This window comes from Triturus cristatus, chromosome 3_1 (genome assembly GCF_964204655.1).
Source record: "Triturus cristatus chromosome 3_1, aTriCri1.1, whole genome shotgun sequence".
Lineage (NCBI taxonomy): Eukaryota > Metazoa > Chordata > Amphibia > Caudata > Salamandridae > Triturus > Triturus cristatus.
This window is the reverse complement of record NC_140583.1, coordinates 517,791,702-518,945,134: the sequence shown is the minus strand read 5'-3', so window position 1 is coordinate 518,945,134 and position 1,153,433 is coordinate 517,791,702. Positions and strand designations below refer to the sequence as shown.

General features: G+C 45.5%; 2 protein-coding genes and 1 pseudogene across 4 annotated transcripts; 1 reads left to right on the top strand and 2 right to left on the bottom strand.

The window, feature by feature from the left end:
- Positions 1–509,983: 509,983 nt before the first annotated feature.
- On the bottom strand, positions 509,984–664,025 carry PEX11A (peroxisomal biogenesis factor 11 alpha). The gene is made up of 3 exons (XM_085644429.1): positions 663,329–664,025; positions 638,518–638,633; positions 509,984–517,900 (listed from the first exon to the last, which is right to left on the bottom strand). Exons 1-3 carry the CDS (start codon positions 663,382–663,384, stop codon positions 517,338–517,340), a joined length of 735 nt encoding a protein of 244 aa, XP_085500555.1. The 5' UTR covers positions 663,385–664,025; the 3' UTR covers positions 509,984–517,337.
- Positions 664,026–664,869: 844 nt separating this feature from the next.
- On the top strand, positions 664,870–1,151,108 carry WDR93 (WD repeat domain 93). Of its 3 annotated transcripts, XM_085644427.1 has the most exons (18): positions 664,872–665,012; positions 680,829–680,982; positions 713,072–713,462; positions 755,189–755,384; positions 773,911–773,975; positions 828,934–829,016; positions 833,179–833,317; positions 850,835–850,873; positions 862,149–862,233; positions 875,181–875,364; positions 881,583–881,653; positions 921,674–921,760; positions 937,128–937,262; positions 948,314–948,524; positions 986,748–986,808; positions 1,014,280–1,014,436; positions 1,081,138–1,081,303; positions 1,150,626–1,151,077. In XM_085644427.1, exons 3-18 carry the CDS (start codon positions 713,199–713,201, stop codon positions 1,150,753–1,150,755), a joined length of 2,073 nt encoding a protein of 690 aa, XP_085500553.1. In that variant the 5' UTR covers positions 664,872–665,012; positions 680,829–680,982; positions 713,072–713,198; the 3' UTR covers positions 1,150,756–1,151,077. The 3 variants fall into 3 exon arrangements, with proteins under 3 accessions (XP_085500554.1, XP_085500553.1, XP_085500552.1); XM_085644428.1 differs by lacking the exon at positions 680,829–680,982 and having other exon boundaries at positions 664,870–665,012; positions 828,934–829,012; positions 833,175–833,317; positions 1,150,626–1,151,108; XM_085644426.1 differs by lacking the exon at positions 680,829–680,982.
- On the bottom strand, positions 988,792–989,189 carry LOC146860519 (large ribosomal subunit protein eL31 pseudogene; annotated as a pseudogene).
- Positions 1,151,109–1,153,433: the final 2,325 nt, after the last annotated feature.

Sequence of the window (1,153,433 nt, the reverse complement as noted above, 5' to 3'; positions counted from 1 at the left end):
TTCCGCACCATAAAGAGTTGCCGATTGTGCCCTGTGTGTGTACACTTCAAGTGCAGGGGACACTGCCTTGGTTACACTATTTGCATGTTTTTTTCATATTGCAAAGGAATTTGAGCAAGATGGTCTTATTCTTTTGCAAATGTGGGTATCAGGTCATTTTGGTGTTGAGTGTAATACCTAGATAATTAAAATTCGACACATATTCTAGCTTCTGTTTATGGACTGTTATGTTCTTTTTTAACGATTTATGTGGATTAACTGCCATGTATTTGGTTTTGCTAGAATCAATTTCCAGTCCCTTAGAATCACAATAAACGTTGAAGGACTCTAATAAACCTTGTAGGCCCTTTGGAGTTTGAGATACTAAAATAGTGTCGTCCGCAAGTAAAAGAGCTGGTACTGGCACCCCACCTAACTTTGGTGAGTCGTGTGTACACCTCAGAAGATATTTCAGGCATCATTTACATACAGTGAAAATAGGGTGGGCGCCAGTACACAGCCATGTCTTACGCCCCTCCTTACAGGGATTGCCTCAGTAAGCTCTCCCCTCGGACCCCATCTAACTTTTGCATAGTCGTCTTCATGCAATCTTATTATTTGCACAAGAAGATCCTCTGGTACACCTTGATCTTTTAAGGGTCTCCAGAGCAAATCTCTGGGGATGAGGTCGAAGGGGGACTTCAGATCTATAAAAGCTATATACAAGTGGCCTTTTTTTTAAATCGTATATTTCCAACTCATACAGAGGAATCTAAAGACCTGGTCAATTGTACTGGTTCTAGCTTTAAATGCAGCCTGGTACTGTGATAAATCCAGTTATTTAATTTTGATAAAATCTGTCATTTTAAACTTTGCAATGGTGAGCGCAACTCAAGTGTAAATAAGTATGTTGTCATATTTGGCGCATTTTAGGCTAAAATTGTAATGGTTTTATTTAACTACAAAATAAAGTTTTTTTTTATTTTTTTTATAAAGATCTCCATTGAAGCTAGGCTCTAGTACTCCTTTAGCATCATTGTACCTGAAGCTCGGTGTCAAACAAGTTTCAGATCTAGTGGCACTTTGCCTTTTGCTGTATTAACTAGAATCATACTTAAAAACTATATTAGAGATCAAAGCACTTGGGGGGGGGTGCTACTAATGGTTGGGCAGTACATGTTAGGTGTGTTCTCACATTCTTGGGATTGGCACACTTGTGGAAAGACCCTATGTATATAAGTCCGGACACAGTTACGCCAGTTTGTAGCCTGAGGGTCTGATCCAGTGTGGACATTTTGTCTCTGAACCCTACCTGGAGGGGACTGAGTATCTTGTGCTCCTCCATCCAACTCTGCAGCCGAAACAACAGCACTCGCGCAAATATCTTTTGGCTTATGTCAATGAGGCTTATGGGCCTATAATTTGTATAATTCTTTTTTAACTGTTACACACAGACATATAAAAACATATATTGCACATCACAAGGGAAATGAATTTTTTCTTAGACAAATAAAAATGTCTTTCAACATATATACATTTATTATTTTTATCACTGAACGTTCATGAAACATAATGATTGTTATGTAAGAATGTCCCGTGTTGGTAGAGCATGTTAAAATATTCAATTGAGTGTTTCATTGTTATAGGCTCCACCTTCTTCAGGACTAAACGAAATATATATTTTCCGTAGGATGAAAATAAATAATTTTTACAACATTAAGTGTGAATCTAATAGTATATAGCAGAAGTGCAACAGGAAATGGGCTTCACCCGGCAAACCAACTGGAGGCCTCTCCGCTTCTTTTTCAACATGGCCATGATGGCAAAAAATGTCACTCCATTACACGAGGGAAATAGGCTCTGTTGTGTTGAATATTTTATAACAATTGTATGGAAACGTAATTCCACCAGGACAGACCCTTAATAAAGAGGTCTGTCCATCGACTCTGCATCTAACAGTTTATTCAGGCTTATTCTAGCGTTTTTGTGGCTCCCTACCTAAAGAGGACCTTTATCACACCACTATGTTGGAGATGCTTCTTAATACTTGAGGACATCATTCTGCGATTAATACCAAAATAGCATCAGGTTCACTCCACCAGTGCACACAGTGGACCAGTGCATGTGATGGCCCTCACAATTATGGTGCGAAAGCGGAAGATCTGGAGTAACATTTGGTGTGTGTATATATATATATATATATATATATATATATATATATATATATATATATATATATATATATATACCACCAAATGCTCCTTAAACAAAGAGACACACCAACTCTGGCTGAAAGCTGCATTTCGTTTATTCATGGAAAAGCACGAAGGCAATAGGCATCCTTTTCCCAACGTTTCTACTTCTGCAAGCCTTGATCACGGGAGGAGTCTCTGACTTTTGAATGACCCACGTGGTTTCTTAAATCACTGCAGGCCGTATTCTTTTGCAGAGCACGCAGGGGGAAATTATTTTCAATTTTAAACGAAGTGCTTTGTTAAGCATGTTCTTCTTTACTTGTCAATCCCCCAGCGCTAAATACAGTCAGCCAAAATGAACAGTTCGTTTTTCAGTTTCCATTGACTAGAAACACAGCATCAGCTCGCAGCCTCAGGCAATTATTCCTTAAGCTCCCAACTCACCACAAGCTGAAAAACATTTCCACGCAGGGCAAGCAGGTCCGGTTCTAACAATAAATGTCCCACAATAGCTTGCCTCGCAACTGAACCGGACCTGCTTGCCCTGCGTGGAAATGTTTTTCAGCTTGTGGTGAGTTGGGAGCTTAAGGAATAATTGCCTGAGGCTGCGAGCTGATGCTGTGTTTCTAGTCAATGGAAACTGAAAAACGAACTGTGCATTTTGGCTAACTGTATTTAGCGCTAGGGGATTGACAAGTAAAGAAGAACATGCTTAACAAAGCGCTTCGTTTAAAATTGAAAATAATTTCCCCCTGCGTGCTCTGCAAAAGAATACGGCCTGCAGTGATTTAAGAAACCACGTGGGTCATTCAAAAGTCAGAGACTCCTCCCGTGATCAAGGCTTGCAGAAGCAGAAACGTTGGGAAAAGGATGCCTATTGCCTTCGTGCTTTTCCATGAATAAACGAAATGCAGCTTTCAGCCAGAGTCGGTGTGTCTCTTTGTTTAAGGAGCATTTGGTGGTATTTATGACTGGAAGCCTCGTACCAGCTACACTGGCCGCCCTTCAAGGTCTGAGTTCAGTTGCGAGGCAAGCTATTGTGGGATATATATATATATATATATATATATATTACCTACTGGCGGTCACCAGTAGGTAGTTATAGTTAGGACCTATTATCCATAGGAAATTTGTAACATTCTTTTCCCAATAACTTTGGCGCCGGATAAAGAATCTTCGTGAAATTCTCAAAACTGGTTAGGCGCTCCGATCAGCTCCTATCCTGGAAGTTTGGGGGTGATTCGTCAAGCGGGGGCCGAGAAAAAAGGGGGTCCCAAAACGTGTTTTCTCCATGTTATTTCCCATAGGAAATTTTGGAACAGGCTACAGCCCGAATTGCTGAACGGAATTACACCAAATTTTGCAAAAAGGTAGCCCTTGGCTCAGAAAGAGACCCTTTTTTTAAATGGTGTAAATCTGTTCAGTAGTTCCTGAGAAAAAGAAAAAATAGAGGTCAAAAAATTAATTTCCCATAGGAAAGTTTAGACACGGTTATAGCAAAAACTGCTGAACGGAATTACACCAAATTTGGCACAAAGGTACTGCTTGGCTCAGAAAGCGACCTTTTTAAAAATGGTGCAAATCCATTCAGTAGTTGTTGAAAAATTAAGAAATAAAGATAGTGATATCTATGGCCGCGGTGGATCCGCGCACCCACCCGATCACGAGCTTCATCCGAATTGCCTGTCAACACTCCAAACCAGGAAGTGCTGGCAGCCATCTTGTGCCTCGGTAGAACCGAGTACATCACATGCTTGATCACAACATTCTCTTCACATAGTAGTGGTACAGAACAGCCAAGCCAACATGTGCTTCGCGAAATAATTCGCTTCTTCAGGGCTTCAGAATTTTAGTTCTTTCATACTAATAGTCTTCTCAACTCATGTTCGTCAGTTACTGACTGTTGTTCGTATCGATGGGAAGCTATAGCTGTTTTTCCTGATATTGGATGTCTATATTATACAGTGCATATTTCCAGGATGAATCTGGGATCCCTTTATCAAGAGTTGAGAAGACTATTAGTTGTGATCAAGCATATGATGTACTTGAAATGTTACTTCTAACAAACTTGAAGACGACTTGTTTCGTGTCTAAACAAGGACAGACTATAATGAAAGAATTTTGCATGGACACTCAAGATGCAAAGAGTGTGCATAACCTAATATATATGATCAAAAGCGAAAAAAATTTGCCCCACTGGTACTTACCGGAACAATGGATGTTGGGAGCTGTAGTTTTGGACTTTGGACTGCAGCTGCTACCAATTGTAGTGGAGCCTACTGACCTCCCATAACTGGGAGGGCCTAAGAAGTACTAAAGGAGGATGGGAAAGGAACTTTCATTGAGGCTGGCAGCACCTGAAGAAGGCGGTATGCCGAAATGCATTGTGCTCTAAAGCTTTATTTGTCATTAAAGAACACCCGCAAGTTTCCCCGCCGTGTCCCCTGGATTTCTTTCATGGAGGAATCGTTTGGTGGATGTGTTTACGCGTTTTGCCTGCAACGCGTGAAGGGGACCCGCTCTACAAGAGTCTTGTGGATTGCAAGCAATGTGGCTTCGGCTTCCCCTTTTCGTCCGAGGTATCGGAACCACAAGACCGCCTCATGATCAGGCCAGACTAGCTGCTGCTGTCAGGACAGTTCGTGACTTCACGAAGGAGCGGATTCATTGTAACCTTCTCCACGGCCAGGTTTTGATCTGTGTATTGAGGCGTGAGCGTTGGGGACCCAAGGGGATTCTGGACTGCTATTTATGGAGCCTTTCTGTAACACAAACATCCCCCTTTGCCTGGCAATACAGCGCTGATGAAAAGCGAATTTTTTTTGCCCCACTGGTACTTACCGGAACAATGGATGTTGGGAGATGTAGTTTTGGACTTTGGACTGCAGCTGCTACCAATTGTAGTGGAGCCTACTGACCTCCCATAACTGGGAGGGCCTAAGAAGTACTAAAGGAGGATGGGAAAGGAACTTTCATTGAGGCTGGCGGCACCTGAAGAAGGCGGTATGCCGAAATGCATTGTGCTCTAAAGCTTTATTTGTCATTAAAGAACCCCCGCAAGTTTCCCCGCTGTGTCCCCTGGATTTCTTTCATGGAGGAATCGTTTGGTGGATGTGTTTACGCGTTTTGCCTGCAACGCGTGAAGGGGACCCGCTCTACAAGAGTCTTGTGGATTGCAAGCAATGTGGCTTCGGCTTCCCCTTTTCGTCCGAGGTATCGGAACCACAATACCGCCTCATGATCAGGCCAGACTAGCGGCTGCTGTCAGGACAGTTTGTGACTTCACGAAGGAGCGGATTCATTGTAACCTTCTCCACGGCCAGGTTTAGATCTGTGTATTGAGGCGTGAGCGTTGGGGACCCAAGGGGATTCTGGACTACTATTTATGGAGCCTTTCTGTAACACAAACATCCCCCTTTGCCTGGCAATACAGCGCTGATCAAAAGCGATTTTTTTTTGCCCCACTGGTACTTACCGGAACAATGGATGTTGGGAGCTGTAGTTTTGGACTTTGGACTGCAGCTGCTACCAATTGTAGTGGAGCCTACTGACCTCCCATAACTGGGAGGGCCTAAGAAGTACTAAAGGAGGATGGGAAAGGAACTTTCATTGAGGCTGGCGGCACCTGAAGAAGGCGGTATGCCGAAATGCATTGTGCTCTAAAGCTTTATTTGTCATTAAAGAACCCCCGCAAGTTTCCCCGCCGTGTCCCCTGGATTTCTTTCATGGAGGAATCGTTTGGTGGATGTGTTTACGCGTTTTGCCTGCAACGCGTGAAGGGGACCCGCTCTACAAGAGTCTTGTGGATTGCAAGCAATGTGGCTTCGGCTTCCCCTTTTCGTCTGAGGTATCAGAACCACAAGACCGCCTCATGATCAGGCCAGACTAGCGGCTGCTGTCAGGACAGTTTGTGACTTCACGAAGGAGCGGATTCATTGTAACCTTCTCCACGGCCAGGTTTTGATCTGTGTATTGAGGCGTGAGCGTTGGGGACCCAAGGGGATTCTGGACTGCTATTTATGGAGCCTTTCTGTAACACAAACATCCCCCTTTGCCTGGCAATACAGCGCTGATCAAAAGCGAAAACTTTTTGCCCCACTGGTACTTACCGGAACAATGGATGTTGGGAGCTGTAGTTTTGGACTTTGGACTGCAGCTGCTACCAATTGTAGTGGAGCCTACTGACCTCCCATAACTGGGAGGGCCTAAGAAGTACTAAAGGAGGATGGGAAAGGAACTTTCATTGAGGCTGGCGCCACCTGAAGAAGGCGGTATGCCGAAATGCATTGTGCTCTAAAGCTTTATTTGTCATTAAAGAACCCCCGCAAGTTTCCCCACCGTGTCCCCTGGATTTCTTTCATGGAGGAATCGTTTGGTGGATGTGTTTACGCGTTTTGCCTGCAACGCGTGAAGGGGACCCGCTCTACAAGAGTCTTATATATATATATATATATCAGCCGTTCGGGCTGTACAATGGACTAAAGGTCCCTATGGGAAATTGCATGGGGAAAACGTTTTGGGACCACCCTTTTTTCTCAGCCCCCGTTTGATGAATCCCCCTGAGACTTTCAGGGTAGGAGCGGAGCGGAGCGCCCCACCTATTTTGAACATTTCGCGAGGATTCGTCAACCGGTGCCAAAGTTATTCCAAATAGAATGTTGCGGATTTCCTATGGAAACACGGTCCTAACTATAACTACCTACTGGCGGCCGCCAGTAGATTATATATATATATATATATATATATATATATATATATATATATATATATATATATATATATATATATATATATATATATATATATATATATATATATATATATATATATATATATATATTTATATATATGACTCCCCAATGTTCAAAGAACAGAAGGACCAGCACTCGGGTTAGATTAAATCCTGATTCAGATTTTATTTGTGCAAATAGAAAAACAGACGCGTTTCAGCCGTAGCTTTCATCAGTGTCGGCTCGCGTTAGGAGACAGAAGTTCATATGTACACTACATTTCTTCAACATAGACGAAGGACCCAATTACGTGATTATGGTCGCCATCTTAGAGTGTGCAAATCATATTGTATTTACAAAACGCTTTTTGTTTGTGTTATCTTTAAACATTTTCCATCCTAGTTCGTTGTAATAAAAATCAAATTATTGGACATTGCATGATAGTCTTATATCAATCACCAAATCAAGAATTCGTACAGACCAACATAATTGCTTAAAACAAATTACTACCGATTACACATGCCTCAGTAACAACAATTTGTTAGATTCGGGTAAATCATCTTATTTCCTGAGCATTTTATGTTCAGAGCCTTAAATTTAAAAGCATAGGGGGGATAATTATAATATACATATTGACAATTTGCATTATATGTATACACATCCTCACTGAAAAAAACATAGGTTTCAGAGACGTTATAGTTGTACATTTCATTCGAAATTCGTCCGTTATAGTTAGTTCAGCTAACAATAACTCACGCCCCCGCAATGCACTGCTGATGACGTCACATATTACATGATACATGACATGGTCAGTGACATCACTGATGACATCTCAAATGACATCACTGATGACATCATCCACGTGATAATCTGATGCAGCTTCTCACACCCTAATATAACCTTTGATACATTCACTCTAAAATGTCACTGACCGTGTCATGAATGATGTAATATGTGACGTCCTCAGCAGTGCATTGCGGGGGCGCGAGTTATAGTTAGTTGAACTAACTATAATGTCCGAATTTCTCTGGTTTTGTATGAATGAAATGTCAAACTAACTATAACGTCCCTAAAACCTATGTTTTTTTCAGTGAATTTCAAAGGTTTTTTAAATGCTAATTTCTAACTATAATGTTCTTGAAAATAAATCTATGTTTTTTTCAGTGAATTTCAACGGTTTTTTCAAATGCTAATTTCTAACTATAATGTCCCTGAATGTCCCTGAAACCTATGTTTTTTTCAGTGAATTCCTTAGGTTTTTTTTTTTGATAAACAAGTTTTTATTGTTTTTAGCAGTACAACAAAAAGAACGTCTGGCCCTCCAAGTCCCCACCCCGCATCACCTTGCCACCCTCTCCCCAAACCTTCCCCCCCCACCCCAACCCACTCCGCTAAGGTATATTGCCTAACCATTTCCCCCACACCTTCCGGTATTTCTTGGGACAGCCGCGTGCCTGATAGAGAGTCCGCTCCTGCGCCGCACACCAGTCCACCCCGGCGCCCCATTTAGCTACGGTTGGCGGCTGTGGCTGCTTCCATGCCGCTGCAATGTCTCGTTTAGCCACCATCAAGGCCGTCATGAGGAACCGGTGTTCTGAGCGCGTGCCATCCAATCCATCCGTGATGCCCAATAGGGAATGTCTAGGTTCATGTGGCACCTCCCACCCCAGGACCTCCGTAAGCTCGGACTCAATGCCCCTCCAGAACCCCTCCAGCTCCGGGCAGGACCACACCACATGAAGAAAATCAGCCGGCTCGAAGCCACAGCGGGGGCAAGCCGCATCCCCGGAGAGGCCCGCGCCGTGTAGGCGGGCCGGCGTGAGATAAGCAGTGTGCAAGTAATAAATTTGGACAAGCCGTAGCCGAGCTGAGGCCGTCACCAAGCGGGGGGCCATAAGGGCGTCCCGCCAGTCGGCCTCATCCAGGGGACCCACCCAGCCCTCCCAGCGCTCCTTAAGGCCCTCAAGGGACGTAGGGGTGCAGTTGACGAGGGAGCGGTAAATCCTGGAGACGCCCCCCCTCCCCAAGTTGCCCATCATAACGTGAGCCTCCGGGGGGCTGTGGTCCGGCAGCCGGACGTCCAGCGGGGTGTGGATGCGTATAGCATGGCGCAGCTGGAGGTATCTAAAGAATTGGGAGGAGTGGAGGGAGAAGCGCGCCTGCAGCTCTGAAAAGGAACACATTCGCCCGCCCCGCCAGATGTCCCCCAGCTGGGAAATGCCAATTGAGTCCCACGATCTAAACCCTTCCAGCGCCGCGACCTCACGCAGCCATGTCCCGTGCCACAGGGGTGTGACCCGGGTCAGCCTCCCCGTCCAGCGGGTATGACGGAGCGCCGCTCGCCAGGACAAGAAGACGGCCCTGGTGATATCCGGGCAAGAGGCGGGGACGGACGCGCCATACAGTCGATCCTGGATACCGGAGAAGCCCAACTCACCGAGTTCCACCCTATAGGCGGGGTCAGACCAACCCCCCCCAAACCAGTCATGTACGACCAGCAGGCGAGTGGCAAGATAATAAAGGTAGAGGTCAGACATGCCCAGGCCCCCATCAAAGGTGGGTATGCGGCACGTCGATAATGCCAGCCGGTGCCTCCCGCTGCCCCAGAGGAATCTCGTCACCATCGCGTCTAACTCGCGGAACCAAGGGCGCGGAAAGGAGAGGGGGGTGTTTTGCAGCACATAGAGAAACCGGGGAAGAATCATCATTTTATAGAGGGCCACTCTTCCTAGCGGATTGAGAGGCAGCTGGTGCCAACGCACCAAGTCCGCCTTGGCTTTCTTCACCAGGGGGGTGACATTGAGTGCCCAGCTCAGCTCCGGGAGGAGGGAGACCCAAATACCCAGGTACTGGAACGATAGCCGGCGGAGAGGGATGGTCTCCTGCCAGTCAAAACACTCCCTGGATGAGTGCAGCGGGACCAGCACCGATTTCCGCGAGTTGAGGGATAGGCCAGACGCCCGGCCGAAACGGCTCAGGATGGAGAGGGCACGGGGTCCGGAGTGCGCCGGGTCACTCAGATACAGCAGGACGTCGTCCGCGTAAAGTGCGATTTTGTCGGCCTCCAGGCCAGGCCACTCCCAGCCCCGAAGGACGGGATCAGATCTAATCAGGGCGGCTAGGGGTTCCATCACAAGGGCAAAAAGAAGGGGCGACAGTGGGCAGCCCTGCCGCGTCCCCCGGCCGATCCGAAATGGCCTCGATAGCACGCCATTGACCAAGACCCTGGCCCGGGGATGTGCATATAGGACTCGCACCATCCCCACGAATCGAGGGCCAAAACCCATGCAGGCCAGGACCTCAAACAGGTAGGCCCATCCCACTGAGTCAAATGCCTTCTCGAAATCAGCGAGGAGGAGAGCGAGGTACGGGGACAGCCGATGGCGGTGGGCCAGGGCCACATGGAGACGGCGGAGACAGTGGCGGGTGCCCCGAGCGGGCATGAAGCCACATTGGTCCGGGTGGACCAAGGTCGACAGCAAGGGCCTAAGCCGTTGAGCCAGGATCGCCGCATAGAGCTTCACGTCCGTGTTAATAAGCGAAATGGGACGGTAGGCCGCCCTGTCGGTGGATGGTGGCGTGGATTTAGGCAAGACCACGATCGTGGCCATATCCGCCTCCGGGGGAAAGGAACCCTTCTCAATCACCTCCGCATAGTGAGCGCACAACCGCGGGACAAGGGTGTCTCTGTATGCGGCGTAGAATTCCTGGGGGAACCCGTCGGGTCCCGGCGTCTTCCCCGCGGACGTACGCCCAATGGCACCTCCAATCTCCTCAAGAGAGATGGGGACCTCCAGGCTTTCCCACTCGGCCGGCCGAAGCCGAGCGAGGTGTGCGCCCCCAGACGCAAGTAAAGCGGCCAAGGAAAGAGTCGGTGCACGGGCCCGGTAGAGCTGAGAATAAAATTGGGCAAAAGCCGCTGCCATCTCCACAGAGGAGGACCGGAGCACCCCCGTGGAATCCGTGACCGCCGGGATGATACACGACGCCCTGGGGTAGGTCACCAGGCGATGTAACAGCGCACCGTTCTTGTCACCCCAGCCATACACCCTTGCCACCGAGGCCTGCCAAAGGAGCCTGGCCGCATCAAGGGACCGCTGGCTAATTTCCTGGCGAAGGAGCCGCAGCCGCCGGGCCGCCGCCGGGTCATCGTTTGCAGCGAGAGACTGTTCCAGTCGAAGCGCCTGAGCCTCGCAGGCGGTGAGCTGCTGCAGCCGCGACTGGCGGTGCCGCACCACTTGCGCCTTAGCTGCCCCTCTAATGGTCGCCTTGCAGGCCTCCCACAGAGTACTTGCCGATGAGACCGAGCCCTCATTGGCGGAGTAGTATTGAATGAGTTCGGTACCCACCGCCTTGCGCAGCGCCCTGTCCTGGAGGAACCAGGCGCTGAACCGCCACACCGGACGAGCCGTATGCGGCGGAGGACCCAGGCCCAGGAGGACCGGCGAGTGATCCGAAATCCCCCTGGGCAGAATGCGGACGTCCTGGACGCCCCCGCATTCAGTGGGGGGGACAAAGATCATGTCGAGGCGGGCGTGGGAATGGTGAGCGGCCGACGTGTGAGTGTATTGACGCATCTGAGGATGCCAGAGCCTCCAGGCGTCACAGAGGCCCTGAGCCTCGGCCCAGCCCGCCAGCTGCCGCGCGCGAGCTGCGCGAGAGTCCGAGATCGGTCCCGAGGAGTCCAGCTGAGGGGCCATGACGGCATTAAAGTCCCCCCCAAGCACTACAGTGCCCCCCGGTAGCAGCGCCAGCAGAGAGGCCGCGTGGGACAAAGCCTGCGCCAGTCCCGAGGGCGGTGCATAGAGCGATAGGAAGCAAAGCGGCCTACCATCGAGCGTGCCGCAGATAGCAATCCCGGTGCCCCGAGGGTCGTGGGTCACCCGTGTAAGGACAAAGGGGAAGGAACGGCGCAGCAGGATCGCCACCCCCCGGGAGCCACGAGCAAACCCTGAATGCCACACCCGATCGTAACCATATCGCGCCAGGAAGGGGCAGTTGTCCCCGAGAAGGTGGGTCTCCTGAAGAAGGAGCACGTCGGCCCCTATGCGGTGAGCATATTTGAGGACCGCGGTGCGCTTGAGCCTATCCAACAGGCCGTTCACGTTCCAAGACATGACGCGCATCCGCGCCCCGGGGGCTAGGTCAGCCATGGAAGCCACGAGCGGGATACGCCGCGGAATCTAGCACCCGGGCGGCGTCAGGAGGACCCGAGGCCGCGCCAACGCGCAGGGAGTGAAGGAGGGTCGCCCAGGCAGCGCGGGGAGCGTAGAGGACAGACGAAGGGGAGCCAGGGAGGCCAGGCGGGGAGAGGGAGCGAGTGGAGCGCATATGAATGTCAGTGCGAAGCTCTGGACCAGCGCACGCAGGGAACTGCTGTGTGACACGAGCAAGAGGAACCAGACCCAAACTAGAGGAAACACCCGCCCCAAGAGGAGCAACCAGCAAAACAATACCCCAACAAACCCAAAACCCCCCCCCCCAATTTCCCACCCTATACTTCGAGAACTGAAGCATCTGTCGCCCTAACTGTAACAGCAACTACAAGGCCCCAAGCGACGTGCTCGGGTGTCAAGAGCGTGGTGGACCCCTCCAGATGTGCGGATGCAAGAGTCCGGTCCTAGATCTCTACAGATGAGCGGGAAGCCGCTGAGTCCAGGTCCGTAGTGAAGGTCCCAACAGCGGGACCAGGCCGTCCGGCCCCCTGCCGAAACAGAGGACAGAGAAGAGTCAGAGCGCTGGGCTGCGGGAGAGATCAGAAAGGTCCACTGACACGGGAAGGGGGGTCAGGGACGGGTCCAACAGACGGGCCGACTGGCGCCCGGGGCCCCCAGCCGCCCTGGAGGACGTCCCGGAAGAGGCGGAGGAGTCCCGCAGTCCTCTCCCTGATGCACTTGTGGAGCGAGGCCCAGCCGCCAGCCCCCCCCGGGGCCGCCGAGACCGCGTGCGCCTCCTGCGGCCCGGGCGCCGGGGCCCGGCCGCATCCCGATCCGAAGGCCGCCGAGCCGGTGACTCCCGCTCGGCCTGGCGCAGCGGTTGTTCTTCGGTGAGCCAAGTCCAGGCCGCCCGGGGGGTGTCAAAAAACAGGGTCTTACTCTGGAAGACAACACGGAGGCGTGCCGGGAATTGAAGCTGGTAGCTGAGGCCCAGGGAGCGCATCTTGCGCTTCACTTCCACGTACGAACGGCGTTGCTCCTGGACCTCCCGGGTGTAGTCTGGGAATACCATGATGTTGTGGTTGTGGAAGGTCAAGGGAGCCTGCGCCCGCGCCTCCTTCAGAATAGCGTCTCTGTCCCTAAAGTTGAGGATCCGCAAGATGAAGGGGCGCGGGGGGGCCCCCACCGGAGGCTTGGCGGCCAACGACCGATGCGCCCGCTCGACGACAAACCAGGCGGACAAGCTGGCCGACGGCATCCAAGATTTGAACCATTTCTCCAGGAAGTCATCGGAGCGGCCAGATTCCACCCCCTCCGGAAATCCCACCAGGCGAAGGTTGTTGCGGCGGGCCCGATTTTCGGCATCCTCCGCCCGCCGATGCAGCTCTTTAGAGTGAGTCGTGAGCTCCCGAACCTGGTCTTGGAGCTGCCGAATGTCATCCTCCGCCGTCGAGATCCGGGACTCCGTCTCGGTGATGCGAGCCGTGGCATTGCGCAGGTCCTGCCGCAGTAGTGCGACGTCCACTTTCACCTCCCCGACCATCCCCTCAAGGGACGTACGAGAGGCGGTGATGGCCTGCAATATAGCGGCAAGGTCCGTGCCAGGAGTCAGTGCCACCTCCCCGCCCGTGCCCGGGGGGTCGGAGGTCGTGAAGCGGTCGATTTTGGTCTGGTGGGGCGCGGCCGCTGATTTGGCGCCCCTGTCCTTGCCCATGGCTACCCTCGTGGAGCGCGCACCGATGGCCAGGTGCTGCAGATCGAATCGCCAACCAGCCTCACCCAGCGTCCAAGCGACCGGGCCACACAGGGAACGCAAAGGAGAAGAGGTGTCGTCGTCCCCTCACAGGGTCCACCGAGGACTCCGCAGGCCGGCGTGGCCCCTTCACACAGGCGCCGTCCGCGCCGTCCCCGCTCCGGGTCCAGCACCCACAACGGGCCCACGGGCTCGCTCGACAGCGCCCCCAGCCCGGGCCCCGACAGGACCCCCCCAGGCGGGGGAGGGGAAGCAGGGCGCCCCAAGCCCAACAGCAGCAGGGTCTAACCAGCGGAGGCGGGGGGGGGAAGGTCCGATGACCGGCAGCCGGCGGGGGCCCTCCCGCGGTGGAAGCCGGCACCCGCGGCGAGAGCACGTCCGCGTCCCCAGCGAGGCCTCCGCCCCAAGCGCCTCCAGCGCCAGCCGTCAGTTGATTCAGGGGAAGGAGCCAGGAGCCAGAGCCGGCAAGGCCCGCCGGGGCCGGCCACACAGGTCCGCAGCGCTCACCTCCGGTCAGCTTCAGTAGAGGCCTCAGCCGGATCCAGGCCCTCCCGGCCACGCAGGAGCCCAGCAGCGCCCCACGGATCGGTGGAGACTCCACGTCAGGCCAGCAGCAGCGTCAGACAGTTCCGGGGCCCTCCTGGATCCCACGATGTGCAGCCAGCCGCCGTCAGCCTCGCGGCCCGAGTCACGCGGTGGCGTCGCGGCCTCGCGCAGGATCCAACGCCGGGGACAGCACCAGGCAGCCGGGTCTCCCTCTCGGCCTCCCAGCAACGGGCGGCAGAACTCGGGCACGGAAGCAGGCAGGCAGCTCAAATCGGGACCGAGTGTAGACCCCCGGCCCCGCTGCAGGTAGGGACCTTCAGATCGCCGCTAGGACGGCGGGAAACGGATGATTGCCGGATGCGAGGGGTCAAGCACCGGGAGCCTCACCGCGAGGCAGCCATCTTCGTGTGCGCCACCTAGCGCTCCCGAATTCCTTAGGTTTTTAAATGCTAATTTCTACCTATGCCTACAGACTTAGGACATGTGCAAAAAGAAGAAGAAAAGCGCAGAAAGAAGCAAGAGAAATGCAGAAAGAGGCAACAGAAGTCCAGAAAGAGGAAGAAAGGTGCAGAAAGAAGCAAGAGATATGCAGAAAGAACCAACAGAGGTGCAGAAAGAGGCCTTGTTGCAAAGTCTTCCTGTTCCCTCCAACTTTTTGCTGACTGGTACTGGTGGTAACTGACTCTGACTAACCAGCCCCGAAGCCAGTGTTATGCTAAAAGGCACTTAGAATACAGTGAAACCACCTTCATACACTAGGATACACTATGGGTTGGGGTACCCCTGTGGTTGGCATGACCTCCCCTGTAAGGTCGTAGAACATAATAGGACAGGGGGATTAAAACTACCTCTAAGTCAGAGGTGCAGAAAGATGCTTCTTAAACTAGTAGTCATGTTTGCAGAGTGTTGGAGAAAGGGTGCTGGGCCTCTGACCAGCGCTCAAGAATTCCACTGCGTAGGATTTACAGGAGGTATTAGAAGGGCTTCTTGGCCCCCAAAGTCCCTCAGGAGTAAAGTGGACTTCACCCCCCATCCCTTAGTCGGCCAGGAGGTGTGTTCGCAGAGTGGTGGAGAACAGGGGCATGGCCTCCGAAGATGATTTAGCAATCCTACTGTGTGGGACTTACTGGAGGTAACAAGAGGAGTACTTGGCCCCCAAGGACATCTTTGGGGGCCAACTACCCTTCCTATTACCTCCAGAGGCGAAGCTGTGTTTAAACGCTCGCCAGGTCGGTGACTTATTGCTATCGTGTATTTTTAACTTGCTTTTAGACTGTGATTATCTGTGTAGTTTTTAATATACTTGCTGCTTTGCACCTTACCGTTGGCCTCCTGCCGACTCTCCATTCACTGCTGCTCATTGGGGGTATAATTGTCGGGGTACCGCCATCTTGGCGGTTAGCGGTCTAGTTTCTCACTTTCAGGACCTATAAATCATCACGCTGACGCGACCGCGCAGCGCTACCGCCTGAGTCGAAGCTTTGTTTAAACGCTCGCCAGGTCGGTGACTCATTGCTATCATGTATTTTTAACTTGCTTTTAGACTTTGATTACCTGTGTATTTTTAATGTACTTGCTGCTTTGCACCTTACCGTTGGCCTCCTGCCGACTCTCCATTCACTGCTGCTCATTGGGGGTATAATTGTCGGGGTACCGCCATCTTGGCGGTTAGCGGTCTACTTTCTCACTTTCAGGACCTAGAAATCATCACGCTGATACGTCCGCGCAGCGGGCGCGCCACCGGCGCGCCAAAGGCAAGCCCGTCTGCGCCCGTCCGTGCTCGGCCCGGGCTCAGGGCATCTCCCCCTTGTCCGTTCTCTTCCTATTCTTTAACATATTCAAGGGAGCAGCTCCTAGGATGGGCACATGAGCGTGCGAGAACACATTGCCCTAGAATTATCCCTCATTTGATGAAGGAGGCACAGGATGTATATTGTCCCGAGTGTTCCTTTTCCTTGCCCAGTATCTCTGAGAATCGCAGTTCCGTTTGTGATAACACAAAGACCATCCGAACCGCTCTGCCACCCATTAAATGTTTTCTGCTAAACGCCAGGTCGTTAATCAAGCACAGCGTGGAATGCGTGTTGTTCATGGAAGAAAACAATATTAAATTAGGCTTTATAACTGAATCTTGGTCCCATGAAGCTTCAGGGCCTGACCTGCTTAAAGCTACCCCCCCCTGGTTTTCTCTGTTTTACTCAAGACAGACTCTCTAAGAGAGGTGGTGGATTGGCAGTTCTTTATCATGATTCCCTTAGACCTAGTTTTACTAATGCCTCCAACTCAACCTGCGAAGCTTTGCTAATTAACACTCAAACTTCAAATCACGAGACCTTTAATTGCGTCCTCCTCTATCGTCCCCCTGGGCCCAGGGGTGCGTTTTTCAACTCTTTGGGTTCCTTTTTAGAGGAGGGACTATGTAATAAGAACTTTACTCTCATGGGCGACTTTAATTTTCACCTGGAAGATCTGAATGATCCCGACAACAAAAAACTGCAGCAAATATTTAGCGGAGGCGAACTTCAAAATCCTTACCTCTCACCTGGACCGATCATGCAGCTGTTTTATTTGAACTCAAACAAACCCTATCCAAAAACCACAAACCGTTGGACAGAGCCATTTTAAAAACTAGGTGCTGGAAAAACATTGATCACCTTGCTCTAAGTAATCTTTTGCAGGGCTTACTACCTGCTCCTGTAAATGATATAGATGAGGCAGCAACTATCTACACAGACTGGGTGGACCTGGCCTGTAGGAAATTAGTGCCAGATAAACTGTGCATCACTAAGCGGGTACATCCTACAGCCCCCTGGTACTCTGAAAGTCTAAAAAAACAAAAGTTAGAGTGCAACAAATTGGAACGAGCATGGAGGAGAGAGTACAGTGATATCAGCAGGGAGGCCCATAAGACAGCCCTGGCTAAATATAAAAAACTACTATTTGAAACAAAAAAGCTCTACTATGGGGAACAGATTAGAGGTGCTAGCTCCTCCTCCAAAGAGCTGTTTAGAACTATCTCCCAGTTAACTTCCTTCACTAGTCCTAAAATCGAAAGTAATATAGAACTCTGTGAATCCCTGGCCGCTTTTTTTCTACAAAAGGTCGAAAATATTTTTTCGTCCTTTACATTTACGCCTACACCTTTTAACCAGGCTGTGTTAACAGAGCGCCAAGAGTACAACGGACCCCTCCTTACTCTTGACCATTTTATACCTTTAGATCAGGCTGGAGCTACTAAGCTCTTCTCTGAGATCCGCTCCGGCTCTCCGCTGGACCCTTGCCCAGCCTTAGTTTTGAGGCTGGTCTCGGATATCATTGGGGAAGCCCTTACCCCATTGTTTCGCTCCATTTTTAAAACCGGCTGCTTCCCTGCTCTATGGAAGACTGCTTCAGTTCTCCCACTATTAAAAAAACCTAATCTAGACTTGAAAGACCCGAGAAATTATAGGCCCATCTCTCGTCTTCCCTTCCCGGGTAAGATGATTGAGAGGACCATGAATGTTCAACTTAGCCAATTCCTGCAACTGAACTCATCCTTGGACCCCACGCAGTTTGGGTTTCGCGCCGAAGATAGTACCGAACTGGCACTATTAAAATCCACGGATGAGATCAGGGGGGCCCTAGATCAGGGTGGCGCTGCCATTCTCATCCTTTTGGACCTCTCGGCCGCATTTGATACGGTCCATCATGAAGTCTTGATGGATCGTTTAACAGCGGTCGGGGTCAAAGGTAGGGCCTGGGATCTCTTGAAATCCTTTCTAGCTAATAGATCACAAACGGTGGATCTCGGCAGGAACAGCTCTAAGCCCTTTGTCCTTCCCTGTGGGGTTCCACAGGGGTCTTCACAGCCCGACACTGTTTAATGTATATGTTACTCCGCTGGCCACCCTGGTTAAATCTTTTGGATTCCAGCTGTCATCGTATGCCGATGACACACAAATTGTGCTGTCAATTTAAAAGGGGGCAGAGGCTGAAACAGCCTCTAAGTGTCACAACTGTATGCAGGCAATAGCTGCCTAGATGGCAGCAAACTGCCTCAAGCTTAATGCTGAAAAGACCGAGGTCATACTTTTTGGGAACACTGCCAACCTCTGGACATCAGACTGGTGGCCGACTTCTATGGGAAGGCCTCCTGTCCCAGTCGCGAAGGCAAAAAACCTTGGGGTGCTTGTAGATGCAAAACTGTACTTTGAGGATCAGGTTAGCAGAGTTGTCTCTTCCTGCTCTTTTACACTTAAACTTTTACGTAAAATTAAATCCTTTCTCCCAGAAGACTGTCTAAAAATTGCAGTCACGGCACTTATCCTGTCACGGCTGGTCTATTGTAACAGTCTCTATATTAATATTCATAAAAAAACATCTGTCTAGACTCCAGACCGTGCAAAACGCTGCAGCTAGATTACTTACCAGGTTCACCTCAGTAAAGGCAGGACTTAGATCTCTACACTGGTTCCCGGTGGCAGCTCGAATTCAGTTCAAGGCTTTATGCATAGCCTTTAAAGCTCTCAACGGCATTGGCCCTGACTTCTTAAAACATTCGATTCAGTGGTATGTGCTGGGGAGAACCCTGCGATCGCTGCAATCTAAACGTGCTATTCTTCCCCGCTACCACTAACTCAGTTGGGGTGGTAGGAGCTTCTGCCACTGTGCCGTCACGGCTTGGAATAGTCTCCCTTTTCATCTTAGGAACTCTACTGGACTTCTTCCTTTTAGAAAGGGTTTAAAAACTTGGCTTTTTTCTTGAAGAACCTTTTCCTCCTAATGTCTTAATCGGCTCGCTTTGGCAGATAGCGCATAGCACCAGAACACCTCAGGGTAACAGCGCGCTTTAAAAATCTTGATAACATAACATAACATAACAGTAAGTACCATACAGCAGGATTGCTAAGTTTTCATAACAGGCCACGCCCCCTTTGCCCACCCCTCTGCAAACGCGCTCCCTGGCACGTACTTGGATGGGGATTGAAGTCCCCTTTCATGCTGGGGGTCCTTGAGGGGCCAACTAGCCTACCTCTTACCTCCGGTAAACCCCACACAGTGGGATTGCTAAGAGGTGGACACAGGCCATCCCCTTTCTCCACCACTCTGCAAACGTGCCCCCTGGCGCGTTCTAAGTTGGGGGATTAAGTCCCCTTGAATCCTGAGGGTCCCTGGGGGCCAACTAGCCCACCAGGTACCTTCAGTAAGCACCACACAGCTGGATTGCTGAGAGGTGGTCCGAGGCCATAACTCCTTTTTACACCACTCTGCAAACACGGCTCCTCGCTGCGGGGGGGCCCCGCATAATAATAATTGGGCTTAGAGAAAACGAAGCGCTGGCTTTTCTCGTCCGGATTCGCGCACCCATCGCGAATTCGGCCATTGAAAAAAAAATGCTTTTATGGGCCTGGGGGTCGCTGTGGGACCCCCTGAGCAGGCCTAAGGGGTCAGGGTGTTTCTATCCTGCCCTTTGTTCTTGTTTTTCAACCTTTTTTGTCACTCTTTTTCTTGTGACTCGGTTCCAAAACGCGTCGAGTGACTTGGCGTTTAAGAAAATAAAAACACGCTGAAATGGATTAAGTGGCCTTGACATCGTTTTTCTTTGGAATAAAATGTAAACGATTGCTGTGTATATATATATATATATATATATATATATATATATATATATATCACTTTTTTGAATGTATACTCTCATGATTCCAAACCGTCATGATTCCGAATGTAACAGGATTAATATCGAATTGTCTTGCAACTTTGAGTCTTATCTCTCTCCTTACTGCTAACACAGGGTACTAGACCCACATAACAATGACCATCATTTGAATAAGTATCACTGACTTATGCTAGCGCAAAGCGGACACTAGACCCACAAAACAATGACTATCACCAGTATAGTATTACTAACGCTAGCGCACAACACACCAGGCGGAAACATTTTGTCTACAATTTGCAGAACAAACCATTACTAAAGAACACGCTTGCAATGCACTTGAGAACTTAGTCTGCTAATTTGGTTTTATGTACACCAATACAGTTTGGCACCAACTTTTGTTTTTAAAAATGTGACGTTAACATTTATTTTCTTTTATGTCTATGACTATGTGTAATGCCGACTGCACCTTTAAATAATGTGTAACCGGCGGCGGAGGCCATGTGACCAAGACCACGGACGTGGTCGAAACGCGTCGTCCTTGTCTGCGATCTAATTAAAAAACGTACCTGCAGAAATTGATTGTGTGGGCTCGACTTAATCTGCTACGCCGGATTGTTATTCCTTGAGAATATATATTTATGCTGGCTGAAAATATGGAATAAAGCACTGAAATTCAAAAGAATACTTGGCTGTGTGGTGGTCCGTTCCTGCTCTTTCGTTTAACGGATTTATGCTGGATCGTGCTCGATATATATATATATATATATATATATATATATATATATATATATATCTATATATATATATAAACCCTACTTGCAATAACCAGTAGGTTGTAGGTAAAGCATTTTTTTGTTTTGCTAATAACTTTAGCGCTCTTTGATGAATCTTCAGCCAATTTTCCTCCAAAAGTGCCCTCCTTTGCAAAGTTCTGCATGGAAAGTTTCGGGGTGATTTGTCAAGTGGAGGCCAAGAAAAAGTGGTGGTCCCAAAATGCTTTCCCCCATGTAATGTCTATAGGGATTTTGTGTTTTTTAACACGTGCACAGCCCGAACCGCAGTATAGAATTACACCAAATTTTGCAGAATGGTAGATCTTGGTGTAGAAAGAGTCAGTTTTATAACTTTGTGTAAATCTGTTTAGTACTTTCGGAGTTTTTCAAGGGAAAAAAATATTGATATCTAGGGACGCAGATCCTTCATGGACCTACCCATGGGGGGACCTGCTGATACGGGCAAAAGCATTGCCCCGAATGACTGCCGCAACTTGAAAGAAAAGTTGCAGCTGCCACATTGTTTGTCACTCGGCCTGGGGGAGGGAAAAATAAACTGTGAAAACCTATACGGGCTCAGCATACAGGTATCCGGACCCCATAAGACAGAGAGACCCCTGATAGACAAGAAATTGGTAAAAAAAATGAATTTGGGCCCTGAATCAGGGAACCACAGGTTCCCGCAAGCGACCTGCAGATTCGAGGCCCAGTGGAAAAAAAACTCACCCATTCACACACAATGACCCCTCAGCAATGTGGGATTGGGTACATACTAAGGGGTTGGCTGCAGGCCCTGCGGCCAAACCTCACAGCGCACAGCCAGAAGCTGTGCAAGGCAGTGGTTGTATTAACGGATGGTAATTATATATTACTGTACATTAAAAACAAAACATAGAAATTCACTGAAAAAACTAAAGGTTGCAGGGATGTTAAAGTTAGGTTCACGTTTTACTCACACAAAACCATGTAAATTCGACAGTTATGCTTATCTGGAGAAACTATAACTCGTGCCTTTAAGTAACTTTAGACCACAGGTTATAGTTTATTTACCGCATGTGTGCATCAGAGTGGAGGGCTGCCACTGGGAGATAGGCATTGCTTCTGTTAACCCAATACTGACTGTACTCTTTTCTGTTCTATTCCCGCTCAATAATTGAAGGTCGAGGCTGTTTGATCTGTCCCCAAGAGTTTCATGCAGGCTAGAATTGGAGCCCAGACCTATTGAGCTGGTACCACATCCAGAGACAGGCAGACTGACGTCACTCCATTTCTTGACACAGCACACTTCAGCACGTCCCAGACTCGGCCCCTGTATTTAGCTTCGGTGTATTTAAATAACTCCCCTGTGTGTAGGAAAAGGTTGTATTAGAAGCAGGAGTCACTGGTTAATTGTTGTGGCACTGGAGACAATGAACAGCGCGGTGTCCTCCTAACACATCAACAACAGCTGACAGTACATTTGCGCTGCTGGCCTGCGTAGTACCATCTGAGCAGCGTGCGTCAGCTCTGGCTTTCGTTAAAACTTTACTGGCCTTGCAAAGGAAGACACTGCCGGTCCTTACTCAGTAGCTGTCCAAGAATATGTCCACAGGGCTACCCCAGCGCCTTCAGGCATCCTCGTCCCGAAGGGTTCCTTTAGAAATAAAACTCTCAGCTGCTGCCACATGCAGTTGTCAGGTGCTTCAGAGGCATTGCTGGGTTCATACTCTCTGACTGAGAAAATGGTATACCTTCTTGCAGAATTCAGATGGAAACTGCGAGAATCTTGGAATTATGTATCATCTCTAAGGTAACTATAATAGCCACGTACCGGACAGCTGTCTAGTAATTTGGCTAGGGCCATGTATGTAGTAAAAACAGGGAAATGCTGAGCATGCAGAACTGCGTGCTAGTGCACGCACTCAGAGACAACCCCACACGCACCCATAATATATACTTACCACTGTCCTACCTCTTCTATCTGAACCAATTAAAGATTCTAAATGTCCCTGGTGGTTGTTATGGAAATAGCAGTAGTATCACACTACTGACTGGTAATCATGGTCCTCACATGGGGCACCAACAGCCTAATATTACTGGATTCAGGTAGCACCTGAAATAACACTCGCTGGTAGCAACACTGTCCGCAGTGACAGAGGTCATCTGGATGTTATTAGACTTGGGGGTCTCTAGTTGGCATAGGTATGCACTTGTGACAAATAGGGACCCTCGCCTCTAGTTAGGTTAAAGGGGTACATTCCTAAAATAACCCCTGCTCACCCCCTTTGGTAGCTTGGCACGAGCAGACAGGCTTATCTCAGAGGCAGTGTGTAAAGCATTTGTGAACACATACAGTAATCAAGTGACAACACTACAGATGGATTCCACACAGGTTTTATATAAAAAATAAGTATTCTTTATATAGATTTACCACAAGACCATAAACGACAAAAATCCACAATACTGTTACTTTAAGATGGTAGAATTTAGCTTAGTTCTCTTTAGTTCTTAAAGGCGACAATTTAAGTCAATGTACCTTCTAGATGCGATACGCAGGGCAACGAAAGTGTTGCAACGATGTTGATGCGATGAAAGTTTGGTGCAATGAAATAAAGACGTGAAGATCTTCCAGATGCGGCACGCTTCTCCGATGTTGCGAGAAGACTCGATTCGATGCATCAGCTGCAGCGGCGACACCACTCTATACGATGCGACGATGGCGGCTTTGGCGGCGACACTCTTCTACGACGTTGCGAGACGCTTCCGCTCGATGCGATAGCTTGCAGCGGCGACACACTTTACGCGATGCGAGGACATCAGCTCCGACTGTGGCACTCTTCTCCGTGGATGCAAGGCGCTTTTCTTGATGCAGTGCAATGCGACAACTACGATGGCTGCGAAGGTGACACGCTTCTTCCTTGATGTGAGACTCTTCTCTTTTTAATTTTAATATATTTTATTTTACTTTCGACATTGCACAATTACATTCATTAATACATATTCCCCCCGATAGAGGTGGCATACACACCATTGAGAAATTTATCCACAAAGTTTAAATTTAAGTAATCATATCATATCATAACTTGACTTAGTGGAAAAAGAAAATTCACACAAAAAAAACAAACAAACAAGCAGGACCCCCTCGGTCTTCTATTCACTACCCTATCCCGTCCCTCCACCTTGCTAATGGCTTCCATATTCTTAAGCCTAAGGCTCTCCCAGTTCTTCCCTTCTTGGCGTATATAGGTTTTTCTAAATTAAATATGGAGATTAAATTTGCCAACCATATTTGCATGGAGGGGGGGGTTACGTCTAGCCATGCCCTGGCTAGGGTTAGTCTATACACCGCCATAGCCATAAATAAAAACTCTTTATCTAACTCGCTATTTCCAATTCCCAATAGTATCATCAGGGGATTTAACGATACCTGTAACCCCAGTGCAAGGGCAAAAAAGCTCTTAATATCCCTTTTTAATGTGTATAATTGAGGACAGGTAGCAAACATATGGATAATATCCGCTTCTGACGAGCTACAGCGAGGGCAGTTAGTCCCACTAGTACCACCCCATTTAGCAATTCTATCTGGGGTATAATATAACGAAAATAATGTTTTATAATGCTGCGATTGCAGGGAGGCCGAGCATAGTATGGTACATCCCAGTTCCAGCGACTCCTGGAAGTCATCTATTCCCCCTTGAAGTTTCTCCACCCACTTATATTTATATTTGTCTAAATCATCCACTTTAGTTTTAACTAGAATAGCATATGCTGATCTAATCGTATGTTCCCCACCTGAACTCAAGATCTCCAAAAAATCATTGGTTTGATACCCTACCGAGCCGCCCTGCTTTTTACCCAAAAAACTCCTAATCTGTAAATACTTGAAGAAGTCCCGATTACTAAGATCAAATATGCTTGCAAGTGTACTAAACTGCGCTATTCCCTTTAAATCTCTTATATCCCCAAGTTTCTTAATTCCCTTTTCGTCCCATACAGACATAACTGGGTCCGAAAATATTTCGGAGGGAAAGGATCTGTTCTTATAAAGTCTGACATATCTATGAAATCTTCCCATCCCCATTTTTTTCAAAAATGCATTCCATACTTTAATAGCCGCATCTAGAGTTTTAAATTGTTTCCTTCTGAGACAAGCAAAATCTGTATATTTTAATAAACAATTTTCTGTCTCTTGACCCAATAAAATAGCATAAACCTCCGTCGACGAAAAGTTAACTTTCTGTAGAATCCCCCCTCCTCCAATTAAACCCTGCATGTATTGTAAAGCAGATGCCAAATAGTATAGTCTAAAGTCGGGAGCACCCCATCCTCCTCTTTCTCTAGGTAGAGACATGAATCTGTACGCTCTACGTGTTTTTCTGTGTGCCCATATGAACCTGTTAAGTATACCCTCCAACATATTAAACCATTTAGATTCAAAGAATAAAGGAATTGCTCTAAATAAATAGAGGAATTTTGGCAAGATTGTCATTTTCACCACGTTAGTGACTCCGACTAAGGAGAGATGTAAATTATTCACTCTGTCTAAGTCTAGTTTTACTTTAGCCAAGACAGGGGTTATACTTACCTCAACAATAGCATCGATGTTAGCTGCAATTACAATACCCAAATATGTAGCTGACATAACAACCCTAGGGTCTGTGCAAACTGTATATTTATTTTTGACTATCATAGTCTTTGTTTTATTTAAACTATAACCCGAAACGTGCCCAAACTTGGTGGCTTTTCGCTCTACCTCACTTATAGCCATAGCAGGGTCGGGTGTTAGTATTGCCACGTCGTTAGCGTATGCGAGGATTTTAACTATTCTACCATTCAAGACCATTGGGGGAATTCCATCATTTCTCTCCAGATGTCGTAGTAATGGTTCAAGAAATAAAGCAAAGAGAAGTGGGGATGAGGGACAACCCTGTCTTGTCCCCCTACAGATCTTGACTTCCTCTGAGTACCCTCTATTAACTCTGACTCTAGCTGTGGGTCCTTTATACAGAGCTTGTATAGCTGTTATGTAGCCTTGCCCTATACCACACCATCTCAGGACTGCCCAAAGGTACTCCCAGGCGACCCTATCGAAAGCCTTCTCTGCATCTAGAAACAATGCTGCGATAGGGTCACCCAGGGTTCCTGCAGCATCAAACATTGTGATAACTGTCCTGACATGTTGGGTGGTTCCCTTGCCTGGAATAAATCCGTGTTGTGACTGGCTTACAAGCTGCTCTATATTCTGCGCAAGCCTTGTCGCGAGGATTTTAGAGTAGATTTTAACGTCAGAGTTCATGAGGGTAATCGGTCTATATGAGGCAGGCGAAATAAGGGACTTCCCTTTTTTTGGAATAACAACAATATCCGCCCCCCCCCAAGACTCCGGGGGGGTACCTCCTTGCTGTGTATAGAGCATTATATGAGTCATCTCCACGAGCAGGATATCCTGAAAAGTTTTATAAAATTCCACTGGAATTTGATCCGGCCCCGCAGCTTTCCCCGAGGGGAGACTCTCCAGTGCCCCTCTAATCTCTTCCACTTGTAAAGGGGCATCTAGCATCTCCCTATCGTCTGACAAAAGAACAGGGGCAGAAATGTCAGTGAGGTATCTTCCAATGTCAGTCGAGTCCCTTATTTCTTCCAAAGAGTACAAGTCAGTATAAAACTTATGAAATACTTTTCTAATAAAGTCTGAGTCAGTACTCAGGTTTCCCTGGGAGTCTTGTATCTCCTTAATGTCAGCCTTTGCTGCCCGTTGTCTAGTTCTAACGGCCAAAATATGCCCAACCCTCTCACTTAGCTCATAAGTATCCCGTTTATGTACAAGATATTTTTCAGTGGCTTTTGCAATGATGCCCTCAGTAGCATCCCCCTTAAGATTGACCAGGCTGAGTATATAGGGGTCAAGTGGTATTCCCTGCATTATGGCTGTTGCTAAATTTTCTTCTGCCACAATTAACTTAAGCCTTATACCTTCCAAATACCCTTTTTCCCTTTTCCTCCTTGCCATTACAAAGCTTATCGTTTCCCCCCGAACCCCAGCCTTAAAGCAATCCCAAACTGAGCCGGGGGATGCCGTACCTCTATTATCTCCCCAATAGTTCATTATCCAGCTCTTCATATGATTCTGGTATGCCTCGTCTTTTAATAAACTACGCTCAAATGTCCACTGTGTTTTTATGGTATTTATCTGGATGGTGTCTAAGGTTAAAACAAGCGGGTTGTGGTCAGATATGACCCTAGGTTGTTTCTCTATTTTGGAGTTACAAATTAAAGAGTTAGATATCAGGAAATAGTCCAATCTGACTAATACTTTATGTGGTGCGGAATAAAATGTACTGCCATCTAAATTGGGATGGTACTTCACCCAAGGATCACCTAAAGAATTATGCTGGGTCATAGCGGAAAGGGCTCTATATGATTTCTTCTTTCTCCCTAAGTACCTCCCACTAGGTTCTAAAAATGAACTTCTCGGGTCATGGATATTGAAGTCCCCACAACATACAATAGGTTCTGGCCACTGTGGCATTTCCATATCCATGTATTGCCAAACATCCGGGTCATCTTCAGTAGAACCATAAATATTGACTAATGTGAACCGTGCCCCTTTAAAACATAGATCCACCATGACCCATCTTCCCCATTGGTCTTCTTTTTTCCTATGCACCACGAGATCCCTAAGTCTTCCTAATATTGCTACCCCCCTAGTTCTAGTATATTGTCTACTTGCTGCAATTACATCAAATCCCAATTGTTCCAACAGGTATGATTGCGATGCTTCAATATGCGTCTCCTGTAGGCATACTAAATCTAACTGTAAAAATCTCAACAGCCCTGCAACCTTCGCTCTTTTCCTATAGTCATTAAGGCCACATACGTTAATCGAGGCTATTTTACAAGGCATTGAAAGATATCAAAAAAACTCTTTCTCCAAATCTGCCATATATTGAGAATATAACAATCTACATTCTTCTGTGATAGTCTACATCGTCTAACTTGTACATACCATGTCCTCCATCCGAAGGATAGTGAAATATTGTGCTTTATCCTATTCTGTAAATACCAAGTTTTTAACCCTTGAAGTAGTGCCCGCCACCCCCGCCCCCGACCCTCCCTCCCCCCGCCCCCTCCCTGTACAAGCAAATAGGTCCGCAGGACCTATATGTGGCCGGTCCGAGCTGTAACAGTCTCACCCCCCTCCCATCCCATATCTCCTTACAAACCCTGATTTTTCAACTCATCTATATACTGCTGGGCTTTGATCTCTGAAAAAAAAATCATAATTCTTCCTCTAGTGACCACTTTTAACTTAGCGGGGAACAATAAATAGGCTTCTGACCCCAACCCCTGAAATGATGAAATCAACTGCCTCAACCTCCACCTCCGTTCAACTGTCACGTGGCAAAAATCAGGCCTAGCAAAAAAGGAAACACCGTCAAATGATCTTTTAGAGTCTGGTCTAGCCTTCTCGATTATTTCCTGCCTTAGCAGATAATTGCCTAAGTATACTAGAATCGCTCGAGGGAAGGCTGTATCCCCGCCACCGCCACCTTCAGCCCCCTGTTTTTTTCCCCTGAGAGTGAAAGGAAATCTGTGTGCTCTCTGGACTTCTTTATCCCACTGCCACTGGGACTCCGGAAATGCACCCTTAAGAAGGTTAATCACATAGTGTCTTACATCCGACCCTTCCACCCCCTCGGCCACACCCAAGATTCTGACGTTATTTCGCCTTTGGCGGTTTTCAAAATCCTCCAGTTTCCACTGAAAGTCCTCTGCCATCTTCTCATGCGCTGTTTTAAAGCTCTTCCAGTTAATATGGTCATCTTCTAACTTGCTAGTGCGCTCCTCTACTTCGGTGACTCTTCCTACCAAATCCTCATATAATTTGTTTGTTTTTCTTAATGAAGACTGTATCTTTTTGGCATCCTGTCTTGCCTTCCGACTTGCAGTTCTAGCCTCCGTTTGCATCTGTTTCAGTGTGCTAGACAAAGTATCAAGAGAAGCGGACTGTCTCAGTAAACCAATACTGTCTTCAGCCTGATACACCTGAGAGGTGCCCGAATAATCCCAGAGCAACCCCCTTTCGGTATCTCCCGTTCCGCTCATTTGTACGTTGTTTAATTTCGGCTTTTGTTGTCTTTTTCGCAGGGTCGAGTCTTTCCCTGTGCCTGTATCCTCCTCAGAGGAGTTACTATCCGAGAATGATGTCCCATCATCATCTTGATCCTCTGAAACCTCCTCACTTATTTGTGCAGAATCTGAGTCTTCATTAAGGGAAAAAAATTCTCTCCTTCACCTGAGGCCACCTCCACTTTTTCAGTTATTGCCCCTCTAGAGTCCTGTAATCTCTGTCTAGCTATCTCTTCCTTTTCTCCCAAGCTAGCAGAGCTTCCCCAGGTAGTGAGGGTAGTGAGGGTCTTATCGGATAAGGTTCGGGAGTTTTCGGGGGGTTTGGAGGCCAGTAATTCGGCTTCAAGCACCATAATGGCACCCAACATATCGGTGTCCTCATGCTTTCCCCCCCCGTCCCCCCTATCCCCTCTCTCACCGGGTGTTATCAATCCAGGCTCAGTGCAAGGAGGAATTACAGAGGAGTCCAGGCCAACCTGCAGAGTCCCGCTCTCACATTCTCCCCCGAACTGCTGCTGCTCCTGTCCGAGTTGTTGCTGTTGCTTAGCAACCAAAGCGTCTGCAACTGACGTGCCTGCCGCGTCTCCCGCGTCCTCGAGGACGCTTCCAGGAACGCTGAATCCGCTGAGTCCGACTCTGTTGTGGCCGAATTCGCTTGGCGCTCGACTGCTGGCAGGTCCGGAGAACGCTTCTGTCATGGTAGGTTGCCTCAGGGGGGTATCTCTATAGTTGGCTTTGTTTTTCGTCCTCTCCGTCTTCTCTGTGCTTGTGGCATGTTTCAATGTCGATTTATTCCTAACATCACCTGCGTGACAGCCCGCTCCATTGTTTCCGACGCTGTCAGTTTTTTCCCCTCTTCGTGTCTCCATCGCTCTTTTGTTATTACTCTGCAACGCCGCCTTTCGAATAGCCCCTTGCTCCTTTACTCCGGCGTCCAGGGCGGCCAGCTCAGTTTGATTTTTTAGGGAATAAGTACTAGTTTGTTCCTTCGTCTTCATTTTTTCCTTCGTTTCTTTTGTTTTATCAGTTTTAGAGGGTCGGGGCGGCATCCTGGTTAACTGTATATATCTTGTCTTTATACAGTCAACGACCCTGCTGAATCTTCGCCAGCTTTCTTTCAAGCAGCCTAATTCCGCTAGTATGTAGTATTTGATCCCCGATATGAGTGTCGGCATCGGTAAGGTTTTCCTAGAATCCAGGCATTATAACCAGGTTCAAAGCTGAGAGGAGGATAGTAAAGAACCCAGCAGCTTCATCTGAGATGGGAGAGAGATCCAGGCGACTGCTCAGCACAGCTCACTCGCGGCCATCTTGCCCCCTACCATTGCGAGACTCTTCTCTTGATGCGGTGCAATGCGTCAGCTACGATGGCGACACGCTTCTTCGGCGTTGCGAGACACTTCTTCAATGATGTGAAACGCTTCTGCTCGATGCGACAACTGCAGCGGCGACAGCACTTTGCGCGATGCGACAACAGCGGCACCGACGGCGGCACACTTCTCCTTCTTGAGTCGCGCTTCCAGCTCCTTGCAACACGCAGACCCTCAGAAGGCCCCAAAACAGCAGCAGGCACTTCCAAAGAACTTTGTGGAGCTGGTGGTTGAAGGCTGTTGTCCCTGAGACTTCAGCAGGAGGCAAGCTCTTTTCCAAGCCCTTGGAGATCCTTCACAAGTTGAGCAAAAGTACACACAAAGTTCCTTTTTCCTCTCTTTGGCAGTAGGCAACCCCTGCAGGCCAATCCCCCAGTTTCAGGGATAGTCTCTTCTCAGTTTCTTCTTGGTTTCTCCCCTCAGCAGAGGTTTCTTCTTGTTTTTCCAAACTGATCTAAATTCTTGGGATCAGGGTCCCAATACTTATACCCCAAAATCCTTTGTCCTCTGAGGGCAGAGGGACCTTTGCCTTGTTCAAACCGGTTCTGGTCAGTCCTGGAGCACTTTGTTTACCTGACTCCTTCTTTCCTTTCAGAGTGCAGGGCAGAGACATCAGACGCACAACAGGAGGTGGAGCCAGCATTGTGGAGGGAAGGCACAGCCCTATTCAGGTCCCAGGTGCAACTCCTCCCACCCATCTAGATGCAGATCTCTCTATTCACCACTGGGCCACCTCACCCTGTCTCCTGGAATTTCCCAGCCCTGTCACTCAAACTCCAGACAAGGAATACATAGCCTAGCAGAGGCAGATTTAAATGGTTAGACAAGAAAATACCTACTTTCTAAAAGTGGTATTTTCAAACACAGAATGTTAAAACCAACTTCACTAAAAGATGTATTTTATCATTCTGAGTTCAGGCATACTAAATTCGAATTTCTACCATGTTCCCTGAGTCAGTTAGGATTATAAAATGTAATAACCAAACTGCCCATTCTGGCCTATGGAGAACAGGTAGCCTTGCAATAGTGAAACACGAAAATGGCTGTAATTCACTATTAGAACATGCTACACACACCAGGGCATGTCCTACCTTATCCTTATAATGCACCCTGCCCTAGGGCCTACCATAGGGGTGTCTGATATGAAGAAAAGGGAAGGTTTAGGGACTGGCAAGTGGGTGCACTTGCCCAGTCAGCATGACAGTACCAGGCTGCACACAGGCTCTGCAATGATATCAATCAATCAATCAAGGAATTTATATCGCGCACTACTCACCCGGAAGGGTCTCAAGGCGCTTGGGGGAGGGGGTCTGCTACTGCTCGAACAGCCAGGTCTTGAGCTGTTTCCTGAAGGCGAGGTGGTCCTGGGTCAGCCGCAGGTGGACGGGCAGGGAGTTCCATGTCTTAGCCGCCAGGTAGGAGAAGGATCTTCCTCCGGCGGTGGCTCTCTGGATGCGAGGGACGACGGCGAGGGCGAGGTACGCGGATCGTAGCTGTCGGGTGGGCGTGTAGAAGGTCAGGCGGTCGTTGAGGTACCTTGGGCCCAGGTCGTGGAGGGATTTGTGTGCGTGGGTGAGGAGCCTGAACGTGATCCTCTTGTTGACAGGGAGCCAGTGCAGGTCTCTTAGGTGGCTCGAGATGTGGCTGCGTCGGGGGGCGTCCAGGATGAGACGGGCGGAGGCGTTCTGGATACGCTGAAGTCTTTTCTGAAGCTTGGCTGTTGTACCGGCGTAGAGGGTGTTTCCGTAGTCTAGTCTGCTGGTGACGAGGGCCTGGGTGACAGTCTTCCTGGTCTCAGTCGGGATCCATCTGAAGATCTTGCGGAGCATGCGGAGGTTGTGGAAGCAAGATGAGGAGACGGCGTTGACTTGTCTGGTCATCGATAGGGAGGAGTCCAGGATGACGCCCAAGTTGCGTGCGTGGTCCGTTGGCTTGGGTGCGGTGCCCAGGGCCGGGGGCCACCAGGAGTCGTCCCATGCAGAGGGCGATGGTCCCAGGATGAGGACTTCTGTCTTGTCCGTGTTCAACTTCAGGCGGCTGATGTTCATCCATTCGGCGACATCTTTCATCCCTTCGTGTAGGTCGGCTTTGGCGGTGTCGGGGTCTCTGGTCAGGGAGAGAATCAGCTGGGTGTCATCGGCGTAGGAGATGATGTTGAGGTTGTGTTGGCGTGCGATGGCAGCGAGGGGTTTCATGTAGATGTTGAAGAGAGTGGGGCTGAGCGATGATCCTTGCGGGACGCCGCAGATGACTTCGGTGGCCTCAGAGCGGAACCGAGGGAGGCGTACTCTCTGTGTTCTGCCGGAGAGGTATGAGATGATCCATTCCAGAGCAATCCCCTGGATGCCGGTGTCGTTGAGGCGTTGGACTAGGGTGCGGTGGCAGACAGTGTCAAATGCTGCGGAGAGGTCAAGGAGGATGAGTGCCGCTGTTTCACCTTTGTCGAGCAGGGCTCGGATGTCGTCGGTGGCTGCGATGAGGGCGGTCTCTGTGCTGTGGTTGGCTCTGAATCCGGATTGCGATGGGTCGAGGGATCCGTTCGTCTCGAGGAAGGCGGCCAGCTGCTTGTTGACGACCTTCTCGATGACTTTGGCAGGGAAAGGAAGGAGCGAGATAGGGCGGAAGTTCTTGAGGTCGGTCGGGTCCGCAGTTGGTTTCTTCAGTAGTGCGCTGAGCTCGGCGTGCTTCCAGCTCTCTGGGAAGGTGGCTGTGTCGAAGGAGGCGTTGATGATGTCTCGGAGGTGGGGTGCGATGGTAGAGGCGGCCTTGTTGAAGACATGGTGGGGGCATGGGTCGGTCGGAGATCCGGAGTGGATGGTGTTCATCATGCGTGTCGTGTCTTCGAGGGTCACTTTGGTCCATGTCTGGAGGATAGCGGCGGGGTGCGTAGGTTCGGTCGATGGGTGCGGGGGTGGAGCGCCAAAACTGTTGTGGATGTCGGCGATCTTGCGGTGGAAGTACGAGGCGAGGGAGTCGCAGAGGTCCTGCGAGGGAGTGATGTCGTTGTTGCTGGTGCTGGGGTTGGAGAACTCCTTGACGATGTTGAAGAGCTCCTTGCTGTCATGGGCGTTCTTGTCCAGTCGTTCCTTCAAAGATTTCTTCTTGGTGCTGCGGATGAGCTGGTGATGTCTGCGGGTGGCGAGTTTGAGGGCGGTCATGTTGTCGGTGGTCTTGTCGAGGAGCCAGGCCTTCTCGAGGGTGCGGCAGGCCTTCTTGGAGTCCTTGAGTTCGTCGGTGAACCAGGGGGCCTTCTTGCTTCTGGGCCTGGTGAGTGGGTTCTTCAGTGGGGCGAGGTCGTTGGCACAGGAGGTCAGCCATTGCGTGAGGTCGAGGGCTGCTGTGTTAGGGTCCGTTGTCCTGACCGGTGGGTTCTGGCTGAGGGAGGTGGTGAGCTGGTGGTCGGTGATCTTGCTCCAGTTTCTGTGGGGAACCTGCTTCGGGTGGTGGTGGACCGTGTTCTTCTTGAAGCTGAAGTGGACGCAGCTGTGGTCAGTCCAGTGGAGTCCGGTGCAGTGGCTGAAGGTGAGATGCTTGCTGGATGAGAAGAGGGGGTCGAGCGTGTGGCCGGCGTAGTGGGTGGGGGTGTTGACCAGTTGCTGGAGTCCGAGGTTGGCGAGGTTGTCCAGCAGGGTGGTCGTGTTGCGGTCGTTGTTGTTCTCCAGGTGGAAGTTGAGGTCTCCGAGGAGGATGTAGTCGGTGGAGGGGAGGGCGTGAGGGCTGATGAAGTCCGTGATGTCTTCGCAGAACTGTGCGCGTGGTCCCGGGGGTCTGTAGATGAGGGTGCCTCTGAGGGTAGTCTTGGGGTCGGTGTGGATCTGGAAGTGCAGGTATTCGGCGGTGTTGAATGCGTCGGTGGAGTCAGTCGAGATGCGAATGGTGCTTTTGTGAACGATGGCGATGCCCCCTCCGGTCTGGTTGTTGCGATCCCTCCTGATGATCTTGTAGCCGTCCGGGATGGCTATGGCGATGTCGGGGGCTGAGGAGTCGTTCATCCAGGTTTCCGTGAGGAAGGCGACGTCTGGGGATGCGGTGTCGAGGAGGTTCCAGAGTTCCACGGCGTGTCTGTGGATGGAGCGGGTGTTGATCAGGATGCACTTGAGGTGGTTGCTGTTGTCCGTCTTGGTGGGCGTGGTGCTTGTTCGGAGGCAGGAGAAGTTGCAGGATCGGCAGTCGAAGGGTCCATGGGTGCGTCGCGGGGACGCTCGGTGGCATCCGGGGGCTCGGGCGGGTTTGAGTGCGATGAGCGTAGCGAAGTCGTAGGTCCTGCGGGGGGGCTGGTGGGCGCGGGGGCCAGGGGGTCTGGCGCTGGGCGCGGTCCAGGCGCGGACGGGCGCAGACGGGCTTACCTTTGGCGCACCTTCGGCACTCAATCGGCGCTCCCGCTGCGCGCGTCCGCTGCGCGGTCGCTGTGGGGGCGTCATAAGTAAGGAGCCGGGAGGGAGGGTCCGCTGGGAGGCGGGAGGCTGGGTGGCCAATGGGCAGGGAGGAGAGGCGGGACTGCGGGCTCAGCGGCGGGAAACCAGGAAGGCGAGTGACCGGGGCAGCGGCGGCGGCGAGGAGGCGAGGAGAGTGGCCAGCAGCAGCAGGAGGAGAGCGGCGTGAAGCGGAGGTCAGCGCAGGTGAGGAGGGAGCGGCGTGAGCGGGGTCGGTACCAGCAGGTAGGCGACAGGCAACAGGCAGCAGCAGGCGACAGGCAGCAGCAGGCGACAGGCAGCAGCAGTGAGAGGTGAGCGACCGTCTGTGTGGGGCACAGGGGATAGACCTTAGACACACTTTTACAGGCTGCTTCTGTGGGTGGCACAACCAGTGCTGCAAGCCTACCAGCAGCATTTGGATTTACAAGCCCTCGGCACTCCTGGTGCACTGTACTAGGGTCTGACAGGTAAACCAAACCAACCAATCATGGAACCACACATTCATACATCAATTTACAATAGGGAGCACTTGCACTGTGGCACTGGATAGCAGTGGCACAGTGCCCTGAGCAACTAACACCAGCAAAAACACATGAGGCAACAACAAAAATGGAAGGGAGACCCACGCCAAGGTGCCAGGTCTAACAGATGTGGACATGCCTCACGAAAAATAAGGTCCACCCCTACCACTGCCAGAGATGCCATATCTTTTGGTATTTCAAATCTGCTGTTGAATGTGGAGCTGCTTCAGTGTGTAACTGGGGGTTTAAGGGTATGTTTCCCAGAAATAAAGGTGGGGTCTCTGGGGCTTCTTACTTACTCAATGGAAAGACAAAGAAAGGTTCCGGCAGTAATTGCACAAGCAGTTAATGGAAAAACTTGATTTATTTTAAAAAGCAGAAGTAGTGACAGGTGGGGTCTAGTGGTAAAAGAAACTTCACACAGCATTCTAGCTACAGCGCATGAGGGAAAGCATGCCAAATCATGCACGAGGAAAGGATGGAATGGGGAAAGGCAGATCACTGCTGAAACAATGACAGCAGGCCGCTGTGCAGCAACGTGTTGTACCTGAGAAGAGGGAGCTGCTGCGGGGGTGTCACGGGCTGCACCTCGGCCTGCACTGATGAAGCGGGCAGTGTCGCGGTCCGAACCATGTCCCGCGGTGCAACAACCCATGCTGATGGCCCATCAGCAGGCTGATGATCCTTCCTGATCTAGAGTGGTGGGAGTAGTTGACGTTTGTACCTGAATAGGGCTATGCCAGTCCCTTCCCCAACCAATCTCCCCCCCCCCCGTAGTGTGTCTGGAGCCAGGGCCAGGAAGAGCAGAGTCTTGTGCACTCTAAAGACTTTCCTTTGAAGTTTGCCTACTTCAAGGGCTGAATTGGGTATAAGTACTGGACCTCCAACACCATATACTCAGAACACTTCTGGAGGGAGGACATTCTCCCAGGAAGAAGAGCTGGATAGCTGTAAGGAGGGACAGCCACTTTACTGTTCCGGCATGCTGCTTTCTGCTTCTGTCCTGGAAGTTAAAGGACTGGGCTTTGCTTTCTACATCCTACTTTTCAAAGTTTCTCCAAGGACTTGAGTTGAGCTTGCCTTCTGTTGGAAGTCACAGAGCCATCAAAGACTTCACCTGCATCATTGAGTTTTACTGCTGAGAGCCCTGCTCTGCCAAGTGTTGTCAAATCCAGTTCCTAGGCCCTTGGATATGTGTTTGCTGTGCTAAACAAGAAGAAACCAGCACATTAACTTTGAGTGGCTGAAGCGAATGTTGTTTCCTCTGACGAAGATGGGGTTGAGTGTGTGTCCTACTGTGTGTGTGGGGGTGGAGACAAGTTGCTTCAGTCCTATGTTGGTGAGGTTCTCCAGGAGGGCGGTGGTGTTCGGATCGCTGAGGTTTTCTATGTGGAAGTTCAGGTCTGCGAGCAGTATGTAGTTCGTGGAGGCGAGGGTGTGGGGAGCGATGTAGCATGAAATGACGTTGGTGAAATGGGTGCGGGTCCTGGAGGTCTGAGTGTTCCACCGAGCGTCGTTCTAGGGACGGGCTGGATCTGGAAGTGATTGTGTTCCATGAGGGGTGAGGCGTCATCCGAGTTGGTGGTTGTTAGTCGGAGGAAGCTTTTGGCAACTGCTCCCTTGAGACCGCCATATTCCCCGACGACTGGAAAAGCAACAAAGTTAAACCCCTCCTTAAGAAGCCCTATGCAGACCTGACAGATCTCAAGAACTTCAGGCCCATCTCACTACTCCCTTTTGCCAACAAAGTCATTGAGAAAGCCGTCAACTCCCAGCTAGCACACTTTATAGGAACCAATAACATGCTAGACACCTCTCCATCTGGATTCCGCAGCAACCACAGCACCGATACCGCCCTCATAGCCGCCACCGATGACATCCACGCCCTCCTCGACCAAGGCCACACAGCAGCCCTCATCCTCCTGGACCTTTCAGCAGCCTTCAACACCGTCTCCCGCTGCACAATAGCCACCAGTCTCCATGATGCCAGCATCCATGGAACAGCCTTTGACTGGATTCGATCTTTCCTCTTAGGCAGAACACAAAGAATAAGACTCCCGGCCTTCCGCTCCGAAACAACAGATATCAGATTCGGAATACCCCAAGGACCCTCCCTCAGCCCCACACTCTTCAACATCTACATGGCCACCCTTGCAACCAACGTCAGGAAACACGGACTCAACATAGTCTCATACGCCCCCAGCTCATACTCTCCCTCACTAAGGAACTCAACATCATCAGGCACAGTTTTCAAGAAGGGATGAAAGTAGTCACAACCTGGATGAGCAGCAGCTCTCTGAAGCTCAGCTCGGAGACAACAGAAGTCCTCATCCTTGGTTTCATCCCCTCTGCATGGGGAAACCGCTGGTGGCCTCCGGCCCTTGGAAACCCACCCACCCCAATGGACTATGCACGAAACCTCAGCATCATACTCGACTCTTCACTCACCATGAACCACCAAATCAACGCCACGTACTCCACTTGCTTCAACACCCTCCGCATACTTCGCATGACCTTCAAATGGATCCTCCCTACGCCCGAAAGACCGTGACCCACATACTCTTCACAAGCAGACTGGACACCAGAATCAACAAAAAGCTCCTCTGCAAACTCCAGACCTTCCAGAACGCCGAAGCCAGACTTATACTCGACATCCCATGACATGACCACATCACCCAATAGCTACGCGACCTCCACTGACTCCTCATGGAAAGAAGAATAACCATCAAACTGCTCACCCATGCCTGCAAAGCCCTCCATAACACTGGACCCTAATGCTTCTATGAACAAACCTCCTTCCACGCCCCCAAGAGAAACCTCTGTTCTGCTGACCCCGCATTAGCCACTGTCCCCCGCATCCACAGGGCCAGAGCCGGAGGCAGATCCTTCTCCTACCTCATGGCCAAGACCTGGAATGAACTTCCCCACAGCATCCGACGAAGCCCGGCACTGCACCAATTCAGAAAGGACCTCAAGATCCGGCTCTTCGAATTACCTACGGAGCGGCTCGCACCCCTCCTCCCCCAGCACCTTGAAACGCTCACAGGTTAGTGCGCTTTAAAACCCCTGATTGATTGATTGATTCCACAACGCTTATGTTGAGTGAGGCATGCTGCAGCTCCACGCACCATCCTGTTGTTGAACATTTGGCACAGTAAAAATCCTGCAGCTCCAGTTTTGGAACTGCGGCTTCCAGTATTGTTCTATGGGGCATGTTTTCACTATTTCCTGAGTTCTGTTTCTTCTCTTGGGGACATCTTGTTTCCTTCATTTCCCTATGATTCCACAATCCTGTTTCCCAGAGGGCATCGGGAAGATTTTTGTTTTACCATTCCAAGATGGCGACCTTTCCTATTCTTTACACTATGGAAGATGGCAACTGCTTATTTCCTGTTATGTCACTTCCTCTCTATGCATATTTAAGGGACTGAATCCTTCATTTCCTTGTGTTGCAACACTCCTTTCTCCTGCTGGTGTTTCCACGCTGCTGTAGGTGTCTTTTGCTACTGCTTGGTGTACTTTTGCTTCCTCTCGGCGCTCTTTTTCCGGCTGGTGCTTCCTGTTCCAGTTAGGATTCATTGAAGCTTTCTACTCCTATTCGTAATTCGTGTCTACAATTCTTCACTCTTTACTGGTGTTTGCCCTTGTTTGTGGGTTTTTTCCTTCCTTTCTGTTCCTCTAGTGTCCGCTCTCATCAGAGATTTTCCCTGCAGGATTGTTTCCTCTCCGGACTCCTTGTGGAAGGCACATTCAGCTCAGGCTTGTCATTGTTGACAGCACAATGGCTACCGGAAAGGGTCACCCTTACCTCGTACAGACCAGGACCTGCTATAACCAATTACTATAACCACTCCAACACGTCGAAACTGGTAAGAAAAGTTCAAATCATTACAGATTGCAACACCCAAAAACCCGTGCTAATCCTGATGCCATGGGTCTTTCTCAAGTATCACCTCCTGAAGGAACAGTAGAAGCACCTCAGGCGCCAGTGAAGACTGTTCAACAGCAACCCCAAGACTTACAACAATTACATGAGTAAAATGTAGCCTTAAGCCAAGTGTTAGTGGCTAAGACATCTCATGTGCCTATAGTCTCTACCACCACTACTCGTTTTTCAGGAGTTCCGAAAAAGGTGAAAGAATTTCTGGATTCTTTAACAGTATTTTCTGCCTTCCTTCCAACTCAATTCACATTAGATAGAACTAAGGTTGGGTATCTGATTAGCGCCTTGTCTGGTCTTGCATTAGCATTGGCAACACCCTTGGTAGCCACAGAAGAACCTCAGTTGTCAAATTATATGTCCTTTCTTGCTGCCTTTAAACAAATGTTTGAAAGACCCATCTTGGAGACCTCAGCAGAAGAAGACCTGTGTGATAATCAACAGGGGAACCAGGATGTCCTGCAATACATCATACGTTTCATACAACTGGCCACCGAGACCACTTGGGTGGAATGAACATTAGTCACTCTTTTTGGCTGAAGTCTGTGAGAAGAAATTAAAGATGATTTGGTGCATTCTCCCCGCGCAGAAACGAAATTCACATGTCCAACAGCATACATGAATGACATGACATAGTGCTCGCAGAACGGAAGATCCCATATCAGAAACACTTTCTTCAACAGGAGAAGACCCAATGCATATAAGTCCGACCAGAGGACCACTGTCTTAGGCCGAATGAGACAACAGAAGAAAACTAGGACTATGCCTATATTGTGGTGCTTCTGGTCATATGATTCATAATTGTTCTACCCGTCCATCGAGGCAGTCAGGAAACGCCAGATCCTGTCCTCTGTATGAATGGAGAGGTCCAGAATACCTTCAATCAGCTCAGCGAAAGAAACCTCAAATTCTCTTTTCCTCCTACCTATGTTTCTACAGTTACCTAATTGTACAAAAAAAAATGTACTGGCACTGTGAGACTGTGGTGCCGGTGGTTGAAGGCTGTTGTCCCTGAGACTTCAGCAGGAGGCAAGCTCTTTTCCAAGCCCTTGGAGATCCTTCACAAGTTGAGCAAAAGTACACACAAAGTTCCTTTTTCCTCTCTTTGGCAGTAGGCAACCCCTGCAGGCCAATCCCCCAGTTTCAGTGATAGTCTCTTCTCAGTTTCTTCTTGGTTTCTCCCCTCAGCAGAGGTTTCTTCTTGTTTTTCCAAACTGATCTAAATTCTTGGGATCAGGGTCCCAATACTTATACCCCAAAATCCTTTGTCCTCTGAGGGCAGAGGGACCTTTGCCTTGTTCAAACCGGTTCTGGTCAGTCCTGGAGCACTTTGTTTACCTGACTCCTTCTTTCCTTTCAGAGTGCAGGGCAGAGACATCAGACGCACAACAGGAGGTGGAGCCAGCATTGTGGAGGGAAGGCACAGCCCTATTCAGGTCCCAGGTGCAACTCCTCCCACCCATCTAGATGCAGATCTCTCTATTCACCACTGGGCCACCTCACCCTGTCTCCTGGAATTTCCCAGCCCTGTCACTCAAACTCCAGACAAGGAATACATAGCCTAGCAGAGGCAGATTTAAATGGTTAGACAAGAAAATACCTACTTTCTAAAAGTGGTATTTTCAAACACAGAATGTTAAAACCAACTTCACTAAAAGATGTGTTTTATCATTCTGAGTTCAGGCATACTAAATTCGAATTTCTACCATGTTCCCTGAGTCAGTTAGGATTATAAAATGTAATAACCAAACTGCCCATTCTGGCCTATGGAGAACAGGTAGCCTTGCAATAGTGAAACACGAAAATGGCTGTAATTCACTATTAGAACATGCTACACACACCAGGGCATGTCCTACCTTATCCTTATAATGCACCCTGCCCTAGGGCCTACCATAGGGGTGTCTGATATGAAGAAAAGGGAAGGTTTAGGGACTGGCAAGTGGGTGCACTTGCCCAGTCAGCATGACAGTACCAGGCTGCACACAGGCTCTGCAATGATAGACCTTAGACACACTTTTACAGGCTGCTTCTGTGGGTGGCACAACCAGTGCTGCAAGCCTACCAGCAGCATTTGGATTTACAAGCCCTCGGCACTCCTGGTGCACTGTACTAGGGTCTGACAGGTAAACCAAACCAACCAATCATGGAACCACACATTCATACATCAATTTACAATAGGGAGCACTTGCACTGTGGCACTGGATAGCAGTGGCACAGTGCCCTGAGCAACTAACACCAGCAAAAACACATGAGGCAACAACAAAAATGGAAGGGAGACCCACGCCAAGGTGCCAGGTCTAACAGATGTGGACATGCCTCACGAAAAATAAGGTCCACCCCTACCACTGCCAGAGATGCCATATCTTTTGGTATTTCAAATCTGCTGTTGAATGTGGAGCTGCTTCAGTGTGTAACTGGGGGTTTAAGGGTATGTTTCCCAGAAATAAAGGTGGGGTCTCTGGGGCTTCTTACTTACTCAATGGAAAGACAAAGAAAGGTTCCGGCAGTAATTGCACAAGCAGTTAATGGAAAAACTTGATTTATTTTAAAAAGCAGAAGTAGTGACAGGTGGGGTCTAGTGGTAAAAGAAACTTCACACAGCATTCTAGCTACAGCGCATGAGGGAAAGCATGCCAAATCATGCACGAGGAAAGGATGGAATGGGGAAAGGCAGATCACTGCTGAAACAATGACAGCAGGCCGCTGTGCAGCAACGTGTTGTACCTGAGAAGAGGGAGCTGCTGCGGGGGTGTCACGGGCTGCACCTCGGCCTGCACTGATGAAGCGGGCAGTGTCGCGGTCCGAACCATGTCCCGCGGTGCAACAACCCATGCTGATGGCCCATCAGCAGGCTGATGATCCTTCCTGATCTAGAGTGGTGGGAGTAGTTGACGTTTGTACCTGAATAGGGCTATGCCAGTCCCTTCCCCAACCAATCTCCCCCCCCCCCCGTAGTGTGTCTGGAGCCAGGGCCAGGAAGAGCAGAGTCTTGTGCACTCTAAAGACTTTCCTTTGAAGTTTGCCTACTTCAAGGGCTGAATTGGGTATAAGTACTGGACCTCCAACACCATATACTCAGAACACTTCTGGAGGGAGGACATTCTCCCAGGAAGAAGAGCTGGATAGCTGTAAGGAGGGACAGCCACTTTACTGTTCCGGCATGCTGCTTTCTGCTTCTGTCCTGGAAGTTAAAGGACTGGGCTTTGCTTTCTACATCCTACTTTTCAAAGTTTCTCCAAGGACTTGAGTTGAGCTTGCCTTCTGTTGGAAGTCACAGAGCCATCAAAGACTTCACCTGCATCATTGAGTTTTACTGCTGAGAGCCCTGCTCTGCCAAGTGTTGTCAAATCCAGTTCCTAGGCCCTTGGATATGTGTTTGCTGTGCTAAACAAGAAGAAACCAGCACATTAACTTTGAGTGGCTGAAGCGAATGTTGTTTCCTCTGACGAAGATGGGGTTGAGTGTGTGTCCTACTGTGTGTGTGGGGGTGGAGACAAGTTGCTTCAGTCCTATGTTGGTGAGGTTCTCCAGGAGGGCGGTGGTGTTCGGATCGCTGAGGTTTTCTATGTGGAAGTTCAGGTCTGCGAGCAGTATGTAGTTCGTGGAGGCGAGGGTGTGGGGAGCGATGTAGCATGAAATGACGTTGGTGAAATGGGTGCGGGTCCTGGAGGTCTGAGTGTTCCACCGAGCGTCGTTCTAGGGACGGGCTGGATCTGGAAGTGATTGTGTTCCATGAGGGGTGAGGCGTCATCCGAGTTGGTGGTTGTTAGTCGGAGGAAGCTTTTGGCAACTGCTCCCTTGAGACCGCCATATTCCCCGACGACTGGAAAAGCAACAAAGTTAAACCCCTCCTTAAGAAGCCCTATGCAGACCTGACAGATCTCAAGAACTTCAGGCCCATCTCACTACTCCCTTTTGCCAACAAAGTCATTGAGAAAGCCGTCAACTCCCAGCTAGCACACTTTATAGAAACCAATAACATGCTAGACACCTCTCCATCTGGATTCCGCAGCAACCACAGCACCGATACCGCCCTCATAGCCGCCACCGATGACATCCACGCCCTCCTCGACCAAGGCCACACAGCAGCCCTCATCCTCCTGGACCTTTCAGCAGCCTTCAACACCGTCTCCCGCTGCACAATAGCCACCAGTCTCCATGATGCCAGCATCCATGGAACAGCCTTTGACTGGATTCGATCTTTCCTCTTAGGCAGAACACAAAGAATAAGACTCCCGGCCTTCCGCTCCGAAACAACAGATATCAGATTCGGAATACCCCAAGGACCCTCCCTCAGCCCCACACTCTTCAACATCTACATGGCCACCCTTGCAACCAACGTCAGGAAACACGGACTCAACATAGTCTCATACGCCCCCAGCTCATACTCTCCCTCACTAAGGAACTCAACATCATCAGGCACAGTTTTCAAGAAGGGATGAAAGTAGTCACAACCTGGATGAGCAGCAGCTCTCTGAAGCTCAGCTCGGAGACAACAGAAGTCCTCATCCTTGGTTTCATCCCCTCTGCATGGGGAAACCGCTGGTGGCCTCCGGCCCTTGGAAACCCACCCACCCCAATGGACTATGCACGAAACCTCAGCATCATACTCGACTCTTCACTCACCATGAACCACCAAATCAACGCCACGTACTCCACTTGCTTCAACACCCTCCGCATACTTCGCATGACCTTCAAATGGATCCTCCCTACGCCCGAAAGACCGTGACCCACATACTCTTCACAAGCAGACTGGACACCAGAATCAACAAAAAGCTCCTCTGCAAACTCCAGACCTTCCAGAACGCCGAAGCCAGACTTATACTCGACATCCCATGACATGACCACATCACCCAATAGCTACGCGACCTCCACTGACTCCTCATGGAAAGAAGAATAACCATCAAACTGCTCACCCATGCCTGCAAAGCCCTCCATAACACTGGACCCTAATGCTTCTATGAACAAACCTCCTTCCACGCCCCCAAGAGAAACCTCTGTTCTGCTGACCCCGCATTAGCCACTGTCCCCCGCATCCACAGGGCCAGAGCCGGAGGCAGATCCTTCTCCTACCTCATGGCCAAGACCTGGAATGAACTTCCCCACAGCATCCGACGAAGCCCGGCACTGCACCAATTCAGAAAGGACCTCAAGATCCGGCTCTTCGAATTACCTACGGAGCGGCTCGCACCCCTCCTCCCCCAGCACCTTGAAACGCTCACAGGTTAGTGCGCTTTAAAACCCCTGATTGATTGATTGATTCCACAACGCTTATGTTGAGTGAGGCATGCTGCAGCTCCACGCACCATCCTGTTGAAAAACATTTGGCACAGTAAAAATCCTGCAGCTCCAGTTTTGGAACTGCGGCTTCCAGTATTGTTCTATGGGGCATGTTTTCACTATTTCCTGAGTTCTGTTTCTTCTCTTGGGGACATCTTGTTTCCTTCATTTCCCTATGATTCCACAATCCTGTTTCCCAGAGGGCATCGGGAAGATTTTTGTTTTACCATTCCAAGATGGCGACCTTTCCTATTCTTTACACTATGGAAGATGGCAACTGCTTATTTCCTGTTATGTCACTTCCTCTCTATGCATATTTAAGGGACTGAATCCTTCATTTCCTTGTGTTGCAACACTCCTTTCTCCTGCTGGTGTTTCCACGCTGCTGTAGGTGTCTTTTGCTACTGCTTGGTGTACTTTTGCTTCCTCTCGGCGCTCTTTTTCCGGCTGGTGCTTCCTGTTCCAGTTAGGATTCATTGAAGCTTTCTACTCCTATTCGTAATTCGTGTCTACAATTCTTCACTCTTTACTGGTGTTTGCCCTTGTTTGTGGGTTTTTTCCTTCCTTTCTGTTCCTCTAGTGTCCGCTCTCATCAGAGATTTTCCCTGCAGGATTGTTTCCTCTCCGGACTCCTTGTGGAAGGCACATTCAGCTCAGGCTTGTCATTGTTGACAGCACAATGGCTACCGGAAAGGGTCACCCTTACCTCGTACAGACCAGGACCTGCTATAACCAATTACTATAACCACTCCAACACGTCGAAACTGGTAAGAAAAGTTCAAATCATTACAGATTGCAACACCCAAAAACCCGTGCTAATCCTGATGCCATGGGTCTTTCTCAAGTATCACCTCCTGAAGGAACAGTAGAAGCACCTCAGGCGCCAGTGAAGACTGTTCAACAGCAACCCCAAGACTTACAACAATTACATGAGTAAAATGTAGCCTTAAGCCAAGTGTTAGTGGCTAAGACATCTCATGTGCCTATAGTCTCTACCACCACTACTCGTTTTTCAGGAGTTCCGAAAAAGGTGAAAGAATTTCTGGATTCTTTAACAGTATTTTCTGCCTTCCTTCCAACTCAATTCACATTAGATAGAACTAAGGTTGGGTATCTGATTAGCGCCTTGTCTGGTCTTGCATTAGCATTGGCAACACCCTTGGTAGCCACAGAAGAACCTCAGTTGTCAAATTATATGTCCTTTCTTGCTGCCTTTAAACAAATGTTTGAAAGACCCATCTTGGAGACCTCAGCAGAAGAAGACCTGTGTGATAATCAACAGGGGAACCAGGATGTCCTGCAATACATCATACGTTTCATACAACTGGCCACCGAGACCACTTGGGTGGAATGAACATTAGTCACTCTTTTTGGCTGAAGTCTGTGAGAAGAAATTAAAGATGATTTGGTGCATTCTCCCCGCGCAGAAACGAAATTCACATGTCCAACAGCATACATGAATGACATGACATAGTGCTCGCAGAACGGAAGATCCCATATCAGAAACACTTTCTTCAACAGGAGAAGACCCAATGCATATAAGTCCGACCAGAGGACCACTGTCTTAGGCCGAATGAGACAACAGAAGAAAACTAGGACTATGCCTATATTGTGGTGCTTCTGGTCATATGATTCATAATTGTTCTACCCGTCCATCGAGGCAGTCAGGAAACGCCAGATCCTGTCCTCTGTATGAATGGAGAGGTCCAGAATACCTTCAATCAGCTCAGCGAAAGAAACCTCAAATTCTCTTTTCCTCCTACCTATGTTTCTACAGTTACCTAATTGTACAAAAAAAAATGTACTGGCACTGTGAGACTGTGGTGCCAGCGGAATCTTTTTGGATGAAAGATGGGCTACAGAGAGACAAATATGTCATATTCTGAAGGAGACCCCGAACAAGTACATTTTGTGGATGGAACTTCTCTTGTTTCCGGACCAGTCAAAGTAATGACGCTGTCACTACAACTGACTTTTGTAAGCCACCAAGTGGACTTGTCCTTTGACCTGATTGCCTCACCTGATCATAACATTATTTTAGGAATACCCTGGCTGATCAGACACAATCCTTACATCAACTGGGAAGGTAGAACTCTTTCCCTATTGTCAATTTTTTGCCAACAGTTCTGTTATCCTACTAAGGAATACAAAAGAGATGCCTATGGTGAGAAAAGATGCATGTAACTCCGTTAATACAGTCCAAGGTGTTCCTAATCATTATTAGATATATGCGGATGTTTTTCAAAAACCGAAGAACATGATACTGCCTCCTCATAGGGCGTTTGATTTGCTATTCCTCTAGAACCAGGTGCGACAATACCTTTTGAAAGAGTATACTCTTTCATAGAACCTGAGAAAGAAACCCTTACACAATACCTCAAAGAAAACCTTCAGAGTGGTTTGATTAGTTGGTCCTCATCACCTGCTAGGGCACCCTTATTCTTCGTGCCAAAGAAGACTAAATACTTACGGCCATGCTTTGAATCAGAGGTCAGAATAAGGTCACTATAAAGGATCGCTCTCCCTTGTCCTTGATTGAGGTCGGTTAGAGGGGCACAAGTATTTACTAAATTAGACCTTCAGGGCGCTGATCATCTTCTTCGAATGAAAGAAAGAGATGAGTGGAAAACCGCATTCAGAATGCCCTGGGGCCATTTTGAGTATTGATTCATGCTCTTTGGACTAACCAATGCCACTTCTATCTTTCTAAGATTTATTGATTAAGTGTTCTTGGATCTCTTAAACCAGATTGTTGTGATGTATTTAGATGACATTCTGGTTAATTCTGCTGCTCCTGAGTTGCATCACGCACATGTCGCTCAAGTCCTGGAAGGATTACGTCTTTTCTGTAAACCTGAAAAGTGTGAGTTCAACAAATCTGAAGTGGAATATTTGAGTTAGCGGATCAGCAAGACAGGAATTACCATGGATCCACAAAAAGTAGAAGCAATTTTAGATTGGCCTTAACTATCAAAGAAACCCAATGTTTCCTAGGCTTGACAAACTTCTATCGCCATCTTATTGATAATTTTGCTCAGTGAAAAAGTTACATCTCCCAAACTATAAAGATGGAAAATCTCTGACAAGGATTAAAATGGACCAAAGCCACTGAAAGAATTATGCATTCACTCAAGCTCCTGTTTTATGCCATCCTGATACAACGAGGAGGTTTACTGTAGAAACAGACTCTTCAGACAGAGTAGTAGGTGCTATGCTCCTCCAACAACAAGAAGATAATGGGCTGGAACATCCTGTTTTTACTTGTCACACATCCTGAGTTGTGTTTCTTTTTCTTCCTTTCCTTTCCTGAAGTCTCTGCCCTCATCAGAGATTTTTCCCTATAGTGTTTCTTTCCTTTTGGGACTCCTTCTGGAAGGTACAGTCTGCTCTGGCTTGTCATTGTCAGCAGCACCGTGGTTACCGGATAGGGTCTCCCTTACTTCGGACAGACCAGGACCTGCAAGAACCTATTTTGGGAACCACTCCAACAGGCGAAAACTGGTAGAAAATATAAAATCGTGACATATGCAGGGCACACCTCAGCTCCCTTTGTGTGTGACTGTCTAGGGTGAATTCACAAAGCCTGACTGTCATCCAACCCAGACGTGTATTCTAGGGACAGGCAGGGTCACAGAATGGTTAAGCAAGAAAATGCCAACTTTCTAAAAGTGGCATTTTTAGACCTGAAATTTAAAAACCAACATCACAAATATATGTATTTCTAAATTGTCAGTCCAGCGACACTAAATTCCAATTTTGTATCAACCCCCAATTGGATGATACACTTGTAAGATATTACAAGACAGCTCTAATACTAACCTATGGGACAGATAGGCCTTGCTGCAGTAAAAAATAACTCTAGCAGTTTTTTAGGACTAGGACACGTAAAATACAACAGTACATGTCCTACCTTTTAAATACAACACACCCTGCCTATGGGGCTATCTTGGGCCTAACTTAGGGGTTTCTTACATGTAATAAAAGGAAAGGTTCTGTAGTGTGGGTTAACCACGCCCTATGTACAACGCTAAGTTAGCATAACCTCGATGGCTGTTAGAAAGCCAGCTTGCTGCTTCTGCTGCTTTTGCACGCGACACTGTTGTTACATGTTATTCATTCGAGAACTGCTGACTCGACTTTGCTTCACATGAGAACCGTCTGTTGTTTAACATCCTTAACAGTGAGCAGTGACCTTGGTCTGTACACCGTGTAAAGAACGAGTGTGGGTCACTAGACGGGGCAGGTTGTTGTGTTCACGTTGATCGTACCACTTCTTAGCCATAACATACATACAGCTGCCAATACCTGAAAGACGAGCCCTTTAATATTACAGAGCAGCATGTTTTCTGTTACATTCGAAACGAAGAGCTGTTGCAGGAGAGAGCCAAGCTGATCCTGTGATGTGATTCCACTACGTTGATCTATAAGGTATGGGGTCCCCCAAGCAAGCCTAAGAGACCTTCTATTAGTCTAATAATACCTTATTAGTTGCTATAGAAAGGAGGGTGGTTGTGTTCCACGGTCATTATTATTATGATTGCTCCTTTTATTTTCTATGGTATTGTAACAATGCTGATGGTGCTGATCCTAACCATTTGTCTGCTTGTGTTTGCCAAAGTACTGCATCTTAGGACGCGAGGTTTATAAAATAAACTCTTTAAACTTTACCGTGTCTTTGTTATTCTGTTGTGGACTGATATATAGCTACCATCGGGTATTTCGGGTTCCCACCACTCCCGAGAGTATCTAAGTCGCTTGTTCTGGGTTGTCTATACATTGGGACCGCCGAGCTAAATCTCGGATAACGAATGTGACACTAAGCTAGTCGGATAGGGGTTCTTAGTTCTGAGGGGAGTTTCTGGTACACCACAATTCTCTGAGGTCCTGGTTTCCTGCGCATAGTTCTGTGCATAAGCAGAATCCCTGCAACAGTTCTGGTCTAGCAAATGGGTGCACTTGCCAGTTCAACATGGCAGTTAAAACGGATCACACAGACACTGCAGTGGCAGGCCTGAGACATGTTTGCAGGGTTACTCAAATGGGTGGCACAATCAGTGCTGCAGGGCCACTAGTAGCATTTAACTTACATGCCCCGGGCACACCTGGGGCCGTATTAAACAAGTGCCCCGGGGGCGCAATGGGCATTTGCCCCGGGGCACTTTGGTATTACAGAAGGGTCCGCAGACACTAGAGCCGCTCTATCTGTAATAATGCACATAAAGCGCCAGCACTATCTTCAGAGGGTGTTCCCTTATTTACATGGGTGCCTGCCCCACACTAATTAGGGAATCCCAGTGCCTCTGCGCCAGCGCCATATTACAGACATGGGCGCAGAGGCAAAGAGGCTCTCAGAAGGCGCTCTGGGTGTCCTCTGGAGGGGGGGGCAAAGGGTTCCATGGACCCCAACAGATATCCCCTTGCAGGCGGGTTCAGGCATACAACAAGCTACAAGATGCCTTTTCCTGCAACTGCCCAGCTGGCTAATGGCAACTGAACCTAGGATGAATCCTCCTGTTGATGTCTGCCTGTCACCATGTAAGTCTCAAAGTGCAACCCCTGATGTCCTGCAGTCTTTAGAAGTCTACTCCTGTGGTGGATTGGGACTTAAAGGGCTATGGGAAGAAGGTATAAGTACGCAAAATCTTTGGCCAGGACAAACCTGGTCAGTGTATCTGAACCCCACTCAATTGTGGGCAGCATCAAAAATATGGTGGCGGTGCCTAGCAGGCACCGTCCGCCATTTTACAATGCTGCCTCCCCACCAGCCGGTGCATGGCGGTGAAACCTCCATTCACAGGCTGGCAGGGATTGCATTTGGGGGCCCGTAGCAGGCCCCCTTGTGTTGGGGGAGGTGGGTATGCACGGGGGGTTACCATTTCCCTGCACCAGGTGGCAGGCACCGCATGGTACCTTCCACGTAGGGCAGGGAAATGCAAAGGCTGTATTTCTGACATTGCAGCGGGTGCTGCAGCCAGCAGCACCGTCTGCAATGTCAGAGATACACGTTGTGACCACAACGGTGGCGGTCGCATCATAATCTCAATGGCGGGACCGCCGCATTACTGGCAGACGGTCCCAAGCCCCAGCACGATGGCAGATGGACAGAAGTCCGTCCGCCATCGTAATGACCCTCATAGTTAGCTCAACTAACTATAATTGTTGAATTTCACCGATTTTGTACGAGTGAAATCTGAACCTAACTATAATGTCCTTGTAACCTTTGTTTTTTTGAATGAATGTCTAAGGTTTTTTAAATTCAAATTCCTAACTATATCGTCCTTGTAATCTTTGTTTTTTACAGTGAATATATATACTAATTTTGGAGCTGTTTGCTGAATCGCCATAAAACTTTCCAAACAAGTGCTTTTTGGCTTGTTTGTATATGGCTAGATTCTAGGTGTCAAGCGGGGGCCGAGAAGACAAGGGGTCCCAAAATGTATTTTCCCATAGGAGCTTTAGATACATCTACAGTCGAAACCGCTGAACGGATTTACACCAAATTTGGCAGAAATCTAGATCTAGGTCCAGAAAGAGTACTTGTGTTTTGGTGTAAATCCATTCAATAGTTTTCGAATAAGGAATGAAAAACAAACTTTGTATATACAGGGACACAGAGGCTCTGTAGAGCCTGAAAAATTTCAAAGTGAGATCTGATTGGCTGCCACCACCTCAACCAGGAAGTGGTGGCAGCCATCTTAGGACTCGGGACACAAAATAACCCAAAAGGGGGCAGGTAGGAATACCTTGCTCCTCTTAGACCTGGTGGTGGGGTCCCGCCTGGACCCAAAAACATTTTTTTTATTTTTATTTTGCCCTCAGTGGTGTGGGCAGGGAAACCTGTGTTTGCTGTCGCTTGGAGCAATTTCAAAACTCCCGCCAAGCGGGAGCAAACACTAAATCTGCTCCCAGTGGGCAGGAGCATGAAAAAAGGCTCCCGCCCACTGGGAGTCGACATTTTATCTGTGTTCCTGCCCGTAGCCATAGTGTGGTGGGTACCCTGGTGTTGTATATGTATTAGACATGCAGATGCTGTTCGTTAGGTCAGATGCAGTCTGTCTTCTATGTTGGCTGGGTCACATGTTATGTCCGGCCAATCACAAGTGGTTGTTACGTCAGTAATGGGGGAGTTACGAGATTTGTTCGTTAAGCCCGCGCTGCTGCGGTGAGCGGATCGTGGGCCTCTGTGTTAAATAAACTTAAGATAAAAACGCACCAAGCATTGCATCTTTTCTTTGCTACAACTAATGGCGACGAGGGTGGGATGCGTCCTCAGAGGCCCACGAGCGATCCTTGAGGTGCGGATCGCATTCTTGATTTTCACCGGAGGCTGACGAGCTGTACCGCGCTTTCTCCCGATGCGAGCGGACGTGCTCGAAGCACCGCTGGCTGCCTTGCTGTACGGCTCCTGATGCCGGTTCCATGGTGAGCGGAGTTCGTCCTTCCTGCGTGCCCCATTGATGCCGGCGGACGCGCCTCTTCGCAGCGGGGGCCGGGCCTAGTGACGCGTGTCTTCCTGCCTCCTGCTGCACGCGCTCTGACCTGAGTGCCTTCTGCCCTTGACTGAGTTCCTGCGGCGGCTATCGGACTGCCTTGCAGTCCATCCAGCACGCCCCTTGAGCCCGTTCGTGCACTGACCTGCTACCAGCCTGAACACCTTGACCCGTGTGCCCTGAGAACGGGGATACTGTGCCAGCCACAAGTTCTTCCGAGACTCACCTGAAGGTACTGTGTGTGGCAGTCTTGCTTCAGCTTATTATTGCGACGTGCCTGAGTGGGCTGCTGGGCCTGTTATTTTGCGCACAGATCATCGCAGGTGTCCAAGCATCCCGGCGGTGTTCGTGTTCCGGTGCGTGGAGTGAGTGCTCTGCCACCATGGCGCAGAGTAACAACATCTGTGTGCCGCCCCTCTTCCTTGATGAACCGGGTAAGCCATGTATGAAATGGAAGAGCTGGTTGCGGGCCTTTGAGAACTACATAGTGTCGATCGATGGGAAGAAGTTCGACGCGGACCGGAATAAGCGCTTCTGTTTGGGCTGCTGGGGGAGGCATGCCAGGAAATATTCAACAGTTTGCCGGAGTACAGGAACCCACCAGGGGTGCTTGCTGCGCTCAACGTCTACCAGGAGGCGGTTAAGCGCCTCGAGCGACAGTTTGCAGAGGAAAGTAACATAATGGTGGGGCGTCACAAGTTCACGCTGCGGAAACAAGCAGACGGTGAGACAATTGAGGAGTACATTGCTTGTTTGCGGGTTCTGGCGCAGGACTGTGGCTTTGAGGATAGAGTCGACACGTACATCCGTGATCAGGTGGTGTTTTACTGTCACTCCAAAAAGGTGCAGGAGCGTCTACTGTCCTGCAGAAACCCTACACTCGGAGAGGTGACGGACATCGCAAAAGCAATCGAGAGGTCACTCCTCTCTACTAAAGAATTGGCATGTAGTAGTCCTAGCTCTAACGTGTTCTATGTGCAGGATAAGAAGAGATCGGAGCATAAGTCTATGGACAAGGTTTGGACTGCCAAGGCAGGTGATTGGAAGCCGTTAAGTTGCTTTAGATGTGGCTCACACATTTCCATTTGGCAGATAGCAAATCTTGTCCTGCGCTGGGCAAACCATGCACGAAGTGTAAAAAAGTAGGTCACTTTGCCGCGGTCTGTAAAGCACGCAACCACATGCGCAGTGTGAAAGTGAGTTCAGTGAGTGAGGACGATATGGAAATGTGTGCGAACATTGTATTGTCCATTGATGTGGAGAATGGCCGTGTGAAGGGGCCGATAGGGACGGTGATGATTGGGTCGGTGGAGTTACCGTTTACTGCTGATTCTGGTTCACCCATTACGATAATTTCTGACACAGTGTTTTTTGAAAAATGGGATGACGTACAGTTGAGTGAGACGGATGTAAATCCAAAAGCGTTTGGTGAGCAGGACATCGAGATGCTGGGTTACTTCTGTGATACCCTCACTTTTAAGGGGAGGGCGATTACCACGAAGGTATACGTGGCCGAGAAGGGCAGGAATTTGGTGGGATGGAAGGAACTGGCGAAATTGGGGGTGATCTTGGTTCCAGGAGCGGATGACCCCATAGTCCTGCGAGATGATTGGGTTGGCTACGTCCACGTGGATGAGGGGCAGGAAGGTTTGTCAGAAGTGTTAGCCAAGTTAGATGGAGTGTTTAGGAATGAAGTGGGGTGCGTGAGAGGTTTTGTGCATAACATACAGTTGAAGGAGGGTGCCATGCCAGTAAAGCACAAAGTTAGGACCGTGCCTTTATCCATGAGGTGTGAACTGAAAGCCGTACTGGACAAACTCAAACAGGAAGGAGTGATTGAGGAAGCCGGTGCGTCAGAATGGGTTTCCGCCATCGTGGTTTCAAAGAAGAAGAAAACGGGAGACATCCGTCTCTATGTTGATCTCCGATCACTGAATAAAAACATACTGATTAATTGTCATCCTCTCCCCAACATACAGGAGATTTTGTCGTCTACGTCTGGGTCCCGGTATTTTACTCTTACTGATTTAACAGCAGCCTACCACCAAGTCTGTTTGACCAAGGAGTCCAGAAGTCTTACTACCTTCATTACTCCATTCGGTGCTTACCGTTACGCCAGGTTACTCTTTGGGCTGGCCTCGGCCTCAGGGGTTTTTCAGAAGCTGATGGATTTGTTGTTCCGCGAGATGCAGAGGGTCGAGGCATTCCAAGATGACATCTTGCTACACACAAGGAACAGACAGGAGCACTTGGCGCTACTGAGCACAGTGTTGGGGGTCCTAGGTGCCAAGGGGATGACGGTTTCGAAGGACAAGTGCAAATTCTTGCAAGGAAGGATTGAATACTTGGGGCACGTGCTGTCTCATGACGGCATAGCACCGAAAGATGACCTGGTCCAGGCGATCCGCAATGCTCCGCGTCCGGAGGACAAAGACGCGCTACGGTCCTTCCTTGGTCTCAGTGAGTACTACTCTAAATTCGTCCAGGGATACGCAGACAAGGTCGAGCCGATGAGGAAGCTTCTGCGGAAGAATGTGAAGTACCTTTGGTCAGGTGAGCAGGATGCCGCATTCGAATCTGTCAAAACAGCCATTGCCACGGCTCCGGTTCTGCGACCCTATGACAAGGATTTGCGCAATGTGGTCACCGTTGACGCCAGCGCCAAGGGCTTAGGAGCTGTCTTCTGTCAGTTTCAGGGGCGCAAGGAGAACACCATTGCCTTCATTTCTCGCACACTCAGTGACGCGGAGAAGAGTTACAGCAATATTGAAAGGGAAACTCTGGCATGTGCCTGGGTGGTGGAAAAGCTGAAGAACTACCTGTGGGGCAAAGTCTTTGAGATCGTCACGGACCACAAGCCGTTGGTCTACATGATGGACGGGGAAGGCCGTGGAAATGGAAAAGCGAGTTCGAGGCTTCTGCGATTGCTGTCCAAATTGCAGGAGTATCACTTTACGATACAACATATCAAGGGTGGCCTCAATTACAGGGCAGACTGCTTGTCCCGGATGCCGGTGAGCGGTGCGGAGGAGACATCTTTGGACGACACCGAATGCGTGGTGGCACTGGTGGATGCGACCGTGATGTGCAGTGGCTCCGTCACGGAAAACGAGTGGCTGCGTAGTCAGGGGGAAGACTCAGTCCTCTTGAAAGTAATGGAATACATGACGACCAAGTGGCCTCCTATCCGGAACTTGCAGAGCGAATTGAGGAGTTTCCAGCAGGTGAGCGAGGAACTTACCATCGAAAATGGATTCCTGAAGCGCCACGACTTGTTCGTTCCACCGGCAGGGCTGCGCGGGAAATTGATCAAGATTGCGCACAAGGGGCACCTGGGAAGCAGCGCGACCAAGAATATCCTCAAAATGTACTATTGGTGGCCGGGAATGTCCAGTGAGGTGTGTGCGTACATAGACAAGTGCGAGCAGTGCCTGAAAGCTGACAAGCATTGGAAGACCAGTAAGGGAGAATTGCAGCTGGTAGAAATCCCGGTGGGCCCCTGGAGCAAGCTTGCGATAGACTTTGCAGGCCCGTTCACTGTGCTGCATGAAGACTGCCGTCATCTGATTGTCATCACGGACTACTATTCGAAATGGGTGCACTACAAGTTTGTCCATGCTGTCACAATGGACCGTGTCATAAGGGTTTTGAAGGATGTTTTTGCGTTGGAGGGACAGCCGAAAGTCCTGGTCTCCGACAATGGTACTCAATTAGTGCCGAAGCAGATGACGGATTTCCTGTCTGCCCTAGGGATCAAGCAAGAGAAAACACCCTTGTATAGTCCCAAGAGTACCGCCCAGGTAGAGAGGATGAACAAGTTTCTTAACTAGCATTCAACTAGCCGTAGCCTCTCATCTGGATGTGAAGGAGTTCCTGGCCGAGAAAATTTGCACTTACCATAACACTCCGAACATGATCACGGGGCACACTCCGTTTTTCCTCATGAGGGGAAGAAGCTGCACCAACGAGCTTACGCCCAAGTACAATAGATGGTACAGTGTGAGTGAGGACACACAGGTTATACGTGATGAGATGTTGGGAGTGAGGGAGAGAATTGTATCCAGACAAGAGTGTTCAAAGAAGTACGCTGATGCGGCAAATAAGGTGAAGGTGAAGGTCATAGAACAGGGAGATTGGGTCCTAGTACGGAAGCCGCACAAGGTGGTGAAGTGAGAGTCTGTGTTCGGTCTGCCGGTGCGTGTGCGAGAGGCAACCCCAGGTGCGGTGTGCTTGGAAGGCAGGGGTTGGCGCAGCAAGGATGATGTGGTCAAACTGAAGAAGGGTCAGGCGGAAATACTACTGAGAGGGAGTTTGGAGAGCAGTGAATGTGGGGACGACAGCGTCCTAGAGTGGCAAGAAGAAGAGGGCATCAATGTGGGAGCATGCCGTGAATATGGAGGCAGGGATGTGTCCATACAGCCCGGACAAGGAATAACACTGGGGCCGAGTGCGAAGCAGTCAGGTGCGAAAGCGGCTATGCTGAGAGCCGGGCGGAAGGTGGAGTTAAGAGGGAGCACTCGAGTGGGCAGGAACGGGACGGCGCGGGCCATAGCGTCAGCAGCACTAGTGCCGAAAGACGTTCCCCATTCTATGCCGATAGTAGACCAAGGAGGGAGGCAAGGAGGCCAAGGCGCTATGACGACTATGTTATGGATTGACTACTGTTCAGTTGTTTATGGAAAAAAAGGAGATGTTGTATATGTATTAGACATGCAGATGATGCTGTTCGTTAGGTCAGATGCAGTCTGTCTTCTATGTTGGCTGGGTCACATGTTATGTCCGGCCAATCACAAGTGGTTGTTACGTCAGTAAGGGGGGAGTTACGAGATTTGTTCATTAAGCCCGCGCTGCTGCGGTGAGCGGATCGTGGGCCTCTGTGTTAAATAAACTTAAGATAAAAACGCACCAAGCATTGCATCTTTTCTTTGCTACAACACCTGGGTGATTAATATTTCTGTATTTGAATTTATCCTCTTTGAAATATCTGCCATGCAGTTTCCAAATTTAAGCTGCAGCCTCAAGAGGTCGCCACCTGGTTTCAAAATAGGTTTGGTCTAATTTTCATAAGAATAAAAAACAATCCATGGGAACTTCTGATCTTTGCCAGAAGAGTTATATAAAGATTGAATAACATAGGTCTCAGAAGTGAGCCATGAGAAATGTGTTTACATTCAGATTGAAAATAAGCAGCATATATATATAAACTGCCCGATATTGGGCAGAAAAAAACGATGAGACCCACTCCAATGAACAGCCTCCCACTTCGCTGTGGCTAGCCATGATGCTTTGGCGTATACATTTTGCATAGAGAAGCAAGACACAGTATTATCAATCGAGATGAGTGGTTGTGTATCACCTCCGTAATTCATAAAATGCACACTATGGAATCACAAAGCCACACTAAAAGGGGGAGGTAGAGGCTAAAAAGAGTGCTGAGCCTTGTGAAACCTCATGACAAAAGACATTTAATTCAGACTGAAAAGGTGGAGATGAACAGATTAGCTTTTGCCCACCACCTAATGTCTCTACGGTCCACCACCATATACTCCCTACACCTTTATTTCACTCAGGACATTAATTTTCATCTTTGCTCTTCCTTCCCTTGTTCTTGGTCAAATTCTGAGGATCAGAATTTAAGTGTCAGTCCCCAAAAATGAGGGCTAGTGGGCCCCACCTTCAACTATTGGCTCAATTTAAGCACTGGAGGTGACAGAAGCAAATATCTTGGGATAAAATATGCTAAGTTGGTAAGAGTCGTAAATGCTCCAAATTGAAGTTTGCAAGTGTAAAAAAAATATTCTGATGTATTAATCCCATTTGGGATTTTGAATGGATACCGAATCGATATCTGGAAGTTGGGTATTGTAGGTTTCCCTTACAAACACCATGTTAGCATGCTACATTTCAATGTTTTATAACTGAATTACAATTGCAAAACATTGAAAAGTTACCAAGACAACAAACAAAAAAATGGTTTTCTTTTCAAATGCAGTCCGTTTTATTTTTTTATTTCAAAGTGATCACAGCAATGGTAGTCTGCTAGTTCATCACGCCACCATCTCTGTGATGTCCTCCACTTGTCGTGAGTCGCAGTTTGTCACCTACTTCATTAATATTCATGAGGTAGGGTGGATTGTGACCCATTATGATTCAGAATTTTATGAATTAACTCATCGGTACATTGGTCGAGTTCTAAAATCCTTTACCGCAGGCAAAAATACTGTTCACAATTCGCGACTAGGATTTTGTGATCATTTATTCGTACATCTGGCCTTTAGTGATGTAAAAAAATTGCAAGTTTCTCTCTTGAAAGCGGTAATGATTAATATGCTGAAGAGGTGATGACGCAAAAGCACTAAGAGAAAGACTGAATAGAAAATCTATTGAACTGACTTGCAGTGTAGGTGCTGGAAGATTAACAAACAACAGGATTAGTACTGGGCAGGGTAGGGAAATACCATATCTCAAAGGGAGTCGATGGTAGCAGGTAGGATAATCACAGACAGATGGGGCTGGCAGCTTTCATCTGCTTTCACCGTTTGCAGAGGCTACATCCTCAGAATCTCTCTCTCAGAAAGTTAATCAATACCCTGGGTCCCAGTGTAATCGAATCAGATAGCTTTGCATGCCAAGCCATCCAGGATGCGGGCTGGAGGAGAGGACAGGTTTTCAATACACTTCAGGGCGGCTTTAATCTGATAAAATACAGAAAAGAGAATGTCACAATGTGCCATTGATGAAGACTACGTCTCCCATTCCAAGGCGTTACTGGCTTCTAACAGTCGTTCTTTAACCATCGGGTATCAAGTCTGGGAAGGCTTTGTAGGCCAGAATTAAGGCCCTATAAATTGATAAAAGATTACGGTAGGGCTGTACCTGCAGCGAGGATATGCAGTAATCTTTGTTTTCCCATTCATAGAATCATGTTTTTTTCCTCAAACATAAATAAACAGCTACTAACCTTTGTGCAGAGAGGCTCCCACCGTTCTCGAGCACCTGAGGCACATTTTCTTTGTCTGACAATCAAGGTCAAGGTGTCTGCAGTGTTCCTGTTGCACCAGAGGATGGAAGTAGACTTTTGGAAACTCTTGTTAAGCCTTTGAGTCAGTGCGGCTTATGTCTTTGCCTGCGCCTTAGTGCTGAAAAACCATCAAACAAAATATAAAGGGCAGCTTGCTAACGCCTAAGCTGCATCCTAACAGAGAGAAGACCTGCGTTTTTTCCAGCTTTCTGAATTTGAGGTAGGGTTTGAGATGATGCAATGAGAGTGGTAAAGTGCTCCAGGCTTTAGTGAGCTCTATAACCAGTGTTTACTTCTTACCAAGGCACACTCTAAATCACAGGTAGCAATGGTGACAGTTCAGACTACTAAACCACAGGGTCCTGTTCCCTGGGAATTACACTTACATCACGGGTCCTGATATCCACTTATATATTCTTATGTCTTTAGCAGTGAACTGACTGAAAGCTCGACCCTCGGGTCTCTGTTGCTGTGGATTACCAATGATGATCAAATTGGCTTTAGAAGACTATAGCCAATGTGGGGTAACATATCTTTTAAACCTTTGTTGAAGATAAGCAGGGCCTGTGTTGGCTAAATCGCACTGACATAGGCAAAGAGCTTTGAAACAACATCTTTTGCCAATGAGCAACCACTGAAGATGTATTAGGTGCAGAGATATATGGCACAATTTACTAAGCCTCTTTGCAAACAGGCTGCTGCGTTTTGGACTATCGGTTAATGCGAGATCTGAGCTTTGGGCAGACCAACATTAATTCTACATTAATGTAGAAGTTAAGTGTGGTTCTAATGGAGGCTTGGATAAACGTTTCCCTAAACCTTTCTGGAATATAAGGAAGGATCTTTTCCTACTTTTTCATAAACAAAAACAAATGGAAACTATTTTTGAAATGGCTGATGAAAAGGCAAAGAAGTATCAAACACAACCCCTAGGTTCCAGGCAGAATACATTGGTAGTTGGGGAGGGAGCAGAACAGTCGGGCTCATTTCATGGTTCCAGATTGCTGGGTTTCCAAAAGTGTATATTTACGTTTTTGATGTGTTTAGTCTGAGTGTATTTGAATTCGTCCTATTAGCAATATCTGTCATCGATGCTCTAAATACAAGCTGCTACCGCAAGGGTTGCCGTCCAGTTTCAAAATAAATTGAGCGTCATCAGGGTATGAATAAAATACAATCCGTAGGCACGTATGATATTTAGTAGAGGACTGATGTATAGACTGAATATCATGGGGCTGATGAGTCTTGAGGTACACCCCAAGAAATGTGTTTCTATTCGGACTAAAAAGGCGGCATATAAACTGCTTGATATCGATGTGATGAAAAAGATGAGAGCCACCCCATTGTGTAGAGTGCCACCCGGTCTCTACAGTACAAAGTCTCCATCTTTCACTCCGAGGGCCAGGCTCGGTATGAGGAGATAAATAAAGGGGTAGATGGTTTTTCGTGGCCATTGCGAACCCTAACTGTGTGTGTGCATGCTTCATGTCGGCGTCCTGTTGTGAGGCCTACTTACATGCCTAGGCCTGCGCCACCTGCTACACTGGTGATGAGGCCAATGCAACCCCACGTGCGACACTGACAATGTGCTACTGCCCTCGCTCCATCGGTGAGTACTTGCCTGCCGGTGTCGCACCTCCGCGCTGCCTGGTGGCCCTTGGGCCATGCGATACTGGCCCCGTGGGCGGGCGTGCACCCCACAATTGATGATTGGTGGCACACCTTAGTTTGTTACCGCCAGCTCATTGCCTGCAATCAATGAGATCCTGACTGAAGCCAGCTTTGTTTACCTTTGGTGGCCGTGAGTAACCACCTTTTCTTTTGCCGCTACGCTGCCTACAACAACACTGTTGTCTCCTCTCTGCGGCCTCATCCGCCCTGCCGCCCAGTCGCGCCCGACTCCGCGGCCGCGTACGCCTGCTCTCATTGCGTGGCTCGATGCAGCCTACTTCGGCAATGACCTGGGCTGTGGCCCCAGTGCTCCGGTGAGTGGAGCTTCACCACCGCGGCCCGAGTGTTGCTCCCTACAGCTGCTGCTGTCTGGAGCACGTGTCTACTGGAAAAGGGGGAAAGTCAAGAGTGTCGGCTGGGGCCAGCACCTGGCTCGTGAAGGTGTGCTGCCTACACACGCCTGCATGAATTGATTAGACCACCAAATCAGGTGTGATACATTTGGTTACAGCATGTGACCTAGTTTGCTTGGGGAACAGAGGCATCAAAGTGGAGTGTGGCTTGTCATAGACTGTGCCCACTAATTTCCTGCCAAGTTCATCTTGCAATCACGGCATGCTATCACATTGCTCCCCCATGGTCACTTCATCTGCCTATTTAATAGTCAAGGTGGAAATAACACCACAGCATTGTAAAGAAGAAAAAAAAACTGGAGAAAATCAACAAAAACGAGCATGAACTGACTTTTCACCCTATGCACATGCCTCTGTGACACCACTACCACCCATGTCAGATCAAGCCACAAAAGTGCATAGGTGGCATTAATGGGTGGTGCATCTCCAACACTATTTCCGTGCAACACAGGAAACAGATGGAGTAGTAAAAAGATTGTTACTTCTACACTTCGGGATGCAGTGCTGTATGAGCTATTTGAGACACTACCAAATTCTGGGGTGACACTGACTATGATGCCCAGTGAGGGATCTAAACCAACACTTCAAGCTTCAACTCACCCCTGATTATGAATGTTTTAAATTGCAGCAAGCTTCCCAGACTAGCACGGAGTCGGTTGATATGTTCTGCGCTCGATTAAGGAAGTTGACGAGAACCTGTTCCAGCATAAGCCAACAGGAGGAGATCAGGGCACAAATTATACAAGGGCGTTAGTCCACTGTACTCCAGCGCTCACCCTACGGCAACCTGGCATTTCCCTCGATGATATCCTCATACTGGCTCGCTTGCATGAACTGTCAAACACCCAGGCCGATAAGATGGAAGCGGCACTGAGCAAGGCGACTCCCACTTTTGGAACCCAAAAAGCCCCCACCATCAAAGTGGAATGGGTCGATGCCGTTCAGCAGCGTCCGGGCCCTGCATGCCTGATATCAAACCTGAAACTAAGAGGGAACTGTGGAAACTCTAACCTAGAACACACAGTGCCAGGAATGTGCCTGCCAAGGGAAAGATGCGTTCGAAGTGCAGAAAATACAACCACTCGGTAAAAGTGTGACAAGGTAGGAAGTCCTTGCCTGCTCCCGGTCACCACAGGACAACATCTGTGGCCCGGCGCAAGCTACCACTGGATGACACTGCGGCAGAGAGAGAACCTAGAGATGATGAGCTGAGTACCCTTCCGAACGAAGAAGATGACAAGGTTTTTGTGGTCGTGTTGGTTTTATGATGGAATCATGCATGTGATTACCATGCATGCCTTTACAACACAGAGACTACAATGCAGTACCGTTACCACGCGTTACCTTCCCCACTCATGTCTTATCAATGCATATGCCTATATAATGCATGCCTTTACAACAAATTTCGCTGTGAAGGCATGATTGGTAAAGTCATATGCATGTTAAAGGTTACATGTGGTAACAGTACCTGCTTTGTAACTGCTGGCATCCGCCAAGGCACCTCCCCATGCCCTGAGCCCTATACACCAGTCCTCCACTCTCCCCCAGCCCTGAAAACCATCCTGCACCCAGCCCTGAGAACTAAAACTGGCTGCCTAGCCCTAAAACACCCCAGCCCCCCACACCCTGAGCACTAAAATGCAGCCCTCCAGCCTTGAAAACTACCCTAACCCAGCCCTAATCCCTAAAACCGACCTACCAGCCCTACAAACAGCCCAACCCCCCGCCCTGAGGCCTAAAACTGGGACCCCAGCCCTGAAAACCACTCCACCCCTAGCCCTGAGCCCTAAAACCCTCCTCCCTGCCCTAAAAACACACCAGCTTCCCGGTCTCAGCCCTAAAATCTGCCCCCAGCCCTGAAAACTAGTCACCAAGCCACGTCCCAATCCCTTTGACATCCTGACTACTTTTTTTTACATCAAACACCTCCCACCCCCAGCACACTTGCTCAAAGTCTAGACCGCTGACTATCTTTACCATATATGGCTTTAGTATCTTTACAACGAAAATATTTTAAAGGCATACTTGGTAAAGGAATATGCATAGTAGAGGCATATGTGTGGTAAAGGCAAGCATGGTAATGCTTGCAGTATAATGGCATGCGTGGTTTGGACTGCGTAGTAAATGCTGTTTCCCGGTCTTATTTGCTTGAAGAGTGTGACGCAAGCAGCGACCACCTCCCATGTGCGTCGTTCAGATTAGAGATACCTCAGTGGGAGCGCTCATTGACACCGGAGCATCTGTGAATGTGATGGATTCCCGCCAGTTCAAACGACTGACACCACGTCTGCCGCTCTCTTCCAACTGGGTGAATATATACACTTGTGGGGGAACTAAGCCGTTGCCACTCCAAGGAACCATTGAAGTAGATGTCGCCTGCAATGGAAGGCGAAATGGGTATGCTGTGACACAGCCGTTTTTTGGTTTTTTTTGCGAAGGAAGTGCACAAGTCGCATGCTGACGCTCTACTCACCGAGTTCCCGTAGTTCTTTCAAAGCCTAGGAAAGCTGAAAGACGAGCAAGTTAAGTTGCAGATAGATCAATCCATCAAGCTCACAGCTCTAAGAAACTGGAGGGTCCCTTTCCATCTGTGACTGCAGGTTGGGCGTGAGGTGCAAGCACTGGAGGAGCTCGGAGTCTATGAAAAGTGCATTGGATGAAAGCCATGGGTATCTCCACTTGTCATTGTGCCGAAACCGAAGCAGCCTGGTGCCATAAGACTATGCATAGACATGAGGCTGCCGAATCAGTTAATCTAGCACAAACGCCATATAACAGCGACAATGGATGAAATAGTTTTCAAAACTTGAGCTGAACTCAGGGTATTACCAGCTAGAACTTTATGGTGGATGGAACACAGTTGATAAATTATTAGCTAATTATCTTAAGATAAAGAAGCAGTGTTTTAAAATATACTCCTTGACTAGCTTACAAGGAACTCCGCTGTTTAAAGATAAAGATATCTTAGAAGAATTTACCAATTTCTATAAGACTTTATATACTCCAGAATCACAGGTTCAATTGGGCTTCATTGTCTCATAACTCCAAAATACTCCTAAATCTGTTCCCACAAATCGCTGGGTTCGGACAGATTTACTGTGGAGTGTTTTCTTCAATTTTTCAACATTCTTCTGCCAAACTTATTACATCTCTTTTGCTTTTTTACCGCAACTGGTTACACCTCAGGCACATTTTAAGAAGTCACAATATGTCTTATGCACAAACTATGCACTAAAAACTATTAACATATTTCTTTAGTAAATGTAGATTATAAAATATTCATAAAAATATTGGCAACCCGTAATTAAACCTTCCTTCCTCATCTTATTGGTAAGGATCTATCAAGTTTCATAAAAGGAAGATTGGCATGCGATAATACTTGTCTGGTTTTTACCGTGCTGAGGAAAGCCCTGCTTCTTAACTTCTCTTTCGTGGCAATAATTGTTGATGCCCAAAAAGATTTTGATACAATAAATTAGGAATTTATGCTAAATTCTTTATCTTGGCTCGATTTTAGACCTACAACTACTGCTCTAATATCTCTTTTATATCATGCCCTTAAGCTTCAGTATTAGTTAATGGAATGACCTCTTCTTATATCTCCCTCTATCGTGGAGTTCGCCAGGGTTGTCCTCTTTCTCCATTATTATTTGTTTTGGTGCTTGAACCTTTTTTCTTTCAAATCAGACAGAATCAGTCCATAACAGGATTTCTGTATTTTCTTTTTTTCCAAAATATTATTGAGAGCAAAAAAAAAGCAATTACTGTGGTACATCGAAATAGAACACAGTCATGAATTAGTTACAAATCATCTACCCAGTCTGTTGCATAGAGATAAATCAACACGTCCAGGGTCAAACATACAGCCATCAACGTTTGACCCACAACTAACAGACCCTTGGGCGTAAATAATTCCAAAACATACAGTGGTTAACTAGTCAGGCATCTGTTCAAACTGCAGTGTAAGACCCAAGCCAAACTAACGCAGTCAAGTGGGGCCATCATCCTCAGTCTCCCCCGTCTCCTTTCGAACCAAGTAGCACTGATAGAGACTCTAAAAGCTTTTGGGGTGGTTCTGGGGCGGGAGTATGTCACTTTACAGTTCTGATTGTGTATTGCAATAAACCATATCTTTTGACCAGTCTACAACAGATGGCACCGGCCCCCGAGCCCAGCGCAACGCAATCCTGCACTTTGCAAGCAATAATTCCATATCTATTAATCAGCGCATGTCTTTCTGCAATCACCTTGTGTAACCCAGTAAGGCCAACAGCGGGTCCAATGGCAGGGGAAGACCTGTGATTTTGCTCAACATTTGAAAAATTTGCTCCAGGTATTTCGCGATCACTGGGCACAACCAGGCAATATGCAAGAACCCAGCCGGGCTAGCTCTGCAGCGCTCACAGTCCGCGGTATCTCGAAGGCCATATTGATGTAACCTCTCCGGTGTATAATAAATTCTATTAAGGAATTTAAAATGTATGAGACGGTGCCTACCATTAAATGAGACATGTTGCGTGACCTCACAACAGTACCGCCAAGTGGTGTCATTGAGAGCCACCCCAAGATCAGTCTGCTATTCCAATCTAGCCCTGGTGAAATGATTCCTATGGCAATCCTGTGACATGTTATAAATAGCAGAAATAATCTTACTAGGGGAAGCCGTGCACAGTAGGAAAGAAAAGGAAACTGAGTCAGGCGGTTCCAACATGTCCTCCCCAAGTATCTAACAAACAGCATGCCTCACCCTGTGAAAATGAAACTGTGCAAGTGGTGTACAGGCGTGCCCTTCAACCTCAATCTCAGCCCACCCACGAGCTTTGCCCTCAGAGAATAGTTCCCCAATTTTAGTGATGTTAAGTGTCGCAAGAGCCTGGACCACTTCCCTTTCTCTGCATACCGGCAACCAGTGGCACCATTCCACCGGAGTTAAGGGGGAATATAGGACAGTGCCCGCCTGCCTCTTTAACAGGTTCTGCCATGGATGAGTTGTGGAGTTGATGGAATCCAAAATACCAGCCCGTCTAGAAGGGGCATGAAACAACAGCAACAGGAGAGGAGAGGGGGGCCGCCGCCACCTTTTCAATCTGCAAATGAGGGAGACCTATCTGTTCGTGAACCCAGTGGTATGCATGTTAGCGTTGCGCAGCACGATAATATAATTCTAAATTCGGAGCCTGAGACCCCCCCATGGAGTAGGGCAATATGAGAATATCCAATTTAACACGCAAGTGTTTCCTGGCCCAGGCCAGCTTCACTAATAGAGAACAAATTATTTGAAAATGTGCACAGGGAGCACCATCAGAATGTTTGAAAATGAGAGTAAAAATCTTGGAAGCACTACCATTTTATAAGGGCTTTGCGTCCCAATAATGACAAAGGCAGGCAAATCCAGCGTTCCACATCTTCCTCTAGCTTAGTAATCACTTTACCATAGTTCTCGCTGAGGACCACCTCCGAGTCTGTATGGACTTGCACCCCTAAAAGGAAAATAGTTGACTCAACCCAATTTATTTTAAGGCCAGAGAGCTCCCCATATTTCATCACCTCATCCAGCACCGGAGACAGATTGGACTCTGGGTCCCTGATATATAGAAGCGTATCATCAGCATAGGACCACTTTATGAGATTGTATTTGGGGAGGCGGATCCCCCTGTGCCCATGATATTCCCTTAAGGCGCATGCCAGGGGCTCCGCCACCTGGGCATATAGCAGAGGTGATAATGGGCAACCCTGATGAGTGCCCCTGGAGATCTTAATAGGGGCAGTGACTATGTCATCAACCCTTACCCTGGCTACAGGGGAATTGGATAGGACCGCCACCAGCTGAATGAAAACCTCCCCCAACCCCATCCATCTCAACACAGCATGCATGAAGGCCCACTCAACAGAGTCAAAGGACTTTTCTGCGTGGAGAAAGACCGCAGCAGCCTTGATCTCCGTCTTGATATGCTGTATCGCCCCAAACACAGTCTTGAGATTATACGACAGATTGCGCTCTGGCACAAACCCTGACTGCTCCGGCCCAACCAAGAGCAGAACCAGCGGGGCAAGCCGTTTAGCTAAGATTTTAGAAAAAAGCTTGGTATCCACATTAAGAAGTGACAAAGGCCTGAAGGACGAACATTTATTAGGGGGTTTACCTGGCTTAAATAATGTAACTATTAAGGCTTCTCTCATCCTCAAAAAGTGTAATCAGGTGTGGAATGAGCAGCTCCTTAAACTCTTTATAGAAAGCGACAGTAAGGCCGTCCTGCCCAGGAGCACTCCCAACACGCATTGCTTTAAGTGCATCAAGTACCTCACTAGAATCCAACGGCCTCATTAGGTACTCTCTGTGTTCATCAGTCAACCACGGCATCTGAATGTGTTCTAAATATTCTTGGATTGCAGCCACATCAGCTACCATTCTAGAGCTAGAACCAGATCGGAGTAGTACTAGCTAAAGCTGTCAGCTATTCCTGCTGGATCCCTCAGTAGTTCACCCCCTGCAGCACGCAACTCAGTCACACTGCCCAACTCCCGCCTATCTCGCAGCAGACCCGCCAGCACTGCACCTGTCCTCTCTCCCTACCCAGATGTTTTAGCAACTGCGTATTTCCCCATGTGCTTCACCTCGCTGTCAGCAGTTTCGTGATATTCCTCCAATGCATTTTTCAAATCTTCCCCGGCCCGGGTATCACCGCCTGCCAGGACAGATCGGCCAATCGATATTCAAGAGTAACCAATCGCCTTCTGATAGAGCAAAGGACCATAGGGTGCTTGGACATGGCTATCCCCCTAATAAAAACTTTAAAAGTCTCCCATACAGTGGAGAACTGATGAACAGAGCCAATATTTGTTTTAAAAAAACACTCTCTATGGCCTGGGCCAGCTCAGAACACTAAGCTAAAAACACTGTCTAGCAAAGAATATGGTGGGAACCTCTTCCGCGGGCTCTCAATGTCCAACATTATTGGAGAATGGTCGGAAAAAGAGCGTGGGAAATCGAGCAAGCGCGTATCTGAGAGAACAGGGATCTAGAGATAAACCAATAATCGATTCTAGCATGACGGTCATGCAGGGCTGAGTAATGGGTGAAGCCCCCCACTGCCAAAGAGCATGTCCACCAGACACCCAACAAGTCTAATTGAGTAGCAGCATCACAAATAGCTCTGGCTGCAGCCGAATGGCGCCATGCAGGGCCCCTGGAACGGTCCAATGCTGGCTCCAGCACACAGTTAAGATAACCTCCCTATAGTTGTGGCAGAGTGGTCTCCCTTCTCATACGCCCAAGCAGATCATGGTAAAATTGTGGATTGTCATAGTTAGGTCCGTAAATGTTTACTATATGCAAGTATACCTCCTGCTCCTGACACTTAGATATAACATACCTGCCCCCAGGGTCCGCCTTGATCGCCTCTATTGTAATCCCTGATCTAGAATTAAACCAGATAAGCACCCCCCTGGCATGTGTAGTGAACCCAGCCGCATGAAAGAGACCGTGTAAATGCCTGCGCATGAGCATTTTACTATCCCTGGGCACATGGGTCTCCTGCAGCAGAGCGTTATCAATCTTGTGTCGTGTAAGATAAGCAACCACTTTATGCAGTTTTCTAAAATCATTAGGGCCCCTGATATTCCATCTTAGAAAGCGAACTCTGTTACCCTGGCCCGGTGCCATTCCGAGCTACAATTTCTAGGTATGCACTATGTATATCAGCCATGTGTCTTCAACTCTCTCCCGGGCAGCGATGCATTGTTAGGAATCATGTAGGTACCGTAGACACACTGCAATAACAAAAATTACAATATGTCCACCCTCCCCCACCCACACTATGCACACACTGCTTGGCATAGTCGATGTTTCATCCTCCCCACATATAAAAATACTCCATCAAAGATTACAGCATCAAAAAGAAAACAATTCTGGCATATCACCATACAGGGGGTAATACGCAGGGGAAGATGTTACCGGCTAAACACGTAGACTCCCACCAACTCATAAAAAAGACATAGCCATCTAAACACAATGCATATATCCAGAGAATAGTAGATACCTGGACCCATAAAGGGTTGAGACAGTCACTTGTTTGCCATCTTTAAGGCCTCCCAACAAGGGCGAAGCGAGCCAGCAGAGATTAATGGTGTGCATAGACACAATATATGTCCCAAACACTGCTGTCCTCAACATTGAACAAACACGTAGAAGCAACCTCCCAGGCTCCAAGCATCAAGCATCTACAGACCACCTTGAGTGCGCTTCAATCAACAAACCATTTACAACATGCATATTAGAATAAGTGATAGAGGACCAAATTACAATGATATCAGTCTTGCTCCTCCAAGTCACCGCCAGCAGCGCCGGCCAGCTCCTCAGTATCTTGTTTCCGCCAATCAGCTTTGGTGTATTCCTTAAGGGCCTTCAATAGGGACTTAGGGTCCATGAATATCCTTGATTTGCCATTCATGATGACCCTTAGTCTGGCTGTGTACAGCATTGCATCCTCCAGGCTATGCTCCCACAGCCGATGTTTCAAAGGTGCAAACTGCCGCCTCGCCTCCTGCACCTTAATGGTAAAGTCAGGGAAGAGCGAAAGCGAGGAGCCCTCGAACTGGAGGTCCCGTAACTCCCTGGCTCGCTTCAATGCAGCATCCATGTCCCTATAGTTTAATAGTTTAGCGACCCTAGGGCATGGGGGAGCGCCAGGAGGGAGCCTGGGGCCAAGGGAGCGATGGGCACGTTCGATGACAAACCTGGCAGAGAATGTGCCGCGACCCAGAAGTGTCACCAAGAGCTGCTGGACAAACACCTCCATATTGACAATGCCTGTAGATTCAGGAAGGTCCGCGATGCGAATATTACAGCGCCTCGATCTAGCATCCAAATCCTCTGCCTTGTCATGCAGGGCACTTAAGAGCTTCCCATCTTTCTCTGGGCGTTGTCCGTCGCCATCTGGGCATCATTTACTTTGGACACCCGCCTGTCCGCCATATCCTGGCGCGACGGCATCGTTATCAATGCGCTCAGACATCCATCCGATAGACCACGGAGTCAATTTTACCATCAATGGTGGACAAGCTTTTCTGCATGGCCGTCAATATTTGGCGAATGTCACCTTCAGATTCCTCAGCAGTGTTGTTCTGTTCCACAAGGGCCATGTCAGCACTTCCCTCCTTATGCCTCGATTTACGCTGCTCGAACTGCAGCTTAGGCTGCGATTTATCCACCTTTCGCATGCTCTCAAGGGGTCCGGGCCACAACACAGGTACCACAAGCTCCCCTGCTGCGCAATGAACAGCACACGTAGGCAAGGGGTCCTAAATCAGTCCACCATGCACACCAGCACGTACCCCAGGGCAAAGCGGGTATCCACTATGAAGTCAGAGTCGTCAGGCAGTGGCGCAGCAGAAGATCGAACAAATAAAATGGGGGGGGCAACCCTCAGGCTGCTAGGGAAACACAGCAGTTTATTGCAGGCCAAATAAAAGGTATGGGCACCCCCCAGGCAATTTCCAAGTATTGGGCGCTAGCAAATCACCCTGCTCGATAGTGCAGACCAAATTATCTGCTCACCGGTGCATAATGCCCACACTCACCGGTCCCCGGCCACCACACAGGGCCTCACTGCACGACCCACTGCCGAGTCAAAAGCACCAGATCTCCAGAGATCTTGCCACTGCCCCTCGAGAGGTGAGATGATACCGCTAGGCCCTCGCAGGCAGTGCTCCACAGTCGTCTCTTTGGGATCACGCAGCAGCGCTCACTGCTAGGTCCAGACCACGTCACTATTCCAAGCCCGTCCGGCTATATTTTGCCCAGCCGAATTAGGCGCAGTTCACTTCACTGTCTGCCGGTAGGGCCAGGAACACACTCCTTATCCCAGCGGGAGCAAGGCCAAGGCCCCGGTACTCAGAGCCGTCGCAATGTGTACCACCACGCCGCCGCTAATTTCAGGCAGCACCGCAGGTCCCGGCCAGGCCCCTCGCGTCCGCGCTTCAGCACCGTCCACCAGTAGTCCGGTCAGCTGCGATAGGCGCACCAACGGGTAGTGCCTTCCGAGTTCTCTGTAGGGCGGCAAACAGCATATAGTTTAATGCTCGGATGTTTCAGGTTTCCTGTCGGATAGATTAGATGGTTTACGGAGCTAGCTTAGGCAGCGGCCATCTTGAGGGCAGACAAGCTCCACCCCCAGTTTTCCGTATAGTTATCAATCTTTAAAAACTGGCAGCTTATGCTGATGAAGTTCTTTTTATTTCTCACCGTGCGGTATCTCTTCCCGCATAACTAACAGAATGTACCTCTTTTTCTGAGGCTTATATGTGTTGCAGTCAGCGCTCTAGCGGTTCTCGCTAGAGCACCCGTGTTGTTTGTGACGTGCGTACGCTACGACGGTGGCGTACGCGCGAGGTATAAATAAAAGGGGCGTGCCCGGGCTGGGCACTCGCGCACCGACTGAGAACCTGAATGTGTGGCCTCCATTACTGCGCGCCGCAACAACTAGGCCCGCGCTGCTCACAGCTTAACATTGGCGACGAGGCGGTCGGACCCGCCGTGCGCACCTTCAACGGCGCCCCGCCGAGCGCATCGCGGCAGACCCGCGATCGCGCGCCTGAGGCCCTCGAGCTGCTCCTGCCCCGGCGCCTCCCACGCTACAGGCCTGCCCGTGAGGTGAGCACGTGCACCGCTGACACAGGCCACGCAGCGAGGCGGACGAAGATTCCCGCCCTCTGGCCCTGCCGCGAGCCTGCATCTGCCCTTGGTGTGCCGCGGTAGGCCTGTTTTGGTGCCCCTTTCTACCCTGGGTCACACCCCAGCTGCTGCGCCATGGCGGATGATGAGGCCCCACCTCCTGCCCACCCGTTCCACCCGCCCACAGGTGTCCTGCCTCCGTTCAGCGAGATGGCTGACCCGGCGACCGCCGCTCCACGCTGGCACACGTGGATTGGGCGGTTGAACAACTATTTCATCGGAACCAGGGAGACGGACGGCGCGGTGAAGAGGTCCCTTCTTCTACATTACGCGGGGGAGGAGGTCTACCTGTTGTTCAAACACCTCCCGAACACTGGTAACGCAGATGACTACGATGCCGCCGTGACGGCCCTCAATGCACACTTTGACCCCCAGACGAACCCAGATTTCGAGATGTTCAAGATGCGCCAGGCCAAGCAGAAGGAAGGGGAAACGGTAGACGCATTTCATGCGCGACTAATGGTGCTGGCGGAGACCCACCTGGCCGGCGATCGCGCGAAAGAAGAAATCAGAGCCCAGCTCATCTGTGGCATTCGCAGCAAGAAGCTGCGGACCCTCATCCTCCGCCAGCCAGATATTCCCATGGCCGACATCCTCGTGCTAGCCCGATCCCACGACCTGTCCGATGCTCGGGCAGAAGAGATGGAACTAGCACTGACACGAGGCCCAGGGCCGAGCGCGACAATCAAAACGGAACGCGCTGACGCAGTGCGGACGCACGAAAAGAAACGCAGGCCTGCAGCCGGACAGTCAACCACAGCACAGTGCGACTACTGCGGGTATGAAGAACACCAAGGAAAAACCTGCCCAGCAAAAGGAAAGACATGCACGAACTGCGGCACGATGAACCATTTTTCCTCCGTTTGCAGAAAGCGCGTCACAAGGAAGGAGGCTCGGGGGAAGAGACCCACAAGAGGCATGGTGAGGCAACTCTCCCATTTGTCCCTCTCATCCAAAGCTGAAACGGGGCAGCGGCACGCGCAAGCCCTACGAGAAGGCGAACTGGAGTCCGATGACGACGAAGAAACTTACGTGGTCTCGTTTACCAGAGCACTGAAAAGCACGAGACGTCCCCAGCCTCGGTGCGACATCATGGTCACCGGATCAAAAGTGAACGCCGTGATCGACACAGGGGCGTCTGTCACCGTCATGGGGGTGCAACAGTACAACCGCCTCCGGCCCAAACCAGAGCTCAGAACCTCGAAGGCCCGGATCTATGCGTACGGCAGCGACGTCCCCCTGCCCCTCCTAGGCAAGATGACAGTGCCGGTAAGGACGGAAGATGCGGAGATCACCATTGAAGTGCACATCATCAACCAGGAGGTAGACACCCTCCTGAGTGGACACGCCGCTGAAGACCTGGGGCTCCTGGTGTTCCTCCGAAAGGTGCAGGACACGCAAACGGCTGACCTGTTGGATCAATTCCCCGAACTGTTCACAGGCCTAGGGAAGATCAAACGTCCACCAGTCAAGCTCCACATCGACCGCGCTGTTGCGCCCACAGCCTTGAAGCACAGGCGAATCCCGTTCTGCCTCCGGCCGCTGGTAGAGGAAGAGCTCCGAAAACTCGAAGAACAAGGGGTCATAGAGCCAGTCACCGGACCCACCCCATGGGTGTCCCCGATGGTGATCGCGGAGAAACCCCGCCAACCAGGCAAAATCCGGGTGTGCATCGACATGAGGCTCCCCAACAAAGCCATCAAGAGGGAGAGGCACATCACGCCCACCATGGATGACATCATTGCAGACCTGAACGGGGCGAGGTGGTTCTCCAAACTAGACCTCAACGCCGGCTATCACCAACTGACACTAGCCACGGAGAGTAGGTACATCACCACGTTCAGCACGCACCTAGGGTTACGGCGATACCGGCGGCTCAACTTCGGAATATCTTCGGCAGCGGAGATATTCCAGAACACCATCAGAGACATCCTGCAAGGCCTGCCTGGGGTCATGAACGTAAGCGACGATATCCTGATTCACTCGACGACTGTAGACGAACACTATCGGCGGGTCAGAGCCACACTGACGCGCCTCAGAGAGTATGGGGTCACTCTCCACAAGGACAAATGCCAGCTGTTCCAACAGCGAATAGAGTTTTTCGGATACACCTTCACAAACGACGGCATTGAGGTAGACCCCCGCAAATCACAAGCCATCAAAGACGCTCCTGCACCCATGTCGGCCGCAGAAGTGCGAAGTTTCTTGGGGATGGCCACGTACTGTGGAAGGTTCATTCCTAACCTAGCAACTATTGCAGAGCCACTCCGCCAGCTCACGAAAAAGGACGCCCCGTGGCACTGGGGCCCACAAGAAGACTCGGCGTTTCAGTCTGTCAAGACGGCGCTCCTCGACCAAGCCACGCTCGTCTATTTTGACCCAGAAAAAAGGACTGAGCTGATAGTCGACGCCAGCCCAGTAGGGCTTGGTGCAGTCCTCACCCAGGAGCAAGAACCAGGCCGGTGGGCCACGTTGGCCTATGCAAGCAAGGCCCTCACAGCGACCGAACGGAGGTATTCACAGATTGAGCGGGAAGCACTAGCCATACGGTGGGGTTGTCGACACTTCCACCTGTACGTCTGCGGACATCCCTTCACGGTCGTGACGGACCATCAACCGCTGGTACCCCTGTTCAAAGGAACTGCTCCGCACCCCCCGCCACGGATAGAACGGTGGGCCATCGGATTGCAGCAGTATCACATGGACGTAGCGTACCGGCCTGGAGCCAAGAACCCCGCCGACTTCCTGTCGAGACACCCAGGCCCCCGTGAGCACATCCCAGAGGGGACAACCGAGGAAGACGACGCCGAAGCACATCTCGACTTTGTTGCAGCCTTAACATGTCCACAAGTGCTCACAATGCAAGAGATAAGACAAGCAGCAGTCCAAGACCCCGTGATAACCAGAACCAAAGAAGCCCTCCTGCAGGGGTCATGGGCTAGTTTCCTCCAGTCCGCTAACGCGTGGACGCCGGAAGAAAGGGCTGACCTGCAGCAGATCTGGAGAGTACGCAACGAGCTCAGCATTACCAGAGACGGAATAGTCCTACGGGGGGCCAAGATCGTCGTGCCAACAACTCTGCGACGCCAAGCCACCCTCCTGGCCCACAACGGACATCAAGGGACGGAGAAAATGAAAGCCAGGATGAGGGAGAAGGTATGGTTCCCAGGGATGGAAGCCTTGGTGGGCGAGGTCGTAAGGAGCTGTCCAGCGTGCCAGATGACCAGCGGACCGGAACGTCCAGCCCCCATCGTGACTGAGGAACCCGGGAAACACCCGTGGGACAAAGTCAGCGTTGATTTTGGGACCCTCCCTGATGGCAGAGTCACACTGGTAGTGGTGGACAATTTCTCCAAGTATCCGTTGGTGGAAGCGCTGCCGTCCACGGCGTTCACCTTTGTAGGACCAGCACTGGAGAAAATGTTTCATATGTTCGGACGCCCGTCGGAGCTAAAAAGCGACAACGGGCCACCGTTCCAAGGACACGAGTTCAAAGAGTTCCTTGTCCGCCACGGAATACGACACCGGCGGATCACCCCACAGTGGCCTCAAGCAAATGGCGAGGTCGAACGGTTCATGAGGACACTGAACAAAATCATCCGCATTGCCGTCACGGGACAGTTGGACCCCGAGCGAGAGGTCCAGTGTTTCCTTGGAGAATACCGAAGTACACCCCACTGCTCGACCAAGCAAGCTCCCTGGGCCCTCATGCTGAAGGGGGCCCGCCGGGATGGCTTGCCCACGGTCCCGGGGTGGGCTCCCCCACCGTTTGATGCAGAACACGCTCTACGACGACGAGCGCACCGAAACCAGCAGGTGAGCCGGACGAGAGGGTGCCGAGAACGTGCCCTCGAGCCGGGAGACAGTGTCCTTATCAAGGATCGGCGGCCGGGGAGTAAATTCAAGCCACGGTACGAGTCGGGTAGTTGGACAGTGGAACGATGTCAGGGGACAATGGTCACAGTTCGCCGAGGGAATGAGTCAGCCACCCGAAACATCTCGTGGTTCAAACGCATCCCCACGGCCACAAGACACCAGCCCGAGTCGGAGGAAGAAGAGGACAGAGGCGCACAGGGCCCCGTGAGGTCGCAGTCACCGCCACCCGACCAGCGTGAAGAGACGGCAGCTCAGGAGGGGGCCAGCTCCGGAACTGAGGAAGCCGCCTGTGAGGACCCAGGGGTCACCAACACCCGAGCGACGGCCAGGTATGAGCTGCGGCGGAACCCCCCGCCAAGCAGCCGCCTCAAAGACTTTGCCTGTCAAGTAAGTGGCTGATAGAAGGGACTTGGGGTCTGAACTTTCAGCCAAAGTTGGATAGGGATGTTGCAGTCAGCGCTCTAGCGGTTCTCGCTAGAGCGCCCGTGTTGTTTGTGACGTGCGTACGCTACGACGGTGGCGTACGCGCGAGGTATAAATAAAAGGGGCGTGCCCGGGCTGGGCACTCGCGCACCGACTGAGAACCTGAATGTGTGGCCTCCATTACTGCGCGCCGCAACAACTAGGCCCGCGCTGCTCACAGCTTAACAATATGGATAAAACTGAAATACTTCCCTTGAATAAATATGCAACTAGACAGTATATTAGTAAATTTTTCTTTCAATTGGCACCTTCTAAAATAAATTATCTAGGCATCTGGTTCACCCAATTGGTTAGGTAGCCTTACAAATCAACTCACTGTTGGTCTTGTGACTTTCCCTATAGCTATTTTATACATATGCTATTTTAGTGTCCTAACACTTTATCATTTTGACAGAAGGGTGTGGGCTCAAATTAAGCATGTATTTAACATTTATCAACCTTTTAATATTATTACCCTCTTTTTAGGTATTTTACACATGAGTATACTCCCCTCTTTCCTAAAACCAAATTAATTGATATATTTTTAGCACTAGCTTTCCAGCAAATTGCAATTAAATGGAAATGCTCACATAAAAGTTCTTATAAGGCATGGTGGGACTATGTCTCCCATCATCGAAGATTAGATACTATTTATACATCTTCCTGCTCTTACTTACATAATAGTGACAATTTATGGTTACCACTGACTACTTTCCTGCAATATAATGTTAACACTGATTCATCTATTTTTAATACTCGCACTGAAAATGTTCAGCCACAATAAAAAATTACATCTCTGTCTTCGTTTTTTCAATGAATGATTATTGATTGCTATGGTTTTATTGTAGATGCATTTTTCATGTGTTCAGTAGTTGTATAGATTGTGAGGACTATTTATAAATATTGATGATTGCTTACCCTTGTCTTACTCCCCTACCTTTACCTTCCCCTCTTTAATAAAAAAATGCTTTAAAAGCTTTCCCTTGTATCATTCATGATGTTCACTGTGCAATACTTCTAGATGGTAATATACTTCATCATTTTGTTTAATATTTCTGCACTTGTTCATAATAAATGAAGCTTTTTAACCTCATGATTGCTGCTACATTGCGGTAAACAACATGCATTGTGTAATCGCATTGTGTCACACACGCCGTGGCCATATTATACTGTAAATATGTCGAGTATCCACTCTTGGCTTTTCCAATGTCAGCAGATTTTAAAAGCATCGAGCACTGGCAAAACCAAGAGTGGCAACAAACATGGCACATAAGAGGGCGCTGGGGTAGAGAACTTTGCACATTAGCGCAGCCAAAGTCATGATAAATTTACCGCCCCATTTCACAAGCCGGTGCAAACAGCCTACAGCACCACTTTTCCGGGGTCAGCATCCGCAAAAAACATAGCCACAGATGACCCCGGCAACTATCGCTAATGAGATGCAGAGTAGGCGTTTCAGAGCAAAAAGCAGCGACAACATCACTCCGCAACATTCTCAACGACCAGCCAGATCTGCGATAAGATCACAAAACATGCGTAAAGGCATGTTAGCACCAGGAAATTACCACCTGATCTGACCTGGTGCAAAGTCAGACCACATCCTGCACCACAAAAGGGAGCCTAGCCCGCAGCCACATCGAAAGGGCAACAGATGCCCCCGAGCAACTGCCCATGCAGCATGAACACCCAAGAGGGCCACAACACCCAACGACAACACACCCAGGCCTGTAAGCCCCCCCCCCATGGGCTCCCCCACCACCCCGGACAAAAAACTGCACACCAACACTACAAATCACAAAACAAAAGATTTTGCCTGATGTCGCACAAGCAGGAAAATCAACATACATGCGTGGCCAGAAAATGGAGAATCAGTCATATAGCAATGCAATCACCAACACAAAACACCATTCAAACAAAAGCCAAAACAACCATTCGGATGAGTCCTAGCGGGTCTTTAATGGACAATCTTTAGAACACAGCCTGGAAGACAAAATCCAAGAGAAGAAGGTGTGCCATGCGCCCAACAAAGGAAAGAGAGAGAGAGAGAGAGGGAGGGAGAAAGAGAATGAGGAAGAGAGACGGAGTGAGATTGCACAAGCAGCGCAAGGCCTCTCGGGCACCTGTCTCCACATGCCAACATGTGTGTGTGTATAGCCATCGGTACACCATGAGCCCAAGGACTTGTCTCAATCTCTGCGCCAAAGCCACATCACATTCCGAAAATGCAAGTAGTAGTCAGACAAACATTAGGGATGAAAGCTCCTTTGTTCCAATGCAGATGGCGGGAGGACACCTGCACCTGTGACCTCTTCCAGAGCGCGGCTGGAACACCCTGAGAGAGATGCCATGGCAGATGGGGACGACTCCCACACCACGCATTGCGCAAATGAACTATCCAACTTATCCTCACCCCACACACAGAAGCCCCTGCCTGAGGTACCCCCGCATGGGTTGCCCTTGACACTCACGGAAAAGGCAACTCATTCACCCCAATGTTTCACACACATTCGATTCATTGCTCAGAGCTGTGGCATATCCTCCACACACTGCCACAGTTCAGAAGAGTGCCGGTTCCACGAGACACACCAATGCAATGGCAGGCCATCCCGAGTACATGCACAGCCCCCATCACGTGGAACAGTACCGTGCATGTATGCTGCATTTACTGGGCGCACTGCCACTGGCAGTGCTGCGGATCAGTTACCTGCTGAGCTTCCGCCTTGCCTACGTCACCTGCGTCCAGCCCTGGTTCCACTGCCGAACATGCACATTCGAGTGTCCCATGGATGTCTGCCTATCCAACATAACCGTAGATGAATTGGACTATGACTTGTGTCTGCCCCCCCGCTGGATCACGAACAGGAGTGCAACCGAGACAGCCATGCATGGGATGCCTTGACATACTGCCTATGTATTGGCAGTTGTGCATGGGAGATTGCACAATTCCTCGTGTGCAGTGACCACATAGAGGCGCTCCCCTATTGGGCTGTATTGCGGATTGGTGAAACGGCATGGACGGAGCACACCTGCCCGGACCAGTTAATGGATTGGCTCATCCTGGTGTTCCTTGAACACGACAATGAGATACTATTGGAACACATCGCACATGAAGTTGCACGGGCATTCATGGACGAGTAACTACGTCCCTGCAGCCACATCGGATTTTCACCTACAGCACAGGTCCCAACAACTTGTTGCATCGTGGGGAATGCTCACATATCCCACCACAACAGAGGACATGTCTGCCTTCGTCAGGACTCTGGATGCATGTGCGTGGAACTATGCATTTGTACACACACCTGTGCAAGGTGATGCAGGTCCATGGTCAGAGCAACACAGCGTCGTTTGGCAACGTTACCAATTCGGACACACTGCTGGGGGGAGAGTACACACATGGCAATGTAGCACGACATGTGAACCTGTCGGATCCTTTCACCTGATCACTGTCAGTAGTGTTGCAGGGATTCTGCTTATGCGCAGAACTATGCGCAGGAACTCAGGCCCTCAGTGAATTGCGGTGTACCAAAAACTCACCTCAGAACCCAGAACCCCCTATCCGGCCAGCATCAGTGTCCCATTTGTTATCCAAGGTTTAGCTCGGCGGTCCCAATGTATAGACAACCCAGAACAAGCGACTTAGTATATTTCTCAGGAATGGTGGGAATCAGAAACACCTTTTCGTAATTATTCTCGTACCAGTCCACAACAGAATAAACAGAGACACGGGAAAAGTTTAAAGAGTTTATTTTATAAACCTCGTGTCCTAATATGCAGCAGTTTGGCTAACATTAGCAGACAAACGATTAAAATCAAAACCATCAGCATAGTTACAATACCATAGAAAATGAAAGGAGCAATCATACTAAAATGACAGTGGCTCTAGGCCACCTTCCTTCCTCTAACACACTAATAGTATTATTAGACTAATAAAAGGCCTCTAGGCTTGAATGGGGAACCCCATACCGTATAGATCAGCTCAGAGAGTTCACATCACAGGATCAGCTATGCTCTGCTCCTAGGAACGCTCTTCTTCTGAATGTGTTGAAAACATGTAACACTGCAATATTAAAAGCATTCGACTTTCAGGTACTTGCAGCTGCGTGCGTGTTATGGCTAAACTAGTGGGCCGATCAACCTGAACTCAACAACATGCACCGTCTAGCGATCCAGACTGTTTGTGTTACACTGTGTACAGACCAAGGTCACTATTCACTGTTTAAGATGTTAACAACAGACAGTTCTCATGTGAAGCAAAGTCGAGTAAGCATTTCTCAATTCTAATAACATGTGACTACAGTGTCGTGTGCAAAAGCAGCAAAAGCGGCAAGATGGCTTTCTAACATCTAACACAGTTATGCTAACTTAGCGTTGTACATAGGTAGATAACGATCATCACTACACCCCCCCATGATCGGACCACTAACCACTAGGGGCACACTTGCAAGAACGCAGAGTTCAAGTTCGATAGAACGGAACCAAGGGCATGAACCATAAGTCCATATAAGGGAAGTGAAAAAGTTCGAAAAGAAAAAAGTCAATGGAAAAAGTTAAAACGCAGTAAAAAAAAAACATGTAGAAGACAAAAATCGATGACGGACAGAGAACGGAAAGAAAGTACAAAAGTCAATCCATCAATGTATAGGCACAATAAGTTGTGCCTGCTTCCAAGAGGAAATCATTGGAACGTTCCGCAAAATTATCTGCCATCCAGTTCAGGACGGGGAAAGAACAGACATGTTCCTCAACCACCGGAGCTTCCAGCACCTGGCGAGGACAACCGGGGTGCACCTCAAGATAACTGTTCATTAAGAAGTCAATCGCCGCCGCTCCGATGTCCCAATTTCCAAGAACTCCATGCGCTGCAGCACAGGCCATAATCCCGACACCAGAACAGTCCAACTCGTGAGCCACTAAGGGGCTCATAAGCCGATCATAATCCGGATCAGGAGACACCGGGTTTGACAGACACAAATCCAGAGCCCATTGGAACGGACAATCTAGGCAATGAAAGACAGGCTGCACACAAGTAAAGTAGGCAAACCGGAAGGACAATCCATAGGCTACGCTCAGAGTCGCCAGTGGTAAAGTGCCATAGAATTCAATCATCTGGTTACGAAGATGGTGCAGCTGGGACATGTTGTCGTGCCACGCAAGTTGTGCATCCATAGCGCAAGGCACAGAGCAACAACAGTATTCCAGCTACGAGGGCGAGAAGTAAAGGGAGACCTCCGAAGACACTGGAAAAAATAGAATGAAAAAAGGCCGGGATCACTCCAAAAATAGTTTGAAAAGAGGTCACGAGGCCGGAGCCCACGATTTAAAAAAAAATGAGCTATGCCACTTGTGCATGAGGCATTAAAGATAGTATTTATCAAGGTCCCAAAATGAAGTGGGAGATCAGTATTCAAAAGCGCTTGCACCTCAGTGCGCGTGTTAGCTACGTGAAGAACAAATGTTTCCCGGGACGAAGTCAAAGCGACTTCTTTCTGAGACAATAGAGCCCTTATTCTGCTCATCTTATTGAACTCTGCTTTCAAGGTTGGAATTGAAGGCCATATGGATACATCCAGCCGGCCATGCGAGGGTGGGAAAAGGACGTTATTGCAGCAAACTACCTTCTGTGATACAGTCACGATGTAGGGAATTCCCACTAACATCCCACAGCAAGCTTCATTATTTAACATCAAATAACTACCGTTAGCAAGCAGCGTAAAAGATGGAGTAATAACTGGAACCGGAATCCCTTTCAGGACGCAAGCTAAATTAGGGGCATGCACATTACAGGCACCATGCAATTGAATGTGCCTACACACAACAGAGTGGTCTGGGGCGGAAGTGCACTCTTCACTTTTCAAGTAAACCTCCTTGCCGTCCCTCACACATCTGTATGTGAAAGGGAGCGACCAGACTTCATGCAGGAAGGCAGTACCCAACTGTTCGTATCTGCCTAGAGCATAATGTTTCATGCACGAACTAAACTTAAACAGGGGAAACGGTAACGTGATCAACCCATGTACTAGCCACACGGCAGAATTCAATTCAGCAACAGAGAAAGGCAAAGGTTCTAATTTCTCAATGTGAAGCAATGAATATGTAGCATCTTTCATGGACATGAATTGCTGTTTAGCAGTCAAATTAAAGGGAAGGAATAAAGATGAAGTATTCATGTAATCCCAAGGGACTTTCCCTGCCTTCAATGTTTGCAACATCCATGCAAACTGCATAATAGAGCGCAATTGATTTTGACCATGATACAATACAGATAAATCATCCTGCACAATGTCTACCACAGATGAAACAATATTATCTAAAGTATAGATTCTGGAAGACAGGGTGTTAATGCTATTATCTATTACAGCCAGTATCTTTTCCATATTGGCTTGATCAATAGCACGTAATCTGGAAGCAGCCTCAATTTGTGACAACTTCCAAACTTCGTTATAAACAGCATACACCCATTGTTTGGGCCTGCCAACTGCAGGACCCTTAACAAAATCATTCAAATCTATTTTGTCATTTAATCGCGCTAAATGGAGTTTAACAGACGCCAAAGTGGAATGTCGCAGCCAAGACTGGCATAACTTCCCTACCGAGTAGGTAGTTACAGTATGAGAAGATTCAAAACGGGGGTCCACACGAACCTGTGTATACCCCTGCTTCAAATCCAGAAACCTATGTTGACAGGAGTCCGAACTCGTTTGCCACACCAACCACCCCTTCGGATTCAATTTAGAAATATTGAAGGACGTGTTGGAAACCTGTGTCTGCAAAATATCATGGGATAGATCCGTATGATTACCCCAATTGGGATAAGCACCCAGATCCGGCATGGAGGGAGAATTTAACTTTTTAGACGTAGCCAATCCAAAACAGGTTGTCTGAAAAATCGAGGAATTCAAAAATAACATATGATTCGGGATGAGACAGGCACGATGCAATGCCTCTGTTCCCTGTACTTGCCATCGTTTGGAGCCCCAAACCGATTTAAGATCGATTGTAGCTTTCCACAGATCATACCCGCCAATTGCCAACCCGTCCATAAAGGACTTGGAATACAATAATTTGGTGTGTGTCAGTCTAACTTTAGAAGCAGCCTCAGGCGCAACCTTAAAATAAAAGGAGGCCGGATGGACTACACTAAAATCAGAAAAATAAGTGAATTTTTCCACCAACTTGGCAGAGCTGCCCATCCTAGGGGTGGGGCAGTGTTCCCATTGTGTAAAATTTACAAAATTTCTAAACGTATTTGCTTTGTGTAGGAAATGCGTGCCATAATGTTGATAACAAAATTGTTCATCATAATTAGTAGTATCTAAATACAAATCCTCAGCATCAAATGCAGCATAATATTTCAAATCAGAAAACAGCGCTTCTATGGCTTGAACATCCCAATCATCTGAGTGAATGTTCTGCTTCACGACATCACCCATAGAAACACGAAATACATTTGGCACATTAATCACTTCAGTGGGGCCATGAATTTGAAATTTAACGGCATCCCAAGCGATCCCATCACAAACAGGCCAGGCAGTAATGTTCACAAAAGTCTGGTCCCTCTTCATAATGTGTGATGAGGAGTGGGGGGCCAAAGTTCCATTAATTAGTCGAATTGCAGACCGTTCATTCAGGTAGTGTCCATTGATAAGTCTAAAAAACACTACCACAAAGCCAATGGACATAAACAAAAAAACACATGTGAGCACCAGCCAAACGTAAGTCCAAGGGGGTATTAAAAAATGTCTTTTGAACTAAGCCACAAAAATTGAAACCTTGGACGGGGCAATGGAAGTCACTGAACGAGAATCAAAAGAGTCTTGTGAAAGGGCAACTGTGGTAGATTGTAAAACAGGCAAGGTAACATCCGCAGGATAAGCATACTCAACTTCTTCAAGCACGTCACTAGGTGTTTGTGGCAACAAGGGACCAGTAACGGCATGCATCTCGACGGCAACATCAAGCACTATGTCAGAAGCTCGGGCCACAACAGAATTTCTCAGCATCGAAGGGCAGGAAACCGCCGGAGTCATACTAAGAAGAATCGGCCACTCGTTGTAGTTTGACATTGTCAATCGAAATATACCTGTTATCCTTTCGACCAGGAAGTGGAGGTAAAATGACTGTTCTAGTACCCTGTACTCCAAGCACTGGAACCGGTGCACGATAAGAGGGGCCGAACTCCTTCTTGTTCTCCACCTTCTCACGGACCAGATCACCAACGCGGGGTAGCCAGCCGACTACCGGAACCTGAACTTCAGCTTCAGATGAGGAGGGCACGTGTTCCTTCGCTAGACTGTTTCTGGCTTCTTGTAGAGTCTGCAATACAGCACAGTGTTCATCTACGTCAAAGGGTGCGGCTGACGCCGCCATGTCTAGACCATCAAGGTCTGGAACAAACATTCGAACACCAAAGAGCATCATGTATGGGGTCCGCCCACCCAGAGACCTTCTAGGGAGATTATTAAGTGCACGTTGCACGTCATACAAGTGGGAATGGAATTGGAATTGGAATTGGAATTGGAAGTACATTTGTAGAGCACGAATTGCTGCCCGGAGGCGTCCAAGCGCTAAGAATACCAGTAATCCAACCAGTGGATCCAGAAGTAGGAGGGGAGAGAAACTAGACTGAGCGGAATAAAAATGTTTTCAGCTGTTTGCGGAAGGCCGTCAGCTTGGGGTTTGCTCTAAGATGCGGTGGCAGGGCATTCCAGGCCCTGGCTGCGTTGTAGGAGAATGTTCTGCCTCCGGATCTGGTTCTTTTAATTCTGGGGGCCATCGCGAGGAAGGTCTGACTAGAACGTAGACTTCTTCTGGGCGTATAATGGGAGATTAGGTCCCGAGTAATCCTGGGGCCAGTGTTCCAGAAGGCCTGGTGAGCTATACACATAGCTTTAAACATTACTCTCTGACGCACCGGTAACCAGTGGAGGGAGACCAGACCTGACCTCACTGACTGTCTACGGGGGAGGTCTAATAGAATGCGTGCTGCGCAGTTCTGAACTGTCTGCAGCCTTCTCAGAGTGGCTTCAGGGGCACCAAGATATAATACGTTATTAAAATCAAGGCGTGACTGGATAAGACCTTGTACGGCCACTTGTTTGGCTTCCAGGGGGAGGAGAGGGAGAATTTTCTTTAGCATCCTCATGATGCCAAAACAAGTGGCTGAAAGTTTTGTAGATTGTATGTTAAAAGACAAAGATCTGTCCAGCCAGACTCCAAGACTCTTGATACTATTTTTAGGAGTTGGGGGAGGTCCTAAACTTGGCGGCCACAGGGAGGTGGGGAGGCTGATATGTGAAGAACCTAGGAGCATGAGCTCGGTTTTGTCCCCATTCAATTTTAAGCAGGACAGGGACATCCAGGGCCCGATTCACAGAACTAACTTAAGACAAAATCCTAAACTTACTACCATTTTGGTATTCACAGAAGGCACTTACTCATTTTGGTATTCACAGAAGGCACTTACTCATTTCGGTATTCACAGAAGTTAGGAGTCCTAACTTTAGGACTCCTAAATGCCTTCTGTGAATACCGAAAGTCTTAAAATTATGATTTTTCTCAGTTTAGTAGTAGTATAGTTAGGACTCCTAACTTTAGGACTCCTAAATGCCTTCTGTGAATACCGAAAGTCTTAAAATTAGGATTTTTCTCAATTTAGTAGTCCTAAGTTTAGACTTAGGACTACTAAATTTAGAAAAATCCTAATTTTAAGACTTTCGGTATTCACAGAAGACATTTAGGAGTCCTAAAGTTAGGAGTCCTAACCAGACTACTACTAAACTGAGAAAAATCCTAATTTTAAGACTTTCGGTATTCACAGAAGGCATTTAGGAGTCCTAAAGTTAGGACTCCTAACTTCTGTGAATACTGAAATGAGTAAGTGCCTTCTGTGAATACCAAAATGAGTAAGTGCCTTCTGTGAATACCAAAATGGTAGTAAGTTTAAGATTTTGTCTTAAGTTAGTTCTGTGAATCGGGTCCCCAGGTCTTTACTGCCTCTAAGCACTCTCTAAGTCCCCCACAAGCAGATGGATTGGCAGCCTGCGTCATGGAGACCACCAGCTGCGTGTCGTCCGCATAGGAAATGATCTTTATACCGAATGGGCGGACGACATCAGCCAGTGGCCTCATGTACAGGTTGAAGAGAGCAGGACTCAAAGAGGAGCCCTGGGGGACTCCACAATTCAGAGGTCTCCTGGTGGACACTGATTCGCCTTCAAAGACGCGGAAAGATCTATTCTCTAAGAAGGACTGGAACCACGACCAGGCTTTATCCTTAATCCCGGCTTGGGATAGGCGTTCCATCAGGGTGACATGGCTGACCGTATCAAAGGCCGCGCTGAGATCAAGGAGGATCACTGCCACTGATCCTCCATGATCAAGGATTTTCCTGGCCTCCTCTGTGATCATGAGGAGGGCGGTTTCGGTCCCATGCTTTGGTCTAAAGCCCGTCTGAGTGGGGTCCAGTAGATGGTTAACTTCCAGGAAATTTATTAACTGTGAATTAATATATTTCTCCAGGATCTTACCTGTCCAAGGGAGCAGGGAGATGGGGCGGTAGTTACTCAGGTTAGTGGAGTCCAAGGTTGGCTTCTTCAATAGGGCTCTAACCATCGCCTGTTTCCATATGGTGGGAACCGTGCCGGAAGAGATGGAGGCATTTAAGACCTCCCTAATAATGGGTAGAGTGACCTGCGAGGCTGCCATTATTATGTCTGGAGGAGCTGGGTCTTTTGGGGATCCGGAATGAACTTTCCGTGCCAGGGAGTCCAGGGTGGCGAGATCCAGAGGGGGAAAGTGAGTGAGCAAAGGTGGCTGATATGTAGATGAGGGGGTAGAGGGATCTGGAAAGGGGATAGAGGGAATGGGGTTCTTAGGAGGGAAAGCGGAGTAGATAGAACTTATTTTCTGATAGAAAAACTCTGCAATATCGTCACAGTGGGTAGTAGACTTGTCCACCTGCAGGCAAGGGGCCTGTTTAGTGAGAGTGTTGATGATCCGGAAAATTTCCTTAGGCTTTGATTTGGCAAGTAGAATATTCGCGGAAAAGTATGAGGCTTGTGCTGCTTTTATCATAGTTTTATATTCGCTGATGGCATTTCGGTAGAGAGTTTTATTGTCTGTGGAGTAGTCAGAACGCCAACGTCTCTCAGATTGCCTGCAGAGACGTTTCTTGTCTCTCAGGGTCTCAGAATACCACGGGGAGGATTTGTGGGAGCGTTTAAGCGTAATTACCTTTTTAGGTAGGACAACGTCAAGGGATTGAGTGATCCAGCTGGCGTATGCTTGGTAGGCAAGGTCGGGGTTGGCATGAATCCTAGGTGGATTTTCAGCAAGTTTGCTGGACCACTTGTCCGCCGCTAAGCGGGACCACGCTCTCATGAATCTCGTGGTGGGTGTTGGCTCAGGGCTTTTAAACACCGTCCAGTTAATGGGGATCAAGAAATGATCTGTCCATGGCAAGGGAATCGGAGGCGTGATTAAAAGGTCGGTACAGTTACTGAAGACCGGATCCAACAAGTGGCCCTTCACGTGGGTGGCCGTGGTCACCCGTTGGGAGAGTTGCAGGGCTGCTAGATCCTCTGCTAAAGTCAATGCTACATGGTCTGAGGATGATTCAAAATGAAAATTGAAGTCTCCCAACAGGATATAGTTGGAGGTGGTATTAAGGCGTTCAGCCACACTAGAAGGTAAGCTGACATGGAATTGCTTCGGGGGGCGATAAATAAGAGTGCCAGAAAGGCAACTATTAGGTGTTAATTCGATGTTAAAAGTAAGACTCTCACAGTCCGTAATGGTTTCCGACACCACTCGGCAGTGAAGTCGTTCTTTATAGATTATAGCCACACCTCCTCCTTTCCCTTTGGGGCGGTCTTGGCGGGAGATTCTAAAACCTGGAGGAATGGCTGCTATGACCGCGTGATCGGCCTCAGGAGATAGCCAGGTTTCTGTAAGGAACAATATGTCTGGTGCGTGTTCCTCTATTAGCAACGCAATTTCGGTCGCATGTTTTGGGAGGGAACGACAGTTCAATAACAACATACAAAAATTGTGTAGAGGTTCCAAATTACAAGTGGGTCTGAAGGAGTGGGAGCAATCAGGGCATGTGGTCGGCAAGGCGTCAGCTTGGTAGCTGTTTCGACTACAGTTTCTGTTAAGTATCCTAAGACTGTGGAGAGTGTCAGCACTATAGGTGATGGGACCTGAGGGATGGGAGGCAGGAGGACCGGCCCTAGGCCCGGACTCGGCGCGGACGAGCGCAGACGAGCTTGCCTTATGCACGCCTTCGGCGCGCAATCGTCGCGCCCGCTGCGCTCGTCCGCTGCGCCTCCGGTGAATACACATTATTATAGGGCTGGGAGGGGGGTGTGGCCTCGAGGGGGGCGTGTCCCTCGCTACGGCGTGGCCGATGGCGCCTGCCAAGACTCCCGCAGGCTCTCAGCGTTAGGATCGCTGCTGGGCGCTATCAGGCAGGGAGCAGGAGGCAGCAGGGTGGCAGTTAGAAGACAGCAGCAATTGCAGGTAAAATTTTTAAAACATAAGCATGTGCAAATAACGCTAGGCTAACTCCCGGCTGAGCCTCAGGAGGAATACGGTAAACTAACGCGCTCGTAAGTCAGCGGTCAGATATACTCAGTGAAGGGGGCGTGGCCTCGAGGGGGGCGTGTCCCTCGCTACGGCATGGCCGATGGCGCCTGCCAAGACTCCCGCAAGCTCTCAGCGTTAGGATCGCTGCTGGGCGCTATCAGGCAGGGAGCAGGAGGCAGCAGGGGGGCGGTTAGAAGACAGCAGCAATTGCAGGTAAAATTTTTAAAACATAAGCATGTGCAAATAACGCTAGGCTAACTCCCGGCTGAGCCTCAGGAGGAATACGGTAAACTAACGCGCTCGTAAGTCAGCGGTCAGATATACTCAGTGAAGGGGGGCGTGGCCTCGAGGGGGGCGTGTCCCTCGCTACGGTGTGGCCGATGGCGCCTGCCAAGACTCCCGCAAGCTCTCAGCGTTAGGATCGCTGCTGGGCGCTATCAGGCAGGGAGCAGGAGGCAGCAGGGGGGCAGTTAGAAGACAGCAGCAATTGCAGGTAAAATTTTTAAAACATAAGCATGTGCAAATAACGCTAGGCTAACTCCCGGCTGAGCCTCAGGAGGAATACGGTAAACAGTGGGCAAGCCACTTCCGGCCAGTACCCAAAACTCTGGCTGTCAAAGATTGCTTTAAGTCACGGTTCATTCGCTCCACTACACTATTGCCCTCAGGCCGGTATGGACATGAAAATTTGACCTGGACCCCCAAATTTCTCATGGCCTCTTTGTACACCTTAGAGGCGAACGCGAATGAAAGGTACCACACGCAAAACTTCCAACAAAGACACGCAAATCCTTTATGACAGTGCAAGAATCAGCACTCCTTTGTGGCCACACCCACAGAAAACGTGTGCACGAATCCACTGCAACCAAGATGTATTTGAAAGCAGTATCAGAGGTAAAAGGACCGCAGTGATCTAAATAAACACAACCCAATGGTTTACTAGATATGTACAACTGAGTTTGTGGTGGGCGGGCCGCAGAAGAAGGTTTAATCTGCTGGCAAATGTCACAATTAAGAACATAAGCTCTGGCCTTTTTGTACAAACCGCACCACCAGTAACGTTGTTGTAGCAAAGACACAGTAGCCGCAACGCCGGCATGCGCGGACGCCATGCCCTCGTGGGCTGCTACTATCAAAGAAGGTCTGCAGTCCGCGTTGGGAATCAATCTGTCACCAACATCATTAATCCTCACTAATGGGACTTTATCAGGACTTAAGCGATAATGGTAACAAGCAGGGAAACCTTTCGGTGGCTTCGTGCCCTGCTCTGTAGCAGCAATAGCTGCCAAGATGTCATCATCGATCTTACTTTTGGATCTTGTAACTGCTGCTACTAAGTATGTTGCCACTGCTGTTTTTGCTGCCTCGTCAGCTAAGCTGTTGCCGACAGCATGGACACCAACGCGTTGGTGACCAAGAGTGTGAATTACATTCACGAGAGGCAGACGGTCTTTAAGATCTGCCACTCAAACCCAAAGCAGTTTATGCTTAATAGTGTTACCTTTGGAATCATGGTAGTCATTCTGAGACCCAAAATGCAGATTGTCGTTGTAAGATTGAACACAATAAAAGGAGTCACTCACTATAAGAGTAGTGACTCTGGGATCAGCAAACTCCAGTGCAAGCACTAGAGCACGAAGCTCCACCAACTGAGCGGTACAATCACCCAATGACTGCGTGTGCGCGGCATCGGACAGGAATTCACCATTTACGAAAGTACCGACTACAATTGCGCAAGCCGCTGAATAGGCGTGCTTAGATCCAGTTGCGGGTTGCGCAGACCCGTCAGTGTATATGACACAATGGTAATCCTCGAGCGGGCGCAGGGACAGAGGAGCCGGATGAACGAATTCATACTGCAAAAACTCCTGAGTCTGAAGCGCCCCGTCAAAGATAAAAATGACGCCCGGCGAGGTCAAGAAAGTGGCCCATTGTATCCACCTTGGATGCAAAGCTTTAGAATTCGGTACACTCGCTTTCGTCACTGCCTCTAGGGCAGGATAGGGTGTTACCACCAACATGCGTTTCCCTTGCGACAGCGCTCGTTCTTTCAGAATCGCCATCTGCACCGCTGTCAGAACTTTCTCGACAGCGGAAAAACGCAGTTCAGCAGAAGTGTACAAGTGAGATTTGTAAGCAATGGGGACGGTGTCGCCCTCATTGAACGCTAAGTATGTGAAACCAACAGCGCCGGGAACGATTCGTATGACCAGGTTAGTGTGGTTATCACGTGTCAGTAAGTACTTAGAAGCAAGAAGATCAGCTTGCAATAGCTGCAATATAGCTGAATGCTCAGGCAGCCAACAGGATTTGGAAAAAGTAGGTTGTACCAAGGCGTAAAGCGGCTTGATACGCTGGGCATAATCCGGGATGTAAGTTCGACCGAAATTCAGAAAACCCAGCAGGGATTGCAATTTTTTCAGTGAAGTAGGAGCACGGAGGCATGCGCACTTCTCTAGAAAGTGCGGAGCCAATCCTCGACCTTCATTGTTGAGTTCGTACCTCAAGAACAACACTGTATATTCTGCTATATGCGACTTCGCAAAATTGAATTTGTAACCGAAGTCTGCAAACAAAACAATAATGCGATCAATGCGCCGAAGATGCGGATCTAACTCGTCATCTGTGAGATAAATGTCATCCACGTACGAGTACGCATCTGGGTCTATACCCTCTAAGAGGTAGACCACACAAGCGGCAAAGACTCCCGGGCTGTTCTTGTAGCCCATTGGTAATCTTTTGAATTGTTTTTGTTTGCCACCAGAGGTGAAAGCCGTCCACTCACTACTAAGAGAGGACAGGTTATGGCTGTAAAAGCCATTGGAAATGTCAAGTGTGGTTTAAAACCTTTTTCTCACGAGACTATCGACGAGAGCTGAACTGTGGGTGTTCTGTACTGCACAGGTCCGGCAATGAGAGTTAAGGTGCCGGTAATCCAAAACTAGGCGGTATGACCCGTCAGGCTTCGTCACAGTAAATAAGGGATTATTCATAGATGACACACATGTTTCGATTACTCCCTGATATTCCAATTGTTCAAGGATCAATGCTACGTGAGATCTAGCTTCACGACGCATGGGGTATTGGGGTTGTGGTTGGGGCATAGTCCGCAACGGAATCTCATGGCCGGGGGACAATTTATCCCAGCCAACTTGAGTTCGATATAACGCAGGCGCTTGCACCTGAGCCCATTCCCCGGCATACTTATCAGCTAGAACCTTAGTCACTGTGTGCGCAAAGGACGGGAGGATTACCTCCTCCCCTCGAAGAGCAGCTAAAACGAAAGCCGGGGGCCAATCTGCCTCCGCCAACAGAATATCATAGGTAGTGGTCAGATTATCCCAAAAAAAAACTTGAATTGTGCGTTGTATGTCACCTTCAATGTGCAGGACTATATTATACAGTCTATCAGGGGGAGACACACGAGTGTCAGCAGTTTCAATATTCACAAATATATCAGTTGCTGTCGCCACCAGATATGGACGCAGTGCTTTTCGCACTACTGTAACTTCCGCCGCGCTGTCTAGCAGCGTTAGCGCCCATGTCAGGTTCTGAAGCTGCGTCCGTACCATCTGAGGCATACCTCGCTGTCAGTGCAGCAACTTTTTTCTTCTGAAACGGGGGTCTTTGACATGCAGAGTCTTCTTGCTTGCCTTTCCGTCAGCCGGTCGGGACTGCTCACGTGGCTGTGGTGCACCCCGACTTTTGCCACCGCCTCCGCCACCGGACTGTGAAGCCGATGTTTCCTGTGAAGAACGAGGAGAACGTTGGTCAGAAACCTGAAATCGATCAGGTGACTTAATAGTAGCACGATCACGCAGATCCTAAGTGCGCTCACTACCTGACTGAACTGGAGAGGCAGGACGTGACCCCTGTTTCTGTTGCTGCTTTTCCTGCTTTATCGCCCTCCAACTTTGTTTTGGAAAATTAGGGCGATCGTCCTTACCAGACGAGTTTGCCTTTGTCTGCTGAATCAAATCAGGATTCTTCACAGTTGGTTTAACACCTAAGGCGCTACGACCAACTTGTCTATAGGCGTTCGCGATAATTTTCGCGAATTCCCTCGGCTTGTCGTCTTCGTTCACTGTCTCTAATTTATTAAGCACTTGGAATTGCATAGCATCTCCTTTGAGGTTACCCATGATCATGGTAGCAACCACATCGAACACACCGACAAGCCGCATTCCCAATTCAATAGCAGCCTCCGCACCATGATTCTCTTGAACACGTTTAGTCACGGAGGGCAGTACCGACAGAGACGGAGTGCCAAAGCACTTCGCGTATGTCGCTGCAAAGACCTTACCCCAGTTTTCTTAATCTGCCATATCTGGGACTAAGTCTTTAGGCAAAGCAATGGTAAGGATCCTGTGCTTCTCCACAGGAGATGTACGCGGATAAACCGCTTCTATTTGATAAAATTTCTCAGCAAGCCAATAAGGGAAATCATCCCTATTCTGGGGTCGCTTGCCCACCACCGAATTGACCATAACAGGACTAATAACCACCGCGTGGTGGTCCGTCGGTTGTCCCGCAACAGCAGTAGTGACCACCTGCACGTTGCGCGACACGTACTGCACTAGAGCTCTATGTACTGTAATAAGGGCAGTGTGCAGTACACGCAACTGATCCACCGTTACCTGCAGGTAGCGGGGATGAGGCGTAAATCCGGCTAACACCGGCCATGTGGCCCCTGGGATTGACAAAGGGCCCATTCTCGCCGGTGTAACCGCATGGGGAAGGGCGCCATTAAACCAAATGTTATGCTGCCAGGCTGAAATAGGAATTTCTTGAGTCCTATATGGCGTATAGTTGGCTGGTAGTACCGTGGAAGTATAACTGTGGTAAGTATCATCGTCCTCACTTACGGCCGGCAAAGTAACCCAAGAGTAGAACAACTCAAACGGGAACAATGCATCGGCACTCACTACAAAAATCACAGCCATACCATCGTCTGACACCCCATAGTTAGCCAGATAACGTTTCAGAGGTGCCCGGCTATGAGCCGCAATCTCGACCGCCATTAGGACTCCAACAGTAAATCTACAATAAATCAGTAGCACTAGGGTTCTGATTAAATAACCTTTTTAATGATCAAGCTTGAATGAACCTATTAAACACAGGTAGGTTAAACTGTCACTCCCGTTATCCGGAAACCAGAGTGAGAGTGTTGTGGACTAATACAAGCACTACTAAGGCGTCTCAAATCAATAGACCAAACGTTAGGTGCGCCATGTTGCAGGGATTCTGCTTATGCGCAGAACTATGCGCAGGAACTCAGGCCCTCAGTGAATTGCGGTGTACCAAAAACTCACCTCAGAACCCAGAACCCCCTATCCGGCCAGCATCAGTGTCCCATTTGTTATCCAAGGTTTAGCTCGGCGGTCCCAATGTATAGACAACCCAGAACAAGCGACTTAGTATATTTCTCAGGAATGGTGGGAATCAGAAACACCTTTTCGTAAATATTTTCGTACCAGTCCACAACAGAATAAACAGAGACACGGGAAAAGTTTAAAGAGTTTATTTTATAAACCTCGTGTCCTAATATGCAGCAGTTTGACTAACATTAGCAGACAAACGATTAAAATCAAAACCATCAGCATAGTTACAATACCATAGGAAATGAAAGGAGCAATCATACTAAAATGACAGTGGCACTAGGCCACCTTCCTTTCTCTAACACACTAATAGTATTATTAGACTAATAAAAGGTCTCTAGGCTTGAATGGGGAACCCCATGCCGTATAGATCAGCTCAGAGAGTTCACATCACAGGATCAGCTATGCTCTGCTCCTAGGAACGCTCTTCTTCCGAATGTGTTGAAAACATGTAACACTGCAATATTAAAAGCATTCGACTTTCAGGTATTTGCAGCTGCGTGCGTGTTATGGCTAAACTAGTGGGCCGATCAACCTGAACTCAACAACATGATCCAGACTGTTTCTGTTACACTGTGTACAGACCAAGGTCGCTATTCACTGTTTAAGATGTTAACAACAGACAGTTCTCATGTGAAGCAAAGTCGAGTAAGCATTTCTCAATTCTAATAACATGTGACTACAGTGTCGTGTGCAAAAGCAGCAAAAGCGGCAAGATGGTTTTCTAAAATCTAACGCAGTTATGCTAACTTAGCGTTGTACATAGGTAGATAACGATCATCACTACAGTAGAGCAGACAATCGGCGCACTCCGATGGCAGAGCACTATGCAGATCCCATGGGCAGTGAGTCGTGCCCCATCACACGGGGCAAAGGGCAGATGCCGAACAACACATGACTCGTCCAGCACGTCAAGGTGGGCTGAGACCGTTGCCCTCCGTGATGATTGTCGTCCATTTTTACCAAATTTTCTGAACCTCAACATGTTCCCATGCTGCGTGTAAGTGTCTTAAGCATGTCCCTGCCTGTTGTGGCCGTTGCCTTGTCCGTACTGACACGCACATGCTAATAAAGTCTATGCAACTCCACTGGTGTCTGACTGTGAAGAGTGTTGATTAGATTATCCACTCGTGTGCCACAATGAGCATCATCCCTACACACGGAGGGTCTGACCGACGCGTGTACAATAGGGGTGGCTCCCTTTTGCAAGCTCCACCTCTGTGAGCCAGACATTGTTTTGGGATAGTTGCTGGCCGACCTGTGCACTTATGTGACTTCAGCAATATGAGTATGGTGTCCAAACTCAGACCATGTGGAGCAATGTTATGAATTGTAACAGGACGTGTCCACACAGATGTGTGTGGGTCAGTATGCGACGTGTAGTTCGGTTGTCACATGTGATGTAGGACACCACTTCTGGCCTGCTACCGAGTTGGTCATTCCTACGCACAGCCCTATTCAATACATGGACATGTGCCAACATTGGGGGGTTGTGAGATTGTTGTTGACGTGCAATGGGGACACAGCTAGTACTCACCTTCACAGTCATCCAATTGGCCATGTGTCTCAGGGATACACATGCGCATAGATGTCAGTTACCAGGGTGTACCTTCATGTGCAATCATTGTCCCTACATCCAGCCATACTTCCATACTTGAGTGAACATCATGACACATCTGTGTGATTTAGAATGTTTTATTGACATTCAGTTGATTGACGGAGCTGGAGCTGTACATGGCCATCCAAGCCCAAATTACATGGAAGCCCAGTGGTTGGCCAACCAGAGTCCTTTGGGGATTAAAAAGGGATTTGGAAGAGGGGGATTGCAATCTGCAGCAGGATTGCTGTGTGATTGTCCAGCAGTGAAGATGTGGCAGTCCGTGTCGGGGTCTGGGTGAATGTCGCAGAGTGTTCCGAGGGTCAGTGGGAGGTATTGTCCACGGGCATGATGCATAGCACAGAAGCTGGCAGGGACAGACCATATGGCGGTTAGGGATGCTACTGCCTCCTTCCTCACACAATAATTACCATCTCCATCTTACTCCCCTGATACGGGTTCTGTGTCCGGTGTGTGTGGCGGGGTAATGGCTGCATCACTGTGTGCCACTGACACATCAGACTGCGAAGGTGATGGAGCTGCATCACTGTGTACCACTGACACATCAGGGGTTGAAGCTGTGTGTGTCAGTGTTCCCGCTGAAGTAATCTGGGACAGGCTCAGAGGCAGCAATGGCAAGATGATGAACTGCAGGGCATTGAAGTTCCCAGCTACTACTCGCTGGTGTCCAGCCGTGGCAGCCATACTTCCAGCCTGCATCTGCTCCCTGGTCTCCATTGACCTCCGCATCTGTGCCAACTCTGTGCTGTCATCGCTGGAGCCTGTCTGACCAGACACTTCTTGTATCCGATTAATGGCCCCAGCGAGGTCAGCCAAGGTCTGTGGTGTAGCATGGTGCGTACAGGGGGTGTCCGATAGGAACTGTACATGGTCCCTGATGGGACTCAGACACCCACGTATGGCATCGAGTTTGGCTGCCACGAGCTCGAAACCCACCCGCAGCTGTTCAGCCAATTCCACCTGGCAACCCCACACACGCTATTGGAATTCCATGTATTGGTCGGGGGGTCCTGGAAAACAGGCGTGGCGGTGTGTGTTTTCTGCTGTGTGGTCTGTGCAGGTGGTGGGGTCACCTCGAGGCAGCTGGCCTGCCCTGCTCCTGGAGATGGGGTACGGAGGCTGTCCATTATCCGTTGGAGGGTGTCTTGACATATGTGCAGGTTGTCCCCTTCATCATCAATGAGGAGAAGTGTGGTGTGCTCTGCAGGAGGTTTTGCTTGTCCCTCTCCAATGTAGAGGGGATATGCAGATTTGCAGATGTTTACATTCAGACTGCATGCCAATGTACATTGTGACTGTTTTGGTGGAGCTGGCTATTTAATGGCAGTCAGTGTGTTTTTTGACTACATGACGGATGTGTGGTAGTACCCGTACATTATCATCACACAGAGTCAGGCAATGCCAGGTGAGAGTGGACAGTTAATACGCACAAGCGGAACCTGTTGTGAGCTCTATCCTGTGGTATTGGTGTTTGTACCACATTGCCATCATTGCTGATGTTCTGTGATTGCTATGTGTGTGTGCTGCATTGTGGGGGAGTTGCCCCTGCAGCTCTGATTTTGTGTGCCCTTCTCCCTTGAGGCGGGGTGCCTTTGAATTGTGTGCTTTTCGGGGGCTGAATTGTTTTTGACTTGGGTCATATGTGCTCTCGGACAGATTTTGTGGCCTGGTGCATTGTTCGTCTGCTGTGTGTATTGTACGGCATGGGTTGTGGGTGCACGTGGAAATGTCAGGTGTGACCTGCTCCTTTACGGATGTGATCCGCACTGGGCCACCTCCATGTCGATTCGTGGGCCATGTCATGTTTTTTGGCTGCTGCCATGCTATCTGGCATGCAGTGTCCCTTGCATAGTCAGTGTGGCTCACAGAGCCGCTGCTTTGCTGGATTCAGCACATGTGCATCGATAGGTTGTGATATTGGTGATAGGGAGGGGGGCCCCTTTGTGCACATTGTGGACGGGGGCCTACTTGGTGTTTCTATGTGTGCTGCATTGTGCCAAGGCTATCCACGATCATTGTGAGTGTGCAGTGTGCTACACGTAATTGTGCATGTGTGCCATTGTGCCCATCTCCCCCTGTCCCCCGAGTCCCTGGTCGTTACTCACCCTGTTGCTGTTGGGTCAGGTCGTATCGAGCTGTGTCCATGCCCCCAAATCCTGCCACCGTCTCCACACTGCTGACTGTGGCCACCATTTCCTCCAGCTCATCCAGCTCCTCCTGTGTTGCAGGACTCCCACTTCCAGTCGCCGTTGCTGCCTGTTTGTTGGCAGCGAATTTCTGTTTGGTGTGCATTTTCACATCATGCCAGTGCATCTTGACCTCCTCCATTGACCTCCTCGACACTCCGACTGCATTGACGTTGGTGACAATGGCCTGCCATATTTCCGTTTGGGTTGCCAGTGTCGCAGTGGAGGTGCCGAACAGTTGTTGATGGTGTTCTATCACCTCCGTGACGATGATCCGGTCTTTCTGCGGACTGAACCCCGTCTTCCTCTTCTCCTTGCCCTTCCCCGAACATGGATTCCATGCTGGTCCTCCATGGGGCTTGTGGAGTTCGGCTTGTCCTCTGCACTCGGTCCGGGTGCATCCATGGTGCTACGCAGTCTGAATTGGCTGTGGTGTTTTTTTTTCTTTCTGTTATCGTGCATTTTCACGCCTGATGCGTGGGATTGGCAGGTCTGTGGCTAGTTTTTGCTAATTTTTGTACCGCGATTGGCCTCCTCGCATTATTTTTTGCATTCGCGATTCGCATTTTTGCGGTGTGGCGTTGATTTTAACGCTGACATTTGACGTGTTATCTGGTGACTATCGCACGCTAACCCCGCGTTGTGAATACTTGGTTGGCACGGTGTAATTTTCCTGCGATAGTCTGCGATGTTGAGAGTTGCGTTACGCTACTCTTGCGGTATTTCTCACACGTTCTTGTGAATATACCCCTAAGATCAATAAAAAATGGGTCACAAAGATATACAGGAAAGTGCTCCAGGACAACATCCAGGGCATCATGCAAACTGTCATGCAGTGCCTTGTGCAGTGTGGTGAGCAATTGTACATGGGATGGAAAGGAGCAACATGATGCACCATGGCAGAGCACTGGGCGGCTTCAGGGAGAGATGGGATGAGTGGGGGAGGAAGAGAAAGCTCAACTATCTGCTGTGATGAAAAGGAAAATTAAGAAAAAAGGGCAGGACATGCATTCTCATGGAGTTTTAAACAACAACTGAAAGTAAAACAAGCATTTGCAATGCAATAGGTCTCGTATTTACAAGAGTTTGAGCTATTGGCATTGTAAATGACAATGCCTTTTATTTATGTGTTATTTTTACAACAAATAAATAAAAGGCATTGTCATTTACAATGCCAATAGCTTCAACTCTCTCAAATGCAAGGCCTATTGCATTTCAAATGTATTTTGCACCATGCTATAAAATTAAACAAAATGTGTTAGGAGATCGTGCTCATCACAGTATAATTTACATTGATGTAATTTCATTCCACCACTTCCACTAAGACACAGTTGAATTACAGGTGGGTAACTGGTCCTTTCACCAGCCCCTACCCACCCTAGCTCCGCTCTCAGACTTTGTATCTGAGAAGCATTAAACAAGAGGAGGTTTTACAGCAGCACATCGAACATGATAAATTGTCCTAGTCTTTTTAAAGCCTGTCAGCTGAACAGCATCATATATAATAAATACATAAATTATGCTACAGCGGGGAGAGTAGGAAAGGTCAGTGAAATGATGGATGAGCTTGTACCCCGTGGCATCACACCCAGTGGACTGTGGACATGCAGGGACTCCAGGTTATGAGAAGGCTCTGGTGACCTAGCACGATCCTAGCTGCAAAGGCACATAACACATGTGTCAGAAGCAGGACCAGATGCGCAGCAGTCATCTGTTGGAGCTCTCCGAAGATCTGTGTGTCCTATTAAGAACATATGCATTTTACCTGCTTTAATTAGAAAATAAATACTCTGTGTTCCAGATTGCAGGCCTTTCTCTGTTTGCTTCATTAAGACTTGACAGAATTTCAATAACAACGTTAAGACACTGCATAAATAAACACAAAAACACAACCACGTAGTACCCGCATTCATTGTGACTGACCACAAGACGTGGTGATACACGAAAGTCGGTTGCTTGGAGGTGCTGAGGGTACCTTGTCCACGTGAGGTGTGAGACATGTGGAAAGTGTTGTGTGGGATGACCAGCCATTACATCTAGGCGCCTTACCTTTTTAGGTTGCAGTTTTATATAGCACAAACTCGACCCGGAGGTATCGGTGTGCTTTACATGAGCATTAGTTACCTGACACAAGGCTGCAATAATTTTTGGTAGGCAAGATGAGATTAAGTGATTTTCCCAGAATCACAGGATGCTGAGCCGACGCGGAGACTCGAAACTGGTTCCCCAGCTCCATAGTCAGAAGCTCTGGCCGTTACACCACATCCTTGTCATAAATTCACAAACATTCCAATAACAGGAGTGCAGCTTCCATAAGATAAGCCCTTCAATAGATTGAGGAACACGAGATAAGCATCTCTATGAGCCAGTGGGGGTTGTAAACTTTACCCTATTGCCACTAAGGCCTGGCCCTGGGGAGGCGGAAGAGTCGAGGCATTCATTACTAGAGACAGATGTCCTGGGAACCGCCTCTGGGCACACTCTACTGTCCGGTTTCAACGCTGGATGTTGTTTCCTGTTGTTAATGTCCATTGTGATAGCAACAGCGTAAAATAATTACCGATATCTGCCTGCTATTAACAGGGGAGGCATCCTTCCAGAAAAAAAAATAGAGACCCGGGTATGTCCTAGCCACAGTGGCGATGAGGGACTTGCCCGTGGGCTGCTACAGTGTGTGGCGGTTTGCTCCTGCAGAGAAATTACACTTACTCTCACAAATACAACGGCAAATCCCCAAAGCTGCGTTGGAATGTATTTCCTCCCAAACTCGTTTATGAAAGGACCTCACCCCACAACCCAACAAGGCAAGCAAAGTGCGAGCCTTCAAGTTGCTGCTGGTCCGCCGTGTTACTGGAAACTGCACCTGAGTGTGAGCATCACTCGTGTTACTATAACACCGGCTAACCGGCGCTTTTTTTAAACAAGTACACAGCGTGCACTATTAAAATTTCCAAAACACATTTGTTCATGCGTCATGAAACAAATACATACATTTAAAAACCAAAAGTTCACTTAAAATCCAATTAAGTTTTAAAAATCCGTTAAAGTGGCAGCTAAAGATAAAGGCACTGAATGCCATAATTTTAAATACTTGTAACAGATCTGCAGAACTTTAGTATATAAATACAGTGCCTTACCCAACAAGTAGAAATACATTTATCAAACGTGTACATTTGAAAAAAATGACGTAATGGTTTTCACACTATGTATTTGAACAATTCTATACATTGCTAACAACTATTTCATAAACATATCATTTAAAGCAGCTGTTAATTATGTGTATGCAGTAAAAAAAGTAATATTTACGAATTGTTGTCTGATTACACTGGAGATAATTCCGCACCCATGTGCCGTGCTTACACCATCGTCCGTGGTGTTCGGAAGAGGAGGGGGGCGGGGGGCCGAAAGGGGGGAGGTATGAATGAGCTCAGGGAATGTCAAAACAACGATCGCAACTCAATTTAGGAGTTAATTGGTTTTGTGTCCCTTTAATAGAGACAAAATCTGTCCTTTGTAGAGGAAGATATTCTGCAGAGGGGAGGAGGGGCCAGGCTTCTATTATGCCACCGGCTCAGCTGCCAGACACTGATAGCATTTACAATACTTTAAACAAATACAACAAACAGTGCAAGGAGGTGGCTCAACAAATAACGCTGCTGACTTTGGAGCAGGAAAACAGGGTTCGAGTACGGCGTGGGCTGCATCATTTAAGCGTGATTTAATTATGAATAAATTAAACGTAAATAAATAAACAGGGTCGGGTAAGTGCAGGAAGCTGCCAGATGTGGAAATGCGAGCAGCAAAGAAAAAAAGTAGTCCCTAAATAAAAAGATAACAGCCAGCAGTGTAAGTTAACTGTAGTTTGTCGATGCTGCTTCCACCAGAAACGGAAGAAAAAGGAAGTGATGTATCGAACCACAAGCCAACAATGAGCAAGATAAGAACAGCAATGCCAGATTCCACCAATGGCAAGCGACAAAACAAAGACAAATGCAATGGGTGGAGTTTCAGTAGTAATACTGACTACTTGATGCCTCGTAGAGGCAGCTCATGCGCCGCCTATGCAAGACCTAAAAAAGGAGTCCTATTATGTTTCATGTCAGCAGTGGAAGGAAACAGTGTATCCAATCAAAACGTACAAGCAAGGAATCGGGAGATATACCATCCAAGAGAACCCAGGGATCTGAGATTGACAAGAAAGCCGATTAATCACGAGCAGGGTCTGACCTGAAGACTACTTTGTGTAGCTGTGCATACAATGCTGTCTGAGGGAGACAGTTAAAGCTGTCTTAGCAAGGTCACAAAAGGTGGGGATCAGAAACTAGTTTGCATTCTTGCAGACTGGTTGGGTTGTGACAGCACATTTATTTTGTGATGCTACTTATGTACTCAGTCATAAAGCAAAATGCACATTATCCTGTGAGTCAAAAAACACTCCTTCCTGGTTCATATTTATGAGAAGGGTGTTTTTGCAACTCCCTGTGAATGGCTGAGCATAAAGGATAGAGGTCACCGAGGGACTGCAGTCCTCTTTTCCTGCATTCTCACTTACAGAGTGCTGACATATTTCCTTAAAACACTCTGTATCTCATTAAAAGGATGCTGGCTTCTTTTAAAAGAGAATGTTGCCATTTTTTGAATGACATCGGGCAGAGCAGAAAGTGGTCCCTTGGACCACTGTCTCCCCTGCCCCCTCCCAATGCCAAACAGACATGTGTATAAAGTGGAAGGGAGCTCACTGGCTTTTCTTGCCTTATGAAGTATTACATATCCCTCCAGTATATTTGGAAGTTCCTCAAAAGGTTCAAATATTTGTGAGCAGTTGACAGAAGTCCCTCTCTACAATGCAAAGTACATCTATCAAAGTATCCAGTCCCCATCTTTTGGAACCTCTCCCTCTGTTTATGACTCTGCTCTGAGGTCCTCGATCTTCAGTTCCTCCTCTTCCGTCCACCAAGACCAGATTGTCCCAGCACGGACCATTCACCTGTAATTTTACTTCCACTCAACGTCTGTACCGCAGCGTCCTCCAGTCCCATTATCACTCTAATGTTTCCTGCTTGTTGTCTTTTTCAACACCTCCAAAAGCCTGCTCCCACTCTGACCTGTGGTGAATCGAGGAAGGCCTTGGCTCTCAATGTGCACCCCAGCTGAAGATGTGTCTGCGACCTTTTCCTGCCATGGACCCATGGTGTTATTCTGCAGACATCAAAGCTACAGGCATCTTTGTGCCAGCAGGTGTATAAGGGGCAGGAGAGATGTCAGCCTTCTCTTTATTTTATGTCCCGAAACTAGTTCGGGGTCAAGGGAGGGTCAGTCATTTATTCATCATCACTGACCACAAATGTAGTGGCTAGTTTTGCATGGGTGGTCATTCTCTTCAATCCATTAGCCTACTAAAATTCCCCTTAAGAGTAACCCTTACAACACACTTTATCCAGTCTGGCCATAGCGTCTTGCACTTTTTAGGTTTCACCTGTCTAAAGACCTATTGTAAATGCCAAAACTGGGCTTTGAACCAGACAATCACTTACTATTGGTTGAATTTCTTGTCACTCGTATTTGCTTTTTCTTATTCAATGGCTTTCCCCCCTCTTCTTGAATGTTTATCCCTCCACGGGAGCATAGCTTTTTTTACCCTTCTTTTGAATGGGTAGCTTATATTTCTCCATTGCTCACATTCATGGAACTGCTATTTTCTTTTACTTTCAGCACTCGAGAGAATATATTCCATTGTTCTCTTACTCGTGTGCTGATCCCCACCTCAAATATTTTCCTTCATGCTCAATGTTGCTTCCTCCTTTCCCCTACTCACCCATTGCTTCCTGCACTCTGTTTTTTTCACTTTTTTCTTTTTGTATTTCCTCCCTTCCTCAATGTCCTTCCTTTATCCCAGACCCACTGCCCGCTGCTCCTTTCTGCTTTGACTTCTACCCCACTTGATCCCCTACCCACTCCTTCATTGCTCTCCCAGCCCTCTAGTCGCGGCAATTTAAAATCTTTATTTTTTTAAATTTTGGACGACCCAGCAGCTGCTATTGGCCACATTTTTAAAAAGCATTTTTGCACACATTTTTTAATGTACTTCTCTATATGATATCCATTAACTTGTGACGTTAAATAAACAATAAAATGGTAGCTGCGTCATACTGTGTGTAGACATATGACTACTAGACCTGATTCGGGTATCAGAGAGCTTTACATAGCACCAGTTGCATTACATGAGGACACATTCATTTTTTTTGTTAGGCACGGGGAGATTAAGTGATTTTCCCAGAATCACAGGATGTTCAGCGTCATTGCGCAGACTCGAACACAGTTCCCCAGATTCGAGGTCGACGCCCTAGCTGTTAGGCCAACTCCTCTCCACCACTCTGCCATAGCCTTATGGCGCATGTGGTGCATGCCATCGTGCTTTTTTCATTTGTTCGAGTATTAGCAAAAAGCTCCGCCAATATGTTGAAAAGAGGACCTATTTACTTTCTCTGTGCTTGTTCATTAGATCGCATCTCTGGCTGTCAGTTGTAGAAAGAACTATAGTGGACAATACCAGTACTTAAAATGGGGGCTCAGCCCGTTGCTTATCATTGAATGGCCTTCTTGTCAATCTCATTTGCTTCTTTCTTAGTTGATGGGTTTCCTTCCTTTTCTTGTGTTTGTCCCTCCCCTGTAGAATAGCTTTGTTTTCATCCTTTTGGTTGGATGACTTGTATCCTTTAACTGCTTCTATTTATAAAACTACTTTTTTCGTGCGCTTTGACCACTCCATGGGAGTGCATGTTTTTCCTTACTTTCTTTCCTTCTCACTTATGTGCCGCTTCGACCTGCACCCCCACCCACCCGAATGCTGTGTCATTCCCACACCCTCAGCTCTCCTGTTGCTTCTCACACCTCTTCCATCCTGCTTGTCTTTGTTTATAAATCCCCCATATGTTGCCTTGCGGGCCCTCCCTGCTTACCGGCCGCCGCTCATTGTCACCGTTTCCTTGCTTCCTCTGTGCCCCATTCCTCCGTTACTCCCACGCCCCTGCTCAACCCTTTTTAGGTCTCGGCTTGCGATGGCTGCGCTTGCGCAGTCTCGCTCGCGAGATTTAATGAATTGGAGTAGTGGGGCTTGAACCCGCCCCTCTTCTCTCCTCTTCTCCATTGGCTGTCCTCTTAAATGCTGGGCTGCCATTGGAGAAGAGCTTTGTCTCTCCAAACAAGCCCCGTTTCTTTCGTATTCGTGGGCGTGTTTTTTCGATTCTTTCTCTCCTCTGGAATGTAAACATTCCAGCTAATAGCAAGAGGAGAGAAAGAAAAACACGCCCCCTGAATCCGAAAACGCCGCTGCGTTTCTCCGAGGCATTTATGCTTGACCTCGGAGAAAGGCGGTGGTGTCTCCGTATGTTCTTGCTACCTGGATTGCTGGAGTGAACCCCCGTGACATTTTTTGCACCTATTCATTTTGGGGAACTAACCTTGAACTGTCCCTCCTTCAACTATCTGGTAGCAGTGCTGTGGATGCTTAAACTACCGCTGTCCATTCGTGAAACACGGCAACAACTTTTTCACCTCAAGAGGCGCCCGAGTGGCTCTGTCAGTCATTAGTTTTGCTGGACCTCTGGCACATCTCTCTTCCTAGAAGAAAATGTTCGGAAAACGATATTTTCCAGAGACGCTTACTGCTCCGGTCGGCCGTCCAATGGGAATCAGCGCTAATACTCAGCGCCACGATTGGCCGATGCAGACGCACCGAAGGCTACAAAAAGAACAGCGCGAAAATCCGCAAGGGTGGCATATTCTGTCTGTTTGACCGACCAATAAACGCGGAGGACCTTAATGCTGTAAGAGAGCGGGTAACCATTGTGGGCGGGGCTAACAGGTGTTGAGGGGGTAACATAGGTGAATTAATTCAGGTGCCGCGGATTTGGGGGGTCAGTTTTACGACCTAAAGCCAGTCCTGTGTGATAGGGTGCAGGGTACTGGCATTACAATATTTGCTGTCCAGGGGATGCTGTAAACGAGAACCCCAGACGGTTTATGGGTTAGAGCGCTGGGAAGGTTGGGGACTAATGATGTTGTAGTACATGCCACAGGTTGTTGTCGCTTGTCGGACACCTTTCGAGTGAGGCCCACTGCTCCGTCACAAGAATTGCCTTCCTATAGCTCTGTCCAGGAGTAAAACGCGACTTTGCAAGCCACACATAGTTTTCAGCCCCAAGTCTTCAAGAGGGGCGGGTCCCTTCGTGCCCTGGACCGGCAGTAGTTAAAAGCTGGCGCGAAACGTGCCCTATGTTCTGCCTTTAGCTTTACAGAGAAAACCTGTATCAGTTTCTGAAAAATGGCTGTACAGTCCACTAAGACAACCCATGTCAGTGAGAGCTCATGTTTATATTTTGTTTAACTTAATTTATTTTCCCAAGTGTTGCTTTTTCGCGTTTTTTTTGTATTTTTCTTTTCACGCAGCAATTACACTCTAATAGTATTTAGTATACTTTTTATTTATTTTATTTAATGCGATTTTATATAGCGCGAACATTACCCGAAGGTGTCAGAGCACTTTACAGCGCTATATAATGCTAACTGGGTGGGCTTTACGTGTCAGTCATATAGGCTATATACTACTGTGACCCAGGTTGTTGATGGGTGTGTAATGCCGCGTTTGAGATCTCTGAAGCAAAGCGAAGTTCGATTTTGTCTCAATGCCGGTCAGTGGGGCCTAACGGTGTTCAGAATACAAGCTCTTGGTCCTAGGCCACTATGCAGCTCGCACAGTGCAATGGTCATCAAGTGCCAATTGCAAATGAGATTGTAAGCCGAAGTGGGTAAAGGAGGTACACAGCTGTCTATCCATTTACAGTGGATAAGTAAATGGAAACGTACTGCTTACAGCCAAATGGGTGCTTAGTGTGTGTATTGGGAGGGTGAAGAGGCGATGCAAGGAAGTGCATGCAGGAATGAACGAAAATGATGAAGAGGAAAGAGGAGGTGTGAAATGTGCAGATGGAGGATTTCAGAAAGATATGGGGAGAAAAGGAATGCATCTCGGAGAGGCTACAGAGGCAAAAAACAGGAGAGATTTCAATATTCCTCCGGCCTCTGCCCTGTCAACAGACCTTAGTCATCTTTAATTCATACTTTTAGAATTGAAACCTTTTCAACTCGAATTATTTTCAACAAAGTAAATTGTTCATTTGACTGATTCTGTGAACAAGCATTGGCAAAACCAATAAGTCTGACTTATTTTAGATGCGTGGATTATTGTGATATATATTTTGTTAGAGTATCGGAAAACTCGGGTGTCCAATTCACAAAGCTTCTGCAGTCATAGCAGGATCTCCGACCTAGTTGCGGGATCTCCATCATGAGAATCACCAGTGTGGGTATCCTGCAAGGGCTGCAGAGGCTCCGAGTCAGGGCCCTCTGAGCGGCACCAAAATGCTGATAGGATGAATTGTATTCCTTTAAGGCCACACTCTTTATTACATATGCTTTCCTCTTGGAAAGCATTCCTAAGATATATTTGTTAGGTGATGCCCCTTCTAGAACCCCCCTGCACTTTATAAGCCTTTCCAAAGCTCCACTCACTGGATGGGTGAAATGGGGTAAATGTACCCCTTGCCCTCTCCTAGAGACATTTCTAAAGGTTCCAGATGAAGGCTGAGAGCGATACACCTCACACCCTGAAGTCTTGTTTGCTAAAGTACAATTCAGAAGACTTGCATTTCTTAGGTTTGTGTGACTACCTCTTGCTGTCTCCATTCAGATTTTTAGATGTGCTTCTTTATGCTTGTCCTTTTTTCTTCCATTATGAATTCATGGCCATGATTTACAGGAAATACCTGGCCTGTGGAAGACCACCTCACGAAGGAGACTCGGAAACGAGAGCTGTGGCGGTGGTGGGGCCGATTCCATGCTTGGGTAGGCTTCAGGTTAATGTCTCATTCGAAAGTGTGTATTGGGTAATGCAGGAGAAGTTGTGATTCTGCAGTGCTTTCCACATGATTAAGGATTTATCGCACTAGCCACATCTGCAGCATAACTTTCAGATTTTAACAAAAATGTTTCCACATCAAAAATTTGTTTCTGCATTACGTAGATGGGAAGTTACTAAAAATATATTTATATGCAGTGTAGGAGTGGGTGTGTTTGCGAAGGTTAAGTGCTCACCTTTCTATTGCGGATTGTTGTGTTCGGGTGTTAAGCTGCTACTAAGGGGGTCAAGCATTTGGTTAGACAGCCGTGTTCTGTGTTAAAATGGAAAAAAAGTTACCAAATACAGTCACAGGAAATTTAGCATAATGTGCATTCTCTTGCTTCATGTCAGTCAAACCTGTAGCATAATTTGATCATCTATGTTGTGTACTTCAGTGGCCCTGCTGACATGTCTGTCCCGTTATCCCCACACGAATGCACATGAAATTTACGCACCCAAGAATTCCCAGTAAATTGGGTGTTTTCTCTTATATTCCTTCCCTCTCGCATTTACTTATTCAGTGTCCTTAGAACTGCAGGTTATACTGCATAATCTGACATTTCCTACTGAGTTCTGCTAGATTTCTCAATAACTTTAGTTTTCTATGGTCCGTCAATAGCTGAAGTACTTGGTTACGTGAGTTGTGTGTGAGTTGCGTGTGAGTTGGTGAAGGCTGTCAGACTGTCTTAGGTCTCAAATCAATTTGGAAGTCGAACAATCTACCAGCCATCACTTAGGGTCTTCCGTGGAGGGCAAAGAAACCGCAAAATGCCCAGAGAGCAGATGCACAAATCCTGCAGTTAGCAGTTTGGGAGCACTCCCGGGTTGTGACATTTGTGACATGTGCGTACCGTTGGGGTGCGTGTCTGTGCATATGCAGGTTTGTGTATACACGAAAAATCTGCAAAGAGAGAATTATCGCGTGTTTTACCAAAAAAAGAGGGGGCATATTATCAAGAATTCGGATGTAGTCATCGGATTCATGGCTGCTCAATCCGACGCATAAAAGCCGAGTGATTTCACAAATGCCCGCCACTGCCTGACAGTTGCACATTTTGAACTCAGACTGCATATTGGCATCAGATGTTTGCTACCAAATCCAAACCATATGTCTTCGGACAAATACACATTCGGGTCTTGGGCAGTTCCAAAATGGGCTCTTTCTGCACATTTTTAGTTCAAGGGAGTGTCCATACTAATTTGAGAGTGATTAAGCTATTGACATTGTAAATAACAATGCCGTTTCTTTAAATGTTTTAAAAACAAAAACATAAACAAAAATAATGTCATGAGCAATGCCAATAGCTCTAACTTTAACAATGCCGAGACCGTTGCATTGTAAATGCTTGTTTGCATGTATTTACGAGTATGTATTGTTTTAAACTTTGTCAGAGGACCCAGCACCTGCACTTTGCTACCAGTCCATTCCTTTTCTGTAGGTGCATTTTTGAGCATCGTTTCTTGTCTTATTTTAGTCAGTGCTCCGAGATGGGCTTGGGCCATCTTAGAGCACTAAATTCAATGGGTGCTAGGTAATGACGTGTGTGCAGGCATGGCGATGCATGCATGTATGTATATCATCATGTGCAACATCATCATAAAGAGGCCGCTGTAGCATCATAACACATGTTCACAGGCTTGATGACGCATTCACACATTTACATCAACGTGCTGTGCTTTTTTCCCGTTTCTGAACAGCATCGTCAAAAAGCATTGGCAAAGCCAAAGATCGAAACCAATTGATTTTACCAATGCTTATTCTCTCCGAAGCATATTGGTACATATGGAAACTGGAACATTTCTCGACAGGTTTTTCCTTTCAGTGGTTGTATACTAAGGTGAAATGTACAGCAATCCATCTATATGGCTTTGGAGCATTGAATTATCATTTGTGAAGTGGGAAATAACTGTGAAAAGCAACTGGCTAAAAAAACTAACCGAAACCAATAAGGCAGATTAAAGACCGAACACCCACTTCATCGTCGTTAGATATCACAAACCCACATTCAAGCAACTGAATCAAGTGGACACCATTTGTAACTGGTCAACTGGAATTTCTACTAGGGCGGTGCTGGTGCTCGCTCAGATTTCTGAAACCTCCCGAGATTCATAGCAATCTGCTTTACCCTTACCATCCATAACAGTCTTTCTGAGACACCCACCAATCTCAGATTTTTGACAGATCGTCCAACCTCTCGTTGGTAACAACTCATTCTTAATAATGGGCTTATTATAGCACAGACATGTATGTGTTTTTTCAAAACTGCTCGATTGAGGTAAAAATGAACGGAAATGATGCACGCGCGCTCTCCTGAAAGAGAACGCTCCTTGTCAGCTGTGTCCAGAGCAAGCAAAGATGGAGTCGAAGCAGCTGGCTGTAAAAGTGCTGTGAGCAAGCGTAAAACCCCTGCACTAAACCGTACCTACAGCTGCTAAGCACCCGGCGCGCTTCAATACCAGCACACGCTACGCCCACTCCCCCTGAGCCTTTCGGAAGCAGGACTTGAAGCTGCGCTTTCCTAATATTTACATGAAACATCCAAACAAAATGTGATTGGACGAATGGTTTATTTTACCGATCTTTATAGAGTCCCATTCAAACATCTGGTGGCACATTGCAGCAGAGCCATACAAATGTGGCAGAGAAATGCAACAGAACAGAAATGTTGTGCATGCAATTTGTTCTGAGCGCCAGCAGTTGAGATGGAAGGGAATTCTATGCGGATTTTCAAAGCGCCTGTAGGAGAGTAGGATCTGCTTCTTATAGTTAGCCCCACTTTTTGCTGATGTGACATTGTCTTCGACTTAGTCTGGCTGGGATACTGCTATCCAGGACCCCAGCCTAGCTGCTTTCTCCTCTAAATTGATTGCATGTACTTTAGGTACACTCCAGATTGGATTCTGGGGTACCCTTATAAGTCCCTAGTATATGGTATACTATGTACCTAGGGCATAGGTACGCCACAGCCCGCTCAGGGGCTGCAGCATGTATTATGCCACCCCTGGGAGACTATTCAAAATGACACAACTGGTCTGCTACAGCAGCCTGTGTAAGGTGATGCATGCACCCCTTACTTAGATATAGGTTCACTATATCTATCCTGTATCACTGCACATATAAACCTATCAGTCACCCCTATGGCAGGCCTTATCAATCCCGAAGGCAGGGTGCTGGGTTTTATGTGAGAGGGTGCACCTGCATGAGCACAGCCCCTCTGCAGCCTTCGGAACCTCTATTCCGGGGTTGTTTGTGATGCAGCCAACCATATACTCTTAAGTGCATTATAATGTCGCGGTAAATGCTAACTTTAAAACGACTGCATGGAAACATGTCATGTTTGGTGTCAAACACCTTGGAATCATACCTCCCCACCAGTAACTGGTGGGGGAGGTATGATTTCACCCTCCAAGAGGGAGAAATATGACAACACCGGTACACCCGGTACCAGCTTTCTCGACCCTGGCATCACAAAATGGATGCTGCCAGCCACAGACTGGAGTCTGCCCTCCTGCTGTTAGACGAAACTCTGGCAGGGGAAGGCTTGACAACAGGTTTCCTGTCACAGGGAGGTGTGACCACCTCCCAGACAGGCTTTAGTGTATTGGGGCTGGGTGGGTGCACTCCAAGAGTGCTTTGATGTCTGCACTGGGGGCACATTTGGTGTCCCTGTGCATAGTCCAGCTAAAACCGGTTGTAGGAGCCATTTGCTCCTGCTCTGGCACAAAACTGGACAAAGGACATGGTTGTGGACACCCCTTTGTCCTGACCCTCCCATAGGTGGGTCCCAAGAGTTTGTCCCACCCCTTCCTTGGGAATAAAATAGGAACCCCTGACTACATGACTTTAGATATTACCTGGACTAAACTTTGCTACAGAAACCAAGTACTTCAACGATCTGCATGACGCTGGACGACTGAAGAATCTCACTTGGAGCAAAGGAGTTACTCCCCTGCTAATCAGGCACCTAAACGCACCTGACCAGTTTGCATCTACGAAGCTCCTGAAGAACTCAGAAGATTTCTGCAACACAGGAGGTGGGTTCCTGTGGTCCCTGAGGTTGATCTGCGCTCTCAGCTATTCTGAGGCCCGTATTCCTAGTGGGGACTGTGCAACCCAAACCTCTGTGCACCGTGTACTTTTGCAGCAGCATATGCTTTCCGGTGACCCCTGAGGCTGTGCTTTGGGCTACTTGTAGTTCTGACCCCGCGCAGCGGTTCCACCGAAGATTTCTGGCCTACACTCCACGAGTGTTCCGTGGGCTGGTATTTTGTGATTCCTCTTGAGGTCCCTTCGCAATCCCTGGTCCTTCAACCTGTGGGTCCCTGTGAAGGTATCCTTAACCTTCCAAAGGCTTTCCTGGTTGCTCCAGACGTGCCCTGACACTCCATAGCTTGGAGAGTCCCAAGGAACTTGCTGGTCCTCACCGAAGCATCTTTCCTCCGCGTGAATTTCAGTTGCCAAGGCTTGTTGGTGTTCAATCCGGACACTTCGCCCCCAGCACTCGACATCCTTCGTGGGACAGCTCACTTTGGTCATTGTCGACGTCTCCTGGTTCCCGTGGCTGCAGAGTCAAGTTTCACCTCTCCTCACCTGAAACACCCAACATCGGTGGGCATTCGTCTATCGTGCCCCTGGTCACTGTGAAGTGACCCAGACTCTGTCCCCTCTGCTTTCAGGTTCTTCTCAGCTCCGATCCAGGCTTGGATCACACCGGACACTTTTCATCTTCCCGGCAGCAGCACTTCTTCGCATCACGCCATTGAAATCAACGAGCGTTTGCGACACCACTTGACCCGTATGCACCCGGCTCCTCTGGGATAGGTAACATGGGTACCTCGGTACTCTCAAGGGTGCTGGCTTTAGAACCTTCTATGTTCCAAAGGGTTTGCTTGAAGTCCTCTCCTAAGTGTCCTTAATCTTTAAAATTCCAACCGCGACTTTCCCATAGAGTTGTACGGAACTCGCGCCTGTGATCTCACATTGCACCCGTCCTCCGTGGGTCCCCTGTCTCACTATCTTGGGTGGTTCCTTGGGGTCCCTGTGATTCTACGTGCTTTAGGCACTGTGTCTAGTCAAGTCGTGGCTGTTATACCACTTTCTTAGTATATGGTTCGGTCTCCCCCTGGAGCCCGCTGTGTATTGTGCTATCGTTCTAGTGATTTAATATTGTGTGCTTTGTTCTCTAATCTCATAAAGAGGTTAGTAGAGAGTGTTTAGTAATAAATACATATATTTTATATATTCCTTGTGTGGTTCTCCTTTCATTTGGTCATTCAGGAAGTTATAATCCGGTAAACCAAGCTGCTTTACATTCCTTCGAAACTTAGCCTGACGGCTGCTCTCCATAGCTACCACTAGGATAGCTTGCAATAAAGGTTGTCTTTAACCTAGTCATCAATAAGGGTTGTTTGGACTGGTACAAGGTGCCCACTTTAATTAGTGGTCAGCATATACCAGGCCAACTTCTCACAGCGCCTAGCTACTCGAGGGCTTCCCAGCACTGAACGAGTCACAGCATACACTAGCGAGTTTCTGAGGCAGCAGGTATCAAGGGCTAGTGGGGGTAGAGTCGTGTTTTGAGTATTTTTCTGAAACGTGTCTTCCTTTAAAGAGAGAAGTTGTGGAAAGGCAATGTCTGGAGAAGGTGGCACTGTTTGCAGCCGACACCGAACTGCCGATGTTCAATATATTGCGAGTGAAATGATGGCAATCTGACACTGGAAACAATGAGACCCTGTTTATGGGATACAGCCATTGGGAGAGTAAGCCCAAACACCCTGGAAGAAGGAGCGAGTGGCTAGGCACGTGTTGGGACCAAAATGTCCCCTGCATGGTAAATTGAAGTGCACCCCTGCCCAGAGCAGCTGCATGGGAAACTGGTATCCTGATCTTCTCAGAATACACTCGGCCAGCACTTTCAGGCATAAGCCTGTGTGCTACATTTTCCAGAAAAAACATCAGCCATTTTTAAAATTCTGCAATGCCCTGGCATGTTATTTAAATACAGCTTTCCATAAAATTGTCTGTATTTATTTTTAGGTCTCGCCCGACCTAGCGCTTGCGCTGGTCTGGCCAGACCTTAAGTAAGTAGGGCTTCAAAAAATGCTACCGCCGGCTACAGCTTGCAGTGCATGTGCGCGGGCCTGCGCAAGCTGTGGCCGGTGGTAGCATTTCCCCCCCAGCTTTTTAGCCAGCTTGCTAGAACGCGCAACAAGCACGCGCGCTTGCGCCCGCATCCCTTGCGTTTTTTAGCGCGTCATCACGATCACTTTCGCTTACACAGCGATCGTGATCGCGATAATTTTCGTGCTAATGCTTGTTCCTTTGTGTGATGTTTTTTTAAAGGAGCCATCACTTTTCTGTCACAGATGTCACATTTACTTTTTACACTGAGCCTTTTTTATTATTATAATGCACACAACGTCCATGCTTCAGGCAGGCAAGCTGAAGGACACAAGAGGCAGCATTACAGCGCTCACTCCCTGCTGCTCCCTTTTGTTGTCCATGTTGTTCCAGTGGAGTCGTGCCTCAGGCAAGCTGGACGCCTCTTGAGGTACACAAGTTCTGGTATGTTTTCTCTTCTACATTGTTTTTTAGTGTGAGATAATGTGCTTGCGTTTTGCTCAAGGATGTGTCACCTCTCTTAGTTCAGGCGAGGTTTGGATCTGCTTGAGGACACTTAGCATTTGTCGAGCTTCCTTGCATTACAACCAAAATGAACCTGTAGAGAACGGTGGAGAACGGTGGAATTTCCATTTGTGAAAGCGGACTCTACTCAGCTGCTCTACAACTTGCTGCTGCTCCGCACCATACATTAATTGCGGCCACTGCACAATGTCATCAACAAAAGCCAGCACCACTTCTCCTTTAAGCATCGCGAGACTGCGCTGCTTCTTTGACCATTGCCGGGGCTTCAATCAACATGCAAGCGTTTGCATAATCTAAGAAGCCACTTTTTTACAGTTAGATGTCTTCACAGTAAGAAAGTAATCCACAAAACAATGACGTGTCACTCTTTAAAGCCATATTTGTGACTCTTTATACTGAAAGCAGTTTAAGCTGGGTCTCTGCTATTTCACAATCCTGTTTTCTGTCTCCCAGGTGCCAGAGCGTGTGCCAAGCCTCCATTGCCTACCAAGGCCTGCGTAATCAGGCTGGATACAGAAAACGTACTATTTGTGATAATAATAAGTAAGTAGGGCTTCAAAAAATGCTACCGCCGGCTACAGCATGCAGCGCATGTGCGCGGGGGCGCGCTTGAGCAGAGGCGCCATATGGCGTGATTACTGCTGCGCGCGCACCACTCGCGCACATGCACTGCAAGCTGTGACCGGCGGTGGCATTCAGCAATGGCTATGGCTTGTTTTCTTTCACTTTTGCTCGCGCAAACTCCCTTCCCCTCCCTCACCACAGAGCGGGTCTTTTCATCGGAGTTCTGTTTATCCTCCCATAGCTGTTTCCTGTAAACTTGCCTCTGTTTTTTCACTCTTTCTTTCATGCCCTTTAAATGGGTGTTTTTATACCAGAGGCGGCGGAGGGCTTTATTTAATTCGATTCTTAGAATTTTTGTTTTAAGGCCCTTAAAGTGCCCCTGACTATTTTGCTTCATTCTGCTAAATTGTCTTAGAAGAATGCAATCCGTGTGGCACAGCCTATTACTTCATTTTGCTTCTTACTTCCAAGATGATTTACTAGTGGAGCTAAACTTTGTTTTATTTTATTTGGGATTGCACCATCCGCCAGTTGATTCTTTTTAGCAGGGCCGAGTCTTTTTGAAGGCCAATCATATTTTTAGCCTGATACCTTTTCCAGAGGCATACTGATCTTATATAGAACTGCAGCATGGCCACTTGAGGTTTTCGGGATTATCTGGAAACCATCTATGTTGTGAAAATGTTCTACTGAAGACCATAGATAGTCCAGGGTCACTAAACCATTACTCTACCATTGATACATTTCATCCCTAAAGACTCTAGGGCATTTGACAGATATACACTATGTTTTTCCTGTCGCCAGCGACATTCATTGTAGGCATCTTCCCTGTGTGTCTCAGTCTCTTGTCTGAGGACACTCTCTCTCAAGGATCCTACTTTCTCTCAGCCCCCTCCACTTTTTCTCTTGTCCCTATACACTATATGTGTCTTCTTAGTTATTCTATCTACTCTCACAAACTTCAATCCATCCTTTTTAGGTCTCGCCTAGGCAGCGCTTGCGCTGTCTCGTTTAGACATGCAGTATACACTATAGTGTGGAAGCTTCATGGAAGCTCCGCCCACTCTCCACCCATCATTTTCATTGGCTTGTGTCTTAAATGCTGCCTCCCGATTGGTTGTAGGTTTGTTAGTCCCTCCTTATGATGGACATGTCTTCATTTGTGTCCTTCCACGGCTATTGGCCCCTTTACTGCACAGACTACTTTCTACTGCCCCCTTGCATTGCCAATGCTTGTTTTATTTGTCTCTCCCCACCCCCATCTGAGATCTCCTTTTATTTATTTATTTTATCTCTCCCCACGGCCCTTGGAGATCACTGTTTATTTATTTATAATTAGGTGATATAGCCCACCTGAGGCTCGTACCCTGCTCTCCAGCTCCAAAGTCCGCAGCTTTATAAGTTGAGCCACCTCCTCGCTCCAAAATCTTAGTTTCCCTCACAGAGTCACCCTCCCACCATGCACCCACCCTTAACCCCTTCCTCCCTCTCGCTTTCCCTGAGCTCCCCCGTAAGTGAATGGGAAGTGTACAAGCCCTATCACTTTAAATGTAAACAGCCTCAGAGTTCTCTTCCAGAGCCCCTCTCTGCCAGCCCTGACAACATCCACGCACGGTGCATTAGAAGGGCTACTGCGACTAGTTTGTATTCCCTTTCCCTCTACTTCATTGGGTTTTGTCTTCCCTTTCCCTACGGGGGCGTGCATTTCATAACAAGCATCCCGATCGCACAGTCCTTCCACATTTCACTGCTATAAACGGAAATCCTTTGCACGTTCAAAACAAGCGCACTATAAACGAAGTCGCCATCTTGGAACGTGAATTTGCCATAATAGATGTGCCAGCAGTTCGATAGAAATAATTAAACGGAAATATAAACATAGTTTATTTCAGTTTTTCCTTGAAGAGAACAGCAGAGAATATAGTTCTAATAGCAGCTACTATAAATGCAGTGGAACGTGCATTATTGTGTTTTGGATGAAATAGTACCTCCAAATTTGGCAGCGGTAAGCCTGGCACTGTCTCTGCTCAATAAGACGGTCGTGTCGCGGCCATCTTGGAATTGTGTGTGTTGTTCACTTATCAGAGAAGATACTGTTTCTAATTGTGAATTTTTCAATAAATACATTAGACGTTCATTGTTTAATGATTATATCCAACAATTTGAGGGAAAAGTATCCGTTTTAAAGTTATATTTAATTTATGCATATGCTTGTTTTTATTCCCTTTACTTCATTGGGTTTCGTGTTCCCTTTTTTTTTGGGTGCATATTTATATAGCGCAAACTCGACCTGAAGGTATTGGAGCGCTTTACATAGCACTGTATTTACATTACCCATTCAGGCACGGGGAGATTAACCCCTTCGCTGCTAGGCCTTTTCCCCTCCTGTGCTAAGCCTTTTTTGGGCTAATTAGGGTAGTGCGCGCTTAGGCCCCTGTAACTTTTTGACCACATTAGGTATCCACGCCAAATTTGCGTCCTTTTCTTCCAACATCATGGGGATTCTAAAGGTACCCAGGGTTTGTGGATTCTCCTAGAGGGTTCCCAGAAATTAGTCAAAATACAGCAAAACTTTGTTTTGTTTGTGAAAAATGGGGAAAAGTGGCTGCAAATGAAAGCGTCTGGGTTTTTCTCTGCAAATGATATCAAAAAAGGGTTTGTGGGGCTGAAATCACAATTTCTCCAGCTTTTAGGGAATGACAGATTTTTGTCAGAAATCCAACATTTTTTACACAGTTTTGACATTTTTCTGGGACATACCCTGTTTTTGCTATTTTTTGTGCTTTCAACCTCCTTCCAGATAATGGTAGAAATGGGTAGAAAAGCAATAATGGATCCTAGAAAGCTATACATTTTTGTAAAGTAGACAAAATTCTGAATTCAGCAAGGGGTCATTTGTGTAGGTCCATCAAGGTTTCTTTATAGAAACTAACAGGTAAATATAGGAAAAATTCAAAATTTGTTGAAAAAAGCAGCCTTTTGAGTCAACGTTTTCAGCTGTAACTTCTTTGAATTATGACATCTCTTTGAAAGCAATGTACCGTTACATCCGGTGGACCTTCCTGGTTGTGGGGATATATAGGACTTGTAGGTTCACCAAGAGCCCAACGAACCCAGAGTAAAAAACTGAGCAGCATTTTGTAATGGTTTTTTTTTTTGTTCCGGGTATATAGCAATTATTGTGGGAAAATGTGTACATGGAAAAATCGGTATGAAAGACACCTATGTATTTCTGAAATGGGAACGAATTACAGAGTTTAGAAACAGTGCATATTTGGACATTTTCGAAATTGGGAATACTCATACTTGCATGACAATTATTGGTCATTTTTCAAAATGACTTTTTTTTTACACAATGTCTTTCATTTGGAAGGGAGAAATGCATCAAAAATCAATAGGTAATAACAGTTGCTTTACAAATCTGAACTACCCTAAGTCTCCCAATAAAAATGGTACCTCACTTGTGTGGGTAGGCATAGTGACCACGACAGGAAGTGGCTCAAAACCTAAGGTGAACACACCACATTTTCACACTGAAAATTTACACTTTTTTTGCAAAGAGTCTAGCTGTAGTTTTTTAACCCTAGCCCTGCCGGCACCTAGGGAAACCTAGCAAACCTATACATTTTTGAAAACTAGAAACCCAGGGGAATCCAGGATGGGGTGACTTGACTGCCTCCCACCATGGTCTGTTACCCAGAATCCCTTGCAAACGTAAAAAAATGAAAAAAACACATTTTCCCCATATTTCTGTGATGGAATCTGCGTGGATCCACAAATTTCCACCCACCCCGCGTTCCCCAAAGTCCTACGAGCAAATGGTACCTCACTTGTGCGGGTCGGCATAGTGCCCGCGACAGGAAACGGCGCAAAACGCAACGTGGTCACACCTCAAGTTTGCAGTGAAAAATGACCCCTTTTTGGCAAAGTGACTAGCTGTAGTTTTTGAACCCTAGCCGTGCCGGCACCTAGGGAAACCTAGCAAACCTATATATTTTTGAAAACTAGACACCCAGGGGAATCCATGATGGGGTGACTTGACTGCCTCCCACCATGGTCTGTTACCCAGAATCCCTTGCAAACGTAAAAAATTGACAAAAAAAACACATTTTCCCCATATTTCTGTGATGGAAAGTTCTGGAATCTGCGTGGATCCACAAATTTCCACCCACCCCGCGTTCCCCAAAGTCCTACGAGAAAAATGGTACCTCACTTGTGCGGGTCGGCATAGTACCCGTGACAGGAAACGGCGCAAAACGCAACGTGGTCACACCTCAATTTTGCAGTGAAATATGACCCTTTTTTTGCAAAGTGACTAGCTGTAGTTTTTGAACCCTAGCCATGCCGGCACCTAGGGAAACCTAGCAAACCTATATATTTTTGAAAACTAGACACCCAGGGGAATCCAGGATGGGGTGACTTGACTGCCTCCCACCATGGTCTGTTACCCAGAATCCCTTGCAAACGTAAAAAATTGACAAAAAAAACACATTTTCCCCACATTTCTGTGATGGAAAGTTCTGGAATCTGCGTGGATCCACAAATTACACCTCAAGTTTGCAGTGAAAAATGACCCCTTTTTGGCAAAGTGACTAGCTGTAGTTTTTTAACCCTAGCCCTGCCGGCACCTAGGGAAACCTAGCCAACCTATACATTTTTGAAAACTAGACACCCAGGGGAATCCAGGATGGGGTGACTTTGCTGCCTCCCACCATGGTCTGTTACCCAGAATCCCTTGCAAACGTGAAAAAAATTGACCAAAAAAACACATTTTCCCCACATTTCTGTGATGGAAAGTTCTGGAATCTGCGTGGATCCACAAATTTCCACCCACCCCGCGTTCCCCAAAGTTCTACGAGAAAAATGGTACCTCACTTGTGCGGGTCGGCATAGTACCCGCGACAGGAAACGGCGCAAAACGCAACGTGGTCACACCTCAATTTTGCAGTGAAATATGCCCCTTTTTTTGCAAAGTGACTAGCTGTAGTTTTTTAACCCTAGCCCTGCCGGCACCTAGGGAAACCTAGCAAACCTATACATTTTTGAAAACTAGACACCCAGGGGAATCCAGGATGGGGTGACTTGACTGCCTCCCACCATGGTCTGTTACCCAGAATCCCTTGCAAACGTAAAAAATTGACAAAACAACCACATTTTCCCCACATTTCTGTGATGGAAAGTTCTGGAATCTGCGTGGATCCACAAATTTCCACCCACCCCGCGTTCCCCAAAGTCCTACGAGAAAAATGGTACCTCACTTGTGCGGGTTGGCATAGTGCCCGCAACAGGAAACGGCACAAAACGCAACGTGGTCACACCTCAATTTTGCAGTGAAAAATGACCCTTTTTTGGCACAGTGACGAGCTGTAGTTTTTGAACCCTAGCCCTGCCGGCACCTAGGGAAACCTAGCAAACCTATACATTTTTGAAAACTACACACCCAGGGGAATCCAGGATGGGGTGACTTGACTGCCTCCCACCATGGTCTGTTACCCAGAATCCCTTGCAAACGTAAAAAAATGAAAAAAAACACATTTTCCCCATATTTCTGTGATGGAAAGTTCTGGAATCTGCGTGGATCCACAAATTTCCACCCACCCGCGTTCCCCAAAGTCCTAAGAGAAAAATGGTACCTCACTTGTGCGGGTCGGAATAGTACCCGCGACAGGAAACGACGCAAAACGCAACGTGGTCACACCTCAATTTTGCAGTGAAAAATGACCCTTTTTTTGCAAAGTGACTAGCTGTAGTTTTTGAACCCTAGCCCTGCCGGCACATAGGGAAACCTAGCAAACCTATACATTTTTGAAAACTAGACACCCAGGGGAATCCAGGATGGGGTGACTTGACTGCCTCCCACCATGGTCTGTTACCCAGAATCCCTTGCAAACGTAAAAAATTGACAAAAAAAACACATTTTCCCCACATTTCTGTGAAGGAAAGTTCTGGAATCTGCGTGGATCCACAAATTTCCACCCACCCCGCGTTCCCCAAAGTCTTATGAGAAAAATGGTACCTCACTTGTGTGGGTCGGCCTAGTGCCCGCAAGAGGAAACGGCGCAAAACGCAACGTGGTCACACCTCAATTTTGCAGTGAAAAATGACTCTTTTTTGGCAAAGTGACTAGCTGTAGTTTTTGAACCCTAGCCCTGCCGGCACCTTGGGTAACCTAGCAAACCTATACATTTTTGAAAACTAGACACCCAGGGGAATCCAGGATGGGGTGACTTGACTGCCTCCCACCATGGTCTGTTACCCAGAATCCCTTGCAAACGTAAAACATTGACAAAACAACCACATTTTCCCCACATTTCTGTGATGGAAAGTTCTGGAATCTGCGTGGATCCACAAATTTCCCCCCACCCCGCATTCCCCAAAGTCCTACGAGAAAAATGGTACCCCACTTGTGTGGGTCGGCATAATGCCCGCGACAGGAAACGGCGCAAAATGCAACGTGGTCACACCTCAATTTTGCAGTGAAAAATGACCCTTTTTTGGCAAAGTGACGAGCTGCAGTTTTTGAACCCTCGCTCTGCCGGCACCTAGGGAAACCTAGCAAACCTATACATTTTTGAAAACTAGACACCCAGGGGAATCCAGGATGGGGTGACTTGACTGCCTCCCACCATGGTCTGTTACCCAGAATCCCTTCCAAACTTAAAAAATTGACAAAAAAAACACATTTTCCCCACATTTCTGTGATGGAAAGTTCTGGAATCTGCGTGGATCCACAAATTTCCACCCACCCCACGTTCCCCAAAGTCCTACAAAAAAAATGGTACCTCACTTGTGCAGGTCGGCATAGTGCCCGCGACAGGAAACGGCGCAAAACGCAACGTGGTCACACCTCAATTTTGCAGTGAAAAATGACCCTTTTTTGGCAAAGTGACGAGCTGTAGTTTTTGAACCCTAGCCCTGCCGGAACCTAGGGAAACCTAGCAAACCTATACATTTTTGAAAACTAGACACCCAGGGGAATCCAGGATGGGGTGACTTGACTGCCTCCCACCATGGTCTGTTACCCAGAATCCCTTGCAAATGTAAAAAACTTGACAAAAAAAACACATTTTCCCAACATTTCTGTGATGGAAAGTTCTTGAATCTGCGTGGATCCACAAATTTCCACCCACCCCGCGTTCCCCAAAGTCTTATGAGAAAAATGGTACCTCACTTGTGTGGGTCGGCCTAGTGCCCGCAACAGGAAACGGCGCAAAACGCAACGTGTTCACACCTCAATTTTGCAGTGAAAAATGACCCTTTTTTGGCAAAGTGACGAGCTGTAGTTTTTGAACCCTAGCCTTGCCGGCACCTAGGGAAACCTAGCAAACCTATACATTTTTGAAAACTAGACACCCAGGGGAATCCAGGATGGGGTGACTTGACTGCCTCCCACCATGGTCTGTTACCCAGAATCCCTTGCAAACGTAAAAAATTGACCAAAAAAACCACATTTTCACAACATTTCTGTGATGGAAAGTTCTGGAATCTGCGTGGATCTACAAATTTCCACCCACCCCGCATTCCCCAAAGTCCTAAGAGAAAAATGGTACCTCACTTGTGCGGGTCGGCAGAGTGCCCGCGACAGGAAACGGCGCAAAACGCAACGTGGTCACACCTCAATTTTGCAGTGAAAAATGACACTTTTTTGGCAAAGTGACGAGCTGTAGTTTTTGAACCCTAGCCCTGCCGGCACCTAGGGAAACCTAGCAAACCTATACATTTTTAAAAACTAGACACCCAGGGTAATCCAGGATGGGGTGACTTGACTGCCTCCCACCATGGTCTGTTACCCAGAATCCCTTGCAAACGTAAAAAATTGACAAAAAAACCACATTTTCCCAATATTTCTGTGATGGAAAGTTCTGGAATCTGCGTGGATCCACAAATTTCCACCACCCCGCGTTCCCCAAAGTCCTACGAGAAAAATGGTACCTCACTTGTGCGGGTCGGCATAGTGTCCGCGACAGGAAACAGCGCAAAACGCAACGTGGTCACACCTCAATTTTGCAGTGAAAAATGACCCTTTTTTGGCAAAGTGACGAGCTGTAGTTTTTGAACCCTAGCCCTGCCGGCACCTAGGGAAACCTAGCAAACCTATACATTTTTGAAAACTAGAAACCCAGGGGAATCCAGGATGGGGTGACTTGACTTCCTCCCACCATGGTCTGTTACCCAGAATCCCTTGCAAACGTAAAAAATTGAGAAAAAAAACCACATTTTCCCCACATTTCTGTGATGGAAAGTTCTGGAATCTGCGTGGATCCACAAATTTCCACCCACCACGCGTTCCCCAAAGTCCTACGAGCAAATGGTACCTCACTTGTGCGGGTCGGCATAGTGCCCGCGACAGGAAACGGCGCAAAACCCAACGTGGTCACACCTCAAGTTTGCAGTGAAAAATGACCCCTTTTTGGCAAAGTGACTAGCTGTAGTTTTTTAACCCTAGCCCTGCCGGCACCTAGGGAAACCTAGCAAACCTATATATTTTTGAAAACTAGACACCCAGGGGAATCCAGGATGGGCTAACTTGACTGCCTCCCACCATGGTCTGTTACCCAGAATCCCTTGCAAACGTAAAAAATTGACAAAAAAACACATTTTCCCCATATTTCTGTGATGGAAAGTTCTGGAATCTGCGTGGATCCACAAATTTCCACCCACCCCGCGTTCCCCAAAGTCCTACGAGAAAAATGGTACCTCACTTGTGCGGGTCGGCATAGTACCCGCGACAGGAAACGGCGCAAAACGCAACGTGGTCACACCTCAATTTTGCAGTGAAATATGACCCTTTTTTTGCAAAGTGACTAGCTGTATTTTTTGAACCCAACCCTGCCGGCACCTAGGGAAACCTAGCAAACCTATACATTTTTGAAAACTAGACACCCAGGGGAATCCAGGATGGGGTGACTTGACTGCCTCCCACCATGGTCTGTTACCCAGAATCCCTTGCAAACGTAAAAAATTGACAAAAAAAACACATTTTCCCCACATTTCTGTGATGGAAAGTTCTGGAATCTGCGTGGAACCACAAATTACACCTCAAGTTTGCAGTGAAAAATGACCCCTTTTTGGCAAAGTGATTAGCTGTAGTTTTTTAACCCTAGCCCTGCCGGCACCTAGGGAAACCTAGCCAACCTATACATTTTTGAAAACTAGACACCCAGGGGAATCCAGGATGGGGTGACTTGACTGCCTCCCACCATGGTCTGTTACCCAGAATCCCTTGCAAACGTAAAAAATTGACAAAAAAAACACATTTTCCCCACATTTCTGTGATGGAAAGTTCTGGAATCTGCGTGGATCCACAAATTACACCTCAAGTTTGCAGTGAAAAATGACCCCTTTTTGGCAAAGTGACTAGCTGGAGTTTTTTAACCCTAGCCCTGCCGGCACCTAGGGAAACCTAGCAAACCTATATATTTTTGAAAACTAGACACCCAGGGGAATCCTGGATGGGCTGACTTGACTGCCTCCCACCATGGTCTGTTACCCAGAATCCCTTGCAAACGTAAAAAATTGACAAAAAAAACACATTTTCCCCATATTTCTGTGATGGAAAGTTCTGGAATCTGCGTGGATCCACAAATTTCCACCCACCCCGCGTTCCCCAAAGTCCTACGAGAAAAATGGTACCTCACTTGTGCGGGTCGGCATAGTACCCGCGACAGGAAACGGCGCAAAACGCAACGTGGTCACACCTCAATTTTGCAGTGAAATATGACCCTTTTTTTGCAAAGTGACTAGCTGTATTTTTTTAACCCAACCCTGCCGGCACCTAGGGAAACCTAGCAAACCTATACATTTTTGAAAACTAGACACCCAGGGGAATCCAGGATGGGGTGACTTGACTGCCTCCCACCATGGTCTGTTACCCAGAATCCCTTGCAAACGTAAAAAATTGACAAAAAAAACACATTTTCCCCACATTTCTGTGATGGAAAGTTCTGGAATCTGCGTGGATCCACAAATTACACCTCAAGTTTGCAGTGAAAAATGACCCCTTTTTGGCAAAGTGATTAGCTGTAGTTTTTTAACCCTAGCCCTGCCGGCACCTAGGGAAACCTAGCCAACCTATACATTTTTGAAAACTAGACACCCAGGGAAATCCAGGATGGGGTGACTTGACTGCCTCCCACCATGGTCTGTTACCCAGAATCCCTTGCAAACGTAAAAAATTGACAAAAAAAACACATTTTCCCCACATTTCTGTGATGGAAAGTTCTGGAATCTGCGTGGATCCACACATTTCCACCCACCCCGCGTTCCCCAAAGTTCTACGAGAAAAATGGTACCTCACTTGTGCGGGTCGGCATAGTACCCGCGACAGGAAACGGCGCAAAACGCAACGTGGTCACACCTCAATTTTGCAGTGAAATAGGCCCCTTTTTTTGCAAAGTGACTAGCTGTAGTTTTTGAACCCTAGCCCTGCCGGCACCTAGGGAAACCTAGCAAACCTATACATTTTTGAAAACTAGACACCCAGGGGAATCCAGGATGGGGTGACTTGACTGCCTCTCACCATGGCCTGTTACCCAGAATCCCTTGCAAACGTACAAAAATGAAAAAAACACATTTTCCCCATATTTCTGTGATGGAAAGTTCTGGAATCTGCGTGGATCCACAAATTTCCACCCACCCCGCGTTCCCCAAAGTCCTACGAGAAAAATGGTACCTCACTTGTGCGGGTCGGAATAGTACCCGCGACAGGAAACAACGCAAAACCCAACGTGGTCACACCTCAATTTTGCAGTGAAAAATGACCCTTTTTTTGCAAAGTGACTAGCTGTAGTTTTGGAACCCTAGCCCTGCCGGCACCTAGGGAAACCTAGCAAACCTATACATTTTTGAAAACTAGACACCCAGGGGAATCGAGGATGGGGTGACTTGACAGCCTCCCACCATGGTCTGTAACCCAGAATCCCTTGCAAACGTAAACAATTGACAAAAAAACCCACATTTTCCCCACATTTCTGTGATGGAAAGTTCTTGAATCTGCGTGGATCCACAAATTTCCACCCACCCCACGTTCCCCAAAGTCTTACGAGAAAAATGGTACCTCACTTGTGGGGGTCGGCATAGTGCCCGCGACAGGAAACGGCGCAAAACGCAACGTGGTCACACCTCAATTTTGCAGTGAAAAATGACTCTTTTTTGGCAAAGTGACTAGCTGTAGTTTTTGAACCCTAGCCCTGCCGGCACCTAGGGAAACCTAGCAAACCTATACATTTTTGAAAACTAGACACCCAGAGGAATCCAGGATGGGATGACTTGACTGCCTCCCACCATGGTCTGTTACCCAGAATCCCTTGCAAACGTAAAAAATTGACAAAACAACCACATTTTCCCCACATTTCTGTGATGGAAAGTTCTGGAATCTGTGTGGATCCACAAATTTCCACCCACCCCGCGTTCCCCAAAGTCCTACGAGAAAAATGGTACCTCACTTGTGCGGGTTGGCATAGTGCCCGCAACAGGAAACGGCACAAAACGCAACGTGGTCACACCTCAATTTTGCAGTGAAAAATGACCCTTTTTTGGCAAAGTGACGAGTTGTAGTTTTTGAACCCTAGCCCTGCCGGCACCTAGGGAAACCTAGCAAACCTATACATTTTTGAAAACTAGACACCCAGGGGAATCCAGGATGGGGTTACTTGACTGCCTCCCACCATGGTCTGTTACCCAGAATCCCTTGCAAACGTAAAAAATGGACAAACAAAACACATTTTCCCAACATTTCTGTGATGGAAAGTTCTGGAATCTGCGTGGATCCACAAATTTCCACCCACCCCGCGTTCCCCATAGTCCTACGAGAAAAATGGTACCTCACTTGTGCGGGTCGGCAGAGTGCCCGCGACAGGAAACGGCGCAAAACGCAACGTGGTCACACCTCAATTTTGCAGTGAAAAATGACCCTTTTTTGGCAAAGTGACGAGCTGTAGTTTTTGAACCCTAGCCCTGCCGGCACCTAGAGAAACCTAGCAAACCTATACATTTTTGAAAACTACACACCCAGGGAAATCCAGGATGGGGTGACTTGACTGCCTCCCACCATGGTCTGTTACCGAAAATCCCTTGCAAATGTAAAAAACTTGACAAAAAAACACATTTTCCCAACATTTCTGTGATGGAAAGTTCTGGAATCTGCGTGGATCCACAAATTTCCACCCACCCCGCGTTCCCCAAAGTCTTATGAGAAAAATGGTACCTCACTTGTGTGGGTCGGCCTAGTGCCCGCAACAGGAAACGGCGCAAAACGCAACGTGTTCACACCTCAATTTTGCAGTGAAAAGTGACCCTTTTTTGGCAAAGTGACGAGCTGTAGTTTTTTAACCCTAGCCTTGCCGGCACCTAGGGAAACCTAGCAAACCTATACATTTTTGAAAACTAGACACCCAGGGGAATCCAGGATGGGGTGACTTGACTGCCTCCCACCATGGTCTGTTACCCAGAATCCCTTGCAAACGTAAAATAAAAAATTGACAAAAAAAAACACATTTTCACAACATTTCTGTGATGGAAAGTTCTGGAATCTGCGTGGATCCACAAATTTCCACCCACCCCGCATTCCCCAAAGTCCTACGAGAAAAATGGTACCTCACTTGTGCGGGTCGGCAGAGTGCCCGCGACAGGAAACGGCGCAAAACGCAACGTGGTCACACCTCAATTTTGCAGTGAAAAATGACCCTTTTTTGGCAAAGTGACGAGCTGTAGTTTTTGAACCCTAGCCCTGCCGGCACCTAGAGAAACCTAGCAAACCTATACATTTTTGAAAACTAGACACCCAGGGGAATCCAGGATGGGGTTACTTGACTGCCTCCCACCATGGTCTGTTACCCAGAATCCCTTGCAAACGTAAAAAATGGACAAACAAAACACATTTTCCCAACATTTCTGTGATGGAAAGTTCTGGAATCTGCGTGGATCCACAAATTTCCACCCACCCCGCGTTCCCCATAGTCCTACGAGAAAAATGGTACCTCACTTGTGCGGGTCGGCATAGTGTCCGCGACAGGAAACGGCACAAAACGCAACGTGGTCACACCTCAATTTTGCAGTGAAAAATGACACTTTTTTGGCAAAGTGACGAGCTGTAGTTTTTGAACCCTAGCCCTGCCGGCACCTAGGGAAACCTAGCAAACCTATACATTTTTAAAAACTAGACACCCAGGGGAATCCAGGATGGGGTGACTTGACTGCCTCCCACCATGGTCTGTTACCCAGAATCCCTTGCAAACGTAAAAAATGGACAAAAAAACCACATTTCCCCAATATTTCTGTGATGGAAAGTTCTGGAATCTGCGTGGATCCACAAATTTCCACCACCCCGCGTTCCCCAAAGTCCTACGAGAAAAATGGTACCTCACTTGTGCGGGTCGGCATAGTGTCCGCGACAGGAAACAGCGCAAAACGCAACGTGGTCACACCTCAATTTTGCAGTGAAAAATGACCCTTTTTTGGCAAAGTGACGAGCTGTAGTTTTTGAACCCTAGCCCTGCCGGCACCTAGGGAAACCTAGCAAACCTATATATTTTTGAAAACTAGACACCCAGGGGAATCCAGGATGGGCTGACTTGACTGCCTCCCACCATGGTCTGTTACCCAGAATCCCTTGCAAACGTAAAAAATTGACAAAAAAAACACATTTTCCCCATATTTCTGTGATGGAAAGTTCTGGAATCTGCGTGGATCCACAAATTTCCACCCACCCCGCGTTCCCCAAAGTCCTACGAGAAAAATGGTACCTCACTTGTGCGGGTCGGCATAGTACCCGCGACAGGAAACGGGGCAAACTCAACGTGGTCACACCTCAATTTTGCAGTGAAATATGACCCTTTTTTTGCAAAGTGACTAGCTGTAGTTTTTGAACCCTAGCCCTGCCGGCACCTAGGGAAACCTAGCAAACCTATACATTTTTGAAAACTAGACACCCAGGGGAATCCAGGATGGGGTGACTTGACTGCCTCCCACCATGGTCTGTTACCCAGAATCCCTTGCAAACCTAAAAAATTGACAAAAAAAACACATTTTCCCCACATTTCTGTGATGGAAAGTTCTGGAATCTGCGTGGATCCACAAATTACACCTCAAGTTTGCAGTGAAAAATGACCCCTTTTTGGCAAAGTGACTAGCTGTAGTTTTTTAACCCTAGCCCTGCCGGCACCTAGGGAAACCTAGCCAACCTATACATTTTTGAAAACTAGACACCCAGGGGAATCCAGGATGGGGTGACTTGACTGCCTCCCACCATGGTCTGTTACCCAGAATCCCTTGCAAACGTAAAAAATTGACAAAAAAAACACATTTCTGTGATGGAAAGTTCTGGAATCTGCGTGGATCCACAAATTTCCACCCACCCCGCGTTCCCCAAAGTTCTACGAGAAAAATGGTACCTCACTTGTGCGGGTCGGCATAGTACCCGCGACAGGAAACGGCGCAAAACGCAACGTGGTCACACCTCAATTTTGCAGTGAAATAGGCCCCTTTTTTTGCAAAGTGACTAGCTGTAGTTTTTGAACCCTAGCCCTGCCGGCACCTAGGGAAACCTAGCAAACCTATACATTTTTGAAAACTAGACACCCAGGGGAATCCAGGATGGGGTGACTTGACTGCCTCTCACCATGGCCTGTTACCCAGAATCCCTTGCAAACGTAAAAAAATGAAAAAGACACATTTTCCCCATATTTCTGTGATGGAAAGTTCTGGAATCTGCGTGGATCCACAAATTTCCACCCACCCCGCGTTCCCCAAAGTCCTACGAGAAAAATGGTACCTCACTTGTGCGGGTCGGAATAGTGCCCGCGACAGGAAACGACGCAAAACCCAACGTGGTCACACCTCAATTTTGCAGTGAAAAATGACCCTTTTTTTGCAAAGTGACTAGCTGTAGTTTTGGAACCCTAGCCCTGCCGGCACCTAGGGAAACCTAGCAAACCTATACATTTTTGAAAACTAGACACCCAGGGGAATCCAGGATGGGGTGACTTGACAGCCTCCCACCATGGTCTGTTACCCAGAATCCCTTGCAAACGTAAAAAATTGACAAAAAAAACACATTTTCCCCACATTTCTGTGAAGGAAAGTTCTGGAATCTGCGTGGATCCACAAATTTCCACCCACCCCGCGTTCCCCAAAGTCTTATGAGAAAAATGGTACCTCACTTGTGTGGGTCGGCCTAGTGCCCGCAACAGGAAACGGCGCAAAACGCAACGTGGTCACACCTCAATTTTGCAGTGAAAAATGACCCTTTTTTGGCAAAGTGACGAGCTGTAGTTTTGTAACCCTAGCCCTGCCGGCACCTAGGGAAACCTAGCAAACCTATACATTTTTTAAAACTAGACACCCAGGGGAATCCAGGATGGGGTGACTTGACTGCCTCCCACCATGGTCTGTTACCCAGAATCCCTTGCAAACGTAAACAATTGACAAAAAAACCCACATTTTCCCCACATTTCTGTGATGGAAAGTTCTGGAATCTGCGTGGATCCACAAATTTCCACCCACCCCACGTTCCCCAAAGTCTTACGAGAAAAATGGTACCTCACTTGTGGGGGTCGGCATAGTGCCCGCGACAGGAAACGGCGCAAAACGCAACGTGGTCACACCTCAATTTTGCAGTGAAAAATGACTCTTTTTTGGCAAAGTGACTAGCTGTAGTTTTTGAACCCTAGCCCTGCCGGCACCTAGGGAAACCTAGCAAACCTATACATTTTTGAAAACTAGACACCCAGAGGAATCCAGGATGGGCTGACTTGACTGCCTCCCACCATGGTCTGTTACCCAGAATCCCTTGCAAACGTAAAAAATTGACAAAACAACCACATTTTCCCCACATTTCTGTGATGGAAAGTTCTGGAATCTGCGTGGATCCACAAATTTCCACCCACCCCGCGTTCCCCAAAGTCCTACGAGAAAAATGGTACCTCACTTGTGCGGGTTGGCATAGTGCCCGCAACAGGAAACGGCACAAAACGCAACGTGGTCACACCTCAATTTTGCAGTGAAAAATGACCCTTTTTTGGCAAAGTGACGAGCTGTAGTTTTTGAACCCTAGCCCTGCCGGCACCTAGGGAAACCTAGCAAACCTATACATTTTTGAAAACTACACACCCAGGGGAATCCAGGATGGGGTGACTTGACTGCCTCCCACCATGGTCTGTTACCCAGAATCCCTTGCAAACGTAAAAAATTGACAAAAAAAACACATTTCTGTGATGGAAAGTTCTGGAATCTGCGTGGATCCACAAATTTCCACCCACCCCGCGTTCCCCAAAGTCCTACGAGAAAAATGGTACCTCACTTGTGCGGGTTGGCATAGTGCCCGCAACAGGAAACGGCACAAAACGCAACGTGGTCACACCTCAATTTTGCAGTGAAAAATGACCCTTTTTTGGCAAAGTGACGAGCTGTAGTTTTTGAACCCTAGCCCTGCCGGCACCTAGGGAAACCTAGCAAACCTATACATTTTTGAAAACTACACACCCAGGGAAATCCAGGATGGGGTGACTTGACTGCCTCCCACCATGGTCTGTTACCCAGAATCCCTTGCAAACGTAAAAAATGGACAAAAAAACCACATTTTCCCAATATTTCTGTGATGGAAAGTTCTGGAATCTGCGTGGATCCACAAATTTCCACCACCCCGCGTTCCCCAAAGTCCTACGAGAAAAATGGTACCTCACTTGTGCGGGTCGGCATAGTGTCCGCGACAGGAAACAGCGCAAAACGCAACGTGGTCACACCTCAATTTTGCAGTGAAAAATGACCCTTTTTTGGCAAAGTGACGAGCTGTAGTTTTTGAACCCTAGCCCTGCCGGCACCTAGGGAAACCTAGCAAACCTATACATTTTTGAAAACTAGAAACCCAGGGGAATCCAGGATGGGGTGACTTGACTGCCTCCCACCATGGTCTGTTACCCAGAATCCCTTGCAAACGTAAAAAATTGAGAAAAAAAAACACATTTTCCCCACATTTCTGTGATGGAAAGTTCTGGAATCTGCGTGGATCCACAAATTTCCACCCACCCCGCGTTCCCCAAAGTCCTACGAGCAAATGGTACCTCACTTGTGCGGGTCGGCATAGTGCCCGCGACAGGAAACGGCGCAAAACCCAACGTGGTCACACCTCAAGTTTGCAGTGAAAAATGACCCCTTTTTGGCAAAGTGACTAGCTGTAGTTTTTTAACCCTAGCCCTGCCGGCACCTAGGGAAACCTAGCAAACCTATATATTTTTGAAAACTAGACACCCAGGGGAATCCAGGATGGGCTGACTTGACTGCCTCCCACCATGGTCTGTTACCCAGAATCCCTTGCAAACGTAAAAAATTGACAAAAAAAACACATTTTCCCCATATTTCTGTGATGGAAAGTTCTGGAATCTGCGTGGATCCACAAATTTCCACCCACCCCGCGTTCCCCAAAGTCCTACGAGAAAAATGGTACCTCACTTGTGCGGGTCGGCATAGTACCCGCGACAGGAAACGGCGCAAAACGCAACGTGGTCACACCTCAATTTTGCAGTGAAATATGACCCTTTTTTTGCAAAGTGACTAGCTGTAGTTTTTGAACCCTAGCCCTGCCGGCACCTAGGGAAACCTAGCAAACCTATACATTTTTGAAAACTAGACACCCAGGGGAATCCAGGATGGGGTGACTTGACTGCCTCCCACCATGGTCTGTTACCCAGAATCCCTTGCAAACGTAAAAAATTGACAAAAAAAACACATTTTCCCCACATTTCTGTGATGGAAAGTTCTGGAATCTGCGTGGATCCACAAATTACACCTCAAGTTTGCAGTGAAAAATGACCCCTTTTTGGCAAAGTGACTAGCTGTAGTTTTTTAACCCTAGCCCTGCCGGCACCTAGGGAAACCTAGCCAACCTATACATTTTTGAAAACTAGACACCCAGGGGAATCCAGGATGGGGTGACTTGACTGCCTCCCACCATGGTCTGTTACCCAGAATCCCTTGCAAACGTAAAAAATTGACAAAAAAAACACATTTCTGTGATGGAAAGTTCTGGAATCTACGTGGATCCACAAATTTCCACCCACCCCGCGTTCCCCAAAGTTCTACGAGAAAAATGGTACCTCACTTGTGCGGGTCGGCATAGTACCCGCGACAGGAAACGGCGCAAAACGCAACGTGGTCACACCTCAATTTTGCAGTGAAATAGGCCCCTTTTTTTGCAAAGTGACTAGCTGTAGTTTTTGAACCCTAGCCCTGCCGGCACCTAGGGAAACCTAGCAAACCTATACATTTTTGAAAACTAGACACCCAGAGGAATCCAGGATGGGATGACTTGACTGCCTCCCACCATGGTCTGTTACCCAGAATCCCTTGCAAACGTAAAAAATTGACAAAACAACCACATTTTCCCCACATTTCTGTGATGGAAAGTTCTGGAATCTGCGTGGATCCACAAATTTCCACCCACCCCGCGTTCCCCAAAGTCCTACGAGAAAAATGGTACCTCACTTGTGCGGGTTGGCATAGTGCCCGCAACAGGAAACGGCACAAAACGCAACGTGGTCACACCTCAATTTTGCAGTGAAAAATGACCCTTTTTTGGCAAAGTGACGAGCTGTAGTTTTTGAACCCTAGCCCTGCCGGCACCTAGGGAAACCTAGCAAACCTATACATTTTTGAAAACTACACACCCAGGGGAATCCAGGATGGGGTGACTTGACTGCCTCCCACCATGGTCTGTTACCGAAAATCCCTTGCAAATGTAAAAAACTTGACAAAAAAACACATTTTCCCAACATTTCTGTGATGGAAAGTTCTGGAATCTGCGTGGATCCACAAATTTCCACCCACCCCGCGTTCCCCAAAGTGTTATGAGAAAAATGGTACCTCACTTGTGTGGGTCGGCCTAGTGCCCGCAACAGGAAACGGCGCAAAACGCAACGTGTTCACACCTCAATTTTGCAGTGAAAAATGACCCTTTTTTGGCAAAGTGACGAGCTGTAGTTTTTTAACCCTAGCCTTGCCGGCACCTAGGGAAACCTAGCAAACCTATACATTTTTGAAAACTAGACACCCAGGGGAATCCAGGATGGGGTGACTTGACTGCCTCCCACCATGGTCTGTTACCCAGAATCCCTTGCAAACGTAAAAAATTGACAAAAAAAACACATTTTCCCCACATTTCTGTGATGGAAAGTTCTGGAATCTGCGTGGATCCACAAATTACACCTCAAGTTTGCAGTGAAAAATGACCCCTTTTTGGCAAAGTGACTAGCTGTAGTTTTTTAACCCTAGCCCTGCCGGCACCTAGGGAAACCTAGCCAACCTATACATTTTTGAAAACTAGACACCCAGGGGAATCCAGGATGGGGTGACTTGACTGCCTCCCACCATGGTCTGTTACCCAGAATCCCTTGCAAACGTAAAAAATTGACAAAAAAAACACATTTCTGTGATGGAAAGTTCTGGAATCTGCGTGGATCCACAAATTTCCACCCACCCCGCGTTCCCCAAAGTTCTACGAGAAAAATGGTACCTCACTTGTGCGGGTCGGAATAGTACCCGCGACAGGAAACGACGCAAAACCCAACGTGGTCACACCTCAATTTTGCAGTGAAAAATGACCCTTTTTTTGCAAAGTGACTAGCTGTAGTTTTGGAACCCTAGCCCTGCCGGCACCTAGGGAAACCTAGCAAACCTATACATTTTTGAAAACTAGACACCCAGGGGAATCCAGGATGGGGTGACTTGACAGCCTCCCACCATGGTCTGTTCCCCAGAATCCCTTGCAAACGTAAAAAATTGACAAAAAAAACACATTTTCCCCACATTTCTGTGAAGGAAAGATCAGGAATCTGCGTGGATCCACAAATTTCCACCCACCCCGCGTTCCCCAAAGTCTTATGAGAAAAATGGTACCTCACTTGTGTGGGTCGGCCTAGTGCCCGCAACAGGAAACGGCGCAAAACGCAACGTGGTCACACCTCAATTTTGCAGTGAAAAATGACCCTTTTTTGGCAAAGTGACGAGCTGTAGTTTTGTAACCCTAGCCCTGCCGGCACCTAGGGAAACCTAGCAAACCTATACATTTTTTAAAACTAGACACCCAGGGGAATCCAGGATGGGGTGACTTGACTGCCTCCCACCATGGTCTGTTACCCAGAATCCCTTGCAAACGTAAACAATTGACAAAAAAACCCACATTTTCCCCATATTTCTGTGATGGAAAGTTCTGGAATCTGCGTGGATTCACAAATTTCCACCCACCCCACGTTCCCCAAAGTCTTACGAGAAAAATGGTACCTCACTTGTGGGGGTCGGCATAGTGCCCGCGACAGGAAACGGCGCAAAACGCAACGTGGTCACACCTCAATTTTGCAGTGAAAAATGACTCTTTTTTGGCAAAGTGACTAGCTGTAGTTTTTGAACCCTAGCCCTGCCGGCACCTAGGGAAACCTAGCAAACCTATACATTTTTGAAAACTAGACACCCAGAGGAATCCAGGATGGGCTGACTTGACTGCCTCCCACCATGGTCTGTTACCCAGAATCCCTTGCAAACGTAAAAAATTAACAAAACAACCACATTTTCCCCACATTTCTGTGATGGAAAGTTCTGGAATCTGCGTGGATCCACAAATTTCCACCCACCCCGCGTTCCCCAAAGTCCTACGAGAAAAATGGTACCTCACTTGTGCGGGTTGGCATAGTGCCCGCAACAGGAAACGGCACAAAACGCAACGTGGTCACACCTCAATTTTGCAGTGAAAAATGACCCTTTTTTGGCAAAGTGACGAGCTGTAGTTTTTGAACCCTAGCCCTGCCGGCACCTAGGGAAACCTAGCAAACCTATACATTTTTGAAAACTACACACCCAGGGGAATCCAGGATGGGGTGACTTGACTGCCTCCCACCATGGTCTGTTACCCAGAATCCCTTGCAAACGTAAAAAATGGACAAAAAAAACACATTTTCCCAATATTTCTGTGATGGAAAGTTCTGGAATCTGCGTGGATCCACAAATTTCCACCACCCCGCGTTCCCCAAAGTCCTACGAGAAAAATGGTACCTCACTTGTGCGGGTCGGCATAGTGTCCGCGACAGGAAACAGCGCAAAACGCAACGTGGTCACACCTCAATTTTGCAGTGAAAAATGACCCTTTTTTGGCAAAGTGACGAGCTGTAGTTTTTGAACCCTAGCCCTGCCGGCACCTAGGGAAACCTAGCAAACCTATACATTTTTGAAAACTAGAAACCCAGGGGAATCCAGGATGGGGTGACTCGACTGCCTCCCACCATGGTCTGTTACCCAGAATCCCTTGCAAACGTAAAAAATTGAGAAAAAAAAACACATTTTCCCCACATTTCTGTGATGGAAAGTTCTGGAATCTGCGTGGATCCACAAATTTCCACCCACCCCGCGTTCCCCAAAGTCCTACGAGCAAATGGTACCTCACTTGTGCGGGTCGGCATAGTGCCCGCGACAGGAAACGGCGCAAAACCCAACGTGGTCACACCTCAAGTTTGCAGTGAAAAATGACCCCTTTTTGGCAAAGTGACTAGCTGTAGTTTTTTAACCCTAGCCCTGCCGGCACCTAGGGAAACCTAGCAAACCTATATATTTTTGAAAACTAGACACCCAGGGGAATCCAGGATGGGCTGACTTGACTGCCTCCCACCATGGTCTGTTACCCAGAATCCCTTGCAAACGTAAAAAATTGACAAAAAAACCACATTTTCCCCATATTTCTGTGATGGAAAGTTCTGGAATCTGCGTGGATCCACAAATTTCCACCCACCCCGCGTTCCCCAAAGTCCTACGAGAAAAATGGTACCTCACTTGTGCGGGTCGGCATAGTACCCGCGACAGGAAACGGCGCAAAACGCAACGTGGTCACACCTCAATTTTGCAGTGAAATATGACCCTTTTTTTGCAAAGTGACTAGCTGTAGTTTTTGAACCCTAGCCCTGCCGGCACCTAGGGAAACCTAGCAAACCTATACATTTTTGAAAACTAGACACCCAGGGGAATCCAGGATGGGGTGACTTGACTGCCTCCCACCATGGTCTGTTACCCAGAATCCCTTGCAAACGTAAAAAATTGACAAAAAAAACACATTTTCCCCACATTTCTGTGATGGAAAGTTCTGGAATCTGCGTGGATCCACAAATTACACCTCAAGTTTGCAGTGAAAAATGACCCCTTTTTGGCAAAGTGACTAGCTGTAGTTTTTTAACCCTAGCCCTGCCGGCACCTAGGGAAACCTAGCCAACCTATACATTTTTGAAAACTAGACACCCAGGGGAATCCAGGATGGGGTGACTTGACTGCCTCCCACCATGATCTGTTACCCAGAATCCCTTGCAAACGTAAAAAATTGACAAAAAAAACACATTTCTGTGATGGAAAGTTCTGGAATCTACGTGGATCCACAAATTTCCACCCACCCCGCGTTCCCCAAAGTTCTACGAGAAAAATGGTACCTCACTTGTGCGGGTCGGCATAGTACCCGCGACAGGAAACGGCGCAAAACGCAACGTGGTCACACCTCAATTTTGCAGTGAAATAGGCCCCTTTTTTTGCAAAGTGACTAGCTGTAGTTTTTGAACCCTAGCCCTGCCGGCACCTAGGGAAACCTAGCAAACCTATACATTTTTGAAAACTAGACACCCAGGGGAATCCAGGATGGGGTGACTTGACTGCCTCTCACCATGGCCTGTTACCCAGAATCCCTTGCAAACGTAAAAAAATGAAAAAAACACATTTTCCCCATATTTCTGTGATGGAAAGTTCTGGAATCTGCGTGGATCCACAAATTTCCACCCACCCCGCGTCCCCCAAAGTCCTACGAGAAAAATGGTACCTCACTTGTGCGGGTCGGAATAGTACCCGCGACAGGAAACGACGCAAAACCCAACGTGGTCACACCTCAATTTTGCAGTGAAAAATGACCCTTTTTTTGCAAAGTGACTAGCTGTAGTTTTGGAACCCTAGCCCTGCCGGCACCTAGGGAAACCTAGCAAACCTATACATTTTTGAAAACTAGACACCCAGGGGAATCCAGGATGGGGTGACTTGACAGCCTCCCACCATGGTCTGTTACCCAGAATCCCTTGCAAACGTAAAAAATTGACAAAAAAAACACATTTTCCCCACATTTCTGTGAAGGAAAGTTCTGGAATCTGCGTGGATCCACAAATTTCCACCCACCCCGCGTTCCCCAAAGTCTTATGAGAAAAATGGTACCTCACTTGTGTGGGTCGGCCTAGTGCCCGCAACAGGAAACGGCGCAAAACGCAACGTGGTCACACCTCAATTTTGCAGTGAAAAATGACCCTTTTTTGGCAAAGTGACGAGCTGTAGTTTTGTAACCCTAGCCCTGCCGGCACCTAGGGAAACCTAGCAAACCTATACATTTTTTAAAACTAGACACCCAGGGGAATCCAGGATGGGGTGACTTGACTGCCTCCCACCATGGTCTGTTACCCAGAATCCCTTGCAAACGTAAACAATTGACAAAAAAACCCACATTTTCCCCACATTTCTGTGATGGAAAGTTCTGGAATCTGCGTGGATCCACAAATTTCCACCCACCCCACGTTCCCCAAAGTCTTACGAGAAAAATGGTACCTCACTTGTGGGGGTCGGCATAGTGCCCGCGACAGGAAACGGCGCAAAACGCAACGTGGTCACACCTCAATTTTGCAGTGAAAAATGACTCTTTTTTGGCAAAGTGACTAGCTGTAGTTTTTGAACCCTAGCCCTGCCGGCACCTAGGGAAACCTAGCAAACCTATACATTTTTGAAAACTAGACACCCAGAGGAATCCAGGATGGGCTGACTTGACTGCCTCCCACCATGGTCTGTTACCCAGAATCCCTTGCAAACGTAAAAAATTGACAAAACAACCACATTTTCCCCACATTTCTGTGATGGAAAGTTCTGGAATCTGCGTGGATCCACAAATTTCCACCCACCCCACGTTCCCCAAAGTCTTACGAGAAAAATGGTACCTCACTTGTGCGGGTTGGCATAGTGCCCGCAACAGGAAACGGCACAAAACGCAACGTGGTCACACCTCAATTTTGCAGTGAAAAATGACCCTTTTTTGGCAAAGTGACGAGCTGTAGTTTTTGAACCCTAGCCCTGCCGGCACCTAGGGAAACCTAGCAAACCTATACATTTTTGAAAACTACACACCCAGGGGAATCCAGGATGGGGTGACTTGACTGCCTCCCACCATGGTCTGTTACCCAAAATCCCTTGCAAATGTAAAAAACTTGACAAAAAAACACATTTTCCCAACATTTCTGTGATGGAAAGTTCTGGAATCTGCGTGGATCCACAAATTTCCACCCACCCCGCGTTCCCCAAAGTCTTATGAGAAAAATGGTACCTCACTTGTGTGGGTCGGCCTAGTGCCCGCAACAGGAAACGGCGCAAAACGCAACGTGTTCACACCTCAATTTTGCAGTGAAAAATGACCCTTTTTTGGCAAAGTGACGAGCTGTAGTTTTTTAACCCTAGCCTTGCCGGCACCTAAGGAAACCTAGCAAACCTATACATTTTTTAAAACTAGACACCCAGGGGAATCCAGGATGGGGTGACTTGACTGCCTCCCACCATGGTCTGTTACCCAGAATCCCTTGCAAACGTAAAATAAAAAATTGACAAAAAAAACACATTTTCACAACATTTCTGTGATGGAAAGTTCTGGAATCTGCGTGGATCCACAAATTTCCACCCACCCCGCATTCCCCAAAGTCCTACGAGAAAAATGGTACCTCACTTGTGCGGGTCGGCAGAGTGCCCGCGACAGGAAACGGCGCAAAACGCAACGTGGTCACACCTCAATTTTGCAGTGAAAAATGACCCTTTTTTGGCAAAGTGACGAGCTGTAGTTTTTGAACCCTAGCCCTGCCGGCACCTAGGGAAACCTAGCAAACCTATACATTTTTGAAAACTAGACACCCAGGGGAATCCAGGATGGGGTTACTTGACTGCCTCCCACCATGGTCTGTTACCCAGAATCCCTTGCAAACGTAAAAAATGGACAAAAAAACACATTTTCCCAACATTTCTGTGATGGAAAGTTCTGGAATCTGCGTGGATCCTCAAATTTCCACCCACCCCGCGTTCCCCAAAGTCCTACGAGAAAAATGGTACCTCACTTGTGCGGGTTGGCATAGTGTCCGCGACAGGAAACGGCGCAAAACGCAACGTGGTCACACCTCAATTTTGCAGTGAAAAATGACACTTTTTTGGCAAAGTGACGAGTTGTAGTTTTTGAACCCTAGCCCTGCCGGCACCTAGGGAAACCTAGCAAACCTATACATTTTTAAAAACTAGACACCCAGGGGAATCCAGGATGGGGTGACTTGACTGCCTCCCACCATGGTCTGTTACCCAGAATCCCTTGCAAACGTAAAAAATTGACAAAAAAAACACATTTTCCCAACATTTCTGTGATGGAAAGTTCTGGAATCTGCGTGGATCCACAAATTTCCACCCACCCCGCGTTCCCCAAAGTCCTACGAGAAAAATGGTACCTCACTTGTGCGGGTCGGCATAGTGCCCGCGACAGGAAACGGCGCAAAACGCAACGTGGTCACATCTCAATTTTGCAGTGAAAAATGACCCTTTTTTGGCAAAGTGACGAGCTGCAGTTTTTGAACCCTAGCTCTGCCGGCACCTAGGGAAACCTACCAAACCCATGCATTTCTGAAAGCTAGACACCCGGCGGCTTCCAGGGAGGTATGGCTTGCGTGGATCCCCCAAAGTTTCCTTACCCAGAATCCCCTGCAAACCTCAATTTTTGCTGAAAAAGTCACTTTTTTCACACATTTTGGGGTGGGAAAGTTGTGGCATCACCGGGCTCACACAAATTTACCACCACCCAGGGTTCCCCCAGGTCTCCCGGTAAAAATGGTGCCTCACTTGTGTGGGAGGCCCAAGTACCCGCGGCAGGCAAGGGCCCAAAACGTAGTGAGCTGACATCAAAATGGCCTATCGCAAAACCACCTGGTTTTGCAAGGGGGGTCACTTTGGTTTTTGACCCGGTGCTCGGCGGCCATCTAGGGAAACCTACCAAACCCACACATTTCTGGAAACTAGACACCCGGCGGCTTCCAGGGAGGTATGGCTTGCGTGGATCCCCCAACGTTTCCTTACCCAGAATCCCCTGCAAACCTCAATTTTAGCTGAAAAAATCACTTTTTTCACACATTTTGGGGTGGGAAAGTTGTGGCATCACCGGGCTCACACAAATTTACCACCACCCAGCATTCCCCCAGGTCTCCTGGTAAAAATGGTGCCTCACTTGTGTGGGAGGCCCAAGTACCCGCGGCAGGCAAGGGCCCAAAACATAGTTAGGTGACATCAAAATGGCCTATCGCAAAACCACCTGGTTTTGCAAGGGGGGTCACTTTGGTTTTTGACCCGGTGCTCGGCGGCCATCTAGGGAAACCTACCAAACCCACACATTTCTGAAAACTAGACACCCGGCGGCTTCCAGGGAGGTATGGCTTGCGTGGATCCCCCAATGTTTCCTTACCCAGAATCCCCTGCAAACCTCAATTTTAGCTGAAAAAATCACTTTTTTCACAAATTTTGGGGTGGGAAAGTTGTGGCATCACCGGGCTCACACAAATTTACCACCACCCAGCGTTCCCCCAGGTCTCCCGGTAAAAATGGTGCCTCACTTGTGTGGGAGGCCCAAGTACCCGCGGCAGGCAAGGGCCCAAAACGTAGTGAGGCGACATGCAAATTAGTCTGCGCAACAATCTCTGCCAAAAACACATCGTCCATAAACAACTGAAAAAAATTTACCGGCAAAAAGTTTTCAGTATTCACTCTAGACCCTGGAACACCAGTAAACTCTGGCAATGCCGGCTGCACCCTGCCAGGGGCAACCCAGAGGTCATCACTTTCAAAGGGATGCCTTGCAGCCCCAGCCTGCAGCTCAGATGCCTCTTGCCGCACTACTACGCTGCAGCCTAGAAGCCTCTTGCCGCACTACACCAACGGGAAGCCTTGCAGCCCCAGGCTGCAGCCCAGATGCCTCTTGCCGCACTATCGGCACATCAGTCTCCTCCTCTAACACAGGCACTTCATCCGCACTAAGAGTATCTTCATCATCCGATGACTCCATACGGAGAGAAAACTCACTGCCAGAATCGTCCCCTGCCTCCTCTCCCTCAGATGCAGAGTCAGTCTCTGAACCATGGTCAGAGAAAGACTCAAACAGCAAACCAAAAACCTGCTGAGCAGTAATCCTGCGGCTAGCCATTATACTTACTAAGATAGAAGACTGCACAAACAAGTCAACAACAACCAACAATGTGCAAACCAAGTAAGTAAAGCAATGTGTACTTTTATCACAAAGATCAATGTACTCAAAAACTATACAATTCAATTACAAGAGACAGCTGCACTCACCAGAAACCAACTCTGCAGTGACACAGCAAAAACCAACGATATCCAACTAGAAAGAAAAAAAAAAAAATTACTCACAAGACAACAAAATACACATCGAGCACCAATGCAAAAAGTTTTTGACACTCAAAAAACAAACATACTGCTATTATTACACCATTTGCAAAAACAATTCATGCAGAGAAATCAAACACATTTACATTGTACAAAAAAAAGTCTCTTACCAAACTACACAAACAGCAGAACCACCAGTAACAAAACGGCAAACTGAAAAGAGCAAACGCCTTCACCAAGAACAAAAAAGTAAAAAATAAACATTACAATTGCAATTCACAGAACATACAACAATAAACATTATAACATGCTATGTCACTACCCAAATGGTCAATCGGGTTGTGTGCCAGGTGGGGCAGAAAAACAGCAGGAAAAAAAAAGGCTACTCTGTCCCGGGGCGGGTGGGCTAAATACATATTATAAAAAATTGCACCCTGGAAGCAAGGGGTCACTTCTATTTTTATTTACACTAATTCCCTGGTGTCTAGTGGGCTTTTCTGCCACCCCTGGGACCAGAAACGGCTACACAAAAGACCGATCTGCCCCCAGGGGGGGCAAAAAAGTCTTGAAAAAAATGTGGCCCCCCAGGAAGCGACCCTTGCCCAAGGGGTCGCTTCCTTTACGCAAAAAAATAACATCCCTGGTGTCTAGTGGGCTCTTCTGCCCCCCCTGGGACCAGAAACGGCTACACAAAAGACCGATCTGCCCCCAGGGGGGGCAGAAAAGTCTTGAAAAATATTTGAGCCCCCAGGAAGCGACCCTTGCCCAAGGGGTCGCTTCCTACAATACCAAACACATCCCTGGTGTCTAGTGTGCTTTTCTGCCCCCCCTGGGAGCGGAAACGGCAACAAAATTAAACCGATCTGCCCCCAGAGGGGGCAGAAAAGTCTTCAATAAAATTTGGGGGCCCAGGAAAGCGACCCTTGCCCAAGGGGTCACTTCCTACATTATCAGACAGACAGACAGATCCCTGGTGTCTAGTGGGCTCTTCTGCCCCCCCCCCCCCCCTGGGAGCGGAAACGGCAAAAAAATTCAACCGATCTGCCCCCAGAGGGGGCAGAAAAGTCTTGCTCATATAATGGGTGCCTAGGAAGCGACCCTTGCCCAAGGGGTCGCTTCCTTTATCACAAAAACGCATCCCTGGTGCCTAGTGGTGGCATTCCTGCAGCACGATCGCGACGCTGTGCGCGATCGTGCTGCAGGAATGCCCTGTATTGAGACATCAGGGGAGAGGAAATACTCTTTCCTCTCCCCCGATGCCTCAATACTTTGAAAATCACCACCGTGGCCCCCGCGTCCCCACCGGAGAGCTCCACATACCTCTTGATGCTGCTGGGACGCCTGGAAGCAAATGGCCTCCAGGCGTCCCAGCGCTTCCTGATGACGTCGGCGCACGCTGACGTCACCAGGAAGCTTCCCCCAGGGGCTGTGCTCATGACGGAGCGGTTCCGTCATAAGCACAGCCCAACCGATGCTCATGACGGAACCGCTCCGTCATGAGCATCGAAGGGGTTAAGTGATTTGCCCCAAATCACAGGATGTGGACGCGACCCCGAGGCTCGAACTCTGGTTTCCAGCACTAAAGTCGGTAGTTTAAGACGACGGACCACATCCTCATCCTCTTCCCTTTTCTTACGGGGACGTACATTTCCTCCCGCTCCTGGCTTTTAGCTCATCGATCTCGTCCGAGGAAACAAATGGAAGGGAGTTTGATGGAAAAGTGAAAAAATACAACATTTTTGACAAAACAGAACGGTATTCTAAAGTATCTGCAGTGAAACTGTTGGTAAAGACTGCAGGTAATATTAACACATGGCAGCTCTTGTTATTCAGCGCTCTGTTTTTTGTAGTTATTTTTGCACCTTTTTAGGTCACATTTACATACTGGTTCTTCACTCATTTCTACTGGCAGGGGCGACATGAGAGAGAAGGCCACCCCTGCGAGTAATGTGTCGACCCTCTGTCACTGAAACAGTCTTTCAGGGTCAATAAAGACAGGCTGGTTAATGGTCTGTTGGTGAACTGGGATGTGTGCAGGTGCAGCTCTTCCTGTGCATTTTTCCCTGGTTTGATCGTATGTTTCCACTTGTTGCACAGCTGTAGTGAAACAAACTATAGAAGATCAAGGTTCTCTTTGAACCTTTATATGAAAATGAAAAAAAACAACGTGATATTGATAGCTAGAAGTGCTGTTTAGTTCACACTAGAGAGAACAAGTTGATCCTGTCTCAGCCTGCTGATCTAGGACACACTATTAGTAGCACTATTCAAATATGTACGTGTTTATGAACCCACTCTAGACCGACTCCGAGGTCGACATACATGTTTTTTCTAGAACACTCTTATGTACAAGAAGCGAGTTAGAGAATGTTTGCGTGGTTTTTTACTTAGCAACTAGACTGGTTAAAAATGTAAATATTTTAATATCGTCTCAAGGATTTATTTTCAGCAGTTTGAGCTCGGTGACAAAGATTGCACACAAAATTCGGGCTTAGACGTGTAGCCAATAAAGTACTTTTACAACAGATTATAAATGTTTGTGGTTGGGGACCCCTGAAATCTGTCTGGGAGTAGAATTCTGATTTCCCCGACTTTCAGTGCAGGGACTGTCATGCAAGATGGGTTCAGTTTATTGTTACTGGACTTCAAACTATATACAGTGGGTTTGGCTCTGCCTCAGCTAATAGCACGAGGTGAGAAGGCAATATTCGTGGTTTAGTGTATGTTTTCAGCTCCTACGAGTACATGCATTGCAATGCACGAGGCACCATTTTACATCTCAAAAGTCCATTGAATCATCATACATTGCAATCTCATGTATGCACTGTATACCAAAAGAAGTCTCTTATTATATTTTTTCACTACATCAGGTTTAAAAAAAAATGTTTTAGTCTGTTACACTGTTCCCGATCAGGGCAAGGTGGGCCTGACGACTCATCCCACCTTTGGCAACAAGGTACTGAAAGAATTCCACCGGAATGTGATTTTTTAACCTACCTCCTTTTCATGTCTTTGCGCTTCCCTCAATGAAGAGTCGCTGCACAACTAGGATGTGAGGACCTTCTTAGGTTTTAACCTTGTGAAATCAAAAGCTTCCTTGGCTATTGACAACATTTTTTTCTAACTTTTCGTAGCAATGATGCAGCCCCCTTAGGCCACCATTGACAGATGGACACTTCTTATTTCTCTTCCCTGCAGGACTGTGTGAGTCTGATCCTCAGTCCGTCATCAATTGGAGCTAAGATGGCTTTGTTGGTACTCTATAGGGATGTACATATACGAGAAATGAGCATGGCAAATGCTAACCCCCACTCTCCCAGGATAGATGCATTCTGCAAGTATTACATTCTTTAGGCTCCCGCCAGAGCAAAGCATAGTTTTGTCTAGAATGTCTTCATAACCTTTTGACATAGGCCCTCCACCTCAATTGGTTGCTTTGGTTGCCTCCTGCTCTTGCTTGGTGAAAGTTTTTGACTTTATTGGGTCAGCCCACACAAGTATTTGGCCATCAGGTGTATTAATCCAGCTAAAGAGCTCTTTCATGGTTATGCATTATAATGGAGCACACCACCTTTCTTACTTCCATCCTGTACTTACCTCTTCTGTCATTCGTACTCCTAGTCTGTCATGTCACTTATCCCCTCTCCGATCACTGCTCTTACTCAGAAACGCTGCTCTGACCCAGTGCTTATTTCTTCCCGTTTCTACCCTTAAAACTGTTAATATCCATCCTCCTACCCTTTCTGCCTTACCCATATTCCTAATCATATGCCTACTTCTAGTCTTACTCCTGCTTATTCATATTCGTTCAGATTATGCCAACTCTTACTCCTGCTCTTGCACTTACTCTTATTCTCATTCATGTTTGACATTACTCCTTTCTTTTACTTTTTCTTACTTAATATTCTCTTGTAAGCTTTCTCAAATTCTTACTCTCGCTTCACCTGCTCCCACTTGTATTTACTGCCACTTCTACTCCTACTTCGACATTTTACCCCTACTCATATTCCTACTTCTAATCCTGCTCTCTCGTACCAAATCTTTTTTTCTGCTGTTTACTAAACAACTCTTCCTTTGTGTGTTCTTCTGCCTGTCTTATTTTTCAGCTTACTGGTTTTGCCTCATTAACTCTACTACTACACCTAATTCTACCTCTTCTCTCCTACCATCTTTCGTACTCCTGTGCTAAATATCTGATGTGATTTACTCAAATGATTTATTGCAGCCTTGTGTACAGGATCTCCCTAAATATCGAGACTGGTTTTTAAACATTGTCATGTTAGTCATTTGACTCTGTGGAACTCCTTTCTAACTCCCAACAACCCTACAATACTCAAGTTAACTCTCCAATGTTCATCATAACCAACAAATTAATCAGTGTGCACTTATATCCTGTCGCCAGCTCCCTATTTTAATTTGGCAATCTAACATGGCAGTTGTCCATTTAATATAAAATATCAAAGAAAGGCCTACAATAATGCATGGGGAGAACATTTCGAGTGGCCCAGCCGTGATTTTCAGCTTCCAGGTTCTCTTAAAGTGTATATATGTGTGTGTGATATGGCTAACATTGTGGAGCAAGGGCGGAGCAGCAAAATGGTGGGGAATTAGAAAACAAAATAATAATCCCTGATTGCAAACATGATCAGCAGAGGAAGGGTAGAAGTCCACCAGTAATAAACAGAGATCGAAATGCTTCTGGGCTGTACATTCTCACGAATAGAGAAGAAAATAATCAAATCCGGAATAGGGAAGGGAGATTCATAACACAGCCATCCATTCATTAGCAAGGGGCTGACCCAAAGTCCACCCACTATATGTATTTTAGAAACAGCAGATCTTGCTAAAAGACAGGTGAATTTGTCTGTAGCCAAGACCTAAAAATTGATTCACTGCAAGTAATCTGCCACAGACAGCCTTCCTTTTCAGGTCGAGCATTCAAGACCTCTTGTATATACTTTAGTATATACTTATTATATACTTATATGTGTATGTACTTTGTGGGCTCTGGAGACCAGCCCTAGGACTTTTCTGCTTCCGCTTAGGGACTTTGTTTTCTGTTCAACTGCCTCTATTTAACTGTCTTGATAGAAAACGACCAGCAGAGGTCAGTAAAATAGTAGATGTTTCAGCACCCAGGCTAATGTGCTGCATAGCTAAATACATATAAGGTCCCAAAGGCGAGACCGATTGCATTGCAAATGCTTGTTACCATATGTAAACTCAAAACAAATATCTGGGGTTGCCATCCATTTTCCACCAATTAAACAGAAAAAAATGGTTCATCAAAACTTTGCAAAAAATACAACTGTGTGTATTTTTACTTGTTAGTCACTTTTAGGTCGATTTAGTTTGTTTATTACATTGATATAGTGCTTCTTGCTACGTAATAGACTACTTCGGAGTGCTACAAGAAGTAGGCAATTGGGACTTTCACATCCATTTATTAATAGAAATACAAATTGAAAATTACACACACAGTCTGAGAAATGGGAGTTTCTTGTAGATATGAAAGGCAAGTAGTGTTCTGGTATTCCTCTGCAATACTTAGACATATTTGGAATTCAAGCACTGCTAATTTTAAAGGGAAAGACACGAGTTGGCATGTCCTTGACACTGGAATGCACGCCTTTACTTACAATAAAGCAATACAGTGATTTACCTGAGCTGGGGTCAGCATGTAAGTAATGGCAATGGCGTTCACTAATTTATTGTTGTGGAATTGTGTACTATACTGTCTAAGAGCGAGGAGAGCAGTGACCTGAATTGTGTTCTATCTGGTATGTTACATGGTGAAATCAGTGTCTGTGCTGTTTGCAGCTAAGAGATAAATAGAGAACTCTAGGGGAGTGTGTTCCAGCTCTGACACTTAGAAAGGGGCATATAACCTATGAATTCAGCAGACATTGGATAAATACTTCTAGTAGAGCATTAGCCAATAGGTCTCGCCTTTTGGACCTTATAAGTGTTTAGTCATGCAACAGTTGATGTGGTTGCACCAAGGTTATTGTGCTGCATAACTAAATACTTGGGGGCATATTAACAATGCGGCGATAACAAATTATCGCCTCTTTTGCGGCCGTTTTCGGCCGAAAAGCGGCGATAATTTTATCGCCTTATCAGCAAAGACACGCTATCGCGTGTTTTGCTAATTTTGCTCCCGTTTCCAGCACGCCTAACTTTGCATCGCTAATGAGATGCAAAGTAAGTGTGTCTGTGGAAACAACATGGGTAAATATCACGAAGGCAGCTTCGCGATATTTACAATGCAGGGAAGCAATTATTTAAATTGCGCTAAGTATGCCTTAACGCAGGAATTTAACGTCTGTTAAATTCCTGACTAAGGCATACTTAACATGGGGGGTGGATTGTGTGGCTAAAACCACAGGCCCCTATTAACAAGGGTATCGCCGTTCTCCATGGAACATCGCTGGAAAACCAGCGATGTTCCATGGAAAACATTGCTATTGCTAGGATAATTATCGCCATTGCGGTGAGCGTTGTTAATACAGCTCTAGCATGGCGATAATTATCTGCGATAGCTGGCGTTAAACATTTTAACGCTAAGAGCGGCCAGCGATAATTATCGCTGGCCGTTGATGATATGCCCCTTAGAAGGTCCCAAAAGCGAGACCTATTGGCTATGCCAATGCTTGTTAACTTTGCCTTTCTGTCTTTGTTTACTTTGTCAGTCAGGGATCAATAAGGCAGCTCTAGAACACATTTTCAAGTGCTTTCTTCTTCTATTTACTATTCAAAGTATGTCCTGAGATGTGGAAAAATACCACCTTTAAGGGATTTTCCTAATTATTTTTCACCTGCCGGAACATTAAAATATCAGTCATGCCAGCAAATAAAAGGCCAGGTGTCAACCCTACATATGGGAAATGTATAGTGAGAGGTGGTGGCAAAATACTATTTTTGAATCAATAGTATTAGACTGGGTTTTTTGACATGTTCAGTTTAAGAACACAGTGCATACAGGACCGATTGTGTAAAGTTATCTTATTATTGTATGCCAAGACCTTGCTCTAACATCCCTTTGTGCATGTCGAGTGCGCATGTTTGTATGGTAAATACAGCAGGACTCCATTTTGTTTGCAAGTGTGTGAATGTTATAGGCAACAGAATCCATTTTGGACTGATGCTGGTTTGACATGGCACAAGATGGAGGTTGTTATACAGCCTACCCAGACAGTGGAAGAGTATCTGCTATACTCCTGAGCTGGAGGGTGTAGCCTTATACACTGAAGCGTTGGGACAGGACTGTCTTGAGAAGGTCTATGGTCACCTTTTAGCAGGAGATTACTTATTAGTCAATTCTGAGTACTGCCGTTTGTCTGATGGCTGGGGAAATTGTGAAAGTCAGCAGATTCAGGTAGCAGACGGGGAGACGTTTCTGTGCCAGGGTGGGCTCTTTTTTATCATATCTTTTAGTAGTCTATACAATAAGGCTGATAACAGCTTGGTGCAGAGCTTCACGCTTTTTAATTTTTTTAATTATTTTATAAAAGTTAAATTGTTTAGTATACCATTATAACTTTGAAAACACATATAAATGGTTTCGCAGGTTACTTACTGATATTCAAAGGTTTCAAGTTGATTGCATTGTTACAAACGCATCATCTGACATAGTTAAAAAACACTATTATAACAATTATAACTTGAAGCCATTTGTAGTAACATATCACATGTGATGCATGTATATGTCAGTGATGATTCCCCTAATAGCAGATGTATGCTGTTGGCACTGTCTGCCCGCGATTGCACCCATACTGAGGATGTTTGAGATAAGTGATTATCCTATTCTTTTTTTAAGTGTATTTACAAGAGGGCCCAGCACTTGAACTTAGCTACCAGGCCATTCCTTTCTGTAGATGCATTTTTGAGCATCTTTTTTTAATTTTGTTTAATTTACTGCTCCAAGATGGATCTGGGCCATCTTGGAGCTCTAGATTAATTGGGCTATGCATGATTACGCGTGCGCGGGCAGGCAATGGTATATGCGTGCATGTATATCATGCACAACATCATTATCACAATGGCAGCTGGTTGGCTGTTGGGGGGGTCATGTTTTGTCATTTCGATGTTCCCAGGGCAAATTTAGTATATGTCATCTCCCAATACGTGACTGTTGTGGAGTCATCAGTGTCTCCCCTCTTGTTAGAAATGGGGTTGGTGTGAAGGTTCAACGCTGCTACCTGGCTCAAGCCTTCTCATCATTCCTTGCATCTGCTGTCTGACCCTCCAGTTCCAGTAATAATTTGCCTCCTGATTTTAGTAACACTTTGTCCCTGAGACCTTTTCTCCTCTCAGCACGTGGTGCCATACTTTCTAGACCAGCCCATTTCGCCACCTGCATCCTCTGTCTGTCAACCTCAGGCACCTCAGGTGATTTCCAGTTCATTGCTATACCCCTTTTTGCCATGCAGTAGCACAAGCTCTATAAAATTATAATTGTTTTTTGTTTCGGGGGTTTGAGAAATCAGGCTCAACAGACAGGTTTCCCCCTTAATGAGAGAATCCTTACCCATTACTCCAGTTATGCAGAGTTTCACACTTATTGTGCTCAAATTATCCATATTCATACTTGCAGCCAACCTCATCGCTAACTGCTGGGAGAGCCATCACATTTAACAAAGCCACATACCAAGTCTGGAAATCAAATATAAAAGTGGGATACAAACTTTCCCACTATGTTCTAGTTCCAAACTTCTTCACAGCTCAAAGATTGGGTACTCCTCAGAGTACAAGAAGAGCAGTTGTGATCTAGGATTGGTATCGTTGATAGCCAGTCTTCTGTAGGTGAGGTGAGTGAGGGGACATCAACTAAGGACGGCTGTCGGTCTGTCTGAGACCTGGAAGTCTGCTTGCTTGCCTGCAGAGAAGAAAAATGAGTGACTTGTCCTGCTGAAGCTGTCTACCCGAAGAGGAGAAGCCCGGTCACAGAGTCTAGTGAGAGCGAGTGGCCCAGGAGAAGAAAACTGCTGTGAGATTGTGCCCGGAGTTGACTAGAGTATGCCAGAGAGTCTCCTGGTTTCCTTGTGTGCCTATTGTAAGCCAATATAGAACTATGACTCGCCAGTGTGCCCCATTCAGTGAACGCCACAGATAAAGACTAGAGGACCTGTGCTTACTATGCCTGCTGCACTGTGACCTTGCAAACCTGACTGGAGGAAAGTATGTCCAGCCTATCAGATCTTGAGTGTGCTTCACCTCAGGCAACGTCATCGCCTGAACACGACATTGACTAAGGACTAGACTAACACATTTTGATGCAACTTTGTTGAGATTATTGCAGTCTGCTTAGGAGAACTGCATAGTCAAATTATGAAGGCTGACATAGACATTCAGGAAAGCTGCTCCATTTCACCAAAAAGTAAGCCTGCATCTGTGCTTGAATCTGAAGTTCCTGTTTGTCTGTAGAATACCAATACCCTCCCTCCAGTGCTGCATATTCCTCATATATAGTACTGAGTTGAGGTGTGATTAAAGTACTTCTCTTTTTCTTAAATTAAAAGCACTGGGTTTCACATTTGCTTAGTTTGTTTATTTGACTGCTTGAGTTCTAGGGTGACCAAGTGTCTCCAGTTCATTACCGACACTGTTTCCAGCACTTGATGTTTGTGTGATAGCTTAACACATTCTTTATTTTGTAGTCTTGTTTTGCTTCCATTGAACTACTTTGAATTGCACACCTGAAATCAATAATTTGTAGGGGAAAAGTTCAGGGCTGGAGACAGAGTTAGTAAATGTCCTAGAGTCAGATAGTCCCAATATTGATGTCTGAGTTTCTACCCCCCACCTTACCTCCCTGAGAACCCTTGGACTGCTTGCCCTCGCTATCCTCAGAGTCAAGTGCGATAGGAGTGTAACCTGTTATCACACAGCAGAATGTTGTTTGAAATGATGGATTTTGTATTGGGGAATATTTTTTTCTATTATGGGAAAGATGTATGGCATTGAACCTGTTGGATAGCAATAGGTTCTCGTTTTGCACCATTGTTCGCATCAAGGTTTATGGGCCAGTTTGAGGAAAAACTTTGAAAATGGAAGACCTTATTGCCTTGCATTGACCAAGTCAGTCATCAAGAAATGAAGTGCTGTACAACCGGAAGGTTTCTCATCATTATAAAAATTAAATGGAGGAGGGCTCTGTAAGGTTTGTCACTCAGTACAACAGTGAGAGTACTAAGATCTCTCAGATCTTAAGACGGCATTGGGATCTACTGTGTCTACAATAATGAACTATCGAAATATGTAAAAAAGAAACCCAATGGTAACCTTTTGAAGAGGGTCAATCTCTGAAAGATGTGTTGTGTCCCAGTGAAACCATAGGAGATTGTCAGAAGGAGGGTCCTTCAGGAGAATATTAGACATACATGAATTCAACAAATGTGGTAATTGCATTTGTGTTCCTTACACAGAAGAAAAACAGACTATCTTTTGGGCCTGTGAAAGAAATAAGAGCTATCCAATCAAGGAGTTTCCAAATTTTAATAGCAATCAATGCATATATGTGATTACTTGAGCCTAATGTCCAATTTATGTGGGGTCGACAATCATGCCATTTAAAGAACGATGGAAAGAACACTTGAGAGCTTTTGAAAACCCCAACGAAAAAATCTAATGTCCTTGCGCTTAAAGTCTTCAGAATGTGGTGAGAAATCCATATGTTTTGTGGCCTTATAGAGTATTCATAAATATAGAAGAAGAAGAAATCCTGAGCAGAAATTGAGGGAGCAAGAAAGTTTATAGATTTTCAAGCTGAAGTCTTTCACATATGGTTTCAATACAGATGAAGAGCTACACTATTTTTTAAAGGTATATCGATATTTGCTTGATTTTTTTTAGCTTAGCAGAGGTGTCCTCTCGATATAACTATTCATGTGGTTATTGCATTTTGTTAATAGAGGATTTGTTTGTTTCTATATCACATTATAAATCTAGAAGTGTGTCTAATGCTGTTAGTTGAGGAATATTGTACTGGTAGGAACTTTAAGCCACATGCGTGAAAGCATTTTTACGTTTAGAAATGGCCGATCGGTCCGTTTCCAAATGCAAAAATGCTTTTACATATGTACAAAACACAATTTGTGATTTGGTAACATGTTACCGAATCATTGTATTTGTGATTAGGTATTTGGAAGGGGCGTGTTTATGGCATACCCTTCCAAATACCGAATATGAATGGGATGCATGAATGTTTTGTGACCGAATTACAGTCGCAAAACCATCATATTTTAACGATTCTTTTCCCTTACGTTTAAGCCAAAATGTATAAGTTTGTATTGATCAGTATTTTCCACCTAAGATTTTTGTAAGTGTCACAAGAACAGATCCTCATTTTTTAATAAAATATAGGGGATCAAATGCGCAAATTGCATGGATAGTCTTTTGTAAAGTGTGGATGAAATGCGCTAACTACATGGATAGTCTATTGTCTAGCCCAGTCCTCTTTTTACAAGCAAGTTAATGCTTCATTCCTCTGATCAGGAAGGTCCAGCACGTTTCACCCGGATGTAATTGAAGGCACAGGTATATGTTGATAAGAATAACAGTGGCAAGTATCAGACCACTTACCTGGTTGAAGAATGTAGCAGTTATCATGACAATGGGTTTAGGTATTCATTCATTTATTTTGAGTGCGGATGTAATTTATTTTGTTTTAAAATGCATACAGAGAGAGGCGGATTCTGAGTTTAGGCCGTTCAAATCACTAATATTTGTTTTTTGATTGTTTAGGTTTTTTCAATCCATATTTTTTTACACATGATCTATGCCTCATTATGGCGTGAAGTGGACACTTTTTATAACTGTGTTAGTTTGGCTGGTTTCCTGTGGCGTTTGAAGAGAAGACTATCTGTTTTCAAACTGCATTTTAACTGCAATTAGTGACTGAATGCGATTTATGTGTGGCGCCAACTAACATGATTAATAGACATTTGCGTGAGATATTTATAATGAAGTATACAGTAAGTGCGTTGGAGATAAAACTTGGGTTTAGTTTTTGTGAGTGCTTGAGACCTGGATCGCCTGCTTTGGCAACTCACCCACTGCGTTTTTTTCTGTTGGCTTTTTTCCGCATATTTAGGTAGGATGAATGATTTATTTGGTGTTCCTTTGTCTTTGTAGGCGCGTGAGATAACTTCAAAAATGATCATGGTTCTTGCCTGACTCTCATAGACATGTAAAAAATTGGCCATTCACTCCTAGTTCTACACACAATGTTAAGTACATCTTCTGATGAAACAAATTTGTGGTAAAACTGCTGCATTACAATTGATTTTGCAGAGCAATATCTGTTTAAATATGTCTTTTCATTTTAGAATTTTATTATCAGAATTTAAATAGAATTAAATGACGCTTGATTATGTGTTTTACCTACAACATTCATGAAAAATAAGGTACGGGGAATGATGTATTTCTTCATAGAATAAAATATTTGAGACATTGCGATACAGTGCTGGTTTAGTCAACCCTGAGGATTAGCCATTTGGTTATACTATTCACATTATGGTGTTTGTTTGTAACTAATGGTGATTAGGACTTTCTTTTGCGGTTAGGTGTTTGTATTCTGTGGATTCGTCTTTTTCGGGCACCACAATTTACATCAGGGATTTTATCTGCACTCAGTGGCGATTGGGACTGTCACTCGCTCTCAGGTGATTTTATTGTGGTCCTATCTTTTCTCCATTATAGATCTCTGACATGTATTTTGTTGTAACAAACTACAGGGTATTATCTCTTCTCACAAACTGTTCTGCTTCGGTTTGGGACATTGTCGGCATAACATATTTAGGTCGAAAGTACAGCGCTTGCGCTGTCGCTTAGCGACCTGTTGTGTATGCTTTAGGTGTTGAACTCCACTCATTGCCTGCAGATTGCTTTTATTTGTCTCGGTTAGTGTCCTATACAAATACTAGCTTGCCAATGGGCAATCTGCCGTCTTAGTCCCTCTTTCTCGTTTCCGTTTTTCTCCATGCAGCACCGACCTAGTACTTCATCCTTACGCTACACGCGTTTATGTCTTCGTTTGGGGACCACTTTTCTTCTTCTTGTGTTTTCCTGCCTTAGCTCCACATATGCTTTACATCTGCCATGTTTTCCATTTGTAAAAAAAAAAAAAAGCATTACATCACGTAAAATTCACCCCAAGTGTAGTGTAGTTCATGTTTTGTTCACTCTAACACGGGAGCTCATTTCCCCCTGCAAGACATTCCCGCATTAATGTATTTGTCTTTTGGGTGCTTTATTTAAAAATAAAATTTGACATCGTGTGAACTCCGCTCCAAGGGATCGGGAGCCTTTTTTTAACTCCTAACATCTTTCATGGGATCACTCACACGTAACATGCCCGACACAAACATGGGCAATAATTTACAACTGAATCATAGCGGATTCTGCTTATCTTTTGCAGAATCACCCACATGTAACATGGCCGACGCTATTCAATAGAGCGGTAATGGATTCGGCTTTATGCAACCGGTTGTTTTGCGCGCAATATAACATGTGATAGTACAGCAATCAATATAATGTGCTGCATGGCTAAATACTTATAAGGTCCCAAAGGCACGATGGATTGCATTGCAAGGCGAGGCGCTGTTTGCATTTTTCTTGTGCATGTGTTGTTTGGTAAACAACAGTATACACTGTCTAAAGAGTGCTGTTTGTCCTCGGCAGGCTTGGGCGTAGGAGAGCCCCCTCACCTCCTATTCTCCCCCTCTCCGCCCCCGACCTGCCATGCACTCAAATATCCACAAATACGCCTTCTCCCCAAGACAAGGCTGAAGGCAGCTAGACGAGGATGCATTGCAGGATAAGCATTATACAAAATCTTGAATGCTGCTGAGTGTATGTGTGTGCATATTTGTAGGTATGTATGCAAGTGTTATGCTTGGATGTGCCCGGACCTTATGTAAATTTGATACCTGCATAATGGTGGTAATTCTTGGGATATTTTGGGCATCCATGACATGATGGTACCCACCCCAATATAATGTTGGCACTGAAGAGTGTCAGTAATTACCAGCATATTATGGACATCTCTTGCATGGTGGTGCCCACTCCTAGTGTAATGCTGGCCCACTCACACTCGTGGACTTGTTGACATACTGTAGGCATCCAAGACATAAGATGGTGAGACATGAGAAGGCTAGGCAAAATTCATCCATATTTGGTAGTAGTACATGCGATTGCTTGATAAAAATGACAATAATGGGGGTTTCTCAATTTAAATTATCAGTATTTCGGAAAGTTAGATCTAGCAACATCAGGCAGTGAACAGTGGAAATACTTGCAGGTTGGCGTTTCGGGAGGCGGGTACATCATGTAACTCGATTAGACATTTAGCTATGCAAAAACGCTCCATTGTCACTTGCACCTTATGAGCATGGTACGATTTAGAACAAGGCAAGGCTATAGAAATGGATGGAGAGCATTAATGGATTGACGCATGGCATGGGACTTGGATTCATAGACTTCTTCTGCAGTTAAGGTGGTTCATTTTCGAGCTCACTTGTTCTTAAAGATTTTGTTTAATAGAACACTTCATGTTTTCATATCAGCTACTGAGGCTAGGCATGGTTTAAACAACAATGTGTCCGCTGGAAGGGATCCTCCATTGAGTAGAGTCATAAGGAGAACCAAGTTGTAGAGAACACCGGGAGTAGGTAAACTGTGTGTTTGTGTGAGATTTTAATAAGTTTTTATGTTTGTTCGTGGATTGTTTGTGGATTAGCCAGATAATTAAGCATAATTCAGGAAACAGGAAGCAGGTTTAATTAAAAAACATTGCTTTGTGGTAAAGTAAAAACATTGATTGGATGTACATTACATAAGGGGTATGGTTCGCAGTGACAAGAAGGGGAAACTCTAAACCACAGATTATATTTTATCCAGATTTCAGAGACAATCTAAAGTTAGGTTGTGTAAGGTAATTGAAAGAGTGTATCACTAAACCTACATACGTTCAAATGGGTGGTGAAGACTAATTATTGGTTTCTTTTGCGAAACAATTTAAGCCAGTTTTATTACCAACATTAACTATGTGGGTTAAACGGTTGATGGAGAATGTCCTATTACTTACCGGTAATCTTCATTACTCCGGGTCCCGTAGTCCTCGACACCGTCATGGACTAGTGAGATGTAACTATCTCGCTGACAGAAAAAAAACGAAGGAATGCTGGACCTACCCTTCCCCCTCCCACTGGGAGTACATAAGGAGTACCGTCCCAGCATTCCTCCTGAAATACCAAGCCATAATGAAGGCCGGCAGACAGGGAGGGAGGGAGGGAAGTCATGACGGTGTCGAGGACTACGGGACCCGGAGTAATGAAGATTACCGGTAAGTAATAGGACATTACCCCCAGGTCCCTCCGTCCTCGACACCGTCATGGACTAGTGAGAAATACCAAAGCAAACCCCGGCATTCATACTAGAAAACACAACAAACCACCAGGATAGAAAACAAACCCAGAGATTTATTGGAAATAAAGCAGAAAAAACAATCAGGAGCGAACAGAGCTCAACACCCCCAATGCAAAACCTCCATCATCCCCCAACAGATTGAGAAGGCGATAATGCCTGATGAAAGTATTGGAAGAGGCCCACGTGGCAGCCCTACAAATCTCAGAGAGAGGAACACCCTGAACCTCCGCCCAAGAAGCAGCCACCCCTCTCGTAGAACGACCCTGAACCCCCAGAGGAGGAGGAGAACCAGACAGAGAGTAGGCCAAGGAAATGACTTGCTTCAGCCAACGGCCGATGGACACAGAAGAAGCCTTACTCCCAAGGGAAGCCGCACCAAAGGAGACAAAAAGGGAGTCCGATTTGCGAAAAACCGCCGTACGGTCCAGATAAATGCGCAAAGCCCTGCATACATCCAACAAAGACCACTGGGGACCACCAGGAGAATCCAAAACAGAGCCCAGGGCAGGTAAAACCAACTCCTGACACCTGTGAAATTGCGAAGAAACCTTCGGTACAAAAGAAGAATCCAGTCGGAGCACCACACCCTCCTCCGTGAAGGAAAGAAAAGGAGGCCGAGCCATCAAAGCTCCCAACTCCCCAAGACGACGAGCAGAGGTGACCGCCACCAGAAAAACCACCTTGAGAGTCAGAAATTTGAAGTCCACCACATCCAAAGGTTCAAAAGGAGGACCGATTAAAACTCGCAGGACCAAAGGCAAATCCCACAGGGGAAAAGAAGGACGAGGAACAGGCCGAGAAACAGTAAAACTGCGAAGAAGACGAGAAACCAAGTCCTCAATATCCGAAAGGTTCCCCCACGGGGAACGAAAAGCCCGAACAGCGGCCCACTGGGCCCGCAGAGTAGACACAGCCAAACCCTTCTCGAAACCTTCCCACAAAAACTGAAGGACAACCTGCAAGGAACAGAACAAAGGGGAGACCCCCAACGTCGAACACCAACGGTCAAAATTACCCCAATGCCTATCATAAGCCTTAAGGGTGGAAGGCCGCCGGGAACGCTGAAGAGCCACCGCTAAATGTTCCGGGAAACCGCGCCGTCTCCAACCCTGCCTTTCAACTTCCACACCGACAACCGCAACCGGAGAAGCGACAGGGACGGGGAAGACCGAAGTGGAGACGGAGACAGGGGAAGAAACCAGGGACCCTGCACCGCCAAAAGACGCACCGTCGGAAACCAAGACCTCCGAGGCCAAAACGGCAGGACCGCCACCACCTCCCGATCCTCCTGACACAAACGGGCCAGAAACCTGGGAACCAGAGCCAGGGGGGGGAAGGCATAGAGGAGACGCGACGGCCACGGGAGAGACAGAGCGTCCACCCCCCAGCAACCCTCCTGCAGAAACCGGGAGCAAAACCGAGGGAGCTGAGCATTGTGCCGGGAGGCAAAGAGGTCCAGAAAGGGACGCCCAAACCTCCCGCACACAAGCCGAAACGCAACCGGGGTGAGAGACAACTCCAGAGAGTCCGGAAAGCACCGACTCAGGGCATCCGCCACAAAGTTGTCCACTCCCCGAAGATGAACCGCCGTCAGAGACAGCAGATGGCCCTCCGCCCAACAAAACAGGGGCACCACTATCGCATTCAAGGAAGCCGAACGAATCCCCCCTTGATGATTCAGATAAGCCACCGTCACCATGTTGTCGGACCGCACCAACACGTTCCGACCGAGCAACAGAGCCCGAAAACCCATCACAGCTCGGGACACCGCCGTGAGTTCTCTCCAGTTGGACGACCGGCGGCTCTCCAGGAGGGACCAACGACCCTGAAGGGAGTGAGATTCCAAGGTCGCCCCCCAACCCAAGGCGCTGGCATCCGATGTCAAGACCAGAGAAGGAGAAGACTGCAGGGGCAGACCCAAAGACAGATGATCCCTCACAGACCACCAAAGAAGAACCGGGAGGACCACCGGAGACACAGGAATAAGAACGTCCATGTCGCGGGACAGGGGATCCCAGAGAGACAGGAGGTACACCCAAAGGGGGCGCAGATGAAAACGAGCCCAGGCCACCGTGAAAACTGTCGCCGCCATCAGACCCATAAGACGCAACCAAAGGCGCACCGGAAAGGCACCCCCCACCCAGAAACGACGAGCAAGGGACACCAATGTCAAAACCCGAGGCTCGGGGAGGAACACACGGTTCAGATCCGAACGGAAGCGGGCCCCAATGAAAACCATGTCCTGCGACGGCGTCAGCTGACATTTGGGCAAGTTGATCAGAAACCCATGGGCCCGCAACGCCGAGCACACCACCTCCCTGGCCTCCAGCAACAGGACCCGAGATGGAGCATGGATCAACCAGTCGTCTAAATAGGGGTACACCATCACCCCTTGGAAATGAAGCCACGCGACCAAAGGCGCCACCACCTTTGTAAACACCCTTGGCGCCGACCGGAGACCGAAAGGCAACACCATGAACTGGTAATGACGCCCCTGAACACAAAACCGTAGAAACCTGCGGGATCGAGGATGGACCGCGACATGGTAATACGCATCCTGAAGATCGAGGGTACACATGAAGTGACCCGGCAGCACTAATGGAATCACCCTCTGCAAGGTCTCCATGCGGAAAGGAATCCTGGCCACCCATTTGTTCATGACCCGCAGATCCAAAATCAAGCGGAAACCCCCCGTGTTCTTTGGAACCAGAAAGACCAGGGAATAGAAACCCAACCCCATCTCCAACGGAGGAACCTCCTGAATGGCACCCTTCCGAAGAAGGTCCAGAATCCCGAGAGAAAGATGGGACCGCTTCACACGACTCGAAGGCCAAGGAGTCGGCCGAACACCCGAGTCTGGTGGAGGTGCCGTAAATTCCAGGACATAACCCTGGCGAATGATGTCCAACACCCAGACGTCGGAACACGACTGAACCCAGGCATCCAGGAAGAAGTGCAGCCGCCCTCCAACCAACAACCCGGGAACCACCGCCAAAGAGTCAGGAACGCGGCTTGGCAGGAGGAGGGGACTTAGCCTTACGGTCCCGACCACGGCCAGAAGCAAACCTACCCTGGCCTCTCACAAACTGCCTACGAGAAGCAGGGCGAAAGAAAGATTTGGGTTTAGAAGGGACAGGAGCAGTAGTAGAGACTTTAAAAGAGGAAGAATGTTTCTTTTCTTTAAACAACTTGTGCAATTTCGTCTCCAACTCCCCTCCAAACAACATCGTACCCTGAAAGGGCAACCTCAAAGCGCATGCCTTCTGCGCAGAGTCAGTCTTCCAGTCCTTGAGGACAAGACTGCGACGAGCAGCCACACAAGCCCCCCCGGACAGAGCAGAAGCACGCACAACGTCAAAGGAGACATCAGACAGAAGCTCCACCTGGCGCTCAATTTGCTCCAGCAAGCCAGAACAGTCCGTGGCATTATCCATAGACTGATAGAGAGACTTCAGGTCAGACAACAGGGACTGCGACACATAAGTCCCGTAGATGCCTGCCCTCAAGGCCAGGTGGGAGCCAGAATACACCTTACGGAGCGCCACATCCGCCTTCTTGTCAACCGGATCCTTCAGAACAGCATCTTCAGCAAGGGAAGTACGCCCCACCAAACTAGCCACAAACGAGTCAATAGGAATTGAATCAGGCAGTTCAGTGGCCATATCCTGCAGAGGATAGAGTTTCGTCATGAATCGAGGAATCAAAATGCGATCAGGATCAGCCCACTCGCGCTTCAAAACATCTTTGATGAAGGGATGGACAGGCACATCGACAGTGGCAGCACTCTGAAATTGACGCAACAAAGGGCCCCTAGAGGTACTAGGCGCGTCTCCGTCAGGGAACCCCATGTTCTCTTTAACATGCTGCACAATAACAGTCATAGTATCCTTGTCCACATATTTGCCCTTCAACTCGTCATCCCCCAAAATTTCCAGCAGACTCATCGCCACTAGAAGCTGAAGAAACAGGAGCAGGACACCTGCGACGGGAACCAACATCACCCATCTCAGTCAAGGTTTCCCTGATCAAGCGCTTAATATGCGCATCAGCACCAGCATCACGGCGCCTGGACCTGGCAGGAGAGGGAGACCTGGAAGCACTAGAAGAAGAGGAAGACCTCTCCCGGTGATGTCTTTTCCTGGAATGCTTTCCCATCGTAAAGAATACACCAAACACAGCAAAAACGCCAGAGATAACAACCGCTATGCGGTACTCACCCCAAACGCTCGTTATAACGAGTCTCCCAAGCCGGTAACCTCGAGGCGCCTGACTTCCGTCCCCACGATCAAAAACCGGAAGTCAGGCATGACGACTTCCGGCCGGGGAAGGAGCTCCAACCAATCCAGAGGAGCATCACGGCCGCGCCCCCTAGCAAGCCCAGCAGGCCAGGAGAGGCGGCCATCGGGCCAAGAAGAAACCAACGCGGTATTACACCGCCGCGTGGGACTAGGAAATGGAGAGGCCCGCGCCACTCCCCCCAAGCCCAGCAGGGAGGGAGAGGCCAACAACGAAGGGCCGCCGGCACCAGGTAAGAACCAGCGGCCACAACGATAAATCCAGAAAGAAGGCAGGAGCGCCCCCGCTCCTGCCGCGTCCTCTTACACCGTCAGGATGACAGAAAAAGAACAGGAGGAATGCTGGGACGGTACTCCTTATGTACTCCCAGTGGGAGGGGGAAGGGTAGGTCCAGCATTCCTTCGTTCTTTTTCTGTCAGCGAGATAGTTACATCTCACTAGTCCATGACGGTGTCGAGGACGGAGGGACCTGGGGGTAATGCAGCTGTGAATGTGCTTGCTTTTAAGCACAATCTGCGAACAATTACATCCCGTAATGGCATCCAAGGTTTTTTTAATAGGATGACATTCTGAAATCAGCAGGTTGCTCAAATTTCTCCACATTTTTGTGTTTTCATGTCAAGCCTCTGGAGCATGCAACAATTATTGTGGTGCAAAGGCTTTAAAGTTGCATAATGTGAGCCTCCAGTCTTGATATAAAATGTTGACTTCCCAAGTATTTTATGGTAGTTAAAATGAGGATTTTATTGAAGACAATGTAATGTTCATTAGATCCGAGGGCAAAGTTCCGAGGACTGTACTATTGATCGGGGAGTACAGGGGTGAGTCCTATCTTCGCATCATGTTGTGTAACTACCCAGGGGTGACGTGGGTAGCGCAATAAAAGGAGAAGGGGCGTGGGCTTCCTAGTTCGGGGCTACGACTCAAAACCGTCACACTGTCGTGCATTTATTCTAAGCCCGTGACCTAACCTCCATGAGGTCCGGGGTCCGGGGCAGCGAGCACCCACACTGCTGCGATGGTTCCACTTCCTTTCCCGGCGTGGGGGCCACTTGGTTTCTTCCAAAACACAGCCTGTGGTTCTAGTGTCATGGGTGAGTGGCTGCTATGAGAGTCGCGATGCTCTCTTGCCTGACTTTCTCTACCATCTTCCTGCATGGCGCCGGCTGCTCACTGACTGTCCTCAGTGCTGGTGCCTCCCGTGACCCTCTACCATAGAGGGCACAGCGGCTGCTAGGATTTGTCCCACCATACAGCAGTGCTTGTGCCTTGCCCACGAGTCACGTTTGGCTGGACCCACTTGTGCTACCTTAAAGACACGCAGCATCACTCAACCAGGCGAAAGGGCAAAGTGATCGGTGGTCTTGCCTCCATGCACCACGCAGAGCAGAAGGCCCAATACTGCTCCTACCTGGGGAGAGGCTGCCTCAAGCCGACATTCACTGGACAGACTGAAACAGGGAGAGGAGAGCGCCCTAGTGGATTTTTACGCCTTACCTGCTACTAGCAGCAGAGGTGACTCCAGGCAGGAGCGGCCCATCACTGAAATTTGTGGCACCCAGTTGTGGCTTAGCCTGAACCAGACCACAAGGCAGGGATCTCACTTTGCCATCGCAGGAGTGCCTGCCTTAGAACCTTTCATCATTGAATAGGCACCATCCTGCAGACACCCAAAAAGGGAGGTGGGGTGGAATGCCTGGAACTGTACTTCGAAGTCATCAAAGTGAAGGTGGAGAAGAAAAGAACACTCCTACTACACCTGGGAGGTAGTGTTGTAAATTAAAGCAGAATGTGATTAAGCATTTACTGAAAACATTAATGCTTTCCCTTGCGATCATGTTTTCTTCGTTATGTTGACCGAAGTCCGGACTCCATTTTGTATTGGCATGCTGCCATGTGTTCACCACGAGGAGAGTCCGACCTCTGTGTTAGTTGCTCTTGTAATCTGCCTAGCAACAGTTTATAAATAGCTCTCTCTTGTCCGTCTGGCGCATGCCCAGACTTGACCACATCTGTTATAATTAGCCTTGCTTGACCATGTCCTTTCGCGGGCTTAAGGAGTGTGTTGGCTCCGCCCATGTATTGATTCAGTATCGAGAATGACCATAAATGGTAATGTTCTTCGGCCTCATGTTGTATCCACCCACTTATGAGCCCCTCTGTTGTGTATAAAAGGGGACTGTGTACGAATGTTCTTTGTGCTACTCCATGCAATACTGAAGAGTGTTGTGTGGATTGTAGGACCACCCTTAAGGGTTAATAAACGTTGTTTTTGTACTTTGCAGTTTCCGTGCCAACTTCCTTATAGATTCCGTTACAGGAGAGCGAACCCTTGTGCCTTGCGGGCCTAGCTGGGGCCTGTACTCATCAATTGGCGCCCGTCACGTGGGGCTCATCGGCGACTCGGATGCTCGAAGGACTGGTCGCGACGAAGGTGAGGAGTTTGGCCGGGGACGTGATCACTGCCAGCGGCGTCTTAGCCCTGGCATCCCGAGGTTTTTCTTCCTTCCCTTCCGAGCTGACCGTCTGGGTGGCGCCGGTCATCGACTGAGACCTCTTCTGTCGGTCCTGCCGTGAGAGCCGTTTGGGCGATTGTGGAGCTTGGCAGTTGGAACCTGGACTCTTGATTGGTAAGAACCGTTGTACGGTACTTGCTCCGAGTTTTGAAGCCTGGTCTGGCTATTTGAGTTTGATTGATGGTGACTAGTCATATTTTGAATTTGTCTTTGTGAAAATATATGCGTTGCAACACATATAGGCAGGTAATGTGGAGAGATTTCTCCAGGAGCTGTGTAAACTTTGAACGGCGCAACGATTAAGTGCCATTTTCTTTATAATATTGCATATTTTGCATTATTCTTAGCATGCCTGCTTTTAGCGCACTCCGTAAGTGGTGCTGCTGTTTTGGAAACCGGTTGAACCTCGAGGAATCTGCTCCAGCTCCCCCAGAGGGGACTCCTAATAGGGATATGTACGTGAAGCATGGTCTTTCTTCCATAATGTACAGCACGTTATGGAGGAAATACACGAAGAAGGATCCTGAGTTGCGATGGCCTTTGTATGGATCGTTTGATATACGTAAGATTGAGTATGTGGAACAGTGTATGTGTAAGCGACGTGCTCGTCAGGATATGTTTGAGTGTGTGCGATTATGGGTGAAGGAAGTGCGTGAGCGAGAGAAACGTGAGAAAGCGCTGTTTGATAAGGAGCAACGAAAGAATGATCATATGCGAGCGCAGGAAGCGAAGCGTCGGGAGGACAAAGAGCAAACGGACAGACAAGAGAAAGAGCGTAGGCTACAAGTTTCGGGTCAATATGTTGTTCGTCAGCCACTTTATCCTGTCCTTAATAATCCTGATGACGATTTTTATTTACTAGATCGCTCTCCGCCCCCTTATGTTGGCGCATCTGCTCCGCGGCCGCAAGATTCTGGCCCGGCTCCGGGTAAGGTCGACACACGGTCCATGTTATCGGCCGAGCATATGGCTGAGCTTCGGAAACTTTCCCTCCGTGCACTTAAGGGCAAGATGTCTAAGGAGGAGTTGTTCCATACTTGGGGGTCGTGGCAAGATAGAGAGAGGGTGTATTTTCTGTCTCATTTCGCAGATGAAGTAATTGCTGCTTTCCGAAAATATTCTAGTGTCCTTGAGCCTGACGAAGTGTCTTCGGATGCCGGAGCATTACGTAATGGTGTTTTTTCTCCCCCTAAGGCTCCTGAGGCGGCTCGGCGGCTGTTCGCTTTGCGGGACTAGGTGCTGGCCCTTAGAGAGAAAGCACGTCAACAAACGGAGGAGGAGAAGCAGTCGGATTCGTCTGCAGCAGGGGGCCACCCATCCGCCTCCCAGTCAGATAAGGATGACATAGTGCATGCTAAACCAATGCGAGAGGCGGCGCCTTTGTATGTTCCTCCTAAGGGAGCAGGGACTAGCTCGGATATTAACTCCGCCGATGCAAGGGGATATTTTGTATATAATTGGGTTTACACTCCATGGCATAGGGCCGATGTTATGGCATTAAAGAATGCGCTGCCTGACCCCCGCAAGAATCCAGCGGCCTTCTATGAAGAAGTCGAGGGGGCCTTGAATTCTTGCATTATGACCTTAGCGGATATAGACCTGTTCTTTGGCCTTATCCTACCGCCGGATACGTGGCGCTCTGTCCGAAAGGTAGATGATGCGGTTGCCTTCAAGGCCCGGTGGTCTGACCTTGAGGATGAGGATAGGGAACGGAAGCCCGCACAGAAACCACCCCAGAATATTTTAGATCTCCCTGCGGCTATTGTGGCTAAGTTGAAGACGATTATCCCCCCTAAAAAGATTGACTGGAATATGTTAGCTGCATGTAAACAGAAAGTTGACGAGTCAGTCGCGGACTTCTTTACGCGCTTTGAGGAGACGTTTCATGATTTTAGTGGCCAGTCGCTTACTGACGACACGGGCCGCCACCTTTTCGCGGACAAATATGTGGCTAATCTGCTACCGGCAGTTGCGGCCCGGTTAAAAGCGAGCGAGAGTTCCTGGTCCTCCGCGACGCCGACGGCCCTTCTGACTATCGCTCAGTATTATGAGCGTCAGGAGCACGAGGCGAAGGGCCAGGAAGAGAAGAAATCGAAAGACCTCAAGACTAAGGTGATGTTAGCACAAGTATATGGCCCGCCCCGACGGGGTAATAATAGAGGAAGGGGCGGATCTTATGGTCCCCCTTCGGGCCGATCTGATTTGAATAGGAACCAGTGTGCATATTGCAAGCAATTGGGCCATTGGGCCAGGGATTGCCCAGTGTTGCGTGCTTCGCGTCAGGGGCATACTCCGGGTGGCCCGAGAGGTAGAGGGGGTTCCTCGAACTTTAGAGGGAATTCTAATGATAATGCCCGTTTCGATACTGCTGGGCAGCACCGAGATAGCTCAAATGTTTTCGATCGCCAGCACCAGTATCATGTATCAGACATCGATCGATCGGGATATCACGATTCTCAGCATGCATAGGAATGCGTTGGATGGGGGTCCGAATCAGTTGAGGTGCCGGTCGATCAGACGGGTCCTTATGTATCGGCTGAGGTTTTAGGTTTTACTGATCAGTTCCTAGTGGATACAGGAGCGACACGTAGTGCATTGTCTAGGTACTTGGTTCCGGGGGCTCCCCCATCCGGCTCAGTGGTTACATCGGTAGGGTTTGACGGTACACTCTCCTGAAGCCCTCTTTCACAGCCCCTTACATTTAAGGTTGATTCTTTTTCTGCGCCCTGTCCGTTTCTGCTTGCTCCGTACACACCGGATAACATTATGGGCCTTGATATGTTAAAGTACTTTAGGGCTACAATCCGCTGCTCCCCTGAGGGTGTGAGGGTGATCTTAAATGACAACTACCCCCGGTCTGGGCGGATGTGTACGATATCAGAGGATGCGTTGTTGGCTACCCTCCCCCGAGCTTTATGGGCGACTTCGGACACAGATGTGGGACAAATGGTGATTCCTCCGGTCCACATTAGTGTCCAGGAGGGGGCGGTGCTACCACGCCTCCCGCAGTATCGTATTTCCCAGGAGGGCGAGGAAGCTCTCATACAGATTGTGCAAGATTTGATCGCAGTAGGAGTGGTGGAAGAAGTTCCCTATAATATCTGTAACAGTCCGATTCTCCCTATTCTGAAAAAGGATACAGATGCACGGGTCTATCGGTTCATAATTGATTTGAGGGAGGTAAACAAGATCGTGATACCTCAGTACCCGGTGGTTTCCGATATCACGACGTTGCTTACCTTGGTCCCGCCTACGGCGACCATGTTTTCAGTGATTGATTTGAAGAATGCCTTCTTTTCCATTCCCATTCACCCTGATAGCCGATTTCTTTTTGGGTTCACATTAAACAATAGATCTTATCGTTTTTGTAGAATTCCCCAAGGCTATACAGAAAGCCCTAGTATTTACAGTCAGGCTTTGAAACGACAGTTGGATTCCTTTGTTTTACTCGAGGGGGTCGCCCTCATTCAATATGTCGATGACATCTTGTTGGCGGCTGACACCCTGGAATTGTGTGAGAAAAGCACGCTATCCTTACTTTCCTTTTTAGCATCTCACAATCATAAGGTGTCTAGGAAGAAATTGCAATTCTGTAGACCAAAGGTGACTTATTTGGGTCACCTTTTGTCTAAGGAGGGACGTGCACTCACATCAGATCGTATCCAAGTAATTTTGGACACACCGAGACCATCCACGCAGAAGGATGTGCGTGCATTTTTGGGTCTTGTTTCTTTTTGTAGACAGTGGATATTGGGGTTTTCACACATAGCTAAGCCATTACTAGCTCTTTTGACAAAAGACACGCCTATCCCAATCCCTTGGTCAGATGAGTGTGATGCTGCTTTTCAGCAACTGCGACAGGCCCTTTGTTCAGCACCAGTGTTAGGGACCCCTGATTATGCAAAACCCTTTTCGTTGTATGTGCATGAGAAAGATGGATGTGCATTGTCAGTTTTAGTGCAGATGCACGGCGACAAGCAGCGCCCTTGTGCATACTTTTCGGCTGTGCTTGATCCTGTCGCCCGAGCATTACCAGGGTGTTTTCGCTCGGTAGCGGCGACAGCTGTGTCAATACGCCAAAGTGAAGGAATTGTGTTGTCCCATAAATTGTTGGTGTTAGTTCCCCATGCTGTGGATGCCCTGCTTAATCAAACAAAGACGCAGCATTTGACCAGTGCCCGTTTAACGGGATATGAGCTGACGCTTTTGGCTCCTCATATTACGTTGAAAAGGTGCGTGACATTAAACCCGGCCACATTGTTGCCATACCCCGAGACCCAGCCTGAGGCGCAGAAAGCGCATGATTGTATTCTTGTGACTGAGGAACAAACAAAGGGTCGTATTGATCTCCAGGATACGCCCTTTTCAGATGTAGATGGAGAGTTGTGGGTAGACGGATCATGCCTGAAGCTACCAGATGGTACGACTTCAGCAGCGTATGCAATTACCACATTACACACGATAGTGGAGACAGCACGCATACCACAGAAATCAGCTCAAGCAGCGGAACTGATAGCATTAACACGAGCATGTGAGCTCAGCACAGGATTATGTGTGAATGTTTATACAGATAGCCGCTATGCCTTCGGAGTAGCGCACGATTTCGGCCTACTCTGGAAGGAGAGAGGGTTTCTAACGTCACATGGAGTACAGATAATGCATGGAGAATTAGTTCATAATCTTTTAACTGCATTGACATACCCAAAGAAAATTGCCATTGTTAAGTGTAGCGCCCATAGGAAAGTGGTTGATAAGGTTGGAGAAGGGAATGCGTTAGCGGATCGAGTAGCACGGGAGACTGCGATGCAGCCCGGTACTACTGCCATGTATGTAGTGAAGTCACAGGTGGAGAGATGGCATGATGCGAAGGAGGAAGTGCGAGAAATACAAAGGACCGCTTCTGACAAAGAGCGGGAACAATGGGCTAGCGAAGGAGAACTGGATGACGAGGGTTGCTGGAGAAATAAGCAGATGGATAGATGGAAATTACCCACGGCCTTTGTACAACCTATGGTTCAGATGGCACATGGGCTAGCACATGTTGGAGCTTCCGCAATTGTGAAATTGCTTACCCAAGTCTGGGAGCATCCAGAGATTGCTAGCACGGCAAAGAGGGTGGTGCAGACCTGTATGATCTGTCTGAAGTATAACCCAGGGAAAGGCACTCGAACTCCAGCAGGAGGATTTGCGACAACCACTGCACCCTTTGAGGTTCTGCAGATGGATTACATCCAGCTTGAGCGCTGTAACAATTTGAAGTATGTCCTAGTAGTGGTGTGTGCCTTTAGCAAATGGGTTGAGGCGTACCCTACGAAAGACAATACTGCAATGACCACGGCGAAGCTACTGCTAAAAGAGTTTTTCCCTCGATACGGCGTCTGTAGACTTCTGTGGAGTGATAATGGCCCTCACTTTGTAGCGGATGTTATAAAGTATGTCTTGAAGGGCCTAGGCATCACCCAGAAGTTCCACGCCGTGTTCCACCCTCAGTCTGCAGGACTAGTCGAGAAATATAATGGTACACTGAAGCTTAAGATCGCCAAAATCCAAGCTTCAACGTCTTTGACTTGGCCAGACGCCCTGCCACTGGCGTTATTGTCAATTAGGTCAGTGCCACACTCTCGAACCGGCCTTACGCCATACGAAATAGTATTCGGACGCCCAATGAACATTTGGGGTCCACCAAGGCCTAAGGCTGTGTATGATGTACCTTGTGTAATGATGAGCGATTATCTGGCACAGTTAACGGATAACTTGGTTTCTATTCATCAACAGGTCCGAGAGGCGCTCCCTGATCGGTCTATCGGCGAAGGACATGGTCTCCGGCCCGGAGATCATGTTATGGTGAAGGTCTTCGACAGAACGAACAGTTTGGAGCCGAGATGGGTCGGACCTGAGAAAGTCCTCCTTGCAACGAGGACGGCAGTGCGAGTCTCGAACAGGAAGAATTGGATCCATTCCCTGCACTGTCGAAAGGTACCGCCCGGATTGGTGGAGTCTGCCGTGCTGACCGATCAACGAGAAATCCTAGCAGCAGAGACAGGCCGTGCTGCTGAGCCACGAGACACTGAGGAGCTCTTTCCGGACCACACGACTTCTGGAGGAAGGCGATATCATCTTCGACCAAGGAAGTAAGGTTTCCAGTACCGGGACATACTGTCAGAACGGCCCTTGGGTTAGTGAAACGGAGAGCCGATGAGGCAAGGGGGGGGGATCAGCCCTGCATTAGTGTAGTGACACCCGTCTTGGCCCGCTGGTGAAGAAATCAACCGCTGCCCAAGGGGAAGAGTTCTGACAGACTTTTTAGTTTCAGGAAGATATCAGGGTATTATTTCCTTTGACATGGAGAAGAAGAAAATTCTTTGTGCGTTGGGGTTCATGCTAATAGTAGCTATCGTTGGTATAACCACATGGTTTGTGGAGGAGGCAACTCCTGCTCGAAAGACGCTTGTGTTGACGACTCCAGTGCCTGCGGAGCACTACTTTTATACGTTGCCATATCAAGAGTTGAAGCATCGACAGTCCTATTTGAATAACACTTTCATTCAGATGCTGCATCACACCCACGTTGCTACGAACGCTACGAACTGTTGGATATGTGGGATGATGCCAGCCCATCAGAAGAAAGGAGGTACGCCATTCATACCACTTCCTTTCTCTCACAATGGCTCTTGTAGAGCATGGTACACTTTGCTTTTTGCCACTCGGAAACCGACAGTGGGACGATTGCTTTTCAGACTTAATAAAGAATGCCATCAGGACAAGAATGGATATCCACAAGCGAATGGGACAATTTGGGAATGGGAAGAGTACCGACCGGACAATGAATCCATCCCCTATATCTTCACGAACACCAGAGACACTGTGGGGAAGGACAAATTCGTAATCCAAGTAGCACAAGCTCAAGCGGACCTGTGTGTTCAGAGTGTGGGTTTTATCCCTGTTGGTGTCAGTGATTGCATAACCGTATTAAACATCGACGGGTTAAATAATAGTACCTTCCTAGCATCCCATAATACCTACTTTGTATGTGGAAATAAAGGCTATTACCGTTTGCCGGCCGGGTGGTCTGGGGTATGCTATGTATCATTCCTATTACCTCCTGTATTCCTAGCACCCGCGTCATATCATAAGGATTTGAAACTGTTGAATAATGTGACTGTAAATAGATATAAACGTACTCTATCAATTGATGATGTGGATCAAACCGATACCAGCTTGCAACAGTATATTGATTTTAACTTAGGACTGTTTTTCTTTGTTGGAGCCGCTTTGAATAGTAGGAAGATCCGAAGATTAACAAGAGTGGTAGAAGCTGTGACTAATCAGACTGCCGCTGCTCTTGGGAATCTTACGGAAGAGTTACAAATAACTAGGATTGTTGCATTACAGAATCGTATGGTATTAGATGTAATGTTAGCTGATCGAGGTGGAGCTTGTAAAATTATTGGAAGTAGCTGCTGTGTGTTCATTCCTGATCATACGCCATCCGTTTATAACGCCATTAACAAGCTGCATAAGATAGCAGCTGAAATCCACACAGAAAACGGCACTTGGTCCTTTTCTGGTTGGTTTTTGGCATTGGTTACTGCCTGGGGATGGAAGGTCTTAACTGGTCTCTGCATTATTATAGCAGTTCTGTTCCTTTTCTGTATGTGTATTCAATGTGGACCATTGTGCTGTTCCGTATGCATTTCATTCTGCATTCCAGATAAGAAGGCTATTGCCGATGTTGCTCGCCAGAAGGGTCTAGCTAAAGAGGTTAAGGGAATGATGATAATTGATATATATGATGATTATTCTTGGAAACCGGATGTCTTCAGTAAATGCTGAAAGGGTCGTCTGTTGTAAATTAAAGCAGAATGTGATTAAGCATTTACTGAAAACATTAATGCTTTCCCTTGCGATCATGTTTTCTTCGTTATGTTGACCGAAGTCCGGACTCCATTTTGTATTGGCATGCTGCCATGTGTTCACCACGAGGAGAGTCCGACCTCTGTGTTAGTTGCTCTTGTAATCTGCCTAGCAACAGTTTATAAATAGCTCTCTCTTGTCCGTCTGGCGCATGCCCAGACTTGACCACATCTGTTATAATTAGCCTTGCTTGACCATGTCCTTTCGCGGGCTTAAGGAGTGTGTTGGCTCCGCCCATGTATTGATTCAGTATCGAGAATGACCATAAATGGTAATGTTCTTCGGCCTCATGTTGTATCCACCCACTTATGAGCCCCTCTGTTGTGTATAAAAGGGGACTGTGTACGAATGTTCTTTGTGCTACTCCATGCAATACTGAAGAGTGTTGTGTGGATTGTAGGACCACCCTTAAGGGTTAATAAACGTTGTTTTTGTACTTTGCAGTTTCCGTGCCAACTTCCTTATAGATTCCGTTACAGGAGAGCGAACCCTTGTGCCTTGCGGGCCTAGCTGGGGCCTGTACTCATCAGTAGAGGAACCCACAAGATATACAAGACACTTAAACAGGCAACAGATAAAAACATACAACACCTTAGTTGCAGCCCTCATTGCCCACTTCGAACCAATTGCCAACTAGAACTATGAACGGTTCATATTATGGCAAGCACGCTAGGCGGCAGACAAATCTTTTGGCAACTTCTACAGCAGGCTGTGGGAGCTGGCCAGCACCTGCGGGTTTGGGGATGATCAAGAGGAAATGTGTGCAAAAACATCCAAGGGCACGCCTCAACGAAGCTAAGGAAGAACATTTTGCAAAGTCTCTGAGAAGCCCCTGCAAGACATCCTCACAATGGGGAGGTTGAAAGACCTCTCAAAAGCAAGAGCATCACACATGGAGGCCGGCTACACAGATCAATCAAAACAGAACTGGTAAATGCAATCCAACGAATAAGTCCCAGGATAAGCCCACAAGTACTCCAGAGCCCCCCAGAATGTGTGGTTACTGTGGAGGACGCCCTCACGAGCTGACCGAATGCCCCCACCTGAAGAAGAAGTGCACAGCATGTGGGAAAGACAACCACTTTGCCGAGCTGTACAGATCATCGAGAGGAAAAAGGGTAAAGAAGACTGTAAAAGCAATCCTGAAGGGAGCAGAAGACACTGAAGACATGGATAACTACACAATGGTCCACACCCTGCACTTCTTAGTAACGGTCGGTACTGCCATGGAGGTGCGCAGACTACTGAGTAGGGATTGACTCTGTTGTAGCCATCGTCGACACTGAAGCCTCGATCAATTTCATGGCTGAAGGGGCATACAACCAAATGCCTAACCCCCACCCCACTTTCATTCCAGCCAAGATCAGAGTTTTTACAAATGGACAAAACAAACCATTTCCCATGCTAGGTAGATATGACTCGAAGATTTCCCACAGCAACATGTGGGTCAACACCTCTGTCTACCTTCCTTTTTTTGTACAGAATGTGTGTGATGGTTTATATACTTTTAATTCATATGTATATATTTCATGTATTACTTCATTGAATTTGTGTGTAGATATTTCATGTGTTACTGCCTTTATACAAATATACATATAGGAACAAACATTTGGATCACGTGCCGGTTTGTGTTTTTGAAATAAGATGAACTCCTGAGGACATTAAGTTCTATATGAGGGATTCATTTAATTTTACTTCAAATATTATATTATTTGTTGAGCTATTCCACCACATCAATGTTGTGTTTTTTCATTGATACTGCCCAGGTGCGGGTGGAGTATTAGGACAACCCCCTTTATTAAAATAGCGAAAGATCCAAGAGGCAGGACTCACCTTGCACAGGGACAATTGCAAGGTCTTGAAACTGAGAATCAGTTTTTTTGGCTACACCTTCTCAGCAGAGTTGCCCAGGGCCCAAATAAGGTGTGTGACGCCAAGGAAACCCAGGTTCCATCCAAGATCTCCAAGCCGAGGAATTTCCTTTGCATGATGAACTACTGTGGTCACTTCATAACAGACCTGACCACTCAAACACTCTCGCTATGGGAGCTAAGCAAGGCCACGACCACGTGGACATGGGGCGAAGCCCAAACCAAAGCATTCCAGGATACCAAGAACACGCTGTCGGGAGGAGCCTAGCGCGTGACCAAGATGGCCGCGTAGGTGCGAGGCTCCCGAGGACCTCCGCGACCTCCTACATTTATCCTGTCTTCATCCTGATTCGGTTGAGGGGAATGTGTTGGTGAACCTGAGCCGAGGTGGTGCCCGTTTTCCGTTTTTGAATCGGACCCCGTGTGCCGTTACGGGCATCGATTGAAGTTTGCGGCCTGCTCCTCTCCTGACCCCGGTCTTGAGTTGGGGGGTGATCCAGTGGAGAAGTGAATAACAACGGCGGGACGAGTCTGGCGAGGTGCGTACCCCACACTTTCACTTTCGCTTTTGAGTCCCCTTGCCATCATCGCGCGTGGGATCACGGCGCTCCATTGTGTGGTGGTCGCCTCGCTGGGAGACCCTGCCTGCCCTGCGGGGACCTGTTCCACCTTCCGCAGGAGACCTCTGGGGTCCTTCTCCTCGATTGTTCGCCCTCCGCTGCAGGACTCGTGGGTGTACGTGATACAGGACGATGGCGACGAAGCAGGATGGAGAGAGGCTGAAGGCCAAATCGACCCGGCGTGGCGCTGCAACTCAGGCCAACATTATGGATCGCTACACCCTACCAAAAGGTTCTCCCGGCGGGTCGCATAAGTCGCCTGAGTGCCCCGCGGATGCCTCGGATTCGCCGACGGACCTGACTTTGCAGGACATCATGGACGCCATAGCGGAGATGAAGACCTCGGTGGGTCAACAGTTTGATACCCTGGCGCACAAACTCGACGCGGTTCTCATCGATGTTAACCTTGTTAGGGCAGACCTTTCCAAGACAAATGATAGGGTTGACTCTTTGGCCCACACCGCGTCGGGCCTCACGACTGAGGTGGCGGCCCTTGAGACGGAGGTGCGTCGGCTCCGGCAGGCCAGTGCGCTCACTGATCGGCGACTGGAGATTTCGAGGGTCGGGCCCGGAGGAACAACGTCCGCATTATCGGGGTGCCTGAGGGTCTGGAGGATTCCGCAGCGGATCTCTTTGTGGAGGATCTGATCTCTAATCGTCTGCAGCCTCGAGGTTTGAGTAAATTCTTTGCAGTGGAGAGGGCCCATCGAGTTCCGGGTGGCAAGCCGAAGGTCGGAGCTCCCCCGCGGCCTCTTATTGCCCGTATCTTCAACTTTCGGGACAGGGATGCGATTTTACAAGCTTCTAGAGTGCAGGGGCCGCTTAAGCTGGAGAACGTTGAGGTGAACTTCTATCCTGACTTTACGCAAGCGGTCCAGAAGCAGAGACTGGGTTTCATGGGCGTCAAGCGTCGGCTCCGGGATATGAACTTGAAATATGCCATGCTTTTTCCGGCCAGGCTGCGTGTGGAGTCCGAGGGTCGCTCTCATTTCTTTGACCGTCCGGAGACGGCTGGGGACTGGTTGGACAATTTGCCTAGGGGACATGATCGAGAGGGAATGGGGGCCGCGGGAGGAGAGTGCCCACTGGATCGGGCCTGAGGTATTGACACTGGGGCTAATTCCTGATGATGCCACTTTTCGGCTGTGCTCAGGGTTTCTTTGACTGTCATGCCTTGCTCCCCCTCGCTGGGAGGTGGTGGTGTGTCTCGAGGGGGTTCTCTTTCCTCCTCTCGGGGGTCTTTGTAGTTTAGTTCATGCAAGGGCGACAGGCACACTGCAAGTTGGGGGGGCTTTTCGGGCTCACGCAGGGGTGCTGGGAGGGGGGAGTTTCGTTTGGAATGTTGGGTTGGGGTTGGGTATTGTTTGTTTGTACCACAAGGCAGAAATATTGTTGTGTTATATTCATGGTGCTCTCTGGGAGGGGACTGATTGGTTTTGGCTGTGATGGGGGGTAGGGGACTGAGACTTCTTTCCTGGAATGTTAACGGACTGGGGGACAGGATAAAACGAGGGGTGGTCCTGCAGTTTTTAAAACGGATTTCACCTGATATTGTGTTCTTGCAGGAAACACACCTTATTGGTAATTCCTTCTGTGCTATGAATAGGCGGGGCTATCGCCTTGTGGCTCATTCGGGCTTCACCTCTGGTTCGAGGGGTGTGGGTATCATGGTTAAAACCTCGCTACCGTTGGAGGTTGACGAGGTGCTCCATGATGACAGGGGGCGTTATGCGGCTCTGGTGGGTAGATGGGAGGGTAAAGTGGTTGTTTTGGTTTCGGTTTATGTCCCGCCGGGGTTGCAGACGACTACTTTTGCTGATTTGGGGCGCCTTCTTCTTGGGCTACCGGAGGGGACTCTAGTGGTGGGAGGGGATTTTAACGCTGTGGTCTCCGGATCTGCGGATCGTCACCCGCCCAGGGATCTCCCCCGGGCCCAAACTTGGTTGTCTGGCCTCTTGGATACCCTGGGACTGGTGGATTGTTGGCGGCTAAAACACCCTGCGCAGGTACAATACACCTTTCATTCCGGGGCTCATGGTAGTCTCTCGAGACTTGATTATGTACTGATGCCAGCGGCGCAGGCGGAGAGGGTCGGGGAGGTGCGACATCTTGCTCGGGGTATTTCAGACCACTCCCCACTCTTATTACACTTTGATATTGTCTCGAAGATGGAGGGGAGGGTGGTCCCGATCAACCCCTGGTACCTGCGTAATCCCGCAATTCGCGCAGATTTGATTAAATCCCTTGAGCAATATTTTGGAGACAATGTGGGATCGGTCTCCTCTGCTGTTTCTCTGTGGGAGGCGTTTAAGACGGTACTCCGGGGGGAGGCCCTGTCCCTCATTTCCCACTCCAAGAAGTGTGAGCGGGAGGAGGTTACCCGTATCGAGTCTGAGATAACTGAGTTGGAGGGCGACCTGGATTGTGGTGTTACGGATGATAAGCTGCATGCTCTCCGACTCAAACAAGCGGACTACAAGGCCCTAGTCACCGAAGCGGCCAAGGGCCTAAGTAGGGAGCAACAGGGGCGTCTGTATGACATGGGTGATAAGGCTGGAAAATTGATTGCGTGGCTGGATAAAAAGGAGAGAGCGAGTCGAGTTGTTCCGCTGGTCGAGAGAGTCGATGGGGTGTGTGTTACTGATCCGGTTGAAATTGTTGATTGCTTCGCAGAATATTTCCGCGGGGTGTATTCCCCGGTATCTTCACGCTCGGAGGAGGATTCTCGCGACCTGCTTAAAGATATTGCGTTGCCTTCCCTCTCGGAGGAGGATAAATCGTTGATGGACGCGACTCCGACATCTGAGGAGATCGCCCTAGCTATACGTTCAGTTGCCTCTGGCAAGGCCATGGGTCCTAATGGCCTTCCCATTGAGTTGTACAAATTGCGGCCTGATACATTGGCGCCGCATCTTCGTGATATGTTCCTCGAGGCCCAGGCGGCGGGTTCCCTCCCGACGGACCAGCGTCTAGCCACTATTGTGGTTATTCACAAGGAGGGGAGGCCGCGTGATCGGGTCACGTCTTACAGGCCCATTTCGCTTTTGAATGCGGAACTGAAAATTCTGGCCAAGGTGCTGGCTAATCGGCTGGTCAGCGTGGTGTGCGATCTGATCCATCAGGACCAATCCGGTTTCATCCCTCATCGCAACACCGCGCTTAATCTGCGGCGTCTGCATGGGGTGCTCTCGAGGGTTCCGTTCATACGCGAGCCGGCCATTTTGGCGTCCCTGGACGCCACTATGGCGTTCGACACGCTTGAGTGGCCATATATCTGGGCGACGCTGGAGAAGTTCGGGTTTGGACCGGGATTCATTGGCTGGGTGAAATTGTTGTATTCCGGACCGGTGGCGCAGGTGGTGGTGAATGGTAGAGTATCGGCTCCTTTTGAATTGGGCAGGGGCACGCGGCAGGGTTGCCCGCTGTCGCCTCTCCTCTTTGCGCTCGCCTTGGAGCCCCTGGCGGAGTGGCTGCGGTGGCACCCTTCAATTCGTGGTCTCCGATGGACTCCTGAGTATGAGGATCGAGTCTCTCTCTACGCGGACGATATTCTTTTGTATCTCGCTTCCCCGCGTAAATCGTTGATTGTGTTAGTGGATGTACTATATTCCTTTGGCCGTAACTCAGGCCTAGTCATCAACTGGGCTAAGTCCTGTGTATATGTCCTCTCAGGGGAGGCTCCTATCCTCCCTCTGGGTTGCCCTATCCAGGTTGCTGAACAGGGATTTAACTATCTGGGTATTTACATTACCCTGGACCCTGCGGCCCGATACACACAGAACCTACTCCCCCCCTCCAACGTTTGAAGTCGGATGTGGCGCGTTGGAGGCGCTTGCCGCTCTCGCCGCTCGGCCGGGCAGCGCTGTTTAAGATGATGTCGTTGCCACGGTTTTTATATGCCCTACAAAACACGATGGATTTCGTCCCGGCTAGTTACTTTCGAGAGGTGGAGGGTCTGCAACGCCAACTGTTTTGGGATGGGAGGCCGCGGATCGCCCTCGCGAAGCTGATGCTCCCGTGGTACGATGGGGGGGTCGCCCTCCCTGACATCAAACGTTATTACTGGGCCTCCCAGCTGGCTGCGATAAACCATGGGCTTTATGGGCCCGCCCTTAATCCGGCCTTTGAAATGGACAAATTGTTGTTGCCGGGTGGCGACTACAATCGTGCGCTCTACTCTAGATCGCTCGACGCACGCTTGACGGGTCCGACGCGGGTCGCGGTACGGGTGTGGCATGCGGCAAACTCGGCGATGGGGTGGAGGGATCGGCTGACCCGGGCGACGCCATTGTATGCCTCTGAGCGACTGGGTTGTTTGTGGACGACGAAAGGCTTCGAGAAGTGGGACACGATTGGCATCAGTAGGGTTGGCGATCTTTGGACGAAGAAGGGATTTAAAACGTTTGATGTGCTGAAAGCGGAATACCAGTTGCATGATAGGGAGTACTTCCGGTATGTACAGGTTCGTCATGCGTTGTGTTCCGTATTCCCGGAGGTCGCGTCCATCCCGGAGTGCTCCCCTTTGGAAGATAGAGTGCTAGACGGACATGTACCGGATGGCACTATCTCACTGATCTATAAAAAGCTCATCAACGATCGATCGGGACTGCTGACCGCCCTTCGTGAGGCATGGGTCTCTGATGGACTGGAGCTGGACGACGAGGATTGGGTATCTGTGGTGGCCTCCCCGAAAGAGGTGGCCATACCGGCCCGCCTTTGTTTCGTCCAGCTCAAAATACTCCACAGAGTCTACGTTACGGGACCGGGCCTGATGCGTATGGGATATGCGGTGGATGGGATGTGTAAGCGTGGGTGTGGCTTGTTAGGGACCTTCTTTCACATTTTGTGGGAATGTCCGGAGGTGGCTCGATTCTGGCGCGGTGTGCATGCGGTGTTGCAAGCGGTCACGCACGTTGCGCTGTTTCCCGAGGCCAGGAGGTGTTTATTGAATGTGTGGGAGCCGACTGATTACACGGTGACGCAAACCTGGTGGGTGACACTGGGATATATGGTGGCCAAGCGTGACATAGCACAATTGTGGGGCTCCCAGAGGTCACCCACGGTTTCGGTATGGAAGGAAAACATGGATTGGTGTATGTTCCGAGAAAAGGTGGTGTATGTGGCGCGAGGCAAGCCTGGGAAATGGGTAAAGGTGTGGGGCCCCTGGAACTCCTATCGCGGCGGGATTTGTACCCCACCACTGATGCCCGACTTGGCGGCGGCCCTGACTCCCTAGTCTGCACGTTCCCGTTATTCTGTGTTATCGTGACCACTCTGTCTCTGCCCCTGCCCTTCCCTCCCTCCTATTCTTGTAGGTCGGTAGGACCCTCCCGAGGGGAGCACATAATGTGGCCTAGACTTTTGCCGCCTTGTGGGTTTGTTTTTCGTTTTTCATTTAAAATGAAACCGCCAATTGCGATGATTGGGCAATGTAGCCGCATGTGATATCTTTGATCTGTGGGATTCTTACTGCTTGCCGCTTGTGTCTAGAAATGTGTTTTATGGTCTCACTGTTTACTAGCGGCCGGCCTTAAGGTTGTAGGCCCATACTTGTATATCTATTGAACTGTGTAATAAAGGTTTCAAAAAAAAAAAAAAAAAAAAAAAGAACACGCTGTCAGCAGCACCACTTTGACCTGCTTCCACCCGGCGAGACCCATAACCATCACAGACGATAATAGTCCAATGGGGCTAGGACCAGTCCTCACCCAACTGCAACCCTAATGGGGAAGTTGTGGGTAAAATATAATATTAACACAAAGTAAGTTGTGGATCGGGCACCCTGCTCTTTCTTGAGATGTGCTGCGATGAAGGCTAATTAAGTGATGTTGTTGGTTTATTCAACATAATGATCCCAAGGCTGGTGTACTTCGGCAGCTGAAATATGCAACACCCACATGGCTCTTGCTTTGTCATAGAATGCCTGAGTCCACTGCCACACTGCACATGCATATAGGTTAATCCTCACACACTTAGCTGTTGTACAATCGGGTTACTCTATATGATCCTAGTTAGTCTGCTGCATCAAGAGAGGAGGCTGAACGCTGTCATAGTCTCAAAGTGCAATTGTAACTGTGTTTCACGGTTACAAACAAAAAAATGTGCAAGTAAGCAATCTTATCAAAATGTGACAATGGGCTAAATAAATCACGTCTGTAAATTATTGTAACGGCAGAAGTTCAGAGCTGTGAGAAGTTGGCCTGGTATATGCTGTTCACTAGTTCTAGTGACCACCTTGTACCATGCCAAGCAACCCTTATGGTGTGGTTGTAAGTCAACCTTTTTGGACTAGCTGCCCTAGTGGTAGCGTAGGCTAAGCAGTCTTTGAGGCTAAACTCGTGAAGCGTGTTAAGCAAGCTGTTTTACCAATAGTAACCCCCTTTTATACCAATGAAAGGACACCACACAGATATATATTCAAAATATATATGTATTTATTTCTCAAAGTAACCCCTAGTCTCTTTATGAGCACAGGAGCACAAATCGTCAAACAAGATTATCACAGAATACACAGAAGTTGCACTTTATATGGATAGGCCCTGGTGGCCACTCGAACCATATACTAAAATAGTGGTATAAGTACCACGAACAGAAAAGGGAAAAGGCCTAGGGCCTCTAGAATCGCTGGGCCTACAAGGAGCTAACGTCAGTTAGTGACCAGGAGGTCCACGGGTGGCGTGTGCAGAGCAAATAGTCACACGCGTGCTCCCATAGGTTTCAATGGGTGCGTAAAAAGTACAAAGTTACTGCAAAAGGAATCTTCCGGATGACCTAGGAACTTAAGATTTGGAACACAGGCACTAGAGATGTAATACTACACTTGGGCACAGGAGTGCCAGCTTTACCTCACCCACAGGAAGCGGGTGCATAGGCCTCGAAGTGCGTCGGGTTTCTTCTATCGGTTCCGTGGGGCCTGTAGACAACAGTGCTGCAGGCGGTCGGTCGGGAAGAGATGCAGTGGATCCAAGAGTGGATCGGAGATGTTGAAGACCTGTAAGCAGAGGGGACAGTGTTCACAGTCACTAGCCAGTGACCAGCGTGGCACCAGGTGGGTACCAGGCGATGTCGGGTGCAAACAGGAAGGAAGGTGTAGCTTGACTCTGCAGCCACGTGGTCCCTGAAGGTCGACGACGTCCAGGAGTCGAGTCACGAGCTGTCCCACGCCGGCTCTCGCTGTCGGCGGTGTCGGCGACTTGATCGAAGCAAACAAGCCTTGGCAAAAGCAATTGTTGTGGGCAAGGAGTTTAAGCTGATGGTTCTGACCAGCAAGGTCAGAGGAACTGCTCCTTTGGAGGGGAGCAAGGGCCAGTCTGGAGCAACCAGACCAGCGGTGTTTGTCGTAGATTTCGTCGCCAAGATGGCCACTAGCCAGCGGGCCAGCAACCGGTTAGGCGCGTCGAGTGGCAAAATGCAGAAGGGCCCCACGCAGATCGTGGAGATGCTGGAGGGCTCACCTTTGGTGCAGATGCTGCTCGAGGGTTGGGCTTCTCAGGACCCAAAGCACAACTTGGAGGGAGCCTCGGTTGTTGCACTGGTCAGCTTGTCGTAGTCGTTTCAAGATGGCTGGCTCCACGTGTCTCGGTGCCTCCACGGGTCTCCTCTTTGCAGGGACTGTGGATCGGGCGGTGAGAGGTCTGGAGGTCCAGGTCTTGTCAGTCTCTGGGCTCGGGCTCCGGCGGGAGGCGGCGGCAAAGCAGACGTTGATTCGCTGGATGGTGCTTGCGTTAGCAAGGTGGTCACTCCCTGACCACAGGGGAGATTGGCTTCAGTCCTCTGTGCAGCAGAGCGTCGAAGTTCCCGTCTTCTTCTTAGTTTTAAGTTGATTCCAGGATGTCTGAAGTCTTAGGACACAGCTCCTACCTTTAAGCGGATTCTAGGGGCCGGACTACCTGCTAGGTCCCTCCCTATGGGTGGGACCAGGAAGGGGGGTGGTTACACCCCCAATCCTTTGTCCAGCTCGCCCCAGGCCCGGGACTGGTGTGCCCCAGGACCGGTTTGATCTGGCATATGCACCGAGGCTCCTTGTGAGCCACAGGCATGTCTGGTTTCTTTCAAGCCCTACCTGACCAATACACAAAATCCTGTCTGGGGTGGTGCACGCACCTCCCCTGGCAGGAAACCCTTTGTCCACACCTCCCAAGCTGGAAGGACTCCCAGCAGCAGGAGGGCAGACTTGTGTCTGTGGTGGCAGCATCCATTTTGTGGAGCTGAGGCTATGTCTGATTTTACCCGGGTTTCAGGTACTGTACATGTCGTGTCCCTCTAGAAGGGTGGAATGCTAACCCCGTCGCCAGAATTGGCGAGGGGTTAGTATTCCAATTCGTATGACACCTTACTCGACATGTTTTGATAAAGCCAAACCAAAGATAGCATTTAACCGCGAGGTTCATAATGCACTTAAGAGTATATTGTATGACGATATCTGGAAACAGTAGAAGGAAGGTGTTCCGACCACTGCAGACAGGCTCAGCTCATGCCAGAGCACCATCTCACATGGAACCAAGCACTCTGCCTTCAGGATTGTTAAGGCCTGCCATAGGAGTGACTTATAGGTTACCAGGTGTCCCATTTAAGGTTAGGTATAGGTATACTACACCTAAGTAAGAGGTGATTACACCAACTTACCCCAGCTGAGTGATCAGCCAGTTGTGTCAAATTGTTAGGCCAAGCCTGGGGTGGCATAATACATGCTGCAGCCCTTGGCAGGCCTTGGGTACACCAATGCCCTGGGTACCTAGTGTACACTGGTACAGGGGCTGACAGGGTGATCCACTTCCAATTGGTTATGCACCTAGGGTGCATAGTTTTAATTTAGTAGAGAGAACAGCAGGCTGGGGGTCTGATTGGCAGGCCCACAGCCTCAATATGTCCAAAACCAGCGAAGCAAAAAGCAAAAATTTGGGGTGACCATAGGATAGCAGACCCTACTCTCCTACACAACCCCCCCCCAAACGCTGGGACATTAAACTAGCCTTGACCAGTCTCGTCTTCATGTCCTAAGTGGAAGTACCTGGAGAGACCATCCGCATTCCCATGGTCAGTACCTGGCCGGTGCTCCACTGTAAAGTCCATCCCCTGTAGGGAAATGGACCACCTAAGCAGTTTGGGGTTTTCACCCTTCATCTGATTTAGCCACAAGAGGGGCTTATGGTCGGTCTGAATCTTGAAGTGAGTGCCAAACAAGTATGGCCTCAGCTTCTTCAGGGCCCACACCACAGCAAAGGCCTCCCTCTCAATAGCTGACCAATTCTTCTCTCTGGGGGTCAACCTTCTGCTAATAAAAGCAATGGGTTGGTCTTGACCATCTACATTAAGTTGTGACAGCACAGCTCCCACACCCAACTCAGAAGCATCTGTTTGGACAATAAACTCTTTGGAGTAGTCATGACTTTTCAGGATAGGTGCAGAGCACATGGCCTCCTTCAGGTCATCAAATGCCTTTTGACAGCTTACTGTCCACTGAACCTTTTTGGGCATCTTCTTGGATGTCAGATCATTAAGAGGAGTCACAATGGACCCATAGTTCTTAACAAACTTCCTGTAGTACCCAGTCAAGCCCAAGAAAGCTCGAACTTGAGTCTGGGTGGTTGGAGGGGACCAGTCCTTGATGGATTGTATCTTACTCTCCAGTGGTTGAACTTGGCCTCCACCTACAAGGTGGCCCAAATATACAACCTTACTCTGCCCTATCTGGCACTTTGTAGCCTTGATAGTGAGGCCTGCCCTTTGCAGAGCCTCAAGAGCCTTCTTCAGGTGGATCAGGTGATCCTCCCAGGTGGAGCTAAAGACAGCAATGTCATCAAGATATGCTGCGCAAAAGTCATCCAACCCAGTAAGGACTTGGTTCACCAGCCTTTGGAAGGTGGCAGGTGCATTCTTCAGGCCAAAGGGCATCACCACAAACTGGTAGTGCCCACCTGGGGTTGAGAATGCTGTTTTGGCCTTAGACTCCTCAGCTAATCTGATTTGCCAATAGCCAGCTGTTAAGTCAAATGTGCTCAAAAACTTTGCAGAAGCTAGTTTGTCTATGAGCTCATCTGCCCTTGGAATAGGGTGTGCATCTGTCCTGGTGACAGCATTGAGTCCTCTGTAATCCACACAGAACCTCATCTCTCTCTTGCCATCTTTGGTGTGAGGTTTGGGGACCAGAACCACTGGGCTAGCCCAGGGGCTCTCTGAGGGTTCAATGACACCTAATTCCAGCATTTTATGTACCTCAGCCTTTATACAGTCCCTGACGTGGTCAGGTTGTCTGTAAAGTTTGTTCTTTACAGGCAGACTGTCACCAGTGTCCACCACATGGGTACACCAGTCAGTTTGACTAGGTATCAAGGAAAACATATGTGAAAATGATTGTAGAACCTGTCTACATTCAGTCTGCTGATGGGCAGTGAGGTTGCCTCCAAGGGTCACTCCTTCAACTGAGCCATCTTCAGGGTTCTGAGACAACAGGTCTGGGAGAGGGTCACTCTCTTCCTCCTGTCCCTCATCTGTAGCCATGAGCAAGCCCATGTCTGCCCTGTCAACATATGCTTTAAGCCTGTTAACATGGAGTACCCTGTGGGGACTCCTGGGAGTTCCTAGGTCGACCAAGTAGGTGACCTCTCCCTTCTTTTCCAGGATTGTATGGGGTCCAGACCATTTGTCTTGGAGTGCTGCTGGGGCCACTGGCTCCAACACCCATACCTTCTGTCCTGGCTGAAACTCAACCAAGACAGCCTTTTGGTCGTGCCAAGCTTTCTGTAAGGCCTGGCTTGCCTCAAGGTTTTTGGATGCCTTCTCCATATACTCAGCCATCCTGGAGCGGAGACCAAGTACATAGTCCACTATGTCTAGCTTAGGCTTTTTGAGAGGTAACTCCCAGCCTTCCTTCACCAAACACAGTGGGCCTCTCACAGGGTGCCCAAACAACAATTCAAAGGGGCTGTAGCCAACTCCTTTTTGTGGGACCTCTCTGTAAGCAAACAGAAGGCAGGGTAGAAGGATGTCCCATCTTCGCCTGAGCTTTTCAGGTAATCCTTTGATCATACCCTTTAGGGTCTTGTTGAATCTCTCAACAAGCTCATTGCATTGTGGGTGATAAGGGGTGGTGAACTTGTAGTTGACACCACATTCCTTCCACATAGCTGTTAAGTATCCTGACATAAAGTTGGTACCTCTGTCAGATACTACCTCCTTAGGAAACCCCACTCTGGAGAATACTCCCAGCAGGGCCCTGGCCACAACAGGAGCTGTAGTGGTCCTAAGGGGAATTGCCTCTGGATACCTGGTGGCATGATCCACTACCACCAGTATAAATCTGTGCCCAGATGCAGTGGGAGGATCCATGGGACCCACTATGTCTATTCCCACTCTTTCAAAGGGAACCCCCACCACAGGTAGTGGTATCAGGGGGGCCTTTGTTGTGCCACCTGATTTGCCACTGGCTTGGCAGGTAACACAGGAGCGACAAAACTCCTTTGTATCTTCATTCATATGAGGCCAGTGAAAGTGAGGGACAAGTCTGTCCCAGGTCTTGTTCTGGCCTAGGTGTCCTGCTAAAGGAATATCATGGGCCAAGGTAAGAAGGAAGCCCCTAAATTGCAGAGGTATAACCAACCTCCTGGTTGCACCAGGCTTGGGGTCTCTAGCCTCTGAATAAAGGAGCCCTTCATCCCAATACACTTTATGGGTACCTTGAGCATTCCCAGCAGCCTCAGCAGCAGCCAGCTGTCTGAGGGGTTCAAGAGAGGGACAGGATAACTGAGCCTGCCTCAAGTCAGCCCTTGAAGGTCCCCCTGTCCCCAGAAACTCAACCTGGTCAGGTTCAAGCTCTTCAGGGACAGTTCCTTCAGGGTCCTCTAGATCAGCTTCCTGGGAAGGCTGATCATCACTCTGAGGCAGGGGGGAAGGCACAGCCTTGACCCTCCTGTTCTTCTTCTTGGTAGGTGCTTGGTCCATTGTTCCAGGATCCAAGACCTGTGGTTCAGTGAGGCACTTTTTGGCCTGTGACCTGGTCACAGCAAGGACATGTGATGATATACCTACCATCTCTGCATGAGTCCTGTACTCCACTTCTGACCATAGAGAACTCTCTAGGTCATTGCCCAACAAACATTCTACTGGGAGGTCTGCACTAACCACAACCCTTTTGAGGCCAGTTACCCCTCCCCATGAGAAGTTAACAACTGCCACACTATGTGAAGTAGTGGCATTGCTGGCATTGGTCACCAGGTAGTTCTCACCTGGTATGTACTGTCCAGGGTCCACAAAGCCTGGTGTCACCATAGTGACACTGGCACATGTGTCCCTGTAGGCTTGAGCCACTTTGTCATTAATTAAAGGAGTCTGTCTGTACTTGCCCAGGTTACTGGGGCTCACAGTCAGGGACAAATCAATGTCCCCATCACAGATCAAGACTGCCTGTGTCAGGGTTCTGTCTAAGTCAGAATCTCCTTCAGTTCCCATAGTGATTCCCACTACACCCTTTGTCTGGGGACCAACACTGCTAACAGTAGTACTGGGAGCAGGTGCCTTAGGGGCAACAGTGTTGGGGGCTCCACCCTTTTTGCAATCACTAGTCCAGTGAGTTGTATTCTTGCAATGATTGCACCAGGGTTTCTTTTGACCTTCTTTCTTCTTTTTGGACTGTTGTTGGGACCCACCCTCCTTAGCAGTAGTTTGGGGCCCTGTTGAAGACTTCTGGTCTTTAGATTTCTGATCTCCACCCTTTTGGTCTGTTTTCTTCTGATCACCCCCTTGGCCCTGGTTCTGGTTTTTTTGCTTAACCCTGGTTCTGACCCATTTGTCTGCCTTCTTTCCCAATTCTTGGGGAGAGGTCAGATCAGAGTCAACCAAGTGTTGATGCAGTTGCTGGTTTTGACAGTTATTTAAAATCTGTTCTCTCATCATCAAATTATACAATCCTGTAAAATCAGATACCTTACTTCCCAGCAACCAACCCTCCAAAGCCTTAGTGGCACATTCAATGTATTCAGACCAGTCCTGAGTCTGTGTCTTTTGGGTGTCTCTGAACATTAACCTGTACTGCTCAGTGGTTAAGCCTAACCCATCAACTAGAACACTCTTCAGGACTCTGTAGTTTCTGACATCCTCTTCTCTAACAGTGAGGAGTCTGTCTCTGCCTCTTCCCTCAAAGGAGAGCCAGAGGATTGCTGCCCACTGGTCTTCAGGAACCTGCTGTACTTTGCAGGCTCTCTCAAGAGCAGTTATCCACTTGTGGATGTCATCCCCACTTTTGTAGGGGGGCACAACCTTAGACAGGTTTCTATTATCGAAAACCCTATCTTTGTCCTTAGGGACAATGCTGCCACCAGTGGGTATAGACCCACTCTCTTTATGCTGTCTAGCCTTGCTCAGTTTCTCTTCCATCAGGGCTACTTCTAGCTCCTGCTTCCTGATCCTCAGCTGGGCTTCTTGCATCTTGGCCTCATGTTCCCTCCTCTGAGAGGTGGTCATCCTTCTCCTGGAGTGACCTTGAGAGCCTCTAGAGCCATGGGAAGCATTGGAGTCACCTGAGCGATTCCTTTGCCTTCCAAGCCCTGTGTTAAGTCCACTGGGGAGATCCAGTGGGGTGAACCCACTGTCAGTCCCCAATAGCCTTGGTTTAGCTGGGCCAAGTATAACACTTGGCACTGGGCTAGTTCTCCCTTCATCCTCACCACTGTCTGTATCCCCCTCACTTTCCTCCTCTGTAGTATGGTTTTCATCTAAGGGATGGCTATTGGAAAGGGGTACCTCAGTGGCATCTTCAGAAGGGGGGCCTCCTGTTCCTGTCCCTAAGGGGGCTAACTGGGAAGCTCTCTTGAGCTCTCTTTGATTCTCATCATCTTGCAAGAGTGCTCTGAGCACAGCAGAGGTAGGGTTCTTGGGCTGTTTAAGGCCTCTAAGAGTTGCCAACTGCCTGAGCTCATTCTGATTAAGGGTAGCAAAGATGGATGGTGCCCTCGGGGGGTCACTCTCAACAGAGATGGGTACAGTGGACCCCTCTGCCCCAGCCATTGCTCTTAAGTGTGGGTGGATGTGTTGCAATCTACCTACACTTGGGTTTACCTACTAAACCTATCTAGTAGTTGTAGTCAGGGTGTGCTACTCCCTTTGCTCTACAACAACTAAGTTCAGTAGAACTTAAGTATATCTAATCTTGTTTTATATGTACCTACAGGTACCTATGTGATCTTTCAATTGGTAACCAAGAGATTACAATGGTAAAACACAGCAAGCTCAAATCCAACCGCTGCTCACCAATGTGAGAAGTTGGCCTGGTATATGCTGTTCACTAGTTCTAGTGACCACCTTGTACCATGCCAAGCAACCCTTATGGTGTGGTTGTAAGTCAACCTTTTTGGACTAGCTGCCCTAGTGGTAGCGTAGGCTAAGCAGTCTTTGAGGCTAAACTCGTGAAGTGTGTTAAGCAAGCTGTTTTACCAATAGTAACCCCCTTTTATACCAATGAAAGGACACCACACAGATATATATTCAAAATATATATGTATTTATTTCTCAAAGTAACCCCTAGTCTCTTTATGAGCACAGGAGCACAAATCGTCAAACAAGATTATCACAGAATACACAGAAGTTGCACTTTATATGGATAGGCCCTGGTGGCCACTCGAACCATATACTAAAATAGTGGTATAAGTACCACGAACAGAAAAGGGAAAAGGCCTAGGGCCTCTAGAATCGCTGGGCCTACAAGGAGCTAACGTCAGTTAGTGACCAGGAGGTCCACGGGTGGCGTGTGCAGAGCAAATAGTCACACGCGTGCTCCCATAGGTTTCAATGGGTGCGTAAAAAGTACAAAGTTACTGCAAAAGGAATCTTCCGGATGACCTAGGAACTTAAGATTTGGAACACAGGCACTAGAGATGTAATACTACACTTGGGCACAGGAGTGCCAGCTTTACCTCACCCACAGGAAGCGGGTGCATAGGCCTCGAAGTGCGTCGGGTTTCTTCTATCGGTTCCGTGGGGCCTGTAGACAACAGTGCTGCAGGCGGTCGGTCGGGAAGAGATGCAGTGGATCCAAGAGTGGATCGGAGATGTTGAAGACCTGTAAGCAGAGGGGACAGTGTTCACAGTCACTAGCCAGTGACCAGCGTGGCACCAGGTGGGTACCAGGCGATGTCGGGTGCAAACAGGAAGGAAGGTGTAGCTTGACTCTGCAGCCACGTGGTCCCTGAAGGTCGACGACGTCCAGGAGTCGAGTCACGAGCTGTCCCACGCCGGCTCTCGCTGTCGGCGGTGTCGGCGACTTGATCGAAGCAAACAAGCCTTGGCAAAAGCAATTGTTGTGGGCAAGGAGTTTAAGCTGATGGTTCTGACCAGCAAGGTCAGAGGAACTGCTCCTTTGGAGGGGAGCAAGGGCCAGTCTGGAGCAACCAGACCAGCGGTGTTTGTCGTAGATTTCGTCGCCAAGATGGCCACTAGCCAGCGGGCCAGCAACCGGTTAGGCGCGTCGAGTGGCAAAATGCAGAAGGGCCCCACGCAGATCGTGGAGATGCTGGAGGGCTCACCTTTGGTGCAGATGCTGCTCGAGGGTTGGGCTTCTCAGGACCCAAAGCACAACTTGGAGGGAGCCTCGGTTGTTGCACTGGTCAGCTTGTCGTAGTCGTTTCAAGATGGCTGGCTCCACGTGTCTCGGTGCCTCCACGGGTCTCCTCTTTGCAGGGACTGTGGATCGGGCGGTGAGAGGTCTGGAGGTCCAGGTCTTGTCAGTCTCTGGGCTCGGGCTCCGGCGGGAGGCGGCGGCAAAGCAGACGTTGATTCGCTGGATGGTGCTTGCGTTAGCAAGGTGGTCACTCCCTGACCACAGGGGAGATTGGCTTCAGTCCTCTGTGCAGCAGAGCGTCGAAGTTCCCGTCTTCTTCTTAGTTTTAAGTTGATTCCAGGATGTCTGAAGTCTTAGGACACAGCTCCTACCTTTAAGCGGATTCTAGGGGCCGGACTACCTGCAAGGTCCCTCCCTATGGGTGGGACCAGGAAGGGGGGTGGTTACACCCCCAATCCTTTGTCCAGCTCGCCCCAGGCCCGGGACTGGTGTGCCCCAGGACCGGTTTGAACTGGCATATGCACCGAGGCTCCTTGTGAGCCACAGGCATGTCTGGTTTCTTTCAAGCCCTACCTGACCAATACACAAAATCCTGTCTGGGGTGGTGCACGCACCTCCCCTGGCAGGAAACCCTTTGTCCACACCTCCCAAGCTGGAAGGACTCCCAGCAGCAGGAGGGCAGACTTGTGTCTGTGGTGGCAGCATCCATTTTGTGGAGCTGAGGCTATGTCTGATTTTACCCGGGTTTCAGGTACTGTACATGTCGTGTCCCTCTAGAAGGGTGGAATGCTAACCCCGTCGCCAGAATTGGCGAGGGGTTAGTATTCCAATTCGTATGACACCTTACTCGACATGTTTTGATAAAGCCAAACCAAAGATAGCATTTAACCGCGAGGTTCATAATGCACTTAAGAGTATATGGTATGACGATATCTGGAAACAGTAGAAGGAAGTTGTTCCGACCACTGCAGACAGGCTCAGCTCATGCCAGAGCACCATCTCACATGGAACCAAGCACTCTGCCTTCAGGATTGTTAAGGCCTGCCATAGGAGTGACTTATAGGTTACCAGGTGTCCCATTTAAGGTTAGGTATAGGTATACTACACCTAAGTAAGAGGTGATTACACCAACTTACCCCAGCTGAGTGATCAGCCAGTTGTGTCAAATTGTTAGGCCAAGCCTGGGGTGGCATAATACATGCTGCAGCCCTTGGCAGGCCTTGGGTACACCAATGCCCTGGGTGCCTAGTGTACACTGGTACAGGGGCTGACAGGGTGATCCACTTCCAATTGGTTATGCACCTAGGGTGCATAGTTTTAATTTAGTAGAGAGAACAGCAGGCTGGGGGTCTGATTGGCAGGCCCACAACCTCAATATGTCCAAAACCAGTGAAGCAAAAAGCAAAAATTTGGGGTGACCATAGGATAGCAGACCCTACTCTCCTACAAGAGCGAAATGGGTAGTGCCCATACCCTACAGAAAAATATGCTCTTCTAATAAAACTTTTTTACATCCTCATATAGACATGTAGCAGAAAAGTACATTAGGTCGCATTTTTAGATACTAGCACATGATGCTGGTCATGTGTTTGTTTCTATTACATGAAAAAAATAATTCTTTTATCGATGGTTGGAATCCAAAATCTACTCAAATTAGGTATACATTTGGAACATCTACCTATCTGTCTATGTGTCTGTCTGTCTGTTTAGGGTATCAGACCACACTAGGTCTCTGACTACAACAAAGCAATCAATGGTTCCGTAGTATCAATTAAGTTACTCGTTCCATTTTGTTTGGAAACTAATGAGTCTTTTTTTTGTAGCTTTAAACACGATTTGCGATTTCCCCAGCAGAATGTTGCCAAGATCAGCACAGTTACCTTTGCCAAAGGTCTATGATTTGCAATATATCATACAGGCATGAGACACGATGTTGCCTGTATTGGCTACTTTGGTGTCACTCAGATGTATTATTAATCTGCTAGACATGCGGTATTCGAATAGGCCATAATTGCAAACGTGAGCCCTCTGGAGTCTTAAAAATCACCAGCATCAAACCAGCAAACATTAGAATATTAGCATATGAAAGACTCACTTTCTGGCCATATGATTCTCCTAAAAAAGATGGCCTCCATTAGGCCATCACTAAATAACCCCAAGAGGGCTGCATCTAAAACTTGCCCACAACCCTTTCTGATGCTTGTTGTTCTGTGGGTCTCTCTAGTAGATAAAAGTGAACTGTACTTGCACATGTTCATATATTGTCATGCTTTACAGTCTGAAATGTAAGAAAGCACTGTTAAAATGTATATTCAGTTGTCGAACTCTCAAAATAACTTTGTCAAATCAAAGGAGCTATTTTGTTTTAGGAATACACCAAAAATTATTTTCCTGTGTTTTTAATCAAACACCATCCTAAAAAGAGGGATCAACGAGTACATTTCTCATCCAATCCAGGGTACACGAGGGTTCCAGAATGTTGATAATTCTAATATTTTACAGGTATTTTAAATACAAGATGTTCCATTTTATCATTTTTTCTTGGTTAAGTTATTGTGAATTTTTAAACATGGGAATAAATGAGCTACCTGCGGAATGGGCGGTATTGTGTCAGCCTTGTTGCATTGGTATTAAGTCTCCACTAAAAAACAGAGACAATAACAGAATTCCAAAGGAACTGTGTCTGGTTCAAAAGCCTCGTTTTTGCTCATTCTCAGTAAAGCAATGGTTAGGTTACCAGTAACCTCTAGAAGTTTATTTTTCAGCGATTTTAATACTGGAGTTTCTTTTCTCACTGCTCAATCAACAACTATGTTTTCGTAATATAAGTTTTAATTTCAAAGGAACATAATTCATTATTGTTGAGCAGCTATGTGCATCCATACTACCCCAGAGAAATCTACAGCTGAAAGCCTTCTTCCAAGTCATTGCGGTTAACCCTTCTCACACATCATTGTTTTCTATAGCAGCCTTATAGATTTAATTCGTAAACAGGGAAACAGCAACCCACTCTTTAGGGGAATCAGTTGGGGATGTGTCAGCTAGTTATTTGTCAGTGTTAGATTCCCTTATAAACACACATAGTCTTTATAGAGTGCAAAATCACTTTCTGGATTCACAGAAGTTGCCTTTCCTCTTGTAAAAGGGCATTACTCACAAGGATAGGGGGTGGGTATTCCTGGGCTGGATTACTGGGAGACTCAGTGCACACCCACAACTGGATATGTTGTTTATTAGTATTTGCTCTCCAAAGGCTGGACATGTATTACTGACAAGCACAGAAGTAAATTCCTTCCCAGCTTGGTAAGAGAAAGGGAATAGCCCAAAAACTGGGGAGTGCAGGGGAAGGGATTTCTAGATGGGGAAAAATATTCCAGCTGGGGGGTAAGCACAGTTTTCACATGCATAAATGAACACATGCATATTTGCTAATGAAACAAATACTCCAAAAATATTTTTCCAGGAGATATTCGAAGTTTGATGGAACGGCCTATGTGTGGTTCCCATGGCTCACAAATCCTTACTAATTGATTGTCACCAATACAACAGGATTCACAACTGGTACTGTCCAGCAGTCTCAGGGGGCTGTGATAAAATGCTTCTCATCTGGAATTGAGTATATAGAATTGCAAGCATATGCCACATTGATGGTTAAAAGGTTTCTGGTACCAGGCGACAGATATTTATGATGTGAGAATGCGGACAAAGAATGGCTATTCATATTAAAGAACATATAGGGCACAATTAATAAACAAAATGTTGTTGTATGTTTTGGACTACTACAATAGTAGTACAAAAGTACTACAAGATGCTGTTCACAATGGGACACCCCCGCGCCGCACGGCCACCTGCTGCTGCGTGTGCCCCTTGCTTCCTTGTGCCTCGCTGCTGCCTCGTTCCGGACTGCCGCCGCTGCGGTTGTTTTGACCTTTGTTTAACGCGAATTTGTGCCTGATTGTCTTTAACCCGTTTTTTCCCTTGTTTTGACCATTCTTTGTGCCTGTTTCGCTGTATTCCGTTTCCCCGTGTTTTGCCTCCTTCCCTGGTTGCCCGCCGCCCTCCGCCCTCCCTTCCCGCCAAACGCCGCTTTTCCCCGCCCTTTCTTGTATTCTGTACCCTCCCCGCTCCCGCCTCCCAGCTGCTCCGCCCACCCGCGCACTTCGCCTCAAATGGCGACCGTGCGAACGCGCAGCGGTCACGCGCAGCGGGCGCGCCGATTGTGCGCCGAAGGCGCGCCAAAGGTAAGCCCGTCTGCGCCCGTCCGCGACCGGATCGCGACCAGCGCCAGGACCCCTGGCCCACGAGGACCCCGACCGACCCGCCTGACGTACTCCGCCGCCACCCTCACCGCACTCAACACCGGCCGACTCCCTGATTGTCACCAAGCCACTCCAAAACGCACCCACGGACCCTTCAGCTGCCACGCCTGCAAGTTCTCCAGCATCCGGACCAGCCCCGTACCAGCACCCGCCAAGTCGAATACCAGCAGCACCCACCTCAAGTGCATCCTGCTCAACACCCGCTCCGTCCACAGACACGCCATCGAACTCTGGAACCTCCTAGACGCCACAGCCCCTGACGTTGCCTTCCTCACGGAGACCTGGATGAACGCCTCTTCAGCTCCCGACATCGCCATCGCTATCCCAGAGGGCTACAAGATCGTCCGGAGGGACCGAAACGCCAACCAGATGGGAGGAGGCATCGCCATCATCCACAGGAACACCATCCGTCTCACGACCAGCACCGACAACACCCTGACCACCACCGAACACCTGCATTTCCAGATCCACACCGACCCGAAGACCACCCTCAGAGGCACCCTGATCTACCGACCCCCTGGACCACGCACGCAATTCAGCGAGGACATCGCCGACTTCGTCAGCCCGCATGCCCTCCCCTCCGCTGACTACATCCTCCTGGGAGACCTCAACTTCCATCTGGAGAACAACAACGACCACAACACCAGCGCCCTGCTCGACAACCTCGCCAACCTGGGACTCAAGCAACTGGTGTCCACCCCCACCCACCTCGCCGGACACACACTCGACGCCGTCTTCTCATCCAGCACAGACATCGACTTCAGCCACGCCACAGAGCTTCATTGGACGGACCACAGCTGCGTCCACTTCACCTTCAAGAGAACGACGACCCACCAACACCAGCAACACACCGCCCGCAGAAGCTGGAACAAGATCACAGCAGACCAGCTCGCAACCTCCCTGAGCCAACACCCTCCGGCCAGCTCAGCGAACCCCAGCCAGGCCGCCGATAACATCACGAAGTGGATCAGCAACTGCGCGGACGAGCTCGCCCCGCTGAGGACCCCGCCCAACAGACCCGGCAGCAAGAAGGCCCCATGGTTCACCGACGAACTCAAGAGCTCCAAGAAGAACTGCCGAGCCCTCGAGAAAGTCTGGAAAAGGGACCCGACACCGGACAACAGGACCTCCTACAAACTGGCCACCCGGAAACACCACCAGCTGATCCGCGCCGCCAAAAGAACAGCATTCAAGGACCGGCTGGACAACAACGCACACAACAGCAAGGAACTCTTCAACATCGTGAAAGAGCTCTCCAACCCCAACGCAGGAAACAACGACATCACCCCATCACAAGACCTCTGCAACTCCCTCGCCTCATACTTCCACAACAAGATCACGGACATACACAGCAGTTTCAACAACCAACCAACGCACACCACGGCCGACCAGCCACCCCCCCCCACCACCACCCTCCACGCCTGGACCCCGATCAGCACAGAAGACACCATCCGCACGATGAACTCCATCCACTCCGGATCACCAACCGACCCCTGCCCTCACCACGTCTTCAACAAGGCCGACGCTGTCATCGCACCCCACCTGAGAGACATCATCAACACATCCTTCGACACCGCCATCTTCCCTGAAAGCTGGAAACACGCCGAACTCAGCGCTCTACTCAAGAAACCAACAGCGGACCCCACCGACCTCAAGAACTACCGCCCCATCTCGCTTCTCCCGTTTCCAGCCAAAGTCATCGAGAAGACCGTCAACAAGCAGATGGCCGCCTTCCTCGAGACGAACGGATCCCTCGACCCCTCACAGTCCGGCTTCCGAGCCAAACACAGCACCGAGACCGCCCTCATCGCCGCCACAGATGACATCCGAGCCCTGATGGACAACGGAGAAACAGCGGCCCTCATCCTCCTAGACCTCTCCGCGGCATTCGACACGGTCTGCCACCGCACCCTAATACGGCGCCTCAGCAACATCGGAATCCAGGACAAGGCGCTGGAATGGATCATCTCCTTCCTCAACGGAAGAACACAGCGAGTCCGCCTACCACCATACAAGTCAGAGGCCTCCGAAGTCATCTGCGGCGTCCCCCAAGGATCATCCCTGAGCCCCACCCTCTTCAACGTCTACATGAGCCCCCTCGCGGCCATCGTACGCAAACACCACCTCAGCATCATCTCCTACGCCGACGACACACAGCTGATCCTCTCCCTGACCAACGACCCCGCCGCCGCCAGAGCCAACCTGCACGAAGGGATGAAAGAGGTAGCCGAGTGGATGACGACCAGCCGCCTGAAACTGAACTCGGACAAGACGGAAGTCCTCATCCTGGGCCCTTCACCCTCCGCCTGGGACGACTCCTGGTGGCCCCCCGCCCTGGGCACCGCACCCAAACCAACTGACCATGCACGAAACCTGGGCTTCATCCTGGACTCCTCCCTCTCCATGACCAGACAAGTCAACAGCGTCTCCTCGGCGTGCTTCAACATCCTACGCATGCTACGGAAGATCTTCTGGTGGATCCCCACAGAGACCAGGAAGACCGTCACCCAGGCCCTCGTCACCAGCCGACTGGACTACGGCAACGCCCTCTACGCCGGGACCACCGCCAAGCTCCAGAAGAGACTCCAGCGGATCCAAAACGCCTCAGCCAGACTCATCCTCGACATCCCACGATCCAGCCACATCTCCGGACATCTGAGAGGCCTTCACTGGCTCCCCGTCAACAAGAGAATCACATTCCGCCTCCTCACCCACGCACACAAAGCCCTACACGACCAAGGCCCGAGCTACCTCAACAGCCGAGTCAACTTCTACGCTCCCAAACGCCACCTCCGATCAGCTAACCACGCCCTCGCCGCTGTCCCCCGCATCCGAAGAGCGACTACAGGAGGAAGATCCTTCTCCTACCTGGCCGCCAAGACCTGGAACTCCCTCCCGTCCGACCTGCGCCTGACCCAAGACCACCTCTCCTTCAGGAAGAAGCTGAAGACCTGGCTGTTCGAGCAGTAGCGGCACCACCCCTCCCCAGCGCCTTGAGACCCTACGGGTATGTAGCGCGCTCTATAAGTGTCACTGATTGATTGATTGATTGAATGGTAAATTACACTTGAGTAATTTACACTTTTGAGTACGTTTACTACTTTTTGCTTATTAACAACATCTGAGTGCAAATTTACTACTAAAACTGAAAGGTATTAAGTCCAGCACCACACATAGCCAAATACTGGTACTACAACACCCATAGAAAATAATGGAGGTGGGGAATACAAAATTAAAACCCATAGGAAATAATGTAAATGAAATTAAATTATGTAAAATAGTAATATCAGTGATGTCACTGAGCATGTCATGAGTGATGTAATATGTGACGTCATCAGCAGTGCATTGTGGGGGGGCATGAGTTATAGTTAACTCTACTAACTATAACAGCCAAATTTCTCTGCTTTTATACGAGTGATCTGTCCAACTAACTACAACGTCCCTGAAACATATGATTTTCTAGTGAATTTCTAAGGTTTTTTTAAATGCTAATTTCTAACTATAATATCCTTGAAACCTATGTTTTTTTTAGTGAATTTCTAAGGTTTTTTAAATGCTAATATCTAACTATAACATCCCTAAAACCTATGTTTTTTTCAGTGAATTTCTAAGGTTTTTGAAATGCTAATTTCTAACTATAACATCTCTGAAACCTATGGGTTTTTCAGTGAATTTCAAAGGTTTTTTAAATGCAAATTTTTAACTATAACGTCCCTGAAAGGTTTTTTCAGGGAATTTCAAAGGTTTTATAAATGCTAATTTCTAACTATAACATAGCAGTCGCATTTGCAGAATGGTGGAGAAAGGTGAGCGTGGCCTCCAAACACCTCTTAGCAATCCAACTGTGTGGGATTTACTGGCGGTAACATGAGGGGTAGTTAGACCCCAACATCAACCTTGGGGGCCAAATCCCCCTCTTATTGCCTCTAGTAAGTCCCACACAGCAGGATTACTAACTTCTCATACCATGCCACGCCCCCTTTATCCACCACTCTGCAAACGTACCCCTGGCGCGTTGTAAGTTGGGGAATTAATTCCCCTTGAATACTGAGGGTCCCTGGGGCCAACTAGCCCACCAGGTACCTCCAGTAAGTGCCACAAAGCTGGATTGCAGAGAGGTGGTCAAAGGCTACCACCCTTTTTACACCACTCTGCAAACGCAGCTCCTGGATAAAAAGAGGACTGGTCATATGTTCGAGACCCAGAAACGATTTTCCAAAAAGGACCAAAACAAAAATAAATTATATCACAATGTATAAAACGCACCTTATGATGTAAAACTACAAAACCTTAACAAAAAATGGGATTTAGAGATCGGCTTCACACGTTGCATTCGGGTCATGAGAACCGCGGCCATCTTTGAATGGGTGAAATTATGTTCTGGACCCCGTCCCGAAAACGATTTTACAAAAAGGACCAAAACAAAAATAAATGATGTCACGACGTATAAAACACACCGTACAATGTAAAATTACAAAACCATAACAAAAATTGAAATTTAGAGGTCGTCTTCTCACTTTACATTCGGGTCATGAGAACAGCAGCCAACTTGGAATAGGTGAAAATTCAGAAAAGATCCGAAATTGAAAGAAAGAGAAAGAACCCGTTTCTCAAGGGCTAAAGGTTTTCTGTATGCAAGCAACTAAAACCATAAGCCACTATATATGCATTGTACCTTTTACATAGTATAATTCAAGTGAGATATTTCGGAGAACATAAAATGTTTAGAAACATTATTATGTAATCTAATCCACTTATTTACTGGATGTACGCCTGTGTCATGCACATATATTTTCAAAACATACAGCATTGCATCAAACTGCTTAAAGAAGTTCATAACAATAAAGAATAAATACAAAACGGTGGTCGGTGTTTGATATGCCGCCAAGTGTGAGCATTGAGTCTATGGCCAACAATCAGATTCAAACACATTTTTTTCCCAGAACCATTTACATAAATAATTCTAATACAATCATTCTGTCTATGATATAGATAGCTTGACAATGATTACAAAAAACTCTAGAGCATAAACATATAATAAATCAATACCTATATCATAGATGTATTTTCATATGTGGTTAACAATACATATTCTGAAAGAATAGGAGACATTACTAAAGAACAGCGAGCTTATGCATAGTAAGGTCCCAAAGAGAAATCTATTTGGAACAGCTTAAATAACATCAAAGGAAAAAACGTGAACTCAGTTTGCCCAACAGTTTAGCTGAACAGTACTGTCGTACATTCTTCCAAACTGTTGAGCCCCTTATTGATACTGTCACATCGGAACATCCAACGACATTCGGTTTGGTTTAGCATATTCGCAATGTGACCTCTCCTGCGTGGCGGTTTTACCAATTCAATCACTTGCCATCTTAGATCGGAGGGCGTATGGTTGTGTTCCAAAAAATGGGACACCAGGGGTGCATGTTCATTTCTGCAGCGAATGCGGCTTTTATGTTGGGGGAGATGACTCTTAAAGCGTTATGTGGTCTGTCCTACATAGATAAGATTGCATGGACACCAAATGGCGTACACCACATTTTGTGAGTTAGAATTAGTGTGGTCACATAAGTCATGTTTGATATTGCCATGTATGAACTGTTTAGTGTTCACAGTGGAATCACACATAAGGCAACTTCCACATCGGTAGTGGCCGAAGATCTTATTGAGGCCCCATATAGTAGTCAAATCAGGTGAACTCTTAGCAGGTAGGGTAGCACGGACCAAATGGTCACGTATATTTTTACGCCGTTTAAAGGAAAAAAGGGGCATTTCTTTGGTAATCCCAACTGCCTGTACCAGTGGCCAATGGCGTTTAACAATCTTTATCATTTGATTACTTTTAGTACCAAAAGTAGTGACACAAGGTACACATTCAGATGTTTTAGGAACACGGGGGGGTCAGCAAAAACTCATGGTGGTTGTACCAAGCTCAGTTTAGCGACCGTTTGATCAGTCGCTTTGGGTAACCACGATGTTCCAGTTTTTTAGCAAGTATTTCGGCCTCTCGAAAATAGTCCTCCCGAAATTGGCAGTTCCTGTGAATACGCAAGAACTGACCAAAAGTGAGGCCATCTTTTAGGCCCCTGGGGTGATGGCTAATATATTCCAAGAGAGCGTTACGTGCCGTTGGTTCGGTATAACAATACCAATACTGATGCTTTTCTTTAAACTCGCATTTAATTACGAGGGAACATATTGAAAGAAAACAATATGAACCTTAGACCACTCTTTCCGTCTGATTAATCAATAGATTTTCTTTATTCATTTTATCAATCCTTCATTAGTAATTTTTGAAATATTCGAAAAAGCCTATACAAAACACAATTATTACTTCTGATTTAAATGAAATTCAATTACATTCTTTTCACACCCAAAACATTCTCTTCATACATTTCTATACATTCTCATTCACTACCCACATCAGACTCAATACTCAAACATACATCCTCTCACATCTAAATAACATGATTTTGTAATCTCTAAAATTTCCTCCATACAAGCCATAGAAATATGCTAGACAAAGTCTCCACTAAATCTAACAATTCAAATTAATTCACAATTCTTATGGTTCAAAAAGAATAGGTCTACGCGTTTCAAACCCCCTCCAATCACGGGGTTCTCATCATGACCTGTAAAATAAAAACAGAAAACCTTTTCAGTGAAAACGGATGCCCAGCAGCCTCTTAATACATGCTACGCCACTGCTCACAAATTGGCTTACCTCAGTCAAAAGGTAGATAGATCAGCAGATCTATAGTACATAACAAATCTATATGGGGAAACAATACAACAAAAATTGGACCAAAGTCAGATGCCAATTTCAAGTCGAGAAATCAACACTCATTCACCTGAATACTCTCGTGACTCGCTTACATTATGAGTTTTCTTGTGTTTTCCTTCTAATTAAGCGCTGTCTCCAGTGTTCCAATTCCTGAAAAACCAGGAACATCTCATTACTATTTTATCATTCTAAAACTCGTTTGAGGGGTTTCTTTTTTTATAAAAATCTTTAACGTGACTTACTGGAAAAAGCGTGGGTGTGATCTCTACTCATGCCGCATTAGTTGTTTAGGCAACCGTATTTGAGGTGGATGATGATTTGTCATATCACCAGCTGTCACAATGAAATGAAACGAAACTTCAGCCAATTCCACATCATAGGATGCATAGCGATTTCTAATATCGCTTGTATATTATTCTCATACTTCGATTCCTTGTCCAACGGGTGCTCTTTCTCTTCGCTGGCTCGTGTACGGCGATCTCGTTAGCGTCGGCTATGCTCACGCTTCTCGACGCGTATATTTAACGTCACGTATTTCCTAGTTGTACATATTCACGGGAGTTGTAGTTTTTACAACGGAATTGTAGTTTCCCTTATATTTCTCGTTCTCGCTCAACAAACAAAGTTATTGGTTCGTTTTGATGAAAAAAATAGACTGAGTGAGTTAAATCCATGTTTGTGAGATGCATCAATAATTTAAGATCGATAGACTTAGCATGGCTATTTTTTTGATGCGAACGGATAAAACTTTATTGGATAGTTGGATACATCTTTCCTTTTCAGATGAAAGTCAACATAGCCTGCTCAAATATTATAGCAGGTAAACTTTAACTTCAAAGCAGATGGATGTAAACTTGAAAACAATCACGAGAGCTAGTGCTGTGTTTAGAAAATCGACTTATCCCAGTTTGTAGATTTCTGATATTTCATTCAGCCCATTTATTGCTGTGTTGAATTTAACTATCAACATCGCTTCTCTTCTTGATAATTTAGACTCTAAATCGCTGCCTCTCACGTCCTGTTCTACTTTCGAGATTACTATCCATTTCAAGTCTTTTATTGAATGGTTGTTAACTCTCCAATGGTTGACTAATGGCGCAGTTTGAACATTCCTATTGATTCTCGATTTATGTTGAGAAACTCTTATTCTGATCTCTTGGTTCGTTTTTCCTATATAAAGCAAATTGCAGGGGCAACGAATCCCAAAGATCACATATTTACTTTTACAATTAGTAAAAGCTTCGTGTTTCCAGTGAATCCAATTATGTGTGAACAACACCCCTTCTTCTGTGGACGCACAACAAATGCAAGTACCACATTTGTGATGGCCAAGTACTGGCGGGAGGCCTACATACTCCCTTAGAGTAATCTGTTTTGTTGATGGCAACGCTGCTCGTACTATTTGATTCGCAATACTGCAATCTTTTTTAAAGGCAAAAGCGGATTAAGGTTTAAAGAATGGTCTAAATTCTTTATCAAATGCCAGCATGAATCATTCAAAAACAAAGATGGCTTTCTTAGACGTCGAGATATATCCAGCTGAAGATGGACTGGGGGGGCTCTATTTGCTGCTAATTCTGCCATCACCTTACCTGCTGGGCTTTGTTGGGCTACCTACTCGACCGGCGCCATCTCTCTGCCATTGCCGCCATTGCCGCCGCATCGGCAGACCCGAGGACTACACCGCCCAGAGCACTTTGCGGCAGGAAGCCGCTCACGCCTCTTCCGCGCCCGGAGGCGCTTTAAGACGGAGGAGAGCCCCGGTGGAGCGGGGGCTCTATTTGCTGCTAATTCTGCCATCACTTTACCTGCTGGGCGTTGTTGGGCTACCTTCTAGACCGGCGCCATCTCTCTGCCATTGCCGCCATTGCCGCCGCATCGGCAGACCCGAGGACTACACCGCCCAGAGCACTTTGCGGCAGGAAGCCGCTCACGCCTCTTCCGCGCCCGGAGGCGCTTTAAGACGGAAGAGAGCCCCTGCATCGCGGGACGCGCGCGGGCGACGCCGGGCTAAGCCCGGGCAAAGGGCGGGCCGTCTAAGGCCGCCAGAGGCCGAAGGACGCTGGGCTGGGCCACTTGCTGTATATATATTTTTTTTTTTTCTTTTGTTTGCTAGTTTCATTGTCCTGGAGGGCAAGGTACGATACCTGTTGTAGGAGTTTAGCGTGTTAGCTCTTATTCTGTAATTTGTTCAAAATGACCAAACGGAAAACTGGGGATAAGGTGGTGGGCACTTTGGATGCTTTTCTAACAAGAGCCGAATCCCTGCTGGTCCACGAAATTGAGGCTACCGAGCGGAGACTCTCTCTAGATCCCAGGTTGTTAGGGGGGGGGTTACACCTTACGCCCCCTTATATGCCCCTAGTTCACTACCCAAAGTAATCGATCCCATTGACCAGCCCCAGTCCTCTACTCACAGCCTAGTTCCTATGCCCTCTGAGCATCCTTCCACCTCCGTTACTCAGAGTACTCCGTGTAGTCCCATTAGGGTTAAGACAAGAGAGATGAAAGCGGTGGGTAGAACTGCTAAGGATCCACAGAACAAAATAAAAAAGGGACGTAGTACAACTAAATATAAATCTATTCCTGCTAAAGTCCCGATTTAGGTTTCTGCTTGTGGTAGCTCCAACCCCTTAACTAAAGATAGCCATTCCAGTGACCCTCCTGTTACAAGTTGCTCCCTGAGCAAAAGCGATTTTATTAAGCTATTAGAGGAAAATCTAGCAATCATTCTAGAGCCGTTTTATAAACGCCTTGATTCGGTTGATCAAAGGCTAGCTAAGATGGAGGAGGCTCTAGTTCGAGTAACCTCAGAGACCATAACACAGTCCCCTAAGCAAGCTAGAGCAGGGGTTACTTTGGTTACGGCAGGTGACATCCACAGGGAACAGTCTGGTGCCACGACATATTCTAAAAAATTGGTGGATGTGACAAGGAAAGTGGGGAACGCAAGGACCACCGTGCCAATAGAAAGAACTAACGTAGAGGCAATTTCCAATCAAAGACCTTTAGTTCCCAAGAGTCCCCGTGGGCAGGTTGCTAATAACAATATAGGTGATCACCAGAAGTATCCCTTCCTCCACCTACCCCCACAAGCGACTCCCTATACCATCATCCTGGCAAATGTTCCCCCTCTACCAGTGGGCTCACAAGAGCATTGGTCATCTCTTAGAAATAAGGCCCTACACTTACTAAATAAAAAGACTGGTATCGGGGAAAGATTATACATGGACTTCAAAATGGTTAGACGGATTGACTTTGTTGGTTACTCCGATAAAATCTTAGCAGGGGATTGCGTGGTTTTAAGCTTTAGGTCGCCAGGGTTGGTCAGCCACATTCTCGAGATTGCTGCCACTGCCCCTAATGATTGGTTGTCTATCAGTATACTACCACTAGGTTATTTTTATAACCAGGATGTGGCATCGAGACATAGGGGTGCTCGAACTTCTATGGGTGTTGACCACAGACCAGACCCCTCAGTAGAGCTTAATAATCGCTTTGGGGTCCTGTCTACTTTAGAAGATATAGATTGACAGGGGTCGGGTGGTTCAGGGAGTCTTGCGGAGGGTGGTATCGGAATTAACGTAGGGCCTCCTGTAGCCCACCAAGCTAATTCATCAGAGCCCGATGCCCAAATTCGGGTTTCCCCCCGTTTACAATGATTCCAGGCAGCCCTCTAGTAGAGCCAACAGCCCTCCTTGGGTGCCCGACAAACTCAGTATTGAGGAAACCCATGGCTATTGCTTCATGGAATATTGCCGGGCTGGAATCTAAGGCTGGCCTAGCAGATTGGTCATCATATATTAATGAAGTTGACATCTGGGCATTCCAAGAAACATGGGCAGTGGAGAACATCTTCCATGTAGGCTACCTAAATCTCTCGAAACCCGCAATTAGGGGACATCGGGGGAGACCGGTGGGGGGCTTGACTTTCTGGGTTAGGCAAACTGAGGGGGTTACAGCAGACGTGATCCTCCTTGATAACCCGGACATTTTGGCAATCAGAGTTAGATTTCAGAGTGGCCCCAACTTATTTTTGCTTAATATATATGCCAGGGGCCAAGTGGGTGGCAAGAGCTCACAGGTTATTGCAGCACTAGAGACTTTTTTAGCCGAGGGCCCCTTTAATAACAACTTGATTATTATGGGGGACTTTAATACTTGTTTTAAGCCCATGGATAGCGACGATGGTAGATTTAGTGAGGAGGAGGACGCTCTCTGGGGCGTGCCTCAGTTGGATTTACAACCCATAAAGAAATGGACTGAGGTAGCGCTCCAGGTAAAAGGGATGTGCCTGGAATGGGGCCTTAGAGCTGCCAATGGTAGGACTAAGTCCGATGCCTTGGGTGCAGCGACTTTTGACAACGGTCGATCCAAAAGTAGGATCGATCACATCATGGTAAACTTGGAAATTTGGCACATTGTGCTAGATATGGTAGTACAAACTCGCCCTGAAAGCGACCACAACCCCTTGGTCCTCACTATGGATATTCAAGGCTTTAGTCCCACGGCCGTTGGGAATACAGTAAGTTGTTGTGCTCCGCTAATAATGGGTAATGACTTGAGAAGGGTCAAATGGGCTAAGGTGGCACTTGATGAGACAAAGGTGTTAGAAATTAAGGCCCTGGTCTCAAGGGCCCTAGGAGAACTAAATGAGTGTAGTTCACAGGAGATTCTTAATGTTAAATTGCCATTTATCCATATGGAGCTCACTAGTAGGCTGAAGAGCTATTTTATTAATTCAAAGCCTATGGGGGTTAACCAAAAATCTGAACCCAATTCCTGGTACAATGAGCAATGTAGGTCTACTCATAAAGCCCTTTCGACCACTATCAAATCTAGGAATCACCCTACAATTAAACAGGCCCGGATTCTGTATAAATCCACCCTTAAGGCATGCTAAAAGAGAGTGGGACGAGGAACGTTGGAACCACCTGCTGAAAGCATGTAAAGGCAGGAATATGACCCAATTTTGGGATTTAATAAAGTGGGGGAATGGGTATAGGTCGATAATCCCTAATAATAATGTGGACCCCCACCATTGGGTTGCCCACTTTGAAGCCCAATACCAGCAGGGCTCGGAGAGGGTGTCCTCTGTTCCATCCATATCCATAGACGCTCCTTTACGGTTTAGTACCAAGGAGGTTGAGGTGGTCCTGAAGAACATTCCGAGTGGTAAGGCACCCGGTCCTGACTGTATTCCAGCAGACCTATTTAGGCAGAATGGTGATCTTTGGGTCCCCTACATAACGAATCTGATGAACTCATTGGCGGGGGGAACTCCATTTCCCAATTCCTAGTCCGGTGCGGAAATAATCCCGATTTTTAAAAAGGGGGATCGTTCCGCACCGGGCAATTATAGGCCAATCAGCCTTATCGATGCCTTGCAAAAGATCATTGCCCGTGTCATCCTAGGAAGGATCCAAAGTTGGATGGATGAAAAGAATATATTATCTAATCTTCAAGTAGGGTTTCGGGCTCACATGGGAACACTGGATCAGGTTTTTAGGTTCGTCTTACTTTATTGGAAGGAGGTCCTTTTGGGTAAGGGGCTAATTTTCGCAGCATTTGTGGACCTAAAATCCGCATTCGACCTTGTCCCCAGATCTAAACTTTGGGATGTTTTACTAGGGTTAGGGATGCCTAAGGAACTAGTGGATTTCGTGATCAAGCTTCACAGCTCCAATTATGCTCAGGTTCGTTGGGGGAAACCAGGAGAGGTCACTGAAAGATTCAAGGTAGAGAAAGGAGTTCGCCAGGGGTGCGTCCTGGCCCCAACCCTGTTTTGCCTGTTTATAAACGGGGTTGTACAGTACTTTGACAACTACCCCACTGATGCTCCAAAGTTGTCTGGCCAAAGGGTGCCCCTGCTCATGTTCGCTGATGATACCCTGATATTATCCAAAACGCGGCAGGGTTTGCAGCGGGCCCTATCTCGCTTTGAGGCCTTTTGCAGCGAACATGAGCTAGAGGTTAATGTGGAGAAAGCAAAATTGATGGTACTCCATGGGGCAGGTGCTGTTTCGGCAAAAGTTTTTATGTGTGGGAAGCTCTTGGAGCAGGCCAAAGTCTTAACTTACCTAGGCATTACCCTTGGCGAAAAGTTGAGCTGGACTCCTCAGGTGAAGCTCCTAGCATTGAAGCACTCACAGCTAGCAGGAGCCCTTTTAAGGGAGCATAGACTCTCTCAAACTAAGCCAGTGGCTCCAGCTGTTAAGCTGTACTCGTTGAAAATAGTCCCTGCTATTTTATATGGTGCTGAGATCTGGGGTTGTAGTAATCTGTCTGATTTAGCCCTGGCCCAAAACAAATTTTTAAGATCAATTGTGGGCCTCCCAAGATTGACTCCACGAATCCCTCTTCTGTTCGATCTTGGTTGCAATCCCATTGAGAACATTGCACAGCTTAGAATGTTGTTCTTCTGGCGAAGGCTATGGTCTACCCCCGAATTACATCAATTCGCAAAAAGGCCCTGCTTGAAGTAAGGGGGCTGGACCACTCAAACAAGATCATATGGCTAAAAACCCTACTTATTGATATGGGAATGAGGGATTTGTGGGTATCCCCGGAAGTGGCTGTTTTTCCAACCAAAACAGAATTTAGAGTAGCATACTGGAGCTTAGTAAAACTTAGGAGATACTCTACTCTGGTAGGCTCTCCATTGACTAGAGACTTCTGGGACTTTAAAGATGAACCATTCCTCGAATCTTATTGGGACCTAATTACTAAACCTAGAGACCGTAGGTTGTTCCATCAATTCCGGGTAGAAACGCTCCCACTCAGGGAATTTACCAGCAAATGGAAAACTGGCAAGGGAGATAGGTGTCCATTTTGTCCTAATTGTATAGAAAATGTATGCCACTTCCTTTATGTTTGTCCACGTGGCTCAAACCCCTGAGCAGAACTCTTGGTACGATATCCGCACTGACTGCCAAAAGGTTAATGAAAAATGGTGAAAACAAAATAATTATCATAGGGGTAGCCAAATTCCTTAGCTGGTCTTGGGCTATTCACGAAAGAAATGTCGGACTATAGTAGCTTGTTAAATTTTTATCTTTTTATAGAAGAAATTTTAATGGACATTTTAAAAATCTTTAATGTACTGTATTGGTTGTGTAAAACCTTTATATTCTGTGATATCTTATTTATGGTCATGGTATTTCACACTGTTTTATCTGTATATATATGTCTTTTAAGATGAACAATCGTAATAAAGACTTTTTTGAATTGAAAAAAAAATCAACTGGTTACTACACTATTCAAAAAATCAACCGACCGAAATAAGGCATTGCATTTCTCAAGCAACCACCCTAGGAATTTAAAAGAGAACTTGCCCTATGGGCAATTACTAAGAGTGAGACGTAATTGGTTTTACAAAGATGAATATATGTTCCACGCAATAAAACTGCTAGAAAATTTAAGAGGAGGCTACCCAAGAAATTGCTAAAAAGGGCCATGAAAAGAGCATGGTGGACCCCTCCAGAAGTTCTACTTGAAAAGAAGAATAAACCACCACTGGAAAGAATAGTTTGTGTTTCAACATTTTGTCCAAACTCTAATGTTTTGAAGAAAGTTATTAATCAAAATTGGCATTTGATAAAGAATTTAGACCATTCTTTAAACCTTAATCCGCTTTTTGCCTTTAAAAGAGATCGCAGTATTGCGAATCAAATAGTACGAGCAGCGATGCCATCAACAAAACAGATTACTCTTAGGGACTATGTAGGCCTCCTGCCAGTACTTGGCCATCACAAATGCGGTACTTGCATTTGTTGTGCGTCCACAGAAGAAGGGGTGTTGTTTACACATAATTCGATTCACTAGATACACAAAGCTTTTACTAATTGCAAAAGTAAATACGTGATCTATGGGATTCGATGCCCCTGCAATTTGCTTTATATAGGAAAAACGAACCAAGCGATCAGAATAAGAGTTTCTCAACATAAATCGAGAATCAATAAGAATGTTCAAACTGCACCATTAGTCAACCATTGGAGAGTTAACAACCATTCAATAAAAGACTTGAAATGGACAGTAATCTCGAAAGTAGAACAGGACGCGAGAGGCGGCGATTTAGAGTCTAAATTATCAAGAAGAGAAGCGATGTTGATAGTTAAATTCAACACAGCAATAAATGGGCTGAATGAAATATCAGAAATCTACAAACTGGGATAAGTCGATTTTCTAAACACAGCACTAGCTCTCGTGATTGTTTTCAAGTTTACATCCATCTGCTTTGAAGTTAAAGTTTACCTGCTATAATATTTGAGCAGGCTATGTTGACTTTCATCTGAAAAGGAAAGATGTATCCAACTATCCAATAAAGTTTTATCCGTTCGCATCAAAAAAATAGCCATGCTAAGTCTATCGATCTTAAATTATTGATGCATCTCACAAACATGGATTTAACTCACTCAGTCTATTTTTTTCATCATAACGAACCAATAACTTTGTTTGTTGAGCGAGAACAAGCAAAATAAGGAAAACTACAATCCTTTGTAAAAACTACAACTCCCGTGAATATGTACAACCAGGAAATACGTGACGTTAAATATACGCGTCGAGAAGCGTGAGCATAGCCGGCGCTAACGAGACCGCCGTACACGAGCCAGTGAAGAGAAAGAGCACCCGTTGGACAAGGAATCGAGGTATGAGAATAATATGCAAGCGATATTAGAAATCGCTATGCATCCTATGATGTGGAATTGGCTGAAGTTTCGTTTCATTTCATCGTTACAGCTGGTGACATGACAAATCATCATCCACCTCAAATATGGTTCCCTAAATAACTAATGCGGCATGAGTAGAGATCGCAACCACGCTTTTCCAAGTAAGTCACGTTAAAGATTTTTATAAAAAAAGAAACCCCTCAAACGAGTTTTAGAATGATAAAATAGTAATGAGATGTTCCTGGTTTTTCAGGAATTGGAACACTGGAGACAGCGCTTAATTAGAAGAAAAACACAAGAAAACTCATAATGTAAGCGAGTCACAAGAGTATTCGAGTGAATGAGTGTTGATGTCTCGACCTGAAATTGGCATCTGACTTTGGTCCAATTTTGGTTGTATTGTTTCCCCATATAGATTTCTTCTGTACTTTAGATCGGCTGATCTATCTACCTTTTGACTGAGGTAAGCCAAGTTGCGAGCAATGGCGTAGCATGTATTAAGAGGCTGCTGGGCGTCCGTTTTCACTGAAAAAGTTTTCTGTTTTTAGTTTACAGGTCCTGATGAGAACCCCGTGATTGGAGGGGGTTGAAACGCGTAGACCTATTCTTTTTGAGCCATAAGAATTGTGAATTAATTTGAATTGTTAGATTTAGTGGCGACTTTGCCTAGCATATTTCTATGGCTTGTATGGAGGAAATTTTAGAGATTACAAAATCATGTTATTTAGATGTGAGAGGATGTATGTTTAAGTGTTGAGTCTGATGTGGGTAGTGAATGAGAATGTTTTGGGTGTGAAAAGAATGTAAGTGAATTTCATTTAAATCAGAAGTAATAATTGTGTTTTGTATAGGCTTTTTCGTATATTTCAAAAATTACTAATGAAGGATTGATAAAATGAATAAAGGAAATCTATTGATTAATCAGACAGAAAGAGAGGTCTAAGGTTCATGTTGTTTTCTTTCAATATGTTCCCTCGTAATTAAATGCGAGTTTAAAGAAAAGCATCAGTATTGGTATTGTTGTAGTTATTTGGTATAATGGAGGCTTAGCCTTACTGATTTGAGCCCAAACCCAGTTTAGATATTGGTTGGTTCGGTATAAAGCTTGGTAGCCAACTTCCCGTCATTGGGAATTATAGTCAGGTCTATAAAGTCAGCTCTCTCACTGCTGGCTTGTGAAGTAAACCTAAGATCCTGAGAACAAGTATTCAGCCAGTTTAGGAAGTCATTCAAAATCACAGTGTCACCAGTCCAGCTCTTTTATGAATACATCAATGTATTTACACAAAGGTTCCAGAACCGACCCACAGCCAGAAACTATGGGTCGGCCTGGAGGATTCAAGAGGTCCTTGTGCACCTTAGGTAAGGTGTACAAGACCGGGGTACGAGGGGCCTTGGCATTTAAAAAGTAAAATTCTTTACTGCTGAGAAAGCCAGATAGTTTGGCTGCTGATGTGGTTCTCAGAATCAATCTCTGAAGGTCCTGAAGAGGGTTGCCTCGCAGAATAGCATAATGATTTGCATTAGAAAGTTGTCGGTGGATTTCAGATTTATACATCTCAGTAGGTAGAATCACTTTGTGTTCTTTGTGTAGATCCATCGAGGTGATTATTCAGCCTCCTTTTATCAATATTGTCTTTCTCTTCACAGTTTCCAGATTTCTTTTCATTTCACTATTTTCTATTGGAATTCCTGGATTTTGGTCCTTCTTTTTATAGTTCTCTTATCTTTTTTCAATCACCATTTCTGACTTTTTTGTCACGCTTTCGGTGCTGAGTACAATTTTAAATTATCTATTGCAAATCCATGTATATATTTCATTTTTGTAGAAAGGAAAGTGGACGCTCTTATATTTGAAGTCTTTGTCCTGAAGATGACCCCTAAAGTACCCGTGGGTCGAAACGCCATTGACGCTTGAAACGTGGCCTAAATAAGAGAGGACACAATTGTTATATTTTGTATTATATAATTTTGTATTTTTATATACCTTTGTGTAAATACATTGATGTATTCATAAAAGTGCTGGCTCCTCAGACTCGGAGCTATGTACTAGACAGTGGCGACTTAATTTGTCAATTGGAACAAATGCTATTTGACCTACAAACCGAGTTATTAGTGTGTCTGGACATTGAGTTCTTATGCACTATTATACCGCAAATGGAAGGAATTGAAGTAATCCGACAGGTTTTGGAGACTCAACCTGGCCCTGTGACTAACTACTGATTTCATCATTGAGTTATTGACTATCTCTCTTACACAGAATTATTGTGAGTTTGATTGGATATTTTATCTACAAAGTAAGGGTACATCAATGGGGGCTTCTTATGCCCCCAACTTTGCTATTTTGTATGTTGATAATTTCGAACAAACATACATTTACAATCAGGCTAATAATCCTTATTTTCTGAATGTGCACCACAGGAGCAGATATATTGATGATATTTTCTTTATTTGGACCGGTGACACTGTGATTTTGAATGACTTCCTAAACTGGCTGAATACTTGTTCTCAGGATCTTAGGTTTACTTCACAAGCCAGCAGTGAGAGAGCTGACTTTTTAGACGGGAAGTTGGCTGCCAAGCTTTATACCGAACCAACGGCACATAACACTCTCTTGGAATATACTAGCCATCACCCCAGGGGCCTAAAAGATGGCCTCCCTTTTGGTCAGTTCTTGCATATTCGCAGGAACTGCCAATTCTGGGAGGACTATTTTCGAGAGGCTGAAATACTTGCTAAAAAACTGGAACATCGTGGTTACCCAGAGCAACTGATCAAACGGTCGCTAAAGCGGGCTTGGTCCAACCACCCTTTTTGCTGACCCCTCCCTGTTCTAAAAACATCTGAACGTGTACCTTGTGTCACTACTTTTGGTACTAAAAGTAATAAAATCATAAAGATTGTTAAACGCCATTGGCCACTGGTACAGGCAGTTGGGATTACCAAAGAAATGCCCCTTTTTTCCTTTAAACGGGGCAAAAATATACTTGACCATTTGGTCCGTGCCGCCCTACCTGCCAAGAGTTCACCTGCTTTGGCTACTATATGGGGCCTCAATCAGATCTTTGGCCCCTACCGATGTGGAAATTGCCTTATGTGTGACTCCACTGTGAACACTAAACAGTTCATACATGGCAATATCAAACATGACTTACGTGACCACACTAATTGTAACTCACAGAATGTGGTGTATGCCATTTGGTGTCCATGCAATCTTATTTATGTGGGAGAGACCACACAACACATTAAGAGTCGTCTCTCCCAACATAAAAGCCGCATTTGCAGCAGAAATGAGCAGCCCATTTTTTGGAACACAACCATACGCCCTCTGATCTAAGATGGCAAGTGATTGAATTGGTAAAAACTCCACGCAGGGGAGGTGACATTGCGAATATGCTAAACCAAATCGAATGCCGTTGGATGTTCCGATGTGACAGTATCAATAAGGGGCTCAACAGTTTGGAAGAATGTACGGCTGTACTGTTCAGCTAAACTGTTGGGCAAACTGAGTTCACGTTTTTTCCTTTGATAGGGAGACAATGTTTTGTTATTTAAGCTGTTCCAAATAGATTTATCTTTGGGACCATACTATGCATAAGCTCTCTGTTCTTTAATAATGTCTCCTATTCTTTCAGAATATGTATTGTTAACCACATATGAAAATACATCTATGATATAGGTATTGATTTATTATATGTTTATGCTCTAGAGTTTTTTGTAATCATTGTCAAGCTAGCTATATCATAGAAAAAATAATTGTATTAGAATTATTTATGTAAATGGTTCTGTGTAAAAAATAAGTTTGAATCTGATTGTTGGCCATAGACTTAATGCTCACACTTGGCGGAATATCAAAAAACCGACTGCCGATTTTGTATTTATTCTTTATTGTTATGATCTTCTTTAAGCAGTTTGATGCAATGCTGTAGTTTTGAAAATATATGTACATGACACAGGCGTACAACCAGTAAATAAGTGGATTAGATTACATAATGATGTTTCTAAACATTTTATGTTCTCCAAAATATCACTTGAATTATACTTTGTAAAAATAGAGGTACAATGCATGTGTTGTGGCTTATGGGTTTAGTTGCATACAGAAAACCTTTAGCCCTTGGGAAATGGGTTCTTTTTCTTTCTTTCAATTTTGGATCTTTTCTGAATTTTCACCTACTCCAAGATGGCTGCGGTTCTCACGTCCCGATTGTAGCGTGTGAAGCCGACCTCTAAATTTCAATTTTTGTTTTAGTTTTGTAGTTTTACATTGTAAGGTGCATTTTATACGTCGTGACATTATTTATTTTTGTTTTGGTCCTTTTTGTAAAATCGTTTTCGGAACGGGATCCCGAACATATGACTTTCACCCATTCCAAGATGGCCGCGGTTCTCATGGCCCGAATGTAACGTGTAAAGCCGATCTCTAAATCCCAATTTTACTTAAAGTTTTGACGTTTTACATCATAAGGTGCATTTTATAATTTGTGATATCATTTATTTTTATTTTGGTCCTTTTTAGAAAATTGTTTCTGGGTCTGGGTCTTGAACATATGACAGGTCTCCTTTTAATCTTTATGAACGGCATGTTTTAAAATCGACGTGCGTTCTCATTTCCTGTACAGGCCGTGATTCTTTCTGGAGCCGAGATGCCGATATGACGTGGTGGACTTGAAACAAAGTTTTGAAGTAAGTGGGAACTCGAGATTGTGTAAGAGGCATTACTAGTTTAAGGGGCACTCTGATATAAGCCTTCGATTTACGAGCTTCTGTTTTTTCACGTCTTTTGCCCACTTACGTATTTGAGTTGGTTACTGCTCTAAATGTAGCGTCCACCCAATTTCTTGGCTCTGGAATGTATGTTTGACCAAGATTATTGGATCTAGATGGCAGGGTCCCATTAAATGATTTGTTTTTCCACTGAACGTTATTTCAAACAGGCAGGTTCCTACATGTTCTGTGTAAAAAAAATTCGATCCCGGTTTAGAAAGTATTCGCTACTGAGTTTGAGCCATAGATGTAGCGTTTCATCCTTGTTTTGGATGTGATTAAATGTATAATTTTGAAGCAAAATATTTTGAAGTAAGTGAGACCTCGGGATTGTGTAGGAGGCACTACTAATTCAAGGGCACTCCGCTATACGTTTTTCACGTTTTGACTATTTCAGAATTTGGATCAGTAACTATAGCGTCCCCCCCATCTCTTGGCATCGCAATGAATTTTTTAGCAAGATCGCTAGACCTCTGAGGCATTGTTTTGGATGTGATTATATGTGCTATTTTGATATGGGATTTCATTTTGCCCATTATTTATTAATTGGGAGTGGAACTCTTCGTGGGGCAATTTGTCAAAGACTCTCCTTATCAATTGCTCTTTTTTCTTTGCAGTAATTCAATTATTCATACCAACCGTGATTCTTCCACAAGATAGTTGGTAATTTTGCCTTTTGGATATCCATTCGGATCCCATAGCCCTAGCCAGCACACGCCCTTATTGATTTATATTTAAGTAATTTCTTGTGACCGCCTTTGGCATACCGACAGGTATGTGGGATTTCTAATTTTCTAATTCCTTAACTGCGGCGAGAACCAATGATTTTTTGCAATTCGTGCATTTATATTTGTTTTTTGTTTATCTGACAGTTTGGGTCCTCATTAAATTTCGGCACTTGTGTCCGATACAGGAAGTGTGGTGTTCCTTCTTCGTGTTCTTTGTGGAGATCCGTTGAGGTGATTATTCAGCCTCCTTTTATCAATATTGTCTTTCTATTAACAGTTTCCAGATTTCTTTTCATTTCACTATTTTCTATTGCAATTCCTGGGTTTTGGTCCTTCTTTTTATAGTTCTCTTATCTTTTTTTAATCACCATTTCTGACTTTTTTGTCACGCTTTTGGTGCTGAGTACAATTTTAAATTATCTATTGCAAATCCATGTATATATTTCATTTTTGAAGAAAAGAAAGTGGACGCTCTAATATTTGAAGTCTTTGTCCTAAAGATTACCCCTAAAGTACCCGTGGGTCAAAACGCCGTCGACGCTTGAAACGTGGCCTAAATAAGAGAGGACACAATTGTTATATTGTGTATTTTTATATCTGTTGTTTTGTTGTGTTTTTTCTCTGCCATTGTTTGTTCAGTTTACACTTGTCAGTAATCACAGTTTTATCATTGTTTGTGTAACCATTTGAGCGCCATTCATATTTTGTTCATCTTTTGTTTAATTGAACCTACATTAAATATTATTTTTGGAGATAATTTTGGCACATGGTTATTGTGAAACTTAGTCAGCACTGGTTTTTACTCTGTCTAACTATCTTCTGTCTATATTTTACTTTGGTGTTTTATTTTAGCTCATGAACCGCTGTTTAGAATACAGTATATATTGCCCCAGGTTCTTGTTCTAGGGTTGCCCTTGTCGTTTATAAATCGCTGCCATAGCAAACAGCAATGTCCCTGGGGTGGACACCCTGGGACATTGCAGAAGCCGGCCCTGGTGCGTTGCAATCCCCAGGGCCATCAAGGGCTCCAGGAGGGGGGCCGCGCGGCCCCCCTCCCAAGTGTTTAAAGCCCCAGGGAGGTGGTGGTCCACGGGGCCTGAGGGTCTGTAACAGACCCCTGCATTTGAATAAACAGTGCCCCGGGGAGGTGGTGGTCTGTGAGGCCCCCTATCGTATTTTAATGAAGCCCCGGGGAGGTGGCAGTCCCCAGGGCTTGGGGGGCCCGTGAGGACCCCCTACCCTATTATAATAAAGCCCTGGGAGGTGGCGGTCCCTGGGGCCGCGGGGGCCCCGTGGGCCCCCGCTACAGAATTCAGGATTGCCCCCAGGACCTGGCCCACCGGAGTGTTCCTACCTTGCCCCCCTTTGTTTTTTAATGTTTCTGTCACCTTTTTCACTCTCCCTTGGTCTGAAGCACAAGATGGCTGCCAACACTTCCTGGTTTGAAGTGTTGGCAGCCAATCAGAGGCAGGCTCGTGCTCAGGAGGGTTCAGCCAATCAGATCTCATAATTCTCAAATATTGATATGTGTAAATCTCTAAATATCTCAAAAACTACTGAACGGACTAACACAATTAAAAATAAAAGCGTGCTTTCTGGACCAAGAGATATCTCTCTGCTAAATTTGGTGTAATTCCATTCAGCAGTTCAGGAAGTAGCCATGTCTGAAGTTTCCTATGGAAATGAACATGGAGAAAACACATATTTTGGACACCCCTTTTTTCTTGGCCTCCCCTTGACGAATCACCCCAAAACTTTCAAGACAGGAGCTGACCTAAGTGAACAATAAGTTTTGAAAAATTTGCGAAGATGCGTCAAACTGCGCCAAAGTTATTGGCAAATCCAAAAATGCTTTTCCTATGGAAACTAGGTTCTAAATATAACTACCTACTGGCGACTGCCAGTAGGTCATTTATATATATAAATATATTTATATATATGAAACAAAGAGGTTGCCTTTTGTGGGAAGCACTCGATACAGATTCTATCGCACCAAGGACACCGCTGCAGCCACATAAGACAGTTCATGCTGGACGCGTTTCGGGCTTTACGCCCTTCATCTTAGCAGCTATCACAAAGTTGAACATACACAACTGCCAGGTACATCCCTCAATTTATTCAAAGTTAGGACACGCCCTTGTGGGCCGGCAGCTTACTCTCCGCCTGTTGGTGCATCATGGGCCTGGTAGTCTGTCTTTCAAACTCCATGTAAAACGCTTGTAAGGAAAAATGGTAAGTTTGTTGTTTTACCAAACTAACTTTGAATAAATTGAGGGATGTACCTGGCAGTTGTGTTTGTATAACTTTGTGATAGCTGCTAAGATGAAGGGCATAAAGCCCGAAACGCGTCCAGCATGAACTGTCTTGTGTGGCTGCAGCGGTGTCCTTGGTGCGATAGAATCTGTATCGAGTGCTTCCCACAAAAGGCAACCTCTTTGTTTCATGTATTCCGGCCCGCCAGGTCGAGGGATAGCACCACCGCATATCCAGCGGGTCCGTGTCTGTTTATTGGGACAGACGTTACGTGAGTAACAGATACGCACTGTGGATGTACAAGCTGTAGCTTTGGTAAAACAACAAACTTACCGTTTTTCCTTCCAAGCGTTTTACATGGAGTTTGAAAGACAGACTACCAGGCCCATGATGCACCAACAGGCGGAGAGTAAGCTGCCGGCCCACAAGGGCGTGTCCTAACTTTGAATAAATTGAGGGATGTACCTGGCAGTTGTGTTTGTTCGACTTTGTGATAGCTGCTAAGATGAAGGGCGTAAAGCCCGAAACGCGTCCAGCATGAACTGTCTTGTGTGGCTGCAGCGGTGTCCTTGGTGCGATAGAATCTGTATCGAGTGCTTCCCACAAAAGGCAACCTCTTTGTTTCATGTATTCCGGCCCGCCAGGTCGAGGGATAGCACCACCGCATATCCAGCGGGTCCGTGTCTGTTTATTGGGACAGACGTTACGTGAGTAACAGATACGCACTGTGGATGTACAAGCTGTAGCTTTGGCAAAACAACAAACTTACCGTTTTTCCTTCCAAGCGTTTTACATGGAGTTTGAAAGACAGACTACCAGGCCCATGATGCACCAACAGGCGGAGAGTAAGCTGCCGGCCCACAAGGGCGTGTCCTAACTTTGAATAAATTGAGGGATGTACCTGGCAGTTGTGTTTGTTCGACTTTGTGATAGCTGCTAAGATGAAGGGCGTAAAGCCCGAAACGCGTCCAGCATGAACTGTCTTGTGTGGCTGCAGCGGTGTCCTTGGTGCGATAGAATCTGTATCGAGTGCTTCCCACAAAAGGCAACCTCTTTGTTTCATGTATTCCGGCCCGCCAGGTCGAGGGATAGCACCACCGCATATCCAGCGGGTCCGTGTCTGTTTATTGGGACAGACGTTACGTGAGTAACAGATACGCACTGTGGATGTACAAGCTGTAGCTTTGGTAAAACAACGAACTTACCGTTTTTCCTTACAAGCGTTTTACATGGAGTTTGAAAGACAGACTACCAGGCCCATGATGCACCAACAGGCGGAGAGTAAGCTGCCGGCCCACAAGGGCGTGTCCTAACTTTGAATAAATTGAGGGATGTACCTGGCAGTTGTGTTTGTTCGACTTTGTGATAGCTGCTAAGATGAAGGGCGTAAAGCCCGAAACGCGTCCAGCATGAACTGTCTTGTGTGGCTGCAGCGGTGTCCTTGGTGCGATAGAATCTGTATCGAGTGCTTCCCACAAAAGGCAACCTCTTTGTTTCATGTATTCCGGCCCGCCAGGTCGAGGGATAGCACCACCGCATATCCAGCGGGTCCGTGTATGTTTATTGGGACAGACGTTACGTGAGTAACAGATACGCACTGTGGATGTACAGGCTGTAGCTTTGGTAAAACAACGAACTTACCGTTTTTCCTTACAAGCGTTTTACATGGAGTTTGAAAGACAGACTACCAGGCCCATGATGCACCAACAGGCGGAGAGTAAGCTGCCGGCCCACAAGGGCGTGTCCTAACTTTGAATAAATTGAGGGATGTACCTGGCAGTTGTGTTTGTTTGACTTTGTGATAGCTGCTAAGATGAAGGGCGTAAAGCCCGAAACGCGTCCAGCATGAACTGTCTTGTGTGGCTGCAGCGGTGTCCTTGGTGCAATAGAGTCTGTATCGAGTGCTTCCCACAAAAGGCAACCTCTTTGTTTCATATATATATATATATATATATATATATATATATATATTACCTACTGGCGGTCGCCAGTAGGTAGTTATAGTTAGGACCACGTTTCCATAGGAAAACCTCAACATTCTATTTTGAATAACTTTGGCGCCGGTCGACGAATCCTCGTGAATTTCTCAAAATAGGTGGGGCGCTACGCTCCGCTCCTACCCTGAAAGTCTCGGGGGGATCCGTCAAGCGGGGGCTGAGATAAAAGGGGGGTCCCAAAACGCGTTTTTCCCATGCATTTTTCCATAGGACCTTTAGAACGAGCTACAGCCCGAACGGCTGAACAGAATTACTCAAAATTTGGCAGAGAGGTAGTCCCTAGGTCAAGGAAGTGCCTTTTGTAGGTTTGGTGTAAATCTGTTCAGTAGATTCTGAGAAAATAGCCTTTAAATCAATATATATATCAATATATATATCTGAGCCCGCTTACGGTACGCTTACCGTACGCTTACGGTAAGCGTACGGTGGCGTGCGCAAGCGCGATTCTGATTGGCTCTTAGATCTTAGTAAACATTCGAATCGGCCGAAACCAGGAAGCGGCGGCCGCCATTTTCTGTGTTTCACTCTGAAAAAAAAAGAGTGAAAACAAGAAAAGGGGGCAATGAGGAGAGTTACAGACCCCCTTACATTTGTGAGGGGGTCAAAGAAGGACTGTAAAGTACAAAACAAACATTTATTGATTTTTAAAAAAAATCACGGGGTACGCGTACGGTAAGCTTACGGTAAGCGTACGGAAGAAACATGGCGTGCGCGAAGGAGATTCTGATTGGCCCATAGATCTTAGTAAACATTCGAATCGGCCGAAACCAGGAAGCGGCGGCCGCCATTTTGTGTGTTTCACTCAGAAAAAAAACAGAGAAAACAAGGAAAGGGGGCAATGAGGAGAGTTACAGACCCCCTAACATTTGTAAGGGGGTCAAAGAAGGACAGAAAAGTACAAAAAAAACATTTATTGATTTTAAAAAAAATCACGGGGTACGCGTACGGTAAGCTTACGGTAAGCGTACGGTAAAAAAACATAAAAATAAATAAATGAAAAGCAGATTTAAGAGTTTAGAAATTAGGGAGCTCTAAAAAGAGCTGTTGTGTTTATGAAGTCATTTTTTTAGTGGTACCTACAAGTAAGTACCGATGCAGAGTCTAAGGTTCAAGAGGAAGACTCTGTTCCCTTCATCATTGAAGTGCACACCATCTCCTCTATAAATGTCTTGCATGTCATAACGCAAGTTGTTGTGGTAAATGGCACCCATACCATAGTCACGGAGGAAAGCAGAAACAGATTTGTTGACGTGCTTTCTTGCTTTGTCAATCTGCGGACAGAAATGATTGGACCAGTTCCATTTTTGCCTTTGGCATATGTTGGAAAACACAAAGGCAGTTTTAGGGAAAAGTGTAAACAGTTGTGCAAAGGTGTCCTTCATAAGCATTTCCAGACCTACCCCAGTCAAAGTGCCTAGGTCATTGCCACCACAGTGCACTATTATGAGGTCAGGGTGTTGGATTTGAATGAAGGATTTCACCAATGGCATCAATTGGTGCCACTTTAACCCTCTCTGACCAATCCATTTAATGTCTACATTTGGCAAAGCAAGGTCTCTCACCATACCTGTTTTCTCTGCAAACTTTTCACTCCAGAAGACATAGCTGTGCCCTACAATCCACACTGTGAACATCTTCAAAGGAGAACTGGATGCACTCAGGAGGTGTCTTTCAGTAGAATGGCAATATGAAAAGAAAGACAGTTTGGAAATGGAGGCATACATATTTTTTTCAAAACAAAAAGAACTGATTGGCTGTTTCATACCATTCTAGAATAAAAACTAGGCTGTATGTGTAAATTAATAGAAGCATGTTTTGTATTGGTACAAAAAAATGTGTAACCAAAGAACAGTACTATGGATTTGCTGTAAGGTTTGAAAAGTCAAGCACTCTTGCTCTGTGGAATTGAAACATTGTGTGTCGAACTTCTGACCTAACTCTACACAGCAGTGTTCCATGAGCTGTTGCTATGGTAGCAGGCAGAAGTCAAGTTGGGGGAAGGGTACTAGGCAGAAGTCAAGTTGGGGGAAGGGTACTTTTGGAAAAGGGTTGGTTTTCAACCAATAGAAATGTGTGATTACATTTGAAAAAAAGGGGGAAGCACTGAGATTTGAAACTTACATGTATATGTGTGGAAAAATAGAGGGAAAGTTTGCCATTATCTGGTTCTGCTGAGAGGAGAGAGGTGAACACAACAGAAATCCTGGCTCTGATAATCTGCTGTTTGAGTGTCACATTTCTTTCACAACTAACTAATTTTAAAGGTGAGTTTACAGTTTGAGAGGGGATGTATGTGGTAACTTAAGAAATGAATAATAGAAATGGGAATTGTTTTTGTTGTAGTTACACATGGTGGTTTCATAATGTGTCAGTCTGTAAAAGTGATTTACACTTGCCCCGAAAAAAAAAAGAGCAGTAAGTGTGCTTTCAAATTGGCAAAGAAATTTCGTTTTGGGACTAATGTGAAAACATGACTCTGTGTGCATAGAAGAATTATAGGCAGAGATTTATTGCGTCTTGCTCTGGTGATTTCACAGTTGCATTAGATGGAAAGGGGGAGCGAATTTTTGGGGGAAGAAGCAGAGTCTTAGCACACACCCATGTGCTTGCCATGTATAGTCATGCACAGTATTTAGAAGCGAGTGGGGTTTTCAGGTTTAAGTCTGTAATGCAAATACATTCAGCATCACTAAGGCTGGTTGCCCTTGCTGGAGTGTAGGCAGTCACAGAGAATACACATGGTGGTGGTCTGAAAAAACAGCTTGGACATGTGCATTTAAATAAATCAAAAAAAGTGGTTTTATAATGTGTCAGTCTGTAAAAGTGATTTCCAATTGTAAAAAGTGATTTTCACTTGGCCCGAAAAAAAAAGAGCAGTAAGTGTGCTTTCAAAATGGCAAAGAAATTTCGTTTTGGGACTAATGTGAAAAAATGACTCTGTGTGCATAGAGGAATTATAGGCAGAGATTTATTGCGTCTTGCTCTGGTGATTTCACAGTTGCATTAGATGGAAAGGGGGAGCGAATTTTTGGGGGAAGAAGCAGAGTCTTAGCACACACCCATGTGCTTGCCATGTATAGTCATGCACAGTATTTAGAAGCGAGTGGGGTTTTCAGGTTTAAGTCTGTAATGCAAATACATTCAGCATCACTAAGGCTGGTTGCCCTTGCTGGAGTGTAGGCAGTCACCGCGAATACACATGGTGGTGGTCTGAAAAAAACAGCTTGGACAAGTGCAATTAAATAAATTAAAAAAAAAGGTTTCATAATGTGTCAGTCTGTAAAAGTGATTTTCACTTGCCCCGAAAAAAAAAAGAGCAGTAAGTGTGCTTTAAAAATGGCAAAGAAATTTCGTTTTGGGACTAATGTGAAAACATGACTCTGTGTGCATAGAGGAATTATAGGCAGAGATTTATTGCGTCTTGCTCTGGTGATTTCACAGTTGCATTAGATGGAAAGGGGGAGCGAATTTTTGGGGGAAGAAGCAGAGTCTTAGCACACACTCATGTGCTTGCCATGTATAGTCATGCACAGTATTTAGAAGCGAGTGGGGTTTTCAGGTTTAAGTCTGTAATGCAAATACATTCAGCATCACTAAGGCTGGTTGCCCTTGCTGGAGTGTAGGCAGTCACAGAGAATACACATGGTGGTGGTCTGAAAAAACAGCTTGGACATGTGCATTTAAATAAATCAAAAAAAGTGGTTTCATAATGTGTCAGTCTGTAAAAGTGATTTCCAATTGTAAAAAGTGATTTTCACTTGGCCCGAAAAAAAAAGAGCAGTAAGTGTGCTTTCAAAATGGCAAAGAAATTTCGTTTTGGGACTAATGTGAAAACATGACTCTGTGTGCATAGAGGAATTATAGGCAGAGATTTATTGCGTCTTGCTCTGGTGATTTCACAGTTGCATTAGATGGAAAGGGGGGCGAATTTTGGGGGGAAGAAGCAGAGTCTTAGCACACACCCATGTGCTTGCCATGTATAGTCATGCACAGTATTTAGAAGCGAGTGGGGTTTTCAGGTTTAAGTCTGTAATGCAAATACATTCAGCATCACTAAGGCTGGTTGCCCTTGCTGGAGTGTAGGCAGTCACAGAGAATACACATGGTGGTGGTCTGAAAAAACAGCTTGGACATGTGCAATTAAATAAATTAAAAAAAAAGGTTTCATAATGTGTCAGTCTGTAAAAGTGATTTTCACTTGCCCCGAAAAAAAAAAGAGCAGTAAGTGTGCTTTAAAAATGGCAAAGAAATTTCGTTTTGGGACTAATGTGAAAACATGACTCTGTGTGCATAGAGGAATTATAGGCAGAGATTTATTGCGTCTTGCTCTGGTGATTTCACAGTTGCATTAGATGGAAAGGGGGAGCGAATTTTTGGGGGAAGAAGCAGAGTCTTAGCACACACCCATGTGCTTGCCATGTATAGTCATGCACAGTATTTAGAAGCGAGTGGGGTTTTCAGGTTTAAGTCTGTAATGCAAATACATTCAGCATCACTAAGGCTGGTTGCCCTTGCTGGAGTGTAGGCAGTCACAGAGAATACACATGGTGGTGGTCTGAAAAAACAGCTTGGACATGTGCATTTAAATAAATCAAAAAAAGTGGTTTCATAATGTGTCAGTCTGTAAAAGTGATTTCCAATTGTAAAAAGTGATTTTCACTTGGCCCGAAAAAAAAAGAGCAGTAAGTGTGCTTTAAAAATGGCAAAGAAATTTCGTTTTGGGACTAATGTGAAAACATGACTCTGTGTGCATAGAGGAATTATAGGCAGAGATTTATTGCGTCTTGCTCTGGTGATTTCACAGTTGCATTAGATGGAAAGGGGGAGCGAATTTTTGGGGGAAGAAGCAGAGTCTTAGCACACACCCATGTGCTTGCCATGTATAGTCATGCACAGTATTTAGAAGCGAGTGGGGTTTTCAGGTTTAAGTCTGTAATGCAAATACATTCAGCATCACTAAGGCTGGTTGCCCTTGCTGGAGTGTAGGCAGTCACAGAGAATACACATGGTGGTGGTCTGAAAAAACAGCTTGGACATGTGCATTTAAATAAATCAAAAAAAGTGGTTTTATAATGTGTCAGTCTGTAAAAGTGATTTCCAATTGTAAAAAGTGATTTTCACGTGGCCCGAAAAAAAAAGAGCAGTAAGTGTGCTTTCAAAATGGCAAAGAAATTTCGTTTTGGGACTAATGTGAAAAAATGACTCTGTGTGCATAGAGGAATTATAGGCAGAGATTTATTGCGTCTTGCTCTGGTGATTTCACAGTTGCATTAGATGGAAAGGGGGAGCAAATTTTTGGGGGAAGAAGCAGAGTCTTAGCACACACCCATGTGCTTGCCATGTATAGTCATGCACAGTATTTACAAGCGAGTGGGGTTTTCAGGTTTAAGTCTGTAATGCAAATACATTCAGCATCACTAAGGCTGGTTGCCCTTGCTGGAGTGTAGGCAGTCACCGCGAATACACATGGTGGTGGTCTGAAAAAAACAGCTTGGACAAGTGCAATTAAATAAATTAAAAAAAAAGGTTTCATAATGTGTCAGTCTGTAAAAGTGATTTTCACTTGCCCCGAAAAAAAAAAGAGCAGTAAGTGTGCTTTAAAAATGGCAAAGAAATTTCGTTTTGGGACTAATGTGAAAACATGACTCTGTGTGCATAGAGGAATTATAGGCAGAGATTTATTGCGTCTTGCTCTGGTGATTTCACAGTTGCATTAGATGGAAAGGGGGAGTGAATTTTTGGGGGAAGAAGCAGAGTCTTAGCACACACCCATGTGCTTGCCGTGTATAGTCATGCACAGTATTTAGAAGCGAGTGGGGTTTTCAGGTTTCAGTCTGTAATGCAAATACATTGAGCTTCACTAAGGCTGGTTGCCCTTGCTGGAGTGTAGCACTCTGGACATGGGCTTTTTAAAAAATCTGAAAAGTGGTTTCATAATGTGACAGTTTGTAAAAGAGATTTTCACTTGCCCAAAAAAAAGAGCAGTTTGTGTGCATTCAAATTGGCAAAGAAATTTTGTTTTGTGACTATTGTGAAAAGAAATGTAGTAATATATTTAAATACAATAAAGGATTTTTTTTTAGTTTTTTTCAGGTATTGCTGAAGAACAGTGAACAAAATTTAAGATGCCTACAAAATCTCGAGTTCAAAAAACGCTAAAAAAAAAACTATATTTGAAGACAACTGGAGGACCAAAGTTAGTAGAAGATGCTCATGTTGGGAAAAAGAAAAAATCTTCTGGTAAGCAGAAAAAACAATTTCTTAAAAAAATATTCAAAACAAAGAAAAATGTACAAAATGTCTGTCCTGGGAAGAATGTAACAAAACGAAGAGAACAGCAAAAAATTGAGAATTTAGTTAATGCAAATATACCTTCTGCAACTGAAAAGTTTTACATAAACAGAAAAACAGCGTTTAAAGAGATACGTAGAAAAATGTTTCAGAGAAGAGTTATGTCCAATTTGATAAAGGATGTGAAGAAATATAAGCAAAAGGCAAAATATTACAAGAGAAAAAAAGAAATTGAAGCCATTGCAGCAAAAGCATTAGAATTAAAAAGGAAACTATTCATATTAATTTTGAATAGGATGCGTACATTAGATAAAATGGTTAATGTACTGAAATCACAAAGCAAAAGCAAAAGAGTAGTGAACAGAACAAACTTTTGTAAAGTGTTTTTAGGAAAGTGGATGCATAGTTCAAGTAGTGAACCTTTTTTTAATGAAGAGAGCTATTTTCAAAGTAATAGTTTGCTGCATGCAGTTGACACCAGAGGTCGTTCATACGAAGTAAAAAATGGTTGCATAATGGAGAAGGAGATAATGGTTCCAAGAGATGAGGTACAAGTGATGGCAGATGAGGCAATGGGGAGACGTCCTAAAGCCCCAGTGTACACTTGGAATTGTAGTAGTATTTGCACTGTGCGTCAGGAATCTATTGACAGATTTCGAGAGTTTCTAAGAGAATATAGTAAAAAAAGTGTAAAACAGAAGATTAAGGTGCTTCAAAGTCTGGATCCATGCAGAGTGAGAGAGAATACTGGTTTGCAGGGTCATTCTCTGGCTTGTCTATCTAGAAAAGTGTGCAATAGTGTTTTCCATCATTTTAGGATGCTGGCTGGTCATCATACTGAAATGAGAAAGTTTGTGAGACGGTTGTATTTTGCCAAAAGTCCAGCAATAAAGTTAAATGAATTGAATAGGGCTCTGTTCCGAGGAACGGTATCAGATGTAGAGAAGGTTGTTGATGAAATTCAGTTTTGTTACTTTGGTCCTGAACAAAACAGTGCAGAGAAGGACACAGTAAATGAGGAAGAAGTGGAAGAGAATGTAGAACCTTCTGTAAGTAAGACATTTAATGATCACATAACAAAATTTGCAATAGTCTCTAATGAAAGACCAAATGTTACTTGTATTTGTTGCCGCAGAACTCATTATAGAAAACAAACTAGGAATGTTGATCTCTACAGAAAGAGTGAAAATGAAGATAATTATAAGTGGATGGATTTTGCCACATATATATTTCTTGAAAATTGTTTTGAATTGGGTGAAGATCAGCGTATTTGTAAATACTGTTACAACAAGTTAGAGGAAAATAGAATGCCGACCAGAGCTGTACATAATAATTTAGAATTGGATGCTATTCCTGCTGAACTTTCTGAATTAAATACATATGAGTCTATACTCATTCAATGTGTTCATCCGTTCCAGACCATAGTACGTATGGAGCCCAAAACTGGTAAATTACCTCCTTCAGATTTACTGAGAGGTTTAAAAGGTAGAGTGGTGTATTTGCCCTTGGATTTGAAAAAAAATATGGAAACTATTGATGCGGATACTTTGGAAACTGAACCATTAATTATTCTGGTTAATGGTGTACCTACAAAGAATAAGAAGATTTGGCAGGAGCTGGTAGATGTGCGGAAAGTACAAAGAGCAAATTTGTATTTGAAAAAAAATAACAAATGGTATGAATCAATTTATATAGAAGAAGAAGAAGAAGACGAAGATTTTCAAGAAGACACAGAAACACCAACTGGACAAATTGAAAAAGTGGACAAGACAAAGGAAGAAGAAATTTATGAACATTTTAGCATACATCCTCTTCATTCGAAAGAAGTTATGGGAGACAATATTGATCTCTTTCAGATGAAGAAAGCAAAAGGAACTCCCGTGAGTGTATGGGAGGAGAGCTTGGAAGCTCGATGTTTTCCCCAGCTGTTTCCTACGGGAAAAGGAGGACGATACGATGAACGTCCAGAACAGATTCCAGCTTCAGAGTATCGGACTACAAGACTATATGCTGAAGATCCCAGATTTCGACAAAGTATTCCTTATTTGTTCCATCTTTTATTTGAAAGCGACTTGTCTGCACTGTCTTATGCAGTAAATCACATTTTAAAAAGTGGAGTACATTTACAAAATGTGTCTGCTAAGGATTTTATGGAGAAAGTGCAGCACCGAGATGATCATTTGGAAACACAACTGATCAATCTGATGGCTTGTCAGCGTGGGACAAATGAATATTGGTACCGACGCCATGGTGAACTAAAATGCATGTTACGCAATTTAGGAACACCAACATGGTTCCTTACCCTAAGCTGTGCCGAGTACGCTTGGGATGATTTACTGGATTTTCTACGAGAGGCCAATTCAAACATTAAAAACATCGAATACAAGACAGCAGGAGAACTGTGCTCATTGGATCCGGTTAATGTTTGCAGATATTTCAATCATAGATTTGAGGCTATGATGTCCTTCAGCTGCAATAAAAAAAATCCACCCCTTGGAGAAGTAGTGGATTTCTTTTGGAGAAAAGAGTACCAGGCAAGAGGTGCTCCTCATATTCATATGCTGTTGTGGATCAAGGATGCCCCAAAGTTTGGAACAGATACTGATGAAGCAGTGTTATCTTACATTGAAGAATATGCAACATGTGGTATACCAAAAAGCACAGAAGAGAACAAGTTAAAGGAGCAAGTTTTACGTTTCCAAAGTCATCGGTGTGGAAAATACTGTCGACGGAAATACAAGAGCAAAGAAAAATACTACACTAAATGTCTATTTGGATTTCCTAGACCTGTTCTTTCAAATGGAAGAGTAAACAGTTTTATGTCAGCTGTGAGACATACTATCACAAGAAAATCACCTAAGAATACCTACAACCTTAAAAGAAAAGAAGAATCAAAAAATATAAATGACTACAACCCAGTCATTTTATCCATGTGGAACGCTAACATGGATATACAGTATGTAGCTGACAATTCCATTGCTGTTGCACGATATGTAACGTCTTACATTACGAAATCAGAAAAAACAGAATTGAAGGAAATGTGGGAAGAGATTTCTCACGAGAAGACTGTCAGTAAGAAGCTGTACAGTTTCAGTTTGAAGATGTTATCGCATCGAGAAATTGGATCCTACGAATGTTCAGATAGGTTATCTTCTGCAAGTCTCTACTCGAAGTCAAGAAGAATAATTTGGGCAAGTTTAGGCCTTGCAGCAATGAGAAATCGGGTACTGAAATCTGTTGGAGAAATTGAATATTTGGCCTAGAATGACCCAGAAAGTACAGATATATTGAAAACAAACATGTTGGACACATATTATCCCAAGAGAAGTCATCATCTGGAGAACATGTGTCTCTATGAAGTGTTGCAGAACTACATTTATTCACGGAAAGCTGCAGAAGACATTAATAATGGAAAATATAAAGTTGTTGGTGAAGAAGGATGTTTGGTGAAGCAAACCAAAGGAAGTTTGATAAATCACCGGAAGCTGAGTTGCGACACTACCGACAAGAAAGAATTTTACTACTTGGCTCTTTTACAGTTGTTTAAACCATGGCGTACAGAGGATGAACTACTGGGAGAATTTCAAAGCTATGAGGATTCATTTAATGCTTGCAAAGACAGCATACAATGCAATACATTCACAACTTATCTGCAAATGTTAAATGAAGAAATTGAACAGGAAACTACAATTGCAGCAGAAATAGCTAGAGACAGTTCTCAGGACAGCCAAAGTTCAGGAACACACAGTCAAGATCCCCTAGGACAACCAATCGTTGAAAATGAAACATCAATAGCCATGAATGAAGTGGAAACAGCTATGAATCAAGCTCAAGAAGAATTTATAGACTTAGAAAATTTGGAAAGACAACTGAATCAAGAGCAGCAACAAATTTATGAAGAGATCAAAAACAAAATTGATCACGGATTTCTACATGTAAAAAAATAGTGCTCATGCACATCATTTCATCCAATCAGGATGTATGTAAGCGGACAAGCTGGCACTGGAAAAAGTTTCCTAATTAAAGTCATCAGAAGCTACCTAAAGCAAAAAACGGATTCTACTTTGTCTTGTGTGGTTACTGCTCCAACTGGGTTAGCAGCATATAACATAAAAGGAATCACCTTACATCGTTTGCTAATGTTACCAGTGGAGCATGAGAACAAAATACAATTCAACAAGCTAACTGGAGAAGCATCCTTGGAAGTTTCACGAGTATTGAAGAAGATGCAAGTTCTCATTATTGATGAGGTGAGCATGGTATCAAACTTAATGCTTGCCTTTGTGCATTTAAGAATGCAGCAAATTTTGAAGACAGACTATGACGTGTTATTTGGTGGAAAACACGTCATAGTTTTTGGAGATCTTTTGCAACTTACTCCAGTTAAAGGACAACCAGTGTTTAATACTGTGACACATGAAGACACGAAGAAGTCATTGGGAAGCATCGGTAATACAAATATTTGGTCCTTCTTTGAGTACAAGGAACTTACAACTAATATGAGGCAAGCAAACGATGAAGAATATGGAAGTATTCTGAAAGATATCAGGATTGGACTACTCACAGAAGCTGGCAAAAAAGCATTACAGACTCGGCTGCTACATAATTTATTTCCAAAGGAAGAAATAGTTGCAGAGAAGATATACAAGAACATTGCAGAAAACAAAAGTGTCATCTGCTTAATGCCTACTCTACGTGAATGCTCAATATTCAATGAGGAGCTTTTGAAATTGGAAAAGGAAGAGATCAGGAAATTGGAAGCAGTGGACAAAATTGAGGATGGAAGAATTACTGTCACAGTAACAGGAAAACTGAAAAATAAATTGGACTCACTAGAGAAGAACATCTCCAAAACAGCTGGATTAGAAAAAAATCTATATGTTTGCATGAACTGTAGAGTGTTTTTAAGGAGAAATTTGGATGTTGAGAAAGGTTTAGTTAATGGAGCGATGGGAAGAGTTGTGGGTTTTATTAATTATCAGAAAAAAGAAGGAATTGAATGTTTAAAAATAAAATTTGATCAGATAGATGAAGTTAAAGATATTTGTCGTTGTACAGTTCGTTTTATGCTTGTGAAAGACTTATATGTACGTAGGAAGCAGTTTCCGTTTTCTCTAGCATATGCTGTAACTATTCACAAGTCTCAAGGATTGACTGTAGATTGTGCATTTGTGAACATTGGTTCAACTGTGTTCAAAGAAGGTATGGCATATGTTGCTTTGTCACGAGTCAAAACATTATCAGGTTTATTCATGATAGACTTTGAAGAATCAAAAGTTAGTGCTGATACAAATTGTGTAAAGGAGTATAATAGATTAAGAAGAAGCTATGCTCCTCATTTAGGTCAGTATCCTGTGTTGGAGAAACGTGTAGTTTCTCGTAAAAGAAAAAATGAGAATATCTGTAGTGAAGATGTAGAGAAGAGGAAAAAAAAGAGGAGTGATGTAATTGCAAGCAAAAAGAAAAAGGAAAATGAAGAACAGGTTGTAGGATGTCATTTTGAAAATAGCTCTGGTGTCAACTGCTACGCAAATGTAGTGCTGAATGTTGCATTTTATCTGGAAAGTTTGCAAGAGCAGATAATAGTAAATCAGGGAAAAAGATTCTGTTCAGAGCTGAGTCTCCTTTTTCAAAAGTTGAGTAAAGATAAAACTCAAATAGAAAGTGCTACTGACATTAGAAAACTTTTAGATGTATGTTCAGGACGAACACAGTTTTCTCAAAATGAACAGCAAGATGCACATGAATTTTTGATGTATTTTCTTCAGGTAGTGGAAGAAGAAGGAGTTCCCATTGACATTTTTTTTGGTCTCTCTTATAAATGGGAACATAGTTGTGATAATTGTTATAATATATGTGGCTCTATTGTTGATAATGAAAGGTTTATTTATTTGACATTGCCAGAGAGTAAAACAGTCACTTTTGCAAAATTAGTTAAAGATGCTAATCATAGCATGAAATGTGGTGAGTGTAATTCTGACATGTTTTCAACATTAATTTTAAAGGAATACGGACAGTATGTAATTTTAATGATGCAACGATGTAGAGCTGATGGTTCAAAATTGGATACTTTAATAAAGAAGTTTACAGGACAGCAATTATCAATTTCAGGAAAAACTTTTGTAACTGTTGCAATAATTTTCCATGATGGACCTACTGTTACTTCTGGACATTACACAGTTTATCTAAAATGTGAAAAAGGCTGGACACTGTGTAATGATTCCCAATTGATTTTCAAACAACGTTTGCCTTTTGATTTAGCAAATTCCTATCTAATCTTCCTGAAACCTAAATTTTAGAGAGACTTGGCAAGATCTGGACAAAATAATTTTACCATTTTACTGGATTACCATTGCAATTTTGTAAAAAAAAGATTTTTAAAATTATCATTTGGCCTAATGGAAAGATAACCAATTGTAATGTGGACTTTTTTAATTTTTAATGCAATTTTGAAAAACCAATAATTTAGAGATTATCGGTAACTTCTGCACATTTTAAATTTTGGAATGTTATTGGACTGCCATTGGAAATTTTTTCAAAAATGATTTAAAAAATTACTATTTGGCCATGTGGAAAAGTAACCAATTCTATTGTGGACTAAATAAATTATTCAAAAAATTTTCGTGAACCAAAATGTTACAGAGAATCGGTGAGATCTGGACAAATTAAACTTTAGAATTTTATTGGATTTCCGTTGGAAATTTATTCCAAAAAAAAATTAAAATTACTATTTGGCCTAAAGGAAATGAAATCAGATGTATTTTGGAGTTATTTGAGATATAATATTGTGATTATAGTTCTGAAACAAACATATCAGACGGTATTTTAAAGAAATAAGTATTGGTATTAGATGATATTTTTTTACAATATTATGCATTTCTATAATGTTAAGTTTAATTAAAAAAAGAATCAGGGCTTTTTTAATACAATCTTTGTGATTGGTATTTTTTTTTGCCCGCTGTAAAATGATGAATGCAATTGCTTTCACAATTTATAGTGAAATGCAATATATTCTGAAAACAGCAAAAATAAGGCAAAAAGATTTTTTGGTAAAAAATGTAAATATGTGTACTGTATTATAAAATGTTTAAAAAATATTAATACTTTTTTCTTTTTTTCCAGATAGATATAGAAAATTTTCGAAAACTACAAACATTTTTAAAACTATTTTTAAAAAAAAGAAATGAATAAATATTTTTTCAGTGAGTATGGTAAGTCAATAATAATAATTGTAGTCTCTCAAGGACAATGTAATGTGATAAATGATTTTTAGTGTTTTTTTTTAAAAATAAAAAAAAAGTACGCGCACCGTACGCGTACGGTAAAAAAAAATAAAAAAAAGTTTTTAAAAACATATGTAAAAAAAAGATGAAAGATAAGGTTGGCTCTTAAAAGAACCGTTGTGTTCATGCAGGGACAGAGGAAAGGAAGCATGGGAAAATTATTCAAAGCGACAAATGTGCTGATCTATTTTGTTGTTCACTAGGGAAACACTGGTCTCCCTATGGCAAATTAGATCTTTACAAAATGTGCAATGAATATCAACCTTCCGAAATCGAGGGTTCATTTCCAGAGGGCCAGCAAAAGGAGATTCTCCCCCCACAGATGAAGGGCTCACCTGACCAGCAGAAGAAGGAGTAAGCCCTGCAGGTGATGGTCCAGGCTGAGCTGCTGTGGATGTACTGGCTCGTCTTTCTGAAGAGTTACCTCCAAAAAGATGACCATGTGTCCTTCTGTGTACATCCTGGAGGTGTCTCTTCATGGTGTGATTCCCAAAGGAATACTTCCTGTCAGGATTACCTCTAGAAAGTACACGCTTACACAGCCTGCAAGTAACTAAGGGTGCATTCACCTTTTGCTGGCCTTCTGGAAAAGTAAAATAATCCCAAACATAAGAAGGCTTTTGTTTCCTCGATCTCTGCCTCAAGACAGTGCTGCTAGTGCTAGCCTCACTCTCAGAAGAGCTCTGCTGTTCTGCCATCGTATCCCAAAGACAAACCAGCTCCTTCTCCCAAGGGATCACAAGCAGAAATGAGGGGAATGGGTGTGGTGTAGGAGAGTTCTAGAACTGAAAGTAGTTTCAACCAATCAAAAGTTGTGTTTCAAGATCACATGACCTACCGTACGCTTACGGTACGCTTACGGTACGCGTGCGTGTAAAAAAGACACGCGCTTGCGCGCATGCGCATAACAGTCACTCCCCGGCACTTCCGCGTAACGTGCGCGTGTGGCGTAAGCGCGTACGCGTCCCACGCGCAGTACGCGCGGCTACGCAAAGTGCGTAACTATACGCAAGCAGCGTAGATAGATTACGGACGTTGCGTAAACCGTACGCTTACCGTGAGTTTACGGTACGCGTACTAAAAAAAAATAAAAAAAAAAAAAAAGAACTGGAAATAAATTTTACATGTTTATTTTAAAAAATATATTAAAAAAAAATATTTAAGGATTTTAAAAATTTAAGCATAGTCTTTATAAAAGGTAAGAAAATTAAATTAAAAATATGTTTGAAAAAATTGAAGAATAAAAAAAAAATTAGCATTTAAAAAACCTTGCAAATTCACTGAAAAAACCATGGGTTTCACACACGTTATAGTTAGGAATTAGCATTTAAAAAACCTTTGAAATTCAGTGAAAAAACCATAGGTTTCACACACGTTATAGTTAGGAATTAGCATTTAAAAAACCTTAGAAATTCAGTGATGTCATTTGAGATGTCATCAGTGATGTCATGAGTGATGTCACTGACCATGTCATGAGTGATGTAATATGTGACGTCATCAGCAGTGCATTGCGGGCGCGCGAGTTATAGTTAGCTGAACTAACTATAACGGGGCAATTTCATTGGTTTTTTACGAGTAAAATGTCCAGCTAACTATAACATGTGTGAAACCTATGGTTTTTTCACTGAATTTCTAAGGTTTTTTAAATGCTAATTCCTGACTATAACGTCTGTGAAACCTATGGTTTTTTCACTGAATATATATATATATATATATATATATATATATATATATATATATATATTACCTACTGGCGGTCGCCAGTAGGTAGTTATAGTTAGGACACCTTTTCCATAGGAAAACCTCAACATTCTATTTTGAATAACTTTGGCGCTGGTCGATGAATCCTCGCGAATTTCTCAAAATAGGTGGGGCGCTACGCTCCGCTCCTACCCTGAAAGTCTCGGGGGGATCCGTCAAGCGGGGGCTGAGATAAAAGGGGGGTCCCAAAACGCGTTTTCCCCATGCATTTTTCCATAGGACCTTTAGAACGAGCTACAGCCCGAACGGCTGAACAGAATTACTCGAAATTTGGCAGAGAGGTAGTCCCTAGGTCAAGGAAGTGCCTTTTGTAGGTTTGGTGTAAATCTGTTCAGTAGATTCTGAGAAAATAGCCTTTAAATCAATATATATATCTGAGCCCGCTTACGGTACGCTTACCGTACGCTTACCGTAAGCGTACGGTGGCGTGCGCGAGCGCGATTCTGATTGGCTCTAAGATCTTAGTAAACATTCGAATCGGCCGAAACCAGGAAGCGGCGGCCGCCATTTTGTGTATTTCACTCAGAAAAAAAAGAGTGAAAACAAGAAAAGGGGGCAATGAGGAGAGTTACAGACCCCCTTACATTTGTGAGGGGGTCAAAGAAGGACTGTAAAGTACAAAGAAAACATTTATTGATTTTAAAAAAAATCACGGGGTACGCGTACGGTAAGCTTACGGTAAGCGTACGGTAAAAAAAAAAAAAATGAAAATCAGATTTAAGTGTTTAGATATTAGGGGGCTCTAAAAAGAGCCGTTGTGTTTATGAAATGATTTTTTAGTGGTACCTACAAGTAAGTACCGATGCAGAGTCTAAGGTTCAAGAGGAAGACTCTGTTCCCTTCATCATTGAAGTGCACACCATCTCCTCTATAAATGTCTTGCATGTCATAACGCAAGTTGTTGTGGTAAATGGCACCCATACCATAGTCACGGAGGAAAGCAGAAACAGATTTGTTGACGTGCTTTCTTGCTTTGTCATCGCACCGCGTGCCCACCGTGCGTGCATGGCACTAACTGCGTAAAGTGGGCGCGCGGTGCACCGAATAAGGCAGCACTCTGAAATGCATTTGCTCATTATGCTCAATAAAACCAACAGTGTCCCGTGTGTGCTGCCGTGTGGGAGCCTTTAAAATATATATATATATATATATATATATTACCTACTGGCGGTCGCCAGTAGGTAGTTATAGTTAGGACCCCTTTTCCATAGGAAATCCGCAACATTCTATTTTGAATAACTTTGGCGCCGGTCGACGAATCCTCGCGAATTTCTCAAAATAGGTGGGGCGCTACGCTCCGCTCCTACCCTGAAAGTCTCGGGAGGATTCGTCAAGTGGGGGCTGAGATAAAAGGGGGGTCCCAAAACGCGTTTTTCCCATGCATTTTTCCATAGGACCTTTAGACAGGGCTACAGCCCGAACGGCTGAACCGTGCGCGCACAGAACGAACTGCGTTAAGTGGGCGCGCACGCCACGAATGGCGTAAAGTAACTTAGCATTTAAAAAACCGTACAAATTCACTGAAAAAACCATAGGTTTCACACACGTTATAGTTAGGAATTAGCATTTAAAAAACCTTGCAAATTCACTGAAAAAACCATAGGTTTCACACATGTTATAGTTAGCGGAAATTTTACTGATAAAAAACCAATGAAATTCCCCCGTTATAGTTAGTGCAGGCAACTATAACTCACGCGACCGCAATCTTCTGCTGATGACATATGTGTCTTTATGAAAAAAAAATATTTGTAATATATGTATAGCTAAAAATGTATGGAAGAAGACATGGGCAAATAAGTGTCTAAATACAGTATTAGCATCAGCAGAGGATTGCGGTCGCGTGAGTTATAGTTGCCTGCACTAACTATAACGGGGGAATTTCATTGTTTTTTTATCAGTAAAATTTCCGCTAACTATAACATGTGTGAAACCTATGGTTTTTTCAGTGAATATATATATATATATATATAGTGCGCGCCCACTTAATATATATATTCACTGAAAAAACCATAGGTTTCACACATGTTATAGTTAGCGGAAATTTTACTGATAAAAAACCAGTGAAATTCCCCCGTTATAGTTAGTGCAGGCAACTATAACTTACGCGACCGCAATCCTCTGCTGATGCTAATACTGTATTTAGACACTTATTTGCCCATGTCTTCTTCCATACATTTTTAGCTATACATATATTACAAATATTTTTTTTCATAAAGACACATATGTCATCAGCAGAAGATTGCGGTCGCGTAAGTTATAGTTGCCTGCACTAACTATAACGGGGGAATTTCACTGGTTTTTTATCAGTAAAATTTCCGCTAACTATAACATGTGTGAAACCTATGGTTTTTTCAGTGAATTTGCAAGGTTTTTTAAATGCTAATTCCTAACTATAACGTGTGTGAAACCTATGGTTTTTTCAGTGAATTTGTACGGTTTTTTAAATGCTAAGTTATTTTACGCCATTCGTGGCGTGCGCGCCCACTTAACGCAGTTCGTTCTGTGCGCGCACGGTTCAGCCGTTCGGGCTGTAGCCCTGTCTAAAGGTCCTATGGAAAAATGCATGGGAAAAACGCGTTTTGGGACCCCCCTTTTATCTCAGCCCCCGCTTGACGAATCCTCCCGAGACTTTCAGGGTAGGAGCGGAGCGTAGCGCCCCACCTATTTTGAGAAATTCGCGAGGATTCGTCGACCGGCGCCAAAGTTATTCAAAATAGAATGTTGCGGATTTCCTATGGAAAAGGGGTCCTAACTATAACTACCTACTGGCGACCGCCAGTAGGTAATATATATATATATATATATATATATATTTTAAAGGCTCCCACACGGCAGCACACACGGGACACTGTTGGTTTTATTGAGCATAATGAGCAAATGCATTTCAGAGTGCTGCCTTATTCGGTGCTCTGCTGGTGTGCGCCAAAAAATAGCATGTGTTTCAAAAAAGTATTTTTAAATGGAGATTAGAGCCATAGGCAGCAACAAAGGACTGTGGCCATTCAGTATTCCATTCCTAAAATTGCTGGCTGCCATCTTGGTATGCACTTAATGTTTATTTATTTATTTATTTTTTTAAACTTTATTGTGCAGAGAGTCAAAATTAGAGACATGGGCCTACAACCACCAGGGCCGGCCGCTAGTTTGTGCCAGTCAATTACATAGCGTCGCAGAGCAGCGACTGATCTCCAAAGGCACAGCAGGAATATAGAATTATTCTCGGCAACTCAAAAGTTAGACAGGATAAAGACATTTTTAAATTTTGAAGAGAACTAAAAAAACAAAAAACAAAAAACAAAACTCAAGGCGAGAAACAATCTAACTGGTGCCGAGCGCCGACGGGGGGACCCCACCATACCAGATAAAGAATCAGGAGGTCAATAAAGTCAATCCGGGGGGGGGGGGGGAGGGGAGGCAGCGGGGAAGTCAGAACCATCCACATAACAAGTACAGTATTCCGGGAACCCCAGGATCAGGGGGACAGAGGAATGTCAGAAGTATCTTCAAAAGGGGGCGTACAAATGTTACCTCGGTAGGCGTTCCATTGACCCTAAATTTTACCCCACGCCCCAGGCTTGCCCCGAGCCAGATATACCGTCTTCTCTCTGAACATGCACCAATCCATGTTCTCCTTCCACACTGACACGGTGGGAGGCCGTCGGGAACCCCAAAGCTGCGCGATATCCCTCTTTGCAATCATGTTCCCAAGTGCCGCCCACCGGGCCTGGGCAACGTTGTAGTCATTAGGCTCCCATACATTCAGCAGACATCGACGAGCCTCAGGCAACAGAGCGACCCCAGTGACATCCTCCATCACCGCATGCACACGGTGCCAATAAGCCGCGACCTCGCGGCACTCCCAAAGGATATGAAGGAAGGTGGCACTCAATCCACAGCCGCGCTTACACAGCCCATCCGAAGAAAAACCCATCACAACCAACCGAGGACCCGTCACATACACACGGTGAAGAATTTTTAGCTGGACAAGACGGAGACGAGCCGGAATGGCGACCTCCTTCGGGGAGGACAGTGCAGACTGCCAGTCCTCGTCGTCCAACTCCAGCCCGTCTCCGGTCCAGGCCTCCCGAAGATGCACAAGGAGGTCTGCCCGATTATTAATTAACTTCTTATAAATTAAGGAAATCGTACTATCGGGCAGATGACCATCAAGTATACGGTCCTCGAGTGGGGAAGCTGCGGGGATCGTGGTACCTGGCCCAAAGGCCGACAGCAGAGCGTGGCGAACCTGTACGTACCTGAAGAACTCCCTCTCACTCAACTCATACTCACTCTGAAGCACCGCAAAGGATTTGACCGCACCTTTCACCCAGAGGTCACCCACTCTGCTGATGCCAATCATATCCCAGTTTTCAAAGCCTTTCGTTGTCCAGAGGCATCCCAATCCGTCCGACGCAAACAAGGGGGTCGCTCGTGTCAGGCGCTCATTCCAACCCATGGCAACATTAGCATCCCTCCACACACGTACTGCAATCTTAGTGGGTCCCGTTAGGTTCCTCCCAGCCGCCCGAGAATAGAGTGCTCTGTTGAAGTCGCCACCAGGCAACTGATATTTATCCATCTCGAAAGCCGGATTCGGACCCGGTGCGTAAGTAGCATGGTTGATAGCGGACAGCTGGGAGGCCCAATAATACCTCCTGATATCCGGGAGCGCGATGCCCCCGTCGTACCAGGGGAGAGTCAGTTTTGCGAGAGCTATACGAGCGCAACCATCCCAAATAAGTCTCCTCTGCAAACCCTCTACCTCCCAGAAATAAGCCGCCGAAATAATGTCAAAGGAGTTCTGGAGTGCGTAGAGAAATCGGGGCAGTGACATCAATTTAAAAAGTGCCGCTCGACCGAGTGGCGACAACGGCAACCTACGCCAGCGGGCCACATCCAACTTCAAGCGCCGAAGAGGAGGAAGGAGATTATGCTCATGGCGGACCGCCGGGTCCAACGATACATAGACCCCCAAGTACTTGAAACCGGACTGCGAAATTTGGATGGGAAACCTATTCGGCAGGGGGGGAAGGCCACCGGAAATGACATACACACAAGATTTGGACCAATTAATAGTCAACCCGGAGTTTTTCCCGAAAGAAGTGAGGACATCAAAAAGGACATTAAGGGATTCACGCGGGGAGGTGAGGTACAAGAGAATATCGTCGGCGTACAATGAGACTCGGTCCTCAAAGCCAGGGGCCCACTGAATACCCCTTATCGACGGTTCCCATCGGAGCCAGGCTGCGAGCGGTTCTAAAGCAAGAGCAAAGAGCAGGGGGGACAACGGACAACCCTGCCTAGTGCCCCTCCCGAGAGCGAAGGGCTGGGACACCCTCCCATTGACAACAACCTGAGCTAGCGGATCCGTATATAAAAGTCTCACCCAACTGATAAATCCCGCCCCGAAACCGAACTTCGCAAATGCGGCCCAGAGGTATGGCCATTCGATCGTATCAAAGGCCATTGTGGCGTCCAACGAAGCCAAGATGGCCGGCTCGGAAAGAAACTCCGCCCTGGCGAGAACGCCATGCAAACGCCACAGGTTGAGTGCAGTGTTCCGGTGGGGAATGAAACCGGACTGATCCGGATGAATCAAGTCGCAGATAACAGCGAGCAAGCGATTAGCGAGGACCTTAGCAAGAATCTTCGGTTCAGCGTTTAATAGGGAAATGGGCCTGTATGAGGCACAACGATCACGAGGCTTGCCCTCCTTAGGAATCACAACTATGGTAGCCAGACGTCAGCCACATCTCTGTCGGACACCGGGGAGTAGATCACACGAAAATAGTCAGCAAAACACTCCACAATCTCACCAGGATCAGTCACACGCACCCCGTCGGGGTTCTGAAGCACAGGGACCACGCGATTCACTCTCTCCTTCTTATCAAGCCAAGCAATCAGTTTACCCGCCTTATCCCCGACATCATACAGTCTACCCTGCTGTTCCCTGTACAATGTCTTGGCGGCATCAGTGACAAGGGATTTGTATTCAAACTGTTTCAGGGTAAGGGCATGAAGCCCCTCATGAGTAACACCCGAGTCTAGGTCAGCCTCCAACTCCAGTATTTCAGCCTCAAGCCCCGCGACCTCCCCATTCCTAGCTTTCTTGGTCTCAGCTATTAAAGAGAGGGCCTGGCCCCGCATGACCATTTTAAAGGCTTCCCACAAGGACACTGAGGACAAGACAGACCCCTCGTTCTCCAAGAAGTAGTGGTCGAGCGACTTCAGGAGGCTATCGCGAGTCTTAGGGCTACGGAGATGCCAAGGGTTAATGGGGGCGATCCGCCCCGCAGCCTGCATCCCCGTATCGAAATGCAGCCACACAGGGGAGTGATCTGAGATGCTCCGGGCCAAGTGTCGAACCTCACCAATGCGGGTGGCCTGGGCCGTGGGCATAAGGAAGTAATCAAGCCTGGAGAAACTCCCATGCGCCCCGGAGTGGAAGGTGTACTGACACTGCGTCGGGTGCATCAACCTCCAACAATCCACCAGCCCAAAAGTGTCCAAGAACCCACCAAGCCATGATTGGGAAACGGGAAGGGCCCTGGGGGGATGACGATCCAGGTCGCCGGATAGCACGGAATTAAAGTCACCACCCATGAAGAGAAGACTATCCGGGAGTTCCAGCAACATCCGACCAACATCAGAGAAAGTGGAGGTCTGGAGGCCCGGGGGGACATATATCGTGACTAAAGAAAGGGTCCTACCCTCCCACCTCCCAGTTAGGGCGGCATAACGCCCTCTGTCATCAAGGATGACGTTGTCAATCTCTAGTGGGAGGGAAGACCGAACAAGAATACCGACCCCCCTGGAACCGGTGGTGAACCCAGAGTGTGCAACCAGTCGGTATCCCCACCTATTCATAGCATGACACACATTGCCAACCAAATGCGTTTCCTGCAGGAGTACAACATCAGGTGCCAGACGACGCAAATATTGTAGTACAACATCCCGTTTGATACGATCCCCCAATCCATTGACGTTCCAAGTTAGCAACCTCAACCCACTACCCCCCATCCCCACAAAAGTAGCAGGAGTCTCCCCACAGAAAGCAGGACACCGGAAACAAAGAAAGAACAAATATGCCGCCTTGAGAGAAAAAAAAAACACCCCCAAACCCAAACACCCCCACCAAAACCCGTGACAACTCCCCCCTCCCTGCACCCCTGCAAACTGTAAAACCACCCCAAAATGCAGTGTGCCTGTCGCCCTAACAATCCCATTCTACAAAAAGACCCCGGAGGAGGAGGAAGGCCGGCCACCACCCGCCACCCAGACGAGAGCTACTATAAAACAAAATATACAAGAGAGGTAGAACCCAACTGAGTAATGTCCGAGTATCAAGGTTAGGGACCGAAAAGTCAATTCTGTAGAGGCTCACCACCCTCGGCACCGCCAGAGTGCCCCGCTCGATCGCCCCGACCAGGCAGGGAATCCAACCAGTCACTCACATTGTCCGGTCGTTCAAAAAAGAAGGTCCGCTCCTCATGTTCCACTCGAAGCCTGGCAGGGAAGAGCATCGCATAATTCAAGCCAAGGTCCCGAAGACGTCGCTTAACCCCCTGAAAGCCCATCCTCTGTCTCTGAACGAGTTGAGTGAAGTCCGGGAAAAAATTGACTGAGGAGTTTTCGAATTTCACCGGGCCGTGCACCCTCGAGGCCTGCAAGATCGCATCTCGGTCCCTGAAATGGAAAAGCTTGGCGATGATAGGCCTCGGGGGAGCGCCAGGCCTAGGCTTACCGCCCGGGACACGATGTGCACGCTCCACAGCAAAAAACTTGCTAAGTCCAGACGGGGCAAGATGGGTGAGGATTAGCTCTTCGATCAGGAGGTCAACAGAACGAGTCTCGGGATTCTCCGGAACACCTATGACGCGGATGTTGTTGCGTCTTGCCAGGTTCTCAAAATCATCCAACCGATGGGACATCAAGTCATTTGCCGATTTCAGGGCGCCAAGGTCTGTTCGAAGTTCCGACACATCGGCCGTGAGGCTGGAGGTCGTCAAATCCAATCACTTCACCTTCTCGTTAGTTTTGGACAGGTCAGTCCTGATTAAAGTGACATCGATGGCGACCGTGTCAAGTTTACGAGCCAGGGCCTCATACTGCTGGCCGATGGTCTCCTTCATACCGGTAATGGCGCCCATAATGTCCTGCAGGGACAAGTCGACAGGGACAGATGGGCCGTCTCTAGCATCCTCCGGGGTATTGCTGGAGAGCCCTGGGGATCCCTTGGCTTGAGTGTAGCGGTCCATAACATTTGTCTGGAACTGTCCCCCGCGAAGAGACGTCTTGGTCTTCCGCTTCTCGGGTTCACCCCTGCCCATCATGGTGGGAGATGCACCCCGGAGGAGCCTGCAGGACCGAGTGAAAATGGCCGCCGGTCGGCCGGGCACCAACCGGCCGAGAAGCTGGGCCGTGGGGTCCGGAGAAAGTCACGACTTGACTCAGTACGTCGTAGGGAGAAAGCAGTGATGACACCAGACTGGACTGGTCCCCGGCAGAGCGGAACAGACCCTCAATCAGACCGTGCCAGAAACCACAAACGAAACTGAAAGTCGGGGACGCCCACTGGTGAGGTCCCAATGCCGTTGTTATTCAACTACGTCCCGGATCCACAGCTCACCAAGTCCCCGGCACTGCCCCGAGATGGGCCTCGAAAGTTCAAAATGCTGTAATTTCGGTCCCCCAAGTCCGATTCAAATTCTGAAAGGAGTTATGGACTCAGTCTAGGTTCACCTTCAAAAGCCCGTCCAAGAAATCAGGATATCATCAGGATAAATTGCGAGGAGTGGCGAGGGTCCGGGGAGCCCTGTGCTCACGCGACCATCTTGGATGCGCGCTAAGCTCCTCCTCCGCACTTAATGGTTTTAATCCAAACATAGACAGATTGTTTTTTTTATAAGTATTAAAGTTCTTTAGTTCTCAAATGAACATATGCTGCACAGTCTCTCATGGCAGAAAACAAAATTGCCTACTTTCATTTGTGTGCTGGCTGAATCCATACTGCCCTTTGAAAAATCCCTGCTATGCATCTCCAAGGGGGGGTGTGCAGCTTAACAAGCTCTCTGTCCCTCGTCACTGCTGCTGTTCTCATTTCAGCAAATCGACAAACAGTACCCTATAGCACGCCACTTTGCAAGTCACCATAGTCAAAATAGCGATTTGCTCAGCTTTTGTGTTCTCGACTCAGTAAAAATCAATGAAAGAGGAGGCAATAGGGTCCAGGATCTTAGACGCCTAGAATCCAAACTTATAATCCAGTATAGAACTCTGGCCCCTATAGGCCACAATTGTGATGAAGAATTGGCAGCACATTTGGGTTAATACCACAAGCACACCCATCATTTAACTGTCATCAGGTTTTCCCACATTGTTGAACTTTAGGCCGGCAGCTTTTTTATGTTTTTGATTGATGTAAAAAAATGGTTTTAATGAATGTATTTTTCAGTGTTGAAGATCAGGAAGTGTTACAATTAAGAGGCATCATAGGTCAGTGTGTAACAGATGTGTGTTTTTTCTTTTTCTAGACATATAAAGCACTGTGAATCATGAAGGAATGCAGAAGAACTAAAGTATCTCTTTAGCCATGTTTGGCTAGAAAAATTGTTGTTGCTGTCATATCAAAAAGGTGATTAGCATTCGGACATTATGCCCACTTGGGTGTTATTTAATTGCTAAAAGGTGAATTTTCTTTAAGCCACGTTTCAGAACGAACGCACATTGTGAACTTGAAATTGGCCGTTCTTCACCCATGAACTTGAATACATACGGACATTATGCCCACTAGGGCAATATCTCACGTATTAAATATTGTAATATTATGGCAGTAATGTACATAACTTGTAAAATTTGAGTTCTGCTACCAGCCTTGACAAACTTAGTGTCATGATAATTACTTTTGAAGTGTAAAGTTGTATTGAAAAAACACAGCGGTATCGTGGAGTAACGAAAACCGCGAAGTATGTTTTCACTGTTTACCTTTTCTGTGATCACATGATTAGTTAAAAAACACTTCCTGGTTGATCAGCGCTATACTCGTGAGCAAGGGTTTTTCCCGAAACGCGCTGAGTTGGTCGTTGGTACGCTGCTCCAATAAAGATTGTTTTGAAGCTTAATGGTGTCCGCAGCTGCTGTTGGTTCAAGGAAGAGGAGAAATCACAGCGTTGTTGTCATATATATATCTATCTATATATTATCTACTGGCGGTCGCCAGTAGATAGTTATAGTTAGGACCGTGTTTCCATAGGAAATCCGCAACATTCTATTTGGAATAACTTTGGCGCCGGTTGACGAATCCTCGCGACATTTTCAAAATAGGTGGGGCGCTCCGCTCCGCTCCTACCCTGAAAGTCTCGGGGGGATTCGTCAAGCGGGGGCTGAGAAAAAAGGGGGGTCCCAAAACGCGTTTTCCCCATGCAATTTTCCATAGGGACCTTTAGTTCAAGGTACAGCCCGAACGGCTGAACAGAATTACTTGAAATTTGGCAGAGAGGTAGTCCTCAGGTCAGGGAAGTGCCTTTTGCAGGTCTGGTGTCAATCTGTTCAGTAGTTCCTGAGAGAATCAAAAGTAAAATCATATATATATGTGGGCGGAGCCTAACCACACATCTCATCCTGAGATCTGATTGGCTGTCAGCACTTCATCCAAGAAGTGTTGGCAGCCATCTTGGGACCAATATACATGATAGCACCTCATTAAAAAGCATTGCAGTTAATAGAAGGTTTTAAGACTTTAGTTACATTATAAATCATTTGTTGATGGTACTATACTCATTTTAGGAATTGTGCTATGTTCTAAGGTGATTTCACCATGTGAAAAAGCCTTCTGCTGGGATATCATGATTGAGAGAAAAATATTTTCTCATGCTTTTCCCACAGAGGTTTGGAAGGTGATCTATAAGCTAAACTGAGAGCTTATTTTCTGTAAATTCACATTATCTTTCTCAGTCATGTGAGAATGAAGTCTGACATTCTCAGTAAAACATGTACATCCAACAAGGGCAGAGACTGTCAGTTGATTCCTTTTTGTTCTACTGCAGCTTCCCAGAGTGTTCCAAAGAACAACTAGAGCGCTAACAGTCCTACTTATGATAAACGTATGGCACACCTGAAGCCATCTTGCTTGGATTAAAGTGGTAACTCTTAAAACATTTAATTTAAAAAGGAACAAAATGAGGGGGTTCATTTTTCCATAAACAGTATGATTAGTGCTGCAGAAAGAAAAATTAGGGCACATTTTGAGTGACTTCTCAAATCCTCTTCTATTTCATAAAAAAATTCTGACATGCAGACTGAAACATGCACTTTCAATACCAGCAGCAGTTTTCTCTGGTGAGCAGTAGCTTTACTACAGTGATTTAATGAGCAAAAAGAGTGCTAACATTCTGAATTTATGGCAAATGTGTGACACATCTGAATGCCTTCTTGATGGAATCAAAGTAAAAAACTGAAAGTATTTCCTACTGAGGAGACTGCAGTACATGAGGAAATTAGGAAACTTCATAACAAATAAATCTCCCAAGATGGCCACCGGAGACAAAAGAGCCCAAATGTAGCCCAAAATCACCCAGATGTAGCCCAAATATAGCCCAATGACAGAAGTGTGCAAAACACGTATTATTTTGTGTTTTTGCAGTGTTATATAGTGCAGACTTGTCAGGTATTGGAGTGCTTTACATGAGCATTGGTTACATCACACAAGAACAAATTCATTTTGGTTGTACACATGGGGAGACTAAGTGATTTGACCAGAATCACAGAATGTCGAGCTGAAGCAGAAACTCCAACCTGGTTCCCCAGTTGCAAAGTCTGCAGTTCTGGAAGTAACACCACATCCTCTCCCCTAAGTGCAACATTTAATCAAGTGGTCAACTGGATAAACAAACATAAAGATAACAAATAATTTAAAAGTGCTTTGTCGCTATTTGAAAACTCAGAAAATATGTCCTTACTTTAGTCTTTTAGAGCACTAACCATAATTTTGATGCCAATAAGACCCTCTCATATATGTAATTTCTAAAGGAAAAGCTCTAGGTATTACAGTTTTGATTACATCAAGATGACGTCAGGCGTTCCACACTTTTGTAATAAATATAGAATGTTAGCAATCTAGTTGTTCATTAGGATACTGTTGAGAGGCAGAGGCCAGGGGCACGGACTCTGAAAATTGAAGGCAGGTAGGAGGGTGCAAAGGCAACAATTTAACCACACTGAGCAGGCAGGAAGGGCCGTGGCAGCACAACAGACTATGGAGGGCAGTGGAAAGGGGGGCAGGGGCAACAAACCAACAATACAGGACTTGCAGGAGAGGCTGTGGCAATGTAATAGACCATTGTGGGCAGAAGGAAGAGGCAATGGTAGTACAACCATACATGCCAACAGACCCGATTCAGCCAGGAAACGTCCAATGTTTTTAAGCTCAAATGGGCTTTATTTGATCTCTCTGCTGTCTACAATCTCCTCTTTTTCAATGTAACTCAAAGGGGAAAATCAATACCCCAGTTTTTTTTCAAAATCTCCCTCTTACCAAGTTCAAAATGTTCGCAAGTATGGTACATTGGATCATGGAAGGAAATAAGGTAGGGCCATGGACTTGGATAACAGAGGACAGGAGGGACATGGAGAGGTGCACCAAACTGACCCTGCAGGGCAGGCATCAGGGTTTGCAGCAGCACAATACACCACACAGGGCATGCGGGACGGGAGTGCTGCACAACAATCCATAGAAAGCAAGAGGGAGGGGACAGGACCATGCACATGGACAACAGAGAACAGAAGGGCAAGAGGCAATGGTAGCTAGCTGACCATAATGGACAGACAGGAGAGAAAGCTGCAGCATAACAGACCATAAAGGGCAGGAGGGACGGATCAGGGGCATTACAATGGAACAGACAAGCCAGGAGGGAGGGAGTAGGGGTCTGCACATGTAAACAGAGGGCTATGGGCAAAGGGGCAGGAGCAGCAAGATAGCCATGGAGGTCAGGCAGGATGGGCACTAGAAGCAAGACACACCGTGAAGAGCAACAGTGAGACTGTGATGGCATACACACAGACCATGGAGGGAAGGTGGGAGAGGGTCAGGGGCAGCTACCTGACCACACAGGGAAGGTGGGAGGGGCCATGGCAGCACAGAAGACTATGCATGGCTTGGCAGCACAATGGCTATGATGGGCAAGAAGGAGGGTGCAGGGGCATGCACAAAGGACGATGGAGGATAGAAGGGAGGGTCAGGACCTGTGCACAGACAAGAAAGTTCAGGGGAAGGGGCCTCACAACAGACCGCACGGGACAGGCAGGAGGAGCAGTTGCAGCACAACAGACCAGGGAGGGCAGAAGGGGTGGCAGTACAATGGACCATGTAGGACAGGAGGAAGAGGATAGGGGCATGGCATGTGGACAGGCAGGGTGGAGGTGGCAGGGACAGGTTACAGTCATCTGACAATGCTAGGCAGGTGGGAGGGGAGTGGCAGCTCGACAGAACACTCAGAGTAGATAGGAGTGGCAGGTCCATGGAACATGGTGGGCAAAAAGGATGGAGCAGGGGCATGCACAAAGACATCGGAGGGCAGGGGGAAGGAGAATAGGGGCAGCAAGCTAAGCACAGAGTTTAAGCAGGAGGTCAATGATGGGGCATAGAATTGGGTAATGGAGGGCAGGAGGAGTGGACTGGTACATCATACTAAATTGAGGGCAGTGGCAGCACATCAGACCATGCATGGCAGGAGGGAGGAGGCTAGTCCATGGATTCACACAACAGAGGATAGGGAGGAGGGGGATGGGGCAGCAAGCTAACTGTTCAGAGAAGGCGGGTATTAGGAACTTTATTGTTTGTGCGAACTACTTAAAATATGAACAAGTATTCAGCATAATCTCACTTTTATTTAGCAAGAAGAGGACGTTTGTGACTGTGACTCCGGGCTCACTTGGCAGAAACACCCCCTGACCCTCCACCCCCTATCGCAAAATGTAATGCCCGTGAAAAGGGTAGGTGAACACAGTGTTATATAGAACATAGTCCTGAGAGCACGATTGAAAATGAAAACTAGATATAGTGTATGGTATAAACTATGCACCAAAAAGTGTGATATAAGATGAACCGGGCGTGAAATATAATATGCAATACATTGTGCGCAATGACAGATTCATTGGAGAGCGCGAGATAGCACAGGCACTAGCGCATGCTATGCGATATGCGCCTTGGAGTGTAATATGCACAGGGCAGTATTGTGTAACCTAAATAGTCTCTAAAGTTGTAATATAAAATATGTGCTGGGGAGTGTAACGTTGCATATGCACTGTGACAAAGATATGGATCCCAGATTGTAATATGTATGGCATAGCACTGTGCGTTATAACATAGGCATCGAGGAAGCCACGTTAGATGGGGCAATATAACCCGTGCGAAGACAAGTGTGGCATGACATATTCACGGGGTGGTGTTACAGTGCACATGGGCTAGAGAGTGTCATAGCATATGCACTAGCTGGTGGAATACAACACAGAGGTGTGTGGCACTCGGCAGGCAATGGTGGGTGTAACACAGCATTGGGCTCTGCTAGGAGCGGGCTGTGACTCTCAAGTGATGTTCGTCCCCTTTCCAGAGAGTAAAATAAAAAGTATTACACATCCGGCAGTGGATGTGTGTTTTATTAACCGTGAGGGGGGTTTCCTGCATAGTTTTGGTCGAATTTTTGTCGAATCCCCTTTGAATGGCTTGGTGTGCATGTGTATTAAATGTGCCTGTCAATAGCTACCCATGTTTGTATAAATAAACGACAAGTGTGTCTACCAGGATTAGGCACGGTAGGGCATCAGACATGTCAGAGCTTCACTAGTGGTGTAAATACATTCCACGTGGATTCATTGTATGCATAGTCGCCTTTTAATGAATATCACGCAAATCGTCATGGTGATAGGTACGTACGGTTTGTCCAGCATGTCCTAGGTGTGTCTATAAATATATATTTTTTTAAAAATAATAAAAAACAGTGGCCGGCCCTGGGGATTGGGATAAAAAAATATAATTAGGAGACAGGCCCTGGGCGATGGGGTCATCAGGGCCAATACATTAGAATAAGAAGGGGAACCACACAGCCCCCCTTCTTAAAAAATTAAAATAAATAAAAGACTGGCATCGTGCCGGAGGCCACGCCTCCTCCTTGCAGCACTCTGCAAACGCGCCCCCTGGCGAGTTGTAAGTTGGGGAATTAATTCCTCTTCAATACTGAGGGTCCCTGAGGGCCAACTAGCCCAACAGGCATCTCCAGTATGCGCCAGGGAGCTGCGCTGCAGACAGGTGTTCTGAGGCCAAGTCCCTTTTTACACCTCTCTGCAACACAGCTCTGTGGCGCTTACTGGAGGTACCTAGTGGTCTAGTTTGACCCTAGGGACCCTTAGGATTAAAGGGGACTTAATCTCTCAACTTATAACAGCCACAGGGCGCGTTTACACAGTGGTGAAGGGAGGGGACGGGGCCTGAGGTGACGTGTGCAAACACGCACTATGGCACGTTTTAAATTGGGGATATAATTTCCCTTCAATACTGAGGGCCCCTGGGGGCTAACTAGCCCACCAAGTGCTTCCAGTAAGCGCCACTGAGCTGAATTGCAGAGAGGTGGTCCAGGCCGTGCCACTTTTTACACCTCTCTGCAATGCAGCTCTGTGGCACTTACTGGAGGTACCTAGTGGGCTAGTTGGACCCTAGGGACCCTCAGGATTCAAATGAACTTAATCTCCCAACTAAAAAGGGACACAGGGCGTTATTTACACAGTGGTGAAGGGAGGGGACGGGGCCTGAGTTAACATGTGCAAAAACGCCCGGTGGCCTGTTTTAAGAGGTAGTTTTAATCCCCCTGCCCTATTATATACTCGGGGCTTACAGAGGAGGTCATGCTAATCACAGGGGGACCCCAACGCATAATGTTCCCTAGTGTATGTAGGTGTTTTCACTGTATTCTAAGTATCTTTTAACATAGCACTGGCTCTAGGACTGGTTAGTCAGACTCAGTTACCACCAGTATCCGTCTGAAAAAGTTGAGGGTACAGGATGATTTTGCAACAAGGATTCTTTCTGCTCTTCTTTTTGTTCTTTCTGCACGTTATCCTTCCTCCTGCACTTTTCTTCGTCTTTGAGGACTTCTGTTGCTTCTTTCTGCACTTCTGTTTTTTTCTTTCTGTGCATTTTTTCTTCTTTATTCACATGTCCTATCTCTGTAGGCATAGTTAGAAATTAGCATTTAAAAAACCTTTGAAATTCACAGAAAATAACATAGGTTTCAGGCACGTTATAGTTAGGAATTAGCATTTAAAAAACCTCAGAAATTCACTGAAAAAACCATAGGTTTCAGGGGTGTTATAGTTAGCTGGACTTTTCACTTGTACAAAACCATTGAAATTCCCCCGTTATAGTTAGTTCAGCTAACTATAACTCGCGCGCCCGCAATGCACTGCTGATGACGTCACATATTACATCACTCATGACATGGTCAGTGACATCACTGATGACATCACTGATGACATCTCAAATGACATCACTGATGACATCACTGATGACATCATCCTTGTGATAGAGTGGCAGACCTCCTCTCACCCTAATATAACCTTTGATACACACATTCAAAAATAGAGACTAAAATTTTCAAAACAATGGACATACCAATACCAGTTACAACAACCTCTTCAGTAATTCTAAGATCCACATACACATTCACTCATTCACCAACAGTCCTATACAGTCACTCATACATGTACTCACTCATCATATGTACTCATACACCTATACATCCTGTTACACAATGCCACTCATCCACAGAGTTACTCACACACATAGTCACTCATGCTAATAAAGAATCAAACATACATTTACTTGCATATACAGTTATACACACACCACCACACTTACTTCTAGGGAAACTTACACATACTTAGTCTTTTAAATAATCACTTATAGAAACACATACTTATTCATACAGGAACTCTTTCAATCTCTCACTCTCACATATACTCACTTATATACACCAATAGTCACATATACTAGTTTAAAACATATGTAGTTACTCATAAATACACTATTGAGACAGTCATTCACTCACTAACACACCCATACACACACTCATCCACCCATACAGTCCTGCACACATGCTGTCTTCAACACATACAAACAGTGAGTCACTCATTCATGCACCTATGCACTATGTAATACCCCCCACCGAACCATGCAGACACTCAGACTGATACTCAAAAAACCAACTAATAACCTATATAGACACCCATGTAGCTACTCACCAACCCATGCAGCCACTTATACACAAAGTGAGAGACTGATACAGATATTTACATATTTAAACATTACTCACTAAGCCATGTATTCACTATGATACACTTAATCAGTCAGTTACACAATCAATTTTTCAAAAACAAATCATCCATTTAGACACTTATATACCCATTTATTCTTCCATCGACCTTGAGATATACATATATAAAACATATTTAATTTTCAGAAAAACACACATTCACTGGATGATGTCATCAGTGATGTCATCAGTGATGTCATTTGAGATGTCATCAGTGATGTCATGAGTGATGTCACTGACCATGTCATGAGTGATGTAATATGTGACGTCATCAGCAGTGCATTGCGGGCGCGCGAGTTATAGTTAGCTGAACTAACTATAACGGGGGAATTTCAATGGTTTTGTACAAGTGAAAAGTCCAGCTAACTATAACACCCCTGAAACCTATGGTTTTTTCAGTGAATTTCTGAGGTTTTTTAAATGCTAATTCCTAACTATAACGTGCCTGAAACCTATGTTTTTTTCTGTGAATATATATATATATATATATATATATATTCCCTAAAAACTTCCACAAGAAGAGCAAGGTGGGCACTCCAGATAAGCAGAAATATTTTATGTATATATTCACAGCGCGATGTCTGTCCTGATACGTTTCAGCTGATCCCAGCCTTTCTCAAAGTCGTGTTACCACTCAATTTTTTCACATTTAAAGGTACAGCGCACATAGACGTAGAAGAAACAACATCCTTGCAAAAATGTCCCCATCATTATGCATGCTGTGTATTAAACTGGCTAAATCTATATTCTCATTTCCCCATCATTTTTATATATGCTTTTATTATTTATACTCTTTTTTTATACTTTTTTTAAAAGAAGATATTTTATAAAATCAAGCCAAGTGAACATTTTAATATCTCATAATACATGTTAGGATCCGGGAAACAGTTCTGGAGGTAAACTCTTGGGCCAGTGCCCAAACCTATTTAAAAGCATCATCTGTCATTTCTAAAATTCAGGCATTTGAATACAGGATCCTGGGCGTAGCCAACTCCACTATATTTCAATTATCCAGAGTGCACCCCAAATACATTGTAAACCAAAGAATGAGAAAGTATAAGTCAATAAACAAATCAGTACATTAGAGCCATGATATAATATGCAATAGTTAAATCAATATAAAATATATGATAATATCAATACAATATAATTCAATTTATATCAAAAGGTACTGAATACCAATATATCAATCCACTCATTCCTACCAATACAGTAAACAACTCTGTATATACAGAGCTTCTATTTGTGCATAAAGTGTCTGAGTGCAAGCCTGTAATAACCGTATATTGGCTATAGTCGACCCCTGGATATTATGTTCATCTTGGATATTTTGCACACATAATCCATTATAATGCTAAAAATAAGTAAATCTGGATCAATAAATACATGGATAACAGCTATAACTATGATATACAATAATCCTCATAAAATATGTATGTAAATACTATATAAGTAAATTCATATAAAAAATACTAAATTACCATATATTAATCCTATCATTCTTATATATATAATAAATAGCAATATATGTGCAAAATGTATTGTGTGCATAAAGTGTTCAAGTGCAAGATATCTCATATGATGGATCATGAATAACCAAACATATAAGTTGCTCTAGTGCAGCGACAGAAATAACTATCCTTATGAAGCCAATCAGTATTAAAAACACAATGTGACGCCAAAATATATCTAGATTCCAAACGCCTTAGATTAATAGTCCTATTGCCTCCTCTGATGTTAGGGGGAACCTTATCAACAGCAAAGCACATCAGTAAGCCTAGATCACTTTCATGTTTGTCGTAAAATGTTTTGCCACAGAATATGTAAAGTCCTGGTTCCTGATTGCTCGCTGATGTTCTAGCATATGTTTTTTTAAAGGAAAAATAGTACTTCCCACATATATCATGGACAAGGACAGCTGAGTCCATAAATGCAGTGGTTAGTATTGCAGTTATAAAACCCATTAATCTTTTTCATATGTCCATCGCTAGATTTATAAGTGAGTTCATTTTTCACCATTCTACAGGCTTTAGAATGATTGCACTTATAGACCCCTTTCATGGTTGATAGACATGTCTCTGGTTTACGACTACCATCAAAATACTTATGCATTAGGGTATCACCCAATGTCCTCCCTTTCCTGTAAGTCACTGGCGGTGCCACAGGCAAATCTTTACCAATTATATTGTCACTTTTGACTATCTGCCAGTGTCTTCTCAGGATCTGATATATTTTAGGAGACATTTGATTAAAGCTGGTGATAAATCTGCCCACCGATCTTTCCATGGGGCTCCACCATTCATATAAAGCAACTGATTTCTGGTGACACTTTCTGACTTGCACTTTGCTTCAGCCAATGTCTTGGAAGGATACCAGCGTTTGCTGAACGTTTCGTTCATTTTCCGTACCTGCCCTTGGAATTCCTGTTCCTGGCTACAAATTCTTTTTAGCCTTAGTGGTTCCCCATAAGGGATGCTAGCTTTTAAGCTGTAGTATTCATTTTGCCATCCTTCACTTGTAGCAAGATATCCAAAAAGGATATTTCACTTACACTCATCTGTGCTGTGAAGTGTAGGTTAGAGGGCTTCTCATTCAGTACCTTCATATATTCTCATCTGGAATTGGATGCATAGAATTGCAAGTACGTGCCACATTGATGGCCAAAAGGTTTCTGGTACCAGGAGACAGATCTTTATGATGTGAGAATGCGGACAAAGAATGGCTATTCATATTAATGAACATATAGGGCATGGCTAATAAACTATATTTTGTAGTATGTTTTGGACTACTACAATATTAGTACAAAATGTACTACAAAATGCTATTCACAAACTGTACATTCAAGGGCTGATTGACAATGGTAAATTACACTTGAGTAATTTACACTTTTGAGTAAGTTTACTACTTTTTGCTTATTCACACAATCTGAGTACAAATGTAAAACTGATAGGAAATAATGTTAAAATTAAATTAAATTATGTAAAATAGTAATATATATATATATATATTTCTATATAAGTAATATACTTCAATGTTAAATGAACAAATGTAGAACATTGAACAAAAGGGCTTCAGGGCCTACTAGAACCATCATGTTTATCCAGCAAAATTGAAGCTAATGGATACATCAAATCAATAAGAAATGACATCCATATTAGTTTATAAAATATATTGTTAAACACCTCATCATATATGATGGACCTGATCATTTTGCAGGGTCTCGCTCAGAATTGTTTGCCTTCTGTTGTTGAACCATTTTTTTTGTTGGCATAAATGTTTTTAAACTGATTTCCCCCTTTATTATAACTCGGGATACATTAAAGTGAAAGAGTTAAGATATATATGTCTTTATTAAAGGAATTGACTATTCAAGATTGCTTTAATCTGATAATTGCTCTGAGATTCGAATCAACCAGCGCAATAACAGGCCTTGTCTTACATCGTCTTGAAGACCCTGTGACATGACTGCCAATGACATTTTAAAGAATGAACAGAAGTGACCTCAGATTGGCATCGAAGCAGCGCTGCAAGAGGATGAAATATGGGGCTGCCCCTGACACTTTGGGAGTTTGTTTGCTTTTCTTCGTACAATCCTTCCGTACCATCAAAACGGAATGAGTTAATTGTCATCTCCTCTAAACAGTGATGGATACACTGGGGGCAGTACAATAAATCAGCCTTTGTCCTCCATCAAATCTGAACCATTAGTTTAGCTTCTGAGCATGGCATCCGCCTTATCTTCAAAACATTTCCGGATTTTTGGTAGGAACGGAAGTTGGGATACCAAACTATGTTTCTCGATTACAAGACGTGGGAAGCTACTAAAAACATTACTGGCAAATAATGAATTGTTATTGTAACAGCTCTGCGAGCTTCTAATTTATTAAACATGCAATCCATTCTGTTGTCCTTGCCAATTCTCATCACTTCCTAAAATGTTTACAAATGCTATTAAGAAGCATATGCAGACAAAATATGTGTATTATGTGCTTAAGAACAAAATGATTTCTGTTTAATAGTCACATTCCCCTTCTGCAAAAAAAAACCCAAACCTAGAACAGAACTGCTCTAAATTCTAAAACCCCTCACAGCACAGTAGATTCAGACAACCAGTGAAAAGGATGTAAGCGCTTCGGAGGTGGAGTTATTTTATTCTATTTCAGTGGGCACAGATAACGTCATTTCCCATTTTTATATCGTTTTTGTTGACCTTGGACCTTTTTGCCCGGCCATTCCTAATATTTTTGCCTTCAACCTCCTGTATTCTGAACCTATTTTTGTTAGCATTTAGGACCCTGCGCACTTTACCACTGCTAACCAGTGCTAAAGTTCTATTGCTCTCTCCTTTAAACATGGTGAAATTGGCTTACCACCAATTGGTACATTTAAGTTACTTGTAGGTCCTTAGTAAAGTGGTACTACATGTGACAGGGCCTATAAATGATGAGGCATATTTATGAGTGGGGTTGTGTCACGCTTGCACCGCACAACGTGGTGCATGCGCGACGCAAGCCCAAAATGCCATTTATAAAGCCACGCAAGGCCAACTTGAGTGGCCTTAAGTGGTTTCATAAATCCAGTGTAACACAGCGCAGGGTAAATTGCTGCTTTACGTTACTTTGCGCTGGGGAGACGTTCCATGGGTGTTGTGTGAGTTTTACCACGCAAAATCCTTGGATTTCGATGAATTCCCAGATTTACAAATAGTGGTAGACCTGGGAATGCGCCAAAATGCGAAGCCTTACCAGGAGAGGTGCAACGAGGAGAAATATCTTTACGTCTCCTCGTTTTTTCCACCTTCTATGTGTGCTACATTCTGCAGCACAGATAGAAAGAGGAAAATGCCTCAGGGGATTATTTTTGTGCAGGAAGGTGTTCGTTCCTGCACAAAAACAATCCTTCTTACAACACAGGCACCCTTACACCATGGTGCAAGGGTGCCTGCGTTGGCACTAGGCAGTCAAAACCGTGCCAGAGCAGGGAAAAAGGCAGGAATGCGCCATATTCTTTTAAATACAGTGGATTCTGCCCTTTCCCTGTCATGCAGCACAGCAAGACGACTTGCTGTGCTGCGTGGCTTTGCCATCAATATGGCCCTTAATGCTGCTAGTGGGCCTGCAGCATTTATTGTGGCACCCCACCCTTTAAACATGCCTTAGGCTTGTTATTGCAGCATGTGTGTGCAGTTTTAAACTGCCACTTCATCCGGACAAAATACATATTTTGCCAGGAGTAAATCTTCCTTTTTAATACATATAAGTCACCCCTAAGGTAAACCCTAAGTAGCCCTTAGGGCATGGTGCAGAGTATTTAAAATGCTGGGCATATGCTTTGAACTTTTACATGTCGTGTTAGTGAAAAACTCCAAAATTTGTTTTTCACTACTGCAAGGCCTGCCTCCCCCACAGAACAACATTGAGTTAACTTATTACATTTTTTAAGTGATAACTTTCAATTGGGAGCAGGTAGGAATTTCGAGCTTGATGTCTAAAGAATTCCAGTTTAAAGCCCTCTTCAATGGTAAATTCAAATTTTACGTCATAATTCTGAAAATTCCACTTTTAGAAAGTTGACACTTTCTTGCCCTAACTATTTGGCGTCTGCAGCCTATATCCTGGGTCACACGCCTAGATGTAGATGGCAGTTGGTCTTTGTGTATTGCTCCCTGACAGTGAGACAAAAGGCAATAAGTGTAGGCAGGATGGGCCATCTCTGATTTGATGAGGGAGAATAGCTGTTATCTACCACACTTGCATATCACAAAGGATCTGCCTGGGCACACTCACAAAAGGTTTGACACTAGTCTTATGTTCCCCCAGACAAGCTGAGGCCAGGGCATGGAGGTAGGAAATTCCAAACACCTCTGAGGGTGGAAAGCTCCAGAACCTTCTCCTACTTCAAAACTGGCACCAGGTATAAATAAGGGCCTCTCAAACCCAAATCTTCAGTACACCTCTGGACCGGTGGAAGACTCAGAAGGACTGCTGGGCTGCTCGCAAAACATAATTACAATTACAAATTCCCTCCAGCAGTACATTTCTTTAGAACAAAAATCGTCAAATCAAATTCACGCCTGATGGGCAGCATTATACTCTTTTATCCAGACTTTGCAGAACTAATTGGGCTAAAATGCTTAGAGTACGCCATCCATCCATACCCTCAAGGGAGACCAGATCTTCTTTCTCCACCTTCTCGCACCCCTCCCCTTACAATCATACAGAGCACTCTCCAGGTTACATATACTCAACAGTCAGGAAAACCAATGTTGTACTGTGGGTGGTCCACAACCTTTCCACATTGCTATCAAAAGGCGCTCTACTGCCATGGATACAAACATAAAATAAAGCTGCCCTACAGTCCCTGAGATTGAAGGATCCGTCCCAAAGACCATTAATGTCGGACTAATATGCAAACCTACTCCCAAGATATTATCCCACAGATCTTCGATACCCTCCTTGAGAGCCTGCAACTGTGGGCAGCCGTAAAACATGTGTACCAAATCAACAGAGATACCCCCGCATCGGAGACATTTATCATCTATCCTTTTTCCCCAGCTGAAAAGTTTTGCTGGTGTGTAATATAAATTGAATATAGTTTCAAAATACTGGGTTTTCAAAGTGGTAGTTAGTAGTACTTTCTTCCCCACCTCGATTGATGCCCGAATGTCTACATCCAATGTCCCCGGTCATGCCCCCCCACTTCACTTCCTGCAAGTCACTATCACCCACTGAAATATCATTAAGCTCTCCAAACAGCTGCCCAATCCTTCCACCCTGATTCATAATTAAATCCATTAGGGGAATTCACTTACCTGAGTAGTCCTCTAGTTTACTCAAGCTATCCCTTATCTGTAAGTATTTGAAGAAATATTTTCCAGGTAATCCAAAGTCTTGTTGTAATTCCGAAAATGAACACAGTAGGTCCTGGCTATGTAAAGCTCCCACATTAGTTATCCCTGCACTTTCCCACTACTTACAAATCCCATTGTGAAATACAGACAGCACAGAGGGGAGTGCTATAGTGATGTGTAGTAATTATGCTTTTTCATTCCCATAACTTTTTTAACCCGACTCCAGATCTTCCAGGTTGCCCCCAGAACTTTCAATCTCAGAAGTTGGGTTCGATATGTCTTAGAAAGCATCCACTAACTATGGTACCCATCGCTAACTCATAAATACCTGGAGGTCCGCCATAAGGGAACCTGAAGTATGAATTCGGCCTCTAGCTGAAAAGAGTGTAATCTTATATTCAATAAAATACATTCAAACAAACAAACAAGACAACCTAAGTAACGATAACAATATTTATATGTTTATATGTTTCCAAAACGTACAAAACACATTAGAAACAGCTAATTGAAAATCTAAAACAAGATTTAGGTTTAGTGACACATCCAAAAGTGTAACTTACCAGTCTCCAATCCACCAGGGATTTCTGTTAAGCCTTCAGGATGTAGGATCTGCAAGACCTTCTGCCTCCAGGTAAAAAAAGTTTTAAGGGGGGCTGGGAGAACCACCACCAGTCCTCTGCGCCTACAGGTGATGCTTGGAGACCAGTGAACACACTCTCCCCCGCAGGTCTTTCCACCTCTTCCGACTTTCCTTTCGTGTGAGCAAGTTGTTTGCTACAGCATTCACTCTATCAACTATTCTGGCCCACATTTGCCTTTTCTGAGATATGGTTGTATTTTGTACTTGGACTGCAAACAATTGCGGCTCCCATCCACCAGGACTGTCAATTTTCCCTCTGTAAAACAGGAATTCCTCTTCCCTGCCATTATCAACCAAATAACATATTAAATAAATGTTATAACCCACAAGAAAATAAATGAGAGAAAATATAAGGGAGAAGAAACAGAGAAAGCCCAAAAAAAAAAAAACCCTGACTTAACCGAAAAAGTTCTGTTTGAAAATGTTGTGGTTCAGTCGAATCTGAAATGGAGTGTGTTTTATAGTGTGGTATGCAGGTGAACACAGTTAGCCAAAACAGATCAGGTGGGTGATGCTAGAATTCATCCTACAGCCACAGGAGTAGTCCAATGTTGAACGCATCCCACCACAGAATCACTCCGTCGGCAATCCGCCACCAGAACACCGCCAGCACAACTATGAAATCTTAATGGGTGCGGCGCACTCCCACCACCCTGACTGCGACAAAGTAATGTTCGTCAGCAGAGAAATCTGCCACACCGAACACTCTGTTAATGCGGACGGCAATTCAGCCAGCACACATCTAGATAGGCCGGGCGGGATTCCATCAGCTTGACGAAGTTCTTGTAAACTCCGCCGCGGGGGCGATAGGAGTCCCGTCAACATCTAAATCTGGCTCTTAGTCTTCCTGGGAGACACAGAAAGGGGTGTCTCTTAGGGACATATGTAATGCAGCCATTTAAGCTAAACCAAACACTTTTGTTTCTCATTATGAACGTCAATTGGGTATTACTACGTCCACGGCTTTCGGTTTAAGTGTTCTGGCTGCAGTTTTGGATTAATTGTTAATAAAATTAAACACTGGGTGTTGCAGATTTTTGTGTCTGAGTAATCTTTTTTAAGCTATATAAGTAAGGATAGCTTAGCTACATTGCCATTAGTAAGGACTGGGGTGAGGAAGATGGATGAGGAGGTAATGCTCGGATTACTTACTGGTATTATACATTACTCCGATTCCTAGTCTTCCTCCTCACAGTCATATGTTCCATCTCTAACTTTCCTCTTGCTTATACATCCTAGAAATACATTTTGTGTGGGATTACAGGATATCATTGGGGTGAGTACCTCATTTGAATCCATAAATGGAGGAATTGTGATTTAGCACCCGGTGTGGGCGGGAAGAAGAGGAGTTGGTTTCTGTGGATGGTCTACAGTGGAGGCAGTAGCCTCATTAGTAAGGACTGTGATGAGGAAGACTGCAAATCGGGGTAATGAAGATTACCGGTAAGTAATCTGAGCATTTGCAACTGGGAATGTAGCTTAACCCATTAAATAGGTAAGAAGACGGCCATGTGTGAAGGACTGACTTATCTAGTGTCTTAGAAGTGGATCAGTCAAGAGTAGTAAAGTGCACCTATGAGGAAGAACTGAATAAGAGGAGAGAAATTAAAGTAAGGAGGTAAATGAGAGAGAAATACAAAAGCAGTCAAAGACCATTAGCAGTGAAAAGAATCACAAAAGTATCGGGGGTGATGAGATCACAAAAGAGAGAAAAGGTGAGTTGCCATTCGTGTGAAAAAGTAATTTTAGAGGCACAGGTTTCACATGAAAGCGTACCACAGAATTGCAAAGTAAGGTGAAGACATGGAATTTCGAACTTAAGTGAAGGCGTTTCACCTTACCTAAACTAGATTTCCTCTAGCCAAGTTCACCAACCAAAACTGATGAGACTTCCAGTTGCCGGGAAATCTATTTTCCCCGCTGTTTGTGAATGCCAGCAGTGACTGAAATTAAGACTGTTCAGCAGTATGTCATCTTTTCTCTCTGCTGCCAGACATATCACCCATGAACTTCTAGAGACAAGAAATGAGAGGAACATATGTGCTACTGGACCATGTAGGTGCCTGCTGAATGACCCACTTTCACTCCCACTTACCAATGGGAACATTCTTGCTGTAGCACAGGGTCACTTTTTTGCTCATCAGTTTAAAAAAATGTTAACACTAACTTTGCCTGGTGTTTTTAAAGCAAATTGGCTGTTGTCAGTTAATTGATTACATATTGGCCTAACTTCCTTCATGTCCTATCTATGTACCATGCAACTGATACTTTGTGAGACTATGCAATGAATAACAGCTTAACACAAATAACTGGCTTAATTATTCAACTTAAGTAGACATTAAATAAAGGATAGCAATTATTGCCCTTGACAAAATCATAGCTGTTGCACATGTGAGTATGAGATGCCCGGCAAACCATGAGAGTGCTGTGTGTCTACATCTACTATTATTCATCATTCCACAATCTAGTCACTGCCAAAGCTTTAACTCCAAGCCACTCAACAACAAAACTTTATATGGGGATGTCTGCAGGAGACTACGCAGGAGCTTTTTCTCAAAGTTCTTTTCTAGTAATGAGATTGAAAGTGGTGGGGGACATTAAAGGAAGGAGAGGGATCTCCTATAATGGAAGTAATTGCAGAGGGTGACATATCCTTCCAAAGTTGGATAGTCCCTGTTTAATTCTAATTCTATCCACAAAAATATTCAACCGTCTTGATATGTTAGTTTTTTGTATGCGCAATTACATACATTTAATGAAATCAACACAACAGATTCAGAGGGATATTACAAAGAATGAAGCCATGTACATAGCTGGTTTTTGAATTTCTGTAGAGAGGATTGAACCAGCAAATAAACTGGAACTGACCTCCAAAAAGTAGATACAGCAACCGAATATTCCCTAAATGTACACGAACGATGGCAGGAGACCTGTATTAAAATGTCAATGCCAAGCCTTGTATTATTATGCCATTGCCAATCCTTGCAGTAAATGCTAATGCCGAGCCTTGTATTAAAAGGCCAATGCCATTCACAAAAGAATGGTCGGTGTCAGTGGCACTGTACAAGGTGTTTTAAAATGTCTCCTGTGTAGTTTAAATCCACCAATAAATGTATTAATGCTTTGCTGACCACAATATTGGGTCTACATTGTACGTTAATGGTGTGTTTATACTGATCACAATTTGTGATTTATAGATCGTCATGAATAATATATTTGTTTTTTAAAGGATATGATCTGAAATTCTAACAGTACGAGCATGACTGACTGTAACAATTTACAGACATGAAAAAGTCACTGCTAATCTTTGTTTAAGGAAAATTATAGTTCTTTACTAAGAAGAAAAAAGAATATTTGATGAAAAATTCCTAGCAATTCCCTTAACGACATTGTTGAAAGGATGCAAGATTACAATGCCAGCAATATAACTATACCTCCCCACAAAGACAATGGACTGCTGTCCGAAAGATTTTTTTTTCAAGTAAAGTATAAAGAGATTACATTTTCCAAGATATTATTGAAATAGGGAGACAGAATAAATGGGTAATATTTATGCTGAGAAGAATAAGAATTTTAGAAAAAATGCGGAAAGAGGAGAAAGATGTAACAAATAACTATGTAGTAACTATGAACTAAGGAACTTCAAGTACAGTAGTTAATCCCTCTAAATTGGCGACAAGAAACACATAGGTACTGGAAAGCCTTCAAAAAGAATTGAGTGATCTTAAAAATATTAAAGAAATTAATGCTTCTTTGAAGAATGTCCTTTCTACAGAGTCACCCCAAATTATTTTGGCCTTTTTGCTGAACCCTATTTGTGCCGGTTATAGAACTCTGTGCACTTTACCCCTTCTAACCAGTGCTAAATGCTTGTACTCCTCATTTTTAAATATGGTGCAATTGGCACCCCCTTGATATGCGTATTTTACTTACCTATAAGTCCCTAGTATACAGTACAACACTGTACCCAGGGCCTGTAAGTTAAATGTCATAAGTGGGCTGCAGCACTCACTGTGACATTAACTATGGTAGCAGTGTAAACATGACTGCAGGTCGGCCACCAGTAACCTGGCTGTGCAGTTTAAGCTGCAAATTTGACCTGTCAAAACAACCCCTTTTCACAGGGCTCAACCATCCTTTTAAATATTAATAAGTCACCCTCTAAGTTGGCCTTACATGCTGATGAGGCAGGGTGAATAGATTTAAGAGAAGGACATGTAAAAGCTTAATGCTAAACATGCTCTTACAGTGCAAAGGCCCACAAGGCTATATTCACTGTAGCAGGGTTAGCTGTTCCATATGAAAACATTAACAATATTAACTTTAGTGGTCTATCTTCGGACTTTTAAAAATATTTATTACAAGCCCAATTCATTGGCAAAGTCAGATTTGTAAGAAATATTTTAATATAGCTACTTTAGAAAAGTTACCTGTTGCCTGCCTAAAGCCTCTAAAAGCCCATTTACATGAGCTTCCAACTGTCACCCTAGAGATGTATAGCTCCCTGATGAGGTGTGAACTTACTCCCAGAGCTGAGACAAAGGTCTTGGGTGTGGGCAGGTGTTCTGTTTCTCAGGCCGGATGACAATCTGGACTGTGCCCAGGAACATAATTAACTTCAAAAGGGCCTAACCTATCACAGGCTGATGCAGGTAACATCTGGGTCTGCCTTCTTCCAATTCTCCACCTGTCCAGTTAGGCCAAAGGCCCCATGGGAGATGAGCTTCTCTAGACGTTTTTGAGTGACCACAGAACAGTGGTTGTTTAATTGCCTGGCCACATCACTAGGGTGGTTGCAGGAACTCAGCACAGGGTAAACAAGGTTCTGCCATGTCGGTTTTGGAAATAGAGGTGCACTGTGGGATTGATTACAGTTAGGCTTTCCTGTTTTCAGTTTCTATTTTTGGTAAATTCTGGTGGTGTTTTTTCAGTGTTTTCCAGTGATTTCAATACCTCAAAAAAACAGTGCTTTTCAGTGGTTACTCATTTTCGCACCATAAAAAACAACTGAGACAGTGTTTTACCGGTGTTTATGGAACGCTTTGCTGTTATTATTGCTTGCTTTCTTCGTCAGGCCCCAGCCATGGTAAGGACGACACTGTATGACATTTAAAGTGGATAAGAGGGCGATCAGGATGTGTGCTGAAGAGAAGAATGCCAGAATATCACCATCTGACCAGACCAAGCAGTGTATATAGGTATATAGGTACAAACTACGCTATTTGGTACTTCATTTGGTGTCTTTCAAACTAATGGCTCACAGCGCATATATTGCATTTTCTGCGTTGTTTACGCGTGGGTACCATTGGCCATCTGTCCCTTTGGCTGGCTGTCTTGTGACGGCCACTCAGACATGCACAATTTGAAACCGCTAAGTCAGCAGTCTTAAGACAGCTGGGTTAGAGTGCAGGGTGCAGGGGAACACTGAGTGAGGCCACTCACCCCAGTCATGGCTCTGCAATCACAGCAGGAGACCAGGGCCAGGACTGGTGCCCTCATTGCAGTATCCAGTTCCTCAGAAGAGATCTGGAACTGAGGTTGTCGGTTCAGGTAAGTTTTATTTTTAATATTAATATTTGCACACGCACACCTGCCTGCCTGCCTCATCCGCTCCATAAATGCCAGCCACCACTGCCTTCACCCGTGAGAGGATTCCAACTGCCACAGTCCCCAGAAATAAGTCAAGGTGCTCACCAGCACAAATTATCCACCGCCTAAAGAGCATACACAACAGAGTGTATTTATCAAAACTTTATGTTGGTCCACAATGAGTACACATTTTCTCTTCCTGATAAAATGGTTTTATTTATATCCAAAACAAGCACTATTTGGCTGCATCAAAACCTTCTTGAAAATAATTGGTTTACAGTTGCGAGTCTTGAATTACATCAAATCAATCAATTAGGGAGATACTATGCCGAGTAAGATGCAAACTGGTACTCCCTATTCAGAATCCCTTGGTGGTTGTTGCCTTAGGACCCCTGAAAGAAATATCCCGAAAGTGACATTTGTAAACAAAAATTACCATTTGGACCGATATATTAAATATTCATGCATTTGAATGCTTCGGTTGTGTGTTCTAGTTTATAATTGCCTTTTTACGGAAAATAAATGCAGAATTGGGAAGCTGGTTGTTTCCGCTTATCTATTAGCAAAGTCACATTTTGTACAATGACTAGATCGCTAACTATTTACTTTCAAAGCCAACAGAGTACTGTGTAGATTTAAAATGAAGTCATGTAAGGTTACGATTTAAGACAAAATCTAAGACATTTAAGGTTGCTAAAAGACCAACACGATGCACTGCAGGCGCGCAACACCCATTGGACTCAAAGGGCTTCAGCCCCCCCCCCACCCCCCCCCGTCGTGTGTGGCAGCCCGGGATGAGACACCTTCCCGGGCAAAAAAGCAGCCGCACCCGAGCACTTCACAGGTCTTTTAAAGACCATTTGCATGTTAATGAGGCCTCGCCAGTGGCGTAACGAAAGTTGAGGGGGCCCCCCTGCAAGGTACACGGAGGGGCCCCATGACAGGGTCCTGCAGGGTCCAGCGCACAGTTCTACTTAACTTGCAGGCTCAGGCAGCCTCCTAAAATTGAATTATTATTAATGTTGTAAATCGACATCATAATGTTAGAAAGCAACATGAATTGTCAGACCTGAGTCGCGGATGGGACGAGAGGGTTCTCTTCTTTCATCACGGCATTGTGGAGGCACTCAGATTTCTAGAGATCTTCCCTCTGCACAGATGACTGTCTGACCTCTTCTGCTGAGTGCTCTGTGGTCCCGCATGATGATGGGGCAGCAAACTACGGGCGGCACACAGGCTGGAAGTAGTGCGCCCAAGAAACATTAATGCCTGCGTTTAATTGCCGCATTTCTACTAGTGACTCTTCCTGTTGGAAAATAGAGTCACGTGACGGCACGTAACGTGAGGCCGTCGCAAGTAAACCAGGACTGTACTTATGGCTGAAGCCGAGTGCCCTATTAAAAGTGCTCTCGTTTGGGTTGACACTAATGTCAAAAGTCTGGTTTATGTATTTGAGAGACGAGAGGAAATATGCCATTTCGTGATGCATTTAAATTCTTTTTTTTTAAAACACAAATGTTTGCCCGTAAAATATGTCCTGTTTCCTAGGCAGTGTGTTGCAGGAGTTGTGTTCTGATGTCAGGTGGCATACGTCACTGGGCGGTGAGGGGGCCCCCTGGAGCTTGGGGGCCCCCCCCCCGCACCGCGGGGGCTGCGGGGGCCTGTGTTACGCCCCTGGGCCTCGCTGTTGTTTCACCCCTTCTAAGAGCCCCTGCAGCGCCACTCTGCCTATTGCTTAAAGTTCAGCCCACCCCGAAATTTTTGCTCAGCCCCCCCCGAAATTTGGCTCTAGTTTCGCCTCTGATGCACTGTCTATGCAAATTCCTTCAAAGGGTAATTTATGCATGCAACTTTTATGTCGAAAGAGGCCGTTAAAAAGTTTAATTGTATTCATCTGAAAGATATGAATGCTAATTTTGAACAATGTCCCCGGAGCCGTGGGTACATCGGGTAACCTTACACTAAGGCGAGGCCCTGTCAGCTACGTGCTGTGAACACTGTGTGCGCTAGGACCGAGGAGATTGTAAGCGACCGGAAAAAATAAAGTGAGAAGCTGTTTCCATAGTTGCAAAAGCGAGGAAGGAGAAAGCACCTGCCATAGTATGTATACAGCAGAAACCCACAAGAAGCCGAAGGTGTGCTGCTTGCACTGAAGCCGCAGCTGGGGGCACTTACTTCTCCCTGCTGAATCCGCTGCCAGGAACGCAGCTCACAAGACACTAGTGTGGGCTCTGGAGGGACGTCCCGGCGCCGAGAAGTCACCCCCGTCCCGTTCATCGCCTGGCTCGTTTACTCCTACCTGGCCGTCGTTGGCTTCGGGATATACATACATACCTCTGCTGTCATTCAAAACCTTCACTGCTCGGATGCTGGATTGTACTGCTTTGGCTCCCTCAAGTGGCCAAAAGGTGTAAATGGCCAAGTGGTGAATCACATTTGAAAAATTCAGCGATACTCGGTTTAAACCGGGTCAGCTGATTTGCAATCGGTAGGGTAATCTCGGGTAGAGTCGGTTAAAACCGAAATCCGGACAGCCTAATTACAGTTAAACTGACAGGAAGTACTGGTAGGATCATCCTTGGGAACTTTTACCCCATTGATTAGGGAGTGGCCAGGCGTTTCTCCCACTCACAGGCTGGCACTAAGAAGAAATGTGCCACACATTGTACCCTCCTCAGATCACTTCTGGATCTGTAGAAGAACTGAAAAGTACTGGACCGGCTGTCTGTGACCTGGTAAGAGCCTTAAAGACTGGACCTGCTACCCCTCATGTACCAACGACAAAGAAGTGGACCCCAACAGTCATAAGACTGGCCTCCTGGTTGAGCTCCAGGGACACACCAAGCTCCAAGAAGCTTTTCCTGCACTCCCAGCTAATCATTTCCTAACTGGAGCTACCCAGGACCCTGTTGCTGGCCTCTGCTGGAGTAAGTCTTGGGCTTCAAGGACTGTCCCCAAGGTCCTGGACCCTTGGCTGGTGTGAAAGTGTACTCCTCCTAAAGTTTCCTATAACCTGCAACTTAGAATGCGTTTGCCAACGTTTTGCTGTCCGAACTGATCAAGCTGATCCGAAGAAGGTGTGTAGCAGTTGGACAAAGATTCAGGTTGCTCTCACTATGTTCTTCTCCACAGCAGCAAATCCAGTTTAGTGGGGCTTCTCATAGAGAAGGCATCTGGCCTTGCAGAACCCTCTTCAGCTACATCTTCCAACTTTGCCCCATTGGGAGAATCCGAACCCTGAAAAAGTGACTAAGTCCAAAGGTAGAAATCTTCACCGGGCTAGGGAATGAAAAACATCCACTTGGCAAAAGGCCTTCTCTGGGCTTAAAATAAAACTTTCTCTTGCTCAGAGCTTTCCCATCAGAAGTGATCATCTTCACTGAGACCTCATCCAACAGCTATCAGACAACATGGAGTCCTCCTCAAATACCACCTGCTACCTTGCCCCGCTGAGGATTTTTGACTTCCATTCTAGAGGCTAAGTCCCAAAGTAACATTTTCATCAGAACAATTCTAGTCCTTGAATCTGACTCGCGCTCCGTCACAGTCGGTCTTAAATGTTACCCGTATCCCGGTCAATGCAACAAAATGACTGAGGTTTCGATGCTATTTTGGTACATGATAATTTAAAAATTCATACTTCTGGTCCTATTTATTGTTTTATAGTAATTTTGGCGTCATTTTGTCTACTAAAATTTACATATTGTTTTTAATTTGGTTGGGATTGTTCTTGTGTTGTGTTTTAACATTATTACTGTTTGAGTACGACATAAATACTTTACACACTGCCTCTAAGTTAAGCTCTGTGCCACTGCTACCATGGGTCGATCACGGGTTAATTTATTGACTTTAGGGGTTCGCCCTGACAAGGATTGATGGTTATTATTTGAGGTTGTTCCTAACCGCCATAACCTCCCTCAACTAACTTCCCAATTTCTCACAATTCGATTTTGGAAAGACTGTTGACACCAAATAGGACAATGGCAGTGTCGGCTGGTGACATTTGAAAGTGGTGAGGTGGAAAAGTTGGGTATGGTTTTTTAACATAGCTATTCCCCCCCTGAGAAAAATGTGAAAAAGGTTTGGCAAATGGTGCATTTTAAAGCAAATTTTAATAATGAATTAAGTGAGAAAGCCAGAAGGTTTATAAAGTAATTGTGAATGTGTAGTCTTATAAATATTTAAACACAATATATTGTCGTATTAATATGTACAACAGTTACTGCAGCCTGAAAATAGTATAGTACAACAACTTTAGGCCTTTTAAAGTGTGTGCTTGCTCAGTGTCTTGCACTGCTTGTGGCATTAACTTGGGTAAAAAATGTTCTAAGCAGACCAGGGGAAGCACCCACAGCTGCTGACTGCAATCAATCATACATAAATATGTGGAGGCACTGTTTTAAGTTGAATGAAAAAAAGGGGGGTCTCTAAAGGGGGTGTGGCTTAAACATGTAAACTAAATTTCTTTGATTCCCATAGAGTGCTACCCAACCGGTAATTTGGTTTCTCTCTGAGCTTTCTGTTTTTGTATGCAGATATACATCACATCTAACATACACCTAAAACCTGCTGGAACTATTGGCTTTGTCAATGGTTGTTAGATAAATATGTAACAACAATGATTTTGTTGTAAATAATTAATATTAAAATTTTTCAATACTGAAAATGTAAGACTGTAAATGAAATATTATTGAGGCACGTGGAAGGTGTATTGGTCATCAGTTATGTGCACTTTATGTTACCTCTTTTCCCTTCAGCACCCTCTTTTCACTCTCCCCTGAATGCACTTCCTCGCATCTCCTTCACTTCACTGCCCCCCAAACATAGACTGCACTTACTCTCATATAACTATTTTCTTTTCTTTACACTTTCGCCTTGTCAATATTTTGACAGCTGTGTACTCCTTTCATACGCATTTACATAAAATTTAATTGCAACTACAGTATGTGACCATTAATCTGTGTGCTCTGCAGAGTGGCCAACCCACTGATAGGCACTGTGAGATACTTTCATTGCCTTAAGCCTCGGCGACAGAGCTCTCAATCACGGCCCATCATAAACACCTGGTGTTACTCAGTTCATAGTATGCAATATTTAAGAGCAATAAGATGCAGGAACAAAACTACAAACAAAACATTATGGAAACAGCTTACATTCTTAGGAAATGCAAGATCAAGTAAAGTATGGAAATAGAAACAGGGACTTTTTCGCTGACACGCATTACCGTAACGTTTTTAACATTTATTGTTCGAAAATCAATCAGTGTTTTTGGCATTAATGTTAAGGGCATGAACATACATCTGAAATTGTACCTCTAAATAAATGGATGTATTTAATATTTTTTGCAGAAAAAAAATTAAGAATTTCAGAGGGGCACAGCTACAGAGCCCTGAAGCAGAAACTGCCCCTGGTAGTGTGAAATGTCTTCACTAAGCACATCTAGTCCCAGCAGATGGTAACATTCTAAAGGCCATCTTGTGCTGAATACGGTCCTTGAAAACTTAATCTTTTTTGCTCAAACCCACAATCACTCTAATTGCTGCAGTTCTGGCCCTTGGCAGCCTTAAAAGAGCATTATTTGGGAACCCCTTATAGAGGAAAGAACAATAGTCAGCCCTGGAATTGATCATGGCTCCTAGCACTAATGATTTATGTTTGACAGACTGCAAAGGGAGAATGGTGTTAGCTTAGATAGCTGAAAGTAGCAATTGCAAATTACCTTCCCAATCTGTACATCTAGGGACATATCTCCCTAGCAAATGAAATGCAGATTCTTTATAGTGGCAGTCAGTTTTGGGTGTTCTAATAGCAGTGGTAAATGAATAGATATTTGGTTCAGTCTGGATTTCCCTCTAAAAATTGTAAATTCAGTTTTCCCACTATTCAGTTGAAGTTGACTCTGGTGCATCCAGGTCTTAATTTTAGTTAAATTTTCTTGTAGCACGTGAACTGAACTAAACTAGTTGGGTACTGGAATATACACAGGGGGCCTGATTCACTTTTGTGTAAGTTTAGTACTTTCAGGTATTCACAAACTATGTGTGAAGGTTTACGACCCTGCACGCCCTATACTTATGTGTCCAGAGTTCTCCACCCAGAATCAAGGTGCGGAGAACTCCGCACACATAAGTATAGGGAGTACAGTGTTGTAAAACTCCGCACTAAGTTTGTAAATACTGTAGGAAAGTACCCCTTTTGGCTTGGTTACCCCCTCACTTTTTTGCCTGACTCTGATGCATCTTTGACTGAGTGTGCACTGGGTTCCTGCTGTGTTCTTTCCCAAAACTGTAACTTTGATTTCACAATTGGCACACCTCTGATTCACATATATGTCTCCTGTAAAAGGTACCAGTGGTACCAAGGGCCTTGTGACCAAAGAGGGTCTCTAAGGGCCGCAGCATGTATTGTGCCACCCTAAGATACCCCTGAGCAAACAAAGGCATACTAGCATTGATGCCTGCATGTTTTGGTGCAGATAAAACTGAAGAGTCGACCTGGCACACATCCCTGTGTCCCAGGCCTACCATCACTGCAAGAGGCATAGGTAACTCAATCCTACAGCAGGCCTTACAGCCCTAAAGGCAGGGTGCACTATACCTCATGTGAGGGTATAACCGCATGAGCAGATATGCCCCTATAGTGTTGAAGTCCATTCTTAGACATTATAAGTGCACAGTGAAGCCATATTGAGTACTTGGGCAGGGAGCTTGTCACTATGGGTTCCACAGCTCCATGATGGCTTCCCTGAATTCCAAGATGTTTGGTACTACATATCTCAGTTTAATAAACCCACACTGTTGCCAGTGTTGGATTTATTAAGACATGCACCCAGAGGGCACTTCAGTTTGTGTCTGACTGGGCTCCACCAGCCTGCTATCTCTAGAAATGTTTCTGAGCCCTTGAGGTGGAGCCTTTTTGCTCTTGTGGGTCAGAAACAAAGGCTGCTCTGGGTGGAGGTGCACAGAAAGACGGTGAGCCTCAAAGGCTTCCTGTCCTTTGTTATGCTGACCAGGGCCTCCCCTGATCAAGCCCCATTTATGGCGGCAAGATTGGCTGGAAAATTAGTAAGCAAGAGAGGTGTATCCTCAGCCAAGACAACCCCTAAGGTCCCCTAAGTCCATATTGTTTTGGAGGACTCCAGTCAATAGGGTTAGAGATATGCCACCTCCCCATAGGGAGTGGAAACACAAAGGGTGTATGCATCCTAAAGGTAAGTAACCCATTGGCTACTACCCTCTAACCCCTGTAACGCCCCTAAATTGAGTATTTAGGGGCACCCCTGAACCTTAATCCTAAGATTATCGACGACCTACCAAGAAGAGGACAAAGAAGGGCCATGCAGCAGCGAAGACTGAAGACATCAACTGACTTGGCCCCAGCGCTACCGGCCACTCTGTAGCACTAAAAGGCCCTGCTAAAGAATATCAACTTGTCCTGCAGTCTTGTGAACTACAGAACCCTGGGAGGACTGCCTGCCTTCTAAAAAAGAGTCTACTGTGGGAAGACCCCTGCCGGACTCCATGTTGATGCCAGAAAGCTCTGCATAACGCCCCCCCCCCACGCCCAACCGCGACCTGCACCGGTAAGGTGTTTTCCGACGTCGAAGGACACTCCTGTGACTGGAGCACCTGGGCCTTGGGAAATTCAATGGACGGTGTCCTGACGCTCCAGAACATCCCAACTTACCTGTGCAGCTGTAGGCCTCCTTCGATCGGCCTCCAGGCCTGAGCCTGCAGCCTTTTTCCGACTCTGAGATTCCCTATTGGTTGAATTGGTGGCATTAGGCGCCTGATGCTGTGTTGGCACTCTACACCTGGCCGCCCCTGTGCTGCTGGAGCTTTAGGTTTGGTGATGCCTTGTGGCCCCCCCATGCTTACTTTTACCAGAGGAGAATGGGTTACAAAACCGTGCTACTTACCTGTAAGTAGTACCACTTCGATTACCCCCTGTCTTCATTGGATAACATTGGTACCAGATACCAAGTTTGACCTCTGCACCCAGCCGCCCCAGTGCCACTGGTGGTGCAATTTTATCACTTACCTAAACCTTACATGGTACTGATTCTTTATCCAGAAACTCAATATGGTAAATTGTTTATATACCTGCATATTGCTGATTGGGTTTCCTCCCATAGGATAATGTTGTATTGTTGAAAAATGGACCAAGTGACCACTTTTCATATTGTAAGTCATTGATATTGCAAAACGTAATTACGTGCAACAAAGTTTCGTTGGTTTTATAAAATAAATATTCTAAAATGTATATGTTTTCCAACCATTAATTTTGGATTTAGTCTTTGTGTGTGTGTAATCATTTCTGGCCTCTGTGTGTACAACAAATGCTTAACACTGCCCTCTGATAAACCTTACTGCATGCCCACACTACCACATAAGAGAGCATTAGTATTATCTACTTGAGCCTCTGTAAATCCTCTGGGGAGCCACTGGACTCGGTGCACACTATTCCTAATTTTGGTATAGTATATACAGAGCCAGCTTCCTACAAATACCTAAAAGGAGTAAACATAGACAAAAGTGTAAGAATATGGGCCAAAAATGTTACCTCCATTGGTTTGCACTGTAATTTCAGAGTTTGTGAAGAACTGGAGCAGAGGGGTAATATAAATATTGTATGAAACCTGTGACAGGGAGAACACTATGATCCCCACAGTATTAGACCCAAGCAGGCTCTGTAGAATTGTTGATTAATAAAGGAGCTAACCAACTAATAGCCAAGTGCCAGTATTAGTAACCTCTTTGATCCTCTGAAGTCTAACCAACATTCTGACACCAAAATATCATGTCTGATGCAATCTGACATAATATTGTACTTGAAATATCAATTACAAAAAGATGTGCACCATTGGAGTTAATAATAGATCGCTTACACCCAAAGAAGAAGTATTTTTGTAAACAGTATTTAGGCCACAATATTTATGAAACATAACATTTTAGCTATCCATATTTGGACATACAACTCCTCTCAAATCCAGCATGACTAAGAGGGTGCCCAAACCCATCTGTGCCCATCTCAGAGCATCAAGCTAAAATCCTAATAGTGCACATTCAGCACCAGGGGGGGTTTAAAATATAATTGTAAAACAGAAAGGCACTTATTCATATCTAAATGTTGTAGTTACTCTTATACCTCAGGTTTCTATTTAATATTGGACAAGATTGGAAGATGTGTGACTAGTGTAAAAACTGGACAGAGTGTATGATTATTGATTCGTCTAAAATGTGAGTTTCCATATGTGAATTGGGTTTTTTAAGTGGGGAGTGACGATCCCATCTTTAAAGCAGGGAGGGACTACACCCTTCAGGAAACTATGCTTGATCCAGTTGATTGAGAAGTACCTGCAGAAGAGGAACATATTCAACAGCAAACGTGGGTTTGAGAGATTTATTTTTTATTATTCTTTTTATTAACCCAAAAAGAAAGAAACAGAACATTTGCTTCAGGAATCATTACAGCATACATAGTATTAAGATAAACATACATAGATGCATTGAGAGAAAAGCAATTCAGACCCCCCCTACCGTCCTATCCTCCCACCAGGCGAGCTGGGTCATGGCCAAAAATCGTATAGCGTAGGGTATCCATGATGTTCATATTATGGTGTGGGCTGATCAGTTCTGTAGACCATCCAGGACTTCCATATCATCTCCCATTTGCGCAAGCACCCCCTACTCTGATATACTGTCTGCTCAACCTGCTGGCACCAGTCCAAATCCTTCTCCCAGACTAAAAATGTTGGTGATGTCTTGGTGCCCCATGCTCGGGCAATATTTCGATACACCGCTCCCGCAAGAGCTAGCCATGTTGTGGCCAATTAGGCCAGGCTACTTCCCCCGTCACCACCAATATATGCCATCTCACCTCTACCGGGACTTGCTCACCCACCACCGTTGCCATTACTTGAGCCACCTGTCTCCAGAATGTTTGAATCTTGTGAAAAAACGTCCATGGTTTCCCACAGCCCCTCACGCATTGTTCTGACGTGCAATGGCCCATGTGGTACTGCGCAGACTGTGAAGCATAGGATCTATGCAAAATGCGTAGCTAAATTAGTCTAAACCGGGCCCATGTAGCTATCTCTCTGGGGCTTTGCATGGCCTCCCTACAGTCATCATCTTCCAGGAGGCCCACGTCCGATTCCCACGCTGCCCGTAGGGGTCTCAGACAGTCAGGGGTATTATTTTAAATTTTTTATACGTACGGGATATTGCTTTGTCAATCATTGGGTCGAGAAGGAGTCTGTCCTCAAGTGGCGTGTATTCCGGCAGCGGAACACCCTCTTTTAAATGGCAATGAAGTGAGTGCCGCAACTGCAGGTACCGAAAGTGCTCAGTCAGTTGCATCTGGAATTCCGCCCGTAGACTGTCAAATGGTATAATTTCCTCTTTTTTCCAGATGTCTCCCAGGAGATCAATACCAATGTTGCTCCAACCCTGGAATCTCTTCAGGCGGCTAAGCTCGCCCAAAAAATCTCCCTCCCATAGGGGGGTCTGCTTAGTCAGCCGAGCCTCCCATCCAGTCATTTTAGTAGCTTTCCGCCAGGCCATGACCACGGTCTGCGTGTGGGGCGGAAGGGACGAGAGCCTCTTTCATTCCCCATATAAGACAGAAAGGAAACTACCCTTACCCAGAGCATGACGATCGACCCGGTAGGCCGGTTCATCAAGTGGTGAGAAGACCCTTCCATTGACGTTGACCAATTGTCACACCCAGTAATACTTCCTTATATCCGAAACCGCCAGTCCTCCATCGTAGACCCCCCTCTGTAGTTTCTTCAGAGCGACCCTGGGACTCCCACGCCCCCCATATTAATGTCCGTTGTTCGGATTTGATCGCATGGAAGAAAACCTCGGAAATTAGTAACAGGGTGTTTATGTATGGCATATAAAAGACGTGGTAAGACCATCATTTTAAATAGCACCGCTCTCCCCATAAGGGAGACTGGCAGGCGCCGCCAATGAATAAAATTCCCCTTCAGCCTCTCTAGCTGAGAGTGTACATTCAGACGAATAAACTCCTCTTTCGTTTTAGTGATCCATATGACTACATATTTGAAGAGATCCCTGTGAACCAACTCCATACAAGCCGACGTTAACGCTGGTGACTCCCCCACTAGGGTGAACACCAAAGACTTGCCCTAGTTGATGTGGTAAATAGAATACTGCCCAAATGATCGTATGATATGGATTAATCTATGAAAGGGCTGTCTGGATCTATGTGCATACAAGAGGATATCGTCCGCATAGAAGGAGATACGTTATTCCCACTCCCCCCCACATCAGTCCCCTTACTATCGGATCTGCTCACACCCATGAGGCTAGTGGTTCAAGAGCCAGCGCAAACAGCATGGGCGAGAGCGGGCAGCCCTATCGCGTGCCCCTATGAAGCCGGAAGAGTCTGGACATCGACCCATTGACCGAAACACGAGCCAGCGTTGCAGCGTAAAGAACCTTGACCCATCTTTGGAATCCCGGTCCGAATCCGAATTTTGTGAGGACTGCAAACAAGTATGGACATTCGATACTGTCAAATGCCATATGGGCATCGTGGGAAAGAAGTGCCGCCGGGACGTCCGGTCTTTGCCGTACATGCGTGCATAACCCCATACAATTGCTGGAGATTCAATCTAGTACTTCTGTGGGGCATGAACCCGGACTGAACCAGATGAATCAAAGACTGTATTTGCAATCGCTTTAGCGAGTACCTTAGCCTCTAAGTTCAGGAGCAAGATCGGACGATACGAGCTACATAAATCCCATGGTTTATCCTTCTTTGGAATGACGACAATAGTAGCTATTCTCAAGTCCGGAGGCAACTGCCCCTCGGTCCTTGCCTCACAGAACATGTTAAGCATATGCAGTGCCAATTGGCTTGCAACACATTTGTACAATTCCGTGAGGAACCCATTAGGACTCGCTGCTTTCTCCGACTGGAAATCCTGCAAGGGACCCTCAATTTCGTCCACCATAAAGTCTGAGTCCGTCGCCTCCCGGTCTTCTTCCATCAAGTTCGGTAATGTAATGTCCTTCAAGAATATTCCTCTTCATCCCTATCTGATTGGGACCGGTAGATCCCTTGGTAATATTTGGCAATTGTCTCGGCTATATCCATACGCGTTCCCCGAACCACGCCTTCCAAAGTCCAAATCTCAGAGACCCAGTTACGGCCTCTATCTCTCCTTCCTATCCACGCAATGAGTTTATTCGCCTTGTCACCAGAGGTAATAAATATGGCGTTGTGTGGCTATGGCGTGGGCATTGGTCGTATCTTCTTCTAAATCCCTAAGTTCTTTCTGTTTGAGTCTAAGTGTATGCAAACGTTCAGCTCCACCCCCTTGAGTCAGTCCGGGCATCGAGTTGAGCAGTGCTATCTCCTGTTCCAAACTGTTGCAGGCTGTCCGCTTTTCCTTTTGCTTAGCTTGGCAGTCGCCTGTACATAATCCCTGGCTACCGTCTTGTATGCCTCCCATAGTATGCAACGGGAGCTCACAGAGCCCTCATTTTCAGAGAAATAGAGCTCCGTACATTCCTCAAAGTGTTCCCTAAACTCCTGATCTTTAAATAAATAGGAATCTAAGCGTGGGGGTAGAGACCAGTCCCTCATTGGGCCTGTACATGTACCTCCACCGGGGAGTGGTCAGAGATTCCGCGGGTCCTATGACAACACGCCTGCAAAAGGCCAACCGAGGCAGCATGCATAAAAATGTAGTTGAGACGTGACCTGCTACCGTGCGCCGCGGAAATGTGGGTGTATTGCCTAGACTTGGAGTTATGTAGACGCCACAGATCAACCAGCCCCATCGCTTTCACAAATCCCTTTAACGGTTGCGGTCCCCCTCCCCTATGGGAGCTAGTGTCACAGTCAAGGGCCACCTCCATAGTCTCGTTCACGGCACCACCCAGGAGGAGAGTGCCCACTGGCATATCTAGAAGAAGGTCGCCCAGGTCTGGAAAAGTTATCCTGTCTAATCTGGGGAGGACAGATACTGAGCAAATGTTAAGGGTAAGACCCTCCCGAGTCCACGAGCGAATAATCACCAAAGGTAGCGTGTTCTTAAGTAAAATCGCAGTGCCCCTGGAGCCAGTTGTGAACCCTGCATGTACAGCCAGCGTGTACCCAAACCTGTTAAGAGCAAGATAGTTATTCCCCTTCAGGTGTGTCTCCTGTAGGAGCACGACGTCTGGAAAGTGTCTTCGTAGGTATTGCAGCACCATGGTCCATTTGATTTTGTCACCCAAACCATTCACATTCCAGGATAGAACCTTCAGGTGTTTACTATGTTGTGAGGTCACTGGAATGAGACAGCTGTTGAATCACCTTCCCCCTGCCCTCCCACCCTGTGACCGCCCCCACCCCCACGCATATGTGTAATGTCACATGTTCTCCCACCCAAAGCAGTGCAAATATCATCAATGAGCTGAAGCAAGTATAACACAAACATAAAAAGAAAATTTCCCCCCTGCTACCCCGCTGCATAGGCTTGAAACTACCCACATCCCCAACTAGCAGACCGCCTGTCGCACAAAAACCAGTTAACTGAGATAGGGGTTGCCGAGCGTCACCTACATATGGCTCCGCGAGGTCCCACTCCAGCCCAAGTCCAGGAGAAAAACAGTTGCAGTATGTCAGCAGATCTACAGAGATAGTCATCTAAAAGAGTGCATTTACCAATTTACCAACCCCAACAATGTACATTACTTGGTACAGAAATCTGTCCCAAAATCAGATATCTGTAGCGGTGAGGTCGTTTTCCACGTGACTCAGAGTTCACTGGGCTCAATGATTTGGATCGCCGGGAGTGCCGGTCACGCAGATCCATTCCTTCTTCCCCACAGGAGGAGTCTGGTGAGCGCTCACAGGTGTCCCTCCAGCTCCCCGCCACATGTAGATTGCCTTTTGGCGCGGGAACCGGCACCCTGTGTGCCCTCTCCACTGTGAAGAAGGTAGATAGCCTTGGGGTTTTAGGCGATTTAATATTAGGTCCTCAAGGAAAAGGGCCATACTGGGGCCTTCTGCCACCTCCGGGCCCCCACCACATGGATATTGTTCCGGCGGACCTGCCCTTCCTGGTCCTCCAGCTTAATGGCCATCTGGTGGTGCTGATGAAGCAGCTGATGAACTTTGTCTTCCAGATTATGAGTGGTAGATTGAAGCTCAACAATGTTCGTCTCTGTCACGGTGACTCACTCTGAAGTTTTATTCATATCGGCTCTGAGAAGGTTCATTTCGATTGAGACTTTGTCGATTTTGGTTTCCAGCGCGTTCCCAGAACCTGAATGGCCATCATAATTGAAATCAGTGACGGTTCTGAGGTGTCAGTCTGGCCGCCTGTAGCACCCTCTTCCGAAGATGGCTGCTTAGGGACTGCATACTTCTCCAGTTTATTCGACTGCACTGGCCCCCTTTGGCTTCATTGTGTAAAAGTCGTGGATTCAGAATCTGCAGCATACAATAGACCTCCAATACAGCCCCGTCTCCCTCCACCGCTGTCGACTGGCACTGGTTGAACGGGCAAGCTACCCTCAAAATGGAGGCCCCGCTGGGAGGGGGCCCACCACGGACCTCTCGCGTCCGTCAGGTGTACCAGAACCACCGGTCTGGGAGAAAGTGCCAGGGCGCGGGTGTCACCGCATCACGTTGATCGAATCCGCAAGTGGGCCTCCCCCAGCTGCAGCAACCCACCGCTGTCCAGAGTGCACCACAGGATGCAGAGGCCCCAAACTTAACGCCGCCGTGCAGGCAATCACATGGGGCCAACACCCCACTGAACAAACCGATCACCAGTCGCAGATCAGTCCCATGGAGCAGTGGCGATGGGAACAGGACGCGGTGGGCACATGTAGTAAGCAATTTCCCTTGGCCAGACTTAAGTGAGAAGGCCCTTGGTGTAGTTGGCAACTGTTTAGGCACCGGCCGAGTGAATGAAGTCACCCCCTTGTCACCCAAGATCCAGGAACCCAAACCAGGTGTTCCCACTAAGCCAGAGGACGCCACGCAGCTCCCGGGACATCCTCCATAGGTGTCCAAGCATCTTCCAGGTAGATAATGTCTATACAAGGGGGGTCCCAAATCACCCACGTCCCAGGACTTCAATCAGCGGGGCGGCCAAATACCTTGCATCTGGTCTATCCGGCATTGCGCCGCGGTCCGTGGCCCTCCGGGAGCCAGCACAGATTGAGGTGTCAGGCGAGCGTGTCAGTTTATATACCTACGCAAGAGGAGCGTAAACAACTGTTTGTTGTTTAAAGAAACCCCTCACCCACCTACCTGGTAGGTGGCATGCTTCATCATCGGGGTCCAGCTGGATTACCGAATGTAATCCAGCTGTGCTTCAACGCCTGAACTACAGCGGAGCGTTTTTTTTTGTGTGTAATGTGTACAGTGCTATGTGCAGTGAAATTATGTGCTAAAAATGTCTCTAGGAATACCCTTGTGAAAGCTTTAATAAAAGGGTCCTAGGACATGAGTAAAAAATGTAATCACGATATACTGGAGGTTTTTAAATTGAACCTCTATATCTCATTTATTTAAAAAGGGAGTGTGGGTCTACTAGTTTCAGCCTTCAAAAAATGTTCAAGAGGCTTTCGTCAGGACCATGAGTGCGTGACCCAAAAGAGGGGGCACGTTAGTGTGAGTATCAACGCACGCCCTATAGTGCGTTGTGAGTGTTGTGGGATCTTGTTACTTACAAATCCTATGCAGCGAATACCTGTGAAGGAGAAAATGCATAATAAAACTTGTTTTGTCACATTTTTATAGGTATATCATGCATTTCTTACTTGGGTAGCGCTCCTATGTGCGTAGAGTGGTGGGGACTGGTCTGTAGGAAGCATCATGCATGTGACTTTGTGGGAGCATGCATGATGGCTATTGATAAATAACCAAGCGTGGCTACAATGTGCCCCGGTAGTGTTTGGTAGACAAAACGACCACCAAACTGGTATATGAGAGTGATGAATGCGTTTTGTGGGGGGCGTGGCCAGACGCCGATGTAGGAGGTCGGGAATCTCGGAGCTCCTCCGCGGCCTCCCTCGGTTTCAACTATCCTGAGTCGCTGGGGGAGATCCCTTTCTCCTCACCCCAGTAGTGGAGACCTGGTGGCTGCGTGGACGAGCCGGTGGCAGCGGAGTCGCCCTGGTGAAGCTGTGCGACCGTGTGAAAGTCGCGCCGCGCTGGTGGTCGGGCAGCCCAAGATGGCGGCCGCGGGTCGCCGCTGAAGTCTCCGTCCCCTTCTGCCCCTCAGCAACGGCGCGGGGTCTGGACCCGTAGTGAGGAGCCTGGCGGTTGAATCGGCGGTGGCGGATGTGAACAGGGGTGCCCGAGGAGCCTGGTGAGCGCGGCGAACGGCGGACAAGGGTGGCTGCTGCCTGACCCTAAGATGGCGGCTCGGAGTGGCTGGAGCAGAGCGAGCCACTGAGGACCGGAGCGAGCGGTGAGGTACACGAGTGTGGGCAGACAAGGGAGCGGTGGCTGGCTGCCTGGCGTGGACCGGAGCATAGGGGAGGCCTGCTGGGACTGAACTGCGGCGATTGGAGGGCTCCTATATACTAGCGGCGTGTAGAGGGGTGGCCCCCATTGCCATTGCCACTGCAGCGCGCTACAGGGGACGATGTCTAGCTGAGGGCTTGGCTCCACGAGGCTGAGTGGTACTAATCGACGGCTGTCCCTTCCCGTGGTCTTCGAGGTGGACGCATAGGGCTGCAGCGCGGGAGGTGCTGGGCCTGCAACGACCCTTTCGCCCAGGGACCACGCAGCGGTGAGACGTGGAGGAGGTGCGCTGCAGTTACTCCGGAGGAGCGCGGCAGCTGGGGCTTGTGGACAGTGAGCTGGGATGGCCTGTGGAGTGCAGTGACTGGTTGGCGGGCCCTGATATTGTGGAGGAGGTGCGACGGGGGGCTTCGTCCACTGAACTGGCCCAGGGGAGGTGTGGAGTCGGGGCCGCGGCTGGTCCAGATTGTCAAAAGCTAGTGGGGAGGCTCAGCCCTTCGGGCACCGAGGGACCTTGGCCTGCTGTGGCGTCCTCGTCGGCTGGATAGACTGCTCTAGCCCGCATCTGCTGGAGTGGGTGCACTTGAGAGGCCCCTGAAGTGGCGCCTACGATGGGTCGGTCGTCGAGGCGAAAAGGGTTCGCGGCCCTACAGGACGACGAGGGGGAGCACCGGTCGGACGATGAGGGAGTCGGGGCGAGAGCCCCTGGTGCGGAGATCCCGGGCGGCCCCTCCTTGGCGGATATCATGCAGGCCATCACAGCTTCCAGGGAGGCCCTCGAAACAAAGATAGATTCCATTGGAGTGGACCTGGCATTGTTGAAAGACGATCATAAAAAATTGAAGGATCGGGTGAAGGCGACCGAGACGACGCTCGAGGAGGTGCCGGATAGAATGACTGCCTTGCAGAGATCTATGGCGCAGATGGAGGGTAGAGTACGAACTCTGGAGCTGCGTGCTGAGGACAGTGAAGGGCGTGCCCGAAGGAACAACCTCCGCATAGTGGGGGTCCCGGAGCGTGAGGAGGGGGCTGATGCAGTCCGATACCTGGAGGACTGGCTTCGGGCCGAGGTGGCCCCAGAGGGGTTGTCTCCGTTCTTTGCCCTCGAGAGAGCTCACAGAGTCCCGGCGAGGCCTCCCAAGCCGGGTGCACCCCCAAGACCGATGGTGGTGCGACTGCTGCATTACAGAGACAGAGATCTTATCCTGCAGAAGGCTCGAGAGAAGCAGCGCTTGCAGATTGGAAACTCTAGGGTGATGATCTTCCAGGATTTTACGCGGGAGGTTCAGAAGCAGCGGACCTCCTTTGTGGGTGTTAAGAGGAAATCGCGGCAGCTTCAGGTTCCTTACGCCATGCTCTTCCCGGCGAGGCTGAGGGTGGTGGATGGCTCTCGCACTCTCTTCTTCACCGCTCCGCAAGACGTGTGGTTGGAAACTCGCCCGACGAACCCGGGCCGGAAGTCGCGTTTGACCGATGAGGGGAGAGGAGCTTCAGCTGCTGCGAGTCCGACAGGGGCGCCCACGGTGCCGGATCCACGCCTAGAATGGGTCAGAGCTGTGCGGGCAGTGGTAGAGATCAGCAGAGGTAGCAACAGCCCGGCCTCAGTTTCTTCTGGTCGAGCGAGGGGAGGTTCACAGGTCTCCCTGGATGGCAGCACGACTGGGGATTCTGACACTGAGCTCCCGGTGGTAACCCCGCAGACGGCGGAATTGTTCGGCTGAGCGGAGACTGGAGGGCAAGGATGGTCAATTGTGTCGCAACCCAGAACTGAGGAGTGAGGGGGCCATGACCCATTACATGTGGGGGATTTGACCCTTAGTGACTGGCTTTAATGGGGCTCCCACAGGGCTGTTGCTGGTCCTGATATATGTAGAGGGGGAGGGCTGGCGGGGGGTTCTGAGTTCCACTTTGGGTCTGCGCACGTCTCACTTTCTAAGCTGACAAGGTTGTTGTTTTTCTTAGTTTGGATGGGGACTAGTTTTGGGGAACCTATCCTGGGGTGTGGGAGTTGGGAGCGTTGGGGATTTGGGGATGGGGGGGGTGGGACCAAGCATGTCGCAAGGGGAAATTGGATGCATGGTGCTAATGCTGTTGTGTCATGGCTGCCGCCATAGGGATTAAGTGTCTCTCTTGGAATATTAGGGGGATGCATAGTATGTCTCGCCGCCATAAGATACATGCCTACCTTCGTCGACGAGGGGTGCAGATAGCTCTGCTCCAGGAAACTCACTTGAACAAACAGGAGGGGCTGGCACTGCAGCGGAGGTGGCGGGGACAGGTGTTCTATACCACATATTCAGCCTATGCCAGAGGGGTGTTGATCTGGGTGCGGGCGGGGGTGCCGTTCCAATCCACTGGGCAGGTGGTTGACCCAGAAGGCAGATACATGATAGTGACGGGGCGACTGGATGGTAGGGATATTGTGCTAGGAAGTGTCTATGCCCCCAACACAGACCAGGCTTCCTTCTTTGCGCGTCTCTCTGGGGCTTTGGCCCCCTTGCTGACTTGCTCGGTGCTCCTGGGGGGTGACTTTAATTGCATCACGGATGTTTGCATGGACCGTTCCCATCCCCCCCTTGTTGACTCCCCTGTGCGTAGGATGGCAGAGGTCCGGAAGGATTGGCAGAGACAGTGGGGACTGACTGATACCTGGAGAGCGCATCACCCGGGGGAGAGGGATTATTCTTATTTCTCTTCAATGCACGATCTCCATGTTCGCCTAGACTCGATCCTTAGCTCCCCTGATGTGCATGGGGCAATGGTGCACAGTGAGTACCTGGCCTGGACAAACTCGGATCATAATCCTTTGCTGACAGTCCTACACTGGTTGCGGGATCGGCCGGCTATTCCCACGTGGCGGCTTCGACCTGACACGCTGGAGGATCCGGTGTTTCGTGCCACCATTGGATCAGCTATAGAGGACTATTTTCGAATTAACGCCTGTACAGCGTCATCGCTGGTGGTAGAATGGGACGCCTTTAAGGCTGTGGTTCGGGGGCGATGCATTGGTGAGGTGGTGGGAGTACGCAGAGTGTTACTGCAGGATGTCCAGTCGGCAGAACGGCGGGTGCGCGATAGGGAAAGGTTGAGACCGGAGCGCCCGGAAGAACAGGCGGGGCTTCTTGAGGCTCGGGAAGAGTTAGCAGTCCAGATTGAGAAATTGCGTTGTTTTGACTATAAAGCTTACATGGACAGGGCGCATGTGGAACGTGATAAGGTAGGGGCATTGCTGGCCTGGCTGGCCAATCCGGCCCGCAGGGGGACCCCGATAGCAGAACTGAGGGGGCAGGGTACGGAGGTACTATACACCCAAAAAGGCATCAATGACCACTTCTTACAGTACTACGCAGAGCTATATTGGAGTGGGGCGGGCCCTGGTTGTCCAACAGATACAGAATTTTTGCCGGGTGCGGGGCTCCCAAAACTTGTGGCGGCAGATGCTGAGGCGCTGGGTCGGGATGTAGAAGCGGGTGAAGTACGTAGTGCCATAAAGCACATGGCTAGGAACAAAACTCCGGGCACCGATGGACTCCCCATCGAGTTCTATGCAGCGTATGCAGATGTGCTAGTACCCTGCTTGGTAGCACTGTATAATGGGGCGCGCCGAGAAGGGACCCTCCCTGCTACCACGCTTGGGAGCGGTCCTCGTATAGGCCGCTGGCGATGCTCAACCTCGACTACAAGATTTTGAGTCGTATTCTGGCTAGTCGATTGATGCCCCATATGTTGCAACTGATCCATGAAGATCAGGCTGGGTTCATTCCCACCCGCAATACTGCAATGAATGTACGCAGACTGATGCGCATCTTGGGTTCTGACTCCTATGACAAGGAGGAGGCCTGCATATTTGCGGTCGACATTGAAAAAGCTTTCGATAGCCTGGAGTGGCCTTACCTCTTTGATGTCTTGAGGGCTTTTGGGATGGGGGAACGTTTTGTTCAATGGACGGCGCTTCTTTATAGTGCTTCCACTGCTAGGGTGCGGACGGGGGGCTTGATATCTAGTGCATGTGCGGTCGGTCGGGGAACGAGACAGGGGTGCCCGCTGTCCCCCTTATTATTTGCACTGGCAATGGAGCCCATGGCCGCTCATGCTAGGCTGGGGCGGTATTTTCCAGGGCTACTGGTTGAGGGACGAGAGCAGCACATAGCATTATATGCGGATGACCTACTGCTATTCTTGCCGAATGCTGGGGAGGCCTTACAGGGGGCGCGGGGTTTGCTGGAGACGCTGGGGAGGGTGGCGGGACTCCGGGTGAATTGGACCAAGTCTTGCCTATTTCCCACGGGCCCGGAGGGGTTGCTACGCCAGGGGGATGTCCCATGGGAATCCCGGTGTTTGCCTTACTTGGGAACCAGGATCTATCATGATCCCGCTGATTTGTTAGAGGGTAACGTGTGGCGAGCGATAAGAGGGGCGAAAGCCTGCTTTGAGTTTTGGGGCACTCTCCCATTGTCGGTGGCCGGCAGGGTTGCCTTAGTGAAAATGGTGATTTTGCCCAGATTTCTTTATTACTTTGGGACTCTTCCAATCTGGATTCCGGGAAAGCTATTTGCTCAGCTGACCTCGTTGATTACGGGGTTCATCTGAGGTGCGGGGAGACGGAGGGTAGCGCTGCTTACTCTACAGCGTCCTAGGAGTGAGGGAGGCCTTGCGTTGCCGGACCTGGAGTCCTATTACCATGCTGCGCAGCTCCAGTGGTTCATGAAGTGGGTGGCGGGGCACATCAGGCGTCCGGAAGAACAGGGAGGGGCGGATCCGAGCTGGTCCCAATTATCGTGCGTGCTGCTCCGGGTGCCGATGAGGAATGCCTCACTTCCTCCGGACTTGACGGTGGTTCGACAATGCTGGGCGCGATTGGCCAGGAGGGCGCGTGTGATTATTCCCTATGCACCCGAGATCCCGTTGCGAATGTGTGAGGCGCTACCCCACGGGGGAGACTGGAACCGGTTATTGGCCTGGGAGGAGGCGGGAGTTATGACATTGGGAGACTTGTATGAGGATGGTAACCTGCTACCTTTTGACGACTTTAGGGAGCGGCATGATCTCCCGCGGGGGGACTTCCTATTCCATGCAGCCTTGACTGCGGCCGTCAGAAAGCACTGGCGGAAGGGGATGATGGAGCCGGACACATCTCTTGCCTGTCAGTATGTAGTGATGGGAGCGGGTGTCTATAAGGCGGTGACTTGCCTTTATAGGCGGATTACTGGTGATATGCGGCGACCCCTGGCTGCCCTGCGCGTCAAGTGGGAGGCGGATCTGGGAGCGCCTCTTACGGACAAAAACTGGGAGGAAATCATGGAGCGTCCTTGGAAGTGTACACGAAATGCACGCTTCCAGCTTATACAGTTTTATATCTTTCATAGGGCATACCTTACCCCTCACAAGATAGCTGAGTACTTTGGTGGGCCAGATGCTTGCCCCCGATGTGGTTATAGTGGAGCGACTTTTCTACACATGCTCTGGGACTGTCCGCAGGTGACAGGGTTTTGGGAGGAAGTGGCAACGCTACTCCTGACGGTGACAGAGAGGGACTTGGAGGTAGGCCCGGGGGTCTGCTTGCTACATGGCTTTCCGCATACAGCAAAGACTAAGATCACCAGTAGGTTTATTGATCTAGGGCTGGTCCTGGCCAAGCGGGAGATTACTTCTCATTGGAAGGCGCGGCAGGGCCCTAATTTCTTACTGTGGGCCAGGGAAATGGAGAAATGGGCGGGAAGTGAGGGGACTTATAGATTGTGCTTGGCTAGACGCAGTGACAATGAAAGATCGCACGAATGGGCCCGGGCATGGATGGCTCTCCTGGACTTGTTCAAATGTTCGGTTATGGGGAATGGGGGTGATCCGGTGGGGGATGACGGGACCCCGGTTCCTTGAGTGCACTATACAGAGCTTCCCCCCTCAGCTCTTGCGGTACTGTCTGTTGGGATTGCCGGGAGGCGGACTTGACGGGTGGTGACTGAGGTTTTGATGTACATGTACTTCTGATAGGTACGGGCGACATGCTTGGGTGGGTGGGTAGGGAGGAGGGGCTCGTTGGGGGGATGTTGGGAGATGGGGTGGGGGGTATTTTGGCTGTCTCGCACACTCATGGTGGATTACTCATGTGGATGCACTACCTAGTAGCACGGACATTATTGGGGTGAATGCTGTACAGATGTAGCTTATGTGCTGGGGTGCTTATTGCAAGATGTCCTGATTTGGCTGGGGGGAGGACTATGGGGGACGGGGATTGACTGCATTTTGTTCTGTGACCTAATAAAGTTTGTTTAAAAAATAAATGAATGCGTTTTGTGCAGTGGTAAACTGTCGATAGATTTCTCATTTAAGTACTCAGGATGCATTACGTTTTTTTGCTACGATAAATGGTATGCGTTATGGCACATCGTGTGGTTTGTTAAAAAATACGTAACTCGTGATAGCGCGTTATAAATCCAAAGACCACATACAACATGGAGAAACATACAGGACGTATTGACTGACAACAAAAACACAGAAGTGGCCTCACTTTAGTTCAGTAAGCTAGCTGCCTCATGGATCCGGTTTACAGTGTTACGCCCGATTTTAGACCCTGAAAAAACAACAAAGTTGCCGGGAAAATAATGGCGGGAATTGTTACGGGCGTTAACATGAAGAAAGTTAACCCAGGACGGACTCGTGTCCTTTCGGAGGGTGATGCCTCGATTTACTCACATTTGTCCCCGGGCTGTAAAACCTGTCCACCTACGTTGTAGTCCGGATCCCGCCGTTGTGGGATGCGGTAGTTGTGGATAGTACAAGTAGGAGGTAGCGGTCACGTGAGAACGTGAATACGTATGTGGTACTAGTGCGCTAACCTGCGGCATTGGTGGTGCACAGCGCGTGCGCATTTTGATATATTTGTCAAATACCGCTAGGAAAAAGTCTGACCTCCCTGAGTTGGATATGTGACTTGGAAGGACATGCGCACTCCAGTTAAATGAAAACGGAGGTGTGTTAATAAAGATTATTTTGCAACTGGTTATGTGGTCAGGTTCACAGACAACGGGGCATTGTAATAAGTGCAGTAGATCTTGTTATGGGCACTTATGGAGTCTAGTGTAAATATCCGATCGGACAAATGGCAGGTGCTTCTAAAGTGATTATCTGAAACCTCTGACAGATGTGTTAAAATTAGGGTACTCTGAAGTTTATACAGATAATTTAAGTCAGTATGATTTAGCAGGAGAGCAAAGAGACTTGCTGAATGTATATCATAGCCTGACTATTTTCGCTGTATGCTATTCCATGGCACATTATCATTTAGCCCATTGATGTGTGTTGAGAGTCTATATACCCAGCGTTGTTCATTTTCTAGCAACAGATCTTGTATGTTTCTTATTTCTGAGTCTAGTTGTTCTATGGCAACCCAGGTCATATCATTGGTAGTGTGTCCTTCAGTTAGGAAGTGGTCTGTCAGTTTTGTGCTGTTTGCAGCGGATATTGCTGCGGTGTTCACATATTCTGGTCTTTATTTTGCAACTTGTCATGCCTACGTATCTCAGTTGACATGGGCATGTAATAAGATAGACCACATTTTCCGAGTTGCAATTAGTATGTCTTCTGATGTTCCATATTTTCCCTTGTTCCAGATGTAGGACTTTGGTTGTTTTTGTTAGCTGGCAGACGCTACAGTATCCACATGGGTAATGACCTGTGACGTTTGGTAGACCAAAGGCGTTCCGTACAGTATTGTTTGTTGGTATCTGCTTTTTGGGACATGTAGAAACCAAACTGTCTCATAGGTTCTGTGACCTTCTGTAAGAAAAAAGTGGTTTTCCCCATTGCAATTTGCCAGAGGTAATAATTCTCCAATTACTGGATCAGTTTAGCGACTTTGTTTGAGATAGAATTGTATGTGGTCACACAAGTCAGAGGGGGCGTGGATTCTGTTTGTACTCTGCCTTCTAGTAGACTTTCCTGGTTCTGGTTTCTAGCTCTTTTTTGGGCTTTTTTGATGATATGATTAGGGTATCCTCTATTCCTCAATTTTGAAGAGAGTGAATGTGATTGTGACTTGAAAACTTTTATTTCGCTGCAGTTGCGTCTCAGTCTGAGATATTGGCCGTAAGGCAAGTTTTCCCTCAGTGGTCTAGGGTGGAAACTTAAGAGGACGTCATCTATGTATCTCTTGCAGAATGTTATATCATTTGTAAAAGGTGACTGAGGATTAAGAATATGTTTTTCTTCAAAGTTTGACACGTAGAGTCTGGCCACACTCGGCACGAACGTGCTGCCCATTGAAGTTCCGTATTGTTGTAAAAACAGGGTGCCCTCATATTCAAAAAAATAATCTTTTAGTGCTAGTTCAGCACACTCTAGGACAAATGATGGTTTCTTTAAACAACAAACAGTTGTTTACGCTCCTCCTGCGTAGGTATATGATCACGAACTACGACCTGTACACCTACCAAGGACTTGCCCAATTTGTTTATTCAGTAACTTCCTAGGGAACGGGACAAGTAGCCTTCCTATTTTTCCTTACTCTCTTTTTGTTTTGGAGCGTGTCAGTTCTCCAGAAGAGCACCACCACAGGGCCCCCGCAGCACATGGGGCGATATCACAGCGGTGAGGGGGCCACCCATCTCCACAGTGTCGGGGACGCCCCTCACACACCTTCCAGTCATCGCCAGAGGCGAGTTACTATCACCGGGGGGCACTCAGTCCACCTCACACGCTCAGGGCACACACAGGAAGTCGCTGCCTCCATCAATTTTGCCGCAGGCGGGTTTGAGAGATTTACGCATAGTTTCAATGTCTGTGACAACTGGTAGAGACAAAGAGAATCTGAATATAGTTTGTTACTGCGCAAGCCTTTTTATCAAGAGTCATTACATTGGATAAAGTACATCAAGAATTCTTACATTGGAAGTGCCTTTACTTTGCATCATTAGAGGTAATTTTATTTTCAGTCTCACCAACCCCGATTTGTGAACTGAATCACTTAATGTAACCTTATGCACATTGTTCAGGATTCTTGCACCAATGTTAGCCCAGATTCCAAGGATTAAATTTTGATTTGAAAGGAGTCCAATGTCTGATCATAAATAGGCTGGAAAGCTTCTGTTTCTTTAGCAGAAATGTGGTCCATTTAGCAAATGATAGTTCAGGGATACAAGCAGTGTTAAAATGCAGTACTGTAAAACCTTCTAACATGAACGAGAAAGAATAGTCTACAAATCATGCACATAGAATGTGTTTATTGTGCTCTAACTTTGCTATTATTTGCACTCTGGTCTTTGACCATCAGGACTAGACCAGAACTGGAACTGCTGACAAACAGAACTCCAATTAATTTGAGAACATATATATATATGATTGACAAAGGCTTCCTTGAAGCTGAAACACATCTCTCTTGTCGCAGTGTCGAGGGAGACCCAAGAAAATAAATAATGCCGTATCTTTGCAGCCTGTGTGCGTGCCGTCTTCAATTGGAGTAGGACTGGGTGTTCATATATATATATATATTCACTGAAAAAACCATAGGTTTCAGGGGTGTTATAGTTAGCTGGACTTTTCACTTGTACAAAACCATTGAAATTCCCCCGTTATAGTTAGTTCAGCTAACTATAACTCGCGCGCCCGCAATGCACTGCTGATGACGTCACATATTACATCACTCATGACATGGTCAGTGACATCACTCATGACATCACTGATGACATCTCAAATGACATCACTGATGACATCACTGATGACATCATCCAGTGAATGTGTGTTATTCTGAAAATTAAATATGTTTTATATATGTATATCTCAAGGTCGATGGAAGAATAAATGGGTATATAAGTGTCTAAATGGATGATTTGTTTTTGAAAAATTGATTGTGTAACTGACTGATTAAGTGTATCATAGTGAATACATGGCTTAGTGAGTAATGTTTAAATATGTAAATATCTGTATCAGTCTCTCACTTTGTGTATAAGTGGCTGCATGGGTTGGTGAGTAGCTACATGGGTGTCTATATAGGTTATTAGTTGGTTTTTTGAGTATCAGTCTGAGTGTCTGCATGGTTCGGTGGGGGTATTACGTAGTGCATAGGTGCATGAATGAGTGACTCACTGTTTGTATGTGTTGAACACAGTATGTGTGCAGGACTGTATGGGTGGATGAGTGTGTGTATGGGTGTGTTAGTGAGTGAATGACTGTCTCAATAGTGTCTTTATGAGTAACTACATATGTTTTAAACTAGTATATGTGACTATTGGTGTATATATGTGAGTATATGTGAGAGTGAGAGATTGAAAGAGTTCCTGTATGAATAAGTATGTGTTTCTATAAGTGATTGTTTAAAAGACTAAGTATGTGTAAGTTTCCGTAGAAGTAAGTGTGGTGGTGTGTGTATAACTGTATATGCAAGTAAATGTATGTTTGATTCTTTATTAGCATGAGTGACTATGTGTGTGAGTAACTATGGATGAGTGGCATTGTGTAACAGGATGTATAGGTGTATGAGTACATATGATGAGTGAGTACATGTATGAGTGACTGTATTGGACTGTTGGTGAATGAGTGGATGTGTATGTGGATCTTAGAATTACTGAAGAGGTTGTTGTAACTGGTATTGGTATGTCCATTGTTTTGAACATTTTAGTCTCTATTTTTGAATGTGTGTATCAAAGGTTATATTAGGGTGAGAGGAGGTCTGCCACTCTATCACAAGGATGATGTCATCAGTGATGTCATCAGTGATGTCATTTGAGATGTCATCAGTGATGTCATGAGTGATGTCACTGAGCATGTCATGAGTGATGTAATATGTGACGTCATCAGCAGTGCATTGCGGGCGCGCGAGTTATAGTTAGCTGAACTAACTATAACGGGGGAATTTCAATGGTTTTGTACAAGTGAAAAGTCCAGCTAACTATAACACCCCTGAAACCTATGGTTTTTTCAGTGAATTTCTGAGGTTTTTTAAATGCTAATTCCTAACTATAACGTGCCTGAAACCTATGGTTTTTTCTGTTAATTTCAAAGGTTTTTTAAATGCTAATTTCTAACTATGCCTACAGAGATAGGACATGTGAAGAAAGAAGAAAAAATGCACAGAAAGAAACAAAAGAAGTGCAGAAAGAAGCAACAGAAGTCCTCAAATACGAAGATAAGTGCAGGAAGAAGGATAACGTGCAGAAAGAACAAAAAGAAGAGCAGAAAGAAGCCTTGTTGCAAAATCATCCTGTACCCTCAACTTTTTCAGACGGATACTGGTGGTAACTGAGTCTGACTAACCAGTCCTAGAGCCAGTGCTATGTTAAAAGACACTTAGAATACAGTGAAAACACCTACATACACTAGGGAACATTATGCGTTGGGGTCCCCCTGTGATTAGCCTTACCTCCTCTATAAGCCCCTAGTATATAATAGGGCATGGGGATTAAAACTACCTCTTAAAACAGGCCACAGGGCGTTTTTGCACACGTTAACTCAGGCCCCGTCCCCTCCTTTCACCATTGTGTAAACACGCCCTGTGTCCGTTTTTAGTTGGGAGATTAAGTTCATTTGAGTCCTGAGGGTCCCTAGGGTCCAACTAGCCCACTAGGTACCTCCAGTAAGTGCCACAGAGCTGCGTTGCAGAGAGGTGTAAAAAGTGGCACGGCCTGGACCACCTCTCTGCAATGCAGCTCAGTGGCGCTTACTGGAAGCACTTGGTGGGCTAGTTAGCCCCCAGGGGCCCTCAGTATTGAAGGGAAATTATATCCCCAATTTAAAACGTGCCATGGTGCGTGTTTGCACACGTCACCTCAGGCCCCGTCCCCTCCCTTCACCACTGTGTAAACGTGCCCTGTGGCTGTTCTAAGTTGAGAGATTAAGTCCCCTTGAATCCTAAGGGTCCCTAGGGTCACACTAGACCACTAGGTACCTCCAGTAAGCGCCACAGAGCTGCGTTGCAGAGAGGTGTAAAAAGGGGCTTGGCCTCAGAACACCTGTCTGCAGCGCAGCTCCCTGGCGCATACTGGAGATGCCTGTTGGGGGCGCGTTTGCAGAGTGCTGCATGGAGGGGGCATGGCCTCCGGCACGATGCCAGTCTTTTATTTATTTTATTTTTTTAAGAAGGGGGGCTGTGTGGTTCCCCTTCTTATTCTAATTTATTGGCCCTGATGACCCCATCCCCCAGGGCCTGTCTCCTAATTATATTTTTTTCACCTCAATCCCCAGGGCCGGCCACTGTTTTTTATTATTTTTAAAAAATATATATTTATAGACACACCTAGGACATGCTGGACAAACCGTACGTACCTATCACCATGACGATTTGCGTGATATTCATTAAAAGGCGACTATGCATGCAATTAATCCACGTGGAATGTATTTACACCACTAGTGAAGCTCTGACATGTCTGATGCTCTACCGTGCCTAATCCCGGTAGACACCCTTGTCGTTTATTTATACAAACATGGGTAGCTATTGACGGGCACATTTAATACACATGCACACCAAGCCATTCAAAGGGGATTCGACAAAAATTCGACCAAAACTATGCAAGAAACCCCCCTCACAGTTAATAAAACACACATCCACTGCCGGATGTGTAATACTTTTTATTTTACTCTCTGGAAAGGGCACGAACATCACTTGCGAGTCACAGCGCGCTCCTGACAGAGCCCAATGCTGTGTTACACCCACCATTGCCTGCCGAGTGCCACACACCTCTGTATTGTATTCCACTAGCTAGTGCATATGCTATGACACTCTCTAGCCCATGTGCACTGTAACACCACCCCGTGAAAATGTCATGCCACACTTGTCTTCGCACGGGTTATATTGCCCCATCTAACGTGCCTTCCTCGATGCCTATGTTATAACGCACAGTGCTATGCCATACATATTACAATTTGGGATCCATATCTTTGTCACAGTGCATATGCAACGTTACACTCCCCAGCACATATTTTATATTACAACTTTAGAGACTAGTTAGGTTACACAACACTGCCCTGTGCATATTACACTCCAAGGCGCATATCGCATAGCACACGCTAGTGCCTGTGCTATCTCGCGCTCTCCAATGAATCTGTCATTGCGCACAATGTATTGCATATTATATTTCACGCCTGGTTCATCTTATATCACACTTTTTGGTGCATAGTTTATACCATACACTATATCTAGTTTTCATTTTCAATCGTGCTCTCAGGACTATGTTCTATATAACACTGTGTTCACCTACCCTTTTCACGGGCATTACATTTTGCGATAGGGGGTGGAGGGTCAGGGGGTGTTTTTGCCAAGTGAGCCCGGAGTCACAGTCACTAACGTCTTCTTCTTCCTGAATAAAAGTGAGATTATGCTGCATACTTGTTCATATTTTAAGTAGTTTGCACAGACAAAATGTTTTAAAAACAATAAAGTTTCTAATACCCGCCTTCTCTGAACAGTTAGCTTGCTGCCCCATCCCCCTCCTCCCTATCCTCTGTTGTGTGAATCCATGGACTAGCCTCCTCCCTCCTGCCATGCATGGTCTGATGTGCTGCCACTGCCCTCAATTTAGTATGATGTACCAGTCCACTCCTCCTGCCCTCCATTGCCCAATTCTATGCCCCATCATTGACCTCCTGCTTAAACTCTGTGCTTAGCTTGCTGCCCCTATTCTCCTTCCCCCTGCCCTCCGATGTCTTTGTGCATGCCCCTGCTCCATCCTTTTTGCCCACCATGTCCCATGGACCTGCCACTCCTATCTACTCTGAGTGTTCTGTTGAGCTGCCACTCCCCTCCCACCTGCCTAGCATTGTCAGATGACTGTAACCTGTCCCTGCCACCTCCACCCTGCCTGTCCACATGCCATGCCTCTATCCTCTTCCTCCTGTCCTACATGGTCCATTGTACTGCCACACCCTTCTGCCCTCCCTGGTCTGTTGTGCTGCAACTGCTCCTCCTGCCTGCCCCGTGTGGTCTGTTGTGAGGCCCCTTCCCCTGAACTTTCTTGTCTGTGCACAGGTCCTGACCCTCCCTTCTATCCTCCATCGTCCTTTGTGCATGCCAGTGCACCCTCCTTCTTGCCCATCATAGCCATTGTGCTGCCACTAACCCTCCCACTTGCCATGCATGGTCTTCTGTGCTGCCATGGCCCCTCCCACCTTCCCTGTGTGGTCAGTTAGCTGCCCCTGACCCCCTCCCACCTTCCCTCTATGGTCTGTGTGTATGCCATCACAGTCTCACTGTTGCTCTTCATGTTGTGTCTTGCTTCTAGTGCCCATCCTGCCTGACCTCCATGGCCATCTTGCTGCTCCTGCCCTGCCCCCTTGCCCCCAGCCCTCTGTTTACATGTGCAGACCCCTACTCCCTCCCTCCTGGCTTGTCTGTTCCATTGTAATGCCCCTGATCCGTCCCTCCTGCCCTTTATGGTCTGTTATGCTGCAGCCTTCTCTCCTGTCTGTCCATTATGGTCAGCTAGCTACCATTGCCTCTTGCCCCTCTGTTCTCTGTTGTCCATGTGCATGGTCCTGTCCCCTCCCTCTTGCTTTCTATGGATTGTTGTGCTGCACTCCCGTCCTGCATGCCCTGTGTGGTGTATTGTGCTGCTGCAAACCCTGATGCCTGCCCTGCAGGGTCAGTTTGGTGCACCTCTCCATGTCTCTCCTGTCCTCTGTTATCCAAGTCCATGTCCCTATCCCATTTCCTTCCATGATCCAATGTACCATACTTGCGAACATTTTGAACTTGGTAAGAGGGAGATTTTGAAAAAAAACTGGGGTATTGATTTTCCCCTTTGAGTTACATTGAAAAAGAGGATATTGTAGACAGGAGACAGATCAAATAAAGCCCATTTGAGCTTAAAAACATTGGACGTTTCCTGGCTGAATCGGGTCTGTTGGCATGTATGGTTGTACTACCATTGCCTCTTCCTTCTGCCCACAATGGTCTATTACATTGCCACAGCCTTGAAGGAGGGTAGATTTTGTATCACAGGGGGCCCCTGGCCCGTTCTGTCCACACCTGAAGTATGAGACCCTTGTCCTTACCCTGCCAGCCGCATTTGTAGGCCGTATTAAATTGACCAGCGGGTCCTGTGTTGCTATATAATTATCCTGAGACATCCTTACCACTCAGCCAGCATAAAACCCCTGTGTAGGCCCTTCTGTTCAATATGTAGGCCTCTTTGTTAAATTGACCATAGCTCTGCAATTTTAGTGTATAGCAGTCTGAAGGCAGGTCTGCGAGGCCTTCTGCTCCAAACTAGTAGCCCCCACCCTACCCGAGTGCTCCGTGTTCGGTATCAAAGTTCAACATCCCCCTGAAGCTGTCGACATACAGTAGGCTGCATCCTGGACTGGTACTTGCTTCCTGGGCAGGTTTCCCGCTTTTAAGGAAGTGGCAACCGCAGAGCGTCAAGTTAGGAGAACTGAGGAGATTTTATACATGAATATATTGAATTCCTGTACAATACCCATTATTTTCTGCTTGCTCTATGGAACTTACGATAAGCGATTGGCCTGAGAGACTGACCTTTTCACCCAGTCCATTGTCAGCATTAAGTGGGTAAATGACGAAATGTCTGGTAAAATCTGCAGACGAAGCTTTTGGGTAGCATACGTAGGTAGATGTAGCGTGCAAAGGAGCCCACAAAATGATATAAAAAGGGAGCACCCACAGATATCGACGGACAACCTCACCGTCTGTATGTAGGTTAACAGGCTGTGCAGGTTTTCCCCAAGAACTGGGAGCTCTTGTCTTCCTTTGCTTAAAATGTCTTGCTCGGCTTTGCTTGAAGTATCTTATTCTATTTTACCTATATGAAATGTCATGTTATGTTTAACCATCGTTCTCTTTACTTTTGCATTTAAAAGATGTTGTATTGTAATTGCAGGAATGCTTGCTCTAAGAGTAAATGTGAGTGTCCCTAGGTAACATTTTCCTTGGTGTAACTTGTTTCTCATGATGCATTTATAGATGTGTTTTCTCTCTCTCTCTGTCAGTCCATTAATTGAGATACAGAGAATATCATGACAGCTGTATGATTATCTGGATTCTGTATTTTGTACTTTAGGTCTCTATTCTGCGGTTTCTTTGAAGTTGCATCTTCTCATTAAACTGCCATTGTATTCTGCCTCCAATTCCATGTCTCATATGTCTGTTTTCTTCATTTTTGGAGCAAGCGTTCCTAGGCACCCCGGCTCAAATTAAGGTGCCCCTTTTGTCCCTGACTCACTCTCCTGCTCAGTTCTGTGGTGGCTCCCGGGGCTCTGGGGACCGCCCCTAGCTTCCTTGACCCGTAATAGATCTTCCCTCCAACAGCCTCTCTTGCAAGTCCTGTATTGTTGGTTTGTTGCCCCTGCCCCCCTTTCCACTGCCCTCCATAGTCTGTTGTGCTTCCACGGCCCTTCCTGCCTGCTCAGTGTGGTTAAATTGTTGCCTTTGCACCCTCCTACCTGCCTTCAATTTTCAGAGTCCGTGCCCCTGGCCTCTGCCTCTCAACAGTATCCTAATGAACAACTAGATTGCTAACATTCTATATTTATTACAAAAGTGTGGAGCGCCTGACATCATCTTGATGTAATCAAAACTGTAATACCTAGAGCATTCCTTTAGAAATTACATATATGAGAGGGTCTTATTGGCATCAAAATTATGGTTAGTGCTCTACAAGACTAAAATAAGGACATATTTTCTGAGTTTTCAAATAGCGACAAAGCACTTTTAAATTATTTGTTATCTTTATGTTTTTTTATCTAGTTGACAACTTGATTAAATGTTGCACTTAGGGGAGAGGATGTGGTGTTACTTCCAGAACTGCAGACTTTGCAACTGGGGAACCAGGTTGAAGTTTCTGCTTCAGCTCGACATTCTGTGATTCTGGTCAAATCACTTAGTCTCCCCATGTCTACAACCAAAATGAATTTGTTCTTGTGTGATGTAACCAATGCTCATGTAAAGCACTCCAATACCTGACAAGTCTGCACTATATAACACTGCAAAAACACAAAATAATAAGTGTTTTGCACACTTCTGTCATTGGGCTATATTTGGGCTATATCTGGGTGATTTTGGGCTACATTTGGGCTCTTTTGTCTCCGGTGGCCATCTTGGGAGATTTATTTGTTATGAAGTTTCCTAATTTCCTCATGTACTGCAGTCTCCTCAGTCGGAAATGCTTTCAGTTTTTTACTTTGATTCCATCATGAAGGTATTCAGATATGTCACACATTTGCCATGAATTCTGAATGTTAGCACTCTAGTTGCTCATTAGATCACTGTAGTAAAACTACTGCTCACCATGGAAGTCTGCTCCTGGTATTAAAAGTGCATGTTTCAGTCTGCATGTCAGAATTTTTTAATGAAATAGAAGAGGATTTGAGAAGTCACTCAAAATGTGCCCTCATTTTCTTTCTTCAGCATTAATCATAATTTCTATGGCAAAATGAACCCCCTCATTGTGTTCCTTTTTAAATTAAATGTTTTAAGTGTTACCAGTTTATTCCAATCAAGATGGCTTCAGGTGTGCCATACTTTTGTCATAATGAAGACAGTAAGTGCTCTAGTTGTTTTTAAGAACATTCTTGGACATTCTGTCATTGGGCTATACTTGGGCTACATCTGGGTGATATTTGGGCTACATTTGGGCTCTTTTGTCTCTGGTGGCCATCTTGGGAGACTTATTTGTTATGAAGTTTCCTAATTTCCTCATTTACTGCAGTCTCCTCAGTAGGAAATACTTTCAGTTTTTTACTTTGATTCCATCAAGAAGGCATTCAAATGTGTCACACATTTGCCATAAAATCAGAATGTTAGCACTCTTTTTGCTCATTAGATCACTGTAGTAAAGCTACTGCTCACCAGGGAAAACTGCTGCTGGTATTGAAAGTGCATGTTTCAGTCTGCATGCCAGGATTTGAGAAGTCACTCAAAATGTGCCCTAATTTTTCTTTATGCAGCACTAATCATACTTTTTATGGAAAAATGAACCACCTCATTTTGTTCCTTTTTAAATTAAATGTTTTAAGAGTTACCACTTTAATCCAAGCAAGATGGCTTCAGGTGTGCCATACATTTATCATAAGTAGGACGGTTAGCGCTCTAGTAGTTCTTTGGAACACTCTGGAAAGCTGCAGTAGAACACAAAGGAATCAACTGACAGTCTCTGCCCTTGTTGGATGTACATGTTTTACTGAGAATGTCAGACTTCATTCTCACATGACTGAGAAAGATAATGTGAATTTACAGAAAATAAGCTCTCAGTTTAGCTTATAGATCACCTTCCAAACCTCTGTGGTAAAAGCATGAGAAAATATTTTTCTCTCAATCATGATATCCCAGCAGAAGGCTTTTTCACATGGTGAAATCACCTTAGAACATACCACAATTCCTAAAATGAGTATGGTACCATCAACAAATGATTTATAATGTAACTAAAGTCTTAAAATCTTCTATTAACTGCAATGCTTTTTAATGAGGTGCTATCATGTATATTGGTCCCAAGATGGCTGCCAACACTTCTTGGATGAAGTGCTGACAGCCAATCAGATCTCAGGATGAGATGTGTGGTTAGGCTCCGCCCACATATATATATTGATTTAAATGCTATTTTCTCAGGAACTACTGAACAGATTTACACCAGACCTACAAAAGGCACTTCCTTGACCTGAGGACTACCTCTCTGCCAAATTTCAAGTAACTCTGTTCAGCCGTTCGGGCTGTAGCTGTGTCTAAAGGTCCTATGGAAAAATGCATGGGAAAAACGCGTTTTGGGACCCCCCTTTTTTCTCAGCCCCCGCTTGACGAATCCCCCCGAGACTTTCAGGGTAGGAGCGGAGCGTAGCGCCCCACCTATTTTGAAAATTTCGCGAGGATTCATCGACCGGCGCCAAAGTTATTCCAAATAGAATGTTGCGGATTTCCTATGGAAACAGGGTCCTAACTATAACTATCTACTGGCGACCGCCAGTAGATAATATATATATATATATATACATATATATATCTGAACGCTAAGACACGGAAGTCTGGAGCTTCTAACGTGGCGGTCCCGGATGGGCTCCGTTTCCCTTGTATTGCACACGCACACCTTCGCAGTTTTGAAAGAAATACCAGGACTCTCAGGATTCTTTGAAAAGGATTTACTGGGCTGTGTCACGCCTCACCAACGCGTTTCGCTTGATAGCTTTTTCACGGTATGGCGGCAGTCTCGTTTTCCCATATTTACATAATGCCTCAAAGGCTGACATAAAGGTAGGACTGAATCCATACAATGTAAGTATGGGCGCCATCTTGGCATGTTATTGAATAAAGCGGAATTAATGCGCAATACAAGAGATACAACAGCATAACACAGGTCATAAATGAAAATATTAAGACCTAGTTACAAAAACAAAACTTATCACAACATTTTGTGTTAGCACAGTAATGTACTTGTTATCATGCATTTAAATAAATGAGTCTAATGTCAGTTACTGATTGTCAATAAAGCATTATTGACGTTGTGCATTTCATGCCCAAGTGGGCTTGAGTTACATCCAATCACAATGCCAGAGAAGGAACATAATCTGATTCAACTTATCGTGTTGTTACAATAAGGTTTTCTCAAGCTTTGCACGTAATCACATATTTGAATTATATACATGATTAAATAAAAGACCTATTTCATGAGTGATACTCATATTAAATCTTATCACGATCGCGCTAAAATACGATGTCCTTCTCATAATGATCAACACTGTAATATCAGCTCAAAGAACTTTGAACCACAATAAGTTTGCGTTCCGCTTGATCTTAGTGTTGACTTAAGGCCAGATTGTCATATTATTACGGTACTGTTAATAACATAAAACATTCTGTCTCGCCCAAGTGGGCCAAAATGACATTATGCTCGTTGTCTATGCAAACATTTGTCAATAATCAATTGCTGTTGAAATCTCTTAAACAATTCATCTTTTCATTTAACATTGTCCTAAATTACGGGAAATGGAGACATCCGCCTCAATAAAAATTAGTTTAACTGCAAAGGCTAAGATCCCTTATCCTAAAATAGTTCTATTTATATCAAAAAACACATTACAAAAATATGTGTGTTAATAGCTAGATAACATCTAAATTAGCAGAAAACCGTTCAGCACATGATTCTTACAACACTTCCAATTATCATAAGTGTACAGCCATTTCTTCACTTGAATTGAGTCCTTCGGGCATCATAGTATCAAAATCGATTATGTATCTTGAAAAGCTATCAAGCGAAACGCGTTGGTGAGGCGTGACACAGCCCAGTAAATCCTTTTCAAAGAATCCTGAGAGTCCTGGTATTTCTTTCGAAACTGCGAAGGTGTGCGTGTGCAATACATATATATATATATATATATATTCACTGAAAAAACCATAGGTTTCACACATGTTATAGTTAGCTTGACATTTCACTCGTAAAAAACCATTGAAATTCCCCCGTTATAGTTAGTTCAGCTAACTATAACTCGCGCGACCGCAATCCACTGCTGATGACGTCACATATTACATCACTGTATTCACTAAGATACTGTTAATAAGTCAGTTATTCAATCAATTTTACAAAAAAAACCATCCATTTAGACACTTATTTACCCATTTATTCTTCCATTAACCTTCAGATATACATATATAAAAAATATTTATTTTTCAGAAAGACACATATTCACTGGATGATGTCTTCAGTGATGTCATCAGTGATGTCATTTGAGATGTCATCAGTGATGTCATGAGTGATGTCACTGACCATGTCATGAGTGATGTAATATGTGACGTCATCAGCAGTGCATTGCGGTCGCGCGAGTTATAGTTAGCTGAACTAACTATAACGGGGGAATTTCAATGGTTTTTTACGAGTGAAATGTCCAGCTAACTATAACATGTGTGAAACCTATGGTTTTTTCAGTGAATTTGCAAGGTTTTTTAAATGCTAATTCCTAACTATAACGTGTGTGAAACCTATGGTTGTTTTAGTGAATTTGTAAGGTTTTTCTGCATGTTTAAACTCTTTTGTAGTTCCTTCTTATGAAATCTTGTCCAAAATGTGCAACAAAATCAAATCGGGATCTCCTAGAGACCCGGCTCCCCCGAAAATTTTAGCTGAAGCCTTCCCTGTATTAGAATCTCATTTTAGGCACTTATTACACACCTCCTTTACTACCTCCTGCCTTCCGGAGGAATGGAAACAGGCAATAGTATTACCCATTAAGAAAAAATCAAACATCAGCATGGACATAATGGACAACCTGCGACCTATATCCCTGCTACCTTATGTGGCCAAGTTAGCAGAGAAAATCGCTAACAGTCAACTTATGGAACATCTTGAGACCCATAATGTTCTCCATAAATCTCAGTCGGGTTTTAGAACTGGCTTCTCTACGGAGACAGCTCTCCTGAGGGCCACTGAAACCTTACGTGAGGGAGCAGATAAGGGAAAGACAATGGCCCTCATCATGCTTGATCTCAGTGCCGCTTTTGACACTGTAGCACACTCCATCCTGCTACAGTGTCTAAATAAAGCGGGAGTTACCAACAAGGCACTGGGGTGGCTGAGGTCTTTCTTGATTAACAGGACCTTCCAAGTCCAAAGAGGAACTTTCCTCTCTGACAGGGTGATGCTGGAACAGGGGGTTCCTCAGGGCTCCGCCCTGTGTCCCACCCTGTTCAATCTTTACATGGCCCCTCTGGCAGAAGTGGTGCAGTCGTTCGGCGTGGAGCTTGTCTCCTACGCCGACGACACGCAACTCCTCATATCGCTGACCCATGCTCCTTCTAAGGAAGCTGATAACTTCAACGCCTGTATGTCCAAACTGGCTATGTGGATGAATGAACACTGTCTGAAACTTAATGGGACAAAAACAGAGGTCCTCATTATGGGAGGCAATGAGGTTAAATGGACGACAGAGTGGTGGCCCAGCTGTCTGGGTCCTCTGCCCTCGCCTACACGAGAGGCGAAGAACCTAGGTGTATGGGTGGACAATAAACTGTCCTTTGACAGCCACGTAAAGAAGACTGTTGGCAAGTGTTTTGGGGTGATGAAAACCCTCAACCGCACCCTCGACCTGTTACCCATTAACTCCAGGCGTACTATGACGCAGGCATTAATAACGTCCCGTATTGATTACGGCAATGTACTACTCATGGGGACATCAGTGAAAAACATAAAAAAGCTACAGGTTCTACAAAACTCGGCAGCTCGCCTGGTGCTTAGGCTTCCCCGTCGAGCTCCTTCACGTCCCACTCTAGCAGCCCTCCACTGGCTACCGATCAGTAAGAGGATTGTTTTTAAAGCTATGCTCTGGTGCCATAAAATAATTCATCACAGAGCTCCGGTATATATGTCTGATTTGGTGTCTGTGTACGAACCTAACAGATCTCTTAGATCCAAAGGAATGGGTCTACTCAAAACTACCTGCCCCAAAAAAGCTAAAATGGGTGGCAGATCATTCCGCACCTTAGCTGCCAAGCAATGGAACCTCCTGCCTCTAGATATCAGGCTGGAGAGTAATGAAATCGTATTCAGGAAGAAACTGAAAACTTGCCTCTTTGCTGTGTGAATTGGTTCCTTCCTCTTTTTTTTCCTCTACTGCTGCATTCTTTCTCCATAGCGCGGGGACACACCGGGAGGTGTTACCAAGCGCTCTACAAACTCCTTTAAACTAATTAAACTAAACTAAACTAATTTATGTATGTATTATTATATTTTTTATATATTTATTTTACAATAAACTACCTATGTATATAGTTATAGATTGACTGTATCCTTTAATATGGAATGGCTCAGCTCTTTTATTTTGAATTTGGATAAAGTTCAACAGCATAGTTAATATCTTCTATAAACTTATAAACAGTTTAAAATGGTTTTTTTTTTAAGGGTTTTTCACGGTGCGCGCATAAAATGTTTTTTTTACCCTTCGGGGTCCTTCAGGGACCCCCTGACAAAGGCTAGGGGGTCAGGAACTCTCTACCCTGCCCCCTTTTCACGTTCTCCACCTTTCTTTTTCACTGTCACACACAAAATGGCGTCCGACACTTACTGATATCGACCGATTCGAATGTTGACTGACATCTAACCACCAATCAGAATTACGCTCGCGGACATTTGGTGCGCGCATATAAATATTTATGTACTTTTAACTGCAATTTTCTCAGGAACTACTGAACAGATTGACACCATATATGCAAAAGGCACATGCCTGACCTGAGGACTACCTCTTTGCCAAATTTCAAGTAATTCTGTTCAGCCGTTCGGGCTGTACCTTTGAATAAAGGTCCTATGGGAAAATGCATGGGGAAATCGCGTTTTGGGACCCCCCTTTTTTCTCAGCCCCCGCTTGACGAATCACCCCGAGACTTTCAGGGTAGGAGCTGAGCGGAGCACCCCATTAGTTTTGAGAATTTCGCGAGGATTCGTCAACCGGCGCCAAAGTTATTCAAAATAGAATTTTCAGATTTCCTATAGGAACTCGGTCCTAACTATAACTATCTACTGGCGACCGCCAGTAGACAATATATTGATTTGCCATAATGCTCTCACCGTCCCTGTGCTTGACGGTTCTGAAAACAGAGCACAAACTCCTCTTGTCTTGCGATAATAGTTTTTATTCACCCTTTCCTTAATGCCATAACGTTTCGGTCACCCTGTGACCTTGCTCATATAAAGAAACGCTATACATTCGTGTTTTTTAAACACAACATGTGATCTAATCATGTGACGTAATGGAGCATAGGCATGGCAAATATATATAGATATTCAAAATTAAAGCCAAAGGTTACAGGGATGTTACCGTTAGGTTCATATTCGCAAGTACAAGTTTAGCAGTTATAGTTGGAGTTATCTCAAGAAACTATAACTCATGCCCTAAGGTAACTATAACCTGTGCCCCGCCATGCACAGCTTTCTCATCAATAATGTTTCCAACAAATGTTGCAGTGGTATTATCAATGATGCCATTGAAGATGTCATGAGTGCTATAATATCTGTGTTAATTAGCAGCACGTGGCGAGTGAGCGAGTTATAGTTACCTTAGGGCACAAGTTATAGTATCTTGAAATAACTCTAACTATAACTGCTGAATTTCTATGCTTTTGAGTATGTAAATTCTAAACCTAACTATAACTTGCCTGTAACCTTAGTTTTTTTCAGTGAATATCTATGTTTTTCTAATGTAAAGTAATATTTAATTGCCATACTTAAAGCTAACCTCCGCTGTACATGGCTTTCAGCTGTGCACAGCATGGCTTTGGCCACAGTGCCCGGCCGCAGGTGGGAGACAAGCAGCCCCCCTCCCGGACTGATTTCAGCCCCAGGGACTCCATCGCTCATTGCCTGCAACCTTTTTTTATGGGAGGGGGTACATGGCCCCCCTCCTAGGGCAGTATTTGGCCCCAGGACCCCATCTTCCGCAGCTAATCACTTAAATCATGGAGGGGGCATGCAGCTCCTTCCTAAGAGAAATTACGGCCCCGGGAATGCCATCTCCTGGGGCCTGGCCTTATTATAAAGTGGGGGCATGCAGCCCGCCTCCCCAGGCCGATATTGGCCCAGAGACCCCATCTCCCTGGTCCTGCCCAGTAAGTGGTGGGTGCCCTGAAGTCCACCCAGGACACCCACTTCATATTTAAAAGGGGGTGGAGGCACGCTGCCCTCTCCCCAGGCTGATTTTGGCCCGAGGGACCCCATCTCCCAATGCCCAACCTCACTCTTAATGGGAGGGAGGGATGCAGCATCCATCCCCGGACCAATATTGGCCCCGGGGACTCCCCCTTGGGACCTATCAACTAAATGGTTGGTGTCCTGGAGCCCACCCATGGCACCAGCTTCATATTTAAAAGGGGAGGAAGGTCCTTGATCATCCTCATTGACCACCCGAGGGTGGAGTTGGTACTGTGTGGTCCCCCCAGCCGTGGTTAGACGCCTCTTTTTCGATGGTTTCCGCCTTGTCTTTTGGTGTTATTTTATTTTTCCTTTTTTGTTTGTACTTCTAAAATTTATGTATCCGGATAACTTCTGAGGTGCACTCACTACTTTGTCAATTCGGCTGAGCCCCAGGGGGCCCAGTGCTTCCTTGATGTTGTTGAACATGTATATATTAGCGGCCGGCCCAGGTGGTTGTAGGCCCATGTTTGTATTGAGTTTTTATGTGCAATAAAGGTTTTTCAAAAAAAAAAAAAGGGTAGGAAGGGCACACTGCCCCCCTCCCTTGGCTGATTTTGGCCCGTGGACCCCATCTCCCGGGTCCTGGCCTTACTCTTAAGTGGGAGGGGGCATGCACCCCCCCACTAATATTGGCCCCAGGGACTGAACAGTATCTGAAGGAGGAGGGGGTGATGGAGCCCCCATCCCTGGGCCAATATTGGGTACGGACACCCCAATCCACTTGGCCTATCCAACAAATGATGGGTGTCCTGGAGCTCACCCAGGGCACACACTATCTTTTTGTTGGAGGCCATGGACAAACGAAAAGGACTGTGCATGCTTTGCACATTTACTTTTCACTAACATTTTGGGGTCTTTTCACAAACGTGAGTGAGAGTAAACAAAGGAGTATGTATATAGTAATACTTCCATACTTATAAATACTATTGTGAATTGGTTCCAATCTTTGCAGTTTTTAGGTTGAGCGTCAGCGCGTATGCGATGTCTCCAAGACCTGTTGTAGTCCGTATACAGAGTGTAATTCCGCCTGCTACTTACCATAGGTTGACTCCTCCGTCACTCTTCTTTGCTAGCTCCTTATTGGTTGGGGCTTCTGATAGATCACTTACGTTTCTAGCTCAGGAGCACCGGCCAACTACAGTTTCCGTACACAGTAGGTGTTTATGTCTTCTTTGGGACTACTTTGATTTCCTGCTCGGGCTTGTTTACTCAGAAGTAGCTATTACGTGTGTTTGCATCATAACTTGTGTTGCAGATGCGCGAGTACAATCCGTGCTCCTTCCCCCCACGTGAGTGAATACAATCTTTGAGCGCCCTTCACAATACAGCCGGTAGTTTATGAGGCACCGTGGGTCTTCAACAGAGTTCGTCCGCCCTTGCATGTGTTCGCATAAGAATAGCTAGTGCCGCAGGATGCACTGTGGGCCATGCTTGCACCTTCTGATGTGTGTTCACATGGCTTCTACTAGTGCCGCAGCACAATTTTAGATAAAAAAGGTGCATCCAAAATTGAGTGGTTAGTGCATGGGAGGGATTTGTGGTAGTGATGTGAGGAGGGAAGGTAGTGCGTATATATATACATACATCAGCAATCAATATTTACAACCTATCCAGCCAGAGCGACTGGCCTGTACACATATGACAAATCATAACAGAATAAATGCAGATATCAAGTCTCTGTCATCCATGTTTGACAACGAAGCAACAAAACTGTCAGCGTTTCGACCCCTATAGAAAACAGGAAACTTTGCACCTTGGGGATGGGGTCTTCATCAGGACTGAGTTGAAGGAAAAGGGAGGCACCAATAAAAACAGCGTGATCACTTCAGGCTGAAGATATGGAAGCTGGGCCTCAATGCTCCCAGAATATACGCAGGTGTTCGCGGGCTGCTGACAGAAACTGGATTGGTTAGCTGCAAGGCGCAAAGTTTCCTGTTTTCTATAGGTGTCTGTCATGCCCCACGGTTAGGAGCGGCAGGCGGTCCAGTATATAAGGACTCTGAGATTTCACGAACGCGCTTAGCGTTCTAGCCTGGAATCTAATTCCGTCCTAGTTAGTGTAGCCTGTCTTCCGGTTATTGATTTCCTGTTTTCGGGAGTCCTTCTTTACTGTTCGTTGTTTCTCGCGGCTCGTTCCGCGTCCTTGGCGTTCTGGAAGCGCCACTCTCTGTTGTTTCGTCGGATGCATCAAGTTGGTGGTTAGTGCTCTATTCTTGCATCACAGTAGTCTCTGGGACTCCGCAAGATTTGTGAGTGCGCTGGTTCCCCCGTTTGTGTTTACTATTTCAATCACTCCCTGTTGGTGGCGTCTAGTGTGTGCTCTGGCTCTGTGTTTTCGTTCCAATCCTAAGTTACATTTATATTCCCTTGTTAAGTGCTTTGTTCCTTGCACCTTTGTCAGTCGGTCCCCACATACCCGCACCCTCTAAACAGCTGAAACATCCCGGGTTTGGTATACCCTGGAGTGAGAGGTGCCGCTCATCCCCGCGCACCTCCCAGTAATTAAGTCTCGAGTGTAAAGCTCGTGGTTCCTCAGCGTTTTGCTCGCCAGCTGGTCCTCTTCCCTTCCGAACCCCCTTTCTATTCCCATTCTGTGAGGACCCTCCATGGCTAAGAACTGAAGGAAGGAGGTGGAGCACTTGCGTGGACCACGGTATGGTTTGACCAGTATACATCAGAAACACGGTAATAGCGCTGTGCGCTACCTTTCTTTATATACACGGTTTACCCTAGAGCGGGCGTGAGGTAACGATTGTTGTTCTATTCCCCTGTAGTCTTCAGCCCTTTATCAACATCAACTTGGTTAACCTGTTGCAGAATTGGGGCTTTTGGGTGTTCACAAAGGGTGAGTGATACTTAAGGCAGATCTGAGGCTATTGGGCGTGGGACAGGCTCTCAATCAGTGTTTTATGTCACATAGGATACTAGACTGTACTTTCCACGGTTCATACCTCCTGACTGGGAACAAGATCCTCCATAGGAAAGGGCATATCGAGAGGTAGGACTGTACAATTGGCAAGGTGTTAATTGTAGGTACTTATATGTGGATGGTCTATAATCTACCTTTCATTACAGCACAGAAGAGTCTCACCCTGGGATCCGCCTCTGCCACTATCTTGACGTCTTACCCTCCTTCCCTTGTTTTGTTTCCCTGTTTTCCCCTGGCGTGTCCTCCGGTTCTCTAGTGTTTGATAGAGACGGGGAACCGCAGGGGAAGACTGAGAATCGTCTTCACGGACCTGACGCTCCTGCGGATCAACCCACGTATCCTTACAGAACGCTAAGCCTAATAGAGAGTGTTCTGCCCGAGCGTCATGGACGTAGTGCCGGTCACGTTGGCGGATGTAGCCAACATGATAGGAAATCTACAAGCTGAGACTCAGGCCTTGGCAGCCCGAGTGGACGCCCTGCAAGGTCAACATAGAGATACATCCTCGGGAGAAAGAAGTGTAGTTCAACAACCCGTTATACAAGTTACTACACCCCAGTCTATCCCCTTGGCTCCTCCGGAGCGTTTTTCGGGGGATGCGACTAGATGTGCTGCGTTTCTCAGTCAGTGCCAGTTGCACTTTGTATGTAAAGCGCACTGTTTCCCCTCTGACCAATCTCGGGTGGCGTTTACCATATCCTATCTCAGTGGGACCGCAGCCGACTGGGCCATTCCCTTGGTGGATAGGGACGACCCTTTATTATACAATTATGCAGCCTTTAACAGGGAATTCCGTAAACTCTTTGACCGACATACGTATACTCATGCTGCGGACACTGAATTATTGGCCCTGAAGCAAGGCAGTCATGAGCTGGTGCAGTATATAACCTCCTTTCGGCGATTAGTAGTAGAAGCGAATTGGCCAGAGGAAAAACGTTGCACTCTCTTTTACAGGGGGCTACGGGACGAATTGAAAGACGCATTGTCACAAATTGTAGACCTACCTCGTAACTGTTCAGATTTCATTGACTTGGTGGTACAGATCGACCATAGGTTACGTGAGCGGAAACACGAAAGGGGGAAAGGAGAACCCCGCTATGTGCTTTCCAAAGAAAGAAAAGGTGACTTACCTAGGTCAATGGATGAACCGGAACCCATGCAGATAGGGGTGGTCCGGGGCCCTTTGACGCCCGAAGAACGTCAACGTAGACGAACCGAAAATCTTTGTATGTATTGCAGTAAGACCGGTCATTACCTGAGAGCATGTCCGGTAAAGCCAAAGTCAGGGAACCGACAGGGAAACTAGAGTGTCCGGGGTCTTCCGAGACCAGGCTCCCGGGCAGTCCTGAATATACGGTCTCCTCTGTAGAGCACGAATCATCGCCCGCGTCCCATTTGTATGTCACCGCTTATCTTTCATTAGCGCGCTACGGTCTTCATGTGCGGATTATGATAGACTCCGGGGCATCGGGGAATTACATGGATGTGGAGTGGGCTAAAGCTAACCTAATTCCCTGTCAAGAGAAGACGTACTCCAATAAGGTCACTACTATTGATGGCAGTCCTCTTGTCTCGGGGCCCGTAACCCATCAAACAGTGAGGCTTCACTTGAGTATAGAGCCCCAACATCAAGAGGACCTGTCTTTTGATTTGATTAGGTCTCCACATATTCCGGTGTTGTTGGGTATTCCGTGGTTGAAGCTCCACAACCCCATAATTGACTGGGAAAAGTCCACGCTGGAGTTTCGAGCCACTAAAAGACAGGAGATCGTGATAGCTAGTTCTCAGGGAACCAATGTTTCGGAAACCAGTGGAAAGGAACCTGATCTGCCCACCTGCTACAACGATTTGAAGGCAGTATTCGATCCCCAAGAAGCTGATACCTTACCACCACATAGAGTATATGACTGCCGTATCGATTTGGAGGCGGGAGCCAGAATACCTTGCAGTCGGGTTTACTCCCTTACAGAGAAAGAAAATACGTACCTAAGGGAATATTTGGATGATATGTTGGAAAAGGGGTTCATCCGACCCTCTCGCTCTCCTGCCTCCTCTTCCCTGTTTTTCATACCCAAGCGGGAAGGGGGATTAAGATGCTGCATAGACTACAGAAGGCTGAATCTAGTGACCATAAAAAACCGGTATCCATTACCCCTCATCTCCTCCCTCCTTGACAAGGTTCGGGGCGCACAATACTTCACGAAATTAGATCTACGTGGAGCTTACCACCTGGTGCGAGTCAAGGAAGGAGATGAGTGGAAAACAGCCTTCTGTACCAAATACGGGCTATATGAATATCTTGTGATGCCCTTTGGGCTTTGCAATGCCCCGGCGGCATTTCAGTTTTTTATTAATGAAGTGCTGAGGGACATGCTCGAAGACTATGTGATAGCCTACATCGATGACCTACTGATTTACTCTGGTTCCCTGTCTGATCACTTGTGTCATGTACGGAGGGTATTAGAACGCCTCCAGGAGAACAAATTGTACTGCAAGTTGGAGAAGTGTACATTTCACACCCAAGAGGTGCCCTTTTTGGGTTTCGTGGTGTCACCGTGGGGGTTGGCGATGGACCCCGGTAAAGTTAAGGCTGTCCTGTCTTGGCCGGCGCCCACCACCGTCAAGGAATTGCAGAGTTTCCTGGGCTTTGCCAACTTCTACCGGCGGTTCATCAAAAACTTTTCCAACTTGACGACTCCCCTCACGGCCCTCCTCAAGAAGGGTGTCCTATATTCATGGTCCAAAGAAGCGGAGAACGCATTTCAACAGCTGCGTCTCGCTTTCACTCGTGCCCCTGTTTTACACCACCCAGACCCCTCCTTGCCTTATGTTGTAGAGGTAGATGCATCTCACGTAGCTGTGGGGGGGGTTCTCAGTCAAACAGATCCTGTCAGTGGCCTTATTCATCCAGTGGCTTATTTTTCCCACAAGTTTTCCCCGGCAGAATACAATTACGCAGTTGGGGAGAAAGAACTCCTTGCAATTAAAAAGGCTTTCGAGGAGTGGCGGCAGTATCTATTAGGCGCCCGACACCGGACAACTGTCATTACCGATCATCGTAACCTCCAGTATTTAACGTCAGCCAAGGCATTGTCCATGCGCCAGATCCGCTGGTCACAATTTTTTTGTGAGTACGATTTTCATATCCACTTCAGACCGGGTAGAAGGAATGGGAAGGCCGATACCTTGTCCCGCTTGGGTTTTGCTCTTCCTGAGAGGCCTGTGGAATCCCCGACTATTGTCCCCAGGGGAGCCTTTATAGGTGGGGTGGTCACGGAAGAACAATTCCTCGCCCAGGTCAGACAGAGCCAGGTGTCATCCGTAATGGGGGGAGTAGTGGGTTCCCGTGCCACTACCGTCCAAGATGGGTATGTGTGTGTATTGGGGGGAGTGGTATTGCCCACCAAAGAACTGCAGACTCAAGTATTGCACTGGTACCATTCCCATGCCCTGGCGGGCCATCCCGGGATAAAAAAGACAACCAGAGTGATCAGAGAACGGTTCTGGTGGCCAGGCATGACTAAGGATATTGAAGCTTATGTTAAGACCTGTCACGTCTGTGCTCAGACAAAGGTGTCCCGCCAAAATCCAGTAGGGTTGCTCTTACCTCTCCCTGCTCCACCTGGTCCATGGCATACGGTGTCCCTTGATTTTATTGTTGACCTACCTGTAACCTCCCACAAGCACAACACCTTGCTGGTGGTGGTGGATCTGTTTTCTAAAGTCGCCCACTTTGTCCCATTGGGCGGCTTGCCCACGGCAGTTGAGCTGGCGTCAGTGTTTGTGCGGGAGATAGTCCGTTTGCATGGCTTTCCATCAGTTTTGGTGTCGGATAGGGGGGCCCAATTTGTCTCCCGGTTTTGGAAGGGGGTGTGTTCCTTGCTGGGGATAGAGGTCAGGTTATCCTCGAGTCATCATCCACAGACAGACGGGCAGACAGAGAGGGTCAACCAATGTTTCGAGCAATACATTAGAACTCAGGTCTTGCTGAAGCCCACGGAGTGGGATGAGTGGGTGTGGGTAGCAGAGATTGCTTATAACAACAGCCCACACTCCTCCACTAACCACTCGCCTTTCTATTGTTCTAGTGGGTTTCATCCCAAGTTGTTGCCTACAGGGGTTTCCCCGGGAGGTCCTACACCAGCAGCCAACGACTTCATAAGGTTATTGCAAGATATCCATAGGACCACCCTAGTACATTTGGAAGCCGCCAAAACAAGATACAAGGAGGGAGCAGACCTACACCGTAGATTGGAACCCATTTATGAACCAGGGGATAGGGTGTGGCTTTCCACCAAACATCTGGCTCTTCGAGGTCCACGCAAGTTCAACCCTACCTACATTGGCCCCTATAAGGTGCTAAAGGTGATAAACCCAGTAGCCCTGAAACTGGATTTGCCTGTATCTTTCAAAATACACCCTGTATTTCACACCTCTTTGATCAAGCCTGTCGTACCTGGTACCCACATCCCTAGAAGACCAACTCCAATCCCTCTTCGGGAGGCCGAAGAATATGAAGTTGAAGCGATTGTGGACTCCCGCATAGTGCGTAACGCTCTTCAGTACCTGTTGCACTGGAAGGGGTATGGAGTGGAAGAGCGTACTTGGGAGCCTGCTGATAATGTGCATGCTCCTCGTCTCCTTCGTCTGTTCCACCTCAAATATCCAGATAAGCCCAAAGGGGTGGGGGACCGTTGTGGGGGGAGTGTGCTGTCATGCCCCACGGTTAGGAGCGGCAGGCGGTCCAGTATATAAGGACTCTGAGATTTCACGAACGCGCTTAGCGTTCTAGCCTGGAATCTAATTCCGTCCTAGTTAGTGTAGCCTGTCTTCCGGTTATTGATTTCCTGTTTTCGGGAGTCCTTCTTTACTGTTCGTTGTTTCTCGCGGCTCGTTCCGCGTCCTTGGCGTTCTGGAAGCGCCACTCTCTGTTGTTTCGTCGGATGCATCAAGTTGGTGGTTAGTGCTCTATTCTTGCATCACAGTAGTCTCTGGGACTCCGCAAGATTTGTGAGTGCGCTGGTTCCCCCGTTTGTGTTTACTATTTCAATCACTCCCTGTTGGTGGCGTCTAGTGTGTGCTCTGGCTCTGTGTTTTCGTTCCAATCCTAAGTTACATTTATATTCCCTTGTTAAGTGCTTTGTTCCTTGCACCTTTGTCAGTCGGTCCCCACATACCCGCACCCTCTAAACAGCTGAAACATCCCGGGTTTGGTATACCCTGGAGTGAGAGGTGCCGCTCATCCCCGCGCACCTCCCAGTAATTAAGTCTCGAGTGTAAAGCTCGTGGTTCCTCAGCGTTTTGCTCGCCAGCTGGTCCTCTTCCCTTCCGAACCCCCTTTCTATTCCCATTCTGTGAGGACCCTCCATGGCTAAGAACTGAAGGAAGGAGGTGGAGCACTTGCGTGGACCACGGTATGGTTTGACCAGTATACATCAGAAACACGGTAATAGCGCTGTGCGCTACCTTTCTTTATATACACGGTTTACCCTAGAGCGGGCGTGAGGTAACGATTGTTGTTCTATTCCCCTGTAGTCTTCAGCCCTTTATCAACATCAACTTGGTTAACCTGTTGCAGAATTGGGGCTTTTGGGTGTTCACAAAGGGTGAGTGATACTTAAGGCAGATCTGAGGCTATTGGGCGTGGGACAGGCTCTCAATCAGTGTTTTATGTCACATAGGATACTAGACTGTACTTTCCACGGTTCATACCTCCTGACTGGGAACAAGATCCTCCATAGGAAAGGGCATATCGAGAGGTAGGACTGTACAATTGGCAAGGTGTTAATTGTAGGTACTTATATGTGGATGGTCTATAATCTACCTTTCATTACAGCACAGAAGAGTCTCACCCTGGGATCCGCCTCTGCCACTATCTTGACGTCTTACCCTCCTTCCCTTGTTTTGTTTCCCTGTTTTCCCCTGGCGTGTCCTCCGGTTCTCTAGTGTTTGATAGAGACGGGGAACCGCAGGGGAAGACTGAGAATCGTCTTCACGGACCTGACGCTCCTGCGGATCAACCCACGTATCCTTACAGTGTCGAAACGTTGACAGTTTTGTTGCTTCGTTGTCAAACATGGATGACAGAGATTTGATATCTGCATTTATTCTGTTATGATTTGTCATATGTGTACAGGCCAGTCGCTCTGGCTGGATAGGTTGTAAATATTGATTGCTGATGTATATATACACACCACCTTCCCTCCTCACATCACTACCACAAATCCCTCCCATGCACTTACCACCCCATTTTGGATGCACCTTTTTTATCTAAAATTGTCCAAACGTGACATACATTGTGTTCGATAAGTTGATTAACTCCTACTTTGTGATGAAATAAAATCATAACCATTGTTGGTACAATTTCTTGGTGATGTTTAATTTTGATTAATTAATCTAGCATCTCTTTCTGCAATTGTATGTGTTTTGACTGTTCTCCACTCCTACAGCATATAGAATGGGGCAATGGGCCAACCTAGATCAGGCATTTGCTAGCTTCACTCTGAGTGACAAAATCAGTGACAGGGGCGTAGCTTCAGGGGGAGAGGTGCTTGGAGTGTGACGCCCCCTAAATAAATACATTTTTGGCTTAGTAGTTGGGTCTGGGGGGGCCTAAGGAAGGTCTGTTATCTTTGTGTCAGCTTTTTCTCACTGCGAACTAAGAATAAACAACAAAACAGTGAGCTTTGAAGTAAACAGGAGAGAGACATGTAGACAGACCCATCTGGTAGTTGACTTTTATAATGTGAAACCAGATAATCAAATCAATATCGGTTCCCTGCTTGTCCAAATTGTTTTATCCTCAGCAAATATTTCTTTTCACATAGCCTCCTATTTTTTCATTTTTGCATATGAGCACACTTTTAAGTACTTCAGTTCAGAGTGTATGTTGTAAATCACCTCTTATATTTGATTTAATAGACTGTAATGTTGTTTCATCGATAAGCATCTAGACCACGTTTAGGGTTTACATGACTACTGACTGGCCTCATAGTTTACTAACAGTTTGTCGTTGGGAGACGAGTCATGAATATTTCTAAAAAATATCACTTTTAATAAATGTCTGTCTCTGCAGTGATAGAATCTTCTGTTTTGAGGTGAAACGCTTTTGCATGGTAAATAAATACTCTTTTTTAATTGTGAAGAGATTGTATCATATCTTTACATTCTGCTTGCTGTACAATGTACATGCCTAACATTTTCATATCTCGGCTCATGCACAGACTCTTAGGGTCAAGCCAAACCCATGGCTTGGCACTCACTCAGCCCCCCCTGTTAATTTGCCTGCACGCCCTCCTCTGTTTGTGACTCAGGCTTAGTGCAGGGGGTCATCAGTCACATGATAACATTATTTCTAAAGGTGAATACTAGAAAGTTTGAGCCCACATGCACCGATTCGAGTACTCTACCATCAAGACTTCTTGTAGGAAAGATAAAGAGTGCACACAGTAAAAATACATACAGGACTCCAGGCCGCTGTGTTGTGCGTGGCCGTACTGCAGAATACCCAGGGGAAAGTACTAAGTCCAGGAGCAATGAGCGTAGCTTCAGCTGTGGTGTTTGGTGTGTGACACCGCTCTAATGCATTCTTAACTTGTTAGTTGGCCTTGGGGCCTTGGGTCCGGTCTGTCAGTTTTTCTCATCATTCTTTTTTCATGTATCCAGACATACTACTGGCAAGCAAATATCCAAAAGGTGATGCGATGAATGCCTGCAAATAGTCTAACCAGTGACAGTCACTCGCTGTAGTTTTCCAACACATTTTCTTCCACTCACTGTGCCACTCTAGACAGAGACCCACATAAAGCAGAACAATGCTGACCCTGTTCCTCATGAAAACCGACCATTCCCGAAACGTGGTCTTCTCACCCTTCCACCCTGCAGTCCAAACAAGCATTTGCAATGCAACAGGTCTCATATTTGCAAGAGTTTGAGCTATTGACATTGTAAATGACAATGCCTTTTATTGATGTGTTTTGAAAACCTGCAAACTTTGTACTTATAGTCTTTGCTATGAGAAGCAAGGCTGGCAGTAGAAGTGGCTCAGTTACTGCCAACCTTGCTTCTCGTAAGCAACAACTATAAGTACAAAGTGCGTGTTTACGCACCACGTGCAGGTTTTCAAAACACATAAATAAAAGGGGTTGTCATTTACAATGCCACTAGTTCAAAATGCTTGTTTTATAGAGTGAGGAGCTTGCCTACTGTACAGCTAAGTTTCTCACTGGACACAAGCAAGCGTGGTCTTCCTCCACAGATACAGAGGCGTAACAAAGGCCACCGCAGTCCGTAGAGGGGGTAGTGGTGAGGTCCAGGGACCCCCTCTCAGCACAGTACCGTGACCCGAGAGCTCCTGAGTGAGTCAGGTGGGGGACCCATCCATGTACATTGAAGAGGGGCCCACTCAAGTTCCATTACGCTACTGCACAGATACCCGGCTGGAAAGAGGAGGATCAAGCAGGTATGAATTACACTTCAGGCTTCAGAGTATCCTTTCCTGCCTGGGCTTCTGACAATGAAGATACAGCCTTAGTTTCTACTCACAAATAATGTATTGACTTTCAGCTATCTACTGTTGCAGCAGGAGACTCTTTTTCGGTAAACATTACTTTTCGGCTCTATTAACTTCCGCTTCATTAGTTCGCAGTTTAATACACTCTTACGGCCACCAGATGGCACTAGAGCACGCTACGATGTTTCAGAAACCTTGAACTCAAAAATAGAAACCCAGGGCTGGGTTGGCTATTTTCCATTTCCTTATGTCATTCTTAGTCTGAATTCTCATTGAATGAGAAGCTTAAACACTTTTGGTGCTCAGAGTGGCATCATACAAAAAAATGGGACATAAGGAATTCCCAAACTGTATAATGAATGAACATTTCAGCACTACTAAACTCTAAAAACAGCTTCAAACAATGTTAAATAAAAACAATAACAGTCTCTGCTGGTTAGGAGCCTCAGGTCAGCTTCAGCGCGCAGTGAATTGTGGCCTTGCTGCGTTCTTGGGAATTTAAAGCGGAGCAAAGCCCACTGCTAATGACGAATGCAAAACACGCATATGGCCCTATTTACAGTGTGCAGGGTGTATGTTGTGGCTTGAAAAGTCATTTCTCTTTGAGACTAGTATCAGGGTTTTGCTGCGTTTTTAAATGGGGGAGAATGTCCTGATCCCGGTCCGCCTGGGATGCCAAGCACCATTCTTCCACACCCGGGCATTATGCAGGTAGAAGGCTCTGAAGGGCACCCTGAGTGGCACCTGAGCTCCATTGATCTCGTCTGAATGGATCGGAGTCGGTGTTCACTCGTCTGGCCTTCAAAGCAATGGGTCGTGTGGGCTAGTTCCCAAACTGAATTTCTCCTAAAACATTTTTTTTTTTAAACAACACAAAAACAGATTCTTCTTCTTACAATCTCTTATGGCCCAGTCGATGTCAAAACAAAACATTTATTTGCTGATCCAAATGGCAGTATTGTTCAACCACAAAGATTTTTTAAATACAAAAAATAATTAATCTGTGCCTTTGTAGGTACGCCTAGGTCATTTTAATATCAATGAACTACATATTTTAAATAGTTGCAAGGAAAGGGATATTATACAAAGGAGTATATCACAGTGTGTTTTAGATATGTTTACCTCATTTACCAATCAGTCTCTATGTATAATTATTTCTTGCAAGTCTGGGGTTCTCTCCAAAATCCTTTTTTGGAAACATTGAGAAAATTCTAAAATATCTTGGCCCCTGCAGCATACAGTTAGAACACAAACTGTAAAGGGTACGCCGGAAGATTTTACGCCACAGACCATTTTCAAATATGCAAAAAATGTGCACTGAGAGCGACTTGCTTCTTCAGTAGACCCACAATTTAGCATGAAATATCACCCCACGAGTGCCATTATGTGAGCGCAGTTTGTCTTATAATTGTCTAAACTTTACCTCATCCATTTTACATCTCAGAGTTCCCTCCCTTTTGTTACCTCAGCAGTATCTTTACTTCGTCTGCACTTACATCATCATTTCATCTAAAGCATCAAGAAAATACTTTTAAGGCTGTTATGATATAGAGTTAAACAATTACTAAATTATTGGCAAATCTTGCATATGGCTGTATTTTGATTAATTTATGGTTAGCGTTTATGTTACTGTATTTAAAATGTAATTAAGAGTAAGGGTTAGTGTTACTTAATGGTTTACTTAATCTAAACCAGTTCAACAGGAATTACTTCATTGTTAAGGCTAGTATTAAACTAATTTAATTTATTTAAGTTAAAAAATAACAGTGTTTAAATAAGTGTGAACATTTTAAAGTGATCCAAAGTGTTTACATTCAATAAATTATAGGTTTGCTTATCATTACGTGTCAGTAAGAATAAGGATTTTATTGTTTTAATTTTTTTAAATAGATTACAAATTGTGGTTAGGTTTAGTAATGACTATAATATGCATACTTTCAGTTAATTTGATCTGGGTCACATTTATTATGAGGTGAACACTATAACTTTTGAAACAAAATTAAATATATAGGCTATAAAGTTAGCATTATGGTAATATTTAGTGTTAGGGATAGAGGATGATGTAAAGGGGACAAAGTAAAATCATTTCAGTCTTATGTCCAGATAGCCAAAGTAAAGGAAGGACAACGTAAAGATATGATGACGTAGGGGTAGTCAGGGTAAAGACTCAGGGGTATATTCACAAGAACGTGTGCTAAACATCACCAACAAATGCTAACACAACTTTACACATCACAGCCTATCGCGGGAAAATAACCCCGTGTCAACGTGGAATTCACAACATGGCAGTACCATGCGATAGTCCACCGAAAACGCGGCCAATGTCTGCGATACAACCACCTCGACGGAGAGAAAAACACAAACCTCAACGCAAAAAAACATGCGATGGGCCAAAGCTCAATGAGGAAATCAGCGATAAGCAGCGCCAGACCTGTAATACAAACATAGCAGGCGGAAAAAATCACTATAAAAGTAGAAATAAAACACAAACTGACCAACACCCAAACACCATGGAGGCAGCCAGAGCATGCGCAGAGAACGAGCGCAACCCCACAAGCACCCCGGACGACCAGCCTGGGACCTCGAGGACAGGGAAGGTCAAGGACAAAAAGAAGAGGAAGACGACGATCAGTCCGCCTGAAAACAGGATCCTAGTCACAGAGGTGATGGAACACCATCAAAACTGTTCGTCATCTTCAACGTGTAATTGGGCACCAAAAATGGAATATAGCGGAACATCGTGGACAAGGTGAATGCCGTCAGAGAGCACACAAGGTCAATGGACGAGGTAAAGAGGCAATGGACTGATATCAAGCGCAAGACCAAGGATAAACTCGCAGCCAACCAGAAGGCAGCAATGCAGACTGGAGGTGGGAGCCCAGCGCCACAGCTCGTGCTGGATGATATGGAGGAGCTGGTGTCGACAGTCATCAGTGTGGAGACTGTGGCCGGAGTCGGGTCCGGACACTGCTCGACAGGACACAACACAACCGCAACAGGGTGAGTGACCACCAGGTAGTGGGGGGACGGGTGGATATGGCCACAATGGCACACATGCACAATCAAGCAGAGCACAGTGCACACCCACAATGACTCTGGGTCATGGCCCTGATCTACAGACTGTCACAATGTACAATGCCATACTGTCTGAATGTCAACATGAACCATGCAGCTACATACATGTGGACACATTGTAATACACCATCTCCCCTTCACATTGCAGGGGCACCGTCAACACCTCCTGCAGAGCAGTCCCAGCCACTCTTCCATGATGACGAGGAGGACACCCCCAGCATCGACACCTAAGCCCTCCAAGACATCACTGACATCATCCACAACTCACCTCCAGGATCACGGCAGCCCAGCTGAATCGAGGAGACCCCACCCACTACCCAAACCACCCAGCAGGAGGCACCCACAAACCAGCAGTCTCCCAAGACCCCCAGGAACAACACATGGCCTTCCAACACCGTGTGCTGGAGGGCCAGAGGGAGACGGCTGAGCAGGTGCGGGTGGGGTTCGACATCATGGCTACCAAACTGGACGCCATCCATGGGTGTATAGGCCCGCTCCATGGACTCCAACGAGCCCTGACTGACATCGCTGGAGTCATGATGTGGAGAGAAGAACACCTGACCGCTCAGAGTGGCTCCAGGGATGCCAGCCGTGAGCTGGTACACATGCGGAGGCTCATGGAGGACATGATGTGGATGGAGGTGGAAAGAATGGCAGCCACCGCTGCACATCAGCGAAATGTAGCTGGGATCTACCATGCCCTGCTGATCCTCATCATAGCATTGCTGCCACAAGGTGTGGTGATTATGAATGCTGCTGCCCCCACACCATCCACATCTCCACCCCCTGGTGTGTCAGTGCCTCACAGTGTGGCAGGCGTATCCACCCCAACACCTGATGTGTTACTGCCACACAGTGCGGCCGACAATCCTCCTCCGGCGCCTGATGTGTCAGTGGCACACAGTGCCGCAGGCGGTACTGCAACACCCACAGGTACACACGCATTAGTCACTTCCTTGTCCGGACATGGACTGAACCACGCCCAGAGCCCCCGAGTCATTGTTGCAAGCCCTGCGCTGGTCCGGCATACGTCAGGCCAGCCTACTCTGCTTATGCTCCGAGGGGGGTTCCACATAGCTACCTGTCGCAGGCGTACTCGTTGGTGTACCCATGAGGCACAGGGTCAAGACTGATTTGCATATGGCTGGGTCCAAACTGGGGTAGCATAGTGGGCAAAAGAACGATGGATTTAACCCAGATCTTTTTACTGGGGGAGAAAGTTTGCATTGTCAGCATTCCGTCCATCATTTGTTTTCTGTAACACTTTTCGCCCTGAGCGGGATGGGTATGCCCAGATGTGGGTCCCTTACTCATTGTGCCACTGGATTCAAGCTAGCCTGGCTGAAGAATGTTGACATACCCTGAAACCGGTCCCAGAATGCTTGTTTCCGGTCCAGGGAGGACCTGGCCTGGCAGTTCGGTCTGGACTGTTCCCATGAGGCACAGGGTCAAGACTGATTTGCATATGGCTGGGTCCAAACTGGGGTGGCATAGTGGGCAAAAGAACGATGGATTTAACCCAGATCCACTGGGGGAGAATGTTTGCATTGTCAGCATTCCGTCCATCATTTGTTTGCTGTAACACTTTTCGACCTGAGTGGGATGGGTATGCCCAGACGTGGGTCCCTTGCTCTCTGTGCCACTGGATTCAAGCTAGCCCGGCTAAATCTTTTAACTGGGGGAGAATGTTTGCGTGCAGGTCACTGGTCTAGTTGTCAGCATGTCACGGCCACTCCCTGAGGGCAGGTTTGCACACACCACACCCATCCGGCACAGGCGTTACAGGCCATGTGACCCCGCAAATATAAGGGGCCGACAACGTCACATTCCCCTCTGCCGGTGGTGACTGGGTGACGGACGCTCCACGGTTCTCAATCATAATGGGCCCATGAGTTGTTCAGCACAGGGTCAGTGGCACCCGAAGCCTTGCAGCCATCACAGGCCTACCACCACGTGGCGCTGACTGGGGTTGCACACGGTTAGTGGTACCCGAAGCCTTGCAGCCGTCACGGGCCTGCCACCACGTGGCGCTGACTGGGGTTGCACAGGGTTAGTGGCACCCGAAGCCTTGCGGCCGTCACGGGCCTGCCACCACGTGGTGCTGACTGGGGTTGCACAGGGTTAGTGGCGCCCGAAGCCTTGCGGCCGTCACGGCCTACCACCACGTGACTCTGACTGGCATTGCACAGGGTTAGTGACACCGAAATAGCTGAGCGGGTGTGCAGCCTGCGATGATGACGTGTGCACTGATGTGGTCTCCGCCATTGATGACTCAGGACTCAGCGTCATATGTGGGACCATGCCATGGTGGCGGGACCAGGGCCTGGAGCTTGCACGGGCACGTGGTGTGCCCACTGATGGACACACCGGGGTGGCAGCAGGTGAGCAGTGGGGCCCGGATGTGCAGGGGCGGCGGTGTCTCTCTCTTCCTTCCCGCTCTCTCTCTCTGGCTTTCTTTCCTTATCTGTTTCTCTGTGTCTCGCTCCTTTGATGTGCGCATGACACACGTCCTGATTTTGTGCTTTATTTTCCAGGCTGTGACGTCGAGTTGTCCCTGACGGACCTGACAGAAGTCTTCCGCTTTGGTGTTTTGTGTTGTATTTCAATAAAGTGTTTGGTTGTTACTTCAGTGCTGTGTGACTGTTTCTCGTTCTTCTGGCCACACGTGTGTTTATTTTTGGAAATGTGCGTCATCATGCGCTTTTTGTGGCTCTTGTTTCGTGCACGGTATGTGTATGTCTGGGGGAGAGGACGGGGGGCTGGGGGTGGTTGCGGTGGGTATTTTGGCCCTCATGGGTATCCTTGTTGCATGATCATTGTCTCCATGGCATCTGTGGGTCTTTCGGTGTGGCTCTTGGCTGGGCTTCCTTTTATGCTGCAGGTAGTCGTCCTGTTTAACACCAGCAAAAGGCAGGTGTTAATTCCCTGCTGCTACCGTGGCTTATCGCCTGTTTTTGGTTCGCATCGCAGATCTGGCAGGTCGTTGTAAAAGTGGTATTGTGTTTTTTTCGTTTGTTTATGCACAGGAACGCCTACTCTGCATCTCATTAGGGTTAGTTGGTGGTTTCCACTGTGGAGATAAATTTTGGGTCAGTCATCGCGGGAATATTGGCAATGTCTGCAGTTTGCACCGGCTTATGAATGGGGTGTTAAATCTATCTCCATTTTTGATGCGTTAAGGTGGAGATAAATCGGAGATAAGTCCTTGTGAAAATACCCCACAATCCCTACAATGTGGTCAACTGACAGATATTCGTTCCCATGTTAACTATGAATTTTATGAGTATTTACACAAAGATATTGCCACTAGCTAGCTATGAAATTATGCCACCATGACACATTTCATAAACTATGAGAGAGTCATGTTAGCCCACATTGAGGTTCTGAAATTTGTCGTTTCTCGATCGCACCCAGACTCCATCTTGTGTTTTCCGCCATTTTAGGTTGCCCTCACTCAGGCAGCTGGTAAACGAGATTTTTTTTGTCATTTCTGCCCTTGCGTGTCAGGTAGCCTTTCGTCCCGTGTTTATTAACTAGTGTCAGGGTCTGGCCGGATACACTAATTCATGTCTGAACTGGATAACCCCCGCCCGAACTATCTGTTAGCTCACACCATTCTTTCCTCTCGCTTATCTTATCTACTGCCCTTCGCTACACATCTTATGCATTCTCTGGTTTCACGACTGTCCTTCTAGAACATACAACCATGTTTTCTCTCCTTGTAAACTGTATCATGTGGATTCTCTTTGCAATTTGCTTAAAGGGGCCAGCAACAAACATCACCTGGAACCCGAGTCAGTTTTTAGCTTAAACCATTGTTGGTGACATTTGTCGATGTCTCAAATTCTATATGTTTTTGGTTATCCATTGTATCCATTGTATTTCACTGTATAAAAGCTTGTGCGCCATGGTGGTCAAGCAGCAGTCTCTTGGGAACCCATCCCTGTGTGACTTCACGGACAACTGTCCTAGCTGCAGCTAATAAAACTCGATCTTTTACGCCAGACGGAGTGTCCAGTGTCTCTGTATTGCAAGGCAGGAAAACTAGAGTATTTCAGGCGTACTCTGCGCCGCTTGGCCCTTAATGGTCAGGTTCCTCAAATGGCAACCACGAAGGGACGGCTTCAGTGGTAGCGGTGCAGCCAGAGGATCGTGAGGGGCCCCGCAAGGAAAATCCAGAGGAGGCGCCCCACGTGATTGACCCCTGTATGTCGGAAGTGGACCGAAGGATTTTGCGGCGTGGCTTCTCCTTTCAGACGGCTGCTGCGACTGCTGCCCTGACTGCCGTCCTGCCTTGGCCCCGGTTTTTGTGACGATTTGGTAGAGCGAGACGATAGACGGACCTCCGGTTGGCGTAAGAAGATACTTAGTTAAGTATTTGATTGGTGGGTCGCTCCCACGAATTTTGTTTTTGGGTCTTTGAGTTTCCTTTTTGTATTTCAATTGTTGCAATAATTGAAGCCAAGGGGTGAGTACGTTTGTGCTGTTTTTGTTAAGAATTGACACACCCCCCTTTTTTGAAGTTTGTAGAATAGTCCAGAGAAATAACGATGCCTGGTCTAAGTAAGTTTCGTCGATTTTGTTGCTTAGGTTGTACTAGGGACTCCCAGCTCGAGGACTCTTGTCCGATTCCTCCGGTTGGAACTCCCACTTATGAGCTCTATTCAAAACATGGTATTGGCCCCATTACTTTTAACAAAACATGGGTCTGATATACCAGAAGAGACGGTGTTTTACAGTGGCCACAAAATGGCAGTTTTGAGCCCAATATATTAGACAATTTAGAAACCACTTTGTTTAGAAGAAAAGCCCGGCCGGCAATGTTTGACTCGTTCCGCCTTTGGCGAAAGGAAGCCAAACAGAAAGAAATGAAACAAGCAAGAAGAGATCAAAAGGATAAAAATATGTCGATTTTACAGGCTGCCCAGAAGTTCAGAAATAACGAAGTAGACTCTGCTAGGGAGGTATCAGAAAGACAACATCGCATGGCAGTAGATAGATGCTATCCGGTGTTGCCTACTTCCCCTTCAGAGAAGAGTAAAAATATAGAGGAAGACCCTTTAATGTCTTGTTTGTTGAATTCTCCTCCACCATATGTGTAAACTCCTAATGCACCTCCTATGGCTCAGCCAGCAGCTGCTCAGCGACCTGCTCAGCCAAATAATACTTCACTTCTTCCTCAGCCTTTGTTTTCTCCTCCTCCTGTTATTCCATCTCCTTTAAATTCCTCTCTATCCCCTGCTCTGGTGAGAAACTCTCCAGGTACACCGAGGAGACTCACAAATGCTGTCACAAGTTTCTTTTCTCCCTTAATTGGAGCCCTGAATCTGTCTCCGTCTCTTTCTAGACGACAATCTCGTTGTCAGCTTCCTATTACGGAAGAAAAAGCAGTATTAGGTTCCCTCGCCCGTAAATGGATTGAGAAAGGTCCAATATATAGTGCATGGGATATTTTGAGCACCTTCTGTCAATGGACAGAGCCCATTCAAAGATATGTTTTTGACGTAATGTGCGACACTCTCATTAAGGGTTGGGACGATATGGAATTAGACACGGCTCCGATGGAACTGATGAAGCTCCAAGCCGATTTTGATAAAGGTTTTATAGTAGGAGCAGACGTTGAGAAAGCGGTGATTATGCTGATTGAATTTAGGACTTCATTTCTCTCTCTAAAACTCCCTGAAACTGATCTTATTGACAAAACTAAACACTATCCAATGCGTGAAGTTCCCCCAGTATGGAGAGAGGCGGTAGGTGGTGCTCAGCCGGTGGCTGCTCATTTCCAGCGTATATGGGTACATGAACCTTGGAAAAGAGCCGAAGTTTAAGCCCTTAAACAAACACTTCCAGACCCACGTAAAAATCCTGCTGGCTATTATAAGGAGCTATCCCAGACAGTTGAGGCTTGCGTTATGAACTTAGCTGACATTGATATGTTATTTGGGAATGTTGTTCCACAAGCAATATGGGCGAAAATTCGTAGGGAAGATCATGCTGCCGAACTAGGTGGTGTTTGGGCAGCTATTAGAGCTACTGACACAGCACAAGTTGGCGGCGTAAAGCCTGACAATCTGATTACAGCACTTCCTGGTAGAATCATTGATTTAATGAAGACTCTTATGCCTGCAGTACGAGTAAATTGGGATAAGTTAACCGCCTGTAAGCAAAAGAAAGACGAGAGCGCCTCCGATTTCTTCACTTGTTTTGAGGAGACCTTTCTGGATCATAGTTGCCAGGATATGAGCACGGAAGGTGGACAACGCTTATTTGTGGACAAGTTCGTATTTAACTTGCTTCCCGAATTATCGAATAAATTAAAAAGTTCCGAGAGTGCATGGGCTGTTTCTTCTACTGCTAAAATATTGGCTACAGCACAATATTATGAAAATAGGGACAAGGAAGACAAAGATAAGCAGGAGAAGAAAAATAAAGATTTAAAAACAAAGGTTCTTTTACAGCAGGCTTATCCTCCACGTCCTGCTCAGCACCAGTCTTCTCAGCCCCCACAGTTTCAGAAAGTGTTTCAGAAGCCCGAACATTATGTACCCTGATCTATGCTAGGTCCAAACCAATGCGCTTACTGTAAGGAAGAGGGACATTTTAAGAGCAATTGTCCAGTTTTGCTCCAACGTAATAGTGGAGTTTTTGTCCCACGAGGCCGTGGTAATTTCCAGTCAGTCTCCAGGGGTAGAGGTAGAGGTACGTCCCTCCAAGAGAAGCGTTCCTTTCCCTCCCCTAACACTGTGAATTCTTTTGACCAACAGAGAGTCCAGTCTACACAATATTATAGTGACTATTATGTTGAAGGTGGCGACGAAAGTTTCCAAAATGAATAGGCCAGCCATGGACAAAGTAAGGGAGTAGTATCAATTCCAGTAGATCAGAATGGTCCTTATGTCACTGTCAATGCAATGGGTATTTCAGAGCCATTTCTTTTAGATACTGGCGCAATGAGAAGTTCTAATATTCATTCTAAACTCCCTGGGGCACCTTTGTCTGGCTTAATAAACACATCTGTAGGATTTTCCGGCGCCCCAGTTCGTAACCCAGTCTCTTGCCCTTTACCTGTTTCGATTGGTCCATATGACCTGGAAGCATCACTTATCCTTACAACTGGTTGTGGTGAGAATCTATTGGGTTTGGATCTGTTGAAAAAGTTACATGCCACGTTACACTGCTCCCCTTCTGGTGTGTATCTTACACTAGGTAAGAAACTGACGTCGTCAATGCATCTGTCTAGAGATAAGTTTCCACCTGAATTACTATCTCTTCCTGAAAGTCTTTGGGCTACAGGTCCGAATGATGTGGGTCGTATTGCGATTCCACCATATGTTGTCACTCTCAAGCCTAATGTTAAACTGCCACGTACAGCTCAGTATAAGATTTCCAATGAAGGTGAAAAAGCATTATTGGCTATTGTTCAAGATTTGGTCCAGAAGGGTGCGGTGGAAGAAACGAGAGGAAATGTGTGTAACAGCCCCATTCTTCCGATTCTTAAGCGAACTGATCCTTCTCAACCACCAGTCTATAGATTTGTGATTGATCTTCGAGAGGTGGACAAAATTGTTTCACCACAGTTCCCTGTTGTCCCAGACATTACAGCCTTACTGACGATGATACCAGCTTCAGCAGCTTGGTTCACCGTGATTGACTTAAAGAACGCTTTCTTCAGCATTCCTATTGCTAAAGAGAGCAGAGATATTTTTGGATTTTGTTTAGGAGGCCGAAGCTTCCGATTCAAGAGAGCACCACAAGGCTATTGTGAAAGTCCATCCATTTATAGTCAAGCTCTTAAATCACAGCTTGATACATTCCCTTTGCCTCCAGGAGCCCTCTTATTCAGTATGTGGATGATTTGTTGATCGCGACTGATTCAAAGGATGTGTGTAAAGATGTGACTGTGGCATTGTTGCGGCATTTGTCTGATCTCAATCATAAGGTATCACCTTCTAAATTACAGTACGTGTGCCAAGAAGTTACATACTTAGGTCATCTCTTATCAAAGGAGGGCAGGCGACTAACCCCCGAACGCATTGAAGCAATTCCGCACATGTCGGTACCATCGACGCAGAGAGAAGTACGTGCTTTCTTGGGCATTACTTCCTACTGCAGACAATGGATACCTAATTTCTCTTTATTGGCCAAACCTTTATTAGCACTTACACAGAAAGACATGCCCCATCCACTCCCATGGACTGATGAATGTCAGAAGAGTTTTTCTGACTTACGATCAGCCCTGTGTTCTGCTCCTGTGTTAGGTACCCCTGATTACAGTAAATGTTTCACGCTCTATGTCCATGAGAGAGAAGGTTGTGCATTATCAGTTTTGACACAACAATTTGGAGACAAACAGAGGCCATGTGCCTACTTTTCTGCTACGTTAGACCCGGTAGCTAAAGCGTTACCTAGCTGTCTCAGAGCTACGGCGGCGACAGCAATCTCTATTCGTCAATCAGCTGGAGTAGTATTGGACCACACTCTCACTGTCATGGTACCACATGTTGTGGACACTTTATTGAATAGAACTAAAACACAGCATCTCACGAGTGCTCGGTTGTCTGGTTACGAGTTGACTCTCTTAGCAAGCCACATACGTATAAAGTGATGTAACACCTTGAATCCAGCTACTTTGTTACCACTCCCAGATGAAAGAGATCCTCAGGATCATCATGACTGCTTTCTTCGCAGAAGAAGAAACAAAAGGAAGAATAGATTTAAAGGATACTGCGCTCGAGGATCCGGATGGAACCTTGTGGGTTGACGGTTCCTGTTTCAAATTACCCAATGGCGAGACTACCTCAGCTTATGCAGTCACCACATTACATACAGTAGTGGAGACAGCATGTATCCGATACAATTCAGCCCAGGCTGCAGAATTGATAGCCTTGACTAGAGCATGTGTGCTGTCGAAAGGGAAAAGAGTGAATGTTTACACAGACAGCCAATATGCTTTTGGCGTGGCACACAGTTTTGGTCGTTTATGGAAGGAAAGAGGATTCTTTACTTCCCATGGAACGAAGATTCAGCATGGCCAGTTGGTCACCGATCTTCTTGACTCTCTCACATTACCTACCCAAATTGCCATCATCAAGTGTAGTGCACATAAAAGAGTCACAGATGACATTGGTCGTGGGAATGCTTTCGCAGACAAGGTAGCGAAAAACACAGCTAGGGACATCACAAGTCACATGTATGTTGCAGGCCCTGCAAATCAGATCCCAGAAAGAGGAATGTGTGAGGACACAATTGAGAGCGTAAGAACGATTCAGGAAGAGGCTACAGAGAAAGAATTGAGTAAGTGGAAAGAAAGTACGGGAATGTTAGATTCGAATGGATGTTGGACAGAATTGTCACAGCATCAGTGATGGATGTTGCCAGATGCATATGTATTACCTGTAGTAACTATGGCGCATGGACCAGCTCACATTAGTGCTAAAGGCATATGCAAACTCCTGGCTCCAGTTTGGCAAAATGAAGGATTCCGAAATGTGCAGACAATGTGGTAAAACATTGCATCATATGCTTAATGCATAACCCAGGGAAGGGTACTCCTGCAGGCCATTTCTCTCCCCTTACGTACCCCTTTGAAGTATTACAGATTGATTATATACACATGGATCGATGCAACAATCTCAAGTATGTTCTGGTGGTAGTATGTGCATTCTCTAGATGGATAGAGGCTTACCCCTTAAAAGATAACACAGCTGTATCAACTGCTAAAGTATTACTGAAAGAGTTTTTTCCTAGATTCGGTTTGCCGCGAATTGTCTGGAGTGACAATGGAAGTGAATTTGTAGGCAAAATCATGCAGAAAGTATGTACGGGTCTTGGTATTAGGCAGAAATTCCACGCGGCAAACCATCCACAGTCAGCGGGTTTGGTAGAGTGCTACAATGGCACTCTCAAACTGAAATTGGCAAAGATTCAGTCCAGCACAGGTCTTGCCTGGCCTGACGCTTTACCATTGGCCTCACTATCCACCAGAACTACTGTACACTCTCGTATGGGACTTAGTCCATATGAAGTGATATTCGAACGCCCCGCCAATATTTGGGGAGTTCCTCGCCCTAGGAAGTACTCAGACATACCGTACCCTATGCTTATTGATTACCTTCATGACTTGACTGCTAAATTAAGTGTTCTTCGCCAACAGGTTCAAAGTGCTCTGCCAGAGGCCTCAACAGACCCAGGTCACTCTATCAAACCGGGAGATTGGGTCTGCACCAAGAACTTTCAACGAAAGAAAAATCTTGATCCTCGCTGGTCGCCTCCTCGCCAGGTTCTTCTGGCTACGCGGACAGCAGTAAGGATAGAAGGCAAGAAAAACTGGGTCCATGCCGTGCATTGCAAAAAGGTACCCTTGCCCTTGCCTTTTGACCAGTGGGTCCGCGGGGGCATAGGTGAATCTGAAGGAGACAAGACTCCCCGGTTCGTACCATTTAGTAACGCACGGCTGGAAGACACCCAGACTGAGGAAGAAAGTGATGACACTCTTCGAAGAACCATCCCATTACATCTACAAGTGAACACTACTAATCCGGAAATAATCTTTCAGGACCAAACGACTCCAACAAAGAAACGATACAACCTGAGGACCAGACCTCAAGCAAAGACTTGAACATTTGTTACCTTTTTGCCACCAATGAACTATTTTTCCTTTTTAGATAGTATTTGTGCCATCTGTCCCCGTCGCAGGGTCTCGGTAGGAGTCTTGGACTGAACCTGGTTTATGGTCAAGATCCGCTAGGTTTAGGATTATCAAATAGCCAAGTGATTGAGGAAGATTGCCGCGAGCTACACATTTTTCTAGCCAGGATGGATGGTCCATCACGTCAGGTAGATAGGAGACAGAATATGCAAACCAAATACCGTAAATCATTACGTAGTCGTTTTGGCGTAACCTTGTGTGTGTTGCTGATTCTATGTGTTTTGCTAGCATGTATAGGTTGGATTGTCCATGTGTTACAACTAAAAACTATTCCTTTATCTACTTCTGTACCTTCTCGTCCCACTAAAATTGAACACAAGATAAGTGCCCTTTCCTCACATGAACAAATAAGAAGGATGGTTTATCCAGCTGTTACACCAACACCAGTTAGTTGTCAACATATCTGACTGTTGGGTATGTGGACTCATGCCTCACACTGCCCATAAAGGGATGCCCTATTTAGTATTACCTTTCTCATATGAAGGTTCAGCATGGGCTTACCTGGCCATGTTTTCGGCTGCCTACCACAACAGACTTCGATATCCGATAGGTACATTTGAGAAAGGAATGGATTTTAGCCACAGTACTTTGATAAAGGGTATAGTGGCCATGGCTAAAATTCTAGGGAAGAGTAAGATTCCTTTGGATGAAAAGAAAGCCTACGAAGGTTGGAATGTAACTCATTACATTTCCAGTCTTAATAACAAGACCAAGCAAGAGAAGTCTTCCCCAGCATGGACTGTACCCCACCAAGGCAACTTTTGCCTCCGAATCAATAACAAGGAGAATGACACTCAACAAAACTGTTCCCAGATATATGTATTCACGTCTCAAAATAACCCTCCATGGATCCCATCACAAGGAACCTATTTTGTCTGCTATGACAAAGCATATACATAACTCCCCTCTGACTTTTCGGGAACATGTTACATAGCATTCTTGCTTCCCCCAACGTATACTGCACCCTCAGACCATCACAGACACACATATGGTAGAGGCGTATTTGATGCCAAAGACACAGCTGGCCAGGAGGGAGGAGATTTCTTCAAAGGATTCATTCCCTTCTGGGGACCAATGATTAACAGCGGAAACATTAGGCGATTAGTTCGCGTGGTTGAGACAACCATCGATGTTACTGCAGGTGCCTTAAGTAACATCACTGCAGAACTCTGAGCGGACCGTCTCATGACGTTACAAAACAGAATTACGCTAGATGTGATCCTAGCAGACCGAGGAGGAGTCTGTAAATTAATTGGATCAAGCTGCTGTATATACATTCCTGATGACGCCCCGACTGTATATCAGACCATCTCAAAATTACATACCATCTCCGTATCGATCCATCAGGACGAAGGAGATTGGTCCCTCATGGGATGGTTATGGGGATTGTTATCTACCTGGGGATGGAAGATACTAACATTCCTTGGAGCAATTCTGGCCATCATATTCTCTTGTTGCTTGTGCATACACTGTGGTCCTGCTATCTGTGGTCTGTTCGCTACCTTATGTGTATCAAAGCCTGTAACCCAACAAACAGAGAATAGTAAGATGATGGTCCAGCAACAGCTAAACGACCTTATGGCAATTAATATCGACTCCGACTCAGACTAACATGAGCCCAGTCATTGTGTTATTGCCTGAGTAATGGCAAAAGGAGGGTCTGAGGTTCTGAAATTTGTCGTTTCTCGATCACACCCAGACTCCATCTTGTGTTTTCCGCCATCTTAGGTTGCCCTCACTCAGGCAGCTGGTAAACAAGATGTTTTTTTGTCATTTCTGCCCTTGCGTGTCAGGTAGCCTTTCGTCCCGTGTTTATTAACTAGTGTCAGGGTCTGGCCGAATACACTAATTCATGTCTGAACTGGATAACCCCCGCCCGAGCTATCTGTTAGCTCACACCATTCTTTCCTCTCGCTTATCTTATCTACTGCCCTTCGCTACACATCTTATGCATTCTCTGGTTTCACGACTGTCCTTCTAGAACATACAACCATGTTTTCTCTCCTTGTAAACTGTATCATGTGGATTCTCTTTGCAATTTGCTTAAAGGGGCCAGCAACAAACATCACCTGGAACCCGAGTCAGTTTTTAGCTTAAACCATTGTTGGTGACATTTGTCGATGTCTCAAATTCTATATGTTTTTGGTTATCCATTGTATCCATTGTATTTCACTGTATAAAAGCTTGTGCGCCACGGTGGTCAAGCAGCAGTCTCTTGTGAACCCATCCCTGTGTGACTTCACAGACAACTGTCCTAGCTGCAGCTAATAAACCTCGATCTTTTACGCCAGACGGAGTGTCCAGTGTCTCTGTATTGCAAGGCAGGAGAACTAGAGGATTTCAGGCGTACTCTGCGCTGCTTGGCCCTTAATGGTCAGGTTCCTCAACATGCACATATGTGTAATTAGGGAAGGAGGTATGAATTAGACAGCATGCGAGCATCATTTTTTACCATATGAACGGGGGCTTTTGTTGAACTATAAATCTTGATTTGTTCTGAAATTCTATATAAATTATCTAACCTAAGGGTTCTGTTCATAAAAAAACTTGATAAAGCATTGATGGAGATTTAAAGCTTTGCCTGTGCATACTTTTACAACTTTTTTCTATTTAGAAATGTTCCCAGCAGTCTGCTTGAAATGCTGCAGCCTGGTGGAGGTTTCCATGAATATTTCTAGGCATGTCGTGCATTTCTTAAAGGCTCCCATTCCCACTATGTAAAGCTCTCCATGGAAGAGAACTTTGTCCCTGGGGAATGGTATTTTTGGTGCAAATGCAAAAATGTTTCTCAATAAGAAAACATATTCCCTCATTAAGAAAACAGTTTCCCTACATTACATTACATTACCCAATTATGACAGGTTATATAAGGGTGCTACCAACTGAGTTCTGGAGTGTGTAATTTTAAAGGACATATAAAAAGAGTTGCAGTGCAGTCTAATTGTGTATTACTAAAATATATATTTTAAAATTTTGAACATTTTGCAGCAGTCTATTTATGCGGTGCATAATATAATTTTAAAATAATGACATACATTCAGGGCGCATTTAGTTGCAGACTAGGACCGCTTTGCACTATAAATACATAAGTCATTATTTGCTACTGCATCAACAAGGATTCCATCCTGTGACTCTTTGTTTACACACACACAGACTCTACAGTGGAAGAGGTGTGGCACAGCGGCCAGGGTGCCTCTCTCCGGACCACGGGGTTCACGGTTCAATCCACGGCAGCAGGTTGACCCAGAACCATGAGACTCTGGGCAATAGCTCGCTTAATCTTCCCGAAAGCCCCCAGTGCCGGAACACCTCTCCGGAGGTAGCTGTGCGCTTTACAAATGCTGGCTTTTATATATATATATATATATATATATATACAGTAATCACATTAACCAACTGAGGTTTCATGATGTATAAGACTGCTTTCCCGACTGATTAGCTTAACTTGTGTGCACTTTTTATTTAAGGTATATGCATTATCTTATATGTACTTTTATATGCAGTTACCTGAAGATGAAAGACCAACAAAACAGCTACAGAGTATTTGGTTTTAGTTCTGGATTTGACCCCTCTCCTACACTGCACTCGGGTTCAGGACAGTACCCATACTTCTTTTTATACACTTGAACCACTGGTTTATGACTTGGCTAAGTTGGCCAACCTATTACTTTACTCCCTTGGGGACTAGAGTTTCCACCTTTCTCAGAGAAAAATTCTAGCCATTTGTGCAGGGTTTAAGATTCTGCAAAGCCCGCAAAATATCACTCAAGTACAATTTTATGTATAATTGTTCGTAACCATTTTTAACACACCTTTTCTACTTTGCTTATTTTAATTATCAGTCAGGGATTATTAAGGCCGTTTTACTGCACATTTAACCATGCATCTTCCTATAATTACTTTTTAAAATGTGTATTAATAAGAGGAAACAGCTTTCGGTGATTTATCTCATTTTTGCACCATACCGGCATTAACATACCAGTCCACTAGATGGCTACCCTGGCTAAAACAAGACTTCAAATATAATAATTACTTACTGTCATGAGCCAACCTGAGTATTCTGCCGAAAGCGGAGCTCGCCTCTGAGCGCCACTGTCAAATCACGATGAACAGCTTTTCTTTGCCTCCTGAGCAGCTCCCAATAAGCAGGTAACCCTGCACTATGATTCAAGCGAGTAGCCAGAGAATTAAAATACCCCCACTTTTACCAGTGCTCTGACAGCACCTAGCATGTGATGTCAGTGAGCTCGAACCTCCCTGAAACTAGGTCACTTCCATCTAAGCATCTATCCATCATCCTTTCACGCTTCATCTTCCTGCTCATGTCCACCAATACACCTTTACATTCTGTCAACCATTCATTCTATTCATTCTTTCATTCATCATTCATTCAATCATCCATCTGCCTATCCATTTGTTCACCAATCCAATATTTATGCATGTGTTGCTCGTATACAATTTTACCTTAAACAAATAAAAAGACAAGAGGCGTTTGGCAAAACTGGAACAAGTTGGTTTAATTAAACGCAGAGGCCAGGAGAGTATCGAAAGAGGCGCGTCTGAATACAGTCTCAAATTACAGACATTTAGGCCGCACATATATACATTTTGTGGGTACAATAAAACACTTTGACATTCTTTGAAAAGCCTCATAGGCATAAATAACAAGCAAAAACCATCAGATGAGGGACATACGTCAGGGTGTACATTGCTATCATATTTATCAATCTCAATACATGCATCCATCCATTCACTCATGCATCCATCATTTGACTTACCCATCAATCAATAAAGCCTTTTAGCGATCAATTGCTCCTTTTGCCCATTTATTCATTCGCCCATCCATCATGTCAGATTTTTATTTACTTTGTTATCCATTCATCCTTCAGATTACCAATTACTATGACATCCTTCTATCCACTGAGATTTATATTTACTCTGCCATCCTTTTTCCCACTGATCTATCCATCCTCTGAGATTTCCATTTACTCTGTCATCCTTTCATTCGCCCACCTACACATTGTTTCATCCCCTCATCCACCCACCGAGTCATCCATCGTGACACCCACACATCTTTTCACTCACTCATCCACCCATACTTTCACCCACCCATCCATCCTTTTACCCACTTATCCATCATTGCACCCGCTCATACATCCACTCATCCACCCTTCTCTCCCTTTTCTAGCAACCCACCTTTCTTTTTTCCGTCTAGGTATTTATGATCGCTTATCTGTCAAGTTGCAGGTAAGATGGCCATTAAAAAAACACACCTCTGCTGTAGCTGTTAATACACGGCAGCATGCGCCGACAAAAAGACGTCATCTGCAATGTCGTGATCATGTAAACCATCTAATGTGTACAGACTCCGTCACATGTGTCAAGGTGCACTGCTCTTACCCGTGTGGTGCAATACAAATTTTCCAAATTCTTACATTAATACCATGATTAGACCATTTTTGCAACAAATGGCTGTAAACCAATAACTTTGATGTAATCAATCATAATTCAAAGAGAAAGAAGAAAGCAGTAGTAACAAATTCGTTTCACAATTTCCATGTGTCTTCTAAATTTTACAATTCTTTACAATGCATTCAAAACAATATAAATTCCACATGAGGTCTTGCTTTGCCATGTTCCCTTTATCAGAGGACCTCTATGGTGACAAATGAGACATGGTTTTTATCCTCCTGTGTGAACGCAAACGCATCAACATGAAAAAATATGTGCCGACTTTTCAGGTTCACACCCTTCACCATATTGTATAGCGCCATAAGTTCATGCTGTGATTCAAAAGTGGGAATCTCCGTGATGAAAAAGTGATTACTTCATTGACATCTGGCCCTGCGTGCATCAGACCTCCCTTGCTGTGTAACTCTGAAGCATAAGTATGCCACTGGTGCATTGTCCTAAGGCATGCAACTCCTCTCCCTGTGAGAGCATAAACATACCACTGTTAACACATACCCGGTCCTGGGTTGACCTCAGACTCAGTAAAATGAGTGAAACAGTGAAAAAAAATAATTTGTGGTTTATTAAATGCATGGGCGGCAATAGCCCTACTTGGAGGTTAACTTTTGCTAGATACCAAAACAAACGTCAAACTCTTACTACGACTGGCGTGCTGAATGAAGAATGCCAAAAATAGAGATAAAGTCCGATACGCTCGCTCAATCTGTTACAATAAAAACAGCGTGTGCTGTCAGTAGTATTAGAGTGAACATTCTATAATGCCTGTAAATCTACAGTTTTCAACCCCTTTAACGTACTAGATCTCCCACTGTCTTCGTGTTCTGTTTATCCGCCCCTGAACGTAATGCTGTGCCTTCGCTAGCCTCAATGCGATCACTGTTTTCAAACGGGACGTAAATGCGTCTAACAAATACTTCCCGAATGCCTTCAGAAAGCTTTGGAGACAGTGCAGAACAACCGGTGGCTGAGGCGCAACTAGAGCCAAATTTCGGGGGGGGGGGGGGCTGAGCAAAAATTTCGGGGGGGCTGAGCAAAAATTTCGGGGGGGGCTGAACTTTAAGCAATAGGCAGAGTGGAGCTGCAGGGGCTCTTAGAAGGGGTGAAACAACAGCGAGGCCTCATTAACATGCGAATGGTCTTTTAAAGACCTGTGAAGTGCTCGGGTGCGGCTGCTTTTTTGCCCGGGAAGGTGTCTCATCCCGGGCTGCCACACACGACGGGGGGGGGGGGGGGGGGGGGGCTGAAGCCCTGTGAGTCCAATGGGTGTTGCGCGCCTGACCGGTGGCATAATTTCAAGAAGGACTGTGTGTTGCTTACCCCGGAGGAGCGATGAGTCATGGAGAGCTTATATCATATTGCCAAAGAGTTGAGTGCGGACCCTAGTGGGTGCCTTTTGAGAGGTCACTCAACTCGCCCATGCAGGACATCAAGGCATGGTCAAGACCAAGAATAGATTACGAGCCAAGGTGTGGTTCCCCTTAATGGATGAGAAAGTAGAGGAAGTGGTTAGATCCTGTTCCTGGTGTCAGGCCTCTGAAGAAGCAAATCCTTCCTCCCTGGTATTGACCGAGAAAGGACCTCTACATCCCTGGATATGTGCAAATCTTGATTTTGCGAGCTTGCCGGAAGGGAGGCATAGGTTTGTAATGATTAATGACTACTCCAAATATCCGTAGGTAGAGGTCATATCATCTTTGAGTGCCAGTGATGTGATACCCAAACTGGAAAAGGTAATGCCCACTCATGGCCTGATTAAAGAACTGCGAACTGACAATGGCCCTCCATTCCATGGGCAAGAGATGGCGACCTATTTGACTTCCTTAGGTATTACTCACAAGAAGATTACACCAAGGTGGCCCCAGGCAAATGGGGAGAACAAAATATTTATGCGAACTTTGAACAAAGTCATTCAGATTGCCTCTGCGAGCCACCAACCTCTCAAATTTGCAATTTATTCTTTCCTTCGAGAATATCGCCAGACACCACATTCTACCACTGGTCGGGTCCCGGGGCACCTCTCCATGGGCCGTGTTGTTGTAGATTCCCTTCCGCACCATCCACAGCGGTTGCCAGATCCTGTTGACGACTGCCGAGTCTATGGGAGGCATCATAAATCTAATTATCAAGCAAGTTGTCTCCGACGAGCAAAGATGTCTGACTTACAGGTGGGCAATATGGTGCTGGTACAAGATTGATGCCCTGGCAGCAAGCTCCGATTGCCGTTCGAGCTAAATCCCTTGACCGTCATCCATCGGAAGGGCACCCATAGCACTGTGAGACGGGGGCTAGAGACAATCACTGGGAACGTTTCAGCTTTCAAGCGTTTTCATCATTGGCTAGGACAGTCAAAGAGAGAAGAGGATGCACCTCCGTTGCGGGATGAGCCCGAGGACACTGGTGATTTGGACTGTTCAGAAGGAGTGCTGCTGGAGCTGAGTGATGACATTCCAGAGGTTCCCAGTGGACGGGGAGATCCAGGTGGGGAACTCCTCTGCCCAGTTCCCCAATGTGCCGGCTGTCTGTAATGCCTGCACTCGATACAGTTTGCAGAGTAAACCAGTGCCGTCTACGAGACTGAGGGATCATCTGGTGTAAGTTTGTGTACTGTATGTATGGTGTCAGGTAATACTTCATCTCTCATGTATGTGACTCTGCCAATTGTGTAGTCGCATATTCTGAGAGTTATCCCTTTTTATTACTGAGACATGACATTGATACTATGATGCTGTCAAGATGTTGCAACTGTTTTCACTTTTCATTTTTGGTGAGGAATGTAGTGTCGTGCCTGTGACTAACAGGTGCATTGCAGAACTTGTGATTAGAGTCCCGACCACAGGGGTGTTACATTTTGTCCCCTGTGAATTTCTGTATTTATGGTTGGTTCCGCATCACGTGGTGCATTGCTTATAAATACGACCCCAGCCAGGTGTGAGGTCATTGGAGAGAGCTGGACCGGGGCCATGCATACTAGTCATAATTTTCAGCGTAATTCTTGCTGCGATGCTAGGCCCCCGCCCGCACTCTAGACGTACCTTGTAGTGTGTCTCCCTCGGACAGGTTGCAACACGACAACACAACAATGCTGTCAGCACCCACCCGAAGCAAGCCTCACCGACCACCAGAGAGAGAAGATAAAGATGCTGCAAGAACTCCCCAACCCAGACCCCATACAGGAATGTCCCCACCAAGCAAGAGGCAAGAGAAGGCCTTGCACACCTGCACTAATCCAGTCAATAAGTCACAGAGAACCGGCTTCAGGTGAATCACCTGCTGAGGAGAGTGCACCCAGCTGCCGATAAGGGGTAAAAGTGAGCAGGCCGCATCTCACTTTTATGTTTAATTCTCATTAACTCTTCTTTGCCCTTGTGAAAAATACAGTAGCAGTAAACATTGGTATGCAAACTACAAACTGATGGTTTTAGTCCAAACACCTTTGACGTACTGCACCATATAGTGGTGGCTGGTGTTAATGTGCGAGAGAGGCGCCACCCAGCCACCCTGAGGGAAGAGGCAAGAAGAGGAGAAAAATACAGAGCAGCAGTAAATATATGACTGCTAGCTGCTCGGTGATAAAACAAAAGCCGGCTGAATCTGATTTTTTTTTTGTGGGAAATGAGATGAACTTTTTGTTGTCTCCTGCTGCGCATGTGCCAACCGGGCGAGGTCTTCCTCGACCTGGTGGCACGAGCCACAGCAGTACACAGCAGTACAATCATACTAGATAGCACGCTGAATTATATTAATATGAATACAATTGCTTTTGGGGCACGTATAAAATTGCTAAGGAAGGAGGTAGCAGAATCCATTCATTCCAAAGGCTGGGTGAGGGGCAGGCTGATGTGGTCAATGAGGTAGTGGGTGGCAACAATTTGTTGGTCATCAGGAAGTGCGGCATGTGGTATTTAGACAAAATATCGGTAAAAAAGATATTGTGTGAACTAATTATCTTGTCAAGAATATCGAGGACAAAAATATTGTGAAGGTAAGCAAAGATTTACTATATAAAACTCCAGATATATGTACCTTGATGATATATATATATCATATCTTCAAGGTATGTAGATGTGGAGTTAAAAATAGTAAATCTACACTTACCTATTTGCACTTATCTTCTCGATAGTTTGCTCCTCGATATTTTTGACACAATATTCTGTCCACATGCTATTTCTATTACCGATATTCTGATAGTGATACAGGGCATGTGCAGGAGGGATGCAGATGGCTACTCTCTTTCTGGTTAAGTAACCACGTGGGCCGAGGAGCGACTCCGCAGTGCGAGAAGCAGAAACATAAAATGGTATTTTAAATACCAATTTATGTTTCTGCTTCTCGCACTGCGAGAAAGCAGAAGGGTATGCCTGGTTGGCAGTGGGCGGGTGGGCGTTCCTGCTCCAGGCAGGGGAGGAGTGGCTTGCCCACTGTTGTGGGTGCTGACTGTTTGGTCGGCATTTTCTCTATGTAGGCTGTATGCAGCCTACAAAGAGAAAATGGCCTCCCTGTAGACGTCTGTGGGGTCGGCGTCACAACGTTGCCATTGCAGCATTGTGATTGGCATAGGGGAGGAAAGGGAAGCTGCTTGCTTCCTGTAAGGCGCTAGGCGCAGAGAGGAGACGCAACGCGGGACTAACCCGCCCACCCGCGAGTCATGCCGGCCGTGACTGGCACTGAGTATGTTTCCACTTTAAGACTAGCATTTGCAGTGCAATAGGTCTTGCAATTGCGAGATTTTGAGCTACTGGCATTGTAAATGACAATGCCTTTTATTTGTGTTTAAAAAACCTGCAATAATAAAATGCATTGTTATTTACAATACCAATAGATCAAAGTTTCTAAAATGCAAGACATATTGGATTGCAAATGCTCGTTGTTTACAATCGCCCCATGCTGCGCTTTCACGTTAATAGAAGCCGCACCCCTTTCATTAGGTGAGCCGTGTCTAAAGAAAGGTCCGTGGCCTCTATGAAAGTGAAAACAAGGAATGGGGCGCTTTTACCCAAAAAAGCATTTGTTTGTCAAGTTGACAAACTGCTTTTTTTGTGAAAGCTCTCCATGAAAGCGCACATGAAACGCTGAAGGTTGCAGGAAAGCATGTAGTGCCTGCAGTAGGAGAACCATTACAGAAAATAGTGCTTACAGAGTAAATTAGATGTTCCGTGTAACAACAGAAGTAAAAGGGCCAGTCCTCATGGGAGGTTACAAATGAAGACAAGGCGGTACTAAGGCTAGGGACTAACAAGCCTATTAACGAATCAGAATGCCAGCATTCATGAAGAACAATGACACAAGCCAATGACAAATATGGGCGGAGAGTGGGCGGGCTTCAAGTCCATACTCCAATACAGCATGGCTCGCAGAGCAGTGCATGGGCTGCCCAGGCTCGACCTAAAAACGGCCGAAGAGCAGTTTCCAACTCATCAATGGAAAGTTTTATAACCAGATGAAGAGTCGACACAGCAAGTAAGTTCATGAACAGGTTATTTATGTACAGGACTCCCCTTGCGACCGCCGGCAGTTCTTTCCCTGCCAGCCCAGCTCCACCTGCCCGTTGTCGAATCCCCACAGCGTTCGTAGGAATGTATAATCCGTACAGTGGTTCCACATTCCTACCTCACGCAAGTATAACACAAAGCCTGCTGTGACAAAGCCATTCCACGGCCCCATAAGTTATGGGAGGTACGAGTTCCAATCTTTAGGTTTTGAAAATTGCCCCCAAGGGAAATATCCTTGTAGTTGCTATAAACCTACAGAGCATATTTATGGTGCTGCTCCTTTTCATCAGGTAATCCAGGTTCCTATTCGGTTTATGATTAATTGTTTCACCCAAATATATACATTTAGTAACTCCTTACAATTTAGATCCTTGTACGGAACCAATTCTGATTACTGGGCGCCTTGCAAAGCTTCTTCTTTGATAGCTTTATTTCGGTCATTGACCATAAAAGCACAGGTAAAATATGTACATACAAGATAAAACATAAATAATTATTCATACAAGTAAAAAGTTATTAAACAACAGTTATCAAAGATGAAATTTACACGTCATTAATTTAATTAATAAGGGCGGACCTCCTCCGCCACATACTATGTAAAAAACGGGAAACAGTGAACACAATTGGGGGTGAGGTATCATAGCGTAATATCCTGCATGCTTGTGCACAGTGTTTTAAGCCTAAATTTCTACATAGTGGCACAAGCCAAGATCTGCGTATTTCTTTGTAAGCAGGACAGAAGAATAAAATGTGGGCTAAATCTTCTTTGGTTTCATTACAACCCGGGCAAAGTCCCTCACTTCTCCCTGCCCATTTGCAGGTCAGGTCCCCGATTGGAAGGCAGCCATACCTTAGCTGAATATATAACTTTTTAGCAATCGGGGGCTGAATTTGGTCTAGGAACTCCTCCCTGCTGGGTACCATCTTAACTTGCAGGAAGTCTGTAGTCAACCTACCCATGGACTGTGAGCGGTATAACAGAGCTAGTTTATACTGTCTGAGTAAAGCTAGCAACTCCTTCTTCTGTACCGCTATACAGCTCACCCCTGGGGTCTCCCAGAGTTGCGGCAGGCCTATCTTATGTGTTAAGGCTTTGAGATGGAATAGCCAGGGTATGTTTTTAGCCTTCAATTGGTCCCAGATTGCTAAGAATTCAGCTCTATAGTCGTTGAGCTCGGGCGCTGTCCATAACCTTCTCCAATATAAAAGGGGTCGGTTTGATAAGAATTCAGAAATGGGTTCCAGATCTAGGTCTAACCTCATAGGTATAAGAGGTGTACTCTGAGGGAGCCCTAACAGATTTCTAGCGAATATGTGTTCGGCCTTTGAGAGGGATAATACACGAGTGTGGCCCCAGAGTTCTGCACCGTATGTAGCAGCCGGTCTGGCTTGAACCCTGTACATTTCGAGGGCTGGAGAAACTGGTTTAAATTGTGTTTTCCTATGGAACTTACTAATGCCACCCGCTATCTGCATTAACTTTAAGGCAGATTTGGCCACCTGGGGGCCCCAGCCGAAATCTTCGGTCACGGTGACACCTAGGTAAACAAAGGTTCTGACCCTTTCAAGCGGGGTGCCGTTCAGAGATGGGCAGGGGCGGGTGCGCTTTGGTGAGCCGAAAATCATATACTTTGTCTTATCTAAGTTCATTTCAAGTCCCCTCAGAGCACAGAATGTTACAAATCCATCCAAAACCCTCTGGATGCCTGTTGATGTTCGCGATAACAGCAGAGTGTCATCCGCGAACATCAGAGCAGGCACCCGCCCGGTTGACAAGCGAGGGGCATCATTGTTTCTGACCGCATCCAGGTCACCAACCATGCCATTTATATAAAGGCTGAAAAGTGTGGGCGCCAGGGCGCAACCCTGGCGTACTCCTCTGGTGACGGGGAAAGGGTCCGATAGATCACCGTTCTTCCCACAGCGTACCTGGGCATAGTTCCCTTTGTGAAAGCGCTTTAAAACTTCTAGTAAGTATGGTGGGAGCTTTAGGTCTTCCAATACCCTCCATAGGTTTTCCCTGGGCACAAGGTCAAAAGCGGCCCGTAGATCTACGAATACCAGGTATAAGCTACCACCCTCCAATACTACCGTCTTCCAGTACAGAACCTGTAATCTAAAAAGCTGGTCTAAGGTTGAAATCCCGGCTCTGAACCCAGCTTGAAGAGTGGTTAATATTTTATTTTCTTATGCCCATTCCAGAATTCTATCCAAGATGATCCGACCCATAAGTTTCTGTGAGGTATCCAAGAGACTTATCGGTCTGTAGTTTGAGGGGGCTAAGGGGGAACCTTTTTTGAATATAGGGACAATTTCAGCCCCGGCCCATGTGTCTGGGATATTGGTTCCCTGTAGCACTGCATTAAACAGTGCAGCTAAATAGGGTGCCCAGATTCTAGGTTGGGAATGAAAAAGATCACCGGGCACTTTATCCAAACCGGGTGCTTTATTAAGGGGCTGCCTGGCGATGGCGTGCTCTACTTCCTTGATTGATATCCTGGCAGTGCTTTCAGAAACTACCCCAGCCCTAGTACCTAAGTGGTCCGTGAGTTCCACAAGTGTCATAGGCCCTCGTGCTCTGGGTTCACACTGGAGGTCCGGATTCGGCGTCATACGAATAGAACCATCCGGTTGGGATGCCCTCTCACCAGCTGGGTGCACCAATGTTACCCCCGAGGGAGAACTATATAGGGTCGCAAAATGTGCTTCCCACACTGCGGGGGCAATATTTGGCAAAAAAGGTTCAGCGCTATTTCTCGTAGTATTATTCACTAGAGCCCAGAAAAGTTTGGCGTCCTTCAGCATCAGGGCATTCCTCAATTTTCCCCATGTATCCTCTTCCCAGTCCATCCGACTCCTATGTAGTTCCTCCTTATATGCCTTCCTAAGGGTTCTAATATCCAACTTATTTTTTAGCTTGATTGCTGTTAGAAGTTCCTTTCGTAATTTCCTACAAACAGTATTATACCAGGGGTGGCTATTCGGTGCACGCCTCTTGGTACAAATTACAGGATGGAAGACATCAGCCAGTACCATGACTAGTTGTTTGTGGATATCCAGTATTTGTGCATGCTCTTTTCCCTCAGCCATCTGCGCTATAAAAAGCGTGGCCATTTGGTAAATTTGAGCAAGTTGTGAAGGTGACTCTACCAAATGTGGCCATTTCACCCGCCTTCTGTTATTAGTTAATACGAGGGGGTGGGTTACCAAAGTAGAATTGGTCTCACTATTTTTCAGGCCAAAGGACCCTGGCTTCAGGGTTAGGATCAGTGCATTATGGTCACTGTCCTGTCTTTTCTCAATTCTGAAGTCCAGCAGCTTGTCCCAATTTTTGGCCTCAATCATTACATAGTCAATGATTGAGACTCTGTTAGATCGATTAAATGTTCCAGTTGCTGGGCGATCAGAGTCCAATCTCCCGTTGCATGCCCGCAAAGACATTGCAAGGGAGAAGGATTTTATTTGTAGTGCCAAAGATGTCCAGGCTCTTACAGGTACAATGTCAGGAGCCGGGATATGCCACAGCTCATCTACTTCATCCTGATCACCCAACTCAGCTTCACCCAGCGGTTCAAACTGGCAATTAAAGTCCCCTCCAATAACTAAGGCAATAGAGGGATCGAGCCCTGAAATAAATGAGGCCAAGTCACCAAATACGGTTGATTCTTTGCCGCTTTTGGTGGGTCTTGAGTATACATTTATTATCGCTACTGGAGGATTCCCTGGGGGTTTTAAAAGAACGCACTGGAAGTCCAGGGATTTTGTTGGTATTTGGGTGGCCTGAATTCCCAAGTGTATGGCTATCCAAATTGATAGTCCACCAGAAGGCCGGCCTTTGCCTGCGAATGACGCCAAGATGTCATAAGTGGCAAAGGTCGTGCTAACGCTATTTTCAAGTGCCCAGGTCTCCTGCATTAGGATGATGTCAAATTTAGCCATAAATCCTACCCACTCTGGGGTGGGCAGTTTGTTTTTGATACCAGCTATATTCCATGAGACCAATTGTATACGGCATTGATTCGGGCCATCCGAGTCCTTAATAGCCCCGGTATTAGCATTAATTACCCTTTCCTTAGATCTCTGTTCGGGTGGTAAGGTGGCTGTCGGGTCTTCTTGCAGTATTTTCTCTACCGTAGCCTCTGCCCAGGTGGGAGTCTCGGTAATGACGTGAGAATTTGAGTTTACATCTGGGGTAAGTCAATCCACCTCCTCCAAAACACTGAATCTATTCCAGTGTGGCTGTATCGGGAAAAGAAAAGGGCAGGTGGGCCTGCTTTCCCTGTATGACCCTCTATTTTCCGGGGTGTAGGGTAGACGATAATACCCTCTATTTGCTGGCCTAACTCTTTGCCAGAGTGGTTCCAGGCTAGGAGTGGGGTAAAAGTGTGAGAGGTGTAATGCAGATATTTGGGTGTTTTGTCTGTGGGCCTCGGTGCTGCATATATAATGCACAGCACTGGTATCCCTAAAATTTAAGATTATCGCATCCCCTGCTATGGTCTTTGGATTCCTCCCGATCCAGCCCACTCTTCTGGCGAGAAGGATTTCACCTGAGATATTAGTTGGTAGGGGCCTGTTAACCGTTAGCCATTGGATGCACTTATTTTTGAGCTCATCCTCCCTTTCTCTTTTTCCCTCACTTAGGGGTGGTACTCCCACAAGTACTACAACAAATGGCTGGGCTTCTGGGGGTAAACTTATTGTTGGCAGCTGATAGGAGCTAGTTCTTGTCATCGTGTCGTTTCCCATAGGTATAATAGTTTTGGGCCCCTGGCTAGCTTCCTTCAACTTTGTCGCAAGTTTATCAGCTGTATTTGTCAGGGTTGCTCTGGGTAGGGTGCTATTGCTCTGGGGACCCGGGATTGGCGCGGTTTGGGATGGAACAAAAGATAAACTTTGGTTGTCTGTGCTTGGACCCGTATCACTACTCTGCATTAGGAGTTTATTGCTTCCGACATTTGAGTGACGAGAGGTTTTACATGATTCAACTTCCACAGTGATGGGTCCCATACTTTTAAGGGGGTTAGCTATCCCTGTTTTACCTCCCCCTTTAGCATTCATTGCAGAAATAAGTTTATCGATTTTTGACACCAATGGCTTTAATTGTGTTGTTATTATCCTTTCTAAGGACGTTTGTAAATCCGTAACCATACTAGCCAGCCAGCAAGGTATCCCTGTCGTAGAATCGGGGAGACTATTAGAAGGGGTCACCAAATCATGGTTTGCGTGGTTGTGTTTGCTCGACCTACTAGTGTTGCATTTTTTCTTAGATCTGGGACAGGATTTTCGTGTGTCTAGCTTTTTCCCTGCAGCAGCGGAAAGGATTGTGGAAGTGGGTCCGCTGTGGGGCTCTTTGTCATTTTCTACAGGTAGCTGACTACAAGGCAGGTCTATATATGAAGATGTCATGCATAAGCTGGCTCCCAGCACCTCATTCATAGTAATAGAAGTATCCATTTCCTGTACTGGGATACATAAGGATGGAGTAATAGAGAGCCTTCTCTCTGTATTCTCAATGGCAGTAGCCACCACCCCAATGGTCTGCTGTAACATTTTATCTATAGCAGTCAAAGTTGGTAGGGGCTGGGGTTCCACGGTCAATAGTCTGGTATGTGACCGTGTGGCAGGGGATTTAGTATTAGTTTTTTTACCCCGTTTCATCATTTCGTTAAGTGCTGTGAACTATTAATGCAGTGCAAGCTGGTAGCAGGTCTAGCACTAACAGTGAGTAAGCTGAATAATACCACAGAGGGGAATGGATAACCTCAATACTTATCGTGGATGCCAATACAATATGTTAATTGGAATAATTCACTGCCTTACACACTATAGAGTAAGTCATATAGTCCAGCAAGAGGCAATCGGGGACAAGAGTACTGACCAAGAGATGTGGCCCGGCCGGGCCTCCTCTGGCCCCGGACGGCCACAGACGGTCCCGCCCTTGTCCCGGGCTTCTCCCGGCGCCGCCCGCGCGCGTCCGCGAGGCGGAGGGAGTTGCCTTCCTTTGTGCGCCTCCAGGTGCGGGAACCGGATGGTGGGCGGTGATGCAGGGCTTGCTGGGGGATGTAGTCCGGCCCTCTTCGCGGCCGAGCAGCGGCAGCGGCACGGCGGCGAGAGCAGCCCAGACGCAGCACTCAGCACTCTCCGGCAAAGCGGCTGGACAGGCAGGGCAGCAAGGCGACGGCAGGACAGGCAGGGCAGCAAGGCGACGGCAGGCGCAAGGGAATCCTCCCCAACAGGACTTCACAGCAGGCAAGTGTTTCCCGCTCCCCGAAGGGAGCTGCCTTCCTTTGTGCGCCTCCAGGCGCGGGAACCGGGTGGTGGGCGGTGATGCAGGGCTTGCTGGGGGATGTAGTCCGGCCCTCTTCGCGGCCGAGCAGCGGCAGCGGCACGGCGGCGGGGGCAGCCCAGAAGCAGCACTCAGCACTCTCCGGCAAAGCGGCTGGACAGGCAGGGCAGCAAGGCGACGGCAGGACAGGCAGGGCAGCAAGGCGACGGCAGGCGCAAGGGAATCCTCCCCAACAGGACTTCACAGCAGGCAAGTGTTTCCCGCTCCCCGAAGGGAGCTGCCTTCCTTTGTGCGCCTCCAGGCGCGGGAACCGGGTGGTGGGCGGTGATGCAGGGCTTGCTGGGGGATGTAGTCCGGCCCTCTTCGCGGCCGAGCAGCGGCAGCGGCACGGCGGTGGGGGCAGCCCAGACGCAGCACTCAGCACTCTCCGGCAAAGCGGCTGGACAGGCAGGGCAGCAAGGCGACGGCAGGACAGGCAGGGCAGCAAGGCGATGGCAGGCGCAAGGGAATCCTCCCCAACAGGACTTCACAGCAGGCAAGTGTTTCCCGCTCCCCGAAGGGAGCTGCCTTCCTTTGTGCGCCTCCAGGCGCGGGAACCGGGTGGTGGGCGGTGATGCAGGGCTTGCTGGGGGATGTAGTCCGGCCCTCTTCGCGGCCGAGCAGCGGCAGCGGCACGGCGGCGGGGGCAGCCCAGATGCAGCACTCAGCACTCTCCGGCAAAGCGGCTGGACAGGCAGGGCAGCAAGGCGACGGCAGGACAGGCAGGGCAGCAAGGCGACGGCAGGCGCAAGGGAATCCTCCCCAACAGGACTTCACAGCAGGCAAGTGTTTCCCGCTCCCCGAAGGGAGCTGCCTTCCTTTGTGCGCCTCCAGGCGCGGGAACCGGGTGGTGGGCGGTGATGCAGGGCTTGCTGGGGGATGTAGTCCGGCCCTCTTCACGGCCGAGCAGTGGCAGCGGCACGGCGGCGGGGGCAGCCCAGACGCAGCACTCAGCACTCTCCGGCAAAGCGGCTGGACAGGCAGGGCAGCAAGGCGACGGCAGGACAGGCAGGGCAGCAAGGCGACGGCAGGCGCAAGGGAATCCTCCCCAACAGGACTTCACAGCAGGCAAGTGTTTCCCGCTCCCCGAAGGGAGCTGCCTTCCTTTGTGCGCCTCCAGGCGCGGGAACTGGGTGGTGGGCGGTGATGCAGGGCTTGCTGGGGGATGTAGTCCGGCCCTCTTCGTGGCTGAGCAGCGGCAGCGGCACGGTGGCGGGGGCAGCCCAGACGCAGCACTCAGCACTCTCCGGCAAAGCGGCTGGACAGGCAGGGCAGCAAGGCGACGGCAGGACAGGCAGGGCAGCAAGGCGACGGCAGGCGCAAGGGAATCCTCCCCAACAGGACTTCACAGCAGGCAAGTGTTTCCCGCTCCCCGAAGGGAGCTGCCTTCCTTTGTGCGCCTCCAGGCGCGGGAACCGGGTGGTGGGCGGTGATGCAGGGCTTGCTGGGGGATGTAGTCCGGCCCTCTTCGCGGCCGAGCAGCGGCAGCGGCACGGCGGCGGGGGCAGCCCAGACGCAGCACTCAGCACTCTCCGGCAAAGCGGCTGGACAGGCAGGGCAGCAAGGCGACGGCAGGACAGGCAGGGCAGCAAGGCGACGGCAGGCGCAAGGGAATCCTCCCCAACAGGACTTCACAGCAGGCAAGTGTTTTCAAGCAAATTACCTGGGCATTAATGAGGATAACAATCACGGAATGACATGCTGTGTGGTCCAACAAAGTATCTAGAGGTTGCTGGAGACCGGTAGGTGTTCTGTCTAGTAATCAAATTTCATCTGCATAAGGATACAGTACAATAGGTAGAGGCAAATGCCCATAAAAAATGCTTAACATTAACCAAACTGATGCTGAAATGGCAGAGCTTCGGATTAAATAGATGGGGCATGGGAATGAAACCTTGTTGCTCGCCTCAATCACACGCCTTTAGCAAAAACTTTGTGCCTCCAATATTTGATGAGCATATGGACATTGACAAAAAGCTTAGGGTTTTTAACGAGGCTATAAATACGGTGATAGACACTCTCGCCCCCTTGAAACTACAACAAACCAACAGTCACAAAAAATGTGCAGCTTGGTACACCCAGGACTTAAGTAATGAAAAATACAAATGCAAAAACCTGGAAAAACTTTGGCGCAAAACCCATACGGAAATGGAGAAACTTAATTTTAAAATAGCTCTCACTTCCTACTATAAGAATCTAAGAAAGATACGGAAAGCCCATGTCATTTTAAAGCTCAACCAAGCGGGCAACTCAACCAAGGAACTTTACAAAATTCTCAACACTTTCACCAATCTGACCGCCTGTAATCTACAAATTCCCCCTTCCCAAGTACTATGTGACAACATAGCTAACTACTTGGATGAAAAAATAAACGTAATCTATGATCAATTCCCTCGGGTCTCTAATTCCTTGGATTCCTCAAATTTGCTGCCCTCTACCTTGAGAATGATTTTAATGCGATACAGATATCCCAGGTAGAAGCCATGTTGAGAACAGCGAAATCTGGTTCTCCCCATGATGTTATGCCAGTGTATTTGTTTGCCTTACTAGCCCTTCTGCTGGACCCTGCTATCTGTGACATCCTTAACACTTCTTTGAGTGATGGGGTACTCCCACTTGAATGGAAGGCTGCTCAAGTGTTACCTATTAAGAAAAAAGCCCAGATACCTGCTGAGGTGATTGCTAACTATTGCCCTATTTCGCTCCTGCCGCTTATGAGCAAAATGGTGGAAGGGTACATCAACACCCAGCTGATGGGTTATCTTGAATCTAAAGGTACCCTTGACCTCTCCCAGTCTGGATTCAGGCCCCACCACTCTATGGAAACCATTCTCATTGGTGTTACAGAATATATTAGAATGGCTCTGGATAACAACAAGGCAGTGTTGCTGGTGTTATTGGATCTGACAGCAGCCTTTGATACTGTCTCTCACCAGAAACTGATTCATCAATTGGGAGAATCTGGTATGCAGGGACAGGCACTTCAGTGGCTTGCTAGCTTTCTGGATCAGCGCACTTAGACGATTAATTTAGGTCCTTTTCGTTCCCATACCTTGAAGCTTACTAAGGGGGTGCCGCAGGGCTCTTGTTTGAGCCCTACTTTGTTTAATGTTTATGTGGCCTCCTTTCTAAGATTATTAGGGAATATGGTTTCACTCCCTATTCGTATGCAGATGATACACAACTGCTTCTGTCCTTTGATAGGGATACAGAGTCAGTTGATCATCGCTTCACGGAAGGCATGCTGGCCATATCTGGCTGGATGATGGACAACTTCCTTCAGCTGAATGCGTCTAAGACTGAGATCCTTTTGTTTGCCTCTGCTCGAACCATTTGGTCCCCAAATTGGTGGCCAACTGTGTTAGGCCCCGCTCCTACCCCATCTCTTGCGGCAAAAATTCTAGGGGTCCGTTTGGATAATTTTCTAACTATGAAAGATCAAATCATGGCCACCTCAGGGACCTGCTACCACACTCTGACTCTTCTGAGCAGAGTGTTTCAGTGGCTGCCCCTATCAGTCCGACGAACCCTGATTCAAGCTTTGGTCATCGGCCGACTTGATTATTGCAATGCTCTTTTAGCATCTGCAAACAAATCTATTTTCAGTAGATTGCTCAGAATGTTGCCGCACGTCTGGCTCTCAAAATGCCCCCTCGTGCCCCCTCTAGGCCTCTGCTGAGACAGCTTCACTGTCTTTCTATTCACCAGAGAATTAAATTTAAACTCTGCTACCTTGCACATCAATCACTGTATGGTAGTTGTCCCAGCTGTTTGGCAGACAAAATTAAGTCTTACCATCCGAGCAGGCTTCTCTGATCCGAAGGGAAAGGGGTGCTTGTGGTCCCCCCCGCAGGAAATTACGAGTAGGAGGCAGAACCTATGCATACCTTGCTCCAAAACACTCTGCCCGAGGACTTGCGCAAATTAGGCCTGGGCAAAAATTTCGTTCCGTTCGCGGAAATTGCGATAATTTGACATTTTTGCGTTCCGCGGAGAGCGCGAAAATGTCAAAAATTCCGGTTTCCGCAGCTTGGCGATAATTTGTTTCTTGCTCGCGCTGTAAAATAATACATTCTCGCGCGCGCGCGATCGCCTTACCTGAATCCCTGCGTTCGCCGACAAGTTTTCTTGATCCGGTCGCGTTCTCCATGAGATGTTGTATTGTTTTTAGCCATTTGCGCTGTCTCGCGACAGTTCGCGCCCGCAGTGACGTCATGCGTCGCGCGATCACGTCTTTCTTCTCGCGATCATGCACCGCGAGAACAACTCAAAACAAGATGGCCGCGCCCGCAAGCAACCACATGGGTAAGTTGGCGACCCGCAACCATGCAGAAAATCTCGCGAACATGCCGGAAAAAAACTTCCGCATCTTCGCGATATTTCTGCTTGTTTGCGATAATTTTAAACATTCTCGCGATAATTTGCGAAGGTTAATTCCGCAAATTCCGCCCACCCCTAGCGCAAATCCCCCAGTCTTCTTCGATTCAGGAAACTCCTGAAGACTGAATTATTCCGGGACTGATTTGTGCCTGACCTGTATTTTGTCTTCTCTGCAGCGTGGACATACCCCTTCGAGGGTGATTCTGGCGCTTTATAAATTTCCTTACAATTACAATTACAATTACACTACAAACTTGATCTCAACAAGTTATTTTACAGCCTGATTTGGCCCAAAGGTTTATAGTCAAATTAATCAGCACTATCACAAAATTTCTGGAAACACTCAATCACATGATTGTTTTTTTTCCCTTATTCACAATATGGCTTGGTTCACCATGTCACAAACCAGTCAGTAGTCCACAAATACACAAAGAGAGTGCTGACAACCATGCCATGAAGGTTTTGAGCAAACATTTGCCCTTCCTTTTCCTTGTAGGCAGTCTTGCCTTTTTGGAATGTGCCTGGATCCCAGATAGTGGGCGCCATCTTTAGGGGGACTAATCCTCCCGACTTTTTTTTACTTTCTCAATGTTTATTTTCTTTACTTTGCTTTACCAGCCTGTAACAGCTGCCTTGGTTGCTGGACCCCAGTTTTAAATCCCATTTGTTTTGGTCATCTGTTTTCCTTCCACCATGCCCCCTTTAAGGTACAGCTATTTAATGCAGCAGAGGGCGTGTTTGCACCAAAGGCAAGCCCGCCTGCGCCCGGATCATGCCAAGAGCCAGAGATGCTGCCCGTTTTCCCAGCCAGGCACCATCGCACCTGTCCTGTACCGGTAAGGAACTATGCAATGTCAACATAACATCTCCCATAAGGCTAAACAAATGTGTATGTTTTAACTCATGTAAATTTCAGTCAAAGAAGCCCGCTAACTGCCCAAATTGTGACTTCAATCTTTATGCCCTCACCACGCCCCATGTTTCAACCTCTCCTGCTATAAAAATACCGGGGGTTAATATTAATTCTCCTCTAATGACACGTGGAGCGCTTATAAACGCTCGCTCCCTGCCTAAGCATAGACTTGAAATCACTGAGCTGATTGACTCTCAGGATTTAGATTTGCTCCTAATTACCGGGCGAACTAGGCAGCGGGTCCCGATTTTTAAAATTGCGGTCCCTCCCGGCTTCTCAGTGTTTAGACAAAACAGACCACACAAAAAGGGAGGGGGACATCCACTGATTTATCGCGATACCTACAAGGCTACCTTTGAACCTATATCTTCTCCACAGTTTGAAGCCTTCCTCTTCAACTTAAAAATAGCTAACCACTTCACCTTTAGAGGGATGCTATTTTACAGCCCGCCAGGGGCCAAAAATGCCTTACCAGTCTCAGCCTCTTATTGGAATCCCGTGCTTTTGAAAATAATTTTCACATCCTGGCTGATTTTAATTTTCATTTGGAAGCAGTGGCAGATAATCACACCGCCTTACTGCTAGATATTATGAATGTGTCAGGTCTAATGCAAAGGGTCAATGAACCTATGCACTTGGCTGGCCATACTTTGGATGGAATATTTACTAATAGTATTTCAACTAACACAAAGGAGAGCTTATCCTTATCATGGACAACCACTATGCTATTATTCTTTTAGCTTAAGGCCTCCCTTCCTGTGCAGGTAAACATTAAAAATTGTTCTAACAGGCCCTATCATAACTGGAAGCATGTTGATAACAACATGTTCAGCCATCATTTGTCGCTGTCCCAAACCAATTTGCCTGTGAATGTGGAACTTTCTTCCTCCCAGTTCAATTGTTGGCTAACTACGGTAGCTGATAGTTTAGCTCCTTATAAAAAACCTTTGAGTAATAGGAAAGTCCCCTCTGCTCCCTGGTTCATGGAGGCTCTTAGGACTAAAGAACAAAACTGTAGAAGACAGGGAAGATGCTTTAGAGACCACTACAAAGAGAAAGAGCTTTCTCTGTACAAGACTCTGTTATCTAAATACAAAAACCTCATTTTTAAAGAAAAGCACACGTATTATTCTAAATGAACTGAGAAGGCTACAAATTCCACCAAGGAACTGTTTCTGATGGTAACCAAATTGACCACACTTTCTGATAAACTATAAAGGACCATTCCCAAGCTTTCTGCAATACCTTAGCTCGAATTTTAGAAATAAAGTGGAGCAGATTTACTCCACTATTGAAATTATGCCTAGGTCTGCGGCATGAGAAGCAAATGACCTGCTAACTTTCAGCTCCCCAGCATTTACTGAATTTGCTCCAGTTACTAGTGATCAGATAACAGCTTTGATCAATCAGGCCAAATCCAGATCTCCTCATGATCCTTTTGCCCCTATAATATTTAAAGAGGTCCTTGAAATCATCAGTACCAGCTTGGTCATTATTAGACTTGGGGGTCTCTAGTTGGCACAGGTATGCACTTGTGACAAATAGGGACCCTCGCACCTAGTCAGAGTAAGGGGGTACACTCCTAAAATAACCCCTGCTCACCCCCTTGGTAGCTTGGCACGAGCAGACAGGCTTATCTCAGAGGCAGTGTGTAAAGCATTTGTGAACACATACAGTAACCAAGTGACAACACTACAGATGGACAACACACAGGTTTTATATTAAAAAGAAGTATTCTTTATATAGATTTACCACAAGACCATTAAACGACAAAAACACACAACACTGTTACTTTAGATGGTAGTATTTTGCTTAGTTCTCTTAAGTTCTTAAATGTGACACTTTAAGTCAATGTACCTTTTAGATGCGACACGCAGGGCAACGAAAGTGTTGCAACGATGTTGATGCGATGAAGTTTGTGGTGCAAAGAAATAAAGATGTGAAGATCTTCCAGATGCAGCACGCTTCTCCGATGTTGCGAGAAGACTCGACTCGATGCTTCAGCTGCAGCGGCGTCACCCTTTACGCGATGCGACGACAGCGGCCTTGGCAGCGACACTCTTCTCTGACGTTTGCGAGACGCTTCCGCTCGATGTGATGTTGCAGCGGCGACACCCCTTTACACGATGCAACGACAGCAGCTCCGACGGCGGCACGCTTCTCTGTGGATGCGAGGCGCTTTTCTTGATGAGGTGCAATGCGACAACTACGATGGCTGCGATGGCGACACGCTTCTTCCTCGATGCGAGATTCTTCGCTTGATGCGGTGCAATGCGTCAGCTACGATGGCTGCGATGGCGACACGCTTCTTCGGCGTTGCGAGACACTTCCTGGATGATGCGAGATGCTTCCGCTCGATGCGATGCAGCAGCGGCGACACTCTTTATGAGATGCGACGACAACAGCTCCGACGGCGGCACGCTTCTCTTTCTTGAGTCGCGCTTCCAGCTTCTTGCGACACGCAGTCCCTCAGAAGGCCCAACAACAGCAGCAGGCACTTCCAAAGAACTCTGGGAAGCTGGGGGGTGAAGTTTGTTGTTCCTGAGACTTCAGCAGGAGGCAAGCTCTTTTCCAAGCCCTTGGAGATCCTTCACAAGTTGAGCAAAAGTACACACAAAGTTCCTTTCTCCTCTCTTTGGCAGTAAGGCAACCACTTCAGGTCAATCCCCCAGGTTCAGGGATAGTTTCCTCCTCAGCTTCTTCTGGTTACTTCCTCAGCAGAGGTTCTTCTTGTTTTCCCAAAGTGATCTAAATTCTTGGGATCAGGGTCCCAATATTTATACCCAGAAATCCTTTGTCCTCTGAAGGCAGGGTGGCCTTTGCCCAGTCCAAACCAGTTCCTGAGCACTCTGTTTACCAGCCCTCTCCTTTCCTTTCACAGTGCAGGGCAGAAACATTAGACGCCCCACAGGAGGTGGAACCAGCATTGTGGAAGGCAAGTACAGCACTGGAGCACTTTATTGACAGGGTTCCTTCTCTTCATTCACTGTGCAGGGCAGAGACATCAGCCGCTCCCCAGGAGGTGGAGCCAGCATTGTGGAAGGCAGGCACAGCCCTATTCAGATCCCAGGTGCAACTCCTCCCACCCAATTGGATGCAGATCTCTCTATTCACCACTGGGACACCCCACCCTGTCTCCTGGAATTCCCCAGCCCTGCCACTCAAACTCCAGACAAAGGAATACACACAGCCTAGCAGAGGCAGGTTTGAATGGTTAGACAAGAAAATGCCTACTTTCTAAAAGTGGCATTTTCAAACACAGAATGTTAAAACCAACTTTACTAAAAGATGTATTTTATCCTCCTGAGTTCAGGCATACTAAATTCGAATTTCTACCATGTTCTCTGAGTCAGTTAAGATTATAAGATGTAATAACCAAAACTGCCCATTCTGGCCTATGGAGAACAGGTAGCCTTGCAATAGTGAAAAACGAAAATGGCTGTAATTCACGATTAGAACATGCCACACACACCAGGGCATGTCCTACCTTGTCCTTACAATGCACCCTGCCCTTGGGCCTACCATGGGGGTATCTGATATGAAGAAAAGGGAAGGTTTAGGGACTGGCAAGTGGGTGCACTTGCCCAGTCAGCATGACAGTACCAGACTGCATGCAGGCTCTGCAATGGCAGGCCTTAGACACGCTTTTACAGGCTGCTTCTGTGGGTGGCACAACCAGTGCTGCAAGCCCACTAGCAGCATTTGGATTTACAAGCCCTGGGCACTCCTGGCGCACTGTACTAGGGTCTGACAAGTAAACCAAATCAGTCAATTATGGAATCACAAATCATACATTAATTTACAATAGGGAGCACTTGCACTGTGGCACTGGACAGCAGTGGCACAGTGCCCTGAGCAACTAACACCAGCAAAAAAAATACATGAGGCACAGCGAAAAATGGAAGGGAGACTCACGCCAATGTGCCAGGTCTAACACGTGTCTCCTCCAGCTGAAATGTGGGGAGAACTACCCTACCTCCTGGGAGTTCTCATCACTAAGGCGGAAAAATCTGGACAAACCATCAGCATTGGCGTGTTCTGTACCGGGACGATGTTCCACCGTGAAATCCATCCCCTGTAGGAAAACGGACCACCTTAACAGCTTTGGATTCTCACCCCTCATCTGCATCAACCATCTGAGGGGCCTGTGGTCTGTCTGCACCCGGAAGTGATTCCCAAACAGGTAGGGTCTCAGCTTCTTCAGTGCCCAGACCACAGCAAAAGCCTCACGCTCAATAGCACTCCACCTCTGTTCCCGTGGAAGTAACCTTCTACTGTTGAAGGCTACAGGTTGATCTAGGCCCTCCTCATTCATCTGTGATAGAACAGTCCCCACACCATGCTCTGAAGCATCTGTTTGCACTATGAACTCCTTGGAGAAGTTGGGTGCCAAGAGCACGGGCGCTGTGCACATAGCAGTTTTTAAGGCCTCAAAAGCTTCCTGACAGGTGTCAGTCCAAATCACTTTCCTTGGCTGCTTCCTGGAAGTCAGCGCTGTCAAGGGTGCAACAATGTTGCCATACCCCTTGACAAACCTCCTGTAGTAACACGTGAGTCCTACAAAGGCTCTCAAATCTGTCTGGGTTTTGGGCGGCTCCCAAGCCAGGATGGTTTCAATCTTGGGCTGTAGGGGCGCCACCTGGCCGCTCCCTACCTGGTGTCCCAAGTAAACCACGAAACCCTGCCCGATCTGGCACTTGATCGTGAGGCCTGCCCTCCGCAGCGCCATCAACACTTCCCAGAGGTGGCGCAAATGTTCTTCCCAACTGGCGCTGAACACTGCGATGTCATCCAGGTAGGCGGCACTGAACGAGTCCAGTCCAGCCAACACCTGGTTGACCAACCTCTGAAAGGTGTCAGGGGCAGTCTTCATCCCAAAGGGCATCACCCGGAACTGGTAGTGCCCATCTGGTGTGGAGAATGCTGACCTCTCCTTTGCCCCATCAGTCAAGGCTATCTGCCAGTACCCAGATGTTAAGTCAAACGTGCTGAGGTACCGCGCAGCCCCTAGCCGATCTATGAGCTCATCAGCTCTGGGGATGGGGTGTGCATCAGTCCTGGTGACTGCATTGAGCCCTCTGTAGTCCACACAGAACCGGAGTTCGGGTGTGGCACCCGGCGCGGCAGCCTTTGGGACCAAGACCACTGGGCTGGCCCAAGGACTGCTAGAGGACTCAATTACCCCTAGCGCAAGCATCTTTGAGACCTCCTCTTTGATGCAAGCCCTTACCCTGTCAGTAACTCTGTAGGCCTTGTGCCTCACAGGTGTACTGTCCCCAGTGTCCACCTCATGGACGCACAAATCAGTGACACCAGGAACCAGGGAGAACATATCAGAAAACTGTCCCAGCAACTGGTGGCAGTCATTCTGTTGCTCAGGGGTCAGGGTGGAAGAGAGGTTGACCCCACCCACTGACCCATCTTGCTCTCTGGCTGACAGGAGGTCAGGAAGAGGCTCGGTCTACTCTTCCATCCCAGCATCTGTTGCCAAGAGCATGCCCACTTGAGATCTCTCCAAGTGGGGCTTCAGGCGGTTGACATGCAGGACCCTCAAGGGGTTCCTGGGAGACCGCAAGTCCACCAAGTAGGTAACCGGACTCTTGCGCTCCACAACCACAAAGGGGCCGGTCCACTTATCCTGGAGCGCACAGGGCTCCACTAGGACCATGACCCACACCTTCTGTCCAGGCTGAAGCTCAACCAGAGTGGCATTCTGGTCATACCACCGCTTCATCTCCTCCTGGCTGGCTTCCAGATTCACCTCAGCGAGTTGTATGAAACGCCTAGTCTGGTTCCTAAAGGCCAGCATGTAGCTATATACATCCTGGGAAGGTTTCCTGGGAGATTGCTCCCAGCCTTCTTTGACCAGACTTAGAGGTCCTCGTACGGGGTGTCCATAGAGAAGCTCAAAGGGACTGAACCCTAGAGATTTCTGTGGCACCTCACGGTAAGCAAAGAGCAGGCATGGTAAGAGGACTTCCCACTTACGCCTCATAGGTTACTCAAGACCCATTGTCATGCCTTTAAGGGTTCGGTTGAATCTCTCAACCAACTAGTTTCCTTGGGGGTGGTACAGTGTGGTAAACTTGTAGGTTACACCACACTCTTGCCACAGGGACTTCATATACTTGGATATGAAGTTGGCTCCCGGTCAGACACTACCTCGCAAGGGAATCCCACTCGGGAGAAAATTCCCATCAGTGCTCGTCCCACCACGGGGGCCGTCACTGTCCTCAGAGGTATGGCTTCCGGGTACCGGATGGCATGGTCCACCAAGACCAGGATGAACCTGTTGCCCATGACTGTCTTGGGGTCCAGTGGCCCCACAATGTCAATACCCACCCGTTCAAAGGGGGTGCTGACTACAGGGAATGGCTGGAGAGGGGCCTTGCACTTCCTCCCACTCTTACCACTTGCCTGGAAAGTCTGACATGTCCTGCAGTGAGTGTCTGAACTCCTGCGCATTTGGGGCCAATAAAAATGGGTGACAAGCCTTTCAAAGGTCTTGTCCTGCCCCAAATGTCCTGCCAATGGAACATCATGAGCCAGCCCCAGTAGGAAGGCTCTGAAGCGCTGGGGTACCACCAGCACACGGGCTGACCCAGGCTCATTAACCTTCGGCTCTGTATACAGGAGATCATTCTCCCAGTAGAGCCAATGTGATCCAGACTGATCACCTGCTGCCTGGTCTGCAGCCTGTTGCCGCAGACCCACAAGAGAAGGGCATTCTTTCTGCTCCTTGCAGAATTCCTCCCTGGAGGGTCCTCCTCCTTGCTGCCAATGGGTCAGCTCAGGCAGGTCCCCGAGTTCGGCTACCTGTTCCCCTGTAGGCTCCAGGGCATTCCCCTCAGGGTCTGCTCCCTCCTGGATCATGGGAACTTCGGGGGCCGGTTTCCCGCGCCCCCTGCCTCTACTCTTGACGGCAGGTATCTGGGCCTCCCTCTCAGGCTCCAGGTCGTCTTGAGCACCTTTACTCGCTGCCATTGACCGGGTGGTCACACACGCCCAGTCAGGCATACCCAACATTTCTAAATGTGCATTCCGCTCCACCTTCGCCCAAGGTGAGCTCTCCAAGTCATTCCCGAACAAACAGTCAACAGGCATGGCGGGCCTCACAGCTACCTGAAGAGTACCAGAGACCGCCCCCCCCCCACTCAAAGGGAACCTGAGCCACCTTGCAGTGACTCTCTGTGTTGTCAGAGGCGACAACTGGGTAGAATGCTCCAGGGACAACCTGCTCTTGAGACACCAGGTGACACTTGACAGCTGTCATAGTGGCCCCTGAATCTCTCAGAGCCTCCACTCTATGGCCATTGATGGTCACCCACTGCCTGTATTTTTTAGTGTTATCAGGCAGCTGGGTCCTAGGGACCACCTCACAGTCTCCTAATGAGACAAGGGACATCGCTGCGGGACCCCACCCACCTTGGGCACCCCTCTCCTCACCCAGGGCTAGACTAGCCATCTGCCGTGGGGCTGCACCAGTGGGTGCTGGTTTTCCAAAAAGGCAACACTTGGTATCATTGGCAAAATGACCCAGTTCTCCACATTTGTAGCATCTCTGGGGCCATCTTTGAACAGGTGGACCTGTCCGGGCCCCTGACGGTTTCTGGGGGGGAGGCTGAGAACCTTTCCCTTGGTTCCCTTGGGGAGTACTTTGGGGCCTCTTATGGAACTCCCTCTGTTTACCCTTGTCCCCCCCACTCTTCTGCTGGGGACCCTGCCCACTCTTGGCTGTGTCTCCCACGTGACCCTTGTGGACCCTGGTACTGACCCAGCGGTCCGCCTCCTCAGCAAGCTTCCTAGGATTAGTCAGCCTACTATCAATCAGAGCTGGCGTAGCTCAGGAAAACAGTTACTTGACAAGTGCTCCCATGCAATCAAATCAAGCAGTCCCGGAAAATCATTGACTTTGCTACCCTTCACCCAACCATCCAATGCTCTGCAGAAAAAAGTAACATATTCAACATAGGTACTGTTGGCTATCTTTGTGCAAATCCTGAACCTCTGTCTGTACATCTCAGGGGTCAAACCATATCTAGACATCAATGCATCTTTCATGTGGGGATAGGAATTATAGACATCAGAAGGCAAGTCTAGCAGTGTGTCCCGCCCCTCACAAAGGAACCGCACCCACACCACAACCCCGCTCCCCAATCCTTCTCAGGGACCCGGTGGGAAGACATGGCTACCTCATAGGCCTTGAACCACTGCCCAATATCATAATTTAAAAAAAAAAATCCTTCACTACATCTTTAGGGATATATACTCTAGATTCCACAGGCATTGACGGTGTGCTGCCACCAGAGGGACTACTCCCTAAGCTCTGGGCTTTCAACTCCAACTCCCTCAAAATCTGTTCATGTTCAAACTGTAGCTTCTTTTCTTCTAGGGCTAACTTTCTGCTTTGCATTTCAAATTCTAACTGCCCACTTAACTTGAGCTTGGTCAGCTCCAATTTGTGCATCCTACACTCTTTTCTATCTGCCAACTCCTCTGGAGATAGACTTTTACTAGAAACACTGCAACCAGCAGGGGAAGGGGTTCTCCTTCCTCTTGGACCCACTGGCCCATTCAGCTGCTCCTCTGAATTATCATCATCCATGGCATTCCTTGCTTCTACCCAGGCCCTCAGCGCCTTGTAGAACTCTGGCTTATTTTTGCATCCAGTAGTAGAAACATTGCATTTCTTGCAGAAGAACTTTAACTGTTTAACTGGTTAGCTGTCCAGTTTCTCGTCTTCCCATTCCCATTCATTATCAACCAGCCGCGGTCCATGGAGGGAGTTCCGTGGGGCGGAAAGGCGGGGCGGGGGAGGGGCAGGGTGGGGGGTACTAAACACCGGAATATGGATAATTGGAGGTAAGTAAACAATTAAATAAATAAAATGAATTTCGTAGCGCGCGCTACATCACAAAATGCGATGCAGCGCGCACTACAAAATTCATTTTATTTATTTAATTGTTTACTTACCTTCAATTATCCACATTCCGGTGTTTATTACCTCCCACCCTGCCCCTCCACCGCCCCGCCTTTCCGCCCCACGGAACTCCCTCCACGGACCGCGGCTGTTATCAACAGAGACTATGGATGCTGCTTTCTCCACCATGGTTAAGCTTGGCAGTACTCAAAAATAGAAAGTCCCAAAAAGAAATCTACCAACAAGTATTGGTTGCGTTAAGGTCTGCACTCACTGAGTAGTGTTCACCAATCACTGTACATGAGTCACAAATGCAAGTCCAGAATCCTCACCGCTGCCCACCAATGTTAGACTTGGGGGTCTCTAGTTGGCACAGGTATGCACTTGTGACAAATAGGGACCCTCGCCCCTAGTCAGGGTAAGGGGGTACACTCCTAAAATAATCCCTGCTCACCCCCTTGGTAGCTTGGCACGAGCAGACAGGCTTATCTCAGAGGCAGTGTGTAAACCATTTGTGAACACATACAGTAACCAAGTGACAACACTACAGATGGACACCACGTAGGTTTTATATTAAAAATAAGTATTCTTTATATAGATTTACCACAAGACCATTAAATGACAAAAAACACAACACTGTTACTTTAGATGGTAGTATTTGGCTTAGTTCTCTTAAGTTCTTAAATGCGACACTTTAAGTCAATGTACCTTTTAGATGCGACACGCAGGGCAATGAAAGTGTTAAAACGATGCTGATGCGATGAAGTTTGTGGTGCAAAGAAATAAAGACGTGAAGATCTTGCAGATGCGGCACGCTTCTCTGATGTTGTGAGAAGACTCGACTCGATGCTTCAGCTGCAGCGGTGTCACCCTTTACGCGATGCAACGACAGCGGCCTTGGCAGCGACACTCTTCTCCGACGTTTGCGAGACGCTTCCGCTCGATGCGATGTTGCAGCGGCGACACCCCTTTACACGATGCGACGACAGCAGCTCTGATGGCGGCACGCTTCTCCGTGGATGCGAGGCGCTTTTCTTGATGCGAAGCAATGCGACAACTACGATGGCTGCGATGGCGACACGCTTCTTCCTCGATGAGAGTCTCTTCTCTTGATGCGGTGCAATGCGGTGCAATGCGTCAGCTACGATGGCTGCGATGGCGACACGCTTCTTCGGCGTTGCGAGACACTTCCTGGATGATGCGAGACGCTTCCGCTCGATGCGATACTGCAGCGGCGACACTCTTTACGAGATGCGATGATAACAGCTCTGACGGCGGCACGCTTCTCCTTTCTGAGTCGCGCTTCCAGCTCCTTGGGACACGCAGTCCCTCAGAAGGCCCAACAACAGCAGCAGGCACTTCCAAAGAACACTGGGGAGCTGGGGGGTGAAGTCTGTTGTTCCTGAGACTTCAGCAGGAGGCAAGCTCTTTTCCAAGCCCTTGGAGATCCTTCACAAGTTGAGCAAAAGTACACACAAAGTTCCTTTCTCCTCTCTTTGGCAGTAAGGCAACCACTGCAGGCCAATCCCCCAGGTTCAGGGATAGTTTCCTCCTCAGCTTCTTCTGGTTCCTCCCTCAGCAGAGGTTCTTCTTGTTTTCCCAAAGTGATCTAAATTCTTGGGATCAGGGTCCCAATATTTATACCCAGAAATCCTTTGTCCTCTGAAGGCAGAGAGGCCTTTGCCCAGTCCAAACCAGTACCTGAGCACTCTGTTTACCAGCCCTCTCCTTTCCTTTCACAGTGCAGGGCAGGAACATTAGACGCCCCACAGGAGGTGGAGCCAGCATTGTGGAAGGCAAGTACAGCACTGGAGCACTTTGTTGATAGGGTTCCTTCTCTTCATTCACTGTGCAGGGCAGAGACATCAGCCGCTCCCCAGGAGGTGGAGCCAGCATTGTGGAAGGCAGGCACAGCCCTATTCAGATCCCAGGTGCAACTCCTCCCACCCATCTGGATGGAGATCTCTCTATTCACCACTGGGACACCTCACCCTGTCTCTTGGAATTCCCCAGCCCTGTCACTCAAACTCTAGACAAAGGAATACACACAGCGTAGCAGAGGCAGGTTTGAATGGTTAGACAAGAAAATGCCTACTTTCTAAAAGTGGCATTTTCAAACACAGAATTTTAAAACCAACTTTACTAAAAGATGTATTTTATCCTCCTGAGTTCAGGCATACTAAATTCAAATTCTTACCATGTTCTCTGAGTCAGTTAAGATTATAAGATGTAATAACCAAAACTGCCCATTCTGGCCTATGGAGAACAGGTAGCCTTGCAATAGTGAAAAACGAAAATGGCTGTAATTAACTATTAGAATATGCCACACACACCAGGGCATGTCCTACCTTATCCTTACAATGCACCCTACCCTTGGGCCTACCATAGGGGTGTCTGATATGAAGAAAAGGGAAGGTTTAGGGACTGGCAAGTGGGTGCACTTGCCCAGTCAGCATGACAGTACCAGACTGCACGCAGGCTCTGCAATGGCAGGCATTAAACACACTTTTACAGGCTGCTTCTGTGGGTGGCACAACCAGTGCTGCAAGCCCACCAGCAGCATTTGGATTTACAAGCCCTTGGCACTCCTGGCGCACTGTACTAGGGTCTGACAAGTAAACCAAATCAGTCAATTATGGAATCACAAATCATACATTAATTTACAATAGGGAGCACTTGCACTGTGGCACTGGACAGCAGTGGCACAGTGCCCTGAGCAACTAACACCAGCAAAAAAAATACATGAGGCACAGTGAAAAATGGAAGGGAGACTCATGCCAATGTGCCAGGTCTAACAGTCATCATCTTTAATTCTATGCTCAAGGGAGGAGTCTTTCCTTCCATTTTAAAAAGGGCTTCAATCTTACCTCTTCTAAAGAAGCCCAGTCTTGACCCAGTCGAACCTAACAACTAAAGACCCATTTTGCGTCTTCCACATCTGGCTAAGTTGGTGAAAAAGTCATGAATGTTCAGTTAGCTAACTATATGCATGAAAACAATTTTTGGAATGAGACTCAGTTTGGCTTTAGGTCGGGCTACAGCACTGAAACAGCCTTAATCAAAGCCATGGACAAAATCAGGGAAGTATTAGATTAAGGGGCGTTGCGGCTCTTATCTTGCTGGATCTGTCAGCAGTTTTTGACACAGTCGACCACAAGCTGCTACTCAATCATTTGAGCGCTCTGGGTATCAAGGATAAATCACTGTCACTGGTATTCTTTTTTTTTATCAGGAAGATCGCAATCCGTAGCTTTAAACATTTATGAGCCCCTTCCTTTTCTCTTCCCTGCAGGGTTCCGCAAGGCTCATCAATTAGTCCCACTCTTTTTAATAACTACGTGTCAGAACAGGCAGCTCAGATCAGATCCTTCGGATTGGCACTGACATCTTATGCGGACGACACCCAAATCGTCCTGTCTGTTCACAAAAATAGTTTGCCTCCGGTTAGTTAATTTCAGGACTGTATGATGGCAATCAGCTCATGGATGAGTTCACACTGCCTTAAATTAAACTCGGGTAAGATCGAGATAATCCTGTTCGGTAATCACTTCCCTAACGCGTCGTCTGTCTGGTGGGCCAGATGAACTGGGTTCAGTACACACTCCAGTATCAAAAGTGAAAAATCTTGGAGTGATTATCGATGAGAAATTTAAGTTCGAGGCTCAAGTCAAAGCCGTCACCTCATCCAGTTTCTATTTAAAGTGATAAAAAAAATGTTGCTCTTTATCCCTGAAAATAACAGAAAGATCTTAGTTACCTCCTTAGTTCTTTCCAAGCTGGTTTATTGTAACGTCCTCTATCTTAACATGCCTGAGAAGCAGCTACAAAAGCTGCAGATGATCCAGAATGCTGCTGCAAGGTTGCTATTAGGTATCCCTGAGTTTCATTTAGTAGGAAAGCATATTCAACATCTTAATTGGCTTCCAGTCAGAAGCCGTATCAAATTCAAAGTTTTATGTATTACATATAAAGCGCTCCATTGCACCGGCCCTCAGTTTCTGAGGCGGTCACTGAAAGGGTATTCCCCCAATAGATGCCTCCGCTCGGAGGGAGCAAAATTGATGCTTCTCCCCATGTTTCGGAAAGCCAACTGGGGTGGTAAAAGTTTCACAGTTGGGGCCACGAAACTCTGGTCAGCCTTCCAAGCTCTATTAGAACCCTTCCATCTCTGATGACCTTTAGGAAGGCACTTAAAACTTGGCTGTTCTGTAAATTGGGTTATATCGTTTACTTAGGACTGCTAGCGCCAAGACACTGGTTGGGATTCGTGCGCTTTAAAAATCACAAAATCATAACATGGCTACAATAATCAACAAAACTACACCAAGCATTGTGGACATACCCTCGTAAAACCTTAATATTGTTTCACTTTAATAAGTGTTGAGGGAAAACTGATGGTCTGGAGCGTTGGTTCACAGCAACAAACTACAACCTTAAGTGCAAATCTAATTGGAAAGAAATATTCGCTGAAACTGTTTGTTTCATCATTCATGCCAACTTATGTTTACATCTCAGTGTTCTCAAAGCACTGGTAATTTCCTCATGGCACTCAAGTTAAGAAGAATGAGTACCACACATTTTGTATTCCTTTTTAAAGTCCTATAGTTTGAATCAGTAAGAGTATTGTGGAGAAACACGTATATAATTGATATGTAATTACAAAAAAACTGCATTGTGTAGGTCTTTTTCTCTGCTTATAGAGGCCCTACGGAGTGAACACAGAGTAAATCAGAAACTTCAGACATGTTGTCAGTGGGGTGCAGAGAATTCGAAAGAAATGCCTTTCATAAAAAACAATAATGACTGCTTGCATGTATGCGTATTTCTGATTGAGGCAATAAAGGGAGGGAATGCTTTACACAAATTATTTTACAATGGAAGCTCAAAAATACGAATACTAATAAACCTGTTTCTGTGTCTCAGAAAGACAACTAAACTCATTCGAAAGACAACTAAACTCATTCGTCAGTCTCTATTCCACGGGTTATCCCATAACAATGCGTTATCCCATAACAATTAACGTGATGCCTTGTGATTAATTGTTATGGGATAACGCTTGGAATAGAGACTGACCACTGAGTTTAGTTGTCTTTCTTAAGATATCTACGCATTTTATTTAGCACTGAGATCACCTGTGTTATCAAAGAACGCTAAAATGTGAAGATAGGTAGATAGGTAGATATGTGGGGACACAGCAGGTGGGACGAGAACATGGAAGGGACAAAACAAGATGAAAGATGACGGCATATTACATCTTCTCCCGTTTTTTAAAAACAACCATGGGATACACAGTTTTCAAATAAACAAGGAAATACTTTTGCTTTTCTTTTTTTTTTAAAGAAACCTTTATTATACAATAAAATACATACAAGGGCCTACAACCACCAAGGCCGGCCGCTACAGAGCCCGAAGGCCCGCAATGCAACGCCACACATTCAAATGAACCAGAGGCGAAGCTCCCGGCAGTCCGTGAGCACATGCAACAGGCCGTGGCTATAGGCCGAGAGTAATCATTTTTAGTTAAATACAAAACACACTCAAGGCAATGAGAGTCCGAAATAGCAACGTGCGCTACCCAGGACAGGGGACAACGGACAGTGTCTAAAGCAGTTCTTGAACGGAAAGTGGTAGCGGGGGGCAACGGGGAGACAAAGCATGGAACACACCTCACTCAATCCCGCAGAATGTGTGGCTAGGGGGACAAAGCAATATCGACCTCTAACGGCAGAGGCGGGGTGCAGATATGTCCACGATATAAATTCCATGGACCCTTAACCTTAGTCCATTTCCCAGGCTTGCCTCTCGCCACATACACCGTCTTTTCCCTAAACATACACCAGTCCATATTCTCCTTCCATACCGCGACCGTGGGCGGCCTCGGGGAACCCCACAGCTGTGCAATGTTACGCTTAGCCACCATGTACCCCAAAGTCACCCACTGCGTCTGTGCCACATTATAGTCATTCGGTTCCCAGACATTCAACAAACACCTCCTAGGCTCTGGCAACAGAGCTACGTGCGTGACCTCCTCCATTACAGCGTGGATACCATTCCAAAATCGCACAACCTCCAAACATTCCATTAGGATATGAAGATAGGTACCCGACAAGCCACATCCACGCTTACACATTCCATCCATCGAGTAACCCATACGTAGCAAACCGGGCCCAGTGACATACACTCTGTGGAGGATCTTCAGCTTTACGAATCGTAAGCGGGCCGGGATCGCCACCTCTTTCGGGGAGGCCACCGCCGTTACCCAGTCCTCATCGTCCAGTTCGAAGCCGTCGCCCGTCCATGCCTCCCGCAGACGGATTAGCAAGTCCGCGCGATCATTAATAAGTTTTTTGTAGATCAGAGAAATAGTGCTGTCGGGCACATAGCCATCTAACACTCTATCCTCCAGCGGGGAATATTCGGGGATAGCAGCAACGTCCGAAAAGACCGAACACAGCGCATGGTAGACTTGTGCATACCGGAAGTACTCTCTATCATTTAATTTGTATTCAGTTTTAAGCATTTCAAACGTTTTAAAAGACCCCTTCGCCCAAAGGTCACCCACCTTACATATACCAATCATATCCCATTTCTCAAAGCCTTTCGTTTTCCACAAACAACCCAGCCGCTCGGAGGCATACAACGGCGTCGCCCAAGTCAAGCGACCCCTCCACCCCATCGCAGCACTCGCCACGTGCCACACACGCACCGCAACCTGCGTGGGTCCTGTCAACCGAATACAGCGCCCTATTATAATCCCCACCCGGGAGTAGTAATTTATCCATCTCGAAGGCCGGATTCAAGGCGGGACCGTATATCCCGTGGTTCACCGCCGCCAATTGAGACGCCCAATAGTATCTTTTAATATCGGGAAGGGCGACCCCCCCATCATACCAAGGGAGTGTCAACTTGGCGAGAGCGATCCGCGGCCGCCCGTCCCAAAACAGTTGGCGCTGAAGACCCTCCACCTCACGGAAATAACGGGCTGGCACGACGTCTAGAGTATTTTGCAAAGCGTACAAGAAGCGAGGTAGCGACATCATTTTAAACAATGCCGCACGTCCGAGCGGCGAGAGCGGAAGTCGTCGCCACCTCGCGACGTCGGCCTTCAATTGCTGGAGGGGAGGGAGAAGGTTCCGCTCATAGCGGACCGCGGGATCCAGAGAGATAAAGATTCCCAAATATTTGAACCCCAGTGTAGCAATCTGGATAGGGCAATCCCGCGGCAGAAGGGGGGCTTCACCCGCGAGGACGTAAACACATGACTTGGCCCAATTGATGACCAGGCCAGAGTTGCGACCAAAGGAATTCAATACGTCCACCAATACAATTAGTGACTGTCGGGGAGAGGTAAGATACAGAAGGATATCATCCGCGTAAAGGGAGACACGGTCCTCAAACTCCGGCGTCCATCTAATGCCCCGCAGCGACGGCTCCCAACGCAACCAGGTGGCGAGAGGCTCCAAAGAAAGTGCAAAGAGAAGGGGTGATAACGGACAACCCTGCCGCGTACCTCTCCCCAGTGCGAGGGGAGCCGACACCCTACCATTCACCACAACCTGAGCCAGTGGGTCAGCATATAGTAATTTTACCCAACCAATAAACTCAGGGCCAAACCCGAATTTCGCCAACACGGCCCAAATATACGGCCACTCCAAAGTGTCAAACGCCATGTAGCGTCTAAAGATGCCAAGATGGCCGGCTCACGTATGAACTCCGCTCTAGCAAGCACGCCGTGCAACCGCCTCAAATTCAGGGCGGTATTCCGATGGGGTATAAAACCGGACTGATCCTGATGTATCAAGTCGCCCACGACCCGGGCCAGCCGATTAGCCAATACCTTGGCAAGAATTTTGGGTTCTGCATTCAACAGCGAAATGGGCCTATAGGAGGCGCAGCGATCTTGCGGCTTCCCCTCTTTATGTATCACAACTATTGTGGCGGGACGTTGGTCAGGGGGGAGGAAGCCCGCCGCACGTGCCGCGAAAAACATGTCCCGAAGATACGGCGCCATCTTATCGGGACGCAACTTATATAGTTCAATGGGAAGACCACTTCGCCTCCATCAATATTGCATCAGCCTCCGATAGGGTTGGCAATGCAATGTCTCTAAGCAACAGATGAGAATCCTCCTCCGAACGCACAGAAACCGGAGAGTATACCCCGCGGAAATAATCCGCAAAGCAGTCAACAATCTCCACAGGGTCAGTCACACGCACTCCATCCATTCTCTCCACAACGGGCACCACCCTGCTCGCTCTCTCCTTCTTATCCAACCAAGCAATCAACTTTCCGGCCTTATCCCCCACATCATACAATCGTCCTTGCTGCTCTCTACTCATGTCTTTAGCGGCATCCGTGACTAGCGCTCTATAATCTGATTGTTTGAGGCCGAGAACGTGCAATTTCTCATCAGTAACACCCCGCTCCAAGTCCTCCTCCATTTCAGCTATTTCAGTTTCCAGGCGAACCACCTCTGCACTCCCGCACCTCTTAGCATGGGAGATAAGTGACAAGGCCTTCCCCCTGATCACCACTTTGTAACCCTCCCATAGGGAGACAGCCGACGACACCGACCCCACATTATCATTGAAGTAGTGATCGGTGGACTTAACCAGTTCCGCGCGGATCTTAGGGTTACGTAAATACCAGGGGTTAATGGGCGTTACTCTCCCCTCTGCCCCGGGGACAACCTTCAGTTGCAACCATATAGGGGAATGGTCAGAAATACCTCGGGCCAAATGTCGCACCTCCCCAATCATCCCAGCCTGGACCGCCGGCATAAGCATATAATCAAGTCTCGAGAGACTCCCATGGGCCCCCGAGTGAAAGGTGTATTGCGCCTGTCCCGGGTGCATCAACCTCCAGCAATCTACAAGTCCCAAAGTGTCCAGAATGCCACCCAACCAGGCCTGGGCCCTAGGGAGATCCCTGGGGGGGCGACGGTCCTCCAACCCGGATACAACAGCGTTAAAGTCACCCCCCAACACCAGAACTCCCCCAGGGAGTCCCAGGACCAGACGCCCCAAATCAGCAAATGTAGCCGTCTGTAACCCCGGAGGCACATAAACAGCAACGAGCGAAACAGTCCTACCCTCCCATCTCCCCACCAGTGCCACATAGCGCCCCCTATCATCGTGAAGCAACTCGTCCACCTCCAATGGGAGAGAGGTCCGAACCAAAATACCCACTCCCATTGAGCCAGAAGTGAAACCAGAGTGAGCGGCAAGGCGATAGCCCCTCCTATTTAGGGCATGGAAGGAGTTCCCAATCAGATGTGTCTCCTGCAGGAAAATAATGTCGGCCGAAATCCGTTTCAAAAACTGCAACACCACCCCGCGCTTGATCCTGTCCCCCAATCCATTCACATTCCACGAAAGGATTCCCAATCCCCTACCCCCCATCCCACTCCCGTGCATGATACCCACATCCCGGAGAGCACAACCCGGACAAGTCAGCAGAGAACTTCACATTGCCTTGCGAAACAAACGAACAGTCCCCAACACCCCCCCTCCCCCACAATCCCCCAACCACAACTCCCCCCTCCCTGCACCCCTGCATGAGCCCAAACAGCCCCCCCAACTCGCAGTGTGCCTGTCGCCCTAACATATACCACAAAAAGAACCCCAGAAGGAGGAAAAGGCCCCAATAAGCTCCCCACCACCTCCAGCATTTGAAGGGCATAGTGTCCCAAACTAGAGTCCAGTTGAGCCAAGGTACAAGACGTCACCAGTCCAGTCCATCTCCAGGAACCAAGTTCTAGTCCTGCTGCACCAAACCCTCTACGCTCTCCGCCATCTGACCGTCCCGATCCTGTCCCCGAGGCAGGGCATTCAACCAGTCTCCAACCGCCTCCGGCCGGTCGAAGAAGTGTGAGCGACCCAGGAACTCAACCCGCAGCCTGGCCGGGAATAACATCGCATATTTCAGCTCCATGTCCCTCAAGCGCCGTTTGACGCCCAAAAATCCCAGCCGTTGTTTTTGGACCGCTTGCGTGAAGTCCGGGTAAAAACTGACATTAGAGTTCTCAAACTTCAGCGGCCCGGCCACCCTCGACGCCTGAAGGATAGCATCCCTATCCCGAAAGTTAAAGAGTCGGGCGATTATAGGCCGCGGGGGAGCACCCACTTTGGGCGCACCACCCGGAATCCTGTGGGCCCGCTCCACCGCGAAGAACTTGCTCAGTCCCTTGGGCGCGAGACGATTGATCACCAGATCCTCCACAAAAAGGTCGGTAGCAGAGTCCTCCGATCCTTCCGGCACTCCGATGATACGAACATTGTTCCGTCTAGCCCTGCTTTCGGAGTCCTCAAGTCGACGGTCCGTCTGGTCACTGGCAACCCGCAACCTACGGACCTCCGTCTGCAGGGCAGCCACATCCACAGTTAGGCTCGACGCAGCTTGAGCCAAAGAGTCGACCCGCTCGTTAGTTTTGGATAGGTCTGCCCTGACCAAATTCACATCGATCAGGACCGCGTCCAATTTATGAGCCAGGGTATCAAACTGCTGACCACAGCAGCCTTCATCTCCTCAATGGCGCCCATAACATCCAGCAAGGTCAATTCCGATGAAGGGCCCGAGACCTCTTTGGACCTCTCAAGCGATTTATGCGAGCCACTAGGGGATCCCTTTGTCTGTGCATAACGATCCATGTTATTGACCTGAGTATAGGCTCCCCTCCGGGTTGACTTGGGTTTCGACTTGTCTCCGTCTAGTCTCGCCGCCATTGTCCGGAGGCCACCAAAGTTGGCACCCGCCAGCACCAGGAACAAGGACCAGGTAGCTACTTCAGTTGAACACAGCCGTCACAGACAGGAAGCCCGAGTATAGTCCGAGAGGCAGGCCAGACACTCCGCCATCCGCGCCCCTCTGAAGCACCAAAGTCCCTCAGCCGATATCAGAATACAAGCTTGAAAACGAAAGTGAAAGTGCGGGGTACGTGGCAGGTCGAGCCCAGCATGCCGCTGTTGTTCACTTCGTACCCGGGCACCTCACCGACTCGAGATCGGGACCAAGGCAAGAGCAGGCCGCAAACTTCGGAGCGCAACCATTCCGGTTCCCGGCATCTGATCCGAATTTGGAAAACGGGTGGCACCTCAGCGCAAGTTCATCAGCAAAAGCCCGTCAAATAAATCAGGATTAAGTCAGGATAGACGTGGGAGGTTGCGGAGGCCCTCGAGAGCCGTAAGCCTACGCGGCCATCTTGGATGCGCGCTAGGCTCCTCCTCCTACTTTTGCTTTTCTGAAGGTGAACTAATACATTGCATAATCCTTAAATCTTATGGGCGGAACAATAGTTCTCCTATCCCGAATGGCATATGCAGGACCAGTAGCCAACCCAGGAAGAGACACTTTGGGAAGATTGTCAATAGACACAGGATTAGTGCTATCCCTTCATGCTTCACCTATGGGTGACTCAGCAGAGGACGCCAGAACATCATTCTGCAATCCACAAGACCTGCTCACAGGCTCAGAGATCCTGCTTCTGGCAACTTTCGAACCATTCCACCATTGACCATTGTCAAGGAGAATGGCAGTACCCTTAGTTTTAACCACACGCCTCGGTTCACTGTATTTGCTCATGTTGGCACCCTTCCTGGGATACCACACTCTCACCACATCACCTTCCTTCACAGGCATCTTTTGTACAGCATTTCTAGTGTCATAATTAATGCGCATGTGCTTCTGGCGCTCATCCACCAGACTTCTCATCCTGCTCTCACTCTCTTTGTGGTTCTCGTTTTCCCATTTTTTCCAAGCCAATGACCAATGTGGTTGCAAACGTGTAATCCCTGCCCTACCCCTGATGGGTTGAAATGGGGTTCTAGTAGTGGTATTGTGGGGGGTGGTACGGTACGACCACAACCTAGTACATAGTGCTGCCTCAACAGGAATGTGTGATTTTAAGGCCATTTGGATGGTTTCTTTAATCAAGCGATTGACCCGTTCTACTTGGCTATTGCCTTGTGGTTGATATAAAGAGGACTTCACATGCTCTATGCCATTTTATTTTAAAGAATGAGACCAACTCGGAAGACACAAACTGCACTCAGTTGTCGGAGACAAGCTGACGGGGAAAACCTTCCCTGCAAAACAACTCCTTCAAGAAGTCAATTACTTCACGTGTGGTGGGTTGAGACACGAATTTGACTTCCACCCACTTGCTGAAATAATCAATCAACACTATGACATAGCGTAATGCTAGACTCAAAGCATTCATAGGACATATGAAGTCGATGCCGACTTTGATCCATGGACCTTCTGGTAGTTCAACAGAGGTCATGGGGCAATGGCGTGTTGTCATAGTTTTGGCAGCTTCATTGCAAACTGAACAGTGAGTGACAAATACATCAACGTCACGATCCATGCAGGGCCACCAGTACCTTTCCCTCAGTCTCTGTTTGGTGCCTGTCATTCCTACATGCCCTTCATGGGCTTGTGGAAATTTAGCTTGTAACTGAACATTATCTGCGCCATCTTGCCTCTCCCCAGCGCCACGCACAGCGAACGCACGGCCGCCATTTTAGGCGCCCCACTCTCTCTCTCCCCGCTCATTGCCGATCACCAGCGCGCCCCTCAGGCGTTGCGAACATCCCCCGCGCGCTGGCCACCCCCGCTCTCTCATACATGGGCCGTAAAACCTCTCCTTCTGCGCGACCCTGCCATGGAATTGCACCCCGTGCCTGACCAACACCTCCTTTCATCCCATACATGGTCATACATCCTTTCTGATAACCCCCCCCTTCCTCCGCGCCCGATTGTCCGAACCGATCCCAGGCCATCACCTAGCCCTGCGGATGCAGTTTATTGCCCCTACTGTAAGGGAAACACCCCACATCAAGGGGATTACAGCAGATCAAGGCCCCCACCCCCTGAGACCCGACCAGTCGCACACACCCCCGGGAATTGGCGGAATGTCCAGCTGTGTGATAGCCATCTCCTACTGTGTGAGGGGTGGGGACTTCCACTGTAGATATGTGTGGGAACGAGCTTAAAGTGGGGATTCTGAGGATGTTCTTTCATGCATCAAAGTGATCTCAAGAATGTGCCATGTATGATAAACCTGCAATAAAGTCATAAACGTGTGTATAAGAGACCAGGTCTCTGAGATGCAGTTAGAACACCTCGTGACGATACCTTGCTGTCTGACCTGATGTGTTCTCCTCCGGAGAGAATAAAACTTTGTTTCCTGCCTTCCAGTCTCCGGTGCCTGCCTCTCTGTTGATTTATCATCGAATGGTATAAGAGGCGATTACCGCCGGGCAATACTTGAAAGGTTACCAACTACGACTGCCGCTACCATTTAACAATTGGCGCCCAATGTGGGGCCCATCAGCGACACGTGGATCCAGTGGGAGAGGTCCCGACGACAGAGTGAACAACTGCAACGATCGGGAGAGCTCCTGCCCGATAGACCCTCGTCTGGCAGCCGATCATCCGAACTTCAATGGTTCCGAACAGACCTCTCTCGAGTGATCTACGGTCCTGACTGGGAACCATCAGGAGTGCCGCGGCAATAACGGAGAGTAGAGGATGATCGGGCGCTGGAGGAGGAAGACGAGAAACTGTCCATGCGGTCCGGGTAAGGTCGTGAAACACGACAAATTGCGACACGATTGATTGATTGATTGAAAATACTAGTATTACTTATTGATTGTTCTCCTTGAGATATTCGCTGTCTACAAACGGGGAAGAGTAGAAATACTCTCTCTTCCTTTGCAGATAGTGAAGGGTAGGTAACGCAGACTTTTGTCCCCATTGTAACCCGTCGTGCCTATTTTTATCTCCCCACTGATTGATTGTCCGAACATTGATTGCTTTGAAGGATAGTGCTCTTTGAGATATTCTCTGTTTGCAAATAACGTAGAATAGGAATATTCTGTCTAGTCTTTGCAAATAGTGAAGGGTAGGTAACGCAGACATTTGTCCCCATTGTAACCCGTCGTGCCTATCTCTTTCTCACCATTGATTGATTGATTGTCCGAACACTAGTTGTTCGATATTGGTTCTTTGGAGGTATTCTCTGCTTGCAAATAACGTGGAATAGAGATATTCTGTCTAGTCTTTGCAAGCAGTGAAAAGATAGGTAGTGCAGACTTTTGTCCCCGTTGTAACCCGTCATGCCTATCTTCTCCCCACTGATTGGTAGTTGGTTCTGCCCGGACCGCTTATTAGAGGTGAACCATCCAGCTCCACTGGAAGACACCCCTAATAAGGACATATTTACTAAATATGGATTAGTCGCTGTAGCTTACAGCAAGCTAGGGCATAAAAATCGCTATAAAGAAACAAAAATAATCTAGTGAGACCAGTAGACCGCTGATGGGATCCTTTTTGACCCTACAAACACAAGAAACGCTAGGAAATAGCCCTTTACGAGGAATATGAAACTAAGAGGAGGAGCCAAGCCCACGGTCGAGGTAGCCACGAGGTAGCTCGGCTCCGCCGCTCTCACTGCCTAAAACATGTCTGCCTTACTGCCCACCCCGCCTAGTAAACGCGACAAAATCCTGCACCAACGGAAGCCTGCTGGTACCCACCATCGACGTCACCGAACTGGGCTAGATCGCGCACAATTGGCCTATGTTATTTTCCGGTTGCGCAGTAACATCCTCGTGCTCGTTGCCAGATTGCAAATATATACAACACTCCAACAAAGTAGTATAATTATAACATTTTAATAACTTATAGGTATAACAACACGCCAACAGGGTAAACACATTAAAACACGTTTTTAAACAACTATTTACATGACAGTCCTCGCCCCTCCTTCTTCGAAATAGCAACATTGGCCTGTTTTGGGCGGTCCTTTTAGTTGGCTTTGGGCTATAAAAGACCTGCAAAATCCATCGGCCTGTGAGGCGGCATCAGAGGCGGACGATTGTGCGAATAGGCCCGGAGGCTACACGCAGCGCCGAGGCCCTGGCAGCGCCAAGGTGGAGTCCACCACGTTGTACTGGTCTTCCCATTCTCTGCTTCGACCGGCAGCGAAGGGTGCCCTGGCAGGGGGGAAGCGACGCGACGGGCCTCCCCCGCCTCCCCAGGTGGAGGCTCGCCAGCAGAGAAGGCACCCCTGCCGTTTAATTCGCTCGCCGTCCAGATGAGTAGGCGCCCCTGCACTCACCGGCCAGCTGCAACAGGACAGCCATTCACGTCTTGCCTGCCGGGCAACCACTCAGGCGCGGGTCCAATAAGATTGCCATTAGCGTTTGACTCGAGAAGTGGGCCCCCGCAGCCGAGTGATCGGGGGACCCACCCCGGTGGCTGTAACGAAGAGCTGCTGCTGCTGCTGCCTCTGGACTCTGGCGGTCGGTTCTTCAGATTCAGGCCTGGCCCACCGAAAGACGGCTCTGGACTCGGAAGCTTGTCTGCTCGGGCGTGGTCCCCACCCTTGAAAAACACCCTCTCAACTTTGCAGATTCTGCGGGAGTCATTGACATTCGACTCCCGTGGACTTCCGGTGGGGACAACCGCCGCTATTTGCTTGCTTATTCCACAGTAACCTGTCTTTGCCCCGGGCGGCAGCCATCTTGCCTCCATTTGGTGCCATAAAAGAAAGACTGATTCAAGGCGTCGGCGGAAGAACCCGCCTGCTGTCCCGCCCCAAGGACGGACCACGGCATTGCTACAAGACCGCGGTGACGCCATGCTGACGCAAGCTGACGCTAACGAAAGTTCTCGAACTACCGAAAGGGATTCTAGTCCGACAGCTAGTTAGTGGGAAGACTTAGACTGTGCACTGGACCCACCCGACCTCGCCCCAAAATAGCGCCAATGTAGGAGGGGCCTGCAACTCCTTATGGCGTCCCGGTTACTTGACATTTATGTTAAAAAAAAAAAGATATGTATGCGATGTTTCCACACATGATGGTCGGAGGGACGGGGAGGGTACTGAATTTATGCTAAAGTAGTGTTGCTCATGATACTCGACGCCTCTCACACCGGGGCTGGCCTGTAGCGGTTGTAGGCCCGTATTTGTATACTGACATTGTTTTAAATAAAGGGCTTCTTAAAGGAATTACGGAATCAGCGTCATGACAAATCATCTAGGTTGGTAAAGGTTTTGAATAAATGATTGTTACTCCCAAGCAATAGAAAGCAGATAATGCAGACCCTATTTGCCTGAATTTTCTTGATTGACGGAATTTGTACCCGTCACACCTGTCTTTTTCCAAGAGTTGTCAGAAAATGGTCGACTGTAGCTTAAGGTATATGCCGAATGCAAGGTACGGTATCTTGCACCATAATATACGACCGATTGAGAAATAAATTTACGACTAGGGAACCCGAATTTAGGAGATGAATGAAATAGAGCATCTTTGTATAAACGAAAGAAAGAATAATAGGTCTGTGGTATTACCCACTCCTGCGGCTAGCCTGGTACGTGGTAAGTAGAACTTTTTCGTGTCTACGCGCGCTAATGTACTTTGAATGCTGCGCACCCCCCCCCTTCTTCTCTTCCCTATAGGCCACATCGGAATTCCGACTGGAGAATGGAGTGAACATGGACCGCACCGTGCTCAATGTAGGGAAAAACATAGACAAACGTTGTGGGATGGTGCGTGAAGCACAGACCACCACTGGGAACGTGAAAAACTGTATGGTATAACTGTGCGTATGTGCCCTGATTGTACGGTATGAATGTGTACGTATTGTATATGCCTGGGTCGCTGGAGAGAACGTCGTCGTATGGACTGAGACGCTTGTCTATCGACCAAAGGGAGGGGAGTAAAAAGTCCGACACCCCCCCCAAAATGAATTACGGAAAATACTGAAAAATACACAGCACGCGTAGAAAAGGGGACAGGAAAAGAAAGGCCCTCTTTTCCCTAATTAGCTCTGTGTCTTCGTCTTCAGATTCTGCGCTTGGTGTGTGTACTGTCGTGTCCTATCCGGTGTTTGTGTGTACGTGAACGATGAATTTATGTTTTTCCAGCCTATGTTTCTTTACGTAAAACTGACCCGTGCTGCTCTGCGTTGTGTGCACACCAAGTAGCCTATAATCATACACATTTATCGCTCTCTCTCTCTCTCTCTCTTTATGTCGCACGTTTATCAAATAGCCTACTTGATGCGCACGCACTCTCTCTCTCTCTCTCTCTCACTCTCTCTCTCTCTCTCTCTCTCTCTCTCTCTCTCTCTCTCTCCCTCGCTGAAGGCTCCCTTGCCCTCTTTTAAAATAAATGACGACACTGTACCACCCCAGTAGATATATAATTGGCCTAAAACACGGCGGTGTTCGAACAAATTGACAGAAACAAAAACAACCGTACTTTACCACGTTACTACCTCTCCTTTCAGCAAAATGTTGAACTTAATTGGCTGAGAAAGAAAGGACAGGTAAGACGACTGATGTCTCCCAATCTGGCCCTCATCACGGGGACTATTTGTCAGTGGTTTTCGTTTTTAGAGCTCTAACGACACCATCTCCACCGCCCAGAATTGCCCCCGCCCAATTGCTCCGAACTAGAATGTCTAAGCACCCCGTCCTCCCAGAATCACCCCAGCTCTGTACTAGCAGTCCCAGAGTATTCCGAACAAAACAGCTGATGACTTTATTTTCTAAAGGTACATCGCCTAAGCTGATGAGGGTTACCTATTGTCTCCAGCAAGAAAAATGTTTAGCTTGTGTCCCTCCCCGAAATAGATATCTGTGAATCCATGACAGTAGCACCTCGCACTTTTTCATAAACTTTGCAGTCCTCGGAGGAAAATGTGTATTAACAGAACTTGTGTTAAGAAGAACGAGTCTCTACCGGAGAAGCCGGTTCGAATTTTTGATAGACCAGAAAGTTGACAGATGTCAGGCTTCCTGCCACGATTATAGGGCACAGGAATCGACACCTAGCAGGCCAGACGATGGAAATTTACAGGAACACCCACAGAAACCTGCACCACAGGAATGATTAATAAATTAGTAACACACACCGACATAAGAGTTAATAGACATCAATCCTACAGCGACCGATAAAAGCATTTCCCCAACTACTCGGTGGTTGGGAGAGAGGATGAAGTGTGTAAATGTCTTCCCTGCCAACTCTCTAAGATTTTGTTTCTTGTACTCATTCAAAGATAACCTGCGGCCACCGAAAGAGAGGGGTCGGACGTGACGCACAGCCTGGCTACGGACCATGGAACATCTATGGCATCGACCAAGGGGGAGCCACGAAGCAAAGGGATGCGGGACGAGGCACCATTCACAGCATGGAAAGCAATAGAACGAAAGGCTATCCCGAAGCCCCCTGCTCGCTGATCAGCTCGTGCCTGAAGTCCCAACCCGTCGGGCCCGATTGATGGGCCCAATGCTGAAAGATTCTGCTCTCCTTGGTCCGCCTTTGATCCGATCCCATTCCACCCCCTCTTCCATCGGCCTCCCAAAAGCACCCCTATTTTTTGACATTGACCTTACAAAAGAAAAATGAGAAGCGGGTACCCCGTCTCAAGGTACCTACGATAAGACCAGTCAAGGGACAGGACAGAACAGGACTGTGATCCAAGAGCAAAGGATGATCACACCCTGCAACGCGGAAAAAAAAAAAATCTGGATTTGAGCTGGACCTTAGCTCCACCGCCGGTGCTCAACAGTGCCAACGAAAGAAGAAGAGAGAGCTTACCAGTGATGGCTCACTGTAATAAGACACTGGAAAGCAGAAACCCCCCCCCCCCTGACTGTAACCCATGTTGAGTTGTATTCCTCTCCCAACCACTTTTTGATTTGACTACCTCCCAATCAAGTTTCCAAGATCTTTTATCGGTCGCTTTCAGCTACACACTAAATAAATGAGGAAACATTAGCTTATTATAAATGACAATTGTATAGCATCAACCGTACACATGACTATGCTGTTTAGCTTGATCTACGCGAAGTCTAGGCCTTAAGTAAATGAGCGTAATTATCCCTTGTTTTACCGAACCTTTTTTCAAGTATCGAGTTTGTGTTCAAGCAAGTTTCCCTCCACCTATCTCCGTGTCTGATATCTGATGCAGCTAATGAAATTCTGTATACGCTACCTCCTCGACTGTCACGTCAACCACATGTAACTATGTACAATTGTGTCAGATTGCTCCCGCCTGTCCTAAGACTCTGTACTTTTAAGGAACGCATGAAAACATTTACGATATTATGGCTAGAAGGTTAACAAAGGTGAATGTCGGCCAGACAAGCTGGCGAGATATGTTAAAAGGGAGGACTGTGGAAATTTAGCTTGTAACTGAACATTATCTGCGCCATCTTGCCTCTCCCCAGCGCCACGCACAGCGAACGCACGGCCGCCATTTTAGGCGCCCCACTCTCTCTCCCCCCGCTCATTGCCGATCACCAGCGCGCCCCTCAGGCGCTGCGAACATCCCCCGCGTGCTGGCCACCCCGCTCTCTCATACATGGGCCGTAAAACCTCTCCTTCTGCGCGACCCTGCCATGGAATTGCACCCCGTGCCTGACCAACACCTCCTTTCATCCCATACATGGTCATACATCCTTTCTGATAACCCCCCCCTTCCTCCGCGCCCGATTGTCCGAACCGATCCCAGGCCATCACCTAGCCCTGCGGATGCAGTTTATTGCCCCTACTGTAAGGGAAACACCCCACATCAAAGGGATTACAGCAGATCAAGGCCCCCACCCCCTGAGACCCGACCAGTAGCACACACCCCCGGGAATTGGCGGAATGTCCAGCTGTGTGATAGCCATCTCCTACTGTGTGAGGGGTGGGGACTTCCACTGTAGATATGTGTGGGAACGAGCTTAAAGTGGGGATTCTGAGGATGTTCTTTCATGCATCAAAGTGATCTCAAGAATGTGCCATGTATGATAAACCTGCAATAAAGTCATAAACGTGTGTATAAGAGACCAGGTCTCTGAGATGCAGTTAGAACACCTCGTGACGATACCTTGCTGTCTGACCTGATGTGTTCTCCTCTGGAGAGAATAAAACTTTGTTTCCTGCCTTCCAGTCTCCGGCGCCTGCCTCTCTGTTGATTTATCATCGAATGGTATAAGAGGCGATTACCGCCGGGCAATACTTGAAAGGTTACCAACTACGACTGCCGCTACCATTTAACAGGCTAAAGTCACCAACCTGCTCCTCATGGATATTGGTGCTATTTAAATTTCACCCCGGAGAATGACATATTCGACAACACCAATATCAACCTTAATTTTCCAGTAAGGTCTGAGTGCCTCATCAAGTACCCTTTCACCTGGCCAACCTTTGATCACATATTTTTTAATTCCTTCCAACACTGTGTCATCTTTTATTGCTTCTAACCATTCTGATTTAGTAAAGGTACCATTGGATTCATGACCCTCAAATAAGCATGCAACAAGTAGATTATCTTCCTCGTCCATTTCGCACTCAGAATCATCTTCACATGGGGCACGTGACAAGTAATCTGCCGATACATTCACTCGGCCTGGAATGTATTCCATCCTAACTTGATACTCCTGCAAATTGCATGCCAACTTCGCAATTCTTGGCGAAAGCCGGCTGGAACCCTTTCCTTCAATTATACTGACCAACGGTTTGTGGTCAGTAAGGATGGTGAATTCATTGCCCCACAGGAAACTTTTATACTTTGTGACAGCCCAAACACAAGCCAACAATTCGCATTCAATTACTGAGTACTTTGTCTCTGGGTCCCTTAACTTCCTGGAAGTGAATGCGATGATTTTCTCCCCTTTCTGAGTCATTTGTCTAAGCACAGCTCCCAGCCCGATTTGGCTGGCGTCTGTTGTTACAGTGCTTTGCAACTTCTCGTCGAAGGACTAGAGTGACAGTGCTTGCTCAAGTTCCGTCTTAATGGTCTTTATGCTCTGTTCACATTCTTCATCCCAAATGAATTCTGCATCCTTCTTCACCATTTTCCAAAGTGGTTCAACATTGGCTGCGTAATGTTGTATGAGTTTGGAATGAAATTCACACATGCCCAAGAAAGATGAAAGTTCTTCCTTATCCTTTGGATTAAGTGAACAGCAAAAGGCTGATATCAAGGACTGTTTGGGTCGTACACCATTTCCATTGATGAGATGTCCTAAGTACTCAACAGTTCCTTATAGGAATTTGCACTTGTCTTTTTGCAATGTGAGTCCACTGTCCTGAATCCTCTGAAGAACTTTCCTCAGGACGATCAGGTGTTCCTGTTCTGTCTTGCTGTAAATTAGAACATCTTCCTTGAACGATATGACTCCTTCCATGCCATTGAACAACTGGTTCATCGTGCGCTGGAATACAGCTGACGCCGAACACAACCCGAAGGGTAACCTGCGGAATTGATACACTCCTTCCGGTGTGATGAACGCTGTGCATTTCTTTGACTCATCTTGCAATTGTATTTGATGGTAGGCGGCACTAAAGTCTAGTATAGTGAAGCTCTTTGCTTGACCTAATGTCATTATCATTTCGTTGATCAAAGGCAGGGGTTGGCAATCAGCTACCACGTGGCAGTTTAGTTCACGAAGGTCAATGCACAAACGGATCTTTCAGTCCTTTTCTTCACGATAACCATGGGTGACAACCACTCAGATGCATTGACTGGTTCAATAATACCGTCCTTGCACCAATTCTCCAGGATTGTCTTGACTTCAGCCTGAGCAGATAAGGGTATATTCCTGACCTTCTGTTTCACTGGGTATGCTTTACTCTTCAGGATAATCTGGTGTTCAAAGTTCTTTAAGCATCCCAATTGCTTGTTGAACATCCCCTTGAATTCCTTGAGAATGGTCTCCAAGCCATCCTGTTGAACGCTGAATACATATGGTGGTTGGCAAGGGTTAATAATCATCATCTTAAGTTTTTGTTGTTCCAGCCAACCCAGAATGTTTACATTGTAATCCACTACAAAGAACCTCGTGGAGGTGTTCATTCCCTTAAATGACAAATCCGCCTTGAAGACCCCTTCCAATTTTATCTTGTGCCCGCCATATGCACCTGGAACAATTCTGCTGGATTCCAACGGTGTCTTGCACTTGAGACCGCTGTAAGTGTCCTTTAACAGAATTGTAATTCTTGATCCAGTATCCACCAACATCTCGAAATCTTCACCATTCACACAGACATCACACCTGGGTTGGTTTTGTGCATCTTCACTGTTGATAATGGTGACCAGCAGCACCAAGTTCTCCAGTAGTTCACTCTCATCTGAGTCTACTTCAGACTTTGACTCATTTACAGTGTAAATCTTCTTCCCCATGCAGGACACTCTTTAATAGTTGCCACATGCGCGTTGGATCCACAACGATAACAGTTTGACTTTCCAACGTAAGTACTGGCATATTACACCCTACTTTCACGTTTACTTCACACAGTTAGCAGTGGAGTGTAAATAGACATTTTTCTTATCAGCGTATCTTCTTCTACGTTTTTGAGCACTGGATTTGTGGTGTGTGGCAAGTCCCCGATTCAGTTCCATGGACTACCTCACCCTTCTTCATGTTTAATGAGAACAGCTGTTTCATGCATGTGCCTAGAAAACACATTATCTGAGAGCTAAAAACAGAAGTGCTGGCTGCTTATTACCAAACCAATGGTTGCATTTATGAAAAGTATTTATAAATGGCAGACGCATTTTCATTTTTCACGAGTTCAGATGGTTGTCCACAATCCATGTATTCAGTGCTAATGAATATGTAAATGTAAATGGTATTTACAAAATGGACCCACAGAAATGGAAATAGACCATTTTCAAAAATGTATAAGGTCACAAAAGCACTTGTTTTTCCTTATGAGACAAAAGTCTGTACCGTTTGCACCAAAAATGATTTATGACAGATTCGGTATTTCAGACTTTGTGAATTGAAAATATGAGCTTGGACACATTTTGTCCTACAAGGAGAAAAAAAAATGAAGTGTGAAATAATACGCCTACTTACATTTACAGGAGAGCAGTGACAAAAATAATTCTTATACTCGGATTCAGGATGGAGGGTTAATATGAAGATATTTAGCCACTATACTGCGATCAACTGAGACGTGTCAGTTTATGTTGCACAAGAAAGTCGGGTGCAGGCTCAGACAAAACACACACTTTACAATACAAACATTGGCAAACTCAGCAAATCACGCGAGCGCCTGCTAGAATATTAAGCATGGCGCCCGTGTTGCTAAAAAGTTTAGTGCGGCACCCGGGCCATGAAAGCACTGAGGAGAAAGGTGACGCACTGCCAACCAAAAAGAAGGAAGGGGTGGGGGCGTCCACACGCAAGCAGCATGCGCGTCCCTGCTAGCTCTCGAGGCAATACTCCATGGGTGTGAATTTGCCAGAAAAGGTGGGACATGCACCCACCATCAGCCATTTGCAGGCTACGATTTTTAAAGGACTAATACAAAAGCCAATCCCAAGTGTGAGAGGATTCAGACCCCCACAAAGTATAGACAACAAATCGCCTACAGCTCAAGCGCTGTGTAGGCTCGACCTAAAAAGTTATGGATCTGAGCCTGAGCTCGAGCCCACTTCAGAGGGCCTCTCTTGCATCATTTGTTCCAGCTCTGACAAGCAGAGGGAAGGAACTGGCCACAATACAAGTTAGAACACACTATTCACCTGCAGTCCCACTGACCAGTTTAATATGGCTGCCACCGATCTGGAACCTAGCCTTTCGATTCACAGCACTCATGAGCCGCAGCATCAACAATCCCTGCCACTCTCTTTCTCTCTGTGATTTATTTTTATCAGAGTGTGCTAAAAAACTGAATACCTTTTAACAATGAACACTTAAACAAATAATCTTCGAAAAAAAGCCAATTGAAATGCCTTGGGGACTTGATCTTGAGAGACTAATTGATTCTGCTAGACTGTAATGTAAACTGTTAAGCTGGAACAGTGTGTGACATGTCCTGAGCCCTGAAGCCCTTCTTAATCTATTCTGGGGCTCTCACCCCTTGCTTTTTTCAACTTGACCTTTGGCATACAAACCACCTTACTATAAAACACTGTTTCACATAACCATTAAATGAGAATGCAGGTTAGCGCTATCACCCAATCAAGTTTCTTAACTGGAATGAAGACCTGCAAATCAGTTTGTTGTAGAGTGACTTTCAGCCCTAGGTTCATTAACTTAAGGAAGGAGAAAGGTAGACTTGAAATCTGGGGGACTGAATACACATTGCAATAAGTTCCCGCATAAAAAACATTTGCGCTTTGCAAGTGTTTTAGAATCTTCCACAATTCATTATTCTATTCATTGCTATAGCCATAGAGCAGGAGGGTAGGGGCTGTATACATGGGGCTTGAGAAAGGTGTAGTGTTCCTTACTCTACCATCTTAAAGGACAGGCACTGCTCACACTGATGAACTCCAACTGTGCTAAATGGGTGCATTGTGACTGTGATTGTTTAACTTTATTGAGAGATGCATAGATGACTGGTAGAGACGCATTTAAAGAGACCAGCCTGGACTTAACTTAATGGGTAACGGGTATTTCCCCTGGAGGCTGGACAGGTTCGGGCTGGTTTTGGTGCCAGTGTGGCTATAGCTGCGACCAAGAGCGGGGGGTGGGGGGAATATGGGGCAGCAAGTGTGTTTGTGTGTGTATGTGTGTGCATACTTGCGTGTGTGAGTGAGTGTGTGTGTCTAAGTGTTTTTCTGTCTGTCTGGTTCAGGCCGGGAACTATTCTGGCCTGCACAAGCTCCTGTAAATTGAAGCCCCTGTATGTAGCCTACCTGTGGGGACATGACAGCATGGACCACCCCTACCTCTGGGTAGGCCTGCTGGCGGAGCTGCTGCATGCAGTGGCAAGGCCTTCATGATACCGCCCATGGAGGACTTCGGCACCAGGCAGATTCATATCTTGGTAGCACATGAAATGAGCACCCTTGCTTCCTGGGGTTCAAGGGATAAGGGGAGCTGCTAGAGACTGGAGTGGAAGGTGGCACACCAGGGCAATGACCAGTGCCTGCTGCCCTCTGACTACACTAGTTTCTGCCCTATCAGACGAATTGTAAATACAAGAGTTTTTTTCAAGTATGCACACTCACAGTGCCTTCTCTGAAGCCGCTTTAAAGCTCTAAGGCAATTTCTCATGTGGTGTCAGATACAATATCAATACAAAACCAACATCAGTGGCTTTTTCAAAGACACATGTATGTGTGGAAATGTATAGAAATATTTTAGTGTGGCATCAGTGGACCACAAGGGGCAAACATACACAAATCAAAAGATTAATTAAACATAAATGGGTACAGCTGCAGGCAATGCCCAGGTGGCTTCTGCAGACACGGAGAAGCATGGTACTTCTATTGCCAATCATAAGATACACTGAGGATCTCAGTGGAAAATGGTTAGGATGAATGGTACAATACATTAAGAGTGCAATACATGGACAATGCTGGCAGTAAGAAGCATCTCTTACTGGGGTGATTGCTTAGTATGAGGGCAGCTTACTTGCCTGCTTCTGGCCTCACTGTCTTTGAGTAGCAGAAAGGCTGAAACTGGCAATAGAACTGTTAAAAGCAACTGCTGGCAGAATGTATCATACACTGTTAGACCTGGCACCATTGGCGTGGGTATCCCACTGCATTTTTTCCTTTGCCTCCTGTGTTTTTGCTGTGTGTTGGACTCTGTTTTGCTGGTCTAGATGCTTTGGGCACTTTGCCACAGCTGTTCAGTGCCAAAGTGCAAGTGCTCCCTTTGTAAATTGTTGTTATGGATTAGTGATTCCATGATTGTCATATTTGATTTACTTGTCAGACCCTAGTATAGTGTGTACCCAGGGCCTGTAAATCAAATGCTGCTAGTGGGCCACAGCACAGATTGTGCCACCCACAGAAGTAGCCTGTAAAATGCAACTCTGGCCTGCCATTGCAGAGCCTGTGTGCAATCTGGGACTGCTATGTCGACTTGGCAAGTGCATACACTTGCCAGTCCCTAAACCTTCCCTTTTCTACATATTAGTCACCCCTAAGGTACCCCTGTTGGCAGGGTGCATTGTATGTGAAAGGTAGGACATGCCCTGATGTGGACATGCCCTAATGTGTGTGGCATGTCCTGTTTATAACATCTTACAAACATATCTGCCCCTGAGAACAAGGTGGAAAAATAAAGTTTGATATGCCTGAACTCAGAATGTTAATCTATTATTAAGGGTGATTTTTACATTCTGTATTTGAAAATACCACTTTTAGAAAGTAGGAATTTTCTTGCCTAACCATCCAGTGCGCATCTGCTAGGGTTGCTTATTGCATGTCTAGCTTTTGGATGACAGGGACTGGAAAGGGCAGTGGCTCCAGAATTCTGATGAGTCAGGGCTGGGCTGAATAGACCTGGGCTGCATTTAGAGTAGTGGGGAGGAGATTTCCTTTCACCTGAATGGGCCTGGTCTGCCTTCAACAGTGCTGTCTCCACCTCGTGTCAGGAAGCTGCACCAGTGAGGACATAACTGGTTTTGGCTGGGTACAGACACTCTCTGCCTCCAGAGAACAAAGGATGTGTGTGTATAAAAAGTGGAGCCCAGACCCCAGACTTTTAGATCACTTCTGGGAAATCAAGAGGAACCTTTGCCAAGGAGAAGAGCCGGAGAAGCTGAGGAGGAATACTGCCCCTGTGCTGTTTGCTGTCTGGGGGTGGCCTGCAGTGGCTGCTTGCTGCCACGGAAAGGAGAAAAGGACTTTGCTGTTTGCTTTGTCACCTGCTTGAGGAAAAGATCTCCAAGCGCTTGAAACTGAACTTGCCTCCTGTTCTGAAGTCTCAGGGACACAAAGACTACCCCCCTTCTGTCTCTCTGCATCTGGAGCTGCTGTTTCAGCTGCCACAGAAGGAAATTGCAACACAGATGCTGGCGAGCTACGCCGTAACTTGCACCGGAGCCATGGGCATCGTTCGTGAAGAGCATGATGCATCGCCCCGACTTGCACCGTAGGCCCGAAGCATGCAGACGCCAGCCCTGCATCGACACCGGAGCCGAGGACACCGCTCCTGACATCCACGACGCAACGTCCCGAATCGCACTGTAGCCCCGACATCACTGATGCCGGTGCATCATCAACACGGAGCCAATCCTCAACGTGGGTTACTCCAGAATCCATCGACATCGCACTGTCATAAGGAACCTCCCCGACACAGTAAGGAACCGACATCTCACCTCCCCTGCACCGCAGTAAGGAACAGAGGCTTCACCTCCCCTCAGTCTTTGCTTTTAACGTTTCCAAGGTACTGCTCTTTGTGGGCCCGATGCCGCACACCTGTACTGGGGTGAATGTATGACATTGTTCTGCATTCTGTCCATCAACAGTTCTTTTTGCATTTGTCACCCTGAGTGGGACGGGTATGCTCAGACATGAGTCTGGTGCACTCCATGCCACTGGAATCAAGCTATCCTGGCTGAAGAGGGGTGAAACCCCGAAACCGGTCCTAGGATGCTTGTTTCCAGTCCAGGGAGGACCTGGCCTGGCAGTTCGGGCTGGACTGTTCCCATGGGGCACAGGGTCAAGACTGATTTGCATATGTCTGGGTCCAAACTGGAATGGCATGGTGGGCAAAAAAACGATGGATTTAGGCCCAGATCTCTGTACTGGGGTGAATGTATGACATTGTTCTGCATTCTGTCCATTAAAAGTTCTTTTTGCACTTGGCACACCTCGCAATCGGTGCCATAGTTTGGGATTTTCATCTGTCACAACGTCATTATAACTCCAAGTGGAGTTATTTGTTGCTACAAACTGTATTTTAGTGAATAATCTATTTTTAAGGATATCTTGATGAGTGTATTTTGAACTTTTGTCCTTTGGTCTTGTTTTGGTGTAGATAAAGATTACTTATTTTTCTAAACAGACTTGGTGTCCATTTGTAGTGTATTCACTGTATTACTGTATGTGTTCACAAATGCTTTACACACTGCCCATGAGATAAGCCTGTCTGCTTCGTGCTAAGCAGCAAATAGGGTGAGCAGGGGTTATTTTAGAAGTGTATTCCTCTTAAACTGACTAGAAGCAAGGGTCCCTATTAGGATAAAGGTACCTACCTCTGCCAACTAGAGACACCCATTTCTAACATACACAAATAAAGGTTTTCTCCTGAGATCTTGCTTGTTTGTATGGCAGTGCATTCTTATATTTGTGTGTGGTTATATCCAGGTGAAAATACTGTGCACCGTGCTGTTGCTCTATGCATTACTCTGAAGAACAATGTTTTCACTGACTGACAGTATGCTGTAAAATCCACCATTTAATCGGTTTTCTTTCTAAATGTGCTTGAGGGGGGAAGAATAGCCCGCATTCCCCGTTTTCAGTTCAGCCGCTCTTGCTGTGCTTGCACCTTACATACTCAGGTGTACAATTTCCTCAGCCCCACATCTAAAATTCACCAATGCAGTGACATATATATGGCTGAGACTTGAGGTGTGCATCTCACCCGCCAGACATAGATGGTGTTTAGTCTCCACACAGCCAGATGGCAGCAGTGTCTAAGAAACAGGACCAGTCAATACGCAGCATACAGTCAATTGAGCCAGTTGGTACCACAGTTCTATGTGGTTTTAAAGAATTTACATCCCGGCAAATGTAAACTTCTTTAAGGATTTGACAAACTGACATGGCATCACCAGGAAACAAATCAACTCACACGGTCCAGGCACCCTGTCCATATTAAAGGTCAGCTACTCTGTCCATCGTCTTCTCGTAAAATCCAGATGCAATCTCAGAACAACCTGCCTAACACACAAAGCTGCCCACCGCCAAACTTCTGAATACCTCCCTCCCAAAAAATGCCTGCAGGACGGAGGTTGTAACATAATCTGAAGCACATGCAGGTCAGCCCAGTAGCCCCAGGGAAGCAGGGACAATTCATGACGGTCTCTTTAGAATGCTTCAAAAGGAAATGTACTTAAAGATGAAGTGCTTATTACTTAAACAATAAAAGGAAAAACGATTAGAAAGGCATGCCTGCGTATAAATACAAAGGATATACTGCATGTTTAATCATGTAAGCAAAGGTAAAACAAGCTTTGTAACAAAATATTTAAGCAGGTCAAAAGGGAAACATTTCCATGCTTCTCTTTCCGCGCAGGAACTTCAACCAAGCCCATCAGGTATGCTTTGCTAGGACCGCACGGACATGAAGGCACTGCGGCTTCGAAATGCCCCAGTTAACAAAACAGACAGTTCTGAAAACTGCCAGACGGTTTCAGGATCGTGGCGTCGACCGCTGGGGGGCACTGCAGCTCTAGAAATGAAACTGACAGACTCGTTACTCCACGGTTAAATTTTCGCAAATTGTTTCATAATCTGTTTCAGTGTCTATGTATGGTCATAATATTGTGCAATTCTAGTGGTGAGCCAGAGATGCCAAAGATCGGGCTAACGCTGTGAGATCAAAACACACTCAAGTACTTCTTATTTATAGGTTTAAGAGCACCGGGCTGTGTACAAGCTGTATATAGCAAGCCAAAAGAACAAAAGCAAAAAGAACACATGGACAGAATGCTGAACAATGCAAACATTCAAACCCCAATCACAAAGATCTGGGTTTAATCCATTCTTTTTTTGCTCACCAGTCCACCTCAGATTAGTCTCAGCCATGGACCCTTGACCCTTCCAGGTAGGTCGCTCCCCCTCCGCACAGCACCGCCTGTCAGTCCCTGCCCCAGCTGCCCGCTGCTGACCAAGCTCGAGGTGGCCTGTGGTTGGCCGCAGGTTCGTTCAGCTCCTCTCATTGCTTCAGTGCATTGCCTGTTTCCTTCTCTACTTCAGCCTATTGCCTGTATTTAACTGTATTGACTGTATTTTCTTTGCTGCGTCTGTGACTGCTGTTGTCTGACTCCCCCCGCTGCCCCGTGTCTCTCCGCCCGTTTTTGCCTTCTGTTTCCTAACCAGTGGCGGCTGGTGAGATTTTAAAGTGGTGGGGCTGAAAATTTTTGGTGTCGAATGGCGCGCGAGCGAGCGCAGCGAGCGAGCCCGAACCACCTACGGAGGGTTCGGGGGGGTTCCCCCCCCGAGAAAATTTTGAAAAATTAGCAGCCAAATGGTGGATTTTCAAGACTTTCGGAAGCCATTGTGCTTAACAGAAACAGGCCACTGCCTCCCCTAAAACTATCATCAGTTCCAAGGCCTCATGAATAAACCATTCTAAATTGCAATAAACCACAATTAATTTTAACAATGTTGCATAAATAGGTTGGATCTGCCTACTGACCAAGTGGCTACTTGAGATAAAATTGCATTCAAGGTAGCCCATCAGAGTAAAATGCCTTCTTTTTCCATATAGAATTGAATCTCATATTGGTTAGTGTTCATTTTTTGGAACTCAATAGCATGCATAAAGGCACCATGTATAAACAAAAAACACATAAGCATATAGTCTTATCCATTGGGGGGGGGGGGGAGAACAAGCACATGGTAATAGTAATTAAGTTTACCCCTTAGTGAGGCCGTGACAATCTGGTGAAGTACTCTGGTCCCATATACACACACCATTGTATTAATATGTGCTTCCGTCCCACTGTTCCACCATTAACAACACACCATCAGATCAATGAGACGGCAATATGTATATGTGAATAAACCAGAAACGGACTCTGCACTTAACTGTAAGTATAGATTGCTTTCACATGGGGGGCTTCATATCACCTTCTGACGGTTCTAAGCACTAGTAATCCTTTAAAAGGGGTTTCACGCTTAAATAGTATACCATTAAATAGGGTAAAAGTAATTAACAATGGTTTCACTTCCCACATAGGATCAGAACACAGACAACATCCTTCCAACCACACCACAAGTGCTTCTGTGCCCCCACACAGGGGTAGTAATCGCTATATAAAGGCTGCAATACAATACAATACAAAAACAATTGTTAATTACAATTGCTCAATTTAAAGCTATACAATTTAACCTTGAAAACCCAGTCAAAGGGTTTCTATTCAAACTGATTCTGGTTGTCACCTTTCGCCTCGATTTCTTTTTTTCAAGCCTCTTGAATTTCTTGCAATTTCCCATTATCAAATCTCAAATGTCACCAAAATGCTTCACTCCTTACCAAAAAAAAAGGAACAAAAAAACCTCAAGCGCCATTAAAGCTAGACATGTTTCTGTGTAAGCTACGGTACATTACGCTCAACCGCGCACATAAAACTATAATTATGGACCAGGGAGCAGTGAGGGGAGGGATGGGTCCGGGCAGCCGATAGGGAGTAATGCTGCGAAAACATTCGAGTATTTGTAAGGCTAAATACCTGTGGGATTGAGTGAGCTACGGTTCAGATGACTGCCCAGGCCACTACACTGACCACTTGAAATACTGACCCCTTGAATTAAGGTGCTCTTTCACACAGACTCCTTTCTCAGACCTAAAATACATATTTGCCATCACTGCAAGTCAGTGAATTTAATATGAAAGTCTTCAAAAGACACACATGAAGTAACCACCTTTTCAGACACACCGGGCGCAGTTGAAAAGCGACAGACTTGTTATAAATGTAAATTTGCTGCAGAAGAAACAGATCTTGCAGGCTTTGTGTTTGAGGATGAGATCAGTGGAATCAGACCAGCAGGAAGAGCAATAAGGTGCAGCTTATAGGTAAATGTACTCCAGAGCTAAGAAACAGCCTTCAGTGAGCAATAAACAGGTTATTGGCATGCGAGTGACGCATTTTTAGGAAGTACCTCCTATCCATCAAATCTATGATTATCCCTTCTGTGCTGATATGCATAGCTCAACTAATGCAAGCACCCTCACTTAACACTTGGTGTCTCTGGTAACAGAGATGTGGTCTCACGGCTAGAATGTCGACTTTGGAGCTGGGAAACCAAGGTTCGAGTTCGGGCTCGACTCCACATCCTGTGATTCTGAGCAAATCACTTAATCTCCTAGTGCCTAACAAAATGAATGTGTCCTTGTGTAACGAAACAGTTGCTCATGTGAAGCGCTCTGATTGATGCACGATGTCTCGGGTCTAGTTCACGCTACATAAAACTAAAAAAAAATATATATATACTTTCTCCCAGTTTGAACGTTATACTACGGAATGAGCGGGATTAAAATCCCCTCAGGCTCCGTGAGGCCATAACTTTGAACTGTCAGAGCTTCGGGCTTCTACCGTCCATTAAAAGCCCGGAGTACTTTATTGCTTTCAATGGGAGCTACCAATATTCCAATGTTCTTATACTCGTAAAATCCCACTCTCCAAACACGACCACACTGCTCCCAGAATCGCTGCTGCAGTTAAAATCCTGGGGCAATAATGAAGCACTCAAACCATGATTCTAGCATCTGATGGTGCGGGATAATTTATTTTCAGGAATGCCAGGGATGTTGGATAATCATTGTCATTTCATGGAACCTTTGACTGGCTTGCAAAATGATGGAAAGTGCAATTGGTGCGTGAAACAGACATCTATATGAGTTTGTTATCCCAAGGATTTATTCATGAAACTGGGTTTAAATTCCAGGGAACATTTATGTAAATACCAGCCTTTTGTCTGTGCAGCGCCTTTGCCCATGCAAAAAAAAAAAAAACTGTTTGAAGTTGTAAATTAAAACCATCAGGTCTGTGTAACTTGTAGACTTTTGTTTTCAGTTGGAATGTCCCAAATCATTTACCCCCAATTCCTGATCCGTTTTGCCTGCGTTTTCTCAGAAAGATGTTGCCAATTGCATTGTGGGCCGAGCAATAAACTAATTATCATGTACCAATCCTTTTGTAATGCCACTAATCCGATTAGTGGTAACAATGAAAGAAAACCAATTGTGCAGCGTGGAAAAAATGCCTTGGTTAAAGTGGAATGATCTGGGAGTGGCGTCCAGCCGTTCCAAGGCCCCTCGCCCAGAGGAGCTGGTGAATAGGGCCCCAGTGGAGGCTGTGGGGACAAGGGTTAGCTTCCTGACGACAGCCCTTCGTTCCCTTTCATTCCACCCCGCACTTCCACCCGGGCCTAAGCGAGCCCTAAACACTTAACTCACAGCCAAGCCCGACGAACCTTGACCCCATTTAACGGCTGAAATTCTGCCTTGCAGGGTCTGTAACGAGCATTTTAATGAAGCGGGTGACAATATTACAACGTGTCAAACGAGCCAAACCAAGTGCAGGAAATAAACCAATGTTCGCGCGGGCAGCCCTCTAAAACACCCGGGAGTCCAATGTTTGGTCGTGAAAGGGCCTTCAGGAGTTTGTTAAGACACTTTCTCACCCGCTCCGCGTCCGCGAAAGACACCAGGACAGCTGCCCCCCGAGGTCCATCGCTGAGGGGCGTGCAATAATGTCTCTTGCTTTGTTCCCACTGGAGATGGAGCCAGACAGCATTGAAAAAATGGCAATCCGCGTTGGAGAGCATGACATTTATCTGACTTCCTTAAAAGACTAGTTCTGTCCTTCCATTCCTACTTTGGCCAGAGAAGTTGCCCAGGGGACAGCCATTCTCTTTGGAAAAACAAATATTTACCCTTTTCATGGCTGGGGATGCCTTTGAAAAGCATCTTTTCTCTTGCTCCTCACCTGGTGTGAACTGTTTGAGTTCACAAGTCCTTCCTCCTACTACTGCCCTACTCCGGACAGCAACAGGACACACTGCCTCGCCTCCTCGACCTTGGTTCTCCGCTCTGCAGTCCATCCATCTGGAGTGGAGAGTAAAATGGCTGATACTCCAACTGCCGACTCACGGACGCGGGAAGCAGTCAGATCGACGTCATCGAGCCTGCGCAGACGGTCAGGGGTGGGGTGACACCTTGACAAGCTCTCCTCCACTCTCTGATTGACGTGGAGAGTTAGCGATCCCGGGCTTGTATTTAAAACGCCCGGGGCTAACTTAACTTCCACGTCATCAGGGGGTGGAGACTGGGCCTTCCAGCTAGGTCTTTGCCGAGCTGATGACATCACAGCCTTCAGGGCTGTGATGTTGTCGGCCCGGCAAACACATAGCAGGCTTCTTTGGGTCCGGGAGCAAATCAGTCACGTGACGTGACAGCAGAGCTGCGCCAGTATTGGTGAGACTGCAGACTCTGCAGTGAGACAGTGCCCCGTGTTCTACTTTGGGATTTTTTTTTTATAAAATAAAATGTGATCTAAGCAGTCCCTGTGTTCTACTTTGGGGATTTAAAAAAAAAAAAATATGATCTGAAAAATGTACCTGGGGCGGAGCCCCGACGCCCTCAAAGAGAAACCGCCACTGTTCCTAACCACCCCTGTATTTCCGTGCCCTCTGTGCCTTCTGTGCCACTCGCTTCCTCCCTGATTTTGTGCTCTTTTGCCTTCTGTGCCACACGTTTCCCCCTTGATTTTGTGCCCTTTTTCCTTCTGTTCCACTAGTTTCCCCCTTGACTTTGAGCCCTTTTGCACCCTTTTACCTTCTGTGCCACACATTTCCCCCTTGACTTTGCGCCCTTTTGCCTTCTGTGCCACTCGTTTCCCCTGTTCTGGTGTCCTTTTGTCTTCTGTTCCCTTCGCCGTCACTCTCCGCCCCCGCCGCTGCGTCCCCGCCCTCCGACTGCCCATTCGCTGCCCCGCCTCCCAGTTGCTCCTCCCTCCAACCTCTCCATATATGCCGGCTGCTATGCGGCCGCGCCGCTGGCGCATTAAAGGCACGCCTTAGGCAAGCCCGTCTGCGCCCGTCCGTGCCTGGACCGCGCCCAGCGCCAGAACCCCTGGCCCCCGCTCCCGCCACGACGACCGCCGCCGCTATGATGCCAGCACACTCCACGCCCTCAACCCCGGACGGACCCACATCTGCTTCAAGGCCGCCCCGAAACGCACACATGTTCCTTCCACCTGCCAGAACTGCAGCTAAACCAGCCTCAGAACCGACGAACCACCCGAAAGAAAGACCGCACACACCAGCGATGCATACTACTGAACAACCTTCCGCCCGCAAACACGCTGTCGAGCTCTGGAACCTGCTCGACACAACATCCCCGGACATCGCCTTCCTGACAGAGACCTGGTTGAACAACTCCTCCACACCCGACATCGCCATAGCCATCCCAGACGGCTACAAGATCACCCGCAGAGACCGCACCAACGGAGTCGGAGGAGGATTCGCCATCGTCCACAAGAACACCATCAGGGTCTCGACTAACACCGACGACTTGCTCAGCACCGACGAACATGCACTTCCAGATCCACACAGACCTCAACTCCACCCTCAGAGGCACCCTCGTCTACCGACCCCCCGGACCCTGCCCCCAGTTCAGCGAGTCCATCGCCGACTTCATCAGCACGCACCCCCTGACCTCCACCGACTACATCCTCCTCGGAGACCTGAACTTTCACCTTGAGAACAACAACAACAATAACTCCACAACCCTGATCGATAACCTCGCCAACCTCGGACTAAAGCAGCTCGTCACAACGTGCACCCACTCCGCCGGCCACACGCTCGACCCAGTCTTGTCCTCAAGCCCGCACGTCACCGTCTGCCACACCACCGAACTCCTCTGGACCGACCACCGCTGCATCCACTTCACCTTCCAGAAACCCACCACACACCCCCACACCCAACAGGTTCCCCACCGCTGCTAGGGCAAAATCACCAAAGACCAACTACATGCGAACCTCGCTCTCAGTCCACCCACCGAAACCTCCAACACCGTCGACGCTGCCCACAGCCTCAGACGCTGGATCGAAGACTGCGCCAACACCCTCGCCCCGCTGAAGAAACCCCCCCACAGAGACACCAGCAAGAGGGCCAGCTGGTTCACCCCAGAACTCCTAGCCTCCAAGCAAGCCTGCCGGAAACTAGAGAAGAAATGGCACAGCGAACAAACTCCGGACAACTGCGCAGCACACAAGGATGCCATCCACCTCATCAAGGCCGCCAAGAGAACCTCGTTCAAAGACCGCCTCGACAACAATGCAAACAATAGCAAGGAGCTCTTCAACATCGTGAAGGAACTCTCCAACCCCAGCTCCAACACCAATGACATCCCACCGTCACAAGCCCTGTGCGACTCCCTCGCCATCTTCTGCCACCGCAAGATAGCAGACATCCACGACAGCTTCAACACCCAGACTGACCTGACAGACAGCAACACAACAGAACTTCCTCACACCATCGACCACGACCGCCTGCTAGCCTGGGCCAGCGTGAGCATCGATGACACTATCAAAGACCATGAGCACAATCCACTCCGGCTCTCCGTCAGATCCCTTCCTGCACCACGTCTTCAACAAAGCAAGCCGCTCCATCACACCCCACCTGCACAACGTCATCAATCTCTCCCTCGAGACAGCAACCTTCCCAGTGAACTGGAAACATGCCGAGATCAACGCCCTACTGAAAAAACCCAAGGCTGACCCAAGAGACCTCAAGAACTTCCGGCCCATCTCTCTGCTCCCCTTCCCAGCCAAGGTCATCGAGAAAATCGTCAACAGACAGCTAACCCGATACCTCGATGAAAACAGAATCCTGGACCCTTCCCAGTCAGGGTTCCACAGCAACCACAGCACCGAGACCGCCCTCATCGCCGCCACCGACGACATCAGGACCCTGCTGGACAACGGCGAGTCCGCAGCACTCATCCTCCTAGACCTCTCTGCCGCCTTCGACACCGTCTGCCACCGCACACTACGCGCACGCCTCCACGCCGCAGGGATCCAAGACAAGGCTCTGGAATGGACCACCTCCTTCCTCTACGGCAGAACCCAGAGCGTCCGCCTCCCCCCATTCTGGTCCGAAGTCTCCGAGTCTTCTGCGGCGTCCCTCAAGGATCCTCACTGAGCCCCACCCTCTTCAACGTCTACATGAGCCCCCTCGCGGCCATCGCACGCCAACACAACCTCAACATAATCTCCTACGCCGACGACACCCAGCTGATCCTCTCCCTGACCAACGACCCCGCCGCCGCCAGAGCCAACCTGCACGAAGGGATGAAAGAGGTAGCCGAGTGGATGACGACCAGCCGCCTGAAACTGAACTCGGACAAGATGGAGGTCCTCATCCTGGGCTCCTCACCCTCCGCCTGGGACGACACCTGGTGGCCTCCCGCCCTGGGCACCGCACCCAAACCGACAGACCATGCACGCAACCTGGGCTTCATCCTGGACTCCTCCCTCTCCATGACCAGGCAAGTCAACAACGTCTCCTCGGCGTGCTTCAACATCCTACGCATGCTACGGAAGATCTTCTGGTGGATCCCCACCGAGACCAGGAAGAACGTCACCCAGGCCCTCGTCACCAGCCGACTGGACTACGGCAACGCCCTCTACGCCGGTACCACCGCCAAGCTCCAGAAGAGACTCCAGCGGATCCAGAACGCCTCAGCCAGACTCATCCTCGACATCCCACGAACCAGCCACATCTCCGGACATCTGAGAGACCTGCACTGGCTCCCCGTCAACAAAAGAATCACCTTCCGCCTCCTCACCCACGCACACAAAGCCCTACACGACCAAGGCCCGAGCTACCTCAACAGCCGAATCAACTTCTACGCTCCCAATCGCCACCTCCGATCAGCCAACCACGCCCTCGCCGCCGTCCCCCGCATCCGAAGAGCGACTACAGGAGGAAGGTCCTTCTCCTACCTGGCCGCCAAGACCTGGAACTCCCTCCCGACCGACCTGCGCCTGACCCAAGACCACCTCTCCTTCAGGAAGAAGCTGAAGACCTGGCTGTTCGAGCAGTAGCGGCACCCCCCCCCACCCCCAGCGCCTTGAGACCCTACGGGTATGTAGTGCGCTCTATAAATGTCTTTGATTGATTGATTGAGGAGGAAGCTCAAGACCTGGCTGTTCGATCAGTAGCACCCCCCCGGTCCCCCACGCCCCTAGCGCCTTGAGACCCTCGTGGGTATGTAGTGCGCTTTACAAATGACTGATTGATTGATTATGCAATCCAGCCTTGGCCCAGCCCACATGGGAACAGTCCAACCAACTGCCAAGCCAGACCCTACCTGGAAAAGAAAGAAGCATCCTGTGATCGGTTTCAGGGTATCACCCCTCATTAGCCTGGTCAGTGAAGGAAGTGACCCGATTAGGGCCACGTGGGTCACTCGCGACCACCTTTCAGCCTTCCATACAAATGAAGAGTTGGTCAGACAGTAGAGAATACAAACCCAGTATATTTTATTCAGGTACACTCGAGCGGAGTCCAGTCTGACTAGCCTCCTAGGATTGCTGCAGAGGGACTGACTTTAGCAAACATGGAGATACATTATGTACGTTTTCTGAACCAAGAATGTCCCGCCCCTACTTGAAATCTACTAGCGGGTGCAGCTAAAACAAATAAGTACAGTAAGACGAGTCTCCACTCTGAGACTGAGCACACATTATCTTATTGCCAAGGCCGTTCTGTTCGTGTCTATCGCTACGCCAGTGGGAGAAAGCCTCTATCTATGGGAAAGGAATTTGTTAATAAGAACAGTGTATTCATTAGCAGAGCAAGACCTAACCTTGGAGAAATGAACATTTCCACAGCCTGCTTCTCGAGTCAGAGAATACGTAGCTGACAACATGATTCAAAATGGCAGCTGAACATAAAATGGTGCCGCAAATGCTAACTTAACACGGGAACAAAGCACAAACAAAATAGCAAAACATTTTCATTTCATCAGACCCTCCTTTTAGCGTTCGCTAAACCATTTGCTATTGTGAAGGGAAAAATGCCCTCATCGATCTGCATCATATCGTTAATGTCCTTTTGCAACATGATAGGAGCGCTAGTGTCATGAACTGACTTCTTCGGTTTAGGAGTGAGAACATTTATACAATAAGTGCAGCAGGTCGGGGGACAGTGTTTGCAAAGGCAACATGTGGAGAAAATACCAGCAATCACAGCTAGAAAGATACGGATCTTCCAACCCCAGGATGTGAACATACCCTAGAACAACCCAGAGAGAGTCCAAGTACCATTTTCTTGGTGTATGTCAGATGAGAGTCTATGCAATTTCTGTATGGCAGCATACACATTGGGGCGTGGTCAGGTATGTACACACAGCAGCTACTGCCAATTACTTCACAGGCCCCACCCCTATCTGCAAGTATGACGTCTAACACCATCCAGTTCTGCAAGGTAACTAACCGCGTAGCCTGAAGCTCAGCAGTGATGTTTGTCAGTATACCAGCTGTTGTATTAATAACCCCTTCAACTACCCTTGTTAACTGACAATTTTTAAGGCTATTGGACATTGGGCCTCAAAAAGCTATAATACCCTTCATGGCATCCTCAAACTGTTGTAAGGTGGTATCCGTCTGATCTATATCCTTTGTGTCAATGACCCTTCTGACTCAGGGTAAGTATATACTCCTACACTGCAGCTAATGATCCTTATGGTAATTGAACGGAGCAATATACACCGGGAGAAGAAGAAAAGAGAGGTAACATCTGCCTGACCATCCCCTAAGAAGTCAGACGTAAGCTTGGGATCAACAGACAAAATAGACGTTAGGGGTTAAGATCAAAGGAGGACTATTAATCATGCTGAGTGGGTTGGTGAAATTGCATTTTCATTCCCCCACCTCTATCTGGACACAGAAACCAGCTGCTGAGCTAACTACAGACACCGGTATTGGTTTGTCCTTAGTGACATTACGATCTTGAAAAGATTGAAAATACTCAGATGTGTTAAACTTCTGGAAATCAGCCAATTCCATTCGAAGCCATGTGTTGTTCTTCACCCTGTCTTATTTGCTCATACAGGAGTTTAGGGATAAAGTACCAGAGATATTCAGTCCTGCCTTACCTATAGGAATGAACCCATGATGAAAACGTATATAATCAGTCACAGTGCGAGAATCAGCAGGTGTTATAACCTGAGCGGAGTGGTGGAAATGGTAGTGTACCATGACAAACAATGCAAACCAACCCTCACAACTCCACAGATACGACAAAGGCATGGACAATAAATTATCACTTTTATGAATAACTGAGGGGAGCAATCCACAAACCCAACAATTTGTTGTATTGGACACGTCATGAGCTTGATGCAACATTTGTATAAAAACATAATCTGTGTAAGTCTTTCGGTGCTCTTCTTTGTGAGGAGCTAAAGTAACAAAGATGTGTTCAGGAGGAACAGGTGTTGTACCAACCAAGGAATGTACAGGATACTTCTTCTCTAGAAGCTAAGATATTCCAAGTTTTGCTACTAGGGCAATCACAACTATTAATGCAAAAACGATTTTACTCTTTGTGAACCAACCCCGTTCTGGATGGGGTTGGTGCGAATGGCTGTTCCTCCTCATTAATAGGCTGACCAAATGGATACATTATGAAGCAAAAAGGGGAATGCAGTAGGAAGTAAAAACGAAGGCAATTGCTTCAAATGTCCATCTGAGCCTCACTGGTACAGGCTTCTATTGTTCATCAACGTTGGCGCTCTTGAGCAGCAGCGGTGGAGCTGCTCAGTCCTAGCTCTCGAGGAATTCCACGTCGCACAGGATAATGTACACCCCTCCAAGGGAGCACCTTCGATCTATCCTGTCCTATGTCAGAACAATGCACCAATCTCGCCTCACCCTAAACTAACACCGTTGGTACTATTACACCCTGACTTGCACAGTCCATCTATATCTAACTAATCTGACTTCTCCTTTGGTGCACCGTTCTTTAACCGAGGGCGCAAATTGTACATGGTGACTCCAAGCACAGAGGGATCAACGAAGAGGGGCTCTTTTATTGCTCATATCTCCGGGGGGACTTCTGCATTTAGTACATCCTCATTCTCAGCATCCGTTTGGGTCCATATAAGCTGTGCATCACTGAAGGGGACAAACTGAGGTATCCTTTCTCCCTCAGCATCCCCAATACCATTCCTGTTGGAAGCCGGAGTCCCAGACCCGCACCATTGTCACCAAATGCGACCCGGGACTCCTCACTCAACGTTAGGCCAAGTAAGGACACCGTTTTAGATAGCCTGCTCACCCCCTTAGTAGCTTGGAATGAGCAGCCAGGCCCATCTCCAAGGCACGAGTGTACAGTATGTGCAATCACACTCACAGCAACCCACTGGTGACACCACAAATGGACTCCACACAAGTTTGATAAAACGAGTATAAACTGTATATAAAAAGATATACAATCAGACCACACGATACAAAAGCCATCATATAATGAAGGGTAATATTCGTTCCGGCTGGCTGGTAGGTTCAAATCCCAACCACCGCTTTCCAAATGCTATGCTGGTCGTAATGCTAGAATCACACACGTTGCAATGGACAAACAATAGTGCACTGCGTAACAATACAATTCTGTGCTTGGCAAACGAGAAATAATACAATGCTTAATGATACACCCCGGTACCTTGCAATGGGAGAAATAATGCAATGTTTACCGCTACAATCGTGTATTGCGCAATGAAGGAATAAGGCAATGCGTCCCACCCCAATCACGTACTTTGCAATGAAGAAATAATGAAATGCGTACCGCTACAATCATGTACTTTGCAATTAAGGAATAATGCAATGCTGTACTGCTCGATTTTCCCGACTCTCTTGTGATTAAGGGGACTAATGTGACTTCAGTCTCTTTCCATCCAAGTCTAAGGGTTAGAGTAGTGTATAGAGCCTATTTATTAGGCACTTCGACATGATCCTGTGTTCTTCCCCATAGATTAGGGTTTGCACATATATCCTAGAGGATAGATCCGTTAAGTATTAGGGGTAATCTGTTCTATAGTGAGGGTATTTCATGGAGTCGTGCTGAATCCAGGCCTGGTAGGCCTTAAACGGGAGAGACTCCATCTTTCTTTCCTCTCCGGCAGCTTGGAAAGTTTCTAGGTCGAGGGTGATGTTTTAGTTATGAGGTGTTATTCGCTTGGAGAGAACCGGTTCAGGCCGGCCCTTATCGAAGGATTGTATTTTTCTTCATGCCGAAGACACTACATCAGGCCGGCCGGCTGGGAACGTGTCCTTGGTACGGGGAGGTACAAGAATTTGGTGGGCGGCAGGTTACGGGCTGGAATTTTCCATGAGAAAATGCACCTCTATATTAGTGAAAGTCTGAGGCAGATACTGGCACTTGCTTTTTAGTCCGTAGGCGGCACCTGGCCGTTAAGCAGTAAAGCTACTACTTATTCCAGGGAAGACAGATGACAAACTCGAAGGTGGAGAAAAACCAAGAGATAGATATTCTTCTAACAGAATAGCCAAGAAAAGAGAGTAGCCGATGAGGAAGAGGTCCCAGTGACTCGGAGAGGGAGAAGGGAGTAGATCCTTGACTGCGGAGGTGTGACTTCCAGGCGAAGCCGAGGCACAGACGAGAAGGGGACCTAGATGACCATTGAGTGCAGGCTACATACGACCAAGGTGATGTCAACCCCTTTATTATTAGAGTGTACAACTTAATCTATCACTTTTCTTTGCAGTTCATATGTAATATGTATTATGTTCTGTGAGCGTGTATGTAGTGACTAAATAAAGTATCCAGTTTGTAGTGAATCAACATGTGCTGCGTGTTCTTGTATAAGAGGGTAGCCTATTCTTCTAGTCAGCTGTGACTTGATATGAACAGATGTTAATCCTGATCAGGTAAGTGGTAGCTGAATAAGGGAGAAAGGAGCCCCTCGAACTGGGGAACAGGTTGTGCTCAACTAGCAGTCTTTGTGTGATCTGATACATAGTAACACTGGTTCCCTTGTTGTATGTCGTGGTAATTATAGGATGAACTTGTGCTAAGGCTGCCGTCTGGGCAGGAAGTCCTGGGTCCGTTTGGGACCGCGAGGCTGAGGCTGCCGTCTGGGTAGGAAGTCCTGGGTCCGTTTGGGACCGCGAGGCTTAGGCTGCCGTCTGGGTAGGAAGTCCTGGGTCCGTTTGGGACCGCGAGGCTGAGGCTGCCGTCTGGGTAGGAAGTCCTGGGTCCGTTTGGGACCGCGAGGCTAAGGCTGCCGTCTGGGCAGGAAGTCCTGGGTCCGTTTGGGGCCGCGAGGCTGAGGCTGCCATCTGGGTAGGAAGTCCTGGGTCCGTTTGGGACCGCGAGGCTGAGGCTGCCGTCTGGGCAGGAAGTCCTGGGTCCGTTTGGGACCGCGAGGCTGAGGCTGCCGTCTGGGTAGGAAGCCCTGGGTCCGTTTGGGACCGCGAGGCTGAGGCTGCCGTCTGGGCAGGAAGTCCTGGGTCCATTTGGGACCGCGAGGCCGCCACTTGTATTATAAGAGGTCTTGATATATATATATATATATATATATATATATATATATATATCACCTCCACTCGCCTCACTCTTCCCTTCGTTGGAAAACAAACGAGCGCAGACCCACTCTTATTCGTGCAGTTTATTTGTTAGCCATTCTCCGCCATTACGCGTTTCGGGCGATCCCGCCCTTGATCACATGACAACACTTTGGCTGATGACCGCTCTTTTTAAAGTGCAAGTGCTGGTGCAACAATTAATGGACATAGAAAAAATACATTTCCTTCAACGTTTTACAGGTATATACCCCGCCAAACCTAATAACCACATAATGTCAGTGTGTTATCTTGATAGTATTTTTCACTTAATATGAAATAACTCATAGGTATTACCATAACTTAATAATTGCATAAATGCATGAAATTTGCTTCACCATATGTCCATTGCAAATTATTAAACAAAATGCGACAGTGCCCTCACCTCAACAATTTAAAGTGCAATATAATTTATAAATTAACGACTAAATTCATTCAAGGAAAACTAGCTAATGACCTTAGAAAATTGCCATTTTCTATTCTGACCTGATTCTGGCATAATACTAATCCAAAAAACCAGATCTAAACAGAAAGCAAAGTTGTATCAATAAATATAAAATACATTAAAGGTTTTAGATGATACGTACTGATGATTGAATTGAACTATTTCTAGGAGATCCGACAGAAACCGTGAATCACTTAATAGAAGCATATAATATGCTTTCTATATGATTTCTAAAAACATTCCTAAAAACTGATTTTATATTCAATAAATAACCATATATATCATCGTAAAATATTACCTAAAATATTCATGTTCAAAAACAAACTATGGTGATGAAGACTCCCGCCTAACCATCCAAGGAGGACCAAAGTAAAACAAAGAGGCACCACCATATACATATAATCAATTCGTCCCTGTGGACTGTCATTCACAGCGTGAGATTCAAATAGACATTTCCCCTCCATTACACTTTCATATATCAGCTTACATCCTATTGTGAGCATTTTTCAAACTTTCACAGAAACGTATAAAGGTCTTCACTGTTATTGAGCCCCATCGGGTATTTAGAATCCAGCCGTAAAATGTATGTTGTTTCTAATTTCCTTAGCTTGGATTCCCTATCCCCTCCTCTTTTTTGTGGGGTGACCGTATCAATAACATAATACTGCAAGAATTTTGGATCACTGTTGTGAGTGCTTTTAAAGTGTCTTGCGACCGGGTAACTTTCATCATTGTTATTTATCGCTCTCAGGTGTTGCAGGATTCTTTTATGCACCGGTAATTTCGTGCTCCCTACATATCTCAAGTTACATTTACAGGTGAGCACATAGACAGCAAATTCGGTCTTACATGTGAGATAATGTTGAATATCACACGATTTAAAACCAAATGCTGGAACATAGTTCTTGGTATTAGTTGCATATTTACAAGCTTTACAGGATGCACATTTAAAGAATCCCTTTCTCATTGTTAACCAGGAGCCTTTGTTGCCTGTTTCCAAATTGCTTCTGACTAAAGCCATGCCCATACTGTTAGTCTTTCTGAAGGCAACTGAGGGACTACTTGATAATAGTTCTCCAATTACAGGGTCATCCTTCACAATAGGCCAGCTTTTTCTTACAATATTCCTGATCTGTTTCTCCTGTCGTGAAAATCCTAAAATCAAACGAATAGGTTCCTGCTCTTTTTTCGAGTCCAATAAAGTCTCTTTCTTTTTTAACAGATCCTGTCTTGCCAATGATCTAGATTTAATAATGGCAGACTCTATGATCTCTGTATTGTAGCCTCTATTTAGGAATCTCGCCCGGCTTTCGCCTTGTTTAATTGTACATTCTTTATCCTCACTACATATGCGTCTGATCCTGAGCATCTCCCCGTAGGGGATGCTCTTAATTAGGTGTGGAGGATGGGCACTCGAGGCGTGTAATAATGTATTGCCCGCTGTGGGTTTCCTATAGAGGGTAGTGGAGATCTTATTGTTGATTATCTTGATTTCCACGTCAAGAAATGTGACCTTTTCCTTGCTGATGTGTGAAGTGAATTTTAAGTTGAGTGTATTATCATTCAACAATGTAATGAAATCGGTGGCGCTTTCAACATCACCCTCCCACACTATAAAAAGGTCATCAATATAGCGGAGCCAGGAGATTACTTTCTCATTAAATACTTGTTCATGTTGTTGCATGAGGACCAGCTCCTCCCACCAGCCCATAAACAAACAGGCATAGCTGGGAGAGAAGCTGGCCCCCATGGCCACTCCCTGTATCTGTTGATACATAATACCATTGAATAAGAACAGATTATTTTCGAGGCAAAATAGAAGCATTTTTACCAACATCTTATTGTGCAGAAAGAATTCAATTGGTCTATTCATCAAGAAAAATTCTATAGCTTTGATACCATCATTGTTTCTGATGCAGGTATAGAGTGAAGACACATCTAGTGCAATCATTAAATAAGAAGGTTTCCACCTAATCTGTTGCACCTTCCTTAAAAAGTCACTTGTGTCCTGTACAAATGAATTCAAACTTTTCACAAAGTCCTGCAGAAAAAAATCTATGTATCTTGACAAATTTTCCAAAAGGCCATCACACGCAGAAATAATAGGACGTCCCGGGGGTTTCTTCATATCTTTATGCAATTTTGGTATAAAATAGATAACGGGGATGGTAGCATTTTCCTTTTTAAGATATTTAAATTCATCCCAACTCAGTAAACCCGTGCTTCTCCATGCCACAAGCTGGGAAAAGAGCGTCTCTTGTGTAGTTTTGAATTTGGTCGGTGCTACTTTTCTATAGCATTCTATGTTGTTTAATTGGCTGTGTGCCTCTTCAAGATACTCCTTCAGTGGCCACAGCACCAAATTGCCTCCTTTGTCTGAATTGCGTATGATGATCTCCTGATTTTCTTTTAATTTTTTGATGAGTTGCCAATATTTTCTCTCATGGTTAGAAAACTTCTTTTTGCTTATTTCATTGGTTGCAATGTTGAGCCTTTTGATTTGCGCCACTATCTGTTCGTTGAAAACGTCTATAGAATCTCTCGCCATGACAGGTACAAATTTAGACTTGGGGCGGAACGGAGTCCAAGGTTTTATATCCGTCCCTGGGATCTGTGACGTTTGCATATTGGTTGTCATATTTTCACATTGAGCTTGTCCATTCACAATGTTGTCACCTCTTTCCAAACTCCGCGTAGCCTCAAAAAGTTCATAATCGGAGCCTCTCAGCCCATGCATTTCTGATACCATGACCGGGCCCCCCGATTGTTCTGGTCTTTCTTTGTTCCCTCGCTGATGATAGTATTTCTGTAATTTCAGCTTACGAATGAACTTATAAATATCTGCGCGGGTTTGGGTATAGTTAAAATTAGATTCAGGGCAATAGGAAAGTCCCAATGATAGAAGTTGTCGTTCTGCTGCCGAGAGATCAATACCTGCCAGATTTACAATGGTATTGGAATGTTCAGAGGATGAAGGATCAGTGCATAGGTTTGCCGGCAGTTGGTCCCCTACCGTCGTGCCCTGCCCCTCCCACGCCTTCTGACGTTTTCCCTTTGCTTGCCTACGCTCCCTTCTTCGTTTGGTTGCCCTACTTTTTCGGTTGCCTGGGTGCGTGGCCGCAATGTTTCCCTCCTGCTTCGTTTTAAAATATCCAATTCTTCCCCCAAGGTTAATCTAATATTCCTTGCCTCGGCCCTCACTGCCGGATTGTCGGACTCAGATCCGCTCTCCATGGCCGAGCTAAGCTCCGATGCTGACGGGGAAGCGTTGGTAGCTTCTTGGTAATTTCTTCTATCCTCCTTGTTACCCATACGTTTTTTAGCTGTGTCAACACGCATAGAGTCATACCTCCTTGCAAATGTGAATATTTGCCCATTAGCATAATCGTCACGATCACGCCTAAATTTGTAGGTTTTGCGACTCTTTATCTTTTCCTCCTCCTTTTTAAGTCTTGCGTTCATCTCCTCCACCAGTTTTTGCTTAACCTGTGGGTCACCTAGTGGTTCTATTTCTTTTTCCATGAGCTCGATCTTTTCTTGCAGCGCTCCCCTGTCAATCTCCGCGTACTTCACCAGTATTGTAACAAGTCGCCTCGATGATTCAAGATTACATTCTCCCCATTCGGCCATCATAAGGGGATTCGGGGATTCGTAGCTGGGGGCGATCATTATCCGAAGGCCTCTCGGAATTCTCCCAACATCGAGATACCTCTGTAATGACCGCGCCTCCCACCACTTAGCCTGCTCCTGCCGTTTTAGTTTTTCTAGCGCTCGGAAATTATCTCTCAGTCCCATACCTTTGCTAGGTTCTTCCGTGGTCACTTTTCTAGTTCCTTGACCGTCTTCGGGGGAGTCCGAAAACATCCCCTCAGCTGCTAGCTCGCGGTCCCTGAGTGTGTCTGCGGACATCTTCTGGCTTTTTTATATAATTCAAATCGCGAGATGGAACCCCTCGGACGTAATGCTTGCAAGGGTTCGAACTCGCGTTGCACACCTTTCCACCTGCCCTTTGCCAAAGTGCGCCGTACCTTAATGGGGATGCCCACCAACTCTGCCGCAGGTGCCTCTTCGCCGCCGATCCTCCGCAAGGAAACCACCGGAAACGGAAAAGTCCCACAGCTGCTCGGCAGGCAAATCCACGTACTTGCGTTGAACTACAGGCTGACAGGGGGCTTCCCTTTTTCCCCGACTGGAAAAACCTTTGAGTGCCCCGGGGGTCCCCGCCAACACGCACCACGAGCCCGCGGTGCTGACTGCAGTCGGATACTCCAGGACAAGACTTGCCATAAGTGAAGCCACAATCGGAGAGGGGGTCCGCGAACCGGAGACAGTCAGTCCGGTAAAATATCACCTCCACTCGCCTCACTCTTCCCTTCGTTGGAAAACAAACGAGCGCAGACCCAATCTTATTCGTGCAGTTTATTTGTTAGCCATTCTCCGCCATTACGCGTTTCGGGCGATCCCGCCCTTGATCACATGACAACACTTTGGCTGATGACCGCTCTTTTTAAAGTGCAAGTGCTGGTGCAACAATTAATGGACATAGAAAAAATACATTTCCTTCAACGTTTTACAGGTATATACCCCGCCAAACCTAATAACCACATAATGTCAGTGTGTTATCTTGATAGTATTTTTCACTTAATATGAAATAACTCATAGGTATTACCATAACTTAATAATTGCATAAATGCATGAAATTTGGGACCGCGAGGCTGAGGCTGCCGTCTGGGCAGGAAGTCCTGGGTCCATTTGGGACCGCGAGGCCGCCACTTGTATTATAAGAGGTCTTGATATATATATATATATATATATATATATATATATATAGTAGGAATTCCCTGTCCTTAGGTGGTATATATATATATATGTGGTTTCTTAGGTGTGGATAGGCCCTAGGGAGGGGGTAAAGTTCTGGCTGGGTTAGAGAGGCTCTGTTGAGCGGGTTCTATCTGATCCGAAAACCCAAGCAGAACATTTGGCGTCACGAACCGTTTACGAAACCTGTGTGCGTTGTGGTTGTTTTGTGTTTGCTTTCGGCGCGTGCGTGGTTTTGTTTGCATTTTATTTTTGTATACTTGTGTATATAGTTTTTATTTTTCTTCTTTCTTCTTTTTCTTCTTTTTCTTTTCCACGATGTTTTCTAGAAGATCTAAATCTACTTTTAAGTTGCCCGTTGATATTCCCGGATGGGATTCAACGCCTTATGAAGCCTTGGCCCGTGAGTGGGCTGATTCTACTGGTTTGAGTGAGAATTGGAATTCTTCTTTGGAGCTGGCGGAGCCGGCTAATGTGATTACTTGTTTGCAGAAGGCACCCGTATCGAAGGGTGAAGAGATTCCTATTTTGGGGCGCAGAGGTTGGATTGTTCTGTCTGCGTATCGGATTCTACATGAGAGATTGTTGAAATTACAGATATCTCTTAAAGATGTGGAAGCGCACTTTGTTGAGATTCAGAATTCTCATACTTTGTTGCGGTGTCAAAATAAGTTGCTTGCTGATAAGCTGGAGACTTACCAAACTATTGCCGAAAGGGCGGCTGTGCGAATTGCTCGTTATAAATACAAGAATCGGCGTGGTCGGGTTTCGACGCGAAAGGTGCGTCTGGTCGTGGCGAAAGCCGGACTGGATTGGAATCCTGATGAATGGGATGGTAATATCTGGAATTCGAGTGATTCTTGTTCCTCGGGTGAGGAGTCTGCCAAGCGCGAGTCTTCTCGTTCCCGTCATGATTGTAAGTCTGCTTCTCGCACCTCTGATGGTGCACGCCGTGATTACGCTCATTCTTCGGGTGGGATCGATACCACTTACACTGATTATCCCTCTACGAGTACTGATCGGGCTCCTTGTGATGCTCGTACCGCGGTCTCTGCGCATCCAGTTTTTCGTCGGAAGTTGCAGCAGTCTCCCGCTGCTCCGCAGGGTATTTCTTTGGACTCTTTAGAGGACTTTACTCAACAGGAAATTAGTGATATTTTGCAGCGATTTCGGCAGCGAGCTGGTGAGACCTTGCTCACATGGATGGTGCGCCTTTATGAACTGGGCGCTGCTGGCATTATGTTAGATAATGGCGATTGTTTGAAGTTTTGTTCCTTGAGTTCGGATTCTACTGTACAGGATCATTTTCGTAACTATAATGGTGGTGGTCAAATTTCTTTACTTCAATTGGCGACTGAGGGTTGTAATCAAAAGTATCCTACTGAGTCTGATTGGCCTGTGAATGACAAACCGTGGTATACTTTGCGCGACGCTGCACAACGTCTCAAAGAGGAGGTGATGAAAACGGCAATTTTTTTGGGTACTGCTGACAGGTTGCTTGATGGTTTGTTGACATCTTCTGTGCGGAATCGCATTTTTCGGTCTTCCCCTGTTGCCTATAAGCAGGTCATGATGACTTTATTGATTAATCAGACTGGTAATGTGTTATCTACGGTACTGGAGTCGGTACGCCAACTCGGTGAGTTGGGTGAGTGGTTTAAACCTGAACGTCAGTCCCGGCCTGACACCCGTACTCCTGGTGAAAATAAACTTACTAGGCGTGATATCTTTTCTGGTCTTCTAGCTGATGGTGTGCGTAGGGAGGACATTGACGGTGAGACTACCGCTCGTTTGTGGGAGTTGTTTCGCAAACGTGGTTTGGATCGGAAGGAGGGTGCCCGGCGTGTTCGGACCACTGAGTGTGATCGTGGTGGTTCTGACGGTAGCGGTGATGACGACCGCCGTGGGCGCTCTGTTCGTCGTGATGATCGACGTTATGTACGTGATGTGTCCCCCCGTCGAGAGAGAGACAGGGAGAGAGAGGGGGAAAGAGAAAGGGGGAGAAATGATTATGTTAACAGCAGGCGTAGAGATGATAGGGATCAATCCCCTGACTTGAGGAGGAGAGAGGATCGTCACAGTTTGGTCGATCGTAACCCGCAGTACAATGCTGAAGACTCGAGTCCGTTCCGTATGGGGAATGGATATGAACAGGAGGTACCGATACCTAAGAAACGTGAGAGCCTTTATCCTGATTTGTCCTGGTACACAGAATGCAGTAAGAATGACTAGGAAATAGGTCAAGCTCCGGTACACAGATGGGCTCACAGAGATAATAGACCCTATGTAGATATTGATATTTATTGGAGACATCGTAATATCCAAAGGGCCCGAGCATTGGTAGATACAGGAGCGGAGGCCACTCTTATTCATGGAAAATCAAAGAAGTTTACAGGTCAGCCTTTTACTATTACCGGATTAGGTGGAAAAGAAACCCCTGCAGTTCAAACTTTGCTTGAAATGAGAATAGGTAGAATCCCTAGAAAAGAATATTCTGTACTAGTGGTGCCACTCTTAGAATTCATAGTTGGAATTGATATCTTGAAAGGAATGACGTTGCATCTAGATGATGGGTGTTACCAATTTGGAACCACGCATTATATATCGTCCAGACCTATACGGGTTGGTCGTTTAAGAATGCCTCCCATACAAGTTCCCCAGGCGACAAAAGTGGTTTGTCAGAAGCAGTATCGTATTCCAGGTGGCCATGAGGAGATTAGTACCACTATTCAGGAGTTGGTGGATGCAGGTGTTATAACCCCGGTTACTTCTGCTTGGAATAATCCTGTTTGGCCTGTACGTAAGAGTGATAATTCTTGGCGCATGACTGTTGATTATCGAGAATTGAACAAACACACGCCCTCTTTGACTGTTGCAGTGCCGGATGTTATTACCCTAATTGAAAGAATCCAAAAGCATCCAGGTACATGGTATGCGTCCATTGATATTGCTAATGCTTTCTTTTCTATTCCAATTGCCCCTGAGTGTCAGGAACAGTTCAGTTTTACGTGGAACGGGCGTCAGATGACGTTTAGGAGTCTTCCTCAGGGCTATGTGCATAGTCCTACAATATGTCACCGGCTGGTGGCAGAGCATTTGGCTGAGGTACCGGTTCATTCCCAAATTCAGATATGTCATTATATTGATGATGTTTTGATCCAAGGCGATACACAGGAGGAAGTTCAGACCCAATTGGACAGGATCATTGAGTGCCTGCGTGGGAAAGGTTGGGAAATCAACCCAGATAAATTGCAAGGTCCGTCCCAGTCTGTAAATTTTTGGGTATTAATTGGCATGAAGGGCACCGTGAAGTGATCCCTCAGGTTAAACAGAAGATTCTTGATTTTGCAGTTCCGAGGAATAGGAAAGAAGCCCAGAGCTTCATTGGCCTGTTTGGTTTTTGGCGCCAGCATATTCCTCATTTGAGTCAAATATTGGCCCCCTTGTACCGGGTCACGCGTAAAAAGAATGCATTTGAATGGGATAAACCACAGCAAGATGCGTTTAGTCTGGCAAAAGAAGCAATTCAACATGCTCTGGATTTATGGCCTGTACGTGATGGTGATGTGGATTTGAATGTGTCTGTACAGGGCCCTTATGCAAATTGGAGTTTGTGGCAGAAACAAGGCAGGAGTAGAGTACCGTTAGGTTTTTGGACCAAAAAGTTACCTGATGCTGGTGAGCGTTATACACCCTTTGAGAAACAGTTACTTGCTTGTTATTGGGCTCTGGTGGATACCGAGCAATTGACTTTGGGACATGATATAGTTTTGCGCCCTGAAATTCCCATCATGCAGTGGGTTCTGAGTTCGCCGAAAACTCACCGAATTGGACATGCTCAAGAGGCGAGTGTGATTAAATGGAAATGGTATATACAAGATAGGGCACGTGTGGGCCCGAAAGGAGTTGCTTCTTTACATGAGCAGGTGGCGCGAGCGCCGTCGACTGAGACTGAGAGTGAATGTTCCGTACCTTTAGCACAGGAGTCTCCTGTCAAGTGGGGTAAGCCTTTTGATGATTTGTCCGCAGCGGACAGAAACCATGTTTGGTTCACGGATGGTTCAGCGAGGTTTATAGGGACGACACGGCACTGGAAGGCGGTGTCCTATAATCCGGTCACACAGAAATTGCTGAGCACAACTGGTGAAGGTAAAAGCAGCCAATTTGCCGAGCTGTACGCTGTTTATCAAGTTTTGAAACAAGAGTTACCTGGTACATGTCATATTTTCACTGATTCCTGGTCTACTGCCAATGGACTGGCTGTTTGGTTGCCGACTTGGCATTCCCATAATTGGAAGTTACATTCCAAGGAATTGTGGGGAAAAGAGTTATGGCAAGAGATTTGGGAGATGCTCCCACAGAGTACTGTTACAATCTTCCATGTGGATGCTCACACCCCGATAGATTCTCTTGACAAATTTTTTCATAACATTGCAGATGAGAAATCTAAAATTGCTGAGGCAGTGGTGGACAGGCAAGATTCTGACATTGCGGGATTGGCGAAATGGGCACACCAGAAGGCAGGACATTTTGGAGAGAAGGCCACTAGCAGGTGGGCTGCTGATCGAGGAATTTATATTCCCCTAGATTTAATTAAAAATGTTATCTTACACTGTCCCGTTTGTCAACATATCAGACAGCGTAAAGTGCCCCAAATTGTTAAAGGTCATTTACATCGCGGAAAACTGCCCGCTCAAATTTGGCAGATTGATTACATTGGTCCACTTCCTATGAGTAGGAATTGTCAATATGTTTGCACTATTGTTGATACATACAGTGGCCTGCTGGTAGCCCTTCCCTGTAAGCAAGCTACCCAATTGAATACCATTAAAACATTAGAATTGATTATGATGTATTATGGTGTGCCATTCCAAATTCAATCTGATAATGCATCCCATTTTCGTGGAAGATTGGTACAGGAATTCTGTGCGGAAAACAATATTGAATGGATATTCCATATACCCTACTATCCACAGGCCTCGGGCCTGGTGGAGAGATTGAATGGCCTGCTAAAGGACCAGCTGCGTAAGTTAACAAATGACAAGTATAAGAATTGGCGAGACTTTTTGCCTCAAGCGTTATTGATTTTGAATAACCGTCCTTTCCTAAATGCTGAATCCCCACTTATGCGTTTGTTTCCTCCGAATGTTGATGCTAAGCCCAATGAAATAAGAGAGACTGTGATGTACTGGGAAATTACTCCTGGAGCTTTGGCTCCATGTAGAGCGACCCCAGGGTCGGCAGGTTTAGACTTGCATGCCATGGATGACACCGTTTTAAAAAGTAAGGATCGGGTCATCATTGCTACCGGTGTTGGTATTCATATACCACCTGGGAATTTCGGATTAATCGCCCCTAGATCGGGGCTGGCTGTAAAAGGCATTCAGGTGCTTGGAGGAATAATTGACAGTGATTATCAGGGAGAGATTAAGGTGCTCCTGCTGAATAGCAGTGAGGTTGACTTACTGATACACCGCACTGACCGAGTGGCTCAATTACTCATTATGCCTGTTTTCAGTGGTACATTAATGAAAGGCACTGCCCCAACTTTGCTAACTGTACGAGGCCAGAAAGGTTTTGGCTCTACGGATAACCCTGGGGCTAGGGTTTGGGTGCAGTCGCCTAAAAATCCCCCTGAACAAGCAGAGGTTATTGCCACTGGTCAGGACAATACCATTTTGGTTATGAGACCAGGGAAAGATAGCTGGGAGGCGGTCCCGGCTGACAAATGTTATTTACGAGAATGATTAATGCCTGTATTTGATTCTCTTTCAGATCATTCTTTGGACTGTTGCTGCAGGATGTGTCGGTACTGGACTCCTTTTGGGATGGTACGACGAGAAAGGAGGGATCCCGTCAACCCGGGATGAACTGAGAACCCGAGTGTTGCGTTCCTTCGCTGCGTGGGATTCATCATCGAACTTTTGGACATCATTAGCCAAGAGGGTGACTGATGCCCCTCACTTCTGTTTGACACCGATGAGATCTGTACATGATATTCTGGCGACCTGTCTGGTTGCTGTCCCTGCCTCGTTGGAAACCCTAATTCACATTTTTAATGTTTCAAAGGCTCGTCCCAATGTTCTCCTGGGTGATTTTGCTACCCATGTATATTGCCCTTTATGCACTGAACTGCCGAACGAGCCACCCCCCATCCAGTCCCAAATAGTTACCTATAATATCACACAAGGTGATTTATGCTTCTTTCTTACGTGTAATCCTAGTGCGATCTCTGAATGTCTACGCCTCAAACTAAAAGGCGCCACTTCATTTACCGCTCATGAACGGACTTTGTGCTTTCAAAGGACACCGACCACATGTGTTTCAGTTCAGAACAATATGACTTGCAATAGTTTGGTAGTTACCCCCAGTCATTATCGCACGATGTTACTACCTGCCGGATGGCTTTTCTCATGTGGTAATACTTCCTGGCCATATGTCCCTGCAAACATTTCCGGAGGCCCTTGTGCTATTACGAGACTCAGTCTGTTAATGTTTTCATCACATCCGAATGCCAACTCTCGTGTGATTCGAGATACTGTGATGTTACAGGAGGATTGTGACTCATCTTTGCATTTATATTCCAAGTCTGAATACCTTAGCCTAGCTATTTCAATTATTGGTGTTCCTGCTCTGGCAGTTTATAATGCCAAATCCATTGGGAAAATGGCCTGTTGGATGGTGAAATCCATTAATCATACTTCTACAGTCCTGTCCGACATGTTACTAGATGCCCAGGGTGAATGTAGGGCCATTTTGCAAAACAGAGCGGCCATTGATTATCTTTTGCTTAAACATGGACATGATTGCTCCGATTTCGAAGGTCTCTGCTGTTTTAACTTGTCCGATCATACACAATCCATTCGTGCACACATTGACAAGTTGCGTGATTTAACGGAAGAAGTTAGAAAACACGTTGACCAGGGCAGGTTTGACTGGCTCTTTAATTGGTTGCCTGACGTACACATGCTACGTCAAACATTAGGTGGTATTCTGATTGCTGTTGCTGTTCTGATTTCTATCTGTTGCTTTATTCAGTGTATTCCTTCACTGCTTCAATTCTGTACACTCGGTACTAGACATAGATCAGTTAGCTTTGTTTCATATTATTCTTCCACAGATGTTAGCTCCATTTAATGAATGTATAATAGACTGAAGTCAAGGGTGAAATGTACTGCTCGATTTTCCCGACTCTCTTGTGATTAAGGGGACTAATGTGACTTCAGTCTCTTTCCATCCAAGTCTAAGGGTTAGAGTAGTGTATAGAGCCTATTTATTAGGCACTTCGACATGATCCTGTGTTCTTCCCCATAGATTAGGGTTTGCACATATATCCTAGAGGATAGATCCGTTAAGTATTAGGGGTAATCTGTTCTATAGTGAGGGTATTTCATGGAGTCGTGCTGAATCCAGGCCTGGTAGGCCTTAAACGGGAGAGACTCCATCTTTCTTTCCTCTCCGGCAGCTTGGAAAGTTTCTAGGTCGAGGGTGATGTTTTAGTTATGAGGTGTTATTCGCTTGGAGAGAACCGGTTCAGGCCGGCCCTTATCGAAGGATTGTATTTTTCTTCATGCCGAAGACACTACATCAGGCCGGCCGGCTGGGAACGTGTCCTTGGTACGGGGAGGTACAAGAATTTGGTGGGCGGCAGGTTACGGGCTGGAATTTTCCATGAGAAAATGCACCTCTATATTAGTGAAAGTCTGAGGCAGATACTGGCACTTGCTTTTTAGTCCGTAGGCGGCACCTGGCCGTTAAGCAGTAAAGCTACTACTTATTCCAGGGAAGACAGATGACAAACTCGAAGGTGGAGAAAAACCGAGAGATAGATATTCTTCTAACAGAATAGCCAAGAAAAGAGAGTAGCCGATGAGGAAGAGGTCCCAGTGACTCGGAGAGGGAGAAGGGAGTAGATCCGTGACTGCGGAGGTGTGATTTCCAGGCGAAGCCGAGGCACAGACGAGAAGGGGACCTAGATGACCATTGAATGCAGGCTACATACGACCAAGGTGATGTCAACCCCTTTATTATTAGAGTGTACAACTTAATCTATCACTTTTCTTTGCAGTTCATATGTAATATGTATTATGTTCTGTGAGCGTGTATGTAGTGACTAAATAAAGTATCCAGTTTGTAGTGAATCAACATGTGCTGCGTGTTCTTGTATAAGAGGGTAGCCTATTCTTCTAGTCAGCTGTGACTTGATATGAACAGATGTTAATCCTGATCAGGTAAGTGGTAGCTGAATAAGGGAGAAAGGAGCCCCTCGAACTGGGGAACAGGTTGTGCTCAACTAGCAGTCTTTGTGTGATCTGATACATAGTAACACTCGTTCCCTTGTTGTATATCGTGGTAATTATAGGATGAACTTGTGCTAAGGCTGCCGTCTGGGCAGGAAGTCCTGGGTCCGTTTGGGACCGCGAGGCTGAGGCTGCCGTCTGGGTAGGAAGTCCTGGGTCCGTTTGGGACCGCGAGGCTTAGGCTGCCGTCTGGGTAGGAAGTCCTGGGTCCGTTTGGGACCGCGAGGCTGAGGCTGCCGTCTGGGCAGGAAGTCCTGGGTCCGTTTGGGACCGCGAGGCTGAGGCTGCCATCTGGGTAGGAAGTCCTGGGTCCGTTTGGGACCGCGAGGCTGAGGCTGCCGTCTGGGCAGGAAGTCCTGGGTCCGTTTGGGACCGCGAGGCTGAGGCTGCCGTCTGGGCAGGAAGTCCTGGGTCCATTTGGGACCGGGAGGCCGCCACTTGTATTATAAGAGGTCTTGATATATATATATATATATATATATATATATATATATATATATATATATATATATATATAGTAGGAATTCCCTGTCCTTAGGTGGTATATATATGTGTGGTTTCTTAGGTGTGGATAGGCCCTAGGGAGGGGGTAAAGTTCTGGCTGGGTTAGAGAGGCTCTGTTGAGCGGGTTCTATCTGATCCGAAAACCCAAGCAGAACAAATGCGTAGCTACAATCATGTACTTTGCAATGAAGGAATACTTCAATGCGGGCCGCAACAATCCAGTTCTTTGCAATAGAGAAATAATGCAATACGTAGCGCTGCAATCATATACTTCTTTATGCAGAAATAATGTCAGGCATCATAAGACAGTCCGGCAGTTCGTTAGCAGCAATATTGGCAATGCTTATTATGACAATCAGCCTCTTTGATAACAGTTGCTCCCCACACGTATCAATGATGACATAAAGTACAGCTTCTCACTCTGGCCCCAGTACTGCCACTCCTTTGGTCAGTACGGGCCCCAAACTGAGCTGAAGCAAAGGCTCACGTCGCCAGAAGGAATGAGAGTCCGAGAGAGTGTCCCCCTGAGCCTGCATTCTGCCCAGGTAGTGATCCAAGTTACCAGGGGGCGCGACCCCACTCTCCTCTCCTCCTTTAGCGAACTGGGCCTTCCGTGCAGAACTTTCTCAATGGGCCTCAGCAGCTCAGCCTGGCAGCTCAGCTCCTCCGGGGCTTCTGGTTCGGGCAGCGACTGTTAGGAAGGTCTCAGGCGGCTGCAGGGCACACGTATCCCACGCCTCTGAAATTACGTTACTCCAGGTGCACGTTCACCACAGCACTCTCCATGTCTCCTCTGGCACGAAGCCACACACCCAATGCTGATTGGACTTCACGTCAACACCAGGCATCAAGACACGCATACCATGCTGCAGGGACTCACTTTCTTCCGGTGCACACAATGATCAGCCGATCACCTCCAGCGTCCCAGGTTGCACCAAAGCACGCACACTGCTTCACTGAGACTTACTCCAACTCCGGTGCCCCGATATCCAGGCGCTCTTCACCAACACCTTCGGGCACACCCCGACACGCTCACCGTGTCCGAGCCTCACTTCTCCGGTGCACTTGATGACCAGGCGCTCTTCCCAAGCGCCTCCGGTGCACCCCAGCATGCACCCTGCACCTCCGAGACTCACTCCACTTCCGATGCACACGTTGACCAGGCACTCCTCATCAATGCCTCCTTTTCACCACGACATGCACCCTGCGCGTCCGAGACTCCCTTCACCTCTGATGTACACACTGACCAGGCGCTCTTCACCAGCACCTGCGGTGCACCATGACACACACCCTGCGCGTCCGAGTCTCACTTCACCTCGGATGCACACGCTGACCAGGCGCTCTTCACCAATGCCTGCGGTGCACCACGACACGCACCCAGCGCATCCGAGCCTCCCTTCATCTTCAATGCACACGATGACCAGGTGCTCTTCACCAATGCCTCCTGTGCACCACGACATGCACCGAGCACGTCAGAGTCTCACTTCTCCGTGAGTCCAAGATCATCACAGGGCACAACTTCTGAGGGTCTCAAGCTGCCACAGCAAGCGCCCAACGTGTCGCTTGAAACGTCTCCGGAAACTTTTATGTTCTTGTGTTTCCAAACAGGGAGCCAGCTCACCTCGGGCCCTTGAGGTAACAAGACACAGCATAAAGCACAGTATTCTTCAAGCAGGGGGACCCAGCGCACAAAGCACAGTCCCAACAGCCTCTTCCTTGGTTAAAACAGTAAACTGCAGACCAGCCCCAGATCACGAAGCAAGGGTCGGTCCTTCCCAGCAGTCTCTTCAGTTGTTCCTTCCTTAGCAGAGGTTCCTCTTGACCACAAAATGGGTCCAAGCCTTTTCAGTCTCAATCCATTTCTAATTCCCACGTTCAGGGGTCTCAGCTCTCATAGTTATACCCCTAAATGTCTTTGAAGTTCGTTGTGCTCAGGGGTCCCTGACCCCTCCCTAAATCATTTCTTGCTGTCTCCCCCCCAGTGTCACCTTTCTCCCTTTGATACTGGGGGTCTGGATCCTTAATCACTCAGCAGGAGATGGGTCAATTGTTTTATAGCAGCAACCGAAGCCTCTTCACCTCCCGGGGCTTCTCCTCCGCCTACTCTCCAGATGCAGGTCACCCTGGTGCCATCTCAACCCCTCCCTGGGTCAAGACCTCCCCCAGCTCCTCTCACCTCTCAGATCCAGACAGTCAATCCACATTCAGCAGAGACACACGGGAATGCTTAAAGCCCAAAACTCAGCCACTTTCTAAAAGAGTGGTTTCTGAACACACAGTGACAAAACCACTTTCATAGAAAGATATGTTATGACACTGTAAGTTCATACATACTAAACTTCACCTCTCTATTTTAAACCTATGGGAAACTAGGCTAACAAACACAATACCCAGCCTCCCCATTCTGTCCTAAGGACAAGATGGCCTTTCACCAGTGAAAAATGAAATGGAGTGTTTTTCACTGTCAGAACATAGCACACACCTCAGTATATGTCCTGCCTTTTACTTACACTGCACCCTGCCCGGGGGTTACCCAGGACCTACCACAGCGGTGCCCACTGTGTACGCAAAAGGGAAAGTAAGGCCTGAAGAGTGGTTGCACTTGTCAGGACAACATGTTAACTTAGCAAACTGCACGTAGGCCCTACACTACACAGGGAGCGTTGGGTGCAGAACTCTGGTCAATTTAACAAAAGGCCTACAAATTAGGCTGCCAAGGCCCACGTAGGGGCTCATGCTTTGCTGAGTGACAAGGATGGCCCGGGGTACTTGTTATATGGTAAAACCAGAACCTCTCTCATTTCCCTTCTCATGTTCATTTTTGAACACCATTCGTATGGCATATCTGGCTAGCGGTGGGGGTAATGGCCAGGGTGTGTCATCAAGAAACGGCTGTTTGTGGCTCTTATTTATGTCAGCTCTTAATGCTGCATAGGGTCCCCCCGATTGGTCAGTCATTGCCTCATATGGATGCATCAGGTCTCTCCCCGAGGGGGGTGGTGGACTACAAGGCACCTGGTAGTGGCGATCAAGAGGGATCTGTGATGTGTTGTATTCAGGGATGGTGAGGTCCGCTATATTTAACATAGCTATGTCCTCCCCATTTCCTTGCCCTTCGCATATTCCTGAGTATACACCTGTGTCTGCGTAGTTCACCCCAACTACCTTGGCTACCTTAGAGCTGAATCTTTTGACACAATGTATTAGGACCTGTGCACCGCAACACACTATCATCAACACACAAAAATTAGGCATTATAATTTTCAGTACGGCAGACAGTCATGAAGGCATCCAGTCAAAATTGAACCAACTAGAAAAAATGTCTGCCTCAGCACCTCCCTCCTCACGCATCTGTTTCCCCAGATTGTCCAAGTCTTCAATGGCCTTTGTAAGTGTTCATTTGTCAGCATTGTTGGCCAATATGAACGTGCAGCAGGATTTCCCAATCTTGGCGCATACACCACCATTCATTGCAGTCAACTGATCTAGAACATATCGGTGCTCTAGAACCATGAGTCTCAAAGTACGTAGTTCCTCTTTTATGGCGTTGAACCCGTCACAGGTGTTGTTGATGAGTTGCATGAGTTTGTATTGGGTCACTTGAAGCCAGCGGGCATTTGCTTTGGTCTGGAACAGGGGGAAGGAGCCCCGAAGAAAAGTTCAGCGTCGTTGAAAAGGCGGAATTCTTGTGAAATCTCGTGAAAGGGGCCATCTGAGAAATAGCGCATAATACCCCTTCGTTGTCAGTGGGGCATGGTGATATCGCCTGTCATCGGGTGGGCATGAATGTGGGAAATGCATGCTGCTGGTACGACCAGATGCAGTTCATGCATTGTTACCATAGAGCATAGCCCTGTCCGCTGGGGAGGCAGCTGCAGATATATGTGTTCTCCGCAGGCCCAATAGATGTTCATGAGGCTGAAGGTGCCGTACTGGAGGTCCAGATAAAAAATAGTGTTGCTGCAATTAGTGTTTCGGCCCATAGGAACTGTTTCATTACCTAGGAAGCAAAGAAGAGGTGATTTTAGCTTATATGCTTTTTTCGGTTTGTAAGTTGCGCCCTGATTGAAGGTGTATCTTCTAGTTTCCTGTGCTCTTATCTCAGCACACTCTTCCCCAATGTTCCTGTCAATATCATGTTTGTGCTCTGCTCCTACAACCGGGCGTCCTAAGGAGGCTGCCTTACATATTAAGTTTGCTGTTAAAATAAATATTGGTCTTTAGGCGCAGTATTGGTCTACACTGACAAGGGCAGTTGGCAACCGTATGGTTGACTTCATTATGGTGATTTGAGTGGCATTTTGATGGAGGTGTGGGGAAGGTGAAATACCTTAATGTCTTAAAGTTCTGTTCCCAAACTTGTATTATGTTCATAGGCACTCTCATGATATGGTAAACTTTCATTCCCCTTTCATACTCCAGTGGATCAGTAACAACTGTGAATGTAACATAGTTGTAATCCCATTCTGTAGTGTTTACAAATGCATCGTCTATTTCGGCCGACTGAAACTGAATCTGACCATGTATACGGCAAAGAAACAGGTGGAGAAGACATTTGGTGGTGGGTGGTGGAACTTCTCTGGGGAAAATCAGTTTATCTGCGCCTACAGCGTGGGGAATGTGGGAGCACACAAAGCAGGACTCATTTGTAATCTTCTTCCCAACTTCCATCATGTCCCTATACCACATGTTATCTAATAGTGTGTTATGGACCCCATGATCCCCTGCTGGCTTGTCAGGGCACTGGGAGTGGAAGTCAGGCATAGAGTGCTGGTCGAAAGTGTAAACAACTGTGTTTTAGAGGTCACTGACCCAGTCTGAGACTGGTGGGGCCGGCGCTTTCTTACGTTCGGTACGTAACATATACCTAACCGGCGCTTCCTTGCGCTGGGTACGTAATTTATACCTAATACTTCATCTAGGTTGGCGAGATTGTTTAGGGGTATCTGGCACAGGGGGATTTAAGGTGAGGTCTTAATACCATGTCCCATTCTGTATGGTTGTCAGGGGGTGAGGATGCTGTCAGTGTGGGGGGTACACGGGAATCATAGCCACTAGTCAAACTGATTGGGGATGCTGAACTCCTTTCACTCTTGGGGATGCTAGCACTTTTGGTAGAAGGCTTGGGACCTTTTCCATTACCAGGAAGTGTCTTGGACCTGGGGTGCACTCTGGTGGCAGCGGTTCTAATATTGCTGGCAGCACAGTTCCCTCTATTTGTGCAGTGTGATCGTACTGCAAGCCAGTGAAATACAGCGATTACAAAACCAAATGTAACAAGGAATATAACGACAATAGTATATATCTATTTTAAGGAGAGTTCTGCATGAGGGGTGTGTCTGTTACTGCGTCTCAGTCCATAGACCACCATGTGATCGCCATCCTCCCATTCTTGGATAGTCAGTGGAAACAAGACGCCCTCCTCTTGCTAATCTTTTAGGGCTGGGATGATGCCGGGTGGATCCTCACGTGGCTCCGATGTATCCATGCCTTCCTTTCAGTTATTCGGACAGCTGTGGGTGAAGAGTCCATGACTTTAAAGGGTCCGTCGAACTTAGGGTCTCTCCACTTTCGGACTGCTTTCTTTACAAAGATCTGTGGCCCAGGGCAAATAGGTGGAAGTTCGTCAGAAACATGTCCCTTGTTCTTTGTCTTTGATATCTGAATGGAAAGGAACTTTGCAGCACGTGTTAGAGCCCATAAATAATCTTACAATTCAGCTTTCACAATCTCAGAAGAAGTCTCAGTATTCAGTTTGGGTCTGGTGGAAGGAACTACTACGTTCATTGATCTGCCAGTGACAAGCTGGTGAGGTGTGAGATGATGATCAGAACTGGGAGTGTTTCTGAGTGCAAACATAGCAATGGGAAGGCAATAGAGCCATTTCTTTCCAATTGTGGCACTTATCTTACCGATTTTAGCTTTGAGCAGGCCGTTGAGATGCTCACAAATACCATTGCTTTTTGGGTGATAGGCTGAAGTCAACTTATGTTTAATTCCCAACATGGGGGTGATCATATCAAAAATGGCATTTGAAAAATGGCTGCCATTGTCACAACGAATGGTGTCGGGCAAGCCCCAGTGAGAGATGACCTCACGAAGCAGGAAAGTAGCTGCGGCCTTTGCGTCACAATGGACACATGGTCCAGCCTCAATCCACCGTGAAAATGGGCATACCACTACAATGAGATAGCGGTAATTCTGACACCTGTCAATCATGTCTATATAGTCAATGTGGAGCTCTCTTAAAGGACCTTTGGCCTTTGGTATTGTTGAAGCAACTGTTTTCATAGTTGAGTTAGGTGAATATTGCTTACAAATGAGGCATTGATGAACATAGAGTTGTATTTGCGCATAAGCATTGGGGATGTCTGTAAAATTGTTGACAAGTTATCACGAGAAACATGTGTAGGAAGGTGTAACTGAGTGAGTGCTATTTGCAATAATGCCTGTGGCATGACAGGCTTCCCTGTCATCGTCTGTCTGTAAATGAAATCTGAAGCATCCTGTTGTACTCCCCTCTTCTTCCATAACTCTTTTTCTTCAGGTGGGGCTCTCTCCTGGACCTCTCAGAGGTGCAGTTGTGCAATGTGATCATATTGCTGTGTACTGTCGATGGTGTATGGAAGTGTTGGATCAGGGGTATCTGAGAGTGGCGAATCATCGGTGTCATCAACTGTATTTTGTGTATCTTCCTGTACTGCTAAAGGTGCATCTTGGGCAAGGAGGATGAGGGCACAGTGATGTTGTGGTAATGTTGTGAATGGTGATTGTACAGACTGTGGTCCTCTGGCAGCTGCTTTTGCAGCCCAATCTGCCAGGGCATTACCTCTAGAAACGAAGTCTTGGCCATTTGTGTGTGCAGCACACTTCACTACAGTCATTTCGATGAATCTATTAGCTCTTCAAGCAACTGTTTGTGCATGACAGGCGTGCCATCTGTTTTGAGAAAGCCCCGCCTTTTCCATCTCAAGATGCTGGAATGTGTTGTTGTGGTGACATATGCGGAGTCAGAATATTCAGTGATGTGTTTATCTGCACCATGTTTTAGGGCTGCAATCAGAGCGAGTAATTCTGCTGCTTGCGCTGAGTAATGTGATTGCAATGTTATCTGCTGTACAATGTCTAGAGAGTCAGAGGAGCCATTCTGTTGTGCTCTGACCACTGCAGCTCCTGTGTATCTTATTCCTGTCTCTTGATCAATGGTAGAGGAACCATCAACAAAGTAAATTGTACTGTCTGGCAATGGGTCTTCCTTTGCTGTTCCTGACTCATCTGGACAGTATGAGGTGCAGTCATGAGTGTCATCATCTGTGGTGGCAATGGGATGGGCCAAGAACGTGGCTGGATTTACAGTATGACATTTAACAACCTTCAAGGATGGTATTGACAGTATGACTTCGTAGCCTGACACTCTTTGTGTGGTAAGGGTCGTTTTTGCTTATTGTATTTTTGCAAAGACATCATGCTCAGTGCACAGTGTCAGAGGGGAACCCATAACTATGGGGGTGCTTTTTTCAACAGCAAAAGCTGCGGTCGATAAAGGTTGTTCACAGGGATAGTGACCCTTCATTACTGAGTCTAACATACTACTGAAGTATGCAATTGGTTTCTGGCCCATGGGGTATTTCTGCTGTCATGACCTGTCCATTACAGTGAGTGAACAGAAAGAATTATTTCGTGTAGTCAGGTGAGCCTAACACAGGTGCATTTGTAATTCTATTTTTCAGTTGTGAAAAGGATGATGTCATTTCAGGTGTCCAGTCAATCTTATTATGTCTGTCCTTGGCCATTTTGACAGCTTTCAGGAGTGGTGCAGTGATGGTAGAATAGTCAAAGACCCATTGTCTAACGTAGTTCACAAGTCCTAGGAACTTTTGCATGTCTTTGACTGTCTGGGGTTCTGGAGTGTTTCTGATTGTCTCTACTCTTTCCGGGGTAACTCTTCTCCCTGATGCTGAAATCAGATGACCTAGGTACTATACTTCTTTCTGACAGTATTGCACTTTCTGTTTGTCTACTTTGTATCCTCTATGTGCTAGTGTTGGAAGCAGAGCAATTGTATCCTGCCGGCACTGCTGCTCTGTGGTGCTACAGAGGAGTATGTCATCGACATATTGTAGCAGGGTGCTGTCACATTGGAAATTTGAAAAATCATCTTTGACAACTCTGTTGAACACGCTGGGGGACTCACAATAACCTTGTGGTAACCTTTTATACGTGAACTGTCTATGTCTGAATTGGAACGTGAATAAAAACTGGCTGTCAGGGTGCAATGGGACACTGAAAAAGGCATCTTTTAGGTCTATGACCGAAAAGTATTGTGCATTTTGGGGAATATTTGTTAATATTACTGAGGGGTCTGGGACAATGGGAAATTCTGGAACCACTATGCTGTTAATGGAGCGCAAATCATGAACTAGCCTCCATTGGTTTGTCTTCTGTTTGCGAACCAGAAAAAGACAGGTGTTGCACGGCGAGACACAGGGGTATATTACACCTTGGTCTAGCAATGCTTGTATAGTGGGGGCAATGCCCTCCTCCGCTTTTTTGGACAGTGGGTATTGGCGCACTCTAGGGAGTATGGCGCCCTGTTTGAGTGTCACTCTGAAGGGCACAGCTGATTGAATGAGACCCACATCGTTTGGACCAGTTGTCCACAAGTTGGAGGGCACCTGAGCTAGGTCTGAGTCACATGTGGCATCAAATAGCATGGGTGGAGTAGGTGTTCTAATTTCAACTGTCACCGATAGGGGGACTGAATTTTGATAGACAATCTCTGTTTTCAAGTACTCTTCAGGATCGCCAAAAAGCTGGACATCTGAAATGTTCCTTACCAACTGTCCTGGCTCAATGAAGATAACATGGCGTGGGCGAATGCTCCATATGTGGAAGTGATTTCAAGGGCATGTATATCTAGGATCATATTTCTGTCTGGTACTGGGGAGTTCTGGGACTGTGGGTGGAAGAGAAACTCTTTTGGGAGCTGGACAGTGCGGCCGTTCATTTCTAGTGTGTTGGCTACTGCAGTGGAGAATGCTTCTTCATCCACTGGGTGGGCTCTTATCTGATCTTTCAGGGAAGAATCCACAGTGACAGCCATCATTCTGGCCAGTGGTGTACCAGGAATGGAGCAAACCATCATGCCATTCTCATCAAAATGTATTGTCATATTTAATTTTGCCATGAGGTCACGTCCCAAGAGATTCAATAGGGACTGTGTTGAGTAAAGTAAAAGCTGCTCAAAACATTTACCCCCTATTTCTATTGGTACTGGTTTGGTGAAAGGGACTCTTGTTATCAACCCTGAGAAACCTTGTGTGTCTGCAGCGTAATTTGAGATCTGCAGTGCTCCCTCCCTGATACAGGAATATGTAGCACCTGTGTCAATCATGAAACTATACGTTTTGTTGTTAATCGTGACATACACTACTGGGTCCTCTCTAACATCTGTAAGGCACGATGAGACGGGACACACAGGGTTGTCTGTGGGCAGTCCTAACCTGAATACCCTCCAGCCTGGTACTGCTGGATGGTGCCCTGTGAGAACGGATTGGTAGGGGACGTCACTGTGGCCCCCTGGGGTACAAGAACTTGCGCCTGGGGCGTCATTTGGTAGACAGGTTGTTGTGGCTGTAGTATCTGTGGCTGTGCTTGTTGAACTGGGGGCTGTATTTGGGCCTTCACAGGAGTCTGTAATTGTACCTGCTGTTGCATGGGCTGCTGCGTTGCCAGAGAAGGATAGGAGTACACTACTTTTGGCTGAAGTGGCTGTGGGTGCTGCTGCTGAAGGTATTGTGTTGGGACCTGAGCTTGCTGTGGGAGTCCCCTGACTGCTACCATCCTTTCATCCCGCATTTTAGTACAACACTGTCTTATAAAGTGTCCTGGCTGCTGACAGTAGAAACATAATGGTGCTCCTGGCTGTGGTGCAGCCCTTTGGAAGCCTAATCCTCTACCTCTTCCCCGCATCCCTGCATGTGTAGGCCTCATCTGTTGATTACCATAATACTGCTGTTGTTGCCCATTGGCATATGACTGTTGTTGTGCATAGTCATAGGTGGGCTGTTCCTCCATAGGCGGTACTGCTACCCGTGCGTTACCTCCTAGTGCATTCAGGGCATTTTGTGGAAAATTGGTGACAGCAGTCGTTTTGACTCACTGGTGTAGCTACCATGACTGTGTCAGGAGCCTCTCTTTTCTTAAGTTTTTGCTGTACTAATTTAGCAGCTGCATTTTCAATTGCTAATTGCCTCTTTTTCTCTTGTTCCTGCTCCTTTTTGCAAAAGTGAATGATGTGGTGTTGTATTTCTGGCCATGGTTTGCATTCCATCGCTACTATCCCGTCTAATTTGTCCTGTACTGTGGTGGGCAGTCCCCTTTTCACTGTGTGGTATAAGAACCTACAGTTGCCCCCAGTCACGTCCCATTTCTCTCCTAACTCCTGATGCCATTTTCCCTTCATTCTTGAAATGTACTGCGCTTGGTCTTCATTGGGTTGCATTGTTTGTGACATCAGAGACCCGATGTCATGGACATCGGGAAACTTACGGCGCAGTTGGTTCCATATGGCTGCCCTAATTTTATTGAAGGGATTACCATCACATCGTGTATCAGTGGCGGAAAGTCTTGTGTCAATACGTGTGAACATATCCTCTGCATCCTCTACAATCAGGGAGGTGAGCAGACTCTTTACATCCCCAATGGCCAATGGCACACCTGCAGTGTGCTTTTCAAAGGTTTGTATCCACTTCCCAGCACCCTTTGTGAGGGGTGGGAGTTGTTTCTTCAGATTCTCTTTGTCCATCAGTGATCATGGAACATAGAGGGGGGGGTCATTGGCGTTTTTAAACAGCAGGAGCATCTTGTGTGTCACCGCGGTGGGTCGTGTGTGGTCATATCTGCGTGCATATTTTTGCCAGACCCTTAGGGCTGGGCGCATGTAATCATAATCCCAATCGTCATCTCCTGTCCCCTGCAGAATACATTCTTCAGCAGTGGCCATTTCAAATGGCTCAAAAGACCCTTCTCGAGGCCAGACATTCATTTGAGGTGCATTAGCTTCTGTCCAATCTGCCAAATTATCTGAGAATGGATTGACATAGTAGTCTGACCCTTCTCCAAGTATTACTATCTCATTTGGTGTCAGATCGTTAGTTAAGGACAAGGTTGGCTTGCTAAGGGCCATGCGGTGCATTGTCCTAGATCTGGTGGTGCGCAGACGTGCTGTACCTGACACATCAGATTCATAAGGGATGTCATCAGGGCGCCCATGGCTACCCAACACCGCAAGTCTTTCTATCTCTGTTCTTCTCTGTCTTTCCCTCCTGTATTCTGCCCATTCAATCGCGCTTGGGACGTCCAAATTATCTAGCTCTAGCTGTGACGTCGCGGCCCTGGGTGGTGCACCTACTGGTGGTGACATCTGAGGTATAGGCACAGGTGGTGGTATCATCTGGGAGCTATTGCCAATAACCTTTGGCTGTGATTGGGATGTATTTAAGGTGGCTGCTGTGTTGGTCTGTGGTGTGGCTACACTTTGGGCTCCCTGATGTAAGTCTATCAGTGGTGCCTGCTGTTGCGAGATGGTTGGAACCCCACTACCAGGTAGACCCGCTGAGCCCGCAGCACCAGCCAATTCATTGAGCGTAGGCCGGTGTTCTTTATCAAATTGGGCCATGCCATCAAGTAGTTCAGTGAGTCGATCCCTTACCTCGTCTACTTGTATTGACAACCGCCAGACGCTTGCGTTAGCGTCAGTGGTGTTGGGGAAGCGCTGTTTGCATAACAAGTCCCCTGCCACTCTACCTGTTCTTTGAACGAAATCATGCTCCGTTTTTCATCTACTAATATCTGCCTCAGTGACTGTCTCAGAGGAATGCAGTTCATTTTCCCTATTTCCTTCATTGAATGTCAGCAGGTCCCTTGGGGAGCGCTCTTCTTACGCTTGGGACCGGTGCCAAGGAGCAGCTGCCCACTATAATGTGTCTGAGGATTGGAGTGCTGCTGCTCGGGGGTGAGGAACGGGCCGTAGTGTCTGGTTGCTGTGTCTAGGAGTTCATGATCCTCAGTGTGGAATGTGGGGGCTGGGGCGTTAGACCTGGGAAGCGGCATATGGGAGCTGTGATGTGAAACACTAGAAGCCTCATCGCTCTCTGAGGCCTCTTCTGACTGGGGAGCTGCAGAGTTAGATGCTGGTGTAAGTTTTATTGTAAATAGCGCGTCAATCTCACCTGGCATTCCTGATGTTGTACCCTTGATTACTGGGCTTTGGGTGCTTAGGGATAGCTGGCCTTGGGTACTCTCTAGTCTGTTGTCCTGTGAATCGCTTGAGAGATCTGGGACAGAAATATCGGCATGGCCTATTGCTGCCTGGTCATTTGATGAGGGTTCTAAGTCAACTTTGATAGTCCGTTCTGGATACATGCCACCTATGTGATAGGCCGGTGGAGGTGCTGTGGGTATTGGGGCTGGCCTGTCATCTTCCTTGAAGACATTCCACAGAGCCAGCGTATTTCTGCGTTTTTTGAGTTTGCTACCTGAGTACTATGCCTCCAAGAATGTTGCAGCGTGGTCTAGTACTGCCCTATTGAATGTACCTTCTCTTATTTATTATTTATTTATTTTTTAGATTTATACAGCGCGTACAATTGCCCGTAGGCGTCTCGGCGCTAGAAACTTTGAAGGTATTCCCGAGGTTAAGCCGGTAACTATTCTTGGCCATGGGTATAGCATATTCTTTGTGAATGTGCGCAGCTCTCTACAATGTTTCATGATGCGCTTCTCCTGAGCTGTGAATCATGTTTTGCAGTGGCGAGGCCATTATTTTTTAGCATTTTGTGTAGAAATGAGTAATGGTGAAATACCACTGGGTGTTACTGTCAGCCTCATCTGCTGCAGATGTGTTACGTCAATCCCCAGGGCTGTCAGCAGTGTCAAAATGACTGTACACGTTAGGGATGGGACCTGAACAAATGACGTTGAAGTGTCCTCAGAGAGAGCAACAACACACCCGTTTGCTATATGCACTGTGATGAGTAGCAATGTTGGATGTTGTGTGGGTGTTTCGCTCATTCCCTAGAGAGAGTTGGCAATGTTATTCCCCTCTTAACTGGCGATTTTGCAAATACGCCCACAATAATGGGTAGTGTGTTGTTGTGGAGGGGTGCTGTTGTGATTACTCTATGATGCTTGGCGAGGGGTGTTGCTGTAGTTGTTCAAGCAGTTGCGGTGCATGGTGCTCACAAACCAGGAGCAAGTTAGGGTTATGGAGTGCCTGCAGCAATGATGCGTGATGTTTACAGCCTGATGGGGTGTGGGTACCTTGAGAACCTCCCTGCTGCCCTAGACTGTTGGTGCTTGAAGGCGATGATGTCGGTGAGTGCTGGGGGGTGAATTCAGTGTTTCTGTTGCTTACTACCCTTCCCCCGGCTGGATATATTCTGTGGAGGAACCTTCAATAGTATATGTTGTTGGTGGGGACACCGGTGATTGTTGCAATGGTATGTCTTGAGTATCTCCCACAGAGGGGAAGCTTTGTGGCCCCTCGAGTGTGGAGTGTCGGCTCCGTGTAGTGGGTCTATTGGCTGGCACTGGGAGGTGTAGTTGCACAAGGTGCAGTGTAGATACCCTTACCTCTGTGCCCTGTGTGAATGTGACTGCCAGCAGGTCCCACACTACAGATATCAAGTCACTTTGACATTCCCCCCAATGTAGTTAGTGTCCGTGCGCCTGGATTGTATACTGCTATATATTCTATTGCCTGGTATATTTAGAACTACCTCACCTGGTTGCTGCTCGTTATGGCTCATCTGTGTCTCCTAGAGATATATATATATTGCTGCCCTTATGTATCAGAGGTCAAGGAGGTAGGGTTATCAAGCACAAGCTGGTCCCCAAGGGCCTGTTGATGACTAGATAAAATGCCTCCTTTATCTCCTATTTGTCAGGGCCGTTATAAACACCGTCTGGAGAGAAGTCAGGGAATTGGAGGGCACTAGGATGTTCGCTCAAGCAAGCAACAAGGACTTTTCTTCGCAAGGGGTTACGAGGCCAAGAAGTGGTCACTACAGTGGGCATCTCTAATCTTGGTGTTACCATAGAAACCTGCACATATATGGTGTCCGCAGTTTTGTCAGTTCTGTAACCATGTATTCTATTCATGTGTGTGACAGTACTGTATTATTTAAAAATATTCTGCAAAACTGAGTGACACCCAGGTATTTTAAGTGGCACTGAAATAACTAGCGGGGAGACTGTAAGGCTATTGTCAGGTGTGATACAGACCCCAGCAGCATCCCACCTAGCGGGCCTTCACCCTTAATTGGGGGGAATTGGTATAAGGGCAGTCAACTTCAAATTGACAATAATGTGCTCATACAATGAAAATATGCATATATAGTAAAAAAGAAACAATAAGACAAGCAACATGCACCTAGATATTATGGTCACACTAAGGTCAGCCTCTGCACCAGGCATCGACTTAAAATACAAGAACCACAAAAAAGAATTATGCTGCCACACTTAATAAAATGCAATAAACCCTATATACACAAATAAACACTAGCGAATAACGCACAACCCTAAAGATGCATAGCAATTAACGAACATTTTGTACATGTGCTTTTAAAAGAAAACAATGCATATACTTTAGTGTTTGGAACTTTTAAACAACAAATGCGTATTTTAGCCACTTGAGGACGATAAAGCGCTTCCTATATTAATGGTGCTCAAAAAACAGAAAACACACAAATGCTTCTAAGTAGCAAAAATACAATATATAATAAATCATCCAGGGGAAACCACTTCCGTCTCTTTTTACACAAGAGGAAACCATAACTCAAGCGGAAACCGTAACTTGTTGGCCATGCAAGCCCGCATTTCGACTTCTTTCTCAGGACTATTGACTGAGAGCAATCTTCTCTTCCCTGTCGATCCTTACAACTGGACAGAGGTATACCTTATCGCTATTTATAACAATAAAATCCACAATTGAACACTGAAAGATGCCGGACGCAATCTTCCCTTCCCTATCAGTCCTTGTGACTAGACAGAGACCCCTCCCTGCTTTCAGAGAGGCACAATAACCACTTATAACAACGATAAAACAAAAATAATTACTTGGAAGATGCCAGACGCACTCTTCCCTTCCCTGTCAATCCTAGACGGAGGCACCTCTCTGGCTCTCAGAGAGGCACAGTAACAACGTATATCTATTTATAAAAAGAATAACACATAATTCAAACTACTTCCTAACGTCACTTTTTGTCTCAGAGTCCACCACGCACACGATTCCTCAGCTTGGGAATGTTCTTTAAATAAGCTAGACCAGCTAGACAGGAAAGAAGACTGAAACGAAACGCAGATGTCCCACAAGTGCTCCCTCTAAACCTGTTACCAAAAAAGACACAGCACATCAGGCAGCCATCATAAACTTACCCGAGCGCTGTTCTCTGTGGTCCAGTCAGAAAAGAGGCCCGAATGTTTAGTCTGCGTCTGCGGTCCCAGTGGTCTCCTCTCAGCTGGAGCTGCCGATCTGAGTCACGGCGCCAAATGTTACAGGGAGCGTTTTCGGGGGCACTTCCGCTGAATGATCAAAGGAGAGATATAGGGGCAAAGGAGCACCTTAACTTGTGCCTGGGTGCACGGGAATGCTCACTCTAAAATGAAGGAAACAGATGTGTGAGTAACTGAAACTAAGCCAAAAGGTTTAACAGAATTATTTAGAAGGCGTACCTTCAAGAAATAGGCATTTAAAAAACCAAATACTAAATATAGTGACTTCGCACTCACAGAGTCACCAGAAGGCACTTTTACATGGAAGCATCGAAATTGTTTGAAGAGTGACACCTCTGAGAGTAAGCACCTCAAAGATATATTATAAATGCAGTACGAAAAGCATGATTTAAACCAAGGGAAACATTCTCAGAATACAAAATACATTTGATCCAAGATGAAACCTAAAAGAAAGCAGCCTTGTAATTATAATATAAGCATTTGAATTACAAAAGGAGAAACAGCAATTTTAAACAACATGGCAGACATTGCATGTATATAGCAAAATATATGTCAAGATAAAATAGTACTAAAACAAGAGCTCTTGGGGAAAACCTACACAGTCTGTCACCTACATATAGACAGGAAGTAGTCCGACAAGAACCCCGCGGGCTTCCTTTATATACCCTTTAAGCAGTGAGAAGTGCCTACACCGACGTCATCTCACGCCAGTCCTACCTACGTCAATTACACCATGGTTCGCACATTTATCAGGCGCCTAGCGCCTATCCTATCAAAAGCAGAACATAGACTAGGTGAAAGGTTATATTCTCAGGCCAAGCACTCTTAAATTGCATAGGACAAGCAGAAAATATGTAATGCAGAGGAATAAAATATATATATATCTATAGATATATGTCTTCGTTGCTACATTCATCACCCTGATCTGACGGTTGTTGCGGTAGGAACTTCTCTATTCTCATAACCAGACCTATCCAGGATGTGGTGGGCTATATTTCAACAGAATAGAGAAAAAGTGAACTCTGCGCCAGTGAACTTCGCGCACACGGGTAGGGTGGGGGCTCTATGATTTGGAGCAGGAGGCCTCGCAGAGAGAGGCTGGCTGTAATTTTTTGTCAGACAAGCCTAGAGCCTGTTGTTCAGAAAAGATGGGTGCAGAACTCTGGTCAATTTAACAAAAGGCATACAAATTAGGCTGCCAAGGCCCACGTAGGGGCTCATGCTTTGCTGAGTGACAAGGATGGCCCGGGGTACTTGTTATATGGTAAAACCGGACCCTCTCTCACACCGCAGGCCTGAGTTCCCTTCTCCGCACACCTTTGCATTACTAGCCCTGGCACACACAGTGCACATCACTAGGGACTTTACTAGTAAGGCAAACATACCAATCATGGCCAACCAATTACCATTACACTTTACACAGGGAACACTTGTACTTTGACACTGATCAGCAGTGGCAAACTACCCAAAGCATCTAAATTGGCAACTCTATGTCAGAAAACGGTCTAGGGGGGGAAGAAAAAAGTTTAGGGAACTTTAGCCAAAAAGGCCAAGTCCTACAATCCCTCACCCTCTGATCATAGGGTAAGGGCAAGGGTAATCTGCGGCACTGACTGGAATGAATCAAATTCTTTTGGACTAACTCGGGCCCCTTCCAACGGGGCTGCAAGCTCTTCTTCCTCAGAAAATTTTGAAGCACCACCCAGCCCCGAGCTGGATGTTGTGGCCGGGCCCCTCTGGTATGGGTGGAAGCCACTCTTGTACCTGTTGGTGCATAGAACGCCAATTTTCAGTTAACTGACACAGGTAATCGGTCAATAAAGTGTATTCAATCTCTGAGAACCTACGCAGGCGTGGGACGCCCCAGACATTAGCCGGGCGTCCGAACACGACCTCGTAGGTTGACAATCGTGTTCTAGAATGCGCTGTTGTTCTTGTGGACAAAAGAGCTTAGGGTAAAGCATCTGGCCACTGCAACCCGGTGGTCTCCTGAATCTTTGCCAATTTCAGTTTGAGAGTACCATTGTACTTCTCAACCAAACCTGCTGACTGGGGATGATTTGCAGCATGAAACTGCTGTCTGATGTGTAGTTCCTCACAAACTAACTGAATAACCTTGGCATTGAAATGACTTCCATTATCACTCCAGATCAAACGGGGCAAGCCAAAGCGAGGAAGGAACTACTTCAGGAGTATCTTTGCAGCTGCAATGGCTGTATTCTCTTTAGTTGGGTAGGCCTCAAACCCATTTACTGAACGCACAGACAACCACCAACACATACTTCAAATTATTGACCCTGCCCATCTCTATGAAGTCCATTTGCAGGACCTCAAAAGGGAAAGTGGGAGGTGCAAAATTACCAGGTGGTGTAGGGGTACCCTTGCCAGGATTGTGCATCATGCACACCATGCAGTATTTCATTAAAGGTGCAGTTCTCATCGAGATGTTGTCATTTTGCCATACGGTATCTAGCAACTTGCAAATACCCTTAGCACTGATATGAGCCGGGCCATGGGCCATTGTCACTACAGGAAGAACATATGCGTCTGGCAACATGCATCTTTGCTTCCCAACATCCCAACATCCCTCATCATTCAAGTTTGCTATACATTCTTGCCACATTGCTAATTTCTCCACTGTGGCCTCACTCTGTATCCCCTTCACATTGTCAAGTGTATCCTCAAACATGGAGAACTCGGGCACCCACCTGGCGGGACTTGCTACAAACAGTGTTTTCATCTTAGTTCGGGCTGTTTCCTTAGCTGTCTGATCTGCAAATGCGTTCCCCTTACCCACATCGTCAGTAACTTTCCTATGGGTGCTGCACTTCACTACTGCCAACTTCTTAGGGCGTGTCAAAGCAGACAAAGGTCTATATAATAAGAGGGCCGTGCTGTATTCTCGTCCCTTGGGGGAGGTGTGCATCTTTGGACAGACATTGCTTAGCGCTCACCACATCAGGACCCATCGTCATATAGACGTCTGCTGGGGAGCAGTAAATTGTAGCATGCAATTCTTTCAACAAGTCCAAACCCATCAAATTCCCTCCACAAGTGGACGTCAACAAGAATGGCGAATCCACAGTGAAAGGAGCAATAGTCAATGCAAGAGGCTTTGAAAATGGGCTCACAACCGTTACACCAGAAAATCCTATTGAAACATTATTATGGCCAGACAGAGTCACCCAAGGGACCAAGGAACGAGAAATAGAGCTGTTTGTTGCACCAGTATCCACCAAATACTCCTTAGTCAAACCATGCACATCCGCACTAACATACAGACCTCGCTGGTCTACAGGTATCAAAACTGGTCCCTCATCCTGTCCCAGGCTGTCCTAGCTGTAAGACATCCCGATCACCTCATCCATATCATAGTCATCATGATAATACTGTTTGCCCAGAAGGTAGTCAAAGTAGTTCTGATCAGTACGACCCTGAGATGCCACAGAGTTCTGAGCCCTGTCCTGGCCACCATCTTCACAACCACATCCACGGGACCCTTCTCCTCTTGGGACCGCAACCTTCTGCAGAAGTACAGGACACTCGCTGTGCCAGTGTCCCTCCTCCTTACAATACGCACACTGATTCGGCCCAACCAGCGTAGTATTCCTGCTAGTATGGGGAAGCTGTCAGGCTACAACACCTTCGTCTTCAAATCCTTGTGCTTCTTTTCCGCCTTCTCTTTCTCCTCATTGATCCTGTGCTCATAATACTGCACCATATTCAAAATAACAGAAGGGGAAGAAGTGGACCAGGTGCTCTTGGAAGCCTGTAATCGAGTCGGCATTTCGGGGAGCAAGTTTGAAACAAATCTATTAACAAACAAACGCACACCACCTTCGATCGACAAGTCCTGCCCACTATAATCTAGAAACACACCGGGTAAGAGAATGCATGTAAGTAATGCTATGACCGGGCAAAGCAAGTATCTCTGCTTTAGGCTTCTCACCAGGCCTCCTCTCCTGCCCATACTTTAATTTGATCCCAGGTACCACCCAATTCCGCAACATGATCCTGTGTGTATACTTGTCTACAAATATCAACCGGAACCAACAAACCAAAGAACATTTCAATATCCGCGAGCGTCATTATGGTTGAAGAGGCTGCCTCAGTCAATTCTTTGTAATATACAGTAGGATTTTTCCTATGGTTAGGTAACTGAGTTTTAAGGGGCAAGACCTCACTCCTTTTCCATGGTATAAACCCACTGTTCTTGGAAAAGTGCCGCTACTCTTGGTCTAGTAACAACATTATGCAGATCCCGCAGCTCTGGTATTTCAGGGTGATATATAGGGTGGACCTCCATCATTGGAAAGTGGGATACTGTCTTCGGGTTCTTCTCAAGCAGCCAACCCCGATAAGCAACCAACATCGCAACATTACTAAAAACTTGACCAGGCGCCATATCAGTAACGTATACGAGATCCTTAATATCATAGATAATCTGCGGTGCTGCATCACTGAAACACTGCACCCAAAGTCCAATCAAAGTAGCCAACATAAGCTTGAGGGCATGCTGTTTTACAAAGGGCTCATAATCTTTCATCACACTCCACACATCCTCCACACCATAAATGGGGTTTGGGGCCCAATGCGCAGCCTGATTAGCCACTGCCACCCCATATCAGATCGTACCAACATTCGCCCCAATCGTTACTTAAATTTCCACCTGTCTCTATCCTCAGGGCCACGTACTGGTGTCCCACCATTCTGTAATGTCGAGGAATGGAGTAACACAGTGGGAGTGATAACAGAGGTAGTGGGCATTAACAGTGCTGCTGGCTGGATCATGGGTGTAAGAGCTGGCGAAAGAGATGCCGAAGCAATAGGTGTGGCAGGAGTGCTAACAGTCACTTTTGCCACAGACGATAAAGAAAAAGAAAGGACATGAGGTGCTGTGGCCAAGGCAGTCTGATCAACAGTAAGAGAAGCAGAAATAGCAGAGACAGAAGAACCGGGTAGCTGGGCCTGTGGGGGAAGAGTGGGCTGGACTCTCTGCGGGGCATATGGAGGTGGGGATCGAGCATCTAGCAATTCTTCCACAAACGCATCATTTTCTTCTCGGGCTACATAAGATTTATCAATATTCAGTCAACACCTCCTACCTTCATGTTCAATTACTATCTCCTGCTTCTCTCTATCATGCGCTACAGTTTTCTGAGTCCATGTTTGCATTCTCCCCTTACGGGCCTCTTTCTCTGCTTTCATCCGCCTCTGTTTAGCCTCTTTTTGCCATGTTCTGTGGGAATCAAACATTGACTTCCTGCTTCTTCGCGCAAACAACTTCTCCTGTAAAAACCCAATTTTGTGTTCATCAAAAATGCCCGTCAATCGCCACTGCAACTCAGCATTGTCCCTCGTATATTTGTGGCTAACGTACTAAACATAATAGGGCCAAGGCCATGTTTAACATACATATCAAAATTAGGAGTGCTTTCCGGAGGCGCTGGCTGACTTTCTTACAGTCGAGCATCAGCAGAACATCAACGACAAGAAACCGAAAAGCGACTGAACACTGGCTTTTTCAAAAGTAAGCCAAATTCGTTATGGTGCCGGGCAAAGTGTTCAGACCTTACCAAATGCAATCCAAAATCAGTCCTCAGACCATGCCAAAAGACAAACCAAAATGCCACCATATCTACAAAGAACCAAGACAAACTCACCTGGTGCACACAGGTCAAACAAATTTATTCGCGATTGCCGACTCTTCGGACCAAACAGTCAAATCCAAGGTTTTACCATTCAGGACCCCAGTCAGGATGACCGCTGGGCGAGGCACCACCCGGCCGGCGCAACGGGGCAGCTGCGAGTTCAGGACTCTCTCGTGCAGGGATCCCTGGTCCGCCCGTCCGACCCGACAATGGCCTGACCTTCACACCTGTCCGTGGGTGAGGATGGGTCACCTGATGGAATCCCTGTTCCGGCACCAACTGAAGCAAATGACCCGATTAGGGCCACTCGTGTCACTCGCAACCACCTCTCAGCCTTCCATACAAATTAAGAGTCGGTCAGACAGTAGAGAATACCAACCAAGTATATTTTATTCAGGTACACTCGAGCGGAATCCAGTCTGACCAGCCTCCTAGGATTGGTGCAGAGGGACTGACTTCAGCAAACATAGATACATTATGCACGTTTTGTGAACCAAAAATGTCCCGCCCCTATTGGAAATCTACTAGCAGGTGCAGCTAAAACAAAGAAGTACAGTAAGACGAGTCTTGACTTTGAGACCGGGCACACATTATCTTATTCATCTCCATGTGTTTACACATTATCTTATTGCCAAGGTCGGTCTGTTCATGTCTATCTCTAGGCTAGTGGGAGAAAGCCTCTATCTATGGGAAAGGAATGCGTTAATAAGAACAGTGTATTTATTAGCAGAAATTAACATTTCCACAGCCTGCTTCTCGAGTCAGAGAATACGAAGTTGACGACATGATTCAAAATGGCGGCTGAACATAAAATGGTGCCGCGAATGATAACTTAACATGGGAACAAAGCACAAACAAAATAGCTAAACATTTTCATTTCATCATCAGCTTGAATTCTGAGGCACAGGGAGTACGGGGCCCACATCTGGGCATATCCTTCACACTTACGGCGATAGTCACAAAGATCTGGGTTTAGTCCATTGTGTTTTTGCTCACCACGCCACCCCAGTTTGGAACAAGCCATATGGGTGGACCTGGCCTGGCAGTTTGGGCGGGACTCTACGTATGGGGATCAGGGTCAAGACTGATTTGTGAATGGCTGGGTCCATACTGGAATGGCATGGGGAACAAAATAATGAATTTAGGCTCAAATCTCTGTACTGGGGGTGAATTCTTGTCTTTGTTCAACATTCCATCCATCAATTGTTCTTTTTGTATATAGCAAGCCAGCTCCTTCCAGTTCCATGTAACACATGAGGATTTCGAGGTAACTGATTGTCCTGATTATGTATAAGATTGGGTGTACCGTAATCCATATACTACACAGTGTTAGTCCCTTTCCTCCAGAATTTTCATGGCACCCTACTTCTCTCATACCCAAGGGCGAATTCGAAAACCAAGACCATCCCTAGCAAAAATGTTCAAATCAGCCCCACATAAGCAGGTCATCACTATAATGGGGATATGGAAGATTTCATGGTTGGGTCATGGCTCCCCATCCTGCCCCGAAAGCAGCCCCCAAGTCCGCAGCCAACTGCAGACATGTCAAAGGAGCAGAATGGCCATTACGGCAATGCTCTGCTCCCAATCAAAGAAACAGGATGAGATGCCTGCACTGTCAATTTCAGTACCACTGATCAACTCTCCAGCAAAACATTTCCTGCTTGAATCTGTACAAACATTTAGTGCAGCGAATTTCGTAGATCTCAAATTTTGCACGTGAATAAAAAAATGTGCACATGCCTACTTTATAGGTGCCTATTAAGGTACATGTGATCGAGGTATAGGAAGCATATACACAGGCATACGGGGAAGTAATCCTAGATATTTTGGCAAGTACCAAACACCAGAGTCCTCCGTGCTTCTCAATCTCATTCCTCTTACCGCAATGTAGAACTCTTCCTCTGATCTCAGCCACTGCATATTCCCATGATCTCGAGCAGGCAGGATGTATGGGTATAGACTTGTGGGATTGGGGGGAGGAGGGGGTAAATATGAGCCTCCGAGGTCCAGGCACCCTACCAATTTCTCCACCTGCATCATGGACCGTACCTGGTTTCCATCTCTGTCTTAGTCTCTCGCCCACCCTGGATGCTTGCTTCTGAAGGGTGGCTCTCATGTTTTCCCAAGGATAGAGTGGTACATGTTATGGGTATGGTCCTTCCCTTCGACTCTGATTACAGGAAGCAATGCAATCTGCATCCAATACAGGTAAAACAATGCAATCCTCAGATTACAGTTCAGTTAAAGCAGCACAATCCAAAAATGCAAAACAAGCATTCCAATGGAATCACAGTTCGTGTAACAGGTAAAGCAATGCAGTCATCAGATAGCAATACTAATAGCACAGGCAGTCCACACAGCACAACACAAGTAAAGCAACACAATCCACAAATTGCAAAAAACAATCATGTCCAAAAATTACAAGCAGCTCAGTTCAATCATTAAATTACAGTAGAAGTAACGCAATGCAATTCATAAACAATGATAAAAGAGAACTACATGCATCACAAAAGAAGTAATACAATACGATACGCATATTACAATACAAGTAAAAAAATATAACCAACAGGCTACAAAACAGGTACAATCTGTAGTCTTCACTACGAATAAAACAATGCAGCAATAAATGTGTTGAAAAGATAACAATACAAGCAAAGCAATGCAATCTACGGAAAGCAATACAAGTAATGCAATACCCTGAGCAGATTACACTACAAACCATAGCAATCCACAGACTGCAATACAAATAATACAATGAATGAGCAGATAACAATACAAAGCATAGCAATCCACAAACTGCAATACAAATAATACAATGAATGAGCATATTACAATACAAAACATTGTAATCTACAAACTGCAATACAAGCAATGCAATGCTGTGAGAAGATTGCAATACAATGCATAGCAATCCACAGACTGAAATTCAAGTAATGCAATGCCTTGAGCAAATTACAATACAAAGCATTGCAGTCCACAGACTGCAATACAAAGAATACAATAAATGAGCATCTTACAATACAAACCATTGTAGGCACCTGGACACCTACCTTGCCACTTGCCTCTGGCCTCCAGTTCCCGCTTGTTCCAGACTGATCCAATGACACTGCAGCTGTCCAGGTTATCCCCCTGGGGTTTTCCTGACCAGGTTTTCCCACTCACAATTCTTCCCACCAACAGAAGCCCTACCCACCCCAGGACCAACATAATGCAGGCCACAGCGCAACCGTGCCAAGGGTGCGTCAAAAGCAAGCCTGTCTCCGACCGTCCGTGCCTGGACCATGCTCAGTGCCACAACCCCTGCCCCCCAAAGATACATCATCGCCGAGCTCTACACCCTTGATCCAAAACGCCGCAACTAACATTCCCGCTGCGCTGACTCATGCTCCACTGTAGGACCTTTCACCTGCACCCACTGCCACTTCACTTGCCACTGCACACACACCAGCCCCACCCTAAACACACAACCTGAACAAAAACACCAACTCGCATGCACCCTTCTCAGTGCACGCTTACTATGCAAGCATTTCACTGAAGTATGAGACCTCATCGCCACCCTTGGACCTGATATCGTCTTCCTCACTGAGACCTAGCACAACCCCACATCCACTCCAGACATTGCCACTGCGATCCCTGACAAATATAAAATCACTGAACCAGGACTGCATCAATAAGCCGGGAGGAGGAACAGTCATCATCCACAAAGAGACCATACAGTGTACCAACACCCCCATGGAACATCTTAACTTCAAGCTCCACATGGATGACAAGACAACCATCAGATGCACCCTCGCATACCGACCCCTAGGCCCATGCTCCAGCTTCTGCAACACCATCGCAAACTTCCTTGTGCTCCTAGCCTTAGACTCCAAGGTCTACATCTTCCTCAGCGACCTAAATTTCCATATCGATGACCCGAATTACAAAAGCACTGCACACCTCCTCAACAGTATGAGCAGCCTCGGACTGACCCAGATTGTCCATGACCCTACACACACCGCAGGACACATGCTGGTCCCAATTTGCACCTCCAGCAGCTGCGTCAAATACAGCCATGTCACAGAACTCACATGGACCGATCACTCCATCATCCAATTCAGCATCTGCAGCCCCTGCACCGCCACCCCCAAGATGACCAACACCAACCACCGGAGGTGGAACAAAATCTCAGAGACCAGCTAGGCGAATGCCCGCAACACCTCCAAGCCTGCTACCGCTACCAAGTTTGAACAGCAAGAGAAAGATTTTAGTGCTTGGATCATCAATTGTGCACACAGCAACATAGTCCCCATCAAGAGCAACATCCAGCTGGTATACCCAAGAATGCAGAACAGCGAAATGGGACAGTAAACGGTTGGAGAGGAGATGGTGCACCAGCAAGGACACCTATAACAGGGCAGCCTTCAAGAACTCCATGAACCTCTACCACCAACTGCTGAGAGCAACAAAGAAGACTACCTTTGCCCTATGCATCAAAAATAGTGCCAACAACACCAAGGAACTTTTTAACATTGTTAGGGATTTCTCCAACCCAGCTGCCAGCGAAAACAACATCATACCCTCACAGAAGCTGTGCGCCAACCTCACCCACTTCTTCCACAAGATCGCAAACATATACAGAAACTTCGAACCCCTACTCACACCTACAACTTCCTCAACTGATTCAAACCACTGTAACCGACACAAACCACACACTGACCACCTGGAACATCCTCTCCACCCAGCACACCACCCCCACAAGAAATCCATCCACTCAGGATCTCCCACAGACCCATGCCCGCACCTAAGGATCGGCCAGGAACTCACCACCTTAAACAACACCTCTATCACCACAACAACATTTCCTGATGCCTGGAAACACACCAAAGTCAGACCACTACTCAAAAAACCTTCCACCGTCCCCTGCAAACTCAAAAACTACTGGCCAATCTCCCTGCTCCCATTCCCACCGAAGGTACTGGAAAAGATCATCAACAATCAACTCATGACATACCTGAAACAGAACCAGCTACTAGACTACTCCCAATCTGGCTTCCACAGCAATCACAGCACCGAAACCGCCCTGATCGCAGCAACCGGCGATATCCAAACCCCCCTCGACTTAGGAGAAACAGCAGCTTTGATCCTCTTTGACGTCTCAGCAGCCTTCGACACCGTATCCCACCACACACTAATCAAAAGATTCCACCACATTGGCATCCATGGGGATGCACTCATATGAATCACCTCCTTCCTCACTGGAGAACCCTGGGGATCCACCTCCCACCTTTCAACTCTGAACCCAAGGAGATCACCTGCGGTGTCCCCAGGGATCATCCCTCTGCCCCACGCTCTTCAATGCATTTATAACCTCGCCGACCAACATAGTCAGATCACACGGTTTGAACATAATTTCCTACGCAGATGACACCCAACTCATTCTCTCGCTCATTGACGACCCACCACCACCAGAACCAACTTCGACAGATACATGACAAACATCACCGACTGGATGAAAAACAACTGCCTGTAGTTGAACAGAGACAAGACGGAAGTACTGATCTTTGCCAACAGCAGCAACATGTGGAACAACTCCTGGTGGCCATCAGACCTAGGACCTGCACCCACTCCCTCTGACCATGCCAGAAACCTCAGAATCATCAATAACAACAAGCTCACTGTGAAATCACAGACCAAAGTCTCCTCCATCTGCTTCCTTACTCTGTACATGCTACGTAAAATCTTCAAGTGGCTACTCCTACCCATGAGATGCACGGTGACACATGCCCTCATCATAAGCCGACTGGACTACGGCAATGCCCTCTACCTAGAAATTGCGGCACACCCCTACAGCGACTTCAGACCATACAGAGCGCCGCAGCCAGACTCATCTTCGACATTCCACGATGAACCCACATCACACCCCACCTCAGGAAACTCCACTGGCTCCCCATACAGAAGAGATGCATTTCAAGCTGCTGACCCACGCACACAAGGCTCTACACAACCAGGGACCTGCATACATGAACCACCGCTTGAACTTCCACCAATCGGCGAGAAGACTACGTGCCGCCTCCCTTTTACTAGGCAATACATACCGCATCTACCGAAGCAGAAGTGGAGGATGCTCCTTCTCCCACATCACAGCAAAGATCTGGTACAGCCTCCCCACGCATCTCTGGACCATCACCTCACTTTCAGAATTCAGAATGGCCTTCAAGACCTGGCTGTTTGAATAAGCCTCAGGGACCTGCAAGGAAACCCTATCAGGTGATTATCCACACTTTATAAATACTGATTGACTGAGTGATTGATTGTAATCTGCAAACTGCAATACAAGTAATGCAATACCTTGAGCAGAGTGCAACACAAAGCAGAGCAATCCACAGACTGCAGGAGAAGTAATGCAATGCTTTAAGCAGATTACAATGCATAGCATTGCAATCCATAAACTGCAATACAAGTAATGCCAGGCACTGAGCAGATTGCAATCCAAGACATAACAATCCACAGACTGCAATACAAGTAATGCAATGCTTTGAGAAGATTGCAATACAAAGCATAGCAATCCACAGACAGCAATACAAATAATGCAATGTCTTAAGCAGATTACAATACAAAGCATTGCAATCCACAGACTGCAGTAGAAGTAATGCAATGCCTTGAGCAGATTACAATACAAAACAATGCAATCCAAAGACTGCAATAGAAGTAATGTAATGACTTAAGCAGATAACAACACAAAGCAATGCAATCTACAGACTGCAATACAAGTAATGCAATGCCTTGAGCAGATTACAATACAAAGCATAGGAATCCACAGACTGCAGTAGAAGTAATGCAATGCATTGAGCAGATTACAATACAAAGCAATGCAATCCACAGACTGCAGTAGAAATAATGTAATGCCTTGAGCAAATTACAACACAGAGCAATGTAATCTACAGACTGCAATACAAGTAATGCAATGCCTTGAGCAGATTACAATACAAAGCATAGGAATCCACATATTGCAATACAAGGAGTGCAATGCTTTAAGCAGATTATAATACAAAGCAATGCAATCTACAGGAAGCAATACAAGTAATGCAATGCCTTGAGCAGATTACAATACAAAGCATGGCAAACCACAGACTGCAGTAGAAGTGATACAATGTCTTAAACAAATTACAATACATAGCATTGCAATCCATAAAACAAAATACAAGTAATGCCATGCACTGAGAAGATTGCAGTACAAAGCATAGCAATCCACAGACTGCAATACAAGTAATGGTATGCCTTAAACAGATTACAATACAAAGCAATGCAATCTACGGAAGGCAATCCAAGTAATGCACTGCCTTGAGCAGATTACAGTACAAAGCATTGGAATCCACAGACTGCAATACAAGAAATGCAATGCCTTGAGCAGATTACAATATAAAGTAAAGCAAAGCAATCTGCAGTCTTCAGGACGAGCAGAAACTGCAGTCAATAGACTGTAGTACACGTAATGCAATGGCTTCAAAAGATTATAAGTGTCCAAGTATGCTAGAGGGGACATGGCGAGGTTGCAGCTTTTTGAGACATATATAGAAGCTCCAGAGCTTCCAGACAAGTGGACTTCCTCTCACTGTACTCAAGATCTCCCTTATCCCATATATATATATCTATCCTCAGACGAGTTGGCTGTGGCCATAAGACACCCAACTGAGGTAGGCAAAATCGAAACTGTCTGGTGGGCCTTGAGTAACTTGTTACCATGAGGTCTGGAATCACAGACGAAGCCAACCCCCATAGTAAGTATGGTAACGAGTATGGGCGTAACATAAAACCAGCACCAGAAGTGAGGAGGCTAGAAAACTTCTATGACCGCCTCCAGAGCAGCGCCATTTTACTAAACCTCTCTCCGAGGATAAAGGGAGGAGCCTTCTTTTCATGGGGTGGGGAACATCGGATTTCAGATGGGTTGGAGCATTGGATAGACCAGCTGCCTAGCCTGTCTAGAGGAAACACTTCCCAGTGGCAGGACAGAGTATGCAGGGGGGAATACTTTCCTACATACGCTCAGACAGGCCAAGAGAGCACGGGAGAGCGGCCATGGAAAGGCGAAGAAGAGACTGAATCAGTATCCTTCTCGTATGGTGTCAATGGCAGGACCAATGGCAAGACCCTGACTCCTTAACCCAGGCCTAGTAAAGAGAACTTGTCCTGAAGTAAAAACTGTAAATATTATTAACTCAGACTTAAAAGAAGCTTCTGTGTCCTAACAGAGGGTCCGCATTGGGACTAAATCAACTGTGTGTGGCAATACTTCATTAAAGTCAGTGTTGAAGGGCTTATTGTGTGTATGTCCAACTGCATCCTAACCACAACAAGTAAAGCGATACAATGTGATGGTAATGCAATGCAATCTGCAAACCCATGTATCAATAATGCAATTCACAGTCTGCAAGGAACGTGAAGCAACTGACTCTGAAGAAGTTTACAGTTTGTACCACAGGGGACTTATGATCTCACATTGCTCTCTGAGGTGGGTATCTTGAGCTCTGCTTTTCGGAACATCATTTGTTTTTGGAGGCAAGGTTACACTGAATAGCTGTAGGATCATTTGCTATATAATTTGAGGAAATGTGCTCAACGCTCGAACTAAGATAAGGATTTAGCAGCAGCTGAGCTGGGGGTCCTCTTTTGAAATACAGGCCTACTGGCGTGGCTTGCATCTCCGGTCTCCAGGAAGGCATGCAGCAAAAGCAACACAGGTAGCAACCCGAAGGCGCTTTACTACTACATTTTTTTAAATAATGTACAATTGTTCTCCGGCATTCTATTCGCTCACAAATACTCTGGGGCTCATTTACAAGCCATTGCGCCTCCCATGCGTCACTTTTAACATGGGAAAAGAGAGGCACCGGCGGCGCAAGGGGCTTTTAAATAAGCCCCTCTATGTCTCCGTTCCCTGCGTGACGGCCTTTGTACTCCACCCTGCCAGGAACTGGCCCTCTGGATTCCTTTCTCGTCCACTGCGCATACAAATGCAACAACCGGGCGCCCTGCCTTCGCTTTGGGGGACGCCCATTGTACCTTTAGAAGGCGGGACTCGCCACAGGCACATGGAGAACCCGCTCAACAACGTGTCCTAATCAATGAAAAGGTCATACGTTTGAAAACACATGCCTCGTTCCAGACATCATATGTAAACTGCATGTCTAAGTATGGTGCTCATTATGATGCGTTTATATATGTACATCTTACTTATTAATTACCCCCTTGCCGCTTTAAGTCTGTTTACAAAATTGTAATTTTGGAATCTTTCATCCTGAAACCCGTACATGGAACAACTTCTTCAGCCAACGGGGCCCTTGTTGTAGTGTGAGCTTTTGATACAATTGTCGTCTGATTGACACTATATGTAGATAACGTTTTTGGTTGTTGTTAAGATTGGTGGTGAGGAGCCAAAATAGAACTTTGTCTCACTACTAGGGACTAGGGAAGTAAAGAGGGGACATGTCAGGACCGGAGGCTCCGATTATGCTTCTAATTTCTTTACTAGAAGCTCACAGTAGCCAATGAAAACACAGATAGAAAAACCATGTGATGAACCATAGAGTCCCAGGGTATATAAGGTCCCTGCATGAACATAGAGTCCTCTTTCTTTGCTGTTCCGCAGCCAGTTAAGTACCCTTTACTTTCCTTACTGCGGAAGAGTTTGTGTTACTATAGCGATTTTGTCTGTTATAGACTAGCGTTGCGATCGCTTAATGAGCTTGTTTCATGCCTAACTGTTGTTGCTGATTTCTTGTGCCGATGTGCCCTTGAATACTGCCTTTGCCTTGCAGGCGTTTGCGATCGCTTGGTCGATTGTTACTGTTTGTGCCGGTGCCCCTAAAAACTTGCCTGAGCGCTTACCTTCGCTTGTGTCACCCTTTGCGGCTCTGCCGCGTTTCCGTGTGTTCAACGCTGCGCGATTGTTCACCAACGCTTGTTCGCGGTCCGTTTGTGGAGCGGGAGGTCCCAAGGAGCTAGGACGCACGTCTGAAGGACGTGCGGTCCTCTTTCTATTTCCATGAGCCTCGGCCAGCGCGCATGCGCGGCAGCCATTTTTGCCTGTATTTCTTCTATCGGGCATTGAGTGAACGCCGAGGCAGCGTTTTGTGTCTCAGACCCTCGTGCTTTTTGTTTAAAGCGCAGAAAGGCTCGTTTTTGGCTCCTCTGACGCTCCATTGTTGACTTAACACTGTGGGGCTGCACAATAATTCATAGGGTTTGCCTAGAGTGGGTATAGTCAGAAAGCTTCTCCTCCCTCCACGTCCTACATTGATTTTACATCACCCTTGGTGAATAATTGGAGCTTGCCTGGGGTTACCACTCCCCCTGACCTCTTCTACTTACCTTTACCTACCTGGTCTGATTTTTGCAGTCACCGACAGTTCTCCAGGGTCAGTGATTCCACACTTGGTGTACTAAAATGTTTGAGTAGTATGAGGAGGACTATTATTATTATGAAGAGGAACCCTCTGGGTCTATAGAACAAGACCTCGTTGAGGCATTGGACGCGGGCGTCCAAAACTCCATGAATTCAGCGCTGGTAAGGGCGATTGCACCCCTAAAACGTAATCTTTGCTCCCATGCCAAGCAACAAGGCTGGCTTCCCTCTTCAGGATCTCGAGCTAGATCTGGGGGTAAAGGAAGGGCGAACCCCCATTCTGCAGACTTTGCTAAATTGGCCAAATCAATGGCGGAACAAGATCGCTCTACTTCCAGTAGAGAGGCCACCGTCACTGAGATTTCTCAGGAGGATTGTGACCAAGAAAACCTCCTCGGACTCTTCCACTGACCAAGAGGAGGCTCCTCGTCCCTCCAAAAAGGCTAGGAAGGAGAAACATTCGGAGCCGGCGCCGTCCCCTAGAGTCTTCAACTTTGAGCCTGTGGACAGCATCCATCCTAATTCTACGGCTTGGCTTCCACCCCAGGAAGTGGCAGATTATGTACAATCCCACCTGCGCCAAGCGTTCGATAAAGAAGTGCGGGCACGACTTCGGTCTGAGTGCCCTAGGCCTGATCTGGCAGACAAAGTGGCAGAAATGCCAGAAGTGGACCCATCGATGTTAACCTACCTAAAGAAGTATTCTAAGGACCCCATGAAGGGCCTTGACAGATCTTGGAGGTCCTGTCAGGACAAACTATTGGATATAGCTGGTCCCCTGACCAAATTCTGGAGCTTGGCTTTAGGGCCAAAGAGTCGTCCCGCGCCATTGACCCTGACGAGCTAATTGGCTGGGCTAAGAGGGCGGTGTGCCAACTTGGCAATGCCAACTCTGCACTTTCAGCGGTACGCCGCCGTTCCAATCTCCTAAAATTGGATCCCAAATTGGCCGAGTTTGCCACATCAGAATCGGGGCACCTGGTTCAGGGCATTTTGTTTGAGCAACCCTTCTTGAAAGAATTGACCAAATTTGTGGCCACCTTCAGCGGGCTGGATAAGGCCCAAGGCTCACTCAGACGGGCGTTCCGCCCGGTATTTGGCAGGGCCGGACAGTTTCGTGGGCGCTCGTTCGGCCGAGGGAACAATCAAGGCGTCCAGTGTGGCCAGCAGAGGGGAGGATATCAAGACATCCAATACCTCCTCCTTCTAACCCACTCGATGATCCCGGAACAGGTTCCGCAAGGATGGCAGATTTGGTGGCAACTCCAATAATCAACAGGATGCCGGAAACTCAGGTGAGCCTGATCCCTTATTCCGAGGTGATATTGGGGGGCAGAGTAGGCTGTTTTCTCAGCAACTGGCGCGAGATCTCTCAAGATGCTTGGGTGTTAGAAACGGTTCAGGGGTACAAGCTAGAACTGTACGATTCCCCATCACAGAGCGTTCGCCCTCCCCCCGTCCTTTTCCCAACGAGATCTTTATCTCAGCAGAGATCGTGTCCTTACTATGGAAAGGCGCAATAGTGGTTTCCACTCTTCATCCTCATGGGTTTCTAAGCAATGTCTTCCTAGTGGAGAAGAAAGGGGGTGGGTCCAGATTGGTGTTAAACCTCAAAGATTTAAATTCATGGATTATTTACAGACACTTCAAGATGGAGGGTATCCATCTATTATGCAATCTCCTCCAAGAAGGGGAGTGGATGGTCCGGCTGGACCTGAAGGATGCGTATTTATCGATTCCCATCATCGCCGGTTTCTCCAGTTTTTGTGGCGAGGGGTTTGCTACAAGTACAAGGTTCTCCAGTTCGGCCTGTCGTCGGCACCATGGTGCTTCACAAAACTTCTGAGACCAGTGGTAGAGTCGCTCAGAGCCTGGGGAGTCCGCCTCATAATATATCTAGACAACATCATCATTTTGGAGACATCCCCCCAGTTAGTTCAAATACACCTCAATTGGGCGATCAGCCTGTTACAGAATTTGGGGTTCATTGTGGTTCCACAGAAATCGGTCCTGCCCCCGTCCCAATCCGTCGAGTTTCTAGGTTTCCTCGTCAATTCCTTGACTTGCCAGTTTCTGCTTCCGATGCCAAAAATCAGGGGTATCAAACAGGAACTGAAGTCTACACTTCACAAACAGACTATCTCCCTGAGATCATTGGCTCGTGTAGTGGGGTTGTTGGCCTCTTCCATTCAGGCGATCTTCCAGGGCCCCCTTTCCTACCGAGCCCTTCAACGGCTCAAGATCCGCCATCTCCAAAAAGGCCTCAGTTACTCAGAACAGATTCCCCTCTCAGAGGAGGCGAGGCTGGAGATGAACTGATGGTTGAACCACATGGAGGCCTGGAACGGCCGAGCGCTATTCGGATCAGCCCCGGATGTGATAATCGAATCCGATGCCAGCCGGTGGGGTTGGGGTGCCCGTTGCAGCCAATTGTCCACGGGTGGTCGTTGGTCGCCAGAAGAACTACATTTATATATCAACTGCCTCGAACTGTTAGCTGGTTCCTTTGCAATCCGATGTCTTTCTCCCCAGAAGCCAAACAGTTGTATCCTTCTTCGGATGGACAACGTATCGTCGGTTCGGTATGTCAACAAACTGGGCGGTACCAAGTCCCGGATGTTAGGAGAAATTGCCAAGGATTTTTGGCACTACTGTCTTCAGAACAGAATCTTGGTAGTAGGGGAATATCTTCCGGACTACAACAACGAGGTGGCAGATTGGCATTCCCGCCATCTGCAGGATTTCAGCGACTGGATGCTGTCTCCCCGAGTATTTCAGAACTTGATCCATCTATGGGGTCCCTGTCAGATAGATGTGTTTGCATCTCGCCTCAACAGACAGGTTCCCCAGTTTTTGAGTTGGAGGCCGGACCCAGAAGCTCTGGCCACGGATGCATTCCTACAAGAATGGCCAACGTACCTGTGTTACGCTTTTCCCCCGTCTATGATGATCCCCACGGTTCTAGCACGAACCAGGGCTTATCGGGTGGAACTCATCTTGATCACTCCGTTATGGAGAGCACAGGCATGGTTCCCGGTCGTATCGGAAATGAGTTGTGCAGTCCCAGTTCTTCTCCCTCGGATAGAGAACCTTCTGCTGGACCCTCGTCAGAACCCTCATCCACTGGTGTTATCGGGCCAACTTCCTCTAGTGGCCTGGTGGGTTTCTGGGACAGATGGAAAGTCCCGGGCTTTTCACGCGAGGCTGACAGATTTATCACAGAGGCCTGGTCAGCCAACACACATAAGAGATATGCTTCCTCTTGGAAGAGATGGTGTGATTGGTGCTCTCAACGGGACGTGGATCCCTCTACAGCACGTCTCTTTAGTTGTAAATTTTCTGGCCTCTATTGCTTCCTCAGGTTTAGCATACAGAACAGTCAACAAATTTTGTTCCGCCATATCGGCAGGTCATTTGCCCTTAGAGGGCAAACCCATAGGTGAACACCCGTTAGTGTGTAAGCTGCTTAGAGGCGTACGAATAGTAAACCCCCCACGTCCTAAATATTCTCAGTTGTGGGATGTTTCCATTGTACTTAAATTCCAGGAAGCGTGGCTTTCCAATAAGTACTTATCCCGTAAACAACTCTCTGCTAAGTTAACAATGTTACTATGTCTAGTTTCTTGCAAAAGAGTCTCCGACGTACGAGCATTGGATTTAGCGGGGCGTAGATTTTCCCCAGAAGGAGTGACCTTTATCCTGTCTAGACGAACTAAGTGTAACACTGCATCCGTCACTTACCCAGCTTTTCCAAATAATCCCAAACTGTGCGTGGTACAGTGCATTAAAGATTACGAGGTGAGTACCGCAGAATTTAGTACTGATATGCAAGGTCAATTGTTGATTGCTCTGCAGAAACCTTTTCGCCCGGTGGCTCCGGCTACCTTGTCTCGATGGATGCGTTGGCTCGTGGGCGAAGCAGGGATTGATACTTCCAAGTTTGCGGTGCATTCAGCCTGTGGAGCGATGGCTTCGAAAGCATATTCATTAGGCGTTAGCCTGTCAGAAATCATGAACGCAGCTGACTGGTCTACTGAACATACCTTCAAAGCATTTTGTTATAAACCTATTGTGGATGTAGCTTCTGTTGTGGTGGCTAAGCTTTGAACAAGCATAATCGGAGCCTCCGGTCCTGACATAGAATAAAAAATTTGCGAACATTCGTGACAAGAATTTTCAATTCTATTAAGGACAACGGAGGCGAGGATTATCCCACCCAGAGGACATTATGTTGGTCAAATATTGTCTGTTTAATCATGCTATTCTATTGCATAAGTTTGAATGTTTCCCACCCTTCTTTTGTGCTGGTTATGTACTGTTGACTTTTACCAAATGGTTGGAATGGCTTTTACGGGGTGTTCTTTTATTTCAGGTGCTGATAACAAATAAAGCCTGAATATGCTTCAGCTGTGAATAGCTGGTATGCAGTTCTTTGGATTTGCGCAAGAGTGAGTTACCTGGACCGGGATCTAGTTCGAGCTTGCAGCCCCGTTGGACCTCCAGTTCTTAGTTGGAGAAGTCCTAGTCTACTGCTGATCCTTCAGGAGCAGGTCGTGAATGGACTTAACTGTTATGTTTACAAAGAAAGAGGACTCTATGTTCATGCAGGAACCTTATATACCCTGGGACTTTATGGTTCATCACATGGTTTTTCTATCTGTGTTTTCATTGGCTGCTGTGAGCTTCTAGTAAAGAAATGAGAAGCATAATCCTCGCCTCCGTTGTCCTTAATAGAATTGAAATTTCTTGGCACGAATGTTCGCAAATTTTTAATTCTACATCTAATCTGTGCTCAGTAGATTAGTATCTTGACTGCTAGCACTTTAAATAAAGAAGCGAAGATCAGTCGCCCTGCGTGGAGCAGGAGGGATTCAACGAGAAAGGCATTGTGACTGCTACTAGGGCGGGCAGTTGTGAGCGCACAAAGGGGGCAGGGGCCTCGCTGGCCCTTGGGAGCCTCATGTCAGCCTGGCGTGCAGCGGTGGCCCTTTCAGTGAGTCAGGGAGAGATGAGAAGCACAGAGACACTCCACAGGAAACTGGGGCAATGTTGCAAGAGTACAAAGGTCAACCAACATGAACAACATACAGAAGGGCATGGACTCAGAATGACAACACAGCAAAGAATGAGAAATATCAGAGCACCATCAAAAACAGACTGAACACATGCTTTCAGTTAGAGAAACCGAATTGCTTTACTTTTCTGTTAGGAATACATGTCAAAGCGAGAAGCTGAAAAAGTTGGAGTGATTAAGAAGTTCCTTTGTTCTGGTAGGACAGTAAGAGAAGTGCCATATTGTTACCTTGCAGTTTGATAGTGGTTTTTACTCTTTGTTCCAGCAATTCTTGCACCATCTGCTTTTGGTACTAGTGTGGGTATTTAATGACCAAAAGCACTTTAGAGAGTTTTGGCCTAATGTACCGAGAGACAGGTGGCAAACAGTGGACAAATTGTGCACAAATTATTAGCGAAATGTCTTTGACTTTGGGATGCAACCTAAGTACAAATAAGGTAAAAACACATTGCCATGTATTGGAAGGTGTTATGCACCATCAGAAGTCAAATTGATCCTTAATGGTTCAGCACCCTATGAATATCAAATGGTATAACTCATCACGAAACAATGAGACACAATGTCCCAGTAATATCCGATCTCTAATAAATGTTAAACTCCTTGTGGATTTCAATTTAATGTGACCCCAAATGGAAAATAGAAAATAAGAAAAAAAGCCTAACTTACGTGACACATGCAAAGGCACAGTTTAAACAAGAAGTAGTCAAGATAAGAGGTATGTGCTGATTACTTCTAAGGTTGCAGTTATAGCTCCATCTCCATAAATGTCAAGGAAGACAATTTGTTGGGTGTATAATGTGTAAATGGATCTAGAATATAGTTCACCCCAAGCCGTATCAATTTAAATTATGTTTACATTGTACTTATAAACCCATTATGTTTGTATGAAATTAAGATAATGTATGGTCTTAGACAAAACTAGGAAACACCCAGCTGTATGCAAGGTACATGTGTTTAATGTGTAATCTTTTGTAGATTGAACAATCTTACTGTCGACACAATAGGAATAAAATGTATATACTGTAACAGATGTAAGGTAAGGTAAGGTAATATTTATTATATGCTTAGTTAATAAAAACCATTGCATAAAAAAAGGCATGATAAAATAGTGCAAGCAATGTGTGCATAGCTAGGTAAAACAGACAGTGTTGTCACGTCACTATTTCATTCATGTGAGATGCAGAGGCCGTCTGTAGATATTTCCTTTGTTCCGGGTCAAATAGAATTGTCTCTTGTAGCAGATCCAAGTTTCTATAGTCACAGTCTATGATTGGGTTGTTTATTTTTTACTAGAACATAATTTGTTTCAGTTCACATTTACAGAAGGCGTAGGTTTTTACACTTTAAAACCATCAGGTTGAGTTATTAAAACAATCAGTTAGTACTTTCCAGTTAAAACTACTTTTTAAAATATGTGTAAAAATGCACAGGAAGTTATAAGTTGCTGTCCTTTGGTTCATTGTTATATTCCTTCTCTGTCGCTTTTAGTTTCTTTCCCGCCTCGTCGAGGAAGCGAACTAGACAGCAGGCCAGCCAGATATCCTCTCCTTCAAAGCAGGCCTAAACTGCCTGTCTGCAAGTTCTAATGCGTAGTCTGTTCAAGGCGGGTTTTAGTATGGATCTTCTTTCCCTGTCTAAGCATTTGCATGTGCAGCCAATGTGTAGAATGTCTTTCTTAGCCTCGGCACACAGTCTGCAGGATGTTTTAGACTGAGGACGTTTCCAAGGCGGTAAATGCGGCAGTATAGGTAGAACGCCCAGCCTGAAGTTCAGAAATTTTTCTTTTTTGGTCCTGGTAAATCCAGTCCCAAGATAGGTTTGTGAGGAGCAGTTTTTGTTGCTCTGAATGACAAACCATCCATGTGCTCTTTCAGACAGGGAGGCTTTGTCTTCGAGATTGGATATTATTTTTACTGTTTTGTTGACAAGTTCCTTAAAGGTTTTATGGACCCCAATTGTATCCCAGAGAGCTTCTAAGGCCAAGCTGGCCAAGGACTTTAAATAAATCAGAGCTGCACAGTCTTTTTTTTCGATTAAGTTAATTCCATAATAATTCATTTAGTGAGCCTGGTACTGCTCCTTTGATTTTATGCCAGCATTTCAGGTAGGCTCCCTTTCGTGCAATTTGTTGTTTTGAAATGCCGAACTCTAACCTGATTTGAGCTGGTGATGTATAGCCTGGGAGGTTAAAAATAATTCCCATTGCCTTCGATACTGTCCTGTCTAAGGTATCAGCATCTCTCCCTCTGAGGCACTCACTTCCGTAGGTGATGGTTGGGAGGAGTTTTGCACGGATAACCTGTAACAAGGGAGTAAGGCTTGGGCCACTTATTTTTTGTTTAATGTTTTTTAGTGCGACTGCAGGATTCCTTTGCCTTTTATAGATACTTTTTGCGGGAGTAATGTGCCTTTAGTGTCCAGAATTATGCCCAAGTATTTAAATTCACTGACAATATCGAGCTTCTTCCCTTCCAGAGCCCATTAGAAGTGGTGTGGTTTATTTTTCGAGTTGATAACCATCATTTTAGTTTTGGTCAGATTTATTCGTAGACCATTTCTGTTTGAAAAGTTGCTCGTGGTATTTAGCAGGTGTTGTAAGCCAATTGGAGTACGGCTGATCAAAACCAGGTCATCAGCGTATAGTAAGTTCGATTAGTTGTCGGGATTCTCCGTGATATACTTTCTCCAGCTCCTAGCTTGATTTGGATCCAAGTATCACTGTGTAGAAGAATCAGCTGGTTCAGAAGTTTGCTCCTAATTTTCATTTTGGAGAGTTTTGCCCATACTGCAATACTGTCGAAGTCTGCAGAGTAATCTATAAACCACAAGTATAACGGTCTTTTGGTGAGTTTGGTATTGTATATTAAGAGCGATAATGCCAGTATGTTTGTCGATGTGCCCATACTTTTCTGAAAGCCTGATTGATTAATAGGAATAGATGCCGTTTCCGAGGCCCATTCTGTAATTTCTTCCAGCAGCAGCCCTGCGTAATATTTAGCATCATTATCTAGTAATGCAACTAGTCTATAGTTTTCTGCGATGTTTTTGCTGCCTTTCTTATGTATCGGAGAGATGATGGACCCTTTCCACGATTCCGGTATTATCTCTGTTTCCATGATGTGCAAGTAAAGTGGTAGGAGTTCGGATGCCCAGTAGTCCGGATCTCGTTTATATAAGATCGGTGGTATACCGTTTGGGCCAGGTGTGCCCTCTGTTCTGTCCTTTGCAATTCTGCTCTTGATTTGTTTTGATGTAAATGCCAGTTTGGGCTTGACTTCTTGTATACACGGGACTGGGACGGCCCTGCTGTTCACCAGGGGTTCTTGTGTATTAGTTGAGTTGTCACTGTTGAAATGATCCCAAAGGTATTTGGACCAGTCTTGTTCTGTGATGTAAGAATTTGTTCCAAGTGACCTTGGGTTCTGTAATCTCTTCAGTGTATGTCAGAACCTAGCGCTATTTTTTGCTTTTGCACCGTAAAGAATTTTAGCCCATGCTGTTTCTGTGCTTTCGGCGCGAGCTTCCCAGATTAGTTTTTTCTTGATGTTTTTTAGTAATCTGAGTTTAGCTAAGAGGTTAGCGTCTGGACCTGCCCGGTGAAGCGCTCGTGTTGTTTTGTTGATTCCTTTTTTTAATTGTTTTAATTCCTTTAATTGTGATCCTCTCGAAAGATGATTTTGCGAGCTCAGTGGTGGAGAGTGGGACCTGTGTCGGGCCGCGACCCCTCTGGTTGAGTCCCTCCCTTCTTCGTTGGTGTGTAATATGCCAAGAGTTTCAGTGAAATTGCCCCATGATGCAATTACATTTGTGTTATCCTTCTTTTTGTCCTCCCAGAGAGTCTTTGCCTAAATCTGGAAGTTCTCCAAATTAGAGATTTTGCATTTGATTCTTCTCGGATATATTGTATACTCTGTGCATAAGAGGAGTGGTTGTTCAGTAGATGCGGTGCCATAAGCATCCAGAGTGATCTCTTGAGGGAGGTGGTCACTGTAATCTGAGATTCCTATCCTAAAGTTGACTATTTTGCTGAAGAGGGAGTATGACGTGAAGGTGTAATAAATTGTTGTGTTTGCAAGGGCGCTGTAGTATGTAGCCACCGGCGGGCGGTCTCCATGAAAGCGCCCATTCAGTGCCACTGAACTTAAGTTTTCCAGGTTCCTGAGGAGTTTATTGGCTGTGCTAGTTGACTTGCCCCCCTTGCTTGCTTCCTGATGGGGGATCCCCCAAACCGAGAGGTGCTCTTCAACAATTTCCTCTCTTTCGTAGGGCCCTGTTAGAAGCATGTTGAAATCACTAGGAGGTTTGGGGTAGCTTCTTCCTCGAGTAGTCTTGATAAGACAGAGACCAGCTGTTTGGTGCTGTTTTTTTGTCCCTTGGATGAAGGTAAGTATTGACAAGTATTAGCTGCTGATTATCTGCGAGACCTGTTAGTTCCAGCTTAATTGCTTGTATGCCATTAGTTGTCGTTGTCGTCTTAGATAGTTCCCTAGTTCCCTGGCAGTAGATATTGTTTTAATGGATGTGAAGATTACAAGGCAGCCCTTTGGGTGACCAAACTTAGATTCCTTGCAGGCCGGGAGGTGATATGACTTGTACTCTTGGATATGAGGAGGCTTAACCAACCAGGTCTCTTGCAATAAGATGAGGTTGAATTCTTGAAAGTAAAGTAGAACATCTTTATCCGTGGCTTTGGACCCTAGTCCATTGACATTCCATGAGCAGAGCCTTAATTGTTGCATATTGTTAGCTGCATTTCTGCCCTGTCGGGTGTTTCTTGGTCAGGGGTTAATGGTTCGTGATATCCAGGACCAGCTGTTGTTGATTGTATTGTCGCTTATTAACCTGGGGTTCCAAGTGTTTGTTTCTGTGCTGCGAGCATCCTTAAGCATGAGTAAACGTGTCTTGTGGTGCCCATGTTCTCAGACTTATGGTCAGCATATGGCTGCAGCTCATGTAGCAAAGGTTCTGGGTACCCTATTACTTTCTGGTGCTTCAATCTTATCCCCCAGGTATTGAGTTGTTGTTCTTCCCTCATTATTCTTTCTACAACGTCAGGTGATGCCCAGGTTGTTTTAGTTATTTCTTGATGTGACAGTTGTGTTTGGCAGACAAATTCCACGGACTCAAAGTCGCTTGAGGTTACTCCCGTTAAATTGCTGATGCTGGTAAGTAGTCGCAGAATGTTTCCTCTATTTAGGATATCCCCTCTCCCTTTTGATTTGTAATCCGGAATAAACAAAATTATCTTTGACTCTTCCTGTGGTGGGAATCTGTTGCCAGACCCTACCTCTTGCGGCTCCTTGGTAATCCCAGGATTTGTCAAAGCCGATTGTGCTGATTCATTGGATGTCGGCCCAACGGCAGCATTTGCTGTGTTAAGTGGTACAGGGGATCTCCTACTGACAATAGGCTGGTTATCCATCGCAATAGTGGGGTTGAAGCTCATTGCATTCTTGTTGTGCAGCTGGTCTGTCTGAGTAGCTGAGGAGATCGCTGTCCGTGCATGTATTCAGTGTGTTCTTCTCTTTCGAACCATTTCCTCCGATGAGTTTTGGAGATGCCAGTGCCCTGTTTGGGTTTGGCGAAGATTGGTCTCCTCTTTGGGTTCTGGCTGGTGCCAGGAAATACGGTTTAATGGGAGCGTTTTTGATGGTAATTAACTTATTTCTCCCTTTTCTTTTTTACTTCCGGCGGTTTTTGTGCCCGGACCTTATTTTTTCTATCATCTCACTGCCGTGAACTTGCCCTGGTGTAGCGTAGTCAGCAGAGCCTTCTTGCGCAAGCATTATTCCTTGGTGTTGGGAGTTTATTCGCTCATTATGAGAGGGATCTGTTCCTCGCCCAGCTTCGTTGAACGGTATACGGTCTTTTCCCTTGGTACTGTTCAGCTCCCTCTTCTCCATTTGTGTCAGGTTTTGCCTCTCACCAATTATTTTGTGTATTTGATCCTTGCGTTTTGTGCATGAAGCTCGTGGCTCCTTGCGGTAGTTCTTGGTGTGATGATGTCGCTTGATTATGTCTCTCCGTAATGTCAGCATTGGTCGTTATATTTGTTGGGGCTGCAGCTTTTTTATCTCCTTTAGATCGCCAAGGAGCTCCCCCATAAGGAACGGTAAAGTTTCAAGTTTGTCTATAATGGCAGGGCAGGAGCAGCTTCAGTGTGCAATTTGGGTGTCATCTTGTACTCTCTTGATGAGATTGCTCATTTATGTCAATCTGTTGTCGATGTTTGAGACGTGGACCGCCAGGAAGTTTAGGAGAGAGAGCTGGATGTCCATTTTGTGTGAGTGATATTGCATAGCTTTAAGTGAGAGCTGCATAGTATTGAGGAGTGATCTCCATAGATCCTTTGAGCTAGTTGAGTGATCCTCCGTTGGGGAGTCTATCTGGGTTATGATTGGTTCAGCCTGAGGTACGTCTGGTAGGTAGGAGGCTACCAATTTTGCCCATTCCTCGGCAGAGAGGTAGGGCGCTTCGTTTCTATCATCTTTATGGCTTTCTAAATCTGGGTTGTTCTCCAGGGTGTTAGTCTGTTCTTTGTGTGTATTTGGTCAGTGAGCCGCCTCTATTGGAGACCCTGTGGGGTTAAACATTTTACTTGGTTTTCCTTCCTCTGTATACGCCGACTGATGCTCTGCTGTTTCAATGTTCGTTTGGAGCGATTTGTGCATAGGGAGGATGGGGTGATGGTGATCACCCTTTTTGGTAACCTTTTGACTCTGCAGATTCTGTAGGTCCTCTAGCCGGTATGCGGTCATGCCTGAGTTTGAGTTTAAGTTTAGGTTAGAAGCAATCAGGATTTTTGGCTCTAGTGGAATGTTCCACTCGTCCTAATTGCTGGGGGATTTGATTTCTAGGTGATCACCTTCCTCTTTGTCTCCCTGATCGCTATTGAGTGATAGGGATGGTATGACTGCCCGTGGGCTCCATACTTTCGTGTCTTCAGGACCACTCCCAGTGTCAGTGTCAGTACTTGTGGCCAGGTCCTCACTTCCTTCCTCCTGACGCTGTTCAGCCCTTTTCTCTTTTGCAGGTTCTTGTAACAGATGTTAATATGTAATTATGTCAATTCTAGTCTCTAATATAAAACAAAAAGTTTCCTTTATGTGTTAATATAATTGAAAGATTGCATATATTGTAAATATGTCTTTGTATTTTATATGTATTTTGTACCCCTGTTGAAGTCTGTGCAGTATGAAATGCGTTGGCTATGTTTTAAGGCACTTGTCAAAAAAAGAAAATGAATAAAGAACTTTCCTTAATATATACTGAAAGTATATTGTGCAATATGTATTATTAACCCCTTCCATGCGCATGACGGAACCACGGGGTCATGAGCCACGGGCAGCGTGTGCTCATGACGGCGTGGTTCCGTCATTCTCTTGGCGCTCCGCCCACGCGGCACTGATTCCCTGCCTGTGCGGTCAAAAAACGAGTGGGCGTCATGCACAGCTCACCCGTGACTCATGACGGCGTGGTTCCATCACAAGCATGGCGAAGGAGTTAAGTATAAGTATTGTATGTGCGGAATAATACAAGAATTGTGCTGAACTCTCACTCAAATTGAGTTATACTTTTGATATTTACGGGGTGCTGAACCTTTAAGGATCAATTTGCTCACTTTCGTTGGTAGGTGCGGTAATCTATTGCCACAACCCCTTTTTGTATATAATTGTTTTACTGTCAAAATTCACTCTGTACAATGACCAGTGAATGGAAACTAGGGGTTGCATTATTTCTCAGTAGTAATTCAAATGTTAGTTGCAAGAAGTATATGACAAATTTAAAAATGGTGGCAAATTGGGAGTATAACATAGTGCATACGGTGCAGTGACAAGTGACTCCAGGCTTGATTTGGAGTTTGGCAGACGGGTTATGTAAGAAATAGTGTTACTGGTTGAGGGGGTTGTAGGAAAGTTAATTATTAGTAGGTGGGGGTATTCACCGTCATCTAGTAATAATACCAAAATCACTCATAGGTCCAATCAAGTCTCCATAAATTAATCCTTGCTCAACCGTGGGTAGCTTAGCAAATGAAAATTGAGGATTAATTTAGGAGACAGGTATGTGTAAAACATTTAATATAGTAAATAAGTAAAAGACACAACACAATAAAAATCCAACAACAATTTATAATAATAGAGAATATTTGTATCTTTAAACAACACCAAAATGACAAAACTTCAAAGTAGGAAACTAGAGGTATGAAGTTTTAAAGATCAAATAAAAAATTATGCGTTCTAGTGCCAAAAACCTTAACGTGCCATTCGCAGTTACTTGGTCGTGCTGGACCGAGCCAAAGTCAAAATTTTAGGCCGACCATAATGGAGCGCGAGTTGGATAGGATGAGGGCTAGGTCCCAGTGAAAAGTTTACCATCGGACTTATTCTTTTTCTTGGAGCTTTTCTCTTGTCGATGGACTCAGAGGCGGGTCCTCAGGCTTCTCGGATCAGTAGTTCAATTTAACGACAGCGGCCGGCTGCAGCACAATGCCTCCTGAGTCTCTGGAAGTTTTTGTCCTTGATGGCAAGGCACTCTGGAGCTTTCAGAAGGATAAATCAGTGTTGTCAGGCTAAATCATGATTTGATGACGGTGGCTTGACTCTTGACATCGAGCCGGTTTCCTCCTAGAGCTTTTCTGCAAATCTCTGCACTAAGTTTCTAGACTTTGAGATCTGATAATTTCTGAGTTCCTTTGGGGAAAAAAAGGGCCCAGTAGCTCCAGCAAAGGGTTCAGAGACTCTGGATTGCCTCTTGTTGGCTAAGACTCAACTTCCCACAGTGCACAGTCCAGGAAACATTCATTGAAACTGGTCAAGTGGGGTGATTATCTCTTTGACTTGCAGGTGGCTTCTTCCAGCTCTGTTGAACCTGTTGCTGATCAGGTATTCCACTCCTTTACCTTTGAGTCAGGTACAGTCTTTTCATTTGTGGAGCCTTGTAAGTGCAGCTTGTGCAGTCCTTCTGAGTGCAAGCCTTCTGTGGTGCAGTCCAAGGGTCCTGCAAGGCAGTCCTTCCTTTTCTTTTGTTCCAGGCAGTGCTCTGGGGAGTTGCTGTAGCTCTTCCATATTAATCCTCCATTCTGGGCTTGCAAGGGGGGGGCACCCTAACCAATATGGGTAAAGTTACTTCCTTCTGCTATGTGAAGTGTGGCATATTTTTGTCCCAGAATGCACTCTTTTGCCAAAAATCTCTTCTTGGTGTGTGTGTGTCTGTGTAACCCAATGAAAAGGCGTGGCTACCATCTGACTACACTCCCCTTCCAGGTCCTCTCCTTATCTAATTTGGGTCGGAGCGCCCATCTGGCTGGGGATCAAGGAAGTAGCAGCTGGCCTGGGTCCTGTGACATCTGTTCTCCTGCCCTGGAAGTCCAGCTTATCTTCCCAGCCCCCTTCCTCTCGATGCCTTTTCCATGAAGCAAATCTCCTCCCACCAAATGGCTGTATTGTTTCAGCCCCAGGCCTCTTCAAACCTACTCAGGGAGCAGCTTGGCTCGGGCTATTAAAGGCTGATCAATCAGAAGATTCGGCTACGGGACTGTATTAGGTAACTCCAAGATAGTATGTTCTAAACCTACTTTCCTGTATTAGTTACATAAAATTCAATTTTGGCAAGCTGTTAGATTGACCATTAAGTTGATACTTTGAATAATATTGCTAGCCAGTTCAAAACAAAAGTTAGATTTATTAGTTTTAATAAAGCCGCCCCATGTTAGCCTATGGGGCTAGCAGCACTATAATAGGGAAAACGACTTTGGCTTTTTTTTCCTTACCAGAGCATATAAAGCATATTTTATATTGTCCCTGCTTTTCATGACAATGCACCCTACCCTTGGGGCTCCTAAAGCAGACCTTAGGGGTGACATATAAGTTATAAAAAGGTAGTTTGGGGCTTTGGAAGTACTTTTAATTCCAAAGTTCAATTTGGACTTTTATTTGAAAACCAGCCTGCAATGCACACCTGGCTTCAAAAGGACACTAGACACCACAGCAGTGCACACTTAAGTGCATTACGTCCACTGGGGTCTCTAAAACTACATGCCCTACCATATAATTAGGACTTACAGGTAGGTTGTTTTGATCAATTAGGATTATACCAATTACCATATTCCTTTGGAGAACAGAGCCCTGGCCCTGAGCCTGATTAGCAGAGTGGAGGGGTCATTTGCAGGTCTCCATGGATGAATTATGCATGCGTGTGGGGCGCTTTTAATTTCAGCCCTCTCACGCATTCACAACTCCATAGACATGCAGCGCATGCTCAAGGCAGGGCAGTATAGCGATACATAGGAGTGTGCTAGAGCGCTGACGCGTTTTTCGCAACATCGCCCCAGGACCAGTAAGAAGACAGGATAAAGCTGAATGAACGCTTGACACCCACCTATTCAAGTTCTGATAGGAAAGCAGCACTCGGCAGGCTCCTGACTTGAAAAGAAACCTGTTTTTGTCATGTACTGTGCTTTCTACGTGCGACGCATATACATGGAAAGTGAACCTTTTCTTTGTTATGAAGGAATGGCTGGCTACAAAGTGGGTGATGATTGTCATAGGAGACAGATTCCATAGCCATGGGTTTGTCACCCCATTTTGATTGCTGAGTGACAGAGGAGCTCCAGAAAAGCACAGGGATGAAGGGCTAGATATTTTGCAGAAGAAAATGACCTTCACAAGGATGCATGTGTGAATGATCCTATTGGCCTTCAGGAAACTCAGATGCCTACGAGAGCAGGGTAGAGATGATTATTGTAATGAGGCGCAAATGTGGCAACAGTAGTTCTATTGGCATTTTTCATAATATTTTGTTAGGACAGTGACCATGTATGACAATATACTGTAACGTATCAGCTGCCTGGATGCACAAACACTACACAGTGGATACTAGTTTACAACGGCCCTCAGAAAAAAGGTCACAAGAGTAGAGTGTGAGTTTTATTCAACTAAGTATTAACCCAGGTTATATAGCGCTTATGCCGTTATACCACTTAGAGTGTTGAGCGGAGTTAATAGAAATAATTATGTTCTGCATTCCATTTGGTAAACTGAAAGCACAGATGCAGACCTTCACAGAAACCTCAGGTCAAAGGCTTGGATAGCCTCATCTGCTAATTTTCTGCTTTACAGAGTGCCAATGGTTGCTCTTTACATTTAAAGATATATTACAGTAACATAGTGAACTGCCACCCTCCTCGAACGATGAACATGATTCTAAAATAGTCAAATCAAACGCATCTTAAAATACTGCCTTCCTTAGTAATAAGGTTAGCTAATATTTGACCTCACGGAGCATTGCAGAGAAACTCATGAAGATTGACATGTGCGTACAAGCTATTCAATTGGTTTTAGACACAGATATGGCATCCAGAATTATTCTTCCACAGCCAGTGATGGGCCTTAGGAAGCCGAGGCGTATGTAGTCATTTACTGTTCCATACTTACAGTGCATCAATATCAGTGTGCACTCCACAACTACAGTCTCCAATAGCCTAAGAGTGCCTAACCTTACCTGCTGTATAATCAACAATCTACAGTCATGGCACAACAAGTAACTGTCACCCTCCCACCACCATTTTTAGCTGAACCAGACACTCCCTCAATACCATGGGAAGATTGGTTCATCATATTTGATAACTAATTAGAGGCTCTGGACGGTCAAGAATTTTCAGGGAAACGAAAAAAAGCTATTTTACTTAGCACTTTAGGGAAGGAAGGACAACAAGTGTTTAGATTTCTTGCTTAAGCTTTACAAGCCAATTGCCCATTGGCTTGCATGCCTGATGAATACAAGGAAGCCATTTGCAGATTGGAGGTGTGATTTTCCAAAGAAGAAAATCTAGTTATGAATCGATACAAATTTTACACTCACCGCCAAAGGAGTGATGAATCAATAGATGATTTTGTTGCTCACTTTAGAGAACTGTCTGTCAAGTGTAAATTTGGAGCTATGAATGACGAACTCATTAGAGATCAACTAATAGTACAATGAAACAACAAAAAGATTCAGGAAAGGTTATGGGCTGCAAAAAATCCTTCTTTGAAAGTAGCCATTGATCTGGCCAAAGTAGTAGAAGAATCTGAAAAATGTATGAAAGTAATAGAGACACAGAAGAAAAACAACTCTCAGCAAGATGTGTCGGAAGTCTCTGAAAAATGTTCTGGAAGTGAAAGCGAGTTACTTAATGAGGAATCAGTTGCTGTTGTAAAGAGTAAAATCAGACCAACTAACAAAAAGAATCCTCTTCCAAACAAGTTTTGTTCACGTTGTGGTAGTAGTGGTCACACGCCAGAAGCCAGATTCTGTTTTGCTTCTAACAAAGAATGTCTCAAATGTGGTCGACTAGGACACTTCTCTATAATGTGCAAAACGAAAAATCGACAAAAAGTAGCAGTGGTTCATGATTCTATGGAAGACACTAAACAAGAGAAAGACAGACTACTAGCAATTGACGACATTGATGTGGTTGGACAAGATGACAAGAGGCAAAACAGACCTAAAGCACTTTTCATAATTGACGGCCGCAAAGTGTCCCTCATGGTTGACACAGGCTCCAGATACACCATCATTCCTCAATCTTTGATGGACGGTCAATGGAGTAGTAAAGTCTTATGTAAAAGTGACATCTCTCCAAGAGGTTTTCAGGGTGAAGCCATTGACATTTTGGGTTATTTTGAATCGAATATTCTCTTTAAAAACAGATCCACTTTTGGTAAAGTATATGTTTCTGTTGATGGACCTCCTATACTAGGATGGGTTTATCAATATGATCTTCATATTATCATCAATCCAAGATCACCCACTCAGATCATGGTTATTGAAGATCACTCTTTAGATGACATATTACGTGAATCTAGCGCTGTATTTAAAGAGGAATTAGGAGAACTGAGAGGCTATGCACATTTTATTCAGTTAAAAAAATAGCTTACCAATCCAACACAAACTAAGAAGAATCCCTCTCTCAGTTAGACAAGATGTAAAATCTTTGTTAAATGAAATGTTGCAGAGTGGGGTGATAGAGCCAGTTGAGGCATCCTCATGGGGGTCTCCGGTTGTTATCACAAAGAAATCGGATGGAAACTTGAGATTCTGTGTTGATTTACGATCACTCAACAAATGTGTAGTTGCGGATACTTTTCCTTTGACAAACATTGGAGAATTGGTATCCACCTTGCAGGGCGCCAAGTTCTTTTCTAAATTAGATCTAAAGAGCGCCTACCATCAAATAAGACTTCATGATGACTCTAAACACCTCACTGCATTCATAACCACAGGGGGTATTTTTCAGTTCACATGTCTTCCTTTTGGCTTAATTTCAGCAGCCAGTGTGTTACAACGTATGGTCACAGAAATTTTTAAAGGCTTACAGAAAGTAGTATTTTTCCAGGACGACATCCTTGTGTTTGGCGACTCTATAGCTGATCATAATCTGGTGCTCAAAGATGTTCTGCACAGAATTATGGAAGCCGGACTTACTCTGCGTAAAGAGAAGTGTTCTTTTCTCGTGCAACAAATAGAGTATCTTGGTTATGAAATATCAGCATTAGGAGTCAAGCCCAAGAAAAATCTCTTGGAAGCTATTCGTTCTGCCCCATGTCCCACCGATAAAGATCAACTTAGGTCATTCATGGGTCTGATAGAGTACTACTCAAAATTTGTAAAAAACTTCTCGGATAAGACTGTAGAACTAAGGCTTTTACTCAAAAAAGGGGTAACATTTGTGTGGGGTAATGATCAAAACTCATGCTTCAGTCAGATCAAAAAAGAAATTTGCGAAGCCAACGTCCTAGCTCCATTTGACACAAAACGTACCTCTATCATAATGGTCGACGCCAGTGCTACTGGACTAGGTGCTGTTCTTCAGCAGAAATACAGCAAGAGTGAGCGGGCAATTGCCTTTGCCTCTCGCACCCTCACGTCTTCGGAACAGACTTATTCTGTTATTGAAAAAGAAGCACTGGCGGCCGCTTGGGGCATTCAGTATTTCCGCACATATTTGTGGGGCACCAAATTTCTTCTCAAAACAGACCACAAACCCTTAGTTCGCATTTTGTCTCCAGGTGGTGCAGGCAAAGGTTCCCCCAGGTTAGCCAGGTTAGCAGCCAAACTTCAAGAGTATCAATGTGAGGTCCCTCATGTCCAAGGTTGGCGTAATTTACAAGCGGATTGTCTATCCAGACTTTCAATCAAATGTGAAGATATTGATGATGTTTCTCTCAATTTAGAAAATGAGGATGAAGCCATTGCTTGGGTCCATGATGTTTTGGCACTTTCACACATGATGATTGGTGTAAAGCTATGGTCAATGATCATGTACTTCAAGAGGTTATCCGTCTGGTTAAAATGGGTTCCAGACGAGAAATTGTGTACATATCTCTGCTCGTCCATTTCTTAACCCCTTCGCTGCGGCGCGAATTCCGCCGTGGCGCTGTGGGGGTTCGGGGTGAGCGCGGCGCCACCATGCTCGTGACGGAACCACGCCGTCATGAGTCACGGGCGAGCTGTGCTCATGACGGCGTGGTCCGTCACGACTCCGCCCACTCAGTACTTCGCCCGCACAGGCGGGGAATTAGGGCCGCATGGGCGGAGCGGCCGCAGCATGACGGAACCACGCCATCATGAGCACACCCGCCCGTGACTCATGACGGCGTGGTTCCGTCATGAGCGTGGAAGGGGTTAAGGTGCTTGATGAATTATCAATCTGTGGTGTCAATATTCTCATGCGTGGTGACAAGTTAATTCCCCCTTCTGATTTGAGACCACAATTACTCAACATTGCACATGAAGGTCATCTGGGACAAACTTTGACCCAGCACAGACTTAAAGCTAACTTCTGGTGGCTGGGTATGGACTCCCAGGTGTCTTCATGGATTGAAAAGTGTTCAACATGTAAGGAGGGGGAGAAAAGTCTCAAGGTCGCTGTTGGTTCTTCCATGGGTCATTTGACTACCCCCCAATAGTCCGTGGCACAGTATTTAACTTGATTTCATTGGACCCATGGAGGAACTATCCTTGTATCAATGGTTTGCCATTGTATCCATTGATGTTTTCTCTAAATGGCTCACTGTTGCTTTTGTAAAAGACATCACCACTGAAAGCACCATACCATTTTTTAAAACGCTTTTTCAAGAAGAAGGCTATCCTAATGTTCTTATCACTGACAATGGCACACATGTTTCCCATGACATGTGTTCTTTTCTATCTAGTTGTGGTATCACACATCATCGTACATCTCTATAACCCACAGGGTAATGGCCTATGCGAAAGAGTTAACAGACTTGTCAAAGGTACAATTCAGATGGCTTGCTCGAGGGGTGTTTATGCCCATGACATGGTCCAAGATATGGTCAGTGCTTATCGCACCACAATACATGGTTCTAACGAAAAGTCACCTTTTGAACTTATGCTTGGCAGATTTCCTGGCACAAAACTCACTCCTTCGTGGATCAAAGAGTGGGTCTCCAAAGGTGGTCACTTAGACTCCCTACCTGTCACTAGTACCAAAATTGCCTCTGGATCGCACATTTCAAAAGGTGACTATGTTAAGGTAAAACCTGGTAGGATTTCTAAAGGTTTATCTAAATTCAAAGGTCCTTTTTGTGTCACTGAAGTATTTCCTCATTATATCGTTTTGACCAATGGTGAAAAATGGAATCTTTGAAGAGTTGCTTTATACCAACAGAAATCTTCCATCTGCAAGGATGGTGTTTCACATGAGCCTCTTTATTCCTCTTGCAACAGTGGGAATAGTGGTTACATGTTGTCTACCATGGAAAACGCTACCCTGCTTTCTTCCCCAGTTGGTAGAAGGTGTGCAGGTGGAGGCGATGCCTTTGATTCAAGCAGTGCTTGTCATCCAAGCAATAGTACCACTGATTCTTTCAATCCTCAGAATGCATCCTCGTCTGCTAATACCAGAATTGCAAGGTACCGTAGACCACCTGCTTACCTTAATGATTATTGTTGCGAATAGTATGTTAAACAAATTTGTTTCATCTTCAGTATTCTTTAAAGTTTTTTCTTTATGTTTCTTCCCTAAAGGAGGAAGATGTGTTGTAAATGGTTTCTCTTACAACATCTTCTCTGTGTATGCACATGCTATTCTCTATGTTTCTCCCTCCCACCTTCCAGAGTACCTGCGTGTATTCTCTGTTCCATGCTGATGTTCTAAAGGAGTCAGTTGGGAGTTTGGTCAGCAGGTGTTGGGTTGTTCTTTGCTGTGTTCTTCAATAAACTACTCCTATACATCTAGAAGAAGTGTCCGGAGCGATCTGAACGAGGTACAGGCCCACTAATTCATGGTACACCTTGTCAGTAATCACACAGCTCACTGTTTGAATGCTTGGTAGGTTAGTTACCCAACAGTAGCATAGAATTGTTATGCAGTAGAGGTGCCACAGCCATAGGGACTTTATTGAGAAAAAAACACCACCACCACACATCATTTAGCAGGCACCATCTGAGCGTAACAACCGAGTCTGTTATTGTTATATCAGCAGAGGGGTGGCATCATTTTCTAAGGGACTTGCTTTAGGTAGCATGCTTACCTTACAGTTTCATAGGGCTTATTGTTTTTACTAACACATGTAGTAGCATTCAAGAAGTATTTGCAAAGTGTATGTAACTCCTGCACCAAAGTACAGAGCACAAAAGCACATATTTCTTATTATAGCAAAATAAATACTTTTTTCATAATCTTCTATCATAAATTCTGGGGGCAGGAGTAAATTGTCCTTATCACCTCAAAGACAAGGGCATTTTCAAACTTATCTACCCCTTCACAGCAATGAATGAGAAATAAAAGGAGCTTGCTTGCGCAATAAAGAGCAATAGCTATGCTAAACCTATTCTAGAGACACATACCACACACTTTTTTCTGCGTCTCCTATGACAGTGAAGTACTCTCATAGAAGACAGATGGATAAGTTTGTGTCTGTCAGTACGTTGGCAGGAAAGGGTTGTGGTGGTGTGTGGCTATCCCTGAAGTACAGATATCTTCTGTATCACATTCTGAGCTTTCTCTCCACGGTATGAGGGAGGTAATTTTTTTAATACTGTGGGTGTTCTGGAAATGATTGTAATTATGGCTAGCAATTGCATTACAATTCCCTCTGCACAATGGTACAAGTCTTTTACTTAATATGAATATTCTTGATATGACTATTCATGTGACAGTAGTTGTGAAAGCTTTGTCATATGACAGCCATGGAATTTTTTAATGATGATGATCAATAGGTGTAAAACGACTCTGTACATTTGAGTACTTGGTGAAAATGACAAGCTAGTACTTAGAGATCATATATATATATATATTCACTGAAAAAAACATAGGTTTCACACACGTTATAGTTACGAATTAGCATTTAAAAAGCCTTGCAAATTCACTTAAAAAACCATAGGTTTCACACATGTTATAGTTAGCTGGACATTTCACTCGTAAAAAACCAATGAAATTCCCCCGTTATAGTTAGTGCAGGCAACTATAACTCACGCGACCGCAATCCTCTGCTGATGACGTCAGATATTACATCACTGTATTTAGACACTTATTTACCCATGACTTCTTCCATTAATCTTTAGCTATACATATCTTACAAATATTTATTTTTCATAAAGATACATATGTCATCAACTGGGGCGGGGGGGGGGTCAGTAGCTCATCAATGCCTTGTGACAGCAACTGCAGTCACAAACCTTTAACACATTCCTCTATGAACTGGAAATCGGAGGGGGCGTCCCTTTCATGATCCCTCCTATTTACAATTAGTAATGCATTGCAAAAGCCCTTTTCTGAATCAGAAATAATTTTTTGACTCTCCCAAGGGCTTTGTGGATTCTGAAAATCCCTTATGCAGTCGCAAATCCTGTGATTTTGAGAATCGTGGGGTTTGCAAACGCATAAAGGCTTTGTACATCTGGGCTAGTGTGCTTTGTGGCTTACCTTGATGAAACTGTAAGATTCATTATCTGCCTCTGCAACCTTTTTTGTCCCACTACTTCCTTGCCAGAAATATATGAATCCAGGAGATGGACTCACATTGCCATTCATAGAGCAATAACTAAGTTGCTACTTTGTTTCTTTTTTAAGACAGCAGGGATGAACCCTTAACCATTCATGCAAGTTTTCCATATATTCCTTATGAGTAGCTATTTTTTATTTCATTAAATTCCATTTTAATGGTATCAGTTTCAGACTGTCAGTTTTATCTGCACGTTTCCTTAGTCTCAGGCAGCCAGTTTACTACTTGCTTACCCTTTGGTCTCAAGTTCTCCATCTAGTCAGAGGTTGATTTTTCCCTATCCAGTTAAGTTTCTTGATTGGCCATTGCCTACATGTCTACTACTTGCATCTGTCAATGCTGTATTCACTAGGAACTGCGCCTCTGTTAGAAATGGGGGTCTCTAGTTGACAATGGTTTGCACCTTTATCCAAGTTGGGACCCTTCCTTCTAGTCGGGATAAGGGGGATACACTCCTAAAATAACCCCTGCTCACCCCTGTGATAGCTCAGCAGGAGCAGTCAGGCATATCTCAGGGGCAGTCTGTAAAGCATTTGCACATAACCAACAGTAATACAGTGAAAACACTACAAAAGGACACCACGCCTGTTTTAGAAAAATAGCTAATATTTTATCTGTGCAAACAAGACCAAAAACGATACAAATCCACCATACAGTTCTCAGAAATCTCAATATTCAAAAATAGACTTAAAATACAGTTCCTTGAAGTCGATAGCTCCGTCCGGGGCTATCACGGCGTCGTGAACATCAAACCTAAGCGGCATCGCATACCAGCTATGGTGTCAGAAAGACCCACAAAACAGTACCTTTTAGAAATGAGGGTCCTCGGTGACCTCTCGTTGAGCCCCAAAGAGCCAGTGTCCGCAGGTGTTGGTTCCGGAAGTCGGTGCAGGAGTCGTCGGGCCATTGAAGTCACACGCATTGCAGATTGACCTCCTCGCGGTTGAAGTCGGGAGTGCCGCCGTCGTCGTTGAGGAAGCACTGTCATCAGCTGACAAATTGGAGTCCATGGCACCTGCGCCAGTAGGCCAAGGCTGCGGTGCGGTGTGGGATGAGGGTGGTAAATCGATGTCAGCGAGGCGCACCGGTGATATCAGGGCAGTGGAGTGAAGTAAGGCGGTGAGGTGTGCAGTGTCCACAGGTGGCAGTGCAAGGAGCAGTTCGGTGGTGGCGTCAGGTGGCATCGGCGGTGAGACCAGGGTTGTGGTGCGAAGTGAGGCGGTGACCTCTGCGGTGCCTTCAGGACATGTCGGCAGCGGCGTCATTGACCGCGTCGGTTTGCTTTTTCTTCGGTTGTAGCACAAAACACAAAGTCCATAGTGCTGGTAACAGATGAACTTGAAGTGTTTGCTTTTGCTGAGACTTCTTGAACAGGGGGCAAGCTCTACCTCAAGCCCTTGGAGAAACTCACACAAAGAAGTTGCAGAAAATTTAGTCCAGTCCTTTCACTGCCCAAGACTGAAGCAGCCACTGCAAGACAACACAGAAAAGCACACAGCAAAGTGGTAGATCCTCATCACAGCTTCTCCAGCTCTCCTTCTTGGCAGTCTTCTTAGTCCCAAAAGAGGTTTAAAGGTCTGGGGTCTGGGCCCCAATATTTATACTCAAAAGTCCTTAGTTCTCTTGTGGCAGAGAGTGGCAGCAAAAACCAGGTCCGTCCTTTCTGGCCCAGCTTCCCGGCAGGAGGTGGAGACAGCATTGCCCAAGGCAGACCAGGCCCATTTAGGTGCAAGGAAATCTCCTCCCACTACTCTAAATGCAGCCCAGGTCTATTCAGCCCAGCCCTTACTCATCCAAGACAGGCAGGACACACCTCAATCCCCCCATCCAGTGGCTGTCTGAAGAGAATGCATATCCCCAGCCCCTGTCACCCCAAATCCAGACAGTCAATCCATAAACCAGCAGAGGCACACAGGATGGCTAAACAAGAAAATACCTACTTTCTAAAAGTGGTATTTTCAAATACACAATATAAAAATCATCTTTACTAAAAGATGCATTTTTATATTCTGAGTTCAGGCATACTAAACTCTATCTTTCTATCTTGTCCCAATAAGAACTTATTCTTGTAGGATTTTACAAAGTACTCCCCATTCTATCCTATGGGACAGATAGCCTTTCAATAGTGAAAAACAAAATACACTGTATTTGACTATCAGTATATGTCCTACATTTCACATACACTGCACCCTGCCCATAGGGGTACTTTGGGCCTACCTTAGGGATGACTCATATGCAATGAAAGGGAAGGTCAGGGCTTGGCAAGTCGGTGCACTTGCCAAGTCGACATGGCAGTAACAAGCTGCACGTAGACATTTCAGTGGCAGGTCTGAGAACCCTTTACAGGCCTGCTTGTGTGGGTGGCACAACTAGTACTGCAGGCCCACTAGCAGCATGTGATTTACATGCCCTGGCACCCTCTGTGCACATTACTAGGGACTTACTAGTAAACCAAATATGCCAATCTTGGAAACACCAATCCATAACACACTGAACAGCAGTGAGAAAGTGCACAGAGACACTAAACCAGCAAAAACAGAGACAAAACCGGGAGGTCAGAAAGCAAAAAGACAGGGGAAACATGCCAGGTCAAACATATTCTGAAAGTACAATCAATTCATTTTCGTATGGCGTTGCTTGTATGCTAGAAAGGATATTTATTTTGTGAACTCTTCCTCCAACAGAATTGTGGAGGTGGTGCCACAGAGTAAAACCCCTGGAAACATTTTAACTATGTGTCACACTACAGTAACTTTAAAGGAACAAGCCCAGTGCTTGGAGTTATATTCTAACAGTTTCAACCTCATTCAAGATTCTACATGGTTGGTTCTGACAATAACAGATCTAATACATGGTTAGCATTATTAGATCCTAAATTGTTCCTAGCTTCAGCGTGAAAATGCACCAAATGTAGCATTAATCAGCAGCAAAACTCCCCAAATTTATGCCACACCAGTGCTCACCTCCTTAGATGCTGTTCCTCACAACCAAGAGGCAATGCACTATCCATTAGTGCCAAGAATCAGGGGGGTTATTCACTTGTCACATAACTCAGGGCAGCCTAAGCATCACAATTATAAGCGGCAGATTCACACAACACAAAAAAAGATTCTTCTTGCAATCAGGATGGTAATTTTGACCACATTCAAAATCAAATGATCCTCACAACCAGAATATGATGGTTGAATTTCTTCACGCACTCCAAACTACCAGGTTTATTCTCCTGCAAGCACAGTAAAGGGGCTCCAGCCAGACAGATTGCCATTTTGTGGTTGACTAGGATAATTGCACATCCTGTTTTAGTTGGGTTTACAGAAACGAAGAGTGAGTCAGTATATTCAATTCTAGACTTCTGTCTCCTACGGCAGAGGGGGGTTACTGAGGCCTCTTTTCTGGAGTAGCCATGTGTTTGGGGGAGATGGGTCAACTTAAAAAAGGAGAAGACTCAGCCCCCATTACCTATCCACAAATGCTCAAAAACCGGTTCGAATTGCTCATGGTAGGGGTAGGTGAAACAGTGACGATACCCTTTGTGTGAGCCTCACACAATACCTGGGTCAGTGTCAATTTAGTGTTGGCAATTTATATGATGAAGACACAGGCACATGTTATAGGCTTGGGGGTGCTTGAAAATTTCTCAGCGCTCGTGGAATATGTACGTATGAAGCATTGCCCATATGTGTCCCCCTGATTGTTCATGTATGTATGTATGTATATATGCATGTATATGGTATTGCTATAGCAGTTGTTCATGTATGTATGTATATGGTATTTCTAAAGCATGAACCTAGCCAAAAGGCAGCAGAGTGCTGTACATGGTCAAAGACATACATAAAGTCAATGAGTGATAGGAGAGGATTCAGGGTTGTGGATGCTTATATGCATCTATGTCATCACTAGGACACAAACGATAAATGCCGTTAATGGTGGGCACTTCCCATGGCTCATACACCTCTGGAATGTCAATGCAACAATAAAAACCAGGGATAGTGAATACTCATGTATCCTGGTCATCTCTCAAAAAGGTTCCCTGTAGGTAGAGTGGCACCCTGTCCCCTCTTATTCTTCACCAAGATCTCCAGAATTGAACTTCTGTGCAGTGAAGTATTGCGCTCAGTCGGCTGTGTCTCTTTTGTTCAAGTTGTAAAGAACTTCACTTTTGTTTGCTATTGGGACATCATCAATATCTTGAAGTGGTCTTAAGGAAGTTTATTTTTGTATCACAACCTACTATGTTGCCCAGGTTTCCAGGCATGTATGCTAACCTTGACAAATGTATTCTGAGATGGTTGGTATCCCTTCTCAGTCATGGTAAAGCATCAGTCTGTAAAGATGAAAACACAGAGAGTCAGGGGCCTTTAATGTTCAGTTGATGTAGAAGCTGCCAAAGAGGTAATTGATTCATGTGGTTTTATAACCTTCATAAGGCGGCCTTATATAAACCGCTTTTAAGGTCAAGCAAACTATTAAATCTAATCTTTCAAATTCACATTCAAACACGTCAGTCAAGATTAGTGATTCAGCTCTGGATATTTGATACAGTTAAGGCGCATACATTATTGTAATGTGTATCATGAGCAGAGCCTGCTTCCAGTCTAATTAACTCTTAACCTTATTTTCAAGCTTGTCTGATAATTCCACAGTCTTTATTCTACTGAATAGCTCAGACTTCCCTATCTTCACATTCTGTCTTCTTCCTGCTCAGTCTTTTTCCTCCCTCCACCCCGCCTTCAACCCTCCCATCCATTCGTAGCAGGAACAGAGTTCTGTAAAACATCAGGCATGGGTCCACTATACACATTTAAACATTTTAGTAAAGCACTAATCAGGAGGGTTCACTTGGCCAATGTTTTCTTGATAATTTCTAGGTCGAGCCTGGGTAGCGCATGCGTTGCTTTGCGAGGTATGCTGTATTAAGAGTATGCCCTTGAAGCTCCGCCCACTCTCTGCTCATATTTTTCGTTGGCTTATGTCTTTGTCCATTGTAAATGCTGGCTTCTGATTTGGTAATTTGGCTTGATAGTCCCTCCTTAGTACTGCCTTGTCTTCATTTGTAACCCAATGAGGACTGGCCCTTTTACTTCGGTTTTGTTACACCAGCTGTGTTATTTACTCTGTAAGCACTATTTTCTTTAATAGGCGTTGCCCTACTGCAGGCACAGCGTGCTTTCCTTATATTCAGCGTGCCATGCGCGCTTTTACTTTACAAGCAGCTGGGACAATTGCAGCCACTTGTTTGCAATAACCTAGGTCTCGCATTTAGGAGGGTTTGAGGCATTGACATTGAAAATGACAATAGCTTAAACTCTCACAATTACTACACCTATTGCACTAGAAATATTTTTTTGGGGGTTGTTTCCAAGCACCCCATGCAGGGCGTGCACTTAATAGAGGCCGCGTCCCTTTCTTTAGACGCGGCTCATCTAAAGAAAGGGGGTGTGGCTTCTATTAAGTGCAAGCGCAGCATAGGGCACTTGGAAACTAACAATATTTGCAATTCAATAGGTCTTGCATTTGCGAGAATTTAAGCTATTGCCATTTCCAAAGCCAATAGCTCAAAGTCTTGCAAATGCATAACCTATTGCATTGCAAATGCTAGTTATGTTAGTTGATTATTACAAAAAGTTTCAATTTAAACATTGATAAATACAAATAGGCCATTCTTTACTCCATTTCATTTTAGATACAACAATTATTATCCAGTGGTCTGATCACACACTACATATCAAGTGCAGCAATAAGGTTCTTTCGCTTTTCACAGTGCACCCTTGAGCATGAATCCATGACCATGAGTATCTCTTTGTTGTATTGTGTTAGTTCTTTCTCTCCTCCTGTTCCGGCTATCAGCACACACTACAGTTAGTCTGCTTTGCCAGAGGATGGTTGAATGGCAGGAGTCAGTGATTTTGAAGATGTAGCACCTCATCATCAAAAACACATGCATCTTGCTAATTGAACACAAGTCACACTCTCTTTGAATGTTTAACACACACTAGTTAGCTGGACTGATTAAATACTGTCTCCTTGTCAAGAATTTTGAATCTACCATCATCGGGAGGGCTGTGGACTTGATTATTTAGAAAACTATTCTCAACTGACTATGGCCAACATAAAAGTATGTCATCAATTTTAAACATTCTTCAGCAACTTCCTTTAAATAAATAGAATTTGCACACCAGCTAATTTCCCTTCCGTCAGGTAAGACATGAACCATGTTACTTTTTTTATTGCATTGTCAGTTAATTAAAGGAAACATTGTACCACATCATTCACCTCATTGCAAGCAGGCACAGATATAAACCTCAAATTAAGATCCTTTCTCCCCACGTCACAGTAATCCAGTGCGGTTCACGAGGAGGGTGTTCGGTTGTTACACGGTACATGTTATTTAGTCTTTGAAGCACTATTTTCTTTATTGAGTTTCTCTTACTGCATGCACGTGCTATGCTTACATTCAGCGTGCCACGCTTTATCTTTTCAAGCAGCCAGGACTTGAGCGGAGACTTGAACCACGTTCCCAAGTTGCAAAGTCCCCAGCTTTGCGCGTTATGCCACATCATCTCTCCATATACATCAATTATGTTTATGGGGGTTTATCTCCGTATTCCTCAGCCACCCTCCCACCATGCACCCAACCTTGACCCCTTCATCTCTATTGTTTCCCTGAGCACTGCACCAGCACAGGACAAGCGCATTCACTTAACCCCTTTTCTAGGCCTTCCACCACCCCCGTGCTATGCCTTTTTTTGGCTATTTGGGGTAGTTCGCACTTAGGCCCCTGTAATTTTTTGACCACATAAGGTATCCATGGCAAATTTGCGTACTTTTCTTCTAACATCATGAAAATTTTAAAGGTACCCAGGGTTTGTTGATTCCCCTGCAGGGGACCCAGAAATTAGCCAAAATGCAGCTAAATATTTATATTTGTTTGGGAAAAATGGGGAAAAAGTGCTTGAGATGTAAGCATCTGTTTTTTCCCTGCAAATTGTATTAACAAAGGATTTGTGGTGCTGAAATCACCATCTTCCCAGCTTTCAGCGACTGACAGACGTTTGTCAGAAAACCTAAATCTTTTACACAGTTTTGGCATTTAATTTGGACATAGCCTATTTTTGCTACTTTTTGTGCTTTCAACCTCCTTCCAGTTAATGGTAGAAATGGGTATGAAAGCAATAATGGATCCTAGAAAGCTATACATTTCGGGAAAGTAGACAACATTTTGAATTCAGCAAGGGCCCATTTGTGTAGATCCTTCAACATTTTCTTATAGAAAATAACAGTTGAAAATAGGAATAATTGAAAATGAGTTGAAAAAAAAACAGCCATTTGAGCCAATGTTTTCACCTGTAACTTCCTCTAAGTATGACAGATCTTTTAAAGCAATATACCGTTCCATCCGCTGGACTCTTCTGGTTGTGGGGATATATAGGACTTGTAGGTTCACCAAGAACCAAGATCCAATAACTGAGCAGCGTCTTGCAATGTTTTTTTATAGTGTACAGGGTATATCGCAATTCATTGGGGAAAATATGAATAGTGAAAAATCGGTATGAAACACACCTATGTATTTCTCAAATGGGAACAGTAGCGATTTGCACGTCACCGAAATTGTGGGTACCCATACTAGCATGCAAATAATAGGACATTTTTCAAAGTTACTTCTTTTTAACACATTGTCTTACATTTGGAAGGCAGAAATGCATTGAAAGTCAATAGGTAATAACAGTTTCTCTACAATTCTGTGTTCCCCTAAGTCGCCTGATAAAAATGGCACCTCACTTGTGTGGGTAGGTCTAGTGCCCGCGACAGGATACGGCCCAAAACGGAACATGGACACACCACATTTTTATAGTGAAAACTGACCCTTTTTTTGGAAAGTGCCTAGCTGTAGACTTTGAACCCTAGCTCTACCGGCAACTAGGGAAACCTAGCAAACCTATACATTTTTTTAAACTAAACACCCAGGGGAATCCAGGATGGGGTGACTTGTCTGGCTCTCACCAGGGTATATTACCCAGAATCCCTTGCAAACCTCAAAGCTTGTCAAACAAAAAAAAACAAATTTTCCTCATATTTCTGTAATATAAAGTGCTGGAGTCTGCGTGGATCCACATAATTCAACACACCCCACATTTCCCAAAGTCTTCCAATAAAAATGGTACCTCACTTGTGTGGGTCGGCCTACTGCCTGCGACAGGAATCGGCCCAAAACACAACGTGGACACACCACATTTTTATAGTGAAAACTGACAGTTTTTTGCAAAGTGCCTAGCTGTAGACTTTGAACCCTAGCTCTGCCGGCACCTAGGGAAACCTAGAAAACCTATACATTTTTGAAAACTAAAGATCCAGGGAAATCCAGGATGGGGTGACTTGTCTGGCTCTCACCAGGGTCGGTTACCCAGAATCCCTTGCAACCCTCAAACTTTGTAAAAAAAAATAAAACACATTTTCCTCATATTTCTGTGATGGAAACTTCTGGAATCCGCATGGGTCCACATAATTCCACACACCTCACATTCCCCCAAAGTCTTCCGATAAAAATGGTAACTCACTTGTATGGGTAGGCCTTGTGCCCGCAACAGGAAACGGCCCAAAACGAAACGTGAGCACACCAAATTTTTACAGTGAAAACAGGCCCTATTTTTGCAAAGTGCCTAGCTGTAGATTTTGAACCTTAGCTCTGCCGGCAACAAGGGAAACCTAGCAAATCTATACATTTTTGAAAAACAGACACCCAGGGGAATCCAGGATGGGATGACTTGTCCGGTTCTCTTACACAGAATCCCTGGCAAACCTCAAACTTTGTTAAAGAAAAACAAATTTTCCTCACATTTCTGTGATGGAAAGTTCTGGAATGTGTGTGGATTCACAAACTTCCAAGCAACCAGCATTCTCCAAAGTCTCCCGACAAAAATGGTGCCTCACTCATGTGAGTGGGCCAAGTGCCCGCGGCAGGCATGGGCCTAAAATGTATTGTGGAGACATCACAATTACCTATCACAAAACAACCTGGTTTTGCAATAGGGTCACCTGGGTTTTTGGCCCCAGGCTCGGCGGTCATCTTGGGAAACCTACCAAACCCACACATTTCTGAAAACTAGACACCCGGGGGGGGGGGGTCTAGGCAGGTATGGCTTGCATGGACCCCCTCCCCCCAACGTTTTCCTACCCAGAATCCCCTGCAAACCTCAAATTTAGCTGAAAAAAATAATTTTTGCTCAAATTTCTGTGTGGGAAAGTTGTGGGATCAACCGGCAGACACAAATTTCCTTCCCCCCTGCGTTCCCCCAGGTCTCCCGATAAAAATGGTACCTAACTTGTGTGGGTGGGCCAAGTACCCGCGACAGGCAAGGGCCCAAAAAGTCTTGTGGAGACATCAAAATTACCTATCACAAAACGATCTGGTTTTGCAAAGGGGATGACATGAGGTTTTGGTGCCGGGCTTGGTGGCCATCTAGGGAAACCTACCAAACCCACACATTTCTGAAAACTAGAGACCTGGGGGAGTCCAGGGAAGTATGGCTTGCGTGGATCCCCCAACATTTCCCGACCCAGCATCCCCTGCAAACCTCAAATTTAGCTACAAATATCACATTTTCCTTACATTTTTGTGTGGGATCACCGTGCTGGCAAAAATGTCCTACCACCCAGCATTCCTCTTGGTCTCCCAATAAAAATGAAACCTCACTTGTGTGGGTGTCCAGTGCAGAATCGCATAAAAACTTATTTTAAAAAAAATATATAGCGCGTAGATTTTGCAGTGCTATACCCTCAATCCCCATGTTTTTGGCCTTTCCCAGTTGCAGGCACTTGGCCCTCCCGCAGAAGTGAGGGGAACGCCGAGTGGTAGGCTATTTGTGTTGGCACAGTGATTCTAGCCAGAAATGTGAGGAAAATGTAATTTTTCTTTAGCTAAACTTAAGGTTTGCAGGGGATTCCGGGTAGGAAAACATTTGGGGATCCACGCAAGCCATACCTCCCTGAACTGCCTTGGGTGTCTAGCTTTCAGAAATGTCTGGGTTTGGTAGGTTTACCCCGATGGCCACTGAGCGCATGACCAAAAACGCAGATGCCCCCTTGCAATACCAGGACGTTTTCCGATAGATAGGGGGCATCTGCGTTTTTGGTCCCGGGGTTGGCAGCCATCTAGGGAAACCTACCAAATACACATATTTCTGAAAACTAGACACCCAAGGAAGTCCAAGGAGGTGTGACTTGCGTGTACCCCTCCAAAGCTTTCCTATCCAGAATCCCCTGCAAAGCTCAAATTTTGCTGAAACAAATTACATTTTTCTCAAATTTCTGTGTGGAAATGTTGTGGGATCACTGGGCTGACACAAATTTCCATCCACCCTGCGTTCCCCCATGTCTTCCGATACAAATGGTACCTCACTCGTGTGGGTGGGCCAATTACCCACGACAGGCAAGGGCCAAAATGCATTGTGGAGACATCAAGATTACCTATCACAAAACGATCTGGTTTTGCGAGGGGGTGACATGAGTTTTTGGTCCCGGGCTTGGCGGCCATCAAGGGAAACCTACCAAACCCTGTTGCACTTAGAATTGGCAGTGCTATACCCTTAATCTCTGGGTTTTTGGCCCTTCCCAATCACAGACCTTTGGCCCACCCACACAAGCCAGGTATCATTTTACTCTGTAGACAAAGGGGAACTCTAAGTGGTGAGACATTTGTGCCGGCACAGTGATCCCGCACTCAAATTCATGGAAAAAGTCATTTTTTCAGCTAAATTTGAGGTTTGCAGGGAATTCAGGGTAGGAAAACGTTAGGGTATCCATGCAAGCCATACCTCACTGGACTCCCCAGGGTGTCTAGTTTTCGGAAATGCGTGGGTTTGGTAGGTTTCCCTAGATGGCCACAAGCCCGGGGCCAAAAACCAGGAAATGTGTGTCAGCCTGGTGATCCCACAACTTTCCCACACAGAAAAGTGAGTAAAATGTGATTTTATTTACCTAAATTTGAGGTTTTCAGGGGATTCTGGGTAGGGAAATGTTGGGGGATCCACGCAAGCCATACCTCACTGGACTCCCCAGGGTGTCTAGTATTAGAAATGTATGGGTTTGGTACGTTTCCCTAGATGGCCGTTGAGCCCAGGGCCAAAAACCCAGTTGCTCCCCCTTGCAAAACCAGGTCATTTTTGTGATAGGTAATTTTGATGTCTCCACAATACGTTTTGGGCCCTTGCCTGTCACGGGTACTTTACCCTACCACACGAGTGAGGTATCATTTGTATCGGGCGACTTTGGAAAATGCGCGGTGGGTGGAAGTTTGTGGACGAGTGTAGATTCCAGAACTTTCCATCACAGGAATGTGGGGGAAATATGTTTTTTTACAATGTTTGAGGTTTGCAAGGGATTCTGGGTAACAGAACTGGTGAGAGCCACACAAGTCACCCCATCCTGGTTTCCCCAGGGTGTCTAGTTTTCAAAAATGTATAGGGTTTTCTAGGTTTCCCTAGGTGCCAGCAGAGTTGGGTTCAAAATCTACAGCTATTCACTTTGCCAAGAAAACACAAGTGAGGTATCCTTTTTATCGAACAACTTTGGGGAATGCGGGGTGGTTGGAAGTTTGTGGATCGACGCAGATTCCAGAACTTTCTATCACAAAACTGAGGGTTTTTTTTTTTTTTAACAAATTTGGAGGTTTGCAAGGGATTCTGGGTAACAGAACCTAGTGAGAGCCACACAAGGCACCACATCCTGGATTGCCCTGGGTGTCTAGTTTTCAATAATGTATAGGTTTGCTAGGTTTTCATGGGTGCCAGCTGCGCTAGGACACAAAATACACAAGTAGGCACATTCCGAAAAAACAGTCAGTGTCTAGTGGGCTTTCTGCCGCTCTGTGGAGGAGGGGGAATCAGGGGCTATTGCCCCAATATGCCCCCGAAGGGGGGAGCAGAAAGACTGTAGCTATTTTCTTGGGGGCGGGGGTCATTGGGATGCCCATTCTGGGCATCCCCCACACATACGTTTTAAAGCCAGCATAATCACTGGTGCCTAGTGGGCTCTCTGCCCTCCCGGATGGAAGATCAGAGGCTACTGCCCTCATCTGACTCCTGGAGGGGGGGCAATAGGACAGTGGCATCTTTTTCAAGTGGGTAGGGGCATTGGCATACCCATTCTGGGCAGCCCCCATCCCTACATATAAGAAAAAAAATCCTGGTGCCTAGTGGGCTTTCTGCCCCCTGGGGGCAGATCAGGGGCTATTGCCCCATCTGCCTCCTGAGGGGGGGGGGCAGAAAGTCTTATTTTCTTTGGGGGGGTAGGGTGGGGCAGCCCTGGCCATAAAAAAATACCCGGGGTCTAGGGTGCTTTTTGGCCCCCCGGGGGCAGATTGGGGGCTGCTGTCCCCATCCACCCCCAGGAGGGGCAGAAAGACTGTCTGAACCAAAATAGCAGATATGCGCCGTTTATTTGCGCCATTGTGCACGTGCGGGGTGGCCAAGCAGCCTACCAGAAAACGTAACTCCCTCTTCCCCGCACCCATCCAGCCAACCGGCTGTAACTGCCCCTGGAGTTCTAGGAGAGACCACTTGTCCCTCCCCCTTGGGCGACCCCATTCAAGAATGTCGCCGCCCTCTAAGGACCTTCAATTTACTGCTCACCAATCATGACCTTACCGCCTGACCAAGGAATAGCACTAAAAATACGACAATAAACATAAACTGTACAAGAAAAAACCTCCAAAAACAATGGGAAAAAACAATCATCACACATATGATAAACATAACCATGTCAACCAGAAAATTTACATTCCTAACAATACACCCTGTAAACCCTGCTTTTAGGGGACGGTGGGTGGGAAAATTAAAATACAACCTCCTAGCGGGGCTGGTGTGTCTAATGGTAGGCTGAGGGAGCGGCGAGCAAAAGAGGCAGACTCCGCCGCTCCCCAGCCTTTTATTGCCCAATTCCAGCCAGGCCAGTTCTAACCGGCCTGGTGTTAGCCCAAGTGCATGACCCGGAAGTGCTTTCAATCACTTCCGGGTCACGCCCCTGACTTCGACCAATTAGTGGCATGGCGCGCCTGTCGCGTCATCAATGTGTGCGACAGGCCCGCCCCTGTATGGTCATCGGTGTGGCCGATGCCGGCCCCGCCTTTCTATTTCTACCCTTTATATGCTTGCTTCCAGCTGTGAGTGAAGCAGTCACTACCTGGTGTCCAGTCCAACCAACCCCTTCTCACAGTGTAATCTAATCATATTGGTAGAACTCAGAGTACATTTTCCATCACCAAACGCTGGTAAGTTATTTGCAAGTACAACAATCCTCTATATGCTCTCTTTCATTTCCTAAATGCTTTCCTAGGTGACTTGATGTTGCAGTTAATATGGGTTTTCTTGCTAGCCTAACTGCAACAAAGGGCCTGAAATTAACCAGGAAATCAAATTGTAGTTTGGGAGGGCCTGCAGCAGTCACAGACCCCCGGGGCCCTCTATGGGAAGGCGAAGGGACAAACGCACCCCCACACGCTCGGTCAGACTCACCTGGAAGGTGCGAGGGGACGCCAAAGTCCCCTTCTGCCACTTAACGTTCTCCGTGGCACCCTGTGAGTAGTCCCTTCTGGGCTTTTTTAGATGCGGTTTCGTAGGTGGCTGCTTTCGAAAGTGGATGGGTTCGGTGGCAAATTCGGAAATCAAGGAAAAAGGTACAATGCTTTCTTCTTTAACGTGGCACTCTGCTATCTTCTGTTTTGAAGTTGTTTGTTATAAGCATTCAACTGACGAAGATTATTTTCTTCTGATTTACTTAATTAGGAAAATGAGCCTTCTGTTGGTGCAGTGATTTGTTTTTTTATCGGCAGTGCTTCTGAATTTAGTGCTTCTAAACTTAGTGCACGCATTCAGAGGGGCGACACCGTGGCCTCATACCTCGGGGGAAGTGCGATGTTTTTTTCCCAAAGCCCTCATTTAGTTCTATGTAAAACTTGGCTACATCACTCATTTACTAATTTATATACTTTGCAACCACAAGCCATGCTGCTACTTGTATTAGCATTTCACCAGTACCTGAGCAGAGCTCTGCTGCCATGCTTCTGAGGGTGAGCTCACAGCATTTTTCAGCTGGCTTGCGCTTTCTTAATGGACAGTACATGTCACAAGTGTCTGCTGTATTTTTAATAGCACTGCCCCAGCAGTTCTTCCAGTCTCAGCACAAAGCCAAAAATGTGGCATTAAGTGACATGCTCTCACCTTCTAGACAGACTGCATGCACACTGTTTAACACTGCGAGGCTTCACGTCACTATACAAATCAACATATATCGTGCAGCGCCTTGTAGTACGCACTTCAATGTCACTTTTCTGCTGTGCATAGGATTTCCAAAACATGGCATAATGCCGTTAGTTAAGAGTGTGACTAACATACATAATAAAACAAGCTACATTGGTACCAGGTTCATTTTTTTAAAGAGCGCTGACACCAAACATGTCAAAACATACTTATGTTACTAACGTTGTATCCCTTTCTCATGACCAAAGAAACATATATGCATTATTGTTCACTGTTCCAGGAGTTCGATCTATTTAATAGCACTCCCGGTTGTAACATAAAAGGCATCTGAAGGACAGTGAGACAAAGTAATTTGCCCAAGATTTGCTAATTTCTGTTCAGATGGGGAAGGCAAATTTAAACCCAGTTGCATGCTTCTGGAGTACACAACTTGGGCAGTAAACTATATATTCACCTTGTTTTATGTCTCTATTCCCCTAATGTACACATTATCAATAGCCACCGCCGCTTCAAACGTAGTATTTTATTATCGTATTTATACAGTAGCGACCGGTGGTTGGAGTGCTGCGGGGGAGGAGCACGGGGTAAACTACGGTATACGGACGAACAGAGGTAAGTAAAACATAAATAAATAAATAAAACGTATTCCATTGCGCGCGCTGCATTGCCAAATGCGATGCAGCGCGCGCAATGAAATTTGTTTTATTTATTTGTTTACTTACCTCCGTTGGGCCATATTCCATAGTTTACTACCCACCACCCCTGCTCCACCCCCCCCCCCGCAGCACTCCCACTACCGGCCGCTACTGTATTTATATACTACCTTTATAAGGCATTGAAGCAGTTCAAAAATGTTTTGCGTCAGTGTATTACTTGCGAGTTCCAAACTTTGTTTCACGTGCAGGACATTGTGTAAGGCTAAATGAGAACGGTAGATATAACACCCAGGATAATGTGCTGCATGGCTAAATACTTTTAAGGTCCTAAAGGCGAGACCGATTGCATTGCAAATGCTTGTTCATTGGGGTGGGTCCTCTCCCCCAGAGCTTAAACACCAGCCGCTTGGCCAGCAGCAGCGCCACAGCCATACATTTTCTACCAGATGCAGGTATGTCCTTCATCCAGCCCATCAGCGCCACTGGAGGTGATATAACAATTGGCAACTACTCTAAAGTCAGTTGTATTGTAGTCACTACTTCCAACCAGAATCTTTCAATGCCTCTGTACTCCCAGGCTAAGTGGAAAAATCCAGCTTCAAACGCCCCACATCTCTCACAATTATAGTCATCTCTCATTCCCCATTTACAAAGTGCCACTGGGGTGTAATACACCTGGTGTAGGAAATGGTAGTGTATTAGTCTAAGATGGCTATTAGGTAAGAGCTCATCCGTCTGGGCACACCAGTACTCACATACCGAGTCTGGAACCGGGGCTCCAAGGTCCATCTCCCAACCAGGGCATCGCCTCCTGTGCCTTTCTATAAAGTTTGGTAATGAGTTATTTAGTGCTGTGCGCCTTCATATTTATCTGCAGGGGTGGGCATGTGCAGCCGCATGGGGAAATTCTGGTGGGATCGGTTTGCTAATGGATTTTAACCTTGGTAGAGAAATGCATCTAGTGGGTCATCTCGGTATGGGCACCAAACATGTCTAGTGAAATGTATTGGCCATCCTCATTGAGACCACCTCACTTCACGATGCCCAAATTATGCAAATGAGATGTCGCTTTCACATCTTGTATCATAGGGAAGAGTGGATGGAAGGCCAGAGGAATATCTAGTGAGTATAGCAGAGGTGAATAGGCCAAACACAGCAAACTGTCCCAGGACTCAGCTGTGCATTGGACTGTGTTAATTTCAATGCTACCTCCCGGGCGCTGCACCAGCATCACTGTCACCGAAGGGCCAGGATGGACAATGTCCCGCCTAATTGTGGGACACTTATTTCTGTGAGTGGACTCAATAATGTGAGCAGTGTGCTTGTGCACACATATAGTAAAGCTCCATGTTAGGTACGGTGTATCCACCTCGCTTGTAAGGCTGGGTCAGCGCGTTCCACAAGAGCATAGGTCTCTTTCTTCCCCAGACAAGTCAGGTACAAAGTGACTTGATCATGTGGAGGAAGCTTCTATGTAGGGGGATAGGGATGTTAATGAAGTAGTACAGAAACCTGGGGAGGACAACGGTTTGACCTGGCAGCCTTAGGGTGGTATTGCCCCCAAGGGTTTGCTGGCCGCCTCCACTTTTCTGACCTCATTTTTGCTGGTATTAGGACTCTGTGCACTTTAACATCACTAACCAGTGTTAAAGGGCTTGTGCTCTCCTCATAAACATGGTGACACTGGTTCATCCCCAATTGGCATATTTAATTTACTTATAAGTCACTATCAAAGTGGTACCCCGTGTACATAGGGCCTATAAATTAAATGCTACTAGTGGGCCTTCAAGCACTCATTGTGCCACCACATAAGTAGCCCTTTATCCATGTCTCAGGCCTGACACCGCAGAGCCTGTGAGTGCAGTTTTACACTGCCATGTCAACCTGGCCAGAGGGCAGGGTGCAATGTATTTAAAAGGTAGGACATATACTTTTAAATTTTGCATGTCCTGGTAGTGAAAAACACTTAAATACGTTTTCCACTACTGCAAGGCTGATCTCTCCCATAGGATAACATTGGGGTTACCTTATTACATTTTTTAAGTGTAATTCCCAATTGTGAAGAGATGGACTGTTCGCGTTTGGTGTCTCTGAAATTGTAATTTAAAATTCAAATTTATGGTGAGGTCGGATTTGAAATTGCAATTCTTAAAATGCCACTTGTAGAAAGTTGGCATTTTCTTACTTTAGCCATTTGGTGTTGAATGCCTGTCTCTTACCACATGTCTGGAATGGGTGACAGTTTGTACAGCCTCACACAATGGGAGCATAGGTGTAAAGTGTAAAATCAGAGTACAACAAAATATTCTGCTTCCATCATGTTTCCAGTGTGAGTTGAAGTGTGCTGACTAGGTTGCGGAAGTTCAGCAGCCTGGCAATGATGGGCCAAGGTGGCATCCCTGGTGGCGGGAGCACTGACAGCCAACGGTGGGCTCCTTCCACTACGAACAATGCAGAGAAGTTTTCCGTTCACAGCAGCGTGGTCAGCAGGTGCTCCATATATGCTAACATCTTCTTGATGTTTGTTATTTTTGCCATACCCAGAACCTGAAGTTATTCCCTCAGGATCTGGCCTCTAGATCTTCATTTTTACTTTTGATGAGCACCAGAACTTTTTCCATGTTGAGTAGCTTTTCTTTGTCCATGTTCTGGGAGTCTTCGACATGGGATACTCTCTGCTTCACCTCTGTCAGCTAAGTATACTGCTTGTCTAATTGTCTGAACATGCTGTCGATTTGGCGGTTCAGAGTGCCTATTTTCCGATCTATGAACTGGAGGCTCTGTTGCATGTAATTCACAACAAACAGGAGGGAGTCCGAGGAGATGTTTTAAGACCTAGGAGGGTTGGCACCCCAGCCTAAATAGATATCACAATCAAAAGAACCCTCAGGCCTACGTTTTAGAAGCATTGTCCGGGAGAATGACCCAGCGAAAATGGAGTGTCCCTTTATTAGGACAAAATCCCTCACCCACCAATGATGGCAGGCTTCATCATTGGGATTCTCCTCGTGCTGCGATTCTTAATCATGGCACGGCATGGGCTACAACCCCTTCACTGAGAGGGAAGAGCTTAGTGATGTTTTGATTCTAACTGGGAGGTATGCTAAATACCACAATAATGAGCTTGAGGTTTGGTGGGGGACTCAGCGCAAAGAAAACAATTGTAAATGGGTGTGAATGAGTAAAACTAGTGTAAATGGGTGTGAAGGAGTAAAACTAGCTCCAAGGCACGTTATGTATCTTTATTAGATCGCCCCTGGGACAGGATTAAAAACAGAGTACTAGTAGGGAAAACATATACCTGCAGTTAGTGACAGAGGTGGTCAACATATTTCAGCCTGATGACCCTCATTAGAGGTGTCATGGCTTTCGTCAGGACAAACTTGTGCTGCTGCTCGACAGTCCAAATATTTATGAAACAATCCAATGTAAAGTGACACAAATGATAACAGAAATAGGAATTCAATGTAAAATGTGCAACAATACAAAGATACAAAAGCAGTGTTCATGTTATGTGTTATGTTATAGAATTTGTAAAGCGCAACTGTTACCCGCAGATGTCCTGGCGCAATAGAAGAAGTCCCTCCTTAGGTAGAGTAGGGTATGAACAGTACCACTAGAGCGCGAATAGCCAGGTTTTCAGTGCCTTCCTAAAACTCAGGTGATTTGAAGTGTCTCTGAGGTATCGTGGCAGAGTATTCCAAGCCTTAGTTGCTCCAACTAAAAAGCTTCTTCCTCCCCAGTTAGTTTTTTTTGCAAAAGGAATTGAGGCCAATTTTGCCTCAGAAGAACGTAACATTCTTCTGGGCGCATACCATCGAATGTGCTTAGTCAGGTAAGAAGACCCCTTGCCTTGAAGTGACCTGTGCGCGACACACAAGGCTTTCAACAGTATTCGTTTTTTCACTGGAAGCCAGTGCAATTTTTTGATTTTAGACGAGATAGCAGCATATTTTGGAATCCCTGAGATAAGTAGAGCGGCTGCATTTTGTAATAATTGAAGTTTTTTTAAAAGCCCTTCCCGAATATTTAGGTAGAGGCTATTACAATAGTCCAGTTTTGAAAGGGCAAGGGCAGAGACCACAATTCTTTGACTCTCTTTAGGCAGCAGGGGCAGGATTTTTTTACATGACCTCAATGTAAATGAGGTGGCAGAAACTACCGCATTGACTTGTTCTTTATAGGACAGCTGGCTATCTATCAATATATCTAAGTTTTTTATTTTCCTACTAGGCGATGGAAGTGGTCCCAATGAATCTGGCCACCATTCTTGGGTCCAGGGATTTAAATCATTACCGAAAAGGACCACCTCAGTTTTGTTGGAATTCAACTTAAGGCAATTTTGAGCCATCCAATTACCAACCTTCGTCATGCAGTCCTTAAATCCAGAAATGGTATTCTGGTATTCCCCCGGGAGCAGAGACACCACAATCTGGGTATCATCTGCATAAGATGTAAGATGAAACCCGAAGGATTCTACCAAAGGGGCCAACTGTTTTACGTAAACATTAAAGAGGGTTGGACTGATGGAGGAACCCTGTGGAACCCCACAGGGAAAGGAGAAGGGTTCGGCGGAGAAATCCCCCAATGTAACCGTTTGTACTCTATCTACCAAAAAAGATTTGATAAGATTCCAGGCATTACCTTTGACTCCAATTTCATATAGACGGTCCATCAATAACCCGTGATGGACCGTATCAAAGGCCGCTGAAAGATCCAGCATGATCAGAGACGCTTTTCCTCCTTGGTCCAGTATAGCTCTAATCTCCTCAGTAGATTTAATGAGCGCCGATTCGGTGCTGTGTCCTGCCCGAAAACCATATTGAGTGGGATCCAGCACGTGGCCTTCTTCCAGGAAACTACTGAGTTGAGTGTTCATTATATTTTCCGCAATTTTGACAGGCAGCGGGAGCCTAGATATGGGCCTAAAATTGTTAGGATCATTGGTGTCCAGTTGTGGTTTTTTTAAAAGCGGAAGGATCGATGCTGATTTCCAATCTTTAGGGAAGTAGCCTTTTTCAAACATGGAGTTAATCATAGATGCTAAGATTGCCGTAACTGGTTCCTGTGCTAATTTCAATACTGAAGTGGGACAGGGGTCCAGAGGAGATCCTGATCTAATTTTATCCAGCAATTTTCCAACTTCTGAGATTGTAATAGGTGTGAAATTGAGTAGCTGATCCAATTAATTATTTATACCTTTCTGATCTGTCAGCCAAGGTGGGGATATTTTAGGAGAATGTGAAAAAGTAGAGAAGATAGCATCCACCTTATCAAAAAGGTGAGTGGCTATCTAATCACAAAGATCTTGAGTAGATTTTATAGGAGGGGGAACTGGGTGAGCCAGCGTCATTACTGTTTTGAACAATTCTTTGGAAGAGTTTTTTGGATCATTGATTTTGAGAGCAAAAAACTCTTGTTTAGTTTTAAAAAGGAGTTTCTTATATTCATTCAAAGAGTCTTTGTGTAATTTTTTTTCTCTTTCATCATAATTCCTTCGCCAGGTTATTTCAAGAATTTTACAGCAGAGTTTTTTTTCTCTGAGTTCAGGAGAATACCAAGGGGACGTTGGTCGCTTTCTAGTGTTACGGTGTAATTTTTTTGGAGCCAGTTTATTGCTGGCTGCTTCTAGCCAATTAAAATAGCATTTGGCGGCGTCATCTAAATCGATAGGGAGAGTGGGAAAGGTATCAGCTAATAGATTATTTAAGTCTTTTTCCCTCACCTTACTCCAAGGTCGGTTTACCAAATATTTAGTCATGCCTTGTTTAAGATTCTGTGAGGGGGAAGTAACCGTGAATATCACTGCGTTATCATCCGATCAGGTTACTGGATAAGTGTCAATAAAGGTAACCAGTTCGTTGTTAGAGAATATTCCATCCAGGGTATCACCCGCATTGTGTGTGGCACACAAAACCAATTGTTTCAGATCAATAGTATTCATAAGGTCTACTAACTTGCTAGTATCTGGATCTCCCTCTACTTCTAGGTGAAAATTGAAATCCCCTAGTATCGTATAAGAACTTGTCCCTAGTACTTTCTCGACCCAGCTACCGGCTTGGGTTATGAACTAAGATTTGGGACCCGGAGGCCGGTACACAAGAGTACCTTTAAACCTATGTTGATGGGAAAGATAGAAACAAAAATCCAATGCTTCACAGTCTGGCCTTAAGGAGCCCTTGAACATAGCGTTAAGAGATTCGTGAAAAATTATTGCAAGCCCCCCTCCTTTCCTGTTCAGTCTGTTTAGTGTATGACAACTAAACCCCGAAGGTGTAGCTTTTACCAAATCTGGACCCGATGCCTCATCCATCCAGGTCTCAGTGATAAAAGCGATCTTAATCCCTTCGTTCTCCAAAAGATGTGCGCATTCCAAGCTATGTTTGACTAGAGATCTGGTGTTTAAATGCCTTCTTTTCTTTACCCCCCCCTGCTTTCTTTGGACCAGGACTGTGTGCTCACTAGCGCATGAGGGTGATATAATAGTATTCTGGAACTGCAGTTAGGACAAGTTGTCTGGTCTATACATGGAAGTATGTCAGGAAATAGACCGATACAGCCGGGATTATGAATTATACTGTTTAGTTTATGCAACGACTGGCTAGAGTATGACCAACGTGTAGTTTCATTCGCTGTAGAACCATCATTAGGGCTGGCGCTGGTCGCGGACACTGCGCGGACGGGTGCAGACGGGCTTGCCTTGGACGCGCCGGCTGCGCACTCACTCCAACATCTGGTTTAAATAGCCTGGAGGAGCGGCAACTAGACCGTCAACCCGCCTCCCTCTGAAGATGGCGGTCGGGTCTAATAGCAAGAGGACCCCCGAGGGGCTGAAGGATTGTGCAAATATGCAAGGTAAAATGACAGCACTCACAGAATTACTATATAAAAACAAAGGCTAGAAGGAGGTTAAAAGTACCAAGTATTGCGCTCAACAGCGTCCACCCGGCTCAAGCCTCAGGGGACAACCACGCACGCTCGCCCCAAACATCCGGTTTAAATAGCCTGGAGGAGCGGCAACTAGACCGTCAACCCACCTCCCTCTGAAGATGGCGGTCGGGTCTAATAGCAAGAGGACCCCCGAGGGGCTGAAGGATTGTGCAAATATGCAAGGTAAAATGACAGCACTCACAGAATTACTATATAAAAACAAAGGTTAAAAGGAGGTTAAAAGTACCAAGTATTGCGCTCAACAGCGCCAACCCGGCTCAAGCCTCAGGGGACAACCACCGTCTTCCATCAATCCGTCTTAATTTTGTTTTTGGAGGGATTCACTGGTGGTACCCCTACATTGCGGGAAACAGACCTCACCTCAACCAGGCATGCTTCTCAGGGGGTCACCACTCTAAAAGTTGGTGATTCAGGTGCTCAGATCTGCAGCCATTAGGGGGTTCTGTTGCATGTCAAGGAGTAGTGCTTTGTCGGCACAGCACCCATGTTTGCAGGCCCTCCCGCAGTCTCTGAGTTCGCCTTAGTCCTGGCTCTGCACCCAACTGGTAAGCTTCGCCTCAAATGCAAGCCGTTGTTGTGTTGTTTGTGGTCATTTGTTTTTCTCATGACACCCTGAGGCGTCTTGATCGCCCTGGGTTCGCAGTGATTTATGCAGCTCTGTGCATGTTATCCAGTTTGCAGTGGCCAGGCCGGGCTATCTGGTGTATTGCTATGGGGCCTTAACCTACTGGTCAAGGGTGTCACTGTACACTGCATTGTATTTCATGATGTTCCCATAAAAATTGACTGTGCTAAATACTTACTAACCTTGGGGCATAACAACTCTCCATGCACAAATTGTCGGAGCAAGTTTGGCGCTGGCCTGGTCTCCAGGTGTCGAAGTGCGGAGTTCTTCTGTTCTTCTCATGTCGGTTGCCCTATCTGTCTCCCCCACAGTGTACTCACATCTCTCTGCGCCACTTCTTGTGTGTGTTTTTGGCAGGGAAGGTCTTGGTTCATGTTGGCGGCTGCACAATGCAGCACCTCCCTTGTGCACTCTCCACCCAGGTCGACTACGCTTGTAGTGCCCTGATCTTGCCACTGTGTCCCTGGGCAGCGTCTCCCTTCACAGGGTCCACTGCCTCTCAGTGCAGGTCCAGCCGGTTTGGCCCCCTAGTCTCAGCGCATCGCTTCTTACCCAGGCTCACCTCATCTCCAGGGCCATGACCACTTTTTTGTGTGTAGCAAGTGCATTCCAGCTAGGGGCTCACAGATGAGGGGAGCCTTCCTCTAAACTTTCCCGTCACCTCAGTGCAGGCGCGCCATTGCCTCCACAGTATCCTAGCGAACCTGCGCCACTGGCCCGTCTAGACAGTGATTCTTTGCAACTTTTGTCATCCCTCGGCCGGAGAAGCTCCTTGCCTATGCAGCCGTGCTTGCTGCTAGTCAAGCCATGCTCCCACCCCAACCTACCCCATATTCTCCTTTCACACTGATATACTTGAAATCTATGTAATTTGTATGAAAGCAATGTTGGCATACTTCTGCAAGAACCTATTGTGTAAATAAACTCTGGAAGCACAAGTACCTAATCATCGAGATAATTTTAGTGCATGTGGTTTTTTAAAATTAGCAAGGGAAAGGGAGAACATTTAATTAATTTTAATTATAATCTATAATGTAATAGGTTCTTCCCCTGTTTAGGACTCAGACTTCACCAAAGGGACCTGGGTCGGATTAACCTACGAGTTCTTATTATCCATGCCAAATCTCCAAGGACCAGCTATTTCTTTTTTACGGATGGCCGCAGTTACAAATAGTCAGTGGTAATTGAATATGAGGATGTCACAGCTCATTAATAGATCGGTGGCATGCACTTGTTTTTAAAAGGTGGGGAAGTTTCACAACTTTTGCAAAATAAGTTTCTTTAACCATTTATGCAATTCTGGCTTTACTTTAGAATTGGCTCTCAATGTGTGTCAACAAACGGGTTAAATCCTGCTATTATCAAGTGTTGCTTTGCCAGATCATACGGTTTATTTTCGAACTGATTTATGTGCTGCAGGATATATGTCTGCCAGTAGCACCCTTGTGTCTAGATGCACTACAGCGACACTCTTCTGCAGGAAAGAGTGCCTTTGTAATGTAGCAAATGTGTATTTTATATATTCATAAATGAACCCTATAATATACCTTGTAAGCCCAAAGGACAGGGACCTAACATATAAAAATGGGGCACATATCAGGGTTAAGGTGTTCTCATTGTGAAATAAAACCCCAAAAAGACTTTTGCCTGAACAGGTCTAGATGGGATTAAACTTTTCATTTCGTATCTCTGCCTTGGAAAATGATGGAAAGATACTTCAAAGTTTTTCTCTAATTAATTTTCATAATTTGATTTATTCATGGAATCAGATGTTTGATAACCTTAGTGGAATAGTAACTTTATAAGTAGGTATTTTCGGCTTCCTTAGCCAACACTGGCATAAACCTAGTTATGACACGCATCATACCCACAGAGCTGGCATACACAGCCTTGGCTGGGAGAGTTAACAGAGCTGCAAGTGTCTGGTGTTGCCCACAACTTCAGTAGCGGAAAAAGGCATCACTCTGCCTCTTTTCTCATGTGAGAGGGTACTTTGATTAGCCAATCGGTGTCACTATGTCTGGCATGGGGGATGGAAGTTGCCAGCTTTCCAACAGAATATCACATTGTACAAAGGAGAGTGGTGGGTTTAATCATCAGTCTGAGAATGGAATTTATGCTGTGGCAAACACCGTTATTTCGCCAAAATGATCTATGTTGTTTACTATTTGCCATACACTTTCCAAACACTACCTTGTTCAACCAAACTATGCCATTAGCCCTACCTCCCCAGTAGTGCACTCTCTTTGGCCAGACCTAAAAAGCACATCTGCCAAAAATGAGTGGAATTCCAATTACCACGCACCTCCAACTCATCTGCTTGGTCAACCAAAGAACGACATACCTCAAAAGGTGTTCTTCAATTCTTAATACAGAGCATAGGTTTGACGTGATAAAAATGAAAAATTACAAAGAGACAGGAACTTCTTGTGGCTTGGCAGTTTGGGCTGGACTGTTCTCATGAGGCACAGGGTCAAGACTGATTTGCATATAGCTGGGTCTGAACTGAGGTGGCGAAGTGTGCTAAAGAATGATGATGGATTCAACCCAGATCTGTGACTGGGGGTGAGTGTCTGAAAAGTTTCAGCACTCCGTCCATCATCTCCTTGTGTTTGCTTTGTCTGCCCTAAGTTGGCAGGGTATGCCGAAATGTAGGTACCCTGCTCACTTAGCCACTGGATTCAAGCTAGCATGGCTGATAAATGGTGTTACCCAGAAACCGGTCCCAGGATGCTTGTTTCCGGTTCAGGGAAGACCTGGCTTGGCAGTTCGGGCTGGACTGTTCCCATGAGGCACAGGGTCAAGACTGATATGCATATAGCTGGGTCGAACTGAGGTAGCGAAGTGAGCTAAAGAATGATGATGGATTCAACGCAGATCTGTGACTGGGGGTTAGTGTCTGAAATGTTTCAGCGCTCCGTCCATCATCTCCTTGTGTTTACAGGAAATTCTGGAACCTGTTCCCCTGGGTATTCTTCATTTCCTTTGTATTTCACCCTGAGACTTTGCCTGCTTTTAGCAGCTAGTTCCTTAGGATCAACGATACAAGTTTCACAGTGTTACCCCAAATGTTGCAATTCTGAAGGGTCCGGCGACCAAATTAATAGCGCCTTCGTAATGAGTCGTTCTGTATCTTATAGTTTGATAGTAACCATTTAAATTTACCCCAAGAAGAAAGATAAAATACCACTTTTCATTGTCTTTATTGCTTAATGGTAGCTGCATTTTAAAAGTGCAATATAACAATATGTTCTTTTCATAATCACTACTGTCTAAGAATCACTCCAAGCCACATTTCTTGTGTTGGATGCTACTGCAGTATGCTCAAAGTCATTTGTACACTTGATAATCATGGATATTAACTGCAGTGCACGAGTGCTTCACCGTTTAAGTATTGCAACTGAAACACTTATTTGTTGCTTAGCAAAGGAGGGGCATGAGCGGTTCTAAGGAATGTGTATTAGGAAACCACCAACTACAGTTGTGCAAGGATCTCCATCTCTTTACATTCCCGAGTGCCACTATACCACTATCACAATATGTAACAAGCATGCTCCAAGCAACTCATGTCAGTATTTGCTCGAGCAGACATCCCAATAAGTAAAGTTCGTTCAAAAGCAGTATTGTTTCACAAAACCCTCAAGGGAGTATGGCCCCTGAAATGTCATTAGTGTCACTTAAGAGGTAAAAAAAATAATAAAATGAGGTACTACTCACAGGACAAATCTTAATGTGCCATGTCTCCTTATTTTGGAGGAAAGCCATTTCATTAAACTTTTCTGATGTTCTCGCCTCGGGATGATTTCAACATGGAGTCTGATGGTCTGGATGGATTATGGGCTCAAATGTAAGGCAACAGAAACTGAGGTTTGGCTAATCGGTAAGATGCCAACTCCATCCAGATCTTTAATTACACATTTATTCCAGTTCTGGACTCTTGAGTGATAGCATAATGCATTTTGGGCGTAGAAAACGTATTTTAACAAGTTATGAGTGATGTAATAGGTATTTATTTGATCGTTTTAGCGTTGTTTCAACACATACCCCAAGATAGGATCTTATTACCATACCAAACCATAAAATCACTTTAACCTTTGGTTTTTCAGTTGGGTTCTGTTTTTTTTTTAATCATATTCAGCAATCTTCCACACTGAGCATGGCTTTTAGCCATGCGCAATGAGGATGTATGGGGGGAGCTGTTCAATGCGCTCAACCGACCACCAGCACACAAAATCCTCGGACACCAATCCTACCCAGTAATCAAAAAAACCCTTGGCATTGGTGTCCAAGGTTGAGACTGTCCAGATACACTAGGTATCTGGATGAGGCCCTTAAGATGAAGCATGCCACTTTGAATCCCAGAGGGTGAGGGTCCTTTTAACATCCTAGGGCAGTTGTCTTCAAACTTTTTAAGGTTGAGCCCCCCAGCTGATTTTTTTTAAAAGTCGGGCCCCCACACCACCTGACAGAAATCCCTGGAATCTGGTACACTACATAATTGACCGCCATTCACATATTCCAGGCCATATCTGGCAAATAATGTTAAACACAGTAAGAGTGTTTAGTAAAGTGCAGGTTTGTGAGTGGGTTATGTTAAATGAGAGAGACTTATTACATAGTTCAAATCAAAATGTTCCCAGATAAAATTTGAGCAAATTGTATTTACTAGGGTTTTACTTAAGCAGTTGAGTCATAATGGGACAGTGTTATCTGGAGCAGCCCACTCCAGGCAAATACCTACCAACCGCTTCATAAACATTTTGAATGGAAATGAGCAACTCACTCCCAGACTTGTTGCAACTTTTCAAATTGTTGAGCGTTACCAATACAACTGAAGGCTTTGTCTTGATATAACGTGGGTAACTATCAAAGGAGGTAGCCATAGCAAGCAAGGAAGGAAAGCCTAGCACATTTATTTTAAAACTAATAATCTCACAGGGTGGTGACATCTTTCCTGTGATGTCATGTGACACCAATGCACATTGCTTATGCTCATTAGCCCCCCCCACTTGTTTTGTTAGGACTTTTGCTCTGAGTGTGGGTTTAGAACATATGTTTAAAAAATAATAGAACTAATACAAACTGAATACTGTTTCCTATTTTACTTCAGGGCAGTTGTCTGACAGACTTTGTGGTGATCAAATGGATCTGGGCCCAGCTGCACAGTGAACTGGCAGCATTGCAGTGCATGTAAATGCAGCGGCGGCTGGCGCAGGTAAGCGCAGTGAGGTGGCGATGGGGTGGCGAAGTTGACAGACAACAGAATAGATCAAACAAAATAAGTAAATAAAACCAATTCTGTCCCCCTTCCCTGCACCACCACCTCATCACGCTTACCCTCACCAGCGTCGACTGATGTGTGAGCTTCCAGGGAGTGGGTCTAGGAAGACAGTAGAAAAGATTGTTAGAGTCTAAAAGAGTTTATGTTGGATGCCAAAGGCAGTGCTTAATAAATTTAAATAAAAGCGCAGGGGCCAAAGCTTTTATTATGTCTCTTCTGGAGCTGTATACCAGGACTGCCTGGTCTTGAATGAACCAATACACGCCTCCTTCTTCCTCCAACCTGTTTTTCCTTCCTCCGTCTCATTCTTGCAGGTGGTTTTTCATCTCTGCTTTATCCCTTTGTCTCCGTTTTCACAGGTTTATTGTCCTTTTTCTTTCCCCCTATTCTGCTTCGCTCTCTCTTGCTCAAAGTTGGATGCTGAAAAAAAAATCTTGGTCCAGGAACACATACTCAAAGGATGTCAACCTTGTCACTGATGAGAACAGCATTCTTCATAGCTCTCACCTTCTTTTATTTGCCTCCTGAGGCTCCCAGCACCATTTCCACTTACATTCCATTCACTTAGTAAAAATAAAATGGTAGTTGCTTAATTGATTATACTCTCCTGTGAGAGAACCTCAGCTGCAAAACCGCGTGACCCACAGCCTATTATACAGAAAGAACGATGTATTAATGAAGCATGAAATATGGCTACATTAAATGTACACTTTTGTAATTATGAAAGAAAACCGTGAGTGTATGGCATGCCCGTACGTATGTAATCAGCACTGCCAAGTACCACGTATCAGGCGTTAGACTAAAGCTTTTCAGTGCGGTGATCCGCATCATTGCACTGAAATGCAAAGTCACGCATTATAGCGCCCCCTCATCTTTCAAGATGGGAGTGAAGTTACAATAAAGCACCATACTAGCTGCAGTGGCAGAGCGCACTGCACGCTGCTTCTGGCAGGCTTGGGGGCTCTCTGGCTCAGCTATAGCTCATCTCAGCTGCACAAGTTACAAGGACACCAGACAGTGCTACGATAGCACTGACATCAGAGGAGCCTGGGCGGGTGAGAGCCAATCTGCTACAGAGTGTCTGTGTGAGTTAGTTGACTGACATTTGAGTTTAGGCGGGTCTGGCTCCTGCTTCCTGTGGCAGGAGCTGGTGGGCCGCCTCACAGTTTAAAATTGACTGCTGGAAATCATGGTTTTACATATTACAGTCAGTGTAGCTCACAACGCATGCTACGTTGGACCCGACTCCACGTTGGCTGGGGCACACAATTATTGCTTTCCTTTGGGAAAGCTTGTATCTGCTGCTACCGGGACCCGATCCCACCGGTGTCATCAGGGCTATCTAAGATTGCTGCGGGAGACAGTCAACGACAGTACTAGGCACAGTCGCTGCTTGCAGCCAGTGGGGAGTTGCTGCCCGTCGGCATCCTTGTTCTGAGTCAGGTCCGTGAGATTTGTATTTCTATCACCTCGTGGCCAATGGGAGAGATAGGTTGATGTATGCAGAGTTGAGGTGCTGAGCCCCTACGTGCAACTTCTCCGCTGCCTCGGGTGTCTCACTTCTCAGTGAAGCCTTAGGATAGCGGGTGACGGTCTGTGCTCTCATCTGTTTATATCTTGGTCAAGGAGCCCCCTCATCGGAACTCCTTGCTTCTTCAGAGCTGCAGGTCTCCCCTCCTTTACCAGTGAACTGGCCGACTGATGGGGAGGGGAAGCTCTCTGAAACAATCATGGCTCCGCTCACCTGGAGCAGTTGCTGTGCTATGACAGGGGCTGATGTCGGCCACCTCACTCTTGCAGTAACTTCAACACTTCCATCAGACAATGCTGGCCCCTAGTATATCACTGTGAGCCTTATAGAAAATCTTGAAGCCAGACACCACAAGGCATAGAGATAGATGGCTTTTTCAAAAGGTGAAGTAAGTAGTGAGACAGTGTACAGTGCACTAAGACACCCACGGCCGAGTGTCTGCCTCAATAAAATGCATTGTCAACTCACAATCAGGCCACTGCCTGCAGTAAGTGGGTGCTGGTTGTAGAGTGTGTGTCACATTACGACAGTTACTCTAAAATGACACTGTTTCTCGATGCTCAAATTGGTGTAATTTACGAATATTTAAATGTTTCTCTCATCTTCATTACTTTATTTTACTCACGAGAAAATGTCACCCGTAGTCCTTGAAATGTGACTCATAATTACACTAAAATTATGGAAATGTCACATATAGCACTCTGAAACTTATGCAGCTATGTGTAATTTAAAGAGAAACTGCCTCCTTTATGTGAAAAGCTAACCGTCCTGGGAGGGTTAATTCCGAGAGCGGAAATGCCTCAGCTGTAGTGGGAGGCAGGGAGTCTCCTCTGCTATGAAAACAAAAGCGAAGGAACAGATAGTTTGTTTGTTCACTTTTGGGGGCATATCATCAACAACCGGCGATAATTATTGCTAAGCGCACTTAGCGCCAGGATAATTACCAACGATGCTTATCTCCAGAGCGATGAAAATAACCGAGTGCCTTTCTAAATAACGAGGACTATAATAACCACATTATGGATTGGATCATGGCTTTTTTGGGAGTAAATATCGGTAGTGCTCAGATAGAGATAGTCTGGGACGCATTGAAAGCTGGGATTAGAGGAGAAACCCTCCAGTTTTCTGTTAGGTCCAACAGAGAAGGAAAGGCTCAACTTGATAGACTACAACAAAACCTGAGTACGACAGAGGCGGAATTAGCCAAAGCAACACTAAATGGCCAGGTAACTGACGAACTAGAACGGGTGGCTGTGGCAAGAAACCAGATTTCGGAAGTATTTATTGAGAAAGCCATTAGTAAAGCTACGATCTATAAAAAAAAAAAACTTACAAACTTAGCGAACAAGTTGGACACCACCTAGCTGTTTGCACAAGAGAAGAACAGACATTCAATACAATAAAGAGTATTAAAGATTTAGATGGAGGGGTGGGAACAGAACCCTCTGAGATCAGAAAGGCGTTTGAGAGATTCTACGAAGACCTATATAAAGAGCCTAATAGGGAACAGGAGAACATGGATGAATACTTGGAGCAATATGAGGGATCCTGCCTTAACGAGGAGGAACAGGCTAATCTAAATAGCTCCCCTACGTGGGATGAAATGCAGCTGGCACTGAAATCTTTAGCTAACGGAAAAGCCGCTGGGCTAGATGGAATCCCCTCAGAATTTTATGTGAAATTTGCAATACAACTCAGAATAATTATGCTTGAATTATTTGGTTCCATCTTTAGTGGCGGGAAATCACCTCCCTCGTGGTCAACAGCAAAAATTATGGTTTTTCCGAAAAAAAATAAAGATCCTATGGAAATGGGTTCTTATAGACCCATCACACTGATAAACGGGGACTCGAAAATTGATTCAAAAGTACTGGCTGCCCGATTAGCTCCTATTATCCATAAAGTAGTGTCTCATCGTCAACACGGTTTTATCCCAGGGAGATCAACATCAGACCATGTACAACGGGTGATATCGCTCTTTGATTTCACAGAAAAATCAGGAGACCCTATGGCTTTAATATTATTGGATGCAGAAAAAGCCTTTGATAGAGTCTCCTGGAGGTTCCTTTGGGAAGCTATGGCAAGGTGTGGATTCACACCACAATTTATCAAAGCCATGCAAGGACTATATGTTGACCCAGGAGCCAGCGTTATGATCAATGGGACACTCTCGGAGAGATTTAAGATTACTAGGGGAACAAGACAGGGGTGCCCATGCTCTCCTCTTCTCTTTGCAGTCTATATAGACGTGTTCATAAGGAAACTAGAAAATCATCCATTAGTGACCCCGATAATGGCATTTAACTATGACACAAAAACCCTTGCGTATACCGACGACATAGCCTTAGTCACTTGCAATCCTATCCAAGCAATGGCAGCGATAGAAGAGGAAGCGCATAATTTTGGTAAGATCTCCGGATATAAGTTGAACGCAACTAAAACACAGTAGTCATCAATGATAAGCTTAAGATGGATGACTATCGAGTAACGGATCATGCTGTCTACCTAGGAGTTGATATAACCGCAAGCATAGATAGAATAGTGAGCTTAAATTTAGACCCACTGGTGAAACATACCAAGAAAGAACTAACCCGACTTGACAATCTACATCTTACTATTGGCGGCAGATGCAATGTTATAAAAATGCTATTTTTACCTAGATTTCTGTATCTCTTTCGCACAAAATGCCTTGAGTTTACTCCCCAACAGTTTAAAAACATAGAGAACATATTTTCTAGATTTATTTGGGGATATAAAAGACCTCGCCGAGCACTCAAATGGCTTATGCTGCCCAAAGAAAGAGGTGGACTCGGAATGCCAAATTTCAAGTTATGCTATTGGGCTACGGTAATTAGATATTGTACCGTGCTTTTATCAATAGAAGAGGGCCATAACCCTGATAGGACCACCCCACAAGAATTGATTCTAGGGACAGGCTGTGAGGGTTGTCTTTGGCGACATATGAACGACAACTATTTTAAGAAAGTGAAACTTAAGACCATCTCTAACATATATAAAGTTTGGATTAACGTAAAAAAACTGTTAGGATTGGGTCGTTTCTCATGTTACACTCCAATTAAGCATAACAATGAGCTACCCGCACTATTCCACGACACATGTATGTCGAGATGGCTCGAGAATGGTATTCAACAATTAGGCTGTCTCTACAACTCTAGTGGCCTAAAAACTTTCTCCGACCTCCAGTCTGAATATCGCATCAGCAATAAGGATTTTTTTTAATATCTACAGATCAGGGATTTTCTGCAAAAAAAAACAGGGGGACGTGACAAATTTCAAAATAATATCGTATTAGATATTATATGTAGATCAACTACCCCTAAAATTGGGGTCATCTACGAACTTTTTAGGGATAATCTCCCTGACGACCTGGAAAAACATGTAATGGGATGGCAGACCTCTCTTGTAATCCAACCAAATATTCCTTTGCGAGCGTACGAATTATCACAGGTTTGTCTAATGTCTATAAACCTCCAGGCACAATTTTATAAAAACCTTTTTCTCCCTTTACTATACACCATATAAGATTGCAAAATGGGCAGTAGGAAAGGGAACAACCTGTCCACGTTGTTCGATGGGTGCTGCTGACACTATTCACATGTTTGCCTCATGCGACAAACTATCAGGATTGATAAAGGAAATCTCTGACTTACTTTCAGAAATTCTTCAAGCTAGAATATCTATCACTCGGGAGGAAATTGTGTTAGGAGTATCTAACAACCAAAGACCTAATCATATGCAGGGCCTTATCTTTGTGGCTATGGCTGTCCTCCGACTCTGCATAGCTTCAGCATGGCTGGATGCTACTTCACCGGTCTTTGCACAATGGAGGACTAGATTACTAGCAATTTGTAGCCTGGAAGTAGCCATATACAAAACCAAAGGGAGGGGAAAAAATAAAAGAGGGATGGAGATCTGGGGTCCGCTCTTGCACTGGCAACTAGATCACACGTAAAATGCTTGGTCTATAATAATAATATGGATTCAATTGGGAGAATATTTATTGTAATTGTACAGTTTTGGACCGCACATGATGTATTATCTTACAGATTTACCGAATTGTTTTTCTCTCTAGTGGATGGGTATGATTTGAAGCAATACCTTGGTCCAAGGGGTGGGTGGGGGGTTTATGTAAATAATATATAATTTTGGGAAAATTGCTAATAAAAACATTTAAAAAAAATAATAATAATTGAGTTAGCTGCCAAATGCGCAATTATCGCTGGGATTCCAGCGATAATGGCACAACGTTTAGCGCTACGTTGTTGATAGGGCAGGGCATACTTAATCATGATATCCACCTTCCATTGGATATCATTGCTAAGTCAAACTAAAAGCAGGCCTAAGGAAAGTAGCGATAACCGCGGTTAGCGCTACTTTTCTTATCGCTATGCTGGTTAGCGTGCCCATTGATAATTGGAGAAATGTCGGTTAGCGACATTTCTCCAGTTATTTTGGGAAGGAACGCCCACTTTGCATCTCATTAGAGATGCAAAGGGGGTGGTAGAGAAAAAGGGTGCTAACATGCGATTATGCATGATAGCACCCTCTTGTTAATAGGGCGAAAACATTATCTCTGCTTTTAAAGCCAAAAAAGTGGAGATAAGGCCCTTGATGATATGCCCCTTGGTTTCTTAGCAGAGGAGACTCCCTGCAGCTGAAAGCATTTCAGCTCTTGGAGACTCGGAATTAGCTTTCTTTCAAAATCACAAAAGTATGGGCAAGTCGTGCCCCATTAATTGGGAAACAATGAAATGCGAGATCTCAGGGTAGAGTGCGCGCCTCCCCCTGAGAGGTCGTCGCGCCCCCCTCATAAGGGGGCACTCCCCACAGATTGAAGAACTCTACCCTAGGGTGATGCCTCCTGGATGGGTACAGAAAGATAGGCTAAGCATGCATGGGTTCCTTCCTGTTGCTTCTGAATGGCTAGATGTTTGGGAAGGTGAGGAAACCCTGTATCACTTCTCACTCCTTCCGTCTTGAAATATTAGATATCAGAACATCAACAAGAATTAGTTTATGACAGTAAGAGGAAGGTATCCACATATTCTAAAATATATTCAGATTCAAAACTACTGCTCATCTTATGTATCTCAAAATAAAACAAATCATATTTTAAAATATTTTAATAAACCTGTATGTGCAAAATACAATAGTATAGTTCAAATAGTCCTACAATTAACAAAGTTGTGCAAAAAGTATATTTTATACATTACTTCTGTTACAAAAAAGGATTTTAATAAACATTTAAAAAAACAATTGAAAGTAAAATCAATGCCTAGCTAATCAGACTTCTTAAAAAGTTCATGTAAATCAGATGTGCAGTAGTCACATTGGAAATTTGAACACGAAGGTTAGTTTTCATAGGACAATCATTCGCAGGTCATGGTCATCTTGCAGCAGTGTGTATCCACGTATATGCCCACTTATGTCACAAATTCTGCACCGTTTTCTCATACAATCCAATCAAAACAAATAACATACGTTTCTCCAAACACCAGAAGTTGCCATGTAAACAGTTCAGTATCAAATCAATTTTGATAAATTATCTTTAAATACAATTCAACAACGAAAGCCCTGCTGAAGAACACAAACGTTTCTTGCAAGTACAAATATGCAACATAAAGTTAGGCCAGTTTTCAGTAGATTATTAAACAATACAAATTCATTAAACCAAACGGATGAAATTTATCTATTTACAATTGCTACTTTGCAAAAATATATTTGTGAGATATGACACAAAAATTGCTGGAGGTAAAACTGTCCAGTATGCACAGAAAAGTCCTGAGCAGTGGTTTATTGGTTATATTCTAAGGATATTTGTGCAACTAAAGATCGCTTCCAACTTACCCTGACTCACCAGGGCAAACTTTAAAGCCCAGGCGGCCTGTGGCGATTTCCTTCTCCAGGATGTCCAGGCTGCGATATTCTAGAGTCAGAAATCGAAGTGGGGCACAGCACCAGCAACACTGTGGCGGGCTCACCGAGGGAGTCCAGCACAGGATCAGTCGATGAAATTAGGGTAGATAGGCAGGATAAGCAAAAAAAAACTTTGCTGTCCTTCAGTACCGGGCTGGATGGTGGCATTGCGTGGGCCAGTGTGAGGGGGAAATCCTTGGTAGGGCCTACGACTTTGCAGGTGGTGGAATGAGATCTGAGCAGAGGACTACTGTCAAGCGGCCCTGGACCACCGCTTCCCCTGAGAGGCAATTCGTGGCAACAAGTTTTCTATTGCAGTGGAGAATCATGGAAGCTGTAAGCTTTTTTTTTCTTAAGTCTCGCATCGTTATAGCATTTAGAAAAGCTGGGTGAATTTTCACTTTCATAGATCGTAAAGTAAACAAGTTACTGTAAACCAGAACATGGCAACATATTCGCTATCTCTTCAAGAAGTTATTTGAATGCAATATTTGACCTAACTTAACAAATCACAGAACCTCTGTTTAGGCAGGACTCCATTTGTGCCATACGAGGCACAAGAAGCAGTCAAATACACTGCTGCAGTGCACCCCTCAGAGTGAACAGAACGTCAACCCTACCTCAACATAGCCCATATCACATGGAGTATTTGTGAAAAAACAGAGCAAATAAATCAAAGGGATGACAACTGCTGGCAGTTTTACAGCAACAGAGACTATCTGCGTTCATATTTAATTATTTCCCCTGTTGCATGCAGGGCTGGGTTTGCTGAGCGGTTGAAAAGTAAAATTGATTCCCGATTTCAAGATTACCAACATATTTGCTAACTAGTTCCACGCAAATTCATTATATGTCAATTTTCCACGTACATATGGTTCTGTTGACAAAAAAATATTTTTACTTGTGCAAAAGACTGTTACTGTGTGGCCAGTGCTGACGACTTGATTATTTTGAGCCTGAGTAGTATAAAGAACAGTATAATTTGTAAACAATTCAAGTAAGGTTTTTTTATTGCTGTAAAATGTATTGTTAGAGGATCACCAATTTCGATGGTGTAAAAATAATTGTATATAAAAATGCTCCATGCAAGCATGTACACAAAGCTTATGTATAAAGCAAAAAATATTTTTCAAAACAGTTCATAACGCCTTGCTTTGCACAAGTTAGGACTTGTGAACATAATTGAGTCAACATTTTGCCCTCTCAGCACATGACATTGTGAAATTTGTGGCATCTTGACAACTGCAAGATCAGGCAGTGCACTCAATAATAATTAAATAGTCTTTAGTTGCCAGGAAAGGAGCAGTTCACCACAATGTGGCAATGCCCAACAGTCTGCTCCCTTGTTCCTTTAGAACGTGCCTCACATGGGCAAAACAACATCTCTTATATAATTTTCAGAAACATATTTTCAATTTGACTCCACGTTTCAGATGTTGTCATGCACCTCGAAAATATACTGCATAGTAATTCTGGATTGAAAGCAAGCTGCCATTATGAGATATTATAAAAGGTTAAAGGGACCAATCACTTAGGCCTTTTCAAAATAAAAATCAACGAGTCCTCACAATTACTTATACATTGACTAAGGTGAGCATCTTTTTAGTAATCAATAATAATATGGCAAAACACTGAATATTCGGTTTGAAAATACTTAGTTACAAAGGTACTGATGTTTTGTTAAATAAAATATAGATGATATATTACAGTACCACAAATGTATTCAGCAAGGACTGCAGCATCAATTAAATTACTGTACTTAAATGACTGCTAATGGCAAGGTAGCTCTGACTCCGAAGTGCTGACGGCGAACATCTGTGTGCAACGTGTGTTGCAGTATGAACCTTAGTGGACCTACTCAGCCATTCACCCTTATTTCATAAGTAAAACTTTGATAAGTAAAACTAGTTCCATTGGGTAGGGTAAATCGAACACTTATAAGGTTTTTGCTATGGTGCAATGTGCTGTATAATAGTTCTAGAGATTGAGCATTCAGGATAGGCTGTTGCAATTAAGCAGAGTAAATATACTTTAAGTTAGGGTAACTGTTGTACCTAGTCCTTTCAGCAGAGTCCCCCCAGAGAAATGACTACAAAGGTCAGATGGCGGACCTCCTGTTTGACATACAGAGACACAGCAAACTTCCAAAGACCTCTCCTACTTCCCAGCCGACCAGGCCGAACTGGACCTGACACGGGTCCCTTAGCTGGCATCTGCGGGAGTGAGATCTGAACCTTCACATGCTGTCCTTCAGGTCCTGGTCCTACAGGTCCGGACCTGGCAGGAGTCAAGAATGTAACTGAAGGTTTCATTGGATCCGATGCAAAGCGGCGCAGACCGATGCAGGACCTTGCAATAGAACATCTCACGACTCCTCAACGGCAGCTTCCCTGGATCCAGTGCCACGTGTACCACCACAGAACCAAGCAGCACAGCCCCATGCAGCTCCTGATTGCCAGCTTCACCTGATTCAATGCAGAGTGAAGCAAAGCCTCTCATTGCAGCACCTCACAGCCCCCACACCAAGGACCCAAGGTACAACTCCCAGCAGGCCGCTCCTGGTGCCATACCAGACTGATGCTCCAATGCGGTCGACCTGAACTTGTGACTTTGGCCCACTCCGGTGTAGCCAGATACAAGCAGTTGGCACTTCAAGCCTTTTTGGTGCTATTTTGCCTTGAATTTTAAAAAGTAAAAACTCTGGTTCTACTGATTGAATTTGTATTGTTATGGCGCCAATTTATTAATTGAAATGTCTTCTATTTTTCTAAATTTGTTTGGGATTCTTTTTGTGTTGCGTTTGTGTGACAAAGTAACAGAGGGTAAAGCACAGCTTTATTTAGAGGCTTTGTGGTTCACTATGACAAGCATGGTGTGGGGCTCTTACCCCTCTCAACTAATATCCCAATTTGTTACATATTTCTTGCAGTGAACACCTCCTTCTAGATCATTATGGACATAGATTCCAGTCCTGGAGTTTGTGTGAGAACCTAATGCATTTTGGGTGTTTTACTCTAGTTTCGCTTTCATCAAACTAATTAGACTAACACACCTGAAAACGATGATTTGTAGAAGAAAATCTCAGGCCTGGAGTGAGGTGGAAATCTTAGTTTCAATGCACACAATCTGTGCAACACGTTTACTGCAAAGTGGCAAAACCTAAAAGCCAAAATTGTTGTTCGACTCTAATGAAGTCAGTAAACGTCATTCTAAGACGGAAAACTCCTAAAGGTAGCCTAACAATAAACAGCAAACCAACTTTATTTACAAAAAATATTCAAAGCTTCATCCAACGGATGAGATTCGCAGCTGGGGATGCTCCTTGAAACGCTCTGAAGATACAGTGTTAGTTTCCAGACTAACTATGAGGATTATGCTGTGCGAAAAAGTAAACACAATAATGGACTTAAACATAAATACAATGTTTGTTTATGACAAAACTACGGCCTGTGGATCTAATTACCCGGCCACTTCCAAATTTTTGTATATCCACTAAGGGAGGATGTCCGTCCCATTCGTGGAGGCACTAAGCCTTGTTTAACAAGTGGCTACTCGGAGAGAAAGAGAGCTTAAAAACAGTAAAAATTGGTTTGCAGAGCATGCTCCTTCGACAGAGACAAACGTGCTCCTTATGCATCTTTATAGGTGGATACAATATCACAAACAGGAAAGAGAAAGGGGAACATTTTTTGCTTAACAATACTGTTGATTTTCTTCCTGAGATAAAATGGGAGGGCAGATGAACCATATTATTGCAGTAGGAGGAGACACGCACATCCGGCACAGTGTGACCCGGAGGTAGTAGAGGTGGCACGGCGGCTGTTAGAATCTACAGTTTTTAGGACTGGTTTCTTAGCCAGCTGCCCATTCATATGGCCATCAAGAAGACCAGTCAAGTTCCATGATGTCTCTTTGATTTAGAGCATTTTAAATGACTAGACTTCCGTTTTCAATTAGAGGATTCAAGTGGAGAACTGGTGGTTTGCTTTTGCTCCTGGTCTCTTTGAAACCATGAAGAAGCAAGGTTTGGACTGGTTCGATGTTAACTGTACAAGTTATGGTATTTTCAGCAACTGCAAATAAGAAAAATCTAATGTTATGTACTAGCCTTGTTCAGTTTTCCAATGAGGTGGCAGTGGACAATTCATACAAAAAACAAGAACATAAAATGTCTTACCAATCTCAGCAGCAGTTAAACCGTTTGTGATTTTCCAAAACAAACAGCCCTAGCGATTGCCACATAGAATTCGGGTGTCTCAAGGTTCCGAAAGATACAATTGCAATGCAGGTGACTTTTTGCAAACAGCGGCCAGATTGGTGGCCTGGGCTCAGGAAATCAGTCAAACATTGCAGGAGAAATGGGAAAGAAGTAAAGGGTTACACTTACAGAAAAACAGAATGTCATAGTGCGATCCAGTTTGTGCTCTGCCAAATCTACTTTAGATGCACAGAAATAACACAGTGGCAAGCTGCAGTCAAGTCCATGCCTCTTTAAATAGATCTACACCTTTATATAAATGGCATGCATATGCTTTCTGAGGTTAGTCACTAGTTGTGAGATTAAACATTTAAAGAAAAAGCTCCTACACCGCATACAGTGATGAGAAATACTATCTTTGCGGACTGGCAAATGTACTCCAAGAAATTCTCTGTTACACATGAGCAACAGAATATAGCCTGTTCTGCAGTATGTAATTGTGCTTGACGCTGGTAATAGAATGCTACCGATTTCAACTCTGGTGAAGCCGGCATATATGAAACTTGGGTGACTTCCTGGAAGTTCTGGGATTCTAATGATATATGGTACAAAACATTTGGTATTGGCCTGACTTAATGCCAGACTTCAAAGACTTCACAAAGGCCCACATTTGAGGACATTTCATCACTAAAACATATTATTTCATCTTACATTAGGATTATCCTTCTACAACTGCCCACAGTACAGCATGTTAAGCTAAAGGAAAATTATGTTTTGCCATCTTAGGTGGTGCATTAGTCGATATAAGAATCGTGCTGTTACCCAACACTGTACAGTCAAAAGCTAACCCTTGTATCAGTTTGTATTTAGAAGCTTAGCCTAAGAACTTGGACTGGAACACAAGTGTAATGCAAGCTCTTACCTGATTTGACAGAAATAGTGCATTTTCAATTTCCACAAAATACAGCAATATTCAAGGGAGGGGGAAGGAAAAAGATAAGAGGTAATGCATTGGCTAATAAGGTACCACAAAAGGGGTAAGTTAATGATATAAACATTTACTGGAATATAACGTCAACTAGTTATTCTACTTGTTCTCATGACCACTTGAGGGTAAGAGACCAGGGATACTGCATTGCATAGATGATTTGAAGACAAGTTCAACATAATTGAACTTGCAAAACAAACTTCTGCAGTGGCCCTTGGCCTTTGGGCAGTGCCATCTGTTTTAGCCAGAACGTCTTGGCTGATGTATTATATGATAAATTCAGTTTCAGTCTGCATTCTAAAATACAGTCCATATACAAGGAGGGTACGTAAATGAGGGTTGTGCTCTGCATCAAGGAATTTCAAAGTTAGACAGGAAGTCCTGGCTGATAGCTTGGACCTCCTTTAAAAAAAATATATATAGTTTTCTTCTCCCAGTGGATTGCTATCTGTTTAATCTTGGGAGGTGATTCATTTAGGGGGATGCTATATATAAAAGGTCAACGTCTGCTTTGAGTTATCCCATAACTAGATGAAGAGCACTGAATAAATCTGATTTACTATGTAAACTCTTTTCACATTTTCAGATGTCGTAGGAAAGGGCTGTACATTTTTTTAAAGAGGTTTATATAGTATGAACTAGACCCGAAGATATCAGAGCTCTTTACATGAGCACCAGTTGCGGTACAGACTGACACATTTATTTTTGTTGGGCACGGGAAGATTAAGTAATTTGCCCATAATCACAGGAAGTTGAGCATCGTTGCTGAGATTTGAACCCAGTTCAGTTGCTGAGATTCAAACCCGGTTCCTCAGCTTTGAGGTCGACCGCTCTAGGCGTAAGGCTACATCCTCTCCCCAACATGAACAGCAATACAACTAAAGAGAAATGTATACTAAATTAAACAACAGATAAAAAAACAGATAAAAACTTTAAACTACTTCTGAAACTACCCAAATGTTGTTTGAGCAAACATCATAGAACAATACAAAAGACATATAAAATAAGACCTCCGGGTGGGCATCAATTGATTAAATCGTTTTGGGAGACAAGCCTTTTCCCATGTAGCCAGGTTATTACTTAGCCAAATTACTTGAAAACCATTTCACGTGCAAAGCACGCTTGATCCCAAACAAAAATGTTTTAAAGCAGTTGATGACCGTCAGACTAACCTGTACTGATACATAGTGGTTCATAGTCCATGATCTTTTTAGAGTCAAAGACCATAAGTTGTAATTCATAAAATAAACTTGCCACTCTAAAACTTATTTCACTTCCCTAGGCACTTTATTTTTAGTGTTAGATATTTCCCTAACTATGTCCTCTGCTCTGCATGTGGTTTCCTTATGTTTAACTGCTAGTTCATCTTTAAATTTGGTCTTGCAAGTGTAAGAATGCCCACAATAGAAGAAATGAGACCACAAAAGCCAAGAATTCCAGGGTTTGTCTTGTATATACCCAGTTGGTCCAAAGGGCTAAATAAATCACAGATATTCTTGGTAGTGTCCAAGAGGACAGCTGGATGGTTCCACAGGCTGCAGAAGAGCATTGCAAATATAGGATCAAATCCCACAACCCCAGGATGGGAAGAGTGTTGGCTAAGAGGAGGATCAGTGCATTCCTCTGCATTCTTTTTGTGAGAGGATTTTTGTTCCATCCTATGAACTATCTCGTACATATCTCTGCCCAGGTGCAGCAGGAGGGAGAAATAATAAAACCTGGTTGCCCGATGGCGCCACTTTTCTTTGTTGATATCAGTGATGAGGCCAACACTCCTCAACCAGAGAATGCTATCACAGACGAAATAGGCGGCACGATTCAGGTTGGCAATGGTCAGGAAGAAGCGAGGAATGAAGTCTGGGAGCTGAACTGTTCTCCTGGATGCTTCAAGGGCATGTACCACGTTGCCAAGTCTGAAAACTGAAAAACAAATTGGAGAATTAAAACGTATTGCCAAAGGCACTGACTGCAACTGAGTCTTAACAATAAATCAGAGAAGGGAATGCAATGCGCAGCACCATGAAAGGTTGAGAAAATAGAATTCTATTCGAACTGCTACTCTGATGCGGAGTACAGTAGTGAGTTATATAAGACTTGAGGTAAAATGGAGGTAGTTGACAGATTAGCTGATACAAACTGTAAATGGATTTTTACTAAACTTTTACTTATTATGCATGAATATACATATCCAATCCATTTCTGAAATCACTAGATCTAAAGAAAATGTGGATACTATACAGGTCATATTAGTTAATATAACCTTCTGTAGCCTAATGTAAGATCTCCGTCACTGCCTATGTAGAGACATGCATGCAATACTTTTTGGTGAAAGTACTGTGCACTTGTTAACTACCACACATTTGGTCTTAGCAGGTGAGAACTATGTGTTCAATGTTATGCTTTCGTATTTATGGATAATGGTCTAGTGATTATATATACAGGGTTGAACATTCATGAAGGATTAGTGTATGTTTATTTGTTCAAAAGCCTGAAGCTAAATAATCAGTAAATGTTAGTGCCAGATAAATAACATCAACCTTTAACAAAATCAATACTTTAACAATTCTAAAAGAAAAAAACAATATTGCATACTAAACCCCACAGACAAAATTATAAGATATCATTAATACATAAGCTAGAATATTTAAACGTGATAGGTGAAAGATAAAAGCAGCAAAGTTACATAGGGAAAAGAAGACAACTGCACCAGATTTAAATTGAACCTAACTACCTAATTTGATAAAAGAGCATAAAGCACTAAAACTAAAGTTTTTACAGCTAATATCGAAGCAGGAACTCTTTATAACAGTTAAGTCATTATCTACTTTTGTCAATTAAAACGTGGCTACCTCCATTCAAAAGCTGTGCAGTAAAATAGCTGACGACTTGTTCACTAAGGTAAAAACTTATATTTTTGGATTTTAAAACAAAACTGTCGGACTCCAGAGCCTAGGGAGGGTCAAAGGGAAGACACGTTTCTCTAGCGGTCTCCTCTTTCCTCCGTAGTTGTCGGGACCCAAGGCCGAGAGAACCCGACAGTACGACAGTAGCTGGCCCTTTAAGGAATCCACTGCAGAAACAGGGCACGCCTTCTGGAGGGCGGACGGACCAATCACGGAGGACCATATTACCTGCGGGGATGAGAGAGGCTACGTCGATGACCGGAAGAGAGAGAGCGCCTTCAGTGGAGTTCCCGACGAGACCGAAGAACGAGAGCCGGTGCTGCCAAAGAGAGGAGGTCCAGACGAGCGTCTGCTGGTGGAGCCCCGGGACCACAAGGAGGATGCACCGCCCCGCCACGGCCCAGGAGGGTCGTGGCTCCAACAGGTGCGTACACGCCTTCGGGGATCTGGGTGTTGGGTGGGCTTGTCGGCCTCAGAGCAAAAGGAAGGTGAGAACACAGCGGCAAGTCTATAGTCAACGGAGACCGGCCGTCCTACTTTCCTGATATTCCCTGGTGACGGCTTCCCCATCCCGCACTCTGCTTTATAGGAGGTGTTGTGTCCCTCACTCCTTCCCCTCACATTGGCCTCATCGCTTCCACTAACAAGTGCCTCTTTCTTTCTTTTTGAGCCACCCGGGAGTCCTGTGCCCAGAAGACATGGTGGCGTGTTTGGACTAGAAGGAGACGAGTCCTGAAGACTACAACCAAGGGATACAAAGCGCACCTCGAACTGTCCTTAAAAACACCAAAATAAAGAGAAATCAGTTAAACATATTGTGTTTTCTGAGACTTCTATTTGCTCCCCGTGACAAAAATCGAATAATACAAATTTGCCCTTAAGGACAGTAATGGAAGAGGAAAACATGGTTGATAAACTAACTGACTTTCCCCAGGTACTGAGTGCATTTACCCCACTCACTGAAGAGAAAGTTGCTACCCTCATTGAAACCACTAAGGCCCTGATTAGGAGTCTGACGGTCCGAGGAAGGCCAGACTCACAGGGGCCACTGCCACACCGGCGGTCTGACACTCCTTTTACGACTTTGGCGCTTGGACCACCATTGCACTGCCACAACCGCGTTCCCTGGCACTCCCGTAGCGATCTGAGAGCCCCAATATGCTTGGTGGTGCCCTGAGGCACCGCCAAGCAAATTACGACTTTCCTCACCGCTAGTGGTGTCATGGAGGTTCTTCTTCCATGTAACTGCTGGCGGTGAGGAAAGGTAGGGGGCCCTAACAAGGCCCTCTCTTGCCGCTGTGCATGGGGGTGCATGCAAGGTGGCACATATTGTGCCCCCCTGTAGTATTGCACTCCCCCAGTTCCTGCACAGAAAGGAATGCATGACATGGTGCATTCGTTCCCGTGCAGGAACTTGCTCACAATGACCATTTAAACAGCACCGCTGTGGGACTGCCACACCGCCCATCACACCACAAAACTACTTGTAATCTGGCAGACAGGAGGCGGTGAGTTTCGGCGGTCATGAAGGGGAGTGGTAGTGCGCCACCATCTCCAGGACTGCTGACAATCATAATTAGACCCTGCCGATCCAAGCCCTCCTCAGGTACTTTATTCAGTATCAAAAACAATTTCAATGCATTTTACTTTGCTTTTAAAACAGGATTCTTGAGTTTGGCTGCTTCCCAGATGCATGGAAAAAGGCATCCATTCTGCCGCTGTTACAGAAACCCTCACTTGATCTCTTAGAGGTGAAGAACTACAGGCCTACCTCATGCCATCCTCTTCCTGCCAAGATCTTAGAATAGCGTTACAACAAACAAATGATGGACGGAATGCTGACAATGCATACATTCTCCCCCAGTCAAGAGATCTGGGTTAAATCCATCGTTCTTTTGCCCACTACACCACCCCAGTTTAGACATGGCCATATGCAAATCAGTCTTGACCCTGTGCCTCATGGGAACAGTTCAGCCCAAACTGCCAAGCCATGTCTTCCCTGGACCGGAATCAAGCATCCTAGGACCGGTTTCTGGCTATCAGCCGTCATCAGCCAGGATAGCTTGACTCCAGTGGCGTAGTGGGCACGGGTCCCACGTCTGGGAATACCCATCCCACTTAGGGCGAAAAGCGTTACAACAATCTTAGAATAGGCATTAATCAGGAGATTACTACCGTTTTTTTAATCACCAATTGTCTTGACCCTGCAAAGCATGGGTTTAGACTCAATCAAGTGCCTAATCCACCTTATTCGAGAGCACTGAAGAGATCAGCGCTATGGTTGAGAGAGGTGACAATGCAGCCTTGATTCTGTTGGATCTGTTGGTTGCATTTGATACAGCCAACCACTCTTCTTTGGTCAACCATCTTGAAAGGATAGGTATTAAAGATATAGCCCTAAAATTGATCAGTCCCTTTCTATCTAATAGAGAGCAAGCAGTGGCCTTGGAGGACTTTACCTCTGCCCCTTTCATGCTTCCTTGCAGAGTCCCTCAGGGAACTTCATTAAACCGGACCCTATGTAATGCCTACATCACTCCACTAATTGAACTTATTCAATCTTGTGGGTTCTCAGTAGTTTTGTATGCGGACGACACCCAGATAGTGATGTCTGTCTCTTCAGAACCAGACAAAAAAGTGGACAAACAATTGAACATCTGAATGGGCAGCATTGCAAATTAAATGCAGAAGAACTGTTTGAAGCTTAACTAAGAAAAAAACAGAGTTATTGCTAACTGGTAACAACACCTCCCATTGGAAAACCTCCTGGTGGCCACTCAATCTTGGGCCCCTTCCACTTCCAGTGCAGAAGGCAAGAAATCTGGGGGTCACCTTTGATACCAAATTACCCTTCATAGACCACTCAATGCAGATAACATCTTCCTGTTTTCTCATATTAAGATTTCTAAAAAAAAATCAATTCTCCCCTTCCTCCTGTTGGAGTTAAGGAAACAGTCATCTTGGCTGGTGCCATTTCTAAATTAGACTATTGCTATGCTTTATTTGTAGGCTCTCAAATCTGCCTTCCTAATACATTGCAGACAGCTAGGGGGAAATTGTCATAAGTAGAGAGGGTACATGAAGTGCTGAAAGGGAACCTGAAGAGCACCAAAAGGGATTAAGGTCAAAACCTCACGAAGCTCAAATCTCTCTCTTTATCTGCTAAACATAAAAAGATCAGAATTATAGAATGGCTTTCTTCCTTACACCAGGAGCATAATACCAGCCAGATTAACAGATCGCCAAGAGACGGTGCGTCGGATATGCTACTAACATGTTCAGAGCTGTGAGGTATTGTTTGCTACTGCCAAACATCATCCTACACATCCGCTAAACAGTCTGAGCTCCCAAGCATGACCACAGTTTCAAAAGGATGTGTCAGGAAGCTTTGCAGGTCCGCACATAACTTTAACTGGGTTGTAAAGTTTTTTTTCTAGAATTGTTTAGACCACTAAGAGCCAAATATTGGTTGATGAAAGAACCACAAAATGTCTGCGCAGAATGCTACCAATGTCACTGGACATAGTTTGTTGTCTTCCCTCGAAGGCGTAGACATCTTTAAAAGCTTCCTCTACTGATACTGTTCTAATCTGATAAAATGGAAAATGGTTGTTTTTTCACTGAGGTGCACAAACTTTAGGTGAGATGCTACTTCAAAAAATGTCTTGGTACTTATTCACTTATTATTTAAAAAATAGACCTTAGTTGTTGCACATATTTTGCTAAGTTTTACCTTTGAATGTGTACAACCAGGTGCTGCAAAGGTATACGATGCATTGATTTTATTTTTCAGTTTATTAGGACAAACACAATGTCCAAAGAAACATATACGCAATATAGCACAAATGATTGAAAATCAACGAGTCAATCTAATTTATTATAAACAATCAAAAGAACATTTGTCCATCATTCACTTTAAAAAAAATACCCCACTAAAAAAGCAACAGAGTGAGAGCTAAAAACCAATGGTGTTTTAAGTGCTTTTGACCGTCTCAGACTTTGGCAGAAGCATGTTAAATATTATCAATCGTAGATATCTAGGTAAGATTAACATTAACAAGCACAATACCAGTCAGCATCGATCTCATACCTACTCAGTATCTTCTACAATCTAAGAATTTTGGAGCATGCACACATCGTGTACCCAAAACAACTTCAAAAATCACAAGCCTGCAATATAGGGAAGAATTCTGTTGCATGACAGCTAAAAATGTTAACTAGCCGCTTCTAAGATTCAAATTCTATGTCACAACCGGGATGTGCAGATTATGCTTTGTCTTTCTTTACTAACTTCACAACAGCCAAGACAAAATCTAAAAATCACATCATTCCAATATGCATGTCACAGTAACACATGACACCAATAACCAATGACAGTGACCCTATGCAGAAGCATCATATGGATGTATGTGTGGTCCAGAGTGGGGAGCTGGGCTATAAAGAGCCCAGTAACGAGGAGGAATCTTTCGAGGAACTTAAAACTCTTTTGGGTATCACATTTAGACCTTTATGATGATAGGTAGGACCTAGCAGCCAGCATAACCAGGGCAGCAAACCTAATACTGATTTGTGTTCTGACCCAGACCAAGAGGATACAGCTCCCAGACATCAAAAGACTCAGATAAGGACTCTCAGAAGTCAAAAGACTGACATCCCTTGGATATGAGGTCAGACAAAATCTCAAAGGTGAGCAGTGAACCTTCTCATAGATCAGGATCCTAAGAAACACATATTAGATCCTGAAAGAAATTGGGTTATTGGTTGACCGGGTGAAAGTCCCACTAAGGCAACAACCACAATCCGTGTCAGTCTGAACCACACAAGTCAATTAATTAACCTTTGCTTAACCCTCCGATAGCTTGGTACAAAAGCAGTCAGACTTAACTTTGAGGAAATGTGTAAAGTATTTATGCAACACACAAACAGAAATAAAGTGAAAACACAACACAAGAAAAATCTCAAACCAATTTTAGTAAACGGGAGTAAAGTTTAATAAAAAAAATGATTCCAGAACGAAATAATCCAATCAGTGGAACCAGATATATGTAATTTTAAAGTTTTAAGTAAAAATAGCACCTAAAAGCACCACTCTTTTTCCCCCTGTCTAGCTGACAGATGACAATCACCAGTTGTATCCTCAGCGGATCACATACAGGGACCAAGTTAGTCCCACTGAAGAGCTACCTTCTGAGTCCAGTGTAAAGAGTTCAGTTTGCGTTGGAGGAGGCTGCGAGGACTTGGCTGAGCATCATAGATGGTTTTCGCTGTAGAGCGAAGAGCAGGCAAACATCACGGACATTCATTGCTGTAGCTTCATGTTGGCAGCTGTCGTTGCTGTAGCACCAAGTGCTGGTCTTGCATAGCTGGTCGTCTCTAGTAGTAGTCTTGTCGGTGGAGGAGGCTTAGAGAAGCAGGTAAAGCATTGCAGCTGGTCATTGCTGTAATGCAAAGAGCAGGTCGGGTGTGGCAGGCAGTTATTGCCATAGCTGTAATGTGAAGATGAGGTCTCACCAGAGCTTTGCATTGGCTGTTGTCACGGGTGGCAGGCGAGGTCAAAAACAGATTAAGGGTGGAATGCCCACCACCCTCCATTAAGTTCAAAGTCACTGCTACCCTGGAGCTTGATTCCATTATGGTGACCATCCATGGCAAACTGACCCTAAGCGGTGTATTAATTGGTCTTCGTTGTCATCAAGGACATGCTAGTAGACATAGCTGAACCTCACACTAAAATCAAGGAGATGGCTGAAGAAGCCAAAAGGTCAGGTGACAAAACTGACTGACAATTTCTCTTGTGTTTGGCTCAATGAGCAAGCTGCCTGTTGGGCAATGCCAACTGTGCTCTGTAAATGGAGTGCAGGTGTTCGATATTACTTAGGTTAGATCCCCGAAATATTTTTATTTACATATCCCCTCCAAACTACTGTGAATCGGCCCTTTATCAAATGTGACAGCAAAAGTCAAACGTAGCTTTTTAGCCTCTGAATCAGTACTTTTCATGCCGGAATTCCTGAGCCACACTTCTCTATAGGAAGTAGATCTGTTACTAAATGGGGAGTAATACCCAGGGGCACTCAGATTATGCAATTCTGCAGACAAGCTTTTTAAAAAAAATATATAATTAGGGATTTGAAGAGTAATCCATCATCTGCTGCATAATATACAGATTTTACCCCAAACAAACGTTTCTAGAGCAAACGGATCAAAAGTTACCAAAAACGTGGTGATGTGTTTGCATACAGAGGAAGGCCCTTCGAAAAGGCGAACTAGCCATCTTTCAGTTGATTATTTCTGCTTTTGGTTGCTAAATCGGTACTAATGAGTTGAAATATTTACCCAGACAATATTTTTATGTATGAAAATTACAAAACGATGAAGTAATACAATCACAAAATGTGTTGCATTAAGTTACGTAATTTGCTTTTTCTTGCCATATAATTGAGTTAACCATGCCACATAATTTGGTGCTATCCTGCAGCATAATTCCAGTGGTTTGATATCCCATTGTGTTACCATCTACCATGGATGTTATTTAGGAGTCGCAGCAGTGACTCCAGTTGGCCCCTTGCAACCCCTGGCACAGTCTTTGAGAAACCTAGCCTCAAAGGTGGCAAAATCAGTGAGAAGATCAGAAAGGTTGCCCACCCTTATGGGTGTCAGGGTTATACCCTCCACATTTTGTATTCCAGTAAAAATCAATAACAGCCTTTTATTATTCGTGTGGGGGCACTCTCGGCAAAGTTCTGTGGCTAGTGCACTGGAAGTAATTATTGGCATATGAAAGGACAACCATGGAGGTGGAGGTGGGGTCGCAACCATAGAAAAGTGCTGGCGCTGACAATTAAGAGGTGTTTGTGACATAAGGGTCACCAATGGTAGATTAACGTCACTAAAGCCTAAATTCTGGAATGGAGGGCAAAACAGGAGATGCTGACAATGGGAGCAATTTGTCAATGCGAGAGGTGTATGGAGAAGACGCTAGCAGGACAGTAGCAACGTTGGATCAAGCAGGGAAAGGAAGCCGCAACAGAATTGTGAAAGCAGCATCAACAGGTTCAGAGAGGCACAAACCACTGCGTGTAGGCCCGGAGAGGGAGAAGGAAGCCCCAGGTACCACAGCCATCACATCCTGGAGATGGGTCATGGCCAAAGGCAAGTGATGAGTTTTGCATTCACACACTGTGTGAGGTCGTGGTATAAGGATGGAGAGGGAAGGGTGGAAGAAACACCCTAATAGAAATACAGAAGTACATGGTGAGGGAAACCAGCACTGGCAGAGGAAGGCACAAAAGAGCACTCATGGGGTAGGTGATGGTGGCACGAAAGAACTAAATAAATAAGGAATGTCCTATTAATGCTGTTGTTGTGGATTTTCCCAAGTGTCTCCACTCCAAGTATACGGTTGCAAGAAGAGGAGGAATAAGCTTCAGATAAAGCCAGAACAGGGATGTCCAAGCCTGAGGGAAACCTTTAAGGGAGTGACTTTTCACTTACTTACCTGGAGTCAACTACAATATAAACCCTCTCAAAGGTATATCCATCGTTCCTTGGTACATTCCACTCAAAACAAACACACACCTTGAATATTTGATAAGAACCCTTTTAGTGCACATGGTGTTTTAGTAAATTTACATTCAAATTGTACTTTCAAATGCACAAGTTGACCGAATGTTTTGCCCCAATGTTCTCAGAGGCAGCTCTCCCCCTTCTCCAAAATCCTGCCTTAAAAACGTCAGGCTCACGCTGCAATTCAGGGCAAATATTACACCGACCACTTCCCCAGAACACCAGCCACCACTGCAAGAACATTAGGTAAACAGTATCTTAATGAGTACTGTTTATTTTTTGTGCAGGCTCTACTGGGATATTACACTTTAGGTTTTGTAAAGTAAATACATTCAGCAGCGCAATAAACACTCTTCTGATTAAACTGAAAGATTTTTTTTTTAAGTTACCGTGCTTCATTATTGTAAATACATGAAAAATAATGTTCGAATAATATTTTCACCTCTGGGCTTCACACGCGAGATAGTGCTTTGCAAATGATCATAAATAAAAATGCATTAACAATAGGGAGTAATTTAACCCATCAACATAGTACACATTCATTGTATGATCTGTATCAATTAATAAATCTTGGCCTGAATGCTATGTCTTGTAATCTTTTTTCCCCTCTCCCAGTGTTTTAGCTATAGATTTCTAATTGTGATACACCATGGAAACTATTAAATCATGATAGTTTGTGTTATTTTAGGTTCTCAGTGCTGCTCTGTGCTTTGTGGTACTACATTCACTTCAGACGAACACATACGTTTTCAGGTATTACAAAGATAAGCACGCATGTATCAAGTCAGCATCTTTATAAAGGTGGAATATCAAATATGCATTTGCCTTGTTAGCCTGTTACATTAATCATACAGTTATGATGGATTTTCAGTGATATCAATTATTGTGATGTCTTCAATTTTAAGGCTAGGTGATATTAATTCCTGGGAAAATTCAGGAAAAAAGGTTTTCTGAAGTCAGCTTTTTGTGATATAATTAAGGTCAAAGGATGTGTGATGCCACTTTCGCTACCTGTAGTATTTTGGAGAATCACAATCCATGCCCTCTATCCTGCAAACTGTCTCTGTGTGCAGCGGGGAACAACCTTTACAACGCAACTTTTACAACGCACTACACTTACAACGCATTTTTTACAACGCAACATCCACTACAACGCATTCCATTACATCGCATGACACTACAACGAATTTTTAAAAACTACCTTTACAACGCATTCCATTACATCGCATACTACCTTTACAACGCATACCATTACAACGCATAATATTACACTACACTATCCAACACTTACCCTACTGTTGCACCCCCTGGAGTTAGAATAGTAATTTTTACCCCTATACTATCCAACACTTACCCTACTGTTGCACCCCCTGGAGTTAGAATAGTAATTTTTACCCCTATACTATCCAACACTTACCCTACTGTTGCACCCCCTGGAGTTAGAATAGTAATTTTTACCCCTATACTATCCAACACTTTCCCTACTGTTGCACCCCCTGCAGTTAGAATAGTAATTTTTACCCCTATACTATCCAACACTTACCCTACTGTTGCACCCCCTGGAGTTAGAATAGTAATTGTTACCCCTATACTATCCAACACTTACCCTACTGTTGCACCCCCTGGAGTTAGAATAGTAATTTTTACCCCTATACTATCCAACACTTACCCTACTGTTGCACCCCCTGGAGTTAGAATAGTAATTTTTACCCCTATACTATCCAACACTTACCCTACTGTTGCACCCCCTGGAGTTAGAATGGTAATTTTTACCCCTATACTATCCAACACTTTCCCTACTGTTGCACCCCCTGGAGTTAGAATAGTAATTTTTACCCCTATACTATCCAACACTTTCCCTACTGTTGCACCCCCTGGAGTTAGAATAGTAATTTTTACCCCTATACTATCCAACAATTACTCTACTGTTGCACCCCCTGGAGTTAGAATACTAATTTTTAACCCTATACTATCTAATACTTACCTTAAATGCAATTTAATATTATGCGTTGTAATGGTATGCGTTGTAAAGGTAGTATGCGATGTAATGCAATGCGTTGTAAAGGTAGTTTTTAAAAATGCGTTGTAGTGTCATGCGATGTAATGGAATGCGTTGTAGTGGATGTTGCGTTGTAAAAAATGCGTTGTAAGTGCATGCGTTGTAAAAGTGTGCGTTGTAACGACAAACATCCGTGTGCAGCTGTCAAATCCACCTGTTGTCAGAAAGAACAGAGCCAGTTCTTATATTACCACTTTCTACAGCAGTGTTTGCTTTGCCTTTTTTGATAGAGAAAACGTTACGTCTCCTAGTTAAGTTGTAGCCTGAAACCAGAAATCCACGTTAGTGAAAGAATAAGATGGGGGGCCACCTACTACAATGTAGTTCTCGCTATCTACCAATGTCCAATAAAAGGCAAAGACTCACTGTGACTGGTGTGTCAGTGAATGTCGATCAAAGCTGGCTGAGTCAATCACATGCAAAAAGAACTGCTGATGGACAGAATGCAGAACAATGTCATACATTCACCCCAGTACAGAGATCTGGGTCTACATTCATTGTTTTCGTGCTCACCATGCCATTCCAGTTTGGAGTCAATCACATACCAACACTTTGAACTAACTCTCCTCCTGCCCTAACTCTGAGTCAGTCAGTGGTCTGGTGGAATCTGATTTGGACCAACCTCAAAGTCATTGTGGTGGAGGAGCTTTCTCTCCCAAATACATCCTTTTATGAATACCCCAGTTTGTCATCTGCCAGTCCTTCCAAGAACAGTGTATACAATATGAGGTTAAGGCAGCTTACAATTTGGAAGGTCGGCTGTTAAGACTAGTGGTAGACCTGACATCCTTGGTGTGGTATTCCTACAAATTTCCTTACAAGACCAGAGGCTACCATTATGCAATATAATTTTATTGTTGCCCCAACATGCAGCCTTTTAAAGAACGATACTACATCATAAACCATAGAATGTTTAAAACATCTAATCATTCAGTACACATTCTTCCTCCTCTAGCTGCTCCTTAACAGATAAGTACCTTACTTTTACATTTCCTTTACAGTATGCAATTTTAGCACATAACTTTAGCATGGTTAATCTTGGACCATTCCAATTTATGGATATGTCCTATTTATTCTGAATTCTAACTATTTTAATTTTACTGCACTTAACTATTTTCTTAAAACATATTATTTTTCTTTAAAATGTCTTCGTTTATAAAAGCAATTTTTCCATTTGAGATTTATTATACTGGTCTAAGAGTAGCACAAGCGTGGGAAAGACAATGGATCTAACTTCCAATCGATGTAATTTTTGAGGTATCTGGAATTCCAATCTGCTCTCACATTGCTTTCAATACAATCTTGTTTTTCCAACAGAAGTACCATATTTGTCTTGCTAATTTTGCCAGAGCTTCTGACCTGGGGTCACCCAAACGGTTTATATAAGTTACTGCTGTGAAGTTGTCTATTCACAGTAAAGTAACTGTGTTCATTGATAATTTCTTGAAACTCATTATGGCATTGAGTGCTGCTAACATCTCTAAACAATTTATATGGAGTAACTTCTCTTCCTTCGACCAACTCCCGCCTGTTTCTAAACTGTTCAGACGTACCTAGGTTGCTAGCATGCGATTCCAGAATTTGGTCTAGCACATTGCCAAAAATTGCCTTCCAGTTTCATGCCCCTAAATTCTTTGACCATCACTTGAGATCCTCTTGAACCTCCAACGAAAGTGGGATAGCATACCATGTACCTTTCTTTAGACCTGTTGCCTTCAATATCTGTAAGGCTTTGTAGTGTAAAGGGCCTGGGGAAATTGCCTGGCTTGAAGAAGACAAAAGCCACAGAACTCTTGCCAAATTCTTCAAAAGGATCTCCTCTTTTGACAAAAGTAATTGTATCTCTTTCATTATCTTTTGGTAAAGTGGTTGTGCGCCCTCCCTAAAACATGATAAACCTTGGCATATACCTGATTGTAAATTTAATTTACTTGTATGTCCCTAGCGCATGGTACTACCTGTACACTAGGGTCTGTGAATTAAATGCTACTAGTGGGCTGCTGTTATACCTGCTGCTCAGCCAGTGTGACTGGATGTGTGGAATGTTGGTGTGGTGATGCTGTGGAATGTTGGATGAGTGTGGTGTCAGTTGGAGGATGGGCTGAGAAGCAGGAAGGCTGCTCCTGGTGGGGCTCTTGATCCTAACATCTATCATTATATTAACATCTTACTTAATAAATCAACTTACTTAATCTACCTTGGAACTGGACTTGCTTTTCTTTACAACAGCTGCATCACTCATGGTGCCACTCATTGTGCCACCCATTAAAGTATCATTGTAAAAAATGTTTCTGGTCTGCCACTGCACCCTTAGTGCAGTTTTAAACTCTCATTTTGATTTGGCAAAATAATCCTTTAGCAAGGACTAAACTTTTCTTTTTAATACATTTAAGTCACCCATAAGGTAGACACTAACCACTCTTAGGGTAGTGTGCATGGTATTTAAAAACATGTGCACTCAGAAGTGGCACAGGGCATCTTTTGGCAATGTATAGAACCTAGCTCGATTTTTTCACCAACGCAGAGAACGCCCGGTGTCTAAGGTTTTGCACATTGGAGTTCCCAGGACAGTTCACACACTGAGACGCCTTTCATTTAGATTGGAAGCTGGGGACTCCTCTTACATTTTTCTGCCTCTTCTGAATCAGATCAGGAATGACCGGGCCCAAGTCATATTTGTGGCTCCGGATCAAGTGAAGAGAATGTGGTACCAAGAACTTCATCCAATGAGTATCTGTCCTCAGATCTGGCTGCCCCTTCGGGAGGACTTCCTGTTGCAGCAACAGAACAGGGTCTTACACCCAAGCCTTCACAACTTACACCTCCATGCTTGGAGAGTGAGCAGCAACAGTTGATGGCTTTTTATCTCCCTTCCGAAGTAGTGAATACCATCTTGGCGGCCAGGCATCGCTAGCCTGAAACGGTTTATTCGGGAGACAGGGAGAGGCTTGTTGTCTAGTGTTCCTTGCACAACAGCCAATCTTTACAGACACAGTTGTCTGATATTTTGCTGGTTTGTCTCTCTTTAGACCAGCAAGGCCTTGCTGTGTCAACAGTTAAAGGTTATTTCTCAGCTCTTTATGACTTGTATGTTCACCTGATCAGCCATCTTAATTGAAATCATCTGTTGTGTAGTGAGCTGGGTAACCCACACTCTGGGAAAATGCTTGGCTTTCTCTTTCTGGATAGTCTCTCCTCCTGCAGGGCCCAGCATGCTTCCTCCCTCTATGAGAAGTCTGCGAAGGGGAGCAGGCTTCTTTCAGTGTAGGCAGACCCTCGGCTTCTCCAGAAAGTTGGAGAATTTGGGTGACGTCTCCTCAACTCTGGGAGGCTGTCATACAGAACCATGCCTGGTCGCACAGCCATCATTTGAGTAGTTTGAGGAGCACTCCTTTCTTTGGTCATGAAGGATTTGGAGCTGGAACAAATTCATGTTGTTAGGATCCCACATTTTATACACCTTTTCCAAACAGAGGATATGAATCCAGTATCTCAGGCTCCAAAATCGGTTTTAGTTGGTTCTTTTCAAAAGGTGATTTCCAGGCAGCTCTCCAGGCACAGCCTTTGTGAAATGTGATGGTAGCAATTGCTGGCACTAGGCAGGAGTATCCAAAACCTAGGCGCAATCAAGCATCTCTTATTACTACTCCACGAAGGTGACGGCAGCCATATGCAGAGAACTTGGATAAAAGGACAGGCCCTGCCGAGAAAACATCCTAATCTTTAACAAAAGAAACTGCTATCTACAGGCTCATCCTTACCATCTTCTTAAAATGGTAGTTCTCAAGGAACTGTGCTAGCAAGGTGCTCATGGAATTTCTAAAGGTAACCCTGTCTTAATCCTCCTTATGTCAACGTCTTGGTTTCCACCCTCCGGCCACAAGTGTGCAGGCAGTATGCTTCCAATGTCAGAGGACGATCTCCTTAGCTTCCATCTTGTGCCATATCAGAGGCATTCAAGATGGATCCAACTGGCCCCAGCACTCTGAACATTACAACACATAGAGTCCCAGTAACATAATGTTCTTCTTGACATAAACACAGAATGTCCCAGTATCCTCCCTCCCTCACTCGTTTGTTTCTTCCATCCCTTGACCTTAGTTTACTCTTCGGAAACGGCCATGTTGCTTTCTTTCTTGTCCCCCAATTGCTTTTGCAACCCCTACGTCTGCACCTCGCAGCGCAATAGAGCAGATGGCTTCAAACCAGTCCCTTGATTTGGCTAGTGTGCAGCTTATGATGAGAATTAAATGGTATGTGTAAAATAAGACACCAAATAAATTTGCTGTTAAATTAAAAATATTATTGAATATAGTAAAATACCACACTGAGAAGCTGACAATTTTCAACTTTTTTCACTTTTTTCTAACATCTGTAGTATTTTAATGAAAAATCACAATTACAAATTGGCAGCCGGGTGCACTTACAGAGAGTCCTCTGGTCATAGATTTGTTGGCTTCACATACTGTTTTATGCAATGATTTAAAATAAAAAAAATAAAAAATTGTATAGGTTTTGTAATACGTACAGAAACATTATGCCCAGACATAAGGCAATAGTAGCCTCCCAACTCTTCCCCCCCCCCCAGATCTGTGGGAATTAATAATCAATGAATTATATAGTTGTGACACTCCATTTACTTCTAGTTTATTCAGCACTAATTTCACCTCCGGTGGGTTATATTTCCGGAAGTTCTTGTAGCCTATCCCCATACTGTTTTAGAGCATGACACATTTGTAAATATCAGGAGAGCTAGGATTAATGTAGCAGGAAGTCATTAGACAATTCGTATAAGAGTTGAGTCCCTTGTGAGCATACACCCCCTCCCCCCAAGTGCAATATGCCAATTAAGTCCCATCTATGGCATCCTTCCAGCTCGGCAGTGTGTGCTAACCATGTGCCCTTTCACAATGGGGTAGTATTTGTCAGTTTACCATGCCATTTTATATGCTTAAACACTTCATGCCAGCACAAAATGGCAAGTTGGTGACCGTAGGCAGTCCAAAATGGGTCTTCCAACTGCATAATATAGATAGTATTTCATATTTCTGTAAAGCGTACAGTTCAAGCCTATATGCCGGGTCCCACCTCGATACGTATATCCACTCGCTGATAACAATGAGCTGTATAGCCCAGTAATATAATCTCATATCTGCCCAATTTGAACTATCATCGTACACTAATGTACAGCATAACCATGTGTATATAAACTTTTACAATTTGATCATATGTGTGCATCTAGATATGTGTATTTCTTTGTACAATATGTATCAATCAATCAAACAGTATTTTTAAAGTGCAGGTAATCACCCCGAGGGGTATCCAGGCGCTGAGGTCTTGTGGACGTAGTCGACGACTAATTATGTTTTTGCAAATATATAGATATTCTTTAGGTCTGCTTAACAAATGTACATATATATATTCACTGAAAAAACCATAGGTTTCAGGGACGTTATACTTAGTTGGACATTTGACTCATATAAAACCAGAGAAATTTGCCTGTTATAGTTAGTTGAGCCCGCAATGCACTGCTGATGATGTCACATATTACATCACTCATGACATGGTCAGTGACATCACTGATGACATCTCAAATGACATCACTGATGACACATGTAGTAGTACTTCCAGCATGGAAAAAAATATATACTTGATTAGCAACAAATTTTTTAATTTTGGTTTCCACTTATCTTCCATTTGGTCGACAGCGTTGCAGCATTATAATCAAATATTTTCCATATCTTTGTAGGCATAATGCAGATAGCATTCTTGATTTACAACGAGAACACATCATCAGCTTCTTTCACTAATTTGGAAAATGGTACAGATTTGCAGTCAGGTATGGTTAAATATAAAAATCGTTCTTGGTCAACTATAGTGCTTGAAGTTAATGAACACTGTTCACATTTATGTTCCCATTTGTAACTGAGTCCAAATAAACTCTCAATCTGAATTCCTTCATCTTCTAGTACTCCAAGCATAACCATCAGAAATTCTTGTGCATCTTGCTGTATATTAGCACTGAACGTTAAAGATCCAGTAAATGTATTCAACAGTTGGCAAATACCAGAAGCAGAATGAATCTTACTTCTATCAGTTCTCAATTCTTGAAATAAAGTTTAGAGTGCAGAACATAACGTTTTTTCCTGACTTTCCATAATTTCACCACAAACATCTTAAAGATAAAATATAACATTTACACCAGAAGCATTTTCTAATTGGTACCCAACAACATCACTTGTTTGTATTTTCTGCTTCTTTACATCTTTTCTTTTTTGTTGATTTTCTTTCTGCTCTTCAACCATAGTTAACTCTTCAACATAATTGCGTTTTGAACACACAACATGTTTCTCATAAATAGGATATTCACCTATATGGGGAGCATAAAGCCTTCTCAAGCGATTATATTCTCTTTCACAATTAACATCAGCACTAACCTTGTTCTCATCAAAATCAATTAAATACAAACCAGACAACGTTCTAACTCAAGATAATGCAACATAGACCATTCCTTCTTTAAACACAGTTCTTCCTACATTTACCAAAGCATTACCTACACTGAAACCTTGTGATTTGTGAATAGTTATTGCATATGCCAAACAGAAGGGAAACTGTTTTCTACGAACATACAAGTCTTTTACAAGCAAAAAACGTGCGGCAGAATGTGCAATCTGTTTTACCTCTGCAATCTGATAAAATTTAACTTTCAAAAATTCAATTCCATATCTATATTGATATTTCACAAAATCAACAACTTTCCCCATTGCTCCATTCACTAAACCTTCTTCTACATTCAGATTACGCTTCAAAATTACCCGACAATTTAAACATACATCTAAATATTTTTCCTAAGCAAGCAGTTTTTGATACAGACTTTTCCAAAGAATCCAATTTAGTCTGTAGTTTTTCGGAAAGAACAATTGTTATTCCTTGACGCTCTATTTTATTAATAGCTTCAACATGAACTATTTCTTGATTTTCCAATTTCATAAGCTCTCTATTAAATGTATAACACACTTCCACTGTAGGCATTAAGCAAACTATAGACTTTTTTCCTTTAATTTTCTTGTACATTACTTCTGCTGGTGTGTTTTCATTTGTAAACAAGTTCTTTAGTAGACAACTTTGAAAAGCTTGTTTACCATGTTTGCTTAGAACACCAATTCTTACATCTTTTAGAATATTTCCATAATCTTCATTTCTTGCTTGTCGCATATTCTGAGTGAGATCTTTATATTCAAAATGTAACCACAGATTCACATTTCCAATACTTTCCAAAGATTTCTTAGTGTCTTCATGTACAAGAGTTTTAAACACTGGTTCTCCTTTTACAGTGGTTAGTTGTAGCAGATCTTCAAATACAATTAAATGTTTTCCCCAAAGAGAACATCGTAATCTGCTTTTAATACCTTTTGCATTCTTAAGTGTACAAAAACAAGCATTAAGTTTGAGACCATGCTCACCTCATCAATAATTAAAAGTTTAATTTTCTTCAGCACTCTTGACACTTCATAAGAAGCTACTCCAGACAACTTCTGATATTCTAATTTCTTATCATGCTCCACTGGTAACATCAATAATCTATGCAAAGTAACTCCTTTAACATTGTGTGCAGCTAATCCAGTTGGAGCTGTTACCACACAACATAAATGTGAACCAGTAGTTTTTTTAAGATAACTGGTCAAAACTTTACCTGTTTACCACAAGAAGCCGCTCCTAGTGTGATAACCCAAACGAGTTACAGGAACGTCGTAGGTGTGGGCATCTCACAAAAAGTTACGGACTGGTCTCACACACCACCTGGTGTCATGCTTCATCATTGACCAGTCCTCGCCCTCTAAAACCTTCGTTTGATAGAGGGCGGGCATACACTTGACGACAAGGATGCACTTTCTAAATGGTTAAGTGGGGGCCCGTGAGACTGTGAGTGGGGTTAAAAATCATTATAGTGGTCTAGAGTGATTTTTAATGTGATTGACAACTATATGATATTAAAAATTATGTGTGACGGTGTATGGGGTATTTAGTGTCCCCTAACCGTCCTATGTGTGGTCAACATGTTTCTGCCATAATGGCCCTGTTGGGTCCGCGGCATTCATCAGGACCAAAGTATGAATGAGGGCTCCGTTCTTACCAGGTGTTGGTAAGATACTACCACTGTGTGAGTGTAGCATAGGCCACACTTCACTTCCTATGGTGCTTCCAATGGTGAAGCCTATGAAACAAAGTGAGAAAACAGGATTCATTTAAAACTTGTTGAGTAGAACGTACCTGTAAACGAAAAGAGAAAAGGAATACAATGCATGCATTGAACTCTAAGAGTGAATAAAGTGTTTGTGACTTTGTGACACTCTATTTGTGTACACTTTTGTGAGCAATTTCAGCCTGGGAGCAGTAAATACTGCTACCAAACTTACCCTAATTGGTTGGACAACTTGTCCCAAGGGGGGAAGAGGGACGGGGGAAATCCACCGTTATGTTACTTCTGTAGAAAGAAAAGCACATAGCCTAGTTCTTAATCCAAACTTCAGGAAAAAATGACACACAGACAGAGAGACGGTCTATCATTAGAGCGAATCCCCAACAGAATTGAAGGGAACATTGGAAGTAACTTGCTTATATAGTGAAAGTTAATCATTACTACACACGCATACTTCTTAGTCATTCGCATCATCCACACTCTTACTGTAACACGGAGCAGAATATGCCTGTGTCCTATGCGTCCGCTCGAACCTCCCGAGTGCGAGGACTGGAGGGAGCGGGCGCCGTCTTAAATACGCGGTGTAATTGTATTAATTAGACTTGGAGCAGAAAACAGGTGCGGGGTTCCCGGTGTCAGTAGAGCACCGAGCCTGTAGTCAAGATGGCGGAGGTCGCGTAGAAGAGAGAAGGAGACTCATTGGTGAAGAGCCTGGGGGTGTGAGTAAGCCGTCCTATAGGGAACGAAGGATCGGAAAAGGACGCCGTTCATAGGGCGCGCTAAAGCCTGTCTGGCGAGGTACATGAGATAGAGGCGATTTCATTGGAGAGGAGGCTGGCTCGGCGAGGGGTGTCGTAACCTTGTGTTTAATTAAACGAGAATACTGAAAGTATATGAAAACGCGTCATATATTGACATCGCGACGCCATTAATGCTTAAGTGATCTTAATTACTTAGTTGCCCTTATATTGAATACAGGTTAATAACAAATTGTAAAAGAGTGCATTCAATAGTGCCCCGATTTTCGAGAAAAGGTGGTGGCACAAACGGGTTAATAAAAAGGTGTATGTTATAAACAGGGCTCAAGCACTGGAGAGTTCAAAAGTTTTTTGAGACACGTTTTTCTTGCTACCTCAGCATGCAATAGAGCTATGCATAGTGTCTGTTGATTTCTAGATTGCTCGTGTATTGAATGCGGGTAGATAATAGATTATTTAAACAGTCCATACGATAGTGTCCTGATTTTTTAAAAGGATAGTTGGTGGCACATACAGGTTAATACAGAGGTGTATGTTATTAAAAGGGGCTCTAGCACTGAAGAGATCAAAAGTTGTATCTTTTTGAGACATGTCTTGCTTTCTACTTCAACGTGTAATAAAACTATGTACAGTGTCTGTTAATGTAGCGGCAGCGTTGCTACATATGGCTATCTCCAGCCGCTTTTGAACCTATGTATGGTGATGTATCGTGATACTACAAGGCTATAGTGTCGTGATGAACTTATATATCCAAATGTGCAGTTAGTATTTTATATTAAAACCGGGTCAAGAAAGGAAATGGAGAAAGGGAACCATTGTGTATGGTTGTTCTACTGTCCGAATTATATCTCCTTTCATCAATTGGTTAACTGCAGCCATGGAATGTCATCGTTGAGACCTTTTTCATGAGAGCGTAGGCGATACACCCAACGTTGTTCCCTCACATGGAGAGCCTTTGTGAGATCAAATTTCTTTTTCTTCATGACCTCCAGGATAGTCCACTGTAGGTCTGAGTCTGTGTGGTTTTTCTCAGTAAAGTGTCGTGTTAACTTGGTGTTCGTTTTTTTGCACCTAATTGTGCTACGGTGCTCATTGATTCGAATTCTTACTTTCCTTGTAGTCATCCCCACGTATTGAAGTTGGCAAGGGCATGTTAGTAAATATATCACATTATCCGTGTTACAGTTGCTGAACGATTTGAGTTGCCACGGTCTGTTGGTTCCAATGTCCACTGACTTAGTGTTCTTTGTAAGATTACATGATTGGCATCCGCCGCAGGAGAAATGGCCAACCACGGGTGGTTGATCCCAGAGTCTAAGTTGTTCTGGGTTCTCATTTGTGGTCATCTGGGCATGGACTAGGTCATCTCTGAGATTTTTATTCCGTTTGTACGCGAACAGTGGCGGTTCCCAATGTTTTCCAGCGCTGTTGAGTATGTGCCATCTTTTTTGAATGATTTTCTGAACTGAGTTTGAAATTGGGGTGAAAGTGGTGACGCAGACTGGTCTGTTGGTTTTGTCTTTTTCCACGTTTTCCAAAAGTGCCTCCCTTGGGTTGTTTCTGGCTCTTTTGTTAGCCTTCTTCACCAGTTTTCTTGGATAATGGCGTTCAATCAGTTTCTTCTCGAGTTGTTCTGCCTGCTCTGTGTAAGTTTCTTTCTCGGAACAGTTTCTCCTGATACGGAGGAACTGACCAACTGGTAAGTTCTGTTTGAGGGCTTTTGGTTGATAACTCTCATACAAGAGTAGGCTATTTTTGTCGGTGGGTTTGTTATGAACCTTAGTTGTTATCCCCTCACTTGTGAGTGTTATATCCAGGTGCAGAAAGATTGCGTGGTTTTTATTGATGGTGTGAGTAAATTTAAGATGGCTATCTTGTAGGTTGACCCAATGGACGAAGGCTGTAGCGTTCTCTTCTGTTCCATTCCATACAATCAAGACGTCATCTATGTAACGTTTCCAAATCTTTATGTGGTTTTGAAATGGGTTCACTGCATTATTGATGAAATCATCTTCAAATTGCTGGACGTATAAACAGGCCAGGCTGGGAGCAAATGTGCTCCCCATCGAAGTGCCTGTTATTTGGTGGTAAATGACCTGTTCGAATTCAAAGAAGTTTTCTGTAAGGGCCAGTTCAGCGCATTCCATGATAAAGTGTTGGGGGGTAACAAAATCCCACTCCCTGCGCAAGATGATGTTTTCTACAACCTCCAAAGTTCGTCATTGCGGAATACTAGTGTACAGGGCTTCGATGTCCATCGTTATAAGCCAGTCATTTGTGGTATCAACCTCCAGATCTCTTAGGAGGCATAGGACGTCTTTTGTGTCCTTAAGGTATGATTGTGTTTCCTTGACAATGGGCCGTAGGAACCAATCGCAAAATTGGGACAAAGGTTCTAGCACCGATCCGATGCCTGAGACGATTGGTCTGCCTGGCGGTGGCATGCGTCCCTTGTGGATCTTGGGTAGGATGTAGAAGCGCGGCATCCTAGGTTCCTCGTTAATTAAGAACTCCGCTTCTTGCTTCGTTATCCAGTTGTTACCTAGGGCTTCTTCCACCATGTTCTTGATTTTGATCTTAATTGGGCCCGTGGGGTCCGTTTGGTGTATTGCATAGCTGTTCGTATCTGCTAGCAGTCTCATACACTCATCTCGGTACGTCGTGAGGTCCATCAGGACAGTCGCGCCCCCCTTATCTGCTGGTTTGATAACGATATCCTGGTTGTTTTTAAGTGCCAGTAGGGCCATCCGTTCCTTCCCTGAGAGGTTATTAAACCCTTTGGTGTTAAGGTAGTCAATATTTTCTATGTCACTGAGCACTGCCTGTTCGAATGTCAGTATTTGGCATGAAATGTTCTGGTTTGGGGGTTGGAAGGTAGACTTTTTGCGCAACCCGGTAGATTTCCTCTTATCCTCATCAGTTTCTGTCGTGTCTCCGAAGAAGTCTCGAAGCTTAAGTTTTCGAAAAAACTGGGCCAATTCCATATTAAGAGTGAAGGGGTCATTTTTAGGAGTGGGGACGAAACCTAAACCTTTGTTAAGAATGGTTTCTTCATCAGGAGTTAGGATGTGTGTGCTGATGTTAACGATATTGGTTAATCCCTGGATGGATACTGAACTCTCATTTGGGGAAGAAGTCTTAGCAGAGATCTTAAACACACCATCCCTACTAGCAGAGACTATAGTGACACAAACAGTGCAGAATTCAGATGAGTGGGAAGCACTATCCTCAAAGAAAAAAGAACAAATTCGCACAGCCCTACACGGGGCGTTTATGACTGAATACCTCCGGAAAAATACGGCACCCAGGGGATTGATTGTCACTAACGAACCTAGATTATTCCTTAATAATAAAGAATTTAGAATCAATTGGTCCAGCATTGCGTGGAAATGCACAAAAGATTGGTTAATTCTCATCATCAACACTGCGAGACAACTAGCAGATGCTCTCCTAGTCGAGATCCAACAGAGTGAAAGCAAACTGAAAACTACAGTGCAACTCTCACTTTTCAAAAAGAAGTTGGATGAAATTAATAAAGAGCACTCAGAGTATAAGGAATATCTAACACAATCCAAGCTGACTAAACTGAAAAAAGATGTACAAAAATTCAGCAAAGAAACAGTCTATCCATACGTGACGGATGAACATTACAACAAACCAATCCCACAACAATTAGGGAGAAAACAACGCTTCCGACCGACGCCCCAGAACTGGACATTCAGCTCTGGAGAAGATAGAAGTGACACCAGCAGTGTTTGTGTCACTATAGTCTCTGCTAGTAGGGATGGTGTGTTTAAGATCTCTGCTAAGACTTCTTCCCCAAATGAGAGTTCGGTATCCATCCAGGGATTAACCAATATCGTTAACATCAGCACACACATCCTAACTCCTGATGAAGAAACCATTCTTAACAAAGGTTTAGGTTTCGTCCCCACTCCTAAAAATGACCCCTTCACTCTTAATATGGAATTGGCCCAGTTTTTTCGAAAACTTAAGCTTCGAGACTTCTTCGGAGACACGACAGAAACTGATGAGGATAAGAGGAAATCTACCGGGTTGCGCAAAAAGTCTACCTTCCAACCCCCAAACCAGAACATTTCATGCCAAATACTGACATTCGAACAGGCAGTGCTCAGTGACATAGAAAATATTGACTACCTTAACACCAAAGGGTTTAATAAACTCTCAGGGAAGGAACGGATGGCCCTACTGGCACTTAAAAACAACCAGGATATCGTTATCAAACCAGCAGATAAGGGGGGCGCGACTGTCCTGATGGACCTCACGACGTACCGAGATGAGTGTATGAGACTGCTAGCAGATACGAACAGCTATGCAATACACCAAACGGACCCCACGGGCCCAATTAAGATCAAAATCAAGAACATGGTGGAAGAAGCCCTAGGTAACAACTGGATAACGAAGCAAGAAGCGGAGTTCTTAATTAACGAGGAACCTAGGATGCCGCGCTTCTACATCCTACCCAAGATCCACAAGGGACGCATGCCACCGCCAGGCAGACCAATCGTCTCAGGCATCGGATCGGTGCTAGAACCTTTGTCCCAATTTTGCGATTGGTTCCTACGGCCCATTGTCAAGGAAACACAATCATACCGTAAGGACACAAAAGACGTCCTATGCCTCCTAAGAGATCTGGAGGTTGATACCACAAATGACTGGCTTATAACGATGGACATCGAAGCCCTGTACACTAGTATTCCGCAACGACGAACTTTGGAGGTTGTAGAAAACATCATCTTGCGCAGGGAGTGGGATTTTGTTACCCCCCAACACTTTATCATGGAATGCGCTGAACTGGCCCTTACAGAAAACTTCTTTGAATTCGAACAGGTCATTTACCACCAAATAACAGGCACTTCGATGGGGAGCACATTTGCTCCCAGCCTGGCCTGTTTATACGTCCAGCAATTTGAAGATGATTTCATCAATAATGCAGTGAACCCATTTCAAAACCACATAAAGATTTGGAAACGTTACATAGATGACGTCTTGATTGTATGGAATGGAACAGAAGAGAACGCTACAGCCTTCGTCCATTGGGTCAACCTACAAGATAGCCATCTTAAATTTACTCACACCATCAATAAAAACCACGCAATCTTTCTGGACCTGGATATAACACTCACAAGTGAGGGGATAACAACTAAGGTTCATAACAAACCCACCGACAAAAATAGCCTACTCTTGTATGAGAGTTATCATCCAAAAGCCCTCAAACAGAACTTACCAGTTGGTCAGTTCCTCCGTATCAGGAGAAACTGTTCCGAGAAAGAAACTTACACAGAGCAGGCAGAACAACTCGAGAAGAAACTGATTGAACGCCATTATCCAAGAAAACTGGTGAAGAAGGCTAACAAAAGAGCCAGAAACAACCCAAGGGAGGCACTTCTGGAAAACGTGGAAAAAGACAAAACCAACAGACCAGTCTGCGTCACCACTTTCACCCCAATTTCAAACTCAGTTCAGAAAATCATTCAAAAAAGATGGCACATACTCAACAGCGCTGGAAAACATTGGGAACCGCCACTGTTCGCGTACAAACGGAATAAAAATCTCAGAGATGAACTAGTCCATGCCCAGATGACCACAAATGAGAACACAGAACAACTTAGACTCTAGGATCAACCACCCGTGGTTGGCCATTTCTCCTGCGGCGGATGCCAATCATGTAATTTAACAAAGAACACTAAGTCAGTGGACATTGGAACCAACAGACCGTGGCAACTCAAATCGTTCAGCAACTGTAACACGGATAATGTGATATATTTACTAACATGCCCTTGCCAACTTCAATACGTGGGGATGACTACAAGGAAAGTAAGAATTCGAATCAATGAGCACCGTAGCACAATTAGGTGCAAAAAAACGAACACCAAGTTAACACAACACTTTACTGAGAAAAACCACACAGACTCAGACCTACAGTGGACTATCCTGGAGGTCATGAAGAAAAAGAAATTTGATCTCACAAAGGCTCTCCATGTGAGGGAACAACGTTGGGTGTATCGCCTACGCTCTCATGAAAAAGGTCTCAACGATGACATTCCATGGCTGCAGTTAACCAATTGATGAAAGGAGATATAATTCGGACAGTAGAACAACCATACACAATGGTTCCCTTTCTCCATTTCCTTTCTTGACCCGGTTTTAATATAAAATACTAACTGCACATTTGGATATATAAGTTCATCACGACACTATAGCCTTGTAGTATCACGATACATCACCATACATAGGTTCAAAAGCGGCTGGAGATAGCCATATGTAGCAACGCTGCCGCTACATTAACAGACACTGTACATAGTTTTATTACACGTTGAAGTAGAAAGCAAGACATGTCTCAAAAAGATACAACTTTTGATCTCTTCAGTGCTAGAGCCCCTTTTAATAACATACACCTCTGTATTAACCTGTATGTGCCACCAACTATCCTTTTAAAAAATCAGGACACTATCGTATGCACTCTTTAAATAATCTATTATCTACCCGCATTCAATACACGAGCAATCTAGAAATCAACAGACACTATGCATAGCTCTATTGCATGCTGAGGTAGCAAGAAAAACGTGTCTCAAAAAACTTTTGAACTCTCCAGTGCTTGAGCCCTGTTTATAACATACACCTTTTTATTAACCCGTTTGTGCCACCACCTTTTCTCGAAAATCGGGGCTCTATTGCATGCACTCTTTTACAATTTGTTATTAACCTGTATTCAATATAAGGGCAACTAAGTAATTAAGATCACTTAAGCATTAATGGCGTCGCGATGTCAATATATGACGCGTTTTCATATACTTTCAGTATTCTCGTTTAATTAAACACAAGGTTACGACACCCCTCGCCGAGCCAGCCTCCTCTCCAATGAAATCGCCTCTATCTCATGTACCTCGCCAGACAGGCTTTAGCGCGCCCGATGAACGGCGTCCTTTTCCGATCCTTCGTTCCCTATAGGACGGCTTACTCACACCCCCAGGCTCTTCACCAATGAGTCTCCTTCTCTCTTCTACGCGACCTCCGCCATCTTGACTACAGGCTCGGTGCTCTACTGACACCGGGAACCCCGCACCTGTTTTCTGCTCCAAGTCTAATTAATACAATTACACCGCGTATTTAAGACGGCGCCCGCTCCCTCCAGTCCTCGCACTCGGGAGGTTCGAGCGGACGCATAGGACACAGGCATATTCTGCTCCGTGTTACAGTAAGAGTGTGGATGATGCGAATGACTAAGAAGTATGCGTGTGTAGTAATGATTAACTTTCACTATATAAGCAAGTTACTTCCAATGTTCCCTTCAATTCTGTTGGGGATTCGCTCTAATGATAGACCGTCTCTCTGTCTGTGTGTCATTTTTTCCTGAAGTTTGGATTAAGAACTAGGCTATGTGCTTTTCTTTCTACAGAAGTAACATAACGGTGGATTTCCCCCGTCCCTCTTCCCCCCTTGGGACAAGTTGTCCAACCAATTAGGGTAAGTTTGGTAGCAGTATTTACTGCTCCCAGGCTGAAATTGCTCACAAACGTGTACACAAATAGAGTGTCACAAAGTCACAAACACTTTATTCACTCTTAGAGTTCAATGCATGCATTGTATTCCTTTTCTCTTTTCGTTTACAGGTACATTCTACTCAACAAGTTTTAAATGAATCCTGTTTTCTCACTTTGTTTCATAGGCTTCACCATTGGAAGCACCATAGGAAGTGAAGTGTGGCCTATGCTACACTCACACAGTGGTAGTATCTTACCAACACCTGGTAAGAACGGAGCCCTCATTCATACTTTGGTCCTGATGAATGCCGCGGACCCAACAGGGCCATTATGGCAGAAACATGTTGACCACACATAGGACGGTTAGGGGACACTAAATACCCCATACACCGTCACACATAATTTTTAATATCATATAGTTGTCAATCACATTAAAAATCACTCTTGACCACTATAATGATTTTTAACCCCACTCACAGTCTCACGGGCCCCCACTTAACCATTTAGAAAGTGCATCCTTGTCGTCAAGTGTATGCCCGCCCTCTATCAAACGAAGGTTTTAGAGGGCGAGGACTGGTCAATGATGAAGCATGACACCAGGTGGTGTGTGAGACCAGTCCGTAACTTTTTGTGAGATGCCCACACCTACGACGTTCCTGTAACTCGTTCGGGTTATCACACTAGGAGCGGCTTCTTGTGGTAAACAGTTATAGTGGAGGCTGCCAGCTCCTAGAACCCCTGTGCCTCTAGTTCCCTCCTCCACAGATCCAGTGGAGACTTTTTGTGTGTTAACAAAACTTTACCTGTCCCAGCTTGACCACTGATGCACACCAGAAGAGGTTTAAAAGATGAACACAGACATTCTTTTTTTCATGCAACAAACCATGTTCTATCCGTTATCTCACTTGCACATATATTTCTTTCTGTTCAACATTTACTTGTTATTCTAACTTTTCCAATGTTATATTCTCCTCGTGTGCTTGTTGCATTGCAATTTCAACTTCATGCATAGCAATCGCTGCTTCATTTTTCAGCATTGGTTGTCCAAGAGGGTCTTGACTACATGGACCACTACTTTGACTATCTTGAGAACTTTCATGAGCTATTTCAGCTATAAGAGTCGTTTCCTGTTCAACTTCATCATTTTTAAATATGTAGGGAAAATTGCCCATCCAATGCTATCTTTACAAGCATTAAAAGAATCTTCGTAGCAGTCAAACTCTCCAAGTAATTCACTTTCGCTACGCCATGGTTTAAACAGCTGCAGAAGTGCTAAATAGTAACATTCTCGCATATCTGGAGTTTTACAAATAAGTTTCTTGTGGTTTATAAGATTACCCGTTGCATGTTTTACTAAACAACCATGACATCCAACTACTACAAACTTTCCTTCTTTTAAATTCTCTTTAACATTTCTTTTGAAGCTGTAATGTTGAAGTACTTCATACAGACATAGCTGTTCCAGATGTTGACTCCTTTTCGGATAGTATGCGTCCAACATATTAGTTTTAAGAATGTCTGTACTATCTGGCTCATTTGCTGCTAATTGTTAAATATCTTCCAATGATTTCAACACTCTATTTCGTTTGCAGGCAAGACCTAAACTTACCCAAATGATTCCTCGTGACTTTGAATATAAACTTGAAGAACACAAGCGGTCTGAACATTCATACGATCCAATTTCTCGGTGGGAAAGCATTTTCAAACTAAAGCTGTACAATTTTTTGCTAAGACTATTCTCTTGTGCAATTTCTTCCCACATTTGTTTCATCTCTGTTTTTTCAGATTTTGTTATGTACGATGTAACATAACGTGCAACAGCAATTGAGTTATCCATAACATACTGGATGTCCATGTTCGCATTCCACATTTTTAAAATGACTGGATTGTAGTCATTGATATACTTTGACACTTCTGTTCTTTTTATGATGTAGGAATTCTTTGGAGATTTCCGAGTTATTGTGTGCCTCACAGAAGAAAAAAAAGAATTTACTCTTCCTTTACAAATGACTGGACGGGGAAAACCAAACCGACATTTGGTGTAAAATTTTCCTTTAGACTTGTATTTTCTTCCGCAATACTTTCCACAGCGGTGACTTTGGAAAGGTAAAACTTGCTGTCTCAAGCTTCTATCTCCTCCTTCTCTTGGAATCTCACATGTCACATACTGTTCGATGAAAGACAATACTGTTTCATCAGAATCATTTCCAAATTTAGGTGCATCCTTGATCCATACTAGCATATGTCCAAAGTAGCTTTATTCGAGGTATACTCATAAAAGCACAAAACAAACAACATTTAAGTACACACAGTTAAATAAGTTCTTGGTTGGATTATACATATTAAAAAAACTTGATTTCAAAACTAAGATCTGAACAATTGGAAGATATACAAATTTCATGTCGACAAATTTCAGTACATTAACAAGGTTCATTAGAGCAACAAATAAAAACAATTTATTAATTAGTCGATCACATACTATGGCCAGACTAAGGAAGCTAAAGTTATTGCTCACCGAAAATTACCCAGTTTTTTGGTTCAGCCTTATTACCCACACCCTTCCTAGGTATTTGGCTACCGCTATTGTAATAAATGGCAAAGTACTGGTGCACATACGCCTTTCGGCTTCAGCGCTCCTATTTGTGCCAAGCAGTTTGCACATTGAGGTCAGCCAAACTCGCCTGGGGATTGCATAGGCAGGACAGACAAAGAACAGGTGGGCGACTGTTTCGTTGTGACTTCCACAAGTAGGGCAGATGTTATCACTTGTGAGGTCCATCTGGAGGTGAGGGACTCTAAAGGTAATGAACCTGCCCTAAGTTAGAAATACAGCTTCCTATCTCTCGGCCTGGTAATAATATCCCAGTAAGATTCAAATCTGGGGGTACATTTTATTTCTAAAAAAATTCCCGCCATGGTAGATGAATCAGTGTTACTCCAAGCATTATGAACAGCCCGTTCCCAGTACTTCTCTTTTAAAATATTTTTAGATGGAAAGGAGGCTTCTATTGGGTTCTCCCATAACATTTTCATACCCAGGCCTACCAGGCTATTTCTAACACCCCTTAACCAGCCAATTTTGTGAAAGCCATCAGATTTTATTACAGCAAGAAAACCAGCGGCATATGATGAGAGTTCAGGTGTCGTCCACAACCTGTGCCCATATAAAATCGGGCGCAGCTTGGCGATATTTATAATGGCTTTTCTACCTAAATCATATATAAGCTGTTTTACGGGAATACTTTGCGGGAGATCAGTAATGCTGCGGAGGAACTTATTTTCAGAGAGAGTTAAGGAAGCTGCTTTCTCAAACCCCCATAATTCGGCGCCATAAACTTTCGACTCATAAACTTGGAGGACTGGTATAATCGGTTTTGTTAACGACCTTTTGTGCTCCCGAATTAAAGCTCCTGTAAATTGTCGATGTTTTAGAGCAGCTATATATCTATATGACAATCCCACTTAAGGTTCTTCTCTAGGTGAATGCCCAAATAGGTAAAAACACTGACCAGTTCAAGTGGTTGATTATTCATAAAAACTTTCCCTTTAAAACTTCGGTGTGGACTAGAAGCCATGAATTTTGTTTTTGTCAAATTAACTTCCAGGCCTCTAGCATCATAAAAATCTTCAAAAATTAATAAGGCTCGCTGGAGGCCACTAGGAGTCTTGGAAATAATTAATGTGTCGTCCGCAAATATTAAAATCGGAATTTTTACACCAGATAGAGAAGGGGCATCTGTGTTCACTGGCAACAAATGATCCACTATTCCATTAATACACAAAGAAAATAACATTGGTGCCATGGCACAACCTTGCCGCACCCCTCGTTCAACTGCAAACTGGGTGGTGACCCTATCCCCATGGAATTCTAGCATAGTTTGCCTTGTGCAGCCTCGTTACCAAAGTTAAAATCTCATCAGAAAGACCTAGTTCCCTTAACCTCATCCATAAACGGGAACAGGGGACAAGGTCAAAAGCTGCACGTAGGTCAACTAGCATATGTATAGGAGGTGCACCTCTTGCTTGATACTCCTTTCTCCAAAAGAAATAGGTAACTTCTCCAAGAGGTGGATTTTTTTTATTACAGATAAAAGATATCATACCTTGAAACTTATGATTAAAATATCTGCACACAGTTACAGGATACAATGAACACAGTTCACCAGGAGTCTTTATTTCAACATTTTTTTATATTAGAATTCGATTCTCTTAAAAAATCAAGCAAATCTTCCTATGCATACTCTGCACAGCTAAGTGTGACAAACCATGTTGGTGTACCTAAGTTCAGTAACATACACTTGAGTTCTCCATGACGACGATACCAATACTCATTTGTTCCATGTTGACATGCCATCAAATTGATTAACTGTGCTTCTAAATTTTCATCTGTTTCTTGAACTTTCTCCACAAATTCTTTCGCAGAAAGAAGTGATTCATGAACTCCAGTTTTAAGTATATGATTCACTGCATTCGAGAGAGAAGACAGATCACTTTCAAACAAAAGGTGAAATAGGTATGGAATGCACTGTCGAAATCTAGGATCTTCAGAATATAATCTTGTTGACCAATATTCTGACGCTGGAATCCGTACAGGTCGGTCATCATATCGTCCACCTTCTCCAGTAGGAAACAACTGTGGAAAACGAGTTTCCAAGCTTTTCTCCCATACACTCATTGGAGTTCCCTGTGCTTTTTAGGTCTCGGCTCGAAGGCTGCGCTTGCGCAGTCTCGATCCGAGATTTAATGACTTGGAGAAGAGGGGCTTGAACCCGCCCCTCTTCTCCCCTGTTCTCCATTGGCTGGCCTCTTCAATGCTGGCCAGCCATTGGAGAAGAGGTCCCGTCACTCCGATCAGGCCCCGTCCTTTTCGGATCGGGGGGCGTGTTTTTTGCAGAAAGTCTAATTATCTCCTCCAGCCAATGGCTGGAGGAGATAACAGCAAAACACGCCCCCGAATCCGAAAACGACGCTGCGTTTCTCCGAGGCATTTCTGCTTCGCCTCGGAGAAAGGCAGTGGTGTGCTTGTTCCCTCTTGTCTTGATTTCCTCCTCAAACCCCCCAGAAGTTGGCCGCCTCGGTGTTTAGAAGCTGCCTGCGGGGTCCAGGTGGGGAATTACAGCCCAAAAAAAAAATCAAGACCTGCAACGTTTCCGTTTTTAAAAATATTATTCTGCTGTTATCGGGTGTTCCGTTTCCTTCGTAGCCATTGGCTCGCTTACGCTCTCCGATTTAAAATGAATACCAGTTTTTCTCGTGCAGAGTTGAGCCCTCGGTACACGTCCCAGCCCCTGGTTCCTTCAACGCCTTTGTATTGATTCCCTGCAGCCGGGCGCAGCAACACCACACGGCGGCCATCTTGTGAGGAGACTGGTGGAAGTAGATGGCAGCCTCCTAAGAGAATGTTTTGGCATCAGCGCTTAATTATTTTTTCTAACAAATTCAGCACTAGAGGGGGAGCACCAGTGGTAAAGCCTCTGTTTTCTCCCAGTACACTCAGTTCTACCCGGAACCGGCGTCCTCAGGCTCCACGGCGTCTGCACCCCCTACGAAAACACGCACGCGCGCAAAACGCCGTCTGCAGGATCAGTGTAACAATATCTGACGAGGCCGGAGGCTTCTTCCAGCGCCAGCATCAGCAGCGCTCCTGACCCACGAGCCCTCGCCCACCAGCAGCCCTTCGCATCAGCGCGTGTGCACTGACAGAACCAGAGACCGATCGGGACCCGGAGGCTGCTAGGGACCGCCTCACCGCCTCGCGCACCTCATTATCCTGTTAACCGAACATCCATCTGACAAGATAAAAGAGGCGGCTGACCTAGAAATCATTAAAGATTAATGGAAAGGAGGAAGGAGCAGCTTAGACCAGCAGCGCTCTTTATGGCGCTGATAGGCCTGCCAAGACCGTTCATCGGGCCAGGAGAGAGGCCGGGCCTTCTGTGTGCGTGGGGATATTGTGTGGGGAAATTATCTAGACAGAGAATGGAGGTTTGGAAGTAATTTCCCAGTAGGTCTTGTGTGCGTGCATCTAGCATTGGGGTGTGCGTGCGGGCGTGCGCTTGCACGTTTGCCCAGGTAAACTGTATATTGATCAATTGTCTGGCCTAATTATTTAGTTGTATTATATGTGTTTGCAGTGAGTATGTGTATGCCAGTGTATGTACTGAAAGAACAGGATGCTGCTGTGCGTGCACGAAGAGGCGGTGCACAGCTATGTATGCCACGGATGGATTTCATCTTCTGAAAGGTACGAGTCTTTGGTCGTCTGCCAGCATCTGCCCTGCGTTTCTAGGTCTTGCCTACACAGCGCTAGTGCTGTGCTGCAAGACACATTGTTTACAATGCAGTGGGCTTACAACCCGCCCACACCATACCATTAGTTGTTTTCGTTGTCACTGTATGTGTGTGTGGTTCTGTATGTGTGTGTGGTTCTGTATGTGTGTGGCTCTGTGTGTGTGGGTGGCTGTGTGTGTGTGTGTGGGAGGCTCTATGTGTGTGTGTGTATATGTGTGTGCCTCTGTGTGTGTGGCTCTGTGTGGGTGGCTTTTTTTGTAGGTGGCTCTATGCGTGGGTGGCTCTGTGTGTGGGTAACAGTGTGTGTGTAGGTGGCTCTGTGTGGGTGGCTCTATTTGTGTGTGGGTTGCTCTATGTGAATAGCTCTGTGTAGGTGGCACTGTGTGGGTGGCTCTGTGTGTGTGGGTGGCTTTGTGTGTGTGGCTCTGTATGGGTGCAAATGCAATAGGTCTCGCATTTGAGAGAGATTAAGCTATTGACATTGTAAATAACAATGCCGTTTCTTTAAATGTTTTAAAAACAAAAACATAAACAAAAATAATGTCATGAGCAATGCCAATAGCTCTAACTTTAACAATGCCGAGACCATTGCATTGTAAATGCTTGTTTCATTTGAAATAACTCAATGCTACTTCCTATGACTTCTTTTGAATGCGAAGGACATATTTCATAATGTTCATAAATCTTTTCAGTCCTTGACTTGTCCACTTTCTCTATTTGACCAATTGAAATTTCAAAATCATCTTAACATATTTCCTGTTCATCCACATTTACATTTTTGTAATTAATATTGTTCTCTATAAGATATAAGGTAGCCTTTTCAACTTTATTAACATCCATAAATTCTTGACATATTTTCCGACTCTTTGTGTGTACACAATTTACTAAAATAACTACTGCCTCATCTTCCTCTTTCTCTCCAGCAATAGTTTCAATGTTTTTCCTAAAATCCAAAGGTAAGTACACCACTCTTCCTTTTCGCCCTCTTTGCAAGTCTGTTGGTGGCAGTTTACCCGTTTTAGGCTCCATCCGAATTATAGTTTGAAAAGGATGAACAGATTAAATTAGAACCGACTCATATGTATTCAATTTGGCCAGCTCCTGCGGATAGCTACTAACTCCTACTTTTTATGCACTGCTCTAGCAGGCATTTTGTTCTCTTCTAATTTGTTGTAATAATATTTACATATACGTTGATCACTACCTAACTCAAATCGACCTTCAACAAACAAGTTGCAAAATCTTCCCACTTACCATTGTTCTAGTTTTCACTTTTCAAATACAAATCAACATTCCTACTTTGACTTTTATAATGAGTACGTCGACAACAAACACAAACATAGTTTAGTATTTCAGAGCACACTACATTAAACTTTCCAATTTCTTCTTCAAACTGATCAGTGCTAATCACTTTCTCATCGCCTCCAACATCTGTAATTGTCAAACTTTCACTTTCTATGAACTGCTCTTCTGAACCAAAATATCACATTTCAATATCATCACACTTTTTTTGAACATCTGATGAAGAACATATAAAAGACTTCCATTCTGTTCACTTAAACTTAATGCAGGATTTTTTACATAGTACAGTTTCTTTACAAAGTTCTGCATTTCTGAATGGTGTACTGCTAACATCCTCAAATGATGAAAAACACTTTTACAAACGTTTCTTGAAAGACAAGCCAGAGAATGCCCATACTTCTCAGTATATTTTCTTACATTACATGGATCTGGTTCTTGTAACAACTTAATCTTCTGTTTTATACTTTTCTGACTATATTCTCGTAGCAAATTCTGAATTATATGAATGGATTCCTGTCTAATACTACAAATGCTACTACAACTCCACTTATACACAGGAGCTCGTGGACGTTTTCCTTGCACTTCTTCAGCTATTAACACTTCTGCACTTTTACCAACCATTTCCTCCTGTGAAAGAGGAACACCATCCTGAACTTCGTAGCAACGACCTCCAGTATCAACTGCAAATGATAAACTATTTTCCTGGAAGTAACTTTCCTTATTAAAAAAAAAGGCTCAGTACTAGAAGTATGTCTCCAATGTCCACTAAAGATTTTACAAAAGTTGGTTCTGTTCACAAGTCTTTATTTCTACTTTTGTTTTTCAATACTTTGACTATTTTATCCAATACTTTAATTCTCTTTAAAATCAAAATGAACAACTTCTGTTTCAAATTGAAAGCAGTATCCACTATACTTTCAATACGCTGCTTCTCTTTGAATTGGAACATTCTTCTTTTATATTTGCAGCATGTTTTCAATAAATTCTGAATCACTCTAGATCGAAAAAGTCTCCGAGTACCAGATACTATTTTTTTATCATCTTTCCTTTTCCTCGTATTTGAAATTTAACACTGCTTCACCTTACTTGAAAAATTATTTTTTTTGCTTTGTGTGATGTTTCTCATTAAATGTTCGTAATATTTTTTCCAAAATTGTCTTTTGCTTTTACTCAAACAAACAGTTTCTCTACAAGTCGCCTTGTTTTCTACTTCAAGATCTTTCCTTTTCGTCAAATATATATTTTTCTTCTCTTTTCACTTCTTCTAGGCATTTCCAAATTTCAATCCAAACGAAATATTTTTCTGAAAAACAAAAAATAGATTTATTCACTATGTTAAAATAATAACATACAATTGCAAAACTTCCACCAACAACTTCCAGACCCAGTGCTGCAACGTGATGGAGCACGACAGATGAGCACTAGGATGACAAGTAGTGCCATAGAAAATACAGCAAGTATTTATTTAATTATTTACATACTCCTTTACAATTTATATATAACTGCACTATCTCATACTTTTCACCACTCCGCCACACCCCACCACCCCACACCACTTTCTCTGCAACCCACCGCACACAACTTTATAATTAGTATTGTTAAAAATGTATCAACCAAACATCACACATAAAAATTTCCATTACCACCTAACAATTTTATCAACAACTTCGCAAACATAACACAGCACCCAGGGCTTTAACTGGAGAGGGTGTCTGTGGGGATGTGACCACCAGCACTTTATTTTTGGGAGCCTCGAAACAGGTCTTTATAGGGCTCTATTTTCCGACCTCACAAACGTAATCAGTTGTTTTTTTCTTTATTGCACTGCAGTGACACTGTGAGAGCATGAACATTGATCACTACTTAGAAGTGCAGACATCATGCCAAGTGACACGCATTGTAGGAGAAGCGAAATCCTTTAAAGAGAGCCATTTTCTCTCAGTATTTCCCTCATTTTTGTGCACCGCACCAGCAACATCATCGTGGGGTGATTAGCAGACAGACAACCAGGCGCTACGCCCATTGCTCCGGACTCTCTGACACAGCTTCCCAGAGCTGCACCCGAGTACTTCACCGGTCTTCAAAACATAATCTTTTTGTAAAGGAGACTCTGTTCTTTTTCACCCCTTTTTACAACCGCTACATGCCCACTCTGCCTATTGCTGAAAGAATTAGTCTCTTCCGAAATTTCCCTCTGGTTGCGCCTCTGCAAACGACCAAACAAGGCAACTCCAGCACGAACCTGCTCTCACCTTACACACGGTCTTGTTTCAGTGCTACGAAAACACACACTTTGCCTGCCTCACTAAGTTCTCACACCCCCTCTTTAATATGAACATAAAAGCTTTCCAATTACTTTTATATTCCTATACTGTACTTCACATGGAAATATAGAAGTCAAGGTTCTCACCACCCCAAAGTACAAGAGTGTCTATCAGCATGAAGATGTCTTATCCACAGAAATGTTGTGTAATTTCTGTACCTGTCTGCTGGAACACTCATCACCAAAAGGTATTAAAACATGGGAATTTGCCAGAAAAACATACCATACCATAAACTGATTCATAAATGGGCACACTGCCACTGCACCACCCTCTTCCCCATCCTTCCTTAACTTCACAAAATTAAAGAAAGAGCCACACCAAACCTAGTTAACACACTATACCAATACAAGAACTTAATTTCAACAACCGTCTACCGGAACGCTCATGAACGAAGCATATTAAAACATACAAATTTGTGGGTAAAACATATACCATGTCATAGGACACTTTATAAGTGCTCCCAGTGGTACTACATCACCTTCAGTAGCTCGACATCTGCACGTTACTAAATTCTGTGTTTTAATCAGAAACATACCCACCTCCCCCACACCCACCCCCGCCCTTCCTTAACTGTACGAAATCAAACAGAAACCCCCACCATTCCTAATAGCACCACTATACCCATACACAGGCTTAATTTTAACAGGTGTGTGCCGGAACACTTAACAAAAAGTATTCAAACATGCAAATTTGCGGGTAAAACATATACCATGCCATAGGGCACTTTATAAGTGCTCTCAGTGGTACTACATCACCTTTACTAGCTCCACGTTACTATTGTCTGTATTTCAAACAGCAACATAACTACCTCCCCCACACCCACCCCCACCCTTGGTTAACAGTGCGAAATCAAACAGAAAAATTCCCAGTAGCGCCACTATACCCATATACAACGTTCATTTTAACAGGTGTCTGCCGGAACACTTATCAGCAAAAAGTATTCAAACATGCAAATTGGCGGGTAAAACATAAACCATCCCATAGCACGGTTTATAAATGGGCCCAGTCGAACTACACCACCTTTACTAGCTAGACATCTATATGTTACGAAAGTCGTTTAAACACTCGGTAGAGTCCATACCAGGGCATGGGGAGAGTAAACAAAGTTCTAATTCCTAAACTTTTGATATACAGTCCCTTTACTGTATCTATATTAAAGATATTAAATGGAATGAATAAATTGACGAGTGTCTCAAAAGGGATCAGTAAACCACGAACCACTTCAACATCTACATATATCCGCAACAGCGACACAGCCTGACAAATAGTATCACTTATAATCATATGTAGTTCTCTAATGTCAACAAAGTCACACAGAAAATATACTGCACATTTACATTTTTTTTAATCTCGCACACATTTATAAAACATCTCTTTTAAAGAAGCACTCCCCAACTACTTCTACTCCATAAGAACAGACAATAATTAATACATTTACTACCATACATTTTAGTATATCTACCTTTTTCTTATTCACTAATCAGAAACTACAAAAACTATTCACTATACCCAAATGCAAACCAGAAACCATATTCATATTTATCTCAACTTAGGAACACATGATTCAAACTATGTGTACATATAAAAGGAAAGTATCACTTTTCCTATCTCCATCTCCTCTCCATGTAATCTCCAAACACTGTACACGGCCCCACTGTACAACAACCTACCCTGACTTACGTTCAAACTTACCTCTGCATAAAAAATAAGACCACAACCTGCCCACATAACATTTCTGCGTTTCGTTTTATCGCTTTTAACTTAATAGCACATACGTCTCCTACCACCCTCCCACCCATTTCCACAAAAAGTATCAGTTGCAAACGTGCAACATTTTCTTTATCTCCCCAAATATATTACACACTCAAATTAACGCTGTACCTCATTTTCAAAACAATGCAGTCCTATAAAGATGACAAACTACACTACTTCTCTGTGAAAAATTCCTAAACATATATAAAATACTTATATAACAGCTCAAATTTTATGCATATTTCATAACCAATATCAAACACCACACTTTACTAACACTATATTACTTTGAAATAAAAAAATACTTTCAAAATTAAAAACATCACCTCAAATACTAAATCAATACTATAAAACACATAACACACCTTGTTTATTTCTAACTCACCTTTGTAGTTGTTATCCAGATTTCAAATGACACGCGCATACAAGTCTCTCTTTCTCACATAGTACATGTAAAGCTCCGACTTCATCAAGAATGAAACCAGGAATGGCACAATTTCTCTGTCGCTCCACACATAAATACATGTAAAGAACAAATCAGAATACTTAATTCCTTCAACGATATTCCAAAACTTACCTCCAATGGTTAATTTTGAATTTTCCTTCCGAAAAGCTACTTATTATTCCGCGCCACATACAGGTCACAAGTTCAGCCTATTTTATCACCACACTTTCTGGAACCTTATACGACACCTGCAGGTTAAAAGTTCATCATTTTTTTTTTTAACCTAACGATATACTTTTGCAACATTTTATCGAACATTTAACGGCACGTGCACGTTAAAAGTTCCCAATAGGGGTCAGTAGTTCATCAGCTTTTATTCCCAACTCCAGCAGCACCTCACCTTACGCCCCCAGCGCCATCAGACCCGTAGGAGTCAGTGCTTTCCACTTTCCAAATACCAAATTCATTTCATACACACAAATTTACCTTCGCACTCCCTATATAACACCCCCTAAGCACCATACACAAGTTACAATGTTCGAAACAAAAGTTCCTCCAAGTAGCTAGAACTACATGCTGACACTACTTGCACAGATGTGGCACAGCGGCCAGAGAACATGACTTCACAGCATATGACACACAGTTTGGGCTCACGCTTTCATCCCCGAGTCCGGCAGCAGCTCAGCTTAGCAGCATGAGACTCTACACAATACCTCACATATTTTCTGTACCCCAGAACTTTCAGACCAGTACGGGTAAGTAGTTTGTCCTAGTAGTTATAAACACATGCTGACACTACTTCCACAGCTGTACTGCAGCGGCCACGGCACATGACTTCACAGCATAAGACACACAATTTATACCTCATTTAATTTTCGTAGCCTAGCACTTTCACACCGGTAGGTATGATTAGTTCACTTCGCAACCCCTCTAGAGCACACCCTAAACACCCCACAGAGGTTACAGTGCTCCTACCCTCCTATTTCCCACTTCTTTCACCCTTTGTTCCCCTTACTCGCTTCAACGGAATCACAAAATGGCGGCCAACACTTCCTCCTTCCATGAGACTCTAGACAATACCTCCCATATTTTCCGCACCCAGGACTTTCACACCACTACGGGTCAGTAGTTCATCCTTGTAGGTATAAACACATGCTGACACTACTTCCACAACTGTACTGCAGCGGCCAGGGCACATGACTTCACAGCATAAGACACACAGTGTGGGCTCATGTTTTAATCCTCGAGTCGCGCACAAGCTCTCCTTAGAAACATCACACACTAGCCAATACCTCACTTAATTTTCGTAGCCTAGAACAAATTGGCGGGTAAAACATAAACCATCCCATAGCACGGTTTATAAATGGGCCCAGTCGAACTACACCACCTTTACTAGCTAGACATCTATATGTTACGAAAGTCGTTTAAACACTCGGTAGAGTCCATACCAGGGCATGGGGAGAGTAAACAAAGTTCTAATTCCTAAACTTTTGATATACAGTCCCTTTACTGTATCTATATTAAAGATATTAAATGGAATGAATAAATTGACGAGTGTCTCAAAAGGGATCAGTAAACCACGAACCACTTCAACATCTACATATATCCGCAACAGCGACACAGCCTGACAAATAGTATCACTTATAATCATATGTAGTTCTCTAATGTCAACAAAGTCACACAGAAAATATACTGCACATTTACATTTTTTTTAATCTCGCACACATTTATAAAACATCTCTTTTAAAGAAGCACTCCCCAACTACTTCTACTCCATAAGAACAGACAATAATTAATACGTTTACTACCATACATTTTAGTATATCTACCTTTTTCTTATTCACTAATCAGAAACTACAAAAACTATTCACTATACCCAAATGCAAACCAGAAACCATATTCATATTTATCTCAACTTAGGAACACATGATTCAAACTATGTGTACATATAAAAGGAAAGTATCACTTTTCCTATCTCCATCTCCTCTCCATGTAATCTCCAAACACTGTACACGGCCCCACTGTACAACAACCTACCCTGACTTACGTTCAAACTTACCTCTGCATAAAAAATAAGACCACAACCTGCCCACATAACATTTCTGCGTTTCGTTTTATCGCTTTTAACTTAATAGCACATACGTCTCCTACCACCCTCCCACCCATTTCCACAAAAAGTATCAGTTGCAAACGTGCAACATTTTCTTTATCTCCCCAAATATATTACACACTCAAATTAACGCTGTACCTCATTTTCAAAACAATGCAGTCCTATAAAGATGACAAACTACACTACTTCTCTGTGAAAAATTCCTAAACATATATAAAATACTTATATAACAGCTCAAATTTTATGCATATTTCATAACCAATATCAAACACCACACTTTACTAACACTATATTACTTTGAAATAAAAAAATACTTTCAAAATTAAAAACATCACCTCAAATACTAAATCAATACTATAAAACACATAACACACCTTGTTTATTTCTAACTCACCTTTGTAGTTGTTATCCAGATTTCAAATGACACGCGCATACAAGTCTCTCTTTCTCACATAGTACATGTAAAGCTCCGACTTCATCAAGAATGAAACCAGGAATGGCACAATTTCTCTGTCGCTCCACACATAAATACATGTAAAGAACAAATCAGAATACTTAATTCCTTCAACGATATTCCAAAACTTACCTCCAATGGTTAATTTTGAATTTTCCTTCCGAAAAGCTACTTATTATTCCGCGCCACATACAGGTCACAAGTTCAGCCTATTTTATCACCACACTTTCTGGAACCTTATACGACACCTGCAGGTTAAAAGTTCATCATTTTTTTTTTTAACCTAACGATATACTTTTGCAACATTTTATCGAACATTTAACGGCACGTGCACGTTAAAAGTTCCCAATAGGGGTCAGTAGTTCTATTCCCAACTCCAGCAGCACCTCACCTTACGCCCCCAGCGCCATCAGACCCGTAGGAGTCAGTGCTTTCCACTTTCCAAATACCAAATTCATTTCATACACACAAATTTACCTTCGCACTCCCTATATAACACCCCCTAAGCACCATACACAAGTTACAATGTTCGAAACAAAAGTTCCTCCAAGTAGCTATAACTACATGCTGACACTACTTGCACAGATGTGGCACAGCGGCCAGAGAACATGACTTCACAGCATATGACACACAGTTTGGGCTCACGCTTTCATCCCCGAGTCCGGCAGCAGCTCAGCTTAGCAGCATGAGACTCTACACAATACCTCACATATTTTCTGTACCCCAGAACTTTCAGACCAGTACGGGTAAGTAGTTTGTCCTAGTAGTTATAAACACATGCTGACACTACTTCCACAGCTGTACTGCAGCGGCCACGGCACATGACTTCACAGCATAAGACACACAATTTATACCTCATTTAATTTTCGTAGCCTAGCACTTTCACACCGGTAGGTATGATTAGTTCACTTCGCAACCCCTCTAGAGCACACCCTAAACACCCCACAGAGGTTACAGTGCTCCTACCCTCCTATTTCCCACTTCTTTCACCCTTTGTTCCCCTTACTCGCTTCAACGGAATCACAAAATGGCGGCCAACACTTCCTCCTTCCATGAGACTCTAGACAATACCTCCCATATTTTCCGCACCCAGGACTTTCACACCACTACGGGTCAGTAGTTCATCCTTGTAGGTATAAACACATGCTGACACTACTTCCACAACTGTACTGCAGCGGCCAGGGCACATGACTTCACAGCATAAGACACACAGTGTGGGCTCATGTTTTAATCCTCGAGTCGCGCACAAGCTCTCCTTAGAAACATCACACACTAGCCAATACCTCACTTAATTTTCGTAGCCTAGAACTTTCACAACATTAGGTATGATTAGTTCACTTTGCACCCCCTCGATAGCACACTCTAAACACCCCACAAAGGTTACAGTGCTCCTACCTTCCTCTTTCCCACATTTTTCGCCCTTTTTCCCCCTTACTCGCTTCAACGGAATCACAAAATGGCGGCCAACACTTCCTAGTTGCAAACGCTCGCAGCGGCCGCAGCCAATCAGCAGTAAGCTCGTGCTCGTAACGCCTCAGCCAATCAGATGGCAGAATTCCCAAATATCGATGTCTGTAAATTTCGATATTTCTCAAAAACTACTGAATGAATTTACACCTAATTAACAAAAGCGTGCTTTCTAGACCAAGACCCTTCTCCCTGCCAAATTTGGGGTAATTCCGTTCACCCGTTCGACCTGTAGCCTTGTCTAAAGTTTCCGATGGAAATTAACATTGAAAAAACATGTTTTGGGACTCCCCTTTTTTTCCTCGGTCCCCCCTTGACGAATCACCCCCTAAACTTTCAACATAGGAGCTGATCTCAACAAAGAATTTGTTTTGAAAATTTCACGAAGATTCATCAATCGGCGCCAAAGTTATTGCGAATAGAATGTTGCCATTTTCCTATAGTAACTAGGTCCTAACTATAACTACCTACTGGCGACCGCCAGTAGGTAATGTATATATTTAGATACATATTACCTACTGGCGGTCGCCAGTAGGTAGTTATAGTTAGGACCTATTCTCCATAGGAAATCCGCAACATTCTATTCCCAATAAGTCTGGCGCGGTAGTCCTCAGTTCAGACTCGTGCCTTTTTCATAAATGGTGTAAATCGGTTAAGTAGTTCCTGAGAAAATTAGAGTAAAAAAGATAGATATATCTATGGCCTCGGAGGATCCGCCCACCCTGAGCGCACCCTCTGCGAACCGAGTGCGCACCTCCAGATCACTCGCTGAATGCTAATTGGCTGTCAAGTGTCTGTCTACATTCGAAACCAGGAACTGTTGGCAGCCATTTTGTGCCTCGGTAGAAGTGAGGCTGATTAAGTAAGGGAAATAAGTGTGTGAAAGATGTAAAGGGGGCATGGTAGAAATACTCTGACCCTCTAGTGTTGCTTAGGGGGTCCTAGAAGGACCCCCTGGGGCCCCCCTTTTTTCTTTTTTTTTTTTTAAATGGCAAAATGCACGCAGGGTGCGCGGATCCGGCCGAAAAAAACCAAACAATAATTAGAAGATTCACTAATTTATCACATGGATGATGTCATCAGTGATGTCATTTGAGATGTCATCAGTGATGTCACTGACCATGTCATGAGTGATGTAATATGTGACGTCATCAGCAGTGCACTGCGGGGGCGCAAGTTATAGTTAGCTGAAATAACTATAACGGGGGAACTTCTAGGGTTTTGTACGAGGGAAATGTCCAGCTAACTATAACGCCCCTGAAACCTAGGGTTTTTTCAGTGAATTTTTAAGGTTTTTTTAAATGCTAATTCCTAACTATAACGTGTATGAAACCTATGGTTTTTTCAGTGAATATATATATATATATATATATATATATATATATATATATATATATTATTCTATGCTTATCATGTATATAACTCTACAAAGTTTTTATATAAGTTATCTGATTAGATGCTTATGGGTCTCTGTTTTATTTATCTATCAGAATATGTAAATATTATCAGAACAATTTTATCTTGAAAGTCTGAGTTTATAAAGTACAACGTAAATCTTAATATATTATCTTTATACATGTAAAACCTCTCTATGTACTTGTGTATCTATACAAGTATTACTTTACTCCTACAGCAGAAGAAAGAAAACCAAAAGAAAACCTTCTACTCTCCCAAATGCACTATCCTGTCTCACGCTATACCTCTCTCAATATATCATCTACCGCCACTCTCTGACTGTTCCCAAATATCATTCTACTACTATGATCTCAAAAATAACCCCTTCTAGACTAGTCTATACCTCATTTGACTCATCCCAAACCTCATTTTACCATGATCTCCCTAAACCATTTCTAGAGACTCTTCCCTCCTCCATCTCTCCTTTTACTCAACCCAAACCTCATCTTACTAATATGATCTCCTAAAAAGCACCTTCTAGAATCTTCCCTCTTCTATTGCTCCACTATCCTATTCAATGAAACTAACAGACTCACATGTCCACCGCTCAAATTAACTCACATTTCCCTATACTAATCCACCACTAATCCTTTAGGGTTCCAGCGCTTCAACAACTTGTCTGGGGTAGTAAGCACTATATAAATACAAAACAATTTTTATATTGGCAGTATGTATACTTCGTCGCAACAGAATATACATACTGCCACCATAATGGTCCACCCATCCGATTTAGAAGCGGCTGGACGATAGGTTTCATCATGGCAATGACTACTCCTTCTGTGCTGGGATTAAACCTCTCAGACAGCCCTGCAGAGTAAGGGCCGTATGATGAAGGCCTGTAATTCCGCCCACCTGATTTAGATGGCAATGCTTTATTAACGACAACCAGCTTGGTGGTTATTTATAAATCTGGCGGTTGGTCCCTCCATCAAGGCAACTGAGTAACTTACTCCGTCGCCCTGGCGGAACAACGGGCCGGCTGCGAGGTTTTAAATCTGGCCCCTAGACATCAGAGTCTGTTATAGTTGTCTATCTGCCAGATGCTGCACTCGGTGTGATATGTGGCCGTATCGGTGTTTGGTACTACCATTCACCACTAGTGTCATAGGGACAGAAATAGCGGTGCAATCAAGTTACCCCCTTTGGGTACAACCCTCTACAAAGGAAGTAAGGTGAGTAGACATGCCCTACACAAGAAGCTGAGTAAGTGCATGAATGGGCATCAGGAGGAGAGCAGTCTCTAGCCATCAGCAGGACCACAGCAACTGTAACGCCCAGGTCACAGTCATCTGTGCACACAGTCATCATGTCATCATGACAGTGTGCACTCAGTTTCTCAGCTATGCATTCATCAATGCACTCATCCATCCATTCAACCTTTGTGCGGTCTGGAATTTACCCACTCACCAATCTGCACAACCACGCATACAAAACTGCCAAATCAGTGAGGAAGCACTTTCATTTGACAAAGCTATGCTATTATTATTAGTAGTAGTAGCAGTAGTAGCACTACTATCATTACTCTGGACTTTTCTTTATATATATTACATGCTTTGAAGTTTGAGCAAGAACACACAATTTACAAATACAATAAACCATGTATCTATAAGAAAAAAATGTTTTATAACAGTATGTTTTGTTTTGCTCCTTAAAAATGCTATGATTTGTAAGCAAAAAGTCCAGAATATGGTATAAATATCAGGCTAAATATCACATTCCACACTATACATAACCAACCATTCCTTAACTAACCGACCATACCTACCTGCTAAATCTGCCATAACTAATGCACCTACAATATGTATCATACCTACTAAACATATCTAGCATATCTCTCCTCCATGTTTGACCTATCAAGCTTACCTACTCTACCTACCAAACGTATGTGCAGTACCAATGCACCTAATATACATAACCAACTCCTGTACATACCACTCTGAACACACCCCTAAGATACCTACTTACCATAACTAATATAGTTAACTCCACACCTTTCTACTATTCCTAAAATTCCACGTTTAACTACCTGTCCTACCTAACTATCATACCAACTACAAGTACTGCAGCATCGTATACAGCAAGGACTTGTGTTATGCTCCAGGGACCTCTAGTATCTGCTTAAGACAGTGTGGACTGCATCAGGACAGTTCCCAATGCAGCTTTTGGAGGGCATACAAATATAGAAGCCATTGCATTGTTAACAATTTCGGGAGCGATTTGCTTTGGCAATGCTTGTTTCCCAAAAGGAACGAATGGAGACTTCAATGTGTATGTGTGTAATGCTGTTAGCTGACAATTAAATCGTATGGGAGGTCTGTTTGATAAGAAAATAAGACCAGATCATCAGCGTAAAGCAAGAGGTTAAGGTACTCATCAAAAACTTTAGATGGAAACCCTCACACATGTGGTAGTACTTTATATAGACTGGCTAGTTAAAGTTCAAAGAGCAGGAATGCAATCACTCACCTTTACTTTGAACTATGTAAGATGTCAATAATATTAAATTAGTGAACTTAAGGAGTAACACAAAAACTTCAGTTTTGCTCATAAACTCTGCCGGCAAACGGAGTTGAAGGCTGCATGAAAGACCATACTGTAGGTGCACAAATTGCCTGCTAAGGTGAACTTCCACGAGAGAAACGACACAGCAAATACGTGATTAGAAATCCTCAGACATCAAAGCACTGGAAGAGCAAACTCCTAAAGATTCTGTTGCTGAGAAAAGCAAAGATACCAAACCACATGATGCCGGGGGGTAAGAGGTGCGTTTTTTTAGTTCCTTATAAAGGTAACTACAGATAACTCAAATTTCCTTGAGTGTGCCACATGAACAAAAATATATTTTTTAGCCCAAAACTTGGGGAATTGTTTTTATGACTAAATTTGGAATGCCATTATAGCTTTATAGCCTGATGTAGTGGAGTTTACCAACCACTAAAAGGCCCTATCCAGGCGGCGATGGCCTTTAAACAAGGGAGCGGACCTTTAATGGCCAGGACAGCACAGCTACTGTGGGATATAAAGCTATTAGAACATTCCGTCCCATGAGGCCAGAATGTCCTAATACAGGAAACAAAACCAACGGCGACAGAAGGGGTTGAAATTCCCCTCTGCACCGAGGCCTTTGTTTCACAGCTTTTGCTGTGAATGTTCATCTGTTAATAGTGCACGCAGGCCCACGACTGTTAACTGTTGATCATTTACAGCAAGACCTGTGAAAGCAGGATGGAGTCAGCCCCTGGTTCTCCTCTACTTTGCTAAACTAGTTTTCGTAGTTCAGATATAGCCAAGGAGTCCCAGAAGCTGAGAAGCATTGACACCTCTCTCCTTCTGAAGCCCCAGTTAATCTGAGCTACAGAAGGAGGGAAGGGTGAAGACTCTGTGCGTCCTGCTGCACAGCCTCTGCCTTTCGCTATCCCCTGCCCAAGCCATGTATTTTGGAGAGGTGGTGGAGGCAGAGTCTGTGTATTAGGACATTGTAATCAGTGGTTAATTTGTAAAATAATAAGTGCCGGGACTCTCGTAAGGAGTCAAATTGCACCAGCCCATTTCTCCTGTAACGCAGCCTAAAACAGAGCCAAATACTAACCAGGAAGTGGGGAAAGGATATGGCATAATGGCCAGAGCAGCCGACTTCAGCGCTGGGGAACAAGGTTTGAGTCTTGGCACAACATCCTGTGATTCAGGGCAAACTACTTACTCTCTTCGTGCCTACCAAAAATGAGTTTATCCTTAACTGGTGCTGATGAACCTATAGCACCGATGTTGAAGATTAAGTGCCGGTGCTGAGCATCAGAAACCACTGGCTCAAATGAAGCACTGACTGTAATGGTGAGAGCTGCGGGCATATACCTGGGTCTACAGACTGCCGCTGATCCAGCGTCTTTAATGGAACTCTCAACATTCCATTGTTCTAATTGCGGCTTTTAGCTCTACTAAATTTGAGAGAATTAACAATGATGACCACGTTCTTTGAGGTTTAATATAGATATGAATGTCTTGAGAACCGTTGGGAATGTTTCGAGTAACACTTTCAGACACGTTGTAAAGATTTAGCAAATAATTTGCAGATGTTATTTCAGGAACGTGTAAGTTACGACAACAAAGGTTTTGTTGTTGTTTTCTTTAACCATAGAGTTCTTCGAGTCTCCAGTGCCTTTCTGAGCATTGCTGACAGTAATTTCCAGGCGTCTTTCCTGGTTTTCAATGAAAATGGTAAAATCTTGTTACAGCTTCTTCCACTTGCAAAAGAGTATCAGATTCAGTTCTACCTGCATCTTGGTAAGATTCAACAGATCTTCAGTTTTTACTTTCTGCACATTTTAATTTGTGTCAAATGTTAAAGAAACATGAATGACATACCTTAACGAGGCTTTAAATGATAAAAGGTTGAGTCAGATATCTAAGTCAACAGTCCATAGTGTTAAAGGTCTCACTATCATGATTCACCCAACATCGGGTATTATTTAGTTTGCACTGGAGTCCAGTGGCAATGGGTAAATTACCACTGAATAACTCAGACAAATTAAGGGGATGTGGTAGTACCACTTGAACCTTTTTCATACATTGTAGGAATGCGTTACATTTGAATCCTTTTTTGGACATGTGTTTTCGATTGGCTGAGTTTAGTAATTGGGAAATGTATTCATCCAGCACTAGTTATTGCAATATTAAATTATGCACCTGACAAGAATTTGTTTAGAATCATTGGTTTTACTGTGTTTTTTTGTGGCAGCAAAAATCTGAGTTTCAGAATATGGAAATAAATGAAGATTCTCTTGGTCCAGGATTATCTAGTTGATGTGGCGCAGTAATCTACATACATGTGCATACAGGGTACGGAATTGAAGAATTTAAGGAGGTATGAGAATATATATTTGGTGTCCAAAGACTTTTAAGAGAACCGGTTTACGGAGGGAATGTGTTTTCATGTCATGGTTCCATAATCTAGCCAATAATTTTTGCTTTTATGTATAGTTTTTACATTGCTGAGGGCATGTCTAGTATTAGTTAATGTTTCATTCATATTACATGCTTAAACGTATGGTTTACTCTCTGGGGTTGCACTATGTTTAATAAAACTCGTTTCTTAAACATCTTGATCTGGATTGTTGACTTTAGCATACGCCATGGCAAGATGGTTTCTACATTCTTATTTATCTTAAAGCAAGGACGCTGTCTCCCTGTGAAATACCTACAGGTTACTGTAAATGAATACATAGAAATGTTGTTTTTTTAGGGGTATTTAAAGCTTCTATGGCTTTCTTCATGACCTATAAGTGAACTGGTCAGTACTCCTACTTTCCTGAGTTGTACTCCAAATACAGTGTTTAATCTGAATTTTAATTCAAATAAATATACTTAAACGCTTTAAAAAGTATCCAGCACGTGTGGAACCTTTCTTGAAATTGATGAAATAATATGAAATATACTGTAAATGGTAATTGTAATCCAAAGCTGTTGAAGTGCAATTCAAGAAACTGATGTACGACGGAGGTTGATCCCAGAGATACTAATCTCAACTTATTTGTACACAAGTTTAACATCTTCTAATATTTCTATGATAAATCCTGACTTAACCTATTCCTAGAATATATTGGCATTTAATCGCTAAACTGGCCTAAGTAAAGGGGTGTTAACAGCCTCTCCTCCCTGTCCAACACTGTGTAGCTGTATATAGGTTTCACACATTTCTCTAGAAGATAATGTTCACCCTTGGGAAAAACCTCACCATTAGTTTTCTCTACCCGTTCTTTCTAGCATCCATAAGTGCACACACATACCCCTTAGCTGTTAGGACTAGTCAGTTTTGTCAATCAGAGAGCTGTTGGTATGACTACAGATATATTATTCTTCATTGGACCACATTGCATTGCTATGGTCTATCGAGGCAGGGCAACCTTCTTCTATTTGCCAGAGTTCAATAATAGGAAACCTGACACAGTTTACAGGCACTGAAGTTAGCCGACATGGGAACGCTTTATAGCTCAACCATGAAGGAAACAGCCTGGTGTCTTGCGCCTCGTCATTCAGCGATATGCTTCATTCATGGATATGTTGATTCAGTAGATAGAGTGATGAAAGTGGGGACATGGGTGTAACACCAATGTGTGCTACAAATCACATAGAAGGTTGAGGATATCCTACACACCTGAACCCTCTCATTACTCACTGACCAGCTGGTTCCAATGTGGAAGCCTGTTTTATTTTGTGTGGAGTGCATTCTGTTCTTGTAGTCTTGTCCTGTGATACTCGAGGATGATCAGGCCTGGTTTGTGGAATGTGCACAAGAAGTAATATGCCCTAAAGTTGAACTTATATCCTTTTAGCTTATACAATGAAATATCACAAGATGTACACTTCCCATAACGAGTTGCTGTCATACTTTCTGAGCAAGGAATGTGTCAATCTATGTCCATATATAGCAAAGACCAAATGTCGAAAGTTGATTGAACAGGTATTGTGTAAACCCCTGTCAGGAAACATTTGATGATCCCAGCCTACAGGATATGTAGACACAGTGGCGGCTGGTGACATTTGAAAGTGGTAGAGCGTAAAACAATTGTTGTACTTCACTGCGGCGAGCGAGCGTAGTACGCAAGCCTGAACTGCCTACGGTGGTTGTCCCCCAGAGAAATCTTTGACGCCCCCATTAAGGAGCTGCCACTGGCTCTGGAGCCCCCACCTCATCCCCCTGCGTCAGGCTCCTCGGTGTCGTACTATCCTCTCTTCCTGCTGAACTGCTCCCATTCCAAAGGGTGGAATGACGGGGCATCTTTCAACAAGAATGGGGGCAGATGTAGGTACACCGGGACACGCTAGCGAGAAGGCATCTGCTCTAATCAGCGACCGTTCTTAAAATCAATACTCCCTCTTCCCAAACAATCACAAATCATCACCATGCGACCATCACAAAACCCAACTGCGAGGGTAGACGTACCCCCAAACCTGTGGGAAAGAGGGAGGCAGTGCAAAATAACCACTCCGCTGAACAACCTCTCGAAAATGTTCTTTAAACACTGACCTGGAATGTCCCATTGCCTCAACAACAACGGGAGAGCACGTTCAAAAGAAAGCAACACAATTAGGTAAAAACACTGAACACCACAACAACATAGTAAAACGTATTCACGTAATAAAAGACTACCTTAGCCATCGCCCACCACATAGGAGGCACACAAACCCAGGCTGCCACAATGCATTCCGAGTAGCCAAAAAAAGGAACTCAAAGAAGTTGAGGCTGTGGAAAGTAAGTAAAGCAGATGCAAAACAAACGGAGCTACGAATAAACAGGTTCATTTTGTAGTTTCAGTTACTGCAACCTGGTGAGAAGTTGTTTGGGAACGGTTGAGTAAAACTGCCAAAAAGTCTTAATGGGGGGAAAATAAAGACGGCGGGGGCTTCTCGGTGGAGCTGCAGACTGCCTACTTAGCCTGTTCTTGGGTCCTGGTGCGCCCCTGTTACCTGGTGGGCTCTCTATTTTGGCCGCTTGCCTTCACCACTTCCTGTTACAGCAAGGGTTCGGATGTGCAGCACGGCTATGCGAGGCAATTTCTCAGCAGTGATTAGAAGCTGGTATTTCACTCTGACTGTTGATCAGATTGGAGCGAGTGAATTGCACTCACTGTTGTCCATCTACTCCGCCCCAATCCTCCCGGCCCCACAGTGAGCCAGGAGATCTCGTGAGCCATTGCACAACCACCAACGCTCCAAAACCCAAACTAACCATCTCCTCAGGCCTATCCGCTTTCTCGAGGCTGATCCCTTCCGTGTCCGCCCTTACACATTTTCATCTGCTGCAGTGTTTGTCATTAAAAGGTGGACACCTTTTATTGTTAATCCCTTTTAACACACGCTTTGATATTTTTTGTCGAGATCAGCCAGTGCTGCGTTATTAAAAATATTGTAGTGCTTCTTGTTGCATTGCCATGATTTCCGGGATTGTTTGCACCATTGTTACATAGTTAAATGTATTTTTCTTCGGGAATGTGTAAGATGAGCTTAAAATAAAAGCTGTGTTACAGACCATTGCAGTTATTGACCTATAGTGCCAATTTAGTGATGAAAATGACGATAAGCGCACGTCTTTGTGATTGGGTTTGATTATATAGAGCGTGCACATCTCAGCTGGAAGATGAATCTTACTGGTGACCAGCCGCTTGTCTCTGCTGACATCTCCCTGTATTTCTTGGCAGTAACCAACTTGCCTTACTGGTAAGTGATTGTGGCGACTATTGGATGAATAGCTGCAGCAATTCGCGGCCGACATGACGGGCGGGAGGTGAAAATGGGGTCGTCGCGGGGGGGAAGGGCTTTAATTAAAGAATTACCGTCCCGCGCTTCTCAATCGCTCCCGACTCCAGCTCCCGCTAACCTGCGATTTTCAATTCCTGGCCTGCAGCTCTCGTCATCAAGGAACGGCAGCCTCCCTCCCCTCCACCAATCACAACGCTGCAATGGCAGCATTGTGATTGGTGAAGAGCAGCGGCGCGCGCCCCACCTGGACCATTTTCTCTCTGTAGGCTGCTGCATGCACAGCCTACATAGAGGTAAAGGGAGAGTGGGTGGTCCTGCTCGAGGGCAGGGGGGAAGTGGCTTGCCCATTGTTGTGCGTACTGACTGTCTGGTCGGCCAGGGGGCCGACCAAACAGTCAGTACGCACAACAGTGGGCAAGCCACTCCCCCTTGCCCTCGAGCAGGACCGCCCACCCCCAACCCGGCACTTCTGCTTTCTCGCCGTGCAAGAAGGTAGAAACATAAAATGGTATTACCATTTATGTTTCTGCCTTCGTGCATGGCGAGAAAGCAGTGGGGCAACACCCCCACACCCCTATGGGGAGCCGCCACTGTAGACATTACCTGTTGCCATCTGCATCGCGCATGTACTACGAGGTGTTATTTCACTAGGATTGGCTAGACACTTAATGCATGTGTAATTACTGCATCGAAACTACAAAGTATTTGTTAATGACAATGAAGAGATCACCTTGTTACTGTATTCTGATTGGATGTGTGTTTAACCCGCCATTTGTGATTTTCGGGCTGAAAAGACCTGTTAACATTCTGTAATTTGGGCAACTTGCTATTTTAGCACGGGCCTACGTGATCACGTGTGTTCATTTTATTTTGCTTCCTCATCAATGTTCAAGGTGCTTCGTGCAGGGGTCAGTTTAGGACGCGCTTCGGATCGTGTCACAAAGTACAAGTGTATAGGACAGTTAATGTCATGGTTTAAAGAGTGCACAGTGCAGCAAGGTGACAATCACAGGTTCCTCCTCTCACCTTACAAGTTACTATATTCTAGAGGTAAGATATGATGAGGATAGATGTGACAGAACCACTGAGCTGCAGAAAGGATGACACCTCTCCATGGCTCAAGAGTACTTCTGGGAAAACCAAAAAAGATAGTGTAACACTATCAAGATTTGAAATTACTTTGTCTTGCGTAGCCTAGCAAAAGTCAGTGCCTGAGAAAAATGGCTAGATTATGACATTTGTTTCTTACTACATGCAGTTGATACGTGTATACTGGGCACCTAAGCTCTGAGATCCTGCACGGTCAGGTATGATTTAATTGTAGAGTATAGAGTTTTAGAAGATGAGATAGGTTGGGGTGATAGAGGACATCCAGACATTTGTGGAGACCTATGGTACTTTGCAGGAGGGCAATAGTGGTGACGTTTTTTCTGGTGTGCTGTTGTCAGGACTCTATTCAGTCCGTGCAGCACCCTAGGTTGGAAAGAAAATTTCTTAGATCTTAATTCTCATTTACAGCTGAAACCCTGAGGTACACCTTTTGTGGATGTCAACTGCAGTGCCTTGCCGTGCACTGGGATGCTGTATCCTCAAGGTTTCAAAATAAATGCACAATATTGTGGGGGATAGCAAAGATTTGGGAGGTAAAACACAAATTAATTATAATACTGGAGTTTTATGTAGTGTATTCAAATGCAACCTTTATGTTGCTCGCACCTCATCTAAATGTTTCAAATGTAACCTCTGTTGTGCAATGTAAAGCTTGCTAATGTGTCAGGTGCAACAGTGAGATAGAACAGTGTTTAAAAATTAGCCTATGGGTGACCAGACTGTGAAGGAGACACTTGTAGTAAATAATATTGAAAGCAGCTGAAAGTTCTGCACAATTAGAAAGCAGATATCTTCGCATCAGTGATGTGAAGTGCAAAATTCCAGACCTGCAAGGATGAAGATCCAGTACTGCACTTCAGGAAGAATCTGTATTGGAAGTTACAAAATAGTTACTAATTAATAAAAAAATATTTGAAGTTAGTTGATGTTGGAAAGTGGGTTATTAGCAGTGGTAAATGTGCACCTACCACTTGCAATATGTCCACTAGCAAGATATAGGGTCCAGTAAAGCTCTCAATAAATGAATCACTTGCTCAGGTAAAACATTTAAAAAACAATACATCAAATGAGTAAGAAACAGCATACAATAATAATCCTGCACCAATTTATGAAAATTCGAAATATTTTTATGAACAAATAGACACCAAAACGACAAAAATCCAATTGGGGAACCGCAGATATGAACTTTTAAAGATTAACCACTATATAATGTTTAAAAACCTATTGCACTACTCTGGGACATCTGGTCATGCTTAACTGGGACAAAGGCAAAGTTTCAAGCCAACAGCGATGGAGGCCTGCTTGGATACGTTAAGCAAGAGGCCACGGTCAAAATCTTACCTTCACACTTAAAAACTTTTCTGGAGCTTTTTCTTCTGATGGCCCTCGCTGCTCTTCACCAGGCCAGATTTGGGGAGGATACGCCAGCTTCATTTTTAGGGAGCTCCCGGTCAAATCCTGGAAGTCAGAGCTCTGGAGCTTTTCAGCAAGACGAACCTGAAAATGCTAGCCAGGTCGTGGTTGAAAATGGCTTCCTTGACTCCCGTGGTCGGGTCGGTCACCTTATGGAGCTTTTTCCGAAAAGTTCAGGAGATGGTTACTGAAGTCCTCCTTGTAGGTTCAAAGTGTCCAAAACAGACATCCAAAGGCATGGAATCTCCTGGATGGTCTCTGGAAGGTCTGGACAGAATATCCACAATGCACCTGGACAAATCCTTAAAAGTACACTGGACGCAACGCAGGATGAGGACTCTTGGTAGAGCTCTGTTAACCTGTAGCTGCAAGGAGTCCACTCCTAAATACTTCTTGAAGCAAGGCACAGTCCCCAGGGCTGTGTTACCAAATTATGCAGCTGGTGCAGTCATTCAGAGTGCAGGTCTGTGCTTCTTTTCCTTGTGTATCGTCACAGCAGAACTAAGAGGCTATGCACCTCTCACATAATTATTCTCAGTTTCTGGGCATCAATGGGATGCAGGGTGCCACCCAGGTGCACGACCACTTTTTACAAATTGTGGCATCTTCTTGTCCCAGAAATCCCTATTCTTCCAAAATCCATGATGGCTGAAATTTCAGCAGAGCAGTAAGAGCTAACTAAACCAACTCTCAGGGCGGCTCACTTCCATAGCTCTCCTCCCATGAACATCTGAAAATTCCTTTCTTAACTCGGATAATCTGGCTGGGGAACAGGGGACTGGAGGTGGGTAGACCTGGCATTCCCTGACTGTCCTGTCTTTGAAGCCTCATGCTTTACAATTATGATTTAGGATTGACTATTTGTAATGTCTTGTCACAACTGAAGTCCCAATGTGGGGATTTAAACAATATATGAGTACCACATATCACGTTACAGTGGACTTTCAGGTCTATGCTTCTTTTAGCCCTGAGGAAGTCGGGGGACAATTCTTCCATCAGTGTGACGGAACATGTGTTGGCTTTGTAAGGCTAATGAGTGACACAGTTGAACAAAAGAACAATACAGAACAGGAAAAGAAGAAGACAACTCTTGATTCTTGACTGATGTCTGATATTGGTTGATGTGTGTGTGCTGGGGGACATCATGTATTTGTGAAACACACACACACATACAGTAACACAATGAAAACACCATAAAAAGACTCCACACTGGTTCAGAACTATCGACAATAATTTAAAAAATATATCAAGAAGAATAACAACATAATTCCACTAAGTATAAATTGAGATATGAATTTTGAAAGATAAAACGATTTCTATTGCTTAGAAGCAATAAGCGCCAATGGGGGTTATCTGATCACGCTGGACCTGGGCAAAGTTAACAGCTTAGGCCGACCGCAATGGAGCGCAGGCCGGAGACATGAACTACGCAGGTCTGGTGAACAGAGTACCTTGATCCTGGTCACAATAGCAAGATGTGTGGTGCAGACGAGTGATGCATTGATGTTGAGCCTGCAATCGAGGCGATTCATTGTTTCCAAAGACGAAGCATTAAGCCCAGATGCGTTGGTTCTGAAGTGTGATGCCCTGGGTTTCTTCACACATTCAAGGGAATGCTTTGATATCCCCACACTTCTGTGGCAACAATGCACGGTTCTGATGCATCGGGCTCTCAAGGCGATGCGTTGGTGCCGAGGGAGATGCGTCGATTATACTCCCGCAACAGGGTTGATGCACCGGTTCTGCTACGTGCAGACTGGAAATGTGTCGACCTCTCCGGTGCAAGTACCTGGGTCCACTTCCAGTGAACCAGGCACAGGAGCAGGTGTAAATTCTTTGTTAGCCCAGAGTCTGAAACAACAGGAGGCAAGCCAACAAGTCACTGGAGATCACTTTGGTTGCAAGGCAGAGTTCCGCTCTCCCTCAGCAGGGTCAGAGTGCAGCAGGGAAAGCGGATCTTCCAGATAAGTAGCTCAGCATAGTGTGAGTCCTTGATGTAGCACAGCACAGCAGTTCTTCTGACAGAGTTCAGGTACAGGTCCAGAGGTGTCTGATTCTGTGGGGTCAGAGCCCCACTACTTATACCCAGTTGTGCCTTTGAAGTGGGGTGACTTCAAAGAAGCCCTTTCTTCTCGTCCCTGGCTCTAGACTATCAGGAGGGGGTTTCTTGCCTCCGGGTGGGGACAGAGCAATGCCTGTTGAAGTGTGTCAGCCCCTCCCTCCCCTTCCTGGCTAGGAAGAGCTATCAGAACGCAGATGAGCACTCAGACACACCTAACCTTCCTGTGTTTTTGGCTGTCTAGAGGGAATGCACAACCCCAGATGTATTGGAGACAGGGTGCAGAGCTGTGAGAGCAGAGAAATGTCCACTTTCTAAAAGGGGCATTTCTAAACTAGTAGTGTTATATCCAACTTTACCAGTAAATAAACTTTAGCTTTACCATTCCAAAGATAAAAAACATGACAAAGCTCCTCTTTTCCAATCAGGAATTACAACTTAAAAGGGTATTAAGGAATTCCCACTGTTAACCTATGAGAGGAATAGGTCTAACAGTAGTGAAAAACGTAGCTCTTTGTCACTACTAGTAGATGTCCTACCTTTTACCTACACAGCACCCCGACATATGTGCTACATAGGGCCTACCTTATGGGTGATTTATGTGTAATAAAAGGGGTATTTAAGGCTTGACAAAGGGTTTTAAATGCAAAGTCTAAGTGGCACTGAAACTGCATACATAGGCTCTGCAGTGGCAGGCCTGAGACTGTTTTAAAAGGCTACTTGTGAGGAAGGCACAATCAGTGCTGCAGGCCCACTAGAGCATTTAATTTACAAGCCCTGGGTATATGGTATACCACTTACAAGTAAACTAAATATGCCACTTGTGTATACACCAACGTTACCATATTTAGGGGAGAACCACATGCATTGTAGCACTGGTCAGCAGTGGTAAAGTGCTCAGAGTACTAAGGCCAACAATAAGAATCAGCAAAAAGAGGAGGTAAGCAGGCAAAAGGTTTGGGGCTAGAGCACTTTTTGGATGACAGGTCTAACAGAAAGGCATTCAGAAGTTTTAGAATAATTGGGATGCAGCCCGGGGGCATTCCTTAAACAGTGTTGTGGGTAAGGCAGTCAGATAATCATTCAGTAAGGTATTCTGGACAATTTCTTTGAAAGATTTATTGTGGCACTGAACAGGGGACTGGTCATGTTGAGATATAGTGTGTTAGCATTCGGGTTTGATGTAGGTAATTTAGGAATACAAGAATTTCCAAATATTCATGACCATAGTGTCAGCGTGTGTGTGATGGACTGGGCAGGGAGAGGATTCTGCAGTGGTCATTACTAGTAAAGAGTGTAAATGTGTCATTTGTTGGGACAGAAATGAGGGATTTAAGGTAGTTGATATTTGTGCAAATAAATTTGATATAGGAGTTCAGCTGATATGTCCAGGTTTTGTGGTTTCTCCGGTGCTCCTTCACTGAGCTCGGAGTACCATGACTTCAAAGGTTTGAGAGATTTGGCCTAAACGAACAGAAGATCCAAAGAGTCAAGAAAGCAGCTGAAATGATCAACTGAAGTCAGGAATGATTTTTTCTGGTAATTGGAAATGAAGTTACTGTATACTTGCCATGTTGTTATCTGCATCTAAGTAGTACAGCCTTTTATGTGTAATGTAAAATTGGAAGGGGCCAACATTTCCACATCTGAATTAGAACCCTCAGAGTTAGAGTCCTTCCTAAGCACTGCATAGGGTTGCATCCTTACCCATTTCAGTTTCTCTCTGCGCCACCTCTTAAATGACTCGCTGCAATCTATCATAAAACTCAGACAATGAGTTAGCTAGGAAGGCAATAATTTTGATTTCTTTAAATTCAAAACATTCACAACAGGGAGAGTTCCACTACTGTTTGTTTGGATACAAAGACCCTTCACCTAGCCTTAAACAACATATTTTTAGGTAATCCAGCATCCTCCCCTCAACTTCAGCCAGTCTGCCCTCAACCTTGATGAAGAACCAGGGCCAACAGCTGGATGAAGGTGAAATAAGTAAACATCCATTATTTCTCTTCAACACACAGTGCAAGCATATCTTAGCACTGCAACTGAATAATACTGAGGAGACAGTAGTACCTCCGAGCAGGTCTAGCCAATCAGTATATCATTGGAAGTGGACACCTTCCATCTTTACATGGCAGCAGAAGACCCACCTCTTCAGCCTCTGCACATATTTAGGAACTTCTTCATGCCACTTTTACCCTTGTTAACTAGAAGGAAATTATCAATAGAGAAAGTTGGACTAGAAAAATGAAAATAGTCCCACTTTTCTTATCCAATATTTCAACCTCTATGTCCATCAGTGGTTTGGCTTTCTAGATAAAACGTATGCTTGGGTGGGGGGAAACTTAACCAGAGTAGACACTACTCCAAACACAAGGAATCTGTGTTAAACTGGGGATAACGGGGAGCCACAAGAACTTTGCTTACAAGTAGCAGCTTGTCCCCTGGAATTGGCTCATGTTGCACGGCCATTGCCAGCCCATTTCCTCCACAGTGAAACATTTAGGGAAACTTGGAAGGTCCGGCATATTAGACTTATGAACCGGATGCATTGCTACTTTCATCCCTAGAAGCAACCTCATTTGTTATTAGTATCGTGAGATTCATTGACGTAGCGTAAAGCAAACTCCTGTCAGCAATGAATACATACTCTGGGGCCCTCATGTTCCACAGGTTCAACTGAATATCTAGTTGTGAGAAAGGGGGCACTTCATAGTAGATTCTTCATAGGGATGGTAAATGCAATTAGTAATGTTCTTCAAGGAAAATATAATTAAATTTGTTACATTTTCTTTGTGCTTGAAGGGCTGAGGTGGGTTTGAAATTTGTGACATTGTAGTTGAGCTCATCACCTTGTAAACTTTTTCAGATTTACCACAACAGATGAGAACTGAGTAGAGTAGTTGTAAAAACACAGAGAGAAGAAAATTGGCATTCACATCACTATTTCAATGAACTGTAGGTAATTACTAAGGGCTCTTTATTAAATACGAAATGTGTTTCCACTGGTATCGAGGTATAACAAACAATACCTCTTTCAGAACAAACTAAGGTTCCTTCAGGGTCCATTTCAATCAATTTTGCATATCTGAGTTCACAAGTTCCTGTAATGACTTACTCCATAGTTCTTACCCACATTAATGAAATATCCTGTGCTGTACAGTGCTTCCTCTTTTATTTATATCTTTCACTCTTATTTTGCAGGCTCGCTATAGTATTGCCTTCTTCAGTGCTCTGGGCTGCAATGCCTTTTTAGTGACTCTGCAGATGCCATTGAGTGACTCAAATATCAAATGTGCTCACACGGTGAAAAAAGTACCTCGGGCCTTTTTACTGTCACTCCAGTTCACCAAAGGGAGCTGTAAACGAAGTCTTGAGTTTAAAAAAAAAAAAAAATCAGCAAGAGCAAATGTTAAAGGAACAATATTTAATTTGTATGTACAAGGGTTATGCTAAAGGTGGTTGCTAGTATGCGTGCACAAGCATGAGTATTGTATGTATGACCAAGCCAGAAGGTGAGACCTTTCAGACACTCGTAATGGTAGCAAAACATAATTCCTGATGTACAAAGGGTGGGAGCCCAACCTCGCCCCAAAGAAAGGTCCTGGGGAGAGCTGTTATATTCACACTGCTTTGCACTTCTTTTGAGACTGGTTTATACAACCAGCTCACCAAGAAATGAAGGACCTACTGAACAGGTGCCTATTTAATGGAGTTAGGATGAGGAGTTTTTTTGGATTAAATGGGTTTACCCTTACAGTCAAGTGAAGGACTGATCCAATGTGACGTCGAGGCCTGACCTGCTTCATTCAAAACTTAACCTGAAGGAATCGGTTTTAGTGCTTTCCAAACCAGGGTGAGATGCCAGAAGTGGCTAAGACTATCCAGCAGCAAATTCCACAATGAACACGCAATTGCAGCAAAGGATTTACCCTCAAAACATTTTCCTAATTGCTTCTGGAGACATTACCAAACATTTTCCAGCAGATCTCAAAACACTTTCTGAATAGTATACAGTGATATCTTCATTCATGTAGTACGGGAAGTACCAAATAAAATGTTGTGCTTCCAGATGACTGACTGGAACTTAATCCATAAAGCCACCAAGCCCAGTGCCCACTGCTGCGAGCCTCAGAGATGTGAGCTATCTTTGGCATATTAAGGGCTGCACTTGTAGAATTTTGTTACATTTAGTTTACTGGCATTTGATTTAGATGAACCGACTATAAAGAAATACCACCAATTATGGAGCAGATAACAGCTCTGGCAATGACTGATCGTTATTTTGTGACAGGAGATGCTGAGTTTTAAATAGGTGTTTGTGTTAGTAATTGGAAGATCACGAGATTTGTCAAAGTACACCACCAGAGGTTGATTCAATTCAATTCAAAATCTTTATTCGGATACAGATATATCAATAAAAGCACAGGTCACATAGCAGCATGATAGTACAAATCAAAAAAATAAAATCAATTCATAATCAAACATCATAAGAAAACAGTATCCAATTGGGCCCACTTAGTTTATGCCTGTTCTATATTATAAAAGGATTAAAAAGACTGATCTATAAAAAGTATCCATATGTTTTGGGCAATGATCGTAAATGCAATATAAAATCAATAAGAACAACCTTCATAAAGTGCACATTGTGTTACGAGCAGGGACTGCAGCTTTCAAAAAGGAGCCTACACGAAACATTAATTCTTCCTCTACCAATCTGAGGATGTTCATGTAAGCTGCTTCGTAGTGGACAGGGGAAGGTTTTTTTTAAAAATGATATCAGTAACCATTTTGCATATTTTAAGTAAATATTACAAATAAATAAAAAATGTAGCGTTGTTTGCCCACTCCGGCCATCACAAGGGCATGGCAATTGATCTAGATTGGCATTATAACCCAGGGGAAAACAAAGTAGAAATTTCATTGTGCCAGCCCTTAGATGAAAAATGAGTCCTCTCTCCCAGCGACCTAACGGTTTTAAAAGGTAGCTAGATGGCAAATGGGCGACATCCTCGACAGACATGAGCCTAACAACAGTGGTTTCTGAACCTCCTTTTCATGTCTTGCTTTGCTGTAATGTGCATATAGGGCCTCCTGAAGGACTTTTTTATTTGTGCCATCTAAATCAATAGGATTTAAAAAGACATGTGTGAGATTCGCGCTGCTCAAGCTCTCCCTCTCTGCGGCAAGCCATGGTATTTCCCTACCCTTCTCGCACTTGAGACAGTCTTTTATTATATCTCTAGTGAGGGCTGCTGCCGGGTTGTTCCAAATTGCTAGCCAGAATATGGCGGGCGAGCCTTTATATAGTCTTCAACGTAAAACAATTTCAATTTGCTGTCGCAGACATACTGCGATGCAGAGATCGGAGCTCCCTGGAGTTTGACAAAATCTATTTTCTTCGTCCTGAATGCTGTTACACTTTGTGAAACCCCAGACCTCTGCACCATATGTTGCTGTTGGAATACATTGTGATTTAAACATTTTTGTGAAAGCTAGAGCTACCTCTGTCTTTTTGGGCTGCGGGAGACCAAGGATTGAATGAATAGCTTTATCAAACTTATTCCTGCTGTGCACCACATGATCAATCCAGGAACCGTTGGCTGCAAATACCAGCCCCTGATAAGGAAAAGTGCAAGTGTGTTGTAAACTTTGGTTGTCTATAATAATAGAATTTAAAGGATACTTTTTCGGACCACAAGCCATTATAAACATTTTTTTTTAATTCGTACATAAATGTAAGCTGGCCCCGTAAAGCGTTGGGTGTGCGGCCCATTAGGACCGCGTCATCGGTGTACAATAGGGCGGGAAGTGTATTATCATTGATTTTAGGGACGTCGTTGGAGAGTGTTATCAATAATTTATGTAGGCCGTTGATATATAGGATAAAAAAGAGAGAGGCCAGGACACAACCCTGCCTGACCCCTCTGCCAACTCCAATATTGTTTGAAACCTCCCCGCCCTAATTGGGGCTCACCCGGGCTTCAGGTCCTTATGCAAATAAGCTAAAAAGTGAACTACAACCTCATCCAAGCCATATTTTAAACGAATGGACCATAAACGTGACCTGTTAACAAAATCAAAGGCTGAGGTAAGGTCCATGAAAGACAAATAAATAGGGGATTTTTGGGCTATAGTATATTTTCCAATACTTAAGTTAAGGTTTAGACACTTCAATTGTGCTTATTTTACTTCTGAAACCTAACTGGCATGGTTGTAAAGTACGATCTTCCTCAGCGTATGTCTTGATCTTATTATACAGGATCCTCCCTAAAATTTTCAACGTATTATCTATCAGGGAGATCTGTCTATAACAGCTTGGATTGGATCGATCGCCATTCTTAAAAATTGGTACAGTAATGCTAGTTGACCATGTGCTTGGAGCATTAGTTAAATTGTTGAAGACGTTTAATAAAAGAGATGCCCAGAACTGAGGTTTGTGTTTAATAAGATCGATAGGCAGCACGGCAGGACCGGGAGCTTTGTTACCCAAGCTCTGTTGAATACATGGATGAAACCCTCCTCAAGCCCTACAATTGCACTTGCATTACCTGACGGGTACTGAATACAAAAACTAGACAAACCACGCAAGGCTGGGGGAGGGGTAGCTATCATATACAAAGACCCGATAAAGACTACAGTATCAGATCAACTCAGCAGTGAGAACATTGAAATCTTAGTATTCAGAATTGACCTCGCAGCTGAGTTGGAAAGGAGCTCTGGTATACCGCCCCCCGGGATCCCTCCTCGACTCAATCACCGTACTCATGGACCGGATCTCCCCTCATGTGATCTCAGCTAATCAATTCCTACTTCTGGGAGACCTAAAGGTCCACAGCGAGAACCCCAGTTACCCCGAGGCCTCCACCCTCCTGTTAGAGCTTTCTACACTCTGACTTATTAAAACCAATGATGCACCCACGCATATTGCAGGTCACAACCTGGACTTTGTCCTATCCAATTCCCCTCACACTATATACAAATCTACCTGCCCTCTGTCATGGTCAGACCACTCCAAAATTGAATTTTGCTTAGTGGGTCCCACTGAGCATAAATCCCAGAAAAAATAAATCTCACGATTCTATAGACAGTGGCACAAACTAACACCAACACTATTTAAGGATACTTTCATCCCTGCTCACATTTCAACCTCAGACATGGTTGAAAAGCGCCTAACTGACTTTCAGCACGCTTTAAAATCCACCATAGACCTGTTGATCCCCCTGAAAAGATCCCTTGCGACTCCCAAGTGTACCCAGACCCCCTGGTACTCAACGGACCTGCGGACAGAAAAGAGTTAGTGTAAAAAATTAGAGCGACAATGGTGCCGAACCCAGGATCCCCTCGACAAAGAAAGGTATAAAATTGCCCAAGCCTCTTACCACAAAAACTTGAAACTCGCCGGGAAAAAATATATAGTCAACCAACTCGAACAGGCTGATAACACCCCTAAAGCCCTTTTTCAGGTACTCAACACTCTCATCAGTCCCAAAGCCTGCAACCCGGAAGACGCGCCAACTCAGTCTCTCTGTGATAGCATTGCAGGTTACCTTTCACAAAAAATTGATAACATTTACAATAAAATAACCACCGCCACTAGCACATGCCCCATTCCCAGTTTCAACCCACCCCCCTGTTTAACCTAGCACTATAACTCTTAAGGAATTCCCGTTGCTCACCATTCAAGACACAGAATCCCTACTGAAATCGACCAAATCTGGATTCCCTAATGATCTCATCCCAGCTAAAATTTCCAGAGGACTCGCAGCTCAGCTTGGGGCCCCACTGTGCTCCATTCTAAACAGTTCAATCAAGGAAGGCAAGACTCCTAAGGAGTGGAAAGCCACTCAGATCATACCTATCAGGAAAAATACCAAACTACCCCTTGATGTGATTTACAATTACCAACCCATCTCGTTACTCCCTCTCCAAAGCAAAATACTTGAAAAACATATCAATACACACCTGTCTACTTTCATTGAATCCTCTGATTGCCTAGACTACTCACAGTCAGGCTTCCGCCCCAGACACAGCACGGAATCAGCCATGGTAAATGTCACGGATGACATCTGAATGCACGCGGACGCTGGCCAAGCAGTAATACTCATACTGCTTGACCTGTCCGCAGCATTCAACACCATCTCACACCGGATCCTGCTAGAGAGACTCCGAGCCATAGGCATTCAGGACAATGTATTAAACTGGCTGTCGGATTTCCTGAAGGAGAGAATCCAACAATGCTCTGCTGCTCTCTGCAAAGTAAACCTCCCTGAGCAGTCTACAAGTGGTCCAGAATACGGCTGCCCGCCTAGTAACTAGTGCTCCCCCAGAACATCTTCACTCCCCCTTCTCCGCAAATTACACTGGTTGCCCGTACGCAAAATAATTAAATTCAGCTGTATGGTGTTCAAAGCCTTGAATCAAATGGGAGCGAGATAACTGGTCAGATATACTCCTACGCGAACCCTCAGATCAGGAGGCAAGGATCTTCTTTTCGTGCCACAAATAAAACAATCCCAACTTGGAAGCAAAGCTTTTTCCTACCTAGCCCCTCAAATCTGGAACCAACTACCTTTGGACATTCGTCAATGCACTAACTATATGGCCTTTAGGAAAAAAACCTCACTGTTCTGAGCCACCTACTATCGCTGCCTAGAATGCAGACATAGCGCGGAGATACCCCAACCGGGGTGATTCATGCGCCCTACAAAAGCCATAAATAAATAAATACCAACCTCAAATTCAGATAGGGATATTGAAATCCCGGTGGGGACCTGGTGTTCAACAGGGTCCTCATTGTGTGTTGGGGCTGAATAGATCATAGAAAAAAGAGCTTCCCATGCCTCACTGGTTATATTGCAACTTATCGGGGTCAATGATTTTCACATGGACCTCAGGTCGTTAACCGCTGCCCAAAAGTCGTTCCCGTTCTTTAATGTGGCAGCACATGCAGGAGCATCCCAGCGCTCTTTTACAATTTCATCTTACCTAAGCGAGGTGGCTGCCTCGTACTTTTTCCTTGATGATTTAATAAGAGCAGGGCCTCTGGGCTTCATTGAAAGTGCCTTTCGAAGCTCTCTGTCAGCTGAAGAACAATCACTATTGAACCATCTTGGTCCATGTTGTTCTTCCACATTAGGTATGGATAACATAGATTTGATATCTTCACAAAGTTTGGAAAAAGCACCAATTACCTCAGGATTGTGGTCTTATAACAACAGGCATAGGTCGATGTGTCTCGGGTAGTCCCTCACCATCCTGTAAAACAGATCAGTATTGTTAAAACTAGTCTTAGATTGTCAGTAGTGGGGGTCACATTCCTGGCACCACACTCTTTAATATATATCGGCTTAGGGGCAATACTCAATACTATTTTAATAGGATTGTGGTCACCATGAATGGTTGTGACGACCTCAGCTTTCAGCAAGCAATCTTCAAGGGTGGGGAGATAAAAACATAGTCAATAGTGGAAGCACTGCCCCTACCTCTGAATGTTGGCTCAGGAGGGTGGTTATTGTTGGAGCGATTTCCATTACGTTAATTAGGTTATGGTTACGCAGATGATCCAATAGTTCTACCCCCCTGCTACACGTGGGCGCCTTAGTGATAGATTCTATAACTGGGATAGTTTGCCTGGGAATCTTTGCATTCAAATCTCCCCCTAAACAGATGCCAGCCAAATTACCAAAGCCTTTATGGTATTGTAGTGTAGAGATGAAATCAAACAGGTTGGTAAAATTCATGTTCGGTGAGGTATGAAAATCATTATTATAAACATTAAGTAAACAATTAGATACACACCTTTTATAGATTAATGCCTGGAATTTGTGAGTTTTTTGTGTCTAGAGCCTTTACACTACCTCCCGCAGAGACATTGACCCAGATTGAAAGGCCGCCAGATGGACGGCCTAACTTGGGGGTTGGAACAACAATATTAAAACATTCAAACCCTTCAAGATATAGATCTTGCATAGCCCAGGTCTCCTGAAACATAAGGATGCCCTGTTTTTGAACTATTTCTAACCAGTCTGGTAAGGTTATTTTAGATGCCAAACCAGCAACATTCCAGCTTAGTATGTTTAGATTTGGATCAACAGTGGGCTTAGTTAGAATATTATGCTTATGTGGCTCTAGTGGATGCATATTCAGTGTAGAGGTGATCTCGTTGGGTACCGGTAAGGGTAACAGTCAATCCTGGCTATCCAAACCAGACAATGCTGAAATCCTATTATGTATAATTGGGAAGGGGGCATCATTAGTTATAGAAACGGGGGTCGGTTTGTAGAAGTAACCCAGTGGCAATGAACAGATGAGTTGGATTAATGGTATTGACCTCCTGTGCCTTCAATAATGATCTAACCATTGATGTGCTTAAAAATTAATCACTACACTGTCCCCCTCTATGTTCTTTAATGACGCCCCCACCCATCCTACTCTTCGTACTATGATGATATTGTTCATGTTTGACACCTTAAACCTTCTGTGTTTGGATAGCCAGTCCACGCATTTGTTGCGCAGTTGATCCCACGTTTCTTCTTGATTCTTGTTGATTTTTCTTAAGGGTTGGTACCCCTGCCAATACCAGAATGTAGGGACACGCTTCTGGTGGTAGGCTCAAGACCTCCCTGCTGGGCTCGAGGGCTCTCATTCTCAAAGAGTCTGGGACACCCTCGCTCAAACTGATTTACACTAACTGGGTTGTTCACAGGTTCACTGTGGGGATTAGGGGGCATATGAAGAACAGTACCAGACATACTTCGGAAACCACAAAAGTTAGAAGGATTTTACTTTACTTTATGTTCCACAAGAACGTTCAGTTGAGGAACCAATGGATGAGATTAATGTTGATGAAGTAGTCAGTAAATTAGTACTGAATACAGCATAAATTGGTGGATTCAAATCCCCCCGTAATAGTAGCAGACTCGATGGTTTTTCGCTGTTGGCTTAATTTGTTAATAAGAGTGTCCAGATGATCTAATCACTTCCATAGGCAAGTAAAGTTCTTATCTATTGAATCTTTAATACGTTCAAAAACGGTGTCTACAATGATATTGATGATAGTGTCTACATAACCACTGCAGTCAAAAGTGGGACTTGCAACCTCAGTCTGGGTGCTAATAGAACGACTCTGTTCCCCATTTAATACAGTCTATACAATATCAACATTCAGTGTGGGCAGTGGGGGTTGTATCTACGAGCTCATAACAGTGCGAGATGAGCTGGAACAAATGGGTTGTTTCCTTTTGGAACAGACGGGCTTCCCAAGCTTCCTTTAACGTTTGGCCCCTAAAACTGTGGCAGGTGCTGGTGAGCCCGTATTTAACCATTACTCAACGATATTGTCTCCCTTACAGTTCTCATTGGGGAGATCCACGTTGTTGTAATCGGGTCCTGTAAGTAGTGAGGTGCTTAATGTGGTGGCGGGCACTTTACTAGATGAGGAAGGAGAGACAGGGTCATCTAGGGTCGCTCCTATCATAGGACCAATCTGTTGAACCTCGATTCCAAAGGACAGGCGCCTCTCAGTTAGTTCAATTTTGTTAGAAACTATGCTGACAGCCCATTCTAACATACTGTCAATGCTGGTGGTGACAGGCCGCAGAGGTAGTGTCCCTTAAGCTTCCCCATACTGGAAATACTTGACTGTTACTTTTCAGATATATGGGCACTCACCTCAAGTATTTTAAGGGTTGATGAATGAGAAAGGGATGGCCAAGCCCTGCCTCTTCCTGGTGCTGACGGGCGCAGATGGGCCCGCCCTAGGCCCGGGCGCAGACTGGGCACACCCGCACGAGTCTCGCGCTGTGGTAGCCCTGGCCGGACTTTAAGCGCCTCCCAGCGCATGTTGGTGACATTGGCGGCATCCTCGCCGCTTGGCTGGCTGGGGATTGAAGTCTGAGGCCCCCCTGGTCTCGGATTCAGCAAGAAGGGACTCCCCAGAGTTTTTTTGCCTTGTTTTTCACTTTAACCACAATATACACTACCTGGACAACATGACCAGCTGCGCACTTTTTCAGCCAATGGTTTGAATCAATTAACAAGAATTGCACAATAAACTCAGCCATTGCTTGATAATCGTTGAAAACCTTGTGAACCCCCACAATGAGCGGTCATTGTGGCTACTAACTGATGAGCTGCTGCAACTTTGTTATTTCTTGTGTGTCAATAATAAGTTACTCAATTTCAAATACAACCCTTGTACCGCCGCACCCTGATCAAACTTTCATTCAGCTTGGAGTGCTCCGGGATCCAAGAACATCAGAAATGATGGGTCCCCTTAACCTCTTTGGTGCTCATGACGGAGCGGTTCTGTCATGAGCCATGGTGCCCCCCCCCCCCCGGGTTAGGTCGGTCCGTCTTTTTGGGCCTTTCTGCCCCCGGGAGGGGGAGGGGGGGCAGAAAACCCCACTAGACACTAAGGACTTTTTAAAAACTAAAATGGAAGTGACCCCAGGGGGCAGACATTTTGTGTATGTTTATTCTGCCCTCAATGGGGGCAGACTGGCCTGTTTGTTTGGCCTTTCTGCCCTCGGGGGGGGGGGGGGACAGAAAACCCCACTAGACACCAAAGACTTTATTTTAAATGAAATGGATCCGACCCCTTGGGCAAGGGTCGCTTCCAAGGGGCTGTTATTAAGTATGTTTTTTCTGCCCCCCCCCCCCCTCCCCCCCGGAGGCGGATCGGCCCGTTTTTATGGCCTTTCTGCCCCTAGGGAGGTCGGGGGGCCGAAAAACCCACTAGGCACCAGGGAGTTAATTTTTAATGTAATGGACGTGACCCCTTGGGCAAGGGTTGCTTCCAAGGGGCTTATTTTATATGCCTGTTCTTTCCTCCTCCGACCCCCCCCAAGTAAGATCTGCCTGTTTTTTGTCCTGCAGAAAACCCCACTAGGCACCAGGGATTTTGTTTGGTGTGTAATGGAAGCAACAGTTGCTTCCAAGGTGGTATAATTTCGTCCATGTTTTTCCTGGCCCTCCTGGGGACAGATCTGCCCCTTTTTTGGCCTTTCTGCCCTAGGCGGGAGGCAGAAAACCCTACTAGGCACCAGGCATCTATTTCGTTTGCAAGGGGGGCAAATTTCTGTCTGTGTTTTCTGCCCCACCTCGGGGAAAGATCGGCCGGGCAGACAACCTCACCTGATCCCTTGGGCATTTTTCTCGGCCCTATTTGAAGGCCCATCTGGCAGATTGACCATTTGGGTAGTGACATAGCGTGTTATAATGTTAATTGTTTTATTTCTTGTGAATTGCAATTGTAATGCTTTATTTCTCCATTTTTATTCTAGTTCAAGGCTTTTGCTCTTTAGACTGTTCCAGGTTGCGGTTTCGTTACTGGTGATTCTGCAGTTTGTGTAGTTGCATGGGTTTGGTAAGAGACTTTTTCTGTACAATGTAAATGAGTTCCAGTTCCCTGCATGAATGTGTTTTTTGCAAACGGTGTAATAATAGCAGTACGTTTGGCTTCTGTTTTTTGAGTGTCTAAATATTTTTGCATTTGTGCTCGATGGGTATTTTGTTGTCTTGTGAGTAATTAGTTTTGTTTCTTCTTTCTAGTGGGATATTGTTGCTTTTTGCGGTGTCTCTGCAGAGTAGGTACTGGTGAGTGTAGCTATATTTGGCAAGTGAGTCATTGTCTTTGAGTATATAGATCTTTGTGCTAAAGCCACACTTTGTTTATTACTTATTATGCAGTGTTTGTTGTTGTTGACTTGTCTGTGAAGTCTCCTTTCTTTGAAGGACTATGGCCAGTCTCAGGATTACTGCTCAGCAGGTTGTTGGTTTGCTTTTTGAGTCTTCCTCTGACCATGGTTCAGAGACTGTGTTGTAAGATGATTAGGTAGGCGGCAGGACACTTCTTTGTAGTTGCAAGATAGGTTTATTAGGAACACAGCAGAGCGCACACCTCGCCAGCTGACCAGACATCAACTGACCAGAATGGAACTCTCAAACAGTACAAGGTAAAATGCACACAGGTGTTCTGGGAGGCCAGGGAGGTGGGAACACGAAGGAAGGACTAATGACAACAGGTGGCCATCTTGTGAGGCTCACAAGTATACTACACATCTCCCTCCCTTACAGGGAAAATGAAATAAAGAAACCAAGAATACTACACATCTCCCTCCCTTAACGGGAAAAGGAAATAATGAAATGAAACCCACAAAAGGAAAGCTTAAAGCATGAGAGACAACAACAATAAAGAAGACATGTAGGAGGTCGGCGACCTCTCGGACTTTCAGGTCACGAAGGTAAAGAAACGTTTCGAGAAAGGTAGAGAAGCGTTTTAGGGTCAAAGGTGAAGTGAAGTTAGGAACAAGAGCAACACGACTGATAAGCGTCACCATCACCTACTCCCTTCCGGCTGACAAAACAGGGAGAGACAGTCAATCTGATTCAGTCCACCACTGCCTTCTGCACCCAGTCGTGAATAAATCGCTGAACAGATGCCTCCATGCTATCACTTAAGAGTTTTAACTGCAGACACTATAGTTGTGTGTACTCTTCTAGATTTTCAGGTGCAAAACCGCTTGTGATGTTTGCAGTGGTCAGACGAGATAATCGTTGGTCCGGCATGCTTCATCTTTGTCTGGTTTCTGGGCGGTTTTACTTGTCGGTCCTCTCGTCCAAATTCTGGTTCCCTTTCTCTGGTTCAGGTGACACAATTTTTTTCTTCCTTTTCTTGGGCTCTCAGTGCTACAGAGCTAGCTTTAATGTAATTGCACGATTTTCCCTTTGATACCTTCATCCTCAAGAGAATTGTGGATCCGTGGAGGCTTTGGTGGGGTGAATTCCTTTTCTCAGGTCCCAAAGCATAACCAATGTCCTCTGAGCAAAATGTTCCCATCACATCAGCGAGGCTGCCATGGATTCTGTAGATTAGCAACCGTCTTTCCAACAACTGTGCAATTTCCCCATGAACAAGCTTATATTGTTCCTTTATATGCACTTCAGAATGCCGTTGTGTCCTCATATCTAGTACTACACGGTACACATCACAATTCTCCGGTAAGTTCCCAGTTTCTAGCAAGTTCCAGGTGTAAACCATAATGCAGGTTGATCTTGAACTTCCACCTAGATAATCTTCGTGTAATCACTGCAGACACTGTCTTCACCGGCACCTTCCACTCCAATACTCGCAAAAACTGTACTCTGGGCTCTTATGACCCACAGTTCTCCGGGCACAGTTTTGTGGACTCGCAAACCTGGTTCAAGTTGCAGGACCGTGGTGGGCGTTCTGTACTGGTTCCAGGGTCTCTGGGCCTTTTTGACCCGGTTCAAGGCTCAATGTACATTCACAGGTTCTAGGCACCTTTCTTTTGCAGGTTTTAGCCCTCTTCCTAGGGCGCCCTTTGAATCTTTGTTTAGAAACTGGGCAAACTGATTAGTCACTGTAATAGGATGCATGGTTCCAGGTCTCACATTCTTTTTGAGGGTGTTGTCGTGTTATTTTTCGCCTATACTCTTGCTATGTCCGAAGGACTGTGAATGGCTACATGACGTCCAACTTCCTCTAGGTTTAGTGCTAGATGTATACATTCTCGGATTATGACTCTTGGAATTTCCATACACCCCGCACAGTTATACAGTTCAGTAAAAATATTGTTCAAAGTTTCCAGTGCACTGATAATGATCAACTGTTTGTGGTCTTGCCTTGACTAGGGTGGTATAGGTTCTGGAACTTTTGTCCCCTCGTAGTACTGGAGAAACAATTGTACCCTTCCAATTCTGGAGACTTCTCTGTCACAGTTCACGGTCGCAGTTCTGTGTTCTCTGTAGAGATTCAGGGACCTTAGTTCTTGTGGGACTATCTTCTGTCCGTTCCTGGTTCTGGAGGAACCTTTGTCCCCTTCTGGCTGTGGGACGACCTTTGTCCCCTCTTGGTCTAGGACGACCTTTGTCCCCTCTTGGTCTAGGACGACCTTTGTCCCCTCTTGGTCTAGGACGACCTTTGTCCCCTCTTGGTTTTGGGACACTTTTGTCGCTTCTTGGTTCTGGGACAATCTTCACGATTCTCTGTCGTGGTTCTGGTTCCGGGACGACCTTTGTCCCCTTGTGATTCTGGGACGACCCTGTCCTTTCTTGGTTCCGGGACGACCTTAGTCCTCTCCTGGTTCTGGGAACCTCTCTGTCACAATTCTCAGACATGGGAGCCTCTCTGTCACGATTCTCTGTTGTGGCTCTGGGATCATTGTCTCCTCCTGGTTCTGGGGCTTTGTCCTGGTTCCGGGACGACCTTTGTCCCCTCCTGGTTCTGGATGACCTTTGTCCCCTCCTGGTTCTGAGACGACCTTTGTCCACTGCTGGTTCTGGACGACCTTTGTCCACTGCTGGTTCTTGGACCTTGGGGCGGTATTTGTCTACCTTAGTCCTGGTTCTGTTCGGAACCTCTCTGTCACAAATCTCTGTCGTGGTTCTGGGACCTTAGCCCTGGTTCTTCTGTGAACCCCTTTGTCACAATTCTTTGTCGTGGTTCTGGGACCTTAGTCCTGGTTCTTCTGTGAACCCCTTTGTCACAAATCTCCGTCCTGATTCTAGGACCTTAGTCCTGGTTCTTCTATGAACCTCACTGTCACGAATCTCTGTTGTGGTTCTTGGTTCTGGGACTACCTTTGTCCACTCCTTGTTGTGGAATTCAAATTAGGTTTGCATTTTACTTGCACTAGTTTTCTCAAGGTCAAAATACTAAATGCTACTTTCCAATCTTCCCATTTGCATTTCTTCCCAAGAGATTCAAAGCCCTTGTATACTTTTAAACGGTGGCATCCCTTCTTATGACTTTAAGTCTGAAATATTTTTTAACATCTTCCTCACTTGCTTACAAGCTGCTCTTTGTCAAAACGCTGAAATAGTAATGAATCACTCTCCTGCACAGAAGATGTTGATAGCTGCCTAACAGGTTTTCCCGATTTATTTTTCCTAGTTTCACTTTTTAAAACAAAATGAATTGGAACAGGTCTTCATTTGAATCCAGATATATGGCAGTGAAGGGAAAATGATTGCGAATGAAAGTCTTTCTATGTTTCAAGCCACTGAGATACACGACTTTGAATTGCTTCCACACAGTTCACAATTATTCTCAAAGTCTGTCAACATTCCTCGATAGTACAAAAAGCTTGCGCGCGCTCTTACCTACATCCAGCACCTGCCTTTCATTTCTTCTGAATTCTTATGCGATGCTCCTCTCAATCATGCTGCCATATTGAGACGCTGTCGATTAGCAACGTTTGCTGATGTGGAGAACGCGCATGGAGAAAGAAGCGCGTGACACTGTTGCCTGGCAACACTTTGGACATACCAAGATCACGCGTACCAAAGGAAGCACGCGCACTTGGTAACTGACAAAGGTGACGTCAGGAGTGCTTCGCATGTAATACCCTTAATTCTCGTTTGTATTAATTTTCAGTTAACACAGAGGTCCGATCTTTGTCCCCTTACAACACCATACAGCTGACTCACAGTTTCGACAATTGACGACCGGTATTGTGGCATCTAGTTTCTTTTGTCCACATTTGTGACAGAAGTTGATTTAGACATGTAGGGGGAAACGCACGCACTCGAAACAGACTCTCACGGTTTGAAAATGTGACATATGGAGTAACTCCAAGGGTTTACCTTCTCATCACGTTAAGTGCTTAAACTGTCAAACACCATTAAACAACGCTGGGGCCTGAACCTTGCCCCGATCACTCTTTTCAGATGCAAATTTTCAGTGTGCTTGACGTTCACACCGGGGCGCTATCTCTTGACGTTCACACCAGGGCCCGATCTTTGCCCCCAATAAACTCCTTTAATACTGTCAATGTCACTACAAACAGGATTATTTAGCGTTGAGGTTAACTTTGCTTTGACTTGGCACTTTCATAGTATAAATGCACCATCTAGTGGCGAACAGTTTAAATGACGCATGCAGGGATAAATAAACCTTGACAAGTAACTGACTCACTCACGATTCAGACGAGTCACTTCAGAAGTACTTAAGACCAATTCCTTCTATTTTTCCGTTTCTGCCAAATATTTCAGAATGTTGGACTTTCACGCTGGGGCCCGTTCTTTGCGTGCAATCAACTCCTTTCACGATGTTAAACAATACAGCCAAACAGAATCAAATAGCATTGGGTCCAATCTTCGCTCTTGCTCGCATTACCAAAGTATCAATAGACAGTCTTATGGTAATCACGCAGACAAGCAATTGACGCGCTGCCAGAGACCAGTAACTAACTCACCGTTGGAGTGACGAACGAAGTTACTTTCCTTTGGTTTCAGGGTTTTCTTAGTTTCTTATGGTCACGTTACTGGCAGCAGATGGGTGGCACAAAGCGGCGATTTCACCAAGTAATTGAGGTACTTGCAACTCATTTCTTTTAATTTTCTGGCGTTTCATAAGTTTCCTGTTGCTTTCCTCTTGCTTCTTGCCACAGTTAGGTGGGCCACCGTGGGTTCTCGGTGCGAGGTGTTGCACAGGACTGTGCTGCGTTTCCTGCCTCTCTGGTCTGTTCAGCTAAATCGTCGCCAAATTGTTGTAAGATGATTAGGTAGGCGGCAGGACACTTCTTTGTAGTTGCAAGATAAGTTTATTAAGAACACAGCAGAGCGCACACCTCGCCAGATGACCAGACATCAACTGACCAGAATGGAACTCGCAAACAGTATAAGGTAGAATGCACACAGGTATTCTGGGAGGCTGGGGAGGTGGGAACACAAAGGAAGGACTAATGACAACAGGTGGCCATCTTGTGAGGATCACAAGTATCCTACAGACTGACTCTGCATCTGAGGCAGAGGAGGCAGTGGAAGATTCTGGCAGTGAATTTTCTGTCCACGAGGAATCATTGGATGATGAAGCCACTCTTAGTGCAGATGAAGTGCCTGTCTTAGAGGAGGACATTGATGTGCCGATAGTGCAGCAAGAGGCTTCTGGGCTGCAGCCTGGGGCTGCAAGGCCTCCCATTGGAAGTGCTGACCTCTGGGTTACCCCAGGCATGGTGCAGCCGACATTGCCAGACTTTACTGGTGTCCCAGGGTGTAGAGTGGATACTGATAACATGCTGCCTATACATGTTTTTCAGTTGTTTATGTATGATGTATTTTTAGCAGAGATTGTTGAGCAGACTAATTTGTATGCGGAACAGTTTTTTGAGGGACAACAGTGCCAGCCTCAGGCCCAACTCTAGAGCTGCCCGGTGGACTCCCACAAATCTGGAAGAGATGAAGAAGTTCTTGGGTTTAACGGTTTTGATGGGCTTGCTAAGGAAGTCATCAATGTCTTCATATTGGTTTACTAGTCCCTTGATGGCAATAGCTATATTTCCGGCAGTCATGAGTCATGATAGGTATTTGCTTCTGCTTCGGATGCTGCATTTTGTCGTTAATGATTTAGCGTTGCCACAAGATCACCCCGATTGTGACAGTCTTTAAAGATTTGGCCAGTCATTGATCATTTTGTATATCAATTTTCTGAGATCTATGCTACAGGGAAAGAAATAGCAGTGGATGAGTCTTTGTTCTTGTTCAAGGGCCGCTTGGTTTTGAGGCAATACATTCCTAGCAAGAGAGCACACTATGGAATTAAGATGTATATGCTGTGTGACAGTAGGACTGGATATTTTCCTAATTTCAGGGTGTACACCGGTAAGGATTGCAGGATTAACCCCCCTGGTTGTCCGTCCCCTTTTTGAGTGACTGAGAAAATTGTGTGGGAACTTGGTAGAGGACGGTTTAACAAAAGTCACCATTTATATGTAGGTAACTTCTGCACTGGTGTGCAGTTGTTCAGGGAATTGGCCAAAGTGGAAACGGTTGATTGTGGCACAATCCGTTCTAACCGTGAAGGTTTCCCAAAAGAACTTGTTTGTCAGAAGCTTGTGCGGGGACAGTGCAGTGCATTGCGTAGCGAGGAACTTCTAGCTGTGAAGTTTTCAGATAGGAGAAATGTCTACATGCTGACTACCATCCTTCAGCACTTCACCTGTGACTGTTTGGAGTCAGGTTGCTGAAGCGCGCAAATCGGTGTGAATTTTAGACTATAATAGGCACATGGGTGGTGTTGATAGAGTAGATCAGAGGTTGGAACCTTACACTGCTCTTCGTAAGGCTTACATTTGGTATAAGAAGTTGGCTATTTTCCACTTGGCAACCTTTAACGCTTTTGTAGTATTTAAGGATTGTTATCCTGAGACAAAGATGACATTTGCTAAGTTTCAGGTGTCTGTAATAGGCAGCCTTGTTGTAGTGAAACAGGCAAGTGTTCCTAGAGTTGGAGTGGTGGAGGATGTGGCTAGATTGAAAGATCACCACTTTCCTGATCACATTCCTCCCACGCCCTCAAAAGTAGATGTAGAGTCTGTTGGGGAAGAGGTACGCAGAAGGAGACTCATATGTACTGCCCCGAGTGTCCTTCTAACCCGGCGCTGTGTGTGCCTGCTTGTTTTAGAATGTACCACAAGCAAAATAAATTTTTGGGAGCATCAATGAGTGGAAGAGTAAACTGCCTGGTCTGTATTGTTTTATATATTTTTTTTCAGTTTCAAGGTTCAATCAATCAATCATAGCATTTGTAAAGCGCACTACTTACCCGTGAGGGTCTCAAGGCGCTATGGGGGGGGGGGGGGGGAGCTGCTACTGTTCGAAGAGCCAGGTCTTGAGAAGTCTTCTGAAGGTCAGAAGGTCTTCGGTCTGCCGTAGGCGGATGGGGAGGGTGTTCCATGTCTTGGCGGCGAGGTGGGAGAATGATCTGCCGCCGGCGGTCACTCTTCGGTTGCGGGGGACGGTGGCGAGGGCGCGGTCTCCAGAGCGGAGCTGGCGGGTGGGGGTGTAGAGGCTGAGTCGGCTGTTGAGGTATGTTGGTCCGGTGTTGTGGAGTGCCTCGTGTGTGTGGGTGAGGAGTTTGAAGGTTATCCTCTTGTTGACAGGGAGCCAGTGCAGGTCTTTCAGGTGGGGTGTGATATGGCTGCGGCGAGGGATGTCGAGGAACAGGCGTGCGGAGGCGTTTTAGATGCGCTGAAGCTGCTTCAGTAGTTTGGCCGGGGCTCCTGCGTAGAGTGAGTTTCCGTAGTACAGTTTACTGCTGACGAGGGCCTGGGTGACTGTCCTCGTTTCGGTGGGGATCCACTTGAAGATCCTGCGAAGCATGCGGAGGGTGTTGAAGCAGGAGGAGTGTTAGAGTCGGGGATCTCTGGTTGGCGCAAGGTTGCCCTTGTGTCAAGCAGGAACCCTCTCCTCTACGTCAGGGCGCAGGATAACCCCTTGTGAATGACCCTTGCTCACCCTCTAGGTGCGTGGCGTGAGCAGCCAAGGCGATTCCTCAGGCGTTGTTGGTTAAGCACTTACAATCATACACACAGTAAATACATCAATCCCCCCAGAAACGGACACCAGACTTGGATATGTAGAAAAATACGCTTCTTTATGTAAAAATAGGTATATATCTCAGCAGACTTATCACAAGACCAATAACGTTTTCGCTATGCCACCAGGTTGTAAAGCAGGCAAATGTTCTCTGTTCGTAGCTTCAAATGGATACTTTGTAGTCTCTTGCAAATGTTACTTGTGGTTCCAGTACTCACAGAGATCGGCTCCTGCGAACGGGGAAATAAGGCGTTGCGGGCCCCGAGCCCGATACTGGAACTTCTTTCGTGACGTGGAGAGCCGGCACAGGTCGGTGCGACTCTCAGCTTGGGAAGTGTCTTGGGTCCTCGATCAGCGGGTGTGGGCAGGTAGGCAGGCGCGGCCAGCGACCCTCCGCACGGCGGTGCAGGGGGGGTCTCCACAGCGGGGGCGGCGCGGCCTGAGATGTCCGGGGATAGCGAAGCGGGGTCACAGGGCACAGTTAGTGCAGCTGGATGACCCGCGTAGATCACAGTCGTCGGACGGTTTCCGGCCGGAGGGGTGATAGCGCGTTCAGCGCGCTCCAGTGACAGGCGGTGACAGGGGTGCAGGCAACCTAGCCCAGGGACAGAGAGCGGCTCCGGACGGAGCGAGGCTCTCACGGGGTTGAGGCAGGCAAGCTCCTGAGTGTCACGGCCCTAGGAGGGGCGATGAGGGGCGCAGTCTCTTTCCAGCGGGATGCACACATGGCTTGAATCGGAGGACGAGCAAAAGCACAGAGAACCCACTGGTCCTGGGGTTCAGTTCAGGGGGCAAGCTCAGACCAAGCCCTTGGAGAATGTTTAAAGCACAAAGCAGCAAAGTCTTTTCAGTAGTCTCTTCCTCTCCTTTCTCAGCAAGGCAAGCAGCAGGCCAGCTCCTCCAGCGTCTTCTTCTCCTTCTAGTCGGGCAGAGGTTCTTTGTGGTAAAACAGGATTCTGATTTCTTAGGAGCCAGGCTCCTACTTTTATACCATGATTCTTTTGTTCTTTAGCGCCAGGGGGCCTGGGTCTGGCTCAGTCCAGTTCTGGAGCACTTTGTTATGGTGACTCTGCTCTTTCCTTTCAGCAGCAGGGCAGAGACATCAGCCGCTCCTCAGGGGGCGGCGCCGGCTTTGTGGTGGCAGAGCACAGGTCTATTCAAGAGTCAAGGTGTACTCCTCCCACCCATCCAGGTGTCACCTCTCTACCCACCACCTGGCAGCCAACCTGTCTCTGGGGATTCCCCAACCCTGCTCCTTACTGTTGCTAGGCAGAACACACACACACAGCAGAGGCGGACTGAGATGGTCAGGTCAGTAAATACTAACTTTCTAAAAGTAGTATTTACAAACCCAGGATATTAAAATAAACTTGACTACAAGAAGTATTTTATTATTCTGAGCTCAGGCATACTAAACTTGACACTCTACCATGCTCTCTGAGTCCACTGGGGTCACAGCGTTGGCGTGATCCCAGCAGCCCATTCTGGCCTATGGAGAGCAGGTAGCCTTCAATAGTGAAAAACGAAAAGGGCTGTAATTCACTACTAAGACATGCCACACACATCAGGGCATGTCCTACCTTATGCCTACAATGCACCCTGCCCGTGGGCCTACCAGAGGGGTGGCTAATATGTAGGTAAGGGAAGGTTTAGGGACTGGCAAGTGGGGGCACTTGCGCAGTCAGCGCGACAGTCCCAGACCGCGCGCAGGGTCTGCGGTGGCAGACCCTAGACACATTTTACAAGGCCGCTTCTGTGGGTGGCGCAACCAGCGCTGCAAGCCCACCAGCAGCATTGGCATTCACAAGCCCTGGCACCCCTGGTGCACTTTACTGGGGACTGACAGTAAATCCAATAAACCAATCATGAAGTCAATTCACATAATACATTTTACCATGGGGAGAGCATATGCACCTTAGCACTGGTCAGCAGTGGTAAGGTGCCCAGAGTCATAAAACAGCCAACAACAGGTCAGAAAAAATACAGGAGGAAGGCAAAAGGTTTAGGGATGACCCTGCAAAAAGGGCCAAGTCCAACACAACCCCCTTCCAGCCAAAACGCAGGGGAGACCAATCACCACCGTGAAGGTCTTCCCTGCTTGGGGCGATAGAACAAGGACCTGGCCCGCAACTGCAGGGGCAGACTCCAGTTCTAGGCCAATCTGAACCTATTGGATTCCCTCTGTCCATACTCTCAGGGCCCACCAAGCTAATCCATGGGGAACCCTTCTCCTCACCTGTGGACACCACCTGTGCAGCACCTAACCTTAACTGGCCCACAGGTGTGTCCCAACAGACAGACAGCAAAATGCTACAGTGGCCACTGACAGTAGTCAGGGATGAAACCCAGGCCGTATGCCTCTCAGGGCTCTCAATCCTCTGTGGCGCCAGGGAGCGGGGGGCAGTAGCCCCAGGTGCTTGCCACCCTTTGTCCATTCTCCCCCTTGTCAGGTAAGGTATGACATCCTGGCACTGACCCACCAGCCCCAGGACTGTACCCGGCGGCTGGGCCCAAGACTGGGGTGGCCTCTCCCACACCCGGTCCTTCTCCTTGGGGCTCTGTACCCTCCCACCTGGAGTGGTACCCCCTTCCAGAATTGCCAGGGCACCTGGGGCATGTGTCCTGCGCAATTCGCCCACCAGTTCAGGTGTTCTATCCTGCAACTGGGCGTCCAGGTCCGGGGGGACACCCTGAACCTGGCCCTCCAACCTAGGGTCTAAACCCTTCAGTTGAGCCGGGGTCAGAGGCGAGGACTCCCTCCCTCTGCACCCCCTTCCAGAGTACTGCCCACTCCCAACTGGCGTGGTACCCCCAGAAGCAACATGGGTCAGGACACTGATTACAGTAGTCCCACCCTCCAGGTCAGACAACACCTGAACCTGGCTTCCCAACCCTGGGACCAATCCATGCGGTTCAACGCACGCCTGGCGCACCAGGACTTCCCGGGGAGCACGCATGCCCCCCCTGAGGGTGACACATAACTCATGTGTCGTGTGACAGTCTGCCTGGCGCTGATCTCCCGACCCCTGTCCATCTGACAGTGCCTGAAGATCCCCCAGGACAGAAGTGGTGTCACCATGGTCACTCACTGGGGACGCAGCCCTTCTGGCTGGCCCCTGACCCACTGGTTCTTCCACGGGGGACTCTTTCCCCCTCTCACCCCTCAATCTGGACCTCTGCACCCTCCCAACTGGGGCGGTACTGCCAGACACCAGAACTGATGGAGGCCTGCTTACAGACACTCCCAGCTCACCAGATACTAGGGGATCCCCCTCAACGGGCGGCCCATCAGGACAGCCTAGGCTCCCCGCCTGGTGTTCCCTTAAAGAACCATCCAGGCTCTGAGACTGGGTTTCGGGCACCTGGGGGCACGCAGCCCCACACTCACTCCTTCTCCACTGAGACAGGACGTGAGCCCCTACACCCCTCCCGCTACCATGGGACCTAGCTGGGCTACTCTGCACCACGTCCACCACTCTGGGTTGGAAGATACCTGAGCCACTCCCCACAGGGTCACTCCCCAATGCCTCTCCAGACCCTCTGGAATCCACCAAAAGGTCTGCCTCCAATGTGGGCTCTCTGTGGTCAGAGAACTCACCCTCACACAGGTGTTGGCACAGCTCTGGAAAACAGGGACTTACAATATGCTCTCCCACAATTGGATCACACAGCCCCCTAGCAGGGTTAACCAAACTATCCTTCACCTTACCATCCAGTGCCTCACACACGTACTCCACACCACTCTCCTGAGACTGGCAAGACAGTATCTGACTGTCTCTTTCCCACAACCCACACTCTTCTGGGCGGTCTTCACACTCACCCACCAGGACTTCAATTTTGGGGGAACCCCTCTCCCTGTACCTCTCAGCTAGAGTCAGTAGAGTGTCCCTCCCTCCACTAGGACTATGAACCCCTGCGCCAGTTACCCTATTCCCTTCAGGGACACTGCGCACTACTGGAGCTACCTCATGCCCTTGAACCTCCTGGTGTATGTTAACCCCCTCCTTCAAGTCAGGCGCCACATCTCTGGGTGTGCGTACTACTCTCTCAGCACTGTAAAACTCAATATTGCTGCCACCAGAGGGAGAGCGGTCTAAACTCTTGATCTTGCGATCCAACTCCCTCATTTTTAGATCATGATCCATTTGGCGTCGTTGTGCCTCCAAGGCCAACTTCTGCTTCTCCATTTCCATTTGTCCTGCCAACTTTGCCTTCTCCATTGCATGCGCCCTGTCTGCTGCCCTGTCTGCCAGCTCCTCTGGCGACCGGACTCTGCTGGGCTCCTCAAGGTTGTCGGGTGGAACGATGTCCCCCGCATTCCATGGGTCTCGTGACTCCTTCCAGGCTCTCAACGCCTTGGCGTACTGGACCCTCCTCTTGAATCCAGCATGGGGGACTCGGAATTTTACACTGTAGCCTTTCAATTGCTCCATCGAGTAGCCTTCCAGTCTCTCCCAATCCACCTCATCTATTCCAGAAATCACAGAGAGCGCTCTTCCAGCAGAGAGTGAGCCAGGCATTGTTGCAGTAATGGCAGATGTCTCAACAAAGTTCACAAATGAAAACCTGTGGCTGCGTTACTTGGTCTGCTCTCACTATCTGGTGATTAATAATTCACTGTATGCAAATTACAAATGCAAATCCGAAATCCCAGCCGCTGCCAACAATGTTAGAGTCGGGGATCTCTGGTTGGCGCAAGGTTGCCCTTGTGTCAAGCAGGAACCCTCTCCTCTACGTCAGGGCGCAGGATAACCCCTTGTGAATGACCCTTGCTCACCCTCTAGGTGCGTGGCGTGAGCAGCCAAGGCGATTCCTCAGGCGTTGTTGGTTAAGCACTTACAATCATACACACAGTAAATACATCAATCCCCCCAGAAACGGACACCAGACTTGGATATGTAGAAAAATACGCTTCTTTATGTAAAAATAGGTATATATCTCAGCAGACTTATCACAAGACCAATAACGTTTTCGCTATGCCACCAGGTTGTAAAGCAGGCAAATGTTCTCTGTTCGTAGCTTCAAATGGATACTTTGTAGTCTCTTGCAAATGTTACTTGTGGTTCCAGTACTCACAGAGATCGGCTCCTGCGAACGGGGAAATAAGGCGTTGCGGGCCCCGAGCCCGATACTGGAACTTCTTTCGTGACGTGGAGAGCCGGCACAGGTCGGTGCGACTCTCAGCTTGGGAAGTGTCTTGGGTCCTCGATCAGCGGGTGTGGGCAGGTAGGCAGGCGCGGCCAGCGACCCTCCGCACGGCGGTGCAGGGGGGGTCTCCACAGCGGGGGCGGCGCGGCCTGAGATGTCCGGGGATAGCGAAGCGGGGTCACAGGGCACGGTTAGTGCAGCTGGATGACCCGCGTAGATCACAGTCGTCGGACGGTTTCCGGCCGGAGGGGTGATAGCGCGTTCAGCGCGCTCCAGTGACAGGCGGTGACAGGGGTGCAGGCAACCTAGCCCGGGGACAGAGAGCGGCTCCGGACGGAGCGAGGCTCTCACGGGGTTGAGGCAGGCAAGCTCCTGAGTGTCACGGCCCTAGGAGGGGCGATGAGGGGCGCAGTCTCTTTCCAGCGGGATGCACACATGGCTTGAATCGGAGGACGAGCAAAAGCACAGAGAACCCACTGGTCCTGGGGTTCAGTTCAGGGGGCAAGCTCAGACCAAGCCCTTGGAGAATGTTTAAAGCACAAAGCAGCAAAGTCTTTTCAGTAGTCTCTTCCTCTCCTTTCTCAGCAAGGCAAGCAGCAGGCCAGCTCCTCCAGCGTCTTCTTCTCCTTCTAGTCGGGCAGAGGTTCTTTGTGGTAAAACAGGATTCTGATTTCTTAGGAGCCAGGCTCCTACTTTTATACCATGATTCTTTTGTTCTTTAGCGCCAGGGGGCCTGGGCCTGGCTCAGTCCAGTTCTGGAGCACTTTGTTATGGTGACTCTGCTCTTTCCTTTCAGCAGCAGGGCAGAGACATCAGCCGCTCCACAGGGGGCGGCGCCGGCTTTGTGGTGGCAGAGCACAGGTCTATTCAAGAGTCAAGGTGTACCCCTCCCACCCATCCAGGTGTCACCTCTCTACCCACCACCTGGCAGCCAACCTGTCTCTGGGGATTCCCCAACCCTGCTCCTTACTGTTGCTAGGCAGAACACACACACACAGCAGAGGCGGACTGAGATGGTCAGGTCAGTAAATACTAACTTTCTAAAAGTAGTATTTACAAACCCAGGATATTAAAATAAACTTGACTACAAGAAGTATTTTATTATTCTGAGCTCAGGCATACTAAACTTGACACTCTACCATGCTCTCTGAGTCCACTGGGGTCACAGCGTTGGCGTGATCCCAGCAGCCCATTCTGGCCTATGGAGAGCAGGTAGCCTTCAATAGTGAAAAACGAAAAGGGCTGTAATTCACTACTAAGACATGCCACACACATCAGGGCATGTCCTACCTTATGCCTACAATGCACCCTGCCCGTGGGCCTACCAGAGGGGTGGCTAATATGTAGGTAAGGGAAGGTTTAGGGACTGGCAAGTGGGGGCACTTGCGCAGTCAGCGCGACAGTCCCAGACCGCGCGCAGGGTCTGCGGTGGCAGACCCTAAACACATTTTACAAGGCCGCTTCTGTGGGTGGCGCAACCAGCGCTGCAAGCCCACCAGCAGCATTGGCATTCACAAGCCCTGGCACCCCTGGTGCACTTTACTGGGGACTGACAGTAAATCCAATAAACCAATCATGAAGTCAATTCACATAATACATTTTACCATGGGGAGAGCATATGCACCTTAGCACTGGTCAGCAGTGGTAAGGTGCCCAGAGTCATAAAACAGCCAACAACAGGTCAGAAAAAATACAGGAGGGAGGCAAAAAGTTTAGGGATGACCCTGCAAAAAGGGCCAAGTCCAACAAGGAGGAGACGGCATTGACCTGCTTCGTCATGGAGAGGGTAGAGTCGAGGATAACCCCTAGGTTGCGTGCGTGGTCGGTGGGTGTTGGGGGTGTTCCTAGTGCAGTCGGCCACCAGGAGTCGTCCCAGGCCGAGGGGGTGGATCCGAGGAGGAGGACCTCCGTCTTGTCCGAGTTCAGCTTCAGCCGGCTGTTCCTCATCCAGTCGGCGACGGCCTTCATTCCTTTGTGGAAGTTGGTTTTGGTGGTGTGGGGGTCCTTGGTGAGGGAGAGGATCAGCTGGGTGTCGTCGGCATAGGAGATGATGTTGAGGTCGTGCCGTCGTGCGACATGGGCGAGCGGTGCCATGTAGACGTTGAACAACATTGGGCTGAGGGATGAGCCTTGGGGTACGCCGCAGATGATCCCGGTGGCTTCGGAGCGGAAGAGGGGGAGGCGGACGCTCTGTGTTCTGCCGGAGAGGAAGGAGGCGGTTCAGTCCAGGGCCTTCTCTTGGATTGCGGCGTCGTAGAGGCGTGTTCGTAGTGTGCGGTGGCAGACTGTTGTAATGGCTTTCACATGATACTTTGAGATATGCCATCTTTGACATCTCACTGTGGGATGTTGGTGTTCTAGAATGTCAAGCTACCATGAGCTGATTGTGAGAATGTAGAAGTCAGTCTGGAGATGAGCCTGCTGACAGTTGGGTGGCTGAGCTGTTCTTACCTACGACTAAGAATAAACTTCTCTGGAAATCCACTTCATGAATCTGCATTTTCTTTCATCATAAGAAACTACTTTTTAACACTGGCGACGACTGGGTTAACCAACAGCTCAACTCCAAGTTTCAGCGGATTTCATAATTCATGAACGTCACTCTACGTCATTACCTTTCTTCAAAGAACAGAACTGTCAAGTAAGATCTTTCCTTATCTATAACAGCGCTAGATAAACTTATTGACCGTCTAATTTTGATCTGGCAACATGTAAAATACAGTACGCTTTGACTGTGTGTTCAACCTCTACAAAACGTTGCATCTCTGGCTATAAGTTTTAACCTCTGCGTGATTCAAATATCAATGTGTCAAACTTCCCTACATTTCTCTCTGCGAGGTGTCCAGCTACATGACTCACGCTTGTTTTTGAGGTGTGCGCTTCTATATTTTTTTCGAGCCTTTGGAGTGTATGTTTATCACATGCCATGGATTATATGCCTAATCTCCAGCGATACATGCTTCAACGGGCCTGATGTTTTGATACGCTTGCCAGTTACACTGTTTTTATTTAAATTAGACTCACCCTGACACTCTCGCTACATTATTCCTCGTGTTACTCATGATTTCTTTGCTGACGAGACTTTGGCTCTGTCCTTCCTCTTCGTCTTGAGACTGTGACATACAACTCAAATCGACTGTTTCGACACACGCAAAGTACGTGGAACGCAGCTTACAACCTCGCTTATGGTCTGTTACAGTGTGAAGACCCGTATCCAGTGTGGAACGCAACGCAACGTCGTTACCTCCATTTTGATTTTCGATTGCGCTTCACTCGGAATCGACGCAGACACGCACAGCGCTTCCATTTACTGCGTGTCCTTCACAGCTCATCTTCTTACTCGTTTGTCACTCCAATACACTGAATTTGTCAAGTCAACGCTAGCACGCACAGCTGACTCATGAACTGCGTGTCTCCTTTCCAGTAATGCTGGTACAACGCTGACACGCATAGCTTATGTATATACAGCGTGTCTCCTTTCTGATCATTGCTCGCACAGCGCTGACACACTGGTACGGTGCTGACACACACAATTTACACATTTAATGTGTGTTTTGATGTTATTAAACTGCCGTTCTGCACAGACACACACAGCTTATTCACACATTGTGCATCCTTATGGTTTAATCTCACTTTCATGCACTGTGTTTAGTTCTGTGTCCCATACGTTTACGCATTTCAGTCTTGACACATTAAATCTGCATCTTGTGTACTTTAAAATCCATTTTTTTACATTTTTTGTTTTTAATAGTCTTTACGGTTTTCCTTCCGTCTCTGGTTATTTTTACTATACAAATACTCAGTGAATCATGCAGAATGTTACAGCTGCTCCATTCTTCCTGCAATCTCCAGGTGATCCACCTATCAAATGGTCTAAGTGGAAGAAAGTTTTTGAGCGCTATGCTCGTGTGTGCGGCACCTCTCTCAGTGTTGAGAGAAAAACTGCTCTGCTCATGCACTGTCTTGGATCTGAGGGACAAGATGTCTTTGATCACCTCCCAGATGTTCCTAAGGTCAGTACTATTTTAGAGCGTTACCACTTCGGTAGACGTATGCAAAAAGAGGGTGAAAGCATAGAAAATTATGTAACTGACCTTAGAAGTTTAGCCTCCACGTGCAAATTTGATATTCTTATTGAAGAAAGAATACGGGACCAATTCATGCTCTGTTGTGTGTCTGAGAAGGTGTGGGATGAACTTTGGCTCAAAGATGAACCATCTCTTGATGAAGTTTTAGTAGTAGCCAAGAGAATAGAACATTCACTGGAGTGTGTGAAAGAGATCAAAAAGGATCTCAATAAAGATGTTTCAGTGGTCAACACCAATATAACCTCAAAGCCAAAAGACTCTCAAATAAAATCTCAAACTAAAGACAAACCGATTAATAAGTCTCGAGCTCACTTCAATAAGGAAAGCAAGTGTTATAGATGTAACAGAACTGGTCACTGGGCCAATGATAAATCTTGTCCTGCTCTGAATGCTGTATGCTCTTATTGCAAAAAGAAGGGTCACATTGTTAGTGCTTGCAGAATCAAAGCTTCTAAAAAGAACGTAAATGAAATGTCTCATGAAAATACAACTCACCAACATGACTTTGAATGTGGGCAAATTGTAGTCCAGATCGGAGGTGATGGGCCTTTTGATTTTATATTAGTAGAAGGCCATAAAACTAAAGTGTTATTCGATTCAGGTGCAAAGATTACCATTGTTTCCAGTAAATTCTTTAATGACAATTTGAGTGCGAAAGTTAAATTACTAAAACCCGACATTCGTCCCACTGCCTATGGAGGAGACCCCATTGAACTGAGAGGTTATTTTGTGGGCATGATAGAGTATGAGGGTCGTTTCACTTCTGGTAAAATTTATGTCTCAAGGAAGGGTGATAGTATCATTAGTTGGTGGCATCAAAAGGATGTAGGTGTCATGTTGGACCCCAATAATACTCCTCCCATCATTGTCAAAGAGAGGAAAACTATCAAGTCTGTTGATAACTTTTCTTTACAATCTCAATTTATGGAAGAATATCCACAAGTAATTGGAGATAAGTTAGGTTGCCTGAAGGGTTACTGTCACAAAATAAAGTTATCCCCGGGTTCTGTTCCAGTTCCTAGCAGGGTGCGTAATGTCCCCATCACTGTTAAAGAAGATATGTTTAAAGAGTTGGATAAACTCAAATCTCAGGGCATCATTGAGGAAGTAGAAGGAACATCATGGTTGGCTTCGGTAGTGGCCGCTAGGAAAGCTGATGGGTCCCTGAGATTATGTGTTGATCTCAGACAACTCAACAAGTGTGTACTTGTAGACAAGTATCCTCTCCCAAACATATCAGAGCTATGGTGGGTGGTGCAAAGATTATTAGTACTATCGATCTGACGTCCGCGTACCATCAGATTTTGCTTGATTAGTCTTCCAGGGATTTGACTGCCTTTGTTACGCCTTTTGGGACATTTAGATTCATAAGACTTCCGTTTGGGTTGGTTTCTTCCGCTTCCATCTTCCAACGAGTTATGGAAAAGGTGTTGGTTAATGTACCTGGTGTTCGTGTATATCAGGATGACATTTTGGTGAATGGGTCGGACGTGTCAGAACATGGTAAGAGAGTCAGACAGGTGCTAGACAGTCTTACTGCTCACAAGCTAACTAATAAACAAGAAAAATGCAAATTCGGCCTTGATAAAATTGATTACTTAGGACATACCATAAGTGCTGGTGGCGTGGTTCTAAAAGCTGATCTTGTGAACACAATCAAAGATCTAACTGCTCCCACTTCTAAGGAGGAACTTATGCATTTTCTTGGGATGGCTGAGTACTATAACAAATTTATAAAAAATGTTGCAGAGGTCACGTTTAACATGAGAAATCTGCTAAAAAAGTGGGAGAAGTTTGTGTGGGATGAACTATGTGATAAAGAATTTGCCAAGATAAAACTTCAAAATGCACGGAATCTCCGAAATTTTGATCCCACTAAATGTTCCATTAAATCCACTGATGCAAGTCTAAAAGGGCTTGGTGCAGTCCTATATCAAGGTGGTACATCCCCTGATAACACCATCATGTTTATTTCGAGGAGCCTGAAAGGGGCTGAATCCAGATATTCGGTGATTGAGCGAGAAGCTCTTGCAGTATACTAGGCCATTAAAAAATTAAACAAAATTCTACGGGGCACTTCCTTTGTTGTGAGAACTGATCACAAACCTCTATGTGAGGTGTTGACTAGCAAAGGCATTGACTCCATATCTCCAAGAATCTCCAAGTGGATTGTTGGTTTACAAGGGTTTGATTTCATCGTCAAACATGTTCCTGGCTCTGACAATTTTGTTGCTGATACGCTTTCAAGGCTAGTTCCTACTGATAAATCGGATTTACCAGACACCAAGACTGATCCATCTTTTGGTCATCCTCATGACTTTGTTTGTGAAGTAGATTACAAAGTGATTTCTCATGAGCGTTGGCTAAATGCTTGCAAGGATGATAGAATCATTCAAGATGTCTTAAAACGTATTTGTGATGGTTGGCATCGTAAAGAACAGGGTGGTTCATCTGTGAAAGATTTTTGGCCAGTGAGAGATCAACTTTCCTGTTGTGAGGGTTTATTGTTGAGGGGTCACAGACTAGTTCCTCCTGTATGCTTAAGGAAAGACATACTAGATTTAGCCCATGAAGCACATTTGGGTATCTCCAAAACCAAAGAGTACGCTCAAGTCATTGGTGGCCAGGATTGGACACCCAGATAGAGCACTTAGTTTGAGAATGTGTCCAATGTTCTCTTAGTGAATAGAGCTTAAAGACTATGAATAACTATGCTGTATGATGTTTTTTCTTTTCTTTCTTCGTTTATTTGTTTTTTTTATTTCTCTTCTGTAGTATGTAAAGGAGGGAGATATGTTGTAATGGCTTTCACATGATACTTTGAGATATGCCATCTTTGACATCTCACTGTGGGATGTTGGTGTTCTAGAATGTCAAGCTACCATGAGCTGATTGTGAGAATGTAGAAGTCAGTCTGGAGATGAGCCTGCTGACAGTTGGGTGGCTGAGCTGTTCTTACCTATGACTAAGAATAAAATTCTCTGGAAATCAACTTCATGAATCTGCATCTTCTTTCATCATAAGAAACTGCATTTTAACACAGACCGTGTCGAAGGCGGCTGACAGGTCCAGGAGGATGAGAGCCGCGGTTTCTCCTTTGTCTAGCAGGGTCCTGAGGTCAATGGTGGTGGCGATGAGGGCAGTTTCGGTGCTGTGGTTGCTGCGGAACCCGGACTGGGATGGGTCCAGGAATCTGTTCTCCTCGAGTCAGTTGTTTGTTGACGGACTTTGCTGACCTTCGACAGGAACAGGAGCAGGGAGATGGGTCGGAAGTTCTTGAGGTCCCTGGGGTCCGTCTTGGGTTTCTTGAGTAAGGCGTTGATCTCGGCGTGCTTCCAGCTCTCTGGGAAGGTCGCGGTCTCGAATGAGATGTTGATGGTTTTCCGGAGATGGAGTGCGATGGTGCTGCAGGCTTTGTTGAAGATGTGGTGTGGGAATGGATCTTCCGGGGATCCGGAGTGGAAGGTGTTCATGATCTTGATGGTGTCGTCGTCGTTGATGTTGGTCCAGGCGAGCAGGCGGTTGGTGCAGGTGGTGGTCGTGGGAGCGGGGGTCTCAGTGGTTGCCAGGGTGGTGACGGCGTTGAAGCTGTCATGGATGTCTGTGATCTTGCGATGGAAGAAGGTGGCCAGCGAGTCGCACAGGTCTTGTGAAGTTTGGATGTCGTTGGTGTTGGAGCTGGGGTTGGAGACTTCCTTCACGATGTTGAAGAGCTCTTTGCTGTTGTGTGCGTTGTTGTCTAGGCGGTCTTTGAAGGAGGTCCTTTTGGCGTATCTGATGAGGTGGTGGTGTCTTCGGGTGGCGTTCTTGTGGGCTGTGTAGCTTTCCGGTGTTTGTTCACGGATCCATTTTTTTCGAGTTTTCGGCAGGTTCGCTTGGAGGCCTGGAGGTCTTCGTGGACCAGCTAGCTTTCTTGCTGGTGTGGGTGTTGGAGGGCTTCATGAGCGGGCGAGGGTGTTGGCGCAGTCGTTGATCCACTGTTGGTTGGCATTTGTGCAATGTATTTAGTTTCAGATTTTGTGTTAGTAGATTTGTATTTATTCATAATTTGTTTGTGTTTTCTTTTTTGTATAAAAAAACCTAAATGTGATGGCGGTCTGTGTAGGCTGGCGCTTGGCTGGCGGTGTGCGTGGACTGGCGCTTGGCTGGTGGTGTGCGCGGACTGGCGCTTGGCTGGTGGTGTGCGTGGACTGGCGCTTGGCTGGCGGTGTGCGTGGACTGGCGCTTGGCAGGCAGTGTGTGTAGGCTGATCTTTGGCTAGCGGTGTGCATGGGCTGGCACTTGGCTGGTGGTGTGAATGAACTGGCGCATGGCTGGCAGTGTCCGTGGACTGGTGCTTGGCTGGCAGTGTGCGTGGGCTGGTGCTTGGCTGGCAGTGTGCGTGGGCTGGCGCTTGGCTGGTGGTGTGAATGGACTGGCGCTTGGCTGGCAGTGTGCGTAGGCTGGCGCTTGGTTGGTGGTGTGCGTGGGCTGGCTCTTGGCTGGTGGTGTAAATGGACTGGCGCTCGGCTGGCGGTGTGCGTGAACTGGCGCTTGGCTGGCGGGTTGCGAGTAATGACTTGCTGCTGGTCACCACACACACTGGTAGCCAATGCCAGTCCATGTAATCCATCAGCTGGTGTGGTTACTGTGTCAGGCATGTGGGCGTGTGAAAGTGATGGTCCCTTGAATGGCGCTGTATGCTGATGTGAGTGTTGTAATGTGATGGGCCCGCGGCTGGCGGTGTGAATGGTTTTGTATGTGTCACACGCATGAAAGGTGTATGAATGGCCTGTAAAGAGGTAGATGCCTTGTCGTGGCTTTACAGCTCACAAGCTGTGAGTCAATGGTTCAGTTTCTCATCATTTCCGTTATTAACAGTGCATTTCATTTTTGTGAAATCTCTTGTTAATACAATTGCATATACTGAACCATCACTCACCCTCGTGCCAAATCCATCCAGTATGTGTGTGTGCTTGAGGAATAGATGATTGTGCAGTAATATTTGTCTTTGTCTTTCTGTAGTGGTACCGCCCACATCCTCCTCAGTAACATCTGAGTGGCACCGCAGTAAGAGCCATACTCAGAGTCAGGCTGAGACACCAAGGCGACCGTGTACCGCAATGAGACAAACTGCGTCATTGAGCCTAATTGGGTTAATGAAAACAACAGCACCACAAAGGAAAGTAATCCAGCCTACCATTGAGAGCATGCTTAGGTTGGAGGGGCAGTTCCAATGCAACCACCCAACGGCACGGTTGTACAATGCGAAGCTGGCTAAAATGTTAGCGCTGGACCTTCTCCCTTTTTCATTTGTGGAAGGGGTGGGTTTCCTTGAATTTGTGTCAGCCATCTGCCCTAAATGGAAGGTTCCCAGATGGTCCTATTTCGCAAGAATGGCTGTTCCGGCACTACATCATGATGTGCTGGAATTGGTTGGACAAGCTTTGCAGCAGAGTGCTGTTCGCAATATCCACCTGACAACAGACATGTGGACCAGTTGCCAAGCCACAGATTACATGTGCATCACTGCACACTGGGTCTCTTTTGTGGGGGTTAGAGATAAGCTATCTGAACGAGGTGCTGTTGACACAGCTGCGATTTTTAAAGGTGCTCTGAAACATGCAACTGTAGCCATGTTCGCCATGGAGAAATCTCATACGGCTGTAAACATTTTGCAAGAGTTTTGCAGCAAGGTTTTTGAATGGCTGCGCCCAAGAGGGCTTAGTATTGGATTTGTTGCCACAGACAATGGCAGTAATGTACTTAAGGCCATGGATCTTGGTTCCTATTTCAGGGTTCCGTGTTTGGCGCACTGCATAAACATTATAGATCAAGACTTTCTGAAAAAAGAACCCATAGTCAGCAACTTACTGGCCATCTGACGAAGAATATACACTCATTTCAGCCATTCTTTTAAAGCTTGGAAGCAGCTGAGGATTATTCAACGTGAATATAGGATGCCAGTCAAAGCACTCATCCAGGAGGTGGGAACACGTTGGAACTCAACGTATTACATGCTTGATCGTCTGTTTGAGCAGTACAGGCCACTCAATGAATATGTCTAGAAAAGAGGGGATGCTACTGTTAAAGGCATGAACCTTCAGATGGAGCAATGGAGCCTAATTAAATGCCGACTGAGATGCTTCGTCCTTTTGAGGTCTTCACACGTGAAGTCAGCAAGGAGGACTGTACAATGGGCCAAGCTATCCCATTATTGCAAATGCTAGAGCATCAGCTGAAGAAGGTGTCTGAATCATACAAAGGTGTAGAGGCCAAAAAGGAAGCCTATGACTTGGTGGAGAGCTTAGCCCGTTGCTTAGCTGAAAATAGAAGGATAGAAAATAAAATGTTGTCACAAGAACATTACATTTGTGCCACAATTCTGGATCCACGTGCAAAATTTGGACTGAAGACATTCTATGCTTTTTCAGAGATTGATGTTGCCTGCTACAAAACTTGTATAGCTGAGGCAGCGAGTAAGTTGGAAAACGAACGGCTGCTAATTAAAAGCCCGCAAGATCAACCCACAAGATGTACTGCAGCAGGGCATGCAGCATCAACTGCAACTTCGTCGGCTGAGGGCAGTGCGTTTGGATCACAACACTCACCATCACTATCGACAACAGCAACAATAACTGGATCATTAGGCCCAGTAGAATCGTTACACGATTGGTATGTACAGTTAAGCATTAATAAGCACAGTGCTGATGCACAGAGAAAAGAGCCCGAAAGCTTACCAGCAGCACCCCTGAACATTGAGCGGATGGTCCAGGCCTATCTGGACGACCCAACAGAGGTGTACATTGATCAAAATCCATTGCAGTATTGGTATAGGAAAAGGTCTGAATGGCCACTGCTCAGCAGGCTGGCGATAAGCTATCTGGCTTGCCCTGACGCAAGTGTCTCTTCCGAACGTGTTTTCAGTGCTGCTGGTTCCTTTGTAACATTGAGAAGGACCAGTCTCTCGCCCAAAAACGTGGAGAGGTTAACAATGATCAAAATGAATCAGCACTTCATACCACCGAATTACACAATACATGAAGCAATGGAGGAAGATGAGGACAGCGGCTCAGGTGATGGAAGTAGTGTGTCACATGATTACCTACTACTGGCTGAACCCCCAGAGTTTGAGGACGAGCTATACTTCCCTAACAATTAGGCTTGCACTTACTGTCTTCCTCCTTTTTTTTCCCCTTTATTTGTGTGTCTGTCGTTCCGGTTACAAACTTGTGAATCACAACAAATCCATTACCACCGTCTTCTACTCTTCTTATTTAATATACAAGTTTCAGGTGTCTGCAATTTGACAGTACAGTCCTCCGAATCCAGCTCCTCCGCTCCATCATACTGAATCTCCCGCCTAAATCCATTGTACTCATGAATGATGATTGGATAATGGAAAATAGAAGAAAAAATAAAAACTTTTCTAGTCCCGCCAAAAGAAGTGGAGCATGAATCAGATGACTACTATAGCTATCCTCCTTTGAGAGCCGAGAGAGACTGCCCATTATGAAAATGATTTGGAACAGGTAATGACTGATGCCATGCATTGGACGCAGAGTCGCAGACTGAGTGATTTTGTTGTTGTTTGTTGTGCATGAAGTTATGTCATTGTGCACTAATCATCTTTCTACAGTACACACTAAACGTAACTCAAGGTGAATGTTCCCCTTCTTGCAAATAAGAAATTTGTACTTCTCCTGCAGCTTGATACATTGCTTTTAATTGAATACAGGAAGGGGACTCAATCTGCGCACTGAGTATGATTGACAACAGCACCGTCCATCATGATGATGGCGAAAAAGACGGCCCATTAACTTAAGATGAGAAGGAACAGGTAATGACAATTAATGGCATGCATTGGACACCTGACTCTGAGCGATTGGTGTTTGTGTTTTCGTTGTTTGTTTTTTGTGCACAAAGTGAAGACAAAGTGTACTAGTAGTCTTACTGTACACACTAAAGAGTGACTCGAGACAATAATATTTCTACTCTTGTTGTGTAATAACAAAATTTTACTTCTACTGCAGGCCGATCTTCACAGTCAGTCAGTACAAGTATCGGAGATGATTGATGGAATAATAACAAGTCAGGAGGACGTTTCATGAGTGGCATAAAAGCCTAAAGGTAAACACGCCAACAACAACCATAGCAGACCCAAATGTCTGTGTAGAAGTGGAGTCGAGTGTAGCGGTGGGATGACTGCGGTGCATTGATTTACTAACTTAAATTGTGAAATGCTATGTTTGGAATGGATATGTGCTTTGCCTTTGTCCAACTCTTTAAAAAAAAAAAAAAAGTACTCTAAACGTAGGATGTGCTAAGCAACATGCCGTCAGGCCTGTCACTGTGGGCCTGCTCTCTCCTGTTGTTGTTGAAGGTCCATGCTGGAAACAGACTAGAGTAGAGATGATGCATACATGCCGCCTCGGAAAGTGTTCTTGTTGCACTACACCATAACTTGTGCTTTTGTTTCAACTTTGTTTCTCAATATCCCCTTTGTTTTTCCATCTACAATTACTGGCCGGGCCTTGTCCTATACTTGGGAAAACATTACAATGCACACTTACCTTACCAATAAATCGTCATTTTTTTCCAGCCGGGCAGTGGCGAGTGGCGACACCCAAGATTGATGGACGAGAGGACCAAGAGGAATGCTGAGATGCAAATCCAGTCCACATTTTTGACCAGGATAACACAGTAACAGTATCAACTTTCATCTTCTTTTAAATAATTTGATTCATTTTTTTGTCTACATTCTTTACAACAGTGTGTTCTTGTTGTTGTTATTATTATCATCATTAGGTTTGCTCTCTGTTTACAATTCATCCCTACCAATATTTAAAATTTCTATTTGCTATCTGTAAAAGTATTAAGGCCGGAACAACAGAACAAGAAGTGTATGTAATCCGGGTCTCCTACTCTCCTAATCAAGCATCATCATGCATGCATTTCCTTCTTCTCCCTTAACATATGGATATGGTCGTCTTCAAAGATTGTCGTTTGTTTGTCCATGCATACTGTTTTTCACTGTCAAACCTTTCCCCGACCCCCTTCCCATCCATTCAACAAACCCTAACCCTCATCCCCCGGGCTGTGTGACTTATTGTCGAGGTGTGACTAAATTAAATGTACACCAATACTTAATCACACGCTTGCTGGGGCGGATGTGGCGAACGCAACAGTACTTCAATTTCAAGGGAGAGCGATGATCTTCTTCTGCTTGCCCACCCATGAGTAGTATATTTTAGAGGTGATTTTATTTAACAAAGGAACATATACCTCAGCATTTATTGCCGGCATTGATTGGATTTGTTGTCATTCCTCATACACAGCACTGACTGTTACGCTGTAGGCCTAGTCAAGTGACTCGACACAACTATAGTTTGTAACTCTGTCTAGTAGGCTATCCCAACCACCATTATGTTTTGTTGTAAAATATTTTAGCATATTATTGTTGCTCTGTAAGTTCTGTACTGTATTTCATTCTACTACTCCTCGAACAGTCTCTCAAAGGCGACTGACTGTCTCATTTTCTTTTTTTTGCAAATACTGCTACCCTGCCAGTGTCTCCTACTACTACTATACTACCACCACCACCCCAATCATGGCATGTTAGAAAAAGGAAACCATCTTCACCATGCAGCCATTGCTGTGCCTAAGTTAAACATCAAGCAAAGGTAAGAGTAGTTTGGGGGAGGCAGAATTAATAATGGACATGTTTTCAATGAATTCAATTTCACACACCCCTTTGAGTCCAGATAAAGAATGCATAGACTAGAGGAGAGACTGAAAGTACTTGTAGGACAAGTTAATCAGTGAGGGGTGTCGCATCTATCTGTTTGTGTCTTACACAGTCAGCCAATTATTTAAATCAAACACTGGCTATGGGCGCGCCTGCACCAGCAAGGAAACAGTGTGATGTAAAACAGTAACCCCACCTACAAAACATTAACAACATTGCATGTAACGTAGAAAAATAGATTTAATTGACCTTAACAAAAATAAACTAAAAACCCACAAAAGCTGACCCACCCCCCTCCCGAACCCCAACCGATGTCCGTAAGAAAGTCCAGAAAATAGTCCAAAAACCCAACGCCCAATTCCCACCCACCCAAACAAGAATTAAAAAAGGGGCAGAAGACAGGGACTAATGTGTGGGGCGGGATTGCAGGAGGACACCCATCTGCTCCTCTAGACGGGCGACGCGGCATCTGAGGGCGCGGCAGTTGCAGCCACAGTGGGGGGGGGCACCAGAGATGGTATTGCGGTGGCGGCGGGTAGCCGCCAGACGGTGGCGCCGTAACGCTGTAGGGTGGTGGCTGGGGCCCGGGGCACTGGAGGAGGCTTGAAGTGCTGCTGCAGTCTCCTCCTCCTCCTCTGCCAAGACCACCAGCCGCCAATATTCCTGCTGGATTGCCTCCAGCTTCCGGTGCCGTGCCTTGGCGGCCGACTCCTTCCGATTGACTTTGGAAGGAGTAGCTGTGTATCAAACAAAAAAACACAAGACAATTGTAAAATTAGAAAAACAGTAAGACAAGTTAATTATACACATAGTGGCATGGTAGCACTATAAAGCACAGTACATAACATTTTAAATCTCGCTCGTCCTTCTTCCTTCCACCCGTCTTTCACTTTTTAGTTGAACACCAGGTGATCTGATCTGACTTTTAGTCTTCTTCATAAAACTTTCAAAGCAGAGTTGAAATCAGATAGATGAGGCCATTGGTTACTCAATACTCCCGCCCCTATGCCAATTAAAGGGTTTCTAGTTCACTCTTCAAACGTTCACAACAACTCTTACTTACTTAGGACATCGGATGGCGGGCGGATCCTCACGCTAAAAAGGGCGGGGGTCCCATGGGGACAATTAGGATGCACCCGCCACAGTTGCGGGCGCATCCTGTTTTTCTTACATTCTGGTGGGCGGTGCCGAAAGCAATGCTAAAAATACATGTTGTGCTTTTCCATGCACAACATGACAGACCCCGCGCGGAGCCTGCCACGTTGTGCTTTGAAAGGCAAGGGGGTACCATAGCATAGGTAGCCTCCATGGGGGCCCCCCAAGCATACTCCACATGCCTTTCCGTGGCGGCCGGCAATGCCGCCACTTAAAGGCATTCCAAAATGCAGATTATATGGCTGGCGGTGTGTTCAGACACCGCCACCATATTGAACCCTTTTCCGCCCAGTCGACATGGGGGGAGTCTGACTCTTTTCTAGAGGGAGGTTTGCCCCTGCGGGGTCAGCGGTGACTACCGCCGGCCCGGCAGGGGCAATCCGGCCACCATCCTAATGGGGCCCTAAGTCTCAACAGTACAGTATAGATACAGTACACCCTTGCAGTGAGTGTAGTGTCAACAATAGTTAAGGATTATGAATCTAACTTACCACCCCACCCCCGCCACTGGTGCTGGCACTCCCCCTATCGGTATCGGCAACTGTCGCATCCTCTCCCTCCGCATCGCCTTCGCTGGCCCCGGCAATGGTGGTCGTGGTCAGTAGTGCGCCTAGAAAACATTACACATTTATTAGGCGTCATATACACCTCCCCCTATTGTTCAGTAGCAAGATTGAAAAATTAGTTAATAGTATATAACATACATCACTAGTACAAATCAGGTAGTAGTAGAGTAGACACGAATAGTTATATAAGGTCCTCCCTATGGTCATTCTAGCCTTTGCTTAGTTAGCCCAAGCCATGCAACCATTTTACCTTTGTGTCTTTTATTTTTGCACATGTGACGTTACCTTGCAGCTTGTTGTACAAGACACCTTTGAGCCCACATGACCTGCCTCACACTGCTACTGTCTACGCGCTGCGTACAAGCGGTCAACAAAAACGTTAACAAGCCACTTTTTTATGAAGTACTGGTGTACTGTTAGTCCATATTGCTTATCCATAAATGCTACACTTTTTGGCACGGCTGAGAAATGCTTGCAAGTTGCAATATACTAACGCGCACCATTTCATTTTTCGCATTACAGACGGAAGATTCCCTTCTACGAACCAGAGCTTTGCAGAGCTTATGATGCAACAACTACCAGTACTAGGTTCTTCTAAGGTGAGGGGACCCTTCACTCAGAGATTTTCATTTATAAATGTATATAAACTAAATTCCTAGGGGATGGTGGTGCTGCCTTCCACCACTGTTCAGTTATCATGATTTCATTCCCAACTGTAAGTAAGTGTAACAATGTTTATTGTTTTAATGTTATTGATTTTCCTGTTGGTGCTGCATTATATAATAGAACAATGTACAGAGCTTCTCAATTCAAAATAAACATTTTGAACTTACATAGACTTGGTGGTGTTTGGTGTGGACTTACACGAGTGAGCAAATTAAAGGAAGGGTGTGCAATTTGCATTGCTTCCACGACTGAGAGGTTGGGTGTGTTATGTTCAGGGATGTCTACTTGTTGGGTATCTTGGGGGGAGGGTTCGGAGACCTAATAGTTATGACAAGACACTACTATAGTCGGGAAGGGGATTGTGGTGGGTTCTGAATTTCTGATTGAGGTGTGTGAGGAAGGTCCAACCTACCATCACCAACATCCTATTTTTTTTGTGCAAAGGTCTGTATGTGCAAAATCCCTACAACAGTAGTAGTATGTCCTATAGGCTATCATATCAAAATTAATAAATCTGGTTGAGCATTTGTTGGTGTGAATTGTCAAAGCCTCAAGATTAACAAATACTCAACATCAATAAGACTAGAACAAGAGGACAACCCAAAGGACTGGACTCAATGGCTAGAGATACTGGTGAATCTGAGTTTTATTTGCAACCTTTCAAATAATGAGTGGCCAACTGGGCAAGCTTAGCTACTACTACAGTACAGACAGACGGATAGTAGTAGTAGTAGTAGTAGTACAGAGAGTCATCATAGCCGAGGCAGGGATAACAAGATTTTTGAAACCGTACGGATCGAAGGATAATTGTTGGTAAAAAATAGCATTGGGAAACTGAAACAATAGTTCGTGAAAAATATGGTGCAGTAAAAGTTATGGAATAAGAATTATTATTAAAAACAAGAAGACTTACTAGGGCCAGCAGAGGAACCCTCGTTGGTGTCCTCCTGGTGGTGTTGTTCTCCCGCCGACTGCCCACTCCCTTTCTGCCTGCCCCTGGGTGCTGATGAACAGGAAAGATATAAGAAAGAGACAAACATTGATGGATGGTGTCAAACAAATAAAATATTTTTAAAGAACGGTAAAAAAACACTTATGTAAACAACAATTACAATAACTAAATTGACCGATCTCATCTGGTCAACAAGTAGTATCGGAGGATTCGCGGATCAACTACTTAAGTTACTATTTATCAACAGTAATCCAGTCTTCCATTCTGATTCCAGAATACTAAGTTACAACTAAGCCAAAGTACAACGTACCACCCGGCCTAGCCCACCTGTTCCAGGCATGCCAATTGTACATTAAGTATGCATTTCCACTTTTTATTCCTCAACAATGCATATGGTGAAATGGAGGACACATGACTACATTTTTTGTACACACCAAATTTTGGGTTGATTGATTGATGCTGATGTTCTGCTAGTGCTAAGCCAATTACCACCACTCATTGAACAAACTACAAAAGGTTCTAATAAAGACTGGCGTACTAGCAGCACGTGACGTAACTGAGGGGGCATCACGCATACCACTAAAAAATTACAAACTCATACCAAGTACCTAAACCTAAGTATCAATCTGCCCCTATCTCTTAGTGACAGGACAAAGTAAGGACTAGAGTCACTATAGCATTACGTGACTTAATTTCTCTAAAATAAACTCTTACAGAATCACGCTAAGCGAGCGCAAACGCAAAGTTGCAAACAAGTAAGATTAGTAGTAGCGCAGAGGAGCACCTGTGTCATAACTATCACAGAAGACTTTTAAACGTAATTAACCTGGAATGTAAGCAGCAACATTCTAGCTGGTTGGAAGAAAAAAAAGATATTCGCAATATATAACACAGAGCAGAAGAACAGACACAAAGTAGTAATAATGAAATAGTTACTCACCAAGACCTGGGACCTCCACTCCTAGCAGGTCCAGCAGGTCCCTCTCACGGTCCAGGATGTCGGACCACCGGTACGTCAACTGCGCCTGGGTGCGCCGGACCCCAGTGCAGCGCAACACTGCCCGGCGCACTTTACCCCACCGCTGTCGACGCTCCCGGAGGCCGGACCCAGGCCTGTCACCTGCTGCCTGGGTTGAGGGGAGGTGGCGCTGCACAAAGAAAATGAGTGCAGCCAACTCCACCTCCCCAAATAAGGCTGGTGCCTGCACCCCTTGTGGGCGCCGCCTTCCACAAGGAAGGCGGTCGCGGCTCTGGCTGCGGCGAGCCCTACCCTTTGACATGGCTCTGGGGATGAGAGACGGGGCGGGAAAGAAAAGGTAATAAGATTAAAAAAGTAAGTAAAGGAAATAAATAGCAGGCAATAGAAAGAGTGAAAAAGTAGCTACAAAACACAAAAAAGTAGACAAAAACAACAAAAATATAGAAGCAGGAAAATAGTTAGAGAAATAATAAATAAAAAAGATCCAAAAAAAGTGGCTTCAAACAAAGGATTGGAAAGATGCAGGGAGGATTGAAAATCAGGCCCCAGAACCATGCAATAGAGTGAAAAACAAGATGGCCGCGCCCATTGCGACCACGTGCGCAAGTTCGCGCGATATTTTCTCCCCGAGCACGCAAAAAGCAACGCGAACAAGTAAAAGCGGTCGCGAACCGGAAATACGTACCGCGAACGGGCGCGAGCATGCATTGCGCGACCCGGAACAGGAAGTAAGCATTGCGGGCGGGGCAAGTGAAAACAAGATGGCCGCGCCCGTGAGGAACCCCATGGGTAAGTTGGCGAGCCGCGATCACGCAAAAAATACCGCAAACAGGCGGGAAATAAACTTCCGCGTCTTCGCGATATTTCCGGGATGTTTGCGGAGATTTTCAACATTTTCGCAATAGTTTGCGAAAGTGAATTTCGCAAATTCCGTCCACCCCTACTTTCCACCACAGAAATGTGAGGAAAATGTGTTTTTTGAAGTTTGTGGTTTGCAAGGGATTATGGGTAACAGGACCTGGTGAAAGCTAGTCAAGTCACCCCAACCTGGATTCCCCTGGGTGTCTAGTTTTAACAAATGTATAGGTTTGCTAGGTTTCCCTAGGTGCCGGCAGAGCTAGGGTTCAAAATCTACAGCTAGGCACTTTGCAAAAAAGGGTCGTTTTTCACTGTGAAAATGTGGCATGTCCACGTTGCGTTTTTGGCCGTTTCCTTTCGCGGGAAATAGCCCTACCCACACAAGTGAGGTACCATTTTTATCAGAAGACTTAGGGGAACACAGAATTGTAGAGCAACTGTTATTACCTATTGACTTTTGATGCATTTCTGCCTTTCAAATGAAAGACAATGTGTAAAAGAGAAGTCACTTTGAAAAGTTTCCTATAATTCTCATGCTAGTATGTGTACTCACAATTTCCGAAATTTGCAAATAGCTACTGTTTCTAAACTCTATATTTTGTTCCAATTTCAGAAATACACATAGGTGTCTTTCATGCCAATTTTTCACTGTATATATTTTCCAAAAACATAATAAAAAACCATTGCAAGACGCTGCTCAGTTATTGGCTCTGGGTTCGTCGGGTTCTTGGTGAACCTACAAGTCCTATATATCCCCACAACCAGAAAGGACCAGCAGATTTAACAGTATATTGCTTTCAAACATCTGTCATAATTAGAAGTTACAGGTGAAAACGTTGGCACATATGGCTGTTTTTTTCAACTCATTTTCAATTTTTCCTATTTTAAACTGTTAGTTTCTATAAAGAAACCTTGAAAGATGTACAAAAATGACACCTAGGTGAAATCAGAATTTTGTCTACCTTTCTAAAACTTTAAAGCTTTCCAGGATCCATTATTGCTTTCATACCCATTTCTACCATTAACTGGAAGAAGGTTGAAAGCACAAAAAATAGCAAAAATAGGCTATGTTCCAGTAAAATGCCAAAACTGTGTAAAAATGTTGGTTGTCTGACAAAAGTCGGTCAGTCCCTAAGGGCTGGGAAAATGGTGATTTCAGCCTCACAAATACTTTGTTGATACCATTTGCAGGGGAAAAAACAGACGCTTTGATCCATAGCCCTTTTTCCCCCCAAAAAAAACAATCTTGCTGTATTTTGGCTAATTTCTGGGCCCCCTCTAGGGAAAATGACAAACCCTGGGTACCGATGATGTTGGAAAAAAAGGATGCAAATTTGGCATGGATACCTTATGTGGTCAAAAGGTTACGGAGGCCTAAGTGCGAACTACCCCAAATAGACAAAAAAAGTCTTAGCACAGGAGGTAAAAAAAGCTTAGCAGCGAAGGGGTTAATCCACTATACCCATAATGGCAGCCTGGATATCAAACAAGCTGACTCTATACCTTGATGAGGACAGAACCGACCATCTATCTCCAAGAATACCATTTTACTTAACATGTTCCTGAAGCTGCAAAGTAGCCACTTTTCTAGGGATCCTAAGAAGCTCTAGAATATTAAAAATGTGGCAAAAGCTGGAGGAGTCCAACACTTTCATACCAGTTTATTTTAGAAGTGGAGTAACCCATGGCACAGTTAAGGTAGACTGTATATTTTTCTCACATGAACCATTTGCATTATCATAGATGTATACAGGCAGTCCTATGCAAAATTGTTTAATGACCGTAGAAAGTCAAGGTTCACTCAGGGTTGCCAAACTAAAACCAAAAAGCATATGATGCTCACTAACAAGGAGAGAATTTACCATTGATCCAGACCTACCTTCACAGATCGTAATCCCATCTCCACAATCTACGACTACATATTTTAGTCGTTATCACAGGAGGAGCCAACTGATATTTGCACTTTCTGCAGGATCACCCTGGTTTTCTTTCTTTTTTTGTTTTGTTTTGCTGAATCCGATTTTTTTCTACTGTGAAATGTAACTTAACCCCTGATAACTGGAGGTAAAGTGCTCAAGCTCCTCCTTTGAACATGATTAAATTGGTATACACCTGATTGGCATATTTAACTTATCTATACGTCCCTAGTATCAAGGTGAACCCAGGGCCTGTAAATCAAATATTAAAAGTGGACTGCAGCACCCACTGTGCCATCCACCAGAGTGAGAATGTATTTATTTATTTATTTATTTTGCACATTTGTAGAGCGCTCTGATACCCGGAGGTGTCCTGGCGCTAGAAAGATAGACTGGTGTGTTGAAGCATGCTTACTGAGTGAAGAGCCATGTTTTTAGACCTTTTCTAAAGGCCATCAGATTCTGGATTTGTCTAAGCGCAAGTGGAAGTTTATTCCAGGCCTCTGCGGCCCCAAGAGAAAAACTCCTGCCTCCCCAGCGAGCTCTTTTAATTCTGGGGACCGTGACCAGCGCCAGTTGTCCTGACCTCAGGGTTCTTGCTGGTTTGTGCCAGCGGAAAAGAGATTTCAAGTGCCTAGGTCCCGAATCGTGGAGGGCCTTAAAGACCATACAGACTGCCTTGAAAATTATTCTTTTACGGACCGGCAGCCAATGAAGCTTGCCCAGCTCCTGAGAAACCGAGGCAAATTTGGGTGTGTCAGTGATAAGGCGAGCAGCTGCATTTTGCAGAAGCTGGAGTTTATTTAATACGCTCTGCTGGGCGTTTAACATCAGGCTGTTACAGTAGTCTAGGCGTGAGAGCACTAGACCCGTAACTATTGTTTTCCTGTGTTTCTTCTCAAGATAAGGTAGTATTTTCCTGATGGTTTTGAGTATGAAATGAAGGGAGGAGGAAAGAGCATTCACCTGGGCTTTAAAGGTCAGGGAGGTATCCACCAGAATACCGAGATTTTTCACTTTGTCCACCGGATCTGGGAGAGGTCCCAATTCGTCTGGCCACCATCTCGGGGACCAAAAGTTGTCTCTGTCACCAAAGAGCAGAACCTCGGTTTTTGAGGAGTTCAGCTTAAGGCAACTTTGTGCCATCCAGCGGCCAACTTCAAGCATGCAGTTTCTGAATCTATCAGCGGTATTTTCTGTGTTACCGGGAAGGAGGGACACCACAATCTGAGTATCATCGGCGTACGCCGTGAGTTGAAAGCCGAATGATCGAATCACCGGGGCGAGGGTGGACACATATACATTAAAAAGGGTTGGGCTCAACGAAGACCCCTGAGGAACTCCGCAAGGAAGCACAAAGGAGTGAGATTCGTGGCCGCCCAGCGCCACTGTCTGAGATCTGTCAGACAGGAATGCTTGTAGGATTTTTAAAGCCTTACCCTGAATTCCACATGCCCTCAACCGGTCCACCAAAAGCTTATGGTGGACCGTATCGAAGGCTGCCGAGAGGTCTAATAGGATCAGAGCTGCTCTGCCCCCTGTATCCATCACCTGCCTGATATCTTCCATAGATTTGATCAGGGCGGATTCCGTGCTGTGCCCCTCTCAGAAGCCGTGTTGGGAAGAATCCAGTACATCCGCCGATTTGAGGAAGGCACTAAGATGTGTGTTCAAGTAACCTTCTATTATTTTGGCCGGGAGTGGGAGTCTGGCAATCGGGCGATAATTGTTCATCTCCGTGATGTCAAGATTGGTTTTTTTTAGCAGGGGTAAGATGGAGGCTTGCTTCCAACTAGAGGGATATTCCCCTGTCTCCAGCATCTGATTGAAGAGGGGAGTGAGACCCCTAGCAATTGCGTCTGGTGCAAGTTTAGTTATTGTTGTGGGGCAGGGATCATGAGGGGAGCCTGATTTAATTTTGAGTAGGCGACTTATCACTTCTTTTTCCGTGATGGGCGGGAAATATAGAAGCGTGAGTTCAGGTCTGGCGGAATCAAGGGCCTCCCTCGGTGAGGAGGTCATCACTATACTATCTAAGGGGAGAAAGATGTTTTCCACCTTTTCACGAAAGAAGGTCGCCAAGCTTTCGCAGAGTGAGAGGCTTGCTGGAATTTCCATAGGTTTGGGGTTTGCTAAGGAAGCGACCGTAAGGAAGAGTTCTTTAGGGGTATTGGTTGCATCTTCTATCTGTCTCGTGAGAAAGGCTTTTTTCGCTTGAAGGATGGATTCCTTGTAACGCCTTTGTTCTGAATTAAGCGTTTTTTTGTCAGCTGCCCTATAGTGCATGCGCCAGATTTTTTCAAGTTTTTTGCACCTTATTTTATGTTCCCTTATTTGATCTGTGAGCCATGGGGCGGCAGGCTTGGCCCGAGTGGTGTGGATGATTTTAGGGGGGGCTAAGAATAAACAAGCCTGGTCCAGCCAGGTAGTATAGGTCTTAGCTGCTTCCTCCACATTGTTCGGAAGGGGGGGTAATGTGGTGTTTAGTGTATTATCTAGCGAGTCCCCAGTGATGTTTTTCCATTTTCTCGCTAGTTTCGGGGTGTTTCTCTTGTTGACTGGTTTTTCATAAATGGTGAGAGGAATAGAGAAGTGGATTGCTGAATGGTCAGACCAGAACACTGGTAGGACCGAGGAGACTTTCAAATTAAGCTGATTGGAAAAGATCCCATCTAGGGTGTGTCCTGCTCTGTGAGTAGGATCCATTACTAACTGTGGCATGTCGATCCCAGTCAGAAGATCGATAAGTTCCTGGGTGTCGGGGGATGTTTTGCTTTCCAGATGGAAATTAAAATCACCCAGAAGAGTGAATCTTTGGGAGCAGGCTACAGCTTCTAGTAATTTACTCAAGGCTGCTAGAAATCTAGTTTTCTCGCCCGGGGGCCTATAAACAAGGCATCCTATGAAAGACTGGTGATTAGAGAGGGTAAAGTTGAATAGCAGAGATTCATCTAGGTCAGAGGGACCGGGTTGAAAGGAGCCTCTGATGTCTTTATGATATATAATGGCTAGGCCGCCCCCTCTCCTTTTGTCCCTATTTTGGGTGTAGCAGATAAAATCCTGTGGGGTAGCTTTGACTATATCTGGACCTGATGCTGCGTCGGTCCAGGCTTCCGTGATGAAAGCAATTTTTATGCCTGCGTCCTGAATGTACTCGGCGACTTCTAAGCTATGCTTGACTAGAGACCTTGTATTAAGGAGAAGGCACTTAGTCAGGGAGTGGTTGATTATTGGACAGGTGAACTGGTCTCTTAATTGCGTGATTGGTAGCCAAAGAGTTTTGGGCAAATGTGACGAGCACTTGGGGCAGTGGGAGAGTGTGGGAGGGTGATTGGTCCCAGGTTCCCAAATGTTGCAGTCCTTACCGGGAGAAACGATGTTTAGTGCTAGCAGTTCGTCTGTATTGTAAACAAGCCTAGGTAAGGGGTGAGGCGTGGAAGCAGCAGAGGGGCTGGCCCTGGGCGCGGGTCCGGCGCGGACGGGCGCAGACGGGCTCGCCTTTGGCGAGCCTTCGGCGCGCCGTCGGCGCGCCCGCTGCGCTCGTCCGCTGCGCTTCCTCGTGAGGGGGGCCATATAAAGGAGGAAGGGCGGGAGGGGCGGAGCACTGCACTGCTCGGCCGGCTCCCAACCCAAAATGGCGGTACCCTCGGGAGCGGAACGCCTCCAAACGGGGGTTCGAGTGCCCAGAACAGAAAGTAGGGAATTTAAGAAGATAAAAGCAGACACAAGTGAGCTTTACAAAAATAACAAGTGGGATAAAAACAATTTACAATTTATTTCCAAACAATACTAATCTGTTCTAAAGGTCCCGGCTTCCGCCTCAGGACGCTTGCTTCACACACCGAGACTGTCAAGTCAGTCTCCGGTAGGAAGCGCCAAGTTTTTAAAGGAGGAAGGGCGGGAGGGGCGGAGCACTGCACTGCTCGGCCGGCTCCCAACCCAAAATGGCGGTACCCTCGGGAGCGGAACGCCTCCAAACGGGGGTTCGAGTGCCCAGAACAGAAAGTAGGGAATTTAAGAAGATAAAAGCAGACACAAGTGAGCTTTACAAAAATAACAAGTGGGATAAAAACAATTTACAATTTATTTCCAAACAATACTAATCTGTTCTAAAGGTCCCGGCTTCCGCCTCAGGACGCTTGCTTCACACACCGAGACTGTCAAGTCAGTCTCCGGTAGGAAGCGCCAAGTTTTTAAAGGAGGAAGGGCGGGAGGGGCGGAGCACTGCACTGCTCGGCCGGCTCCCAACCCAAAATGGCGGTACCCTCGGGAGCGGAACGCCTCCAAACGGGGGTTCGAGTGCCCAGAACAGAAAGTAGGGAATTTAAGAAGATAAAAGCAGACACAAGTGAGCTTTACAAAAATAACAAGTGGGATAAAAACAATTTACAATTTATTTCCAAACAATACTAATCTGTTCTAAAGGTCCCGGCTTCCGCCTCAGGACGCTTGCTTCACACACCGAGACTGTACACATGATTGCAGGCCTGCAGCCAGTAGCCTGGCTGTGCAGGGTTTAACTCCAAATCCAACCTGTCACACTAACCCCTAATGACCGGCTTAAACCCTTCATTTGAACATTTATAAGTCAACCCTGAGTTGGCCTTACTACCCATAAAGGCATGGTGCAAGTTACTTAAAATTAAAACATGGAAAAGTTTAATATTAAACATGTCCTCACAGTGAAAAAGTCCTAAAATCCAAATTTACTGTAGCAGGGCTTGCTGTTTCACAGAAAAGCATTGGGAGATAATATTAAAATTAAATAATGCTATCTACGCATAGGAAACCACTATAAATTTCATTTTCGGGCTTCTAAAATATTTCAATTCATTGGTAAACTTAGATTTGTAATAAATATTTTAGTACAAACCACTTTTAGAAAGTTGCCACTTTCCTGCCTGGACCCTGTAAGGCATTCTAACTGTTACCTGGAAGAGGACGGCTCCCCTGTGGTGAGGTATGAACTGCTCCTAGGGCAGGGACAAGGGTCCTTGGATGTGGAAAGATGTTGTGAGTTTGGCAAAGACTTTTGGTTTGCTACAGGTACTCTCACCTGGGTGGGCTTGACCTCTGTTTTCTTCCTAGACAGGCTGGCACCAATCCCAGTCTGCAAGGGTGAGGCCCCAGAGCTGGCTTAGAGTGACCACAGGGGAGGGGTTGCCCATTTTCATAGCACGCCTCTTGGTGGGATCTGACCAGGGGAACTAAGACTCTATCATCTTGGATTTCGAGAGAGCTGGTCACTGTGGGATAGGCTACAGTAAACCCTGGAGTAATTGCTGCTAAAGTAGGTAGTGTCCCCCCAGGGAACATTTACTCCATTGGTAAGGGAGTGACCAGGAGTGTCCCCTATTCACAGACTGGCTCGGTACATAAATGTGAAATTTACAGTACCCTCCTCAGAGTACTCTCTTGACCTGTGGAAGAACAGTAGAGTACTGGACTTGCTACCTGTGTCCTGAGAAGAGCCAAGAAGATTGGACCGGCCATTCGTTGTACGGCTGGCCTCCTGTTTGAGCTACAGGGATGCCAGTGGAATGAGGCCATGTTCCTGCATTCGTAGCTGACTAGTTCCAACTGGACCAGTGCTGGCACCTGCTCCTGCTTGATTGAGTCTTGACCCCTAGGTGCTGCCCACAAGGTTCAGGATCCCTGGCCAGTATCAAAGTGTAGTCCTCCTAACAAATCCTGAAACCTGAGACTTAGAAACTTTTTGCCATCTGTTTGCTCTGAGAACCAGAAGATGACCGGGTCCAACTTGCCAAGCCAAACCAGCGAAGGTGTGTTCCCACTGAGCCAAAGATCCCAGTAGTTCCTGCTTTGCTCTTCTCTGCACCATCAACTCTGATCCAGCTGGACCTTGCAGAGAAGGTTTCTGATTGCATGGGGCCCTCTTGACTTGTCCTGCTGGTAGAATCTGAGCTCCAAAACAAAATCATTTTGAAGGTAGAATTCTTCATCAAGCTAAGGCACAAAAAGTATCTGGCCGGCGATGGACCTTCTCTGGGCACAAAATTCTAATTTCTCTTGCTCAGAGCATTCCCATCATAAGTCAGCGGCTTCTCCAAGGCCTTGTTCAGTTGCTATCCAATGATGTAAAGACCTCTGTGGCCACAGCCTGCTGCCTTGTCCCACAGAGAATTTTTCAGTTCCGTTTCAAAGACTAAGTCTGAAGGTAAAACTTCTAACTGGGTGGAATCTGAATTCTGCTTCGGACACGCACTCCATTGTGGTCTGCCTCAATTTGCACCAGATGACCGCAGTCTGCTTTTAACGCTTTCTGGAGCTATTTTTTACATTAAACTTTAAAAATTCATAACTCCCGTTTTACTGATTGGATTTTTGTCGTTTTGGTGTGATTTTATTTATTCAAATATTCTCTATTTTTAAAAATTGTTTTTTTTTGGGGGGGGGGGGGGGTATTTTGCTTCCACTTGATATCTGGTTGAGTAGTACTGCATAAGTACTTAACATGTTGCGTTTAAGTCAATCCGGTCTGCAATGTGCCATAGCTACCAAAGGGTTGAGCTTAGGTTTAGTCACCCTAACAAGGACCGCGCTTATGATTTCGGTTGGGTTCTCACCCTTCTCAAGTAATAACCCATTCCCTTGCAGGACACTATAATGATTATCTGAATTCCTTTCAGATGGCACTTCTTGTGCAGTGTGTTTGTTTTTTTGATTATCATTTGCACATCCAGAAGTGATACTGTAGCTCTTATCTGGATTGCTTATGTCCAGCAAAAAAGGTCAAGTAATTACTAGAATTAACCAAGAGTTTTCAGTAATGGGTCATTTTATCACTAAATACCCAGCAATTACCCTATACCTTATTGTTTGCACCCACTGTGAATCAAATAAAACTTCTTCTGAATGCTGCCCTGCAGGCTGGACCTGAATATGAACAAACATTTTAGCCACTGACATTCTCATTCTACCACCCACAGTCTTTTCCTTTCTACAACACAGAGGAAAACTATAAACATTCCTCAGTAAACACAGCTTACTACCTGCTCATTGGGGGGTCAAATCAATAATTCCCAATGGAACTACTATTATTGGTACACAAATAAATTTTAAAGAGAGTACTTGCAGCAAGCCAAAAGTCTTTCCCAAACTCACAACTAAGGGACAGATGTATAACGGGGTTTTACACATTAACCTCCCTTTAAAATGGACTAAGCCCATTTAATCATTTGGAAAAGGTTTTACAAACTGTTAAACGAGTTTAGGACACCAAACCATATCAGTATTTAGAATGGGCGTGTTTAGGGCTTCTCTTCCAAATACCGTTATTCCCACACCTCAAGGAAGGTGGTACCTCATTGTGAATGCTTAAAAAACATTTTTTAGGAGTTGAAAACTCATAAAAAATGTTTGTAAAAAGGGGGGCGTGGCTTGGACGGCAGCGGTAATGGCTACCTAATTCCGTCGCTTGGCAAACAGAGGAGCGATTTAGGCTGAAAACTGGGAGAAGCGCAAGCGGATTATAAAGAGGAGGCCAGATATCACCTCGTAAGGTCATGAGGCATAGATTGTGACCGGGTGTTCTCGTACCATTCGCTCAGACGATCACTAAAACGAAGATGAAGTGAGTGAAGTGCGCCCGCCTTGGATTGCAAAAAATGGCAGCAATGCCCGAGACGGCCGAGAAAGTCACGGAGCTATTGTGAATGGAGAGTAAGCTGCTACGTACCATCACCCTGTGAGATCTACTGGCCATGAAGGTGGGTGCTTTATGCTAGAGTTGTAATCGCTTGGCAGCTTTCCAACTGGAAGAATCAAGCCCTCAGTGCCTTCGGCTGGCAACACGATCTGCCTGACCCTGCAATGGCTTCCCTGGCGGCCGCTATCTGTACCCTCTCATCCTTACATCGCGCTAACATTAACGTATTCAGCGCGATTTAGTTAATACCCGTGCCTGCATTGCCACCATAAACCATCATCCATTGTTAGCCTCACTGCCTCACCGCCTGCATATAGTGAAAAGCTCCGCAAGACCAGCTCGTGCAGCCTGGACCCAAAATGGCGGATTATAGACAGTGAATCAGAGGGTGTAACAACGCGTGCCAAGATCTCTCCGCACAAATACGGCCTTAGCAATGTCACTCTAGGTCGGTTATGGTGCGTTTATGTGGCGTTATTAACAGCCTTCAGCGAGCTTCATTGAGCATCTGTGGCACCTATGGCGGAATAGAGACTGCTAAACAGTGCGTGCAGCGTACAATTACGTGCCAAAAGCCATCGTGCACATCATGTCTACTGCAAACCTTTGAGCTTCCTCGCGTCATCTCTGCAATGCCCTCCTGAGACCCAATAGGGGGTCTTGTTGAGAATGACCACTGGCCAAAACGCGCCAAATACTCTGCCATAACCACCGCTGTGAATTGTTGCGAGTGGCTTGGTGAAGACACCTGCTAACCTGAAGCGGACGACCAGGAGGGGGAGAAAAAGACACCAAACTTGACACGCAATACAGAAGTAAAGTGAGCTGCTGTGAGTTGCATGTGGTAGACACATGCCAACCAGAGGCTGACGACCAGAGGCTGCCAACCAGAGGCCAAATACACTGTCATAACCACCGCGAACCAACGCACTGCCATCATTGACAAAACGACCGCCAGTGGCTGTGAACTGTTGTGAGTGGCATAGTGAAGACACCTGCTAGCCTGAGGCTGACTACCAGGAAGGGGAGAAAAAGACGCCAAACCCGACACGAGCTGCCACACGTGCACAATACGGAAGTGAATTGAGTTTCTGTGAGCTGTATGTTGTAGACACCTGCCATCCAGAGGCTGACGATCAGTAGGGGAAGAAAAGGCGCCAAACCCTCTATGAGCGACCACATGGGAGCAGTACAGAAGCGAATTGGCACTCCGAGGTTCTTCTGTGGTCTACATACGGATCAAACTTACCAACAGTCAACTACATTCTAATGCAGTCTACCACAGTCTACTACAGTTTACTACTACCCAAAGGAACCAGTGTACCAAGAACCAGCGATATCGCCAAACAGCGAAGAAGTCAAGCCAGAACCCTGTGTGTGCCCCTGACCACAACAATCTCCTCACAACTTCCTCGCAAACGCGGGTGAGGGGTTGGTGCCAACTACTCACTATCCACGTCACGAAGATGGCTGACAAAGAAAGCAGAGCTTCTTTTAAAAAGTCAAAAGCAGAACCAACTATCTCGGACTCTCCAATCAAGGCAAAACCGGATCTAAATAGCACAATGGACAGGATATTGAAAAAATTAGCGGAGGTACATGACTTGGCAAAATATACGAAACAAAATACAGACTCCATGCAGTTGGAGCTCACAGCCATCTGGGCAGACATGAACACGATGAATTCAAAAATCAGCGACGCAGAATAAAGAATAAGCGACGTCGAAGATGTGGCCACCAAGGCCAGCATGGAAATTAAACACCTCCGAAACACCACAAGTGAGCTTAAAAGACAAGCAGCGGAATTAGAAGACCGAAATAGACGAGGCAATGTGCGCATCTTTGGAATTCCAGAGGGCTCAGAGGATGCTGCGGGTTCATGCGTGGCCTTTCTGGAATCCTGATAACTGGGATACATTTTCATCACAGTTTGGCAATGGACAGAGCGCATAGGATACCGACGTTCAATTCCTCAAACAGAAAAGGAACTTGCCCCATGATATGCAGACCGCTACGCTACCAACATACAGAGGCCATCCTAAACTATGCCAGGAAAAACCACCAAGTAACCTAGGAAGGCCACCGAATAAACTTTACACAAGACTACTCAAAGGAGACGGTAGATACGAGGAAGGGGTTCCTTCAACTACGTGACAAATTGAGAGGGAAAAACATTCAATTCTCATTTGCAGGCCCATCTAAGTTTAGAATCGTTGAGAATGGCAAACCATACTTCTTTACAAACCCCCAAGATCTGGCGCGACACCTGGAAGCAGCTCCAACTTAGGAGATGGAACTTTCCGCTGGGGTCTCCAACAAACAAAAGACTTGAGAACCTTTGAGTTATGGTATCTGGTTTACCCTTCTTATACCCATTCACCTGCACAATTGCAACTGTATAATCGTACTTGCTTTTGCTCACTGCGGCTAAGTAGTTCAGCAGACACAATTGTTTTATAATGTTCTAGGTCCTTCATGGTAAACACCGTAATTACCTTCAGAACATTGGTTTAAGATTCAGACGCTTATTCTATGTGAGTTGTCTTATAACTCGCTGAATACAGAGCCAACAAGTTAATAAGTTATATAACAAGGTATTCTTACTAGTAGCGGTTAGAGACACACTTGAGGTTCATAATATTACACATGTTTATAATAACAGTCGTAACTATCACTGTTATACAGTTGGTTATATAGTTATTTCTTCTAAGTTTCTCCAGATGTGACAATCTTCAAATTATTATCCTCCAAGATGCCTATTGACGGACCTGCCGTTGCAGCTCCTGCATTCGATTTTCTCAGGGAGGGAGGGGAAGGGGGGGTGGGACAGTGGGTAAATGTACTTGTGGTTGTTTTCGTTTTGTCTTATGTAAGTTCTATTCGTTCCTTATATTGCGTTGAAATGACAGGTATGCTCCATTTCGGATACATGGTCAGGGACAGGGCCCTAATGGGCATGAAAGTGAAACGTTTATATCAGCTGGTCATCAGTATGACTCTAGGTTCTATAGTGCAGATAACAAGGACACTATCACACACACACATACATACTCCGTAAGCTGAATCACTTATATAGCGATCTCTAGATCTGACGATGTCTCAGACTAAGGATATAGCAGAGGACCTTAACATAGTCTCCCTAAATGTAAAAGGGCTCAATCACCCGGTTAAGCGCAGAAAAATATTTGACTACTTTGCCAAAACTAAGGGCGACATCATACTTCTCCAAGAAACGAAACTCTCAGAGGAGGATGTTGGTTTCATCAAACACAACTGGATCTCCCATATCTCCTGCTCACCAGCAGACCAGAAGAAAAAAGGATTTATTTCCCTTATATCCAGAAAATCCAATATCAACACTGTCTTACACACACACGACGGTGATGGGAGGATGCTAGTCACACACCTGAAGAGAGATGACCCCATCCACGTGCTTAACATCTATGGTCCTAAATCCGATGAACCCAACTTCTGGGAAAAGATCTCTATTACAATTGCGAGCTTTCCTCAAGATGACCTCATCATAGTAGGTGGCGATTTTAACCTTCCGTTAGACCGCCAATCAAAGTGTAGATACCATCCCACTCGCTTGCATGAGACTCAACAGAATCTGCTCTAAGTTCAACCTTAGAGACTCATGGCTCCTTCAGCACTCAGATACAAGGGATTATACTTTTTATTCAGCCCCGCATAATTCCTATACTAGGATTGCCTATATTTTAATCTCAGGTGCATTCACGCATATCATAGACCAAACGGATATAGCTCCTAAACTGGTGTCAGATCACTCTTGCATTAACACCAAAGTTGCAGGTGCTCATTCCATCCTACCTCCTAAAAGGTGGTGCTTTAACAATGAGGTACTCTCTGACCCAGTAAACAGAGTAAAGATCGAAACTGCTATTAGGGACTACATTAAGGATAACGACTTCCCAGATACAGACATATTCACACTGTGGGATGCGCTTAAGGCGACCATCGGGGGGTCATCATTTGAATTAAAGCAAGGATCAATAAAAACTAAATTTTGAACTTGAGTCACTGGAAAAAGAAATCAAACTCCAAGAAACATCACATGCTGAGGCGTCAGATAACAAAGTCATACTGGATCGGCTCGTTCAGAAAAAATATGAATATAAAAAAATTGTGAGTAAACGAGCTGGAGTGTGGATCAATAAATTCAAGGCACTCAAGCTCTGCGAAGTAAACAAAGCGGGCAAACTATTAGCCTCGTACCTCAAGCACAAGCAGAGACAGTTTACCATTTCCTCAATAAAGGACTCAAATAATAGCATCCAGACAAAACAAAAAGAGATCCTGCGTGCCTTTCACTCCTTCTACAAGGACCTATATGAAAGTAAACAAACAGTAAACTCTGACGAATGCACCAGATACTTAGACTCGCAAAACCTACAGAGACGATCAGAGAAAGATAAAATAGCATTGGGGGAAGCCCATTTCAGAAAAAGAATTATCTATCTCTATCAAATCTCTTAAAAACAATAAAGCCCCGGGCCCAGATGGCTTCTCAGCCTCTTTCTATAAGGCGTTCGACGGGTCACTCCAACCAACCTTATTAAAATTATTCAATTCCATAGCCAGAGAGGGACGTATCTCTAATTCAATGAGAGAAGCCAATATTATTGTTATACCGAAGGAAGGGAAAGACCCTCTTCTGCCAAATAAATTATAGGCCAATTTCGTTGATCAATGTGGACTGTAAAATAAATGCCAAAATCCTAGCCACGAGACTGAATGATGTTCTTCCCAAATTAATCAGTAATTCGCAGGTAGGGTTCCTCGAATTTCGAATGTCGAATGATAACACTAGGTTAATAGGTCATATTCTTGAGCAGGCAAAGATGACATCTGTCCCCGCTGTCATCATCACCCTGGACACAGAAAAAGCGTTTGACAGAGTATCATGGTCATTCCTGAGAGACTGCATGATATCCTTTAATCTTGGTGGCTCATATATTGACATGGTTATGGCGATGTATTCAGACCCTACCGCCCGCATAGCAATCAATGGAACCCTCTCGGATGCCTTCACTCTAGAGCAAGAAACCAGGAAGGGCTGCCCTCTTTCCCCCTCACTATTTCTACTAGCTTTGGAACCGCTAATCCAAGATATCAAACGCAATAATGAAATAAAAGGAGTAGTCTTCCGAGACTCTCAAGTGAAATTAGCCGCATATCCAGATGATATCCTCATTGTCATGGAGGACCCGAGCTTGTCCATCAAGGCTCTGATGCACACCATAGAAATGTACTCAACGCACTCGGGCTATAATTTAAATCGAGATAAATCCGAGGTCAAGCCCCTGAACATCCACTGCACCCGGGAAATACTGGGAGAATCTGGCCTTACATGGCAGCCGGGGTATATCAACTATCTGGGGATAGAATTTGGTAGCACTATATTAGAGTCACTCCAACAAAATGAAGCTAACACCCTAGAGAAAATCAAAAATCTCCTTGATGCATGGTCCCCAAGATTTATCATATGGTGGGGTAGGATTGAGACCATCAAGATGTTGATTACACCACTAGTGAACTATTTAATAACTATGCTCCCGCTCACTCTGTCAGAAGACTTCCATCACAAGTTAGAAAACCTGCTCTCAACTTTCTTATGGGAAGGGAAAAGAGACCAAATTGGTCTGAAAAAACTCAGATTAGACAAATCCTTAGGAGGGGTCAATCTAGCGGACTTTAAACTCTACCAGACAGCATTCATGGCAAAACAGGGTTCGTATTGGCTAGTGCCACCGGAAGAATATACCCCAGTATGGCTGACATTGAAAAATCATTACTTAAAAATCTTGCCCCAGCAGCCCTTCTAACAGCTAACCTCACCAAAGTCACTTGCTCAAAGCCCATATTTAAAAACACAAAGTCTGCACTTCTGAAAGTGGATAAACTATTAGACACTAGCATTAGACGATCTAACCTAGAGTCCCTTAGGGATAACCACAAAATCTTATATAAAGGGAATACTCTGCATAATGAAACCTGGATTAATAGTGGTATTTGTTTCCCCTACCAATTGTTCGACGCAGCTTACCCATTAACGTTCAAAGAACTACAGGCCAAATATAACCTAGATCCCCTGGAGTTTTACAACTTCTTAAAAATAAAGGCAGCATTGACAAAAGCGAAATTATCGCCTTCACCACCTTCCCTGCCACAATATGTGGCGAAAATAAATAGATTAAGACATCAGGTTTCCATGATCTACAAGTTAATCCGCCCACAACATTCTACCCTCAATAAGAAACTCATATCCTTCTGGGACTCGCACTCCTCATCCCTGATATTGGAGGGTGACTGGTCAAAAAACCTGGAGCTCTGTCTCGAGGAATAAGATTGCCCTTCCCCTTTCCCAGACAAAGTTCTGGCTTTTGCACAAGGCCTACTGGACACCAGCCTGGTTACATTCACACAAGATTCGAGAAGACCCCAATTGTTGGAATTGTAATGAGGAAATAGGAGACCTAGTACATCTACTACTACTATGCAAATGTGTGGAACCCTTCTGGGACAAGGTTTTTGACTTCATCTCTAAACTTTTCCCATGCTCCCTCAGTAGGGAACTATCTACCCTGACATTTGGTTTCCTTAGAGTAGAGTCACGAAATGAAAAAGATAGGGCGCTTATTGACCTACTTCTAACAGCAGCAGTTAATATCATACTAAATAACTGGAAAGACACCTGAAAGGCATCTTTCAAGTGTTGGGTCAACTGGGTCTCTAACCTAAGGGGGGCTGACAACATTGCCCTTCAGAACTCACCATGGAAACCCCCCCCCCTTAGACATATGTGGGATAGCCTTGATCTATTTTTTAATTCACACAAACAGCCATGATCCGCAACGGGACTTGACAAACTAGTCCCTTACATGTGATACTCAAACACTTGTTCGCTGTACTACATCAATAAAGAAATACTGTCAAACACTATAGTCCAATGGATGCTTACTGGTTTTTATATTTTTATATTTCTATATATTCTGGTTTGTGATATCCTCTGTATTCCCCCTCGCTGATTATGATTTGTACATTTCTGTTTGACGGTGGCTACATAGGTGGCTATAGCGACCCTAAGTTATTTAACACATATATCCGACATTATACACTGACGGCATTGCCCAGATTGTCATATTGCCACCCTAATCTGAATCATCACTGCATTTGTTTTTATTGTCCTTATTGTTTTTATTCTTATGTCCTTTCATTTGTATTAAATGTGCTTTGTTTTTTATGAAAACAACCAATAATTTTTTTTTTAAATTAAAAACAAATGTTTGTATAAGGTTTTAACAAAATTGTTTTTAATGCATCCCATTTTTGTTTTAGGTAAATGGACAGCACTTAAAAAGAAAAGACACAAGATTGCTTTATTGAAAACCAAATCACAGACATTGTGATCTGTTGACCCCAGCAGGCTGCCATCCATGTGCGCCTGTAGCCAATTCTAGTGGGCTGCAGTTTGCGACCTACAACATGCACATTAATAAAGTAGGTTGGATTACAACCCACAACGAATGGTGATTTTGTGAATCGACCTATTATATTAGTACACTGCCCGGTTTGCAAAAGCGGAATCGATTCGGTAGAAGTGCACAATTTGCAACCACTTATACCAATTCGATTTTAGTACACGATGCCCTAAATATCTAAAATCACCAGGCTTTGTAGCGCACTGCAAGAACACGTGCTCAAGATGAACAGTTGTCACCTAGTGCTGATTTTGTACAGGGCCAAATGTATTTATTTGCTTTCCCGTTTCATTTAGCACACGCGTAACATTTTTGTGAATTTGTACAAATACAAAAAACATGCCTTTTTTCAATCGCCACACGCTTAGATTGGGAAAACTCTTCTTTGAATAGGGCTCCATGACAACCACCCAAGTCTAAACACATTTATCATACTAAGAGAGACTATTGGTCATACATTTATATTGAAAAGAAAATATACACTGCAGAACTAAATCTAAAAAAAAAAACACAAGGCGAGGCAGAAGAATTAGTACTTACGTTTACGTCCGGAGCTTATCTTAGATTCCATCTGTTTGAGCTTCATTACCACCTTCTGTTTGCCATTTTTATTCTCTAATAAATACCTAAGCAACATACATGCATACTGAGTGGCCCTGAAATGGAAAACGAGGAAGACAATGGTTTATATGGAGGACAAAATGGAAAAAGCAAAGCAAAGCAAATATGTTTTTCGGCAGCTGTGCTAGGTTTAGCAGCTTTCCGCACCTTTAATTATTGTTCTACTACGCTCCAAACAACCTACCTTTCAGCTAAACCGTTAACAAACAGATCGACGGAGTTAGCCTGCTGGCTATATGACTTCTACATATGAAATGAATAGCTGACATTGCAACATTTTCGGTGCGTTAGATTATTACGCAGAGACTCTACCACTACCACCAAAGGAAAACTGAAATTGCTAGCAGGTGAAATGAGAGTGGGTAGTAAGCAAAGTTGTCGCCAGGAAGAGAGAGCAAAACAGATAGTCAACTGGGGACAGGGAACCTGAATTAAAGATGGGGTGGGTTTGAAAGGTCCAAATAGAGACAAATAAATCTTGGAAATTATTAGCCATTAAATAGAGGAAAGGTAGGGCGAGAGCGGAACCACCGAAGAGAACAATTAAACTGCAAAGATAGGCTGCAATCTAGGAGAAAAAGTACTTTATGCATTCCATTTGTTTTATGGAGCTCTTGCTATTTTAGTACAGGGCATAAAGTACACACGACAACACGTTTTTGACCCCTAGAACGCATTCACGGCGTCGTATGGTTACTTAAAAATGGCACGTTTTGTAATTTAATTTGCCTAATCCCATTTCATTAAACAATCGTTTATACTACATTACCTTAGTATTTTAACATTCGCAGCCATTAAAGAATATTATTTAAATACAATAGCAAACTATGAGAAGTGTCAATAAATTAGATTTCAGGTGGTGTGTACTGTGTTAGCCAACAGCATCACAAAAAAATACAAAAGGACACATGGTTCATGGCATTCTAATGCCATGCTAGTATCTTTAAAACGATAGAGCACCTAAGACAGCCAGTCACCTACAACTGTAATGCCCTTAATTTATGGTACAGGTGGGGAGCGACTTTTTTAATTTTACAGATATGTTTTAGGGTCATGTGGACAGTAAGCGATTAGTTGCGTTAGGATTTGGAATATTAAGGTGGAACCTTGGAAGGAATGCTCTGGAGTGTTCCAGACGTTGCCAGTTGCTTCCTTGCAGAGGATGGCAGACGTGTGTATATTCAATCTCTTTGCACATACCTATTGGAGATGCCTCTACATTTCACTGACAAGGAGGATTGGCTTTTTGCAGGCGCTCCATCCCACATGAAAAACTCCTGTTATCCCACAGCGTTGTCATGGATCAGCGGTGGGTTGCCCCCGCCATGACGAGTTGCCTCTTAGTGCTCAGCTCAGTTTCTCGACGAAAATAAGCTCAAGTGTCCATGCTGAACAACCATTTACCATTCGCTGCATCCAAGATCAACAAAGCTTCAGATCTCCGGAGTCGGAGAAGCACCATTTTTTTTATTTTGATTGGGCTCAAGGTCTTCTCACTGTGGAGAACTGTGTAAGTGAAGCTCGTCTACGCAGGTTAAGAGCAGTAAAAGGTGGCATGCTGATGTGCCATGATTATCAATTTCATGATTGTATACTACGAAGCTGTGGCCATATAATTGCAGCGTCAATTGACAGCTTGCTGTGCGGTGAATGCTAGAGACTCGAGTAGTGGTATGCTTGACCATGGCGCAAGCCAGTGTAACAGTGTAGATATCGATTATTCTTTACACGACATACATACTAGATTTGAAACTGAAATCATAACATGTACCTTACACTCAAACATGTACCTTATACACATTGATGAAAAACATCACAGAAACAGAGAAAAGCTGAATTATCATTACGATAAAAGTGTGTTTGATTAGCTAGATGCAGTAGCATTAATCAAATAATAACAAGATGTTGTGAAGATTAATGAGAATACATCAACTACAGTGGGTGGGCATTAGACAGGTATGCGGTGCTCAATTGACAGTCATCCACAAGTATTTAAAAGGCTAGAGATTTAAATTCCATGGTGCTCTCAAAACGAGGGAAGAAAGTCTGAATATAGGCCATATAGCAAAGGGAGGGGGGCGAAGGCCCTTGCCCAAGGGGCCGTTACCCTATCCCTGGTGTCTATTGGTCGATCCCTGCATGGGGATCGCCCACTAGGGAAGGGTACCACTGGAAACAGGAGATTTTCCCCTTTCCAGCGATACCCCTCCTGTGTGTTTCGTGCTCGGGGGCTGAGATAGCCCCACGAACACCAAAGCAGTGAAAACAAAACAAGATCGGCTCATTTCAGTTTAACTTTAAATGCAATGACGTCAGCACACCATGCGCGATCGTGATTACATTGAAAACAAGCCTTTGCAATGCAATAGGTCTCGCATTTACGATAGTTTAAGCTATTGACATTGTAAATAACAATGCCTTTTATTTAGGTTTTAAAAACCAAAACATAAATAAAAGGCATTGTCACTTACAATGCCAATAGCTTAAACTCGCATAAATGCTAGACCTATTGCATTGCAAATGCTTGCACTTCAGCTCCGCGTGAGCTGTAGCTTGCTCTGAAAGGTAAACAGTCCGCTGAGCAGCCTGTCGCTGGTACTATGCGCAGAAGAAACAGTGCAGGTTTCCCGCCTCACCTCCCATTATCATGTTTAGATTTCTGCAGATTCTATGGAGTAGCCTCATTCTCCACTACTTTAACATTAGGACGTTTAAAGCTTTCCGTTTATAGAAGTAAGGGCGTCACTTCCAAAGCTGATTTATTTTAACTTATTAACAGCCAACGTAGTCTGAAATAAAATAAACCGATAGCTGTGGCACATTTCAATGCAGTTCACACTCTCCACAAATTACAAGTGGCACCTCCACAACAGTACTGAGCACTTAGAGGAGCGAAAAGAGTTAGGAAGTCTCCAAACACACCAGAAATCGGAAACCGTACAGGCAGTACAAGCACACTATGCAAACATTGAACTAAAACAGAAACCGACGAGGCTGAAGAAGGGGAACGGAGCCTGGGATATGTGAAGAAAGAAGCATAGCCCACGGGAGCTATGAGGTATGCCGCGGAGGCAGCCTCACCAGCATATGATACAGATAGCATGCCCCAACGCTGCCCACTTTACGTCCAGGTGAAGCTTTTGATGCGCTCAAGTGGTTGCGTTTTTCTCCTATTTTTCGTCCGAGCTTCAGTCTATTTGCTTGCGTACCTCATTTTTCGAGCGTCTGCCCCTATCGCCAAAGTTCGAGTTTGCCAAACTGGCAAATTATCTTTGACAATAGGAACAAGCCGGAAGTCAGGCGCCCTTGCCCGGGACGTGGGCGGGTCCTGCTCCGGCAAAAACAGAAACCGGCGTGCCGTGCTAACGCGGGGCTCCCATGTTAAAGGGAGAGCCCCGCGGTGGCGGTCGGAGTGAAGAGAAGCCCCAGGAGGGGGCCCGGGTAAAGAATGCGGCGGCCGAGGATGACCACAGCAGCGCGGGGCTCCCAGGAGTACAGGGAAGCCCCGCAACAGAAGTGCTGCAGCCGTGAGGAGGAGCCCCCCCCCAGAAGAGCATCCCGGTGAGTAAAGAAGGGCTGGGGGGGCTCCGTGTGGGCTATTGTTGCTCAGAATTACACTTTATGCCAACAATAGCCCACACGGATCCTCCAACGGGGCTGGCATGTTATCGGAAGCGGGACAGGAGATGTGCACATTGCGTGTGTGCACGTGCATGTTCACGTGCGCGTACACCGGCTCAAATCCGCCAAAAGCCTTGCGCGTGCCCATCTCCTGTCCCACTTCCGAGGCAAGTCAGCAACAATAGATCGCGCTGCGTTCGCAGGCGAGACCTAAAAACAATGCCTTGGGAGGTTGAGGACGCTCTTCCCCCACCTCCCGAGGCAAAAAAATAAATAAGAAAAGGAAATCCCTCTGCTGTTTTGAGCAGAGGGATTAGGCGGTGGTGTCCCTTGGACGTAACCGTTACGTCCATGGTACTGAAGAGGTTAAGGGTTCACGAACACTACGGACACAAATAATAAACACTACCGACTACATTCTTGCAGGAGGCATGTGATCATCCATTTTGCAGGGCATTAATGGCAGTCAAGTAGTTATTGTCATTATTAGCAGCTTGCAATCATTATTAACTTTCTTAACTGTTGCATGACTGCATTATTGTGTTACTGTGCTTACTGCACGATTGTGCCAATGTTCATGATCAGCTATTGATTGCAAGCAGTATATACTATGTACAGCCTAAGGCCTCGGTATTACTACAAAGTTGTGCTGAAGTCATTCTTCACTGTTTATTGTGTTGTGCACTTCCAACCATTTCAGTTACCATTTGTACTGTAAATATCTCCTGAATTATTCTTAAAGTGTTGTATACTCACAACGCTGACTGGATATTGACTTATTTATGCAACCATGGTACTTGTGTCTTACTGTACCCAAATTCACCCTGTACTACTATTTGCTAACTAAGATCGCGACTGCTTGTTCATGTCCTCCTGGAGAGCCTAGGAGGCTTATTGAGGCTGATATCCTACCACATACAGAGTATTGTATGCCATTGAGAAAAACATAAATATTGTAATCAAAAGATAGAATTAGCTACCAGAGGAGTGACAGATTCCAACCATCACACACAGAACATGCCACAATGTTGACTCAAGCTTTTCAATTCAACCGAGTATGCTCAGAAATAACATCTCTGACCTCTCAGGCTATAAACCATGGATGCCACCAAATAATTGTGGACAACCAGATTCATGGAGCAAGAAGGATAGCTAGGAACAATCTCTCGTGACACAGAGCAAAAGAGACCAAATATTGGTTCCCACTGGTGGTCGCACACAATGCAGTTAGCCTACAATAGACTGCCATGGTTTACATCGTATTCTGTAACAATAAGAAATGGTAGCAAGAGAAAGTCCCATTTAGTCCCCTCCTGCCATCTGACAACCACCCATCCTCAAAGGAATTATTATAAGAAGCATGTCACTTGCCCAATTCATGAAGAATAGGATGATGTTATCCAAAAACAAGAAGTGTCTTGCCTTCAAGCCCATCCACACCCCTGATAAAATTACCAGATACAGGGCAGGATTGCAAAACACACAGCAGATTTGCATGAGCCTCAAACAATGTGGTTTACTTGATCTTGTGTGTTTAATGCCGCAACGGAAGCTTTTACATAAGGGAAAGTGGCCAAGAATTACAAGTGAGTGAATCATCACCGTATTGAGAAACCTAGTGGGTGCAACACAGCTTCCATGATCTACGTACGCAAAGGTAACTTCAAGAAAGGAAGGGGCAGGGAGACTCGTGAACTTTTGTGCATGCCTCTGAGGGGTTGAACGAACAGGTATTGCAGCCTAGTGTGTAACTACCTGTACTGTTGAACTTCCTCCCCCTTCCCATCTCACCTCAGGAGTAGCAGAGGCAGCAACATCCTGGTCTGCCACTTAACACTATCCTCTCTGAGGCACATATCAAACATTGCGAGAACTGCTGCTAGCACTTTCTCCTTTCAGAGACACCGGCCTGAAATGAATGCGCTCACCCCAGTCTGATTCGCCCTCAGGAGGTACCAATATAGCGAGTAACATGCTGGAAAACAACATTTCCAGCCACCTAGACCCAGTCACCTAAAACATGGCTCTTTTTCTTTCTCCAGTCCTACCAGTCTTACAGCAATAAGGGCCTCCTTGGTAACAGATATTACATATGCTCCACTGACTTTCAGGAATGAAACTTGGCATAAAGCTCGCCAAACTTAAAAGCCTGTCAGAAACGCTTGTCTTACACATAAATGACACATAAATGACTTTTCTCATGCTCTATTGGTTACCCACTAGTATAATCGTGACATGTAACTGCTGTTCAGCACTGACATATTATGTAACTGACTACTCCCTCGCTCTTCCGGTGGCACACCTCCAGCATGTGATTGATGTAGTATCTTAGGACTGTGACCACCAGTACCTCGCGCCCTGGGCGTACAAAAGGAAAGAATTACTTAATCATTTGGGAGATGTTAAGGTGTGGTTATAACGTTGGTTATGAGCGGTGTGTGTGGGGTGTGCTAGTACATGCACCCGGGCTGTGGAGGACATGACCATCTACTATGCCAAGCTTGTAGTAGACTGTCACAAGCAGTAATCTGACATGTGACGGACTACCTAAATCCAGGCAGCCTTCAAGAGCATTGGCTGCACAATAGATTATAGCCTCTGTAGAGATGCACATTTTAATTGCCTAAGGCGCAAATGAAACCAAATGCACCCATTGTGTACCAGTCATCAAGAGGCATCATGCTGGTAAGTGGATGACCCTATCCCAGCAACACTCTAGCAGTAAATGCATGGCATCTGAATGTCACGAAGATTGCCATGGGGGACTTTCTGGTAAAATCAGTATGCCATTTAATCAGTCCTGCCGCAGCATTAACAGCCTCGCAGAGACATTAGCCAAACAAATAACTACCTCTGCATTACTGGCCTGTCAGAAGTAAAAATGACAAGCAACTATTCTTAGTCCCAGAATTCATGCTTTCTTGTCTACGCCTGGCATGCGGCAGATCAAAGGACTAGCACAGCATGCTGCTGACACAGTCCCCACATCCACCAGCCTTTTTGAGTAGGACTGAAAAAGTGCTGCACGGTGCATCTTGTTTATTCCCATTCATACTCCAATGTGTACTATGGACAACTGGATAATAGGATGCCTGTATACTGCACATAAAAACCCAAATAATTGTGCAATCATTTGCTGAATTTATTTTAGAATCTAGCATACATGAAGCTGGCAATGCACTGTGTTTGCTTGGTGGTGGGAAGCATTTGTATTTATGGTATTTGTACTGTGCTGCAAGTGTCATAACAAGTCACGCTTCTAAGTGAACACACACAAAGAAGAAAAAAAAACATGCAGAGCCAATACAGATAAAACTACAATCAAACAGAGATTTGCAAAAGGTGTATTATCGGTTTACATTTAACACTATTGAAACAGAGTAGCGAAAGAAGTAGAACTAGTGATTGATTCCAAAGTCTACCTTCAGAAACACATAGGAACTTTCCCCTGACAACTCAGTGCATGACCTATTACCAAATCAGGCAGAACACATTCAATTTAAATTGGTCATGCACCCGGATCCAACAAGGGCAAAACGATATTTAGACAAGTTGACATTTTTTAAGGTTGTAAATTGTCAAATTGCTGGATTTTGGACAGTGCAAAATGATTCCAATGATTGATGAATGTTAGAAGGGCCAGCCTCAGGGAAGAACAGAGAATGTACCTGACCACCCTGCGACCCACCTTTCCCGGGATAGGGAGCCGAGCACTGGCAGGAGACCCCCTCAGGGCTGGGTCCCGTACCTAAGATCGTACACGCTGATTTAGCACCATGCAACACAGAGACACCACACCGTAGATTCTGAAGTACGTATTCTTTATCTAGAAATATCAGGACCTTTATGATCCGCAGAGGCGTCTGTACAAGTAGAGCAAGGGCTCACAAAGTCTCGGTTGGGGTAGGGGTAGCGGGACAGTCTTAGGATCTGGGTCAATGCGGGTGCGTATCCGGCGCACGGCTCTCAATCCTCGAGCCGGGGGATACGATACGATCTTTGGGGTCCAGCCGGACCAGAATGTCTCTTGAGTTGCGGCCAAGTCTGTAGGGCTCGAGTAAGGGTGTTGGAGGCCAGACAATCTTCAGGGAGCCGCGAGTCGGTCAGCAGGGCTCAGAGTTCTCAAGGATGCAAGGGGAGCCGCGACCACGTCAGCAGGGCTCAGATGTTTTTAGGCAGAAGTCCGTCTCTGCCAGGTGGAGCTGCGACGCTGTCTGCAGGGCTCACCGAGGTTCCAAGAGTTCCGTCGGACTTTGGGAGGATGTTCTTTCAGCCGCGACCACGTCAGCAGGGCTCGTTTCGTTCCAGGATTCAACTGCCGAGGGTCCCAGAGCGCCCATTGTTATAGGTCGACTCCTCTTTGATGTCCGGAGTCCTCACGGGCAGGGGTCTTAGCGTCTGGAGGTCGTTTGTTGGGGGTTCCTGCCACGCGACCCTTTGATCCTTTCAAGGCGGGGTCGGGAGGGATCCCAGACACACAGCAGGCGTGGAGCCAGCCCTCAGGGTGGCCGGAGGGGCGATCAAAACTATCTCTTGAGAGGAGGCCAGGTGTGAGTGAAACTACTCCTCCCTCTCCTGCTCACCAGGAGCTCTCTCTCCCCCAGCCGGCATGGCGCGACTAGGCCTGGGTTGCGCTTGGGTTGAGGCGGCCATCTGGGGTGCGGGGCCGGTCACTGGAGGCCGCGAGGCCGATGGAGGGGGAAGGGTGCTCGGTGTCGGGAAGATGGAGGGAAGGAAGTGGGTAGCCCTGGGTTCTGTGGGGGATCAGGTGTGGACTGGGTCAGGTAGGCTACGTTAATCAGGGTCGTGTGGGGTGTAGAGGTCAGTCTGGTGTCGCTACGGGTCTGGATGGGCCACGCCACGAGGCCGGGTCCAACAATGGGTCAAATGGAGATAAAACTGATGGGCTTAAATTAAAAGAAAATGTACTAAGACCACAAAAGGCAGCGTCAAAGATGAACAGCTTCTATTACTGAACAATAACACATTTTTGCTAAAGCAAATAAAATGTAATCTGCTAGCTTAGCATCATTAGAAACCTGCAAATCAAAACACAGGTCAGAGTGAAATATATGTCCGAGGTTTCTTACTGATTTCACAGCCTGAGAAGGCATGCTTAATGTAGTAGGCCATATAAATCCTGATGCAGAGAGTTGATCAACACCAGAAAGTAGGCTCTATAATTCATAAATGCATGGAGAGTTTGTAGTTGTGCAAATATGTATCTCCTGCAGGTAGGTAGTTAATAAATATCACGATAGCCTTTCTGTACATTCAAATGCATCCACTGTCCCTTACTACTGAACATTTTTGCACGAGATCCGGTTTGGGTATCTTTCTTGCCCCCCGCTTCCCCTCCCCCAGCCCTTAGACACAGCCTTTGTGGAGATTATGTTTCTGACAATGGGGAATGCTAGGCTGGCCCAGGCGGGAATGCCCACAGCCGAGCCACAAGGAGGTGTAAAATCTATGAACCTCAACCTTCCTTACACATCAATTGGGGGCAGACAGGTGAACAGGCCAAGTTGGGGAATCGTCCTCACTTGAGCAATAGAAGCAGTAGCCCCACCCTCACCCTTGCAGTAAGGGGGAGAGGGGCAGGGCCCAGAAAGAACGAATCTGCAGCCTCTTGCCAACAAACTTCAGAAGGAATTTCTAAAGGTAGGCCTGTCCCTCATCACAGTGTCTGGATCACCACCTTCCACCTACAGAAATGCAGTCAATACATTTCCATTGTCTGGGAAGCTCTTCTCTCCCTCATTTTGTGCCATGTTAACCCTGGGGCAACCAAATGGATCCCTTTTAATATTTTGTGCCAAACGTCAAAGGTGAACATTAAATTTAATCAGCTTCAGCATGTACAGAATCTCCTTTCAAAGTTTGCATTCCTTACCCCTTTATTTTTTGCTCATGGTTATAATCACGAGGTTACAGATTTTACAAGCGCTGCCTAAATCTTTTGATATTTCCCAATATATGCAGTCAGTCATTACTTTACACTTACCACCTCTGTGCTTGCTTAAGCGGTGGTGAAGTGGTATTTGAGCAGTGGATTTCACATACCCCCTACAAATGATTATAGCCAATTCATTTTAACCATCTACCACAAAGAAATTCAGTAAATTCATGGAATGGTTTATTTGGGAGCACAATATTATTTCCAATAACATACAATAACACTGGACTAACCACTATACTTGGGTTCAGGAGCAGCATACTGCCCAGTGTAAAGCACTTCAACACCTTGCCAGAGGTAGTAAGCACTATATAAATACAGTTACAATTACTTGTGTATGGTCTATAAATGCAGGCAATGGGTAGCAATTATTAGTGCAATGAGGATCATATAAATATTAAACAGGGTACAAGCGCAGAACCCTTTGGAACCTACACAACAATCTCCGCAGAGTGGACAAAAATGGACTTTGGTCGACCTTCTTAAAGTACTGGACTAAAAGAAACTGACCCTTACCAAGGTCCTGGCCCTCATCCCATACTCCTAATGAAACAGAACAGGAAAAAACATCCTGGTGGGGGGAGTTGTGGTTGCTTTTAAATCAACCTTAAATTTAATATCTGACTCCTGTCTGAAGCAAAGGCTCAATGAGGTCGTAGCCTGATGACTTTCATCATTAGGTGCCGGTGCCATTTGTATCTTTTTGGTACACAACTCCCCTTTGTTCTAGTGGCTTTTCTTAAAAAATTGTGAGAGATAGTTGAATGTGTACTGCAGGAGTTATTGCTTTACTTGTCCAGTAAGTGTTTTGAGGAAGATTTTTCATGCCATTCCTCAAAAGATGAGATTCCTTCTTGTTGGTGCAGTCATTTTGTTCAGAATGTACTACTCCTACGCCTGCTATCCATACCCTTGTCTACGCTACAACCTATTCACTCTGCCTCCCACTTTATAGCCGCGGTTTCCTGGTTTAGGCAACCCGCTTAGTAGGCAGATCTTTTTCGGTGCTGGCACCCAAATTATAAAAACAAAACACCTTTACATCTATGTGAAATTACAAAACACACTTCTTTTCACAGAGCTCTGAAGACTTACCTATTTTATTCACTAGTTACTTATTTTTTCAGTTAATTCAGTCCTGGTGCAAAAATGCTTATGGTGCTTATAATTACAGCAGTCATTCATTCATTCAAAATGATAGCACAGCAGCCCATGGTCTACAGTATCAAAAGTTACTGACAAACCTAATAACATTAAAACACCAGGACGCCACTCATCATGCAACGATAAGAGCTGTTCTCTAATATCCAGAACTACAGTCGCCCTTCCCCTTAGTGGAGCAGAATCTAGAATGAAAATCAAAGAGTAGAAGATTCTTCTCTAAATAGTGCTAGATTTTAGTAGTAGCTATAGACAATGATTTTATCAAGAAAAGTAGTAAAAATGGGTCTTTAACTACTGAAAACTGAAGGACCAAAGCAGGTTATTTCAGTAAGAGGATTCCAGAGGCAATCTTAATAGGATCATAAGAAATCCATCTTTAAAGAATCGGCAGATGCCAACAATCCAATATTCTTTTTATTTAAAATTGCGATAAAATGCCATCTTTGCTTCAAGATACATGCAATTTAGCCACAGTCCAATCAACTTAGGGCCTGATGTACCATTTACTGGTAGCAAAATACTGGTTGCAACGTGTGACCAGTATTTTTGCGACCAGTAAATGTTTTTATGAACCAACCTATGTACCATTAGTTTGGTTTGTATAAAACTAAATCAGATTGCGTCACAATGTGACCTATCTTGAGATTGATAAATATGATAGCAATGTACACCCTGAAGTATGCGCGCATTGCAGCAGCAGTACCAATAAATGCAATATTGATGTACGCTGTAACATATGCACGCCCAATGAGGTCAGTACTATTAAAAGTAATGCCAATGCACACTGTAACCTAACAATGCACACGGATGTCAATGCCAGTAAATCCAATGTCGATGTGCACAGTAACATATGCCTGCATAATGACACCAATCTCAGTGAATTCAATGTTGATGTACGATGTAACAACCTTACGTGTAATAATGAGAAAATCGGTAAATATGATATAAATGACCGGCATGTTATACATGCTCACACGCTCATATCATTGCTGTTGGATATATGCGAGAAGACCTCTACATCAACCCCAAGTCAGAGATACATGGCCAGACAGGCCCGGAGACCCAAACACAAGCTTACCAATTGACAGGTCACAGGTGGGGTTACACTTAGCCCAAAGAAAAACGTGCACCCAGGGAAAACATTAACCGATCCCACAGATAGGTAGTCACACCACAAACAGGCCCCAGTAGATTAGCCCCAAGAAAACATGTTTGGCTAAAGGCACACATTCCCAAAATACAACAATGTTAGATGCCACATTTAGTTAGGATCACTTAGCCAATGAGGACATGACATGTGCACTGCACGAGGTGATCACGCGCTCGCTATAACGGGCATCTGGATATGCACAAACGGGCCAACACTTGCTTCCCCCCCCCCCGAGGTCGAGAGCCATCTGTGTCCCCTTATCAGATGGTTTTTCTTGTTATTTATGACCATGATGATTTTCAAGGAATGTCAAGGTGTTTTATTGTACCCACAAAATGTATATATGTGCGGCCGAAACTTCGGTATTTTGAGATGGTCTTCAGACGCGCCTCTGTCAATACTCTCCTGGCTGCTGCGTTTAATTTTTAAAAAGTGTTTCCGTTTTGCCAAACGCATCTTGCCTTTTCATTTATTTAGTCAAAATCACATTCGAGCAACACTTATCTGATTAATATCCATTAGAAGGTTGCAAATTGCACCTCAATCGATTGAGGCCAGTCTCAGGAATGGCGGAGTGAAGGGTCAGCAGACCACCATGTCTGTGATTGATTTTCACAGACATGGAAAAATGATTCCTTCATTGAAAAGCATATGAAGAAAGCATTTTCCTTTTAGTGCAGACTATTTCCCTTTAGGAAAACAGGGCTGCATATAAATAAAGTGTTTGTTTGTTTTAAGCTTGTTGAAGAGTTGGCAGCAATCCTCTAGCCCACTAAAATACTCTTCAGCAAAATGTGTTTTACATTTACAAAAGGGAAGGGTCCTAGAGGGTCCTCTCTCCTTCGTGTATAGGTAACTACCTCTTTAGAGGTGTGAGTACATTGTCAATGATTTGTGACTGGATTTCAGTCAGAAAACATTGACACATATGACACAGATTAAGTAGGACTGCCTACAACATGCCCCTTCCCGATACTGAATCAGCATCTGTTCGTAATAACATATTAGGAGTTGAAAACAATGTATGACTCGTAAAATGAGAGTAGTGCATAGAAAAAAGCATTTTAACTTTTGAAAATGCTGAATCTTAACGTTTGTGACTATTAAAATGATTAGTACATCCGGTCCTAAATTCTGATGTTGCAGAAACTATTATTGATCAATAAAGCAGAGTCTCCAAGATGGAACAATCACTCAGACTCAATCATATCCCTTAATTTAGCAATCTTCTACTAGAATTAAATTAACTCAGAGACTCACGGAATTCCTAGGAGACAGAACTTACAGGGATTTTGCTATTGGCTGAAATGGCCAGTTTTCTGCATAGTTTCAATAATTCTTAATAAGAAATTGCAGTTCAACACAGGCGGTATCATGATTAAGTTTAGTAAGCAAATGTGCATTGTTTTAGGAAAAATAATGAATTTACAATGCACTTAATTAGATTTAAGTATTCATTTCCACCACTTTCTTTCTAATGCCACATTTACTCTAGACCAATTTAATCATTAGAGGACAAAGAACGAGATCAATTTTTTCAGAAGTGTACTTTCTTTATTCTTACTAGTGTAAGACTATCTTATCCCACTTGTATTTTGAATTAAGTTGAAATAACACGTTAGGAGCTCTAGTCTGCACATTTATATAAGTACCTGTAGTTACATATTTAAGACAGTGACTCCATCTTATTGATACAGTACGTCTTACCACTACCTAGACATGAAGGAATAAGGGGGAGGCCTGCATCCACAGTCCAATATTAAACAAATCATGTTGGGTGGAATGTTTTCTTATATTTTACAGGACTCAGAGTAGAAATAAAACTTAGAGCTTTATAAGTTGTATGTATGTATATGCTATGTCGATAGTGTGAACCTAGCCAAAAGACAGCAGAGCGCTGTATATCGTTAAAGACAAGCATAAAGTCAATGATTAATAGGAACAGAAGCTAGATTGTGGGTGGTTAATGAAATGTGATGTAGTGTTCTTTAAAGAGGTGAATCTTCAATTATTTCCTAAATTGGAGCAGCGCTGGAGCAGGCCTCATGGATTGTTCCACACCCTGGGGAAAAGGCCTGTTGTCTTCTTTTTTCTTTTTTTATACTTCTTAGTTTGCAGTCAGTTGGTGTACTGGCTGCGAGTGTGCTGAGGATCACCAGAGATTGATGAGCTGATCAGCAAAATAAGCAGGGGTGCTGGTCACAATGGATTTGTAAATGATGGAGCTACTTTTGAAGATGGTGTGGGCCAGCAAGGGGAGACAATGGAGTTCCATCAAGATAAGGGTGATGTGATTGTATTTCTCTGTGTCTTGAGTGAGGCATGCTGTGACATGTAGGATGCCCCTAACGGGTGCCAGTGTAGAATCAGGAAGTCCATGAATTAGGGTATTACCACCATTCTGATGCGAGAATACAAAGGCTTAAACAGCAGTTTTGAAGTCAATTTCTGGAGGAAATGGTTTGACTTTCTTTAGAAGAGAGAGCTGGTACTATGCCATATTTGTTTTTTTGGCAATATGCTCCTTGAGGGCGAGGCTGGTGTCCAGGGTGAATCCTAGTGACTTGCCATTTGGTTAAAGTTGGGATTCAAAGCTTTCGAAGTTTAGGTCATTGAGCTAGGTTTGTACTGTACCTTGCATTTTGTTCTTGGTAAAGACCAGGATTTCTATCTTGGTTGGGTTGAGATACAGGTAAGCGATGAATATCCAAGTCTTGATGTGCAAGCAGTGTTTGAGGTGATGTATGTCTGAGGTAGAGGAGACTTTCAAGTAGAGTTGTGTGTCATCAGCATATTGGTGAATCTTGATGCTGTTACATGTGAGCAGAGCACTAAGGGCTCCATGTAAAGGTTGAAGATAACAAGAGACAATCTGGAACCTTGGGGGGAGGGGGGTGCCATAGGTGATAGGAATCTTTTGCGACCCAGAGGTGCGCATGTAAACATACTGGTGAAGTTTGGAAACGTAGGTGGAGAATCAGTACAGGACATTGATAGCAAACCACATTTGAGAATCCAGGGTGCATATGAGGATGGGACGGTTGACTGTGTCGAAGGCAGTTGAGAGATCCAGCAGTATCAGGAAGCAGGGGTCCTCTTCAACTGAGGTCAAGAGAGCATGGTCTACAATGTGTAAAGTAGTGGTCTCCATTCTGCAGAGTTATCAGAAGCCAGACTAGTAGTCATAGAGGAGATGGTAAACATTGATATGATCTTGGATTTGAACATAGAATGGTAGGTGAGTGATGGGTCTGTAGTTGGTGAGGTTATCGGGGTCTAGTGTGGGTTTCTTTAGGGGAGGGAGGATCTGGCCTGTTTTGGGAACTTCTCGGAAGATGCCTTGGGTGGTGAAGCCATTGGCAATGGTAAGTAGGGGTATGAGAGCATCCCCAGAGAGAGCTTTAATGAAGGATGATGGTAAGACATCATCTTCATAAAAGGTGGTTTCAGGGAGTTGAGTAGCGAGATTTAGGAGAGTTGTAGCTTTGAATGCCAACCATTGCGGTATTCTTCAGGAAGGGCTGGGTGTCCTGTTGCATCTTGGTACTTTTTTTCACTGAAGAAGAGGTTAGTGGCATTGTACTTTTCTGTGAAGTGTGGAATACGTGGCTTGTGAACAATGTTTTTCAAAGCCTCAATGACACAATGCCTCATGAAGTGATCTTTGATCACTAAAAGAACATAAATAATTTCTACATCTGAATTAGCCTGTTGCAATGAAAATCTATCCATCTACATTCTGCAATTTACTGAAAACTTTCCTTTACTTATCTTTACCATCTTGAATTCCATTGACCAGTGTTCAAGTGGTATAAAGAACTAATCAAAGATTAATGTGAATTATATGGCTGTTTTTATGGATAGATAATATTCTACTGTATCTGCAGAAAGTAGATTAATAATTAAAGTGGATGGGAGTCTTCTTCAAGTAATAATGCCACTATTCCTTACTAGGTCTGGTTAGGCCTCGATAATTTAAACCGGAGCTCAGTCCAGGCTTGATTTAGGAGAAATGCTCAAAGCATTTCACAACAGTTAAAAAGCAGAACAAACAACACAATAAATATCCCACTCCTGTTTAGAAACATAGAGAAAATGTCAATGAGCAAAAGACACCACAATGACAACAAACATTGGCATGGCCAATAGGCCTCGCCTTTTGGACCTTCTAAGTGTTTTGGCATGCAGCATATTATCCAGGGTCTCTTGCTTCCCTCAACGAATAGCATCTGTTAGCATGCATACCAAAACTATGCATGGCGTAACAATGCAGTCAATACCACGACTGTGTAGTTACCGCAAGTTTCATTACAATGCAAGTCATTACAATGACTTGCTTTAGAGAAGCGCTGGACTTTGGAATAGTTTTAATTACTATTCCAACTCCAGTCGGTGTATCAGTAGGTACAAATGATGGCAGTGGTTTCAAGAAAATAGCCAGCACCTCTGTTGAGTTTGCAACTGTAATCTAACTAAGTCCTAAGGCATGCTCAATGTAAACACTGTGCCACCAACAGTGTTACCCAGTACATGGAAAAAAGCTTTCTCCAGAACCTCAAATTGAGAATTTAAACAATACAGCACAGCACAATAAACAGTTCCAACTCACTAATACATCAGTAAACAATTTAATTTCAAGATTTGCAATCAACAAACAAACAGTATGACACAGTCTTGACCATAAGTGGATCAGTTCTTGATATGTTGACACGTAGATGAAGCATACACACAGCTGACATGTGTTTCGTCGTTTGACGACTTTCTCAAGGCTCAGAATCAGTGATCAAATAAAGAAACAAAATCAATTTGAACACCCTTTACTTCTGTTTAGAAGGGGTTCAGGGATATTACTCTGTTCCATAAGATGCAAAACTAAGCTTGCCAAAGTGCAGCATATAGTCACTCCTAGCAGCAGGAGAGCTAGAAGACTCATTCTAATAGACGAGCGGAGGCAGTGTACCAAGCCTCTAGGAAGACGGTCGTCTTCCGTGATAGTCCATATGTGTGTTGCTCCCTGCTCGCATTAAAAAAAGTAGGGAAAGAGTTGGACATAAAATGCAACACCAGTCCAACACTGCATTCCCTAAAGCAAGTCGTTGTAATGACTTGCGTTGTAATGGAACTCATAGTAACGTCGCAGTCATGGTACTGACTGCGTTGTAAAGACACTATGATTTAATGCCTGTGTTGTAATAGATGTTTCCCTCCCTCAACTAACTCCTGCTGGATGATGCAGGCAAATAGAAACATGTAGTGTCAAATGACGCTAAAATTATTGGAACTTACCTATGAAAGGTTGCTTACTTTCAATTATTATTGTTCTTGATGGCACGGGCCAGGTTGAAGGACTGGCATATACAGTCTGTACTGTTTACTGACATCTCCTAATGAAGCACAAAATGGACCACCAGATCAACTCCGTCTCATCCTCCTGCTTCTACACCCTCCGCCTCCTACGTAAGACCTTCAAATGGATACCCTCGAACACAGAAAGACCGTCACTGACGCCCTGGTCACCAGCAGACTCGACTACGGCAACGCACTCTATGCCGGAATAAACAAAAACCTCACCCGCAAGCTACAGAACATGCAGAACGCCGCCGCAAGACTGGTCCTCGACCTGCCACATCTCCCAGCACCTGTGCACACTCCACTGGCTCCCCATCGAAGCTAGAGTCACCTTCAAGATGCTCACCCACGCCCACAAGGCCCTTCACGGCGCCGGACCAGCATACCTGAACAGCCGACTCAAATTCCACGCACCCCAGAGGACCCTACGATCTGCCCAGCACTCCTACGCTGTGGTCCCCCGCACCGGAAAGACCAGATCGGGAGGCTGCTCCTTCTCCTTTCCCGCAACTCGAGCCCTGCCGCTCCACCTCAGACAGACATCGCTCCCCATCTTCGCAAGAAACCTCAAAACTTGGCTCTTCGACAGAACCCCCCTTGATGGATTGGAGCCTGCTAACCCCCCCCCCGCCTCCCAGCGCCTTGAGACCCTTACGGGTGAGTAATCGCGCTATACAAACACCTGATTGATTGATTGAAGCACCATCATGTTAATGTGTCAGTAAATGGGAAAAAATAACTTAAGCTCATTGGGCTGTTGCAAAATTTCTTTTGCATCTAAGAGGAGCAGAGCCTGGCAGAATCTCACAGTCTGAGCAGGCTCAGAATGCAAAATGCTCACCATGAAGCACAATGCACAGATGGCACTTCTCATGACACCAGCTGTGCAGCATATGATGTTTGTGTAACGATTGGTGCAGGAAGCAAAGACGACAAGGGTAAGAAAAAAAAAAAAAATGCTGGGAAAACAGGTACAAGTCTTGGCATCGTCTCAATAGCCCGTGATTCTGGGCAAAGCACTTAAACTCCCTCTGCTTTAAAAAATTAATGTGACCTTGTGTAATGTAACTGGTGTTCAAGTGAAGCACTTCAATCTCCTTGGTCGAGTTTGCGCTATATAAAACTGCGAAACCTGAACTGTCAACAAAGCGAGATTCTCTAATCAAGATACAGCACCCTGCCACATGAAAATGCTAATTATTGACAAATGTGTTTTAGACATGCCTTAACTAAATTCAAAACCGTTATGATTCAGTCAGCATTGACAGTGTCATAGCGTTGTTTTGAAATATACGCTGCTGTGGAATGTCGTAAAAATAGCTATGGTGGGGCACATGCTGATGAACACATGGCAAACGTGAGCAGGAAAAAAAGGACTAGCATGCAGCAATGTGGGAGGAAGTTGGAGGGACGAATACTGCAATAAACTTCTCCGACTATGGGAACGTGTCTGCACAGAGATGCGGAACTGATCCCAGGGGCCGGCCAGTTCAAAACACTGATAAGAACGATTCACGGGACATCAAAGGTCAATGGGGATACGGAAAGGCCAAAAAAAACAGAATCAAGCTTAGCCAATCCTTGTTTTAGAAATATGGTGTATATGCCATTCAAAGATAGACGCTTGTTTTCAAAAGTGTGTTCAATGCACTCAAAATTCAGAAATCGCCCTAATCTGTTCTAGTCCGGGACATATCTATAAGTAGAGTGAAAGCTTTTGACGAGTATACTACTATCACCATTAATGGTGGGGTCTATAAAACTACAAACAAAGAAAATAAACAATGCCTGACCTGCAATGGTCAGATGGGAAGAGAGGCCATTACATGCTGTACTGTGTGATGGCCAACCAAAATGCTCTCTGAGTGAAATCGCCGGAAAGAGCGCTAAACACACAAAGGAGTGACTTTTACAGAAATGCACCAATAAGAAGGCAGCATTTCTGAATGCCACAGATAGTAACCAATGGCAATCAGTGGGTTTGCCAAATGCAACAGAAGAGATATAACAAGTCAATCAAGCTTGAACTAAAAATGGTATGTGGGGAACTGGAAATATGTTTTTCAAAGTTTTAGATATTTCTAGAGTTAAAAAGTACAAAGGGCCTACCACAAGTATCAGGTTGCGCCAGACCGGGTCAAAGTCAAACCTTAAGGCCGATGGTAATGAAGCGTGGGTCTGATATAAAGACCAGGTTCATCCTGGTGGCAAGTTTACCTTCTGACTTAGTCATTTTTCTGGAGAAAAGCCCACGTTGACGAGGTCGTTTGGGGATTGGGTGCCAGCTGGATTGGAAGAGAGGCTCGCTGGCAGTGGCAAGCTGACGCGCAGGACCTCAGCAAGAGCCTCAACTCCGGTGGAAAGTTGGAGGTGCTGATTGTCAACAACATTTAAAGTGTGTGAACTACAGGCCCAGGAAAGCATCACCATCGACCGGTGGACTTAGACTCTGTTCTAGAAGTCTGGATCCTTTAAGCGGGGCAAACCAGCAAGTTGAGTTTAACCAGCAGTTCAATGTTGCCAGCTTCAACTTGGGGGGAGTCATGTGGTAGCTTCTTGTTCTTTTTGCAGAAAGTTTGGTAAGAGTTTCTGAGTGTCCAGTCTTGCTGTTTTTAAGGGAGGAAGGGTATACTCTGACACCAACCAAGGGTCCAGGACCTTTTGTGCACCACTTGGGAGTTAGGACTCAATCTCGAAGAAGCCACCAGTAGGATTCAGGGCAAGTTCAGTTGGAGCTGGTCAACTGGGCTAAGCAGAGATTTGGGCTTCTTGCAGCTTTTTTGTTTCTGGAGCTGAACGGGAGGCTAAGTAACTGGCCCTTGGAGTCCACTTTTCTGTCCTGGGGATACGTGGGATAAGGATCAGCCCTCTGGCTTGCTCTCCACAGGTTCAACAGGAGGTGTAGCCTTCTTCTGTCTTCCACAGCTCCCGAAGTGTTCTTAAGAGGGCACTGAGGGTGCCACTTTTGTGCCCAGTATCAGCTGTGGGTGGAGGAAACTCCCCGTCACTCCCAACCAATAGGGTAAATGTTCCCAGAGCCCCCCATCACTTTTGGAGCACTTAATTTGTGTTTTACTGTAAACTATCCCACAGTGCCCTGGTCTACATAAAACCAATGTGGCAGAACCTTTCTTCCCTGGTGCAGGGCTCTGGGCACATCCATGAGTTGTGTCTTAGGGAAATAATACCCCCAACCCCCTCAAACCAGTTCTGGAACAGGTTTTCGCCTCCCTGGGATTGGTGCCACTCTGGCGACTTGGACAATGGCAGGGGCAAGCCTATGTGTGAATTACAACTCTCTGTGACAGGGATGCCCTTTTGAAGCCTGTGCATATGGTGGGCACAACCCCCAGGTTATCCTGTCAGGAAGAGGTCATACCTCCTCCCAGCCAGAGCCCTCCTTTTGTTCCACTTCCTGGGTGCCATTCACACCTCCTTGCAAGAGGCCAGCTGGCTGCCAAGTGATAGCTGGATATTAACTTAGAAAAGGCTAGAAGTTATTTAGACAGAAAAATACCAACTCTATAAAAGTTACATTTTTATTTAAGATACAAGAGGGCATTAGACTAGTCAGTCAGTCTGTCAGTCAGTCAATAAAAATTTATTTGGTTTTTTACAACCATAAAAGTATACAATAAACAGCATATCATTCTAATAAAATAAGTCAGAATCATAGAATATGTAATACATCTTCTTAAGCCTATAATTCACATATGCTTTAAAATAGGAGATAAATATTGTCTTAAAGTGTGTTAAAACCAACTATTCCATTTTTGAGGCACATAATCCTTCAAGTATGTCTCACACAATACTTCTATCCTTTAATAACTCATTCTCCTGATAACTTAAAAGATCTAAATTTCATCAGTACTCTTTACATTTGAGGAACACTTTAACTTTATTTATATATTTCCCAATGGCACAGGCTATATCTAAATTCATCATTCCCACTAAGAGGTTTACAGCTTGCATCCTATTTTTAATATCATATATTTTAAAAAATCGGACGTAAAATCTCTCTTCGTATAGCTAAAATCTTCAAGCAATCTAATAATATATGTAAAATATCACAGGTAGTACCTAAAGTGCAGGTGCATTTTCCATTGCTGTTTATCATTACGTTTTTTACCCCTTTATTCGCGTAACAAGGGTTTATCCCAATTCTCAATCTTAGCACTTCACGCCGTAACAGGCAGCTAGGTCGTCTGTCAATATAGGGGTAATGTAAATAATTTTTCCATGCCGAGACCATATGGGAACTGAGCTTTTCCGTGAGAGGTACTCCTGGTCGTGTGTTCGAGACACTTCTATTCCCAGTGTCCTAAGTGCTTTCTTATCTATCTTTAGATAGAGGGACTGAGGGCACAACTTTAGCTTTAACAAACCATACGCTTTGTTTATTGAGGCTCTAGTCTCTTTTGTCCAGGTCAGCTCACTGTTGGCAATTTCATTTTTACACCACTGTGAGATTTTTTGGTCCTCATCTGATCCTAAACGCTGCCAGAAACGTAATAAAGCCATGCAGGCTGTTATAGCCCATGAGGTGATTCCCAATTCTAATCTTGCTGCTTGTACCATGGACGATCTAGGCAGCGAGAACAAGTTTTTAAGGATATTTCCTCCTCTTTGTGCCATCAATTTTTGCCACTTAAATAGAGTACCTCTGCACCATACAGGAATTGTGGAGGAACCATTGCTAGATAGGCCTTTAAAACCGGTCTATTGGACATTTCTCCATATACACTATTAAATCTTTTTAATCCCTTCACGGAAGCAGATGCCCTCATTTTTAATGCATCAAGATGGATATACCATTGCAGGCTACTCGCAAACCACATCCCCAGATATCTGCATTCTGTTACTTTTCCCAGCATCTCTGTGCCCAGATACCAGGAGAACTTTGTTTTTCTTCTTCCAAAACATAGGATTTTGGTCTTCTCCATGTTCACAACTAATTTTTTTATTTGGCAATATTCTTTAAACATGTTTAATTTTCTTTGTAGACCAATCTCCGTCTGGTCCATAATTACCAGATCATCTGCGTATAATAAACAGGAGATATGGTTTCCTCCCAGTTTCGGGCTAGCCCCTATAACCTTTATTAGTTTTAGGGGCAGGTCAGCTAAACAGGGAAAAAAGCAAAGGGGCAAGTACGCACCCCTGTCTCAGCCCATTTCCGATCTGGATCCTCCCAGACAATCCTCTATCCTCATCCAAGATTATCTGGGCCCAGTTTTCTGTATGCAGGGCTTGGATCAAGAACAATAAATCGCCTTGGATATTATACCATAACAAAGTTGACCACAGCTGCTGTTCATAAGATCGAATGCTGCGCGGAAGTCCACAAAGCAGCAGAACAAATTGCCCCTCTGCTCGATCGACTTCCTCGCGATGGACCAGAGAGCAAAACAGTGATCAACCATCGAGTGTCCCCCTTTAAACCCTTCCTGTCCTGGGGGCACTATCTGTTTTTCGTCTGTCCAGTCCTTGAGTAATCCCAGAATTACTTTAGCAAAAACTTTTTCACCTATGTCCAGGAGATTTATTAAACGATAGTTTTTAGGGGAATTTACATCGCCTTTTTTATGTATAAGTCTTACAATTGCCCCTTTACAACTATCTGGCATGACCCCTGTGTTAAGTATCCCCTGGAACATATTCGAAAAAAAACTCTGACCACCACTCAGGATTAGTTTTTATAATGACTGCCGGCAAGTTATCTGGGCTAGCGGCTCAAGTTTAGCCTGGATATTATAATCCTAATGTGGCTGGGGGAGAACTGCTCTTTTACTTCTTCCCTTACATCTGGCCATATGATGGTGTTTATTTGCACCATCTTTGGCCACTTCCCATAAATTTCATCCACCCACTTATCCTCCGGCACCGAGTACTGCAAAGACCCTAATACTTTACCAGTGCTTTCTTGTACTAATTTCCAAAAGCCTGTCACATTTTTTTCTTCAATTACCTCTAGTAACTTCACCCAGGATCTGTCCTTATAGGTTCTTTTTTTATCTCGAATGATGGTTTTATATTTTGACCTTAGTTTCTGAAGGTTAAGTAACAGTTCATCATTGTATCTACCTCTAAGGCTTCTTTCCTTTTACCCAATGCTGGCTTTTACTTTGCGACAATCCTCGTCAAACCATGGCTTGTTATTAATGTGTATTTTTTCCTTACTTGCTAACTTAAGTTTACCACATTTAATTTTTATCCTGAGACATTCTACCAATTGTCTTATTATATATTCATAACAGGTAAGATCCTCTTCTGGTAGTAAATGTTCTAATGTGAATGTCAACTGGACTGCACTTAGTTTTTTAATATGTTCTTCTGTAATACTGGCATTAGACTAGATTTAGAATTACTATTAATATGAACGCTTTGTTCTAGCAATTTCTAAAATGAAGTTGTACATTTTTGGGTGTTAAATTGTAATCAAGTGTTTTTCTGTGGGAGAGCCAGCCTTGCCATAGTAAAAAACAAATTTGTAGATTTTTCACTGCTGGGACATGTAAAACGTAAGTATACGTTATACTTATTAAACACCATGCACCCTGACCTGTGGGCGTTTAGGGCCTACCTGAAGGGTGACTTATAACTATTAAAAAGGTAGGTTTAGGCCTGGCAGAAGGTTTTTTTTGCCGGGTCGAATTTGAATTTTTAAAACCACACCAAAATGCTGCATGGGTAGGGCTAAAGACATGCCTGCATTGTCACTTTACTGGTGGCACAACAGGTTCTGCAGTCCACTAGTGACATTTAATTTACAGTCCCTGGGTACCACATACTAGGGAGTTAAATTTTACTTAAATGTGCCAATCAGGATTTTTAACCAATTTGATACGTTTTTAAGGGTCAGAACACATGCACTGGGGCCAGGTTAGCAGGATCCCACTGTACAAAGTTTTAAAACCAACAAAAACCTTTTTTTAAAAAAAATTAGCGTGACCATGCAAAACGAGCCATTTTATTACAGTATTATATTGTACTTGCATTTACATATCACTTTATACCATTGACGAGGTCCTGAAGAGTCATGGTTTTATTGAAGTTTGTGTTTTGTAGAAAATTTGCTCAAATCCTGATTATACAACTAGGACTATACTTATATAGTCATGAAGTCATACCATTCTTCCAAAATGTTTGAAGAGAGAGAAAATGACTAATTACCAAGTGATATGTACTGTATGAATGGGGTTTTTGTTAGACAGAATTAGGAAACATAACATTTTGGGGAAAAAAAGGAAAACATTAAAGTGAGCGCATAAAAAAAAATAATGCCGGTGGGAAGAATGGTTTGTTTTCAATATACACATACATTCTTAAATCAGGCATTCTACCAGCGATCGCAATTTTCAAGGATCAAATTAGGAAGTTGCCGTTAGGTATTTCATTTTTAGAACCGTTTTCTACAAATTTTTCGTCTACTTGATTTTTAAACCTCAGGGTAATAAACATAAGAAAAGTACCCTGCAAAAATGACTGACCTGAAGATCCTGTCCCTGCCTTGGCTCTTATTGGTTAAAGTGATATAGGACTCCATGGCGAACACCAAGTCCAGCAAGGGAAAAGCTGTGCGAAGCCGGACGACACCAGCCGGACTGCAGCTCTTGCCGAGGCACAAACCAGAAAGAAGGCAGAAATAAAAATGTCTTTGGATCTGCAGGCGTAAAACTACAGATCCGCGTTGCAGCAATGACTCAGTCACTCTTTGCCCCCAGGTAATAGTGGTAACATGCCAATTCTAGGGCAGCAAGATGCCTCAGCCTGACAGGTGCTCTCATAAACATCGACAGAGGACAAATAGGAACTGCCCTTAAAACCAGCAGAAGAAAACACCATCTCCAAAAGATAAAAGCTAATGTCTCCCCGACATTGCGCATGAAAGGTGGAAGAAAATCACGTCAGCATGGACCACCGTCTATTTATTCATAAAAAAATTAGCATGCTCAAATGTGGCGTAATGGTCAGAGCTGCTGACCTTGGACCTGGTTCGAGTCTCGGTGTCGGCTGAACATCCTGTGATTCGAGGCAATCACTTAATCTCCCCGTGCCTACCAAGAAGTGAATGTATCCTTGTGTGACGTAACTGGTGCTCCTATAAAGCGCTCCAATACCTTCGAGTCGAGTTCGTGCTGTATACAACCACACGAAAAAATCATACAGAAAAACGCGAATTCTGGGTCGGGGCTCCTAACAGAATTCCATTATATTGAGCTCGTCCTCCAACATCATGGCGTCCAATACTAGATGCCTCTATTGAAAATAGCGCTCTAGTTGTATAGGAGAACTCTGCAGATTAGGTAGAAGGCTCCTGTTCAAGAACGAAGGTCGCTTCCTGTTGACGAGTCGTAGGCGAACTTGACGGCCATGTTGAAATAGCTGTGCTTTTAAGTGGTCAATCAGAGAAGCTCTGCAATAACCATGTTTTTCGAGTAGTTAACATCTACTTAAAAACCGCATCTTAAGTTTTGTAGAAATAACAGTTTTGCGAGAAAATATATAAGTATCAATATAAAACAGTATTTGATAAGCTTATGCATTTTACATAGGTATTATATCTTGCTTATAAAGTTAATTAGTTGTATTACATTTTAAGAACATCATTTTTGTTCGTAATGCTCCAGGTATTTCATATCGAGGTGGTTCCTAATAGTTTGAAATGGCAGCCAGTTTGCATTAAACTTTGATATTGAATGCGTCCCTCTATCCTGCCACCAAAGTTACGCTAAAAGACAGCACTTCAAATAAACCGGAAACCTTTATTTATTTTTGTTTTAAGATAGCGCAACAAAACGATGCGCTATCGGAGCCCTCGCCTGTCTAAAACCCGACCGGCTTGTACCCGGTGAACTCATCATTACTTAATGGGTTTAATACAAATATTTCTATTTTCATTCCCGTTATGGCTACGTTATCGAAAAACATCTTCAGTGATATATCTGTCTTCTTTTTTTTTTTTTTTTTTTTTAAATGAAAAAGGATATACGAGAACCGTACTACTCTGGAAATAATTTTCGTATTCTGATAAAAGAAAATCACTTCCGGTAACTGTCACCATAGTAACTTGACAACATTCAGACAGTTACTGCTGAGTTGCCGAATCGAAGTGAAGTATTTTAAATCCCTTCGAAGAATCTTGTGCTGTGTATTCGTGAATGGGCTATTATGGTAATGTTGTGTTGGTGTTCACATACTGTTCCGATTTCACATGTTCAGTCCATGGTTTTCCACCGATTATTGCGACCCTGTCTCCCTTTTCCGTTTTGTTCACTATGTTTCAATGTATTTTGCACCATCCCCTAGATATTTGCGCCAATAATTTAATTTTGGACATTCTGTGGAATAGATAGATAATTAAACCCACAGGTTTGCCGTTCGTATTAACAATCGGGGCGGGGTAGCCAAGAGTCGGACCCAGCTCTGTTTCCAGACGACAGAATGATGCCCGCCCCGAACTAGTTTCAGCTGGTCTCTAGAATTCGTATAGATGATGCCCCGGTGTCACATGATTACATCCCCATCGCTGCCAAGTTTGTCAGGCTGAAGTATTATAAATCCCTTCGAAGTTGCTTGTGCCCTGTATTCGTGGGAGGGATATTATGGTAATGTTGTGTTGGTGTTCACATAAAGACATACTGTCCCGATTTCACATGTTCAGCCCATGGGTTTCCGCCGATTACTACGACCCTGTATCCATTTTCCCGTTTCGTTCACCATATTTCAATGTATTTTGCACAATCCTCGAGATATTTGCACCAACATTTAATTTTGGACTTTCTCTGCAATAGATAGATTAATGAAAGCCACAGGTTTGCCGTTAGTATTAGCAATCGGGGTGAGCTAGCCAAGAGTCCGACCCAGCTGTTTCCAGACAATAGAATGATACCTGAACCAGTTTAAGCTGGTCTCTAGAATTCGTATAGAATAGTCCCCGGTGTCATGTGACTACATCCAGGATAGCTGTCAAGTTTCCCTGGTCCAAGCGTGATTATTTAGGGCAGTACCGTTTTTAGGTCAAAGGCTTCCAAGACAGTGCAGCTGTCAGGTTTGCTAACATCATCTTGGGGACACTCGGAAAGCTTTCCTGGGAATGCATTCCACACTTACCATTGACTTTGTAACTCAAATTTGCTTGCTTTCTATTTGCTGGCTTTATTTGTTTTCAGGATGTCCAGCTTGAGTGTGTCCCTTCCCTTGCTCAAACTCTATGTACTATATTCTTCCACCAGTACTGAATTTCTGTAAACATGCCTTTAAATCTTGATCCTATCTTGTCACATTTGTTGTGCATTTAAAGACAGAGGTCAAATGTCAGGCTCTGTCTTCCAGGGAGCTTTAGTGTTTACTTTTCTTTCCCTGATCTCAAAGAGATAGGAATTATGTAACAATGCTGCTGAGTACCTATGTGATCAGAAAGGCTTTATGATGTTATTTTTTCTAGCTGTCTACTCGGTGTTCTGTAAAATGTTTTTTTTTGCTAGCACAAAACACATTTTAAATGTCTGCAAATGAACTGTGCAGATAATTCAGAATATGGAAATCACAATATGAAGCACATTTTTTTGTAATTCTGAAGTGTGTTGGAAACAAATATCTTAATATGACCAAAATAAATCAATACAATACGTGATGACAATTACACACAGAGTCGTTTGTGTCCTGTATACTTTTATCAGTAAAACTGTATGTCTCTGCAAATGAAACAGTCATTTCAATTGGAGATGTTTTTTCTATAATGGCAGTGCGTTACCACACCATGCACACTCTACTTTACCCCTCTCCACTCCACTCCACACCACTCCACTACACTGCACTCTGCTCTGTACCACTTCACACTATGCCACTCCACGCTACGTGACTGCACTCTACTCTGCACCACTCCACGCCGCCTCACTCAACGCACCTCTTCTTTACACCACTCTGCTCTATGCCAATTCACTCTACCCCACACCACTCTTCTATGGACTGCTCCACTTTACTCAAAACCAATACACTCTGCGCCACTGCACTTTAGGCCAATCTACTCTGCACCACTGTGCTGTACGCCACTATACTCTTCAACATTCTATGCCACTTTACTTTTCACTATTGCACTCTACGTCACTTTACTCTGCTCCTCTCTACGCCACTGCACTCTACACCAATACACTCTGTGCACTCTACACCTTTGCACTCTACGACACTCTACTCTTTAACACTGCACTCTCTGCCACCAAACTCTACACCACTCTACTCCGCACAACTGCACACTACTATGCACCACTCTGCTGCACTCTACACCAATACACTCTACGCAATTTCACTCTACCCCATCTATCTACTCTGTACCATTCTTCGCCAGTGCCCTCTACCCACCTCTACTACTGCACTCTATGTCAATGCACTCTACACCACTAGAAACTATGCCACTCTACTCTCCATCACTCCACTCTATGCCACTCTAATCTATTCTGCTCCACTGCACTCTGTGCCACTACACTCTACACCACTCTACTCTGTCACTGCACTCTACGCCACATTACTCTACACCTCTGCACTCTACCTTCCACCACTCCCCTTCACTCTACTCTGAAACAATCTACACTGCGTCACTCCATTCTACGCCATTGCGGTCTACCCAACTCTACTATGTACCACTGCACTCTCTGCCACTGCACCACTGTACTCTGCACATCTCTATGCCACTGCACTCTGACACTTTACTTTGCAAGACTGCACTCTACGCCACTCTACTACTGCACTTTACGTCAATGCACCCTACACCACTAGAAACTATGCCACTGTACTCTCCATCACTCCACTCTGTGCCACTCTCTGCTCCTCTGCACTTCATGCCTCTACACTCTACACCATGCTACGGCAGTCTACGCCTCTCTGCTCTACACCTCTGCACTCTACCTTGCACCACGCCACTCTCCTTCACTCTACCCTGAAACAATCTACTCTGCGTCACTCCAATCTATGCCATTGCACTCTAAATCACTGCAATCTACTCTGCACCACTCTACTCTACATCACTGCACTCTACACCAGTGGACTCTACACTACTTTACTCAAAGCCAATGCACTCTACACTAATCTGCTCTGCACCACTGTCCTTGACTTTACTTCACTACAGTGCACTCTAAGACACTCCACAATATTCCACTTTAAGACGCTCCACTCCATTAAACGCTTCTCCACTCTGACACTCTACTCCACTCTATCACATTCCACTCCACTCCATGCTACTCTACGACACTACTCCACTCTACAGCTCTATACCCAACTCCCTCTACACCACTCCATGACACTATGCCACTCCACTCTACAACACTCTACGCCTCTCTGATATTCCGCTCCACTCTACGCCACCCAACTCTACTCCACTCTACTCCACTCTACTTCCTCCACAACACTCCATGCCACTCCAATATATGCCACTCCACTCCATGACATTCAACTTCACTTCACTCCTCTCCACGCCACTCTATGCCACTCAATAACACTCCACTCTACTCTACTTTATGACGCTCCACACCACTGTCCTTTACCCCACTAATTTTTAGTCATGCTGGACAGCAGCCACGGTGATGTACAACATGGCTTAACATATTGCATAGGCAGGACCTGTTGGCTTTGCCAATGCTTGCTTTCATAGAAAACTTCGCGGAAAGTCTTATTTAACCTAGTATAAAACCACAACTACAAGTCCCAAAACGGTACTGGCGTACCTAGTCATGTGTGAACATGGGGAAACTTGTCAGCTATGCATCCGGGCAAATACTGTAGCGCCCGTGAATTTAAACTTAAACCACATCACTCCACTGGAAATCAATTCCATCAGCAGTAAAGCATACCATTTTCTTCACACAACTGGTTCCAGCCCACCCAAGATCACTTTACTTCTATATTACTGGGAATTTTGTATAGGTACCAGGGCCAGCGCCAGGCATGGGCAGTGTAGGCAGCTGCCCAGAACCCCACACTCAGCCCATCAACTTGGGGCCCCATACCAGTGTGACACAGTTTTTTAAATCATTATTATTACAGCTCCCCATGTAGAATAATATAGCTACTTCAAACCGAGCTGCTTTTACAACGATCATCACTTGTGAGAATGTTTGTCCTACTTTGGTCAACAGGCTCTAGTGTAAAGGGTCCTGAGCCTACATTCTATGTATAGAAAACATTATGCTTCCGGGTGCAGCAGGCAAAGGTGTAAGGCTCACACCCAAGAGGAATTTTTACGGGCAAATAATTTGAGATCAATGTACTCACTTTAGTTTTATTGACTATGCTGCTAAACTTGGATCGACAGTGTTCCTCATTGTCAATCCTAGTAATGTCGGGCCCAATAGAGGCGTTGTTACCCTATAGATTGCTAAACTACAAATCTAAGAGCAAATCCTTCACTACAAATCTAAGAGCAAATCCTTCACATGTCTTGCACAGTGAGCACCAACAACTCCTTTCAGAATGATTGCTTCTAGCAGCGATCTTAAGTATGAGCTGGCAAGATGGTTCCTGTTCAGTCATATGTAATATACTACAGTATACAGAGCAAGTCTTTCTGAAAAAAAAGTTTAATACCCAGCTCTAAATACAATGGGTTAAGCCTATACTGGGACCGAGTGTTAGCAGAGAGCACAAAAAGTTGTTCTTTATGACCGGTAATAGTTCTGCTTTAGCTTAACCCAAATCTCAGCGCCTTACAATGATGCCGCCACTGCTTTTTGTCAATATACTTGGAGAATTACACTTAACTGTTGGCTGCCAAATTTGTTTACACACCTCTAAACTGCATCAGAAAATTGTTTAAGTGTGATTGCAGCTTTTTAGGTCTTGCCTGCAACAGGACAAGGGGCTTGGATCCCTCCCATTGCTTACTGTGTTACTGTGTCTGGGCTTCATTGTCACTCTCGTTTGCTGCCTTCTAATTGGAGAGTGCAAGCCTGCTTCACTTCATCTTTTTTCTGCTGATGCACGGATCAAGTGCTGATTGCTTTTTCTGGACCTGGCTCCTTCAGCTGCTGGTGCTGTGATTGAGGGACTATGTTTTTCTTGTTTTTCTTCTTTCCCTGTTGTCCTTGTCCATGTTGCTTTCCCCCCACCTCCTTTGTTTGTATTGCTTCTTCCCCAACTGACCCCACCCCTTTCTTTGTTGTTTATTTATACCTTAGCCATGTTGCTTATTCCCCTTCCAACCCCCTGCCATGTTGCTTATTCCCACCCACCCCCACACCTTTGTTGCTAATTCCATTCCCCTTTCTTCCCTATCCGTAATGCCTCTACCCCGTCCGTGATGCCTATTCCCATCCTACTTTCCATCCGTGTTCCCTATTCCCGTCCCACCCCATCCATGTTTTGCATACTTCCCTCCCACCCTGTCAGTGTTGCTTATTCCCCTTCCAATGCGCTGTCTGTGTTGCTAAATTCCCTCACACCGCCTAGCCGTGTTTCTTTTTTGCCTCCCACTCCCTCGTTGCCTCTGTTGCCTTTTCTCCACCCCCAACTGCCATAAGGGGGAAAAAGTGATATGTCATGGCCAGTACTGCTGCTTTATAGTGCTTTAAAACATTTGTTTATTACCGTCCTGTTCCCTAGCACTGTTGTGTAATTCCTACTTATCTTAGGATCTGGGCATTGTTTGGACAACATAAACTAAGGGCTTGGTGCCTAGACTGGTTCTAAACACCCTGCAGGATATGTTGGCCTATAGACCAGCTAGCTCACACTGCCACTGTAAGCCCCCTAACCTACCAGGGAGCAAACAGTTTCTGGCAACCATGGAACATGACAACCCTGATCACTCGGGGATCGTGGAAACAGCACAGAATCTTTCGCTCAGCCACTCATGCTTACTTTCTCTCAGAGAAGTATATAGAATACTCAGTGGGATGTTTTCAATATATTTATTTAACCAACGTTAGTTATTCTTGTATAAAATACATGTGCTGCAATGATTAGGAGACAGAAGCAAATAAAGGAGATTACAAGCACCAAAAGAGTAAACAGTAGATACATTTCTACCATGGTGCTGAAGCAATGAATATATGCAGGCATATATGCAATCTGGTTATCTAACATACTCCTATGACGAGGACCCTACTCTGAGTGTACCTAGAGTGTGTATGAGTATAGAGCCAAGAATCCCCCCTAGGGATGATACAACCCCATTACCTGATGGGAGAGAGTGAAGGACCCCATCTTGGTCTCGAGTTGGACACCCCTCATGGAATGTCAGACCGGTGCGTGGTGATTTCTCTGCATGCAGGGATCTTCGGTGTCAGCAGAAGTGCCTCCTCTACCAAGCTATCAGGATGCCTATTATTTATAATAAAAAGCAGCCTTTGCGATGTGCGCACTAGATTAGTGATGTTATTGATATGTAAATAGTGCTGTCGCCCCGTGGATGAAAATAGGACGACTGTTGTACCTAGTGCATAGAGAGGCCTAGTACATGATGTTCAAGGCATCGTGATAAGGTTGTGTGAAGCTGGGTGCATAAACAAAGTAGTTTCAGAGAAACAAATCCAACATTGTCGTGCATGCACATGTGTACAAAAGTTCACTGCAGAGATGTTTTTTCTAGCATAATGTAAGGAATAAGCTGTCTCGCCAAATGGGCCTAACTCCGGAATATAACACCCACTCCTCATCCTAAGGGTCGATATATAAAATCTATCTAAAAAGCCAGTATATCACTTTATCATAAAATGTAATAAAAGGTAAAAACTACTCTTAACATCGTCTAAAAGCAAGCTTCCCTTTAAGATATTCATAAAAGCCTTAAATACATTATACTGTTTGAAATCCAGCACTCCGAAAGCCATGGTGCCTGGAAAAGAAAAATAAAACAAACTTTTTTGGACAAATTTAGTTTATAAAACAAGTCGAATTGTTCCCACACGGAAAAAGGAAAATTATTTCATGTGTTCTGGGTGGCAGACACAACATTGTTGTTGTCCATGACCGCAGACGACGGTCCCAGAGGCGCACCTCGAGGCAGATTTATGGAGTGAAGGTGATTCCATGCAATTCCCTCGGCAGCAGCTGATGGAGAGACTGCATCCTGTATTCGTATCGTAGAGCCGTTGTCCAAGTCACTAGGAGCCAAAGCATGACAGGGTGGCTCGAGAAATGCATTAATCAGCACCAGAAGACGCTGGGGACAACATACCCATGAGCCATTAATGAGTTAAGCAGTATATCAATGTACAATGGCGCAACCAGTTGTGGTCCTAGGCATATGTCTAATACGCATGCGTGGCCGCAAAGCAGGCAGTAGAATACAGGTTGTATGCAATTAAACCAAACAGGCCTGAAGGACAAGAACTTGTGCTCGCTCAATTCTCGAAGTGTGCCAAACGTGTGAGCCATGTGCTCACGGCATCATAGCACAAGCAGTGCTGTCTCCATTCCAAATGGAACCGGGATGTCCATTGTGAAGCAGAACAATTAAAATCAGGATTCCCGCCAAAAGTAGCAGGACAAGCGGGAGCCCTCCAAAAATGCTTCCCAGCATGGAGTGTATGAATGATGAAATAACTCAGAATATTGTCTGAAAGGTGCTAACCAGTCCAGAGCCAATACATTAAAAAAATGCACTATTCCACTAGTATTAGAAATGTTAAAGATACGATGGACTTTTGACATGGGTTTCTGGGACCCAGTAAAAAATCCCTGAGATCCAGGTCATCAGACAGAAGGCACAAATGTTGTTTCACCTGGGAAAGTGTTGAGGTCATTAGCCAATCTAAGCATAACTTCCCAACACTATATGATATTACCACCCCTGCATGTTCTGGTTTAACATAGCATAGGTCAGGCCTGTTGATCTTAAACCCTCCAGAGTTACCCAGGAATCTAGACTAACATTCATTTGCCTCTAGGGGAAAAACCAACCAACCCTGCTGATTGGGGTCTGATGTATTATAAGATCCATTGCGGAGCATGGCATGTAATGTATCCCCGCCACACTTTGTGTATTGTTGCCAATGTTCAAAGTGTGCAAATGTGGGAATGCGTGGTATGTTAAAATCTTTTGCCTTAGCTAACCCAAGGCAGGAAGTTTGTTGCACTGTTTTATTCAGGAAAATCATTTGATGTTGTATGAGGCATGCTCTAAATAAGGCCTCTTTTCTCTGAACCTGCCAGTCTTTGGTTTCCCAGACAGATTTTTTGTCTCTTGTATGTTTCCAAAAGTTGAAACCCATAGTAGACGGTTGGGAAATAAAGGAAACAGAGTAAATCAGCTTGGTATTTGTGAGCATATTCTTCTTTGCAGGTGTAGGTGCAAGCCTACAGTAATAAGAGACTGGATCTGATGTGTCAAAACCAGAAAAAGATGCACATTTTTGTGCAAATGTTTTTGAACTACCTTTCGCTGGTGTTGCGCAGTGTTCCCATTGAATGTGTGCACATGAGATACTAGCTTTGTGTGAAAATTGATGACCATAATGTTGGTAACAGAACATGTCTCCAAAATTACTTGTGCCATCATACGATTCATTATTAGAAAATGCTGCTGATTGCTCTAGGTCTGAAAGCAAATTATGCATACTTTCAATGTCCCAATCAACTAAAGGTGATGATATCATTTAACGAAATTTTAAACAAATATGGAATTTTCAAAAGCTCAGTAGGACCATACACATCATACAATACCCTGTCCCATATAATTGCTTCAGGAAGTGGAAACACTGTAATGTTCACCAGGGACAAGTCTCTTAGTTCACGGTGTGATGATGCATGTGGTTTAGGAACCAAGTTCACAAGTTGTACTGCAGAACGTTCTGGGAGAAAGCATCCATTCAGAAGTAGAATAAAGCCAGTCCCCAAACCAATCCAGAGTACCAGGAAAAGAAATCCAATTGTAACCCAGAGATGTATCCAGGGAGCAACAAGGTATGTTGTTTTCAGCCAAAGATAGAGAGAATAAACTCGTAGCTTGAAAGGGAGTGTTGCTGTTGGCAGTTCAGGTTCACCTGGATCTGATGAAAAGTTGTCATAATACACGAAGTAGCCAGACGCCGTCTGGTCTATTTTTGGCAGCTTTGCAGGTCTTGTAACTCTATCTGTGTTGTATTCACAAAGATGTCGTCGATTTGTCGAATCGAAGTTTCTGTACTAGTTGACTGTACAGTTGTAGTTGTTTCATTAAGAAGTATCATTTCATTGTTGTTTACTGCTTCTCTTTGGAAAGTGGAGTCTTCGTTTGATATTAAAGCTTCCATCTCAACTTCCTGTACGGTAGCAAGAGGAAATCGAAGGCTACCTAGGAGCCCGTGCGGCCTACTGTTGAAAATGGTCACATAGTGTAGTTTGATTAGATGAATGGAGACAAGCCTTTTGTCTCAGAGACCGGCAAGAGGCGGAAGAAGTATGGTTCTGGTACCTTCAACAGCCAGGACAGGTACAGGCCCAAATTCTTTCTTGTCCACTATTTTTTCTCTGACCAGATCCCCAATATTTGGGTCCCAGGCAGGTCTTGCTGATACTGTTTTTACTTCCCCAGTGCATTTCACTTGGATGTTGTTCCGTAAAGCTCTCTACTATTTCAAGTCCTGTAAAACATCCAAACGATCAATGATGTCAAATGGAGTTTCAGCCGCCACTGTACTGAATCTATTGAGGTCTGGTACCCACATTCTCACCCCAAACATGATCTCATAGGGTGTACGACCCCTCAGGGATTTTCTTGGCATGTTATTAAGTGCCCTCTGGACACCGTATAGGTGATTGACCCAACTGCCACCCGAGGCTAGTACCCTAGTTGTTAAAGATTGCTTTAAGTCCTGGTGCTTCCTCTCAATGACTGAATTTCCCTCCAGATGGTAGGGGGAGGAGTACCGCAAGGCCACACCCAAACTTCACATGGCTTCTCTGTAAACCCGAGAGCTAAACGCCAGACCGTGGTCAGAATGTAATGTGCCAATTGCGTATGTCCCGATAAAGACTCACAAATCGTTTATAACAGTTTGGGCGTGAGCCGAGCCCTAGGGCCAAGCCTATAGGAATCTAGAGCATAAATCTCCTGCCACCAAGATGTACTTTTAAGCCCCGTGAGAGTGTAAGGGTCCTCAGTGATCCAAATAGACACATGCCAGAGGTTTGTCTGAGATCAATCAAGGTGTTTGCTGTGGACGTGCTTACGTGGTGCCTTTCATCTGCTGGCAGATGTCGCATTTGAGGACAAAGCCCTTGGTCTGTTTAGTGAGACCTGGCCACCAGTAACGTTGCTTCAGTAATGAAACTGTAGCAGTAATCACTGCATGCGCTGAACCCAGAACCTCATTTGCAGCTAGTATCAATCCCAATCTGCGGTCAGTGTTTGGTATTACTCTATCCCCCAATCCTTGAATCTGAGTTTACAGATTATTTTGTGCATCTAACTTGTAGGAATACTTGAGTTGAAAGCCTTTAGGTAGTGTTGAGCTGTTGCACGTGGCAATGACAGCTATCATAGTTGTTCCATCTTTCCTCGTACTAAAACGAGTGATAGCAGCAACGGCAGCAGTACAAACTGTTGCTTTGGTGGCTTCAACTGCCCTTAAATTCCCTTCAACGTGAACACCAACACGCTGATGACTAAATGTAGGAAAAACATGAGCCCATGGCAGGCCTTCTTCAGCTTTGCCACTTGCTCCCAAAGCATCTTTTGCTTAATTGTACAACCTTTTGAATCTCAAAACCCATTTTGGCCTCAATAGTGAAGGTATTTATTGTACGACTGGACACAGTAAAATGAATCGCAAATGATGAGTGTGGGGAATTTGCAATCCTTATTTTGTAGTGCCAGTATCAGGGATTTTATTTCTACCAGCTGCGCTGTACAGTTACCTAGGGACTGTGTGTTTGTTTTTTCAGGAAACTTTCCGTCTTGCATGTGCCTTTTCACTATTGTGCATGCCACAGAATATTGCTGTTTCGATCCTACGGCATGTTGAGCAGATCTATCAGTATAAATTATACATTCATATCGATCCGGAGGCATTATTTCATTCGACAGAGAGGATATTCTTGTTTGTACTGCAGGAATGCTTGTGTTTGTATTGCAGCGTCAAATCTGTAGTCTACACCTGTTGCAGTAAGAGAGTTAATCCATTGTATCCATATTGGATGTAGAGCCATAGCATTAGGAATGCTTGCTTTAGTAACACCCTCTAGAGTCGGTACTGGAGTGGCGACAATTATGCGCTCAGGTTCTACTAGAACATTTAAAAAATAATACGATACCTGTAGGCTTACAGGTTAGAAATATCCCAGTGATCTTTATTACTGATAAAACCTATTTGGGCAGGTTTGGTGGGGTAGGAACTAAATGTTCCAGAGACTGGATGGCACTATCCATTGAAACTGCCTTTAGATTAAACGAAGAAGAGCTAAGGGAAATCAAGGCACTAGAGGAGGAAATCTTGGGAGACAACACCATTAAAGAAGCAAAAGGACTTCTAGAGTCAGTAGAAAAAACCATAGCTGAATTTAAGATCTTTACCACCAATCAAAAAACGACAAAAGTCGCTAGGGATATAAAAAAATTCAAAACAGAAGACATATACCCCTACCTAAAAGAAGATTTTTTCCAAAATAATAATCCAAGTTCTCTCAACCTTCAATATAGAGGACTATCTCGAAGGAGATTCATTACCTTCTCGGACACCTCCTCTGATTCCGATCAGGGATCTTATAACAATTTCCAACCGTACACGCAATACCCGAGAGCCCAACCTTTTTTTGGCAGAGGCAGATACAGAGGCAGAGGGGGCGGGACGGGATGGAGAAACTACAACCAATCAGCAGGTCAATTTACACAACGGGGCCAATACCAAAACCCGGACCAATACCAGAACCAGGACCCCGAACCCTTCCGTACACGGAGGAGGACATACAGACGTTAGATGTATACAAAAGACGTACTGAACCAATCCCTATCTATAACTTGTCCAACCACACACCATCAGAGGTGGAAATGAATGTACTCCATAAAGGTTTATCCTTTGTACCCATGGTACCGTTAAATCCAGTTGACACCAAAACAGAAATTTTACAATTTCTCAGAAAGGTTAGACTCAAAACCTTTTTTCACGATAAGGAATATATTGAGCAAATAAATGTTACTGGTTTTAAGAATAAGTAATCCTTTATACCAGAAAGTGCAGTTATGCCTCCAGAGATCTTGTTATTTGAGGAACAAGTATTGAAAGAGCTAGATTGTTTGCAAAATAATTTTTTTTTTTATAAATCCAACTTCACTAAACAAGAAACACTAGCACTTAAGAACCTTGCTGAAAACCGGGCGATCGTTATCAAGCCGGCAGATAAGGGGGGAGGAATTGTACTTTGGGATGTTGATAAATATGATCAGGAAGTACTCAAACAACTCGCAAACCCTATACACTACAGACTTTTAGATGAGAATCCCACACGTAAACTAAAGGCAGAAATTTTGGAGATTACATTGGAATGACTCAATCAGGGATGGCTATGTAAAAATGAATTCGAATTTTTGAACACAGACAGATGCAAAATTCCGAGTATATATGTACTCCCCAAAGTACATAAAAATACCGAATGCCCGCCGGTAAGACCTATTGTGTCAGCCTGTGGTTCCTTGTTGGAACCATTGGCGAAATACATCGGTTCTTTTCTCACCCCGTTGGTTAAAAAAACTCAATCGTATGTGAGAGATGCGATGGATTTCATATCACAAATAGAAAATCTCCCGTACAACGCTGACGGTCAACTCTTGGTATCCTTTGATATCACATCATTGTATACTAATATCCCACAAGACGAGGCGCTGGCAGTCATGAAATCTAAATTGGAGGAAAGAGAAAGGCCACATCAAGTACCTACTGACTTCATAATATTGCTAGCGACATTATGTCTAAAAAATAATTTCTTCAGCTTTAAAGATGTCCTATATCTGCAAATAATGGGAGTTGCAATGGGCTGTTGTTTCTCACCTGAGATAGCCAATTTGGTTATGGATGAGTTCGAGAAAAAATGGATATATGGTGACACCAACCCTTTTAAACCTTGGGTCTGTTTTTGGTGTCGCTATATCGATGACATTTTTATGATTTGGGGAGGAAATGAACTACAACTGTCTGACTTTCACAGTTGGCTTAATGCTAGAACATTTGAACTTAAATTCACCATCTCCAAGGATAAAGTAAAGATTAATTTTTTAGACGTCCTCGTACAACACCAGAGTGGCCAATTGAAAGTCAGCCTCTATACCAAACCTACTGATCGCAACACTTTGTTGCATTTCTCTAGTGGACATCCACGCACTTTGAAGGAGAATTTGCCATATGGGCAATTTCTCCGGATTCGGAGGAATTGTTCTAATAAAGAGGATTATTTCTCTTGTGCTGAAATTCTAAAAAATAAACTTATTCAGCGAGGTTACTCCAAGAAATTGACTAAGACAGCACTCAAAAGAGCTTGGTATACACCATGTGAAGAATTACTCACCCCTAAACACCGTGAAGACAAGTCATCTCTCACGTGTGTGCTGACGTATGGGCCCAAAGCGAACAAGATTAAAAAGATAATTCTATCCAATTGGAAACTTATTGACACCTTAGGCATCCAAAAGCCACTGTTTGCATTCAAGAAAGGTAGGAACATCAGACAACATCTTGTACGAGCAGCAAGAAATACGGATCCCCCAAGAAGAGACCTTTTGGGTCTCTTAGGTTTGCCACCGGTGACAGGACATTATAGATGTCAAAACTGTGTGGCGTGCATAATGACCGACGATTCCAAACAAATAATCATCAATGGATTCAAACACGACCAGAGAGTGTTTTCAAACTGTAACACAAGTAACATTATATATTGTGTTAATTGCCCATGTAAAAAGTTTTACATTGGACAAACAACTCAGACTGCAAAAAAACGGATTTTACAACACAAATCGAGGATCAAATGTAAGACACAGGGAGCTCCTCTGGTTCAACATTTTCTCTTACATAATCATACAGAAAATGACTTGCGTTGGTCTATACTGTTGGTTGTGCGAGATTCTAATAAAGATACCATTCAAACTAAACTGAACAGATCAGAAGCAAGACTTATAGAAAAATACCACACAGCAACGTTGGGTTTGAATGACAGAGACAAAATGTGGTCACTGATTCAGGACCCTTGAGAGCATCCCCTGATGTTGTAACATCAAGTGGACAACTTTTGACTTGTTTACGTATTCCAGGTCATCTGTATTTGATCCTTTAACCTTACTGACATGTGCAATATACAATACATGTGTCTGCTTTGTACTTGTCTTGTGAGATTACTGTTATAATAATCGTCATGTACTAGGACACAGTCCAATAAGATCTCAACATGTATATATTGATGTGTCTTGTGTAATTGTCATCCAGTAATACTGTACGGAGTGGCAGTATATCTCACTATTGGTGTTCACTTGATTTGATACACACTCTTATTCTATTCCTTTTCTTTTACTTTATATACACACCCCTGCACATTTCTCCGTAGTTGTTAAATAGGAGTGGTCTTTAAATTATCGATTGTTTTAGATGCACTTGGGCTTAGTTAGTACGCGCTGGTCTCTATGTCTATTGGGAGACACGCAATACCACGCACTAGTCCGTTTTCCCTTTCCAGTATTTTAAACTTCCGTTTCCTTCGCGTACGTGATTCCGCTTTGGGAACCGTGCGGAGAGGAGGTCCATTTCATGATAGAGCCCGGATTATTTAAGGTACGACCCTTTAGGGGATTTGTCTCACATATTCAACGAGGATTGGTCCATAGTTCCATTGTTTTCCTTAGTTGACGGCTTGGCACGTTTCTGTCTCTCTCTTTTTTCGGTAGAAGTCACTACCATGTCAGATGACATTGTGGGTTACTTTGCGGGTTGGTGATTTTGACATCCCCGTTACACCCTTTGGACCGGCAATAATTGGCGCATGAGGTAAGATCCAGTCCTACTCGACTCTTGTGCAAAACCCTTTTTCAACACAGTAACTACGAGTTTGAGTCTTCTCCATAGTCCCTCATTTCTTTCATTTTTCCGTTTTATTCAGAATTTCAGTCTCGCGTTGGAGACATTCCCACGTAGGAATATGATGAGATTACTGCGAAATTGGTAACGTCTGAGTACCTTATAGTTGGTTTTTGCAATTTGCTGAATTTATCTTCCCTCTTGATTTCACTTGGCTTTTTTGATTATATCACACTACACGGGTGATCGAACTCTCTTGGTGGTTGAGTTACTCTTCTTTGCACTTTCAAGTCTGATATCTGGTTAACTCACAATACTGCCACCTCCAGAGAGGTTCTGCATTTCACGGAGAGTTTGTAGATATGTATAATTGTTTGTATATAGAGAGTGTATATATATATAGATTATTATACATATTGTATATGTTTATTTATATTATAGATGTGGTTCCAGAAGATTTTCCCTTATATACCCTAGTCCTGATGAGGCCCACAAGCAAGTTGGGCTGAAACACGTCGACTTTTTTGATTACAAAGAGCCCCGGAGGAATCTGAACTATTGTCTAAATGAGATATATGTAGCACTAAGAAATCAGTTCTAGAGGTGGAAGCTTCAATACCTCTCAATACTACATAATGGGGCGACTTTGACTAATGGAATGTTCACGATAATAGTGGCTACATCCATTATTTACTTTAGGGCAATAAGGATTAGATTTAATTGTCTTTGAAGTTTGTTTATGTTTGTCTTCCTTTTTTTGAGTAATGTATCCATGTTCATTTATTGAATTATGTGTTTGTGAATCTTTATTTAAGTATTGATAAAGGAGATTTATCAAATGACACTGTGTTCAGACATTGATATCAATATCAGATGATTTATTCATATACTTAATTAACTTTCCGTGAAGGATAATTTGTGGTTTCCTTCATTTTGTGAGAGAAATATTATTTGATTTGTTCCTTCGCATCACCTTGTTTTTTGGTTATATTTCCCTGAGCCACGTCTCTCTCTCTCATTACAGCAGTCTGTACAGCTGCAAGAATTTTCTCAGTGGGTGTAAAACGCGTTACAATGTTTGTGTACAGATGTGATTTGTATGGTATAGGTACCGTATCACCATCATTGAAAGTGATGTAGGTGTACCCGCTTGGTCCAGTAACTACATGGATAACCAGGTTAGTTGTGTTAAAGTGTGTGTAAATGTATGGAAGCAAGCATGTCCATTTGTATGGAACGTAAAATATCTGTATGTTCCTGTGTCCAGTGTTGCACTGAAAAATCAAGTCTAATTAAGTTGTAGAATGTTTTTCAAAATGTAAGTTCTGCCAAAATTAAAAAATCCTAAAACGGATTGTAGTCTTTCCAGAGTTGTTGGAGGTTGGAGCAAAGCACATTTTTCAAAAAAATGCGTTGCCAGACTTTTATCTTCACTTGATAACTCGTACCCCAGAAACAGGACACTGAGGTGGGCTATTTTTGATTTCTTATAATTAAATTTGTAGCCCAGGTAAGCAAACCCCACTATTATTTTGTTCACTCTAGCCTAATGTTCCATTAATTCATCGTCTGGTCAGATAAATATCATCTACATAGGAAACTGCCTCCTCATCTATACTTTGAAGTACCTAACTCTGTTACTTTTACTGAGAACAGCCCAGGGCTATTCTTATACCCTTGTGGAAAACGGCAAAATTGCCTCTGAGACCCTAGAGCTGAAAATGCGGTTAAATATCTATTTCCAGCCGCTGTACTCTGGCAGAAAAATCTTTTTTGAGATGTCTAGTGTTGTTTTGTATTTCTTCTACAAGATGTTATTCATCAGTGCGGCACTGTGTGCATTCTGTACTGCAAATGTGCATGTGCATGCATTCAAATGTCTGTAATCTAAGACTAAACTATATGCATTGTTGGGTTTCATTAGGGGAAGCAAATTATTAGTAATTTTCTATTATACCCTTGTTGTATTCCTCTTTAGGTGTCCGTATATAGGTTTTTCTGAAACATGTCCTTATATAGGCATAATTCGCATTACCCTTATATAGGCATAAGATCTCAGTCCTTATTTAGGCATTAGCCATGCTATCCAAATATAGGCATGGTCACCTATATCCGTCCACCCCAACGTCACATCGAGTTCTTAGAAACCAGACCCTTATGCCCTTGGGAGTTCCCCTAGCACAGGATTATTGATTTCTCCAAGAACAAATTTATTATGCATGAACCGCTATTCCTTAAGGGTTCATTCCTAACGACTTCCTCTGCCCGACTTTACGCCAATGCTAAAATTCCAAGGCACCTACCAGGTATAAATATACCTTCCCTTGCCCAAGCAAGTAGGCAGAGACCTCAACTTTAGAGGAGTCAGTGTCCCAGCTGACACACTGACAAGAGATGCTGTCATCCCTGCTCGCAGAAAATCCAGCTTCCAGTGTTCTGACTCCCTTCGCGGGTTGATAGAGTTCGAGTTTCTAGTGGCCTCTGAGTTAGCTGGCACAAAGTAATTAAGTTTAATATACTCGATAGGGGCATACTGACCTCAGTCCTATGCCAAATCTATAGGGTATATTATTCCAATGCGCAGAGCCTATTAGGGAAATAGGAACTACACTACATGGCGCCCAACGTTTGGTAAGGCACTAATTTAACGCTAGATACTGAGTAACTGTTTCTGGGGACACTTACATGCCAGCAACCTTGCCGCCACCGCAACAGAGTCCTGATGCCAGTGCCGCCATTCCGGGACCACAATACCCGGCAGCACCAGCGGCGAGCATGGCGCGCACGCCGCCTACGCGCACAGCAAGCGCCAGGAGGCGCTTATAAGGCTTACAGGGCTCCGGTGGAGCGGGAGCTCTGTTTCTGGGGACACTTACCTGCCAGCAACCTTGCCGCCACCGCAACAGAGTCCTGCTGCCAGTGCCGCCATTCCGGGACCACAATACCCGGCAGCACCAGCGGCGAGCACGGCGCGCACGCCGCCTATGTGCACAGCAAGCGCCAGGAGAAGCTTATAAGGCTTACAGGGCTTCCGTGGCGCGGGACGTGCACGGGCAGCGCCGGGCAAAGCCCGGGCTAAGGGCGGGCACGTCTGTGCCCGTCCGGGACCGTCAGAGGCCTGGCTGGGCCACCCCCCCTGACGTCACCATCATTAATCAGCTGGTTCCTGCAGTGGTGAGTGGGCATTTTGCATCCATCTCATGTCCGGGGAGAATAACATCATGGGCAAACGAAACCCAACTCCCGCAGCGCGTAATACCACGTCTATTGACACCATGCTGGAGAGGGCGATGAACATAGTCAGTACTGAGATTGAATTGACTGAGAGGCGCCTGTCCCTGGGCTTAACAAAACCTCATTCGGCCACTCGAAATGAGAACATCGATGTAAGTGTCCCCTAACTAATGACACATAGTGAGGTTGATCATGTCCTACATGGCTCACATTTATTAACCGGAGAAAATACACTGGGTGCTGAGGAAACTGGTCACATAGGGGTAACAGTAGACCTTGCATCTGGGAGTTGCCCAATTGACATTTTAGTCTCGGCAACTACAGACATATCCCCGAATCCAGAAGTATGTGGAGCAAAAAGGAAAAGGAAGACTGCGAAACTAGTTTGCTCCAAACGGAAACAACCTCCATGCTTGAACTCCCAACGTACTACGCTAAATGCGTGGATCCAGGGCCCGAAAGCCCCAGTGGACCGAACATCCTGCAGCGACCCAATTGATTCAGTTTCATTGGAAATTTTTAATAATTCTGCACACACTCAGACGGAATCTATACAGACTCCTTTTTCTAATTTTACACTTGGGGACACTGCTATTGACATTATTGTAGACACATTGTATGACCGAGTTAAAGTGCTTGTTGATAAAAACTTTGCAAACCTATGGAAGCGCTTAGATCGTTTGGAATCCCTAACTACTAGGGTAAAATCCCCCAGCAAGGAATCTAAACAGTCATCCCAACAGGGTAGCCTCCAGAAAAAATTAGTTCAGAGCAAGCAACAATTGTCCATAACTTCAAAGCAGCCCCCTGTCTCCTGTGATACTAATAGTAAAACTAGAGATCACATCCTTTTAAAATCATGCACTGATTCTGTTAATACCGAAAATATAATTCCCACAGTTTTATCACATCCTACTATTCAAACTGGTGTTCATGCCGTCTCCACAGCTTGTACAAGCGCTGTCGGCATCAATATCAGTGGGTATGCAGAGTCAAATAAGGATGTTTTAAGTTAACCCCCAGCGTCTTGTCCGTATGTCCTGATTCTCGGAGGGGTGCCTCCATTAGAGAAGAACAAATCTGAGTCCTGGGAACAATTACGGAACAAAAGTGTGGATTGGTTGGCTAAATACAAAGGGTAGAGGAGGTCTGACATAAATGATATTTTAATGGTACGAAGGGTGGGTTAGGTTGGATCGGCGGAAAAAACTATCCGGGGCGATTGTATTGTTAACAATTTCCGCCGACCAAGCCTTGTTAGATCAATTACTGGCCGCAAGGGAGATTAACTGCCCCCTACCTACAAACATCTGTGCACTACCCCATGGCTTCTTTTATAGACCACCATTTGAACAGCAATCACTAATCAGCCCCTCATACCAGTCCATAAATAGGTTCTCTGCCATTTCCGATCTCGATACCCTTGGTTGACCTTCACTGAAATCTCAATCGATCGAACCAGCCTCTCCGGCACCTATGGAGATTATCCCAGCTAATAACGACCCTGAGGCTGAAATTATTCTTGTAAATGATCGTCCTGACTCACTATTACAGGTGTTGAGCTGGCATGTGGCCGGATTGGCTTCCAAATTAAATATCGATGAATGGGTCAATATGGTAAATAAACACAACATCCTTATGTTTCAGGAGACTTGGGCAACCAAAGAGTTATATCTTGAAGGATATGAATGTTTTAATATTATCTCCCCCCTTCCCAAGCAAGGCAGACCCTCAGGTGGTCTATCGATATGGGTTAGTATCGCATCGGGCGGCAGTGTAAAATCAATTCCCACCAAAAATGCCAATTTTCAAGCTTTGATATACACACGGGGGTTTCGATTTGTTTTATTCATTTTTATAATAATGATTTTCTAACCATACCTAATGTGAATTTTGTTAACCTCTTCAACTTTATTTCGGATATGGATAATTTGTTGGGAAAGCAAAGATTGGGAGAGCTATGTTTGGGGGGCGATTTTAATGCGAAGATTGCAGGGGGAAATACCTTGACCCCCATCCAGCATATTTCCGTCAATCCGTGCAAAAGGGAGTATGAATTAATAGATCATTTATTAAATAGCAGTCTTTCAAATGTTATGGACATTGCAGCTGTAAATAATGAGGATAGTCTAATACCCACTTATAGAGGTCTTGGACTACGTTTTTATATCAGCACTATTAGAAGACCATTTAGCTGCAGCAGAGGTTAAAGCATCCATCTTTGGGGATCATAATCCAATTTTAGTCTCTTTTAGGGCTGCCCTTAGAACTGACCCTATAAAGGAGCCAGGGGCCGATAACATAGAATCTTCCACAGATAACTTAAGAGTTAAATGGAAAGGTATGGATTGCTCCAGGGTGTTCCAAAAGATGGTAAAAACCTATCCCTCACTTTGTGAGACTTGTCTCACATTGGACAATCCTAACCCAGAGGCAGTGTCTGCTTTTGCCCTACTATGTGCATGCATTAAAAAACTGATTTTGAGACCTGTAGTTCCACTCAGTCCCGACCCTAGGTGGTTTAACAGCACTTGCTCTAGGGCAAACAGAGAACTTAGAGACGCCCTATGAGCGTCCCCCAGAGACCCTAACCTTATCAGATTATTAAGGTATATTTATAAAATAGCAGTGAAGCAGAGGCAAGATGTGATTTTAAAAGAGCACAGGAGTAACGTGGCTTGTGCTGCAAAGCTTAATAATACAAATGGTTTTTGGACAGCCGCCAAGTCACTGAGAGCGTTTGGCAATACACTCACTCCGTTAAGTTGTAATATAACGAGTGAAGCGTGGGTAGCCCATTTTTCAAAAATATATGCTGTAACATCTCAGTGCGAAGATACTTTTGACAACCTCGCTGCTGCTCAAATCCAAATATCTTTATCGGAAGTTGAGGATGCAATTAACCAGAGTCTGGGCAACAAAGCCCCGGGCCCAGATGGGCTACCAATCGACCTTATAAAATCTAGGCCAGAGTTTTGGGCCCCTTTGGTACTCAATGTTTTGAATAATTTGACAACAACTAAAATCCCCAATACTTGGTCTACATCTGTAATTGTTCCCATCTTTAAAAAGGGAGATAGACCCAGCCCGAGTTGTTATAGACCAATCTCTCTAATTGATAATACCCTTAAGATATTGGGGAGGGTCTTATTTAACAAAATCAGAACTTGGGCAGAGGAGGAAAACATATTAAACAAATGCTAGCTGGGTTTCCGAAGTCATCTTGGAACGGTGGAACAGTGTCTCAATCTTAATTTAATTATAGGAAAATATACCATTGCTCGACACAGTCCCCTTTACCTAGCATTTATGGATCTCACCTCCGCATTTGATTTTGTTAATAGATTTCGGCTTTGGCAATGCCTTTTAGACTACGGGTTGGACAAAGACATGGTGTATTTTTTAGCGTATCTACATAGGGATTTAAGGGCTCGGGTGAGAATAAGCACGGATGGGGCAGTTTCAGGGGACATAGTGGTTGGAAGAGGCGTCAGACAAGGGTGTGTCCTTGCCCCACTTTTGTTTATTTTATATGTTAATGAGCTACATAATGCGTTGTCTGACCAAACCACAGATTTCCCAATAATTAATGGTAATAAACTGCCTGCTCTATTATATGCAGACGATGCTGTTTTAATGGGACGTACACCCAATGCTCTGCGTATTTTAGTTAGGGGTTTTGTAGTTTTCATGAATAGTCTGAATCTTGGCACGAATTTTAAGAAATCTTTTTTAATGTGTTGTGGTCCTAAAAAATGCCTTATTAATGTCATTACTTCAGGCTCAGCTACCCTGTTACGCACTTGCACTTTGCCGTACTTGGGTTTACAATTTTCAGATAATGGATCCTGGGCACCTCATTTGGCATATGGCCGGACAACATTTTTAAAAGCAGTTAATTCGATAATAAGTCTCCCTTAACCGAAAAGAATTGAGGTAGTACTGTCCCTACTTAAAATTTATAGGACACAATGTGTACCAATCATGACTTATGGGGCTGAAATTTGGGGTTTTATAAACCTGAAAAGCGTCCAGGTTGAAGAAAATAGATTTTGCAGGAGAATTTTATGGTTACCAATTTCATCATCTACTTTTGCCTGCTATAACGAGTTAAAATTATCTTACTTAGAGGATTATATTAGGTCCTGTCCTGTCATGTTTTGGCTGAAGGTCTGGCAAAACCCGGCAGCCTCGCTAACTAGGGAGATTATAGTTGATTGTTTAAAATGTGACAGGGGAGGAGACATACCATGGCTCGCAGAAGTACAGGCAAATCTGACAAGAGTTAACCTTAGTCATATCGTTCATAAACTAGACCAAATAGATGGAATTGATAAAAAGATTGTCTGCAAAGCCTTATACAAACACTATGGGGACATAAGATATGCACAGGAACACACCAAAGTATCAGTGGCACAATATATATCAATGGCAGAAGAAGGTGGACCTTCCTCTTGTTTACCAGCTAGTTATCTTTTAAGAGATATCACTCGCTGGGAGCGAAGCCTTCCTTTTCGCCTTAGATCCGGCACAATAAAATACTTGCTGTGTTTTCCCTTAGGCTATCAACCCAACATTGAGGATTTGGCTTGGCCCTGTGGCAACCTAGGAAAGCAGTCTATGTTGCATTTCTTGTTCTTCTGCACTTTTTATCAAAAGTACAGTATGCAGCTACTGATCCCATTTTTTAGGGCTAATGGAATAACGGATTTTAAGGTTGCATATAAAACTATTCTTCAGCTTAATGGTGAGGATTTAACATTTCGAGTTTGCACTTTTCTAAAAATGACTATCCGCTCACGTTCTTCCATGTATTCTTGAATGTTGGACTTCGACGAACTATATGCACTTTTTGATTTTATACTTAAACAGGGTAATATGTGATATGAGCGATATCTGGACGTATAGAGCACCATGTATGGAATTTAATAAGTTTGCCCTTTTTTGCTGCTATTTTTCTCAGTCCTATTTGCACTTTGAACATTGGCACTTTCTCACACGATGCTGCTATTTGCAATACTGGTAATAATCTTGTGATGATTATTAATTTGTTTTATGTGGTTTGCTTTTAATAGAAGCTGAGGGCTTTTTAATGTGACTTAATAATTTGTCCATCCTTGCTGCTATCTTCTGAAATATTTGCACTTTGGCACGTTAGCATATGAAGTTGCTATCGAACATGCGTGATAATTCTGCAATGTTTCACTGAATTGTTTTATAGTTGAGCTCTGTTCTTAAAACTTAAAGATGATGGATCAATGTAAATGTTTTTATGATTAATTATGTGAGAAATGTTTGTACTTTTATGGATAGTGCATATCTGAATAAAGATTAATGAAACTGAAACTGTAACTCAGTCGTGCTTAGATATCAAAGATTGTTTGGCTGTTTTACAGGATCTAAATGAACTAAGATCGAAACAAAGCAATGTGTTCCTGAAGCCAACCACCACTGGGGAAAAACCGGCAGTCCCAACAAAGCCTGTCTGGATCCTAAAAGTTGGGGATCTAGTCAGAGAGAAGATTGCGGACAAGAAGGAATTTGGACCTTCTTACCGACAACAAGTATCGGTCCTAGCCATCCACGGAACAAGAACAGTACTTCTGCCGCCCCTTGCTGGAAAAAAGAAGAAAAGATTTGTGTCAATCGACCTCATCAAACCACACTATGTGGCCGACACTAAATAGTAGGCCTCGTGGACTCCGACCTAGTAGCAGGCGCCCTCCTCTCGCTATTATCCAAGAGGTTCTGACTGAAAGACTCATAACCATCGAGAATTCAGCAGGAAGAGATGAAGGACTAAGCAACAATGCGATGGAACTCATCCCTCTTGAAACTCAAGTAACAGTTCGTCCAGATACACCTGTCTACACCAACGTAACACGTGATCAACTGGTTCCAGCGATTTCGACTAATCCTGATGCAATTCCAAAAATTTACTGAACTGCTTCTGGCTACTTCATTAGGTTTGATATGTTTTCTGAGGATCCAATTGAACCTGAAACGACGCCAGCCCTAAAAACTTTTAAACAACAAGTACAAGACTTTTTTCATTTTTTGAAAGACACTATCTGGTTTCAGCATGGATTGAACTATTGATTATTTCTGGAATATGTTTCTTTCTGCTTTGGCTAGCTTTGGTAATGACTCTTATTGTGCTTATGAATGACAGATACATTTGTTTGGACACTGAAAGTAAAAATGTGAACTTACTTTTAAAACCACACAATTCTTCCCATCCCATCTAACAATGAAAACTTAGAGCTTTCATCAAACTACGAACAGCTTTATTGTTACAACCACTATGGTCATCATTTCTTGCATAAATCTGCAACACCTAGAAATGTGTATATGTTTAACCAATGGGAACATTGTCCTACACCACCAAAGGGTTGTTCAAAAACGTTTGCAAATAAGTTTCCATATTTTTCAGGGTACAATACCTCTGATCCAGAAACATTTTTCTATAGAAATGTAAACAAAACAGGACAGAAAAATATGTTAACTAATACAAAACAGATTTATTCTGCAGCCTTTATTGCCCAACTGTCGAGACAAGGGTTTGACTTTTGGAAAGACACTGTCTGGGGTTCTAAAGATTGGCAAGTGCTAAGGATAAAAGCTTTGTTTAGAGCCTGTATCATCTCACAGCAAATTATGTTTTTGATTGACACTGTGCAACAAACGTCTTTCCTTGGATTGGCCAAGATCAAAGACATGAACACACCTTCTGTACCAACACCTGCAAGTAATAGCACTACATAGGGAGCGGTCACAGTAGACATAATACTACAAAACAGCGGAACAGATCCTGATTGGGAAAAATGGTTGCTCTGGCCCACAGACATGAACAACAAAGATTCCTGAATAAAATACAGGGCTTTACTATCCATAGGCCAGACCCACGTTATGTTCAATGACAGCACCCAGGGGTAGTAACAACATACAGTGTAGGAAAATTGTGCCTCGACTGGTTGCAAAAATCTACACTCGAGGATGTGAAACAACACTTATCTTTACTTAAAGAAGATGCAGACTTTAGGGATTCTTGCTAGGACCAAGAAAACCGCATCAAAAACATTTCATATATGCCGGCATTTATGCTGCTTATAATGAAATATGGAAGGTTTCACAGGCAGAGGCCGCAGAAAGAATACGTGAGCTTGATCGTATTAACTTAGAGAAATCTCTCATTGTGGTTGACAATGGGTTAACAACTTTGTCATCCAGAATATATTCACTGGACAACATTGTATCCTCTGTTATTGACATACTGGAACAAGATTTAGCCATGTTACAACAAGGCCAATCTCAGTTACGTTCTATTATGTTATTAGGCTGGATGCTGCAATCCTTGTGTGCGGGCTATGTGCCGTGGCGTTTTATCAACAAGTCGTCTCTGTTTTCAGAATACAATCTCACGGATAAACAGATCGAACTGGCACAAAGGGGAGCAAAGTATACAGTGCTGAGCATTGAAAAACTGGAAAAATTACCATTTACGCTAGCAGAGAAACCAGCTACAGAATGGCTTATCCATGTCAAAATAACTCTGCCTGTCACTTCTTTTCATTTTCAGTATTGCCTCAAACAAATGCAAGCAGGCAAATATGAAAGGTTGGGTAAAGAATACATTAAGACATGCTGGGATTTACCTAACAAATACAGATGTTGGAGTGGGGGTCGTGAAGTGTTTCTAAGCAGTGCACACTGTGAAAATGCACTGAGCGGATCACTCATATGTCAGGACATTTCTTTACACGGGGCTTGTAATGGTTCTGTGGCAAACTTGTCCTGCCACCTGTAGGGTACACCAGCCGCTGTGATTAATCCAATGTTTGGCCAACTTTCAAACGGGAGCTACCTCATGTTGAATTATCAAAGTTGCTATGGCATGTTGCCAGGAATCCCATACCTGGTAACGGTTAGCTCCAGGGTTACTTTTTGTATGCAAGTATTGTTCCCCCAAATAGACACAGTCAGGGAGTCGCCTCTATGGCCTTCATTGAATGTTTCTTTTATAGGTTTTGATACTTTAAGCAGAATGAAAGCCATGCTTTTACAACAGACCGTGCCTTTGACCTCGGCCAAAGAAACTTATGTTCTACAAATTGCAAGTACTTCGTCTGAGATACAGGCTCTAATTCGTACAAACTGCCCTATACATTTTGTAGAAATGATGGGACGTATCTCAAACATGTCTGATACAAGCAGGATTGTACATGTATTTAAGACCATATGTTCAGGACTGTTAACACCTTTTCAGGCAGTCCTCGGAATCATTCCAAACTTCGTGCATTCGGTGTTTGGTGGTCTGCCATTAATTCTAGCACTCAGTGCAGGAATCCTGTTTCTATTTTTCTACTACGCTATGGCAAGCCTATCCACCGGCGTCACTCCCAGCAACTTGGAGAAAGCTCTCCTAGAACGGAAGTGCTGTGAGCGCATAGTGCAACTTTTGGGCATACCTTGTCTACGGGAACTTAATACAACATGGTTTCTGTCATTTAGACCAATCTGGCAAGATTGCATCTTACAAGTCCTATGCTGCCTGCTTTGCGGTGAAGAATGCATGCTAGACATCTGTCTAACACTCCCATCAGTCATGCCAACGGATATCGATACTCTGCTGGACCAGATAACGGCCCATGCTCTGTGTTGTCCCCAGAGGCTACCAATCCTGATGGCAACGGTTCCTTTGGACTGATGCAACTGATTTAAGCAGTATGTATGCACAATCGCAATAGAAAGGGTACAGTAATGTCAGAGGGCAAAAGACCATCTTCACAGTAGGTTCAGTATAACAAGTTTTATGAATTATGAAAAAAACACAAACAAAAGAATAAATATATATATATATATATATATATATATATATATATATCTGCAGCAACTCGCCTTCACTTTTCTTCTTAAAAAACAAACGAGCACAGACCCAATAATTCGGTGATTAATATATTTTAGCCGTTGTCCGCCATTACGCGTTTCGGGCGATCCCGCCCTTGATCACATGACAACTCCTATATTGATGACCACTCTATTTAAAGTGCTAGTGCAATGACGACAATTGATGGACATAGAGGACACACAATGAAGTACATCGTAGGAGTACTACACTCGATATAATATTTTACATAAATGTAAACATTATAATATAACATTTTTTACTTGTACCATAATTATACACTATTTGTATGTGTGTCACAGTCTTATAATCTCTGCATGAATGCAGAAAATAAAATAACGTTACACAATGTCCAAAAATTAATATTTAAGTGAAGGTGCTAATCCTATGGTGAATATACTAAAAGTGCATATGACCTTATCCCAATTGCTAAAAATTCATAGGATGTTGCAAGGCGACCATACGAGGCCTTCGAACCTTATTAACCATAATGACATGCTGTAGATTTTCTTCATAGGTTGGAATAATGTGCAAATTGCAAGATTATTTTTCTAAAGTGCAAGGCAGTTCAGGATGGCAGTTAATAAATACTTAAATGCATTATTCTAGGTAGACCCAAGGGAATTGTACATAATAAAATAGAACGATCAAATATACTTTCTATTCACAATTCCTAAAATCAATCCTAAAATTCATAAATATACATATAAATATATAAATAAACATCATCCTAAAATTTCTTTGCATTAAAATATCATTCCCTAAAACTTATTCAATGGTGCAGATCATGAATGTGCCCCCTATTAGGAGGGTCAAGCAATATAAAATATAAACAAAGAATCTAAAATTTATACATATTGCTATTCTTGATTTGCCGGACAACTGTAGATGGGTTTTTGTTAGTGTTTTTATCAAGTCAGCTGTTACAAAAACGTATAAAGATCCTCACTATTATTCAAGCCCGAGGGGTATTTGGAATCCAACTCGAGGATGTATGTTGTTTCTAACCTCCTCAACTTGGATTCCCTATCTCCTCCTCTTTTTTGTGGGATGACTGTATCTATAACAAAGTAATTCAAGTATTGAGTGTCGCTATTGTGAGTACTCATAAAGTGTCTTGCAACCGGGTAATTCTCGTCGTTATTACGAATTGCTCGTAAGTATATATATAATTTCAATTATAGGAGCAAATATTTGTGTATTGTGTCCCCAAGTGAAAAAATGGAACCTAAATGTGAGTTACAAGGTGAATATTTATGTACATGGTTTCCATAGATTGTAAGTCACGACCATTCATATATGATTTCTCAACAGCATATGTACACAATGATACACGCTAGGTAATGGTTAGTTCTTTGTGCTTGTCGATGGCGTTTCGACCCTTCTGTCAATACGGGGTCTCCTCAGGACTACTGATGCAGGGACATCGGAAGTATTCTGAGCACAGCCTTTGTGATGTGTTGTACCACAGTGAAAAGTGAAGAAAATAACTCACATGAGGACCCAGCCGGGTTCTCAGTATGAGGAAAGGCTCGCTCTTAAGGGTTTAAGTCGGCCACCAGGCTCTTCCATGAATGCGCTACAGCCATAGCTGTGTTGTTGATCCCTGATGTGTTCAGTATACAGTGGCAATGCACTGTGTTTATCCGTATCGTATTGTGACCGGACGGATCTCCGTGTCTGTGGATGAAAGCCGCATAAGTCAGCTTCCGTTCGGGCCACGTGAGTCAGCTCTCGGTATATTATACCGAGAACTAGCTTCTCACATCGCCCCCGCTGGGTTCAGACTCAGGGTTAGTGGTGTTCCATCTGACCACCTGACAGATCTGATAGATACCCGTAGTAGCCAACTGAGGTTGTGCAGCCTGAGCAGACCTTACAGGTTGAAATTTAAGTGTTAGCATTATGTACTGTGTACGATTTCTGTGAATTTTCACTAAATCTACATATAGTGTGCGCATTTCTGATGCTCCTAACCTATGAATGTCGGGGCATGGTGTATACGAAGCTAAGACTGGCTAGGTTGCTCCTTCTTTACTGAGCGGACCGAGTCTCATGTTTTCTACGTTATGGGGAGGGTGCCTTTAAACCAATTTATGTGCTCTTGATAAGTTAATGGGGCTTCTATGTCCACATATGGAAAGTATTCATCTGGTGTTTCATCTTCAATGTAAGTGTGAAACAATTTTGTGCGTGCGTCTGCAGCAGGGAATGTAACTTAAGAACAAAATACCTCTATCCTGAATACTTCATGTGCCTCAACCACAAAGTTAACATCTCCACCCATTTCCGGGAGGCCATGTTGTAATAATTTCATAGTAACTGCCTGTCTTCAATTTTCTGAAATATTTAGCTGCTAGTATTTCCATGTCCTCTCCATGTTTGGACATTGTAAAATGAAAAATGTTTTTTATTGAGATTCGGTTTGTACAATATGGGAATATTTTTTTTTTTTATCCTTCAAGCTTGATTAAACCTATAGTTTATACCTAGGACTCACCTACTCAGCAAAGGCAGATTCCCTTTCCCACTACGGACGTCTCCGGTTTAATGTGAGTAGGGGTCTCTGAGAAAGCACGACTGAACTACTCAGACTTGACCATTAAATAAGTGCCTAACCAACGTTTGGGGGAGCCATGACGTGTAGTTCCTACTAATTCGTAGGATCCGCACATTATTTGGACAACACAAACTAAGGGCTTAGTGCCGAGACTGGTTCCGGACTCCCCTGCAGGATAAGTTGTCCTATAGACCAGCTAGCTCACAGTGCCACTGTAAGCCCCCAACCTACCAGGGAGTGAACAGTTTCCGGCAACCACTGAACGTGGCAACCCTGATCACTCCTGGATCGTGGAAACAGTACAGAATGTTTTGATCAGTCACTCGTGTTTACTTTCTCTCAGAGAAGTATACAGAAAACACAGTGGGACGTTTTCAATATAATCATTGCAGCACATGTATAAAAGACATGTGCTGCAATGATTAGGAGACACAAGCAAATAAAAGAGATTACAAGCACCAAAAGAGTAAACAGGAGATACATTTCTACCATGGTGCTGAAGCAATGAATATATGCAGGCATATATGCAATGTGGTAAAATAACGTACTCCTACTCTGAGTGTACCTAGAGTGTATATGGGTGTAGAGCCAAGAATCCGCCCTAGGGACGATCCAACTCTATTACCTGATGGGAGAGAGTAAAGGACCTCGTCTCGGTCTCGTTGTACACCCCTCACGGAATGTCAGACTGGTGCGTGGTGATTTCTCAGCATGCAGGGACCTTTGGTGCCAGCAGAATTGCCTTCTCTACCAATCTATCGAGATGCCTATTATTTGTAATAAATAGCAGCCTTTGCGATGTGTGCGCTAGATTAGTGAAGTTATGGATATGTAGATAGTGCTGGATGAAGATAGGATGACTTTTGTACCTAGTGCGTAGAGGGGTCTAGTACATGATGTTCAAGGCATCATGATAATGTTGTCCGAAGCTGAGTGTATAAACAAAGTAGTTTCAGAGAAACAAATCAAACTTTGTTGTGCATGCAAATGTGTACAAAAGTTCACAGCTGAGATATTATTTTCTAGTACTATGTAAGGAATAAACTGTCTTGCTATATGGGTCTAACTCAGGAATATAACACCACCCACCCTCCTGTTGTCTACCCTAACCTATTGGCAAAGCCATTGATTGGCCATAAGTGAGACCTGTTGGCATTGTCAATGCTTTTTCTGCATGAGAGCGCCAGTCAAGGTTACGCTGAAACCAAATACCTTGGTAATCAAAGATGCTCACTCTCTTGAGTAGCAGCCTGTTCGCACACAAGGTACTTCTAAGGGGAAGAGCCGATTTCATAAGTATGACTTATGTTATAGAAACATGGATAGCTCCTGTTCCCTGCTGAAGCTAACACTTTTATCAATCAGCTAAGGACTTTCTTCACAAACCGCAGTTGGGCTTCTGCCCCTCCTATAGTACGGAGTATTCCCTGTTGCTTTTTCCTCCAAAGCCATCCGCCAAGTCCTTGAGAGGCGCGATAATGCAGCACTACTTATGTTGGACCTCAGTTTTGCTTTCGACACCATGTCCCACAAACTCTTAATCGAACATCTGTGGAGAAGCGGTGTTGGCCACAAATCCCTATAGTGGGTTGCCTCTTTCCGACACGAATGCACCTTTCAGGTGGTTCAAAAACCTTTATACTCTCAGAATTTCCCGCTGCAGCAGTGAGTGCCCCAGGGCTACTCTGTTAGCCCAACCCTATTTAATCTATACATGTGCCCCCCTGTCTGAGATCAGCTTTAACATTATAACGTATGCCAATGATACTCAGCTGATCATTACCCTGTCACAGAATTCGGTTAACACAGCTATCTTGCTGAGGACAAGCATGATGGAGGTCGCTCAGTAGATGGATCACAACTGTCTTAAACTGAGTGCAGGTAAGACGGAGGTCCTCATTCTAGGCAAACAATACTCTATCTGGTCCTTTGCATGGTGGCCAGACTCTCTTGGTCCTTTACCTCCCCCTAATCCCAGGGTTAAGAACCTAGGTGCACCTTTGACTGTCAAATCACAGCCTTGGCAGAGAAATGTTATGGAATTTCGAAAACCCTTAAAAAGTCCTTTGTTTTATAATTGAATCTATCCCAAAAAACAGTAGGCCAGGCACTGGTTACATCCTGGCTGGACTACTTTAAAGTACTTAGAATTGTCATAATCCCTGCTGATGAGACTTCAGCATGTGCAGAAGTTGGCGGCCTGCCTTCTGTTGAATCTCCCCATACGGGCCCCCTTGGGGACTGCGCTTTTATAAGCTGCATTGGTTGCCTCTGAAGAAGAGACTTTTCCCTAAAGTCATGTGCTACTGTTACAGGGATTTTACGAACAAGGGTCTTCACTTTCTGCAAGCCTTTATCAAGCTGCAAGAAGCCCCAGATCCTCGGGGGCCATGCTGGCATGTGTCCCCACGGTAAAGAGAGTATGCGTGGGAGGCTGCTCCTTCAGCTTCTTAGCATTCAAACTATGGAACTCTCGCCCCCTTCGAATATGACAGGCTCAGACGTAATTACTGTTCCGTAAAATTCTAAGAAACTGGTTATTCTGCTCCGGCTGATTCTACAATTTATCTGCCGTGCATATGACCTCTGGGCTGGACTGTTGGCGCTGAGACACTTTGTCTGCAGTAGCCACATGCTACACAAATTGCACTATTATTGTTATTGCCTAGTTTAGGCATCTCGTTTTTTCTTGCTTAGTATTTTCTTGTAACTTTTCCTTAATTCGATTTGAGAGTAGAATTCAAGCTAGATTAGGGTCTATTCGTTGTATATAAAGGGTAGTTTTTAATATCTGAGACAGTATGACAGAATACACTTAGTAACCATGATCTATTCAGAATATTGGTTGAGTGAGCATCTAGGAAAAGATCTATGAAACCAAAGAGGAGTTTATCCAGAGAATTACCAGCCGTTGACAAGCTTGTTTTCGTCTAGGATGCCCTTTCAACAGGAAATTCAGGTTTTTCAATAATAAAGGCAACTGATAACGGATTTTATGTCAAGGCCCGGAGGCCAATATTATGCATAACACCTTTATTGCTCCTCAAACACAGCAGAAACAAACTCTAGAATTAGAATACACAATAACTCTAGAAACTCTGGTATGTTTGAATATTACAATATATTATTATTTTAAATTGTATGATTGCCTTTTTGTATGATTGCCTTCTTGTATGATCTTTGGATGTGAAGAAGGTGGTGTGGTTTTTGAAATAATTAAGTTATTAGTTGAGGTTATTTTAAAATAGTAGCGAGATAATGTTTATTTTAAACGGGTGGTTTAATTGGTGTTTATCGCTAGCTTGAGAGCGTAGCGTGTTTTACAGTTGTTTGAGGTAAAGTAAGCTTGTGGGAAAGGTTTAAGGAGGATTACCGTTAGGTGTTTCTTTTCAGAAGCGGAGCGCATTCCGGTCACGAGTGACTCTTGGAGGCGCGAGGCATCTGGTACGGGTCTTCGCGCTGAGACACGGCGCTTGAGCGCGTCTGTCTTATCTTGCGCACCATGTTTAATGAATTGCGAGAGAGGAATGAATAAATTATGAACTAGAAAGGGCCCCGTACTTACTTTGTGTACGGCGGACATTTTGTATGATTGGGAAGTGGCAAGTATGTTAGAATACCAAAGTTGGCAGACATATTTTGGTAGTTAGCGAAGTCTCTGTCAGAATGCGAGTCAGTTTCTGACAGACTTCGGTCAAGAGTTCGTGAGGAGGTCGTAATTATAGCGGTGTGAAGAGAGTTATAGAGAAGTGTTTATTTTGAGGTTATTATTTAAATTGGAAAGTTGCTCTTTGTTATTATAAACATATTTTGATTGGATGATTTGAAAAGTAGTTTGTATTAAGTTTGAGGTGGACAAGAAAGGAGAATATATTTGGATATCATTAATAAAATATAGATTGGGAAGTTGAGATGTGGTGTACAGACCAGAAAAATAGAATGGAGAGTTCAGAGGGAGGATTTGAAGAGAGGATGAGAGTTTATATGGAGAAGATGTTTGCAGATATGTCTGCATCTATCGATAAAAACATTGAGAATAGATTTCCCTATTGCCACAGGGGCAGAGACATGTTGGTTGCATGTACTTTGATCTTCTTATTTAGAGTTGCACATGTCTATGGTGGAGTGATGTTTTCTGGCATCATGTTTAATTTTAGTTTTTGGTTTAGAAACCCTTTCCTATTGAGAAGTTTGGATGATTTCCCCTTTTTCCTCATATTTGTGTGAGCAATGATCTCCTGCCCTTTTGTATGTGTGTTGTTGTCATTTGTCGTTTTGCCCTTTTCTGCAAATATGGGGCAAAAGGCAGAGCCCTACAAATTATCCCGCGTAATCAGATTAGGAAGTTTCTAAAGGGAACAATGTCCAATTTAGCACATACTTCACAATCTACTTTTCATGCTTTCACCAATGTTATTATACTGCTTGATTCTGTAGCATGCCCTTGACCTCTTAGCTTGTCACAGTGCTTAGTATCAGATTCAGTATTCTTTGTATAATGGTCTTTTGAAGTGAGATCATTTGAATGCTATTTGGAAGGAGAACCTGATAAAAACCCTACATCTTTTTTGAGTAAGGGGTAAAGTTACCAGTCTGAATTGCAGTTTTAGCTTCGAGCAAAAGGGGTAGGTCATCAGCTTGAGTTGTGCTATTAACTAGGAGTATAGATTGATTTAGGACATATTATCTTGTGGACAACAATAATAAGATGTGATCTGATCCACCGAATGACTTATTGAAGAAAGACTGTATTGAATTCAGAATTCTTTGGAGCAACTGCATATTTTCTAAGATGAGTGTCATAGTGTACCAAAATACTTGATACATTTGTAGTACCATTATTTCCTATTAAAACACTGAGGAAATCATAGTCTGAGGAGATATGTGAGCTGCTCAAATAGTTGGATTCTTAGTCTTCTCTTTGATTTAGCTCCTCCGTTGATTTGATGATGTGAGGCTGAGGTCTTAGCAAGATTGGTACACTTGGAGGGAGTAATCATACACAGATAAAGAGCTTGCTAGGGGAGTGATACCAATGGATTTGTTCGGAGGATTATTTGGTGGAGTTCCGTTCGGTGGGTTCACAGAATACACTGTTAGAGCTTTAGAAGGGCTCTTGGCCTCCTCTGCCCCTCGTAGAGGATACCCTGCCCTGCATCAAGGATAACTACCCCTACTTGGCAGCTTTAGTTAGAGAGGCCAACATTTTACTGTAAACCTTTAGTGTCTTCTTAGTACTAATATCCAAGAGCATAATTTATAAATTGTACAATGTATGAATTTTCTAACTCAGTGCCTCTCTTGAAAAAACAGAAGTACTTTAATTGCACAGCAAAGTGAAATTTTACACATAGTAATGGGTATTTAGCTACAGTCTCTAACCGATTTCTATAGTTCCCACATCCACCACAGAGTCCCTTGGCAATGGTGATAGTTCCTGCTCGCTACAGCTTTCTTTCTTAGTGACTGCAGCTCTCAAACTACTACAGTGACCTAGCAGTAAAGTAAAACTCTTGGGTGCAAATCAGCACAGATGCTAGTTCACTGCTTGGTTTGTGCAAGAAATCACTAAATGCAGGGACGTGTAGGTCATCTTAGTTCATATCTTTAAAAAGAGTTTATATTGGCAATCGTCTCTTCTTTCAACATGCAGTTCTAGCTCAAGAGACAGTCTCTCAATCTCTCAACATGACCTTGTGCCTTCCTGTCCATGAGAATGTTGCTTGGTGCTGCGTTTGTTGAGGTGGACCCTGTGCACTGCCACTGGTGATGTCTCTGTCAGTGAGTACATGGTCGCAAAGGTGACCCGCCTCTCCTATTTTGTTTCTGAAAGAAGCAGCCCAGCAAGCATTTGTCAGCGGTTGCCTATCTTTGGCATTTGCCAACTCTAGGCCATCGGGGGGACTGTAGAATGGTGATGATGATATCTATGTCGACAACACAGCAGCAGTGGTAGAACAGGTTCCTTCGGTGGCTCAGAAATGCTGGATGGCAAGCTGGTACTTAGTGGATTGTTGTCATTCACACAGTTCACCCTGTGAACCATGCAGGAAGTCTGAGTAACCTCTGTTAGCTCAGGTCAATGCTGATCACTCTCCCAAACGCAAATCAGCTTCTACTGTGTGCTCCACATACTTGGAACATAGCTCGGATTCTTCTCTTGGACAGCCTCTTCTACACCAGGGCAAGATGTTACCCTTGATGAGAAGGCTGGCATGAAGACTTCTAGGTAATAGCCATATCCACATCTTCTCCAGTAAGTTTTACAGACTTCAGGTGACATCCCCTCACCTCTGGGAGGTCATGCAGACACCAGCCCTGGATCACAGCAGCTCTTGGAGTACAATGAAGAGCACTCCCTTCTATGGTCGAGAAGAACATGGAAATAGAACAAAGTGTAGTGGTTTGGGTACCACCTTTATACTTCTTTTCCAGACAGAGGATGTCCCCTTGGGAACAGCCCATCTCAAACTGCCAGGTGAGGCCTCCTTCCGAAGGGAACACATGCATCCCCAGACTGGATTTGGCCATGGTAGGCTCCCTCAGGGAGGTCTAGCTTATATCCCATAACACAGTAAGCAAGGGACCTATGTCTCTGCATACCCTTGTCCACCTCGTCCTCAAAAGGTAATGGGAGGAAATCTTGCAAAGAGTCCAATCACTAGCAATCGCTCTGGGTAACATTCCAACTATCATTTCTCACCCACCGATCTACTTGAGGCAAAGGCCCACCTTATGCAAATCAGTGCTGACCCTGCTCCTCATGGGCACCCTGAACTGACGGGTCTAAGTAGGCCGAAACCGGTCTTCCTTCTAGAGGAGACCTTGCCTGCCAGCTCAGGATGGACTGTTCAAGAAGAAAATTCCAATATTCATGTAGATATGTTCTTATATAGCAATATTGTCAGTTTACTTTTTAAACTATGTGGAGATAATTACAGTGTGGGCCACTTGGAACATGACAGGAATAATTCAGTTACAAACCTCGAAACTCACCCAGGAAACTGATTACGCGTATTTATAAAATAACACAAAAAGAGTCACCCTTAATCGCATGCACTGCGCGGGCAGAATGCGAAAAAGACCTCAACTTCATTATAACGGAAAAACAATGGCAGTATTGCTGTTCACAATTAGAAAACCTATCCCCCAATTATAGACTTAGATTGATTCATTTTGATTTTTTATATCGTTTGTACAGGACACCTATCCAACTGCATCATATGGGCATTTGCCCAGACACGGCATGCTGGAGATGTGGGGTATGGGAAGCCACTTTTGCACATCTTGCATGGAGTTGTACACCGGTTGACAGCTATTGGATGGCGGTGTTGAGGCATATAAGGCAGATAACTCATGTCGAGTTACGGGTATCCCCTCTGACAGCGCTGCTGGGTCACGTAGCGGATGTCCCGAAAAAATCTCGTAAACTCACGTCCATGCTACTTCTGTTGGCTAAGAGACCGATAGCGCTTACTTGGAAGAAACGACGGGGTCCTACAATAGCGGCATGGTTAAATAACGTCATATATTGCAAGGACCAGCTGTCCACTTATTGGGAATTAATGCCTAACAGATCCAGACCTCTAGATATTTGGCAACCATTTGCCTCTTGGCTGGAAGCGGGAGGTTCGGACCTTTGCACGAATTAGTAGTATGACCAGTGGGTATACGGCTAAGACTGGAAGTAGTCGCTGTCCGTCTTTGTGGGTGTTGAGGGTTATAGTACATGAGAGGTATGACTCCGGGATCGGGGACATGTTAAGACATAGACGCTTAGCTACATTATATCACTACAAGGCATCACAGGGTACATAGGGTAGCGGTACAGGTCATGTATATAGGGTATGCGTGTGGGGACGGGGGGGTTTTCTGGGTGGTTACATTAAGTTGTAGTGTGAATAAATATATGACACATGCTGAAACAGGCTCATCAACAGGCGGTGGGACGCCTCTGCAATCAAACTTGTTTTTGCTGCCGGCCCGTTGGGTTGTTGGCATGTAAGCTGTGTATTGGTAGACAAGTGCTCTTGCAATCGATGCTGCCGGCCTCTGGGTTGTGTGCAAAAAGCTGTGTTGTGCACTTAAAACAAACCTCGAAACTGAATAAACATTTTATTTCCAGGCAAAACAACCTCAAAATTTACACTTTCAGAATAAGCATATTTTAAGTCTTAAAAAATGGCCAGTGGTACACATATTATCAAAAGCCTAACTTAGGGTTTCATGGTATAATTTTTGCTGTTTATCTCTGGGAATCAAATTGAATTCCTCACCACTGTTCCACATTGAAACATAAAAAGGCAAATTAACCAACCAAATCAGTGACGGGGTCTCAAACGATCACAATTTAAATTACACATGCATATTTAGAGTGTTACTTTAAATAGATACGCTATCAAAGCAGTTGTGGAAATATAGCATAAAACAAAAGTAAGAACTCAAAAGAAACCGCAGTCAGGGACTTTGTTTAGCGCAACTTCCCCAGTGTTGGACAAAATAGGTATAGCATCTGTCAAGACAATACTGTTCCCTACACTTCCCTACAGAAAGTTGTCATGGCTTGGGCATTATTTGTAATTGCAAGGTTCTCTTGTGAAGGCAAAAAGAATTGAAGCTGCATTTTTAATTTGCATATGATGCCCATGCTATGGATGAAGCAATACAAGATATAGTTTTTAGGTGTTTAAAACGAATGAGAAAGGAAACAATGGCACACGTATTACCTAATGATGTGCCCTGTATATATATATATATATGAAACACACATGGAATGATTTTGGTTGGACGTTAGAGTTGATTACTGGAAAATGAATCCCTCTTTCTTGAGGAAACCAGACCATGGTGAACGCCATGGTGTGTGTTTACAATGCGCTTCCCTTTTCATACCTAAATCTATCTCTCATAGCCAAGCCTTTCCATGCTTGTATCTAGGCTGTCGTACAGGTGAGTGTGACACACACTATTAGGAATTACATCTATTACCCCTGGCCGCTTTAAAATTATGGGCTTCCCTTCCTGATCTAGAGTGCTGTCCGCAATCTTCTCTGTCCGTCTCTTCTCTGAATGAGGTAACTTCTCTCCAAAGACAGATGGAAAAAACTTGAAGTGGTTCAAGAAGCATTTTAATTTTTAATGGCGGCTACTGGTGCTGCTAGTGTTGACGAAAGCTGGTTTATTCTAACACTCTTCTTCCAGTACTCCAGTGCAAAGGCATTTCATTCACATCGCAGCACCTTTCCTACTTTCTGAATAGATCCCATCTGATCAAAATGTCTAAAATATTTAGTCACCTGCAGGTTACGCAATCTCTCAATCGTCCACCAAAATCTTGTACAGACAACACCCTCTGTTGATATGCACTTGAAAAACGTTTTTTAATAGTTTTTTTGTAATGTGTTCAAGAAATACAACATAATGCCAAGCAGTGCTGTGTACATTAGGCGCGCACATTATCTGTGCAATAATGCACTTGAAAAATTTAAGTTCAGATCACATAATCATATTTTATAATGTGAACCATCCCAGACATCGTTTATTTTTTTTAACACCAGATTTTATTGAATTTTCAGTGTACCAGATGCGCGGAGCCCAACAAGCAAATTACAAAGGAAGTGCATAAAATAATGTCTCTGGGTACAATATAAAAACCCGCCCAATAGTCTGCAGAACATCAGACCGAGAAAATCATGAAACTCCCCAAGCCCCTAATGCGCACCGTACATACTTAGGAATCATTGTATGTAGAAGCCCCCGCGATAGCATTGTGGGCTCGCCTGATATTGTGTCTGTTGGAGTGCTATGGCATAAAGCCTGACTGATGTGGGTGTACCAGGTCTTGAATACAGGTACGAAGGCGGTCGGCCAGAACTTTCCCCAGAAGCTTGTGTTCGAAATACAACAGTGAACTGGGACAGTAGGAGCCTGGGTCCTCCGGAGGGCGACCCGGTTTAAGGAAAACAAAAATTTCAGCGTTCTGCCAGTCAGATGGCAGAATGCGCTGTTCCAGGGCTTTGTGCAGTTCCCCAAGTAAGTGGGAACCCAGGGTCACCATGTGTGGGTGCAAAAAGTCTCAGGGGAACCCGTTCGGACCTGGAGCCTGGCCCGGGTGAATATTAGCCAGCGCCGCCTGCAGGTCATCTGTCGTGATGGGGTCATCCAGCAGACCACATACTTCTTCAGACAACCAGCGAGGGGGGATGTCAGAGAGGAATTCGCCTATAATGGGCTCTGCTATCACCTCTCGCTCCTCGTACAGAGCGGCGTAGAAGGAAACAAAAGCTTGGACCACGGTCTCGGGGGAGGTACACATAGTGCCGACCGGGGCCTTCAAGAGGGGAATCTGCGCCGGGGTCGACCGGACCTGGCACAGCCTGTGGAGCATTTGACTTGACTTGTCGCCCCGTTGATAAATTCTGTGCTGGGTCGCCAGCCACGCCTCTTTAGCAGTGTCAATATTGAGCTGGTGGAGCTGTTGTATAACATGTAAGAGATTCTGGCGAGAACTGGGGTCAGAGCCCTCCAGCATTTGGGATTGCAGTCGGCCCTGGTGGTCCTCCAGTTCCCTCACCTGAGCTAAGCGCTGATGTTTTTCCCCTGTACAAAAACTAATGTCCGCCCCCCTAATTGTTGGTTTGAGAACCTCCCATATGGTGATACGCGACGGAGAGGTGCCCACGTTGAACCCAAGGTAATCAGCAATAGCATGATGCTGGGTCTCCTGATAATTGGCGTCCCGGAGAAGGCATGGGGACATACCTCACCTGAACCTGGTCCGGTGGGTTCGCAGGCGCAATTTGAGTTGGACAGGCCTCTTGGCAGAATGAAAGTGTGTGCAACTCAGTGTATATAGCTGAATAGAAGGAAAATATAATTGAGACGTGAGAGTGTACGGTGGACCGCCGATGCATAGGGGAACCATGACTCTGTGGGGTGAAATGCATGCAAAAAATCAGACCAACCCAGTGTATGTGCGAGTACGTTCAGTTTGGAAACGGGGGGATCTATCGAGCGGTACCACACACCATCTGCCATGCGGTGCCATAGTGTCGTTCTAGTCTCCACCCAGTATCGTCAGGCCACCGGGAAGGTCCCCCCAGAGCTGTGTGATTTTGTCTATGAATGTTTGGACCAGTGGGGGAGGGTCATAAACGCTCCCAAGCGTTATCTGTTCGCTGGCCACTATGCCTGAAACTATGGTGAAGCACCCACCCAGGTTTAGCCAGTGGCGTGTAATGTGGATTGGTACTCGGCGGTGGATAGAATCGCCGTGCCCCGTGCGCCCCTCGTGAAGCCAGAGTGATAGACGGTGGCGAACACAACCTAGTAAGATACGGGACTTTATTACCGAGGAGATGAGTCTCCTGCAGCAATAGGATACTGGCGGAATAACTCTTTGCTAAGCGCAGTACAGCGCCCCGTTTGATCTTATTCTATAGTCCCCGTACATTCCAGGAAAGAATATTAGGTTCTCCCAGTGGAGAGTTACCTGTATTGTGTGTCATCCCCCACATCAAAGTGTATGTCGGTTGGAGCAGAAGCTGTGGCATAGTGTGTGACTGTGTGTTTGGTGCGCAGGACATAAAACCAACAACGTAAAACCCAACAACCCCCAACCCTCCACCCCCTTACTTCCAATAACAAGGAGTACCTGTCACGGTGGAATCGTGTCTCAGGCCCCTAACGTGAAGACCCAAGCAGTTCCCCCAATGGAGCCCACCCAACTCCACATTACCCAAAGTGTCAAAGGGCGTGGACTGTTCGACATCGCCTAGAGCCAATGCACATGACCCCAGAGCATTAAGTTCACACACACTCCAAACAGGACGAACGGCCACAGCATTAAACCTAGAACCTGGCGGGAACTGCTTCACTCAGCAGTCTCAGAGTGGCCATGGGCTCGCCAGTTAGATCGAGATCTGTGCCACCGGTTTGATGCATCTCTACCTTGCCGGCCGCTCCTATGGGACCCCTGCGAGAAGTCAGAGTCCAGCGGTGGCGGCGAGTGCGGTTTGAGGCTTCGCCTCTCGTCCGTCCAGGCAAATACCTCCTCTGGAGAGTCAAAGAAGTAGGTCTTTTTTGAGAGATTTATATACCAAGACATCGGGTATCAGAGCGCTTTACAGAGCACCAGTTTAGTTACAGAAGGACACATTAATTTGTGCTAGGCACGGGGAGATTAATTGATCTGCCCAGAATCACAGGATGTTGAGCTTCTTTGCCGAGACTCATACCTGGTTCCCCAGCTTCGAGGTTGACTGCTCTAGCCGTAAGGCTACATCCTCTCCCCTTGGCGTTAAAGATCACTTTCATCCTGGCAGGGAATAGTAATGCATAGCATAAGTTCAGCTCCCGGAGCCGTCGCTTGGCCGCAACAAAGGATTGACACTGCTGCTGCACCAGCCTGGTATAATCGGGGAAGACCATGATTATATGAGAATTAAATGTCCTTGTGGAGCCGGGCAAAGCAGAGGATGGCATCACGGTCGGCGTAATTGAGGAGCCGGGCGATCACGGGCCTCGGGCGCTCCCCGGGAGGCGGCTTCTTAGTCAAGGCACGTTGGGCCCTCTCGATCACAAAACAGGGGGACATGGCCTCGGCCGGCAGCAGCGCTTTGAGCCAACCAGAGAGGAAGGCGTCCATGGTTACACACTCGCAACCCTCTGGAAAGCCAACCAGGCGGATGTTGTTGCGCTGCGCCCTACCTTCTGCTTCCTCGGCCCACGAGGCCAGCTCCCTCGTGACCATGGTGAATTTATCAACTTTCTTCTGGAGGGTGAACACCCTGTCCTCCATCGTGGAGACCCTGGTCTCCGCCTCCGTGATCTGATACACAGCTTTCTGAAGATCCTGGCGGAGGAACGACACCTCAGATCCGACCACCTCGATCTGGGCCTCGAGCGCGGTTCGCGATTGATTGATTGCCACAAGCAGAGTTGCATTGTCGGGGGACAGGCCCTCGGCACCCTCCTTCCCCACGGGCACGGTGGTATAATGGTCCATTGTGTTCTCTTTGGTGGAAGCCGCCCCATGTTTGTCTTTGCCCATTATGAAGAGGATTGGTAGGCGAAGTTGTGAAACAAAAACTAAGAACTGGGGCAGGTAAGTCGAACAGAACAGATCTCCCCTCTGCTGTGTTGTCCGCATGTATCAGACGGAGAGACTCCATAGTGCCAGATCCACTTGGCCATGGGCAGTGACTCAGACCAAACCAGTTCCATCTGGAGCAACCTTCTATAACTAATGACCAACGATTATTTTTCCTTTTAAAACAAATGTACCAGAATTGTATACCATTGGCATGAAAAATTAAATGCATGGTTAAGTAAACTTTGGGTATTGCACTTCTATTGTTTATGTTTTGGTCTGAATAATGTATTTAATACTTTGATCGGGTGCGGCTGTACTATAGAACGCTCATGAAAATTGCTAATTTAAAAAACCAAAAAAGAGAATTGACTTATGTTTTCATAAAGAAGGTCTAGGACCATTGTTTTTTGTATTATATCGTACCCAGGTCCACGACCATACTAGGGTTACCCCATTTTTGTAATGGTCAGACCAAACCAGGGCAGGTCGCCAGGCTGGGCCTCATGGAATCTGACTCTCCTGACAACAAGCCATACCAGGCCTAGCCCAGCCGCTTCCGCCACCAAGGAGGGACAGCCAAGTAGGCCCCCTACAGGGACCAGACTTGCCGGACCCCTGACCCAGGCCCCCGCCGCGGCCGACTGCGACCAGGATCCCCAATAGCAGACCTCGCCAAGGTTGCCCCTCACCTCAGACTGTCCTAGACTGCGCTGAAGCAACAGCAAAATGCAGGAGCGAGGGGCACCAAGGAATGTCCGAGGTGCCGCGGCGCATCTTCCGGGTCCCGCTTCTGGGCAGGCCCTATGTGCCTCCAAAGGTACTCCACGTCCACAGTTAGCAACACGGAGGGAGACACCGGTAAATCTTACTGCCCAGGATGGATGGGCCCCAGGGGCAGCACATGTATCTGCAGTTGTGCTCTTCCCCTTATGTGAGGTTAACTTCTGTCTGAGAGAGCCCGGGCCCCCAGCGCCACCACATCTTCACCGAGGCAGGCTGGCCCGACTCCCCCAGGACCGATGCTGCAGCTGTCCGGATGACTCCCCCACTGGTCGCCCTGGGGCCCGGTCGAGCAAATGCCTCCTATGCCGGCAGCACGCACATGGCGTAGGGCGCCACGGGCTTCTGTTAAGAACTCAAAGTACTATTATATATATATACCATTCTACTTAGAAAGTCTGCTACCACGTTTCTCACACCTGGTACATGATGAATGGTGTAGTTGTAATCAAATAAACGCATTGATAAGCGTGCTAACCTGGGAGATGCTGCCCGCCGTAGTGAACACTTTTGTAAGGGGCTTGTGGTCTGTGCACAAGGTGACTTTGTTTCCCCACACAAATTGACGGAAATGTTCTAATGCCCATACGCACGCCAATGCCTCTCGTTCGATCACAGAAAATCGTTCTTCAGTTGGCGATAGTGATCGTGACACAAATGCGATGGTGCTTTCTATTCCCGTACAGTCTTTCTGGGTCAGCACAGCACCCAGGCCCTTAGAACTAGCGTCTGTGGTGATTGTGCTATTTAGCGAAGAGTCAAACCGCTATAGTGGCATGGTTTCACACAATTCTTTTTTGAGAGAGCTGAACGTGTTGTGACACAAGTCGCTCCATTCGAATTTGTTTTTCATTTTCAGTAACTGTCTCATTTCGTAGGTCTTGCTCGAAAAGTTTTTAATAAACTTTGCGTAAAACTCCACGAGGCCTAGGAAAGACCATAATTCATCTTTGTTACTAGGTACAGGTGAGTCTCTGATGGCGTGTAGTAGTTCCTTTTTTGGGCTGATTCCCTCACCATTAATTTCATGGCCCAGATAGTTTGCCAAGTTACATGCAAATTTGCATTTTTTGTGTTCTGCAGTAAGCCCCTTGGAGTCTAAAATTTTGAGTACTTGTTCAACCTTCTCATCATGTTCCCCTCTTGACTTACCCATCACAAGGATGTCATCTTGGAACATTAGTATCCCGGTTACTCCCTTGAAAATATTGCTCATCAGCCACTGAAACATCGCGGCTGCTGATGCCAGACCTAACGGGACCCTCGTGAACTGGTAACACCCGAAGGGTGTGATTAAGGCTGTACGTTTTTTGCTGTCACGATGAAGCGGAACCTGGTGGTACGCGGCTTTTAAGTCGATCGTAGAGAACCACTTTACACCCTTGGTGGTTGCTAACATTTCATTTATCTTTGGGAGGGGGAATTGCTCAACCACTATATTCTTGTTAAGGTCGCGTAAGTCAATACACAGTCTCAAACTTCCGTTGGGACGTTTGGCTAGACCAACGGCGCTATCCACTCCGACACCTCCACCTGTTCTATAATTCCATCTTCGAGCAGTTTCTCCAATTGCGTTCTCACTTCATCCCTAATTGAAAATGGAAGATTCCTGACCTTATGTACTGTGGGGTTGGCATTGGCTTTAACCTGGATCTTATGTTGTTATCCTTTCAATGCGCCAATCTTGCCATAGAACACATTGCTGTACTTGCTCATCAGGGCTTTCCCATAATCGTCTTCACTTTGCACAACAAGAACTGGTTCATCCTTGCTTGGGTCGAGAATTATCCCTAAATGTCCTTGATCCATCCATCCCAGCACGGAAGGACCAACAGCGGACACGTATAGTTTGCAGACCGACTCTCTTCCCTTGTATTCACATTTTAGTCTTTTGAAACCACACACCGCTATCGGTTCTCCTGTAAAGGATTTTATTTTAATGTCTGCTTTATCTAGATCTTTCCCAATGCAAGGTGAGAATTTCTCTTCCCATGTCTTTTTGTTCACAATTGTATATGGGGATCCAGAATCTGCAACAATGCTGATTCTAACTCCACCTATAGTCAAATCACATATTTTTTTTGTTTCCTGTTACTTGTGCCGTCACTGATCTCATTGACTTGTTGGTCCTCTATGCTGAGTACACATATGTCTATGTCTTCCTCACCATGAGACTCTATGTTGTCATTTTCGTCGTCATATACAACTCGAATCAAGCGTGTATTCCTCCTGTGGCACACCTTTTGAAAATGGCCTATGACACCACAAAATGTGCATTTCACATCTCTTGCTGGGCAGTTTTTGTCATTTGCCCAGTGTGAGTTGTTTCCACATCTGTAGCAACACCTCTTCTCGTTGCTTGGTTGTCTACTGTATGTAGACCTTTGTGCGGTGTTGCCCCCTTTTTGACTTGGTTTATGTTTTGCTTGAATCACCCTGCTCACTGTTCCATCTTCTATTTTTTCCTTTGATTCTGAGATAACTTATTTTGCCCAGCGTCCAGTCAATTTGGCCGTTCTTGCAATATCAATTACGTTTTGCAAGGGATACTCCCCTTTAGCCCATAGATTGTCTTGTTTGTCAGTATTAGACCCCTGCATGACTATTTGATCTCTTATAAATTCATCATGCAGAGTTCCAAAACGACAGTTAAGGGCTAATTCCTTTAGTGCGGACACATAGTCATCAACAGACTCCTCTTTTCCCTGCTTCCTATGGAAGAATTTGTACCTGTCCACCCCTACACACACTGTGGGCTTATAGTATGTATTAAGGTCATCAGTAGCGTTGGTATAAACATTATCCTCACTTTCTCCCCTGGCCATTTTGTTAATTTTGTTGTATACCTTGATGCCACCGGCACCTAAACAATGCAGAAAGAGTTTGAATTTCTTTTGTGGGGAGAACTCATCATCATCATCATCAAATTGTGAAATATAATTTTTAAAACACTCCCTCCACTCTTCCCATTTGATCACTGGATCACCCACACCAGGTAGGAATGCTTGCGGTGGGGAGAGATTCCATAAGTATCCTGATGCCATGCTAAGATTTCCTGGTATTTTTTAAAAGTTTTAATCAGACTTCACTATGCCAAAGTTGTCACTTTAAATTGTGTAGGGTAAAATTGTTCTTATATTTGCTCCATTTGTAAGTGTTCTGTTGACCCTTTCTCTTTTTTTAATGTACAAGTCTTTCAGTACCTTTTACAGCACAGTTTATAACATTTTAACCATAGCGCTAGCTTTGTAACCAGCGCGCTCTGCACAATACCTTGGTTTAATTGTGGTCCGCTTCGTGCTCGCGCAATACTGTCTCGAGAGTTTTCACCAGTACGCTGCACTACGCTGGTTCAAATCACTATGTTTCATCTTTTCTCCTTAATGATGAATTCAAGGTGGCGCCAATGAACGTGCGTTTGACGTCACGGAAAGACTAGACCGCCTCCCTCAGGAAATTGTTGTCCTCTTTGTGCGTTAAACGTCACCACGTATTCCTCACGTGATCGTGACGTACGCATCAGCTGGCGGTTGGTTCCGTTTTTTTTTCCCGTTTACTCACAAGCAACCGTAATGCGCCGTCCAAAACTCTGTGCCTCATATAATTTTTACTTTTCTTTCAGTAACATTCTTATTACTCATTTGACATTCTAAGTGGTTCTTGTTGTAAACTAGTCAATCTCACTTTACGCTTCCACACAATTTTTTGAAGTAATACGAACTTCTCTTGTAAGTACTGTATAGTCCATAAGATATTCCACGAACCATTTGCAAGTCTCTTAGTTTCCAGTCTTTACTTCGCATGTGTGATTTTTTTTTCTTTTGAGAAGATAATCAAATTTCCTGTGATACAGACGCTGCACACAACATTACTTTTTCCTTCTTAAATGTTGTGGGTTCCGGTGTTGGTGCCTCGTCGCCACTTTGTTAAGCACTCAAGGTACAAGATGAGGGTGAATGAGTTCTTTATTCCTCAATACACCAACACAGGCTCTGGGGACGGACCTCAGGTATGCGCTGCGCGTTGGGTCATCAGCTGCAACTGTCAACCAGGGCAGCTGGTGACGTTAACAGCTGATGAGGGAACGGGCAGTACAGTGTCCTCGCAGCGACATAACTGGCAACACATAAGGTGTCCTCGCAGGGACACAACTAATGAACATAACAGCTTCCGGCCGACGGTCAGTTCAATCATGGCGGCAGGCAGGGGGAACAATGGCGGCCGCAGTGCTCAAGGCCCTTGCCAGGGCCGATGTACCCCAGGGCCCCCACGTCAGGATTCGTCAATTGCCGGCCTCTGCTCCTCAGTGTGCCTCCGGGACCGGGCAAACACCGCTCGCCTCTGCCGAAGTCAAGCCGCTGCATGGGCACCGACGTCTGCCCCGATCACTCTGTGATTCCTGCTGTGTCTGGGGTCAGGATTAGTGGTGGATGGTGGTTAGAACGGGCTCAGGCTAGCAGAGCTCTACTGAAGCATGTGTGGCATTGTACTAATTCACCACTAATCCTTTATGGGTTCCAGAGTAGCGTGCTACTCTCCGAAAAAGCACTTTGATGCCTCGTCAGGGGTAGTAAGCGCTATATGAATGCAATTACAATACAATTACAATACTTTACACTGAGGTAAAATAAATTAATTAGGATAATGTTATAAATCTGATGAAACTTTAACTAACTAACACAAACACTCTTTTTCTAGTTATTTCAAAGGTTTTTCAGACTTGACTGCGGACTACCCTTGGGAACCTGCTAAATTATCCCATCGTACTGAAGTAAGATCTCCCCAGAACATCAACGCCACACACTTAACTTCGGAAGTTGGGAGAATGCCTGTATATCTCAGGAAAGACCCTTTGCAAATCCCAGACCCTTCTGAAACTAACTGGAGTAGAGACGATGAAGATGATTACTATCTCTTGGACCCAGAACAAGCGCATGATCGCTTGCCTCAGCCTTTTAGGATGATTGGGAGACTCGTAGAAGAGGTTTTGGAAGAAGCATGGGAGATTGTCAAAGGAAGTGAGGAAATCAGAGAGGCTGAGAAAATGGGTGCAAAACAGGCGGTGTACCAACCGTCAACTGAAATTCAGGTAACGTACTAGTTGATTTACTACGTAGTCAAGACTGAAGTGTTGCTATAGACTATATTGTAACATGATTAAATTGCATTTTGGAGCATTCATCATAACGATTCATGCAAATATACCAAATTGTTAGAAAGCATATTAATATATTTATAATATATTTATTGTAACTATTGAGTTTACTTATGCCAACGTTCAAGTAAAGGAAAGCATCTACCCAAACTATCGGCTAGTAAGCATACCATTGATATCAGGCTCTGGACAGAGGACAAGGGCTAATATTTCAGAAACGAGAGAGTTGCAATACAGGAGCAAAAAACACCAAAGGACAAATCAGGTTTGTATGTGAGAATAATTTGTGGAACTGTCACTCCTTAAATAGACCAAACCTAGTCTCGTGATTTGTCATTTGAAAAGGTTTGAAATAGGAGCTGGTTTAATTTTCTATATATAGAATCAGGATTGATTTGAGCCTTAAGTCACTAAGCTATATAACAGAGGAATCCTATGAACGTAAATATGTCTACACGCAATTGACAAAGGCATTTATTTTCATTGAAGCACTGCTGCAATTGATGACTATTAACTGCATCTTAATGGAACCTCCCCCCCCCCTATACTGATACAGAGTGGCAACTCCCCGTTTCTCCCTACCTCTTTTCACCTCTTAAACAGCTGACTGCTTCTTCTCATTTCCTGGAGTAGATTCTTAGAAATCCTATTCACCGGACACGGAGTAGGTGTGTTTGGCACTATTTATTGTCTACACTGGCACTGATGAATGATTGTGTATTCATTAAAGGCTTCAATCAGTCTCGGGCGAGTTTGAAGTACCTTTGCATTGTCATGCCAGCTCTTTCTATATTCTGGGTGTGTGCTCCTTTGTTCTTTCATTGATGGGTGTGGGAAAAGGTCTTCATATTCTTTGTTCGGTCCTTCTGTTTTGAAGTGATGGATGGCTTTTCCAATGCTATTCCTTCACTATACTAGCAACACTGACGTTGCTATGTGATAGGTTGTTTAGCATCTTTTGGGCTGTATAGTTCATCATTCTCTCATCTTATTCTGTTCCCACTAGTCATAACATTTTGCCAATGTCCTGTTGAGTTGGTAAGTTTTTGGCATCCAAACATTTTGCTTTGTGACACATTTATTGCTGGCACTAGCCAGTTGGTGGAGGTGACTCGTGGCTCCTCCCTAACCAGTGGGGTAAAAGTTTCCTGGGGCAACCCCATGATCATCATTTAGGAGTCTTCAAGAGTCACAGCTGTGACCCCTGGCTTGGCCCTTGTGATCTCAGGCACTGTCTTTGCGACTGAATCAAAACAAGGAGCTGTAGAGGGAAGACGTACCAGAACACCCTCCAATGAAATACTATTTAAACAAACAAGAACTGGCACCCCGTAGCACATTTTATTTTATTGTAATCTGGACTGGGAGGAGGAAAGATAAATTAATCAAAAACCTCCATGACCCATCTAGTCATATGGTATAACCCCATCCAGTGTGCCACCACTTCTTAAAAATTCAAAGAGACAGAAAAGATAGAGAAAAGAGAGTGAATAGTCAGTCCTCAAAACAATTTCACAACTTATCTCACTCTACACACACCCTCCTTCTTTAAGAGCTAGGTGACAAATAAATATGTGTAAAGGAAGAGAAAGCATCTCACGTGCGCACCACCAGAGGAGCTACTGGTAGGTTCTCACCAGCTTGCCCACGTTTATTTCATCATTGATAACTTTCTCATGAGGAAAAAGTAATGTGTCCAGTGCAGAAAAAAGAAAGACACAACAAAAAAGTGTCCACCGTGAAAACAGAGACTAAATTGTCTCAAAATCATAACATGTACAAAGAAAGAAGAAGAAGGGGGTAGACTCACAATTACTCTCTTTTTTATTTCAATTAGGAGTCTATCCCACAATTAAAAACACAGCATGTTGTATACCATATTAATGACGGCCAACATGTTTCACTGCCAATTTATTTGTGGCAAATTCATCAGGGCTAATGAGGTCAAAAATCACCTCCCTGGACACACAACAATAAAAAAGGACTGACAAACACAGAAAAACAACAAAGGTTTGGTTAGATCAACAGGATGTCCGCAATTATATCCTCAATGGTACATTTAAAAGCACTCATGGTCATTCCCATGATTATAACATATGATATTTACCTAGTGGGAGCCATGGGCCCACATACCAGCTCCCAACCGGTCAAAAGGGCGTGTAAACTATCTAATATCACGTCCCTGTCCAAAAAAAGCACAGTCGTTGCTAGTGCTTGCGTCTGTGGAGAAACAAAGCAGATTAATAAGTAGTAGACGACCAGGTACCCAGTTTCCACAGTGTCATCGCTTTTGCTCTGTGTACCGAGGTCACTAGACAACCCGACGAAGTTATCCTAACTCCTACACATCCAGAAATGTGTACAATCTCACAGGGTCTACGCCAGATGAAGACGCATAGACAGACCCATTTCTCCAAACCGGCCACTCCAAGGACATATTAGTCATTCCGCCCCAGTGTGAGCCAGAATACAGTGACCTACACGTACTCGAAATACCCAGCGACGACATGTTTGACTCCTGTGTAAACTGCCCCAGCTATTACATCAGCGAGCAGCTATAGACAGATCGACCTACCAACTCAGTCATCGTAAGTCTCGTCATGTTCACTCCACAGACTGCACGCTTACCGTATAACTTCACACACGGGCGGTAACTCAACCCAGCATCGGGTTGCCGCCTCACCGCGTCCTCTTACAAACAATCGTACTCGCGTCTCGCGAGATTATGTCAGCGCCGGTACCCACTTCAACCACTATAGAAAACACGGCGGCCATCTTAACAATGCTTTCATCATCATGGAACCCTATGCTAATGAACTTACTTCGTGTGAGAATAGACTGTAAGCCTGTCACATATATCCAAGCAAGGACAGCAACTCAACCAAAACTTAAAGCGCCGCCTCGCTCCATCCCTCATGTACACTTCGACGCTCACAGCTTACTAACTGGTGTCAACCAATCATCGAAAAAGCGGGGGTAGCCATCGTGCCACGGTCTACAACTCCGCCCTGGCTATTCTATATCACGTGGCACTCGTTATATACACCCTCTAACCCATCTAAACTCCACTCGTAAGCAAGGACTGAGCGTCAGTATGTTCCATGTGTACATAGGATTTTTCTCACGCATAGGTTCAGCAATCAATCAGCATGCTAACGAGAGTCAGCCTTAATACCCATCATTGGGACTCCTCAAGCTGTATCATATACTCGGGTCCACTGACTCACAACTTAGTCAAACATAGGTCAATAGTAGACACAAGGTAAGGCCCTCACCTACTGACCTTGTTCCACTCAATTTGGTCATTAAGGCCAACGGTGTGCCTCTTCTCTAAATAGATCCAGCGTGCCTCCTTCACTGCTAATCTTTTCTCCACATTGCCTGAATCACCAAATACCTTCTCCAAAACAACCCATTTTAATGATTTAAAATGATGTAGATGGTCACGGTAATGTTGTACCAGACGTGTTGTGAGTTTACCTGCCCTGATCGTGCTTAGATGTTCTTGTATGCGCACCTTCACCTTTCTGGACGTGAGACCGATGTAATGTAGCCCACAGGGACAAGTAAGTGTGTATATTACGTTGCATGTATTGCAATTGGTGAATTGACGAAGAAACCAAGTCCTCCCGCTACTCAATACGATTTCAGTCGTCTTCTCCGTTAGCTCACACACCGAACACCCACCACACGGGGGATGTCCAGGGGGAATAGTAGTCTTCCTCTTATTATGCACCGGTCTCGTGTGCACTAGTCTGTCCTTCAAATTCTGCGTCCTTTTAAACGCAAATCTAGGCTGTGGCATCTGAAAGTCACTCGTAGACAACAGTGACCAATGCTTTCTTATTATCTGCCTGATCTTACTGGACAGAGGATTGAATGTCAAAACCACAGGTAGACTTTATTTTGATTCCTTCTGGTTTCTCTCAAGGAGGGCTTCCCTTGGCGTGTTATGAGCCCTCTTACGTGCTCTGGTCACAATTTTCTTTGGATAAGATCGTAGAGCCAGTTTCTCACTCAAAACCTCTGATTGCCGCAGGTAATCAGATGTAGATGAACAATTCCTACGGTACCTCAGAAATTGACCCACCGGGAGATTATCCCTCAATGCCCTAGGATGAAAGGACTGATAGTGTAATAGTGAATTTTTGTCAGTAGGTTTGTGGTGTACACTGTTGCTAAGTTTGTCATTTACCACACCAATATCAAGATCAAGGTACGTGGCAGTCTCCCTACTTATCTGCCAAGTGAACTTCAAACAGGTATCCAGTGAGTTCAACCAGTCCAGAAATTCACAAAGCAACTGGTGCGGACCGGACCAGATACACAGCACATCATTTATATATCTCTTCCAGAGGCAAATATGCCTCCGGAAGGGATTAGAGAGCTGGTCCAGATGATGTTCCTCAAATTGGCCGACATAGATGCAGGCCAGACTCGGCGCGAAGGTAGCGCCCATAGATGTCCCCGAGACTTGTAAGAAAAGGTCATCTTTGTAACAAAAATAATTACGAGTCAGAGCCAACTCAACACATTGCATCACAAAAGACTGTGGAGTATCGTAAAACAACTCTAGTGCCCCAATAGCGCGAGCTGCTGCCACCAGCGTCGCGTCCTGGGGTATGGTAGTGTACAAAGACTCAATGTCAATTGTCACAAGAAATTGCTGGGAAGAGTCAAAATCCATATCATTTATAATGTTCAAAATATCAGTCGTAAATTGAACATAAGACAACTGACTGATCACAGATTCCCTCAAAAAGAAATCAGCAATTGTGAAAGGGGTTCGAGTACAGATGAAATACCCGATACTATCGGGCATCCAGGGGGGGGCCGCTGGGCGTCGAAGTGTAGATGAGGGATGGAGCGAGGCGGCGCTTTAAGTTTTGGTTGAGTTGCGTCCTTGCTTGGATATATGTGACAGGCTTACAGTCTATTCTCACACAAAGTAAGTTCGTTAGCATAGGGTTCCATGATGATGAAAGCATTGTTAAGATGGCCGCCGTGTTTTCAATAGTGGTTGAAGTGGGTACCGGCGCTGACATAATCTCGCGAGACGCGAGTACGATTGTTTGTAAGAGGACGCGGTGAGGCGGCAACCCGATGCTGGGTTGAGTTACCGCCCGTGTGTGAAGTTCTACGGTAAGCGTGTAGTCTGTGGAGTGAACATGACGAGACTTACGATGACTGAGTTGGTAGGTCAATCTGTCTATAGCTGCTCGCTGATGTAATAGCTGGGGCAGTTTACACAGGAGTCAAACATGGCGTCGCTGGGTATTTCGAGTACGTGTAGGTCACTGTATTTTGGCTCACACAGGGGCGGAATGACTAATATGTCCTTGGAGTGGCCGGTTTGGAGAAATGGGTCTGTCTATGCGTCTTCATCTGGCGTAGACCCTGTGAGATTTTACACATTTCTGGATGTGTAGGAGTTAGGATAACTTTGTCGGGTTGTCTAGTGACCTCGGTACACAGAGCAAAAGCGATGATACTGTGGAAACTGGGTACCTGGTCGTCTACTACTTATTAATCTGCTTTGTTTCTCCACAGACGCAAGCACTAGCAACGACTGTGCTTTTTTTGGACAGGGATGTGATAATAGATAGTTTACACACCCTTTTGACCGGTTGGGAGCTGGTATGTGGGCCCATGGCTCCCACTAGGTAAATATCATATGTTATAATCATGGGAATGACCATGAGTGCTTTTAAATGTACCATTGAGGATATAATTGCGGACATCCTGTTGATCTAACCAAACCTTTGTTGTTTTTCTGTGTTTGTCAGTCCTTTTTTATTGTTGTGTGTCCAGGAAGGTGATTTTTGACCTCATTAGCCCTGATGAATTTGCCACAAATAAATTGGCAGTGAAACATATTGGCCGTCATTAATATGGTATACAACATGCTGTGTTTTTAATTGTGGGATAGACTCCTAATTGAAATAAAAAAGAGAGTAATTGTGAGTCTACCCCCTTCTTCTTCTTTCTTTGTACATGTCATGATTTTGAGACAATTTAGTCTCTGTTTTCACGGTGGACACTTATTTGTTGTGTCTTTCTTTTTTCTGCACTGGACACATTACTTTTTCCTCATGAGAAAGTTATCAATGATGAAATAAACGTGGGCAAGCTGGTGAGAACCTACCAGTAGCTCCTCTGGTGGTGCGCACGTGAGATGCTTTCTCTTCCTTTACACATATTTTTTTGTCACCTAGCTCTTAAAGAAGGAGGGTGTGTGTAGAGTGAGATAAGTTGTGAAATTGTTTTGAGGACTGACTATTCACTCTCTTTTCTCTATCTTTTCTGTCTCTTTGAATTTTTAAGAAGTGGTGGCACACTGGATGGGGTTATACCATATGACTAGATGGGTCATGGAGGTTTTTGATTAATTTATCTTTCTTCCTCCCACTCCAGATTACAATAAAATAAAATGTGCTACGGGGTGCCAGTTCTTGTTTGTTTAAACTGTCTTTGCGCCCCCTGGTCTCAGAGGTAGCAACATCTGTGCCAAGAACACAGGGGCGTCTCCGTAATACTTATTTTCTGTCCGTTTTTTATTATACTAATATTCTATTATTCACTTTTAGTGTAATAAAAATGTAGCACACTTTGCTGGCATGGGACCATCAATGGCAGATATGGTAAGTAAAAATGGCCTTAAATGTATGTTTTGTGCAGGCTTGCCTATTGAGAGTGTGTTTATGTGTGAGAGAGTGTATGGGTGAGCATGCATGTCTGTATGTGTAAGCCTGTGTGAGTGAGAATGATAGGAAGAGTGTGAAGCGTGTAAAGTTGGTTGCTGCGCTGCTTTGTGTCAAATGGCGAGAGAAAATATGCTTTAGGGTTTACCACTTTGTATGTGTGCTGTACAATGCAGCACACATGCAAACTTGGGACAATTAGGAGAAATAAAATATTTCTCTTTGCTATGCTTGCCTCAAGAGGTGTAAGATTTTGGCGCAAACTCCTGTCTACCAATGTTTGTAGATAATGATTTGCATCAAACCCCATGGATAGTTGCATGGGAATGCCGATGCACCGCCCGTGAAACGCCCCCTTCACACAAAGTAATGTTACTTTATGAAAATAATCCGATGCAAATCCTAGTTTGCATTGGCTAGTAAATCCCGCCCTAACTGTTTGCGCCACATATGCATCACCAAAGTGCTGCAAACCCGCTTTAGTAAGCCTAGGCCTGAGTGTCAGTAAGTATGAGTGAGTTTGAATGAGTGAGATCAAGAGTGAATGTAAGTGAGTAAGTGAGAGTGAATAAGAATGAGTGCAAGGGGTGTAAGAGTGTGAGTAAGAATGAGTGAATGAGTGAGTGAAAATGTGATGTGATGCTTGTGAGTTTGTCGTTTGCCCTGACTTACTGAAGATAATCATCATCTTATAGAGACAACCGGGGCACTTGTTTATTTGCAGCAATTCTTAGCATGACAGTCACTTTTGACAAAAAACTGATACTGGTACACTGTGGGTAATTCTTAGCATATAGTGCACCTGAAGTCAAATATTGCTACTGGCATATTAGAGGTAATTCGTGGCATATAGGGCACCGGTAAAAAAATAATGACAAACTTGAGGAAATTCTTGGCATGTGTGCAGCCGTGGCAAAATGCTGCCACTAGCACATTGGAGATAATGTTTGGCATAAAGATAGACAACCTGTCAGATGGGAGGGTGCAAACTATGACAATGTTGGCCCTGACATAATGAGGTAATTTTTTACATAAGGGACACCTATGATATATGAATGACACAAAGTGCAAAAATGTCAGCAGTGGCATATTTTATGTCAATTTTAGGTCGAGTCTAGGTCCTGCGTGCGCTGTCTCTTTGAGACATGCTGGATTCCCTCTGTGGGCCTTTTTAGGTCTCGGCTAGCGAAGGCTGCGCTTGCGCAGTCTCGCTCGTGAGATTTAATGACTTTGAGAAGAGGGGCTTGCACCCGCCCCTCTTCTCTCCTGTTCTCCATTGGCTGGCCTCTTAAATGCTGGCCAGCCACTGGAGAAGAGGTCCCGTCACTCCGATTATGCCCCGTCCTTTTCGGATCGGGGGGCGTGTTTTTTGCGAGAAGTCTCAGGGAGGAGACAACAGCAAAACACGCCCCCGAATCCGAAAACGACGTTGCGTTTCTCCGAGGCATTTCTGGCTGACCTCGGAGAAACATGGTTACCAAGTCGGCGTGCTCCTGCGATTTGTAAAAAGGTATTTTTTTTTAACTACATATCCCGGCCTTTCTTAAACCGTGTACAAATGATCGGTATTTATTTCTGGGAAAAGGTGTCAGTCCTGCCTGGTAAGCGTGCCCCAGCATTTGACAAAACATACTCACGGGCGTTAACAAATAACATGAAAGGAACGGCGTGTGTTTGCGTCAGTCAGTTGCACACAGTTACAGACATTAGTCACAACTTCGAGGTAGCTGCTTCCTTCCACTCCCTGAGTTTCGATCGACCTCACATACAAGGTTTTTTTTTCTTTCTTTCAAAAGTGCTTTTGCACACGATAATGCCTGCTCTCAATTTAGCCGGGGAACCCTTTAAAAGAAAAGTGTTCAGAGCGAGGACAAGCGTGGTGGCCATCTTTACTTTGAGCCGTTTCTAAAATGGTAACAAAAAAGCAAGTCAGAGCATTGAATACTTTCGATGGTAACAAATGCATCCAATATCGAGAAACCGTTACTGCACCTTGTGGCCGGTAAAAAGGACCATGTGTTTTTTTTCTTCGATTTCTATTTGTGGACGACATCGACTTCTATTGTAGCTCTAGTGTAAATCTAGATGTCATAAAATCGTAAATCCTGCCTGCCTGCCAGGCTCTCCCATGATTACGTTACGGTATTCCTGGTTTTACCTACACGTACCCAATGGAAATATGAAGATAGATTCTCAGAGTAGGGACTCCTCGATTCCACCGTAAAACAGTTGTGTGAAATTGACAAGACACCGGAGGGATTTTTCATGTTTATTAATGTTGATTTAAATCGTGTCAGTGTTATTACTTACTTGATACAATTTAAAATTCTGGTGTTGCTTTTGTATATTCGCTAACGTTATTACTATAAATTACAGTTTATTAAAAACAACTGTTCAAAGATAATTGAATAATGTCCTTCAGCCGGCTAATGTTTCAAGATGGCCACTCCGTTTCCCACAGTCCTGCAGGCCGCTGTTTTCGCCCCACTTCCTAGAAGATTCCGAACCCTGATTGGACGTCACGATGGGCTGTAAGTGCAGCTGATCGTCCCTGGGAGGCGTTGTCATCGTGAGTGCGGTTCTGGAGTAGCATTAGCGGCGGCACTGCGTCCATTGTCCCTGTAGCCCCAGTATTGCAAGAGCAGAGGAGCTATGAACCACATTTTCGGCAAGTCCAAGCCCAAGGCACCGCCGCCCAACCTGACTGACTGCATCGGCAATGTGAGTTCTTATGAGCGTCTGCCTCCAACTTTGTGTGTGGGAGAGAGGGGGTGTTACATGTACCGAACACAGTGGTATTGTACGATTTATAGAGGTGAGATGTGGGTAGCATAGAGGCCTGAATCCAAGATGTGTGCCTTGGGGGTTTAACTTGCCCTCTAGTTTCTCCCTATCTGCCTTTGCTTGTTATAGTATTCGTCCTTCGGGCGTCACCCATTATTTCTGAACACCTGCATTGGCATTTGTATTGCCCCCTAACAAACACTTCATTTTATATAAATGTGGCGCTATCGTTGCCCAGAACACCGGTGAACCTCCTCTAAGAGTCTGATATAACACGCGTGAACTCCTAGCGCCTTTTGAGAGCGTTTAATATTATCTAATGTCACTCCCCTCCTGGTCTCTCAAAACGACGTATTGTACGCTAATGGTCACATCAAACTCCCCTGTCACCCTCCCCAGGTGGGACACATGGCATTAGACAGCGCCTAGCCTCACTACATCTGTATCGCACATTATTCAACCAATCGCAGTATTCGCTGTTCTCGCTGCTGACCTATCAACGAACTTGTGTTTGTTGTAAGGTTTAGGTTATACACTTAACTGCTTTCCGGTGACTTCCTGAAGCATAGACCCTAATACTTATGACACTATACACTTACGCTAGTAGTTACTCGTGATTGCGTCGGGTCTGCTACCCTCAGGAATACTGGGTTTTGTGCGGGTGACAATCAAACAGTATTGCTTGAGCACAATCGCTTTGTGTATCACTTTTACTTCCTGGTGTCCTTTGTGTTGCATTTCAGTGGCTGGGCCTGGCAGGGGGCTGATCCCGCAGACGTCACAACAGCCTCCACTGGCACCACCCACCCAGGCAGGACTGGTCTCATGACTCGTCTCCTTCAGTCTCAGGTGCTGTGGACAGCTGTCGCTGGCGAATCTAACGTGCTCTTTGAACAAAGAGGGGCTACGGACTCGCAGCATTTATCTGCGCCGTGCATGCAATGTGCAAACTGGTTTAATGCCGGGTGTGATTCACACCAGAAACAAGTCTTTTTCAAGTCCTTTGTGAATTTGATTACACGAGTAGTTTGCATGTATCCTGTTTTAAATAATTTCGTAGAGTGCTAATTGCTTCCAATTTATAGTGCTCTCGCAACGTGCAAGTGGCTTCCCCCACCCTCCCCCGAAACCACTCCCAAAGAGAGACAACAGCGATAGCGTGGTTCAACCAAGGCATAGTCTTTTATTTACTGTGTGTGTATGTGGCTCTGTGTATGTATGTGTGGCTGTGTGTGTGTGTGGCTGTGTGTGTGTCTGTGTGTGTGTGTGGCTGTGTGTGTGGGGGGAGGCTCTGTGTTTGTGTGGGAGACTCTGTGTGTGTGTGGGAGGCTCTGTGTGTGTGGCTCTATGCGTGGTGGCTCTGTCTGTGTGTGGGTAACTCTGTGTGTGTGTGTGTGTGTAGGTGGCTCTGTGGGTGGCTCTATTTGTGTGTGGGTTGCTCTATGTGAGTGGCACTTTATGTGTGGGTGGCTCTGTGTGTGGGTGGCTTTGTGTGGGTGGCTCTCTGTGTGGGTGCAAATGCAATAGGTCTCGCATTGGAGAGTGATTAAGCTATTGACATTGTAAATAACAATGCCGTTTCTTTAAATGTTTTAAAAACAAAACAAACATAATGTTGAGCAATGCCAACAGCTCTAACTTTAACAATGCCGAGACCATTGCATTGTAAATGCTTGTTATTCATTCCTTCGATTGTTGTTCAAAAATGTTTGCTTACTAGTGGTTAATCCTTCCTCTTTGTCCCTCCTTTTTGTGTTAGGTTTCCTCCCACAGAGCACTGCCCAATTACTGTTAATATTGCGTTTCTGTGTTCATTTGGGGGACACATTTTTTCTTTGATTCCTGCTCGTGTCACTGTTTGCCTGTCTTCGGTGGTAAAGCTTCAGTGCCTGTCACTTAACCTCCCCGTCCCGTTCAATTACTGACATGAAATGTCAGACGCTGTTTTCGAAATCGCCTGTTTAATTAACTCTGGCTTCAATGTGCGAGGATTTCCCTCAATCCCCCCGCTTCACTGCTAGTTGCTTTAGCGAGCCTCGTTCATCAGACCTTCAACAGCCCAACCTTGCAGCACAGTTAAGGGTAAGGCCTTGGAAAATCCTGTCGCATTTTCTCCGATGCTTATTTATATAATGTGAACTCGAGCGACCCCAAGGTGTTCGAGTGCCTTACATGAGCGTTAGTTACATTGCACAATGTCAGAATAATTTTGGGGGGCATTTTTATAGAGCGCAAACTTGACCGACCCAGAGGTTTTGAAACGCTTTACAAAAGCGACAGTTACATTACAGAAGGTATGGTTATTTCTTTGCTTTTAGGTGAGCGGAGATTAATTGATGCTGATGCCCCCTTTGTTTATTCATTATTTCTCCTGTACCTGATAAATGGGAGCAGCATTCATCCCTCCCACTTTCTTCCATGTCGCTGTATGCCCACCTCGCTGCCTCTTCCTGTCATCCTCCTCCTCTCAGAGCTCTAATTTGAAAGCACATTCACTGCAGTTCCTCAGGAACTTTGAGGCATTTATTATATAATATGAACTTTAGTAACCCAAAGGTGTTGGAGCACTTTAAATGAGTGCTAGTTACATTACACAATATGAGATTCATTTTTGGATGCGTTTTTATAGAGTGTGAACTCGACTGATCCGAAGATATTGGAGCGCTTTGGAAAAACAGCAGGTACATTACACAAGTTCAGGTTATTTTTCTTGTGTTTAGATGGGTGGAAATTAAGTGATGCTGACACTGTCCCTTTTTATTCATTATTTCCCCTCTACCTGACAAATGGGAAGATTGTGTTGTTACTATGTTCAGTGCCCCTATACCCAGGGGTATTGGACAGAGGGTGGGGCCAGGGGCTTGCTGGTAAATGGCTGGTGTGAACACTGGTTTGAATGACAAACTCGGGAGAAGGGTGCCTGGTGAATAGAGGCCTGGGGGAGGAGGGAAGTGACGTCCCCGCCACTGGAAAGTACTTCACTGCTTTTTTTCATACCCTGCTTAATACTCTAATGATTCAGTCACACACAGAATGTTATTGTGCTGTGAACTTGCATCAAGGTACTTGTCTTTCTGTCTGTGCGTTAAAAAGCCTTGGAATGGGCCCATAAATGTTTCTTGAGGCAAGTATGTATTCCTGAATCATACAGCATGACTCAGTGTGTAGTAATTGTATAGCTCTTCAATCCCTGGCGGCAAAGCATCCAGGATGCTGTGCTGCATGGCTGATCACTTATTAAGTCCCAAAGGCGAGACCTATTGGCTAGGCCAGGGCTTGTTTATATAAGGGGTTACCAATGACAAAATGCAGGCACGGCTAGGATGGGGGTAACTTTTGACATAGGAGTTCCCACACCACATTTAGCAAAACAATAGCGTCAGCCCGTGGCAAATTGCATGTTTCATTGGCTTGGCAAGCTATGAAATGATTTTAGTTTTTATTGAGTGCTCTTTCAGTCCCTATGACATTTTAACAGCTTTATATACAATTATGCTTTAAAATGCATTTCTCCTTGAACATCCAAAGAACAATTCAGCACCATAATATAGGAGGTATCTAAAATAAATATTTGTCCATGTTATGCTGTTATACTAATCATTATACTAATCATTAAGTTATTATGAAACTTCAGCGATGTCAGTTGTTGTGATGTTAGGGTCATGTGAAAAAATCAGGGTCAATACCTTCATGATGTAATTTCCTGTGATATCATTAAGGTCAAAGGGTATCTGATGTCACTTTTGCTACCCCAGGCATTTTGGTGAATCGACGCCCAGGTGCAACCTTACCCTCTCTACAGTAGTTCCTGCTTGCCATACTGTAAACGATCTCACAGCGCACTTCAGTCCTAAAATTCCAGATGGAGAATCCCTTCTCCCTTGTGCAGAACCTGTGTGCCCGCCCTCAGGTGAGGCCATGGAAATAAGCAGTCTTCTCCTCTGTGGTCACTAAAACCCGGTTCTGGTGGAAGCTTTCCTTCCCACTGGGTTCAGAGCTAGCCTGGCTAATGTGGACTGTGGGGACAAAGGTTTTCCCTTCTTCAGGTCTCTCCTTACACCAAACTATGACTGGACAGACATCACCTCTGTCCTTTCTAAAATAATGAAGTTCTTGGTTCCCCCAACTGTCCTTCCTGAGCTTATAGAGCCAAAATGCCCCACTCCCAGTCCATCTTACCCATTTTTCTGCTCTGGGAGCAGTTTTCACCTCTCATTTCTAAAAGTTACTATTCCTCAATGTTTATTAAAAATCCAGCCTCACAATTGAATTGGACTTTTATTAAGAATGAAAAATAGTGCTTGAATGCTTATTTTAGCTTTTTTCTGCCAAAGGTTACAGATTAAAATTTACAGTCTGTACTTTGACATTTCTGGATCCAGCCTCAGCTCTGCAGTTGAAAAGAACTCTTGGGGGCTATTCACTGGAGGAATATGCTAACTTTATTTTATTTTACATGTATTTCACTATGTATTTACCGATTCATAAATACCGAATTTTACCGGTAAATAGTATGTAGGTAAACAATCTGTAATTATTACCGATTCGGTAAATATCGGTATTTATGAATAGGTATTTACCGAATCGGTAATAATGCATCCCTTCCCATTCATTCCTATGGGCCTGGAGGCCCATAGGAATGAATGGGAAGCCATTTACTATTACTGATTCGGTAAATACCGAATCGGTAATAGGGGAAGCATATTCATGGGTGGCAGGGTGTCACATTGACACCCTGTTGCACCCCTGATTCGTGCATGTGTGCACATGTGGCGCACATACATGCCCTAAGGGCATGTATGTCTGCCACATGGCCCTTTTAAATCAGCCAAATATAGCTTTTTGAAAGGTATTCGTTATTTATCATCAACCTGTAGTTGATGGTAAATACCGAATCCTTACTACTGAAATTCACTCACTCGAGTGCTCCCTACATATGATTTAAGGATTCGGTAATTTACCGAATCTGTATTTTACCGATTCGGTATTTTACCGAACCCTTACCGATTCGGTAAATTACCGAATCCTTAAATCATGCCTCCTACATCTCAAATGCCTAAATACCGGTCGGTAACAGGATATTTACCGATTTTCAGCCGTTACCGACCGGTATTTAGCTACCTACATATGGCCGCAGATCCCTTACCCAGTGGGTGACAAGGAATACTTAAGGGTGACTTAATAATATTTAAAAGTAGTATTACCCGCCTGCCAAAAAGAGTTATTTTGACAGCAGGTTTTCAGGGTGCTACAATCAGGCCACAAAGGGTAGGTCTGAAGCCATTTTTCACAAACCAACTGTGCAGTTCTGTTGTATGGATCTTTGGATCCAAATGCTGGTTTTTAAGACCAAATCCAAGTCACCGGAAGCATCCTCAATAGGGTGTATAGACTTAACCCACCAAGAGGAATCTTTGTCATCGGGTCTGCACCTCAGGTGGGTGCTGCAATTCCCAAGGGGCCTCTCGAGGAGTCTCTTTACAGGAGAACCTTTCTCTGCCCAGTAGGAAAGGGATTACCTTGCCACCAGCATTTGCTGTTCGTGCTGTCGGGAAACTAATAGTAGTAGACTGGGTCTAAAAGTTGAGTTTATAATTAACCAAAAGCATCCAGAAACTCTTTATTCTCAATGGTTTCTCTTGTTAACAGTTAAAAACAGAGGAGAACTCATACAGTAAAAATTATCCTCATAGTTTATTAATGGGTCGACATGTTTCTTGCTGCATGTGCCCACTGTGAAATTAATGGCAATTCATCAGGACCATGCTATAGAGCCCAATCTCCTGAGGTGGGCACCCCAAGGATGTGTAGGTAGGACCTTACAAATGTGTTTGTTATAAGGTATGTCACCTCTATTATCTTCCCAGATCGGGAAGTAGATTATTAAAGGAGAACTGTAAAAAAATAGAGACAAACAAATTTAAGAACTAGAGTATATGTGTTGTTTAAAATAGAGTATATGTGTTGTAGTGCATGCACACACCAATACATGCATAAACGGTGTCATTGAAAGCATTATGCTTCACAGAACACTCCATGCTATGACAGATGTGAAAGAGTAATCATCAGTCCCCATTTACCGGTGGGAAGATGTAATGAAATGGCTCTTTTTGTATGGTCACCCCCAAAGTTCTGAACAAATTGTGCTGGTTTTTCCACTCAGAGTGTACTGAGGCTTGGTAACCAGACTTCAGTGCCAGGGCCCAGATCCTTAAACGTGTATGTTTGATTGGCCTCCAGGCTAGGCTAACTTACTTCTAAGCCCTAGTATATTGTACCAGGAGTACCCAGGGCCTGTAAGGTAGAGTGTTTCCTCAGGGACTGCAGCGCTGGTGCTATCCTGAAGGAGACAAGGTAAAACATGGCTCCCAGTCTGCCACTGCAGATTGGAAGGGCAGTTTCAAACTGCTAACTCAAGTTTGCCAGTTTAAGCAATGGCAACGCCCATCCTTCCTTTTTAATGTGTGTAAGTCACCCCTACAGCAGGCCTATTGAGCCATAAGGTAGTTTGCAACATATTCTAAAAGTAGAACATGTGTTTAACATGTTCTATCAGCAAGAAATCGAAATTGCTGATTTTGCTGCGAGAGATATTGGTAGCCTCATTGGTGAGTTCAGAGTTACACACTGACATCTCAGCTGCGCTAACTTCTGAATTGGTCTACCAAAGTTGGTACTTAAAGGTATCAAACAGCTTCGTACATTAAGCGTGACTTGATGCCCAAGTCGATATTAATGTAACTTGTTGATATATGCAACTTTTAGCAAGTTGCTACTCTGTTGCCCAAGTTTTCCAGTGGCCATTTACTGAGGCCTGCCGTGAGATAGCCTTTTGCCGACCTGGAGAGACGTGTAAGTGGCTCCCAGGACAATAGAGGAGGTGTTACCTCCTCCTGCAAAGATGCCACACGGGGTATTAGCCCAGAAGGTGATCCTCATAGGGGAAGCCGCCTTTGAAGTACAAATGGTAACCACCCTTGAGAGGAGCTCCTATTTTGTTCAAGTAGACCGGTTCGCAAAACTGGTTTTCCCATGTGCATGTTGCCCACAGATAGCCACACCTCTAGGGCAGGCTACCGAGCTCTTGAGGACAGGATAGTGTTCTGCCATCTTGAGAGTAGGCAGAATGGAGCCTTTTGAGATAGCTAAATGCCACACTTCACAGGAAGTTGTCATTAAGAGGAAGGGAACCTAGTAGCCCATTGGCTAGTGACCGCGACCTCCCCCGAGGGCACTTTCTGGACATAAAAAGATCACCCCTGGCACCCAGACCACAGATCTCTCTTGACTGGAAGAAGAGGACCGAAGAATTTCTGCCCTTCTGACTCTGGAACCGGCAAACAAGAGGCTTAGTTGGACTGCACCAGCTTCTCTTTGGGCTAGCGGAGGAAAAGACAACACCTACTGTGTCCTGCAGGCTGAGAAATCATCTCCCGAGCCCAGCTTGAAGGAGAGACTCCAAGAGTCAGTTGGCTGACCTACTGTTCAAATAACAGGCCCACAAAACTGAAAAAGCCTGCTAAAGTGTGCCCAGACTGCCGGATTGCTGCTCCGCACGGCCGTGCAGCCCAAGAGACCAGGTCTCCAGCTACCCAGGGTTGAGCTAAGGTTTAACAAACGAAACTTGACTGTCCCTAAAGGGTATGATACACCCTATTTCCTCACAAAAGACCATAGTAATGATTGCTGATTTCTAAAAATGAAAAACTCACCGAGGCCAAAACTTGATTAGGTCTCATGAGATGTCATGGGGAAAGACTTCCAAACCATAATATAGGGCAGAGTTTGTGAAAATACATACATAAACCAAAAGATATTTCCGGCCTCGGTGGGAGGAAATCCCCCGACATGTCTATTACTTACAGATTTGCCAAGGAAATCTCAGCTGTCCACCTATATGCCTCCATGTTCCTGAAATTGGGAGGCAAGGATGCATCAGCTCGTTTATAATGAATAGGTTCATCCAGTACGGAATGCATTCTTGCGTGTGTATGGTCATGTGACGGGCACTCAAAGGAGCATTGTTCATAGGTCCGCTAGACCATAAAATACTAATGTCATATTGAGATCCTTTAGTCTTTCTCCACACCAAGCCATGTTTTACAGGTCCATTCTGTGGATGACACAAGAGGTGCTGCAATCCAGAGGTGGCATGTAACATCCAGGCTGTTAGGAATTGGGTTTTTGTTTGACTGGGGTGTGAGCCCTGCTCAAGAGGCAACCAGAATCCTAGTCCGGGTTAGGCACATGCAAACCCCAAATTACCTGTGCTCACCCTCTGGTAGATTGGCGCAGAGCAGTCAGGCTTAACTTGAAGGCAATGTATAAAGTATTTGTGTAACACTTCAAACAGTAAAAACTGTGAAAACACCACACAAGAAGATCCCACACTAGGTTAAAAATAATAGAGTAGATGTTCATAAAAAACCCAAGATTAAAACAACAAAAATCCAATAAGGGAAACCAGAGATATTTAATTTTAAAGATTTAGGTTAAACGAGTGTCAAAATGCACAAATTGCCAACTATGCTTATCTGGTCGTGTCGTACCTCGACCAAGTAACTAGTTCAGGCCAACCGCGATGGAGCATGCGCCGGCTACAGGGACCAAGTTAGGCCCTGCCGAACAAAGTAACTTAAATCCTGGTTGCATAGTTTTGCTTAGATCTGAATCATGGAAGTGTCATGCAGCCGAAGCGATAAGTCTGTTCCGAGATGTGGTGAGGCTGCAGTGCGAGGTCCTGATGCATCGTCGTCAGGTTCCTGTCGACAGGGCTTGTGGTGCGAAGTCTGGGCGTCGAGGATGCGGCATTCACCCGAGGCAGTGCATTGGTTCTGATGAGCTGCAAAGCTGCGATGCAGAGGCTGGCGTCATTCTTAAGCTGCTGTGGCTGAGAGATGCTAGGACCTGGGTCAGAGATGCGCCGCACTGGCAGTGATGCGTTGGTTCCAAAAGTGCGAGGGTGATGTGGAGCTTCTGCGCCCGGCCCAGTCCATGCAAAAGTGGCGATGCATCAGTTCTGCTCGAGGATGCACCACTCAGCCAAGGAGATGCATCTGTTAGGCTCGAGGATGCATCCCTCAGCAGAGAAGATGCGTTGGTTCTGCTTGTAAGCACCATTAGGCCTACTTCCAAGGGCCCAGAATTGGCACCACCTGTCAGGGTAGACTCACAGATGGCAGAGTCCAGGTACAGATGCAAGGTTGTTGGAAGCCTGTATTGTCCCTGAGGCTTCAGATCAGGAGGCTAGCCAACTAGCCCTTGGAGGTTCTCTGTTCTGGGTTTATGTTTTTGGTTTTGTTCCTGCATCCCACATTCCATTGAGTTTTGCAGCCTCTTTGTGGAGATCAGGGGTAGTAGCACTGATGCATGAGCTCATGTTGCCCCTCTTCCTTATAGATTAATGACATGAGATCCACAGAGTGGCAGTGGCATTGATGCATGAGTTCTTGGTGCCCCCCTCATTTCTGGATTAGCAAGGTAGGAGTAATAATGGAATTGCAGTGTTTTTTTGTCGATTTTAAAACTTTTTTTTTCTTGGCACCAGATATTGCACTCTCTGGTACAGCCTCACGCATCGTTGCTGAGCCTGTAATGAGTATGCCATTTTCTACAGACCTTATCAAATTTCTTGGGGCATCCTCATTCCTTGTACACCACTCTTTCTGCTGCCATGTCTCTTGAATTTCTTTGAGAGTTGTGCCTGATCCCACCTCTTGGCCTCATCTCTCTTCGCTACAATAAATTCCAACATACAAATTACAATTACCTTCTAGGAAGGTCCACATCTTTTGGTAGACACAAATTAACTAGATAGGGTGTCCTAGGGACATCCAATTCCAACACTGCTTCAAGTTCTCCAATGTCTTCCCAGTATTCCTGCACCTTGAGCCAGCTCTACAGTGTGTGCAGGAGCGTTCTTTCTCCTGTAACACATTGTAAGCAATTGAGGTCGGATGCCCTCGCCATTTTTAACAAATTGGTCCTGTGGTACTATGCTCGATGCAGGTTATTGAACTGTATCTGACTCAACATGGTCTTAATGGCGACTTCCCTAGAGTGCATCTTTGCTGTATTGCAATCGATGTCTTTAAAGCCCCCCCAGATCTGCCTAACATCTATCTCATAGACCTCTCAGGCCTTTGGGGGTATTGTTTATTAAAACCTGGTAAAACTGGGATATCAGCTTAAACATTATCGCACCCCCCACCATCCTGCTTACCAGTGGGCTGTGTTCTGGGACCTTGTGCCCTGAGAGTGTGGGCCAGCTGGAGATCTTTGAATTTTTGAGTAGATGCAACATTGTGTTTTTGCTGCATGCCCTCAAATCACTTTACCTGCCCCATCCATTATGTCTCCCAAGGTTTCTATCCCAATCTGTTTCCATTATCATTTTGCCTACTTTTAATGCTGTATCCTTCCATAATGGTGTGCCCAAGGTAGGTGTCCCCTACCAACCCAAAGCCTTTGTCACATTGTCTAAAGTGTTGAGGGTTGCTTGAGTTGGGGTAAGCAGGTGTGTCCTATGTTTTCTCCCGTATATATAGTTGGTGCATGTTCGCGTCATCATCTCCGCTCTTTCTATTCTGAGTGCCGGTGAATCCCCCTTCATTAATAATTTGAGTTGCTAGGTTCTGTAGTAGGGTCTTATGCCTGAAGTGCAAGGCCCCCTTTAAGACCCAATGGTACAGTGTTTTTAAGGCTATTCTTGGGGTGCCTCCATCCCAAAACTAGGCCTTGCAGTGGCTTATCTATTTTTTCAAAGTTGGGCTCTGGCATTGGGAAGGGGGTATTTTGCAACACATTGGCAGTGTATTCATTTTGATTAATATGCGGCCTGGCCCATAAGCAGAAGTGGAAATTTGCATCATTGCGCCATGTCTTCCCGGAATTCCCCCACTGCTCTGTCCAGGTTAAGCCCCAGAAACCTTTCTTATCCCATAGTTATATCAATTTCTAGGTATTTGAATCCAGTCTGCATTATTTTAAAGGCACGTGGCCGTGTATTTAGATCTTCCCAGTCTCCGATCTGTTAGAGTGTGTATTTTTCCCAATTAAGGCAGTAGCCGTAGTAAGATTCGAAGTTGCTAAAGACCAACAAGACCACTGGGAAGGAAATCTCTGGGTTTGATAGCTATATCAGCATGTCGTTGGCTTATAGTAATATCTTTTCCAGTTTGTTTGTCTTTTCTGGGAACCCAGCTATGTCAGCTCTAAGCTGTACCGAGCACCCAGCAGCAGCTCCAGGCGTCGCGCAAATAACAAGGGCATGCCTGATTTGTGCCCCTCCCGAGTGTGAAAGTTGCAGACATCACTCTGCTCACACTCATCACCACCGTGGGTGCCTTGTAGAGCAGTTCCATCCAAACACAGAATTTAGTCGCAAAGCCAAACCTTTCCAGGTTCAGATGGAAGTAATACCAGTCAATGGAACCAAACGCTTTTTCCGCATCTAAGGACAGTATGGCCAGGGTTCCAGATTGTCTTTTAATTTGTCCAGCCATATATAAAGTCGCTCAAGATTGAGTCATGTCGCCATCCCTGGCATGAATCTAGTCTGTTCGGCGTGCATAATGGAAGTTATCACCCTGGCCACTCTGTCTGTATCTTGGACAGTATTTTACACTGGATGGTTATATATATATACTTAGAAGGGAAATAGGCTTGTAAGAGGCGCAGAGACCTGTGGGTTTGCCTTTTTTTTAAATCACCACAATAATTTTATAGTTGCGATCTGGGGGAAGTTCCCACTCCTCTCTAGCCGCATGCAATAGGTTCAACAGGTGTAGTTTGAGGAGTGGGTCTGGTAATTTATAAAGCTCCACTGGGTGGCCATTGCCCCGGGGTCTTTCCAGATTGCATACCTCCCAGCACGTCTCCAATCGCTCCCAGCGCCAAGTCAGCCTCCAGGACCTATTCTGTTTCCTCCAAAACCGGGACCAGCACTTTGTCCAGGAATGCTGCTGTGCCACACTCCGTGCGGTCATTCCGGGCTATTTAGGCTTGTTCAATGCCTTTTTCGGTGCGGACCACCTCCCCTGTTTCAGTCTGGACCTCAGCCACCGAGCGGACCTCCTCCTCCCACCTAGCCAGCCTTTCAAGGAATCGACCTTGCCAGGAGGAGACCCGCCTTGTCTCCAGTGTCATACAGTCTTCGTTGTATCCCTAAATAATATTGTCAGGCTGCGTTGTGTGTGAGGTTGTGGTACCGGTCCCGCAATGCCCCCAGCTGTAGGTATGACTCTGGTTGCCCTTCTGTACCAAGGCATCCTCCAGTTCGAGGAGCCGCTGTTTCAACTGACTGGCCCGTTTCTCTCTATATTTCCTTTTATGGGCAATTGTGGTTTGGTCTTTATCCATATTCACTGCTTTGTAGGCCTCCCAAAGTATGATCTGAGAGGTCACTGTCACGTCGTTTTCCTCAAAGTATAGTTAGGAGTCGAACTGTAGGTGTTGGCGATCTCCGTATCTTTGAGGATCCATGCGTTCATTCGACATCTCTATATTCCCTCTCGCCCAAGGGCTCCCATTGTGACCAAAAGGGGCGAATGATCTGATATACCTCTCACCAAGTATTTCACTCCTCTAACTACCTCAACTTCACTCTGTGGGACGAACATTTAACCTAGGCATGACAGGGATCCATGGGCCCCTGAAAGGAAAGAGTAATGCTTCTCCATTAGGTGAGTGTATCTCCATACATTCCTTAGCCCTACTCTTTTCAACATATACATGACACGGCTTGCTAACATCATGTGATCACAAGACATCACTGTCATCTCCTATGCCGATGACACCCAACTCATCCTCTCCCTGGTGGACAAGACGAACACCAGCAGAACCAACTTCATCAACTGCATGACCATGGTAACAGACTGGTTGCAAACTCACTGCCTGAAGCTCAACTCTGACAAAACAGAAGTAATGGTCTCACGCAATGGGATTCCACCTGGTGGCTGTCGGAACTAGAACCAACACCAGCACCCACAGGCCACACAAGAAATCTAGGAATCAACCAAGATGACAAGCAATGTGCACCTCCAGTCTCCACATCCTACGCATGCTGCGAAAGATCTTCAAATGGTTGCCTCAGAACCCCTGACGGACCGTAACACGTCACCAGCAGGCTGGACTGTGGCAACACTATCTATGCTGGAATCTCCAGACAATTCCTACAAAGCTCGAGGGTTCATATGCTGGTTTCCTCCTCTGTTACTTGACCCGCAGTTTTGCAGAGATCTTGACGTAGCAATGCCACGTCTGGGCCAACTTCCCCAATTTTAGTATCTAGGACTTGTCAGGAGAATTTAATTGCTCGCAGGAGTGCAGCTGCATCGGATCGGGATGCTCCTCTGGACTCCTCCTTGTGTGTTGAGTCTGGACCTCTCCCCGCCCCGCTCATTTGTAGCTGTATCACAGGTTTGGAAAATTTGTTGAGCTTTCTCTGTTTGGACAGGGCTTTATCTTTTGCCATCTTTTCCTTTTTGGGATTTGGCCCTTTGCCCGGCGTCTAGTGGTTGGGCGGCACAAGCAGTCAAGAGACGTCCACTCCAGTATTAGCAGCCGCACCCATGTCTCTTCATTGTCTCCTCAGTATATATGTTTGTGTGCCACTCACTAGCCTCTGTTGTAGCCCCTTTGACCTGTTCAACCTGCCGCCATGTCTCGCCTAACACGGGCTGCTCAAGGCCCCGGGCCATTGCTTCTCTCACTCTGTTCCGGTCCACGGGAGCAATCACGGCCTTGGAGCCAATACTGTAGGCTTCACGGCATATTCAGCGAGCATGACCCTAGATGACTCCTAGGGTGGAGGCCAACGAAGCTTAACCCCCAATGGCCTACCCTGTTTGTTGGCTTCAGATAGTGGGGGAGAAATGCTTTCCCTAGGGCCCTCCGTTCCTGATGTATCTATTCTGTCTGTCGCCGGGCTGCCCCTGCCACGCGGTATCCATCACTGCCGCTCAGCATTCTTCACAGGTCTTCACTGGTCTTTGCTGCAGCCATCAGGGCCATCTGTTCTGAGGCTCTGCCGGCCATCAAATGATTCCCTGGGTGTCCATAGTGCTCAGGTGGTGGCTACATTCTACATATGTTACTGACCACACTAGGATGGTGGAACATGAGCAGTGCATTTGCGGGACCACTAAGAGGTAGCAGCCGCCATCTTTTGCTTCCAGCCACACCCTTGGAATGGTAGTGTTGATGCATGGATTAATAATGCCTGCCTCACTTCTGGACTTGTGACTGAGGAATAGAGATGTTTATGCTTGAGCTCTCAGTGTACCCCTCCAATATCAGACTAATTATTTCCACTGTTGATGGTGGCACTGTAAAAGTGAGGCTTGCCTCTTGCGACATAAGGGGATGAGGTGTGTGGGTTAAGGGACTATACTTTCTGTAAAGTTCCTGCTGTGGCAGTTCTGGTTTGTCAGAGACAGGTACAGCAGCCAAAGACTAACAAACAGACCATATGGTGGTTCTCAGTGAGGATGTGGTTCTCACAGGCTCTGCGCACAAGAATTTGTAGCCATTATGAGCTGGAATTCAGGTAACTAGTTTAAGTTTATTCTTCGACAGCAGGACATGAAACAGCTGCCTCTCCATCTTACCACCCGGCTAACTGCCCTCCTCGTTCCTTCCATTCCAGAACCTCCTTCCCCTCCCATTCCACAGTGCGCTCATAATGGCAACACATAATTAACCCTACATTACATCCCAACACATCTTTCTCCTGTACAATGGAACAAAATCAATGTTTACAAAATGAGGTTCAACAGAGATTGGTTTGTCCTACACAAATATGCCACAATATGTACAAATTCAAAAATCTCCCATATGTTTTTAAATGAATGAAACATATCATAAATATGACAAACAATGCTTGAAATGTATCCTATTAAGTCTAAATGTACCCAGATCCAAAATGTACATAAGAAAGTTTGAACCATGAATACATTGCTATTTCAAAATATAATCACAGAACTTTTTAGGTTATCTAGTTACCTTTGATGAATGTTTGCGCCTTATGCCTTCTTCCTTCTCCTCACACCTACCACCCACTTTGTCTAGCTTCGCAACATCCCAGTGAAAATGACATACAGCAATTTTACTCTTGTTCCACCATTTGCCATCCTCCAACTTCACTGCACTCTTCCTTACTCCCACCCCTTTTGTAGGATCAGCAAACTTGGATTTATCCTTGGGTATAATCCTTGAGCACTTCACTCTCACATAGTCACCTACCATTATTTTCAGCTTCCTGTCTCAATGCTCATGCAGTACCTGAATATATTTATTTTGCGCCTGTCCCCTTTTCTTTCCTACATCCGCCGATTTTCTTATTGAAATATCAAACTGACCAATCCATTTTCTCAACATTATGGATGCCGGCACACGCCCTCTCAGCAATATAAAAGGAGAAACTTCTGTGTCTGCGTTTGACGTGGTGTGTGCTGCCCACAACAATTTTCTCAATTCCAATTTCCAATTCAACCCACTGGACTTAGCCAGTTGAACATTATCCATGATAACTCTATCGAATCTTGCAACAATTCCATTACTCCTTGGTTGATAAAGTGACATTTTGGTATGTTTTATGCCCAGGAACTTAAAGAATTCCTCTAATTGAGCGGAAGTAAATTGACGCCCATTGTCTGTCAGAACCTAATCAGGGATCCCTTCCTTGGCAAAAATGGATTCCAAAAACTTGATTACACACATAGCTTTCAGAACCCTCACAAACCTGACCTCAGGCTAACGGCTTTAATAATCAATGACTACAATACCATATTCAGGAATACCACCAGATAACACCATTGGGCTAATAATGTCAATAGCCAATTTGCCCCAGGCTTTCTTTGCAGCCTTTATCGCCTCTACAGGACTTGACTAAGACTTATCGCTAATTGCACAGCTCATACAGTCCCTTACGAAATGCTCCACATTTTTATCTAGTCCTGGTCACCAGAAATTCTCTCTAATTCTTCTCCTCATGGCTCGCATGCCTATGTGACCTCCATGACCAGAATAAGCACCTTGTTCCTCATACTTTCTGGAACTATCAGTAAATTGGCTCAGAACAAAAGACCATTGACAGGTGATAACACCTCAAAAACATGTTTATGCTTCATTCCAGATCCATTCATACCTTCCTTGATTTCCCGATCTAACTTATATACATCCCTCTACTCTTGCTCTGATATACCAACTTCAGAATGATTCTCTACGGTGCAAACAAATTCTGTGTCATCCTCCTTTAATTCATAGTTTACATCATCGCTCTTGCTCCTCGGTAATTTGGACAAATAACCCGCTAACAAGCTTTTTTTCCTGGCAAATTTTCGACTTTTGAACTGTGCTCTTGAAGCCTGTATTGCCAATTGGCAAGTTCTTGGTGTGGCCTATTCTACACCTTTAGTGGTAAATAACTGCAGCAAAGGTTTATGATCCACTTGTACAATGAACTGTGAACCCCACAAAAATGGTTTAAAATGGACTGTATCCCTCTAACAGGCCAGAGCTTCCTGTTCTAGCACAGAATAGGTTGCTTCAGCCCCCCTCAAACTCCTAGAAGCAAAAGCAACCACTTTATCTTTCCTATCTATACGCTGCATGAGCACTGCCCCTAACACATTCCATACACCATGTGAATTTGGAATTCTTTTTCAAAAGACCACTCATGTTGAACGTCTTCTCTGCACAAGTGGGAACAAATCTTGTGTAAAATTGAATTAAGCCCATGAATGATCTTAACTGATTCTTATTTTCAGGTGGACAAAACTCTTCTATGGCCTTCACTAAACTGGTGTTGGTTCAATACCATTAGCAGATAATTTGTATCCTAAATTTTCTATAGTGGGTGTGTTCATTTAAAATTTTTCAGGACTTAGTGTTACACCCTTGCTCCTTAATATTGATAATAACTGATGCAAACTTTTGTCATGTTGTTTATGATTCTCACGATATACCAACACATCGTCCTCGAAGGGCTTTACACCAACCATGTTCTTGAACATGCTCTCCATCGTTCTTTGAATACAGCAGATGCTAAAGCAATACAAAGGGCATGTGTTTAAATTGAAATGACCCTTCCGGAGTAATGAAGGCCGTATAGTGTCTAGACCAGAGGTCTTCAAATGTTTTGATACCGAGACCCCCTTGTCAAACGTTTTTAGGCGTGAGGACCCCCTTCTAATGAAAATTTCTAGAACCTGGTACTCCTCATCATAGACAACTATCGACAACCCTAAACGGCCCTTATTCCCACAGCAAATAATTTTTACGGTGGGAAAATAATATTCAATAGTATTTAGCAAACTAAGGTCAGTGAACGTGGGGGTGTAGTCAAAGGTGTAGCTAAAAACAAAGGGCCTCATTTATGAGGAATAGGCGTAGGGCAGCGCCGCAAGTTTTCTTGCTGCACTGCCCTATGCCAATGTGAAAAGGCAGGAATGCACAGTATTTATAAAATACGGTGCATTCCTGTCCTTTTCCTTTGCGTTGGCGCAAAAATTGCTGTCTAGCACCAAAATAGATAGGAATGTTCTTGTACAGAAAGGGGCACCTTCCTTCAAAAAAACAATCCCGAGAGGCGTTGTCCTCTTTCGATGTGACCTGCAGAATGCAGCACACATGGAAAGAGGAAAAAACAAGGAGAAATGAAAACATTTCTCCTGGTTACGCCTCCGCTGGGGAGGGTCCCTTTTTCGAGGTTCCCCAGGTTAACCCTATTTTGTAAATATGGGGCAGCATCAAAATCCATGGATGTTTTGTGGGAACCCCACGCAAAGCCCATGGAACACCTCCTTGACACAGAGTAAGGCAACGCAGTGACTTGCGCTGCTATGTCTTACTCCATATCTATGAGGCCATGCAAAGCAATGCAGGGTGACTTTGCACAGCCTCATAGGTATGGTTGAGATGCTTGCACTGCCGAAGCATCAAAAAAGTGATGCTCTGGCGATGAAAGCCTCTCATAAATAAGCCCCGAAATATTCTGTACGTTTCTTAGGTCTTTCACCATCAGGTATATACATATAAAATAATGGGCAGCGTAAATGAAAATAAAAAATAAAAAGTTTTTACTCAGTGGGAAATGCCCTGTAGTACATTATGAAACCTCTATTAGTTGATGCACTGCAGAGGTCTGTGTGTAACCATAGAGCCACAGAATTAAATCTTGATTTGTACAGTGGAGAATAGTGATGTGTATTGTTAGTGTTAGGAGGTCACAGCCTATGACAGAAAGCACCGTAAATATGTAAGTCATTACTTTATACTTGCATTACACACAGTGTAAGATAGAGTGCTGCAAAACATGCAAATAGTTTAACAATAAAATGGTGCTTCCAAAATTTAGATTTTAGTGATACCAGAGCGTATGTAATGCAATTTTCATTTTTTACATGACTGTCCCTGCAAAACACCTTTAGGGTACTGAGGGCTGTACAAATGCAGTTAAAATTAAAAGCACACACTTTACAGCTCAGTTGTTAACTCTTTGAACTACCACTCAAAAAAGCAAATCTTTGTCATCCCAAAGCTTGGAGTGATTTGATCAATTTAGGCCAGAACCAGCTCCCAAGCACCATTTACACATGCAGATTAACTGATAGGCACATTTGTATTTCACTCCAGCAAGCCAGCACCCTGGCATGAAAACTTTGCACAGCACACGGGACTCAGTTGATGGAACTTCAGCTGATAACGATCTAAATTAGCCATCCCAGGACTGCTGTCTTTATCCAAAACGAAAGCAAACGTTTTGGATTACAGGCACATGTGAAGCTGGGGCATGCACGACCCCCTTCCCAGGCCTCCATGGCCCCCCTGTGGGTCGCGCCTCACAGATTGAAGACCACTGGTCTAGACTCCGGGTGCAGATTCATTTGGTGATATGCCGATGTCATATCCAGCAAACTAAACATCTTACCACCCTTGAGCGTGGCCAGCATCTCTGTGATATTTGGTAAGGGGTACTGATCTACTCATGTGCTCATTCAGATCATGCAAGTCAACACACATACGAAGAGAACCATTGACCCTGCAGGCCAAAACAACAGGTACAACCCAATCAGAAGTCTCAATGAGTTCTATCACATCATTCCTGCACAATTTGTCAAGTTCCTTCTTCAACTGCTTTATTGACCTTATCGTGTGCATGTACCCCTAAACCAACCTAGCTCTTCTTTGAATACCTCAGGATATGGCACTTCCCATACATGTTTCTTAATCACTAGTAGTTGTACATAATCCTTCTTATGTATGACTTGATCAGGATTATTGGGGTCTAATCGAATGCGCAAATTCCCTTGGCTGTACCACCCTAAAAGACACATATCATCCCTTACCACATACACAATTCCCTGTGATATGTTATTCCTGAATCTTAATTCCGCATCAAACTCTCCCAATACTTCAATGGGTTTACTCACATAACACACTGGGCGGATAGTAGAATTCTTTAATTAAATTTCTTGTTCACAAAATAGCTCTTTTCACTTCCTTTCACTTATAAAAGTAAATGGAGACCCTGAGTCCGCCATTACTCTGAATTCCACCCCATTTATGTTCAATAAACAAAAAGGTATTTTAGTGACTTCAAATGTCAGACCCCATACCTGCTCCTTGTGCGGGTTTGTCTCGGTAATGCTAAAGATTTCCTCTTCTTCACTAGACAACGTCTCCCCCCTCATAGGGCTTGTTAGGTTTGATTCTATGTGCCTTGCCTGTAGACGTAGATGCTCTGCCAGATAACCTGCACACCCTTGCAAAATGACTTTTTTTCATGCATTTTGTGCATGATCTATCTACTGCCAGACACACTTTTGCATTACCAAGGTGAGATGTACTGCCACACCTGTAACATTCTAATCGCTTTTTATAACGGACAACGCGCTCTGTGGTTGTGACTGTAACTTGGCATCAGATACAGACATCTGTTCCATGTATGACGTAGTACTCTCTCTTCTAGTTGCTATTTCTGAGGCATTTTGTGATGTTAAGCTGGGTGTCGACAGTAAAGCTTCTTGCACTTTTTTGTTGTTAGTCTTTTTCACTAACTGTTCTCTAATCACCTCCTCCTTAAAGGGTATGCACTCACAGACACAGCTAGAATCCTTAAAGCACCCACATACCTTGACGATTCACCCGCTACTTGTACTCTCATGTAGAACTTATGTCTTTCTAAAGTGACATTCTTGCATGCTTTGAATAGCACATCCAATGATTTAATGGCAGAAGCATATTCATCCTCTGCACCTTCTCCTTCGCCATCTGCCACTAATACCACTTCTTTGGCAATATGTTTTAGAATTTTGCGACCTTCAGTGCCCAAACAGTATTTTAATATAGCACACTTCTTTTTATATGTAAACGACTCCCCATCAAGAGCATCAAGATACGCTTCGAAGCCCTCCTTCCACTGCTCCCAATCCATCTCAGGTGAGAATGGATTTGGTGAAAATGCAGGAGGTGGTGCAGTTGACTGTTGCATGGAGGTAGGGAAATGTTTAGAACTTTTAAAATCGGCAAAATATGCTGTGCAAGTAAAAATTCGGATATAAAAAGATAGTGTGCTAACTAGCATCACAAAGTTTGCAAGGCACAAGTTGATACAAGGTGTGCGTACCATCGCTTGATTCACACTGCTGCACTTTAATTGCACTATATTAAATGTCAAGTGTGCGTATCAAAGATGCAGTACCACACGCTACATGTACGCCCATGAAAATTGCACCAAGCAATAATGTGCTTTCTCTATGGAGTGCAAGTCACTGACTATAGCGTAGTGTGTGCATCACTGAAATGCACTGTAATGCTCACTATATTTGCTGTGATACTTTTGCCAAAAATGTTTTTTTTTTTTGTTTAGAATGATGTAGGGCCAGGGTGTGCGTGGCACATTCAACAACGCAATACAATATATATGGTGTGTGTATCACCGCTTGACACAGGCGCCAAGTTGCCTGTGGGTGCAGAAGAAATCCGGAATGGTGTGCGTTTCACCTAAAGCGTGCACGAACAATTGCAGCTGGTACTGCCAGGTGAAAATGGCCCAATTAAAGATGGCTACTGTTTATGCTTGGAGGTACACGCATAGGACAGGCAGCACATTAGCACGCCGCCAGCACACAGCAGTAGTCAGCGCACAAAGATTGGAGAAGTATACGTTTATTCTTCAATAGCAGAACATGAAACAGATGTCTCTCCATCTGCACCATCCGGCTAACCGCCGTCCTCGTTCCTTCCATTCCAGAACCTCCTTCCCCTCACATTCCACAGCGCACTCATAATGGCAGAACATAATTAACCCTACATTACATCCCAACAGGAGTCTCCATTCAAGTGGTCTAATGAGGGCTTGAGTGTGTCCCAGGGCGCTGGTGTTTATGTGATCTATCTCTCATAATCTTTAGTCAAAGATTTCCAGTCTTCGTTCTCAACAATCTAAGTAGGGACTGAATGCTGGCAGCTGCTGTCTGCCATGGAGACAGAGCTATTCGATTCAATCAATCAATTCTTTCTTTATTCGACCATCCGAAGAAAGGTCATAAAAGATACACATAATAACAAACGACATTAAAATAGAACACATAGACGAAATTACAATCACATTACCATTTAAAATAAATAAAACCGCAGGCAGAGAGGATAATTTTTATAATAGCTAAAGTGGCAGTGCAACTAAAATGGATCCATAAATAGCACCAAGTATTAGCCAATTGCATAATAAAATCAGTCTTATAAAAAGTAGAAAAAAAGTTAGCGGCAACACTACGCATTTTAGCAGCAATACAAATACAGTAAAAACAGGAGCTACTAAAGTGCAATGGTATTAAAACAACATGCTCCTTTTCTTTGCTAAAGTGCACTTCAAAAAGTTTGCGAAAGCGAACCATACATCACAGTCATTAAGTTGCAGGAGAAAATACAGGGCCACTTTGCACTTAGAGAATTTACATCTGCGCAAAAGTGGTAATAAAAGTTTCCTAGTAAATGGAAGATAAAATTGGCAAAAGAAAACAAACTGTAAAATGGTTTGGCTTGAATGTTCATCACAAGGGCAAATAGTAATAGATTCAGTCGAATACTGGCCCAAAGGGAAACATATGAACCAGCGAAATGACCCCAACCTAAACTAGTCAGCAAATTCCTTTAGTAGACATTAGTTACATACATCAGATATGGAGCACTTGAGGGAGGCACTTGAATAAGACAGTAATCTCTGACAGTGGGTTCGGTTACTTCTGACAATTCCCTAGAGGATTCTTTGTGCTTTCGGAAGCTATCCATAACCCTCTGTCGGTCCGATTTGCCAATTGATTCTGGGTGCTCAAACAGTGGAGCACAACCTAGTTCCGTAAGCCAGGTTTTAATATATTGAAGCCAGTCTAGCACAACTATCCCAATTACTTTTACGGAGAAATCCAAAAGGGAAATCGGACGATAGCATTTGGGATCGTGCACTTTTCCCTTTTTAAAGACAGGCACTATAACAGATGAACACCCTATTTTGTCACTCTCTCACTACAAACTGAGTTAAAAACTGCAGTGAGCACCGAGGTCCAGAATACTGGGTCTTCCTTGAATAGATCCAACGGAATTCCATCTGGCCCTGGAGCCTTCTTACCTTTACTGTTGTCGATTGCTTACGGACTTCCCCTTCATTAAAAACAAGATTTGGACATACTGAATTCAACTGTACAGGAGCATTAACATCGCTAAGAACAGTAAAATAGAGATCGGCATAATGCATCACCCACATCTCAGCTGATATATGGACGGTTACATTATCGGCTGGTAGGGTGGGAGATAAGACTGACTACTACTTTCCAGAAGGCTTGGGGTCCTTTAGAGCGACAAGCACCCACTATTGATTCCTATTTCTCCTGCTTCAGAACTAACTTTCTTTTTTTAGTAGCAAGCTTATACAATTTCCCGCTTTCCTTATTTGCAGTCTGCTCTCTAGGATTTTGCTTTAAAGCTCTGCATAAGTTATTATTAGCTTCTCTGCAAGCATTGTCAAACCAAGAATGAGTTTGTTGACGTGACTGAGTATTGGGTCTAGAGAGTAGAATGTTGATCTTATTTAATAAAGTTAAAAAACTGGATAAGATACAGGCTGGAACACATGGTATGCAATTGCAGCTACGCACCAGGGTAGAGCTAATAGGTATCACATGGAACATTATGCTGTTCATGTTCGCTGTACGCCAAACCACCCTACGCCCTGCGTCCTTAGTAGATAATACTTGGGTAGGTGGAGGCTTGGGCTTTTGTCCCATATATTGTAGCACTATCTTTGCAGAGATAGGGTTATGATCACTGTAGGGCTGAATAAGGACCTCACAGTCCTTGATAAGGGGAACCATGCTCCAGGTGACAAATATATAACCAATAGTGCTTCCTGCCCCTCGTCCTATAAAGGTAGGAATATGTTGGTAAATACATTTGGGAACCTTATTAATCATACCCCGTTCTAGCAAATAAGAATATAAGGCCCGCCCCCTAGCATCTATCACGTTATGATCCTGCTCATGGGAAATTTTGCATTAAAATCCCCCGCCACCAGCAGCTTAAGGGGGCAATCCACACAAGCCTCTCTCTCCACTAGCAGTCAATTAGCACAAATAGGCCCTGAAAGTCACCTTTGGGTGTAAAGTTATTATTAAAAAATTTACCAAATACAACTTATTTGTGTCTTCTAAGTGAGGCAAAAGGCCTGTGCCTCCCCCTGTTCCTGGAATAACTGTACAATCAGACCAGTAATTTCCTCTTTGAACCAGGCCAACAAACCCCCTTTATCTCGCAGTAGATGGAGTAGCGGGAAAGCTAAAACACGTAAACCCATCAAATACTATGTCCTTGCTCTCCCAAGTTTCTTGCATAAAAACTATATCATAAGTCATAATGATGGATTGCCATCCCTCCAGTAAAATCTCTATAGCTACACCCGCTATATTCCAGCTTAACATTTTCAAGCATATGTTGTCAGTTTGACCTTCATCATTAACTAAGCTCACACTGACCCCTAAAGATGAGTTCTTTAAAGGACTAAGGGGAAATTGGAGAACAGAGCGTCAACTAACTAGAGCCTCCTCTAACTAGATCCTCCTCACTATTCACAATGCCAGGTCCTACACACAAATGATCATGTGAGAAGGTATTATTTGTTTGTACAGTGGAACTGGAATTACAAAGAGCCCCAACCTTCTCCATTGATCCTGATACTGTGGGCGGAAGATTCTGTCGGGGAGAGGGTGGCATTTGGGTAACAGAAACTAAATTGTCAGATGCTCTAATGACCTCCTGGAAGCCAGAGCAAACTGACTCCTCCCTAAACCGTCAATCAATATCTTCCAGCCAACCAATGGAACAAATCTATCAGTAAGATGGAGTGGTACAGGAAGGGTGGTCTAGACAGCACAAAGACACCGGGAACAAGACTACCAGAAGTACTGGGTTGATTCGCAAAATGCTTATAAAAAAGCCAAGTGGGACTATCTTGATGGAACTAGAATTGAACATTCCCATACTTGCTTTATACAGTATTTCCTTGACTGCCTTCGGGGTACGGAAATTAACCACAATGACATCTCCACTGTTTCCATAACCCCTGCCCCCAGTACCTCCCACTCGCCTTGCCATCAAGATCTCTTTATGTATGTCCCAGTTGCCAGTGACATTATTATTCAGACAATGGATGGATTTGTTCATTAGGCCTCTGGTGGTTTCTATATTGCCCTCTGTAAGCCTGGGCACGTTTGTCAGTGCAACGTCGTATGGGGCAGATGCAGGGGGGAAAGTCTATTACAGGTGAAGTGGCCTAGTTTGGCACACGGGTTGCCCGTTGTGTGACTGGTTGGGTTACTGGTAAATTGTCGTGTGGATCTAATAAAACCTCGCTCTGAGCTGGGATAGTAGAGGTGAAATCCGAAACCAGATACTGGGTACAAGTGGAAGTCCTGGGATCCAGCGGCTTCTCCAAATTGGATTCAATGTTTGCTAAACGTTCAAGAATGGGACGTAACTTGGAATCCAAACGGTCACCTAGGCACTTGCTCAGGCCAGTCGAGGTATTCTCATTAACATCAACCGAGCCCCCAAACAGGTCTCCATCTACAGCCTTATTACGTGAAGAGATTTTGCTAATTGTGGCAGAATTTCTCTGCTTAGTGGATTTAACAGTTTTCCTCCGCTGCTTAGCTCTTGGACCCCTCTCCCCTTCGGAATTGCAAAACTGGTCTCCGCCGTCTAGGCTGGTTGCACCAGACACAGGCCCCCCTCCTGGTACAACCCCCCGCAGACTGGATCATCACCCACATTTTGGATCTGCGTTACAGAGTAAACTTTGCTCCTTAGTGCCCCAGGTGAGCTTGTTTCCACTGGAACTGGTACACTCTGTGATGGTGGCAGATCACAACAGCTTTGGTCAATGAGTGGAGGAGTGATCTCTTCAGTTGTAAGGGAAAGGCGACGCTCTACCATCCAGATCTCATTTGAGACCATGTCCACGGCACGGCCTAACCCCAAAAATTAATGTATACTTAACACAAAAATAATGTATACAGATTAGGCAGACGTTCTTTAAACCAGGCAGACACGACCAGTCACTGCTCTCATAGCATCTGTTAAAAATGGAAAACTCTGTACTTTGGGACGTAGTCCATTGGGGCAACTGAAGGAATCTACTGCAGTCCTTAGAGGGGTGGCCCGGCCCAGCCTTATCCGGGCTTTGACGGGTGCAGATGGGCCTGCCGTTGGCCCGGGCTTTCACCGGGCACACCCATGTGCGTCCCGCGCTGCGGGAGCCCACAAAGCATTTTATTGCGCCTCCTGGCGCTACAGATGACGTCCGCGGCAAACTGGCCGCAAAGGAGGCTGAATGTCATGGTCCTTGTCTCCTGCCCCCTCGGCTTCCAGCACAGAGCAACAGCAACACTAGCAATGGACGACAGAGCTATTCATATCACAATTTGACTTCAATGACCTCAAGGTAGTTGCCGTGGCCAGGTGAGTGCAGCCCAGCAACTTTCTTTTTATGGGCCTGGTACATTGTTGGGGCTCAAAAATCCTCCCTGTTGAAGGTACCATTTCCAAGGTGGGATCTGTTCGGGGGTTGAGGGCGTTCTTCTTCGATCCTTTAACAATTTGAATCAATCATAGCCCTTTCCACAAAAGTAGTAGTCTTCTGAGAGGGGCAAGACACTATCTAATAGGGTTCTCTCCCAGTGTTATAAGCTTCTCTGGCTTGGTTTGTATGTTTGTGGTCTTAGTGATGCTCTGAACGGGTTGGTGATGCATTACTACTGTTTGCGTGTATATCTTTTTCATTGGTCTTTGGATCGTGCCAAAGAAATACCAGTAGGGTTTTTCCTCCTGGACTAAGGAACAGGATAAGGCAGAGGGTGAGGAAGTAATGACTTGATAATTTACCAGAGATCTTCATCACTCCAGTTCGCCTTTCCTCAGCTCAGCATTTTCATTCCTGCCATCTCACCCTGAAGTCCTTCATCTGTGGTCTTAAGGCACTGGCTTGGTATGCACACTGTCCTGTCAATGTAGGATGCCATTATGGATCCAGTAGAGGGTATCATGCGGTAAAGGATTGAAAAGTTGGATATTTTTAGGAACCCCTACTCATAGAGTAAGTACAATTGTCAGTAAGTAACTGAGACATTTTTCATCGAGAGCTCAGAGACATATGCCCATAATGAGAGGAAGACCTCTGTGACCAGCTACTCCAACGGCACAGTCCTGATCCAAGCTAACAACGACAACCTTGAGGCATTTGACTCCCTCTTCCCCTCACTTCGGACTGCCCCCTCTTACACACATCTCCCCCACCCAGCCCAACCCCTCTCCCCGGACAGCCGGACCCCCCAGCAGAACACACCCACCATTCCTGCGCCCTCTATCAAAAACTACAGCTTTCCACCACGAGACACAACCCGCACTTCTGTCACCAAGAACAAGGCTCCCCCTCCCCCGTTTGACCGTCTCCTCGATCACCCCGCCGCTTATAACCTCCCCCAAATAACACCGATCGACCTCAATACACAGTCAAAGACTCCCAACTACCTCCCTATACCCAAATGCAAAAGAACGCGGATGCCACAACATGAACCCCACACCCCGCGCCCACGGCCCAACTCAAAGCCTTCACGGACAGCACAATGACAACTAGACGGCAACACAACATCGTCAGGCAATCTCCCCCTGGGGAGGACCCTGCCCAGAACCCACGCACCCCCACCCCGGAAGAGACGGGGCAGCGTCTCTCCCTGCTTGTAGGCCAGTTAGCTACTATAATACAGGGCTTTAACGAAATCCTAACCAACCTCGCCACGTTCCGTAAGCCTTCCCAAAATCCCCACTGTACTCCCACAGTCTCCAACCCCACACACCAAAGGCTTCCCAAGCTTCCCCGACCCGTGGATCTCAACCCCCTGTCACGAGTCAGACACTCAGACCCAAAAGAACTAGAGAGGCTTTGTCCTCGAATGAAGCAGCAGAGCTTGCTTCCTCATACGACATCCCCTCTACTGCCATCCCTCAATCCAAGATTCAGGTGATCACTGGATTCAGAAGAGACCACTCCCCTCCGAAACCCCCTAGACCCCCAGCCTCCCTCACCAACATCCCCATGTCACCCGCTACCAATTGCATGCTCATACACTGCAGATCAGCCACCAAACATGCCACAGAGCTAGCAGAATCCATCCTCACCCATGACATAGACATAGCCTTCATCACGAGACTTGGCTAAACGACTGCTCGCCACCAATAATGGATACTCTTGTGCCCCCAGGCTATGCAATCATCAACAAATACTGAAAGACCAAAGAGGCGGGGTATAGCAATCATTCACAACAACAACATGTCCGTGACCGAAATTGACACGTTTAACTATAACTCCTTTGAATGCCTAACCGTCAACATTAACACAAGCGACAACAATACACTACACTGCCATCTCCTATACCATCCCCCAGGCAACACCACCACATTCACTGAACACCTGTCCGACCTGGTTGCTCACTGCTCACTCCGAGACACCAGCAACCTAATTCTGGGCGCCCTCAACCTTCACTGGAATGCAAAAAACAACTCACTAATCCAATACCTGAATAATCTATTACACAGCAACAACCTCACCCAACACTGCTCAGATGAAACCCATAACAAAGGAGTAATTCTAGAGGCCATCATCGCCCAACACGACACAATCACAATAGACCACATTCTGCCTGTTGACTGGTCTGACCACCACTTAATCCTATTCCACATCACTCAACCGATCATATACCAACCTTCCATCCTAACCCCCCCCCCCCCAAATGGACGAGAAATCTAACCCATATCAACATGGCCGACCTAGAAGAAAAGATAAGCTCGCTCCTGCCTATCTCCCCAGATGGTCCCTCCACAACGGAACTCATGTCTCACTACAACATACCTATGACTTCCATCCTAGACCAACTAGCCCCCCTGAAATAAAAATAAACCAGGAGCATTCCATCCAGACCCTGGTTCAACACGGACATCAACGCTGAAAGGAGACAACTTAGAGCTACAGAACGACAATGGAGGAACAACCCTTCTAGAAGGCTTCGCGAGCAACTCAAAGCAGCCCGAAGAAAATACAAAAAACACATCAACAACAGAAAAAACACCTTTTTCTGCACCGATCTGGACAACATGAAAAAGAGACCCAAAGAACCCTTTAACATCATCAGGCAACAAACCTCCAAGCCCTCTGCAACCCCAGTCCAGGCCTCCAAAGACCTGTGTGCCAACTTTGTCAACTTCTTCAACGACAAAATCACCAAAATGGAGCTCTCACTAGACATCAACCTCAATTCCTCCTGCAAAAGCCCAACCCCAGAGATCGAAACCAGCACACGTAAGCTCCCCACGAAAGCCTGGGAATCCTTCAACCCTATCCCTGAAGCTGAGATTCTTAAACTGATCTCCTCCTCCAAACCCGCATCTCACGTCCTTGATCCTGTACCAACCCAATTGACCAAAAAGCTGAAACTCTCCCTTGCCCCATTCTGGTGCGAGATCATAAACAGCTCCTTGAAAACTGGCATCATACCAGACTGCCTCAAAGTCGGCCAAGTCACGCCACTACTGAAAAAGCCAGGCCTTGACACCAACGATCTGAAAAACTTCAGACCTGTTTCCAATCTCCCTCTCCTATCTATCGAAAATCCTCGAAAAGTGTATTCTCCTACAACTGACTCAGCACTTGGACAGCATCAACCTGCTAGATCCCCACCAATCGGGCTTCAGAAAAGGCTGTAGCATCGAGACCCCGGTCCTTAACATCGTGGACGACATCCACAAGTCTCTAGACACTGACCAATGCTGCCTACTCATCCTCCTGGACCTTTCGGCAGGAGTTGACACAGTTGATCACAATCTACTCATCAAGGCTCTCCGAGATAGAGTAGGCGCTGATGAGGTGGTCCCACAACGGTTCTCCTCCTTCTTACACAACTGCTCCCAAAGGATAAAAATCAAAACCTTTACATCCGACCTACACTCCGTCAGCAGAGGTGTCCCCCAAGGCTCAGTGCTCTCCCCTCAACTGTTCAACATATACATAGAACCCCTCATCACCCTACTCAAAAAAGCCAACATTCCCTTCCACCTATATGCAGATGACACCCAGATCTACCTGGAAACCTCCTCCATTGATGATATTCAGAGACTCAACAACACTCTTAGAGAAGTCCAACACTGGCTATCAATAAACCACCTTAAACTCAACCAAGACAAAACTGAAATCCTCCTAGTCTCCAACAAAGAAGAAAACCCTCAAATCGTAGAATCGCTAAAAGCAATCAATGCTCTCAACGGTAATCTCACCCTGGCTAACTCTGAAAAATCACTAGGAATCACCCTAGACCCAAAACTGAACATGGCCAAACACATTAAGATCTCCGCAAAGAGTGACTTCCTCAATCTAAAGCTACTCAACAAAATAAAACCCTTCATCCCACCCAAGGACCTCAAGCAATCCACCCAATCACTGGTGCTATCTAGACTCAACTATGGGAATGCAGTCCTCACCGGTACAGCAAAATCCCACCTAACTCCCCTCAAAACAACTCGCAATGCAGCTGTCAGAATGGTCACCGGAGTTAAGAAATACTAGCACATATCACCCCCACTCAGAATGTCTCCCAGTCGAAATGCGTGTCAGCTTTTGAACTGCTTGCTTCACGCACAAAGCACAAAGGGAAACCTGAATACCTGGCCTCCAAACTCAAGAAAACCGGTGAGACAAGAAACCTCAGGACCTCCAACAACCTACTACTCATCCCTATGAAAACACGTAAACTAAAAGCCGCTGCACGATCATTTGCTGGAAATGCACCCAAAATCTGGAACTCCATCACAGCTGTTATCAGGACTATCCCTTCCTTTGTAAAATTCAAAAGACTCCTAAAAGACATCTTCCTCAACCGTGCCTTCCCGAACCGAGAACCAATGCCGAAACGCACAAGCCTGCACTCTGCGGCCCCCTGACAAAGTTTCACCAAAACCTACCTCTACCCCGCTCTCCGACCCCTTCCTCGTTCCCTCCTCCCCGAATGAGGTTCAGCCCAAGACATCTCTCATCGAGGTAATCTCAGGACTTCCTTACCTCAATGTTGCACAGCACGCCTGGTCTTATGAACCAATATGTATACCTATGCCTTTTTGTGTGATTCCTGCTTTGAATCTGTTGTAAAGCACTCCGATACCCTCGGGTCTGGCCAGCGCTATATAAAACTCCTTAATCAATCAATAAATAAATAAATAAATAAGACAAACTTTCTGTTGACCAGGGAAATGTGCAACATCATAAAATGAGTATTATTAACATTAGGAGGTGAGGCAGACTGACTTAGGTGATTGGTGTTAACTGGAACGAAGGGAAGAAGGAGTGTGATTGAACATATTAACTGGAGCACATCAATAGAGACAAGTTAAGGACTGGCTTCTAACACCAGAGTATGACAATTACAAAAGATTGAAAGACCACTGAAACTAGAAATGCGGCTTACATTAGCATAATCTGGAAATGCAACTGGAAAGGGCGTGGAAGAGGCTTTCAATTTTGACGGCAAGACTGTGGTTAAAAGTATGCTATTTAAATTATCTAAAGGAAATTCCTGCGATATAAATATGTGAATCGCCGCCGGCAATAGTTCTGAAGTTATGCATGCAGCGTATGCCCTGACTGACCAACATATGACTTCTACCCGTTTCCTCCCGTTTGCAGGAGGCGTGCCTCTTACGGCTGGGTTCTATGAGGAGCCCTGTTGCTGTAACAGATTAGTGTTGGTATTTCATCATTGTGTGAGGCGCTTTGGTCCTGCACCGCCCCTTGCTCATGCTGCTTATGGATGGTACATGGTAGAGCAGCAAACAGTTTTTCATGTATTCTCCTCATTATGGAATTGGGTACCATCTGTGCCCGCTTATCTAGGAAGCTAGTTACATATTCATGACATGGTGGACCACGGATATTTTCCACTAATATATTGGAGCCATTTCGGTGCGAGTCGTTTCGAATCACGCAAACTAAAATGGCGTTTGCTCTCGTGTTAAAGTCCCTGTATGTTTTTGTTCATCATCAGTTTCATCAGGTTATCACTGACACTAGAGAAGCTGATATTTGTTGTAAGACTGACTACTTGCGCATAACCAATTGACCAGATGCAAACACAGACGTGCCAGTTCTAAGCATATGATTCATTTCTGTTCTCTCATGTTTGCTGTTATATATGCGTCTCATATATATATATATTGTATTCTGTGTACTTTCCATGGCTGCATATGCGCTGCATGTATAATGTACCTTATTCCAACTAATTCCTTCTGGGTGGGTCCTTGTAATGACCCACTCATGGCTCCACGTGCGCTGACCTATGTGACCTTTGTACCTTCTTACATGTAGCTTAGTATAACCTTTGCCACTGTGTAACATGAACTGAACTGTGTTCGTACATAGCACTATGGTGCAAGCGCGCCCAAAACAATTACCCTGTGTAGCAAACAATAAGCACCAACTATATATGACTTATAAGTAAGACACCAAACTAACCACGTACATTTGTAATTGAGTGTAGATTTAAATGCCACTGTTTAATCTTTACACTCTGTTTTACTCAATAGCTGTCGGGCAAAGTGAGCTGTGTTGCAGCAGGTGGAAGTTGCGTCTTTGTTGGACTCTCTGTAGGGGTGGCAGTCTTCAGCGTGCCCGATTACGCATGGGTTTGTGGATGGGAAACCGCCAGTATTGAAATTTGTACCATCCATGCCACTTACCTGGGGAACCAGTCTCTCGTTCTTGACACGGTGGATGACATGGGTATTTTAAAATTTATTTTTTCAAATAATTGTGCAATGGGTCTTTCGGAATCGTAGTTTTAGTTAGACACTAATTAAGAACATAAATGTAACTTAAAGTTTAATTCAGTGATACACTTTACCAAGTGATGAATTAGGATAATTTGAAATTCAGAATGAAAGTAATATTTTGTTTAAAGATGGGCCTGAATATTTTTTGAACATTGTATATGTATGATGATTATTTCTCTTGTAAAACAGTTTTTAAATATTGCTGTAAGGCTTTTTAACAACAAAAAACAAAAAATAAAGTCCCTCTATTTGTGTTGATTATAATATTTAAGGAGGCTATTTTTCACATAACAGAATGCAAGATTATTGTTGGAAGGTCATTACTGACACAGAGCTATTAAATCTTTACAGAGATGAGTACTGTGCTGTGCTGTGTGTTAAGCCCTAATAAGAACTGGAGATTACTGAACTATATTTTTTCCAATCCTTCAAGAACTTCGATGTGGAGTACCTTTGCAAGGTGTTCCTCGGTGTAGCAGAATGCAGAGAATTGAAAGACTGAAAAAATGGATGGAAACTCCTAATATCAGTTCAAAGCTCAGACACATAGGTATCCAGAAATATTGCTAAAATCAGATGAAATGAAAAATGGCAAAGGAAAATGTGAATTCATAACAGTTTAATCAATATCGAACACAATTACAATAAAAAGATACTCCTCGAAACCCTATGCACCTTTTCTGCGTGGTCTCCCCAGTTTTTCCCCTTTTGCCAGAACTTATATTTTTACCTGCTTTAAAACTGTGTGCTCTTTCCCCTTGCTAACTAGGAATTAAAAGTGAGTGTGCTCCCCCTTTTAAATGATTGTACTTCTGAATATCGACATGCAGAGTATCATGGTACAAGAATATCGAGGACAGAATATTGACGGCCAAAAGTTCGAAGATGTGCATATAGGAAAGTATAAATTCTTAGTCCTAGCTCCACTTCTGAGTAACTTAAAGATATATGAATTTATTGTAGGTACATGTATGTGACATTTGGTATAGAAAATCTAGACTTTTATTTAGTGCCCTCAATATTTTGACTTCAATATTTAGTATGCACACCCTTTAAAAACCGATGAATTGGCTTGTTCTCAATTGGCACATTTACCTTGGCTACAAGCCCCTAGATTATGGTGGCCCGGCAACAATGCCTGGCACACTGTGAGTCTCAAAATGCCTCCCGTGAGTTCCTGGGTGCTTTAGAAGTGTGGTTAATTGAAACTTAAAAGGCTAAGTCATTGGGTAAAATCTTTGACTGTGATGAACCTGGTTGATGTATCCGACTCATGCTCCATCACCCTCAGCCTGAAATTGTGCCCAGGTCCCGGTTTTCCTAAACTATAGACTATCATACTATCATTGGGACCTATGTACTTTTTGGCACTATTTTGCCTTAAATATTCAAAAACTCATATCTCCAGTTCTCCCAATTAAATGTTTGGAATTTTGGTGTCATTTTGTTTATTATATTTTACACTATTTTTCAAATTTGGTTAGGCCTATTTTGTTTCCATTTGCCATTTTGACTTTATTATTGTTTGATACTGTCCACATTGCCCTAAATTAAGCTTGTCTGCTTTGTGTCACAGCTACCATGGGATTGAGCTAAGGTTAATTTAGTAACTTTGAGAGTTCACCTGGACAATGGCTTGCTATTCTTTGAGGCGGGAAGCCACCCACCCCATATAATAATACAATTTGAATCACCTGTGCCTGCCGTATTATTTTCAGCATCTATTCATCTGTTTTCTCAATTGGGCCAGCCCCACCCATGACCCAGACATGAGGAGGTTATTCCTGGTTTAGCTGCTAAGGGTTCTCTAAACGTTATTGATTTGACAATGCACTCTCAGAATGCCACGTCGACTGCGTCATGGCTTCAGCAGGCCCCAACATTGTTATCTTCCCCCCATCTTATTTCGTGGAATATTGTTGGGATTCGGACTAAAATGGATGATGGAAACTGGGGCTTGTTTATTGATAAATTTGATTCATGTGTTGTTCAAGAGATTTGGGAACTTTCTAAAGTCCAAAGGCAGGGCTTCTCAACCCATAGCATTGAAGCACAAGGGGCTTATTATATGGTCTAAAATATCGCTTGAACGTGTTATATAGAAAATCAACATTGATTCCTGTGATTTATTAGTTCTTAGTTCGACTCCTAAGTCTTGGACTCCCTATTTTCTAATAATTAATATTTATGATAGGGCAACACATTTTTCTACATCTTTCTCAGACCTTAAGAATTTTTTTAAATTAATTTTTGCTATATTTTGGCTCCAGCCATAATATGATTATTTCAGGAGATTATAATACATCTTTTGAACCATATAGCCCCTTTCTGGAACTGATTAAGGAAGAAAATGATTGTGCTGGGATACCCTCTCTCAGTATCCATAGGAAATCATCTAAAATTAGTATGGCTGCTCTTCAGATAATTGATATAATGGTCACTTTCGGCTTAAGGCCTGTTAATTGTCGTTTCCCATCAGACTTAGCTGTTAAGCCTATGTTTACAAGGGGCAGTTGTTAAAGCCATATTGATTTTACATTTTCAGGTGTACGTACATGGCATGAAATGGCAGTAATAGACCACCACGATAGTGATCATTTTCCCATTGTTTTATGCTGGGCTAAATCACAGATAGGGAATAAAGATGACCTTATCCCCCACGTTATATCTAGTCCTGTGGTAATATGTAACAATAAACGTAAAGTGAAATGGGAGGCACTTTGTATCTGGTATCTATAGGATTGTATTAGATGAACTCCAATATTTTGAGCATCACGTCTTGTCTCCTATCCAGACCATGACAGTACATGAAAATCTTTTTCTAAAGATAGGTAATTTGTTTGTAAAAGATTATAAAAGTGGAAGGGTTCCTTGGCAAATAAGGGTGAATTAGTGGTTTAGTGATTCATGTAGGACTATTAAGAGGCCCTGGTAAATGCTCGAAAGAGCAATCAATGAGCATTGATCACTGACGTACTCCAGGGCTATCAAAACTAGTAAGGCCCAATATAAGGCTGGCATATGGGATGATCTATTAGAAACAGTAAGGCATAAAGATAACCTAGAGGTAACAAGAGCTTTTGCCATTTGGTTTCACATAGTGGGCGTAGAGATCTAAATCGCCCCAACTGCCTTTTGCCCCTGAATTCTGGGTGAATCACTTGACATTTTATGGGGAAATATATTTACGAGATGGGTCATCAGAGTTCCTACCAAAAGAAATACCAAAGCTGTTCCTTAAGCGAATGAGACGGACCAAGTGGTGTGCATATAAACGGTGTGAATGCCATGAAGTCGGATATGGGAGCCCTCACACAACCATCAGGGTGTTGTGCCTCACGCACCCATCAGGATGTAATGCATCATCATCGGGCTGCTCCTACGTCGAGTCGGCTGGTGCAGTACCCGACGGGCTCTTTTAGGGAGCGCTCTTATGGCTGTCTCAATCAATTTATTATGAAGCCTCCTTACCTAGTTAAAAATTATGTGAGGTGAAGTGTAAATGACTAGATTTATGTGCTAGGTTATAAACACTGCCTCGTTTGACGAGGCAGTGTTTATAACCTAGCACATAATTCTAGTCATTTACACTTCACCTCACATAATTTTTAACTAGGTAAGGAGGCTTCATAATAAATTGATTGAGACAGCACTCCCTTCCCTATTTTATATTTCCCCACTATTCATCTTCATCTACATTACAATAGAGCCCTTCACTCCCACCTCACCTAACGGCTGTTTGGATAAAAAGATCTCCATAAGAGCGCTCCCTAAAAGAGCCCGTCGGGTACTGCACCAGCCGACTCGACGTAGGAGCAGCCCGATGATGATGCATTACATCCTGATGGGTGCGTGAGGCACAACACCCTGATGGTTGTGTGAGGGCTCCCATATCCGACTTCGTGGCATTCACACCGTTCATATGCACACCACTTGGTCCGTCTCATTCGCTTAAGGAACAGCTTTGGTATTTCTTTTGGTTGTATATTGTAGGGCTCACCTAGCTGGACCTTCTTTCCAAAGCCCTGTTCGCCCCCCCCCCCTTTTTCTCCTTGAATCATCAGAGTTCCTAACAGCACACACTATAGAATTGAGTGGTGATAAGGTAAAGCCATTTTCTCTAAAAGAAACCTTAGATGCAATACAGGCTCAGAAGCCCAGCAAAGCCCCAGTCTTGGATAGAATTCCTGCAGACTTATTCCGCAGTGAACCCCAGATATATGGCCCCTATATAAACTCCCTGTCAAATGCTTTGACGGTTGGAGTTCCGATTCCCAGTTCTTGGAAAGAAGCGGAAATAAGAAGGGAGACATATCTATACCTGAAAATTACAGACCCATAAGTCTGATTGACAAAAAAAAAAGTCTATATTATGCAAATCTTGTCCAGACTATGGGACTGGATATCCCAAGCCAAGGTGCTATCCCATTTTCAGGCGGGATTTAGATCAAACATAAGCGCAATCGATCAGATTGTGCGGTTCCTGTTTATCAAGTGGAAGACAGTTGACACTGAGGACGAGTTGATGTATGTTGCCTTGCTGGACCTTCAAGCTGCGTTCGATCTTGTCCCCAGGGCAAAACTTCGGGCGGTTTCATTCAAGATCAGGATCCCGGGGGAACTATTATCTTTAATTCAGGCTTTGTATGCGGAAACCTTAACAACTCTTGCCCCACGCACGAGGCAGGCCACTTACTGAATCCTATTTTTTCCAGCTTATCCTGCATTCACTGCTCCCCTGCGCTTCCATTATGCTGGTCTGACCATTTTATAACCAGGTTCAGTCTTGTATCCCCTGATAACTCTATGTCCACTATTCCTACTCTAAGGCCATCAACAAGAGACTGGAAAAAACTCGACATGACTGTCTTAAACAACATCTTGTGCTCCAACATACCCATCTCCAAACAAAGGGTAAATATGCTCTCTGTCACCGTGCAAAAATGGCTTCTCAATGCCATAGACACCTGTCTTCCTCTTTCTAAAAAAAGGGTCAACAATCACCGCCCCCCAGCACCCTGACACTCGAAATAGAAAACCAAGTGCAAAGCGCTGGAACGAAAATGGAGACGGGATTACGCTCTCGAATCCAGAAATATTTATAAAAAGGCCCAAAAATTATATCACAATCTCTGCAAATCAGTCCGTGCTGAGTATGTCTCAACAACCATCTCTGATGCTCTGAACTGCCCCAAAACACTTTTTGGTATAGTTAAGGAGCTCGCTAGTTCTGCTACATTATCTAGGCCCCCCCCACTCAATAAACGTCAATGTGAGGACCTTGCTTCCTTCTTCGTCCAGAAAGTCGAGAAAATCTACTCGGATATTGTGAGCTCACGGTGTGACAACCCCCCTCCTTTGCAATCCGCTAACTCCCTCCAACCAGCATCTGCACCACATATAGTGGACCACACCCACCCTGACCAGGACAAAGTGCTTTGTGCTCCCTCAAACAACCTGGACACCTGGCCCCTACTTAACTCATCCTCCCTCAAAAATCTCCTAGATAGGGACCGATTCCGATCCGGGTTGGAAAGCACTCCGACCGAGTCGGATCCGGAGTGTTTTACGACTGAGCCAGACCCCTACAGTCTGACCGAGCGAGTACGATGCACACGTATGCTGTCGGACTCGGTTCGGTCGGACTCCCATAGAAGTCAATGGGAGCCGGTCGTACGACGCGTACATGGGCTCCCATTGACTGAATCGGTACGTCTCGAACAAGTGCACCCCCTACAGTGGGTACGCGTCGGTGCCACCCGCACCATACATGCCTGTGTTGGGGAGACCCATAGGTCTCCCCCTGTGTCCGAGTCGTAGGGCTTTGGGTGTCAGGGGGTCCGACGCGGACCCCCAAAGTCCGACTCCGGGAGCTTTTGCAAGCCGGACACTCTGGCTCGCACAGGCTGTCCGACGCGTGCACCGTACTGGCTCGGTTGCAAATCGCATCCATTGCACGCCAAGGTTAGCTTCAGATCGCGACGTACGGAGCGGTTCAGACCCGGAAAGGACTCGTCGGTGACTTTCATGTAGTTCGCATCGTACTTGCTCGCTCGTACAGCTGTACGAGTCGGCCGGAAAGCACGCCTACGGCTCGATTTGGTGCCCTTCCGACCGAGATCGGAATCGGCCCCATAGTGTTAATCACCTAAGGACCCTCTACCTATTTCTGTGCTCAGGCAGCTTGAGCTACCATCCCTGCTTGCTATTATGGACATTTTAAATGCTTCCCTACTTGAAGCCACAGTTCCACCTGACTGAAAGCATGCCATGGTGATCTCTCTCTTAAAGAAGTCCAATGCCGACCCTGACTTACCCTCCAACTATCGGCCTATTTCTCTGCTGCCGGCCTTCTCAAAAATCTTGGAGAAACACATCAACTCTCAGCTCTCTAATTTTGTCGAAACCAATAAACTCTTCCACCCATCACAATCTGGCTTCAGAGCTGGTTTCTCCACAGAAACAACATTACTGGGGGTAACGGAAAGGCTCCGTCGCCATCTGGATGCTGGAGATACTGTCACCCTCATTTTGCTAGACCTAAGCGCAGCATTCGACACGGTATCCCACACAATACTAGTAAAAACGTTAAGATCGCTAGGTATCTGCGGCTCAGCCTTAATTTGGCTTATTTCTTTCCTGGCTAATCGCTCTTTTCCCCAATAGCCAGCTCTGACATCCATCTTTCACCCTATGGGGTGCCTCAGGGCTCCATCCTTAGCGCCCTGCTTTTTAACTTATATGTCAGACCTCTAGCCGATATCGCGGAAGATGCAGGGTTGTCTCTGTTCTTCTACGCAGATGACTCCCAGATTATCTTTTCTCTTTCCATGGAAAGTACGGCTGGGTCATCCCCCCTTCAGCTTGGCTTGGGTAAAATTGCATCATGGATGCAAACAAATCACCTAAAACTTAACGGAGCGAAAACCGAGGTCCTGATCCTTGATAAAAACAAAGATCTCTGGGGCCCACAACATTGGCCCGGTGAGATGGGAGCACTTCCTCGGCCCTCCAGTCAAATCCGCAATTAAGATGTAATCATTGATGACTTGCTTACTATGCACCATCGGGTAGTCAAGGTAACTGCCCTTGTTTTACCATCTTGAAGTGGCTTAAAAAGATCATCTGGATGCTGCCTGAGTCTACCCAGAGAACAGTGGTCCAGGATCTTATCACCTCAAGACTGGACTACGGCAACGTTCATTATCTCGGATCCAACAAGGTGGTGACCCGCAGGCTGCAGATGGTGCAGAACTCTGCTGCAAGACTACTTTGCAGGGTTCCCAGAGCTACCTCTATCTCAAGTCATCTGCGGGACCTGCATTGGCTCAGGGTGGAGAACCGAATCAAGTTCAAAGCCCTGAGCTACATGTTTAAAATCAAAATAGGCGCTGCCCCTCAGTATCTGCAATCTCTGGTCAGCCCCTATGTGCCTACCAGTTGCCTTCGCTCATCCACTCAAGGGAACTTCTCTGTGCCCAGAATCAAACTATCTTGGATGGGAGGTAGATCGTTTGCATACCTTGGTCCCTCACTATGGAATTCACTTCCCTCAGCTATCTGGAACGAAACGGTATATGCCCTTTTTCGCAAATCCCTGAAGACTTGGCTTTTTAACCAGTAATCTTGCAAAGCTGCTATACATTCTTTTGTTCTGCTCCGGCACCGGGAAACCCTTTTTCGGTAGCTGCGGCACCTTACAAATTTAATAAATAAATAAAATAAAATGAATAAATATGTGCAAGAGTTAGGTGGGGCCTACCTGGGCAACTGACAGAGAACATCCCAATTAGGAGAGGAGTGAGACAGGGGTGTGTTTTGGCCTCCACGCCTTTTCTTATGTATATAAATGGTTGCATCCCTTACCTTTAAAATCTCTGTAAATGACTCCCTAAAGGTGAAGGATTACAAAATACCATGTCTTCTCTTTGCAGCTGACACCCTGCTTATATTGAAAACTCCTCGTGGTCTGTCTATTCTTTTGGATACATTTAACACTTTTTGTTTAGATAAGGGCCTGGAAATCAACATAAATAAAATACAATAAATGGTCTTTGGTGCCCAGATGAAGATTACTAAAAGCAAAGTAGTTTTAGGGGGTGAGGCGTTGGATAGGGTTGATGAGTTCAACTATTTGGGAGATAGAATAGAAGATTCTCATAGATGGGAGGCTCAGGTAGAGAAAAGTGTTTTGGCCTTAAAAGAAAGAGCAGGGCCCATTATTAGGTTCGCCAATAGGCCATCTACTTGTGCCATTTCTCCCACCCATGGAGGTATATAAGAACCAAGCCAGTCGGGGAGCCTTGTGGGGCCATTGTAACCTTGGCACACTCGAAAAAGCAGAAAAAGCCTTTATAAAAAACCTTCTGGGACTCCCTACTAGTGCCCCTATGCTCCCTATTAGATTAGATTTAAATCATAGACCTATTTCCGATATCGCTAAATTGAGACCTATTTTGTATTGGATAAGGCTTTGGACTAATGAGGATTTAGGACCCTATAGGGATTGTATTCGACTTATATTCGGTGATCACCATGTTGGGAAGAAACCTTGGCTTGTACATATAAAAAGGTGGTTATTTATGTTGGGTTTAGAAGTTTTTTGGTTGCAGCCCTCTGGGATAAACTGAAAAAGTCATTTTGGGACTTTGTTCTTTGAGATAAGATTTTTGCAACATCCCCACGTACCTTGGTAGATGCCTTCTGGTTGTTAGTGTGTGTTTGAGTACAAGCCTTATTTGAATATGGTGATATATACCCCTGCACATGCACTTTATTTAAAATTTCGATTTGATATTTTACCACTGGCTACATTTACTTGCTGCTGGACGAAAAAGGGAGACAAATCTACTATGTGGAAGATGGGCTGTTTGGTAGATGAGAACATTGAGCATTTGTTATTTTTATGTAAGGCTAATGCTAAACCCCAATCAAGTTAGATCATCTCTCTTTACAAACTTATCAGATTTAGGGACCGTCACACAGTTCGTAGGGTATGTAAAACCAACACCAGAGACTGTATTGCGTACTCAATTTCGAGATATTTGTCAGCAGCGTGGCATATTAGGTCGAAGGTACCTTTTAATAGTTAGAATCACCTTTTGAATATTTGTTATCGCGTGAGGTTATTATATTTATGATAGTCACTGACCTTATCTTTTTTGATGTTCCATTTTTAACTCTTTGGAATGATTTCATCTATTTTCCCTATCTGAAAGAAACACGTTAGTTAGATTCCTTACCTCAGAATATCCCCAGGCCTCAGGCTGGATCAGGAATTTTTTTTTTCGTCAGCAATACCCTTGCGCGTCACTAGGTCTCATCTGCGGCTCCGCGTCGGTGTCGTGATCGCTGGGATGACGTCATCGGAGTACGTAGACACCGCCCTCGCGCGCTGACGTCAGTTCTTCTTTTTTCCGCGCCAATAAGCGCAGATCCGGGAAGAGCATACCCTTTAGTCACTTTTGACTAAACTTTTTGGACCCTTTTGGTTCTTCTTTCGAGTCGACTTCGACTCCTGGTGCCGGTAGGGATGCCCGGTTTCAAGCCGTGCGACGCCTGTAACCGCCTGATGTTGGTTACGGATCACCATCATCGGTGTCTCTACTACCTTGGGGCCGACCACGATGCCCAGTCGTGCCCCGACTGCCGGGCCTTGACCTCGAAGGCTCGAGCTCTGGCAGTCGGCTCCGCACCGCTCAAGGTCCTGTCGAGGAAGAGGTCGAGGGACCGGTCGCAGAGCCAAAGTCGTCACTGCTCGTCGGGTTCGAAGTCCTCGCATTCAGGTAAGTCGAGGCACAGTAAGAAGAAGTCGAAGAGGCGACATCACTCGCCTGACTCCCCTCACCAGTCGCGCGACTCGGCTGAGGGTTCGGGTGGTACCACCCGCGCGGCTCAATCAGAGCCGCAGGAGTCGCGTCCGGCCCCATACTCTCCGGTACCTGGGCTTAACGCGACTCCGGACGAGGTTCAAGACTTCCTCGTGGCCATGAGGAGTCTCGCTCCGCCGTCGCGGCCTGTCGGCGCGCCTTCGAGCCTCGCGGGTCTGCTTGGGGGGCCTAGCGAGCCGGCGACTCTGGCCCCGGCGCCGTCGACGACTTCGGTCCCGATGCCGCAGGTCCCCTTGGGATCCAGGCCTGGATCCCGGTCGACGCCGGTTGACCTTACGACCCCTCCGCCGGCGCCGACCCTTATGGTGCCGCCCCCGGCGACGCCTTCGGACAACGCCGTCCCCAGTTTTAGCCCCGGTACAGGTCCGGCATCGGAGCGGCGCCACCGGCGCCGTCTCCATCGCCGATTGATGAGCATTTCATCTACCACCCGGCTCCATCCTTTCTACCTGTCTACCAGGAAACGGATGACGGGGATGACTGGGAGGGGTCTGAGGATCCTCTGGCACAGCAGTGCCAGTTAAGTCAGGACTGGGCAGACGAGCTGGGGGATGCCAGTGGTCTCGACACTTAGCCTGACACTGGCTTCATCTCTCCTCCCTCCGTGGCTACGGAGGAGGGTGCAATCTATTCTGTGGTGCGGCACAGGGCTGCCGAAGCCCTTCACCTGGAGCTCCCTGCAGCGGCCGTGAGGACTAACCTCCTCACCGAGGTGCTTCATCCGCCAGTAAGCTCTTCGGAGCCTCTACTGCAGTTCAATGAGGCACTGAAGGGCACCTGGTCCCAGCCCTCCACAGTCAGTCCTGTGGACCGGAACGTGGCCCGGCGCCACCGCCCTGCTCTGGGCGACCCCAGCTTTCTGTCGGTGCACCCCACCCCTGAGAGTCTGGTTATCCAGGCCTCTACATCCCAGACCGCCTTCCCGTCTGCTCCTCCGGATCGGGAATCCAAAAGTTTGGAACAGTTTGGGAAGAAACTGTTTTCCTCCCTTAGTTAGGGGTTGCGGTCCATTAACCCCTTCTGTGCCCACGACGAGCTGGACTCGTCATGGAGCACAGTCGCGCTGTGCCCATGACGAGTCCAGCTCGTCATGAGGCATTCCCTGGGGAATCCCTCTGGTGCCTCCCACACGAGTGAGGCACCGTTTTTATCAGGAGACCCGGGGAAACGCTGGGTGGTAGGAAATTTGTGTCAGCGCCATGATGCCACAACTTTCCCACACAAAAATGTGTGAAAAAGGTGATTTTTTCAGCTAAATTTGAGGTTTGCAGGGCAGTCTGGGTAAGGAAACGTTGGGGGATCCACGCAAGCCATTCCTCCCTGGAATCCCCCGGCTGTCTAGTTTTCAGAAATGTGTGGGTTTTGTAGGTTTCCCTAGGTGGCCGCCGAGCATCGGGCCAAAAACCCAAGAGACCCCCCTTGCACAACCAGGTCGTTTTGAGATAGGCAATTTTCATGTCGCCTCACTACGTTGTGGGCCCTTGCCTGTCGCGGGTACTTGGGCCTCCCACACGAGTGAGGCACCTTTTTTATCGGGAGACCTGGGGGAACGCTGGGTGGTAGGAAATTTGTGTCAGCCCGGTGATGCCACAACTTTCCCACACAAAAATGTGTGAAAAAGGTGAATTTTTCAGCTAAATTTGAGGATTGCAGGGCATTCTGGGTAAGGAAATGTTGGGGGATCCACGCAAGCCATACCTCCCTGGAATCCTCCGGGTGTCTAGTTTTCAGAAATGTGTGGCTTTGGTAGGTTCCCCTAGGTGGCCGCCGAGCACCGGGCCAACAACCCAGGTGACTCCCTTTGCAAAACCAGGTAGTTTTGAGGAAGGCAATTTTTATGTCGCCTCACTACGTTGTGGGCCCTTGCCTGTCGCGGGTACTTAGGCCTTCCACACGAGTGAGGCATCGTTTTTATCGGGAGACCCGGGGGAACGCTGGGTGGTAGGCAATTTGTGTCAGCCCGGTGATGCCACAACTTTCCCACACAAAAATGTGTGAAAAATGTGTTTTTTTTCAGCTAAATTTAAGGTTTGCAGGGCATTCTGGGTAAGGAAACGTTGGGGGATCCACGCAAGCCATACCTCCCTGGAATCCCCCGGGTGTCTTGTTTTCAGAAATGTGTGGGTTAGGTAGGTTTCCCTAGGTGCCGGCAGAGCTAGGGTTCAAAAACTACAGCTAGGCACTTTGCAAAAAAAGGTTCATTTTTCACTGTGAAATTGAGGTGTGTCCACGTTACGTTTTACGCCGTTTCCTGTCGTGGGCACTAGGCCGACCCACACAAGTGAGGTACCATTTTTCTCGGAAGAGTTTGGGGAACGCGGGGTGGGTGGAAATTTGTGGATCCAAGCAGATTTCAGAACTTTCCACCAGAGAAATGTGGGGAAAATTTGTTTTTTTGGTAATTTTTTAGGTTTGCAAGGGATTCTGGGTAACAGAACCTGGTGGGAGGCAGTTAAGTCACCCCATCCTGGATTCCCCTGGGTGTCTAGTTTTCAAAAATGTATAGGTTTGCTAGGTTTTGCCTAGGTGCCGGCAGAGCTATGGTTCAAAAACTACAGCTAGGCACTTTGCCAAAAAAGGGTCATTTTCCACAGCGAAATTGAGGTGTGTCCACCTTACGTTTTGCGCCGTTTCCTGTCGCGGGCACTAGGCTGACCCACACAAGTGAGGTACCATTTTTCTCGGAAGACTTTGGGGAACGCGGGGTGGGTAGAAATTTGTGGATCCACACAGATTCCAGAACTTTCCACCAGAGAAATGTGGGGAAAAGGTGTTTTTTGGCAATTGTTTAGGTTTGCAAGGGATTCTGGGTAACAGAACCTGGTGGGAGGCAGTCAAGTCACCCTATCCTGGATTCCCCTGGGTGTCAAGTTTTCAAAAATGCATAGGTTTGCTAGGTTTTCCTAGGTGCCGGCAGAGCTAGGGTTAAAAAACTACAGCTAGGCACTTTGCTAAAAAAGGGTAATTTTGCATTGTGAAAATGTGGTGTGTTCACGTTGGGTTTTGAGCCATTTCCTGTCGTGGGCACTATGCCTACCCCTACAAGTGAGGTACCATTTTTATCGGGAGACTTCAGATTTGTAAAGGAACTGTTATTACCTATTGACATTCGATGCATTTCTGCCTTCCACATGAAAGACATTGTGTAAAATAGAAGTAATTCTAAAAAATGACTGATAATTCTCATGCTAGTATGAGTACCCCAATTTCGGAAATGTGCAAATATCTACTGCTTCTAAACTCTATATTTTGTTCCCATTTCAGAAATACATAGGTGTCTTTCATACCGATTTTTCCATGTACACATTTTTACAGTATAATTACTATATACCCGGTACATAATAAAAAACCATTGCAAGTTGCTGCTCAGTTTTTGGCTCTGGGTTCGTCGGGTTCTTGGTGAACCTACAAGTCCTATATATCCCCCCAACCAGTAATGTCCAGCGGATGTAACGTTATATTGCTTTCAAAGAGCTGTCAAAATTAGAAGAAGTTACAGGTGAAAACGTTGACACAAAAGGCGCTTTTTTCAACAAATTTTCAATTTATCCTATATTTAACTGTTAGTTTCTATAAAGAAACCTTTATGGATCTACACAAATGACCCCTTGCTGAATTCAGAATTTTGTCTACTTCTCTAAAATGTATAGCTTTCCAGGATCCATTATTGCTTTTGTACCCATTTCTACCATTAACTGGAAGGAGGTTGAAAGCACAAAAAATAGCAAAAATAGGCTATGTCCCAGAAAAATGCCAAAACTGTGTAAAAAAGTTTCGGTTTCTGACAAAAGTCTGGTATCCCCTAAAAGCTGGGGAAATTGTGATTTCAGCCCCACAAACCCTTTTTTGATAACATTTGCAGGGAAACACCCAGATGCTTTCATTTGCAGCCCGTTTTTCCCATTTTCCCCTCAAAAAACTAAATTTTGCTGTATTTTGGCTCATTTCTGTGACGCCTCCAGGGGAATCCATATACCCTGAGTACCTTCAGAATTCCCATGATGTTGGAAGAAAAGGACGCAAATTTGGCGTGGATACCTTATGTGGTCAAAAAGTTACAGGGGCCTCAGCGCGCACTACCCCAAATAGCCAATAAAGGGCGTGGCACAGGAGGGGGAAAAGGCCTGGCAGCGAAGGGGTTAATACCGCATGCCTTTTGGACCATTACACCCACTCCTTGTGGAATACGGTGGCGGACGTCCTGCCTCAGAGTCTGGAGGAGGCCCGGACACGGCTCGCCCAGGCTCTTGCTGAGGGGCGGGATGCAGCACGGTACTCCATTCGATGTGGGCTTGACACCATGGACTCGCTAGGTAGGGCAATTGCGAAAACGGTGGCGATTCGTCGCCACGCCTGGCTGAGATCCACAAATTTCTCTAGGGTTGTCCAGAGCACTCTCATGGACATGCCCTTTGATGGCCGTCGCCTTTTTGGCGACAAAGCGGATAGTGCGCAGGAGCGCTTTAAATAAATCCAGGGCTACGGCCAAGTCCTTGGGCCTCTGGGCCCGCGCACGCAAACTTCCGCTTTTCGCCCCTTTCGTGGCCAAGGAACGGGCGCCCCCGCACGTCCGTCTAGCCACAGGCCACAGAACCAGCCTCAACTTGGTCGCGGACGTGCATTCCGCTGAGGCGGAGCAGGGGGACAGAGAGCAGCCCACATCTGCTCCCATAGCATCTGCCTCAAAGCCCTCCTAGTCCGACCTTTCTGGCCCATTCCACGCCAGTTTGAGGCAGAGTTCGCCATCACCTGCTCCACTGGCGTACCATCACGTCGGACAGGTGGGTGGTGCAAATCGTCCAAAGGGGCTACTCCCTCCCCTTCGAGGCGACCCCTCCAGCCATGCCACCGCAGTACCACCGCATGTCGGGGGATCACTTGCAACTTCTGCAGGAGGAAGTTACGGCCCTCTTGGCCAAGGGGGCCATTGAGCGCGTTCCTGGCCCAGAAGTAGGTCAGGGTTGTTACTCCCACTACTTTCTGGTTCCCAAGAAGGACAACGGGGGCGTACGCCCTATATTAGACCTCAGGAGCGTCAACACCTTCCTCCGGAAGGAGAAGTTCGAGATACTTACATTAGCTCAGGTTCTGACTGCCCTAGACCCTGGAGACTGGATGGTAGCGTTGGACTTGCAGGACGCTTATTTCCACATCCCCGTCCTACTGGCCCACCGGCGTTTCCTGTGGTTCACGGTAGGCCACAAGCACTGTCAGTTTACTGTGCTCCCCTTCGGCCTCACCAGTGCCCCTCGGGTGTTCACGAAAGTGATGGCGGTGGTCGCAGCTCATCTGTGCAGATTAGGGGTTCCAGTCTTCCCCTATCTCGACGACTGGTTGTTGAAGGCGGGCTCGCCCCAGGCAGTCGTCTCCCACCTCCAGACTACGGCCGACCTTCAGCATTTGCTGGGGTTCTCCATCAATGTACCGAAGTTGCATCTGAGTCCCTCCCCGAAGCTTCTTTTCATTGGAGCGGTTCTGGACTCGGTGCTGTTTCGGGACTATTATCTAGAACAGCGGGTTCAGGATATTCAGTCTCTGATTCCGATCTTTCAGCCTTTATCCCGAGTTTCAGTCAGGATGGTCCTGCGGATGCTGGGTCTAATGGCCTGCTGCATCCTGCTGGTACATCATGCCAGGTGGCGGATGCGGGCTCTGGAGTGGGACCTGAAGTTCCAGTGGGCTCAACATCGGGGCAACCTGTCCGACCACGTCCTGATCTCGGAGGGCACTGCAAGACAGTTGCAGTGGTGGCTCACGGACCGCGATTGGGTCAGTGGCAGCTCCCTCTCCCTACCCCAACCGGAGCACATAGTAGTGACGGATGCGTCCCTCCTGAGATGGGGTGGCCACATGGGAGAGGCGGAGATCAGAGGCCTCTGGTCTCCGGCGGAGTCCCGGCTCCATATCAACCTATTGGAGCTGCGGGCGATCCGGCTTGCACTGAAGGCATTCCTTTCCTCTGTCTGGGGAAGTGTAGTGCAGGTGTTCACGGACAACACCACCGCCATGTGGTATTGCAACAAACAGGGCGGGGTGGGGTCGTGGACCCTCTGTCAGGAGACTCTGCGCCTCTGGACATGGCTGGAAGATTAGGGCATCACCCTGGTGGTTCAACACCTGGCGGGCTCTCTGAACGCCAGGGCGGATAAACTCAGCCGCCAGTGCATGATGGATCACGAGTGGCGTCTGAACTCGGACGTGGCGCAAGGCTTCTTTCGGCAGTGGGGAGAGCCTTGGTTAGATCTATTCGCCACCGAAGAAAACACGCAGTGTCATCAGTTCTGCGCGTTGGAATTTCCAAGGTGGCACTCGCTCGGAGACGCTTTTCGTCGCGAGTGGAGTTGCGGTCTGTTGTACGCCTTTCCGTCTATACCACTTCTGACCAGAGTGCTGAAGAAGATCAGGCGGGACCGGGGCCAAGTCATCCTTGTGGCTCCGGATTGGGCACGAAGATACTGGTATCCCTAGCTACTCAGTCTGTCAATCGATCCCCCGATTCGACTGCCTCTTCAGGAGGACCTTCTGTCGCAGCAGCAGGGGACGGTCCTCCACCCGAACCTGTCCAGTCTCCACCTCCATGCGTGGAGATTGAGCGGCGACAGTTGATGCCATTTGACTTGCCTCCTGAAGTCTGTGATGTCATTCTGGCAGCCAGGCATCCCTCCACTAAAACAGTATACGCCTGCAGGTGGAACAAATTTGTGGCATAGTGCACAGCAAAGGCTGTGGATCCCCTTTCCACCCCTCTTTCTGAAGTTCTCCTTTTTCTTCTTTCCCTGGCCCAGCAGGGCTCTGCTCTGGGCACCCTCAAGGGATATCTTTCAGCTGTTTCTACCTTCTTACGGCTTCCTGATCAGCCTTCTCTTTTCAAGTCCCCTGTTGTTGCTAGATTCTTTAAAGGCATTTCTCACATGTTTCCTCCTGTCCCTTTCGTAATGCCTCAGTGGGACTTGAACCTGGTGTTAGCCTATCTGATGTGCGCTCCTTTCGAGCCGCTTCATAATTGTCCTCTTCGTCTTCTGACTCTTAAGACTGCTTTCCTGGATGCCATCACCTCTGCCAGAAGAGTGAGTGAGCTCCAGGCTCTTTCTTCTAAACCCCCTTTCTTCTCTGTCCATCCGGACAAGGTTGTTCTCAGGACTCGTCCTTCCTTTCTACCTAAGGTGGTTACTGCCTTTCACATCGGCCAGTCTGTTACATTGCCCACCTTCTTTCTGCCTCCGCATCCCTCGAAAGAGGAAGAGCGGCTCTACCGTCTGGACCTAAAACGTGCGCTCTCCTTCTATCTAGACCGCACAAAACAGTTCCGGGTGGACGACCAACTCTTCGTTGGCTACGTGGGCACTAAGAAGGGGCGGGCGGTGCACAAGCGAACCATCTCTCGGTGGGTCGTCTTGTGCATTAAGGCCTGTTATTCCTTGGCTAAGAATGAACCTCCTGTGGGGCTGCAGGCCCATTCCACTCGGGCCACAGCGGCTACTACTGCCCTGGGACGGGGAGTCCCTCTGCAAGACATTTGTCAGGCAGCAACATGGGCCTCGCTGCACACGTTTGCCAAACATTACTGCCTGGACAGCCAAGTCCGGAGAGACGGCTTCTTTAGCCGTTCCGTTCTCCAGGACTTCCTGGTGAGATATTAGTTCGCAGACCCACCACCGGGGTTGGTATTGCTGGGGTATCTATTCTAAGGTAAGGAATATAACTAATGTGTTTCTTTCAGATGAACAAGTTACTTACCTTCGGTAACGATATATCTGTAAGAAACATTAGTTAGTTAGATTTCTTACCGCCCCACCCATCCTCCCCATTCTGCGAACTGATATCTGGGGTTAAGGTCATCCTTTTCAGGGCCCTAGATTTATGGCACCAGTGTCGGGTTCTTGCATGGCTCTGCGTTCCTGGTGCGGAAAGCTATGTACAAGAACTGACGTTAGCGCGCGAGGGCGGCGTCTAAGTACTCCGACGACATCATCCCGGTGATCACGACGCCGACGACGGACGCGGAGCCGCAGATGACGCCTAGCGACGCGCAAGGGTATTGCTGAAGAAAAATCTTTCCGGATCCAGCCTGACGCCTGGGGATATTCTAAGGTAAGGAATCTAACTAACTAATGTTTCTTACAGATATATCGTTACCGAAGGTAAGTAACTTGTTCTTTAGTTAGGATGTTTCCTTTTTAAGAACTTTCCTCATAATATTTATGTTTGTGGAAATATAATGAGCCTTGGTTGTTGAACTGTAATTGTCACATTAGCTTACCATTTAATGAGAAATTTTACTTTTTTCAAATGAATTTGTACTTTCTTCGTATTTATTTAATATGTTTTATAGTGTACCTTTTATGGGTCTATGGAACCGAAATAAAGGAGGCATGATGAATAATCCAATTTCTCACATGGTGTTTTTGTGGTCAGTGCCATATTGCTTTTAAAGTGCAGAATAGTACAGGAAATATGAATCGCAAGATCATGTTCAAATTGACATAAAATTAGCATTTGTAGATTAAAGCTCTTTATGCTCTTCGAAAGTGTGATTTGAAAATATATGCCACCTTCGTTTCTTCTAACTCCTTATTTCTCTTTTAGGAGTTGTTCGACTGTTTTATTTTTACAAGGATGCTCTCCACTTAATTAAAGCTTTGAATGAAACGGTAAGCTTTATCTCAGCTTGTTGTACTGGACCTTAAAGGTAATTTGCCTAATAGTGGCCTTATTTGGGTTTACAGCTTCATTATGATTATGTTTTGATTTCTTACAACCAGATACTTAAAATTGAACTCCCAAGAATAATAAAAAAGTGACTTCTTATGCACAAGACCTTGTATATATACAGGACCTTGAATACATACCAGATATTAATGTTGTTAATATGGGTTCAGAGTAGACATCTTCCCTGACTCTGAAGCGTCAGAGACCCTTCATTAATGTAACATTGCACTGTGGCACCTGCCTGGTTCTTTCCTTGGAGGACACTCACGAACTCCTCTACTGTCATCCGACATCACTATACCTCTTTGGATATGCACCAGCTTTATGTAAATCATCCTTGTTCATGCTCCAATAGGAAACACTCCAGAACTGCCTGTCTTTTCTAGAGATGAGCATAAGCAACCCCAGACTGGTTTCATGTGATTTAAGCCTCAACATTGAGGTGTTGCTCGATCTCAGTGGCACAGAGATCGCGGATCCCAGGTCTGGGTGTACCCAGTGCTTAATTTGAGCCGGAGCTTTCCGGTGCTGAGCACCGGCACTTAATTGGTTTCCGGTGCTCGGCACCAACACCTAATTGTCAACACCACACTTAGGGCAGTCTGCCACAAGGTGGCGCTGCTCATGTAATTTAAAGATGAGCAGTATAACAGTTGTTTAGGAAAACAATATACATGAAAAAATTACTCATACCTGCCTCCCCAGCCATTCCTTTTGCTTTGGGGACCTGGAATAATCTGAACTGTCGCATTTACATGCGAGAGAGATGGTTAGTAGTTGTTTTTGCACCGATGAAAGGGCATTGGGTGGTGCAAGCTGCAGTGGCCACCAGGTCAGAGCCCTGGCACTTAATATTTTACAAATTAAGCACTGGGTGTACCTGTTGCACTTAGGGATTCGACTGCAACAAATTATCAAGTAATGGAAGGAATGCTTGAATTGAAAGAATTTCAGCCACCACCATCGCTTGGGCTGCATTCTAGTTCACTGTTTTTTGCACACTATGCCACTCCAGACAGGGAGCAGCCATGTGCTAGTCAGTGTTGGTCCTGCTTCAAGAAGAAATTACATGGGGCCATATGTATCAAAAAAGAGTTTTGCGATTCTTAAATTGCGATTTTTAGCGAATCGTAATTAGAGAATTGCAAAATGCAATGTATGTAGGATTTGCTAAAAATGTTGCGAATCCTACATATTCCTTATTTGCGAATCGCAAATTGAGATTCGCAAATGAGGAATACATTCCCACTCATTCCAATGGGCTAGGTGGCCTATATGAATGAATGGGAAGACATTCTCAATTTGTGATTACCAATTAGACGATCGCAAATTGAAAATGCAATTTCAGGGTTGCAAGGGTGCCAAAAGGACACCCTGTTGCACCCCTGAAATATGCATGTGTGCACATATTGCGCACATACATGCCATGTATGAGCGACTTAAGGCACTTTTAAAAAATCAAAAAAGTGCTTTTTTAAAGAAAATCGCAAATTACCACCAACTTAAATTTGGTGGTAATTTGCAATTCCTTAAGGCCAAATAGCAAATTTCCTGGTGCTTCCAGAATTGCATTTAAGGAATCGCAATTTGCAATTCCTTAATTGCATTCGAAAAATAGAGAATCGCAAATTTTGCAATTCTCTATTTTGTGATGGCCTTTTGGGATGATACACCCCAAAAGGCTTTTTCCAATTCACAAACGGGCCGATTCTGAGAATCTGCCCGTTTGCAAACGGGAAAAAGGCTTGATGCATATGGCCGATGGTCTTTTAATAATCACTGTTTGTAATGTGATGAATCATCCTGTTAAAAAAAAATGGTAAATGGTAAAACACAGACAAACCAAGGCAAGAAAATACCGATGGCACAGCTACACAGGGCACTCTGAAGTTGGCGGACAAGAACACCAGTGTCAATAATGAAGGAGGTTGTTGAAGAAAGAGGAAGCGCACTCGTGTTCAAAACAAGGTATTTCAAGTAGAACAGGGTATGGGTGCAGACGAGTAGATCCCCCTGAGTAGGGATGGAAATCATGCGGAAGCACGTTCTGATCAGAAGCGTATCACTCGAGTTGCACTCCAGTGGAGAAATTAATCAAGCGAGAGTAAATTCTGTGATTCGTTGATTTATTCAAATTACATGAATTCAGTAGCTCCTTTGAAAAGTATAATTTTCACTGAAATCCAAACATCACAAACGAGTATATTGAGATTCATAACTCGATGTAGCCCAATGCATTTCGGGCCAGTGTGGCCCTTCGTCAGGGGCGGCACTATAATAGGAGGATACAAGGAAGCAGCTTTAATCAATACAATAGTATCATGAATCAATCAGTCTAAAAAGCAGTGTGAAAAAACATGGAACATTCAAAATAACGGGATAGATATGGATGAAAAATGCGTAAATAAAAGCAGTGTTGTGGTGGTGTTGTTTGAAAAAAATAGTGTTAGATGGAGAGATGGGTCCTGTTAAGTGGATGTTTAAACGGTAAACTTAAAGTCACAAGCAGGGGTAATGAATCCTAAAAAGTAAATGGGGTATGGTAAAGAATGAATACATGCGAACGTGAAAAAATGAAAAGAATACAACGTGTTTGTCAAGGTCTAGTAGCAAGAAGTTGAAACGTTACGAGTGTGCGTGCTCGAAAATTAAGTGCCATTGGAAGAGATAACGAACAAACAGTGCGTGAGCTGTCGAGAATGAAATTTGTGATGGAAGTTAAGTACCGGGTGAAAGGAGGGTCACGGGTGCGTTAATTAACGGAGTGAACAAAAGAACGAACAGAACGAACAACTAAACAATTATTGAAGAGCAAGGCGGTATAGGGCATAGCGCAAAACACTTACGTGATGTGAATAGTTCAAATCGATCGAGGCTGTGCAGTCATAAAGTACCGGCGTGTCAGCGAGTCAGTCGACTGTAAAACGCGCGTAGTATTTAAAGGGTGTCATGTGATTGTCGTCGCAAATCAAAATGACTGAGGGCCTCGTAGCCGATCATAAAAGATTATACTGGTCAATATACCGTCAAACGTGTAGGAAGCGGATAGGTGCGTCATGAGACGGTGGAAACCAATCAGAAAGGAAAAATACAAGTCTGATACAATGTATCGGCGAGTATACGAATGTATACGGATGGTTACGTCAATCGTAGGGGAAAGTGCAAGTCCGGTGCGATGTATCAGAAATTGTCAGAGTGTGTGTTCAGAACGGTGAATGCGGAAAATGCAAACAGAAAAACACGTGAAGCAGAAAACTGGAAAGAGAGTAAGGTCGTGATTGCGGGGTTAGTGATTAAGGTATATTGATGTAACGAGCGGAAGAAAAGTGGTCTAGAGTAAACATGAGAATAGTGTGTGCGGGGTAGCCATGGAAACGAAACAAAAAGCGTGTATGAAGGTACTAATGGCATGGTGATACGATGCATTAAGACTGTAATAAGGATAACAAAAAGTGTTCTGCGAAAATCCACAGAGGAGACAAAATTCTATAAAAGGATGATGTATGATGGTGAACAGAACATATTTGTGGTAAAATCAAATGCAATGGGTAGCGAGTAAAGTAAATGACAATGATAGAACATCAGGAAACACAAGGTTATAGGGCCCCTGGTCTCATGTGATTATACCCTTAACAATAGTACATAAGTGTATTCTGAAAGCTGAAAGTCAAGTGAGAATCAAAGAACATTACAAAAAACAACCTAGATCATAACGTTCATTGAGTCCTCTAGGGTGAATCGAATCTAGTTTGTTGATCCAGAAAACTTCGCGTTGTAATAGATATTGTGTGTTGTGTCGTCCTTTTATGATAGGAACTTGTTCGAGAATCAAGAAGCGCAGTTGACAGATGTTGTGTTGTAAGAGATCGAAATGGTTAGCAATAGGAGATTTTATCTGATGAATACGTATGTTGCTCTTGTGTTCGTTGAGTCGAATTCGTATTTTCCTCTCTGTCTTGCCGACGTAAACAAGCCTGCAGGGACATTTAAGCAAGTAAATGACGTTCTGAGTATTGCACGTAGCTGTTACTGTTAGATTGATAGGAAAACCTTTGTGAGGGTGTGAAATCTTGTTGCCCTGATCAATTTGAACTATTCACATCACGTAAGTGTTGTGCGCTATGCCCTATACCGCCTTGCTCTTCAATAATTGTTTAGTTGTTCGTTCTGTTCGTTCTTTTGTTCACTCCGTTAATTAACGCACCCGTGACCCTCCTTTCACCCGGTACTTAACTTCCATCACAAATTTCATTCTCGACAGCTCACGCACTGTTCGTTCGTTATCTCTTCCAATGGCACTTAATTTTCGAGCACGCACACTCTTAACGTTTCAACTTCTTGCTACTAGACCTTGACAAACACGTTGTATTCTTTTCATTTTTTCACGTTCGCATGTATTCATTCTTTACCATACCCCATTTACTTTTTAGGATTCATTACCCCTGCTTGTGACTTTAAGTTTACCGTTTAAACATCCACTTAACAGGACCCATCCCTCCATCTAACACTATTTTTTTCAAACAACACCACCACAACACTGCTTTTATTTACGCATTTTTCATCCATATCTATCCCGTTATTTTGACGAAGGGCCACACTGGCCCGAAATGCATTGGGCTACATCGAGTTATGAATCTCAATATACTCGTTTGTGATGTTTGGTTTCAGTAAAAATTATACTTTTCAAAGGAGCTACTGAATTCATGTAATTTGAATAAATCAACGAATCACAGAATTTACTCTCGCTTGATTAATTTCTCCACTGGAGTGCAACTCGAGTGACACGCTTCTGATCAGAACGTGCTTCCGCACAATAATGAAGGAGGCTCAGTGTTGTCTGTGTCTGCAACGGCAGGTCCTGCTCGTGTGGGTTGGGGAGGTGTGAGGGTGCGCGGGGTGAGGTCACGTCCTGAAGATGGTGCTGCTGTGCAAGATGACCCACAGTTAGGACGCATCATAAATGCATACAAAGAATGCACCGGAGACTTTGGCCAGGTAGTTTGGATCCTCAAGTCCATGCAACATCAGCAGGCTGCCCATTATGCCAAAATGGACTCCCACAGGTCCAGGAAGGACTCCCACATGTCCAGAATGGAGACCAAAATGGATAAAATGGATGACCTCACTGCTGTGCACAGGGACATACTCACATGCCTCTGCCAGATTGCTGACAAAATGACCACACCTCCCTGTGTGCCCACTGTGAGAAGTTGGCCTGATATGTAGTGCTCACTATTCTAGTGATCACTGTGTATCATTCCAAACGACCCTTATTGATGATTGGTTGTAAGTCAACCTTATAGACCAGCTATCCTAGTAGCGTGGATACGAGCAGTCTTAGGCTAAACTCTAGAGGGCGTGTTAAGCCAGCTGTTTACCATCACATATACCCCTTGAACACCAAGTGAAAGGACACCACACAAGTTGTTATGAAAATAAAAGGATATTTATTTATAACAAGACTACCCTGGCTCTTTATGAGTCAGGGAGCTAAGCACACTACAAAACTCTTAGGAAAATACTTCAGTTGCACAATTTACACAAATGCCCGAGGGGCACGAGAAACCATCTACACTAACAGTGAAATGCGAATGGTTAGAGTCTGGAGGTACTGATTCCGGAGTGTTCCGATCAGTGGGACTAAACGAAAAAGGAACTGGACACTTGTAGAGCGAACCTGCGATGGAGCACCGAGATGCTCGAGTTACCTAGCCCGGAGGCTGCGGCTGCGTGAAGTTCGGCAAGATGTCGGGAGTCCTCGTGTAGTCTCAGGAGCCTGAAAGAAGAAGTTGCTGGCAGGCGACCAGTGACGATGTTCAGAGCGATCCAAGCCTGGATCGGTGATGAAGGAAACCTGAAAGCAGAGGGGACTCAGTTCTCAACCGCTAGCCAGCGATCGTGTGGGTACCAGGGGGGTACCGGCTGAAGTCACCTCGACCAGGTGAGTGGGTGACGTCGGACTCGGCTGTTCCTCGGACCAGGAGGCGCGGCGGCGACCAGGATGGAGGGCGAGCTGTCCCACGAAGGTGTCTGCTGTCGATGATGCTGGGCCCAGGGAGGGGCAGCGGATCTTGGCAGTGGCAACCCAAGCGGGGGAGTCAAGATGGCGTCGGGAGTGGACCAGGAGGGTCCGTGGTACTCCTCTGTTGAAGGGGAGCAAGAGCCAGTCTGGAGCAACCAGACCGGTGATGCAAATAATCTTGGAGCGTCGTGAAGAGGGCCACAAGCCGGTCGGCAAGTGGTCGGACAACGCTGGGAACAGCAAGAAGCGGAAGGGCCCCACGCAGATCTCGTGGATGCTGGGGAGACAGACTTCGATGCTGGAGCTGCTCAGGGTTTAGGGCTTCTCAAACCCTAGGTGCACTCACTCGAGGGTCCCTCGGTGGGCGTGCTAGATAAGCGTCGTGCAGGTTCTGAAGATAGCCGGTCCCGCAGGTCTCGTCACACCTACGACTCTCAGCTGGGCTGATGAGGTAGGTAAAAGGTCAGAGATGGCAGGGAACTCGGGTCTCGTCGAGCTGGGCAGTCTTGATCCGTAGGAGACGTACAGCAAACCGCAAGCGCTTAGGTGGTGCCTGCTGGTGCAGGGTGGCTACTCCTTAGCCACAAGGGAGAGTCTTCAGAAATAGTCAAGAGTTCCTTTCGTGGAAAGTGGTTCGTGATTCGGAGTTATCCGATTATCTGATTATCCCATTTGGGAAGGGGACTCGCTCCTACCTTTATTCTAAGAAAAGGGGCTGGCCCGTGACTAGGTTCTACCTATGGGTGGAGCCAGGAGGGGGGTGGTTACACCCCTATCCTTTGTCCGGCTTCGCGCCAGCTCAGGGGCTGGTGTGCCCCCGAAACTGGTTTGAGCCGGGCTATGCACAGTGAGCACCGGGGTGCCACTTGCAATCACCTTCCTTTCAGCCCTGCCTACCTGGGATACACAAACCCTGTCTGGGATGGTGCTAACACCGCCCTCGACAGGAAACCCTTTGTCCAAGCTCCCCTTGCTGGAAGGTTCCCCAGCAGCAGGAGGTCAGACTTGTGTCTGGTGGCAGCATCCACTTTGTGATGCTGAGGCTTGAGTCAACTTTAACCGGGGTTCAAGGTTACTTCCATGTCGTGTCCCTCTAAAAGGGGGGAATGCTAACCCCGTCGCCAGGACTGGCCAGGGGTTCGTATTCCCATTCGTATGACACCTTACTCGACATGTGTAGGTGATGTGATGCCAAAGTTAGCAAATAACCGCAAGGATTATAATGCATTAAAAGTAGTTGGCCCGCGTCACCATGGAACGGCTATTAGGACTTGGTTCCGCAAGCCGTCGACGGGCTCAGCTCGCGCCAGAGCACCGTCCCACATGATTCCCTGCACTCTGCCTTCAGGATTGATAAGGCCTGCTATAGGAGTGACTGATAGGAATCCATGTGTCCATTTTAGGGTTTAGGTGTAGGAATACTACACCTACAGCAACGGGTGATTACACCACGTGGCCCCAGCTGTCGTGCAGCCAGTTGTGTCAGATTTGGGCGGCCATTCCAGGGGTGGCATAATACATGCTTCAGCCCCTGATAGGCCCTGGGTACACCGATGCCCTGGATACCTGTGGTATGCTGAGACAGGGACTGACAAGGCGGCCCAGTTCCAATTAGTGGATGCACCTAATGTACATGTGTGTTAATTTCGAGAGAGAACAGCTAGGCTGTGGGTCTGATTGGCAGGCCCACAGCCGGAGAAAGTCGTAAACCAATGAAGCAAAAGCAAAAAATCTGGGTGATCATAGGATTGCAGACCCTACTCTCCTACATGACCCCCCCCAAACTTTGGGACAATAAGCTAACCTTGACCAGGTGAGTCTTCTTGCTCTAAGTGGAAATACCTGGAGAGCCCATCTGCATTGCCATGATCAGTGCCAGGTCTATGCTCCACTGTGAAGTCCATCCCCTGTAGGGAAATGGACCACCTAAGTAGTTTGGGGTTTTCACCCTTCATTTGATTTAGCCACAAGAGGGGCTTATGGTCGGTCTGAATCTTGAAGTGAGTGCCAAACAAGTATGGCCTCAACTTCTTCAGGGCCCAAACCACAGCAAAGGCCTCCCTCTCAATAGCTGACCAATTCTTCTCTCTGGGGGTCAGCCTCCTGCTAATAAAAGCTATGGGCTGGTCATGACCATCAAAATTCAGTTGCGATAGAACAGCTCCCACACCCAGCTCCGAAGCGTCTGTTTGGACAATGAATGGTTTGGAGTAGTCTGGACTCTTTAGGATAGGTGCTGTGCACATGGCCTGCTTTAGGTCATCGAATGCCTTCTGACAGCTTGCTGTCCACTGAACTTTTTTTGGCATCTTTTTACTTGTCAGGTCGTTTAGCGGGGTCGTAATGGATCCATAATTTCTGACAAATTTCCGGTAATAACCAGTCAGGCCCAAGAAAGCTCGAACCTGAGTCTGGGTGGTTGGAGGAGCCCAGTCCTGGATGGCCTGTATTTTGCTCTCCAATGGTTGAACCTGGCCTCCACCTACAAGGTGGCCCAGGTATACAACCTGTGTCTGCCCTATCTGGCACTTGGTGGCCTTGATAGTGAGGCCTGCCTTCTGCAGGGCCTCTAACACTTTCCTCAGGTGGACCAGGTGATCCTCCCAGGTGGAGCTAAAGACAGCGATATCGTCCAGATACGCCGCACAGAAGTCGTCCAACCCAGTGAGAACTCGATTCACCAGCCTTTGGAAGGTGGCAGGTGCATTTTTCAAACCAAAGGGCATTACCACGAACTGATAATGCCCACCCGGGGTAGAAAATGCTGTTTTGGGCTTGGCCTCCTCAGCTAACCTGATTTGCCAATACCCAGCTGTCAGGTCAAACGTACTTAAGTAGTTGGCCGAGGCCAACCAGTCGATAAGTTCGTCTGCTCTTGGTATCGGGTGGGCGTCAGTCGTAGTGACCGCATTGAGACCTCTGTAGTCCACGCAAAACCTCATCTCTTTCTTACCGCCCTGGGTGTGAGGTTTCGGCACGAGCACTACGGGACTAGCCCAGGGGCTGTCCGAGGGTTCAATGACTCCCAGCTCCAACATTTTCTGCACCTCTGTCTTGATGCAGTCTCTGACATGATCAGGTTGCCGATAGATTTTACTCTTTACGGGCAGACTGTCCCCAGTGTCGACCTCATGGGTACACCACTTGGTCTGACTGGGTGTCAGAGAGAACATATGTCGAAAGGATTGAAGAACCTGTTTACAATCCTCTTGTTGATGTCCAGAGAGGCTGCCACAAAAGACAACACCATCTACTGATCCATCGTCAGGGTTCTGAGAGAGCAGGTCTGGGAGAGGGTCACTCTCCTCCTCCTGTCCCTCATCTGTGGCCATGAGCAAGCCCATGCCCTCCCTGTCGACATATGCCTGGAGCCTGTTTACATGGAGCACCCTGTGGGGGCTCCGGGGAGTTCCCAGGTCTACCAAGTAGGTGACCTCTCCCTTTTGCTCAATGATCGTGTGGGGCCCAGACCATTTGTCTTTGAGTGCTGCTGGGGCCACTGGCTCCAGCACCCACACCTTCTGTCCAGGCTGGTACACAGTCAGGACAGCCTTTTGGTCGTGCCAAGCTTTCTGTAATTCTTGGCTCGCCTCCAGGTTTTTAGACGCCTTTTCCATGTACTCCGCCATCCGCGAGCGGAGACCGAGCACATAGTCCACAATGTTTGATGCCGGCTTTCTGAGAGGTCTCTCCCATCCTTCCTTTACCAAACAAAGGGGTCCCCTTACAGGATGTCCGAACAGAAGCTCAAAAGGGCTGTAGCCAACCCCCTTCTGCGGGACCTCTCTGTAGGCGAACAAGAGGCAGGGTATCAGGACATCCCATCTCCGCCGAAGCTTTTCAGGTAGTCCGTGAATCATCCCTTTTAGGGTCCTGTTGAATCTCTCAACAAGCCCATTGCATTGTGGGTGATAGGGTGTGGTGAACTTGTAGTTGACACCACATTCCTTCCACATAGCAGTCAGATATCCCGACATGAAGTTTGCACCTCTGTCTGAGACGACCTCCTTAGGGAAGCCCACTCTGGAGAACACTCCAAGTAGGGCCCGTGCCACCACAGGTGCTGTAGTGGTCCTAAGGGGAATAGCTTCAGGATACCTGGTGGCGTGGTCCACCACCACCAGTATAAACTTGTGCCCTGATGCTGTCTGGGGTTCCATTGGTCCGACAATGTCGATCCCCACTCGTTCAAAGGGTACCCCCACCACTGGTAGTGGTATGAGGGGGGCCTTTGTCGTGCCACCTGACTTACCACTGGCTTGGCAAGTGACACAGGAGCGGCAAAACTCCTTCGTATCTTCGGACATGTGGGGCCAGTGAAAGTGTGGAACAATTCTGTCCCAAGTCTTATTCTGGCCTAAGTGACCTGCAAGGGGAATCTCGTGGGCCAAGGTGAGAAGGAAACCTCTCAGAGACAAGGGGATGACCAGCCTCCTGGTCGCACCAGGTTTGGGGTCTCTTGCCTCGGAGTACAGGAGTCCATCGTCCCAGTACACTTTGTGGGTACCTGTGGCGTTCCCTGCAGCCTCAGCAGCGGCCTGCTGTCTGAGGGGTTCAAGTGAGGGGCAGTCTAACTGTGCCTTCCCCAGGTCTTCCCTGGAGGGTCCCCCTGAGCCCAGAAACTCAACCTGACCAGGTTCAAGCTCTTGCGGCTCAGTTTCCCTCAGTTCTTTAAGGTCAGCCTCCTCGGAGACTTGATCCACGACCTGGGGCAAGGGGGAAGGCGAAGCCTTACCCTTACTGCTCCTTTTCTTGGAAGGTGTCTGGTCCGTTCTTCCAGGATCCAGCACCTGTTCAGTGGGGCATCTTTTGGCCTGTGACCTGGTCACAGCAAGGACATGTGCTGGCAAGCCTAACATCTCCATGTGAGTCCTCTGCTCCACTTCTGACCATTGTGACGTTTCCAAATCATTGCCCAACAGACATTCTACGGGGAGGTCTGAACTAACCACCACCTTTTTCGGGCCACTTACCCCTCCCCAGGAGAAATCAACAACTGCCATACTGTGATTGGTAGTGACGTTGCTGGCATTGGTCACTAGGTAACTGGTACCTAGCATGATCTGTCCAGGGTCCACGAAGTTAGGCGTCACCATGGTGACACTGGCACACGTGTCCCTGTAGGCCTGAGCCACTTTTCCATTTATCAAAGGTGTCTGTCTGTATTTGCCCAAAGTATTGGGACTGGCATCAGGGGACATATCCATATCCCCTGTACAGACAAGGACGGCCTGAGTGAGCGTGCCGACTAAGTCGTCACTCCCCTCGGTTCCCAAGGTTAACCCAACTAATGCCTTGGGAGGCGCACTACCACTGCTGACTGTACTAGGGGGCGCAGGTGCCTTAGGGGCTGCAGTGGCAGGAGTTTGCCCTCCTTTCTTGGTGCACTCACTAACCCAGTGAGTCTTACTTTTACAGTATTGGCACCACCTTTTTGACTGGCCTTCTTGAGTCTTCTTCTTCTGTGAAGCCTGACCCCCACCCTCTTTGGTTTGTTGGGGACCTGTCGAAGACTTCTGGTCATTTTGTTCGTTCTTGTTACCCTTTTGGTCTGCTTTCTTCTGACCACCCTGGTTCTGATTCTGGTTCTGCTTGACCCTTGTTCTGACCCATCTGTCTGCCTTCTTTCCCAATTCTTGGGGAGAGGTCAGATCCGAGTCGACAAGGTGCTGATGCAACAATTGGTTCTGACAGTTGTTTAAAATCTGTTCTCACATGATAAGATTGTACAATCCTGTGTAATCAGTAACCTTGCTACCCAGAAACCAGCCTTCCAAAGCCTTAGTGGCACAATCGACAAAGTCAGCCCAATCCTGAGACTGAATTTTCTGGGTGTCCCGGAACAGCACCCGGTACTGTTCCGTGGTTAAGCCGAACCCATCAATCAGTGTGTTCTTCAGGACTTGGTAGTTGTTAGCATCCTCAGCTCTTGTAGTGAGGAGCTTGTCCCTTCCTTTACCTTCAAAGGAAAGCCACAGTATAGCTGCCCACTGACTTGGGGGGACGCACTGGACAGTGCAGGCCCTCTCCAAGGCAGTTATCCACTTGTGGATGTCGTCCCCTTGTTTAAAGGGGGGCACTATTTTACTCAGGTGTCTAGTGTCTATACCCCTGTCTTTCTCTTTATTGAGAATGCTGCCACCAGTGGGATCTAACCCACTTAATTTCTGCTCTCGGGCCAAGGCAAGTCTTTCTTTGGCGAGGGCAAGTTCTTCCCGCTCGATCCTCAGATTGACCTCCCGCATCTTTGCTTCATGCTCCCTCCTCTGAGGGGAAGTCATTCCTCTCTGAGAAGATGCCTGAGAGACATGTGTATGAACCGATCTGCCAGAGCCTCTGGAGAGAGACCTAGCTCGTCCGTTCCCAAGGTTAAGCCTGCTTGAGCGTGGGCCCGGGGCTCCCCCAGTTCCATTCTCATGCCTGCTTAAGTTGGTCCTTGTAAGCCTGCCGACTACCACTGGACCTTTGTCTGCCTCGTCTCCCGATAACTCGTCCTCGTCCTCCTCCTCTGTGTGGAGGTCGAGGTCTGGGTCACCGAGGGTTCCCTCTATGGGAGGCATGTTCCCATCTGCACTGGGGGGACCTGGGTTAGAGGACCTCCTAGCATCGTACGCCTCTAAGAGACCTATCAGTATTGCGATGGTAGGGTTAGAACCCTGGTTTAGCTTCCTGGAGGCACACAGTTGTCTCATCTCCTTGAAGCTAAGAGCTGCATATCGTGACACGACCTGTGGAGGGTCACTGACCACTAAGGGAGTCCCTGCAGACTCTCCGTGGACCGACATGCTTTTCTAGTGAGGTGTAAGTGTTGCACCTACCTACACTATGGGTTTACCTACTGATCCCTTGCTAAGAGTTGTAGTCAGGGTGTGCTAAGCCCTGTTACACTACAACAGCCGGTTCAGTAGAACTCGGAGTATTCTAAGTTAAGTTATATGTACCTGGGTACTTATGTGATCTTTCACTGCGATATTCTTAGGATACGTGTGTGGTAAAACAACAGCAAGCTCAAATCCCAACCGCTGCTCACCAATGTGAGAAGTTGGCCTGATATGTAGTGCTCACTATTCTAGTGATCACTGTGTATCATTCCAAACGACCCTTATTGATGATTGGTTGTAAGTCAACCTTATAGACCAGCTATCCTAGTAGCGTGGATACGAGCAGTCTTAGGCTAAACTCTAGAGGGCGTGTTAAGCCAGCTGTTTACCATCACATATACCCCTTGAACACCAAGTGAAAGGACACCACACAAGTTGTTATGAAAATAAAAGGATATTTATTTATAACAAGACTACCCTGGCTCTTTATGAGTCAGGGAGCTAAGCACACTACAAAACTCTTAGGAAAATACTTCAGTTGCACAATTTACACAAATGCCCGAGGGGCACGAGAAACCATCTACACTAACAGTGAAATGCGAATGGTTAGAGTCTGGAGGTACTGATTCCGGAGTGTTCCGATCAGTGGGACTAAACGAAAAAGGGACTGGACACTTGTAGAGCGAACCTGCGATGGAGCACCGAGATGCTCGAGTTACCTAGCCCGGAGGCTGCGGCTGCGTGAAGTTCGGCAAGATGTCGGGAGTCCTCGTGTAGTCTCAGGAGCCTGAAAGAAGAAGTTGCTGGCAGGCGACCAGTGACGATGTTCAGAGCGATCCAAGCCTGGATCGGTGATGAAGGAAACCTGAAAGCAGAGGGGACTCAGTTCTCAACCGCTAGCCAGCGATCGTGTGGGTACCAGGGGGGTACCGGCTGAAGTCACCTCGACCAGGTGAGTGGGTGACGTCGGACTCGGCTGTTCCTCGGACCAGGAGGCGCGGCGGCGACCAGGATGGAGGGCGAGCTGTCCCACGAAGGTGTCTGCTGTCGATGATGCTGGGCCCAGGGAGGGGCAGCGGATCTTGGCAGTGGCAACCCAAGCGGGGGAGTCAAGATGGCGTCGGGAGTGGACCAGGAGGGTCCGTGGTACTCCTCTGTTGAAGGGGAGCAAGAGCCAGTCTGGAGCAACCAGACCGGTGATGCAAATAATCTTGGAGCGTCGTGAAGAGGGCCACAAGCCGGTCGGCAAGTGGTCGGACAACGCTGCGAACAGCAAGAAGCGGAAGGGCCCCACGCAGATCTCGTGGATGCTGGGGAGACAGACTTCGATGCTGGAGCTGCTCAGGGTTTAGGGCTTCTCAAACCCTAGGTGCACTCACTCGAGGGTCCCTCGGTGGGCGTGCTAGATAAGCGTCGTGCAGGTTCTGAAGATAGCCGGTCCCGCAGGTCTCGTCACACCTACGACTCTCAGCTGGGCTGATGAGGTAGGTAAAAGGTCAGAGATGGCAGGGAACTCGGGTCTCGTCGAGCTGGGCAGTCTTGATCCGTAGGAGACGTACAGCAAACCGCAAGCGCTTAGGTGGTGCCTGCTGGTGCAGGGTGGCTACTCCTTAGCCACAAGGGAGAGTCTTCAGAAATAGTCAAGAGTTCCTTTCGTGGAAAGTGGTTCGTGATTCGGAGTTATCCGATTATCTGATTATCCCATTTGGGAAGGGGACTCGCTCCTACCTTTATTCTAAGAAAAGGGGCTGGCCCGTGACTAGGTTCTACCTATGGGTGGAGCCAGGAGGGGGGTGGTTACACCCCTATCCTTTGTCCGGCTTCGCGCCAGCTCAGGGGCTGGTGTGCCCCCGAAACTGGTTTGAGCCGGGCTATGCACAGTGAGCACCGGGGTGCCACTTGCAATCACCTTCCTTTCAGCCCTGCCTACCTGGGATACACAAACCCTGTCTGGGATGGTGCTAACACCGCCCTCGACAGGAAACCCTTTGTCCAAGCTCCCCTTGCTGGAAGGTCCCCCAGCAGCAGGAGGTCAGACTTGTGTCTGGTGGCAGCATCCACTTTGTGATGCTGAGGCTTGAGTCAACTTTAACCGGGGTTCAAGGTTACTTCCATGTCGTGTCCCTCTAAAAGGGGGGAATGCTAACCCCGTCGCCAGGACGAATTCGTATTCCCATTCGTATGACACCTTACTCGACATGTGTAGGTGATGTGATGCCAAAGTTAGCAAATAACCGCAAGGATTATAATGCATTAAAAGTAGTTGGCCCGCGTCACCATGGAACGGCTATTAGGACTTGGTTCCGCAAGCCGTCGACGGGCTCAGCTCGCGCCAGAGCACCGTCCCACATGATTCCCTGCACTCTGCCTTCAGGATTGATAAGGCCTGCTATAGGAGTGACTGATAGGAATCCATGTGTCCATTTTAGGGTTTAGGTGTAGGAATACTACACCTACAGCAACGGGTGATTACACCACGTGGCCCCAGCTGTCGTGCAGCCAGTTGTGTCAGATTTGGGCGGCCATTCCAGGGGTGGCATAATACATGCTTCAGCCCCTGGTAGGCCCTGGGTACACTGATGCCCTGGATACCTGTGGTATGCTGAGACAGGGACTGACAAGGCGGCCCAGTTCCAATTAGTGGATGCACCTAATGTACATGTGTGTTAATTTCGAGAGAGAACAGCTAGGCTGTGGGTCTGATTGGCAGGCCCACAGCCGGAGAAAGTCGTAAACCAATGAAGCAAAAGCACAAAAATCTGGGTGATCATAGGATTGCAGACCCTACTCTCCTACACCCACTACATCAGTTGCCACTACATCTGCAACTGCCGCAGGGAGGGATGAGGACTCTGGCGGCCTGCACTTGAGGGTCCCCCTCAAAAAAAGAAGAGGGGTCGTCCGAAGAAGGACAAGTGAGAGACAGATGGCCATGCATACCCCCCATGAAGTGAACACCTGCTCCTGACAACTCCTCTGTGAACTCTGGATTTCTAGCACCTTATACAGCACCATCAATTACCTGTCCTATTTAACACATGCATTGTAATTAAATCATATTCACACAATACTTGCCTCTGTTGTGTATTAAACACTGTTTGTGACATAGAGATGATGACCTGAAAAAGAAATACTTTGCAGGGAAACAAGTACAGCAATTGAAGCACAGTCTTCTGAGTAATTGTGATGTGACACATATGTGAGATACACACAACAAGGTGAACACAGCACAAATATCACATGGCATACATACTCATTGCCTCCACTATTGTAAACTGAAAAGACACTTTAATGCACAAACACTAAACATCTTCAGATAAAGTGGAAAGCAGGGCACAGGTACAGTATGCAAATGAATGTTGGATTTGTGTATACAGACGAGGTACACCTAAATGTGGAGCACAGGTTTATTACACATTCACAACATGTTGCCTCCACAACAGATGCAAGCTAACCACACAGTGACAATAAGCACAAATTAACCAAGAGGGACCAAAATTTTAGTCATTGGGTGTGTGGTACCGCTTTCTGTTTCCAACAAAAGTCGCAATCTGTAACAGCATTGTGTGTTTTGGAGGTCACATGTCACCAGGCAACAGCCAAAGGACCCTGTGAAGGAGAGACATAGAACAGTCTTTACATAACTAAATTTCTGCAATCATCTCCAATGGACATTCCATACACAAGTATTATGATTTGTGAACACAACTTAGGACTCATGTCAACACTGTACTGGTGAACATACTAACTCAATGGACACATAACTTCAAGGATCATGTCAAGTAGCATGCACCCACACGTATGCATAGATATTGCACTACAGACACATATCATGCAAAGAAAAAGCTTAGTCAAGTTGTGGTAAATAAAATTCCTTTACCTGGACTTAATTTGATACAGAAACATAATAAAATAGCTCAGTAAAATGAGAGGCAGAATCCGTGATATTAGAGGTTCGGAATGGGCTTTATTCCAGTGATCGATTATAATCGGTTGCTCCAAGTTCCATCACCACGGAGGTTCAGGAAGTGAAGTACATACTTTATTGACAAGAAGTAACTTTTATAGTACATACATTACAATGAAGCGAATGCAGTAGGCGTAACAATTGATAAGAAAAATGACGATTTATCTGCGTAACTGAAAATGGGTGTAATAAGGAGTAAAAAGGAACATAATTGGTTATGATGTCACATATAGGTGGATCTATAAGATAATACTTGGCATAGATGCGCGCGCAGCAGTATGACGTGTAATTGACGTGCAACTAGGGGGTGAAGGGGACTTGACATTTAGCTCTACATGTGGAGACAAAAAGTCTGGGGGGTCAAGTCAACCTAATCCCAAATCATATCTAACATCCTATGTTTAAAGAACTATGTTATCCACAAGGGAAGGACTCTCGGACAGAATCTATTCTATACTGACTGTGCGTGCGTGTACAAGCGTCTAAGTGTCTACACTGAATGCGAGGGGGTAGGAATATTCCATGGTAACAGGGCTATGAATTACTTGCATGAGAACAGAGAAGCCGGGCCTTTTGCTCGGTAACTGGAAGAATGTTTACTTAAACTACTAGGCAGGAATGCATCGGCTGAGGGGGAAGCAGATAATTCGAAGGTGAAATACAGTTCTTGGCAGAGAATAGGCTGATGTCAGGCTTCGGGAGCCGCGCAGTGAATGAGACAAAGTTCATGGCCACAGATGCAGGCTCAGACTCGAGGTTTCAGAGGCAGAAAGCAAGAAGAGTTTTGATGACAGAATCAGGGCCTACTTGCCTGGACTGAAAAATGGCATAAGTGAACCATATAAAGCCGGTGGCCTTTCATATTTAGGAATGGAATATCCGGCCTATTCATGGCGGATCTGACAGAGGACATGTTGACGGTGGACGCACATGTATTTGCGTCTTCATAACTGGAACTGGAGGGAACATACATGTACTTGTGACATGCACATAGAACCGTTGGGGTCCAAGATAGGGGACATAACTGACCAGAAAAATCCATATTTCCACATTCCCTCCTTGTCCCCTACTTGCCCGTTAAGAGATATCAATCTTCATCAATCCATTGATCTGTTCATATAGCATCATTTGTTCTTCTTTCTTCTTCCGTGACGAATGAAATCTTGGTGGTGGAATACACGATGTGGCACACAGACCACAGATCGCTGGTCCACATTGTAGACATAGACAGCAACTGAATAGTATGAGAAGGCCAATACCTAGGAAGGATAAAACTCTCCATCCCCAGGCTGATATCACATTCCAAAACCAACTGGACCAAGTCCAAGTGCCTGGGTTCTGGTGTATCTGGTTTACAATCTTATGAAGGCGAGTGATGGCTTTATATACAGATGGCGAATTTTCTGGTATGAATACGCAGCAGCTTGATCCGATGACCCTACAAGCTCCGCCCCTATCAGCCAGGATGACGTCAAGGACAAGACGATTTTGAAGCACAACAATCCGCATAGCAGACTGCTCTTCTGTTAAATTGCCTAAGGCGGAAATAGTCTCATTCACTACTGCTTCAAGGGTTCTAGTTAATCTACGTATCAGCTTACTATTAGTAACAGTACCTATATAGGGAAAGATGCCTTTATTAAAATCTACATACTTGTCCCATGCCGTCTCAGTGTAATCGACAATGGGGAGATCTCTCCGCTCTCTATTGTGTACTAAATGAATATTTCTATAATAATCAGGAGGAGCTAGGAAAACAGGTGGCAAAAGGAATGCAATGTAGCAGGTACCATCCCAATCTAGAGGTAGACGCATATATGCAGTCTGACCACATATAAAGTAGGAGTGGCGATAAGCTCTAAATGAAGATTTGCCTTGATCACTGAATTCTACTATAGTGGTGCATTTACTATGGCCCATATGTATGGAACCAACCTTTCTTACACACAATTCACCCTTCGCTGGGAATACTGACATGGTGGGTAAGACTAGTTCAACTTCGGATACGACATTTAGAATCATGAGATTAGGTGTAAAATTACCTAATCCATATACTTCATTTTCTAGATCAGTTCCTGTTCTTTTGGGGTGACCCTCCTTGTCAGGGTAGCAGACCTTGAGTAAAACTAGGTTCAGGTTTCCCCATACCCAATGATCTTGGTAAACCGCTGTGTCTGAGTCTATGGAATTGATTAAACTAAACCATGCTCCACAGGAGCCATTATGTGTAAATGGATGTGGAAAGAACGGCAGGACTCCTTCATAATTCTGATAGGGAGGGAGCCGGCCACACACCCAACAATTAGTAGCATTACTAGTCTGATGGGAATGATGTAACATACTAATGAAAGTGTTATTGCGCAGCGCAAGTCTATAAGATAATTCATGCGGAGGTAAGTCACTAAAAGAATGTTCAGCAGTAACATTATAAACATGTCTAGAAATAGGGTAATATATGTGCAACAATATACTTGCAGTAATTATTAAAAGACTCAAGAAAAACAAAATTAATAATGTCACTATGCAGTGGCTACGCAGTGATTTACAATACGCCTGTCGTTTCAACATTTTCCGGGTATTTTCTCTACTCAGGTCCAAGGGATACATGTCAGAGACAATTCAACCGCTTCACCTTGGAGAGGACTTAAACAATCAAATTGCTCGACTTGTTGGGCCTAAGCTTTAGTTTGTAATTTTCAGAGTTATTCTGTTCAACAAAAGGAAGTTTTGAATCAGTCTGTGAGGGAGTGCAGGGCACAATGTCTATATCCGAGGATAGTCCATGAAATTTCTTGATATGACTTGAATGAATCCAGCCCTTGCGGCCCTCGATCTTCACGGCTGTCCTTGTGGTCAGCAGGACCAACTTGGGTGTCTTCCACCTGGGCTCCAGCTGAGTCTTTCGGTCGAAATTCCTCACAAATACGAAATCACCCGGAACTACGTCATGGGGTTTCACCTCAGTGTTGTCGGGAAATGCTGCAGCAACCTGTGAACGACAAGATTGTAGTGCAGACATCAAGGAAGCCAAGTAATCTGTCAGCATATTGCAGTCAATATCAGTTATTTTGCGTGGTATAGGCGTCCCCCACATATTCGGTGGTCTGCCGAAGATCACCTCATACGGGGATAGCCCTGTTCGAGAGTGTGCTACCATTCTCATGTAAAAGAGTGCAACTGGTAACGCTACTACCCAGTCGACACCTTTCTCTCTGCATATTTTGGACAATCTGATTTTCAGTATCTGGTTATGTCTTTCTACGAGACCTGCTGCCTCGGGGTGTCGGACACAGTGGAATTTCCACTGATATCCTAACAGAAGTGAAACATGTTTCATTAATTCGGATGAGAACGGCTGGCCGTTATCTGAGTGAACAACACGTGGTAAACCGTATCGTGGGAAGAATTCTCGAACCAACTGTTTGGCAGTAGTCGGGGCAGTGTAATCTGAAACCGGGTATGCCTCTGTCCAACGGGACAGAGCGCAAACAACTACGAGAACATATTTGAATCCTCGACATCGTTCCATCTGGATATAGTCCATCTGGAGTACTTCAAAAGGATGATTAGGAGGATGAAATCCACCCTGTTCTACGGGAACGCTTTTTCCTGGGTTAAACTGACAACAGATCATACAGGTACGGACCTTTTGTTTGGCTGCTGCTCGTAAATGTTTATTGAACCAAATGTGTTGAATGCTGTCTAGCATGGCTTTTTCTCCTAGATGTGCTGGACTATGTATAGTGTTAATTATAACTTGGACCATTGAATCAGGAAGGAGCCATACAGACTTTTCCTTCATCATCCATCCTTGATCCGTTTGGATCCCTCCTAATTCAGTCCATTTCTTTATTTCGTCTGGTGTAGCATGTGTCTGTATGTCAATTACGTCAAGAGTAGGATCTTTAACTGTCATACAATGTGTCGGTGTCGGGACTATTGTTTTTGTCATGTCGGGGGTTTGAGTTTGAGCAGTCTGTTTAGCTGTTCTGTCGGCTAGATCATTGCCTTGGGAAATGATATCAGTAACCTTCGTATGAGCCTTACATTTCATAATTGATATTGCAGTGGGTAGATGTATTGCATCTAATAAGGCATGAATGAGGGGTCCGTGCTGAATGTGGGCACCGTGGGAAGTTAAATAACCTCTCTCTCGCCACAGCACGCCGAAGTCATGTACAACTCCGAATGCATAACGTGAATCAGTGTATATGTTGACTTTTTTATTCGTGGCTTGAATACAGGCTTGTGTCAGAGCGATAAGCTCTGCGGCTTGAGCTGACAAAGTATTTATACGATTAGTTTCAATGACTTCAGTATCTGTTGTGACTGCGTAAGCAGCCACTAACTCTCCTGTACTTGTTCTCATACATGAACCATCTACATACAATGTCAGGTCTGGATCTGACAATGGGACATCGGTTAAGTCTTGTCTGGGTTTTGTCGTTATAGTAATAACTTCAATACAGTCATGAGCTAGTGGGTCTGTTCCGGTTACTGGCAAAAGTGTGGCAGGATTCAATGTGTTACAGCGTCTGATTTCTATATGTGGCTGAAACAATGTAAGTTCGTACCCTGTAAGTCGCGCTATAGTCAAATGTTGTGTTTGCGTTCTATTTACAAGAACCTCTACTGCGTGTGGTACTTGAACTGTCAATGGATGTCCTAACACTATGGCATCGCTTTGTCTGATTGCTAAAGCTGTCGCTGCTACTGATTTCAGGCATGCAGGCAAAGCCTGAGCTACGGGATCTAATGTACTAGAAAAATAAGCACATGGTTTGTGTGCTCCTGCTTGTTCCTGTGTGAGTACTGATAAGGCAGTACCTTCGCGTTCTGTAACAAAGAGTGTAAACTGTTTTCTGTAACATGGCGTTGCTAAAACAGGTGCTTGACATAAAACTTTCTTTAGGCTTTCAAAAGCTTGTGTGTGTTCCTGAGTCCAAGGGAGAACAGTCGATGTGGCTGCCTCCTGTGTGGTTAACTGAATGAGTGGTTTTGCTAGAAATGCATACTGAGGGATCCACTGCCTACAATATGAAGTGAGGCCTATGAAAGCTCGTACTTCCTTTTGTGTCTTGGGTATTGGCATGTTAGCTATTAACTGAATACGGTCGGGTGTAAGCTGCCTTCCCTCCTTGGACAGCGAGTGTCCAAGATAAACAACTCGCTGGACACAGAATTGCAGCTTAGAAGGGGACACTTTGTGCCCCTTTTCGGCCAGAAATTGTAAAACTGTCAGTGATGCTTTCTCACATTCGGGTTCGCTTCTCGCGGTGATCAGCAGATCATCAACGTATTGGAGCAGAGCAGTGTTAACTGGCATGTGGATACTGTCAAGTTCTCGTTTTAGTGCTTGGCTATAGATGCTGGGACTTTCTGTAAATCCTTGAGGTGCGCGTGAGAATTTAAAGCTACGCCCATTTAAACTAAATCCGAACAAATATTGGCTTTCCGGATCTATTGGGACGCTGAAAAAGGCATTCTTGAGATCGATTACAGTAAAGAATGTCGCTTCGGAATCAATAGCTGTCAGTAATGACGAGATATCTGGGACCACAGGAAATTGTGGCACAATGCATTTGTTTAACTCGCGCAGATCAATAACCAATCGATATACTGGCGGGGCCTTAGGATCTGTTCGTTTAAGAATCGGAATTATCGGTGAATTACATACATTGGAGTCTGTTTCTACAACTACTCCTTGGGCAATGAGCTCGTCAATGATTTGTAGTAAAGCCACTACAGCATCTGGTGGTAACTTGTATTGTCGTATTCGTGGTAGCACCACTCCTGCCTTTAATGTGACTCGATATGGTGTGATATTCATGCAACCAACATCAGTAGGGCCTTGTGCCCATAGATGCGTAGGTAAAGTCTGCAGTCGGGGATCCATTTCTCTAGACACATAGTGACCTTTAAAATCACGTAAAAACAACCTTACTCCTTCCGGAGAACAACATATTATGGCTCCTAGAGCTTTCAGGGTCTTTATTCCTAACAAGTTTTCTGGACATGATTTTGTAAGCAATAAATCTGTAGTTCGGGTCAGAGGTCCTATCGTAAGTGGAAGAGGCTGTGATACTTCATTAACAATAGGTTTTCCTGAAAAGCCAAGGGAAATATTCTGTGAGCCTGAGAGGGGTGCCCCTGGAACTTCACTACGTTTTATAGTTGTTCGACTTGCCCCTGTATCGAGTAAAAATTTCCTATCCTGGCCTAATAATTCACTATGTACATAAGGTCCTTCTTGATCTACAGGAATCTCGATAAGGGGTAAGTCAACTTCCCTCTCTAGGCTAGTTCATGCGTAACGCTGATACTCAGGATATTCATACTGTGCGGTCTGATACATTTGTCGTGTTGTTGTCTGTGTGGCAGCAACAGGCAACGGTGGTGCAGCTGGCACAAACTGTATTGGCTGTTGTGCGGCTGGCATGGCCTGGGCATGCTGCAGAGCTCCTTGTTCATTCTGATCTTGTCTGAGTGGCCGTGATCTTTCTTGTGTTTTACCTATGGCGATATTATGTTTTAAAACTGGACAGTCGTGTACGTAATGACCTGGCTTTTTACAATAATTGCATGTCCCTTTTACAGGTCCTGCTGAATCGGAATGTGTCATACCCTTTTTATGTCCTTCAGCTGGAACTGTCTGGGAAACTAGCATTTTCATTTTCGTGTCTTTCATGCGTCTGTGTTCATGTTCTTGTTCCTCTCTAATTCTATTGTGATGGTACTGTAACATTTGTAACATTTGTGATGGAGTGTTACCTTGCCAGGTACTCTCGAATTTTAATACTCTATTCTTTACTGGGGGCAGGGCATTTTCTACTAATTTTGTTACAAACAGATGCGGGTATGATTCGCTACTTGCTTTTATGCCACTATTTATACCAAAACATTTTTCGAATCTGGCATAGTAATCACTAGTGTCTTCATCTTGCTTCTGTTTACAGGCTGAAATTGTACCCCAATCTTCCTTTTTCGTAGTTAATAAACGTGGCAGTACCTGTACTAATAAACCTGGTAATGCTTTAGTTTTATCCCCAAGTCCTGCTCCTGCAGTTCGGGCCTTTTCTTCCGCTTCTAACACTGACCATTCTATCTTTTGGTCTCCTACCTCCCACTCTTTTTCCTTGAGTTTCTCATAAATGCCAGCAGGCATCAATACCTTTAATATTGTCATAATATCGGGATAGGTATACTCTCCCATGAGCAACATGTCTTTAATTTCTCGGTGAAAACCCGCTGGATCTTTGTCATGACTGGGTACCACTTTCTTCATTTGTAACAATTCTATTTTTGATATGGGCGTATATACAAATACGCGCCTAAACTCGTTGTCCTCGCCTTTTATTGGGTGCACTTCTCGCAAGGGATTCTGTCTATCCATGTGATACGTGGTTCTTTCCTTGACGGGCAATGAGACATGCTCTGAACATACAAAAAGAATATACTGCTTTCTTGATTCTAGAATTTCTTTAATTAATTTAGTACCTGGACCTCTCCATTTATTCATAAGCAATTCAGTCAATATGTCAGGCAAGGGACCAGGGTCCGAATGCTGACTCCGATATAGTATAATGAGTTGTTGAATCATATAAATCCCAGCTAACCTCTGTTCATCTGGGGTGAGATTCAAAAATGTGCGTACTACTGTATCATCACTATATTTTCCGGGACTGTCCACCCAATGAACAGCTGCCCTGGCTAAATCTTGTTCATCCATAGAATCGAGAAAATGATAACCCCTTCGTTCTCGGAGTAGTTTGTCGGCGGTTTGGAACGAATGCTCGTTAGACCTTATATTAATTATAGGTATTTGGAAATTCCTGTTATTATCTGGACATATCGGACGTATTGAGTCAGTATGACATCTAGTCTGATTCCTATTACAAGATCTTCCTCTACCTACATAGGCTATGGTGTCCGACTGTCCCGCGGACAGTCCTGACCCTTCTTCCTCGCTTTGTTCGAACTCGTCTGCCTCTAATCTCTCTTCGTGTAGGCGTTCTATTTCTTTACGGATCTTTCGGCACATGGCTATTATACAATTTTGCTTATCATGTCTCCCTTCTGATATATTCTGACTCCATCTTGTAAGAATTTGCATTGCTTCCGGGTCTACCCCCGGTCGGTCTTGATTTCTGATCACACAGTTTATGAGGAAACGTAACAGTTCCCCCTGTATCTCTACTTTCTGGTATTCCATAGCTCTGTTAATACATTCTGGATCTCGCCCTGTTTGGACAAAATGATATATTTTATCTAGATGCGCAGTCATTCCTGGTAACTTCCCTAAATACACTGCGGCTCGTCTGATACGCAATGATGCCAGGGTCATTTCGTCCTCTTTACCGGGCACAGGGTCATATCTACAATCTATAAGAAGTTCCTTAAGCGTACGGGCACTTATAAGTTTGGGTGTACGTGAATGTGCTGACTCTTGAAAAGTAAGTTTATTTATTCTGGGTGGCGTAGAAAAAATATTGGTAGCACCTCCCGTGGCCCCATCTGGGGTGTCGGGTGTGAAAGGATTCGTCGAACGTGACACAGCAACTACAGGTGTGGATACAGCTATAGAAGTAGCTGTAGGGACGGATGCAGAAACAGATGTGCTTGCCGGAACTTGTGACTCGATTTGTTGCTGTAGGGATACGGATACTGGATCTTGGCGTTGGACTTCCCTGGTATGCGGTCTATGTGGGGCGGAATTAGCATACTCGGGAGCTGCGTCATCTAAATATGAAGAAAGAAAAACATCTTCTGCGGTTCTAGGATGCCCCTTAGGATGTACCTTTATTGGGAATAATGGAGGTGGCAAGTCTTTCGGTATCTCTGGAGTAGCCTTAGGTAATCCTTCGGCTAGAAGGGGGTACATACCATTCATAAGGGCATTTCTTTGCCTATCTACTTGTTCTGATTTCACTCGGATACCTTCCTCAATTAATAGATTTTCTCGAACTTTGTTTGAACTCTCTTTACTCTTCTCTTCCTGTCTACGTGCTTTTTCTGTACGTCTATGAGATTCTTTACGCCATAACTCAACGGCGTCTTTCTGTGACTGTCTGACTTTCCTTTTCCATAACTCTTCCTCGACTTTCATGATGCACTCTGCATCCCAGGTCCCCGCTGCGGGCCACCTCTGACTTTCTGGTAATCCCTTGGTGTAGTCTACCCATAAATCAAGAAATAATATAGCGTCTAAGCCATGTTTGTGATACATGAAGTGCCCTGGAGTATCCCTAGGAGGAATAGGGACGGCTTCTTCGAGAACCCCTTTTCTAGTAGTGATCTGTCTTAATTTCGAAAAGAGCGGCATATTGGCAACTGATCCGATACTTAATCTTGAACACACTTAATACAAAAGCACAATAGTGAACAACCATTCATACCACAATATGCAGGACGTTTTTAAACACATTAAACATTAAACATTAAACCCTTTAACTGAAACAACAATGATGATCGTCTGCATAACTAATCACCAAGCTTAATTCTTGACAATAACTAGATACTTCGGAATACTTGATATACTGCTAAACAGTACAGATACACTGCTAAAACAGTGCAGACCGGATTTGTGTACCCAAACCCGTCTTGACCGGCACAACCTATGTGCACGTCAGAAATGCCTCCCCAGTAATGGTACTCACCGGGTAGCTTCGGAAACGGAAGGCCTCGGTAACTTGAACTTGAACCGGACTGGACTCGACTCGACTCGTCGGAAACTGGGCTTGACTTCGAACTGGTGGGTCTCTGTATACCTCGGATCTTGCTCTCTCAGCTAGGCTCTGGTCGGGATACTTCGCACTTCTCACCGCCTCGTCTGGGTGTTGATCGCAGTCTCAGTCGCCCCCGCTTGACCGGAGGGAGATACAGGAAATCCTGCTGGTACGCGTTATTGTCCGTCCAGCTGTGGCAGGAGACCGGGCCTGCAACTCACCGCCGGCGCGTGAGATGAGAAAGTGTCCCTGTTCGGGCGCCATCATGTGGTAAATAAAATTCCTTTACCTGGACTTAATTTGATACAGAAACATAATAAAATAGCTCAGTAAAATGAGAGGCAGAATCCGTGATATTAGAGGTTCGGAATGGGCTTTATTCCAGTGATCGATTATAATCGGTTGCTCCAAGTTCCATCACCACGGAGGTTCAGGAAGTGAAGTACATACTTTATTGACAAGAAGTAACTTTTATAGTACATACATTACAATGAAGCGAATGCAGTAGGCGTAACAATTGATAAGAAAAATGACGATTTATCTGCGTAACTGAAAATGGGTGTAATAAGGAGTAAAAAGGAACATAATTGGTTATGATGTCACATATAGGTGGATCTATAAGATAATACTTGGCATAGATGCGCGCGCAGCAGTATGACGTGTAATTGACGTGCAACTAGGGGGTGAAGGGGACTTGACATTTAGCTCTACATGTGGAGACAAAAAGTCTGGGGGGTCAAGTCAACCTAATCCCAAATCATATCTAACATCCTATGTTTAAAGAACTATGTTATCCACAAGGGAAGGACTCTCGGACAGAATCTATTCTATACTGACTGTGCGTGCGTGTACAAGCGTCTAAGTGTCTACACTGAATGCGAGGGGGTAGGAATATTCCATGGTAACAGGGCTATGAATTACTTGCATGAGAACAGAGAAGCCGGGCCTTTTGCTCGGTAACTGGAAGAATGTTTACTTAAACTACTAGGCAGGAATGCATCGGCTGAGGGGGAAGCAGATAATTCGAAGGTGAAATACAGTTCTTGGCAGAGAATAGGCTGATGTCAGGCTTCGGGAGCCGCGCAGTGAATGAGACAAAGTTCATGGCCACAGATGCAGGCTCAGACTCGAGGTTTCAGAGGCAGAAAGCAAGAAGAGTTTTGATGACAGAATCAGGGCCTACTTGCCTGGACTGAAAAATGGCATAAGTGAACCATATAAAGCCGGTGGCCTTTCATATTTAGGAATGGAATATCCGGCCTATTCATGGCGGATCTGACAGAGGACATGTTGACGGTGGACGCACATGTATTTGCGTCTTCATAACTGGAACTGGAGGGAACATACATGTACTTGTGACATGCACATAGAACCGTTGGGGTCCAAGATAGGGGACATAACTGACCAGAAAAATCCATATTTCCACAAAGTCATCACTGTATACTCACAATCATGCGAAAAGGTTGTTGATGAGCTGTCTCCGAACATCCTCCTCCCCTCATCATCACTGGCAACATGACCCAGGGCTGGATCCTCCCCTGCTCGAGGCTGTTGGTCATCATCATCTTGGATGAGAGGTAGCTCTTCCCTCACTGCCAGGTTGTGTAGCATGCAATTCACAATGATGATTTTACACACCTTTGCTGGTGCATGTTGTAGGGCCCCTTCTGGACGTTCCAGGCAGCAAAATCTGCTTTTCAGTAGTCCAAATGTCCGCTCTATCACTTGCATGGTCTGCCTATGTGCTTCATTAAAATGAAACTCAGCAGAGGTGAGAGGGTTCCTGAGTGGTATCAGCAGCCACGGCATGTTGGGGTATCCGGAGTCACCTAAAGTGAAAATAAATTATATCTCATGTGTCTGAAAAGAGGGCACAACCTGACATACAAACAACAAACAAAATTAACTGACATTACACACCAACAAGCCAGGCATGCTGAGGTGGCAGCTATGACATCATCTGTGGGATCCTACTATTCCTCATGATGTACGCGTCGTGTGCTGATCCTGGGAAACGTGCACAGACATGTGAGATCATCATGTCAGGAAGACATACCACCATGGCATTAATGGAGTGAAAATGTTTCCGATTCCTGTATGTCTGTTCATGTGCCTGAGGTGGGACCAAAGCCACATGTGTACCATCAATGGATCCAATGACCTGTGGCATTCTTCCCAAAGCATAAAACTTACTTTTGATGTCTGCACATTGGCGTGGTGTTCGAAATTTAATGTACTGGTTCAGAAATAGCAGCATCCCTTCCAAAAAAATCACAAAGCACACGGCTAAACATTATCTGTGACGTCCCACCAACAGTAGCTAAAGTGTACTGGAAGGTTCCAGTGGCAAAGAAATGTAGGGCTGCCATCACCTTCACCTTCGGGGTCAGCGCAGATGGATATATGCATCCAAGTAGCAAATGTTGGGTCAACCACTCTGCCAACTCCTCAGTGAGTGGTCTGGTGAAGCGAAAACATCGGATGCAGTCAAGTTCAAACATGGTTTCTAGGTGGGGAAGGGTCTGTGGACAGCTTGTCTACCGCGGTACATAGGTGACAAAGCAACATGATCATTTCACTTTCAAATGTCGCAATGAACATGCAAAATATCATATGCAACATCAAAGCAAGACTCACTGAATTCATGTGTGTACTGTTGAGCATTGAAACAAATGCCAGCTATGTGGCCCTCCCAGAACATATCATGTCCTGATGTTGTTACAACAAGTGCAATTCAGTGCTGTGACCAATCAATGGTGTCTGTCACAGTCCATCTTAACAAACATCACTTACTAAACACACACCTCATTAACTAGCAAATAGAGATGTGTAGAAAAACTGACACGTGTTGGAAAGGCACACACACAGGGATCATGTAATGCCACATGGACACTGTCATGATGTAACAGCTAACATACATTTACAATCACACACATGAAACACCCATGATGTGTATCACACCTTTATTGGCATGAGAAATAGGTATGTGTGTGGCATAAAGACTCTACAGCAACACACATGCCAAATACAGATTGATATTTAAAGTGATTTTCATCAACAACTCCAACAATGGAGTGTATGCATTGCACAATACTCAGATACTGTGTATTCACCCAAAAATACTGCATCCAAAGCACTTTGTAACACACACTCCAGTTCAGGTGTTATTCTGGGTGTATGTAACTTGTGATTGTACAATGTGCCCCTGGAACTGTGTCCAGGCCTAGGACGGTGAACTTTAAAGTTGTCACTCACAGTTGTGATGTGCATCACAAACAATGGATTTGTTCCTCATGAAGATTGTCCCATCATGGGATTGTGAGCTAGGAAGAGCTCTGTCCAATATGACATGTGAAGCTATGTACCCACACATGTCATGCAGCAGGAAATGAAGTGTCTTACACTGTCTGACAGGATTTTTTGATTGTTGTAGGTTACCTGACCCTCAGCCAAAAGACTGTGGATTGCATCCCTTGGCTGTTTACTGTCATGGGGACAGACGCTGGTGGGTATTCAAAAGATGCATCGTACACTTCAACACGAAGCCGGTCACACACATTGGTTATTGGTTGTCATGGGGACGGACGCGGGTGGGTATTCAAAAGATGCGTCGTACACTTCAATACCAAGCCGGTCGCACACATTGGCTATTGGTCGTCATGGGGATGGATGCGGGTGGGTATTCAAAAGACACGTCGTACACTTCAATACCAAGACGGTCGCACACATTGGCTATTGGTCGTCATGGGGACGGACGCGGGTGAGTATTCAAAAGACGCGTCGTACACTTCAATACCATGCGAGTCGCACATATTGACTATTGGTCGTCATGGGGACGGACGCAGGTGTGTATTCAATAGACGCGTCGTACACTTCAATACCAAGCCAGTCGCACACATTGGCTATTGGTCGTCATGGGGACAAATGCGGTTTTGCCTCGTGTACGAATTGCGTGAAAAGCAAATCTGTTGGATCACAACAATGTATCAAACTCAATAGTGTTATGATGCAGAATATTTGAATGACCCAGTAGGCGTGTCCGATGCGTGCAATGTTATGGATTGGCCAATTTTGGATAATGTGAACGACTCATACCTATCTCTTTGGACCCATGGAACAGAATCCGCCTCTGCTGCACAGATATAAGGCTGTCTGTTACCAAGAGAATTCACTTGCCTTCACTACATGCTACTTGCCTACATCTCAAGCTACCACTGCTGCTGTCTCTGCATCCTATGGGGTCTGCAATGGCACGTACTGCGGAGAGGGCATCAGCTTACTCAGAGGAAGAGAACCAGGCCCTGCTGGACAGCCTACTTCCACAGTACAGCAAGCTGTATGGGAAACCAGGGGAGCAGGTGAGTGTTGTTTGCACTGACTTTTAACTAGAAAATGTTTCCTAACAGGCACTACTAGCAGTGTGATCCCCAAGGCAAGTATGCACTCATAGTTATTGTAAGTCTCACAGTGTGTAGATTCATGTTCTGGACAGGTACAGTGATGTAAAAGTGTGTTTTGTGCTATTCATTTTCATGCACTGTTTACATGTTGTTAAAGCAGACTTGCACACAGGACAACTGCCCCTACTGATACTTGAACTACCTTAAAACATTATCTGCCCTACTGACAATGACCTATATGTACAAGAGTGTGATTAACAAACATGTAGCATGTGTAGTAATGGTGTGTCACTTACAGGTTGATGCCCATCAGAAGCAGGAAATTTGGCTGACCATCACTGCGGCTGTCCCCTCCTTGCAAAAGGGGTGGATGACGGCCCTGACCCCCCCACATGCTCCGGATACTGACGGTGGTCTTCCCTGACCCGGATGGGCAGTTGAAGACCAGACAGCAGCAAGGAGGGGGTGAGTTTGTACCATTTTGCTGTACTATGTTTGACATGCATGTTACACTCCCTCAGCCTGTTAACACTCTCACTGACACTTATGTGTCAAAAATGTCATGATGGGCCATTCTCATCTGATGCCCATGTGTGTGCCTTTCCGTCTGTGACATGTGTCACTTGGGTCCTGTGTTTTGGCAGTGGTCCCAGTTTACTGTGAACAGCCCCATTTACAACATGTGCATGTGTATAGACCAAACTATTTAGAATATTCATGTGGCAAATAGATAGTATATGGACAGACATCTCATGTACGTAAATTGGCTCAGGTACCCAGGAATAAACGTGTGTGTTATCCCTTGACTGTGCATAATGTTGGATTCCACATATATGTGTATGCTGCATTACTTTGTTCTTGGAAGCTTGCAATATGTACAGGTATATAGATTTGTAACTTCCTATACTCAAATATCTCAGTAGAACTACATGATCTGGTCAAAGTGTTAAAATTGTGTGTAGCACTTAGGGGACATGTATACTTGACCACTACAGCTGTTGCTTGAACAGTGTAAACATGAGTGTGTCACGGTGCTGACAGTGGCATTATGTTCCAAACGAAAAAGCTTGAAGATGCAGTATTGATAGTTGTCAGTTGTCCTGCATGCAGGCCATTTTAGCTTTAAGGTTCAAGACATAAGCACATAATGGTGACTGTGGATGAAAGTATGTTCATCATGTCAGTTTTGGAAATTGTTAATCCCATTTGCATGGCCACTTCCAGACTCCATTGCCATGTATTTAGTTAATTTTTGAATACATCTAATAGATGGTTCCATTGCCAAAATGTGTTTGGTAACCATGATTCACTGGCAGACTGACAAGTGACATGTTCACATGTGTGTGATGGGAAAGATTAGTGGCATTAACATTATGCAAGGACTTTCTCTGTGATGTGTTGCGAAAATAAGCCATGTGTCAAGTATATGCAGAGGGCTGATGTGAATCTGTTTCTTCTCATTGTTCACAGCATCATCCACGGCGACTGGAGGAGACAATCCCACCGACCAGGAGGAAGCAGCTAGCCAGACGGGGTCCACTGTTGAAGAGGAGGAGGAACCCAGTGGCACAGAGGGTGAGCGGAGCCACACTGAGGGTCGCTCAGAAACATCCACATCAGCTGATAAACAATCCAGCTCCAGTGAGGGCTCCCTTGTGGTGGTGGGTGCTACCAGAGCAGAGGCCACAACAACAGTCCCCACCACCACCACCCTCCCAGCTGCTGCCAGTCCAAAGGTCCGTGGACACTCCTGTGTGAGGGAGCATGTCTCATTTGGTCCAGGAACCGCACTCCTCACTGCAACAGTCCCTCACCCCTCCTACCTCTGCCCCATCCACAATCCACACTGACCTACCTGACCAAAGCACACTCACACAGGCACATGCACACACACCAACAGACAAAAGCAGCACACAGCAACCTAAGGCAAAGTCCAAACACTCATGCACGCACACTCAGGGGACTGACATCGCACACACAAAGGATAGGGCCACAAAACACACACACCCATCCACAACCACTATGCATTGCTCAGCTACCTTTCCCTCCAAAAGCCCTACCCTTGACTCTTCTGCAACACCACCTTCACAGAGGGTCTTCCTCTGTGACCTTGGCCTCTTCCCCACAGATACATCAGACCAGACTTGCAAGGGGAAGAGGAAATCACCAGGCACAGAGAGGAGATCCCCACCACACATACAACCTCCCCTAAGAGTAGGAATACTGAGGCCCCCACATGTATATCCACCAGGACCAAGAAATCCAAAACACCACCACTATCCCACACTTCCCCCCACAAAAGCTACATCCGCCAAAGCCAAGGCCACCCCTCCCAAGGTTCACACGTCACCAGCCATCCCAGGTTTACCCACACACCATTACACCATCCCCAAGATGATAAGGCCCTACCCCCACCACAGAGACTTCCACTTCCGCAACACCACACCCTCAGTCAGTTCCAGACACTGCAGTGGAACCCTTCCCCCTCAGTCCAACATGTCCACTGCAGTGGAGCCACAACCCCCTCAGTCCAACATTTCCACTGCAGTGGGGCCACAACCCCCTCAGTCCTACATTTACACTGTAGTGAAGCCACACCACCCTCAGAGCAACATGTCCACTGCAGTGGAGCCACACCACCCTCAGAGCAACATTTCCACTGCAGTTGATATGGACACTCCAGTAGCCACCATCCCTCCCATAACCCATCCTGGTACACAATAATCCTGTCCCTGCGGTGCCTTGCCTGCCCCAAAAGATGCCCCTCCTCGGGGACTTTGCCACTAGTTTTGTGAGTGCAGGCAAGCAATGGATGCTAACTCATCATGTTTCCCCCGTGAAGGACTGATTTACATAGACTGGCCATTGTCCTTACTTTTCTTAATGATCTATGTTTTCATATTTAAATGCTGAATAAAGCACGTTTTTGTTATGTTGGTGATTATCATTTCATGTACATAATGTTGCTGATTAGTGTCATGAAATTGCTGTAGAAATATTGTGTAAGGACAAAACATGATATAGTGATGTGATGGACTGCCTGAGGTCCATGTGATATGTGTCCTATTACAGTATGTGGCCGAGTCGTTGTTGACTGCAATTGCAGGTTGTCAGGATCCACATTGTTTAGGAGAAGGAGTGTGAAATTCTTTTCACAAACTCCCATCTTTGGATTACTCTTTAGCACATATGTCATATGTTCGCACCTCTCCAATAGACATGCAAATTAGCGCATTGGTGTTAAACAACTCATCTGTCTCACCAGTGCCACTTGTTAAACATGGATTATGACTGCGTGTCAATGACTTGGGAGACACACCTGTACACAAGCTGATGGAACAAAAGTATTCAGTGTGTTTTAATAGTTTTTTCAATGTCCGAAGCTCATTCTGACATGGCAGATCCATGCCAAGACCAAGCTTGACACAGCAGACCTTCCACAGTAGTGAAATCACATCATGTCACTGTGTTCTGTGACATTTCCTGAGCCCATGGTGTGTGTTCTGTGAGCATGACTCTGTCTTCAAAGCCCTTTTTCTCGCAAGACTGTAGTCCCTGCAGATGTTTCCATCTGAGAAGCTAGCAAAATTGGCCAGTGATTTGTCAGCCTGTTTGACTGGGAGTGTCCGGGATGTGTGTGCATGGGACAAATTGAGTCAATATGATGTCATCCCTGGTTGGGTTGCCAATGAGTGCCTGCATTGTGGGCAAACTCACAATAGACATATATTTTATTTCAAGAGTCATATCTGTGCTACCAACATCAGCGTGTTTTTTGGCTTTCAGATTTTTTTTTAGTTTTGAACGTGTATGTGTGTATGACTGCTCACTCAGCAGATTCTTCCATTCCCTGTCACATGATGGCAACGTGTCTTATTTGTAGGTGTACTTGAGTGTTTCATTGTTCTGTGACAGTGTTAAATTTCCCAATGTGTCTGATACATTTCACGTTATGCACTTGTAGTCTGGCATAAACGATGTGACAAATGTAACGAGATGTGATGCCTAGCTCTGTGTCTTGTGTTTGTAATATATAGATCCATACACCACCCCTGGGATTGTCATGGATGCATGTGCAATGTCACAAGTCAATGTAGACCAAGGTGTTTGGTGTCTAGACTGGGCACATGTGATTTGCCTCTTGGCAAGGCCCCTACCTACATTGTGGACTTACATTACAGACCATGCCCTGTGAGTGATGTTTGGGTATGTGTGATGAAAGTTGTTCTGGCAAGACATGCAACACAGTGCACAAGAGTGAGTGTATTCCAAAGTATGCTCCACATCATAATTTTGCATCACTGAGGGGCATCAGACAGGATGCTGTCATCACAGTGTGGTGGCCTTGAGGGTAGCAGGGTTGGAGATTCAGTCTCTTGATGTATTGTTTGTTGTTGCACAAAGCTCGTTCCACTGGTGACTGTTGTGAACCTGCTCATCAAACAGTGCCAGATTGCCAACATTCAGTTACACAGTTATGGGTATAGCTATGGATTATACTCAGCACGCATATTTCTCAGTGGAGCCAGGACCACCATAATGTGTGTTGGTGTAGACTAGAGACACTTACACACATACACATGTTGTGTTTGTTCTGCAGTGTGTGTTTGGCTGGTTGTCTTAGTGCATCTTGACCAACGTATTTCTACTGGCTTTGGGGCCATTGAGTCAATGTTAGTTTAATTTTGTCTATCTACTGTCCCTGGAACTCCTACATCTGCAGTCTGCCCATTAATCATGTTTAGATTTTTGCCAATGCTGCCATAGTGTGAACCAGGAGCTTGTATGAACTCTTGTTTCTGAATGATTTGTATTGTATGTTTGTCTGTTTGTGAACAGATGTGTGTTTATCCATTTTGGTGGTCACTTCTTACATTGTCCAATTGAACATTGGTGGCAGTGTTAGCCCACAAGGGCAATGTTTGTCTCAACATTGAAGTGGCAATTTCTCAAGGCACGCTGATGTTTGCCTCAACAGATATGTGTTTGTTTGGCATACAACCACTACTTTGTCACTTAATTTTTAGTGGTTTTAGACCTCAGAAAGTCAGACATGATGGTTTGCACGAATGTATGACTTTACAACGCATTCCGTTGTAACGCATGCCTTTACCGCACATGCGTTACAACGCGAATGTCATCACCACACATATCCTTTACCACGAAAATGCCTTTAACACGCATACTTTTACAATGATTTTCGTTGTTAAATTATGCATGTTGGCTGCATTCGACACTATTTCTCATGACATCCTTTTGAAACGTCTCGAGTGCAACGGCATTTCTGGTATGGTGCTAAAATGGACCAAATCTTTCCTTGCCAATCGGAGACAGGCAGTCACCTTAGGTGCGTTCTTGTCCCCAGAACGCTCCATTACGGCAGGAGTCCCACAGGGATCTTCTTTAAGCCTGTTGTTGTTTAATGTGTATATGACCCCTCTTATCGCTTTGATTAGATCATTCGGGATAGAGGTTATGTCATATGCAGATGATACTCAAATGATTCTCTCCATAGACAATGACTCCGTGGAGGCTGAAACAAACTTCAAACATTGCTTGACCGCGGTTCTTTAATGGATGATGAACAACCAGTTAAAATGTAATACGGATAAAACGGAGATTCTCCTGATAGGGACTGACGTCCTTTTCCAGCCATCCAAATGGTGGCCTGATGGAGCAATACCACTGCCGGAGGTAGTGAAGGTCGCTAGAAATCTGGGAGTACAATTTGATAATTCCCTCTCCTTCCTACCGCATATTAAAGCAGTGGCGGGTATGTGTTTTAGCTTAATAAAATCTTTTTAAAAAATGTTCAAGTTTCTCCCTCTGCCAGCAAGGGAATCTGTGGCAGTGGCTTTAATACTCTCATGCATTGATTATTGCAATGGCCTCCTGGCTGGAGTTAACAAGGCTGTTTTAAAGAAGCTACAGGTGGTACAACATACTGCAGCACATTTGGTGCTCAAACTCCCCAGAAGATCCTTAGCCTCTGCAGCCATGAACAGCCTTCATTGGCTCTCGGTTCACAAGAGAATCCTTTTTAAGATTCTCCTGATTACCTTTAGAGCTAAAATGAATACGGGTCCTAAATTTCTGTCGGCACGCTTTGTCCCATATACAACTACTAGACTGCTTAGGTCCTCTTCAGCGAATCTCCTCAAACTGCCCTATTTCAGATACAAACTAAAAGGTGCTAAAACACTGGCCTTTCTGGGTGCTAGAGCCTGGAACAAGTTCCATGTACATCTTAGATCATGTAACACCGAATTTTTATTTAGGAAAGCCCTAAAACATAATTTACGGCACCACTGATGAATGTTGTTTTGCTCTGATCTAATTCCCTGTTCTGGAATTTTTTCTTTCCCCGTGTACGCTAGCGCCAAGATACTCATCACGGAGTGATAGCTGCGCTTTATAAATGAATCTTCAAATTCAAATGTTAATGGCATTTTCTTGTTAAAGGATATCGCACTAAAAATCTACCCTTTAAAATTAGCCCTGCACAACACCAACCCCTCATTCCCCCTTACCTCTCCTCTCCTCTATCTTCCTTGGTGATGTTCTACGTCGTTAAGAGGAAGCAAAAGTGTCCTTCTGTTTACTCTAACGACGTGGATTGCCTCCACATCTCTCTTTAAATGACGGAATCAGGTGCGTTTTTTTTATATTTTATTTTGGGGGGTGCCCCCCATGCCCTCTTTTTTAATCCCACGTTTTTTGGGGGGGGGGGAGACTCCCCAACCCCCCCTTTTTTTTCTTTTAACTATAGCACACATGCCTTTACTACGAATTTTGTAGTAAAGGTATGCGTGGTAAAGCCTTTTCGTTGTAACCACGCATGCGTTGTAATGCATGCGTGGTTATGGTTATGTGTGGAAACGGCCGCGTTGTAGTGGCCGTTTCCCGGTTTGCACATGCACCACACTCACCTTTTTCTCACTACGCTGTTGGGGTGGTTATACCCCGTCTACCCTCTGTGCTTGTCAACACTGGTTTTTTGAACCCCACACTCACCTTTTTGTCACTACACTGATGGGGAGGTTATCCCCATCTACCCTATGTGCTTGTCAACAGTGGTCTTTTGAAACCCACACTCACCTTTTAGTCACTACACTGAAGGGTGAGGGTTATACCCCATCTACCCTATGTGCTTGGCAATACTGTGGGTTTGATCCCACTAACAGCTTATGGTCATTACACTGAATGGGTGGGTTATGTACCATGTCCCCTGTGTGCCTGACGATGCAGGGTGTTTGAATACCACAATCTGCTTTTTTTAGCTACAGTGTATTTGTTTTGACAATTCAGGGGGGATGGACAGACACCCCCTATGGGATGGACACTGCTGGGGGGATGGACATCCACCCCCTGTGGGGTGGACAATGCTAGGGGGATGGACAGACACCCCCTATGGGGTGGACAATGCTGGGTGGATGGACATCCACCCCCTATGGGTGTGTTGGCTTTTGCGGGATCGTGATGTTTTTGTGTGTGGTAGGTGTTTGACTTACCGTCTGTGACGCACGCGTCTGTTCTGGTTGTTGATTCGATCATAGGCGTACAGTATAGGGATGACATGCGCGATCGGATACATTGCTGCTTCGTCTCGTACACGCTGATCATGTTGTGGCGCCAATCGGAGCTGAAACACAGCTCTTCCGGATGCTCTGACGTGCTGGATGTGGCAACCTGTTCGGCGCGTAGGAAGTACACATCGTAATGGCTCAGCCGGAAACTGCTTATGAAATGGCTCCGGACGACTCCATTCAGCGTTTGCAGAGCAGGCTCATATGGAAAATGTCGCTAGATTCAGAGCGTGCGTGTCGTTTGGGAATTGGACACATTTGCACATCGTACTTCGTCGTTTGGACAGAACGGCTCCCGGAACGTGTCGGTCGAAAGGTAACACTACGGACGGCTCTTGGAGGGCCTTCCAAGCGAGATCGGAATCGACCCCATAGTGTTTTGAATATCCTTATAAAGTCACTATTTTACTGTTTAGCCTTGTGCACTTAGCATGTTTCGTGTCTGTAAAGAAAGTAGAACTCATTTGATAAACTCTGAGATCCAAAGATACTTTTGAGTTGAGATCTATGTGCATTAAGTCAATTCTGTATTAATATGATTGTTTTTAATAACTAGTAGTAGAGTTATAAACTCCAAACTGGGAATGAAGTCAATGACTGACAGTTAGGAAGTTTGGTGTCTGGAAAAGAAATTATTAACAAGTTTTGACAAACATAATAATGATGGTGCATTTCCAGTTTTTGATGTTGTCTATATGCTCTGTGGTTGCTGCAGGTAATAACAAAGGGTTGATATACATTGATGTATTTGTTCTCTTGTTTTTCTTTGTCTTGGTGTATGTGTGTTCAGCGTTTTGTGATTTTATTAATTATTATTCATGCTGGACCAATAATATGAATCCTTTGTGATGACTACTGCTACAACATTCAAACAGCCCTGAAGAAGCATGATTCTGAACACAACGTAACATGTTTTGGTTGTTAAGGATACTATATTTGTTTCGCTAAATGACAGGTCGCCATACACTGGGGAAGTAGGAGGGTTCCCTCAAAAAATGATTGGATGAAAGATGTAACTTTTGGCCACTCACAATTGACCACGTTTTGGGAGCTGATGCCTTCAACATCTCGACCCAAGGACATTTGAGAACCCTTTGTTATGTGGGCCTGTGAACATCAAGAGACAACTGTAGACAAGACAACCCAAGGGTGACCTGGGGAGAGACCGGGGTGTGATACGGCACACTGTTTAGGGGGGAGGAAAATATGCGGTCGTACACTGCTTTACAAATGCTTACTACGAATCCCAAATATGTGGTTGAGAAGATTCTTGTAATGAACTATTATGAGACAATTGCAGTTGCAACCTTTATAATAGGAAGCACTTACCTTGTTACTGTTATTGTGCAAAGGAGCGAACCTGAATACAAATATAACTGTAATTAACATGATGGTGTTATGTAATGATGACTATATACTGAATAGCAACTGGCTGGCTGTTTATGTAAGCTGTTGTATTGTTTTTAAAATGCCAATACAAAAAAAAAAGGATACTATATTTGTTCTTTCAAAGAACAGGAATATCCTAAATGATTGTACTTTGTGATGAATCAGCTTTGAGACGAAAAAAGCATTAAATGTGAATTTTATAATTGGTGGTGATGTGCAATATAATACTCTTTTGTAGAAAAAAAATGTGTTGGTTGTTAGCAATTTTCTATTAATTTAATGAAGCTTAGTATGACATCATTTGCTAATCTGTGTTATTTCCAATGTCAAGGATATTATTGTTCTTATAGTATGTTGCTCTCCACTACAAGAATCACCTTGAGCTATATTAGTTGTATTTAATGTTGAGGTTTGTTGGGTTTCCTGTTATCATTATTTACTTTGTTGGACCGACCCTCTCTGCAGGGTCACCCCCAAACTTTTGGCTTTACCTTCCCCTTTTTCTTTTTTGCTGATTATTTTTTTTGTTGGTGTTAGGACTCTGTGCTCTTTACCACTGCTAACCAATGCTAATTTGCTTGTGTTCTCTTCTCTAAACGTGGTTAAATTGGCTTACACCCAAATGGCATAATTCATTTACTTATAAGTTGCTAGTAAAGTAGTACTACATGTACCCAGGGCCTACTAGTGGGCATGAAGCCCTTGTTGTGCCACATGCTTAAGTAGCTTTGCACACCTGTCTGAGGCCTCTCATTGCAGGCGGTGTGTGGAGTTTTAAACTGATATTTCAACCCTGCAAAGTAAACCTTTTCTCAGGGCGCTATCTCCCTTTTTAATACGTATCAGGAATCCCTAGGGTAGGCCTCGAACAGCCCAGAAGGCAAGGGGCACTGTATTTACAAAGTACGACATGTACTTTTAAGTTTTACATGTCTTGCTAGTGAAAAACTCTTAAAATTAGTTTCTCACTATTGCAAGGCCTACCTCTCCCATAGGATAACATTTGCATTACCTTATTACATTTAATACGGATATCGTCCAAATTGGAACATAAAAACAATTCATGTTTGGTGTCTACGAACTTGTAATAAGAAATCCTCTTTTACGGCAAAGTCAGATTTTGGATTACAATTTTGAAAATGCCACTTTTAGAAAGTAAACTATGTAACCTAGATGAATATCCAAGGGCTTTAAGTGCACTACTAAAAAGTTACTTTATCCTAAGTGTGCATATATTTACATGTATCCAGATGTATATGTCATCATCAGATCAAGGCCGGTCTGATTAACTGTAGATCCCTCCCAAAACACGCTATGGATATTTGGCTTCTACTGCAGATTCACAAGTGGGATATACTATTCTTGACAGAGACGTGGCTTAGAGATTGCTCAAACCCGGATATATACTTAGCGGTCCCGTTGGGCTATAGATTGGTCAATGTAAATAGAGCAGACAATAGGTTAGGAGGAGGGCTTGCAATAATTCTAAGGGAAGAATGGGACATGACTCATATGAAAATCGAAGGCCTGGGACCCACCGAAGCCATGATTTTTCATTTCAAATTCTCCAACAGATCTTCGATGGCAGGTTTATTGATCTATAGACCCCCGAACACACTGGCCACCTACTGGACAGCGCTGTTTGACTGCATTGCTAACCTTTCCTTACGTTATTCTAACTTCACCGTGTTGGGTGATTTTAATGTACACATGGACAATGCAAGCTGCCCTCTAGCCAATCAATTAGAGGACTCCCTAAAGAGTTTGAATTTAGCGCAAAAAGTACTGTCCCCCACTCACTGTGCAGGCCATACCTTAGACCTTCTCTTCACCAATGATCCTCTTCTAAAGATGGAAGAATTGCTTCCCGTTACATGGTCTGACCATATGATGGTCCAGTTCAGGTTGAGTCTGAAGTGTGAGTGCAACCCTAGTAGGCCTGTGACAGAGTATAGACGAAATTGGAAGAAAATTACGCCTCAATCTATGAGGGATGAACTACTCAACTCCTCCCCCACATTGACTGGGAATCCTAACTCGGATACCTCCCTTATTAGTGCATGGATTACGGCAGCCTTAGATAAATCGGCTCCAATTAAATCATGCAAAGTGGTCAGGAATAAACCATCAGCACCCTGGTTTAACATGGAGCTCCGGACTGAAAAGAGCCGTTGTAAGAGACTCGAGCGAGTCTGGAGGAAGAAATATGAATCTACTGCTAAAGTAGCATATAAGCTAGCCCTAAAAGAATTCCATACACTGAAACGGAAGGTGATGAGAGAGTATATGGCTAAACAAATCCGGAATGCGGACAATCCATCCAGAGAGATTTTCAGGATAGCAGAGGGCTTCCTGAAACCTCAGGCTTTAAAGAGCTCCATCCCACCCTCTTTGAACCTCTGTGAGGAATTGGCCGTCTTTTTTCAGGACAAAATTCTGACCATTTATTCCACCTTTCCCTCAACTGAAAATCAGGTGATACCCCGAATTAGTACAGTAGATAACTGGTCAACTTTTCGTAGATTTGAGAAGGCAGCCTCTCTGACGGAACTTTTGAAAATTAAGTCTGGCTCTCCCCTTGACCCGTGTCCAGCCAGAATTTTTAAACTTTTAGCACCTCTTCTGAATGACACCTTTAATGCATTGTGGAACTCCTCCTTGGAAACCGGTATCTTTCCATCGGATTGGAAAAAGGCATTGGTCCGCCCCATCCTGAAAAAAGAGGATGCCGACCCCTCGGAGCTGAAACACTTTAGACCTATTTCCCTATTGCCAGCCCCCGCTAAAGTCCTGGAAAAGGAAGTTCAGAGACAACTCTCTGACTTCCTTGAATCTAACAACCATTTACATGACTCACAATCAGGATTTAGGGCCGGCTACAGCACGGAAACCGCCCTACTGGAAGTTTCTGAATCCATACGTGAAACCCTTGATCATGGTAGCTGTGCTATGCTGGTACTTTTGGACTTATCGGCTGCGTTTGACACGGTCTCCCACAAGATCCTCCTAAATAGACTATTTGGGATAGGAGTGACGGGGACCGTGTTGAGTTGGTTTCAATCTTTTCTGGAAAATAGGTCTCAACAGGTGGTTTTACACCCACATGTTTCTAGCTCTAGATCTTTGGCGCAAGGGGTGCCACAGGGCTCGGCATTAAGTCCGACGCTCTTTAATGTTTACCTTGCGCCCCTTGCTGAAATCATTGAGAATTGGGGTGTGCGAGTTGTCTCCTATGCTGACGACACACAGCTAATCTTCTCTTTCAAGGAATATGACGACACAGCTTTCACTAATTTCAAACAATGCCTACTAAACATCTCGACCTGGATGACCGAAAATTGTCTTAAACTAAATACTGATAAGACGGAGGTCTTATTTTTTAATCAACCTACCCCTCCACGGGCGGAATTGTGGTGGCCAGTAGAATTGAATCCACCCCCGATACCGGTTCCGGTGGCAAGGAACTTAGGGGTCAGATTTGACTCACAACTGTCTGGCAAGGCACAAATCACACATATCTCCTCTCTTTGTTTTTGGAGACTGAAAACACTACGAAGATTTCTACGCTTCCTTCCTATGGACTGTAGGAAGGCAGTGGTACACGCCCTCATCACTTCCCAACTTGATTATGCCAACAGTTTGTACATTGGCCTCCCAGATTTCCTAATGAGAAGGCTGCAGCGTATCCAAAACGCTGCGGCCAGACTTTTGAGGAATGTGCCTTTACGATATCACATTTCGCCGCATTTGGAAAGCCTCCATTGGCTGCCAGTAGCGAAAAGAGTGCAGTTTAAAGCTATCGTGCTGGCTCATAAAGCCTTTAGAGGGGTAGGCCCTCGGTATCTGAAACAAAGACTGCAAAAATATCTTCCACCAAGAACGCTTAGATCCAGCAAACAAAATCTTTTGATTATGCCTAGGTTCAGAAAGTCGAGGACAGGTGGACGTGCGTTTTCCGTGAAAACGGCCATGTTATGGAACAATCTACCTAATGATCTCAGACTCATTGATAAGGAACTCCCGTTCAGAAAGGCCTTGAAAACCTGGCTATTCAGACTACCTTAGAGATCGGCTCTAGCTGCTCTCCTCTCAATCTCTTGCGCCTGTTGGACATTAGCGCCGGGACACTTCCGTTGGAAGTAGCTGTCGCGCTTTATAAATATAATAATAATAATAATAATAATCAATGAAACAATCGTAAACTTTGATCATCTTCACGTCAAACAAATTCATCAAACTGCTTAAGAAATAATAATCAGGTATGAAAAATGACGAATGATAGAGTCTGCTTTATTTCGGTTGATTGCAGATGCTCTTCAATAAGCAACACGATGATGCTTTATCTCAAAAATGCAAATCAGCAATAACATCTTTCCCAATGCATTTCGGGCGGAATGCGCCCTTCATATGGGGGATCTAGAACATTAATAATCAAACATGAATATCTCAATAATCCTGAATCATACAGTGTGTTTAAAGCAAAGGGATAATAAAGGGCTCAGAGGAGTGCAAGGCCAGAAGTTGAAATAGCTCTGAATCACCAAAAGATAATAGCTAGGAAAGATATGAGAGGCAGGTTGGTGGCAGTGAAAGTAAACCTCATAGATCAAAAAGGTCACCCGACATGCAGTGCTATTGCGGGAAAAATACATCAATGTACTTGCTGAAAAGCACCGAAATCAGGGCACAATGAGAATATTCAAGCACAAATGAAAACATGCGAACAGCTGTGAAAATAAAAGACAATACCGAATGGACTTCACAAAAACGTGGCAAAAACTGAAACCAGAATACGGCGAACAATGATTAATGCATACCTCTGGTGATGGCTGAGTAAGCTTAACACAAATTAGAGGGTCCTATAATGTAAAAGTGCATAAAATAGTGAATACCGAATGTAATACGAGTGCAGAATAAAAGAAAAATGATGAAAACAAGAGTCTTACCAGCACACGAATGTGAACTCCTGTGTAACCACAAAGCCAGTATCTCTAATGCGGAAAAAGCATCTAATGAAAGTATGTGGCTCGACAAGTTTTAAAACGAGACAACGCGATGCTCCTAATTTTGAAAGGAGGAATCCCCCTCCTTGATCTGGATATTAAGTGAGCTCTGTCTCACTTATGCAACCTGTATTGTTCAGTCAGGAACTGCATTCCCTTGTGTATTGATTAATTGTTGGGCATGTATGCTGGACCTGGTACAAAAAAGCCCATAGTCCCTCTTATTTGTAGACATTTCATGCATGGGCTACCCCCATGGGACTTGTTATTTCAGGTTACCAGGATAATACAATTGTTATTCCTGGCCCACACAAGTACCTAAGTCCCACTGTCCTAGCTTGTCTTCTGAGTCTCCCGGCACTCCCATACCACCAGGATGGAAGAGAACTTGGGACTCAGCTTTGGATACGACATAGTGGCTGAGATTCTAACCCTCCCTCTTGGGGACCGATGGCAGTTCAGCCTCCGGTAAGCAGTCTGAAGACTGGTCCTCACTTTCAACCTTGAAACGTGAGTGGCTTAAAATAAGTCTACGCGGTGCCATGATGACCGAGTTTCTGCAGGCGAATATAGCCCCTAATGGCCTCATAGTGAACAATTGTCCACGCTTGTTCCTAGAAGACGCTGTCTTTAAGAAAGAGTGGTCCCTAGTAGCATGGAAGTGCAGTAGGGACTGGCTCATCCTTATTATTAACACCGCCAAAAGGATTGCTGACACTCTACTGGTAAGTATCCAGATGGCAGAAGGGGCACTTAAAGTAACCGTACAGACCACTGCTTTTAAAACAAAGCTAGCAGAGATCAATGCTGAGATTGCCAACAATAAAGAATACCTGATGAAACAAAACAATCTCAAAGCTCCAAAAGGATATACAAAAATCTGATAAAGAAAAGTTATATCCCTACTTGAGAGCAGACTACACCCCAACGGGTGGTAGTAATTCATCTGATGAAGGCTCCAACACGACGAGGAGAGGTTCCTCATCCAACAGCGACTCGAGCAACAGAAGCTGGGGCAGTAACAACTCCAGACGTAATACCCGCCTGTTGTACCCAGCATACAATATGCCACCGTATCAAGGACGCCCATTTTGGCAAGTCCCCATGTACCATCAGGGACATCCGTATTTCTTCCAACAAGGAAATAACCTCCCTTTTTTAGACAGAGGCTGGGTCAGAGGAAGAGGGCGGAGAAGAGGGCATCAAAAGAGAGTACAATGGCAGGAACAACCAACCCTCTCGGAAGAGACGAGGAGTCAGACAAGAGGGAAGAGAAATTGATTGTTAATCTCTCTTCTAGGATTCTTACCTCTTCCGAAGAGAAAGTACTACAGAAAGATTTGGGTTATGTCCCTACCCCTAAGACTGATAGGTTTCGTGACACATGTGAAATTCAAGTTTTTTTTCGCAAGATACGCCTCAAAGCATATTTCTAAGACAAATCCACCATACTGATGCAGGGCTCAGGGCTACATAAACCATCCACCTTCACACCGAACAGTAGCAGGGTACCAAACGAGGTATTGACATTTGAACAGGCTGTACTCAAAGACCTAACCAGTGACATTAAACCCACCACCTTCCACAATTTATCCTCAGCTGAACTGACGGCTGTCAGGGCTCTGGCGGATAACCCAGATATTACCATTAAACAAGCTGATAAGGGTGGGGCCACAGTTATCATGTCAACTATTGACTACGATACAGAATGCCTAAGACAACTCAGCAACCGGAGGTATTACACTCCCATAACAGATGATCCTACCCCACGACTAGCCACCATTATATCAACCATGGTCTTCTCTGCTGAGATGGAGGGGTGGATTACTAAGAAGGAAGCAGAATTCCTCATCACTAAGGACCCCTATACACCATACTTTTACATCTTGCCAAAGATTCACAAAGGGGTCACTCCAGTCACCGGTAGGCCCATCGTCTTGGGGATTGGGTCTATCCTCGAACCACTCTCGAGGTTCTGTGATAATTTTTTGCAACCCCTGGTTAGAGCCATTCCGTCATTCTTACAAGACACCACTGATGTCCTCCGCCTGATTGAGGGGGTCCAACATCCAGAAGAACTCAACCTTCTGGTTACTCTGGATGTTAAGGCGCTCTACACCAACATCCCACAACGTGCCATATTAAGTGTCATAGAGGATGCACTGACTAAAATAGATTGGGATTCGCCGACTCCAGTGCCATTTGTGCTCGAGTGTGCCACGTTGCCATGTTGGCATTGACTGAGAACGTCTTTGAATATAATAAACAACTCTATCATCAGACCCAGGGCACTTCAATGGGCAGCGCATTTGCAAAGAGAGTGGTGTGTTTGTTTATGTCTGCCTTTGAGGAAAGAGAGATCCACAGTCCATCTAACCCCTACCTCATTAATGTGGTTTTGTGGAAGAGGTTTATTGACGATATCCTCATCTTGTGGAAGGGGAAAGATCGAGATGTGATGAATTTTGTCACTGGACCAACCCCTTAAACCCCTATTTGAAGTTCACCAGCACCATCTCAGACAATAATATCCCTTTCCTTGACCTCAAGTTCAGGTTAGAAGAAGGTCAGATCAGTACTACACTGTACAGAAAACCCACCGACAGAAACAGTCTTCTCCTATTTAGCAGCCACCACCCGAGAGCCTTGAAAGAAAACCTGCTTTTCGGTCAGTTCCTCCAAATCAGGAGGAACTGCATTTCTGAGGCCGACTTTAAAACTTAGGCAGCCATTTTAGCAGAAGGCTTACGCAAAAGCGAATAGCCCATAAGCAGTATTGCACTATCACTTCTGAGGGCCAGAAATAATAATCGTGAAGCACTACTGGAAACAAGGCAAAAAGACCCCAGTAGGGTCCTCACATGTGTCACCGCCTTTACCCCGGACTTCAATAGGATCGGGAGTATCATAAGGAAACATTGGGACATTCTCAATACCAGCACACTCAACCTGCCAACTCCAAGGTTTCCTTTTAAACGCACCAGCAACCTCAAGGATATACTGATACATACCAGGCCTAAAGTCCACAACACCACCACACAAAGATCCTTGTGGAACCTTCCACCTGTTGTGGGACACTACCCATGCGGTGCCTGCACAGTTTGTCCACTTACAAAACCTACTAAATATTTAACATTCACCAATGGGTTTAAGTTGCAGCTAAAGAGGTATACTAACTGCAACACTCCTAATTGCATATACATGCTCACCTGCCCCTGTGGACTCTGTTATATAGGCATGACTACCAGACCTATCAAGACATGCATTGCAGAACATAGGAGCAATTTCAGGTGTCACAAAACCAACACTACGATGACTGCACATTTTGAACTCCTGAAACATTTACCAGATTCACTACGCTGGGTCGTTTTAGAAGCGTACCCCAAAATGAACAAGGGGACTCTGTTTCGCACTGAACAGAGAAGGGTGGTGAGGCTTGCCTCCGATAAAGAGGGATTAAATGAGGATATTCCATGGAGCCTGCTTACTAGATAAAATATACCCTCCAGAGTATCCCTTACCCTCAAAATTCTGGTTGACTAACACATAATTCTGGCTGGCTAACATTATATTACAGCTCCTTTAAGACCTTTTTGCACGCTACAATCTCCCGTTGTGACCACCAACACACGGGTTTTGAGCACATCTACATGAGTACATTTGGGACACTAATGTATGCTTGGTTCATTGTGACATCCTGACGTGGTCTTAACTTTTATTAGGTTCGACAGAGACCACCGGACCCTTTCATAAGGATCCGTTCCACTACTATAAATTAGCGCCCAATGACCTGTTGTCAGGGCCCCCACGTACTCCCCAATGAGGCTGAGACCCTGTCTATTGAAGATCACGAAATTCAGTACATCACGCTTCTTCTTAGCGATTATACACATTCTGTAGGTGAGGTACATTAACCACAGGGACACCAGCGACATTAGTACATGCCTGGCCCAACTAGACAGTACAAAATGGCCGACACGCTAACGCGGTCTATTGGAGGGTACCAGATCTTGTTCGAGTGATCCACTCTACTATTCCAACATGGCGCCCACCAATTTAGGTTGAGGCTAGCGCTCCAGCGCTTTTCACAGTGAGACTGGGTGGCCCGCCCCTTCTGACATCGACCGCAAGCTTAACAACGCCACGCCACAGACTGCCATTACCTTCCGGTCCCGGAAGAGTGAGGAGTAGGTCCTCCGACATCTTACAGAGAAGACGCGCATGTAATTGACTTCCTGTTCCTGGCATGGCAATGCCCATGGATTCCTTGGCTTCTTCGCTTCAGGTGAGTCCTTAATGTTTGCGATACTGCAGCCTGCCGGCTGCTTTGTTTGTGTGTCTCCTGACATTATGGTATTCTGCAGAGAGCTGCACAGTCGCCATGGCCCCAGCGGCCACGCACGTTGGGTACTGGACTGTCCCTTCCCGATGCACTCAGTTTTGGGTGATGGGCTGTGCTGCACCTCCTCGCGCCGTGCCGGACTGCTTGAGTACTCTGATACAGCCCCTTGCTGTACTCCACGTTCTGGGACTCGTAAACAAGCTTATGGGACACCTTGGCCCGACGTCGTCCGTTGAATCCCTGGCCACTGTGACAGATGGGAATACCAATTAACCAGCTGTATCACACTACATTTTACCTCATAATTTGTTTCCTCCCTCATTTCAATCTCATAGGACACTGCACCATTTTAGTGTCAAAACCTGCCAGAACACGTTGATACTAGCCATTGACCCCAATGGGGTGAGTCCCTACTTACTATTAGTTTTAACTGCTCTGCCACTCTGAGATAATGATTTTAATATTGTCCCCTCACGCATGGTCACAGCACTTCAGCGTGAAGCATGCTTTCATCACAGTTTGAGAGTTGCACGGTTATTTACGAAGTTGTGTGATGAACGTAATGAATATGCACATAAATATGCTGTGAATTTCCTTTTTCTTACAGGCTGATCTCCTAGATTGACAGGTACCACACTTAGTCTGCTGTGTGTGGTCCATCACTTTTGCTACATTGGACCACTATTGATGAATTGCGGTCTAATTGACATTTAGGCAAGAAACATGTTGACCTTGGAGCGCGGTACCCTGTAACATTACAGCAGGGGTGCGCCACACTTAGTTTTAACCAGGATAGGGGCCACACTCATTACATTAGTACTGATTGGACCTCTACTTCCTGTTTTAGTCCCACTTCTTTACACATCTACACTCACTAGGCCCCTCACACTCACTGCACCTTACGGCAAGGAATAAAAGATCTCTGCTAAAGAGCCCCTTCGAGGGTGCCCGTCGGGTATTGCAGCGCCGACCCGACGAGGGGCAGACCAGATGATGAAGCATGACAGCTGGCTGGGTGTGTGAGGGCCCTAATTCCCAAAGGAGGAATCCCCCTCCTTGATCTGGATATTAAGTGACCTCTGTCTCTCTTATGCAACCTGTATTGTTCAGTCAGGAACTGCATACCCTTGTGTATTGATTAATTTCCCTGCTTTAGCCATATATATCCTGTAGCCTGTAGCTGGGTCCAATAACTAGGTGTAGTTGGCTGATCGCCTTTGTGTATTCCTCCTCGACAGCCTCACTCAATAGTGTGCTTAGGTGTGCCTTGATGGCCCATCACTGGCAGAATGGGAGGGCAAAGCTGGGCACAGCCCTATTTACACCTGAATATGCTGTGTCCTGCCTTCAGACAAAGGATTGTATACCCCCTGTAGTTAGTCTGGAGCCAGGGGAGGCAGGAAACCTGAGCACTTCAAACGGAACCCTGTAGAAGTTTCTTCCACTTCAAAAAAGCCATCTGGTATAAATATTGGACCTCAGACACCAACTCTGGATTACACTTCGGGACCTGTGGAAGACCCTGCCAGGAAGAGAAAAAGACTGCTGTGCTGCTGAAAGGACTGCCACTATGCTGAACTATTGCCTGATGTGCTAACCTCCTGTCTGCTGCCCTCTTGCCTGGGTGATAACAACTGGACCTGCACCCTATACCCAGGACCACCAAAGTAACTCCAAGGGCTAGTCTCTTGTAACCAGCACTTGGACTCTGCCATTGTGAGTTCCAGCCAGCCAAGTGGTGCCAGCCCATTCATGAACCCTTGGAGGTGGGCCTGAAGGTGTGCATGACATCTGCTTGGAGGATTCTTGCAGCGCAAGGACTCCGTATTGACCTACCCGTCCCATTGGAACCACCACTGGGCGATGCACCCCTGATTCAGGCCTTTACTGCACAAGCCTCTCATTGATAGTAGCCAGATACAGGACATTGCATTGCAAGCCTTGCAGTCTATTCGGAATTAACCGGTGTGCAAAAAATCCTCGGCGCAAGTCTTCGCATCGCAAGCCTTTCTACTCGACAGCCTCCTTGACAGCAATGCAGGACCTCGCATTGCAGCCTCGCAGCTCTGTAGAACCGAAGTTGCACAACACATCTCCAACCCGGATCTCGCATTACCTCGGCTGTGCGATGCATCCTTGGCGCCGGACCTTGCACCGCTCCTCAAACAGGATTTAAGGTGCTCTTGTTCTGCAGGCCTAACTGGGTCCCCGTAGCTGGCCCTCGCTTCAGCGCTGTCGGCTTGAACTTGTGAGTTTGTCCTGGTCCAGCGCAGCCAGATATCCGGAGTTGGTGCTTTGTGTTTTTGGTGCTATTTTCACTAAAATCTTTAATCCTGCATATCTGTTGTTCTACTGATTTGATTTTTGTTGTTTTGGTCTTGTTTTATTTATTAAAATGTAGTCTATTCTTCTAGGTTGGTGTGGGATCCTTCTTGTGTTGTATTTTCACATTAACACTGTTTGAATTGTTGCCCAAATACTTTACACATTGCCTCTAAGTTAAGCCTGACTGCTCTGTGCTAAGCTACCGGGGGTTGAGCACAGGTGAATCTTGGGTTTGCTTGTGCCTTACCCTGACTAGGATTGTGGCTGCTGCTTGACCAGGGCTTCCACCCCAGTCAACTAGTAACCCAATTTCTAACAGTTACTCTCTGAGGAATATATTCCTAAATAACAATGTAATTTTATCAATAGCCATGTATAAGTATACATGTAAAGAAGGAGACACAAGACTGAGTGCACTGGCTTGCTGGCACTAAGATGTTTGTATCCAGTTTCTGTTGATTGATGCAATTAAGAAGATCGTTCCTAATAAAGCACCAGGGCTAGATAAGATCCGGGAGACTTCCACCTAGATGAGATTGATATTTGGAGCCCTTAGATTAAGTTGTATTTTAATGCCATTTCGACACCAAGCCCTATATCTTGGGCAGGGGTTGTAATAATACCGATTTACAAAAAGGGTCCTCGATCCCTCCCGACAAACTATAGGCCCATAAGCCTTATAGATGGCTCCCAAAAGCTGTTTAGTAGAATTATTTTGGCTAGGCTACAGGATTGGTTGACCAAGAATGAGATATTGACCCCATTCCAGCTTATTTCTGAGACCACACCAGCACTATAGATCAAGTGTTCCGAATCCTGCTTTTATTTTGGAGAACAGTGGTTGTAAGGGGTGGTTGTCTTTATGTGGTATTCGTAGACCTACAATCTGCATTCGACCTGGTGCCTAGATCCATCCATGGCAGGTACTAGCTAATGTAGGGGGTTCCTAACTATCTCTTGGATATTAATATTAGGCTTCACAAACACAATAATGCACAGGTCAGATGTGGCCAACTGGGCATATTGACTGACCCGTTCCCTGTTAACAGAGTGTTTAGACAAGGCTGGTTCCCTGCCCACACTCTATTTACATTATATATCAATGACCTGGTAGCCAACCCGGACCAATGTGAAAATGATGCCCCAAGTCTGGCAAACACTAAGGTCCCCACACTTATTTTTGCAGATGTTACGCTTTCGCTCTCCGAATCACCAATGGGGTTGCAAAATGTTTTAGATCATTTTGATTGCTTCTGCAGACAGAGGACCTTGGAAATTAATGTAGGGAAAACGAAGTACATGCTATTAAATCCCTGCCATTCCAAAAGGTCTAATCACATTTTGAAGTGGGCCCCTTTGGAGCGTGTGCATGCCTTTAAATATTTAGGGATCACACTAAAAGAGCAGCTCGACTGGCACACCCACATTGACAGCATAGGTTTAAACTTGAGCAATCTACCAGAGAAATGGTGAAAATGCATTGAGGCACTCAATTACGCCCTATTTCCCCAGCCCTTCAAATGTGGGGCCATGGGGAGGTGACTGCCCTGGTTGCAGTTGAAAACCGATATCTGCGCCAACTGACAGGTCGCCCTATGAGTACCCCCTAGGTCCATCTCAGGCTAGAATTAGGTCTCAGACCAACCTCTGATGGGATTGGAGTGGGAACTTTCCTGTATTGGAGAAGGATCTAGGCCACCCCTAAGTTATGCTCTTATCAACAGGGCCTAGAAGAAGTTCTCCGCACCTCGAGATCAGATAACATACCTTAGATTAAGTATGTTAACGAGACACTTATAATGACAGGGAATGAGAGATTATGAGTTGCCCCCAGCGAGGCCTGTGTGACCATTAAGCTATCCATTAAGATTATTACTGGCAGTACAAAAAGAGAATCATGCTGGGGCAGTCTACATTAGGTTCTCCAATTTACTTTTTCGTTATGATGAAGAATGAATTTAAAGAACAGTTTTCAGATGATATTGAACCTGTAGCTGCCAGGAAGCTCTTTTTTCAGTTTCAATATGGTACCCTCCCACTCCTATCATTTACCTCTAAGTGAGCGCTAAACTTAAAGACAGTAGATTGACTGTGCCCGTCCTGTGGAGTGTCTATGGAAACAGTTAAGCACGCCTTATTTTTCTGCCCACCACATTTGAGTGGCAGGAAAAAAATGATTATACCCAGTTGGGGAACATAAGGAGATGTTGAGAATTTTGAAATCTAATACCAGGCAATGCATAGCCTTTGCAGTCTCTTGGTATTTGCTCTTGAAAGGAAGAATAAGGCAGGAGCTAAGTATCCAGCAAATAGAATCTGGCACTGCTGTAGTAATGCGTTTGCACTAGACGTTTTATTTCATTAAAGATTATGACATTTTATTAGAACGAGGGAAGAAATCAAGATTCTAACAGTCTTATTATGATATCTGCACAAATCTTATATTTGTCATAATGAAAGGAAACTTTTAATGTATGTATTTTATCGAAAATATTTATTGTATGTTTGCTTTAATAGTTGTACAGAATTTATCAATTCAGGCTGTGTTGTTATTATGTACAATTGTGGCAACTTGCCGAAATAAATATTTTATGCATTGATTTTGCTTTTGCTTTGGTATAAAGCTCACACAACAAGTTGTTAAACACAGTGGGGCCAATAAAAAATACGAGTACATGAACTGGTAGTTCCCATACTCATAAATGCCTTCGTGAATCAGCCTCAAAGATGTCCAGCTCCCTTTTAATAAATGTGCAGAGAGAGGTCACAGTGCTTTCTATATACTCGAATTATATATGGATATTCCACAAATATTTCTATTGTGCTCCCATTTAAGATGCTTTGGCAACAATGCACTAAGACTTTTAAGAGAATGTGAAGCAATACTATGGGAGTAATACTTCCCACACTCATAAATGCATTTATGAATCGTCCTTAGTGTTAGGCATTGATAAGCGGGATGGTGCACTTGCAAGATAACTGACCGAGGTATCACAAGATTTCATGTGGGAACTCCATTCTATGGTTATTGGTTGCAGCACAGTTCCGTTGTTGGGCTGTTCGAAGTTAGTTTTTTTAGCTGCTGGAGACCTTGTTAATGGTGCTGAAAGCCATTAGGGGACAATGTTGTGTTGTTTCTGCTCCACAGACGCTACTTTGGGACACATAGTGACGGTCTGGCCTCTTTGATTTACATTGGACACCAGTCTCCATGGTGCAAAAAGTCTGCCTCAGGGTGATATGTTTGAACAGTACATTGCATTGTTTTTGGTTTGGTATATATTTTGCCCAGTGTAACCATAATGTGTTTTTATGTACAGGATGATATAAGCAAGAGGACTATTTGCACAAATGTCCGGACCTCTGAAGGAGGAGATTATGCAGGAGTTCATCTGGAAGGCAAGTTTTGAAAAGACTAATCGAATTCAAGTAAAAATTAAGTCCTTTATTCAACGCATTTTTAAAAAGACAGTCTTGCAACTTGTGCAGTGCTTGTTAACTGTGTCTAGACCAATCTGCTTTATTACCCTTTATACATTCCTTGACCAGAGTTCAATCCAAATGCTCAGAAAGTAAAACACCTCATCTCTTCTCTTTGCGCGAGGAAAATACAAATAAGGACAAGCGAAAGCGGAGGTTGAGAAAATGTTAATAATGCTATAAAACATTGAATTATAGATGATTACCTGTAATTAAGGGCTTGTTTTTACTGAGGGTCCTTTGTTTTACGCACATTGAAGGGCCTAATTACGATGTCGGGCGGAGTTATGTCTGTCCTATACCGTTGCGGTCTCGGGAATGACTGACCTCTGTTCGGCGGTCCCGACACCGCTATTACAATGTGACTGCACATGGTGAGGTTGCATACTCCCATTTGTAAATGGGAGCTTGTGCTACGGCCGCAAACCGGCCGTAGAATCCGTTCATCCTTGCACCGTGTGGCAAGCATCTCAAGGTGCCTGCCACACGGTGCAGAGATTAACAGTGGGGCACCATAGGTGCTCCCTCGGCCCCCAACCATAGGCCACAGGATAAAGGAGGCCCTGCTAGGGACCCCCAATGTCGACTTTCCGACCCTCATCGTAATTAGGGCCTTAATGTTATACTTGGTGTCCTGCCACTGACTGCAAAGACAATATGGTGATACCCCCTCACACAAATTACAAAAGAAACAGGCACCCTACCACTCCCACTCCACTTCGACATTATGCTCCCTTTTCAAAATATTTTTAACAATGAAGTAACTGGTGTCCTACCACTTAGTCCTACCACCCTCAGAATCACCTTCACCTCTCCTGTCCAAGTATTAAAAGTGAAACTACCTAGCATCCTGCCACACACCCCAGCACACTTTGTGCCATACCTTTCCATCAATCCCACAAAGAAGCACTGTCAAGTAGAGAGCCAGTGCTGCGCTTACAGTAGTTCAATGAGGGACGATACTAGCACGGACAATAGTTCCTTGTCAGCACGGATCTTTACAGGTCTGTGTCTGACAGAGAAAATTATGGTTAGCAGCACCACTTGCCACTCACATTGTCTGCCATCTAAGGGAGGCATGAGATGGTGGGCGAGATACTTTCCTCGCATTTCTGGAGACCCAGGCGAGGATTGGTAAAGACCAAGGAGGTGAGCACTTTCCAGTGATGTCACACTAGTTGAAATTAACGTTTTGCTCCACTGCTGTGAAATAAGCAGTAAATAACCAGATTTTGAATCTGGTATTCATGATAATGGTTTCTAATGTAAGTCATACATAGCAAGAAGATGCAACACAAACAAAAACCGGTTGCAATAAATAGGAGAGAGGAGACATTTTGGGGCTGATTACGATGGTGGTCGGAAAGCCTCCAACCACTAGTTGTAAGCTTTCTGACCGCATTCGGAGACTTTCCGACCGACACGGTCGGTTTGCGGTCTGATCGCCCGATTACGATGTCGCCGGTCTGAACTTAAACCTGCCGGTCATTCCAACGCGGTCCCGACCGGCTCTCGGTGTCTTCCGGCTGTTCAGAAACGTACTGTAACCCCCATTGACGGCGTTTACGCCATCGGGATTGTGATATCGGTTTCAGGCAGCCTTTCTGATACGAAAAGGCTGTCAAAAAGTGACTTTGGGGGCCCCTAGCAGGGCCTCCTTCACCCTGCGGCCTACGGTTGGTGGCCGAGGGGGTACCTAGTGTCCCCTCCTGTAAATCCCTGCACTGTGTGGCAGGCACCATGGGGTGGCTGCCACAGGGTTATACACACACCTCCATTACCCTATGGGAGCCTGTATTATGGCATGTTTACGGCCGTAACACAAGCTCCCATAGAGAAAAGAGAGTCTGCGACCGAACAGTGTTCGGTCGCATCGTAATCAGGTGGTCAGAGCCGCTGACCGGTGGTCGGTTGGTTCCGAGACCGCGACGGTGTTGGTCGGAGGCAACTCCAACTGACATCGTAATAAGTGTGACTTAGTGACTGAAGTCCAGCAGCATTCAGAATGTCATTGAATTCTGTCACAGTTATCTGAAGGGAACATTAAATGTATATTTTTGCAACTTTGACCTACTATCACGTGCACCATCCTTTTACTTTGAATATGCATTTTTATGATGCGTACTAAAGCCATCTTCCATTGTACTTAATTTCTTCACCTCTGCCTTTCCACTTATGCAAACTCACTCCTATGATGTCACGGTTAACCACCATAGTCTGTTTCAGAAAGGGGTGCGCCAGGATGTGTTGCTGGGCAACTAATTAACAAGCATTGGCAAAGCCAATAGGCCGCCCTTTAATGTGCCACTGCAATTAAATGCGGGCATTCACAAATGCTGTTTTCATGCATTGCATAAATCTGTTTCTCACTTTAAAGCCTGCCTTATTGACTTTACCTGTGCAGGAAGGAAAGTAGCACAAGGACTGGCTTTCTGTATATAATGCAAATAGGAGACAAATATTTGAATGTGACAAAACAGTCTGATGACTGAGTATTCTTTTGAGATTTAAATAGTCTTTATACATTCCAATGAATGCATTTTCTGGAAGACTGAATGATACACCAAACAGCCAATAGCATGAGATGAGAGAGTAATACTCCTCTAGTTGAAGCCTATATATTTAAAAAAACTGGTAATGATAGGTCTCTCAAGCAGTTTTACCATCAAGTCAGACCTAAAAAGAGGGTTTTGGAATGACTTGTGAACTGAGCTTGGATTGGCTACCCAGGTTTCGGTCAATAAGGGGGCTTGACAACATTTCACTGTGGAGCAATGACAGTTATGTTAGACCTTGCGCTTTAGGATCTGTGGAATTCACTGAGCGGGAAACGGAGTTGCAGTATGACACACGTTTTTGCAGACAGTACGCACATGGCGTAATTCATAGGAGTTTATTTGGGGTTTGGCGGACACGAAAAACCCCAAGATCTTTCATTATCATCAGCAAGGCGTTTTAGTGAGTCGAAAGGGTAGACTGTTCATCTGTAATTTAATTACTCCATTCTGTTTTTCTTTGCGATAAGAAGGGAGATACATAGGTCGTCTTTAAGGATCTTTACAAGACATAGTCCCTTCATTCCCTCATTCATTTTCCCCAGGGGACAGGGCCAGAGAGAGGGCTACGCCCCTTCCCCTTTTTATTTAGTTTTATTACCCTTTCTGTTCTATTTTTTTTTGGTCTCCATTTTTTAGGTTTGATTTTGTTTGTTTGCCTACTCCATCTCCCCCCTACCACCATCTAAGGATCTGTACTGTCTCTGTACTTCCGTTTTGCTCCCTGCTCTAGATTTTGTTCGCTTTTGTCTTTCATGTATGAGCCAGACTACTACACTTTGGCCTTTATTATGAGTGGTCTGGTAAAATCCCCATTATTTCCCATCCCAGGAATTACTTTCACTCGAGGTCATGGTAATTCTGGGAAAGGGGTAAAAACGTAGATTACATATTTTTGGGACAAACTTGGAAATCTATATTTCTGCACCGAGTCTCACATGGTTTGCCTTGATGTTTCACATGGAGATGCTGACTGCTTTTGGCATCCGAAATCCCTGTGTGAAAAAACCCAAACTTGTAATCCATTGGATCTGGTAACTGATGTTACTGAGCCCACTGGACCTGCTACTCTTAATGAGGGCCTTCGACTATTGTCAAACCGTCTGTTGTTTTTACTTAAATCATTTTGGGTATATTTCTATGAAAGTAGAAATTCTATAAATATTTAATTTTTAGTTTTATCTATTGGGTTTGTTACCAGGTTCAGTGAAATCTAAAAAAAATCACTGAGTGTGGCAAAAAACTTTTTTTTCACAATAAAGTGTTTCTCAGGTATTTCTCGATTTATGAACCAACGTCCTGAATGATGTCATTTCAATGTTATTATAAGCAGTCTGGCATCAGTTCCTTGTAACTTCAACTGACTTGCTCATTAATTGCAAGTCATTGCTACACTTACAATTGACAATGTGTACGTCCTTCTGCTAAATGTAAGCCATGAAAATAAACAATTTTCCACTCCGTTTTCTGAGATCCTATTTCTTCTTGTTTCAATTTTCTCACTGGGTCGTGGTAACCAAACGCAGGCAGTGGAGAGTCTTGCGTGGAGATTTATCGACTACCCAAGGATTCCTGGTTAAGGGAGCTGGAACGTTCCAAGGTAACATCAGCAACTGGATCCACCTCAGGAGCAGCAACTCTTCCCTTGAAACCAGGGATGCCCACTGAGGTACATTTTGGGTATTCAATACGTTGTTTAAAAATAATTCAAGAACTTCCATTATAATGGTATATGTTGCCAGGATTTCCTAGAGAAGTGTAGTCTTGCTACTATCCATGTAAGTCCTTGCCTAAGAACACACACTTGGGAGATTATGTATTCATTTTTCACTGCACAGAGATGCGTACACCAAAGAATTATAAAGGACACTGTGACACATAACTTTCCATTGTAAGCATACCATAGGGCAAAACTGTAGGGTAGACGGTGTCTACCCACTCTTTTCACAGGGTGGACGCTGTCCACCCTGCCAAGAAGTTGGACTCAGCAGGGATATGCTGAACTCGTCCTGTTGTCATTTTCAGACCCCAGGAGTCATTCAACAGCACCTACACATTGTCTGTTTTAGTTCAGAGCAACAACGTGCAGGCCAGGGGGCTTCTCGGTTTTAAATTCCAGCTGGGCCCAAAACAAACGCCTAATTTAAGGGGCCATCGGGTCTTCTTTTGTTGGAGTATCCTGGCTGGGAGTTATCAGAAGTCTCACACCTAGATGCAAATGCAATGGAGGGGAAACACAGGCCCACAGCTTATTAGTACTTCACAAGTACTTAAGAAGGGCCTGCTTTTTACTTTTTTTTAGTGCATGTATATAAGAGATATGCATGCATTGTTAGAATGTCAAATATGTTGCTCTGTCGCAGTGTTTACGCAAATAATTTAAATACCATAATTTTGTTTTATTTCTTTTATAGCGCTACTCATCCCATTGCATGGTGCCAGAGCGCTTACATCACAAGTACACATTATGCATTGACCATAAACCATACGTGTGTAAATCAATGTACAGAAGGCGTTACATATGACAGTGAGGGTCACAAGGTGTAGGAGTCACATAACCTTTGTTGCTCACTGTACTGTATTAGAAGGATTACAATTTATGAATTGCAAGTAACAAAAGGATCTCTGTATTAAAAGCAGTAACCCACTTGACCAGTTACATAAAATAAAAATCTGTCATCTGCGTGTTACATTATTTGCTTCACAGGAGAAGCACCCTATGCTACTTGGATTCAAAACTGGGACTAGACAAAACACAGATCACTCCAGCAAATAAGTTAACCTTCAGAGTTGCCTTACCATTATAATTATTCCCTGAGATTTCCTGGGCATTCAAAAATCTCTGCAGCAGGTCCCTTAACCTCATAAAATATTTCAAAGTGCAGACTTTGCAACTAATTAGGCAGAACAGATGTATTGCCATGTTTCTCCTTGTTTCCAACTTCTTTGTGGCAGAGTGTTAATTTTTTTAAAATAAATTGAGGCCCAGATTTCGCATCTCAGTTGTTAAATATTGTGATGTGCTCCAATGTACTCATGATAGACCTGCTAAACATATGTGTAATGTGTTAGAAATTTGGTTCGCTAGTTGGCAGAGGTAGGTACCTTTGTCCAAGTAGGGATCCTTCTTCCTAGGCAGTGTAAGGGGGATACACTTCTACAATAACCCCTGCTCACCCCCTTGGTAGTTTGGCACGAGCAGACAGGCTTATCACAGAGGCAGTGTGCAAAGCATTTGTGAACACATACAGTAATACAGTGAAAACACTACAAATGGACACCACACCAGTTTAGAAAAATAAGCAAAACTTTATATAAACCAACAAGACCAAAAACGACAAAAATCCAACATACAATACTTGTAAAATTAGTTACTGTGCAAAATAACCTTTAAATTGCAGGAATAACGTGAAAACACAGTTCCTCCGACTCTGTAGCTCCATTTGGGGCTACCGTGATACTGAACATGACAGAGTCTAACAATTCCAGCCAGCTGCGTCGGTACGGGTTAGCTAAAGCGTCGACAGACTCGGAGACAGTACCTTTCTAGTTGCGGCCAACGCACCGATGCGAGTCGGTCGGGGCAACCGTTGCGATGTGAGATGGAAGCGTTGCAGCGTGTGGTGTCCTCACGGCTCGGTGCAGGCAGCGGCTCCTTGATGGAGTCAGTGAGGCCAAGGCTTGCATTGCAGAGTGAGAATGTGCTTGATGTGATGCTGGCAGGTCACAGTGTGTGGACTGAGCCGGTTGATGTTTGAGTCGGGCAGTGACGGAGTCGGTGACGTCTGTGCAGCGTGTAGCGAAGCGGTGCAGAGTGCAGTGCCCACAGGATGTGGTGCAAGCAGCGGCTCTTTGACGGAGTCGGTGAGACCAGGGTTGCGTTGTAAAGCAAGGCAGTGCTCTCTGCAGTGCCTTCAGGACATGGAGTCTGCGACAGACATGCTGACGAAGTCGGCTGCTCATTTCTTCTGTGACGACTGGAACCAGCGGAACCAGAGACGGTGCCCAGAAGGATAAGGAGGTTTTTGCTGTTCCTGAGACCTCTTGAACAGGGGACAAGCTCCAATTCATGCCCTTTGAGATACTTTCTCAAGCAACATTGCACACACAGTTCGTCTCCTTGGCAGGAACAGCCACTGCAGGCCAACCCCGGACAGCACACAGCAAAGGGGCAGTGCTCCTCCAGTTTCTCCAGCTCTTCTCCGTGGCAGAGGTTCCTCTTTGAAGTCTTTTCTATCACTGAGACTTCCAACAGGAGGCAAGCTCTACTTCAAGCCCTTGGAGAAACCTCTAACAGCATGCTTATGAAAGCACAGTCCAATACTTTCCCTGCCCAAGACATGAAGCAACCACTGCAGGCTAAACCCAACAGCACACAGCACAGCGCAGTACTCCTCCTCCAGCTTTCCCGGTTCTTCTTCCTGGCAGGTGCCTTAGTTCAGCAGTAATCTAAAGTTCAGAGGTCTGGGCCCCACTTTTTATAGCACAAATGTCTTTGTTCTCTGGTGGCAGAGAAGCTCCTTGCCCAGGCAAAACCATTTCTGTCCTCTCTGGTACAGCTGCCCAGTAGGAGGTTGCGACAGCATTGTGTAAGGCAGACAGTGCCTATTCAGGAGCAAGGAAAATCTCCTCCCACCTCTTTAAATCCAGACCCAGCCTATTCAGGTGCTAGTGAGAACTTCTCACCCTACTCTGAATGCAGCCCAGGTCCATTCAGCCCAGCCCTGACTCATTCAGGAAAGGCAGGACACACATCAACCCCCCCCCCACCTCCCGGTGGCTGTATGAAAGACTGCACCTCCCCAGCCCCTGTCACTCCAAAGCCGGACAGTCAATACACAAACCAGCAGAGGCACACAGGATGGCTAAGCAAGAAAATACCCACCTTCTAAAAGTGCTATTTTCAAACACACAATATAAAAATCATCTTTACTGAACTCCATCTTTCTATCTTGTCCCAATGCGAAGTTATATTTTTTTAAGATGTTATAAATAAACTCCCATTCTATCCTATGGGAAAGATAGCCTTTCAATAGTGAAAAAAGAAATTGGCAGTATTTCACTATCAGGACATGCCTCACACCGGGGCATGTCCTACCTCTTACATACACTGCACCCTGCCCACAGGGGTACCTTGAGCCTACCTTAGGGGTGTCTTACATGTAAGAAAAGGGAAGGTTAGGGCCTGGCAAGTGGGTGCACTTGCCAGGTCGACATGGCTGTACCAAACTGCGCACAGACACTGCAGTGGCAGGACTGAGTTACATTTACAGGCTGCTTATGTGGGTGGCCCAGTGCTGCAGGCCCACTAGCAGCATTTGATTTACAGGCCCTGGGAACTCACAGTGCCCTGTACTAAGGGCTGACTAGTAAATCAAATATGCCAATCATGGAATCACCAATCCATTACAACAATTTACAGGGAGAGCATATGCACTTTAGCACTGATCAGCAGTGGTAATGTACCCAGAGTCATAAAACCACAAACAACACGTCAGAAAAAATACAGGAAGAAAGCAAACATTTTTGGGATGACCATGCAAAAAGAGCCAAGTCAAACATGTCTTAAGATCTGATTTCACTTCTTGTGATGCCACTTCTTGTGAGGTCATGGGTTGTGCTGCCACTTACTGTGATGTCACTTGCAATGTCATGCATCATGATGTCATGCCATGATATCACACGCCATGATGTCACTTGCATACTGCCTAACTTGGTTAGTCCCCTCACTTCTATTTTTTAGGACTTGTGCCCTGACTGTAGGTGAGAGCATCCGTGAAATACATTTTAACCTTTTGGTAAAAGTTTATGAAATATTTCATTTTTCTGAAATACCTTCAAGAAGATCTTGGGGTGCATACAGTTCAGAAGTAAACCTTAGAAACGCTGCAGACAGGGAAACATATTTAATCAAACACTAATCGCCCAACACGTGCCCATATGTTTCCAATGTGTCCAGGTGGGCCTCAGGGCACATTCTCAGGAACCACAGCCATATACGCCAAGCAGCGTGACATTTCATTCAGCTCTTTTGAAGCCTGTCATGAAATAGTTGAACCACGCCTTTTGCTTGTTAAAAAAAAGTGCATAACTTATCTTATTGATGAGATGGTGTCAATGTTGATTGCCAATCCACTAGCCTTTCAGTAGCTTGAGCTGCAAATAACATGGAGGTTTGGGAGCTGTTGCACTTCTCCAGGCTTGCTATGTTTATGTGGGTTGGTGGAAAGCAGGAAGTTCAGCAATCGTTTCCCAACCTGTCAGGCTGTCTATTTTCTGAAGTGGATTAAAGAAATATGTTTATCATTTATTGAGTTGTGCTGTGCAAGCTCAGTAAGATGCGCTGGACTGTGGCACATAGCAACCAGCTGTCACAAATAAGCCACTGTCCGTATTTCGGATGCATGACGGAATTCCGAATGCCATTACAACAGAATTTTTACAATGACAATGGCACAAAGGCATTACAATGAAAGTCTTTTTTCAACGATATTCTTTACAATTAATATGTTGCCTTTACAACGAATGCTTGTAAAAAGAATTTTTAAGTATTTTACAGGCAAGTAAAAACTATATATATATATATATATATATATAGTGGATACCTGTAAAATACTTGCATTTTCGTGTTAAAGACATTTGTGGTAAAGGCATATGTGTTGTCTAAAATATAAGTAACAGGTACTTTTAATATATATATTATCTACTGCCGGTCGCCAGTAGATAGTTATAGTTAGGACCGTGTTTCCATAGGAAATCCGCAACATTCTATTTTGAATAACTTTGGCGCCGATTGACGAATCCTCGCGAAATTTTCAAAATAGGTGGGGCGCTCCGCTCCGCTCCTTCCCTGAAAGTCTCGGTGGGATTCGTCAAGCGGGGGCTGAGAAAAAGGGGGGGTCCCAAAACGCGTTTTCCCCAGGCATTTTTCCATAGGACCTTTAGTCCAAGCTGCAGCCTGAACGGCTGAACAGAATTACTTGAAATTTGGCAGAGAGGTAGTCCTCAGGTCCGTGTGCGCACGGTACGCGCATGGTGAAAAAACTTAAAAAAAATAAATAAATAAATACATAAATTAGCATTTTTAAAACCGTACAAATTCACTGAAAAAACCATAGGTTTCACACACGTTATAGTTAGGAATTAGCATTTAAAAAACCTTGCAAATTCAATTAAAAAACCATAGGTTTCACACATGCAATCCTCTGCTGATGACGTCAGATATTACATCACTGAAAAAAAATATTTGTAATATATGTATAGCTAAAAATTAATGGAAGAAGACATGGGTAAATAAGTGTCTAAATACAGTATTAGCATCAACAGAGGATTGCGGTCGCGTGAGTTATAGTTGCCTGCACTAACTATAACGTGGAAATTTCAATGGTTTTTCACGAATGAAATGCCCAGCTAACTATAACATGTGTGAAACCTATGGTTTTTTAAGTGAATATATATATATATGTATCTCCCCATCTCGTCTCTTCAATACAATATATATATATATATATATATATATATATATATATATATATATATATATATATATATATATATATATATATATATATATATATATATATATATAGTTATATATAGACTTTTTAAATCATTTTTTAATGCATGTAAATATATATATATATAATCCTATTGACCCACAACCCCTGAACCCCAAGACATTCCTTGCCACTCTAAAATTATCTCTACCACCCAGAAACCCATACCCACCCTAAACCCTAAAATTACCCTTGACATAAAAAAAACCATACTCACCCTAAACCCTAAAATAAGTGTTGCTACCCAACAACCCATACCTACCCTAAACCCTAAAAATTCCCTTTCCACCCAAAACCCATACCCACCCTAAACGCTAAAATTACCCTTGCCATCCAAAAGCCCATACTCACCCTAAACCACCCTTGCCATCCAAAAACCCATACCCACCCTAAACTCTTAAATTAACCTGCTGTGAGTATTGTGACTATTAAGGTGCTAAATCCTTGAGTGAAAAATAAAGGAAACACAGGTCCTCAATAGGTACATATACCATGGCGGCCAACTTGAATATATAAGGTATAAGCAAAGTATTCACAAATTTGGGCACTGAAGCAGTAAATAACACGTTATTCATATATTAATGATTTAGTATCATCATATCATTATGAGAAGTGCAAGTAAGAACATGAGATAAGGAAATTGGAAAAATAAAGGGCTATGCATATTCATGTTTCATATAATAGGCAAAGTCACCTGGATGTCTGGTCATCCCATTCATTTGCAATTTTGAAGACATTGGTGGTCCATACCTGTTTATCTCTGGTCTGGAAACCAGCAACTCGGGCATAAATTGTGTGTATATATATATATATGTATACGTGGGCTGAAACGCGTCATGGTGGTGATGGTGTCGGGCATTAAATAAACCACTTTGCTCCATTTAACGGGTTTGGCCAGAGCGAGATTGTATCTGCTGGACGGCTTTACTTATATATATATATATATATATATATATATATATATATATATATATATATATATATATATATATATATATATATATATATATATATATATATATATATATATATATATATATATATATATATATATACAAAAAAGAAGAAGAGAACTCTGGGTAGTTCCCAAGTTTAGGTGGATGGCAGCTCGTGTACAGAGCACCCTCAACACCAGCGACACTCTAACTTTGCTCACCTCAAATGTCTGCTTTTCTATCAAAGTTTTTAAGCATAGGATTAGCACAATGCTATCCACGCCGAGACAGAAATGGACAAAGTCTTTTGCCATTTGTACAGCGAAGTCTTTAAGCATAGGATTAGCACAGTGCTATCCACGCCGAGCTGTAAAATGACAAAAGCCATTTATCACTCCAGGCACAGTATTATAGGTTTGGATTGGTGAAATACCATCCAAGCCAACCTGAAATGAATAAAAGCAACCCCTGACACGTGTTTTGCTGTCATTACAGCTCTTCAGAGAGGTTTAGCTTTGTCCAGACACAAGGGAGCACCCAGTATAAGTCAAAACAATACCCTTAGCTTTGGATTGGTGAAAGACTTTGTCCATTTCTATCTCGGCGTGGATAGCATTGTGCTAATCCTATGCTTAAAAACTTTGATCGAAAAGCAGACATTTGAGGTGAGCAAATTTTGAGTGCCGCTGGTGTTGAGGGTGCTCTGTACACGAGCTGCCATCCACCTAAACTTGGGAACTACCCAGAGTTCTCTCCTTCTTTTTTTGCATAATTTATGCGTCACTCTATGCCTGTATGGGTATTGTTTTGAGATATATATATCTCTTATCTACTGGCGGTCGCCAGTAGATAGTTATAGTTTGGACCGTGTTTCCATAGGAAATCTGAAAATTCTATTTTGAATAACTTTGGCGCCGGTTGACGAATCCTCGCAAAATTTTCAAAACTAATGGGTCGCTCCGCTCAGCTCCTACCCTGAAAGTCTCGGGGTGATTCGTCAAGCGGGGGCTGAGAAAAAAGGGGGGTCCCAAAACGCGTTTTCCCCATGCATTTTCCCATAGGACCTTTAGTCGAAGGTACAGCCCGAACGGCTGAACAGAATTACTTGAAATTTGGCAAAGAGGTAGTCCTCAGGTCAGGCATGTGCCTTTTGCATATATGAAGTCAATCTGTTCAGTATTTCCTGAGAAAATTGCAGTTAAAAGTACATAAATATCAATAGCCGCGCACCGTGCGCGCACCCTAACGTGCGCGAGCGTAATTCTGATTGGTGGTTACATGTCAGTCAATGTTCGAATCGGTCGAAATCAGGAAGTGTCGTCCACCATTTTGTTTGTTTTGGGTGCGACAGTGAAAAAGAGAGGCGGCGAACGTGAAAAGGGGGCAGGGTAGAGAGTTCCTGACCCCCTCGCCTTTGTCAGGGGGTCCCTAAAGGACCCCAAAGGGTGAAAAAAACATTTTTATTTTTTTTTAAATCGCGGGGTGTGCGCACCGTGCGCGCACGGTGCACGCACGGTGAATAACCTTAAAAAAATATATATAATAATACATACTTAACTTAGCATTTAAAAAAACGTACAAATTCACTTAAAAAACCATAGGTTTCACACACGTTATAGTTAGGAATTAGCATTTAAAAAACCTTGCAAATTCACTTAAAAAACCATAGGTTTCACACATGTTATAGTTAGGTGGACATTTCACTCGTAAAAAACCAATGAAATCCCCCCGTTATAGTTAGTTGAGATAACTATAACTTGCGCGACCGCAACTCTATCACAAGGATGATGTCATCAGTGATGTCATGAGTGATGTCACTGACCATGTCATGAGTGATGTAATATGTGACGTCATGAGCAGAGGATTGCGGGCGCGGGAGTTATAGTTATCTCAAGTAACTATAACGGGGGAATTTCATTGGTTTTTTACGAGTGAAATGTCCACCTAACTATAACATGTGTGAAACCTATGGTTTTTTAAGTGAAAATATATATATGTATATATATATATATATATATATATATGTATATATATATATATATATGTGTATATATATATATATATATATATATATATATATATATATATATATATATATATATATATATATATATATATATATATATATATATATATATATATATATATATATATATATATCCTACAGGCGGTCGCTAGTAGATAGTTATAGTTAGGACCTAGTTTCCATAGGTAATTCGCAACATTCTATTCCCAATAACTTTGGCGCCGGTTGATGAATCTTCGCGAAATGTTCAAAACTCGTGGGGCACTCCGGTCCGCTCCTATCTTGAAAGTTTCGGGGTGATTCGTCAAGCGGGGACCGAGAAAAAAGGGGGGGGTCCCAAAACGTGTTTTCCCCATGCAATTTCCCATAGGAAACTTTAGACACCGCTACAGCCCGAACTGCTGAACGGAATTACACCAAATTTGTCAAAAAGGTAGCCTTTGGTTCAGAAAGATCCCTTTTTGTTAAATGGTGTAAATCCGTTTAGTAGTTGCTGAGAAATCAAAAGTAAAAAAGTTTCAATATCTATGGCCGCGCAGGATCCGCGCACTCTCCCGATCATGAGCTTCATGCTAATTGGCTGTCAACACTCCAAAGCAGGAAGTTTTTAAACACATGCAACTGGACATTGGACAGTGGACCAATTCACCTGAGAGAGGCACCAACTATGAAAGTGATACCAGTACTTCATATACCATTAGATCAGTCTGTGTGCATACTCCAAAAGTGCCCTCTGTCCAAGTGCACCACCCTAAACAACAGGGTAAAAATCACAATAAAACAAAATCAAAGCTGCACCACTTATCCCAATTTTTTATACAATTCAAAATGTTCCGTTCGTGTTGAAAAAATAAAGTTGCTCCTTTAATGAATCTCTTATTTATTTTAATTTGTCACAAGCCACAGCCAACGCGTTTCGTTCTTAGACAAAACTTCTTCAGGGCTGTAATTAAAAAAAACATATATAAAAATATACTCATCAAAATACTTTCATGTATAAAAACTCAAATATATACATTATATGTCCTGGTGTGCATGTGTACAACACGAAATTGCAAACATGCATCTCCAAAAAACTTACTAGCCAATTCATTTGATCTGAACACATACATCAACTTTATCTACGGAAAATTTATCAAACCTAACCCGAATCTGACCTTATGGGAACTAGATCCAAAAGGTTAATATCCAATGGTTAGTGCCTGCAATTGTCATGTCACTATAAAATGGGTGATAATCCATAGATCACACAATACAAACAGCTATTTCTCCAATTATTATAAATAGTATTGCAATTAATAATACATCATCACGGGGTACCAAAAATTATGGCATACAGACTTAAGTACATGTCTTGTTGGATGATACAATTGTATTTATATCCATCCTAAAAACTCTGAATGAAGCAACAAACAATGACTCGATTTGTCTGAGGATCGGTTACACCAAGCGGAAAAAGTTAAAAGGTATAAATACATATACACCACAGAGAATTGAGGTAAAAAGACTGAGCAATGAAGAGGGACATACCAATTGTAGATGCTTCTTAGATTGAATCCAGTGACAGTTATACGTCAAAAGATTGTTTCTCTTGAGATGGTACTCACAAATCTCCATAGGCAATGAGCACAAGATGACAACCAAAGAAGGAAGAGAGAAAAAGACCCACTTAGGTAAACCCCATGTTTACCCAACGTACTTTCAGACATCACTAGTGAATCGCCAAACCACACATTATATCTGGCCTACCTTCTATCGTACAAACGGTCTCTGACCTATATAACTTGCAAATGTTGTTATCTATTGCGGGTGGGGAAAATTTCTCCATACAGGAAATTAGAGATGATATGGATATCAAAGAGAATACTGAGGTGACTAGTGGTCTTAAGTTACGGTCGAAATTTATGCCGAATAATACACATGCGAATATAGACCTGTTTAAAGAAAGAGTAACCAAGGATCTGTACAAATTGATTGACACCCCTTGTAAATATATGCACTTTTGAAACAACTTGACTAAAATAGAAAGGAAAGCTCTTAATGATTTGAAAAACAATGAATCCATTACCATCAAGGAAGCGGACAAGGGTGGGAATGTGGTTGTCATGCATGCGGTCTACTCTCGGAGGAGGAACGTAGATATCTTACTGTAAGAACCCTCTTGCCCCTTGCATTTATGTGTTTCCAAAGATACATAAAGGGGACACATTTCCACCAGGACGTCCCATTATTTCTGGGATTAATTCACCTACTGAAAAATTATCACAATATGTAGACAGGTTTCTTCAACCTTTTCTAACAAATCTACCTGCATATATTCAGGATTCAAGAGACATCTTGGAGAAATTCAATGGCTTAGCATAGCACTGGCTCTAGGACTGGTTAGTCAGACTCAGTTACCACCAGTATCCGTCTGAAAAATTTGAGGGTATAGGATGATTTTGCAACAAGGCTTCTTTCTGCTCCTCTGTTTGTTCTTTCTGCACGTCTTCCTTCTTCCTGCACTTTTCTTCGTCTTTGAGGACTTCTGTTGCTTCTTTCTGCATTTCTTTTTCTTCTTTCTGTGTGTTTTTTCTTCTTCACATGTCCTACCTCCGTAGGCATAGTTAGAAACTAGCATTTAAAAAATCTTAGAAATTAACTGAAAAAACCAGAGGTTTCAGGCACGTTATAGTTACAAATTAGCGTTTAAAAAACCTTTGAAATGCACTGAAAAAACCATAGGTTTCAGGGGCGTTATTGTTAGTTGGACATTTCACTCGTACAAAACCTTTGAAATTCCCCCATTATAGTTAGTTCACATAACTATAACTCGCTCGCCCGCAATGCACTGCTGATGACGTCACATATTACATCACTCATGACATGGTTAGTGACATCACTCATGACATCACTGAGGACATCTCAAATAACATCACTCATCTACAAACACATCCACTCACTCACCAACAGTCCTATACAGTCACTCATAGATGTACTCACTCATCATATGTACTCATACACCTATACATCCTATTACTCAATGACACTCATCCATAGTTACTCACACACATAGTCACACATGCAAACAAAGTATCAAACATCCATTAAATTGCATATACAGTTATACACACACTACCACACTTACTGCTACAGAAATGTACACATTCTTACTCTCTTAAGCAATCACTTATAGAAACACATACTAATTTATACAGGGAGTCTTCCAATCTCTCACTCTCACATATACTCACTTATATACACCAATACTCACATATACTAGTTTAAAACATATGTAGTTACTCATAAAGACACTATTGAGACAGTCATTCATTCACTAACACACCCATACACACACTCATCCACCCATACAGTCCTGCACACATGCTGTCTCCAACACATACAAGCAGTGAGTCACTCATTCATGCATCTATGCACTACGTAATACCCCCCACCGAACCATACAGACACTCAGACACTCATACTGATACTCAAAAAAACAAATAATAACCTATATAGACACTCATGTAGCTACTCACCAACCCATGCAGCCACTTATACACAAAGTGAGAGACTGAGACAGATGTTTATATATTTAAACATTACTAACCCATGTATTCACTTAATCAGTCAGTTATACAATCAATTTTTCAAAAAGAAAATCATCCATTTAGACACTTATATACCCATTTATTCTTCCATCGACCTTGAGATATACATATATAAAACATTTAATTTTCAGAAAAACGCACATTCACTGGATGATGTCATCAGTGATGTCATCAGCGATGTCATTTGAGATGTCATCAGTGATGTCATGAGTGATGTCACTGACCATGTCATGAGTGATGTAATATGTGACGTCATCAGCAGTGCATTGCGGGCGCGCAAGTTATAGTTAGCTGAACTAACTATAACGGGGAATTTCAAAGGTTTTGTACGAGTGAAATGTCCAACTAACTATAATGCCCCTGAAATCTATGGTTTTTTCAGTGAATTTCTAAGGTTTTTTAAATGCTAATTCCTAACTACAACGTGCCTCTAACCTATGGTTTTTTCAGTGAATATATATATATATATATGTATATCTCCACGTTTACAAGGGCCTCCTTAATATATATATATCTATCAAAACCGTCTGAAAGCTGCTCGACCCTTATAAGGAAGGGGGTCCGTGAATCGGGAGCCGTTTCTAGAGATAAATGATATCAAATGAATATTCCCAAAGCGCTGTCTGCTAAAACAGGACACGGACTCCAGAATTGTGCTGATATTTTACTGATATTTTCTTTTATTTCATGACAGGATGAGTGGGTGGGCGAAACGCGTCATGAAATAAAGGAAAATATCAGCACAATTCTGGAGTCCGTTTCCCGTTTTAGCAGACAGTGATTTGGGAATATTCATTATATATGTGTGTGTGTGTGTATATATATACTGCACGAGGGGGCATCTTGCACTGTTGAGATGTTCCGAGGTCTCGGCTGCGCTTTGCGGAAGGGTGAGCATCCAGGCCAGCTGCTTTTTCCACAAGCTAGATCCAGGTACATTGGGAGAAGAGGCAGTCACCGCCCACTTGGGTAGTACCTACGCCGTTTGACTGCCTTGGCGAAAACTCGGAGTGCTGAGTTTTGAGATACTCCCTAGTACCTGCCAGATGACTACAGCCAATCGCAGTGAGACAAGCTGGTTTAAAAGGTGGACACTTAAGAGCATTCATGACTTAAAGGCATTTGAAAAAGTTTAACTACGAAACGCGTCATGCCTTGAATTGCCCATTAAAGCTGCTGGACCTGCTGTGCGCGAGTGTGGCTCGTTCTTCTTCTCAGAAGGGAACTTGGTTTTGGATATATATATATATATATATATATATATATATATATATATATATATATATATATATATATACATACACACACACACACACACACACACACACACCCCTGGGCACTTGAGCTTGTGTGTGGCCCGTGCTCATCATGTTGGGAGCATCACTGTGTGTTTGGAGCGTCCCTGAAACTTTTCAGCCACCCACCCGGACTACAGGCACCGGCATGCATCTGCTCGTGAGAGTGTCAGCGCGATGCACTTTTTTTAAAGAGCACAAAATCTTGAGTACTCCGAAGCGCCAAGGGTAAAGCATTCCAAGCCAGTGCGGCCTTATGCACAAAGGAACTCCCGCCTAGCTTCTGGCGTTTAAATGTAGGCGTCAGCATCAAAAATTGGGAGGAAGACCGCAGCTGTCTCGCGGGAATATAAAAGGCAAGCCTCTTCTGAAGATAGAGAGGAACCAGGCCATAAAGGGCCCTATGGGCAATGGCCAGGGTTTTTAATTTTATACGAGACTCCACCGGAAGCCAGTGCAGAGAGTGCAAATGAGCCCGCACCCTACACCTGCGAGATATACCCAGCAGGAGTCTGACGGCCGAATTTTGGATGACCTGTAGTTTATTCAGGAGGTAGCCAGAAATGCCAGCATAAAGAGCATTGGCATAATCCAAGCGAGACAAAATCAAGGCACGGACAACCGTATCTTTGGACGGTCTTGGAAGGAGGGGAAAAAACTTCCTCAAAGCTTTCAGAATGCCAAAGCCAGACCCAACCAGCTGTTTAACCTGGGTAGAGAAGGACAAATTCTCATTGTACCAAACCCCCAGGTTTTTTGCAGCAATACCCATTGCTTTGGGCAAGGGAAAGCCAGGGAGCCATAACCTCTCTCGAAAGTTAACTGGAAAGACACCATACAAGAGGACCTCTGATTTCTCTTTGTTACATTTAAGCTGTGCCTGGGCCGGCCAACAAAAAACTGAAGAGAGACAGTGTTGGGCCGCCGAAACTGAATCATCATCCTTACCCCAAGAAAACAGGAGCTGAGTATCATCCGCATAGGCCATCACCTTAGCCCCAAGAGACTCCACTAAATAGATCAGCGGAGTAACATAGATGTTGAAAAGGAGGGGGCTAAGAGATTACCCCTGGGTTCGGCACTCAGTCCCACTGTAGTCTAAAGATCAACGGTGAGAAAACTGAGCTTATGTTTCTGGGCAATTGCACAGACCCTTGAAACAAGATCAGCTGGCCAGATAACTGGGGTGCGCCCCCACTCCCAAGCCCTCCATCAAGAACCTGGGGATGTGGCTAGATCAGAATCTTTCTATGGATACAGAAGCAAAAACACTCTCAACCACCTGCTTCGGTATTCTACGTTTGATCCGGAAAACCATAGACCTTCTCCCAGATCAGGCTTGTAGAACTGTGATCCAGAGACTAGTGGTCTCAGGATTGGACTACGGTAACTCACTGTACCTAGGGTCCCCCAAATACGTAGTCAGCAGGCTTCACGTTGTCCAAAACGCCACGGCCAGGATGCTACTAAATATACACAAGCAGGAGTCAGTGAAAGCCTCACTAAGCAAACTCCACTGGCTTCCCATCCAATCCATGGTCCAGTTCAAGGCCCTATGCCTAGCCCACAAAGCTATGCAAGGCAGGGGTCCTGCCCTGTTACTATCCCTCATTTCCCCATATGTCCCCAGGAGGTCTCTCAGGTCATCATCTGACTTTCTTAGGAGCGCAACGAGGATAAAAAGAGCCAGATGGGGAGGGAGATCCTTTTCTCACTTGGTCCCAAAACTCTGGAACTTAATGTCCATGGAATTGAGACTCCTAAAGGACATACGCAGCTTCAGGAAGAAGCTCAAATCCTGGCTCTTCCCATGAGTGCTCCTCCACAACACCCTGTCCTCCTCTCTGCAGCGCTGGGAAGCCCTTGGGCAGCTATGCGCCCTACAAATAACATAGACATATGTTTTGGTATTGATATATCGATAGGCAAAAGTGCCACTGTGAGGAATTATAGATAGATGTGCGCAGTAAGGAAGAGTAAGGGCCTGATTATGATACCGGGTGGTTGGACTGCCGGCCGCTATTGCATCACTCAGGTGACCACTGACAAGCATGTGGCGGTGCGGCCACTGTATTTTGATTTGACCTCCCGGCTGGTGGTCGGAAGTCATTGGTGCCATGGCGGTGGCATGCTGCGGCCATAGGAATGCTGCAGCAGATGCCTCTGCCGTGCAGTGCTTTCAGCATGTGAGTGCATCATGTGCCATGCACCATTTCGTGCATGGCACACGGTGCACACACAACAATGCTCAGGTAGGCGGACACTACATGTGCCACAGGCACATGTTGCTACAGGCTGCGATGCCTGGGGGCCCAGTTGGGGGCCACTCTCATCGCCTTCCGACAACCTTTTCATGGCCGGGTCCCCGCCATGAAAAGGTTGTCAGAAAGAGCAATCGTAATCCCGACGGAAGTGCCTGCCTCGGCACTGTTGCCATTCTGGGACCCTTTTCCAACCGCCGCACCCTCAGGATCCATGATCCTGGGAGAGGTGGCGCTGTTATGTCACACAGCTGTGGGTCCGACCACCAGTATCGCAATACAGTAGTCAGACCGAAGGGCCGTCCTACTGCCAACAACGGGCTGTCAGCGGTCCGACTGACATAATAATCAGGCCTTAAGTATTTTATAGAGCGGACATGTTGTTGAGGTGGGATCCTAATAAAATGGTAAGGCTTGAAGCTAACCCTTGCATTTAAAGAAATTGTGATCTTTTGGGCCCCCATTTGGAAACAATTTGTTAACATCCTATGCATAGCCTTCAAAACACTGCATGGTCAGGGTCCAAGCCGGCTACCCCACTACCTTAGACCATGCAGTCCTCCATGATCCCTCAGGTCAGCCGCCAGTGGTAATTTAGTTACCCCGAGATTCAAAAAGTTGAGATGGGGAGGCAGGAGCTTTGTTACTACCACAGTCAGGCTCTAGAATTCTCTTCCCTTAACTCTCAAGAGAGAATCAAACCTGGTCATATTTAGGAGAGGCCTGAAAACCTGAATATTCAGCCACTATGTCCCTCCCTCTTTGTTCATCGGAAAGGTAGTGCCTAGACACCACAAGGTATTAGTAGCACTTTATAAATTCTCATTTCATTTCATCATGGACTCTCCAGTTTGTTCATGCATATCCAGAAATCTGTTTAGGAGCCACACCAGTCTGTCAGTTGTCTATTGACACCAAAACGCCTATGCTGTAGTTGGGAGGGCTGAATTGGAGGCCAAGACAACTAACAAGTTTCAGAACATTTATCCTTATCAAGGTAGCATTAAAGGTCTCTGTCACTATTTTGGTATTGTGTGTCAATGTCTGTTCGATTGACTTAATATTGAATCACTGAAAGCATCCATAGAAGAAGTCATTATTACTCTAAAACTCATGGCGGTTTCAAGGAGACCTTCACTGACAACATGGAACGGAAATGGTAGGTTCCACTCATCAGAGCTGCATTTTAGAGGTACTTGAGCTGTGCTGTATTTCTATTTTGAATCTGCCAGATCAGTTCAGCGGAGTCCATTAAGTCATAGCTTAACTCTCAAAGCCGTAGCAGACCATGTCTCCTGGCAGACATTTAAAGGTTTTGTGCCATAAGAGGCTCTATATAGACTCAAACATGCTCTAGTTGACTTCCAGCAATAGAAGGCGACTGCCAGAGCTGCTGTTCTGTACGTGGAAGGGGGAGCGTGAATGCTCGAAGTTGCGATGCATGCCTTTTGAAGAAGCAAAAATTGCTTTGCTTGCAGTTAGGTCCTTAGTGAGAAGTCTTATATTTTTTCTTTCACCTACAGACATTGCCGGGAGCGCAAGAAACAGAGGTCTCCGAAATGGTAACGTTGCTTTCACAATAGGCATGAATAGCGTATTTAATGATGTGTTTGTGAGTGCAGAAATCATATCCAGAGTTGCATTCTTTGCTGGCTTTACTTAAACTGCACTTTTAATCTAATATATCTATCAATGTTTCGAGAAGTGTAGGCTGGTTTTGGCGGATAATGTGCTAATATTTAAAGTGTGTTTTATTCAACAATGTGTATTATAAATCAAATTTAAGGAAATTAAAAACTTGCATTCTAAATTGTACTCTTCTTTTGTAGTACATTGCACTACAGAGTAGGTTTAACAAGACATATATAAAGAGACAAAATAAAGTGCGATGTGGAACAGTGGAACTTTTACCTGATATGGTTTTCTGTTTGAAATCTTTATTTTAACACAGGGGATCGAACTCATTTGTAGATGCTTGCATCAAGGATGGGCCTGCAAGGCTAAGCTTGTTTCATGTGCTGATTATTAGGCTAAGAGCGCCATTGCCATTATGAAATCTTTCTTTAAACAGACCTAAAAGAATTATGAAATACTGTTTTTAACGTTTTTAATTGTTTCGGGAACCTAAATATCCTTTACATGAATTCAGCTCTGTGAATTAGGGAAAATAATTCACATTTTGACCTCTTCTCTATGGAATATGAACTTTCAAAATCACTGCCAAACATTCAATATGATGGCTCGCCAAAAATATATATATTTATTATATTGTATTATGTCATCAATGATCCCATTTATCATGTCATGGTGATGTAATGTGTGAAGTTATAAGCAGTGCATGGCAGGGGCACAAGTTATAGTTAGCTCAGTAAAAACATCACTGGTGAATTTCAGAGATTTTGTTTTTTAAACATTAGCTTTTAGCTTATTTCAAATACCTATCCATAATGTCTTTTACCTTTGTTTTTTTTCAGTGAGTTTCTAGTTTTTTTTAATGTGAGCTAAGATCTTATTAGCGTACCTAACTATAATGGCAAACAAACTTTTTTTTCTAGTGCAAATAAACAGATAAACATTTATATATGTGTCAATTTGTAAACATTTTAAAAATACATTATGCCTCAAATTATTAGAAACTTACACATCCCCATACGTTTTTGCACTCTGGTTTCAGGATGTATTAACATCTCAATACTCATTTACTTTGGCCTCCTCTTCAGGAAAGGCTTTGCATTCAACAGCTCCTATTCCAAAAAAATAGCATTCAGAAGTGCCTCACTTTTGTCTTGACTACAAAATGTTAGCATTCTAGTTCTTCATTAGAAATCTGTGATGATGCTTCAGTTTATTACTAAGGAGTTAATTGACAAACTGCTCATGGTATTGGAAGTACATATTTGACTCGTCATGTCTGAATGCTTTACTGAAGTGGATGAGGTCCTCATTTTAGCTTTCTAGAGCATTAACCATCATTTTTTAACAAAATGAAACCCCTCAGTTTTTCATTTACTTCAGTGTGCTCTGTAGGAAATGCTTTCAGTTTTACAACTTTGATTCTGTCGTAAACTCCCAAAGCCAGACTGCATATTGAGCATGCTAAGTTAGGCTGTCTGCCTTGGTCCACATTCACATATGCAGAGCAGTCTCCCGTTTGACAGATTTTTTTTTAATGCCGAGGAGATGTGCAGGGTCACCAATGGTGAATCGCAGGTAAGTGGACGCTATTGTGCAGTCCACAAGATTGAACCTCTGAGTATAGGCTCCATGTGCATGGATACTCTTTTTCGGGACCAAGCATAATCTTGGAATGCGTTCTTGATGCGCAGTCCCCGTTCCTGTTGTACAAGGGAAGCTCTTCCATGAATTTCCGTGACACTCTGGGAATATTGCTTGAGACAGACAAGGAGACACTTGCTTGCATTGCAATGTTCAATCATTGACTGATTGTAGTATTCATTGAAATGCTTACTCATTTATGGACTTTAGTATCCGTTCAGCCTGAGGTGCTGACTATGGGACACTCACCAAGAGCTCCCCATGCACGCTGAGTCGTTTAGAGAGGACGACGAGACACATGATTGGTTTGCTTTCTATGAACTAATTACATCCTATGTTTGGCCCGAGGTGCCATTACGTGCACCACAAACACATAGGTTCCATTTGGCTCTTGCACCACTGCCGGCCACAGACTTCCCTCAGGATGTCACTGACAGTTTCAGGACACCTAGCAATGGTTACCCATGTGTGAACTTCGGGCAGTTACTTACGTCACTGTTCTGCCACCTTTGGAGCTTTGACCTGTTTGCGATCGGTGGGATGTGACCACCCTCACTCCTATACCTTTTACATTGACCAAGCTATTTGCACTAGATCATTTTGGCGATGTGGATTCTTCCTTGAGTCTCTTTGGTTTTACGGAGACAAGGGGTCCTTCTCTAGTCCTTCTTGGATGACTGACACAGCTGGACACGTATGCTGTGCTATTTTTCTTTGTTGGACTCAGTGACCGATCAGCCATTTTCTTCCTGCAGGACCTTTTTGTTAATTTCTTCTTTGTTTTTGTTTTTTTTAACATTTGTCTTGTATTTCACTCTTTGATCAGTATGCTGCCCACGCTTGCTTACCACAGAGTCTTGTAGATCCCGTCACAACTCTGTATGTGTATGGATGACGTCCGTTGCTTTCCTCAGTTGCATGTTGTCCCGTTCACGATACACTTGAGACTCCAACATAGAATGACGCTATCCTACCACTCACCACATATTTCTCTGTATTCCTCTCTATGAGAGTATTTGATGGCCCTTTGTTCCTCCTTTTGACTAAAAGCATGGGATTTCTTCCTTCTTTCTTTTAGAAGGAATCCACTAAGAAATCACTCTAATTTGAGCTATGTCCCTGATTGATAGGGATAGGTAAGACCTTTTAATCATTTCTGTGTTCTCCTATCTCTCAGTTTTTTTACTGAGTTCAGACTGACTATCTGTATACCTTACTCTACAGGTGACTACATTATGTTTGACTTGATGAAAACCCTTCACGATTAACCTTAATAGGGGTCGAAGCGCCATCACTGTATGGGCCTACCACTTCCTCTTGAAACTCTGACCTAACTATAACTACACAGGTGCGACTGCTCCTCACTATCTCACTTTGGAATATAAAACATTGTTGTGTGTGTGTGTGCGTATATATATATATCTTTACATATCTTTACAGAGCCTTCCTCCACAACTCAGTACTCGGTGGCACAGACTTGCTCATAGCCAAAAGAATGGTGCAAAAAGGTAATACATTTATTGGTGAGCACCAACTATTAGTCTTTAGTGCAAACAAAAAGATTTACAATATTAAATCAGCCAATGCATTTCGGCTGCATTCCTTCAATTGGATTTCACTAACTGTTATGGTGGACATTATTATATCACATAGTCCCTTCTCAATTTCATTGGCACCACAAGCACTAGAACTTTCAACATTACATTTCCGAGTTACAATTCAGGTGCCGTCTGCCCTTATTTTTCACTCATATGGCCTTTTCTTTTCCAATAATAACACAATAAAAGATTCATTTGATTCTCAATCCATCTCGTTTCTCATCCGCGTGCCCAACACATTAAAAGGCGATGTTGCAAAGTTATACAATCTTCCTTTATCGAGTTAATGCCTTGTCTAATGTAAATATCTTGCACTTATCTCCAGACTTTAGGTCACATGATTTCATCTTACCAAGGTAAAATTCCCATTGCACATATCTCAAATTCACATCTCCACTAGTTTTCCATATATCATTGCACATATATGACCAATCAAATAAGTATACTTGTTTCCATAAGTATTTCTTTAAATGCAATCACTTAAACTCAATGTATGTACTCAAGTTAGAAGTGACATGTGCCGATATTCCGTATAAAATGTAATAACTTATGTTAAATATGTGTACTTAAATTAAGGTGACATGTACCAATGTTCCGGGTGCATGAACTGAAGAGGGGTGAAGCCCTGAAACCGGTCCTAGGATGCTTGTTTCCGGTCCAGGGAGGACCTGGCTTGGCAGTTCGGGCTGGACTGTTCCCATGAGGCACAGGGTCAAGACTGATTTGCATATAGCCAGGTCCAAACTGGGGTGGCATGGTGAGCAAAAGAATGCTGGATTTAACCCAGATCTCTTGACTGGGGGGTGAATGTTTTGATTTGTTCTGCATTCCATCCATCAATTGTGTGTCTTTTACTTTTAGAAAGTGGGCATTTTCTTTGTTAACCATTCTATGTGCCTCTGCCTGTTTGTGTATTCACTGTCTGGTTTTGAAGTGACAGAAGCTGGGCTTGTGCAGTCACTCTAGACAGTCACAAGGGGGTTTGAGATGTGTCCTGCATTGCCTGGGTGACTCATAGATGGGCTGAATGGACCTGGTCTGCATTTAGACTAGAGGTAGGAGTTTCACTAGCACCTGAATAGTCTGGGTCTCCTCTGCAAAATACTGTCACACCACCTTTAGGAAAGCTGAGCCAGAGGGGACGGTACTGGTTTGGACTGGGCTCAGAGACCCTTGCCACAAAGAGAACACAGAGAAAATGTGGTATATGTATTGGACCTTAAACCCCAGAGAATTAGATCACTTCTGGATTCAAGAGGAACTTCTACCAAGGAGAAGAGCTGGAGAGCTGTAAGTAGGAGTACTGCCCCTTTGCTGTGTTGCTTTGCTGGGTTGGCCTGCAGTTGCTACTTCTGACAAAGAGGGGACACAAACTGGAACTTTGCTGTGAACCTGCTTGAGAAGAATCTCCAAGGGATTGTGTGTGCTCGCCTCCTGTTCTGAACTCTGAGGGACACAAAAACCTCACCTGCTACCCACTGGCCAGCACTTGGACTCCTCTGTGGACTCCTGTATTCAAAAGGGCGCTAATTCCAGTTCCTGGGTCCTGAGAATTGTGTGGTTAGTGCTGCAAAGCAAGAACAACAACTCCGACGCTGCCATCGCCGCTGCCAGTGACGCCGCGACCTGCACCAAGGCTGGGGGCACCTCTTGTGAAGTGCACGGCTCACCAATCCACCTGCACTGCAGCTCCGATCCCCTTCGACACCTGAAGTTATCGACCTTTCCGACACCAGCGCTTGCAAAGGCGCCGCCACTGGCAGTGCCAGCATCACGCAATCACAGAGCTGATAACCGGCAAGGGTGACTTCACAAACTCTTCGATGTTGCATTGCCTCACTGGAACCGATGCCCCATCACCTCCCCTGTCCTGAACTCAAGGCCTCGCTTTCTTATGGACTCGATGTCTCTCCTCCCTCGTGGTATAAAGGAGCGTGCTTCACCTCGGCCATTGGCGCCTCACCTCCACGACGCCGTGCATCACCTGTTTACTTAATTTCCAAGGTACTGTTGTTTAAGGGGTCTGTGTGACTTAATTACCGACCTGCGCACCTAGCAGTCAGCGACATACTTTGGATTTGTGCCTGTCACAACATCGTAATAGTACCAGGTGGAGCTATTTGTTTCTACAGTTCTATTTTTTACATCCTTCCCCGATTTGGACTTGTGAGGCCTGTCTAGTGCTTTTTACATGTATGTAATGTCTTTCATGTTTTATGTTCAGTATTGCTTCTATTTGGGAACTAGTATGGTGTGTGTCTTTGTTTTGTGTGTCTACTCAATCCCAACATTAGAATAACATTTCACAGAGTGCTCACGTGTTTTGAGAAATATATCACTATCCACTAAGTTAAGTGCATGATGGACTATGCATAGCACTATTACAAGGCCCATGAGCTGTGCATATTTTTAACAACTCTTTTTCTTTGCCAACCTCTGTAGAGAAATTTAAATAAACATAAGAAAAGACCAAATAGGTGCTGTATACCTTTATCCTCATGTATTTTTCACTATATTTATAATTTTGCACTTAAGAGATCAGATGACTGTAGGAGTGGTAACAGGGAGTAACCCACTTAGGTCCTGAAGAAAAACCTTGGGGTAGGGCTTGAAACTAGTTGACCAGAGAAACGATGGGTCATATGCCCTAGGAGTTTCTCACCATCCCAATATTTTAACCATATCAACTAGGGGAGTTAATAAATTAACCCATTTCCCACTAGTCAGGCATTTTTAACCCCTCTTTTATATACAAAAAACCCCACTCCAATACCATCACAACCAGCGTAGGTGTATAGGAATCACATACTATTAGTGCTCCCGTGTATCCGTTGGTCGCAGTATGCCCCTTTCCGTAGCAGGTTAGGGATGAACCCCATCATGAAGCATTCCACCAAGGGGTAACCTTGGTGGGTGAGGGTTACTTAAAAGGAAAATAAATTCCTTCCCATGACGAGGTATATATTCATTTCTATTCTCCTGGGAGTGACTCTTTTTGGTTATTTGCACAGTTTGGAGGACGAGTGCTCTCCTCTTTCCTCTACCTCTGCCATTGTTTTTCTGATGCTATTTTTTAAGTAACCATTTTAAAAGTGTTATCTTGATACATGTATGTTCGATATTTGTTGTTTTGGTCTTGTTTGGTTTAGATAAAGATACTTTATTTTTCTAAACTCTGTGGTATTCGTTTGTGGTGTTTTCACTGAGTTACTGTGTGTTTGGGTACAAATACTTTACACATTACCTTTGGGATAAGCTGTATGCTCGTACCAAGCTACCAAGGGGGTTAACAGGGGTTATCTAGAGTTTGTAATCCCCTTAACCTGACTAGAAGGAAGAGTCCCTACTTGGACAAAGGTGCATACCTCTACCAACTAGAGACCCCCATTTCTAACATGCACCATAATATGCTTAAAGTGCCCCGTGCAAAACCTCAGGCATATAATTGTTTCCATGCCCCTGGTTCTGAAGTGCTAATTCAGTGCAATATAATATACTCAAAGTGACCTGTACTGATATACAGATTGATCAATAGACCATTCTTTTTAGTCTGAACTGACCTACTAGTCATGGGGTATCCCCATAGGTTTAACAATTGAAAGTGCCAGATATAATGCACCAATCCTCCAATTCTAAAGTGTTGTGTGCATAATTTCATCTAATCAAGCTTAAGTAACATCTATTCTCACCATTGTTCTAAATTAAAACATACATATTCTGTGTAACTGATCAACAACTATGAACTCCTGTCCTAGTTTTACATTGTATGCGTCACATGGAGAACATCATGGTCAGTTGGTTACAATTCATGAATTTTAGAGGGTACCATGATCATGAAAGCTTAAAATTCAGATAGATTAAGGCACTTAACAGATACTACTAAGTCAACATAATATGACAGCCCGGAAAAATGTGTTAAGGCTCAGTTGGGAATCATGATCTGGGGTGTGTAGGCACAACACTAGTATGTGACTCAGACATTGTAGGTCCTAATCATTATACCAAAACACACAAGATGATGGACGGAATGTTGCACATTGGCAAAACATTCACCCCCAGTCACAGATCTGGGTTTAATCCATCGTTATTTTGCTCACCACACCACCCCAGTTCAGACATGACCATATGCAAATCAGTCTTGACCCTGTGCCTCATGGGAACAGTCCAGCCCGAACTGCCAAGCCATGTCTTCCCTGGACCGGTATCAAGCATCCTAGGACCGGTTTCGGGGTTTCACCCCTCTTCAGCCAGGATAGCTTGACTCCAGTGGTGTAGTGAGCACGGGACCCACGTCTGGGCATACCCTTCCCACATAGGGCGAAAAGCAAAACACACAAGATGATGGACGGAATGTTGCACATTGGCAAAACATTCACCCCAAGTCACAGATCTGGGTTTAATCCATCGTTAGTTTGCTCACCACGCCACCCCAGTTCAGACATGGCCATATGCAAATCAGTCTTGACCCTGTGCCTCATGGGATCATTCCAGCCCGAACTGCCAAGCCATGTCTTCCTTGGACCGGAATCAAGCATCCTAGGAGCGCTTTCGGGGTTTCACCCCTCTACAGCCAGGATAGCATGACTCCAGTGGGGTAGTGAGCACGGGACCCACGTCTGGGCATACCCTTCCCACATAGGGCGAACAGCAAAACACACAAGATGATGGACGGAATGTTGCACATTGGCAAAACATTCACCCCCAGTCACAGATCTGGGTTTAATCCATCATTATTTTGCTCACCACGCCACCCCAGTTCAGACATGGCCATATGCAAATCAGTCAGGGAGGACCTGGCTTGGCAGTTCGGGCTGGACTGTTCCCATGAGGAACAGGGTCAAGACTGATTTGCAGATGGCTGTGTTCAAACTGGAATGGCATGGTGAGCAAAAAATTTATGGATTTAGGCCCAGATCTCTGTACTGGGGTGAATGAATGACATTGTTCTGCATTCTGTCCATCAACTGTTGTTTTTGCCCTAATCATTATACACTTAAATCTACACAAGAGCATGTAGTTCTGCATCTGTGTTGTGTCCCCAAGGGGTCTCTGTGCCCAATATCAAAATCAGCAGTAACTCTTCTCTCCTCCATTTCTTTTTTCTATCGCCTCCTCATGGGTGGGCTTTAATATGTTTGATCCCAAAGCTTGTCAGGGATCATCCGTGGTGCTGTTCGAAGTGGTAAGCCATGGGGTAGCTCTTATCACCTTCTTAATAGCTTGCATATGTTGGAGAATTCTGATGTTCAGTTTATTGCTAGTGCTCCCCACATATAGGTTGTCACACTCACATTTCAATACATACACTACACATTTCAATAATTACAAATACACATTGTGTTGCAAGTAATCCTGTCATCCACTGTAACACTGCAACCCTAAAATGTTTGGTATGTTTTTTGATTCAGTCCATATCAACAAGCTTTACAAGAGTTGCATCTAATAAAGCCTTTGTTGTTCTTCGACATCCAGTTGTTTTCCTCCCTTCCAGGGACAAAGTAACTACATGGTGGAATATCACCCAATGATTTGGTTTCCATGGATGTTATCTGTGGGCTCCTACATACTATGTCTTTCAGGTGTTTATCTTTGTTCAGTACATCCCAGTTTTTCTGCAAGATCTTCTCAATATCGGGTTGAGCCATACTATGCTTAAGAAACAACCTCTTTGACTTCTCATCCTTTCAGGTCAAGTCATTGCCGTGCTGGTATAATAGTTGGTCCTTTTGTTTCTTAACAGCTCTTTGTTTCGCATTTTCTAGGACACTTATGGGCTAACCCTGTTCAGCAAATCTTCTTATCATGTTTCGGACCTCCTTATTAAATTCCGCATCGGTTCAGCATATACTTCTAGCTCTTAGTATTTGACTATAAGGGAACCTCCACTTTAAGACCCTGGATGGGTATTGTTGGCATTTAGGATGGAGTTTGTGGCAGTCAGCTTTCTGTGTATCTTCGTTACCATCTTGCCATCAGTGACATCCAATTTGACATCCAAAAAATCACAGTGGGATCTGTTGTGGGTGCTGGTGAACTGAATATTGAATGTGTTGGAATTCAACTTCTCTATAAAACCACACTTTTCCATCTCATCTCAGGGCCCACATATGGGCATATCCATACCACTTAAGGCAGCACACTTTGTTACTGGAAGCAAGCTGCACCTAGCTGATGAGCCCTTAACAAAGACAAACCGGTCCTGGGTTGCTTGTGTTCCAGTTCAAGGAGGACCTGGCTTGGCGGTTTGGGCTGGACTGTTCCTATTGGAGGATTGATTTGCATACAGTTGGTTCCAAATTGTGGTGGCATGGTGTGCAAAATTAAGATGGATTGGGATGTGACGCAAGTGATTACCACTGGCTGAGTTTAGATCAAGCATTAAATCCATCAATGCTTTGTATACTTATACATTTAGGACATTTGTATTTTCTTGTCCCAATCATTTGGTGCCTGGAGCCTGTTCCTGGGTCACCTGAGTATGTGTTAGTGGCAGTTGGCCATTATATAAACCTCCCAGATAGCCACACAATAGAGGGACTAGGTGTGCCTGAATGGGTCATCACTGGCAGGAAAGGGAGGGTGGGACTGTTCATGCCCCACTTTTATATCAATAGGCTGGGCCCTGCTCACGCTAAAAAAACTTCACTCTAGCAATTGTGCCTACAGCCAGGCTGGAGCCAGGGTAGGGATTCAGGAAATGCTGGCAGTGTGTGGAGAATCCTCCAGAGGTTTTTCTCACTTCAAAGAAGGCACCTAATTTATAAAGGGGACCCTCAGACCCACATTTCAGTTCATTCTTGGACCTGCAGAAGGAAGGACACTCGTGTACTTTACAGGGACTGCTTCGCTGAACAAAGAAGGACTTTTATGCTACCTGAAGTCTGTTCTGAGCCCTAGAGGTCTGTCCTGCTTCCCGAGCCCTGTTCTTCCCCTTGAACCCTACTCTGCTCTTTGAACCCCGGACTGCCGGAATTGACTCTAAGGGCTAGTTGGCTGGCCTCCTCATCAGAGCCTCAGTCGAAGAAAAGGCTCCAACCATCTTTAACCCACACCTGACCTCTGCCTGAGTGAGTCTTGACCTTCTGTTCCTGAGTGAGCCTGCCTCTCTAGTCCTGGATCCTTGAGAGCGGTGCTAAAAGTGCCCAGATAGACAAAGTCCAAAACTTGGGAGTAAAAACATTTTCAGCCAAAAAGCACCCTGAGAATGAAGAGGAGACCTTATTAATAGAAGATCTACTTATAACTCCACTTTAACCTTTTTGTTTGTTTGTGAATTTCTACGTTTTTTTACGCAAGTATACATCTTACTTCCTTAATTACGTATACCTTCACTTTTCTCTGTGTTTTTTAACGTAAAGTAATATCTTATTATGATAGTCTGTACACACACACACACACTCGCCTCCCCCTTCACAGAGAGAATGTCCTTTATGGTGAATTTTCCATGACATACTCATTAGTTTTGCAGCTCTCAGCAGGCTCTTTCACAGTCTTTCTGCTTATGAATCATATGCATGATTTCATATGAGCACCTTCTTTGATGTAGACAGGCTATTATTAAACTTAAAAGACGATGCAGAATACAAGCATAGTGTCTGTGACTAGCGCATCTTCCTTTCAGAAGCTCCTTGAAATGGGTTTCTAAATCCTGGGCTCTCTCCAAAAGTTAAGTAAAGAGAAGTTAGTCAACCCAAGCTACCTGAACTGTCATATAGTATTTTGATTTGATTTGTCAAGATAACATTGTGTGTACCATGCACTATGGGGATATTGCAGATCCATTAAAAAAAACGTTGGTTCTTAATGCTCAAAGAACCAGCAACTTTGGGAATTTGGTTGTATAAGCTCAGCGAGAAATACCACTGTCTTTTTCACCTACATAGTCCAGTCTCAGTCTTTCTTATAGGTGCTTAATTATAACTTAAATCGTAATAATTTACCTTGGTTTTCTTTTTCTTTGTAGGTGGCTTCAGCTCCCAGTGCAGATGACATTAAACTGTCCTCGCCAGTGCTCATAATGAAAATTAAACCACCCAGACCAGTCTCCGGTAAACCCTTTTGCTGTGTTTTTCATTGTGGGTCTTATTATGCACAGCAGACCAGGGTTGGATTGGGATCACAGTTAGGCCAGGGCACTCTACAAAAGGTGGCCTATGTTCCCTGATCATCCCTTTCATAGATCACTATCTGGTTAGTCTCACTGGAATCCAGCCGGTTATTTTTTGTTATAGTTTTGTATAGTGTGAACTCGGCCCAAAGTCATTGGAGCAATGTACATGAGCACCTGTTACATTACACAAGATCAAATTCATTTTCATTTCCGGTATAGAGATTAAGTGATTTGCCCTGAATCACAGGATGTTGATCTGACGCTGGGACTCAAACCTAGTTTCCACGTCTTCAACTCTGACCATATTGCAATTTTATGCAACCCTCTCCTCTCCCCCAACAAGTCCTAATACACACTGGGGATGAGGTCACAACACCTGGCTGTTACGGAGGCCACTTCTCTTACCCCCTCCCCAGCCCATTATAGCCTCAGGGGATTTACGTGGCAAGGAAGGTGTCAAAAGCACATTGCTGCTGCTCAAGTGGGGTGGGGGAGTGGGGGTTGGTGAGAATGGCCCAATAAAACCCGCCCCCCTGTGAGGCCCCTGCATACAACCCACCCTCCCTGCACCGGCCATGGCCTAAAAGTGATGATGGCCTGGCGGGGGATAACACTGCTTCTGGAAGGGCACGCGAGGCAGGGCGCCAGGGTGAGAATGCCTCATGGGCTAATGCAGCACCTGGCCCCCAGCCTCAATTTACAGCACGGCAGGGGAGTGATCAAGATACTATCGAGCCACATTAAAATGGCCTGGTGGGGACTGGGAAAGAAAGTCAGTCTCTTGGGCCAGTTTACAGAGGCCCCAAAAAAACGGACCACAGGTAACCCTGGGGCACCGGCCCATTGACCAATGCCTGAATGCCCTCCTTCCAAATCCGAGCCTGCAGCAGACCTTACACCACCGATGGGCTCAATGTAGCACTTCTGCAGACACAGAACATGATGCCGACTGGCGGTTTGACAGACAGCGGAAATGGGTTGCTGCTTCACTGTAGAGTCAAAGCTGAGAATATTGCTCACTCATTGCACTTATATATGGGTGGTTGTGAGTGTTAGTGCAGTACAGCCGGTGCATAATTGGAGCTGATGGTTGCAGGTAAGGCCTGTCATTTTTAGGAACGGGTACTTATTTTTCCTCAACAGATCCAGAGCAAGAGAGAGAAAAGCACAAAAGGGGGAAAGAAGGAAGAAAAGAAAGATAGAAAAACTGTGGCAAAGAGAGAAGGCAGGGATACGTAACAACCTGCAAATGTGAGATAATGAGGCAGGGATTGTCTGGTGGTGGATTAAAGAGGTATGAGGTGGAATCAAAACTATGCAGGCTGTCCTTCGATAGCACCAGCTGCAGGCTTCTGAGCAAATTTTGGACCCCAGCGAGTACAGCCTACATGATAGTCTCTTAACTGGCATGGGGTAAATACCTGGACTTGTGCTGAAGGAGACTTCATGAGAAAGACATTGAAAGTGAGTGGTTTAAATGGACAAAAACAGCTGTATATACATACCAGATGACTGACTAAAGTGAATTCATTGAAACACCTGGTGGGTGTGGCACTTGAGTTGTGAACTTCACTCCCACCTACCGATAGAGGTCTCGCTTCATAGGCGCTTCAAGTAGGGGTGTGGGGTAGGGGCTGCTGCATCACCCTCAAAATAAACATGCTGGAGTTCAGAAGTTGAATGAGCAATAAAGACACCTTTTCATTTTATCTTGTTATATAGTTCAAGTGTCAAACTTTGTCTTCTGGCAAATCGCTGTTTATTCTTTTAACATAGAGATTGGTGTTTTCTTTCTCTAACTGTAATGGGAGAGGATTTTGTAAAGTGACATCTTACTGAGCGTGAAAAGAAAAGCTCCAGGATGTTAAATATTTTTCCAACACTCAATGAAATGTAAACTGTACAAAAATCTCAAAAATATCATTTAAGAAAGTGCAAATGAAGCATTTTCTTTTGTAATTTAGAAGTTTTATGAAAAGTTTATTTTAACATGATCAAAGCACTTCACTTGTTGCTGCACAAATGATACATATTCACTGAAACCCTATTTCCACGCATTATCATTTATTTCTGTGCAAATTTAGTAGCCATTCCAATGGAAATTGTTCTTTCTGTAAATGAAATTGCGCAACCACACCATGCTTTGGCAATAGTTTTGTGATCGGGTGTAGGAGAGTAGGATCTGCTTCACATGTTTACCCCCACTATTTGCTGGTGTTTCACTGTTTTTCGACTTTAGTCTGGCTGGGACCCTGCTATTCAGGGCCCCAGCCTAGCTGCTTCCTCTCTAAAATGATTGCATGTACTTTAGGTACACCACAGATTGGATCCTGAGGTACCCTTGTGAGTCCCTAGTATATGGTACACGATGTACCCAGGGCATAGGTACCCCAGAGGCCTACCAGGGGCTGAAGCATGTATTATGCCACCCCTGGAAAGCCACCCAAAATGACACCACAGGTCTGCTACTGCAGCCTGGGTAAGGTGGTGCATGCACTCCTTACTGTGATATAGGTTACCTGTATCACTACATATAGACACACATATAAACCTATAAGTCACTACTATGGCAGGCCTTATCAATCCTGAAGGCAGAGTGCTTGGTTCTTATGTGAGAGGGTGCCCTTGCATGAGCAGAGCCCCTCTGCAGCGTTCGGAGTCCATTCTCTGATGCTGTTTGTACTGCTGCCTGACCATATACTCTTAAGTGCATTATAACCCAACGGTAAATGCTAACTGTGGACTGGCTGCACGGAAACATGTTGTGTTTGGTGTCAAACACCTTGGAATCATACCCCCACACCAATAACTGGTGTGGGAGTATGATCCCACCCTTCTAGAGGGAGAGACATGGCAGCACTGGCATACCCGGTAGAAACTTAATAGAGCCCTGGCATCACAAAATGTGTGCTGCAGCCACAGACACGGGTCTGACCTCCTGCTGCTGACTAAAACTCCGGCAGGACACAATAGGTTTCCTGTCACAGGGAGGTGTAACCACCTCCCAGACAGGCTTATGTGTATTTGGGCTGGGTGGGAGCACTCTCTAAGTGCTTTGAAGTCCTGCACTGGGGGCACATTTGGTGTCCCTGTGCATAGTCCAGCTCAAACCGGTGCAGGGGCTTCTAGCCCCTGCTCTGGCGTGAAACTGGACAAAGGAAATGGGTGTAGCCACCCCTCTTTCCAAACCCTCCCATAGGTGGGTCCCCAGAGCTAGTCCAACCCCTTCCTTAGGTATAAGTAAAGAACCTCTGTAACCAGAACTTTAGATATCCCTGGACGAAACTCTGAAGCTGAATCCTGGAACTTCGACACTCTACTTAAGACTAGAGGACTGAAGAAATCTCCCTTTGGGTCAAGGAGTGACTCCCCTGCTTGGCAGGCACCAACAAAGCAATTTGCTGGTCTGCATTTCCGAAGCTCCCACCGGACTCCGAAATATTTGCAGCCCAAGAAGAGGATTTCCAGCTATCTCAGAGGCCGACCCGAGTCCCCAGCAAAGCTGAGACCCGCAGTCCTCGTGAGTAGCGTGGAACCGGAACTCCTGGTCACCGTGCACTTTTGCAAATGCATTGACTTCTCGACGTCTCCTGAAGTCGTGCTTGGGCTGACCTGTAGCCCCACCTCGAGCACAGAATCCACCAAAGATTGTCGGCCTAGTCACCCCGAGTGACCCGTGGGCTGCCATTTTGTGTTTCGTCTCGAGGTCCCTTCGCGATCCCTGGTCCGTCGACTGGTGGGTCCCTGAGGGGGTAACTTTTAATTTTCTTGGGCTTCCCTGGTTGCTCCAGACGTGCCCCGACTCCCTACCAAGTGGCACCGACGCTGCAGCACTCGACATCCTTCATGGGACAGCTTGAATCCAGCTCCTGGTCGTCCTTGACGCCTCCTGGTCCTCGTGGTTGAAGAGTCAAGCTTCACCCTCTTCACCTGAACTCACCCGACATCGGTGGGCATCTGCCTATCGCCTTCCTGGTCACTGGCTAGTGACCCAGACTCTGTCCCCTCTGCTTTCAGGTTCTTCTCATCTTCGATCCAGGCTTGGATCTCTTCGGACACTTCGCATCTTCCCGGCAGCAGCACTTCTTCGCTAGCTCCCATTGAAATCGACGACATGGCCCGACACCTTTTGACACCTATGCACCCGGCTTCCCTGGGTGAGATAACACAAGTACTCCGGTGCTCCCGTGGGTGTTGACCCTAGAACTTCCTAAGTCCCAAAGGGTTTGGTCCTGACTCAATTCTAAGTATCCCTAATCTTTAAAATTCTAACCACGACTTTCCCCATAGAAGCTACTGGGAGCTTGCGGCTGTGTTCTCACACTGCACACGGCCCCCGTGGGTCCCTTGTATCACTACCTTGGGTGGTTCCTTGGAGTCCCAGCGATTCTACAGGCTCAAGGCCTTGTGTCTAGTTAAGTCGTGGTTCTTATACCACTATTCTAGTATATGGTTTGGCTCGCCTCTAGGGCCTGACGTGTATTTGTGCTTATTACTGTGATATTTGAAGTGTAACTTATGTGTTTTGACCTCTAGTCTCATAAAGAGTCTAGGAGGGTGTGTTTAGAAATAAATACATATATTTTATATATATACCTGGTGTGGTTATCTTTCATTTAGGCACTCAAGACATTATAGACTGGTAAAACAAGCTGCTTTACATTCTTTCAAGACTTAGCCTGAAGGCTGCTCTCCATAGCTACCACTAGGATAGCTTTCAATAAAGGTTGTCTTTAACCTATAAACAATAAGGGGTTGTTTGGACTGGGACAGGGTGCCCACTATAACTAGTGGACAGCATATATCAGGCCAACTTCTCACATTGGGTGCTTCAAAATGCGTCCCTTGCTATATACCATACCCATACCACTCTCCTCCTGAATTGGCGTTTTTCACAATCCCTATGACTTCAGTTACGTAACACTGATGACAGCAACCCCGATCTGATTTTTAAAAAAATAATCTTTTTATGGTTTTGTGCTCACTAAACAACTTGGCAGATACATTGTACATTTCAAATATCTGAGTCATACATTGGTTACAGGTAGATGAGCGGGTGTGAGTCGTACGCGAAATAGCTGAAAACATAGTTAATAAATATCACCTCCCTTTCCCTACAAACCTCGAAATACCTTCTCCCATTTCCGGGGGCACCCCCTAGGCTGATAAATAGTCTGCTCTGCTTGTTGACACCAGTCTAGGTCGATTTTCCAGTCTGATACCTTGGGGGGTTGGATTGCTCCCCAATGCTTCGCTATGTTGCGCTTGACGACTTTGACGGCCAGAGCCAACCATAGTCTCGTATATCTAGGCCATTCCTCATTTCCTGAAATCATTAAAAGGAACCATTTGGGTTCCAGCGGGACTCCTGCCTCCACCACCCTGGCCATAGTACCCCTTATTTCAGACCAATAGCTTTGTATCCTCTGACATTTCCACGGTATTTGCAGGAAGGTCCCCTCTTGTCCGCAGCCTCTGTGGCAAAGCACGCCTGTCTCTCTTCTGTTAATGAAACCACGCTATCCATTTTAATTACCATCTGCTGAACGCTCCATACGTGGGACTGGTGGGCTTTAGTTTAAAAGTACATAAAGGCAGGGGCGGCTCCTCCAATAGGGCAGAGGAACGTCGCCCCACAGTTTTCTCTCAGTGCGAGAAGCAGAAACATAAAATGGTAATAACTATCATTTTATGTTTCTGCTTCTCGCACTGCGAAGCAGAAGGGTTTGGTTGGGGGCGGAGGGGTGGGCGGGTCTGCTCTAGGGCAGGGGTGGAGTGGCTTGCCACTGCTGAGGTCGCTGACTGTTTGGTCGGCCCTCTGGGGCCACCCAAACCAGTCATGCGCACTATGTCCTTTCTCCATGTAGGCTGCAAAGCCCATCTGCACCCGTCCGCATCCGGATCGCGGCCAGCGCCAGAAATGTTGCCAAAATTGGTCCAGGTCAGTCCTTTTCAAGAGAATCTCTTTTGGCCCTCAATAATCCTGGAAGTAAATGCCATTTTCGTCTAGAGACAAACAAATTGAAGTGCCCAGTGACCTGCAGGAGGTGTACCAATACCATTTGAGACTTTCCCCTGATAATTCCTACAGAACTGACCACACCCTAAATCAACTATTAGGAGGTCTTATTAATGCTAGGTCCCTATGTAAGAATGCACAACACATTTTTGACTTGATCTCTAATCTCAATCTGGGGTGTCTTTTCGTTACCGAAACCTGGCTTAAAGATTGGTGTAACCCAGACATTGCTCAAGCCCTCCCCCCAGGATATCATATACTTAGACAAGACAGACCTGACCAAAGAGATGGTTTCAAGTTTATTTTATTTAGCACAGTTACTTAAAACCATTGCTACAAAATGTCTCATTACATATCATCAATTTATAAAATATTAAAACCAGTTAAAAGTCAATACAACTAATTGATGTTTGCAATACATTGAAAAAATAAACAGTTATTTAGCAATGTCCAACCTTTCTTTATCATCTGTATTGATGTTCTGTCCAGGTATTTTCTTCTCCACTTGTTTCAAAAATTTTACAAAGCAGCAATTAAGCTGCGTGTCCCCGGGTGCAAAACACGCCAGCACGGCCTGTCTCTGCGTGCGGATACCTCTCTGATTAATAAGTGGTTTTAAAAGCTGTTTCCTTTCCATTGTTAGTTCTTTGCATGTACAGATAAGGTGCATTATATCTTCTTGTGATATACCGCAAATGCGACAGGTAAAGTCAGATTGTTTTTTCAGTCAGTGTGGAAAGTGCTTTATGCATGGCAATAGGCCTAATCTGTATTTTAAAAATTGAGTTTTAATATATTTGGCAAACCCCAAGGCTAGATACTTTTGTGCAGCCAAGGAGGAATAAGAGCTCAAGATCATCCAGCCGTGCGACCTTCCTGTTAAGGCTGCCTTGTCTTCAATCCAGGATTGATTCTTTACTATTTTCTTTGTTGCTTTTTTAAGGAGGCAGTGACTTGTAGGAGTTTCACAAAGTTCAGTGAGACCTAATGTGGACAGACTAGTTGCTAAGTATTTTGCCACTGGTGATGCTTCTTTCTGTTTTATCTCAGACCACAAATGCCAATTTAGGGTGCCTGGTTTTGATATCCTTACTTTGTCCCAGAAGATGACTATCGCACCTTTTCTTGCTATGGTCTGTTTTTGAATGCCATACTCGAGCCTGATTTGTGCTGGGGAGACTCGTGTTGGTAAACCAAAAATTATTCTATGCACTTTAGCGACCACAGCATCCAAGAGCTTCGAGTCCCTACCCCTCTGTGCCTCGCTCCCATAGATTACCAACGAGATGGAGGCCTGGCTATAATGTATCGCAACATGCTCAAATGTTCCACATTTGAACTTATAGGGCTTAAAGGGATGGAAAGTCTTTGTTTCTGCTTTCAAGTAGAAAGCGCCGTTTCTTTCTCAGGAGCTCTGATCTACCGTCACCCAGGTACAAGTCTTAACTTTTTAGATACCCTTGGAGACACACTAACCACCTAGTTATTAGAAACTCCAATTTTACACTACTGGGAGTTTTTAATCTCCACCTAGAATCACAGGCCATCCCTGGAGCCTAAAACTTCTTAGAAATTCTAAATACTTTAGGCCTTGATCAACTGATAGCTGGCCCAACACACTGCGCTGGGCACACTCTCAATGAAATTTGTTCAAATTTCACTACGCTAAAAGTTGAATCCCCAGTCCTGTTAACCTGGTCAGACCACAAATGTATTCCATTCATAATAGGACACCATAGTTTAGATATCCCAGAGGGTCCCACATTAAAAGCCCATCAAACTGTGCAAAAGTGGAACAAAATGCTAGCTAATCCGAATCTTCACACTGAAGCAGCAGGAGGCATGATAGGAGATCCCTCATTAGACAATCACTATCTTAACTCCTTGATGGCCTCACTTAGTGACATCTTTGTCCCGCCTGCCCCGCCATACAGGAAGGCCACCAACAAAGTCTCTGCCCCCTGGTTCACCCCAAAGTTGAGAGAACTACAAGGGCACTGTAGACGGCTGGAACGCAGATGAGAAAAAACTATAAACTAGAAGAGCTTACCCTTTTTAAATCTGCTCTCAAATCTTACCATCAGCAAATCAAAATAGAAAAGAAATGTTATTTCACTACTCTAATTAGGCAGGCAGACTCAGATCAAAAAACAATTTTAAAAATTGTGAAATCCTTTACGCACCCTAAAATACTCGAACACAAGAATCCACCATCACAGACACTTTGTGATCAAATTGCCGATTTTTTTGAACAGAAAGTCCAAAGTCTAGAAAAAGATTTGAACATAATCTTTTCTCCGGGCTCTGAGGCATATGAGCATGATGACAGACCGGCTGTCATTTTTTCTAAGGAGATCCGTCTGCAACAGCCACGCCTAGCTATCTTCTCCTGTAAGTCAGGTTCCCCTTTTGACCCGTGTCCTCAAAAGGCACTACATGCCATTATTGACATCATTAATTCAAAAATTTATAAAATATTTAACTCATCACTCACATGAGCAGAAGTACCATCAAGTTGGAAAAATCGCAGCAGTCAAACCCCTTTAAAAAAAACAATTATCTGACCCTACTATCCTTTCGAACCTGCGTCCAATCTCCCTTTTACCTTGCCTCAGTAAAATCGCCGAAAAACTAGATAACACCCAATTGACCTCCTTCTTAGAAGAGGCTAATATTCTGCACTCAAGTCAATCAGGCTTTTAAGCCCATGCATTCCACGGAATCAGCACTACTGTACACCACTGAAACGCTTAAAGTCGCTTTAGATCAAGGTAAATATGCGGTGTTGATTCAGTTGGATCTATCGGCCGCATTTGGCACGGTCTCACGTGACATCTTGGGAGACCGACTCAAATCATATGGCCTCTCTCACATGGCCCTTGCTTGGCTGAAATCTTTTCTATCCAACAGAAAACAAATAGTCACCCTCGGCCACTTTCAATCAGCGGAGAAACTCTTGCTCTCTGGGGTCCCACAGGGCTCTGCCTTGAGCCCAACTTTGTTTAACATCTATATGGCCCCCCTTCTAGACCTGATATCATCGTTTAACATTGAAACTATCTCCTACGCAGATTATACTCAGTTAATTCTAGTACTAGCCAAAGATTCCACCAATGCAGAAGAGAATTTCCAACGCTGCCTTACTGCTGTCTTTCATTGGATGCAATCCAACCACCTGAAATGCAACACCCAAAAAACGAGATCATGTTGCTTGGTAAATTTAACACCTCGCCCAGCCTGTGGTGGCCGAATGATAATCCCCCTCTGCCAAATACAGTGAATGTAGTGAGGAATTTGGGACTAAAATTTGACACCTGATTATTCTCCCATCAACAAGCTCTCTCTGTGTCCGGCACATGTTTCTATCTGATAAAATCCCTTTAAACTTTTTTTGATTTATTACCTGGTGGTGCTAGAAAGCCAGTTGCCGTGGCTCTGATCACGTCTATACTAGACTACTGTAACAGCCTATAGGCAGGAGCCAATAAGTCTGTCTTGAAGAAACTACAGATAGTTCAACATGCGGCAGCTCACCTTGTTCTAAAACTACCTCGAGGCTTCAGCAGCTTTAAAATCCTTATACTGGCTGCCCATACATAAAAGAATTCTCTTCAAGATCCTGGTTATCACTTAGAGAGCCTTTAGGTCACCAGAACCCAAGTATCGTAGGGCCAGAGTTAAACCGTATGGGGCACAGCACCTCTTAAGATCCTCATCAGCAAATCTCCTCACGCCAGCCAGCTTCAATCTCAAATTTAAAGGGGACAAATCAGTGGCTGTCCTAGGGACCAAAGCCTGGAACCCCCTCCCCATCCATCTCCGGTTCTCTCAGACAGAATCTATCTTCCTGAAATCTTGGATTTTCGGGGCCTCAGACACTTTAGTTTTCTCACTCATCTGATCTGGTAGAATATCCCGCTACCCTGCTCTCTACATGCATTATATTGATCAATGCATTGTTAGTGCCCCACTTTCTTCTTCATGCTAAGAAAATTGAATGCTTCTAACCATTTGCCAGTCAGCCTTATACAGAGTGAGTTGAGAGGGGTACAGTAGTGTATACATAACACACACAAACCATACTTCCTCCCACTCTACAGAGGAGTAATCTAGGCAGCCATGAACAGCAGCTGGTAGTACCAAGAATGGCACCTTCTCCTCCTGTGCTTGATTCTAAATATTTTCTTTTCCGAAATGGTGCAGTAGGAATTATGAAGATGCAGCCAAGTCTTTCTGCTCTTTCAAGAATGGGTTATAGGACCATTGGGGCCTGAGGGAGATTACATGTGGACCATTACATTAGAGTTTAGAAATAGTTCTGCAAAGTAAGCCACTGTTTCCTGGCACTTTTCCAGACCCATACTGAATTCCAGGTCGGTTGCTGTGATGCAGAGCCTTCCTCTGTTCCTACCTTAACTGTGCTTGCACCTGGACATCAGGGGCTTTGCACTGGGCTGATAGATAATGGGGAAGATAGGGATTGTGCATCTTGGAAGGTGTTAGTACCTTCACTGCTCATTCTTTCACAGAAAGGAATGCAGTGAAGCCCCAATACAAAATGCTACACGAGTGTAGGGCCATAGTAGAATTCATCTCTTGAGAATCTGGAGAAGAATTCCTTTTCTTTGTCAGAGGCCTGAATGGATACAAATCCCAGTGTTTAATCTTGACATTTAATACACAGTACTTGGCGTCCCCTTCTGAAAAACCACATTTTGTGCCCAGCCACATGAAGGATTTCAGACGAAGATCACTAAGCCTCGTCTTGCTTCTCTCAATTGGCCCTTCATTTGGGTATCATCCATCCCGTTTGTTTCATACTTTCAAGCTCAACCATGACATGAAACACAGAATAGACATTTAGGCTCCTTAACATAACACTCTACTTACGCCAGGAGTCTAAAAAAGGAGTCTCCCTTCACGAGCGGGTGCCTATCTCCTTTTTCACCTTCAGACTGCTCCATAGAAGAGAACGTACTGTGCTTTAAATATTTCGCACTCATTATTCTTGAACCCATGCTTCATTGTTCCTGAATTATGGAATTTCAGCATATTGTTATCTGAAGGTTCAGTGAAACCCTCCTGAACTGACAGCTCATTTGTGTCATTGTGGATCCATGCCATAACCTGGATTTTGACTGATTGATGCCTTACACTGCAGCTGTCTTGCGCCTTCCATGACTGCTGTGGGTATCTTCTACATTATATAAGTTAGGTTCTGCAAGCATTAGTGATCATTTCAGCTTTCTCAAAGACTTCACTTTATCAGGGCTCTTTTGTTCCCCAGCCTGGCCATATTTTGCCTACTGTTCTCCTATGAGGAACTAGTTTGTCAAACAAACGCCCAGGCTTGCAGGATAATTTGGTATGAATTCAGCCACTCGTAGGATTGATGGGTAATACATCCATTAGCAAGGCTCAAAATGATGCATTAGCAAATTCAGTTTCCTTTAATTGTTTGGAGGCACATAAGACTGAGCAAGTGGTACTGCAAACCCGCCATTGGAGCTCACAGATGAATTATAATATTTCCAACCCTGCATTAAAGAGACAGACTTCTTCATTTGTTTCCATGAGTGAGAGTAGCACATACACAGGACTTCTGAGTGTCAGTGTGGCCGAGATACTGTTCTTCCGTTTGATGCATAGGTTCTTGTGTGACGTTTACCACTCAGAAAACGAGCCAAGTCCAAATTAAATGTACCCATCAAATGATGGATTTTCGAACCTATAATCCTTAGGTTCTTGTTTGCAGAGAAAAAGATGATCATTGGTGTTCAGCGCTCCATAATGTTATTGTTTTCTTTAAATCTGAATACAGATATATTTTTTTTAGATTTTTGTTGGGTATGAGTGCAGAAGTGCTATATATTTCTTTAAAAAAATGGAAAATTCACTTGGCAGGCTTCCATTTCCCATTGGGTTATATACTACATCTCCCTTTACCACGAGATCCAATGATTTCCAACCAATGGGAATAAATACCTACTCCATCAAATCAAAGGCATGTGTTTATTTATTTCTCACATGGGTAGGGCACTCCCTTGGGTCCTAAACATACTGCGACCATTACTCTCTAAATGCAAGCTCCAGATCAGGTGCCCGGTTTGACCAGGCCGTAACTTGTGACCTCTTCACTGATCCCTGAAGCGGTCTATGTTAGTACCTCTTTAGAATATATCCTGTTTGGCAATCATTCAAAATAGTTGAGAATGAAATTTAGCTTGACAGCAGTATTTCGGGTATTTTTTGTTCATGGGAAAATGAATGGAGAGGAGCTTGTGAGTTCAATGGCGTGCTGTGAGTGTTCATAAACTTACAAGGCCAACCCTGCCTTGATCACCTCACTACCCCACTCTTTGCATTGCATTTACTGCTGTATAATATTATACAAACATGAGGTAATACTACACAGGTGTAAATTGATGGAAGCCCAAAAGGTCACCATCTGTGAATGCTTTTTTAGACGCAGATGCAGCCGTTTTGGATCTCGAAAGTACTCTTACAGCAGGACATGGCTTTGTGACCCCAGCCCGGTAAGTTTAGAACTGGAAGGGAGCTAGTGGATTAAGAATGGTGGTTAGTAAAGGTAAGTAACTTTCACAGATGCATAATATGTGATTCAGCCACAAACATCAATTAATATGCAGTGACTTTTTATCACAGGAAAAATACAAATACAACAATATCAGACTCCTGGCAAACAATGAGAGGTTAAAGAAAACATTGGAAACCATTGCATTTCAAGTATGCATAACCATGTGTCAGGAAATAAAATACAGTAGGATTCCGATAATATTTTGAAACCAATTTACATGTGTGAACCTCTAATGATATGCCGCTGTTGTTTATATATTCCCATACAGGAAGCTCCTTTAAAAGTCCACAGGACGCTTTGCAGAAGTCTGATGACTACAGTGTGATTGGTTCTGGGCATAATCATGTGATCAGCGCTCACCAGTGGGAACAGCAGGAGGCGATATTTTGCCATGAATTCAGAAAGTATCTTGAAAAGGAAAATCTTGAAATGCAACAAGGCCACAAACCCAGGTACTGAAGCAGGGATGGCTTTGGTTTTACTAAAACACTACTTTGAATTTTGGTAAAGGTGTTGTGTCCTTTTAATTTCTTGTAAAACATATATATATATATATCATAAATATATCGTGATTATCAGAGAGACAAGAGTCGAGTAATTTGACTGCAGTGTTATCTTGATTTAAGATCATGAATATATGGGCGCTAGAGGGCGCCAAGCAAGATGGGCGCACTTGTGTGAGGCTCTTGCTGTTCGGGGAAATATCCTTTCTATATCCTTGCCATCTTGGCCTAAAAATCTTTCTACATGCAGTTGTGATCCCGTTGGCACTGTCGTGCAGCTGTTGCCCCCCACAGAAAAGAAATTTGCGCCTGGATTTGCCAACCTTTGACTGCCGAGCCTGCGGGGCCGCGACTCCAGTGATGGCGGCAGCAAGTGCTCCTTGAAAGCGCGGTCGGATCCTGCTTGAGTTTGCCGCCTATCGCCTGCTGCACTGCCGCTACTGTGAGGACAGAAGTGCGGGGGCCGAGCGGGGACTCTCCTCGCTGTGGCCGCTGCTGCTGACCTGTCCTGGCCTACTGCGATCCTGAGCGTGGCGGCTGAGAAGAGTGCTGGAGGCGGTGCGGGCCCGGCGGCGGGATCGGGGGCATCCGGCGGCGGTGGAGCGGAGACGCTAGCCCGCTACTGAGTTTGGGGTAAGTGCCCCTATTTAAAAGCCTTGGAACTGCGGGTCTGTCGCTGGAGCGTTGGGTTTCCACCGGCGCTCTTGAGGGAGGACACTGATTTGACTGCCCGGAACTCCTCTGTGATGCGGCCTGGTGTGGTGGGCCTGCGTGGCCTAGTCGAGTGGGATGCCCGAGCCTCGCCGCATAAATACGCTTGTTGGGGTCCTGCTGAGCGCGGGTGCTGCCGGATCGTTCGGGGGCGGTCTCGCTGCCCCTGCCCCCTGCTACGCCGTCAGTGGCTGATAGAGATGTACCTGACTCGCCCCTGGGCCTCGCGGGGCTGAGAACAATGCTGTTGTCGGGTCCGCTGCCAGATTGAGGCTAGTGACAGCGCTACTACTGCTTGGATGTCCGAGCCCAGAGTCATACTATAAGGTAGGGCTCTATTGAGAGGACATATACTCCCCACGGGTCCCCGCTGTTTCCTGCATCTTGGAGTGTAGGGGTTGCCTGGTCTGGCATGGGGGGCCCAGCACTATCTGCCCGGCGGCACCTTGAAGGGAACTGTGCTTCTGAGAGATGACAATTCCTGGGGTGCTGTTGACTGTACTCACGATATAGAGGTTGTGAAGTTAAGCGCTGAAGGGGCCCATAACGTTCATTAGCTATCTGGCCAGGTGAGCACTAGCAAAGTGCTTACGGCCCTGCAGAGATTGCGCCGGACCACCTCCCTGTCTAACCGACGTTCTGGTCCTGAAGCCCCTCTGGGGATACTTCGATACTTCCCTGGTACCCTGCGGAGTTACAACCCACCTCACCGGGCCGTAATGGGGAAATCAGATGGTAAGCAGTCGAAGCTTACATTTGACACCCGGAAAAATACCAGTGCGCAATCGGACCCGGATGGAGACCCTGCTGAGGCTCCGGCCCCGTCGACGGTGGACTTGAAGGAGCCGCTGCTGGTTATGCAGTCAAGTCTGACATCTATAGAGTCTAAAATGGATTTCATGACGGCCAGATTGGATGGCCTTACACAGAGGGTGGATAAGCACAACGACCGATTTACTGAAGCAGAGAGACGAATATCGGACCTGGAGGATACCTGCACTGCTGCCACTAGCCGTGTCTCAGAGATGGACAAAGTGCTGAGAGTGATAGCCGCTAAAGATGAGGAGATGGAATCGCGAAGGAACAACCTTCGTATTCTAGGTGTACTGGAGACGACAGCCACTGGGAAGATGGAGGAATATGTTGAACGGCTGTTGATCGCACTCTCTGGCAGAAGGGAGTTCTCCGCGGTCTTCGTAGTGGAACGCGCATATCGGTCGCTGGCGAACCGCCCTCCTCCTGGGGCTCCACCGCGCCCCATTATTGCCAAATTGTTGAACTATCGCGATAGGGATACTGCACTACTGTTATCCAGAGAGAAGGGCCGCCTACAGCACGAGGGGATGGAGATTTCTATCTACCCAGACTTTACTATGGCTGTGCAAGAGCAGAGACATAAATTTCTTTCAGTAAAAAAGAAGCTTTGGCAGCTTAACATACCATATGCTATGTTATTCCCAGCCCGCCTGAAAGTAACCTCCCATGGCCGACAACACTTTTTTACCAACCCGCAGCACGCCCAGGACTTTAACAAGACGCTGCCGCGTCCAGCTGGGAGCCGTTCGTCCCCGGAAAGGCAGGAGGAGGAAAACAGAGGCACATCAGACATCGAATAACATCATCTGACGTAGTCGGCGATGCCCCCCATCCGGGTTATCTACTGGGCTAAATGGACAGCTGGAGCCCTTGTGCTCCTGGGTATTGGAAACGACATCATCATGACTCTGTACTCTTACAAAGGTCTTACCAGTGCATGAGAATTTGCCGCACTGCCTTGCCGTACAAGTCTAGTGAATACTATATTATCATGTTGACCAGGTGCGGTTGAGTCACACTCAGAGATTGGTGGAATTTACCTGCTGCCCACGGCCTGGATGCACGTTTGCTTGCGGGCGCAGAGTGTTGCACAAGTAACAGGAACACTCCATAACTAAAATGCAATTATTTTAGGTTGGAACCATCTTAGTACACTTATGATGCCTCCAATAATGCAATGTTTCTCATGTCTTAGCTTTGGACAATCCGGCGGGGCACACCTTCTGATTAGCCGCGATGGACTAATGCTCTCACACCCAAACACACTCGCTCTTGCGAGGAGCACCTGGTCGCCCTCTGGCTGCCACCCACCAGGTGAACCCTAATACTAGACTTTTCATATAATGTTGGGGAAAGTATATACCCATCCCCAGTTGGGACTAGGAATTGGGAGGTTGGAGGAGAGGGGGGAGGTATTTGGCACGGCAGGTTGGGGTTGCCGTTGTGGGTGGGGGGAGGGACCACGATCTGTTTTTCAGTTTATTTTCTGGTTCGGCACTGTGCTCATTAAATATAGGGAGGAGTTCTCATGGTGTGCTGTACACTATGCTTTACTAAATGTCACTGCTACTATGTGAAATGGAATCACGCCCGAGACACCTCAGTATACCTTTTTAACATGGAATGTGTGAGGCTTAAGTAATCTTCGTAAATGCCGTCATATACTTGCATACCTTGATCGCCATAATGTTCAATGGGCTATGCTGCAAGAAACACATTTCTCCCCCAACTCATTCCCCACTTTTGCCAAGCGCTGGGTGGCCCACAAAGGTTTCTCTTGCTACTCCTCCTACACTCGGGGCACTGGCATCCTGGTCAAGCACACGCTCCCGTATACTCCCATTGGATCCCATGTAGACCCGCAAGGGCGCTACACCATTCTGTGGGGAAGAATAGCTGGACAAACTCTCACACTGATATCCTGTTATGGCCCCAATACGGATGACCCGGAGTTTTTTCAGATATTGTGGGGGAAGGTACAGGATATAGGCACGACACATCTAATATGGGGGGGGATTTTAATGTAACAATCAATCCACATCTGGGCAGGTCCCACCCACAATCACATCATTACACAGCTGCGCAGTCAGCCCTTAAAAATATAGTCAAGGAACATGCCCTCACAGATCCCTGGAGGACACATTATCCATTGACTCGCCAGGGCTCCTGCTACTCTTCGGCCCATGCTTCTTGGTCGCGAATTGATTACTGGCTTGTCGACCGGGGATTGGCACTTTGGGTATCACATACTTCTTATCTCCCACGCACATCTATCCCTGCACTTTGTGCTAACATTTTAAAAACCGATCTATATACAATGAGAACAACAAGGGAGAGCAGGGACACCCCTGCCTTGTTCCCCGTGTGATATGTCCTGGGTAGATTCAAGGCCCATAATGCAAATTTTAGCTGTTGGACGGCGATATAAGACTTGTATGGCAGTGATAAAGCCTTGTTTAAAACCTACAAAGAACACGGGAGTGCCAATACTGATACACCATTTGATATTTCAATGAGTGCCTGGAACAAATCTAAAGCACCATTAAGAAGCAGTTTTTTACTAAATTTGCATTTTATTCAGACTAATTAAACATTTTTAGGTTCCAAATTAATTCATTCTTTAGGAAACCAAATCACTTACAACAACACTAAATATCTAAAAGCAAAGAATTACCCATGTATTCATCAAATTACTAACACGTAACACCAATCTTACTAACTACTATCATGTCACAATCATTCCACATACATCACCCGTACTGAACTACAGTCATACGCAAGCCCGTCTTTCCAAAACCTGACCAAAATATTTATAAATTCAAAAAAGTCAGGGGCTAGCACCAAACATCACCTAGTTCAAAAGATAATCCATTAGAGTGCAAACATTACATGAAAAATGTCATTATCAAATAATGATTAAGATTAAGATTGTCTGGTGAACAATGAAAAACAATAGGTTTTTCATTGTTCACCAGACAATCTTAATGTTTATGCATTTAACAGTTTAGTGCTTTCTTGATTAATATAGATTTATTTGATAATGACATTTTTCATGTAATGTTTGCACTCTAATGGATTATCTTTTGAACTAGGTGATGTTTGGTGCTAGCCCCTGACTTTTTTGAATTTATAAATATTTTGGTCAGGTTTTGGAAAGACTGGCTTGCGTATGACTGTAGTTCAGTACGGGTGATGTATGTGGAATGATTGTGACATGATAGTAGTTAGTAAGATTGGTGTTACGTGTTAGTAATTTGATGAATACATGGGTAATTCTTTGCTTTTAGATATTTAGTTTTGTTGTAAGTGATTTGGTTTCCTAAAGAATTAATTAATTTGGAACCTAAAAATGTTTCATTAGTCTGAATAAAATGCAAATTTAGTAAAAAAACTGCTTAATGGTGCTTTAGATTTGTTCCAGGCACTCATTGAAATATCAAATGGTGTATCAGTATTGGCACTCCCGTGTTCGTTGTATTTGATTAGGCTCAGTCTTACTGATTAGAGCCTGGACCCTGTAATTGTTTCTATTGTTTAAAACCTATGCAGCGTAGTAGAGCCCATAAAAATTCCCAAGCGACCCGGTCGAACGCCTTTTCAACGTCTAATAAAATCAAACTGAGTTCACTCCCCTTGGTACTAGCTATGTCTAACAGGGTTACAACCCTATTGATATGATTAGTTGTCCCCCTCATGGGGATGAACCTGTGTTGTCGGATTCAAACCAACGGGGTTATTACTTCAGCCAACCGGGTCGCTAGAATTTTGGCATAGATTTTGCCATCTGAATTTAAAAGCGATATGGGACGGTATGAGCCTGGTTGCTCAGCGGGTTTATCCTACCTTCCTTCCTCCACTTCTGGTGTAGATATTCTCTGGCATATGAAGTAACCACGAAATCTGAACTAGATCCATCGCGCATGTAACTGCATTTTTCATACAATGGCAGGGCCTGGGTCTATGACTGATGTCCCATGCATATGAAGCCTGTACCTGTGTGTTTGAGGGTAGATCTGGCTGTCGATGGAACTTCATAGTATGTTACATTGTTTTGTTTCTAATGTTAAAAAAAACTTCCCAAGTCATACATGCATAATACTTATTTACCAGTTGACAAACTCATTACAATAGTTTTTCAAAACATAATATTGTTTAATATTCAAAACTAATGATCAAATCCACAAACTTCAGAGGAAAAATTATAAAGGAAACAAAGGTCAACATAATAAGTATGATTACAGAACCTTATTCAGTAGTTTATAAGTAGTTACTCTGAATTCACAAGTTGTGTGATAGGCTGTATTGGTAAGCGTCCTGGGTCTACAGAACAGGTGTTGGGGTTTCTCAGCACACAAATTCAGACTAAATGATGTCCGGGTACGTTAATTGTGGAGATTGTATGCTCCTATAGAATCTAGTTGAAATAGTCCAGTATACATAGGAACTGAGTTTTATAATTCTATACGCTCCTGTACTTTTATTGCAGTCATGTTCATGCAGGATGCATGGAGCTCAAAAACACCATGATAGTGAAATAATAGCGGCAATACAATAGAAACGTACCCAAAATGTGAATAGTACACGCACATTAACATTCTCATTTTGTCTGTTCCTTTTTCAATTTTGTATTTTTATCTCAGCCGAGGATCATTTCATTTTCTTCTGCCTTGCAAAGTGTTACAGACCGGAGGCGAAAGCAAAGGTCCAGCAGGTGAGCAGGAAACAGTTTTGAGCGTCTTATTTGGACAGACCGTGTGTCAGTCTTTCTTTTTCAAGACCAGAAATTAGCTGGAAATATTTACCATTGGGAATCCTTTTGCTTTTCAAAATTTTCTGGTGGAAAGATATTGTTTCTATTATCAGTTCATATATTTTTGTTTTCCTTGTTATACATAAAAGGTTATGATATTGCTTTAAGCCATAAGACTATTTTCTGCTGCTTTTTTTCTGTCTGAAATTTTAAGTTTAACTAGATTGCAATATCAGCGGTTCATCAGTCCAAATGTACATCCCCAATATCCAAACGTGCCACTCATTGGATCTCACAGTCAAATGTACCGAGGAAACATTGAGTACGATACTACATAGAAAACCCAGAGACAAAATAAGTGCTCTTCCACAAAAAAGTGCTTTTGTCATTTTGTTTGTTTATCCCGCCGCCTGAGCTTGAACTTTCAGGGGCACACACATGACACTATAATGCTGGTAAAGTGTCGTAGATAACCACATAATTTCGAGTGTTTGTCGGTCTCTAGCAGCAGCACACTTGGTAGAAGAGCAGCCATGAAGAATGTATTGCAGTCCCAACAACCCCCCTGCCGTCATTACCTTTAGATGTCAGAGTTCAGATCTGTGTTTGGGAGCGGTAGGGATTGCCCAGGGCTACAATAATCTACATGGATGTTAGGTTTGGCTTCATATGGTGTTCAAACGTATTTGATCAACAAATAAGAGCTTTCAGAATACTACTGAGAGCGAGGCTTAGGCTTCATCCACGTATTGGGTCTCCTAAGTATAGGATTTGATTGGGTCTAACATATGTTATGCTTAGTCTTCTCCTATATCTCCTCAAATGCTTGGACAACCTCGCTCACCACATCAGAGCCTCTTCCTTGCTTCTTGATTCCTGCAAGAAGCTGAAGACCTGGCCTTTCGAGAAACCTCCTCAAGAAGGTAGCTGGCTTACCCACCTGTAATGGTCCTGGATACCCTCACGGGTGATTAGTGCATTATACAAATACACATAACAACATGTCATAAAAAATATTTAGCAGTGGATTGTTATTACTCTTTCTTAAACCCTCCCAAAAGGTATTCTGTTACATATAATCTCAAAGATTACCGTACTAGGCAAGGGTTTTGGCGTTGGCCTCCCATTCACAAATCCTGGAAATTGCACCTATGAAACAAATATCTGAGAATATGACACCATTTGCAATAGGTAACAAATTATGTCTTCATCTCTAAATTCAACTTTGAACCTATACCAACCTACACTGATTTCTTGTAAACAATAGAGAGAACACATTTGCCTTTCCCTCATGACAGTGATGGTTGTATAGCAGGCAGGCCTGCTCTTACTCAGAGGCAGGAAACAGCTGCGTCTTGGGACCATGCTGTGTTTTACACCTGAGCTCTGTGTTCCTGACTCCCACTCCACCACAGCCAGAGGCCTTCCACCATCTGCATGTTACTGGATAGTGACGGTGACACTGTTATCCAGCACCTTGACAAACTGTATGGCAATGTGCCCTCTACTTGGGCCTTAACGCAGTGCTGTGCCATCGCTCGATGGCCTCACTTGTTGATCCTACAGCTGAAAGCATCATTTTCGGCTGCACTGGATGATTGATTTCTGGATCAGTGGCCTGGGTAAATCACAACACAATGATTATCACAGTCTGCAAGATATGAAGACTATATTATCTTGCTAGTCATATCCTCCCATTGCCCAAACTAATCACCACTTTACTCTGACAACAGATATCAACTTATCAATTTACTCAGATGATATTGTGTGTATAAAAATATTTCTCATCATAGGTGTACACCTGTGTGGCATCAGCATTGACAGACGCAAGCTACTTTTTTTTGCAGCTAGCCTTAGTCTCAAGGTGATTTTTGAGTAATTCTTTGATTAAATTGGTAAATGATTCCTCTGCACAGATTTTTGCTTCTCTGATACTTTACTTGATTAAGGGACAATCCTTTCCCAATAAATAAGTTCATACAGCCTTAACATATGTGTGAGAAAATCCCTCTTTTTGTGTGGTCACCCCATTTTTTGAAGACTGATGCTGCAGTGTTTTTTATCTCTGCGTCTTGGGGTAAACTGCTGTTTAGTACCCAGAGCATGTGCTCTGACCCCTAAAACATGATAAATTGGCTAAACCCCATTTAGCATACTTACCTTTCTAATAAGGCCATAGTATATGGTGTAAGAAAATACCTCAACGGCATAGATAGTTAAATGTCACCTGTGGACTGCATCACCTATTGTGGCATTCATTAGGTTGATAAAGGAAACATTGCTTATGTGTGTAGCCTGACTCCCGCAGCCTTTAACCCTGCAAGCAAACCTGTCAAAATAAACATTTTGATAGGAGGGAAACCCATTTTTGAATGTTAAATAAGTCACCCTTAAGTAGACCTAGTAGCCCACAAGTGTAGGGTAACTAGTTCTTAAAAGTGGATCATGTAAAATGTAATGTTTGCATGTTGCTACAGCGACTAGCATCTAAAAGCTATTTTCGCTGTTAGTGCTAGTTCCACAAAGAAAAAGCTGAAGTACAGTTGCTATATTAATTCTATACATTTGGATTTTATTAAGGTACAGAGGTGGTCAATCACTGTTTTTCATATCCATTAAAAATCCACTGCAGTGGTGGAGTTGGATGTTGATAAAATACAGGAAAAATATGCATCTGTCCAGTCTTAAAACCATACCATCTTTTACTACTAAAAAACTATTTAACACAAGGGGCATTTGCACCTGTAGATCAGCAATATTAAAATGTCTTGATCCGAATGACCCACAGCTCAATTGTAATTTAGTAACGTTTTTTACTCTGTATGAGAAATTATCAAAAAATGGACTGAGTGAAAAAGCGCTTTAGCATCTTTGAGTTTATGTCTCATAAAACTGTCTACCTACTTCTTTCTTCCATTTCCTAGCACCACTAAAAACTTTAACTTTTAATAGGTATATCATAATTGTATAGTAGCCGCATGTTGCAAATCAAAATCTCTTAACATGTATTTTAATTGTGTATTATATTTAGTTTTATTTATATACTGTTATGGTTTTAATTACCTGCAACAATAAAGAACACTTTTGACTTTTGCATACAGGAAAAATAATTTATAAAAAGCTGTTTCCCTTCCTGAAACCCCTTCACCCTAATTAGCATTGACCTGCCAGCAGCTGGCCTGCCCGTTCTGCTTTGATGAGGTGTAAAATACTGTTCCCACAGCAGAGACAATGGCTTCAGCTTTGCAGGATGGCTCAGGAGAGGAATGTGACCCAGCTTAACCCAATCAGGGCAGTTGAGTGTGTTAAGGATCTTTGCTAACTCAAAAAGGAACAGGGGGAGACCTGTACTTTTATAGTTTAGTGATCACAGAAGCGTGCAAGAATCCTACAACATACTTTGGCCTCCTGGCTTTAGTTTCAGTAGAGGAGGGAGCTGGCCCCAGAACCAGTTCAGAGTGGTTCAATGGGAGGGAGGTGCTCATTACCTTAAACAAACCCTTAGGTGTGCCACAAGCTCCCTCCAGGATTCTGCTGAGAATGGTGTACTTTGGGATAGTTTGAAGCAAATAATGTGCTGCAAATGTGGGAAGGTTTGCCCTTGGGAACCTACTTATTGGTCAGGGAGAGGACAGACGTCAACCTCACCTAATGACTAGTGAAGTAAACAAAAGTAGCAGCTCATCCCCAGCACCTCAGAACACTTGTTGGGCCTGTGAAGAGGACTGTGCCTGCTTCCTGTACCCTCTGTGGAGAACTGAAGGGCTGGAACAACTCCCACTTTTACCCAGGACTTTTACACAGGACTCTGAGTTTGAGTTGGCTGACCTCCTCTGTGGCTACATTGACATAACAATCTCCAGGAGACCTTTCTATTGTACAAAATAACTCAGCACTCTTTTTAGGTTATACGTAAACAACTCCAAATTACACGCTTATTTTGCAAGTCATCCTAATGGTTGTAAAAAGCAAAGGTTATGATGGTTGTCCTTTGTTGTTATTAAATGTGCATTTGTTAACCATTCCTTTATGGTAAACCTTGATTGTAGCCAACTCGTTTCATTCGGCTAGAACTTTTTCAGTGCTAATTTAATGTCCAAATATTCTCTCATCAATTGCTTTTCTTGTAGAAAATGTTTTGTGCCTTAAGTGCCATGAAAAATTGTTAATGTTTCTCATTCTTCTGTGATTAGAAGTAGGAAGCAGTCATGCTGAATGTATTCTTGGCCTTTTGCCTGGAGTGATCAGTGTACCAGTTACAACTGGAACTGGTTTGGTCCTTGTTAGTGGTCTTTGCTTGAGTGTACCCTGCCCACTAAGTGCTGTCACTGAGGTTCTGGGAATCTTAGAAGTGGCTAAGATTAATTATCACAGAACATCTGAAAAGTTGGAACTTAGAAACATTTTGGACTTCCAAGACCTTTGGGTCTTCAGTCGGACATCGCAGCAAAGGTGTCAGATTTTGGAAGGACTTAGTTGGAATCAGTTTTCAGTCTTGCCCCGCTGGAAGATTTGAGGGAAACATTTTATTATGCTTTTTGCAATAGGAAAAACAACTGTATAAAACTAACAATATAGGTCTGACATCCATACATCAGCCAACTTGAAGGATAACACGCTCATACCTGCCATCACCCGAGAAAAAGGTTAGCATCAGCCACAGTACAATGTAGCTTAACAAAAGACCATATTTGCATGCATTCCAGAATGGGAGGGTCTCTAAACTGCCGTCCTTTCCCTCGTAGCATTGGGAAAAATATCAAATATAGCATGATAATTTCAGCTATTTTGATAATGTCGATGGGGGCTGATGGATGGAATGCTTAAATCAATCTCGGCCACTGGTAATTACACGGGGTTGCATCCCATTCCATTGTTATTTTGCACACCATGCCACCTTAGTTTGGACCTAGCCATATGCACATCACTCGTGACCCTGCTCTAGTAGGAACAGTCAAGCCTGAACTGCCTGGCCAGGTCCTCCCCCGAACTGGAACAAAAGCAACCCAAGGCTGGTTTCGCCTTTCTCTCGCTAGTAGATTATAGCTTGGTTTCAGTGGGACAGTGTGCAGGGGACCAACATCTGAACATACCAGTCTCACTTAGGGAAGTGTACAAAAATGTGATGGGTAGAATGCTTAAATTAATCTTAACCACTGATATTTACCTACTGAGGGCCGTAGAAAGAGTTGTGGCCTAGGAAGCAGGAACTGGGTGTTCTTACTGCTACCTCCATGTGCTGAAGAAGGAAGGAGGGCTCCATCCTAATTTACATATGCTTACCTCTGAAAGAACATATTCAGTATGCTGATGCTAGCCCAGGTTCTGTCAACTCTGGATCATGGGGACTGGATAGTAGCATTGGACCTGCAGAATGCCTATTTGTATATCCCTGTCCTGCAGGCTCACAGGCAATATCTGCTGTTCACAGCAGTTCAGGAGCATTTCTAGTTTACAGGGCCCTCTTTTTGCCTCACCTGTGGGTCTTATGTACACAAAGGTGATGGTGATAGTAGCAGCACACCTACAAAGGTTGGGGTTCCAGTTTCCCCCTACCTCAGCGATAGGCTGTTGAAGGCGAGCTTGTCCTAAGCAGTCCAAACTACCTCCAGACGATCCAGATCCTCCTAAAATCATTAGGGTTCATATCAGCATGCCTAAGTCACACCTGTTCAGTAGAGCCATCCTGGAAACAGTGCAGTTTCACACCTTTCCACCGGAGCTCTGAGTCCAGGACATCCGGGCTATGATCACAATGTTTCAGCCTCTGTCCTGTATCTCTGTGAGGATGACTCTGAGGCTCCTGGGACTGTTGGCCTCCTGTATGCTGTTGGTTGAGATTTCCGGATGGCACATGCTGGCTATGCAGTGGGACCCGACGTTCCAGTGGACAGAGCACCAGGGAACCTATCGTATTCCATTCAGTTTCAACGGACACTGCAAAAGATTTACTGTGGTGGCTGCTCGATTGCAATTGGGGCTGCATCAGACTCCTTTCCTTACCCCACCCAGAGATTGCACTGGTAATGAAGGCATTGATGCTTGGTTGGGGAGGCCATCTCGAAGAGGCAGAGATCAGAGCTCCCTGATCTACGGTATGAATGCCACTCAACATCAATCTGTTGGAGTTGCAGGTGATTCGATTGGCATTGAAGTCCTTTCTGCCAATCTTCAAGGGGGAGCTGGTGTGGGTTCTCACTGACAGCACCACAGCCATGTGGTACTACAACAAGCAGGGTGAAATGGGGTCTTGGGTTCTGGTCCCGGAGGTTTCATCCTGATTTGCCAGGGCATTTAGCTGGTCGTGAACCACCTGGTGGGACCCCTAAATGCCAGGGCGGACAAACTCAGCCTCCAATGCTGTAACAGATCACGATTGGCATTTGCATCCAGAGATGGTGCAGGAGATCTTCAACAATTGGGCGAACCCTGGCTGAATCTGTTTACAACTGCCAAGAACACGCAATATGAACACTTTTGTGAGCTGGAGTTTCCATGATAGTTCTCTCTCTCCGAGATGCATTCCAACTAGAGTAGAGCTCGGACTCCTGTATGTCTTTCCTACTCTGCCTATCCTGACTCGAGTTCTGTACAAGATACCAAGTCATCTTAATGGCCCTGGATTGGGCCAAGAGAGTGTCGTGTTGGGAACTCCTAGTCATGGGTATCTGTCCTCCAAACAAGCTGCCGCTTCAGGAGGATCTTCTGCCAGAACAACATGGCAGGGTCTTGCACCCAGGCCTGCGCATCCTATACCTCCATGCGTGTAGATTTAACAGTGGCAATTCATTGAATTTGATCTCCCTCCCTAGGTCCTTGATGTTATCTTGGCTGTTAGGATCCCTTTCACAAAGATGGTGTACGCCGGGTATGACAACTTCCAGATTTAACCCATTACAGGCCAAACTGTTGGATTTTTTGGTGTTTTTTATTTGTCAAAATAGCACATATAATGCAGACCTCTGAATCCCAGAGACAACTGCCGTATAAGAGACACAAAAAAAACAATGACTTTGTCCGCATTATATAATGAAAAGCAGGAGAATATGAAAGGTGATACAAATAGAATCAATTCCTTTAACCAACCACCCACCTCCCTCCCCACCCCCAGTGCACCGTCTCCAAATTCAGAAACAACATATAGCTGACCCAGGCTGCTATCGGTCCACACAAAAGCTCAACAGCCACCATACCATTATCAATTGATGGATCGTGAGCCACACATAGGGAAATGCAAGGAACGGGAGAGGTTAACCGTCTACTCTGGGTCACGACCCTGGTCCCCCCTCGGGGGTTCCAACTCCAGACCCCGATAATCTGCCCAGCGCCTCCAGAACTTATAGTGCTTCCTAGGGCACCCTCTAGCCTCAAAGATGGGGAGCTCGAGGCCCATACTAAAGTCTAGGTCATTTTTCCAGGACGAGACCGATGGGGCAACCACCGCCTTCCAGGCCCTAGCTATATCTCTCTTTGCTAATGTGAAGCCTAGGAGCAGGAGATGTCGCTTGTAGATGTTGCCCCCGATCCCTTCCATCAAATGGAGGAGAACTAATTTCAGTGAGTGCGGAAGCTCCCACCCCAGAACCTCCGAGAGAAAACCTAGTACCCCCCTCCAGAAGCGAGCCAGCGCCGTGCAGTGCCATATGGTATGTATCAGGGTCCCCTCCTCCCGCCCCCAACGGAGACACTCTGGGGAAGCCACCAGGCCCGCCCTCCAGAGCCTAACCCTGGTAAAGTAAACCCGGTGAAGATATTTAAATTGGATAAGTCGCAGGCGCATCGCAATAGCCGCCCCACGTAGGGAAGCCAGAGCTTCAGTCCAGCCCTCCTCCTCTAACTGGCCTACATCACCCTCCCAGGCCTCCTGCAGACGTTGCAAAGAGGGGCAACAATGCGTAAGCAGAGATTGATAGATTTTGGAGATTTTGTGGTTAAGGAGGTCCCCCATAAAAATCTTTACTTCCATCGGACTAAACTCCGGCAGTGAGTCCAGACCTTCTAGGCTGGGAGCAATGGCATGCCGAAACTGTAAGTATTAAAAAAAATGAGTCTTTGGCATCTGAAAAGCCGTCTGGATATCTTGGAAGGATTTCAATACCGTGCCGCGCATAACATCACCCAGAGTAGAGATCCCGATGTTATCTCAATCGTGGAACCCGGGGAGGCCCAACAACTGGGGAAAATGGCCATTGTGCCACAGCGGGGTCTCTTTAGTCAGTCTGTACCACCATCCCATCTTTCGCAATACCTGCGTCCAAATCTGAAACACCATCCGCGTGGCAGGCGGAAGAGGACATCTCAGCGGGGCACAGTAAAGGATAGTGTGCAGGGAGTGATCCCCCATGCAGCGCCGCTCTACGGCGTATGCCGGGTCGGCCCTATCTCCATACCACCACTCATTAAGGACAAGTAGATGCGATGCAGCATAATAGGACCATATAAATCGGAGGTTGCCAGCCCCCCACAATACATAGAAATGAAGCACGTCCGGACAGTCACCCTAACCACGCCACCCTCCTAAAGAATCTGTCCCAGAACCGAGTTCACCTGCCGAAACCACCGAGGGGGAATCGGATAGGGATGGTTTTGTAACTGATACCATAGTCGCGGGAGCGACACCATCTTGAATATGACTGACCGGCCATAGATGGACAGGGGCATGTGGGACCAGGTCTTAACGTCCTCGCGCACCCGCTCCCACACCGGCTCAAGATTGCGTTCCCAGGCCGCGGTGGGAGAATCGGATAGGTATACCCCAAGATACTTCAGGCCCCCTTGTACCACCTGTACAGACGACACCCAAGAACCGAGCTCGCCCCGATCTCCCAGTACCCACAGAGTGGACTTCTGGGGGTTCATATATAAACCGGAAGTTTCCCCGAATATCTGCATGATACGCAACAGCCGCGACCCCAGGTTGGTAAGAAAGAACAACACATCATCGGCGTAGAGGGCAATGCGGTCAGACAGGCCATGCGCCCATTCAAACCCAGACACCTGAGCATCCATCCTAACCCAGGCAGCTAGGGGTTCCATAGCCAAAGCAAAAAGGTATGGTGATAATGGACACCCCTGCCTGGTGCTCCGCCCAATGGAGAATGCAGAAGAAGCAAAGCCCGCGACTCGCACCGATGCCGTCAAATCGGTATAGAGCAGGGTGAGGTAGGACAGGAAACGTGGTCCAAAATTCAGCCGTCGCAAGAGCGCAAATAGATAGACCCAGCTCAGGGAGTCAAACGCCCTGTCCAAGAGAAGCGCCGCCTGTTCTCCCAGACCCTGAATAGTCGAAACTGCCACATGTGCCCGCTGAATATTATGTCGGGTTGCACGCTGGGGCATGAACCCAGCCTGGTCCGGGTGAACCAGTGAAGCTATATGGGGGCGAAGACGGTTCGCCAAAGGCTTGGCCAATATCTTGGCCTCCACGTTCGAGAGGGAGATAGGGCAGTATGAGGCATGATGATCCGGCGGGCTGCCGGGCTTGTGAAAAAACTACTATCTCCACGTGTCGCCAATCACTGGGCAAACGCCCCCGATCCCTAGCCTCCTCCACCATCCTGCGATAGTGTGGCCCCAGCTGCAAGAAATATTTCTTAAAGAATTCGCATGGAAAGCCATTAGGGCCTGGGGTCTTGCCAGAATTAATATCTTCCAGGGCTATCCCCAGCTCCTCCTCTTTAAGCGGGCCCTCTAGTTCCTCCCGAACTGTATATAAGAGTGCCCTCGGAGGGAGATCATCCAAAAAACGATCAATAACCTCCACCGGAAGGCACTCCGCAGAAGCATACAGCTGAGCATAATATTCTGCAAAGCTACTCGCGATAGCCGACGCACCCGACACCAGGAGGCCATCCAACCCCACCACCCCGGGGAGGACCTAAGGGTGAAGCGAACCCTGACACAATCGGTGCAGCATTTTACCAGATTTGTCACCCCACTGATAAATCCTTCTACGAGTAGCAAGCCAGGCCTGACGAACCTCATCTAGAAGGATACGAGAGTAATCCTGCTGCGCTAGCAGCAGCCGATGGCGAGCAAGCAGCCCACCCTCCTCCCTGCCGCGCACTTCCAACTCCAGAATAACTGCCTCCGCTCGAACCAGGGCCTCCCTACGCTGTCTTCGGGCCGCGGCACAGAATGAGATATCCACCCCCCGAATGGTGGGCTTCAAAGCCTCCCATAGAGTCTCTGCCCTCGAGACTGAGCCCACCTTAATAGCCAGATATTGATACAGGGCATCTCCCATTTGTTCCCTGTAGTCCTCCTTCTGAAGATTCCAGACCGAGAGACGCCAGCGGAATTGGGCCACTGGCCCCCCCTGCTCATATAGTAAGCGCCACTGGGGAGTGATCCGAAAGTCCGCGCTGGAGTATTTTGTCCACCACCACTCTGCTATCAAAGACCCGTGGGATGAACAGATAATCCAGACGGGAGAAGGAACCATGGACTGCCGAAAGCTACGTGTAGCCCAGTTTACAACCATGCATCCTGCGCCAGGGGCGGACCCAGTCAAGACTCGTTACTAAGGAATGCAGCTTAGTAGGATGACGGGCTTCAAACACCCCCCGGACTCCATCTATCCCTGGCCACATCCATCACATCATTCCAATCACCTCCCACCACCGCGAGGCCCTCAGGTATATCTGCCCAGAGGGTCAGAATCTTTTCGCCCAATCCCCAGGAAAAAGGCGGGGGCATAGATGCTCCCTAATACAAGGGTCTCACCCCCTACCATGCCTTGTATGAACAGATACTTGCCCTGCAAATCCACCCAGGTTTTCACATGCGTATATGCAACCCTCCGATGTATTAAAATAGCAACCCCTCTGGAGCCCCTCACAAACCCGGAATGAAAGACCTGTATAAATCCAAAGTGCTGAAAACATACTGTTTTCGTCCCCATGAGGTGGGTCTCTTGTAACAATAACACATCTGCGCGAGCTCGCTTGGCTGACTTCAAGATAGCCCCCCCTGTTTGATCTTGTCCAGCGCCCCCTAACATTCCAGCTAAGAACCCTAATAAAACCAGGAGCCTCCCCTGAACTAACAGCCATTCCTTCTCCGTGCAGATCCTACACAATACCAGGACAGCAGCAAGAATCTTACAGAAGACATAATAGAGTCCGGAACCCATGTAGACAGTGCAGCAACCCCACAACCCCCCCCAAAACACAACCCCACAACACCTCCCCCGCCCTGTACCTCCAAAACAATGAAGTACCTGTTGCGGCAGGCAGAGCAGGCTGACCCCAACAGGAGGTTCCACTCCTCACCCACCAACAAAACCCCAAATCACAGCCCATTATCAAGTGGCACCCTCTCCTCCCGTAGAGCCCCACGGCGAGACTGGCCGCCACACACACCCCATCGGCTTATATGAGATACTCAATGTCTAAATGCGACATGGTCATCCTTGCGTCAGTCCGCTGAGATGGAATGCCGAGACACAGAGCCCTTCCGAGCCGCAGAGCCCGCAGATCGTGAGCGGCGCCTGGACTTGAAGCGTCTGCCCCCTCTCGCCTTCGGCCCATGCTGGTTCTGGGCGAGCCCACCGGAGAAAGAGTCAGATTCCCTTCCTGGGGGAGAGTGAGGACATAGCCACACAGTTTCATCTGTCCAGTAGAACACTTCCTCTGGCGTAGCAAAGAAGTGGGTGCAGGACCGGTATACTACATGCAGCCGTGCCGGGTAGAGCAAGGCATAAGGGAGCTTAAGTTCACGAAGACTGGCCTTAGCGGCCAGGAACGACTGCCGCTGCTGTTGCACCAATTTCGTGTAGTCTGGGAAAATTAAGATGCGGGAATTATTAAACAGCAAGGGTTCCTTGGCTCGGGACTTTTTCAGGATAGTGTCCCTGTTGTGGTAATTAAGGAACTTGGCGATGACGGGCCACGGACGCGCGCCCGGGGGGCGCTTTTGCATCAGAGCCCTGTGTGCAGGTTCAACAACAAAGCAAGTCGAAAGTTCCCCAGCGGGGAGCCAACTCTCGAGCCAGTCTGTGAGAAATCTCTCCATATTCCCCTTCTCGCAATCTTCCGGAAAACCAACAAAGCGCAGATTATTGCATCGTGCTCTCCCCTCTGCGTCTTCCACTCTCGATGCTAAGCCCCGCTGGGTGGTCTCAGTGACGCCACTTTCTGCTGAAGTGTGGCAACCACATCCTCCACGCCCAAGATCCTTGTTTCTGTCTCTGTACCGAGTTCCTCAGGTTCTGACGCAGGAGCATCACATCAGAGCCGACCACCCCGATCTTAGCCTCCAAAGTGTCTCTAGATTGCGTAATAGCGGCCATATCCGGTACAGCAGTCCCACCGGGCAGTGCCGCCGGAGCCCCCTGGCCCGTGAATTTGTCCATGGTACTCTGTTTAGATGAACCACTGCCAGGCTTGTATCTGGTCATACTGGCCCAATCTCCACCTCAGACCCCGCCCGAAGAACCCCCAGGTAGGAAGTTCGTGACAGATCAAATGGAGGTAAGGGCCCCACTCCTGGTATCGTTCGGGCCGGCTGCCTCCCAACCGTCCGCCGCCCAGCCAGCTGTGCAAGATTTCTGAATCGTGGCACCCCCCTTGTGGCCCGACACCGCCGCCGAACCCCCGGTGATACCGCCCCCAAGGAGATCATCCTAAGAAAAAGGGGGGGGGGGGTGAAAAGAAAGCGCCGGGGCCTCAACCAGAATCAAGGGTGGCCGGTCCTCCGACGCTCCCCACAGCGACCCGAATTGGCCGCTGACGACTCCAACCTGCCACTCTGATCGTAGCGATGCCAAGCAAATTGCCGCAACCCCAAGAACACTCTCTCGCTGTCCGGCTGATAGCCGGCCGAGGCAACTGGATAGTCAATATGCGCTGAGAAGTAGGGGCACTGTGGACCGGCGGCCTCCCAAACTGTCCTCCACCCGGCAGCCATGAGAGACCTCTGAATTGTGGCACCCCCCCTTGTGGCCCGACACCGCCGCCGAACACCCGGTGTTACCGCCCCCAAAGAGATCACCCTAAAAGGGGGGGAGGTGGGTGAAGAAAAAGCGCCGGAGTCTCAACTAGAATCAAGGAGGGCCGGCCCGCCGACGCTCCCCACCGCGACCCGAACTGGCCGCCGCCAACTCCAATCTGCCACTCTGATCGCAGTGATGCCAAGCAAATTGCCGCAACCCCAAGAGCATTCGCTGTCCGGCCGATAGCCGGCCGAGACAACTGCGTAGTTTGTATGCGCTGAGAAGAAGGGGCACCGTGAACCGCCCTGACGTGACCCACCGGAAGTATCTTCCCCCGCTCACTGCCACCTGCGCCTGGCACCCCCCTTGTGGCCCAATAAGACCACCGAACCCCCAAAAGAACCAAACCCCTGCTGAAATGAGGGGGGGGAGGAGGAGGGGGAATGGAGGAGCGGGAGGCTCCAAACTACTCTCCGAAGCAGGACAACGGTACTCACTTGTTGGGCGCCCACCCAGCAGCCACCTCACCAAAGGGAGCCACTCTGTCCGGGGCCAAAGCGTCAAAATGGCAGCCAGCCGGCCACGTCCCGCACTTCAGAGGTCTCCTCCACACGAGACAGCATTCCAAGCGGGCCGCCAGCCGCATCAACTCTCCGTAGGACCGCAGATATTTCGGGGTGCACACCGCACCACGGGCCTCCGCCGAGGCCCCGAACGCCGGCAGCCACGTTTCCTCTGCGGCCGCCGCCTCAGCCAGACAATGCGGCAAGGAGATCTGGGCAACGCCGCAGCTCCAAATATGGCCTTGTCACCAGCAGGCCACCGACGCCGAGCCCTGCACCACCGCTCACCAGACCCACAGCGGCTCCAAACACAGCCCGGAAGGCAAGGCTCTGCTGGCGATGATAGCGGGGCAACCAGGGGACCACAAAAAGCACTGATGCGGCAGGATATATTAAGGATCAGTGTGGGGCTCGACGGAGCGCACTCAGCTCACGTCCGCCATGCTGGTTGGCCAAGCCACGCCCTTTTGTGTTTGTTTTATCTTTCACTGTGCACTATTATAATAATTCATATTTGTAAAGTGCAAACATACCCCTCAAGGGTTTCAAGGCGCTGGGGGCCATCAGGGATATTAAGTGAGCTATAGCCCAGAGTCACATGATGCTGAGCTGGGTTGCCACCAGCGCCGGGGATCGAAACACGGGTCCTGCACTCTGGAGTCAACCGTTCTGGCCGCTGCGCTACTCCTCTCCCACTACTAAAGGCTACTTGCAGCTCTTTGTGCTTTTTTGCAGTTGCCAAATCACACTTCTTCGTTCAAATCAACGATTGCTATCATATTCATTAAAGTATCAGGCTTCTTAATTCAAATCAATTGTTGTGATGAGGTTTCCTAAAGACCTACAATATATGTTCTCACAGAGCCTTTTGTGATGCCACAGTGAGACTTAATTTGGTTCTCACCTTTTTTTATGCCCAACCTCTTTGAGCCAATATATAGTTTCATTATGCCTTTTGACCCTGAAAACTGTGTTTTTCGTGGCAGTAATATTGGCTTATCATGTAAGTGAGCTGCAGGCACTTTTGGTCCTGCCATCTTATACAAACTTTTTTCCTAGACAACCTGGTGCTTAGGACTCAAGTAGCATTCCTGACAAAAGTAGTAACTCCTCATGTCATGTGAGACAGGCAATCACCCTTACAAACTTCTTTGCCTCGCCCCTTGAAAGAAGAGGAGAGACTCCTTTGTTTGAGTCCCAAGAGAGCCCTCCGTTTCTACATTGATTGTACCATCGGGTGGACGATCAGCTCTTTGTGGGTTTCTCTGGAGCAGATAAAGGTAAGACATTGCAGAAAAGAACCATCTCTAGGTGGATAGTCCTTTGTACTAACATCTGCTACATGCTAGCTAAGAAGCTGCCACCTAAAGGATTAATGGGCCATTCCACTTGGGCCAAGACTGCTGATACTATGCTCACATGCGGAGTGGCTGCCATGGATATCTTTCAGGCTGCTACTTGACAGCAGTGCACACCTTCACAAAGCACTATTGTTTTGACAGTCAGGTCCATCAGTATGGACATTCTGCCCAATCAGTTCTACGGGACATTTTGATCTGAGACATTGCACAAATCCATCATCTGGAGAGGTACTGCTTTGTTATCTATTCCCAATGTGAGAAATCTGTGGTTAGAGGTTTTCATCAGAAGAACAAGTTACTTGCCTTCAGTTGCACGTTTTCTAGTGGATTCTCTATCTAAACGCAGATTCCTCGCTGCCCCCATCCCTCCATTGTGTGAAATGGACTCTTTCCCATCTAAAATTAGACCACTCTAGAGATCTGCTTACTGGTCCTACCATTTGTTAATGGGTTCTGTGTTTGCGGTCGCAAACAAGCCACTTATGCATTTAGGCAAGCAGTATTTTATATTTCAAAGTTATGGAAAATGCAGTTGCTAGGCTATATTGACTGGAGATTTCGTCCTTTGAGACTAGCCACTTAAGTCTGGTGAGACGTTTTATATGTAGTATATCTGACTGGCAGATAACACAGGTGATACATTACAGATGACTTCGGGCTGCAGGAAAAATAAACTTTGTTCCACCGCTTTTCATTGGTCCACAATTAACAGTATAGTCTGCATTTACTGTGACCCTACAGTGCACTAATTATTAACATGTCTACCTACATTGATGTCAACTTAATGATAAAATGAACACAATACTTATCTTTGGTAATGCTCTTTCTGGTGGATACTATATCTAATCACAGATTCCTCACCTTGTGAGCATTCCCCTGGCATTAAACTGGATTTTGAAAACTCACAATTAATATTCCTGTGCACCAGTAGAAGGCGTTGTGTGGCTTCGTGTCAACTTCGTTTCACCCCAGAAGTGACAAAACGGACCGCATTTAATCACTACCCATGTGCACTAACGTCATTTTCTTTCGTAGGCAACATTTTCTTTTAATAAAAATGCATAGGCTTAATTTTATTTTAATAAAATTTTGGTTACATTAATTTAAACATTCAAAAGATTCAAAGTTTGTTAAAATATTTTATGATTAAGGGCCTCATGTAGGTCGCCAAATACCGGTCGGTAACGGCCGATTTTTGGTAATTATACCGTTACCGACCGGTATTTTGGCTTTTGGTATGTAGGGGGATCATTTTTGAATTCGGTAATTTACCGAATCGGTAAAATTACCGAATCGGTAATTTTACCGATTCGGTAAATTCCGAATACAAAAATGAGATGTAGGGGGAGTGTGTGGGTGATGTTTTGAGTCGGTATTTACCACCAACTAATAGTTGGTGGTAAATAATGTATGGTTGTGTAAACGCATGTGATAGCGCTTAGGAGTGTGCAATGTGGCAGACATACATGCCCTTAGGGCATGTATGTGTGCCACATGTGCACACATGGCCGATTCAGGGGTGCAACAGGGTGTCAATGTGACACCCTGCCACCCTTGCAAGTGTTCCCCCCATTACCGAATCGGTATTTACCGATTCGGTAATGAGGCATACCTTCCCATCAATGGGAAGGTATGCCTCATTACCGAATCGGTAAATACCGATTCGGTAATTACCGAATTTTACCGATTCGGTAATATTTTCCGAAGGATTACCTACATACAAGTTACCACTTCTTAAATACCGATTCGGTAACGTTCGGTATTTAAGAAGTGGTAACTTGTATGCTACCTACATGAGGCCCTAAATGTTTTATTTTGAGATGTTTTTAAACACTAAATTATATTTATTTACATTTTACCTAGTTTAAATACTTTAATCTAATTTAACACTGTTTCCAAATGGGTTTTTATTTTAAGTCCCTGCCGCATTATTTTTTTCTGGGAGGGTGTTGCAATATCAGTGGTTGGCCATGTGTTGCTGGAGTCCAGCTCTGAATTGAAATAATTTACCAGTGCTTTAGGTCCCTGTTTGGCTGTAGTAGCTTTAGATGTGCAGTTTATGAGTAGCAATTGGCTTACTCCTTTGTGGGCGGGTTTGTGTCCTTCCCTAAAACCCTCCCTACACCCTCTTTACTCTTCCCTAAACCTTCCCATTTAGTAGTAAGTATGCTCCTTTTTACAGCCATTCACCTGGTCCCTTCCATATTTACTACAAAGGGGCCGATTACAATCTCAGTCGGAAAGCGGCGGAGGCTTGCCAACCGAGATCGTTGGTTTCACTTCCGACCACCTAATCACAATTTAGGCTGTCAGAAGGGAAACCGTGGGTCATTCCAGCTGGCTTCCGAGAGGCTCAAGGAGCCCGTCGTGCAGTCAGAACTGGCTCGTAATCCATATGGACTGTGTTTTACGCCATCCGGATTACAATGCAAGGTCTCTGGCACGCTTTCCATGCCGGGCTTTCTGACATGGAAAGCCTGTCAGAAAGTGTGTTTGGGGGTCCATAGCAGAGCCCTCTTCTGTTTGCAGCCTCTGGTTGGCTGTTGTTTCCTGCACCGTGTGGCAGGCACCCTGAGGTGCCTGCCACACAATGCAGGGATGAGCACAATCTCCCATTTCCCTATGGTAGGTTGTGCTACGGACGGTTTACAGCCATAACACATGCTCCAATAGGGAAATGTGAGTATGCGACTGCACCATGAGCAGTTGCATTGTAATAAGGCAGTCAGGTCCGCCAACCGGAGGTAAGTCAGTCCCGTTTCTGCGACGGTGTCAAGCAGACGTAAATCCACCCTACATCGTAATAAGCCCCTAAGTAGTAAACGTATATTTAAATGTTTTATTTTGAGATGTTTTTAAACACTAAATTATATACATTTACATTTTACCTAGTTTAAATACTTTAATCTGATTTAACACTGTTTCCAAATGGGTTTTTATTTTAAGTCCCTGCCGCATTATTTTTTTCTGGGAGGGTGTTGCAATATCAGTGGTTGGCCATGTGTTGCTGGAGTCCAGCTCTGAATTGAAATAATTTACCAGTGCTTTAGGTCCCTGTTTGGCTGTAGTAGCTTTAGATGTGCAGTTCATGAGTAGCAATTGGCTTACTCCTTTGTGGGCGGGTTTGTGTCCTTCCCTAAAACCCTCCCTACACCCTCTTTACTCTTCCCTAAACCTTCCCATTTAGTAGTAAGTATGCTCCTTTTTACAGCCATTCACCTGGTCCCTTCCATATTTACTACAAAGGGGCCGATTACAATCTCAGTCGGAAAGCGGCGGAGGCTTGCCAACCGAGATCGTTGGTTTCACTTCCGACCACCTAATCACAATTTAGGCTGTCAGAAGGGAAACCGTGGGTCATTCCAGCTGGCTTCCGAGAGGCTCAAGGAGCCCGTCGTGCAGTCAGAACTGGCTCGTAATCCATATGGACTGTGTTTTACGCCATCCGGATTACAATGCACGGTCTCTGGCACGCTTTCCATGCCGGGCTTTCTGACATGGAAAGCCTGTCAGAAAGTGTGTTTGGGGGTCCATAGCAGAGCACTCGTCTGTTTGCAGCCTCTGGTTGGCTGTTGTTTCCTGCACCGTGTGGAAGGCACCCTGAGGTGCCTGCCACACAATGCAGGGATGAGCACAATCTCCCATTTCCCTATGGTAGGTTGTGCTACGGACGGTTTACAGCCATAACACATGCTCCAATAGGGAAATGTGAGTATGCGACTGCACCATGAGCTGTTGCATTGTAATAAGGCAGTCAGGTCCACCAACCGGAGGTAAGTCAGTCCCGTTTCTGCGACGGTGTCAAGCAGACGTAAATCCACCCTACATCGTAATAAGCCCTTAAGTAGTAAACGTATATTTGTGAGGATCTCCTCATAGAAAAGATACGACAGTTGTATGTGGACATCCAGGGATGGCTTGAGGGCCGTGCGACCGGTGCAGCTGACTGGTCGCTGACCTGGAGTGGGGCGCTGACCTCTAGGGGGTCGCTGTGTTTAGCAATAACATACAATTTAAAAGCACCTGCTGCAGAGTTCCTTGTGCGTCCAGCTTTCAGACAGCAATAAAAACGTCAAGATAACTCTTGTGATTAATGTTCCAGCTAGAGAGGGAAATTAGAGTTTTGTTTAGTGGCAGTTTTGACTCACCATATAGTAGCACAAGCAGTAATATGCCTGCTTCAAAGAACAGATCTGTATTTTATGGGATAGCTGAGTGGAATAGGAAAGCCAGTCTTTACCAGTGCTTTAAAACAAATTAAATGTATTTGAAAGAGGGGATATGGAGAAATGAGGGACACTTTTGCCCAGGTGGTAGTGAGTAAATCTTAGGAGGTCTTATAGGGGTGAGGGGGTGCCAAAAAGATTGTCGCACTGGGCGCCACCAGCGCTAGAGCCGACCTTGTGGAATTTTACGCTTGTAGGTTTGTGAATAACATTTTGTATTACTTTAATAGTACTACTGTAGTACTACTAAACTTACCACAAAATGCTGTTTATGAATATGTCCCCATGAGTAAGCCATTTCTGTTGCCACTGTGGATATTACTCTTGGCCTGGATTTAAATTCTGTTCTAATTTATCAGGTTCACATTCCATTTGAGCTAATGCTTTCGCGAGTATTAATTTGTTACCAAAGAGACAACGTTCATGGTATAAATCACCTCTCTCAGAAGGCTCAGGGAGCATTTAGAGTTGTGCACTGTCTTCTATAATAGAACATGGAAGCCCTTTTGATGTTTGCTTTTTTATTCTTATGGTCTTGACAAAGCTTCACGTAAATTAGAAGGGCAATAAAAATACCTTTCTTTTAGCTTACATGCCATGTTCCCTTGGCTGAAGAAATATTGAATAATCTTCAAATTCAAAGCGCACTGAAGTTCTGTCTGGAAAGAACAACACCTTTCGGTTTCTGAAATTTTTTGGGGGACTTACAGGTTTTTCATTTTGTATTGCTGGGTAAGTGGGTCATTGCTTTTAACATAGAGATCCTCTTGTTACTTGCAGTTCATAAATTGTGATCTTTCTAATTTAGCAGAGTAAGCTATGAAGAGACATGTGACTCCTTGTAACCCTCGCTGTTTTAGTAGCATATCCTGTACATTGATTTACACGCATATGAATTACTGTCAATCTATAATGTGTACGTGTGATGTAAAGTGCTCCAAAACCCTGGATTAGGATGAGCAGCCCTATAAAAGAAATAAAACTAATAGTGGTATTTAATTGTTATTTGTGTGAATACTGGGACAGACCAGCACATCTGACATTCTTTTTTTTTATATAAATCTTTTTATTGCTGACACTGTATTGACATTACACACAACATAGTCACATAGTAGGGAGTGTACAGTTATACTTATTTGGGTTGTACGGGTTTCCACATTTGTTAATCACAAGAAGTAATGTATTCATTACTGTTTTCAGTAGACTTTAGTTCATTGAGGGGGGGGGGGAGAAGAGGCAAAGCACAAATACTCCCCCTTGGATGCATTCCATTTGCCCCATATTTGTGAACATTTTTTTGGGCATCCCCTGGATATATACACTGTTTTTTCCCTGAGCATGCACCTGTCCGTATCTTTCTTCCATGCACTTATTGTTGGAACCTCCTGCGCCCCCCCCCATAATATAGCAATATTCCTTTTGGCAACCATCTGGCCCAAGGTTACCCAGATTTTCTCTTTGCTACTTAAGTCTGATGGTTCCCTGATATTTAGCAAGCATCGTTTAGCATCCTGGGCCAATCTCAGTCCTAAGGTTTTCTCCATATTGTGGAGTATTTCTGTCCAATATCTACTGATGTAGGTGCACTCCCATAGTATGGGTTGGAATGTACCTTCATGGCCGTGTTGTCACCTACAGCCAGAGTCCGCTCTGTAGCCCATCTTAACCAGTGCTGGCCCCGAAAAATGCATTCTATGCAGTATTTTTATCTGTACAAGTTTGAGTCTGGACGAGATTGCGACTTCCCTGGGTGAAGCTAATGCATAAGAGGATCGGGAGTGTGGCTAATCAGTTTCCGATAGGTCAGTGATATTGCTTTTTTGGGCATGTACTTGTTGAGGAGTCTATCCTCCAACGGCGAAGCCCCAGGGAGTGTCTCTCCCACTGGGATATTTGCTTGCAAGGTGTGTCGCACCTGCAGATATCTATATCTTTCAGAGTTTGCCAATCATATTCTTGCAGCAGAAGTGAAAATGCTATCACATCCCCCCTCTTCCATAGGTCCCACACCTGAGACAGTCCTATAATGTCCCAGTTGTTGAATCCCTTTGTCTTCCTTAAGGTACCCAATTGTTCCGAGTCCCACAGAGGGGTGGCCTGAGTGAGTTTCTTGGCCCATCCTAGACTTTGGTGAGTAGTATGCCATATCTGGACCGAGTGCGACGTGGGACATCTGATATTCTTAAAGTGCATGCATGTCTTATATAGGCACCAAACAAATTCAAAAGCACACCTTTCTTATTTACCAACATCCACTATCACATATACTCTGATGACACCCAACTGTGCTTGAAAATCTCTTCCCCCGAAGATATCCGGACTCACAACATAACTCTACAAAAATCCTCAAACTGGCAGACATGCAGCCACCTCAAACTAAACTCTCTCAAAATGGAATTCCTCTTAATTGCCCCACCCAAACAGTCACCTGATATCGGAGAATGGATGAAGCAACTAACAGCTCTTAACTACTTACCACACATTATAGATTACACGAGATCACTAGGAATAATGCTAGACAAGAACTTGAACATGCAGGAGCACATCAGTACTACCACTAAAGGAGCTAACTTCCAAATGAACATCTTAAAAAAAATAAAACCCTTCCTCCCCCTCGCCGACTTCAAATCAGAAGTTCAAGCCATAGTAATTTCCAGGTTGGACTATGGAAGTGCAACCCTCTGCTGCCTACCTACCCAAGTTGGCTCCACAAAGAGCCTCTCTTAACTCTGCTGCTAGACTCATCCGAGGATCTAAAAGATACAACCACATCCCTCCCGACCTGCAATCTCTAAACTGGCTTCTGTATGAGGCAAGGATTCAGTTAAAATATTTCCTGCATGACTCCTAAAGTCGAACATTTCCACACCTCGAGGTACTTAACAAAAAACTGGCGCTATCGGGCAGCTTCAGATCTTCAAGAAGTGCTAGCACCTTGTTTTTGAAACCACAGAAATGATATCAATAGAAAAAGTACAACTGAGACGTCTCAGGTATTGCCCCAAGGATTTGGAACTCCCTGCCCCCTTAAATCAGACTGAACCCCTCAACTGCACCATTTAAAAAAGAAGTTAAACAAATGTCTGCTCTAGAACTCACAAACTCTACTCGCCGGGTCCCAATAGGCCACAGTGCCTACACCCATGTAAATCACTTGCCTGTTATGATCTTGTTTACTGAGTTGGCTGCCTGGACCTTGTAGTGGTCTCTTGCCTCAACTTGGGAGCTACTACATCCTGCGCCAGTCTTGATTACGTTGTTGTTTGTTTTACCTGTGTCTTCTTTTTTGACCATTTGAAAAGCGCTTTGATACTCTCAAGGGTCAAGATTGCGCTATATAAAACTTTATCAATAAGTAAATAACCCTGTGAAGTAGTAACAAACTGTCAGCCTTTGTTTCCCCACCATTGCATTTGCAGCTAGGTGTGGGCTTCAGATAGCTCCCAGACAGAATACTTAATCAAAAAGAGGCCTAAAGGCCCCCTAGCCTCTGCCTCTGTTTTGGGTCCAACTGGAATTTAAAATAACAAAGCCCCCTTGCTTTGGCACTAGCTGCTCGGAATGAAAGCCGACAGCTGCTGAATGTGTCCTGGTATCTGAAAATTAGATGACTCTACCTTGGACTCTATAGTGTGTAAGACTGATAATAAGTCTACACACGCACAAAATTGTTTTTTAAGACAATCATGAACCTAGACCATTAAATAATTTTTAATCTAGATCAACATCATTTCTTAACATCAAACCTAGCTCCACCTCACTATAACACATCCAACACCTATTATTTTTTCGTTGATCACTACTGTAATAACCAGTGGTTCTCCTCCGGATGGAGGAAGCATACAACTAAAATTAAACCCTATGATGATGCTGTCACGTTTTTAACATAAGGCGGAGAACCAAGATATACCGCCTCGCGATTTGAGTACATGAATGAGGGTTTTTTATTGAATATAACGACAAATGTTGCAGACCCTGGTTACTCAGGTCAAGTGATCCATTCCTAACTGATATTGAATCTGAAAATTAAACCAGGACACGTTCAGTATATTTCTTTGCAGGGGAGATGGTGGCCACCCTGTGAAAAGAGTGGGTAGACGTCATCTACCTTTGTGTACCCTCGACTTGTGTCCTGACTGCCAGACACTGCTGCCCCTTTATCTCACTCTCGCAGAGTCCTAATTTCTCCCTTTGTGACAGTTTTCTATCTTTCTCTTCCTCCGTCTTTCCAATTTCTTTTTTTCCTTCTCTTTTGAAAAATAAATGGGAGGGCCCAAAATGAGGGGCAGTGGCCCCAAGTGTCAACCACCGGCTCAACTTAAGCACTGGCTGGTAGAGGGCTAGAGGGAATGAATAAGGAGTTAATCAAAATGGAAGTGAGCTTCAGTGTTTTAATTAACTGAAAGAGTATGTTCAGTCAGGGTCTCTCTGTTTAGTTTGGGGTAATGGGGGTACACTGGCCATCGCTAAGTGCCGCCTGAGGCAATCTGTCAATAACTGAAACCTCCAGACTCCCCTGTTTTCCACCAGCTGTGTCGTCCATGCATGGCAGCCCATGGACGAGTCCAGGGATTCCCCAGGGCAGGAGACCAAAGAAATCCCTAGGATTACACCCCTTGGCAAAATCCCTACTACCCCGCTTTGCCATCAGGTGTTTCTATTATGTAGGGAAGGTAATTCCAAGGACCATCTGTCTGGTCCAGGGTGCCCTCCATTGGGTTCAGGGGCCTTGGGGGATTTCCCCAGCCAGCCACACCTGAGTGGCAGGCCTGCAGGGAGAAGGGGGCTAACTACACAGGTATTACATGAGCACAGAGTAAGCATGCTCCATCAGTGCCCAACAGTATTTCGTTCTCGGTGCTATAACCATGATAAAATGCAGTGACAATGGACCCACCATTTGATCATGAAGTTGGGCAGGCAGGCTGCTGGTTTGTGGAGGTGAAGATTCCGCCGTGGCGTTTCCTTGTGTTTGCTCCTTCCTTGCGCTTGCCGGTGTTCTCTGTGGAAGCTCCCCTCTCAGTGCCACAGTCTCTGGTGTGCACGAGAGTGTGTATTGGACGAACACTCACATGCAAGTATTTTTACTCTTCCCGTTCTCAGTCCAAGATACTTTGCATTTTATGTTCTTTAATAAATTTTACGCTCGCCTAAGAGTGAAATATATTGTACTCCTTTTCAAATATCAAAATTTCACTGAAGGCTTAGCCGCCTTATTATTTTTACTGTTACTTCCTTCTGAGCATGTTTGTGGCGGGTTTCTGAGAAGCGCTCACCTGAGGCTCACTATGACTTTATAACCGCCTCACCCAGACTGCTTTGTTTTCTTTTTGGATAGCTCTCCAATCAGTTGTTTTTTTATTTCCTTCTAAACGTTGCCAAGAGGTATTTTTTATCATATGGGTTGTTCTAAAACGTCTTTAACTCTAATATGCTGATTGAATTATGTTTTTATTGTTGATAAACTTTGGGGTCTATTAGAATGTCAGGCGTACCATCACCGCCCGCATGGCGGTGGCGATCTGCCCGACATTCTCCTCCGCCCGCATGCCATTTCCGCCCTGGATGGAAAGACTGTCCGCCGGTTTTCCGCTGGTCACACAGGTGACCGGGTGGAAAAGGGGCCTGATATGGTGGCGGTGTCTACTAGACACCGCCATCCATATTATGATGGCAGCGGGAAGCAACCTTTCCCTGGCTGCATTGCCGCCACGAAAAGGCATGTGGTTTCCTCAGTTGGGGGCCTGTTGCGGGCCCCCTGGATGTTGGGGTGTGGGGGGGGCACATGGGGGTACCTATGGTACCCCCTTGCATTTGCATGGACGATGTGGCAGGCACCGCGCGATGTCTGCCACGTTGTGCATGCAAATGCGCACATGCCTTTTTTGTATTGCGGCGGGTGCTGCTGGCAATGCAAAAAGTGCGGGATGCGCCTGCCATGTGACGGGCGCATCCGAATTGCCCATGCGGGACCACCGCACCCTTAGCGGGCAGTCCCATTTCCCAGGGCGATGGCAGGCGGACAAAATCCACCCGCCATCATAATAGACCCCTAAGTGTTTATTTTGTACGTTGATGATGTATCTTTCTATAAATAGAATAAAAGGTTTAGAAATAATACTCTCCCCATTTGCAGAAAGCATGGCGAGGCTCACAAACACGCCTTCCCAAATATGTGAGTCCTGGAGTTAGCCTATCGAAGGGGTGCGTCTCTTCCTCTCCTCCGAGTCCTCTGGGGGCAGCATTGAAATAGAAGTACTTCCAGGAGGCATAGATCGGGGGCTGGTGGGAAATGTCCTTTGGTTGGTTGAAACATCAGTTGCAAGGTGGGCGAAGGGACTGTGACTGAGGGAGGAAACTTCCTCAGACTGCCGAAGTGGAACTAGAGCCTAAGGTGTCGGACCTCTCTCAATAAGCTTTAGGTCTAACAAAGCGCCTCAAAATGTGCGCAGTCGTTGTTGATATGCAGCATGTAAACAGAAATAGTTCCGTATCCTAGCGTCGCGAGCTCAATACAGCAAAGCATTGTAGCTTATTAATTCTAAGACCGAATATGTGGGGTATATAACTCACTTTCCACGAGGAAAACATTCACGTCGAAAGAACAAAAACGGAAATGAAAGTGAGACTCGGGGCCCATTAATAGTAAAAAATAATATCCAGTATACAGTCGTTCTATATTGATACAAAAGTTATAAACTTACGGTTTTTGGTAGTGGTAAGTACATCAGAAATTGTAACAGACCGTCATATTAGCAACTTGTTTTTTATGTAGCTCTAAATGTCACACTTCTGCCATAAATAACTAAGGGGCATATTTACAAGGGGCATATCTCCGCTTTTTTGCCTTTTAAAGCCAAAAAAGCGGAGATAAAAATATCGCCCTATGTACAAGAGGGTGATAACATGCATTAGCGCATGTTAGCAGCCTTTTACCCGACGCCTCCCTTTGCATCTCAGTGGGCATCACTGGCACAACCTTGTAAATATCGCTGAGGTGCACATCGCGATATTTGCAAGGCTGCCCACGCATTTTAGCAGACGTTAGTTTTTGGAGAAAACAGCTATTTTCTCCAAAAACTAACGTCTGCTAAAATGCAGACTTAGCTATACTTACCATTGGGTATGCTGGTACGACCACAGGATCGTATCAGCAAGGTTATCGCCGTTTTCCATGGAACATCGCTGGAAAACCAGCGATGTTCAATGGAAAAACATCTCTATCGCTGGGAAATTATTGCCATTGCGCTATGCATTGTTAATACAACGCTAGCATGGCGATAATTTCCTGCGATAGCCAGCGATAACATTTTTCTCGCTAAGAGCGGCCAGCGATAATTATCACTGCCGATTGTTAATATGCCCCCTAGGGGCATATTATCAAGAAACGGCGTTAAAATTATTATCGCTAAGGGCGTTAAAATTATCGCCGCTTTAGCGGCAGAAAACTGCCGCTAAAGCGGCGATAATGGACTTGATAATATGCCGTGAGAATTCCCTTAGAAACCCATGTTCTGGTGTCAACATGGGCTTCTATTGGAATCCTCTGCGGCATATTATCAAGCCCATTATCGCCGCTTTAGCGGCAGCCGCTAAAGCCGAGATAATGTGAACGCCGTGCTTGATAATAAGCCCCTAAGTTCGTAAAGTTTAGGAGCTGTTACAAATATTCTGTGTAAGGCAGTGGGCACTCATAGGAATAGGAAACGTAGCTTATGAGAACGCGAAAGTAATTAGGTTTTAAACGCCAACAGTTCTTTAAAAAGTATAAATCACGAAATTGCCAAATTTGCATTTTACAACAACACCTCTTCTCGGGATGCGTGGATTGACTTTCAATAAAAAATAATAAAATAGCCAACTGCCAGAAGGTGGCAGCAACAGCCCACACAAATTAATGCTGGAACTCAACCAAAGTAAAGCAACTGTAGTTTTGCATGAGCGAATCTTGGTTACTTACGAGTGGATCAGAAGACATCGCTAATATATCTTCATCATCATTTGACTTTATTTCGCGTATAAAAAAACATAAATAGCCGCATAAGTTAAAAAACTTAGCAGAATAAAACAATTCAAATAGCAGCACTAAACTAGAATTCAATTTCCAACAATCGGGAGCTTGGTGGGGCCTTCAGACAAAACCGTATTATCTAGCAGCTGTTCTTATACAAAGGCATAAAAGTTACTTAAAACCACCTAAATGGGGCCATTTGTCTAAATAAACTTAAAGTGCCTGATGAGTTGGAGTATTGATACCTCCTTTTCTGAGATGCAGAATGGAATGCCGGTAGCTGGCAACCGAGTAAGCAACACAACTCCTAGGATCTGCCCTACATACCCTCTGGGCATGATGCCTATCTTCAAGCCTGAGGAGGGGCACAGAGGGGTGATCCAGCGGGCACGCTGTGTATGCGCCACAGAAGAGCAGCAGGTGCTCGCGTTCTCCACTGACCGACATCCCATGGGGCAAAGATTGGCAGAGGTCACATTGCGCCTCCAAGAAGAGGTAAAGCTGGTCATTGCTGTTGCTTGGAGCCAGAATTCAGACTATCCCAGCTTAACCAGCCGTTATATTACATATTGGCGTAATATTGTTTATTAACCGATATGCACTGCTCCATAGCTCTGGCGAAAGATTTGCATTGCTGCTGTGAATATAACATGCACTGTGTATATGTGGAGGATGGATGCACAGGCGATCCTTTAATGACGTACTATGGTGTTTACTAGTCCAGTTTAATTGGTAGGAAAACTGATGATAGCAAGCATTTGTACAAACTGTTGGAAACGGCATCTCTCCTTCATTACGGGTAATTCATGCTGATTGGTAGAAATGCGTTAGTTTTTCGATAGGTCGTCGTTCACAAATATATCTCTTTGGAAGCCACACAGTTGAGGGAAAGAAGCAGCCAATGCGAATGTGCCTTTTATAGAAAGTGATCAGTGGAAGGGCGTGGTTTGCGCTTCTTTATAACACTGCACAGTATTAGTAATGAGTTTGCCCGATGCGAGAGTGGTGAATTGCACTTTTTTGGGGGTGTTCTAGGATAGACCTAATGTCTGATGCTCACTGTCAATTTCCACATGCATATCATGTGAGCTTTGAATAATTTTGTTATTCAGATTTAGAACGCGCATGGCCCGCCCTCGAAGAGCCCTTTCCAGCAGCAGCTAATGTATGCGGAAAAACGCCCAAATCTCAGCAACGAAGAAGAGCCAGGCCTTACGCTGCTCCCTGAAAGTAAGATATTAGTATTGGTTCCCAGTACTTTATTCCATAGGCGAGGACCCTGAATATGGAAAGAGCTTCCTTCTTGCCTGACTGATCAGAATGCGGCATCACAGCCAGATCATGGCCCGATGTTCTCATGGGTGGTAAGGTTGAGGCAGCGAAGTGAGGATCGGTGCACCTAGCACCCCAGTTGTGAATGGCACGATGAGTCACCCATATATAGTCTTACATTGAATTTGCTTCTCCACAGGGAGCCAGTGCAGATTACGAAGCTGATTTGATACTGAGTGGGTTCTTGGCAGGTAACAAACCAGTCTTGCAGCAGCGTTTGGAATATTCTACAGTCTTTTCTGCCATAGTTAGTGCAGCCCGGATTGAAGATGTTGCAATACTCTAGGCGCGAATGATCAAGGCTTGCTCATTGGTCCTCTGAATTGAAGGAGAGATGAAGCCTGAGATTTTCTTCAGGCTTCTCAACAAATCAAAACCGGATGATTTCACCGCTTTTATTTGTGGTTCAAAAGACAGCTTGTTGTCAACCTAGACTTCCAAGTTCTTGGCAGATGGTTTATGAGCCGGAGGCTGACCCAGCACCTCAGGCCAACAGAGTGGGCCTCACCTCAGACAATGTTTGCCCATGGTTAAAACCTCTGTTTTACTAGAAGTTACCTTCAGACGGTTCCAGTTCATCCACTGCTCACTGCAGTCATGCAGTTCCTGAGGTGAGAGGGCCCCACCTCCTCAGATGTTGACATTGACAGAATCAATTGAGTGTCATTAGCATTTGACACCAGTGACAGACCAAAGATTCTATAACACCCGCAACATAGATGTTAAAAAGCGAAGAGCTCAATGCAGAGCCTTGCGGGCTGGCGCTTAGTAGAGGAGAACAGTGTAGATATCACTTGGAAAGAAAGACTTTTAAAAAAGACTTAATCCAGGCAAGAGCATTGCCCTGAATCCCAATCTCACTCAGTCTGTTCAACAGAACCTTTTAGGATGCTGTGTCACAAGCTGCTCTTAGGTCTAATAAAACCCAAGCAGCTGACCCTCCCAAGTCCACAGTCTGGCGAAGCTCCTCGGTTACCTTGAGCAATGCAGTCTCAGTACTGTGCGCTGGCCTAAAGCCAGTTGAGGTGGGTGTAGTAAATGATGTTCCTCCAGATATTTCACCATTTGATTACTAATACATTTCTCCAAAACATTTGCCATAGACGTCAAAGAGAAATTGGCTAATATGTTCCAGACAGCGTACGGTCTAAAGTGTTTTTTTCAGTAAAGGGATCACCTTAGCATGTTTTCAGCAGGATGGACCACTGCGGTTGAAATGGAGAGATTTAGAAGTCTTGGTACTCTAAAAAAGGCAGAATCTGTGTATTTTCAGATATTTCTAAGCCTTGCTGGGTCACATGGCGAACCATTTTTAATCTTTGAGACACTAGTTTGAAGGCCCTCTAAATGCAAAGGTCAAACTCTTCTATGCCTGCGCTGGATGGGAGCTTCTGTTTCAGTTGAGTGATCTGAGATGGATTAAGGTAAGCTTCATCACCGTAAACATTAGAGTAGATGTCCTTTACTTTTTTTTCTTCGAAGTAGTCTGCAAGCATGCAACTTTAGTTGCCCTTATCAGCTTTAAACAATAACAAAAATGTATTTTGCTGAGTTAGCATAGAAGTTACAATACGCCTTTTTAATTATTTTAGATAGATTTTAATAGCGGCTAAATAAACCTTTTTAGCATTAGTCATATGCTTACCTGCACGTTCGTTCTAGCCCTTTACAGCGTTTCTTTTGCTCAACTAAATGATTGTTATACCACAGGGCAGATATTTTTTTTTTTCTGCGTAACCACCCTTTCATTAATGAGTGTGTCCAGGGCAGACACAATCCATGAATGGAGGCTCGTCACTTCGTCTATTATATTAGCCTCACCCACCGGTATATTTAGTTGAAGTTGGTTTCCTCCAGTGTATACCGTTGTTTACTTGGAGACGCTCTACACCTCATCTGCTGAGAGGTGGACCACACCACTATGGCTAGAATAGTTATTTGGGGCTCCTTGCAAAGTGTAGACGAACACATACGATTCACAGTTGTATACCAAGCAGCAGAAGCAGCAGCCAGACAGAATACGACTTCTGGTATAGCAAGGCGGTCAGCGTGGTGAAAGACAGGGCCTCTTAGGCTTGGGGTCCAGGGTCCAGCCCCTCTTTACCCAGACTCTATTTCTACTGCATGGAGAAGATATGGAGAACTACATCCGTAGCCTGGAAAGTTTTCAGCATACTTGCTCTCAAGTTTTACGAAAAAGACCCTACTCTCTCCTGTTGTCCTTGGTATATGCCATTAGAAGCTATGCCTCCTGCAGTTAATGCTCTGTGGATTGCCTGCACTATTGAGACATGCAACTCTTCAGTACTTGCCCCAAGCCTATTTTCTAAAGACTAGGCCCAATGAGAAGAAAACATGTCTGGGGTTCCTTGTTGCCTTAGGCAGCCGGGAACTTCAGTGTGTACTCTTCCGGTTCTCTCGGTTTGAGTAGAAGAGACTGGATGCTGTAGTGTTGCCGCTTGGCTGTGGGTTGGAGGAACCGTCAGTGGTTGTTGTGGATGGTGTGTTGGGGCTAAGAAGGAGGGAATGCTTGGGGTTAGAACCTCTTTCTGGTTTCCTATAAAGGATTTCAAATGGAGAGGTACTTTGCCTTTGCAACACCAGTTTGTTATGGGTTTTGTTGGCTATCACAGTTCGCACCATTTTTGCGTCCTCGCTTTAATAATGTATTCCCTAGCTTGTATGTTGGGGACCTAGGTAGGTTCTCTTTGTCTTCCAGAGAACTTTAGTTGCTACATTCTCTCTGTTCTTCGCCTTCCGCTTCTCCCGGGAAACAGGCTGTTTGCAAGTTACTTCTTCCTTCTTATGTCTGAGCTCACAGAGTACTAGAGGTGTATACTACTGCATTACTACCCATCTGCCACGACTACCCTGACAACCTCCTTCCTTCCCACAATGATGCTGCCTGCCTATGAGGACCCTACCTATTCCTACTTTACTAGTTTCCCTGTTGCACCGCAGCTGATACTTCCCCCTTTTTGCAAATCTACTCCTTTCCTCCCCCGTTATTCCTCCATGGGAGGTTTTTGGACATTTGTTCCTCGAGTTTATGCATGGAGGTTTGGGCTAACGTCGAAATCTAAGACATATCCTTTTTTAGGTCTCGCCTTGGCAGCGCATGCGCTTTCTCAGCGAGACTTAAAGTAATTTCTATATATTGGCAAGCGGACGGTAGTTTCTCCTGCCGCTTGCCATTTGCTGAACGTTTGTATAGCTTTTGTTAGCTTGGTTTTGACTGGCTGTTGATGGCAAACTGTCGTCTGTGTAGTCTGGAAGCAGCGGCCACCAACTACAGTTTTCATCCGCACTGTTTGCACTTTTTTTGTGTCGCGCATCTCTGCCTGATGTAAACATGACAGCGGCGCATGCGCGTTCTACACCATATTAAGTGCTGTACTAAGCGGCCCTGCGACAATGTATGTTTTAACCTGGGCCCAGCTGGTGTCTGTCACGGACGCTACTTTGCCTGCACCTAATTGACCCCACGGATCACCTATATGGCTCGGTGTGCTTGTCGGCGCACAGCTGTTGTCTGCTGATCACCGCTCTGGCCCGAGTTCCAGGAGGAGGACCGCGTCACTGGAGAAGCCGTGCCGTTGCTGGATAACCAAGGACGCCTCAGCTTTGCACCCCACCAAGCAGGACGTCAACAACCGGAAGAGGAGCTGCGCTCAAAGTTAAGAAGGCTGCCCGACCCCTCTGTGAGGCACCTTCGAGGGAGGAGAAGTCCCGTCTGCCCATCGCCCCGGCAGGAGCCGCAGTACCAGAATAGCTCCCCAGATAAAAATCTTCTACCGCATTGCCGCTTCGCATTTCCATAGCGGGTTGGAAGTTAACGGGTCTGCTGAGGGTGGCTTATTGAGGACATTTTTTTTTTTTGCTCATGTTACTGGCCTAATACGTCTGGATCAGTGTTTCATTGTGCGTGGATGCTGGTTTGGAAGTGGTACAGATGTGCTTAAGTGTCAGAGTGAACGTGTTGATGTACGCATGTGTACGTCTGTTAATCCGTGTGAGCGTGTCTGTGTCCGTATACAGATGTTTTTGTGTGTCTGTATACTGATGTGTTTGCGTGAGCCTGTCTGTGTTCGTGTCCAGAAGTGTTTGTGTGCGTGTTTCAGTATGCAAATGTGTTTGTTTGTGTGCGTGTGTTTGTATACAGATGCTTGTGGAGAACAAGTAATCTATACACACCAATGCGCTTTCCTCGTTGCGCCGGATCCCCAGTAGCTGCAATGTAGAGTGTAGGCAGCAGTCATAGTCCGTGTTGATGCTACAGCCGCACCGTGGGCCATTTCACTCCCCGGAGTGTCTTTCTTGCGCTTAATGTGTTCTACAGTATGCTAAATTAGTCTTACACACAAAGATGGCCGGGCCTGGCAGTGTCATAGTGATCATACAAGGCAACTCGCACCTCTCTGAGATTTGGGGTCAGCAGTTGCGGGGAGCCCCTGCAGCACTGGCCCGGGTAGCGCCACAACTGCTGGTGCCCCACCATCCCTGCCAGCACAGGACACAGGCCCGACATCACTCAGGCCAGCGCTGTTCCGCCCTCAGAGAGGGCCCATTGGTGTCCTTCCTCTGAGGCCTCGCGGCGTTCCATTTCGCTGCTCCGCCACTCTCGAGGCCCCCGCCGTCTTTAAGGGGCCATCCATGTCAGTCCCTCTGTCATCGTCCAGTGAGGTGGCAGGATGGGCGTGGATAGAGGAAGATTACTCTGTCTTTCATACGTGTGGCAAGTAGCCACCTTTTTCCTGCACTGCACATTTAGTGACCACAGAAATAACATTGCTCTCCTAATTGCCACCTGGCTGTTTTGTTTACAGAGAAGATCCGTCGGCAGTGTGGTCCTATAATTCAAGTGAGCCCAGGCAAGGGCTACACTCCATTTGGACCCATCCTTTAGGAGCTCACCGGGCCCCCCCCCCCACCCTTCACCCACACATAAGTGTCTCGGTTTTTAGGTCTTCTTTCCAAAAGGTGACAGGTCTCCCGATCAGCGTTGCTACTTAAAGCTCATGACAGCAGAGCTAGCCCTCATGTTATCCAGATCTTAGAGCTCCCGTAAGGTCACCTCAGCATCTAGTTCTTGCTAGATAAAATAAGTCATTGTAACAAGTTATGAGCGTCTCTATGCAATAGGTCAGTGACCTTGCATCGCAGCACATCAGGGGACAAGGAGATGGCCACCAGGCAATAGGTCTCACCTTTGCGCAAGTTTGAGCTATTGGCATTGTAAATGATACTGCCTTTTATTTATGTTTTCGTTTTTAATACATAAATAAAAGGAATCGTCATTTACAATACCAATAGCTTAAACTCGCGTAAATGCAAGAACCATTGCATTGCAAATGCTTGTTCTTCTCACAGCCCCCTTCTGGTGTATACAAACTACAAATACATAAGGGAATGCTGCTGTGGTATTCCTATTAATGTAGAAGTAATTCCTAGAGCTAACCATCACATTTTATGTTTTTTGTTGAGTGTTTCTTAGCGAAGTGTATATGTTCAGGCATGGAGCCTGGAGACCCAGCTACATGTCACTCATGAGGAGTAATGACGGTGAAATGTGTCCAGGGCTGATTCTTGCCTTAAGCAAGGGGCATGTAGCCCTGGATTTAAGCACAGGTATTTCAAGTGGGTTAGGACGGTTATGAAACCTATTTCCATCGGCTCTTGTTGTCTCACTCTGTGCACGGACTTGCCCCCCTGGGTGTCTGCCACGATTTAGATTGCAAGAGCCTAACTTTGTTTGTCCTCTCTGCTGTATTTGATACTGTACATCACCTGCTGCTTCTCTTGAGACTGCTTATAGAGGCAGGGGTAGAGGAATTCCTACTGGCGTGCTTTAGATCCCTTTTGTCTGATCTTTCAACAAGCATTAGGCTCAGTTCATTTCTCTCATTCTAAATTGCATTGGACTGCAGGATTCCCTAGTGCTGCATTCACCTTGTCTGTTCCATGTCCGCCTGTGCTCTCTATTAAACAACATTTATGACTGCCATTTGTGCCATCAGTGCGGACGATACATAGGACCCTGTAACAAGAGATAGATTTTCCCTTCAGTGCAGAAATCTAGTTGTAGACTTAGAGCGTATTGAGGCCGTGATGCATAGCTGCTGGATCCTTCTGATGCAGATTAAAATTGGGACCCCGACGCTCTTAGAGAGAACACAACTGACGTCACTCTCGCAGTTAGAGGGAAATTTGTTCAGGAAGATCATCTGATTGTATCCTTCTTTCTTCTTTGCAGTGTCTTACCACATGTTTCGCTGTAATGCTTTATGTAACTTCATAATGTAAAATATGTAAAATATGGAATGCTGTTACTTTATTGGAGTATGCATCTGTTACTGCGGTGGAATTCCAAACTTTGTTGTCTAAAGCTGCATTCTGAGAGCAATGGTGGCGCCAATTTCTCCATGAGCTCTCTTACCTCCTGTAAGCATCGTTCCTGTGAATTTTGGTCACTCACTCATTATTCATGATACTACATATGGGTGATGGGCGGGTCCTACCTTCAATCAACTTTGACAGGAAAACCCTCGGCTTGAGAGCTCACCGCTAGCCTACTGAGCACCATCTAATGGTCCAGGTGCCGTACATTCACCAAAGCTGGATCGCAGCTTGACAGCCTAAATCAGCAACAGTTGGTGACGAAACCGATGCATCAGGGAGGACATATACTAGATTTAATTTTCTCGGCAAAAAACGTTGCAGAAGTGGAAGGCATCTTACCTTTATGCCGGACTGACCACTTCCTTAATAAATTCTTGGTTTTTAACCCTAGAATGAATGAAAATACCACCCCGTGGGAAATAGCTGTCGGGGCAGGGAATGGAATAAACTAAGAGCGGACCAATCCCTAGTGTTCGCTGACAAAAGTTCTTTTGATGCAAATAAATTGGTGGATGAAAACTATCTGAAACTCTGTGACCAGATAAGTACTACTCCTGATCAGATTGTCCCAATGAAAAATCAAAAAAATACACAAAGGTCGTCAGTCCCTTGGTACAATGAGGAGCTAAAAAACCTAAAAAAAGGGACGCAAACAGGCAGAAAGAAGGTGGAGAAAGCTTTACAAGGAGGAGGATAAAATAGCCCTGAAGGCAGAATTGGGTAACTATAAAGGGGAGATCACCAAAGTGAAAGCAGAGTATTATGCTGATACCATTCTAAGGGCATCAAACAGCGCCAGAAGTATATTCAAAATAGTGAATGAAATCTCCAAACCAGACTGCATAAAAAATAAAATCATTGCGACACAAGACCTATGTGCTAGCTTAGCGACTTTCTTCGAGGAGAAAATCAATAAAATTATTGATGGTTTGGAAATGGACAAGGCAGATAAAATAGAAAGCCAAATCAGAGTGGCTGAGATGCCGTCACTGATTCAGATGGAGAAGTGGGTAGACAAGGACAAATCAGTTATTCTAGACCACTTTGAGACTCCTACAGAGGAGGATTTTAATAGACTCGCTCTGAGTATCTCATCAGGGTGCCCAATGGATCCTCTCCCACACAGGGTGTGGAAGGAATTAAAGGAAGAGCTCTTTCCACAGCTTCAACAGATCTGCTGCCAATCCCTGAGTAGTGGGGTAGTACCTGCATGTTGGAAACAGGCAATAGTGACACCTCTTTTGAAGAAAGCTACGCTTGACCCCCTGTGCCCAAACAACTACAGACCCATCTCTCTTCTAGCCTACCCTGTGAAAAGTTTAGAGAGTTTGGTTAGCAAAACTCTTTTGACATTTTTAGAAACTAACCACAGGCTAGAAGATGTGCAATTTGGCTTTCATCCAGGTCATGGAACAGAGACTGCATTATTGACGGTCTTGGACAAACTTAGAATGCGAGCAGACAGAGGGCAATCAGTTATACCGATCCTACTGGATATGTCTGCCGCATTCGATACGGTCAATTATAAAATCCTTTTGCAGAGGCTCATGGAAATTGGGATAGAGGGCATGGCATTGAAATGGTTTCAGTCATATCGGACAGACAACAGGTAGTGGCCCTACCTCCCTTTCTATCTAAATATGGTAACATTCAGTATGGCGGCCCCCAAGGATCAGCAATTAGTCCGATACTGTTCAATATTTGTAAGAGTCCGTTGATTCCAATTATGAAATCATACAAAATCAATCTGGTGACTTATGCGGATGATACACAACTTATTTTGTCATTGATGGGGAATCAATCAACATTACCCGATAGTTTTCACAAGTGTATGCGAAACACTCCAAGTTGTCTCAAAGATACCTCCCTGCAGTTTAACGGAGATAAAACAGAAATTCTGTATTGTACGGCAAAGAAAGTTCCTCTTACGCTCCCAGGCATCTTTTGGCTTATCCCTGCAGATAACAATAAGCCACTAATACCCTCTAAGGCAGTGCTCAATCTAGGGATGGTATTTGATGACAAACTGAGTCTGGAAAACCAAGTGAATAAAATGGTTGGGACCTGCTTTACCCTAATCAGAGCACTACAGAAAATTCTTCTAATGCTACCGACTTCAGCTAGAGCACTTGTGGTGAGAAGTGTAATTTTGAGCCGGTTAGACTATTGCAATGCTCTTTTATTGGGTGCCCCAAACTCTTTGATTAAGAAACTGCTGAGATTCCATGCAATAGCTGCAAAGCTAGCCTTAAAGAGACCACGCAGACCATCAGCCTCTCTGTCCCTCAAAGAGCTCCTCTGGCTCCCAATGACACAGAAGATTCAGTTTAAATCTCTCTGCATGGTATTTAAGGCTTTGCATGGACTTGGACCCATGCCAATGCAGAGCAAATTTGTTTGGTATGCTCCGACCAGCAGCCTTCGTTCCTCAGCAGCCAACTTGGTTAACATGCCCAGGTATAGAACAACAAGGATTGGAGGAAGAGCGTTCAGCTCTACAGCTGCACGACTCTGGATAGAACTTCCGTCTAATCTTAGACAAACAGAAGACCTCTTACACTTCAGGAAGAAGCTCAAACCATGGCTCTTTCCAAAGGTGTAACTCAGACTAGCCCTCATCCACTAATAACTGACATCTTCATAGTAATATGTGCGAACAGTAGAACTAACGTAATTCAGCGCCCGTATACCCGTGGGGTGATAGTGAGCTTTATAAGATTCTCTAACATAATATAATATAACAGCCACATCACTTCTATGTGTTTCCTCACTAAACTAGTTTGTGACAGGCAAGCAGGAAGACAATGACTGCTGAACATTGCGCCACATCATCTGATGACAAGCTGTTGTGGCGAGATGTAAATACTGCCAGTTCTGGTACAGTCGATATTGGTCAGCACTTGTATTATTTCATGTTCACTGCGTACTGGAGTGGTCATATTTCAGCTTTTATCATTTACTGAGTCTTTGCTCCATTCTTGATTGTTTGTCAACGTGGCCACGTCAGCACGAGTCATAGCAGCTGTGTTAAGGCAGTTCAATTTGTAGCAGCGCTTCAGCCTTAATAGACACATTGTTCCATGTCAGCTGTATCACTGTGACAGTTTTGCATTCTGGACATCTTGTTAATCTCCGTGCTAATGGTTGCCTCAACAAACTCTTGCTATACAAGTAAATTCACAGAGATTAGTCGCTTTTGCGTTGGCACACAGTCCTCCATCCTCAGCAGTGATGATATTCTGTGCAGCTCAGGTGGATCCACAATCTGAAAAATTGTATCTGTTTTAATTCTTTGTTTTTGTTACCTCTTCTGCTCAGTTGCTAAACTTCTGCAAAATCCTATTCGAAGTTTGATTTGCACTTTTATCTTTCTTTGTCTTAAGGTTCCAGTTCAACCATATTTTCTTCCTTCTGCAAAATATCTTCAACACAGAGCATTCATCCGTCAAAACTTTTTCTATACTGCCCTGGCAGACCTATTCTCAAATGGCAGCAGTGGCTAAGATTCATGGAGAATTATTTATTGGTAATGCATGGGAAAATATGACAATGAGAGGAACAAGCATTTGTAATGCAATAGGTCTCGCATTTACGCGAGTTTGAGCTATCGGCATTGTAAATGACAATGCCTTTTATTAATGTTGTAAAAACCAAAACATAAATAAAAGGCATTGTCATTTACAATGCCAATTGCTCAAACTTGCGTAAATGCAAGACCTATTGCATTGCAAATGCTTTTTTCGAGTTGCGCACGGCCACCATTATTTAGCATGTGTAAATAATAAAACGAGTAGGGGGAGCTGCACGCAGCGAGACGTGCGGCCACCATTATTAAGCATGTCAATAAAAATAAGTAAAAAAAACGAGTTGGGTGTGCGGTGCGCAACGAGACGCACGGCCGCCCTTATTTAGCATATAAATAAAAAAACAAGCATTGGCATAGCCAATAGGTAGGCACCACGGACAATGGGAGGGAGGACGGGGGTAAAGAAGGCAGTACGGACAACGGGAGGGAGGGGGGAGTAAAGAATGCACCACGGACAACAGGAGGGAGGGGGGGCGGGGGGGTAAAGAAGGCATGGACAACGGAGGGAGGGCGGGAGGTAAAGAAGGCACAGACAACGGGAGGGTGGGCAGGGGTAAAGAAGGCACGGACAACGAGAGGGAGGGCAGGGTTATAAAGAAGGCACCACGGACTGAACGCAAGCAAAGCACGTCGGGCCCCATTCACTAAAGTAATCTGAGACAAAATCCTAACTTTATGACTTTCGGTATTCACAAAGGGCATTTAGGAGTAATAAAGTTAGGAATCCTAACTTTACTACTCCTAAATGCCCTTTGTGAATATCAAAAGTCTTAAAGTTAGGATTTTGACGCAGTTAAACTTAAGTTTTGGTCTTCTTAAGACTATGAATATGAGCCTGAAATGTACAGCCTTCTTATATCTGATTAAGAGTTTCTCTCCTAACTGAACGATTTTCACGAGGTGATATATTCGTTCATTGGAGAAGGGTTTCTTTTTGTAGTATTCTTAGAATATGGAACCTTGGGTGGGTTTGAGGATTCGGCGATGGACACTTAGAGGGAGATGCGCTGTCTGTCCGGTGGTTGTTAAGCCAGTTTCTCATTCGCAACAAATAGTTTGTGTAAAGAAGAACGTTACACAAAACGTGGGTAAGTGGATAATTTATTGCGAATGAGAAAACGGCTTAACAGCCACTGGACGGACCAAGCATCTCCCTCCACCCGTCCCTCACCGAATCCTCAAACCCCCACAAGATTCCATATTCTTAGAATACTACACTTTCCTTTATAAATGCCCTGTAATTTACAAGAGCCTGCATAAATTGTGGAGTAGATAAGAATTCTTGGGTGTGACGACGCTTTTTGGGCATCCTGGGTCACACCTTGTGGCTGCACTCATCTGCCAGTGAATTTCAGGCTGTGTCAAATCCAAAGGGCCCAGCTAAGGAAGAAGATGTGTTCACAGCTCAAAATCATCATTAAATTAGCTTGTTGTAAATCAAACTAGCACAGTCTTTTTTCTTGATAAGTATATATTCTTCACAGCAGTTCTTGAACAAATATTACTGTGCGTGTTGAAATACAGCAACGCTCCCCTTACCCCTTACCTCCTTTTCTCTTTATTTTAAAGATGTACCAAACTCAATATGTGTTCACTGGAACGGGGACCAGAACATCTCCATGTATTCACTGCCCAGATCTGCCAGGGAGAAAACTGGTATAGTATTTGCAAGATTTATTTCTTCTGTTGTTTGCTTACTCTGTAGAATATGCATTAGATTAGATTAGATAACAGCGTCTTTCTATTCAGTGCATGCTTTTCGAGCTCCAATTATCACGAGTTTAACTCCCTCAAGAGAAAAATAGACACAATACAGTAGTCTCTCTTTTTAAATTTTTTCTTGCAATTTGTATTTTTCTTCTGGTCATTTTTATGTTTATTTCATTTGGCATTATTATTTTTATTTGTATTTCTTCTGGCATTGATTTAGTTTCTATTTTCAATATTTTAACTTTTTTTGTGTCACTGACAAGATTTCTTTTTTTTTTTATATACAGAATGAAATTTGAGATTATAGGTGGACACCATGAACGTATCCACCTTTTCGGTTTGATTACGAAATAACTGTTGTCAGGTTTACAGACCAAAGATACCAACCTGTCATTTCGGCCATTTCCCTGACAGTTCAAGGCTTGTTACGTGCGTCATCCCTTCATGATAAAATAGATGCTGAGGGTGGCCTGGTTAGTTAAAGCCCGTCTCAGTTTGAACAGATCAATCATTCATCCTATGCAGAGTCTGTTAAGTACTGCATTGGAAGGATGAATCGTTAGAGTTGAAGCTCTGCAAATCTCTTGCCCTTGTCTTTGGGGCGGAGCGTCTCTCTTTTTTCTAAACACAATTTTTATATTAATGTTTTGTACATTGCAAGTTCTTCTTGGACAAAGTACATCAACGTGCCGTAGAAATATACAGATTTACACATGCATTGATTTCACAGGTTTAAGTGAAGTTATCACAAAATATCAGTCAACAACTCTAAGTCAAGTATCTATCAGTTCCTTTTAACTACTCCATTTTGGTATGCTTGGGTTGAACTTGAATCTAAATGTTTAGTGTTGGGCATGATATAAAGGCTTTTGACACATGGTCAGATATCGAAGCTTTCTGTGTGGAGCACTTTAAACGAGCAAACTCCTCTGGGTCAGAGCCAACTCCATCTGTTCATTTGAAACCCCTGAGTCAACCGGAGTGATAATTGACCAGGCACTCTTGTTAGTGCTTCAAGAAATGCCGGCTGCAATAAGAGACTGGTCTGTCCCGCATGTGGGTGTTGAGAAACGTTTTCCCTTATCTGGTCCTTCCTGAGGGCTAGAGCTGTTTTTCTCTTATATGCTCCTGGTTTGATTATGCTAGTGGGTTGTTGTCTGGATTTACATATCTGAAATGAGTGCTGCAGCACTCCTGCTGACGGGCCTACATGTCAAGGGGTGTTCCCCCGAAACCTGTCCCAGGATGCTTGTTTTCGGTCCCAGGAGGACCTGGCTTGGCAGTTCAGGTTGGTCTGTTCCCATGAGGGACCGGGTCAAGAATGATTTGTTCGCCCTAAGTTGGCAGGGTATGCCCAGACGTGTGCCCCTTGCTCACTTTGCCCCTGTATTCAAGCTAGCCTGACAGATAAGGGTTGTTACCTCGAAACCAGTCCCAGGATGCTTGTTTCCGGTCCAGGGAAGAACTGGCTTGGCAGTTCAAGATGGTCTGTTCCCATGAGGAATAGTGTCAAGACTGATTTGCATATGACTGGGTCTGAACTTAGGTGGCGAAGTGAGATAAAGAACAATGATGGATTCAACCCAAATCTGTGACTGGGGGTGAGTGTCTGAAAAGTTTCACCGCTCCGTCCATCATCTTATTGTGTTTGCTGCATGTCAAGGGCCATGTCTTGTCAACATTTCATGTTGTGCTGTATCTGCCAGTGATCCAGTGCATTGACTTTAAAGTTCCTTGTATTAATCATCATCTTGTACTGCAGTCAGATGGACTCCTAAAACCGACTTGTAACACTTTCTATACAGCATCTTAAGTAACTGAGCCTATATGCAGTGATAAAGCAATAGCTTTTCTATATAAATGTTTTACATAGGTATTGGTATTCAAGCCCTCTACTCTGTTCTCAGCTGATTGGCATAGATCAACCATAAAACTTTGATGGTGGAGACCACTTTCAAACAATTAGTATGCAGGTTGTTTTGCAAGCCCTTGCACAGGACTCATGCTAAAACCAGACTTAGAGTGACAGCACTAAAAAGAATAATGGCTCCTTCAAAGTCATTAGAGCTGAGCACATTGTAAGCAGACCATGGTCAAATCTTGCAATTTCATTTCTCAAACACATTAAAAATAAGAGAGAAAAGAATTAAGACATGCCAGATATTGATAATTAAAAAAAATTCAAAAGTACAAACATTCCGTGCTTTGTTATTAAAATAATACCATTGTGATAAAGATCACAATAATTACCCCAATTGAAAGATTTACATGGAATTTATGAAAGGTTGCCTGGTAGTCGCTTATCACTTTTGAGAGAAAGTACAGCTGTTGAGCAAATCAGACTCCTTGGCTTAACTCAGATGCCAAAGAGTACCATAATCAGACACATGGTCGGGTTATGCTTCAGGGAACGATGCTACGCTAAGAATCCATGGGGCAGTTATGCCCTTTGTGGGTCAGTTAGTGTTAGACCTAGCATCCTTGGTGTGGTTTACCCCCTAACTTTATGCCTTCAACCCTCTTGTTTGATGACTTTGTTTTTGCTGGTATTAGGACTCTGTCCAATTTACCACTGCTAATCAGCACTAAACTGCATGTGCTCTCTCCTTAAAACATGGTAGAATTGAATTATACACAATTGGCATATTTAATTTACTTGTAACCCCCTTGTAAAGTGGCACTACCTGTGTCCAAGGCCTGTCAAATAAATGCTATTAGTGGGCCTGCAGCACTGATTGTGCAACTCACTTAAGTAGCACCTTAAACATGTCACAGGCCTCCAATTTCAGCCTGTGTGCGGAGTTTTAAACTGCCATTTCAACCTGCCAAAAAAACCTTGCACTAGGCTCAAACTGTCATTGTTAAAGCATAAAAGTCACCCCAAAGGAAGGCCATGGACAACCCAGAGGGCAGGGTGTAGTGTATTTAAAAAGTAGGACATGTACTTTCAAGTTTTACATGTCCTGGTAGTGAAAAACTACTGCAAGGCCAATTTCTACCATAGGATAATATTGGAGGTAACATATTAGATTTAATAAGCTGTAATTACCAAATGGAAGCAGGTAACCAGTTAATGTTTGGAGTCCTTAGAATCGGAATGAAAAATCGTAATTTATGCTACTGTCAGATTTTAAAGTACAATTTTGAAAATGGCACTTTTAGACAGTTTGTGTATAAAAGATGTGCTGTTCCTTTATGAGTGTGAAATTGTTCAGGTCTGTGGAATAACCTCCCGTTGGAGGAAGTGCCCTCACACACCCTGAAAGGTGCCAGGCTTCATCATTTGGGCGTGCTCCTCGTTGCGCCGGCGCTGCACTGCCTGACGGGCACCCGCGAATAGGCTCATTGGCAGAGTTATTTTAGATAAAGTCGTTTGGTGCGTTGTGGTGTGTGGACTATAGTAAGTAGTGCAACAAAGTGAAAAAAGGTGAGCTAAAATAGGTTTAGGAAGGCCCTATTTCAAACATTTATTCAGGGGTCTCACCTATGTAAAAACAGTGTGGCCCTATTTGGAGTCAATGGTCTTATAAAGCGAGCATGTTGTGTATCATGGTCAACATGTTTCTTGCCATTGTCAGCCCCTACGGGGTCTATCGCAATTTGTCAGGACCGGTTAATCAAGAAATTATCCGGAACTCTTACACTACTGCAAGGCTACTGCTCCCAATGTGACTGAATACTCTGGTCTTCAGCCGTGCGTGTACATACAAGATACGTTTCTGCCTCGTATTGATTTACCTGAAAGACAAAGCAGCAAGGTGGAGAGGGAAAGGGAAAAAGAACATTGTAAAATTGCAAGACGGAGATGCTCAGCAGGAGCATCACATGTTTGCAATAGTTCTATCATTGGTGAACACAGTAGGGTGTAACAATCTATCATCAAATCAGTAAGTCTCATGAATATGACTTGTTCGAGTTGTATAATAGTGTGGCGCATCACATATTGTGTAGTGGCCGTGCGCATCACATTTTTGCAATAGTTATATCGATTCTGTGTTTCAAACTGCTTTCGCAAAAGGTGCTGCATGCACCAGTGTTAAAAACATGCAACCAACACAGTGGGGTGTAACAATCTATAATCAATTCTGTAAGTCTCAAGACATACGACTTGTCGGAATTGTATAATAGCAGGTGCACACGCTGGGTGTGTTGCACTTAATATACAACAAAGCATACACAATGATCAGGACACGTTATTTCAGCAAAAGTGCCTAACTGAAAAAGGCGTGATCAGGTGTAGCAACAGAGTCATGTTAATTGTCCATGCAAGACAAGCATAGAGCACTCACCCCACATTGATTAGGTCTAAGCTGTCGGTAAAGGAATATAGAGCACGTCGTACACTCATGTCCTGTTGGGTGCAGGGGGACACGGAACGAAAACTGGTTATTGCTACTGGGCTAGTAAGTTCTTACCGGGGAAGCAAACAGGCGGCATCCGATATTGCATACTCACAATCAGGCAGCGTGGCGACTAACCCTTCACCTACCCCGGCTCAGTCTCTCCTGTACTGAGATGCGCTGGAGGCGGGCATTTTGTATGAGTTTTCTGTCATTCCACCCGAAAGACTAGTGCGTGAACTTAGACGGCCATGTTGGGAAGGTTGCAAGAGGCCATTAACTGCATGTGGTGGTATTGAGTACTACTGCGGTGTAGGTCTCGCCCCTTGTAAATAGTGCCTAGCAGCAGAAAAGTGCTGTGTGCCTGAACCTGTTTGTGGGCTGGTCTGACGCCCTCTCTAATGGAATAACATGAAGTATTTGTAGCAGAACATGAAATGCAGGGTGTCTACTTAGTCTCTGGCTTGCTGGTGACACCATAGCTAGCAATCAGAAATTCAGAAATTCAAAGGTTGTTGTCCACAGATGCCTCTACCTTAGATGTAGAGGCATTGTATACAAATATGCCCCAACAAGCGACACTGGAAGTCATAGAGGAAATTCTAAGATCAAGGGTCTGGTCGGCTAACACCCCTATCAGCTTCATAATGGAATTTGCAGCCCTGGCGCTGACGGAAAACGTCTTCCAACATGAGGACTGCCTCATCCTTCAGACACAGGGGACCTCAATGGGCAGTACCTTTGCCCCTAGTCTGGCATGTCTGTACATGTCAGACTTTGAGGCTAAACACACACTAAGTGACACAAACCCCTACAAGGACAATATCAATTTGTGGCGTCGATATATTGATAACATTCTCATTTTCTGGAGGGGCGGAAGAGAGATGATCTCCGCTTTTGTTGACTGGGCGAATGGCCTCAATTCCTATCTCAAATTCACAGCCAACACCTGAGATCAGGCGCTACCATTTCTGGATCTAATGATCTGTCTGGGGCTGACAAACTCTGTACAAAAACCTACGAAAAACAAACTAACATTCACAGTCCCCTTCTGTACAGCAGTTACCATCCAAAAGCACTTTGGGACAATCTACCCTATGGGAATTTCCTACGTATATGACGCAATTGTAGTAACCTAAATGATTTTGTCAACCAGTCCTCAGAGTTAACTGACCACCTAGCCAAATGAGAATACCCTCTGAGGAATATAAAAACAGTGCAAAAAAGAGCACGGAACAATAATAGAGAATCACTCTTAGAAGCACAGACAAAATAGAAATCCAACGACCTGACCTGTGTAACCACGTACACCACAAATTCCAACCTGATCAAAAGAGTAATAAAAAAACACCGGAGAATATATACAGATGGGTGCATTAACTCTCAGCCCCCCGAGATTTACCTTCAGAAGAACAGCCAATCTCAAAGACATGCTGGTTAACACAAGACCTAAAAGAAGGGGGGACCCAAACACAACTACAAATATGGAGTTTGTTCCCAATGGTTGGTCACTACCCTTGCGGTCAGTGCACTATTTGCCCCTTGACTAGTGCAACTAAATCGGTGGTACTAACAGATACACTCACATGGAAACAAAACACACGAATTGCAACACACACAATTGTGTCCACCTCATTACCAGCCCATGTCAATTGAAGTATGTAGGCATGACGACATGCCCGGTGAAGACCAGAATCACTGAACACCGTAGCAACATTATTTTCAAGAAGACCAATACGAAAATGTTTGCTTACTTTACATCTATGGGCCACATAGTTAATGATCTACACTGGATCATCCTGCAGTCCTATCAACAAATAAACAAAGAAGCCCTCTTCAGAAAAGAGCAAAACTGAGTTTTTAGGCTCTCATCCTGCATTACAGGGTTAAATGATGACATTCCGTGGGCTGAGTGCAATAACTAATTAAATTTCATCTTTATTAGTCTTCCTCTAAGATACTTGTCATTACTCGTTACTCACTGGTACAACAACCTTTGAATTTCTGATTGTTAGCTATGGCGTCACCAGCAAGCCAGAGACTAAGTAAACACCCTGCATTTCATGTTATGCTACAAATACTTCATGTTATTCCAGTAAAGAAGTCGTCAGACCAGCCCAGCCATAGGTTCAGGCACACAACACTTTCCTGCTGCTAGGGGCGAGACCTACACCGCAGTAGTACTCAATACCACCTCACGCAGTTAATGGCCTCTTGCGACCTTCCCAACAATGCCGCTGAAGTTCACACACTAGTCTTTCCGGTGGGATGACAGGAAACTCATACAAAAGACCCACCTCCAGCGTGTCTCAGTACGGGAGAGACTGAGCCGGGGTAGGTGAAAGGCTAGTCGCCACGCTGCCTGATTGTGAGTATGCAATATCGGAAGCCGCCTGTCTGCATCCCCGATAAGAACTTACTAGCCCAGTAGCAATAACCAGTTTTCGTTCCGTGTCCCCCTCGCCCCAACAGGTCGTCAGTGTACGACATGCTCTGTTTTCCTTTCCTGACAGCTTAGACCTAACCAATGTGGGGTGAATGCTCTACGCTTGTCCTGGACAATTAACATGACTCTTTTGCTACACCTGATCACGTCTTTTTGAGTTAGGCACTTTTGCTGAAATAACGTGTCCTGATCATTGTGTATGCTTAGTTGTATATTAAGTGCAACGCACCCAGCATGTGCACCTACCATTATACAATTCCGACAAGTCGTATGTCATGAGACTTACAGAATTGGTGATAGATTGGTACACCCCACTGTGTTGGTTGCATGTTTTTACCACTGGCGCATGTAACCGCTTTTGCGAAAGCGGTTTGAGACACAGAATCAATATAACTATTGCAAACATGTGATGCGCCCGACCACTAAACAATATGTGATGCGCCATACTATTATACAACTCGAACAAGTCGTATGTCATGAGACTTACAGATTTGGTGATAGATTGGTACACCCCACTATGTTGTTTGCATGATTTTAAAACTGGCGCATGCCGAACCTTTCGCCAATGATAGAACTATTGCAAACATGTGATGCGCCTGCTGAGCATTTCCGTCTTGCAATTTTACAATGTTCTTTTTCCCTTTCCCTCTCCACCTTGCTGCTTTGTCTTTCAGGTAAATCAATACGAGGCAGAAACGTATCTTGTATGTATACGCACGGCTGGAGACCAGAGCATTCAGTCACATGGGAGCAGTAGCCTTGCAGTAGTGTAAGAGTTCCAGATAATTTCTTGATTAACTGGTCCTGACAAATTGCCGATAGACCCCATAGGGGCTGACAATGGCAAGAAACATGTTGACCACGATACACAGCACGCTCGCTCTATAGGACCATTGACTCCAAATAGGGACACACTGTTTTTACTTAGGTTAGTGAGACCCCTGAATAAAATTTATGAACTAGGGCCTTCCTAAATCTATTTTATCTCACCTTTTTTCACTTCGCTACACTACTCACTATAGTCCACACACCCCCACATGCCCAACGACTTTATTTAAAAGAACTCCACCAAAGAGCCCCCTTCCCGGGTGCCCGTCGGGCATTGCAGCACCGGCCCGACGAGGAGCACACTGAAATGATGAAGCATGACACCTTTCACGGTGTGTGAGGTCGCTTCCTCCAAAGGGAGGTTATTCCACAGACCTGAACAAATTCACACTCCTCAATGAGCAGCACATCTTTTATACACAGACTAGTATTGTGAGGGGACACGTGTGCTGCACCTGTCTAAAAAGCTCCTGGTAACTCATTTGTTTTGAGAACTTTTAGAAAGTTGGCATTTTCATGTCTTAGACCTTTGATGTCTGCACCCTGTCTCTAGGTCACATGACTGAGGTAGTTGACAGTTAGGCTTTGTGAATGCCTCCTAGAAAGCTACACACAATAGGGAGCGTAAGTGTTACTGGATGGATTATCACTGGCAGGATGGGAGGGAGGATCGTGGCACAGCCCTGCTTACACTTGAATAGGCTGTGGCTTGCATCCACATAATGGGCTAAATAACCCCTGTTGTTAGTCTGGAGCCTGGACCAGGAATGCAGGGCACCTCTGCATTTCAAAAGCCTGCCTCTAGAAGCTTATCCCCATGGCAAAGGCACAACTTGGTATAAATACTGGACCTCAGACACCAAATCTTTAGTACGCTTCTCGACTTGTGGATACTCTTCCAGGAAGAAAGACTACTGAGCTTCTGAAAAGACTAGTACTCTCCTCAACTGCTGACATGAAGGGATTGCTGCCCTGCTTTGCTGTCTTGCTGCCCTCTTGCTTGGGTGAGAAGCAATGGATCTGCAACTCCAGAGTGACTCCAAGGGCTGGTTGGCTAGCCTCCTGATCTGAAGCTTCAGGGACATAACAAGCCTCCAACAGACCTGCCAAGTGGTGCCACCCCAGTTCTGGGCCATTGGACGTGGGTCTAAGGTGCTTGCCAGCCTCTGTGGATTCATCCGAACTGACGCATGTCCTCAGCCGCACAGAACAACCCCGAGCAGAACCAATGAATGAATGAATGAATGAATGAATGAGTTTATTTATAAAGTGCTACATTCACTCCAAAGAGCATCTTGGCGCTAACGGACCATGAGACAAGAACAGAGGTAATAGTAGGAAGGGGGGAATAAGAGTGGGGCTATGAATTTATATCTATCATCATATAAGGGAAAACACAGTGCTGTTGGGGACAGAAAAAATCCATGTTTTCAGAAGCTTCCTGAAGAGGCATTCTGATTGGGCCAATCTCAGCTGGAGCGGCAAACTGTTCCAGGCTTTTGTACCTAGAACGGCTATGGTTTTGCCCCCTTTTGTTTTCAGTCGGTAACTAGGGACTATCAAATAGTTCGCTGAAGACGATCGCAGAAGACGCGTAGTATAGGGCCGAATTCTGGTTTTGAGATATGTCGGCCCTGATGCTTTTATAGCTTTATAGGTAATCGTTAAGACTTTAAACAAAATTATTTTATGTATTGGTAGCCAATGTAGTCGTTGAAGTGCTACTGAGGAAGGGGATCATCTAGGGAGCCTAAGCACCAACCTGGCCTCTGCGTTCTGGACCACCTGTAACTTCTTTATAATAAATGTATTTACCCCTGCATACAGGCTGTTACAGTAGTCCAGACGTGAAAGCACTAGAGCCACCGCAACGGTTTTCCTAGCCTTCAAGGGCAGTAGATCTAAGAACTTTCTCAGAGTTTTTATGGTGTAAAAACACATGCCTGCTACAGCTAATGCTTGACTATGGAACGATAAAGAGTGATCAAATAAAATCCCTAGGTTCCGAGCTGTATCAGCAGTGTTAGGTGGTGGGACCTTATTTTCAGGCCACCATTGACTAGGCGTAAAAAGATTAGTTTTCCCAAACAGCATGATTTAGGTTTTTTTGGCGGTTGCATTTCAGATGATTAAGTTTCATCCAATTCATGACTGCCGTTAGGCAGTGATAACATTTTTCTTCCGATCTGGTGGAGTTTTTATCTAGGGTGAGGATGATCTGTGTATCATCTGCATATGTAATAGCCTCAACGTCAATCAGGACAAGTAGTGGGGTCTTGTACAAATTAAAAAGTGTCGGGCTCAGGGAAGCTGTTTTTCAGCCGACTTGTATTGGCCGAGGGTGACAATATTACGTCTGTTTTCTAAAAAAGAAGAAAACCATGCTAGCGCCTTGTTGGTGACGCCACTGGTTGCAAGTCTGTCAAGCAAAATGACGTGGGAAACCGTATCAAACACAGCAGATAAATCCAACAGAACCAGTACTGCATCCAATTTTAATGTTTCTGAGGTGTGAAGCAGCACTGATGCTGCTGAATGGCCGGGTCTGAAACCAGATTGTTTTGGGTGAAGGATATTTTCCTTCAGCAGAAAGTCATTTAATTGTCTGTTTGCCAATTTTTCCACTAATTTACTCAGCCATGGCAACAATGAAATTGGTCTGAGGTTAGAAAGTGTGGTGGGGTCCGCGATTTTCTTTTTTTGAAGGGGTTTTACTGCTGCAATCTTCCAATTGTCCGGTACCCAGGAGGACTCAAATGAATTAATTATATGATTAATAGCTGGATTAATAATGTCCACAAGTGCCTGAAGGACTCTGGGAGGACAAGGATCGAAAGGGGAGCCTGATTTGCAGGTGAGAATAGCTTGTCTTGATTGTTCCAAGCTAATCTCTTGGAAGCTGGAGAATGCTCCAGTAGTCCCTAAGGGTATTGACTTGTTAATCAGGAGGATGATCTCAGGGAAATCCTTTCTCAGATCCGTGATTTTGTTTTCAAAATACTCGGCGATTTTTTCGCACAAAGCTTGTGATGGTATGATTTCTTGGGCAAGTATCTTGGGCTTAGTGAATGTTTGAACAATATCAAAAATTGTTTTTTGATTCTCTCCCGCTTGATTAATTTGATTGGAATAAAATGCAGTTTTTTCCAGTTTAATATGGTGGTGATCATGTCTAAGAGCTGCTTTAAAAGACATAAGGTCAGCTCATTCATAGCTTCGCCTCCAGATTCTTTCTTGTTTCCTACATTTGGTTTGTAATTCCTTTAGTCGGGGAGTGAACCAAAGGGCTTGTTTTTTTTTTTCTTGTCACTCCGAGATTTTCTGGAGTGAGTAGCTGGTGCTAGGTTATCAGCAAGGGATGACAGCCATTCATTGAACTTATCATTGTTAGTAGAAGGGATACCCGTGAGGGTGGGTTTGCTTATTTCAGCCTTTATTAGAAGCTCCGGATGCTCAAGCATACTGTTCCACTTTCGACTCCCTGTGGAGTCTCGTGGACCCCGGGAAGTCGCTGCTTGAGCCGTATTGAGGTCAATCTTAAATGGGATATATTTATGATCTGACCAGGTAATCGTAATGGGGGTTTTTACAGAAAGGTTGGTCATGTTGGTACAGATACCATCTAGGGTATGCCCTGCGTCATGTGTAGGGTCCTCAATCAATTGTTTTAAACCCATGGTACTGATAGTCTCGCAGAACTGTCTGCTATAAGGGATATTTTGAACATCTAAATAAATATTAAAATCACCTAAAATGGTGAAATTTTAATATCTGATCAAAAGGGGACTAATACTGTCCCCTAGTGTGTCAATGAGTTTAAGCGAAGAGCCCGGGGTCTATTAATGAGAACTCCAGCGAACGTAGTGCTGATGTTTAATTGGAAGAAGAATGGGAGGCTCTCTGCTTCCTTAAGATCAATGGGGTTAGTGGTTACAAGTTTCAGGTATTGCTTGTAAATTATTGCAAGGCCCCCTCCCCTTTGTCCACTTCTATCCTGTCTAGTCAGTATAGCCGTGTGGGAGTGCTTGTACAAGGTCTGGATAGGAGCACTCATTCATCCATGTTTCTCTGATTAATAGGCAGTCTAAATCATTTGTGTTTAAAAGGTAATGTATATGTAAAGCATGTTTTGTTAGAGATCTTGAATTAATCAGGCCGCAATGTAGAGATTTGCTAAATATTTCCCTTTTCTTTACTTTCACCAAGGGCTGTCTAAGACTTCGACTAGAAACGTCGAAGGTAGTCCTGCACACACAGCAGGTAAAAGGGCCCTTCATAGCATCTATGTGAAATTGTACAGTATATTTAGTGGCCTGACTATTTAACGCTATTAAAGCTTTGTTAGTATATTGAATTCCTGGGTTAAAACCAACAGCATCTCTGGCCTTGGCCGCGTGCCGGACGGGCGCAGACGGGCTTGCCTTAGGCGCGCCTGCTGCGCGTCCGGCAAAGCATACGGTATTTATGTTCTTTCGGGAGCCAACCACTAGTGTGCGACCTGCGGTGGCTCACCGGAAGTGAGTGGGAATGCCTCGTTATGGCAGCGTTTCTCTGCTTACGGCACAGAAAAGCCTCGGCGGACCGGAAACGCTGTCCGTGAGAAATGCAATGTGCAGTGTACAGTACTTTAGAGACCACAATACACTTTTTTTAAAAAGGAGGCCAATAACAGAATAAAAAGGCTTAAGAATAAAAACCATCGCTGCTGCTGCATGGACTGGATCCATCGCAAAGAACTGCATCACCCCCACAGCTCGCAACTTTTTAGGAACTGCCACTGCGTGACACATCCTCAGCGCAGGCTCTTGCATCACTCTTCGTCAGAAGCCGTGATGAGGACATACTCCGCATCGCAGCCTTTCAGCTCCCCGCAGCTGACTCATAGCCCCGACTGCGCAACGCATCCTTGATGCTGTACTTCGTATCGCAAGCTCTCATCGGTGGGATCCTCGATGATGATGCACGACCTTGCATCGCAGCCTACCTGCACCTCCGAACCGATGCATCGCTTCGGCTGCGCAATGTATCTTTGATGCAGATCCTCCCAACACTTAACAAACCAGGATTTAAGGTACTTTGTTCAGCGGGCCTAACTGAGTCCCAGTAGCCTGCCCATGCTCCATCACGGTCTACCTGAACTTATTTTGTCCTGGTCTGGTGCAACCAGATATCAATAGGTGGAACTTTGTGCTTTTTTGGCACTATTTTCAATGAAGTTTTTAAATTTGCATATCGCTGTTTCTACTGATTAGATTTTTGTCGTTTTGGTCTTGTTTTATTTATTAAAATAACTTTATTTTTTGTAACTTGGTGTGGGTTGCTTTTTATGTGGTGTTTTTCACTTTTTTACAGTTTTAAGTTTTGTACAGATACTGTACACATTGCCTCTAAGTTGAGCCTGCCTGCTCTGTGCCAAGCTACTAGAGGGATGAGCACAGGTTAATTTAGGGTTGGCTTGTGCCTCACCCTGACAAGGATTGTGGTTGCTGCTTGACCAGGGTTCACACCCCACTCAACCAACAAACCAATTTCTTACAGTTAATTTGGAAAAGTGCAGCTTCCCATTTGGCAGAGCATCCATGGCTAGCCTCCCACATTTTTTTTCACTGAATCAACTTCTGTCTCCTTGATGGAAGCTGGTTTGGGAAAACATAAATGAAAACAGGTTCTACATCTGATACCTCAATAATATGACTGTTGCTACAAAAGAACCCCACAGAGTGGGTTTTTTCTTTGCAAAATAAGATGCATTTGGAGTTTTATCTAAGTGTGTGGAGGATGTTTTTGTACTTTTCATACCTGCGACCGTCCCAGTGTGCCTGGCATACAGAATTAACAATACAGCATACATTATGTTGGAAGGCTTGCTCTAAATTGGATAGGTTTTCAGATGTCATGTCCCGCAGAGACTGCTTGGCAGTGAGGGCTTTCCTGAAGGTGGAGGTGGCAGCAAATCTGGTGTCAGGAAAACTGTCATCCATAAACTCTAAATTAGGTGGGGAACACAAGAGGTGGGCATATTTGACAGCCTCCAATTTCCTCAGATATAAATGAGGACCTTAGTCTCAGAATCAAAACAGAAGAGGTACCAAGTGGCTTGACTACAAACCAATTTCCACTCCCAACACTCTAAGTTCAGTCATTTGTTAGTGGGGAATATAATAATAATCCACATTTGTAAAGCGCGATCAATCACCCGTAAGGGTCTCTAGGCACTGGGGGCTGTCGGGAAGATTAAGCAAGCTATTGCCCAGAGTCATATGGTGCTGGGCTAATCTGCCGCTGGCGCTGGGGATCGAACCGTGATCCCCAGATTCCGGAGTCAGTCGCCCTGGCCGCGGCGCCACCCCTCTTCCAGGTGGGTAGCACATTATCCTGCCCAAAATATCTGTGGGGTTCTTGTTCAGAATTGAATGGTGGAAGGGCTATTCTCATGTTGTACAGAAGCTGGATTCTGCGGAGTGGTTAGTATTGTCCAAATGCTAAAGCACATTGAAATGTGTCCAAAAAGATGGACTTACTAACTGGCACATTAATTTTGTTTTGCTGTTGTACATCCAGTATCAGATCAGCCTGATATTCCCGCATGGATCCTCCACAGTCCTAACAAAACAATCCTAGATGATGCAAATAGTTAAGCAATGTGGTTGATGTCCCCAAATAGTTTCTTTACGATGCCTTTGACTTTACATATATGGTATATATAGTGTGTAGCAAATTCATTGTTTCGGCATTGTCACTCCAGTTTTTCTTCTGCTTTTTTCTGCACCCTAATGTTGCTAGTATTAGGACTCCGTGCACTTTAACGCTGCTGTTCAGTGTCACAGTGCAGCCCTAAGTTGGCATTAGTAAAATAGGTTTATATTAATGAGTCATTCATAAGATTTACTTTTATGTTTCAGTTTCCTCTTATGTTTGCCTTATTGTATTGTTCTCAAACTGTTTCTTCATGTCAACGTTAGTTTCCTTTTTGTACAGCACTCTGATACCCGTCTGGGTCTTGTTCGCGCATTATAAACCTTTTCAAATAAATAAATAAGATGAGTGGAAAAAATCACTAATAGAAAAAACAATTTAAAAAAAGGTTCAATGAAAAAAAGTGCATCAAAACCACTTACAACCCTTATGTCTGTATATGTACAAACATTTTAATCTTTTACAAATATATATTTACTGTAAATATGTGACTAATCTGCACAAAATGTGATTTATAAATCGTAATGCCTTCTCAATAGATGTATATTGATAAATTTAAATAAACTTTTCTTTTTGTATTTATGAAAATTTTGTTTTTGTATGAACAAATTGTCTCTAGTTAATTCCTTATGTTGGCATTCTTAAATATCTAAATTCTTTTTAAAGTATAACAAATTCTAACCAGCGATGGTATACTAAGAACAATATTAATAGGTTCAAATATACTATTAACATTGGTTTCCAGGATACTGGAAGCCACCCTCCTATGTCCACCAACTCATCGGCGTTTGAAACATGAGTTTCAGCCATGTTTAATGCCCACGGCAAGTGTGGGTTAATCAGTAGGTTTGGAGACTTACCTTATTGGGTAATTCCAGCTGAGCCCCATACTAATGTGTATCATGACAAACCGTAGCATGTGATCAGGAAGGTTTGCTCTGTGTTGGGGTTGTTGCTTTGGCCTTGAAGGAGCTGATAATAAAACACTGCTGGCTCTTTTCAGATGCAGAACCGAAGCCTGATCTTGTGTGGCCTTGTGCGTCGCCCATCACATGCTCAGCTGTCTCGTCCTGCTCTGGTTACCTAGCCCTGGGCTTTGAAGATGGAGCTGTTACAGTATGGGACATTAAGTATTCAGGTGACTTTTTTTATCTGTACTATTGTTTCCTGAGCAACCACCCAAACGTCTTTACAATATCATGGGATCATCTGCTTAAATGAAAGTCTGAGGAATGGATGTTTTCAACTCCTGGTTGGTTTTTTTATGTTTAGTGGCATGCATGAGAACTTTACATTACCTACATACTTAAAAAGATGATTTATTTTATCCCACTTAAAGAGAAGACAAATTTCAAAAGATAGTGTTCTGCATATCGTGCTTCATTTGTAAAAATATAACTCCCCAGCGCACTCTTCAGGAGTCCACTTCCACTTGCACTGCCCATTGCCCATGCCAACATTGCCATTTGCAGTAATAACACAACTACTAACCATCACACAACTACAAGTGTGACAATTCTAACTATAACACAACTATTAACCATCACACAACTACAAGTGTGACAATTCTGACTACACCAGGCCTCCAAAACTATAAGAATGGCTTTGGTGGCAAGTATTAGTCATTATTAATTTATACTGAATTGATAAACATCTGTTGTTATGCTCACCTCTAAACGACACAAACACCACCACCATGTGGCAGACTGGCTTAAGTACCGGAGTTGACAATTATGTCTGCGTGCCGAGCACCAGAAACCACCGGCTCAAATTAAACGCTGCAGTATCAAAGTTATGCGTCATCTGATTTTCTTTGTCTTCTAAGTCTTAAAGGTGAACCTTTTGGGGTTGGTGTCTTGTAAGAAAACGTCCACTTGTTTGTTATTATACATACAAACAAAACTTTCGGACACCGCCTACATATGTTATGATTTCTTCTTAAGATGTCAAAGGGTGATTAAAATGCTGGGCCTCTAAGCTGCTGTATCAGAGGGCCAGTGTTTGAATTATATTAAGAATAAAATGTGTGTTTGTTTTACTTAATTATTTTGACCTCTTAGGAGAACATACAGGAGCGATTCACAAAGACATTTATGAGTAGGTGATGTAGATCTCCTGTAATCCTTCACATACTCATAAATGCCTTGGTGAATCTGCCACATAAACTGAAAACATGATAAAACGGTAGAATTGGATGGACCAGGGTCTTAGATTAAATCACATTTTACAAAGGTATTTTTTTTTTCAAGTTAAAACATTCTGAGGTAGACTGTGCTTATTCAACTTTTGTTACTTTTTTGTTTTTTTACAGTTTAGTTAGAACTCTCTGTATTTCTACCCAACCAAAAACAGATTTAGATGGGACAATGAGACGTCAATATAATGAGAGCAATAATATATTGAAATAAAATCATAGAAGTAAGTTGAAGTAGAACAGTGCAAATATGACGTAACTCAGGGAAACAAAAATCTCGGGGTAATTAACTCAAAGCAAAAAAAATTTGATAAAAAAATAATAGAAAACTATCATGTAAGTAATAGAGATTACGACAATGAAAAGACTTAAAAATTATTTAAATTTAAGTTGAGGTTAAAAAAAGATAAGGGTGTAGGGCAGTAAGGGGGGAATCCTCCTACTAAATTAATACATTAAAAACATAGGCAAGGAACAAATAATTTAAAGTTAAATGGATAAATGGGGTAACGGTAGAGGTAAAAGGAAAAAGGGGACAGAGTGGGCCACTCACGGAAATACAGGCAATTATTTAGATAAATATAAAAGATGGGGATTGACAGACTGAATTAGAGAATTACCGAAAATTCTCAGATTTGAATGAAAATCTAATTAAAAACATAGGAATTCAAGATTAATTAATCGAGATGAATCTTGAAGTTATGATTGACCCCAAAATTAAGTCATGAAGCCTGTTTAAAGGTATAAAGGCAATATGGACAAATATAATGAGGATGTGCTGCTATTCTGATAGAATACAGCAAATTGTTAAAAAGAGGAAAGGGTAAAAAATCCAAGTTAATTCGTATGTATGATAGGCAAACTGAGTTAGTCAGAGTGTCCTCTATTTTTGTCTCCTCCCTAGTGTTCCAAATGTGGTGTTCAGTAGGGCCTGATGCAATTTTCTTCAATTCTTATTGTTGGACTTGACCGCCAAACCTTTTGCCTTCACCCCTCCGGTTTTCTGAATTTCGTTTTTGTTGTCATTAAGACTCTGTGCACTTTACCACTGCTAACCAGTTCTAAAATGCTTGTGCTCTCTCCCTAAAACATGGTATAATTGGTTTACACCCGATTGGCTTATTTAATTTATTTATAGGTCCCTAGTATATGGTACTACATGTACTCAGGGCCTGTAAATTAATTTCTGCTAGCGAGTCTGTAGCACTCATTGTTCCACCAATTTAATTGGAACTTTTAAACATGTCCCAGGCTTGCGATTGCGAACTGTACTGCAGTTTTAAACTGCCATTTCAACCTGGCAAATAAACCTTTTTGCCAGGCTTAAATCTTCCTTTTTATTACATATATCGCTCCTAAGGTAGCCTAAACAGCCCATAGGGGAGGGTACATTGTATTTAAAAAGTAGGACGTGTATTTTTACATTTTACATGTCCTGGTAGATTAAAACGCCTAAATTAGTTTTTCACTACTCTAAGGCTTATCTCTCCCACCGGAAACATTGGTTACCTTACAATATTTAATAAGTGCTAACTTTTGATTGGGAACAGATAGGAATGTCAAGTTTGGACTCACACGAAGTGTATTTTAAAATCCCCTTTAACAATAAAGTCCCAATTCTGAAAATGCCACTTTTAAAAAGTTGAAACTGTAAAGAGAACCTAGCTACTGTTTTGTGGTACTGCTATTTAATTGAACAGACACACTACAAGAACCAACGTTAGAATACGCTTGCATCTGATTATTTATTTAACCTTTTTCTTTTGCATTTCGGAACTGATTCTGAATTATTTTAAAGCGTCTGAATGTGAAGAAAACACTATTCATTTTAACATCCAGATACATAATTGTTTCAAACAAATCCATAAACAAACAAATAAACAAATAATACTGTGACAACAAATGTGTAACATTTAAAACATACAGTAATGCACCATTCTTTTTGCACACTAGTTTTTACAATAGACCCTTTAGGTTTAATATTTATACACCAAAGGGAAGCAAAAAATGTCAGTCTCTTCTTTCAGAAAACGTTTTTCAAAAAATGCTGACGCGTTTCAAGTCCCAGTGTAACTCATGGGGCTCTCATCAGGGCTTCTTTATTTGTTGTCTGACTTACTGTGCAGATAAAATCTAATGGACAAACATAAATAAATGCGTGTCAGTGCATTATAACCCTTGCCTTTTCTCTATTTATGTACACTATACATTGGAAGAGTTACCTGCTGTATCCAGCTTTTATTCACCAATTTTTGGTTGAACTGGGGGTCATTTCTGTGTACATCGGGGGCTGCAGGGGCAAAAGGATCAACTGTTTACTATTGTAAAGTATCTATACTGCACTTATAATGAATTGCACAGTGTGGCTGAGCCGCGTACCTGAATCATGGAAGGCGGCGTTTTTCCTTTCATACGAGCATATATTTTGTGATGTTTGCACCCAACACCTGGTCTCTGCTGGAGTGAGCCCTAACCCCCAACTGGTGCCCCCAAGTCCATGACCCTTGAAAGTGGTATTAGAGATGCTGCTCCTGCCTAACCCTAAAAGTTGGGATTTAGAAATATTTACACCAAAAAGTGCCAGAAGAACCGACAGAAGACCGGTACCTACCTGCCATCCGATCCGCCCAGGGTGCATTGCTGGTCAATCTAACTTCGCGGTACGTAGCTCCTGCTACATTCCTATCTGCAGCAACAAATCCTCTTCAGCCTGACCCCCGAGCAATGGTATCTGGCCTCATGGAGCCCTCTTCAGCTACTGCCTACAGCTTCATCCCGCTGGAGGTGTTTTGACTTAACAAAAAGTTGTCTAAATCTGAAGGTAAAAATCTTCACCAGGCTCGACTGCAACAGGCTCCCCATCGACAATGACCAACTTGGTGGCCCGGAAAGACGGCTTCTCCCTCTCTAAGCTTTTTTCTGCCATCAACAGCTTCACAGAGACCTCCTCCAGTGCTGTCCAGCGACAATGACTCTTTCTCTAACACACCCTGCTGTCTTGCTCCCCTGACTCTAACTTCTGGACTTTTCTTCAAAATGTCTTTTAACTCTTACGGTAAGCCAAGACCTGGCCCAATCCACTTTGTGCATCTGAACCACAGTCGGCCTTACCTTTTGACTTTGCCTCGCTTGTGCGACCAGATACCCACGCTTGGTGCTTTGATCTTTTAGGCACTATTTTTCACTAACAACTTTTAAAATTCATAAATCTGGTTCTACTGAATGGATTTAATTCGTTTTTGTGTCGTTTTATTTGTTACCATTTCTCTATTTTGGTAAAATAGAGTGGGATTTTTCTTGTTGTGTGTTTTCTCTTTATTACTGTTTGTGTGCTGCATAAATACTTAACACAGTGCCTCTAAGTTAAGCCTAACTGCTTTTGTACCAAGCTACCAGAGTGTTAAGCACATGTTAATTTGGTGACTTTTGTGGTTCAGCCTGACGGGATTGTGGTTGTTGCCTGAGTGGGTTTCCACTCCACTCCACTCAACTAATAACCCAATTTCTTACTCTTATATTGTATTTCTTGTCAAAATGATGCGATTTTGGTGTGAAATTCTCTAATTGCCCTGATGACACACTTTCAATTGCATTAGCCAGAAAAGAGGGAAAGCCTAAAATGGACTGTTGTGGTTTTGATGCTGAAAGTAGATTCTGTGGTAAAAAAATTCACCATCAACTGGAGTAAATTTCTTATGAAATATTTAACAAATCCACAGTGATCCCTGGGAGCCCTCAATTGCTTAATTTGTAAAATAATAAGTGCCAGTGCCGAAAGCTCTGCACAGCTGCCCGTGGCTGCTGCTATTTAATATCAGCACTCTGAATACAAAGATTTCTGGTCATAAAAGCACCTTGTGTATCTTTAATTCACTACCAGACACTCCATGTCACTTTATCTCCCTCTTGCAGGCTCCTGCTTTCTCCCTTTGTGATGGTGTTTCCGTCTTTCTCTTCCTCCGTATTTCCACTTTGTGTGTTTTTCCCTCTCTTGCTCTGGGTAAACGTTTGATTAAGACAAATAAGTGCCGGTCCCCAAAAATGAGTGCTAGTGGGCCCTAGTGGCAACCACCGGCTCACATTAAGCATTTGAGCCCCCACCAAACAGCATGTCCCAAACTTTCCGAATACACTGATGATTATGTTCTTATATACTTCCAAGAGACTACCTGTGTTCATACACTGCCATCCAGTGCCATACCACTGCCAAATGATTATGCAATAAACATTGGTGCAACAGTTGCTGATCATGCACTAATCACACTAGCTCAGCCGTCATTGGTGGATCAGAAATTAGGTAGCCTACATTCAGCATAGCAATGACATGTTTTCCACATATTGGCCCGTAAAAGGTAAATCGGACCTGCCATTGCAGAGCCCGTGTGCGGTCTGGTAACGCCATGTCGACTTGCAAGTGCCCACGCTTGCCCGTCCCTAACCTTCCCTTTTCTTACATGTGAGGCACCCATAAGGTAGGCCCAAGGTACCCCTGTGGGCAGGGTGCAGTGTATGTGAAAGGTAGGACATGCCCGGGTGTGTTGGATGTCCTGATAGCGAATTACAGGCAATTTCGTTTTTCACTATTGCAAGGCTACCTGTTCCCCATAGGACAGAATGGGGAGTTTGTTTATAACATCTTATAAACATAACTGGCCCGGGGAATTAGGTGGGAAAATACATTTTAGTATGCCTGAACTCAGAATCTAAAGATGCATCTTTTAGTGAAGGTGATTTTTACATTCTTTGTTTGAAAATACCACTTTTAGAAAGTAGGTATTTTCTTGCTCAGTCATCCCGTGTCACGCTGCTGGAATGTGGAATACCGGTCTGGGTTTTGGATGACAGAATGCTGGGGAGCAGGAGTGGCTCTAGATAGTCTAGTTGGGTCAGGAAAGGGCTGAATAGACCTGGGCTGCAATGGGGGAAGGGGAGGAGATTTCCTTGCACCTCAAAGGGCCTGGTCTGCCTCTGACCATGCCGTCTCCACCTCCGGCCAGGAAGTCACACCAAGGACGGCAGAACTGGTTCTGGCTGGGCGCAGACCCTCTCTGCCTAAGAGATGAAAGGATTTTGGGATATAAATATTGGGGCCCAGACCCCTGAACTTCAGAACTCTTTTGGACCAAGAAGAATGCCAAGAAGAAGAGCCGGAGAAGCTGTGAGGAGGAACTGCCACTTTGCAGTGTGCTTTGCTGTGTTGGCCTTCAGTGGCTGCTTCTGTCTTGGTCAGTGAAAGGACTGGACTGAACTTTCTGCAATCTACTTTGTGAGTTTCTCCAAGGGCTTGATGTAGAGCTTGCCCCTTGTTCAAGAAGTCTCAGGAACAGCAAAGGCTTCAAGCTCTTCTGCGCTCATTACTGGGGACTGTGTGTTTTGTGCTGCAACAGAAGAAAAGCAACCCGACGATGTCTATGACGCCGCTGCCGACTCCGTGTCCTGAAGGCTCCGCAGAGGGTACTGCCGCACCGTGATTCTGGTCTCACTGACTACGCCTGCGGGCGCCGCCACCAAGCCGCTGCTCGCACCGCGACCTGTGGGCACCGCACTCCGCACCGCCTCGCTTCACGACGATGCCTTGGAATTCCTGATGACGCCGCTCCATGCCGAAATCTAAGCCGCTGCTTACACCGTGGCTCGAGGGCACCGCTCGTAAAGTTACATGACGCACTGCCCTCATCCCGCATCGCAGCCTTGGCCTACTGACGCCGGCGCCATCGACTCCAGTTCGTCAGCCGACGACAGCGCTTCAGCCACGGCGACGCCGCTGCTTACACTGTGACCTGCCAGCTCCGCAAGGAGCACCACCTTCACCACACACCGTGACTCTGGTCTCACCGACGACGCCATCTGGCACTGCCACCGAGCCGCTGCTCGCACCACGACCTGAGGGCACCGCACGCCGCACCGCTGCACTTCACACCGCAGCACCCGATGCCTGTCGACGCCAGCGCTCCCGACTTCAACAGAGGGGAGTTCGACCTGCAACGCATGTGACTTCGAGGGCCCCGACGACACCTGCACCGACCTCCGGAACCGACGCCTGCAAACGCGAGAGTTCGCCGATGCCCGGCATTTCTTAATGGTACTGTTTGCGGGTCTTCCTGACACCGTAGCTGGCCCGCGACACCACAGTCAGCCAGAACTGCTTGGATTTGTTTGCTCACTACGCCGTAATAGCCCAAGGAACTATTTTTCAAGCATATTTTGATAATTAAAGATTATTAAGTACTGGATTGTGGATTTTTATTTTTTTATGTTCTTGGCTTAAATATATTAAAATATTGGATATTTTTCTAAACTGGTGTGGTGTCCTTTTGTAGTGCTTACACTGTATTACTGTTGGTTATGTGCAAATGCTTTACACATTGCCTCTAAGATAAGCCTGACTGCTCGTGCCAAGCTACCATGGGGGTGAGCAGGGGTTATTTTAGGAGTGTAACTCCCTTATCCTGACTAGAGTGGTGGTTTCTGCCCGACTTCTAACAGTTACCATCAGTATCATTAGATGCCAATTAACGAGGACCTGAGTTTGACATTACATTAACTGCATTGGGAATTTTAGGCAAACTATTGTTTGCAAATTGTGTCAAAATGTATTTTTGCCTCTCTTTTCTATGCTAGCTAGAATGTTACAAACACCATTTGCACTTCACCTAGTAAAGAAGATACACACAATTGTGAACTTTTTCCAAAACGTTACTACAATTGCCGAAAGATCTTGACATCTTAATATTACCTACACACTCAAAATTGAACTATTTTCCCAATAGACTGTCATGATTTTATTACTAATTTGGTGGTAGAAGCAAGTTAAATACCATGACCACCCAAATTAACTTTAAGAGCTGCAAATGCCCATCATTCTCCTGCGATAGCAAATCTTCCCTTAGAGGGTCCATTCTTTTTAATAAATACTTTTACCTCTTGCTTTTTTCTATACAAATGCCCATTCTACTGTGATAACAAATCTTCCCTTAAAGGGTCCTGTCCTTTTAATAAATACTTTTACCTCTTGTTTTTTCTGTTCTCAACCTAGGGTTTCGCTACCACCAAGTGGCAGGACTTTAAACTGCTTTTATAATGGTTTTATCGGAAATTACCAATTTTGTGTGGTGTTCCCCTAGATTTTTACCCTGCCTTTTTTGCTGGCTGTAGAACTCTGTGCACTTTACCCCTGCTATCAAGCAGTAAAGTGCCGGTGTTCCCCCTTTCAACATGGTTGAACTAACTGAAACATAATTGGTATATGTAACATATCTATAATATCTAGTACATGTCAAGGACGACCCAGGGCCTTTAAGCTAAATGCCACTAGTAGACTACAGCACCCATTGCCCCCAGAGCAGAGACAAAGGCGTGGGGAGGGTGTTTTTGTTCCTCTGGCAGGATAACCTTTTGGGCAGTGACCAGGAACTTAGTTTACTATAGTTGGCCTCCTTATCACAGGCAGATGTCAGATGAAACCTGGACAGGCCCCTTCTCTTTGTTTCCCTAGTCAGTGAGGAACAAATCCCAGTGGGAAGGGAGGTGCCCACAGAACTGGTTTGGACTGACCACAATGGAGGGGCTGCTAATTTCACTGGCCACACCCTTTTGTGGTGAGCACGCAGGCTCTGCACAAGGGAAGAAGGGGCTCGTCCTCTTGAATTTAGGCAGAGAGCAGCACTGTGGGATTGTTTGCAATTGGGCACACAGAAAATGCTGCTAACTTTGCCAGGGAAACCCTGGGGAACAGGGTACAAGAGGCCTTTTCTGAATATTCTCAACTGACCAGTTCTAACTGGACCAGACCTGGACCCTCCTGGTAGCCTCTGCCTGTGTGAGTGCTGAACCCTTACTGCTGTTCCTGAGGTCCTGTAATCCTTGGTTGTGTCTTGCGGGATTCTTCTGCTACCCCAGAAAAAACTTAGGACTTAGAAACCTTTTGGTTCCGAAGACCTCAGAGGACAGGGATATACCTGCCAAGCCGAACTGACTAAGGAGAAGTGTTGCTGGGCTGAAGAATTGCATTTCTGTGGCGCTGAGGTTGTTTGTGAATCTTCTTCAGGGACTACAGTATCTGGCCTCCTGGAGCCCTCTTCAGCTACAGCCGGTAGGTAGCCTTGCCCTGCAGGAAGAACCCGAGCTCTAAAAAAAAGTCACTAACTGCAAATAAAGAAATCTTGACTTGCTGAAGGTGGCAAAAGTATCCTACCCGCGAAGAACCTCCCATGGGTGCAAAGTTCGAATTTCTCCCACTTCAGAGCTTTCGTGCCAAAAACGAACAATTTCACCAGGGCTGAGTCCAACGGCTGTCCGACCTTATGGAGGAAGCTTTTGGGCTTCAGGTCGGGTTGAAACTGGTCCCATGCTCCATCTCGGTCGCCTGCCAAATTGCGCCAAGGTCATGGTCTAACGCAACCAATTAACCACTATTTGCCCTTAAAGCTTTTGGTGCTATTTTTAAGGAAAACTTTTTTAAAAAATCATATCTCCGGTTCCTCTAGTTGGATGTTTGCCATTTTGGTGTCATTTTATTCATTAAAGTAGTGTCCGTTTTCGAATTCGAGTTGGAATGTTTCAAATGGTGTGTTTTGACTTTATTACTGTTTTTGACTATATAAATACTTTACATTTTGCCTCACAGTTAAACCTGTCTGCTCTGTTCAATATCTACCAGAGTGTTGAGCGCTGATTAATTTAAGGGGTTTAATAGTTCACCTTGACAATGATTGTGCTTGTTTCTGGAGGGAGGTCGTCTTCTCTTCAACTAACAATCAAATTCCCTACAGATCTTAAAGAGCTTTGCATGCTGGTCCTTTTTACACATGCGTACTTCATACATGGTACAGTTGATCCTTGCATTTATGTGCACCCTCAATAGTTCCCATTTTTCGCCAGATGGTGCCTATCAGAACCTGCTTCTTTCACACTTGGCGATTTCCTCACCATCGCAGGATCTAGTTAGATTTTTTTTTTTTAGATCTACCTTTTGATTTTCTTTTCTCTCCATCTATGTCTTCGTCAGATTGGGAACCTCACGCTGCAGCGATTTGGATACAAGCCATGTGCGTCATGCCATCGGCCGCTTGTAGGAATTGACTAGCATAACAACTTCTTGTCATGCTTGGGGAATCGTCATCTGGTGCACATCTGCACTGCGTGTGGAACGTTTGGTACGAGGCCTCTGAAAAGACAGTACATTTAAACATCAGGAAAAATAGTTCTAACACGCATTCATTTCACCCTGCCTACTTTAAGACATTTTCGATCTCTATAGAGGTGACTATTACTCACTAGTTTTAAATATGTACATAGTTTCAGCAAGGTAAAAGCGTGGAAGGATTATTACTGTTTTGTCCATCGGCTATTAGTTTTTCCACCATACACATTTGATATAAGATTTCTGTCTTCCAGTGGTTGCATTTTATGAATGTTTTCTTTTACATCTACTCATTTTTTCAAAGTTTTACAAAGAGCATATTTATGTCCTTTCGTTTCTTGCATTTTTATTAGTTACCCACTCCAGCATTACGCGTTCATATATATAGAAAGCGTTTGAGCATCACTTGTGTGTATGCATACATGAATCTGTGATTATATTAATGTGGTAACCTCCTGGCTGAGCGTTGTTCCGCACTCAGCTGCTTTCTGCCCGCTTCAGTGCAATCTAAGTGTTTTTTAAAGCTATAATTTAAAGAAAGTATCCAACAGCACTGAGAATATTAGTGTGCCTAAACAGCTTGTAAATGGCAGATACCTTTCTATTAGTGCAAACATAATTCGAATTAACACTATTAATCGTTCCACAAAAATGAAGGTGCAATTAATACCACTCCCCAAAAAGCGTTTGCCTCAGGAATTTGCATTAAGCTGATTTGTTATGCACCGAGGATATGGCTGGGAATAGACTGTAAGGAATCATTTAAAATTAATATTTAGATTGAGTCTCTAAAGTAACTCGTGCTTTTATCCTCACGGTACTCTTGTCTGATTGATGTTATCCACCTTCCCAGGATCTCCCGTGGCCATACTGGCGCTTCCGGAAGAAAGTACCTCCCAGAGCATTTCGTTTTTGGAAAATTCGGCACCGGTGGAACAGCTTCCGGTTGACTGCTTCCCCACCAGCCTCCGAGCCCAGATCCTGGCATGGTGCACAAATGGTTCACTTTATTTGATTACTGCAGCTGCAGGCAAAGAAACCAACGTGATCACACTAAAGGAAAGGTAAGGCCATACAAGAAGGAGTACGGCTACCCGTTCGTTTTGGCTTTGGTTGCTCCATGTGTTTTTTACTGACAGGGGCGGGTCCACCGTTAAGGCGGAAGAGCGTCGCCTCACTAACCAAATTTGCCCCAAGATATAGAAAAATAAAATGGTAATAAAGTTCATTTATAACCATTTTATTTTTCAAAACACCGTTCCAGGCCGAGCGACAGGACGGGGGCGGGGCTTTCTGGTTTCTGCTGCTGCCTGACTGCAGCAGCAGAAAGCAGTGATTGGCAGGGCACTTTAGGTTTAAAGTGCACATGTCTTTTTGGTCGGCCGTCTTGCCACGGCCAGCCAGACATGCACACTATAAACCTCTCTAACCCGGCTGTCTAACACAGCTGGGTTAGAGATAGCATAGGGCGCCAGTATCAATGGGAGCGCCGAAGGTGGCTGCTCCCTCCAATCCTGGCGCTTCTTTTATGCTGCATGAAAGCAGCGCCAGGATTGGTTACTGCAGTTTCCTGGTCCCGCCTTGGAGCATGCCTGGAGAAGACCCGAGGGAGGAGGACATCGCACCAGGATTGAAGGTAAGTGTAAATATTTTTCTCATTTATTTATAAAAAAATGTTTTTCCTCTTGCCGCACCCCCCTCTTTATATGATAGCCGCCACTGATCTAAAATCAAATAGATGTCGGTAGTCCTAGTGCAATCATGGTAAATCCAGATTGGTTGCTCTTGTTGATGCTTTTGAGTGAGGTGCTGTTTGAGTTCTGTGGCTAACTGAGTTTGGGACACCGGTTCTCGGGATACATCTCCTTCCTAGGGAGACTCACTAACAGTGCGTAATTTGTAAAATAATAAGTGCCAGGGCTCTCATCAGGAGGCCACTGCAGCCTGCACCACACATTGCCCCTGCCATGCTGCCAATGATCGTAACAACACAACTACTAACCATCACACTCCTGTAAGTGTGACAATTCCGACTATTCCAGGCCCCCAAAGCTGTAAGAACATCTTTTGCTTGGACGGTAGGTAATAGTCATTTTTAATGTATATTGAATTAATAATTGACTGTTGGTGTAGCTATCGCAAACAGCGCCACCTAGTGGCAGGCTGTCACAAGCTCCAGTGTTGACAATTTAGTGCTGGTGCCGGGCACCGGAAACACGGGCTCAAATTAAGCACGGCTCACTAAGCATAAAAACTGATGGATGAAATCCTTTAAATAATCTCACTCACTCGTAATTACTCTTCTGTGAGCATGCTGGTATCAGAAGGGCATGAAGACTAAGGACAGCCAATGTCTATGATATGGTTTGGACAGAAGGCACACTGAATAACTGAAATGCCTGCAGTGCAACTTTAGTGAGTCTTGCCAGAGAAAAGCTGTCTAGCTGTGAAAAGCATGGAATCAATTCCTCTGTGGTCAGAATCCCAGGACAAGCATATTTGCAGGCCTCTGAGCATTCTCAATTTCTCCACTTTCTAATCATCTGAAAGAGGACTACCACCTAAAATCCCAACATTCTTTCTGGATTGAGCAAATCCATTAAATGGCTGAGTCTGTGTTTATGATCTATGCTCATATTTGTTCTCCACTGGCGTTGCTGTTGCAAATTTAATGGCAAAAGTCCTCCACATTTTTCTTTATAGGGCCTACTATGTACTTTACATTATCTATCCTTTCATGAACTAATTTCATAGAGACTGATCAGCCATTCCCAATACTCCATGCTGCTTCCAGGGCTGACGATTTCTCGCTTTTCTCCCTCACATATGTCTGTCCTTGTTAGGGTTCCTCGGGTTAACACAAATTCTACACCTGTGCATCAACTTTTGCTTGTACGTTCACTTCGAATTGAGTGGTAGCAACCAGGAGTTATAAGGACTCAGGGATGTGCACCTCACCTGCAGTGAACAGAATAGGCCACCGTACTTCTCAGAATTCTGCTCACATCATGCCTGATGCAGCAGTTATGTTTGCCCTGTCTCCTTCTCAAGTACTGCATGTCTGTCTGAATTAAATCCACACCATTGTATTACTCCATTTCACTTCAGTCGTGGAAAGACCTGTTTTTTTCCAGGGAGCATTAAGTTTGGCAATGTGGGAAGTGCTGTGGGATTAAGGTATCTGCATGTTCGGAATTTCCCAGGTGTATCTCTGCACAGAGAGGAGAGGTACTAGTAATATAGGCAGTTTAATAAAAACAAAATCCACCAGGGTCCACATCCATCGTACAGCTCTTCTAAATATAGGAAAGACTTATGTCTGAGCCCAGCAACTAACTTTCACCTGCACATGATAAAAGCTCCCTTCCGTTCTTACTTCCACTTTCATGCAGAAGCCCTGTCAAGTAGCACACATTTTAGTGCTGGTGTCCGTATCACCACACTAAAATGCATTAGTCATGCATTATAACACCCCTGGGACCATCCGCAACGAGGCACGCTAACGACAGAGCTCACTCAGCTGCCTAATTAATAACAACCTTCCACCAAGCTAAAATTGGGTTGCTCTGCAGCCTCCTACCTCTGACAAATTAAAAATGAATTATCTCACTCTGCGATAAAATGACAAACCATCACACAGTGTTGGTGGTCTCAGTGTTTACAGTCCAGAACGCTTCCCTAGGCAAGCCAGAGCCTGTCCTCTAAGTATGATAGGTAGCCCTGGACCACATGGTCTCTGGCCAAGCAACGTGGTGAGATTGGAACAAAAATAATCAACAGCACAAAGCCGTAGCCTGTCCTAACAAGCGGAGGGGCCACAACCCCCATTACCTTTTTCCAGACAAGAAGAGTGTCAAGCTGAGAAAAGGTCAGTCTGACAGTCACTCTTCTTGTGCAGGTCAGGCAGCCAGGAACTATGTGCATGCTCCTGGCTGCCTAAGGTCAACTTTACTAGACTGAAGATGTCACAGCTCCTGTGGGCGTGACCTCTTCTGCCTAGCAAAAGCACCTCAGGGTGTTATCCCTCATGACGAGGGAAAGCATCACTGATAGCCTTGGATCTGGGCACTTCAGGTTTAAGCCCTGAAGTGCCCAGAGTCGAGGGTCTGTCAGTGACACCTAGTCACAGAGTGGGGTGTGGTCAGCAACTCTCACTGACCCCACCCAAATTGCCCCCTTCAGATACACTTCTCCCGGTTGTCTCCTTCATCCAACCAGCGGGATGCATGCTGCATATGTGCATCATAATAATACAATTCAAGCTGTTTCACTTCCAGGCCACCCTCCTCATATCTTTGGGTCAGAGTGGCCAAGGTCATCCTGCTTTTCTTTCCAGCCCAGAAAAGGGACTTAAGAATTATATCTAGCTGCCTTAACATTCTTGTGGACAGCGACCAAAGGCAATTCTGTATGACGTACGGGCAGTGCGAGAGAAGCACTATTTTGGAATTTGCTATCCTTCCCATAAGTGACAGCGGCAGTGTCTTCCATAAGGCAATCGACACACTCATTGAGCCCATCCCCCACTCCATGTTGAGATGCAGCTGCTTTGCCCTGGAGTACGCAACCATAATTCCCAAGTAACGGAAGGGATCCAGGTTCCAATGCAAGCCAATGTCAGGCAGGCGCTCCACAGGAATCCCCATCAACACCGCGAGAGGGAATATCAGGGACTTATTGCACTTGATTCGCAGCCCAGACAGGACCCCTAAGCCTTCTAATATCATAGCAGGATCCTGAGGGAATCACAAGGATACCTGAGGTAAAACGGAGAGTCACCTTTATACAGCAATAGAATATGGCGCACCTCAATTCTGTGGCCCAGTCATGCAGCTCCTGCTGAGCCCAAACCAACAGGGGCTCCATCCGTAGAGTGGGGACAGATGGCAACTCTGTCACATCCCTCTGCCCAGTACCCGACTGTCAGAACAACACTGTCCCACCCGCACTCTAGCACCAGGCTCTGTGTAAAGGAGCTTAATTCAACCCTGAAACTGGGGCCCAAACCCCATGACAATCCATGGATGATAATTAAAGTAAACACAGACTGAAGGACCATGGTAATAATGAATAAAGACGATTTAATATAAAGTTTTATTTAAGGATAATGTTGGGGCCTTTGCCAAATCTTAAAACATGAGAATATGGCCAATATTTTTATCTGGGACATTGACAGCCCTAACTGCAATACATTAAAGATTTGCTGTTTTGCCTCTCATTGTTTTTTCGTGCTAATTGTTCTCGACAAAGTGTCACTCAAAATGTTGTTAATGTCTCTCATGCACAGTGAAAAGACATGTGTCACTCTTTTTTCATGCTGAAGACTTGGCTGATATGAGACAGTCATATCTGACCATTGGTCAACTATTATTTCCTTTATTAGGTTTCGCCTGCAGTAAAATCTATTGTAATTAATATAAATCTTAAGAGGGGATTACATCCTGCCCTTGCTTTTTATGTGTGCTTGCCACTTACTTTTCCTCCATTTCTATTGGCTGCAGGATACTATTTCCTATTGTCCCGCGTGTATTTCTCTTATCTGTCTCCCGTGGCCCAAGTAGTGTTTTCATCCTCTTTGCTGGAACTTCTTTTAAGCATGTCAGCACCTTTGCTGGGAAGCCAACACTCTGTTCACAATTCACACTCACCAGTCCTCCTGGGGCAGAAGCAGGGACACACTCTAGTGCTCTCTTTTGTTTGCAAATCAATCAGGGCACGCACCGATTTCCCCAGATGGAAGCAGGGACCCACTCTAGCGCTCCCGTCACCGTCCCCCATGGGGTGAAGCAGGGACCCAGTCTAGTGCTCCCTTCATTGTGACTCGACTTTAGTGCAGTCAGGCATGCTGCAAGTCTGCCACGGTATCTGTGCCTCTAAAACAGCACACTTCTGCATTTTCTAAGAGTTGTAAATAACTGGTGTATCGGAGACTATTTCACTTTCCCTTGAGCAGGTAAAGAATCCCATTCAATGTGTTACAAAGTCTTGTGCGAAAGCAAATTCAGGTATTGGTGATCAAACGTGGGAAACAACTAAACAAAGGTTTGTGAATATTTGTCTTAACATTCATGGTGTGGTTGAATCTGTGATATGCATCAAAAGTGATGAGCAAACACAAAGTTTGTTGTGTGGTGGTTTGGCTTACTCAAGCTAGGCTTTCTTTCAGATACTGTTACTAATTGTGCAGAGTGCACTTAAGGCTGTAAGCAAGTTATGACGTTTATCCTATTCTCAAATATTTCAATTTGTATCTATGTATGCTGCGCTTGAGTCACTTAAGCATGGGTTTGATTATGTTCAGATGTGTCTGTCATTTAAAAAGAAATCTTGTAGAAGTATATTCCTACAACTCTGCTCAAGCAAAATTTCCACAGGCATACAGTTCAAAAACTACAAAACACTTTATGGTGCCTGCCACTCTTTTCACACAAGGTGATTTTCAGATTGCTTGGTACACTGCACCCCACCTTCCAAGATCGATAAATTGAGACCCATTGACTTTTGTAAGAATAAACGTCTTGAATTTGGCGCCATGATGACACATAGGGAGAACATGTACTTTACAAATACCAGTTATGTCATGATATGTGTGGGTAAACGTAAAAATTACACCTACAAAAGGCTTTTTGACTCCGCCAACTTGACCAAAGGCTCCAGAAAGAATGAAACACAGCTTTCACAAAGTTTTGCCTCCGCCAACTTGATCAAAGGCTCCAGAAAGAATGAAACACAGCTTTCACAAAGAGAGGGTTCATGTTCACAAACATTAGGGCAGTCTTAACACCTATTAGCATGCAGTTTTGAATGTTGTGAGCTGACACAGTACTGGCATTGCTTATTTCAACATAATTAAAATATACCAAAATATACCCAAAAATAATATTTGTACTCATGTATGAGTTTTATACAGCACTTCTCCTGGCTTTACGGTTACCACAGAGCACCGTACAGGTCATAGGATTGAGGGTAGAATGGCACCTAATGCCGACCATAGCTACTACACTGGGTGCCTCACTAACTATAATGCCTATGGCTTAATCAAGGGCCAGTCTAAATAACTTAGGGCCTGATGTAACAAAATGGTTAACCCATGCACTGTAGAAGGAAAATCTGTTAGTACCTATGAGCAATAGCTTCTGTTGGGCCTGGCCCTCTCTGCAGGGTCACCCTCAAACGTTTTGCCTTCCTCCGCCTGTTAGGTCTCGCCTGAGCCAGCGCTTTAGCGCTGCTCTCGCGAGAGCTTTTGTAAATGGGGGATCTGGAAGTGCAAATGAGTGCTTTCAGGCCTCCAAATACAGTGCATGTGCGCCGGGCGCGCGCACCATTTGGCAGCCTGCACACCATTTGCTTTCACTTTCGCGGCCGCTTTGATGTTTGATCGCGATCACTTTCACTTTTGCGGCACGGCCGCTTGTTTTGTCTTCCTTACTTATTTTCCTTCCTCCAAGCCTTTACCCATGTCTTGCTTACTTTCCACCTTCATTCCCTCTATCTCACCTGCATTTCATTTACTTCCTCTATGTCTCTGACCCCCCTTGCTTTCCTTCCTCACCCATGAATGTCTCTCTTCTTTACTTTATCTCCTTCTCCATGGCTCTTTCTCTCTTTTGCTTCCTTTGCTCCCTCATGACTCTATCCCTCCCTTGCTTCCCTTCCTCCCTCCATGAATGCCTCTCCTTTACTTTCTTTCCTTCCTCCATGCCTCTATCCTGTCCTATCATGTCCTAATCTGCTGCCCAGTAACGTCCTGCCTACGCTTCCCTTACCCCCACCCTTTCCAGCAGCCCGGGTTCTGCTCCAGGGGGGGGTGGCCTCCACTAAGGCCCCCGGTCCAGCCACAATTCCCTCCCTTTCGGGTGAGGGGGCCAAACCAAGGGGCAAAGCACTTATATTCATTCTGCCTGTCTTCGCCATCCCGGCGTCACCTGCTGCCAGAGTGGGTCAGGCTGTTGCCTGTCCCCTGCCCTTATTTGCAGTGATATTGCAAGCACCCATTACTCTACTCCTCTGCATCTTCTCTAAAATAGAGGCACTGAGTATTATTATTATTTCAGGAAACTTATATTACACATTGCTTTCCTTGATGCAGCTACAGACGTTAGGTCAGGATGGGCTGTAGAGTCAGAAGCGCCTGGTGCGACAATTTTTTTTCTCGCTTTCTTTAAGGATGTTGTTGTTATTGTCATATCCCAAATCACATGTGCCGATAACTCCTTCAGTGCTATTTGTAGATATTTCTAAAATTGTGAACTTTGATTCAGCTGTATTTCTATATATTGACCCATCCTCTGCAAACCAGTGACCTTTAGAACTAGCGATTTGAGCGGGGAATTTGATGCAGGGTCGTTCATAGAACTCAAAGATAACACTTAGAAATATAGTGCATATATTATTTAACGAAAAGTTAAGCAAGTGAAGGCATACAGTAAACACCCCCTAGGCTCGCAGAAGTGCCGATCACAAAAACAGGAAAGACTGCACTGTACGCAGCACAAGGCACACAGGCTGCACCCTTTGCTTGTCCTGTAATGTTGCCCCGTCTCTGCGTGGGCGCTGCGTCCAATGGGTACACGGGTCTGGAGAATTCATTCAAATGAGGAGCCATTTATGTAGTTGGTGGTTCTAAAAATGTGGCATCGATCGAGTCTTCTTAGGCAAATGCGGCACACCCCTGCTCTAGGTCACACCTCAGACCTCTGTGTTCTTGTCCAGCTGAATCGAGTCTTTAAACAAACACGCTGCGTGATAACCTCACCACACGGCTGCTTTGATGCACTCGAGGGAGATGAATCACATTCAACCACTCATCTAACCAATCAGAACACCCAGTCACTAATCCACCCGCTCATCTATCTTCACATGCACCTACCAATCTCTCATTCATCCACCCATCTGCCCACTCGACCATTCCTCCACCCGCTCTTCCAGCCACCCACTCATCTATCAAAGCAGGCGCCCGCTGATCATGTCATCCATCTGCTCCCTTGTCCCTCCCTCTAGCCGCCCACCTACTCATCCACCCACTCATCCATCGTCTCATCCTTCCCGCCACTCATCCATCCACTTATCCTTCCTGCCACTCATCTATCAAAGCATGCACCCGCCGTTCATCCATCCATTCATTCATCAGCTCACGTGTCCATCCCTCCGCCCGCCCATGTTGCGTGCCTGTGGGAAGAGTCCAAGAACGCGCATGTTCCCCGTTCCTCGTGCGCAGCTCCCCCTCTGTTTTTGCTCTTCACGCGCGGTGGGTGGCTCCAGGCCCTCTCACTAATTGCTGTTTGGGCTGAGAGCGCCAGGAGTAATGAGGGAGCGTGAGAGGCAGCGGCGGCATGGCCCCTTCATTACTGGGAGTCCCTTGTGTACTACAGCAGTGCCCTGGGGCACGCACGTAGACCCCCACCCAGCACTGTGTGCAAGACGGCCCCTGGTGTGAGCAGCATCTAGGCACAGTCCTAAAACTCCGAGCCTCAGAATGGAAAGTGTTGGGGCAGGACATTCAGAACTGCTCGAAGTTCACACATGTGATAGATATGGCGAGTGGACAGGTATGTGGGAAGCATGGGTGAAGTAATCACAGAGATGTCAAACTGTGGGAGATCATGTGCTTTATCTGCCTATAAATACAGTTCTCATATATCCATGGAATTAGCCATTTATTAGAGTTTTTTTGCTCAACAACATGTCCGAGACGTTTCGCACAGACCATCAGTATGTCTTTAAGGTTGTGTGAATGCACGTTCTGTAACTTTTGAAAGTTTACTGTGCATACGGAAACATCCCTGAGCTCCCTGACCTCGGCAGGGTGGTGGATTTCCCCTCCTGGACAGTGGCGTTACTGTGTGGCCTTCTGGCACGCATCTGTAGAATGGCTGGACCCCCAATGAACAGGGTTTGAAGATGAACTCTGTGTCTGTGTGTGTAGACATCGACTGTATTAAATACCCCTCTCAATAGCCCCCGTGTAACTCTAGATTGGGTCTGGCTGTTGGGGGTCATTGGTGAACCCCTCTCACCAACAGCTTCAGAAGCATAAACAAGCATTTGCAATGCAATAGGTTTCGAATTTGCGAGAGTTTAAGCTACTAGCATGGCAAATAACAATGCCTTTTATTTGTTTTAAAAACCAAAACATAAATAAAAGACGTAATTTACAATGCGAATAGCTCAAACTCCTGTAAATGCGAGACCTATTGCATTGCAAATGCTTGTTTTTTGCTGAATTCGTTTTGCTGGCCTTAGGACTGTGTGTCTTTGTGCTTTTCACCTCTCTCTACACATTATCTCACTGCCCTTGTAATTAACTATCACCTCTTCTTGTATAATGTGTATTTTCGCAACTCGTATCTTTGCCATTATGTGTCCCTTATCTCCTCGTGTCACTGCCCTTGAGATCTGTTGATTGCCGGCCATCTTCAAAGCTTTCTCTTTGGTGCCGTACATGCTCTTTATTTTCATTGGGCCCGTTTCTCTGCTGTCGATTTCTTTCTGTGTCCCCTAGTCAGCAATCCTGAGAAAGTGAAGTAAGAATCTACATGAACCTCCTGTAACGGCAGAAACACTTCATAAAAAGACATGATCTTGCCCCCATCTTTGTAACGGTGTAGTAGGTGTCCGAAACAATGTCTGCTCCGTGTCTTCTATGATTTTCTCAAAGATCTTTCAAGTTCTCAGCACTGCAATGAAGGAAAGTAGGAGGGACTTGTTTGTGTTTACACGAGATGGGCAAGAAGGCTTATATTGAACTGCTCACCAAGCTAAAACTTACAACAAAACAAAAACCTATTATTAATCACATAGGCGAAACCTATTGCATTTACCAATGGCTGCTAAATTATGTGCCTTGATAAAAAAGAGTCTCAGCACACATGTTCATCAAAAGCTCCTGTAAGCACTTCATAGGTTGACAGCTTGGCTCTCCCACCGCTGTGACCCTTCTTGTTCGGAAATAGTTCGAATGTTTTCCATCTGATGAAGGAGATGTGTGCCTTCCATGCTACATGAGGCAGTGCTTTGGATGTTATCTTGGGAAACATATTTGGATATGTGCAGGTATTTCAGCAACTATTCCAAACTTCTTTGGAAACTTTATGCAGTAGTGGTAATACCCTGAAAGGACTCAGGGGTACAGAAACAGTAGTGATGGCCCTTAATGTGCCCTAGGGACTATACGGACACACAGCCACCTGGCCTACACAAAAGCACATGCACACTCACTCACACTCATCCATTCACAAGCTTGCACACATACTCTCACAATTCACATGCTCAAACAAACGCACACACCTATTCCTAGCACTCATGCACACTTACATTCATATATAAACATATGCATCCAACATTCAATAAGAGAGAGTTGCTGACCCCACCACACAAAGTGGCATGGTGTCACTGATTGACACTTAGCCCTGGACACATCAGGGCTTAAAATTGAAGCGCCTAACTCCAATCTTTAGTGACACACACGCCCGTCAAGAGGGGAAGGACCTCATGGGGTTGTGCCAGGCGGAAGAGGTCATGCCCACAGGGCTGTGAAATCTTAGGCCTGATATTTGGCTCAGGCTGCCAGGTGCCTGTGTTGCAGGGATTCTGCTCAGGAACAGAACTATATTTGGGACTTTAGAACATCGGCATGTAGGGCCTGAGTCTCCATACTACCGCAGCATCTATGAACCCGTGTCCAACTCGCTATAGTGCCTCGCTATAGTGCCTCACTTGCCCTCCTAATCTTTCAGAGAGACAAGTGAATTGGTACCCCAAAACACAACACTTTTGACTCTCTCAGAGAACGCTGGAACAGAACACACCCTTTCGCTCTCTCAATAAGATAAACAAGAGACATGCAGGAAATGTATAATATTTATTTAAGTTATCACGCTCTAACAAGCAGTATTTGCGGCAACATTTTTTTTTTAACGGAGTTTTATATAGTGCGAACTTGACTTGAGGCTATCGGATATCAGAGTGCTTTACATGTTTAGAAAACAAATGCATACCAAAAATATTGTTAGCATGGTTACGCAACCATATACCATAAAAAGCCCCGTCATAGTTTCAGATAGATCAGCCTAAACCCTCTCCCCCACCTACTGAGGTTAGATGATTATATATCAAAGATCTCTGGGATGAGTGGCAGATCCCGTACCTTAGCATGCAAAAATGGATGTGCTACATCTCAGCTGACGCAGTAATGTTGCCTAAGGACCTTCGCTCAGTGTGTGTTTTTTAGAACTCTTGTCCTTAATTAAATGACAAGACGTGTGCTCACAAACAGTAGCTGTATTATCTTATAATGTCTAAACTAAATCCCAGGAAAAGAAAAGAACACAAAAACGTATGCAGGTTCTATGTGAGAATACAATGTGTCACAAAAGCAAACGTGTTTATGTAGTAACATGTGAAATGGAAATGAGGCCTACAACGTGCACAGCTAGGCTAACATAGAGAAAACTACAATGGGCCATGCAGGAAGGACATAACTGCGCACTTAGCACATGTACAGTGCCTTGCTGCCTGACCCGACCATAAAGAGTGTCTGTAAGACTGACCTTTGTTCAGCCTGACAGACACTGGTGGTTCTTTGCAAAAGGGTACGGAAAGAGGTTTGATGGCAGGACCCCTCCTCCTTTAATGACAGGCCACCGATGGCACACAGAACAGGTTTGACAGGCTCTGCCATCAGTGTCTCGGGGGAGAGGGTCATAGAGGCCTGGCCAAGGTTTATAATTATTTAATAATAATGGCATACAATGTTGGAACTATGCACCATATAAACTATTTGGGGGTGCTCTGCAGGGTGCAGCACTTTTCCAGTGCTGACAAAACTTCTGGTTACAGACCACCTGGGCTGTGCAACAATTGTTTAATTATGCCGTTTATAACCTTTGTTATTCAGCATTTTATAAGTATAAAACTGCCTGTGTTTCGTAGAGTAATAAGTAAAATGACCACATGGTGGAAACCAAAGATAGAAATAGCATTCAAGATAAGAAAATAAAATGAGTTTTACACACGGCGCTGCTTGTGTAAAGAAAAACAATTATAACCATTAAAAATAACCAATGACAAAACTAGTAAAGGTGGTGGATATATATGAGTGTATGGTATGTATATGAGGTGCTTAGTGAATGGGTGAGTAGATGGTACTTTATTGATAGTTTAACATACCTATAGTAAATCTAGTGAGGCTCTCTAGTTGGTTGAGAAAGGTATATTCAGGCAATAACCTCGTGACAGCTCAGGCCAGGCCTCTAGGGGTGGGAGTGCCACAGGGATCGGATCTTAGCCCCACGTTGTTCAACGTGTACTTGACCCCTCTTGCAACGTTGGCAGAGTCTTTTGGCGCTAAAGTTGTCTTATACGCAGACGACACTCAGTTGTTGTTCTCATGTGATAAAGACAAGGATTTAGATGAAAAAGCGATAGCCAATTGTCTCTCCGGTGTTTTCCAGTGGCTGGAGTTGCAGCACCTTAGATGCAACCCAGAGAAAACAGAAACTGTGACCTGTGGAGCTGTCCCTCACAACTCTGTGGTAGACTGTTGGCCTAGCAACTGTTTACATCCAGGATCTCCTAAAAATTGTGTTAAGAACTTAGGAATTAAAATTGACAGCTCTTTATCCTTCCTCCCACAGATCCAAGCCTTGACGGGGACATGCTTCAGCGTACTTTGCATGCTGAACAAATTCCTTCCACTCCTCTCGGAGGCAGCAGGCAGAAAGGTGGTACAGGCTCTAATTACATCTAGACTGGACTACATCAATGCACTGTAACTGGGCCTTTCAGACTACCTTTTTTAACAGACTCCAGGTAGTACAGAATGCTGCAGCTAGACTTCTGCTTTCTCTCCCCTCAAGATCTCACATGACGCCGCACTTAAAGGCCCTCCGTTGGCTTCCCATGAAACAGAGGGTGATGTTTAAAGTCATGGTCCTGATGCATAAATCCTTGAACGGGACGGGTCCTGCCTATCTTAAGGAGAGAATTTGTCCATACGTCCCGGCACGCACGCTTCACTCTTCTTTAACTCATATGGGAAAGGTCCCTCGATGTAACCGTCTCTGGATGGGTGGGAGATTCTTCGCTTATTTGGGTCTCCGCACATGGAATAGTCTTCTGCCGTCCCTGAGGCTGATAGACCGTCTTGTACTGTTTAAGAAGAAACTCAAAACCTATCTTTTTAACGACTAATCCCCTTCCCAGCGGCCTGTTCTCCCTTTGCCACCGCCAGGACACTCTGTCGAGTAGCTGCACGCTTTACAAATTGCTTTAATGATAAATAATAATAATAATAGTGCTCACAGGCAAGGAGATGACATCAACTGCCAGTTTGAAACTGACACACCAGTGAAAACAAGGAACATAGAATGCAGTTGGCTTCTGTAGTGACATCCTGTTCTTGCATAAAGATCTAACACATTACATTCCCTTTGCATCCAATAAATCAACAGAAAAAATGCAAATAGGTGAATACAAAAATTTAAGAAAATACAGAAAGCACATTAGTACATTAGTACTTAGAACTGCCCAAAAGTGTATATGAAATAGTTATTTGCATATATATACTTTTACAACCAGCTGGGAGGACCTCTGCTCCTACTACCATTTCTTAAACCCATTTTGTTTTCAACAACTTGCGGCACCGTGACCATGCCACTCCTTCGCCTGAAAGATGAGGCACTTCACCTGCACCCAAAGTGGCATTCCTGGCGCTAATATGCCAACTAGAGATCAGTCATAAGCATTAAGACACTACATCCCTCACTGCTACTGGCAGTTTGTGTGGAGTAACCCCCTTTCTGATATAAGGCTACTCTCCTTCAGTTCCAACACTGACCATTCTCCAATTCTACCCTGACAGCCATTACTTTCTGTACCCTCAATGGTTCTTTTATCTTGGAAAAAGCACTAATCGACCTTCCCAGTTTAACCTTCACCCACTCACCATTTTCCAACCATTGGTGCTCTTTGCTCACACAACTCCCACTCCTGTGTTTCTTGGAAGAAATCCTCAACCAACGAGGAAACATCTTCAAGTTCGAATCCTGACCCTCGTCAATTGAAATGGACTCTTGCTGAAATTCTCTATGATCGTCAGGGACTTTGGTGAGGACTGGTGGCAGGGAAGATGTAGTAAACAGAATATTGGGTACAGAGATGCCCGAGATCACAAAGAGAATCAGCAGAGAAAAAGGGGTCCAATGGGTGAGTTCTTCACTAGATAAGAAGTCAAAGCTCATAAAGAACAGGCACTCACGAGGTAATTCCATTCAGAAAAACTAACACCCTGAATGTGCAAAACATGCATAAAACATTAACAATAAAGGGAATGTAGGATATAGCACTCGTTAGCTCCACATGTTAAGTTTGAAGCTCAATAAATTCTTCACCCGCAATTGCTATTACAGATACCCACATATAGAAGATACATGCAAAGGCATAGTCTGTGAAGCTGATACCTTTGTGCTGTTATAAAAGTAACATAAAGACAATACTTACAGTGGAAGAGAAGTACCACCTAGGTTGTCTGCTGTGCCCATGAATCCCGGCAATCACACAGGAACAACAAGACAGTAACAGCAAGGGTGAAGAACTACATTCACAGCCGCGACAGAAACGCAGCTAGAGATGAGTGTGTAACAAGAAAAAAGAGAAAACAAATGGGACACACGGCAGAGAGCAAGTAAAAAAGGAAACTAAAAGATAAGGCAGTAGGGAGAAGGAGGTAGCAAACTAAAGTCTGTAAGTAAAGTAAAGGGAAAGGCAGGTCAGAACGGGAAAAAGGTAACTACAGAAAGAGCGACTGTCAAGGCTCAAGGATGTACTAAAATAGTGCTAGCTCAGGAATGAAGAAGCACTGAAGGCAGTGCCAGCTCAAGGAACAAGGATAAGCTAATGCTGAGGAACCTTCTGAAGACAAGAGTTAGCAAAAGCCCTTGAACTCGAAAACAGTTGGGTCACTTAATCATGAAAACTGCTACATAACCAATGCTAGCCTGGAGGAAACTGGGCCTTAAAAGAGCTCATTATGACCATATGCCTTTGGTGTGAGCAGGCTAACACCTGCAAGCCACAGGTATGCTGTATTACTTCTCCTATACTTGGCCTGCAGAGATGGAGATGATGCAGTAAGCAGGGCATTCTAGGTATTGCAGTTTTTAGTGAGAAAAGCAAACTAACTTCCACGAAACCCGCCATGGATCTAGAATGAATTGAGTTTCAGAATAGTGTCTCAACAGCTGGAAGTCAGTACAATGATGCAGCGGAAGGTCTACAAACCTATTTAAATACTGGAAAGTCACAGAGATAGTTCCTTGTGGTCATGAGAGCAAAGGGAGTGATCCAAGACAGCTTGCATCCTCCCACAGCCAGCTCCCAAGATCTTAAAATTAAACTAAAGCCTCTGCTACTGTAAAATAAGCCCTTTTCCATCACAGTTGCAGTCTGAGGTACCGGAGAACTATTGGCAAAATGTGATGCTTTGAAATGTAGCATTGCAGGGTGTGGACTTACAGGAGCATGGGAGGCACATAACTCTGGTGCAGGAGGCAGGTTTGAATGTAGACTTGAAGGGTCCAAAACCAGGAATGGAGGCTAAGGAGCTTGAATCAAAAGTGAATGAAATTCAGATTATGGCAAGCTGGAGCAGCACTCAGAAAATGAAGGCAGATTAATTGTAGGCTCAAAAGCAGATAGCAGATTGGCAAAAGGTCCAGAAGGCGGTGGCACATGATAAACGACAAAGGAACTAAAAGGAAGCAGACTTGAAGTTTTGGCCCTGGAGGTAGACATGCTGAAGACTCAAATGCAGCAAACCCTCGAAGCAGATATGCAGGAGTCTGTGGATGTTTGCATCATGAGTGGTCTGTCTCTGAGGGCACATGGACTAGAGACTCTGGCTCTAAAGTTGGAGATGACTGAGGTGTAGAAGGCAGACAAGATGGAGGCTCGGGTCAGAGGACTATCAGGCTGGAGGCTCTGGCTCTAATGGCCATCAGGTTGGAGGCTTAGGCTCTGAATGAAGGCAGACTGGTGGCTTGGGCTCTGAAGCAGACAGGCTGGAGGCTCGGACTCTGAGGGGAGGTATGCTGGAGTCTCACACTCTGAAGGCAGACAGGCTGGAGAATCAGACTTTGAAGACTGACAGACTGAGGGCTCTGGCTCTGAAGACTGCAGGAAAGCTGAGGAGTCTTTCGATTCTGCGAGGAGACATGCTGATGGTAGAGGGATGCAAGATTGACAGACTCTTGACTTTGCAGGACCATCTGCCCTGGAGGTTTTCACTCTGAGTATTCTGTTTCTAAAGGCAGCCAAACTAGACATTCTGGTTCTGAAGATGTAGATGCTGGAGGCATAGAAGGCAGTAAAGGCTGGGATGCTCAGACTCTGAATTCAGTCAACCTGACTGCTCAGAATCTGAAGACAGGCAGGCTGATAGCTCAGACTCTGAATGCACGCAGGCTGGAGGCTTAGAAACTGAAGGCAGGTTGGCTGATTGTCCTGGCTCTGCAGACAGCATGGCAGCTGAGGAGTCTGGAGACTCTGCAAGGAGACATGCTAACTACAGACAGGCACAAGGTTGACGGACTTAATTCAGAGAATGACAGTAGTTCTTGGATGGTGAGCTCCTACTAGTCAGTAGTGAAATCTTCACAAAAATACAGAAGCTTCTTCTACCGGGTGGCTGATAGTGCTAATCTTAGAGTCTCTCATAAAAAAGACTTTCCTTATCATTTGGTAATTCACATGTCTTAGTCAGAGAAATGAGGTTAGAGATTATCTGGTCATGAGAAATCTTTTCATTTTCATCTGCATTTCTAGGTGGTATAGATTAATCTGCGCATAGAGTTGTTATATTTCCTGATGTTTCAATATGTGGCATGCGGGGAGAGCTAACATGGAGTCAGGATTGTGGTACTTCTTAGTCAGGAGATTTGTTTCAGTCACAGCAGTTAGATCAGGAGCATGGCCCGAGTCAGAAGATATTGTCACATCACTGATTACATGGGGCACTGGTTCAGGTCTTGTCTGTAGATCAATGGCATGATTTGGATAAGTGTTACCTCGGGTAGGACTGACCTCTCTACTAGGAAGAGAAAGTAAAGGATGATCTGATAGAGTCTTCTAGCTGAAGGTTCTATATCTTAGAATATGTCCCAGACATCAGACTGGATCCTGAAACTTTTGTTAAGCAATACCCCTGTGCCCCGGTAGGTGTCATTGTTCAGCTCAGCACCACGGCAGCGGTGTCGTCTGTGCCAGGAGTGACATTCAGTACATATCTGGGAAAAGCTACCCCAGTCTTTTTGACTGACCCTTTTTTAACTTTTTGTCGAGACCTTGTCTTCTGGTGTGTTAGGATGTCTGCCAGGAAAGCAAGTTTCAAACCGTGTGGCACCTGTCACCGACAGATGTCTTTGACAGAACTATATTCGGTGTGCCTCTGGTGTTTGGAGCACAACCACGATGCCAAGACCTGCGTCATCTGCAGCGCCATTCACCCCAAGGCCTTGAGAGAGCGGTTCCTCAAGATCCTCACCACTCAAAGCGTGACACCACGACGCTCAAGATCTTGGTTGGTAGGGAGGTCCCGAGATTGTTTGCGGAACCACTCCAGGCACTCGTCATCGCAGTCAAAGTAGTCAGGGGACCCATGCAAGTCTCACAGGCATAAGAAGAGCAAGAAATTTAAGAGATCTTTGACTTTACTACTTTTGTTGAAGACATCTGACAAGACGAGGGAGCATTCAAGGCATAGCTCTCTGGTGGAGCCTGCGCCTGGACCATCTCTGTGCCTCCCAGAGTTTCTGTGAGCCGGAGTGACCCGGGCCCAGTTATGAGAATTCTGTGATGCCATGCTCCTCATATTTGGTGGCCCGTCCCCTCTGGAGCGTCTTCAAGCCCCAGAAGCTTGGGAGGGGACCCCACTGGTTGTCTGCTGGCAGGTCAGGCGCCAGTCCAGCTCATTGGGTCTGTTCATAGATCCGGAGCATTGCTGATCGAATCACCTTGACCTTCCCCTGTGTCTGCTCCAATGAAGAAGCCTCAGCACCGCCGATGCCCCACGGCAGCCCCATCCCCATCGTCATTCCTGACTGTGACATGGAGCTGGATGGGCTTTGTCCACTGCCGGCACCGACGGGGAAGACTCCTCACGTAAACATCAACGCTCACCCGCCCACACTGGCTCAAGAAGAAATAGAATACCTACAGTTCGCCGACGACATCGTCTTATTGAGCCAAACACCAATAGGACTTCAGCGAAGAATGGACGCCCTAAGCACTTACATGGACAGAAATGGGTTAGAGCTAAACCTGAAGAAAATCAAAGTGGTTTAGTTGGTGGACTCGAAGAATAAGAAGTACACCTGGTTCTTGGAAGGGAGCAAAGTTGAGGAAGTTAAGTCATATAAATACTTAGGATTCATCATGGGGCATCAAATGAAAGGCAAACAACACATAGAAACAATGCAGGCAAAAGCTCAATCTTTAAACTATGGCTTCAAAACGTTAAAAACGAAATTGAGCTGTCCTTCATTTGACCATCTTTTAACGGTGATGAGTGCTCAGTTAATGCCAGCAGTGACTTACGGTATGGAAACACTGAAAGGATGCACAGAAGGCATCTTAAATAAAATTCAAACAAGAGTATATAAATCTGTGTTCAGCATCACGAAAACTGCATCTCCAGCACTGGTGCATTTAGAGTTTGGACTGCTGAACCAAAAATACCAATGTAAAGGAGCCTTTATAAAACTATGCTGGAGACTACACTCATCGGAAAGAGGGTTAATCAACCACTTGTGCTGGAAGGAAATAGAGGAGCAAACACCGCAAAATAAAAAAGATTCATGGGGGCTATATCTAAAACAGGCTATTGAGGAACTTGGAATACATGATGCCTGGAGTGCAAGTATTGGGAAACAGGCCTTTTATAAAGTAATAAAAGCTGCAAACAAGCATCTTCCATACTTAACAGACAAGACAAGCCTTGCACTCAGACGTCACACCTGGACAGTGATAAATTCCAATAAAAAACTACAGCACCAGGATTACCTTAGAGCACACGTCTCACCGGAAAAAAAATATCAGTTTATACAGCACCGTTTCGGAAAATGGGAAACAAAAGATCTAATGCCATCCTGGATGGATCAAACATCGAACAAAGAATGTCGCTTATGCAAATATAAGGAAGAAAGTCTTGCACACATATTCTGTATTTGCCGGAGTTACCTCACAGAAAGGAAGAGAATGCTGAAAATAATTTTTAGAGAGCTAGAATTGCGAACATGCAGGCAAGTGGTAACCAATTGGCTGGGTGGCTCCTCTATACCGCTCATGTGCCGGGGAGTAAAATTCGTAAAAATAAACATGAAAGCACTAGAACAAACAAATTAGGGCACTAGCACCTCGATAAAGAACTATAACTGGGGAGCACAACCAGAAGACTATCACATGAATAAAGCAAAACGATTGTCTTTGTATGAAGCATCTGCACTTTAACCCAGGGTTTACGTAACGTATAAAGGAAGAACAGTAATTGCTCTGAGCAAAAAGAACTGAAGGTCAATCAATAGAAATTAATGTTGTAAGAGCGATTAAACAAAAGAACAAATATAGCGCTCTTTAAACCCTGGGACAACGAGAAGGAAGACATTCCAATTTAAATATACCCCAGCACATTAGAACTTTAAAGATTAGCTCTCGCACTTTAAATAACAGGACCGCACAAATACCTGAGGAAAATGGTCACGCTCCGAGTAGCCAGTTTTTAAAGAACAAACATTCGAGTCAAGGCATCACAGGAACTGTGTTAATAACTTTGTTTTAATTTAAGTTTTTAGGTCCACTTTATAAAACTTGTCAGGAACCCATGCTTAAATCACATTTTATGAAATGTAAGGAATGAATGATTGTGTAATGGTTTTTATTGACTAAATACATAAATAAATAAATACTGAAACACTGACTCCTCCTGTCAGAGCCAATGCCTTGTTCTTTTGATAGGCCTGGACTTGGGGGCTAATGGGAGGGGTCTGAGGACCCTTATGGTTACTAGTACCCTGTTGAAGACTCTGGGACTACTGGTATGCAGGATTGGCAGATGCCAGTGGTTTGGACTACTCCCCAGACACTGTCTTGATCTTTTCCCCTTACCATGGCTATGGAAGAGGGTACCTAATTTGCTGTGGTGGTGAGGAGTATGGCTGAGGTTTTGGACCTTCTGTTACAATCAGTGACAGTCAAGACAAACGTCTTGACAGAAGTGCTTCAGATAGGAGTTACTTCATCTAAACCTTGACTCCCTTTTAATGAAGCACTTACAGATGTAGGGGCCTGGTCCAAACTCTGCTGAGGCGCTGCTGTGAAAAGGACAGTTGCCTGCATCATTGCCCTGCTCCAGGGGAGCCCAATTTACTCATCCAGCATCAGACCCTGGAGAGCTTGGTAGTCAAGGCATTCATGTACAGCATCACTCCACCAGAGAGGGAATCCAAGAAGCTGGACACCTTCGGTAAGAGTGCTTTCTCTTTCGCCAGCCTAACATTGCGGTCAGGGAACACTGCATGCCTTTGGGGCCGATATACCACACAATTTGGGATTCAGTTGCGCAAGTGCTGCCTATGGTCTTGAAGGAAGCCCGAGCCATAATGCAGCAAAGTTCACCATCTGATGTGGATCAGACATGACCGACTCACTGGGTAGAGCGATCGTCAGTGGCATTGAGACGCTACACCTGGCTGAGAACCACTGGCATTTCATGGGATGTCCAGGCTTCTCTCATGGACATGCTCTTTGATGGCACTCGTCTCATCTGAGATAATTCGGACTCCGTGCTGGAGCACTTCAAGGACTCTAGGGCTACGGGCAGGTTCTTGGGCATATTCATGGCCCCTCGGCAATACCAGTCTGCCTTTCGTCCCTTTCGTGGCCATGAAAGGGGCATCCAACCACCTCTTCACCCATCCAGTCACCACTGCAAACAGGCTTCACAACCTTTTCTTGGCCGAGGATGCGGTCCCCTCAGACCACGTGGGGCTTACAGCCAGAGGTCGAGCCAGTCCCCAGTCCCCCGCACTCCAGCAGCCGCAGTATCAAAGCCCTTTTAGCTTGCCCTTTCAACATCATGGGCACCAAGTGGGAGGCAGGATATGCCACCACCTGCACCACTGGCGGTCAGTAACATCCGATCGATGGGTTGTGAACAATGTCCAAAAGGGCTACTCCCGTCTTTTTCTAGACACCTCCAACCTATGCTACCAACTTCTGACAAGCTGATGGAGGACCTTCTCTCTTTGCTTCATCAGGAAGTTTCGGCTCTCTTGGCCAAGGACTCCATAAAGAGGGTGCCAGCATCAGAAGTAGGCTGTTGTTGCTATTCCAGCTACTTCCCAAAAACGACAGAAGCCTACATCTTATCCGCAACCTGCACCTTCTCAACTTCCTCCTGAAGAAGGAGAAGTTCAAAATGCTCACTCTTGCTCATTTCTGTCTGCCCTGGACCTGGGAGACTGAATGGTTGGGTTTGACTTCCAGGACGCATACTTCCACACTCCGGTCCTGCCTGCCCACAGACGCTACCTGCGGTACACTGTTGGCCAAGACCATTTTCAGTTCACTCTGGTCCCATTTGTTCTTAGCCACACCCCTCGGGTGTTCACCAAGGTGATGGCAGTGTTTGCAGAACATCTGCGGAGCTCAGGGGTTACAGTCTTCCCTACCTTGACGATTGGCTGTTGAAGGGGGTCTTACCCCAGACTGTCGTCTCCCACCTCCAGACTATGGCGAGCCACCTGCATTCGCTGGGGTTCCCTATCAACGTGTCAAAGTCACACCTGAATCCCTCTTAAACACTCCATTTCATTGGAGGTGTTCTGGAGACAGTGCAGTTTCGGGCCTATCCTTCCGAACGCTGAGTACAGGATATTCACGCTATAAAACTGATTCTGCCTTTATTCTGGGTTTCGGTGAGACTGACTCTGAGGCTGCCGGACCTCATGGTCTCTTGCATCCTGCTAGTGACTCATTCCCATTGGCATATGCGGGTTCTGCAGTGGGACCTGAATTTCCAGTGGGCACAATGTCAGGGAAACCTCTCCGACATGGTTCAGTTTTCGGAAGGGTACTGCAAAAGACCTGCAGTGGTGGCTAACAAACCAAGATTCGGTAAACAAGAGAACCCTCTACATTCCTCAACCAATATTGACTGTAGTGACAGATGCAATCAGTGCTCACTTGAGGTGACCAGATGGGAGAGGTGGCGATCGGAGGCCTCTGGTCTCCGGCAGAATCCAGACTCCACATCAATCTTCTGGCGCTATGGGCAATCCGGCGGACATTGAAGGCCTTCTTTCCTCTGCTGGGGGGAAGGCTGTTGCTGGTGTGCATGGACAACACCACCACCACCATGTGGTACTGCAACAAACAGTGCAGGGTGGGGTCGCAAACCCTTTGCCAAGAAGTGCTGCGCCTCTGGATGTAGCTGGATCACGGGGCATATCCCTTGTGGTTCAACACCTGGCGGGCTCTCTGAACACCAGAGCAGACAAACTCAGCCTTTGGTACCTAACCGATCATGAATGACATCTCCGCCTGGAGGTGGAGCAAGTCCTCTTTCAAGATTGGGGAGAGCCTTGGTTAGAACGTCCGAGAACGAGCAATGTCAGCAATTTTACACACAGGAGTATCTAAGGCAGATCTTGATCAGAGATGATTTTCGTCTAGAGTGGAACTCCAGCCTCTTGTATGCCTTTCTGCCCGTACCACTCCTGCCCAGAGTACAACGAACCACCAGGCCCAAGTCATCCTTGTGGCTCCTGATTGGGTGCGGAGTGTTTGGTACCCAGAACTCCTGATTGGTTCTCCGATCAGGCTGCCTCTTCGGGCGGATCTCCTGTTGTAGCAACAGGGCACTGTGCTGCACCCGAACCTGCAAACATTCCACCTTCATGTGTGGAGATTGGGCGGTGATAGTTGACAGCTTTTGACCTTCCACCCAAAGTCTGAACAGTTATTTTGGCAGCCAGGCTTTGATCCACCAAGATGACATATGCCTGCCGTTGGGACAAGTGTGTGGCATGGTGTGCAGAGAACAGCGTTGATCTCATATCTGCACCTCATTCACAAGTTCTCTTGTTTATTATTTCTTTGGACCAGCCGGGCTCTACTATGGGCACCGTTAAAGGTACCCCTCTGCCTTTTTGAAGTTGCCAGGCCAGCCATCCCTGTTCAAGTCCCCTATTGTAAATAGGTTTTTGAAAGGTCTTCAGTATGTTTCAAACGACGCCCTTTGCTATGCCTCAGTGGGACCTCAACGTGGTACTGACATTTCTAATGTGCACTCCCTTTGAGCTGCTATACAATTGCCCACTCAAACTCCTCACCAACAAGACAGTATTCCTTGTGGCACTATCATCCACCAGGAGGGTCAGTGAGTTGCAGGCACTTTCTGCTAACCCCTTCCGTATGTCTTGTTCTATTCAGGCAAGCTGGTCCTTCGGACTTGAGCATCCGTCTTGCCGAAGGTGGTAACTCAATTCTATGTAGGCCAGTCTATCACTCTGCCTTTCTTTTATGGCCCACCACATCCTATTTATGAGGTGGAGAGACTCCACTACCTGGACCCAAAAAGAACGTTGTTGTTCTACCTTGATCTACCAAAGAGTTCCGGATGGACAATCGACTCTTCATAGTATATGTCTGGGCCGAGAAGGGGAGGCAGTGAAGAAACATACCATCTCATGATGGATAGTATCCTACAACAAAATTTGCTAAACATTGGTCCAAGAAGCAACCCCTGGAGGGCCTGCTTGCTTATTCTACCAAAGCAAAAACTGTGACCACTGCTTTAGTCCCTGTTCTATACATCTGTCAGAAAGAAACTTGGCCGTCACTGCACTCCTTCTGCACTACAGCATAGACAGTCAGTTCCTTCGTGACGGGCACTTTGCCTGTTTGGTCCTGCAGGATTTTCTGGTATAATCCATCTCCCAGCCCCACCTCTGGAGAGGTATTGCTTGGGTATCTATTCTAAAGTAAGGAATATGTGACTAGAAGTCTCTATCAGATAAACAAGTTACTTACCTTCTGTAATGCGTTATCTGGTGGAGACTGTCTAGTTGTGGATTCCTTACTGACCCTCCCATTATCTCCTCTCTGCAAACTGATTATAGTGAAAGGGTTACCCCTCTGTAAGGGCCCTAGACATGCACACCAGTGGTCAGTGTACTTCTGGCTCTCGGCTTTCGGGTTTGGAAAGTCATGAAGAGAAACTGACATCAGTGCTCTGGGGTATTGCCTATATTGCCACTGCGCATGACACCTCCAGTGCGGACGATGCCGTGTGGAGCCGAATCATGACACCTACTGGCACGCTGGGGTACTCTCAACAAACGTTTCAGGATCCATTCTAACGCCAGGGGAATATTCTAAGGTAAGGAATCTACAGCTGGATAAAGTCTCTACCAGATAAGGCGTTACTGAAGGTAAGTCTCTTCTTCTTTTGTATTTTGCCTGGTATTGGGGTCCCTAAAGATTAGAAGACACATCTCAGATGTATCACTTAGCTTTACTTCAGCACTAGAAAACACAGCATCAGAGGAGTTACAAAATGCAGGATTCATGCTAATACTTTCATTAACCGCACTATGAACCAAGGCACCATGACTGTTCTCAGTGGCATTTTGATGTATATCCAAAGTATTATTGACACCAACAGAGGACCAGCTCTGAGATAATGGCAAAAAAGAGTACAAGGTTTCATTCTCCATTTGTAAAGAGACTAGTGCATTTACAGAAAGTTTGTCTTGTAGAGGGCTTTTAGATTCCAACTTTAACTCTGGGTTCTAGTATTTTAACATGGTCTGAAATGTTTTATTATCTTGCTGTAACTCCAGATTTTAGATTTATTTATATCCTGTGCAGACTGTACATCTGTGCCTTCAAGGGCTGTGGTAGACCTGTTTTCTAGTCAGTCTTTTCTCTCTTTTGCTAAACCGATTGTTGTTTGCTTGGAAAACAATATTAAACATAGTCTCCTTAGTATTAAAGATTATGATCTTTACTGGGTTACAGAAATGGGCTCCATTATTGAATGAAAAACATAGGTTATGTAGTGCATCTGCTCTTTCTTTTATCAGTTGTGTTGTTGAATTATTTATTTTATAACTATTTCCAGCTGATAAGTGGCATCAGAACTCCTGTTCACCAAGCACAGCAAGGTATCATTCTCCTTTTGCAATGCTGACACAGTTATGGAATCTAGATCAGAACAATAGATTAAGGGGCCGATTATGTTGGCGGGTGGATCGCCACCGCCCGCATGGCAGTGGCGATCCGCCTGCCAACATTCACTGCCCGCCCACCTTTTCATCCCTTCCACATTACAATGGCGGACGGGACCCCGGCGGACGGGAAGACCGTCCACCGGTCGACCAGTCGACCGGGCAGAAAAGCGGCGTAACATGGAGCCGGTGTCTGCAAGACACTGCCTTCCATATTAAGATGCAGGCGGTCACTCGCCTTTCCATGGCGTCATTGCCGCCATGGAAAGGCTTGTGGACTTTCCTGTTGGGGGCCAGTAGCAGGCCCCCAGGGTTTCGGGGGGTTGGGGGTGCACAAGGGGGGCTACCTATGGTACCCCCCTGCATTTGCATGCACAAGGTGGCAGGCACCGCGCGGTGCCTGCCACGTTGTGCATGCAAATACACCTCATGCCTTTTTTACATTGCAGCATGTGCTGCTGATAGCACCTCCTGCCGCAATGTAAAAAATGCCAATGCGGCGGGCGCATTCTAAATTCAATCGCGGGACCACCGCACATATGGCGGGCGGTCCCTTTTGCCGTTACGGTGACGGGCGATTGTAATGGACCCCTAAGTCAGATTCTGGCACAGAGGTGTTTGAGAGGGATCGAGCAAAATATTCGGAATGTAAATGTCCATGTTGGACATGTTGGACACCCGGGTGCTAGATTTTCCAAACAGAACTGAAGCACTGGTGCCTTTCTTTCTTAGATTTTTCTTTATCATGCACTCAAAACAATTCACATTCACAACATTTCAATCAGAGAACTGGATGCAAAATAAACCTTAACAATGATAATAGTGTTATTCCCTCTGGTTTCAAAATATCAAACAGGTTTGCTGAACCAGAAAGGGAGGTTTTTGTATGGCTGGAAGATAGTGTGGGTTATAAATGGGTTTGAATGGAAGTTATTGAATGTGAGAAGTAGTTGATGAAGTGAGAGTATGATGTCTGTGGATTGAAAGTTGATTAATGTTTTTGTTTATTGTATTTTTCTACAAGTTTGTCCTAATTGAAAAAAAGTTGCAATAAGTAAAAAAAAGAAAAAAAGAATTCTAAAATAAATTGAAGAGTTCAACTATTACTTCAGGCTGTCATAGATTCATTTCTATGGACTGGCTAGAATAATAACTAGTTGATCATCAGTATTGGCATTGGTGTCAAGTGTAAGCAGGCTCGCACCTTCAAGCAACATGTGTGCTGAATTCCCCCACCCATCCTTGGTCTGCAAGAGTAGTGCTGAAGAAGTGAACAGGGAATGTGTAGGCATTGGTATTTTTCGAAAAATAAATCAAACTGGCTTCCACAAAACCCTGCAGAGATCTAGAATAAACTGGAATTTCAGAATACTGTTTAACAGGCTGGAGGTCATTATATGGATATACTGGAAGGTCTGGAAGCTTTTTTAAACACTGTAAAGTCCTGCTTGCAGGCCCCCTGCTGTTGAGTATGAGAGTGTAGGCAGCGAACGGTGACAATCCTTACCGTCACTGCTGTCTGTATGCTGCCCCTAATCAACCTATTAATTTGTTCCACTAGCCCATTTCATGAGAGTTATAGAAGGTAGTCTTAAGAAGTTGTATACCACAACCCTTCAAAAAAGATTTAATCACCACAGAGTTAACTGCATACCATTGCCTGTTACAAGAATGAAGGGTAAACATTCACTACAGCAAATATTGTTCAGTATCTTGATGGTAGACTGCGTGATTATGGACCTCATAACGCCACTTCAATCCACTTGAAATATGTATCAAACACTACCATGATGTATCGCCGATGTTCTGGTGAAGACCAAAAGGCCATATGTAATCAAGGCAAGTTTTCTCTGCCAGTCCAACAGGACTTTCTATATGCAGACTAGTGGCTGCAGTCCCCCTGCTTTCAAACATTTCTCACTTTCCTTACAAATTAAACAATTCACAATCCACTTATGTGCTTCCGCATCTAGTCCAGGCAACCAAAATCTCTTTTTTAGTTATTTACTTATAAATGTTTGTCCTAAATTACCCTCACGAGACAACACATAAAGTTTGGATCCAAGGCTTGGTGAGAGATAAAGCTATCCCGATACATTATCACAGAATGACTAACTATCAGCTCACCTAAGATATTGAAAAATTGCCTGACACAAAAAAACAAACACACACACGCACACACACACACACACACACATATGAAAGATCCAACACCAATGTAGAAAGATAGAGTAAATTGTAATACATTAGTTGATACAAAAATGCAATCAACAGAGCAGGAGTTATGAATTGTTAAAGTTTAAAGTGAAAAAAGCACCTAAAAGAGCCAACTGCGGACATATAGTCGTGCCAGACTGAGGCAAAGTCGAAAGTTATGGCAGACCATGATGGAGGATGGTTCGGACATGAAGTGGATTGGGCCCTGTCTCCGCTTACATTCAGACTTAGAAGAAATTTAGAAGAAAACTGTCTGAGAAGGTAAAGTTCAGCAGGGCAAGGCAGCCGGAAGATTTCTACATTTGGAATAAATCTCTTTTATGGCTCCGCGTAGCTGAATACCCTCTTTGCCAGGAGCCGTTGAACATGATTTGTTGCTGCACAGAAGAACATAGTGGGAGCAGCCACTAAGTCAGGCCGAGTGGTGGTGCACCTTTGGCAGATTGGCGCGCAGGTAGGTCCTGGTCTTCTCTTGGTTCTCAGAGCACCTTTTGGCTGACATTTTTGGGATTTGGGCTATCTGTGTAGTTTTAACACCTATTCCAAGGGGCAGCACTTGGAGAGTCTGGGCTCATTCACGCTGGGTCCAGGTGTGGATTTAAGGTGGTTGGAACCTTTTCTCTCCCTGAGGCTCTGATAAGGAAGCAAGCCAACTAGCCCTTGGAGTCACTCTTAAATTCTTGGGTTCAAGCAGAAAAGCAGTTCTCAAGCATCAGGGCAGTCCTCTGATGGCACAGGGCAGGCTTCTGGTAGCAGGGCAGTCCTCTTGGTTCAACAGGGCAGTCCTCTGAAGTACACAGCAGGCCATAGGCAGCAGGACAGTCCTCTGAGAGTCCTCTACAGTTCCATAATTGAACTGAAAAGTGAGTCTGAGGGAACACACTAGGCCACAATCTAGAAAAGATCCAACACAATCTTCTCTCCGAGCTCTACCCCCAGTGATTGGGCAGTACCCAGTGGATCCTGCAGCTTTTATCCCCTTACCACACAATCAATGAAGATTAAACTGGTCAATGATTTCACATGGACGCAAAGACAACATACCAACTCATCACTTGCTCAGGCAACCTCCATTACTTGGGGATGATAACCAGGAGCATCAAGACCAGAATCTAGCAACATAGGAGTACCATTCAATGTGCCCGCAGTGCAACCAAGATTGGCAACCACTTCAACAAGTTAAAACATCCACCAGACGATTTGAGATGGGCAGTCCTAGAAGCCAACCCCATATGGGACACGACAACGCTATTCAAAAGAGAAGAACGTAGGGTGTTCTGCCTCAACACACATAAACAGGGCTTACATTATTTAATACCTTGCGTCGAACTATGAAAGACTAAGCACTCCCCTGTTTAGAAGACACACCCATCTTTCTTTATTTTCGTGACCTTATAGTAACACCCCAGCATGTGAGCCAAACGGATCCTTCACTCTGTGTATTCCACAACACACAAATAAGCATCTGTGACCAGTATTGACGACAGCATCCCTGTCTCCTGACAATACACATACCATGCAGGAGGATTCCCAATGTACACAACGTTATATCATGGCCCACGGATATGTACATAAAAACGGACTACTTATTATGGTCACTCCCTTGTCCACCCATGTCACTTTAACATGTAATTACACCACAGGCCTTTGCCATCAGTCCGACATGGCTGGATACTTTGGATATAGAAGATTATCATCGAACTGTGATAATCCAGTGTGTTTATAAATCTGATTAGACTCCACTTCAACGTGGCCACCGCCCATGCGCGGTGCATATCTTCCCAAGCATCTCGGTAGCGACGCTGTCAAAAGCAACCCTCCGCTAACATTCTTCCTAGACCCAGGCGAGCAGAGGGATGGGGTGGGTGAATCTAAGAGGAGCGCTGCTGACACGTGAGTCCTGCGGCCTATAGACACTGCATGGATATCGGGAGCCACCATTGGCGGCCTCAATCTTCCAGTGCTACTCTTCCTATCATGAGATAACCCGCTCCTTCCTCTTTAACCTCTTACCCTGTCCTCGTGCCCTTTCGCCCTATCTTCTTGCAGCCCGCATTGACTGCACGTTCCTTGCCCAGACCGATGGGGCATGGCTGATCGCCGCTCTGGGAAGGTTATGTTAATCAGCTCTCCAGGGGCACTAAGACGAGCACGATTATGTACCAGTAACACCCTTTAGGCACTATGGCATGAACGTATTTTAGCATTCTATACAGGGCTTGAGCACGAATCACCTCGGCGAACAGATGCATGAAAACCAGCAGCTACCTATTGTGGATTTAATTCTATCCAGCATGTGCATTTAATACACTTGGCAATTGATGGCTGAATACCAGCATTTACCCGCTAAACATACATTTACGTATTATTCATGATTAAAATACAAACTTGTGCAATGTATGTAAATTATATATAAAAGTTTGCGACATTATCGCCAGGGCTAGACCATTGACACACATGAGTCCACTCTTGGGGGCTTTGTCTGGTACACAAGGATGACTGTGCCAGACATGAAATGAATTAATCACAATTGTTATGATTATGTATCTTTTTATCTCCTTTCTCTTGTATGTGGAACACTCATTTTTATTGCAAAAAACGACATGTACCAACCTTAACAGGGTATACCATCTAATATGATTTGTTTTAGCATTTCCTTTACATTCTCTCTAATCAAAATTGGCATTCTCCTAGATTTGTGCCTGACGGGCACTTCGCCATATTTCAAATCAGTTTTATGAACTTATTTGTTAGCCATACCTAGATTTGAATCAAACATCTACTTTGAATTGGCTAAGATCTTCTGAGTATTAACGCACTCAGTTACTGTAAGCTGATCTGGTACCCTGGGATTCCAGATTACGTATAAATCATATTGGTGCAACCAACCTAATATACGCGGTCCCCTCCTTGCTAAATATACTTTTCCTCGTACTTTTCTAATTCTTAATTCAGTAACAGCCCTAATATAACTTAGAACATCAATGCTACTGTGCTGACACCCTTTAGCGTTGCTGTATCTTGGTCTTAGCTAGACACTAGCCCAAATAGCGTCCTACATTTCTTGTGGTACTATTAATGTATAATGAACCCTGAGCCCACTGTTAAAGCACTCCTCATCCATTCACATGGAAGATTACCTGCCCAAGTCCCCCAAAATACCTTTTAGTTGTCTGCAATCCTCTGTGCCATCATTTCAGGGCCTCTATTGTAAGCACTAGTGAGCGACATTCCAGCCACCCCACAGTCTGGAGAGTCATTTCACTGCAATGTCCCTTAGTGCTCCTCTGTCCTCAGATGTAATCGGCCTGTCTCAGCAAGGTTTCAGTCCTAACCTTGTAAGCATTCCTTCTGTTGTCTGGGGCTCATGAAGTGCCACTTGGAATGGGACACCTCTATTACTCCCAGAGGGCCCGAGCCCCAGACCACAAGTGCTCATATATGCAACAGAACCTCCAGGTCCTATGGATTGCATTCTACTCTGAGGCTCAATATTGCCATGTCGCAGTCCTGCTAAAGGCCTTCTGGTACTCCCTCTTCCTGAAGTCCTCAATACATAGATGACTCTCTGCACATACCTCTTCAGGGCAGAGGGAAGCTGTTCACTGTCTCCTTGTTGCTGGGGTTGTCGTGTTCGAGGTGCCGCTCCTTTGCATCCACATCCTTTTGTTCACATTTTGCACTGTCAGCCTCCCCAGCCAAGTCATGCTAAAGGGTCCAAGTCCTCCTGCCATCGTGAGAAGTCAGCCTGCTCTCTCTGTTCAGCAGTGTTTCTCTTGCAGGGACCAACATTGCTTTGTGTAAAGTCAGATGTCGGTGCATTGCCGGCCTAGTTCCCCAACAAGGCTGTACTTGCTCATAAAACTGCCTTTTTTCGCTACGGGTATTGCTTAATTTGATCAGTGGGCAGAGAGCGCCCGGGGACTGCATCGCTCAGTCCACCATCTCGGATCCTTCTATGGCAGAGCAGTTTTTTTAATGAATTTCTTCTTCATACACATAAATTAAATGCCTGGAGTTGGGGGTAGTTGGTGCTTCACATAGTTTTTCCTTCTGCCTGTCATTCACGACCAGCACTAGCTCAGCTGCACACGCTGCACCATCAAACATAATAGAAAGCTTTCTTAAGTATAGAGGGAATATTGTCCTTCTTTTACGTCTTTAGTGCCACCGACACAATAAAATGAGCTACAGATTGCGGATTCCACATGCATATAAAATAGGGTGGCCAGATTCTCAAAACAAAAAAAAGGGACAGTTCATAGACATGTTATGTTATTGGCATTTGTAACGTGCACGGCTGCTCAAGAGTGTCCCGGCGTGGCAGCCAACAAGCAACATACAACCAAGTGAAGCACAGCTTAATTAAACAGCAGAGTGTTTAGATGCTTCTTGAACAGCCTGAGGTCTTGAGTGTTCCGAAGTTCGAAAGGAAGAGCATTCCAGGCTACAGCGGCCTTAAAAGAGAGAGAGCTGCCCCCATTGCGAGAGAGGCGAAAGCGGGGAACCACAACTAAACGTTGCGCTGCAGAGCGCAGTTGTCTCTTGGGCTCGTAAAAGCTAAAACGCCTTCTAAGATAGGGCGGCCCCTTCCATGCAGCGCTCCATGCGCGAGAGTGAGGGCATTAAACAGGACACGACTGGCCACAGGAAGCCAGTGAAGGTCCCTAAGATGTTGTTTGATACTAGATCTTCCAGAAATGCCAAGCAAAAGTCTCTCAGCCGCATTTTGTATAGTTTGTAGTTTTTTCAGTTGGTAGCCCAGCAAGCCAATGTAAAGTGCATTGGCATAATCAATGCGCGATAGGATAAGGGCTCGTGTCACTATCTCCTTTGCAGATCTAGGCAGCAGAGGCAAAAACTTTATGAGAGATTTCAGTATGCCGAAACACATACCAGCAATTCTCTTTATCTGAGGGGAGAACCGAAGGTCCTCGCTGAACCACACCCCCAGATTCTTCACTGGATTGGCGATAGATTTTGGCATAGGGTACTCTGTAGGCCACATTGACTCCCTAAAATGTGGAGGGAAGGAGCCATACAGTAGAATCTCCGACTTGTCCTCGTTGCACTTAAGCTGTGAAAGTGCAAGCCATTTGAAAACGGCGGAGAGACAGTTCTTAGCTTGGTCTGGGGACAAGTCGTTTTCCTTCCAGGTGAAGAGAAGCTGAGTATCGTCCGCATAAGCTATGATCTTCGCTCCCAGTTCCTCTGCTAGGTAAATCAGAGGGGTAACGTAAAGGTTAAAAAGGAGAGGACTTAAAGTAGAGCCCTGTGGAACACCTGTGGTCACCCTTCTAGGGGCAGAGTACATAGAAGTCTGACTACAGTTTGCAGTAGCGGTCGACATAAAGGTAGGACTATTTGATAACTGTCATAGACATAGAAAAGGGACAACAATGACAGCCACCTCCACAGACACAGATGAAGAATTACAGACGACAAATCAGATGTGTACTGGAGACAGCAATGGATTTTTAAGCTAACAGCATGTGCATTATAGGATGTTGGGTTTTTGCTTTAACAATGCCAAGAAAGGCCTCCAAACTAGTAACTTGCAAAAATGACTAAAAAGCTTGACCCATGCCAGAAGTTGAGAAGCGGAAGGGGAAGAAGGAAGAGAAAGGGAGACAAAAGGTACTATGATGCGGGAAGGGCTGAGGAGGTAGGCCTGTCTGTTTTTCTGAGATCAGGGGAGGGATGAGACAAGGCCTGTCTGTGCCTCAGAGATCAGGGGAGGTCTTAGAGAACGCCTGTCTGTGCCTGTGAGGTGTGGGATGGGCTGTGACTATAGGCCTGTCTCTGCCTCTGAGATGAGGGCAGGGGGACGTGGACTGTGGCATTTCTCAGGTACAAGGCTAACTCTAAAATTGATGAGGTATGTTACTGGTGATGTTCGCTCTGTGCACGCTGCTGTCGTACATAAGTGTCTCCTGTTGAGCAGCTTTAAAAACACCTCTAGGCACTGCATATACATCCTTTCTTTGCTGTGATAAAACCCATGACATCATAGTGCTCAAACACATTTTCCCGAGTGCATTTTGGGGAGTGCCTTTCTTCAGGGGGCAGTTACTGTACAATTACAAGCCAGCATTTCTGGTTGTCTGGTAGAACAGTCCAGCTCCTAGCTTCCTCCCAGGTAGGTAGTCTGAGTAGTGAGGAGAAGGATACTACAGCACAGATGTGTTGTAGGTCACAGCAAGCATAGCTCGCCTCTGACCCTGTGTATCTCACTCAACCAGAGGCGCAACTAGAGCCAAATTTCGGAGGGGGTACTGAAAATCTCAGGGGGGGACTAATTCTTCTAGCAATAGGCAGAGTGGAGATGAAGGAGTGAAAAAACAACAAAGTACCATACTGCGCTCTACAAAGTTTTGAGCCGGTGGTTTCCGATGCCCGGCACCTGCACTAAATTGTCAACTCCAGCGCTTGGGACAGTCTACCTCGAGGGGGCGGTGTCTGGATAATTTAGAGGTGACCACAACAACAGTCCATTATTAATTCAATATACCTTAAAAATTACTATTACCTTCCGCTCAAGCCATTCTTATAGCTTTGGGTGCTGAAATAGTCTGAATGATCACACTGGTAGGAGTGTGATGGTCAGTAGTTATGTTGGTTCTGTCATTGGCTGTGCTGGCAGGGGCAATGTGTGGTGCAAGCTGCAGTGGCCTACTGACGAGAGCCCTGGCACTTACGTTTTTTAAAAATGAAGCACTGAGTGAAATCAGCCTTCAACCAACTCCTTAAATCTACCCTGCCTTTTCCTATGGTTGTCCGTGCGCTAGTAAAGTTGCACCTGGACTGAACTTGGAAACACTGAGAAAAGGAGGTGAAAATGTACAGGCTCTCTTTGTGACTGATGTTGCAGTGCTTCTAATACAAACCATGCAAAATTATTCCAACCTCAAAAAAATTACCATCAATGCAAGCAAGATAGAGTTCATGGTCAGGAAAAAGCTACTCGAAGAAAACATTTCAAGTTAATTGAAGCTCATTAGAGCAAATTGCTTTGATTATCTAGGCATATGTTTCCATCGCAACCTGTTATGTGTTAAGCAAAGGAAAAAAGTCGGAACTTGGGAGCTGTGCTGCAATACAAGAATAACATCGGTGGAGAGTAATAAAATCGATCTTAGAAATGTATAAAATGAAAGGAGTAGCTTTGACCGTGAATGGGGCAGATATCTAGGGGTTCAGAAAGGCAACAGAGCTCAAGAATTTTGAAAATCTCTTCTTAAGAACTGTGCTGCATCTAGGCCCAGGCACTCTCATGGAACCACTATGTTCTGAACTGAGCCTAAATAGCGCAGACTTGCTTATCCAGCTAAAATCCGTTCTGTGCTGGACTAGCACTGGGCAAAACCTTATCTAAAAAAGCTCCATAAAAGAAGAATGTCTGCACCTCATCAAATATATTTTAACCCGGCACAGGGAACAATACCGCATTTGGCTCAAGCCAAGGAATGCTGAACCTAATATAAGAGATACCAAGTTGAAGATAAAAAAACAAAGCTTCAAGCCAGGCATGGAGGCAGCAAAGGGCAGGCAAACATAATAACCAGCCCCATATATTTTCCAATCCCACTAGGGAGGCAGGATTACAGAAGAGGACGCAAGAAAGGGCACACAGCCCAGAGCCCAAACAGAAGAAATCAAAGCCTTCTTATCCCAACTATAACAGGATGGGAGGAGGGAACTCCATAAAGGTAACAAATGCTCCAAGGAACCAGGAACAGCCAGCCAGCCACCACCAAACAAAATCGATAGACACAAATAAGCCCAGTAGGAAGGCAGGGGTATATGACAGAAAAGCTTGAGCAAGGGACTGAACACAACATGTGTCACAGGCATGGCTACCCCAACAAGGAGCCAGGCAATAGTGCCATCAGCAGGATAAACCATCATATCTCCAACATGATCAGCAGGGAAGCGTTGGCACAAGAAAATCAAAGGTCCTAGAGTTTGTTCGAAGGGTGTCCCACAACACCGGACTTAAATGTGCCCAGTTCAATTACTTACACCAAACTTACTGTACCCCCGCATGTATTGTCCATATGTATGAAGGTGTGGCTCCATATGTCCACACTGTCAATTCCCACAGGCAGGATTTTCCATGTGATGTGGCAGTGCCTGGTTATCTCATGGTACTGGGGGTAGGTGCTTGAGATCACCAGTGAATTGGTTGAAAGAACCCTCCTGTTGGACACTTCATCATGCCTGTTGGGCTTAATGCCCAGACCAAAGGGATTCACATACCTCTCAAGGTGCTTAGACGTATCCCTAGTTTTGGCAAAATGACCAATACCAATGACATGGAAATCCGAGAGTGCCTGATTTGACCCAGTGGCTGGATGATTTGCTGAGATTGGTAAAAGCAGAAGCACTTGTGCTTGCTACTCTGAAGATGACCAAAGGCGGCGGACAGACGACGATGCACTAAGAGTTGATAATGCTGCCACTTGAAGCCAAATCTGATGCGCACCCTCGATCAATCCTTGTTTTCTTTGTTCCATGAACAGAGCTGAGTCAGCTGGATGACACTGCCCTGTATGCCCGCCAGTGGCTCTGGCGAAAGGGGGCACTACGACACAACAGCATATATTAACACCTGTAAACGACTGTGGCTGGATGAGCTGGGGCGACGGGAAATTGATAGGTGCAAGTAGCCATGCAGCTGACAATGAGAGAGAAGAGAGGGGACACGGAGGGAAGGTCTACTGACATTTGGTTCGGTTTATTGTTTGTTTGGCAAGTAGAACATATAAAAGGGAGGCCCCTGTGGCTGCATGGTTGTTACCCCGTTAATGATTAAGAGTACTGTCAATTACACCTGTATGAAACACCGAGGAGGATGCTACTATTGTTCATACCCTAGACAGTTTGTACTCTGTATGCAATGACTGAGTGGAACCCCCTTCCCCTATGATGTCGGATTACTGTTTTATACAATAGACATTTTTGCATGAATGTATGGCCTACACTGTTCTCTATCGAAAACTAAATAAAAAGATCTATTTAAAACAAATGTTTTTTTTAAAAAGGCTGAGGTAATAACAGAGCACACTGCCAGCAGACAGAAGTGCCCCTAGGAAACTGGCCAGACCAACACCAAAAGTTTAACCAGCTCGCAAGTGCCAGAGTGTAGGTTGGAGCCAGGGACAACCAACACATCCTACAAAGGTTCAATTACAGCCACCAACAATGCTTGTTGGGAGGCAATGCACACCAAAACAATAGAGGTAGCCCACAAACAAGGGGAGAAATGACCTCAGCACCAAGTCAATCATGGCCAACCAATAGGAGCAAACCTGTCGAAGGGAACAAGGGCGATCCACAGGCAGCCACAAATGTCTTAGACCAGATAGCCACATAGAACTACATGTGTCACACAACCTGGCACACACTAAAAACCCTGGACCGAGCGACTCCAGGCAAGGTGACAGGGAAAAAAGGGCACCAACCAAAGCGCAAGCTTCCAACACTCAACCTCATCAGCCACCTCTCCGTTAGACCGAGCGAAAAAGAGTATGGACAGCAATCGGAGTCAAAGAAAGCTACATTCCGTATATCAAACCTGACAAAGTTTGAAACAGAGCACCCAATCAAGGTGGGGCAATTGAAGAGGGGATCCTACCCCCAACAAACTCCAGTAGGGAGGACCAAAAGTGACAAAACTAGCTATGGCTTCCCTAGGACAATTCTGGCAGATGCTGTAGAGACAGGACTGCACTCTCTACATCTGAGAGCACCAAAAAGTGGATCAGCCGAGACATCGCATCCAGGATCCAACTCTAGGCCAGAAACCTGTGCCGAAGAGGGGAATGGAATCTGAGCTACTGTGGAAATCCACACACCATTAACTGCACAAAACAGACTAAAGTAGCAACAAACCTATGCAGCTTCAGAGAAGCAGTGAGAGCACCACAGAAAACCAAAACAGTCATCCTACAGTCTGAGGTAGTGAGAGATAAGCCCACCACGGCACCCAGGCAGAAGAGAACACACCAACAAGTGCCCAAACCCCACAGGCCGCTCTTCCACCTTGTGAAGCGCAAGGCTGATCCAAGACATTGTGCGGCAACCAGCAGTGCAGAGCAGCAGGCCAGACTCTTGGTATCATCTCTGCCCTTCTCCCATCAGAACAGGGTGGGCGGCAAGGTAACCCATAAGGACACCGAAACATGGCCTAGCCACACTCCCATGGAGCCATGGGGACATCAAAACAGGAAAAGAGAAGAAGTGGCACGCCTTTTGACCTTCAGCTCAGTAAGCCTAGTCCCAGAAGCTGTCCTTCATGTCACACAGAGACCAGGATCAGCAGAAACTCGTTTTCGGCTTAGCCTATGCTCCATGTACGCGGAGATCTCTTTATGGCCCGTTAGCAGAGAGAGGAGGATTGGAAAGATTTTGCTTTAGCTAGGTCAAGTGGTGCCAGGGTGTGGAGGGATTGGCACACCTCATTCAGTAAGGATTGAGACAAGGAAGTACAGAGGAGGTCGTACGACAAAATATTGTGATATTTTCTATTTAAAGACGTAGACTCAGCCTTTCAAATTAATTTGAATGCATCCATTCACTTTCTATTTCAAAAAGGTAGCCACTCCTTCAAGATGTCTTTGAGAGCACACCCCTTCTCTCTATCTCCTTTTCTCCTAGGTACAGAATCTGAAAAATTACAGTTTGTGTGTGGACTTTTACCTCAGTGTTTTACCGCATTAGTAAAGACAACTCATTCTTGAGAACAGTTCTGACTGTTATTTCTTTTTTGTTCTTGTGTTTTTCAAGCTCAGAAAATGGCGGTGATCGGATCAGCGCAGTTCTGCCAGTTTCCATTCTGCCTGGTGCTGTAAGTGTTAAACTGTCAGTTTTAATGAATCATTAATCACGTCATTAGGGGTCGTTCTTGACACAATGAATTGACGCACAATGATGTTTAACAGATGTCTTCTTTTAGCAGGCAGAATTCCACGAGGTTTAATGTCCTGTAACTTTACCAAGATACACACAAATACTGGCAAACGTTCTCTTCTGTCTCCTCCTGACACGTGATATTGATGTCTTTACTAGAGGGCCCATACATGTGATGAGGTATCACTGAGTTATCCCAAAGAAAGGAGAACCATTGCATTATGTTATGCAGGCCATTCTTTGCACAAGATCCCATAGACTCCAGCTGAGGAGCGAGGAGCCCCAGCTTCAAGAGCTGGGCTGCTTCAAGCCTGGAGGCCGCTGCCCTGGGCAACAGTTTCTCAATTCAGTAAAGTTTTCAGAGGGAGAACGGATGCATCCGCCAGGTGCAGGGTGGACTGGGCAGAATGTAAATTACGACGGTGTAACTGGAGTAATTTTGGTAGTTACGCGTTACTCCTCGACTTGGAATTACTGATAATAACGCGATTACCCGGGCTCGTTTAAGAGTAATTTGGGGTAACATATCCTACACTACAGCACATTTAGCGAGCGCGAGCAGCAGCTCATGGCAGCTCACATTCGTGTTCTGCAGCATTTAGTGTCATTTCTTAGTGCTTAATACATCCTCATGTCTATTTTGGACACGAGGATGCATTTTGTGCTAAGGAAATAACGTTAAATGCCAGGAGTAAGTTGGGGTAAAATCGTACCCCAATAGCTCGCTCTATCAGAGCTTTAGTTGCCTTGTCTTTTAGAAAGTTTTGGTGATGCCGCCTGCACGTAGCCGCCGTTATTCCAGTTGCTTATGCACGGTATTTCCATGGCTTCGGGGTACTGTGAGTGTCATTTTACTACCAAAGGTGTGACACTTTCTCAATTAACCATGTAAAGAGCTGAAGTATTGTACATTTGTGAACATCGTATACTTATTGTGCATTACTTCCGTGGGGGCGCTCCCCTGGGCTCCCCACTAAGACGGGGTGAATGTGCGAGCGCGCCAGTTTATGGAGGTGGAAATGGCGCGTGTTCACATTGTACTTTCTCTGCTGGTAAATCACACGTATGAAAAAGGTTTTTTGAATATTTGTTATACCCTGTCTTCCTTTGCTTTGTTACTGTTTAATATGGCCAGTAACTGTGTGCCTTCAGAGGTCAGAGTAAATCGGTACAACTTTGGTAGCAGTTGAAGCCTTCAATACTACCATCAGAAATGAATAGCTAAAGCCAGTAGTGAAAGGAGATTGTGCTTTGCTGACGTGGGAGAATAAATGAAGACTAAGCTCCACAGAAACCTCCCTTCCAGTTAAAAAAAGGCGAGGACAATTTCATGTTGTGACCCTTCAGAACAAGCATCGAAATGAATTAAGCAGAAATGTCAAGTTTTGGTCAGTATTTCAATGCTACACTTCTCTCTTTGCAACTATGACAGCTCTCGGATTCTTTTAAAGCAGCATAATAATAAACACATCTCCATGTGTTACCTTAGCACTAATGGGGTGACAGGAGGGGTATGCATGCAGGTGACCTTGACCACCTGAATGACAATTATTTCGAAGAAACAACTTGTGGCTGGACCTAGTGCCAAACCTTCAACTCTAAACTACTACAGACAGGGTCAGTCCAAGTGGCTCCTGGTATGCACTGCACCATGGTCTTTCATAGCTAATTTCAATACGGACACTTCATCACAACAAAGACTTAAAATGACAGCTCCATTATTTCCAGCACTCTCAACCTCCGACACTGGAATTGATGCTTCTGCTATCCTCCATCTGGCACTCATGCCCCTCAGGGAAGATCATCTGTTGGAAAGTCTCTTAAAGAGATGAAGTTCAGTCCTGTACTGAACTTCTTCGCTTTGACTCACGTCACTTACTGTGCAAAGGTGACGCCACACGGCGGTCATTTTTAAATGTTTTTATTTCAACACAAGATAACTTAAGTTTTCATCAACATTGATTGTCTGGAGACCTTTAAATGTGGTGACGGGTACATAAGTGACCAATGTGTATAGTTTATTGGGCGAATCTTCATCCTCATTGTGTTTCCTGGATAGGCGCACATGCATGCGGTATGGAACATTCCTAATTCCTTTAGCCCAAACTATTTTGTTCAGCCTGGTGTCTATGCGCACATCTGGAGTTCCCATTTCCTTAACTGCAAATTTATGGATTGCTTTCAGAGCACGGGGTGCACGCCGCTTGAAGCCAACTATATGGATTTATTTGTGGACATTGATGGTGTATTCGCTAGTTACCACCTCATTGATAGAAGATCTGCCTTTCTTCTTCTCATCCCTTTCTTAGCAGGAGCCATATCGAAGCAGAGTCAATGACCACACCGTGATGTGACTGGTGGTGCAGTATGGTTGAGGAGTTACCATTGAGCTGTGCTCATTAGAATTGTAGGCCGCGGAGGTCTGCTGCTCACTGGCCTGCTGCAAGCTGAGCACTGGACACCCGTGGGAGGAGCCTTTGCCAGTAAACAGCAGGCTAGGCAATGGCTGGGGGTTATCTTTCTGCTCAGTGGCGGCTGCCACAATAAAGAGGTGGTGTGGCGGGTGAAGCGGAAGTGGGGGAACGCGCGCAGGGGGTAATAAAAACAAAATATAAAAGACACACTTACCTGGAGCTTCTGCCCGCCTCTGGGCCTCCTCTTCTCTGGTCCGAGCAAGCACTGGGGCCGCGTCACGGACTCCCTACAATCCCTGTGCTTCTCTTATGTGAGAGGAGCACAGGGATTGGTCTGAGCGGGCTGGAGAGATGCTCTTCTCAGACCAGGGAGTCTGTGGGTGTTTCTCCAGCCCGGCTGTTCAATGCAGCCGGGCTGGAGAAACCTAAGTGGAAAAAACATGAAAAAGGGGGTGTCCCCCTTTTTCATGTTTTTTCCTCTTGTTCTCGCCCTGGCGGGTTGTTCCCCAATTGTAGTTATTTCTTAGATTCAGGGTCCCTCTCTGTTTTTCAATGGAGAAACCTAAGTGCCATATGTGCTTTGGTCGGCCTGAGACGGCGAGCCCAACACATATTCACACTTAGGGAGTGTACATAGCACTCCTCCCCATTCCCTGCCCCTCCCTGCGCCAGCTGGCTCAGAGCCGGCTCTGAGCGAGGCAGTGGGGTGACTCTCCTCTGCCATTGCGGTGGAGCCACCCCTGTTTGTGCTGCCGCAGAGACTCCTCCGGCTGTTGTGAACATGTTGTTGAGACAGACCACTCGGACAGGTGGCCCGCCCAGCGAGACTGAGGCAAGCTGGGCGGGGCTGGGATTGATTGATCTGAATCCCAGGCCAAACTTTACTTGTCAATATTACTGTAGTAAATATCACAGACACGTACTAAAATGCAGATTTCATTTTGTGATACTGTGATGCAATTTTGTCAGACAGCAGGCACTGTGCAGCAGTAGCAGCACAATAGCAGGCAGAGTAATCCAATTTCAGGGCGCTGGCTGGTTATCAATGCAACTGCCTCTGTGAATGTGCACCTCGGCCTAAGGTGGTCCCAGGGATGCTATAATGTATAACTAAGGCATTTTAGTGCTGTGATGTGGACACCCACACTAAGATGTGTTAGTTTAACCCCTGAGGCGTGGTACTTGTGCAGGACTGCCTGCACTGAAATGCAACTGTCTCACCAGCACGAAGACCTGTGGGTATTAAACAAGCTTCACAAGTGTTTTGCATATTGCTTGACTGTTTTCCCCCGATGGGCTGTCTGACTTCTGTTTACTTGTGCCTGACTTGCAGCAGCTGCTTATAACTTCACAGCTGGCTGGAATATCCCACCTGCCTTCTTGTCTGTTTTTAAGAGCGAGTGTCTCACATCCTCGGACTGCTTTGATATGTTTTCAGCAACACGGACACTATTCTGTAACACGGGCACTATTGCTGTGACATAGTTTGTTTTGCCTGATATTTGCCTACCATGTTCAACAATTCCAGGTGTTAGCAGTTTTAAATTCGGAATATACTTCATCTGGATCTGCATATCTTATAGGTGCTGTTTGTAAGCATGTGAAACGTTGTGTGTGGTGTTGATTTAGCTGACATATGGCCGGTGTTTCACAGGTAGCACTTATACCTTCAGATTGAAATATTCAGTTGTGGGATCATGGCAGTAAGCACTGATGCCGGTTCCTGTTTATTAGGGGTCACATCTCGGAGACTTAGAGCCTGGCCTCCCACTGATTAGCCTGTTTGCTCACTGGCAGTGCCAAAGATATCAATTGGCAACAGGGGCAGAGGGAGTGAGTGAGACACTCTGAAGACCACTCCCCCTAACAGACTCCACTGACTGTCTTTCAGTACCAGTCAGGAATGTATTTTTCTTGCATGCATAGCTCAGTAGGTCCCACTGGGACTAGGGCTCAGAAGTGTGAAGAGCCCAGTGTGGCACAATTGAGGCTGTTTTTTACTTCCCTGGTAGAATCGCTCATTTTCTTGGCTTGCATCAGAGCTCATGAAACCCTTGTTATGTCATTGTGGCTTGGTTAATGTACAGGTATGTGAAGAGGGCTCCAGAGCATCACACACAAGCAACAGCTGTTTGTATGTTTGTCATGCATGTCCTTTCTCCCTCTGTCCACCAACTGGAAGGAACACAGTGTTGCTTCTTGGGTTTTGTAAGTATGTTGCCATAACTGGTGATTTATGATCCTGCTGGAGAGCAATCATTTGTCTGTTGGTAGTTTTTGAATGCAGATAAACTGAATTTTATATTTAGTGGGTTACTGCCTTTGTCACACAGATCCTTGTGTTACTCGCAGTTCAGAAGTTGCAATCCTAAAATAGGAAGGTGACCTATGAACTGTCATCAAAGAGCTGCATACAAACTTCGCTTTTTTTGTGTGGTGGTATAGTTAGAACTTCCTTGGTCTTTCATTATTCTAATGCTGCTAAAAAAGAGTTTGTTTGGGCAGTTATACATTCTCATCAGTAAAGCCAACCTCCAACCACTGGAGTACTCTTTAAATCCTGAGTTTGTGCTTCTCCAGACCAGATACTCATAAAATATATTGCCCACCAGCATGGATGACGTGATTCCTATACCTTGTAATCCTCATTGCCTTATGTGACATTCCCTGTTGACAGATTTATTGTCTCTGTATAATGTGTGCATGATGTAAAGCACTGTGATACCTTACACCGATATGAGTAGCGATATATAACAAATTAAATGCATTTGAGTGAGGAGCTACGAGATGAGAAGCACTGGTGAAGGGTGGAGGGTGGTAGAGAGGGAATCCGAGGAGGAGGTCATGGGGTAGGGGGGTGGGGGCTACAGAGCGATGAGGGGCACTAGTGGAGGGTGGCAGTTAGGCAATCAGAAGAGGAGGTCATGGGGTGGGGGGCTACGGAGAGATGAGGGACACTGGTGGAGGGTGGTAGTGAGGGAGTCCGAGGAGGAGGTCATGGGGTGGGGGGGCTACAGAGTTGAGGGGCACTAGTGGAGAGTGGCAGTGAGGCAATCCAAAGAGGAGGTCATGGGGTGGGGGGTTAAAGAGTGATGAGGGACACTGGTGGAGGGTGGTAGTGAGGGAGTCTGAGGAGGAGGTCATGAGGGGAGGGGCTATGGAGAGATAAAGGGCACTATTGGAGGGTGGTAGTAAAGGTATCTACGGAGAAAAAGGTCATTGGTGGGGTGCCAAAAAATACTTTCGCACTAGCGCTGAAGCCGACCCTGTCATGGCGTTTCTGTTTTTGGTTATTTAATTAACAGTCGGGTCATTAGGGCAACTGTGGAACATACATTAAAGTACATGCTAATTACATTTACTGCTATATTCAATGTTTCAAGTTTGAAGGTGATTTTACTAATGTTTTTTTCCTGGAAGAATGAAAGTGAAACCGGATGGTGGCTGATATGGGACTCGGGGCCAATGTCAGCTATATGATAAGGTGCACTAGAGAGGGGTGGTAGAAAAGTGGATAATCAAGCCTGTAAGGGAGTGCGCTGCAGAGTCAGGGGTCAGGTGGAGGTAGTAATGAGGAGGGATTCTCCCTAAAGGCTCGCACAGAGGGAGCCCGAGTAGTGTCACTTGGCTTATACTCCCACTTCAGAAATCTCCTCTTCCCATCAAAGGGACATTACATGGAAAAAAACACTTTTTGAGAGTGATAACATTTAGAAAGAGATTTGGAAAAGACTGCGTTTCACTGGGCCTTGTAAGACTAAGAAGAAATAAAGAAGGGCCCGGAAGCAGGCCTGGCTAGACATATAAGAGACAAATAGGGCCCGCAGTGGCTCACCCGAATGCACCCTTGGCCTACCCAAACAAAAATTCCTGGAGCCGGGCCTGGTGGGCACGATTGATTCTGTCTACTATGTGCATCTTCTGTGCTCCGTTCCGAGTTCCGTTACCCTGCGGGCTGACATACGGTTGCCAGTTGGCTAGTCAGTTGCAGGATGGCAGAGTTGGAGAGATGCTGGAGGATGGGCTCTGTTGATGAAGATAACTGCAAATAAACTACATTGTCGATTAGTTACCTTTGGAGTTGTTTATTAGCCTCAACGTTAGCAAAAACATATTTGGCAGCGCAATGGTTTTTGTTCTTTTCTGAGCAAAGGGAGTGTTGTGTCTTTTTCTCAACCTTGAGGTTCTCTCTCTCTTCCTTTCCTTTTCCGCTCGCTACTCTCTCCTTGCGCGTGGCTGATACACCAGCTGGAATGTTGACAGCTGGACGTTCTACTTTGACAGTTTATGACAGTTGGTTGAGTTGACAATTGAGTCATTTGCACTGAGCCTCCTGGTTTGGTGTGTCGTCCTTGAACTGAATAAATTACTTAACTACAAGGTATTCCTGACGACTCATCTTTACAGGGAGCCACCAACTGCAGTTCCTGTGCAATGCTAGATGGTCATCGTGAAATTTGCCTAGCTGCCCCAAGCAGGATTCTGGCTGCTGTATTCGGTGAACACGTACACCGAAAAAGATCAGGAATTTTATTAATTGGTGCCTGTTACTGTGTCCGTGTTGACGCGAGTTAGGAATCAGCCTCACCGTGATTTAGCCAATCAGCGCGCAGCATTCCACTGATGCATCATTTAGGCTTGTGTTTCTATCGTTGGTGACGTGCCTGTTTGGAGAACGTGCGGCGCACGTCAGTACGTCGATACGCTGCATGCTGCCATATTGTGAACCAACTGTTCTGACACAGAGGCATCAAGTGCTCTTTGAATCTGGGCAGCAGAATAATTGTATTTCTGCAAACCTTGGCTGATGTTGGCACCTTACTGTATCTGAGTCTGCAACTCTGAAGCTATTCTCCTGACTATTATTCTTGTTAATTGGGCATTTGGCAGCTAATTATGACAGTTTGGAGTTGGTGGTGGAAATGTGAGGAAACCTCCACATTTTTTAGACATTCCCAACAAACCCAAGTTAGAATAGAAACATTGGGTATGGGTTTTCAAGAACTGCTTGGTGGCTACATGGAGTCGGATAAAGCCCTGCAAGGAAATTGGCGATTTTGTGCAATTGTTTGGGAACCGAAGGGCAAACACTTTTTGACAATCTACCAGAAGTTCAAGTTCCTGGAGAGGATATTGGGGATGCTGCTGGATGGAACATATGTGTAGAGGCAGAAAAGAGACTAGCCCAACACTTTTCCGAACAACCAAGTGTTGTTTCAGAACGATTTAATTTTTATTCTAGGAAACAGTCTTCCAAGGAAAACATTGATCAGTATGTTGGTGCCCTCAGAATTTCAGCCAGCATTTGTTGTTTTGAGAGTGCAAAGGACTACTACTTGAGAGATCAGATAGTATTGAATTGTTATTCTAAAAAAATGCAATAGCATCTACTCTATTGCACTAATCCCACATTGGGGGAAATACTCAAAATTGCTATGGGTATTGAGCGATCTGCTCTTTTGGTAAAAGTGTTAGCTGGTGCGTCTGGCGGTAAGTCCAGCGTTGTGGATGATATCAGTGTGAATGCTGTAAAGAACGTTAAGAGTGGTAGATTCTGGTGGCTTGGCCAGGAACATGGCCATATAAGTCGTATCTGCTGAGAACTTGGCCTGAGCCACTGAATGCATACTCAATCCTGCCTGTCAATGAAAAGCCATTGCAACCTGAATGCCCTGCAAAAAAGTGAAACATGGCCGGCATCCTTTTGAGGAAAATTGAGCACGTAAGGCCGACAGATGAAGGAATTCCAAACTGCAGGGTCGCACCGTCTTGGGCTCTGCAACATGGCGGCGCGCATGGCCTGAGCGTCCCTCCCTGAAGGAATTGAGGATTGTCTTGGGATCTCTCTGCAGCCGTGGGGGCCTTTCTAGTGGAGTCGGGCAGGCTGACATGTGAAGGGTGGCCTTCTCCCCGTTCTAACCCTCTGCGCAGACTGCAGTGGCCGTGCAGCAAAGCCCGAATCAGCGGGCGAGGCAGAGGAGTGTGATTGAGGAGCATTGGAGCCGGAGCCTGTAAGTGGGATGGAGCAGGCCGCAGAAACTTACCCGGACCCTGAACTGGGCAGTTGCCTGAACCTGTGGTCCTGGAAGACTCGGAGCTACGCAACCTGGCCCCAAGATGTCTGGGACCATGATGACAGTAGAGGCCGCCGTGGTGAAATACTTCTGGAGGTGAGGAGCGGCACTGGTGAGGCACACGGTGGGAGCCCAGGCAGAAGCCAAGAGTCAGGATTGCGGGCCGTAGAGCCGGGGTCCTCGTGTGACCCCTCCTTGCCTCGCGGTCAGCACTGGGGAAAAGTTTACCAAAATTGAGGTGCTTTCAAGTGAGGACATTCGGCACTGGTGCACATTTCCCCTGATTTTTACAGTGAGAAACCGATTGCACTGCCAGCACATGGAGTAATGGTTAAGGGCTGGTGTTGGGACACTAGAAGGACTTAATTCTTGGTTATGGTTACAGCCCAGCCATGGATTCCCCAAAGGGCATACCATGGCACATTGTGGGACGACACGGGGAGACTCCTCCGGCCCTCCTTGCTGGAAGGGCTCCTTGCTGCCCTGGTGCCACTGGACCGGTAGTCTGTGCCAGAGAACATCTTCTTGGGGTGGCCTGGCCTGCCCATCCCTCACCCTGCCTGGGCCTTGGTGGATGGTCCACCCATGTTTCACCCCCACCTGTGTGGCTATCCAACAGGGACTTACAGAAAGGCTCTAGGTGTGCCAGGAGTACCAATCTTTGTTAGTGCTTACCCACTATGATAGCAAAGGATAAAGACACTATTCAACCCCGATAGGGCAATATGTACCGTTATACTAAAGTTGTTTGCCCCCAGATGGACACTGGGGAGGGGGCCCAACCCCCCCCTAACAATGCCATATTGCTACAAATGATTTAATCCTTACAGGATTGGTGAGTTCGGAGGTAACTCTCTTGCGCCAGGACTTGCGCAAAGTCTCAAAGAGTAACAGAGCGGAGATTCAAATTTCAGAGGTGGAAGATACAGTGCGAGACTTACGAAAAGGAATCAAGGAGCTTCAGAGCACTAACAAAGATATACTATGGTGACTGGATGATGCAGAAAACAGAGCATGTAGGAATAACCATCTCTTTGTGGGTTTTCCAGAGAGAGCCAACGTACCCGCATTCTTGGTCGGCTGGCTAAAGGATACTATTCCACCTGAATGCTTTTAAGCCTGATTTGTAATAGAACGAGCCCACCAGGCACTGACTGCGAAACCATTCCCCGGGGCATAACAGAGGCACATCATTGCACAGTTTCTCAACTTCCTAGACCGGTATATGAAACGGAGGGAGGTGTGCCAAAAGGGCATAATCAGATATGACATTCTACGATTATGATATTTCCAGACTATATTTGAGAGGTCAAGCCCCAAAGACGAATCTTTGATTCTATTAGAGTTAAACTGAGGGCCCTCCAGCTGCAGTATATGTTACTGTTTCCTGCAAAGTTAAAGGTTATGTATCAGGGTAAGGCCCATTTCTTCAAATCACTGGAGAAGGTATTAGCAGGGATTGAGAAGCGGTGAGTTCTGAGTCCTTGTAGAGAACCAAGCTCAGGACAAGGGTGAATCCAGACTGTGGACACCAGTCCTAAGAGTACTGTACGAAATAAACAAAGGAATGACCAATGTCTTAGGTGCGGAAGTGGAAGTGGAGGGACACCGTACACTCTATGGAGGTTGAGTCAGGGAAGGGGGCTCTTCTCCGGTGCAGAAGAAGTCCTTGAGACAATTACCAACAGGGACAGAGAAGAGATAAGGATGTGGGACTCCCACTCACCCGAATCAGACAAGTCATCAAGGATCGGCAGTATGCACCCCCCTTGCAGCTGAAATCTTAGCTCTGGAGAAGAATATAGACACAGGCCAGCAGCTGCAGCAGAAGAAGCTGCAAGACCCGGAATAATCTGAAATTGAACTGGCACTACATATATCGGCCATCGGAGATATAGCTAGGCAACTGATGCCACTAGGCAAGGTATCAAGTTTGTTTTGTGACCGTTATCGGTCTGTTTTTGGTTACTTGCCAGTGTTGATGTTTTAAGTTTGAAAGTTTTTGCATTGAGTGCTATTTTGGGGGGTGGAAATGTGAGAAAGTGGCTCTGTATATACTGTTCCCTAATGGGTACAGGGTGTACAGAGTCCACAGTCCCCCAGAGGCTGATAGAGGTCAAAGTTAGGTATGACCTTACTCTCAAAAGTGGTAGCTTGGTCGAGCAGTAAGGCAGTACCTGAGGACAGTGTAAAGCATTTATTGTACACACTCAGTCAGCAAATGGTTTCACACACTCAATAACTGAACTCTAGGCCAATGGTTTATATATATAAAATATATGCTTGTTTTATTTTTAGAACCACAAAGGGAATAAAAATATACTTTTCTCAGAATGAGAGATTGAATATAAATACTTTTGCAATAAGCAATGGATTTTTGTAAACAGTCACAGTTGGTTGCAATAAACAATCCTATTTCCTAAACATAACAATGCATTGAGCTCAATGGTAAATTCAGGTTGTCTTGTAATAAATTACTTTTCAGATTACTTTTGAAATTCCAGGTCTGGCTCCTAGATCCAGCTCTGGGTCAGTACTCAGAATCAAGTGATGAAAGTCGACTTAATAACTGTAATGATTTTTAAATAATATTTAGCTATTTCAAAAGTTAGCACTTAGAAAATATTTCAAAGAAAACATTCAATGGATCTCTATGGCAAGAAATTCAAATTGCAGGTAGAGTACTTTATCGTTACTTTAGTAATCCAGGACTGGGTACCTAGACCCAGGACTGGGGTCCTTATCAGAAACAGGTAAGTAATTTCGTTTGCAGAAATGGTACGATTTTAAAAGAATATTTCGATTTTGCAAAAATAGACACTTAGAAGAAATTTCACAGAAAAGCAGACAATGGTTTCCTATGGAAGAAAAATGAGTTAGAGGTAAGTACAGTTGTGGACACTTTTCAGAGTCAGGGCTGGGCACCAAGATCCAGCACTGGGAGCTCACCTAAGAGCAGGTGAGTAAATTAGTTTTTGTCACTTGGCTGATTTTTAGTGAATATTTGCAGTTTTGAAAAGTTCACACTTAGAAGATTTTTCAAGAAAAAGCCAGTCAATGTTACCCTATGAGGAAAATGAAGTTAGCGGTTTAAGGGTAAGTACCCGACTGGCAGAGTTGAAATTCCGGGCATAGACTCAGGGGTCCCCCAGTGTCAGGTAGGTACAGTTGGTTCACCCTCAGCGGTTTCAGGACGGCCGGGTGCAGAGAGAGTTAGGCCCAATGTTATCCTATGAGGGATAGGGGGGCCTTGGTTGGTGGCTGCTGTCTGGCAAGCCACGCGGCTGTGGGAGCTGGGCTCCTGGTCACTTACTCAGGGCAAGTGGGGACGTAGGTTAGTGTAGAGAGTGCACTGCCAGGGCCACTCGGGCGGCTGGGTGCAGGGTGCTTTTGAGCCTTCGGGCGCTCAATGGAAGTCTATGGGAATGTTCCGGTTTGGAAAAAGGCTGCAAGCTCGGGGACGAGGTTGCTTCAGATGCCACCACCACTTCGAGAGGTAAGTTGGGTAGTTGTAGGTTAGGTGGGTACCCCGGGATTGGGCACAGGGGGCCGCAGGGCGCCGGGTGCAGGGGTGCCTTTTGATGTCGGGAATCTTACCCTCTTGTTGATCGCGGTTGGGGAGGCACTCTGTTCTGAGGCTGCAGGCTTCTTCCGGAATGTCGAGGGGGGTCCTTGGGTGCCGGACTCGGGGTCACAGTCGCCGTGGGGTCGTCCTCAGGGTCTTTGTTCACTCCGGCACTGGCCAGGCTTGGCTGGTGCAGAGTGTGCTGGGTTCGCGGTTCCGGGCTGCTGCCAGGGGTTAGAGATAGGTTTCTGAGTAGAGCCTCTACTCATGGGAGTCCCAGGGGCTTTAGAGTTCAAAGGTAGCCAGGTCCTCCGGGGTTTTTGAGGTTGCTGGCCACAAGAGATGCCGCGCTGGAGCAGGAGCAGGTTCGAGGGTCGACAGGCCGGTAGGGCTGGGGCCAAAGCAGTTGGTGTCTTCCTCTTTTTAGCAGCTGCAGGGCAGGTCTTTGTTCTTCTTGTTCTTCTTGTAGTTTCGAATCTGGGATCTGTCGAAGGAAGGTTCAGGGTGCCCCTGAATACTAGATTTAGGGGCGTTACAGGTAGGTGAAGGCCAGGGACCAATGGGTCCTTGTCCTGGGGTGGGTACACCCCCTATCCTGCCTCTCTCCTGTGGGAGGGGGGCAGTAGCCTAATCCTGATAGGGTAGGGCCCCCCATCCTCAAGATGGCGATAGCCCGGAGATGTGCTTCACCTCGCCTCCCCCACCTGAGGGGTGGGGTGGGCAGGCTGGCACATTCCCTGTCCTTGTATGGGGTTTCCGGCCAAGCTTCCCTCCAGAGTGGGGGGTTGCAGAGGCCTGGGGAATCTCCAAGAGGCGGCATGCCTTTGAAGCTTCCTTTGGCTCATCCTGGGGGAGGAGATTTATCACCTCACCCAGGACATGCATTGTTGCAGGCCCGGGAGAGCAGGGGCTCTCCCACCCAGGGGTCCAGCAACGTGTCTGCTGTGTGGCAGCCTGGGCAGCCTCAGAGCAGACGTGGATTGCAGGTTAGCTGTAAGGGGGCATCTCTAAGATGCCCTCTGGGGTGCTTAGTACATTAAATCCCACACTGGCATCAGTGCGGGTTTAATGTGCTGAGAAGTTTGAGACCAAACTTCCCAGTCTTCAGTGTTGCCATTATGATGCTGTGGAGCTCGTGTTTGACGAGCTCTCAGCACCATGTACTTGTAAATGGCAGCACTGTACTTACAGTGCCCAGGAATGGACCTGGGTACTGTAGGGGCACAGGGCTCCTGCTCCTGTGCCCACACCATAGGCATAAGGCACCCAGCCAGAGGGGTGGCTGACATATGCCTTGGCAGTGTAGGTGATGGGCATGGCACACAGAGATGTGTGCCATGTCGACTCTTTGTTTTGTCCTGTGCCCAGACACTCAGCCTGCAAAGGCAGTGTGTGTGTGTAAGGGTACAGGGCCTCTAAGGGTGGCACAATGAGTGCTGCAGCCCTTAGAGGCCTTCCCTGGTCACAAGGCCCTGGGTACCTAGGGTACCATTTACTAGGGGCTGACATGTGGCCAGGGTTTGTCAATTTGGAGTTTGTATTTTAGGGAAGGAACACAGGCCCTGGGCACCTGATTGGCAGGAGCCCAGGGCACAACAAGGAAAAGTGCATCAGCTATTAGGCAAAAAAAAGGGGGGGGGGGGTTACTGCAACAGAAACCCACTTTCTCACACAAGCCCCCCCCAGCCCAAAGGCCAGGAGACTTCTGCCAAAGCTGGGAGAGTCTACCTAGTCTTTCAGGCGAGGAAGAGTTGGGGAAGTGGTTTGAAAGTTGCAGGGCCTACTCTGCCTTACATCCTGCTGCCTAGGTCAGTCCCTTTGGGGAGCTGGCCTGTCTTTTTAGTTTCAGGACCTAACTCCCAAGGCTCCTCTCCTCGTCTTTTACTGTCCTTGTCCCATCTTGCTATTTTGGGCTTAGAGGTGTATACCTCGGTAGTTTCTAACTTAGCCAGGGCTAGGCCCAGCTTACCCACAGAGGCTACCCACACCTTGAGCAACCCCACCATGACCAATAAGGTCAGGGGGCCTGACTTGCTATTTGGCAGGGGGTTAGGCCACCATGCCAAGGTTAGGGCTGCCATGAAGGCTAACACCCAGCAGAGGCTGCTGACAGCTGTCAGTGCCCAGAACCACACCTTTAGCTCCTGACTGGCAAGTGAGGGAGCTATTTTATAGTTTTCTTTGGGTCCTGGCTGTTGGTCTGTTTGAGGATAGGGGGTCCCTACTCTTGGTAGGGAACACCCCTTCTCCACCCTTTGTTCTGCCACCTGAGGAGCCACTAATTCAGGCTGGACAGTTGCCTGACTAGTCAGGTCTTGTGGTTGGCTAGGGGGGGCTTTACCAGTGCCATTGTGGGAGTTTTCCCTTACTGGGATAGAATCTCCCTAGCTCTCTGGAACTGTGGCTAACAGTTGCCCACCTTTCCTACCCTGTTTCTTCTCACTCTTTTGGGACTCAGCTGCACTGACTGCAGGTTGAGCCCCCACAGGTTCTTTGGGCGAGGCCTGGCATTGGGCCAGCACCTCTCTTTGGCTCAGTTCCACATCTAAGTGATCATTCCCCAAGAGACAATCAAGGGGGAGGTTTTTACTGACTATCACTTTTCTCCATCTAAGGGACCCAGCTGTGGCTAGGGGCACTATAGCCACAGGCCTAACAGTGACTCCCCCTGGGACAGTTCTTACCCTTCTTGTTTCCCCTGGGACATATTGGTGTGGGAATACCAACCTGTCATGTACCACAGTGTGACTGGCACAGGTATCTCTCAGGGCAGTGGCTGGGATTCCATTCACCAGTAGGTGGTGGAAGTGTCTACTTCCTTCTGGGATCTCCAGCTTGCTTCTTGGGCCCATTCCCCAGTTGAAAGCTAGGAGGACTTCCTCATCTGAGGACCCTCCCTCCCAAGCTACACTGGCAACCCCTGGGGCTACACTAGTCACCCCTGGAGCTGTACTAGGAACCTTATTTTTAGGACAGCTAGAGTCCTGGGTGTGGTGTCCAGCCTTCTGACAGTTGAAACACCATATTCTGTTGGGATCCCAATTCTTACCTTGGTACCCTGGTTTAGTTTGTGAGGTGTCTTTGGGCCCACCCTCCTGGTCAGGTTTTTGGGGGGCTACCTGGGACTCCTTTCTTTTATCCACAAGGGGTTCACTCTCTTTCTTCTGGGGAGGCTTTGGGACCCCTTGGTTCTGGTCCCTCCCAGTGGACGTCCAAGTCACCCTAGTCTTGACCCAGTGGTCTGCCTTTTTTCCCAATTCTTGGGGGGATTTTAGACCTAGGTCTACCAAATGCTGATGCAACTTTTCATTTGTGCAGTTACTCAAAATATGTTCCTTCATGAATAAATCGTACAATCCAGTAAAATCCTGCACACCATGTCCAGCTAACCAACCATCCAGTGTCTTCACTGAGAAATCTACAAAATCAATCCAGGACTGGGTCTGGGTTTTGTGAGCCCCCCTGAATCTAATTCTATACTCCTCAGTGGTGAATCCAAATCCCTCAATCAGAGCTTCCTTCATGAGGTCATAGGATCCTGCTTCTGGCCCAGAGAGGGTCAGAAGCCTGTCTCTGCAGTTACCAGAGAACAGTTCCCATAGGAGTGCCCCCCAGAGAGGTTTCTTTACTTTTCTGATATCACAAGCCCTCTCAAAGGCTGTGAACCATTTGGTGATATCATCACCTTCCTCAAATTTAGGGACAATCCCTTTGGGGATTTTAAGGTCAGAAGTTTCCTCCCTATCCTTGTTTTTATTATTGCTGCCACCATTGATGGGTGCTAAACCCATCTCTCTCCTTTCCTTTTCTAGGGCCAGGAGTCTGGACTCTAGATCTATTCTTTTGGCCAGCCTCACAAGGCTGTCCTCTTCACTGGGGGGGTCCCCCAGTGTTGTCTCTGGGACCAGAGCCACCTGTGTGGTCTCTAGGTGCCCAGATGCTAATTCTTGTGTTGGAGGGTATGGGAGCCATCTCCTCCCTAGGGAATAGTATGGGGAGGTTGCTGTCCACCTCCCCTGTTTCCCTTTCCTCATCTGACTGGCCATCACCATGTTCAGATGGGTGGTCTTTAGCATACTCAGCCAGGAGCTCCTGGAGCCCTTGTTTGGTTGGATGCAGACCCATTTGTAAATTTTTGAGTTTACATAAGGACCTCAATTCCTTGAAAGACAAGTGTAAGTAAGGTGTGAGGTCGAGCTCCTCCACCAGGTCCATGTTATTATTATCACTAATAGCTGGGTTTGTTTGAGACATTCTAACCTGACAGTTCTAACCCTCTACCCTGACTATAGTGACTTTTATTTTTCTAAAATTCTAATGGGACTTAACCAAGGCCCTAGCAAGACTTTTAGTAATTTTGGAAAAACCAATCAGAATTCTAAAGGCAATTTTTAAGAGTTCTGTCGTGTGATCAGATGGTAACCAAGTAGTCCAACAAATGCAAGTTTGTATCCCACCGCTGATCCACCAATGTGAGAAAGTGGCTCTGTATATACTGTTCCCTAATGGGTACAGGGTGTACAGAGTCCACAGTCCCCCAGAGGCTGATAGAGGTCAAAGTTAGGTATGACCTTACTCTCAAAAGTGGTAGCTTGGTCGAGCAGTAAGGCAGTACCTGAGGACAGTGTAAAGCATTTATTGTACACACCCAGTCAGCAAATGGTTTCACACACTCAATAACTGAACTCTAGGCCAATGGTTTATATATATAAAATACATGCTTGTTTTATTTTTAGAACCACAAAGGGAATAAAAATATACTTTTCTCAGAATGAGAGATTGAATATAAATACTTTTGCAATAAGCAATGGATTTTTGTAAACAGTCACAGTTGGTTGCAATAAACAATCCTATTTCCTAAACATAACAATGCATTGAGCTCAATGGTAAATTCAGGTTGTCTTGTAATAAATTACTTTTCAGATTACTTTTGAAATTCCAGGTCTGGCTCCTAGATCCAGCTCTGGGTCAGTACTCAGAATCAAGTGATGAAAGTCGACTTAATAACTGTAATGATTTTTAAATAATATTTAGCTATTTCAAAAGTTAGCACTTAGAAAATATTTCAAAGAAAACATTCAATGGATCTCTATGGCAAGAAATTCAAATTGCAGGTAGAGTACTTTATCGTTACTTTAGTAATCCAGGACTGGGTACCTAGACCCAGGACTGGGGTCCTTATCAGAAACAGGTAAGTAATTTCGTTTGCAGAAATGGTACGATTTTAAAAGAATATTTCGATTTTGCAAAAATAGACACTTAGAAGAAATTTCACAGAAAAGCAGACAATGGTTTCCTATGGAAGAAAAATGAGTTAGAGGTAAGTACAGTTGTGGACACTTTTCAGAGTCGGGGCTGGGCACCAAGATCCAGCACTGGGAGCTCACCTAAGAGCAGGTGAGTAAATTCGTTTTTGTCACTTGGCTGATTTTTAGTGAATATTTGCAGTTTTGAAAAGTTCACACTTAGAAGATTTTTCAAGAAAAAGCCAGTCAATGTTACCCTATGAGGAAAATGAAGTTAGCGGTTTAAGGGTAAGTACCCGACTGGCAGAGTTGAAATTCCGGGCATAGACTCAGGGGTCCCCCAGTGTCAGGTAGGTACAGTTGGTTCACCCTCAGCGGTTTCAGGACGGCCGGGTGCAGAGAGAGTTAGGCCCAATGTTATCCTATGAGGGATAGGGGGGCCTTGGTTGGTGGCTGCTGTCTGGCAAGCCACGCGGCTGTGGGAGCTGGGCTCCTGGTCACTTACTCAGGGCAAGTGGGGACGTAGGTTAGTGTAGAGAGTGCACTGCCAGGGCCACTCGGGCGGCTGGGTGCAGGGTGCTTTTGAGCCTTCGGGCGCTCAATGGAAGTCAATGGGAATGTTCCGGTTTGGAAAAAGGCTGCAAGCTCGGGGACGAGGTTGCTTCAGATGCCACCACCACTTCGAGAGGTAAGTTGGGTAGTTGTAGGTTAGGTGGGTACCCCGGGATTGGGCACAGGGGGCCGCAGGGCGCCGGGTGCAGGGGTGCCTTTTGATGTCGGGAATCTTACCCTCTTGTTGATCGCGGTTGGGGAGGCACTCTGTTCTGAGGCTGCAGGCTTCTTCCGGAATGTCGAGGGGGGTCCTTGGGTGCCGGACTCGGGGTCACAGTCGCCGTGGGGTCGTCCTCAGGGTCTTTGTTCACTCCGGCACTGGCCAGGCTTGGCTGGTGCAGAGTGTGCTGGGTTCGCGGTTCCGGGCTGCTGCCAGGGGTTAGAGATAGGTTTCTGAGTAGAGCCTCTACTCATGGGAGTCCCAGGGGCTTTAGAGTTCAAAGGTAGCCAGGTCCTCCGGGGTTTTTGAGGTTGCTGGCCACAAGAGATGCCGCGCTGGAGCAGGAGCAGGTTCGAGGGTCGACAGGCCGGTAGGGCTGGGGCCAAAGCAGTTGGTGTCTTCCTCTTTTTAGCAGCTGCAGGGCAGGTCTTTGTTCTTCTTGTTCTTCTTGTAGTTTCGAATCTGGGATCTGTCGAAGGAAGGTTCAGGGTGCCCCTAAATACTAGATTTAGGGGCGTTACAGGTAGGTGAAGGCCAGGGACCAATGGGTCCTTGTCCTGGGGTGGGTACACCCCCTATCCTGCCTCTCTCCTGTGGGAGGGGGGCAGTAGCCTAATCCTGATAGGGTAGGGCCCCCCATCCTCAAGATGGCGATAGCCCGGAGATGTGCTTCACCTCGCCTCCCCCACCTGAGGGGTGGGGTGGGCAGGCTGGCACATTCCCTGTCCTTGTATGGGGTTTCCGGCCAAGCTTCCCTCCAGAGTGGGGGGTTGCAGAGGCCTGGGGAATCTCCAAGAGGCGGCATGCCTTTGAAGCTTCCTTTGGCTCATCCTGGGGGAGGAGATTTATCACCTCACCCAGGACATGCATTGTTGCAGGCCCGGGAGAGCAGGGGCTCTCCCACCCAGGGGTCCAGCAACGTGTCTGCTGTGTGGCAGCCTGGGCAGCCTCAGAGCAGACGTGGATTGCAGGTTAGCTGTAAGGGGGCATCTCTAAGATGCCCTCTGGGGTGCTTAGTACATTAAATCCCACACTGGCATCAGTGCGGGTTTAATGTGCTGAGAAGTTTGAGACCAAACTTCCCAGTCTTCAGTGTTGCCATTATGGTGCTGTGGAGCTCGTGTTTGACGAGCTCTCAGCACCATGTACTTGTAAATGGCAGCACTGTACTTACAGTGCCCAGGAATGGACCTGGGTACTGTAGGGGCACAGGGCTCCTGCTCCTGTGCCCACACCATAGGCATAAGGCACCCAGCCAGAGGGGTGGCTGACATATGCCTTGGCAGTGTAGGTGATGGGCATGGCACACAGAGATGTGTGCCATGTCGACTCTTTGTTTTGTCCTGTGCCCAGACACTCAGCCTGCAAAGGCAGTGTGTGTGTGTAAGGGTACAGGGCCTCTAAGGGTGGCACAATGAGTGCTGCAGCCCTTAGAGGCCTTCCCTGGTCACAAGGCCCTGGGTACCTAGGGTACCATTTACTAGGGGCTGACATGTGGCCAGGGTTTGTCAATTTGGAGTTTGTATTTTAGGGAAGGAACACAGGCCCTGGGCACCTGATTGGCAGGAGCCCAGGGCACAACAAGGAAAAGTGCATCAGCTATTAGGCAAAAAAAAGGGGGGGGTTACTGCAACAGAAACCCACTTTCTCACAAATGACCAATGTCTTAGGTGCGGAAGTGGAAGTGGAGGGACCCCGTACACGCTATGGAGGTTGAGTCAGGGAAGGGGGCTCTTCTCCGGTGCAGAAGAAGTCCTTGAGACAATTACCAACAGGGACAGAGAAGAGATAAGGATGTGGGACTCCCACTCACCCGAATCAGACAAGTCATCAAGGATCGGCAGTATGCACCCCCCTTGCAGCTGAAATCTTAGCTCTGGAGAAGAATATAGACACAGGCCAGCAGCTGCAGCAGAAGAAGCTGCAAGACCCGGAATAATCTGAAATTGAACTGGCACTACATATATCGGCCATCGGAGATATAGCTAGGCAACTGATGCCACTAGGCAAGGTATCAAGTTTGTTTTGTGACCGTTATCGGTCTGTTTTTGGTTACTTGCCAGTGTTGATGTTTTAAGTTTGAAAGTTTTTGCATTGAGTGCTATTTTGGGGGGTGGGAGACAGACCTCCCCTTCTCCTTTTGAACACAGGTATTTCTTGCTGATTAAGTGGTTTTGTGATTTGGAAAGGTTGTGGGGGTGGGAAGGAGGTCTTGGGGGGAGGGAGGGAGGGAGGTTTGTTTGTGCTTATTTCTTGTTAGTCACACAGGCACTCAGAGGACACGTGCACTCCATGCCACATCAAGGCTGGATGAGCCTTCCACACATGTATGAGATGCTTGATACCCACAAGCCATGACCGCGCCTCCGGGTATGACCCCCTACCTTCACAGTCATGACGTGGCACGTCAATGGCCTAGGTGACAAGATTAGAAGAGGCTTGGTTGCACAGTACATTAAACAAATGCACCCTGATATAGTCCTGCTACAAGAGATCCATTTACAAGGTACTCAATGTGCTTTACTTGGACGAGGCACATACACCACCATGCCCTATGCAAGCTACACCTCCGGACCCCAGGGATTGGCAATCTTAATTTAAAAGTCCCCTCCTTTTGAAGTTGTGTGCAGATGAATGGACCCTCAAGGATGCTTTGTGGGAGTCACTGGGATTTAGGGCCGGCACGACATTACCCTGATATGCCTTTAAACACCACCCCAACTTCTGGCCCCAATCTTGAGTAAAGTGGCGTATATACTCCTGGATACGTCCTCGTCGCTAAAAGTGGTGGGGGGTGACTTCAGTGACGTAATGCATACATCACTGGACGAACTCGCCCCACTGAGGACCCCGCCTAGCAGACCAGGCAGCAAGAAGGCCCCATGGTTCACCGACGAACTCAAGAGCTCCAAGAAGAACTGCCGAGCCCTCGAGAAAGTCTGGAGAAGGGAACCGACACCAGACAACAGGACCTCCTTCAAACTTGCCACCCGGAAACACTACCAGCTGATCCGCGCCGCCAAGAAAACAGCATTCAAAGACCGGTTGGACAACAACGCACACAACTGCAAGGAACTCTTCAACATCGTGAAAGAGCTTTCCAACCCCAGCGCAGGAAACAACGACATCACCCCATCGCAAGACCTCTGCAACTCCCTCGCTTCATACTTCCACAACAAGATCGCGGACATACATAACAGCTTCAACAACCAACCAACGCACACCATGACCGAACAACCACCCCCCACCACCACCCTCCACGCCTGGACCCCGATCAGCACCGAAGACACCATCCGCACGATGAACTCCATCCACTCCGGATCACCGACCGACCCCTGCCCTCACCACGTCTTCAACAAGGCCGACGCTGTCATCGCACCCCACCTGCGAGACATCATCAACACTTCCTTCGACACCACCATCTTCCCTGAGAGCTGGAAGCACGCCGAACTCAGCGCCCTACTAAAGAAACCTACAGCGGACCCCACCGACCTCAAGAATTACCGCCCCATCTCGCTCCTCCCGTTTCCAGCCAAAGTCATCGAGAAGACCGTCAACAAGCAGATGGCCGCCTTCCTCGAGACAAACGGATCCCTCGACCCCTCACAGTCCGGCTTCCGAGCCAATCACAGCACCGAGACCGCCCTCATCGCCGCCACCGATGACATCCGAGCCCTGATGGACAATGGAGAAACAGCGGCCCTCATCCTCCTAGACCTCTCTGCGGCATTCGACACGGTCTGCCACCGCACCCTAGTACGGCGCCTCAGCAACATCGGAATCCAGGACAAGGCGCTGGACTGGATCATCTCCTTCCTCGACGGAAGAACACAGAGAGTCCGCCTACCACCGTACAAGTCAGAGGCCTCCGAAGTCACCTGCGGCGTCCCTCAAGGATCATCTCTGAGCCCCACCCTCTTCAACGTCTACATGAGCCCCCTCGCGGCCATCGTACGCAAACACAACCTCAGCATAATCTCCTACGCCGACGACACCCAACTGATCCTCTCCCTGACCAACGACCCCGCCGCCGCCAGATCCAACCTGCACGAAGGGATGAAAGAGGTAGCCGAGTGGATGACGACCAGCCGCCTGAAACTGAACTCGGACAAGACGGAGGTCCTCATCCTGGGCTCCTCACCCTCCGCCTGGGACGACTCCTGGTGGCCTCCCGCCCTGGGCACCGCACCCAAACCAACAGACCATGCACGCAACCTGGGCTTCCTCCTGGACTCCTCCCTCTCCATGACCAGGCAAGTCAACAACGTCTCCTCGGCGTGCTTCAACATCCTACGCATGCTACGGAAGATCTTCTGGTGGATCCCCACCGAGACCAGGAAGACCGTCACCCAGGCCCTCGTCACCAGCCGACTGGACTACGGCAACGCCCTCTACGCCGGTACCACCGCCAAGCTCCAGAAGAGACTCCAGCGGATCCAGAACGCCTCAGCCAGACTCATCCTCGACATCCCACGAACCAGCCACATCTCCGGACATCTGAGAGACCTTCACTGGCTCCCCGTCAACAAAAGAATCACCTTCCGCCTCCTCACCCACGCACACAAAGCCCTACACGACCAAGGCCCGAGCTACCTCAACAGCCGAGTCAACTTCCACGCTCCCAAACGCCACCTCCGATCAGCCAACCACGCCCTCGCCGCCGTCCCCCGCATCCGAAGAGCGACTACAGGAGGAAGGTCCTTCTCCTACCTGGCCGCCAAGACCTGGAACTCCCTCCCTACCGACCTGCGCCTGACCCAAGACCACCTCTCCTTCAGGAAGAAGCTGAAGACCTGGCTGTTCGAGCAGTAGCGGCACCCCCCCCTCTCCCCCCCCCCAGCGCCTTGAGACCCTACGGGTATGTAGCGCGCTTTACTAGTGTCACTGATTGATTGATTGATTGACTCTGGGGTTAGCGGGAGACCGACGGGCACCATCCCATTTTTGCGCTTTGTTAACAGTTTCGGTCTTAATGACTTATGGCGCCACCAACACACTCAAGACAGACAATATTCCTATTTTTCAGGGTCTCATAGAGAGTATTCCAGACTGGATTACATGTTTGTACCACGGGGTGAGGTAGGAGAAATTGGGCGGGCAGAAAATCTCGCTGGGGGCCTCTATGACCACTCCCCTCTCCTGATACGACTGGGAGCAAGATTCCCTGGGCAGCGGGCTGCAGACTTAATGCCTCGGACCTGGGATGAAAAGATCCTGTGGGGTATACCAGCAGTAACCAAAGTCTTCTTTTCAGAACATTAAAATTCAGTTGCCTCTGGTGTGATACTATGGGAGGATTATAAAATGGTGCTGAGGCATAGGGCTCAATACCTGATTGACTGGGGGGAAAAAAGAAGGGAATTGAGACACTAAAATTCCTCGAACAACAGATACTTTGCCTCGAGAAGCAGGCCTTTGAAAAGCCAGACAGTGTGGTCGACAGACAGCTGGAAGTACTGAGACAGGAATATCGTGACCTAGCAAGCGATTCTGCCAGGAAACAGAGACTGGCATCCTTGCATCGACTCTATGGAGTCGGAGACAAAGTTGGACAACTTATTGCCTGACTTAGCAAGAAAGAGCTACAGGCCAGATGGGTGTAGGAAATTACAGACGACGCAGGAGTGACTACGGAATAACACATTGCAAATGCATTCGCAGAGTATTATAATCAATTTTTTATGTGGCTCGTCCACACAGGAGCCCCACAGAAATAGAATACTACCTGGTAGCAATACTGACCCCAACGGTGAGAGAAGAGAAGACCAAGGGGTTAGAGAATGATTTAGGGTTACCAAAAATACAGGAGGCAGTCTCTAAACTATGCCTAGGTAGGACCCTGGGCCAAAACGGTATCCCCTGTGTAATTGTATTAACCTTGCATAGATCTACTGGGCCCTCACCTACTGGGTTTATACCAGGATGCATATAAGGGGGGTACTGTTTCCCTGGTCGTTCAGACATCCACAATTACGGTCATACATAAAGACGGTAAACCTAAAGACAGATGCGACTCATATTGTCTTATCTCCCTGCCCAATCAAAAACGGAGGTCAAGATTCTAGCAACAGTTCTGGCCACATGCCTCTTAAAGCACAACCCCTCCCTTATTCACAATGACCAGTCTGGGTTTATGCCGGGCCTTGCCACCCTGCTGAACCTACGTAGAACACACATCTGGCTCATGAGAGTCAAGGACCGTGACGCCCACACGTATTTCTGTCATTGGACACGGAAAAAGCTTTCGATGTGGTACATTGTCCACTCCCAGACTGTACGCTCATTAATTTGGGGTGGGACCTAAATTTCAGAGATGATTAGCATTAATATATGACAAACCAATAGCGTGGGTGAGAGTAAATGGTAAAGCATCGTCAGGCTTCCCAATTGGTTGCGGAACATGGCAGGGATGCCATCTTTCCCCTCTCCGTTTTGCACTCACTATAGAGTCCGTGGCCTGCACAATCCATGCGCATTCCAGGATTCGATGCTTTCAAATTACTCCAGGAGAGAGTATGAAGGAGAAGATATCCCTCTATGCAGATGACCTTCTCCTCTACGTGACGGACCATACCCACACTTTTTCACAAAATAGAGATATATGGGAGTCATTCTGGGTACGTCTTGCTTTCCAGGCTTTCTTTTCATCCTCAACTTTCTATGAGCTTTATTTATTTTTTACCAGGCTCTCTGTTTATCACTGTCTCAGTTTTTCAACTGTCTTATATCTATTTTTATTCTTTCTGCATTATTATGTCTAAAGCGTGTGTACCATATTTATGCCAAAGAAGCTTAACAATCTATTCTTTTAAAAGTATGTGGTCTATGGAATGAAGGGTGTGGATTAAAATTTGTAAATGAAAATCCTGTGCTTTACTGAGGATGCCACTTGATCAATATCCAGATGCATTCAAACCCATTATCCTACAAAGGGCATATGCCTAAAACAAGACACACTTATTGACTTTTCCAATGCTGATTAGCAGTATCAAATAAATATCAAACATGATAATGAATAACTAAAATTGAGAATGTTTTATTCTGTAATGTGAAGTGGTCTTTAGAGTCCTCACTCACTCCCATTCTCTCATTCTCAGCACTTTCTTTATCTATCTCTTACTCTTTCAGACACTTAAACCATGTTCCTCTCCACACATCTCTCTGAAATCCTCCACCTGAATATCTCACATATCATCAGTTTCCTCTTCAGTGCAATCTATTCTCTCTCTCTCCTTCTGCATATACTTCCTGTCATCTCCTCTAGTTCTCCACCCCAACACAATAATATTTGCCATTACATCTGACATTTGTCCAAGACATTCAATGCAGAAACTGTATTTAACTCACAAAGAGAAAACATACCCCAACAGAAAATGGACCTCCTATTATTTTTAGTTGCCAGTTACACGTTTGGGAGGGTGGGATAATCCTTGCCTCCGAGTACTTAATAGAATTGAAACTTTATGTCACAATTGCTAGGAAAATTCAATTCTATGACAGGACTGGAGGCAAGTATTTTGCTGGTTCAAATGTTTCTTACCACCAGGGAGTCCACGTCTGTGACTGGTTTGAAGTAAACCCTTTTAAACGTAGACTCAGAGGACCAGTCCGCAATATTAAGAATATCCGCAAGTCTTGGAAGCCATGGCATCTCTGACTTAATGTGCACCAAATGTTTTGGTATCAATTCCGACCTCCTGCATAATCCATTGCACCCATCTGGATATCTCTGTAGACATTTACACTCATAGAGATGATGACTGGGCAAGCCATATCATGCCAGTAGTAGACCTGCCTAAAATGCCAACTTCTAGTTCACTTCTAGATGAAATGAAAACGTTAATTTTCTTAATGGAAGGGGTGGCAAATATGATCAGCATGTCATTGGCTACCAGTATGTTGTGTATTCTCAATGATTTTAAGAAAAAGCCATATAGTTGTATAAGGCCATAGCAGGTCTTCATGTGAGAAGAAGCCATACTCCACAGCTTGATCCCATCCTGATGAAGGATAATAATTGAAAGCACTTAAATCCATGAAAGATGCCATCACTTGAGAATTTTAGTCACAGTTAAGTGACTGCCTCACCCTTGTGGCTATAGAAAAACACTAGAAGAGTTCAAATTAAAACAATAAGGGTGTTAATCTTTGAAAATGCAAGCTATTGGTCTTCGCATTGACAGCATCATAGAAATATGAGAGTCAAAAATATTAAGGGCCAGATGTATCAACATTGCATTTTGCGATTCTATAATAGCGAAGTTTACCGATTCGCTCTTATAGTATTGCAAAATGCAATGTATGTAGGTTTTGCAAAAGAAATAGCTATTCCTACTTATTCCTTAATAGCAAATCACAAATTGCAATTCGCTAATAAGGAATACCTTTCCATTAATTCCTATTGGCCTGTGGGCCCATAGGAATGAATGGGAAGGCATTAGCAATATGTATTTACCAAATTGGTAATCACAAAATGCGAATGCAATTTCAAGGGTGATAGGGGGCCAAAAGGCCATCCTGATGCACCCCCAAAAATGTCATGTGTGCACATCGCAAATTGCGATTCTCTAACTGCATTAGCAAAATAGGTAACCGGAAAAATTGTGATTACCTATTTTGGAATGCCTTTTGGGATGATGCATCCCAAAAGGCTTTTTACCGTTCGCAAACAGGCCAATTCTGCGAATCGGCCCGTTTGCGACCGGTAAAAGCCTTGATACATCTGGCCCTTTGTTACATGCGGATTTATTTGATCATCCCAGGAGGATCCTGACAACATTTAAAAAATATTACAATATTTACTAGAAGATATTATAGTTGGTTGTTGTATTTAAATGAGATTGAATATTTTCTTAATTCTCTCATGGCATCCACTGTTTCACTGCTCCATCCCATAAATATGTTAACTATTCCATCACATGCAGCAATTCCTACAAAGGTCTGACAAGTAGTAAACAACTATAAAGGATGATTTTCCTTAATTGTAGGATGCTATTGAATGTGTAAAAATAATTGTGAGAAATGTGTTGTGAGAAAATATGACTGTCTGCCTGTAAGCCCTGAGATAAGTAGGGTATTTGTCGTTCTATGTCAGTAAGACTAGTATTTCCTGTTATTCATACTCCCTAAGCGAATGGCTTGTGCAGTACCTAACCGAGCAGGATACGGAAACAAGCTGTCAATTGTGCACTAATAATCAAAGATAAAGCTTCACGCTGTCTGACTAGGAATGCAGGACTGAGGGACCAATATTTGTCAAACATTTGCGCCTAAAACCCTCTCCATGGATTTTGTTGACATTTCAGCTGGGCCCTGATTGTTTGTATGTTTCTCTTTAGGCTGTTCTGTTTTCCCGCAGTGGAGCTGTGGAATTGATGAATTGTGCTGAGCGAGAGTTAGTCTGCCGCTTTGTTGCTCCCGCTGCGTACACAATAGCCTCTCCATGGCAACCGGTGTTTACTCTGGATCAAGAAAATGCATGTTTGATGTTCACAGGTAAAGTTTAAGTTCATTTAATTTTATTGAGTTGTTATAGTAATTTTGTCAAAGAGCTGTGCATAGTTGCATACGTGATATTCACAGTTTGGTAGCAGAAGTAAAACTAAATAAAAAGAGTCATAACGAAGAAGAAAAGTAATAGCTCAACTGAGTAAATGATGGTGAAGAAGATGAAAAGGCTGAGGGTGGGGAAAGAGCAAACTGAATGAAGTAGGGTTATTTCTGAGTTTAGGAGAGATCACAAAAAACAATAAAAATGAGGTCGAGAACACACTAAGTGGATCTGAGTAGACGAGCAGTGACCAAACAAAAATGGAGATTTTACAGGTCTTCTAAAGTTTTTACCTGCAGGTTATACAAAGGAAGTGACTGTGAGCACAGAAGTGAATTAAAAGTCTTGGGAAACTGATCTAACTGACCATAGCAGGAAAACAGTGATAAAACAAGTATAAATAGTTCCAAGAACTTCATCTGGGCAGAGCCAGATTGCCTTTGTTTTTTACAATACTATCCCTAGTTGAACAAGAGCAGACAGAATCATCCTCAAATTAAGTTCACACTAAGTAAAAAGTACGATTTCTCGCACAAGCTAACATGGCAAGAGCAAAGTGACAAAATGAAGGAGGTCTATTCAGCCCTTGCAAGAGAAAATTTGCGGAATACAAACTTACTTGCCAGGGCATGGAAACCGTGATGAATTTCTCTGCATTGGCATATGAGCAGAAAGTTGGTTGTGTGTCAGAACCATGAATTCTCTAACCACCCATGCCTAAACAACGCCGTCTTAATAATGACCGCGTCTTAACCACGCATGCCTTTACCACGTAATTTTGTGGTAGAGGCATGAATGGTAAAGGGGTGTGCGTGGCTAAGGTCATGACCCCCCTCCCTACTACCCTAAGCTACAAACTCTGCTCTGTCCCCCTTCCCGCCCGGAGGTCCAAATATCCCTATCCCCTCCCAACCCCCACTCTGTCCCTCCCCCTGCCCTGAGGCCTAAAACCCTGTCCCTTAACCTGACCCAGCTCTAAAAACTGCCCGCCCTCCCCTAAGCCCTAAAATCGACCTCTTCCCCTCCCCCTGCCCTGAGGCCTAATGACCTAACCCCTTATTAAAAACTCTACCCTGACCCCCCCTTAGCACGAAAAACTACTCTGACCCCCCAGCTCTAAAAACTACTCTGAGCTCCCCCAGCCCTGAAAACTAGCCACGATCCCCCAGCCCTGAAAACGACCCCAACCCACCCTCAGCCAAGAAAACTACCTCGACCTACCCCAGGCCAGAAAACTACCCTGACCCCCAACCTCCTGCACAGAAAACGACCCCCACCCCCTCAGCCTACAAAACTACTCCCGACTCACCCCCAGCCCAGAAAACTACCCCAACTCCTCCAGCCTACAAAAGTACCCGAACCCAGCCCAGAAAACTACCTCCTACCCACCCCCAGCCCACAACACTGCCCTCAACACCCCAGCCCAGAAAACTACCCTGACCCACCCTCCAGCCCACACAACTACCCCATCCCTCCCCCCAGCCCACAAAACTACCCACAACCCACCCCCCCAGCCCCACTTACTTCATCGCGGATCTCTCCCTGCGAGGTCTTCCTGCTTCTGTCCAATGCAGCCAGCAGCTAGACCGCACATTGCCTTAACCACGCACATGTGTTGTTAAGGCACATGCATGGTTGAGGCAAGTGTGGTTTAGCTTTCAGAGTCGGAACACTTGTGGTTTAGACCGCATTGTTCTGACTGTTTCCCCAGGAAATTCAGAGGCAATTCCCTATTTTTGTCCATTGTAAATTAACAATAGAGCGAAGTTACTCATGAATGAAATTATATCCTCCTGTATAACATTTTAGCAAATGTTGTTACATCTAATAGACCACCTGTGTTCCAGAGAAATATAGAAAGTAGAGCACAGCTAGGAGCATGAAAAATAAACCAGAACTCACTGATGATTGGTAGATGTGATCTGTGAATAATCTGAATTATACTTTTCTGCTGAAATGCACAAGCCCCCTCTGTCACTGAGAGTCCAAGCACTTAAAGACTCATGAGCACTTATTTCATAGGGACGCTCCCAGTCACCACGTTCTCTGCACCTTCCCATTCCTTCAGTACATCCGGTACTTAGTACACATTGCCATGTGCAATTGTATAACTACAAATGACTGCAAGACCATCACCAAGACCTGCCTGTAGTTTTTGGAGCTTGGTGTTTGTCCCATCACCGATGTTATTGCTCTCACCTCCATCTTGTATTGGTTACGACTGAACAGAAGCCAATATTGAGAAGTGCATTTAAGAGCGTCAGTTGGAACCTCTGAATCTACCAAGCTCCCCAACAATGCATGGGCACTTTATATCACAAGAACTTGGACCGAGCAGGAGCTCAGTCACCTCTGGACCAACCCAGCTACAATCACCCTTAACTCGAGCTCAAGGTCAAGTACTCATTTTTTGCTTTCAAATTCAAATCTCTTCTTACACTTGCAGAAACCTCACAATTGACTGCCAGCCTCCTTCCTAGCAAGCTTATGTTGGAGACCTTTCTTAACGCAGTTTTACCAATGGCACGTCACACTTTACTCATTACATTTCGACTGGGTCTATTGCCTAACAGAATGCATATGTCTAAGTTAGTGACCTCTGTGATTGCGAAATTGGGGTTAGGATTCATGATTACACTTTATATTGTTTTACACAAACACTAAAAATTTGCGCCGCAAATGGTTAGTGCCTCTATTTAAATTATTTCCATTCTCAACGTGTTACAATGCACTATCACAGAAAGGATATCCCCTTGATTTACATGTCTGTAGCAAGCCTCCCCAGGGCCATCTGAATTAGGAAGAGAAGACAAGCGCAGGCGGTAGGCTTGGGCACTTGGCCCCATGGAGAGCCTTGGCATGTTCTATATTGAGCCATTGATTCTGTACTTTAAATTTGAACCTTGATTTAAGAAATAGTCGATGAGTTACCGGAGTACTTGATAAACAAGGGTGGGAGATGGGCCTCAGTTTGGATAGCGCTATGAAGGCTGAAGTATAGGCACCCATCAGGAATTCTTACTGCTGTGCAATTACCTGCCCCCTAGTTGTGTGTATAGTATTATGATCGTAGTGATTAATGTTTGACATATGACAGTCCTAAATATTGTAACTATAAGAGTAAATTATTCATTGCTGTTGTTAGAATAGCCTTCAACTCTAGGGTGGTTGTGAATGCTGCTCTTCTTACAGTTTTCTTTTAGGTATTATTTTAAAGGAATAGTTATTAACTATGGTCCAGACAGCCTTATAACCTCTCCCGCCGTTCCCTTTATCTGTTATTGCTTTTTTTTTTCACTTCTCCTGTTAATGATAGTATTTATTGTTTTTATGATTTCAGTTATGGCCTATTCTCCACAAAATTAAATCAAGATGATAATATGAAGGTTCTCCCAAAATCCTCGCTTTGAAAATTTAACATTTAGCATTTTTGAATACTGCAGTATTTTATAAAGTTTAAAACCCCCCAGTGCAGATTAGCAGGTCTGCTGCTGACCATAGTACTCAGAAGATGATTCCAGTAATTATATGCCACCTTGACCACAAAAACAAGTTCTTCATAACCACTGCTGCACCATCGACAGGTGCACCCTCGGCAACAGAGCAGGAAACTCGGGCACCCGCACTCCAAATCCACTGTCGCCTGCTTGAAAGGGTACCACCTCCCTGGAATATTCCAAACAGCTTGGAGCATTTGTTCATCATATTAACATCCCAACTCTGGCATTTCTTCCTGGATCATATAACCACTTACTTTCAGTGAAGTGGAAACCGAGGCCCCCAGTAAACGCCACATTGAGGCAATGTTGCTTCGATTCAGAGAACACTTATTCTGTGTAGCTCTTCGACATAAAACACGTTCCTGTTCGTCGGCCCCTCTAATGCCAGGGATTTCTGAAGCTCCAGAGCTTTTTCTGGCCCCAGCCCTCCATGGTGAAATGTTCGAAGAGTGGCAGGGAACGCCAACAGTCCTCCAGAGTCCGTGATTGTGTTGTGTTGGTAGTCCAAAAGAGATCTTCTCATTTTACTTTGCTGCTGTTGTATCTACTATCAAACATCATTTATTTTTAATGTTAACACGTTATTGACATGCAACAATCAGTTACATTAGATCTTCACATTCAGCAATGTATGTGCCACATCAACATATTTAATACATCACATATATTAGTTATTTTATTGTAATTGCATTTATATAGCGCTTGCTACCCCTGACGAGGCGTCGAAGTGTTTATACTTAATACTCAACAGCCCCGATGCCAATACAGAGGCAATAGCGTGCCAGACGTCTCTATAATACACTGGATTATTCAATTAAGAGCAGAGGTAAACAATCCAAATCCAGAATATTGCCATCATTAAAACAAAGAGATCACTGTCTAAATGTTAAGTAAAGCGTGCATTCCTCTGTCTTCATGCATACATCTCTATAGCTGCGCCTTCGTTTTTAGGAGTATACATTGTTAAGGGGGCCTCGCCATCCCCAGACTGCGGCTCAGGTCTCTGTCCTCTCAATACAGTGCTGCTTTTGCGTCATTTAAGTCATGGCCATGTGACCTCAGCCGTCAGAAGCATTGACACTGCCAGTCTCATTATCAATCTGGCCAGGGCTTTAAGTGGGAAAAAAAGCTGGGGTGCTCTAAAAGGGGTATTGCAAATCTTTTACAGGAGTGTGGCCTATCTGGGTAGAAGCGTGGTCTAAATCAAGATAACTAGCATTGTGTGCTTAAGAAAATCATGAAGTCGCCTCCAGCAAAGGATAATATAATAGGCAAAAAGGTATATTTATTAAGTATAAGCCATAAAAATACCAAACACTTTAAAAAACATGTAAAAATTATTTACATTACTAGACATAAATTTAAATTTGGAATCAAGCAAGACCGTGCTTTATCGCTAAAGGGCCAGCGTAATGTGGGATTTCTCAGCTGTGCACTGGTTTCCGGCATTTAGCATTTAACGCTCTTCAAACTAAAGCATAGCTTTGATTCACAACCTTTGTGTTACCTACAGAAGTCGGAGGCATACGCTAGTGACTTTGATTTTTATTTTCATAAACTTGTTAGAGTGTACTCCTTTTGTGTTCTTTAATCTCTGTAGCGTCGTTCATATTGAGGAGGAACAGGCAGTAATCTCATAGCGTGGGGGCAAAAGTGAAATTTCAAACTAACCTTTTTATATCCTTTCCACATGGAAAATAATTTTACTTGTCGCCTATCTTGACGAATCCAGCATCTGTGGGCACCCTTCTGACTACTTTCAGAAGAAGCGTTGGCAAATCCAATAGGTCTCGAACATGGGCAAGTTATTGGCTTTGGCAATGGGGTGGGGTTAGCAAGTGTGAGAGGGGTGGGGTGTTGGAGTTGGATAAGGGGCTGATTAAAAAATAAGCACTGTATAGCGACCAACGCTGGCTGCCTAATAGCACTTTTTAGGTGGAAAAATAAAGCTAGTAATATTACAGGCGCTCATTTAAACGGGTCCAATACCTTCGTGTTTGATTGGCGCTATATAAAGCTGCCAAAAATATAAAAAATTAAAAAAAGTATTACCAAAGGTTTGCCAATGCTCTTTTTCTGGCGAGGGGGGAGACAGGTCTGAAAGTAACAATGGGAGGGTTTTTGGAATTAAAATCGACGGGAGGTGAATTGAAAGCAAGGACCAGAATGTGGCGGTGATCGGGAAGGTGTGGGAGGGGGATTTAAAAACAACCACGGGAGGGTGGGAAGGTTTGAAAGCAAGTACACCAAAATAGAACTTAAGTTTGCAGTACACTCGGCACAAGTGAGCTTGACCCTATTCAGTGGTAATTGGTGCTCATGTAAAGCAGACCTATACCTTCGGATCGCATTTGCACTATATAAAGCTGCAAAAAAACACAAGCGCACGTACGCGCCTCGCGCGGCAGCAGGGGGAGGGGAGAGAGGAGGGGGCATGCACTTACCTATCAAGATGCGGCTCCACAGGTGAGAAATGCTGAAACCAATTTCCCTGACCCCTCCAATTATCCTATCTTCGGAAACGCGGCGTCCAAATCAGTAAGTGTAGGCCGTGCTGGAGCAGGCTGCCTGTGGTTGTCTGCCTCATCAGTTTTTAATCACCCCACAATGTCTTCACTTCTAAGGCTGGCACCACGACGACTTTGTTCCTGCGCTGCAAACAGAGAAAGGAAATCCTGAGAGAAATTGGCTCTCTTAAAGGATTTCCCTTCCTCTAACAACGCTCACCTGGCATAACGTCATGCCGTCGTGCCGTGGACGTCATGCCGTGACCTCCACTACTCAGTGAGGAAAATGAACATGTGCGGATGTGCATGCTCTCACGGCAGTCCAGGGAAAAAAGAAGAACTGACTTTGAGGCCTGAAAATAGAGCCCCATAGAAACCCCTTTCGAGACCCCCCCAAAAAAACTGCCGGTGCTCAGACCCCCAGAGACCCCCCCACTTAATGTCCTGAATCTGGCTATATCAGAGGCATAATCAAGCAATAGCATTGTAGGGGAAGGTGGTTTACTACAATCTACTGTTTTACTCAGTTGGTGCAAAACTTTTCTAGAGCCATTCTATATATTTTGGAAAGCCATCCCGAGTGAAAGAAGTCCGCGTGGGCCTTATGCGTGTATTAGAAGCATGACTTAGCGTTGGGTCAATCCTAGGTGAAGAGACCATTGTGTCGTATACAAAGTGTGTATACATTAAGGGGCACATGCATCAAAGTTGCATTTTACGATTACCAAATAGCGATTTTTAAGAAATCGCTATTTGGTAAGCGCAAAATGCAATGCAACAAAACAGGCAGCAAATAGCGATTCTCTAATTACTATTCCTTAAGAATCGCAAACGCAATTAGGGAATCGCTATTTGCAATTGCATCTTCAATCTTTCCTAGGGCCTCAAGGCCCATCGGTGAGAATGGTCTTGAATTGCCTAAATTGCGATTACCTAATTGGTAATCGCAAATTAGGTAATGCAAAGGCAAGGGTGCCCGGGGGCCTAGTGCCCCCCTGAGACGCCCCTAAAATAAAAAGGTGCACATGTAAGGCACACATATGCCCAGAGGCATGTGTGCGCCACATGACACTGGAAAATGCATTTCGGTGTATTTTTCAAAGTATGCACATGGTTAACATCAACTTCAAGTTGATGTTAATTAGCATTTCCTAAATGCACAGTTCTCATTTAGGGAAGTCTTCTTGCATGTGCATTAGGGAATCCCAAGTTGCGATTCCCTATTTGCATTTGCAATTTAGGGAATCGCAAAAAGAATGAAAATAATCTTTCATGCATTAAAAAAAGGCCGTTTTGCAATCCCAAACAGCCAATTTTTGCGAATCGCACTGTTTGCAATCACAAAATAGCTTGATGCATGTGCCCCTAAAAGTGTAATAGACTGTCGGGCACATGCATCAACCATTTTTGCAAGCGCAAACGGTGCGATTCGCAAAAATCGACCTATTGCGCCCGCTAAAAGGGCTTCTGCGATGCATCAACCTGTCAGCCTCTCACAATTTAAGAAATCACAAATTATTGAGATTTCTTAAATTGCAATTGGATTTCAGGAATTGCAAACTGCGATTCCTTAAATGCAATACATGATGGAATCGCAAATTGCGATTTTGTTAATAGGGGGCACAAATTACCATCAATGTGTACTTGATGGTAATTTACAAAAACTTTGAAAAATGCACTAAAGTGCATTTTTCAAAGTCGTGGGTTACACATGTGTGCGCAACATGTGTGCACCGTTAAATGTCCTTTTAACACCCTTGCACCCTTGAAATTGCATGCGCAATTTGCGAGTACCAATTGGTACTCGCAAATTGCGCATGCAATCTCCCATACTTTGGCCCATAGGAATGAATGGGAATATTAAGGAATGTTTGGGAATCGCTAATTTCATAGTGATTCCTACATGCATAGGCTTTTGCAATTCCTTAATTGCGGTTCCTTAATAATCGCAATTAGGGAATCGCAAATGCCTACATTGATGCATGTGCCTGTAACAGTTTCCAGTACATGGACATTATCACTGTCTGGGCACAAAAATACTACCATCTTTCCTTAGTGAGTACCTCCCCCGTGTCCAGTTCCCACCTATTCATCGCCGGGACAGTGGCATTAGTGTGTGAATCATGTATCATAGGGTATAGTTTGGAGAGGCATCCAGTGGCTCCATTAGCATGTTTCATTTTTGTTAAAGGAGTGCACTTCTGGGGTTCATCAGGAAAACTTGCGCAGTATGGCATAGCCCGAAATATACATTCATCCAGAGAACTGAGGGCCCCTTCTCCCTGGAGCTCTGCAAGCAATGTGTTGAAAGGGATTTGCCGAGCGGGAAGGTGTTTATGGAACTCCAGCTACCACTCTCAGGGCAGCAAGCTCAGCAGCTTTGCTACCCCACTGTGACAGGTTCATATAGAATTCTGTTGTGTAGGGATTTTACACACTTGCAACAGAGAGGAATTCAATATAGTTTAAACTTTGGAGTGCTTGTTTCTGGCCATATTCTACACAAAGATTAGGATGTAGTTAACCTTTCCACTCATAGAAATTGGTATTTGATTTCTTTGAGGAACTGCTCAGCCTTGTTGGACCGAAACCTGGCACGGATGAGGACGTTTTGGATCTACAGACCCATTTCAAGATATTGTGTTTTTGGGTCCCATTGTTATGATTAGCCCCCTCACCATAGCAGGTAAAGCAGACACTTTGAAAGCCATGGCTTACAAAAAAACAAAGAGTACACCAAACACCAAAAAAACGTTGCGTCCTATGCCAAACTACTAAGGGGCTGATTCTGAATCCGTCCGCAAAACGTACCGACCGACACGGACCGGGAACGGAGACCGACCGACACGGACCGGCGCCGTACGACCTGTGCAGTATGATGCAACACGTGTGAATTACAACCGACACGTACAGAATACAAGTCGTACGACCGAGCCGTAGGGAAACCAATGATTCGCCCAGAAACCGGACGTGATTCGCACCGACCAACACGCACCAGGAATGAACCCGACTGACATGTACCCGCCATGTCCGATCCGCGCAGTACGATGCAATGCGTGTAAAACCAGACTGACTCACACGGAACCGAAGCCGCATGACCGACACGCACAGAAAACAGGGACCTGAAGCAATAGAGATCTCCGCGACTGACACGTATGAAACACAGAAGAAAGTCAGCGTGAAAGACACGGAGAAGCCCGCACGAGCCAACATCAGCATCCGTCTCGGTCAGAAGAACGTCTCCTTCATGCCTAGAAAACCCAAAGCAAAAAAATACAAAAAAAGGACCAAAAAAGCAATGACAAAGTTAAACAATAGAAGAAAAAAAAAACTTGGAACAAATACACACCCACAACTCCACCTATATAAAGGAGACTAATCACTACCATGATCCTTTGCAAATTCAAGAGAACAGCCAGCAGAGAACACCATCAGACAGCAACCACAGACACACTCACAACTCACCCATCCCACAACTTTCACACCATTAGCATCTCACCAAAAGCACTCACACATACACCTAGCAAAACTGACACTCACCCACCCTCACTCGCACCCTCACACACACATCACTCACCACCATCACCCATCACCATGCTCCTAAAGAAGAATCCAAAGTTCACCGATAGTGAGTTAGAAGTGCTGGTAGATGAAATCATCAGAGTAGAGCCACATTTGTTTGGTACATTGGTCCAAAGGACCCCCGTGTCACAGAAAACAAAGATGTGGGCGAGGATCGTGGAGAAGGCAAATGCACAAACACAAATGTTGCGCACAAAGGATGATATCCAGAACAGGTGGTATGACGTGCGCAGGAGGGTCAAGAAACTCATCGAGAAGGATCACGCCTTGAGTCAGCGCACTGGTGGTGGCCCTCCTGCAAAACCAGTATGCTTCAGGTCCTGGGAGGAGAAGGTGCGGGACATCCTACCACCAGAGAGCGTCCATAGTCTATCAGACATACCAGAGCCTGGTGAGTACACAACCAATATACTCAATATTGTGTGGCAAGGGGATAGTGAAACCATGCACCGTTAGCAAAGCCACAGTAACCAATAGATAATCATCCCAAGATGTGTATGCTAGTCAGACAAACACAATACCTGCCATCTCATAGTGACTTGTAACTGTGTAATGACATGTACAAACCTACCAACTAATAGAGCAAGGCAGTGGCACAAAACCAAATAAACACTGTCAGAAAGTTTGCCACCACAAACACACTACCTCACAATTCAGCTGACTGACAGGAAAGAATAGTGGGTATGCAGATGAAGTGAGTGTATCCAAAAGCATGATGGGGTTTGTAGTCACAGATAATGCTCCCTCTCCCAAATGGCCCATCAAGACCTCTCTGAACCATGCCCACATCACAGGGAGTGGAAAATGACTGACAAGATGGCTGACACTGGGTCCTGCTGTGGGGAGCACAATGCCCTGGTAGGGGTTGTGCGCAAATCAGAAGCAGGACACCACTGCCTGGCATCCTGAAAGCCAACTTGCACGCCCTCCAATGGAAGCACGTTTCATGGTGGGATGTCTGGCTGGGTGGGAAGGAGGACTGACAGCTCTGACCATACTTACCAGCATGTGTAGACACACACACCCCTCAACACAAACTCCACACAACTCACCGGGTATAATGCATTGACTCACACTGTAGTGAAATATAACCCAAAGATACACCGCACTGGGTTCTGCCGTTTGATGCACAGGTGCTCTCTTTGGACTTGTAGCCAAACAAACACCAGGACTTCACAGTCAGCCATCTTGCCATTGCTGTCACACTCCCTCACAGGGAAGCAAAGTCAAAAGGAAGGAAGTATGGGCATGCTGGGAAGGGGGTGTAGCCAAAAGCACGATGGGAGTTGCAGTCACAGACAATCCCCACCCACCCACATGGCCCAGCAAGCTCACACTGAACCATGCTCACCTCACAGGGAGTGGAAATGGACTGACAAGATGTCTGACACTGGGCCCTGTTGTAGGGAACACAAAGCCCTGCTGAGAACTGAGCACCAACAAACACCTCTGCACAGTCAGCCATCTTGCCATTGCTGTCACACTCCCTCACAGGGAAGCAGAGTCAAAAGGAAGGAAGTATGGGCATGCTGGGAAGGGGGGTGTAGCCAAAAGCATGATGAGAGTTGCAGTCACAGACAATCCCCACCCACCCACATGGCCCATCAAGCTCACACTGAATCATGCTCACCTCACCGGGAGTGGAAATGGACTGACAAGATGTCTGACACTGGGCTCTGTTGTGTGGAGCACAATGCCCTGCTGGGAACTGGGCACCAACAAACACTAGGACTGCACTGACTGACATCCTGAAAGTTAACCTGCACCCACTGCAATGGTGGCACGCTTCATGATGGGATAACTGGCATGGGGGAGAAGGAGGTCCTGACTTGACAACAAATAACACCAATGCTGGCCATACACAAATTGCACATGTGGTACCAGTCACTCACAAAGATAATGCCTGGGCCAGATGTCTGACACATGGGCCTGATAAATGATGTGGCTGAATATCGCACATATGCACTGGCTAAACCAAACACAGTCGCACACACAGCCATTGCAACCATATGTTCAAACTCACTGTCTGGGGATGCAGTGTCCAGGGGTGCTCCCTGGCCTGGCTGTCGAGGTGTGTCTTGCAGATGACAAGGTTGGAGATCCATATATAGTACATTGTACAAAACATAAAGGAACTCACATATACATCATTGACAGGGGACATCTGACAGTGAATGGAACGGACACACCAATATAGCCGACACTGTAGCATGCTCTCATTAACACTCGGTGCTGTTGTGAGCTGCATTCCACTCCTACATCGTGCTGCAACATATGCATCCTTCACACAACACATCACTCACTGTCATAGACACTGTAGACACAAGGTCTAATGTGGACTGCATTGGAGGAGACATGCTACTCACAGCAGCCAAACCTCCACACACACAACACCGGCTCTCACTGTCATGAGCATTGAAAAGCCAGAGAGCTTCCTTGCCCAATCCATGTCACCATGGAGAACGTTGACAAGTCAAATCACATAGGCACGTACAAAACACAGCACCAGACTCATTAACAATGGTGACATCATCACTGGTATGAAATGAGATGGGAACTAGGAACACAGTAAAAAAACACTTTCTCCCAAGAGATCACAGGCATACCGGACTGGGACCATGTCGTACCAATACACCAATGTGACACACAAAGACTAGAAAAATCTGCTACCACACATGCCCCAATCGTACAACATATCCTCAGTGGAATTGCATGTATGTCCTTGTTAAAGGTCAAATGTGTACAGGGATGACACACCTGTGTCAGCAAAGTGATGGCCCTTCAGGAGTAATGGCCATGTACAGTCAAATCTATACATGAGCTGGTCATGCACACACTTCGACATGCACATTAAAATGCTTCATGTTGGCTGGACAATGCGCTACAACAATATCAATCTCAGTCCTTGACAACTTTGGACAAAGCAGTGTACAGGCACGCATCCTGACATACAGTAGCAAATGTCATGTATGTGAACCATTGATGCCTATAGAAACATAACTTACATTGTGTGTCTCTTCCAAACACAGGTGGTGCTGGGGACACAGCAGCAAATAAAGAGGAGTCCCTGTCCCAGACTCCGGTGGAAAACTCAGCTCTCTGGTGTGGATCAGTCTCTGTCCTCTTCGGATGACGAAGAACAACCTGGCACCTCCGGTGTGAGTCATCATGCAGCACCAGCAGTACCAACACCTGCACCCCCTGTACCCTCGCCTCCAACATCTGACAACAGACCGGGCACCCCCGCCAACACGGACAGACCAAGGACACAGAATACCGACAGCACAGGGACACAGGCCCCCCAGGAAGCTACGGACAACACCACCAGTAACAACACCCAAGGGGGCCCAGTATCCCCTGTGCATGCCGCTGCAGGTCCTGCCTGTGTGGCTAGGGGTGGTGGAAGGGGTGGTAGGCAGAGGTCGCGGCTTGCAGAGGGGTCTGGACTGCATGATGACCCCCAACTGGCATGCATCATAGATGCGTACCAGGATAGCACCTGGCCAGGTATTGGGGATCCTCAAGGACATTCAACAGGAGCAGGCTGCCCATCATGCTCGCATGGAGTCCAAGTGGGATACACTTACTGCGGTGCAGAGGGACATACTCACATGCCTCCGCCAGATAAGCACCAACATGTCCACACCTCCCTGTGTGGCCACAACATCTGTTGCCGCAAGATCTGACAGTGCCACAGGGAGGGAGGATGACTCTGGCGGAGAGTCCTCTGCACCGCAGATGCCTGCACCTGAGGATCCCCCCCGAAGAAGAAGAGGGGTCGTCCGAAGAAGGACAAGTGAGACGCAGATGGCCATGCACATCCCCCAGGGCCTCAAAACCTGTTCTGGAAAAAGTTATTTGTGCACAAACCGTTCATCTTGTCGTATCTAACCCAACTCGCCTACATGACATGAAGGGTTCATGTTGGTCCAATGTAGCAGATGACTGTGGACTTTACTCTGGACATTTCAGTTACCAACACTTCCAACTCTACTGTGAACTTTGGATTCAAAACCCAATGTACAGCACTCACCATCCTGTGCACTATGCTCACACATGTTTGTAAATAAACTCACCAGTACACTATACTTGCCTCTGTTGTGATTCCAACTTGTTATGTGTCATGGAGATGTTGATCTGCTAAAGAACGCAGTGCATGCTAAATACTACAGCAATGTGATCACCGTTATGTGAGTCATGGTGATGTGACACATGTGAGGGAGACACACCACTATGGCACCACAACACATTCTCACCATGGCCATGTAACTCATCCCATACAATGATGTTGACCTGAAATACAGTGTAATGCACAGACACCACACCTATCCACAGTCAGTGGTAACAAGCCCACAGGTGAGGTAAGCAAATGTCAGTCAGATGTGGGAAGACAGACAACGCACATAACAAAGCATAGCACAGGTTCATTACACATCAGCAACATGTTTATTCCACAACAGTTGCAAAGTAATTCTACGCGACAGTGGACACACGGTCACAAAGTGCCGGAGTATTAAAGTACACGGGTGTGTAGTACATCACTTGATGGGAATCGACAACTTCCACCCTGGGGTTGGATTATGGGTGTTGGGGGTCAGTGTTGACCAAACAACAGGCAAAGTACCCTGGGAAGGACAGACATAAGACACAGCACAGCAGAACAGGAGAGAAATGCAATACACATGCACAAAACATGTCACAAGAAACCTACACAGAAACAAGTTAGCATTTCGACACTATTGTGGACTACAGACCACCTGAAAGGACACCTCACTGCACACATCCAGTCAAGTAGCACACAGACACACTCAAACAGCAGCAGAGCAGCCCCAACACTTTTCAGGCTAATTCAATACATTGACATAACAACCCTGTAGACTCACATTCAGGTGAAGAAGTTGTTGATGAGCTGTGTGCGGATCTAACCCTCATCATCATCATCACTGGCATCGTGGCCCAGGCCTGGATCCTCCACAGGTGGCGGATGTAGGTCATCATCATCCTGGATGAGAGGCAACTTCTTCCGCACTGCCATGTTATGTAGAATGCAGCATACAAGGATAATTTTGCACACCTTTGCAGGGTCATATGGGAGGGCCCCTCCGGTCTTGTCCAGGCAGCGGGAGCAGCTTTTCAGGAGACCAAATGTCTGCTCAATCACCCTCCTGGTCCGACCATGTGCCTCATTGTAGCGCATCTCGGCTGGTGTCACAGGGTTCCTGAGGGGTGTCAGCAACCACGGCATGTTGGGGTATCCGGAGTCACCTACATACAAACAATTGGAGAATTCGCTGAGTTTTGAAAGAGGATGGAATACAACATTGCCAAACACACACAATGGTAAACAGTCAGTACACACCGACAAGCCAGGCACGCTGGTTTGGCATCTGTGACATCAGCGTTGCAATGATGTAGGCATCGTGCGCAGAATCGGGGAAACGTGCACACATTTGTGTGATACACATGTCTGCAAGACATACCACCAGAGCATTGATGGAGTGGACATATTTCCTGTTCCGGTATGCCTGCTTATGTGCCCGTGGTGGTACCAGGGCCACATGTGTACCATCAATAGATCCGATGACTTTCGGCATCCTTCCCAGTGTATAAAAAGCATCTTTATGTCAGTGAGTTGACCTGGGCTAGGAATCTTGATGTACAGGTCAAGGAAATGCAACATCCATCCCCTCCAAATCATCGCGTAGCACACTACTGAACATTGTTTGCGACATACCACCAGCAGTAGCCACAGTGTACAGGAAGGTACCAGTAGCAAAGAAGTGCTGGGCTGCCCAGGTAGCAGATGTGGCGCCAACTGCTCCGCCAACTCCTCAATCAGTGGCCTGGTGAAGTGGTACCGTCGGATGCAGTCGCGTTTCAGCATGGTTTCAAGGTCTGGGAATGGTCTATGGACAGCTGGTGCACTGCAGTACAGAGATGAACAAAGGAAGATTGTCGATTCATCCACCCATGTGGCTCTGACAGAGCAAACTATCACATGATACATCATGACAATACACAATGTACTGAGGTGTGTGCTGTTGGGTATGGACACATATGTCACCTACATGCCCATCACCTCACATCTCAAGTCCACATGTCTACATAAGTTCCATGTAGTGCAATGGCCAATCATTGGGCTGTGTGACAGTACCTATGTACTGCTGTCACGTTCCAAACACACACCACAGTGACAAGTGAGGCCTGATGTCTCCCAGGCATCACAGCTCTTTGACAGGCAGATACCCAGGGTCCCTGTATTGCCACATGGACACTGGCATGACATGGCGTATCATGTACACGCCACAAAACAACCATGAGTCTCACAGGTAGTGGCCACTGTTGTCTCTGCAGGCCTTACATGGACGTCTCGTAGACACACACACACACACACACAACATCAATGTTGATGCACAAACCACATGGATGTGGAGACTGTCTCCCATTGGGCACATTTGATCAGACACATCTGAGACACAACATGCACACAGACTGTGGGTGTAGATCAGAATTGTGGCTATGGGTCTCACTGTGACGTGCATACCATCCCACCCAGGACATGTATGTGACAAGTCCTAAACATATCCAACCTGCAACTGTGTCCATGACTCATGCCCATAACTGTACAGTTGCACATCACAGTGGTAATGTGCACAACACGCACAGGATTCTGTCCCCATGAACACGTGCACGGCCTGGGAGTGGCTGCACCAAAGTGCCACACAACAAACCAAATGTTGCCCCCCTACACACACAGGTAATGCAGCCTTACATGCCATGGGACACAGTGTGGCACATGCTGTAGTGTGGTAGGTGTGCACCTGAGTCCCTGGCAAGTAATTGTGTGTGGAAGCTGTCAAAAAGTCACACCAATGTCAACCGACGCGGGTGACTTCTGCAGAGACGCATTGCACAGTTCAGGACCGAGCCGTGCGCACGCTTAGCCATTGACTGCAATGAGAACCGATGCGGGTGACTATCATGTATACGCGTCGTGCAGGCATGGACTGAGCCCTGCGCACGCCTTGGCCATTGACTGCAATGTGAACCGATGCGGGTGACTATCATGCGTACGCATTGCACAGTTCTTGACCGAGCTGTGTGCACGCTTAGCCATTGACAGCAATGAGAACCGATGCGGTGACAATCATGCATACGCGTCATGCAGGCATGGACCGAGCCATGCGTACGCTTAGACATTGACTGCAATGAGAACCCATGCGGGTGACTATCATGCATACGCGTCGTGGAGGCATGGACCAAGCCCTGCGCACGCCTTGGCCATTGAATCGTATGGCGATGGGTGAGTGTGGATTTTCAAACTACGCATTGTACAGTCAGTTGACCGAGTCATGCATAGCCATTGGCTCTGGACTGTCATGGAGATGGACGCGGATTCAAAACTTGTACGAGTCGTGTGCTGGAAATTCAGTTGGATGCCTACTACAATGATGCAATTTCTAGGATGTCATGAAGGTGAAGATTTGAACAATGCGGAAGACGTTTACGAGTCGTACAATTCCATGGATTGGCTAGATCCATAGAATGCAACCGTGTTGGACCTATCACTTGGGACACGTGGCACAGATTCTGCCTCTACAGCACATATATAAGGCTGGCTGGCCCCCAGGGAGCTCACTTGCCTGCACTACATGCTACTTTACCACATCTCTGCTACCACGGCTGCTGTCTCTGCATCCTCTGGCTACTGCTATGGCACGTACTCTGGAAAGGGCCCCAGCCTTCTCTGAGGAGGAGAACCAGGCCCTGCTGGACGGGCTCCTTCCACAGTACTGCAAGCTGTATGGTAAACCAGGGGAGCAGGTGAGTGTGCAGTCCACTGCCTTCCTAATTGTGCATGTTGTCTGACTAGCAGTACTAGCAGTGTGCACACCACTGTCAAGTGTACTCACTGAGTACTTTCAACACCCAAAGTGTGTAGGTACATGTGATGAACAGGTGTTCTGCAGCAAAAGTGCATTTGTGTAAGCTTCAACTTCCCAGGCAATGTTAACATGTCAGACATGCAGGGCATTTGTCCATTTCCATGGGTGCACTACCTGTGTACCTCATTTTCCTTTGTGATGACGACATGTATATCCAACTGTGTGCAGCACAAATATGGGGTATGTGTGTTTAAGGACTTTTAACTGTGTCATCCTCACAGGTTGATGCCCACCAGAAGCAGGAGATCTGGCTGACCATCGCCCGGGCAGTTCGATCAGTGGGGGTCTACAAGCACCGGATCCGCAACTGCCAGAAGAGGTGTCAGGACCTTCGGGGCTGGACCCAGAGGATCACAAGGGTCCAGCTGAAGCCGTCGCCTCCTCGCAGGAGGGGCGCACACCCGGACCCTGACCCCCCACATGCTCAGGATTCTGGCAGTGGTCTTCTTGGACCTGGATGGGCAGCTGAAGGCCAGACAGCAGCAAGGAGGGGGCAAGTCCATGCCTAATCTGTGTATAATCTCTGACATGCTATTTGCAGTCTTTTGGCCTGGTCACACTTCTACATTACGTAGGTCTTGTAGTCCAGGACTCATGTCCCGCAGTTGTGTGATGCACCCTCCTCATCTGATCCACAGGTTTGGACCCTACAGTCTGTGGCTTGTGTCACTAGGGCACTGTGTCCCTGCAGTCAGCTATGCTTCAGGTTCGGGACAGCATATGTTACCGTGACTCTGTTGTGTGTTTCATGGGTGGGTCAATTGTTTACACAATGCCTGAGATCTGACATATGATCTGTGTGTGCCCTTGATATGTGTTCCAATTGCAGGTCTGACTCGCCGCATGTCCCTGGGGTATTTCAAACACACCCATGCAGCAGGGGACTCCAAATGTTGGGCCTTAGGAATATTTATGTCAAGTGTGTCACACTTGCTTAGCCACCTGACTACTGTCCAGAGCTATACACTGTTTCACGTAGACCTGGGCACTCATGCCTACTCAAGGGCATTTAGAAACACTCTGTAATCCCACTCCTGTGTATCAACTTACAGGTTGTGCTTAGTGACATGTGCCTTCAGGTGACTGTCTCTGTGTCACTGTGGTGTGGCTTCCTTTTCAGGACAACTGGGGTGTTCATGAGTTTGAGGGTCAGCAGGACATCTGAGAGGTCACTATAGGAGACGAGACCTGTGTGACATAGAGGTGTGTGATCACTTGACAGTGCACAATGGTGTATGCAACTGTGAAGTTCAGGCAGCTGTGTTTCATGCACATTAGACTGTGAGGTGCTCATGTACAGGGAGTTGGGTTCTCAGACACTCATATGTCTGTTTTGTATGATGTGGGGTCATCTGGGTCCGGGATATGTTTTTTGCAGGGGATGGACAAGTGCACGTGTCAGCTGCAGAGTTTGCTTTACACATGACCTATGATTGTACACAGTGCATACTGTTGTTGTCTGGATACCCTGCCCCTGTGACAGGAGACAGTGATGACTGACTTTCCAGGCATGCCTGTGCCATGGCATTTAACTTGCTATGAGTGATCCTGCATTGGGGTCAAATGTGCTTCATGCACCCCATTGTGGCATTGACTATCAGGACATGAGAACATCATAGTGTGTGTTGCTGGTATGCATCACAAGCATGTGAAATGAGACTAGCCATCCCTTCTACCTGACACCTGTACTGAGTCAGTGGCAAGAGATGTGATGTGTGTATAGTAACATACTCCTACATGTTCACTTGCATGTCCAACAAATGTGTAGGTGGTGCATGTCTGCACATTGGGGTATTAGCATCCAACATGCAACAGACATATGGGTGCAAGTCCAGGAGGGATATGAGTGCCATGGTTGATGGTGAGACTGACAATTGGCTTATTCAAAACAGTGTGAGCACTTTGAGCAGTGTTCAGCGGATGATGCCAGGGCTTGCCCTGTGATGTGCTGTACTCACTGTGGTGTGTGCGGTCAGTGCAGGTGACTGATGTTGTTCTTTTTTTCCTAATTCTATCCAGATACATCCACAGCCACAGGAGGCGACAGCTCCATAGACCAGGAGGAGCCACAGAGCGCCAGACTGGGACAGAAAGCGAGGAGTTGGAGGGACCCAGTGGCACAGAGAGCGAGTGGAGCCACCCAGAGGAGTCCTCAGCACCATCCACCCCAGCTGAAGGCCACAGCAGCTCGGAGGATGACTCCCTTGTGGAGGCGGGTGTCAGCCAGCAGCTCGGAGGATGACTCCCTTGTGGAGGCCGGTGTCAGCAGCCACCAAACCCCAGCTAGTGAGGCTGTCCCCGGCACCACCACCACCACAACCATCACCACCCTCCCATCGACTCCCATCCCAGAGGTCCGTGGAGGCTCTCGTGTTCTGGAGCATGTCTCCTTTGTGCCAGGCACCGCTCCCCCTGCACCCTTGTCCCCTGCTGAGTGTGGAGTCTGTGGACTTGCTTCGACAGATCCATGTAGGGCAGACATCAATGCTGACTGTCCTCCATGCACACACCAGTCTGTTGACCGTTCATGGAGGGCATTTCATCGGGCATGTCTGCCCTACAGAGGACCAATCAGTCCCTGGCCTCCTCCCTGACGGCAGCAGTGTCCCTCCTCCAACAGTCCCTCACCCCTCCTACCCCTGCCCCATCCATGATTCCTAGCACCCTACCTGTCCCAAGCACACACACACCAGCACATTCACCCAAACCCACAGATACGGGCAGCACACAAACACCCAAACCAAGGTCTAGATGTGCACACAAGCAACCTCAGGGGACTGATACCACACTCACAGGGGATGGTTTGCAAACACACACACAGGCATCCACAACCAATCCGCAGTCCTCCGATACCTCTCCCTCCAAGACCCCTTCCCTTGCCTCACCTGCAACCCCATCTCCCAAGAAGCTCTTCCTCTGTGACCTTGGCCTCTTCCCCACCGATCCAGCAGATCCAGCTTACAAGGGGAAGAGGAAGTCCCCACACCTAGAGGGGAGTGCCCCTCACACCCGGACACCCTCCCCCAGGTGCAGTCAGACTGAGGCCCCTACCCGCAAGTCCCCCCCAGAGCCGGAAAAGCAAGACCCCACCCCGCCCGCAGCTCAGTGACACAGTCTCCGGCCTCCATCCCCCAGGCCACCACACCACACCACATGTTCCCCCACCACACCCTGCCCCAGGTTCCCCAACCCACAGATACACCATCCCCAAAATGCTCATGCCCTCTCCCCCTACCACTTTCTCTTCCACCCCCACCTCCCGGTCAGACTGTGCCACTGGTGTGGGGACCGTGGCCCCCACCTCTGTCTTGCCGACCTCACCTGAACCCCATTCCGCTGCCATGGATTTGGGAACTGCAGTGGAGTCCTTGACCACCCTGTCTGACTTGAGCACTGCAGTGGGGACCCAGTCCACTCCATCTGACCTGCCCACTGCAGTTGTGCCGGCACCCACCCCATCTGACTTGTGCCCCACAGTTGTGACTGCACCCACTATGTCAGACACCTCCACTGCAGTTGCCAGTGACTCTCCTGCATCCACCACCCCTTCACTGCCTCCTTCTGCTGAGCCCTGATCCTGTCCCTGTGGTGCCTGGCCTGCCCCCATGTGTGCCCCTCCGAGTGGATGTCCCCTGTCCTTACCAGTGCAGGCAAGCAACATGTGACAGTTGTCACTCAAATCACATTGTTGACATTTGGATATGGATAGGCCATTGACCTTTGTTTTGAAAGGACTTTGCATTTGCATTTCAAATTTGCTGAATAAAGCATTTGTATTTATCCTTGTGAATTTGATTTAGCTGTACATTATGTTGATGTTTACCATGAACTTGCAGTTATAATGCTGGATTTTCAATGTTGAATACTGAGGTGTTGATGTGATGTACTCCATGTGGTCCATGAGATATGTATCCTATTCTGGTCGGTATCCATGTCATCCTTTGCAGCTAACTGGGTGTGTCATGATTAACAATTTGTGAACATCTCTGTAAACATTTCATTTGCATGGTCACATCTGTGGCTTGCAGACATGCACATATGATGTGCTTCCCATTGTCCAATTTGTCTATTTCCCTAACTGTGGGTGCATCTCCACTGGACATGCAGGTGTGGGCATCATTGGTGTAGGAGCAACTGGGTCCTCTGTGCAACTTGCTGGACATATGTATTGAGTATGTGCAGATGCCTTAAGGGACAATCCCGTACCCAGGCTGTTGTGAGCAGAGCCTTCATTGGGTGATAACTGATGGCTGACTGACCAAGTGTTCTGCTGACATGACTGAGACCTGCTGGGACTATGTTTGGCACAGCTAAGCTTCCACAGGAGTTGAGTCCCCTCAAGTAAGTGTGTTGTTCCGTGACATTGCCTGGGCCCATGGTATGTTTTGTGTGAGGTAGTTTGTGTGTGTCCACATCCCTTTTTATACACAGGCAGTGTTCCCTTGATATGTTCCTGTTGTTGATGCTTGCTGAGTTGTACTGTGTTCATCCCACATCTTTGTCCTGGGCTACCAGATGTGTGGGTGCATGACACACTACTGTTAATTGGTGTTTCATCATTGGGATTTGTCAGTTCTGAGTGGTGATGATGTGGTCAGACACAGATGGGACACAGTCAGGGGTCCCCAAGGCACTTGTTTGTTCGCAATATCATGTAGTTGTCCCTAAGTGGTACCTTTCGGTGATTGAGACATGTGATTGTGTGTGTGACTGCTCCCACTCGTCAGGTTCAGGGCTGCAATGTTGGCAGGTGCCGGCATGTGTGCCTTGTGGTTCTCCTTGGCTTCTGCATTGTCCTGGGACTGTGGCAGGGATTCCGAAGGTTACGGGAGCTTTGACGTCATGGCCATGTACCACATACTGTGCAGTATGTCTGTCATTCACCAGGGTTGTAGACTGTCCTTGTGTGATGAGTCTGTGCACCTTAGTTCCTCCCAACATTGCTGTGTTTGTCATGGGTGCATGTGCAATGTCACATGTCCATGTGGGCTTCACAGATGCACATTGGGGAAGTTCAGGGGGTGTGGTGTTGAGGGTGGACAGATGTGAATGTTTGCATGGATCGGTTCCTACCTCCCGTTTGTCCATGGATGACGGGCCATGCTGAGTGATTTGTGTTTGTGTTGGTGTGATGTACGTTTGTGGCACAGGACACATGTCTGGGTTTCACAGTTTGTATGACATCTACCTTTGTCATCACAGTGGATGTATCATGCATGCTTGTGTCACCCCAATGTATGGTCCCTGGGGGTAGTGCTGTTGTGTGTCAGTCTCTTGCTGTTTTAGTTGCTGTTCATTCCAGCTTGTGTCACATGTGTCTGTTGTGCTCCCTCTCATCTCACAATGCCTGATTGCCCACTAAGGGGGGGCCCAATGATGGGCCACTTTTGTATGGCACTGTGTCCACGTCTGTCTCACTGTGGTTCAGCCCCCCTCATGTGTTGTGTAGTTGTCTGGGGATACTGAGACACACACACATGTTGTGTCAGATGTGCAGTGTGAGGTTGCCTGTTTGTGTTTGTGCATTTTCACCACTGCATTGGTATTGCTGTTGTGGGCCATTGTCTGGATGTTGTTTTGGTGATTTTCCCTGCTGTCCCTGTGAGTCATATCACATCATTCTGCACATTCATCCTGGTTGTTAGGTCCCATTGCTGTCATGGAATGGGAGTTTGGGACCTGACACCTACAGTCTACACAGGATGTATTGATTTGTGTGTCTATTTTCGAGATGTGTGTATGCATTGTGATGGTCACTTCTGCTTTTGTGTCATTGTACACTGTAGGCAATGTCAGCGACCATGGGTGGTGCTTGTCTGTACATGGCCGAGAGTTAGATTTTCACAGCACTGTTAGCCTCACCACATCTCTGTGGGTATGGGACACGACCACTACTTTGCCACAAAAGTGTTTCATGTGTTGGGACCAGAAATCATACATGCTGTTTAATATATGCAGCTTTGACCATGATGACACTTACCTTTTGGTCACTGTGATGAGGGGGGTTTTAGACCCCCATCCCCACATTTGCTGCAGTTTGGAACCCCACACTTAACTTTTGTTCTACACAGTGAGGGGGTGTTAGTGCACATTGACACAGTGCTATTGTGATGCTTGACTTGTGTAGGCCACACTCAGTTTTTGGTCACACATGTGATGGTAGTTACATTGTATGTTCAAAGTCATATTCACTGTTGTGGGCATTTGTCACAGACTACACACTGTTGTCATGATGTTAGGAGGATGTATTTTTCTGACATACCTAATGTTGGTGTATGATGGATGTGTGGCGCATCACCCATCCTATGGGTGGGGGTTGCAGTAATGATGGGCAACATAACCCCTATGAGTGGGGGTGGCAGTAGTGATGGGGAACATAACCCCTATGAGTGGGGGTGGCAGGAGTGATGGGCAACATAGTCCCTATGGGTGGGGGTGGCAGGAGTGATGGGCAACAGGTCCCCTATGAGTGGGGTGGCAGTAGTGCTGGGCAACATAACCCCTATGAGTGGGGGTGGCAGGAGTGATGGGCAACATAGTCTCTATGGGTGGGGGTGGCAGGAGTGATGGGCAACAGGTCCCCTATGAGTGGGGGTGGCAGTAGTGCTGGGCAACATAACCCCTATGAGTGGGGGTGGCAGTAGTGATGGGCAACATAACCCCTATGGGTGGGAGTGGCAGGAGTGATGGGCAACAGGTCCCCTATGAGTGGGGGTGGCAGTAGTGCTGGGCAACATAACCCCTATGAGTGGGGGTGGCAGGAGTGATGGGCACCATAGTCCGTATGGGTGGGGATGGTAGGAGTGATGGGCAACATAACCCCTATGAGTGGGGGTGGCAGTAGTGCTGGGCAACATAACCCCTATGAGTGGGGGTGGCAGGAGTGATGGGCAACATAGTCTCTATGGGTGGGGGTGGCAGGAGTGATGGGCAACAGGTCCCCTATGAGTGGGGGTGGCAGTAGTGCTGGGCAACATAACCCCTATGAGTGGGGGTGGCAGTAGTGATGGGCAACATAACCCCTATGGGTGGGAGTGGCAGGAGTGATGGGCAACAGGTCCCCTATGAGTGGGGGTGGCAGTAGTGCTGGGCAACAGGTCCCCTATGAGTGGGGGTGGCAGTAGTGATGGGCAACATAACCCCTATGAGTGGGGGTGGCAGGAGAGATGGGCAACATAGTCCCTATGGTTGGGGGTGGCAGGAGTGATTGGCAACATAACCCCTATGAGTGGGGGTGGTAGTAGTGCTGGGCAACATAACCCCTATGAGTGGGGGTGGCAGGAGTGATGGGCAACATAGTCCCAATGGGTGGGGGTGGCAGGAGTGATGGGCAACAGGTCCCCTATGAGTGGGGGTGGCAGTAGTGCTGGGCAACATAACCCCTATGTGTGGGGGTGGCAGGAGTGATGGGCAACATAACCCCTATGAGTGGGGGTGGCAGTAGTGCTGGGCAACATAAACCCTATGAGTGGGGGTGGCAGGAGTGATGGGCAACATAGTCCCTATGGGTGGGGGTGGCAGGAGTGAAGGGCAACAGGTCCCCTATGAGTGAGGGTGGCAGTAGTGATGGGCAACATAACTCCTATGAATGGGGGTGGCAGTAGTGATGGGCAACATAACCCCTATGAGTGGGGGTGGCAGGAGTGATGGGCAACAGGTCCCCTCTGAGTGGGGGTGGCAGTAGTGCTGGGCAACATAACCCCTATGAGTGGGGGTGGCAGGAGTGATGGGCAACATAGTCCCTATGGGTGGGGGTGGTAGGAGTGATGGGCAACATAATCCCTATGGGTGGGGGTGGCAGTAGTGCTGGGCAACATAACCCCTATGAGTGGGGGTGGCAGGAGTGATGTGCAACATAACCCCTATGAGTGGGGGTTGCAGGAGTGATGGCAACATGTCCCCTATGAGTGAGGGTGGCAGGAGTGATGGGCAACATAGCCCAAATGGGTGGGGGTGGCAGGAGTGATTGGCAACATAACCCCTATGAGTGGGGGTGGCAGGAGTGATGGGCAACATAACCCCTATGAGTGGGGGTGGTAGGAGTGATGGGCAACATAGTCCCAATGGGTGGGGGTGGCAGGAGTGATGGGCAACAGGTCCCCTATGAGTGGGGGTGGCAGTAGTGCTGGGCAACATAACCCCTCTGTGTGGGGGTGGCAGGAGTGATGGGCAACATAGTCCCTATGGGTGGGGGTGGCAGGAGTGATGGGCAACAGGTCCCCTATGAGTGGGGGTTGCAGTAGTGATGGGCAACATAACCCCTATGAGTGCGGGTGGCAGGAGTGATGGGAAACAGATCCCCTATGAGTGGGGGTGGCAGTAGTGATGGGCAACAGGTCCCCTATGAGAGGGGCTGGTAGTGGTGATGGCCATGCAACCCCTAAGGTGGCCTGTTGCTAGTGGACAGAATATGGATCCTCTGGGTGTGTGTGACATTTGGCAGGTATGTGTCGTTTATTTGTGTGGTGGGTGTCTGACTTAACGTCTGCGCCGTCCGCGTCTGTTCCTGATCCGGTCATAGATGTACAGTACTGGTATGACCTGCGCGATGGGATTCATGATGTGTTTGTCTCGTACACGCTGCTTGTTGCTCCGTCTCGTACCCGTTGCTAGCTGGTCCGTCTCGTAGCCGTGGATTGTGTTCTGGCGCGAATCGTACCTGATAAGCTGCTTTCCCGGAAGCTGTGACATGCTGTACGTGGCGACCCGTCCCACGCGTATGATTTGCGCATCGTACTTGTCCGGCCGGAAACTGCTGTGGAAACTACTTCCGGGCGTCTCGGTTCTGCGATCGGAGGTACGGCTCGTACGGAAAATGTAGCTTGAATCGCAGCCTACGTGTCGGTCGGATTTGTGTCAGTTATGCGCATCGTACTTCATTGCCCGGACGCACCGGCTCCCGGAATGTGTCGGTCGCAAAGTAAGGGTACGAACAGCTCTTGGAATCGACCCCTAAGTGTTAAACAGATATTACATACAGAAACCATTTGCCTTCCTGGTGTGGGATTGTTATGACTTTGTGGGAGCCAAGTCACATTTCATGTATTATAAAAACAATTATTTGATAGCCTTGTTTTTAAAATTATAATTGAAGTTATTTGAAAAAACAGAAATACTGTCTTCAGCTTAACAATGTTACATGATTTATTTTGTTGTACCTTTCAGTGGCAGTTGGTGACTCACAAAAATTGTCAGTGGACATAAATAAAATTAAACAAAATACGAAAAAGCCTTTACATTTTTAAATATAAAAAAAGAAGTTTCACTTACCTTTTTAGTCTGCAGCTCACCCTCGGTGTTCTCTGGCCGGCTCCTGACTCCTCCAACGCAGGTCTCGCAGCTCCTTATCCAATCCAGACACTGCTCTCATGCTGCATGAGAGAAGTGTCTAGATTGACTGGAGCAGCCTGCTTCTGCATTCCGAAGAGCACTGAAGGGCCTGTGCCTGATCTTTAACCCAGCTGTCTATGACAGCCAGGTTGAAGAGATTAAATTACGCATGTCTGTTTGGCCGTAATAATGTAGCCGACCAAACCGACATGTGCAATTCACACTGAAAGGGCCACTCGTCATTGCAGCCAATCAGCAGCAATGCTGCACTGGCCTCGCCCTGCCCTCTACGTTTGGGATAAAGCCGGAAAACTAAAATGGTAAAAAAAATTATTTTATTACCATTTTATTTTTCCAACTTTCTGCAGCTGTGTGGAGAGGGGAGTGGCGCCCCTCCGCTCCCATTGAGGGACTGGCACTAGTACATTTCTGTCTCCTGCCCTCCATTCTGGAACTCGGGAGCCACCAGATCAAGGTGGCACAGTCCTACCTATTGAGGCTGGGACATATCTAACCCCATTACTTGCAAATATAATATTTTAAAATTGATAGCCTTTTTAAATCATCATTGAAGTTATTTGAAAGAGACAGAAATGCTGTCTTCAGCTAGGCAATGTTTAAAAAATATATTTGAAAACTGTTTCTTTAAAAAAACAAAAAAAGTAATGTAGGTATGTTCTGTCTTCCTCAATTTAATACAGATTGCTTTTATAGAGAACGAGGATTACAATTAAGGAACCTTTCCCCAAAAGTTAACTCTTCCTATTCATTTTACCAAACTCATGCCTTCTTTGCCATTAAAACAGATACATTGAAGACACACTTGAGTGCCACAAAACCAGTGAGTGGGTACATTCCTCTCTAACACTACAAAGCTGAAGGAGCAGATTGCTCCTGCTCAAATAGGATTTTTAACATCATGCCTGTAGAAATCAGGTTTTTGATTGAGGGGGTGAAAACCCTTCTGAAGCAACAACAACAATCCTTGTCAGGGTGAATCTCAAAAGTCACTAAATTAAACGGTAATTAACCCTATGGTAGTTTGACGCAAAAGCAGCAAGGCTTAATTTAGAGGCAAAGTTTAAAGTATTTATGCAACACTCAAATACCAATAAATTGAAAACAGAACACAAGAAAACATTTAATAAATAATGTAAGGCCAAAATTACAGAAATCATGTCTGTAGAACCAGAGATATGCAATTTCAAAGTTTAGGTAAGTATAGCACCGAAAAGCACAAAGATCCACTAACTGTAATCTGGTCGTGCTAGACTGGGGGAAAGCCACGCGTTCTGGCCAACCACGATGGAGCACCAGCTGGGTACAGTGGCCAGGTTAGTCCAGCTGAAACAGTTACCTTCTCAAAGTCCAGCACGAAGAGTCCAGTTCGTGGCGGGGAAGACCACAAGGAGCACTTTGCAGAGGGTCCTCGCTGTGGCGCGAACTGCAGGCCTAGCATTGCCGGCTCTCGCTGGGGGTTGCTGTAGCGGTGAGTTGAGTTCACCGGATCTTAGCGACAGTGGTCGTCAAGGGCAGCAAGATTTTGGCGCAAACAGGCGTGTTCGCATTTGCGAAGAGCTCCAAAATTTCAGGATATTTCCCTTTTCTCTAGAGGAGTGCACTCTGATGCCAACAAAGGGTTTAGTATCTGGGAAGGCACCTTTTGGGGATCAAGGACTCAATCTAGCAGAGGCCAGCAGGGGGTAGTCAGGTCTAATTGCAGGTTAATGCAGGTCCAGTTGCATCAGGTCAGCTGGGCAGTTGCATGGAGGCCTCTGGAGCTTGCTGTGTCCCTGTAGCTCAAAACAGAAGGTAGCCAACGGACCCTTGGAGTCACTCAGGCTAGCATGGAGGAAGTAGGTCTGGTCCTCTTTCTTAGAGCAGCAAGGCAGAGCTTATTCTGTAATATCCACAGGTCCCGAAGTGTAATGAAGAGTTGGTCTGGGGTGCCAGTATCTATACCAGGTAGCAACTTCTAGACTCCCCCCCACATCTGGTTCGGGAATTTCCTTCCCTCTTCTGCCAAGGCTACAAGGGGTCTGAGGTGACTACAGACTGGTCTCAAGTTCTTTGCGAGTGAGCTGAAGGCAGCCCCTTTGAAATGTAATTGTGGTAGGGAACAGCCTCACCCATCCCATCCTGACATGATGGCCCATCCTGCCAGCACTTACTCCTCTTTCAATTCCTGTCTAAGAGGAATACACAAAGGCCAACTACCCACTTCACTTAGCCATGTGACCCAAGACACAGGCTACAGGCACCAGATGGTTCTGACAGGAAAATGGCAATTTCTAAAAGTGGCATTTTAAGAATCGTGACTTAAAGTCCAACTTTACCATTAAAGAGGATTTTAAATCACAATTCTTTTTAGTGTAAACATGACATTCCTACTTGCTCTCAATCAAAGGTTATCACTTAGTAAATGTAATAAAGTAACCCAATGTTATCCTATGGTATAGATAGGCCTCTCAGTGGTGAAAGCAAATTTAGAAGTTTTTCACTACCAGGACCTGTAAAACTTAAAAGTACATGTCCAACTTTTTAAATACACTGTATCCTGCCCTATTGGCTGTTTAGGGCTTACCATAGGGGTGACCTATATGCATTGTAAAGAGAGGTTTAGGCCCTGCAGAAGGTTTATTTTGCAAGGTCGAATTTGCAGTTTAAAACTGAACCCAGGCTGCAGTGGCATGCCAAAGGCATGTTTTAAAGGGCTATGTAAGCATATGGCACAGTATGTGCTGCAGGCCCACTAGTTGTATTTAATTTACAGGCCCCGGGTATATGTTGTACCACTTTACTAGGGCCTTATAAATAAATTAAATGTGCCAACTGGGTGTTATCCAATTTTACCATGATTAAAGGAGAACAAACACACTCTAGCACTGGTTAGAAGTGGTAGAGTGCAGAGTCCGAATGCTGACAACAACAAAATTCAGCCACAGGAGGTGAGTAGGCAAAATGTTTGGGGAAAGATCACCCTGAGGGCTGTCAGGTCTAACAATGCCCGGCTGTGCATTTTACCACATTGAATATTAAAAGATATATTGGCTTTGAGAAGGAGGACTAATGAAATATTCACGTGTGTGCCTATAAAAAATGTTTGTCAGGTATTGACACATATTTATGCCTCAGTATGCAAAATACCCTGCAATGCTTCTTTACTAGTTAAGTCCACATTTTCTGTGTTACTAATAATAGGATGCTAATTAAATCAGCAGTCTTTGAGTTGTACCACTCATTTATAAGTACACTAGAGTGCTTCTCAGAATGCCAACTAGTTTTTGGGTGAACATTAATAATCAAAAAGGCAGTGCTCTTCTGGTGACAGGAGATAGCGCACTGTGAACATAGTGGCTGATGTTGCCAGAACTGCTGTTCAGGTTAATTATTATTTAGGCTCAGCACCCAGAAAGAGGTATCCACTAGGTTACATTACTGCTAGGATACCAGTGTTTCCATTGCCCAGTATAAACACAGATTTGTAACCATTCACTCCCACATCGGAAGTGTTGGCATTACATCTGTTTTTAGAGGTGTGCCAAGGATTCATCAGAGATTACACATGTTCAGAAGAAAAGAAGAGCTGATGGGCAGTTCATTATAGGATACTGCAGCTAGTCTATAACTGAGTATGGCACTGCCTGGGCTGCTTTGGTATCTACCTACTCGCGGTCGCTTGAAGGAGTATTTCCTGCGCTGCCTAGAGCACCAGGCCTAATGGGCGACCACAGGACTGCAGGAATCTGCGCAGAACAATGGATGTCAAACTCAGGCTTCATTTTTATTTGCCAAATGAATGGCACTGCTTTCAGGAAAGGGGCATGCCAAAGCAATTTAACCCGCCCTTGCCAAGATAGTGCTCTGTCCATAGGATGTTATTGGATGTTTCCAATGCAAGATGATGTAGAATCATTTCCTGCGATGTCAGTTTCTGTTTTAATCACATATGAAGAGGCAATGCCTAGTGAAGGATGCTCACAAAGTATTTTTTTCATTTATTTTTCATTCTGTTCTTCACCCCCCGGCTACTACTTTTGTTGCTGATTATGTTTCTCACAGTTTAAACTATTACGGGATTCTACACCTGGATTTTGTTTTGGCTTTTCAGTATTAAACTACATCTTCAATCAAGAGCCGTAAGTTTGCTAAAGAGGTTTTTTTTACCTTTGTGCATTTTTACTCATAACTGAAACCCTCATAAGGCGATACCTTCCACGTATAGTATTCAGTACAAGCTGACACTGTGGCTGCTGACACTAAGGCTACTGGGAGGAATCATTCTTTCCTTGAACAATTCAACAGTGTACTCAGCGTACGTCCTCAGAGTTCAGTCCTTGACAGATGTGGAGGTTTGTAAACTACCAGTGCCATGTGAAACACTGAGTTGCTCTAGTATGAAAAGGACCACAGTCTTACCAATATCCACATTACCCATGTATAAACAGCACTATTCTCATGACTGTATCCACATCATGCATTTATTTAAAGCACCATTCTCATGTCAGAAACAAAATATTCTTGTGTAAATCCCAATTTTAATACAATCACCAGTGCCAACGTACAACCTATCCCACCCCACTTGCTCACCCAGTCACATCCCTGGGATCTAGGCTATAACAGGTACCAGAGACTGCTGGGCTGGTAATGCATGCAGTTGGAACTTCAGGAGTTGTTCATCTACGAGAAGCTCACAAGGATTCAACACTTCCTTCTTATGTTTTCACTTCTGTGGGGATGGAGTATGAACCTTCTCCTCTAGCCTCATGTTCCATTCACTCCTGAAGAAGCCTTCTATGGGTCCAAGCATGCTGATGCATTGTAGAACAAGCTACTGGTAAAAGGGTGATGCTATGATTCGTGAGAGCCAGTGGCCATTAAACTTTGCGTGGGCCCTTAGCAGGAGTCTACAGTTAAAATAGGGCAATGGGGCACTTTCTGGCTGGTCCAGGCCAACGTAGCGCTCTAACATAAGAAAGTACAGAATGCAGAGTACAAATTATCCCAGCTGGACATCGTAATCTCTGAAATTACACTGTAAACATTAGCATTGACAAAGAGTGCAAACTTGACTTAATTCTTTCTGCTTTGTGAGTTGAAGCTCTGATGCTCATGGCCCCATGATATACCTCTGTAAAAAATTGTTGACCAGAGATTTTCAATTTTGATTTGTGTTTTTGTATCATTAGAGAAGTAATTTAGGTTGGGTAGACATTACTAATCCGGTCTGAATTTTTCTGGACGACATTTTTAAAAGTGGTGGAAGTGTTCCATGGATGATGTAATTTTTTAGGAACCATGAGACCTATATTCTTCATTTTGGTGTCAGAACATAGGTTTTGGGGGTCAAGTAGTTTTATAGCGACATTAAATAAGTCCTCTGAGCAAACCTTTTATAATGATGTGTTTTAGCCATCATATTGACAATTTATTTTGATAATGTTTTTGTTTCAAATTTTCCGTTAATTCAAATTCGTAAACATGAGTCAAGCAAGTGGTAGCAGAGGATCTTTACCTCCTGACAGAGTGTTGTTAACCACAAAATCTGAGGACTCCTTCAAGAAAGAAAAATGTTTGTCATATGCCAAACTAATCCAAAAGAAAAGCTGACATCTACTGTGGCTGAACAGAAGAGAGTACGAAATGCTGCAGAAATATGGCAAGACGAAGTTAAAAAAAGATTGAAACTGATGAGTGAAGATGATCAAATATTTTATCATTGTAACAACAAATGCTACAAGTCGTATACAATGGAAAAAAGCCACGAAAAAAAGGTTAAAAAAAAGCATAAACCAGTGAATCCTAACTAGAATCTGAGTTTTCTGAGGAAGCTATGACAACCAAACCCAGTGCCCATCCACACAGAACATCGATGGCTACCCCTCATCCATCTACAACTACTGATCATAAAGCAGTGAATCTTCAATGTGTTATCTGTGGTTTAGCCAGAACAAGGGCCAACGTGATTGACAAAAGAACAGAGTATGTCAAAGGGCATACATTTATTTATCTGCAGCTAGTTTCTTCCAAGATGAAGTTTTCAGCATAGAAGCTGATTTAAACAGCGAGGTGAATGTATGTGCAGTGGATTTGTATGTCCACTTTAACTGCATGCATGCACACATTCAAAAACACAAATGTACAATGAGCTCCCAGCAGCATCGTAACCACCATCCTTCAGGTAAGTTTGCACTCTTTGAAAAAACAAATGAGGTTTTAAAGCCACTCTTGAGTACTGGCTAAGGTTTACATTCACTGAGATCAGAGAAACAATGGTCAACATTGATGAAACTGTATTGATCCATAATAAGTGAATTCATATTTTTCTGGTGAGAATGTTTAATGACAGAATTAGTTAACTCCTGAAGTTCTTGCTACCAAAATAAGATCAAAGGATGCAGTAAAATCAGAATTAACCATTTTAAGAAACGTCCTGAAAAATATAGATTTTGGACTGAATGTTAAATTTTGTGATGCCCTAGAGCTCTGCAAATCATGAGTCAACAAGAATGCCTGATGTTGTCTTAACATTTTTTACATCATTATTTAATATCAGCAAAGCAAAACTTAACAATCAAACTAAAGTTCTTGATTTTGAAACAGAAGCCAACAAAATTGATATTGGCTTTAAAAGATATAAGCGAAGAAGTAGAAGAAAATCCCATGAACAGATAAGCTTATGCTGTGCAAATGTAAAGTCTTTTCCAAATCATGATTTATTAATTACATCACGGCAAAAAGAAAACTCTGCTACACATGATGACTGGCCCACGCAATCTATGACAAGTGCAAAATGGAGTTAATTCTCACGGGTGGCCCTGCTAACCCATGGAACTCCAACTTCTGGCCCCCCTACTTAGGCAACCCCCCTTCCCCAGCCAGCTCTGCCAAGAGCCTTGGAATACTGGTCAGCAACGATCTTTCGATGAAGGCCCAGATCAGTTCTGTGGTCTCAGCCGGCTTCTTCCAACTGCGCCGAATCAAAAAAATTTAGCAGATTTCTATCTCAAGAAGCCCTGACCTTAGTAATCTTAGCCCTGGTCATCTCCCGACTGGACTTCTCCAACTGCCCTTACGTAGGCATCCCAGCTTATCAGCTAAGACGCCTCCAACTTGTCCAGAACCAGGCGGCCAGACTGATCTTCAATCAGCCTAGATGGCACCACATCCAGCCTCTAATAAAGGACCTTCACTAGCTACCTGTGGCCAAGCGAGGTCTCTTCAAACTGGGGTGTACCATCTTCAAATCTCTGTATGGAAGCTCACCAGCTTTCATCTCATCAAAAATCATACGCTATGTCCCCAACCGTTTCCTCCAATCTATTCACCACAACCTGCTAGTCATCCCTACCTTCAAACGTAAAAAACTGGGCAGTGCTCGTTTTGGAGTTCTGGCACCACAGTTCTGGAACTCACTCCCCTTGGAGATAAGAACAGCTACCAACTATGCCCTATTCAGGAAATTATTGAAGACTCGGCTATTCTCTCAGGCTTATGACAACTAGCTCTTGTCCCTCTGCCGCCTCGTGTGTCTCTTAGCGCCAAGAAACCGTTTGGTGAACGTGCGCTGTACAAATCCATGTAACATAACATAACATAACACATAAGTGCAAAAGTAGAGAGCTAATCACGGCAATGAATAGGATTGGTGTATCAACAAGCTATAATAACATAATACACAGCAGGAACTTGTACGCAGCTCATGCTATAGACTATTGTGAATTAGACAGCACACTACTTCCAAGTCACTTTACCAGGGAAGGATTTACAGTTGATGCTCTTGATAAATTTGAATTTGAAGACAGCTCTTCTTTGTCTGGAACATCCAGCACACATGAAACTGCCATGGTGCTTTTTCAAGATTCATGAAGTAGCTGCTGGAAAACACTCCATGCCAACTGTACGCATAAACAAATGAAGCTGGAAACTTATAACCCAAACTTATAAGGAACATTGCGTTGGAATGTTTTCTGGAATAAGAATGACAAATTAGGTTTTGCATATCTTATCTGAAAAGTGAGCAAGGCACAGCGTGCACTTCATTCAAAAGACAATGCAAAGCCAGCCAATGTTCAATACAGTCAGTTCAAAATGAGAAAACTAAGTTTGTGAAGTTTGTCAAAGAATGTGAAGTTTTTTTTTAAACACATTATCCACATTTCTGATACGATAATTACAATAAAAGCTGGTCAGTATTATAGCATCCAACCTGGTAACTCCTTTTACATTAGAGCGACAGTTACAATATCATGGCATAAACATTTCAAACCTGTAAACATCAGCCCGTAACATTACAACCGAAAAATCTGAATTTTGTAAGTACTGGGGAAATGTTTTACAAATGATAGCTCTCGTGAAAAACTTGGTACATGCTGATCAGGAAGGTGATTGTGAGTTGCACATGAAGACTTTGGAGTCACTGATTACTGTGTTTCGTGAATTTGATTGTATTAACTACCTGAGATTTGGGTCCTGGTATATGGAAAAGTGAAGAAGCTAGAGGTAGAAAAACCATACCTCAACAGAAAATTCATCCAAAGACATTTTGTGGTGAAAGACTGAGAGGGAAGGTTCAATGCTGTGTTCTCAGTTCAGTAGTAGTATAGTTAGGACTCTTAACTTTAGGACTCCTAAATGCCTTCTGTGAATACCGAAAGTCTTAAAATTAGGATTTTTCTCAATTTAGTAGTCCTAAGTCTAAACTCTAAATTTTAAGACTTTCGGTATTCACAGAAGGCATTTAGGAGTCCTAAAGTTAGGAGTCCTAACTATACTACTACTGAACTTAGAAAATCCTAATTTTAAGACTTTCGGTATTCACAGAAGGCATTTAGGAGTCCTAAAATTAGGACTCCTAACTTCTGTGAATACCGAAATGAGTAAGTGCCTTCTGTGAATACCAAAATGAGTAAGTGCCTTCTGTGAATACCAAAATGGTAGTAAGTTTAGGATTTTGTCTTAAGTTAGTTCTGTGAATCGGGCCCAGGGCCTTCCTTGTAACCATTGCAGGCATACTTACTCAGTGTACAGTCACAGCACACTTCGTGTCCAGCACTGTTACCTTCATGCATTGTACCATTACAAGTACATATGCATTCGGCACACACACTCAATATATGCACACTGTTCAACACTGAAGCGTTTCTGTACTGTACCAGGGTGTGCTTTTTAGAAACAAACACGCTGCCAGCACACCCTTCATGTATTGTACTTCACACAAGTATGCATCCATTGTGCAGGCATTGCACAGCACTACATCTTTCATGTCATGAATTCCAAAGGAACAAATGATTGATGGAATGCTCAACAATGCAAACATTCACCCCCAGTCACAAACATCTGGGTTTAAACCATTGTCCTTTTGCTCACACTCACACCACCACAGTTTGGACCTAGCCTTATCCAAATCGTTCTTGACCCTGCTCCTCATGGGAACAGTCCAGCCCGAACTGCCCAGCCAGGTTCTCCCTGGACCGGAAGCAAGCATCTTGGGACCGGTTTCCGGCATTGCCATTCATCAGCCAGGCTAGCTTGAATCCAGTGGGGCATTAATTCACGGTACCCACATCTGGGCATACCCTTCCCACTTAGGACGACAAAAGCAAAAGGAACAAATGATGAACGGAATGCTGAACAATGCAAACATTCACTCCCAGACACAAAGAGCTGGGTTTAATCCATTGTTCTTTTGCTCACCACATCACCCCAGTTTGGACCCAGGCATATGCAAATCAGTCTTGACCCTGCTCCTCATGGGAAAAGCCCTGCCCGAACTGCCAAGCCAGGTTCCAACCTGGACGGAAACAAGCCTCCTAAGACCGGTTTTGAGGCATTAACCCTCATCAGCCAGGCTAGCTTGAATCCAGTGGCGTAGTGAGCATGGGACCCACGTCTGGGCATACCCTTCCCACTAAGGGAAACAAAAGCAAAAGGCATACATACACTCAGCACATGCACTTATCCCACATGTACTACACAGTACTGCTTTATCCCTGTAGGCACACACACATCCAACACAGTCACTAATCCTGCTCTGCGCCATACTCTACATCTATCTGATGTAGCCAAGTTTGAGTTGAGCACACAGAAGCTCAACTTTTAAAAAGGTGGATGAGCCTGTAGGCCCCACTCCAGTGAGGAGTGCCAAGACCACTTATTCCTGTGTGAAAAGCAATGTTTTAAACCTTTTTTTGAACAGGGAAATAGAATTCACTGAGCGTAACTCAAGAGGGAGCTTATTCCATGTAGATGATCCCAAATAAGAGAAGGACCGTCCCCCAGCTCTGGCACAGCAAATTTTGGGATTCCTGGCCTGGAGGCTGTTTACTGATCTCAAGTTCCTAGTGGGGACATAAAAGCTAATTCTTTCCCTGAGGTAACCCGCAGTTGTGTGATGGAGTGCTTTGTGGACTAGGAACAGTGCTTCAAACAGGATCCTCTTCCTTATTGAAAGCCAGTGGAGGACATGAAGGTGAGGAAACGTGCGTTCTCGGAGGCAGGCTAAGAAGAATGCGGATTTCCATGTTCTGCACCTGCAGTCTGTTGGTCAGGTAGTTCCAGATACATGGCATTCCCATAACCCAACCTTGAAGTTATGAGTGTTTGGACGACCAACTTCCTTGCAGCAAATGAGAGGAAGTGTAAGAACTTCTTTAGGATGCGCAGTAGACCAAAGCACACGCCTACCAGAACATTAATTTGTGGTTGGAAAGATAGACGGCTGTCAATTTTGACACTCAGATCCTTGACGATTACTGCCTGAGGGCCTGTAGGGGATGTGTCTTCAGACCAGAAGGTCTGCCATGTTTCTGGGGGCTGCTGACAGAAGAATAGAATTTCAGTTTTGTCTGCGTTACACCTTCGTTGATTGGTGGTCATCCAATGAAATACAGATGCTGGGCATGATTTAATAGATTCGCTGTGATCTCTTCTACCTTTTCACATGAGAACAGCAGCTGAGTGTCATCAGCGTATGAGATCACTTTTGATCCCAAGGCTTCCTCCAACTGGGCTAGTGGGGTGAGATAACTGTTAAAAAGTGTGCGGCTCATGGCAGATCTCTGATCCACTCCCACTGTCAGCTCCAGAGACTTTGAAGAAAAAGGAGGGACCAATACCTCCTGTCCTCTGCCCTCCAAGAAGGAAGTAAGCCAGTACAAGGGCTGACCAACTAATCTGATAGCTTCAAGACACGCTGAAAGCCTGGAGTGGGGGACCATGTCGAAGGCCTCGACCCCTGACCCTGCTTGCAGGCCAGGTGGCTCCCCCGCTGCCGCACAGCTCCACCAGTGCGCCAGTGTCTCCTGTGCTGCCGCTGCCCCCTAGATCGCGAGTTCGGTCCTGCTGTCTGCTGTGCCCCGGTATTCGTTTTGTATTGCGCTCTGCTTGCTGCACTGTGTTCTGCTTTGTTTTGTATTGTGCTCTGCTTGCTGTACTGTGTTCTGCTTGTTGGCCGACTCTGTACTTTGTACTTTTCCTGTTTCGCCACCGCTACCCGTTATCCCCCTCCCCCCTTTTTCCTTCTGTATCCCCGCCGCAGCTCCCCTACGGCCCCGCCCCCTCGCCGCCGCACTCCCGCCTCCCAGCTGCTCCTCCCTCCCTTCCCGCCTTAAATGGCGGCCGCTGTGTGGCAGCTGGTGTGACCCCTGAGCTTGCAGGCCAGGTCGCTTCCCCGCTGCCGCACAGCTCCACCAGAGCGCCAGTGTCTCCTGTGCTGCCGCTGCCCCCTAGATGGTGAGTTCGGGCCTCCTGTCTGTTGTGCCCTGGTATTAGTTTTGTATTGCGCTCTGCTTGCTGCACTGTGTTCTGCTTTGTTTTGTATTGTGCTCTGTTTGCTGTACTGTGTTCTGCTTGTTGGCCGTCTCTGTACTTTGTACTTTTTCTGTTTCACCACCGCTGCCTCTTCCCCCCTCCCCCCTTTTTCCTTCTGTATCTCCGCCGCTGCTCCCCTGCGGCCCCGCCCCCTCGCCGCCCCGCTCCCGACTCCCAGCTGCTCCTCCCTCCCTTCCTGCCTTAAATGGCAGCCGCAGCGGCTGCGCGGCTGGTGTGCCGGAGGCGTGCCAGAGGCAAGCCCGTCTGCCCCCGTCCGTGCCTGGACCGTGCCCAGCGCCAGAACCCCTGGACCCCGAAGCCGCCACAACACCAGACTGCACTACGACTCCAGCACCATCCACGCACTCAACCCCGGACGAGACCATTCCTGCTACCGGGCCCCCCCGAAGCACACCCAAGGGCCCTTCACCTGCCGGAACTGCAGCTTCACCAGCATCCGGCCTGCCAAACCAGCAACCAGAGAACCCAACCACCTCCGTTGCATCCTGCTCAACACCCGCTCCGCTCGCAAGCACGCCATCGAACTCTGGGACCTCCTAGACTCAACCAGCCCCGACGTTGCCTTCCTGACGGAGACCTGGCTGAACGCCACCTCGGCACCCGACATCGCCATAGCCATCCCAGAGGGCTTCAAGATCTCCCGCAGAGACCGCACCAACGGAGTGGGAGGAGGAATCACCATCATCCACAAAGACACCGTCAGAGTCTCGACCAACACCGACGACACCCTCACCACCGCTGAGCACATGCACTTCCAGATCCACACCGACCCCAACACCACCCTCAGAGGAGCAATCGCCTACAGACCACCCGGACCCCGACCACAGTTCAGCGACACCATCGCCGACCTCATCAGCACCCACGCCCTCGCCTCCACGTACTACATCCTCCTCGGGGACCTGAACTTCCACCTCGAGAACAACAACAACGTCAACACCACCGCCCTGATCGACAGCCTCACCAACCTCCGACTCAAACAGCTCATGACGACACCCACCCATGCCGCTGGCCACACACTGGACCCCATCTTCTCAGCTAGTCCTCATGTCTCCTTCAAACACACTACCGAACCCAACTGGACAGACCACAGATGCGTCCACTTCACCTTCAGGAAACCCACCACACACCACCACACCCAACAGTTGCCACGCCGCCGCTGGAGCAAGATCACCAAGGCCCAACTGACCACCACCCTCGCCCTGGAACCACTCGCAGACCCCACCGACCCCGACACCGCCGTCATCAACCTCAGGCAGTGGATCGGGGACTGCGCCGACACCCTAGCCCCACTGAAGACCTCCGCAACCAATCACACTATCAAGAGGGCCGCATGGTTCACCGAAGACCTCCGGACCTCCAAGCGCACCTGTCGGAAGCTGGAGAAGAACTGGCTCCGCGACTGAACACTAGACAGCTACACCGCCCACAAGGACGCCACCCGCAGACACCACCAACTCATCAAGACCGCCAAGAGGACCGCCTTCAAGGACCGCCTAGACAACAACGCACACAACAGCAAAGAGCTCTTCAACATTGTGAAAGAACTCTCCAACCCCAGCTCCAACACCAACAACATTCCACCATCACAAGACCTGTGCGACCTGTGCGACTCACTGGCCACCTTCTTTCACCGCAAGATCCACGACAGCTTCAACACCGACACCCCCACCTCCGCTGCCAAGACCACCACCCCTGCAACCCCCACCCGCATCAGTCGTCTGACCGCCTGGGCCAACGTCAGCGACGAAGACAACATCAAGACCATGAACTCCATCCACTCCGGATCCCCATCTGACCCATGCCCTCACCACATCTTCAATAAAGCCAGCACAGCCATCGCACCCCATCTCCGGATAACAATCAACATCTCCTTCGAGACAGTAACCTTTCTGAAGAGCTGGAAGCACGCCGAGATCAACACCCTACTGAAGAAACCCAAGGCGGCCCATCTCCTTGCTCCCCTTCCCAGCGAAAGTCACGGAGAAGATCGTCAACAGACAGCTGACCCGTCACCTCGAAGACAACAACATCCTGGACCCATCCCAATCCGGCTTCCGCAGCAACCACAACACCGAGACAACCCTCATCGCCGCCACCAACGACATCAGGATCCTCGTGGACAAAGGAGAAACAGCCGCCCTCATCCTCCTGGACCTATCAGCAGCCTTCGACACGGTCTGCCACCGCACCCTAACAGCACGCCTCCATGACGCCGAAATCCAAGAGAAGGCCCTGGCCTGGACCACATCCGGCAGAACCCAGGGCGTCCGCCTCCCACCCTTCCACTCCGATACCACCAAGATCATCTGCGGCGTTCCACAGGGATCCTCCCTCAGCCCGACGCTGTTCACTATCTACATGGCTCCACTCGCCCACGTCGCACGACAACACAGCCTCAACATCATTTCCTACGCCGACGACACCCAGCTGATCATATCCCTCACCGAAGACCCCCACACCGCCAAAACCAACCTCCACAGAAGTATGAAGGCCGTCGCTGAATGGATGAAGGACAGCAGGCTGAAGCTGAATTCAGACAAGACAGAGGTCCTCATCCTCGGCCCCACCCCATCAGCCTGGGACAACTCCTGGTGGCCTACTTCGCTAGGAACAGCCCCAGAACCCACCGACAACGCGCGTAACCTGGGGGTCATCCTCGACTCCGCCCTCTCCATGACCAAGCAAGTCAACGCCATCTCCGCGTCCTGCTTCAACACCCTCCGAATGCTCCGCAGGATCTTCAAATGGATCCCCTCCGACACAAGGAAAACCGTCACTCAGGCCCTCGTCACCAGCAGACTGGACTACGGGAACGCCCTCTATGCAGGAACAACAACCAAGCTCTTGAGAAGGCTGCAACGTATCCAGAATGCCTCAGCACAGCTGATCCTCGACGTCCCCCGACGCAACCACATCGCACCCCACCTAAGAGGCCTACACTGGCTCCCCGTCGACAAAAGGATCACCTTCAAACTCCTCATCCACGCACACAATGCCATACACAGCGCCGGACCGGCATACCTCAACGACCGACTCAGCTTCTACACCCCCACCCGCAGCCTCCGATCTGCCAACCTCACCCTCGCCACAATGCCTCGCATCCGGAAAACCACAGCCGGCGGCAGATCCTTCTCCTACCTCGCCGCCAAAACCTGGAACATGCTCCGCACCGTCCTACGGCAGACCCAGGACCTGCTGGCCTCCAGAAGACTCCTCAAGACCTGGCTCTTCGATCAGTAGCAGCCGCCCCCCCACCGCCTTGAGACCCTCACGGGTATGTAGTGCGCTTTACAAATGTAATGATTGATTGATTGATTGATCTAGCATAATCAGCACTGCCTTCCCACCAGTATCCAGGGTACCTTTGGTGTATTTGGTGACCTCCATACTCAAATGTGGTCTGAAGCCAGACTGGTTAGGATGAAGAAGGTTAATGTCTTCCAGCTACTGGGAAAGCAGCTGATTTACAAACTTTTGACAGGGCTGGCACCAAAGATATTGGTCTGTAATTAGACTGCTCTCTGGGGTCAGATGTGGTTGTTTTTAGAAGGGGGAGAATGTTTACCTGCTTCCAGGAAAAGGGTACTGTTGCCGTGGATAGCAAAGTATTTAGCACCTTGTTAGTCAGTGGGTTGATGGTAGTTGCCCGTAGTGCTAACAGATTTGGAAGGAAAAAATCTGTAGGAGATCCTGATTTAAGACTACATATGGGAATGTGTTGGAAGCTTGAGAATGTAGACTCCACCGCAATGGCCGTCCTTGAGTACACTGTGTCCCTCAAACCCTCTTCTAACTGGATGCCAGAGGTAAGACTAGCTTGAATGAATGAACGTTTTTTTTAAAAACTAGGTGGCCATCTGTTCACACCATCCCACCAAACCGGCGATTGGTTGCAGGTGTCAGGCGACATAAAGTTTTTTACTATTCAAAAATGTCCCTTGATTTACTTTCTGCTCCCTCTATCTTTTCATCAAAATAGAGCTTCTTAGCTCTTTTGACCGTGGCATAGTATTTTTTGGGAGCAGTCTAATATATGACTTTGACGTTAGCTATGTAGTCTTTCCCGAGTCTTACAATGTTTCTTCTCTTCCCTGAGAATATCTGTGAACCAGGGGCCTGATGGCTTATTTTTGCAGGGTGTACATCGAGAGACTGGCACCAGTTTATTGGTTGAATTATGGATACAGCTGTCTAGCAAGCTGGCATTTTCCTCCACTGAGCCTGAAATAGAGGGGGCACTCTCTTCTAGGGAGTGAATGAACTCCAATTGCTGGACTCTATGGAACGCTCTTGATACATATGAAGCTCTGACCATCGGCGCTTGAGCTTTCACTAAGACACGCCAGCTGAACCTAATCATATAGCTATCCCTCCAGACTTGCGGGAAGGGTTCACCTGTGTGCATTGACATTAGAGAAGATTTGGTCCGGCACATGACCTGCTTGATGTGTAGCTCTGAATACGTGTTTGGTAAGTTCAAGAAATACCATGATTTCTGACAGTGCAACTACCTCGTTATCTTCTACTTTATCCATATGTAAATAAAGATCTCCCAATGCCATGAAGTGTGCATATCTTAGAGCCAAATGTGCAAGAGCATTACCCAAGGAGTTAAGAAAGGGTCCTGCAGGGCACAAGGGTCTACAAATTAATATTTTAGCAGTGGATTGATGAGGAGACAGGTTTAGGCAAAAGCCCAGCCATTCTGTTCCCTCTAGGTCTTTAATAGGGAACACCTGGCGGTTATAGTATTCCATATGGCTGTGTTCTGGCTCCCACCCTGTTTTCTCTATACATTAATGGGGTGGTGGACTTCCTTAGAGAGGTCCCTGCCGATGCGCCAGCCCTGGCTGGTGAAAAGATCCCCACCGTCCTGTTCGCCGACGACACTCTCCTGATTTCAAAATCCCCGGCTGGCCTACAAAGAAATCTAGATAGATTTGCTCTCTTTTGCGAATCCTATGGGCTCATTATCAATACTGAAAAAACCAAATTAATGGTTATAAACCCTCCGAGACGTTTTAGTTATACTTTTACCCTTGATGGCACTCCCCTAGACATTGTAGATTCTTTTGATTATCTAGGGATACGCATTGCAAAAGGGATGAAGTGGAGTGCTCACTTGACCAAGATGCTTCTGTGCCACAAGAGGGTTTCCGGTGCCATTATAAGAGAACAACACCTCTCTACTAGCCGACCTGTGGCACCGGCTCTTGTGGTATATGAGGCCCAGGCATTGTCTAGCTCCATGTATGGGGCTGAAATTTGGGGTTACGAAAATATTCACGATTTGGTAGTCTCAGAGAACAATTTTATGAGGAACCTCATCTCCGTCCCAGTATCATCCCCGTTAAAACCTTTGTTGCATGACCTGGGGAGACACTCAATCCAGGACATTGCACGCCTACGCCCTTTACTATTCTGGGCTAGACTGCGGAGGACCCCTGAACTTGCTAAATATGCGGCAGGTCTAGATAATCTCCTATTAGCAGACACTGGGCGGAGGTTAAAATGGTTCACCCACATAAAGCAAACACTGAAATCCATTGGCTACGAAGATTCCTGGGTATCTCAGGTACCCCCTCATAAACAGGATCTAAAGGAAGCATATTGGAGTTGGGTAAATGCAAGAGATCTGAATAATCCCAAATTGGGGAAGTTGAGTGTGGCTTTCTTAGAACATAAGCCCGTTTGTAAACTTGAGGCATATCTTGACTTCATCCAGTCCCCTCTGGACAGATCCCTGTATGTACGATTTAGATTAGGGTCCCTCCCCCTTAATTCTGTGACTGCTGGTTGGAAGGGATCCCCACCGCCATCTGCTGGTTGTCCGAGCTGCACAGCACCTAGTGAGTCTATTCCTCACTTCCTATTTGCTTGCCATCATTATCGAAGGCCAAGAGCTAAATGGCTCCGTCCGATCTGCAGAACGTTGGGATGTCGTGACTACTGTACTGCGCTACGCATTCTGCAGACGGATACTTCGTCCCTTACTATTGTCTGCGGTATTGCCAAGTACTTGGGTTGTGCGTGGCTATTGCGTAAGAAAAACATTCCATCCCAACTGCACTGACCCATTTATGAGATCGACGGCTACCATGTATTTTAACGAACTCTAAATAACCAAGCACTTTATTCTCTGTTTCTTATATGTTGTTTTTAACTGTTTTTATAACTTTTTAAGACGTTCGCGACTACTGATGTTTTTTATGTACACTTGATCCTCTTTTTTATCATTGCATGTTGTGCTTTTATGATATTTTATATCGAATAAAGCTTTACCTACCTGTATTCCATATTAACTATGGCTGCCGCTCCTCCCCTTCCACTACGGCTGTCCTAATGATGTATTTTGCAGCCTTTAGGAATAGCTGTTGCAATTGAGGGGTTAGAGGTCACAGATAACTGATCACTACACTGTATGCTGCTACCACTGCGCTTGTGCTGCCTAACTCCTGGTGAAGGTGGTCATCTTCCACCACTATGAGGATAGCTCTTTGGGCCCCCTTCCAGTCCAATAAGACTGCAATGTGTGAGGCAGGCTTATGTCATGGCACACACACATGATCCGTATTTGCCTTTTACAAAAAATCAGCATTAGGGATCCAGACAACAGTACAGTTGGGCACTCCGGCAGTGTACACGTCTTTAACCATGCAGTGGACTTTTCCATCCCAACAGACTTTCATACAGAGTTGCATGCATTCTGTCCATTATCTCTTTGCAAGAAGGCATTAAACACTTCCTTTATGTAGGGAAATCTGCACTAAGAATGGTGTCAAGAGGTGGTTGTTTTCAGAATGGAATGACTGTCACCCACTTTTTCAAAAACAAGTTATTCAAGGAAACGTAATTTGCCAAACGTGGGGCACTTCTAACAGTATGTTACACCATTCAAGATGCCCTATATCACAAAACATCATAGCAGGCATATCACATTTTTCTTTTTATCCGCCTGATAATAAATCATTTATGCTCCAAAAACAAACTATCCTTCATCTTGAAAAAGGTCTGTACTGTATTAGTGGCCATAGCAGTTGTTGACTTTTTATGGTTTATGGCAGGTAGGCCCAGGTTCATCGTGCACAACTGGTTTATCTATGTGTTGATGGGAGACTGGAAAAGTCTCTTTCTAGCAGGAACCAAAAAGAATTGGTTGTATGACATTACAGAGCTGATAATTACCATGCATGCCTTTACCATACATTTTTTACCACACACATTTTTACTACGCATATGCCTATACCACGCATGGAAAGTCTATATAATGTAAGTATAATTAAGGTAAGTGTTATATATATTCACTGAAAAAACAAAGGTTACAGGGACGATATAGTTAGGTTGATTTTTTTTACCTACACAAAATAAAAGAAATTCAGCAGTTATAGTTATACTTACGTTAAGAAACTATAACTCGTGACCTAAAGTTACTTAATGGCACGAGTTATAGTTTCTTCAGATAAGTATACCAATAATTATTACTATAACTGCTGAATTTCCATAGTTTTGTGCGGGTAAAATGTCAAGTGGTAAAATCTCAAGTGGTACTACGGAGTCCAGGATGCCTTGCAAAGCGGCCATGCCCACTTGGGACGGATTTCCTTATTTAAATGAGTACACTGACTGTTGAGCTTTTACCATCCACAAGATAGCCTTTGAAAATGTGCGAGGCACGAAACGCGTCAGGCTTTGGTGATTAGAAACATGCTGTGAGGTGTTTTCATTTTCGTTGTTTGCTGCCTTCATTAAAATTCCTGAAGCACAACTTACCAGTGTGAGGGCTCTTCCGTAGGGGAACTTTTGCGGCTTGATGTTTACGGCTTACCCAGCCGTGGAAGAGCCCCGCTGCTTAACGCGGACCTGAGGCGATGCCAACCGGCGTACGCTGATGTCGGGACTGGTGCTGGAAATGGGGGCATTGAGGTGCAGGAGTGAATTTTGAACACGGCACAGAAACCCACTGTGGTTTAATTGGAACTTTTTTTGGGGAATTTGCACAACAGTCTCACAGAGCAATACGTAAGTGGTACTACGGAGTCCAGGATGCCTTGCAAAGCGGCCACGCCCACTTGGGACGGATTTCCTTATTTAAATGAGTACACTGATTGTTGGAAATTTATCATCCACAAGATAGCCTTTGAAAAAGTGCGAGGCACGAAACGCGTCAGGCTTTGGTGATTAGAAACATGCTGTGAGGTGTTTTCATTTTCGTTGTTTGCTGCTCCATTAAAATTCCTGAAGCACAACTTACCAGTGTGAGGGCTCTTCCGTAGGGGAACTTTTGCGGCTTGATGTTTACAGCTTACCCAGCCGTGGAAGAGCCCCGCTGCTTAACGCGGACCTGAGGCGACGCCAACTGGCGTGCGCTGCAGTCGGGACTGGTGCTGGAAATCGGGGCATTGAGGTGCAGGAGTGAATTTTGAACACGGCACAGAAACCCACTGTGGTTTAATTGGAACTTTATTTTGGGAATTTGCACAACAGGCTCACAGAGCAATACGTAAGTGGTACTACGGAGTCCAGGAGGCCTTGCAAAGCGGCCACGTGCACTTGGGACGGATTTCCTTATTTAAATGAGTACACTGACTGTTGGGCATTTACCATCCACAAGATAACCTTTGAAAAAGTGCGAGGCACGTAACGCGTCAGGCTTTGGTGATTAGAAACATGCTGTGAGGTGTTTTCATTTTCGATGTTTGCTGCCTCCATTACAATTCTTGAAGCACAGCTTACCAGTGTGAGGGCTCTTCCGTAGGGGAACTTTTGCGGCATGATGTTTACGGCTTACCCAGCCGTGGAAGAGCCCCGCTGCTTAACGCGGACCTGAGGCGACGCCAACCGGCGTGCGCTGATGTCGGGACTGGTGCTGAAAATGGGGGCATTGAGGTGCAGGAGTGAATTTTGAACACGGCACAGAAACCCACTGTGGTTTAATTGGAACTTTATTTTGGGAATTTGCACAACAGGCTCACAGAGCAATACGTAAGTGGTACTACGGAATCCAGGATGCCTTGCAAAGCGGCCACGCCCACTTGGGACGGATTTCCCTATTTAAATGAGTACACTGATTGTTGGACATTTATCATCCACAAGATAGCCTTTGAAAAAGTGCGAGGCACGAAACGCGTCAGGCTTTGGTGATTAGAAACATGCTGTGCGGTGTTTTCATTTTCGTTGTTTGCTTCCTCCATTACAATTCTTGAAGCACAGCTTACCAGTGTGAGGGCTTTTCCGTAGGGGAACTTTTGCGGCATGATGTTTACGGCTTACCCACCCGTGGAAGAGCCCCGCTGCTTAACGCGGACCTGAGGCGACGCCAACCGGCGTGCGCTGATGTCGGGACTGGTGCTGAAAATGGGGGCATTGAGGTGCAGGAGTGAATTTTGAACACGGCACAGAAACCCACTGTGGTTTAATTGGAACTTTATTTTGGGAATTTGCACAACAGGCTCACAGAGCAATACGTAAGTGGTACTACGGAGTCCAGGAGGCCTTGCAAAGCGGCCACGTGCACTTGGGACGGATTTCCTTATTTAAATGAGTACACTGACTGTTGGGCATTTACCATCCACAAGATAGCCTTTGAAAAAGTGCGAGGCACGAAACGCGTCAGGCTTTGGTGATTAGAAACATGCTGTGAGGTGTTTTCATTTTCGTTGTTTGCTGCCTCCATTAAAATTCCTGAAGCACAACTTACCAGTGTGAGGGCTCTTCGGTAGGGGAACTTTTGCGGCTTGATGTTTACAGCTTACCCAGCCGTGGAAGAGCCCCACTGCTTAACGCGGACCTGAGGCGACGCCAACTGGCGTGCGCTGATGTCGGGACTGGTGCTGGAAATGGGGGCATTGAGGTGCAGGAGTGAATTTTGAACATGGCACAGAAACCCACTGTGGTTTAATTGGAACTTTATTTTGGGAATTTGCACAACAGGCTCACAGAGCAATACGTAAGTGGTACTACGGAGTCCAGGAGGCCTTGCAAAGCGGCCACGTGCACTTGGGACGGATTTCCTTATTTAAATGAGTACACTGACTGTTGGGCATTTACCATCCACAAGATAGCCTTTGAAAAAGTGCGAGGCACTTAACGCGTCAGGCTTTGGTGATTAGAAACATGCTGTGAGGTGTTTTCATTTTCGTTGTTTGCTGCCTCCATTACAATTCTTGAAGCACAGCTTACCAGTGTGAGGGCTCTTCCGTAGGGGAACTTTTGCAGCATGATGTTTACGGCTTACCCAGCCGTGGAAGAGCCCCGCTGCTTAACGCGGACCTGAGGCGACGCCAACCGGCGTGCGCTGATGTCGGGACTGGTGCTGAAAATGGGGGCATTGAGGTGCAGGAGTGAATTTTGAACACGGCACAGAAACCCACTGTGGTTTAATTGGAACTTTATTTTGGGAATTTGCACAACAGGCTCACAGAGCAATACGTAAGTGGTACTACGGAGTCCAGGATGCCTTGCAAAGCAGCCACGCCCACTTGGGATGGATTTCCTTATTTAAATGAGTACAATGACTGTTGGGCATTTACCATCCACAAGATAGCCTTTGAAAAAGTACGATGCACGAAACGCGTCAGGCTTTGGTGATTAGAAACATGCTGTGAGGTGTTTTCATTTTCGTTGTTTGCTGCCTCCATTAAAATTCCTGAAGCACAACTTACCAGTGTGACGGCTCTTCGGTAGGGGAACTTTTGCGGCTTGATGTTTACGGCTTACCCAGCCGTGGAAGAGCCCCGCTGCTTAACGCGGACCTGAGGCGGCGCCAACCGGCGTGCCCTGATGCCGGGACTGGTGCTGGAAATGGGGGCATTGAGGTGCAGGAGTGAATTTTGAACACGGCACAGAAACCCGCTGTGGTTTAATTGGAACTTTATTTTGGGAATTTGCACAACAGGCTCACAGAGCAATACGTAAGTGGTACTACGGAGTCCAGGATGCCTTGCAAAGCGGCCATGCCCACTTGGGACGGATTTCCTTATTTAAATGAGTACACTGATTGTTGGAAATTTATCATCCACAAGATAGCCTTTGAAAAAGTGCGAGGCACGAAACGCGTCAGGCTTTGGTGATTAGAAACATGCTGTGAGGTGTTTTCATTTTCGTTGTTTGCTGCTCCATTAAAATTCCTGAAGCACAACTTACCAGTGTGAGGGCTCTTCCGTAGGGGAACTTTTGCGGCTTGATGTTTACAGCTTACCCAGCCGTGGAAGAGCCCCGCTGCTTAACGCGGACCTGAGGCGACGCCAACTGGCGTGCGCTGCAGTCGGGACTGGTGCTGGAAATCGGGGCATTGAGGTGCAGGAGTGAATTTTGAACACGGCACAGAAACCCACTGTGGTTTAATTGGAACTTTATTTTGGGAATTTGCACAACAGGCTCACAGAGCAATACGTAAGTGGTACTACGGAGTCCAGGAGGCCTTGCAAAGCGGCCACGTGCACTTGGGACGGATTTCCTTATTTAAATGAGTACACTGACTGTTGGGCATTTACCATCCACAAGATAACCTTTGAAAAAGTGCGAGGCACGTAACGCGTCAGGCTTTGGTGATTAGAAACATGCTGTGAGGTGTTTTCATTTTCGATGTTTGCTGCCTCCATTACAATTCTTGAAGCACAGCTTACCAGTGTGAGGGCTCTTCCGTAGGGGAACTTTTGCGGCATGATGTTTACGGCTTACCCAGCCGTGGAAGAGCCCCGCTGCTTAACGCGGACCTGAGGCGACGCCAACCGGCATGCGCTGATGTCGGGACTGGTGCTGAAAATGGGGGCATTGAGGTGCAGGAGTGAATTTTGAACACGGCACAGAAACCCACTGTGGTTTAATTGGAACTTTATTTTGGGAATTTGCACAACAGGCTCACAGAGCAATACGTAAGTGGTACTACGGAATCCAGGATGCCTTGCAAAGCGGCCACGCCCACTTGGGACGGATTTCCCTATTTAAATGAGTACACTGATTGTTGGACATTTATCATCCACAAGATAGCCTTTGAAAAAGTGCGAGGCACGAAACGCGTCAGGCTTTGGTGATTAGAAACATGCTGTGCGGTGTTTTCATTTTCGTTGTTTGCTTCCTCCATTACAATTCTTGAAGCACAGCTTACCAGTGTGAGGGCTTTTCCGTAGGGGAACTTTTGCGGCATGATGTTTACGGCTTACCCACCCGTGGAAGAGCCCCGCTGCTTAACGCGGACCTGAGGCGACGCCAACCGGCGTGCGCTGATGTCGGGACTGGTGCTGAAAATGGGGGCATTGAGGTGCAGGAGTGAATTTTGAACACGGCACAGAAACCCACTGTGGTTTAATTGGAACTTTATTTTGGGAATTTGCACAACAGGCTCACAGAGCAATACGTAAGTGGTACTACGGAGTCCAGGAGGCCTTGCAAAGCGGCCACGTGCACTTGGGACGGATTTCCTTATTTAAATGAGTACACTGACTGTTGGGCATTTACCATCCACAAGATAGCCTTTGAAAAAGTGCGAGGCACGAAACGCGTCAGGCTTTGGTGATTAGAAACATGCTTTGAGGTGTTTTCATTTTCGTTGTTTGCTGCCTCCATTAAAATTCCTGAAGCACAACTTACCAGTGTGAGGGCTCTTCGGTAGGGGAACTTTTGCGGCTTGATGTTTACAGCTTACCCAGCCGTGGAAGAGCCCCACTGCTTAACGCGGACCTGAGGCGACGCCAACTGGCGTGCGCTGATGTCGGGACTGGTGCTGGAAATGGGGGCATTGAGGTGCAGGAGTGAATTTTGAACATGGCACAGAAACCCACTGTGGTTTAATTGGAACTTTATTTTGGGAATTTGCACAACAGGCTCACAGAGCAATACGTAAGTGGTACTACGGAGTCCAGGAGGCCTTGCAAAGCGGCCACGTGCACTTGGGACGGATTTCCTTATTTAAATGAGTACACTGACTGTTGGGCATTTACCATCCACAAGATAGCCTTTGAAAAAGTGCGAGGCACTTAACGCGTCAGGCTTTGGTGATTAGAAACATGCTGTGAGGTGTTTTCATTTTCGTTGTTTGCTGCCTCCATTACAATTCTTGAAGCACAGCTTACCAGTGTGAGGGCTCTTCCGTAGGGGAACTTTTGCAGCATGATGTTTACGGCTTACCCAGCCGTGGAAGAGCCCCGCTGCTTAACGCGGACCTGAGGCGACGCCAACCGGCGTGCGCTGATGTCGGGACTGGTGCTGAAAATGGGGGCATTGAGGTGCAGGAGTGAATTTTGAACACGGCACAGAAACCCACTGTGGTTTAATTGGAACTTTATTTTGGGAATTTGCACAACAGGCTCACAGAGCAATACGTAAGTGGTACTACGGAGTCCAGGATGCCTTGCAAAGCAGCCACGCCCACTTGGGATGGATTTCCTTATTTAAATGAGTACACTGACTGTTGGGCATTTACCATCCACAAGATAGCCTTTGAAAAAGTACGATGCACGAAACGCGTCAGGCTTTGGTGATTAGAAACATGCTGTGAGGTGTTTTCATTTTCGTTGTTTGCTGCCTCCATTAAAATTCCTGAAGCACAACTTACCAGTGTGACGGCTCTTCGGTAGGGGAACTTTTGCGGCTTGATGTTTACGGCTTACCCAGCCGTGGAAGAGCCCCGCTGCTTAACGCGGACCTGAGGCGGCGCCAACCGGCGTGCCCTGATGCCGGGACTGGTGCTGGAAATGGGGGCATTGAGGTGCAGGAGTGAATTTTGAACACGGCACAGAAACCCGCTGTGGTTTAATTGGAACTTTATTTTGGGAATTTGCACAACAGGCTCACAGAGCAATACGTAAGTGGTACTACGGAGTCCAGGATGCCTTGCAAAGCGGCCATGCCCACTTGGGACGGATTTCCTTATTTAAATGAGTACACTGACTGTTGGGCATTTACCATCCACAAGATAGCCTTTGCAAAAGTGCGAGGCACGAGACGCGTCAGGCTTTGGTGATTAGAAACATGCTGTGAGGTGTTTTCATTTTCGTTGTTTGCTGCCTCCATTAAAATTCCTGAAGCACAACTTACCAGTGTGAGGGCTCTTCCGTAGGGTAACTTTTGCGGCTTGATATATATATATATATATTACCTACTGGCGGTCGCCAGTAGGTAGTTATAGTTAGGACCACGTTTCCATAGGAAATCCGCAACATTCTATTTTGAATAACTTTGGCGCCGGTCGACGAATCCTCGCGAATTTTTCAAAATAGGTGGGGCGCTACGCTCCGCTCCTACCCTGAAAGTCTCGGGGGGATTCGGCAAGCGGGGGCCGAGAAAAAATGGGGGTCCCAAAACGCGTTTTCCCCATGCATTTTTCCATAGGACCTTTAGACACAGCTACAGCCCGAACGGCTGAACAGAATTATGTGAAATTTGGCAGAGAGGTAGCCATAAGGTCCATGAAGTGCCTTTTGCAGGTTTGGTGTAAATCTGTTCAGTATTTCCTGAGAAAATAGTATTTAAGTCAATATATATATCTGTAAGCGCGCAGCGTGCGCGCTGGGTGCGCGCACCTTGCCGTGCGCGAGCGCAATTCTGATTGGTTGTTAGATCTTAGTAAACATTCGAATCGGTGGAAATCAGGAAGCGGCGGCCGCCATTTTGTCTATCGCATAAAGAGGGGGTGATAAACAAAGGGGGAGAACTTGAAAAGGGGGCAGAGTGGGGAGAAATTGACCCAGTAGGCATTGTAAGGGGGTCACAGTAGGACCTTGTAGGGCAAAAAAAAGATTTATATTTTGTTAAAAAATATCGCCGAGTGCGCGCACCCAGCGCGCACCCGAAAAAAAACTTTATTAAAATTTTTTTAAAAAAATCGCATTTAAGTGTTTAGATATAAGGTGGCTCTAAAAAGAGCCCTTGTGTTTATTGTTTGTTTTTTGGTACCTACAAGTAAGTACCGATGCAGAGTCTAAAGTTCAAGAGGAAGACTCTGTTGCCTTCATCAGTGAAGTGTACACCATCTCCTCTATAAATGTCTTGCATGTTGTAACGCAAGTTGTTGTGGTATATAGAACCCATACCATAGTCTCTGAGGAAAGCAGAAATAGATTTGTTGACGTGCTTCCTTGCTTTGTCAATCTGCGGACAAAATTGGTTGGACCAGTTCCACTTTTGCCTTTGGCATATGTTAGAATATACGAAGGCAGTTTGTGGAAAAAGCGACATCAATTGCACAAAGGTGTCCTTAATAAGCATTTCCAGACCTACCCCAGTTAAAGTGCCTAGGTCATTTCCACCACAGTGCACAATAATAAGGTTAGGCTGTGGGAGATGTAGAAAGGTTTTCACCAAAGGCATTAATTGGTGCCACTTTAACCCTCTCTGACCAATCCATTTAATGTCTACATTTGGCAAAGCAAGGTCTCTCACCATACCTCTTTTTTCTGCAAATTTTTCACTCCAGAAAACATAGCTGTGTCCTACAATCCACACTGTGAACATCTTCAAAGGAGATCTGGATGCACTCAGGAGGTGTCTTTCAATAGAAAGGCAAAAAGAAATGAAAGACAGTTGAAAAATGGGGGCACACATACTTTTTTTATAAAAAGAACTCATTGGCTGTTTCAAACCATTCTACACTAAAAACTAGGCTGTATGTTTAAATTTTAAAAAGCATGTATTGCATTGGTTCAGAAAAAAGTGTGAAAAAAGAACATTAGTTTGGATTTGCTGTTAGGTTTGAAAAGTCAAGCACTCTTGCTCTTTGGAAATGAAACATTGTCTGTTGAACTTCTGACCACTCTGCTCACACCTGTGTTCTATGACCTGTTGCTATGGTAGCAGGCAGAAGTTAAGTTGGGGGAAGGGTACATTTGGAAAGGGGTTGAAGTTTGGAAACTGTGCCATTAACTGGTTCTGCTGAGAGGAGAGAGGTCTGATAAACTGCTGTGTGACTGCCACATTTCTTTCACAACTAACTAATTTTAAAGGTGAGTTATGAGTTTGAGAAGGGGGTGTTTGTGGTTAATTTTGATATATAAAAAAAAATTATGATTATTTGTTTAAAGTTGTGATTTACATTTTCTGTTTTGCGAAAAATTTAACTGTTTTGAATATGTAAAATAATATGGAGTATGTTTTCAACATAAGATAATGTGTACTGGTAACAATGAGGAATACTGTTTTGTGCCTACCATCAAACCATGAGTCTGTGTGCAGAGAAGAATTGTGGGCAGAGATATAATTTGTGTTGCTGTTGAAAAGTAAGACTTGCAGTTGAAAGAAAAGAACAGCTTCTTTTTAATTGTGATGGTTAGCATTTAGCAGAAATCACTTTGAAAAAAAAGAGAGGAAAATGGCAGCACATTTGAAAAAAGCATTAGTTCTGTTAGAATTGATAACCCAGGAAAGGGGCAGCCTGTGTTTTGTGCCTACCAACACAGCATGAGTCTGTCTGTATATAGGAATTGTTGTCTGAGATTTAATTTGTGAAGTTGTTGTTCAGTAAGAAATGTAGTGCTTAAAATGATGACATGAGTCTGTGTGCACACAGGAATTGTGGGCAGAGATTTAATTTGTGAAGATGTTGTTCAGTAAGAAATGCAGTCCCATGGAAGGGGCAGCCTGTTGTGTTTACACAAATTATCCCTTAGCACACATGCACTGTTACATACATCCCTGCAGTCTTCATGCAGTTCTGGAAGTCTCTTTGCTCATCTGTCAAGCACCAGACAATCCACAGTGTTCAGAAACACACTCTTGGCACACACGCAGCAGCTTCTCCAACACTCTCATGTGTAGTACTCAGCTCTGTGTGCTGTTTCAGATAGCACTGTGTAATGCAAACACATTCAACGTCACCATGGCCTCATTTAAATTGATCTTGTTTATTTACTCACTCTGTAACATATGGACATGGTCTTAAGGAGCTGTTAGGAAATGTGCTGTTTTCTGCTTCTGTAAATAATAAGGGAAATGTATCAGGCTGTAACAGTAATTTGGTACTATTCAGGGACACTGTTTTGTTCAAAAAAACATAGCATGAGTCTGTGTGCGCACAGGAATTGTGGGCAGAGATTTAATTTGTGAAGTTGTTGTTCTGAAAGAAATGCAGCCCATGAAAGGGGCAGCCTGTGTTATGTGCTTAAAATGATGGCATGGCTCTGTGTGCTTCCATATCTTCACCTCTTTTTGTATAAAAAAAAAAAAAAAAAAAAAAAAAAAAAAAAATTTAAAAAAAAATATCTCAAAAATTTTTTGGGGGGGTTTAGTTTATAAGTGGCTCTTAAAAGAGCCCTTGAGTTAATGGAGGGAAACAGGAAGAGAAAAACGCAAAAAAAGAAAAAACATCTATGGCCTAGTGCACGGATGCGCATCAAATTTTCTCTGAAGGAGATCAAGACTGGTCTCCCCCACAGAAATAAGAGAACCGCAATCAGTGCACCGTGTAGACAACCTCGCCAAACAAGGTGGACCAACAAGAGGTGTAGAAACAGGTGAAGGCACCATCGCAGCTGAAGTGCTCCCCTGAGCTGCCGAAGATGTGCTCGGCTGAGCTGCTGCAGATGTCGTCGGCTGAGCAGGTGGAGGGTTTTCTCCAGAAGCTCGACGAAAAGTTACTGGATGCATTTTGTTAACATGTCTCAACATAGTGTGAATGCTAAAAGAATATTTCTTGTTAGGATTCCCACGAGATAAGACTTTTTTACAAAGTACACATGTAACTTTCGGTGCATTTACCTTTTTCAGACCTTCAGGAAAAGTAAAAAACTGCCATATAAAGCTGTCTTTCTGCTTCCTGTTCCTCTGCCTTTCAAGAGTGTCCTGGTCACTGTCTGAAGATGGTTGCTGTTCAGCCATTGTCTCTCAACAACAGAATAGCTCCTTCTCCAAAGGAATCAGAACTAATAATGAGGGGAGTAGGTGTGGTTTGGGAAGAATCTGGAACTGAAAGTACTTCAAACCAATCAAAAGTGATGATTCATGATCACATGACTTGCCATGAGGGGATTGGGTGTGGTATTGAAACAATTAGAAACTGAAAGTAATGATAACCAATAAGAAATATTGTTTTATTATGTATAAACCCGAGGTGCGCGCACTGCGCAAGCTCCGAGCGCGCACCCCGTGATGACGTATGCACGAACGCGTAAGCACGCAGGTGCATACGTCATATGCGCGTACCTAGCGCGCATACGTTGAACACGCGTATACGCGACCGTTATTGCGCGTAATTTTAGCGTATGCGGAAGTAAACCGCGTCGAGCGCGTAGGACGCACGCACGCATGCGTACGTACGTACGCATACGTACTGGGTGCGCGCTCCCAGCGCGCACTATAACGTATATTTGCGTACGTAAATAACGTACGCCGGAATTCATAAAAAACTTACGAAATAGTACTAGGAGCGCGCTCAGAGCGCGCACCCCAAGAATTTATATTAAAAAAAAAAAAAAGTGGTCAAAAAAGAATTAAAAGTATTAATAAAAAAAAAATGTATCCTAATTGAATTTTTTTTAAAAATAAATTTAAAAAAAGATACAGATAATATATAAAGGAATATATAGTAATTTTATTTTTATTAAAAAAAAAATATCTTTAATTAAAAATACAAAAATTAGCATATAAAAAACCGTACAAATTCACTGAAAAAACCAAAGGTTTCAAAAACGTTATAGTTAGGAATTAGCATTTAAAAAACCTTGCAAATTCACTGAAAAAACCAAAGGTTTCAAAAACGTTATAGTTAGGAATTAACATTTAAAAAACCTTGCAAATTCAATGAAAAAACCATAGGTTTCACACATGTTATAGTTAGTTGGACATTTCACTCATAAAAAACCAATGAAATTCCCCCGTTATAGTTAGTTCAGCTAACTATAACTCGCGCACCCGCAATCCACTGCTGATGACGTCACATATTACATCACTCATGACATGGTCAGTGACATCACTCATGACATCACTGATGACATCTGGCGTGCGCGAGCGCGATTTTGATTGGCTCTTAGATCTTAGTAAACATTCGAATCGGTCGAAACCAGGAAGCGACGGCCGCCATTTTCTCTCTCGCTCTCTGAGTTGGGCAGCAAAAACGAAGCCCAAAAATGTCTAAAGAGGCAGTTTCTTGAGATCCTAACCACCCAGCATTGATATAGGGGTCCCCAAACAACCCCCAAGTCCAAAAAAAAAATTTTTTTTTCTGAAAATCGCCGATTACGCTTACCGTACGCGTACGGTAAAAATTAAAAAAAAAAAAAATTATCCACATTCTCCCCACCCCGTGTGCAAATGGTGCCCGAAGGGCACCATTTATGCATGGCATATAAAATGTATGAAATTAACAAATGTGTGCACGGTGCGCGAAGCGCATCGTGCGTACATGGCCCATCCCGCATAACGTGGGCACGCAGTGCGCGCAGCGCACCGCGTGACCACCGTGCGTGCACGGCACTAACTGCGTAAAGTGGGCGCGCGGTGCGCGAAGCGCACCGTGCGCGCACGGAACGAACTGCGTTAACTGGGCGCGCACGCCACGAATGGCGTAAAGTAACTTAGCATTTAAAAAACCGTACAAATTCACTGAAAAAACCATAGGTTTCACACACGTTATAGTTAGGAATTAGCATTTAAAAAACCTTGCAAATTCACTGAAAAAACCATAGGTTTCACACATGTTATAGTTAGCTGTACATTTCACTCGTAAAAAACCAATGAAATTCCCCCGTTATAGTTAGTGCAGGCAACTATAACTCACGCGACCGCAATCTTCTGCTGATGACATATGTGTCTTTATGAAAAAAAAATATTTGTAATATATGTATAGCTAAAATTTAATGGAAGAAGACATGGGCAAATAAGTGTCTAAATACAGTATTAGCATCAACAGAGGATTGCGGTCGCGTGAGTTATAGTTGCCTGCACTAACTATAACGGGGGAATTTCATTGGTTTTTTACGAGTGAAATGTACAGCTAACTATAACATGTGTGAAACCTATGGTTTTTTCAGTGAATATATATATATATATATATATATATATATATATATATATATATATATATAGGCACACACACTCATCCTGCAGCACATACGGGCCAATGTAAATAACGACCCAGCCTATCCTGTAGCCAGGCACTTCAGGGAAAAACATCTGAACAATCTGGATCATTTGCAATACTCTGTTATTGACTGCATACCGATCTCCAAAAGAGGAGGCAACAGAGAAAAACTGCTAAGACAGCTTGAGAGTAGATACATCACTGAATTCAATACCAAGGCACCGGCAGGGCTTAATGCCAGTGAGGACTTACACCACTTCCTATGAGACATCCTTGATACCCTAGGCTAATCTAGTTTTTGATACACTGATTACTGGCCTCCTCCTCCCTTCTACTGATTTCTGTGTAAATACATATGCTATACCTTACCGCTATCTGTATTCTTCATTGTATATATATGGATTTGTTCACTATTATGTATTCATCTTAGATACCTGTATACACCCCCTGTTTACTACCAGATATACCTCTTTTTTGTACCACCTTACAATTTCATTTTGTTTTGTCTTCAATAGCCATTGCACACTAGTGCTGTGATCTCTACTTTAACGCTATTCTGCTCGTTAGCATGGTAGACCTATTTCCATGCTTAACTAAGGGAGACCTATGTCGATTGCAATCACTTGTTAATGCTTCCAATTCCTTTAAGTTCATTGAGATATGTGACACTACCTTGGTCTCACGTGGGGTGAGCCTTTTACCCATTCCTTGGTTCCTTGGATACATAACGTTTTCTTTATTTCTAATATCCCCCGCTTTCTCTTTATATTTATTTATTTTTTATTTATTATTTCTTGCTAGGTAAGGTTGTTTAACCGAAACTGTAATAGTAAAGACTGGCTTCATTTATCTATAACCCTGACTTTGGTCTTCTTAGGGTTCGTTATCCTGACTTCTTACATTTACATTCACTCATAAATTGAACCACACATAGGGCACCGGTGAACCTGCGCCCACAGTAACCAAGCGCCGGTTTTCTTTAAATGAGCACGTCAGGTTCCTGACTGTCGGCCACACGTTATTTAGCTTCTGGTAAAGTACTACGTGCTTTCCCTTCACCTTCCCTCTCCCCTCTCTCCCTTTACTCCATGTATTTAACACATAATGACTCATTTACTAATCACAATCTATGTGTAACATTACATTTGCCAGCATTAAGTAGACGCTCTTTTTCTAAATAATTAATTAAAATTATTTTATTTTATATATCCTTTTTGACCAGCGCTCGCTCACTATTCTTTCCCAAGCGATTCCCCATACTTTGACACACACGTGCTATACTAAGATCTCCATCTATACTTAGCTTTGGCCAGGTCAAATAGTACCCGTGTTTGCTTGCTATATATTACATCTCTTTTCATAGTGTAAAAGATCTGAGCTTACCGCAACTGAGCATTATATTGGCATCTTTGCCTCTGAAGCTCCATAGTCCTTAGCCGCAGGCACATAGCACACCTTGTTGCACTGCCATCAATCGTCCAACTCACACTGGTACTTTCTTTATTAGCCTCTAGTGCCACATGGCACAGTAAGTCTTTTTTCCATATCGCTTGATGAGTCACAATCCTGGACTTACCGCAATCTCTGACAGTAAAGCATTTATTCTGCTGTAAAAACGCACGGTCAAGTTGCAAAATGTCTACTCACTGCATGAACATAGTAAAGTTACTATTCGTTTTATGTGTCACCATGTATGTGTATAAATGTTACTCACTGCTATGCAGCCCAATGTGTGAACAAGGCCGCATGTCTGGCGGCCAAAACGCGTCACTTTTGGATATCTATATGTTGGAATAAAGACACTTGATTCATCATCGCTTGTGGAGTCTGTGCCTTGGTGTTGCGCCGGTGTTACTGGACCAGCCCTAGGATTTTCTTTGGATATATATATATATATATATATATATATATATATATATCTTTCATATTTTGGAGTGGAGACCCCCCCCTTTTTTAAATTATTCCTTACCACCCAATACCTCTACCCACCCTAAACCCTAAAAATATCCTTACCACACAATAACCTTACCCACTCCTAAATCCTAAAAACACACATACTACCTAAAACCCTTACCTACCTCAAACCCTAAAAATACCCTTACCACCCTATACTCCTACCCATCCCTAAACCCTAAAACACCTTTACCACCCTAAACCCCTATCCATCCTTAAACCTCCTACACAGCAATAAGCCTAAAACCACTACCCAACCCCAAACCTAAAACCTTAAGAGTGTGTGTGTGTAAACACACACACACAAACATTTATACTTGCCTTAAATAGACTTTACATGCGTGGTAAAGACATATGCGTGGTAAAAATGTGTGTAGTAAAACATGTGTGGCAAAGGCACTGTGTTAATTTCCGCGTTGTAAAGGTTGTTTCCCAAAGAATTACATCATCACAGCAGACTGCTGATGAGTCAAATGGGAACAGCGAGTACTTCACATGAAACATATTTTGAAACTTTGCTGGACAGTAAAGCCCAAGTTCCGTTCCCTGTTCATTAGTATAGTGCTTTGTACTTCAAAAGCCAACATCTATACACTATTAATTTGTAACTGATAGCGACGATATATAAATTGGGCATTTGTAGAACACGATTACAGCTGTTAGCTATCCAGCTATGTTGACGACAGCCAGGGTTTTAGCTTTCAGCAGAAGAGCAGCAAGAACATTGAAGTTTAAAAAAAATCATTTTTATAACATTTGTTACAACCATACAGGTACTCAAAAACTGATCGTCCCCTTAAATAACAAGCATTTGCAATGCAATATATCTTGTATTTACGAGAGTTTAAGCTATTGTCATCTACAATGGCAATAGCTCAAACTCTTGTAAATGCGAGACCTATTTCACTTCAAAGAAGCGGCCACCATTGTCCGGGGCTGTTTTAAAGTGAAAGCTCGCATGGCGCGCTGAATGTAAGGCAAGCTTGTCATACCTGCAATAGGAGAAACTCATTAAATCAAATAGTACTTACAGACTAAATAGGACATACCGTGTCGCAACAGAAGGAAAAGAGCCAGTCGTCATAGGAGGTTACAAATGAAGACAAGGCTGTACTAAGGAGGGACTAACAAGCCTATTAACAAATCAGAAGCCAGCATTTACAAAAGACAATGACACAAGCCAAAGAAAAATATAGGCGGAGATTGGGTGGGACTTCAAGTACATACTCCAATACAGCATGCTTTGCAGAGCAGTGCATGCGCTGTCCAGGCTCAACCAAAAAACTACTCAATGAATATCATATTTCTTACATTTACATAGTCAGGCCCAATTCTGTGGCCTTTGTAGCTTGTCACAGTTTAACAACAGCACCCCCAAAATAACCATACTGGAGTTCAGAAGGAGAATGAACAATAAAGATGCCTTTAAAGTTTAATTTTTTCTTGTATCAGAGGTCAAATGTTGGGCTCTGTCTTCTGACAATATTCTTTTAACATGGAGACTGGTGTTTACTTTTTTTTCTCTGTCTACCCAGGCCCAGCTCTCCCATGCTGCTGCACTGCTCTGCTTCCTTCCTGATTTTTTGAGTGGTTTCTCCTGCTTTTGCCTCGTTTTTACTGTTTTCGCCTTCCTTTCCCCTATTTTCTGAGTGCTTTATCCTGCTTTTGACTCGTTTTTCACTGCTTCTCCTTATCTTTTACCCTCATTTGCCGCTTTGAACTGTTTTCCCACCTAGCCCCGCCCACCGACTCCCACCGCCCCTTCCTCCTCCCAGGACCTACTTAATGGAGGCCCCAGCGCGACACCATTGAGCAGGCACCAGGCCCAGCTCTCCCATGTTGCTGCACCGCTATGCTTCCTCCCTGTTTTTCTGGGTGCTTTCTCCTGCTTCTGTCTCATGTTTTCCTGCTTTCTCCCTTCTCTATCACGTTTTACGAGTGCTTTCTCGTGCTGTGCCACATTTTCCACTGCTTTCTGTATGAAGCAGCTAGCAACCGCAGCGCCGGGTGATTTTCCGCGCTTGATAAAATCCTGATTGATTAAGAGGATTTGTTGTCAATTATATGACAAAGTGAGTGTGGAAGGAAAGGCTGTAGAATGTTATTTATTCTGTAACACAATAAAATTTGAACTGAACAAAATATTTCAAAATATGTCCCCAGTTAGGAAAGCACAAATCAAGCACTTTCTATTGCAATGCTAAACTGTAATGGAAAAAAATATTTTAATAGTGTTAAAATAAATCACAACACTTTACTTGGTGATGTGCAAAATGAGAATTATTCAGTGAAACCCGATTTCCACAAATTTGTGCATTGAATAGTTTTATCAGTAAAATTACATGTCTATGTACATTTAGGGGCCATGTAATAAATGACAGTGCTCCACACCATGTTTTGGTAATATATTTGCAACATAAAAATGTGTAATCAGCGTACACCTTGTGACCTACTGACTAAGACAAACTCAATAATTCATCAAAAGATTGCGTGCATCCCAGAGGAGGGCAGCCAGCCTAATGGAATGCAAATCTGCTGGTGGAAACCCACCAGTGTACTGGGAGCACAGCGAAATTATAAGTATATATTTTTCTCAATTGATATCGAAGACATGAAACTGTGTTATTCAGAGGTAAATAATACCAAATGTAGCAAACCGAAAACTGGAAAATTATCACATTTTATATGAAGTAAACAAATAACTTTCGTATTTTCAACATAAGACGATCATTTGTATTCAATGATGTCAAACATAGAACAAACAATGTCCAAAAGAATATTTTGTGATTATACAACAAACATAAAATGTCATCTTGCCCTCCTTGCCCAATGCATTTCGGGATATAACTATCCCTTCTTCAGGGGTCTGTAATAAATGAACAACAATAAAACACAAAATGCAATAGTTTATCAAGCACAGCTTAATGTACAATATCCAGTGAGAAACAAAGCTGATATACGTTCAGTAAGAGGCAAAAAAAAGGAAGAAAAGGGAAAATTGTCCCAAATGTTGTGATTAGGCTTTAAGTGAGACAACACATTGTGTCACAGAAAGAGAGAGAGTTGTTGATAAAGATACGACTGCATCCAATAATACATGCAGAATCACCATGCTCTGTTGTTAGTGACCAAATCAGACACTATCACCAGTGTAGTTAGACGTAAAGATAGCTACTGAATGTTGAAAAAACAATTGCCCATCATGTGTATTTAATGACCATGATAGTGTTATAATGAACTTACTAGATAGAGATGGGCTGAATGAATGTATAAACAAATTCAAGCACAACTCTAGTGGTTGTACACTAAAAAGCAAAAAAATCCAATGTTAACGAGTGTGTATCTGAACCACTGACATACCAAAAAGAATTAAAGACCCAAAGAGTAACAACATGGACTTTACCTCGTCACTTAACAGCGTGGAAAGCTGTGTCAGAAAGACGGTTGCTGCTAGATGCACACGTGATCTAAAAAACGCGAATGTGAGCTGATGTTTAAGGTGCTACGGATTAAAAAAGAGAGACGGTGCACAAAACGTATAGAAAAGATGCTTACCCTAAGGTATGATTCATGAACTACATTGTTTTCCACTAAGTGGATCTGTAAAAAGAACGCGATAATGAGCTGTCTCTAACAGCTGCGTGCGATTGCATAAACGATAACAACCAAAATACATATAAAATATTTTTTTCTCCTACTCCAGACTTACGTGTTTAAAAAGAATGCAGCTCCTATACTTCTAAATGTAACCTGGTGTAACAATAAATCGTACTACCAAAGCTTTCGCTTTCCGTAATTAGTTAAACGGTTCCGCGTAGCTCGCACGCATATATACAACAGTGTTCACAAGCTCTGCCCACGCTGAGATGATGAAAATCAAGAAAGTACTACCGTCTAATGATAGCGGTCGCCATCTTGGAATGGTAATATCTAAGCAAAACTAGGATGTATTGAAAAATAACTAATTTGTTGATCCGTGTGCAGAGAAAATTCTTCTGCACTGTAGATTAAAACAAAGTCTGAAAAATCATCTGTTGACTGACATAAACTTGAACATGAAACAAAGAAGCCACGGCAGCATGTCCAATGTCAGGTCGTGTAAACAAGCCAGCTGAATAATAATGCTGGATCACTATGTTCAACTCTGATTCTGCGCCTATAAGGGAAACCACTGGTGCATTGTATAACGGAGGTGAGCGGTTGTAAAAACAAAATACACTTACTGAACCCGAATTGACAGAGGACAAAAAAATGAATGAACGTGTGTGTAGACAAAACCAACGTAGTGCAGTGAAGTGAAAACATGTCCTCAAATGTGTAATAACTACACCCAAGTGAAAAATAAATCAGTAGTTAGTAAATGTTGCCAAAAACAGAACGCATATTTAGAATCTACTGGAGAAATTACAGGAAACACTGCATCTCAATTTTGTCATTGAGACCTCTGGGTACCAAAGTCTGTAAGAATTTCATCCACCACACTTCCCTCTGGCTTAGTTTTTTTGCATTGTCACAACCTGGTTTACAATTTAACAATTCCAAAACAGTGAACCTCAATTGAGCATTTGTATGGTGATGGTCTAACCAATGAGACGGCAAGTATGATTTAGTATTTTTTGTGCAAATTGTACTCTTATGCTCAGAAATGCGTGATATAATTATATGGAAAATGTTTTCAAGACTGCCGCTGCATTGCATTGTGTCATGTCACACAATGTGGTGCCCACCCTGAAAGTATATGAAATGTAATTTTCAAGATGGTTAGGTATTACTCTTGGCTTTGTCAATGCCTACACAATATTAAAAGTATCCATCATTGACAAATCCAATAGCGGACAGTGGCAAGTGGGAGGGGGTAGACAAGGGAAGAAGCAAATGGGTGGAGAGAATTATAGAAAGGAACAGAGAGCCTGACACCAAGCCACAGCAGTGCTTGGTATCAGAGACAGAGAGGATAACTGAGAGGGGAGGCTGTTGGAAAGCTTTCTAAAAAGAAAAAAAGCTACAAAAAAGGGTTAGGACGTGGGGAGTGGGAAGATAGAAATTGTCGGACCATGGGGAAAGAGAAATGCCGAGTGCTAGCATGCTATATGAGCAGAGAACATGCACTCTCATGTAGTGTTAAATGAAAATTAAAAGACAAAAAAAGAAGAAATGTTAGATTAATGGTCAGCATGGAAAAAAACAGCACAAACAGTCAAAAGTCAGGTTAAAGAAGAAATGCCTCAGGGATGGATCAAAGACATGAATAAAGAGAATATGGGCAACAGAGCAATTTAATCATGACCACGGAGCTAACTCAAAGTCCACTCTATGTAGAATATTATGCAGTCCTGTCTGCGAAGGACAGATGAAGTTGACTGTAGCGAGACCACAAACATCCATAAAATACGGTACACCGTTAAGGAGATTCTATTACCAATCAGTCATATTCATTATCAAGATACTGCTTTCTTCCTTGCAGAAGCATTTTTTCTAATTTAGTTGTGTTAAAGCAATTCCTAGTCCACCACCAGAAAATCTATTGCATAATTCACTTAATCTATTATTGCCAGGTTTCTTCATAATGTAAGAAATGTATATGTTATTTATATACATGTTTTAAATATAAATTCCAGATTTATTTGTTGTTATTATAAAAGCAAACAACACAATTTCCCTTTTAATATCAAACAGTCATTCCTCCAATTTGTGATCAGAAAATGGAATAGCCTTCTACATGTATTGGCATGGAGAAGTCTAGCAGCTATCGGTACCCATATCTTTAATTAGTTTAAGGAATAATGGATATGCATTACATCATTATATTTTGTCCTGCAGACTGCAAAAATTGCCCTACTTAAGCTTCACTTTTAGAATTTGTAATACATTAATCCATTATTTGTATTATCAAGCGCCAGTCTGCCATATCAAATTCCAATTTTTTTCAAACATGCTTAATTTGAGTGACTGAAGGCGATTCTGTATATTCCTTTCTTCCTGTTGCAGGTGACGAGAGAGTAAGCAAAGATGAGACCGCTGCCTGCGCACTTTTTGTTTTCCGTTTCGATTCTTACCCATTCATGGATTCTTACCAAGAGAAACGAGAGTTAACACCGATGCCTCCACCGATTTTACCGTGGAGAAAAAGATGTCAGATGTTCTTACAAAGCAGGTGAGGTAGTTGTTTTTCTCATAGAAACCTGAAACTATAATGGAAAATAGATGGATACATGCAATTGAAATCACAGCCTCTAAGGAAGGGAAGTAGATAACCAAGGGCACCTAATGAAACAAGCATTGGAAATGCAATAGGTCTCGTATTTGCTTGAGTTAGAGCTATTGGCATTGTAAATGGCAATACGTTTTACCCATGTATGCATCTGAAGTGTAGTGGAATTATGTGGGTTGAATTTGAAAGCGTTGTGGAATTGTGTGGAGTGGAATTGTGTGTTGTGGAGTGGATGTGAGTAGTGGAAATATGTGGTATGGTGTGCAATGGAATTATGTGGCTAATAATTATGTGGTGTTGAGTGTATTGGAGGTGTGTGGAGTGGAATTGTGTGTTGTGGATTGGAGCTATGTGAAATGGTATTTTGTCTTATGGAGTGTTATGTAGTGTAATTCAATTATGTGGTGTATTGTTGCAAAATGCCAATTTTCATAACCCTCTGACCCAGCTTTGAAGGAGGTTTCATATTTAACAACAATTGTTCAGTAGGTAGGGGATATCAGGCTTGCTTCGCTCCCAGTCGCGTGTGCGCGAAAGGTGTAGCGAGACAGGAACAAAAGAGGCTGAGGAGGACGGAAGAGTGCTTCACGTTCTAGTTGACGCGTGTGTGTCTCCCATCCTGCGTCGCTTCACTTTCCTGAGTTCCTTCCGGGTGGCTCTGAAGTCCGCTGGAGTTGTCTCGCCGGAATCCTGTTCCTTGCCTCTGAATTCGCCTGATGCCGCTGGGGCCTTCAAACCCTGTTCTTCTCTGCTGATTTCACCACCGTGGGGGTCTTCAAATCGTCCCATAATTACGGAGTTCGTCCGACGCTGCGGGGCCCTTCAGAGTCTTCCTTAATTACTGCGGTTCGCCCGATATCACGGGCCTTCAGGAACCTTCCCTAATTACGGCAGTTCGCCCGACGCTGCGGTGGCCTTCATATGTTTTCCTGAAAAAAAACAACATAAGAAATTGATCACAAAGAATCCATTGTCTTCTAAGTGGCAGCATTGATTTTACTTTGCATGAATCATAAATGATACTTATCTGAGACAGTCTCCTCGGTGTATCGACATTCTGTTCCCTTGCTGACATTGCTTGATGGCTATAAGAAAGAAAGATATATATTTATTTAGTCCCCAGAGTTTGAAGGAACTGAAATATATTCTTAGTAATTAGCCCTGCACATTTTTGTGTATATTTTTTTTATTATGTATTATCCTTTCTGGGAGAATATGTTTTTTTGTTTTTCTCCTGGCTTTATTGGATATGAATACATTGGGGTCTACTTGGATTCGACGCTGAACCTCTTTAAGGTTAGTATAATGTGTACCTTTTTGATTACTGTATCTAGATTTCCTAAGTAGTGGCTCATAATTTCATATCTCTTCCATATAGATATATCCCACTGACCCTGTTTGCTATTATCGATATACCTGGGTGGAAGAGAGAGTTCTACAGGTATTTATCCTATTGCATCATTAATTGGGCCTCAGTATTGTATTCATCCTACATGCTCATGGTAATACATAGAGCCTTATCTCTACTACAAGAATCACATCATAGCAGTCTTGATTAGATCGTTCGGGTTCCAGTTAACCTCATACGCGGATGATACGCAAATTGTGCTGTCCATTCAGAAAGGGTCAGAGGCTGAGACCGGATCTAAATGCCATAACTGCATGCAGGCGATTGCAGCCTGGATGGCATCTAACTGCCTTAAGCTGAATGCAGACAAGACTGAGGTGATTGTTTTCGGGAATATTGCTAACCTTTGGACACCGGACTGGTGGCCAACTGCAATGGGTATACGCCCAGTCTCTGTGGCACGGGCAAAGAACCTGGGAGTGATCCTTGATTTGAAGCTTTCTTTTAGTGACCAAATCAGTAAGGTCGTCTTCTTATGCTTTTTCATTCTCGGAATCCTTAGGAAAATCAAATTCCTCCTCCCGGAAGACAGCCTGAAGACAGTAGTCACTGCGCTCATTCTGTCTCAACTGGACTACTGCAATAGTCTCTATATTAACATCCAAAAGAGACATCTGGCCAGACTCCAGATCGTGCAGAATGCGGCAGCCAGGCTGATTACAGGGACACCCAGGTTTGTCTCGGTGAGGTTGGGACTTAGAACTCTTCATTGGCGACCCGTTAAACAACGGATACAGTTTAAAGCCTTGTGCATAGTCTTTAAGGCACTTAACGGAGTCGGTCCTGACTTTTTGAAACACGTGATACAGTGGTATGTCCCTGGAAGAGTCTTACGCTCGTCGCAAGCCAAATAAGTGATCCTCCTCTGCTATAACAAAGCCAGTTGGGGTGGCAGGAACTTTTGTTACTGCGCCGCCAAGGCATGGAACAGCCTGCCTTTCCATCTTAGAAACACAACTGAGCTCCTCCCCTTCAGGAAAAACTTAAAAACATGGCTATTTACATAAACATTCATCTCAGCCAACAGCTACAGATTCTTTTCAGGCGGGTAGTGCACAGTGCCAGGACAACTCAGGGTAACAGAGCGCTATAGAAGTCCTATTAACATAGCATACCATAACATAACATAAGGACCATCCAACAAGAATATCCATACCTGATGCGTGTTGATGTCGTGTCTTCCCTTCTCCTTTTCCTTGTTTTGTTTCCTCTCTTCCCCAAATCTACCGTGTTAGCTTTGACACTGTTCGGCTGACATTGGTGTGTGTGGGAAGTTGGGACCTATATTCAAAACGTGAATCTCACCCCTGCAGAAACAACAGGTGAGAATTATAGGGGACTCCTTGGAACTGACTTTGCCTTCTGCAAAGGTCTAACATTTTGGCAGAAATATTGCAGTCCACTACTGGTTCTGTGGAGACGTTGTGCCTATTTAATGAGTCTGTCCTTGACCCTATGGGCCTGATTCACACATAGCCTCAGCAGTGGTGGCGGAGACTCCGCAGCCGTGGCAGGATCTGCACACTTGTGACGGGAGCTCCGCACTCGTGGTGGGATCTTCACACTGCAGTTTCTCATTGAGACGGTCCCACTACAATTGCGTAAGCTCTTTGTGAATCTGGCCTTATTTTAACACTATTTAGGCAAAGGTTTCATTTCATTAGCATAGTTTTAAGACCATAACACTGCAATCAGCAATAGAAAGATGGTCAGTTTGCCTTTGCAAAGAGCCTTCCACTCTGAGTCAAAATGCATAGCAGCAGGTTTTTTGCCTTAAAATTGTATTTTGTTTAAGTCTTTAAATTATGCAGCAGATGATGGATTATGTGGCAAGTACTCCAAATCTATAACTATGCAGAAATCACCTAATTCCAGTGGCCCTGATTATGGTCTCACTCCTTTAGCCAGGCCTCTCCTGCACCATAATTTCACCAACAGTATCAGAATACAGTGGGTATTCTAGGCGGTGCAGTCCCAACAACATCAGCTGCCTCAGCCTATCCAGCTGTCACAGCAGATGTATTGATTCTTTCAAGGCAGGGGAGAATCTAAATATATCACCAGTAGTGTCAGTTCTCACTGTCCTCTGTGTGCTTTGTTAAATCCAAACTCTGCTGACTTCCTCCCTCACAACATCATCTTTCAGTGGGGAGGTGGGTCTCCCATTTTTTTACTCAGTAGGAAGTTATCACAATGGGTGGTTGGTGATCCAGCTGCTTCACAGGTGGCTGCCACCATTTCTTAAGAGCATGTTCATGCCTTGAACCTTGAAGCGCAGGTCCATGTCTTACTGGAACAAGCAGCCATATGGGAGATACCTCCCGAAGAGGTGGGCACAGACCTTTACTCCCATTGCCTTTTGGTCCACAAAAAGGTCAGAGGCCCAAGCCGTTTTCTGGATCTCCAAATTCTGAACCTGCTCATCTGGTAGGATAAGTTAAAGATGCTGTCCTTGAGTGTGGTCCTGTTGGCCCTAAACTCAGGAGATTGGTTGGTGTTCAGGGATTCCTGGACACCTACTTTCACCTTCCAATTCTTCCCGCTCACATACTCTTCTTGAGGTTCATAGTGGAGTCATACCTTTGCCAATTTGCTGTCCACCTGTTTGGACTGACAAAAGCCCCGACCATCTTTACAAAAGTGTTGGTGGTCATGGTAGCTTCGCTGCAGAGGTTAGGAGCCCATGTACTTCCATACTTGGACGACTGGCTGATGAAGGCAGAGTCCCTGATGCTGGTACAGGAACATCTTGAGCAGGTGATGACTCTTCTCCATGATGTGGACCTAACCTTCAACATCGAGAAGTCTTACCTCACTTCCTCAAAGATGCTGACTTTTACTGGGGCGGTGCTCGACACAATCTTTATCAGTGCTTTCTCTTTCCTCAGAGGATCATAGATATTCATTGATACTTAGACAATAATTCTGATGTGTATGGCTAAATAGTAAATGTCGGCTCTGGAGGACGCCTGTTAGGCCTCATAATATCTGTTGCTTTTTGGGTGCTGGACCATTAAATTTTGCTTTGGTTGTTTGAAGTGCGTAGCTTCAGGAGATTTAGAGGCTTTGGATCTCCGGTCATTAGCACCATCTATTTAAATAATCTCACTAGGGATAGGTGCGGTTGTGCTTTGCCCCAAATCCTCTCCTTTTCTAACAAATTGTGCATCCTGTTGGTGCCTTCTTATGGCATATGGCAGATGAGTGCCCTAATTAGTGTCTGAAGAGACAATGACTGCAACACCAAGGGACCTCTTGGCTCAGGCACACCAGGATCACCACCAGGGATGGACCCATCCAACATTTTGATGGTCACTCATTTTATCTGGCCATCCTGATGATGCAAGACTGTTAGACCTGTCATCCTTGGCGTGGTTTTCCCCCTAACTTGGTGCCTTCAACCCTTTTGTTATGCTGACTTTGTTTTTGCTGGATTTAGGACTCTGCACACTTTACCAATGCTAACCATTGCTAAAGTGCTTCTTCTCTCCCTTTAAAACATGGGAGAAGTGGTGTATGCCCAATTGACATATCTAATTTACTTACTAGTCCCTAATAAAGTAGTACTATATGTACTCGGGCCCGTTTATGAAATGCTCTGCCACCCACTTAATCAGCACTTTAAATAAGTATCAGGTCTACCTTTGCAGCATGTGTGTGCAGTTCTTACACTGCAGTGTCAACCTGGCAAATTAAACCTTTTGCCAGGCCCAAACCTTCCTTTTTAATACATGTAAGCCACCCCTAAGGTAGTCCCAGGACAGCCCAGAGGGCTGGGTGCAGTGGATTTAATTAGTGGGACATGTACTTTTTAGTTGTACATGTTGTGGTAGTGAAACACTCTTACATTTATTTTTTACTACTCCAGGGCCAACCTCTCCCTTAGACTGACATTGGAGTTACCTCATCATATCTAATAAGTGAGGCAACAAGTTCAAGTTTGGTGCCTTTGTAATTGTAATTGAAAAATCCTCTCTCATAGTGAAGTCGGATTTCAAATTACAATTTTGCAAATGTCACTTTTAGAAAGTTAGCATTTTCCTGTCTTAGCCATTTAATGCCTGTGCTTGTCTCTGGGTCATATGACTGGGCGTAGCTAACAGTTGGGCTTTGTGTATTCCTCCTACACAGTCACACAAAAAAGAGCTTAGATGTGGCTGGATGGGCCGTCAATGGCAGAATGGGAGGGCGGAGCTAGGCACAGCTCTGCTTACACTTGAATAGGTTGTGTACTGCCTCCACACAAAGGACTAAATACTCCCTGTGATAGGTCTACAGCCAGGACAGGGAAGGCAGGATGCATGGGTACTTCAAAGGGAAACCTTTAGAATCTTCTCCCACTCCTAAGGAAGACCCAGGTATACATATTGGACCCCAGACACCAACATCTGGACCTGTGGATACTCTGCCAAGACGAAGGACAGCTGTGCTTTTGAAAGGACTGCAACTGTGCTGGGCTGCTGTGCTGATCTGGTGACTGCTGTCCTCTGCCTGGGTGAAAAAGACTAGGCCTGCAGCTTTTGAACCTGGGACCCCATAGTGACTCCAAGGGCTAGTTGTTTGGCCTCCTGACTAGAGCCTTAGGGGCAGACGACCCCAACAGCCTTGATTCCTGCACCTAGACTCTGCCATAAGTGAGTCATACCCTGCCAAGCGGTGCCACCTCAGTCCTGGACACTAAAAGTGGGCCAAAAGGTGCTCTACTAGTGCATCTGTGGACCCAGCATGACAAATGCATCTCCTCTGCTGCGTGCAAAATCCCGCCAGAACCGATGCAGCACCTCTGCTGCGAGAGTTCTCCAATGCAGGGACTCCGCATCGACCATGCACCCCACATCTGAGCTGCTGCGGTGCGAAGCTTCACTGATGCAGGCCCTCCATCGCAAAATCTCTCATCAACAGCAGCCTTAACAATGATGCAGGCGCTCGCATTGCCGCTCTTTGGAACCAACCCATCACCTCAACTGCACGACACATCCTCAACGCTGGATTTCGCATTGCAGGCCTTTGTCAATGGGATCCTCACCGATAACGCAGGACCACGCATCCCAGCTGTACAGCTCCACAGCTCCTAAGAAACCGACGTATCTCCCTGGCTCTGCAACGCATCCTCGACACAGGACCTTGCAACACTCCGCAGCCAGGATCTAAGGTACTCTTGTTCAGCTGGCCTAACTGGGTCCCTGTAGCCGGCTTGCGCTCCATCGCAGTTGGCCAGAACTTGTGACTTTGTCTTGGGCCGGCAAGACAAATATCCTCAGTCGGTGCTTTGTACTCTTTGGTGCTCTTTTCCCAGAAATTTTTAACTAACATATATCTGGTTCACCTGATTGGCTTTTTAAAGGTTTGGTAATGATTTGGTTTTTAAAATTTTCTCTATTCTTCTAAATTTCTGTGGAATTTTTCTCGGGCTATGTTTTCACTTTATCAAAACTTACAAAAATGCCAACTCCACAAAAATATACTAGGGTATATCTCTGACTAGTCTGCAGGGGAAAAAATTCACATACTTATTTAAAGAATATAGTTTCATGAGTCAGACATTGTCAAACAATCTTTTATTGAGATAATAGTCTCTCCAATTTTTTCATATAGAATTTAATTCTTATCATTTAACAAAGATTCATCCAATAACAAAGTATTTTATATCCCAAATGCTATAGCATCTCCCGAATCAAAACTCTCAAAGGGAGATATAGTTACATAGGGGCTCATTATGATGTTGGTTGGAAAGCCTCTGACCACAGGTCAGAGGCTTTCCGACCAACATCCATGGTTTAAAGACCGACTGCATAATTGCAATGTAGGCAGTCGGAGTTTAAACTGGCCAGTTATTCTGGCTGACTTCCAACCTGAGCCCATCGGCCAGTCGGAAACTGCCACATAGTCCCTTATGGAAAACCTGTTGTAAAGTGATTTAGAGGTACCCGAGCAGGCCCCCCCATCCCTCAGCAGTCTCTGGTTGGGGTCTGGGGGGGGGCACTAAATTCCTGCACCATGTGGCAGTGACCGTGATGTGCCTGCCACTCCGTGCAGGGATTTACACAAACCCGCAATTCTCTAAGGGAGCTTGTGCTGAAGGCGGAAACTTCCTGCAGCACAAGCTCCCATAGAGAAATGGGAGTTTGCAACCGCACCATGGGTGGTCGCATAATAATAAGTTGTTCGGAACTGCTGACCTACGGTCGGTCGGTTCCCACACTGAAACTGTGTCGGGAGGCCTCATGTCCACCTGACATTGTAATTAGGGCCTTATTGTTTCATATGCGGACAATTTATGACAGGATTCCCATTACTCCACTCAGGTTGAAATGTCACACTCATACTGTTATCTACCATACTAGCAAAGCAAATTAAAAAATATAACTCACTTTCCCGCCAATTCATGACATGATATATTCATCAATATAACGAGTAGCTTAGTTAGGAAAATTTAATTGCACAACTAATCAGAGAGGATCGATATCTGTATCACTTAATATATATACTTATTTGTAGATCATTTGTAAAACTAGTAACTATTTTTCCATTTTATACGCACGCCCTGGTTTGAATCCAGGTTTTGTTTGGGCTGCAATTCACAAAATTACAAACATTAAAAACACAAAAACTGTCTGAATATGCTACTCTGTTTTAGGTAGAAAGCATTCTTTGGAAACACTATTTCATGGTCAGATAGAGCTGCTCAGTGGAAACTCAGTGATTAGAGTTTGACATGGATAGCCTTCTATTCCTTGAATATGGTCAGATTCTTCAGATGTTGTTCTTCTTGAAGACGAATGGTGAAGTTTCCTAAAGCGCCTTGCTTATGAGAAACGTATTCATCAACATAATTCAATTTTTTATCAGGCAATAAAAAAATGCGCCTAGAATCAGTAGACCTGAATTCATGAGACTATGGAATGGCTAAAGGCTTGATTTACATTTTGGAGGAGAGGGTACTCTAGTCGCACTGGCAAAATATCCCTCGAACGGCCCGACACAGTAAGGTCTGATTGAGGTTTGACCATATATCTCAACTTCGCCCCGTATTTTAGAGAGGCAAATACATAGCTAACATTCACTGTCCGGGGGCAAGTGAAAACTGCAAAATCCCCCCTCGCCATAGGACAAAACTCCTATGCCAAAGGAGCATTGCTTTTTTTTATTTTCAAAAAAATGTAAAATAAAAGAAAACATGGTAAGTTTGCCATACGGCTCCGTCATGTTGACGGAGCTGCCCATCAAACTTACAATGAATTGAAATTAGCCTTTGTGATGCTATAGATAGCCGCTTGGCCAGCGAGCATCTAAAAATTGGCAGGTGGGGACACCATCAGGGCGACAAAGTACTTTACTCCGTTGCCCTGATAGAGTAAAACCCTGTCCGCCAAGTATGAATCAGACCCTAAGACTTCTTCGAGGAAATAGATAAAAAATAAATAAAATTCAGATCTGATTTCCTAATTGTAATTATTGTTTGAGAATAAACAGATTGGAATTATTGTGTAGATTTTTTACCCAATCATGGTCTGCAATTCTATTTTAAACCGAATCGTGACGTTTAAGTTTGTCATTGCTATGTTAATTTTCAAACTTGTGGCCTACAAATTATGGACTAATCTTCCTGCTTCATCTCTGGGAACCACAGTCTTTGTTCTTGTCCTATCCAAGATGTGATGCATGTTCTTTATGTCTGCCCTGATTTAACCCTTTTTTTTAAGTTTTAAAGAGAATTTTATTAAAGTTCATTTACAACATATTATCAACAAAGCATAATATTAAAACTTATCTCAAGTAGAAAAATAGAAAGCCATATTTAAGAGAGAGCAAGAGAAGACAAGAGAGAGAGGTAGAAAAGAAAAAGGTAGAAGGCATCATCAGATATAGCAAAAGCAATTGCAGTAGAAATGTAATCACTGCTATACAGAGCTATACATAAAATGAAAAAGTGCATCAGATGTACAAAAACTCTTCCAATAAAGATATACACAGTAGTTATAGATTAAACAATTAAAGTATGTACAAAAAACCATTAGGAATGCCATCATGGGGGTTTGGGAACTTCTTCTGTACACGGATTATGTAGGGGTAGGGATCGAGCAGACACATCTAAGAAATCTGTGATGGGGAGCCATAATAAATCGCGCTTAATAGCAAGTGTAATGGGGTAAACATAGGCTCTATCAAGTCTGTGATGATAACAAACTCCATACCACCAAGCCTGAAAGGAAACACACGAGGTATCCTTCCAAGATTTAGTGATTTGCTGAAACGCTACAGCCAAAAGTAAATCAATAATGGACGTGTTAATGTTAAGAGAGGACCATATGTCTGAAAGACTACCTAAAAAGATATGTGAAAGTGTAAGAGGGAAAGAGGTGGAAAAAATCCTATTAATCTGAGCCCATACCTCAGACCAGAATTTATGAATCTTCGGGCATTTAAATAACATGTGCTTAAGATCCGCCCCTGACGCTGAACAAGACCAGCAAGAGGAGGGAATGGAAGGATCAATTGAATGTAATTTGGCAGGAGTAATCAAAAGTCTGTTGTATATAAAAAATAACGTTTGGGTCGTATTTGCTGCTCTAGAGGTTTTCCTTATCTTAGTCCAGATCCTATACCACAGTGAGACAGAGAAAGTGTCCTCTACATCTGACTCCCAGTCCAATTCTGTTTTAGATTTATCGCGAATACTAATAGTATCTCTCAATTTTGCATATATCTGGGAAGCAGAAGAAGAAGCCAGTAAGCAAGGAATAGAGAGAGGAGAAAAATTAGTGTGGGTGATGGAGTCAGAAATAACATTGTACCTGTTTTGCAAAACCTCACGTAAAAGCTCATATTTGGATGCATGTGATACATGCAAAGAAAAACGAGATTGGAGGATAGAAAAAGGAATACACGTGCCCTCATCAAACAGTTGATGGGTCCAGAATATACCAAGGTCATACCAATCCTTCCAAAAAAGTATCCTATTTCGAAGTTTAATAAGAGGGTTATACCACACGGGAGATTGTAAAAAACGCGAACGGTCATCTAAACCAGTTAATAAGAGAGGAGAAAAGGTTTTCCGAGAATTTTTAAGAATAGGGAGAGAGAATTTATTGGGAATATGGGACAGTGATACAAATTCGTCAAAGGTAAAAGGATGAAAAAAAGATGATTCAATCTCAACCCACAGAGGTCTTGACAGGGCGTCGGACACCTGTCCGGATAATAAAGGGATAGAGTGTTTAAGGAAAAATGAAGAATGATAAGAGGCAAAATCCGGAAAATTAACTCCACCCAACTGCTTAGGGCATTTAAGTTTTGCAAAGGACATTCTAGCCTTTTTATGTTGCCATAGGAATTTAGAGAGCGTAGAATAAATATTCTTATAACAAGACTTAGGGATATTAACTGGAAGGTTAGAGAGGTAAAACAAAATAATGGGAACTAACATCATTTTAATCGAGTCTAGTCTTCCCCACCAGGATAAAAACAAGGGATGCCAACGAGTCGTAGAATCCAGTAACAATGTTTGTAGGTTTTTAAGATTAAGCGCTACAGTGTCTTTAATAGAGGATTTAAACCATAGGCCTAAATATTTTATCTTAACCGGACTCCAATGAAAGGAAGAAGTCAAAAAGTCTGCATGAAAACAAAATTTATTCAGGGGGAGAATTTCACACTTATCAACATTAAGCTTATAACCTGAGACTCTCGCAAAATTAGATACTTCAGATAAAAAGGATGGAATAGAGGACTGTGGATTGGAAATAAATAAGAGAATATCGTCTGCATAGGCAGAGAGTTTCAAATACTTATCCCCATATGGGAAACCAGTAATCTCTGTATTCATGCGAATTTTTATCAAGAATGGTTCTAATGCCAAAATGAAAAGAAGAGGAGAAAGAGGACAGCCTTGTCGGACACCTCTGAAGAGGGGGAACGAAGAGGAGACGAGACCATTGGCCAAGATAAAGGACCTAGGAAAAGAATATAACAAAGAGACATAAGCAAGAAATTTCTGGCCAAAACCAAACCAAACCAGAACTGCAAGCATAAATTGCCAGTTAACCCTATCAAATGCTTTTTCAGCATCTAACGCAACAGCGGCTAAAGAATGTTGATAGGAATGGGATTTACTCAGTACATTAAAAAAGAGGCGAGTATTGTCAGAAAGGTGACGACCTTTAATGAAACCACATTGTTCCTTACCAATTATGCTAGGTAAAATTTTATCAAGGCGGAGTGCAAGAATTTTTGCGAAAATTTTATAGTCCAAATTGATCAAAGAGATGGGCCTATAATTTTTGCATAAAGTATGGTCTTTATTGTCCTTAGGCAGGAGACAAATTAAGGCCTCTTGAAAAGACCCTTCAGATTTTTTGGACGATATAAAGAATGAAAATAATCGATGAAGTTTAGGAACAAGCAATTTAGCAAAATGTAAATAAAATTCTATCGTAAAGCCATCTGGCCCAGGAGCCTTACCTTTTTTGATTATTCGAATGGACTCTAAAATATCCTTAGAGTCTATATCTGCCTCCAACGGGGCAAAGTCAGTGTCTGGAAATGAAGGAGGAGGAATGGAAGATAAATAACGATCAATATCTGTTAACAGAGGAGGAGATTCCGGAGTATACAAAGTTTGATAAAAATTAGTGAATTCTGCCAGAATATCTTCATCTTTGTGAAGAATGAGATTCGATGAAGAGACGATAGACTCAATTTTTGTGCGTTCTTGCTTAACTTTAAGATACTTGGCAAGAAGATTGCCTGCCTTATTTTGCGCACAGTAATATTTGGCACTGGATTTAAGTAGGATTAGGTTAGCAGATTCCGTGGAGAGTTTATTAAAGGAGAGTTTGGCCTTGAGAAGTTTATCTAGATCAGACTGAGACTTAGTTAAATAATAAGAATGCTCTAATTGCTTAATTTGTGTATTAATTAACTGTAAGGAATGGGAAGCGTTGCGCCTTTTATGGGAAACAAACGAGATAATGAAATCTCTAGAGGCAGCTTTAAAAGTATCCCATAGTACCTGAGGGGATATCAAAGGAGACTCATTTTCAGTAAAAAATAGGGATGAAAAGTCAAGGAAAGCTGGAGTGAATTTGGGATCTAATAGGAGAGAATTATTAAATCTCCACCTCCTGGTACCTTTTATGGGGGGAAGCAGATCGAGGCATAGAGAAACTGGAGCATGATCAGAAATTAAGATGGACCCTATTTCAGATCTGGTAATATGTTGGATCAAAGCTTTAGAGACAAAAATGTAGTCGATCCGGGACTGTGAAGAATGGGCTGGTGAGTAATATGTATATTCACGAAGTGTAGGATGGCAGAGTCTCCAAGAATCAACAAGGGAGCGTTGGGATATAGTGGATGTAAATTGAGTATGTATGGAGGATGGTGAGAAACGTGAGTGTGAGTTGCGGTCTAGTAGGGGATCCATAACCATATTGCAATCTCCTCCTAAAATCAGATAATCATCAGAAGATTGCATTAACGAGACTAGTATCTGGGGCCAAAATAATTTATCATATGTGGAGGGAGCATACAGATTAAAAATAGTTAGAGGGACTTTATCAATTAATACAGATACAATGACCCACCTACCATCAGAGTCATTGGCTTGATTTATAAGTTTGATATTTAACCGCTTATGACAGAGAATTGCGACACCATTACGTTTCCCTGAACCAGGAGACGCAAATACATGACCTACCCAGTTACGGCGTAACTTGGCAACTTCCACTTCTTGTATATGGATTTCTTGTAACAGTACAATATCTCCCTTTAAATTTGCTAGATGAGACAAAACTCGTTGCCGCTTAATGGGGGAACCCAAACCCTTAACATTCCAAGTAAATATACTTAACGACATCTAAAGATATGACTCATAACAATAATAACTCTTGTGTATAGGACAATCAAGTAAATGAATATTCAAACAATCATCATATAAAGATTGGAGAGAAATAACATTAGCATTAGAAGAAAAATGAGAGGATGTAGCACAGAAATTTAAGATAAGAGAATGAAAGGAAAAGAAGAAAATATAAATAGAAAGAGATAAGAAAAAACGAGAGGGAGTCAGAAATAAGAGATGCAATAAATGCCAGGAACATATCTGAAAATGAGATAAAGAGAAAACTAGCAAAACAGTAGGGGAAAAAGAGATAGTAAAGAGAGTTAGAACAAGAAACAGAGAAACAACGCCAGCAATATGTGCAATGTAACGGCAAAAAAAGAGGAGAAAAAGAAAGAACATGGGAAAAGGAGAAACTAAGGAAAAAGTAATGAGAGAATAAACTTTACAAAACAACGCCGTTGTGCGAGGAGAAAAACAAAGAACCAAAAGACATGGTAGAAGAACGCAATATAATGCATCATAAAGACATACCACAGGTAAACATTGAGGATGGGGAGGGTGAAGCCACATAGGAAAAGGCAGCATACCAAGACGGACAACTCCAAGACTGACGAAGGTACGAAGGACGACGACCTCCAGGGACAATGAAACAGGCAGGAGGAAGGGAATCAATAATATATCTACAAAGGAAACAAGAAGAAAAAATGTTAACCACCAAAGTTATATACGAGACATAGGGAAGAAAGTGCAAAAAACTAAGCATAACACAGAGGAACACAACAAAGGATAAGACATTGGCCGGAGTTACGAGCGAGACATGTCCATAGATTCATCCCTACATGTGTCCAAAAAATGTTGAAGAAGCGCAGGATCTTCATAATTAGTTGTTTTGTTTTGATACGTGACTTTGAACAGACATGGATGAAACAACCCATAACGAGCATTCAAATTACGGAGAGCAGGCCTCATATCCAAAAATTTCTTCCGACGATCTGCCGTGGCTTTAGAATAGTCTTGGGCAAAAAATAGATTAGAACCATTCCAAAGAATCTTTCCTTTCTGCTTGGCGGCTTGTAAGACTTTAAGTAGGTCGGTATACTCCAAAAAATATAAAATAACACCTCTTGGCTTCCCATGAGAGGACGAAGGAGAGGACGAAGCAGAAGAATTCGGCATATGACCCAAGCGGTGCGCTCGCTGGATGTTGAGAGGAGGTGTGGCAGGAAAACCAAGAAGTTTTGGCAAAAAAGAGCGGAAAAATAGCAAGGGGTCGGAACCTTCACTTCCTTCCGCAAGACCATAAATGCGTAGATTATTGCGCCTATTCCTGTTTTCCAAATTCTCCACCTGTTGTGTCAGATGCATAATCTCCCTTCGCATCACAGGAATGTGGTCTGTAGCAGCTTGAATAGAGTCAACATGAATTTCCAGTGCATCAACTCTCTTCTCCGTATTTGACCAATTATCTTCCAGTTGTTGGAGGCGAAAATTAGTCTCTGTCATGTATGGCTTAAGAGAGCGAATTTCGTCCAATAAAAGTTCCATTGAAAGCGTAGGTGAAACATTAGGAGGAGAAGGAGGGTTGATTTTTGTTCTTTTACCCGAAGATGCAGAAGAGGCAGAGGGAATCTTAGAGAGTGACTTATTACTGGAGCATGAAGAGACGGAAGCCAGAGGCGCAGAATTAGTAATTTCAGAGCCGGGCTCTTCCACCGACTCCTGCAACACACTGTAAGGATTAGGGTCCGCCATAGACAAAGACTTAGGCTGCTGGACGCCACCACGGCTAGTGCGAGGCATTGCCATTCAATTCCAGAGATGGAAAACCAAGAAATGTGGGTAAAATAGCTTGTTTTTAAAAAAATTAACCAATGAGGCAGAGATGAGTAACCTACCTCATGAATATACCAAAAGCCAAAAGTCAGTAATTTTCAGTAATTTGACATCACCACGACGTCAGGAAGACATAGAAACCAAGTTGTAGACAATTGAGGCCAAAAAAGCGCTCACCGCTAGTCACATAGACAGATGGATGTGAGGAAAGCCTTCAAGGACGAAACGCGGGAAACCGGAACATCCAAAATGGCGGCCGCGGCGTTCACGGAGCCTCGATAGACGCAGGAAGCCAAAAAGCAGCCGATTCCGCTGTTATTCAGACCCCATGGACGTCACAAAGAGTGCAGGCAGGAATCCGGAGCATGATTCCACAATCTGGGGAGTTTGCCATGAAGGGAAGAAGCCCTGGAGGAAGACGAACGCACTACTCCGTCACGGAGCTCCGGTAGGCAGCGGCCATTTCCTTCGGCGTTCAAGCCACGCCCCCTGATTTAACCCTTTAACGTCAACAATATGCTACTCCCAATTTGGCAGACACAATCAATGCTGCTATCGACTTTTTACATTTTTAAGTCATTTTTATCTATTAAAAAGTTATTGTATTTTTGTGAAATATACCATTTGTTAAATAAAATACACGTTCCACATCCCAGTCTATTATTTGCTCACCATGCCACCTTACACAGGAACCATCAATATGCAAATTAGCCTCGCTCAAGTTGAAGAAAACTGGATTTCCTTTATCCTACCCTATGCTTGTTCTCGCTGGTGGCTCTGACTGCTCAGTAGTGCTGGGACAATTTTCAGAGTTGGGTGGTTTGCCACTAATGTCAGCTGGAGGGCCGTTTTCAGTTTCACTTTTTGTATTCCTGAGGGGGCCGATCTAAGTAAGTGATTTTACCTTCAGTGCCACGTAACCAAAGAGCATTTCAAGGAACTCTATTAAGAACATTTCTGTTGGTGCCTCTTTACAAAAAACTGTGAGAAGTTAGTTTTTAAACATTGCCTTTTGCAGTACACACTCTCCCGTTTTTGTGAATGAATGAATGAATGCACAGGGGTGGCTCTTCTGTGAGAGCGGAGGAGCGTCGCCGCGCTGCCAAAAATGCCCCTCGGAAAGCCCCAGTGATGAAAAATAAAATGGTGATAAAGTTCAATGCAATTCAATATCTTTATTCGGAAAGTTTACCCTTCCATAAAAGTACATACATATAAAATAGTCACCAATACAGCAACACAAGTGCATTGACGTATTATTATAAATCAGATAAAAAATGTCTATACATAATACCATACACTGAAAACAAGACTTAAAAGCACAAAATAGCAGCAGGTTGTTATAATAGTAAAGTGCCACGTGGCCTCACAGCATGTCTTAAAGATGAGGCTACATATAAACATGTTTCAGTATCAGACAGTTGGAAAATTGATGAGAGACATTGCGCCACTCTGTCTGATATTGCGATATATCCTTTTTAAAAAGTGGAAGCAAGAATAACCTTGTATACAATTAATAAAATTTTCGAAACAGTAAAAAATGTATCATGGTTTGGCCTGACTTATTATTACACGGGCAAGGAATAGCAGCAAGATTTGGTTGGTACCCAGAAGGAAAACAGTATCAGTACAAAACCTAAATAGCAGGGAGCGCTCCCATCTCCCACAAGACTATTCTAAATAAATGGGCGGTAGCACGGAGATACTCTGGGACAAATATACAGTTATCACTGGTTTCCCTGCTACACTATTAAAACGATTTTCATGTGCTAGGTTATAAAAAGCTGAGGCTACTTTCCTTTTATTAAAGGTAAGGCATAAATCTCTTATTGTAAAAGCTTGCTCCATACCAATTTTCCCGAATTCCGATTTAATATATTTGAACCTCGAAGGCCATTATCACAGGAGATGCAGTCATTTATTATATCTCTTGTGAGGAATGCCTGGTCATTACTCCAAATGGATAACCAAAGTAACAATGGCCTCACTATAATAAAATCAGATATGTATAACAGATTTATTTCTTTATGGCAGATGATGTGGGGGGAAGAGAGAGGTACACCCAACAGGCGCCTGCAGAGCCTGTTTTCATCTGATTGTATGGTTATGCAATTTGCATCCCCCCAAATTGCGGACCCATAGGTGGCGATTGGAACACATTGGGACTTATATATGTGTAACATTGCTTTCAACTGCCCCCCACCACGGGTTGGGGAAGGGAGAGCGTTTTTGTGAATTAATGAATGAATGTACAGGGGTGGCTCTTCTGGGAGAGTGGAGGAGCGTTGCCCCACTGCCAAAAATGCCCCAGTGATGAAAAAAAAGGGTAATAAAGTTAAGTTATTACTATTTTATTTTTCATCCACCCTTCCTGAACCAAGTGTCAGGACGGGCGGGGCGACTGCTGCACTGCTGCTGAGTGGCAGCAGTGAGCTGTGCACTAAAGTTTAAAGTGTGGATGTCTTTTTGGCCAGCCGTCTTGGGAAGGCCAGTCAGATCTACGCATTTTAAACTTCTCTAACCAAGCTGTCTTAAGACAGCTAGATTAGAGCAAGCGCAAGCTTCCAGTGCCCTAGGGAGCGCCGAGAGAGGCTGCTCCCTCCAATCCTGGAGCTGCTCTCATACTGGTGAGACAGCATCAGGATTGGTTAAGGGAATTTGCTGGAGACAGAGCAGTACACGGAGGGAGTGAGGAGGCCGTCGGACATCGTGCAGCAAGCAAGGTAAGTGGTTATTTCTTTTTATTTACGCTTACCACTCACCTTGAATGCATGCATGCACCGATCACACATTTGTGTGCCACCCCCCACTCTGACTACTTACCAGCTGCCAATATGAATGCACACTGATACCCGAGGAGATGTCCTGGCACTAGAGGGAGTAGGATCATATTTGAGACTGAAGAGTCAAGATGAAAAGCTAGAAATTTAATGATTGCTAAAAAAGCCATGTCTTAAACACTTTTCAGAAGAGAACCACAGTGGGAGATTTCCTGATGCAAAGTGAAAGAGAGTTCTAGGTTTTGTATTCAATGTAATGGAGGGAACAACCACTAAGGTGGGGCCTTCTAATCATAGGAACTTGAGTAAACAGGTTAGCATAAGAATGAAGTGAGCAGAGAGAACATAGTGCTTGACTTTACAATTGATATAGGCAGGAATCTGCTGATGGAAACATTTTTGGGTGAGACATAGGTCCTTCAAGCTAATAAGTGCTAAACTTGCAAAGATGGGGCTGCAAAATTACATGAAGGGATATTGAGGATAACGTGTGCAGCTCTATTCTGTGTTGTCTGGAGATATTGAAGTAGGTATTCCAGGAGGCCCAAATATAGTGAGTTGGCATAATCAAGTCTTGCTGAAATGGACCTTGCATGGCATGTTAGCAAGAAGCTACGGGCAGGAAAGAGAGAGTTTTCTTAAGTATGTGAAGGAAAAGGAAACAGACACATGAAGTGTGGTTATTCTGAGTGTTGAATGATGTCAGGATCAAAGTAGGTTCCGATACTTTTTGCCTATAGCAATGACATGCTAAGAGATCCTATTTCAAGAGGCAACCATGCAGAAGACCAGATGACAGGCTGATAACTGAAGAGAAGAAACCACATTTTGTCACACAAAGTAGGTATTTTTAAAATGTGTACCGTGGCATCAGTTCATGGTTAGTAATATGTAGCTTTTTAGGGTCGAGCCTGCAAGAGCATGCGCTAGTGCATGCGTCATCTCTCTTGCGATGCATTCTTGCTGCAGAAAAGGGTTTGGAGACTGCCTGTGGTTACCATTTATTGGCTTGCGTGACACTGTTCTTTACAGCCTCATAATACATCAATGCAGGACTAACATAATTTCCGTTTCTCTCTGTGGAGCACGGACCAAACACTGAATGATTCAATTTAATCAGTGCAAATCCAAAGGGGATGATGGACGGAGTGTTGAACATTGCAATCACTCACCTACAGTCAACTGATCTGGGTTTAATCCATCACCATTCTTTAGCTCACTCCGCCACCCCAGTTCAGACATGGCCATATGCAAATCATGGGAACAGTCCAGCCCGAACTGCCAAGCCATGTCTTCCCTGGACCGGAAACAAGCATCCTGGGACCGGTTTCGGGTTCATATCCGTCATTAGCCAGGCTATCTTGAATCCAGTGGCAAAGTGAGCAAGGGACCCTCGTCTGGGCATATCCTGCCAACTTAGGGCAAACAAAGCAAAACCAAAGGGGATGATGGACGGAGTGTTGAACATTGCAAGCACTCACCCCCAGTCAACTGATCTGGGTTTAGTCCATCATCATTCTTTAGCTCACTCCGCCACCCCAGTTCAGACATGGCCATATGCAAATCAGTCTGACCCTGTGCCTCATGGGAACAGTCCAGCCCGAACTGCCAAGCCATGTCTTCCCTGGACCGGAAACAAGCATCCTGGGACCAGTTTCGGGTTCCTAACCCTCATCAGCCAGGCTATCTTGAATCCAGTGGCAAAGTGAGCAAGGGACCCACATCTGGGCATACCCTGCCAACTTAGGGTCAACAAAGCAAAACTAAAGGGGATGATGGACGGAGTGTTGAACATTGCAAGCATTCACCCCCAGTCAACTGATCTGGATTTAATCCATCATCATTCTTAAGCTCACTCCACCACCCTAGCTTGTTTCCGGTCCAGGGAGGACCTGGCTTGGCAGTTTGGGCTGGACTGTTCCCATAAGGGACAGGGTCAAGACTGATTTGCATATGGCTGGGTCCAAACTGGGGTGGTGTGGTGAGCAAAATTATGATGGATTAAACCCAGATCTTTGTGACTGGGGGTGAATGTTTGCATTGTCCAACATTCCATCCATCAATTGTTTCTTTTGCATATGTCACCCTAAGTAGGAAGGGTATGCCAAGACATTCGTCCCGTGCTCACCACACCACTGGATTCCAGCTAGCCTGGCTGAGGAAGGGTGATGCCCTGAAACCGGTCCCAGGGTGCTTGTTTCCGGTCCAGGGAGGACTTGGCTTGGCAGTTCGGGCTGGACTGTTCCCATAAGGAACAGGGTCAAGACTGATTTGCATACAGCTGGGTCCAAACTGCGGTGGTGTGGTGAACAAAATTGAGATGGATTAAACCCAGATCTTTGTGACTGGGAGTGAATGTTTGCATTGTCCAACATTCCGTCCATCAATTGTTTCTTTTGCATTTGTCACCCTTAGTGTGAAGCGTATGCCCAGACGTGCGTCCCTTGCTCACTACACCACTGGATTCAAGCTAGCCTGGCTGAGTAAGGGTGATGCCCTGAAACCGGTCCCAGGATACTTGTTTCCAGTCCAAGGAGGACCTGGCTTGGCAGTTCGGGCTGGACTGTTCCCATAAGGGTCAGGGTCAAGACTGATTTGCATATGGCTGGGTCCAAACTGGGGTGGTGTGGTGAGCAAAATTATGATGGATTAAACCCAGATCTTTGTTACTGGGGGTGAATGTTTGCATTGTCCATCATTCCGTCCATCAATTGTTTATTTTGCATATGTCAATTTAATCGGTGCCCGTCCGCTGCTCCCGATGTAACTGAGGTACTATTTTGTTCTTTTGACCTTTTATTACCCTGCAAACAGAAGGCGTGTGACTGGCAAAAGTGTGCCCAGCAGGACAAACAACATTGTAAAGATGTATTTTCTATAATCACTTTTCTTTTATTTTGCCAAGTCTTCTTTTCTCACTTTGCACTTATGTTTTCTTTTGTTTCTGATTGTGGGCGCTGTTCTCAAAAGATGAGAAGTATGCTATTGTAAAGTGACATTGTTTCTTTCTTATGTGTATTTCAGAAATGATGCTTTAACACTTAATCGTGCAGTAAATCCTAGTCCGCCCCACTCCAGTCCTCCCCACTCCAGTCCTCCGTACCTAACCCCACACCAATCGAATCAACTCAGCCCAGTCCACCCCACTCAAATCGAAACCACGCACCCAAATCCAAACCACTCCAATAAACCACACTCCAAGCCTCCCAACCCACCCCACTCCAATCCAAAACAATCTGCCCCACTCCAATCTGCCCCTCTCCAATCCTACACCAGCTGTCGCACTTCAATCCGAAACAATCTGCCCCACTCCAATCCAAAACCATGTGTCCCACTCCAATCCAAAACAATCTGCCCCACTCCAAAACAAAACAATCTACCTAAACTCCAATCTAAAACAGTCTGCCCCACTCTAATCCAAAACAATCTGCCCCACTGCAATCCAAAACAATCTGCCCCACTCAATCCAAAACAATCTGCCCCACTCCAATCTGCCTTAGTCCAATCCAAAACAATCTGCCCACTCCACTCCAATATGCCCCACTCCAATCCATCTCACTCCAATCTGTTCCAATCCCTCCGCCCCACTCCAGTCTGCCCCACTCAAATCCACCCCACTACAATACAAAAGTATCTGCCCTACTCTAATCTGCCCCATTCCAATCTAAAGTAATATGTTCACCCCAATCCTCCCACTTCAATCTGCCCCACTCCAATCCAAAACAATCGACCCTACTCCAATCTGCGCCACTCCAATCCACCCCACTCCAATCTGCCCCACTCCAACCCGCCCCAATCCACTCATTTATTCACAATTCACCCCATTCCAATCCACCACGATCCACCCCTCTCCACTCCAATCCAACCCAATCCACCCCACACAAATCCAATCCTCCTCAATCCAGCCCAATTCAATCTACCCCACTCCAATCCTATCCACCTCACCCCAATCCAGTCCACCCTACTCTCTCCTTAATTCACACCAATCCACCCCAGTTTAATCCAACACAATCCACCCCACTCCAATCTAATACAATCTGCCCCACTCCAATCTGCCCCACACCAATCTGCTCCACTCCAGTTCAAAACAATCTGCCCCACTTCAATGTAAACAAATCTGTCCCACTCCAATCCAAATAAATGTGCCCCCCTCCAAACTAAAACAGTCCGTCCTACTATCCCACTCCAAAACAAAACAGTCCGTCCTACTCCAATCTGCCCCACTCCAATCCAAAACAATGTTCCTCACTCCAACCAGCCCCACCCCAATCCAAAATAATCTGCCCCACTCCAATCTGGCCCACTCCAATCCAAAGCAATCTGTCCCACTCCAATCCAAATAATCAACCCCACTTTAATCAGCCCCAATCCAATCCACCTCACTCCAATCAACCCCACCACATTCCGCTCCCATTCACCCATCCTAATCCCCCCAACCAACCCAGTTCACCCATCTCCAGTCCAATCCACCACAATCCAATCCACCCCACTGCAATCCAATCTACTCCACTCTAATCCCTCCCACCCCGTGCCAACCCAATCCACCACACTCTAATTCACCCCACTCCATTCCACCTCACTCCAGCCCATTTTACTCCAATCCAATCCACCCCACTCTACTTAAATCCACTCTACCCCAATTCAATTCACCCTGCCCCAGTCCACCCCTCAATTCAATCAGCCCATCACATTTCAATCCACCCCAGTCCAATCCACCCCACTCCACTCGAATCCACCCCACTCAAATGCAGTCCACTCCAATCCACTCCCCTCTCTTCCAGTCCGGCTCACCCCACACCAGTTTAATCTACCCGCTCCAATCCAATCCACCACACCCAATTTCAGTCCACCCCACTCCAATCCAATCCACCCCAGTCTACTCAATGCAACCCACTCTACCCCAATCCAGTGCACCCCAGTCTACCTCAGTCTAATCCACCTCACTACCTCAATCCACTTCAACCCACTCCACCCCATTCCACGCCACACCACCCTATTCCATGCCACACCACTCTATTCCACTCTACTCTATGCCACTCCACTCCACTCTACAACACTGCACTCGGACACTGCACTCCACAACACTCTGCCACTGACCCACTGAACTCTACTCCCCCCTACTCCACACTGGTGTACCACATGGCAAAACAACATTGCCAAGGCTCTTCTATAGGCGAGACCTATTAGCTTTGCCAGTCCTTGTGTTTTTTTGATTCTTTCTTCCTCGTGTGAGTTTTTTCTTAAAACGTAAAGACTGTTGTGACATTATTACTTTCAAACATTTTATTAGCAATTACAGGGACGTAACACAGGCCCCCGCAGCCCCTGCGTTGCGGGGGGGCCCGGGCTCCAGGGGCCCCGTCACTAGTCTTAGTAGAGTCCTCATTATTTAAATGGATGGTGGTGCGCGCACGCATCTTCTTCATTAATTAAGGTGTGCACGCCCGGGCCCCGGCCTCTTAATTAATCATTGGTGCACAGGGCTGGCCTGGGCCTCACCGTCTCGGCTGGTAGGCCAGGGCCTCTGGGCTCTTCATTTAATTTAAATGTTGGGTTTGGGGGTGTGCCGTGTGCGCGGCGCGCAGTTGTCTCCGCGGCTGCGCAGTCTTCAGGTTGGGGCATAGAGGGTGGGGCTGTTAATGCCATTGTCATGCGCATTGTAATTAAAAGTGCGTGTGACCAGAAACATCCCAGGACCGACAAGAGACTGCCTTGAAAAGGACCGTCTTTCACCATGCGGACCCCGGCGCCGGGCATAATTGTACAGGCCAGGCCTCGCCTCAGGTAAGTCTGTCCGAGGTGCGGCCCGGACGGTACATGGCTTTTCAAAATGTAATGTTTGTTTCGGAAATCGGTTTAATGGTTACTTTGACAGCGTTTTCAGTTCACCTCTTTCATAGCCCACAGATCTCGGCATGCATTCGCACAACAGCAGAATCACGCGGCCTTGTCGTGCCCCCCCTGCCCCCCAACCCACCCTACTCCCTCTCTTCCCCCACCCTCCAACCCTGCACAATATTCCGAAATGTTCTGATGCTGCATAGCATCGGCAAAATACATTGGCAAAGTCAAGGTTAACAAAGCAAGCTCTATTGGCTTGCCATTGCTTGTTTCAGTATCTACTGTCACGTGCTATGGTCACCTGGACTCGTGTACGTTTGGTATCACTGTCTGTAGGGCAGGACAACTTTATTATTATAATTATTTTTTATGCAGATGGAAGCGGATCATGGCGCAAGAGAGAAAGAGTGGGAGGGGAAAGGCAGAGAGAAAGCTATCAGAGAGGGAGCGGAGGAGGAGGGCAAGAAAAGGGAAGGATGGAAAGAGAGAACATTCTTGTCGCGGTTGCTTTTGGTTCCACGGGATGGCCCTGGGGGGCCCCTGCCACCCATGACATAACTGCCAACATGAAGCATACAATAAAACACTCCAGTGGAGCGCCCTTGCTGTTCTGCCCTGCTGACGGTCTTGGGCCCTGTGGAGGGAATGCTGATCCATCGGCACTGCAGAGACATATGTTGTGGCCCTAGAAAACACAATGGACTGCACTTCAGCAGGTCACAACCGAGGAGAACCACAGTGGAACCACAGGACACCACAGGAGAGAGCACCATGAGGGAGGGTGCAGTCACACTATAACGGGCAACATGAGGGCCTCTATGCCAGCACCATAAGAGAGGGCGTAGCCAAAGCTGATGGGCACCACACACCATGTGAGGGCATAGGGTTAGCTTAGGAGAGGGCACAGAAGGACACTTCAGCTTACGGCTCAGTCGCACAATTGTGACACAACAAGGGCAGTTTGAGAAAGGACCCAGTGACATCACAAGGGAACCATGGGAGATGGCACTGTGACATCACAAGGGCATCAAAGAAGAGAGCACTGTGACATCACATGAAAACCATGGGAGAGAGCACTGTGACATTCGAAGGGCACCACAGGAGAGGGCACTGTGAGATCACTAATGCACCACAGGATAGTGCACTGTGACATTGCTGGGGTACCACAGGACAGTGCACTGTAACATCACTTGGGTAACACAGGATAGGGCACCACAGGAGAGGGCACTGTGATATCACTAAGGTACCACGGGACAGTACACTGTGACATCACTGTGGTACCACAGGATACTGTGACATCACTGGGTACAACAGGAGATGGCACTGTGGCATCAAAGGAGAGAGCACTGTGACATCACAAATGAACCATGGGAGACAGCACTGTGACATCCGAAGGGCACCACAGGAGAGGGCACTGTGAGATCACTAATGCACCACAGGACAGTGCACTGTGACATTACTGTGGTACCACAGGGCACTGTGACATCACTGGGTACAACAGGAGAGGGCACTGTGGCATCACAAGGGCATCAAAGGAGAGAGCACTGTGACATCACAAAGGAACCATGGGAGACAGCACTGTGACATTCGAAGGGCATCAAAGGAGAGAGTACTGTGACATCACAAGGGAACCAGAGAGGGCACTGTGAGATCACTAATGTCCCACAGGACCATGCACTGTGACATCACTGGAGTACCACAGGACAGTGCACTGTGACATCACTGGGGTACCAAATCACAGGGCACCATGGTAGAGGGCACTTTGACATCACAAGGGCATCATAGGACAGGGCACTGTGACATCACGAGGGCTCCACTGGAGATGACACTGTGACATCATTAGGGTGCCACAGGAGAGGTCATTGTGACATCACGAGGGCACCAAAAGAGAGGACACTGTGACATCACAAGAGCTCTACTTGGGAGGGCACTGTGATTTCATGAGGGCTCCACTTTAGAGGGCACTGTGACATCATGAGGGTGGCACAGGAGAGGTCTTTGTGATATCACAAGGGCACCACAAGAGAGGGCACTGTGACATCACAAGGGCTCCAATTGGGAGGGCACTGTGATGTCATGAGGGCTCCACTTGAGAGGGCACTGTGAGATCACGAGGGCACCACAGGAGAGGTTACTGTGAAAGCACGAGGACACCTTAGAAGGGGGCCCTGTGACATCACGAGGGCTACTCTGGAGAGGACACTGACATCACTAGAGCACCACAGGAGAGGACACTGTGACATCACGAGGGCACCACAGGAGAGAGTTGAGAGACCGTGATAGAGCACAGGACACCATGAGAGTGTACAGGACACCATGTCCACAGAATGTTCCAGTCTGGCCACGTCCCTGCTGTGAAGTGGACTCTAGTTCGTCTCTAGCTCTGCCTTTGCTCTCACACTGTGATCACTGGTCTGTGCCCATATCAGGCCTTTCGGGTTTACCGTTATCACTCAAGGCAGTGTTTGTGCAACACGATGCAGGGAGTTGGGCTCATGTGTAAGAGGCTCACGGCGCACCACTGGCGAGGGTGCGGCGTGCATGGGTATCAAATCACAGCCGATGGTGCAGGGGTACCACTGGAGAGGGTGCAGAGGTATCGCAGCCGCTGGTGCAGGGCTACCACAGCTGATGGTGTAGAGGCATCGCAGCCGATGCTGCAGGGGTACCACTGTAGAGGGTGCAGCGTGCAGGGGTGTCACAGCCGATGCTGCAGGGGTACCACTGGAGAGGCTGCAGCGTGCAGAGGTTTCAGAGCTGATGCTGCAGGGGTACCACTGGAGAGGGTGCAGCGTGCAGGGCTATCACAGCCAATGCTTCATGGGTACTGCAGCCGATGGTGTAGGGACAAGCTGGGTCTGACATGGGACTAGACTCGAAGTGACAGAGCCATCATACTGGAAGTGATGGAGGGGTCAGAAAGGAACTGACCCTGGCGCAGATTCTGCTGCGGGAGGTGTGGGTAGGATACAGACAACAATGTTCCAATTCGAAATAAGGAAGAAACTGTTTACATCATGGAAGGCCCAATTAATCAACTCCTCCTAGTTTTCCTACAAAACTCCACTCTGATTCAATCACAACAGATATAAGGTCAGAAAATCAGGACACACACACAAAAAATATTTTCTAGAAATGTTGAAGATCGTATAATACACCACAATATGAATACAATTTACATTAAATTCTTAGCTCCAGAGATGTGGTTGGGGGTAGACTGCAAGGGTTCAATTGGGGACGGTTCTAACAGATCCCGAAGACTGTGAGGGACGAAGGGTCAGTCAGGAAGTGAGGTCAGACTGTTTCTAACAGAGGGGGAACCATGAAGGAGATTAGGACTGATGGAGGGGCTCTCTTGGAATGATGAGGAGGAGGACTGAGAGTGATGGAGGGACAAATTAGGGGTAATGAATGAGAGCATGCTGGGAATAAGGGATGAGGCAGACTTGGAATCATAGCTGGAGGCAGACAGAGTGATGGAGGGAGGTAGATTGGAAGTGGTGGGGGACAGACTGGGTGTGATGGAGGGGGGCTGAGTGCGGTGGTGGCGGGGGGCTGATTGGGGGCGATGAAGGGAGGCAGACTGGGGGTGATGGAGGGAGGCAGACTGGGGGTGATGGAGGGGGCAGACTGGGGCTGACAGGGGGATCCAACATACTTCTACAACAGTCACACATGGCAATATGAAACTTTGGCAGCTATGCCCCCAGCAGCCCCTGTTTTCTATCCTCCAGGGGCCCCATCAGCGCAGTAGCGCAAACAGGCAGCATTACACTCTCTCGCCGGGGTTGGTTGCACCTGTGTGTTGCCTCATAACAGTTGGTCCTACCTCATAAATTAAATGGTGCATGCGCATTGGGTGCAGGTCACAGTGACCTGAGCTTCCAGGCCCAGAAGCAAGGGGGTTGAAGGCAACTGCCTCGAGGCCAGAGACCATTTGCATATTTACATACCTTTGTAAACTGGTTACAGAGGCTTAGTTTTCTTTTGGTTCCAGTACCCCCTGGGCCCCCACTCTGCCTATTCCTTACATTTTAAATGTACATTTACTGCTGTAATGTGAGAATGCATTTCGTGAAAAGGAATATAAAGTAGGTTTACCAAAAGAAAAATACCAGCCATGTGTTGTTTAAAGACACTGAAAGACCTCGTCTTGAAACTAAATAGGGTTATAAATAAAAATGTATGTATTCATTTGTAATGTGACTTTTCTGTCTTTGTTCCCTTTAATTATCAGACATGGATCATTCAGGCAGCCCTAGAACACAATTACAAGTGTTTTCTATTTATATTTGCTGTCTGAAGTATGGACAGATAAGTGCTGAAAATACGGCTTTAGGTGATGCTTATTTTTGTCCTGTATGGGCATCAAACTAAAGAGCTGGCAAACCTAATCGTAAGACTATAAGTTTGTTGCAGGATCAGCACATTACTTCCTACACCCTCTGTCCCTATTAATGCCAGAACAACAATTGTTTAACTTATACCTGAAACACGACGCCGCCGTCAATAACATGCTGAGTGCGGGGGTGGGGGGAGGGCTCCATGTGCTTTGCAGGGGCCCCCCTCAAGATTTGTTACGCCACTGAGCAATGACAAATGGATGTTTGCACGTTCCTCATTGTAATTAAACAACGTGCAATTCCTAACATAGGATTCTTTATTCACCTGGAGATTCCAGTCTTAGAATGTCGTTCTGACACACAATACAGAGATGCAGAAAGGATTGCATATTGGTTCGTTGTGACGTGAAACAATCTATTATGATGAAAAGTGTCATTCAGTTGAACCCCTTATTAAATTATTTTGGGGTTTTTCCCCACTGTTGATGGTGGTGAATCATGCATCAATACAAATGTTTTGAATGATTTTACAATGCCAGCTGCCTCGCTTCTACATTCCTGCGCGATTTCATTATGTGTCCGTCTTAGCAACTGTGTAGACGTGCTTTAATGAGGAGAGATAGATTTCCTTTCCCTTTCCCTACCCTTGTTCCTCCTGGTGGCTCTCTGGCTACTTAGTGGTGCTGGAAATGTTTCAGAGTTGGGGTTTTGGCCATTAATCTGCCCTCACTAAAGGCACAGGGGTTATGAACAAGCATTTGCAATGCAATCGGTCTTGCCTTTGGGACCTTATATGTATTTAGCTATGCAGCACATTTGCCTGGATGCTGAAACATCTACTGTTCTGGGGGGAAAGTAAGCACCAAACTGTGTGACATGCTAGGTATGGGAACACATCGAGAGAAATATTGCCTTTCAGCGGGAAATCGTACGGTCCAGAGCTCTATTTTTATCATAAAATCAGGGCCTTCGGTGGTCATATCACTGAAAATAAAAGGTTAAAAAAAATATATATTATCTAGTGGTGCTCGTGGAAGACAATTTCTATGGACTGCAATCTCGAGAATGCTAAAGTGATTCTGGTATTTTACTGGCCTTTGCTGGTCGTTTCCTATCAAGAAAGTTAAATAGGGGCAGTTGCCAGAAAAATTTGAAAAAGAAAGTCCCTCAGCAGAAAGCAATTCTGGTATTTTACTGACCTCTGCTGGTCGTTTTCTATCAAGACAGTTACATAGAGGCAGTTGAACAGAAAAAACTCCTTAGGCGCAAGCAGGTAAGTCCTAGGGCTGATCTCCAGAGCCCACAAAGTACATACACATATAGGTATATAATAAGTATATACAAGAGGTCTCGAATGCTAATCCTAAAAATTTAACTTCTACGTAACCCTTTAAGTGCTCTGGCTGTCCCTTCCTCCAGTCCTGAGCCCCTTTTTTATGGCTTCACTTGACCGCCCAGCTGTCGGCAGACCTTTTTTTTGATAATAACATAGAAAGGGGCTTTTGCTCCACCCACATGTTGAGTACAGGATCCTTTTTGCTCCGAAAATTTTTTCAAAGGTCCTCCAATATTCCATCATACAAACCGTGCTTCACCGCCTCTTTGGATCCTGCCTGCGCCCTCTCATACACCCCTTCTTTCCAGTAGTTCCAAAGTTCCTCTGATAACTCAGTATGCAAACCGTGCTACCCTTCTCCTGCGACAGAGTGTCACCACCTCGCTCGTTCAGTTAGTCTTGTTTTATGTGCCAGGTAGTCGTGTTTTCGGTGCTTCCAGATTTGCAGGCCGCAGTGTTATAGCCCGCTTTCCGTTATTTGCTTACTATTTACTCATGCAGCCTCGCTCCGTACACTTTTGCACTCCCGCTGTACATATGTGCATACTTCATGTTACTCCTGTGCGAACTTGTACTGTAAGATTGTTTGTGTTCATTTTCACTCTCATTCTAGTTGTCAATCTAAATGCAAACAGGTTGAAGCAGAAAGTCAGTGAGACCGAACGCATTTTGCTGGGTCACTTTTCTTCAGCTTAAATAAACTCTTTTATCACTAAAACGAAGTTCGAGTTCTCCTTACCCGTCCAGGGAACAGTATTTTTGGCGAGGCGTTGGCTTTCACCTTTATCTACATTCTTGCTGCGTAGTAAGCCCTAACTGATCTGACAATGGATCAGGCGTTGATGATACAACAGTTATGAGGGATCTTGACTGTCCACGATTTGAGAAACCCATGTAGGTAGTGTCATGCACTCTGACGGTGTTGGCTCGATAGTTGTAAATCCAAAGTCGTTCAACCAATTTCCCTCACTGCAGTGGGATGACCCACCAGTGCAGCTACAGCGAGTGCCCAGTCTCTTCCATCTTGAGCGTGGCGTGGTGCTTGGCGGGTTTTGCTGTGTCTCCTTGAAAGGGGGCATTTGGCCTCACTGGTGCGAGGATTGGCCACTGGTCGCACCGGGTGTGTGTGAGCATCACAGGTGTCCAGCCAGTTCAATGCCTCATTGGGAGTGTCAAACAATGTGAATTATCCATCAAAGGGGACCCGCAGTCTGGTCGGCAACAATAGGGCATAAGCAATGGACAGTCTCCATAGCCATTTCTTTAGTGCAAGAATGGATGCTCTTGGTTGTTCTACAGCTGCTGTGTAGTAAGGGAATATAGAAAATTTGGCATTCTCCACCTCGGAGGGGCCCATATTCCTGGCCTGTCGGAGTAGGAAATCTCAATCGCGAAAATATAGGAGACTGGCCATGAAAGGGTGTCTATTGGTGGAGGGTGGGCTGGCACCCAAGTCGCTTGTTCGAGGGCATAAATGTTTGAGTGGCTCTCAGGGGCGACCACCTTCTGCAACCAATCCTCTAGGAGGGTGACCATGGATCCTCCTTTGGTGTTTTTAGGTAGCCCAACCAGCCAAACGTTTTTGTCTGGCCCTGCCCTACTGATCTTCAATTCTGGCCTCGAGGGATTTTACATGAACAGCCATGCTGGTAAGTTGAGATGCGTGGTCCTTCATGACAGGTGCTACCTCAGCCTTGGTGGTTTCAGCTGTGTGCACACAGCCAGCCATTTTGCAGTGGTTGTCTCATAGTAGGCTAAGGTCAACCACCAACAAGTTGATTTTGTATTTCAGGGCTTCTATGGTGGAGCCAATAGCTGCCAGGATAACATTGAGCTTATCACTGGAGGCGGGGCTGATCCCAGTCAGTGCATAGGAGGCTTGGAGGTTGAGGAGTGCATTCCCTGAGAATGGACTGTGGCGGGGAGCCCTCTTTTGCACAGGGTGTGCACCCTGTGGTGCAGAGAGGGAACGGCAGGGCAGCAACGGTGGAGGGACGGCCCACCAATATATGATCCTGACAAAATGATTCACCCAGCATGGTCCAGTAGAGGTGGGAGGCCAGCTGTGCTTAGCTGGTACTCATGTGGCGTCAGGCATAATAGGTGCAAACGCTGGTCTCCAGGTCCCCCATGTAGGCGGATGGTGCAAGTAATCAGAATTGATGCCAGGTCTTAGGGGAAATAGCCAGGAGTCGCAACAGAGGAGTGGGGGATACGCACCAGTTGTCCTGTGGGTCCTGCCATGCACCGCACCTTGGCAGTGTCCCCTGTGATGTTGAGCAGAGGTTGAATACTAGGAGTAATGTGCAGCACTCAACAGCTAGTGTCTGCCTCCAGAATGTGAAGATGTCAGGTCTGGTGGTCTCAGGCCCCAGGTAGGCAGAGGGAGGAAAGGTGTGCTAAGTCCTGAGGTGCCTTCACCCGGGAGCCAGAAGGCCACCACCGTGCCCTTTGGGCCGCCTCCAATCTGTCGTTGGGGCTCACCGTGGCTGCAATTCCCTCTAAGGCAATGGAGGGCAGGTCCTGCATGCTCATCCCACCCAGTGTAGTATTTCTTGCCACCGTGGCTGTCTCTGAGTCGGCACAGTGGGGCACCATCTTTGTTGTGTCACAGGGCCACTATCCCTGATGACGGGGCCAGGAACATGGGTCTCAGGTACCATGGAGCAGTCTGCCCCTCCCATCCCCCGGGCATGTTATGACACCCAGTCTGCTGAGGGTTGGCCCAGGCAAGGCATCAATGTGGGTTTCCCTGCAAGATATGGCGGGCTCTGATTAAGAACTCCTCACAGCATGGTGGCTGGCGCTGTCCCCCTTGGCAAGACCCCAGAGATCTTCAATTGGTAGTAGCAAATGTTCTCCATTTCGGTATTGCCACACTTCTCTTAGTAAAAAGTGTTTCTTCTGTGTGTGGCTGGGCCTGCCTTCAGTTACAGAGAAGACCCTAAAATGCAGCAAGGCATCATCAAGACTTTGTCTGTCAAATACTCAATGTATGGGTAACAGTAATATCAGGCCCAGGCTCACCCGACAACCAGGCAAAGCTATCAAAGCCAGAGATTGCTGAAAACTAAGCACTCAGTGGATTCCAGGGATGTGTGACTTGTTTGGATCCCACAAAGTTTTCATACCCAGAATTCCCTTTGAATGTCAAACTTTGACTAATATCATGAGTCAGTATTTCTTCCACCCGGGGAGGCAGAATGAAGAGGTTAACACACCGTTCTCTTCCAGCGGATATATTAAAACTGCTTCCAAAGTAATTTCTCTTTAGATGCCGTGTAGATGGGGATAATATAGGCTCTGGGGGGAAGAAAGACTTTTGGGCTTTTTGTGATGGGGGTAAGACCCAATTCCTAGAGAGGCCAGTCCCTACGACATTTAAAAAAAAAAATCTTTCTCTGATGTTTAGTTGGCTTCCAATATGGCACTTCAGCAGGGATATAGGGGGTGGGGAGGAGGCAGATAGACTCTTTGGGTTTTAATGGGTTGAGTATAAGAAACCCTGGTGTATTAGTGGGTTTTCTGATCTCCCCCTTTCACAGGAGATCGATTTGGTGGTAAACCATGTAATCAGCCTCCAATGGGGGCCAACAGAAGACTTTTGGGGGCTTTAGGAGTGTGTTTGCACCCTGGTGCCAAGGCGGGCCGGACTGCACAACATTTATTTTTAATTATTCTAGAAAACTCTGCTGTCTATAGGTTTTCTGCCCCCTCTTTGTGGAAGGGCAGATGGGGTCAATACCCCAATCCGAAATCTGCCCTCAAAGGCAGAATGACTGTTGTGCCCTTTTGCATGGGGCGCTAGCTGATAAAATGCTTCTGGCTTCTACACCCCAGTCACACATTGTTTGGATTTTTTCTTAGGCATAAGAAAACCCAAACAGTGTGTGTCTCTTTGCTATGATAGCTCTTTGACAGAGAAGCATTGGGAGATGAAGGAGATGTATAAATCTAAATTAGGAAGTGGTGATCGGAAGGGGTTGGATGAGGAACAGTCCTAGTCCCTCTCCTTACAATCCCCACCTGCTGGTTCATTTCCATGGTAAGGGAAAAGGTGGGAAGAGTTGTGCTCCTCCTTCTGCCCTATCTTCTCGCCTCCCTGCCTCCACCAACAGAAAACAGTGACTTGAGCTGGTGGAAATGGCTTGGGATGTGGGTGGGGAACAAAGCTGCCCTTAGGCCATCCTGTGAACCATCCACCAGCTTAATCTTTGGATGGACCTCGGTGGGACCAGAGAATCCCTCCCAGGCTCATCCAATGCGTGTGTGACATCACATGCATATTAATGAGGTGATGAGGTGGCCCAAAAGTGAGCACTGGGACGCCTCATTAGGGAGTTTACCACTGCCCAGAAAGGGTCGGGCAACGGCAAACTCCTTCTCCCACTCTCATGTACTAAAGGTGGATGTCCACCATAGTGGGGTGGTGGACGGAGGCAAATATGGACATCCTTTCTTGACACATGTGAGTCAGCAATGCATCGGAAGGTTTACTCGTGCAGTGGTTAAATGAGCTAACTGCATAAATTGCATCATCCGCACAATATCTCAAAAAGTAGGAAAATACAAATTCTGCATGTCAAAAGATGGCATTACATACGATACACTGAAAAAATATGAAGTTTAAAAATGACACAGTGTTGCTCACCTAGAGCACTGTGCTAAATTAGTATAGAAAACCAGACAGTGGAACTAACATACCCTCTGAGTATTATTTGCCAATGTTACATTTTTTTGGTGCAGAAATGAGGCACAATGTGGCAACACCATTATCAGAAACCAGATTAACCATTGGTACTTTTAGCTTGTAGTAGGAAGCATTTTTTGCATGCTGAGATGGTGCTTTACTTTGTCACTTATGTGGTAAAAATGCATCATACAGGCAGGTCTCCCAGTAACTATATAACACATTCAGTCATTATTAAGTGAGCATACGGGGTCTCCATGAATGTTGGCAGATAATCTAAATAAGTGATAATGCGTATGATTGAAGATAACTGTTATCATGTGCCAATAGAGTAATGGACCTGCCTGCTGTATCAAAAAAAAGTTGGGCCCTATTCACAAAGGTAATCTGAGACGAAAGTCTAACTTTACGACTTTCTGTATTCACAAAGGGCATTTACGAGTAGTAAAGTTAGTCTTTTGTTTCAGTTAAACTTAAGTTTTGGTCAAAAGTTTAATTGAGACCAAAAGTTTAACTTTACTACTTGTAAAGGCCCTTTGTTAATACCAAAAGCCGTAAAGTTATACTTTCGTCTGAGTTTACCTTTGTGAATCGGGCCCATTGATTCTTGGATTTGCAATTGTTTAGGTCTTTAATAAAAATAGCATATAATTGAAAATGGAAAATTAGTACTTCAAAGTGGACCTAGCTGTGTATACATAAAATAAAGGGAAACTAAATTGACCCACCTAAAATTTTTATTCCCACCACTCTTCAGTATTAGGCGTCAATGTGACTCGTTGCTGGGATATTTGTATTAACTTTTAAAGCTTAATTTGTAAAGAAATCAAATACCTTTATTTGCAAGTGTGTTAGAAAGTCGTTGACCTGCTGTAGTCTCCAGATTTTATATACTGCTTTAAGCCAATCAAAGTGCCAATGAGTTCATGTTACAACATATCACCACTTTACAGTAAGAGATGATAGAACATAGGTATCCACGTTAAATTGATCAGCAAGAGTTTGTAGGGAGAAACTCCTGATATTTGGCAGTCTGTTTTTGAAAAGCATAGTCAATGCTAACAGAGGAAAGTCACTTTATGGGTCCCTTTAAAGTTCTTACCTTGAACATCTTAAATTATATCAGGTCCTGACCGCTCTTTTTGCCCTAGCAAACCCCCAGCGCGGTGAGATCGACACAGTGGAGACTTTGCGATGGGCCTGGGATGGGCTCCGGAGATATTCTGGCTTTACCATGCTCTCCGCAAATGCCATGCCCATTGCACATAACTCGACATTCCCCCCCTCTACAGGCGGCCGGAATGGTTAAACGCGTGACCCGCTTGGGACTCTCCACGGTGCCGGACCTCTACCCTTGCAACACTTTCTTTTCTCTTGCGGCAGAATCCGGCCCCATGGACGCTCTGCTTTATTATCAACTCAGAGCTCTCTGCAGGGAGCTTCATTCAACGTTTCCTCATCCCCCCCTCGATGGCTGTCCTCAACTTTATCTACACATCCCCTCCCCCCATAAGCTGGTCACCATGATTTAGGCCCTCGGGCTTGCGGACTCCTCCATCTCCACTGACTGCGCCTGTGCGCCGTGTAGTGAAGATCTGGGCGCCGATCTCTCGCAGGAGGTCTGGCTTTACTGCTACAATCAGACCAAACGTTTATCCCCAAACTACTGCCTACGTCTCATACATTTTTAATATTTGCATAGACTATACCGCTCCCCCGCTCAGCTGCACAAAATGGGCCTCACCCCCTGCGACAGATTTTTGCGATGCTCCGCTCCTGCGGCAGACTTCTCCCACCTTGCCTGGCTGTGCCCCAAGGTCTCAGCATAATGGCGCGATGTGTGCGCCGCTATCACTGAGATCACCTCTACGCCTTTCACGCCGGACCCACTACTTTTTCGAAATTCTGCCTAGCCGCTACAAATCGGCTGACTGCGATGCTTCTCGTTCTCGCATGGCACAGGGTCTCCAATGTGCTGGGGTCGAAGGTCTGTGCCCAAGGTTAGAGCTTAGCTCGTGGACGCTCCGCGCTGTCAGGCACTTCTGTCCGAATTCTGGGACTTGGTGCTGGCCACTTCCCTCCCGATCAATATCGCACTTGGCCTTTGATGGTGGTGGTGTTATGTTCTGGTGATAGGATTATGTGTATGAATGTATGTTTTGGTAAACTAGGTTGCCCCAAGGGGATTTCTTTTTGACTGAGGTCTATTTGGTGCCATCCTCCTTTGGCGGTAAAGGGGCCCCTCTCATTCTTTGTGAGACGAAAATGTAAAATTACAAATAAAATGATTTGTTTGTAACTTTGCTTTAGAATAAGCTAGTGAGTCCATTCAACAACTCATTTACAACTCATTTAATATTTGTTAAAACTCCAGTTCAGTGATGAAGTTTAACCGTTGATAAATATGCAGGAGATTTAACTTTTAGACACAAAATATACTTTTTATGCTTGAAGATCCAGTGGGTTAATTAGAACCAGCCTGCCTTCCTTTGATGAGTTGGGAAAAACAGCTCCCATAGCAGAGACCATGGCTTGGGCTCAGCATGATGACCTGGGTGAGGTATGTGACCCAGATTACCTCAGTAAGGGCAGCTAAAGAGGGTAACGAGAGGGACTAGGGTGAAGTCTGTTTCTTTACGGTTTTGTGATAAGTGAGAGAAGAGAGGAGCCTTTGATCACAAAATATACTACAGCCCTCCTGACCCCACGCGTAGTAGAATATGGAAGGGAAGCATGCCCCAGAACCAGTTTGATGTGGACAGGTGGGAAAGGATTGTTCATTTTGCTAGACACCCCCCTGGGTGGGACCATACGCCTCGGTCAGAAGGAGAAAGGTTTTGCCACATTGACTTTCCCTGTGATTGGTGTACTGCGGAATAGGTTGCAGTAAGGCAAACAAGATGTGCTGAAAAAGGAGTAAAGATTTGCCTCTAGATACATTTTGATCATTGGTCAGGGACTTTACAGGAGTCACCTCCACCCACTGCCTAGTGAACTAGCACCCCCCTTCCATCTGGACCTGTGGAAAATAAAAAGAGGAAAAAGCCAGCTATCTATGAACTATAGGGAGACCTGAATGGCTGGATCTGCTCCCACTCGTACCAAGAACTTAGAAGTATACTCCAAGGGTCAGTTGGATGACTGTGTGACTACTGGGATATCAAAAGAACCTGCAAGAAGCCTTTTTCTGGAGTGGCCAGTTGACCAGGGACAAGTAGACCCTGAGGGACTGTGCTGGTGGCCACTGCTGGAGTGTTGGCTCGGAAGTCCTTGGAGCCTTTCATGTCACCAAGAGGTACCGCCTCAAAAAGATAAAACATTTGGAAGTTGGAAAGGCTTCGACCGCCGGAAGACCAAGGCTATCATCCCTGGGCTTTTTGCTGCCTAAAAGAAGGCGTCATAGGACCCTCGCATCTAAGGTGTCTGGCTTTGGTGCAACCTGCCTGGCTACAGCTTCCAGACTTGCCCCGCTGGAAGTTTTCAAGCTGCAAAAAGAGACTAAGGGCTTGATTTATATGTTGTTGGTGGTAAGGATACTCCTTTACAATGTACAAAATAACGGTCTGCCGCCAGACTTAGAAGCAGGTGGACCTTTGTTGTAACCGCTACGGAGACTACTCCGTTTCCATAACTGTTACGTCCCCTCTGACTGCCCGACGGAGTAAGGGCTGTTGATGGCTGACCTCTGTCTGCCCAACTAATTTAGATGAGCTTACATACAGGTCAGTATTCACTGCCTGTCACTGCCAGGAAACCATGGTGGTAGGGGGCAGTGAAAACTGCATAAATGCTTTCCTCAGATTGGAAAGAACTCCCAATAGCAAGATGAGATTTTTAAATTATTTTTTTATATTGAAAATAAAAAAAGATTTTTACTGATGGCTCCATCATGTTGGTGGAATTGTGCATCAAATTTAAATAAACATTGATAGGAACTGTTTACCAATGCTTTTGAAATGACCAACCGCTTGGTGGACATTTCTAAATTTAGCGGGCATAGTGCTATCTGCCTGGCAGGGTGTAAGTCCTCACCAGGCCGACGAAGCATGCTCCGTCCACGAAAACATAAATCAGGCCCTAAGTCCCAATGTAGAAATATTGAGCAGGTAAAGGCCGACAAGAGGGTTGTGGCAGGCACAAAATTAGAATTTTAAGGCAAAACCCATGGACTTAGTGGGACCTTGGCCAGTGGGTTTCAGACTGCGAGAGGCCTTTTTCAGAAACCACCTTGGTCCAGTAGAGGACTTTCGTAAGAGTTTTGTGTACATGATACTCTACATAAACGTGGCACATGTCCTGTTCACCACATTTAAAGTGATTCATTGTCTATGGCACCTGTAGTGGGATGGACATGATATCCGCTATGTTTTGAACTAGTCTCCCGCTCACCAAAGTCTAAGTAAGATATAAGTCACAAGGTAACTTTTTTTGACCAGCCTCTAGTACTAGGCTTACCCGCCCTTGGTTGAGGTGACCTCAATTTATGCCTAGGTAAAAAATGTCAGCACCCATAGATTCTGAAAATTAATATCTCTGGCTCCCTTTATTGGACTTTTCTTATTACTTTTTTCTTGGTTTTTTTAGAAATTATTTGTGGGATTTTTTTTTCAATTTCCTAGACTGTTTGATTGTTTAGTACTGTTAAATACTTTACATACATGTTAAGCCTGTCTGCTATGACTTAATACTCATTTCTTAACACCATAGCACGCTGACCAGCTCCAACCCTTACCACAGCATCTTCTATCCCAGTTTTCCATGAATGGTGCTACGGTTTTCTCTCAGTGACTTTTCAGCATTTGTTGACTAGCACACAGTCCTGACCTTCACTTGATGCCAAGTGATTGTCTAGGTACACCCTTCTAGCCCTTTGATGAGGGAGATCCTGCATACCCTTATCATTATGGAAGCTCTAAAAAGCACTAGTACAAACCAAAGACTCATTAGCACGCTTGGCACCAAGATATTTTCTATCTTGTGTCCATCAACTGCAACATACACAAATATGAAAAATGGATGCCACCATGACATCAATAGATGCCTCTATGAGCCTGAAATCAAAAGTTAACAATACTGAACTTCTGTCCTTTGCAATCAACCTAAAACCACAGCAAGACACATTCCAATAGAAACAATCCGTAAACAAGAGTTCAGAAATCCAACATGGTCGCGGACTCCATGCTGTCATATCTTTCGGCATGCTCAAAAAACTTACTAGCGATGTAAACAGTAATAGAACCTGTAAGAAATTGGGTTTTTGATTGAGGGAGGTCAAAATCCCTCCTCATACAACAACTACAATTCTTGTCAAGGGTGAACCATAAAAGCCACTAAATGAACCTGTGCTTAACCCTCTGATAGCCTGGCACAAAAGCAGCCTGACTTAACTTAGAGTTTCTTTAAGTATTTATTCAGCAGACAAACATTAATAAAGTGAAAACACAACACAATAAAAATCTCGGAAGAATTGAGAACCATAGTTTATATTTTATTAAATTAAATGAGAGCAAAGAAGCAAAACTCCAATCAGTAGAACTGGAGATATTCAATGTTTAAGGTTTAGGTAAAATTAGCACCAAGAAGCAGAAAGCGCTAACTGTGGTTATCTGTTCGCGCTAGATTAGGACAGGACAAAGTCAGGCAGACTGTGAAGAAGGGCGGGCTGGATACAGGGACTCGCTGAAAACGTTAACTTTTCAAAGTCTGTCATTCAGAGTTCAAAACTTCAGTATTTCACAGGAAGAGCTCAACTGATTCCATCCAAGGGTCTATGACTTGGGGAGGAACCTGTTGGGGATCAGGAACTCGCTCCAGCAGAGGCCAGAAATGTTCAGGCACGTCCAGCTTCAGGTTCAGGCAGGGCCAGTTGCAGCATGTCAGCTGAGCAGTTGCAGGAGGCCTCTTGAGCTTGTTGTGTCCCTGTAACAAGAGGTCAGCCAACTGACCCTTGAAGTCACTCAGATTAGCCTGGGATGAACTGAGCAGGTTCAGTCTTCCTTCTTGGAGAGCAGGGCAGTCCTCTGGGGAACAAGGCAGGCTTCAAGCATCAGGTAGGTCCTCTGGTAGCAGCAGGGCAGTCTTCTAAAGTACAAGGCAGGCCTCAAGCAGCAGAGCAGTCCTCTGGGTAAGAAGGCAATCCTCAAGCAGCAGGGCAGTGTTCTGGGGAGCAAGGCAGGCAACAAACTGCAGGGCAGTCCTCTGAAGTACAAGGCAGTCCTTCTGGGGGACCTCCGCAGGTTCAGGAGTGAACTGAAAAGTTGGTCTGAGGGTCCATTATTCATAACTGGTGCCAGACTTTGAAGTGGAAGAAATGTCAGGACTTCCACTTCTGGTTTTGCAATTTCCTTCCTTCCACTGCCCAAGCTAAAAGGAGCCTGGGTGACAATAGATTGGTAAGTGTGCTGGAGGAAGCCTTTGAAATGTAAGTGGAGCAGGGAATAGCTCTGCCCCTCCCATCCTGGCAGGATGGCCCTCAACCAGCTACACCCAGGTCCTATTGTTCATTGTGTGGGTCTAATACACATTCCTGATGGAGGAGCAATTAACAGCCCCATACAGCTTGAAACACCTAAATGGCCTCAGAAAGTTTAGGGCAGGTAATACCAACTTTAAAAAGAGTGGCGTTTTCAAAATTGTAATCTAACATCCTTTTTAACCACTAAAGAGGATTTTGAATTATAAGTCATTTGAGCCCAAACATGACATTTTCTACCTGCTCCCAATAAAACGTTAGCACTTATTGAATGTAACAAGGCAACCTGATGTTATCCTATGGGAGAGATAGGCCTTACAGTAGTGAAAAACAAACTTAGGAGTTGTTCACTACCAAGAAATGTAAAACATAAAAGCACATGTCCTACTTTTTGAATACAATCAAACCTGACCTTAAGGACGGTTTATGCCTACTGTGGGGGTGTCTTATATGTACTAGAAAGGAAGGGTGAGCCTGGCAAAAAGTGTATTTTGCCAGGTCAAATTGCCAGTTTAAAACTGCATTACACACTGTAACTGCAGGCCTGAAACATGTTTCAAAAGGCTATTTTTACTGAATGGTGCAATGAGTGCTGCTGCGCACTTGTAGCATTGAATTTATAGGCCAGGATACATGTGGTATCATATACCAGGAACTTACAAGTAAATTAATTGTACTAATCAAGTGTCAGCTAATTGTACCATGTTTTAGTGGGATGCACTTTAGCACTGGTTAGGCAGTGGCAAAGTACACAGAGGCCTAAAATCCAACAAAAACAGGTTCAGAAAACAGAAGTTGTGAAGGCAAAAGGTTTGAGGATGACCCTGTAGGGAGGGCAAAGTCCAACAGAACCATTTTGAACTGGCCTTTAAAAAACTCTTCTTGTGCCTGAAAAACACAATATAGAGTATTATCCAAAAAAATCCCTGAACATACCTCCTGTTTGCCAGTGCCTAGCACTGTGCCACCCAAATCCTTCACCAGACTCCCAACCTCTCACCGTCATTCCTTACCATTGCTTACTGTTAATGTGTTACCATCAGTCAGTCTCCCCTTTCTCTTGTGTCTTCACCCTCATCTCCCCAACACACCACGTCATCAGTCCAGCCCCACTGTTTCTTATCATATTGCCGAACACATCAAAGGTCAGCTATGGCCCAGCTGAGCTTCAGAATGAGAGCTGATTTCGCCCCTCCTTGAGTACCGATCCCTCACTTTAAATTTGATCTAATAAACACCCACTCACCCATGCAGTACTCACATCACATCCATGGCCTTATGTATGATTCTAACATGGCTTCGTGGAGAAATGATATGGATGTAATACAATCACTACTTTCATCAATAACCTTCAACAGGCCGACAGAACCATCTTGAAAAACACAGAGTGTGAGAGATGATGAGGGGTGGCACAAGTCTATTTGGCTTCATTTTCCTACATAGAATCTCCAGAAATATCGTTATGATTCTTTTAGTGCTTAGTTTCCCAAATCTTTATCAATACAAAAACCTCATTCATTTCAGCAGCACCCTACCATGCCTTGGATACAAGCCAACACCTTCCTGGATGAGGTCCATGAAATGACACTTCACAAACAAAATCTTGATCATAGAAGACTTCAGGTTGTTGGTTGACCAGCCAGATTTTAAACATAAATTGACAGCATGGAGGCTGTTAGCTTCTACTTGGCAGTAAGCTGTCCAGCACATATAGCTTTGCATATGCTGGATCATGTGTCCACAAAGAACCTTGAAACCTCGGGCATCATGGTTCAACTGCATGCATGGTCAAATCCACTGCATCAACTCCATTAATTTGGCAACATAAACTTACAAATCTCCCACCCACAACTCACCCTATTCTCATCAGGTACTTAAAAAACATAGCACTGAAAGGTTTGAGCCTCAAAATCAACCAACTCATAACAGCCAACTGCATGCATTGCTGGACAACCACTACCTCAACATATTTTCTGCTTGAACATCTTAACACCTGCCAAATCTAGAAAACCCAAGCTAGGACTCAAATACATTAACACGTTGTTCAGAGGTGAATTTGCTCTGCGGAAATTTGTCATCTGCAACTTGGAATGGCAATGGCATAAGTCACAGACAGAATAGGACAAAACCTGTTGCAAGAGACTTGGGAATAGTTACCCCAAATCCATCAAAAGATCAAAAAAACAACCAAAAATGATGCTTCACCAAATACCTGAATGTTTCTTCCAGCTAGACAAGGGACATCTTAAATATCTGTCAGGAATTGTTCAGAGCAGCCTCCCTAAAAAGTAACCCTTGTATATCTCACTAAAAATGCAAACACCAACATGATGTTTTCGAGGATAACATTTACGGAGTCCTCAGCTCTATCTTCAACACCCCATAAATTGATCTTTACCCTTACATTCCCCTAAGCCTGGCTCTCATGACAAAAGCATTCACCTCTCCTATTGGCTCATGCATGGCCGCATGCTTCAAACAATTCTTCCCCCTCATGAATTTTTCAACTATGAGCAATGCATCCCTCATTTCTGGCTTCGTTTCTAACCCTCTAAACATACTATTCTCCAAGCCGCATCTTGGAAAGAAAATATCGTTGACCATAAGATGTTGGTAAACCTAGACACTTCCTTATCTCCCAATTCTCAGCAAAGTCATAGGGAGATGATGAGTCAACTTGAAGAGTCTATGAAAAAAAGCCACCCTTCCCCTGACCATAAGTCTGGATTTTCACATGCAAAGGGTCCCAAAACTGCATAAGCCATAATTTGGGAAGAGTTCCTTGACTAAGGACATATACAAAGCTATCATGCTCCTTGACCTTTTTACTGTTAATGGCATTATTGACCATGTAATACAATAGGAAAGGCTAGAAAACTGGGTGGGCATTTTTAAATCTGCTTTGCAGTGGATCCAATCGTTACTTTGCAACCAAAGCCATAAAGTTACATTCATGCCAATCGAGTAGCCTACATGCATGGTATCTTGCAATATTCCCCAAGGATCATCCTTCTCTTGCCTGCTGTTCATCATCCACCTATGTTTCCTGGCACATCTTCCTGAGCAGTTCCGGATAAATTTGCAAATGTAAGATTATGTCAAGAACTTCCACTTTCTCTTGGAACTTATCCTGAAAATATAGCCAGCATAATGATGTGCCTGGACCATGTGTTCCACTGGTTGAATAGAGAGCATCCAGTGCATTTATTAAATTTAGACTCCCATTCTGGTAATGGGAAATTCTGAGCCGGATTGACTTCCACCAGTCCTTAGAACCTCTCCACCAACATCCCTGAAAGTAAGAAATCTGAGGATATTTTTCAGTGCTGAACTCTCCTTTGCTTTCCAAATCAATGCTGCGTCAAAGGTTGTGAACCTCCATTTCTCCACAGTTAAAATAAACGCGGTCCACTTATGCAGAGCAACCACAAATCAAGCTGACGACATCCCTCACACACATTGAGTATTCTAATATCATCTACTCTTTTCTCCTCAGCATACCAATTGCCAAGCTACATAGATTTCTGTACCAGGCAGTCTAAACCTTCTTAAGGAACTACAGAAAACCCATCCATTAAGCACTCCATTGACTTCCAGTCGATGTTGGGGTCAAATGTAAGTTTTGAGCACTGTTCATAACACATACTGGTGCAATGGTCCGGAATACCTATAGAAATTTACACCTCACTGTTTCCCAACTAGACACCTCTACTCATTGTCTGCCCATATGATTAACTCACTGAAATAACTACCTACAAGGCTGCAGTCGCAAATATGATACACAAAGATAAAATCACTAGTGCACTGCATCAAAGGAAGCTCTAAGAGCTGCAGGTATCTTCTCGATCATCAAGAATTTCACCTTGCCCTCAGCCACTGTCAACAACTTAGCTGCCTCCCAACAACTCTCCAACAGCCTATCAAACGTCTTCACAGTAAAATTGCAAACATCTACAGTAACTGCGCACACCAACCCAAACCAGGAGAACTCATCACTAACCTACCACCTGACTGAATGGACAACCCTCACCAGAAACAATACAGCCGCAATCATACGGACCAAGCCCTCAGTGGCCCAATAGGCAAATCCCCCCCTACATCTACAACCTAGGAACAACAGCACCCTGGCCCACATCATCAACACCTCCATCACGTCTGCCCTCCGCAAGAAGCCCACAGCAGACCCATACCAAAAGGACAGCACCGAAACATCTCTCCTCTCGGGCACCGACAACATTTGAATCGTCCTAGACTGAGGGGATACAGTGGCCCTCATCCAGCTCGACTTCTCCGTAGTATTCAACACTATCTCCCACAACACCCTCATCAGAATACTCCACGAGATTGCCATACAAGAATCTTTTCCTTCGTCACAGGAAGAACCCAAAGGGTCAGGCTGCTACCTTTCACATCAAAGACCAAGAAACTGATATGCAGAGTCCCACAGAGATCGCCCCTCAGCCACACCCTTTTCAACATATACATGACACTGCTCGCCAACATTATCTGATCACATGACATCACCGTCATCTCCTACCCCGATGACACCAAACTCTTCCTCTTCCTGACGAACAATACAGCCACCACCAGAACCAACTTCACCAACTGTATGACCATGGTAGCAGACTGGATGTGAACCAACTGCCTCGTGGCAATCGGCAATCGGAGCTAGGACCAACACCCACAGACCGTGCAAGAATGCTAGGGATCATTCAAGACGACAAGCTCAACATAATGGCTCAAGTCAATGCAGTGTGCACCACCTGCTTCCACATCCTATATATGTTACAAAATCTCTTCAAATTGTTGCCTTAGAACACAAGATGGACTGTGACACAAGCATCCATCACTAGCAGGCAGGACTACAGCAACACTCACTATGCCAGAATATCCAAACACCTCCTACACAGACTCCAGACTATCCAGAACACAGCTGTGAGACTTGTACTCAACCTCCCACGCCGCACCCATGTCACACTGCACCTAATCAAGCTTCACTGGCTCCACAAGCACAGCCAATTCAAACTTCTCACACACACATAAAAAGCCCTACACAACACAGGATCAGAATACCTGAATGGCCACATACACTTTCACCAACCCTCCAGACAAATACACTGTACCTCACTCTGACTCTCACATTCTCCCCGCAAAATCAAAACTGGAGGTTGCTCATTCTACATCGCACTCATGACATGGAACGACCTCCCTCAACACATCAGAGCCTCCTCCTCACTTCTTGAGTTCCACAAGATTCTGAAGACCTGCCTCTATTTATAGGTACTTTGGGGACCACACACCTACATACCTGCCCAAGGTCTGGATACCCTCTTGGGTGATTACTGCACTATACAAATCAACATAGCATGACTATCTTTTAAGAGGATGAATAACAATGGTATACATCAGGTGTATAGGTGCAATGCTTTATAAAACCCTTAACTATAACTTTGGATTTGAACCCATCCACAAGTCATTCAGGCAGCTCTTGAAAACGTAAATATTTGTATTTGTTTCTATCTGTCCTCAGTATTGATCCGGGGTCGCAACTGAAGAATATATCAGACATGGTTTTCATGCTACATAATGAAACTCCATCTCCCCTTAATTAGGATATGTTTTGTCTTCACTGTTAGTGTACGGAAGTAATCGAAGGGTAGTGCGGCTAAGGTGGAGGAGCATTTGCCCCACAGCCTTGAAGCCGTAAAAGAAAGGAAAAAAGCAGGGAAGGAGTGGTAGCACCCTCCTAAGTGTGCAATGACTGTTTGGCCGGCCCTCTCTCACTGGCCAGACAGTCATGCCCACTTTCCCTGTTCGCCATGCAGGCTGCACTACAGATTGCATGGAAAACATGCCAAGGGCCCCAGTCTCTGGCTGAGCGCTGAACCACGGCACTCAGACCAATCACAACGCTGCATTACAGCTTTGTGATTGGTGAGGGGAGCCTGGGTGCTTACCGATCACAATGCTACATTGCAGCATTGCAATGAGTCAGGGGAGCCAGGCTGCCTGCTTCCTGTTTCCTTCCCAACACGAGGAGACGGGTTGTAAGATATGTTTTTTTCTTTTTTTTAAATATCCCCTTACTCACCCTGCCCTCTCTCCTCCCAGCTCTCTCTCCCCCCAGCCTCACCACCCCAATCCATGCTGGCCGCTACAGTCAAAGAGTGACAAATAAGCATTATAAATAGGTTTCCAACCAGGTCACGGTGCAAAAACAGCTGTGCTATACGTAGTCAGTGACACCTTCAGCATCGTTGGACATGGCGAGTCTGGTGTCATTGACCTGCTTGATCTCTTTGTGGTAATGATATTGATGATAGCATACTCCTAGGCATCCTGCTGAAGAGGACAGGAATAAAGGACGTGCTGCTAAAGTAGTTCAAGCCATATCAGTCAAACAAGAAAATGGTAGTACGTTTTTATAACCCTCCTCACCCAACTTGGTGTACCACAAGAATCTACACATTGAACCGCTAGATGATCTACTAAACTATCTTGAGATTGATTTTCATCAGTATGCTAATGATACACAGCTTTATCTTTGAATACACTCAAATGAAATTATATTTTTTCTTGCAAATTGTCTAGAATAAATCAAAAACTGGATGATGAGACACAAACTCCGATTACACTCGAACAAAACCGAATCCCTGCTGCTTTCTCAATTATATGGGTTGTTGTTGGCAAAAGGCTGCCTTAACAACGCTCAGCCCGCTAGAATACAAGAACATGGTCAAAAAATCCAAATCACTGGGTATCATCTAGAAATCTGCATCAGGAACATGGCGAAAGAGGCTCTTTATCAAATGACTGTGATTAGAAAAATCAAACATTTAATTCCCAAAACTGGCTTAAAACTGGGTAAACAGGATTGACTGTCAACGGATTAGCGCCTCCAATGTGGTCATGAATGCCACTGTAAGATTGGCAGCTGGAACTCTCAGAAGGAGGGAACATATCATTCCAGTGCTCAACTATCTACAGTGGGTGCCTCTAATATAAATATGTGAATTTAAACTTCCTAGCATTGCATTCAGGATGTCGACTAAAACTAGGCAAAGAAAATGGAAATCTCTAGTGGCACCCAAACTTGCTGAGGCAAAAAAACACTATTTCCCCTAAAACAATGAAGCTACAGACCCTCAAAAACCTCAGAAAGCAACACCATGAATCTGGAGCTTGTTACCAATTGCCAAGGGAAAAGCTCACAACCTTTTCTGTTTGTGAATTCACCAATGTCATAAGTCAAATACAGAGACCAACCATGTAACCGCCACTACAATGTTAAAATGTTCGACTATTGGGGGAGGAGCCTATCGCGCAACCAAGATGGCCGCGTAGGTGCGAGGCTCCCGAGGACCTCCGCAACCTCCTACGTTTATCCTGTCTTCATCCTGAATCGGTTGAGGGGACTGTGTCGGTGAGCCTGAGCCGAGGTGGTACCCGTTTTCCGTTTTCGAATTGGACCCCGGGTGCCGGAGTGAGCACCGACTGAAGTTTGCGGCCTACTTCTCGCCTGACCCCGGACTCGAGTTTGGGGGCGACCCTGTGGCGAAGTGAACAACAACGGCGGGCTGGGCCTGGCGAGTCGCGTACCCCACACTTTCACTTTCGCTTTTGAGTCCCCTTGCCATTATCGCGGGTGGGTTCACAGCGCTTCTTTGTGTTGGGGTGGCCTCGCTGGGAGACCCTGCCTGCGGTGGCCCGCTTTGCCGTCCTGGGGTGGCCCCCGAGGCTCTCGGCCTTGATTGCCTGCTCTCCACTGCGTGGCTGGTGCGGGTGCGAGATACACGACGATGGCCACGAAGCAGGATGGGGATCGGTTGAAGGCCAAGTCGACCCGGCGTGGCACCGCACATCAGGCCAACGTCATGGACCGCTACACCCTCCCGAAGGGGTCTCCCGGCGGATCGCACAAGTCCTCCGAGTGCCCCCCGGATGCCCCGGATTTGCCTACTGATCTGACTTTGCAAGACGTCATGGGCGCCATTGCTGAGATGAAGACCTCGGTGGGCCAGCAATTCGACACTTTGGCACACAAACTCGACGCGGTCCTCATTGATGTCAACCTTGTGAGAGCTGATCTCTCCAAGACGAATGACCGGGTCGACTCCTTGGCCCACACCGCGTCGGGCCTCACGACTGAGGTAGCGGCCCTTCAAACGGAGGTGCACCGGCTCCGTCAGGCAAGTGCGCTCATGGATCGGCGCCTGGAGGACTCCGAGAGCCGGGCCCGGAGGAATAATATCCGTATCATCGGAGTACCCGAGGGACGGGAGGAGTCGGCGGCGGATCTCTTTGTGGAGGACCTGATCTCTACCCATCTCCAGCCTCGAGGACTGAGTAAGTTCTTTGCTGTTGAGAGGGCCCATAGAGTTCCCGGAGGCAGACCGAAGGTCGGAGCCCCTCCGCGGCCTCTTATTGCCCGTATTTTCAACTTTCGGGACAGGGATGCGATTTTGCAAGCTTCCAGACTGCAAGGGCCGATTAAGCTGGAGAACATGGAAGTGAACTTTTATCCTGATTTCACGCAGGCGGTCCAGAAGCAGAGACTGAGTTTCCTGGGCGTCAAGCGGCGGCTTCGAGGCATGAACTTAAAATACGCCATGCTCTTCCCGTCCAGGCTGCGGGTGGAGGCGGATGGTCGCACTCACTTTTTTGATCGTCCTGAAACGGCCGGGGACTGGCTGGACACTTTGTCTGGGGGTCATGGTCGGGAAGGGGGGGGAGGACGGGAGGAGAGTGCCCACCGGACCGGGTCTGAGGTACTGACACGGGGGCTCACTCCGGATGATGCCACTTTCGGCCAAGCTTAGGGTCTTTTGTCTGTTGTGTCTTGTCTCCCCTCCATTGGAGGAGGTGCTGGGTCTCGAGGGGGTTCTCCTTCCTCCTCTATGGGGTCTTAGTAGTTTAAATCACATAGGGGCGACAGGCACACTGCAAGTTGGGGGGGCTGTTTGGGCTCATGCAGGGGTACAGGGAGGGGGGAGTTTTGTTGGGGCTGTTGGGTTGGGGTTGGGTATTGTTTATTTGTACTACAAGGCAGAAGTATTGTTGTGCTATTTCTAATGTGCTCTCTGGGGGGCGACTGATCGACTTCGGCTATGATGGGGGGTAGGGGACTGAGTCTTTTGTCCTGGAATGTTAATGGACTGGGGGACAGGATAAAACGGGGGGTGGTCCTGCAGTTCCTAAAACGAATTTCACCAGATATAGTCTTTCTGCAGGAAACACACCTCATTGGAAACTCCTTTCGTGCCATGAACAGACGGGGCTATCGCCTTATGGCCCACTCGGGCTTCACGTCTGGTTCGAGGGGTGTGGGCATTATGGCTAAGACCTCGCTCCCGTTGGAAGTTGATGAGGTGCTCCATGATGACAGGGGACGATACACGGTTCTGGTGGGTAGATTGGAGGGTAGAGTGATTGTTTTCGTTTCTGTTTATGTCCCGCCAGGGTTGCAAACGACTACTTTTGCGGATCTGGGGCGCCTCCTCCTTGGCCTTCCGGAGGGGATTCTAGTGGTTGGGGGGATTTCAACGCTGTGGTTTCCGGGACTGAGGATCGTCACCCTCCTAGGGATCTCCCCCGTGCCCAAGCGTGGTTGTCCGGCCTCTTGGATACCTTGGGGCTAGTGGATTGTTGGCGGTTGAAACATCCTACGCAGATACAGTACACCTTTCATTCCGGGGCTCATGGCAGTCTTTCGAGACTTGATTATGTCCTGATGCCAGCGGTACAGGCGGGGCGGGTTGGGGAGGTATGACATTTGGCGCGGGGTATTTCAGACCACTCCCCGCTCCTGTTGCACTTCGACATTGTCCCGAGGGGGGAGGGGAGGGTGGCCCCGATTAATCCCTGGTACCTGCGTGACCCCACAATTCGCGCAGATTTGGTTAAATCTCTTAAGCGATATTTTGAAGACAATGTGGGGTCTGTGTCGTCCGCGGTTTCTCTGTGGGAGGCGTTTAAGACGGTACTCCGGGGGGAGGCCCTGTCCCTTATTTCCCATTCCCGGAGGCGCGAGCGGGAGGAGGTGACCCGTATTGAAACTGAGATAACCGAGTTGGAGGGTGATTTGGAGTGTGGGGTGACGGACGACAAATTGCATGCTCTCCGACTCAAGCAGGTGGACTACAAGGCCCTCGTCACGGAGGCAGCCAGGGGCCTCAGTAGAGAGCAACAGGGGAGACTGTATGATGTGGGTGATAAGGCTGGTAAATTGATTGCGTGGCTGGATAAAAAGGAGAGAGCGAGTCGAGTTGTCCCGTCGATTGAGAAATTGGATGGTGTGTGTGTCACTGAACCAGGAGAAATTGTTGATTGCTTTGCAGAATATTTCCGTGGGGTGTATTCCCCGGTATCTTCCCGCTCGGAAGAGGACTCCCATGCCCTGCTTAAAGACATTGCGCTGCCTTCCCTTTCGGAGGAGGATAAAGTGTTGTTGGACGCGACCCCAACATCTGAGGAGATTGCCCTCGCCATACGCTCGGTCGCCTCCGGCAAGGCCATGGGTCCTAACGGCCTTCCCATCGAATTGTACAAACTACGACCGGATACGCTGGCGCCGCATCTCCGTGCTATGTTCCTCGCGGCCCGCTCGGCGGGTTCCCTCCCGCTGGACCAGCGTCTGGCCACTATCGTGGTTATTCATAAGGAGGGGAGGCCGCGGGATCGGGTCACGTCTTACAGGCCCATTTCGCTGTTGAATGCGGAACCTAAAATTCTCGCCAAGGTGCTGGCTAATCGGCTGGTTGGCGTGGTGTACGATCTGATTCACCAGGACCAGTCCGGCTTTATCCCTCATCGCAACACCGCGCTCAACCTGCGGCGTTTGCATGGGGTGCTCGCGCGGGTCCCGTTCATACGAGAGCCGGCCATTTTGGCGTCCCTGGACGCCACTATGGCGTTCGACACGCTTGAGTGGCCATATATTTGGGCGACGCTGGCTAAGTTTGGTTTTGGCCCGGGATTTATTGGTTGGGTGAAACTGTTATACTCTGGACCGCTGGCGCAGGTGGCGGTAAACGGTAGAGTGTCGGCTCCTTTTGAGCTGGGCAGGGGCACGCGGCAGGGCTGCCCGCTATCGCCGCTCCTCTTCGCGCTTGCCTTGGAGCCCCTGGCGGAGTGGCTGCGGTGGCACCCTTCTATCCGTGGTCTCCGATGGACCCCCGAGTATGAGGATCGCGTATCCCTTTACGCTGATGACATTCTCTTATACCTTGCTTCCCCTCGTAAATCGCTGATTGTACTTGTGGATGTTTTGCATTCATTTGGCCGCAACTCCGGCTTAGTCATCAACTGGGCTAAATCCTGTGTGTATGTCCTTTCCGGGGAGGCTCCTATCCTTCCGCGGGGTTGTCCTATCCAGATCGCTCCGCAGGGATTTAAGTACCTGGGTATCTTCATTACCCTGGACGCTGAGGCCCGATATAAACAGAACTTGCTCCCCCCCCCTCCAGCGCCTAAAGGAGGACGTGGCGCGTTGGAGGCGCTTGCCGCTCTCACCGCTCGGCCGTGTGGCAGTGTTTAAGATGATGTCGCTGCCGCGTTTCCTATACGCTTTACAGAACACGATGGACGTTGTCCCGGCGCGCTACTTTCGCGAGGTGGAGAGTCTGCAGCGACGCTTGTTCTGGGAGGGTAGGCCGCGTATCGCTCTTGCGAAGCTGACGCTCCCGTGGTACGACGGGGGGGTCGCCCTCCCAGACATCAACCGATATTACTGGGCCTCCCAGCTGGCTGCTATAAACCACGGCCTTTATGGGCCCGCTCTTAACCCGGCCTTTGAAATGGATAAACTATTACTGCCGGGTGGCGACTATAATCGGGCGCTTTATTCTAGATCGCTCGACGCACGTCTGACGGGCCCTACGCGGGTCGCGGTACGGGTGTGGCACGCGGCAAACTCGGCGATGGGGTGGAAGGATCGGTTGACCCGGGCGACGCCGCTGTATGCATCTGAGCGACTGGGCTCTCTGTGGACCTCGAAGGGCTTTGAGAAGTGGGACATGATAGGCATCAGCAAGGTGGGCGATCTCTGGACGAGGGGGGGATTCAAAACGTTCGATGTGCTGCAGACTGAATTCCAGTTGCAGGACAGGGAGTACTTTCGATATATTCAGGTCCGTCACGCGCTGTGCTCCGTATTCCCGGATGTTGCCTCCATCCCGGAGTATTCCCCTCTGGAAGATAGAGTGCTAGATGGGCATGTACCGGACGGCACGATTTCATTGATTTACAAAAAGCTCATCAACGAACGCTCGGGACTGCTGACTAGCCTTCGTGAGGTGTGGGTGGCCGATGGATTGGAGCTGGATGACGAGGATTGGGTGTCTGCGGTGGCCTCCCCGAAAGAGGTGGCCATACCGGCTCGCCTTCGCTTCGTCCAGCTCAAGATACTCCATAGGGTCTATGTTACGGGGCCGGGTCTGATGCGTATGGGATATGCCGTGGATGGGTTGTGTAAGCGTGGGTGTGGTTCTTTAGGGACCTTCCTCCATATTTTGTGGGAATGCCCGGAGGTGGCGCGATTCTGGCGTGATGTGCACGCGGTGTTGCAGGCGGTCACGCATGTGACGCTGCTTCCCGAGGCGAGGAGATGTCTGCTAAATGTGTGGGAGCCGACTGACTACTCAGTGCCGCAGACGTGGTGGGTGACTCTGGGATATATGGTGGCCAAGCGTGACATTGCGCAATTGTGGGGTTCCCAGAGGTTGCCAACGGTCTCGGCGTGGAAGGACAACATGGATTGGTGTATGTTTCGGGAAAAGGTAGTGTATGTTGCGAGAGGTAAGCCTGGGAAATGGGTGAAAGTGTGGGGCCCCTGGAACACCTACCGTGGCGGAATTTGTACCCCGCCGCTGACGCCTGACCTGGCACTGGCCCCGTCTCCTTAGTCTGCTTGTCGCCTTGGTTCTGGGCTTTGAGTCCATTTTGTCTTCTATCCCCCCCCCGCTATTCCTGTGGATCGGTAGGGTCCTCCCCAGGGGAGCTCATACTGTTGCTTTGACTTTTGGCTGCCTTGTGGATTTGTTTGTCGTTTCTTATATAAAAATGGAACCGCCATGTGGAGGGTCCGGACGGTGTGGCCGCCAACGCTTCTTTCAACTCCTGTGACCTCTCTCACGCTGCAGCGACTGTTTACTGACTGTATTCTATGCTCATACTGTTTGCTAGCGGCCGGCCCGAAGGTTGTAGGCCCATCTTTGTATATGTTTTGAATTCTGTAATAAAGGTTTCAAAAAAAAAAATAAATAAATGTTCGACTATTGATGTTAGGGATTTGGCTTATATTGTTTGTTTGTTATTCCTGGTCTGCACAGTTTAAAAAGCTACATAAATAATGAAATAATTGAACAAATGAATTCATTGTTGAAGGAAACATTACACTATTGGACTATTGTGAATGTTTCTTTCAAGTGAAATTTTGTTTTTTATCGAACAGTTGACTGTGCATTTACTGATTAGTTCTTCATACCACCACAGGAGTGAGCACTTTTGCACTTATGAGGCATGGCATGGTCTAATGTATCTCCTGAGTGCATTGAGAGGAATGGTGATGTTGCACTGGATGTTGATGAAATTAGAAGAAGAGTGTAGGAAAATACAAGGAATGCACTGATTAGTGTAAGGGGACCTTGCAGTTGAGCCTGAAGTAGGGCTGGAGGCAAGAATGCGTAACTCCAGACGTGTTCATAAAGGAGAAGGTGTTATCTTGCTGCTATGCAAGTAAAGGAAAGTAGCTGACGGGCATCTGGTACTGAAACATGGCTCTGGAAGGAAAGAGGGTATGCAACTTAGTTGAAAATGGAGGTGAGGTAGTGTGGTGGGGTCTAGAACGCCTGGAGGAAAGAGAAGTAAACTTCCACTAGAAGAAAATAAATATTCAGAAAGGGTAAATTTACATAACAAGTTCAAACAATTTATTTTTAGGCAACCTCAGCCCTAGTCATTGTTCAAACAATCTTTGTTTGAGTTTTTTTCATTGTATTGTGCTAAATGGGTATATTGAGGGTGATGTTTTGTACATAATTAGGCTTTCCTGTTTTTAGTTTGTATTTTTGGTCAATTCTGGTGGGGGGTATTCAGTGTTTTCAAGTGATGTCAATAGCTTAAAAAACACAGTAGTTATCAGTGGTTACACATTTTTGTGCCATTAAAAACAACAGAAACATTGTTTTTCCGGTGTTTATGGAATGTTTTGCTTTTATTATTGCTTGCTTTCTGCACTGATAGTGCATGGTATATGGACAGTGTACGTACAGTGTATATGAGGTCCAAATACATTTTAAAAAATCAAACTTATTGTAGTACACTATGCAACACTTCTTCAATGAGTCTTTTGTCATATGCGCTCGCTCTTTCCTTCCCATGTAAACATTTATCTGTGAAAAGGCCCTCTCAACATTGGCACTTGAGACGGGCAACGCCAAAACAGCCAGTACACAATTTGCTAACTCTGGCCACTGACATAGCTTTCCATGCCAATACGGGTGCACCTGAAGATTGCGATTTTCTGGCACAGGTCTGCAACATATGCGTTGAACTGGGCACATATGCCCTCAGAGTTATTGTCAAAAATAAAGTAGCACTTTTGAAACTCCAGAGAAAATTCCCCGTTACAGAAGGGATTTATAACTTGTTTTGAGTACCACAGTGAGGCTTCATTCAAATGCCATGGTTGGTGAAGGGACATTTCGATGCATCATTGCAAGCCATTTCTCATACATTGTAAAATAAATGTTCCTGATTGTGCCTCAACATTTATTTGCTTCTCAAGTGGCAAGCACACTAACATGCAACATGCTGCAGTGCCAAAGTCACTAAAAGAGTCGCCCAGCCTACTCTCATGGAGATGTTTCATATCTACACCAATTCTGCTGAACACAAGGGTGTTTTTAGACTATAGTTTTTTATTACGTCCACTACAGCAGTCAAGTTTTTCTGTAAAAATCTAAGAATGCAGTAGAGGGTACTTTTTTTCACATCACTATCATTATGCGACCAAAGATCCTCACATTTCTTGCCTTTAGTATCATCACTCCGCAAAAATTCTGTAAATGGTTGCCACATGGATAATATAGCATTCACGGCCTCTAGGTCTGAGACACACCAGCTAAGTGACACAGTTGGGATGCCTCTTTCTTTGATGTCACACAAAGCACAAAATGAAAAATATTTGCATTTTAGTTCCCACGCATAACAAAACAGTGCACCAGAATGGACTAAAAAGTCAAAAGCATTCTTTGTTAACTTTGAAGATAGTAAAGATGATTTCAGCGTACCATCTATCAAGTGGTTAGGATCTCTTACAGGGAAGCACTTCAGCTCAGGTATTGATTTTGACAGGTCATCGCACAACTTTTTCATATACATAGCTGAATCACTGCAAATACAAACAATATTACTCCACTCTTTGTTGAACTTTGTAAAAACGTTTTGCAGCCGCATTCCAAGTGACACTGCATTCCATGTTTTCCAAATGTCTGGTGTCATTTTTTCACCACTATCCCAGATACTTAGTGGCAGCGCTCTTTTCACATATTCCTGTCACTACACCTTGCATTGAATGTTTAAAGCCTGGGGTGTTTAGCAATTCTGACTATCAATACTGACTCACTAGAAAATGGGGCTGTAAAGTCTGAGGTGTTTGGCAATTCTGACTACCAATACTGACTCGCTAGAAAATGGGGCTGATGTATCAAGGGTTTTTACCCATTCTCTGTGGGGAAATGTGATGGTACATATTGGGAAAGATTCTTAAGAAACCCAGACATTTTACCTATCAGTGATAAAATCAAATGGAGCCAAAAAGTCAAATATGATGTTGATAGTTCCTGATTCTCTACAGTTTATTAAGTAATTAAATAAGACCTAAAACATGCTTTTAAACCCTGTATCTTTGGACCAAAGACCACAAAACTCAAAAACGCAAAAGGAAGAAGAAACAATATTTTAGTGACACCCCTAAATAACAAAACTCAAGCAGAATAATGTTAGGCCAGTCTTTCTTGCTGCTACCTTGAATAACAAACTTACATTGTATTGGCCCCTTCAGGAAACAATTAAAATGACTTTTTCACTCTCCTTTCCCTTTCTTTGAATGGCATTTATTTTGTGGTTGTGCAGGTATTTTTTCAGTGTTTATATGTTTTCACTGGTAAGGGCTATTGGCCTTTCGGTGGGGTTTATCAAATATTATAGGTTTAAACCTTAAACAGGCCAGCCTATACATAATTGTTTACATTTCTACCAGTTCTGCAGCAGTAGTTGTGAGGTCAGATGTTACCATAGAAAAGATGAAATTGAACAAGGTCACTTGGAACAAGAAGAGCATGAAGCTGATGTTTTGGGTGTGTCCTTGTTAGAAATGGGGTTTCTGGTTTACTAGGTTATGCACCTAAGTCACACAGAACCCACCACTTTATTCAGGGCAGGTCAATTACACATCAAAGATAACCTGTTCTAACCCCATTGTAGCTTGGTGCAGAGAAGTCAGGCTTATCATCAGAGGCAATGTGTAAAGCGTTTGTGCAACACACTCACACCAGTAACGCAATAAATACACCACAAAAGAGTCTACACCAAGGAGTATATAAAAGTATTGTATATATTGTGCATAACACAGACTAAAACAACATGAACCAATAATTACTTTGCCAACTAGGCAATTGTCAAACATCACAATGAGTCCAAGTTGAGAAAATCTTGTATGTTGCAAACATCATGAGACTACATAACTGTGCATCCCCTGCAGGCGCATTATGTAGTACTTGTTATCCTGACAATGCAAGAAACACAACATAGATTATGACATTCGTGCATGAAATGCAGAAGTTAGGTTAGGGCAAGAGAAAACACATACATCACCATGTTTCATCATAAATACATAGGACGCAGTGTACCTGCACTCCTACTAAACTTTATGGGGTAATCAAGCTTCAAGCGCAGGGCATATCAGTGCCTGCGTGCTTATTACCAGCAATACGAGAATTCACAGTGTTTTCTAGATGTGGCACGTTCCCCCTTGGGGATTACCATCAGGACATCTCCGATGTGAGGAACAAGTCTAGGGTGAAGCCTAGCCGCCCGCACCACGCAGGTTGGCTTTTGTGCCAAGCAAGTCAATGGACTTAAACTCTGGGCCCCAATTACCGCAAATCACCGGCGAGCCCGGAGTCCTCCGTTACTGACCAGAATTGATACGGGTACCCAAGAACAGACTTGCACAGAGGCAGGAAGAGGCTTCCCCACAGGACGAATTTCGAGCTCAAATGACTCAGTAGCCCTTCGTGACTGCCTAGACTCTCATTGGTGCTGGAAGAAGACTCACAACAGAGCTGCCCTATAAAGAGGGTAGGAAGTTGATTCCTCAGGCACTGGACGTGCCTCTCAATCTGCCATACCTTTCTCCAGTGACATGCGGCTGCTGGAGAAAGCCTTGGTCCCGACCCTCAGGGGCATAGTCCTCCTCTCAGCACGTGCTAGAGGGGGACCTCGCTGGGGGGGTTCTCCTTGGGACGCGGCAATCCTGCACACAGAGAGATGATGCCTCGATACCACGCCTATCTCTGAAGTGTTGCACATTGCGATTTCCTTGTTGTGGGGCGGGGGGACGCACTAGGGATTTCTTCTGGCACGGTTGTGACCGGCAGGGCGACCACCCCAGGGATTTCCTCGGCATTGCAACAAGCACAGGGCACAGTGACATGCACCATTTTTTAGGGATTACTAGCGCTTGTCCCACACTGGATCCAGAGTGTCCTACACAAATTGATCCTTTGGATGCTGGGGGCACTAGGAAGCATTGAACACATGCAGGGACATCTTAAGGATTTGGGGGACCCTGGGCCAAACATATTTTGGGGGCCCCTGTTCAGGATACCTTTGAATTTATGATCTAATTTGAGCCCCTGTTTCCCACGCAGTTTCCGCTTCCTCAGCTGCGCTAGCGATCCAGTTTGCATCATAGGCATTAGCCTATATATTCCCGATGTAAATGGACATGTGCAGCTTACAGGTGTAGGATTCAGGGTTTCCTGCCCTGCTACTACGTTTTTAATACTTTTTAAATTGTATATGTGTGGCTGAATTACTCTGTGCTTTTTAACAATTTCTCCTACCTATGCGCCCTTGCACTTTACTTGATTCTGCTTGCCAACACCTCCTTAGCTGATCCGATTCGCATTTCGGTTTTCCTCCAGTCCTGGTCCGCTGCTGCTGATACGCCGATTGTGTGGAGGGCTGGGGCTACTATCGGGCTACTCACTTCCGCCCACGCAGTTTCCACTTCCTCAGCTGTGCTAGCGATCCAGTTTGTATCATAGGCATCAGCCTATATATTCCCGATGCAAACGGATGCGCGCAGCTGATAGCTGTAGGATTTAGTGTTTCCTGCCCTGCTACTAGGTTTTTATTACTTTTTAAATTGTATATGTCTGGCTGAATTACTCTGTGCTTTTTAACAATTTCTCCTACCTATGCGCACTTGCACTTTACTTGATTCTGCTTGCCTACACCTCCTTAGCTGCTTCGATTTGCATCTCGCTTTTCCTCCAGTCCTGGTCCGCCGCGGCTTATACGCCGATTGTGCGGAGGGCTGGGGCTACTATCGGGCTCCTCACTTATGCCTATGCAGTTTCCGCTTCCTCAGCTGCGTTGGCGATCCAGTTTGCATTATAGGCATTAGCCTATATATTCCCGATGCAAACGGACGCACTAAGTGGACGTGCACAGCTGGCGCGCCGCCATGCTGCCCAGTTCCCCTCCGGTGAGTTTCTTCCACTATATTGCAATAGGGAAAAACTGCTTAGCCTTAGGCGGCTACCATTATGTTACTGTACAGCCGCTGATCCGAGGTTGGAGGTGGACTTTAGATGCAATAAGTGCAACTGGACTCTCCTCCAGCCCAGGAAACTCGCACCCAATATCCTCCCACGCAACAATAAGTGTAAAAACAATAAGAAAACAGAGGACTTAAAGGCCACCCTTTTAAAATTGTCGCTCTATACAAAAGCATGAACCATACATTTATGGCCTACTTTTAGACTAACAGTCTGATCTTTTATTTCTCACTGAGACCTGGCTGTCTGAAGCCTCCAACCCTACTATCACCTCGGCCATCCCTACGGGTTATAACATTCTTAGGAGGGACCGATTGAATGGGAAGGAGGAAGGTGTTGCCATAATTTACAATAAATAACTAGACTGCTTAGGCTTCTGCTGTACCTTATCCCCCCATCATAGCATAGCTGGATTTCTGATTTACAGACCTCCCAGTGCTATTGGAAATGTTATTACTACGCTTAATACAGCCACCACCTCACTGGCCTTAAAATACAACAACTGCCTCATTCTGGGATATTTCAATATACATATGGACAATGGAAAAGACCCTCAAACAATTTCCTTGTTGGAGGCGCTGCAGGCCTGCAACGTGTTTCCATCTGTTTCTTTGGCCACCCATGAGAAGGGCCATACCCTAGACCAAATCGTTCACAACTTTGACATATCAGTAAGCTTACCTCTTCCCATTACCTGGTCTGACCACCTCCTATTAAAATTTGTCATTCCCAACTCTGCCACAGCCCCTTGAGCTGTCAGTCCTGAAGAAGGTGGCCTTTATCATTATACACCACCGAAACGCGTCGACGCATAGTTTATGGGTGGAATTTGTTGCGGAACTGAATTCTAATTAGGGTGTATTATCACCAGATTGTTTCTGTTTACTGTGATCACAAATCCACACATTCAAGACAGAAATTTGATGTCTGTTATTGTTCCTCCCTTAATTGTATTATATGTATGTCTTTTTGTCCCTTTTTCTACATTGAGAGTCATATTTCTAAACTGTGTGTGTCTTTGGACATAATATGCATACACATCTTTTTTATTCTTGTCATAAGTGAGGTTTATTTTTTCGTCACTTACTTTTGATTATCTTATTTTTATGCATTGTGATTATGTGATAGCTATTTTTAATTTGTGAATAAATTTCAATTAATGTTTTTTAACCAATGAAAGAGTTTCTTTGCTGATAATTTTCCAATATTGCACGGTAGGCGGCTTTCTTAAAGTGTGCAAGTGGGTGACTGAGAACAGGCTACCCTTTTTAATACATATCTATCCCCCTCGCATTTCTGGTAGAGGAAGAGGGTGCCAAAATTGTTTCCTATGCTGATGACACTCAGCTGATTTTTACGTGTGAAAAAGGAACCGACTTTGACGGGGCAATGATTAGGTCTTGCCTCACAAAGGTTTTTAACTGGCTTAAAATCAATCAGCTGAAGTGCAATCCTGACAAAACTGAAGTTGTTTTCTTTGGTAATCCATAAACGCCTGACTGGAGCGCTTGGTGGCCAAAAGATCTGCCGCCCCCGCCCGCTGAAAAGGAGAAAGTCAAAAACATAGAAATTGTCATAGACAAGACACTCTCCATGTGCTTTCAAATTCAAAATCTAAATGGCACTTGCTTTGGCATACTCTGGATGCTAAACAAAACTCCTGCCACTGTTACCGCTTGTTGGACCTGTCAGCCCTAGGGTGGTCTCCCCTTCTATTTTTGTATCGTGCCTCATTTTTTCCACCCTCATTTTTATGTTGGACTAGGTCTCCGGGCACCTTTTCATTGCTAATCAGTGTTAAGGTGCAGGTGTTCCCTTCTCCCAAGATGGCTGCCACAGACCCCTGCTACTGCAGGGTGGTCGTTTTTCATAGTAGCACCCTAGCTGCCAGGAGCTGGCTGGGACCCACAACAATGTTGCGACACCAGCCCGCCTTTTGTCCCATAGGTAGAGTGGGGAAGCTCCTGGAAGAAGCTGGAACATTCTAGAAGGGAGGTGGGGTTTTACTTTTGCCGCCTTGGTAGAGGTCACCTGACCTAGGGCTACTTAAGAGTGGGAGGGAAACTTTTGTGGTGAGTTGGCCATTGGGGTGAAGCAGAGCTGGAAGAATCCACCAGGAGTGTAGGCGGTAGGGCCTAGCCAGGGACTTATGCCTCTGAGAGTGACAGGATTGAGATACTGCCTCTTAAGTGAGTGAGGTGCCCTGTGAATCCCACTGATCTTGCCCAGTAGTAGGAGGACCCAGAGACTCTCTGCCAGCCTGACTAGGAAGGACCTAGTCGCCCTCTCCATTCCTACCCCCTGTAACAGAACCCCTTAAGGGCGCCAGATACATCTGCGCCAAAAGACTTTATCTGTCAACTGAGAACTGAAACCTAACTTTAAGAACTGAGACTGCATGACAAGAGCGAGCTGTAAGCCTTGAATGCCAGAGCTGAGACTGCGTGTCCAAGCTAACCTATTGAACTAATTACTAAACCGATTGCCAAGCCACCGGGGATCGACCAGGTACTAGCGCTGTGACCCCCGCGCTCCCTGCCCTGGTCTGGGACCCCCGGCAGCGTGCTCCGCTGAGCACTTTACCCCATCCTTAATTTGAGCCCCCCCCCTGCGACGACGAAGCCAGCGCGCTCACCACCGCGGCCTGGAGGAGTGCCCTGCTGTGTCGCGAGGCCCAGGCGAAGCCCGGGGCCCCGTCGCTGCCGTCGCAGCCGTGTGAGGAGGTGCGCAAGGTCGGGGCCGAGTTCCCCCAACGTCGTGAGGACGGACGCCTGCTGACGCCGAGACGGAGGTAAGCCCGGAGGCCGAGATCCCCCCTGGTGCGCCCCCTGCTGGTCTGGAAACCACATCGCACTTGGCCCGGGTTGTCCCCTCCGTGGGAGTCCCCTCCCCTGCCTGCGCGACGGAGAGACCCCGCCGAGGGATCCTGTCCGTGTCCCCCCCTTTTGTAATACTGAGCGCGGTGCTCTGTGAACTGCACCGGAGCATAGGGACCCGCTCCTCAAGTCCGGTCACCCTCCCCGCTGGAAGCCGCCCAAAGAACTGACTGACATTACCCTCGTGTGGCGCTTCACGCCACCGACCCTGCTTCCCCAGCCGGAGAGACCGGGACTGCGAGTAGCGCACTGTGTCATATGCTCTGCTCGAAAGTAAATTACATGCCAAGGAATGCGAGTAGCGCACTGTGTCATATGCTCTGCTCGAAAGTAAATTACATTCCAAGGAATGCGAGTAGCGCACTGTGTCATATGCTCTGCTCGAAAGTAAATTACATGCCAAGGAATGCGAGTAGCGCACTGTGTCATATGCTCTGCTCGAAAGTAAATTACATGCCCAGGAACGCGGGTAGCGCACTGTGTTATATGCTCTGCTCGAAGGTAATGATATGCAACTGATTACGAGTAACGCGTTGTGATAACTGTTCTACGCAAACGTTTCCACATGTAACTGATTGCGCGTAGCGCTGTGTTTTATGTGCCTTGCTTCACAGTACTAGGGGCCAGTGGTCACGAGGAGCGCTCAGTTCAACAGGCGCCATGTTGATGAACCCAATGTTCCCCCTTACAAGTAGTGCGCTGTGTTAGACGGCCTGTTCAGGGAAAGACTTTACATAAGCGCGCACAGCGCTAGAATCTCCCGCATTTAACCAGCGGGCGTGGGTACATGAACGAGGTTAGGCACTGCATAGATATCACCAAGAGTGTCGCATGTACTGAACGATGGTATTATGATTCATGTATTACCTTGTTATTTCCTGAACTGCAACTGACCAGCTATACTTGGATAAACTTGAAGTATTTGCATAATTTAAACGGTGTGGCGTCCCTTATTGTGTGCGACTCTAGTCCATGAGAAGCGTGTGGTGTATGGTTGCTTAACACATAGCCCTCTGATTGCCTGACCGGCTCGCGCCACGTTACCGCCCTTAGGGCCTGGTGAACCCAGGTTCCTACACCGCTTGAGAGCAGAAAGATCGTGGTGCAGACTCTGGTGACATCAAAGCTTGACTATATCGGCTTCAAAGCAATGACCATCTTCTTTAAAGCTTTCCATGGCTTAGGAGCCGGCTACATAAATAAGCACGTTAATCACTACACAACAGCTAGACCCCTAAATTCTTCCAATGCCAACCTGGCCATCATGCCTAAAATATGCAGTGCCCACATTGGAGGCAGATCCCACGGCTTTCTAGGCCCAAAATTGTGGAATAGCCTTCCTGAGTCTCTGAGACTAACCACAGACCTACTCTCTTTCATGAAAGAACTTAAAAACCTAGCTTTTTGATAACTGATGGGTCTTTTACGCATGTTTTCCTCCCACTGTTATGCGCCAGGACACTCTAGTCTGAGTAGCTGCGCGCTTTATTAAATACACAATTTCATTTCATTAGGTCCCTGACAGTGCAAAGGAACACTCGTCCAAATTCTAAGCGCCTTATTTATGAGGCTTTGCTTCACTTTTATGCCGCTGGTGCGTCACTTTTTGTGACGCACCGGCAGCAAAAAATATGTGCAATGTTACGCCCTATTTACAAAGTGACGCATCTAGGCAGATGCTTCACTTTGTAAACCCCTGCACCGCATTATACCTGCGCCAGGCATAATGTATGCAGGGTGGGTGTTGCCCCGCAAAATGCCTCGTAGAAGTGGCGCATTGAAATCTATGAGAACTCAGTGCGCCACTTCTAGGACGCCATTGCGTCAATATCTTACACCTGCCACACAGCAGGCATAAGACTGATGCAGGCCCTTTCACATGGGGCTTGTCCCATGTGAAAGGACACTTTGCTGGAGTTGCGTCTATTTTCAGACGCACCCCAGCAATGCATCACTTTTGCGCATACAGATTCGTCAGACATACTGACATATCTGTAACTCCTTGCGACATGATGCGTCATACAGTAAATATGACACATCCATCATGTCGCAACGAGGGCGCACTAAGAAGTGACGCATCCCTGTTTTCACACAGCGATGCATCACTTCTCATAAATAAGGCCCTGAATGTGTTTACATCTAATATTCAGGGATAGTTGTGTGTCTTCAATATTGTAACACAGCAGCAGCTCACTAATATTACTGCAAATAATCTCTGTGATGCCCTCCCATTTCTTATATGTTAGGCCTTGTTTTGATCTAAAATAAACGTTTTTTATGTATATTGCATGAAACATAAAAACAAAATTTCTCTGCAAAATGGCTGTACTAGACTCTCACACATCAGGTACATAAGAAATAAATGAATGGAAAACAGAATTTAAAACAAACTGTTTAGGAAATATTCAAGGTCATTAGGGCAAAACTCTGGAGAATGGAGCTGACTGTCAGGGGGCCCCCTGAAAGGCTGGGGCCCTGGGCCAGAGCCCACTTTGCCCATGCATTAAAACGTCTCTGAACACATGCAAGGTGCAGGAAAGTACCCAGCGTTCAGCACGATGACTGAAAAATATAGTGCTCGCCACATGCTTCTGTGTGGTGAATGGTAGTGAAGAAGTAAGCTCTCACAATGTGCTAGATTTGCAAAGACAAAAATTGTCAACCCCGGAATCCCACCTCCATGTGTATTCTGAGGGAGCAGGGGTCCTCCAGACGGCCCCTGGAGAACACTAGGTGCCGGGCACAGAGGAGGCTAGCAAGTAGCAGGCCAGCACAGAGGGCAAATAGTCCTAATGGCAGTTCCTCCTAGTAGATAGCAGTCCTCTGGCAACCAAACTCAGGGAGCAACTAGCAGAAGGGCAAAAAACAGAAAAGCAATCCAGTTGGACCTGTAGGCCACAGAGCAAGTATCAGGCAGCAAGGCAACAGCAGAAGAGCAGTCCAGATGGGTCCTTTTTGCAGCGCAGCAGACCATCTGATAGAGATTCAATCCCAATCCCACAAGTGCTCTAAAATCATGGAGTCAGAACCCCTTTACTTATACTCAAAATGTCTTTGATCTAGGGGGCACGTCAAACGAAAGCTTACAAGGGCACAACACTCCCTTTCAGTCCCAGCCCTGGCTCCAGACATACACTTGGGAGAAAACGAGCCCTTTGTGGGAGGGGAGACACAGCTTATACAAATATAAGTTCACCCCACCTCCCTCTATCCCAGCACAGGAAGGCTATCATTATGCAGATGGTTGCAGATGGACCTCCTGTCACACCCAGCCCTCCCTGTGTTCTGGATATTTGGAAAGCATGCACAAAGTGTAGCTATCAACAAGGCCCAGATGTGGATTGGTGTCAGGCTGCAAAGCACATAGAGTGATAAGCACAGAAAAATGCCAACTTTCCAAATGTTCAACTCAAAGGGGGTAGGCCCAAAGACCAGTAGCTAGAAAGGGTCTAGTTAAAGTGCACAACAAGATATCTAGCTACCACTTTCTATGCTGTTCTCCACTTAAACAGACAATGGACTCATACCTTACTTCATTGGTCCTGGTTATTCATTAAACCACTTCTTTTGTTTTGTACTTTTTTTTCCAAATATCATATATGTCTGAAATTGAGAAAACACCGTTTGCTTCAAACAAATATTTGACATAAATTAGGTACAAACTAAACCCCAGTACATAAAACACATAATGAACGACAATACATGAACATCAAATTCAAAGTAATACACCAGTCAATGAACTTTGAAGAAGAAAAATAAAAAAGTGTACCTGAAGAACCAATTTCTGGCTGTGCAGCTTTTTCCTGTCTGCCCGTGTTTCATCAATTCGGAGTTGGATGTTCGAGTGACGGGGATTGATGTGTGTTCTGTCGTACGGCAGCACAAATTCCTCAGACACCATCATCCATAAGTTACAAATTGTTTTTCTTTATTATTTTGATCCGTCTCCAATCCATGTGTTCCCAACGGGTAACAATAATTTAAAATGCAATAAAAACAGTAAGTTACATCAATCTCCCAGGCCAACACATTTCGGTTACTACCTTCTATTTCAATCTAACCTCCATTTTCCATGATATACTCGACCATTTGTTCCTTTATCCCCGAGCTCCTCAAATCTTATTGTTCCACAAATTATTTAGAATTGTGTTGTGTCAAACAGTGTATAATCCCCATTAGAAATTATAACACTATGCACTACCTTATTAATGAGACTTCAATTCAATACTGATGTTGTTAATCTGTTATCATTCAATCCCCATTGTACACCTTTACTAATACCAGTATTGCACATATAATACAATAAGGTGCTATTTTCAGTTCCCAATATTGCACATGCATTATAGTAATAGTTAAGTACCATTTACAAAGTGCTAGTGCTTAGATTGGGTCGATGAGTTCCTCAAGTATGGAAATTATTATTAATAAAGTGACTAGTGCTAAAGTGACCGGATGTACTCTGTCCTCTATTCATACTCATATCCCACAATCTTCTTTCTATGTATTATTCCAATTTTTCATTATTATCCTTTCCAATTATTCTATTGCACATGATGATTTTACCCTCCATAAAGTGCTGGCTGCACTTCTATCTCTTCTTGTCATTTTCCACTATTCTTCCTATCCTGTCGATCTATTGTGCCCGATGACTTGGCTCTTAATAAGGTGCAAAGTGCTGAAAATATTCATTTAATCAGTTGGTTTATCCCCCAAAAAATCTCATTTGTAAACCAGATAATCTGTCTCTCCATAAGGTGAAATGACTGCTCAAAATGGTCATTTAACCCATCGATCCCTCTAAAGAATCTCCTTCCTAGAACCCTTGAGATATAAAAACTTTTTCCTCCTCCAAACCATCTGAATATGTGTTAGAATTGAAAGATTTTTGTCCCTTCAAAACGCATCTGATAAATGATTAATCAAATGATATTCAAAAGTACATGTGTAGACAATATTTCATATCAAATTTCTCAACCTTTAGTACATTTAGTGTGTACGTTTGGTGTAGTGAGAGGGGTCATTTTATGTAGGAATGCAGTGATTCTTTAAAGATGGACATACAATTCTGCGTCAGTGTTATGCCCCATTGGGGACTCCGTATGATCAACTTTGATTCTTCCCTTCTCAATTCCCTCTCCTTGTTACCTCCTCTTGGATGTTTCGGTATATGTTTCAAACCAAATAAACTAAAACCTGCCAGGGAGAGATTATGTTCTCTTTCAAAGTGGCTGGCCATAGGGTAACTCTTGTCACCGTTCCTGATTACTTGAACGTGTTGTAAGATTCATAGTTTCAATTTTTTAATGGTGCTTCCCACATAATACTTGTAACCAAATTTCAGTGTGTAAACCACAAATTCCGTTTCTTGTATTACCCTTTGTTGTCCGTCCAATGTTGGATATATTTTCTGGTTCATTCCGTATTGACATGCTCTGCATGATCCACATGTCATAAAACCCTTAAGTGATATTCATCAACCAATTGCTTTCCCTGGCAGGTTCTAAATGGCTCCTCGTTAAAATGTCTGCTAGCTATTTGGTCTTTTTTGATGTTATTCTTGGGTTTTGATCCACCGCATCTTTTAGTAGCTCTTCTTTCTGTAAATTGTGCTAGTTCTTTTGTAAGTTTTTCTTTATATCTGGTTGTGCTGAATTGTACTCTAAAAAGAGTCTCTTGGCCTTATCCTTGCTCTGTTGCTCATTAGATGAATAAAGAGCCTGTTCCCTTGTTTTCTTTTTGACTCTTTCTTCTGCATAATTTCGCACACTTATGAGGTATCCCCGTTGAATGAACCTTTCCGTCATCTTGGTTACTACCCGTTCATGTTGTTCCTCTGTTGAACAGATCCTTATGGCCCGTAACATCTGAGTGTATGGAATACTCCATTTTAGTGCCTTGGGGTGCCCGCTGTTAGCGTGAAGTAGGGAATTGGTTGTTGTTGCTTTCCTGTGAATGGTGGAAATTAACTCCTTTCAACATCCAAGTTAATGTCCGAAAACTCACTGTGTGTTTTACTAGTTGATGCCATATACCGAATGGTCACATCATTATCATTGAGTTTTTGGATAAAGTCCTCCATCATTGACAATTTCCCATCCCACAAGATGAATAGGTCATATATGAATCGGCACATGAGCACTACCATCTCCATGTAGATTTTATTATCTTCAGCCCAGGCCACCTCCTTCTCTCACCACCCCATGAACAGATTTGCGTTGGTGGGGAGAAGGAGGTGCCTAAGGCCGTGCCCTGCATTGGATGTAGAACTGTCCATTAAAGGTAAACACATTGTGCGTTAGACCATATTCCAACATCTCAATCACCATTTGTTTGTGCTCCAAAGATTGCTGTAAGTCTGTCTTAAAAAATATTCACATGCCGATATACCATACTTGTGGTTGATTGAGGTATATAAAGAGATCACATCGATAGTCAACATAATATACTCAGATTCCATGATATTCCATCAAGTTTTTGTAAAAAGTCTGTAGATTCTCTTAAATAAGAAGGTAAACTTGAGGTGTATGGTTTTAAAAACAGGTCTAAAAATTGTGAACAGTTCTCCAATAGTGAGCCAACCGAGATTACTAAGGACCCGCCTGGTGGAACTTCCAGTTTCTTTGGACTTTCGGCAAAAAAATTAAATGTTGCTACCTTAACCTGTTCAGTTTTTAGATAAGTATATTCTGCCCATTATAGCAAGTTCTTTTCCTGCCATATTTGGAGTTTCAAATGGAACTCTCTGTCCGTGTCTCTCATGGGGTTTCGTTGGAGGAGTAGATAGTGAGCTGTAGTATGGAATTGTTGTGTTGCCTCTTTTAGATATAAGTTCTGATCCATAAATACAATATTCCCCCCTTATCAGATGGTTTTGATAGATAGATAGATATACAGATAGATATATAGATTGATAGATATAGATATATAGCTAGATAGATATAGATATATATATATATGTTGCATAACATTGACTTTCTCTTTATTTTCACCCAGATTGCAGAGCTTGGCTGAGACAAGCACACAACAACAAGACTGTTGGCAAAAGCTTCAAGAGCATGCAGTGAAAGTACATAAGATCAGCAAGGAGAAACGAAAGGCGAGATTCTGCCCACTGGTCATTTAAACTTATCTTAAGGCATAGCAACTCAACGATATCTAACACAAGTGGATTCGATTACTTCAGAATTCCCAATGAAGTATAACACCACTTCATCAGGGTAGCCGGAGACTAGTAGTTAGAAAAAAGTTCAAAAGTATCAGGTCAGGATTGGTTTAAGTAATCCTGAACTGAGGATAGCAATGACCATCCCCTATCGTAGACCTCTTATGAAGGAAGAGTGGTCAAGCAGTCAGTTAAGAACATTAGCATACATTTTTATAGAAGGGTGCCTGTCCTCTAATAATAAGACCATATATTTTCATCCAGGCATGTGTTAAACGAATGCAGTAATAACAAATAAAAATATGTATTTAACTATTCGTTTTCTTATATTCCTTTGTAAGTACCTCCCAGAGTGCTTTGAAGCCGCATTCAGAGCTTTGCATAAAACATTTAACTGTGTTCAATTTTTGGTATACCATTTCTAAGACTTTGATTTCCTAAATTAACCGTTGTTTCTTTTTTCAACAATTGGCCCTGTGAGAACTTGGTCTGTGGGTTGAGAGGGTGAAACCCTACTGAAGCAATAGCTGCAATCCTTGCCAGGGTGAACCACAAGAAGTCATTAAATTAACTTGTGCTTAACTCTCTGGTAAAATGGCAGAAAAGCATTCAGGCTTAACTTAGAGGCAACATGTAAAGTATTTATGGAACAGGGAAACAGTAATAAAGTGAAAATAAAACACAAGAGAAATCCCAAACCAATATAAATTCTTTGAGACCAAAACAACAAAAGTCCAATCACTAGAATGGTGTTATGATTTTTTAAAGTTGAAAGTGAAAACTAGAACCTAAAAGATGAAAGCACCAACCGCAGCCATCTAGTCATATGGGACTGGGGGAAAGTTCAAAGTTATAGCCAACCGTGATGGAGTGCATTTCATATACACAAACTAGATTGGGTCCGGTCTCTGCTTACTTTGTGACTTAAAAGAAATTGTGAGGAAAAATGTCAAAGAAGAAAAAGTTCAGCAGGGCAAGGCAGGGGGGGTCCAGTTAGGGGCCGTTTTAGTTGGGGAACCACTGGACGAAGTCTGGGTGAAGATTCCTTTGTTCAAACGTAGTCTTGTTTTTGGAAGTCAAAACTCTCCAGCGGGAGGAGGGGAGGGGGGGGGGGGCAGCTGACGAGGGCTCCACAAGGCCAGCTACCCCTTCTACGAGGAGTGACTGAACAGGATTTGCTGTATGTAGAAGAACCTAGTGGGAGCTGCTACAAGCTCAGGCCGACCAAGAATGCACCTTGGACGGATCGACAAGCATGTAGGCCCTGGTCTCAGAGCACTTTTTATCCAAAATATTTGGAAGTCCCACGTTTCATATTTAGGCTATCTGGGCACCTTTAGCACCACTTCCAAGGGTCCCGGACTTTAGAGGCACCACTTGGAGGGTCAGGACTCACACCGGTAGGTTCCAGGTGTGGGTTCGAAATGGTTGAAACTTTCTCTGTCCCTGAGAGTCTGATCGGAGGCCAGCCAACTAGCCTTTGGAATCACTTCTCGAAGTCCTGGGTTCAAGCAGAAGAGCAGTGCTCAAGCAGCAGGATAGACCTCTGGAGCTCATAGCAGACTACAGGCAGCAGAGCAGTCCTTGGTACAGCAAAGCAGTCCCTCTGAAGTATAGAGGGGGCCACAGCTCTGAGAGTCCTTGCTTAGTTCCAGGAGTGAACTTAGGAGGGTCCTATTTTTATAATCGGTGCCTTCTTTGAAGTGGGAGAAACTTCTAGAGGCTTCCTCCTCACAGAAGTGTCTGGAATTTGCTGCCTCCCTGCCCTGGCTACAGGCACAAAATGCTAGTATCAAGTTCTTTGTGTGAGAGCAGGGCTCAGCTTTTTGATGTTTAAGTGGGCCAGTGTACGTCTCCGCCCTCCAACCTGCCAGAGATGCCATATTCAGGCACAACTAATCCCTCTATTGTGTGGCGGTCTGGAAGGTATATACAAAGGCCAACTGCCACTCAAATCTAGTCATTTACCCAGAAACAGGCGACAGGCACCAAGTGGTTAGGACAAGAAAATGCCAGCTTTTTAAAAGTAAAAAGAGCAAATGATGGACGGAATGATGAACAATGCAAACATTCACCCACTAGTAGTAGCATTTAATTTACAGGCCCTGAGTAAATGGTATACCACAATACTAGAGGCGTATAAGTAAATGAAATATGCAGTCAGGTGTACGTCAATTTTACCATGTTCTACGGAGTGAGCACAAGTACTTTAGCACTGGTTTGCAGTGGTAAACTGCACCGAGTCTTAAGGCCAACTAAAATTAATTTAGAAAAATAGGAGGGTGAAGGCAAAATGTTTGAGGATGACCCTTTTGAGAGGGAAAGTTCAACAGGCCTTAATGTATTAGTGGACGCCTTCAATATAGTGTTGATATAACTGCAAATTAAACAAATATTTCTAATTTTGATATGCAGGTCTATGTGAGTGTGAAGCTACTAACGAAAATGCATCCAAGAACTTCTCTATGTATAAAAAAGAATCGCCATTGAGAACAAGCATTTACAATGCAATGGTCTCGGCATTGTTAAAGTTAGAGCTATTGGCATTGCTCATGGCATTATTTTTGTTTATGTTTTTGTTTTTAAAACATTTAAAGAAACGGCATTGTTATTTACAATGTCAATAGCTTAATCTCTCT

Coding starts and splice junctions, on each gene's coding strand:
- WDR93 (XM_085644428.1), top strand. CDS start 713,199: ATGCCTGTATATCTCAGGAAAGACCCTTTGCAAATCCCAGACCCTTCT. Junction 773,976..828,933: donor TTAAAGCTTTGAATGAAACG/GTAAGCTTTATC, acceptor TTTTATGTACAG/GATGATATAAGCAAGAGGAC. Junction 948,525..986,747: donor GTGATCACACTAAAGGAAAG/GTAAGGCCATAC, acceptor GTGTTTTTCAAG/CTCAGAAAATGGCGGTGATC.
- PEX11A (XM_085644429.1), bottom strand. CDS start 663,384: ATGGAGTCCTATATCACTTTAACCAATAAGAGCCAAGGCAGGGACAGG. Junction 638,634..663,328: donor GGCAGGGACAGGATCTTCAG/GTCAGTCATTTT, acceptor TTTCCATTTCAG/GGCCACTCAGTATGCATGTA. Junction 517,901..638,517: donor GATAAGCTCCGGACGTAAAC/GTAAGTACTAAT, acceptor TTTGTTTTTCAG/TTTTCAGACTTGGCAACGTG.